The 1,105,639-nt window shown below is 41.9% G+C and overlaps 7 protein-coding genes and 4 long non-coding RNA genes across 22 annotated transcripts; 5 read left to right on the plus strand and 6 right to left on the minus strand.

Moving 5' to 3' along the window:
• Positions 1 to 3,854: 3,854 nt before the first annotated feature.
• LOC122455688 lies at positions 3,855 to 12,430 on the minus strand. Its single transcript, XR_006274086.1, has 2 exons — positions 11,706 to 12,430; positions 3,855 to 4,059 (listed from the first exon to the last, which is right to left on the minus strand). It is a non-coding gene; the product is annotated as an uncharacterized LOC122455688 (long non-coding RNA).
• Positions 12,431 to 31,798: 19,368 nt separating this feature from the next.
• Positions 31,799 to 58,355, minus strand: LONRF3 (LON peptidase N-terminal domain and ring finger 3). 3 transcript variants are annotated; one of them, XM_038416239.2, is made up of 12 exons: positions 57,532 to 58,355; positions 55,407 to 55,525; positions 54,622 to 54,744; positions 51,382 to 51,537; positions 49,564 to 49,801; positions 48,652 to 48,742; positions 44,937 to 45,051; positions 42,377 to 42,498; positions 41,529 to 41,687; positions 38,747 to 38,909; positions 38,006 to 38,155; positions 31,799 to 36,734 (listed from the first exon to the last, which is right to left on the minus strand). In XM_038416239.2, exons 1-12 carry the CDS (start codon positions 58,319 to 58,321, stop codon positions 36,576 to 36,578), a joined length of 2,385 nt encoding a protein of 794 aa, XP_038272167.1. In that variant the 5' UTR covers positions 58,322 to 58,355; the 3' UTR covers positions 31,799 to 36,575. The 3 variants fall into 3 exon arrangements, 2 of the variants coding, with proteins under 2 accessions (XP_038272167.1, XP_043348083.1); XM_043492148.1 differs by lacking the exon at positions 38,006 to 38,155; XR_005294864.2 differs by lacking the exons at positions 31,799 to 36,734; positions 38,006 to 38,155 and adding an exon at positions 40,912 to 41,031 and having other exon boundaries at positions 38,773 to 38,909.
• Positions 58,356 to 73,381: 15,026 nt separating this feature from the next.
• COMMD5 (COMM domain containing 5) lies at positions 73,382 to 100,724 on the minus strand. The gene is made up of 7 exons (XM_038416808.2): positions 100,501 to 100,724; positions 94,916 to 95,076; positions 93,287 to 93,315; positions 88,381 to 88,431; positions 80,977 to 81,072; positions 77,534 to 77,609; positions 73,382 to 73,641 (listed from the first exon to the last, which is right to left on the minus strand). The coding sequence occupies exons 1-7, from the start codon at positions 100,667 to 100,669 to the stop codon at positions 73,540 to 73,542; spliced, it is 684 nt and encodes a 227-aa protein (XP_038272736.1). The 5' UTR covers positions 100,670 to 100,724; the 3' UTR covers positions 73,382 to 73,539.
• Positions 100,725 to 103,639: 2,915 nt separating this feature from the next.
• On the plus strand, positions 103,640 to 124,512 carry FAM199X (family with sequence similarity 199, X-linked). The gene is made up of 6 exons (XM_038416695.2): positions 103,640 to 104,067; positions 107,632 to 107,851; positions 116,461 to 116,610; positions 116,999 to 117,160; positions 118,466 to 118,726; positions 119,783 to 124,512. The coding sequence occupies exons 1-6, from the start codon at positions 103,886 to 103,888 to the stop codon at positions 119,951 to 119,953; spliced, it is 1,146 nt and encodes a 381-aa protein (XP_038272623.1). The 5' UTR covers positions 103,640 to 103,885; the 3' UTR covers positions 119,954 to 124,512.
• A 38,553-nt stretch (positions 124,513 to 163,065) lies between these two features.
• Positions 163,066 to 179,057, minus strand: ESX1 (ESX homeobox 1). Its single transcript, XM_038415125.2, has 5 exons — positions 178,836 to 179,057; positions 178,053 to 178,344; positions 176,923 to 176,968; positions 168,957 to 169,243; positions 163,066 to 165,212 (listed from the first exon to the last, which is right to left on the minus strand). Exons 1-5 carry the CDS (start codon positions 178,936 to 178,938, stop codon positions 164,987 to 164,989), a joined length of 954 nt encoding a protein of 317 aa, XP_038271053.1. The 5' UTR covers positions 178,939 to 179,057; the 3' UTR covers positions 163,066 to 164,986.
• A 129,663-nt stretch (positions 179,058 to 308,720) lies between these two features.
• IL1RAPL2 (interleukin 1 receptor accessory protein like 2) lies at positions 308,721 to 877,775 on the plus strand. 6 transcript variants are annotated; one of them, XM_038417782.2, is made up of 12 exons: positions 308,721 to 308,887; positions 309,153 to 309,545; positions 335,268 to 335,368; positions 614,566 to 614,839; positions 625,443 to 625,629; positions 631,900 to 632,053; positions 730,246 to 730,320; positions 846,581 to 846,710; positions 853,712 to 853,857; positions 860,018 to 860,161; positions 864,353 to 864,523; positions 874,664 to 877,775. In XM_038417782.2, the coding sequence occupies exons 3-12, from the start codon at positions 335,287 to 335,289 to the stop codon at positions 875,359 to 875,361; spliced, it is 2,061 nt and encodes a 686-aa protein (XP_038273710.1). In that variant the 5' UTR covers positions 308,721 to 308,887; positions 309,153 to 309,545; positions 335,268 to 335,286; the 3' UTR covers positions 875,362 to 877,775. The 6 variants fall into 6 exon arrangements, with proteins under 6 accessions (XP_038273710.1, XP_038273714.1, XP_043348373.1 ...); XM_038417786.2 differs by having other exon boundaries at positions 309,153 to 309,541; XM_043492438.1 differs by lacking the exon at positions 309,153 to 309,545 and having other exon boundaries at positions 308,721 to 308,893.
• On the plus strand, positions 359,657 to 363,123 carry LOC122455805. The gene is made up of 3 exons (XR_006274282.1): positions 359,657 to 360,146; positions 360,178 to 360,419; positions 363,003 to 363,123. It is a non-coding gene; the product is annotated as an uncharacterized LOC122455805 (long non-coding RNA).
• LOC119861952 lies at positions 631,934 to 641,217 on the minus strand. Its single transcript, XR_006274283.1, has 2 exons — positions 641,014 to 641,217; positions 631,934 to 632,507 (listed from the first exon to the last, which is right to left on the minus strand). It is a non-coding gene; the product is annotated as an uncharacterized LOC119861952 (long non-coding RNA).
• A 33,218-nt stretch (positions 877,776 to 910,993) lies between the features above and the next one.
• Positions 910,994 to 1,039,878, plus strand: NRK (Nik related kinase). Of its 3 annotated transcripts, XM_043492931.1 has the most exons (32): positions 911,643 to 911,709; positions 917,440 to 917,505; positions 936,245 to 936,279; positions 961,328 to 961,384; positions 969,737 to 969,862; positions 970,711 to 970,821; positions 972,481 to 972,571; positions 974,988 to 975,118; positions 977,842 to 977,896; positions 980,964 to 981,042; positions 982,213 to 982,388; positions 984,550 to 984,622; positions 985,060 to 985,267; positions 986,179 to 986,343; positions 987,899 to 988,063; positions 992,920 to 993,072; positions 999,226 to 999,357; positions 1,000,447 to 1,000,514; positions 1,001,547 to 1,001,662; positions 1,005,150 to 1,005,238; positions 1,006,722 to 1,006,840; positions 1,011,720 to 1,011,813; positions 1,014,374 to 1,014,550; positions 1,015,438 to 1,015,567; positions 1,015,972 to 1,016,130; positions 1,019,049 to 1,019,192; positions 1,021,034 to 1,021,168; positions 1,024,583 to 1,024,683; positions 1,026,174 to 1,026,323; positions 1,028,639 to 1,028,798; positions 1,038,045 to 1,038,184; positions 1,038,998 to 1,039,878. In XM_043492931.1, exons 3-32 carry the CDS (start codon positions 936,253 to 936,255, stop codon positions 1,039,079 to 1,039,081), a joined length of 3,615 nt encoding a protein of 1,204 aa, XP_043348866.1. In that variant the 5' UTR covers positions 911,643 to 911,709; positions 917,440 to 917,505; positions 936,245 to 936,252; the 3' UTR covers positions 1,039,082 to 1,039,878. The 3 variants fall into 3 exon arrangements, 2 of the variants coding, with proteins under 2 accessions (XP_038272695.1, XP_043348866.1); XM_038416767.2 differs by lacking the exon at positions 936,245 to 936,279 and having other exon boundaries at positions 910,994 to 911,709; XR_006274465.1 differs by lacking the exons at positions 936,245 to 936,279; positions 1,024,583 to 1,024,683; positions 1,026,174 to 1,026,323; ... (1 more) ...; positions 1,038,045 to 1,038,184; positions 1,038,998 to 1,039,878 and adding an exon at positions 1,022,436 to 1,024,475 and having other exon boundaries at positions 910,994 to 911,709; positions 1,021,034 to 1,022,288.
• Positions 1,039,879 to 1,051,778: 11,900 nt separating this feature from the next.
• On the plus strand, positions 1,051,779 to 1,091,156 carry RADX (RPA1 related single stranded DNA binding protein, X-linked). Of its 3 annotated transcripts, none has more exons than XM_043492932.1 (14): positions 1,051,779 to 1,052,562; positions 1,056,233 to 1,056,375; positions 1,060,480 to 1,060,672; positions 1,064,179 to 1,064,287; positions 1,064,500 to 1,064,591; positions 1,064,680 to 1,064,802; positions 1,068,015 to 1,068,122; positions 1,069,888 to 1,070,055; positions 1,070,712 to 1,070,866; positions 1,071,497 to 1,071,714; positions 1,078,062 to 1,078,141; positions 1,081,060 to 1,081,356; positions 1,086,751 to 1,086,933; positions 1,089,448 to 1,091,156. In XM_043492932.1, exons 1-14 carry the CDS (start codon positions 1,051,977 to 1,051,979, stop codon positions 1,089,591 to 1,089,593), a joined length of 2,601 nt encoding a protein of 866 aa, XP_043348867.1. In that variant the 5' UTR covers positions 1,051,779 to 1,051,976; the 3' UTR covers positions 1,089,594 to 1,091,156. The 3 variants fall into 3 exon arrangements, with proteins under 3 accessions (XP_043348867.1, XP_043348868.1, XP_038272022.1); XM_038416094.2 differs by having other exon boundaries at positions 1,051,848 to 1,052,562; positions 1,081,057 to 1,081,356; XM_043492933.1 differs by lacking the exon at positions 1,081,060 to 1,081,356.
• LOC122455934 lies at positions 1,084,315 to 1,084,775 on the minus strand. The gene is made up of 2 exons (XR_006274466.1): positions 1,084,739 to 1,084,775; positions 1,084,315 to 1,084,443 (listed from the first exon to the last, which is right to left on the minus strand). It is a non-coding gene; the product is annotated as an uncharacterized LOC122455934 (long non-coding RNA).
• Positions 1,091,157 to 1,105,639: the final 14,483 nt, after the last annotated feature.

A 1,105,639-nucleotide genomic window follows, 5' to 3' on the forward strand; every position in this document is an offset into this window, starting at 1 on the left:
TGCTAATACAGGCCTGTTTTTCTTCTACTTAGTATCTGTTCTAAGACATGCATCTCCTCATGCAATGTACTGGAGCACTTGTATTTCTCTAAAGTTTGAAAGTATTATGTAAAAACCAATTTAAACATTATCTGCTATGGTTTTCTACAGCTGACATCACATACATGGTTTATGGACCCTCTGTTTAAAATATGCACTTTCCTATATACTGCTATTTCTCACCTGTTCTTTGCCAGTCTGGATTGCAACCACACACCTAAACTACTGCAAATAACAGCATTTATCTATTCCCATGTTGCTTTTGTTCTTGATATTGTGTCTCTCATTTTCTGTATGGTATGTATATACGTTTTTGTAATCCTCACCTTTGGAGGTTCCCCCTTTTGTATTCTATTCCCATTATTTGGTTTACTATTAAACGCTATTGTCATGATGGAATTTTTCAGGGTTTGGATGGGTTGTAATTTGTGGAGGGAAGGGACTGACATTAGGGAAACAGACCTTTAAGAGGTTTCAGAGTAGCAGCCGTGTTAGTCTGTATTCGCAAAAAGAAAAGGAGTACTTGTGGCACCTTAGAGACTAACAAATTTATTAGAGCATAAGCTTTCGTGAGCTACAGCTCACTTCATCGGATGCATCCGATGAAGTGAGCTGTAGCTCACGAACGCTTATGCTCTAATAAATTTGTTAGTCTCTAAGGTGCCACAAGTAGACCTTTAAGAGGAACTGTTTGTGCTGGGTGGGTTGATATACTGTATAGATTCCAGTTTGGGGAAAACTCTCATCTACGGGGCTTTGGACTGAGCATCATGGAGGTGAGAGACTGTATTTAGTCTTCTTTGAAGTCCTGGGACAATTGGTGCAGTCTCTCTTGGGGTATGGGGTTCTTTCAGTGATTCTGAAATAAAGCTCTGTTTTGTGCCTTGCTATGTGGACCTTGAAGTCAGCAGGACTAAGGGGCTGGCACAGTAGCATTGATGACAGGAATGGAGCTTAAGCTCTTGATGAACTGGAATATCAGTAATTATTTTTTTTTAATTCGTTTATCAGAAGAATTTGGTGACCAGAAGAGACGTTCCCTACTCCTTGCAGCAGAACTGCTGCTGTCTGGACAGGAAGCTGTTCTAGAAATCCTTATTTATATATATTTTACTGACTCTCAATGAGCAGAATTCTGTAAAGTTCTATAGTATGTTTGTTTATAGAAACTGAGCACTAGGCTGCCCTAACAAAATCAAAGGGTATGGGCCTTATGTTAGGCCTACCAGCCTCAATTAACTTCCTAATAACATCCCATTTAAATATCCAGCTGGTCATGCTGCACTTTGGGGTACAGCCATGGAGCAGGTACCTTTGGCTGTCAAGCCAGGGGATAGAAATGCTATAGAATGTTTATCTAATATATAACTTTGCAGCATCATTGGCACCTATCTTGCATGTATCACTGTGTAAAGATGAGAATACTAAACATACCCTCCTCCTTAGCTCCAACCTTCAGCGATTGTTTTGCTTCTTCTCTCACATTAAAAAGAAAATTAAGCAACTCTCCACTGTATGGCATAGTCAACTGCTGCTTTGGGAGGGGAGGTGGTTCAGTAGCAAAGTGCATGAATGTTCTTTCTCTCAGTTTAGCATGTAGCGGCCGATCAGGGCTCCAGTCCTGCAAACATATACATATGTGCATAGTCTCACTGACTCCAGTGGGCCTACGTGCATGCTTAAAGTTGAGCACAGGTGTTTGGCTATGCTGTATTCTCTGCTCCACCATTGTTTTGTGAATTTGGCCCTGCTGCCTATCTTCCCAGGGTCAAGAGTCCCCCTGGCCTTGGTTGAACTAGACCATAGTTAGCCTAAATGTGTCCTTTCACATTTACGTGAAAGTTCCTATGCACTAAGCTTTGCACACAGCTGATAATGTAGTATCAGCTGAACAAAGCAATCTGAGTGGAATAAATGTACCTTGGGCAGTCTGTGTTAACTTTAATGTCTTATCTCTAGAGTAGATTTAGTGAGACTTGATGGTCCCTTATGAACCTTCATACTCCTAGGCATGGCAAAGCAAAGCAAATGCAGTTTCCTTTCAGACCCTCTTTACAGAGGTGAGCAAACTACGGGCCACATCTGGCCCACAGGACTGTCCTGCCCGGCCCCTCCCCTGCGTTCCACACCACCGCTCAGTGCAATGCTCTGGGTGGCAGGGCTGCAGAGCCGAGCCTGACCCGGTGCTCTGTGCTGTGTGGGTGCTGCACTGCCAGCCCCTGGTGCTCCACGCAGCGCAGTAAGGGGGCAGAGAGCAGTGGGGGGTGGGTTGGATAGAGGGCAGGGGAGTTTGGAGGATGGTCTGGGGTGTGGATAGGGGTTAGGGCAGTCAGAGGGCAGGGAAGAGGGGGGGTTGAATGGGGGCAGGGGTCCCAGGGAGGCAATCAGGAAGGAGAGGAAGGGTTGGATGGGGGGGGCGGTCAGGGGACAGGGAGCAGGGGGGGTGGATGGGGATGGGGCAGGGGTCCCAGGGTGGCCGTCAGGAAGGAGAGGGGAGTTGAATGAGGTGGGAGGCAGTTAGAGGCAAGGGATGCAGGAGCAGTCAGGGAGAAGGGGTGGGTGGTTGGATGGGACAGGGGTCCCAGGGAGGCGGGCAGGCAGTCAGGAAGGGGGGGGTTGGATGGGGCAGGTGGGCAGGTAGGGGTGGAGGATCTCAGGGTGGTCAGGGGACCGAGAGCAGGGGGTTGGATGGGGCAGGGGTCCCTGGGCGGCTGTCAGGGAACAGGGTGGGTTGGATGGGGTAGAGTCCTGGGGGGACCGTCAGGGGGCAAAAAGCAGGGGCTGGCCCATGCCTGGCTGTTTGGGGAGGCACAGCCTCCCCTAACTGGCTCTCCATTCAATTTCAGAAACCCAATGCGGCCCTTAGGCCAAAAAGTTTGCCCGCCCCTGCTCTTTAGGTTCTCCTGCTGATGGACACAGTCCTTTTCTCACTCTCCAAAACGTAAACACCCTGAAATTAGAGCTTATCAAAAAGTTAGTTTTTTGAAGCATTACAAAATTTCAGAGTTTTGTTCCAAAGAGTTTGAAATGGATCTGTTTTTTCCCCAATACTTTATTGAAAAAATGATCTAAGATGTTCTAGACATGGTTACCATTTCAAGGACAATTTTGAAAAATATTTTTAACAAATGTTTTGGAAAAAATTGGGAAAAGTCACTTTTTTGAAAAATAAAATATTTGAACAGTTTGGCAAATCTGGGGGGGGGGAAATAATTTTTGAAAAAGGTTCTTTTTTCAATTGAAGAGAAGCAAGAAGTTTTAAATGTCTGGCCAGTTCTACCTAAAATATACCAAAGTGAATCTGTAGAAAGTGGCAAAGATAAATGTGAGCATGAGCAGTTATAGGAAAGAAAAATAAAAACCAAAGAAAGTTTTATTCAGTGTCAATTTTAGTCAGTTATACTGGCCCTAGATCTATGCACCATTTGTGAAAACTCTGATCCCCTAAACAATGGTAGTAGCAGAAGCAACGCCTAAAGGCATATTGATTTGTCTCCAAATTCTGACAGTGCTAGTAAGTGGAAAATATGGTTGCTAATCCATTTAAAAGATCTACCATATAGGCAGTTTCCTAGGGCAGCAAGATATCAGCAACAACAATTCAGTGACTTTTAATTTAGGTGACTGAGGAGTTCGGAGGGATAGATGTGCTTCATCACTTCTCAGGACATCAGAGAACTGTGGGCCCTGCCAATTTACATGGTATGTTTGTTCAAGGCAGTCATTCAAATGACTGGAAGGGCTCAGCGTGCTGTGTGAAGCTGAAAAGCTGCATAGTGCCATGGTTCTGGATGTACATCCTCTTGCCATAGAGCACAGAAGCATTTAATTCATATGTAACTTGAGAGAAATCATTTAACATGTTGCTATAAGTGATCTATAGGCTCACAATCTCCAGTAGGTCAAACATCCCCAAATGTCCTATTTAAAACTTCCTCACTGAGGAGCTCTCTTGAACTGGTTCAGGGACTTCCTGAGTGCAGCCTCAGATTCAGAGAACTCGAGATTTGTGCATTCCACCTGTGAATGAGAATTTGGAAATAGGGTGAAACTAGAAGTGATGAGGAAGAATTGAAATATTTCCAGAGCCAACTTTATTGGCTAGAAACAAAAAAATCAATAAATAAACTGGGTATGTTCAAGGCAGTATATTGTTACTTCTAAAAACAAAATATATGATGGACAGAAGGAATTGTACAGCTCTTCCTTTGAGGTTAGATGAACCTTTGCAAGACTCCCATGGCCCTTCATCACAGTAACTTATTCCCCATTAGGAAGTTCCCTTAAGAATCTCCTCATTCATCTCTTACCATGGAGTTATTGCTTTTCTACTGATTCTGATGATAGCCTTTAAGTATATTCCTTTAACTCTCTCTTGCCTATGATGCCTGAGATGACAGTCTCATGCTTAAAATAAAGCAGGTACAATAAATTGATTAGATTACAAATCAATCAGTATATACCTATACCGAGGCATCTAAACATGGTTCAGTAAGAAAATGCAAAAAAAGGTTCTAAATAAAAAGGTCCAGCTAAAGCCAGTTCACAGCAACAAGGATATATACAACAGCCATCAAGCAAAACCCTTCCCTGCTTCCAGAGATCAGTTCCCAATTAGTGGGAGGACTGGGAGAGACCAAAAGGTAGACAGTGGGGAAAATCAAGGTGTGGAAGCCTCCAAAAAGCAGTAAAAAACTAGAACAATAGAAATAAGACAAAGAGACCCTGTGAGGGACAGCAGTGCCCGTCCTTTGCGGGGCATGGCCAAAAAAAAAAAGAACTCTCCTCATTATACATAGGGACCAAGAGCAGACTAGCCCCACCTGACTAAGTGTTAGCTAGGAGTAGCGGCAATCACTTTCATATTTAGTACTTAGATTATGAAGGGCTTTACATAATACATCAGAGATTCCCACACTTTCCATCAGGGCTTTTATTATTATAGAGACATTACCTCGGGGACCACCTCTCCAACTGTTTATGATCAGATAGGCCACCTTCCCCTTGCACTACAGCAATCGCTTACAGGGAAAAATAGTATTCGGAGACTGACATATTTCACCTATCTTTTAATGCAAATGAGCAGGTGGAAACGAGGAGGAGCCAACATCATATGAGCAGCCCAGAGTTCATGGAGTACAGTTTGTGAGCCAACATATACTAATCCTGGGTGTGATAACTGCACACAGGAGAACTGAGCAACTACTGCAAAAACAGCATTCACCAAAGCTTCTTGGATTGAAAGCCGGAACTATGCACCAGCAGTGCACACAGTACTCTTAAGCCTTCCACCAGTATTTTTGCCAGTGGTCCTCTGGTCCCAGGAAACCTTGCAAAAACTCATGAGAGTAGATTTCAGTATTGCCAATGCCAAACATTTAAAAAAAAAACAACAACAACATGGGATTAAGAAAATACATCTGGGGTTCGTTTTATTTGTTTTCTGGATTTTGAGGTGCACATTTTCAAGCCTCTCTCTGCAACCATGAAGGCTAGAAGCTTAAGTTAAAAAAAATTGAGAGTCTCAATGTGATTACTTGACTCCAGGAGCGAGGGCTTTAAGAAAACCACCACATATCATGAGATTTGTGATAAAGCCATGAGAGCTAGCTATGTTCCTGAGAGCATTCATGCAGCCATCTTAGTATCTTTGACTTTCTATTTTCTGTGCCCAGCACAATCCTGACTGGATTTTTGGGCCCTACCTTGCTACATATAATACATAACACAATAAGCTTACCTAGGTATTTTTAAAAATTTAAGATTACTTTTCAAAGATTATAATTTTAAATAAACTGAATAGAAGTGCAGAGGGTATGTAACATTATGGGTAATTAGGGCTGGGTTTTTACTGACTGACCTGGAAACCGGTCACTGAAACTCCATGTATATGGCTCAGGCATCTGGCTTTAGGCTACCTACTATGCCACTGCATGGCAGCAGAGGGTGCTCAAACCTTCTCCAAAGAGCAAGGAAACATTCCAATGCCTGGGAGCAGTAGATTCATTTCAAAATTTGGTTGCATTTATTACAGTAAAAAGGCTTTTCTTAATGCAAAGGAAAGGTAGGTCCAAGAAAGTGGAGGGGCATTTCTGTTTATAACTCTGTGTTTATTTAGGAAGCTACATAAAAAGTGTGGTGAAAGCTACAGCTGCTAGAAAGACACTGCATCTCCTGGTGCTGCTGTAGTTAAAAGCCATTAGGACCAGAGGAGAGTTTGTGTGTGAGTAAACCATCATGCAGAATATATATAGGCAAGTTATGTAAAGAGGGATATTGTCAATTGTTAAACTGTTATATAGTTCAGTAAATCAGTCTGTCAACAAGCAGACACACAGTGAGCTGGCCAGTCTATATAGAGAACACATTACAGTCATGAAATGTGTTTTTATAAGAGCAAGGTTTCAAGTAAGTGAATGGGGAATGGCTGGCACAGCTGCCTGTCCCAATTTTACTGGATGACTCAAACATATTGCAAGACCAGCCTACAGAATGTCAAACAAAGTCTCTGTTTTAAATAGCTGAGGGGGTTGGAAGCATAGTGTCATGCTGCGAAGCTATTGCTTTATAGGACAAATCCTGAAACAAATGGGGGCCTCACTCCAAGGGAGGGAACAGAGCTGCTCCTAAGCAGTGGAGGACATTGAGTCGCCCTTGTCTACTCTAGAAAGTTGGACCGCTTTAACGATACCAGTATAGCTGAAACAGTACAACCCCCTTAGTATGGGCACAGTTATATAGATATAAAAGTGCTTTATACTGGTATCGCTTTATTCCTATGTCAGTATAAGGCATGTTTATACAAGTATAACTGCTTCTAAATGAGAGATTCCACTGGTATAACTATTAAATCACACCCCTAACTGACATAGTTAGACCAGTTCAAAGTATATGTGTAGACTAGGCCTCTCTGAAAATAATTTGTCTGTTTAGTTTATTGAAGATAAATGTTCTTTGCATCCTTACATCACACAAAAATCTTTAAACGGAAAACGGCAACTTACATTTAACAGACTATAGTAGTGCAACAGCAATTGCTTGACAAATATTCTGTGTTTAAAAAAAATGTCATTTGCAACGTGACTCTCAAATTAGATTCTCCCTTTTATCCATTTCAGAATGGATTTGTTAATGCTACTTAGCTTTTATATAGCACTTTTCATCTGAGGATCTCAAAGCACTTTACAAAAGAAACTAAATATAATCAGCCTTCTTTTACAGGGATATGAGGCACAGAAAGGTGAAGTGACTCACCTAATGTCAAACAAGGGGTCAGTGGCTGAGCCCATATCTCCTGAGTCCCAGGTCAGTGTCCTATGCACTAGATCACATTGTCTAATTAGATTATGATGTAAATTGAGCTAATGAATTCAGATCTGTTCTGCAGAGGCCTCTTTCCAGAACAGAAGAGCGAGGCTGATTGTATGCCAGAGCACTGTGGAAAGCTTCTAAATTTAAACATTTCCACTGCATTTAGGTAACTCTCCAATTTACAAAATAATGACAGCAGCAACCTGTGGGAAAGGCGCCAAGTCATGGGGAACTTGTTTGTTTTAATTGTTTGCAGCGACAGCTCTTTGCCGCTTATATCACCAAGCCCAGCTCTGATCTGATGTTTTGGAAGAGAAGTTTATTGTCTGAAGTGCAGAGAACAGAGTTATTCCTGCTGTTTTAGATACATGCTCTTCTGCTGGTGGTGTGAATACTCTGAACAGCTATGCCAAGCTGCAGCATATGTAGTCACAAGCAATGGGCATGTTAACAAATTTTCTGGACAGCTCTTCCAAGGGGGCAGCATTGTACAGGTCAAACTTGGCAGGGTAAAACCATATCAGTTGGCTTCATTAGCTGCAGAGATACCACATTTTATTGGTGGAAAGAAGTAAAAAAGTGACTTGTGTCTCAGCTGGATATAAAAGTGCAGGGGACTGGTCTAGCTGACCTCTCAAGGTTCCTTCCAGTCCTATAAAAGCCTAGGATGCTTCCACATTGCACTTCACCTATATTTAAAGACAGTAGAATCTTTTCCCCCTTGAATCGTGTCTATTCGAGATCCATAACGTACTACAGATTTTAAATTAGAATTCTCCGTTGAAATCAATTAGAAGTTCTCATTTTAAATAAAAATCTGTATCTATGTTAATGGAAGTAATTGATATCTGAGAGTAGACACTCACTCAGTGTGCTTTTTTCAGTCTGAAAAAGTATTTTAATGTGTAGACATCCCTAAGTTTATGTCCACCCTGATAATAAATGTGACTTTTGTAGCAATAGCTCCTTACTGCAGGACAGTCCTAAAACAAGAATTCTGGTTTTAAGGAATATTGTTTGCTGTGATGGAATGATACAACAGAAAGGTAAGTACAGAATACTTAAAATGACAAAGGAAAAAAGTATTTTATCTACTCATAACAGTTTTATATTTTCTTAATATACCTTCCCACTACTACCAACAAGATCCTGGTTCAGCAAAGCAATTAAGCCCAAGCCAAAGTGAGTTGTCTTATTGGCTGCAATGGGACTATGAACATGTTAAAGTTAGGCATGTGTTTAATTATTTTGCAGAATTGGGGCCTGCGGGCCCAGTCCTGCTCACACAGAAGCTAAGGCAAAACATCCAGTGACTTCAGTGGGAGCAGTGTTGGGCGCATAGAAAGGACAGTTTAACAACATTAATTTTCAGAAATAACGGTTGCATTAGTTAATCTGGTAATGCAGTTAAGAGCATTACTGAGAATGAAGCATAAAGAAAAAGTGTTAGTCTAAATAGCCAGTTATGTCTGAAGCGCAGAGGCTGACAGTCCTGGACTGGTGGGTACTGCAATGTGTTTTTTCTTTTCCACTTGATCCTATATATAGTGTCTCCTTCCAGCCGCATAGTTTACATTGATGCTTGTTGAGAAACATGCTTTCATTCCTAAACCGGTCTTCTGGAAGGGACACTTAAGTTGTATTATCTCAACATCTGACCTTCCTTAAAAATAGGTGTTATACAGATTACTTTTGTAAGCAATTAGGTTTATTCCCCACTACCATTTCCATTATGATGCACTCTCCTACTAATGTGAATCTGTTTCATATAGTTTCTAAGGACTCTCAAACATGCATGTCTTCCCGCTCCTATGAGTGCATGGTTCTGCATGGGACATGGCTCAAATAGCATGCATTCTATCAATCTAGCATGGAGGTTACAAACTCAAGAATAACTGTAACAAGGTTCATGGTTGCAGCCTTTACTCCAGCCATAAACGAAAGATGTTACGTGCAACCACTGGCTCCTGGGAATCCAGGACTGGTGATGGATCCAATATGGCTCTGAAACTTGGACAGGTCACTCATACCTCCAACAGAATGTACAGTTAAAGCCCTGGCCTACTCCCCAGATATTTCCCCCTGCACTATTTTAGAGTCATGGCTCTCACTGTGTCTTTTTCTTTGGTAGGGAAAAGGCATCCTATTTTAATGATCTGTTAACACCAACCTTGAGGTTTTGACAAGTATGACTTCAGCCCCAGATATGATGGGATAAGTATCGTTTCTTTAAGTGCAGGTGAAAAAACAGCTAGCCAGAATAGCATAGTTGCATCCATGCCAGTAGGACTCTTGAAAACTGTATCTTTTGCTTCACAGGCAGACAGATGCTCCATACTGCCACAGAAAATAGAGGAGATGTTTATGCAGCTTCACTTCTGACAGTTTCATGAGGGAGTTGCTCCTGCCAGTAACTATCCCGCTGTGCTCCCTGGTCTCTTGTAGCATGGTCAATTTATTTACCAGGTTTAATAAAAAGAAAAAGAAAAAAAGAAGACTACAGGCTACCAGCCTTGAACATGCGCTAAATGTAAGGAGCCCAATCTATCCTTGGTGTAAATCCAAGGAAGTCCATGGAAATATACCAGGTGTGAATTTGGCCCTTTATTCCCTCCACCCACTCTCTCTGTTTGTTTGAAGCTTTTCTCCACAATCTTTCATGTAGATTTCTCCTTTTGATGTATGTGTCCTGGTGACAATGTAGGTGGTGGAGGTGTATTGCCTTTGCTGGCTTCTCTTCAGACAGGATCCTCAAACATCTTTCATGTAAAGCTGAAGTGCTAGGCATCAGTGGAGTGTGTTTGCTCTGAAAACTTATAAAACAAAAAACCACCCACTCACCGTACTTGTTAGGATTTGCTGACATCTAGATGTTTCACAGTGAGAGCTTCTGTGTCTGGCCAGGTAGGTTTGAAATAGCTACACAGTTGGCGCCTTTGAAGGTCCTTGAAGTTCATTTTGTATGGTGGTGCTGCAGTTCCAGTGCTTTAGAGGCAGTGTGAACCAAGTAGAGATGCAGTGTTGCCTAGTGCATGGATCACTGGACTAGGACTTGGAAGACCAGGTAAAATTTGATTCTTGGCTTTGACCTGCTGTGAGACTTCAGACATTCATGATTCCTCCCCCCCACCCCCTCCCTTCACCTTTTGTCTTGTCTATTTAGATAATCAATTATTTGGGGTAAAGACTGTCTTACTATGTGTCTGTACAGTGCCGAGTGCAGCAGAAGTCCCTCATTTTGGTGCTACTATAATAATCCTTTTCTGAGAGAGAAACATTTTTGAGTTATGATAAGCTCCAAACAGGACATACTGTACATTCCATATAAACTTAGTAAAGCAAATGGCTACATTAACCAAGTTCCCATATAGATGTAAGATCCATAATGTAAAGATGCTGCTCTACAAGGGATAATGGGATAGATTCACAGCTGGTGTAATTCCACTGATTTATTCCAGCTGGGGATCAGGCTCCAATATGTTGAACAAAATAAAAGGAAAAAAATTCTCAAACATGAACAACTCCCCTGAAAACTGAAAGTTTGTCTTCCCTGCAATTTCTGTTGCTCCCAACTTGAGTCCCATCCACACACAAAAACCCTTCACTTAAGGGTGGGGGTGATTTAACTCGAGTGGGCTGGCCCATCTGGGGAACAGGCTAAAGCTTGTGTTAGCAGCTGATGAATGACTCTAACTCAACTACTCTTTGTAGCCTTGAGTTTTATTTTTACAGTCTGGCTGCTCTTACTTGAACTAGGCTAACTGTAGAGGAGTTAATATGTGGCTTCATGGCAGTTAACTCATTTCCCTTATTAAATAAAGTCCACATTGAACCTCTTTTGCCTCCATCACAAATCCATAAAAACGCACACATGACCAGCGAGGGAGCAGGATTCTCTGGCCACAGCCTGTTCCAGTCCCACTCTCTGAACTGCCAGCAGTCTGTTGTGAGGGGGCCCAACCACTGAATCCCACAGGCTGCTCACCAACCTGGCTCTGGGTAGTGACTGATCACTGTTCTTAGCTATGGGTCTCTCAGACACAGACCCCAGCTGCAGACACTCTGACATCTCTTTTTGGATTGTGGGTCCCACAGTCCAGTCACCTCAACCCTAGAACCAGTGCCACAACCCTCTTGACCCCACTCCATCAGTTGCTTAGACCCATTCCCTCCAGCATCCATGTGGCTGGGTGAGCTCTGGTTTCTTCATTTACGCCCTTCTGGGACCCCATGACAGTTAAAGCAAGGGGCATAGGTTTTTAAAGGAATTTCTAAACACACACACTTTATACTTGGTAAGCACAACAGAATGACAGAATTATGGGAAAAAAATGCTTGTAGAAGTGTTGACTCACCACCGGAGTGGCAGGGCATGACATAGCAGCTCTTTCCGCCTCATCATTCCCCGCTGAGGATCGCTCCAGCCTGGCAGTTGTTTGCCTCTTCCAGTGACTCTGCCCTCCAGCCAGATCACGAGTTAGTTCCAAACCCCTTCAGGGTACTCCACTCCCAAGTCCCCATTACACTATATCCAAAGTTCCAGTCCCTTCAGCCCCTCTTCATGGTGGTTCTTAAGATCCACATGTTCTACCTGGTATCTTCAAATGTAGACCACACCAGGAACTATCAGTTCTAGTGCTCCTACTCCCATTCAACTCCCAGTACTTCACCAATCCTTGTCGTGGGCTTCCCACAGTGAGAACCCCTCATCTCCTGCCAGCTTGGTACTCTTTTAGTCTCAGCTCTGTATTGAGCCCTCTTCCAGGAAGACAGGAGAGCGAATCACCATTTCTTGTAGCCTTCACCTTTTAGTGCCAATACTCAGGGTTTTCCCTGCCTCTAGCAGCCTTCCATGACATTCTCAGCTTCCTGGGCTTCCTTTCCAGGTCCCCCACCCTCCTTCATCAGGGCTTCTTGTTGGGACTCAGCTTAATAGCAGCAGAGTTCTTTCTTGCTCTTCTTTCATAGCAGAGCCTCCCAGACAGCCTCCCAACCTGTTCTGAATCCAAGCTTCCGGCCTCCCTGGCTTTTCTCAGCCTTTAGCTCAAGAGAGAAAGCTCCTAGTTACCTCTCCCATGGATCTCTTCTCTGGCCTCAGTTTCCCCTGCTCTATGCTCCTTCCTTTATGAAGGCCCCACTCCTCCCAAGTTGGGTTTAATAACCAATTATGCATAGGTGCTGACTTTTGGTTTTGCCCATGGGTGCTTCTGAAGAAGAGGTGTGTGTGTTTGGGGCAGGCACTCTGCCAGCTTTTGGGGGAGGCTATTATCAGCATATTTATACACTTCTTTCATATTCTAGTTATTGAATATGCGTCTATCATTGGTATCTTTACTATTTTAGTGATTCAGTTGTTATGAACTATATAATTACATTGTCGTGAATTACAGCATATTAAAATCATTGCAATCACCTAAAAGCTGTCTTCATTAACATCCCAGTTTAAAGATATTATGACTCACTAGCTTTCTGGATGAAACTGTCAGCAACCTTATTTACGTCTAGGTTCCCTGGTATTGTTTTGATGCACGTTAAGGACAGCTACATTATTCAGTTGCATCTGTCCCATTGATGACTGGAGATAATTTTTAAGTCTCCTGAAGCTGGAGAATGAGTTCAGGATAATATGGGCACAGTGAGAAGGATTTATAAATTTGCAGTATTCTGGAAACAGAGTGCTTCCAGAGTACTGAAAATGACTTCAGGAGCTCTTTCTTGCTAGGTAACAGCTAATTTAGGCATCATCATTTTGTATGTATAGTTAGGATTATATTTTGCCACGTGCATTACTTTGCATTTAACATTGAATTTCGTCTGCCATTTTGTTGCTAAGTCACCCCGTTTTGTGAGACCCCTTTGTAATTCTTTGCAGTCTGTTTTGGGCTAAACTATCTTGAGTAATTTTGTATCATCTGCAAACTTTGCCACCTCACTGTTTATTCCTTTTGCAGATTATTTATGAATATGTTGAACAGCACTGGTCCGTGACCAGTACAAGCCCCTAGGGGACATCACTTTACTTCTCTCCATTCTGAAAATGGACCATTTATTCCTACCCTTTGTTTCCTTTCTTTAACTGGAAAGCCTGGGAATGCTTTCAGGATCATCTAATGATTCTTAATTTACTATAATGACAGCCTATTATCTTAATCACCCTGCCTCTGTTTATAAACAAACTTCCTGCCCCAAGGGCAGAAGTTGTTAGCAGCATAGAACTCATCAGACTCCACACTCAAGATCTATCTTCTGGGTTCTGAAGGATAGCTCAGTGGTTTGAGCACTGGGAATGCAGAGTTGTGAGTTCAATCCTTGAGGGGGGCCATTTAGGGATCTGGGGCGGGAATTGGTCATTGGATTAGATGACCTCTGAGGTCCTGAATATTCTATGAATATATATTTTTTTTCCTGTGGATGCTTGAGCCCCCATGGAGTCAGCGCCTATGCAATTATGCCTTAGACCCACCAGATGCTACACAGTGGCATAATTGGGCTCAGGCTCCTATTAACCCAGGGTTAATTGGTGTGGGATTTATACACCCCATCACACATCTGCATGCAACTTGCATCCTCAGCTTCCTCACCACTCCTAAGAGTCTTTCGGTTTTAATGTGCCCTTCAGGAAGGCCAAATTGTTCCTACTTCTACTCCTCCCACTGAATCTTCTGGTTCTGGCAGTGGTCTGATCCTCCTTGCTAGGGAGCAGCTGGACTCCTCTTCCTGCTTTTCTTACTCTAGAATTTTCCATTCCCCTGTGGGTGGCTGGTCCTAGAGAGTCATTCACAGTCTTTGGTTCTGCCAGTAGCCCTCACATCCCACCAACATAGGGCAATTTAAGGTTGAGGACTCCCTGTAGGCCCTGTTTCAGTTTCCCAGACTCAGGGCTTGTCTACCTGGTGCCACAGACCAGATTATGAGGGTACAAATTATAGAATGCTCTAACATATGCGCTCTAACTGCCCAATATCAAACCCACTGGTGCAAACGAAAAAGTACCTGGGCCACACTGATGAAGTCCTCAGGAGAGAGTTTCAACAACCCATAGAAAGGGTTGTTGAAACCATGCTGAATGAACCTCCAGCAAGTCAGAAAGGCTTCCCAAAGAGTCCCATTATTTTAGGTGACAGGGCAGCCCCTGTCTCGGGCACCCCCCTGCAGCAGTCTTCAGCACAACCAGTGCACCTGCCTCAGTTTCCCCTTCACTCACCCATAAAAAGGAAGGCAGTCTCTATGTCCTTTCAGAGTCCCATCTTTGGCACACGAATTTATTTGTGTACACAAAATAATCTACAGAACCCTCATCATAAAACCATTTTTCCTGAAGCACAGCCAAATCACAGCTGCTTCTCATGCCCCCTCAGGGGATCATTTCCAGCTCACACTCCTTACAGGCCATCTCCAGCCTCCTTTTTTGGAGGCTTGTTCCTGGGCTCCACTTCCCAGGCTAGCCATCTGAGAGTGCCCAGATGAGCTGTGGGAAAGAAATCATTGTCCAGGAGGCTCAAATCAGGTATGCCACTAGAGTGTTCCACTCACTCAGGCCTCCCTCAGTGCAACTTCCACCACAGCTCCTGGGATCTGCTCTCTCCTATCTACCTGCAGGCTTGGCTTCCCTTAACCAAGCTGGTTCTTTCCCTTATTTCTAGGGGCCTCTACACAAGCATTTGTTAGATGCAGTCTTGGAGAAAAGGCTCTGTCTCTTTTTCCTCAGAGAGTGCCTCAATGGCAGTGTCTGAAGGATACTGCTTCAGTGTATAGCTCAAAATAAAGGCAGTATGTCTGGTTGTTTTGGTTAAGACGTCCCAGTTTCATTGGCACTTGTAACTTCTTTGAGGCCAGCCTGATTTATTTTTCATCTCATAGATATGTAAATGTGTTATTAATTTTAAACATGCACACTCTGGTATCATCTGGCTTAACAAGAAATCGGTGTTAGGTTTAACCATATTAATTCACTCCCTGTAGGGGAAATTGAAGCAGCTTTTCATATCTTTGCATAAGTCTTAGATCAGCACAGGAAAATTCACTTAATCAGAATGTGAAAATTAAAAAAGGAAATTCTGTTCTGACACCTAGACTGTGATTTCTTTGGGACACTGACTATCTTCTTACTTGTCCGAACAGTGCCTAGCGCAATGGGGCTCTGATCCTTGTCTGTAACAATAACAGTAATTAATGCAAAGCAGTATTTTAAAATGTTTCAAAATCTCCAGTGATATCTGCCGAGCAGCCATTCTAGCGATAACTCCAACATACCAAGTGCCCCAGTAACATGAGCATTTCAGCCAGAAACACAGGGGACAGCAAGAGATTCCCACAGTTCGTGTAGGTACATTCTGTATATTTCTGATTAGGTTTAGTGGGTGGAAATCTGGCATTCTGTGTGTCTCTGGCTCCAGCACTGATCTTCTTCTCCTGATGCAGTCTTGTCAGGCTGGCAAAATGGTTTCTTCCTGTTTCATTAGTTCATATTCAAATTGTTTATAAACAAAAAAAACTTTGAGGAGACAATTAGTAGAGAATTAACCCTGCTTACACTGCATTCAAGGACTGGACAATACTTTTTTTTAACTGCATGGCAGATTTCCTGCAATGCAATATAAAATATGGAAGAACAAGGATAAAAGGATAGCAGGTTGGAAAGAAAAGGAGGACCTGTGGCACCTTAGAGATTAACAAATTTATTTGAGCATAAGCTTTCGTGAGCTACAGCTCACTTCATCCAATAAAGTGAGCTGTAGCTCACGAAAGCTTATGCTCAAATAAATTTGTTAGTCTCTAAGGTGCCACAAGTCCTTTTTGTGGATACAGACTAACACGGCTGTTACTCTGAAACCTGTCATTATGCAAGGTTGGAAAGAGCTAGTACTCTTCCATGGCATAGCTAGGTGATAGCATAGCACAAAAGGTTTTGGTCATAGTCATCATTTCATGGGGGGAGGGGCATTTCCCCACCCAACCAACTTTCAGCTGGGGAGGATTATTAATAGATTTCTCCTCACCAACATTTAGACCCCACCTGGAGGGAGGGAGCAGGAGAGAGACAGCCCTCAGTGCTCTCTCTCGTGCGCCTTCCCCTATGATCAGCAACCTGTTGGGTGGGTTGGAGGAAGCTGCAGTGTTACTAGGGGCTGCTATGTCTCTCCTGGCTGCTCTCAGCCCTGCCAGCACCTCCACTGACCCTGAGTATAGAGGGAGGGGGCCACTCTGGGAAGGCAGGGGGCCGGGCTGGGCTGATTCCAGAGGAAAGAGTGTGGTGAGTTCTGCCCTGCCCAGTAACTTCTTTCTCCCAAAGAAGGTTCAGGTATGAGAGAGGGGAGCTGGGAGGACCAAGGATTGAGGGGGGCTTTTGGTAGGGTGACCAAACAGCAAGTGTGAAAAATCAGGAAAGGGGGTGGGGGGTAATAGGTGCTTGTATAACACAAAGCCCCAAATATTGGGACTGTCCCTGTAAAATTGGGACATCTGGTCACCCTAGCTTTTGGGGAAGGGAGCTGAAGGGAAACCTAGTCACAGAGGTGGTTTTTTTTGGAGGGGGGACACTGGCTTTTTGCGGGGGGGGGGGTTTGGAGTGGAGACATATTCTGAGAGAGGGGAAGGGTCCTGTGGAGGAGAGCTGAGGAGCCATCTCCTAGGCATGTGGTGCCAGCTCCCGTGACTTTGTCATGGGTGTCATTAAAGTTGATAAGTTTCAGAGTAGCAGCCGTGTTAGTCTGTATTTGCAAAAAGAAAAGGAGTACTTGCGGCACCTTGGAGACTAACAAATTTATTTGAGCATAAGCTTTCGTGAGCTACAGCTCACTTCACTTAGCTGATGTTCACTTAGCACCTCAGCTCCTGGAGTCATGTGCTTACATGAGTGTCTTGGCTTTGATAGGAAAAAAATGGCTTCTGGCCCTCCCAATTACTGAGAAGAGGAGAAAATGTGAGCCAAGGGCTCTTTGCAGGCCCAGAAGCCCTGATTTTTAACTAGTCTTGTGATGTTTTGTGGCCCAACTCATGGTTTTGGAACGTTAGAAGTTAGCAGGGTTGGGAACAGTGGTCTGTCATTCCCCATTCTCGCTGACAAGGTTACTCGGTGTTTTTGACTGATCCCAGGAACTCTCAGGCCTTGCTATTCAGGGCCTCTGATTTTAGCTGTGTGAGAGGTTGTGCTGTCAGAACAGACACTGGAGGGTAGAAAGGACAACCCTGTCATCTTCTGTTCTATAATGCAAAAGGAGCCCACCCTGTGCTAAAATAACCAAGTCCATTGCATAATAATCTTGTCCTCAAAATGAATTCCTCCTGGCCTATAACATGTGAAATAGATAGGGCCAGTTGACATTGCTAAGTACCTGAAAATGCACCCGAGGAATGACAGATTTCTGTGCATCAGGCAGGCAGGTTATCAGTCTTTTCGTGCTGTCTGCTGAGGAAGAGACCTTAAGAAATCCTATTTGTTCTGGATAAACCAGATAAGATCAACAATTTTCCAAGCACCTAGCTAACATTTTTGCTAGAGTTTTGCATCCATCTTAATTAGTGATATGGGTCTATAATCACGTTCCTCCAGCAAAGAGCTTCCCTTCTAGGGAATTACTGCAGTAAGAGGAGATTTCATGCAATTTTCCAAGAAAATGTAAATGTAAAATAACAGGAAGGATTTCAGTATTAAATGACACTTTGGGGGAAGTTTGGGTTTTCAATCTGATTTTTATTAGCAGTTCTGTCAATCAGGAATAAATCCACTGAAGCCAATGGAATTATGTTGCTGTAAACGAGATTAGAATCAGGCTTTTGTTTCATTGTGACACAACAATAAATCCAGAAAAAGAATTTAGGGCCAAATTCTATTTCCAGTTTCACCAGTATAAAACTGGAGTAATTCCACTGAAATTAGTTGAAGTTACTCCAGATTTACGCTAGTGTGCCTGCCAACAGAATTTGTTCCACAATGAAAAAATGACTAGATGACTGTCTGGGTCTTCTGTGTAGCGCCCCCAGAACTTGGCCCATAATTAATGTTTTTTCATGCTTAGGCAATTCTGCCTGTTTTTTTGGGTTGCTCTAAATCATTAAGTTTGTCTCTCTTATGAAGAACTTTCAAAACACAATTGTTCACGCCAATAATATGATGGACCTGAGCCACAAAGTTTGAATATGAAACTAGGTACAAACTTTTCCAAAATTCAGAAAGGCTTGTGGTTCTGCCTATTGTGAAGCAGTAGGATCAGATCTGCTGTGGGACACTGCAGTAAAGTTTGGGAATGTTTGTAGCTGCGATTCTCATTCATGCCAATCTCTGAGTTTTGCAGCTCCGTTTATTTTGATGCCGAATATATTAGTGCACAGCTTAAAAGGGAGCAGTTCACATTAGCTAAGGTACCAGCATAGCCTTACGCATATTTCTGCTAATTGCCCAAGTCTGTCATTTTAACTTTAAAGTAATGCAATATTTTTAATTTGTTGAAGCTGCTAATTAAAGCTGCATACCTGGTGTGTGTGTGTGTGTGTGTGTGTATATATAAAGAATTAGGGATTTATATTACTCAAGGGCAACTATTAATCCCATGTCCAAAAGAAGAGTGAGAAGCTGCATTTTTGTGATCTTTGTACTAATTTGACATCTTTGTCCTTTTTATGTAATGAAATGTGACAGTTATTTACAGCATGGATACTGGCTTGGACCCTTTGTGTTGTGGGAAACATGTTTGGCACATGAAAAACAGTATTAAGGTAGGACTTCCTTTATTCCCACAAAGCTTCTGTATTTTGGGGTCTGTTGCATTGGTCAGGTAACAGCTGTAGGATCAAATTGCAGATAATAGCTGAATCGCTTAATAACTCCTATGACCACTTACTCTAACACTAGTGCTATAAAGTTGCTCCTGGTCATTTCATGTGTAAGTGGAGGTATAACCCTGGTGTTCTCATTCTGGCCATGACCAGCTGGGATGGGGTGAGAGTAAGAGACCTGACTCATTCTTCTTCCCAGAGCCATGGTTTGAGCCTTGTGGTTCCACAGTAGGCATGGAGTGGACATAAAGCTCTTGCCCAGTTTGTAGGTGACACACTTGCTTCCCTCTTCCCCATTCCCTTGCTGAAAGCTGTCAAAATGACTTCCTGACATGAAGAAGGGCTGTGCTTGCTTCCCCAGCACTGGATCTCTCCATAGGTGTCCCCCAGAATCTTTTCGGCTGACTTTAGGCCTTGTGGGACCACACAGGTCATTTCAAGACTTGATCTGAGCATTCAGTTCTGCACCAGTAATGAGGGTTCAAATTCAATGGCATTCTTTAAATGTCATTGACATAAGCCTTTGACTGGGGAGCTACTGGAGGAATCTGAGGTACGTTTGTCTTTAAGGAGCGAGGGAAGAAGCTGGATTCTGGCATTGGCAATGAGACATTTTTATTTAAATGTAGTGCACTTGGATGAAGAGAGTGCTTTGATTTGATACACTGAAATAAAGTTTGAAAGAAACTAACCAAAGGGAAGATGAAAATATTGGAAAAAGGGTACCGCTTGTTTTACACTCAGAATTGGACTTGGAATTTTGTGTTAAAAGTAGGCTTGCAAGGATTAGATTTGTAGTGGTAAATGTTGGTAAACCCCAGTTTCACTATATACTCAGAAACAGTCAGAAAAATATTTTCATTGATGATAATCAAAATTTACAGATAGGCTAAGTAAGAAAAATGCTGCTTGAGAACTTAATAGAGTTTGATTTAAAGATATTTACTTGGTATATTTTGACATGTGATATTGACAATTTTGTTTTAATGGTTGCAAAGTTTTAACTTTTTGGATCTCAACATCTACTGTAATTAAATAACTATTCTCTGAACCCTCCCATAATTTCCCACAACTGCACAAATGTAAATAGATAAAAATTGAAAAAATGTTTAAAGCCCATAATTTCACACAACTGTGAAAATGTAAATGGATTCAAATGAAAAAGCTTAAATAATCAATATTATCCATCACAATTACTATAAATAAATAAATGAGTTCTGCCAAGCCTCATTACAAGCTCTAAAAACTTGCTTACATAACTCAGTTATAAAACCTCTATTTCTATTCCTAAAGGCTTATGTGGTCTATACAGTATTGAATTACGCATTTAAAATTAATCCACTGAGGCAGCCTACTGAGATGCCACTTCTTATTTAGTAACTGCGCCAAGCATTTAGGGACAGTGAGGAGCATGCTTTGTGCTATACACAGAAGCAGGACTGTCCTGACTATTGCAGGGGATTTGAAATAACCATCCCTCCGCTTTTCTCCCTCTTAGTTTCCAATAAGATTCTACTCCTGACTCTTTTGACATTCATGCAGCTTGATTTAAACTGACAACAGCCAACCAAGTCGTGTCAAATTCTTGAGGGGAAGATTAACAGATTTTCTGAAGGGATCAGGGGCATCTGTTTCTGGGGACGGCCTTGGCAGGACTGTGGGAAACATGTCTATATGAACAGAAGTATTTAGAGGAATCAAGATTTTATAAACGGAGCAGTAGAACAAGTTTTCAAAGTCTTTCTTTTGTTTCTGCAGTGATCAGCTTCTTGTTTTCTCATCCCCTTCACAGGGCTTAATAGTTGTTTACTCAAACCAAGATTTTGGGTAATCAGTTCTTTTCCTCTGAATTCTTCAAAGTGCAGTTCTGCTCTGAAAAGGGTCTGTAAAATGGCGTTGTGGGACTCCAAATTTGATCTGGATATACAATTAGCATGATCAGGTTAAAAATAAAAACAGTGCCAGCCAGTCCTGCAAATGCGTACTTGGATTTGAAATACAAACGGGGCCTCTTCCAGATACTGCATCATAACCAGGAATTAGGATTTTGCAGGGCAACATCTGCCCTGAGTGACGCATGGGCAAACCTGTGGTCTTCAAAATCTGCTCTCAGTTGTACCTATGCAATCCCTGAATATATTTTAGAACAAATTTCTATCAGTGAACACTGCTACTAAGAATATGGGAATATAATCTCATTCCTCCAGGGTGCTCTTTCACTTTCTATTTCCTTGTCTCTGTGTTTACATGCCCTGCCACCCCCAACCATAGTATCTGAGCATCTCCTGAATAATTAAAAATAGAAATAAGAATCTCTCTCTCTCTTTGCTTTCATCTATTCCAGCCTGTAGGAGAACCTGCTTGATTGGTTTTGTTCATTTACTTGTGTGTATGTGTAGAATTTCGTGGAGCAAAGCTAAATTCTGGAAGTGGTTAGTGCTCCAGTTGTTTTTATCTCTTGTGAGATTGAGTTCTGTAATCTCGATCCAGCTAGCATGAAAGTTCAGTCTCCTGTGTTTATGAACCTTGTAATTCCAATGGAATGTAGTTGTTATGGGAAGTGATGCTTATGGAGGGAGATGAAATCTCTCTTGGGTAACTGGGACCCATCCCACTTAGGGCTTTGAATAAAGGATAGAGATTCTAAACTGGGTCCTATTTTCAATGAGAAGCCAGTGCAGGTACCCCGGCACTTCTGTAGGTAACCTTAAATTGTTTTTGTGCCTGGGTATATAAATAACTTCCTTAATTTCAAATAGTCTCAACGGAACCAGATCCACTAAACATTGATGAGCTTTTCTAGAAAAAAAAATAACAATGATTAAAATCTGAGGGATTTATTAAAGAACACTGCTTTAAGGATATGAGTATAGTTTTATTTGTGCTTAGATTGATTTTGTTTGTTTATTTTGCTTTAAATGTACATTTTAATTTGTGAAAAAGCTACTGGTTGCATAACTCGTGAGTTATGAAACCTATATTTTTGTCCTCTGTATTCTGAACATCTGTGGCTATATCCAATTACAGTTTTCATCTTCAATTTGAAGAAATAATATTTGGTCTGAAGACTAGAGCGATCTGTATAGTGAAATCAGCTAAATAATGTGGTTGAGTCTCACTTGCTAACAGAATTCACACGTGCTAGGTTATGAAATTCCATTTGTTTAATTAATAGGTTTCAAAGAGTAGCAGCCGTGTTAGTCTGTATTCGCAAAAAGAAAAGGAGTACTTGTGGCACCTTGGAGACTAACAAATTTATTTGAGCATAAGCTTTCATGAGCTACAGCTCATTTCGTCGTATGCATTCAGTGGAAAATACAGTGGGGAGATTTATATACATAGACAACATGAAACAATGGGGGTTACCATACACACTGTAACAAGAGTGATCACTTAAGGTGAACTATTACCAGCAGTGCAATATAATGGCAAAAAGGAGGTGATGGTGGGAGAAATGTAAAGCTTCTTCTTAAAATGAATGAGGTGTACTATTGAGATTATACCTAAAATGCTGCACACAGTTCCAGGATCCTCAGTGCTGAGAACAGATCAACAGACTAGAGGGAATTCACAAGAAAGAGACAAAAATAATGAAGGATCTGGAGGAACTGATTTACATGGAAAGATAGAAAGAACTATATGGAGAAAATTGTCTAACTGATTACTATATTGGGGGAAAATAATAATGATTTACAATAATGCTCCATTATGGCTTCTAATACTTACATTTAGTGTTTCCAGGTAACAATAAGGAACCTGAAGGGTTTTATGGAAGGCAGGACTCAAACAGGAAAAAAGAAAGTACTGATGCTCTCCCAAGTTCCACCTACAAACAAACCACCCACTTGAGACATCAAAATGAGTTTCCACGCACAGTAAGTTCTTGCCTGATTTAATCAGTAGTTCTGTAGCTTACAATGCTGATATTGAAATTGCCATTAATACACTTGAGAGTTAACAACCCTTTAAATAATCAGAGGCAGTTCACGCTGCCCTCCTAAGTATTATTTCAGGCTATCTGCAGATGCATGCAGGCATCGCTGCATCAATTTACACTCGAGTATCATCTTTTAAGTTACCCCAGCCATAAAGGCTAGAGACCTTAAGCTTGATTTTCAAAGGTTCTCAGCACCCACAACTCCCACTGAGTTCACGTCAGGTTGCAGCTAAGCCTGGGACCAGCTGGTTCTACCTCCCAGATGAGCAACAGAGGACTAACAGCTGAATCACAATTGGCTTGCAGCAGAATCACCTGATTGGGCAGACCATCCAATTGGCTGGAGGAACCAAGAGACATGTTCTGAAGCCCAGCACTAGCATCAGACTGCTAGCAGCTCGCTACTTACACCTGCAGCATCAAGTACTCCGATTCCTGCCTTGTTCCCAGCCCTGCTCGGTTTCTGACCTTGGCTCTGTCTCCTGACCTTTGGCTGCGACCACTAGGCACAGTCACCCATGGCTCTGATCACTAACCTGGCAGCTGATGCCCAGATCCGTGACAGTTCAGGTGCTGAGCACTGTAATCTGACTCTTTAATTTTCATTTTAAATGAAAATTTAGATTATGGTACACAAGATAGCAGCCTCCAGAAACAAGTACTCAGTCACCAAAGCACTATAACTAGTCCAGTTCTACCTCTGATGGTGACATAAAGTCCTGGAGGCATTCTGATTCTGTTCAAGCTAAAGCACTCTGAATCAGTGGGAGCATGCACATCCCCACTACAGTTGATATGAAAAAGTCCTACCATGCTTCATCACACCTCCTTTCGGAGTCTAGCATCGCTGATGCTGCTGCAACCTTCTTGCCCTGAACTTTTGGAGAGGAAGAGGGTTCACAATTAGAACTGGGGTCTAAATTTTGCACTTGGCCCCTATATCTGTAATGGGCTGAACCAAAAGCACAGACACTCCTGAATGCTGAAGGCTTGAAATTCAGATCTGCATTTGGTGGCTCAGAAACATCTCATCTAGCACAGTAATCATAGAGAAGATATGGGAGGAGATTAATAGGCAAGGTGAAAAAAGTAAGATTGTGAGACTGTGGTATATTGGGCAGAGTGATTTTTCTGTTCTTAAAGTTTTAGGGGCCAAATACTATTCTGAGATGCATGCACTCAGTTCCCATCCACTTCAGTCTACACCAGGGCAGAATGGGTTTCTCTCATTGGCCATGTCTGCACTGGAAAAAAGGTGTGCGCTAACGTGTTAATCTCCTGCTGAAGACAAGGTAAATTCTGATTTTAACAATTTAGCCTAGCTATTGCCTCAACCAGTTGTATGCTAAAACTACAACTTGCTTTGTCTACACTAGGGGTATTAACACGCTAGCTAACGTATTTAAAATACACCTTTGTCCCTAGTGAAGACCAGACTTTTCTCTCATCCTCCAATTTATGCCTTCACATAACTCCAATTGAAGTGACTAGGTGGCCTTTCCTCTTCAGGTTAACATGATTAAACTGAGTAGGCTGTTCTTACTCAGGACATTAAACATCTCAGGATACCAAACGGGTGTCTGGACAGGTAGTAAGGGCTTGTCTACACTTGAAATGCTGCAGTGGCATAGCTGTGCTTCTGTAGCACTTCAGTGAAGATGATACCTATGCTGACTGGAGGGACTCTCCAATTGGCATAGGTAATCCCCTTCCCTGAGAATCAGTAGCGAGGTTGATGGGAGAATTCTCTCATCAACCCAGCACCATCTATACTGGGGGTGGGGAATGGGGAAAGGTCAGTTTAACTGCGTCGCTCCAGGGGATGGATTTTTCACACTCTGGGCAAAATAGTTATACTGACCTAATATTGTCATGTAGACCAGGCTGAAGTTTCTTCCAGGTACTTCTCAAGTATTTTATTTGCAGGTCATTTCACATTAATGGTGAATGCTTTCCTCAGTTTGGCTCTGTAGATTAACAAATGAAGAAATAGGAGGGATTTTTCAGAATGCAGATATCATCGAAATGAACAGTTTGTGGTTGCCAGTGTCCCTCCTTCCCCTCCATGCACATTTTTTTAAGAGAATGCTTAAAGACATCAGGCATATAATTTCCAAAATAGTAAGGACATTTAAAAGAGAATACATTATTTACACTGAAGAAAATAGACTGCTCCCATATATTGCAACAAATTGTTCATAAGCACTTTAGCTTAATAGCATAGATAGAAATGCAGAGGAAGCACCACAATATCGAGTGAACCTGTTTCAGAACATTGGCAGAGGCCACAAAGCAAGCAATTAACTAGCTGAATGAAGCATATAAGCCTACGCCTTATTTATGTAACTAACCTTTGAGTTTTGGACATACTGGTATGCTGCAGTGAAGCCTACGCAATGTTTCTTTTATGTCTATGTGCTGAGCAAATGGGAAATGCAGATCCTGCCATTTGCTTTTCTCATTTTCAGCACTTATCAGTGCTCTCTGCCTGAGTGATCTTGTACTGCAAAAATGTTCACCTTACAGTCCCTAGTCTGTAATGCACTGCAAAGCTAGATGAGACTTTGCCTTGCTGTGTGAGAGGTATATTCTGCCCTTAAAGGTGTTTTTGAGCCTAGTCTCATGCCCTGACCTTAACATGCCTCCGTGGAGAAGTCAGAAACAGTGAACCGGAGAGGGCTCCCACAAGCCCCTTGTTGACAAGAGACAGCCTTTGCGAATAGCCTTGAAAACATAAAACCAATGTAAACCAGTGTAATCTGATTGTAAGGGCTGAAGGGAAGTAGGCCCTGGACTTCAGTTCTGCAGGTTGTCTCCCTCGTCCGTTCCAGGAAGCATTGGGAGCACAGGAATGCTTGGATCTCTGGTGATAACATTAGGTCTATGTAATATTCAGCAGTGGAGTCACTCACATGCAGGTCTGCTCTACTGAAGTCATTTCTGTGGTTGGGGAATGAGTCATTTTGCTCATCAGTTCTTTTTTTCTTCTTCTTTCCCCCGTCATGTTATAACCAGACTAATTTGGAAGCCTTTTAAGACCAACACGATTTCTTCTCAGCAGGAGGAAATAAAATAGCATACATAACATGGTTATATAACACTCTGCTACTCATGCCTAGAATGAGGTCATTTTGATTAATGTATTTATCCAATGTGCAGTTCTAGCAGGAGATGTAATTGTGATAAAAGTGCACCATTTTAGGTTCTTTTCAGCAGAGCCCTCAGCTTTCTAACTAATTTTCCAAAACCTGTAGATTTACTTTGCATGCTCTAAGCTCTCTAAACCTTGGGAAGCCCTTTGAGCTTTCTTTCTTTCTTTTTGTAAGAGGTACACTCTGTAGCTGCCTATTTTCTAGTATTATTATATTTTCTTTGTATTACAGCAGTGACCAGTGGTCTCAATCGCAGCAGGGCCCCATTTTGCTAGGGACTGTGTAAACATATTGTAAAAGATTAAGACCTAAATTAAGCCAAGAGGCAACAATATGGTGGAACATACAACTGGAGGACTGATAACAGTGATAGGTACTAGGGCTATCAATTAATCGCAGTTAACTCATGCGATTAATTCAAAAAAATTAACTGCGATTAAAAAAAAATTAATCATGAATAATCACACCGTTAAACAATAGGATACCAATTGAAATGTATTAAATATTTTTGGATGTCTTTCTACATTTTCAAATATATTGATTTCTATTACAACACAATACAAAGTGTACAATGCTCACTTTATATTTTTTATTACAAATATTTGCACTGTAAAAATGATAAACAAAAGAAATAGTATTTTTCAATTCACCTTGTACAAGTACTGTAGTGCAATCTCTTTATCATGAAAGTGTAACTTACAAATGTAGATTTTTTTTTTGTTACATAACTGCCCACAAAAACAAAACAATGTAAAACTTTAGCGCCTACAAGTCCACTCAGTCCTACTTCTTGGTCAGACAATTGCTAAGATAAACAAGTTTGTTTACATTTATGGGAGATACTGCTGACTGCTTCTTATTTACAATGTTACCTGAAAGTGAGAACAGGCGTTCGCATGGCACTTCTGTAGCTGGCATTGCAAAGTATTTATGTGCCAGATATGCTAAACTTTCATATGCTCCTTCATGCTTTGGCCACCATTCCAGAGGACGTGCTTTCATGCTGATGATGCTGGTTAAAAAAGTGTGTTGATTAAATTTGTGACTGAACTTCTTGGGGAAGAATTGCATGTCTCCTGTTCTGTTTTACCTGCATTCTGCCATATATTTCATGTTATAACAGTCTCGGATGATGACCCAGCACATGTTCATTTTAAGAACACTTTCACAGCAGATTTGACAAAATGCAAAGAAGGTACCAATGTGAGATTTCTTAGATACAGCACTCGACCCAAGGTTTAATAATCTGAAGAGCCTTCCAAAATGTGAGAGTGATGAGATATGGAGAATGCTTTCAGATGTCTTAAGAGGAACACGCTGATGTTCCTGTTCTCTCTGGCGGTGGTGTATTTGGCAGGTTTTGGGTTTTTTTTGTTGTTTTTTTTTTTTTTTTGCTGCTTGGGGCGGGAAAAAATGTAGAGCCGACCCTGATAATACAAGTGCATAAGTAAGGGGGAGCCATGTGATGACAAGCCTAAAAATAAGGACAAGAATCTGTATTTGAGGGAATGGTGAAGGGTAAGCCAGTGTAGGGGCAAGTGACAGTCATAGCAATGGGCTAGGAAGATAGGTTTAGCAGCCATGCTTTGGGTGAAGCTATTCCTCCATCATTGTAAGATGATCTCTAGTACTTGCTTGTGGAATCAGTGGGTGGGTGGGTGTTTGTTTGTTTCAGGGTGTTGAATTCCCATTCTTCAAAGCTTTGACATGCACGCACACACACACACCCCAGTTCTTTTTCAGCTTAGTAGCTCCTAACTGGCCATATAACCTGTTGCTACTGGGCAGCAGCCGGTCTTTGGAAATACTCTGTGTGTTTATTTGCACTACTGTTTCTGGCAAAAAGCTCGTTATTCAATTGCTCTCTCTGACCTTTAGTTACCTTTTGTTTTATATAATTGGACAGCAACTTCCCATCATGCACTTCTCTGTCCATGTTTTGCCTATCTATTTAGTGATTTTATGAGTTATAAAGGGTGTGTCTGCTCAGTTGCTACAGAAATTTACGCTACTGACCCTGATTTTTTTTTCTACAGTCAAAATTCACTATAGAAGGTAAGAGAGTGAGTACAGGAATTGAGGAAAATTTCAGTGAATAGTCACTTGAATTTAAAAGGAAATTTCAATTCAACTACATTCAGAATGTTTGCAGAAAGAGAATTCAAGAGCCTGAGTTTTTTACTGGTGCAAATACTCATAGAAACCACATTGAAGCTACAATATTCTTGCAACATGAATTTCAAATTCATATTAAAATTTCAACAAATAATCAATGGTAACAGGCCCAGATAATGATACTTACTCTCTGTTGAGGGAAAGAATAGCATGTGACTTGCTTAACTAACCAACTGTGTAAATTGTGAATATTCACAATAAACTTTCTGCAGACCTGCAAAAATCCCTTCATAATTACGTCAATTTCATGAGTTTGCCACTCACAATAAATATGTCTCAGGGGAGACAAGAATTGAATTTCTAATATAGAAATCACACTGAGAAAAATTTAGTACTCTCATTGCTGTTTTGCTTTTACAAAACTTTCCAGGCCTTCTTTGTGCCTTACTAAAACCAAACCATCCTCCTGCTCACAAAAAAAAACAAAACAAAAAACAACAACAACAAAAAAGCACAAGCTCCACTTTATTTTCCTTAAAATACATACATACAATATGGCCTCAAGCTCTCCTTTTGTTTACAGTTATGTAAATCAGAAGTCGCTCCAGGGAAGTTAAGAGATATATTATTGGCACCCTATGTACCCATATTAGCATCATGTGAGAAATAATCAGTCTGTGTCTGAAAAGTCCAAATAACATATATGGTGGAGAAATGCAACATGTAGGGCAGTTGCTCCAAATTTCACATGCAAGCTGTAAATGTTGATCCCAAAATTCCTATAACTCAGCAATACAAAATACTGCAGCATTTTGAATCAGTGGCTCCAGTAGTTCCTGGCATATCACTTATGGAAATGAAAAGCATATCACAGCTGCAAACTAGGGGCTCTTAAAGCAGTGGCAGCTAACTGTAAGAAGCAGTCATATGATGTGGTCATCAGTTTGCTGAGAAGCAGGCCCTATGGTCATCATTGAAATTGCATTGAAATCACTTGGCGTTTGGGGATCAGGCACTACAGCAGAATATGCTGTAGTTTGACTAAGTAATTTCACTTATGTTGGCTTGCACACATGGTGTTAATTGAGAAACATGAAGATTAAAATATTAGACTGGATTGTGAGCTCACTTATGTTGATATAAATCAAGACAGACCACAATCATGATAATGAAGAGAGACTTGCGCAGGGGTTCTCAAACTTCATTGCACCCTGATCCCCTTCTGACAACAAAAACTACTCCATTACACCCCAGGAGGGGTGACTGAAGTCTGAGCCTGCCCAAGCCCCCCTGGGTGGGAGGAACAAAGCAGAAGCCCAAGGGCTTCAGCCTCAAGGAGGGGGCCTGTAACCTGAGCCCTGCCATCCCAGGCTGAAGCCCTCAGGCTTTGGCCCCCAGGCCCTAGCAAGTCTAAGCCAGCCCTGGTGACCCCATTAAAAAGGGGTTGCTATCCACTTTGGGGCCCCCCATGCAGAATTTGAGAACTGCTGCACTAGTGTAAAAGGAGCACTAAATCATGCCTAATGTACCTATCAGCAGTGATGTTGGAACTTTTTATGGGGTGGGGTGGGTGTGCATGCTGAAAGTCATTGAACAAAATAAAACCCTCTACATTATGGAAACCTCTTCAAGTTGGGGGTGCTGGCACACACCCTGCAGCCCTGCTTCCAGCACCCCAATCCCAGAAAGGAAAACTAGAGTTTTGAACTATCTGGCTCATCCCATGCAGTCATGCCCTTATCCAATATAATAAAAGGAGTAGAGTTAGGCTCAGACAATACTTGTTTAGACCTACAAGCAAAGCTTCAGGGCTACTGTTGGAAATGGTGTTGATGGCTCAGAAGTTGGAACTTTTGGATCAAACACAGCGCCACAACTTACCCTAGGGATGGTTGACTGGATAGAGAGCTGAAGGATCTGACTTTTCCTTCTACTTAGCAATGCTTGTATAGCTTGTCATGCCACTAAAGTCTCACTGAGTTGAAAATGGAGGCAGTGCTGCTGTCCAAGCCTAGCATTTAGAAGTGCTGTTTTTCAGCTGACATGTAAAATCAAGGTCGTCATTGCAAGCCCTTCAACAGCCCCTGGAACTCTTGATAAGAGGGGAGCAGTTAACCTCCATGTCCTGTTCTTTTATCCCATCACATTAAGCCAGGAGGCAGTGAGACATACATCAACAGCGGTAAGGAAATTGAAAGCAGTTTGATGACTTGTCCTTTTAAAATAAATATAAAAAATAATTCCTCATGAAGCAGACTGTGCAGTAGGAGAGGCACAATGATCCAGTGGAATGAGCACAATAGGAGGAGCCAGGAGTTCCAATTATTCTTGTTTTATAGATTCAAAACTGAGCCAGAGAAATGATGGGATTTGCTTAAGGTCATAGAATTTAAGGGCCACCAGATCACCTAGTCTGACCTGCTATGTATCACAGGCCACCAACCACTCTCTCCCCACAATTAGACCAAAGTCTTACAGCCCTCCTGACACTAGGCTGCCTGTGACACACATGAGAATGGTAGGGACCTAGGGGTGCTCAAGATCCCTGCAACAGACCATAGGGTTTAAGCAAGTTACTCCCCCTTTATGTCAGTTTCCCAAAGTTGCCCACATCCACAGGCTTATGTGATCTTGGACAAGGCCCTATGCTCCTTGGACTTGCTTTTCTCATGTACAAAGAATTAATAATTCTTTGAACAGAGGGTTGAGTACTAATTACTACTATTTATCAATTAATAAAACAGCAGTGTTAGTTGCTCACTGTTTAAACGTTTTGAGGATTCTTAATAAAACACTGAATGAATAGCAAGTTAAACTCCTTTGAGGCAATACAGCTTACTGAACAAATATATCCATTAAGCCAAGTTTTTAGGGGGCCTAATTTACTGGCCCTGCAAATTTTGTGACTTCTCCTTTGCAAGAGGAAAAACTATCACCTGTGTATTAAAATCTGATCCCATATATGTATTCATAAGCTGGCCTTACTCTACACTCAAATATACAGGCCCCCCTGAAATCAACAGCAGTTGCTTTCACCTATCTTACAGCAGAATTTGGTCCAGGTAGTGCACTTGTCCTTTGGGGGTGGAGGAGGGAGAAAATGTAACTAGTAGTTGTACAAATGCAGTACCTACTTTCCTCTAACAAGTAGCTGTCAGGATATTTTCTAGAGACTCTTATAAGCCTCCAAGTCAGAAAAGAATCCTTGTTCAATCCTTCTGAAATCAATGGAACTTAAGCATCTTCTTAAAGTTAAAGCACATGCTTAGTAGTGTCCTAAAATAAGTATGTGTTTGAAATCCATCCTGAAGTGCTTTTCCTGACTTGTGCCTGATTGAGGATCCATTGCAGGCAATAAGAATCTTTCCATTAACTGCAGTGGGGAGCAGGCCTTAAGTTACGAGTGCCATAGTGATTTAGGGTATTCTTTCCATCTTTGTAATTTCTTATCAGATACAGATCAGAGTGTGAACACACATTTTAATTAACAAACACGTATCCATACAAACTTATGTCCATACAACATAATTAGTACTACTGGATACACACAGGCTGACAGGACTATGAAATTAATATCTTGAACATAACATGAATTGGAAAAGAGATGTCAAACTTTAGAGGTAGTGGAATAGTACTGCTGTTCAATGACAAGAGTTGAATTTAATTTCACTTCAAGTTCATTAGTGCAAGAAGAAAATAAAAGGATGCTTTACACACAAGTAGAATACACAAGCCCCCAAAGAAATGTCACTATTTAAAATGACTTGATAGATATTTTGTTTCTTGTTCTCTAATAACCACATAGCTTAAGGGTATTAAATAGGAAAGTCTACAGCAACACATGAAGATATCTTAAAATGATTTTTCCACCAGCTTTTTTCCCTCCAGTAGATGTATGTAAAACAATTACATTGTTTCTGCCACAGTGCTGATCTGTAAACTTGTGTTCCTTCACTCTGATGTCAAGAATTAAAAAGGGGGTGGGGGGTAGGCTATGACTGAAGATTAAGAATGGCAACCAGTAACACAGAAATACAGGCACTTCTATTTGAGGGTCAATTTAGACCCTATGAAAACTCCTCATATTAATAAGCACTTCTGTACATGATACCTGCATGTATAACTCTGGGCATATCTACACTGCAGGGAAGTACTGATGACAGAGGTGTGAACAGTAGAATATGCCAATTTGTGCTCTGACCCCTGTATACCCTGCTAGTGTGAACTAAGTAGTACTTGCCCTGTTTCAAATAGGACTACAGCAGCACTAACTAGGTACTTTCTAGTTCACACCAGCAGGGTCTACATAGGACAATTAGAGCATACTCTACAGTTCATACTGCTGTAGTTACCACTGCACTGCCATGTAGACAAGACCTCAGTGTAATAGTTCAGCTTTTGTGCATCAGCCATTTAAGAATTAAATCCTGTATTAAATGATCTGGTTTCTTTTATATTGGCAATATTTATCCTGCAAATCTTGGCAGAGTATTTCATTTACAAAGGTACTTTTCTGCATTCTTCTTAAGCCTACAGTCTTTGTGGGCTTGATCCAACCCCCTCATGAAGTCAATGCGAGTCTATTGACAATTATATCAGACCCTAAATGCATACAATTCCCATTGAGTTTTGCACAAAACTGAACTCAGTTACTCAGATAGGCAAAACATCTATTTTCACAAAAGCTACATGAATCACTCTCTCCACTACCCCCCCCCAAAAAAAAACCAACAAGGCATTGAAAGTGTACCTGTGGCCCTCATTAACTAGTTTAAACACTGGTAACATTCCAGTATCAAAGAAATCATTGAGTGACCACATCCAAAATATAAAACTTCAGTTTATAAATGCTCTAACCTCTATACCTCACTATCTAACAGATTCAGACCCAGTAAATACAAATCTGTCAAACTCCATTTTTAACAAGATTAAAATTATTGGAACAAATTAGTGGTTTGTACATGCTCTAAATGCTAATAAATACTCACACAGGACAGAGGGGTAGCCCAAGCATGGACCAGCCACTTTGCAATGAGAAATCCCAGCTGTCAGCTTAACAGCTAATAAAAAACATAATAGCACTCAAGAAAAGGGAACTCCAGCACTACCACCATGAGGCTAACCAGGTCTGACTTCCAGAAGGGTCTGCTGAACCTTGCGCTTGATTCTGTTCTCACATCAGTTTTATACTGGTGTAATTCCATTGCCTTACATGTAGTTACTCCTGATTTACACATCAATGAGATCAGAATCAGGCTCTATCTACTCTGTTCAGTCACACCCATTTTTAGTTTTTTGGCCAAGTTGAGCTGGCCAAGAGAAAAAATACTGTATTTTCCCCCCCTTCATTCATGTTTTCCCATCATTTTGTTATTGTTAGATGTAGTGTACAAAGCAGGAAGGAGTCTTAGCTTGAGTCTGCCTTGTACTTCGTCATGGAAACAAATTTACTGAAGAAATTTGATGCGAGTATCTCTTCCTCCACCTACCTACCAAGGAATGTGGCATAATGTCATGACCAACATTAAGTTATTTGCATGCATTTGCACTAATCACGTCTCAAATGGTGAAGGTTGCAAATGAACAAAATCACATCAAACAAGTGTAAATGAATCTAAAACTTTCAGGAAACCCATACTAGGGCTGCTTTTTGGCTAGCTCTACAATATTGGTATGGCAGATGGCTTTCATTCAGCTATGGTTTGATATTTCTCTCATCTGATTGTCATTATTGGGGACCAAACTCCCCCCTTGAAATCAAACTTTTGCTGGTGACTTCCAGGCTGCTGAATTGAGCTCCAGTGAAAATTTAACTGGTGTGAAGGACCAGCAAAAAGCATACATGTTGTTTAAACCCCCCCAAATAGGGGTTAAATGGGATTTAAATGGGTTTGCTACACAGGGGTGAATTTTACCCTATGCTATTAAAGAACTATGAATCCAAGCCTGTATTTGGTGTGCAGCCAAAACCTGATCAATACTTTTGGGTGCACAGTTAACAGGATTGTTTTTATTCTACAGTAGGTCAGTAGACCTAGTTATGGGGACAACTTGATGGTAAGAATAATAAGTATACTATCAGATCAACATACTATATAAAATTTAAGTGACTATTGTTAAACCTATTTTCCTCACATTTCAGACAAGATGCCAAATTTACTGTATCTCAAAAACAAACACTACACAGTGGTGTATGTAGAAACTGGTAGATGTAATTCACTCCAAGAGTTGAAACTTGGTGGTCTCAACTCAGAGGGTGATGGAAAGGGCTAGCCTATTTTAAAAATAGCCATTGTCAAGTGTAATTAAAGAACTCTCCACAGTTATCTGTGAACCAGTAACATGAATACGTGTAACAGAAGTTCTGGCATGCAGAAAAGAGCAAAAAGATCAGTGAGAAAACAGCCCAAAAATACAAGATACTTAAAGACCAAATCCTGCTCCCATGGATGTGAGGACCAAACACCCACTGACTTGTATGGAAGCAGGACTGGTCTCAAGTTATACATTACTAATACAGAAATGGCTTCGGTCATTAATAAGGATGAAAAACTACATTTTACAGAATGTTAACAGGGTTCATAAATTACTCAAAACTATAAAACTGAAATAAAATAAATGATCTCAAACTAAAATGATTTTAAAAGCCTATGGAAAGATGACAATATTTGATTAAATTCTACAGGACTTTTCCAGAAGGGTATGAAATAATAAATACTATTCTGGGCAATATCATGAATTTTCATCCATCCTACTTGCACTCTGAAGAAGGAAATCCATAGTTTAGATTACAAAGACCCAAGCTTGCGCCCACTTAAGTCAATGGTAGAACTCCAACTGACTTTAATGGAAGCAAGATCAGGCCCAAAATGTTACACAGCGCAAAAGATGCAGAAAAAGTGAAACCCAGTTTTCATTTGCCTTTGGGGTTTTAACCATTAGCTATCAAGCTGCTCACAGTCTGACAGAAGACACAGAGATCAGGTAGAGACTTGTGGCTAATGGAAAAACCTGGAGGTTGAGGTGGAATAAATAGAAAGTTTATTAAAATATCTTCCTTCTTGTGAGCCCTCCTGGAGCCCTACATAGCAAAAATCAAATCATAATATTAATTACAAACATAAGATCTTAACATATAAAAAGGGTTGATGTAAAGAATCACTCTAGTAACCTGAAGTGAAATAATACCCCTCTAGTTCTCTTTTGTGAAAGGTTGCTTCTTACACCTGCTCCTGCATTGTGTTTGTAGGTAGCTGTGATACTCATAGCAATTCAAATACAACATTTCACTGCAAGCTGCTGCATAATGCTACTCTTTATATTGTGCAAAATTAATGGCTGGATCCTTCAGTCATCTCTCTGGGCAAACCCCACTGAAGTTTATTACCCAAAGCCCCAAATACACTTAAGCATATGCTGAAGTGCTTTGCTTGATTGGGGGCCAAGCTAAGATTGTAGGATCAAGCTTTACCCAGCAACGACTGAATTTCAGACAAAGCCTGCATATTCATGGCTGGCTGTGTTGGGGGCAATCCTTCTTAGATTATAGATCACTGGAGATAGAAAAACAAAGTACTCAAACACAAATGTATTGAAAATGATCGATGTAGTAGCTTGTGTATTCCTAATATCTTTTCCCGTAGTCATTCATACATGGTAAGACCCCATAAATAAATAGAGCAGCTTACTTTCTGTGTAGAGAATGTACACAAATAATTACAATATACATTTGGAAACCAAAAAAGTCATTATAGTGCAAAAATAAATCAAACAGAAGTTGTGGACATTATAATACACAATGCTATATAAACCTGAACCATTTGGAATAAAAGACTTTGCAGTTCATTGAAATAATGCTTTAACACTATCAGTATTTCTTTTTCACATTAAACCGCACAGATTTCCTTTATCTACTACTACAGAAAACCCACCTCAAACTTTCAAAAGGTTTATGGCAAACAAGATCACTTTGTTCTGTTATATAACACCGATGATAATAGCCTAGCAGTGCAGCAATTGAATACTCGTCTCAAGAAAGTTCGAGATCCAAATGGATATTACTGAATGATCTGTAAATATCCTTGGCTCTTTATATTTTATTTCCTTTGAAAGTTAGACTTCAAACTTGTCTTGTTTTGACACACCATATGACACCAATGTCATAAGACATTATTGCAGTTAGATATAGTTACAAGAGCAACTCCACAGTCAAGTATTGCAAGAGTCTTCACAGCTTGTTCTCAGCATCATCGTGACCTTGTACGGGACATAAATGTAAGGACACGTCTGATGCCATTCAAGCGGTCTTTCAGGGATTTCATGGCAAGAAACGGAAGCTGAGCTCTACTCTCAAGTGGAAGGACAGCAAGGACCCACCAGCACCATGCAGGGCCATTGGGGCTAGCCTGCAATAGAGAACACATACATTATGCTGCGGAAGCTAAGATTGTCAGTGACAAAAAAATCTTGGTATGGAGCAATACATTTTTCTATATGGTCCCTCCAAATGCCATTTTAATAACTTCTAGTTGGACATACACAGTTTATACCCAGATCCTAAACTTTTCTATAATTTAGAGTGTTTGGATTAGACCCATTTTTGCCTCTAGTAATATGTAATTTGTGTCCTCTGCATTATCTTCAGACTATGTCTTAGTGGGCCCAAAACCTATAAGTAAGGGCCCTACCAAGTTCACAGTCCATTTTGGTCAATTTAAAAAATACATTTAATGATTTCAGATATTTCAAGCTATTGTAATTGTAGGGATCCTGACCCAAAAAGGAGTTGTGGGGTGGTCACAAGGTTGTAAGGGGTTTGTGGCTCTGCTATCCTTACTTCTGTGCTGCTGTTGGCAGTGGTGTAAGGACGGCATGGTATGGTATTGCCACCTTTACTTCTGCACTGCTGCCTGCAGAGCTGGGCCCTCAGTCAGCAGCTGCCTACCTCTAAAGGTAGCCATGCAGAAGGGTGGCAAGGTATGGTATTGCCACCCTTACTTCTGCACTGCTGCTGGTGGGGTGCTGCCTTCAGAGCTGGGTGCCCAGCCACCCAGCTCTGAAGGCAGCACAGAAGTAAGGGTAGCAATCTACAACCCCCCAAAATTATCTTGTGACCCCCCTGCAATTCCCTTTTGGGTCAGGGCCTCAAATTTGCAAACACTGGTCTCCCCCTGTGAAATCTGTATGGGGGAAAGCACAAAAGACCAGATTTCATGGCTGTGAATTTGGTAGGGCCCTATCTATTAGGGATTTAGCACCCCAACATCTGTTACTCTGTTAGTACTTGGAGTTTAGGGTCTCCAGCACCTTGCAGTATTGAGTCCTGTAACACTAGCATCAAGTTTGTCCTGCAGTTCACTGTTTTGTACAATCGCTATTTTCTACCTAAACTTTGGGACAAATTCAGTTACATTACAAAATGGTGCACATTCACTGAAATCAATAGGGATTAATTTGGTCAATATTAAACGAAGTATTAATATTGACTTGCTCAGAGTTACTGCAGCAATAGCTTATGGCAACAATTCAGATATTGAACAGGTTATACAGGGTCATGAAGAGGATTAATATTTTCTTCAATGATTTAGAAAATTCTTCTTGGTTTATCAGTGTGATTGCTAAACTTCCTGTAATCAACAAAAATGACAACCTCTACTCCTGGATAAATATAAAGTACCTGTGGGTCAGGATCCTTAGCTGGCATTGGACCAAAATGACTGAGAATTCGACTCTTGAGTGCTTGTTTGAGTGAGTTAAACCACATATAAGCCTGATCATATACAGAATCATGTAGAATAAGTAACTCAGCATAGTTCTCTCCTTGCACCTGAAGAGAGCACAGAGAGGGGGTGAGGCTGGAGTTAATTCCAATTACATTTTCAAAAGGCACAACCGTCTTAATTCTTTTGAGAACTCTAGGGCAGATCCTGAAAGTTTGTTCTTTGGTTTATTTTTCTGAAAAGTATCTCAACCTTTCTTCACCCCTAGGTTCTAAAACAAAAAAAAAATCCATTTTCAGAACAAAATGTTTGTCAGGCTAAATCCAATCACTACTTACTAGAGTTATATATTTAAATGAAAATGGGTCCTCAAATGATTTGTGTTCAGGTTTTTTTTTAAATATGGAAACTTTGTGGCAGGCACTGTCTTCCTATAAATACCGTACAGGTTAGCACAGCACCTAACACATTTTGGGTGTTACATATTTTCTCAGTAATAGTGGACTTAAAAAAATTGGGGATAATGGGCCCAATCCAATTTGGAAATTGATTTCAGGGGGAGTAGGGCCAGATCCAATCAGATTACCAATATAAAGGAAACCGGAAGTACCCTATTAGGAAGCCTGGCAAGAGCCCATCCTGATACACACTACTTTTATAAAGATAAACTCTTGGAAAATAATCTTCGGTAAACTCACCTTCTGATCCTCAATGTACTCTATATCTGCTGTGTTGTATCCATCACGCTGGCTGTGCTCTACCACCTTAAACCTCCTCTTGCCAATGCTGTCTACAACAGAGCGACCGTCAGCAAAGAATTCAACATTTCTGATCTCCAGAATGCAGCCATAATCAGCAAACCTATTTAAATAAAAACAAAAGCAAATAAACTGGCTGTATTCTTTCCAGGTTCAGTTCTGTAGATTTACTGAACAGCCACTCTAATACAAAGATATTTAGCGGTGTCAATGAGTACTACATGTAATACATATTTTTTGTTGTTCTCCTTCAGGTTATACAACACTTTTCAAAACTGTACCTTTATGAATGTTCAGGCAAGCTGATCAGCTGAATGCCCAGCACCATTATAATAAGGCCAACTTTTCTAAGTTCTCTAAAATCAAGGCACTTAGCTGGATTCATTTGAAATTTGGCCTGCCTCAGGAAGGTTCACAGTTGGTTTAGTGACCAAGAATTGGGATCCTTTGGGCTAGGGGTTCTGAGATACAAGCCCTCTCCCCCCCAAGCCATTTTTCAAAGAGTTTCTAGGTGTTTTTTTTTCCCTGCGCACAGAGCTAGAGATTAAAGTTAACTATTAATGTGATGCAGATCACAATGGTCTCAAATCAGAGTTTTACTCCAGGTAGTGCATGGCACCCATTCAATCTCTGGGGGACCCAAACGGAGAATAGTATTTTTAAAAAAAAAATGTATCTTTTACAGTGCATATGCACCAATACAGAAAGGTGGTTAGAGGGTTTTCATGCCTGCCATTTTACATGCTTTAAAGCTTGACTTTTGTAAGTGCTCTAAAAGGCAAATGGTTACTTGGATTGCTATGAAATTTGATGCGCCTCATGGGGGCAAAAGGAATCATTAATGATCCAAATGTGTGGTCATCTAACCTAGGGGATCCAAGTTACAGGCCTCAAAACCAAAACGAAGCCAGTTCCCTTCTGCTGCCTTGTTCTGTTAAATTGAGATGTACTAATGGCTGGATGAATCACAGACCACACTAAGACAGATGGTGAACTCATCCTCTTCAGTTAACATAACTAAGGATAAATTAATTATAAGCCCCGCATCTTAGACAAAAGGAGTTTTGGACTGAGTGGCCAGAGGCAGCTGCACTTTGCAAGTCACAGGTGGCATTTTATTTTGTGGGAGAATGTAATCAGTCTATGGGGGAGGAAAAAAATTAAGTGTGACTGCTTCCTGGGAGGAGATAGCTATTAGGAGGCTGAGGAATTGAGTAATAAGGAGAGGGGGGTTTGGGGCTGCAGCAAGGGGAAGAAGTTTATAGGGGATTCACTGGGATGGCTGATGAACAACCAGTTCAAGACTTGCCTAGGGGAAAAAACCTGTTTTTCATTAGCTCCTGTGGGGACTGGTTGGGACAAGTAATTACTAGGGCAGATTAATGTGACGTTTTCAAAGAAACATTGCACAGAGCTTAGGAATGGACAGTGCAGGCATCATGTTTTGCCCACTCTGCATCATCTAACCAGCGATTTAAGAAGCTGTGTCCTATTGGGCATGGTGGGGATTCATTGGGTGGAAATAATCTGAGCCTTATTTCTGGTGTTCATCTCATACATTGGATCATATCAGAGATGTGTCCAGGAGCTATGATAATTTTCCTCTCATTTTTGTCCTTTAATAGTGTTAGATGGAATCCTGTGAGTGAGAATGAATGGGCTGTAAAAAGGAGGTAAAGAGCTAGCACATTTCAGCAACTATGGGGTTGGCAAAGCAAAGTGTGCCGTTACAGGGCATATTGGAACATTGCTGAAAGAGGGTAGATTTAAGGTTGCATGGGTGATCTTAATGGGGCATTTCCTGGTTTTCAGCAGTCTGAGTTTTGCAAGGGAACAATATACCACCAAACAACCTTAATTCTGCATTAATGTAGTTTGTTGCCATTGAATTTTAGAATACTGATCATTTCTTTTGCAATGGAATATCTTAGGTAATCACATACTGCACCAGTGCAATTGTTCTAGAAGGATATTTCACTTTACTATTTATCTACATTTCAGAATGTAAGAACTTCAAATGTTCAGTGAAAACTCTATGGCCCAGTAGGGTTAAGGATAGTAAGCACTATGGAAGGACTATGAAATCTACAAGAAAAAAAACTTACCAATGATTTTAGTAAGCTTTGCTTTCCAGTCCCTGGCTCATACAGACCATTATGACACTGGTGAGAAGTCAAAATGCAGATGTGGGCTTCAAGGCAGGGTGATACAAGATTGGCACTTTGCTGTAAATGGCATGATGTAAATGCTCAGCCAGTCCATGTACTAAGCTGACTATACTTCTATCCCAACCACTATATTTAATACAGTGGAGATGTCAATCTGACCTGATAACATGACTGTTTCTTTTGATAGTAAAATTAGTTAGCATTCCAACTTGGCTGGCAGTAGCAAAGAAATAAATTTAAAACTAATGAGACCATACTTTTTCTCAAGCCATACCTAATAAACTTCTGTGAGCCAGGGTAAAAGTTTACAGTAAGGGATATAAAGCTCATCTTCATGCTTCAGTACATCAGCCTACCACTAACACTGCTAGGAAGAAATGCCGCCCCCCCTCCCCCCCCCCCACGGCCCTTCTGTCTGTTATTCCAGTTGTCCATTATGGGGTTTTCAGCACCTTTCTCTGAGGCAGCTACTACAGACAGGCTACTGGACTAAACAGATCACTGGTCTGATCTAGAAATGCAACTGCCACCACTGGTGTGCACTGGTCACTCACCCCTTGATAGGATCACCGATACACATTCCAAATTGTTTGGTGCCAGTCTCCATGCATCTTCGAATCATCAGTCGATAACATGGCTCAAAGATGTGCAGAGGGCAAGGGACTGTAGGATAGGCCATTGTGCAGACAAAGATGGGAACGTTCTTATTTAAGCTACAAGAAAAAAACCCACTACATATAGGAAAACATGCACCATCTTTGAGAAAGCATTAGAAAGGTACAAACTACAGACATATTATGAAATACAATGCAATTTACAGGATGCCTTATCTTGCTAACATCTCAAAGTGCTTTACAATAAAATCAAAATTGAAAGACAAGATTTCTATATTATACAAAGACAGTTAAACGATTTTTTGCTTTCATCTTTCCAGATAATAGTAATGATATTCCATTATAATTAATGGAACTATTTTTTTTTTTTTTTAACTTTCTGGCTTTGTTGGAAGGATTTATCACCTCATCTCTTGAGGTTGCTTTAGAGCTTGGATGTTAACTGTCCCCCTTTCCCATCCAATTTCCAATCCACATGTATTGGTGTGAAATTCCACTTCAAGCCACTGTGACATGCACAAAGGTCAACAGAACACAATGTCATTGTAATGCACCTCATTATTGGTTTGGATTTCCTCCAAAAGAGTATGCTACCAGATAGCTTGAAGTTTAGTCTTGTGTGTCTGAAGCCTGCCCTTCTTGAATCATCTAATACAGAGTAAGCTCCTTTATCAGTACCTTAGGACATGTTCTACAGTGATGAGAGCCATTCAGTTGCTAGCTAAACTACTTTTAAAGATTGGTTTAAACCCCGCCCCCATGAAAGCCCATGCAAACTGATTATGTACTTGGAAAGCTCTGCAATTTCCTCTTCATAAATCTTCCTTCTCTCAGTGAGTTCCTCTGGAAGATACTTTGCTATTAACTCCTCCATCAGTACTGTTTTGCAATATTTCCTCAGAGCCAAGCACTGCAACAAGAAGGCACAACTGAGCAGATATCAAACAATGTATAGCAATGGCTGCCATGTGCTATTTCACTAAAGCTTCCTCCGACAGCCTTTCCTTAATAGTATTTGGTCACTTCCATTATAAACAATGGGTCACTAATCCATTTCCCTCCTTGCTTTCCGACCTGCTTGTGACACCCCAGGACCTGGGATTCTGGACTCCCAAGAATAAGCAGTTGAGTCAACTGATTCAATACAATATTACTATACTATAGAAGTGTCAAGTCTGGTCTTTTTACTAAAGCCAGACACACACTGATCTTGTGTGTGATGGTTTTGGAGAGATCTGAGACTGGAAGGGCTGTTGGGGTTACCCTGGCAAGCGGCAACCAGACTGGTGGACTCTAGGGTGAAGCCACTGTGCTGGGAGAGGCTGTTGGTGTCAGGGCTCTGAGCCAGAGCTGTACAGCACCGGAGTACCCTGGGTTACAGGAGAGGCGATGACAACCCCTTACTGGTTTGGGTGTACTCCTGCAGCACCACACTATTATAAAGACATGGGAAGGGCACCGCTTTTTTAGAAGACTTTTCAAAGCAATACAGAGAACAGCATTACAAGCCAATATCCTACATGAACGTCATGCACCAAATGAATGTCATGGGGAATTTCATGCCCAGAGCTTGCAGGATTGCGCTCTTTGTTTATTACTCCTGTAATTGGTATTGATAACCTACACAGACAGTAACAAAACAACCCCCAAAAGCTACTGTGTCATTTTGCTGGGGGTTGGCCATTTCCTGTGGGCTTTTGTATTTCCCCAAGACATAGCAGAAACAGCTGGATGCATGATGAGCTTCAGTTTTATTACTCCATTCAAAGAGTTAGTGTCAAAGTGCCCTACCATATATACTTGTTCATAAGTCGATTTTTTTTTTAGTAAAAAAGGAAAGCAACAGAGAGGAAGAGCTGGGACACAGCCCCTCCCCCCAGAGGGGCAAGGAGAGGCAGCACAGCCAGCAGGGAGGAGGCAGGGCCAGAGTCTCTCTGCTTCTGGCCAGGCCACTCTCCCCACAGCCTCCGAAGCAGCTGCAGCTCTGGGGCTGGCAGGTTGCGGCCGTGCTGCCCAGTCTGGCCTGCTGGAGCAGCTCTGGCCAGGCCAGAGACATTCTCCCCTGGCCTGCCCTAGGTAAGGTGGGAAGGGATGAGGAGAGTGTGGGGGTCCCAGGGATTACTCCCCTGACCCCCAGCTTCTTCCCCCTCTGCCCCAAAATTTCTGCACTAGTTGCTATCCCAGTTCATCAGGGTAAGCAGCAGGCAGGAAAACTGTTTACTTAGGCTTACCTCCATGCCTGCCAACACATAAGGTAGACAAACGTCTCAGCCCGCCAGCTGCTTATCCTGATGGCCCAGGAGCCAAAGTTTGCCAACCCCTGAATTATAGGGTCGGCTTATGAATGGGTCATAAAAATTTTCTATTTTTACTTATCCATCTTTGGTGGGGAGGGAATCAGTTTATAAATGAACTGCTTATGATAGTATATATGGTAATCATTTAGAGTTTCCTATGTCCTTTAAATGTGTTCACTCTGAAGAGATCATTTCTTTCCCTACTGGGTTTATGTGTGTCAGAATTTTTACACATTTATATCATTGCTGTGTTTCCCATGGAGCTTAAAATTAACTGTACTCATTTTGTTTACTTTTGGTTGGTGCAGCAGCAAGTCAACACTAGTGCCATTGACAATGTATCAGAGCCAGAAGAGGGAACAAAATATTGTTGTATAGACTGTACAAACCCTAGCTACTCTTCCCTTCTCCACTACAATTAAAAATCGTTAGTTCCTGGGAGTTGACCAATAAGCATATTTAAAAATCCACCCCTGAAATCTGTTAAACATGAGAAATGTCTCCAGTTTATTTGCTGCCAACCCTCACCTCCCAAATTTTTATAAAAAACTTTCAATTACAAATATGCATTCCTGCAAGAGAGCAAGAATTGAACAGTAAACCAGAGACAAAGAAAGCATACCAAATCCTACTAGTGAAGGTCACAAATAATTTAACAATTTTAGATGCTAATTTTTCCCTGCCTTAAGCTACTTGACAGTATCCTTTTAAGGCATGAATTAAGAACATGAAGAAGTTCAAGTGAACAATTAATGACAAAAAGTAACACCTTAGCCCTGGTCCAGTAGCATGCACCACATGGGCTAACCAGGAAGAGCACTGATCTCAATCTGCAACCGCACAAAGCGAGCTCTGTGCTGGATCAGGGCTTTAGGTCTTAAGTGTTTAAACACAGAAAACATGAACTCTCAGAGCTGTAGAGACATTTAAAAAAGGCTTCTTTCCCATATCATATGGGATTTCAAGTATATTTGGATATACCAGTGGATTTCTGAAATCATTAATTCCCCCTCCCCTCCAGTGTATGCGGACTAAATTCATGTATCATTACCTCAGAAAGACCTTCTTTGCACAGGGGACATTTTGGGTTGTGATCTAGGCATCTTTCAAGACATTTCAGGCAGAAGGTGTGCCCACAATGTGTGGTGACAGGTTCATAAAAAAGCCTGGAATGGAACAATCAACAAAAAAGCGACAATATCGTGTAGCAAGAAGATAAGGCTGCTTCATAACATCTTTTCATATCTATTCAGTAGTTAGAATTCTGTGTACTTTAGTCAGAAATTTGTTTCTTGCTTTTCACAACTTTTGTATTTATTCAACTTAGGCATTTTGCTATTGCCAATCAAATGTAGAAGGTACTCTGAAATCCTGGTTCCCTTGAAGTCAACAGAAATTTTGTCACTGATTTTCATTTGAAGAGGATTGCACTCATGCTATGGTGATGAATGGCAGTACAAAATAAGATAGACCTTATGTTTTTCAAATTAAGCTGATTAAAAATAAGGCCCTGATCTTGCAAACCCTAACTCTCATGGGTAAAATTAAGCACATGGATAATTGTTTTGGGACCTATAGGATTAATAAAATTGGTACACACTATTGTTACCATATCTAGTGCTGGAGAATTTAGTTTTGTTTGAATACAGTGCATAGCTTCTAACTTCCAACTGAACATTCTCCCATAAAATAAATGCACATTAGAGTCATATTTCATCAAAACATACACATTGTGATTGTTTTCAAGTTGGTGGTCTTTTCTGGCTAAATTCATTGGAAGAAGGTATATAAATTCCAAGAGATCTTTCCCTGCTGATGAGCATTTAAACAAAACCAAACCCCTGCCCACAACACCCCAGGAATGTTACCAAAGTCTCTCTAATCATTGAAACTAGAAATGAGACCATTCAAAACCAATTACTATGATCTTAAAAAACCACTCAATATTTTAAAGCCTCATAAGTAGTTATGTCAGGCTAAATAAAATTAAGTTCATTTTATTAAAGACAATTTAAAAAAAACTGGTTTATCAAGATAAATCTGGGTGCTATTGTCCATGCATAAAAACAATTCCATACTTAATTTTTTCAGCCTGCAAAGTATGTTTAAGAACATACTGATGCTTAATAAACTGGCTATTGCTTTTTTGTTAAGTGTCATTAGTTGCTATAAATACAGACACTTAGTGAGGGAGCATATGGGATTCTATAATGCCAGTTATCTTGTTGCACATCAGTTCAAACAATTGACAGGATTTTAAGAGCAGAAACTTGACTGCAGAATATTACCTGTTTTGCTTTAAAATGCTTAATACCAAGTTCTAAAATGAGTGTATATTTAATCAACTTACAATTATTTACTTGGACAAATACAACTTTAAATGTAAGCTTACAGCACAGGAAATGTCTATTATATCATAGTCCTGATCCAGCTCTTACTGCACTAATGGGAGTTTTGCTATGAGTTTAATGGGGGCTGATTTAAGCCTCACAAATTGGAGAAATCTATATTTTAGAGAAAGATTTCTTGAGACCACCTGTCAAGTGCAGTATGACAACATCAAAAATATTCACCCGTTAGGAAATACCTTCCAAACACAGAAGCATACAAATGTAGGGCTGGAAGGGATCTCGAGAGCTAAGGCAGGACTTAATATAACTCATCCTTAACAATGTGTCCATGTTTCCATTTCTGTAGGATACCTTTTTGATTTTTAGGTCACAAAAGAGCTGCCATATTGGCCTCTTACTATTTTTCCTATCAGGACAGTTTGCTGGGCCCCTCACAGCTAGAATGGGTGACTCATCACCACAAAACATGTTCTGCCAGTGCTTACTGCATGCTGCTGAAGTGGATATAGGTCAGTAACACTTTACCACTTACACGAAATAGGTCAATAGTAGCTTCTACAGTTAGTTGGTGAAAGGTCACTATTAGTCCAAGGTACACCTCAGCCTCAAAATCATGGATAAGACATTCTTGAATTACATAATATGGATAAGGACCACTCTGCATTAATATCAGCAGCAAGAGGAAGATCCTCCAACAGGATCTCCTTACACAGGCCCTTACATCCATGTGGTCTCAAGGACTTCAGTGGGACTCTATGTGGCTGCAAGGATCTGTGTTGTCCTGTGTTTCAGGATCAGGGCCAATATTCTGACAGTCAGGGAAGTCAGAGCTAAGTAATTTAAAAAAAGTCTGAAAATTGCTTTGTAAACAGTCAAACTGACACTCATTAAAACAGCCAAATTCAAATCGTGCACGCATATATGGTAGGGGTGTTGGAGAAAGTTTTGCTCTTACGAATATTGAATCTTTTGAAAGCTGTGTAAGCTTTTGGAGCACTTGGTTCAGGTTTATAGTTTAGGCTTCTGATTTTATTTTTTGTTTTGTTTTAACAATTTGTTAAAAGCTGAAACTAGCCAACCAAATACACCAATTCCTCCAAAATATTTCATTTTGTTTTAAACAATCTTAAGATGGTGCAAAAATATTTGCAGACTTGTCAAAAGAATGATAAATCCAAACTGGTGCTGCCATGTGTCCAGAAAAAACCAAACCCAAAAAACCAAACACCAATTCATTTAAAAGCTAAAAGCTAATAGGAGATTAATCCAGAACACAGCTAATTGGTTTTGGGGATTTTTTTCCTTCCTGGGGTGTGACTGTGTCCTTGTCAGAACCCTGAGAAACCAACAACTCCTTATTCTTATGGTTACATGTCAAGGTAATCATCCTAATTGAGGACTGGTTAAGTAACTCCTGAAATTACACAAACTGACAGATCTGCTTAAACTTTACATCTTCTGCACACAATTCTAATGTTAGTTCTACTTAGTTTTGCTATACATTTTAACAAACATGATTTGAAGTCACTGTTTGTATACAGCTACAAGAACTAGGTTAGCCTCTTGTATCTGAACTCTATCTGCGGTATACACTTGCTCTTTTGTTGACCTATAATAGCTACAATATACTAGTGCTTTTCCTACCATTTAACTTACTGCCACACACTGGCTTGAAGATAAACTATTCTTCCAAATAAAATCTCTAACTTGTGGATTTTTAAATGTTAGTTGGGAAGATATTTGCCTCTGTCTAAGTTTAATGGCGCATGGAAGACCAATAATAAAACTGATGCATTAGGCAACTCCTGTTTAAATTAGAAGCATCTCTGAGGAGAAATCAGTGATATTTAACTGTGAACAGAACAGTGAGCAAGTATATATTGAGCCTATGTTTGGTTATGTGTGCCAACTTATTTTGGCTAAGTACTAGAGACAAAGGACTTCTATTTGCTTATAAGGCCTTTATTATTGCAACACATGTACACCTTTACATAAAATGGTGCCGCTATAGTAAAGTGTTTTCATAGAAATCAACTCTTCAAATATTTCAAGCATTATGAAAAAGACAATACATGGTGTATGTATTAAATTAACTGCACAGGACTAAGTGTTGTCTTCCTCATAGTGGCTGGTAAGAAGAAATCTTTCAGATATGTTCATTAATCTATTTAACCCTGGCAAAAGATACATTGTGTCAGAACAGTCATTTGTCTGGGGCACATCAAAAGCTTTCAGTCAGTCCCATTCATAGTTAACTTTTCAGAACCAAACTACAAGTGAGGGGGGAAACCCATCCCCCACCAAACAGCTTCCAAATGATAGAAAAATAAGCAACCAAGCAAGCTAGGGAATGCCATAGATCATGGCAATGAAAAACAGGTACAACAAAAACGTTTGATGGAAAATAATGGATACCTCATACACAAAGAGCAATCCAGGTCAGAGGGGTCCACAAATTCAAATGGAATGCGGCAGCCAGCACTAGATCCCTTGGCATCAATTGTACCTATTTATAATTGTAAAAAAAGTCACTGGAATATATAATTGGACACAGCTGTGTGACTGGTTTAACATTTCAGAGACAGACTGTTGTGAGTTCACAAACAGCATCTGATTTTTAACATGTACTGTGATCACATACTGCATGTATTTATGAGTAGTTATTGAATCATTAGGATCATTGAATAATTTATGTGCAGACACCAAAATCAGCCTTGGCATAAGTGGGCACAACTCACAACAGGCTTGAATTTAGTCTTGAATTAACAGTGTCTCACAACCATGTTGTCACTGTTGGAAATATATAAGGGCTGGATTCTCCTGTCACACCACAGTATATCCACTGAATGGAGGACGAATCAGGCCCAAACACTTTGTGATCTCAAAGACATTATGAGCAATAAACAACATTCATGCTTTGTAAATATGAATAAGCACATCAAAACATTTTGAATTTAAATTCTACTATTACTATTTGACAGAGTGCCATGAGTGTACATGAGCCCTGAGAATGATGAGAAATGTCGGTGCCAACTGGTAAACAAGGGCTTGGCTCAATCCCTTTTGTTCTCTTTCTAGATTGATTAGTGTAATTACTTTTACAGAGGAAGCTTCACTCTCTGGAGGGTCACATCAGTTCAAGCCCTGACTACAATCTGGAGTGATTAGGAAAGACATGAAAGTCTAATTTGGAGCCCAGTCCTGCACTCTTTACTAGGCAAAACTCCTGCTGGAATTAAGGATCCAACACGGCATTCCTTACTCAGGCAAAATACCCACTGATTTCATAGCACAGGACCAGCCCCCAGTTTTATTAAACAGGTTTACCTTTCTTCATGAGTTTGCAGGGCACCTCAGCACTCTTCACTTCCTCAGAGCAGTGCTTTCTCTTCAGAAGGCTGCATTTCTCAGAAATGAGAAGTGTAGACTCTGGGGTGGAGTCATGTTTGTTCTCTTCTGCACAGCCTTTACTTTCCATCATCTGAATGGATTTTCTCAGACTGCCACAGTCAGTCATTTTTTGTTCTTCCTGAGCAGGGAAACACTTTTTCTGTTCCACATTTACCTGTGCGAAAGAGATGATTTTACATCAGGACTGCAGTTCTGTAGCATTTTCATTTGCAGATCACTTTGTAAGAGAACTCCACATACGTGCACATACTCCTGCTCAGATCTCAAAAGTTGTCATGTTGTGGACCATCAGGAAACCAATGCACCCCAGTTTGAGAACCACTGGGTCTGGACCTTATTTTCAGTCAAAATACCATCTTCCCACAATACACAACAAAACAAGCACACATACCCCAGTGTTGCTGTGTTATCAGCCTTCATTTAAAGGGATCTATAACTTAGCCATGATACTTGATTCAGGCAGTAATTTGGCAAAGTCTCACCCTGTAAGTCATTTCCTGAACTATGGAAAAACCCATTTGACTGGCTTTAAGTTAAGAGTGAAAAATATTTTGTATATCACACCGCTAGTTTAAAAGCCTAAATACCATATGATCTTTATTCCAAGAAGAAGTAAGAGTATATACAAAACTGATAAAAGGAAAAGTACATATAAGAGGCTGCTTCAGTGAAACTGATCTTTTACTCAATAGCTAAAATGGGCTGCTGGTTCTTCTTTACAGCAGTCACAATATCTCAGACAACAGGTCATAAATTGAATGACCTGCTGCATCATCCTTAATCCTACTGTTGCCGTGCAACAGCCAGGTAGTTACCATTTCATAGGACAATGCCTACCAGTTTGCCAAATCAAATGGAGGGACTGATTCCCCCTACTCCCCTGGTGAATATGAATGTAGATACTATAGGTCATTGTCAAGAGCCATCAGACAATGGTACACGGGAAGGCAGGTATAGGAGGTTGAATAGTCTCCTCTGCTCCCAAATAATCTACCTCATTCAGGAATGGTGCTCTGAGGGAGGGGGCCTCTCAGAAAGCACAAAAGGTCTTCCAGAAGACTGTGGCATTGACTTAAGGGTGCACCTGAGCAGAGCTGTGCAAAAGCCACCATTCTAGTTTGCAGGAGTTAGCGAAAAGCTTTCCTACAGCTGTGAGAGAATTTACACCCATGGAGTTTCATGTTTGGATGAAACAAAGATAGTCCTCAGCCAACCCTCTGAATCCAAACTCCCATAAACATTATGGAAGTCTGGATCTGAAACCAACCTCGTGGCTGGCTCATATTCCCATATCAGTAAAGATCCCAGAATAGCCAATCTGAATCCAGGGTGGATGGCCTATCAATTAAGGGCCAAATAAAAACCCTTGATCTGAACACCTCCAAAAATTTGGGGACACCAGGATCCAAAATTTACAACTCAGGTTCATCTCTGCTGCAAACTACATGGAAGATTAGAATTTGTTATCACAGGTAAAGGGATTAATTCTGACACAAGAAAAGAAGGATCTACTCCATAAAAGAATAAATCTTTTGAAGTCTGACAGCCTTCCTTCTTTATGGATCAATTAAGTTGAATTCAGTAAATTAGTTTGTTGCATCTTTTCAGTCCCCAAAGTAATCTTTAGCTTGTCTGTATTAAGTATTCTGATTCTCAGTAAAAACAATCTGGAAAAATTATTAATGTCCCATACAACACATCAAAATTAAGAACCACGCATCAGAGTTTCTTTACCTTGAGCAATCTTGGTAGGTTATGGCTGCTGTCTCCAGATCCCACTGAATTTAGAAGGTTCCCCTTCAATCTAGAGTGAGGTGACAACAGCAGCAGGATATCTGGTAAGTGTTCCTGAGCATTTCCCGGGATGGGTGAAAATAAACTAAGTAGAAGCTGTGATATAAAACAGAATACATACTTCACTACTTAGTTTTTCTCTTACAATCTCTTAATGGAAAGTGGAGATTGTGAGGAAGGGGATAGTTGACAGACACATCTTTGATTTGCAAAACCGCTCAAGAAGCCCTGAACAACTAATTAGATTTAGGGTGAACCCAAAAGGAAGAAAACAAAAGCTGGTGTGATGCAGGCTTAGAATAAGCAAAAGAGTCAATTTCAGAGTTAATGTGCTGATATGTCGTCAACTGGTTTTGTTTTTAGGATAACATCGCTTATACACATGAATTATGTTCTGCAGATTACAAAACTAGAATTCTACATAAACATGTCTGCAGCTACTGCTTGAGGAATTTGATACAAGTTTGTGCTCTGCACCCTAAACTCCCATTGAAGCAATTGGGAACTGAGGACACTTACCATCCCCTAGGTCGAGGCTTAATCAAATCTCTTATATTACAAATTGGTGTGTTGAGAAAGAAAAATTGAGACAGTGGCAAAGTTGCAGGCATGAAAAACAGGCAATGGCTTCTTGCCAACAGAAAACAAATGAATCTGTAAAATCCACTAGCAAATTGCTAGCCATTAGCACAGTGCAATTCACTGAATGCATTAAAAAAATAGGAATTCTATGTTTGAAAAGACTGCAGTCGTTTCACCAAAGTCCAGGCATGGTCCAGCAATGCTGCCATAAGTGTGTTGAGCACATCATGTATTATCAATCCATAGTCCTGTTCAAGCCAAAGAAGGGACTCCTCTTGTGAGCAAGACTGCAGGATTGAACCTTCAATGTCAAAATGAATTCCAATGAAGACTGCCAATTACAATGAGCAGAATGACAAATTTTCACTTAAAGGATTTAATAAAGAGGGGCTATGTCACTGTTAGGCAAACAGTCTTTGAAAAATCAATAGAATATTGTATCCTTTGATGCACTCTGTAACTGACAAAGTCTAGTTCAGGGGTCTCAAACACACGGCCCATGCAGCCCGCCAAGCTCCCTGTACCCCCCTGCCGGCATGCCCTTCTGCCCACCCCCATGCTGCTCCCTGAAGCAGCCAGAACCATGACTCTGCTGCCCTCTCCTCTTCCCCCCCAGGGCTTCATGCATTACTCTCACTTCCAGGCACTGCCCCCCACAGCTCCCATTGGCTGGGAACAGGGAACCACAGCCAATGGAGCTGCAGGGGAGGTACCTGGAGGAGCAGCAAGAGCAGCACACTGAGCCCCCGCTTCCCCAAGGGACATGGTTCCAGCTGCTTCCTGGAATGGAGCAGGGCAGTGTGGGGTCAGGGCAGATAGCAAGCCTGCCCTGGTGCATGCCACTGCCACCCCAGAGCTGCTCTAGGTTAAGTGGCACCAGGCCAGAGCTTGCACCCTAACTCACTGCCTGCCCCCTGCCACACCCCTCCTGCACCCCAGCCCCTCACCTCAACTCCCTGCCCTGAGCTCCCTGCCATACCCTCCTGCACCCCCTGGGGGTGAGGACTCTGGGGAAGGGATTGGAATGGGGGCAGGGAAGGAGTGGGAAGAGGCAGGATAGGGCCTCATAGAAGGGGTGGAGTGGGGGCAGGCCCGGAGGCAGCAAAGGTGGGGTGTCAGTGATGCAGCCCTTGGGCCAATCACTAGTCCTCATGTGGCCCTCGTGGTCATTTGAGTTTGAGACGCCTGGTCTAGTTCATCCTCAGGACCCTATTACGTAGAAATTAGTATAGCATTCTTGGACAAGGCTACTTTGAGCCTGAATTTAAAGACATATCAGTTCATTATATCTTGCTCCCACACAGGAAGATACCACTACAAAAATACTTCATGAATCAGTGACAGTGCATGAGACTGCATTTTGGGAAAGGAACATGCTGGCAATTCAGGAATGCACAGGAAAAAGCCATACAAATGTCTACAATCACTCAAAGCCTCCCAAATAAACTATATTATAATCAAACTGGTGCATGAACACTCATAACAGAGTAATCACGTACTTGTTTATTTTCACTGCAGGGACCACCACTAAATTTTATATAATATTGGAGCGTCCCAGCAAAGATTTTCAACAAAGGGTTAAACATACACATGCAAACCTTAAGGTAAGCGTTAATAACTGAAAATCATCGTATGTAAAGAAGGATTAGCAACCTTGGCAGTAGCTCTTTAAAGAGAAAGGTTACCAAACAGCTGTATACTGCAGCTTAGTTTGCTAGTGGAAGAGGCTTATTATAGATCTGTCACACTGTCCATTTATCTTTAATCATTAGCTGCCTTTTGAAACCGCTTTTAAAGTAAGACTTCCTTTGTTTACTCTATTCCCTTTCATGCCTTCCCTGCTTGCTGATGCTCACAGCAGCTTGAGTGGCTGTGAAGAGAGATGCTGCTCCCAAGTGCAATCCTGTCCCTACAGTGCCATGTTTTCACAGTCTAAGTTTTCAAACTGATACAACATTAACTAGATTCCAGAGTAGCAGCCGTGTTAGTCTGTATTCACAAAAAGAAAAGGAGTACTTGTGGCACCATAGAGGCTAACAAATTTATTTGAGCATAAGCTTTCGTGAGCTATAGCTCACTTCATTGGATGCATCAGATGAAGTGAGCTGTAGCTCACGAAAGCTTACGCTCAAATAAATTTGTTAGCCTCTATGGTGCCACAAGTACTCCTTTTCTTTTTGCGAACATTAAGTAGAAACTCCCACTTCCGTCCCAATAGATAGCATCAGTCTACCTGGTAATAAGACTAGGAAACAGACTGGAAGTGTAATTGCAGGGAGTCTAGGAGTGCAATACTAACCTCCCATTGATTTTTAACAACTCTCCTGTTATCTAAGCTACATAGGCGACTCTTACTAATATTAAGCACACAAAACAGCCTTTCCATACATCATGTGCTGTGTTTCTTGTGAATGCCAATGAAACTTTTTGAAGTATAGCAATGGACACAAAACAATTAGAACAGGAATACCCATCGCCCCAGCTATCACCATGTAATCTTTACTTTTTATATAAAATACATATAAACAAATGAGAAAAATGATTCTCTATTTCATTTTCAGTCATCTAAGTGTTGTTGCACAAGGCTAAAGAACTCACCTTTTGAGCCTCTGATTTAGCTGTCCTGTTCCCAAAATCCAGGGCAAGGCAAAACAGAAACTCTCTTAAAGAGTCTTCTATTTTCCCCACATTAGCTAATGCTTGTCCTTTCCTTAAGTGACCCTGAAAGCAAACAGATCTATAGTTCTAGTTTATTTCCTTTTACCACCTTTTGAGCCTCTATTAAAGCAAGATGATTACTATGAAAAAAATATTCCAAAAGTGAAATCAAAACAGGCACAAGGCAATTATGATAGTCCACATTACTTAAATAACGAGAGAAGAAATAAAAAGTCTTTGAGCTTTTAACCACAACACATTTCATATTTAGCTCTGAGAAGTATGGCATCTCTACCCCCACAACAAATACACATGCAAGTTTACCCTCACAGCATCTGGACACAGTTAAATGCTGGTACAGTGGAAGTCCTTGGGTTCCCTCTTATCACCTCCCCCTGCAACTTGATCTCCTAACCTTCTCCTTAATGCTTCCTTCTAGCACAATACAAGCACTGCACTCAACTTTTGACAGGGCATGTGAGCCTGACCTCCATCAAGGTCAGTGACAATTGTGCTTAGTCCATCAGCCAGGAGCCTGTGCCACCCTGCCCTTCTCCCCAGCCAGAGAACTCAGTTGTATCATCATGGAATGTGTCTGAGTTCAACTGATCTAAGATGTTGAGGCATCTCTCAAATTCAGTTCTTCTGTGCTACAGCATCTGCTAAGCAACCAGAATGGCCAAAGAGGTTTTACCCTAAATACATTTGTTAAAATTAGAACTTACCTTTGACCAATATGGTTGGAGCCTGCATGCTGTTTCTGCATCATGCAATGCATCTTCATAAGATTTCAAAGTAGAATTAATCTGGGACCGGTTGCTATACAATAAATGGTCATTTGGAGCTGCAAGTAATGGAAACATTGACTCATAATTACTACAAACATTATGGACATGGGACCTATTCTTTAGGACTCTTTCTTAAAGGAATGCCTTTTTCTAGTGGTCTCAGGAAACCAAACATCCATTATTTAAATAATCAATTACAGAATGAGATATGGTGATCTCACTGGGGATTTCCAGGTACAAAGGTGTCAGATTTATATTACACAACTGCTTTAAACACTGCATACATAAAATTTACTACAGCTCACAAATAAATCACCTGCTCAGACAGAGGATCAAGTTGTTTATAGAAGCTGATCAGAAAGATTTAAGGCATGTCATAACTGTATTATGGCCCAATTAATGCTGCTATGGTACAGATGGGATTTTAAAATGAAAAACTCCCTTTTCAAAAGGTTTGGGATCAAAATTCATAAATGGCAAATAACTATAATCAAAAAATTAAATGACAGCCCGAAGAAGAACCCTGTAGCTCAACTGCTTCTCTTTCACGAGCAGGTTAGTCCAATAAAAGACATTACCTCACTCACAATGTCTAATAACAGCAACCAACAGATAAATATTACAACAGCATAGACCAAATGGCCCCATTGTTTCATACACTGTGTGCTGTAACAGCTAGGCACAATATGGTTTAAGAAAAAATTCTTGTTTTTAAGGATATTCAAGACTAAGAACCCTTATGGTTATTTTAACTTTCTTTTACATTTAGTTTATGCAACATAACTGATCTGGCTTCAAAATAAGTAAAGTAATAAATCAGTTTTCTTCACAACCATTTGTAATGTTTATTACTGGCTTGACATTGTTAAACTGAACAGTGTTTACAGAAGTTTGTTTAGCTGTTCTGGATTACTACCATGTTCCTGTTGGGTGGGGACTGTAGAGGACACAGAACTGTCATGAGATCTAAAAGTGACCTGCATGTATTCTAAGATCTAGCACTAAATCTCCAGTAAAATCATTTGACAAGCAAATCCCTCAACAAATTAGGCCAGGGTATTTTAAATCTTTTCACTCATTGCAACATGTCCAGTAATGATTCACCACGTGCCACTGCCTAAGTTAGATTTGTCCAGAGAGGGAAAAGCCCTTTTTCGGCAAAAAGCAGCAACCATCTCCTGAAATAAAGCATATTCCAATGAGCACCATGTAAGGGGAAGCTGTGACGCTCGTAATTTTGATAAATACGATCAAACCTCTGGGATGCTTTCAGAAACATGACCCAGTTTGTTGTTACTTCACTGGTTATACAACCATTCCATAAGAAGGGGGCAGGGAATCCAGATCAGAGTAGCAGGCTAAAAGCTTATGCAACACACTGTTCTCCTGACCTAGTTTCACTTTGGACTTAAAAAAACAACAGATTCCTAAAAGTTATCCCTCCCCTCAAAAGAGATGGAGAGGAGAGGTAAATATGATGGATACTAGTTTACCCTGTCAAACTACAAAACACCAAGCAACGAGCACCGTTATGTCATGTATGCTCTGCTGCCTGTACTTACAAGCTGGAAGTCCGTAGTATGTACAGGACAAACTGTCTGGCAAACTGATTCAGATTTTAAACTGGTACCAATACGCTTAATACTCCAGCAATCAATCACGTTTGCCTCTTTATAAAGGACTCGGCTTTATGGCAGATCCTCGGCACACCATGCGGACTGCCACACCCACTCCAATGTTAGAGCTAGGAATACCACGCAACGGCTGCACCTGGGATGAAAGTCTGTCACTTGCCCTGGTCAAAATACTTGGTAAATAGGCTCAGATTTAAAAGCAAGACTATAAGTGACACATAGCAGCATTGTAAGAACAAATTCGGTTGCGAGAAACTTGGGCTTCCAACATCCCCTTTGCCTGGCTGTGATCGATCAGTCGCAAAAGTTGCACACCCACAAAAATCCAAATGCTAAGGCGTTACGTCTTGCAGCATTAACCCCCTTAACCCTGCCCCTGTGGATGGGTCGGTGGGAGATCGTTTCGGGGGTGGGGAGGGTGTCATTACCTAGGCTGACTGCTTCATTGTACTTCTGCAGGGCAGCTTGCAGCTTCTTCTCCTTATATAAGAAGTTCCCTTCGTGCCTGAGCTGCGACGCCGACACTTGGCCGGGGAACCACTTGGCCAGGAGGTTGCTGAGGATGACATTGACGCGCAGGTGCTGCCCGGCCGCCAGGCTCCCCTCTTCCTTGCACAGGGCGCAGTGGGACTCGGGGGCCCTCTCCCGCTCCAGGCACTTTTTGCAAAACGTGTGTCCGCAAGGCAGAGACACGGGCTCGAAGAGGAAGCCCTGACATTTGCGACAGCTGAAGATATCCCAGTCCCGGGGCTGCAGGAGGCTGCCCCCGCCGCTACAGCGGGCGGGCAGCTGCTCCCGGAGCCGGACACCCTGCGCCAGGCACTCCACCAGCTTCTCCAGTTGCTCCGCCCGCAGCTGCTGGTGGCGGGAGGCCAGCTGGTAGAGCTGGAAGGCTTCGTGGAGCCGGCCCCCGGAGGCCAGCTCGTCGGCCCGCTTGAGCAGCACCTGCCACTCGGGCACCAGGCTCGGGGCATCCACCTGCAGCGGGCTGCCGCAGAGCTCGGCCGCCAGCTCGAACGGCAGCGGCGGCGGCGGGTGGGAGCCCATGGCCCGGGCCCGCTCTACAGGGCCCCGCGGCCGGGCTGCCGAGGAGCCGGAGCCGCCTGGCTGCGCCCCCACCGCTCCATGCTGCTCGCGCCCGGCACCGACCGAAGTAGCCCGCCTCCGCGGCCGATTATATAAAGCGCGGGGCACGTGACCCGGCGCGGCGCCGCTCATTGGCCGGCGCCTGCAGGATGGTTACAAAACGGGCTGGTGTTAGACGCGCGTGGCGTTGGGGCTTCGCTGGCGGCGCTGGGGCTCGGGCTCACTCCCCCTCCCCCTCCGCATCCCGGGGAGCGCTGGGCACGGCCCGGGCCGGGCTGGCTCTTACGTAAAGTCCGGAGCGGCTTTGTAGCGCCCGGCAGCAGGGTGGGGTGGGGAGACGGGGCGCGGCTCCCCCCCCCCCCCCGCAAGGGGTCGGGGAGGAGCGGGGGCGACAGCGGCGGGGACGGGCGCGGGTGTGCCCGAGGCGGTGCACCCGAGCCGGCGAGCAGAGCACTCCCCCGGTGGCTGGGGACAGGCTCGCGTCCCTTAGCCAGCCCAGAGCACGCCTGGGTCGGAGAAACAGGTGCCCCCCCCCCCCCGACGGGCGCGCGCCTGACCCACTGAGAGGGCCCCTCTGCTACGCCGTGTGTGGCAAATCACCTTGCAAAGCGCCAGCTAAGCGGTCCCCCCCCCCGCCCTGGGGGTTTATGCATTGCAGAAGCTGGACAACTCCTCCTCCTCCGCGGGAATCGCCGGGTCATTGCAAACGGGGTTGTCTCAGTTACTGTGTTTATTTTACCTGGCACGGGCTCATTAGGCACACATTAGGAAGGGAAAAACAACGCCCGCCCTTCCAACACTTTTTGAAAGGGTTTTTGCAACGTGGTCGAGTGATCCTCGCATTTAAAACCACACTTGCATAACGCTTTACTCGCTCCATAGTGGTGGTGAGAAACTTAATTCCTTAATGTAGTCAAAACGCTTAGCGCTGAAACCAGAGAAGTTTTAGTCCTACAGTACTGATAAAACATCAGTTAAAGATACAATTCCAAAGACCAGTATCTTTACAAAACAAAAAGAAAAGGAGGACTTGTGGCACCTTAGAGACTACCACATTTATTAGAGCATAAGCTTTCGTGAGCTACAGCTCACTTCGTCGGAGGCATTCGGTAGAAATGCATGTTTCCGCCAAATGCATCCGATGAAGTGAGCTGTAGCTCACGAAAGCTTATGCTCTAATAAATGTGTTAGTCTCTAGGGTGCCACAAGTCCTCCTTTTCTTTTTGCGAATACAGAGTAACAGGGCTGCTACTCTGAAACCTTTACAAAACAAAAGAATCAAGTCCCCACCCCAAGACACAAATGGAGTTATACAAGATTTAATTATACAATCTATAATAATAATTCTTTATAAACAAATGCACACCACTTTTAAGGAAGGATAGAACATATTTACATTTCAGCACACTTACTCACCAGAACGTTAAATGATAAGTAGCAAAACGTCCTGTCTACTTTGTCTTGTTCAGTCATGTAATATCTTGTCTTGTGTGTGTGTGTATATATACATATACATGTACACACCAGTTTTTAGATTAACAAAATTTAGGTATAGGTAGCTATAACAAAAAGCTTATCTTATATAAGGTTAGCTATGTTGCCCTCTTTACTGCAATTTTCAGTATTGATTGGCCTAGAGGGATCTTTAGGGTAAATCCATCTCAAAGGATACTGGAAGACGTTTAAAAAAATCAATCGTACTACCACAGAATTAATGTTTACATGCATTTGCTTCAAAATGAATGTACTTGATTGCAGAGGTTTTTTGTTTGCAGTTGTTCACGGAGGTAGAGCTTTAGATTGCACATTTTTAGAAACTCATCTACATAGGTGAATTTTCAAAACCGTGGGTAAAGATACAAGCCATTGTCACAATATCTCTATTCAGTGAAAGAGACATGTTGTCTCTCTGGGGATTGCTGTAGCAAGGATACAGCCTTGTACTTCCGCAGATAACCGCTCCCACCCACTCCCCGCCTGCTCCAGATGGTCAGGAGTCGGAGTCAGAGAATCCAGTTCCGATTCAGTATTCTTACTCATATTACAGTAGCACCTATAAATCTCAACCTAGATTGGGGCCCCACTGTGCTAGGCACTATACAGACAGATAGCAAACGACAGTCTCTGCCCTGATGAGTTTACATTCTAAGGTCTACACTATGAGTTTGTCAGATTTAGCAGCGTTAAATTGGATTAACCCTGCAGCCGTCCACACAATGAAGCCATTTTTTTCGACATAAAGGGCTCTTAAAACCGATTTCTGTACTCCTCCCCAACGAGGGGATTAGCACTGAAATCGACATCACCGTTTTGAATTAGGGTTAGTGTGGACGCAATTCGAAGGTATTGGCCTCTGGGAGCTATCCCAGAGTGCACCATTGTGACCGCTCTGGAAACACTCTGAACTCGGATGCACTGGCCAGGTGTACAGAAAAAGCCCTGGGAAGTTTTGAATCTTATTTCCTGTTTGGCCAAGCAAACTCATCATCACAGGTAACCATGCAGTCCCAGAATTGAAAAAGAGCTCCAGCATGGACCGAACGAGAGGTACTGGATCTGATCGCTGTATGGGGAGAGGAATCTGTGCTTTCAGAACCATGTTCCAAAAGACGAAATGCCAAAACATTTCAAAAAATCTCCAAGGCCATGATGGACAGAGGCTACATCAGGGACGCAACACAGTGCCGCGTGAAACTTAAGGAGCTCAGACAAGCGTACCAGAAAACCAAAGAATCAAATGGACGCTCTGGGACAGAGCCCCAGGCATGCCGCTTCTATGCTGAGCTGCATGCAATTCTAAGGGGGACTGCCACCACTACCCCACCCCTGTCCATGAACTCCAATGATGGGGTACTCCGCCATGCCTGAGGATTTTGCGGACGGGGAAGATGAGGTGGAGGAGGACGAGCTTGAGGAGAGCACACAGCACACCATTCTCCCTGACAGCCAGGATCTTTTTATCACCCTGACTGAAATACCCTCCCAACTCAATGAAGCCGGAGAAGGGACCTCTGGTGAATGTACTTTTTAAAATATAATACATGTTATAAAAGCAAGCATTTTTTAATGATTAAATAGCCCTGAGGACTTGGGATGAATTCGTGGCCAGTACAGCTACTGGAAATCTGTTAATAGTGTCTGGGGATGGAGCAGAAATCCTCCAGGGACATCTCCATGAAGCTCTCCTGGAGGTACTCTAAAAGCCTTTGCAGAAGGTTTCTGGGCAGATCAGCCTTATTCCGTCCTCCATGGTAGGACACTTTACCATGCCATGCTAGTAGCAAGTAATCTGGTATCATTGCATGACAAAGCATGGCAGCGTATGGTCCTGGTGTTTGCTGGCATTCAAGCAACATCCGTTCTTTATCTCTCTGTGTTATCCTCAGGAGTGTAGTATAGTTCATGGTAACCTGGTTGAAATAGGGGAATTTAATTAAGGGGACATTCAGAGCTGGCTGTTCCTAATGGGCTGTTTGCTTGTGGCTGAAAAGAAATCCTCCCCGCAGTTAGCCACACAGGCGGAGGGGAGGCATTGGCGCTGAGCTGTTCGCGTTTGGCTAGCAGGGATCTTTCCTGATACCAGCCACACGGTGGGGGGAAGGGTAAAGTGATCATCCCAGAGAATTGGATGGGGGGAGGGGGTTAGTTTAGTTTCTGCTGCTGCCCATTAACAGGAAAAGTGCAGCACTAAATGGCCAACTCAACTTGCTTTGCTTGGTATGGGAGAGGAGGGAGCTGCTGTTATGAAGGTTGCCGAAGCTGAAAGACTATGGCTTACCATGGCCGCCTGGAAGCTGAATTCTGTTGCCCAGCACTGCATGTGTGATCTCTAATACCAAAGCCGGAGACTCAATGTAAGATGCAAAATGCGACCTTGTACCAAAATCACATGTGCTATGTAATGTGAATAGTGTTGTTCACCATGAAAGAGTATAGCCATTGTTCTGTAAAATGTATCTTTTTTAATACTTCACTCCCTTTTTTTCCTGCAGCAGCTGCAAATGCTTCAAACTCTTTCTCCCTCCTCTGTCCAAAACGCTATCTCAGATAAGGTGGCGAAAAAAACGCACATGCGATGAAATGTTCTCTGAGCTCATGCAGTCATCCGGCACTGACAGAGCTCAGCAGAATGTCTGGAGGGACACAATAGCAGAGTACAGGAAAGTGGCCAATAAACGTGAGGAGAGGTAGCGGCAGGAAGATCAGAGGAGGCATGAGACAACGCTGGGGCTATTGCGGGATCAAACGGACATGCTCCAGTGTCTGGTGGAGATTCATGAACAGCAGCAGGATCATAGACTGCTGCTGCAGCCGCTGTTTAACGGCCCTCCCTCCTCCCCAAGTTCCATAGCCTCCTCACCCAGATGCCCAAGACCACGGGGGGGAGAGGCTCCGGGCACCTAACCCCTCCACCCCAGTGGACAGCCCAAGCAACAGAAGGCTGTCATTCAAGAAGTTTTAAAGTGGCCTTTTCCTTCCCTTCTACCCTCCTCCCACACCCCACCCGGGCTACCTTGTGAGTTATCTCCCTATTTTTATAATCAATTAATAAAGAATACATGTTTTTTAAACTATAGTGACTTTATTTCCTTTGCAAGCAAATTGTGATAGAAGGGGGGAGGGCGGGTGGCTTACAGGGAATTTAGAGGCAACCAAGGAGGTGGGTTTTCATCAAGAAAAAACAAACAGAAGTGTCACACAGCACCATGGCCAGTTATGAAACTGGTTTTCAAAGCTTCTCTGATGTGCAGCTCTTCCTGCTGTGCTCTTTTAACCACCCTGGTGTCTGGCTGTGCGTATTCAGTGACCAGGCAATTTGCCTCAACCTCCCATCCTGCCATAAACATCTCCCCCTTACTCTCACAGAGATTGTGGAGCACAGAACAAGCAGCAATAACAATGGGAATATTGATTTTGCTGAGGTCTGAGCGAGTCAGTAAACTGCGCCAGCGACCCTTTAAACGTCCAAATGCACACTCTACCACCATTCTGCACTTGCTCAGCCTATAGTTGAACAGCTCGTGACTACTGTCCAGGGTGCCTATGTACGGCTTCATGAGCCAGGGCATTAAGGGGTAGGCTGGGTCCCCAAGAATAACTATAGGCATTTCAACATCCCCAACAGTTATGTTCTGCTCTGGGAAGTACATCCCTTCCTGCAGCCGTTTAAACAGACCAGAGTTCCTGAAGACGTGAGCGTCAGGAACCTTTCCCGGCCATCCCACGTTGATGTTGGTGAAACATCCCTTGTGATCCACCAGTGCTTACAGCACCATTGAAAAGTACCCCTTGCAGTTTATGTACTGGCTGCCCTGGTGTTCCGGTCCCAAGACAGGGATATGCATTCTATCTATAGCTCCACCAGTTAGGGAATCCCATTGCAGCAAAGCCACCTAGTATGACCTGCATATTTCCCAGAGTCACTACCTTTGATAGCAGCAGCTCAATGATTCTGTTGGCTACTTGCATCACAGAAACCCACACAATAGATTTGCCCACTCCAAATTGATTACCGACTGACGGGTAGCTGTCTGGCGTTGCAAGCTTCCACAGGGCTATTGCCACTTGCTTGTGAACTGTGAGGGCTGCTCTCATCTTGGTATTCTTGCACTTCAGGGCAGGGAAAGCAAGTCACAAAGTTCCATGAAAATGTCCTTATGCATGTGAAAGTTTCGGAGCCACTGGGAATCATCCCAAACCTGCAACACTAAGTGGTCCCACCACTCTGTGCTTGTTTCCCGTGCCCAGAATCGGCGTTCCACGGCATGAGCCTGCCCCAATAACACCATGATCTCCAAATTTCTGGGGACCGTGGTTTTAGAGAAATCAGTGTTTATGTCCTCATCACCATGCTGTCGTTGCCTCCTCGCCTGGTTTTTCAGGTGCTGGTTCTGCATAAACTGCACGATAATGTGCGAGATGTTTACAATGGTCATAACTGCTGTGGTGAGCTGAACGGGCTCCATGCTTGCTGTGCTATGGCGTCTGCTCGGGCAATCCAGGGAAAAGGGCGCAAAATGATTGTCTGTTGTTGCTTTCATGGAGGGAGGGAGGGTTGACTGATGACATTTACTCATAATCACCCATGACAAATTTTTGTCCCCATCAGGCATTGGGAGCTCAGCCAAGAATTCCAATGGGCAGCGGGGACTGTGGGATAGCTACCCACAGTGCACTACTCGGAATGTCAACGCTTGCCACGGTACTGTGGATGCACACCGCTGAATTAATGTGCTTAATATGGATGCATGCACTCGACTTTATACAATCTGTTCCCAAAAATCAACTTCTGTAAAATTGGATTACTTTCATAGTGTAGACATGGCCTAAACAGACAAGACACAAGATGGGAGGGGAAATAAAGGTAAAGTGATTTGTACAAGGTTGCACAGCAGGCTAGTAGTAGAAACTCTGGAGTGGATCCTCAGCTGTCTTTGACATCAACAGAGCTATGACAGTGTATGCCAACCGATGCTCTGGTCCTTGCTCTCCTGAGTCCCAATCCAGCGCCCTATCTATTAAACCATAGAGCATCTCCTTAGAAAATGTTCAGAATCCAAACATGTTGTCAGGTAAAACTATTTAATTACAATAAACTGATTAATTGAATAACTGGTTTCAGTAATTCTGTTCTTGGAAAGTCAGGTGATACCTCAAAAGTACAGCAGAGCCCTTCAGCAAATAGTTCAAAAAAGGCATGAAAACCAAAGTTTTTCAGAGGACAGAGTGATGTTCTTGAAGAGTCCCCACAAAGGGATTAGTGGGGGGCAAAAAACCTAGCTTGTTTCAAGACTGAGCTACTGAGTTTGTGGAGGAGTTGGTATGAGGTTACCTACTATGGCAAATGGCCCATCTTCATCTGCTATTAGCAAATATCTCCAGTGGCCAGAGATAGGACACTAGATGGGAAGGGCTCTGACTTATTATGGAGAATTCTTTCCCGGGGTCTGGCTGGTGGGTCTTGCCCACACGCTCAGGGTCTAACTGATTGCCATGTTTGGAGTCGGGAAGGAATTTTCCCCCAAGTCTGAGTGTTGGGAGAGACTCTGGAGGGGTTCAACCTTCCTCTGCAGCATGGGGCATGAGACACTTGCTGATTTCAACTACTGTAAATGGTGGAGTCTATATAATTTGAAATCTTTAAATCAAGATTTGAGGACTTTAGTAACTGAGCCAGAGGTTATGGGCCTATTGCATGAGTGGGTGGACGAGGTTCTGTGGCCTGCAATATGCAGGACGTCAGACTAGATGATCATGATGCCCCCTCTGGCCTTAGAGACTATGAAGGTATAAGGAAAACATCTGTTTTTTTTCTTTTAGAACTCAGGATAGCAAAATTTTTTTCACTGCAGTGATTTTTTTTATAGCTTTGTGATTTTCATAACCATTGTCCTGAAAACCACTATGAGTCAAAATCTGTTCTGTGAAGGAGAGTGACCTAACCAGTAACTAGCAGTGCTGTAATAATGATTATGGGCAGTGGGACATGCTAACAGTTAACATATAGTAAACACCAAATAGATAGAAGGTAGTGGTGGAAAGGGGGTACAAACTAGGCCTAAAGGGATGAAGCTAGGGAAGGAAAAATTTCATAACAGCGAGAGCTCTCTATAGGATGTGGGAAAGACTCCCAAGGGAAGTGTTGGAAGTCCAGCCACTTTCAAACTAGCCTGACAAAACACTGTGAAATGTACTTTGTGAACAATCCTCCTCTAGCAGGAACATGGACTGGAAGATTTGAAGAAGGGAGGGCCGCTTTGCAAAGGGGCCACTCCAATTGTGGGAGCTGTATGCTCATAAGCATTCAGAGTGTAGACCTTGACTCCAACCCAGGAAAAAGTTCCTCATCATGGAAGGCCTTTGGAGCAGAATCCATGGGAGTTCTGGGGGAAAACCCCTAACAACTAAATTCTACCCAGTAATCCTTGGGCCAGCTCTGGGTTTGCTGGGATGTGCCTGTGCATATTGGCAGCCATAATTTGGTACTTGCTAATGTGGGGCCTGGGGATGATGAAGTGAGATAGGGAGATAGCCTTACACTCTATACTTTGAAGTATTTTAATGGTGAAAATGTCCCAGAACCACAAATATTTGGTCTTGAACACCTCCCCAGACAGTCCAGCAAAGCCCATGTTAGCGAAGTGCACCTCTACAAATCAAGATGACACACTAAGCTAGATTGCAATGTTTTCTGTATAACAGACCCTGGAAGCACGATTTGGAGCTTGGCATTCATATGTAGATTCAGAGCAGCAGGAGGTCACAAGGTGCCTTCTGGTTAGGAAGCAGAAGAGAAAGGAACCACTGCCTACTTGCATTGCTCATCAGATTAAGAAACTGATTTATCCTACACTTAAACAGAAAAAGTTGAAGCTAGCAGGTGACTCACTCTGAAAAAACACAAATCTCCCTTGTATGATTTTTCTACTAAGACAAAAGAAGAGTTTTTGCTTTTTAAAGACAGGGAGTACTGGTCTTTCTCAAGCAGTTAATGACTGGTATAATAAACACAATGAAAGCTACGAACATCGTGAATGACTCGTATAATAAACACAATGAAAGCTACGAACACTGTGAATTACTGGTATAATAAACACAATGAAAGCTACGGACATTATGACTTCATTCTTGAACTTTCTCTTAGGTTTATACTCTATTATTATAACTGAGAATAGGAATGTAATATAAACACTCCTATAGTGTTTTTCCTGTATTCAAGAGGTTGAGGACGGTGAAATTCTGTCCCATTCAAGTCAATGGCAAAACTCCCACTGACTTCAAGGGGGTCAGGATTTCACCCACAGCATTAGAGAGATGGATATGAATGTCACCTAGCAATTATGTAACCACAGTGGCTTTTTTTAGTCTGTGCACTTTCTCCATAATAACCAATAGGCACAAATATTTTTTGACTGCTGACTTAGAGTTCAGTCAATGCATTGTTTTTAAAGGGAGGGGAATCAGAATCATTATTGTAGATCTGACCTTATATGATGGGAAACAGCATGGACTCCTAGTTAGATGAAGGACATAGAGTCAGTAAATGTTGGTTCTATTACTTTATCTGCCATTGTGACTCCGTGTGAGCATGGGTAATTCCCTTTAACGCTCTGTGCCTCAGTTTCCCCATCTGTAAAATACTACCGATGCTTTGAGATCTGCAGTGCTATTATATATGCTGAAGATTATTTATAGTGAAAACAATAAAGTCAGATTTCTATTTTGATATGCTCTCATTGAGAGGAAAGGCACTGGTGGAAAATTATGTAACTATTATGTGTTTCATTGTTAGAAATTTATTACAACTAAAATCAACATATAGCAGTAAAGGCAATGTGAAAAACAGTTTGAGTAGATTCTAGGGACCAGTAGACAGAAGACAATGAGAGAACATGGATTTGATTTTTCAGAGAAAACTACAAATGAAATCTGTGAAAATCCTTGTTACCTACTGATCCATGAATACAGTGTAACGAGTAAGAAGCGACACCATTTCCATGCAAGGCTCATATCTTCGTAATTGATGACTGACTAGTGATCAGCTTGACAAGGCCTAGCAAAATGAGCATTGCATTCAATTCTACTTTGAACTAGGTGATACAGAAAGAGAAGAACTGACATGGTATTGTGATAATCAAACTGAGAGCTGGATAGAAAACGGAACATCTGTTTATGGGAAATCCCAACACTTCAAAATCTGATTTCATTCCAAAACGGAATGAAGTAAAATTTTTGAAATTTCCAATGAAATGGAAATTCCAAATAATTTCAATTCAGGTACATCAGTGTTTTGCTTAGATATCAAAACATTAATATAAAATAGTAATTACATGAATACTTTCAAAGTTGAAACAAAACATTTTGAAGTTATCAAAAAGAAAAGGGAAAATTGTTTTGACTTTCTTCCATTAAAAGTAGTAAGTTCCCATGAAATGTTTTGCTTTAAATGAAATTGCATTTGCCAGCAGAAAACTGTCCTGTCAATTTTTTTTGACCAGCTTTATCAAATTCCATTTGTTGCACAGAAGATGGAAAATCTCCAGTTTTTCAACACATGTGCAAATTATATTTTTGCTTACAACAAACCCCTTCTTAAGATGACATTGTCTTACTGCAAGTTAGACTTGTGGAGTGTAGGGTTGAGTGTCTTTCAGAGCATTGGACACAGTGATTGCAGAAAGAGGCTAGTCATATCATTTCCAGCTCTGTTGAACTTGGGAGTGAAATCAGAATCAAGCTTAAAATTTATACATATCCAAAAGATTTTCATAGTTCTTGTTGGCCCATGGGTAAGACAGACCATCACATGAAACCCACAAAACATGTGAGGTACAACAGTGTAAGTTTGAAGGTAACTATCTCAGCATAGTTTATATGGGAGAGAGGAAAAGCTTCTCATCCCAAATGGTGAGTAAACTATTGGTTTACAGGTTTCAGAGTAGCAGCCGTGTTAGTCTGTATTTGCAAAAAGAAAAGGAGGACTTGTGGCACCTTAGAGACTAACAAATTTATTTGAGCATAAGCTTTCATGAGCTACAGCTCACTTCATCGGATGCATTCGGTGGAAAATACAGTGGGGAGATTTATATACACACAGAGAAAACATGAAACAATGGGTTTCATCATACACACTGTAAGGAGAGTGATCACTTAAGATGAGCTATTACCAGCAGGAAGGAGGGCAGGAAGGAGGAAAACCTTTTGTGGTGATAATCAAGGTGGGCCATTTCCAGCAGTTAACAAGAACGTCTGAGGAACAGTGGGGGATGGGGTGGGGGGGAGAAATAACATGGGGAATTAATTAATTCCAATTCAGCAGTCTCTCGTTGGAGTCTGTTTTTGAAGTTTTTTTGTTGAAGGATAGCCACTACTAACAAATTTATTTGAGCATAAGCTTTCGTGAGCTACAGCTCACTTCATCAGATGCATTCGGTGGAAAATACAACTAACAAATTTATTTGAGCATAAGTGGCTATCCTTCAACAAAAAAACTTCAAAAACAGACTCCAACGAGAGACTGCTGAATTGGAATTAATTTGCAAACTGGATACAATTAACTTAGGTTTGAATAGAGACTGGGAGTGGATGGGTCATAACATAAAGTAAAACTATTTCCCCATATTATTTCTTCCCCCCCCCTCCACTGTTCCTCAGATGTTCTTGTTAACTGCTGGAAATGGCCCACCTTGATTATCACCACAAAAGGTTTTCCCCCCCCCCCCCCCCCCCCCCGCCAGCCTTCCCGCTGGTAATAGCTCATCTTAAGTGATCACTCTCCTTACAGTTTTCAGAGTAGCAGCCATGTTAATCTGTATTTCCAAAAGAAAAGGAGTACTTGTGGCACCTTAGAGACTAACAAATTTATTTGAGCATAAGCTTTCGTGATGCATCCGATGAAGTGAGCTGTAGCTCATGAAAGCTTATGGCAGCCGTTTACAAATGAGAGATATTGAAAAAGAATTAATTAATGAAAGCTCAGTTGAGATTTAGATTTTCAATTCAGAAGACACTTACGCCTAATATTCAAAGGAAAAAATTAAAACAAGGGATTGTAGAAACCCATGTTTTGGATCAAGATGTAATAAAGTAATTCCAATAATCAGTTAGTTTGGAAAATCTTAAATCAGTGGAACCAAAAAGGAGACATTAATTTACTGTAACCTCTGGGCCACCTTGAGCCATGGGGGTCAGGGTCGTTCACTTATAGCCTTTCCATGTTTCAGTGCCTAACTCCTTTTGGAGTCAATGGAGAGATTCCCATTTACTCTAACAGGCTGTGGATCAGGCCTTTTGTGAGTCACTGATAAGAAGTGCCTGCCAGGAGTCAGAAGGGCTAGATCTTAATCGACACAGGATAGTAGGTAGGTGAAAGGCTGGATTCTTACCTGCTCCAATCATAACCCACTGATTTGTTTGGCAACTTACCGTACAAACAGGTGTTTAGATTTCATAGACACAGAGGGTATTTTTTGTGGACTCAGACAACTCACTGCCTTGGGATTCGGACTGTCTCTTCTCAAAGAAAATTCCTCCTAAAAATATATTCCCTGTACTGAGCCATTCTTCTCTAGAAGCATCAAAGACCTGCCAAGGCAGGTGAAGGAGTTTGGACTTGCCTCACTAGCTAGTTGGAAAGACAGTTGTTCTATAGGAACGGTGATGGGCTGATATGCTAGAATCTAGCACTAAAGGAAACTGCCAGCTCTACCCTTAACTTGCTGATGACTTTGTACAAGTCAATATCCTTCTATGACAATTGACCCGTTTGATAAATTGGCCACTAAACGCACCTGGCCTTAGGGACACGTTGTGTGGCTTGTTTGCAAAGCATTTTGAGATCCTCAGATGAAAGCTAAGTATTTTGAACGTTAATTATGGTAGAAATGCTTGAGTCACGCTGCTCCCTATCAGCTATCTCTGTTCATTCACTCAAAGCCTCAACCCAGTTCCTAGACCTTGCACAAGGGAAGGGAAATCTTGTTATATTGCACTTACCTGAGATTCCTAGGGGTTCAGAGGCACAAGACTTTATTTTTAAGCAGCAGCTGTACATCTTATACCACAGAAAATGCTAAAGGCTTCAAATACATTTTTCCAATTAGAGAGGATTAGATGTGGTCATTAGGTTATTGATGGTTAGGGGTAGAACTGTACAACTTATGAATTCTGATTTATATTGTGAAGTTGTATTCTGTAAAACTGTTTTATAATGTGCCTTTATGTACATGGATCACCACTGCTGACAGGCATAGTAGCAGTTACACACCAGACAGGGGAAATAGAAAATACTTCAGGATAACAACAATACTTAGACCTCACAAAGGTTATGCTAAAAATCAAAACAAAAAACAGCTGCATTCTTTGAAAAACCAATTTAGCTGATTCCTCTGAAGATAGGAGTTGTGGAAAGTTAACTGGGAGTAAAACAAGAGAGACCAGGTGCCCAGAAGGGGTAGAAATCACAGGAACAAGGGGAGTGAGACAGGAGGAGGAAGTGTGGGGCAAGAGACAACAAGGTCACAGGAACTGGGTAAGGGGCTCCTACCTGAAGGAGATACCAGCTAGCATGCAACAGCCTGCATGAGGAGGGGACATCCTCTCTGCCTGGCTTCCTGGACCCAGATAATTCTTCAAGGGCTTACAAGGGAAGGATGAGCTAGAAAGTGAGGGACGTTGTAGTTCAGATGTTTATTGTTTTGCATGATCTGTACTCTTCTGTTTTACACGATTAAGTACAGAAGAGCATAAAGGTGCTAGACTGAGTAAAATTTGTATGTTGAATGCTGCATAACTGCTGCATGGCTCCGAGAGTTAAACTGTAAACCAGAAACTTCACAACTTTTGGGGCCGATTTCTGGGAGAGGGGTGTATTTAAAGTAACTGGGGTAATTTGGAAGTCTGTACCCCGGGACCTACAGCAGGTAGACTGAGGAGCTCCATTACCTTGAATTAGTAAGATGAGAGTCAGCACCCAGGAAATGTGTCAGAGAGACCTAGGGAGGAACCAGTTCTGCAGCCTGCTGATGCTCTAGAAGCTTAACACACCCCAGAGATCCAGAGCACAGAGGTATGGATTCTGCTCACAGCTGTCCTAGTGGCTAGGATCTGGAATACTTGACAGATAAAGATATTAGTTATGTTAGAATTCTTTGGCACCGAGCAATAGGAATGCAGAATAATGGCTATTTTGTAAAGAGGGCTCACAACAATCTGGTAAATTAACGATGACAACTATAATTGTCACAAACATGATATGGAAGCACTTACACAGCCTTCTAAAACATGATCATTCTCAAAGGACTGTGCATTCCCATCCATCCATCCAATGCATGCTGCTGTTAGACCTTTAGCTCTTATTTGCATTGGACTTTCAGGAAGATAATAGAACATTTGGATACAGCACCAAGTCTGGCTTTTGGCAACAAGATGTGACCCTGCAATCTTCAGATATTTTGATTCGTTTCAGCAGGAAGTCATGCAGTCTAAAATAATGGTACAGTCTGAAGCAAGTCCAACATCATGTCAGTGTATTTTTATGTCTATTGTGGTTCTTCAAAAAAACAAGAACTGACTTGTCCTCTCCCACACAAAAACATGGGGGAGTGAAAAAGGCTTTCTTGAAACTTCAAGCGTTTAATTTCACGTCTCTCTCGCTCTCTCTGTATGTATGTGGACAAGGGAGAGTTTTGCAACCACACCAGACACAGAGGCACTAGAGGAATAGGTGGCGCTACTGAGTCAGATCAGCAGGTAGCTAATTTAAGCCCATCCTTAAAAACTACAATATATGCTACGTAAAATGCCTTTGACAGGTAAATCCCATGGTTCCAAAGCCTATGCGCTGTGTTGTCCTCATGCTATTACCCAGCCTCTGCACCTCCCTGGCAGCAAAACTCACTCAAGCCTGGGTTCATGAACACATGCATCCCTACTCCGCAAAGCACTTAAACTCATGCTTGCTGTCCCATTGAAGCCAATGGGACTTAAACACAGGCTTAAAGTTAGGAAGGTTCTTACGTGCTTTTCTCAAAAGGGATGACTTAAGCATGTGCTTAAGTGCTTTCCTGAATCAGGATCTCAAGCGCCACCGCACTACCTTTCTGCTCAAGAGGAGTAGGAAACAATGAGTGTGTGCAATGAGAAGCTTTGGATTTCTGCTTGGAAGTCCAGCAGGTAACCAGAGCAGCATGCTACGTGGAACAGTTGCCCACCCATGACAACCTGGTGAGGGGCTCTTACAGGCTCAAGTTCCACCCCCCTGCTGTTTGCACAGTTCTAGCTGGTTGCACTAGATTTCTTCTTTCCTGTTCCACTGGCTCCCAATTTTCTTTAAATTACCTTTTTCTTTTTAAACCGTCACTGCACCTCACTCACGTGTGGAGAATGAACATATTTTGAGAACACAGACAGCAATTTGACTTGTATGAAACTTGCTCAATTTCCTATATTTGTCGTGCTGTTTACAGAGAGTTTTTTTTAATTTCAAGCATTGCAAAGTTTTTTTATGTCACATAGTGAAGGGGCTTTCGGTAGCAAGCTTTCTAAAATAATTAGAGATGAATCATCATGAAGCAATGGTTCTTACATCTATTAGGACAGTTATTTTAAAAATGTTTTGATGAATCATACAGAAGCGCTCACAAACAGTGGATTATACCATGTTCATAAATATATTTCTTAGGAGAAAATAAGTTTGAGAAAACAGCAGAGGCTTTAATTGAAAAATATTTACAGCAGATGTTAGAAATGTTATGTTATAATACTGATACATGCAAAATGGTGCTGGATCTTTATTTTGCATTTCACAATTCTCTTTCAGGTTTTCCAAGTGCTTTTATTAATTTGCTGTTTCAGTCCTGGATTTTCAGAATGCTTCTTTTCTCCAGATCATTCATTTCCTTCAATATCAGGGCAACGTTGTACCTTAATTCTTGAAACTTTACAACTGGCACCTGAAACATAAGATTCGTTAGAATTGTGACTCATCTGGCTAATATATCCATGCAGACAGAAAACATTCTAGAACATCAGGCCCATATAGGTTCAGACAGGCTTTTATAGATTTTAAGCAAAAGATTACCTTTTTACCTATTACAAAATGCTAGGTAATAACATAAGAATGACCACAGAGAGTCAGACTAGTGGTCTATCTAGCTCAGTATCTGTCTTCCAAGTGGCCAGTGCCAGATGCTTCAGAGGGACTGAACAGAACAAGGCAATTTATCAAGTGATCCATCCCCAGCTTGTAGCAGTCAGAGGTTTAGGGACACCAAAGGCATGGGGTTGCATCCCTGACCATCTTGGCTAGTAACCACTGATGGACCTAACCTCCATGAACTTATCTAATACTTTTTTGAATCCAGTTACACTTTTGGCCTTCACAACATCCCTTGGCAACAGGTTTCAGTTTGTATGTTGTGTGAAGAAATACTTCCTTATGTTTGTTTTAAATCTGCTGCCTATTAATTTCATTGGGTGATGCCTGGTTCATGTGTCATGGGAAGGGGTAAATATCACTTCCCTATTCACTTTCTCCGCACCCGTCATGATTTTATAGACCTCTGTCAACCCCCCTTAGTTGTCTCTTTTCCAAGCTGAAAAGTCCTGGTCTTTTTAATCTCCTCACATGGAAGCTGTTCCATCCCCCTCATCATTTTGTTGCCCTTCTCTGCACCTTTTCCAATTCTAGTGCATCTTTTTTGAGATGGGGCAACCAGAACTGCACACAGTGTTCAACTTGTGGGCACACCATGGATTTATGTAGTGGCAATATGATATTTTCTGGTGTATTATCTATCCCTTTCCTAATGGTTCCTAACAGTCTGTTCACTTTTTTGACTGCTGCTGCACACTGAGCAGATCTTTTCAGAGAACTGCCCACAATGATTCCATGGCTTCTCTCTTGAGGGGTAACAAGCTAATTTAGACCCCATCATTTGTAGGTACAGTTGGCATTACGTTTTCCAATGTGTATTACTTTGCATTTATCAACATTGAATTTCATCTGACATTTTCTTGCCCAGTCACCTAATTTGGTGAGATCCTTTTGTAACTTCAGTCTGCTTTACACTTAAGAGCTGAACGTGTGTTGGCTAAATCAACAGCGTGACTGTTAAAAAAAAAATCATTACATTTCTTCTGTGCAGGGAATCAGCCTGGGAATACAGGGGTGAATGCAACTATTCCCAATTAGGTATTTCCACTGAAGAAGCTAAAGCATCTGATTTCCCTGAGGAGGCCACACAGCAAGAGCAAAAAAAAAAAAAAAGGGCTTAAAAAGAAAGGATACAGGAAAGGAATAAGGTAAGGCAGGAGAGGGAAGGGAAAGAAGTCTAAGAAGTCTATTTGGGGTGCATAGGTGATTGCTGTAGATTCTCACAGCTCCCCTGTTAAAAGCAGCATCAGATAATTTTAACATTGTCACAGAAGAGGAAAAATACCAAGTGAATTACTTTTTTTTCAGGCAAATAATGGGAATTTTGCTGCAGAAAGTGGAAGTTGTGTGTCCAGTTAGGATGTTTTTGGCAAAGCTGAGGAATAGATAACATCAAGGAATGCACGGTTAGCAATGACTAACAGGAGAGCAAGCTTCCAGAAAACACCGGCTGATCAAAAGGAAAAACTAAAATTATGATAAGATCCAATTGCCAAAGCACGAAGTACAACAGGTGCCGTGTAAAGCTGGCATCAGCATTTTGCACACGACAGTATAATTTGAAAGAACGTGTGAGCGGGAGGTTAGATAACACATGGGGGATCAGAGTTCACCTCTTGAGCATCCATCCAATGGCTGGCAGGTGATAGGAGAGCTCAGTCTCCAGGAACTGGGAGAGTTGTGACATTCTGACAGGAAATAGGGAGGAGTGGCTCCACAGGGAGAACTACTGCAAAGTGGGTCTTCTGAAGGACTGGGAAGAGGGCAAAGATGGGGAGGCCAAGGAGGCTACACAAGATCAACCAATCATGATTTATAGCACTTTGCACTATATCTAATACAGATGCAGGCACGGAGTTTGTTGCACTTCTGCAGATTATAAAATGCCTTTGTGACTCTTCAAGGCAAGGAAGCTTTGGTGGTTCCTAGCTGCGCTGGTTTTTAAGTGCCCACTAGACCAGGGGTGGGCAAACTTTTTGGCCTATGGGCCACATCTGTTAATAGAAATTGTATGGCGGGCCATGAATGCTCATAAAATTGGGGTTGGGGTGCAGGAGGGGGCGAGGGCTCTGGTTGGGGGTGTGGGCTCCAGGGTGGGGCCAGAAACAAGGAGTTCAGGGTGCGGGAGAGGGCTCCGGGCTGGGGAGTGGGGTGTGGGATCTGGCTGGGGGTGCAGGCTGGGAATGAGGAGTTTGGGGTGTGGGAGGGTGCTCTGGGCTGGAGTGCGGGGGTTCGGAGGGTGGGAGGGGGATCAGGGGTGTGGGAAGGGGTGCAGGCTCCGGCTGGGGGTGTGGGCCAATGGGAGTTGCAGGGGCGGTGTTCGGGGTAGGGGCAGCATGCCCCTGAGCAGCCCCCTGGCTGCCCCTATGCGTAGGAGTCAGAGTGGGGCCATGCCACTGCTTCCGGGAGCCACATGGTGCGGCCCCCAACCCTGCTCCCCGGCTGGAGCGCCGGTGCGGGGAAAGCCCCAGACCCTGCTCTGCAGCAGGAGCTCAAGGGCTGGATTAAAATGGCTGGTAGGCCAGATCCAGCCCGTGGGCCATAGTTTGCCCACCCCTGCACTAGACTCTCTTCTGTAACTATACAGCAGCACAGAAAAAGTTGGAAAAACCCACAAACTGAAACTGACACTGGTCTCCAGTCAGCTCAAATGAGGCAACGTTTTTATTTTTAGAAGCAAGATGGTGATTTAAGATCAAATATATTTAAAAACAAGTGTTTTTTTTTTTTTAAATAATTTACATTTTACAGTTCAGTCACAGCCAGAACTTTTTGAACTTTCAGACTGTTTGGATAAGTATTAGAGTTAAAAAAACCTCTGAGTCTATTCATGCTCTGTAAATTGGAAAGTAGTTATGGCAGATAATGCCTCAGGTGTAATAATGCAATTACATTACAATGGTGTACTATTAAGGCAGTTTTGAAAAAAATGTGGCCGCATGACTTTGTGCAAAATGCACATTCAGATAACATTAAAAACAGCACGCTGGCTGTACTCCTAGCCCTCCCTCCCCCTTCTTCTGGAGGTGAATAAGAAGGTTAAACAAAGTTTTATGATCCCAGTCACTTAACAGGATGTTTATGTTGATTGACAAAATACAATAAAATGTGTGAGAACCAGTTAAAAGGTTAAAAGTACAGACAAGTTCATGCCATTTTCTGGGAAGGCATGTACAATGTCAAAAAGAATGCCCTTGCTTAATTGGAAGTAAAAAAGGCACCAAAGTTTTCTGCTCTCTTTCTAGAAGTTTGTATTAAAGAGAAAATGAGTAAAGATACCTGATATCTATCTTCTGTGGCAAAAGTAACAGGCTTAATGGGGCATCTTGCATTTCATAAATTGCTTCAGTAACTTCCCAGCCATCAAAAAACATTGTCTTATCTTAAGATTAAAGTCAATAATAAAACTATAAAGTGTTAATCATCAGAAATTATGCAATACTACTTTGGAGTGATTACTATTTCTTTGGAAACTAAAGTTTCAACAAAACATGCCCAAGAAGAAGATAAGAAATCATTTTGGCTGGAGTTTTGTAATATACTGTGTATGGCTGCACAGAAATCAGAATATACTAAAGAAAAAAAATGAATTGTCCATGAAGGCTTTAACTTTTTTAATAGCAATTTAACTTTCTAAAAGGAACGTAAAGTGGATCTCTCTCTTCATCTATTCAGATAACCAGACTTACTTCAAAGCGATGAGCTGTCCCATCCGAAAGCTTCAGCAGCATTAAAATGGACGGTTGCAATGCACGGGCCAATGAACTGAAATTATTTACATGATTAGTATTAAAATAGTACACATTTGCAACTCTATAATATAGCATTATAAGTTAACCCTTTCCGGTGTCAGAGAGGTGCCATATAGCTCACATGAATCATTTCCAAACTTTTCAATCAAGCATTCACATTTGGCTGGGTATGAAATTCAGAGGAACACAAATTAACAGAACCCTATCAAATTCACTTTCATACTGAGGTAGCAGACTAAAAAAGGAGCTTTTATATTTAAAAGGAAATGTATTCAAACTTGTAATCATTACAGATAATAAGCCAAAGTCAACCCTGGTTTAATTCCACTGATTTCTACAGAGATACAATAGGGATGAAAATCGCCCAAATACTGTTAGCAAAAAAGAACACAGACCATCTTCCTATATATATCTTATGTCAAGCAGCACTAAACACTAAGTTCCCTAAACCCTTCCATTCCTCTTCTGCTCTAAACTGCAGCCCCAGCTGGGGAATCAAGCTCTCCTGGAGACTGTGTTAAGTTTGTGGCTTGCTATTTTACCCCAGAGTCTATTTGGTGACCAGAGGAGTGGGAAATGAGTCATCCCTGTGCTGCCTGCATCAGCGGATGTTGCCAAAGCCAGGTCAGGTACTGACAAGCATCAGAGCTGGAAGCCTGGGATCACTCTGCTTCCTCATCTCTTAATCAGAGGCGATGGCCAGATGACAAACAAGAATTCCTGAGGAGGCGGGGAGTGGCAGGGTGACTGGAAAGAAAAATAAAAGGGAAGAATACAGAAAGTGGAAGACATACTGTTCCTGAGTTGTTTGGAAGGAATGGTGAGGCTATTACGGGGCCCTCGAGCCACTGAGGCTAAGGTTATTTATCTGCATGCTTTGCTCTATCTTAGAGAAAGAATTTGCAGTGTAGTGGCACCTGAGTGGAACTCTTTAGGACAGGGGGTCTCAATCTTTTTCTTTCTGAAGTCCCCCCAACATGCTATAAAACTCCATGGCCCACCTGTGCCACAACTGTCTCTCTGCACATAAAAGCCAGGGCTGGTGTTAGGGGGTGGCAAGCAGGGCAACTGCTTGGTTCCCCATGCAACAGGGCCCCCCCATGAAGCTAAGTTGCTCAGGCTTTGGCTACAGCCCCACATGGCAGGGCTCAGGGCCCCAGGCTTCAGCCCCATGCGGTGGGGCTTTGGCTTTCTGCCCTAGGTCCCAGCGAGTCTAATGCTGGCCCTGCTTGGGGACCCCGAGACCTGCTTGCAGCCCCCTGGACTCCTGGTTGCGACCCACTGCTTTAGAACACACCTCAGGGCACTCTTTAGTTGTAACTACTCTATCTGCTTTGTATAATTCAGTTCAGTCAATGGTGAGTGCCCAACATCCTCCTTGCTCTGAGTTGGCTGCACAGCTAGTAGTTGAAAGTTGCTTGGCTTCCAATAGTTTGCTGCATCTGTGGGTGCAGGGTAATGTCTCAAGCAGACAAATGCTTTGTCTTCTTTGGCCGAGTTTTGGCCAATATTGCCTATTTTGGGTTGCCACAGTGCACCAGACCCATGGGCCTCTTGGTTGGTAAAGGACATCAGTGAGACACCATGGCCACTGTTGGTGTTATGCCAGCGTCTCTTTGACTGAAGGTAGGGAGACAGCTTCTCAGGGATGCACTGGTGGGGCCACTACTAAAGAAATTATCTTGAGCCCAACAATCTCCGCTACTGACACACATTGCATCTGCCTCTTTTGGGAAAGATTACCTAGAAGATTTCCTCTTTTGGGAAAGATGGCCAAGCAGCTACACCAGTGTCTGCACTCCATATTACCTTCAACCTGGTCAATATCGGTTCAGACCAGGTCTGAGGGACAAAAACTGCATGAGCAGTACTGGTCACTCTCTCTTCCTGGCTCTGCCCAAAGACAACGTATCTACATGGCTAGTGTAAGATGTGCCTTTGGCCTGGCTGATCATAAATGGCTGTTCACAAGGCTGTGAGGTCCCTAGCAGGAGTAGACAGAAATATTCTGAAATGGATTCACTCCTATTCAGAAGAGTGGTCCCAAGGGGAAATTATGGATGATTGTTTATCCACCCAAGAGCTCTCTCATGTAGGGTACTGCAAAGGTTCTGCTCTGTTGTCTCTCTTAGTCAATGTGTAAATTAGGCTGCAAGGAGGCTTAGTAAGGAGACAAGAGCTGCTGTGTCTATAGCGTGCAGATGATATTCAGCTCCACTCTTCTCAATTACAGTTGATCCCACCAATGGATCTGAAAGGATAACCAGACATCTAAAGGAAACTGGGGTTCGAAGGATGGTTGGCTGATCGAGGCTCAGTCCAGGTGAGACAGAGAATGTTAGGAAGTTGGGGGAAGCAGCCAAGTGAACTGGCTGGAGTTATCTCAGCTGTAATGTGTGTGGGGCTATGATCTGTAAGTCAGGGGTGCAGTTTAGACTATTGTTGGAAATGCAGGTAGTAGCTGTGTCCAAGAGCATTTTTTCCCATCTGCTTGGTAAGGGGAGTGTTTTCTTTGGTTTCAGATGTGGACTGACCCATGCCTTTGTCACTTTGAGATAAAGACTGTTGTAACGCTACTCAGGGCTACACCCTGACATCACTTAGAAACTGCAGCTAGTTCCAAAGGTAATGGCCTGCTTACTAATAGTATATGCTGGAGCTCATAGCACTGCTGCTCCAAGAGCTGCACAGGTTGCCTGTGGGCTTTCAGATGAAAGTCAAGGTGGCAGTCTTGGGTTTTAAGGCCCAGGTTACCCAAGGGACTGCCTATCCCCTTGGACCATACAAACATAGTTGCAGTCAGGGGAGGCACTAGAAATGGAACTCCTCTGATACAAAAGAAAAGGGAAGTTTCCTTTTATTTCCATGCTTGGCCTGCCAGAGTCCAGCTTTATCCACCTTCTCCACAGGCTACAAAGCTCATCTTCCTTTGTTTGGGTGTTTGGGAAGGGGACGGGATGTGGTTAGCTGTTATATGGTGTAATTACATAGTGGGACTGGATTGATTTACAATTATGGCCACTGGCAGGGCACTAATTAAATTTATTATTGTGCATTTTAAAATATTGGAAGGGTGTCACAGAGCTTGGGAGAGGAGCTTCTAGCATGCATGTTTTAGAAATCTAAACAAGAGAAGGCATAAAAATGCATGAACTGTCTTAACAAATGATGCAAGCATTTCCAACAGACTGATTTTATGTAACAGTAGCCCTGTATATAATCTGATTTGTGTGTTACTCAAGGTTATCTCCATACCGTACCGTTTAACGCTGCATGCAAATCTCACAGTGAGATATATTTTAGCATTGAGAAGTGGCACTGCAATTAAAGTTTAGAGTTGGAAAACCCTTTCACTGGTCCCGCAGGCTTTTATTCCTTACCTTGTGGATATAGCCACATCCACTCTCCACTTAACGTCATTAACACTTGGCAGCTTATTTCCTTGTTTCATAGTTGTGGCTTCAACAAGAGGACGCCTGGAAGATAAACCAGAGAAGGGAAATTATGAAGCACAAGTGCAAGGCAAAAATCTAAAGGGAAAAAATATCTCTCAGTACGAACACATTTCCCCTCTGTGGCTAGCATCATTCAGAGCAGTCTGAACAAATTAAGGTTTTGTAAAGGTGCTGCATCTTGTGCTCAGACTCCATACACGCTTCTCGCCTTTTGCTGCACTTTTCAACAGATAATTTATTGAACTACTGTGGATAATTTCAGTAAATGGAGGTCACAGTAATGATCTGAAAAAGGGTTATGGTAGAGACCTGAGTGTTGAAATTGGAATCAAAGTAATATATAATATATGTCAGGGATGCACTATTAATAACTAGGGTCCCTCTGACAATATATCTTTATCTCCATGCGAGGCCAGCACTAGCAAATAAGAAAGGAAAAAGAGGGTTTAAACACAGAAATTAAGATGTGCCAACACCCTCCTCCCCAACTGCCCTCCCCATAGCAAACACATAAAGCACTGCTGCAGCAGAACACACCTGATGTTAACATCAGGGAGCAGTCTGAAGCATGCAATAAAATGTCATCTCTGGGTCCTTGTTAGAGTATGTAAAGTGGATTGGATCAGAGTTCCTTATGTAATGCTCAGTCACAGCAAGTCCCGGCATGGCTTTTATGATTTTGTCTAGTCTAATAAATGAAAGTTTTGGCTTCTTACACATCATATTTTGTAGCAAGAGTCATATATGCTGGGTTTAAGTGCATTTCAATGAGAAAATGCAGATGACGGTGATTAAACTTCAGATGCCTGGCAGTCTTTAAAATTTTAATAGCATCTTAAATACAGGGTAAGTAAACAAGCCAGATCTGATACAAAGACACAACAAGCGTCCATTTTTAGATGTACTCACAAAACTGTCTTCAGAGGTCTGCTGGGGAAATAGTCTGAACTTTGTGTTATTCACCCCCTTTTTTGGGGGGGGGGCTAAGCTTCTTGTGCCAGGGTAAGTTATTTATGGTACATTTCAAAGCTACCCCAACCAAGGGCTGGATGATGCTTCACATAATCTAATTACATACTTTATTTCAGAAGAGAGTCCTCTTTTCACAAACAAGGATACATTTGCTTGATAGTCTAATGGCTATCTCTACTCAGATCCAGGCATACGGTTTGCTTGGTGTCTGCTTATAATTTGTCCAGAGAAATTAGCAGTTAGACAAAGGTGTGTAACATTGACAGCCTAAGGTAGTATGATGTTCTCATGTAGAGCAAAGGCACAAACAAACAAAAAAAAATCACAGGTTATTTTCACAACTGAGAGGCATCCCTGGTAGTGTGGACAAAAACATGAGCAGAGGAAACAGATCTGGCTCTTGCCCATAGTCAGCCCATGGATAAGAAATAGGTCAACACAGCTGGGTGCGACTACGAGGAGTCAGCCTAGAAATGGGCATTAGCAGAATCCTGACAGGATTAAACATTGTAAGCACGCCTTTTCCTCAATGGCAAACTGCTACAGGGCATTGTTTGCAGGAAGATCTCCTCAAAAATATCCACGCTGCAATTTCCTGCCTTTGTACATGCTAATGTCAGTCAGTGGAAGACACTTCAATTAGGCAGTAGGCTCTTGGGGGGAGAGGTGGAATGAAATATTTTTCCATTTTCTAGGTTGGGGTGGTTGGTGTAAAAGGTCCATAGCGCAAACAAGTGTGACGAGACTTAGCCTTAGACTCTCACTTAGAAGTCACAAAAACTCTGTGAACAAAATTTAGACCTTTAGTTTGGTGCTGGACTGATAGCTATAAACTTCTCTTTACAGGATAGTTTCATTTTCAGTCAACACCTTCTTAACCCTCTCCACCCAGTATACAAATGCAGCTGGAAATGGAAAATCAATGCATGAGAACACAGCAAAGATGGTAGAAACACAGCAGCCAAAGTGAAAAGAAATGGGACGTTGGTGATAGGAAAAGAAGAGTTTATTTACACTACAAAACATAAGACACCTTTGACTTCACAGAGTTTTCACGGCGCCTGCTGAGACTCTTGTCTTCAAAAGCATTTTAATTAAATAATATTTTTTTTGGTAAAGTGCGTCCATCAGTGACCCCATGTACTATCAGCATGCAACGCTTCACACAGAACTGTCTGGGAACAGTGTGAGTGAAGGAATACTGGGATGCACCACATTACTCTTGGGACATAATGATATTTATGGGGACCTAAATTAGTGTGTCAGAGTACCCTAAGCAAAATGCATTGCCGCAGGAGAGCATCTGGAATGAACTACCAATGTCAAAATTAATGACAAATTAATTCCAGACATAGCACCATTTGCCTAAAAGGAATGTATGAAAATACTATTGTGTAACAAGAGCACACGAATCAGTGAGACAGACAGGACCATGGGACCCACTCTGAGCAATGATCTGACAATACAGTAATCTGGATTAAAATTAAATTGTTCTAAGTTTATTGTAGGTATTAAAAGTTGGAGAATCTATAGTAATCCCTTTCAAAAAACAGCTTTAATTTCTTGCAGTTTATCTGATGGTGTCTATCAGACATGCTGCTCTTCTCCCTTTATCTACACAGCTTGACGTGTCTGAAGCTGTGGAGATATAAAGAGAAATACAATTTTTAATTTTGCAGAGTTTTGGAACTGTCTTTTAAGATGCAAAATTACGCGGACAGGCCAGAATGCCTGGGAAACCATAAAAATAGGAGGTCAAATGTTTCTCTGAAATGGATTCCTCTGGGATATGTAATTCATATGAGTTCTGAATCAAAACATCGAATACTTCTCACTCCAGTGGTCATGTACTTAGAACGACCGTACATACATTTATAATTCATTAAGAAAATATAGGATTAGGTGTTAGCTCATACAGCAGATTCACATGGAAATGATACATGGTCCTACAGGTCCCTGTGTTCTGGTTCTCAAACATGAAGCCAGATTACACTGGATAATCACAGCTGGAGTTAACTTCTGAAATTAAAAAAGTTAAATTCTCTAACACAATAGTGGTCTGGATGAAAATAGATAATTCATGCAAATTCCACCCTCCATTCAAACGTCTCTCTCCATCGCCAACATTTCACTTGGCGCCTATGAACTCTGCATTCTTACATCTATCATGGTGTAATTCAGAAAGAAGATTACAGAAAGGAAGAAAGGAGTAAAATGTATACCTGCTCCCAAGAAGTCTGTACTTTGAGCAAAGAGCCTGAACAAGGAAAATTAATAATAGCTTGAACTTCTGTAGCATCATTCATCCATTTGCTTGGGGTAAAACAAAACTACTAAGAACAAGGAGAAAATAATTATATCTATAACAACGCTGGGCTTGATTCTGACAGGGCTGAGTGCCCTCAACTCTCAGTGAGGAGCACTCAGCACATGCAAGATCAAGCCGTTTATATGCGGAGAGATTAAATAAGGGTGGAGGATCCGTCTGGGAGAAAGGACCCCCTAGAGGGGAAGAAAAACAGGCTGCTCTAATCCTCCTTGATTTGGTATAGCACACTAATCCAGTAAGCGATCAGTAAATGAATTCTGACTAGTGCAGCACCATCTATTAACCCTTCTAGAGTGTCATCAAATCACCTGGATTGAATTCTCAAGTCAATACGGCTGGATGACTGAACTTGATCTAGGAAAGTCTCTAACCATTACAGCACAGCATATGGCACACGTGGTTAGACTGTTAATGAAGCATGCTAATGAATATGCTCTGTACAATGCAAGTTATAGAAAGCTTAATGACAATGAATAATCACAGAAGTATAGGACTGGAAGGGACCTCAATAGGTCATCTAATCCAGACCCCAGCACTCAAGGCAGGACTAAGTAATAACTAGACCATTCCTGATAGATGTTTGTCTAACCCAGTGGTTGTCAACCCACGGCCCAATTAGTACACAGCCGTGTGCTAAAAAATATCCAGGTTCTGGCCATCTGTCCCTGCATGTGGGGGTCCAGGTCCCGGCTGCCTGTCCCTGCACGTGGCAGGGTCCGGGTCTGGGTCCTGGCTCCCTGCCTGCCTGGCCCCCACTGGTCTAACCTGTTCTTAAAAATCTCCAGTGAAGGGATTCCACAACCTTCCGAGACAATTTGTTCCAGTGCTTAACCACCCTAACAGGAAGCCTTTGCTAATGTCCAACCTAAACCTCCCTTGCTGCAATTTAAGCCCATTGCTTCTTGTCCTATCCTCAGAGGTTAAGGAGAACATTTTTTCACCCTCCTCCTGGTGACATCCTTTTATGTACTTGAAGAGTGTTGTCATGTCCCCATCTCAGTTTTCTCTTTTCCAAACCAAACAAACCCAATTTTTTCAATCTTTCCTCATAGGTCATGTTTTGTAGACCTTTAATTATTTTTGTTGTTCTCCTCTGGACTTTCTCCAATTTGTCCATATCTTTCCTGAAATGTGGCGCCCAGAACGGGACACAGTATTCTGGCTGAGGCCTTATTAGCACAGAGTAAAATGGAAAAATTGCTTCTTGTGTCTTGCTTACAACACTCCTGCTAATACATCCCAGTATTGTTTGCTTTTTTTGCAATAGTATTACACTGTTGATTCATATGTAGCTTGTGACTGACAATAACCCCCACGTTCCTTTCTGCAGTACTTCTTCCTGGACAGTCATTTCCCATTCTGTATGTGTGGAATTTGATTGTTCCTTCCTAAGTGAATACTTTGCATTTGTCCTTATTGAATTTCATCCCACTTACTACAGACTGTTTCGAATTTTAATCCAATCCTCCAAAGCACTTGCCACCCCTCTCAGCTTGGTATCATCTGCAAACTTTATAAGTATACTCCCTATGCCATTATTTAAATCGTTGAAGAAGATATTGAACAGAACTGGATCCAAGGACACATCCCAGAGGGATTCCACTCAATAAGCCCTTCCAGCTTGACTGTGAACTACTGATAACTACTCTCTGGGAACGGTTGCTTGATTATTTGCTCCATTATCTTACCAGGTACTGAAGTTAAACTGACTAGTCTGTAATTCCCTGGAGTTGTCCTTTCCCCCCTTTTTATAGATGGGCACTATATTTGCCCCATTCCAGTCCTCTGGAATCTCTCCCGTCTTCCATGAGTTTTCAAAGATAATGGCTAATGGCTCAGATACCTCCTCATTCAGCTCCTTGAGTATTAGAATGTATTTCATCAGGCCATGCCAACTTGGAAGACATCTAACTTGTTTAAGTAATTTTTAACTTGTTCTTTCCCTACTTTAGCCTCAGATTTTCCCTCATTTTCACGGGAATTCTCTACGTTAGATGTCCAATCGCTACTAATCTTTTGGTGGAAACAAACAACAAGGGCATTTAGAACTTGGAACTTTAGAATGTGATTTCCACATTTCCTCTTACCCCCTCATTAAGTAACAGGCCTACCCTGTCCTTGGTCTTTCTTTTGATTCTAATGTATTTGTAGAACGTTTTCTTGTTACGCTTTGTATTTCTAGCTAGTTTAATCTTATTTTGTGCCTTGGCCTTACTAATTTTGTCCCTACATGCTTGACTGAATTTTGTCCATACATACATAATATCCAACTCTTACATAGCATTTCCATCTGTTGGGGAAAGTATTCCCATCTTACACACAGGGAAACTGAAGGACAAACCCAAAATCATTCCGAGTCTCCCAAAGGAACTGCTGGTCTCCACTGCACCTGACTACTACTCCTGGAATTCTGTGACACTGCACAATGCAGAATTTGCGCAGAATTAATGTTCCCTGCAGAATTTTATATTTTTATGCAAAATTTGTTATTTCCACCGAAATGCTTCCTTTTTCCAGTTTTGCGTGTTTCAAATACACATAATGTCTGTGTGTGCACGTGAGCCTTAACACATCCCCCTCTGCTCCCATCTATCACTGAATGCCCCAGCACTCCTGCCCGCACCTGGCATGGCGGCATGCATACCACATCCGGAGACAAAGGGGTGTTAGCTGGCAAACCATGTGCATGACCCAAGCCACACAAACACCCCCTCTCCCTCCACACACTCTCCCTCACACACACACACACTTTTCGCTGGGTGTCTCTTCCCCATGCTAACCATCTATCTTAAACAAAACTCACCAACCCCCCTCCCACTACAGTGGTGTGACCCAAAAACATTATAATACACATAGAAGCTTGAAATTTGACAAGACATGACAGACAGACACAAAACAGTCCTTTAGGATGCTAGCGCCCTCTTAGGCCGGGTCATTACATGTATAACCTATTTTTGTATAATGACTTTGTTTAAATGCAATATTTAATTTAATTGAAACAGAACATAAAACTGTCACCAAAATACAAGTTCTGTATTAATATGCCTAGTAGAGAATCTATTTGCCAAAGAACATTTCCTGAATTTTTGTTGTTGTCTGTATTGTTACAGACGTACTTGCTGATGGGTATTTTGAAATAAATTACCAAAAGAACTGAAACTCGTGTGATTATATTGTATTTCGACAAAATATGCAGAATTTTTAAATACTGGGTGCAGAAATTTTAATTTTTGGGTGCAGAAATCCCCAGGAATACCTGACACAATCTGGGATTTCACCACTTGCCCTCAGTTGCAGATATACTAGTTGAGATTTTCAAGGCAGTTCAAGAGATTCAGCTACATGTCCTCTGTCCAAACAGTGCAAGAACTGTGGCTAAATTCCCTGCACTGTTTTAAAAACCTCAACCATTATTTTAATTGTCCATACACATGAATGTATTCATCATGGAGGAACAGTGCATAAAAGTAAATATGACCCCTGATTCACAGTGCTTACAATGCAAATCATATTGAGCAAAAGACAAACTACATAGACTGAATCTTCATGGGGAAGGTCAGGGATTTGGGGAAAAAACAATTTATATGTTGGGATTATTATTAGTGGTGGGTCATCAATGAAAGTCCCTGTAACAGCAGTGTGCCTTGAGAAAGGGTTTAAATTTGGCCAGAGAAGCTGCTTGCTGCTCAGAGGTATACTCTTGGACAGTCACTTTACACAGAATCAAACCTGTAGAGTGAAATCCGGGATCCTACTTCATTGGGACCAGGTTATCACCCACGATCCTTTTGACCAGTGGTTTTCAACCTGTGGTCCATGGACCCTTGTGGGTCTGCAGACTATGTCTAAGGGGCCAGCAAAAGGTTGTCGTTACCATAGAACAGTGGTTTTCAATCACATCTAAGATTTCCAAAGGAGTCAGCACCTCCACTTGAAATTTTGTAGGGGTCCACAAATGAAAAAAGGTTGAAAACCACTGCTTTAGACTTCTGATGAGAGCATATAAATTGTTTTATAAAATTACTAACCTGTTACCAAAGACCACACTGGCAAAGTCCATGATGAACTCTTCTGGTATCCTTAAAGAAAAGGTCAACAATATAAGACAAATATATAAGTGTGAAGTAACCACAGATACACACCCTTCTCTCTCTCCAAGTTATGTAAACCACTATATAACTCAAAACAAATAGTTTTATCAACATTTTACATTTTTTCCTCAGTTAGAACTGCCATCAGATTTTAAGCAATCACTGAAGTTCAGTCAAATTGAGAGGATCACAGGATTCCACTACCTTTTAGAGCAAGGGGTCTTAGGAACTCCATTTCACCTTTCCCTCCTTCCTTGGATAGCCTTTATTTGCTAAAGCAAATGGTTAGATCATCAAGTGTGAATTTCAAAGGTGCTCAGCACTGGCCTAACTGCTCTCAGTGAAGTCAACTGGAGTTTTACCAGTGACTTTAATGGGAGCAGAATTAGGCCAATGCTGGGTGCTTTGGAAAATCCCAACCAACACTTTTTGATTTTACTTCCATCTTGAAGTTCAAGGGAAAGAGAAGGAAAAGATTTGCAAAGAATGGCACCTCAGAGAGATGTGGAATTCTCTGGAATAGCTCAGAGCACTTATTAAAAAAGCCACACATTACATGGAATGTGCAATATTATTAATCATTCACATAATGCCTTAATGCACACAGCAATCAAAGACCAGAAAAGGAAAGGTCCCTGGCCTGAATGGCTTATTAGTTATAGGTGGGATAGGAACAAACAGGAACAAGGTAAGAATTTATACGGAGTGGTGTGTGGCCATTAGATCTTGAATGCTTAATGGTAAAGGTGGATTTTAAATAGCTTCTTGAAGGGGAAGTATGATTTACACTAGTGGGGAGGGTATTCCCGGCATATGGAAACACATGGAAGAAGGCACAGAGAGGGAAGTGGGCAAGAGGCACAGAGGAGTGCTTTTCCGGCAGTGTGTATCTCCTTCTCCATGAAAGGCAATGGTCCTACAATACAAACACTGTCTGGGCAAGTGTTTTACCTGAAACACCACAGCAAGGAACAAGATTCCATATCGCAAACAACTCTTCCTGGCTCCTCCTCTGTAAGGGCTGAGCGAAGGGGACCTAATGGTACATATCAGTGCACTGCGTTTATTGTCCCGGTGTGGATTACTCAAACACATAAGAAGTACTAATGCTACCTTTGCAATTGCATTATTTTTGCAATTCAACTTATGCTTTCAGGAAACCAACAATGTACAGACATTGTCCCTGGCTCAAGCAGCTTACATTTTAGTCCAGTCATGGGAGGAAGAGATCAGACAAACAGTGCTGAGCTAGAGATGGTGCAAGTATCCAGCGGTGATCATTTTGCAAAGGATTTGTTGAAAAGAATGTTTCAAGGAGGGATCTGTGGGACCAGGAGCAGGCTGTGAGGACACCCTTATCCAATGTTACTGGACCATGTGCTGGCCTGAGCTACAAAACTACTAAGCGTGCACAGAAAAATATTCCTGGCAGTGGTCACAGACTCATTCCCACTGGCTCAGCAGCTGCTGTATTGCTAAATGAAAGGTGAATTTGAGAGGTTGCTATTCTCTCTGCTGATGAAAGTACATGCCTGGAGATACCTGCGTGTTGTGATACTGGATGACAACTAGAGAGACAATCCACAGTGATGTAATCAATCCTAAGTGGGCTTGCCCTCCCTGCCTCCTTTCCACTAGATCTATTGAGGTTAAAATCAGGGGTAAGGAACTAAAGACCATAAAAACAGTTGTCAAGCTGCTGAGAGTTACAGGACCTTTGCCTGTCTGATTCCAGCCAAAACAGTTTTCAGTCTCATTGAAGGGAATGGTAAAGACTATGGGGAAGATGTAAGCAAGAATATGACTCAAGCCCATAACTTCTGGAGGAGAAATGACAGACAACTTGCTGTTGCTCTGGCCAAATTCTGGCAGCTAATCAATATAAAAATTGTTGCTCAGCCACATGTATTCTTCATGCATGTGGTCCTGGTGCTGATGAGAAATCTTGGCCCAACGACCCACGCCAGTTGATGCACATGGAGATATTTCTTTGGTTAATAAATACATCCCTGGGGCAGAGTGTGTGCGCTTTGTCTCCAGCTCAGATATGCTGTGCAACAATATCTATGTCATTTCCCATGAGAATCATTGAAGTTGTGAAAAGAGCCAACACACCTATATTTCAAAATCTCTCTGTATGCCCTTGTGACCAGAAAAACACGATTTGTTCATTTAAAAATCTAGCCTCAAGGTGAGCAGAGACAATGATTTAAAGAAAAAAAATCATTCAGAGATGAAAATGTTAGAAGACACGTCCCCTTAACTTAACTAGCTTATCAGAATCTCCCAAGGGTGCCAGAGAAGACTACCAGTGTAAACTTCTAGGTCTGAGAGCAGCATGAACGTACAGGCAAGTGAACTTTTATGGCTACGCCAACCACATTAACAGCAGCAATGAGGCATGTATATTGTCACACTCGTATACTTTCTTCTGTTAAAAGAAAAGGAGTACTTGTGTCACCTTAGAGACTAACAAATTTATTTGAGCATAAGCTTTCGTGAGCTACAGCTCACTTCATCGGATGCCTTCAGTGGAAAATACAATGGGGAGATTTATATACACAGAAAACATGAAACAATGGGTGTTACCATACACATTGAAAGCTTATGCTCAAATAAATTTGTTAGTTTCTAAGGTGCCACAAGTACTCCTTTTCTTTTTGCGAATACAGACTAACACAGCTGCTACTCTGAAACCTTTCTTCTGTTAGTAATCCAGGCCAATCCTGTAACAAGAGTCACTTAGGTTGAGTAATGAAGACCTTCCTCTGGGGAAAAGTGTTGGTAACAACATGATTAATCTATTAGTGGGAGGGAAAAAACCCCATACAAGTGTGAGGCAATGGCACTGTGGTCAAGTGGCAAGAGTGGATGTCAGGACTCCTGGATTCTATTTCCAACTCTAACACTGACTTGTGCTTTGGAAAGTTTCATTTCTCAACCTCTATTTCTGCAGTATAACAGGGATAATATTTACCTACTCACAGGTGGCATGGAGGTATTATTTCTTGAGCACATTAATGCACTTCTTAATGTATAACACAGAGAAGACAAGGCTCCTGCTTCATTCTAGGGCAGACATGCAACCAAGTTCAGACGCAGTACACCAGATGTTCAAGGACTGGAAAGTCAAATATCCAAGTTTTGCAGATTTATTTAAAAAAAAAATGGGTTAGTGTTGAAAGGGCTTCTTAGAAAAATGCAAAGGAGGCAGGACAATACATTGACCTAGATGAAGAGGGAGACTGTCCCAAGCAGTAGGGGTAGCATGGAAGGTGACAGAAAGATGAAATGGGGACAGAGTACACAGAGGGACGGGGGTTAGGCAGGAAGCTTGGATGGAATGACGCGATAACTGCAAGAGACTAGATGTGATTGCCAACAACCTTGAGGAAAGTAGTTTTGGTGGAATGAAAGACGCCGACACCAGAATGCCGAGGAGCTAGGAGAGAGAATGTTTTTAAAATAATTTGAGATCCTGGCACAAAAGACACTACACAGAAGCACAAAATATTAAAACAAATAATGCAGGGTACAGGTTGCATTCTCTCTTTTTTCTCCCCATTTCCGTGTTCAGCAACAAACCATGAATATCACTACTATACAGTGAAGACTAGCTTATAGTGCCTGAACTTCTATACCAAGATATTATCTCTGGATAGACTGAAATGGATTTTACTAAGTCTTTGTAACAAACATTGTGATTGGTTATGCTAATTAGCCAGCAAAACAGCTGAACAATGCAGTAGGATTTCTCGAGCGTTGTATCATTGTCCTTTCAAAGCAAAAAGTAGGCCAGTTCCTCAACTTCTGAAATGTTGTCATTGTCTTAGCAAACATACTAACAACAACAAAATATTGCACGGCAGGTGTGTGTGCGCATGTCACATTTGTATAACCTACATTAAGGACTAAATTGTGCCATCTCCCCAATGTGTGAAATTTACTGCATGAGTTCAATGCCAAATCCTATCTTATACAACGCCTGATTATTTGTCCTGGCTTCACATGGCCTCATTATCAAAGTAGTACATGCAAATTACATCTGAATGGGACCAGGTTATGTTACACTCACCTCACACAGCTCAGTTGATATAATGGTAATAAGCAAAGTGATAATCAAGCTCTTTTGGGAGAAGTGGCAACAGATAGAAGGGGTGAGGCAAGAATGAAGTGGCAGGCTCAGCTCTTTGTTATCTTGCATTTGAAGGATAAAGTCAATCCCTTATAGAATTCTCTCAGCAGATCCATGGGTGTGATGCTATACTGATCTATACTCTGACATTTTAAAACAAACCTAACTTTGAAGAGCTATAATTTTTTTTTAAAAAAGGTAGTGTTTGGTGAAAGCTTCGGTCTGACAGCCCTGGAGCCTCAAATCCTCTATCTACAGAGCAGGTACAACCCAGGCAGCAACAACACAAGTTCCTTTGTACCACACTGTGTGTGTGTCTCAGCCATGATCTGGAGAAACGCTAGTTAGGGTTGTGGCTGGTTTTACCTTCATGTTCAATCCTTGGAGTCTCAAGCATGACTGCCAATCATGGTGGTGCTTTTGTGATGGGGTTATTTGTTCATGGGGAACTAGACTGAGAACACCAACTCATTTCACAAAAGCTGTCACTAGACAGTGTCAACTTTTGGATTATACTGACCTAGGCTGGTTTTCAACTGGTGACCTAGAGGAGACTGGCTTGAGGAATTGGTAATGAGACAGAGCCTCTCTCTCCCATGAAGAGCAATAACATTTAAAAAGTTGATTATAGCAGCCTGTTCCCCTTCAGGGAAGCAGCTGTACAAAAACAGTTACAGTGAGCAATTTAGGTGAAATAAATGGGCATACCTAAGCTCCTGGAGATCTTCCTTAAAAACCTACAAAAACAAGGAATGTGCAATTTACATACCATAGACTTGAAAACTAGTTCTTTAAGAAAAAGATATACATTTACAAGAACTAAAATAGTGGTTACTTGCTTGTTAGCGCCCCCCCTCCCAAAATTTTATTTTGTGCTAATAGTCCTCAGACACCAAAACAGATGCTGGATAGGATTTCCAGAAGTGCCTAAGTGACTTAGGAGCAGAAGTCAACATTCAATAGGACTTGTGCTCCTAAATCGCTTAGTTTATCTATACTGCCCACCACTGGCAGCAGCATGTAGGGCATGCGTAGCGACCTGCCTCAGTGAAAGGCAAGTTGTGTCCACAGTGCGATGTATAGCTACCTGCCTCAGGGAAAGACTTTGAGAGCGGGAGGCAGTAGGGAAAGACTCTGGCAGCAGAACTCCTAAAAATAGCAATGTAGACAGCAGAGGCACTGCTTGGGCATGTAGAGACCTGTGTAGAGTACTTACCCACAGGGTTCAGGCATGTCTTTACTCTACTTGCCTAAGCACTATTTATGGAGTAGATAGGGGATGTGCAGTGTATGTACTCTACTCACTGCTGTAAGGCGTGTACTTTGTAGATGTACTCTCAGACACATTTGAAAACTCCACCCATTAGTTTTAAGAAGAACCTCCGTCATTATATCTTTATTAAATATATATGTTCTTCCTTTGGAATCATGTTGTGGTCTCCTGAAAACACTCTAGGGGTGCTTGTTTAAACTATTAGAACAAAACAGAAGCTGCAAAAGATAAATTCTGACCGCTAAAGAAATGTCATCACTATAACAGTATGATTGATGGGAGATCCCTCCCAACACCACCCTCTGATAGAGAAAAAGAACGTTTTGACACAAGATGCCAGGAAGCTAAAAGCAGACATTTAAAAGAGAAAATAAAATTAGACAAAAAGAAAAAACATAAGTTAAAATAATGCAAAAGGTAAGGGAAACAAAACAACAAAATCATAAAGAACAACAGGGGGAGGGGAAGGGATTGAGGCAGAGAGATTAAGTGACTTGTCCAAATTCACAAAGAACGTGTATAGCAGAACCAGGAACAGAACTCAGGTCTTCAGACACTCAGTGCCGTATCCTAGCCATACAATTATCCTTCCTCTAAGGTACACATATAAGGCAAGGAAAAACAGGGGTGCAGCACAATTTCACAGGGTTTTTTCGAAGCAAATATATATGGGTAGTGTGGGGAAAAAAGTTGATGTCAAAAGAAATTACAAATTATCTAAAAAAGAGAAACTGCTACAAAATGAAGACAAATAAAACAGACAAGCACAACAAGAATGCAAGCTGCTGAAGTAGAAAATAGATGCAAGTAAATCTTTTCCATAAACTACGGTTTTCCATAAACGTCTGCAAAAGTATCTTGTAAATCTGTACTTCGGGTCTTTTAAAAACAGACCAAGATAAACGATGAGTAACAACAAATGCATTCCCAGCAGAGATCCTTCTACCAGTTTCACATGACCTTTCTGAGTTGAGCTACACACCTCCGTTTGGAGAAGTTTATGCAATAATTTGCAAGTGACAAAACCTTAATTTATCAAGGCACTATGCACTCCTAGTACTTACTTCTTGTTTGAAAGTCGATATGGGAAGCCGCAGGGCCTCTCTGAGAAGAGAATACATGCCAGAGATGAGGGAAATAAGCTGCTCTTCTGACAGATCAACGCTTTCTGCAATCGCCTTCACAGATTCTTTGCAATCTTTTCCTTCCAATGCACTAACAACGACTGCAACAAAGAAACCAACAGGATGCTCCTTTAAAATGGGGAAAGTGTGATGTGTATGGGGACATCCAAGAAAAATTATGGAAATATTTGTGTGTATGAGGAGGCTGATGTTTTCCCCAGTATGAATATACCACTCCATGTCTTTGTAAACAGAATTGATTGTTCACCAGGTCTGTTGTGCAACATTTTGCGCACAAAGCTTGATTTGATGGAATAAGAGGTACAGTTTAAAGTGGAACTGTCAGCAGCAGTGGATGAGTTTGATTTGCTCAGGGAACTGGAAATGGGATACAAATGCTTTCATCATTATGTACTCCTGGGGGAAATCTGCACCACAGCGCATGCACAGAATTTATGTTCCCCGCAGAAAAATGACTTTCTGACAAGGAAGCAAAGGGAAGCCACAAGAACAGTCATGTGACCCTCCCCAGCAGTATGTTTTGGGTGCCCAGGACAGTTGGCAGAGAGGTAAATCACTGTGGGGCAGAGGGCAGGACTGGGGAAGACCCAGCTGGTGGCACCTACCCTGCGCTGGGCTCAGTTGCTAGTCCTGGGTGAGCTGAATAGGATGGGACATCCTCTTCCCCTGCATGGCATCCAGGGCCAGGTCAGACCCACCCCAAAATTTCTCCCCAGGCTGCAGGAAGCTCTGCAAACTTTCCCCCATCACTCTTCAGCAACAGGGGGAGGGATCACCATACGGGGAGCTGTTCCTCCATCTGCCCAATTCTGTGCATCCAGACTCCCTCATACCCAGACCCTCCCGCTGAGCCTCACCCCCCATATCCAGAATCCCTCTGCCAAGCCCCACTCCTCCTGCACCTGGACCACCCTGATGAGCCACCTGCACTCAGATCCCCACTCCACTGGCCCCAACCAGATGCATCTGGATCCCCACCCACTGAGCCACACTCTCCCAGCATCTGGACCCCCACTAATCCCCCCCGACTTCCCTATGGAGCTCTATCCCCCCCACATCAACCCCCTCCCTCTCACTGAGCCTCAACCACCTTCACCTGGACCCCCCCTGCAGAATCCCATTACCATTGCACCCATAACCCCCCCAACAAGCCCCTGTGCATCCAGATCCCCCCTGCACCAGGATTCCCCATTAAGTCGCCCACACACCGACTGCCCCACATAGAACTCTCTCAATCCACACCTGGATCCCCCAACGCTAAGCTCTTCCACACTTGGATCCTGCCTTGCTGAGCCTGTCTGCCCATACCCGGTGCACCTGGCAGGGAAGGACAGGGCCCTGGGCTGTTTCTGGGGCAGGCCCGGTCCTTGCGCTGTCAGGGATTGGTGCAGCCTCATTGCTGCGTCCATGTTGGGGGGGGGAGAGGAGAGAGGGGGAGGAGGGGGGGAAGAGAGAAGCTATGGAGAGCTCTCCCACCTCTGTGCAGGTAGTAGCCTGTGCTCCCCAATGCCATGCTGGAGTCTCCACATTTATTTGACAAATAACATTTGCAGAATTTTAAAATATTGTACGCAGAATTTTTTTTTGGCATAGAATGTCCTCAGGAGTAATTAGGTCACCAGTTTAAATCTGATGTGGGTGTGTAGTGACTGAAAGTCATTCACGTCACAAGTCTGGTGGTTCACCTACTTTAGGATGACCTGTAGCTCTGACACTTGTTTAATTGGAGCAGGACTGGGAGAACTCACTTGCTTCTCATCAGCTTTAGATCCCGCAGAGAGTCGCAAATGACACCCTGGTTGCAAGCTCAGCGGAGAGGTTAAATATTGAATGGTCATGGAGGTAAAGTGAAACTAACTCTTTTCAGCTGGCCTCTCTGGGTCAATACCAATGCACATTCTGGAGCAGTTTGTACTGTTGCTAATGGTGCAGTACCAGCACCAAAAGTCAGCCAACATAATAAAGAGACACCTTTAGTTGGACTCCCTAAGACCTTCAATATATACTTATTTTTCCACATTCCATATACACAAAGACTTATAAAAATGAATTTGGCTTGTATAAAAATTTTGCTTCTGCAATCAGATCTGTGTGGGCAGACCTCATAAGCACATGAAGCCCCACTGGGAAAGATAAATGTCTGCCTGCATGGATGGGTTTGCAGGATCAGGCCTTTAAAGTGGAAATTTATTATCCTCCAGATTTACCTCCTGGAATAAAACATGAAAAGTTAAAAGTGGCCAGGCTGGGACAGCAGCTTAACATTAAGGTTAACAAATAAAAAAAGTTTTAACTGAACTGCCAAACTTCCTTGTGGTATTAAATAGATTCCACTGACTACCAGCTTCTATTTTTGGACAATTTTACTTCCTTTTGTACATTTTTAAATGTCTTTAAATGCAGTGAAAGATTCTAAATAATCAGAACAGTAGACTGATATCCTCTGTATTTATCCACAGAACAGATGCAATATGGGCCGTGCCAGTACAACATTTCCCATAATGTTGGAAAATGACTCAACCCTAAAGCTGAGGAATTGTCTTTAAAGGAGAAGGAGAAGGATTCCTTCTTCACTGAAACGGCCTAAAAGAGTGTCAATTAGTACCAGGGGTGAGGATGTTTTTTCTGTTAACGCCTGTCCAGTAAGTGCACGTCCAGACTAGAAAAGCAGGTTGTGTTTTAAAACACGTTAGCTGGTTGTGAACAACTCCAGCAGAGGCAGGAGAATGGGAGGGGGCAGGTGGCGAGGTCAAGCTAATACATTTTTAAACACAATTAACCCAATCTACAGTAAATGCAACATCTTGTTTAAAATCACGTCAGTTACAAAATATTAGCTAGTATGTTTTAAAACAACCTGTTTTGCTCATTTGGACATGACCTAGAAGTTGGACTGGTACCAATAATCAAATAGGCTACCAAGCAGCCACATGCCAACAAACGATCCAAGAAGTGAAAAGCTCCTTCTCTTATTACTGAATCCTCTGAGTATTTCTCTTCAAATCCATTTGATCTATTTGTATATTACACCAGGGGTTTTCAACCTTTTTCTTTCCGAGTCCCCCTCCAACATGCTATAAAATCTCCATCGCCTACCTGCGTCACAAAAGTTTTTCTGCATATAAAAGCCGGAGACAGCATTAGCGGGTAGCAAGCAGGCCAATTGCCCAGGGCCCCACACCACTCGAGGCCTCATGAAACTAAGTTGCTCAGACTTCAGCTTCAGCCCCGGATGGCAGGGTTCGAGGCACCAGGCTTCAGCCTCATGTGGTGGGGCTTCTGCTTTCTGCCCTGTGCCCCAACAAGTCTAATGCCGGTCCTGCTTGGCAGACCCTCTGAAACCTGCTTGTGGCCCCTCAGGAGGCCCCAGACCTCTGGTTGAGAGCCACTGTATTACACTACTCTAGAATGCCTATTGTTTAATCCATCACATTGTAAAGAACTACATAGCTTTACTGGATTGATTGGAATGCTGGTAACCACATTATAGTAACATTTCCAGTTGATACTTTAAGATTGACTAGTGTCAGGCAGCATGTCCAATGGATAGAGCATAGGAGACCTAGGTTGTCATCCAGGCTCTAGAAGTGACTCAGATGACTTCTCTGCACCTTAGTTTCGCCATATGTCAAAATGGGATAACACTGAGTCTTAAAAACCCTTGTGAGTTAGGTAAACTAAATGATGATTGAGATCAATGAATGGAGTGTGATGTACAAGTGCAAACATTGTTTTCAACATGAAACATTTCATCACACATCCACTGAGTCAGAGCTAACATGCCATTAGTTTATGCTATCAGACTTGCATTCAGGGGAGCTTGTCATACCTTTGGCAGGATAACCCTGAGACTCTGGTTTGTGAGATTTCTACACCTTCAACTCAGGGGTTATATGACATTGCATATCATTTTGACATTAGCTATAATATAGAATGATATATAAACAAATTCACCATGCCTTCCAAGGCTGCCAATCCTTCAATGGAATAATAGTTTGTAGTACATGTACGCTCACCATACACCAGCATGTCAGCAAGAGGAAAAGATGGGTAGAGGGAGACCTGTGCTAGCTCGGCTCATTCTGGAAAAGTCTGTTTCCTTTGGCAGTAAGTGAAAATTAACTAACAGTTTGGGAGTCAATGGAAGATTGTTCACATGTTCTAGTTACAATAGCATTTTTGAGAGACTGTATGCTCCCCCTACAGTAGGAAGTGGGAAATGCACAATGAAATCACCATGAAATCTTCACCTCGGACATTAAACCAGTATGGGATTTAGGGAGAAGAGGGACATCTTCCTGGTGTTACTGTGGTTATCTAGTCTCCAGTCATCTCTCGGTAACAGTGGGCTGGACAAATATGGATCTACTTCCAATTTTACTCGACTATCCAGTGAATCTGCCAATTTGTAATTCCATTGCCTACAATTATTATATAGCTGCAGATCTAGCTTCAGTCAGGAGGTCTTGCTCCATTCTCACTCCAATACACGAGCACAATGAAGATTCCTAATGCCAACTAGAGCCAGCTCATTACAGCTCTGCGCAGATACAAAATTTGAACCCGCATCCGATCCACAATCCGAAAAATAATCTGCGGATTTGCAGGGCTCTCTACAGACCATCTTACTCTAATAGGTGTCTACTTATCCACTTCTTGGAGCTCTAAGCTCTATGTGATTCAGACCCAACACTCCCAGTAACCGGTTTGACCAGGAGACCAAGCATGTGGCTTCTGGTGCCCAAGAAAATTCAATGTCCAAAATGGAAGTAATGTCAGTTGATTAAAGGATATGAGCAGGACCTTCCTATCCATAAGGGGAGTGGGAGGGCGGGGCAGGAGGCCCCGGCCCTTTGCGGGGGGGGGGCGGGCGCGCGGGACCCCCGGGGAGGGGCAGGAGGCCCCGGCCCTTTGCGGGGGGGGGGCGGGCGGGCGCGCGGGACCCCCAGGGAGGGGCAGGAGGCCCCGGCCCTTTGCGGCGGGGGGCGGGCGCGCGGGACCCCCGGGGAGGGGCAGGAGGCCCCGGCCCTTTGCGGGGGGGGGGGCGGGCGGGCGCGCGGGACCCCCGGGGAGGGGCAGGAGGCCCCGGCCCTTTGCGGGGGGGCGGGCGCGCGCGCGGGACCCCCGGGGAGGGGCAGGAGGCCCCGGCCCTTTGCGGGGGGGCGGGCGCGCGCGCGGGACCCCCGGGGAGGGGCAGGAGGCCCCGGCCCTTTGCGGGGGGGGGCGGGCGCGCGCGCGGGACCCCCGGGGAGGGGCAGGAGGCCCCGGCCCTTTGCGGGGGGGGGCGGGCGGGCGCGCGGGACCCCCGGGGAGGGGCAGGAGGCCCCGGCCCTTTGCGGCGGGGCGGGCGCGCAGGACCCACTAGGGGCAGCAGGACCCCCCTGCCCGTTGGGGCGGGAGCAGGACCCCGCGGGGAGAGACGTGCTACGGGGGCGGGGGGAAAGCAGGAGCCCGGCCCAAGCGGAAGGCCGAGGGCGGGGAGGGGGGCCCGGGCCCGGCCGTACCTGTCAGCAGGCGGCGGAAGGTTGCCTGGCCCAGGCCCCGCACGCCCCTGGCCATCGCCTCCACCTCGGCGGGCAGCCGGGCCCCCAGGAAGCTGACTCTGCCCAGGCCGCTCTCGCCGTGCCCCGGGTGCGAGTAGGGCGGCGACCCCGCCTTCCCGGCTGCAGCCATGGCGGCCCGAGCGCCCGGCTCCCGTGCGCCGCCCGGCCGCTCCGCGTGCCCGGCGCGCCCCCTGCTGGGCCGAGGCCGACGCGGCAGCGCCTGGCCGGGCGCCGCTGGGGATGGTGGGAGACTGGCGGGGGGAAGGGCGGCTCGGTGGGGGGGTGGCGCGTGAGTAAAGCAACGCTAGTAACTCCCCGCAGTGCACAAGCCATTGCAGACCTTGTGCAGATGTTTGCAGCTGGCTGCAGATCCCCCTGTAAACCTCAAAAAGAAAAGGCGTACTCGTGGCACCTTAGAGACTGGCAAATTTATTAGAGCATAAGCTTTCGTGAGCTACAGCTCACTTCATCGGATGCATTCGGTGGAAAAAACAGAGGAGAGATTCACAGCCAGCATTTGTAACAAGGGAATGACAGGTTTCAGAGTAGCAGCGTGCATCCGATGCAGTGAGCTGTAGCTCACGGAAGCTTCTGCTCAAATAAATGTGTTCGTCTCTAAGGTGCCACAAGTCCTCCTTTTCTTAAGGGAATGACAGGTTTCAGAGCAGCAGCCGCGTTAGTCCGTATTCGCAAAAAAAGAACAGGAGGACTTGTGGCACCTTAGAGACGAACACATTTTTTTGAGCATAAGCTTTCGTGAGCTACCGTTCACTTGCACACCACAACACAGGGAAAAGGCACTCACTCTCCTTGGCTTTCCCGGTCAGCTTTGCTGGGATTTTAGGGAACGCAAATATAGAAGCGAGAAAGAGAAACGAGGCAAATACAAATGAGAAAAAGAAGGCGCCCTAGAGAAACATTATGCAGAAGTTTCAGAGTAGCAGCCGTGTTAGTCTGTATTATGCAGAAGAACAGAGAAAGAAGCAAAAAGAAAAGGATTACTTGTGGCACCTTACAGACTAACAAATTTGAGCTGTAGCTCACGAAAGCTTATGCTCTAATAAATTTGTTAGTAGCTAAGGTGCCACAAGTCCTCCTTTTCTTTTTGCGAATACAGACTAACACGGCGGCTACTCTGAAACCAGAGAAAGAAGCCAAATCTATCAACATGATACAGACGCCTGAACAGATCAGCGTGAGACTGAAATCAATGGCAGAAACTGGTAGACACCCTATGCACCTGAGGGTGCGGAGGAGAAAGAAAGAAATACAAAAGAATACAAAGAAGGGGGAAAGAGAAGCAGAAAAATAAATACAGGATCAAACGACACAAGTAGACATTGACACGTGGCTGTCAAATAACCATTGATTCCATTTCTCTTCTCATCTACTATGTTTGTGCCTCTGCACTTCTAGAGCAGACCCGGCTCTCCCTGTGTTATTGTGTGTGGGGGGTGTTTTTTGGGGGGTGTTGGGTGTTACGTGTGGTGAATTATGTCTATATGGCAGTTATATGCTGCTGGGTATGTTGGATGTGTATGTGACGCTGGTGGGTGCTGCATATGGGATGTATATGTCTGTGCGTTTCTGGGTATGGGTTGCGTGTAGGGGGTGTTGCTGAGTGTGGTGTACGTTAGATGTGTTGCTGGGATGGTGTGTGTGTGGCTGGTGTATTGCTGGGTATGGGCTGTGTGTATGGCTGGAGTTGCTCTTGGGTATAAGGTTTCAGAGTAGCAGCCGTGTTAGTCTGTATTCGCAAAAAGAAAAGGAGTACTGGTGGCACCTTAGAGACTAACAAATTTATTAGAGCATGAGCTTTCGTGAGCTACAGCTCACTTCCGATGAAAGTGAGCTGTAGCTCACGAAAGCTCATGCTCTAATAAATTTGTTAGTCTCTAAGGTGCTACCAGTACTCCTTTTCTTTTTGGGTATAAGGTGTGTGTGTGTGTGTGAGGGGGTGTTCCTGGGTATGGGGTGTATGTGTGTGTGTGTGTGTGGCAGGCACGGGATGTTCCTGGGTATGGTGTGTGTGTGTGTGAGGGGGTGTTCCTGGATATGGTGTGTGTGTGTGTGGCAGGCAGGGGGTGTTCCTGGGTATGGTGTGTGTGTGTGTGTGTGTGGCAGGGGGTGTTCCTGGGTATGGGGTGTGTGTGTGTGTATGTGTGAGAGAGGGGGTGTTCCTGAGTATGGGGCGTGTGTGTGTGTGGCAGGCAGGGGGTGTTCCTGGGTATGGTGTGTGTGTGTGTATGTGTGAGAGTGGGGGTGTTCCTGAGTATGGGGTGTGTGTGGCAGGCAGGAGGTGTTCCTGGGTATGGTGTGTGTGTGCATGTGTGTGTGAGAGAGGGGGTGTTCCTGTGTGTGTGTGTGTGTGTGTGTGTGTGGCAGGCAGGGGGTGTTCCTGGGTATGGTGTGTGTGTGCGTGTGTGTGTGTGAGAGAGGGGGTGTTCCTGAGTATGGGGCATGTGTGTGTGTGTGGCAGGCAGGGGGTGTTCCTGGGTATGGTGTGTGTGTGTTTGTGTGTGTGTGTGTGAGAGAGAGAGAGGGGGTGTTCCTGAGTATGGGGCGTGTGTGTGTATGTGGCAGGCAGGGGGTGTTCCTGGGTATGGTGCGTGTGGGTGTGTGTACGAGAGAGAGGGGGGGTGTTCCTGAGTATGGTGTGTGTGGGTGAGAGGGGGTGTTCTTGGGTATGGTGTGTGTGGGTGTGTGTGAGAGAGAGAGGGGGGTGTTCCTGAGTATGGTGTGTGTGGGTGTGTGTGTGAGAGAGAGGGTGGGTGTTCCTGAGTATGGGGTGTGTTTGTGTGGCAGGCAGGGGGTGTTCCTGGGTATGGGGTGTGTGTGTGTGTGTGTGTGTGAGAGGGGGTGTTCCTGGGTGTGTGTGTGTGGCAGGCAGGGGGTGTTCCTGCGTGGGGGTGTGTTGCTGGATATAGATGTGTCTAGAGGTGTTGCTTAAGGGTATTGGATATTGTCTCTCTCTCCCTGGCGGCGTTGATGGGTCTGGGCTCTGATCGCGGGCGGCGTAGGGGCCGCAGTTCCCCTCCGTCGCAGCAGGGGGCGCAGCCTCCCCGTCCCTTCCCGGAGCCGGAAGCGGCGGCGGCGGCTGGCTCCCGCTCGGAGCCGATTGCAGCCTGGCAGCGGCCGGCCTGTAATGGCGGCACCCGCAGCTCGGCGGCTGTGTCTGTGAGCCGCTCCCAGGGCCGGCCAGAGCCCGCGGCCCCCGCGCCTTCCCGGCCGGGGCCCGGTCCATGGTGGCGCCGTGGGCCCGCGGGAGCGGCAGGTGTTCGAGGCCGGGCGGGCCGGAGCCGCCGCCGCCGCCGCCGCCCGGGCCCCCCGCCCTGCCCGCGGCGCCATGAGCGAGGCGTTGTACGAGAAGTTCCTGGCCCCGGACGAGCCCTGCCCCCTGCTCTGCCACCAGCCCCCGCCGCGGGCCGCCAGCCTGAGCGAGGAGGGCTGCCTGGATGTCAGCGACTTCGGCTGCCAGCTCTCGTCCTGCCACCGCACCGACCCGCTGCGCCGCTTCCACTCCAGCAGGTGCGGGGCCAGGCGCGGGGTGCGGCGCCCCCGGGGTCCCCCCTCGAGGCGGGGCGCGGGAGGGGGGTTGTTCCCCTGCGTGGGGGGCGAGCCCCCGGCTCTTCGCGGTGCTTCTCCTGGCTCAGCTCTCGCCCCGCCTCTTCGGTGGACGGGGTTGCCACCGACCGAGCTGTTGTCCTGAATCTGCCACTTGGGCCCCCCCCGGCTGCGCTCGGAGCCAAGGTGGCTTCCCCCCGGTGGAGTTGGGCCACTCGGCTCCGCTTCATTGAAACCTCTCCATCCCCAGAGTGTAACTGACCAGTTTGGCAGGTCGAATGATCGTTTAGGCAAGAGGTGAGCTAGTTTAAATTGAGCTAGCTGGGTTGGGAAATAGCACCCGTTTCCCTCGTGCAGACGAGGCCTTTCTGTGAATTAGTTCCCTCCTCGCCCACCCCCAAGACGTTTGCAAATCCCTGTGTTACTGCCCAGCCACGGTGATATAGTAGCATTGCCTGTAAGCCTTCACTAAGCTAAAAATAAAAAACCTTACTAGGCTCATAACTATTTCCTTCTCCTCCACCCCAACCCCGGCATGCCTGTAAAACACATAATTGCTCCAGCCAGCCCACATACATGGCAAATATCGTTTGGATTAGGCTTGCTTTCTGCAGGGCTAATTAGTTGGATGACATTATGGCTGGTACTAAAATGGTTCAGACAGCTATCCTATGGTGTATTTGTAGCCTTTTTGAATCTTCTAGAAATCACTGTTTCTGGGAACTGTGGGATAGGAACTCAGAGGATGTTGTAACTGAAACAATTTAGAACAGCACTAGAGTGGGCACAAAGCAAACCTACAAAGATTCACACCATGAGTCAGAATGGCTAGAGTGGATGGATTGAAATGTTTGCTTAAACTAGTGCAGTCTTCACATTTCGGTTAAGAACTGTTTGATTTTCTGGTACAAATAGAGTCTTATGGCAGTGGTGAGGTGTAACTTCCAAAAGTGCACAATAGTTTTGCTAAAAACTACCACTTCTGTTTACCACAAAATACAAACACATCAATTCCCAAAGTGAAAAAATAATTTTGTCTGCCCAAGAAACGTATCTTGTACATGTGTACATGGAAGTGACTTTTTGTATGTCAATAATAAGTCACGCTAAAGTTGCAACAGCTTACAGATCTGGGCCTTAAATGTGAATTCAAGATAGTTTTGATGATTCTCTGTTTAGACTTCAAAATTTTTTTTTCATTACACATGTGCATCTAACTCCCCCACACTTTACATTTTTTGATTATTTTAGTATAAATATGGCAAGTACTTCACAAAGTTTGAATTTAGACTGAGAAGAAACGTATCAACTTCCAGCTCAATTTACATTCAAATAAGTTAACTTAGGCTTTGTCTACGCTGGCACTTTTGTTGCTAAAACTTTTATCGCTCGGGGGTGTGAAAAAACACCACCCTGAATGACATAAGTTTTAGTGATGAAAAGCGCCAGTGTGGACAGTGCTTTGTCTGTGGGAGCCACTCTCCTGTTGATAAAGCTACCGCACCTCGTTGGGGGTGGTTTTATATTGTTGATGGACGTGTTCGCTCCCGGTAATAAAGAACGGTCACACAGCGCACCTTACAATGGTGTGGCTGCAGCGGCAAAACTGTGCCATTGTAAGGTTGCAATGTAGACATAGCCTTAGAAACATAGTTGACAGTGGAAAAGGTGACAGGCCCTTAATCATAGCATTGCTAACCATCATTAATACAAACATGGTCCAGTAAGTGTGCTTTCATTACTCAGTATCAATTAAATTATATTTTCTTCCTCTGGGCTTTTGCACTATGCTATGATGAAGCCTGCATGTGACCTAAATAATAGGTTCATGTATTTCTGATCAATCTTTGGATCAATGTGAGTGGCAAACTTGTAAATATATGTGTAGACTATTTTTAAATGTTCCTCCTTATAACATACCTATCATTCAAGTTTCTGAGCAGGTATAACCAAGCCTCTGTCAGTTAACTAGTCAGTATTCTGCACCTTGAGCTGGTTCCTCATTTCTTCAGGAAAGTGTGTAACTTGTCTTCATTATTTTTTAATTCACTTTGTCCTCGTCACCTTTCAGAGTATGCTACTTACTTCCATGGTGTCTGCAAGTGCTCTGTATCTTTTGAAATTTCAAGTAAATATAATGCAATTCTCATTTCTCATGTACTTGCTCAGGTGTACTATGATCAGCAGCCAGACACCACTTTTTCTTTCATCGAGTTTTTGAACTGTTTTGGTGTTTGTGTCTGATCAAGTGTTGTGAAAGCCTTGCTAGTCTCCCAGACCATGAACTTCCTGTAGGAATTGGCAATTACAGTATTAATTAAGGCACCCATCTTCAATCATTAATGATTTACGGCCAATATTTGGCCTATTGGAACATGCAACATGCCATCCTAAGAAACATAAGTGTTGACAAGAAAGCATGTGTGCAAATCAAGTAAAAGTGCTGAGAGGCATGCTTCCTACCTACATCAGAAAGTTTTGCTCTTCAGTCTGTGATTAAAGGAATATTCCAATAGTAATCAATATGTCAAATGGATAAAACTTCACAGGTTAAAGATAGCTTGCATGGCTTTGTACAGTGAATTCTGGAAACCTTTGAATTTTCCAAACTCTTCTGGGATTGGGCCAGAATGCTGTGCAATTGTGAAACATAGTCAAGTCTCTGCTCATTGTATTGGTGAAAAATAATTGATGCTGAAACCAATTTCCTGACCTTGCTAAACTTCGTGTGAGTAGGTCAGCAGAGTGAAAACCTGTTCCACGGCTTTCTGTGGGACCAGACAGACTTTCCAGTTGGAAATATACTTTCCCTGATTAGCTAATTTGTAATAGTGAAACTGTGGAGAACATAATCAATCCTTTTTAAGTAGTATTGATTGAGGTATTTGATTTTTTTTATGTGGATTGTTTTCTGTATTCTGTTCTTCTGTGTGGTCTTTAGAATGAAAAGCTCTGTATCCTGTGTCTTTTTTGGCTTTGAGAACAGAGCCCAAAATATTAAGTAAATGAGTCCCAGATGTTTCCCTGGTTAGCACTAACTTCATGGGATCTACTCATGTGAGAGAGAGTTATGCTTGCTGACTCTCTGTTCTGTCTTTTAAACACAAGACCATCCTCCCTCCCTCATCTAGTGTTGGTACCTTTTAATTTTGTCATGCTTGGGAATACTATGGGAATACTTTTAATGGAGGTTTAAACAAACTGGAAATTGTTTTTAAAAAGTACATTTAATTAGAAATCTAGACTATAAATATGAGGAAATAATGGCTCTAGTGAATTTTTTTCTTACACTTAGAGTCTTTGTGTTTGAGTATTCATCCTTTGAATTTTTCTTGATTTTTGTGTGTGTAAATTAGACCCTTAATATCAATTTAAATGCAGCTTATTAGATGAATTAACTTATTTCCAGCAAAATCCACATGTAACAACTGATATAAAGGTATGGATATTTTAATGTACATCTTCAAAGAACAAAGCATTTTTTCTCTGTGCGTGTGCTGATGTTAATCTGTTCGGTATGCTTTGCAGGTGGAACTTGACTTCTTGTGGAACAAGTGTAGCCAGCTCAGAATGCAGCGAGGAGCTGTTTTCATCAGTTTCAGTTGGTGATCAGGATGACTGCTATTCTTTGCTGGATGACCAGGAGTTCACATCTTTTGATCTGTTCCCAGAGGGCAGTGTCTGCAGTGATGTCTCCTCTTCTATTAGCACATACTGGGATTGGTCAGACAGCGAGTTTGAGTGGCAGGTAAACTATTTCTATGTCAACATAGCAGATGAAGTGGGATCTATTAGCTGCTGTTGGCAGTTTTGATTCAGAAGTAAATGTTTGAAGCTCTTTGATGGTACGATAAACTCCCACTGCCTATACTGAGATTCAGCAGTAAAGGAAGTGTTTCGATAGACCATTTTATTACAAAGTTCTCATATAGAATTTTGATGACAAGACATGACAGGCTTCTGAAATAGGGCTGTTGCATAGTATGGTCACATTCATTTTTAGTTATCAGCATATCTTGCATCTATGAGGCCCTATCCTTTGGTGTGGGGCATCTCCACGTGTATTAGAATCTGGCTGTGTATACCTTGCATTGGCATTCTGGTGTGGCTGGGTTGCTGCTGTGTTCTTAATTCCCATTTGTGATTTTTGGCTCTGTGGGGCCGTTACTAATCAGGTGGACCAGCCCTGTGTTCTGTGGTCCAAGGATGGGAAGAGTGCAAAGGTGAGCTTTGTGCTACCTTGGCACTTTTCTCCCCATCTGTTATGTGCAATTTGATCTGACCTCAGATTCTAATCTGGTATCTTTACAATTTTTGTTTTGTTTTTGCATATAGCAGTCTTTCACCTGTGGAATGTGCAGACATCCTTTCTTTACAGGTTTCAATTTATTTTAATTATAGTTAAATATAGTGTTCTAGGATAAGTGTAATAATCAATTAAAAGCATAATGTTCCTTTATCTTTCATGGACTTCAGTCCATGATATGGCTAGATTCTCGCTGGAAAGTATTAAGGGAGACTATGCTAGGATGGGGAAGACGCTTAAGGAAATCGAGGCTCAGTGATCTTTAGTGGGATTCTGCCCCTTCCTAGAGAAGGGCAACAAAGATGTGACAAGATTATGACTGTCAACAGATGGCTTAGGCATGGTGCTATAAGGAGGGCTTTGGGATGTATGGCCACTGGGAGGCATTCATGAACAGAGGACAGTTCTCTCGGAATGGACTTCATCTGAGTAGGGAAGGAAATAGACTTCTAGGATGGAGGCTGGCACAACTGATAGAGAGCTTTAAACTAGGAATTTGGGAGAGATGGTTGGGAAATGTCCAGGTAATCTCCATGCCAGATTTTAGCGTTGAGAGGGAAGAAGACGAAGTAAGAAAGGATACAGTCATGGGCAGGAGAATGTATATAAGGAGCAAGGGCAGTGTGCATACCAGTCTAATAGATTATACTGGCTGTAGAATGACTGTGCCTAATAGGCTACAAAATGTGAGCGAGGCCAAACAGCAAAGATGTTTGTACACCAATGTGAGGAGTCTAGGTAACAAAATGGAGGAACTAGAGCTACTGGTGCAGGAAGTGAAACCAGATATTCCACCATGTTTCTGTTATCCCTATAATAGTAGTCATGACTGGACTACAGGTATTGAAGGGTAAGTGCTGTTTAGGAAAGACAGAAATAAAGGTAAAGGTGGTGGAGTAGCATTGTATATCAATGAGAGGTAGAATGTAAAGAAATAAGAAGCGATGCAATGGATAAGACAGAGTCTGTCTGGGCAAAAATTACATTGGGGAAGATAACTAGTTGACCCTCTCCTACGATAGTGCTTGGGGTGTGCTATAGACCGCCGGGATCTAATTTGGATATGGATAGAGCCCTTTTTAATGTTTTTAATAAAGTAAATACTAATGGAAACTGCGTGATCATGGAAAACTTTAATTTCCCAGATATAGACGGGAGGACCAGTGCTAGTAATAATAATAGGGCTCGGATTTTCCTAGATGCGATAGCTGATGGATTTCTTCATCAAGTAGTTGCTGAACCGACTAGAGGGGATGCCATTTTAGATTTGGTTTTGGTGAGTAGTGAGGACCTCATAGAAGAAATGGTTGTAGGGGACAACCTTAGTTCAAGTGATCATGAGCTAATTCAGTTCAAACTGAAGGATTAACAAAAATAAATCTGCAACTAGGCTTTTTGATTTTAAAAGGACTGACTTTCAAAAATTAAGGCAATTAGTTAGGGAAGTGGATTGGACTGAAGTACTTGTGGATCTAAAGGTAGAGGAGGCCTGGGATTACTTTAAATTAAAACTGCAGAAGCTATCAGAAGCCTGTATCCCAAGAAAGGGGAAAAAATTCATAGGCAGGAGATGTAGACCAAGCTGGATAAGCAAGCATCTTAGAGAGGTGATTAAGAAGAAGCAGAAAGCATACAGGGAGTGGAAGATGGGAGGGATCAGCAGGGAAAGCTACCTTATTGAGGTCAGAATATGTAGGGATAAAGTGAGACAGGCTAAAAGTCAAGTAGAGTTGGAGCTTGCAAAGGGAATTAAAACCAATAGTAAAAGGTTCTATAGCCATATAAATAAGAAGAAAACTAAGAAAGAAGAAGTGGGGCCGCTAAACACTGAGGATGGAGTGGAGGTTAAAGATAATCTAGGCATGGCCCAATATCTAAACAAATACTTTGCCTCAGTCTTTAATAAGGCTAAAGAGGATCTTAGGGATAATGGTAGCATGACAAATGGGAATGAGGATATGGAGGTAGATATTACCATATCTGAGGTAAAAGCGAAACTCAAACTGCTTACTGGGACTAAATTGGGGGGCCCAGATAATCTTCATCCAAGAATATTAAAGGAATTGGCCCCTGAAATTGCAAGCCCATTAGCAAGAATTTTTAACGAATCTGTAAACTCAGGAGTTGTACCGAATGATTGGAGAATTGCTAATATAGTTCTTATTTTTAAGAAAGGGAAAAAAAAAGTGATCCGGGTAACTACAGGCCAGTTAGTTTGACATCTGTAGTATGCAAGGTCCTGGAAAAAATTTTGAAGGAGAAATAAGTTAAGGACATTGAAGTCAATGGTAAATGGGACAAAACACAACATGGTTTTACAAAAGGTAGATCGTGTCAAACCAACCTTATCTCCTTCTTTTGAGAAAGTAACAGATTTTTTAGACAAAGGAAACTCAGTGGATCTAATTTACCTAGATTTCGGTAAGGCGTTTGATACCGTGCCACATGGGGAGTTATTAGTTAAATTGGAAAAGATGGGGATCAATATGAACATCAAAAGGTGGATAAGGAATTGGTTAAAGGGGAGACTACATCGGGTCCTACTGAAAGGCGAACTGTCAGGCTGGAGGGAGGTTACCAGTGGAGTTCCTCAGGGATCAGTTTTGGGACCAGTCTTATTTAATCTTTTTATTACTGACCTCGGCACAAAAAGTGGGGAATCTGCTATATAAAGTTTGCCGATGATACAAAGCTGGGAGGTATTGCCAATTCAGAGAAGGATCGGGATATTATACAGGAGGATCTGGATGACCTTGTAAACTGGAGTAATAGTAATAGGATGAAATTTAATAGTGAGAAGTGTAAGGTTATGCATTTAGGGATTAATAACAAGAATTTTAGTTATAAATTGGGGACGCATCAATTAGAAGTAACGGAAGAGGAGAAGGACCTTCGAGTATTGGTTGATCATAGGATGACTGTGAGCTGCCAATGTGATATGGCTGTGAAAAAAAGCTAATGCGGTTTTGGAATGCATCAGGAGAGATATTTCCAGTAGGGATAAGGAGGTTTTAGTACCGTTATACAAGGCACTGGTGAGACCTCACCTGGAATACTGTGTGCAGTTCTGGTCTCCCATGTTTAAAAAGGATGAATTCAAACTGGAGCAGGTACAGAGAAGGGCTACTAGGATGATCCGAGGAATGGAAAACTTGTCTTATGAAAGGAGACTTAAGGAGCTTGGCTTGTTTAGCCTAACTAAAAGAAGGTTTAGGGGAGATATGATTGCTCTCTATAAATATATCAGAGGGATAAATACAGGAGAGGGAGAGGAATTATTTAAGCTCAGCACCAATGTGGACACAAGAACAAATGGGTATAAACTGGCCACCAGGAAGTTTAGACTTGAAATTAGACGAAGGTTTCTAACCATCAGAGGAGTGAAGTTTTGGAATAGCCTTCCAAGGGAAGCAGTGGGGGCAAAAGATCTATCTGGCTTTAAGATTCTACTGCTAAGTTTATGGAGGAGATGGTAGGATGGGATAATGTGATTTTGGTAATGAATTGATCTTTAAATATTCAGGGTAAACAGGCCGAATCCCCTGAGATGGGATATTGGATGGATGGGATCTGAGTTACCCAGGAAAGAATTTTCTGTAGTATCTGGCTGGTGAATCTTGCCCATATGCTCAGGGTTTAGCTGATTGCCATATTTGGTGTCGGGAAGGAATTTTCCTCCAGGGCAAATTGGAAGAGGCCCTGGAATTTTTTCGCCTTCCTCTGTAGCATGGGGCATGGGTCACTTGAGGGAGGCTTCTCTGCTCCTTGAAGTCTTTAAACCATGATTTGAGGACTTCAATAGCTCAGACATAGGTGAGGTTTTTCGTAGGAGTGGGTGGGTGAGATTCTGTGGCCTGCGTTGTGCAGGAGGTTGGACTAGATGATCAGAATGGTCCCTTCTGACCTTAGTATCTATGAATCTAGTCATGGCATACAGTGTATGTAATACTCTGCAGCCATAGAAATATACTGTCTGTTCCAAATGTGATTTTAAACCCCAACCCCCACCCCAATTTAAACATTCCCTGATGAATTAGGAATGTTACAGATATCCCACAAAAGAAAAACTGTAAATGACATTGTGTAGGATAGCATTAGCTAAAAGTAGCTCCGTGTTTCTGACCGCAGCTTTAGAATCCCAGTTTCCAACTATATCCCTTGTACAAAAAGGGATATAGTTGGAAATTACAATTGCAGTTTTATAATGCAGCCTATAGAAATACCTCAGAAAATTACTCGGATGACTTAGTTCCTCACTGAGATGTGAAATGTTCATTACCACATGGGCACAGTGGGATTATAATTTTAAAAGAGAGTTTCCTGGTTATTTGATTAGCTGCCAGCTTTCCTTTTGAGTAGTTACTGGACATTTTTTCTATAAGCATTTGCTAGAAGAGACCTACTTGACTGGACTTGTTGAGCTTTGGAAAAGATTTTTTCATTGTTTTTTCAACCTTACACAGCAAATTCTGTAAGTGAGTAATTCAGTTGTCATATTTAAACTTGAAGTGGATCAGAAATTACATGTCAGTTGTACAAATGAAGCTAGTTAAAATTCTGCTGTTGCTTACAGGAAAAAAACGTGATGCAGGTGTCTTGTGTAGTTACTGTGTATAGTACAAATAAATAGGTTTCCAATCTTCTCAAACTGTACCTTTGGAATAGAATGTTTTTATTTTACAGTGGAAAATATTCCCAATTATATAACAGGTTAATTATGGGTTCCCTGGGTACACAAATGTGCAGGTAATTAGAACTCTGTGGTTCAGAATGTCTTTTTTTAATAAATAACCTCATAATTAGAAATGTGGCTTGATAAACAAAAGATAATAAACTGAATAATTTTACTCAAAAATTTAATAAAACCTTTATTTTAGGGCGTCCCTTTGAAATTTAAAGCTACCATTTTTTATATGTGCATACATTCATCTTTGTAGGATCTAAAACAATGAATTAAGAGCCTTAAATGACAATAATAGTATTTCTGCAACGTTAGGGCCACCTGGATTTAAGTAACAATGTACTGTCATTTGTTTTATTTCTCAACTTTTGAATAGTCTTTTTTAAATTAGTGTTATTTATGTTAATAGGAATGAACAAAAAAGCCCATCTTTTTAAAATAAGCCTCCAAAACATTTATGTATTAACATTTTTTTTAAATATGAAAAACTCAAATTCCACATGTGCCAGGAATTGGTATGTATATAATGCATGCAATTTTGAAAACCAAAATCTAATCAAAGTAAACGTAAATCCATAAAATCAATTTAAGCCAATTGCAGTAACCATTTTAAAATTAATTTATAAAATTTTTTGCTTCCCTTCTCTAAGCATCTGAGCACCTTATTTTATAAAAGCAACTAGTTGTTATAAAATACCAGCTTTTCAATGTAAAGGTCAGCAATTAAGCCATGTTCCTCCACTTCCTATTGTTAAACTAAATAAAACATTCTGAGAAATTTGACCAAACAGATTAGTATTGTAGTGCCCTGAAGCATGTTAAACTCTGGCTGTGATGGACTTCTAGAAGGAGCACTTCTACAGGCACTGTGAATGCCCTGCCATGTGAAGTTTAAGTTATGTATATTGACAGAGTTACTCATGTGATGTAGGAGAGAGGAGTTCCAGATTATAAATGTAATCTTAAATGTTACTCACTTCTGTGCCGAGTAAGTAGCCATTGCGGACAACAGGTTTGTGCTGCATCCTGCATTAATTGAAGCTTTTAGGGACTTTTCAAGCCTAGCCCCAAGTAGCATATGTTGCAGTAATGCAGTCTGGGGTAATAAACCTGTATCAGTGGTTTGGGGATGCATTAGAAAAGAATGATCACAAACTCCAGGCCAACCATACATGTAAAAAGATAGTATGTGTTACAGCTAATAGCTGAGACCTCAGGTGTAGTGATAAAATTATGACTCCAGACTGCAAACTGTTGGCAACACCCACACAAATGGAAGGTGGTCTTTTCACCTTTGCTAGTTCTGCCCAGATGCTTCTCCTTAGCCATCAGCATTGCTTCCATTGTAGTTGAGTTTGGCCTGTCCCCACCTCTGAAATCTGGCATTAGTTGAGGGCACCCTCAATCTCAATATTTGTCTCAAGTTTCTTTAGTATCACTGTGTTACTGAGCTTCCTTAAAACGTGAGTAAGAGACTGTCTAATAATTGACTAGTGGGGATTTTCTGAGCAGGCGCTTCATCATATGCTATTTAAGTATAGCTGGCACCCTGGCTTCACAATGGGAAGCATTAACAATCTTCAATGAAGAGCACTAAAACACCTTCTCATTAGAATTCATTAGACACGTGGCAAAGCTCCAGACTGATGTAGTTGGCTGCAACCCATACAAAACCTCACTGAGTGGAATTGGACAGAACTCCATCAGAGAAGGCAATGTGTTCATAGCCAGCTGCTCTAGCACTGCTCCAGTAGTGCCAGCTTAATCAGCTTGTAGTTGGCTAAATTATTTTTTTTGAAATTCCTTCTGGTGTAAAAAGTTTGACTCTAACAGAGCTTAGGCAAATCAGGTTCACTTGATTTCCCTTCACAATGACCATTCCTGTTGGATGATGCTTGGCAGAGAATGATGCTTTAATAGAGAACATTACTCATGGGGGCATTCTGTGTCAAAATATTCTGCACACAATATTTTAAAATTCTGCAAATTTTATTTGTTAAATGTGGAGGTTCCACCATGGCATTGGGGAGCATAGGCCACTGGCTGAACAGAGGTGGGAGATCACTGTGCAGCTCCTCTCCAGGACACGGACTCAGTGGTGAAGCTGCACCCAACCCTGCCACAGCACAAGGACCGGGCCTGCCCAAGAAACAGCCCAGGGCCTTGCATCTCCATGTCAGGTGGACCAGGTGTGGGCAGGCAGGCTCAGCAAGGCAGGATCTCAGTGTGGAGGTATCCAGGTGTGGGTTGAGGGGGTTCTGTGTGGGGCCATCTGGGTGCGGGTGGCTCAGTGGGAGATCTGAATGAACAGGGGCTTGTTGGAGGGTTCTGGGTGCAACAGTAATGGGACTCTGCGGGGGGGGTCCAGGTAAAGGAGTGTGTGTGGGGGCTCTGTGGGGCGTTCAGATGCTGGGGGAGTGGGGCTCAGTTGAGTGGGCATCCAGGTGCAGCTGGTTGGGGCTCAGTGGGGTGGGGATCGGCGTTCGGGTGGCTCGTTGGCATGGTCCAGGTGAAGGGGGAGTGGGGCTCAACAGGAGGGTCTGGGTATGAGGGGGTCTGGATGCACGGGGGTTGTGCAGATGTGGGAGCAGCTCCCTGTACAGGGATCCCTCTCCCTACAGCTGAAGAGCCATGGGTGTGGGAAGTGGGGCGGGGGGAGTTTGCAGACCTTCCTACATCTGGGGGAGAAATCTGAGGGTGGGTCTGATGCATCCTCGGATGCTGTGCAGGGGAATAGGAAGTCCCATCCTCCCCAATCCAGCCAGCTGACTAGCAGCTGACCACAGCGCAAAGGGTAGGAGCCGCTAGCTGGGTCTTCCCTAGTCCTGCCCCCTTCCCCACAGTGATTTACCTCTCTGCCGGCTGCTCTGGGCACCCAGTACTGATGGGGAGGGTTGCGTGACAGTTCTTGTGGCTTCCCTTTGCTTCCCCATCAGAAAGTCATTTTTCGGCAGGGAAGCAAAGAAATCTGAAAGGGGACATAAATTCTGTGCATGCGCCCTGGTGCAGAATTCCCCCAGGAATAGAACATACTAACATCATGTTAATGGATAGGGAAGAGTGAAGTGCTGCATAATTCTGACATTTCCCTGAATGCAAATTGAAAAAGGAAATCATGAAGTAGAAAGTTGCATAGTTTGTTTGCTACACTTCACTCCTGCAGATGGTTCACAAAATTAACTTTTGTGTTTTGGAGCTGTAAATCATTGTGGGCAATTGTTAGTTTGTTTGGATTAAGAACTGATACTTTGCCCAGTTGACAGCATATTTTGCGTGGTTAACAGTAGTGGTCTGACTATTTTTCTACTCCGACCTAGCATATTTTGAGATTTTTGTTCTGTTTTTTTTTTTTTCTTTGCACACCTACAAGTTGCCTGGCAGTGACATTGCAAGTGGGAGTGATGTACTTTCTGATGTCATACCTAGTATTCCAAGCTCTCCATGCTTGCTTCCAAAAAAGAAAAACAAGCATAGGAATCTTGATGAACTCCCGTGGAGCGCAATGACAAATGATGAACAGGTAAGCTTTGTTTTCATTTATATTGGAGAGAACCAGTGTAGATGTACAGAAGAATTAAGACTCAATTAAATTGTTAGTTTAATAAAAGTTCTGTTGGTTACAGCAATGTAAGTATGATTTTGAACAACAGTACATGACTATTGAAGTGAGAGATCAAATTCCTCGTCAAGTATACGTATAGAGACTGCTAACTTTTTCCTTTACTTTTCATTCTGAATTTTTATCTTCGATGATACTCAACTAGGTTGAGTCAAGAATCATAGGAAATGCAACATTTGAGAGCATTTCTTTGATCCAAAATGGTACTGGTTCCTTCCTTTTACTTCTGCTTTGACTCATATTAAGAGCTAGCAGTTTTTAATAACTTCGTGTGTTTTGTTTTTATTAGGTTGAATATATTGAATACCTGAGTCGGAAAGTCAGTACTGAGATGGGTCTTCGAGAGCAACTTGATATTATTAAAATTATTGATCCCACTGCTCAGATCTCACCTACAGATAGCGAGTTTATTATTGAATTAAACTGTCTTACAGATGAAAAATTGAAACAGGTAGGTTAAAATTTTTTATTTCTCTTGAATTGGAGTTACCATTGCTCTCTGACCTGTGGTATGTGTTGATACATGTCTTGGAAAATCATCTATTGGGTTGTAATTAATTTTTTTTTTCCATATTCACTGAGTACCAGTGGGCAGGATGGAACACAAGGTATGTTGTTGAACTTTGGCTTTCTTCTTCAACAGTTTCATATCAGTATGTGATCTTGTACCTTTATATGAAACACATTATTTACATAAATGTGACTGAAGTGGTAAGTTAGTTCTGGTATGTGAAACAGTTTCAGACAAAATACTCGCTGAGTAACTTTCAAGATTTATGTCTCAATCCTGCAAATGCTTCCTCTGGTGTGTAACTTCACTTGCATGAGTCGTCCCAAAGTGGAGGTACTGCTTGAGTGACTATATTTCTACACCTACATAAGCATTTACACGATTGGGGCCTTAATTTGCTTGCAAAAACTAAACTAAACTTAAAGAAAAATAAAAATTCTCATGAGAGATGATTGATTTGGCAGCTTTCTAAATGAATATTTTTTGGGGAAAAAAATTATTGAAGCGAGAGGATTATTGACCTTATAGAAAATAGAGCAAAAATAACTCTTCACTGCGTGTGCAGAGTAACTACTCAGGCAGCCCTTAGTGTCACATGAGGTGGAGGGTACCACAACTTCATTTTTTATCATAAGCTTTGTTTTCCCTCCACTTATACTATTTCTGAACCTATTTTGGGGCCCTGTTTTGGCATGATGCCAAGCACCCTCAGCTTTTATTGAATTCAATTGAAATTGAGAGCACTCAGGTCCATCACAGATTCATGACCATTTCATATTTCAGAACACTTAAAAAAACCCAATCCTAACCTAAAATGGATAAGAATCTACTCTTCTGAGGGTTACTACTGGCTATGTCTATGTAGTACAGTAAGTTTATAAAACATAATTTACTTAAACAAATGTTAGTCATCTTTTGCTACTATGGCTGACCTTTCTACATGGTGATATATTTTTTGTAAGACATTAAATAGAAAGGGGAAGAATGTTTGTTTATATTAAAGTAAAAATGTCAAGTAATTCCCTAGCTAATTACATCTATTTTAAGAAAGCCAAAGTGAAGATGTTCGCAGTGGTCATTACAATAAGTAGTTTTAACTGGCTAACTGAATCGTTGTTTTAGACTTTTTGGTTTTGTTTTTCCCCCCAGAACTTAGTTGTAATAAACATAAAATATACAGCTTTTCCATTAAATATGCTGTCACCAATCAAGCTTTTATCATTTTTTAATGCTTTTGTTCTAAAGGTGAGAAACTATATCAAGGAACATGGTCCTCGACAACGGTCTGCAAGGGAAAGCTGGAAGAGAAGCAGCTACAGTTGTGCAAGCACCAGTGGCGTGAGTGGTGCAAGTGCCAGCAGCAGCAGTGCCAGTATGGTCAGCTCAGCAAGCAGCAGCAGTTCCAGTGTGGGCAACTCTGCTTCAAACTCCAGTGCCAACATGAGTCGAGCACACAGTGATAGTAATTTATCCACGAGTGCTGCAGAGAGAATCCGGGACTCAAAAGTAAAACTTCTAATCGTGCGCACGTGTGTCTGTGTGTGTGAGAGAGAGTGAGTGTGCATATCAATTGTTTGTTTAAGTCACTTACATGATTGTCGTATTTTTACTGAAAGAAAAAGTATCGTTGATAGTTGCCGGACCCAAGGAAATTATTTGACTGGCTGCCTCATGACATGATGGTAAAGTGTCTAAAGGTGTTCTTATTGCTCCATATCACTTTTTTTTGCAAGTGAAGAATTGTTTTGAGATGTGTGTATGTGGTAGGGCTTAGACTAGTTTGAATTTTGTTTGAGTATTTAAAGAGCTGATAAATCAGCTTGACTCTTTTAATGATAAAAGCATGTGTTCTTCTTTTGAATTTATTAAAGATCAATTAATATTTCAGAGCACAATACATGACTATTAAAGAATACCTTGATCTTTGATAGAACTTGTCTGGCTTCCTATTTCTTTTTGTTTTTTCAACATATTTCTCATAGATTACTTGCTCATGCAAGCTTTGGGTGTACACTGAGAAGTGATTCTTTACAAGTAACATTATGGCATCTGTGTCTCAATTATTTTCATTTTGTGTGTGTGTATTTCTTCCAATTTTGCAGACTCAGTCTGGGCTTTAAGACAAGCTGATTTCTCTTGGTCTCATGACTCATCACTAATAGTTAAGGTTCTTCATCTCAAAGGCTCAGTTTTATCTATGCATTCTCTTCCAGTGAGCTTGCACAAGTACAACTGATAGATACTTAAACAGTTTGGACAATGCACAACATGGAATAGAATTTGCATCTTGCTCACTTAGTTGCATTGGCTCTGCATGGCTAAACAGTAAAAAGCAGTAAAAACTTGCTTATTTTAGTGACAAAATTAAGTAGGATTTTGAATAAACACATGGAATAGATCTGAGTAAGGATGCCTTTTTTAGTCACTTCTCAGAGCAGACCCTAACTTTACACTAATTTATGTTCACTAAAATCCATCTTTAATGTTTCTAATAAAGGACCATTTATTCCAGTAGTCTAGATATAGAAGAACTCATTTTGCCATTTGTCTTTATTTTAACAGAAACGTTCTAAGCAACGGAAGCTACAGCAAAAGGCTTTACGCAAGAGACAGCTGAAAGAGCAGAGACAGGCTCGGAAGGAAAGACTGAGTGGATTGTTTCTTAATGAAGAAGTGCTCTCTTTAAAAGTGACTGAGGAGGACCATGAAGGAGATGTGGATGTTTTAATGTGACAGGGATGAATTTATCAGTGTTCTTTCTAAGCCTTAAGTGTATTATCTTTGTTTACATACGTTTCTTGACCAAATTTTTGATTAGGACAGAGCTAACAATGCATCAAACAGAACCCTCTAAGTGTAATTTTAATATTTTGAACATTTATAACTTATTCAAGTGAGCTGACTTTTTAAGACTAACAGTTTTGACTAGGATTGAGACTTCGACAATTTCACAGTGACTTTAACAAGCTGCTGAAAAGATACTGTCTAAAAATAAGCCACTGAATTAGGTTTGTATGGTAATTGCTTTCAAGAAGCTAACTGCAATGGATTGTTCTGTTAAATGGGTTGGTACTCTTAAAGACACGCTGATGCTCATAGCAAACTTTGGGAAAAAAACAACAACAAAAAAACAACAAACCTGTTTCTAAATAGGAAATCTCACCTTTGTCTTATTCTGTGTTCCCCTTATTTCTTATTAGGAGCTTTGTTTTCATGAAAACAGGATCTCAGTTCTATAAGTTACTCTGTTCTTTCCCCTCACCCATATCAAATCCTAATACTTCATGAAATTGGATTTTTGGAAATGATGGTTATGATTTCACTGAAAGAATTATGAAGTAATTGGGGAGTAATAAGCAGAAGCAGACTTCTCACCACAAAAAGCTGTAACGCAAATGTCAGCTAGTAACAAAATGTAGACAAAAAGGTCATTTTCAAAAGTAGATTTTTTTCTAGGAGGAATTGGCTGTTCTTTAAGATGTAAACCTTAGTCTCTAAAAAGTTATCTTGCTCCTCAATATTTGGATGATTAGTTTTTGGTTCCTTTGATAGTCTTATTTATGTTGTTAATGGTTAATCAGTAAATTCTTTCTTGATGATAAGAAGAAAAAACCCTAAAAAAATGAAAATCTAATACATTACATTAATATCTATGTTTCAATCATAGAATACTATTCATAAAGCCTTAAAAAGTGTTACTGGAAACCAAAGTGCAAACAATTGATGCCCAAACTTGGTAGATATTTCTTTATGGCCAAAACTATATGTAAGAATAACTATTTGCTGTTGGCAAGAGAACCTAGTTATTGATGCAGCTGTGTGTTTTACCTATATGCTGCCAGTTTATTTACCACTTGCAGAATAGTTTAAGGTGATGGAACTTTTTTATGAGGTAGTGTATCATTGCTAATCTAACTCGGAGTACTGGTTTTGTTGTATAGCCTTTTGAATAAGTCTTGTTGAGGAGAACAAGATACACCTTTTAGTTTTTACTTCTGCACCTGAAAACTCCAATTGAGATGATTTTATTCTTGACAATTAGTAAACCAATTTCTGACTTTATTATGGAAATGTTTGTTGTTGGGTTCATCTTTTGTTTTGGATAAAATTGCTGTGTGTTCATTCCAGTGCAACTATTAGAGGTGAAAGAGGTGACTAGAATTCTGAATTCAGAAAGGTGACCTTTCTCATTTATATTGGTGCTTCATTAATATCATTTAGATTTGTTCACTCTGGAGATAATGAGTTTGTCCCTTACTGTCAATTTAATGTGGCCTCAGAAAACAGGAGTCCTGAGGCATGCATTTTCAGGATTGGGACCTAACTCTGCTCGTGAATAATTTTATACATGTGAGTAGTCCTATCAACTCAGTGTGACTATCCACCAGTGCAAGTGTTTGCAGGATTGGGCCCTAAATTAGTCCTGACAGTAGAATTTTATTGCTTTCTGGGGGGCTGCAAAAGTTAAATAAGGAGAAAAAAATCTGGGGACAAAGAAAATGTTAACAATACTACAGTTGAGATCACACTTTCAGTGGAAGATCAAAAGTAAAAACTTCTATACATGTGTGTGATGACATACGTTTAGACTGTAGCATCTTTGGAAATATTTGTTTGTTAGTAAATGACAGGCGTATTACTGTTCAGACTACAAACTCCAGAACATGGACCACCTGTGAGGAGATGCAAAATATACTGGCGATCTGAAATGTCTAGTAAGTATTTATAATGCCATGTGCCAAATGAAAGGGCTTCAATAAGAGAGGTCCACAGTCAAAATAGTAAATGTAAACTCTTCTTCTCAGTTGATTCTTCAAAAGTCACTAACAAGTTTGATTGCCCACTGTCTTCAGTGCAATGAGAAATATCAACTTAATTGTCAGTTTTAAAATTGAAATACCTGCTATGTCATTTGTCTTGTCATTTGAATATACTGGTAACTTGTCCTGGGCAATGAGCTCTTTTTTTATTACTTGTCTCTTTTATACGTGATTGCAATAGTAAAATACAAAAACAATCCCATAAACTTGAATATTAAATCTTGTTTGTAGTGATAAGTGTAACTCAAACCAAATAATCCTTATGCTTTCTGTTAACAAGTTTCTGAGATGGAGGATAGATGAAATTTGTATTGCTGTTAAAACTGCTAATTTCAGGATCCAATTATTGAACCCTTGTGGCAGAAGTTCACAAATTCATCATGAAACATTTCACATAATCCATATAGGTATCTATCGCAGTTCAGTATAGCCTTTATTTTCTACAGTGGCTTTGAAATATGCATCTTTATCTAAAGAATATTGTACATAGAGCATTGAAATGCTGAAATTAATTGTAAGAAGGGGGCAATATCTCAATTTTTGGGGGCATGGAAGTGTCACTTTATTTTTCTGTCTCAGCAAGTTTACTCTTCAAAGTGTAAAATTATTAGTTATTATTGCAAGAGGTGACCCCTCATTTTGATGAGATGCAACTCTTTTGAGTCACTTATTACCAGCTTCAGAGTAGAGTAAATGTCAGTGTTAACCCCAAAGCAGTTTGTCACCGTTACTTACCAGAATGGCAAGTTAGTTAGTTTTTTCTAAATAATAAATTCCTAAATCTAAACCTTAAGTTATAGAGCAACATTTGAGGAAGACCTTGCTATAGCAATTATGTGCAGTAGCAGAATTCCTTGAAATGGGAAGCTTCACTGAAAGGAATGGAAAGCCTGAGGCTTTCATATTTTTATCTGTTTGTCATTGGAAAATGTTATATAAAAATAAGTGAAGCATTTCATATTTGTTTTAAACTGGATATCATTCAAAACATTAGTTTGTTTAAAAATACTAGAATATTAAAACAAAACGTTGTATTAGCCTCCAAGCTTTAACTTAAGTTCTCACCTCTGTAGATAAGGATGTATATATCCCCATTCGTCATAATGAGGATATATCACTTTTAATGTGCCTTAAAGTGAGTCTGACACTTGTTTAAAATTATGTATTGGAAAAGGAAAAGAAATTAAAATTACTACGAAATGAATGGTTAGCTAAAATAGGTCCCTCCTAGACAAAATCTGACCATTTTTTTTAAAAAATGAAGAGCAGAATGAGTCATTGATTTAAATATTAGCCAATATAATTCTTCATTAATATTTTACAACACAAAATGAGAGGAAAAGAAATAGCATTTCTATCCTGGTGTTTTAGTGGTCCTATATAAAACAGTGTAAATCTAAATTTAAGCTTAGTGGTTAAATATTTCCAGTTTTCATCAACTTGGATGAATAGTTTCCAGAACTATTTTGGCCAAATGGTGGTGGTGGTTCACCATCACCTTGAGAGTTCAGCTCCTTATTGTATAATTTTGATGATGGTAGTCAAGAAGGGTGGAGGAAAAAGTGGCTTCCAAAAGGTGCCAAAATGGTGCTGCTTTAATAATTTGTAGTTTTTAGCATCCTGCAACTAAAGTAAAATCTTACATTATTGGTTATTCAGTTATAACTGTGTGGTTCTTTGGTCACCAAACTGAACATTCTTCATGTTCTTTATCTCATGCATCTGAATGTTTTGACTTTCTTATCTTGGTCTTGTAAAACCGGTCCATCAGAGGCCAAGTTCTCAATACCTCAGAAAATAAGACTCTAGGTAATTTTTGTTCTGAGGTCCTTATTTACACTTTGAGACTGTGTATCTGAGCTGGAGCGAAAATAGCTCCAAGAACAAAAGGTGTAACAGAATGCAAAAAGTTAAATACTTCTGTCCCTTCATAGATTACAATTCTCACATTTGAACAAATAACTTTTTTCAGTACCAGCGTTTTTTTGTCAATGATTTTGGTCTTCACTTTTAAAATGCAGTGTCATTTCATCACGTACTTACCCCTGGTGTCCATCTAATTTATGGATTTGTAGTTGAAAACAATATTTGTTTTGCCACATGGATGTTAGTTACTACTGCGATTTGTCATCCCATCTGGTCTTTGCAGGACTGACATCATAGCTACAGAAAGAAGCCAAACGGTTAAAATTTTAGATCTTTGAACTGCGTTTTTAAAAGTCCAATCCTGCTTTTTATCCCTTGGTTACATTGCTTCCAATATTTAAATTTCCAAGTGGAAAAGGAAGTGCTAATAGTTATTTGGTTCCTGAGTATTTGTTCTGTGGCTATCTTGAGCTTTGTAACAGCTGTGATATAAATTTAATCCATTTAGTCTCTGCAAGAACATTAACAGTTTGCCTGGGAATTATTTCTCTGTAAAGGCTTAGAAGGAGCACTGAAAATCTAACTGCAAGAGGACTGTTTATATTTTAAAAAAAACCAAAAGTAAGTCTTGAGCACGATTAAACATGAGGAAGAAAGAACTACCTGACAGACCTGTTCACTTTTTGTATATGTATAGCTAATTTCGTCTTCTGTTTTGTTTAAATGGTTTCAGTATTTTCTTCCTTTAACAGCCTGACAAACTTAATTAGATTAAAAGATGCTAAACTTATATTCAGTACAGAATGCTTACTGTGAACAGTAAGCAAAAATCAGATCTCTCTTGGTTCAATATTTAGTTTTTTAATGTGAACTTTTTTATATTGTGGTCAATAAAACGTGGAGATCTTTCTCTAGAAACTATTGCTTAAATTTATACATATGCATTTAAACTATAAAAGAGGACATATTAGATGTGGAAAAATGTGTATAAATTTGACAATATGTATTGATCTGAGTTGCTGAAAGGCCTATAAGCCTATACTTTTTTCTTCAAAAGTATGTTGACATGTTGGCCTTTAAATATTGGTGGTTTCTAAAAATTTGTTTTAGATGTCTGAAGCGTCGTGTTAGGCCACAGATTCTCATGCCCAGCATTTAAGACTAGCTGGCCTAATGGTCACTATTTTGTTGACTGACTGATTCTGCAGTTCTTTTGCATGGAAAACTCAGATGAAATGGGTTGTCTGCATAAAGACCCATTCTTGCAGTCCTTGATTTGTGAAGTGCAGATTTTAGCCCAACTTAAACCTTGTATGTTTGATGCTTTGGTCTGAATGAATAATAGTCAGAGAAGAGAAATGCAGAGAGCTTTAAAACATTTCATAATATGGTTAAAATTTTCAAATTCATTCATTCTAAAAGGTCAGTGATGATGGAACCCTGAGACTAAAAGTCATAACTAAAGCAAGAAGGAAGTTATCTCATTTGAAAAATCTGCTTCAAATAGTCTTTAGAGTTATAATGTATGAAACTGTTAAATTGGAGCTATTTTTCCAGGGTTTCTGCTACATGTATTGCAACAACGCACTTTTGTACATAAAACTGCCCTCTGTAAATTCTGTACCTACTTGCCACAGTGTTTATAGAAAGCTTTTTTCTGAAGTTGTGAAGAACTTAATAGCTGCAACACTGGTGACTGACTCTATTTTCAGCTCTTCATTGTATTTAAAATAGTCATGTGAACATCAAATTAGGGGTTGGAATTAAAAACACAGCAAAGATGTGCTGATGAAACTAAAAATGTGGTCTTGTTTTGAACAATAAAGTTTGACATGAGGTTTATGTGCCCATTGCCCAACATGTGGGCAGATGGCACAAAGAAATGAAGCATGTTTAAACTGCCTTTGGTAGAAGACAGCATGTACAGCCCTAGTTAAATATAAATAACCCAGCAAAGGTTCATAGTAAAACATGCATTTCATTAAAGCAGATGTGCTTTCAGTTGAACTCTGATGGATCAGAGGAAATGAGTTGCATAACCTGAGACCCACTAGCAAAAATGCTCTGGCTTTAATCAGTGACTTTGCACCTACAGACTAGGTCATTTGTTCTCTACGATCCTGGTGTTGTGCATATGGAGAGGAAGTCTCTAAGAGTACACCTTCACTGTTAATCTATCCCCACACACAAACCTCTGATCTGAGTTTTTAGTGGTGCTTTCAACCCAGGCTAGCTGGCCCATTCTGCGGTATTGGCTAAAGCCCAAGTGAGGCTTTCAGTCAGGCACGTAACCCATCTACTTTATAATGAAGATGCAGGTAAAACCACTTGAGGGGGCTGATAGTCCTCCACTGCATTCCCACAATTCCCATTGTATGCGCAGAAGGACAGATAAGTTCTCCCACAATTCACTGGGAAGGAATCAAGTGGCTCTGCTGCTGTAGCACAAGAATCATGGGACAAGCCTACGGAAGTACTAGTGTCACACAATGCTGGCTTCAGCATGGTGTGTGAGCTTTGCAGTGTGGTGGCTCACACCTGGGCCAGGGTAACTTGGGTGCTCAGGCCTGGCTGCTGATTACTTGAGTTAACTAGTGAAGACCTATCCTAAATAGATACATTCAGAATCGTATAGGCAAGGCCTTGTATATTCTGCTATGTTTCAGAATTTGTTGTAGAATTGACTCCTCAGTTTACCAATTAAAATGGAGCAATTTAATCTCAAAGTATTGCAATCTAGAACAGTTAAGGTTTTTAATTTTGTCTGTTTCCACTAGAGGGTGTTCTGTGATTGTATTATTTACCTCCTCTGACAGCACAGTTTAAGAGACTTGTTCTTGAAACAGTGTTGTTTATTCATTTCCCCTTCTTTATTCCTCAAAGTTATACTTATCAGGATGACTGACTCATGCTCTAGAATGTTTTAGTAGGAGAGAGAAAACCTATAAAAGAATGTGGTATCTATCTCTTACAATTAAATTTACACATTTCAGGTAGTTTTTGTAAAAGTTTAATTTAGCTTTTTTTTTTTTGATAGGTGACTACCATAATTTTTCTCTGTTGATGGTGCTCCCATTTGTGAGATGGACGTGTATCCTACCTGTCGTTCACAGGGAATAGGGAAAACTTTAAAGTCTCTTGGACTTTGGTTCAAATCCAGCACTGCTGAATATTAGCTGAAAGTTGCTAACAGCTGCATGGCTAGGTAGCTGATGTGAAATGAAATAGTCTGAATTCAGTTCCTTCTGGTGGGCAGGTATTTACATCACAAAACTCAGATCATGGCACTTGGCACCCTTAGAAAAATGGCAGTGGTGCGAACTCCTACCCTTTCACCGATTTATTCCAGGTAAAGTTTGGGGCTCATTGGTGGGTGACGTGGGGAATTTGGATTGCTGCCTCTGCTGAACCAGTTCTATAGGTAAACAAAATGCTTCACGTTCTGCTTGTGTCCTTTATCCTAGTTAAACATCTTTCCTTAATATAGACAACAACTGCTGCATAGGGTGGTGTTTTCCCCTGGAGTCTCAGACATGTTCTGGGAGCTCGTGGCCCTACTGGTCTTGTATAGTATTAATACTCTTTGTACTAGAGTGGATCTACAGTGACAGTATCATTCTCCTCCTCATGATGCTGCATAAATAGCCAGCTTAGCATGTTGAAGAAAATTCAGGCAGGAGGGAGAGAATTTCTGAGGCAGGTACTTGCCCAGAACCCTTGCTTGTGCAATGCTCAGGAGCTCTCCAGTGCATGTATTGTTTGCAACCACAGAGGCCCAAAGCAATTTAGGTGCCTAACTTCCATTGATTTCAGCATCTCTAAAGTGCAGAGATGCTCCCACCAGATCACCATCTACAGTGGAGTCAGGGCAGGCTGGTGGAGGTGATCTTGGGACTGGCTCTAGCCAGGGATGTGCCTGCCCCGGAACACTTAAGCTCCAACAAGAGCGAAGCAATGTCTTGTCGTCTTAGAGTTTAGGTGCTCCGCCCAGGGAAGACCTCACCTGCTAGAAAGCCTTGCCCTGTGGTCAGGTTTGACGTTAATTGCTACTTCGCAGTAGGCCCCTTCTTAGGCCTCCCAGTAGTTGGACTTAATTCTCAGGAGATCCCTAACTTTAAACACACAGGTGCACTTTCTCTCTTTCTCCCCCTCCCTCCTAGTTTCTACAATGAGGGAGGAGCTTAGATCCTATTAGTATCAAGCTGGCCCTTGCTGCATATTTAGAGTTGGACATGCTGCATGTAGAAAGTCTCCAACGCTACGTGTCCTTTATGTGCTCAGCTGCAGTGTTCTTTACTGCTTTGCAGACAGTGGAGTTGGTATCCTATTCATACACGTTTTCCCTCTGAGAAGGGGAAAACTGGCTGGAAAAATTGACCGTTCAGCTCCTTCAGCAGCAGTGTGTATTTTTACTCCTCCTTGCCTACTGTACTGTAAAGTATTCCCAGTGGCACTTTGTTTGTGTATACATCATCAGTAAGAAGCATGGAGAGAGTGAGGGAAAGAGCTGAAGAGTGGAGGTGCAAAGTTTCAGAACACACCTCTTGGTAATAAGTCTGGATTTGCAGTCACATGAAATCTGCTCTAGTGTTTTGTAAAGAAACAGGAGCTTCCTGTACAAACTCCCTAGATGGACAGATTTTTAGATAGCTAATTCTAGAATACTGGCCCTACCAAAAGTTTACCCAAAGAGCCCTGGAGTGAGGGAATATATTTTGAAAAGGTAATGAGATACACCATACAGCTATTAACAACTGGATACTTTGGTCATCAAAAGTCCTCTTCTCTTCCCAATCTTGTAGTATCTTCTTTACCTACTAGGAAGTTGAAATGGTGGTGCAGAGGAGAGACCAGGGCTGCATAAGGAGATGTGTGGATTACAGCTAGACACGCCATTTGTTCACATCCCTTTAGACATGTTAGTTGGGAATCTCTTTTCCTCAGTGCAATGCTGCTTGGGGATGTGTAGCTGCCCATGTTGTTTTCTCCTCACTGTAACAGCACACTACAACCACAACCTAAAAGTAGCCCTACCTTTTCCACATAACTAAATACAATTCTTAGTATTAAACCATACAAATTGGAACAAAGTATTAAAATGTGCAGCAGTTGTACATCAGAGAAATCTGCAGACATGGGGATCTTAATATTTAATAATTATGTTCCCTCTTCATTACACCGTTTTGTATTCTGGATTTTTTTCCTTAATTTCTGTTGTCCTTTTAGACTGTCATATTGAATGTCCTTGAATGTTAAGGGTTGATCCATAAATTCTCTGATGGTATGGTGGAATTATTGACCTCCTTTAGAGAGAGAGCCCATATTGTATCCCTTTAACAATTTTGTATGTGCTATAAGGAGGGTCACTTGGGTAATAAAACCAGGTTTTTACAGTGTAAAAATAATGGTAAAGGGAAAAAATCAGAAGGAAGAGCTGAAGTAATTCTAGGATGGATTTACTCATTAAAATTCCTAGTCTTGTTTTTTAATGCAACTAAGCTCTTGGCCTCTTCTGGTACTGAGTTGCACAAGTTAATTAGGAATTGTTAATTATTTCTGTTCATGAGTATTTACATATGTGGCATTTAATTTCATTGGCTGTTCTCCTTGCCTTTGCGTTATAAGAAAAGGCAAACTGAAGAGTCCAACTGAATACCTCTCTGCCATTTATTTTATTTACTTTGATCCTATCTCTTCTAACCTAATAGTCCGAAACGTTTTATTTTCTCTTATTACGATTTGTATTGCAGTAGTGCTTAAGCACATCTCCATTATGCTAGGTGCTGTACAATCACAGACCAAAAAGACAGTCCTTGCCTGGAGATCTTTCAATTTCTCTAACCATTTCTCTAGAGCCTTTCTCTACTTTTACTTTTTCATGTTGGATCTCCCTTTAGTTAGGGCAATGAGAATGGAAGACAGGATTCATGATCAAGACAAGCCATCCAATTCAGTAACATTCTATAATCTGTCCCTTTCTTAAGGCAGCCTCATATCTTGTCACCACTGAGCAAATATTCACATTGAACTGTGCACGATGGCACCTACTACTTTTTCTCTGAGTTGTTACACACTGGTGGGTTCTTAAATTACCTGTATCAGTGCATCAAATTGTTCTTTCCACTGGGTGTCACCTTGCGCTATCCGCACAGACACACCCCTGGAGCCCCGACCTCGGGTATTCTATCTGCTACCCAAGATCCATAAACCTGGAAATCCTGGACGCCCCATCATCTCAGGCATTGGCACCCTGACAGCAGGATTGTCTGGCTATGTAGACTCCCTCCTCAGGCCCTTCGTTACCAGCACTCCCAGCTATCTTCGAGACACCACCGATTTCCTGAGGAAACTACAGTCCATTGGTGATCTTCCTAAAAACACCATCCTAGCCACTATGGATGTAGAAGCCTCTACACCAACATTCCACACAAAGATGGACTACAAGCCGTCAGGAACAGTATCCCTGATACTGTCACGGCTAACCTGGTGGCAGAACTTTGTGACTTTGTCCTGACCCATAACTATTTCACATTTGGTGACAATGTATACCTTCAAATCAGCGGCACTGCGATGGGTACCCGCATGGCCCCACAATATGCCAACATTTTTATGGCTGACTTAGAACAACGCTTCCTCAGCTCTCGTTCCCTAATGCCCCTACTCTACTTGCGCTACATTGATGACATCTTCATCATCTGGACCCATGGAAAAGAAGCTCTTGAGGAATTCCACCATGATTTCAACAATTTCCATCCCACCATCAACCTCAGCCTGGACCAGTCCACACAAGAGATCCACTTCCTGGACACTACGGTGCTAATAAGCGATGGTCACATAAACACCACCCTATATCGGAAACCTACTGACCGCTATTCCTACCTACATGCCTCTAGCTTTCATCCAGATCATACCACTCGATCCATTGTCTACAGCCAAGCGCTACGATATAACCGCATTTGCTCCAACCCCTCAGACAGAGACAAACACCTACAAGATCTCTATCATGCATTCCTACAACTACAATACCCACCTGCTGAAGTGAAGAAACAGATTGACAGAGCCAGAAGAGTACCCAGAAGTCACCTACTACAGGACAGGCCCAACAAAGAAAACAACAGAACGCCACTAGCCATCACCTTCAGCCCCCAACTAAAACCTCTCCAACGCATCATCAAGGATCTACAACCTATCCTGAAGGACGAGCCATCGCTCTCTCAGATCTTGGGAGACAGACCAGTCCTTGCTTACAGACAGCCCCCCAATCTGAAGCAAATACTCACCAGCAACCACACACCACACAACAGAACCACTAACCCAGGAACCTATCCTTGCAACAAAGCCCGTTGCCAACTCTGTCCACATATCTATTCAGGGGATACCATCATAGGGCCTAATCACATCAGCCACACTATCAGAGGCTCGTTCACCTGCGCATCTACCAATGTGATATATGCCATCATGTGCCAGCAATGCCCCTCTGCCATGTACATTGGCCAAACTGGACAGTCTCTACGTAAAAGAATGAATGGACACAAATCAGACGTCAAGAATTATAACATTCAAAAACCAGTTGGAGAACACTTCAATCTCTCTGGTCACTCGATCACAGACCTAGGAGTGGCTATACTTCAACAAAAAAGCTTCAAAAACAGCCTCCAACGAGAGACTGCTGAATTGGAATTAATTTGCAAACTGGATACAATTAATTTAGGCTTGAATAGAGACTGGGAATGGATGAGTCATTACACAAAGTAAAACTATTTCCCCATGGTATTTCTCCCTCCCACCCCACCCCCCACTGTTCCTCTGATATTCTTGTTAACTGCTGGAATTAGCCTACCTGCTTGTCACCATGAAAGGTTTTCCTCCTCCCCCCCCCTGCTGTTGGTGATGGCTTATCTTAAGTGATCACTCTCCTTACAGTGTGTGTGATAAACCCATTGTTTCATGTTCTCTGTGTGTGTGTATATAAATCTCTCCTCTGTTTTTTCCACCAAATGCATCCGATGAAGTGAGCTGTAGCTCATGAAAGCTTATGCTCTAATAAATTTGTTAGTCTCTAAGGTGCCACAAGTACTCCTTTTCTTTTTGCGAATACAGACTAACACGGTTGCTACTCTGAAACTTGTCCACACTGAATTTCATCAGTTGTTTCCCAATCACTGGGCTTTGAGGTCCCTCTAAAGTTCCTTGCAATTCTCTTTAAGCTAAATAATGTCACTGGAAATGTCATCTCCATTCCCCTCTTTTCCTGGATAATCATTAGAACACCACTTCTAGTACAAAACCTTGGGACACCCCGCAATTAACCTGCGGCCATGTGTAAAATTGACCAGTTGTTCCTACTCTTATTTTCTACTTGCTAATTAGGGTTCAATCCATGACAGAACTTTACTTCTCAACCTGTGAATGCTTTGCTGTATTGGTGGTCTTTTGAGGAAGATTTTTTTAAAAAAGCTTCCTGAAAGTCCAGTTAAATATCTACTGGTTCGCCTTTATTTGCTACTATGTTGACTCCTTCAAAGAATTCTAATAGATTGGAGAGATGCAGTTTCCTTTACACAAGTCATGTTGGTTTGTCCTTTATGTTATGCTTATGCCGGTGTTTTATAACTTCATTTATTGTGTCAACTAATTTACCTGAGGCTCATGGACCTGTAATTCCCAGAAACGCTCCCTGTTTTAAAGATAAATAAAACATTGGCTACCTTCCAGTAGCTGATTTGTAATGACACCTAAATTATGTAGCCTAGTAGCTTTAGACACTTCATTCTTAAATCCCTTTGGATGAATAGGCAACTTGATAGAGCAATGTGGGGCAACTTGCATTAGCTAAGTTATATCTGGTTGGTTGACAAACAGAGAAATCTAGTCTTCAAATCTCAGTCCAGCACCTTCTGTGAACACAATAGATGCCTTACAAAACTTTGAACTGTGCAAACCCATGCCTTCAAAGTAGCCAAAACTGATTCTTGTTTTATATCATGCAATGATTTGCAATCAGATAATATCCGCAGGGTAATAAACAAGAATGTGAGTGCTTTCTAGTAGTGGACCAGGTTACTAGAGTTGGTTGAATCATGGAAAAAAAATGACAGGCCTACTAATCTATTTGAAATATTCTACTAATACACTATTTGAGTACTATTTGGCTGTCTCTGTTTTAAATAGAGTAGGAAATTGGCTGCCTATACAGTGTATCTGAGCTGCAGTATCTCCTGTTGCTCTAACAGTCACTCTTGTCGGCATGGAAACAGTATTACCAGAAACCATTTATATTGGTTTATTTGGTAGGCAGATGAAAGTAATATGTATATAAATATTTCATTAATCCAAAGAGAAAATGTATATTGACATGAAAGGGAGCATGTCCCTTATGAAGTCTGAAAAACAACATCCTCATCTCTGTTAGCATTGAAATATGTTCAATAAGGTGAGTTTATTTACCAAATAGAAGCCATTCAAAGCATAAGTACGGCTTACTAACCTATTACTCTTAACAAATCCATGCACTTCCTCCTGAAAGGATTTAGATCGTAAAACTGTTTGTTTGAAGTTACAAACGCTAGTCAACCGAAAATGAAGCACTGACTAAAATCTTAGTACAAACCCATTTGCAGGTTGATAAAATGAGTGTAATTGATAGTTCCAAATACCTTATTGGCATATGTATTAAAATTCTAGAATGTTTCTTTTTCTTAGTATTGCATTAACGGTAATTTCTATGTAATGCTTGAATTCATTTTTATATTTGCACAATACACTATTAGATAAAAAAGTGCCAAAATATGTGTAAGGAGGCCATCACTTTAGCTTAATTGCACACAAATTTCCTGCAGACTCTGATGCTTAAGACCAATAACGAGACTCCTACAGCTAGAATAAACGCATTAGCTTATAAATTTAGAGCTTCTACCTGCTTTGCAGAGGGAGAATCGTCTCTAAATGAGCCTAGTAACATTGATTTGTGATTAATCATTTTACTTAGTGACTCATCTGTGATCACAGTACAACAAAAATGCCATGTTTGCTTAGTGGCATTAACTCCATTTATCTTCTGGGCATGCAGAGAATTGCCTTGTTAATGTGGAACTGGGAATATGTCTGAACAATACAGTCGTTTAAAAATTGGTCAGTTTTTGATAACGCAGAATTGGAACTGAAGGAAAAGGCAATTGATTAAAACAAACCAACAACACCCCCTTCAAATTTAATAATTCCATTTGGTCAAACCAAAGTAGTATTTGAAGTAACGAGCTTGCATCTGCAAAACCAAAATAATTTTACTCTCATTTGCAGGGCATCTTCTACTTGCGGCTGAATTCTTCACTTCGGTTTTTCATATTGGGCCCAGTTCTGCAAGCTGATGAGTGCTCTCAACTTTTAGGATATTATTAGATTAGGATTGTAGGGTTTACTTGCTATGTTAGCACCACAATTTTAATAAGTTATCTGTGTTCCACTTGACTCTAATCCAGCTGTGTCCTTGCCTTTCAAACAAGATTTCTGAAAATGTGTTTTGGGAAGGGAGGTTTGATGAGTTTATGGAAGAGGATTCTGTCAACTTTCATAAGGGAATCTAGGGGGAGAAATGCTATGTGGTGAAGAGCATTGCCAGAGGGAATGAGAGACTAAAATGTTAACATTTGCATTACTCTGTTTTTGGCGATCAGAAATATAATACTATGTGTTTTTATAACACCTCTTATCCAGAGATGTGGTGTTAATGGTTGTCTGCATCCCATGGTCCAGTGGACAGGCCACAGGACTGAGGGTCAGGTGAGCTGGGTTCTCTTCTTGGCTGTCAATCATTTGTTGTGTGCCCTTTGGCGAGTCACTGCACCTCTCTACCTCTTCCCATCTTTTGTCTATTTTGTCTCTTCAAGGCAGGGACTATTTCTTCCTTTGTTTGTACTGTGCCTAGCAGAGCAGGGCCCTTCTTTTAGCTGGCGCCTATGAGCACTATTGTAATGCAAATAATGACGAATGATCCCACTTGTTACACATCACCCCAGACAAAATGGAAATAGCAAATATGAAGGCACTTCATAAAGCCAGCACTATGAGTTTTAAACCAGTCTTGCAAAATTCTACTCACCTTGGGTAATTTTTTTTTGAGGGCTGAGGAAGAAAGTGATAGTTTTCATCCTGGAAAAGGGCAGGCAATTTTGCTTGGCTGGTTTAAGAGCACCCCATTCCTACCTTTATAAGAGAGATAAAAATAATAGTGTGAGCCATGCACAGCACAACAGAGCTCTATTTAAAAAAAATCCCCATAACAAATGTATGTTGCACTATGTACAGAAAGTTCAACAAGCAGGATGTTGGCAAATTACACATGACCTTGTATTATTTTGATACCCATTTAAGTATTGGGGAATAATGCACAGATTTCTACCATATTCCCATACAGCTAAACTGTTTCTTGGCTAGCGTTCTGTCTCTTGCCTGTTTTGAAATTTTGCACAGTGCTTTCTCAAGTGCAAGACCCACCACACAAAGCTGAGTAGGATAGTTACCCCAAAAGTGGTCCAAGGCGATAATTAACATCAAAATTGCCACGGTAGCCACTGATTTGACAAATTATAAAGGTATTTCCTTTTTTTTGTGAATCTCAGGCATTCTTAGCAAACACAACAGCTTATGCAGAGCAAGAACTCATCGTGATTGGTGACATAGGAAAAAACGACTTACAAACATTCATGCAGCCAGACACCACTATCTCCAAAATGTATTTCTGCTGCTGTGAGTAAACGGTTAAGAAAATGAAAGGACACATTAGTGGGTCAAATCTGGAACCTTTGAAACCCATTGTGATGAATATTCTGGTTTAGGAACCAACATGGACACCAAGATCCTCAGCAAAGTTGCAAAATTCACAGCTGTCCTGTTCAGGACAGTGTTGCCAGCTGAAGTGTTCAAAAATCCTGAGCTAGCATCCAAAATCATATCAAGTTAAAATGAAAACGTGTGTGTGTGTGTGTATATATATATTGTGTGTGTGTGTGTGTGTGTGTGTATTTGGTATGTGTCTATATATAATATAATTTTGCCTTCTGGCTTTTAAGTCATTAGAGTTTATATTTAAGCTTTTCTATACAGCCATGAGGGCTAGATACTGCAGCTGGAGACCGGCTTTCAATGCGATGAATCCTGATTTTAAAAGGAACCTGGAACTAGTTGTGTACACTTTCAACACTGCTGCTCTATATTCTGTTGATAGCAGTGCTTCAAGTAGGCATGTTGGAAATCAAATGATTCTTAGTCGGCTTTTCAATTAAGACTTAACCACTTTACATGCACCTTAGTGATGATCAGTAGGAAAATGCTGACATCTAGAATTGTTTGGATAAAGTAATCTAAGTCATTGAAACTAATCTACATTTGTTTGACAAAATGGGGCCTCTTGCCATATCATGACTAACATGATATCATGACCTTAATGCTCAATCTGTATGCATAAATCATTAACTGTTTAGTTTTTATTGAGAAACCTGAGGAATTGAAATTCTCCACCAAATGCGTATGTTTTTCTCTCTCAATATTCTGAACTAGCTATCTCCAGGGTATTTAGGATGCAGTAGAAAAATGAATTCAAGAGTTGAACGAAGTCTAGATCCCATGGGCTGGAAAAACGCTTGCAAGCAAAAAGCTAAACAAAAAACCAAACCGCATTGTGATGCCCCCCAACCCCTCCAAACCATGAACTGGTGAAAAAGGATAATGAGCTGATGCTATCTTAAATGCTGTCTTTATCTATGCTAGGATATTAGATGCTACACTACAACCCGAAAACCAACAAAAGCTAAGAAGAACACCAGATTTTGATTTTTTTTTTTTTTTTGAGGGAGAGCAGAAATAAGGTCCTGATCCTACAGAAACTTTGGCGTATGGTTAACTTTACTCTCTTTAATAGTCAAGAGGATTACTTGCATGTTTAAAGCTACTCATGTGCAGAGGTGTTTGCAGGACTGGGACCGAAGGCTCCAATTCACAGCATTTAAGCATATGCCTAAAGCTAAGCACATGTTGTGTTGAATAGGGATGAGCTGCTGAGTCAGTGCTGAAGGGGGGTGGGAAACCTTGCCAGTGTGGTCATATCTCACATGATCACATTCCTTCAAGTTCTTGGGAAGAAATGTACAGGTCTTTGTTATGGCTGCTGTATTCCATGTTTCTAACAAATATCCATTGGCCAAGAATAACAGGCTAGTCTTGTGTACAGTAACATTACTTTACAATGACGCTTGTGTGACTTTCCAACTCCTGTCACTCACTCTGATTAGTCCACTGAAATAATAGGATAACTCCTACTGAGTAAGCTTTCCCCTGAGAAGAAAATCTGATAGTTGTGAAATTTGAGTTTAAATTGAAAAGCTTTAGGATTTCCTGTCTTAGTTCTGATTCATAGCAATAGACTTTTCACTTCTCTTTCTAAAATTTAAAGACAACTTTGGTTTGACTTTAAGATGGGAATGAGAAGAAATCATAAGGCAGAATGGGAAAGGCAGATTTCTTAATTATGAAAAACAATTTTGTCCCTGAAACTTGAGGCTCTTGAATTACTAAAATGAATGTTTTTTTCATTTTATATCTGTATATAGTATTTGTATAGAAGCTACATCTGAGGTGCTTTCCAAAACCCTAGTTAAGCCTCACTTCATCCCTTCAAGGTTGGGAAGCATGAATATCCTGTCTTATAGATAGGGAACTGAGGCACAGAGCAGTTGGGACCTGACCAAGGTTACAGAGTAAATCAAGCAGAACAGGGCCTAGAACCTGGGAATCCTGCCCTCATCTGACCTCTTGTTATCCTTCCTTCCTTTTGAGAGTGTTAACACATTCCCAAACAGGGTTGTCTTGTTCTTTCATGGTGCTCAATTGATAATGCTGAGAGAAAAAACAGCATCATTAGATGCATGCACAGAGGTAAAAGCTTTTATTTGACCCCTTTCACTACTCATTCAAAATCTGGAAGCTTGTTGCTAATGATCATTTTGGAGGAGCAAGTATTTAAGCCAATGAGATTCGCATCCATTCATGTATTCCGCAGCTGGACTTCAGTTTATTTGTTATGTACAGAATTAATCAGTTCAAGCCACTTTTTTTTTTTTTCTGAGCCAATGTCACGATCCGGGATTTCTATTTTATAAAGCAGATATCGTGTCTTTTAATATTTTATTGGTTTTTACACATTTAAGGGGAACTCATCCATCCTTCAAACAAAGCTTTGCTCTGAGATGTATTGGCATTGCATATTAAAGTGCTGAAGTTATGTACTGTTTAAATATATTTGCAAACTTCAGCACTAAATATGTTACATTCCAACCCTATTCATTTAAAGGGGAAACTAATTTGCTATTTTAGATTTTTATGTTGAAACAAATTTGGAAAATTGCATGCAAAATAAAATATATTAATTTCATTCCTACTTGCCTTTCTTTTTGTGGATACTGCAAAGCAATTAGGATCTATTTAAATGAGCCATATCATAATCTATCCATATTATGGATTTTGGCTCAGAAGCTAGAAAGTGATGTTTGAGGGGTAAATTCAATATTCTAAGAAGGATTTGTTTTACTTCATATAATAAAACTCCACAATTATTTTTCAGCTACGCTGGCTTTTAGGGGCTCTGTTTACAATTAACAATATATTCTTTGGAATACAGAAGTCCTTTTTAGAAAGAAAAATTTTCATTTTATTTCAAACATCTCTGAGTGGATGAGCTCTAAAGAATTCAATACAATACCCCCCTCTGCCCAATTCAAGCCAGTAATATAAGTTTTTACAGTTGCTAATAGCAACTTATGTGGCGAACATAATTACAGCAATTTAAAGGACACTGGTAATATGAATTTCTTCAAGTAGTTAAATACTAAGGTCTTTCATGACAACATCAATGTCAGCCCCACTCCAAGTCAAAAAGCAAAGGACAAATGAACTTACTATTTTTATTTGCTTTTTCTGAATGAAAGGTTTTCAGAAAAGCGACACCGTCTAGTCTGTAATTTTAACTGGATCTATTTGAATTAGTGAAATGTTTAGTAAATACATCCCAATGCACATCTTAAATATTTTCCCCTACAGATGAAACATCCATTACTTTTTAACTTCCACCAACACACACACTTTTTAATTTCTGTGCCTGACAGTCTTCTTGAAAGAAAGGAAAAGATAAGAGAAAAGGAAAAGGTCACTTAGGTACCAGAACCATTACAGCGAAGGAGAGCATTTGGCTAGCACATTTTACCTACTTATCTAAGCGATAGGCAGAAGTGTTGATCCAATGAGAGGTGTATCTGAATTGTTTACATTGGGATCAGAATGAAGGGATGGTCTTTTGCTGGGGAAGCTGTTTTCCAATGTATTATCTCTGGCTGTTGACTCTTTCATCTGTATCTGAGCAGGAGTGGGTCTACATTTATTAGGTTTCAGAGTAGCAGCGGTGTTAGTCTGTATCCATAAAAAGAAAAGGAGTACTTTTGGCACCTCAGAGACTAAAAGAAAAGGAGTACTTGTGGCACCTTAGAGACGAACAAATTTATTTGAGCATAAGCTTTCGTGAGCTACAGCTCACTCTGATGAAGTGAGCTGTAGCTCACGAAAGCTTATGCTCAAATAAATTTTAGTTTCTAAGGTGCCACAAGTACTCCTTTTCTTTCTACATTTATTAGTTATTCACAAAGAAACATTAATCTCAAGTTAAAGTACCTCGGGCAATAAGGAAGAAAAGTCAAGGCAGTACTGAAATATGCTCCTGGAAAGGATGTGAAGGGATACTGGGAGTAGAATGCAGGCCTGACAAGTGAGGAAGAAAATAAAATGACATCCAAAAGTTAAGGTGCTGTCTTGGTGTTAAATTCTGACCTTGTTGAAATCAATGGAAGTCTTGCCATTGACTTCAATGGGGCCAGGATTTCATCCTTGTTCCTTTTATCTGTGACTCTCCAGCTGGTAACCCTGTATCTATCTATGGTTCTTCTCTAAGAAACCCAGATGATGTCCTCCTGGTATTCGATGGCCCAATCCAAAGTCATGGAAGGACTCCTCTTGATCAGCAGGCTTTGGATCAAGGCTTAAGAAAAGCAAAATGCTATATTCTACAGATATTATTTCAATTTGTATGTTCCTTGTATTCAGACTTGAGTGAGGTTATTCCATGCTGTTTTGGAAACACTTGGGCTCACACAAGTCCACATGCCTTTCAACTGCTCAGATATTTTTCTAATATTTATTTCTGGTCTAAGTTCTTACTTCTTTCCATGCTGGTATTTGGTGTCCCAGAATCCCAACGGCAAGCTCTGTTTTGAAGATATGCGAACTGGTCTTCATTGTTACTTGACAGCATGAATAGTGTCACTAGTTCCAGCCAGAATAGATTGTGTCTACATATGCTTTTAAGCACAGCAGGCCAGGATGATTTTGACTGTCCTCTATAAAGTCCTGAATGGCTGAGTGATCTCAGAAGTGCCCTTGGACTTGGCTCCCTCTTGATATATGCCAGACCTGAGTTTGAACAGCATCTGAAACATCAGTTTAATCAATGTTTTTTACAGTGTCAGTGGCTGGTAAGATATTGCCTGTCACTAAATGAAGGTGGTAATTACAGTTCTTGGTCTGTACTGGGTCCCTTTGTGAACACTTGTTTAGATTTTGTGAATATCTCTGGTAACTATCTCATGATGGTGTGATGCTTCCCAGGGTTGCGAGGCATCTCGTTACCACCCGCCCTTAGCACAAGGAAAACTTGTCTGTCCTTGTCATGGGTTGGCTTCCAACTCTCCTGGCCACAGGCAGCACAAGTACTCCTCTCTAAGCCTTGTGGGTGCTGCTGTCTCTGCTGATTGGTGAAAAACACACTCCAGCCCCTGAGCCCTCCGAGCTGCTCCATGGAGTGTCCAACTCCTGGTCCACTAGACACTCAGGGTTTGTTTATACAGCAATGTAACCCCAGGGTTAGCTGGACTCAAGTCAGCTGACCTGTGTTAGGGAATCCTGGGCTTGAAGCGTCATTGTATTTAAACCCTAGGTTAAGAGTTTTCTGACCCATGATCGAACCTAGGGCTCTGGCATCCACACTACAGTGCACAGACCCGAGTCTAAGTAACTATATCCTGGAGTCCCTAGCAGCATGTGGCTCCTGTTTCCCCCCCCCCATCCCAAAATGTGGCCACTCTAGCCCTAGGAGCGTGGTGCACTGTGGGAAAACTTTACTGTGCACCCTGCACAACCAGGACACAGCTCAATTTGCAAAAGCCTTGATTGGTTCGCTCTCCATGCAAATCCAGGAGGCTCTCTGCTAGTGTGCTTGCAGACTGGTGACCAGAACAGAATGGCTTAACGCTGACCTGAGCTGCTGCCCTTTGCCAAGGGGGGTGCTTCTGTTTTCAACAGAGTGGATTGCAGATTGTTGAGATAGAGAGATCTATGGAAGTTGTCTCATGGAATTGTGGGATACTTCCAGTTGATGCTTGGGACCTGAGTCAAGCAGGGCTGCAGCTACACTGTGAAGCAGTAGGGCTTGGACCCTGGGTCCCCACTTGACTTGAGCTCGGACCCTCCAGCCCTGCAGGGTCCTTGGAGTCTGGGTCCAAGCCCTGGGTTAGCACAATTGCAGTGGAGATGCAAGTTGGGGTTAGGCTTGAGCCTGGGTTCTAGCACCAGCTTTTATTGCATTGTCAACCAGTGGTTTTCAGCGTGTACCCCTGGGGGTATGCAGAGGTCTTCCAAGGGGTACATCAACTCATCTAGTATTTGCCTAATTTTACAACAGGCTACGTAGAAAGCACTAGCAAAGTCAGTACAAACTAGAATTTCATACAGTCAATGACTTGTTTATACTGCTCTATATACTATTCATTGAAATGTAAGTACAATATTTATATTCCAGTTGATTCATTTTATAATTATATGGTAAAAATGAGAGAGGCAGCGATTTTTCAGTGGTAGTGTGCTATGGCACTTTTTTGTATTTTTATGTCTGATTTTGTAAGCAAGTAAGTTTTAAGTGAGGTGAAATTTGGGGGTACGCAAGACAAATCAGACTCCTGAAGGAGGTACAGTAGTCTGAAAAGGTTAAGAGCCACTGTAGATGAACCCCTCACACTATTCACTGACCGCTGTTTACAAAAAAGGACAAACCAGTTTGCCAGTTCCACCTCTGATCACCGTTTCACTTAACTCGGAGAACTTAGATTTGTTTGTAGTGAAATAATGTATAACGTTTATTTAACAAAGCACAGAGATTCAAGTAATAGCAAGTAGATGTATTGGAAACAAATGGCTACATATAAAACAAAATCATAACATGCATTCTTGAGCCTAGACTTGATTAACAAGACCCTCTCATGTCTAATAAAGTATTGCTCACCCAAAATCCTTGCAGAGCTTTACTGCCAGGCTGGCTGTGACCCTTCTTTCATGAGACAAGCTGTCAAGCTTGCCGAAGTGAAGGATTCAGTGTATCTTTCTGCACTCCAGGATATACCTGATCAGTTTTGTCTTTATTCATAAGCAGAACACCCCTCTGCTGTTTATCTTCCTGTAGATTTCCTCTCTTGTAGATTTTGCAATCTCTCAATTTGCATCTGCCTCAGACTGCAAATACGCCTACAGTGCAAGGCACACAATACACAGATTGGCTAGAGAGGGAGATACAGATGTCAGTTACCTCCAGCCTGAAAGGAATATCTCCAAGGTATGTCCTCTTGTGGGGATCTGCCTTAACTCCAGCACTTTCAGGACATAATTTTCAGTATAGGTACATAACTCCTTAAATATTATCCATGCATACATCTTGCAATGATTTTAATGACGAGTGGGCTACTGACTTTCAATGGAGACCTCACACGCCACCCTTTGGTGAATTATTGTGCAGATACCCACCCCAGGGGATCCTTGTAAAACCCTATGCACCTCCTGTGCTCTCTGCCAGTTGGTACCAAGGGCTCCCTGCGGGAGTCACAGATAGGTGTGATAGAAATGTCTTTAACTTCAGGCTATTTCAGATTTGTAGTTCCAAGCCTAAAACCATTGAGAAATGGTGGCAACTCCTGTAATAATTAGGAGACTGGCTTCCTTAAAAATAGAATTTGGGCTCATTTTCAATTCAATTTTAAACTAAATCACATTAATTAAACTACCCTTATCATTAGATTCCCAAGTAGGGCTCTGTTTTAGAGTAGCAGCCGTGTTAGTCTGTATTCGCAAAAAGAAAAGGAGTACTTGTGGCACCTTAGAGACTAGCAAATTTATTAGAGCATAAGCTTTCGTGAGCTACAGCTCACTTCATCGGATGCATTTGGTGGAAAAAAGAGGAGAGATTTATATACACACACACAGAGAACATGAAACAATGGGTTTATCATACACACTAAGGAGAGTGCTCACTTAAGATAAGCCATCACCAGCAGCGGGGGGGTGGGGGGGGGGAAGGAAGAAAACCTTTCATGGTGACAAGCGAGGTAGGCTAATTCCAGCAGTTAACAAGAATATCAGAGGAACAGTGGGGGGTGGGGTGGGGGGGGAGAAATTCCATGGGGAAATAGTTTTACTTTGTGTAATGACTCATCCATTCCCAGTCTCTATTCAAGCCTAAGTTAATTGTATCCAGTTTGCAAATTAATTCCAATTCAGCAGTCTCTCGTTGGAGGCTGTTTTTGAAGCTTTTTTGTTGAAGGATAGCCACTCTTAGGTCTGTAATCGAGTGACCAGAGAGATTGAAGTGTTCTCCAACTGGTTTTTGAATGTTATAATTCTTGACGTCTAATTTGTGTCCATTCATTCTTTTATGTAGAGACTGTCCAGTTTGGCCAATGTACATGGCAGAGGGGCATTGCTGGCACATGATGGCATATATCACATTGGTAGATGCGCAGGTGAACGAGCCTCTGATAGTGTGGCTGATGTGATTAGGCCCTATGATGGTATCCCCTGAATAGATATGTGGACAGAGTTGGCAACGGGTTTTGTTGCAAGGATAGGTTCCTGGGTTAGTGGTTCTGTTGTGTGGTGTGTGGTTGCTGGTGAATATTTGCTTCAGATTGGGGGGCTGTCTGTAAGCAAGGACTGGCCTGTCTCCCAAGATCTGTGAGAGTGATGGGTCGTCCTTCAGGATAGGTTGTAGATCCTTGATGATGCATTGGAGAGGTTTTAGTTGGGGGCTGAAGGTGATGGCTAGTGGCGTTCTGTTATTTGCTTTGTTGGGCCTGTCCTGTAGTAGGTGACTTCTGGGTACTCTTCTGGCTCTGTGAATATGTTTCTTCACTTCACCAGGTGGGTATTGTAGTTGTAAGAATGCATGATAGAGATCTTGTAGGTGTTTGTCTCTGTCTGAGGGGTTGGAGCAAATGCGGTTATATCGTAGAGCTTGGCTGTAGACAATGGATCGAGTGGTATGATCTGGATGAAAGCTAGAGGCATGTAGGAAGGAATAGCGGTCAGTAGGTTTCGATATAGGGTGGTGTTTGTGACCATCGCTTATTAGCACCGTAGTGTCCAGGAAGGGCTCTGTGTTTTATTATTTAGCTGGGCATTTAGCATTCACAAAGATGAACCTTGAAATTTTCAGTGCTCTCAATACTTGCAAAGTTCACAAATACGTATACATCATACTATTTTAATTCTGGTTAGAGAAGAGTTGGATGCCAAATGCAGATACCTTGCAGAATACTTTTATTTTGATGTCACTCACTGAATTTCCACCTCCTGGGAGCAGTGCTTCCGGGAACAAAGACTTAAGAGCAGCCTTTGTGCCTCCAGTGTTAATAGGTCATTTCTGGGAATAATGTTTTTGATTGACACTGTTATGAATCGTGGCCAAAGACAGTAGTTTCTATGGTTGGGTAAATGTTGCATAATAAATACTTCACTGAAGCTCTCTGGTCCACAGCCATTTTGGAATGTAGCCACACTTTTCAAAACCTGCCAGTCTCCCTCGAGTTGAGATTACTGATAAATCCTAAACTTGACTTCCAGGCATAAGAGATAAATAGGGCAGAACAAAATTTTTAATTAAAAACTTTTTTTTGATGGAAAATTGGTTTTGCAGCAAAATGAAAATTTACCTGGGAAGTGCATGCTTTCCTCAAGAACTTTTCGATATTTATCAGAAAACTGAAAACCCCAATCCCAAATATTTTTGACCAAAAGCTGAAATTTTTGCCTTCACAAAAAAAAGTTGAATATTTTTTCAGGAGAATATTTAAACAAACACCCCCGCCCCCTTTTGTTGAAATGTTCCATGGGTTGGGGGAAGCCATTTTCTAACAAGTGTCTGAGGTAAATCATAGATTGAGATTGTCCTTTTAAAAGTCTGTTCAGATGTAGACCAGACAGGAGTTTCCTTCTTAGCCACCATGGAAGGGTTCTTATGAGGTCCTCACTCCAGGTGAACGTAAGGACTCCCTTTGGTCTCTATGGTGACCCATGACCTGAGCTACTCCAGGCCTAGCTCTGTTGATATTCCCAGAGAGCATGTGTTGTGGAAGGCAGGTAACTCTCTTTTCTGGAACATCTTTGCTCCTTTTGGTTTGAAGGCTTCCCTTTCCCTGGGATAAGATAATTTCTCTGAAGAGGCAGCATCCTGGATTCCCGGGCCTTGTACAACCTTGTAGATGTGTTTTGCCTGGAGACTGATCATTGCAATGGAATAAAATCCACTCTCAGATTTTTTTTTTTTTTTTTCTTCCAAGCTAGAGAAATCAGTTTCTCAGGAAATAACTATTCCAGGCTGGAGGCTTTCATGCTAATGTAAGAAATGTCTGCAGATATTGCAGTGCTCCCTGACTTCCTCTTGAGAGGGTTATTTACAAGTTCTGATTTACAGCCATGAGGGACAGGCCTTCCCAATTCAGTGTGCTGAGGAAATCACAGCCTCAAGATGTTGCTCCTAATCTGCAGGGTCCTAAGAAACATGAATTCTCTGTGCCTTTTTGTAAGAGTTCTAAACAATCCCCATCCATGCTTAACTGACATTTCTTCCTCGTCTGTTACAGCATTCAGAACTTTCAACAGTGTGTGTCGGGGGGGGTTGGGGGGTTGCTTGCAGTATTTTTTTGGGGGGGGGAGAGGGGTATTTTCAGGTATAATTGGGGTAGAAAATGTGCATAGCATTATATGTCTAATTAAAACCATGTCAATAAAAAGTAGTTGTTTGCTACATAAAAGATACATTTATAGAAAATTGGCCTGAATTACAGCTGTTTTATACACATTAATTTCCTTTGTCCATACAAAATGGAGTTGAATGAATAGCATGATTGTTTGACGAGGGCTGAAAAGCGGCGCTTGGTGTAAGTAATTTAAATTGAGCACTATTATCATTTACGGATTTGTTCTGTTTAGAATCAATAAGATGAAAAAGCCCTGAAAGCTTTACGCTAATGCTAATCTCTCTTGGTTCAGTAACTCCTTGTGTTTAAGTTATGTATTTTTTTTTTGTCCTCTCAGTAATTGTGGCTACTTGGGAAACCAAATATTTAAAGTATCTTCAACTGGGGAGAATCACCCCTTCCCTAACTTCATGGACAATTTGGCATCTGTAAATCTCTTGTTGTGATAGAAAAGTTCCTTCAGAGGTTAGTGGTGCCAAACAGGAGGACAAAAGAGCCACTCTGGAAAGAAACTGAGCTCAGCTTACGTGGACAATGTGCTGCTTTTATTTTTGGTTTACAGGGGCACCTTCATTCCACGGTGGTTGGAGTCTCCCAGGCTGACAGCTTCTGAAGTATGATGGTGAACTCCTAGGCTTGAATGCAGCCCTGGGTAACCGCAGTAACTTTACGGATGGTTCCACCATTGCTGGATGTTGTTCCTTTCTGGGTTTACTTTTTTATCCGGTCAGATGCCACTGGTCTTCAAAAAGGAAATGCAGAGGGGAAATGGCACAAGGACAGAAGACGAAAGGTTAAAAGGAGAGTAGGAGCTAGGGGTGCTCCAACACGGAGACAGTGCCAAAACATTTGGGAGTAATAAAGCCCCCGTGCTTCTGAGTAAGGTGAACTGAAGATGAGCAGGAAAGATTAATTTACTCACCAGGTCAAGCAACAGGGCTGCAGCTGGTCTTTATGGCCCAGTGGAAAGGATCTACTAAGCTGGAAGTCTGGATTTTGCAAAGTGAAGGAGAGGCAGCATGACAAGCAAGTTCTTGTGGTGAGAGGTCTAGAGGAGAGTGGCACTAGAAGCAAGGAGCTGCTGAAGTAGTGGTGTTGGAGTTGGGCTCATCCCCCTAAGTTTCCTTTTTCCTTTCCCAATGAATTTCAGGAGTGATTCTGATAGATGCTGCCTAGAGAGGCTGGCATGAAGAGAGGTTGGAAAGAATTTGGTTCTTGCCGCAGCAAAGCTGGGGTTGTTGACTTAGGGCTGACAAATGATTCATAAGTTTCATGAGTCACTTTATCACCCCCAGACTGCAGCAAGATTTGATTCCATAAGGACAAAAGCATCATGCACAAAATGTAGGCACAGAGAAGAACGGATATCAAATGGAATGTCTGATATATTAATTCCTGATACAGTATCCTGTTATCAATGTACATGCACGGCTGGGTGGACGCTGCTTGAGTTACACTACGTACAAGTGCAGCAGATCCTGCTACCCACTGACCTAGTGCTTTTGGAGCCTCGGGTCTATTCCTGATTACTCTCACGTACGGTCAACTGAAAACTCTGGGGTCTGGAACACACCCATAGAAGAGTCTAATAAGTAGAATGGTAAAGAGCAAATAGCTAAAGAATAGATAAAAGGATATCGGTTGAGCGAGGAGTATAAGTCAAGTTAGGAAGAGAAGCATGTTAAATCAGATTGCATGAGGGAATCTGGTTTATTGATGACACTGCTAAGGTCACTAATATCTGAAATCAGAGTTTTAACTTACTGACTGGCAGAGAGAGCTGATATTTCCCCAGCAACAGCTGTCTGTGACTAGAGCTGGCTGGGAAATTTTTTCCTAATTGTTTTTTGTCAAAAATGCAAGTTCATTAATCCCAATACCATTCGCGAAATAGGGTTGGGTTTCATGAATTTCCTAACTTGAAAAAAGGTCAAGGAAAATTTCATAACTTTCCCGTCTGTTTTATTCTGAGAATTTCAAAATGAAAATTCATTTTTCAGGTTGAAATTAACTTTTGTTTACAAATTTATGCTAATTACAGCAAAAACATTTTTTGAAAAGAGAGTTTTGAACTCAAAATGACACATTTTGATTGAACCAAAACAAATGCAATAAAAACTCTTCATTTGCAAATAATTTTGAGATTTCAACTTTTCATCCTGACAGAACATTTTTTCCCAAACTTTCCAAAATATTTGTAGGTCCAGTAAACCACTTCCTACCCAGTTCTGCCTGTGAGTCTAGAAGTGGCGACGCTGCAGAGAAACGAAGATTGCATTGGTTACTTAGAATAAACAGAACTCTCCAGAGATGCGCAGGAATGTTGTTCAGGCCTGAGACTCCTTAGCAAAAGCATTAGTGGAGTCAAAAACAGGAGAAAGAGAGCATGATCGACTATCTTGGGTTTTGGTGTGAATGACTGACATTTTTTGCACTAGTCAATATCCTTGTACACTCTTTATTATCCACTGCTTTGTAGTTCACAATATGTGGGGCAGTTTGTGTTACAGTTGCTGTATAATATGTGACAGGATCAGGCCAGATAGCTACAGGAGAGTGATAGAAGGCAGATATATTAGCCCCAGGTTAAGTAGGTCCCTTTTCCCTTGGTAAGGTAACAGGGAAGGTTCCAGAACAATCAGGAACTTTCTGGACACAATTAAGACAGACAGGCTTATTAGAAAACCTGCAGCCAATCAAGAAGCTGCTAGAATCAATTAAGGCAGGCTCATCAGTTTAAAATGGTTTAAAAAGGAACTCACTTCAGTTTGTGGTGTGTGCGAGGAGCTGGGAGCAAGAGACGCTAGGAGATGAGACTGAGAACACGTACTGTTGGAGGACTGAGGAGTACAAGCATTATCAGACACCAGGAGGGAGGTCCTATGGTGAGGATAAAGGAGGTGTTGGGAGGATAGCCATGGGGAAGTAGCCCAGGGAGTTGTAGCTGTCGCACAGCTGTTCCAGGAGGCACTCTAGATAGCTGCATTCCACAGGGCCCTGGGCTGGAACCCGGAGTAGAGAGCAGGCCTGAGTTCCCCCCAAACCTCCCAATTCCTGGTCAGACACAGGAGGAGTTGACCTGGACTGTGAGCTCATGAAAATGGCCAAACTGAGGGCTGCCATGAATCTCGGAGGTGAGCAAATCTGCCAATAAGTGCAAGACCCACCAAGGTAGAGGAGGAACTTTGTCACAACATTAAAGTACAGTTTATAAGTATTTTATTTGTAGAAAAAGTCACCTGAAAGTCTTTAGATTGGTTAATTTAGTTGTAGTATTATTTATTATGTAGTTGTATTGCCAGGGATCCCAGGATCCTATTGTGCTAGGCACTGTATAATATAGGTGAGTTACTGTCAGGTTATGTAGGGCACTGTCCTGCTCCCAGAGGGGTCAATGGCAAAACGTCCAGTGACTTCAGCAGAATCAGGCCCAGAAAAGCTTTTATTTGGAGACTAATAGTTTTTATTAGAATGTGTCTAGTGAACACATCCTCTAAGGACATATGTATCTGTGGATGTTCCATAATCACACTGCTGACTGCTCCTTTCAGTGGTCTTACTGCAGTGGATTCAATGGTCTCAAAATGGCAGAGCAGACTCAAATGTAGGATTTCCATCTATTCCATGAACACGTTAATTTACAAAGTTAGACTCTGTGGGTGCATAGTCCAAGTCGCAAGAAGGAGTAAGAATCCCCACTACACAGTCTACTTGGAGGTTGGGTCCAGAGGTTTAGGAGTAAGCAGAGCGACCTACCAGTTTACTCTCCTCCCTAGAGTGAGTGGGTGGAAAGTGGGTGCAGCTGCTCAGAGTAGCTGAATCAGTGTGGGGGTGAGTGGTTATTGCAGGCCTATATGATCTTCCGGGAACAAGGAGAAAGCGGGGAAGGAACTGTTCAGAGTGGTGCCTGAGTCGCACTATCTCCTGGTGCTACCCCTGGGGTGGTGCCATTTACACCCCACCACTTTGCTCAGGGCTGTGCCTAAATTCAGAGTGGATTCCCAAGTGCACCTAATGGAAATAAGGTATGGCAGGTTTGCCTGTTAATAAGATGGCCAATGTGTAATGTCTAGTATTAATTCGTGGAAGTGACACTGATTTGCTGTATGATATTGCAAGATGCAAATTAGAGGCTGGGGATTAGAATGACATTTATAAACAGCTTCTTTTTTAAAACACTCCCAGGAAAAGGAATAATAAAAACCCTGGTAATTGGGGTTGTTAAAAGAAACAGTAAATATTCTAACCCAACCTTTTAAGTAAGATTGGAGGCCCAAGAGCACCAGCTTTCAACACACCATTTAAATCTCATCCTAGGCAAGATATGGGGAAATGCAAATATTGTCCATGGCCACGGTGGTTAGATGAGGTAATGTAGAGGTGTCTTCCTTGGCCTGACATAGCTGTGCTGGATGGGGAGCTTCATGGAGGCACAGGGCTTCTGCTTGATGGTCTTTTTGAACCTGTGGAGATCAACGAGTTTGGGGGCTAACTCCCCTAGTCAATGGGGAAGTATTAGTGCAAGCTCCACATGCAACAACTCGAAGAAACTCGGTGCATAGGTACTTGTGGAGTTTCTTGTCCCCACACAGGACTTGCTTATGTAGGGTGTGATTTTTATTATTGGTATTACAGTAGCACTCTTAAACCCTAACCATGGTAAGTGGCCCACTGCACAGACTAGTAGTGAGAAACAATGCTGCTGTGAAGAGCTTGCAATTGAAACTGACCAGGCAGAAGAAGGATGCTGAGAGACGTGAAGTGCTAAGGTCCAAGGCGGTACAACAGATCACTGGCTGCGCTGAGAATAGAATTCTGGTCTCCTGAATCCAAGGCAGTGCCCTAACCATTAGACCATGTTGCCTTTCTAATCAAGCCTTAAAGGTTATTTGTGGATGATATCCAATGATTAAATACCGAGTGCTTTTAAAATCTCAATACATCATGTACACCACTGTTACGCCTGATTGCAAGGATGCCTTCTTGCCAAATCTTCATTTTTTTCAAAAACTATCTTTCATTTCTAGCAGTTACTCTCCTACACGTCTAACGCTACTACACTTGTTAACTTTTTATGAAAAAGCATTTTTAAAAATGTGTTAAACTTAGCTGCTCTGGTCCATTTTAATAAAAGCAAATAGACTCTCTTGCTATTAAAAACATCAAAGGTTTTGATAACTGTTAGCTGTATATTTTGTAATGCAGGCCTGTTGTATTTCCATTTTGTTAGCTCTATTTAAAAAGCAGTTTTATCACGCCCCATTTGCTGTTAGATAGTTCTATTTGTCTGCTCTACAGGAGGCAAAAGATTTTAGGTCCAAAAGAAATTATCTCTCAGTAAATTACTAACTCCATTACTGAATACTAAACATCATCCCCATTTACCATACGAGCAGCTAGAAGAGATAACATTGCAATTTATTTATTTGTTTTGTCCTGTGTGCATAGGTGACACACAGACCCATTTGAGCAGAGAAGGTGATAAACTGACAGGTACATTAGATCTGCCACATATAGTAAAGTTTACTTTGATTATGTAGTAAGTGTCAAGATGTACAGTAGCTGATGTCAGTATGATCACTCTTATATAAAAAGAAAAGGAGTACCCGTGGCACCTTAGAGACTAACAAATTATGGCTCATCTTTTTCATGGTTGATTGGACACTAATTTTTGTCTAATAAGTAAGCTATCAGCGAGAGTGTTTTAGAGAGTAGCCAGAGGTTTTTTATCCTACTGAAAGGGAAACCATTTGTGAAATTATTTTAAAAATTGTTTGGATTGCTTGTTGTCTTCATTTTTCTCCTCCTAAAGTCTCCTGTTTACTCCAAGAAAGCACTAAAGGGATGCTATTTTCCAGAACCTGCTGTGAATCTGCTATATGTTGTGCAACAGACTTCCATATTAAAATAGCAGCATTGGATAGAATATTTTTTATCCTCTTTGTATAGCTACCCAACTGAAATGTCAATATGTAACACATTGCTGAGTCTCCAGGCAAAGTTGAGCAATTCCCCTGGTGTGGCCTCATGCAGGTGAGTCACTGAATTATAAGAAGTTGACGATTGGCAAATGACTAGGGAGAAGTATAAAAATATTGCTTAGGAATGTAGGAGAGAAATCAGAAAGGTCAAATCACACTTGGAGTTGCAGCTAGCAAGAGATGTGAAGAGTAGCAAGAAGGGTTTCTTCAGGTATGTTAGCAACAAGAAAGTCAAGGAAAGTGTGGGCCCCTTACTGAATGAGGGAGGCAACCTAGTGACAGAGGATGTGGAAAAAGCTAATGTACTCATTGCTTTTTTTGCCTCTGTCTTCATGAACAAGGTCAGCTGCCAGACTACTGCACTGGGCAGCACAGCATGGGAAGGAGGTGACAGCCCACTGTGGAGAAAGAAGTGGTGCAGGACTATTTAGAAAAGCTGGACAAGCACAAGTCCATGGGGCTGGATGCGCTACATCCAAGAGTGCTAAAGGAGTTGGCAGATGTGATTGCAGAGCTATTGGACATTATCTTCGAAAACTCATGGCATTCGGGGGAGGTCCAGGATGACTGGAAAAAGGCTAATGTAGTGCCCATCTTTTAAAAAAAAAAAAAAAAAAAAAGAGGAGGAGGATCTGGAGAACCACAGGCCAGTTAGCCTCACCTCAGTCCCTGGATAAATCATGGAGCAGGTCCTCAAGGAATCAATTCTAAAGCACTTAGAGGAGAGGAAAGTGTTCAGGAACAGTCAGCATGAATTCACCAAGGGCAAGTCATGCCTGACTAATCTAATTGCCTTCTATGACGAGATAACTGGCTCTGTGGATGAGGGGACAGCAGTGGACGTGTTATTCCTTCACTTTAGCAAAGCTTTTGATACGGTCTCCCAAAGTATTCTTACCAGCAAGTTAAAGTAGTATGGGCTGGATGAATGGACTATAAGGTGGATAGAAAGCTGACTAGATTGTCGGGCTCAACAGGTAGTGATCCATGGCTCCATGTCTCGCTGGCAGCCGGTATCAAGTGGAGTGCCCCAAGGGTCTGTCCTGGGGCCGGTTTTGTTCAGTATCTTCATTAATGATCTGGAGGATGGTGTGGACTGCACCCTCGGCAAGTTTGCAGATGACACTAAACTGGGAGGAGTGGTAGATACACTGGAGGGTAGGGATTGGATACAAAGGGACCTTGACAAATTAGAGGATTGGGCCAAAAGAAATCTGATGAGGTTGAACAAGGACAAGTGCACAGTCTTGCACTTAGGACGGAAGAATCCCATGCACCGTTACAGACTAGGGACCGAATGGCTAGGCAGCAGTTCTGCAGAAAAGGACCTAGGGGTTACAGTGGACGAGAAGCTGGGTATGAATCAACAGTGTGTCCTTGTTGCCAAGAAGGCTAACGGCATTTTGGGCTGTATAAATAGGGGCATTGCCAGCAGATCGAGGGATGTGATCGTTCTCCTCTATTTGACATTGGCGAGGCCTGATCTGGAGTATTGTGTCCAGTTTTGGGCCCCACACTACAAGAAGGATGTGGAAAAATTGGAAAGAATCCAGTGGAGGGCAACAAAAATTATTAGAGGACTGGAACACATGACTTATGAGGAGAGGCTGAGGGAATTGGGATTGTTTAGTCTGCAGAAGAGAAGAATGGGGGGGGATTTGATAGCTGCTTTCAACTACCTGAAAGGGGATTCCAAAGAGGATGGATCTAGACTGTTCTCAGTGGTAGCAGATGACAGAACAAGGATTAATGGTCTCAAGTTGCAGTGGGGGAAGTTTAGGTTGGATATTAGGAAAAACTTTTTCGCTAGGAGGGTGGTGAAGCACTGGAATGCGTAACCTAGGGAGGTAGTGGAATCTCCTTCCTTTGAGGATTTTAAGGTCAGGCTTGACAAAGCCCTGGCTGGGATGATTTAGTTGGGGATTGGTCCTGCTTTGAGCAGGGGGTTGGACTAGATGACCTCCTGAGGTCCCTTCCAACCCTGTTATTCTATGATTCTATGATAACCCTTTCCCTGATACCTTACAGGGCATGCTTTATATGCAAGATCAAGACTCTCTAAAAATGAGGAATATGTGAGTTCCAGGATGCTCCCCCAAGGTATAGAATGACACAAGGACACTTTTCTAAAAAAGCAACCACTACCTTTCTAACTTGGTCTTCAGAATACACAGGACTAGGTATATAGCTTTGCTATTGGAGAAGTTTGTCATTGTTTGCAAAAGAATGAGATGTCTGCTCAATTTTCCAAAACCACCATCAATATAACTAGATGCTTTCTTATTTACTTGGGTGCCATTTTTCTTGTGTGATTTAGATAAAATTGAGCATATTCATTGCAATACAGGATAATAAATCTACAATGTTTCAAGTAACTTTAATGGAGCTGAGTGAACCACTTATTAAACAAATGTATCCTCTATTTCTGCTTTGTGGTTTGATTTTTGAATGCTCTAAAGGTGAGTTGTATTGCTTCGTTGTGTCACTTAAGTCCAATGATTTTGTTTCTGTTCTCTCATTGGGTAAGTGTACAAGTTCTTCTGCCACAAATCCTGAAATGTATTCCTCACGCTAGTGATTGGGCACCTCACAATCCTAATAATATCCTCACAACTCCTCTGTGAGGTAGGAAAGTACTGTCCGAGTTTTACAGACAGGGAACTGAGGCATAATACAGGACAATAAATTACCAAAGGTTGCACAGGGGCTCTGTGGCTGTGCCGGGAACTGAACTGAACACCAGGAACTACCCATTAGACTGTCCTTCCACCCTTGTTTGTATTAGAGATTCCATTTTTAGCACCCCCCTGGCTTCAGTTAACTGGGCCCTGAACCTTTATGGTAACTTCTCTACAAAGAGGGTAAAAGCTTACAGACATCAACTAAAACATCAAATAAAGGTCTTTGTTTGCTTCAGTCAGCAACTTCCCTACTTGTTCAGTTTGAGAGAGCACTAACAAGGTAAGACTAGATGTTTCTGATCACTTGCTGATGAGCACCCTTCAGGCTTTCTTCATACATTAACATTACAGCCTGCTTCACTTTCTTTTCCTTATATTCACCTGGCATATACAGAAAACAAGGCTATAATGATGCTGCCCTTTCTTGTCTTCTTTCACAAACATTAATCCCATGATTTTTTATCAGTACAAAATAACCCTGTAGATAGGGCAGTCTGTGGATCAGCTTCTATGAAACTAGAAAACTGAAATTATTTTGTTTAATTGTGTGTGAAAGTCAACTTTTGTCAAAATCTCTAGCTGTGACTTACAAAATGCAATATATTCGTTTCTTTAACAGATCACCTAAATACATTTTACTAGCAACCCTTTTGAACTAGAATTCAAGTTCAAGTTTAAACTGTAATTCAAGCTGTCTTGTCTTCTGCTTTGGTTCACAATAAAGTCACTATGCTGTTCACACCAAAGACTGCTGAGTTTTTATCTGTATTATATCAAGTATTTTGTCCCAGTTTTTCTGCAGGTCATTACTGTTTAGGCTGCTTTTTTTTAAATCTGTTTTTTCTCTTGCATCTATTCAGTAAATTTTTAATGGAAAAGTTTTTTGTTTCTCTGGCAGTGTGACTTTGCAAGCTTGAATTGTTCCCCCTCAGCCATTATATAGTGATTACTTGCAACCTAATAGAAGAAATGCTATTTCAGCCAACACAAGAAGATAATTCAGAATGTTACGTTCCCTCCAGGAGCTGGCATCCATCTTTAGCCTACTCATAATCTGGCATGCCACTTGATGGTACATCTTGGATGCTAGAAGGTTTTACATTGCATTCATTAGTAAATTGATGGGAGCAATATGATCTTATAGTGAGAACAGAGGACTAGGGGTCAGGAGACTTAGGTTCTTGCCCAAGCACCGCCACTGGTGAAATAAAGTCTATCACTTAGTTTCTCTGTGCTGTAGTTTCCTCATCTATAAAATGATGTAACACTCAGTTCCATAACTTCCTTCAGTGTTGAAGGCTTATGTGCTTGAAACCCTTGAAGACCTTAGGCTGGTAGATGGTATCTACATGCAGTATTATTGGTATTAACAAAATAGGGACCTAAACCATAATCTGAAATCCAAACCTCCCTGAAACCATGCAGTAGTTCTGTATTCAGATGTGAAAAATGATTTGTGGTTTAGGCCCACCTCTAATTAGTGAAATGTCATACCAAATTTAAAAATGTGCATTTGTGCTCTCTACCAAAAAGTAACTTTCTATACCAGTTTGAATAATCCTTAGAAGATAAAACTGAAGGCACTAGACATATGTTGGGTCAAATTCAACCTTTTTATGCCAGGGCAACTCTCATTGACTTCAACCTGGTTTACCATATAGAGTTGCATGGAAGTAATTGAAGACATAATTTGGCTTAGTGTGTATAAAGCCAAAAAAAGTGTAGGAAGGAGAAAAGTAGCTATTGCCAAATATTGAAATATCATTTTCAGGCTGTTTTATATCCATGTTTATATCATCTGCCAAACAAAGATGAAACTGAGTTTTAGACGTGCCTTCCACAAATTCATGTCTGAGGACTTAAGTGGGAAATGTTGGGCACCATTTAGAGGGGGCTCCTACCTCCCTAGAAAATACCAAATGACTAGTATGTTGGGAACGTAGGTTTTTTTCCTTTGTCAGGGATTCAGGCTTGTTTACTCCTGGCATTTGGTGTATTTGAGAATTATCAGCCTTGGGGTATTGGCTTCCTCTTCTTGACCGAGGAGTTCATGCCCTGCCATTCTGTGATTGTATTCCAGATCCTGGTGTGTGCTTAGTTGGCTTGGTGAGTTGTAGTTTCTCCTGCAATAGAAGACTGTTTTGGACAACAGCACTCTTATTACCCACTTGTAGTCTGGGAGCAACAGGCAGCATTATATGTAAGGATTCAGATCTCCTTTATGTTAAACTTGTATCAATCTAGAATTAGGCTCAGATTTTTAGAATTGTGCCTGTGCATATGCATAATAAATAATTTAACGAAAGGTCTTGCGTTTGTTGGCCTAATTAGTTTGTTAGGTATCTAACTGGCATTTGCATAGATGTTTATCATGATAACTCGTGTGCTCGCGGTGATTCCATGTAGAATCATGTGAGCATGTAACACTTACGTTAGCTTCATTTCTTCACAAACCTTGTTTAAAGGTGTTTGGTATCATGGCGGAAACTGAGTGTAGAAGGCCCTTATTCGCAGGAAGATATTTATGTAATCCATATGGTTTATATTAGCTCAGATAAGTGAAGTGTAGATTGCATGGTATGCATTTGGAAATGGTGGAGAATTCAGATCCATTTGTACTTCATCAAAGTGGTGCAGATCTTCCACCATAGCTTTCTTAACTCCTCCTTTCTCTGCGTGGTTATGAAAGGGTAGCCAAATGGCCAGATAGCCCTTGTATTCATCTTGAAGTGTTAGCATCTGATTGTCTATGACACAATCAGTCATGCTCCTGGTACCCTTCTGTTCCAGTCTGTTTCAAATTGTAGGCTAATTACATTCTTCTCAGTTGCAATCAAGTGATATACAGGCCAAGGTATAGATTCATTGTGGGAGTCTAGGATGGCATTGTCTACTGTACATATTTGTCAGGTGGTATTGTGACAACAATGAAAAATGTTAAAATATGCTCCTTGAGCTACTATACTCATTCAATATTCAATAAAATAGGTGATGGTGATTAGGAGAGTTATTCATTGGTCTTGACTAGATTAAATAAATAGATTACTTCATGGGGTGAACTTAGAGCCAAGTTCATCAACTCCATGTTGTTTTTGGCCCAATATTCTTGTTCCAATCCTATAGTGGGTACATTGCTATTCTCTAGAGAGACAGAAGAACCTCAGACCTTTCCAAATCGTTTGAAATGTTCAAAATTTTCAGGAAATCCCACAAGGAAAAGTTATTATGAACTTCCAGTCTAAAATACACTAAGAACAATCTTTTTTGCCAATATTTTCTCACTTCTAGTTCTGATCCTGACCAAATATTGGCAGTGGGAAAAAATAAAAACTTAAATCAGAACCTTAAAAAAAAAGTTGACTTCTTACTTTGGTCAAATCATTTGGGACTTGGGAATCCAAACTCTTTCTCCTAGCCCAGATGATGTCCCATTCTTTTTCACTTCATTTCACATATTTTTCTCAAGTTACATGGTTCACAGGTGTGTGGTGGAGAAAGGTTGTTCCTTGCATATGGGAGAATAGAGGTTTAAAGAGCTGCATGAAGATCTAGATCTATAAGTGAAGAAATTCCTGTTATCTATTTTAGATGAAAAGAAATGCCTGCCCATTTCAATGTATTTTATTGTTGAGGAAAATTAATATTCTATTAAATCAAATCACACCCAGCAGTTCACAAATATGCAGTGGGGACCAAATTGCAGTTTGGTGGTTTACATTTAATGTAGTTTGAAATAAAGGAATCACTCATGCATTCACGATCAATACAATTACCACTACTTTACATGAATTAAGTAATTTGTATGGTATTGCTGTTTGGTGCATTTGTATCCCTATTCAGTGCACTTCTTCAGTATTTCAACCCCTCTGATGGTAAAGGCAGGTGCATAGCAGTAGCCCACAAAACCAAGGAAAAGCTCTATGGGGAAACTCTTTTATGTCCATCTATATTTGAATTTGTAGTCCCTTTCCAATTACTGCACTAATTGTTTAAGAGATTGCTAGAATAAAAAAGTTTTTAATCACTAATCTGTTTTTGAAAAGACTTATGGGCTCAAAACCTGAACTACATACTTTTTAAATTAATTTTCTTCATGAATACTTCTTACTCAATACAGATTTGTGAGTCAGAACACCCTACTGTGCTCGTTCCTTTGTCTTTTCTTCAAACACCTGGCTTATTATTCTCTCTCTTACTCTCTAACAATAAAATTACTCTTTCTTTGTAGACAAAGTTCTGATGATATTATGCCACTGGAAATATGGGCATTTTATCCAAACTCCTGTTATCAAATCTGAACTTGAGATAGAAATCTAAGCTAAACAGAATTGACCGTTGTACACTATTTCTGCCAAAGGAGAGAAATCCATTAGAAACATTTGCCAGTGTTTCTTAGAGGGATACCAGTGTTCAGCAGAATTTTAGGATGTAACTCCCCAAACACATCGCAGTATAGAGGACAACATGGAGATGTTTAATTATGAGGCTGAGATTTTTCAAAGTGGTCCAGGGGACTGACGCAAATGAAGGGAAGATGTGTCTAAATCTCTTATGTGGCTTTGAAAATCTCCGTTTACATATTTTCAGTGTCCATAAAAAAAAAAAAAAGATACAGAGTAAGTGCTCCAATCTTGCTTCTGTTGAAGTCAATGGCACAACTCCCATTTATATCAACCAGAGCAGAATTATGCTATAAATTTAAGACTCAAATCGTAGAGCAACGGAGAAGCACAGGGCCAAATTATGCAATCTTAATCCAGGTCAATAGGCATTTTCCCTAAGTAAGGACTGTATGATTTGGTCTACATGGCAACATCAAGTGTTGGAGAATAATTCATATATGTTCAGTGAGACAACTCTTCCATAAAAGGGATATTCTGCATATGGCACGCTTCATATTGCATTGAAATAAATTGCAAAAGTACATTTCTGCATAACTCATGATAAAAATGCTGACACATGCATGGCTATGAATCCAGACCCAGACAGAAGGTTTTTCAGCTTGGTGCTTTTTTTTTTAAATGTAATTTAAAGCAACACTTTAATTTTTCTTAAAGGGGAAATTCTTCTTTTACTGTGCATGTAGTATATGCATGGAGCCACCTGGTAATGCAAATGGGAGTTAAGCAGAGTGGGTCTGATCCATAGCCTATTGATAAAAATCAATGGAAAGTCTCCCATTGATTGATTGATTTGGCTTTGGATCAGACCCTTAAATCCACCTGAGACTGAGAGAAGGCACCAGTATGTTTTTAAAAATGAAAATTTAATAACCGTGTGTGTGTGTGTGTGTGTGTGTGTGTGTGTGTGTGTATATTTGTATTTTAGCCTCCCCTGCCTCTGAAAACTTAAAATGAGAAGGTGGCTGTAAGCAAACCCTTCTCCTTTGGTGTTAATAACAAAACATTGATCTGTAACAGCAACAAAAGAAGCTTCTGGGAGTTCAAACAAGGCACAGTTTCGGTTACAGATGTGCTTTGATTCCTAAGCCAGTTTCAAGTGTTGCGCATACATATTGACTTTCATAATGTTATTAGCTCTCACAGCTGGCTTTTCAGTTCACGCAGCGGAATAGAAACTTTTTGGAAAACTCATTAAAGCAGAGAAAATTAAATCAGTTTAAATGAAATTTCTCTATAGTTTCAAAGCAAAATGGGTAGGAAATTATTGAGGCATGCTCTGCTAGGAAACATTTAATGCACGATACACCAATTTCCATTTGAGTGCTCTGTGGACTCGTAGCCTCTGTTACATTCCCCCATAATTCCTTTCACTGGAGGCCTCTCTGATCTGTGGTATAATTAAATTAATACCAAACTAAGTAATATTTAAAATTAATCTCTGGAGTGACATAGCTCCCAGAGGCCACAAGTGCATTGTTTGGCACTGTACAAATATACATCGGAGAGATGGCGCTTGACTCAGGCTTACAATCGAAGTAGAATACTATAGACACCAGGAAGATACAAGAAGAAGAAACGGGGGCGCACAAGCAACCAGTGGGATGATGGTGGTCTGCATTGTGGGCAAACCAGCTGCCTCATTCTGATTGAGCTGTTCATAGGCCTCATGGTAGAGAAGAGTTTGAAGGAGGACACTGAGGTGGCTTTGCAGCTATTGACAGGAAGCTCCTCCCACCCATAAAGGGCAGCATGGGAGGAAGTACAAAGGAGCCTGCTGAAAACAAGTGTGACTTAAGTTTTATTCAGAGGCAACGCATGGTGGGGGGGCACGTTGGACGTCATGTCCCCTGCCCAATTTGCTTGGCTTGTACTGAGCATGATCACACGGATTGAGCATGCTCACTAACATCTGCTGAAGCCACTGCCCTCACTGTGTCTCCTCTCCCCACCCCTCCCCATTGGCAGGCACGGGTCGTCTCTGGCATTTATTTCAATAATAAAATTGCAATTTTAAGTGCTTGATAGAGCATGTTTCCTTTGCAGCCTTTGTACACCCTGCTTATTAAAAGCAAAGTTTGGGTGACTGATGGGAAATTTTAGTGATTACGGAAGTGAGGGTCTGGCGGAGTAGCACGAAGTAAAGCAACCCCAGCACTGGCAGGTAGGGGTATCAGCTTCCATATGTGCTGCCGTGAATCAATACAGCCCTGGTCAAACATTCAATATATAGGGATTCACCAGTCAGAGAGGAAGCATGGGCCAGTGGGAGACTAGACTGGGACGCAGCAAATTTGGACTCTATTCCCAGCTCTGACATGGACTGGATGTGCTGTGTGACCATGGGTAAATAGTTCTGCCTGTTTGTGGCTTGGTTTCTGTAGCTGTAAAATGGGTTAAAAGGATATTTACCTGCTTTCAGATCCATGGATGAAAAGTACAATATAGGAGCTAGGGACTATTATTGAATTTGTACCAGGGCAAGATTATCATAAAATAATTTTGGGTTCGCAGACTTTTCTGTGGTCCTGAAGCCTGATCTATCAAATGAATGCCCGTGTTTCCAGGCTTCAGCTGACCAGACAGTGATTCTGTAGACAACTGTAGGAGATCCTTGAAATTTATTGTATGGGGTAGCCAAACTTAATTGAACACAAGTATCCAGATAGCAGGGTAATCCTGCAAATCACTGAACCATCAAGCTGCCCTGAACTTTAAAACTGTTAATTTCCTCTTTTGTTTTACTATCCCCGCCCGAGAAAGCCTGTGACTTCACGTTACCATGGGCTTTCTCACAACAGTGTCCTGTCCCAGTTGACTTTCAAAGCTTCTCTTCTCATCCCACCCAGTTCCTTCCTTTGTGAAACCTTCCATGGTCCGTCTGCAGATCCTATACTTCTAAACAAGTATGCCTGAAGCAGAGTAACTCACATCCTGGCATTGCTTATTTTGCTAAACTCGTTTTTACCTAATTGTGAATACACATGGGAATTCTATATGTATGGGGAAACATAGCGACTTGCTGGGCCAAATTCATCCCTGTTGTAATTATGGAAAGTAATGGAATTATGACTTTGGTGAATTTGACCCAGTAGGTGAAATCTTGACCCTACTGATGTCAATGATAAGACTACCATTGACTACATTGGTGCTAGGATTTCACCCAATATGTTGAAATGCAGGAGTGCCTTCTTCAAAAGTATTTTTGACACTATTTATCTTATGGATACTGCTCTGCAGAATGATAATTAGCAGGAACAGCTGGGATTTTTTTAAATAGGCAAATTCTGTTTTGAATAGCTATTGGATGAGTTCATTTAAGCAATGCATGGGTGAACGTAGGAGCAATATCTAATGCACCTAGCATACTTAGACATTTCTTGTTACTTTTTTTAAAAAAGTACAGCATGTGCTTTCCTTGCAGAATTTTCTAGCCTTTTCAAGAAACTGAGTATTAATTCCAGAGGAAAAACACAAGGAACCATGTGTAGAAAGAAATACAACTTGTGTAATGACAATTTACAAACTGTCCTACTTTATAAAAAGGTAATTCAGCACAAGACCGGAGCTTACATAGGTAATGTGCTGTGTTGCCAGTTGGCAGCCTGGAGGTTGGTCGTGGATGGGTTGAAATGAGGAGCCGTTCTGGAAGAAACACACTCAGGCTTTTGTGAGGAAAGGTACAAATTGCATTACTCCTAAGGTTTCCTGCTCATTGACCCACAGAGTGAGATTGCATTAACTTTGGAAGATGTAATTTACTTTTCCTAGAGGAAACTTGCCACCCTGTTATGGGTGGGAAAACAGTTACACTGGTCTATAGCCCTAAAATATTTCTCCATTCTCACTCATATGCAAAAGTGATGTTATGTAGATGCATATGCAACGTATACTGCAGTCAAACCACAAGCTAGAATAAAAGCAGGTTTGGAGGGTAAGGGAAGTGAACAATCTAATTAACCAAGAAGCCTTCTGTGTAATGTACAAAATTTAATACAGTCAAGGTTTAGAGACATCTACAAAAGCAGAAATTAGGGTAGCTAGGGGTTCTACATTCCAAGCTCACTGCAACAGTATTGATAACATTATTAATCCCATTCAGAGTAAATGTTATCAAGAGATGTCACAGGGGCTATGGTAGGTTGATTGTAGTTTGAGTCAAGATACAGTAGTCTGATTTTACAGAGCATTAAACACCTGGGGAAAAAAATCTTACAGAGGTGTGGGGGACACTGAATGCTTTTTCTGTATTTTCTAAGTGACACATCAGAATGGTCTCGATGGAACAGGAGGACCACAGGCAGCATCTGTAAAAGACTCTCCACCCTGTCCCACCAATGTACAATGTACTCAAAGCCTCTGCGGAGGGACCTCTAGGGATGAGACGAAAGCTTGGTCTCCATGTCTGTCACTTGCTGGAGAATTCTCTGCTCCTTGAAGTCTTTAAACCACGATTTGAGGACTTCAATAGCTCAGACATAGGTGAGAGGTTTTTCGCAGGAGTGGGTGGGTGAGATTCTGTGGCCTGCGTTGTGCAGGAGGTCAGACTAGATGATCATAATGGTCCATTCTGACCTTAATATCTATGAATCTATGTTCAGTCCTTGGTGCCTCTGCTGTGACTGCCAATGAGGATGCTAATTAACATACAAAGCTTCACACTAATATGGCTCTTTTACATTTGCGTGGTGTTCGGAACATTCAGTTAGTCCTCACAACAGCCCTATGAGATAGGCAAGTGGTCTGTAAAATGGGATGATACTTACCCTCCTTTATAACACACTTTATTTCTGGATCAAGAGCTACAGAAGAGCTAGTTGTTGTTCTTCTCACCCCCATTTTACAGCTGGGGAAACTGAGGCAGATGGCTTGCCCAAGGTTTTTGTAAATTTAATGTCTATTCGCCAGAACCTCATTTTTTAACTCTTCCCAATAATCATTTCAAGGACATTTTTTTAAAGACCCATTAATAATTTTCATTGCAATCTGAATGTACTTAGGCATACAATATACTTTGAAAGAGATTTACAAATAATGAGAGTTAACTTAATGATAATGGTCTGCTACTATTTGCCAACAGTCACACTAAAAACAGCCAGAAACCTTGCGGTTAAAACTAGTAACTACTCACTGATCTATATTGAATTATACACAATTTACTGCACAGAAACAACTATTTTTTACAGGACACAACTTTCATTTACAAACTGATCTATCGTCAAAGGCTAAAGCTTAGGATATAATTATTAAAACATTGCCACATTGAACATATAAACAAACTTTTTTTGTTTATTTTAGTTTGAAACAAGATACATTTTGTACAAAGCTAGTTGTGAATCAAAGCCCTATATTCAAAATATTTCATACCTCATTCCTGATCATTGTTTACTTTGTGAAATTTCACTGGCATTTGTACTTCAACGTGAAGCATGATCTTTAAATTAAGAACATACCATATATTGATTCTTAACTAGTCTAAACAATTGTAGTTACACAGTTCCTCCTGAGACATCATTTAAGGATTGTTTATAAAACTCCAGTTATTTCTACAGAGGATTTTCAACCGTTGTGCTAATGTCCAGTACATCATGGGGTTTCACAGCAAACTCATTCTTTACATTAGTTTTATTTATGTAGAAGAGTTGATTCCTGATGTATATCTTTTGTAATGTCAAAAATTCACCATCAGTAGTCATTTATCAATTTGCTACATGACCGCACAATTTTGTGTTACAATAAAGGAAAGCTATTTTTAGCAGGATTAAAATTTCCATCAATCCATTTTGCAGATGGAAGAGCTACAGATGGGTGGTGGGTTTTTTATATGCCTCTGTATAACTGGATCCACTTATGGGAGAAGGCATTTGCTTTCTCCTATACTACTGCAGTCTGCGGGAAAGTTCCTAACAAAGTTCTTTGTTAGTGTTTGTAAGACTGGATAGGAGGTTTAATTGAGGGATTTGTGCTGAATGTTCTTTCGCTTTGAGCCTTAGTGCTGCAATGCTCGACGTTTTCCTTTCAACTGCTGCCGGATCAGTGAAGGCAGTGAGAGCAGGGTCTGATGGGGGTCCTGGTGCTTTCATTAAGACTGAAGCTGTTGTCATGAGAGGATTTAAAGCATTGAGAAATCTATATTTGGGGAAAAAAAGTCAATAGTAACAAACCTAGAAGTATTTTGTAGAAGAAATATTTATCTTATTAATAACCACAGTACTAAACTGGATTGAATTTTTTTTAAACCAAACTTCTTCTTTGTTCCAAACTTATATTTTTTTGTAAATTAACTTGTAGTTTTTTTTTAGTACGATAGACAAATCCACTTTGCACCTAATAAATATCACTTACTAAACTGTGAATGCAGCATAGAATAGAGATGTTCATACAGCTGCATGCAATGCAGCTATCTAGAAAAGTCAGTTTGTTAGATTTGCTGTCACTCTCTTAACATGTTACATCCTTTCTAAGCAAACCTTGTAATGTGGGAGATCAGCACGCTCCCTGGAAACATCAGAATACTTCATGAAGGGAAAAATTTTCAGATAGGTCTCTGTGCAACCAATTTGTTGTGACAAGTTATTTCATGTGAAAAGCAGCATAAAATGTATGGCAGAAAGGTGTGCTCATTAATCGGAGGCTATAATATAGGCTGTCATTTCAGAAGGGAGAGGAGTATACAGTGCTAACACAGCAGCAGCTTTCGGTTGTTTAATTTCAGCACTTGGAGCGAGCGAGACTGAGGAGCCGATCTTCAGCTATTATAAATCATGAGCGCTCCATAGAATTCAATGGAATGCTGACAATAGACACAGGTTCAGGATCTCCCCTGCGGTCTTGGAGGCTGGGAAAGAAGACTCTGAACTCAATCCTGTGCTTATGGTAGTTGATGGCAAAACTCCCACTGGGACTGGGCACACGTGTCTTCAGTAAAGGAAATGTTAACGGTACGAGTATGGCCCTGAAATGAAAGCCAATGATGTCAGCTCTGTCACTGGCATTCTGGGAACAGGGGCCATGTTCTGCTCCCCTATGTGGAAACATCCAGTATAATTCTCTATTTTGCAGAGCCATCTTGAGAGCTCATATCTATATCGTTGTAGTAGATTTTAACATGTGAAATATACACCTATATATACAAGAGATCAGACCAGAGTCCATAGTCCGTCTACATTAGAACAGTCTGTCATGAAGACAAGGGCCAACTGACTTCAATGGGGCCAGGATTTCACCCAACATGCACAACTGCACTTTAAACAGTAACTATGTTGAATGACAGGTTTCAGAGCAGCAGCTGTGTTAGTCTGTATTCGCAAAAAAAAGGAGGACTTGTGGCACCTTAGAGCCTAACAAATTTATTAGAGCATAAGCTTTCGTGAGCTACAGCTCACTTCATCGGATGCATTCAGTGGAAAATACAGTGGGGAGATTTATATACACACACAGAGAACATGAAACAATTGGTTTTATCATACACACTGTAAGGAGAGTGATCATTTAAGATGAGTTATTACCAGCGGGAAGGAGGGGGGGTGGGAAGGAGGAAAACCTTTTGTGGTGATAATCAAGGTGGGCCATTTCCAGCAGTTAACAAAAACGTCTGAGGAACAGTGGGGGGAAGAAATAACATGGGGAAATAGTTTTACTTTGTGTAACGACCCATCCACTCCCAGTCTCTATTCAAGCCTAAGGTAATTGTATCCAGTTTGCAAATTAATTCCAATTCAACAGTCTCTCCTTGGAGTCCGTTTTTGAAGTTTTTTTTGTTGAAGAATAGCCACTCTCAGGTCTGTAATCGAGTGACCGGAGAGATTGAAGTGTTCTCCGACTGGTTTTTGAATGTTATAATTCTTGACGTCTGATTTGTGTCCATTTATTCTTTTACGTAGAGACTGTCCAGTTTGACCAATGTACATGGCAGAGGGGCATTGCTGGCACATGATGGCATATATCACATTGGTAGATGCGCAGGTGAACAAGCCTCTGATAGTGTGGCTGATGTGATTAGGCCCTATGATGGTGTCCCCTGAATAGATATGTGGACACAGTTGGCAACGGGCTTTGTTGCAAGGATAGGTTCCTGGGTTAGTGGTTCTGTTGTGTGGAGTGTGGTTGCTGGTGAGTATTTGCTTTAGGTTGGGGGGCTGTCTGTAAGCAAGGTCTGGCCTGTCTCCCAAGATCTGTGAGAGTGATGGGTCGTCCTTCAGGATAGGTTGTAGATCCTTGATGATGTGTTGGAGAGGTTTTAGTTGGGGGCTGAAGGTGATGGCTAGTGGCGTTCTGTTATTTTCTTTGTTGGGCCGGTCCTGTAGTAGGTGACTTCTGGGTACTCTTCTGGCTCTGTCAATCTGTTTCTTCACTTCAGCAGGTGGGTATTATAGTTGTAAGAATTCATGATAGAGATTTTGTAGGTGTTTGTCTCAAAAAACTTCAAAAACAATTCCAAGGAGAGACTGCTGAATTGGAATTAATTTACAAACTGGATACAATTAACTTAGGTTTGAATAGAGACTGGGAGTGGATGGGTCATTACACAAAGTAAAACTATTTCCCCGTGTTATTTTCCACCCCACCCCACCCCACCCCCACTGTTCCTCAGACGTTTTTGTTAACTGCTGGAAATGGCCCACCTTGATTATCACCACAAAAGGTTTTCCTCCCCTCCCCTTCCTGCTGGTAATAGCTCATCTTAAGTGATCACTCTCCTTACAGTGTGTATGATAAAACCCATTGTTTCATGTTCTCTGTGTGTGTATATAAATCTCCCCACTGTATTTTCCACGGAATGCATCCGATGAAGTCAGCTATAGCTCATGAAAGCTTATGCTCTAATAAATTTGTTAGTCTATAAGGTGCCCCAAGTACTCCTTTTCTTTATGTTGAATGACTTTCACTAGGGTTTACAGCTAATTTAGGGCCAAATCCTGCTTATTTTACTCAAGTTGTCCCAGTGAGTAAGACATGTGAGAGCTGGCTTTTTAAATAACTTTTTATATTATTCCTTTAAATAGACAGAATCCATACTGTAACATTGGAACACACATTTCATTAAGGCACCTGTGAATTGCTTACTGATATTAAGCTATTGTACTGCATAAGAACATCCATACTGGCTCAGACCAAATGTCCATCTAGGCCAGTATCCTCTCTTCCGACATTGGCCAATGCCAGGAGCCTCAGAGGGAATGAACAGAACAGGTAATCATCAAGTGATCCATCCCCTGTTGCCCATTCCCAACCTCTGGCAAACAGAGGATAGGAACACCATCCCTGCCCATCCTGCCTAATAGCCATTGATGAACCTATCCTCCATGAACTTATCTAGTTCTTTTTTTGAACTCTGTTATAGTCTTGGCCTTCACAACATCCTCTGGCAGGTTGACTGTGTGTTGTGTGAAAAAATACTTCCTTTTGTTTGTTTTAAACCTGCTGCCTATTAATTTCATTTGGTGACCCCTAGTTCTTGTGCTATGAGAAGGAGTAGCGTAAATAACACTTCCTTATTTACTTTCTCCACACCAGTCATGATTTTATAGACCTCCATCATATCCCCCCTTAGTCATCTCTTTTCCAAGGTGAAAAGTTCCAGATATATTAATCTCTCCTCTTATGGCAGCCGTTCCATACCCCTAATAATTTTTGTTTCCCTTTTCTGGACCTTTTCCAATTCCAATATATCTTTTTTGAGATGGGGTGACCACATCTGCATGCAGTATTCAAGATGTGGGCATACCATAGATGTATATAGAGGCAATATGGTATTTTTTGTCTTATTATCTATTCCTTTTTTACACCTCAAAGTTTAAAAGAAAGGGATAGATAAGAAGACAAAAAACCTTGAGGTTTAAAAGAAAAACACTTAAAATACACTCTCTGTACCTTCCAAAATGGGGATTTAAAATTGGATTTCTGAAGAGAGATGTCCAGGCAAGACTGCTGAGACCAAACGGCCCTAAGCTTGCAGGGCTGAATGCTGGAGTTACAGATGGCATAGCTATTGTTGAAAGTGGCATTGATCTCCATGCATGGTCCAGAAGAGGAGACTGACTCAATGGAATGTCCAAGAACAGACCCAATGGATGTGTTAAGGAGAGTCCTGGAACGTTCCCTAACATTTCAGTTTTTTCACGTTTCCTCCATTTTGCCCTTCTGTTTTGAAACCAGACCTTCAGAGAGAGAATACAAAAGAGTTAGCTAGACTGATTTTAATGTTGCTTTTATCAGCTATGGTAGGCCATGATGCACATGGCATAGTAGTGACCTTTATTTTAAAAGTACAGTTTCTATGTAGAAAGGTTCCATTTATAAAGTGTTTCTTATTAATTAATAGATGGTTTATGACATCTTTATGGATTTTAGTAGTATCTATTGTAGGCAGATTAGTAAAAGGTGTTACTGGTTATAAACCATAGTAATATGCAATCTATAACCTGTTGGACTCCAACTATTGACTATCTAGTAAACAATGAAAACAGCTATTAATAATTTATTACTCCTTTATTAATTGAGCCTCCAAATATGACCTCTCACCCTCCCCAAATCAAAAGGTGGCTACCTTAGTCCATGCAATTTAAGAAGCAATTTAATCATAACTGAAATAATTTTTAATCAAAACCATGAGTGTGATTTAAATGCCTAGATAAGCTGGCTGACTAACTACATAGATAAGGATTTAAAATTTTTTTTAGATGCTCTTATTACTTGCCATGACTCAAACTGATGTCATATATAGTTATGTGAAACTGATTTACCCAGTTATAGTACTATAGAAATCCATGTTACTCAAGATACCAAATATATTCAGATACTTGAGAGTTCTGGTAACCAGGAGTCAATAAAACAGGGAGACATGCTGGTAGTTTCTTAGACACTAGGCTTTGGATGCTAAGGAGTCTACTGTACAATGTACTTTTGTACAATAAACTGTTTGTTATATCAACTTCTCTTTGCAAGGCTGCCCTATTAATTATTTTAGGTTATGGAGTATATTAAAAAGTAACAGAGAAGTGAGACTAGAATTTAATCTACTCTGACAACTGATACCACACCATTTGTTTTTTTGCAATTTTGACTCTGTCTTGGAGTACTCTCCCTTGGGTCCCTAGATATGTGTGCGCACTAAGGTGAGAATGCATTGTGAAGTATACAGCAGAGATGGGCTGAAACCAGAATCTCAGATAGGAACGCTCCCAAGGTTGAGGATTCAAAAATCTAAATTTTCTCAAATGTTGAGATATTCTAATTCAGGTAGCGAGATACATTCAAACTGAATTCTGAACTATATTTAGGCTTGGATCAAAGATTTTAGTTTGGGCCTATCATCTGTAACACAAACTTTATATCTAGTCACTACTAAAATTCAGTAAGCCATTAGCATAAGTTTTCATATAGTACAATGATTTTGTATTAATTGGTACATTAATAGTCCCCCAAAGAGGAGTAAATATTATGCTGGGATATAAATAGACACTTCTTCCATCTGCAGGTGCAGCATTATAAAACCAAACTGTTCAAGTAAGATGATCAAAACATTCTAGTGTGTGGAGAGAATTATTATATTTTTAAAATGACCGAGGAGTCACATTACATTTTTGTAATTATTTTTATCAGAAGTCTCTAATATTAGTGCTACTATGGTCTGGGAGTTAAAGCAGGGCTGACTGGGAATCACTGACTTGCTCTGATCTTGGGCAAGTTGTTTTCGCTCTCTATTTGACTTAGTTTACCTGTCTGTTAAGATATACTAGCATCTGCTTCACAAAGAGCTTTTCAGTGCTTATTTAAGTAATAAATGTAAAGTGCCAAGAGCTTCTGAAGAAAAGCCCTATAGAAGTGAAAAGTTGTTAATACCCAGAGTACATTGCTGTATGGTAGGCCTAGATATCATAAACCTGATCTTTTCCCTTTAAATCAATGGCAAAACTCCTACTGAATTCAAAGAAGACAGGATTGGGCCACACATCAGCCTCACTAAAATATATTACAATATATATAATAAGGAGTGAAAAGATACTGTAATAAGGTAACCACATGACATAGGACTTGTTAATTCTTATTCACAGGGACCTGAAGAAGCAGTGACTATTTGAGTACATCTTTTGTTTAGATTTTTTTTTTAAAAGCTACCAATATTCTGTGAAAACTTTAGTGACTTTGCAAAAATAATGGTGTCTTTTTCCTCTGGGCAACTGACGTATACTTCGTGTTTAGGTCTGTTGGTAAGGAGATTGGTGTTTTAAACCAAGAAGTGACCAATGGAAAATATTGCACATTTGACAAAATCTGGCACAATAGTGTTGAACAATAAATAACCTTAGGGATACAAGGTCTAACATATCTGAGATTGTAAAGAGTCAAACTTCTTATAGTGGATAGCTGAACTAGTGAAATGCTAGAAATCTATATCTATAGACGGGAGCCAGGTGCATGAAAGAAACACTTTCAGTTGTGTTCGTTCAGCTTTAGGCATCGGCTAAATTTAATTAAATTATTTTTACAAGGTTTACTGGTTGAATAGCGGCCTCCAATCACTTGCCAATAAGCATCATAAATGGAGCTAGTGCTGGTATCTCAGAAGGAAAATAAAACCACTAGCTCTAAGCCACCAGTGCTCCCCTCTAGAATGGAGTTCAAAGGACTAAAAGGGTAGTGAGAATATTACGTGACACTTGTGCCTCACGTTTGGGCAGCAGATTAAGAACATTGTACTTTGCAGTGTTGCTAGTTTCTTTATCCTGTACAAGCATTTTGACCCCTTTTCTAAACATAGCAAAAGACAAGTGCTACGTGTATGAGAGAATATATTAATACTGTTGTGAAACCTAATTAAGGATTTTTTCCTCAGTCTGCTCCAAAAGAGAAACTGAATAAGAAGTGAAATGTTTGCTACCTTAAAATGTTAAAATAATTCCTTTAATTTACTCTTGTGTAATCTATACAGCTGTCTTTTATGATTGCAATATTATTGCTTGTCTGCTGTGCAGATTGTAAATCCAGTGTAACAACTGATTTCAATTGGCCATCAATTATTGTATTTATCTAATTTCTTTTAAAATCTAAACTGAATTTGGACTATCAGCACTGAAAGCCATTATTTAGGACTAAAATCCCAATCTTGAGCTCCTTGTCGGGCAAAATTCACATTAATATGAGTGATAAATGGGGCATAAACACATATCTTACTTTACAGTGACATCATAAACAGACAGTACTTTCAAAACTTTAGCATTTATATTATTATAAATAACATTTAGATTATTTAATAAAGCATAAAATGACTAATTTGTATTTTTGCTACTGATTAATAGAAGAGTTCAACTGCCTTTAAAAATAATTTAGCTTTACATTTTTAGATCATTACATTTGTCAGGTTACCAGAGTAGTTTGCATCTATACACAGATGTGTGCAAACTTGTAGCATGGAATATGCTATATATATGGTTTAGCTAACCATAGCTTCTTGGGCTAAATATATTCAAAATAATGTTTTAGAGGTATGTAACAAAGAAGAATTAATTGTAGACTCCTGAAGTCATTACAGTTTTGATCAGTTTTTAAATTTAACAAGAATGGACTATAAACCAGTGCATATTAAATACTGCATGTTATTTTTGTAATTATTGATAGATTCTGAATGTATTCTAAAAGTTATTCTTATACCAGGAATTTCATTAGAAATTGAAATTATCATTCATAATCCAAATTTAGAAGTACTCGGTGTTTTGAAAATAATTAAGAACTTTAACTTTGCAATTTTAAGAGAAGAGCCTACTGAATGTAAAGTCAGTTTTCAATTTAGTCTTTTCTGAAACTTTAAATCCCCTCAAAATCAAGTGAATTAAAACATTTTCTGATACATAACAAACAAGTTATATTATATTTGTGACTAGCCATAGTGTATCTTTGTTGCTGAGATTGATTTTGGGATTATTAGCAAATAATATCACAAGGATGTTCAGTTTGCAGTAATCCTTATTACTTTATAAGTGTGTGCTTTACCATTGATACCCATGGTGACGAATCAACCAGTTGATGTTTCGAACTTTTTCATGTTAGAAGTTTTTAAGATGTTCCTATTTTTTTCTCCCCAGACTAATGATCTATACTAATAATGAGAAACAAGCCTGTTAACAGAAGCGAAGTATGGACTCAAACAAGAATGCTGCTGGAAGTCCATAAAGGATGGCTTCCAAGAGGGACAGGATTTACCAGACTTTCCTATCATTCCTTTCCCATGGTATAGAAAAATATATGGGTCCCCTTGGATGCATTTTCAAAGAGGTTAAAGGGGAAATCTCTCTAGGTGGGAGAAATAGCTGAAATAAGAGGTGCATTCTGGAATGGGATGGGAATAAGATCATTTTTCTTTCTTGCAGGGTCACTTCCAATTAGGACTCAATGAAATGCAACAGTTTCTGCTGACTCCAGTAAGAGAGAGAATATTGTGCCTGCTCCCCATTTTATCTGGCTGTGTGTATAAAAACCACTGCCCCAGGAGGAGGTACAGCAGGTGTCTCTCCAGAGAAGCAAATCTCAGTTTGAAAAGCAATGGGCTGTTCTGCTGTCTCAGATATGACAACTCTGCATTAAATTAGCGTCACAGAGAGTTACTTTTGAGCAGGTCAGGAAGATACTATTACAGTATATTTTAAAATGGTCCGTTAACATATCCTGCTATCTGAGCACTTCAGAATCTTTAGTGTATTTATCCTCACAACACCCGTGTAAGCTATTATCTCCATTTTACAGTTGGGGGAATGAGACCGAGAGACCAAGTGACTTGCCCAAGGTACTCGTCTATGGCAGAGCAGGGAATTGAATCTCCGTCTCATGTTAGCAACCAAACCACTCTGCCTGTGACTCATAAGAGTCTAGCTTCCTGAGGGCTGTAATACTGGGGTCTCATCTCAGTTGTTGAGTTTCGTGTATGGGCGCTGGGTGGTGGTGATGACCTGTGATATATAAGAGCTCAGGGTAGATACTCTGATGGTCTCTTCTGGCCTTGAATTCTATGATACTGGAGTATCTTTCCTCTCAATATTTGCCTAGTACTCCTACGTGGCTATGCCACTGAACGTTCTGGTTTTTTTTTATGACATTCACAGGAAGCTTGGGTTCAAATCATCGACATGATCCCTTTCGCCGTATGCCAATGTCTCAAAAAAAGACATCGAACAGTGCAACCCAACTGCATGCAATTGGCAAGCCCCATATGAGAAGGTGAGAATGGGATTGGGGAAATGATAGGTGGGTTAACAGTTTTGCATCCGTGTTCATTTTATGGGAGAAATGTGTGGCTGTCGTGTTTATGGTATTTTAGTTACTAGTAGCATTGGTGATATTTATGTTGGGGTGTATAGGAGGGGGCATTTTCTTTCCTTAAAGGTCATAAAATAACTTAGCTGTGGAGTTGAGATGAAAAAGGTGACAAAGCTTGCTCACATGTATAAAATCATTGAGCACTGGATGTAATATATAAATTGTCTAAGAGCTTTCCCTGATGGCTGGAAATTCTCTTTCCCAATCTCCAAGGCTTAGATCCTTACAGGTATTTAAGCTCCTAACTTCCACTGACATCAATGAATTGTCGGAGCCTACTTATCTTTAATTATCTGGGCCCAAGTGTTAAAATATGGAAAGATGAGGAAATTCAAGATTTCTGGGGCCAGCTCCTCAGCCAGTGTAAACTGTCATTGCTCCATTGACTTCAGCTGAACTACAATTTACACAAGTTGAGCATCGGGCCCCAGTGGTGGAGTGTGAGGAGAAACAGAGATGAGTCTGTGAATAAGCCTGCCAAATCAGGGAAGAAGCTGCAATGCATATCATAGTCATGAAAACTGAACAGTACATGCTAGGAGCCAAGTCATGACTGCAGCTTGCAGCTGGACTGACATGCAAAGTAATTCGTTCAATATCCGATGTACAGTATGTGCGGAGGTTAGTATAACTTGATTGGTTTTGTGCCATTTTGGACCCTTAATTATCTGTTTGAAACTAAATTTTTAACAAGATTTAATGTTTGCTATGTATACAAGTTTTTTTTTTTTAAAGTTAACAGAGTAAATGAGTTAATACCAGAGTTAATACTTTTTTTTAAAAGGAACTTAATTATGGGTGTTTAGAACCAAGGATAGGCTTCTTTAGAGGACTGCAGTATGGAAGATTGGTTACACAATCTTTGTACCTGTATGCTTAAGGTTTTGTCTGATGTTCCATTATAACTGCCCAATCTAGTAATACAAATTCCCTTCAAGTAAACATTCTCATCTCAGTCTCAGAATAATCTTTTAATTTATTTAAGCATTTTTTAAAAAACAGTGCAGATGTTTTCAAGTTAAATTGGGGCAGGAGATGGTAAATGAATGCTTTTGTGAACTACATAAATAATTGCTTAGATGTAGAACACAACATTCAACTAATCATTGGTTCACAACACGATCTAACCATTTTGGGTCCTTTTATTGTTTTGGTCAAGAACCAAAACATCAGATTTTGGCACTTCAAAAGAAACTGCGTAAATATTTTTGCAATGCTAATGTGGACTTTTACAAAAACTAAATACAGAGATTTCTAAAAATGCCAGTATGCATTTAATTTTGGACCATTACAGACCAGTGGTAAAAATGCATTTTTAAGTGTACATCTAGAAAATGTTACCATCTAAAATGTTATGGTTTGTGTTTTTGTCTCAGATTTAATAATGGATGACATATCCAGGATATTTCTCCTTTCTTTAAAAAACAAATATCGAGGAGGAAAAAAAACCTGCTAAAAAAGTTGCAGTTGCAACACCAGCTGACAAATGTCAGAAAATTACAAATGTATCTACATTCTGAACTTCTACACAATACTATTGTCCCCAATTCTGTTTTTAAATATTTTTCCGGTGGAGGAAATTATAGTGAAAAAGTATCAAATTTTACTATGAATCTTTAGACTTTTGTTGGTTTGTTTCAGAACTTTAAGATTTAAACATAAAATAGTATTTAAACAATATGCACACAATTCATTCAAATCCACTTCTATATCCATAAACAGATGTTTAAATAGTTTAGACCAGTGGCTCTCAACCTTTCCAAACTATTGTACCCCTTTCAGGAGTCTGATTTGTCTTGTGTACTCCTAAATTTCGCCTCACTTGAAAACCACTTGCTTACAAAATCAGACATTAAAAATAGCAAAAGTGTCACAGTACACTATTACTGAAAAGTTGCTTACTTTCTAATTTTTACCATATAATTATAAAATAAATATAAATATTGTACTTACATTTCAGTGTATAGTATATAGAGCAGTATAAACAAGTCATTGTCTCTATGAAATTTTAGTTTGTTCTGACTTCGCTAGTGCTTTTTATAAAACTAGGCAAAAATCTAGATGAGTTGATGTACCCCCTGGAAGACCTCTGTGTACCTTCAGTGATATGTGTACCCCTGGCTGAGAACCACTGGTTTAGAAAAGATGCAAAGCCTATTTTAAACGATCATCTATTGTTTGCTGAAGTGTATTGATATTATATCTGACAATTACTATATTTTATTTTGATGTTTCTGGTTTTGGGAGGGGTGAGATACTAAAAACTTCTCCTCCTTCCTTCTTTTAAATTCAAAGCTCTGATCACATTTGGTCCTCTTTTGTAGGATAATATGGAATAACAGCCGCTAGCTTTTTTACATCCTTTACAGCAATACTTCTCAACCTGAGTGAGCTGGCAAAATAAAAAAAGCCAACAGCACTTAAGAAAACATTTAACACTTAATTTTAAGCTAAGAATGTTTATACATATCAAAAGGCAGTGTATTCGTCAAAACTAGGTCCCTGTTCTTTAGTACCTGTCACTCACCTGAACTCTGGCTTCTGTTAAATCCAGACGCATTGCTAGCTCCTCTCTGCAGAAGAGCCAAACATTTAGTATTTCAATCTTTAGTCACAAAAAAGGGTTGGCTTCATCAGGCCCCATCACACACTGAGAGTTCATCCGATGAAGTAGCTCAGGAAAGCTTATGCTCAAATAAATTTGTTAGTCTCTAAGGTGCCACAAGTCCTCCTTTTCTTTTTGAGAGTTCATTAAAAGCCAAATCAGATCCCCTGCTCTTTACAGGTGATTTCTAATCTAGAAGCCGCTGCATAGTGCCTACCAGTCTGAGATTATATAAACAGTAACATTCAACTGGGAGGTTTTTACACCCCCCACCCGCGGTAACTGCATTAGGACCGCTGAGACAGCAATAAGGGGATGTAAGATCCGAGACCCCCTCGCACACCATAGGGCCCTGATTTCACCTTGATTCCCACTTCATGCGAGCGCGGAATCGCATGTGCTCCAGCTGTTACTTTAAAGCTGGCGATTACCGTCCATCCCTGAGCTATTTCCGATTGCTTCGAGTGCTTTTCCTATCCTTCCACTTTTCAGAGTAGCAGCCGCGTTAGTCTGTATTCGCAAAAAAGAAAAGGAGGACTTGTGGCACCTTAGAGACTAACGCATTTATTTGAGCCTAAGCTTTCGTGAGCGACAGCGCACTTCATCGGATGCATTCAGTGGAAAATACAGTCATGCATCCGATGCAGTGAGCTGTCGCTCACGAAAGCTTAGGCTCAAATAAATGCGTTAGTCTCTAAGGTGCCACAAGTCCTCCTTTTCTTTTATCCTTCTATGTTCGCTTTCTTGGGGGCTCCCGGTCATTACATACCCTGGGTTCATTCAGTCTGGATTATTCCCAACACCAGAGAGTGGCATTTACAGGGCAGCGACCATTTCAAGGTTCCGCCTCGGGGGCGGAATCTCTCTTTGAAGCCCCCTGGACCCAGTCGAAACTTTGGGCAGAGGGCGCAGGCAGGGCCCGATCCTCCCAAAGGAGGGCAGCGTCCCCCGGCTTCTGGCCCTAGCGGGCTGCTGGGAAGGGAGGGGCCGGGCTGGGGCTGGGTGCCCCTGGCGGAGCGGCCCGGTCCGGCCCGGCCCCGCTCCGCTCCTACCTGGTGAACACGTCGGGGTAGTGGCACTTGCGGAACGCCCGCTCCAGCTGCTCCAGCTGCAAGTTGCTGAACGTGGTGCGGTAGCGCCGCTGCTTCCGCTTCAGGGGCCCCGGCGCCTCGCCCGCCGCTGCGGGGGCAGAGCCTGAGAGACCAGCCGCCGGCTCCCCGGGGCCGCCGCTGCCCCTCGCCGCGTCCTCCGCCGCGTCCTCCTCCGCCCAGGCCCCGGGGACCGGGCGCTTCGCCGCCGCCAGCGGCGCCGGACAGGGCTCGGGCGGCTCCGTGGGGTCCCCGCCTGGGGAGAGGGAGAGAAGCGGGAGGATGAGCCGAGGGCCCGGCTGCTGCGCTGCCCCGGGGAGCTCCGCACTGGGGGAACCAGCAGGCCGCCCCCGTGCCCCCAACCATCCCCGGCGGGTGGGGCCGGCAGGGCGCCCCGATCCCCCCCATCCATCCCCGGCGGGTGGGGCCGGCAGGGCGCCCCGATCCCCCCCCATCCATCCCCGGCGGGTGGGGCCGGCAGGGCGCCCCGATCCCCCCCCATCCATCCCCGGCGGGTGGGGTCGGCAGGGCGCCCCGATCCCCCCCCATCCATCCCCGGCGGGTGCGGCCGGCAGGGCGCCCCGATCGCCCCCCAACCATCCCCGGCGGGTGGGGCCGGCAGGGCGCCCCGATCGCCCTCCGGCGGGTGGGGCCGGCAGGGCGCCCCGATCCCCCCCCATCCATCCCCGGAAGGTGGGGCTGGCAGGGCGCCCCGTCCCGGCTGCTCCCGGGCAGGGTCCCGCTCACCTTGCCGCCTGGCGGCGGGGCTCCGGCCCAGGATGCTGTCGATGAAGTAGGAGGTGAGCAGGTGCAGGGCGGGGGCGGCCGGCCCGGGGGCTGCGCTCTGCATGGCTGCGGACAGGCACCGGGCAGAGCCCCGACTCCGCGCCGGGTTTTATTGGTGCCGGCAGCGACCGGCTCGGCGCCCCGGTATTAGCATTTCATTAGCGCGCTGGCGTCAAGGCCGGGGGTGGGACCCGCACAGGGGCCGGGTTCGCAGCCTGGCCAGGCGGGGAGGGGACGGGTGCCAGCTCCTGGGAGCCTGGCGGGGGGAGGTGCCAGACAACACTCCCTTCCTCCAGTCTCTGCCCGGTGCCAGCTATCCCCTGCTGCCTTGGAAAGTGGGTGCCTCCCCCAGAGCCTTTGCCACGATGTGGTGACATGGGAGGAAGCCCCTGCTGGGGAGAACTGGGCCCTCTGGAGAGGCAATTGACTCTGAAGGTTGTAGGCAGCTGGGGGAGGTGGGTGCCTGTGTACAGGAGAAAGGGCAGATCTCTTGTCATGGGCTTCGCTCTGCACTATTGGCTACAAATGGTGGGCCAGATTCTGAGCTCCCCTCCAGTGCTGTAAGGCCAGAGACTTCCCTGGACTCACGAAGACATTGATCTGGCAGAAGGGAGACTAGAATCTGGCCCGCTATCACAAGCAAACGATTGCTGGTTGGTAATAGGGTTCCCTTAGAGGGAACTTGCATCCTGCTCCTCACTGCCATGTGGAGAGGAGGTGCAACACATGAAAACATCACTGAGCTCTAGAAACACAATGCACTTCCTTTTTTTGCACCTACCCCGCCCTTGTGTACAACGAACTTGTACCCACTTTCTTACTGAATCTGATTTTGGCTCTTGGAGCCCGACTCTGCAAAGTGCGGCATGCCTTCGGGTCCTGTAAGAGCACCCAGCATCTTGCAGGATTGGGCCCTCCCTGGCCTGTGTTCTCAAGCCACCCATCCTCCTTTAGTTTTCCTCTTTGCTGTTACAGCAACAATCCCTCAGCAGCCGGAGGGCTGCAAGCCAGCACCTGCATGCAGACACTCAGCACAGCCATGACATGACTACAGTGCACTGCGAGAGTCCTACATAAATTAGATCAAGAGGTGACTTGATCACAGTGTATAAGTTCCTTCACAGGGATTCAATTCCGGCTTCTAAAAGGCTCTCTAATCTAGTGGAGAAAGGCATGACAAGAACCAAGGGCTGGAAGCTGAAGCCAGATAATTTCAATTTAGAAAATAAAGCACCCATTTGTAACAGTGAGGGTGATACCACTGGAACAAACCACCAAGGGAAGCAATGGATTCTTTGTTTCTTTATGTCTTCAAATCCAGAGCGGATGCCTTTCTGGAAGGTATGCTTTAGTCAACCCCAAATATTGGGCTTAGTGCAGTAGTAATTGCGTGAAATTCTATAGCCTGTGCAATACAGCCGGTCAGACTAGATGATCTAATGGTCCCTTCTGGTTTTAAAATCTAGGAATAAATTACATGCTCTTTCATCTTCCTCTCCTCCTATCCACCCAGCTGTGCGTGAATGATGCAATGCTTCCATCTCTTGCCAAGCTGGGCCCAGCACCCTATCTTCTGCATGCCAGCTCATTGTCCCACCACTGCCGAGCCAGACCTAGAGTTTGTTTGTTTGTTTGTTTAGCCTGAAACAATTCCACAACAAACCCATTTCTGTAGCACCTTCCAGCCTAGACTCTCTGAAAGTCCTTACTGATTCTAATTAATTAACCTCATAATACCCCTGTAAGAGAGAGACTTATTATCATCCCTATTTTACAGAAATGGAGGCCCAGTGAGATGACCTACCCCAAAAATTCATGGCAGAGCTGGTGATACAATCCTGATCGCTTGACTACAAGACCGTCTTTCCTTCTCTTTGATCCCGTAAGTCCATACATTTATCATATTTAGAGCAACTACAGCAGATACCAACTCAAGTAAAAAGCAGGACAGTAGCCATAATAGAGGGAACCTTGGCTGTTAGTCCTCTAGGCCCCATTATTATTTACTTAGGCTAGGTCTACACTAACAGCTACAGCTAACAACTAACAACTACAGCTAACAGACGTTGCATAGGGGTGTGAAAAAGACCCCTCCCCCGAGAGCCATGCAGGTTACAGCGACCTAAGCGCTGTCCACACTGGAGCTATGTCGGTGGGAAGCTGACATAGCTTCTGCCTCTTGCAGAGGTGGAGTAATTATGCCGACGGGAGAGCTCTCTCCCGTTGGCACAGAGCATCTTCACCAGATGCACTACAGCAGCTGTGCCGATGTACTGCTTCTAGTGTAGACCTGCCTTGAGTTCTGCTCTGCAGCCCCTTCTCACAGGCTTTGTATTGAGGTTACCTGTCAGACCAGCACTGGAGTGTTTTTGTTTGATAACCATGAATTTCCTCATAACTATATTCACCAGGGCAGCTGGGTCTTTGGTTTAGAAGGGTCAGTGTAGCATGCTACGATAGAAGTCTACTACAGCCTGTGTTCTTTCTGTATAAACTGAAAAAAATATTACTGCAACCTCCATTTTCTCAATGTTCACTCTCACACAGGCTTGAATACTGGTTACCTAATAAGTGGGTGGGAATGCTGTTTCGCTGACTGTATAAGAGAATTCTATGAGGCCTATTGAACCATGTGCAGTTTTATGGTTGCGGGCCATGAAGAGGTAACCAGGATGCATGTGAAATGGGTGGTTCAACTACTGCAGTTATATATTCTACCCCAGGCTGGCTCTCCATTCCTTTGGCTCCGCTGAAAACTCTTCCTGTGACCCACCATAACCCACATGCCTCTGCTGGCCCCAAAGGCTTGTGAGATATGGCAACAAAGGCTGGTGGGTCACAGGACAATTTTTTGGTCTTTGTGTGTGTATGTAGGGGAGGCTTCTGGGTGAGTTATTGCTGTTGGGAGCAAGCTGCCCCTTCCCTGGCCTGTCTGTGCTCCTGTGGGAGAATTTGAAGCTCCTTGAACCCATTGGATGTGCCCCATTTCCTGGTTACGTTCCACTAGGTGAGCACCATACCATCCTACGCAGTCCATACAGAAGCTCCTGAATGTCTGAGAAAATAGCGTCCAGTGCACACACAAGATCTTCATGTGAATTGATGACTCTATGTGCTAAAATGAGGCCAGGTTAACTTATATCTTCCTTTTGAAAAACAAACAAAAAACCCCAAACCTCCAAAATACCCCAGCCCTGAACTACAATTGAAGAATCATTATCATCTCACTAGACATTCAGCATCTGCCATCTGATGCATACTGATTTTGCCACGTATATTGTCCAACACAACCCTCAGGGGCCAGATGATTCCCAACTATTTATGAGGAAGCTGGTGTTCATTCTGAAGATGTATTCCACTGCAGCATTGATGTTTCTGTTTTGAAACACAGCTAAAAATAAGAGCTAGTTATGAACACTTGGATGAAAAGGTCAATCTTATTTAGAGTTTTTGTTGATCACAGTCAGGCACTTCATTCCACTAATGGCGGGTGACTAGCATGCTTTCTATCAGATTGTGATTGAACAAATGAAGACATCCTCATTATGGAAAAATTTACTGGTCTGAAATCGATAATGTAAATTACTTGGCAATATAGTCCCTGAAATGTATTGAAATCACTGAAATGTATTGAAATAAATAAAAGTAAAGTTTACTGTTGCCATTTGTACCCTATTATCAGTTATCATGTGAGTAACATTTATATTGTTGGATGGACCTTGATATCTGATCTAGTTTGCTAATTTATTTATTCTGATAAAACGAAGGAGCCCCAGTTATGGACTAGAACCCCACTGTGGTAGGTGCTGTACAAACAGAGAACAAAAAGACAGTCCCTGCCCCAATGAGCTTACAATCTAAGAAATGTCATATTTGATTACCAGCCTTTTTATTTGCTTACATGGTTTCTCTTTATGGCTCCCAAATAACATAAAAAAGAACAGATGAGTTGCAAGGTCCATCTTTTCCCCCAGGTGTTTGAAAAATGCGGCAAAATGTGTGGGGTGTGGGCAGACCTATAATATTATGAGGGGAATTTGTGTTTATCTTACATTGCTGCACTTAGGATGTTTTCTTAAGCTATGTCAAGAGCACTGTAGAGCATATGTGTTGGTCTTCTTCTTAGCATTGTTATAAATCTATAATAAATAAATATACTTGTAATGTATCTAGTATTAAGGCTCAGAAAAGAAAGGGCAGCTATAATCATGGGTCTGTAAAAGTTACCGGATAATCAGCAGATCGAATTTATAACATCACACAAAGCAAATGTAAGAATTCTTGCTGGAAAGCTGGGACTTAATAAAGCAAGTCCTGGGAGATTATCTGTGAGGTAGAAATAACTTTAATTAAAAAGTGATCATTATGATTTTAAGGAAAGAGCTAATTACTTATCAAATATTTTATTACAAACTTGCATGCAATGTCCCCTCTTCCTCCACAGTCAATGGGAGGCGGGGTCTTGGATGGACTGCAGGGAATGTAACATGGTGCCTGGAAGTGGTGGGAGGGGGTGTGAGAGTGCATGCATGGCAAGATGGTGGCATGGAGGTTAAGTCCATTAATGGCTATTAGCCAGGATGGGTAAGGAATGGTGTCCCTAGCCTCTGTTTGTCAGAGGGTGGAGATGGATGGCAGGAGAGAGATCACTTGATCATTACCTGTTAGGTTCACTCCCTCTGGGGCACCTGACATTGGCGACGTCAGTAGACAGGATACTGAGCTGGATGGACCTTTGGTCTGACCCAGTATGGCCGTTCTTATGTTCTTCCCTTCTCCTAGGTCTACCGCTTTCCCATTGGCTGGGGGATCAGGTTAGCTGATTGGCTGTTATGTGCCCCCACCATTTAAATGTCCTGGGCTTTTCAAAAGCTCCTGACTCCCATGCAGCCAGATCTCTTATAGAGGTCAGAGGGAGTTCTGGTGTGCAAGGACTGCAGCAGTAGATACTCTGGGATAGTCAATATAGCTCTGCTGATTTACACTGGCTGAAGCTCTGGGTCTATCTCTTTTTTGTAATAAAATCATAATACAGTAAACTCCTGTTTATCCAAACCTCTGCATTAAGTGAACCCCTTCCTTCTCCCCCATGTAGCTCCTGCTGGGGGACAAGGAAGGAATTCTGATAATAGAGCAGAGGGCCCCAGACAGGACTGCAAAGAGAAGGAGGAGGATGAGCTGGCTGCGGGGGAGGCCACCCTGCTGACGCTGTATGGCTCCTGTGGCAATGCAGGGAGCCCTCTGCAGCCCTGCTCTCACAGGCATGAGTGAGCAGGGCCAGGACAGTGCAGCTGTAGAGGGCTCCCTATGCTGCTGCAGGGCCAGTGACACCGGATCTCTGCAGGTACAAGGTGCAGGGAAGGCTGTGGTCCTGGCAGGGCAGAGCAGGTTCCTGGCCAGAGGATATCCACTCTGCCCTGCCCCTTGTGCCTGCAGGGATTGGGTGTCACCTGCCCTGCAGCTGCAGGGAGCCTTCTGCAGCCCTCCTGCCAATGGGCAGTGCAGTGGGGCAGAGCAGTGACCCCCAGCCAGTACTGCAAAGAGGAGGGAAGGAGGAGATCCCAGCCCTGGGCGGAGGGTGTCCTGCTGCTGAATGGCTGAAAGGCTCCTCCTGTCTCGATTATCCCAGCTCCCAGTTATCCGAAGCAAATCCATGTCCCCCATGCTATTTGGATAATTGGGAGTGCACTGTATAACGTTTGCCCTCTAGGTTAAGCTAATAACCCAGAAAATATTATATGTCTTTTGCTGACAGCAACACCTGACTGCTAGAAAAAAACGGCATAGCATATAGCTAATTTCCCTCTCTTATGCTGCATACGTTGGCTATTGAAGAATGCAATAAAGTATTAATTACCAAATATCGGAGATAAAAACCAGTGCACTGATCAGTGCACAAGTGGAAATAACATGCAATACAGTCACTGTATGCCTTTCAGGGGGAGGGTGTGCAGCCGAGTTCCTCTTGTGGCCCTGGACTGTGATCCTGTTCTGTTTGCACACTGGGCTCCAGAACTGTTCAGCTGCCCTTTGTAGGTCTCATGGTGCATCACTTGAGACACACAGAAAAGCGGTGTTCCTCGTATACCCTGTTAGTCTTTGTGCACGTGGTTCTTGAAGGGATTGCTCACAAAAGGCAGCCAAATGGAAGAGGATGCTGTGTAGAATTACAAGACGAAATAGAGGGAGAAGGACCCAGAAGAACCTAATCATGCAGCACTGAATGTTCTTTGTATCAGCATTGGTAACTGGATGTTTTTTTCCGACACTCTAGGACCTGGTCTATACTACAAAGCTAGGTTGATGTAAGTCACTTGGCGTTAACCTAGTTGTGCATGTCTGTACTCAGATTTGTCTGCTGCCGACGTCAGCACCCAATGACGGCAACACACTAACGCCACCGCTCTGAACAAGCCATGGGCAGTATACTGTGGTCAGCGTTGGGCAACTGTAAATATCGTGTGACCTATGTTGACCCTCACAGTCCTCCAGCAGCTGCCCCACAATGCCTGACCCTGACCACTCTGGTCACAGTTGTGAACTCCACTGCCCAGGAGTCACGGCGACCCAAAGCCTGCCCCTACACAATTTTTGAAATGGCTTTTCATAATCGCCTAGCTTGGCAAGCACACTTAAGCAGCTCTCCCTTGTTGGGTGCAACTGCCCAACCGACCATTCAGGCTCCATGCTCTAGACTTGCTCCTGCATGGACTAGACAGGGGGTATTGGATCTCTTGGGCCTGTGGGGAGAAGAGGCTGAGGAACAGCTGGACAGCTATGAGCAGATTGCACAGGGGTTGCAGGCAAAGGCGTGTGACAAAGATCAGCCACAGTGCCACGTGAAAGCAAAGGAATTCCAGCAGGTGGACCAGAAGGTCATGGAGGCCAATTGTTGATCTGGTGCTGAGCCACAGACCTGCTGCTTTTACAACAAGCTGCATGCCACACGTGGCAGAGACCCTGCAGAACATGGTGGATACCTCTGAGGAGCTCGAGACACAGACCCCTGGCGTGAACAGTAGGGAAGAGGAGGAGGATGGGAGACGTGCAACCAGGGTGTCCAGCTATACTGCGAGCCAGGATCTGTTCAAGATTTCATCACAGTCTAGTCAGTCCCGGCTGCTGAGCAAGGGCGAGACCAGTGTATAGGAAGCAACCTCAGGTAAGTGTGTGAATGCATTTCCCATTACAACGTTTAAATGTACAAATAATGCCTGACCCCAACGTAGCAGGACACAGGTATTGACTTTTCATTAATTTACTTGTACTAGAGGAGGTAGAGTTGTTATCTGTTTTCATTCCCCTGTAGAGTTAGTGGGAGGGGGGGCATGCAGAGCTGTTTGTTTACTTACACAGGGCTGTCCATTGAATCCTTCTGAGAGATCTTAATGCAACTTTCAGAGAGGTATTCTGAAATCCTCTCCTGATGGATTCTAGGGATGGCAGCCTTATTTCTTCCTCTGTGGTAGGACACTTTCCTATGCCAGTTCACAATGCAGTAAACAGGTGAGCGGCATATGGGCTCAAGCTGTTTCGGGACACCAGCAGCAGCTGTGTTCTCTGTGCCTTTGTTACCCTGAGGAGCAAGAAGGCAGCTAAAATCATAGAATCATAGAAGATTAGGGTTGGAAGAGACCTCAGGAGGTCATCTAGTCCAACCCCCTGCTCAAAGCAGGACCAGCACCAACTAAATCATCCCAGCCAGGGCTTTGTCAATCCGGGCCTTAAAAACCTCTAAGGATGGAGATTCCACCAACTCCCTAGGTAACCCATTCCAGTGCTTCACCACCCTCCTAGTGAAACAGTGTTTCCTAATATCCAACCTAGACCTCCCCCACTGCAATTTGAGACCATTGCTCCTTATTCTGTCATCTGCCACCACTGAGAACAGCCAAGCTCCATCCTCTCTGGAACACCCCTTCAGGTAGTTGAAGGCTGCTATCAAATCCCTCCTCACTCTTCTCTTATGCAGACTAAATAAGCCCAGTTCCCGCAGCCTCTCCTCATAAATCATGTGTTCCAGCCCCCTAATAATTTTTGTTGCCCTCTGCTGGACTCTCTCCAATTTGTCCAGATCCTTTCTGTTGTCGGGGCCCCAAAACTGGATTCAATACTCCAGATGTGGCCTCACCAGTACCGAATAGAGGGGAATAATCACTTCCCTTGATCGGCTGGCAATGCTCCAACTATTGCTGCCCAATATGCTGTTAGCCTTTCTGGCAACAAGGGCACACCGCTGACTCATATCCAGCTTCTCGTCCACTGTAATCCCCAGGTCCTTTCTGCAGAACTGCTGCTTAGCCAGTCGGTCCCCAGCCTGTAGCAGTGCATGGGATTCTTCCGTCCTAAGTGCAGGACTCGGCACTTGTTCTTGTTGAACCTCATCAGATTTCTTTTAGCCCAATCCTCCAATCACCCCTGCCTGTGGAAAATACTGCCAGTGCTGCATGCCACTTGTACCCATGGAAATAGGGGCCAAAATTGTATTGTTCCCTGCAGCTCAATAATTCTTTCCTCATTCTCCCACCTCCTGCTGGACCATGCTCCCCATGGCTGGGGCTGGAGAACGGTGATGTGCACAGGCGCTCCAAGGCTGAAGTGTCAATAAGCGTGTCTAGTTTAAAACATTAGGGGACCAAGGGAAGGGAGTTCTGAAACTTAACTTTTGCTTCCCATTATGGCTGTACCACTGAGTTTGTTATCTGCAGCTGTCACCATTGTCCAGTTGGGCCCAGGAGGACCATATTAAAGGAGCAGCAGAGCTAGAGACAGTCAGTTGCTGCCTGGAGCTGGAGCAGAGAGGAAAGTGTTCCTGGCTGGCTGAAGGAGCAGCAGATCTGGGGTGGGCCCTGGAGAAATGGGTGGGCCTACCCCTCCTGCCCCCCAGACACTAGGGAAGTGATTTAAGCCCTGAGGAAAAGAGTTGAGAAGGACCAGAGAAGGGGCTGAATAATGAACTGTGAAACATTCCTGGAAGAGGATCAGATGGTTTAGTGGCCCAGCTGGAGAGTTGGGACCAGAAAGGCCCCAGAGTGGGTGAAGACAGTGCCTCCAGCGAGGAAGACTTAGGGGTAGAGTCCCATACCAGGGCTGGGATGTTTAAAGACTGAGCCTGGGAAGGGCTACAGAGTTACCAACAGAGGGGTTCTGGAGTAGGCCCCTGATGGCTTGTATACCTTCGAAGGGGTCTGTTTTGTTTCATGTATAGACTGTGTGTGTGAGACTCGGCTGGAGGGCTGAGTCACTGAAAACCCACCTGAGAAACCACCTGACAGAGGTCACCACAGGTTAAGAGAGTGCAGACACTGCCCACCCCACCCCCCGGCCAAGGATGCTTGCGAGAGGTGGGTGCTACCCCATTACAGTGATATACTAACTGTGGTGGCATTATGCCAACTTAACTTGCATTGACCATAGTTTGTAGTGTAGACGTGACCTAGGTGAAATGTGAATAGCTGTTTGTAGTATTGACAACTCTTGCAATTTTATCACAAGTCTCACAATTTTTGGTGTTTTAAAGCTCCAGCTCCTGGACTCAGGTGGTGAGGTGAGAAGCATTCATTAAATTTTTTTCTAGCTCTGATGATTGTGGAGAAAAGCTTGAAAATATGATCTGAATGCACCCCCAGGACTCAAAACAGCAAAGGGCAAATAAAAATAACCCTGCATTTATTATTTGTAAAGAAATGTCATGATTTTAAAGCCAGTCTCTTAATTTGGGTGTGTGTGTGCCTGACACATGATTTTGGAACAGTCAGCAAAGTGTTTGCATGATGCTGAAAAAAAATCATTGTGCCTAATTCTTTGCAGAAGTTGTCCAAGGACACTTTGTGTGAAAACCATCATTTCTTTAGGATGCTTCGAGACTCATGGAAATTCAGGTGATCTGCTTTGCTGTCTGCAGTTTGTGGCATGGAAGGTCTTAAAAGCCCCTCTCTAAAAACTGGCCTTTCATTCTGGATGTGTAATACATTTTTGAAGTGGGGGCTATGTCGCTGCCTACTGGCAAATCTACCTAGAGGATAACAGCTTATTTCTGCTGCCACCTAATAGAGCTACTCCTGGAAGCTAAAAGAAGATCCTCTTCTTGGCTTGCATGTCAGAGAAGGAAGTCTTTAACTTGGCCTGTAATGTCAACTTTTGCGATTATTTCACATTTTTGCTTAACTTTTGGTTTTACTACCGTCAACTTGTGCATTAGTTAATCAGCTCTTTCCTCACTAATTGTAATTTCTATTTAAGTCACCATATGTGGATATTGTGGCAGCAGTCTGTGGAGAGAGATTTACCATTTAATTCCTGTAGTCTAATGAATTCTCTGCCGTGTCTCATTTTTCACGCCTTTCAGTATTAGAAGCTCTCGCTTCATTCCTTGTTTGTACCAAAGGACCATGGTTTAAATACAGATTAAGTGCATTTCATAATAAATATATTAAAACAGAACTCTATCCGACTCATAGGAATGTAAAAAGCCTGTGTGTGATGAATATTGCATATTCCAAACTCAGTTCCTCCTGATCCTCAACTCAAGGGCATTGAGTTGCATGTTTTTACAACACTGCATCTCTTCCTGGACTTGAGTTTTTCATGATGTTGTAAATGACAATGAAAAACAAATATATAAGGGGGAGAGACATACACACATGGGCGTGGCAAACATTTTTATAGACCGTCTTCTCCAAGCAGACAGTAAATACAGTGCCAACGAGTATTACTCATGCTATATCCTTTATTTTGCTGCTTTGAGGTGTATAGGAAATATTACTTTTCCCATGCATTTTTATATTCTGAACATGCCGTAATTTTTGAGGCTTTCTCTAACCCCCTCTGGCCAATGACAAAATAATTCTTCAGAGGATAAAGGTTTAGTAGATGCTCTGCTAAATATGCCAGCTGCAGTATGGGCGACTCCAGAGAACGGTTTTCAGGAGTTTTCTTAAACTGAGATAATTCTGTCTTTACTTATTAACACAGCCAAGCCATTCTATTTAACTTATTAATATTCCAAAATAATGGGATGAGTAACTGTATGATGATTTTTGTGATGTGTGCAAGAAAGAATGAGCCTTTCAAATTCCTTCCCACTCCTGAATCTGGTTCAAGAAGTGAAAAGGATTGTTTAATTCATTTCTCCATCTAACCTGTTGCAATAAGGGTGTTTGAGATACAGGAACCATGAAATATAAAGACAGATCGATGCATGCAACTCCTATTAATGTTACTGGGAGTTACATGCACGCATCAAGGTGAGCGTATGGGCATGACTCTCTTGCCCTGCATGGAGTGTAATCATTTATTCCAGTGCAAAGTAGATACTCTAATTTTGGGCAAGGTTTTCTTGTCCAGAGAGAAGTTACCAATAGTCTGGTAGCTCCTGAAAGTGATTAATTCATCATTTTTTAAATGTATACAGTATGAATACAGTGACATAGAAAGGAGAGAATTGGACAGTTAGATCATATTTGGTTACTGTTCATTCAATACTCTTGCCTGCACAAAACCTATCACATTTGAAATTATGCTGGAATATTAATAAGTTTAATAGACTGGCTTCACTGTGTTAATGGGCAAAGATAGAATAATCTTTCAGTATAAGAAAAACCCTGGGAAACATTATGTACAGGGTGCTGTCAAGATGCTCTTCTTCTAATGTGCTTGTGCCTTCCCAAATAAAGAAATGTAATGGAGTGATATAATCATCAATTTGTTCTAAGGTCCTTTTTATAATACCTTAGTGGGTAGAGCACAGAGCTGGGACTCAGGAGATCTGGATTCTGCTCCCGGCTCTGCTATTGGCCTGCTAGGTGACCTTGGGCAAGTCACATTACTGATCCGTGCCTCAGTTTCCCCATCTGTAAGATGGGGCTAATGACACTTCCTTTGAAAAGTGCTTTGAGTTCTACTGACAAAAAGCACTATACAAGAACTGGGTTTTGTTAATATTATAATATTGCTCCTCTGATGCATACACAATAATTTGTAAAATTACTTATATTTCCTAAATATTTTTTTAACTCTTAAAAATGAGCCTTGTTTTGTTTCAGAATAAACACTGAAAATATGATTCTCTTTTAGGTGACCATTTTTGTTCTAGGAATGAATTGTCTAGTCATAGTGTCTGTGTTTAAAAAAAATCCAGCATTTATCAGCATTTACAGTGGTGTCTGAGGCTCCCCAATGTTTCTCTATGTAAGTAGAACAGGAAATAACCAGGCCATCTCATATACTGCTCTATGGTAATTATATCCTTAGGCCCTAATCCTGCATACACTTATGCACATGCTTCACTTGACTACTTCGAATAGTTCCATTGTAGACAAGAGCCAAAGACTGGAAACTCTTTTGGGAAAGGGACTGTTATTTTGTAATATGGATGTGACATGCCTAGCTCAATGGGGCCTGATCCCTCACAGGGGCCATGGCACAAATGATGATATGTCTTGGTAAACACACTGGCTTTTATTCTTCTAGGGTACAGCTACACTGCACCAACGCTCCCCACCCCCGGCAGTGAGTCTCAGAGCCCCTGGTCACCTGATTCAGGCTCATGGGGCTCATGCTACAGGGTTAGAAACAACAGTGCAGATGTTCTTGGGCTGGAGCCTGGGCTCTGAGACCCATCCCTCTTGCTGGCTTTCAGAGTCTGGGCTCCAACCCAAGGAATGTCTACACTGTTGTTTTTAGCCCCGTAGAGTGAGCCTGAGTCAATTGATGCAGGTTCTGAGACTCGATGTCGCAGGGTTTTTTTTTTTGTTTTTTTTGCAGTGTCGACCTACCCTGAGGCACTCATCTGACCCACATTACTGTAGTATCGGAGTACCTCACCATTTTAATGTATTCATCTTCTCCACACCACATGCGATTAGCCCCATTTTACAGCTGAGGGATTGAGCCATAGAGTGATTGCGACTCACCCAAAAAGTCGGCATAGGAAGAAACTGAACTGACCCCTCCCAAGTCCCTAACCATGAGACCAGCCTTCCTCTCCTTTTAAGGGCCGCTTTATAAATATTAATATTAACTAACTTTTAAATATTATTAAAAGAATGGTAAACATAGAAACGACGAGGAGTCTGGTGGCACCTTAAAGACTAACAGATTTATTTGGGCATAAGCTTTTGTGGGTAGAAAACCCACTTCTTCGGATCCAAATAAATCTGTTTGTCTGCAAGGTGCCACCAGACTCCTCGTTGTTTTTGTGGATACAGACTAACATGGCTACCACTCTGATACTTGGTAAACATCAGCCGCTTTTTTGCTATATTAACCTGATAAAGTTAAATGTAAAACAGTATGTTGAACAGCTACAAGCATCTAACTGAATTTCTTTCATAATCAATAAATATTCATATGATTACAATTACCCTTACAACACTTGTTACAAGTTGGAAAGGCTATTGCAAGAAGGATTCATTTGTAGCATTTAATTGGATTCTTGTTGTGCCATTATGCATGTTGCATTTCCGAGTGATTACTGTCCCTTTATGCCTCTTTAATTAAATGAGACTGGTGAAGCACACTCAACGCTTCCATACATATTGCATTTGTTCGCTCCCTCTGCTGGGCAAATAAAGGTATTGAGTCCGAACCTCCTCTTGCATCAGTTTTACACATAAAAAGAAAAGGAGTACTTGTGGCGCCTTAGAGACTAACAAATTTATTTGAGCATAAGCTTTCGTGAGCTACAGCCCACTTCATCGGATGCATGCAGTGGAAAATACAGTGGGGAGATTTATAAATATATATGTATATATATATATACACACAGAGAACATGAAACAATGGGTGTTACCATACACACTGTAACAAGAGTGATCAGGTAAGGTGAGCTATTACCCAGCAGGAGAGCTGGGGCGGGGGGGGAACCATTTGTAGTGATAATCAAGGTGGGCCGTTTCCAGCAGTTGACAAGAACGTCTGAGGAACAGTGCGGGAGGGGGGAAAATAAACACGGGGAAATAGTTTTACTTTGTGTAATGACACATCCACTCCCAATCTTTATTCAAGCCTAAGTTAATTGTATCCAATTTGCAAATTAATTCCAATTCAGCAGTCTCTCATTGGAGTCTGTTTTTGAAGTTTTTTTGTTGAAGAATTGCCATTTTTAGGTCTGTAATCGAGTGACCAAAGAGATTGAGGTGTTCTCCAACTGGTTTTTGAATGTTATAATTCTTGACATCTGATTTGTTTCCATTTATTCTTTTACGTAGAGACTGTCCAGTTCCTAGGTTAGTGGTTTTGTTGTGTGGTGTGTGGTTTCTGGTGAGTATTTGCTTCAGGTTGGGGGGCTGGCTGTAAGCAAGGACTGGTCTGTCTCCCAAGATCTGTGAGAGTGATGGGTCGTCCTTCAGGATAGGTTGTAGATCCTTGTTGATGCGTTGGAGAGGTTTTAGTTGGGGGCTGAAGGTGATGGCTAGTGGCGTTCTGTTATTTTCTTTGTTGGGCCTGTCCTGTAGTAGATAACTTCTGGGTACTCTTCTGGCTCTGTCAATGGACTACAAGTTGTCAGGAACAGTATCCCTGATAATGTAATGGGAAACCTGGTGGCTGAACTTTGTGACTTTGTTCTCACCCATAACTATTTCACATTTGGGGACAATGTATACCTTCAAATCAGCGGCACTGCTATGGGTACCCGCATGGCCCCACAGTATGCCAACATTTTTATGGCTAACTTAGAACAACCGCTTCCTCAGCTGTAGTCACCTAATGCCATTACTCTACTTGCGCCACATTGATGACATCTTCATCATCTGGACCCATGGAAAAGAAGCCCTTGAGGAATTCCACCATGATTTCAACAATTTCCATCCCACCATCAACCTCAGCCTGGACTAGTCCACACAAGAGTTCAATTAGAAGTAACGGAAGTGGAGAAGGATCTTGGAGTATTGGTTGATCATAGGATGACTGTAAGCTGCCAATGTGATATGGCTGTGAAAAAAGCTAATGCAGTTTTGGGATGAATCAGGAGAGGTATTTCCAGTAGGGATAAGGAGGTTTTACAAGGAGGGATAAGGAGCGTTATACAAGGCACTGGTGAGACCTCACCTGGAATACTGTGTGCAGTTCTGGTCTCCATGTTTAAAAAGGATGAATTCAAACTGGAGCAGGTACAGAGAAGGGCTACTAGGATGATCCGAGGAATGGAAAACTTGTCTTATGAAAGGAGACTTAAGGAGCTTGGCTTGTTTAGCCTAACTAAAAGAAGGTTGAGGGGAGATATGATTGCTCTCTATAAATATATCAGAGGGATAAATACAGGAGAGGGAGAGGAATTATTTAAGCTCAGCACCAATGTGGACACAAGAACAAATGGGTATAAACTGGCCACCAGGAAGTTTAGACTTGAAATTAGACGAAGGTTTCTAACCATCAGAAGAGTGAAGTTTTGGAATAGCCTTCCAAGGGAAGCAGTGGGGGCAAAAGATCTATCTGGCTTTAAGATTCTACTTGCTAAGTTTATGGAGGAGATGGTATGATGGGATAATGTGATTTTGGTAATGAATTGATCTTTAAATATTCAGGGTAAATAGGCCGAATCCCCTGAGATGGGATATTAGATGAATGGGATCTGAGTTACCCAGGAAAGAATTTTCTGTAGTATCTGGCTGGTGAATCTTGCCCATATGCTCAGGGTTTAGCTGATCACCATATTTGGGGTCGGGAAGGAATTTTCCTCCAGGGCAGATTGGAAGAGGCCCTGGAGGTTTTTCGCCTTCCTCTGTAGCATGGGGCACGGGTCACTTGCTGGAGGATTCTCTGCTCCTTGAAGTCTTTAAACCACGATTTGAGGACTTCAATAGCTCAGACATAGGTGAGGTTTTTCGTAGGAGTGGGTGGGTGAGATTCTGTGGCCTGCGTTGTGCAGGAGGTCGGACTAGATGATCAGAATGGTTCCTTCTGACCTTAGTATCTATGAATCTAAGAGATCCACTTCCTGGACACTACGGTGCTAATAAGTGCTGGTCACATAAACACCACCCTATACCGGAAACGTACTGACCACTATGCCTACCTACATGCCTCCAGCTTTCATCCAGACCACACAGCACGATCCATTGTCTGCAGCCAAGCTCTACGATACAACCGCATTTGCTCCAACCCCTCAGACAGAGACAAACACCTACAAGATTTCTATCAAGCGTTCTTATAGCTACAATACCCACCTGGTGAAGTGAAGAAACAGATTGACCGAGCCAGAAGAGTACCCAGAAGTCACCTACTACAGGACAGGCCCAACAAAGAAAATAACAGAACGCCACTAGCCATCACCTTCAGCCCCCCAACCTGAAGCAAATACTCACCAGCAACCACACACCACACAACAGAACCACTAACCCAGGAACCTATCCTTGCAACAAAGCCCGTTGCCAACTGTGTCCACATATCTATTCAGGGGACACCATCATAGGGCCTAATCACATCAGCCACACTATCAGAGGCTCGTTCACCTGCGCATCTACCAATGTGATATATGCCATCATGTGCCAGCAATGCCCCTCTGCCATGTACATTGATCAAACTGGACAGTCTCTACATAAAAGAATAAATGGACACAAATCAGACGTCAAGAATTATAACATTCAAAAACCAGTCGGAGAACATTTCAACCTCTCCGTTCACTCGATTACAGACGTGAGAGTGGCTATCCTTCATCAAAAAAACTTCAAAAACAGCCTCCAACGAGAGACTGCTGAATTGGAATTAATTTGCAAACTGGATACAATTAATTTAGGCTTGAATAGAGACTGGGAGTGGATGGGTCATTACACAAAGTAAAACTATTTCCCCATGTTATTTCTCCCCCCCACCCCACCACCCACTGTTCCTCAGACGTTCTTATTAACTGCTGGAAATGGCCCACCTTGATTATCACCATAAAAGGTTTTCCTCCTCCCACCCACCCCCGCTGGTAACAGCTCATCTTAAGTGAAGGAGTACTTGTGGCACCTTAGAGACTAACAAATTTATTTGAGCATAAGCTTTCGTGAGCTACAGCTCACTTCATCGGATGCATTCGGTGGAAAATACAGTGGGGAGATTTCCACAAGTACTCTTCTTTTTTGCGAATACAGACTAACATGGCTGCTACTCTGAAACTCATCTTAAGTGATCACTCTCCTTACAGTGTGTATGATAAAACCCATTGTTTCATGTTCTCTGTGTGTATGTGTGAATCTCCCCACTGTATTTTCCACCGAATGCATCGGATTCAGTGAGCTGTAGCTCACGAAAGCTTATGCTCAAATAAATTTGTTAGTCTCTAAGGTGCCACAAGTCCTCCTTTTCTTTTTGCGAATACAGACTAACATGGCTGCTTCTCTGAAAAGAAATGGAATTTCCTCACAGGTCTATAGCTGTTTGTTTTGTTTCATAAGTGTTTTTTTTTTAAAAGTGAATAGCCATTTATCAGATGCTAAGGTTCATTTTCATACTGTGAGAGACCCAGGCCAGTTGGGTACAGCAGAGTAGCCTTATTGGGATTCAGGAAGTGGCAGAGCTAAAGGATCCCCCCCCCCCAGCCTAAGAGGGGGATCCACAGGACCTGGACACCAAATAAATATGGGGGACAACTAATGAAATAACAGGGACAGGAGTGTGGTAGCGGAAGGCAGATATACTGGCCTCTGGATTAACGGTTTTCTGTTCCCTGACTGACCAGAGCAGGGGCTGCTCCAGGCTAAAGAGAACACCTGACTCCAATTAACCTGCAAAGAGTCAGGTGAGGCCATTAAGCTAATGTGACCACCTGACTCTAATTAAAGCCCCTCTGATAATATAGAAGGGCTCACTCCAGTCAGGCAGAGAGGAGTGGAAGTGTGGCTGAAGGGCTGGTTAATGAAGACACCCTCAAGTCATTGGTAAGGGAGCCCTAAGATAAGGGTGAAGAAGGGAGAAGCAAGAGAGCTGTGGGGAAGTGGCCCAGGGAAATGTAGCAACTCTGGCAGTGAAAGGTTGGCTGCCAACAGCTGCTACCATTAGAATCCCTGGACCCGAACCCGGAGTAGAGGGCAGGCCTGGGTTCCCCCCAACCCACCACTACAGAAACACCTCTTGGGAGGGGAAAACAGGTCCCTATCAGGACAGGAGGCTAAACTGTTTTGGCATGAGGCCATAGGAGCAACAGAGACTGTGGGAGTTCTCTCACCAACCTCCTTGCTGGCTTATGATGAAAAGGGCTCAGTAGACTGTACCCTGGCCCTAGAGAGAGAGGGGCTACATGGAGGGTTGCAGTGGGCCTCTGAGGCTAGCATAAACCTCCTGGAAGCACGGGACCCATGGGGAAAAGGTCGGAGCTCTGCTACAATACATATACCAATTATGAGTAAGGCTACGTTTATGTCATAGAAGTCATGGAATCTGTGACTTTTCTGTGACATTCTCTGCTTCAGCCCCCAGGGCTGCGGGACTCTGGAGCTGGTAGCCAGCGTGGCCCTGGCAGGATTCCAGCGACAGGTGACAGACTCCTGAGGGGGCCCTCCTCAAGGTTCCAATGACGGGCAACAGGGGGGGCAGAGGGAGGGGGAGCAGCTGGGGATGTCCCGTTTTTCCTTTGGGCAATATGGTCACCCTGCAGCTCCCAGCTGATGTGGGTGGAGGGCTTCCAGCTGCCATGGGCAGAGCGGGAACTGGCCCCACAGCTCCCAGCCACCACTGCGGTGGGGGAAACCATGGAGCTGCAGCAGCAAAAGTCACAGACAGGTCACCGCTTCTGTGAATTTTTGTTTAGTGTGTGCCCTGTCCGTGATTTTTACTAAAAATAACCATGACACAATCTTAGCCTTAATTATGAGCAAATTATCCAAAAGGAAATGAGTACATGAGTAAGCAGAACTCTTAACTTTAAGCATGTGAATATCCAGCAAAGCACTTAAGCATGTGCTTAACTTTAAGCATTTGATACTATGGGCACGAGTATGATATAAGAATCAGAATCGAGTCGAATTGATTTCAATGGGAAAACATAGATTCTATCTTCTTAAATGCTTTCCTGAATTGGGACCCTAGTCATCATTCTGCATCAGTGACATCAAATCCATGACTATAACGCTCTGTACGTGCTTAGAACAGAGAAGTTTTATCATTTTCATTTAATTGTAGCTGTTAAAAAGAAAAGCCTTAAAAGGGTATAGAAGAGAAATGATACCATGGAATTGTTCCTGACACGGAGGGCTTAATCATACATAACTATACAACAGGACATTCAGGGGACTGTCCTTCTAGGGGACTATTTATAGGGAAATGTATTTCTAAAAGATCATTGCATGCTTAGGATGTTGAAAAGAATCTCTTCTTCTTCCTCCTACCCTCTCACATATACCCCATGCATACACTAGTTATCTACACCTGTGTGCGTCTCATGTCCTATTATTGCAATGAATCGGAAAGCTCCTTAACAGAATATCAGAGGGTTTTTGGGCAGCACTGATAGTCCTGATGGACTCTGCGTTCACCCGTTAGCCAGTCCTTGTATGTGTTTGTTTTACTGTAGACACATATGCAGTGTATGCGCCTTGTGCAGTGCCCAGAGCAAAGGGAGCCCAATCCTGGGTGGGCTGTAGTAGTGCAATTAAAATATTGATTAAAAGAATCAAATATAGGCAATTGTTTCTCTTGAGTACCTTGAATGCTAGTTGAAGTGTTTAACTGGAGGTAATCTATGGAAACCAAAGAGATGAGAACCATTAAATATTACCAAGTACCATCAGCACGTGCTTCTCTACCACTTTTCAGGAACAATTTCCCAAGTCTTCTAGGCACAGAGCTCTTTTGGGAGTCACTGGCAGTTGTGCTCCAGTTCAAGCCCAGATGGCTGCACCGTAATTTTATAGCCCTGCAGCCAAAGCCCACATCTGAGTCCAAGAACACAGGTCAGCTGGGGGTGTTCTAGTGCGGTGTAGACCTCCCCTTTGGGCTTAGCTAGCCCTGTCCCACTATACCTGCAGCCAATGCTTGGCCTGGAGGGGGAAAAAAAGGAGGGAACCTGGCTCAGTTCAGGGCTGACTCGTGAAGAGGCAGGAGGTAGCTCTGCATCTCTATGAACCTGAGGGCCAGGAGAGATGCCGAGGGAAAAGCACTGAGGAGCACCAGCAGTGAGTGGGCTGTACTACAGTAAAACCTGTGGTATCTGGCACTTTATTGACCAGAAAGCTCTGTTGACCGGCATTTCTGATCTCTCCCAGTACAAATCTTCAGTCTAGTAACCGGGACTAGTATACTGCCCAGGAGGTTACGCAATTGCACATTCTGCACTCTGCTTTTATGCAAAAGAGGCAGAAGACAAGTCAGCAATTGGATATCGGCTATTTATTCAAAAAAGCAGCTTCCAAGGTGTGTCATAGGGTCAGTGCAGATTCAGCCCAATCTCCTACACCTTCTACAATGATAATTGATGTTGATAACGATGACCCTGAGGCACTGGCAAGATCCTGAAGTGCCTTCTGAATCATCAAAGAAAGATTAAATTATGTTCAGGATAGTTTTAGTGTTAAGTGAATTTTAGTGATCTGGGTGTACACCATGTGTTGCACATTGTGATATGTAGCGTCATAAGATAACCTTCTGTATAGAAAACTTTACCTGTATACACCTAAGTGCTTCAACTAGCATTCAAGAAATCAACCCCTCTGCAGTGCAATACTGCTACTGGATTGAAGTACCTGTATACTATTTTATACTTTATTCATTTTTTTGTATTCTAATTCTTTGAAAACTGGTATTTCATTGGTAAGTTAACCGGAATTTTTGATTAACCTGCACCCCCATCCTTCCAACATGCCGATAACAAAGCTTTTACTATACTTGACTATAAAGACGTTTTGGGCAAGGCCCTTCCAATTTTACATCCACCCCATCTAGAGGGACTGTGGCCACTGCAGGATGCTGCCAAAGGTCCCCACGGAGGCACCATTTGAGTCAAACCACTACAGACTGTTGGTGCTATCAGGGCCACTCCCAAAACTGAGGGGACAGTAGGAAGTTGTCCGGAACAGTGGATTTGGGCTCTTTGCTGGGAGGACCCTGCTGATGTTGCTTCACACAGGGCCCTGGGCTGGGATCTGGTGGACAGGGAGGGCCGTCGTCCCCCTACCACACCTTCTTAAGGGCTGAAGTCCAGATGCAAGCGGAGGCCAGAGAAGGTTCTCAGCATAAAGTCAGGAACCAGGCACCTCTGCCAGGGAAGCAAGGGGCCAGAAGTCAGGTGTGCTAACTGATAGGCTACCCGGCCCTCTGAGCACCCTATCACACTCCACTAGTGGGTTGCTGTGTAAATGAGGGCATTGTCAGCTCTGACTTTGGATTTCATTGTAAATAATTACAGAACGTGAGCATCTTAGCTTGCTCTGTAGAGCAGCAAGCATAAGGAAGGTGAATTCTGTGCTCCCTCTTGTGGTGAATGACAAAGAAAGAAAGTTGTTTGCAGGGTTGTTGTATCTGAGTTGGCCCAGGACATTAGAAAGACAAGGTGGGTGAGGTAATTAAGAAGTTGGTCCAATCAAAGATATTACCTCTTCCACTTTTTCTCGCTAAAAAAAGAAAGGGAAAATAATTTGAGGGTTAATCTATTCTCCCATTAAAGCTAATGGAAGTTGCACTTGTACATTTTCATTCTGAGCCTACTGCCACTGAAATCGGTGGCAGTTTTGCCCTTGACATAAATGGTAGTAAGGTCATACCCATAATGAGATCAGAACATAGCCTTTCAGTCAACATATTTTTAAAAGCTGTGCTAAATGCATCACCACGTCCTAGCCTTTGGGTTTCCAGCAAACACAAGCATATGAAGTGTGGCTACATGTATAACTCACTTACTATGCTTTATCTTTCCTGGGAAAAGAATGGCCTGAAAGAATTTAACCAATAATGTTCAGAGCTGTTCAACCTAAAATGTTTTACTATCCCTCTGGCATTTGGTTCTCACATGGGTTTGTGGATTGTATGTTACTTCTATGTCTCTTTCATGGATTTACCGATTATGTATTACATCGGTGTCTCTTACATGGATTTGTTTTAGTGATGGAAAATATAATAATTGTATTTATTAATATTTCTATAGCTCCCACAGTGCACCAGACATTGAGACAAGTATGAAGATAAGGTTGCTGCCCAAAGAAATTGCAGACTGAATTATTCCCACACAGATGGGGTATGAGATGCATTAAAGAGCAAACTGAGCCATGCAGTTCACCATGTATCTTGTAAGTGATAGGATATTGCTTAGATTTTGTAATGTCTGTTTTGTTACAGCTTATAGTGGGGAGAAGTAGGGGTTTGCCCATCTAGAAGAAAATACACTTCCTGTGTCTTATGTAATGGAGACAATAAGGGACTAAGATAGTGCTTTATCCTGCATACACATAGACATGTGAGTAACTTCAGCCATTTGAGTAGTTCTGCTGCAGGATCACATCTCTAGGGTAAAAGTTTATAATTTAGTTAAACCAAACCTACATCGTGTGAATAGTTGCCCTCTTATAAGTTATATGCTTGTGGCGAGAATAAAGTCAAGAGAATATTGAAGTCAAGACCCCCTCAGTGTTTATGTAGCTTCCCATTAGCACCAATACCTCACAACACATTATGTAGACTAAACTTAAAGCTGTGACACTTAATATCCTGTTTCTTAAGTGCATGTTATTGCTTGTTTTTTTTTCTATTCTATTTCAAGGGAGTGTGTTGTCCAGTTGTTGGGGCAGGGAGATTCAGGGTTGGACTCTTGGATTCTATTTCTGCCTTTACTACTGACTCACTTTGTGTGATTTTTTTGCTAAACACGTAGTTGCTCCATGCCTCAGTTTACTCCTCTATAAAATGGCATGATACATACCTTGTAGGCATCTCATTAACCTAAATTGATATTTTAAAGTCATTTTTGAGATTCTGGTATCGGGGGGGGGGGTAGCTGTGTTAGTCTGTATCCACCTTGTAGTCTGGTAGCACCTTAAAGACTAACAGATTTATTTGGGCATAAGCTTTCGTGGGTAAAAACACCACTTCTTCAGATGCATGGAGTGAAAATTACAGATGCAGGCATTATATACTGACACATGAAGAGAAGGGAGTTACCTCACAAGTGGAGAACAAGTGTTTGAGATTCTGGGATACAAAGAGGGTGCAAAGTATTTTTATTATTTAAAGATTATAGTCTTTATGCTACAATATACATGAATCTCAGGCTGTTTTGAATGTGGCCAACTGTAGTGGTTTTTTTTGCCTCTTTTGTAAGTTGTGTTACTTGGATATAACTTTTTTAAATAAACAGAAAAGCAGATGTAGCTTTTTGGGGAGCAGAGGCTGTGTTTGCACAGCACCTAGCATAATGGGGTCATGACCTGGTTGGCCGTTGGCGCAACCATAATATATCTAATAACAATAATAATCATTAATATCACTGCATACATTTTACATCCAATTTAAAAATCTGTAATTCTGTACTTTACAAGGAGACAAACTTTGAATTGCGTTAGTATTATATTGGCTATTTTACATGGCCCAGCAGGATTGCTAAGATTTGAAAATGTAGGTTTACTTTTACAACTACCTGTCAGGTGCTGACTAGAGCTGGTTGAACCATTTTCGTTGGAACAGTTTTCCATTGGAAAATGCTGTTTTGTTGAAATTGACAAGTTCCCCCCCCCCAAACATTTTCAACAGAAAAGTTTTGAAATGATTCAAAATTGAACTGAAATATTTGGTTTCAAATGTCTCATTTCATTTTGACTTATAATATAATAATGTTCTGATGCTATTGACATGAAAGACTCTGACAACGCTCGCATTTTTTTGCTTAGATATGTTTTTTTCCATGTTTTCAAATTGAAATATGTGGGAATTTCCATTCCATTAAAAATATCCAGATTTTTGACTTTTCACCCTGATTTGAGACAAAAAAACAAATTTAAAAATACTGAATTTCCTGAAGATTCCATTTCTGACCTGCTCTAGTCCTGACATCAGCAAAAATCCCATTGAAGTCAATGGGGGGGTTGGCCAGAATAAGGAATATGGCACTGGTCTTTCAGTGACATAATGCTAAATCATGTTAGCATAAGAAAGACGACATACCTCTGGTGGCCACCATTGTTTATGATTCAGAGAACATAAACTATCATTAACATGGAGCATCCTACATCCGAGCCTCTTACTGTAAAATGTCAGTCAAATGTTACCCAAAATACATCCAGCTGGATAGATGTAACATGCTGTACCATTTCAGGGAGGAGCTATCATGTAACTGACAGTCTGGAGAGACAATGAAATGATATTTCATCAATGCAAAGATTTGTTTAATGATGCAACATGCTGTTGCAAACCACAGTATGTTAGTTCCATGTGGAGTACAGCATGCCTGAGCAGTGTTGTTTAGTTACATCTGAGGAGGACAAACTTCTTGCAATTAAACATAGGTCTGTAATATATGATAGGCATTTAGATCCAAATCCAGGACTTGCTGTGCGGTATGAATAAGTGGGCTCCATGCTGGTAAGGTCTTGGATGTATGTGGTAGGGCACTAGTAGGACAGAATCCCTGTTCTCTCAGGTTGTACAATGGCAGTAAAGCATGGAGCACAGTACTGGAGAGATTTGCTGTTGACTTGAGGCTGCTCTAACTTACCCCAGGGGCTGTACAGGATTTTGTATGATCATAGGATATGTTGTGCATGCAGGACGGGCATTGAGGTTGGTCAGAAGATGGGAAGCATTATCTGTGGCAAATTTCAAAAGAACTGAAAAATGTTAATTTTGGAGGGAATTTATTTGTTGTTGTTGTTGAAGTGAAATATCTAAACCAGTGGTTCCCAAACTTGTTCCGCCACTTGTGCAGGGAAAACCCCTGGTGGGCCGGGCTGGTTTGTTTACCTGTCACATCCACAGGTTCGGCTGATTGCGGTTCCCACTGGCCGCGGTTCGCTGCTCCAGGCCAATGGGAGCTGCTGGAAGCAGCGCGGGCCGTACCAGCTGCTGCTTCCAGCAGCCCCCATTGGCCTGGAGCAGCGAACCGCGGTCACTGGGAGCCGCAATTGGCCGAACCTGCGGCCGCGGCAGGTAAACAAACCAGCCCACCTGCGGGGGCTTTCCCTGCACGAATGGCAGAACAAGTTTGGGAACCACTGATCTAAACTAAGTTTTGTTTTCTTCTGGGTTTTCAGTCATTTCTCTCTGCCTCCCCCTCATTTCTCTCCCTTTTGAAAAGAGTGGGAGTAGGAAAAGCCTCAAAATTAAAAATATTAGGTTTTGATGCAAAAATCAAAATATTTTAAAAAATAAAAATAAAATTTATTACAAAAATCTTTTGTCCCAACTCTCCGACCCATTATTTTTCAGTAAAAAAAGCCAGCCAGTTTTGGATGATATAAGGCCACCCAACCCAGTCCTTGCCCTAAGAGTAGGAATGGAATAACCAAGAGTCAGGCCCACTGAATGCAAAGTCAGAGCATCTAGCTCTAAGAGGGCAGTACTTTCTCTTCATTCTTAGATGATCCTCAGTATTGCCAACTTCAGGCTCTGAAACATCAAGAGGAAGGCCCCCAAAGATCATGAGCTTGGCTTGAAAATCAGGGTTGTTTTTTTTAAATAGTCCATTTTGGGTTCCTTCTCTTTACCTTCTGGTTTCTGAGCTTCTAATTTTCATATCTCAAGGTTCTCTCTGAAAGCATTAAGACTAGAAATGTCCTATTTTCTTTAAAATGAAAGCCAAGATTTTAATGTGATAACAGGAGATCAGCAGTTGGAGCTTTGAGATAAAACACCAACCTTGCAAAACTTGAGATAAACTATGAGAGGGTTGGCAACACTGGATCTTAAATATAAAGTTGCTGGACACTGACTCCTACTGGTAAATTCATCATATACTCCATCTGCACACTACGCATCTTGCTATTACAGCCTATTAGATGGCTGCTCCCCCAAAACAGCCTTTAATTGTGGGAGAGCTCTGTAACGATAATGACATTTTAAAGCAATTCAGTGAAGCACATGTATTTTATGTTGTGCTGGTATGTAAATATGGTAAATATCTTCCATCTTGTTAGCCTCTTCCACTGCTCTAATTAATGGACTAACTTGCTGGTTTGTCAGTTTATCACATTGATAGACCTGTTAAATGAAACCTGCAGAGATTAGACAATTTAGTCTGATGGTCAGTTGCAGCCGTCACGGCAGTAATTTCTAGTAATAGCATATGTGCCAAATGTCCAAGCGGTATCAACATGCATTATACTTTTTGTTGACTTGAACCATTCATAACCTATCAGATTAGGCAATTAGGCTGTCTTGACTTGCCAGGGGAAATTGCTTTCCCCTAACTGATGGTATTGGTTTTGTGGTTGAGCAGATAAGCACTTGGTCAGACTGCTCTATGCATTCCTAGCTGGCATGGGTGATGAATGCTGAACTGGTGCTCAAACTTGAGTGCTTGGTAGCAGTAAATACACCAAGAGAAATATTCGAGGCATCTTCATGCATGTTTTAAAGGTGCACGATTAATGATGCCCCCAATCCTTCAAACACTCAGTCATGTGCTTGACTTGATGTACGTAAGCTGTCCCATTGATTCCATTGCTAGTTTTTTACACTGTTTCCCTCTCCTGAATTACGGTCAGATCCAAAATCTACCGAAGCCAATGGGAGACATTCTACAAGGCTTCAATGGGCTTTGGAATAGGGCCTTAAACAAGCACGGCTGTCATAGGTGCCTCTGACACTTGGTGGTGGTCTTCTTGAAGTGGGTGCTGACATTCTCCTCTGGCAATTGTCCGTCTGGTACGTCAAGCAGTTGCTGTATCAGTTTGTAAACGCATCAGAGCTTCTGTTTATTCTATAGGAGTTGCTGCTCAGCTCTCTCAGTCAAATGACATTTAAGAGCTTTTAAGAGCCATAAATCCTTGACCTCAAAAGCCCAAGAGGTGCAGCTTCCGGATATAGTGTCACTTCAGTTGCTTTATGACTTTCAGTGGAAATAGACAAAAAAAGATGAGTTATCTTGAAAAGCCATTTAGGTCTCCATTGAGTAAGGCTTATGCCCTCTCAGTGGCTTGTTTTTTTTTAAAAAAGCTCTTTACAGGATTGGCACAAAAAATGAATGCTGGTGAAAGGCAAGACCGACAAAGGAGATGACTTCATGAGCAGATCGTCATTTTAAGGGGACATTTCCAAGCTGCTCTCTCTCTCTGAATTTTACTCCAATCCCGGAATTGGAATGACATTAGGAAGGGAGCAGATGGGTGGGCAAATAATAATAACACAGAGAATCTGATCTCAGTTCTGTGAGTGAACACCAATGAATGGCCGTGAGATGGTAAAGGAGATCAGGGAGTGGTCAGTTGAGCCTCCTCCAGCTGTATAGCCCTATGAAATATTGGTAATATTTAAAAAAGATGTCACCTTGTCTTGAGAGGGTGGTAGGTTGGTGCTAGAGGGCATAGAGCCAAGATATGCAAAAGTAGAGGTTGCAATGGTGCCAGGATGTTAAGGTGGCAGGGACTGCATAAATACCTAGATAGAGGCTCATTCTACGTGCTAGTCTGCTGGAATTTCTGTGGGGGCACTGAGGGGGGTGATACTGCTGATACGTTTCAGAATGATAATTGCGTGGTGTGTGTGTATGGTTTTTTTTTGGGGGGGGGTGCAACAGTGTTACAGTGTTGACTCATTTAGCTTGTGATCCATTATGACCCACAAACCCCTCTCCGCAGTACTCCTTTCTAGGCAGTCCATTTCCCATTTTGTATGTATGCAACTGACTGTTCCTTCCTAAATGGAGTGCTTTGCATTTGTCCTACTTGAATTTCATCCTGTTTACTTCAGGCCATTTCTCCAATTTGTTCAGATCATTTTGAATTTTAATCCTATCCTCCAAAGCACTTGAGCCCCTCCCAGCTTGGTATCATTTGCAAACTTTATAAGAGTACTCTCTGTGCCATTATCTAAATCATTGATGAAGATACTGAGTGGAACCTGCGGGACCCCACTTGATATGCCCATCCAGCTTGATTGTGAACCACTGATGATAACTCTCTGGGAATGGTTTTCCAACCAGTTATGCACCCACCTTGTAGTAGCACCATCTATGTTGTATTTCCCTAGTTTGTTTATGAGAAGGTCATGTGGGACTGTATCAAAAGCCTTATTAAAGTCTAGATACATCACATCTACTGCTTCCCCCACCCCCCAATCCACAAGGCTTGTTACCCTGTCACAGAAGGCTATTAGGTTGGTTTGACATGATTTGTTCTTGACAAATCCATGCTGACTGTCACTTATCACCTTATCTGTTTGCAAATTGATTGCTTAATTTGCTCCATTATCTTTCTGGGTGCTGAAGTTAAGTTTATTCTCCAGGTTTTCCTTATTCCCCTTTGTACAGATTGGGACTATATTTTCCCTTTTTCAGTCCTCTGGAATCTCTCCTGTCTTCCATGACTTTTTGAAGACAATTGCTTATGTCTCAGATATCTCCTCAGTCAGCTCCTTGAGTATTCTAGGACGTATTTCTTCAGGCCCTGGTGACTTGAAGACATCTAACTTGTCTAAGTAATTTTTAACTTGTCCTTTCCTTATTTTCGCCTCATTTTCTCTGGCATTCACTATGTTAGACGTCCATCTAACATTGGGCATTGGATGTCCAGTCCAATGTCTGGCTTTAGTCATCTGGATGACAAAGCAAGAAACAAAACAATCCCTTCCAAAAATATATACTGAAGGAGAAGGAAAATCTTTTGGAACGATGGACATTCCCCAGTGAGAGTTTTCCTTTGCCCCCTGATGCTTCCTTTGGAAGTTCCACAAAAGAACAAGCACACATGTGCATGCAAGACCTACTGAACCTCAAATGACTGCCAGGAGTCTGCCACTGATGATGTTGTAGGGAAGCGCACATCTGCATTTCTTGGGGCATGAGGAACAGTCTGCTTCTGCACTTGGACAGGATAATGGAGATCCTGATTCTAAATCTCAGTGAGGAAATTTGGCCAAGCCTCTATTAAAAATAGGAGCAGGCTTTAAATTTTCTCTGAGATTTACTACCCTAACTTTTTCAGGCTCACGCTCAAAAGCAGCATCAATCATTTAATTTACTGTGGGTCCAAGGCCTGGAGGCAGTTGATCTCTAGATAATGATCTATTAGAAGCCAAAGTTATCCATCACTCTGAGAGGAGTTTAGCCACTGCTTTCATTATGGAGGAAGTGGGAGCAAACCCTGGTTAGGGTTACTTTGAATTTTTCACTTAAAACAAGATTAAAATCCCTCTATTTTAGAGTTCAGCAATTGAATTTAGTCTCCTGAGTTACTAAATTTAGCAATTTAGTGTCCTTTTCTGAGAACAACTGAATTTTTTATGTCATTTTTGAATAAAATAGTTACCAATTTTGAGATGATACAGATCAAGGCTACATTTAAAAATGATTGATTTTAATTCTGTCTTCCTCTTTGTACAGAACCTTGTGCAATGAGGCCCGATCTTGACTGGGGTCTCTAAGTGCTACCACAGCATGCATTCATAGCAATAATATTCTCACTTTTTTTTGGCTAAACAATCACAATTGCTTCAGACTCAAAGCTTCCCCCAGACAGATCCATTCCCATGGTATGTTTGACATAAGCTGTGACAATAGCTGACATGCAGTTCTGTTTTCTGATGCTGGATCCCCAGCCCTTATCCTTGGGGAGCTATGGAAGCAGGGTGGGTAGCATAATATGTCTCCTTCTCTGGCTCCCCAGCCCCACTGCCTTTTCATCCCCAACTAAGCTACTCTACAACTGTTTGGCCTGCCTGGACAACTTCCAGCCAGCCTTGACTCCCCCATCATCCACTGTCCCGGCTCAGATGTCCCTAGATCTGTCAAGGTTTGCCAGTAGGTGTGCAGAGGTCTGATGAACATGATCAGGTTTGTTGGCACAGGACTTCTCACATGGGAAACAATAGAAAATTAGCTAGGAGAAGATGCTTCCACCATAGCAGAGCTACCGCTCGGTTTTTCAGGTCACTCTTCCTGCAAGTCGTCCCCTGTCTGTGTCCCTTCTCTTCTGTGTCCCATGGGACAGAGAGGAGTAGGTAGGGTAGAGACTGGCAGCTTATCTTTTGGAAGCCATAATGTCTTGGGTTTCCTGCGAGACCCTGCTCCAAAGATGTTCGCCTGGGGGTAGTGGTTTCAGTGTATGGAATGGAAGCAGCATAGAATTTAACAGATGCTTCTGGTGCTATCTTGCCTTGCACGTTTTTAGCACTATTAAAAGGGGTGAGCCAATGGTGAGAATCTACCCTTGAAGTTCTGCTCCTGTTGGATACCCGTAAAGAGGCTTTGATAGGATTGGATGACAGGGTGGGGCAACATACCATGGAGTTGCTGCTCTTCCCTTTGTGTGCTTCACCTCTGCTCTGTGCGCCTTCCCCTAACACAAATAGAGTCAGCGATCAGGCCCATCAAAATTATATTGAGCCACAGATTGTGTTAAATATCAGTAAGATGGAGAGTTAAAGTGTAAACAGTTCAACACCAGGATGGTTTTACTGTGAATACTTATGGCTCACAGCTATTGTAGACTAATACTCTCCTATAACTGTCTGCTCTTAGCTTTGTGATTATCAGAACCTACCAAGCAAGCAAGCCAACTTGGAAAATCCAGTCCTACTTGATGGAAGCATTGCATAATCACTGAATGGATGGCCCTTAGAGTACTTGATTAAATACTGATGCATGTCTGATCCAGGGATGTTTGTGTTCAGTAATAAACAGAAGGTTCATAATTACAAAGACTAGCTCCTGGCTTTGGATGAAGGGCCTCAGGTGGTGCACAGTAAATAAGCCACACCAAGATGTTTCTTTGCAAGGGTCAGTTATAGAAATTGTAAGGTCGCTCAGAGCCAAGAGACATTGTTCACCTACATGTGGTTATCAGACTTTACTGCTGTGAAATTCGTTATCGTGCTGAGTGGCAGACATGAGGTTTCACTCCTATGTGGTTAAAAAAAATAAATCTGCTGACAGAATATTGTCAGACTCAATAAATGTATTCTTGATGAATAGGGTCATTTGTGGGGCTGGCGAAGAATCAGGGGCACAATAAATCAAAGATGGTGTGTGTTTTTTTTTTTTTTTTTTTTTTAAAAAAACAGGACTCTTCAATTTGAACTCGCAATTGTTTAACTTTTGTATTGGAGCTAGTCCTGATTTTTTCCCCACCTCCCGCAACCTGAAGTAGTACTCTGGGAAACCTTGGAAGAAAAAGTGAAGGAAAGAGGAGGGGGATTGAGGTGAAAGGAAAGAGTCACAGCTGCAAGGACTGGGTTGGGCTTGGAGGCTAGGACAGGGCTAGAAGTAAGGAGGGAGGAATTTACAGAGCATCTTTTATAGCTGCAGACCAATGTTATCAAATAGCGATTTCCCCCCCCGCCCCACAGAATCATCGCTTAGGTTCCTGCAAGACTCTAGATGTTCCACAGTCTTAAGATCCAGGGATATGGTAGACAATAACAAACCTCTGGCCACCTAGGTTTTTACAGTGGACACACCATGGCCACTCCAGCCTTCAAATATAGAACTGCTCCAAAAGCACAAGCCCCTGCCTCTTGAACTAAACAGAATACTTTGTTTGCGCTGGGGAATGCTGGGTCTATGACACCAGGTTGAACAGTTCTAATTCAATCCAGCAGAGGGCAGTCTCTCATACTCACACATTTTCTCTCACCCACCGGTGTACTTTTGCTCCCTTCCCCAGTAGGTGGAAAGCAGGTGTTTACCAGAGAAGCTGCTGAAGTGCTTTGCACTTGGTGAAATCTGTGTGTCACTGCTGAGAGCGGAAGTTGAAAGTCAGAGAGTAAATTCCCCTTTCATGAAGGCTGCTCTGTGAGCTGCCCTGTTTATACCCACAGCAGAGAGTGCCTGGGTATGGAGGGAACTTATGAAGGGGTGTCGGGAGAAACGTGCAGTGAAATCCTATAAAATGAGTATGTGCTTAAGCGATGAAACCAACCTAAGAGTCCCACAAATATCCTGCAGCAAACAAGGTGCATAAATCGGGATTCTCAGATATGATGCTGTGGTTTGCCACAAGGTGTCGCTAGCTGTACAGAGATATATTTGCGTGTGACAGTACAGACATTTAAACACAGGTCTGCAACAAAACCATACTATGCTTTGCGTATGTTGTCCTGGTGATTAGCAGGCAGTCATCAGAGAGGTAGATTTACAGGGGGAAACGTGTAAACACAAGGCATCACTACAATAGCGTACGAGGACTAATGTTTTCAAATCTATATCTAGATTCCCTTTGGAAAACATAGATCACTTAGGGGAACAGATCTGCCACCCCAGTTTCTGCTGCAGGTATTTGTTGCTTCTTCCGCTATTGCCTTTTATTTTCAGTTGCATTATGGTGCAAAATGCACTCTGTCACACAGGGCAGCCGAGCCCAAGCAGTGAGAATTGTGTACCTTCGCTGTATGTTTGCAATCAGAACGTGATTGTATGCATTAAAACCTTTCTAATCTGCACTTCGCTATGCCACATACCTTCTGATCTCCACCAGGAACTGATGCGCTCTCTCTCACAAAAGATTTGACAGCAAATGTGGCGAGGGTTCCCGTTACTAATATTTCATGATATTTACAAACTACACTATGGTACATTTACAAGTGTTACAGCCAATAATTAGTAAGCATTGAGAGTACCCATGAACAAAGCACAGGTGATGATGCATTATCCCTGCTTTCTTTATTGTTTCTCCTCAGTTAGATCCAGGTGGGGGAGCCCCTAGGCCGATGTATAGCCCCATAGTAGTCAGTTTGTTCATTTATTTAAATTGAAAATAATAAAAAAGACGCCTATCCAAGGCTCTAGGTGCCCTAACACATCATTAATAATGCAGCATTGCAGTAATTTACTCAGCAGGAACTCAGCCAGCCAGACACCTACTGAAAGTCCTTTCCACCCCTTTTTGTCATTGTGGGGTGTGTACGCTCTGCCTTCTTCAAACCCCCTTGTAAACAGATGGCTTTTGCTGTGTGCCAGGGCTGAGGGCAGCAGGGTTCCACTAGGGAGGAACTCACTGCAGAATTGGGCCCCTCTACTAATTGAAATTAGATTGTAAACTCTCCAGGGCCATGCCATGGGTAAAATTTTCAGGAACCTATTTTTGAAAGTCACTAAAGTGGTGCCTCTATTGTGCTGCAGCGCAGCCTGCAGGGGTGCAAACTGAAGAGTCCACCACAATGTTGCACTCCAACTGCCCCCTGTGGAAACTGCTGGTGCTAACTAAAAGGTACCTTGTTGGCGTTAAGTCTTTCAGACAAACTTCATTAACCTGTGCTAGGTACCTTTTAGTTGGCGCCGGTCGCATCCACACGGGGTTACAGTGCAACATTTTGGTGTGCTCTGTAGGTTATCCCCTGATAGTCCTCATGCATTGCAGTGTAGACCAGCCATCAGCATGGGAGCTGGAACAATTTGTATAGTGGGGGTGCTGGGAGCCATTGAACCAAACTGTAAACCCGGGATAGGATGGAAACCACTTCAAACCAGGGGGTGCGGCAACATCCCCCTCCTCCCTAGTTCCAGCACCTATGGCTGTCAGGTACTTTAGGCACCTTGGTCCCATTGAAAGTCAATTTTACATGTGGGACTAAGGCGTTTTTGAACATTTTACCCCATCTTTTCCTTTGGTTTCATCTCTAAAGTACCTAGAACAGTTTGCAGCACTGTAAACAATAATCCATAATTAGACTAATTCACACCATTTGGTAATTCACAGTGGGTCTCCTAGGTGTATGTCTACACTGCAATAAACCCCCCCGGCTGGCCCGTACCAGCTGATGTGGACTCAGAGGGCTCAGGCTAATGGGCTGTTTAATTGCAATGTTTAATTGCACTTGGTGATTACCTCTTTTGTTCATTCCCTCTGGGGTACCTAGCGTTGGCCACTGTCAGAAAACAGGACACTGGGCTGGAGGGCCCTTGGCCTGACCCAGTGTGGCTGTTCTTATGTAGATGTTTGGTCTCAGGGCTGCAGCCTAGACTCTAGGATCCTGTGAGGAGGGTCTCAGAGCTCGGGCTGCAGCCCAAACATCTGCATGGCAGTTAAACAGCCCTTAGCCTGAGCCCAGCGAATCGGAGTCAGCTGGCAAGGGACAGCTGTGGGTGTAACTACAATGTAGCCATACCCCTAGCCACTAGTGAGAGAGTGTGAGATGCAATTTCATTCTCTGATCATTTTACTAACACAGTACACCCCACATGGAGGCACTCGGATACCATGGTAAGGAGGGTGGAACAAAAGCCTTATCTATAAAACGGTAACAGAAGGTCCATTTTTCTTCTACCAGAGCAGGGAGACCAGCTGTGTGTTTGCTGAGAACTAGATGGTGATAACACCACTTTTCCTGACACCGTTAAATGGATGTGAATTAGCAAACTGTCTCCTCTACCCTGAACACCTCAGGCTGCTGGGACTGGTGTGACCCTGCATGGGGATTATCGCCCTGCATTTCAGTTTGCAGAGTTTTGTTTTTCTTCTGTCAGGAATATGGATACTTCAGCCCAAGGAACTATATTTGGAAAACCCTTTGCTAGGGTTTAGCTGCTGCAATAAGGCACAATCCATGGCCATCATTCCATTTTAATTCCACTAATTTCCAACTAGCTGCAACTAACAATGGTTTGGCTTTGTGGCAGGCTGCTATGAAACGCAATCCAGTGGCACGTGTGTACAGTGAATGTGGCTAATAATAATACATAGCTCTCATGCAGTGCTGTTCATCTTTAAAGTGCTTTGCAAACATTAATCCTCACAGCCGCCCTAGGATGTAGGAATGTATTATGACCCCATTTGACAGATGAGGAAGTGGAGGCAGAGAGATCAACAGAATGACTTGGTCTCTGGGATTAGAAGTCAGAAATTCCTGCCGACCAGTCTGTGTCCAGACCATGCTTTCGTAACAGTGAGTCTGCTTTTCTTCTAGTGAAGTAGATATAACAGGGAAGAGGGCCTTAGAAATGCACATGGAATGCAGACAGCAAAGTGGGCTGAAATCCGGCTGTTTCAGTGTGTGACAATATATCAATTCCAGTGGCCTTTCACACTAAGGGGGAAGTTGTTCCGAGTATGAGGGGCAGGAAACAACATAGTTCCACTCTGTGCAGGTTCCACTTTGAGTGTCCTATTATTCCTGTGACCTGCTGCATGCCATGATGCAATATCTGTGTCCCTCATTCCTTTGGTGGAGCGTGGACTACCTCAGCAGGTCTCTGATGGGTGTGCTCCCCACACTTACCTGGCAAGAGCTGAATTAGGCTAGGTGGGCTCAATTAGCTAATTAGGCTGCAAACAAGAGAGCTTTAGGCTGGAAGCAGCTAATTAGAGAGGGGCTTACCTGTGAGGGACAGATGGGGCTTCTATAAAAGCTAGCAGGCTGGCAACAGAAGGGTAGTGATGTTACAGTTCCTCTCTGAGAGAAGGGAGGGATATGTGAGGGGCTGCAGCAATAAGTTGCCTAAAGTTCTTCCCTGGGAGAAGACAGTGAGGAGACTGGCAAACCCGGAGGAGTGGGGAAGGCCAGAGGTATGGAAGTGGCTTAAGGAAATATAGTAAGGTGCAGGGAACAGAGCTTGGCTGTTGTGTAGAGGGTCTTTGAGCCAGAACCCAGAGTAGAAGGTGGGCCTAGGTTCCCCTGCCAGCTACTGTGGGGGTGGCACTGTAAGGCAGTGAAGCAGAAGACTGCCTGGGAATGCTGGAGAGCAGGAACCTTTATGCACTTCTCTGCTGGAAGGCCCCCCCCCCATCCCCCATAGTGACCTGGCCAGAGTGCTGAGTCCTGAAGAGGACAGCTGTGGCTCCTGAGAGCAAGAGAGGAGCTGCAGAGAAGAAACTGATGATGTGTAACTGCTGGAAGGGGTGTGACTGAGCTAATTCCCAGACCTGCCAGGAGGCAGTGCTATCCAGCGGTGAGTATAGCGCCCTGTCATAAAGTCCTACATCTTCTTGCTCTCCCACCAGTTTGGCTGAAAAATTCCATTTTAATCACATTCTGGATAATTTTATGCCATATTAAACTTCATTCTAGTGAATTAAAGCTCAATAATGATAGCAGTGCTGTAGATTGGCATGCACATGAAACTGCCAGTCAGCTGGGATAAGTGATGGTGCCAGATATAATGAAGTCTGTTCTTAGCAGGGCCACTGACAAGGCAGTCAAAATGCATGTGGGAGGATGCACTGGGTAAGGTGATGACATTTGTGTGCTAATGGAAATTCCCCACTTACAGCTCTGGGGACCACGGAGGGCTAGGCAGCAGGAGGATGGAAATTGTTTAGTCAAAATCTGATTAATACTGACATGAATGAGGAGAGTCTGCCACAGGACTTCTGTTGATGGAAATGTCTCGGGAATGAGAGAAATTTCTTCAAGTGCAGTGATGGTCAGAACAGTGATTTATGTAAGAAAGGCACCTGCTTATTCATTGGGTCTGCTTCCCGTGGGCCTGATGCGTGGAAATCTCCTTAGCTTTCGGTGAACTTTAGAAGAGGTTCCCCAAGTGAATTTAGATCCATGTCATTATTTTACTTACTAGAATAAATATGCATGGCAGAGCTAACACAGTTGGAGGGGTGGGGGAAGAGCTCATGAATTGTCAATTAAGTCCTCCCTATGTTATCTTTTTTACATGTGGCTTATGATGATGAATAAGCCAGTAAGAACCCAGCTTGACGTTCAACTCTTGAATTTATTTGGAAGCTGGTCAGGTTTGATCAGAGACCCAGTGAAGAAGGAGCCCTGCAATGCCGTTCCTGCAGGGTTGCTTTTCAGCTCCAAACCAGATATTTAACCAATAGGAAGAGATTCAGCAGTGGAGGCCTAAGTCATGCTCCATAGAGAGGTCCAGGAAATGCGTGGACTGAGTCATCCCCTTAGGTAGTGGGATTTCCCTCTGCTTTGGAATGAAACAAAGGGCTTCATCCTCCAAATCTTCACATACCCAGCGATCTATACAAGTTCAGGGGAGCTGTTAGAAGCAAGGACCATCAATGAAAGCCATATCCCTACATCCTGGTCCTTGGCAGGGCACCCTATAGGCTGTTGCCCCCAAAACCTTTCACAGAATATTAGGAGGGGCTACCATAGCTCAGAGGGAACCCAAGTTTTTTAGACTGATTTGGGCCTTGACGATTGAGAATCCCTGTGGGTTTGGTGTGGGGATGTGGTATGGAGAAGGCCTCTTCTCTCCTGGCCCCTTTCTCTCAATGCCTAGATCCCAGTGGAGGGACTTCTGCAGAGTCTGGGGAAGGTGGCATTTCCCTACTCTGTAGGTCCCCCTCTCCTTCAGGCAGGGATTCAGTAACTTTTCATCCTTTCTGTCCAGGATATCAGAAAGGATAATTGGATAGTACAGTGATGGGTGTGGTATAAGAACCAATACAGAATCTGTCGGAATTTGGTTGGATCTCTCTGTGGATTTGGGGCATTAGGCTCCAAATGAAGGAACTCCCCTCACAATTGTTAGTGGTGCTGAAATGCTGATTGCATAGGGGGACTATAGACAGGACAAGAAACTGAAGGTGCAGGGATGGTGTTGCCTGGAGTGTGTGTCCTTGCTTGGCTTTACTATTGCAAATTGTGTATTGTTTTGGAAAACTAAGTTGGCTGAGGAAAAAAGCGACAGGCCTGCTGCTAGAGAGCATCCTGCTGCAGCTCAAGCCACAGAGTAGTAGGGTGTAATGAAGCACTGATCAGTTTTCCATTCCAGTTCAGTGGAGTATGTTGCCTACATGAAATTATTGATTAGCTTAGGGTCAGTATTGAGACCTACAGGGAGAGGTGTTTTTATGCATAGAAGTACACTCTGTGCCTTCACTTACACATTTGCCATCGTGTTCTATTGGAATAAATGTCTCCTTTGATTGGAGACCAGCTCATGCCCTTGGCAGCACCCTCCTGCTGCATATATTCCTTTTTAGTTTTGTATACTCTGGGATCTTCGCTTTTATGGCCCAATCCTGCAAGGTACTTAGTACCTGTGGAGCTGAGATGGCTCAGCACCTACCAGAACTAGGCTCTGAATCTCCTATTTCCTGAAATTCAGACATAGTTTTCATAACGTCTTTAGAATGACTAAGATTTCCGAGTCCATGTATTGTGCTGCTTGCCCTCTGCTGTGCTTGCTTCATCTCTAAGACTAGCATTTTGTAGCTGAGATTTGCAATTTATGCCTGGTGCTCTAAATGTGGCCTCATTTGTTCTTTAGAGTGTGCTAGAATAATCTCTTCCTAGTTGCATTTGATAACTTCTTTATGCCTTCTGCAATTGTATTTGCATTCCACTGGTATTGGCACCAGCATATTTTAACTTCCATCCAGGGGATTGGCACAAGTGGCTAGTGAAGATATACTGTATTCCCCATAGCTTTTGGATCCCAAGCACTTCGCATTTCTCTACCATGCACTGCAGTTTGGCCCCTCTATATTCCTGTCCAGAACTTTAGAATAATGAAGAGACTATGCCCAGAAAATGCAGCCTAGGTTTGACATGTTGCAACAGGAATTTGGAAGTTGTGTGGACACTCAGAGGCCTGACTCAAAGCCCATTCAAGTCAATAGGAGTCCTTCCCCCCCCCCCCACATTGAAGTCAATGGCTTTGTAATCAATCTAAGAGTGCAGACGTGTTCAACAAAGTTCATAATTATGGATAACCCAAGTAGGAATACTTTGATTTATGAAGCCCAATGTCAGCTGAAATATAACAATGTATGTTTCTCTTACAGGTTTTTGAGCAAGGCTTCAGAATGCATCTTTCTAGGATGTCACAGATTCAAGAAGAGGCAATAGTTGCATGAGGTGTCTGATATTGCTAATGCCCCAGAATCCTGTATTATGGAGGAAGCATGGATACTACCACATCACGTCTAATAAACCCATAAGTGCACCTTAATTGCTACAAGCCTAAAAAGAACACGTAAAAAAAAAAATTGAGTCAAAATTTGTCTGTACTGCATGCCTGGTTACTGAGGGCATTTATCATCTGATTCTAGGCTTGCTTCCCTTTTTTTATTTTAGATTTGTAGTTCATGACTAAATTCTTAGGTTCAGAGATTGCAACTATGAAGAATATATCAGTGACTCTCTCACATGCTGTTCCTCAAGTTCCATTATGAACTTTCAGGGAAAAGTCCCCAGTCTTCTTTTTTTCCTTTTTTTTTTTTTTATTTAAAGTTCAGAGATGTAAATAGACTAGGAGTATAATTCTATGAAATTGAACTGCATTATTGCTCTATTCTCTTGTACTGATTGCATCCTCCAAAGTTTCCTATCGAGCAATTTTCATTCTTTTTCCAAGTCACTGACATCTAAACAGAAAAATTCAAGCAGCCTCAGTCCATCCAAAACTGTTTGTTTCCACTTAAATGTGTCCTCAGATTTCAAGTCTTTCATTATTTCATCCACTTAAGATCCTCACTCACTAAACCTAAACATCTAGTTATCTTGTTGACAGTCTGACACTGTCATGCATTTGTTTGCAGGTGTATATCCTGTAGGCAGCAGCTATACTCCTAAAAATGACCCAGTCAGACCTATGCAGAAAGAACAGTCTTTACATGTGTAATATCACAGCTTCCAAGAAGAACAGCACCACAAGTAACAAATAGCATTTCTCCAAGATCTTGCTGCCTAGTCATTCAGCTAGACAGAGCTTGCAAGACAAACTGTAACTTCACCATCTGGTGATTCCAAAAATGTTATGCCTTATAGAGCAATTCTCTGTATACTACTATATCAAAAGCTTTTCTAATCTTTAGGGTACTATACCAAGTGAAGTTGACATCTCTGTCTTAGTTTCACTTTGCACTTTGCTTTTGTACAGTACTGCTCTACTCACAGAGGGAGCAAGAAGTGGAAGTATGTCACAGGGCTTTACATGCTCAACTAATGTTGTCATGCCTGGCAGGGGTGGCTCTCCCCCATTGGCAGTCAGATCGTAGGAAGCTTTTCTAATTTGAACTTCTGTGTGTTGATTACACAAGTAAATTTGTTAAAACTGCACTTTCTCCATTGCCATGGCTCAAAGATGCTGTTTGCAATTGCGTATGTGTTACTGCCCATTAGACAAGGTCTGCATTTTTAGCCAGAGGATTTTAAGGGAGGTCATGAACCCAAAGCCCTCTGTAGGACTTCAGAACTGTAGGCGTAGAAAGAATGGTTTGTCATTAAAACATTGGTGAGAACTCAAGACATCTAAGGTCAATTCCTGACTCTGCCACAAATGTCCAGTGTGACCTTAGGCAAGTCACTTAATCTCTGTGTGCCTCATCTCCCATTTAAAAATAAGGGACTAATAATACTCCCTCCCTGCAAAGCCTTGTATGTTTAAATTGCAAACTCTTTAGCGCAGCAACTGTCCCTTTACTATGTTTATTACAGTGCCTAGCACCTCTTGGTGCTATTGTAATGCCAATAATAAAACTAGGGCTAGATCTTTTTTTATTACCTTCTCCACATGACACAAATCTCTCTCACCTCTGGGTCTCTGATTACAGCACATAAGCACTAGATTAAGGATGGTGCTTCAGCAGGCACACAGACCATGCCAATGCTGCAGGGCTTTTCTTTCCTTCTCTCCCTGGCACTCAAGTACTTTACTCATGGTGATTTGTAAGCAAATAACTATTTATAACTATGTACAAATTATTTAACGCTACCATACATAATGTTGTCACTGACTGAGTAGGCATTTAAAGGAGAAAAAGATGCTCTAAGACTGAACAATCCTCTGGGTCTCCCAATGCAGTGTTGTTATAGCCGTGTTGGGCCCAGGTATGGGAGAGATGAGGTAATATATTTTATTGGACCAACTTCTGCTGGTGAAAGAGACAAACTTTCAAGCTAAACAGAGCTCTTCTTCAGGTCTCATGATATCTGCTTGGAAAAGACTAGTCTGGATCCTGTGAATGTGAGGGGAGTCTTTCTATGGACTTGGGTGGGGGTGAAGTTCCTAGAAACCAATGCTGAGCCTCTAGCCATTTGCCACCATACACAGAATTAATAATAATGATGTGTTGGCAGGGCCAATGCATGTTAGTGGCAATAAATAATCAGGTTTCAGAGTAGCAGCCGTGTTAGTCTGTATTCTCAAAAAGAAAAGGAGTACTTGTGGCACCTTAGAGACTAACAAATTTATTAGAGCATAAGCTTTCGTGAGCTACAGCTCACTTCATCGGATGCATCCGATGAAGTGAGCTGTAGCTCACGAAAGCTTATGCTCTAATAAATTTGTTAGTCTCTAAGGTGCCACAAGTACTCCTTTTCTTTTTAATAAATAATCAGTAACAGCTGGAGCTGCTGTCTGCAAAATATTGCAAAAAAAAAAAAGGCAGATGAATCCATGTTGATAAAAATCAGTGACCCCGTTGGTTGATTCATTTGTTTATGCAAAACTTTATGCAGCAGCATGGGCCCTCCGTTGTGGACCCGGAAGGAAGTCCTGGATCTGTTCAGCCTCATGAAAGTGTCAGGAAATGCTGGTCTTCTCACCCTGCAGAGAGGCTGTGCAGAGGGGAAGAGGTCCCAGTGTCTGGGCTTTCCTGCTTTAATGATCCGAGTTAGTTTTTTACATCAGTTTTGAAAACACGGCCCTCGCTGTCTTCCTCCGGATCAGAAAAAGAACTAAGTAGTGTAGGGCCAGTGTAGGGTTTTTTGCGCGTTGTCTAGGTGTTTACACCTGTGAACAGGGAGTGTTTAACTGCCGCCCGGAGGAGTGAGTGGGAAAGTCTGACCGGGCTGAGTTTCCTGCTCACTTTGCACAGGTCTGAATGGTGACCCAAGATACAAGGCAATGAAGAATCGAGCCCAGAGAGCATCTTGGGCTTTATCTGAACTATCAGACAAAACTCTCCCTATCCCAGTCCATTTTCTGCTGCATTTTTTTTTATGGCTATTTACAGGTTTGCTCCAGGCAGCCAAGTAGCACAGCAGACATTTAAAGGGACCACACCCAGCATCTGTGTTAGTCTCCCTTTAGCATACTGGGAAATGTACCTGGTGTCATCTTCTATCAGTTTCCTTTTCCCCTCTGGGAGCACTGAGGCAAATAATATTCATTGAGCTTGTTTTAGAAAATGTCATTTTGCTATGTGAAGAAATTAGCCTGGCTGCAGTATCTTCAAGCCAGGCAGTCGGCTTCACTTACAGCACCCCATGGGTCTTCTGGACTTGAATCTTTTATTATTAGTTGTCTGAACATCTTGCATTATCTTTTATTCATTTGCCCCCCTTTGTGTTTTCTTTTCATTTGTTGCAGTCACTAACTTCAGTCTTCAATCCTGCCAGGCTTCCTGGTGCCTGGTGTTTAGTGTCCCTGTGCCTCCATGCTGCTCTTTACATCTCTTGATGTGTCCGCATTGCCTTTTCTTTGTGCACAGACAGTACTCACTTAGCACTGAACCCACTTAAATCAAGTCAGGCCACTGTGATGGGTTCTCCTGGGAGGCCAAGCTGGTGGGTCGGGGGGCTCAGTGCCACTTGGAACTGGGGTATCACACTGAAGGAACCCGTCACAGCCACCTCATTGTAACTACCTCTTGGACCACCTGTCTGTCTCTGCTCAGGGTGGCTTGCACGATACCTGACTGTATCCAGCTGGGTTAGTGCCTATGTGCCAGGGATATGTTGTGTCATCGGTCTGAAAATGTGAAGGATTGGTGTCTCCTGGGATCCCCTCAGATCATGGGATGTTCAGAATGGACCCCCAGACTCCTAAGCGCCTTCTGTCACAACACTGCTCAGAAAAAAAGAACAGTGTTCACACAAGCTTTTCTTTTTCTGCTCTTACACAGCTTTGCTCAGGGGGCTTGGAGGGTGGCCGAAAAGCAGCATAAGTAAAAGGGCACCTTGCACTGGTAGAAGGTGACACAGCAGACAAAGCCAAGACTGAGGTTAGAGGAGTGGAATAAGCAGGTGGAAGAAAATGTGGCAATGAGGATACGCAGACTTGGACAGAGTTAGTCTATACACAACTTTGAAAACCAGTTTTGGTCTCTGCAATAAGCCAGCAAAGAGGATGGAAGATAGGGGGGATTTTGCTTCTGGGAGTGGGAGCCTCATCTGGCTACAGTTTAGATGCACTTTAAATCTAAAAGTGCAATTCTACCCTGTGAGAATCTTGTCAGCATCAGTCTAAACACATCAGCTCCCTGTGCGCTTTCAGAGCCAGATCTGATGTATCTAGTGACTCATTAAATTTGTTCTGCTTTTAACTCCTATTAGCCCTGTGGAGGCATCACAGCTGCAGGAGAGGGGGCTGGATTCAGTTCCTCCTTGTGTGCCTCAACAACAGAGTTGTTTCTTAAGTTCCAGCCAACTACCCCTGTGCAATCCCATAGAAGGCAATGGAGTTGCACAGGCATCACTGAGGGCATACTCTGACCTGTAGGATCTTGATGATGAGGCAAGAGAAGGAAAGAGTGGTTGATTCTCGGAGCCCAGGTTGAGTTTGCAGGGAGTGTAGTTTTAAAAAGATGGTGTTATTTTTCCTTTGTGAACTAGGCACACCTGGTCAGGAGTCATTTGAAGACAATAAACATGAAGTAATTTCAGGAGCAGCATTTTGGAGCAGATCTGCATCTCAGTAAGACTATAAAAGATCAAGGGATGAGGAAGGATTTCAGTAGAGAGTGAATCAGGGTAAATACGTTCAAGGAGAAGACAGCAGGCCAGGGAGTTGCATGAGTAAAAATTTAGCTAATATTTAAGGATGTCTCTGACACAGATGTAAGTTTAAAAAAAATAATTAAAATTTAGGATCTGACTTAAGAAGAGTGGTGGCAGGTATAGGAAGCATACTGCAAATAGAACATGCTACCCAAGAAGATTAAATTCCATAGCAGGCAGTTATGGTATAGCCAGGAATTGACAGCTTTGAAAGAGCCAGCTGAAAGGATCTGAGAGAGTTATACCCATAGCTGTAACTCATTAGTGTCATAAGAGTGACGGGATTATGTAGGTTTGTCTCTCAGATGAAAGAAATTCTTATCCCCCCCCAATGACCAAGTCTTGTGCTGATGGAGAATTTCTATTTGAAAAGCTCATCTTCTGACTGAAATTGCAAACCCTTCCATAACTGCTATGCAGGCTTAACAATAATGTGCTGATTTAGAGGGATCTGGTATAAGGTAGCATATATACATAGGGATAGATTCTGCTGGCTCATCCCTTGCAGCGAAGAAAGGAGTTTTCAATCACCCCTTTGCAAAGCCTGCCAAAGGGTGAGCAGCATTACAGCCTCTCTCCTTCGGGGAGGACAGGGACTGCTCCTTCCCCGCCTCTCTGGAGGTGGAGGGTGCCCTAAAGAGTGGGGAGGAGCGGGAGTTATGGCCTTGTGCTACTTCCAGACTGGCTTGTGGCGTGGGACTAGGCTGGGCCCCAGGAAAGGCAATGTGTGCTTCCCCTGCAAGCCATGGAGTCTGGCCAGTTCCTCCTAGTACTCTGCCTGCCTCTCGCTCCGGGCTGTGCCCAAATAGAATAGTCTAGGCCAGAGTTACTGCTGATCTCACTGATTTTCCTAGGTGCTGGGGGCCAGCTCCTCAGTTGGTGTAAATAGGTGCAGGTCCACAGAAGCTATGCCTGCTGCTGCCAGTGCTGGATCTAGCCCTGCACAGGAACCCCCATTAACTCATTACAGATGGAAGGATTTGTCTAATGCTTTGGTGTCTGATATCTCTTGTGATACGCATCCTGTGCCTGAAATGAGAAGACAGCCCGTCTCTTCAAACCTGCGGTACTTGCTCCATGGCAGGCCTGATACTATGCGGGCAATGCATCCCTCCATAACAAAAGGCTGGTGTGGCTTATAATGTAGTCCTGCAGTTCTCAAACTGTGGGTTGGGACCCCAAAGTGGATCACCACCCCATTTTAATGGGGTCACCAGGGCTGATGTTAGACTTGCTGGGGCCAGAGGCCGAAGACCAAGCCCCACCATCCAGGGCCAAAGCTGAAGTGTAAGTCCCACTATCCAGGTCCGAAGCCTGAGGACTTTATCCCTTAGTGGCAGGGTTCAGGTCACAGGCTCCTCTTTCCCCCCTCCCCCCGACTAGGAGTGAAGCCCTTGGGCTTTGGCTTTGGTCCCTCTGCCCGGAGCAGTGAAGCTCAGGCTTTAGCCTCCCTCCAACCCGGGGCAGCTGGGCTTGGGCAGGCTCAGGCTTCGGTCTCCCTCTTGGGGTTCTGTAGCAATTTTTATTGTCAGAAGGGGGTCACGGCGCAATGAACTGAGAGAACTCTGATGTAGTCAACAGTGAGTCCTGCCTTGCACTGTTGTTGTTGGTTGTTGTTGTAGCAAGACGTAAGCAATGAGAAAATCTGTGCTGGGGTCAGCGAGAGGAGACTGTGTTGCTCGGTCGCTGCCGTTGCTGTAATGTTCCGGTCAGACACAGCTGTCAAAGCTCAGGACCATGGTTCAGACAAAACAAAGCTTCCTCTCTGCTGTTTTCTGGGTGATGTTCCCATTCTTTTCTCTCTCTGCTTTCCTCTCCCAAAGAGCCTTTGTAACATAGGAGATGAGAGAAACATTTCCTCTGTATAGTTTAGCCTTGTCTTCACTGGGAAAAAAGGGGCATTTATTACCAAGCTTGTTAGTTAAAATCCTAGTGAAGACATGGCAGTTGTGGTTTTAACATGTTAGCAGTCGAGGTACGACTGAGGTTCCACCATAGTCTTTAACTTGAAACTGCACACCGTGTGGTTAGCTAACTTCCATTAGTTAATGTCCAAAGACTGAGGACAATCCTGAGCTCTTTCTGAAGAATGTAGTTATACAACATAGCTCATTTTCCAGTCCTTTTCTTTGCTTCTCCCCTCCCCCCCCACCTCAGGTACATTGTCTCCAATCTGGGAATCAGAAACAAAGTGATTTGGCTGCGGTGAGTGTTGGGAGATAGAACAGGTCGCAAATAGGAACAAATTTTTGTGACAATTCCCTGGATTTCCCCTACCATTGAAATATGAAATTTTGAAGGAAATATGAGGAAAATTTGTTCTGGGAAGTCCTAGAGGGTTCCATGAGCAAATCATAAAGTGGATATTCTGGCAGAAGAAAAAATTTACAGAAGACTCCTACTCCTATGAAGCTATCTGCATCTGGTAGGTCACAATATCCACTGAGACAAATTCTGCCTTCCAATTTCTAGCCCGTGGCTTACACAGATGTAAAAGGAGAGCAAATATGGGCTCCAATGTCTGTACTGGAGTGCCGGTATGTGGGGAACAAAATATCATCGCTCGCTGTCTGACCAGGCAGAAATCCCAAGTTCACGGACATATATCTAAGCTTTTCAGAACTAGTTCAGGCCATAGCTTTAAAAACCTAAATGGTTCCTTCATGCTCAGAATGTATGCAAGCATCTCTGTTCGGTGTGCCAGGAATTAGTTTGGAATCTGCTTTTTTTTCTTTGGGGTATAAGTGCTTGGCATGAATGTATGGCAGTACTCCAAGCTACTCTCAAGGGACTGGGATTTCCATAATTTTTTTTTTTTTTTTAAATGTAGACTTCAAAGGTACCATGTTTAACTACGGCAGCAACTGAGACTGGTTCCTGAAGTTAAAGGCCTGAGGCAGAGCAAATAGCTCGCACTTAACGGCTATAGTGTCACCTGGGGAAAATGTAGGGGGTAGAACAGTTACAGCACTACATCGATCAGAGGTGAGGCTGTGAGTTTGTCACAAAGGTCACAGATTCCATGACCTCTGTGACTTCTGCAGCGGCTGCTCACCCCCCGCCTCCCCCAGAAGAAGAGTTTGGGTGTGGGAGAGGGCAGAGGGTTGGGGCACAGGGTGAGATGGGCTCGAGGCAGCACTTATCTGGAGGAGCTCCCTGGAATTGGCAACATCCCCCTCGCTCAGCTGCTAGGCGGAGGCGTGACCAGGCACCAGAGTGCTGGCTTCACGGCTCCCATTGGCCAGGAACCGCAGCGAATGGGAGCTGCGGGGGTGGTGCCTATGGCCACACCTCCACCTAGAAGCTGAGTGAGGTGGATGTTGCCACTTCCAGGGAGACCCCGGGGTAAACATGGCCCAGAGCCTGCCCCATCCTGTGCCCCTGCCCCCTCCCACACCCAAACTCTGCTGCTGAGGGGGGGTGTAGAGCCAGGCAGGGAGACTGCTGGACCCACCAATGCCCCCCCCCCCAGCACCAGCGAGGGTCCTGGGCTGTATGCAGCTGCCTGCCCCTCCAGCATCAGCAGGGGTCCTGGGCCATGCACTGCCCCAGCACCTGGGCCGCCCTCCTCCAGCATCCACAGGGCTCCCAGACGGACCCCCCCCCAGTTTTATTCATGGGTATTTTTAAAAAAAAGTCATGGAGAGGTCACGGTCCATGAATTTTTGTTTACTGCCTGTGACCTGTCTGTGACTTTTATTAACACGGCCCATAACTAAAACATAGCCTTAATCATAGAACAGATGTGAGGGCTGACCCTGATCCCCTTTGACTTTAGTTTGTGGAGGAGATGAAAGGAGTAAAAGGCCTGCTCAGATGTGCAAAATCAATGGGGAAGGAATCCCCATTTCCATCTGATTCCACAGAAATCCCACTGTGAGAAGTGCATGCACTGGGCCACTATGGATGTTTAATGGGGAGGGGACATGGCTAGCCAGGGAAGATTGGCTGTATATCATATCATCTCCTCTGCCAAACCAGTAAAGTTCCTGTTTGAATTAATATCAGTGCTGTTATATTAACGTGTTACTTTCACTCTGTCACGGAGTCACCAGGGGGATGCTCTGGAACTACTCCATATGAAGCCAGTCAGGACTCTGGGGAAGCCTCCTCTCTGTGAGCAGACTGTCTCCAGGGCAAGAAGCTTACACAGCTTCAACCTTCCTGGGTCTGACCTCAAAGCATTCAGCATCCCCTTCTCACAGTGTGCGCTTCCCCCAGCGAGCCCACACAGGTGGGGCTCCTGGGGAAGCCAGAGTCCCTGAATTCCAATTCCAAAGTCAAACATGACTCTCAGCCAGCCAGTAAAACAGAAGATTTATTGGACGACAGGAACATGGTCTAAAACAGAGCTTGTAGGTACAGAGAACGGGACCCTTCAGTCCGGTCTATCTTGGGGAGCAGGGAGCCCAGAGCCCCATCTGGGCCTCCCTCTATTTCCCCAGCCAGCTCCAAACTGAAACTCTCCTGCCCCTCCTCTCACCTTTGTCTCTTTCCTGGGCCAGGAAGCCACCTGAACTCTTTGTTCCCCTACACCTTCATTGGCACCTTTGCAGAGAGGAGGGGCCCAGGCCATCAGTTGCCAGGAGACAGGGTGTCAACCATTCTCTGTGCAGACACCATCACACTGGCCCTCTAGGGCTTTGCAACAATCACACACCCTTATCCCACGACCTAGATACTTAAGAACTGCATAGGGGAAACTGAGGCACCCACACAGTATTCAGAGAAAGCATTAAGAACATTCCCACTTCATCACACACTTCTTGGGATGGATATGGGCCAGACAGTTCATGTTACCTGTTCAAACTGTCCTATGAATCCTTATCTGTGGTGGGCAAGTGATGTATGGGTTATAAAGCAACAACCTGTTAAAAGGTACCTCTGTTTTGAGAGCACCCAAACTTTCTGAATGGGTTCAACCATTCATTGTAATTGTGGGTTTTATTGACCGACAGGCAAGACTTTGCAATAAGGTGGCTTCTAACTAGACAGTTTATAAAGGCTGCTTCAGGGGAGGGGTGAATTATAATCCCTCCTCTGGGAAAGTTAATGTTTTAAAAATGATTTTATGACCTCTACCAATATTTCAGTGTGAGGCTAGGAACACAGAAGTTTCTCTGCTGATTGCTCATTCTGGAATTATATAGCCTCCTTTGCATTAATGAAAGCTTTCTAGTCTCACATAAGTAGGTTTATTTGTGGACAAGCTGAGCTCAATGGATTCCCCCTCCCCACCACCAAACATAAGTAATGAGTGGATTTGGGCCAAATGACTCACTACAGCATATCGCTCTGCCTGCTAATAGTGGTCTGTCAATCATCGCTAAATCAATCATTGCTTATGAGGTAGCTGGCTACCGTAATGTGAGTGTGAAGTTTGCCAGCTCTTTATTACCTGTATTATGTACAATGCAGCAATTTGAGCTATTCAACTGGAGAGAAGAATTTTAGGGTAAACATCAGGGATGGAAAACTGAGCCAGAAGGTGTACAGGCATGATACAATTAAGCAGAATGCTAGTGCACAAGTCATTAATTCTGTGCTGCTTTACATAAAAGCATTGAGAATAATTTATACAGATCTTGAATATTTGAAGAATTTTTGAGGTGGAGAGGTGTTGAAAAGCGAAGCTATGGCATCTGTTAAACAAATATTTCAGAGGTGGCTTGAAGAGCGACTGTCAAACACATGGGCTTTTCCTTCTAAGATTGGACTTCAGCAGGAGCAGCAGCAAGATCTCCAACTCACCTCAACTAACTTCTCTTTTTCCCCAACAGGACAGTTACTACTATCTGTGATGGGGTCTATACATCCTATACTGACAAAGCAGGGGCAGGAGAAGCCCTCAGGGCAGGACTAGTCCCAGTCCTGTCAATCACATGTGGTAGGGAGGAGGCCTTTAAAAGGGAGGAAATTGCAGGCAGCTGGGGGTGGAGTGGGATTGCCCTAAGCAGGAGATTGCTAGAGTGAGTCTGGAAGCCATAAAGGAAACTCACATCCAGCAGCCCTTCACCCCAAACCTATAGGGAGTGCAGCAAATTCCCAGGGTAAGCTGGACTCAGTAGCCCTGCTGGAGAGATTTCTCAAAACCCACTCTGCGGGTGCTGCATCTTTGCCAGTGCAGCGAACCTACCATCCCCACTTTTGAAGGGCCCCCAGAATGGAGTGCCCTCTAGTGCATTGGGGCATTTCTCTTTTTTCTTTAAGAGGGGATCAAAAGGAGACTTAAGAAGACTTGTAAAGGCTTGCAAGTAATAACAGACTGAGACCTGGGCTGCAGCCATCCAGTGTAAATAACTGGGTGTGGCCAGGTTCTCCCACCCTCCGGGAGAACAACCTGAGGAGACTCCTTTACACCAGCTAAGAGACTGTCAAACAAGGGGCGTTCCCTTTTAGCAGTCTCCAGCTACTGGGGAAGGGAACAGGGGAGCCTTACTTAATACTTTACGCTTCAAATGCTTTAACTGTTTTTACTAAAGCTTAAGGTTTTTAAATGCTGTTTCCCATGGTGCGAAGAAGGCTGAGGCCTTTGTATATCAGCTCCAGGCCTTGTTTAAACATTGTTGAATGCTGGACAGTGAGTAACACCTTTTGTCCATAGACAACAAAAATCCTGATACAAAGGATTCATTTGATTAGTGAAATCTAAGCCGGGATTTCACAGGAAGGAAATAATCCTCGTGCTATGTATTCCTTATTCAACGCTGACAGCTGAGTGTGCTAAGACACCACTACAGATCCTGGCCTGGGTCATCAATGGTGTTTAGAGGTCTAATTCCCATGGAGGATCTGGGCTGCAGTCCTTACCCCTAGGATCGTATGGTCTAAAAGACAAACCCACTGGTATGGAGCCGGAGGATGGAGATGACTGTGAACTTACATTGGAATAGGGCTACTGTAATACTGGGCTAGCCTGAGATTTGTGATCCTCACAGCAGAAGCAGAAGGACTTGAATGAAGCATGAGAAAGTCCTGGGAGTGCTGAGCTAGGGATGTAATCATAGAATTAGGGCCACAAAGAAGAAGGAACAGAGACGAAAGTGGGAGAAGGACATGAAGGGAGTTGGGAGGCCGGCATCATCAGTGAAGCAAAAGGGTTGGAGTCTTGTGGGGATGTGTTAAAGATGGGAGCGGGAATGGCTTTCTGCAGAGCCCAGAAGGCAATTACGCTTTATTGAAATGACTCATTTATTCTAATTTATTATTTTATTTATTTATTTACTTATTCACTCTCTTATTGACCAGTCAGCCCTTTTCTGGGAATGGCTGCCTAAGGGGAGGATTAAGTCTATTGTGGGCCTTGATTTAACCTCCCTGGAGAAGCAAGTAGGGTATGCCATGCATGTCAGGTGAGGAGGAGTCACATGATTTGCCATAGTCACTGGCCTCTACATTCTTCTAGCCATGTCCTGATGGGAGATCTGAGAGATGAAGGGTCACCTGGCACCCACAGTGCATTTCTTCTTCCCGAGGGCTCTTGCCAAGGACTTATGGGTAGCCAGCAGCAGTCATCTCTCTGCCATCCCATCTGCTGCTCACTGCTGTGTTGGTGCCTTCTTTGATGGAGGGCCAGAGCTCTCATTAGCCAAGAAAAAAAAAAGAAAAGAAACTTGCCTTAATTCTCCTCTTGATTCCCTGGAGTTAAATAGAGATTTATTGCCCTGCTGATGCTATAATGCAACTGGAGTTAAGTATAGGGCATTGGAAAATATTGGCATTTGTATGGGGTTGAGAAAAAATAATGGCCCAAATTTTGCATGCGTCTTCTGTTGAAATTAACAGGGCTCGTTTGTGCTCAGCTGAGGGCAGAATTTGGCCCATTGTATATGAAAATGTTGAAGTATCATACCAGGATGAATATTTCAGTTCAAATTACTGAAGGAACTTCAGAGTTTGGGTTTGGATGAGACCTTGAATGAAAACTTCAGTTGACTCTTAACTTCAGAAGTTTCCCCAGGACTACTTTAAGGATATTCATGATCTTAATTATAGATACCAAAGCCACACAAACATACATTATATATCTATATCTATCTATCTATAGGGTATTTTCACATCTGAACAGAGCTATGGGGCTTAACAGGAAACTTGGACCTTAAATCTTCTTCTGGGCTTAGGGAAAGTCCAACTCATGATCCAATCTTCACATTAGACTTAATATCAACACTAAACTGAAGCCAGTACTCCAAATTGGAACACCTCTGAACTTTGGATATGGTTGGGATCTAGGTCCAAATGTCACAGCTACAGCCTGCCTCTAAGTACTGTTTATAGCGCCTTAAAATTAAGACAAACGTAAAGTAAACCTGCATGTTTAATTTTTTTTTTTAATGCTCAATTTGAACAGCCCAAATTATGTTCTAAACTTAAATTAAAACCTCAGCATGAATTGCATAGTGTCTCTGTACGATGGCTTTTATATTAAATGGTTTACATGAATGCAGTTATTTATCTTGGAAACAGGTTGGCATGCATATTAATGAGACCCAGGTGTTAATGTCATGCTGTTTCCTTTCCAACTAAGAAAATCTTTACATTTAACTCAAAGGATTTTTTACAAGTATTTCTTTTAAGGCAATGCTTTGTGCAGCATCATGTTTGTTTATCATTGCGTCTGCATTTTCTCTTTCCTTTCCACCAAGTTTTGTCTCTCTTTTTTCCCTCCCCGCCCAGTCTTGTCTTTCAGATAAGGCAGCAATACTACAGTTCTCATGTTACTTCCAGCATTCCTGTGTCCTTTAACAATTCTGGCTACTGTTCAGCAGTATCCCATGCAAGGTCACTTTTATTTACTGCCTCTTGGCTCTTCCTTCCCCAAGAGGGAATCAACCTAAGGAGTCTCTCTGTTACAGGAAACCTAATTAAATAGCTGTTGGGATTAGGACTGGGAGCACCCAGAGAGGATTTCTCATTCCCATGAAATGATTAAAATGGGAGCATTTTGAATCTTTAGAGGCAGCATGAGCTAGTGGATAGAGCACTGAACTGGGAGTCGGGAAACCTGGGTTTTATTCTTGGCTCTGCTACTGATCTGATTGGCAAGTCATGTCACCTTTCCATATCTCTCTTTCTACCACATCCTGTGTCTACCTACATTTATATACCCTTCTGGGTAGGGACTGTCTCTTACATGTCAGTACAGTGCCTAACACAATGGGGTTTATATTTAGCTTGGAGCCATCTACACCCTACTATGGTACAAATAGGTAAGAATATGAGAAATTCTTATTTCAGAGGAAGGTCCTCAGACTGCAGAAAGCACGAGAGGTCTGCACAGCTCTCATGACAATTATTTACCTTTTTAATGCATTAATCCCACCAACCTGCTTTTACTGTAGGGATCTGACTATGGTTCAGAAATGTTTAAAGATCTTGACTCCTTAAATAAAAGTTATAGCAGAAGATGGGTGGGTGTGGCTGAGAGGGTCTGAGGAGAGCTGAATTATAGTTACCACAGTTTAGGCCTGATCCAAAGCCCGTTAGCATCCACAGAAAAACTTTGATCTATGGGCTTGGGTCTGGCCTTAGGAGCACCTGCATGATCAGACTCTAGGACTATGCCTACACTGCAATTAGACAGCCGTGGCTGGTCCATGCCAGCTGACTCTGGCTCATGGAGCTTGGGCAAAGGGCTGTTTAATTGTGGTGTAGATGTTCTGGTTTGCGCTGCAGCGCAAGCTCTGACCCTCCCCACCTTGCAGTGTCCTAGAGCCCGGGCTCATGCCAAACCCAAATGTCTACACCACAATTTAAACTGCCCCTTACCGGAGCGCTGTGAGCCCAAGTCAGCTAGCTTGGACCAGCCACAGACAATTGCAGCCTAACCTGCAATTCTCACACAGACAATCTTGTACTGATGTAACAAGATGGAGTTTTACTTGAGTAAAAAGGGCTGGATTAGACTTTGATATATATATATGGGGGTCACCATTGGAAAGTTAGCATCTGCAGGGAGTTACCACAGAATGACATCTGAAATAGCAGCTTTCCTTATACTTAGAGTAGGGGATTTCTGCTGTACAGTGGAGAAGGAGTGTTACAGCTACATCTAGCCCATGGCTTATGCTCCAGTGCAGATGGGCTGAGTTTACATCTGGTTGAAAAATAGGAGCGGGGGAAAGGAGGGGAGGACTTTTTAAAAAAGCATCTATTTTTTTCAACATTTTGAAAAATGTGACCAGCTCTCATTGACTGTCCTTTCATTTGAGATGCTGGCACATTTGAGGTGATACAGGGAGAGAATTTGCCCTGTTCTTCCCATTTAGAAAAAAAAAAAGGTCTGAGATTCTCCGTCATTATGGGCCATTGGATAGGGAAGCCAGTGGGGGCAGGGTAGTGAAATGGAAATATTTCGTACATTGTCAGTGGTTTAGTGAAATGCCAGAAAGCAAAATGCCCAACTTTGACTTCTTTTCCATAAAAAGCTTGCTATTAATTAGAATTGCAATTGTTTTCCTTGATCAAGTTAAATCCAAAGAAATGACTAGGACTTCCCATGTCTTCAGGACTGGGTCTACTGTATGTAATTGGGGGGGAACTGCAGCAAGATATCTAGTACAAAAGTCCTTGCCTGAAACCCCTACTGATCTCTCCATTTGACCAGTAAGCTAATGAAGTCTTGCAGGATGGCTCAGGCTGTGGATGGGCAAAGCAAGAATGAAGACTGAAGCGAATTAAAATCGCAGCTTTGGGGAAGGAATATGACTGGTTGAGTGAAAGTACAGTAGCATCACCATGGATGCTCAAGCTTTGAAAGATTAGTGGATCAGTGTTTCCCAGCTGTTGAGGATCAGGGAGAAAATAGGTCCTGTGAATGGGCTTCTGATCTTTGAAAGCCAACTGTATATGGTATAAATGTGAAAATCTTGGATTTCTAAAGCTCTTACCGCTCTGATCTGTAGGCTGAGTGGGGCTTATAATTTTTAGAAATACATTTTTAAAAAGTTTTTCTGTGAATTTACTACTCATGAAAGATGATAGACCCACAGATCTAGAGACGAACGTCTTCAGTTTTCTGCAGAACAGGTACAACACAGGAAACAGGAGTGCACACTTTCTCCTGCCACTGCCCCATGAAACAGCCATTCAGTCCCTGGCTGTTGGCAAAAATGCCGGTTGTGGTGATGGAGAAACCTTGCCATTGGGAACAGGATGAAGACCTTCCAATTCATTTTGCTAAGGTCTTTTGAACAGCCATCAAGCACTGACTGTTTTTAGTCACTATGGAGCTCGGCTGGAGAAAATAGGCTTTCAACCATAATTCTATAGGGCAAGACACTATAGCCATCCAGGAGGATTGTAACATTTGACTGTTTTAAATCTTCCCTCCTGTTTTACCAGAGTGAAGATATTTTTGTTGTTTTTTCAGCTTGAGGTAGGAAAGTTCATGGACTGCTGATAAGACTGAAAACTTCCAGAGTGAAAAGTAATCTTTATGGATCTGTTCTAAGATAAGTCTGCAATATTATGTGGCTGACACAGTGACAAACTGTGTCAAGTGCTGCTAATGAGTCCTCTTGTAGTCTAATCTCTGTAGACCACAATAGTCCTGCAACACTTCAGAATTCACACAGCTGCTTCTGTCATAATGATGAAGCAGCTGTCAATCCTCAAACAATGATGTTACCTGTAGCTCAGTCTGGGACTAGTTACAGCATGTACTGCTTTTTTGTTTTAATCTAGTAAGCTAAAACATTACATTTCTCCGTGCCCTGCTCTGTTGCTTCATGTTTCTCTTTTTTGGGTGTATCTTTGATGTTACTCTAACGATATTCAGTTGTCAACTGCACACTTGATTTAGAGGGATAGCAGGGACTGAGGAAGGTAGAACCAAACTGCAAAGCCATCTCAAGAGATTCCAGCGGGGACTGCAGGGATGGTTTAATGCCCTACAATCAGCAAGAGAAAATAAATAGCACAAACACAAAGTGAGGGGAACATAACCAAGCAGGTTGACTTGCTGCATTCATGTGAATTTCTTTGCAGCTGCTCTTTTCTGTTCTGTACCAATAGCCCTTTTTGGAAGTTCTCAGGCACTGTAGATTCAAAAAGGAAGGTGAAGAATCAGGAGGGAATGGTTGGGGAAGGTGGTGATCTTGGAGATGATCATTGTGTTAAGAAGAGGTCCACCATATGAAAAAGCCCAAGAAGCTTTAGCCCTGGCAAATACTTTCTGTTTGTTTCCTGAGTCATGCTCAGTGCATTCTAATCATTTTTGTAAGAGAAACAAGTGCCATGAACATCAACATGTGCAATAGAAGGGAATTGCTCTGTATAGTTTACAAAACAGGTCTGATCTGACATTCATCTAATGCCATAACTAGATATTCAAGGTGGGGCTGGTAGCGCTGCCTATTATTAAGGTTGACCAACACTTCCCATTATAAGACCCTGTTTTCAGTTGCTTATAATGTTGCCAAACTTTAACCATTTGGGCAGAAATTTTCCTTGCAAGGTGTTTGTCTGAGGTTAAAGTTTTAATGGAAATTCGCAGCCCTGATTCATATCCAGAGTAGTTCCCTCCTGTGCGCTGAATGAGGGGGACCTGGGGGGGAAAAACCAGTATGCACCGGCAACTTCAAATTTAGGAAATGCCAGAATTAGAGTGCTTGACTTAGCAACATTTATAATGTTCTTTTAGTGTTTGCATGTGTGTGAGCTAAACATAGCTTTTTTGTGACTCCATTGACATTCCCCAGCATGAAGTTGGCTCATTGATTCTTGAGATATGTGGAGATGCACTTTTTTTGTGGTGCTTCTTTGGCAATTTCTGATGCTGAACTTGAAGACTGCTGGGTGTGCCACATCCAAAACGCCAGAGGAATGGACTCCGGCTGTTCTTATAAATAGCCCTTGTCCTCACTCTGCAGACTCCCTTTCACAAAACACCAAGAAATGATATTAAAACCTGACTTAATCCACCGTTTTTAAAAGCCAACAAATGAACTAAATGCCCGTGAGTGCCCGCTTTGTGGGGTCTGGGAGGTTTCTGTGGGAGTGCTAGGGTAGGGTGAGGTGGTTGTGATAATTGCTGATTGTTCTTAAATGACAGCCTGATTGCTCTAGGGAACGCTTACATGGTTTGCCAAGTGTGGATGCCAGTTAATGCCATCCACTCTTGCTCTGTGGTTCTCCAGGGCTTTTGTGCATATTTCAAATGAGTACTTGCAGAGTGCTTTTATTTAGTTTATTTTCAGACTCTGATATACTAGTTTGGCAGATGTGAAAGGGTCTGCCTACTGTCCCACCCTGTTAGCCATAGTTGGAAACTTGCAGGGAGCTGCTAGTGAATTCCTGCTGACTCACTGGAGCAGGTGGGGCTCATTAGACTCCATGCTGAATACAGGGAAGTTGTGAGTAGCTCTTGTGGAGAGGAATTTAAGATCTGGAACAGGCAGGCCCTACAGTAGTGTTCTAGGGAGAAGGCTTAGGCTGTTTTTTCCTTGTATCCTGAGTTACTTTGTTGCGAATATCAAACTCCAGGAAAGGTGCAAGGATTGACCCTATAGGATGTGTGTGTAGTCTTTATCTGGAGCAGAGTTTATATTGAACAATGGAAATGTGGCCGTTTGGAAAGGAGATTGGGATTGATAAAATAATACAAGTATTTTGCACTGACTCATGATAACCTTTGCAAAGACTGACTTACAAGCATGCAGCAGGCACCAGACAAGGAAATTATGAATTGAGCTGGGCTGGTATCAAAACCTAAAATCCAGACATGACTCTAGTTCTGTTGCTACCTTCTATCTCTATAATAAACTGAATGAAAACCTCAGATCGGGAGCCAGATTGGCTCTTTCTGACTTCTCGAATTAGAGTTGTGTTACACTTGGATGTGAAGCTTTTCCGAGCAGGGACCATCTTGTTGTTCTGTGTCTAGCACAATGGGCTCCAAAGTGCTACCACAATACAAATAATAAATAAGAACAATGGTAGCATTTTAACTAGGCACTAGTAGGCCAATTCAATGGCACCCCAAAAGGTTCCTCAAAACATGTGAAACCAGGGTTATTTTATATGCCAGATATGCTGCAATATATGAGTTTGAGAGATGACTAAATGGGTATAGTAGACAGGGATTGCTTTGCTTAAGTGTGGGGGTTCTCCTTCATTGCACTGCAACCCCCTTCTGACAACAAAAATTACTACATGACCCCAGGAGGGGGGACTGAAGCCTGAACTGGCCCAAGCCCTGCCACCCCGGGTGGGGCAAAGCCCAAGTACCACTGCCCTGGGCAGGGAGGGGGGCAAAGCCCAAGGGCTTCAGCTCCAGGCAGGGGGCCTGTAACTTGAGCTCTGCTGCCCAGGGCTGAATCCCTCAGGCTTTGGCTTTGGCCCTGGGTGGTGGGGCTCAAGCTTTGGCTTCGGCCCTGAGCCCCAGCCCACTTTTGGGTCCTGACCCACAATTTGAGAACCACTGCTTTAGTGGGTTTGTCAGGATGTAATGGAACTGTAACCTAGCATAATGTTTTCTCGGTGTAAATTTCCCTCTAGGGCTCTTTTTCAGCTGATGCCTCAAAAACCTGACTTTTCAAATGTGAAAGTCCTTGTGTCACCAATTCTAACTTGGAGGTATAATTTAACCACATACTTGTTCAATGAAGATTTGGATTTGAGAAAATATCTGAAGGCAGCTTCTTTGCTTCCCCTTTAGGCATGTTCAGTTTCTGCTCTGACTCAAATCAAAGATTGGTGTGTGTGTGTGGGGGAAGGTGCCATTTTTCCCCCTTCTTCTTTAGTAACCTTTTCATCAGACATGAGGAACTGCGTGTCTTTATGCCTAGAATTGTGTTATCCTTAGGCAACAATAAGTAGAAAAATGTGTTTCTGCCTAGGAGATCCTATCACTTGTATAAAATCGCTTTCAGGTTCTTCACTTCTCTTTTATCTGCCTGCTTGTCTGTGTCCTTCGCGATTGTGGATGAACTGTAGCAACATGACTTATATAAAATGCAGAAGAGTGACTCTTGTGCACCAGAGGTGTTTAAACGGAGATTCTAATTCAATAGAAATCAAGCTCACTGAACGAGGTCAAGACTTTTAGCAATTTTTTTTTCATTATCTTAATTTCCTTTTCCTAATTATTTTGCAAAATGTTGATTGAAATATCCGTTTTCCCATTTTTAATGAAAATTTTCTAGTAAGAAATATTTTGGAAAAAAATGAATTTCAATTAACTTAATCACATGCTATGTCTAGGAAGAAAAAAGTCCAACTGGAATTTTTTAAACATATTTTAGGTGTTTTTTCGGGTGGGAGGAAGAAGGTCAGTACAGATTTCCCTTCCTCCCCCGACAACGACGGTTTGATTTCCTTCTGGTAATTAATTTATATGAAGATAAATATTTGAATGAAATTCTCTACAAAATAGATTGCAGCCAATAAAGCTCTAAGCCAATGGCAATTTCACTGGTGTAAGGTCAGGATCACTGGCAGTGTCGGTTGAGCAGTGATTCTGTGTGACACATTCTTGACTAGTGTAAATTGTGAGCTCGACTGACGTCAATGGCACCATGACAATTTATATCAGCGGAGAATGTGCCCCTGTATGTTCTGGAGAGTATCAGATGTTCCTTTGTGTTTTGGTCAGCTGGCAAGCAGCCACACTTTTCAAATGGGGTGTTGATTTACAGAAAGAAGGGGGTGAATTTATTCATCTCTCAGCTTTTTTGCAGACCTTTATGAGTGAATGTGAACATCATGTCACTGATCTATTCTTGCACTGGGCTGCCTCATAGTTTTGCAGCCTACCTCTTGAAATGCGGATCTAGTCATGTTTCAGAACTAAACTCCCCTAAAATATTTCACCAGTCCTTGCAGCGTGAGCCAGCTGAAAAGCCTTTGTTACTAAAAAGGGAGCTCCTTGGTGTACTAGTTTATAGGAATTGGGTAGCATTGCTGGAAATAGTTTGTGAGCCCCTCTCACAGCGTTCTACGTTTCAGAAACCAGCCAGATCAACAGTGTGTATATACAGGTAGGCCGTGCATGTTGTGTATAATTAGTAAATATGGCTATTTGGACCCCACTGTGCTTGTGGATTATTTTGTTATGTAAATGGCAAAAGACACAACCCTTGGCCTTCATATTCAGACTAGTTTTTCAGTCAAGGAAAGGAAGCTTCAGCAGGCCAGTGACACAAATGAAACCGACAATAGGGCCTAAGGTATGGACACTTTCTGATGTGCCTGTCTAATACCCTTCAAATAAACACAAGTTGTTCAAGCACATGCTCGGTAGAGTTCCTCTGGGATGGAACTTGCTACTTGAGCTGATTTTTGGCACAAATTGTATTTTTTGCCACAGTCAGAGCTATTTTTTTTTTAATACACCCTTGAAATGTACTTTTGATTTGAAAAGTAGAGCTGGCCAGGCAGTGTGTGCTGGCAGTTTCAGCAATACTGCCTTTTTATTTCCCCTCTGGCTGGTGTGACATGGGGTGATGCCACACGTTTAGGCTGCATCATTAAATCCATAGAGCAGGGGTGGCCAAACTTCTGGCCCTCCGAGCCCCATGTGACAATCTTCAGAAGTTCAAGAGCCGGGGGCCAGGACTCGGGGCTTCAGCACCGCTCCTGCAGAAGCCCCAAGCCCTGGCAGGTGCACCCTGCTGGGCAGAAGCTCCGAGCCTCACCCCCGACTAAACAGAAGCCACTACCCCGCTGCAAGGCACAGGTTCCAAGCTTCCCTCCCGCTCCAGTCTGGTAGGTGGGGGGGGGCATGAGGAGCTCCAAGAGCCACACTTTAATGGTTAAAGAACTGCATGTGCCTCACGAGCCATAGCTGGGCCACCCCTGCCCTAGAGCATTGCAAAGAGAGGCTGTTATATGACCTGTTGGTTGGAAAGTTTTTTAAAAAAATGTCTAGGATTTACCCAAGCGCCAGTAACTGTTAGAGTGCTCATAGATCTGCCACCATGGATGTTCTTACTTGACCTATTCATTAATGCTCCATTTACACTGATCCTACAAAGGGCTTTATACCTTTAGCTGCTAATGAAACAAAAGGGAATTGAAGGCACTTGCACCTCAGAGGACTGGGTTCTCTGATGCAAATCCAATGTTCAAGCCGAGTATTTCAACTAGATGCTTGGGGGAAACAAAGCAGGAATCCTCCCTATGTCTGTGATGTGGTTGCACTCCTGCTCTGTAGTCTCACGGCTTGTCTTCATTACCTGGGCACACTTCACTTAGTGCACTTCATTTATGGGCAGAGCCTTCGGATAGCAATAAATCCTCTCAGCTCTGCCTTCCCCAGTCCCACCTGCAACATCTCCATGTAATACGGGGAGCCCACACAGAGCTGGGCAAAGCACGTGCCCAAAGCCCTCCTCTTGGCAGAGCAGAACAACTGCATTTCTGGTGCCAAGGAGCATTCTGTTCCTGTGGGGGAGGGGCAAGATTGGAAAGCAGGCACTGGGAGGTAACCTAGTTTAGGTGGTGCTGTCAAGCAGATCCGGATGTTTGCAATGTCTCCTGTATTGTCTGTTACAATGCCAAAACCTTCTGAGTTACATTTAGGAAAATACAGAGGCGTGTACCTGTTGGGTACGTTTTGCAGTAAGCAGTATTGGGTGGGCATCTTCCCTCATCCCAGAAACCAAGGATTGTTGCACATGAATTATGGGCCAGTCTTGTGCTATGAAATCCATGAGCATCAGAAGCCTGCTGCTTCCATTTTTCTATCCCTTCACTAAGCGTAGAGCTGTCGTCTTGTATGATAGTGACATAAAATATTGAATTGGGGATGCAGGCCTAATGGTTCCACCAGGTACTGGAAGTAGCAAAGCAGGATGATTAATGAGAACAGGCTCCAGCTCTGACAAAAGCCACATCTACTGGGCTGAACGGTTTCTTTCTTTTTGGAATATTACACTCAGCAGCATGCTGCTGTGCAGCCTATTGAGTAAGTGCGGAGCAGATGGAGCAATGACACATTTTACTTCTCAGCAGCAGGGACAATGTATGTGTGAGGAGATTTAAAAAAAAATTAGTTGCATGCAAAAATAAAAGCTACAGGCGAGTGCTCTCTCTGCAGTGTTGCAGATGGACAAAAGGGAAAAAAAGCAAAAAGCAATTGACCTAAATAGGAATTGCAAAGATCAAATGTTCATTAAATTAATATTGAATCCATGATATAGCAAGTACACAAGTCTATCTACAATATGGATCCAGCTGTTATGGTGTATGACTGTCAGAACTTTGTTTTGCTCTTTAAGATAATACCCTGATGAATAGTGCTTTACAAATGCCATGGCTGGATAGATAGGGTGAGCTACTGGATAGCTGTCATTTAAATCCCAGATACTAACTTTCATTTGGGTGGTCTCTGAAGTCACATTCCTCTCCTTTTATAATAAGATTCCCTTTTTTCACATCTGTAGCCGATGAGATGTGTTAATTGAAAATTAGAGTTGAGTCAGAGCTGAGATAAGAATTCAGGAGTTACTGGCTCCCAGTCCTGGACTCAGACAGCTGTGCCACATCTGTGTTTCCGCTATAAATTCCATGCTTAATCATGTTTGCTAGGATGTTTGGAATTTGATATTACTAACTATGAGGCTCAAGTGCCTTGATAAAATATTGGGCTGGATCCTAAAGCCAATGGGACAGTTTGCATGAGTAAAGCCAGCTCTTACTGGCAGGGACTCACTTTGTCTGTACAGTTTCTAGCACAATAAAGCCCTTATTTTGTTCAGGGTCCTTAGGCATGACCATAATATTAATAAATAGGATTTGGCCCATGCAGTAGAATTGTATGCTTTTACTAAGGCCCACTAGTAGGGGACCTATCCATTTAATGTCTTAATTGGACAGCACTGTGTTCTCACTACCACTGTTACAGTATGCTACTATTTTTTATCATGATGGCTTTTATTAGTATTATTTGCTGAGAATTTAATGATTTATGTGCAGTGGAGGGAGTATATAGACCAATGCATGCGGTGAGAATTGCTCTACACCAGGTCTGAATATCTGTAAAAGTCAGTTTGCCGTGATGACCCTATGCAACATGGGGGAATTTTGATCAAAGGCATCAGACATTTTCCAAAGCTCACACAATCTTTATTTGTTGTGTCTTCCCACAGTAGATGAGATCTTGTTGCTGTAATGTACCATTGGAAGACGTGTAATTAGGACAAGTGAGGAGAGAGAGACTATCCTGCTACTATTCTAAGACCCAAAGGATTGAGGAACATAGCAATAGACATGTGTTGGGAGCAGTGGTGAGGCACCCTGCTTCAGTGGGAACGCAGTGAGGCAGTTAGCTTTAAGCTGTAAGAATGCCTCTGGGTAGCCCATTGGCTTCAGGGATCAAACTTGGGACCTCTCGATGTAAAACCATAATTCTCTCCTACCTGAGCTAAAAGAGTTAGCTCATTAGGTAAGTCTGTAGCAGGCTCATCAATCTCCACATGTGCCCCAGCTACCACTAAAGGGCAACAGAATACCACGCTGACTTGGTGTGGATTCCAAAGGCACGACGCTTCCCAGAGCTTCAGGGTGAGCAAGGCTGCTGCACATTTGAAGAGGTGTCCCCTTCGTCTAGCTCTGCCATGAATTCACATCTGAATCCTAACATTGCAGCTGGCCCCTCTTTCAGGCTTAAGGTCTGATATATGATGACTTATCAAAGGTAGAAATGGGAGTTTTTATGCCATAGGAAAAAGGAGATTACTTGCTTTGCAATAAGACTTGCTTGATGCATTGGCTGGGCCCAAGATACCAGACCTTAAAATGTGGACATAATTCTAAACAGCAAAGCTATTGTAGGTCACTTGCAGAAGTTTTTAAATTGTATTGGTTTCAGAGGGGTAGCCGTGTTAGTCTGTATCAGCAAAAACAATGAGGAGTCCTTGTGGCACCTTAGAGACTAACAAATTTATTTTGGGCATAAGCTTTCGTGGGCTATAAATGGGTTATAGCCCATGAAAGCTTTTGCCCATATAAATTTGTTAATCTCTAAGGTGCCACAAGGACTCCTAGTTTTTTAAATGGTATTGATTATCGGTTTCCTTTTATTGCAGCTAGACTGCAGTGGGATACAGGGTTATGAAAAATAGCTCTTTATAGGCACTTTAAAAAAAATCCTATAAAGCGTTTCTAAAGCAGCTCTGCTATAACACAAGCACACGCACAGAATATGTGATGCTGCTGTGTGGTGTGAAGCTTTCATTGGACCAGCATGCAGTGTTGATGTAGCCATGTCAGCCCAAGGCTGTCAAAGAGACAAGGTGGATGAGGGAATAACTTTTATTGGACCAACTTCTCTCTCACCAACAAAGGTTGGTTCAAATAAGATACTACCTCACCCAGCTTCTCTCTCTCCTTGGTACCAGCTCAGCTGTGCCATTCCTGAATAATGGGACCATTCTGAACTTATGATCAAAACTTTACATTGCCACATCATGTATTCTGTCAATCTTGTGCGCCTTCCCTTTCTTTATCTGTATCTAAACCTATACATAAGTGCACATATCCAAGTGATCAATATGATGTTCAGATATAGGAAAATTGAAAATGATTGGCTGTCACCTTGAAATTTGTGGAGAACATCTTGAGCAGAATCAATAAAGAGCAAGTTTTTATTTATTTTTTGTTCATTCCTGCAAAGAGCAAAATGAGCACTTTGTTCAATCCATTGCTTTTTGGTTTAAGAAAAAATTCAACTGAAGAAAAAAGGGAGCCCATCTGAATTCATTTTTTTGGAAACCTTCAACAATGAGGGTCTCATGAGAAGCTTAAGTTCAAATATTTTCAGTTCTCCTTTCTCTTTCCCACACATCAAAGAACTTCTAATGACAGCCTTAATGAGTCTCACACTGAGATCTAGATACAAATTTTAATATCTCACTAATGGAACAGACAATCATGCTTCCTACTGCAGGAGAGAGAGGATGAGGGAAGCATTCTGATCACCTGGCATTTTTGCTATACTGACTCATTTTCCTTTCTGAAAACTTGAGATATTGTGCTTTTCCCCTCAAGAAAAGGTGAGAGACCTGTTTTAACAACTGCATCTTTTACACCTAATGAACAGATGTCATTTGTCTTTGGGAGACAGTCCCACAGCTTTGAGAACTTTTGACTGCTAACCAAAAGGGTTTCCTGGATTTAAGGCCGTCATCTTGGTTTTTGTTTTTTTTTATAGATCTGTGTAGATGGGTGAGTCTGAGTTCAATATCGCTTGGTTGCATTCTCGTGTTGTTGCTGGTTCTCTTCAGCTGGATGGTGGTAAAAGATATGCAAGGATGGAGAAGCAGACTGTCAGGGTTGACTTCAGCATTCCTGTAACCATTCTCACAGCAGTGTTTGATTGCACATCAGCTAGTTTCATATGTACGCTACCTGCCCATGCTGGTGTGCAATAGTCAGCTGCTGAGAAGACAAGGGCCAAGGTGGCTGTCTGCAAGGTCTGAGCGTCTGTTCCCCAACTGGTCCTGCCTAGTTTGTGGATTATATTGTTCCTAGTCTTCCTCTTGGCAGCAGTTTTCATCACATTTTGGTGGGATGTGTGGCTACAATGCAGAACCACTCTAAGCTACTTTTGGAAATCCTCGTGCCTGAGTTTCGTGTCTCAGAAGGTGACAGTCACATGTTTCTCTCCAGAGTGATTGCTCAGATAGAATGCAGAGACAGCTGGTTTTTTGAGGGCTCAGTTAGTCGCCATAACTAATAGTATTCCTCTAGTTTTTTCAGTTCTTCTGTGAGGATGCATTCCATGTGGGTAAAGGCGTTTGACTAGTGAGCACATCTGTGTATCCAAATTTCCATGATTAGCTCAATGGTATGTTAATATAAATACCAAAGAGCTATGGTGCCAAGATGAATCCCTGTGGGAGCCAGCTGTTCAGTAGATGAGGTCTGCTGGTCTGTTCATTACATGTACATGGAACTTGCAATGATTATTCTTCAGTGCGCTATTTTAGTCACTTTCAGGCCATCCTGCCAAACCATGTCATATGCCGAGGACAGGACCACAGAGGTTGCTGCTTTTTGAGCCTGCCTTGATAGCTGGCTTTGATATGCGTTCTCATTGCGATTACCTGATTGCAAGTGCTTCATTTTGGTCTGAAACTGGATTGCTCTTTGGGGATGTAGCCCTCCTAGATGGGTATAGATCTCTGGAACAGTACTCTTTTCAAGAGCTTGTATGTTATGATAAATATACTACCATTATTTGAGAGAGAGGAGAAATGGGGTTGTTCTGTAACCTGATAAATGAAATCTTGACTTTCCTCAGCTGACCCTCTTCCCAGCCTTCATATATTGACTGATTCCTTATATATATTGCAGAAAAAGTGATTTGGAGAAGAGGGTGTTTGGACTCAGGCTCACATAATAGAGTATAGCTATTGGAGCCCCAGGATGGGATTCAGGGTTCAACAATTCCTAACTTGAGGTTCCAAATGGGTGTAGATGCTCAAGCCCTAGGTTAACAATGAAGTGTAGACATACCCATAGAGACTACTAAGGCTCCTTAAGGGAACAATGTGGGAACTACCAACTGGGCAATACCTCTGCTTGATTCCATCCAGGCTGGTAAAGGGCACTTCACCCAGACAAAACCTATGATCAAAGGGAATCCTAAAGCCTTAAAGATGCTACCTTAGGGAGGAAGGGGAGCTGCGTGGGCTGTTGGCAGCAGTGGCAGGAGATGAGTCTCTGGCAGAGAGAAAGATCGATAGAGAAGCTGCAACAGGTCAATCTGCTTCACCCAGCCAGAGGTGGAGGGATCTGGGCTGAGGGGAGCTTTCAAGGAAAGATTAAGGGATAGGTAAAGCCTTATGACTTTCTTGTTTGCATTCGGTGTACTTTTGGGTGAATAACGAATGCTTTGTTTGGAAGAAGCTGTTTTGGAGTTGCTTTAGTCAGCTCGCTGGTCACAGGTCCTTGAAGGGGAGGGCTTTACAGGTGCCACACCCAGATGAGCCTGTCCAATGGGGGGTTCATCCCAGAGATCCAGTCTGAGTGGCTGGAACGTGATGTTCGGTCCTGTGAGCGAGGCACAGGAAGCTGTGTTGTGGTGTGTACTTGAGAAGGAATGAGAAGGGTATAAAGTGCACCAGATATGGATTTACCAATCTACTGATGCTGTTGTGCAACAAATCACCAAACTTTACGTACAGAGGCATCTCTCTGTCTCATTGCTTGCCAGCCACAGCATGAAACGTATAGCACCAAGACGTACCCTCTGAGCAGTATGTCATGTCTGAAATGCCTTTTATGGGGAAAACTACCACTGAATCCGAAGAGACTTTCCTCGTTCCTCCTCTAAGGGCAGCATGTCACAGCATCACATGGGGAAGGATGCCAGCAGGGGGGTTAGTGCCTTTCATACACATTCAGACTAACATTTTTAGATGCTAGTGTCATGAATATCCCCTGCAAAATAGACAGATGCCTTAACATTGTCACTAGCATCTCCGCGCTGGTTGGGCAGAATTAAGGATAAGCTTTAGCTGAACATTAATTGCAGATTAGTCAGTTTGGAGGGGAGGAAAAACAGAAATTGCATAATTTCTGAATATTGATGGGTGAGGAAAAAATCCTATTTGGGTGTAAATCCGATGAAGTGAGCTGTAGCTCACGAAAGCTTATGCTCAAATACATTTGTTAGTCTCTAAGGTGCCACAAGTACTCCTTTTTCTTTTCACTTGAAACTGTTACTCTAGTAGCAGAAGTTTAGTTAATGTTAAATCTGTGTACTTAAAGAGGCCATGGGATAACACTGCTTTAAACACTCTGCTTTACAATCTTCTATTTAGCTGACCTAGAAATCCTGCCTTGTGGTAACACTGTCTGAAGCCGGCGGGAGGGGGCATGTTTGCCTGCTAGTGCTTGCTTTGAACTTCTGAGCTTATTAGCTCCCTCAATCAATATTCAGCACAATTTCATTACCAGTCAAGCACATTTGGACTTTTCATACAATGTGATTATCTCCCACCCTCTAGCTGTGAGGGAGGCTCCTAAACACACTTTGCTCCAGACTGATCAAAACATTAGCAGAGCCTTGTGATGTTTGGACATGCTAGTCAGCACCAGATTCATTAATCTTTTGGGGTTCTGACAGATGCTAAGTAAAAGCAGCTGTATGTTAAGATTTTCCTTAACTGATCGGTTTCAGAGTAGCAGCCGTGTTAGTCAACACATAACAGTGGTTGGAGCCTGGAGGGATAACACAGAATACATTGAGTTATGTGCAAATTTATATTCAAACAGATAAATAACTAGAAACTAAAACATAAAACTGGAGCCTGACATTATTAGTTATTATGTCTGAAGAGTATTTAACAGTTTAATTTTCTTAATGATTCTGAATGTTTGAAGGATAATTCAAATTATCCAGTATAACACCCCTCCACAGTTTAAAATACATACAGTTAACACTTCTAATACATATTCACTGAGGATATAGAATTAAGTATTTTTATATCCAAGGTTGGAATTAATTTGTAAGAAATTCCTCAAGTAAAAGATTTGTTAAATACTCCTGTTGCAGAGTGTGCCAATTCTTTAGAAATTTCCACAGTTACCAAGAAAAATTGCATCTATTATGAGACAAACCTAATAGATCACACAGTTAGTCACTTAAATCTGCAGGAAGCACTTTTATTAGGGTTTAATCTATATTATTAAGTACGCCTGGGGAATTACTATTAAGTTATAAATCACTGTCGCTGATGGTCAGTATAAAACAATGTGTCTCGACTGTGATTTTACTGTCACCTTTAAACCTTTTAGAATAGGGAGGAAAAAAGCTTAAAATAGAGCACATCAAACTCTCCGCAATAAAGGGGAAATCGCTCAAGGTTAGGTTGTGTGGCTCTTCCGCAGACTGGTGAGCACTTACGCTTGTGTGACTGTAACTAGGGAGTGCTCATCAACACCAGCAAAAGCAATACAGTTGAGCTTTTTGTACCTAAGGTTTGATCCAAAAGCCCTTTGGAGTCAATGGAGAGACACCTTTTAATTACATGGGTTTGAATGAGACCCATAGGCCTGTATTAACTTGCATATATGAGTAGTTCCATTTACTTCAATGGGATTACTCACATAAGTAAAGCTAACCATGTATGCAAGGACTGGGAATTTAGTGGTATGGGTTTTTTTTGTTTTTGTGTTTGCCATAGCTTATTGAGTATTTTTAAGGGTGCTTACCGTAAAGGCTATGACAGTGATCTGTCAACAGAACACTCCCTGCGTATTGTCAGAGTTTAACCAACAGCTAATCTGGAATCTGTGGCTATGGTGAAGAGTGTTTTGGTAGTTAACCAGTCCGTGAACAAGAACAGAATTTATTGCAGTACCATTATTACAGTGCGAGAACAGGAACAGCAGGCGAGGATTAATGTTGTTCCTCAAAGACTAGGGCCTCAACAAATGATTTGAAGATCAGATAATTTGGCCACATAGAATAGATTTTGTGTCAATTTTTTTCCTTTCACCTTTATCATTTTGACCCAGTGTTTTTAACTTTGACTATATTGCAAAAGTGGACCTATGTGTCTATTAATGGAGTGACGTAAATTACCTTTAAAATTCCCATAAAGCATATGGGCTGAGGACTATGCTCCGTGTACCATCTTTCATTTTGATGCCATCCATTTCCTCCCAGGATCATGCACCATTCCCGTGGGGTTCTCAGATGTGGCAGGGAGCTGTTTATATTAGCAAATATATTTGTAAGGCACATGCTGGTAGCGAAGGTTCTAAGTGCCGGGGGGGGGGGGGGGGGTGATTTCACTTCTGAATGTGACATGGACACCACTGTAGCAGAATATTAGGCATTAGCTGGCAGTGCGCTGGTGACCACAACACTCTCTTTGACGAATACATACGGGCATTTGGCGTGGTCCCATGAGAAGGATGCCTGCCAACAGTCGATAGCTATCAGAGGCATTTTTAATGGGGAACAGAGGCACCTTTGGAATTCCACATAGTTCCACTGGACTTGCAGAGATCTATGGAGGGACTGAGTGGAAATGGTAAATATTTTACTGTTCTATCTTAGCTAAATGCAGGAGGTTGGCTGCATGCATGTGGCAGAACAGCACTCTTGTAGAATCCCAGTTAGTGGTTTGTAAGTCCTTCACAATATATATCCCTGTAAACAGCTCACTGCCTGATGCCTCCTCATGGCAGTGCATGGCATGACCGTTCTTTTTCCCCTGGGGTCTGCAGCCATTGACTGCTCTGCCTCTTCTGACAGGCCTCTTCTTATGGCTTGGCCCTCTGGCTAGGTCATTTCCAAGTCTCCCCTTCTGGGATAGTCCATGAACAAAAAGCAATGGGAGTGAACACAAACAAGCTGTGTTAGTATGGGGGGGGGGAGATGACACCCCTTTGAGCAGGGGGTTGGACAGGATGATCTCCTGAGGTCCCTTCCAACCCTGATAGTCTATGATTATATCAGGCCCTCCCTTCCTGCAGGGATGTGTCTTCAGGCAGTGGTTGTCGGGGAAGCTCCTGCCTTACCTCCGCCCTTTCCTCAGGGGTTGAGGGTCTGTTCTCTTCCCTGGCCTGCCTTCAAGTGAGCGGTTCTGCCTCCCTTTTAACTCTTCCTTTAGCCTATGTGTGTCTTGCAGGTGTGGCAGGGCAGGGCTGGATAAGCCCAGAGTAGCTCCTTAACCTCTTGTTGTCCATTGTGAGATTTGTAGACCCCATCATAATCCTATACCAAGAGGGTGCAAACCTGGCACGTTTCACTCTCTTTTGAACCTTAAAAGTATTTTGGACTTGACACTCATTTATCCTAAGGCTTTGTTTACACTGCTTTGGCAGCATGAAGAGGCCATAAAGTATACCTGCTTTAATATTGTCTTTCTACCATCAGAGTGGTGTAAAAGGGCTTCAGTGTAGCTGAGAATCAGGTGCTTTCCTTATGACTCAAAATCTGAGTGCTGACAATGTAAACAGCAGCTGCTGGATACAGTTTGTCCATAACAGGTTTCTGTTAAAGTAAATATTTCCATGGTACAGTCATGGCCAAGCAAATATCTAGGAAGACATCTAACACAAGAACCTACGGAATCCTAGAAGGCAGAAACTGAAAAGACTATTAGGTTATCTAGGACTTTTTCATTCACTCTAAGAGGAGTAGGATCAGTGCCTTAGTCCCTGTCCATGTATGTTTCCTAGGGTCTTACTAAATCTTGTGCTTTCTTTTCTTTCTTTGATCTTGTTTGAAACGCCCATAAACTGTCTTACAAGCAGGTAGAAATGATTCTTCCAAATAAATAAAATAAAGCTGATTCAGAGTCTAAAAGTACAAAACTATGTACAATTAAAAATAGACAATTCTATATCCATTTCAATTTCAGATCCACAGCAATACTTCTTCTATTGCATCTTTCAGAAAAAAAAAACTTGGTCTAGCTCAATAAGGATGTAAATAAATTGACATCAGCGGCATAGGTATTATGGAGAGCTTTGATTCATACGCCTCACACAACTATTTTCTTGGGTCTGTATTTCACTCCAGTTATTTGATTTGGTGTCAGTGTCACAGATGGTAAAGGGTCCTGGGATTTTATGGCTCCTGCCTAGATAATATTACTAATGTTTCTGGGAGTGTTATAAAGCATACAAGCGAGGCATAAATCTATAAGGTAGCCTGGCTGCTGTAAAACTATAAAATAAATAAAGGCCTCTTGCATTTCCTACTAGGATGAGAGGAAAAGTGCTTGACCAATCAACTACTAATTATAATGATTAAAAATGAAAAACTTGCTTTAACCATCTTAAATTTATTAGGCAAACTATCCCTTTGCTCTTCAATAATGTAAATATGATTCAATAAAGGAAAGTAGACTAAAACAACTTAGGCCTATTTATTTTGAGCAGACGCACATGTATAGTATGAACCTCACTGAACACAATTTTAAGAACCCCTCTGTCCTACAAACACGTTATATTTTGGGAGACCTTGATTCTATCATCCTTTCTCACCATGGCCCAAACCTTCCGGCCTTTACTGCCATGAGTTATACTATTTGCTTGAATGGTTTCCTTCCAGAATGTATTTCATGTACTTCATGGTCTTTTAACGACACAGGGGTAGTGGCATTTTGGATCCAGTTCTGCTCCTACTTGTTTAGGTAGTAAAATAGCTTGCTATATGTCAACCTTTCTCCTCTGGACACCTGAGCCCAAATCCTGATTCACAGCGCCCAAGAGAGCATGAGTTTGGCTTCCCCAATTGTGGACATCCCTATGCCATGCTGAAATTTGGCACACTTTGCAATCTGTGCTTAAGAAAGGCCTTGGACTGAGGGTCAGACTGAAGTGTAATGACAGAGGTGAGCTATAGTGCACTTATCTGCCTCAAGCAACAATATTAATTCCACTCTTTCCTCAGCACACTCACGCATTTTATAAAAAGAACACCCTCCAATATCTTAAAGCTGTGCTCAATTACTTTTAGCTCATGCAATGTTAATGATGTTGGTTGAGTGGTTGGCATCTAAAAAACATGATCTTGTATTTTTAATAAGATTCATCCTTGTCAGTTACACAAAGCAGGGTAGGTATTCAAAGGATAATGGCAAGTTGACTTAAATTCTCATAAATTGTTGAATTCCGTTGCCATCTTAGAGCTGCTTCTTAGATCCCAGTCTTGCAAGGTACTCAGCATCCTCCATTCCCATTGGCTTGAATAGATGCTGAGGGAACTGAGCTCCTCCCAAGAAGTCATGTGGTCTAACTAGCTTCCATCTTGTCTGTTCAAGATCTATATGATGGATCACCAAAGAGAGATGGGATGCTTTTTTATTTTTATATATTCTGGGTGAGATTGGGGTATGGAGGAGAGCTGATTGGCTGGAGCTCAATGAGGATAAGATTGAGGTGAGGTTGGCAGGTTGGGGAAAGTGAATAGATGTTATGGTGAGGATTATATCCACCCCTTTCATTGAGGGGGCAGGCCTGCCCTATGTCATTAGAGTTTACATTCTGGGATTGATTATTCCTTCAGATATACAAATACAGTGGGAGTTGCACATGTGTATTTGAGGGAAGAGCTGGGCCCTTGCAGGGTAAACATATGACAGCAGGGACTTCCCCTTTGGTGCAGGGTTCCTATTGGGCAGTGCTCTGTCCACTTACAGAGTTACATCAATGCAAAGAGTAGACTAACTTGCTGCCTGCTTCTCTGGACTGACTCAGACAGGGCTTGCATTTCATTCCCTTGTGGGACATTTTCCTTCTTTGAGATGTTAGGATTGCTGTCCCTGGTTTAAGTATCTGATGGTCCATGGTGCTCTCATCACACGAGTTGGTGGGCTCAATTCATTTTCTAGTGGACAGATGTTCACTTCAAAAAACAAAACAGTTCAGCAAATGGATTGTCAGTCTTAGAGGAAGTTGAGTCTAACGGCTGGCTGGCAACAGGGACTGAAGTACCCCAAAGATGGTCTGTGCAAAGCAGAGGAGAGGCGGTGTGGAGAAGTTTGCACTGCCACTGCCCAGGGTGTACATGCTTGCTGATCAAGTAGGGAGGACTTTGCTTTCCACTATTGTCACTCTGAGACCTTTCTTGAGCACTAAATTCTCTCTTTTACAAGGATTTAAAAGAAAAAAAAGACTGAGATGGAGACAAGGAAATAAATTACCCAGAGTTAGACAGGCATAAACATTAATAAAAAAATGACACGAGTCTGCTAAGGAGAAAATAAAAAGCCCTGGTTTTTTTTTTTCAGAAGAAGGAACAAGTCCTAAGGGCCACTGATGACAAATTGAGGCTCAGCCAGCCATAGCCCCTCAGTCTCCCAGGCAGCTGATAAAAGCCAAGAAGACCTGTGCTGGGTCTCCCTCTACAGCCTCAGTCTTATCTGTTCTACTGCTGGTTTGGGGTTTTCTTTCTATTCCCACCATTCTTTTCTACTTGCCCTGCTTTGCTATAAAGAGAAGGCTTCCTCCAGGGGATGCTTGATCATAACAGCTCTCATGCACAACGGTGTGCTGCAGACTTGCTGCAACATCCTTCTCAAATTCAGTCGCAGGTAAAATGTTACCCTATCCAAAATCACAGTTCTGTATTTCCACGCTATGTGCATTTGCGTCCTACTCTTGTCCTAAAACTTGTTCCCGGGCTCTGCTGGGAGTTTAGACAAACTCCACACTTCCAATTTATTAACCTGATCACAATAATCTAAAGAAGTATTCTCAGCCTTGTGGTTGAGACCCCCACCAGGGGAGGGAGGTCATGGTCACTCTGCCCTTCCCATTACTCTAATTGGCTGGATCCATTACAGAGAAGGGGGTCTCTGTATGGAATAGGTTGAGAACAGCAGGTCTAGAGATACCTATGGTTCCATCCTTTTCTGCTGACATATTGTCCCTTTGTCAAGGATTTAGCTCAGGGGTGGCCAACCTGGGGCTTTGGAGCCACATGCAGCTCTTCAGAGGTTAATATGCGGCTCCTTGTATAGGCACCGACTCCGGGGCTGGAGCTACAGGTGACAACTTTCTAATGTGCTGGGTGGAGCTCACTGCTCAACCCCCGACTCTGCCACAGGTCTTGCCCCCACTCCACACCCCTTCCTGTCCCCTCCCCTGAGCCTGCAGTACCCTTGCTCCTCTCCCCCACCACCCAGACCCTCCTGCACGCCAGGAAACAGGTGATTGGGAAGTGTGTGGGAGGGAGGTGCTGATTGGCAGGGCTGCTGGTGGGTGGGAAGCTCTGGGAGTGGGGGGAGGCCTGATGGGGGCGCTACTGACATATTACTGTGGCTCTTTGGCAATGTACATTGGTAAATTCTGGTTCCTTCTCAGGCTCAGGTTGGCCACAGCTGATTTAGCTGATCCAACTCTTTCCTTCTTGCTGAGTACCACAGAGCGAAGGGTTCCCTAGTTTTTTAGATGCAAAGAATGTAGGCAATCTGTTTTGTTTTCTTTTGGCACCGGAGAAAGGTCTGTCTAGGCTCTGCTATTAGCTGCTAGCATCCAGCCATTTCTCCATTCCACATACTTCTCAAAGGCATGCTTTTATCCTGAGCTTTGCTGCATTGGCTCCTTTGTGATTCAGTTTTACCCCTGTTGCTACTGGCTGCTGGAGAATTGCCTTTGGGGTGTGTTCACCTGCTCTTACATAGATCCTAATTCCCTAGTGGGATTTGGTGAATTCCTTCAGATATAGTACAAATCCTCACCCCTGCCATCTGGAACTCTGTGACAAATCTGAATCTTGGCTCAGATTTGTCACAGAGGAGACTGAATACTAAGAATGAATTATGTAAGGATGTAGGGTTTACATGTTTTATGAGCAGAAGAATCTAGCTTCAGGTTGATGTTTCCAGTCAAGGCAAGCGTGGCCGCTAGGCCAGAATAAGTAGCAGAGAATCCTTGAAGGGTTTTGGGAAAACCATGCTTCTTTGGGGCGATCAGAAGTAAAGATAGATGGAGAAACAACTATTGCAGATGCACCTTCAAAGGGAATGTACTTTCTAAAAACAGGATGTGCAAAACAGCGAATGTAGTCCTAGCACACAGACAACAGCCATGGCATGACCAGCACCTGAAAGCACCATCTGGGAAGCTATGTCTGATAGGATGATAAACCAGGCAAACCAAAGAAATCTGAAAACACCTAACAGGGAATAGAGGCAGGTGAAGAAAGGAGTATGACACAAGTCTGGAAACCAACTGGAAGGATTAGGAGGAAGAAAAGAGTTCCCTGGAAGGGGAAAGTATGTTTCTTTCATTTATTGTAGCTGATACTAAGGTGCAAATATCTAGATGAGCTTTTGCAGAGTCTCAGACTAGACATGTCCTTGTACGCCATTTCTTTTGGCTTAATCTCATCTTTTCTGTCTGTTCTTAATAGATCTTATTTTTAATTAGACCACTTGGGACTGATTCTCAGTAAAACCAAGGTCCCTTTATGTCACTCTGGCAATGTAAAGAAGTATTAATCTGGGCAGAAATGGCCTACTGATAATACTTCCTTCTTTGGCTGGCCTAGCGCTAGTATAAAGACTCTAAACTAACCCTGCTCCCAGTCGTGGTTGTAGGGGCATTGTGTCGCTTAGGCCCAAGTCAGCAAGGCATTTAAGCATGTGCTTAATGTTAAGCCTGTGAGCAGTAGAGAGGCAGTTTGGGCTAGTGGATAGTTCACTAATCTGAGAGCCAGGAGACATGGGCTCCTATTCCTGACTCTGCTTTTCACCTGCTCTGTGCCCTTGGGCAAGTCACTTTACTTTCTGTGCCTCCATTTCCCCTCCCACACTTTGTCTTTCTGGTCTATTTAGGTTGTAAATTGAAGCAGGGCATTCACTGTCTGTTTACAGGGACCACCACATTGGATCCCTGATCTTGTTAGAGGCCTTTAGATGCTACCATAATACAAAGAATAAATAACACTACTACAAAGTCATGGGACTACTCACATGCTTGAAGTCAGTGGGACTGCACATGTTTAAAATTAGGTCTTTTGTATCTTGCCCAAACAAGGCCTCACATTGCAAGCTTTCCCAAATTAGCTAGCACAGCTCCTCAACAAGGAGGTGCCTTTGGGTGTCACTGTACCTTGTTACTAATAATGAAGGGCTCAAATGAAATCCTTGGAACCTGACTATGGCTAGTTCAGCTATGGACCCAAATCCAACATGTACAGCTCAGTGTCAGGTTCCTCTTTTGGATGTTGATCTGGACTGAACATCTGAGGCACTAAATGGCAGTTCAATAATGAAGGCTCCCTAAAAGAGTTCAGTAGTGGTAATATGCCATCATTGTCTAACTTCTATCACCCTTTCCAGATAGCCCTAGGAGGCTGTCTGCCTGCTTGCCCATAGCTGACATCAAGGTTGATACATATGCATATTTTTAATCAAAGGCTGAAATCGCAGTTCTGTGGAAGCTCTGAGGATAAAACCATCTGGCTGACGAATCCCAGCTGAGATGGAGTGATAGTCAATGTGTGCAGAGGCCAAAGATGTGGAGAGATCAGACTTTTGCCTGAATGGATCCTAAATATTTCTCAGAATACCTAAATCTACTTGCTCTGTGTGCAACCGATGAATCCCTAAGTTATTGTCTGAGAAAAGCAACAGTTATTCTACTTAATGCTTTGGGTGGTCACTACTGCTTAAGGGATATTCAGACTAGGTGCCACTCCGTTGGCTTCAGAAGTTATGCTGCTAACCCCAGCTCTGAATTTGGCTGTTGATCTTTAGCAGCAGGAGATGTAAACACACAGCAGTTGAGCATTTAACTTAACTTCATATGACTACATGACTTGCAGATTCTGAGGCAAATTTGGCTGCTATTAAAGAGAGACACTTATGTGTTAATATACATGCATTCCAACAAAAGACTGGAGGAAAATTTTAATATTTATGGAGCAATAATTGGTCTTTTACCACTGTCAAAAGCTGTTAAAGACTTATCAGCTTGCTATTTCAGCACCATATGCTCTGTACAAGTTGCTCACCATGTGTCTTTCTGTGCTATAAGGAAAGAACATTTGTAGAGTATTAGCCTAGGAAATCATTTGAATTGTATCTTACCCGCCCCACCAGAAATTCACGTGGGCTGAGAGCTTTTTAAACAATGGGGTCTATGTAGGCATGGATACACTTGGAACCTGATCTTGTACAGATAAAACTCCTGTGGCAATCACTGGAGTTTGGAGGAATGTACGATCAAACCCTCATATAATATCTCAGCAATGAAAACAGTAAATTATTCTGTTTGTTTGGGTTTTTTTTTTTTAAGATATATTGCTATTGTTCCCCTATAACAAGAGTGATCAGGTAAAGTGAACTATTATCAGCAGGAGAGTGGGGTGAGGGGAAAACCTTTTGTAGTGATAATCAAGATGGGCCATTTCCAGCAGTTGACAAGAACGTCTGAGGAACAGTGTGTGTGTGTGGGGGGGAAGGAATAAACATTGGGAAATAGTTTTACTTTGCGTAATGACCCATCCACTCCCAGTCTCCGGTTGTCTCTCTTACCTGGCTCTGAGAACTTGTCACCCTTTACTGGATGATAACCTGCCCTGATCCACAGCTGCCTCTCAAAGAGGCATGAAAGACTTTTGGAACCACTTGGAACTAGAGGTTATTAACAGTGAGTTTATGACAACCTTGTGGTGGTGATTTGTTCCTCCTCGCCCCCAAAAAAGGCTTTCTGTGCTTTAGGATTCTTTGAACTGAACTGTGAGCGTGAAGCAATTTGGCATGTTCCATGATTGGTAGCCTGAGGCGAGGAGAGGGATTGGAGTTAGACTACCCTTTGAGAGTATGCTGGCTTTGCTGCTGTACTTACGTGTTTAAGTATTTTTGTATTTTGTTTTAAACTTTGTCTGGGAAAAGAACCCCCCCACCCCCACAAACCAACCTCTGAGTAAAGGAATTGGCAGAAGGTTCAATATGCAAAAATAGCTTTTTTTTTTTAATCATGGAGCTGGCAGGAAAAAAAATGTCTGGAAATCAGGGCCCTCCAGGCAGTTGTTGACCTGAGTGATGGAGAAGTTGCCTCACATAACACAAAATAAAGTTGCCAAGGAAACTCCTGAAGTGAAAGCAGATGTCCTGAAAAAATCTAGCATCAGGTGAGGCAGTGTGGGCTATTACATTATTATTGTTATGGTCTAATAATTATCTTAGACATATTACTGTTGAAAAGAGGGAAAAATATTATCCTAAGAATCTAAATCTATCTATCAATTGTGACAAAGCTCTGTCCTTGCCTCCGTGGGTCCCGCGTTTCCTAGTGGATTTCGCAAGCCTTAGAGGCTCACTGTGACCCTCCACATAACCCTTCTTTCTCTAGAGACAAGGGTCACAGTCTACTGAGCCATTTTCATCATAAGCCAGCGAGGGAGGTGAGGAGAAGTTATCCTTCCTTGCACAGTCTTTGTTGTCTCCCAGTCTCAGTGATTAATCAGGGGGCAAAGGTGGGTGGGTGGGGAGCCCAGGCCCACCCTCTACTCCGGGCTCCAGCCTAGGGACCCTAATAGTATCAGCTATGGTAGCTGACCTTTTAGAAACATGACATGTACAATTCCCTGGGCTACTTCCCCCACAGCAGCCCTCACTTCCTCAAGCTCCATTTCACCCTTACCTCAGGGCCTCCTTCCTAGTGCCTGATATGGTGTGTACTACTCAGCCTCTCCAACAACACAACTTCCTCCCACAGCTCCTGACATGCACACCCACCTGACTAACTGGGAGGCTTTTAACTAGTTTCAGCCAGCCCCTGATTGGCTTCAGGTGTCCCAATCAACCTAGCCTTCTCCCTGCCTTCTGGAAAGTTTTTAATTGGACCCAGGCATCTTAATTGAGCTGGAGCAGCTGCCATTTCACTTATCCTGGTACCAGGGATTTGTTTAGCCTGGAGCTAATATATGCATCTCCCACTACTTTTCTATAGCCATCTGGCCTTGCCCCGTCACACTATGTATATGCCCACCATCATTGCAGTGCCCAAGTATCCAGTTAAAATGTGAAGAAACGAAGGAAATCTTGAGTCCCACCATTCCTGAGATCCGTGTGAGGATTGGACATTCTGTAGATCTGTTTCTATTTACATAGGAGTAGGAGATCAGCTGACTCTGTTGCCTTAGACACCCCTTCCTAAGTAGGAAAGCTCTTGCTGGGGTCTAGGATCTTCACATCCTATCAAATAACAAGATTAGTGCAATCACTGTAATAACTTTGCCCTCAGGATAAAACTCCACTGCAAACTCAGGATCTGTGTCCAAAATGTTCCAAAGACTGGCAGAAATGGTCCTGAATATCTGGTTGCTTTCAATTGTGTTGAATTCTTGGAACATGAGTTCCCCACTAGAGATGTCCTGGGTTAGCCCAACTTGGCTCTTCATTTATTTAAAAAAGTTGTCAAGTTTCTTTGGGTGGGAGCTAGAGCTGTGGGAATTTTCATAATGAATCATGAAACTGCTCGAAACTTATCAGTTTTTGGTATGACTAGGTTTACCAGCAAGTTGATTGGCAAGTTCACAACCTTTTGGGGAACTTAGTGCAAGCTGCAAGCAATCCTCTACCAATTTCTCCTCTGTGGATTTCTCTTGTTGTAGTAAAGACCTCTAGCTTAAAATGGCTCAAATTCCCTCTGGTTCAGCAAAGTGCCATGCAGGAAACAATTTTGATGCTTAAGGCTTCCCCTGGGAAAGATCAACAGCTATGTGGGGAAAGTTCACCATGCTAAAAATAATCCTGGTGTGTGTGGGGAATGGCAATTTTAACAAATGTTATACTTATTAATGAGTCCTGGAGCAGATAAATGATGATGATTGATGCTTCAGTTATTTGAACTGTATGTTGAATTAAGAGTGGAACAGCTGCTAGGGCTGGTAATGGTTCAGCTGAGCCAGATACTACTATCACAAGTGTAGCAAAACTGAGCATTTCAGAAAGTAGAACCTGAACATTCTGCCCACTTTGAAATGGCCCAGAATTGATCAGGGCCTTGGGCAATACATGGTGAAAGCACTTACTCAGCATTGTGTGATGTGTTGAATTTGTGTGCTGTGTCACAAAAGAACAAGACAGACAACAAAGAGTGATTTAGTGGTAGAGGGATACTGAAATCCGGCAGCTGAGATGGAGCATTCTAAGTGTATCTCAGAGGGGAGACTATAGGAATCCACAAAGTTTGTTTCTGACAGGATGAAATAGACAAGGAAGCCATGGAAGAATTCTCTGGCTTGGAGTGTAGTGGAAAGGAGAATGTCTAGTAACAAGACTAGTAGAAAGAAGCTGCAAAGATATGAGTGCTTAATGAAAATGATAAAAGCAGGAGAAGTTATTTAGAGTGAGGCTTTTATAAGGACCTAAGGGTCAACTGAAGTCCGAGGTAATTGGGTGACTAACTGCATTAGGAAATCTGGAAAATCCTACCCTCAATGATCTGCCCAATGGGGCCAAATCTGGCATGATGGACCATGCTGGAGTTTGGATCTGGTAACCAGACTGGTGCAAGTGCATGGATTTAAGACTGACAGTGCTTTCAGGCATCGCCGGTAATGTATGGCTTATTATGTCTACTTGTGTTTAGACCGTAGTATTACTCTCTGACCTCATCTGTCTGTCATCCACAAACCAGTGTCTCTTCTATAGGTTCTTGAAGATCAGTTATTGAGAGTATAAAGTAAATTTCACTCACCCACAGCTCACAGTGATCATTAATTTTTACCAGTCTCTTGAGAAGAGTGTTCCTTCTGTCCCTATCAAAGGCCAGAGATTGTGGGGCATGGAGAAAGAAGGGTAGAAAATTTTAGGAAAGGTGAAAAAATTATCAGTACAAATAGCTTTATTTCTGGTGGCTTCCAGTGGTACATGGTCTTATCACCCAATAAGAAAATGGACTGTCAGTGTCAGACTCAGTAGTGTGATGTGTGAATTCAGATCCCCTATGATAAAAAGGCAGAGCCCCTATCCTGCATTCCTGTGCAGCTGAAAGTCTCACTGACCTCAACAGAGCGTGACAAAAATGCAGGATTCAGCCCCGTGTCCCCTATTCTTCTCTACTAATAACTTAAAATGTCAATCAGCTGCATATTTATGGATATAATATACCAAAGTATGTCCCGGTATAATGTCTGTGTTTTGGCAGTGTGGAATTGGGAGTGATTTTAACTATGTGTTCTTTGACTAGATTTCTCTCATAGTCAGGCTAAATTATTTTAGACTTAATTCAGTTTTCTGCCCCAGAAGCAGCAAAAAGCATCGCTAAATATTTGAACAGTGCTTTTAAATTATATGCTTGCAAATTAGGCAGCTGTTAAACAACAGAGACCACAACAGTTAGATTGTTAAAGTTAACGATCTGATTCATTACAAATGAACTTGCCATTCAATATAACTTAACTGAACCCAGTGAAATACTGAAGAGTGGAGCTGGCAAAACTATTCTGATGCAGTCAGTGTCCCTTCCATTAGACAGAATGGAGAGAGGTTTCTTTCCTGAAGGCCAAGAGACTCCGGTGATTTGCTGAGTGCCCGCTGTTGCTACTGATGTCAACTAGATTGACATTCCCTGCTTTATTGGTATTTAACACTCTTAACCAAAAGCAATGACAGCTAATTAAAAGAACATGACATCACAAAGGAGGGCAGCGCAATTCGTGTCAGAGCATATCTCAAAGCCAAAGTCAGCTGTGTACCATTGAAATGGTTGGTAGGGAAAACCCAGTGCAGAGTCTTCCCAACAGAACAGTTTTGAAAGCAATATTCATATTCCAACAATATATTAAATAAGGACCTGCTCTTGTAATCATTGAGGTCAATGGCAAACCTCCCTTTTATTTCAATGATGTAGTATCAGACCCTAAATTCTTCATGCTGCTTATAATAATGACAAAGGTTTTGGAAGAGTTTCTTGGGCTTAGATTCAGCAACAGACTACAGTGGGCAAAATTTATGCCTCGATTAGGAGTTACATCATGCATGAATTTGGCCCTCTATAAAATCTCTATTTTATAATGTAGATCTATAAAGAGGTCTATAAAATCATGACTGGTGTAGAGAAAGTAGATAAGGAAGTGTTTACTACTTATAACACAAGAACTAGGGGGTCACCAAATGAAATGAATAGGCAGCAGGTTTAAAACAAATAAAAGGAAGTATTTCTTCACACAACACACAGTCAACCTGTGGAACTCCTTGGCAGAGGATGTTGTGAAGGCCAAGACCATAACAGGGTTTAAAAAATAACTAGATAAATTCATGGAGGATAGGTCCATCAATGGCTATTGGGCAGGAATAGTGTTCCTAGCCTCTGTTTGCCAGAAGCTAGGAATGAGCGACAGGGGATGGATCACTTGATGATTACCTGTTCTGTTCATTCCCTCTGGGGCACCTGGCAGTAGCCGCTGTCAGAAGACAGGATACTGGGTTAGATGAACCCTTGGTCTGACCTAGTAGGGCTGTTCTTATGTTCCTATGTTCTCTACAAAAATGCTCTATCAGTTCCCATGTATGTCTGGGCTCAAACATAAGCCATGCAAGTGATTCTTCCATGAGTTTGGGAGTCCTCTGCAGACAGGCAACTCATGGGACCAGTGGGAGATGCTACTCACTACTTGATTCTCTCTCATAGGGCCTCATCCAGGGCCTATTGAGGTCAATGGGAATCTTCCCATTGGTTTAAATCCAGACCTTAGGTAGTAGCAGAGGGGGGAGATAGTAACTTTACTCAGGTCCTCCCCGCAGAGGTAGGATCATAAAAGGAGTAAATAAATGGTCCTATCTATGCCTACCCCATGCCTGAGAGCTATGGGCCATGCGTTATTTATAGCCCAGCAAACTGTAGGGATGGGCCTGTTATTACTAAATATACAGAAAGAGTGAACCAGGGCTCCGATTGGATACTTTTGTTTTTGCGTAATTTGCATAACATTTTCTCCTTCTTTTCAGAGGTCTCCCAGCTATGGTAGACCTTCTTCCTGGAGAGTTGTGGGAGATTAAATGGTTGTCTGGCATTCTCCCCAGTACAGTAAAAGGGGAGGTGTAAGCCCCTTTTTGCTTGGGTTAAAGGCCTGATATCTCTGGAAATGAGCGTATAATAATGTGGCTTTCCAGCAGGGTTTCCTTTACTTGGCATGTAGTGATCACTGTTTCAAAGGCCTAATTGTTTTACTGTTATGTGTATTTTCTGGATGATGAAGACCGTAGCTTCATAGGTGCTAAAAGGTTCTCTCCTGTGTTTCTCAGTATCTATTGTAGATATAACACATTAGTCCAAAGTGATGCACTGTACAGCGAGAGGCTGAACTTCCACAGTGCAAAGATGGAGAGAACATGCTCCGACAATCCAGAGGCTGAAGAATATCAATGTCAAGTTGCTCTCTCACACTTTTACTGCCTTTAAGATGTCCTTTTATCTAGTGCTTCCAAGAGTGATGGAGTAGAAGTGAGAACTTCTGTACAGCTCAAAATAGGGCCCTGCCCCAGCACTTACAGAGGTCAATAGAAGGATTCCCCCTGACACAATGGGCATTGAATCAGGCCCCAAAGACTGGGTTGGCACGTTGCAATCCACCCTGACAGAGGGGCAGTATGTAGTTGTGCCTCACAGGTGCAGAGCAGTGATAAAATTGTGGCTCCTGAGAGTTACAATTTGGTCCCTTCTTCCTCTTGCTCCACTGGGGAAGCTGCTCCAGGCCTTTTCCTCTTACAACTTACTTTCCTCTCTGGCTTGAGCTCAGCTGTGTTGGCTAAGGCTCCACCCACTCCTCGTGCTTGCCTATCCACTCCTTGCCCAGCTGGGCAGGAGTGGGACTAGCAGCACAGAGAGGAGGAAAAATCAAAATCTTGAGCATTCTTGCAAATTAATAATCCAAACACATTTTTGAGATTGGGTCAATTGAAACATTTTGTTTCAATAATTTTGAAGCATTTTGACTTTTAATTTTTTTAAACTTTTTTTCCCTAGAAATTAACTACAATTTCAAAGTGAAACGTCATTTGGAACCGGAAAACGAAATGTCTCAGTTTGAAAATGCTGAAAGGGGATGTTTCAACAACTTCAAAACTTCTTACATTTTTTTTTCAAATCTGGACAGTTGTCAACACTGACCCTTTCTTCTGAAAATTGATGTTTTCCAATAAATATTTTATTGGAACATTCCTGACTGGCTCTACTCATGGTGGGGTCCAAAATAAGTAAATGTGGCTTTTTTAAAGCTTGGGATAATAAACCATGTGCAGAGGGCTTACTTGTTTTGTGAACCAGTTTCTTCATCTGAGAAGAGAGAAATTGCATTCCTGTGCTCCAATTAATATATATTGCTAATAAAATATATAAAGTATGTTTGCTACATGTAGATCTAAAATTATACTGTACAGAAAACATATACGCCCAAATCTTACAGCAGTTGCTTCCTTTTAATATGTTAAGCATGTGTTTCTAGTATGGTACTACAATGAAGTAGTGAATTCACACTAGGCAAAGCATTAGATGGAGTAAACATCATAATTTCTATCCAAACTGTTATACTATTAAAGCAAAGTGTAAAGTTTTTGTTACACACCTTTACTAATTTAGCATTCTTCTTTCATTAGAACCGACTATGAGATGCTAAGGTTGAATTGAAGCTGACAAATTAGATTCAATCGCAAAAGGAACATCGAAAGAGACTCTTAAATTGCAGTTCTGCTTTAAAAAGTAACTGTAAAAATGACATCAAGGTTTGGTTTCCATGTTTATTACCTCCATGACTCGTGTCGCATCTGGTCAGTTTACAAGTAATACAATATTTTTATCCTAGGTGTCAGTCCTACAAACTCAACCTCAGTTTTGAAAGTCAAAGTCCCATTCCCCCTACCAGGAAAAATAATTCTGTAACTGGAATTTAGTGGACAGTTTGGTTTATACAAAAGGATTGTTTGGTTTATACATCTCTTAGGCATCTTAGTTTTTCTTCACACTAATAGGTTGGACACACTCAAGGACTATTAATGCAATCCCTTTTATTTGAAAAGTAAATATTGATTTTTTTCCCATGCACCAAAATGTTAGTCCATTCCATGGCTACAAGATTGGGATTTGAAAATTGCAAAAGATGCTAATTTTCTATATTTTATATTGAAGTTGATTTCTTTTCTCATAATAAGATTTCTTTTAATATTTTATCTGTGTAGCGTTTAATGCATTCTGCAGTTTCTGTTTGTGGCTCAACTTCTGCTCCTTTTAATCCCTTAAATTTGTCCAGGACATAGTGGTTGAGAATGGGTGATCAGCTACAATTGTGGTCATGCTTTTATTGTTCCGCATGAAATGCATGTGGCCTTGTTACCTTCAAAAATCTGTTTCCTTTCCTTTTCAAGGGCAGTGGCTCAAGATGATATATAAAAGGAACATTTTTCTGTTTAGCCACATTCACATAGCAAGTAACATGAATTGCAGTAGGATTGCTCTTAGGGATTTCTTGCATAATACATTCAGGATAATATCAGTTTTGAACCAATCTCAGACTGTCTCTAAGGTAACAATAATAGATTATAGGACAGAGCCAGGGGATATCAACAGGAGACTGGAAATCTTCCTTGCCCTCAGTTTGTTTCTTTCCCTGGACAACTCTCTTCTGGCAAGATCCTGAGCAGCCTTCCATGGCTGCATAAGGTCCAAAACCAGTGGAAATGCTGGGATTGTAGCAGCAGAGGGAAGAATTGTGAAGGGTGACGCTAGACCACACCTGGCCTTGTCAACGGCTCTGCACACTGCAACACCGAGAAAGGGAAGTTGTGCCTCTGGAGGGGGTGGTGAGCAGGTTCATAGATAGTAAGAAGAGCTGTAGTTAGTACTGTGGGTTGGGTTTGTGAAACCTTTTTTTGATACCTCCTCAAAACCATGAATCTTCTCTAACATGATCACCTGCTTTCCAGAGCATCAGCAGTAGCATTCTAGGGAACTTCAATGTGATGGCACCGATTAACTGATCTGACCAAGGCAGAGAGGACATTAGAACACCAGTCCCTTGCTCTCAGCCTCATGCACATGGCCTTTCGGGCTATTGAACTGTACTTTCTTCTGTTCATAAACCACATTAGCTGCTCAGCAGAAGCTGGGTTAGCTGCAAGCAGAGCACAGCCTTTCATAATTGCATGCATAGTCATTGTTCAAGGGAGTGATCCCCAATCTATATATTTGGGTATACACATTTGGGTATGTTGGTTAGACAAACCTTGTGAGCTGTTTGTCTAAATCCAAGAATACATGCATTACTAGGTTAATAGGAATGCTGTCAAGTGATTAAAAAAATTAATCGTGATTAATCGTGCTGTTAATAATAGAATACCATTTATATAAATATTTCTGGAAATTTCCCACACTTTCAAATATATTGATTTCAATTACAACACAGAATACAAAGTGTACAGTGCAAAATAAAAGAAATAGTATTTTTCAATTCATCTAATACAAGTATTGTGGTGCAATCTCTTTATCATGAAAGTTGAATTTACAAATGTAGAGTTGTGTACAAAAAATAACTGCATTCAAAAACAAAACAATGTAAAACTTTAGAGCCTACGAGTCCACTCTGTCCTACTTCTTGTTCAGCCAATCACTAAGAGAAACAAGTTTGTTTACATTTGCAGAAGATAATGTGGCCCGCTTCTTGTTTACAATGTCACCTGAAAGTGAAAACAGGTGTTTGCATGGCACTGTTGTAGCCGGCTTTGCAAGATATTTATGTGCCAGATGTATTAAATATTCATTTGTCCCTTCATGCTTCAACCACCATTCCAGCGGACATGCATCCATGGTGATGATGGGTTCTGCTCAATAATGATCTGAAGCAGTGCGGACCAATACATGTTCATTTTCATCATCTGAGTCAGATGTCACTGGCAGAAGGTTGATTTTCTGTTTTGGTGGTTTGGGTTCTATAGTTTCAGCATTGGAGTGTTGCTTTTTTAAGACTTCTGAAAGCATGCTCCACATTCCATCCCTCTCAGATTTTGGAAGGCACTTCAGATTCTTAAATTTTGGGTCAAGTGCTGTAGCTATCTTTAGAAATCTCACATTTGTATCTTCTTTGCATTTTGTCAAATCTGCAGTGAAAGTGTTCTTAAAACAAACATGCTGGGTCATCATCCAAGACTGCTATGACATGAAATATATGGGAGAATGCGGGTAAAACACAGTGCAGGAGACATACAATTCTTCCCCAAAGAGTTCAGTCTCAAATTTAATTAACGCATTTTTTTTCCATGAGTGTCATAAGCATGTCCTCTGGAAAGGTGGCTTAAGCACAAAGGGGCATATGAATGGTTAGCTATCTGGCATGTAAATACCTTGCAACGCTGGCTACAAAAATGCCATGCGAAAGCCTATTCTCACTTTCAGATGACATTGTAAACAAGAAGCAGGTAGCATTATCTCCTGTAAATGTAAACAAACTTGTTTATCTTAGCAATTGGTTGCACAAGAAGTAGGACTCAGTGGACTTGAGGGCTCTAAAGTTTTACGTTGTTTTGTTTTTGAGTGCAGTTATGTAACAAATCTACATTTGTAAGTTGCGTTTTCATGATAAAGAGATTGCACTTTGGTATTTGTATGAGGTGAACTGAAATACTATTTGTTATTTTACTACAAATATTTTCACAGTAAAAATGAGAAAGTAAGCACTGTACACTCTGTATTCTGTGTTGTAATTGAAATCAATATATTTGAAAATGTAAAAAATCCAAAATATTTAATACATTTCAATTGCTATTCTATTGTTTAACAGTGCAATTAAAACTGCAATTAATCACAATTTATTTTTTAAATTGCGATTAATTTTTGAGTTAATTGTGTGAGTTAACTGCAATTAATCGACAGGCCTAGTTAAACTCCTCAACTATTAATACGAAATGAGGCATTGTGTTCCAGAGTCTCCTCACAATGGTTTTACACTCGTGTAACTCCATTGACTTCAGTGGTGTCACCCCTGACCTTTCCTGATGACGCTAAGAGGAGAAGCAGGACCCACTGTAGACAGATATATCTATGAATTACACTATATGTTAATATTACTTATTTAAGTCAGGATGGAAGTTAGACTTACAAGATTATAATTCAAGATCACTCTCCTTTCCATGAGACACTATTTTAATGGAACCTTGGACATGGACCAAAGCAAAAAGTCCTAGAAACCTCACAAGAAAGCTTCTTCTGAGATTTCCAGCTGGCTTTAAAGCCCAAAGAGATTCAGAATGTAAGAAAAGCCTCTGGTCCAAACTTTTTATTGTCCATCATCACTGATAGATTTGTTACGCAAACATGATAAATCTTGGGTTATCAAGGATAAATTCTGTCCTTGGAGGACAGAAAATGTTAAACATACTGTATAGATAATCCATAAATTGCTGTCCTGATGCGAGGAAAGGAGAATGCTGTTTCTTTGCCATGAAGGCTTTCAGGATAACATATGAAATGATTTAGTGTTTCCTAATGTTATGTTTCATCTAGGCACCCTAAATAGAATTAATTATGAGCTAATTATAAAGGCCTCCTGCTTCCCTTCAAAATATCCTTTTGGTATCGACTACAGTGTGTTTAGCTATCCTCAGAAAACCATAAATCATTCCGCTGCTTAAAGAAAAATTGATTGCTGTTCTAATACTTATTGAACACCTATAACAGATGTTTAAATCTCTACAAGCTTGAGATAATTAAAATAATAAATCTATACTTATTTGACAAGAACATTAGCAGGAATCAAGGGTATAAATAATCGGGTAGAGTGGGGAGACATTACTCTGCCAGATGTTATGATCATGTTTTTATGGATGGAAATATAGAACCTGATTCCATAGTCCTTACTTGGGTAAAGTGCCCACTGATAATCAAACATGATTGAGTTGAATGTGGTGCTTGTCTGAGTAATGACCAGAGGATTGGAGCGCTATAGTGTGTATTAAAAAAAAAAAAATAAAAAAAAATATTAGAATTTCTGGAAGGCTCACCACTCAACCCAATGTCATAGCTCAGCACTCAGCCACATAACTTGTGTCTTAGTAGGACTCATACACTCTTGATAAATTTAGTATAGATTTCTATGGATGTAGGATATATGTCAGATCTTTCATTTTCAGTTTACCAATTTTTACCAACATTTTCCCATGTTTTAGAAAAGTTGTTACTTTTTGGTTACTGATTTTTCCCTGAATTTTGGGCACTCAAGTACCTAAAAATATTGATTGTGTTAAGAACATCCAATATATTACATTAGGTAGATGTTTGTTAATAAATTAGTCTAAATGTAAATGTGAGGCTGTCTGTTAAAAGTAAGGTCCTATATTGGAAGACACACACGTGCATGCACATGAATGTGTATGTACTGTTAATATACCGTTCATGAAATAAACTAAAACATCGGACAGCTTGCCCTTTCAATATGCTCACTTTTCTTTATTAGTTGCTTTTTTTTTACTGTCCTCCTATTTCCCAGTATTAATCCAGAAAACTGTAGTTAGTTTTTTGCACCGATTTTTTACCTGTTTTTAAATTTTTGTAATATACACTGATAAATTCTTGTGAAATTGTAAATAAAATAAAAACTGAAAATGAAGGGCTTTGAATATCAGTCAATTGGCACCCAACAATTAGTATAGATTTCGATGGACATAAGGTATAGATCATTTGGAACAGGACAAATGAGTCTAGATTTCAGTGAAGCAAATCAAAGCTTTGCCTGAATAAGGGCTATAGAATCAGTCTTTATTGGTGGTGTGATGGGATCCATGGTTACAACCTGGAACTGTGGGACCACTATGCCTCCTTAAATCTCTAATTTGGGTTGTCTCTATCAAAGCTACACTAGTGACAAGCAGCAAATCCCTCCAGGCTCTGATCACTCATCCATATGCATGTGGAACTATGCTCCCAGCTAAATTGCTTGAATAGTCCCTGAGCCACTCATAAATTATACAGAGAAAGGCACCAGCAGATCTCCCCAGCTCTCAGCCTTGCACCCTTGAAATATACCATCTCATACTGCTCAAGGTTCCCTTGGACAGTGCAAGCTCATTAATAAGTTCACCTCTCTGACAAAAGGGTAGTGGATGTGCAACAACCCGTTTGTTAACCTGAGCTGAGATTCTCCAAGCACTTCAACCAAAACCAGACTGTTTGTAGTTAATAAATCTGTTTTATATTTTACCTAAGAAAGATTTAAGTGATTATAAATAGCAGGCATAGAGATCAAAGTTGGTTACTTAGGAAATAAAAATAAAAACACAGTCTAAATTCTAACTTTAACAGACAAAGTGAAATTTGAATCAGTCTCTCACCCTACTAGATGTTACAAGCAGTTTATAGTTCTCAATACTCAGACTAAACTCTCTTTCAGCTTGGGACCAATCTCCCTAGTTCAAAGTCTTTGTCTTCCAGACAATCTTCCAGATGTTGAGATTTGGGGAAGAGGCCAAGATTGTCCCTCTTTTAAACCTTCTTCCAGCTGCTAGAAAGATCCTTGCTGTGATGTGGGGTCAGGCAGTCCTCCTTACGTATGTGCCTTCTCTGAGAAGCCTCAGAGATAATGGCTCATCAAGAAGAATCCACTAACTCCTGTCTGGCCGCTGCTTGTTGCTCCTTTGTCCCTACGGAAAGGCCAGCTATGGGCGTCTCCCAATGTATTTCACTAGGCCATATAACAATATGTCATAACTTCACATCCAACAAAAATACATACAATTCAACAGGATATCAAGATGCAACAGATCAAGACTTTTAAAATACCTCACAAGGCATGTATTGTATAAACATATCACAATTATATGACACTGACAAATTTATTAGAGCATAAGCTTTCGTGAGCTACAGCTCACTTCATCGGATGCATCCGATGAAGTGAGCTGTAGCTCACGAAAGCTTATGCTCTAATAAATTTGTTAGTCTCTAAGGTGCCACAAGTACTCCTTTTCTTTTTGCGAATACAGACTAACACGGCTGCTACTCTGAAATATATGACACTGGTGAATATGGGGATTCCAGAGTGTCACACAGGTGGTTAAAATTTCTGTTGGCTATACTTTCCCATGGACACCACTAATCTCCGGAGCATAAATCCTCCTTCTCTCTTCCCTCACCAAAGACAACAGGAAGGGGTTTTCAAAAAGAGCTTAAGAAAGTTGGATGTCTCATTCCCATTGATTTCAGTGTGCTCCAGGCACCTAATTTCCCTTTTTTGGAAAATTCCAGCCATAATGCAGGAAAAAGCATTTAAATGACAAGAAATGTATAAAACAAAACGATGTCTGGACTAGAGCTGGTCAAAACCCTTCACAAAATTCTATGAAAAATTTCAGAATTTTGAGGCAGTTTCCATTTTTCAGAGCTTAGAATGGATTCATTTTTCTTTCCTCCCCCCCCATGCAATATATGTGAAAACACAGGCAACATCGTTACTGAATTTTTTCACTTTTTGGAAACCAGGGAACGGCACACAACATCCAAAACTCAAGCCACATCTGACCAATACCAATGTAAAACAGGTTGCCAAAATATCTTTCTTTGAAAGAGATTCTATATATTTACTTCTCTGCATCCTTTACAGAGTCTTTATGTTTTGTAAAGAAGCAATTAACATATCTGAATAACTTTAAAGATGTCATTTTTGTTGTAAGGAGGAAGGGGGTTGGTAAATAGCCGACTTTAATCATTTAATTTAAAGAATGTAAAGATGCACTGAAATGAAGCTCCTGTGGGGAATTTTTAAGTAGCTCACTGGAATGAACAACCTGAACTCCAGAGCCAGACTTTATTCCATCCTTTTATCAACTACTTCCCTGTCTGCTCAGAGCCGTAGATTTGCCTGTTTAAAAGCTATAAGGTTGGGTGTCTCCTAACTATTCTGATGAATGCCTTGGAATGAATCAACAACCACGCTGAAGCTGACGAATGAGTGAGTTATGTTCAGGGTGCGTTTCCTCCAACTGTAGCTATCAGTCCTTTCAGATTGATTTTAAGGGCCTGGAAATCTTGAGTTCATCAGTAATATTTTGTCACAATAATTGGACAGAAAATAAACCAAGTTAATTATAACACCAATGTGTTTGCTTTCATCTTATCACAATATTAATTTTATTATGGTAAACTGTGATTATTGTCCTGATTTTAGAATAATCTAATATTACAATGTTTTCTCTGTCATTTCTAACCTGGTGTGCCCCTTCTCTTTCTGCCAGCTATGTAGGGTCATTTGAAAGGTAAAGCCATTAGAAGGAGAGACAGCCTATAGCACAGCAATGAAAAATAGTTTTTAGCTTCTTTTTCTTATTTGTTTAATTTCTACTGCACTTTTTTTCCTGCTTGAGCAGTGACACTGACTTGCTAATAAGACGTTGCATTGATAAATGTTAGCCAATTATGTTCAGGCTTTTAATACATGAAGCACAGATTCTGGAGCACTAGATAGGTCAAGGTACCAGTTTATCTGTGGATTTGTGTGGGTAGTAGTTACTCAGTGATTCTGGCTCAGGTCTGATGACATGTTGTTTGCTGTCTCTGTGTTATCCTGTTGAAGTTTGCTTTATTTGTACTTTAGGTTCTTTATTTGTATTGTTTCAGAGTAGCAGCCGTGTTAGTCTGTGTTCGCAACAAGAAAAGGAGTACTTGTGGCACCTTAGAGACTAACAAATTTATTTGAGCATAAGCTTTCGTGAGCTACAGCTCACTTGCAATTTCTTTGTTAGCTAAAGAAATCTACCAGCACTTCATTTACTAGATTTTCTTCCAGGGGAACCCCTACCCCCACTTTTTTCTTGTCAAGGGAATCCAGCTAATGTGTTCCTGCATGGATAATTATAACTTACCTGTCAGAGAAATGTTATAGAAATTTTCCTTTTGGGAAAATGGAATAGATTTTTTTTTCTGACAAGCAAATATTATACAGATGGTCTTCTCTAGATAATACAGTTGAAATATTCTTTGTAAGATAACCTGATATAAATACTTCCATTAGACTGATTTCTCTGTCAGTAGAAGGCTGAGAATATGGTCCTCTGAGGAGAATGTAGAGGGAAAATATTTTTCAGGTGCCTGGTTCTGTTAGGATAATACAACTGAAAAATGCTGAAGTGTTTTGTATTTTAAATGCGTTAGAGCTCCATTTCACTTAAGCACATACTTAAATCTAGTCCTATTCAGCAAAGCATTTAAGAACATGCCTCAATTCACTACTGAACAGGAATGGAGGGCTGACCTAGAACTGTAGATCTGGATAGTATCTTGAGCTCAGCTAACCAGCCTGTCAAACATAGATGACAGGTTTCAGAGTAGCAGCCGTGTTAGTCTGTATTCGCAAAAAGAAAAGGAGTACTTGTGGCACCTTAGAGACTAACAAATTTATTAGAGCATAAGCTTTCGTGAGCTACAGCTCACTTCATCGGATGCATTTGGTGGAAAAAACAGAGGAGAGATTTATATACACACACACACAGAGAACATGAAACAATGGGTTTATCATACACACTGTAAGGAGAGTGATCACTTAAGATAAGCCATCACCCACAGCAGGGGGGGGGAAAGGAGGAAAACCTTCCATGGTGACAAGCAGGTAGGCTAATTCCAGCAGTTAACAAGAATATCAGAGGAACAGTGGGGGGTGGGGTGGGGGGGAGAAATACCATGGGGAAATAGTTTTACTTTGTATAATGACTCATCCATTCCCAGTCTCTATTCAAGCCTAAGTTAATTGTATCCAGTTTGCAAATTAATTCCAATTCAGCAGTCTCTCGTTGGAGTCTGTTTTTGAAGCTTTTTTGTTGAAGTATAGCCACTCTTAGGTCTGTGATCGAGTGACCAGAGAGATTGAAGTGTTCTCCAACTGGTTTTTGAATGTTATAATTCTTGACGTCTGATTTGTGTCCATTCATTCTTTTACGTAGAGACTGTCCAGTTTGGCCAATGTACATGGCAGAGGGGCATTGCTGGCACATGATGGCATATATCACATTGCTAGATGCGCAGGTGAACGAGCCTCTGATAGTGTTGCTGATGTGATTAGGCCCTATGATGGTATCCCCTGAATAGATATGTGGACAGAGTTGGCAACGGGCTTTGTTGCAAGGATAGGTTCCTGGGTTAGTGGTGCTGTTGTGTGGTGTGTGGTTGCTGGTGAGTATTTGCTTCAGATTGGGGGGCTGTCTGTAAGCAAGGACTGGCCTGTCTCCCAAGATCTGTGAGAGTGATGGGTCGTCCTTCAGGATAGGTTGTAGATCCTTGATGATGCGTTGGAGAGGTTTTAGTTGGGGGCTGAAGGTGATGGCTAGTGGCGTTCTGTTATTTGCTTTGTTGGGCCTGTCCTGTAGTAGGTGACTTCTGGGTACTCTTCTGGCTCTGTCAATCTGTTTCTTCACTTCAGCAGGTGGGTATAGAGATCTTGTAGGTGTTTGTCTCTGTCTGAGGGGTTGGAGCAAATAGCCTGTACCAGTCCACACAAGAGATCCACTTCCTGGACACTACGGTGCTAATAATAATACATTGTCACCAAATGTGAAATAGTTATGGGTCAGGACAAAGTCCTGAGGAAATTACAGTCCATTGGTGATCTTCCTAAAAACACCATCCTAGCCACTATGGATGTAGAAGCCGTCTACTCCAACATTCCACACAAAGATGGACTACAAGCCGTCAGGAACAGTATCCCCGATACTGTCACGGCTAACCTGGTGGCAGAACTTTGTGACTTTGTCCTGACCCATAACTATTTCACATTTGGTGACAATGTATACCTTCAAATCAGCGGCACTGCGATGGGTACCCGCATGGCCCCACAGTATGCCAACATTTTTATGGCTGACTTAGAACAACGCTTCCTCAGCTCTCGTCCCCTAATGCCCCTACTCTACTTGCGCTACATTGATGACATCTTCATCATCTGGACCCATGGAAAAGAAGCTCTTGAGGAATTCCACCATGATTTCAACAATTTCCATCCCACCATCAACCTCAGCCTGGACCAGTCCACACAAGAGATCCACTTCCTGGACACTACGGTGCTAATAAGCGATGGTCACATAAACACCACCCTATATCGGAAACCTACTGACCGCTATTCCTACCTACATGCCTCTAGCTTTCATCCAGATCATACCACTCGATCCATTGTCTACAGCCAAGCGCTACGATATAACCGCATTTGCTCCAACCCCTCAGACAGAGACAAACACCTACAAGATCTCTATCATGCATTCCTACAACTACAATACCCACCTGCTGAAGTGAAGAAACAGATTGACAGAGCCAGAAGAGTACCCAGAAGTCACCTACTACAGGACAGGCCCAACAAAGAAAACAACAGAACGCCACTAGCCATCACCTTCAGCCCCCAACTAAAACCTCTCCAACGCATCATCAAGGATCTACAACCTATCCTGAAGGACGAGCCATCGCTCTCTCAGATCTTGGGAGATAGACCAGTCCTTGCTTACAGACAGCCCCCCAATCTGAAGCAAATACTCACCAGCAACCACACACCACACAACAGAACCACTAACCCAGGAACCTATCCTTGCAACAAAGCCCGTTGCCAACTCTGTCCACATATCTATTCAGGGGATACCATCATAGGGCCTAATCACATCAGCCACACTATCAGAGGCTCGTTCACCTGCGCATCTACCAATGTGATATATGCCATCATGTGCCAGCAATGCCCCTCTGCCATGTACATTGGCCAAACTGGACAGTCTCTACGTAAAAGAATGAATGGACACAAATCAGACGTCAAGAATTATAACATTCAAAAACCAGTTGGAGAACACTTCAATCTCTCTGGTCACTCGATCACAGACCTAAGAGTGGCTGTACTTCAACAAAAAAGCTTCAAAAACAGACTCCAATGAGAGACTGCTGAATTGGAATTAATTTGCAAACTGGATACAATTAACTTAGGCTTGAATAGAGACTGGGAATGGATGAGTCATTATACAAAGTAAAACTATTTCCCCATGTTTCAGAGTAGCAGCCGTGTTAGTCTGTATTCGCAAAAAGAAAAGGAGTACATGTGGCACCTTAGAGACTAACAAATTTATTAGAGCATAAGCTTTCGTGAGCTACAGCTCACTTCATCGAATGCATCCGATGAAGTGAGCTGTAGCTCACGAAAGCTTATGCTCTAATAAATTTGTTAGTCTCTAAGGTGCCACACGTACTCCTTTTCTATTTCCCCATGGTATTTCTCCCCCCCACCCCACCCCCCACTGTTCCTCTGATATTCTTGTTAACTGCTACAATTATCCTACCTGCTTGTCACCATGGAAGGTTTTCCTCCTTTCCCCCCCCTGCTGTGGGTGATGGCTTATCTTAAGTGATCACTCTCCTTACAGTGTGTATGATAAACCCATTGTTTCATGTTCTCTGTGTGTGTGTGTATATAAATCTCTCCTCTGTTTTTTCCACCAAATGCATCCGATGAAGTGAGCTGTAGCTCACGAAAGCTTATGCTCTAATAAATTTGTTAGTCTCTAAGGTGCCACAAGTACTCCTTTTCAAACATAGATGTAACCATTCACAGGAGAACTGGAAGGTTTACTAGTCAAGTGGTAACTTGTCACATGAACCATTGTTTATCTGGCATGAGCACTGTCTTGTTTCTGAGTGTATCAAGCTTACATCAAACCACCCTATTTACAGGAGCTGGATCAGTTACTTAAGCAAAGAAGCATCTTTTCTGCTGGCCCAGCTTTGGTGTGACCAGTAGCTGATACTTGAGAAGAGCGTGACCGCTCTACCCTCCATCCTCTAAAATGCACGTGGTTCATTTGGCAACATACAGTCCTATGTCCCTGTGGTTAGGAAGAGTATTTTGAGGATAACTGCAAAGAAATGGAATATCAGTCTAGTTGTTTATTCTGTGATACTTGTACATTAATAAAATATTTTGAGGTAGGGAGCTATTATCTGTCTTTCTCTATAAACATTAACAGGTGCCCAATTAGTTGCTTAGTCTAATGCACTTACACACTTTTGCAGGAATGATCAGTACAGCAGCCAAGCAAATAGACATGTCCCAGTTCAACGTGTCTGCGTGCTGGCGGTGGAGTGCTACGACTGTGTTGAGAGTAGTTTTCAAACCTGGTTCTGATTAACCCAGCAGACATATGTTTGACACTTTTTAAAATTTTTGTACCCTTCATTATTTAATGGGCCTGGGGCTGGAGCCTGAGGTGAGGATATTTCCCTTGCTTTGGAATCCAGGATTCCCTGGTTCCTAGTTAGACAGAAACTAATCTCCTCTCTCCATCAATTAAAAAAGTTTGGTGCAATTAGGAGTTGGGCCTTAATTATTGTTTCAGAAGAACATAAGAACGGCCATACTGGGTCAGACCAAAGCTTCATCCAGCCCAGTATCCTGTCTATCAACAGTGGCCAATGTCAGGTACCCCAGAGGGAGTGAACCTAACAGGTAATGATCAAGTGATCTCTCTCCTGCCATCCATCTCCACCTTCTGACAAACAGAGGCTAGGGACACCATTCCTTACCCATCCTGGCTAGTAGTCATTAATGGACTTAATCGCCATGAATTTATCCAGTTCTCTTTTAAACTCTGTTATAGTCCTAGCCTTCACAACCTCCCCAGGCAAGGAGTTCCACAGGTTGACTGTGCGCCATGTGAAGAACTTCCTTTTATTTGTTTGAAACCTGCTGCCCATTAATTTCATTTGGTGGCCCCTAGTTCTTATATTATAGGAACAAGTAAATAACTTTTCCGTATTCACTTTCTCCACACCACTCATGAGTTTATATACCTCCATCATATCCCCCCTTAGTCTCCTCTTTTCCAAGCTGAAAATCCTAGCCTCTTTAACCTCTTCTCATATGGGACCTGTTCCAAATCCCTAATCATTTTAGTTGCCCTTCTCTGAATCTTTTCTAATGCCAGTATATCTTTTTTGAAATGAGGGGACCACATCTGTATGCAGTATTCAAGATGTGGGTGTATCATGGATTTATATAAGGGCAATAAGATATTCTCCATCTTATTCTCTATCCCTTTTTTAATGATTCCTAACATCCCGTTTGCTTTTTTGACTACCGCTGCACACTGTGTGGACATCCAGAGAACTATCCACGATGACTCCAAGATCTTTTTCCTGATTAGTTGTAGCTAAATTAGCCCCCATCCTATTGTGTATATATAATTGGGGTTATTTTTTTCAATGTGCATTATTTTACATTTATCCACATTAAATTTCATTTGCCATTGTGTTGCCCAATCACTTAGTTTTGTGAGATCTTTTTGAAGTTCTTCACAGTCTGCTTTGGTCTTAACTATCTTGAGCAGTTTAGTATCATCTGCAAACTTTGCCACCTCACTGTTTACCCCGTTCTCCAGATCATTTATGAATAAGTTGAATAGGACTGGCCCTAGGACTGACCCTTGGGGAACACCACTAGTTACTCCTCTCCATTCTGAACATTTACCATTTATTCCTACCCTCTGTTCCCTGTCTTTTAACCAGTTCTCAATCCATGAAAAGATCTTCCCTTTTATCCCATGACAACTTAATTTATGTAAGAGCCTTTGGTGAAGGACCTTATCAAAGGCTTTCTGGAAATCTAAGTCCACTATGTCTACTGGATTCCCCTTGTCCACATGTTTGTTGACCCCCTCAAAGAACTCTAATAGATTAGTAAGACACGATCTCCCTTTACAGAAGCCATGTTGACTTTTGCGCAACAATTTATGTTAGTCTATGTGTCTGACAATTTTATTCTTTACTATTGTTTCAACTAATTTGCCCGGTACTGATTTTAGACTTACCTATCTGTAATCACCATGGTCACCTCTAGAGCCCTTCTTAAATATTGACATTACATTAGCTATCTTCCAGTCCATTGAGTACAGTAGCTGATTTAAAGGATGGGTTACAAACCATAGTTAATAGTTCCGCAATTTCACATTTGAGTTCTTTCAGAACTCTTGGGTGAATGCCATCTGGTCCCGGTGACTTGTTACTGTTAACTTTCTCAATTAATTCCCAAAACCTCCTCTAGTAACATTTCAATCTGTGACAATTTCTCAGATTTGTCACCTACAAAAGACGGCTCAGGTTTGGGAATCTCCCTAACATCCTCAGCCGTGAAGACTGAAGCAAAGAATTCATTTAGTTTCTCTGCACTGACTTTATTGTCTTTAAGTGCTCCTTTTGTATCTCGATCATCCAGGAGCTCCATTGGTTGTTTAGCAGGCTTCCTGGTTCTGATGTACTTAAAAAAACATTTTGTTATTACCTTTTGAGTTTTTGGCTAGCTGTCCTTCAAACTCCTTTTTCGCTTTTCTTATTACATTTTTACATTCAATTTGGCAGTGTTCATGCTCCTGTCTATTTACCTCACTAGGATTTGACTTCCACTTTTTAAAAGATAATTTTTATCTCTCACTGCTTCTTTTACATGGTTAAGCCACGGTGGCTCTTTTTTAGTTTTTACTGTGTTTTTTAATGTAGGGTATACAGTTAAGTTTAGCCTCTGTTATGGTGTCTTTGAAGTGTCCATGCAGCTTGCAGGGATTTCACTATAGTCACTGTACCTTTTAATTTCTGTTTAACTAACCTCCTCATTTTTGAATAGTTTCTCTTTCTGAAATTAAATGCCACAGTGTTGGGCTGTTGAGGTGTTCTTCCCACCACAGGAATGTCTTAGATGAATGTACTGCTAATACAGCATGTATATGGTCCAGAAATCGAAGGGTACTCAAAATTATCACTTTCACCCTTTCTGATTACTGTTCTGCTAAGATTTGTCTCATGCCTTTGCCATATGGGAGAGAGTGAAACATCTCTCAGAGAAGAGGAGGCTGTATTTTAGGAATCTGTGACTCTACTGGATCCCCTTTCCAGTCCTAACCTCTCCACCATCAAAGAACTGATGCATGCTGTTGACTGGAAATGGACTGAAAGTGGCGGCACTCAGAAGATGTTTAGTTGAAACACTGGCATAGCCAGGAAACCAAACCCCAGCAACAAGGATTTTGGGGACTGTCATCAGTTGTACAGAGAGAGTTTTTGATGTTGTCCCTCTTGAAGGGGCAAAGATTGTTCTGCACCTCTTGGCAGCAGTTTTCCTTGGAAGCGTTGTCCTTCTTGATAAAGTTGGCCTTCTCCCATATACATGTGTAACAGTAATAACGTAGTAAGTTATCCACAGGTAACCAATGGAGCCAGCTATACAGCACCCAAACCAGAAAATGTCATAAAACTATTATTTATACTGCACAATGGTCTGCATAATGCAAATTTTTGGAATAAAGAATTTCATAGTATTTCATCTTATTGCAGCAGACTCAAGTATTTATCTCTGTTTAAGAGCTGCCAGCTCAGAGCTTTAAACTTGTTGGACTATGTGATTTTTATCAAATCATAAAAGGAGGGGTGAAATTAAATATCACAACTGGAATAATTGCAATGATCAGTTAGGTTACTTAATCCCAGTTACTATGACTTTATAAGAAATGTTTTATCTTCAAAGTGATGGGAGTAATAACTCATGGAATGTCCCAATATTTCTGAGTTATATAAGTATTGCTCACCTTATTCTGAAGATGGAGAAACTGAGATGAAGATACTGTAGGTGACTTGCCCCAGGTCACAGAAGCTTTCAGTGGCAGAATGAGGATCTCAAGAGGTCCTGGCTCCCAGACATGTGTTTAGCATACTAATTCATGCTCCTTTTTAACATTTTTATTACAGTAGCACCTAGGGGTCCCAATCAGGATAGGGATCTAATTATGTAAGGTGTTCTGCAAGCATGTGAAGATACACTCCTTGCCACAGAACTTTCCTTATAAGACTCCAGACTCCATTCTTTTCTCACTAACCCCTACCTCTGGAGCTGGTCCCTGATGCACACTCTGTGTAACATGATGACTTCAAAGATGACATACTTGGGATGGAACTGGACGTGCATTTTATCCCATCTGCCGGGTACCCCAGGGGGGTTAAAAATATCAGCTTTTTGCTGTTAATCACTGTGGGCTAGATCCACAAAGGGTTGATTATGACCATTTATATCATTGATATTGCCACTGCTATACAATTGCAACAAATCTTGTACAAAGTCATACATGTAAGGTGTCAATGGAAAAGTTATGATTTGCCTAAGTATGTTATCCTGTTTATATGCATGTATCATTTTTTGTATCTGAAGTTATGAATGTTGGCTATGTATTGGCATCATACGGATGTGTTGTATTCCTGGGTAACACCCACCAGGTAAAATTTAGATTAAACCCAGACAGCCCAAGGACACTTACTCTCACAATGGGTGATAGAACAAACTCATTCTTCCCACATTGCTCTTCCTGTGGACACCTCAGCAAGAATATGGGCAATGGCTATCCCCCAAGAGTCATCAAGCCATGTCAGAATGTGTGATATACTCATGTGACCTTGGACTCCATCTAAGGCCAGTAACTTTCCACAAACAGGGACAGTAACTTTCCAGGCATGTGGCAGAGGATATAAAAGACCTCTGAGATATCTCCATTTTGCCTCTTTCCTGTCCTGATTTTCTGGACTGTGGATTTACAACTAAAAGGAGCATTTTGAACTATAGGCTGAGAACCTTCCAATCTTTTGGAAGTTACCAGAGAGACTTTACAAGTCAGCAGTCTATTCCATCACTGCTACAAACCTTATATAAAGACTTTGCAATCATTTCTATGTATATGTTCTATTAACCATTACTAACTCGCTTCTTCTTTTCTTATTAAACCTTTAGTTTTAGTTACCAAAGGCTTGGCATCAGCGTGATTATTGGGTAAGATCTGAGTTCTATATTGATCTGGCTAGGTGTCTGATCTCTTGGGATTAGAAGAACCCTATATTTGATTAAATTGGTTTTCAGTAACCACTCATCTTAGAGTTCAGTGTCTGGGTGGTGAGACAAGGAGTGGAATGCCTAAGGAGACTTCCTGTTAACGAGTGTGGTGAGACAGAAGTTTACTTTTGTTACTGGTCTGGTATATCTAATGATAGAATAACCACCAGTTTGGGGGTAATTCTACCCTACTTCTCAGCAGTCTATCCTGAATTTGGCATTCTCAGCACCCACTGAGGCATGGTGACAGGGACTCAGGCATTGCAAGATTGGGTCTAACTTTTAGGCATCCTGCTGCCTACTGGTATCCTCTCCCCCAAGTTAGGCACCCAGACTCCCTGCACAATGCATGGAGAGAGGTGCCTAAGAATGGGATTCACAAAGGTCAGCATGCTAAGGAGCCAGTAGGAAATGCCAAGGAGTTAGGTGCCTAATGGGAAGCATCTTCCTCCCCTTGGGATTCACAGTCAAGAATCCTTTCCTGGACTTGGGTGTCTAAACCAAGTCAACCCTTTCTCACAAAAAAACTGAGGAGGTGCACCTCCCTCCACTCCTGTTCTTCTTCCTGGCAACCCAGTGGTTAGAGCCCTTTCCTAACATGTGGGAGACCCAGGTTCAAATCTCTTCTCTACCTGGTATGGAACAGGGAATTGGACCCAAGTCTCCCACCTCTCCAGATGGTGTCCGAGTCACTGGGCTATAGGCTGTTTTGGGGTTCTGCTCAATCTTTTCTATTTAAGCTTATTAATTTTTGTATAAATAGTTAAATATTAATTGGGACAGCAAGAGAGCAGTGAGAATGACTCTCTAGCCTGGCTGATTGGGCACTCATGTTGGAGGAGGGAGAGCTGGGGTTCCGTCCCAGGGCCAATGAATATTTAATTACTTTAAATGTGAAGTGCGTTTCTGATCGGTGATTGTAAAACAGACATTGCAGCCTCAATGGTTGTATCTTGGGGATTTCCATAGGATGTGCTAATGCAAGTAAGAAGATGTTCTTTCTAATTGCTTACCCTTCAGATGCAGCATCAATAAATCAGCAAAGATCCACGGAAGGTCATTGGAACTATGCTAACTTACTCCTGCGAGGGGCTGCTCCTCCATCTTGCATCTAAGAGCCAAGCTGGGTTGTTTTTGGAGTTGGCTGAAATTTCCTGATGATATAATATTTGACATTTTTTGAGTCAAAACATTAATTTTCAATGGGAAAAAACCCTAAAAAATGGTGACAACCCAAAAATTTGATGACTTAAAAAAACAAACAAACCCTTGTATATTCAAAAAAATTCCTGTGATCTTTTTTAAAACCAGGTCTAGTTATCTCTTTCTAATATATCACCTGTAATAGAAGTTCTGCAGGACATAGTAAGACCCCAGTTACCTCCATGCCAAGCACACTATATTCAAGTGAAACTCAAGTGCATCGAGATCTACTGATAAACAAGTGCTGTATAAGGGTTAAGTTTTATTTATTTATTATTATTACTTGTGCAATGTCATTGCTGCCATGAGTTTCCACATGTGTAATCCATTGGAACTCAGTAACCACTTCTGCCAATGCTGCACAAGAGAAAACAAAGTCCAGCTCGCTCTCTGAACTATATTGTTTCTGCAATGCCATCAGGAGTAAAATTATTATTATTGATCACTGAGGTCAGTAGATTGGACTCTGAGTAAGCACAAGAGCTGATTTGCTGGACAAGGCATTGATCTACAATGTGATGCATGTGGGTGGCACTCCTGTGCCCTTCTGCAGGCATAGGGATCTCTATCGCAGGATCAGGACCTAAGAAGGTGCCATTTTCATAAAGTCACTTTCCAGAACAGAACTTGCAAGTTGAATAAAAAACTTAAGAAACTCGTATTTTAGAACTACGCTCGGAACTGGTCTTCAGGATTCCCCTATTCCTTTTAATCAATAGATGGCAGCAATTTTCCTTGTATTTCTCTGATAAGATCAGCACATTAATTACTGTAAAACAATCCAATCTATCTACAGAAATCTATTTATTTTAAAAGCTAAACATTTCAATTGCTCTTTTCGATGAGCATTGTTATTGCCTGTTAACTAAAACGCAAATCCTGTACTACTCCTGTGATTGGCATAGGCAGTACACTAAGCAGGGGGTTAGTCAAATGTGCAGTGACAGCTGAGGCAGGAGTGTGACAGATCTGGCAATTTCCTGCAATATCCTTGAAAGACCTTATTTATTAAGTGTATGTATTAGTGCGGGCTGGGATAGTGTGTAACAGTGCAACCCCATGCAGTCACTTTGGGGTCCATTGTTTTTAAATGAATGGTTTATATGTGATTGTGTTCTACTCCATGGGGGAGGGCTAGCACAGGTCCTCCAGGAACTGACAACATTGGGTGGTGATTCAGACAACTTGGTGATTCAGCCAAGTTGTAAACCCTCCCAGGGATGATTACCTATACTAGTGTCTCCAGAGACCAACAGACAAAGAAAGGATTTTGGATAAATAGCCTGACTCAGGGCCTTCTTTCTGATCCAGCAAACAGCCAGGACTTTGTGTCCCAGAAGGGACCCCAATGCTCACCGAAGGGTTGGAAGGATTTGACTGGCTAGAGCTCCATGAGACTGATGGGCGACTTCTGATAAGCTTTTTAGCATGTGTGTGGGTTCTTTTGTTGTTTTTAATGTTCTCTCTCTAATACTTTTACCTTAAGAATAAATGGGCTTGCTTAGAAATAGCTGTGTGGTAACTTGTAACTCTGGGCAGCTACACAGTTTGTAGCCTTTGTAGAGAAAGCAGAGCACAGACACTGGCCTGTTTAGTCAGTCCGGTTTGCTGGGAATATCCCACTGTTAGGCAGGGAGCTATGCAGCCATGAAAACCCCTGGTTAGAAGGGAGCGACATACGGGTCTCTGCCTAAGAGAGGTGATGGGAGCCTAAAGGTGGGTGCCCTTGGTGGACAATGGATGGGGAATACAGGTACAGTTACCCTGAACTGTGACAAGGAGTATGAAACTGCTTATCTGATTCACGTCTAAACATCTCAGCTATTGTCAAATACTTTCACTAGTACAGCCTGAGGGCCCAGTCCTCCACACTGGCTCTGATTGCAGAGAGAGCTGCCTTGAAGGAGCAGCTGAGAATTGCCTACAACATAGGGGAGTCCTTGGGTGTTGCAAAGCCAATTTAGCTGGTTCTGTGCCAGCCACCCTGCCCAGCCCCTTTCAGCATAGGAGGGGTGCACACAACACCCTCACATCCCAAACCGTGCAGCAGTTTAATTCCAAGTAGCCTGGAGTCTGCTCTAAATTAGCCTGGATGCCATTGTGGCCATGTGGTTGCTGAAGATTTGTAGAGTTCAATGGGGTAGAGCTAATAGTCTAGCCTTCAGCCAGGATTGTCCCAAGAAGGAAGTGGTATGGTCCTTTGTGCTTACTCTTGTAAATGAGGCTAGAAGGATTCCCCCACCCCACCAAACACATGATGAGAATAGCTTAATGGAGGGGCCAGACAGACTGAAACTCAGTTTAGTCCAGAGATAAAAGTGCTACGTATAGAAGAGACTGGAAATGATCCAGCTCAGAAGCAATTCATTTGTACATATTATTTGAGGCTGATTTTTTTCTCATATATGCACTGGAAATGTATTTCCAGGAGACAGTCATTAAGAGACTCATTTTTAAATGAAATTTTCGTGTTCAGTACAAAGGTTTGCAAACAGGAGATTGAAAGCAAGGGAAATAAATCAGGCAAAGCTACTTAATGAATCTAAAATATAATGGCTACTGTGATTTGAGCATAGAAATAATGATGTTGAAATTAGGGAAGCTTCATGAACTTCAAATGAATAACCAATCTTCATTGAACAGAGGAAAACTGATTTTAATTACTATTTTAAACTAACATTTTGGTGTGATAAATGTTTTATGCATTTGCTATAATATGGAATTAGCTGCTTTCCCTCCCTTTAGTCTTTGGCACCGGCTTTGCCTGCTATCACACACTCCATCAGCTATCTCAGTCTTCAATCTTGTAAAATTATTTCTAAAAGCTGCAGCCAATTTTTAAAGTTTATGGTCCATTTCATAATGGCTTGTAAATTAGCCCTTGCTTCTTTTTAATGATGCGTCCCAGAGGCTTGAATGTACCACCCTGAGATGTATATGCAAGGCCAAAAATTGGACAACTTTATAAGAGGATAATTGTTTTAAAGCCTATTAAGGTCTTTCCCCCCCCTTAAACATTGCTCAGATTATGAACAGTAGCCTTCCAGTCCATTTCTGGTAGTGCACTAAGAGCCCGTACATCTATTTCAGATTTATTAATATCCTGTCAGCATAATACAGACCAAAAGGACTCTGAGCTGCACTAAATCAGAGTGAGACTCAGAAGGAGAAAAAGAGGGTCCCCAGAATGGGCTAGACAATAGTCATAGAACCATAGGGTTAGAAGGCTATCTAGTCTAAACACCTGCCAAGACGCAGGATTTGTTGTGTCTAAACCTTCAGAGTCTATCCAGCCTCTTTTTGAAAACCTCTAGTGAAATAGATCATCATTATGATCATTTTCATTGTCTGACCTGCAGCAACTCGACCCATTGGTGGGGCAGACTGGAGAATTCTTAGTAGTCATCAGAGGAAACCATTTACAAATGTACTGCCTGTTCCTGAAAACTACTTTGTCCATGGATACAAGCCCCCCCATGCTGTGTCCCACAGTAGTCAATGAAATGTGGAGTGGGGTAGCTTTACTTGAAGATATAGCAGTTTGCAGGATCAGACCCCCAAATGGCACAATCTGCAATCTACCGTGCTCTCAGTTATGTTGGTTTTGGGGGCTGCCAGATTCCTCTTGGGAGTGCACACAATCAAGCATTGTTCTTTCTACCATATGCAGATTTAGATGTTGCAGAGTTATGTGCAGTAAAGTTTGCACTGAGATTTGCCATGACAGCAGGGTCTAAATCCCTTTGTTATACATGTAAAATAAACACATGTTAGTCGGTATCAAATGTACATCACATCTTCTCAGAGTACAGGTTGAATTTTCTGGGAAGTCAGAGGTAAATTTGTCCAGTGGTTTATGAGTTATAAATGTAAATCTACAAACTAAGTCCACCCCCCCACCCCGCCCAGATTCCTCTGGTTTTGAGAATGCAGGCTCTTTGGGTAGGGACTGTCATGTACTGTGTGCACAAGGCTCTGCCTTCCTACAGGCTTCTAGATACTATTGCAATATAAATGTTTAACACCTGGGTCTTCCTATTTTCTGTTTTCCTGTTGCTGGTCCCTCTCATTGCTATTTCTTAACAGCTGGAGAAATAGACGTCATCTCAAAAAGGTTATGGCAGAAATTAAAAAAAGAGCCAGCAAAGGGCAACCAAAATAATTAGGGGCATGGGAGGGCTTTCTTATGAGATTAAAGAAGTTTAAGACTACTTAGTTTGGAGAGAAGACTAATAAAAGGAGATATGACAGGGGAATAGATAATAATGAAGGGCACAGAGAATGGCAGTCAGGCACTGCTATTTATCCTCTCCCAATATAAGAAGGGAATACTAAACAAAATTAAAAGGCAACAAGTTTGAAACTGATAAATGAGAAATTTTTTTAACCCAATGCAAAATGAACCTGTGGAATTCACTTCCATACGATTTGATATAGCAGGATACAAAAAGAGATTTGTGGTTTGCAGGAATAATAAGACTATTATCCACAACAGCGCTATATATTTATTTTAGGTTTTAATGTACCGTGTAAACCTATCAGTCTATCCCTGGCTCTAAGCATCTTTGTCATACATTAAAAATACAAATCAAAGTAAATCCAGCAACTTCCCTGAACCAGGAAGAAAAACCAAATTGAAACCTATCCCAGCCCTCAACAGTCTCTTCCCTCCCTATATGCTGGAAAACAGAGGCGCTAGCTAGGGTTAATGTTGATAAGGCATTATAAACCCTCATGCTTTAGAACATAAGACCAGTTGGCTGGGGTTCAGAAGTCTTAGGCACACTATTACATAATGGGGATTTTAAACTTTCCTTTGAAGCAACTGCTGTTAGAAAGAGGACACTGGACTAGGAGGATAATTGGTCTGATCTGATATAGCAAATCTTATGTTTTTTTCATCAGTTTGTAGATTACACCGATGCATCTATGTAACTGAATACATTTGCAATCATGATTTAGGTGACTGTATAAGTGTTAATATGACAAAATACAAGAGGATCCAAATCACATACAGCAATACAAAAGTAATGGAACTAGCAAAGCCTGGGGCCTTGCACTCTGTTTTGACTCCTAAAAATCCTGTGGCAAGCTTCTATTCTCAGTTACACCGATGGAAATCAGTAGTGACTCCAGTCAATGAAGTAACTCTGGATTTAGCATCTGATCCAAAGCCCATCGATATCAATGGGGTTTGGACTGGGCCTTTACCTCTGTTATTGGGATCAGAATCTGGCCATTAACAAGCTGCTATCCTTTCTAAATTATACATGTTTAGGAAAGGTGCACGGGCACATGCTAGGTGACTTATTTAACACTTATCCAGGTGCTAATGCAATATAAATAATATCTGTTTGCATCATCAATTTTCTGCAGAAAGCCAATTAGACACTGCCTTGCTGAGTGCTCAAGAGTGGAAGGCTCATGCACTGTAAACGAGCTTCCTGCCTCTTGGATTCTTGAGACTTCACTGAGTTTTTGGAGACTGTGGATCAGTTGCCTTTGGGGTATCTTTTTTAAAAAAGCATAGAGCCTATTATTCCTTCCCCCACCCTGTCCATTCTTGAACTTCATTTCAAGAAAGTTATTCACTCTTAACACAGATAGTTGTATGACTTCCTTATGGGTATTGCATATAGCCTTGTCCAGCTGCTTCAGGTAAATGTTATTTACAGATGGCCAAAAAAGACTGGATTATATTAATTTGCCAAAAATGACCTCCCTTTTTTTTGCTCTTGGCAGAAGGTTTTTAATTGTTGTATCTGGTATCTCCTTTATTTTAATGACTATATGTGACTCTTTCCCATGTTGACTGTCTTTGTAACTTTAAATGATAACCCATAAAGGCATCATGCACATACCTGAAGGAGATCCTCTGCTTGTTTATCCCTGTTTGCATGTACCTGATTAATGGAATCTAACCCCTCAACCTCTCTGGCAACATAAGAACTAGGAGGTGTGATTCCCGGTTTGTGTAGAAATACCTGCACTATTAAAAATAGCAGTGTGCAGTCAGCATAGCATGGGCCAGGGCTTGAGCTAACCACCCAAGTACGTACCCGGGGGCCTGGGTGAGTATGTACTCAGGTAGGTAGTGCGAGCTGCCACCTGGGCTACCCTGGCTATGATGCTCAAGCTAGCATGGGTGCATCTACATGAGCTAGGAATCACACCTCCCAGCTCGACTGTAGACATGCCTGAGGGGGCAGTCCTGTAGTCCCTCAGGAGTTTATAGCAGGAAAAGAATTCTGCTGGTGAGATGTAGTATAATAGTTTGTGGCGCAGTCTCCTAAAAGCAGTAGTGGAACCCTGTTGCTTTTAGACCTCTGAACCTCAGCTGGCCAGTGTACCAAAATGAAGCATCCTCTGCTAGCAGGAGTGGACTAGATAATCTAATAGGCCTCTTCGGTCTCTCATTTCTGTGAAAATGAAGTCCCTGGGAATGTTGCCAGCGTAAGGACTATAGGGTTTTGACAAACTGGATATGGTTGCGGTGATGGGGGAGCTTAGTGTATGTACATATGCCATTGTGGGATCCAGAGAAGACGAAGGCCCAGCTTGTGTGAACTGGCATAGTTCCATTGCCTTTACTGTAGGCTAGTTGAGGAGTGGTGCCTACCTGAATATTCAGCAGCTGGTATCTTACTACTCAACCATGGCCTCTACACTGCTGGGCATTGATTTCATAGAGGTGCTTGGTAGGGGTGGGTTTTCTTCATTTACTACAGATACAGTTGACTTGATTCTACAGTGATTCTCACTGATTTCTACAGTGGTGTAATTTCACTACTGCTGGTTTACTCCAGTGCAAGTGGGGAAGTGGGCCCCAGGGGATTAATTAGTAGTATCTGAGAGGTTTCAGAGTAGCAGCCGTGTTAGTCTGTATTCACAAAAAGAAAAGGAGGACTTGTGGCACCTTAGAGACTATGCTCAAATAAATTTGTTAGTCTCTAAGGTGCCACAAGTCCTCCTTTTCTTTTTAGTATCTGAGAGATCTCCAAGGTACTTTCACTGAATAAAGGCTGAGTCCTGCAGTTGCTTCATCCTCAGAAAGGCCTAACCTGAAAAGTTTCAAACTGTAAAGTTCATTCCCAGTCCTTAGAAATGGAAAGAACAATGAAAATTCACCTTTTAGTTAGTGGAAACCCTCTGGAAGAAAATGGAGGAGAACTTGGCTTGATCTTTCATACAGCAGAAAATGTTAACTGCTTTTAGCCTTGCACAATTCAAAAGACTGGATTCTACTCAGACATCTATATGCACTGAGACCAAGCAAGGAAAATGCAACCCACACAGGAATTTTCATTAAGGTATGAAGACGTGAAAAGAAGAAGCTGAAGACTCAGTGTAATCTTAGGGACACATTTTGTAAACAATTTTGAAGGCATTAATCCCCTGGTAGCAATTAAAGCTGGGCAAATATACTTGTAGAAGCCCTTCGGCACATATCAGGACTGAAGGACAGAAATGAAGAAAAAATTAGCTCCATAAAGAAGAAGGGAGGGGAAATCAACAAGGCTTCTACAATGGCTGTGCTATTAAATTGCTTTTCTTTAACGTGAAAAATAAAGAGGTGGCATGTGAGCAACTAGGAAATAATGAAAACTACATCAATATCTGTGTTAATGAAAAGCAGGCAAGGAGCCCTTGGAGAGAGAAAAATTAATACATACAGATCAGCTGTTCTGGATATTCTACATTCCAGGGTCTTATGGGAATTAACTAATAAACTTACTATGAACCACTGGCAATTATTATACCTGACAATGACCATCTGGGTATGCACCAAGTTGTCTTCTCAGCATTCAGCCTCACGCTTGTAGCATGACCGTGGAGAAATACAGAAGTTGGGGGTAGGGTGGAAATGTGAACCGAAATGGGGAAAAAAAAGCTTTCAAATATGCGGAACTCTTTCGGCATCTGGTTTTTCCTCTCACTCCCGTGTAACTCTCTCTTGTCTTTAGGGGAGCTACTCCTGAGAACGAGGAGTGGGAGCTTTTTAACTTTCAGAGTCTAACATGCTCTCACTCAAATTAGTGGCACATAGTATGTTCAGCAGCTGATCAGAGGCACTCCTACAATATAGGTTACTATACATCTGCTGGAACTTAAATTTATTAGCAAGCAGCTCCATAGTCAGAGGCGGGACAGGTGACTGCCAACATTGTTTCACAGAGAAGGTTTGTGTGGGTGAAAGTACTATTTGTGCTAGTAGCATTATTGGTCTATTCATTATGGCTCCGCGGTGGTATACAGAGCCAATGAGGGGAGGCAGTGTAGAGTTGCACCACTGCAGCAGAAGATCCTAGAGGCATATGATAGCAGAGGCAAGCCCAGTGGGTATGATCCTGTGAGGAGCCAAGCACTCTGGCTCAGTATCAGAAAAGTGCTTAAGCACATGCTTACAGGCAAGCATATGCTTAAGGGTTTTGCAGGATCAGGGCCCAATGGAGTTCAGACACTTTGCAGCCTCTTCAAGGGTGGCAGTGCACTCTCCCCTTGAGTGAGACTTATAACTGCAAAAAGGTTTTTTTTTTTTTTTTTTTTTTTTTTAAGTACATCAGAAGCAGGAAGCCTGCTAAAACAACCAATGGGGCCCATGGACGATTGAGATGCTAAAGGAACACTTGGGGACAATAAGGTCATTCCGGAGAAACTAAATGAATTCTTTGCATTGGTCTTCAGAGCTGAGGATGTGAGGGAGATTCCCAAACCTGAGCCCAGGGCTGTCCCTAGGGGTGTGCAGGGCCCAGGGTGGCAGTGACAAATTCGTCTCTTTCTGGAGCGACCGCACTGGCCAATCGCACTGGCCAGTGGTGCCCCACAAAGCACAGGACACAGAGTGGTTGCTCCGATTCGCCCTACCCAAGGGAAGGCTCTGCCTGAGCCCTTCTTTTTAGCAGGGCTTGCTCTACCGTTTTTGCAGCTCCAAGCAGTGAAAAAGCCTGTCACCGAATTGCTGCCATGGATGGCAGGGGAGAGAGAAGTTGCTGCTGAATTGCCGCCGCGGCCGGCGGAATGGAGAAGCTGCCGCCGAATTGCTGCCACCGCGGAAACTCTGCCGCCCCTTTCTGACCGCCGCCCCGAGCACCTGCTTGGAATGCTGGTGCCTGGAGCCGGCCCTGCTTTTTAGGAAACAAATCTGAGGAACTGTCCCAGATTGAGGTGTCATTAGAAGAGGTTTTGGAACAAATTGATAAATTAAACAGTAATAAATTATCAGGACCAGCTGGTATTCACCCAAGAGTTCTGAAGGAACTCAAATGTGAAATGGCAGAATTACTAACCATGGTATGTAACCTGTCGTTAAATCAGCTTCTCTACCAGATGACTGGAGGATAGCTAATGTGATGCCAATTTTTAAAAAAGACTCCAGAGGCGATCCTGTCAATCACAGGCTGGTAAACCTGACTTCAGTACCAGCCAGACTGGTTGAAACTCTAGTAAAGAACAGAATTATCAGACACACAGATGAATACAATTTGTTGGGGAAGAGTCAACATGGCTTGTGTAAAGGGAAATCATGCCTCGCCAGTCTACTTGAATTCTTGGAGAGGGTCAACAAGCATGTGGACAAGGGGGATCCAGTGGATATAGTGTATTTAGATTTTCAGAAAGCCTCTGAGCATAGCCCCACCTGCTCTAGGAGGTTAGCGCTGGCTGCTAGACTTGAAGTCCTTGTGCTCACTGACATGCAAGGCCTATGATTGCACCTGGCCTCTGGTTGCATGCAAGGCAGGAAAGCTCCTTGCTGCTGCTCCCTACTTATGCACCTCTGCAGGTGCTGTGCACAGTTTTGCTCAAAACATAGAGCTGTGGTTCCTGTGGGCTTTGCAGGGTTGGGACACAGATCCAGGAGAAGATGTTTTAGTGTGCAGGGAAGCAAAGCTTTGCTTCATCCTTGCGTAGAGGAGCAGCTTGTCACGGTTACAGAACTAGTTGTACTTTTGACCCCCTCTCTAGTCTCTCTGAGTGCAACCACTCAGGATTTAGCCCTCTTGTCTTCACCTGTTCTAGGGTGGAATCCTCCAATTCTCCAACTCCTAGATTGGAGCTTTGACTACAGCTCACTGAGTCCCAGCCAACATTCCCCCTAAGCTGAGCGCATGTGCAGCCATGCAGCAATTGGGTATCTACCGTGCATCTCGCTTGGCTGGAAGTGTGGCTGGCACCCAGGCCCTTAAGCAGCCAGAGGTTGCAGCATCTCTGGGTGCTGGGGACTGGCAGGAAGCCTCGAGCCAGCTGGGAGAGGTGAGGGTGCCAGCTCTGGAGGGAGTATGGCCAGCAACTGGGTCCTGCTGGGCCCTTCTGCTGGAACCTGGTGCCATGGAAAGTCTCAAGCCAGCAGGGAAGGCTAAGGAGTGAGGTTGGGGAGGCAGGGGTCAGGGACACAATTTAGGGAGGGCAGGGAGGCTGTTCAGGGGCTGGTGGTACTGAACATAAGAATGGCCATATTGGGTCAGACCAAAGGTCTATCTAGCCCAGTATCCTGTCTTCCAACAGTGGCCAGTGCCAGGAGCCTGAGAGGGAATGAACATAACAGGTAATCATCAAGTGATCCATCCCCTTTCCCTTGTTCCCAGCTTCTGGCAAACAGAGGCTAGAGACGTCTTCCCTGCCCAACCTGGCTAATAGCCATTGATAGACCTATCCTCCATGAACTTATCTAGTTCCTTTTCGAACCCTGTTATAATCTTGGCCTTCACCACATCCTCTGGCAAGGAAATGAGCCCCTGACAGAGAACCATGGCACAGGGGAGGAATGGGGGGAGGGGAGCCCATGCTATTGCTGAGGTAGGGGTGTCTCCTCTGTGTGATTCTCTCCAGGCTGCGCTGGCAACTCCCTCCGGGGGACCTGAGGTGGGGAGGGACTGGCTGTGGGACAGAGAGGAATAGACCCTAAAATCTTTTCTCCCAAGGAAGATGCAAGACTGCAGGGAGGGGTAAGGAGTGGGGTTCTTGGAAGGGGACAGTAGGGGGATCCCTCAAAGGCTGAATCTCCTGGGAGGGGATGGGTGTATGGGCTCATGGGGAGGGTGGGGGAAAGTTGGGGACTCCTGACTTTCTGGGTTTCTGACTATTGTGTGGGTTTTAAAACTCCAACTCTGGAAAGTTAACAGACATTCAACTCACTGTTGTGTGATCCATGTGTATATGTATTACTGACATGTCACTGTACTGCTTTGAAAAGTGTAAGCTTGCCCCAGGGCAAATATGTAGTGCTGGGTGGAGCTGGTAGCCAATCAGAACAAACAAATTTTAGAGGGAATGCTGGTCCCAAACGTGATGTTTCAGCAGGTCCAACTGGGCTCACCACCTGCAAGTCTTTCCTTTGGGAGCTGTGACCAGAGGTTGAGGCTGTGACCAGACAGCTTTCTTAGAACCAAGCATTGTTTAATCTTCATGCTACAAATACAGCAAAGCATAAGAGAGAAGGACTTTAAAACACTCTATATGCATGTCTCTCACCTCAACTTCCAGGGATAAGGCTCAACTGCCTATGACCCCCTCCACAAGGCCTGTCTCTGGGTCAGCGTGTTCCTTCTGAACAGCCCCTCACCACCACTTCCTCCTCCCTTGAATGTTGCTTATACACCCAAAGCTCTTTGGCTTAAGTTGTAGATGCAAAGGAACCTGTGAAGGCCTCCACCCCCTGCCAGACTGGTCTGTTGAGCTTGATAGCAGGTCACAGAGGGGACGTCAAAGAAAACAGGTCTAGTATTGTCCCTTGTGTGGGGAAATGGTGGCTAGCTGAAGCTCTTATCTTCTTTCCTGTATAAGTGCAATTAACCCCTTGTAATCCTACAGCGAACTTTTACATCAGCCAAACAGAACATATATTGACATTACATAACTTTGTGTGTGTCTCTCTTTCTCTTAGCCTTTGCCCCATCTCCCGCTCCCTGTTGCTTTGAGTAATTTTTCTTTCCCTGTGCATGTTGCTTGTCTGCAGGGACAAGAGTGCATCCGTTTGTTTGCTGGAATTCTTCAGTAAATCAAACACTTATTTTCCCCACCTCTTATTCATGTTTTGAGCTGCCACAATGTTCAGTCTAAAGCAGAATAAAAGGCCTTTTAAATGGGAAACTCCTGGAAGTAGCCACTTTATAGAGACCTAATGTCAAGGTCTGGTACTCCTAGCAATCTTGACAGGGGCTATTTAAAACAGTTATCTACTGTGTATTTTAATGGCAGGAACATAACTCAAACAGCTGAATGCATACCTTGAACACTGCTTCAGCAGTTTCTTATTCTGCAGTTCCCCCATCCCCGTCCCCAGCCAACCTTGATCTGATCTTTTGGGAACACAGACTGTTTTGTTCACAACCATTTATGGATCACTTTTCAGTTTGAGTCAAGGCTCAGCTTTGCACTGCCAGCTACAGTATATGAAATTAGAGCGAAGGCTTGTGAGAATAAGCATGTCTGAAAGGGCACAAAAACATATTCAAGGATAATAATATTCTTTCCTGGTCATTGAAGGAAAGCATTATTTCTAATACTGGTTTAACTCTCCTGCCAGGCGTTTACTCAGCAAAAAGGGCTGAGTCCAATTATCCAAGGGTTCCTTCCAGAAACTTAAGAAATAGCACTGGCTTGAGGCCCCACCCAAAAAGCTGGAAAACTAAATTACCTCCCACGGGCATTCTTGATAGGCAACATTTCCCCACTTAGCAACAAGTTTAAAACAAGGAAAACTTTATTAGGGAATAAAGAGGGCACAAAATAAACACGTGGAAGCCAGCAATAATAAAGGAACTGTGTATATGTGTGACTCCCACCCCACAGGGGGTCTTGGCAATAGTCTTGCACTGTGAGAGGAGGACTGAGTATGCATCTCCTGCAATAGCTACTTCCTTTGCTGTGCCTTCACTCGCTGTTTGTTGTCCAGGATTGGTGGAGTCCAGAGTTCAGGCAAGTCTATTTCTAGCCACTGGAGAAGTGCTGTCTGGCTTGCTCCAGAGGGCTCTATCATCTAGTCTTTTATTAAAAAGAAAAGGAGGACTTGTGGCACCTTAGAGACTAACAAATTTATTTGAGCATAAGCTTTCGTGAGCTACAGCTCATTTCGTCGGATGCATCGGATGCTGTAGCTCACAAAAGCTTATGCTCAAATAAATTTGTTAGTCTCTAAGGTGCCACAAGTACTCCTTTTCTTTTTGCGAATACAGACTAACACGGCTGCTACTCTGAAGTCTTTTATTAATAGCTGGATGGGGGGGGGCCCTTACAAGAGTTCTTCAGCTATGCCATTATACTCTGTGGCTTCAGCAAAAGCCCGTCAGCACAGCTACCTGCCTCTGCGTGGCTGCCTCCTCTGCGCCATCACCCACCTTGAAGTTACCTGTTCACCTGGAGCTCTGATGCAGCTCTGGGCTCCTCTTCTCCCTGTTCACCAACAGTTGGCAATAGCTAGCTTCCTATTCCCTAAATCACCATGCCCCTGGACAAACACTGGCCAAGCTCCTGCTTAAGACCTCATGAGATGCTTCAGTAAAGACAGGAGTAGGAGTCACTTGTTAAAGTCAACAGTGCTCTGTGGTCTAGTAAGTATGTCAGCTATCTGACTGCTCCAGTAATGTGCATTCCCCAAAACAATGGGTCAGTTAAATCAAAAGAGAAAGTGAGTGTTTCTGGTCTACTGAGACTCTCTTGAATACTGTTGACTTCTGAATGGTGGCAACTGTATTGTGGAACTGGAAGAGAAGCCTTAATCAAGCCCTGGGCATGTTTGGCAGAGTCTGCTCAGATGAGGCCTCCCAGAAATGGAATAGTGCGTGAGGACTGAAGGGTGGGTGGAGGTGGATGTGTATAAGCTTGACCAGTGTATTTATCTGCACTATGTCTGATTTGTGGCAGGGAACCACATACACCAGCTGGAGAAGTATAACAGTGTCTGTTTAAATATTAGCTTTAGCAGAGGTTTTCTCTTTCAGACACTAATGTAGCTCTAATATATTTGGCATTTCAAAGTACTGGCATTTTTTATTAGGGAAGAAATGTTCCAATTCAAAATACACTGAACACATTCTTGCAGAAATTCAAGCCACTTTTAGGATATTAAAATGTTATCATAAGGTAAAAGCTTTGGAGATCAAAAGTGTTTCTTGAAGCCATTAGCTCCAGTTCCACTGACTTATTTTAAGTTTTTCTCACTGGGAACATTAATTGTGGTACAGAACCCACTGAAAGATTGTATGACAAGGCTGGCTTAAGCATACTGAAAAAATAAAATGTCAGTAACTAAAACCTCTCCTTTTAATCTTTGAATCACAGATTAGAGCAGTAAATGAGAAGGATTTAAACATTTTTCTTCCCAGATGTCCTAGATGATGGCAATTAAATGCATAACGATGATGGTTTTAAAATGTCATACCTCGAAAAAATAATGCTATGAAATTTTGAGGCATCAAAGCAGCTAAGGATGGAATAGGGAAATGGATTTCTAACAGACAAGACTTTTGTTTACGCAACATGAAATAGTGCCAATACATTTGACATGTCTGTAAAATGCTCACAAGGAGAATGTGATCAATAGTGCTCAGACATGCCCTGAAATGTGATGTTTGAATTAAATTACTTTGTGTGTTGAAATTAGAACTACTAGAAACTGTTCCATCTGGTGTTAGTTTGTCTGGATTAACCTAGGGGTGTGTGTGTATGTGTATGTGTGAGACTCTGTTTCCTGCCAAGAATACTCCATACGTGTACAACAAAACAGAGGGCCTTCATCTGCATCAAGGACCCTCTGTGGCTGCTGGTACAGTGAAGTTTCATGGCCCCCTTGACTATATAACAGTGAAGACTGCTTTTTTCTTTCTGAAGAGGACTGCCCACATGAGTGACCACATAAAGCAGATTCAGGTATTAGGTTGCTGCTTAACACTTCTCCTTTCCCAGGCTATGATTATGCCCATTTTATCATCCTTCAGGGGTGTGTAACACCTAGAAAAAGAATTAACTGAGTAAACTGGCTTTCCAAAACTGCTAAAAATAGCATCACGCAGTTGCAGGTACGTTCAGGCAAAGCGCATCTCTTTTAATGATGCAATGATTCTTTCTTGTTTTTTTTCACAATTGTCACTTGATATCCTGCTGGAGAAGTTTAGGGGGAGAGTTTTGGTTCACCTCCACTTTTTGAGGAAGGGGGCCTAATCTCTATGCTTCAATTCCCACTCTGTGAAATAAGGATAATACTTTTTCTCTCCCAGTCTTGTTTATGCAGACTGTAAACTCTCTGGGGGATGGACTGTCCAATGCTATGTGTTTGTACAGAACCTAGCACAACTGGGATCTGATCTCAGCTGAGACCTCTTGTGGCTACTGAAATAGAAATGATAGGACTCAGAAATAAATGGCAAAAGAAGTCTCCTTACTGTATGTGTAAGAAGCTATTCCTAAGCATGGTACATGGCACAGGGGAGTGTTTTCTCTTCACCTGGAAGGCTGCTGTCTTTTGCTCTATGTTCTAATGCATCAATACATGTTTTGTATCTTCATTCACTGCTAAGCCTGTGTCATAGCAGTGTCTGTGAAATGAGCTATTTTCCATGCTGGGCTAAGATGAGACCAGAGCATATGGACTAAAGTTAGTTTAAAAACCTGAATTTGCATTAGGGATTTTATTTCCTTTTTTATAAATAATGTATATGCTGTTACCTTAATTATGCTATACTGTATCTTTGATTTATTGTAAACCGTTAAAGTATGTCTAATGATACCACTTCATCTGTTCATTTAAAATTACAATATAAATCAAAATATAAATCATATCATTAAATATAATTTCATCTTACTGTATACTTCAAAGTCCATGGGATGTTTTACTTCTATGCTTCTAATCTCTTAATTCAGCTAAAAATTGACTTTAATAAGTGACACGTTAAATAATTTAAAACATAGCTCTTTTATACCATAATCATGCCAAGGGAAATGAAAGAGTAGCTGAAGTGTCAGAGGCTATAAATTGCTGCAAAGGTATTAGTATCCCAGTAAGAAGGGATGTTGCGGGGAGAAGTAAGGTCTACGGGCCACATATTGACTCTTCCTGATGAGTCGAAAGATTTATAGTCCCTCTAAAAATTGGCTTTTTTTTGTCACATTCAAAATAAATTACAAATAATTTTGTACGAGTCCCTTCTGCGCTCATGGGCGTGTAGCAGTGCTGGGTTGCTAAAGGTTATCTTACTGCATTGTCTGCAGCCTGCCTTTTTAAATATAAAGAGCCAAGTGCCGCTGTGTTACGCCAGTGTAATCCCCTGGAGTCAAAGGAGGATTTGCAGTGTGCTTAGATTCTGAAAAGTAACTGTAAAAATGATATCATGGGGTGCTCTTTTTAATGTCTCACAATGACCTCTACAGCAGACTTCCTTAGTTCACAGGTAAAAAGACTGCTCTAAGTGCCAGTCCAGCGTACTCACCTGAGGAGCCAAGCTGGCCTGGATTTTTTCCTGCCTTTCATATCATTTAGCAGCAAAGATTCTTCAACTGCAGCATCGTTAACAATTCTGTATCTCATGTGAGAGCCCAAATAGAATCGAGCTCCCACTCCCATAACTGTGTTGGCTCTGGCGGGATAACGGGAGTTAAAAGTAGGAAAAACTTATCTTAGTAGTAAGAGGAATAGAAAGGCCTCTGACTCCATACGAAGAGAAGATCTACCTTGAATCAGGCCCAGCAATTTTTTTTCCTGACTGGAACTGCCGTTACCTAATAAAACATGTTAAGAAAATAATACCCAATCATCTGAGGCCCTGCACAGCAAGTGCGGGCTGAATGGAGCTATTCCAAGACATTTAAAAGCAACCTCGGTAACTAAAAATAACAGGGCCCAGCTGCAAAAAGGGTACATGTGTCATCTTAGAAACAGAACTAGGGCCATATATAGCACTGAGGGAGAGAATTTAGGTCTGATCTAGTTTTAATTGAAATGTGTTTTAAACGGATTTAGGTAAGGTGGTGCAAAACCCCATGATGATGCTCATATGTTGGTTTTGAGTGTCTTATATCATTGAATTTACGTCAATTCCTTCTGATATAAGCAATTCTCAGACTGAAAGAAGAGTGTCTAGAGTGCTTTGCACCAATTTACAGTAACATTGCTACAATTTCTGCATGGAGACTAGGCCTGATTGTGCTTAAGAGTTGTAAGAGGCATTATGACTGCTGGATTGGGGGATGGTAAATATGTCTAGACTCTGGTTTCAGAGTAGCAGCCGTGTTAGTCTGTATTCGCAAAAAGAAAAGGAGTACTTGTGGCACCTTAGAGACTAACAAATTTATTAGAGCATAAGCTTTCGTGAGCTACAGCTCACTTCATCGGATGCATTTGGTGGAAAAAACAGAGGAGAGATTTATATACACACACACAGAGAACATGAAACAATGGGTTTATCATACACACTGTAAGGAGAGTGATCACTTAAGATAAGCCATCACCAACAGCAGGGGGGGGAAGGAGGAAAACCTTTCATGGTGACAAGCAGGTAGGCTAATTCCAGCAGTTAACAAGAATATCAGAGGAACAGTGGGGGGTGGGGTGGGAGGGAGAAATACCATGGGGAAATAGTTTTACTTTGTGTAATGACTCATCCATTCCCAGTCTCTATTCAAGCCTAAGTTAATTGTATCCAGTTTGCAAATTAATTCCAATTCAGCAGTCTCTCGTTGGAGTCTGTTTTTGAAGCTTTTTTGTTGAAGTATAGCCACTCTTAGGTCTGTGATCGAGTGACCAGAGAGATTGAAGTGTTCTCCAACTGGTTTTTGAATGTTATAATTCTTGACGTCTGATTTGTGTCCATTCATTCTTTTACGTAGAGACTGTCCAGTTTGGCCAATGTACATGGCAGAGGGGCATTGCTGGCACATGATGGCATATATCACATTGGTAGATGCACAGGTGAACGAGCCTCTGATGGTGTGGCTGATGTGATTAGGCCCTATGATGGTATCCCCTGAATAGATATGTGGACAGAGTTGGCAACGGGCTTTGTTGCAAGGATAGGTTCCTGGGTTAGTGGTTCTGTTGTGTGGTGTGTGGTTGCTGGTGAGTATTTGCTTCAGATTGGGGGGCTGTCTGTAAGCAAGGACTGGTCTGTCTCCCAAGATCTGTGAGAGTGATGGCTCGTCCTTCAGGATAGGTTGTAGATCCTTGATGATGCGTTGGAGGGGTTTTAGTTGGGGGCTGAAGGTGATGGCTAGTGGCGTTCTGTTGTTTTCTTTGTTGGGCCTGTCCTGTAGTAGGTGACTTCTGGGTAAACACTTCAATCTCTCTGGTCACTCGATCACAGACCTAAGAGTGGCTATACTTCAACAAAAAAGCTTCAAAAACAGACTCCAACGAGAGACTGCTGAATTGGAATTAATTTGCAAACTGGATACAATTAACTTAGGCTTGAATAGAGACTGGGAATGGATGAGTCATTACACAAAGTAAAACTATTTCCCCATGGTATTTCTCCCTCCCACCCCACCCCCCACTGTTCCTCTGATATTCTTGTTAACTGCTGGAATTAGCCTACCTGCTTGTCACCATGAAAGGTTTTCCTCCTTCCCCCCCCTGCTGTTGGTGATGGCTTATTTTAAGTGATCACTCTCCTTACAGTGTGTATGATAAACCCATTGTTTCATGTTCTCTGTGTGTGTGTATATAAATCTCTCCTCTGTTTTTTCCACCAAATGCATCCGATGAAGTGAGCTGTAGCTCACGAAAGCTTATGCTCTAATAAATTTGTTAGTCTCTAAGGTGCCACAAGTACTCCTTTTCTTTTTGCGAATACAGACTCACACGGCTGCTACTCTGAAACCTGTGATTATGCAAGGCACTGAATTTAGCCGTATAGAGTGGAAATCTGTCAACTTCATGAAAAAACTCGCACAGATACAGACAGACATCATCTTCCTCTCCAAATGCAAACAGATGGACATCATACCGAAAGGACTGAAGGTAAAAAATCCATTACAATCTACATACCACACAGACTATGCTGACAGCTTGTGCCACACACTCTCAAGGAAACTGCGGAACCACCTGATCAACATCCTCTACAGCAAACAGGGAAAGATTAAGAATGAGCTCTCAAAACTGGATACTCTCATAAAGAACCAACCTTCCACACAAACTTCCTCGTGGCTGGACTTTACAAAAACTAGACAAGCCATTTACAAAACACACTTTGATTCTCTACAAAAGAAAAAGGACACTAAGCTATCTAAACTACTATATGCCACAAGGGGCCACAACAATGGTTCCCGTAACCCACCCAGCAATATTGTTAATCTATCCAACTATACTCTTAGCCCAGCGGAAGAATCTGTCCTATCTCGGGGCCTCTCCTTTTGCCCCTCCACCCCCACGAACATGATACAGTTCTGTGGTGACCTAGAATCCTATTTTCGACGTCTCAGACTCAAGGAATATTTCCAACACACCTCTGACCAACATATTAACCCACAGAGACCTTCCTGCCAACACTACAAAAAGAAGGATTCTAGGTGGACTCCTCCTGAAGGTCGAAACAGCAGCCTGGATTTCTACATAGACTGCTTCCGCCGACGTGCACGAGCTGAAATTGTGGAAAAGCAGCATCGCTTACCCCATAACCTCAGCCATGCAGAACACAGTGCCATCCACAGCCTCAGAAACAACTCTGACATCATAATCAAAAAGGCTGACAAAGGAGGTGCTGTCGTCATCATGAATAGGTCAGAGTATGAACAAGAGGCTACTAGGCAGCTCTCCAACACCACTTTCTACAAGCCATTACCCTCTGATCCCACTGAGAGTTACCAAAAGAAACTACAGCATTTGCTCAAGAAACTCCCTGAAAAAGCACAAGAACAAATCCGCACAGACACACCCCTGGAGCCAGGACCTGGGGTATTCTATCTGCTACCCAAGATCCATAAACCTGGAAATCCTGGACGCCCCATCATCTCAGGCATTGGCACCCTGACAGCAGGATTGTCTGGCTATGTAGACTCCCTCCTCAGGCCCTTCGTTACCAGCACTCCCAGCTATCTTCGAGACACCACCGATTTCCTGAGGAAACTACAGTCCATTGGTGATCTTCCTAAAAACACCATCCTAGCCACTATGGATGTAGAAGCCCTCTACACCAACATTCCACACAAAGATGGACTACAAGCCGTCAGGAACAGTATCCCCGATACTGTCACGGCTAACCTGGTGGCAGAACTTTGTGACTTTGTCCTGACCCATAACTATTTCACATTTGGTGACAATGTATACCTTCAAATCAGCGGCATTGCGATGGGTACCCGCATGGCCCCACAGTATGCCAACATTTTTATGGCTGACTTAGAACAACGCTTCCTCAGCTCTCGTTCCCTAATGCCCCTACTCTACTTGCGCTACATTGATGACATCTTCATATCTGGACCCATGGAAAAGAAGCTCTTGAGGAATTCCACCATGATTTCAACAATTTCCATCCCACCATCAACCTCAGCCTGGACCAGTCCACACAAGAGATCCACTTCCTGGACACTACGGTGCTAATAAGCGATGGTCACATAAACACCACCCTATATCGGAAACCTACTGACCGCTATTCCTACCTACATGCCTCTAGCTTTCATCCAGATCATACCACTCGATCCATTGTCTACAGCCAAGCGCTACGATATAACCGCATTTGCTCCAACCCCTCAGACAGAGACAAACACCTACAAGATCTCTATCATGCATTCCTACAACTACAGTACCCACCTGCTGAAGTGAAGAAACAGATTGACAGAGCCAGAAGAGTACCCAGAAGTCACCTACTACAGGACAGGCCCAACAAAGAAAACAACAGAACGCCACTAGCCATCACCTTCAGCCCCCAACTAAAACCCCTCCAACGCATCATCAAGGATCTACAACCTATCCTGAAGGACGAGCCATCGCTCTCTCAGATCTTGGGAGACAGACCAGTCCTTGCTTACAGACAGCCCCCCAATCTGAAGCAAATACTCACCAGCAACCACACACCACACAACAGAACCACTAACCCAGGAACCTATCCTTGCAACAAAGCCCGTTGCCAACTCTGTCCACATATCTATTCAGGGGATACCATCATAGGGCCTAATCACATCAGCCACACCATCAGAGGCTCGTTCACCTGTGCATCTACCAATGTGATATATGCCATCATGTGCCAGCAATGCCCCTCTGCCATGTACATTGGCCAAACTGGACAGTCTCTACGTAAAAGAATGAATGGACACAAATCAGACGTCAAGAATTATAACATTCAAAAACCAGTTGGAGAACACTTCAATCTCTCTGGTCACTCGATCACAGACCTAAGAGTGGCTATACTTCAACAAAAAAGCTTCAAAAACAGACTCCAACGAGAGACTGCTGAATTGGAATTAATTTGCAAACTGGATACAATTAACTTAGGCTTGAATAGAGACTGGGAATGGATGAGTCATTACACAAAGTAAAACTATTTCCCCATGGTATTTCTCCCTCCCACCCCACCCCCCACTGTTCCTCTGATATTCTTGTTAACTGCTGGAATTAGCCTACCTGCTTGTCACCATGAAAGGTTTTCCTCCTTCCCCCCCCTGCTGTTGGTGATGGCTTATCTTAAGTGATCACTCTCCTTACAGTGTGTATGATAAACCCATTGTTTCATGTTCTCTGTGTGTGTGTATATAAATCTCTCCTCTGTTTTTTCCACCAAATGCATCCGATGAAGTGAGCTGTAGCTCACGAAAGCTTATGCTCTAATAAATTTGTTAGTCTCTAAGGTGCCACAAGTACTCCTTTTCTTTTTGTCTAGACTCTGTGTTTCAATGGACACATGAAGTTTGTACTTGCTCAGGAAGGGGAACATATGTGCCGAATGCTGTACTGTGTTCGTAGCCTGGGTTTGTATTGCGGTGGAGTTGACTTTCCAGTTTGAAAAGTCAACTCCTACGATATTAAATAATTAAGAAGCCCCTGTGCTTTTCTGCAGAAATTTGCTGATGCTCCATAATTTGAGCAGGATATTTCTTGGCAATTATAAAAAATAAATACATTGACTTTCTGTCCATATGAAAGGCAGAAGGCAAAATTGGTTTTTACCTAGCATCAAAAATTGGATTGGTATGTGTGGTTTCCTAGTTCTCTGAGAAGTAAAATGGAAGTTCTTCTTGATTTAGTGTATTCAGGGCTTTGGTCCTAGTTATGGCAAATTCACACCTGGTGGAAGTGAGCACAATTCTTCTGGTAGTGTATTATACCCACTTTGCACAGATGTAAATGACTCTACAGCATTTTCACTCACCCTACACCAGATTTTTGAACTGATCTTGCACAATCTTGTTTTGTTTCCTACAAGCTTTTGTATGGTATTCAGTGCCATCCTACCAGAGCCCCAGTGAACGTTTGTGCATTCAGTTACCCAATGCCCCTGGAAGGGAGACTGGGACACAGCAAAATTAACATATCTTGTATAATGGGGCAGAGCTGGGAATAGAACTCCCCTCCCCCAATCCTCAGTTACTGCCTTAACCAGGAGCCCAGCCTTCCTCCCAACTTTGTTTCCTGTGCCATGAATGTCACAGTTTCAGGGTAATAGCTCCTGCATCCCCTCCCTCCATGGGCCACTCCAGGAGTGCTCAGGCAGGGCTCAGATCTCCAGCCATCACCTGTCTCTAATCTCCAGCAATCATCTGTCTCTGGACAGGCCCCTCGTCCCACTCCCGGCTGAGCAGGGGATGGGGGTTTATGCCCTGCCTTATACTGATGTCCCCAGTGTGCCAGTGCATTGCTCTCTCTCTCCAATGGCCTTGAACAGTGTATTGCTTGCAGTTATAAGTTACCACACAGCTCTTTGTAAGCATGCATATTTATTCTTAAAGTAAAAGCATCATATAAAAAAACAACTAACAAATTTAGAGACACTAAACATAGGAGCCACCCTAGGCCTTATGGGGCCCTAGTAGGCCAAAGTCTCTCCAACCCTTCCTCAAAGTGTGAGGGGGCCTCCTTAGACAGAAGGTCCTGTATGGTTGGCGGATCAGAAGGAAGGCATTGTGTCAGTTCAAGCTCATTTTTTTTATATGATAGTCCCTTTCTTTGTCTCTTACTCTCTGGAAAATCCAGCTTGAACCACCCCCAAGAGGGGGAATTTCTCTGGAGTTGTTTACTAGCTCAGGGGTTATCACTCCCTCTTGTTTTAGTTTGTGTAAGAGCTGTGGTAACCCTCCCCGCTGGAGTAGAACACAGTCAGACATAAACCATTCATAAATGTAATGCAGTGAGCCCTGAAGATACGGCGTGGGGTTGCAACGTCTGTCACAATGAATAAAAAGTCTTCCTGATCAAACAGGGCTGAGTTAAATGTTTAATTAAAAAATAAAATTCTACCGTGCTGGCCTCTGTTGCTCCCTAGTGGCTAGTGAAGAGCAATGTGGGACCCAAGTCCAGGTTTTAGTATAGCACAAATGTAGGCAATATTTTAGCTGAAAGAATCTCTAGCGGTGGCTCACCCTCTCTAGAACTGAGTTTACTCTGGGTTAATTGCAGGTGGATTCTCTCCAGAGCTATGAGTGTCCCTCAGTGTTTGCCAGAGTGAAGAGTCTCCTACCATTTAAGAGCCCCGCTCCCCAACCCTGCATTGCACCCTCAGGGGTTTATTCCTCTTGGTCACTGCTCCCTACCCTGCTTGCCAGTGTACAGATGATAACAAGCAAGTGCCCCTGGGGTGCAGAACTCTCCAGATTCCCTCTTTAAGGCTAATGCCAGAGCAAGCAGAGTGATCTGCAGAGAGAACACACGTGCGCCCCCTTGCCCCTGATTTATTAGTGGGTCCTTCTTGCCCCACTTTATGGCTTTCTTACCTAGCCTAAAGTCACAGGGCAGCTTGGCAGTTTAGCAGGGGGGTGGGAAGCGATGCACTGTACCAAGTACCCCAACAACTGCCTCCACCGTGGGCTTCCTGCCCCGTGCCATTGAGCCTGGCCCAATCCTGAAGTCCTGGTGTGAGTAAATCACAGGGTGCTCTGCCTGGTTAGGGGCTGCAGGATTGGTCCCTGGGAGTCACGGGGCACTCTGCCTGGTTAGGGGCTGCAGGATCGGTCCCTGGGAGTCACAGGCGCTCTGCCAGGTTAGGGGCTGCAGGATCGGTCTCTGGGAGTCACAGGGCGCTCTGCCTGGTTAGGGGCTGCAGGATCGGTCTCTGGGAGTCACAGGGCGCTCTGCCTGGTTAGGGGCTGCAGGATCGGTCTCTGGGAGTCACAGGGCGCTCTGCCTGGTTAGGGGCTGCAGGATCGGTCTCTGGGAGTCACAGGGCGCTCTGCCTGGTTAGGGGCTGCAGGATCGGTCTCTGGGAGTCACAGGGCGCTCTGCCTGGTTAGGGGCTGCAGGATCGGTCTCTGGGAGTCACAGGGCGCTCTGCCTCGTTAGGGGCTGCAGGATCGATCTCTGGGAGTCACAGGGCGCTCTGCCTGGTTAGGGGCTGCAGGATCAGTCTCTGGGAGTCACAGGGCGCTCTGCCTGATTAGGGGCTACAGGATCGGGCCCTGGGAGTCACAGGACCCTGAGACTGATTGCTCCAATGCAGAGGACCCTCTGTAGTTAGTGCCTTAAAAGCCACGGGACGGATGCTGCTCCCATTGGATGCAGTGGGATTTCAGCCATTGACTTCAATGATGTCCTGCACTGCAGGCCAGACTGGCCCAAACTGGGAGATAGCAGGCTCAGCCAGCAAAGGCTCCAGCGATATGTAGCTGCTCACAAAAGCGACACGTTTGCTCTTCAGCCGGTTGATTGATTCCCCAACAGGGTTTAATAATGGTTTCTTTCCTCGTCATCTATCCATTGAGAGGAGTTTATTATTAATCCTTCCCTATGTCTAAACTCTGTTCTTCCATCAGTTGCTTTCTGAACCAGGTCTCCAAATCCATGTTATATCTGGTCACATAGGATGACAGCTAGGGGAAAGGTACCTAGCGTGACCTGCATTCACTAAATGACACCATCATCCTCAGCTCCTGGTGTTTGTTTCAAGCACTGTTAGAACTTAAACAAACAAACAAACAAAAAACTCCTCCTTGCAAGCCCTTTATGCAGTTATAGCAATAGGAAGCCCAGGGGCTGAGGCTGGGTGGGAAAGATCAAGCTTGCTTCACAGAGAGATCAGAATATTTCCTTCCTACCTGCTGGGAAACATCTAACTTATTTTATGTCCAAGTGACTTTCTAGCTGAATGCAGCCTGAATTATTGGTGAGATTTTACACTGAAAGTTTAGCGCAGGATTGTTGTAGCTCCAGGATATTAGAGAGACAAGGTGGATGATGTAACATCTTCTATTGGACCAACATCTGTTGGTGAAAGAGACAAGCTATGAAGCTTACACAGACCTCTTCTTCAGGTTTGGGAAACATACTTTGTGCCACAGCTAAATACAAGGTGGAACACGTTGTTTAGCATAGGTAGCTAACGCATATTTCAAACCATTCAAATATCTCTCCACGTTGTATTTAGCTGTGACTCTCTAGTGCATTTCCCAAACCTGAAGAAGAGCTCTGTGTAAACTTCAAAGCTTGTCTGTCTCTTACCAGCAGAAGCTGGTCCATAAGAGATATGACCTCGCCTGCCTTGTCTCTGAAAGTTTAGCTCCATTATGGCAATTTCCCCATTCCCACTTCAGTCCTTAAATCCTGCTTAAAATCATAGGGGGGGAGAGGAAGTAAGGGCATTAATATGATAGAAAAAGTCTTCATCTGTTTATTTCATGACTCCATGCTCCATCAAAAACATGGGCCTGTAGAACCACTTGTTTTCAGTAAACACCTAATTTGCAGGTTCACATTTCCTCTAGTTAACTTAAAACAGATCCAATAATTAAAACATCATCAAAAATCACAGATGTACTAACTCAGGGTTTAGTGGCCACCCCACTTCATACACTTCAGTGAAGAAGGCTTTCGCTCCCCATTCGCATGTGTCACACGCTCACGATGGCGTGGGGGGGGGGGAGACTGATCCAGGCAGGAAAGAAACAAGTGGATATGATGAAACCGCTTCCGGATGCTAGCATTAACACAGGAGCTGACCTTGGAAAGGAGCGCTCCGGTTCAATGCATTAATCAGCTCTGCACCCATCAGCTCCTCATATGCTAGACACCCACTCTTTGCCTGGTCATCTGTGACCATCCCCTGCCTCTGATTCCTCCAAGCCCTGCTCTGCACAGACACATAGCTCCTGTCTGCCCCAGTGAGTTACCCTCAGCTGCCCCATGGGACGAGGGAGGCAAAAGTGCCTGATCGGATACCCCTGGCTACTCTCAGTGCTGGGTTGGATGCCTAAGAAGGCTCATCCTGAAATTAACAACCCAAAGCCAGTGACCCTGCCAGACCTGACTGGAAGGGAAGCCCTGGCTTTCTAACCATTGCACGCGTGAAAGAGGCTACTCCCCTCCTGCAAAAAGGGAAACACGGCAGCCACTCCGGTGTTTATTTAACACGCAAGGGCTTTAATGCTGAGTGAAGAGCAGGCTTGCAAGATTACATGGCACCCAATGGGGAGGGTGGGGAAAGCGACCTCAGCTGAGCCTGACTCCGGGTCCAGAAGCGGGCGATCTCTCCCGTGGCCGCTAGACGGCGCTGCAGCCTCGCACTTTCCTAACCCAGAAAGGTAAGTAAGCGAAATGACATTTTTGCTTGGGGAATGGGGACGAGCTGTTTAAACCCAGGATTGCTGGGCTGGACGCCTCTCGCTCCTCACCTGAACTCCCAGATCCAAGGGGGCAGCCTAGGCACCGCGGGGTGACCTGGTTTCTGCCTCTTCCCGTGGGCAGGCGGCTGGCTGGAGAGATGGCACAGCCAGGGTAGGCGTGAGTGGGGCTCTTGGAGAGGATCCAGGAATGCGATGGGCACAGAGCCACCCAGGAGAGCTCCTCTCCGGCTCAGTGGTTTCTGGCAGCAAGTCCGGGCAGGGCAGTGAAGAGGCTTCCCAGTGCAACCCCCTTCCCCAGCCCTGACTGCGGGGGTCCTGCCTCCGGGCTATTGCTGCACTAGCTTAACTAGGGAACCCGCCGCCCGAGAAGCAGCCCACCCCTTTTGAATCTCTCTCTCTCTCTGTCTCTCCAAAAGGGAAGCTGCCCTGCTGGATTTGCGGCTGTCCGGGGGACAAGGCGCCTGTTGGATCTGCTCCTAACTCGAGCCATGGCCACAGCCAGCGCCAGGACCGTGTAACGAGCAGCCCCGCTGACTGGAGTGAAATCAAGGAAGCTGCAACTCCAGGCATTTGCTCGGGCTGGGGAAGTTCTTCATCAGGTCCTGTCCTTGCCCCGGCTGGTGAAGGAAGCTGCCCTCCAGCTCCAAGCCAAGGACTTTCCTTAGGGGGGGGGGTGGTAGGCAGGGTTTCCTCCGGGGTGGGCGCCTGAAGTGATTTCGGCTTGTTAGGAAGGGAACCAAAACCTCCCGAGCATGGAATTGTACTTGTGAGCTCCCTGGCTAACTCCTTGCTGTGCTGTGCAGAAGTAGGTAAGCTGCATGCACTTACGCTGGGGTGTCCTGGCCTCTACACGATTGCATGGGGTTATTATTATTATTTATTATTATTATTTTGGGGGGTAAGAGCCTCTTTTGAATCGTGCCCCCACGCATTCGTGAAACGTTCCCTTCAAACTTTGTGAGCCGGTGGCCGGATCGTTTTGTTTCTAAGGGGATAATACATTCCCCCCCCCCCATCCCCGCCCCTGCAAAATTGCTTTAGAAGCCTTTTATTTTTAAAAAGACCTCTCCCTCCTCACAATAATGGCTTTGGTTTGCCTCTGTCACTTAAGGGAGGGACTATTCCCCCCACTGCTTTAGAGGCTGTTAATGCTGATCTAAACCTTTCCAAAAAGTCCCAAACCGTTCCAAAAAGAGAGAGGAAAAGTTCTTCTTCCCCCCCCCCCCACTCCCCCCAAATGTGGACCAGCAAGTCAAACCCAAAGCACGAAAAACAACCCCCTTGCGGATGCTTGTGATTTGCTCTCCTGTGATCCACACTAATCTTTTCTCCGCCCCCCCCCCCCCAGATAGTGAAGTTAGTAAACTGGTGACTGATGCTGCCAATAAATCTGCGGCTCTGAGGACTGAAGAACATTGATTTCTGCCTTAGATAATGCCATTGATTAGGGGCATGACTGGAGATGGGCTCTCAGCAAAGTTTGTTCTAAAGTCTGTCTGTGAGGCTGAAAGAGAGGGGGAAAGTGTCTGGAAAAAGGCACCTCTGTTATGCCGGCTTTTGCCCTTGTTCCTTATTTTCCCCCTCTGTTTTTCCTTTGTAAGAATAGCACAAAGAAAATACAATGTATGTTTCATGTGAGATGTTATAAATGTGCGTATTACATATGGGGCAAAGGATAGGTGCCTGTTTATATATTGTATATTGGAGTCATCTTTACCATCTCTTCTAATGATGTTCATCTGGCGCCTGATCCAAAGCCCACTGTTAGTCAATGAATTTTTGCATTGACTTCAATGGGCTTTGGCTCAGGGCCCTGATCCATTATTGTATCCTTAGTGACTTAGGTAGCGGCACCATAAGCCTGGAAGCTGCTGCCCAAGGTAAAGAGTGCTTGGCAATATGTTAATCAAATGCTGCTGCAAACCCCAGAAAGGAAAACGTTCACTGGCTGGGAAGTTATTGCACACTCGAGGAAACAGGCGGTTCAGGCGGGTGGGGAATCTCCTGGCATCTCCCCTATAAATAGATCCCTGCCCCACGTAGCACATGGCCATCCCTCTAGAGCGCTGTTATTTCAATTAAAAAAACAGAGTCTCTGCTCAGCGCCTGTGCTTTCTATTCTGGGTTAGTTACAGTTCTCCCACTTCCTTCTGAATCCTCCAAGAAGGGCTGCAGGACTTTAAAGGCAGCTGCTGGTGACCACACAGATCAGTTCAGTCTTTCTGAAAGTGGCTCGTGGAGTCAAGATGGATCATAGACTCATAGACATTAAGGTCAGCAGGGACCATTACGATTATCTAGTCTGAACTCCTGCACAATGCAGGCCACAGAATCTCACCCACTCACTCCTGCAATAAACCTCTCACCTATGTCTGAGCTATTGAAGTCCTCAAATCATGGTTTAAAGACCAGAGGGTGGGTGGCTTAAAATAACCCCCCTCCACCACCCGGTTAGTTATAACAGCAAAGGATCTAATCCCGGTAGGTATGGAAGCTGCAGGTACACAGTACCTTTCAGGATCAGGCCCCTTAGTGAAAGAAACACATAAGAACATTCATATCTCCAAGGGAAGACTACATCACTACTGAGAGGCTAGTTATTTAGCACAGTTATGGTGCTAAATAAACTGGCAAAGAGGACTCAGCCAGGGTTTTCAAAAGTGAGCAGTGATTTTGAGGGGAGAGGGTACCATTGGAGATGTCTTAAAGGGTCCTGGCTTTCAGAATGTTGACCCCCCAACCTTCTGGAAATCAGGCTCCTTTAAGATGTCTCCAGTGTGTATGTGGAAATTGGGCCACCCAAAATCACTAATCAGGTGGGCTAACACCTGTCAGTGCTTCTTCACTGGGGCCTAATCCAAAGCCTGTTGAAGTAATTGAAAAGACTCCCATTGAATTCAATAGGCTTTGCATTGGGCCCTACATGCATGTGGCTGATGCGGCCCGTCACTATTGATGCTTCCAATACGGGGCCCCATTTGATGATGTGAAGTAGGATACCTGGCCAATAGAAAGCCTAGAAATCAGTGTGTTTCAATGGGTAAATCCTAAAACATAAAATCTCTGTGTATTGTGTGGGCTAACCTAACAAGTGTTCAGTGGGCCAAAACTGATACCTCATGTTACAACGTCTAGGAAAACCTTGATTTCCAATGCTTTCTAAGGGGAACTCATTCTTTCAGTTCTGCTTTGCGGCATCAAATTGTTCCATTTGCTTTTAGCTTCTTAAAAAATTAAGGTGCACGGAATTCCTTTGTAGGAGCGATTGGCATGCACTGGGTGTGTTATGCTGTGGCTTTCCTTCTTGACTCTGAGCCTGCATTCCTTGGAAATCCAACCCTCGATCTGAACTCACTGGAATGCAAGACAAGGCTCTAAGAGTGAAGGAGCGAGGAAAGGACAATAAAGGCACCCTAGAAACCCATGGAAAGGCTCCCATTGAAATTCATTGGCTTTGGATCAGGCCCTGTATGTGTTCACAGGAGCACTGTCACTATAAGCACTTTGAAAGGGACTTTAATTTATACGCAATGTTAAAATGTGGGTGTAGTAGGCTAGCAGTATCATCTTGAAACATCTTAACCTTGAAAGCAGGTGGCTCGTTTCCCTACCTGGAAATAAAGGAAATAGGGAGGGGCACTCTCTTGAGAGGATCTAGTGGATGGGCTGAGCAGACCTGAGATAGGAACTATAGGAGCAGCTAAGCTTGGGAGAAGGCTTCTGCTGACTAGTGTGACTAACTTGGCTAATGCCAGACCTGAGGCAGGGCGTGAAGTTGGGAAGATGTTGGCTTGCAATGAGTCAAAGTTAGCTGTGGGGAAGCTTGGGGGTGCCGAGGTTTCCGGTATTATCTAGATGTTGGGCTATCTAATCTGACTGAGCTAAACCTGCATAAAACAAGTGTCTGGCTGGGGAGAGGTTGAGGAGTGAGAAGTTACTTGTAAGTGAACAAAAATAGTCTCTCTTCTGCATTTTTCTACCTTTTCAGAACTGGAAGGTCCCGGGTGGGATGCTAGTGGGTAGAAAATCAGTGGAGCCCTGGGTAGTAGTAACTCCTTGGGAGTTTTACTTATCTCCTATCTCCTCCCCTTCTCTGTGCACAGGAGGAGCTGTAGTCTCTAGGCTGATTTCTTGGCTTCTCTGAGTCCCTCCCTGTTGCCAGGCTGCAGCTTGCACCTAGGTCTCATTAAGGAGAAAGTGAGACTGTCATGTACAAATGAGCAAGGAGAGACCAGCCCTACCCTCCAAGTGAGATCCTTTCTAGCTGTTATTGGTGGTCTAAGCCAGCAGCTAAAGAAATCCTTTTAAATAAGGATATTGAGTGGAAGGTAGTGTGTGTGTGTGTGTGTGTGTGTATTGAAAGCCCTTTAGCTTTTCCCGTCAATTTCCAGAAAGGAAAAGCAATAAGAGCAGGTAGCATGTTGAGACCTATAACTGTTCTTGTATGATGTTCTGATGTGTCAACTACAGCACCTTGACCTCCTCAGGGCCTGGAAGCTAGTCTTGGCGACTAGATAGCCACTGAAGGGGAGAACCTCCTGCAAAGCCTCTGCTATACAACCCCCATCTTGGTATGCAGGCGGCGGAGTCCCCCTCAGTGCACCAGAGGCTGGTGCCACCAGGCTTGGAGACCTCCTGGATTACAACTGGGAGGGCTGGGGGGACCCTGTGGCACTTGGCTGGCACATGGGGCTCTCTATCCCTCATGTCCCCCATCACGGCCTCTAGGAGGTGAGGGCAGCCCTACCGCCCACCTCTTGCATTTTTCTTGAATGGATCCTGCAGAAGGGTGCTCCCCAACCCATTCCTCAGGTCAGCCCTTGGGACCTTAACATTTGGCCTCTGTCCCGTGAGCCTCCCTGGTCCCCTGCCCCATTCACCATCTGAGGGCATGTCTACTTACCTCCAGAGCAATCGATCCAGCGGGGGTCGATTTATCGTGTCTAGTGAAGATGCGATAAATTGACCGCCGAGCACTCTCCTGTCGACTCCGGTACTCAACTGGAGCGAGAAGTACAGGTGGAGTCGATGGGGGAGCATCAGCAGTCGACCTACTGCAGTGAAGACACCGGGGTAAGTAGATCTAAGTACGTCGACTTCAGCTACGTTATTCACTGAAGTTGCGTAACTTGCGTAGCTGAAATTGTGTAACTTAGACCGATTTCCCCCCCCCCCCCCGGCCTCAGGTGGCTGCGAGGCAGGGTCTGGTGGCTCCTCCCCTTAGTCTGGGGGGAGGAGCCTTTAGATGTGGGTGGGCACAGAACTTTAATAGGTGCAGTGCCTTGAAGGTGTAGGCTATAAGTGAGCACAGCTGAGAGCGAGCAGCCTCATTCTTCTTTGCCTTGAATCATTCGGAGTTATTTGCATTTGTGCAACATGCTGACCTTGTGATGGGCCCAGGGATGCGTGATGCCAAACAGTAGTGCAGCATTGGCCCAAAGGTCTCTCTTGGTACAGTAAATTAAAGGAATCTAGGATCTCGCCTGTAGTCTCTCAGCTTTGAGCATTCTTTTTCCGCTGTCATTTGAAAATGGCTGTTATATTTCTCGTTCCCAAGACTCATTGCTGCTCCCACCCAAACCCCACATTGAAAAATGGGATTGATTATGTCCCACTCCTTCTGACTCCGCCCAGATGCTGGGCAGATGGGCTGTAATCCGAGATGGGCGTTGGTAGGTGCACAAAGATTGATCTCTGGAAATTTCTATTGCACAAGTTTGTGCAGTTGTCCTTTACTGGTGACTCCTCAGTGTGAATGTTTGGTGGAACCATTTGGATTTTCACACATTATTTGATAACTTCAAAGGATCTTGACTTCACCAAACTGTTGGCAATTGGCATTTAGTGGGAGGAAAAAATCTGGCCTGTATATATAACCTTCATGAGGAACTTCTCCAACTAATAGTGCCTTCTCATTAGCTCTGGAATGAAAGTGCTCCTTCGTTTTCTTTTAAGTATTCCATCAATTCAAAACTATTGGCTCCTCTGGAGCTGGCTTTTCTGCACAACGCTTTGCTTTTGGGGGTTGGATGTGGTGCTGTGCATGCACACACTAGAAAACTCCAGGTATATTCCAATGAAAGCTTCCGGCAGCAGCGTTTATATCTTATTGTGTGCAGCGGAACAAGATGGGCTTGACTCTGTACTGCTGCACTGTAGCTAAGAACAAGGGTCTTGGCAAGCGATGAACTAGGTTCCATCTCATCTGGGCTTAGAAATTCTGGTTTGAAGGTGCCAATGCCTGAGAGGGCAGGTGGGGGAAGCAGCACAAAGAACCTCCCTCGTATATAAGGGGCAGTCGTAATCGTAATGTAGAGTGCAGGCGCTGGGCACCTGTAAAGGAGCAGGAAGGAGTGGGTGAGGGTGGGGCTGCGTTGCCACAGGAGCCAGAGAGGGTCAGGATAGTGGGGCTTCTGCAGCCTAGGTTGCCGGGGAAAGAATTTTAGCCAAGTCACGTACGCTGCTTTAGTATGGCCAGTGGTTTAATGCCAGGACGTGGCTCTTTAGGAATGTCCACGTGCAAGCAAGGGTGCGATTGAAGGTGTTCGAGGGCTTTCCCTTCACCCTCCCACTTCCCAGGTTCTTGTCACACAGACAGCAAGCAGCAAAAGACCAGAAGTCCGAAGCGCAGACAATGCAATGTTTATTGGAGTTAATTTCCAGCAAGCATGATTCCAATTTTCCGACTTCCTGTTTGACCCCAGTTTGTATAGTCATATTCTCAGCTATACCTTATCCAATCATTTTACTGAAATTTAACTAACCATTCCTAACATATTTTAACATAATTCTCTAACCAATTATTTCCCACTACTCTAATTAACGTATACCAGAAAAATTAATTATACAGCAGACAGAACAATTAAAGAACCAGACAGAGACCATACAGATTAATAATAGAGAATTGGGGACCATAAGGACAAAACAAGAAAGAAATGAGGGTTTCACAACCACAACTATTGATAAGTGAGTTCGTGCCAGACAGAAAGCTATCCAACTAAGAAAAGGAGTACTTGTGGCACTTTAGAGACTAACAAATTTATTTGAGCATAAGCTTTTGTGAGCTACAGCTCACTTCATCAGATGCATTCAGTGGAAAATACAGTGGGGAGATTTATATACACACACAGAGAACATGAAACAATGGGTTTTATAATACACACTGTAAGGAGAAAAAGAAAAGGAGTACTTGTGGCACCTTAGAGACTAACAAATTTATTTGAGCATAAGCTTTCGATGCATCCGATGAAGTGAGCTGTAGTTGTAGGAATGCATGATAGAGATCTTGTAGGTGTTTGTCTCTGTCTGAGGGGTTGGAGCAAATGCGGTTATATCGTAGAGCTTGGCTGTAGACAATGGATTGAGTGGTATGATCTGGATGAAAGCTAGAGGCATGTAGGTAGGAATAGCGGTCAGTAGGTTTCCGATATAGGGTGGTGTTTATGTGACCATCGCTTATTAGCACCGTAGTGTCCAGGAAGTGGATCTCTTGTGTGGACTGGTACAGGCTATTTGCTCCAACCCCTCAGACAGAGACAAACACCTACAAGATCTCTATACCCACCTGCTGAAGTGAAGAAACAGATTGACAGAGCCAGAAGAGTACCCAGAAGTCACCTACTACAGGACAGGCCCAACAAAGCAAATAACAGAACGCCACTAGCCATCACCTTCAGCCCCCAACTAAAACCTCTCCAACGCATCATCAAGGATCTACAACCTATCCTGAAGGACGACCCCTCACTCTCACAGATCTTGGGAGACAGGCCAGTCCTTGCTTACAGACAGCCCCCCAATCTGAAGCAAATACTCACCAGCAACCACACACCACACAACAGAACCACTAACCCAGGAACCTATCCTTGCAACAAAGCCCGTTGCCAACTCTGTCCACATATCTATTCAGGGGATACCATCATAGGGCCTAATCACATCAGCAACACTATCAGAGGCTCGTTCACCTGCGCATCTAGCAATGTGATATATGCCATCATGTGCCAGCAATGCCCCTCTGCCATGTACATTGGCCAAACTGGACAGTCTCTACGTAAAAGAATGAATGGACACAAATCAGACGTCAAGAATTATAACATTCAAAAACCAGTTGGAGAACACTTCAATCTCTCTGGTCACTCGATTACAGACCTAAGAGTGGGTATCCTTCAACAAAAAAGCTTCAAAAACAGCCTCCAACGAGAGACTGCTGAATTGGAATTAATTTGCAAACTGGATACAATTAACTTAGGCTTGAATAGAGACTGGGAATGGATGAGTCATTACACAAAGTAAAACTATTTCCCCATTTTATTTCTCCCCCCCACCCCACCCCCCACTGTTCCTCTGATATTCTTGTTAACTGCTGGAATTAGCCTACCTTGCTTGTCAGCATGAAAGGTTTTCCTCCTTTCCCCCCCCTGCTGCTGGTGATGGCTTATCTTAAGTGATCACTCTCCTTACAGTGTGTATTATAAACCCATTGTTTCATGTTCTCTGTGTGTGTATATAAATCTCTCCTCTGTTTTTTCCACAAAATGCATCCGATGAAGTGAGCTGTAGCTCACGAAAGCTTATGCTCTAATAAATTTGTTAGTCTCTAAGGTGCCATAAGTACTCCTTTTCTTTTTGCGAATACAGACTAACACGGCTGCTACTCTAAAACCTGAAACCTGACAGTGAGAGAAGGCCCACACGCAGGCAGACTGTGATTTTGACTCTTTGTTTTTATACCCCTGTAACTAGCTAAGTGATAAAAATACACCTAAATTTTTAATTATAGGCCTTTACAGACAGGCCTGACTATCTATATTCTAACAGTAGGTACACCAGCCTTTGCTTTAATCTAGCGAGAATGGGTGGTAATAGTAGTGTAGACTTGGTGGCACAGGCATCAGCATATGCTTGCAACTAGGGTAGAAGTGTGCTGGGACCCTGGGGGTATGTACTGTGGTTGCTAGCCTGGGCTGAAGCCTGAGCTGCCATGTCTATGCTGCTGCAGTTCCTTGTGTTGGCTAGATGAAAGTTAGCCATACCTGGGCTATCTGTGCTACAATCACTCCACACAGTGTAGCCACACCCTTAGACCGATTCCAGCAAGCTACTGTGTGAATCCTCTTCTTTCCTGATGCTCATACAAGTGCTTGTGGCTGCTCCAGTAAAAATTCCAGCCTAAAATGCCCGATTCCCTAAGGGAAGTGGGATCAGTCCAAGAATAGATCCGTGGGAAAGCCCTGTAGGAACATTCTTTTGCCGGTGCCATTGAGAAGAGCTTAGGTACATCTTGCCCAAATGGAGCATAATTGGTGCTAAACCCCCTCTTCTCCTCCATGTCTATTTGCCTGTGCACTTCACATGTGGACATAGAAGAGATGGTTCATGAACAATACATTCTGTTCAGGGAAGACTTAGCTAAACTCATCCTGAGTACAAAACTCCATGTGAACAGCACATAATTACTTCTGAGCTGGGCATTACTGAGTGTAGTGCTCATAAAGCATCTATAATGTATGGGATTTACTCACACTCTAGTACATTTGAGCTCTGAGTAATCTCACTTCAAACTGAGGCTGAATTTGAAAATATCAAGGGATTCTAAATCATGAACTGCTATAAAAGTCTTTCAGAGCAACCATACCCAGTATTGTTTCTAAGCCCTCTTCAGACAATGCAACTTTATATTAAGCTGTTTATCAAGAAGTCTTTTTAGAGCTGCTAGGGAAAGTAAGGATTTGAATTGTCTGAACGGTGATATAAAGAAGCAGTTTGATGGCACTTGCTTTTCAGGCTGGTCCATTTAAAAAAATAGACTGTCACTTTCTTTAAGAACTGACGGAGAAATCTTGTCTCCATTGAAATTGATGGAAATCTTTTCATTGACCCCAGCAGTGTCATGGCTTCACCTCCAAGTGTTTTCCTAAGCATTAATTGCCTCAGGTGAAATGCCCACTGAAGTCTCCGGAGACCTTGTTTGCATCAAGATCAAGGGCCAGGTTATATTTTTCTGTGCCAAAGTCAATGAGGGAGAGATAGGGGAAACTCTGTAGGGGTCTCCGGATGGTATTTCCTGCTATTCCTCCTACAAGGGAAAGGGCAGTTTGGGGGCTGTGAAGGAGACTGGAAGGGCACGTTCCTCCAAGGGACGTGTAGGGGACTCTTCATCCGGTACCTCCATGCGGAGGGCCTGGAGGATGGTCAGAACCTTTTTGACAGTTTTTTTCATTGAAATATATTGTCTCGTTAAACCTGAAACATTTCATGGAGACCTATCGATTCTGACAGAGTTTTCACTGGGAACGATTTTGGAGACACCCTGTCCCTCTCTCTGCTGGGAAGTAAGATATTGGCCTTGGATGTGGAAGATTCTGCTCCAGACCAGGGACTTGTCCCTGGATATGTCCCTTTAATGTGAAAATTCTGCTCCCTTTGGTTTCTGAAATTCTAGCAGAGAGAACTTTGGGCCACAGGTAGGATTTTCAAAAGTGCTTGGCATGGACCTACCTCTGCTCCCATTGAAGTCGATGGCTTCAACGGGTCACTGGCTGCAAGGGGACCAAGTTAGGCCAAAGCTGTGGGCTTTCAAAAATGCCAGGCCCTGATAACACTAACGTCTAAGAATTCTTATCTGGATACCTCTTCTTCCTTGTCCCTCACCCCTCACAAAGTCACTCAGCCAGTCATGTTGAGCAGAACTCCACTGCTTCTGTACAGGGCTAGTATGGGTGTAGAATATGGCCCATAGGTGGCTCTTGGGGCTTGGGAAGGCTGCTTTCCTAGGATGGTTCTCCAAGAAGTTGTCTACACTAAATACTCTTGCTGTTTCACCTATACACACTCTCTCTCTCTTCACCTGCCCCATCCCCCCGCCATGTGACTGCAATTATACTGGTATATTCTATTCTGGTTTGGGAACAGAAATAAGATATACCAGTACAAGGTGACTTTATACAGTGAAACTACCTCCGCACTAGGGCTTATACCAGGGGTTGGCAACCTATGGCATGTGTGCCAAACATGGCATGTGTGCCAATATTTAATGGCACGCTGCTGTCTGCCGGACCCGGGCAGACAGCAGCATGCACTAAAAATCCTGCCCGGCTCACTCTTTTCCGCCCCCGCTCTCTCCTTGCAAGGCAGGCAAGCTTCCCCCTCCCCGGCCTCTTCCCCCAGCGTGCTGGGTTCCTGCCCCTCCTTCTCTCCCTCCCTACGGCTGATCAGCTGACAGCCCTTGCTAGGGATGGGGAGAGGGAAAAGTGGAGCCGCAGCATGCTTTCTGCTCCGGGGACCTTGGGGAAGGGGGGTGGAATCAGGGCATATCCCCTCCAGCCCCCTGCCATGAGCCGCTCAAGGCAGGGGGCTGGGAGCACTCCCACGATGCCAGCCCACACCCCCAGCCCTCTTCCCTGACTCCTGCACCTCCCTCATACACACCCAGCCCTCTGCCCTCACCCCTGCACCCCCACACACCCCAGCCCCATGCCCTGACCCCCCCCCCCACAACCACAGCCCTGACTCTGGCACTCCCCACACATTCCCAGCACCCTGCCCTGACTCCTGCACCCCCCAAAAATACCCAGACCCCCCAATGCCCTGACTCTTGCACCCCCCACATCCCCACTACCACCCTGAAACCAAAAGGGAGCTCCTGCAAACACACCACCCCCATTCCCACCTGCACCCCTCGCACCAAATGGGAGCTGCCCAGGTAAGCACTGCACACCCAAACCTCCTGCCCCAACCCTGAGTGCCCTCCCTCATTCTAGCTCCAGGTCAGACCCTGCACCCCAACCCCCAGCCTGCTCCTTCACCCCCAGCCCTGTTCTCAGCACACTCCCACCCTCAGCTCAGTGCAGAGAGAGGAAGAGAATGGCTAGAACCAGGGAGAAGGTAGGTACCCACTCTATGTAGGCAGGGCTGAGATCCCATACTGGCAGCAGGCTGAGCGGGGCCGGCAGCCGGGACCCTGGCTGGAAGGACCCAGCGGATGGAACCCCAGACCAGCAGCGGGCTGAGTGGCAGTGGGCTGAGCCGCTCAGCCCACTGCCGGTCTGGGGTCCAGGCCCCGCTCTGCCCACTGTCGGCCTAGGTGAACGGAACCCCAGGCCGGCAATGGGCTGAGTGGGCCGGCGGTGTAAGATCAGCATTTTAATTTAATTTTAAATGCAGCTTCTTAAACATTTTGAAAACCTTGTTTACATATGACAATAGTTTAGTTATATAATATATAGACTTATAGAGAGAGACCTTCTAAAAAATGTTAAAATGTATTATTGGCACGCAAAACCTTAAATTAAAGTGAATAAATGAAGACTCGGCACACCACTTCTGCAAGGTTGCCAACCCCTGGCTTATACCATATAACTAGACTGGTAAGAAGTCACATCCCCTAACTGATATAATTAGCAGAGTTACTGGTATAATGTAGACTAGCTCTAAGTCTCACCCTCGGTATGCTGTGGCTAGTTTCTAAATAACTTTGGCCTGCCAAGCAGTTAAATCCCATCAGTGGTCTTTAAAATCTCTGTGTCTGATAATCCTCCTTTTACGTTGCCTACAGTAGTTCTCATTGCCTGAGGTACTGTATTGATTAAGCCACATTTTGCAGCAGTAAATGTATGTAGAATATTAATAGCTTCCACTCTGAACAAAAGGCTGTAAATTAATGGGTGCGTTTTGTTGATCTCGTAAACCAGGAGTGCTTGGCCTACAACCTGTAATGTTCCTCCCACAATCATATATTTCAGTTTCAATGTCTATAAAATGGTTGGGTTCAAATTTAAAAGCGGTGACAGAGGATGAGCACGTCTCTATAACTTGTGACAACTGGGGAAAAGGGGTATAGTTGGGACATGCAAAGGCCACAGATTGCTGGAAAATCAAATGAATACATGACAGAACAGTAGTTCTTTGTGGAGCTCTGTGGAGTTTAATCAATGTCACAGCCATTGGAAGTGATTAATGTGTCCCCCACTACCACCCCAATTAGCTGCTTTTCTGCAGCTTCAAGTGCTACAGGGTCTGGGAACAAGTGGAGAAGAGCACAACTGGGGAGCGAGGAGTTGAATTAGGAGACCTAAATGCCAGAATGGCAAACTTTGATCACATTTCAATTTCTTACTGAAGTGAATGTAGCCTGGTCTGTATGATGAGCTCTCAGCACTGTGTCTAGTTGCAATACAAGGTGGGTTGGTTTCTTTTACTAGTTTTGCTAACACGTTCAGAAGAACTGCTCAGGGCTATTGCTAGAATATTTTAGGAAAGTCTCAGGCAATAATCTATAATGGGCAGACACATTAACATTAGTATTTTCATGCCACGAACACTGGAGTCCTTAAGTATTTGGAATGTTAATCTTTTTATTTTTGTTCATGATTTTCAATCATTGCTGTAAATGCAGACTGTAATAGAGAGCCATCAGGTCACAACATTGTCACATCAACATCCTCAGGGCTTTCCCTGTGTAGTATAATCCAACAGTTTTGCTCATCCTGTAGGTTTTTATTGTTTATGCTTTAGTATGACCAAAACCACTCTTTTTGCAGTTCGAAGGCTGTTCTTATTACCTGGGATCTTAAAATCATCAAGGCACAATCCAGCAAGCCCTGGCTCACATGAATAGCTCTTGTTCCTGTGAGGAGTCCTCCTAAAGCCAAAGGAGTTATTTGCTTAAGTTAGGGCCTGCAGGATTGACAGTGTTCCCTCAAACCTCTCTCAACTAGGAATGCACTTGTTTCATAACAGAGACTTGGGGGCACTTGGGTAAAGGAATCTCTCTGCCTAACTACTTCCTGCTCCCTTATTTTGCTTCTTCCCTTCCCCCATTCCTCTTCTATCATAAACTATCATGCACAATATCCTTTTGGTCTGAAGATCAGCATCATTCTGCAAAGGAGTCATTAGCATGTGACCAGTGTGTCTATCCACTCTTCTCAGAACCAAGGGCATGATCCAAAGCCCATTTGAGTCAACGGAAAGACCAATGACGTGAATGGACTCTGAACCCGGCACTAGGAGGACGACCTTCAGGATGCAAGAGCTACCTGAGCCTTGATGATTTCCGAAGAGCTACTTAAGCAATTATGCTGCCTTAGCTTTTGTTCAAGTCTCTGAAAATTCACAGTCCCGGCCTCAACCCAAGTTGATAGAGTAAAATGTCTTATTGTTCCTCTTTCCTTCAGAAAGGCTTCCCCTCTCTCAATGTGAGGAAGAAACACTAAAAGGTATCAAGAGAGCACTCGGGAGGGCAGCAACAAACAGGTCAGCAATCTACAGTGCTATTCATTTGCAAGGATTCACACTAGTCACAGAGAAGTGACACGTTCCTTAGCTGATTGCTAATCCCCTGAGTCCTCCTGTGTGAAAAATTATTAATCTTGCCACTCAATTTGCATTTGAAATCTGTGATAGGGGCAGGAAGTACCTAGACACTTGCACTGCAATTTTTTCTGTATGTCATCCCTAGCTAAAGATGCACAATGCTGAAGTGCAATCACTCATGGCTTGTTGCATTCCTCAAGATAGAGAAGAGATGGGACTTAGCTGTAATGAATATAGAGGTGACTTCTCATGTTTCTATCTGCATTCAGCAGCCTCTAATTCTCATGGATGTGCTACTCCAATAGGCTTGATTCTGCCAGATGCTGAGCATGCTGATTCTGATCCACAAAGTACTTAAGCATGTGCTTAATATTAAGCACATGAACAATTCCATGCCTGGGGCTGACATGCTCAGCACGTGGCAGGATTGAGCCCATACTGACTCATAGCTTCTGCTACCATCCTAGTGTCACCTAATAGAGAGATCCCAGGAATAAATTTAGATGACCCAGTCCTACAGTCCTGTCCTGGCACACTCAAAACACCCACTGAAATCTCATCTATTCTATAGAGGTTTTTGTACTGCCCTAAGGAAACCAATTTAATATTAAAAATACCAAAAATAAATGTGAATCCTGACTTGTACATGGGATTTCATGCTTCCTGGTGCTTTCATACAAGTAAGTAGCCATGTTCTGAAAGAAGCGGGCCATTGAGAGGCATGAGCTGTTTTTCACACCGATGTCACATATGGTAGGTTAGGGGATAGGAGATCCTAAAGAGCTATCAAGGGCTGTTTTTAGTGTTCTGGAGAAATGGTTTAAATTTGACCTTTACTGTTAAATTTTATGCCTGAGGTAAATTAGAAATGTTAACAGCACTTGTTCCTTTATAGGAACACAGTCATGACTACATTGTCTCATTCAGTCCATTTTTTTAAAAGACATTTACAGTGTAACTAAGGCAAAGAACCTCTTCTAGATGTTACAAACTGCAGCTCTAGTCATGGACAAGCAACAGCCTTTTAATGGCAGCATGATTAATGCAAGACAAATATTGAGCATATGATCAGAGCCAGCATTGCTCAAGAGTTAAAAATCCAAGTGAATGTGGTGAGGCTGATTGTGTGGGGGGTGTAACTCTTCTCCTGTGGTGGAAGAACTGGGCCTGAAGCGTTGGTGAATTGTATTCGTGAATCCTGAGGGCTGGGGAATTGGAAAGAATCCATCTGGGCTGAGAGATGGAGTCTTGAGCTGAGTTTTTCTAACATGATTTTGGGTGTCCAGGGGCTCTAATATTTCAGAAAATGCTGAGCAAACAGGTCTCAAAATGGGCATTCAACCTAAACACATCCTAGCTTTGAGCTAGTGAAGGAGATTCACACAGCAGGCAGTGGAAATTGTTAGGAAGATAGGGGTGGGCATATGTGGTGAGAGTAGAAGTGGGGTAGAGGAGATGGATATTAAAAGGTCCCCCCCCGTAAGGTTGCAGTTCCTATTAATCTCTTACTAGTATGAACCTCCCCCCCGAAAGCAATGCCAGTTGACAATGAACGGCTGTTTCACTCATCCTCACTTAAAAGGAACTTTGGATCTCAGATGACCTTATGTGCTGTCTGGATCTCTGAGGCTGGAAGTTGGTGGAGAGAAATAGACTATTCTGTGAATGAGCAGACCTGCCCTGAGGAGTGGAGGAGAAGGGCGTGTCACAGAAACAGGCAAATGGATAGGGATGTTCTGGTAAGTGCTAGAAGAAGCAAGTCTAAGGATTCTGCATGAACTGTTAGGCACATGGTATTTCACAGGAGCTACTTGAGCCTCTGCTTCCAGCTGAGCTGAGCAGCCGTCAAGTATAAAAAGGGGCCTGGTGAAGGCACTGCAGAGAGAGCTTTAGAAACCAGCTTGACACTTGGGATGAACCTCTTCCTGACTGGAAGACTGAAGAGGTAGCTTATGGTGCTAATGCCCACATAGGCAGAGCTTCCAGGTAGGCAGCATTATCATTTCTGTAGTACTGTGATTTGAACATGGTATAAAAGGGTTATTATGGGCTTAAGAGATCAATTAATCTGCCTGCTTCCACCTGGAGGTGGGCCTGGACTGATTAGAAATAAAGCCCAGCTGGGGGGAGAGTAGGGGCTAGCTGCCTTTCCATAAGAGCTGGGTGAGCCAAGTCAGGGGAAGCAAGACCTGGGAGAGGGTCTGGTAAGTAGCCTGAAAGGAAGAAGAAGCAGAGCAGACAGGCTACTGCAGGGGTGAGCTGGCAACCTGACTGGAGACAGGGGCCTTGAGGAGCTGTAACCTGTCTGAGTCCCTGAGCGAGGGGAGGAGTGTGTCAGTCTCTGGACAGTGTGGCTGTTGAAGGACAGGAGCCTAAGACAAGCGTGGGGACAAACTGTAGTAAATGAGATGCGCTTGTGAGGAAGAGGCAGCCAGCTTAGCCTAGCCAGGCTGAAGGTTTGGGTTTTTGTGTGTGAGTATTTTCATTGGACTTCAATAAAGGACGTGAAGCCTCCAGAAGGGGTTAGATGCTGTAAAGTGGTGTGGCTGAAGTGTGCCCAAAGAAGGTGGGAGAAACTGAGGTAAGAGGTGCTGCAATAGGAGGGGGCATGCTGGGGTGTGTTTGCCACAGGTACTGATTGCAGTATTCTACTAGTAGAGGGTGGAGTTTTTGTTTTTGTTTTAAAATACCTTAAAGGAATCAGAGCAACTAACTAGAGTTTTCAAAGGTAGTAGTGACTGATGGGAAGGCTTAGCGGTGAGGGCCGGAGATGGCCCTGAGTGAAGTCTGACAATTTGGAATTTGTGGAAGTTTGGGTCTAGGTCTTCGTCTGAACTCTGTGGCTTGCACTCACCTCTAATGAGGACTCTTCATCAATTATCACGCCTGAGAGCTGAAATTCTAGGTGCAAAATTCTGCTCCCTGTGATGCAGGAGCAGCTGCAACCAGGTTGGTTGGGTTGCCCTATATAACTGAGAGCAGAACCAGACTCAAGTTGTTTGCTTTCAAGTAAAGGTCAATTCAAAATCCACAAGGAAGGGAAAAAATAAACTAGCACTAGAGGAACATGTTTGCTCAATACATATGCTGAAGAGTTCTCTGCCAAAAAAGGGGTGTAATCTGCTCCAGGATCCAGCCCAATACCAACATGGGAGCCCTGTTGCAATACACTTACTTTGAAATAACACTTGCATGGACCAATGACTCAGTGCTGAGATTGTTTCCTCAAACCTGCAGTGATCTCATGGAAGACATGCTCAGCCAGCACTATGCAAGCTCACAGAATTAAGGGGCTGTAAAGTTTTTGCTCCCCATCTCCAAATCCCTACTCCTGGCCTTTAAAAGAGTCCTTTCAAGATTTGCACCATGCCCTTGAAATGGATCCAGTTCTGGATGTGGAGACAGTGCAACACCCAGAGCACCAACGTGATGTGTTCTTGCTCACTTGTGTTACTGAGTAATCATTACCACTAGTTTTAGTTTGTAGTGATTCTTTATCCTGTAATTCTGCATTATCAGTGTGGTCACTGCATGCTTGCAAGTAGCACACTCCTGGAACCACAAGACACCTTGGTTCTAATTTTAGCCTTAAATGTTCATGGCCAGAAAAAGAATGTGAGTTTGTCCGATGATAACTTAGTCTAGAGACTATGCTAGCAACAGTGACATGGATCTTCAAATAGAGATGTATGAAATCTAATTCCATAGCACAGTTTGGATTCAGTCATGTGGCATTTAGATGACTTAAGAGGCTGGTTAAGATGTTGAAGATGCACACTGAATTAGGCAAAAAATGAAATCTTATTCAGTGTTCATGGAGCAACAGAACAAAGAATCCTGCATGACTCCTACCAAGGAGAGCTGAAGATCTTGGATTTGAAATTAGCACACATCCTGTGTCAGTGTGTGGTGGCTTTTTTTTGTTTTTGTTTTTTTTGTGCTCTTTTCTCTTTCTCCCCCACCCCACCCCTTCCTGGTAGGATTCAGGTGTGTATAAAGAGGCCTGTGGTCTGCAGTCCATTATAGAAGACAGTGTGATATAGGAAACCAGCAATAAGAGAGAGGCAGCTCAAAGTTTGAGGTAGCAAAAGGAGAGGAGCAGGCTGATAGAAAAATCCTCATTAAAATTAAAAGCCTTGGAAAGTAGAAAAATAACATCAAAAGAATGGAACATAAAACATTATATCTAGAGTACTGGCAAAAAGACAAAAGAATTAGTGTTGCCAGTTCATGCTTTGTGTGAAGAAATGGTAACTTATTTCCCTGAGACTTCTGAGCAACAAAACCTGACAATTGGAGACTGCCAAAGAGGTGGGGTTTTGTTTTAATGAGCACCTTCTACATCTCAGCTACTGTGGAGAAACCAGAGTCCATAGAGCCTTGTGGAGCATCGGCAAATCACGCTTTGCATCTGAAAAGCAAACTACAGAGTGGAGTCACTAATATTGTTATATAAAAATGCAATTTTTATAAGGATGAGAACAAAACCTAATTTTATGGAAAAACAAAGCCGTGGAGCCCAATATAGACAGACAACAGCGTAGGCATCTGTACAGAATATTAATTGCTTATCCCCATTTAAAATACTTCTCCCGATCATTTCTCTGGGGATCCTTTTGAATCCAGGAAGCTGTTGGAGCTCGGGAGAAGGAGCTCTTAAAGAAAAGAGGAGAATATTTCACCAGACTGTATTTTCAAGGGCAGGAGCGGAGTTAGGAAGAGAGGATTGAACATTTCACTGCAGAGAAGGGGGTGTAGGCTGACTTTGAGCAGAATATCAGATTTGAGACTTTTGTCAGGGGAATGGGTGGTATTTATGCTACATTGCAGCTTGGTTCTCCTGGTCTTGCCCGTTGCTTACAACTCTGAATTGGACAGCTGCCTGAACTCTGTGGTCTGCTCTCGTGCATAGTATTCGGGGGAGGGAGGAGAAAGATTTGTTCTATACTGAGTTGAGAAGAGGGGGCAGGTTTGCCTGTTTCCTCTAGCCACACCGAATAATGTGTTACTATCAGAAATGTTCAGTCTCCTCCCACCCTCCTTTCCAGGTGGTGGAGTCTCAACCAAAAGGGCCAGCTTCAAACTATCTAGGGGTTCCTATGGATAACTTTTGTCTCTAGTCCCCACCCAGAAACTTGGGAAAACTAAATAAATATTCTCTTGGAAATCCGGGGTAGCTGATATCTCCCCACTCATAAGCCGAGTCAGTGAATGAAACAAAGAGAATTTTCTGGGGAGGAGGGGGAAGAAGGGGACACAGAATAAACTTGGGGAAGCCAATAATCAACTATATATTCAGACTCCCAACCCCAGGGTATCTTGGCAATAGTCTTAAATTCAGTCCTCCACTCATGGGAAGAACATCTAATCAAGTAGTGTGCTTCTGAAATAGCCACTTTCCTTCTCCACTGTACCCCCACTTTCTGTTTTGTTGTCTGGACTGGCAGTGGTCAGGCAGATCCCTCTCCAACCTGTAAGCGAAGAGCTCCCTGGCCTGCTCTGGGGGATCCACCACTTAATGCTTTGGTAGTGATGGGAGGTGGGGGGGGGCCCTCAATGGAGTTCTTCAGCTATGCTGCTGTCCTCTGTGGCTTCAGCAAAAGCTGCCTCAGACTTCGCAGCTGCCCCTGCACCATCAGCCACCTCTTAACAAAAGCTTTCTTTTCATATGCCTTCAGAGAGGGACAGTCCATGTATCAGACCCTGGACAGAGTCCTTGCCACCAGGAATGTTCTCCCACCAGAGATAAGTCCCCTGCTGTCTACCTTTGTCCAGGCTCTGCTGCCTAGCCATGCTAGAGTGTAGTTTTGACCCCTCACCCCAGGTATGCTTGATGCAGTTCTCATGTACATTTGTTAAAATGCTGTTATCCCAGTCAGGTATTACCCCCCCAAAGTTAAAAATTAACTGCATTTTGACTAACGTTCCCCCAAACTGTGTCAGAACCAAATGCAAATGCAGCCTGGCCCATTCAGTCACTTCTCCTGGCTCCCCAACAGATGCTGGCAAAGAGTTCCCTCCCTTAGGGAGCCTCTACCACCTGCTCTTCCCCCTGTTCACCAACGGGTGTCATTAGTGAACTCCCTTCTCTCTAGGCCACTTGGCTTACTCCAAATATCATTCATGTTTTGTGTAATTAAAATCACATAGCTGGATCCCTTTGTCCATTCTCCTGTGTACAATACTGCACTCCTGGTGCTACAAACAGACCTTGAAATGACAAGGGACCTAATCCTGAAGTTTGTGGCAATTGCAATAACTGATCAGGCAATGTACGATGCCCAGAATATTACCCTCCCTCACAGTACAATGCCAAAACTTAATTGCAAGCATTGGCAATGTTCGCAAATACAGAGTTGCAGTATGTGTGGGATTGGGTGGGAGCAGCGCTGAGGTTTATTATGTTGCGTCATCTGTTGTGTGTTGCATTTGTGAAGGGCAGAAGCCCATTCCTTGTGGTGATGTGCCCTGTGGTGTATGCCCATTAGGTTATCACTAAGAGGTGCCCTGTAACTTGTATTTCCTTACCTTGTATTTCTGTGCTCATGGAATAAATAAGGTGAAATCCACAAAAAGTATCGAATCTCAAGGCTGAATTTCCTCTTTTCTTTCCATAAATGTCAAGGGAAATCCTGCCATATGTCGTTTCCCTTTCTTCATGGATCAGTGGCTCCCCTGGATTAAAGGGAAGTCAAACAAGATACAACTGGAATCTTGATTCTTTTTTCCAGAAGGGTTGACCTTGATAGAAATAAACTTTATCTTTTTACTATGGGGAAATTACATTGAACTTTAATTGGCTTGTCATAGCTAATATTTCTGCAAATTAACACAATCCAGTCAAGGCTTATCTCTCTTTTTTCTCCTCTGCTTCTCCTCCTCTTTACACCCCTTCCCCCCCCCCCCCATGAATCCCACAAGAAGAAATTTTGCACTAAAGGGGATCTTGGCAGCTACAATAATTTAAATCTCCCCATAAACAGTTTAGTCACACATGGAGGACTTAACACTCTAGAAACATGGTAACCCTGTCAGTGCAAATGAGATGCAAATGTAACCAGTGGGTTTTCCTTCCACATTCCAGACCTTTGAACCTGGGTCCAAGGGATTACAAGAGCAGCCAGAACTCTCCACCTGGCAGCCTGCTAACAATAGCTGACCCAGGACCAGCCCCAGTTTGAGGCTCTGCCCCGACAGCCCATTGGCAGAGTCCCAGAGCAGCTGACTGGCCCTTTGGCCCCACTTAAGCCAGCAACAGGGAGCTGTCTGAACAACTGGGATCCACTGTGCTCAGGACTATGTGCCTGCTGACACCAGCTCCACCGGCCTCGCTTGGCTCCTGATCCTTGGTTTGTCCGTCGCCTCTGACTCGTGGTTCTGATCTCCAGTTTCTCTTGCTTCTGACCTCCCAGTATCCCAACCCAGCTGACTCCTGACTGAGGACTGCAGCTCTGAGCATTAGGTCTGGCTACCCATGATCTGGCCCTGACACCCCTCTTCCATCTGGAAGGCAGAGGAGAGTGAGGCTTAGCTGTTGGTTTTAGCTCCTTAAATTGATACATCTTTGGGATCTACACAATGCGGAGCTAGACACACAAGTCAGTGTAGGGACAACAAACTCCCAGGCCTCATGCCTCCTATGGCCAAGGCTCTAGGATTTTTGCCGCCCCAAGCAAAAAATCTTTTGGCTGCCCCTGCTTTTTTTTTTTGTGCCCCCCCCAGCTCCGCCCCTTCCCAACCCCTTCCCCAAATCCCCAGCCCTGCCTCCTCCCTGGGGCTTGCCACATTTCCCCCCTCCTCATTACTTCCTGCGGCTCCCCCTGGCAATCTCCCGCCCTAGCTCATCTCTGCTCCCCTGAACACATTGCTGCTCCGCTTCTCCCCCAACCCTCTCAGGCGAGGGAGAGGCAGCGCGTTCAGGGGAGCAGGCAGACCGGAGAGGAGTGAGGGTGGGGGGGGAGCGCAGGAAGTAATGGGGTAGGTAGAGGAACTGCTCCCTGCACCAGCTCACCTCCGCTCCACCACCGCCGCCTTCCCCGAAACAGCTGTTTCACGTGCGGCAAGCCTGGGTGGGAGGGGGGAGAAGCAGAGCGGTGGCAGTGTGCTCAGGGGAGCAGGCGGAGGCAAGCTGGGGGCGGCGGGGGCACATTTCTAGGGGCGGCATGGCCGGTGCCGGAATGTCGCCCCTAGAAATGTGCCGCCCTCAGTACCTGCTTGTTTTGCTGGTGCCTAGAGCCGGTCCTGCCTATGGCATGCTGCCCCAGCTCCCCTTGTTTTGGGGAGGGGCCATTCTGCAGTATAACGCTTATTTCCAAGTTTCACTCTTATGGAAAAAGTCCCGTAGCCGCAAGAGTGGTCAGAGGAACCATCCAAGGGCTCAGGTGAGTTCTGAGTTTGTGGAAAAATACTCCTTTAAAATATTGTGAGGGCAGCTCAAACCCCCTATTCTAAAATAACAGCACAGAGAAACAGCCATTGTGTGTGTGTATGTATGTACAAGAACATATATTCATCTTGCATCATATGATACATGGAGCTGGCCAGAAAATAGAAATCCCTTTCTGTGGAAAAATCCTTTTGAAACTTTTTTTCATCCCAAACTGGGACAAAGTCAAATGCGAAAATTTTTCACATGAAGGGATTTCCTGGAAAAATCCTGTTTTTGGGAGAACCAACGTGGAATCTTTTTAGCTTGCTGGATGCTCGCTTGGAAGACTCTTGACAATTTCACTTTCTCCCTATAGGGAGAAAGCAAAATTGACGAGCTTTCCAGGTGAGCAGCCAGAGCATCGTTCAGATTTTTCTGATTGGGGGGGGGGGAGGAAGGGAAATCCATTTTATTGGAGGGTGGGAGGGGGCGTGAATTAAAATTCTCCCATGGGAAAATTTCTTTTCTTTGCGAAAAGAGCATCTTTTGCCAGACCCATTCAGAGGGGAAAATTCCTGGTCAGATCTAGTGGTATGGTCATTCCCTTGGTAGGTCTCTACCAGCATAGAAATCTTATTGCCATGGTCACATTTGATAATGGGGGGGCGGGGGTATCCAGGCACATACCTCTGTGTTATGCAATCCACATGTGCATTTTAGAGAGAGAGGACTGGGGAGTTAAATGTCCACATTTTCTCTTTAATGTTTCAAATGTCTTGATTTCTTTCTGCTCTAGATCCTCAGCTGATTGTAAATTGTCATAGCTCCATTGAAGTAAATGACAACTTACACCAACTGAGGATGTGCCCCATTCTGTGAATGGTCAGACTCCACATCCTGCATTCAATGAGGTATATGTACGGCCACTGGAATAATGTCTGATTCTTACCCCTTGCCTAGGGTTTCCCTTCCTAGTTAAATACTAAAAGGTACATCCCAACCTAAAACATTTCCTGATCTTAATATTTTCCTGTGTGTTTGGGGGGGGGGAAGGGATTGGGGGTCTCTTTCTGTCTCTGCCCTTAGTTCCTTCATTCCCCTTAGAAAGAGATTCTAAGTCTTCTGTGCCTTGGAACGTGGCTAAAAGAATCCTAGCAGAGTAACGTTGTCTCCCCCTGCCAAGTCCTAAAACATGACATCTGCTGAGATTTATTTGTGTTGTCCTCTCCATCTTCCATAGCCTTCATAGGGGACAGCCCCCAAATGTGAGAAATCAGGTTCTTTCCCTGACACTGACATGCCATCCAACTTTGCACAAGTCATTTTACCTTTTTGGTGTCCACTCTTGTCCTTTGTTTTGTCTCTTTATGGTTGGGATTTTGAAGGGGGCTAGAGAAGTTAAGTGCCAAACTCCCTCAGGTGCCTTGGAAAATACCAGCCTGGGATTGTAAACTGTTTGAAGGCAGAGACTACCTCTTGTGTAGCTGTACAATATTTAGCTGAAAGGGACCTTGATCTCAGTTGGGGCCATTAAGCATCACCATAATACAAATAAATAGTAATAAAGAAAAAATTCAAGAAGCTTATTATGTGGGATCCCCTTAAGCACAAATAATATTTTCTATAACCTCAGTTTCATTATTCAAGTTCTCAGTTGTTGTAAATTTTAAATTGTAAAAAATTAAGATTTTTTTAACTGGCATGTCTAAAGGTAACCGTACAGGGATGTTCAGTATTGCTGATTCTGTCACAACAGCCTCAAAAGTGCTACTTTCCAATGGGGGGACTTAAAGGAATGACCCAAATCTACCCCCTAGGCTTTCAGTCTCTTTGGGCAGACGGACAGATTAGGAAACCACTACAGTGGCTGAAATCCTGGTCCCACTGAAGCCAATGGCAAAATTTTGTCCCTATTGAAATCAGTTGGCAAAATTCCCATTAGCTCTAGCATGAATAATGTATTAGTAAGTAGAATTTGCTTTTTATAGTCTATTTGCTGCAGACTTTTTAGTTTAAAAAAAATCCAGTGTGAAACAATGACCTGAGTTGCCTACCTCCACTGTAATAACTGAAGAGAGCAAAGTGGAGAAAGCAATTTGCAAAGCTACACTTGACAGTCATTGTAGCATAACATCATCACTGCAATTATCTAGTAAAAGGTTTGTTCCATTACATTTTTTTAACTGCCTCGTCAAGATGGCTCTACTTGTATCAGGATTTGGTACTCCAAGGAGAGGTTAAGAAAAAATGAATACTAATTCTTTCACTAACCATTGTGAGACAGCCTTCACTTCTCATAATTCATCACGTAGCCTTTTGGTCCTCTAACATGGTAAGCCTAGGGAATCAATAGGCATAAAGTGCTCAAGGGAAGGTAGAATTTGTGAGAGAGAAGCATTGCATATTTATAGCTATAGTACTGTAGCGAGGGGTGGGGATAGAGTCTTAAAATGAAGTGGTACTTTTGAAATAATAGAATAGCAGCATAATTGCCATTATACAAGAGATTATCCATGGTCCTTTACACTTTCTTCACACGACAGTTAGGCTGGTAGTAAAATTACAAGGGGGGAAAGACATAATGTAATAAATTAAAATATGATTTCCAGAGACTCACAGGATGTGTACACTCTTTTGATATCTTATTATTTAAAAACTTTCAGATCTGTGTACAATAATTCACTGGTCCTCTAGTTGTGGATGCTTTTGAAGGGACAGCGGGCTATCCAGCTGAATATTTTATTTCTCTGTGTGAACGTAAATATTTATTTCCTTTGCCTTTTAGCTTGATGGTTTCACATATTACTGCTCTTAAAAAAATAATTGTCCCTGTGAAATGTCATTCTGCTGTAAGATTGAGTATTTATTCTTTTAATGCCTAATAAATTCCTCATACAGATGATCTAACTAGTGTATTTTTGCTGAGAATAAAGGGCCTGATCCAAAACCTATTGAAGTCAAGAGGGGTCTTTGATAAAGTTATGGCTTTCTAGGGTCCTGATTCATGTTTCTCTTTAAGCATGTGAATCAATGGAACTACATGTGCTTAAAGCTAAGTGCATGTTTAGAATTTAATATAGCTATTTTTTATATGCACATAAGGGACTGAATTCTACTGTGTTGTATATTTGCAACCACACTTTCTTGAGTGACTTTGATAAATGAAAGTGGAACTTGCTTCAATAACTATATAAATTAAAACTGCAAATTTTAAACTTGATTTCTCTCGCCTCTAAAGTAGGTAATATAAAGCTGACAGTAAAATTCTCAGGAAAGACTAATCTTATCTCTAATAAGAACCCTGAGACTTGCATTCATTGACTTCTAAATTTCATTCACCCGTCTTTAGTTCATTTTATAGGTGAAATCTCGGGAATAGTAATTCATTGCAGCAGCTCTTGTAATGTTACCAGTGGGGAAATAAGATTTCTAAGAAATTATGCAAATAACTGCTCTTAGATCTTGTCATGTAATGTGGGAGATCAAACTATTTAAAAAGATATCTTTTCTTTGTAGGAGACGACTCTGACTGTGGCCACCCGAATCTCCTGGCTAGAACAGACAAAAATCTAATTTGATATAATAGACGTACTATTTCAAATAAATAGTTTAACTGTTTCTAAAGGAGAAAGTTTCTGTGTCATTTAAAAAACTTTTTTGTCTGATATGCTGATAAATTATTTATTTTGAAACATTGTTTTCCTAGCTCGGCATAATGCCCAAGCTGCCCCCCAAAAGTCACTAGATTAAGCCATTGCCCCATAATGGCTCTTTGAGAAATGTTCAGCTCTAGCTGTTGCTTTGTTGTAGCAAAGAGCTGTGATTCAGACTTCATGCTCTGTTTGCGTTTCAGCTGTCAATGAAAGTGAAAGATGAAGTCTCCCGTTCTCTTGGTTCTTGTGATCTGTACAGTAGTCAGCACAAATTTGAAGCTGGTATCAAAGAGAAATTCTGGTAAGTCTCAGAAAAATGTGATCGTTATTTTATATTTAACAAAGTCTGGCTTTGGCGATCATGTCATAGACCCAATTTTTGTTCTGCATGCATAATCCTTGTTGATCAATTATTTAAAAAGGGTTGTATCCAACACAAACTGCCTGCTAGCTGTGCAACAGGCTAAACGTTGTTGTTTAGCATCGATGGAATTTCTGTCTGCGTGTTCATTGTATTGAAATGTTTTGATATTAAGCCTGAAGTGATTTACCATGAAAAATGCTGATCTGTCAAGCTTATGAGTATCTTAGGCCTTTTTTTTTTTTTTTTAATGGCCCAGTTCTCAATTACACTAAGGTGCTCACACTTTCTTGTGAAAGTATAAAAGGATCTTAAAAGTCAACATGAATTTACATCCACTTTCAGGCTCCTTTACATTCTGGGTGGTGTAAAGGGGCCTATCTGTAAATAAGAACTGGGCCCAAAGTCTATAAAATGTCGTGTGGGTTTGTTTTTTTTTGTTTGTTTTGGTTTTTTTTAAATCTTATGTTGGCTTTAGGCCAGCTATCATCTAGCTTGAAAGAAAAAACCATCTAACCCATAGAATTGGCACTGGCACCAAAAGTAACTTCTTGTCCAGAGGGTTATTTTTACCCAGTGTTTAAAGTCATGATCTGAACCTGCTCTCCTTTCTCAAGCAAAACTTTGACCTCAGAGGGATTCCTGTCTGAGGAGGATTAGGCGTCAAGATCTTGCATACAGTTGTGAATCTTCTGAGATCATAGTAAGTAGGTATGGGATAAAATCGAGCACGTTGTTGAATGTGCAGTATATGCCTTATTCAGTTGATTGTGTCTAAGCTACTTTTCCTCTCTCTGCACTGAGATGAGGGTGGGAGTGTGCTGAGACCAGGGCTGGGGGTGAAGGAGCAGGCTGGGGTGGGGGTGCAGGATCTGGCCAGGAGCTAAAATGAGGGAGGGGGCTCAGGATTGGGGCAGGAGGTTTGGGTGTCAAGCACTTACCTGGGCAACTCCCATTTGGTGCAAGGGGTGCAGGTGGGAATGTTGGTGTGTGTGTGTGTGTGTGTGTGTGTGCAGGAGCTCCCGTTTGGTGCTCAGGGTGGGTGTGGGAGGTGCAAGAGTCAGGGCATGAGATGTGGGGGTGCAGAAGTCAGGGCAGGGGTCTGGGGGTGTGTGAGGAGGGTGCAGGAGTCAGGGCAGGGAGCTGGGAATGTGTGGGGAGTGCCGGAGTCGGGGCTGGAGTGTGTGTGTGTGTGTGTGTGTGTGTGTGAGAGAAAGGTGCAGGGGTCAAGGCAGAGGGTTGGGGTGTGTGTGGGGGATGCACTGGTCAGGGCTGGGGGTGTGGGCTGGCATCGTGGGGTGCTTCCAGCCCCCTGCCTTGAGCGGCTCACGGCAGGGGGCTGGAGGGGATATGCCCTGATTCCACCCCCTTCCCCAAGGTCCCCGGAGCAGAGAGCATGCTGCGGCTCCGCTTTTCCCTCTCCCCCTCTGTAGCAAAGGCTGTCAGCTGATCGGCTGCAGGGAGGGAGAAAAGGAGGGGCAGGAACCCAGCACGCTGGGGGAAGAGGCGGGGGAATGGGGAAGCTTGCCTGCCCTGCAAGGAGAGAGCCGGGGATGGAAAAGAGCGGGCCAGGCCGGGCAAGATTTTTAGTGGCATGTTGCTGTCTGCCCAGGTCCAGCAGACAGCAGCGTGCCATTAAAAATTGGCTCGCGTGCTGTCTTTGGCACGCGTGCCATAGGTTGCCGACCCCTGGTCTAGGTATACTTGGTCCTGCTTCAGCGCATGAGGTGGACTGGATGACCTCTTGAGGTCCCTTCCAGCCTTACATTTCTACAGCGTCTATGAAACCTAAAATATCTGTAGGTATAGTGTCTTCCAGCTGATAGTGTACCACTAGCTATATTTTAGTACATTGATCTTGGCTGCTTTCTTTGACTTATCTTGCAAAAAACCTTGAGTTATTGGCAATTTTTGTCTATCTCAATTCAGGTTGAATATCAGTAGGGGAAAAAATCCTTTAATATATTAGACTGCCTATTGCTAAATTTAACCTACTGGAGTAAATTTCTCATCTGGGTGGGCTAATGTATGCCAAGCATAAGATGAAAGAAAAAATGGATTTAAGACCGAAATATATAGTATCCCTTTATAACTACATGAATATATGTGGCTAGCTTTCTACTTTCTATATGTTTCAGAGTAGCAGCTGTGTTAGTCTGTATTTGCAAAAAGAAAAGGAGTACTTGTGGCACCTTAGAGACTAACAAGTTTATTAGAGCATAAGCTTTCGTGTGAGCTGTAGCTCACGAAAGCTTATGCTCTAATAAATTTGTTAGTCTCTAAGGTGCCACAAGTACTCCTTTTCTTTTTACTTTCTATATGCATTCTTTCTTATACATACCCTATGATTTTTAGGAGCAGAATATTGATTGATTTTTTTTCTCTCTCAATGTATGTGAGAAATGCACTTTCTGTGATTGAAGTATTTGAAGCATAATTGATAACTTTACCCTTTCTGAAAAGGTCCTTTACATTGGAAGAACTACCTTTTGATTGCTTGACTGCATGCAAGGGGTTTCACTGAATGTCATGTGTCAGTCCGAATACATTGCATGGAGGAAAGAACATCAGAGAAGCTGCTATTCTTATTATTTATATTACAGTAGTGTCTAGGAGCGCTACTCATGGACTGGGACCCCGTTGTGCTAGGTGCTGTATAAACACAAAACAAAAAGACAGTCAAGAAGCTTACAACCACATATAAGATCAGGGATGACCGACCAATACAGACAGCAAGAGGAGTGCAGGGAAACAGATGATACGGTCAACTTGACAGGTAGTAGTTTCAGCAGAAAACAGCTTGACTGTCAAGTTAAATGGTTCAAGGCTGTAGAATCTGTTGTCTGAATAGGTTTGGCTGAATCATTACTGGAATTGTCTAGTTTTAGATTTTTGGCTCAGAACTAATCCTGAGAACTACAAAATCCTATATTTCATCACCCTTGAACTTCTAAGTGTCTTAAATCCCCATATCAGTGTTGCTGCGCGAGTCCATCTCTGGCTAGTATGGTATTGGCTCATAGAATTTGAATACATTTTTTTGTTTGTAGGAAATATTTCAATGAAATTCTTATCTTTTGAGAACCCTGAAACAATTTTACATAGTACAGAGCGCAAAGAGATTGTTATATGGGCCACCTTCCCTGCCACTCGTGACTTATACAGTGGATGGGTTTTCTGAAAGTGGCTTAAAATAATTGCAAGACCCATTTGGTATCCCTTTGACAACTTAAAACTATTGCGTACATGAAAGTGAAGGCCAACTTTCTGAAAGTTCTAGTGGATTTGCAGACCTCGTCACAGTCTTGATTTCTAGAGGGGGCAGGTGCTTAACACTTTCTGAACAACAGGCCCTCTTAAGGGGTCTCGGATAGCTTTTGAAATGTAGATCCAAGAATTTGTGTCCTCTTAGCCAAAGCTGGCCTTTGGGATCCTGCAACGCCCCTGGCTACTGGCTCCACTGAGTTTGGAGGACCAAGAAATGTCCAGGAGAACCTCAGCTTTCACTCACATATTATATAAAATGGAGCTTTTTTTAAAGAGAGTAATATAAGCAATGCCAACTGATCCCTATGGATGAAAATGTGTCACTTGCTCTTTCCGGAAAGATCAGTTATCCACAGCCCCCTCTCAACCACCCAGGATTTTGCTTTCACAGCCCTGGCACAAAATGCTTTAAGCTGTCATCAGTGCTTAAAAGCTGTGTCCTTTTCGCAGAGAGTTAATCACTTTGTCTATTTCACTTCTTGTTTCCCTGCTGCCTCCCATCTGTTCAGCTTCTATCAGCTTGAAATGAGGAGGAGGAGGAGCTAGCACCATGTGATCAGTTAATCCTCCATGTGCCACCAGCAATTAATCTGTGAAGCACCCAGTAGTCCATGCACCTTATTAAGGAAAACTCTGCCATGGTTCTGTCTCCTCTAGAGAGGAAGCGGCATTACAGATATAGCACTAGCCAGGTGACAGCTGGCAACATTGAGTTGCATATAGAAAAGACCAGAGCAAATAGCAACATTTGTTGAAGGGTTAGCTATCTTGATCTCATATGGTTGAAATACTGAACTTTGGTAAAAATTGGAGCCTGTTTAAATATTGCACTTGGTTAAAATTAACTAATTTATGATAACATTTAAAATATTGAACAGATTTAGAGCCTAGCCCCTTCCCAAAAGAAGCGCTATAGTAAAAAACAGATAAAGAAAAGTGAACACACATCATTCTAGGGTGAAGTGAAATGCCAATGCAGGATCTTGGAGGGAATCAAAATAAGAAAAAAGTGGAATAGAAATGTATATTAACTTCTGAGGAGGGAATGGGTGTCAGGAAGAAGAAAAGGAGTACTTGTGGCACCTTAGAGACTAACAAATTTATTAGAGCATAAGCTTTCGTGAGCTACAGCTCACTTCATCGGATGCTGTAGCTCACGAAAGCTTATGCTCTAATAAATTTGTTAGTCTCTAAGGTGCCACAAGTACTCCTTTTCTTTTTGCGAATACAGACTAACACGGCTGCTACTCTGAAACCGGTGTCAGGAAGGAGACTGTGGAGAGGTGCCTCGGGAAAGTTTTGGAACAAATGGGTTTTGGGGAGCTTTTTGAAGGAGTGGAAGAAGGGGGGCTTTAGACATCAATTTGAAACCTCTTTCTGGAATAAGAAGTGGAGTAAAAGGAGTGGAAATGTCCAGAGGCTCCAGTGGGCTTGTGGGAACAGTCAGGGGACTTAGGCTGGGATATACAGAAGGTAGGTGCAGACACCAGAGTGCCTGGGAAGCAACCATTTAAAAACTGAACTTAATAGGGAAGCAAAAGGGATGTCCCAAGCAAGGCAAGATTCAAGAAGGGTGTCTGCAGGGCAGCCATGAAGACGATTTAATCCATTTTCCAGGACACAGAGAATACTTATGGCTTAGTTTATGAATATTATGACAATCACTGGGCCATAGAAACGCTCTAGCAGATGGCTATAACACAATTTTTATACTTTCAAAATAAGTATATTTTGTTGCGAAGGACAATGGATGTGTGAAGGCTGATTTCTGTACTGGACACATCATATTATCTGTTCTTAGTGTCAATATAAACTCCTTCTGGACCTTCCTAACAATGCACCAACTATTAAAAAAAACAAACATTTTGCCCCTTCACTGGAGTTCATGTTGCATTGTGAATGCTATCCACTTTGTTCAAACCATCACTTCCTTCTGAGCTGCCCTTGTGTAACTAGCTTATTTAAAGAAAAGGAGTACTTGTGGCACCTTAGAGACTAACAAATTTATTTGAGCATCCGATGAAGTAAGCTGTAGCTCACGAAAGCTTATGCTCAAATAAATTTGTTAGTCTCTAAGGTGCCACAAGTGCTCCTTTTTTTTGCAAATACAGACTAACACGGCTGCTACTCTGAAACCTAGTTTATTTAATACTTTAATCGCAGCTATTGAATAATTGAGTTCCCCACACTAGCATTTTGTGTATGAGTGAATAGACAGACCCGAAGAAAGGCAAAAGTACTTATTTAACTGCGTAGGATTCTTCCTGAATTCACTTTACCTGCTTCTCTGTGGGAGTAGGCTATTGCTAGTAGGCTGAATCCTGCTTAGGAGACCACTTATCTCAGTAGGATTTGGCCTGTTCGTTCATAAGAAACTCTGGCCTAAAACTAACTTGCTAGTTGAAAACAAATTTCAACCATCAAGGCATGAACCAAGCTGAACTTAACCTGCCACATAATCTTACTGTGTAATTTTCATCCTCTTGCCTCTAAAAATCCCCTCTCCCAAACATGCACTTGTCATTGGTGCAATTCTGGCCCCACTGAAGTGAATGGGAGTTTTGCCAACTGACTTTAGTGGGGCCAGGACTTCACTCAGGGTTTGTAGCAATCATTCATAGTTGGTCTAAACTGAGGGTTGGATCCTGCCACCTTTACTCAGGTGAGTAAATCGTGTTTGGTCAAGTAGTTTTTTATTGTATGATTTTTTTTTTCTTCATAAGTAGGGACAATGTATATGACTAAGGAATTGAGTCTTTAATGTAAACTCTTCGGGGCAGGTATTGTGTACCTTTGTGTATGGAAAGTACTAAGATGCTCGTACTGCTTTACTAATAATAATGGATAAATGTTTACATTACAGCTTTCCTTCAAAAAAGGAAACTAGTCAGCATTCACAGAAGACTGTGAGTTTCTAGGAGTACTTGTGGCATCTCCTGGTCTTTTTGCGGATACAGACTAACACGGCTGCTACTCTGAAATAGGTCTGCCTCTGACTTCTTGTATGATCTGAATTATGTAAGCCCAAATTTTCAAAAGTGGCTATTAATTTTGGTTCCCCGATTTGAGATTAATAGTATCTGGCTGAGCAAATCTCTTGAGCCAGGTCTTAGGGCATTATAGTACCTGGAAAGATATTGGAACAAAGTATTATAGAATCCATTTGTAAGCACCTAGATGATAGAAAGCTTATATGGAATACCCACCATAGATTTGTCAAAAGCAAATCTTGCCAAACAAACCCAATTTCCTTTTTTTGACAAGGTTACTGGATGGTGGGTGAGGGAGAAGCAGTAGACAGGATATATCTTGATTTTTTTTTTCTCTTTTAGAAAGGCTTTGGACACAGACCTACGTAATATTCTCAAAGACAATTGGGGAAATATGGTTTTGGTGAAATTACAATGGGGTGTCCAGCATCAGAGGGGTAGTATGTTAGTCTGGATCTGTAAAAGAGGCAAGGAGTCCTGTGGCACCTTATAGACTTAGAGCATAAGCTTTTATGTCTGTTAGTCTATAAGGTGCCACAGGACTCTTTGCTGCTTTTACTATGAGGTGGGTGCACAACTATCTCAAAGACTGTGCTCAGAGTAGTTATCACTGGCTTTCTGTCAAAATGAGAGGACCTATGGTAGTGGGATCCTGTAAGGATCAGTACTGGGTTCAGTTCTAGTCAATACTTTCATTAATGACATGGATAATGGTGTGGAGAGTGCTTATAAATTTTCAGATGACCCCAAGGTTGGGGGAGAGGGGAGCCTTGGAAGCACTTTAGAAGACAGGATTAGAAGTCAAAATGACCTTGACAAATTGGGTAACTGGTCTGAAATCAACCAGATGAAATTCAACAAAGACAAGTGTGAAACTACTTCACTTAGGAAGGAAAAGTCAAATGCACAACTACCAAATGGGGAATAACTGGCTCGGGGGTAGTACTGCTGAAAAGAATACAGTGGTTATAGTAAAAAGAAAAGGAGTACTTGTGGCACCTTAGCGACTAACAAATTTATTTGAGCATAAGCTTTCGTGAGCTACAGCTCACTTCATCGGATGCATTCAGTGGCTGCATTCAGCTTATGCTCAATTTGTTAGTCTCTAAGGTGCCACAAGTACTCCTTTTCTTTTTGCGAATACGGACTAACACAGCTGCTACTCGGAAACCAGCAGTTATAGTGGATCACAGCTGAATATGGGGCAACAATTTGATGCAGTTAAAAAAAGGCTAATATCATTCTGGGGTGCATTAAGAGGAGTGTCACATGTAAGACACAGGAAGTAATTGTCCCACTCTACTTGGCACTGTGTCAGGCCTCATCTAAAGTATTGTGTTCAGTTCTGGGCCACGCATTTTAGAAGAAATGTGGACAAATTGTTGAGAGTCCAGAGGAAAGCAACAAAAATAAGTTTAGAAAACATAACACATGAGGAAAGGGTGTGGTTTTTTTTTGTTTTGTTTGTTTTTTTTTTTTTTTAAAAAAAACCTGGACATGTTTGGTCTTGAGTAAGACTGGAGGGGGAGGGCTGATAAGTCTTTGAATATGTTAAGGGATATTATAAAGAGGATAGTGTAGGTAGGACAAGAATTGTAATGGGCTTAATCTGCAGCAAGGGAGATTTAGGCTAGATATTAGGAAAAACTAAATTCAAGAATAGGCTTCCAAGGGAGGCTGTGGAATCTCCATCATTGGAGGTTTTTTAAGGACATGTTGGACAAACACCAGTCAGGGATGGTCTAGGTTTGCTTCCTCCTGTCTCAGCCAGGGGGCTTGACTTGATGACCTCCCAAGGTCTCTTCTAGCTCTACATATCAGTGATTCAGCTGGACTGGAGAACCAATAACTCTTTGAAGAGCTCTAGGTACTGCCATTATGAATTAAATACAAGACTGAGCATAAAATTTCTGTCCACGGAATTTAAAGATTTAGGTTCTGTTTGTTGCTGTGAAAAATCACACTTACCATGCAAAGTGCACTGCAGTAAGGAAATTTGATTTAAAAAGTTGTAAGCAATGAATGCCCACAATTGCTGCCTCAGATGCTCCCTTGTCTTTACATGGAGTCTGTAATGAAATCTATTATTGACTGCAGTTTAAAAACAATCAGCGCTAACATTAGGGGGGGAAGAGAGGAGGAGTGTGTGAAATGGCTACAGGAGATTGTGATAAAATAGAGAAATATGATGATTTGGTTTCTCCCCCCCGGTAGTTGAAGTAAGTTCTTTGAACTAATTATAATAAAGAAAAGCTTAAAATTTCACTCCAACTCTGATGAAGGGCTGGTTTAAATATTTTCCACTGACAAAAGGAAGTGATTCTTTTCATACGTTGTGCAAGGGCTGGTAATATAGACCTGCATGGTATTCTCCTATTATGGTACCAGCTACTACTTGCTAAAGTAGACATAATTGCCTGTCTATGAGCTGAGAGCTAAATTGATCCAAGAAGCAATGCCCTCCTTAGGGGAGTATGTTTATCATTTTATTATCTCGCCCTTTCAAAACCAATCAATCCTTCCCTATGCAGAGCACGATTAGTACTTGTAGTCAGCTGAGAGGAGATAGGCCAGAGTGGAATTTGTGGTCAAAGATTTGTGTTGATTTTCAGAGGGTGGTTGATCCACCATTCCTCCATTAGATTGTGTGTGTGTGTGGGGGGGGGGAGGGGGGGTCTGTGAGTAGTGGGTGAAAGTAGCATGCATATTTTGCTGTTACTGTGAAGTACAAGAAACAAAACTAGAGAGCCTCCCATCATGGTGATGAATGTGACACATACTAGAAAACTTAAGACCTTTGCTGTGTCCTCCTCTCTTGATGTGAGACCTGAACAAAATCCCTTCAGGATTTAGTTTGGGAACTGAATACAGCAGCTCACTACTTCAAGGTTTGGAACCGTCCCATGCCTTCCACTTAATTCAATGTCACACTCCAGCAAGTACTCCTTACTTATCCTCCAGTGATGCTCTCTGCTGAAGGGCCACTGTTGGGCATGGATGTTCCAGTTGGACTGGCCTCTTCTTACATGGTTTAAATGTTCTCTATATCTTCCCATATGACAATTTGCTGTGCTTCAAACTTCTTATGTGACCCTCAGTGAGTCATTGAGGGTACATCTGCACAGCAAGAGCTGTGCATAGCTAGTTCAAGAGGCTAAGCTTGAATCCAGCTGGCAGGGAACAATAGCAGTGAAGGCCCTGTGAACGTGCTCAGCTCGCTAGTCTGCTCTGAAGCTCGTGCTGTGCTGTCTTCGTTGCTATTGTTACCTGTCCTAGCTGTATTCAAGCTAGCTTGGGCAAGCTAACCCATGCACAGCCTTTGCTGTGTAGACTTCCCTTGAGGGCCAGATTTCTTTGAAAGTATTTAGGTGCCTAAAGATGTGGATAGGCACCTAGGTGCTTTTGAAAATGTCTTAATCTCTAGGCATCAGCTATCCCATATATAAAATGGAATAATAGAGTGAAACCTTTACTAAGTGACCTAGGCAGCTAGCCCAAAGCAGGGGACTGATGGGACAAAAATAAGGAGCAGTTTTTGCCCACATTATGCTCCATGATACAAGATCCACTAGCTCATTACTCCAGAATGATTTGCTATTCCAGGTAGATGATGCGGTTCTTCATAATAGGATCGACCCTCTTCTTTCTTAAGTATCAGCAGTGGAATAGTGAAAAATGTGGATTTTAAGTTGTTTTGGCAGAGTTCTATGACTCTTCTAATGTGGTGGTGGTGTTTTTTTTTTTTAATACTAAACCAACAGACCATAATTATACCCAGATCTTGTCTGTGTCTGGGGCAGATCAATGTTTCAGCATCAAATGATTTTATACACTTTTTTTTAAAATGAAAGTAATTGGAAAGTATATTATGGAAAGATAAATATTTTGTGTATTCAATTTTCTCCTAATAAAATGCTTGGCATCAAGAGTGTGACTTCTAGCTCATCTCTGTAAGCTTTATTGCTATTATCAGTGCTGAGTGCTTATATAGTTAAGCTTTTACAAATGAGACTTTTTTTTTTTTTTTTAAAACAAAGGCCAGCATCATTTTTCCAATTTTACAGATGGGGAAACAAAGGTAGAGGGAGGTGAAGTGACTTGCCCAAGATCATCTAGCAATCCAGCTGCAGGCTAGGGAGAAGAACCTAGATCCCTGGAGTTCCTGTCAAGTGGGCTAACCACTAGGCATACTGCTCCCCATTTAAAGAGCTCCATGTTGTAGGATATCTCACGGGGAAGTTCTGAGGCTAACTTGGTGAGTGTGTGGAAAGTGCTTTGAATCCTCAGATGAGGGTGGTAGAGAAGTAAAAGTAATAGCAATTATTTTGGCTTTATTATGAAAAATAGAACATAGCTCTGCTTGGCCCGGGGAGACTGGTCGTAATGTGTCCGCCATTGCATAGCAGTTGGCCTTCTAGATACTTTGCTGTGAATGTCTCAAGTCTTGTTGGATGCCTAATACAATAGTGTCACTTCAGCCTAGTTTTGAATTTAAAAGGTAGCTTGGGGAGGAAAGTTGTGCGTGTTTTTTTGAATGCATTGAAAAAATGCATTCGATTTACCTGAGGGACTGACTGAATTGCTCATTAAGAGCCACCCACAGTCTCTATGTGACTTACCCTAGAGATCGAGAGTGTCTTCCAGGGCTCTCTGGTAAATACTCATTTCATAGACTGCAACAACTCCACTTTCCAGGCTGCTGAATAAATGTGGATCTAGCTAGACTTAATTTTTTGCTTTTTGCAAACCCAACAACCTTTTCGTTTCCTCCTCCTCCTCCACTCAAATGTTAGTATGCAAATAGTCTTGAATGGCCCTCTCCAAGGGCACTTCAGTGTTTGTGTACGTTCGTGTTCTTTTTAACGGCATATTAATCCCTTCTTGTTGTTGTTCAAATATATGTAGTCGGAGTTCAAGAGCTCTCTGTGAAATGTGCATTGGAAATGTGCCACTGTGTTAAATGGGGTGGAATGCTACCCCATCTACTTCTAGTGTGGTACTGGGAATAGGGCACGACGCTGGGGTTGGCAGACCTGGGTTCTAGTCCTAGCTCTGCCATTGACCTTGGGCAAGTCACTTTCCCTCTTTATGCCGCTTTTCCCTTCCACTCTCTTCTATTTGGTCTGTGAGCTCTTTGGTCTGTAAGCTGAGTGTTACATACACAGTGCCTAGCAATTCTTGTTAGGGACTCGAGGCTACTGCAATGCATTAGTGCTTGTATAAATAGTTGCTCCCTTCATGGGACTTCAGCTTAGAAACTCAGTCCAAACCTCTTTAGTTACTTTCACTGTTTGCTATGTTCAGGCACTCTGCGCCTCCAGATTTTAGATAGATCTGGATGGGATAATAAGCATGATAATAACCGCTATTTTTAGTGTCTCCAGTCCAGCAGAAAACAGTAAAATCTACTCATCTTCTTGCATGACCTTCTTGACTCCTTGCATGACCTTGCGACACTTTATGCCCAATTTTACAAAGCTAAGGAGGTTCATACAACTTGGATATGATTCAGAGAAGTATCTGAAAATATAGATAGAAAACAGGATGAGTACTACAAATGACACTTGGGGATGTTATGTCCACATTCAGTGCTACATCTCTAGTTATAGGCAAACCAACGGACTAAACTGGAAACCATGTTTGGGGTGGGGTTTTTTAGTGTCATTGGAGCAGTCTGGAAGCTAAAGCTTTTTGGCTGATTTTTTTTCTAATATAGGTCAGCATAATTTTTATTAACAATGACTTTGCACACTTACAGCATTGTGGTTTTTTTTTTTGTTTTTTTTTTTTTCATCTGGGCTGGGGTGAGTCAATCTGCTCTCTACTGCTCAGGGTTATCTGCACATGTTAAGCATGTTGCTGACTTGGGGAAGCAGAGAGAAACCTGAATGTAGTCACCTGGGTTGCTAGGCTCCTGGAGATCATGGTCCTTCATAAACATGAAATAAATAAATAAAAATGCAAACTATTGAGAGAGGGTCCCTATCAAAGTCCCCATTTAAATATGCCTGTGAATGAGATGTTCCATCTATTGTTGTGCAGGAAGAGATGAATTGTTGGAGCCTTGCTTAGTCCTAGGGGGATTGGAGATCTGATATGAACTGCTGGCTCTCCAGCATGTATTTAGAGTTCGCTGTAGAACATGAAGGTTAGAATGTGACCTGAGATCAAAGCTGCTCAGATGTAGAGCTGGGCAATTTTTTTTTAAACAAATAGGAAATGTGCCAAAAATGCATTCTCCCCCCCCCCCCCCCAGGGCATTAAAGCTATTCATGAGTTTGGTTAGAATATGGCAAATGGTTTCAGCTGTGAAAAATCTGGAAAATATTTTTCAACCATTTTGAAGGTGCTTCGAAGCTCCATTTTCACAATGAAATGTCAGGTCAAAATGGTATTTGCAATGTTTCATTTGACCCAAACAAAGTTTCTAAAGCTTTTTTGTTTCAATTTTTTAGCCTAAAAATTTCTAGTTTTGGCTCAAAACAAGCACATCCTCTTTGTTTGGCTTGGCTATAGATCCAAAATATGAAGCATTTTCTCAGCACTACTCAGATGCCCATGGCAATGAGGATCAAGATAGTACTTGCGTGGCTGGATAGACATCCCATTGGTATTGACTGGAAAAATGGAAATACTACATTCCCAAGTACCATGAAGGGGCAAAGACTTTGTTGCTGGATTTTTATTTCCAGAGAATGAAGCGGTGGGGATTTGCCCAAACTTGTCTGTCCAGGGTGCAGGATGGCCACCAGAACAAAATGTTAATATAAAATCCTGTGCCAGCAAGAGTGAATTTAGGCTCATCCTCAAGGCCTCTTTAAATGGGTTTCTCTAAAGTGTCTCCTCATAGCAAAGATCTGTCCATGACTTTGTTACAGGAAGTGGGTGTTAACAACCCTACTCTTTTAATGCACATGTTGCTGAGCATGATGGTGGGTGTGCAATGGAAGAGGTCTATATAGTAGAATGTTTCATTGATCTTACCCATAAAAAAACACCCCAACCCCGATCTCTTTTAATGGTTTTGTTCACCTGAAGGTTGTGCATTCTCATCAACATAATTACTAGAATAATTTAGTACTTGTGCTGTGCTTTACTACTGAGCTTTCCAACAGGGAGCTTTAAAAGGTAATTTTGATCTTGCATTTTTTAAGATTGTTAGGAAAATATTTTTAGAGGCAGTAGAATTCTATTTTTTGCATCAACTAATAGCCCCTTAAGGATCTACTCTTAAAACAGCATTAGTCTGTCAGGGAGGAGGATGGCAGAGCAGTCAGTCACTGTGTTATCATAGTGAGAGTTCAGTGCTTCATTGGGACTCAGAGTTCCAAGGCAAAGTTCCCCAGCTAAGAAGCTTTCTAGTGCTAGTGGTGATCAGTTTCAAATTTTCCAAGTGAGGCCCCTCTCTCTGTGGGGAAGCTCTATGCAAGCAGTTTCTCACACGCTGTACTGTGTGCGCTAATGCTATAATTTACATATGGTGACCTAATTTGTGCAGGCAATTAGGAACAAGCTGGCTTTGTGTCCAGATTGATTGGAGATCATCAGAAAGGTATTGCTGGCTCTTCCAACCCATGTGGCATTTGGGGAAGGGTGCTACTGGGCCAAGTGCTCCAAATGCTCTCACTGGTACAGTCTTGATCTGGAGGAGTGTGGGACAAAATTGGGGATCTGGTTGTTCAACTGTTTCCTCCCACTACAGCCTGTTGTCCTTGCTGCTGCTATTCAGCAGCCTTTGCCTCCTAGAGAAGAAGAATCTTATATGCTGCACTAGAAACTAGTGGTGAAGCTCCTGACCCATGTGGCCTCCTACAGCCCTGATACCCCCACAGTGATTTTTTTGATTCTGATCCAATCTGTGAAATTGAATCCCAGCCTGGATCATGGCACAATCCCTTTTTTCTTAGGATGAGATTCACTAATACCAACTACAGCAAGTTTCAACACCATGTAAGAAGGGTTCATTCATTGCTTAATTTCTAAACAATCTCCACCTGACTAATCAGTGTTGGATGACTGGTTGTCTTCAGCAGACATGGCAGCTCATTAGTAGAATACACACAGATGGTAATGTGTTCAAAGGTATTTAAAATATATGGGCACAGAGCTCTATTAATAAGGCAGACTTATCCTTACTCTTCATGACTGAGTTCACTGTTCCTGCTGCTGTCTGTACTAGAATTTGGTAAATGTATGAAAATACCTTTACCGAATCATATTTACAATTTTCACATTTCTATGCTGATAAGATTATGATAAATACTTGAAATTTACTGTTACTAGAAAGGAGAGTAGAGAGAAAATGGACTCATAACTATTTTATTTATTCAGTAACTAGTTTACCCATATATAATCTCCCTGAGTGAGAGACTTATTCAAAGCTTAATACAATAGCGGTTCCTTGGAATAATGTTTTTTGGTCTTTTTTTCATCAGATGCTTTTACGTATAAAACTTTTTCGGAGCAGGACGCTTTCACTGCTGAAAGTCTGGCTTTCTTCAGCAAATGTTACTCTTACCACTTCTTGCCAGTTACTTTTTTGTACAGGCATATAGGGTAATGGAGCACAAAGCATTTTCTAATTCCCTGGTCCTGCATACTGATATTGGGAGGAGTTATCCTCTGCAGAGCTGCTGTTCCCCGCTCCTGAGCAGATGCATTTGAAGTGGGTATAGTTTTGACTCCACTCCCACCAAGCTGGCCAGCATAGCTGAGTTCCAGGAATTCCTCTGCTCCTGGCAAGGACCAATAGCACACATCTTTCTCCTATCTTCCCTCAGAGCAAGACTGAGAACCAGAGGCCATATTATGTCTGCCCTTTCTCTGAAGCAAATATTTTGTTAATCATGCTCTTAACTGTTTGTGTTGTCCCATGTGGAGCACTGAAGGGACCAGTTTGCCAATAGAATGTGTCCTCTGCCAGCAAAATTGCATTCTGCTTGGTAATTTTGAGATCATAACTACAGTATATGTGGTGGACCCAACCAAGGCCAGATAGCTAGCCACAAGGGACACTTGAATCTGCTTGGGCTCATATCAAATAACCAAACTGTTAGCATGATCCCATGCCAGCTACCGAAAGACTGGAGGGAGGGAAAGGAGGAATAGCTGATGAGTAGCAACAAGAAACTTATTTGAATGAATAAGTTGTTCAATTTAGATCATTGTAGGAATGATTTTTGAAATGTCAAACTCTTGGATAAATAACTAAATTTTATAATGATACTGAATAAGACCACATGAGAGTTCTGAGGGCCTAATTCTCAATTCTCCCTGGCGTTAATGGGAGTTGCAGCTGTATGGCACCTTTCAGGAGGTGTGGATTCAGGTTCTACGATGCTTCAGGCTGTTTGTCTTGCTGGGCTATTATCACATTTCATGTGGCTAAAACCTTCAGTGTGATGCATAACAACTATAGCTCAGCACAATGTGCCCACTGCTAAATTTATTGCTTCATGGCCTAACCCAAAGTCCACTGAGTCTTTTTATTCACTTCACTGGGCTTTGGATGAGACCATAAATGAATGCTGTCTTCTGGCCCGTTTATGAATCTATACAAGCTTTAATATAAAATGCACATCTTACTGTTCCACAGTTAAGGTTGTTTTTTGGCCCTAAAGCAGGAATTCAATACTTCGTTGTGTATGAAGAATAAAACTTATCCTCAATTACAATACCAGATCTTTGTATGCAGTATTTTTTGTGAGCACTTACAAGAAAAGTGATTAGTTTTGTGTAAATTTCACTTTTGAAAAATGGGTCCTTGAAGAAATTGAACACTTAATGTCAGATCACTTTCTCCCAACTGATTGTACATTTTCAAACTTTCAGCAATGTGTTGTACTATTCCCACAGTATCTGGAGTTTACCTGGAGCTACAGTGTTCAACAGGATTTGTGCATCTCTGGCAGGAAAGCTAATTTCTTATGAAAGAACCCTAAGGATTTCCCTGTTTAATCCTTGACTGAGAGTTAAATGTACTTATTCTTTGGTTTTAAGGAAAGTTATTGGTCTGTGGGGCATATTGTTTAAATTATGTAGTTTACACAATAGCTTCAATCCATATTTTTATTTGATTTTAATAAGAATTTAATGTTTTTTTTTAAATCAAAGTCTGAGAGTATATGGATTCAAGTGGCAATAAACAAAATAGTTTTTCATCTCCATCCTCCTTGGGCACTTTGAGCATGCACATTTAACCAGGCCAATTTGGTAAACCCCTTAACATGTGTGAACACATTATTAAAAATATTAAGATGCTCCATAATCCAAGTCAGATATTCTTGTTTGTGAAAAGTCTTTTTAATAGCAACCACAAAGATTATCCTTAAAAAGAAAAGGAGTACTTGTGGCACCTTAGAGACTAACAAATTTATTAGAGCATAAGCTTTCGTGAGCTTATCCTTGTGGCAGATATTAAAGGATCATACAGCATTACCAAAAAAAGTATCCATTTTGTGGCTAAATCAATTCTTGGATATGCGTGCATTGCTTCTATGGCCTTCATTGTGAGCCCTCAGCATACACCCTTGTTTTAACCAAGGAAGTGTCTTATTGCAGAACCCAAATAGGGTTTGGAAGAAACACTTGCTTGAGTGCATATCATGCTTTCAGAGGGGGAATGCAAATGGCTTACAAAGCCATTTTAAGGGTTTGTAGCTATGAGTAGGAACACAAACTAGACATTGCAGTATATCAAATGGAAGAGCTCATTGCTGTACAAAGAGCTGGGGTGATCACATCTAGAGAAATGGGTTAAGATTTAGATGTTGCACCTGATTCTCAGATGCTGAAGTATTGGCAAAGGAAAAGGACCATGGGCAGCTGCACCTAATGGAGAGGTTAAGAAAAGCAAAGATTTGCTAGAAGAAAAGAGATTACAGCAATATACAGCCAGTGGATGACAGATTGTTCAAAGATGGCAATTTACCACCAAAAGAGCAGATTAAAACTAATGATCTGAGTTTAAAGTAGGTTAGAAGAAATGTCAGTAACAGTGAGTTACACTGCACAATTATCATGAACACTAACTACTCATTAATTATGGGGTTACTTAATAGGGCTTACTGCTACACCCTGGGCTCAGTTAATCTTTGGTGTAATTCCATTGACCTCAATGGAACTAAGCTAGGGATCAGTTTGGCCCAGCGCAAATATTTGGTAATTGCACGTTCCTTCACACTACTGTGTACTGTAGTTCCACTTAGTCTGATTTTTGTAAAACTTCCATTGATTTCAATTAGCCTAAAGTTAATTAACTTGTAATCCACACTACCTAGCAGCAAAGCCTTGTTCTTATTATGGTACCCACATGCTGTTGCCAATGACTGCTTGGAGTTTCCCTTGACCTTAATGAGAGTTCTGCTTATGAACTGGCTACAGAATTTATGTAAAAGCCCCACCACTACATTGTGATTACTGTGAAATTAAATGGACAATAATTACCATTTAAGTAATGATTACTTAATGGGTATTTGTACTCCCTAAATTAAAGTATTGCTGAAATTCCTTTTGTGCAAAGGGTAATTCAGTGTGGCGCAGATTATTAAGGACAGAAATACAGGCTACAAGAATATATAACTGGGGAAAGGAAATTACTGGTAAGGTAGATTATTGTAGCCACCCCGCCCCCCAAAGTTACTACAAGAAAGTGAGAATTTTGAAAAGAGAGCAACAAACATCATGTATTGCATGTATTTACTGGGATTTTCTGTCTTCTGTGCATTGTATTATGATTGCAGCTGTGTAGAGTTGTAAAGGAGGCAGATCTAATTAACTGAATAATGGAGAGATAAGCCTGCAAAAATACAGTATTGTAGCATGCCAGATCAACAGCAAATAGTTCAGTACACTCTGAACTGAAGAATGCTGTGCAAAATTCTTCAATGCAGACCCTCTAATCTGAATCTGTTCAGATACCACAACCTTTCCAAACCATAATTTGAATTTTAAATGAAGCTTGTAGCCTGCAAAAGAAAAGTAACACATCATCATTGTTCCTGAGACACATCTTTGGGGAAGATCCCCTACAATTCTTCAAGCATCTTTAAATTTCCCAGTAAGACATCAATGTTCCCCCTACAATGATTATTAATGGAAAATATCCCAATTAGATATGGTAAAAAAAAGAAAAGCCTTGGAGGCTTCTGATGACTGAGCTTTTGCGACTAAAAGGCTGAATGAAATCTTGACATGGTAGCTAACTATAATCATGAGTGGTGGTCTGTTCTCAGGTCTATGCATACAACTACGACTGAAATGGCAGTACATGCACACTGAGATTGTAAATGAGTGGGGACTGGAACTATCTTTTTGTTCTGTTTTGTACAGCACCTTGCACAATGGAGTCCCGGGGCATGACTGGGGCTCCTAGGTGCTATTGCAATCAACATTACTAATATTCAAGGACAGAGTATGGCCCTCAAATCCACTAAAGCATTTATTTGGATATTTGCATCTACAATGATCACAATAAAATATTAATCCTAATTCATATTTGGAACTTCTATTTATAAATATTGCAGATTCTTTGCACTTCAGGGCAGAGATATAACCATTAGGGTGTGGTTATTTTAAACTAAATTAAGAAAAAGACTACTTGAACCCTTGGTATTAATTGGTGGCTAAAGCCTTAATAGAATTTAATGAATGAATAGAATGGCTAAGAATAAAACATCATAAATCAAGATTGCTCAGTAATTCTTCTGTAAGCGTGTGGGACTCACCCATGCGGCACCTCCTGCTGGTGTCCTGGGAATTAGTTCTTCTTGAGCCTGGGAGTGCCCTCTGCAGGCGGGTGTCCCGCTTACGCCAGGCCTCCATGTCCCTCCCAGACCCGGTGCCCCTTGTACACCGGGGTGCTGCCCCCTGGCAGTAACCCCTCACTTGCAGGGTCCCCAACCCAGGGGAACCCACACCCCCTATCCCCACCTTGCCTCAGTCTTTTTCTGCTACCCAGTCACTATCTCGCCTCTATCTACTGGGGCTGACTGCAGTATATTAGCAACTCATCACAGGCAAGCGGGGTTTGGACCTGCTGCCTCTGCCTACCCACAGGCTCCCCCTGCAACCCCAGTACCTAACTGGCCTTCGACTAGGCCACAGCCTGGGTGGTTTCCAGGCTGGAGCTCCCCAGTTCCCTTGGCTTTCCCACAGCCCTGCTCCACTCTAGGCACTTGGTTAGGCTCCCCAGCAGCCAGGCCCTTCTCTCTCTACAGGCAGAGATTCTGTTTGGACTCCTGGCTCGCAGCCTCTTATTAGAGGCTAGCTGGGCCTGACTGGGGCATGCCCCCAGCTGTTGCTGCCTTCCCCAATCAACCCAGGCTTCTTGTCCCCAGCCACAGACCCTTCCTGGGCTGTTCTAAGCCCCTCGGGGCAGGAGCGGGTGTCTACCCCGCTACATCTTCCCTTAAGATCCCATGGTGTAAGTGCTGAGGCATAGTACATAACTTGTGCTATCACATGTGTAACCTTACTTATCTCTCTAGCATCTGTTGAAAGAACTATGGAGTCAACCAGTTTCCACTGTTTTCTTCTATTCTTCATTGCCACCAAAACAGAGAGAGTGTTTGCTTGAACGTAGGATTTGTATAAACTTTTACAAGCAACAGAAGTTTGGTAAAACAACACAACCAGAGGTCTGCACCATCCACGTTAATGGAAAAATGCCAATTGAATTTAATAGGTGCAAGATCTGATGTGGAAGGATAAACACTAGAGTTGATTTCTGTTTAATTTGTTTTTTTCCATGTGATTTTTTTTTTTCCAATTTCCACCATCTCCTTCTCCTCCAGTTGTCCCCTACCGAGACCTTAAGCAATGCTAAATCAGCTGGGTAAGATTCAGGTCAAGACCATAGCAAACAGCAAGCTGAAATAAACTCACCCTCCACACATACACAAGCGCTATTCCACTCAGCTTTTAGGCCTGGCAAAAGAATATTAGTGCTCAATCCCAATCCTAGAAACACTGTGGGTATGTCTACACAGCCCACAGGAATAAGCCTCCCAGCCTGGGCCGACAGACCGGGGCTAGCAGGGTTCATGCGAACACTGTAAAAATAGCTGTGAGGACAGTTGCTTTAAAGCTGTGGCACAGGCTGGAACTCAGGCTCTGAAGCCTAGGGAGGAAGGAGACTGATGGTCTGCTTTTTGGAAGTACTTAGCTCCTGCACAGAGGTGGTCAGGAATTATCTGACCGGGGATGGTCTCTGTCTCCATCTCCTCCTGTTGGAGCTGTTTTGCCTTTTACAAATAATTCCATATTCATTGGGTCAGAGAGAGGCTGACTAACTAGAGTCCAGTGCTCAAACACAGCACACACCTGAGATGCGGGAGAACTAGTTTCCAGCCCCTGCTCCAATCAATATTTATCTGTACACAGTGGATCAGCTTCAGCAGGAGAGATTGAGAGACCCAGACCAGAACAGCCAATAGTCTAGTGATGAGGTCACTCACTTGGGATGGGGGAGAATGGCAGCACCGGAACCAGAGTTCCCCACTCCACTTCCAGCTGAGTGCCCTGACCACTTGACTGCTGGATATTCTGGGATGGCTCTCTTGTTTTTCCCTGAGAGACTTCTAAAGATCTTGGTTTCATCCTAATGCAGAACAGGAAAATTTCTGAAATCTCAAAAAGTTCCACAGGATGGGAAAAGAGTTTCCTGCCCAGCTCTCAGAATTTGGTGGAAGTCGTAGGTACTTGGCCCCTCTGAGAAGTCATGCAATGAACTTCTCTTATCCTCCCTCTCCTTTACATTTCTGTTCACAGTTCAGAAGTGAGGAGAAAGAAACTGTGCTGGAAGAAAAGTAAAAAAAATGAAAAGGGATGACAAAATGTGTCCCGAAGGAGGAGGCAGGGGTGAGGAAAATACTAGAGAACTTACAAAAATTATTTTCTTCACACCATTTTTATTCAGTTCCATCTTTCATATTGTTGAAGGGGGAATTACTTTATTTCAGAAAGTGTCAAGATACAGAGAGAGAACCTAGTCATGGTATCCCCATAATAATAAAGCCACAAGTCCTAACAAGATTATTGCTAGCGAGATCTTATTTTAAGAACATATATAACAACATCACTGCTGCCTGGGGAGATTAAGATAAAATTTAATTGCATTCCATTCTTTTGGGATTTTTTATCAGCAAAATCTTCCATAAAATACATGTGTAAGACAGCACGTCCTAGCCTTCCGATTTGCAAGTTTTATCATTAATAGGTAACTCTTTGCAAGTTAAGGGTGTTTTTTTTGTTTGTTTGTTTTTTAAAGTCGTCGTCCTGCTTTTGTACAAGTAACCTGCAATTTACACATAGCATTGGTTTTAATCACTCAAAAGCAGCATGGTGGGATTTTCAAACAATTGCATAACTTCTCTTATTGATGTAAGTAGGAGTTTTACCATGGACCTCAGTAAGTTAGCTAAATGCTGAGCGAGCTTGAAAATCCTGCCCAGCTGGCACTGACTGGATTTATTTTGACATTAGATTGTCCTTATCCTTCCATCATCACACAGGTGAGGAAGACGAGAAAAATAACTCTTGTTAGTGTTCAGCACATTACTCATTTCAACACAGTTCTGAGTTAATATTACTATGGGTGAATTTCACCCTTATATAGCAGGTCAACAGAATGCCAATACACATGTCCTCTAAATAGCTTTTAAGTACCATATAGGCTTGTGGTGGCCCTCTCCACAGGAATGAATTTCATCCAATACAATTCCATGCTATTTTTCAGTACCGTATGCTGTTAGAACATTAACTTTGGCAATACTAACTCCACTGCATTGTGCATGCATTTTTCAATCCCTGTTTTTCTGGTTAAAAGTGTAGCCTGATGCATCATTATTTATATTGTAAAAAATATATGCTGTAAGAAACATACAGAAAGAACAGCATGGCCATGTTGGAACATTAACTTTTGGCAGAGTATTTTAGAGACTAATTATGTGATCGTGTAATTAAAGAAGGTGTCAGACCACATATGCATAAGGGGGAATAGTTTAAATTGTGTGTTCATCCTAAAATTACGCATTTCCTGATTTGTGTGTTCTTAATTTATGCAATAATGCAGCCTCTTACGTTTAGTAATCTTAAAATGTAGCTTTTGCTAGCAGCTAATCAAATATTTTGAACAGTCTTTGGAAATGGTAAACAGATGCAGATCAGATGGTTACAAGAAAAATCCCATTATAATCCTGAAAAATCCCAAGTAACAGTGGGTGCAAAACTAAGTACAGATTTATTAAAAGCAATCTACTTCTACATCCCCCTGATCTCACAGTGCTTTATAGAAATTAACAAATTAAGCTGCTTTATCCCCATTTTATAGATAACACAACTAGGCCCAAGAGGGTTAAATTGTTTGCCCCTGAACACATAGCAAGTCTAGCAGTAGTTGAGATCTTCTGATTTCTAATCCTGTAGTTTAGCCGCAAAACTAAATTTCCCCTCTCCCGAGCCCTTGTCATTTGTAAAAAGTGACATTAAGTGGCAAGGAAAAGATTGGTAAGTGACCACTGGGCTTGTAATTGATCAAAAGAGTTGCATAAGGTTTATCCTGTAGCCATTCCTGCATGTAGAACTCCCACAAATGCGAAGCGCTGTGTGTGACAGGCGTGCAGACGGGACTGTATCATGCCAGGGGATTTAAAGCAGAGTAAGTTATCATTTTCATCATCAAGAATTTGTTGAAACTTCTGTCAGTGTGCACAGACACTCAAATAAAATGAGACTAAACCTTTTTATTTAATTTTCAAACTCTTTAAAAAAACAGTATATTGATTTTTCTCTATCTATTCTGCATTTAAAAAGGACTCACATGTAATAGAACTGGCAGAAGTTTCCTAAATTTCAATTCTGCTCCTAAAAATAGAAACCATTTCACATTTCATTAAAAATGAGAGAGAAAGAGAGCGTCTAAGGGGGGAGGAAGGACGTGGGAGAAGACAATCAACATTTTACAGCAAATTACGCTGAGGGGCATTAAGTTACCACACAGTTCTTGGAGCAGTTCTCCCTTCTATCCTTACAATCTGTCCCGAGTAATGGCCGGCATGTAGCTATACCACCCCAAGGAGAGATCAGAGAGAAAATTGTTAATCAGTCACAATTCCTTGCCTCCTCCCTTTTGCTTTGGAGGCGGCATTAAAGCTGCTCCCACCTGTTCACCCTCTTGCCGGCAATTGGAGGAAGATCAGCAAAGCCAGGGTCTACCTACACCCTGCCCAGGGCTGGCTCTAGGTTTTTTTGCCACCACAAGCAAAAAATTTTGCTGCCCCAGGCTCAGGTGGGGCTGGGGCTCTCAGGCGGCGCTGGAAGCGGAGGGAGTGATGTCACCTTCTCCCAGCACCTGCAGGGGCTTTCCTCCCTCCCCCGCCCGGCCGTGCAGAGAAGCCCCGATATAAGGGGTGGCACAAGGCAGTGCAGCAGCCAGGGCGCAGATGAGGTGGGTGCAGCCCCGGCTCCCTGGCAGGACTCGCCCTCGCCTCCGCAGGTAGCAGCTGGGCCCTGGCAGCTAAGCATCCCGGGGCTGGAGCTTTCCCTTCTTGCTGCGGCCGGGGGCGCGGCGCCCTCGTCCCATCTAAGTGGCGCAGCTCCGAGATAGCAACTGCCCCGAAAAGAAAAGGATGGCTGGAATGTTGCCCCTGGAAATGTGCCGCCCCAAGCACGTGCTTGCTTTGCTGGTGCCTAGAGCCAGTTCTGACCCTGCCCACTTGTAGACAGTAGGGAGTATCAGGTGATTAACCCCTGCTTCCCCCCTCCCCCCAGTCAATCACAACCTGAACAAGGCAGGTAAGAGCTGTGATAACATCGCCCAAAGAGAAAAGGCATGAGGAAGTATACTAGCACAGTAGTACAATGTAAGTGAGCTGTGCAACCTCATTCATTTGGAAGTAAGATTACATGCAGTATGGTACATCCTCAGGAGGCTCTTCAACCTTTCCTTTCTGCAATGGGATTTAATTACATTAACTGCTCATGAATGAATATGTAACTCTGCAGATGTGCATTATTATTACTCCTACTGCAGTGCCTACCCCACAGTATAAAAGAAAGGGGGGAAATAGTCGTTGAAGTAGAGGAACAGTTTTACCACTGCCTAATGTAAAAGTGCTGAAAATCCTTTCCTAATAATTTGATTCCCATCAAGATGCTCCCCACAAGCTATAGGAATTTCCATGGTAGTGTGGTTGGTTATAATCTCTGTTTTCAACCTCCTGTTAGCTATTATAGGAGTGGAGGGAGAAGTAGAATAAGAGGAAAATTTTCACCATAACAAAGATTTAAATTTGAAACAAGTTGGGTCAGTAAAGTCAACATTTTTTTGCTGGGGAAGGGGAGAGGGGAAGGATCGGTGCCTCTGACAGTTGGTAGCATTTCATCTTCATACTTCAAGAACTAGTGCACAGAATGTTTTCAGTTTTGTTTGTGTTCGGATTAAGGAAGGAACTGCAGATTAGGTGATGTGATTGGGAAGGAACTGCAGATTAGGCTGGGTCACTATCTTTACAGATTACTTGGTAAAAACGGTACTTTCTCAAGGATGTTACTTTCCAAACCCCTTCTCCCCCGCCCAACACACCATGAATTGGAGAATATACAGGGTACCAGGTTCCCTGCTGGGGAAGATCTCTTTGATTCTGAGGGGTTATCCCTGTTCCAGCCACCCCCACTATCTGTGCCGCTTTTGAGGGTAGCAGTGGGGATTACTGGTGATTACTACTCTACAATAGGTTTCAGAGTAGCAGCCGTGTTAGTCTGTATTCGCAAAAAGAAAAGGAGTACTTGTGGCACCTTAAAGACTAACAAATTTATTTGAGCATAAGCTTTTGTGAGCTACAGCTCACTTCATCAGATGCATTCAGTGGAAAATACAGTGGGGAGATTTATATACATAGAGAACATGAAACAATGGGTGTTACCATACACACTGTAACGAGAGTGATCACTTAAGGTGAGCTATTACCAGAAGGAGAGCGGGGGGGGAGGACCTTTTGTAGTGATAATCAAGGTGGGCCATTTCCAGTGGTTGACAAGAATGTCTGAGGAACAGTGGGGGGTGGGGATAAACATGGGGAAATAGTTTTACTTTGTGTAATGACCCATCCACTCCCAATCTCTATTCAAGCCTAAGTTAATTGTATCCAGTTTGCAAATTAATTCCAATTCAGCAGTCTCTCCTTGGAGTCTGTTTTTGAAGTTTTTTTGTTGAAGTATTGCCGCTTCTTTTCCATGGGTCCAGATGATGAAGATGTCATCAATGTAGCAAGTAGAGTAGGGGCATTAGGGGACGAGAGCTGAGGAAGCGTTGTTCTAAGTCAGCCATTAAAATGTTGGCATACTGTGGGGCCATGCGGGTACCCATAGCAGTACCGCTGATTTGAAGATATACATTGTCCCCAAATGTGAAATAGTTATGGGTGAGGACAAAGTCACAAACTTCAGCCACCAGGTTAGCCGTGACATTATCGGGGATACTGTTCCTGACGGCTTGTAATCCATCTTTGTGTGAAGTTTTGGTGTAGAGGGCTTCTACATCCATAGTGGCCAGGATGGTGTTTTCCGGATGATCACCGATGGATTGTAGTTTCCTCAAGAAGTCAGTGGTGTCTCAAAGATAGCTGGGAGTGTTGGTAGCGTAGGGCCTGAGGAGGGAGTCTACATAGCAGACAATCTTGCTGTCAGGGTGCCAATGCCTGAGATGATGGGGTGTCCAGGATTTCCAGGTTTATGGATCTTGGGTAGCAGATAGAATACCCCAGGTCAGGGTTCCAGGGGTGTGTCTGTGCGGATTTGTTCTTGTGCTTTTTCAGGGAGTTTCTTGAGCAAATGCTGTTGTTTCTTTTGGTAACCCTCAGTGGGATCAGAGGGTAATGGCTTGTAGAAAGTGGTGTTGGAGAGCTGCCATCATCTGGACCCATGGAAAAGAAGCCCTTGAGGAATTCCACTATGATTTCAGCAAGTTCCATTTCACCATCAACCTCAGCCTGGACCAGTCCACACAAGAGATCCACTTCCTGGACACTACGGTGCTAAAAAGCGATGGTCACATAAACTCCACCCTATACCGGAAACCTATTGACCGCTATTCCTAACTACATGCCTCCAGCTTTCATCCATACCACATCACACGATCCATTGTCTACAGCCAAGCTCTACGATACAACCGCATTTGCTCCAACCCATCAGACAGAGACAAATACCTACAAGATTTCTATCAAGCGTTCTTACAACTACAATACCCACCTGCTGAAGTGAAGAAACAGATTGACAGAGCCAGAAGAGTACCCAGAAGTCACCTACTACAAGACAGGCCCAAGAAAGAAAATAACAGAACACCAATAGCCATCACCTTCAGCCCCCAACTAAAACCTCTCCAACGCATCATCAAGGATCTACAACCTATCCTAAAGGACGACCCATCACTCTCACAGATCTTTGTTGACAGGCCAGTCCTTGCTTACAGACAGCCCCCCAACCTGAAACAAATACTCACACCACAACAGAACCACTAACCCAGGAACCTATTCTTGCAACAAAGCCTGTTGCCAACTCATTGTCCACATATCTATTCAGGGGACACCATCATAGGGGCCTAATCACATCAGCCACAATATCAGAGGCTCGTTCACCAGCACATCTACCAATGTGATATATGCCATCATGTGCCAGCAATGCCCCTCTGCCATGTACATTGGTCAAACTGGACAGTCTCTAAGTAAAAGAATAAATGGACACAAATCAGACGTCAAGAATTATAACATTCAAAAACCAGTTGGAGAACACTTCAATCTCTCTGGTCACTTGATTACAGATCTAAAAGTGGCAATACTTCAACAAAAAAACTTCAAAAACAGACTCCAACGAGAGACTGCTGAATTGGAATTAATTTGCAAACTGGATACAATTAATTTAGGCTTGAACAGAGACTGGGAGTGGATGGGTCATTACACAAAGTAAAACTATTTCCCCATGTTTAGCCCCCCCCCCCCCCCCCCCGTTCCTCAGACATTCTTGTCAACTGCTGGAAATGGCCCACCTTGATTATCACTACAAAAGAGCCCCCCCCACCCGGGCCCGCTCTCCTTCTGGTAATAGCTCACCTTAAGTGATCACTCTGGTTACAGTGTGTATGGTTACAGTGTGTATGGTAACACCCATTGTTTCATGTTCTCTATGTATATAAATCTCCCCACTGTATTTTCCACTGAATGCATCCAATGAAGTGAGCTGTAGCTCACGAAAGCTTATGCTCAAATAAATTTGTTAGTCTCTAAGGTGCCACAAGTACTCCTTTTCTTTTTACTCTACAATAGTACAGGGCATTGAAAGCCCATAGGAAAAAATACCAGGAACTAATTTAAGGGGAGGAGAGAGAAAAAGTTTAGCCATTCTACCAGCAAAGCAGCTTTCCTGTTGCCAAAAAAAAAAAAAAGAGCAATGGATTGAAGTGATTGTAATGCTATTGGAAGTTCTGGGTGGTTTCTGTGTTATTTTGCTGTTCCTGGTATATTTATTTGAATACAATGATGATCGTTCTAATCTTCTCTTTGGGAGTACAATAGCTTCTCCTCCTGTATTGCTCTTATTCTGAATTGTTTCTGCTGCTGCTCTGGGCCTTTTCTGTCTTCTTTCTCTAAGTCTGGTTTTGCATAGTGGATGTTCTTTCATCTGTTGTTCATTCATGTATTTACATAGAACCACAGCAGGGTCTTTACTGACGGTTATAAAGACAAAGATGACAATCTTGAAACACCAAGGCCTAAAAAGTTAATCTCCCATATCCAGATTTAGGCCCCTAAATAAGACTTTGGCCTGATTTTCATAGATGCTGAGCAACAGAGCTGGTCAAAACAATTCAAATTCTGATGGAATTTCAAAAATTGCAGGATGTGGGAGAAAGATTGGAAGTTAAAAATTCATGGATTTTTGTTTTTGTCTCCAACCGGCTCTGCTGAGCATCACCAGCACACATGTGAAATCATTAGGAGCTTCCAATACTCAGCATCTTTTGAAAATCAAGCCATTTCTATGTCAATACCCCTAAATCCCTGTTTAGGGCTAACTTTTATACCCCCAGGTTTCCAAATTGTCATCAGAGTCTCTGTCCTGAAGAGCTGACTGTGCCCAGCACTCAATGTTTCCAATAAAGATGGACAACTGTTTTACTTAGAATAAGCATCACCTCTCTCATCACTGAACTTGGGCCCAACCAACCATTTTTAGATGTTTAGGAAAGATTAGTTAAGAAATCCCCCAATATCTCTCATCTGAAGAGATTGGGGAAGTCTGTAGTAATGATTACATGTGTGTAATAAATGCCTGTATTGGACAAAACATGTTCCCATCCCTTTCCCCTCTCCCTATATGCAGCCTGCTCCCCAATTTGGATCCCAGTGACTTTAAAGTGCTGACTCAGATATCTGCTATCCCACAGCCTACTTCGGTACCCTCTTACTGCGTCAACCAGCCATCTTGCCGCCGTGTTCTAGAGTAGCAGGGCTCAGGAATTTCTCTCTGGTGTCCTACAACTATGTCTCTCTGAGTTTTATAAAGCACTACAAAATGTATACCCCAGAGTTCATTCCCCTTCATTTCTTCCTCCAAATCACAGGAGCAGTTTTGGTCAGCTGCATGGGGAATATTTGATTACACTAATGGGTGCTTTTTAGATATTTCACATTGACTTAACACCATGAGGAGAAAATATGCATAAGGTCACCCCATCTCATACTTCAGGGTGTAAATTGCGTCAGTGAGGATTCACTCCACCCTTCTTCCCACATCAATCATGGCATTACACAATTATAATTGAATGCTATCTAACTTAAATGTGACATTGTTAGATATCTTTGTACATTAATGGGTGTGTGTGTGTGTGGGGGGTCACCTAGCTGGGAAGCTAATAGATCTCCAGTCCACATAACAAAATACATATATATGGTCCTGGGAGGTCAACTAGGGCTGAGAGCAAGTTATGAAATGGCTGGCTACCCCAAGTGGAAGATGAAAGGGATATTAAAAACTTCAGTTCTTAGTTTTTAAAGAGATTTCTTGGTAGTGTTGAGATGATCCATATGTTTTAATCAACTTGTGTATTTTGAGTGGGAAGAAGGCACCATAATAACTACTTGTGGGGGAGAAGGTAGTCAAAATAACTGCTCTTTTTCTCAAGGATCGTTGGATTCTGGAATCTTTCAACAGTCATCGTAGGATGCACAAACAGCCTAAACACATTTTAAGGGGTGTCTTAGTGAGCAGATCTAGAGGTTATGGAACAGTAAGATGCATCGTAATGCAGTCACATGCCAAAGAGAGCACTTGCCTGATTTTACATAATTTGGGCTTAATTCAAAAAGGGGATTTAGGCTAACTTTTAGGTGTCCAGCTTCTTAGTGGAATTCCTGCTCCTGAGTTAGGCTCCCAGTCTCTATATACAACACCTGTGGAAATTATTAGGCACCTAAGAATGGGCTTTGCAAAAGCCAGCATGCAGAGCAGGGAGCTGCCTGAGCCAGGCAATAGGAAGTGCTGAAAAGAGGGGAGGGACTTAAGCCTTGCTCCTCAAAGATGCAGAAGTGCCAAAGTCCATGCTAGAGAGAAGGGCACCTGTCTCCGCTTGGGATTCATGGCTCTGAACTGTCTACTGGAGTTAAGCACCTAACATGTTTTTTTGTTGTTGTTATTTTTTTTGCAAGAACTGCAGCTGCAGGAGGAGGAGACCTTCTTTATAACTTTTAGACCAGTGTTAGGGCACTCACCTGGGATGTCAAAGACCTGAATTCAATTCCCGCCCCTCCGCCTGATGTGGAGACAGTGTTTGAACTTGAGTCTCCCGCATCCCAACTGAGTTTCCGTAATAATTTGGGCTAACTGTTCTAAAGGTGGCCACCTTCTCCATTGGCTACTTTGTGTGGGTTTGGCGCATGCTTATTGGCAAAGACAAGTTAGGCAGGGGATTACCTAGTTTGTGAATCCAGCTGGGGTTTGGGCATGAATTTTAAGGGCCAAGCTACTGGGCAGTGTCAGTACTGAAGTGGCTGTGTGGATGCGCATCTGGTGAAATGTAAAGGACTTTAAGAGCAGAAACAGGCTGGGGTTTTGTGAATGCCAGCGGCACCTGAATGTTGGGGTTAGGTGCCTAAAGTGGCACTTGGCACCCAAGTCCTTTTGTGAATCAAGCCCTTTGTGTTTTCATTCTATTCTCAGCTGTAACTCTGTGTGACCTTGGATGAATTAAGTGATTTCCCCATTCGTCTCCCTATTTTATAAATGAGGACACTAATGTTTACTGATCTGTTCCTACTTCTATCTTTTTGGCAGTGCCGTTTCATAGGAACCATGCTGCTGAGGGCTGCCCTGTTAGTGCTTCCCTTGAAACCCACCGTGAAGTGCTTTTCCACAGACCAGGAAGCATGGAAAATATACTACAGCCAGAGACTCTATTGTCTTCTTAGGTTGATTCTCCGTTGGTTCTTGGGAAGATATGTTCCATGAACATGTTCTTTTGCCCCTATTCTGCTTTGTACTAATGGCAGTAAGCCATTATCTGCCCACATGCAGATCCAGAAGCCCACAGAGGGGCCCTCCATTGGATCTGTGAGACAAGGGGATGTCACTGGTGAGTCAGCTGACTTCCCTTCTCCCCCCCAAAACTTCTCCCAGATTGGCGACGGAAGAGCTGTGTGCAGAGAGCCTCTTTATGTGGACAGTTCACAAGGGCATGAACTGGTCCATCTGCTACTCGTTGGGAAGCATGCCTGTCAGAATTTAGCATCTTCGCAAGGACTAACATGCTGGCTGAGATTTCATAATTTAACTGATTATGAAGGGCTGTTGGCAGATATTGTAGACCCCTGTCAGACTTAACTGCATGTAAATTTAATTAGTATGCAAAAAACAGCTTTGGAGATTAGACCAAACTTAATTAATCAGCACCTTGAATCTGTTAGTATACTCTACTGCATGGGTAGGCAACCTATGGCACGTGTGCCAAAGGCAGCACGCGAGCTGATTTTCAGTGGCACTCACACTGCCCGGGTCCTGGCCACCAGTCCGGGGGGGCTCTGCATTTTAATTTAATTTTAAATGAAGCTTCTTTACATTTTTAAAACCTTATTTACTTTACATACAACAATAGTTTAGTTATATATTATAGACTTATAGAAAGAGACCTTCTAAAAACGTTAAAATGTATTACTGGCACGCGAAACCTTAAATTGGGGGAATAACCTTCTGAAAGGTTTCCGACCCCTGCTCTACTGAGTAATATATCAAAAAAGGGTACGGGGAGGCTATGGTCAAGTAATTAAATGTATAGGGACCTGATGGTGTGTTTTCTTTTACATAAACCTCTACTCTGTATGAATCTACTTGGAGAGATGGAACACAGCTTAAGGAGGTTGTGGTTTTTCGGTAGAGGTAGAATCTTCTCCTCAGTTTTTAGACAACAGTGTTCATTCATAAAAATTGTGCTGCCTTGAATGTCTCCAGCTCCACTTAGAGGATTTAGTGCGGCATCGTTGTAGCATTATAAGTGTAGACATAGCCTACATCTCTGCAGTGCCTAGCACAATGAGGCTCCAGTTTCAGTGGGGTCACTATTGCAATCCTATAAGAGACTAATACTAACTAGTACATGTTAAGGGGAAAATAGGAAAAGTACACTAAGGTTTTCCTGCATCCTTCCCCTTGTGTGCTGGGCTCAGCTCTGGCAATCCATCAGCTACTAGCAAACTTGAGGATCATTAAAAACAGTGGAATTCTGTAATAAAAGAAAACTGAGCATTCGCCAGTGCAGTTGGATACATATCAAACAGCAGTCATGGTTAAGGCTCAGATTTTGTCACGGATATTTTTAGTAAAAATCACAGACAGGTCATGGGCAATAAACAAAAATGCATGGAAGTGCGTGACCTGTCTGTGATTTTTACTAAGAATATCCCTGACAAAATGAGGAGGGAGGAGGATCCAGCTGCTGTGGGGGGAGGAGGGGGTGCCTGCTGACAGCTCCAGCCCCGAGGCAGAAAACGTCACAGATGTCTCTGGAAGTCACAGATTCCATGATCTCTGTGACATAATCATATCCTTAGTAATGGTACTTTACCCTTCTCTACTTTGTTTACTTTTGAGAACCTCACAATATTTCCTTAACCCTCACGACCCCCCTGTGAAGGGTTGTGAATGTTTTACAGATAGATCCAGCTGTGGCATGGAGATCTGAGATGACTTTCTTGGCTGTCACAACAAGTCAAAAGAAGAGTCCCACCTCTTAATCCCCTGCTTTGCCAAGCAGGCCACATGTTAGTCATCCAGGATGGAAGTTCCATGAAACCTCTGTCATCTTGGTTTTCGTCCCTTTTGTGAGAAAAATGGCTTTGATATGTTTTAACTGTGCACTCTGTCTGAGCAACACGTGTATACAATATATAGTGTGTGCCCATTGGCCAGGAGAGATGCAGAGTGATGCCCTTGCTTTGGATAAAATACTGTGGTGGGGCACATGGTCATTTACCATTGCACAAGCTTTATCAGGGGAATGATTGCGAGAGAGACGGCTGAGGAATCTGCTTCTTGAGCATCCCAATCAAAGGTGTCTTGTTCCAAGTTTGTCACTATGTGAACTCAAACTAAAAGTGTCAGCATTGCTTAGAGATTATGTACATGATAGCTGTCCAAGTGAAGGGGATACCAGATGGCTACCTGCCATTTATGTTAATGCAACCAGGAAGAAGTTGCAGACGAAGTAACTGTCTAAAGGGAAGACTGTGTTGTTGTCACCCACTACTTTAAATGGGTGGTGGGGTAGGGAGATGGGGAGTGGGAGAGATATTAATAAAGTACTACTACCGAGAGGGGGTTCTGTGATAGGGGGATGATTCAGCATAGGAATATGATTCAGTGCTGACTGCTTGAAAGACAAGGAATGAGCATTAATACCTTTTTGTTTCTGCAGAATTGATGTAGTCTGTATCTGACACCTGTCGCATCCTAGAGAAGCTCATAGTCCACTCCCTATCTGTGAAGCTGCTGTTCATTTGTTTGGGGGGTGTTTTGATTTCCTGCCGCCCTCTCCCCCTTCAGTTCCACGTGGCTGAAAACTATGTATCCCAATGACCTGTGTTTTGGAAGAGTCCTCTCTGACAGTGGGAAATAACTAATCCTGGCATAACAGGGACCGTCTCTGTCTATGATGTTCAGCAATGGATTAAAAAGAAATTCAAATATGCCAATAATGATCATTATAGCCTCTCTATGTAGCAAAATACAAAGATGCTAGAGTATGATCCCATTGCTATGCTCTGGATGGCAAGACTTCATGAAACTTCTAAGGGCCCAATTTCCCCCACTCCCATTGATGATACACTCAATGGGGGAACTATCTAGAAGGTGCTCAGCACTCCCCAGTTGAATTAATTCTTTGAGGTGCTGTGTCATCCATTCCTGTGTGAGGTGAGGGGCCCAGAACCATTGAGCAAAGCCAGTGTGGACTCAGCATGAACCAAGGCTGATTTTTGGGTGTGAAATGGAACAGAGCAGTTCCAGATGAGTTCCCCTTTGAGCTTTCAGGTTCCCATGAACCCAAAATGAAACACAAAGTTCTACCATTGACTCCAATGGAGTTAAGATGCTGCCCCTGTTTCCCCTCATAAGCTTATGTGCTGATAAAGAGTAGAGCTGTGCCAGTAGCTAATGGTTCGTGGGCAGTGGTAAAAAATACTCGCCTGACTCCCAATCCCTTGGTTGGGAATTATTTTAGAGTTTTTTGGGATTACCAATGAATTGGAAAAGTCAAAGGAAAAATTGACATTGAATGAAATGCTTTGTTAAACCTGAAACGTGTTGTTTTCAGGCCCCAGTCATAGAACAATAGTGGCATCTCCCTTTTTATCTGATAGTCCACCGGTTAGAGCACTCACTCAGGATGTGGGAAACTCATGCTCAGCCACGCCTCTAGCTGATGCAGAGCAGGGACTTGAACCCTTGACTCCCATTTCCCAGCTGAGTGCCTTAACCATCAGGTTATAGAGTCATTCTCATTCTCTGACCCATTGAGTATTTATTTATTTATACAAAGTGGTACAGCTTCCACAGGAGAGACTGAGAGAATCGCCAGTAACCTGGTGATTAGGTCATCTGGAATATGGGAGAGCTGGCTTCAAGTCCTGGCTCCAGAGCACAGATTCAAACCTGGGTCTCCCACATCCCAGGGAGTGCCCTGACCAGTGGGTTATTGAGTGTAAGGCACTAACTACTCCTTTGTTTTGTGAATGGCACCTAAGTCTCCTTGTGAATCTAGCTCAAAAAACCCAACATTTTGTTTTGTTTTGTTTTGGAAATGTTGAAATGAACCATTTTGACATTTCCAACAAAAAAAAGTCTTTGACTGAAAAAATGTGCCAAAATCAACATGAATTCATGAAATGTTTTAGTTGATCTGAATCTTTGCTTTCCGACAAAAAAATTTCACCCAGCCCTAACACAGTAGAGCGACTAGACTTCTGGGAAAGAGTCTACATATGACTGTGTCAGGTTCACTTCTTTGAAAGCCAGCAGTGCTCATTCTCATTCTGTTAAGAACATAGTCTCTTTAATGCCTAGCGTTTGTGTGCATGTGTATGCTGTGATTGACCGGAGAAGCGTATGGTGCTGTGCTGTGCTGTGCTGTTTGTGGCTTTTTTTGTGTGTGGAAAGCTTATGTATAAACATATGCCCATTTACGGCCTGTGAAACATTGTAGCATATAATCCATTAATTAGTGTCAATGTGGCATGATTTTTGCATTTAATGTATCTTTTTATTTTGATTTAATGCTTTGAAATGTCAGTTTCCTCTCAATTTTGGTGCATCTTCGAAGTAGCAAATTGCTTGGAATAGGATTTGTGACTCGATCTTAAGAACACTCGTTCATTTGGTCTGTGTCTCGGTTCCCCTTCCAAAGAGCATTAAGCGTTAGTTCTGTGAACCTTCTCTGTTTATCATAAAGTTCAGCCATACCTTTAATTGATTTTGGTTCCATTCAATCTAACTGTAACCATTTAATTTTTGTCTAAAATATTCAGTCATGTTGACCATATGGTGAACATCATTGATGCACAAAAGCTACTTGCTGTTTTACATCTGGAAATAGTTACAGCTTTCTCAGTAAGAGCTTCCTAACCATCTGCTACCCTTGTGCAAAGCTTGTGTTAATGTAGACATCTGCAGTTGTGACTCCAGGGTTATTAAGCAGCAATGTCCAGCTGAGTGCCCTTTTGCGCGGCTCTCCAAAACTTAGCACCGCATATAGCGGTCACTTTAGCTGCAACAAAAGCAGTTACGTTGCGCACGTGGCAGGCAGGTGCGTGCACTAACACACTCCTCCTTATACTGCAGCAAGTAAAATGAATGCATTTTGACAGGGGAATATAGCTCTCCCGATTAGCTGCATGTTTAGGTTGATGCCCTTTAATGCTAGATTGAGTCTTTCATTAGACTCCTTTTGTAATGTTTTTTTAAAACGTGCATCATATCCAAAAAGGATTACGCTGTTTAAAGTGAACCAGTTGTTTGTAACTAAGCACAATAACCCACAAATTACAGAAAGAAAAGACCTAGGGTGACATTTTAGCCTCATTGAAGTCAATGGCAAAAGTCCCATTGACTTTGGTAGGGCATCTAGTCTATCCTAGCCAATTTGGGATTGCTCCCTAAGGTAAATTTTCTAGTACATTGTCCCATGTATTTTAGATAACTAGGCCCAGCCAGTTGTGCAATTTACATCTAGCCCTGAGTTCATGATGGAAAGGGGAGGAGAAGGCTCATGGTGCCAACAAACCCAGCAACAGCCAAAAACAATCTAGCTAATGTATTTGAATTTCTAATGTCTCCAATGTTTAATTATGTTCTCCATATGTAAGACTCTCTGAAATTCTTGTTTTGAGTGTTACACAATACCTTCTGTTGTATATGGCAATCACATTTAGAAGGACATTTATAAGTTTAAAAATCATGCATTTTAAAAGAAACAACCTTCTACGAACACTTCTAGCCATGAGTAGTCCCGTTGACCTGCCAGTCCCTAAAGGGCACAACTGAGTAATCCCATTGCTGGGGATGAGAGGAAACCATCTAAAGAACTTTTTTTTTCTCACCAGAGAGAAATGTCACTCATGGAGCTGCACACAGCTTCTCATTGCTGTCCTAATGTGACTTCAGAATATTCCTTGCTGGTGGTTATAACCTTCTGAAGTAGATTGAAGCTGAATGGTGCTTCTGCTCTGTCCTAATTATGCTACATAAAAGATAGGTTTTCTCCCTCTTCTGATTTGGGGATAGGAGCATTATACCTTAACTAGTATTTTTTGCAAGTTTTGTTCTTAGAAGTGTGGAGAAGGGATAGATACATAATAGCACTTACAAAAGTTAAAATCCTAAAATGATCTATAAATGTAACATCTGTGTGCATCAAGGATTTCTGTTGCTACGCTGCACCCCATGGCCATTTGGAACTTCACAGTGACAAAAGGGGTAGAAATTTTGATCCTCTTCCTCAGTGCAGTCTACACCTTAATTTTACAATTGGAAATAATAACACTTCCTTACCTCAGGGGAGTGTTTTGAGGATAAGTACATTAAAGTTTGAGGTGCTCAGATACAGCAGTAACAGGGGGCCATGTAAGTACTTCAGATGGGATGCATGGAATGCCTTCACCATCTAGGGCAGGGGTGGGCAAACTTTTTGGCCTGAGGGCCACATCAGGGTGAGAAACTGTATGGAGGGTCGGGTAGGGAAGGCTGTGCCCCCCAAACAGCCTGGCCTCCACCCCCTATTTACACCTTCCCACTTCCCATCCCCTGACTGTCCCCCTCAAAACCCCTGACCCATCCAACCCCCCGATCCTTGTCCCCTGACTGCCCCCTCCCTGGACCTCCCCACCCCAAACTGCCCCCCCGGGATCCCACCCCCTCTCCAACCCCCCCGTCCCCTGACTGCCCCAACCTAACCACATCCCCACCCCCTGACAGGCCCCCCCGGGACTCCCACCCTCTATCCAACCCCCCCTGTTTCCCGACCCCTGACCGCCTGAGAACCTCCACCCCATCCAACCACCCCCTGCTCCCTGTCCCCTGACTGCTCCCCAGGACCCCTCACCCCTAACCTCCCTCTGCTCCCTGTCCCCTGACTGCCCCCTGGAACCCCCTACCCAACCCCTGCACCGCTGCTGCCCCCTTACCACGCCGCTCAGAGCGGCAGGAGCTTGCAGCCCTGCTGCCCATGTGGCTGTGTGGGAATGGGCGCAGCGGGGGAGGTGCCAGGAGCTCAGGGGCCAGATAGAATGGTTCCGTGGGCCATAGTTTGCCCACCTCTGATCTAGGGTGACCAGATGTCCCGATTTTATTGGGACAGTCCCAATTTTGGGGTCTTTTTCTTATATAGGTTCCTATTACCCCCACCCCCGTCCTGATTTTTTTCACATTTGCTGTCTGATCACCCTATCACCATCCCAACTGGTCTTTGATGAAAGAGTTGCTGCACAAGAACATGCTCTATATAATTTCCTTCACCCGCTGCTGGTAGTTGGTTTTCCAGAGTGACAAAAGGTGGAGATCTGATCAAATCTTTCCTGACCAACTCTGGGGTTCCATGTCACTTCACTAAAGTTTGTAACAACTGAACTTAACTCTAGGTAACTTGCTACCAGTTTTAGAAATCACAGTGATGAACTTTTTGTTTAATTTATAAAGAAGCCACCCTTGACAGCCTGCTGCTGAGCCAGATCCTTCCATGAAGTCCTATGATTTAGGCTCTGTGTTTGTCCAGAGCAGTGCAGGAGATTTTTTTTAAATGGCTTTAAAACAATTTCAACTAATTAATATTCATGTAAACTGTAAAATAAAAGGTATTTGACTTGTCTGGTAACTTCCTATTGCAAACAGCTTCCTGTGACTCTCAGAATTGTAGTAAATTAACTGTTTTGCCGTGAGAAGATTATAACTTAACCCATTTTTTTGCCATGGCAAGCAGTATCCTTATCCTTTTGTCTGTACACCTAATATACTTATAAGCCCCCCATTCCTGCAGTATCTGAAACACCTTACAACCTTTGATCTATTTACTCTCACATCACCTCTGTGGAAGGGTGTGTCCCAAGTTAACAGAGGGTACAGCGAAGCTAAGTGACGTCTCTAAATTCACACAGAGGAGCAATTTGAACCCAGATCTCCCAAGTTTTAGTTTGATGCCTTTAATTACTGGACTATCCTGAAGTGCAATAGCACTTCCTTTTTTGGCCCAGCCCATTTCATTTGTAGTGGAGTAGTGAATAAAATCCAGTATCTCTTCTATCCGTAGGCAGACAGAAGAACTGATCTGTTGAAAGTGCTGACCCTTGCCAGCTTTTAACTATGGGTATGTCTACACTGTGTTAAAAGACCTATGGCATGGCTGTGGCTGACCTAGGTCAGCTGACTCGGGCTTGCTGGGTTCGGGCTGTGGGGCTACAAAATTGCAGTGTAGGTATTCAGGCTGGAGCTCAGGTTCTGAGACCCTGTGAATGGGGAGGGTCTCAGAGTCTGGGCTCCAGCCCAAGCCCAAACGTCTACACTGCACGTTTTAGCTCTGAAGCCTTTGTCCCAGTCAGCTGACCTGGGCTCTGAAACTTGGTACCGTGGGTTTCTTCTTGCAACCTAAACATACCCTGTGAGGTCAGAGAGACTTCTATGCAGGCTGCTGAATAGTAAATGCTTCCATTGAGATTGATCCCTGGAGTCCACCTCCGTGCACCTTTGAGTGCAGTCACTCATTTTTCATTAAGCAGTGATTTGATTAGATAAAAATAAAAGTTGCTTGAGCATTCATTTTTTGCAGTGATGCATAGCAAATTTATGCAGATTCAAGTAGGACTAATCTGCATGCAAAATATAAAAGTGTGATTCCTAACTCATGCGCACCGGTACTGAAGTTTAATCGGCTACATGTATTTATTGGGAAGAATAAAACTTGACAATGTGCACAGCTCTCTGAGATTGGATGTGAATTTAGTGCAAAGAGATCCTTACAGTGTTGGACAATGATTCAGCTGTTTCAGGACTAACTTAAAATCTTTCTGTAATTTTAAAGAAAACTCTAATTCCTTAACTTTGACTATATTAAAAAAAATCCCTCTTTCTTTAAGCTTTTCACTATTGGTCCCCTTCCCCAGCTGCTGTGCTCTAGTGACATCCTTTTCAAGAGCCTAAATCCCTCAGAAAGCACAAGTGACTGATTCCGACCTCACAGGTACCAGCATAAATCAGGACTAATGTCACTGATATAAATGGAGTTTCACCAGCATAAAATCAGCATGTTGTGGGATCAGAATTAAATCTTGAAGGGACCTTTGTGATCATCTAGTATAACTTTCTGTATTACACAGACCATAGATTTCACACACAGATTCATTCATCTCTTCTACCCCAATCACTTGTGAGCGTAAACCCACCTTGAGGGTTTTGCTGTACAAAACAAGTTGGGTAGCAATAGAATGCATTTTGCCAGATGTATCTGGCATGCTGGTTCAGAAATGATCTATGCAGTCCAATTGGGAGTAATGAGGAAAAAGGTTATGTGACAAGGTCGGGCCAGATGGCTATAGGAGAGTAACAGAACGCAAATATATTAGCCCCACGCTAAGTAGGTCCCTTTTCCCTGGGTAAGGTAACAGGGAAGGTTCCAGAACAATCAGGAACCTTCTGGAGACAATTAAGACAGGCTGATTAGAAAACCTGCAGCCAATCAAGAAGCTGCTAGAATCAATTAAGGCAGGCTAATCAGGGCACCTGCGTTTTAAAAAGGAGCTCACTTCAGTTTGTGGTGTGCGCGTAAGGAGCTGGGAGCAAGAGGCACTAGGAGCTGAGAGTGAGAACGTGTAGGACTGAGGTGTACAAGCATTATCAGACACCAGGAGGGGGTCTGATGGTGAGGATAAAGAAAGTGTTGGGAGGAGGCCATGGGGAAGTAGCCCAGGGAGTTGTTGCTGTCTGTTCCAGGAGGCACTCTAGACAGCTGCATTCCACCAGGCCCTGGGCTGGAACCTGGAGTAGAAGGTGGGCCCGGGTTCCCCCCAAATCCTCCCAACTCCTGGTCAGACACAGGAGGAGTCGACCTGGACAGTGAATTCAGAAAAACAGCCAAGCTGAGGGCTGTCGTGAAGCTTCAAGGTGAGCAAATCCGCCAATAAGTGCAAGACCCACCAAGGCAGCGCAGGAACTTTGTCACACTAAAGACAAATGCTGTCATTTTTATTCATGTTTACAGCTCATATATGAGAAGAGATAGCATGCTTCTGCAGTCATGTTGTTCGTCAAAAATAACTGAAATCAGTTACAGTGCAAAGGTGAGTGAATGTCATGTCTGAAATGCGTTCCCATCATGCCACTGGCCAACACTCTGCTGAAACACTGAACTCTTGCAGGTTGGGTGGGTTTGTTTGTTTGTTTGTTTTGGTTTTTTTTACGCATTTTTAAATTGATGTTAGTGCTGACGAACGCTGTGGGATCGACAGCACTGGCAAAGGAAGTCTATTTATTTGCAGAAGAGGGAGGTCAGTAGCAGCACAAGCCAGTGTACCTCCACCTTGTCTTGAAGGAATCCTGTAGAGAGGATAGGGTGTTTCACTCTAAATTCTCTTCCAGTGCTTGGCTTCTTTGTAGAGTCTGCCAGCATGGGTGCTAAATGCCAGCTGTAATGACATTACTGGTGATGTGAATGGGAACTATCAAATGCATATGACAGGGTCGCATGGTAACAGCCATTGGTCAATACCAATGTGGCCCTACTAATCCTTATGAGTAAGAGTTTTATTTTTATTTTTAACCAGAAAGATTGGCTATACATTTTAAAGAAAAGTAAATGCAAATACTGGAAATGCTTTAAATAAACAAAGTTGACACCAAATAATCAAAACCACTTAACACTGTGACACAAACTGACAAGAGCCAGGAATTTCAAAATTAAAGTTGACACTCTGTCCTTCGCATTAGCAGCTATGAAAACAAAGGGCACCACGACATGAGTTAAAAGCAGAATGTTGGCCTTTCCTCTAAGTTGCTGGGGTTCTGTCACCATAACCTTTATGCTGTTGAAACAGGGGAGCGGTTATGTATACGAATTACCTCGTTGTTGTTGTTTAATGCTCATTTTACTTATTTAATCCTTCTGTGAAAGATTTATTAAAAATAAACACTTGATTTTTGGAGCTGAAGGAGTTGTTGTGGGTAGTTGTTACTGGGAAATAACCACCTAGAGCCCCCTCCCCAGTAAAAAACAAAAACAAAAACAACCCTCTCACAGTAGAGCTCCCAACACTCAAAACCTGCCAAATGTTGAAAAATTTACTGCTTTAGCACAGCCTTGTATCTAGCCCAGATCTACCTAATGGGTTAATCCAGACACACCCAAATTGTTGTCAAGTTAGGATTAGGATCAAATTCCTGATGTGGCTTCAGCCCATCTGCACTTTATATATTCTCCAACAGGGAATAGTGACTCGTTATTTACATTCAAGTAACACCATGGACTCCATGCCTCTCACAAAGCATGCTGATTATTAGGTGATGGTGAATGTTTTCCACTTATTCAGTGAACATGGTGGCAAAAATTTCAATCTTGCTCTTAAAAAATACCTATAGATTTGTGTGTTGTTTCAGCAGGAAACACATCCTGTATTCTGGAGATGGTAGACTCAATGGAAGGAGACAAAACAATACAGCCTTTGTTGTATAGGACATAAACCTTTATTATGTTACGGGGAGGGGGCAGGCAAGGGGCATCTGTGGATGGAATGGAAAGCAAGGCCTGATTCAACAAAGCTTAAGTGCTTTGTTGATTTTGGGATCTTAACACAGTTCTAGAGAAAGCTTTCTGTGTTTTGAAGCTCCTTTAAGAAACGTAGACAGGAAGAGGATGAATTGCCCAAGCTGCTTATGCATCAAAATACAGTGGGGAATCAGCTTTAACAATGTCTTGATAAATGTTGGTACCAAATGCTTTAAACTGCTTTATCAACCAGACTCAATCAACTCAATAGGAAAGGGTTTCATCCAGCAAGACCACCTGTGAAGTCTCTTGGCTATTAGCTGCAGGTCTAGGGAAGGGCAAATTGTTCCCAGAGCACTCAAGGAGCCTATAATACCAGAACAAATGACTTAAGCAAAGTAGATCAGTTAGGACCTCCGCAAGTCACAGGTGACAGACTCCTATAGGGCTGATGTTCTGGGAAACTTGTTAGAGTACTAGTACAAAACTAGCCCTTTCAGAATGCAGTTCCTAGCAATGAAAGCAGATGAGGGTTTTCTAGAGAGATTAATGAGCATTTTATTTTTATTGCCACTGAATGGAAAGAAGGTGAGACAGAGCTCCGGATGACAGAAAGCAAAGTAGCAAAGAAGGCCACAAATTACCGTAGCTTTCAGCTATTTTGTGTTATGCATAAGGTACTGAGGGAAATACTGTGCACGAGCATCTGGAAATGGCTGGCAACATATTTACTGCATATGAGGACGAAGGCACCTGGTGGAGATAATACTTAGCAGACAAATAATCTTTCAGTTCATCCTCCAGGCTCAAGTCAACCCATAGGTATTTGTAATAAAGGATTGTGCTGACTATCTACCAGCTACTAGTTTGGAAGGTGTGTGATTATCCCATAGCATATTAGTGTATGGTGTGGATGCGGGGTAACAATGTAGTTATGGTCAGGGAGATGCCCAGGAGGATAGAGAGACTCCTGCTATACAGACATGTTTTATCCTACGAGTATGAGTAGATTCTTAATATAGAGGTTTTTTAAAATGGTTTTGCAGTACTGCAGTGTTGCAGAAATAGGAAAGCACAACTACTGATTTGAAATTGGCAATTTGGAATACCAGAAACTGTTAATCATGAGGTCTGGCTGAAAAACAAGAATTCTGTTAGGTGAAAAATTCTGAGGTTTTAACATTGGTTCCATCTTGATGTGGAACTAAACCAAGATCTTTTAAAAAAGATTTTGGAAAATATAGGAGTGAGACACCCCACCCCAAGTCTCTGCTATACCAAATGTAGACCGGCGCTTGAAAACACCATTGGCTATTCTGGGATGGGTATTTATCTTTGGCTTTGAGCAGAAATTCCATCCTGGACTCGAGAAATTCTCTTGATAAAAGTTTCATCCAAAGAAATAAAGGGGTGTTCTGCCTGACATGAGCAGGGAATTGAACCAGGGTGTCTCACATCCCAGGAAAATGCCTAAATGACTGGGCTACAGTGTCAGTCTCTCTTGCCTAGAGACTATTTATTTATACAAAGCGGAACAGGTGCAACAGAAGAGCAAGCCTAATTCTACAGCTGATATTTACAGTACTCAGCTGGGATGTGGGAGATCCAGGTTCAAGTCCTTGGTCTGAATCAAGAACAGGCTGTATGTACAGGTGACCTATTGATAGCTAAACTCAGTGAATAAACTGTTTCTTCCACTTGTGATTTGTCCATGATCAAATCGTGAATTATTTGATTACCATATTGTACAAACATACTTCAGCAGGAATGGAAAATACCTTAGGAGGGCGCAGCATGTCCCTCCCGGACTTCTTTGGGGTGGTTTGCAACTCCAGGTGACAACTGATGCTGTTATTTATTTGGATTGTATTAGAACCTCGAAGACCAAATCAACATTGTGCTAGGTTCTGTACAAATATATAGTAAGAGGCTGTTCCAGCCTCAGCACTAAGCCGACACGATAGCCAGAAAACAGAGAAGTGAAGTGAGTTGCCTAAGTTCATACAGCAGTTCAATGGCAGAGCCTGGAATAGAACCCAGGTCTCTTGTGTCCTATCCACTGCACTGTGCTAGAGAGAATGAGCGGAGACAGGAATTCTTCAGTAGCCTCTTTGCTGGCACTTCTTGTACAAGGGCCAGGAACAATCTATCCCTTTATTAAAATCCGCACTGTGGCTGGTGTTTGGAGTTGGGCCTGAACTAGATTCTAGAACTAGATGTTCTGAATCCCACTCTGGGCCCAAACTTTGTGCTGATGCCCATCACTTGTTGTTGTGATGGAAAACCCAAGTAAGTGCAAGATGAATATTGCTGTATTTGAATTGTTTTTCTGTTTGTTGGTCTGCTGAATACTCCTACACACCAGAATTTATTGGGTGCATTTAGGGAGGTTGCCAGAGATTTCAGAATGTCATTTGGTAGAAGAATAAAACAGATGGTTTCTTGCAAAAGGATCCCACTGCTGGGCACTGAATTAGCTTCTGCCAGGGAATGAAGACTTACCCCTTTTTGAGAATAAGCTCAAAAATCTTAAAAGGTTAGTGGCTTAGATATCACAAGCTAGTGAAGTGTACCTTTAAACAGATGTAGTTACGAATTAAATCACTTGACTGCATGTAGATTCATCCTGGCACAGCAGATGGCCTCCTGCCAACTGGCTCTTTTTAAAGCTAAAGTTTTTTGTTTTATTGTTTAGAAGGCACCATTTCATTTTGTAAGATCAGGGAAGCAACTGAAAGAAAGAACCGAGCCTTTGGATGGCATTTGCCCAATGTAAGGTCTTGTCAGTGTTCTGCTGTCACAACAGTGCATCATAGGGCATTCCTTTTTTTGGTTTGGCAAGTGTGTGGAAAGCTCCTAATGTGCTGAAAGCTTGCTGTAAACCTGTAGTCTAACAAAGCATTCGACGTTTCTGGATCTTGTTGTTTTTATAATGGCATTACAGGTAGTAATTTAGTGAAGTAGTTCAAAAATAATTATCAAGCGGCCTCATGGTTAGATAACTTAGATAACAAAAGAAACTTCTGTGTTTAGATTATTGTGGATTTTTGTATTTTAAATTTCTATATATGCAATTTGTGATGTCAAATGATAAGTCTTTAATCTTTTATGGTACTTTTTGTCCAAAGGTCTCAAGCATCTTGTAAAGATTAAATTAGTTACTCTTCTGATTTTCTGCCATTGTATTTCTCCAGGGGCAATCTAATTTTACTACTTCTTCTGTGGCTGCTTGTTATTATTCATTTGTATTTCAATAGAACCTAGAGGCCCCAATTGGGACTGGGACCTCGTAGTGCGAGATGTAAACATAGCAAGACATTCCTTGCCTCACTGAGCTTACAGTCAAAATAGGCAATATTATTGTTCCCGTTTTACAGATGGGAGTGGGACCTTGTGATGCACAGATAGAGACTTGCCTGAGGTCATACAGGAAGTCGCTGGGACTCAGAGCTGGGACTCAAACCCACGTCTCCTGAGAGAGATCCTATATAGAATCTTCATGATAAGACCATTTTCTATAGGAGTTCTTCCTTTTATGAGGAAAAATGTAGCTAAGAGGATCAACTGATGCAGTCATTGTGCATGGCTTGCTCAGGTGTTCTTTGCGGGGAGGCAATGTTTTCAAATCAGAACTTTTGGTTTTAGAGCCTTTCTTGGCCCACTCTTGTTCTGCAGTCTCCAAAGTGGGGCAATCTTCAGGATAGGCTATGTCCTGAGCAGGAATCCCCACAGAACTGATTTGTGTTTGTTACCCAAAACATTTGTCTCCCCCGGAATATAACACGCAGCAGTGTGCAATGTGAATTTTGATTCAGAATCTTCACTCCTTCACCTAAAGTACGTGTACAGGCAAATGCAGTGGTGGTTGCACCCGTGTGATTGCGGGAATTGGGAAACTCTGCAATATGCTAATTGACTGGGTGAAATAGTGGCTACAATGAAGTCAATCAGAGTTTCTCCATTAACTTCAGTGGAGACAGGGTTTCACCCTGAATGCTGTATTTTTATTGTGCTTGATTAGGGTGGGACCTGGTGAGGTACATCCTTGAGGTGTTAATGGCCCTTGAATTTGATTTCAGTGATACTAACTTTGGGGGAGTCCATCACCCTTCGGGATGTTGCTCTTTGATAAGCCACTGATACTTCATAATGAAATATAGACACACTGAGATGTGCACTAAACACCTTCTCCACTAAACAACTTGCTGCCTTGGAGGATCACTTTGAATTATCCCCCAGGCTTCCGGTATTATTTAGAATTAAAAGCCCATCCACTAGCAGACAACCAATTTTTCTTGTTTCTTGGGTAGTCACTTAAGTCCAGTTTCATTATATATTAAAATGTCATCACATACAGTCCACGTATCCAGCACTTCGATGCTTAACAGGAGTTACTAATTGCTCGGTGTCTGGCTTTCAGTTTCCAGTATTGACAATGAGTTCACAATATGTTTCTTTCCCTCCCCCCAAACTTTCATTAGTTACTTAATCCAGTATGCTTGTGTGTTCTGTACTAAAGAGAAATGACACATATGAGTATTTTTGTATTTCAATAATGCCACATGCTTTTATTGTAAGCTAACTATGGACTTCCCCCCTCAGCAATGGTAATCCAAAATATGTGTGATATGAGGTAAATAAACCCCACACTGATGGGGAAGATGCTGGTGAGCACCTGTGGGCCCAATCAACCCACACGGTTATACCTGTGCAACATGTCAAGCTTGGAGGGAAGAGATAAGAGTGAAAGCCCAGCTCAGTGGTGGCTGACTGTGGGAGGGAGGAGATTTGAGAGAGCCTGTGAAAGAAGGACCAGTTAGAGCAAGAGCTTAGCTAGAGACTCCAAGTGCCAGAGCTGACGTGGGGCAGGGGCAGACCCCTTTTGCTTAGTTTGTTCCTCAACTAATTTTGATCCTCTTCGTGTCCTGGGGAAGTGACTGTGAGAAAAGGTTTGCTCTAGGCCATGGTAGGAAGCAGCCCAAGGATACAACAGAGGGCCTGAACAAACAGCCCTCATCTGCTTCATACGTTGTCCTTGGGCTGGAACCCAGGGTGGGCCTGGAGTTTTCCTACCAGTTCACTTAGGACAGGGACCTGAAGACCCTGGAGCCAAGAGCTGTCAGGCCCAAAAGCTTGTTGGGATGAACTTTTGGTGTGATGCTGCCAGACGTCTGGTGTGTTGGACTTGGGTTTTCTGGAAGGGGCAGCACTAAAAGTGACCTGATTGGAGAGCCAAGTCACAGGAAGAGGTAGACCACTGTAGGGATAGAATGACTGTCAACAGGGGGCACCACAGAAGGAGGAGAGCTGCTACACCATGCCCACCCATGAGGGAATGTGCCTGTGGTAAGTAGACTCTTCCACAGTGCTGTTAGGGTGTAGTTTGTTTGTATTTTTTAAATACACTATTTAATTGAATCAAATCATGTGAATGGCAGTTGATTCCTGCTATACATGCCTTTATTGTTATGGATTTTGAAATAGCACACACAGTTCTAATACAAATCTCGTCTATGCTGTTATATTACAAAAATATGGCACTGGAAATAACATTTACAAAAACATTGGCAATCAGAAAACTTGATGGCATTTGTGCTCATTTTATGGGAAGTTCACAGTGCTATGAAATTAGCATTGATTAAATGATGAGCTGAATGGAGAGAGAGGCTACTTATGAAATGGGAGAACAGGACATTTTCACTGCTAGACCAGGAACACTTAACAGTATGTTAATGAATCAAGACAGCTGGAGAATTCATAAAGGGCAACATCAGAGATGATTGCTTCCATTACAAGGTGATAGGTAGGTCAGTGGGTATTATAAGATACTTTATGATGGTATGCTATTGTAATATTGAGAAAGTAAGATAGTTATGTAATGGAAATAATGTTTCACAGCTATAATGAGCACATGAATAACAATCTACTGTGTAGGTTTCAGAGTAGCAGCCGTGTTAGTCTGTATTCGCAAAAAGAAAAGGAGTACTTGTGGCACCTTAGAGACTAACAAATTTATTAGAGCATAAGCTTTCGTGAGCTACAGCTCACTTCATCGGATGCATGATGCATCCGATGAAGTGAGCTGTAGCTCACGATAGAGCATAAGCTTTCGTGAGCTACAGCTCACTTCATCGGATGCATCATGCATCCGATGAAGTGAGCTGTAGCTCACGAAAGCTTATGCTCTAATAAATTTGTTAGTCTCTAAGGTGCCACAAGTACTCCTTTTCTTTTTGCGAATCTACTGTGTAGTGGCATTTAGTAAGAGTTGCATATTTTCTTATGCAGAATAAAAACAAGATTCAAGTGTAAAAAAGGAAATATTCTGACCTGAAAATGTTGTGTACTGCTCTTTGTGTGAATCACACTGGGGGCCTGGAGGAGCCCCTTGTTAAAAACCCACCACCTAGTGGAAGAGAGGGTTCATTGTCCCTGAGAAAGCTCATTTTTATGGCTGACTTAGAACAACGCTTCCTCAGCTCTCGTCCTCTAATGCCCCTACTCTACTTGCGCTACTTTGATGACATCTTCATCATCTGGACCCATGGAAAAGAAGCTCTTGAGGAATTCCACCATGATTTCAACAATTTCCATCCCACCATCAACCTCAGCCTGGACCAGTCCACACAATAGATCCACTTCCTGGACACTACGGTGCTAATAAGCGATGGTCACATAAACACCACCCTGTATCGGAAACCTACTGACCGCTATTCCTACCTACATGCCTCTAGCTTTCATCCAGATCATACCACTCGATCTATTGTCTACAGCCAAGCGCTACGATATAACCGCATTTGCTCCAACCCCTCAGACAGAGACAAACACCTACAAGATCTCTATCATGCATTCCTACAACTACAATACCCACCTGCTGAAGTGAAGAAACAGATTGACAGAGCCAGAAGAGTACCCAGAAGTCACCTACTACAGGACAGGCCCAGCAAAGAAAACAACAGAATGCCACTAGCCATCACCTTCAGCTCCCAACTAAAACCTCTCCAACGCATCATCAAGGATCTACAACCTATCCTGAAGGACGAGCCATCACTCTCACAGATCTTGGGAGACAGACCAGTCCTTGCTTACAGACAGCCCCCCAATCTGAAGCAAATACTCACCAGCAACCACACACCACACAACAGAACCACTAACCCAGGAACCTATCCTTGCAACAAAGCCCGTTGCCAACTCTGTCCACATATCTATTCAGGGGATACCATCATAGGGCCTAATCACATCAGCCACACTATCAGAGGCTCGTTCACCTGCGCATCTACCAATGTGATATATGCCATCATGTGCCAGCAATGCCCCTCTGCCATGTACATTGGCCAAACTGGACAGTCTCTACGTAAAAGAATGAATGGACACAAATCAGACGTCAAGAATTATAACATTCAAAAACCAGTTGGAGAACACTTCAATCTCTCTGGTCACTCGATCACAGACCTAAGAGTGGCTATACTTCAACAAAAAAGCTTCAAAAACAGACTCCAACGAGAGACTGCTGAATTGGAATTAATTTGCAAACTGGATACAATTAACTTAGGCTTGAATAGAGACTGGGAATGGATGAGTCATTACACAAAGTAAAACTATTTCCCCATGGTATTTCTCCCTCCCACCCCACCCCCCACTGTTCCTCTGATATTCTTGTTAACTGCTGGAATTAGCCTACCTGCTTGTCACCATGAAAGGTTTTCCTCCTTCCCCCCCCTGCTGTTGGTGATGGCTTATCTTAAGTGATCACTCTCCTTACAGTGTGTATGATAAACCCATTGTTTCATGTTCTCTGTGTGTGTGTATATAAATCTCTCCTCTGTTTTTTCCACCAAATGCATCCGATGAAGTGAGCTGTAGCTCACGAAAGCTTATGCTCTAATAAATTTGTTAGTCTCTAAGGTGCCACAAGTACTCCTTTTCTTTTTGCGAATACAGACTAACACGGCTGCTACTCTGAAACATGCTCCTTCAGTATATACTGCTAATATCTGGCCGAGAAGATTTGCACCTGCAGCTGAGAAGAAAAATTATTACAGATTAACTATTTTTTATTTGTCACTAAAACAGATGGCATTGCACCAAATGCCAGGTATTTTAAAAAACTGTGTACGGGGAGAATCTCTTCCAGAATTTCAAATGCTCCCAGGGTTCCTTCCCATTCTACAAGAGGAACGCTATCAATATGCAACAGTCTAGTGCAGTGATGTGCAAACATTTCCAATTGTTGTGCCCTCCCTTACTATTAATGGAGGAGACCTGGCACTGCACAGCCATGGCTTTCTTGGCAGCAGAGCTTGGGCTGAAGGTGGACTTGGGGGCAGAACTGGGCTGGAAGTGTGAGGCTGTTTTCCTGCCCCTTGTGGAGGCTGGCTTGACATTGCTGCTTGATCCCCCAAATGTTCCTCCGTGCCCCCATTTGGGGGATACACCCCACAGTTTGTGCATGACTGGACTAGTGCACAGGGTCCTGGAACGGGAGTCAGGAGACCTAGCTTTTATTCCTGGCTCTGCCACTGAACTGATGTGTGACTGTGGGCAAGTCCTGGAAGAAGAGACAGAAGTCTCACAAGAGAGCCAAGTTCAAGAGTGTCATACATTTCCAGTGAGCATCTGGAGTTTTGGATACTTATCCAAATTCTGAAGCTCTTGAGGTAAGCTCATCATTAGTTATGATGACACCTAACTTTCCTCCATTCTGACAAAGAGACAAAGATGTATTAAAAACAGCCCATCACCAAGTTGCTCCATACATAACATGCATAGCACGTCAGTGTCACATTTTCAAAGGTTATAGTTTGGGTTTTGTCAGTGACTCCATTATGAACCACCATTTAAAGGGCTGTTTTTAAGTATTTATAAGTCTTAGAATAGAACATCCATACTCCCACACCCATAGGTGCTTACATCCTGAAGTTCACTTATGTCCAAGGAAACACCTGACCCTGGGGTTCATTATTACAAGATGCTGTACCTCATTTGCATGCACAGTAACTGTGCCTGAGTGCATGTGTGCAGGTGAAGTATCCATCTAAGACGCAGAGCTTTCATCCTGTGTAGGTACAGAACCTGTCACCCTTCTGGTAGTTTGATTTTTGGCAAACAAACGGAATTATAAAATAATGCCGAGTATGTCTACATGGGGCCAGAGCTCAGGCTTCAGCCTGAGACCAAATGTCTACACAGCAGTTTTTCAGCTCCGCAGCCTGAGCTCCTCAAGCCTGAGTTAGCTGATCTGGGCCGGCCACAGCCGTGCCACAGGGTTTTTATCCCCTTGTAGGTGTACCCACAGAGTCCAGAAAATGCTTCTCTTTGGGCTTGACTGCTGCTAGTTTTTCTTGAACCAGGGCTATTCAGGCCACCCTCCACTCCTCTTTCTCAGATACCAGATCCCTCTTTCTCAACCCTGAAGCCTGCTTCCTCTCTTTTTATAGCCTCCATCTCTAGTCCTGGTATTGATACCTGGTATTGTCAGGGAGGGACAGCTTTACTTTTTGTTTCCAGGAGAGATCATTAACTGCTTCTTGGCCTGGTTGAATGTGGGTCTGACCACCCCATCAGAGTAGGGTGACCAGATGTCCCGATTTTATAGGGACAGTCCCGATATTTGGGGTTTTTTCTTATATAGGTGCCTATTACTCCCCACCCCCTTCCTGATTTTTCACACTTGCTATTGGTCACCCTACATCAGAGTGCAGGTACAAGGTATACTCATGTGCTGATAGCCAGATGGAGACATAACTGCCTATATACTTGCACAAATACTGATTTGCTTGGGCAATTGCAGAAATTGCCTGTGCTTCTTTTAGTGTCTAAAGTCCAGACCTTCAAATTCAAGCATGGATGCAATAGTTTTGTGGTGGTTACAATTTTTAAAAGGCCATATTTCATAGATGTGATCAGACAGCTATGAAAAATTCTTCCCTTTTAATGACAAGAGATGAGCCTGAAGCAAGCGTGCACATCTACATTTTGAGGAGAGGGGATGAAATGTGCACTCTCCGATTCAGATCTGTATTTTTGTAGCTGATCCTCCTCTCATGATTGAACACCCACTGATTTGGGATTTGAACCCACCTCTGGACTAAAAATAGGGATTAATGTCCTTTAGTACATTTTTATGATATCGTCAATATAAAGCAGAGTAATTCTCTTCTCACTGATAGCAGGACTTCATCTTTGTTGATACAAGGTGTGTGTGTGTGTGTTTATATATATATATATATATGTGTGTGTGTGTGTGTGTGTAAACTGATGCTGAATTACTCATGTGTTAGGTGTCTGTTTTCCTCATATTCAACTAAAGGAAGAATTTTCAGTGCTGTGCAATTAGTGCATTGTTGAGCCATTGCCAATTCTGGTCTTTTTTTCCACTAGGTAAAGCCATGTTGGCATAAAAAATTGACTGTCAGCTTGATTTTTTCCCCCCTCTTTTCTAGCTATGCTTATGATCCGTGTCAGAATGTTCCAGGCTATTGCCTCAATTACAGTGGAACCCTGGAAGGAAATATACATTAACTTACAAACAAACTGGAATCTGTTGGATAAACACTTTGTCAATCCCCAAATCCCAAAGGTTACTTTCTTTATCAGACCTCATTACAATTTTATCTCTGGTTCTACGATAAAATCAAAAGGATTAAGTAACTAGAGATGTGTAATGCTAATAGTGATCAATTCAGGTAATTGTTAATTGCAATTACCTACCAAATTCTAGCTTAGTGCAAGCCTTCTGTTACTTGTGGTGGTCAAATAAATAATTTCAGAGTGGAGAAAAGTTAATAGCAACCAGTGTCATTTAATACACTTAGTCATGATACAGAGGAAGAAGTTGAAAATGAATTGGTAATGTTTGCTGCTTACTTTGTTTTGGTTAAAAATAAACTATATTGGAGAGAATGTAAAAGAAACCTCTTCCTGCACCCGTCCATATGACTACAAAAGTTAATTTAAATTTTTTCCTCTCTATGATTTTGTATTCACTTTCTATTAAACTCAGGTGAAAGTGAATTTCTGCTCAAATATGAGTCAAATGTGAATTTGAATGATATATTAAATTGTAAAATTCACAGTTCATGCTATATTGGTTAATTATATAAGTAGCATGCTATTATTTACTGATTCCTGATTGGATGACTTACATAACTAAGAATATTACAATCAAATACACAATTTGAAATTCACTTGTTTAATTTTAAATTGGTTAAATACATTACATAAATTAAATTACATATGTTACAGAACAAATTGCAAACTTTGTATTTGACTGTAATAGTCACAATTTGCAATTCAAATGACCTGCAAACCAAGAATTATTTGCTTACAAAATGTTTGAATAACTTTGAATAATGAATAAATTAGAGAATTTCATCGTCTGTTCATAGGCAATTACTGAAGAGGAGAAAAAGCAATATTCATCAAATATATTATGAACTATTCACTCAGCCCAAGTAAGAAAAACTATGTGGACTATTATGAAAGAATCCAGATGGGTTTAGAGGTGTTGCAGGACTGGGGGAGGTGAAATTCAACAAGTATAAATAAAGCATAATTTCAAAACCAGTGTAATCTAGTAAACATATACCCTGATGTTCTTTGAACTTGCAGGATCCTCCAAGGAAATAGACTTAAGAAGTCTAGTTAGTGTTCAGTAGTACTTGCATATATGCTTGGGTGTATTTTTAAAAAAAGGAAGAGAGAATTATACGTAAAATATTATGTCATATCTATGGAAGAGCAAAATGGTTGGGATTTAAGAACTGACTCAAACTTTAAACTAAAAATTGAACTTGACCCAAACAGAAACTTTATCATTCTCCCCTCCCCTGAAAAATATTCTTTTTTTCCACACCCTTCTGTACTTCCAAATCCCAGCTGGTAGCAGAAGTACCAAAATACTAGAGATAAAAGATGCTAGTATTCTGGATTTTCCTGCCTGCTAGGAATTGGGAAGTGCCAATGATCTCATGAGATTTCTGTCGGATCCTAGAGATGTTTGAAGTGTGGTTAAGGGTCTGGACAAAAATTCTGAAAAATAGCTCTTGATTTGGGGGCTTTTTTTGGGTGCCAGCCTGACACTCCTTAAAGGGTCCACTTTCTGAAAATATGGCCCCTTTTAAACTGTCTCAGGTTAGGCATCCAGAATCACTAGCTGCTTTTGAAAACTTAGGTACTGATAAGTATCTGAATGTTGAGGCACTTATTGAAACTTCAATTTTGCAAGGCTTGCCACCCACTAATTATCATAATCCTGATGAGGAATGAAATGTTATCCTAAACCCATTGTAAATTGAACCTTAAATTGATTTTGATGATAAACTCTGTAGCAGAGAGATTAAAACAAACAACCCCCCTATTTTTCAGAATCTCAAATGCAAACAAACAAAAATACCCTCTCCAAAAATAAAATTCTCATTTGTTTCTAATGGATGAAATGGTCTTATTTTATAAACCTAGTCCACAATATGTGCTTGAGAGAGAAAAAACAATGTAGAATTTCTGTTTTGACCTTAGAGAGAGTAACCCTATAGCAAACAGTTGGCTGTCTCACAACAAAACATCTACTTTAGGAGATGAAAATGCTTAGAGAAATTTACATCAGTAGGGAAAGGAAACTTTAAAGGTGATACCATTCATGACTGAGTAAGAAAAATAGGACATGTTAAATCCTGGTCAACAGTTTGTCCACTGCTTGCTAAACTTTGGATGCCAAATCATTCCGTCATCTGGGAGTAGAAGAGTAACTACCTACAGTGTTGTTGTGATATGCTGTTCTTCACTTATCACTTTTATAAATCCTCATTAATTTCCGGAGAGAAGTGAAAGACAAGAATAACTACAGTTCATCAGCATGTTCGGATATGACTGACTTCAATTTTTTTACCTTTCTTAATGCACATTCATTTTGAGATTTATATCTGCTCAGTGTGGAGAAAAACAGTCCCCGTTGCTGCTTTGCTGCCTTGGTTTATGGTTGTTTCAGAACCTGGTTTTTGTAATCTTTTAAAAATCTCTAGTTTTGTTTGAGTTAGTTACAATCTAGCATGCAAGCCAGCAGAGCTGCAAAAATTCAGAAAGGGACACATCCTGGCCTAAGCAGCTGTATCATCATCATCATCATCATCATCATCATCATATTCTCATTATGCTTCTAGCATTTAGGGTAGCGACGAAGCTCCTCCACTCCTGTCTGTTTCTGGCAAGTCTTTCAATGGTTCCCTGGCTGTGCCCCAGGTTTTTCAGCTCGGTTTCCACAGCTCTTTGCCATGTTGTTTTCGGATGGCCTTGCTTTCGCTTCCCTTCCAGCGTCCATCTTATTGCTACTCTGGTGATGGAATCAGTTTCTATCCGAAGCACATGGCCATTCCATCTTCAAGGCCTCCTGGCAATGATGGTGCTCATGTCTTCTTGGCTGCACTGCGTGAATAGATCTTGGTTTGAGATTGTTCTAGGCCAAAAGATACGGAGGATTTTTCTGAGGCAGGTTGTATGGAATGAAGATAGTTTGGACATGTCATACTTTCTCATTCCCCAGCATTCTGCACTATGAAGTCGTGTTGAAAGTACGCAGCTCTGATAAATCTTGAGTTTGGTTTTGGTTTTGCATGTTGATGTTTTCCAGACTGTATTTAAGCCCCTGAAGGTGTTTCTGGCTTTATTGATTTTGTTCCGGATGTCCTGGCTTGTTCCACTGTCCTGGCTGATGGTGCTGCCCCAGTATGTGAATGTTTCTACACTGGTGAGAACATAATCCTCTATCGTATTGGTGATGATGAGGCAACATTAAAGGTCATGGTATCTGTCTTATCGTGGTTGCTTTTCAATCCAATTTTCTGGCTGAATGCGTTGTTGAGTTTTTTCTTGTATATGGCATTGTGTATGTGATAGGAGAATGAGATCATGTGCGAAGTCCAGGTCTTCAAGGGATGAGAAGGGTATCCATTTATTGCCTCTTGGCATGTCTTCTGTTGTACGCCGCATTAGCCCGTTGATGGCAATGTTGAAGAGGACTGCAGACATGGCACACCCAGATGTACTCCTGTTTTGACTTCAAAACTGAGCTCACTGTGATCAACATTGAATGTATATTTGAAATAAAAGTTTTTGATGATGATGATTATATGGAGAGGGATTCCATATGTCCTCAAAATGCGCCATAGGCTGGTCCTCTGAATGCTATCAAAAGCCTTCTCAAAAACTATGAGATTTATGTAGGGTTGCCATTGCCATTCTAAGCACTGTTATATTATGTTTCATAGAGTGACGATTTGGTCTGTGCATCCACGCCCTTTCTGAAAACCAGCTTGCTCTTTTCTGAGAATGCTATCGACTGCCTCTGATATATGCTGGATTATAATCTTACACAATACTTTGCTTGGCATAGATAAAAGTATGATACCTCACCAGTTACTCCAATAACTGAGAGTTCCTTTCTTTGGTATCTTCACTGTAACCCCATTGGTCCACTCATCTGGCACTTTTTCCCTTTCCCAGACTGATGTAAATAGAGGGGCCAGGATAGATGCTACTAATTCAGGATTTACTTTGAGCAATTATGCATTCAAGTTATCCTTGTCAGGAGCTTTCCCATTTTTTTAAGGATTTGATGGCTTGAGTGATCTCTTCCTTAGCTGGGGTGTCTGTATTGATATCAAGATCTTCTTCTGCCTTTTGGATGTTTGCTTCCTCTTTAGGTGGCTCTCTGTTCAGCAGTTCTTTGAAATGCTCTGTCCCACACATTTCTTGTTCTTTTTCTGTTGTTAGTAGGTGGCCTTGTTTGTCCCTGATGTGTGTTTCTTGGTGTCTGCTGTTTACCACTGATAAGCCGCGTCATTTGTAGACAGGTCCTTGTTCACCACAAGCAGCTGCATCCTCTGCTTGTGTTGACATATTATCAATATAATGTTGTTATGGTGCTACACCCATGTCTTCTCATTGCTCTGTTGTTGTTTGTGTTGTCTTGCAAGGCGTTTGACCTCCTGGTGTGCCTTGCCATATTGTTTGCGGTATTTATCCTTTAGCTTCTGGGATTTTGTGTCTAAAACTTTTTTCTTCAGGGTTTGTCTGGTTTCTATGGCGTTCCACAAGCTGGGTATAATCCACTCCTTCCTTCTCTTCTGTGTATAACCGAGACAGGCTTCACTGCTCTGTTTATAAATTGCTATTACTTTGTCCCACTTCATGTTGCTCTCATCTGCATTCCCCTCCTCTTCATCAAGGTCTGCAAGTGCTTGAAACCAGTTCTTTAACTGCAGAACGAAGGCTTTCTGAATTTCAGGGGACTTTAGCTTGTCAATATCATAACGTCTATGTCCCTTGTTTGGTGGACCCACACTTCTCAGTTTTAGCTTGATGGAGGCTGTCACAAGGTGGTGATTACTGCCAACATTTGCACCCCTTCTCACTTTCACATGTGTCAGTGAGCATCGCCATTTGCCATTGATTATGATATGGTCAATCTGGTTCTTATCTCTGCCAATTGGAGAACACCGTATCAGCTTGTGAATTTCACGATGTTGAAATAGGGTCCCACCGATGACTAGGTCATTCATATTACAGAAATCAACAAGCCTCTGTCTGTTTTCATTCATGGTGCTACACCCATGTCGTCTCATTGCTCTGTTGTTGTTTGTGTTGTCCTTACTGACCCTGGCATTCAGGTCTCCTATGACAATAGGTCATGTTATGGTACTCTCTCTAACTCTGCCTGTAGTGTAAGGTAGAATTTGTCCTTTACTTCTTCATCACTGTCATTTGTCAGAGCATAGCACTGAATGAGGGTGATGATATTATGTTTTCCTTTCGGTCTGGCTCTCATAAGTCTACTGCTGATGGACTTCCATTCACACAAGGAATGCTTCACTCCCTTCTTCAAAAGGACGGCAACACCCTTATGGTGTTGTCCATCATCTCATCCAGAATACAGCAAAGTTTCTCATGAGGCGGTTGTTAATCTTCCTGACCCTGACCATCTGCTCTCGCTGACACCCAGGATGTGTAAGCTGCAGCATCTCATCTCTGCTGGGACCTGAGCTAGCTTCCCTGTTTTGTACATTGCCCAAAACCAAAGTTTGGTTTTTGTTTTAGTGTTGAGCACTTCAGTATTCATGCCAGTGGCCTCCTTTTGGCTTTCACCACTGGCAGTCATACGGGTCATTGACTCCTGAAGGCCATCACCCACAGTAATGGTCGATTTCTCCATTGCTGTTTCAGTAACATATTTACTTTTTTACGGAACAGGGTTGTTAGCCCTGTACCTAACCCCCAACCTGTAGGACCAAGGTGTCTGTTTTGTCTGGCCCTTCCCACACGGACCAATCCAGCATGGTTGAATCTACCAGGAGCAAAAAGCCCATACCGACACAGACTCTTGATATCATTAGACCACGCAAGCTGTCCCGCCATGACAAGGCATGGACACCAGAGGACAGGGGTGCAGACTCACTTTCCCCCTCCCATATCACTACACCGTCCAGCACCTCCTCTGTGCAGTCCATAGGTCTTGGGTATGGGTACATAAAGGTAAGCAGTTATCTGTCATGTGAGAACAAACCTCACTTTACTCAAATTACTGAATGCAGTAATGGAAGGCACTCAAATACTATGGTGAGAAAAATCTATATGGACTAGAATAAGCAGGCAGTGTGCTTTGTTTTAAGCCTCCAGTGTACCAGCTAACCCAGCTGAACAGGTGCGGCGGGGCAAGAGGCTGAAGATTAATCTAGTCCTCTTATTGAAATAAGAGAGGCAGGATTGTTTTAGCATTAGAGAAGTTCATAACTGAAACACACCAGAATTCCGGTCAAATCTTGATCTAAATCTGAGCTTTGCATCTCATCCATCTTGTTCTAATGGGCCAAATTAAAATCCCAGATCTGTCTTGTCCAGAAAGATGTGAGGCGGCCGCTCTGCAGATATTCTGGGATTGGTATCGTTAAGGGGCATAATTGGATGTGGCTATGGGCCAAGTGGACATGGTCTGCGTGTATATCTGCATACACATCCACTAGAGCAATGAATGATTCCTTAAATGCATAGAATTCCTATGCTTACTGCTGCAGTAAAATGTGTGTGAGGTCTGACTAGTGTCTGGTGTGTAACTGATGTAGCATATATGCAATACTGCTGTTGGGTGTGAGCTTTTTTGTTTGTTTTGTTTTTTAAAACTGTGTTTGAAACTGTGAATTTGGCTGTCTCTAAAGATGAGGTTTATAGTCAAGATGCTATACAAATCAAAATGTCACCATGATTGTCTTAACTACAGTGATGTGAACATGTCAGGATTCTGATTAGTATTTTATAGGACAGGACAATACTTATCTGCTCTATGTTGAATGGCTCTAATGCTTTCTTTTCTTTCATCTTAATAAAAATGCTTCTGAAAAATGCAGAAATGGCAAATAATATTTAGCAGATACAGAACAAAATGCGTCTTGTGAATATGAACTAACTCTCAAAAGCTTCCACGAGATAGGTCATCAAATACCGTTCTTGTATTACAGAAATTGGTATGGAAAGGCTAAAAGCCTGATCCTGCCTTCGCAGCCACAGAAGTCATCTTTGCAGCATTTCAAGCCATAGGTGACTTACCATTCGATATCTGCTCTGTGACTGGAACTCAGAAGTTCCTGGCTCCCAGTTCTGTATTCAAACTTCGCTGCTTCTCTCCACATAATGAATATTTGCAAAGATGAAGCAGACTCAATTATCTACATTTTAATTAACTATATTTACAATATTCAGAGTAGCAGCCGTGTTAGTCTGTATTCTCAAAAAGAAAAGGAGTACTTGTGGCACCTTAGAGACTAACAAATTTATTGGAGCATAAGCTTTCGTGAGCTACAGCTCACTTCATCGGATGCATCCGATGAAGTGAGCTGTAGCTCACGAAAGCTTATGCTCTAATAAATTTGTTAGTCTCTAAGGTGCCACAAGTACTCCTTTTCCTTTTATATTTACAATAGTTAGTTAAATGTAGTAATGTAAAAATGTACTGTATAAATACATGCAATGAAAACAAATGGCCGCTTGTGAGAATTAAGCATCTTTTCCCTGACAAAGCAAATTTGTGCTGAAGAACAAATCATCATGAAGATAAAATGCAGTCATATAAATTCTACTGCCTGTTAAACAAGTGTAAATCCAGAGGAACTCCAGCCTCAAGAGTGCATATTGTTTAGGTCTGTCTCTATAGCAGTGGATGGGCCTTCAGCTTTATTCACGTGAGAAATCCTGTTGACTTCAATGAGAGTACTTGCATTAAGTGAACGAAAATGCATGTATGAGGGTTGCAGAATTGGACACTAAAGCCTGATTCAAAAGCCTGTTGAAGTCTATGGGAAAAACTCCCAATGACTTTTTTTCCTTTAGATCAGACCATATGTCAAGTGTTCATAATGTGAATGCATATATGAGTTGGTGCGTGTCTCTTATCACATGCTTTGGGATGCTTTCATTCCAGCAAGTTAGAATACTGATTGGTGTACAGTAAGTACTCAATGGTAGGGCATCTATTGTAAGATGTGGCTACTAGTGTATTATCTTTGATTACAAAGGATAATGGGTCCCCTTCTGGTGAACAAAAGAATGGTGTGTTTGTTATATTACATTTTTCATTAAATGTTTAACAAAAGCAGAGCTTCTAGCATTGATACTTTGGCCCAGATTTTGAAAGGTATTTAGGTATTGCAGTGCTCAGCATTGTAATGTGTAACTGATTTAGGAGCCTTTCTCATTTTCAAAAGGGATTTAGGCAATTAGGAAACAAAATCTTATAGTTAATGGGATTTAGGCTCTTAGTTCCTAAATCCCATTTGAAAATGAGACTTAGGCTCCTAAATCAGTTACACATTGCTATGCTGTGTGCTGCAATATCTAAAAAACTGGCCATTACAGTAGATCTTGGGGCCCAGGCTCTGAGCAGTAGTAGATAACACAGTTGTCAAATGCTGTGGCCTACTTTACACCATTGGTAGTATTGGTACAATGGCACTGGTGCTGAAAAATGCTTACAAATATTCCTAGAGTAACCATGCACTAGACACATTGACTAAGAATAGCATGAAGAAGCTAATTACCTGAGTATCATCCATTCTTTCAGGACCAGAATTCCCTATCTGTAGATCTGATCCAAAGCCTACTGATATCAGTGGTGAGCCTTTCTTTCCATTGACCTAAAGAGATTTTTGGACCAGGCTTTTTCTTTGTATATTTCCCAAAGACTTTGTATTCTCTGGCAAGACCTGTCTCAAGGAGACTCAAGGACAAAGGTGAAGGAGGAACCCCCTATTTGGCTAAACAACTGCTTGTACAAGTTACAGTTCGGTTGGTTTGTACAACAAGTCAGTACATTTTAAGTGACTTGAGACTGCTATACTCCAGCTCAGTAGAAAAGAACAGGTAGATTAAATGTCTGTGAAAGAACTAAACCCAGTCTGACACACAAATTACAGATTTGATTGCACTGTTCAGGACCCATCACCATGATAGTTAAATATTGCACCACACACAGTTTTACAATCCACTTTGAAAGTGACACATGGTGATGAGAGATGCTTGAAACAATGTCTTGTTTATAAGGAGAATCCTGTAAATGGATGGAGTATCTCAAAATCTGTCACCATTTAAGCAGAGTTTATTGATGCAGACAAAATGCAGACAATAGAATACTACATCAGTATGCAGTATAGTTATTTAATACATGAGCAGGGCAAAGCAAATTCTATCTAGCAGTGCTGGTTTAAGAAAAGTGTTAGAACTTGTCCTACTGTCGTTAGTTTACTCTCCCACCTGTTCATTTCTATTACATTCAGCGGGTATATTGGATTCCACGGAGTTGCTCAGGAACTTGCGCTGAGTGCTGAATTTTACTTGAGATCTATTTGTGTTCAGTTTTTCTGATAGGAAATGATATCCTGAGCCTGGTTCTCCATTGCCTTTCACCTTGTGTAGTCACTGACACTTGTGTATAGTGGATGTGCCCTAGTGTATTTGCTTGCTGGTCTGCTACAGCTCTGCACCCACTTTTCACAGGGGTCAATGACTCAACATGATGCAAAGCTGTGGAGAATCAAGACAGGATGGGGAATGTATTTCCCCTTCTTCCCTCCCCCCGGCCCCCCCAGTGATGGAATGGTGCTTTGGTATTTCACAATTAGATTTGGTTTTGCTTATATTTATCTGTTCATATAATCTCTTTCTCTTCCCCCTCCCCCACCTTTTCTTGTCGTAGTTTTTATATCATGTTCATCACTATGGCAAGATTCTGCATTTTATTTTCATTCTGCAACAGAAATATTTACATGTAGCATTTTAAATTCATTTGACTAAATTAAGAATAATGGATTAAAACACAAGACTACTAAAGGCCTTAATTGGCCATAAGCAAGCTAGAGGCCTGATTCGGCAAACCCACACAAAGTGGTCCCATTTATTTGTGTGCATAACTGGCCTTAGCATTTTAAGATAGGCCTGTGAACCAGCTCCCACCTACAATAGAACTAACTCCTGATCACTTTGCTTACACCACTAAGTACAGTGCTAGCCTGTGCTCTTTGGGAGCAGTGAGGTAATACTTTGCGACAGCCCTCAGCTTAGCTAATTATTTGTGAAACAAAAGGTATGTGGGAATCCTTCTGTTTTCTCTGCTGCTGAAGGAGTGAAACTCAGTTGCTTTGGCTGGAGTTTTAGAGTTGCAGTTATTTTCACAAGTTTGCAAGGGATATTTGTCCCAATAAATTGGGGATCTGGGAGCCCCTAAACCCCAGCCACTTGATGGGACGTGTGCATTTCAGTTAATTATGGTACCTTACAAACATTAGATTGTTGCCACAACATCCCTGTAGAATGGGTAAGTATTACCTGTTCCATTTAAGCAACTGATGATAATCTAAGGCAGAACACTTGTGACTTCACCTAGTGTACGCGTGGAGTCTGTGTTGGAGCATGCTGTATTACACCGCCTCTCACCAAAATTAGCTGCCCTTCCTTCCTGCTCTGAAGGCTTTCAACACAGTTGCTGGAGGCAGCCAGATGGGAGTGAATGTCCCATGAGTGGCAGCAGCTTGCGGATCACCGTTCCCCACAGCAGCAAACCGATCTGTGGGCCTCCCAAAAACTGGGAATGAAAATGGTAGGGTCCTTTTTGTTATCCGTCTCCCAAAGACCAGCCAGTCATTGCTGCTTTCTCCATGTTAATGTTGTTGCTGTTGACACCTTCACTCTGGGTAAATTTGCCCTTATGCCATGACTCAGCCTCTGCTAAAGTGCTTTGCTGAGTCTGTTCTTAAGTCATGATAACACAACTTATCTTTTTCCCTCTCCACCTTTGGAAAAATGTTTCTTTCTGTCCCCAGAGACATTTGAGAACTCTGTTTAAAACCTCAGCTATATTCAGCTGTATTTTAACTCCCGCACTTCCTTTTTGGGCAAACTTGCTTCCACCCCTGACTGTGCAAAAACAACAGATGTTTCGCTGATGCGCTGCTGGAGATACCCTCTTATGCTATTGGTTATCTCAACTCGCAGCCTATAAAGCGTATGTGATAATTGGTTTTCTCTCCAGTCTTTGAGGCTAGAAAACTCAATTAGCATCTATACGTATTTTCTTTTATAAATGGTCAAAAATGCAATTGTTTTGGAGGGAGGGGGGAAGAAGACAGCTTAGCACTGAATATGATTTTTTTTTAAAGTTAGGAGTTAGTTCTTCCATCTAAAGCACTTGTACATCGTTAGCAACAGAAGAAACTGCTTGCTCCTACAAAAAGAAAAGGAGTACTTGTGGCACCTTAGAGACTAAAGAATTTATTTGAGCATAAGCTTTCGTGAGCTACATCAGATGCATCTGATGAAGTGAGCTACAGCTCACTTCAGCTTATGCTCAAATAAATTTGTTAGTCTCTAAGGTGCCACAAGTCCTCATTTTGTTTTTGTGTTCTCTCAGATACTACTCCTCTGGAAACTGTTGTCAAATGCTGACAATTAATGGTAACCGTTGTCGAGTCAGGGATCTCTTGTTTTGTAGCGGGTTCTAAAAATACACCGTCAAGGGCAGGTTCAAACCTGATATTGCTGCGAGCAGAGTGTTTTTAAAAATCTTGCCCTGTTATTGAATTTCATATTGTATAAGAAAATAAATTTCCAATAATAAAATAAATAATAAACAGAAGCCTAATCTCTCACTAGGAATAAAACATTATGTGGCATTCTTTTTTATCACTTGGCTTTTTTAAGGTGGTTATTAGCAAATGAAATTTGGAACAAACTCCTTTAGGATTTCTCCTTTTATCAATGCAGCCATATGTCTGGTATAGACCCATTAATTTACCAATTTTGAAAGGATTTTTATCTAATAAAAAGAGCAGTGAGTAGGAGCTGACACTTCATTCCAGACACACAGATATAGGTATGACAATATCATCTCAGACTCCTGTGATACAGCTTAGAAGCTCAGTCAAGAGGAACTGATATGAAGCCATGCTGCAGAGCTCTTCATTCATAGATCACCACAATGTATAGCCTTCCCTGTTTTGTCAAATATAGGAGTATCTAAAAAGGTTGGGGGTTTTGAGCCCTACCCTTTTATCAGTGTCTGCCCAAGGGACTTGCCTGCACAACTTCTAGCTGTGCTGGGAGGAGGAAGAGTACTTAGTCTATATGCTTAGAATATCAGACCTGTTACAGGATGGACTGTGATATAACGGAGGGACTGGCAATAAGATATAGAGTCTTGGACCTGTGGCTCACCAGAAGGAATGCTTGACAGGTCTATACAGACCAAAAAATCATTCTTTACTCACAGCCAGGCTCAGGTGGTTTCTAGTGTTGGTCCAACTCTAGACACCAGGGTGGCTGAAACTTCCTCAGCCCTTTGAGGCAATAGTAGCTTCAGTGCATACTCGGTTGCTGCCATCAGGAACCTTGATGAGGTGGGCGTAGCTGTAGACCCACCAGGAGTTCCTGCAGCATGTGGATCTCAGGGAGCAGGAATTTCAGGCCTTGTGGCCATATGGTTGCCAACTCCGACTGAAGCTATCCCGGGAGATTTTTTTCCCCCAACATGAAGTAATGTCATTTTCTTAAATTATCCCATTAAAATCTCCCGAATTGCTTTCAGTAGATTCTGGGAGACTCCAGGACAGTCTTGGAGGGTTGGCAACCCTAGGCCATCTACCCCTTCAGAGCTACAAGCCCATGCTGCCTGATACTTCAGGTTGAGGAAGAGGTTTCTGAGCTGGGTGAGGGAGCCTTCAACTGGGAAGTGGGAGTGTCACAGTTGAGCTACTCCGTGGTGCCCCCTGAGAGGCCAGGTATAGTACTGTAAGTGCTCCTTGTCTTCGTCCACAAGTTGTGGTCGCCTGCTTGCAGCAGGGTGGCGGGCCTGTGTCACAAGCTCCGCGTCCGTCTCTACACAGTTAAATACAGATAACAAACCCAGAATTTGGCTGGCTTTAAATAAATTAACAAATGAAATCTCAAAGGGAAGTGCTTAGCTGCAGTGCTAAAAGGCCTGCTTTGACCTGACCCAAGGGGTCTCGGCTAGCGCTGAGGAGTGCCTCCTCTGACCCGGTCTCACCCAGAGCTTCCTCCTTGGTGGGGGTAGGCGCAAGCCTACTTAACTGGCCTGCTGGCTCCCGGCTGGTCAGTGTCACTCCTGGTCTTTCCAGGCCTCTGCCAAAGTCTTGTTGGTCGCCCAATCTGAGCAAGGGGTGTCAGGGTCCTGATGTCTCCAGCAGAGGGCAGAGAAGACCTGATGGACCCTGTCTCAGGGATGCCTTCTGAGCTATGAGAAGCTATTGAACCTGGGGGAGGCCATGTGAGAGGAACTCTGAGTCTGGTGAGTGGAGGGTATATTTTAGAGTCAGAGGGTTTATGGGGTATTTGACATGCAGGTCCTGAGTCGGAGGGGGTCATGTGGGAGCAAGAGGTGTGTGTGTGGGGGGTCAAGTTGCAGGGAGGGGTTTTGGAAGTGGGGGGTAGTTGGGAGATAGGAGAGTGTAGAAGGCAGTGAAGAGAGTATCCAGCAGAGCAGTCAGACTCAAATACTGTTCTCTTCCACTCTGTCCTTTCTCAGTGTGTTCTGGTTTTCATAATGGGTGGGAGAAGAAACAGAAGGCTCCTTTTTCTTGCCACTTCTCCATCAACTTCTCTCATGCACCCCTCCTCAAACTCCTTGCTTATGATATCCTCCACCAGTGTCCCCGTTTTAACTCTGATCAGTCTGCAGGGCAGGTGGTGGGGAGGCTGTGCTAGCACCATGCTAGGTACCTGCAACCCCACTGCTTACTTCAGGCACCAGCTGCCACTGCCTTTAGCTAGCTAGTGACTTTTGTGAAATGAGCTCAGTGCAGTGATTGACAAACAGCACTCACTTGAGCCCAGTTGGCATTAACTGACCCCCTCCTTGACAGTGTCTTCACAGAGCTGAGGGACTGGGCCATTACCTGATGGTCTCTTGTGCATGAGTCATACGGCACACACTACACTGTAAGCTGACATGTTATTGCAACTTGGGGAGAGAAACCTCTGTTACTTTTACTGTGTCTACACTATCAGTGTAGACACGGCAGCACAGGCTCCAGCATACACTAGCCACACAAGTACATACCCTGGATCGCTGGGATGCTTGTAAAGCACACCCGGAAGCTCATGCTGCTTGATCTACATTGCTATTTTTAGCCACGCTAGCATGACTAATGCTAGTGTGGATATGTCTACTCGGATAGCAGAGTGGACATACACCACTTTCTTTTACTCTGAATTTGAAACATACCGGTTAGAATTTCTAACGCTTGCCCCTGTGCCCCGTACGCATGTGTGCACAAGTGTTAGCCTATGTGCTGTAACACCCATTGGCATCAATGGGTTTGGTGGGCACAAATTCTAACACTGTGAGTGCATGTGCTAGACGGTTTAAAGGCCACATTCAACTCTTAAGAGTTTTTAGCAGGCGTTTACACAGCAGAGTGCAGACACTGGCCAACTGATACAGAAAGATGGAAGTTGTTTTGTTTCTACCAAGGATTGTGTGTGCTCTTTGGGTTTTTCTAAATATTTTTTTTTCTAACTGTGTGGGCTGGAATAGCTCTGAAATGCAGCCAACAAGCAGGCAATAAACCAACTAAAGCAGTAATTGTACAAAGATAAAATAATAGAAATTCTTGGGAAAGCAGAATTCTGCATGCAAATCTTGTGATCTCTGAGGCGGGGGAGGGATGTATTTGCAAAGTCCACCTGCTTGTCTTTTAAATTAGCTAACCAATTAGCTTTTAAATTAGCTAACCATTTTCAGCTAAATCCGTCTGTCCATCCGGCAGGTCTGGCAGTTGCCAGTTACTACCTCCACTAATTTTGACACATCAACACCACTGTTGGCAGTAATGTGATGTTGCCGGAGCCTCAGCGATCATCCTTTTGTAGCTCTTGCAGTAGTTTATCACTTTGATATCTGCACGTGCCGCAGACAGTGCCCTGCATTTAGAAATGGGGCAAGCCATTTGCAAACATTACAAGAATGCAAGTCAATCGCTGTTTCTGCCATCATATTATTCAGGTCAGAAGTATGCCTTTAAGCCTGGCATGCTCCATCACTGTCTCATTGGTCATTTTCTCTTGTCAAGATAGTCAGGATTCTCTCGTACTACTTTACTTTTAACACTTGATCTTCTTTTCCCTAACCATTTCTGTTTGGGACCCATAGACTTTGGCAATGAGTTAAAATTCACGCATGCACCCTAAATCTAATCTGAATAACATTCTATCATTCACATTCTGTCCATAAATTTCATATTCTGAAAAGGGCTTGACCCTGGTATATCCCTCGCTAGGGATGCAAGAGACGTCTGTATCACTCTTATCTCTGTTCTTGAAATCCTCTGTCTATGCTAATTACATCTAAACAGGTCACTACCTCACTGATTTATACTGATCGGCATATTTAGTGCAATCTTCTTTGCTGTGAAGGGGAGGAATCATGCTCCTCCTCTTTAGCGTTGTCTCGTCAGGTAGAATAGGATTTGTGAATCGTTTGCGATACATTTGAAAAGAACTGACACCCCCAGAAAAACTCCCAGCAGTAGGAAATTAACTAAAGCCTGCTTCTACTCAGTTTGGATATTTCTTTGCAAACGTTGGAGTGAAATTGTTAATTCGGTTGATCAAGTCTGATTACACTGCAGTTGTTAGGTTAAATGTTGTATTAATTGACTTCAATCTCTATATTTCCCCCTGCAAAAAACAGTCCTATAACATTCTTCGACTTTAATGAAGCGTCAGCTAATGCTGAACAGTGCAAGGCTGCTAGAAGTGCTATACGAAATTTAAATAGTAATTGCACCTGGCCAAATCATATTTAATATTAGTGAGGAGATCTGCTCACAGATTTTTTGTGTGTGTGTGTGTGTATGTGAGGAGGAGGGGAAGATTGTCTTAGGGACTTCGTCTCATTGTGGCATATTGGTACTCGAAGCACAGTATAGATATGTCTTTACTATGTTCCCCCTGAAATTTTAGCATCCATCTCTCTCTCAATACTGGGACTTTGCATGATCAATTTAGAGACTCTTTGGTTTTGTTAATTTTCTCAGTAACATGCAATATCCACATTTTCTCAACTGCTGTCCAGAAGGTAGGGGTCTGGCATTGGGAAATTACAGTGCTGGACTTCTTCACATATTTAATCCTTTCTTCTTGTTTCTGGTTTGTGTTCTGAAATCACCAGAGTCTTGAAGGTAATGTATTCAGTGTTTCTGTGAGTGGAGAGGCGAAATCAGGGGACCCTGTTCTACTGCAGTACTAAAATTAAAATCTCTGTGGGGCCCAATCCTTAACTAGGCAAAACTCTCATAAACATCAGGCTGAGGTCCAATGTCACTTTGGTTATTAATCTGGAATGATCAGACTATGCTGTTAATGTAAACTCTTGGAAATAATGGGAGTAAGCTGTTCTATTGAACAGCTCTTAATTGGTTTTGCCAGAAGTTGGGAATGAGCAACAGGGAATGGATCACTTGATAATTACCTGTTCTGTTCATTCCCTTTGGGGCTCCTGGCATTGGCCACTGTTGGAAGACAGGATACTGGGCTAGATGGACCTTTGGTTTGACCCAGTTAGGGCCATTCTGATGTTCTTATGTTATTTTAAGCAACACACTAGAGTCTCTAGCTTAATGGTAGCATCTTATGTTACCACTTGGGGATCAAACATCAGAATAGTGGAATAGCGGAAGTTGCATGAGGCAGTTGTTAAAGGAAGAGGGAGAATCTCAGCAAGCGGCTGGTGCTTGCAGGGGTATTTGGCTCAGAAGCGAGCTGTGTTGGTTTCCAGGGAGTGTCACTACAAGGAAAGGTTTCAGAGTAGCAGCCGTGTTAGTCTGTATCTACAAAAAGAAAAGGAGGACTTGTGGCACCTTAGAGACTTAACACATTTATTTGCGCATAAACTTATGCTCAAATAAATTATGCTCAAATAAATGTGTTAGTCTCTAAGGTGCCACAAGTCCTTCTTTTCTTCTTACTACAAAGAAAGGATCTATTGATGGCATGGCCATCGATGAAGGTGGAGGAAGCTATCCTGGATGAACCTCCAGAATGAAAAGACATTAGGCCTGACATGTGCAAGGAGCCCCACTGAAATGCATGGTCTTCTCTTCATGACTCAGGGTTTGACCCACAGCCGTGTCATGTCCAGCAATAACAACAATCTGAGAGAGAGGTGCATGCAGATGCTGGAGGAGGTGTCCCTCCGCACAGTGTAACATGGCACAAAAGTCACACAGGGTCTGATCCCTTTACACTGGTTTTACACTGGCATGGAACTCCACTGAGTTCAGAAGCATTTCTCCCTGTTTACACCACTGTGACTCTTCTGAAGTCAGTGGAGTTTCACGCCTGTGGTATCAAATGGGTATGGGGTTAGGAGCAGGCTGACAGTGTTTATTAGAGAGACAGCATTTAAAAATAAATGGCCCTATTGCTCTTTTTTAAAAAAAAAATATGAGCAGCTAATAGGCATTGATTCGTATTGAATATAAACCTTGTGATGGCTCTGGATGGTATAGTCTGTTTCATTTTGGTTTAAATCTGTTTTTATTACTTTATGCTGTCAGAAGATATATTATCTGTACAAAGATGCCCACTGTTCAATGTATAGGTTATCTCCAGTATGACAGCTCTGTATCTTCAATGTCAGATATACTGCTCTCAAGTCATAGTAGATTTACAGATTCTATTATACTTCTATTGAACAGCTCTTAATCTGGTCAGAGGGAAACATGCTACAACCAGCACATTTTATCCCTTTCCTTTAGTACTACAGCCTCTTTGGCAAGGTTGGACAATTGCATTAGAAATGTTCCAAGATCAAACCAGCATCTAATACTTGAAAATGTAACTCTGTAAATGCTGGAAATTTTTCTTCATCTACCAACGTATGAATCTGAATAAAAACTAGTGATTGAATTAATTGCAGTTTTTTATATGTTTAACCTCTAAGTATGAATGCATTGGTCTTCATGCTGTGTTCTATTAACTTAGTATACATATTGTTACAACCTCCATTTAAAAATGAGTCATAAATCTAATGAAGAAGCTACAGACCTTTTTAGTTTTGGCAGCTTTGCTTCTTGACAGCCATGTTTCTTCATTTAAGTTTATATGCATGAACAAATGTCACTGTTCTGTGCATGCAAAAATGACATTTGCTTTGCTTTGCTTTTTCCCAACTAAGTAAGCAGAGTTGCTGCTTTATTCTGTCTCTGTCGAATACCTCTTTTGTGTGCAGGACAATGCACAATGAATCTCCTGTGCCTGTAAAGAATAGTAGTGCAATGGCAGTTGTCATGTATGACACCTAATTATAATGAGTGTTGTTCGTTATATAGCTTTCTTGGTTGTAAGCAGTATAACGTAAATTCTCCTAAAGGAGATAGGAGCATACCGACTACTGCAAGAATATTGTGCTATGAATGTGAATTGTTTTGTTTTTTTGCTGTTACTCAGCTTTTCTCCCACCAGCTGCTTTGACCTTGTATCTCCCTTCAGATTCACACTTCTTACTACCTCTTTTCAATTGATCCCTGCTGTTAGTGCTTTGAATGCCATTGACTTTACACTGTGGCTGTTCCTACAGCTCAGCAGTTCCACTTTGTTGCAGCTGCTGTAGTCTTCTCTCTTATCGCCTTTAAAAAAGAAAAGCACAGAAGCATGGAATCCATCATTGGGAAGTATACAAATTGATTTCATTCTATTTGAAACAGGGGAGGTAGGAAGTGGGAAATGACGTGGTGCTTCTCTATGTAGAGATGTTGGTCATGAAAATGTATAATCAGCTTACATTTGTATCCACACTTTGCCAGAAAATAATCCTGCTTAGCGTCACTTTATGGGTTTGGAGTTTTTCTGAACCTTACAATCCCTTATGATATTTAAATAAAGCATTGTGATCACTGATTTGCTTAATGCATGGAGAAAGGACATGATCTATATTTAGTAGGAATGTATTTATGTATGTGTTTGACAGGCAAAATAGTTTTCTTTTCCACACTAAGGGCTACATTCTCATTTCAAAGACCCACGGCAGTTCTCTACTGAGGTGTTCTCTCTGGGAGATCCATGTACATTGCAAGAAAAAGCTGTCGGGATAGTGATCTGCCATGCGGTACACAGATGGGGAATTTTATGCTGAAGTTTGGGAACCACCATGATTGTCCATTTCCCCCAGCTAACAAGAAGATAGCACTCGCTTTTTAGCCTGGGTGGGATGAGGCAGCTCTCTGTCCCAGCTTGTCAATTTGATGGGCCCAAACTGCAGTTTCACAGTATTGCCAACTCCAAATGTCCAAAAATCATGAGATTGGCTTTAAAATCATGAGATTATGCAAAAATAATAGATTTGGTGTTCTTTTTATTTGCCTTCTGCTTTCTGAGCCTTTATGGTGCACTGGAGTCACATTTTCAAGCTTTCTCCACAGTCATGAGGGCTAGGAACTTACTACTACTTTAAGAATGAAGGCTGAAATCATCACGTGGCCACTTGACTCCAGTAGCTGGGGCTTTCTGGAAAACAATTATCATGAGATTCATGACATAATCATGAGAGTAGGCAACACTGGTTTCAGGATTTAAAAGTACCTTTTAAGAGCTGTGCAGAGAACTCCTTGTGCACTGCAAATGGCTAGTTTCTGTCAGGCCTACAAACCAAACTATGCCATCCGCTCCTGAGCGCAATCTACAAGCACCGTACCTATTTCCATATATATGCAGACCTAGAGCACTCTCATCATGATATCCAAAGTTACTGGAAGGACTGGGGCTTAGGATTTTGGCTCAGTGCTTTGTAGAGCTAGAAGCTGACTAGTTTCAGAGTAGCAGCCGTGTCAGTCTGTATTTGCAAAAAAGAAAAGGAGTACTTGTGGCACCTTAGAGACTAACAAATTTATTTGAGCATAAGCTTTCGTGAGCTACAGCTCACTTCATCGGATGCATTTGGTGGAAAATACAGTGGGGAGATTTATATACACACACAGAGAACATGAAACAATGGGTTTTATCATACACACTGTAAGGAGAGTGATCACTTAAGATGAGCCATCACCAGCAGCAGGGGGGCAGAAAGGAGGAAAACCTTTCATGGTGACAAGCAAGGTAGGCTATTTCCAGCAGTTAACAAGAACATCTGAGGAACAGTGGGGGTTGCGGGGGGGAGAGAAATAACATGGGGAAATTCTTGACGTCTGATACCACACACCACACAACAGAACCACTAACCCAGGAACCTATCCTTGCAACAAAGCCCGTTGCCAACTCTGTCCACATATCTATTCAGGGGATACCATCATAGGGCCTAATCACGTCAGCCACACTATCAGAGGCTCGTTCACTTGCGCATCTACCAATGTGATATATGCCATCATGTGCCAGCAATGCCCCTCTGCCATGTACATTGGTCAAACTGGACAGTCTCTACGTAAAAGAATGAATGGACACAAATCAGACGTCAAGAATTATAACGTTCAAAAACCAGTCGGAGAACACTTCAATCTCTCCGGTCACTCGATTACAGACCTGCGAGTGGCTATCCTTCAACAAAAAAACTTCAAAAACAGACTCCAAGGAGAGACTGCTGAATTGGAATTAATTTGCAAACTGGATACAATTAATTTAGGCTTGAATAGAGACTGGGAATGAATGAGTCATTACACAAAGTAAAACTATTTCCTCATGTTATTTCTGCCCCCCACCTCACCCCCCACTGTTCCTCAGATGTTCTTATTAACTGCTGGAAATAGCCTACCTTGCTTGTCACCATGAAAGGTTTTCCTCCTTTCCGCCCCCCTGCTGCTGGTGATGGCTCATCTTAAGTGATCACTCTCCTTACAGTGTGTATGATAAAACCCATTGTTTCATGTTCTCTGTGTGTGTATATAAATCTCCCCACTGTATTTTCCACCAAATGCATCCGATGAAGTGAGCTGTAGCTCACGAAAGCTTATGCTCAAATAAATTTGTTAGTCTCTAAGGTGCCACAAGTACTCCTTTCCTTTTTTGGAAATACAGACTGACACGGCTGCTACTCTGAAACTAGTCAGCTTCTAGCACTACAAAGCACTGAGCCAAAATCCTAAGCCCCCGTCCTTCCAGTAACTTTGGTTATCATGATGAGAGTGCTCTAGGTCTGCATATATATGGAAAGGTTTTCCTCCTTTCCGCCCCCCCTACTGCTGGTGATGGCTCATTTTAAGTGATCACTCTCCTTACAGTGTGTATGATAAAACCCATTGTTTCATGTTCTGTGTGTGTGTATATAAATCTCCCCACTGTATTTTCCACCAAATGCATCTGATGAAGTGAGCTGTAGCTCACGAAAGCTTATGCTCAAATAAATATGTTAGTCTCTAAGGTGCCACAAGTACTCCTTTTCTTTTTGAGAAGCTGACTAGGAAGGCTGGGATTAGATCTGAACTTCATTAAAGTTAAAGGGAATGTTTGGGGTCCACTCTAGCCCTTAATGCAGTATTTCCTGCCTCTGTGATGGAACTGTGAATAAAAAATAATCCTCCTCCAAATCACTTTCCCCATATTTTTTTTAAAGCTCCTATCCCCCACATTTCTCTACCAGCACCAGTGTGAAGTATTGGACATGCCTATCAGTAACTTCAGTTTTGGCTTAATTCTTAATTCCTAGGGGATTTACCCAGTGTGTACTTGACATATTTGTTCAGGGCAAAGCAGTAACTATGCTTCCGAACGGAGCAATGATCCTACCATCCATATGCTCCTATAGTCAATACACGTCCCATTAAGTGGAGGCTGTGTGGAAAAAAGAGCTAGTACTGAGTCCATCAAGTCTTATGGCACCTTTATAAAGTGATCCCCAGGAAAATGTGGGTACTCTCTCTAGTGAAATAGGAGATGTCTACACTGTGGGGGGAAAAATAAGACTTGGAGCAGCGAGTCTGGGAGCCCGGGTCAACTGACTAAGGCTCATGCTATGGGACTAAAAATAGCAGTGTAGACGTTTGGGCTTGGACTGGAGCTTCAGGCTCTGTAAGCCAGTGAGGGCAATGGGTTTCATATCCTGTGCGCATCTCCTTCATACAAAGGTAAATATATACACTTAAGCAAGTAAATAGCCCCATTGATTAACTGAATGACTTTTGCTTAAAAGTTCGGCATGTGCTCAAATGCTCTGCTGGATTAGTCTCATCATTAGAGGTGGGCAAAATTTTTCACCCCAAACTTTTTTTGTTGAAAAATGCAGATTTAGTGTCACCAAAAGTTTCAGGAATTCATGACAGTTTGTGTTCGGGGCAGCGGGATTTCTGAAATTCAAAATGTTTTTTGTTTCGACATCTTTGAAACAAAATGGTTTTATTTTTCAATTTGAAATGACTTCATTTAGAAATTTCCTTCAATTTTATTTTATTTTTTAATGCTCAACCAAAATGAAATCTTTTTTGGGGGTGGGTAGGTCAAATAACCTATTTCTTTTGACTCAAAATCTTTTTGACTTTTCAGTTTGAAAAATTTCGCTGTTGAGGGGACCTGAAACAATTTTTTTCAGAATTGCCCATTAATTTAACAATGTTATTTACAGCTTTAGTTAGAATGTTTACTAGTGTTACCAGTGTAGTTACCATTACTAGATTCAGAATGGCATGTGTTTGCAAAAGCGTATCTCAAAAAGGGCAACGGTATTCCTACTTCCAATTCAAGAGCACTGATTTCAGATACACAACGTAGAATTTAGATTAGAATCTGATCCATAAAATGGTGGTGTTAGGAGTACATATTTAAAAGTCCTTCCCATTGCCTTGAGAAATCATTATTGCAATAACACTCATTCTATTGTTGATGATAATTGAAAATGATTGAATGAGAAAATACCAGTTGATATTTAAACTACTACTTATTATCGAATCAAAGTTTCTTAGATAAAATCACTTAATTAAGTGGCATTCTATTTGTTAAGCATCCAGATCAGTATTCAATAAAAAGAGGTAAATAATGCTCCTCTGATTTCAGCAACCAGCCTACCTATTCATTTAATGAAGTATTATTATAGTAACCAGAGTTTTGTATATTGCTGTTCTGTAACCATACATTGATCTGTAGTACAATTGAAAAAGGATTATTCATTTAAGCCATATCTACAATTACCAAAAAATATCCCCAAACCTCCAGCTGCTATGCTGTGACTCACGGGTTCTTTTGTCTCTGAAAGTTGTTATTTTGTATTGTGAAGGATATTGATATATGGAAGCTTGCATTATTTTCTTCTAACAATCATGATTAAGCAAGCTTATATTGGGAGTTATGAATGAACTAAAAATTCTCTCTTGTTGCTGTAAGATTCTTATGGTTGCCCCCTCTTTGAACTGAACTATTAGTGAGATAACTCATGTCACCAGGATAAGCGCTTTGCAAGCTAGTTCATTTTTCATGGCTGTCTGAAGGACATTCCCGGATGGCGCCATTGTTACCATGCAGAATTTTTAGCCTGCTGAATGCATGATGATTCAGTGCGCTTCCTTACTGGACTGTAATTCAGTGACTAAATACAGGGAAGCAGTGCTTAAATAACAGTAAGACTCTGACAAAAAGATAATGATGCTAATGCTTGGGACCTGATCCTGAAAATCCTTATCAAGTGAGTAATCTTGCAGATTTCAGTGGGATTACTTCCAGGAATAGGAGGTTGACATTCATATTCCTGGCCTTCAATCCTTTGTTGCAATTCATGCAATTGGATTTATGCACCCATTCAGTCAAAGACTCATTTAAGTCTATCACAATGTGTATTGGGTCTTGGCTATTAACTCTCTCCCATTTGAACGGGAGAGGGGTAAGGAGAAACAACATGGCAGAAATTCAAGATTGTATTGTTATGTGGTGTACCTTTTGGCAGTTAAAAATGTGGCCTGGGTCTCATTTTCAAGAGAATTAGGCACCTAAGTCACTTTGGCAATTATGAAATTTGTGCCCAGTCATGTTTTTAAGTAGAACTCACCAGTGGATTTGGATCGCACTTTATATTGCTGTTAGTTCTTTAAATCATAGTTTTTGAATTAAGTCTTTTATTCTAGTTTAGCTTAAAAACTCATTTTTCATTTGTCATGTTTGCCAGAAGATCTACTTACATTTGAAAGGAGAACAGATACAACCTTTTATTTAAAATATACTGTGCACCTAATAGAATGACTGTAGGGCTATTATTAGTACCCATTTATTTTCATACTACTTTATTTACTTATTCTTCGTTGTGTTCTATATGTAAGTGCTACCACTTAGGGTATGTTTAGGGAATGGCTCTAACTAATATACAGTATCATTCATTGTCACTAAAGGCATGTCTACATTTACAGTGGCATGTAAAATACATGCACTTCAGAGGGTGGGCCAGAGCAATAGCATCACTTAAACTTTGTATTAATTCATTTAATAAGCAATTAGCAATTATTTACTATTTGTAAAAAGAAAAGGAGTACCCGTGGCACCTTAGAGACTAACAAATTTATTAGAGCATAAGCTTTCGTGAGCTACAGCTCACTTCATTGGCATCCGATGAAGTGAGCTGTAGCTCACGAAAGCTTATGCTCTAATAAATTTGTTAGTCTCTAAGGTGCCACAGGTACTCCTTTTCTTTTTGCGAATACAGACTAACACGGCTGCTACTCTTTACTATTTATATTACAGTGGTGCTGAGAGGCTGCAGTCACGACTGGGGATCTACTGTGCTAGGCACTGTGTAAACACGGAGCAAGAGGACAGTCCTTGCATCAAAGAGCTTAAAGCTTAATATACATGGCAAAGGATGGAAGGGGAAGCAGAGTGAAGTGACTTGCCCAAGGTCACATAGTCAGGCAATGGCAGAGCTAGTAACAGAATTCAGTCTCCTGAGTCCTAATCTGTTACTAGTTTGTACTACCTGTGGTTCTCCAGCGTGACCAACAGGGAGGGAACATCATGGTTATGTCTAGAGTTGTGTGAATAATTGACTTTTTGGATTGCTGGCAATTTTCAAGCAAGTAAAATAAATGAACTAAATGAAATGTTTTGGTTGACCCGACAATTTTTGTTTAAACTTTCAGCTTTAAGATTTTTTTTAAATTTTTTAAAAATAAAATTTGACACAAAGTAATTTCAAATCAGAAAATTGCTACATTTTGTTTTAAAAATGTTGAAAGGAAACCTTTCAATTTTCTTCTGGTTTTTCGGACTGAACCCACGTGGCAAAATTTTCACCACAAATTTTTCAAAAATTTGTGAAATGCTTTGGTTGACCCAAAGGTGTTGTTTTTTCTTTTTCCAGCCCCTCTCCCCTCCAAAAATGTTTCACTTGGAAAATTTCACCCAACTATAATTATGTCTCTCTTTGTTTATGCTGTACAATTGTAGAACATTTCTACCTGCAGAAGGGAATGCAGAATTTGTTAGAGAAAAACTCCTTCTATCAAGTGCATGAGTTGCTTGGAGGATGTGCCACCCGCAAAGACTAGAAGTTTAAGTAGTCATTGTCCATGACATGAGCCTCTTTTATATGTAACAAAAACAACAACCCACAAGAGTAATTTTAAGAGAAATAAGATGATGACTCTGCTCACTCCATGTATCTGTATGTATGGGTAGCTGTTAAGTGTGCAGTAAAGCAAGTCTATGTGAGAAGGCAAGTTATAGATTCCCCCACAAACAAGTTTCCTTTCACTGTTTTTCCTTTTCTTCCTCTGTAAATACACTCCTGCCCCCGCCCACACCCACCCACTGAATCAACAGAGCTGAATATTAAGATGCCTGTACTAAGTGCACCATGGTGGGCTTTTTATTCTTGCCTCTCTAGTCTGTCTCTGTAATTAATGTCAAAAGTCTCCTCAAACTCTAAATGCTGAATAAGAGGTAAATCAGTCATAATATCAGGAGGACCCACTGCATTTAGTTTCAGTAGCTTCAAGGCTGCTCTTTGGCCAGTCCCTTTGCTTGTCTAGGATTTAGTCCTTGGTGCAGAGAAGAGTGAGAAAGGTAAGAACTGATGGGCACTTAAGAGATCCTAAGGAATGAGACAAGGACTTGCCTTTTTAATGGGTGTCTTCTGGCTGCATGTTTCAGAAGTGCAGACACCACTGAGCTTCTGTGCCAAGAGCTGCCGAAAGGGGCAAGGAGTTCTCCATTGCAATGCATTGGACTCCCTGTGGCAAGCCAAATCCATTGAAACTGCCCTAGTGGGCTTGGGGCAGATTTGCTTTTTCTGCTTTCCTGTTGTAATATTTTTCTTGGATTTGATACACTATCCCTGACAAGTACCAAATCACTCTACAATGTGCACACAGATTACTTGACCCATCACAGAAAGTCAGCCCCCACTACTAATGAAGAGTGCAGGTCTGGTATAAATTTGTGAATCTGGGGGCTGGTGTATGAGGCCACGTGGTAAGAAGGGGCCCAGCTGGGTCTATCTTTTCCCCAACCCAGCAACTCCTGAAGCTAGAACTGTGTTGGGAAGAGTCCTCTCTCGGGCAATAGGACCCATGAAACAGCCCCTTTTTCCCCAGTCATACGGCCGGCCCTGAGGAAAGAGACTGCAGGGAGCAGTCTGCCAGAGACTGAAATCCACTGAAACGACATCATTTCAGTCCTGATCAATAGGCTAATTTTTGTAAATCCTCTTGAAGATGAAAACATGATCCAGCTGCTAATTATTGTTGAGTAGGAGTATTCTTTTCCAGCTACATTACCATACACCTCAGGGTTCTTTTGTGAGGGTGTGTGTGGGCAACGGGGAGAATGAAGAATAGTTTGCTTAACTAAAGATAAAGGAAGAATTGTAGGTTGCCAGAATCTAGTTACCCGTGTTGTGAATTTGGCTAGGACATTGGAACTCCATACCGTACTGCTGAGAAATGCCATGGGATCTGCAGTGATCACAACTGCACATGATCACAAAGTTGGTCTTTCAGTGTCCTTTTTTTCCTAAACCAAATTGTGCTAGACAGCTCAGACATTCGTCTTTCCCGTTCTATTACTCTTGTCTCATGAGGTGACAAATTACATTTGGCTGTGTTCGTCTCGTGGTTGTGTCTGATTTCCTAGAACCTACCTTCCCTAGGAAAACAAGTTAAGGGGAAGAATTACATAAGTGCTTTGGTTTTATGTCTTACAAGTAAGTTGGTGCTTCCATCATCACAATATCCTCTAACTACCATACTAAGGCATTGGTTCAATACTGATTTGGTGGGAAAAGAGCCATTTACTGATCACCAGAACCAGTTTTTCATCCAAGTCTTGACTAAGTACCACCTTGTCCATAAAATATATAATGGCCTGAGTCCTGGTTAGCATTATGTTGCTGTGCATATTTGGATACATCACGATCTGAAATGTAGATTTATATGGAAACAAACTTTATGGAAGAAATAGACTAACACTTTCTATAGACTAACAAAGGAGTTGTGATGTGTTGATGAAAGGGAAGATACATGCAGCTCTTTCTCTAAAGCAGGGATTCTCAACCCATGGCCTGCGGGCTGTTTGTGGCCCAATCAGCACACAGCTATAGCCCATGTGACATCCTCAGGGCCATGTAGGCAATATATATATTATGTGGATGCAGCCCACATAACACACACAGAGTTGCATATGCGGACCACAATGGTTAATAGGTTGAGAACCACTGCTCTAAAGGATACCAAATTTTGTCTTCTCTTCAGTTTGTGCAAGCAATTTTCCCATTAGGGATTAGGTAAATGGAGGGGGTGATAGCACTGCAGGTTTCCCCAGCGAGAGATGATTATGCATTGTTGTGCACATAGCTTAAGACATAAAATAGGTATTGGGTATTGATTAGATTACACTTGAATTAAAGCGGTGTGCGTGTGTGTGTGTGTGAGAGAGAGAGAGAGATGAAAGTTGATGATTTAGTTGGGGGTTGGACTAGATAACCTCCTGAGGTCCCTTCCAACCCTAATATTCTATGATTCTATGAAGGTTGTTGGACTATTTGCAAAGTGATTGTTTCTGGGAGGTTAACCTCTTCATTCTGCTCCTGTGTTATGATGGAATGACAGGTGATTGGAGAGCTGAACTGAAGCTATGATTCCTGCTTTCATTTGAATACTATGTGTTGTCTTCCTTTTGTATATGTATTCATTGTTGCCAGCTCTCCTGATTTTTACTGCATGTCTGGGGACATTTGGTGACTTTTTATTTTTTTTTTAAATGTCACAGCTCCTAGAATCACGTTACTACACTGGCATCTCAGATTTTAACAAGTGTGGGTTTCTAGCTCTCGTGGCTCTGGAGAAAAAGCTTGGAAATGTGAACCTTGAAGGTTCACACATCAAAAGGGAAATAAAAAGAAACCCAAACGTATTATTTAAAAAAAAGCCCTCAGGATTTCTAAGCCAATCTCCTGATTGCAGTACTTTTGAACCCAGTACTCTAGAAGGCCTATTAAGGCCTGGGGCTGGTCCCAGCTGTGCTCCATTTTACTCTCTCAGTGCAGCAGTCAAAGATTCATAACCTTGTACAACAGTCTTATTGCATTTATTCTTCTCTAGTAATTATTTGGCTATTTTTCATTTGCTGATCCGCAAGTTGATGAATGCTAATCAATCACTCCTCCCCCCCATGCCCCATATACACACAGGGAGAGTTCTGAATAGAAATGGGGCTGTTCTTTCTGGGGGAGAGAGAGAGAGAGATACAATCTTATGATTTCTTTCATTTGCTAGTTCTGACATGACCATATTGGATAGAAGGACATTATAACAGTGAACTGGAAAAACACCATCATTCAGACAAAAAGACACTGAGGCTGAATTCACAAATTAGTTCTGCATAACATGCATTCTAATGCTATTCAATTTATTTTAAAACAAGCATTGCCTTGACCTTAGTTATAGGGTATGGGCAGGTCACATTCTTCTGCAGGGGCTGGAGACAGCCACAATGGAAGAGTTGCTAAATAGAAATGGGCAAATGTCTCATTGTCCTGGTTAAAGAAACAGGGCAAAAAAAAAAAACCTTTCACAAACCTTTTTGTGCAGTCTGATGTGGTCCCTTCTCTTCCCACATTGTTGAATTTAGCTGTCCTGCTTAGGGCTTAAGAAGGGTCAAACTCCATGAGAAAATTACACTCCTGCATTGTTCTGGTGAGGGGTGGTGTTTGACTGCTCTGCAAAATAAGCCAGAGCCCCAAGAGCCACCTCCACAGTGGCTCTTGGTCCCTGGCAATGAGCTTTCATTGGAGCCAGGCTCTGTGATGTCCTCCCATGTTCCATGGCTGATCCTGGAAAATTCTTTTAAATGAGCATGCCACATTGTGGAGTTGAGGGTCCGGGAACCATAAGGCAGCTTTAGGATGTTACTTTACTCGGTCCATGGCCCCTGTGAAATCAGAGCAGGGGTGGTGATAGGATGGGTATGTATCTCCTGATCTGCAGCCAACATGGGCCCTCCAGCTTTGTTCAGTCCTCACTCCATCCTGTGTGCAGATCCTGACTCTGCTGAGAGTCCTTTCCAAGGCTTCAGGAAGGAGATAATGGAAATGTTACAGTGGGGACAGCTGACTCCTACCCTTTATCCATGCTAGGGGATGGCATCCAGACATAGAGGTTCCCTATGCAGGTAGGCGCACACACAGATGTTAGAATTCTATTTCAAGTAAGGGTTGCCTTTTTCAATAAGGGAGAGCATATGTGTTGGTGTGAGATTCCCTTTGCTTTAGTTAGATGGTGCTACAGTACATTGCTATATGTTGCTATGCTAATATGACTGTTTTGGATTGTAATTAGTACTAGTCAAATGGTGCGTGGGGAGTACCCTCAAGAATATTTTTAAAATATTATGGGTTTGGCTATAGTTGGCCATATTCAAGCCCTTCAGTATTTTCAGATTTGTGAAACACTGAAAATAGTCTTTGAGATTGGGTTGAATAAATGTATTTAACATAGAGCACATCTATTTGATTGTGAATGTGCCTAGTCTCTGTTGAGTTGATTATATTATTTAGTTGTATTGCAGTAGTACCAAGAGACCCCAGTCAAGGATAGGACTCCACTGTACGCACACACACAAACACACAACACCCAAAAGATGGTCCCCAATCCAAAAAGCAGACAAGTAAATTTGACAAGTACTGCAGTACTCGGATCAATTCTGCTGCTTGATTATACCAACCTTGCATTCCTTGCTTGAATGCCATTTGCTGCCACTGGTTTGCTTGTGGATCATCTTCGGATATTTCTGAATGCCATACAGGTTCTCGAGTGGCGGGGCTCGTTCACAAGTACCCATCAATGCCAAAATACAGTGTTTTGTATTCAGTGAATATTCTTTGATTAGCTCTCATTTTTGACCCTCTTGTTGTTAGAGGATTCTGGAATAAAGGAAACCAGTTGAGATGTGCAGCGGATAGTGTTGCTTTGTCCTAATTAACTGTATGTAGCGTGTCTCACTCCACAAAGATTCACAAATGGACCATGAAATAGGCAGAGATTGGGAGGGAGGAGTGTGTTGCTTTGATTAAAACAGCTCTCTGCTGGGATTCCATTCAGTTCCCTTCCAACTCGGGCTATCTTAAAATGTTGCTGAACAAGGTGCTGTGCAAATTGCTGGAGCTCTCATTAAAAGCTCTAAAGTTAGCATAGTCACATCCTATTAGTTATCCAGAAAAATGCAACATGCCACATTAGGGTTCTGCTTGAGACCCTAGGAATTCTGGTCATGGAGGGATTAAAGATCAGACCTTTCCAGGTTAATTCAGAGCCACAGAGGAAGGATTTCCCAATGGCTAGGGCAGTAGCCTAAAGTTTGGGAGACCTGGGTTCAAGCCCTAACTCCGCAGCAGACTTCTTGTCTGATGTTGCGTAAGTCAGTTAGCTCTTCTGTGACTCAGTTTTCCATCTGAAAAGGGGATAATAACACTTCCCTACCTCTCAGGGGAGTTGAGGATGACGATGTTAAGGATTGTGAGGTGAGCAAATACTATGGTCATAGAGACCAGATAAGTAGATAGCTTCATAGGTGATTTCTTTACTGTTGCTTTGATGGAATCAGTATAGGGCAGGGCACATATTACAATTCATTGAATGTAGGCTATAAACATCTGCTTATGAACAAGAACAATGCATATTTTTCATACATTTTGTGTCTGCTGTTGTTTTTCTTATTTAGAAGGTAATACGAAACTGTAGTGTCTCCTCAACAAGAGACCTAAACCGTTTAAGCTGAAACATATGACTCAAAGAGGAAGGATTTTGCAAAAAACAGGTGCACGGCAAGTCAATTTCCTATTCATATTCTGTTGTGGCAATTGGTAGTTTAGAGAAATGGCAGACTTAAATTAGCTGGAAAAGTGACATCTTTAATTACGAGAGCCTCTCTGCCAGCATGCTCAACGGTTGCCAGTTTCTGAGCATTTAGGGACCATTGATTGCCAACAGTGGTAGCTAAGCTGCTTCTGTGTAGAATCTAGTTGAATTTTCTCAAGTTAAAGCTTAGGCTCTGAAGTTAAAGTTAGAGGAACCCATAGTTTATTCTGACTTGACTTACAGCTACAGTATCCTACATTCTGTGGCTCCTACAGCATGTGTCAACAACGTTCAGCAATGTGGGGGCACAACTGAGAAAATCCCTCAGGCCTATGTAGCTCATCATGTTGAGAATCTGATATGCCATTTTCGGTATACCTTACATTGAGAAGCTTGAGTCCCTGTCACTGGTGGTGGTAAGGAGCAGTATGGACTTCTCTGCACCAATGGAATAGCTGTGCCAAGGGGCACTCACTTCAGAGAGAGAGTTAATTTTACTTAAGGCTGCTGTTCCAGGAGCACAGTTGGCAGAGACTGCGTGGGAGATGTGCTTTATCAGAACATCTGTATGCCCTGGTTGCATCCCCTCCTGCACCAGTATTTCCTGCTTTTGAGGTGGGCTTGACTGGGGATTGTAGGGGCTTGCACACTGAAAACCTGCCTTCCCCATGATGAATTTACCAACCATGGTGGACTCCCTGGAGGGAATTGTGTTCCTGGTGTCTTTGGACATCAGGCTGTTCCTTTAACTCTGAATCTGGGAGCTGGAGACTGACCATAACTGCACTGGAGGATAAAACCCTTTGTTAGACCCTGGCAAAAGCTCACTATCAGAACAATGTCATCTGCTGGCAGAAGCACAACTAGGGAAGATGCTTCTGCTCCTTATTTGGCAGTGGCATGTGTTGTAGACTGCCAAGCCCCTTCTGCTGTCCCTTCTTCAGTTCCTAAGTCAGGCTCAGGTGCAATTTCTCTAGTGCAACAGACCTGGACTTCAGCATGCCCATCTCCACTGAACCCTGGTGGGGTCTAACTTTACTCTATAAGCAGGGTCTGATGCTGCTGCTCTTTCTCTTCACAGTGGCTCCAAATTTAAATGGAGCTGACTCTTCCTGCCTTTTCTCCCTCTGTTGCTATCACATACTCTGAAGACTTGGTCACCGTTCCTTCTCTTCCACTGGGCTTTGCTGCATATGTTCCAGAAATATTCCAGTCATGGTAGTTTGCTTAGACCCCTGAAGCCATAACTCTTGCTGCTGTCTTGTCCTCCGCTTTTTTTAACCACTGCTAAATCTGACCCCCTCAGGGTTAACTCTTACAGCTGTCTTCCCTAGCTCTCTGCCTAGAGCAGTAGGAAGCTGTACACATAATTCAAGGTTGCTGGGTGCTGCTTGTTTTCTTCTTTGCCTTCAGTCCCTCTTGAACTTCATCCTGATTATCTCCCTCTGCCTCCTTTGTCTTTTCTTGGGTTTTTAGAGGAGGCCTTTGCTTGCTTGCTTGCTTTGCTGTTTAAAATAAATGATTGTGGGAAGTATTGGATCAATCTCACTCGTGGTGGATTCAGTCTCTGTCTATTCAGTCCTGAGCTCCGGGCATTCAGTGTCCCTTCGATACGGCCCATTCAGTCCTGCTGGATGTGTAAGTTAGTGCTCATAATAGAGCTGGTTGGAATTTTTTTCAGTTTACAAAAAAATATGTAAAATTGTTTTTGACAAAATGAAATAGCTCTTCATTGAATCATCCAAAACTACTGAAAACCAAAAAAGAAATCATTAGGGGTGGTGATGGGGGAGAGAGAGAGAGAGAGAGAGAGAGATGATTTGCTGATGAAAAATGTTTTTTTGAGGAAACCAGACGCTTTATATGAAAACTTTTGTTGAGTCAAAAATCCTATTTTTCAGTTAAAAAGTTTCAATGGAAATATTTTGACCTGTCCTAGTCAATAGCTAGGGAGGAGTTTAATAAATATTCTCATTAAGATCGTGGAACTTTCTTCCCCTGAGACACCAAACAGTCATTGGATGGTAATAACTTTTAGCTACTTGGGCTGGATTTGAAATGCTGAGGAAGAGGTGAAAGGCTCCCCATCTAATTGCCACCCCAAAGCCAGTTTCTTTCTTATGATTACTTAACCGCCTCCCACCCTCCAATTTGCTTTAAAAAAGGAGGTGGTTCAGCATCTCTCACTTACTACAGAACTTTATTCTCCTCAGGGTTCTCCATGTAAAATAGCTATTTGTATAGAGGGAAAGAGCTGGTTGTAAAATAAATTGATTGGAAAAAAATTACATTTTTTTGCAAAATATTTTGTAACAAATTTTTTCTTGTGACCAGCACTGTGTCTGACTATAACCAAAATAAATACAATTTACCTTTCCAACGTCTGCTTTTTGTTCAGAGCAGAAATGTTTTACTGGTGAAATATCCATGCTGCTCTCAGAAATAAGAAGCAAATCAGCTATTTTTTGCAAATTTTATGTCCCTTTGCTTTTTTTAATGGATATAGTGAAAACGTATAAAAATTGCCAGATTTTATACATGAAACAGTTGGAGCACCTCAAGCAGTCAGCAAGCAATTTTTCTTGATTCCCATTGTAGTGCTAGTTATGAGAAAGATAAGGAATGCTGAGATATCTACAAAGGAGTATTATCTCAGGAAGAGATAGTAAGGGAGGTTCTCTCAGCCCAATACAAAGAGGGTGGCTAACATCTGACATCTTAAATATGCTAGAATGGTTTAAAAGAAGAGAAGTCAAAGATGCTATAGGTGAGTTGAGACATAAAGGCAAGACAAGGAGAGTTCTGGGAACAGCATGCATCAAAAGTGAAAGGGACAAAGGGCTGGGAATTGTTTGAGATTGTAAATGAACTCTGTGAAAAGACCATTGAATTGTTACCAGTGACTGACAAGAACATAAGATGTCACATGTGAGAATGAAGATATCCTACGTCTGGCAGCCTCGGCATCAGAAATTCAGACAAAAAGATAGCATCTGATGCGTCTCAGTTTGTGATTGCGTTAAATCAAGAACAGAGAAGAGGAGAGAGGAATGGAAAGCTGGTGAAATGAGAGAGGCAGACACAAGTGACATTGAAGAAAATGGAATGAAGTGGTTAGGGAGATTTCAGGGAAGAAAACCTGAGAGAGTGTGAAATAGTTGCCAAAGTACTCTCGAAGGGCCCTGAAGCAGGGGAATGGTAAGAGTTCTTTACTATGTCATTCATCTTGCTGTTCACTAGGACTGGATGGGAAATGTATCTTGGCTTATGAATTATCATTTAAAAAATCTTAAACGTGCAAAAGGAGAACAAGGGCGTTTGCATAAACTCTGGAAGCTCTAGTTTGCTAACTGCACAGGTGCCAGCTTCCTAGTGGGTGCTCAGCACTCACCAGCAGTCCCACGGATCATCTCGCCCTCCCACCTGCCAGTGGGCCCTGATGATCAGCTCCTGCCTGCTGCGATCAGCTGTTCAGCGGCATGCAGGAGGCACTGGGGTGGGGCGGGAGCAGGAAGAAGCAGGGCAGGGGGCGGAATGGGGTGGGAAGGGGGAGGGCGGGGACAGGAAAGCTGGGGTGGGAGCTTGGGGAAAGGGGTGGAGCAGCACCTTTGGGGGAGCAGGGGTCGAGCACACCCCCAGGGAACTGGGGAAGTCGGTGCCTCTGGCTAAATGGATTTAGAGAGTTTCTCAACAAGAGCCAGGGATGGAGTTGCAGAAACATTTTCATGTAAGCCACGTGGCTGAAAGTACAAGAGTTATGTGTTTGGGGGGTTTATTTTGTTTGGCTTTTAAAAACAAAGGTGGTGCAGGTTGTGTTCCCTACAGTGAAGGTGCCCAATACTTTCCATTATAAGACACTATTATGTTGCCAAACTGAAACAATTCAGGCTGAAATTTTTCATGCTGGGTGTCTGGCCTCAGGCTGGCTGAAATATTCATGGGGATGGAGGAAAGTTTCAGCTAAAAGGGTTCATCTGTTTTTAAGAGCACGATTAGGGAAAACTACATGTGTTGCCCATGTTAAAAGAAATTCTTACAATCATTTCAATAAATGGCCATAGCACCTTATGATCTGGAGCGGGGTTTGCATTTGAAGTTAGCCCAAGGAATTGCCCTGATATCAAGGATGTGCCTTTTTCCTGTCCCTGTAGAAAAACAGCCGAAATTTGGCTGAATCATGAACCTCTGAAAAATGTCAGTTTCCACATGGTTGGTAGAAACTTGTTTGAGTTTGGCAGCTAAATTCTCCAGCGATTCCATTTGCACTGAGCATGCTCCAGTCCCTCATGGCTCCAGCATGCTGACCAGAGTGTAGAGCAGCTGAGCATGATCCCGACCTGGGCTGAACAGAACCTTGGGTGCTAGGCACAGGAACTGAGAGCAGGGCAAGGGAGTGTCAGTCACTCCTGCATTCTCCATGCTCCCCTGCTGGGACTGGTGTGTGTGTGTGATATGAAGTTCCCTGGGTGTAACCTAGACTCTGGGACTGCTGAGCCCTTGCCTCTCACTCGGTGATGCTGATGTCAAGCTACGAGCCTCTGACAGGCACTGAATTTCCACAGACATTCACAGGCAGGATCACACCCATCTCCCAGTCACTCATGAATCATCAGTAAAGAAACTCCAGCCAGTAACCCCTGAGCCCTCCAGCCTTGCATGACAGAAATATACCGCCTTGCACTCCTCAAGGTTCCCTTGGACTGTACAAACTCATTAATAACTTCATCACTTCTTCACAGGAAAGTGGACCAGCCTTTGTAATCTGAGCTGAGATTCCAAGCACTTTAACCAAAACACACAGTTTTAGATAATATATCAAATAGATTTATTAACTGTTGAAAGGTAGATTTTTAAGTAATTATAAGTAGCAGGCATAGGAATCGGAGTTGGTTACCAAAGAAACAAAAATAGAAATGCAGCCTGAATTCTAAATTAGACAGACTAAGCAAGATTTGAATCAAGCAATGTCTAACCTTAACAGATGGTACAAGCAGGTTACAGTTCCTCAATACACAGACTAGATACCCTTCCAGCTCGGGACCAGATTTCCACAGTTCAAAGCCTTTGTTTTCCAGAGGTGCTTCCAGGTGTTGAGATGGAGGGATGTGGGGGGGGAAGAGAGAGACCAAGTGATGATGTCTCTTTTTATGCCTTCTTCCAGCTGTTACAAAGTTCCTTGCTGTGACTTGGGGTTCTGGCAGTCCCTATTGGTCAAGCAATTTCCATAGTGTACGTGTCTCTAAGGAGTCTCTGAGATAGTGGACTTTTTTCTTGATGGACATAAACACCGTCTGGTCCTCCTTTGTTGTAACAGAAAGGCTGGTTCGTGGGTGTTCCCAACCTCGCAACATATTTCAGTAACATATACAGTAATACTTCATAACTTCACATACAAGCATAGTGCGTACAATCCAATAGGATATAAATGTTCAACAGATCCAGATTTTTAAAACCATACCTCACAAGGCATACATTTGTATAAAATATCATTATGAGACTGGTGAATATGGGGGGTTCTAGGGTGCTATTTTGAGGTACAGAGTGTTACTGTGTGTGTGTGTGTGTGTGTGTGTGCGCGCGCACGCGCGCGCAACAGATGTAGGGCAGGGGGACATGTCCAGGAACAAAGAGGAGGAAGGTGGGTTGGGAGCAGGAGCTGGGATGGGGTGGGAGAGGGAAATACAAACATGGTAAAGAAGAGGAGCAGGAGCAAGAGTCAGGGATGAGGGCGGATAGGTGTTGTGGATAGAGGTCATGGGGAGGGTGGATCAGAACAGAAGGGGGCGTGGAGGGGCAGAAGGCTGTGTAACCACTAGAGCCCTACAGATCCTATTATTCCTGTCTGTTAAATAGCTGTGAAACCCACCTGCAAAGTAAATGTCTCCATCCACCTCTAGTAGTAGGGCCATGTAGAAGATAACAGCTTTCTACTGTTACCAGTTACTCAGTTAGCTCAGGTGGTAGAGGACTATGATGTGAAACTAAAAATCCCAATTCTGCTGATGACCTGCATGGGGGAGTAACATGACATTTGTGTGTTCTGTTTTGTCTTCCCCGCCCCCCTTGCAAATTTTTAAGCTTTTAAACACTTAGAAAATTACATCCAGAACACTTAAGTTGAAAAGTCAAGCACCACAAACATTAGTAAATTGCAGAATTTGTCCCCCATTTGAATTTGGATATGGTCTTTAATTACATGATCTCATACTGTTCATTTTTTCTACAGAAAAAAAAGTTTTGATGAAAAAGTTTTAGCCAGCTCTTGGGGTTTCCCAGGTATCACTGAAAGCACAATCAGTGGGGTTTCAGAACTGTTATTAGGGCCATAATATGGATTACACAATCTTCAATTAGTGGCTGTGGTGCATGATAAGGAAGGAAACTAGCTTGACTCAGGTTGAGTTTGCAGGGTTGACAGAAAAAAAAATCTTGTACAGGTAAGCTGAGTATGTTTGATCTGGAGTCAATGAAACATAAAAACCATAAAACCTACCATGTTCTTTTTACTTAGTCATTTTTCTGAGTAAATCTATACTGTAAAGTGGGCATAGGGAAAGATCAGACATGGAGTTTTCAGGTTGCTAGGCAGCTAAAGGACATAAAAGGAGAACAAAACTTTGCATGATGACTGAAACTGAAACTGGGATGCAACCAAATCTAATCTGGCAATATCTTCTTGTGTGATATATATTTAATATCCTGGGACCAACATGGCTAGAACAACACGGCAAGGAACTTTCAAAAAGAATAAATTTTAATAAGGTCCCTAGATCACCAATTAGATCTGTTTTTTCTCTCTCTAGATATACACACACACACCCACCCACCCACTTCTGACCATCAGTTGTATCAAGCTTCCCTTTGAAAATAATTAATGCTACAACCACTTAGTGTTCTTCAAGGTAAATAAAAGTTTACAGTTGAACCAAAATATTTACAAACACAGAGAGGATGTTGCTGTCTGCCATAGGTGAAGAGAGGCTTTGAAGAAACTCTTTTGGAACCAGATCTTGTTGAGACTGTGGTTGGGATAGTTTTGATTAGGATTGGATGGCAATGAAATTGTGTGGACTGTTTTCCTGAGATTTTTGCCTTTTCCCCAAAACTGGAAGTCTTGGAATATCAGATGAGAGGGCAAAACTCTTGCCATCTCATTTCTTTTTTTGGAATGTTCTTGTTTTCCTCCTCTATCCCTAGGTAAAGTTTCAGAAACTTTGAAAGATAGGGATATTGCCAATCCTAACTATAGTGGCATGAAAGTGAGACTAAGCCCTGGTCTACACTAGGTGTTGAGGTCGAATTTAGCAGCATTAAATCAATGTAACCCTGCACCCGTCCACATGACGAAGCCCTTTTTTTTGACTTAAAGGGCTTTTAAAATCGATTTCCTTACTCCACCCCCAACAAGGGGATTAGTGCTGAAATTGGTTTTGCTGGGTCAAATTTGGGGTACTGTGGATGCAATTAGATGGTATTGGCCTCCGGGAGCTATCCCAGAGTGCTCCATTGTGACCGCTCCTGACAGCACTCTCAACTCAGATGCACTGACCAGGTAGACAGGAAAAGGCCCGCGAACTTTTGAATTTCAATTTCCTGTTTGGCCAGTGTGGCAAGCTGCAGGTGACCATGCAGAGCTCATCAGCAGAGGTGACCATGATGGAGTCCCAGAATCGCAAAAAAGCTCCAGCATGGACCAAACGGGAGGTACGGGATCTGATCTCTGTACAGGGAGAGGAATCCGTGCTATCAGAACTACGTTCCAGTTTTCGAAATGCCAAAACATTTGTGAAAATCTCCCAGGGCATGAAGAACAGAGACCCAAAGCGGTGCCGCGTGAAACTTAAGGAGCTGAGGCAAGCCTATCAGAAAACCAGAGAGGCGAACAGCCACTCCGGGTCAGAGCCCCAAACATGCCGCTTCTATGATGAGCTGCATGCCATTTTAGGGGGTTCAGCCACCACTACCCCAGCCATGTTGTTTGACTCCTTCAATGAAGATGGAGGCAAAATGGAAGCAGGTTTTGGGGATGAGGAAGACTATGATGAGGAGGCTATAGATAGCTCACAGCAAACAAGCGGAGAAACCGGTTTTCCCGACAGCCAGGAACTGTTTCTCACCCTGGACCTGGAGCCAGTAGCCCCCGAACCCACCCAAGGCTGCCTCCCGGACCCACCAGCCGGAGAAGGGACCTCTGGTGAGTGTACCTTTTAAAATACTATAAAAGGCTTAAAAGCCAGCATGTATAATGATTAATTTGCCCTGGCATTTGTGGTTCTCCTGCATATACTTCCAAAGCCTTTGCAAAAGGTTTCTGGGGAGGGCAGCCTTATTCCATCCACCATGGTAGGACACTTTACAACTCCAGGCCAGTAGCACGTACTCGGGAATCATTGCAGAACAAAGCATTGCAGTGTATGTTTGCTGGCGTTGAAACAACATCTGTTCTTTATCTCTCTGTATTATCCTCAGGAGAGTGATATCATTCCTGGTCACCTGGTTGAAATAGGGTGCTTTTCTTAAGGGGACATTCAGAGGTGCCCGTTCCTGCTGGGCTGTTTGCCTATGGCTGAACAGAAATGTTCCCCGCTGTTAGCCATGCAGGCGGGAGGGGGAGGCAAAATGCGACCTTGTAACGAAAGCACATGTGCTATGTATGTAATGTTAAAAGCAAGGTTTACCATGAAAGAGAGTGTACCCATTGTTCTATAAAAATGTGTCTTTTTAAATACCACTGTCCCTTTTTTTTTCTCCACCAGCTGCATGTGTTTCAAGGATCACAGGATCTTCTCCTTCCCAGAGGCTAGCGAAGATTAGAAGGCGAAAAAAACCGCACTCGCGATGAAATATTCTCTGAACTCATGCTGTCCTCCCACACTGACAGAGCACAGACGAATGCATGGAGGCAGACAATGTCAGAGTGCATGAAAGCACAAAATGACCGGGAGAAGAGGTGGCAGGCTGAAAAGAGTAATTGGCGGGCTGAAGAGAGGGCTGAAGCTGAAAGGTGGCAGCAGTGTGTTGAGAGGAGGCAGGATGCAATGCTGAGGCTGCTGGAGGATCAAACAAATATGCTCCAGCGTATGGTTGAGCTGCAGGAAAGGCAGCAGGAGCACAGACCGCCGCTACAGCCCCTGTGTAACCAACCGCCCTCCTCCCCCAGTTCCATCGCCTCCTCACCCAGACACCCAAGAACACGGTGGGGGGGCCTCTGGCCACCCAGCCACTCCACCCCAGAGGATTGCCCAAGTAACAGAAGGCTGGCATTCAATAAGTTTTAAACTTTTAAAGTGCTGTGTGGCCTTGTCCTTCCCTCCTCCACCACCCCTCCTGGGCTACCTTGGTAATTATCCCCCTGTTTGTGTGATGAATTAATAAAGAATGCATGAATGTGAAGCAACAACAACTTTATTGCCTCTGCAAGCGGTGATCGAAGGGAGGTGGGGAGGGTAGTTATCTTACTGGGAAGTAAAGTGAACTAAGGGGCGGGGGATTTCATCAAGGAGAAACAAACAGAACTTTCACAGCGTAGCCTGGCCAGTCATGAAACTGCTTTTCAAAGCTTCTCTGATGCGCACCGCACCCTCCTGTGCTCTTCTAACCACCCTGGTGTCTGGCTGTGCATAACCAGTAGCCAGGCGATTTACCTCAACCTCCCACACCGCCATAAACGTCTCCCCTTTACTCTCACAGATATTGTGGAGCGCACAGCAAGCAGTAATAACAGTGGGAATATTGGTTTCGCTGAGGTCTAACCGAGTCAGTAAACTGCGCCAGTGCGCTTTTAAACGTCCAAATGCACATTCTACGACCATTCTGCACTTGCTCAGCCTGTAGTTGAACAGCTCCTGACTACTCTCCAGGCTGCCTATGTATGGCTTCATGAGCCATGGCATTAAGGGGTAGGCTGGGTCCCCAAGGATAACTATAGGCATTTCAACATCCCCAACGGTTATTTTCTGGTCTGGGAAGAAAGTCCCTTCCTGCAGTTTTTGAAACAGACCAGAGTTCCTGAAGATGCGAGCGTCATGTACCTTTCCCGGCCATCCCACATTGATGTTGGTGAAATATCCCTTGTGATCCACCAGTGCTTGCAGCACTATTGAAAAGTACCCCTTGTGGTTTATGTACTTGCTGGCTTGGTGCTCCGGTGACAAGATAGGGATATGGGTTCCGCCTGTGGCCCCACCACAGTTAGGGAATCCCAATGCAGCAAAGCCATCCACTATGACCTGCACATTTCCCAGGGTCACTACCCTTGATATCAGCAGATCTTTGATTGCGTTGGCTACTTGCATCACAGCAGCCCCCCCAGTAGATTTTCCCACTCCAAATTGATTCCCGACTGACTGGTAGCTGTCTGGCATTGCAGGCTTCCACAGGGCTATTGCCACTCGCTTCTCAGCTGTGAGGGCTGCTCTCTTCTTGGTATTCTTGCACCTCAGGGCAGGGGAAAGCAAGTCACAAAGTTCCATGAAAGTGCCCTTATGCATGCGAAAGTTTCGCAGCCACTGGGAATCGTCCCAGACCTGCAACACTATGCGGTCCCACCAGTCTGTGCTTCTTTCCTGAGCCCAGAATCAGCATTCCACTGCATGAACCTGCCCCATTAGCACCATGATGCCCACATTGGCAGGGCCCGTGCTTTGAGAGAAGTCTGTGTCCATGTACTCATCACTCTCGTCACCACGCTGATGTTGCCTACTCGCCTGGTTTCACTTTGCCAGGCTCTGGTGCTGCATATACTGCTGGATAATGCGTGTGGTGTTTAATGTGCTCCTAATTGCCAAAGTGATCTGAGCAAGCTCCATGCTTGCCGTGGTATGGCGTTTGCACAGAAAAAAGGTGCGGAATGATTGTCTGCTGTTGCCCTGATGGAGGGAGGGGTGACTGACGACATGGCTTACAGGGTTGGCTTACAGGGAATTAAAATCAACAAAGTGGTGGCTTTGCGAGAAACTGAATGGCCGCCTCAAGGATAGAACTCAAAACCTCAAGGATAGAACTCAAAACTGGGTTTAGCAGGCCGTCGATTCACAGCGGGAGAGAGGAGAAAATGAATACAAAACAAATCTGGTCTATTTCTTGTTTTGAGCCACTTCATCTATCTTTATACATCATGCTGGCAGCAGACTGTGCAGTACAACTGCTAGCCATCATCATCTCCTGGATGCTTGGCAGAAGACAGTGCAGTATGACTACTGGCCATCGTCTTCTGCTGGCAGCAAATTAAAAGACTGCCGGTAGGACTCAATCGCCATGAGACAAAACAAGGGAAATGACCTTGCTGAGTCACTCCCATGTTTGCCCAGGCGCCCGGTTAAAAGAGCACCCAGGACTACGTCAATGACGGCTACCAGTCATACTGCACTGTCTGCTGCCAAAAGGCAATAGACTGCTGCTGTGTAGAAATGCAGTACCATGTCCGCCAGCACCCAGGAGACATACGGTGACGGTTAGCTGAGTGGGTTCCATGCTTTCCGTGGTATGGCGTCTGCACAGGTAACTCAAGAAAAAAGGTGCAAAATGATTGTCTGCCCTTGCTTTTATGGAGGGAGGGAGGGAACGGGGGCCTGACGATATGTACCCAGAACCACCCGCGACAATGATTTAGCCCCATCAGGCACTGGGATTTCTACCCAGAATTCAAATGGGTGGTGGAGACTGCGGGAACTGTGGGATAGCTACCCACAGTGCAAAGCTCCGGAAGTCGACTGTTGCCTCGGTACTGTGGATACAGTTCGCCAACTACATGCACTTAGAGCATTTGTGTGAGGACACACACACTCGACTGTATAAAAATGCTTTCTACAAAACCGACTTCTATAAATTCGACCTAATTTCATAGTGTAGACATACCCACAGGGTTTGACCCAGGAAACTCATGCAGTTGGACTGCTGGGCGAAAGTATGGTCCATGCTAAAGTAATAAACCCATAATGGTATAAAGAACAGGAGTACTTGTGGCACCTTAGAGACTAACAAATTTATTTGAGCATAAGCTTTCGTGGACTACAGCTCACTTCATTGGATGCACAGAATGGAACATATAGTAGAAGATATTTATATATATACAGAGAACATGAAACAATGGGTGTTACCATACACACTACAAGGAGAGTGATCAGTTAAGGTGAGCTATTACTAGCAGTATAGGAAAAAACAAACAAACAAACAAAAAAACCCTTTGTAGTGATAATTAAGATGGGCCATTTCCAGCAGTTGACAAGAACGCGTGAGGAACAGTAGGGGGGAATATAAACATGGGGAAATAGTTTTACTTTGTGTAATGACACATCCACTCCCGGTCTTTATTCAAGCCTAATTTTATGGTTTCCAGTTTGCAAATTAATTCCAATTAAGCAGTCTCTTGTTGGAGTCTGTTTTTGAAGTTTTTTTGTTGTAATATTGCGACTTTTAGGTCTGTAATCGAGTGATCAGAGAGATTGAAGTGTTCTCTGACTGGTTTTTGAATGTTATAATTCTTGACATCTGATTTGTGTCCATTTATTCTTTTACGTAGAGACTGTCCGGTTTGGCCAATGTACATGGTAGAGGAGCATTGCTGGCACATGATGGCATATATCACATTGGTAGATGTGCAGGTGAATGAGCTGTGTCCACAGATCTATTCAGGGGACACCATCATAGGGCCTAATCACATCAGCCACACTATCAGAGGCTCGTTTGTTAGTCTCTAAGGTGCCACAAGTACTCCTGTTCTTTTTGCGGATACAGACTAACATGGCTGCTACTCTGAAACCCGCCATAATGTTATGTATCTGTAATACACAGTGCATAACACCGGCCTATGAGGGGAGTACCTGGATATGGCCAGACCTTTAAATTGAAGAAATCTGTGTAATACAACATTCAATAAGATAATAATCTCTTGTTTCATCTCCCAAAGTTATTCAAAAGCCCTCAACACTAAACTATTTCCATTAAAGTAATGGGAGCAATATTAGGCCGGTGTTGAACACAGTTGAAAATACCATCCAAGATGTCTGCAGCAGATGTGTAGAGAGGCACACTTCATTAAAAGCTTTGATTTCAAAGTTTGGCGCTAAAGCTACAATTCAGATATTGAGAAGAAAAATTCTAACCGCTTGCAATATTCTGAATATTTAAACAATTATGAAACTACTTATGCAAAGAAGTTGCATGTTTATGAAGATAGAAGAAGGTGCATTTAAAAAACAGTGTACTGTTACCTTCTGAATTATTCGAGTGGCTTGCTTTTTTATGTAAAAGCTCCTATTTTTTCCTGAAAGAATGAACCATTTTCCTCTGAAGAGAGAACTTCTTCCTGTTTGTACAACCACTGACATATAATGGTGATGGATATATTAGAGATTCAGCTGTAGATGTGAAAAAAGATTAAATTTCTGTATTCCGCAGAATTAAATCAAAACTCATTTTAGTAAGGTGATTTGTCTTAAGTTTACAACTGAATCGAAAGCGCCAGACTTCTCAGTCCACCATAGACAGATTTCTTTTACAAAGCTGTCTGAATAATAAATGGCTTTGCTGTTAAATTTCCATGTACACAAACACTTCATTTTCACCTTCTGTTGATTGCAGCCTTGGTGGCTTGTGTACCACCACAGTTGTCACAACTTCAAATGTGCTCTTATCTCTGCAAACTAGTCATCAATCAAAAAAAAGGTTAATTTGACTCCCTTGACACTTTCATCATCTGCCTTTTTGGTGTCTATGTAACTAGTAAAAACAATTTCCATTCAGAGACTTTAATTTTCGAAAGGTTAAAAATCTTGGGGAAAACTCACTTTTTTTTCTGCTGAATATATAAACGGTATGTATATTCATTTAAAGATGTGTGAATGAGTTCATAGAAAATTTGAGCCTATTCTATTCTATTATTGAGAGAATGCTTAAGCTACACTGTTTTCCCCCCAAACCAGTTCCTCCAGTTTGAACTGATTTTATTTTAGTCAGAAAGTTCAAGCAGAAGTTGCCACCTTTGGAAAGGTGAATGAAACTCTTTTGAACTCCACATTTGTACAAAAAATTAAGTTACAGAATGACTGTTCACCTCAGCGGGAACCTGGGTGTTTTTTCTCAATTTCATTTCCCCCCGTCTCCTCAAATGTCCTCAGCATTTTTATTGGCTTCATTCAGGCACTTGGTTGTCTCATCTCTTTCTTTTCAAGCTGTATGCACTTCGCGGCCTGAGCCAAAGCCCGCTGAATTGGATGGGAAGACTCCAACAGGCTTTGAGTCAGGCCCAATGCAGCAAAGCCTGGGTAGCTGTGCACCAGTGTTCACGGAAGCACGTACAGCATTCATACTGATGCATCCACTTGGGTGGTAGTGCACATGACAGAAGATTGTGGCTTCAATCTTGGTTCTTCACAAACCTACAGAGAAGATGAGATGCTTATAGAAGGGCTTTGCTGGTCAGGGCCAAGGAGATGGGCTACGGTCACATGTTACTGCTCTCAGTGAGAGCTGAGGGCAAAATTTCCCCTGTTCTCAGTGGGAGCTGCTGGGGGGCTGAAGTTGGCCTCTGCGGTGTGGGCTGAGCACTTATGAAAATCTTCCACAGAATATGTAGTGAGATGCTGAAAGGGGCTGGTCTTCTAATATCACGGACTAGGCATTAATGCTGGTTTGGCAGTGTACAAAGTAGCTGCTCCTTTTGGTGTGAAGACAGGTAAGTACCTGTGTTTCCAGATACCTTCTACGGTGTGGCCCCAAAGCTGCAGTAGACACACAGCGTTATTTTTAGTGGGACGCTAATGCTCCTTCTCTATCTAGCCAGAGTATAGTGGTTGCTATTTAAAACTCAGCATTCATCCACAGCTGAGAGAGGCACTTGAAATAACATCCTGTTTTATTTGCCTATACTTAGAATATAGATACAATAGAACTGCTGTGTTACAGGTCCTATTGTGTGTTAGAGTAAAGGTTGATATTAATCCTGACCACTGTATAATGTCTGATTCTTTTCCTTTGAATGTTGGTTCTACCAGGTACTCCATTTCATATGGTGTTTTGTGAAGGGCAAAAGGACACTAAGAACTGTGTGAATACTCATGTCCCTTTTGAATGCTCTCACACCTTTGAGGACTAAAAGTCTCAACTGGGGTTGTAAATATACAGATTTCAATTGAGAAAAAGGGCATGTTGCCCTGCCAATATATGTAGTTAGTAGTAGTTAATCACAAAGCTACGAGCCTATTCATCCCTGATGTAATTCCCCCGACTTCACTGCAGCTACATCAGTAACAGAAAGACACTGAGTAACATCAAGCAGAACTCAGGCACTATATGAGTGTAACACTGGAGTGAAGCTGTAATTGTGAGAGATGCCAAGGGTGAAGAAAGAGGGCAGCTTCTTTATTTCATCATTAGTGAATCTGGGGTTAGCCAATTACTGATTAATTATCAGTACATACGGCACTTGTATGATAAAAGACTGTGTTTCCCCTGTGCCAGAACATGTTTTCCCTGTAAAAATGCTTGTTGCCTGAATTCTGTTTATATGTCATTACATGACTAATATGTAGGCACAATAATGTGTGCTGAAGTATACATGTTATACTGGCAAACTGCCAGACCTTCCACACCCCCGTGCCCAAACAGTCAATCCACCCAGCACATAAATCCCAGCTGCTTGTTTTTTAGACTACTCTCCCAAGGAACACTGCTATTCTTAGCAATGACACCAGCATGAACTGGCACTTAAATATGTTCTGTTCAGCCCTAGGCCTTTGATCCACAAATGAACTTCAGTTACTTGACTTATTCATGGTACAGAACTGTCTCTGTCTCTCCTGTGGCTATTTCAGCATTTTCTCCATTGTTTGCTTAGCAGGTCAGCAGATTCTTTTGCAATCAATGCCGGGGCCATTCCACTGATTGGCTGTATGCTGAGCCATAGAGACAGCTTACGTTGTGTCCCCTGACATTGTCTGTTTGGAAATCCCCTCTGCCACTGCTGCCCTGGGACCTGTGGTCGCATGTCTGCTTCTAAGGGCCAGGCTATACTAGAGAGCTTACAGTGGTCAGCTGTAAGCTCTCTAATGCAGCTGCTCGAACTTGACAGGAGAGAGCTCTCCCATCAGCTTAACTACCATGGTCCCCATGAGCGGCAGTAGCTCTTTCACCGACAGCGCTGTCCACACTGGCACAAAAGTTGGTGTAACTTACATTGCTCAGGGGGGTGATTTCTTCATAAGATATGCTGATATAAGCTGTCGACATAGCCTTAATGTGGGCTGTCTGTCTGGAACACAATCGACTAGGTCATGTTTGACAGGTAGTGTTCTTCCCACACACATGTTATGTTCTTTCTGTGAAAAGGAACTGATAAAAACTTTTATTCAACGTTAGGCGGAGGTGTTTGCAATTTATTTTGACATTTACCCATTGGTATCTGTCAATAATTTCTCCAGGTTTGTTACAAAAGTTAAAACCTCCCAATTCAGAAAGATTTCCCCATGTCTGAGATCCTGATGGTCACCAAAAAAGGGAGCAAACAAAACCACTCCAAGTCCCCTTCTGAACATGTCCAGCCATTGGTCCTGTCCCACTTAAATAGAGGAGTTGTTTGGGCACCATCTCTATTATTATTATTATTTGTATTGCAGTGCACCTATGAACTGCAGTCATGGACAAGGACCCCTTTCTGCTAGGTGCTGTACCAGCACACAACAAAAACCCATCCCTGTCCCAGAGAATTTATAATCTAATAAACAGCTGCCCTCACGTTACATGGCAAGGGAGACTGTGTGTCTCACACAGACAAGACAGATATGGTTTCTGACGATCTAGACCGGGGTGGGCAAACTTTTTGGCCCAAGGGCCACATTGGGGTTGCGAAACTGTGTGGAGGGCCACATAGGGAAGGCTGTGCCTCCCCAAACAGCTTGGCCCCTGCCCCTATCTGCCCCCCTCCCACTTCCCGCCCCCTGACTGCCCCCTTGACAACCCCCAATCCATCCAACTCCTCCTCCTGCTCCTTGTTCCCTGACCGCCCCCTCCCAGGACCCCCCCACCCCTAACCACCTCCCCGAGACCCCACCCCCATTCAACCCCCCCTTCTCCCTGTCCCCTGACTGCCCCGACCCTTATCCACACCCCTGCCCCCTGACCGGCCCCCTGGGATTCCCATGTTTATCCAACAACCTCGTGTTCCTCCGTCCCCTGACCACCACCCCCCGCCCAGAACCTCCACCCCATCCAACCACTCCCTGTCCCCTGACTGCCCCTGGGACTCCCTTCCCCCTTATTCAACCCCCCCTGCTCCCTGCTCCCCCACCCTTACCATGCCGCTCAGAGCAGCAGGAGCTCGCAGCCCCCCAGCCCGGCCACAGCCAGAGTGCTGGTGGCAGGGGGAGCTGTGGCTGTTGGGGAGGGAGTGGAGACAGCAGGGGAGGGGCCGGGGGCTAGCCTCCCCAGCCGGGAGCTCAAGAGCTGGGCAGGACGGTCCCACAGGCTATAGTTTGCCCACCTCTGATCTAGACTATGATACTTCAAAGGCACTTCTCACATAGATATCCTAAGATCCTGATTAAGGAAAGCACTTATTCATGTGCTTAAGTTCATATCTATTCAGGACAGCCTCAAATAGGATGCACATGAAGATTAAGCACCTGCTTAAAGTTCAGCATATGCTTAAGTGCACTCCTGAAAAGGAATGTTTTCCTGAATTGGATCCTAAGTGCTGAATATAGTCATGGAGAGACCTCAAAAGTCACAGAGGCACCTCTGTCTCCATTAGACTCTGGGTAAGTCATTTGTTTGCACTAGGGAGGGTCAGAAGAGATGCAAAGCTAGGATCTGCCTTAACTGCCTGAAAGACTCTCATTGACTTCAATCGGTTTTGGATCATCTAATGAGAACATTATCTATACTTACTTACAGACCCTTCTAATAGTCTCCTATGTACAGTTGAACATACGTGACAGAATACAAACCTATGGACTGCTTGGAGCTGATACGAGAGAGCTTAAATTTAAAAAAATTGTTCAGTGAAGAATGATCTGCTCAGTGAAACATGAGAAATGTTATACTTCACTGTGCAAACCATCATTAACAAAACAGTCATGGAAAACAAAAATTTGGGGTCAGGGCCTCAAAACAAAATAAGAAATGACTTGTGAAATGTCACTAAAAGATACAAGCTTCTTTTTATTGCACGTCTCTAATACAAGTGTATGTATGATGATGGTGGAATGTATGATGGTTTGTGAGAGCAATCAGTAGTGTGGGAATTTCCTCTCTGAACAAATGGGAAAGTTATCATATTGTTCTGTTTATAAATAAAATGTGTTTGTACATATGTATGTTCCTATACTGTCGTCAGCACCTTACAGCAGGGCATTAAGATGCGTGATGAATATCTGTCATACCATTTTGTCGGTCATCCTCTCGTTAGAAACTTAATTGTGTTTGCAGTATATCTTTTTTTTTCTAGGTGTCTCATTCTGGGGCGCAATCCAGATCCAGATAGTAGATTACCTTTTGGATCAAGGTTGCAGGGGAAATACAACTCTTCCTTAAGAGAGAAGTTATCTGCCTCAATTGTCAAGAGTATGCCATATTTGGTATTAGAATAAGTGGTGCTCTGAAGTCAAGATATGGGTACACTGTAGAAGGTTGTGTACATTGACAAAACTTATGGACTCTGACCTGTTGTTGCAGATCCATGGTGACCTTCCAAATTCATATGCACAAACATATGTGCTTAAATTTACAAAAGAGAAATCACTATATCACGAGTTGCTTTCTGTGTGACATGAAAGGTCTTGCCTTATTAAAGCATCTCTTAGGGAGTGCAACCTAGGTGGTTTGTTTGTTTTTTTTTTAACTCTGTAATTTTAAAATGCTATAACTATTGTGGAATGTAGTCATCGAATCATTTAAGCTATTTATTCTGCATCACTTAATTGAAGAGACTGAATTTTCCCCTGCTTTAGCATATTTTATCATTATCATTCAAGTAATAATTGAATGTATAATATGATGCGGTGAAGTCAGAACCAAAAAGTTTGAATAGGCTCATACTATATTTGCAGAAGAGCCATTAAATAATTGAAATATAGTGAGTTGATTGTGATATCTACAGAGTAATATGAGTTAATAGAGTGGGTACTTTAATAAGGATCCTAAATGAAATAATACTGAAATAATATTTATGGACTCAAACAATTATGAATTTAGCAGCAAGTACGCGGTGGATGCCGATATATTGCTTATAATGCTTTTCCATATAGCACACTGTATTATGGGAATTAGTTAGATTATTTCAAATGTGATTCATTTCTATCTCAAATACTCTGAACTTGGGGTGAGGGGTATACATAAGGAGGAAATTTGAAAGCAAGGGTTTAGACCCAACTTTCCCTGCTATTTTTTTGGATTAGTGGTTGTTTTAACAGATTTGGGCAAAACCCATAGCTATCGATCTCACCCAAGCTCCAAAGTTTGAGGGTTCAGATAAAATGGGATCTGGATCAGAATGATGGTTTTATGCATTTCTATTTACGCATTAATTTGCTAATATTAAAGAAATGGCGTTTGCCTCTGGTTCAGATGTAAGCCATGTTCTGAATTCACGATCAAATCAGCACTCGAGTTTCATGATGTCAGAATCTCACCAGCTGTTTCAGGGAGACTTCCACTATTGTGATCTAAAAATCTCTCAAAAGAAGCTTTTCACATGAAAACTTGGACACATGTAAATTGGAACAGCAAACAGGCATGTTCTGGGTTTGGACCTGAATTTGAAGTAAACTGTGGGACTGCTTCAGATCTAGCGATTCAAATCTGAATTTGCCTGTAATTTCAGAGTTTGGATTCCAGTTAACCTTACAAAAATATAATTTAAAGTCCGTCCGCGACTTGCATTGTAACTTTATTGGGGCACAAAGCTGCTAAATTCCATTCTGCTAAATTTCTACTAGGAAAACATACATTTTCTTGGCTATGAGTAAGACTCCCCTGGAGAAGGAAAAGCCCACACTGATTCTAGCACCAAGATTTCACTGCTTTCTAGTGACATATAAAAAGCACGGCAGCTGACCCTGGAAGAAAGTTGAGGGGAGGTTTTTGGATTGAGGTGCAAGCTGGAAAGAGGGTTCTTGGTGCTGTGAGTATAAGAAGCTGTTCTTCGCAGTTTGAGTCCTTCTGTGTTCAGAGACACAAGACACTTCTGCATTCCTTGTAAATAAAACTGCGTCTAAGAAGTACCTAACTCTCAACAATTTTTGCTTTGAACTGGAACTCAAACTTTGACTAGGGGCTTGAGTCAAAAGGGGCAATAGTCCCTTGTTGTGATCAGACCCAATTTTTCTTTTTTGGTTTTTGTTTCTCACCATCAGGACTTGCTACATTTATCTTTATGTAGAAGTACCTTTAAAATGGGCAGTTTACAGCTCCCATGCTCTTGCACAATACTGCAAAGTAGCCCCGATGTATTCAAAAGTCCTTCAGAAACTCATCCTCCTTTTAAAAACAATTGCATAGGTGAATAAATATTGCAGATGGGTGTAGCTTGCCCTACCAGCGGCATATGTCACCTCCTTTTGCAACTACAGTGTATATTGGAGCCTAAGCTACAGCAACGTTTCTGTCTGATGGCAGTGGGCCAGTCTTTCCAAATTTTTTTCACAATGTTTTGTGGTCAGAACTGGTTCACTGGTCCTGGGATCATTATCATTTGAACAGGTAAAGGACTGGTGTGATTGGACAACTGACCTTCCCTAAATGAAATGAGTTTTATACCAAGAAGATAAACAAAACATTGAGCATAGATGAGAATCATAATTATACTCAAATAGGAAGGTAATTTTAAGAATGAGAAATACTTTTCATCTCCTCTTAAGTTCTGGTAGATGTTTAGAGAGATGTCATCTTTTTTGGCGAGCTAAAATCCAGAGCATATATCCTGTATGTTACTTTTCTGGATTGTAATTGTGGCTCTTTGGGCATACAAAGAGTTAACAATTACTTGCCTGGCTGTTGCTAGCTGTTTGTTTAAAGGAAATTTAAATAAAAGGCCTATTTTGTAGGCCTGAGCTAGATCTCTGAATCCAATCCTGTTGCCCAATTTTGACCTGAACTTCACTGCTTGGTCTACCTACAGTTTGAGAATCTATCCATTTTCTTATTTATCTGTGTATCTGCCTGTCTGACTTCTTTTAAACCACATAGTTTTATTTCTAAATCAGAGACTCATTTTGAAGACTATGGTAGAGCTAAGTACTGAGCTTTGCCATGCAAGCCAATCATGTACACATCCCAATTTACATAAATAAAACTGCCTGTTTACCATCAGTAACACAGATGTAATACCGTATAATCCAATGGTCACATTGGGCCTTGAAATAAGACTACCAGGATTGACTACTGCATTGCATTTTTAGTAAAATAGACAGCCTGGATGTACTCTAATTTTATAACCTGACTTGTAGGTCATTACTTAAAGCCACCAAGTCATTTTTAATCTTGGACTCTTCCTTTTTGCAAGTAGATTCTCGAATGGACAGCATGTCATCTGCTAAGTAAATTTCAGATTTTAAAAAGGCATTTAGTCCTATAACTCAAGATGATAAAAAGCCCTTTAATAGGAAATGCTCTTTTGCTATGGACTAGATCAATAAATTAAATAGATTAATTAAGTCAAACTGTCAGGACCAAGGACTGTCATGAAGTGAAGTCAGTGGAGTTCGTCATTTATCAGAGGCAGGAACGCAACAAGAAAAGGCAGTCTTCAATGGATAATTCTATAATGAACGTGTGTGAGTGGGTACAATAAATGTCTAGCAATGGGAAATTATGCCAGTCATCTGATCCCAAATGGTAAAAGGAGGCAGATAAGTCAGTGCAGAGAAACATTAGATTTGCTTATTGAATTCCTTCCTGTGAATTTTGAACTTCTTCAGTTTCCAAGTAAGTGAAGTTGCTTATGGAATAGTCTTAATTATTTTTGATTTTGAATCTTTACCACAAAGGACCCAGGAAAATGTACTTTTGCACCTCAGTGTCACACAGTTCAGACTTTATTCAGTCCACCTAGTATATCTGCCAAGGAGCGTCCCTGTGCCAGATCTCGTTAGCTAAGCAGAGCTTGCTTTGGTTTGGAGAGATGCAGAGGAAAAAGCTAGGTACTGCAAGTATCCTAGTAGGTGGCACTGAGGATTGGAACAATGCCCCACTATGGCATTAGGGGGAATTGTGCTGTTGGCAAGGCAATTTTACCAGTGAGATGTAAAACCAAAGCCATAATATCTAAAGATTCCTTGTCACTATTGAAAATGTGCGAGACCCCTATTGTCCTGTCCAAATTCCAGCATAGGGATATTTCATTCAATTTACCTGCAGTGAGTTCTCCCATTCCTTCATTTGACTAGTGTATTCTTTGTTCCCTGTCTCAGAATGACCCCACAGCTGGTTGCCCGTAGCCATGAGGTAGTCCATGGTAAGGCACTTATCCTTCCTCCTGGTTTTACTGACACCAGACTGGACGGTTCAGTTAGCCTTGTGCTGAGTCAGCTTTCCCCAGACAGCTCTTCTGTCCCGCTTGGGCCTGAAAGGTTGCAGGGACTTTGCCCCAGTGAGTAAAATGGAATTCCCCGGTTTGCGGGCTCCGTGCCAGTGCTCAGATGGAGGATAGAGGTGTTATGAGGCTGTAGGCTATTCCCTTCCCCACCCCCTCTAAAAATGGCACCGGAGAGTCTTCAGGACTCTGACGTTGTAGGGGGAGCCTCTTTCCTGCCAAGACCCTTGGGGCTGAGCAAGTCCAGCTCCAAGGCTGTAAAATGGTTCCTGCTGCCCAGTGAAACCATGAGGGAGACAGAGAATGCAGGAGTGCAGGTGGCTGGAGCTCTCTTCAACCAGCAGCTCTAACACACTTGGATCTTCCCTGAGGCGAGCTTATTTTGTCACATATCACATGTGCCTTAATTCACCTTTGGAATTTCACCTACATAGGAGAGTAGAGTCCCTTACAGTCCTATATTTCTATGATTCTATAGCGTGGCCATTCATCCTCATGTGATTTACATGTCTATTTGGTGGTAGGGGTTTTACAACAGGTAGCAGTAGAATGACAGGAAGGGCTAGCTGACCTGCATCCCACAGCAAAGGTTACTCCACAGCACTGTGAAAACATACATACAATTTACTTGTTTCAGAGTAGCAGCCGTGTTAGTCTGTATTCGCAAAAAGAAAAGGAGTACTTGTGGCACCTTAGAGACTAACACATTTATTAGAGCATAAGCTTTCGTGAGCTACCGATGCATCCGATGCATCCGATGAAGTGAGCTGTAGCTCATGAAAGCTTATGCTCTAATAAATTTGTTAGTCTCTAAGGTGCCACAAGTACTCCTTTTCTTTATACAATTTACTTGTCCTTTTAAGAAGTAGAAGTGGTCTTTGGTAGCAACAGAAATGTTCATGTAGCAAATATCACATGCCTGTGAAGCACTGTGCTGGTCATCTGGTCAAAAGGGTTGTTGCTTTGAAAGAGTGGGGTATTGGGTTGTTCCCACAGTCTCTAATAGTGACTGGGCATCCAGACCCTCTCACAGGACTCTCATCTTTGCTCTGAATCTTGGTACAAAGGGGCTTTCCACAAACCCCGGCAGACCAGAGGATATAAGGGCTACAACATACTCAGACCATAACTAATGCTGGCAGACCCTTTCTTTGCTCTTCAGAAATCAAGTTACTCCCAGTGGTGTGTTTAAATCTTTTTCTTGGAAGTGAGAAAAGCTTCTAACTTGGTTTCTTTCAGTCTCTGTGGTCTGGGAGATGTCACATAGTGTGATGTGCTTTTTCTTGATCTCTGCCCTGTAACTATTAGCCCTGAGAGAGCCTTCCCTGCTCCCCCCCTGGGGCAGCACCCAAGCTGAGAGGATTGCTAGATATCTACTAACAAAAAGCACTGTAAACATTCACGAGCCAAACTCAAGCCTGGTGTAAGCGGGTGCCATTTTGGTACCAAACTTTCTCCCCTTGCCTTGGTCTCTGCTCTCAGATTAATCAGCTACTCTGCACTTTGCCCACTGATATTCTAGGAATTTATCTATATAGTTCCAAGATACTATACTGAGAGAGTTTAACAAACAATTAATCACTGGCTTTCACAAAAACCCAACAGCAACAAAAACCACAACTCCATCTCTCAATAATATGTATTTGAAAATGGACAGTCAGTGCAATTTGTAAACACCAGCTGAAACAGGATCACTATTTAGTTAAACAAAGAGAATTCACTGACACTGTGATTTTATATTAGAAAAAGATAGGAGGTCTGTATCCTTGGAGGCCTCTACTTAGTTTTCACCCTGTTCTTATTTCGGCAATCTCACACTGACATCAGTGGGAGGTTGCTGGATTAAGGACTTTCTAAAAGCTAACCAGCAATCTCAGGATTTGGCGCTTTGAAAATAAGAGGGGCTTGGGCACTTAGATATGGCACACATTGCTTTTCCTCTATAATCAAGATTTCAAAGCAATCCGAACTGTCTGAATGATCATTTCATCCAAATGCCTTGTATTGTCTATGGGCCGCATCTTGAGGGAGAACTGTATAAACAATAGCATATAAGCACCATGTGAGCAGAGCTGCTGGAGTACTTCTAATGGCAAGTCCAGGAAAGGCTTCAACATGTTCTTCTGGTTGATGTGGCTGAATGCAGCTCCTGCAAGGATGGGTCAGATGAATGCCAGGTCTCGTGGGAACAGAGAGAGTAGGGAGGGGAACTGAAAACCGCCACCAGTGTTTTGCTAAATTAGAAGAACTAAAATATTGCGGTCATAGAACCTTTTAATATGTACTGGACTCTCCAGACTACATTGCCATTTGAAACACTTACAACCACCAGGCAGAGAGAATGAGATTATACACACTCCTACATCTGCCCCCAATGCAGACAGAAAGCATGTACACTGGCATGAAAATTAAATAGTACTACTTTTGTACTCCAGTTCTGCTGAAAAGCTCTGACCAGATGGCCATACTCCTACAGCCATCCTAGGGAAAGGCTAAGAATAAAAGGAGCTGTAAGCAAGTGCTAACAGCCTGTGTAAACCAAAAATTCCTGCAAACAAAACACACACACACACACTTGCCTGGAAAAACAGGGGCATGTTGAGTTTGTGTTGTTTTGGGGCTTCCTTCTGAGTTTGTCTGTGTCTAATCAAATCTCCATGGTGACCTAAAAGAGGTATTTGTGCAGAGGAGTGAGAACATCTTTCATGCACATGTTTCCATGCAAGCTACCAATGTTCTGGGTCCAGATGCTTAGGGGTAAGAGGAGCTGCATGCTTGCCTGCTTGCTTCCTTCCTGGGGCAGGTAGACAAAGAGAGGCAAGGAACAAGTGTAGCCTTGTCTTTGTGCGCCCCTCTTTCCCTGTAAGTGCTAGCCAGCAGATTTGAACCAGCATGGAGGTGAAGATTAGGAATTTGATGCCGGTATGGGCCAGGAGTAAATGACCTCCACCTTGGAGCAAGGAGGGAATTGTGGCTTCCTGAGCTACAGTTCCTTTTCTCCACTGATCCTGACATGGTGCAGCTACATACCATCCCTTGCTATGGGCTGGGTCCTAGGGACACAGGATAAAATTTTCAGAAGTAACTAAGGGAATGTCTGCGCTTTGAGCTGGGGTGTGATTCTCAGCTCATCAAGCTAGCGTATTAAAATTTAAATGTTGCCAGAGCAGCATGAGTGGTGGGAGGAGTTAGCCATCTGGGTGCATGCCCATATGAGACCATAGGCATGCACTCAGGGTGGCAAGCCCCTCCCACCACTCATGCTGCTGTGGCGAGATTCTATTTTAAGAGCACTAGCTTGCTGAGAGCAAACCTGAGTAAGTCACCTCAAGATGGAAATAGACACACCCTTATAATGACTTAGGAACCTAAGGCCTATTGACTGAGGAATGTAAGTGCCCAAATCTCTTTGGGAAATGGGACTTGGACTCCCAATTCACTTAGGCACAATTTGAAAATTTTATCCACTATCTTTGCACTAAGCAAAGATACTTTGCTTTGCAAACTCCTTTCTTTTTTATGTTATCTTAAATTGTTATTGGCAGCTATGAACGGTGATGCAATAAATATGCCATATGGAACTCCTATATATAAAAATCTGACATATGGATGTTTAGATGTTCTCAGAAGATTCCACACAGTTGGAAATCACCCACATTTTGTAAACATTCTCTTTGTGAATTATCTGCAAAGATATTATGTGAGATTTCCGTGACCCATTTCTGAAACCAAAGAAATTGTTGCGTTGGAAATATATGTTAGTCATGATTGAGGTGTCCTCTTTGCACACCATTCAAACATAGAAAATGTCTAAAAAGATGTATTTAATGAATATTATCAAGTAGTGTAAGTCTGTTTGAGAGGCTTTAAAGGTCATTGTGATCCATCAGAGCAATGGTTCTCCGCGTTTTCCATGGCAGGACTCCGACTCTCTCCTCGTGATCCACTTCTAATCTAGCCAGAATCTAACCAGGATCACCTTTCTCATGTAGCAACATGGTAAGGGTACAATGGCTGCACCCCCCAAGGTTTAAAATGAAGGTATTAGCACATGTCTTTGTGATTCTACAGCATCTCAGTTGTCCCATACAAATTGTCTGATAGACACTGTTTATATGGGACCTAAACACAAATAAGGTGTCGTATTCAAATGTTGCAGCCATTAGTAATTTACATCATTCCCAAAAATATGTTACTGTTATTGTTATACCACATCCTCAGCCTGCTGTAGGGCATAAGTTTCTTTCTCATTGGTACTGTTGCAAAAAATGTTGATTTGTCAAAACGGAAACTTTGTGCAACAGAGTATGTTTTGATGGATCTCCCAACTTGATGCATTTTTGAAGAAGGTTTCAAAATTGTCAAAACATTTCACTTTCACAAAAATTTCTGATTTTCCTGTTTGAAACATCATGTTTCCAAATTTAAGATAAGCCTTGCAAAACATTTAAAATAAATAAAGTCATAAACCAAGCAAAACGACTTGAAATTATCCAGACACAATGTTTTGATGACCCAATCTAAATTTTTTTTGGTTCATGCAAACTTCCGAGATTTTGACATTTGTCTTGGTTGGGGCTCGGAAAAGTTTTTGAAGTTGTGAAAATATTCACACGACAGGAAAACATTTGCCATGTTGCTCTAATTGCTACTGTCTATCATGTGGAAATGTTTAGATTGAACTTCTTCACACTTGGCCAGCATGGGTTAGCTAGGCTTTTAGCCAAGTTGGTCTCCTCAATTGACCTTGCACAAAGGCTGAACTTGCTAACGTAGCAATGCTATCCCTATTTGCATAATGGGGAAATTCTGTGTTATACTTATTGCCAGGGTAACAGCAACTGAGTGGTAGTGTCTTCTGTGTCAGTTACTGATGGTGATGGGGAATAAAGCCATGTTCATTTTGAACACCATTTAGAAAGAAAATCAGGGTTGACATGAGCAAAAATATGACAAGTAGGAAAATATTATATATATATATATATATATAATATATTATTATATATATATATAATATTTTCCCCTCAGCATTGCACTGAAAGGATGTTAATTTTTAAAAGCTGCTTGCTAAGTATGTGGCATTGGCCTTTAAACAGTTTGAATGTTGTGCAGTAGGCCAGTGAGTGAACACTTTTGTTTGCACTATTTACAAGGGTGTATTGAGTGCTAGAATATGCCTCGTCCTTGCATGAATATGAAGTTGTTGGGAGAGGAGCAAGGATCTTCCCCTGTGCTCCTTGTGCAGGGACAAGCGTAGTGCCTGGGGGATCACAGGGATTGCTCTAGCTGTTTGTAAGCCACCCTTTGGGAGGCAACAAGGAATGGACCACGGCCCCACCCATCCCTGGAGCTGGCCAGCATGGAGAGGGGAACATACTACATTATTCTAAGTGAGTGCAGTGTGCATACTCCCCCTGTGCATTGGGGAGCATCAGAAAAGGGTTGCTAGCTCTCAAGATCAAATTCTTCCCAGAACAGCCCTGGAAAGTGGTTGTGTAGCTCCATGCTGTGCCTTACTAAGGAACTGAGTCCAAGTGACCTGCTTTGTCTCCAGATGTTTTTATCTGTGTTTAGCTTTCCATTAAGCATCTCAGACTGTCCCTCTGCTCTCCTTGTCAGTTTTGTTCTGGAGAGATGGCAGGGGACTGACACTGATTTGAATCTCACTTCTGAAATGTCTGGATCAGGATTCCAATCATGCAGAGTGATCAATCTGTGACTCTAGTTATAGAGATGTGTAACCTGTCTCAAAAAAAGCCGTAAGAGAAAAATTAATTCTGTAGCCAATAAATATCAGTGTCCATAATCTGAGAAACTTGCTGAGAGAGCCTTTACGATGGCTTCATTATATCCCATTAATCTACAATCTACCCACCAAGAATGTTAGTTCATGGCTGCTTCTTAAAAGTTTGCATGCATTGTGCTGCAATAGTGAGGATCCTACTTCAAGGAAAGGAACATTTTTCTTGCCTTTAAAACAAAGGACTCTCACAAGGATCATGTCGATTATGGAAATTCAGGCCCCAACTCAAGTGTCTATTTCGAAGTGGGGCTCAGGCTCCATTAAAATACTGCAACTTCACATGTCATAGACAGAGGTTGGCAGAGTAGCAATGTGGTAGCTTAAAAGATTCCATCCCTACTTTGAAACTGACAAGCTTTTTAAGCTTTTGTAATGTTACACTTGAGTGTGTGTGGGAAACAATTATGCTCTTTCTTCTCTTCCAGTCCCCTCCTTCCCTCCCACTCCTGCCCCATGCTTCAAACTTTGTCCGAAAGTATATGCTTGTCTTTAGTGCTATTCAGACTGTATTCTAATTGGGCATAGCTGGTGAAGGCCTTAAGAAAAAGTAGTAAAATTATTGTGTAAAACTTGAAAACTGAGTAGAAGACAATCCTCTTTTTGGAAGAGATAATAGCTACCAAATCTTTTGACATGGATGCCCTCTGATGAAGACATTGTGCAAAAAGTGGAGAAAACTTTTAAGGTCTATGAACATGGCCCGAAGGGGAAAAATAATCATAGGGCTCTTGTAATTATAGCCAGTGACAATACACATCTTTCTACGCTATATAGGGAACAAACCTGCAGGAACAGTTGATGGATTTATAGGCCTTTCCCCCCATAATTTCTAAGCCAGGAATACACATCCTGTCATTTCCAGGGCCCTCCTGTATTTTTTAAATTTTGTTTTAGGGTCATTAGTAGGTGGTGGGCAGAAGGGTGTGTGTGTGTACAAGATATAGTATGTATGTCAGCTCATAGTCCAATTTAATACAATCAATGAATCACTTGCTGTATATCATGCATCAGTTATGTTGTGAATTATACCTGATAGGTCACGTGCAGTTTGAGTCTAGGCTGAGGCACACGAACAAAGTCCACAACTGCAGAGTCCCAAAGATATTGAGTTTATTACGCTCGAGCGTGGTGCCCCCCTGCTAGTCAGAAGGGGACCCCGAATGCAGGTTATACAAAGATTATATACCTTTTAGCAAAGCATGTTGCCCTCGTGCATCGGAAACCTTAGCCAATAGACAAACCCTTCCCTTATCTACCACCTATCCCTGCTAGGTACATTCCCCGTGCTAAACTATTACTTCAACTACACAACATGGTCCTAAAGCAATTCATCAGTAACTGCTCTTATCAGGATGGGAGGCCCACATCACAAGGCCAGGAGGCAGGGAGTTAGGAATAGACAAAGGACAAAAACCGGGAGTCGAGACAGGCTGGAAACAAGGGGGGAGGGTTTTCACAGGAATGCAGTATCTAAGGAACACTCCTCCTGGTGCATGATGTGCTTGCTATTAGACAATGGTGGGCCTCAAACCAAAATGGAGTCACATATACTAACTTTTCCTTAACAGTTATCACATGTGGATCTGATCCTGCAGAATGGAGTGTTCTGCAATGTAAAAAGAGAGACTCAGGACAGGGTTCATGGGAACCAGGTCCTGCAGGTCCAATTCATCAAGGTAGTAAAGCATGTATCAAAGTTGAAATGTGTGACTAATAGGACTAGTGTGTGTTCTGCTGAGTGAGTTAGGAGTGGAGCCATGCTGGGAACTACACTCTATGCTGCCAAAGGACTCCTGCCTAGTAGCAAGAGTAACCCCAAAGAGGGAAGTATGTAGCAAAGTGTTGGGTCTACCTGCAGGTGGGTTTTCAGGCCCAGCAGCCCACCAGTGAGCTGGCAGGGAATCCTAGCTCTTCCAGGTTCTGCCACTCTGTGGCATTTCAGGGCTTCCAGGTTTTTCCAGGCTTTCTGCTGTGGAACTGCGAGCCTGGGAGCCCTGGCTCTAAACTGGGACTTGGCTCCTCAATACACAGCCTGGAAGCCATGAGAACCTCAGCTTGCACTCTGGGTCTCAGGGCTTCAAGGCTCCTTGCTGTGGTGCCAGAAGTCGGGGGCGGGGGGGGGGAGGGAGCTGAAAAGAAGTGTCAATTTCAGTCAACAGCTGCCAAGATCCTGGAGAGCAGATTTCGTTTTGGAAACACAGATGCATGATGTTTCTGAAACAATTTTTCTGGTTCACAGGAAATGTTTTTTTTTAAAAAAAGAGTGTTTTCATTCCCAATCGGAACTAAACCACACTTCAAAATACCAAAATTTCCCATAAACTGGAAATACCAGTGTTTGGCCAGCGCTTCTTATGAATAAGAAAGCACATACTAAGGGGTCTTGAGACTTCACTGTGGAGGACTATACCTTTTGGGTAACCTTTCTTGCTCATTCTTGCACCAAAGCATAATAGTCTTAGAATTCCAGCTTTGCGCTGCACAGGGTCTTGCAAGATCGAGCCCATTATATATATTTATGACTTATAGTATGGTCGTCCCTATAGGCCTCAACCAAGATCAGGGCCCTATTGTGCTAGGCACTGTACAAACACATAGTAAGAGAGAATCCTTAACCTGGAGTGCATACAAGCTAAATAGACAAAACAGGTAAATGGTACACAGCCCTGATGAAATTCCAGGAGGATTCTGTGCATTGAACGAGGCAGGGGTCCTGTGGAAAAAATATGTCATCGTGTAATTAAAGACTGCATAATAATGCTTATGCCCAAGGGGGATGAATTAAGGTTGCACCGGTGGCAAGCTTATACATTTTCATTTCACAGTGAGGAGTTTTTTTTCCTATTTCAGAACATTTGGTTTCCAGAAACATTAGAATTTTCCATACTGTTATAGAATATATTTCAGGTTGTCTCCATCTCTAATTAATAGCAAGGATTTTCATTTTATGATTAATATTTGGATTCAGGGCAAATTGCAAAATGATTGAAAAAGTAAGATTTATCTGTATGTGCTGCCTTCCTTTCCCCTTTTTAGTTTGTAAATGAGTCTAAGGTAGTCTTAAATCATTTGTCTTCTTAGAATTCTTGCCAGTTTTAATTCAGTAAAAAGCAGTAGTCATTTCTCATATTTATCTGTAAATTGCATTGAATCTTGTTGCAGGCATATTAGGTAGTAATGATTTATATGCCTTCTAATAATTTATCTGATTATGCAAGCTATGTTCCATTTTTTAAAGATTTATCAAATTATTGCTTTCACATATGGGACAAAGAAATAATTTCCATAGATCCTGCTTTGCTTTTCCACAGTCTGACTTAGTTTTGTATGCTCTGTACATTAATATAGATGTATGTATGAATCAAGCTGACAATTTATTACACACATTTGCTATTGTCTGACATAAGCTCATAGGAGCTGCATCTTTACTGAGTGGTCTTAAATATTATACACGTGTTAGTAATTTTGTGATTATTAGATATATTTGGTATTAGGATTCACAGAATACTCCAAGTCTAGCCTTCTATTTAAGGAAATGTAGCTGTACTGCACAAATTGAATGAATTTGTAGCTATGTCCCTTGTGATGCAGAGATATGTGAATCCGAAGGAAGAAGAAGGCAATTATATTGTTTAAAAAAGTGTTAAATAGCTGAAAGTTTTGATGAATTTCCTCTCCCCCTCCCCACCCCTGGTATTCATCTTTTGCTCAGACAGGGGTTTAGGGTAATACTTAACAATAAAAGGAACATTTTAAAAACCTATGGCAGCTTTGAGAAAATCAAAATCTTGTGGAAAAACTGGCTGATCTCTAAAGGGCTGATTCAACAAGGTGAATTCACTTAAGCACAAGTGAACACTTTTGTTTGCACTATGAGTGCTGGTGCTCAAAAGTAGATATATACTTAAGCATCTTGCCTGGGGCCCATCTGATAGGGCCTGAAGAAAAAAGGAGTATGCATTTTGTCTCTTTAGTATATTCAATGAGCATTTTGAATAGACCATCTCTGATCTCCCACAGTACTTGATTCTTTCCTGTGTGGATTATATACTTGCAATCCTGTCTGATAAAACAAAAACTAGGAAGAAATCCTCACCACCAGGGGGGAAGTGGCCCTTCTCCCCTGCCCTTCAAATATTTGGATAAAAGAATAGTTGGAAAGATGTTATTTCCCACAAGCAAAACCAATTTAGCACTCTTTGCGCTGAACACTATCTCTTTGAAAACAGTGGGTTTCTATCTGGGCAAACTGTCATAAAATGTAAATTTTGGCCCAGTGATGGAATAAGGTTGTTTTTTGCAATTAAAAACTCTATTTCTCTGCAGAAGTGTTATACTTTTGCCATGGGTGAAATCTGAGAACTTGTGGAAATATATTTTGTGATTATTTCGGAGGAGAAATTGGTGCTTTCCCTACAAAGTTCATACACCCTGTGATGGCAGGTTGAGGGTTGGGAGGGAAAAACACAAACTGAAAGCAACGCAATGGAATTAGAAAGGGAACATGTGTTTTCACTCTAAATGGTAATTGTGGAACTTAATAAAAATCTAATAATAAACAAATGAGTTTTCTCCTGACAGTTTCAATCAAGGATTGTGTCTTGGAGCAATGCTTGACAGTTTGCAATTGCTATCCTTAAGCCACTAGGCTGAGAAAGCACCATTCAGTGTGTGAGAATCTCAGAAATGCTCAGAAAATGGAATAAAACACCACCATGAGAAAATTACTCGTTCTAGAGAGAGAGAGAGAGAGAGAGAGGCATTAAACAATTAAATTAATACCAGAGAAGCATCTTACGAATTCCCACTTCAAATCCTGTTTTACTTTTCTCTGAACACCTAACTTTTAGAGGAGAATTTGGGGCTTGATCCCATAAATTGCTGAGCTCCACCTTTGGAGGGCTTGGAGCCTTGCACTCCCTTTGAAGTCAACGGACCAGACCCTCAACTAGTGTAAAACAGCATAGTTCAATGTCTCTTAAAGGGTACTTAATATCTCTCAGCAGCAGGCCCTTTACTGTCTTGTGCTTCACCTTTCTTATTGTTGTGTCATTTGGTGCATGCTGCTAGGAAGTGTCACTATTTGTAGGAATACTTCTCCTTAAAATCTTATACTTTTTTCTTTTTGACATATTTACATATTAAAGGCAGATGTGGGCAGATGGAAACATCTGTGAATTTAGTGAAGTGCAAAGCCTCTCTTCATCAATATTTAATGTACACTGACATATTTTCATTTTTACACGAGACCTGTTTGCAACTTAGCATGCATTTTGGTTGTACGGTATTATGCAGATGACAAGGGAACAAAAAAACCCTTCCCCCATGAATGCCATTATATGTGAATGAGGAATAGCTGACCTTTGTATGAATACCCAAACATTTGCATGAACAAAAACCTTCTAGTATGGGTGAAGGAGTAAAAATGTGGTTGAACTGAACAGCTATTGGGACTTTACATTTTGGATTGTAAACACTTTTTCTCCCCTCAGTAATCTCCACTCCTTTATGCTCAGTCAGCCTTTTTGTTGATCTGTTGTGACAGGGTCGGGCCAGATGGCTACAGGAGAGTAATAGAAGGCAGATATATTAGCCCCAGGTTAAGTAGGTCCCTTTTCCCTGGGTAAGGTAACAGGGAAGGTTCCAGAACAATCAAGAACCTTCTGGAGACAATTAAGACAGACAGGCTGATTAGAGCACCTGCAGCCAATCAAGAAGCTGCTAGAATCAATTAAGGCAGGCTAATCAGGGCACCTGGGTTTAAAAAGGAGCTCACTTCAGTCTGTGGTGTGCGTGTGAGGAGCTGGGAGCAAGAGGCACTAGGAGCTGAGAGTGAGAATGTGTACTGTTGGAGGACTGAGGAGTACAAGCATTATCAGACACCAGGAAGAAGGTCCTATGGTGAGGATAAAGAAGGTGTTGGGAGGAGGCCATGGGGAAGTAGCCCAGGGAGTTGTAGCTGTCGCACAGCTGTTCCAGGAGATACTCTAGACAGCTGCATTCCACAGGGCCCTGGCTGGAACCCAGAGTAGAGGGCGGGCCCCGGTTCCCCCCAAACCTCCCAACTCCTGGTCAGACACAGGAGGAGTTGACCTGGACTGTTGGTTCATGAAAACGGCCAAACTGAGGGCTGCTGTGAGCAAATCCATCAATAAGCACAAGACCCACCAAGGTAGAGAAGGAACTTTGTCACACTGTATAACTAGGGACTGCTAAGAGGCTATTCTCTTAACAAACCATGCTCAGGCAGGATTCCACCCTATCCCAGGCAGTTTCTTTCAAATTGGGACCAATTATTGTGCCACATTCTCCACTGCCTTAAGCAGGCACAACTCCTCTATAGCTAGGAGTAGTGCCCACTTACCTAATAGGTGACTTTGGTCCCTTGTGGCCGTTTGCGGTTTGAAACTCAGGTGGTGAAAGATTCATATGATCCTGCATGTACAAATCTCGTGATGAGCTCTAGCTGTATGTTGGTCCTACCTTAAGAGCAGTGTATATCATCAATTCCTCGCTGGTTTCTTTGGTGCTAGTGTTAAGTCCAAGTCCACAGCTGGTGTAAGGTAGCTAGCTCCACTGTCCTCATGGGAGCTAGGCTGATTTAAACCAACTGAAGATCTGGCCTGTAGAATATTACTGTAGGTCTGAAGCATCGAAAATTCTCTTGTATGGTTAAATTGGGCATTTTCCCCAAGCCGTTCTTCAGACCAAACTGTACTTTCTCAAGGCTGCTGAGTGAATCCCTGGTGTTTGCATGAAGACGCAACTCTTTCTTTGTTTGTTGTGACCTTAGGGTTGAAAGTTTTTTATTTTTCCATAACAGAGGTGAAATATATTCATTTCCTGAACACACTTGCCATGCTTGTTCTTAAAAACCAAGTGCAGAAAGCTCTGCCGTGCTACCATTGCACCTATATCTGTTGTTGATTAATCTGTTTTTCCACTAAGACTCTTTTATGAGAGAAGATTAATATTAAGAAGAAGAAGATACTTGTTTGTTTCAAATATTTTGTTTCTTTTCTCTGTTGGGAATACTAGTATAAACACCAGGCAATCTAAATTTAAATAGCTGAAGTATTAGTCTTGCTCTTCCACTTGCTTGTCATTACACTTGAGGATATGGTTACAGTTGATTATACAAAAATACCTGAGCCATACATTTTGTATTCTCAATCAGCACATTATAGATAGCTTTTTATGATAATTGGAAGATATTTTCCTTGAAGTATGTAAAACCCTTGAGAGAACTTGAATTGCTTGTCAGTAATTTTGTTATAAGCTTTACTAGTATTTATTTAACGTGTAGTTTATTGCTTCTGAATATATTTTTCTTAGGTCTCTCTGTCAAAGGATGCATTTTTTCATAGAGCATATTCAGAGGGTCATTTTAATTTTTAATATTATCATCCATAGCTGCTTGCTTGTTCTGCCAATTTTGAAGCACCCACTAAGAGACTGATTCATACAAAAGACACTGGTGCATTTAAGTGAACAAAATGCAAATCATTATTGCTTGAGTGAGCCCCTTCAACGTTCTTTTGACATGCTGCGTATAATCAGCAGGCCACAAATGCCATCACTAAATAAGAACTGGCTCAAGCTTCCATCCATCCCTCAAACCAACCTTAGAGGGGGGTTGAGAAGCCCCATCCCAGAACCTTAAACGTGTGCCACCATTTCTTACCTTGCAGTAGCTGTTCTTCCCAGGAAGGGGCTAGATAGTAGCTAATAAGGCCTCATTAATAGGCATTCTCCAAAAGGGAGACAGACTGGTGGCTCATCCCACTTCCTTCAAGCATTGGGTTTAATTAGCTGCAGATGTGGATGGGTGGCTTGTTCCCCCATTTCTGTACTTGGTATGACATTTCCAGGAACAGCACCGGTTGCCCATGTGTACTCTGAACAACCTATTTTGGTGGAAGAGCTACTTTGACCACCCAACACTGGGCAACTCAAGAGAGTTTACACAGAAGGCCTCTCTGCCAAACCGTGTCATAAGTGGCAGTCATATACAGGAAGATGGCTCCTGTCTTTAGTTATTGTTGGAAACTGTTTTCGATAAAGATGGTCAAGGCCAAGACTTGATCACAAGTGCCATATCCTTCACTGAGCCCTGCCTGCTCAGCCTGCAAGACATAATCCAACTCTAGAGCGATTCGTTGGAGGATCAAGTGTTCGAGGATCAACCTTGAAACAAACTGTCTTCAAGAATATTTGGTGGTAACTCACCATGTTGTGGGGTCCTTGCCTGGGTTAAGAACACCAATAATCTTTACTTGACGCTAAGTGCATGGTAGCTTCTTCTCATTAACCATCCTTCTCATTAGTGACCCATTGTGATGTGTTTAGTCCAAGGTACTAAAGGAATTCCAGCAAGATGAATTAACTCCGCCAATGGGCCTGGTTTGATGGAGTTAAGGGCCTTATCTAGCTCATTGGCTGTTATCTAGCTCCGGTTGACTCCTGTCCACATTCAGATGTTGAAATTGACACCATTTGTCATATACTTTGCATTTAAATCAGTTAAGGAAGTTATGTGCATTGTTACCAAACTTTATGTGCAACTCTATTGCCATGGCTGCTAATACTTAGTAGCATAGCACCACCCCATATTCCCCATGTGGGGGCCTCCTGCATGCTTGCGGCCAAGATCCACAAGAACAGTGACTTGCCTCTGTACTCAGACCTCTTCAATCACCTGCTGGTTTGCTGGTCTTCTAGACGCCCTTTATAGTTACTCATGCCACCACAGGACATGACGGTGGAATCTGTTTGGCATAATGAGTGTACGACCACAGTCGTCACCACCCCAATCATCTGTCCACCAGGTTTTGACCTGCCAAGGCATCTGTGGTCATCCCTGAATGGATTTTGAACAGGGCAGAGCACGTGTGTGGCCAATGTCTTGAAATAGGGTTTTTTGAACGACCCACAACGTGGATGCAGTCAACTTCAGACTCTGTCAGATATCCTTGATGAGTGCTGTGACAGGGTCAGGCCAGATTGCTACAGGAGAGTGGTGAAAGGCAGGTATATTAGCCCCAGGATAAGCAGGTTCTTTCTCCCTTGGTAACTGATCAAAGGTTACTTTAGGTTAATTAGGACACCCAGGGCCAATCAAGGGCCTACTAGAACCTCTTAAAAGCCTCCCCTTCATCCAGAGAGGGGCACACGATAGTAGTTGTGGGAGGAAAGTGCACTACTGGAGAGCTGGGTGGTGCAGACGCTGACAAGCACCAGGAGGGAAACCCCACAGTTATAGAGGCGAAGGGCAAGGGAAACCCTACCCAACAGGGCGAACAGCCCTTCTGGGCCCCTGAGGTCTGAGGGAAGAGATCTTGCCGAAGGGGAGAGACTGAACTGGGTGCCTGGTTTGTTGCCACTATGCCCGGAGGAGCTACCAGAGACTAAGAGACTCCCCTGCCCCTCCCAGCTTCAGGGAGGCCAGAAGGAACCCTGCTCAGGCAAGGTATGGACAGCAAGCTCAGGGGCGTGGGGAAATTCTGAGGTAGAGAGGAATACCCCAGTCCACTGCTGAGTGGAAGCGCAGAACCCACCGAGGCAGAGAAGGGACTCTGTCACAGTGTCCACTGACTTATTTTGACAGCGGGCTACCGACTCTTCACCTGGCTGATCAGGAGGCTATCAAATGGTTGGGCACACTGCACATATGCTGATGCGTACTTTGTCTCTCAGCTGGCAGTCTACTCTGAGAAACCTACTAACTCTTTGGTCAGGCCCTGAAGATCTCTCCCCCATATTCTTGTAAAGGGTTTCCAGAGTGAACGCACAACTTGCACCCCAGAGTGCACCATGGTATTATAAAACAATGGAGTGCATGAGAGCTTGCCAAATAACTGGTGCTTATGGGATGAAGTGAGGGAGGAATTTCACACTCTGGGACTCTGTACTGTTGAGAGCAAAAGTCAGGAATTGCACTAAATTTGAAATGACGAGATCACTGAGAGGACACCCAGATTCTTCTCGAAGAGACAGGAGACTCACTGAAGGGGAGGAAGAGGACTCTGCTTGGCAGCTTTCCCAAGCAGTAGACACTGGGCAACAAAAGTGTCATAAACAGGTCTAGGTAATTGAGGTGAAATGGAAGTTGGCAGTTACAGGCATGCCAAGTCTGTTGTTTTCCCCAGTAGGCAACTGCTTTCTGGACTCTTCCAGCAAGAAACCCGACCAACCTATTGCTTTTGCTGGTTCCTGGATCCAGACTTGGTGCATGCTCTGATTACTTATGGAATCCCCTGACATGCTCTAATTATAGAGCTGATGCAAATGCACAGGCAGCTGGAGTTGCTGAGCAACACCAGAGGGTGGGTGGCTGGCCATGTAGGAGACCCCTGTTCCTAGAAGGACCTGGACTTGGCTCCCTATGGCCCTCTGAGCTGAGGAGGATGGAGCTGAAGAGGGATGCTGTAGACACTTATGACCCATTTCATATCTTCCCTTTGACTCTTTCTTGTCATTGGGTATAAAAAGAAATACCACCAGGGTTCCTCAGTCTGCCTCAGTCGGTTTTAGATTTAATTCAGTTATAATCTTCAATCCTTACTTTAAATGCGACTCCTACAGGTTTTTCAGCCTGCAGCCGGATCCAGGAGACCTTGCCACAGAATTTGGATCCAACTTGCCACAGAATTTGGATCCAGCTTGCCTCAGAGTTCATGAGGGTTGGAGTGTAACTTTAAAAGGGGAAGGAACTTGGAGTATACCTGAATTTGTGCAAATACTGAATATGAAAATGTATGCAAACTTAGCTACTGCATTTTAATTAATGTTGGACATACGAATTGTTAGCGAAGGTGCACATCACATGCTATTTTTGCTGTTAATTTTTTTTTTACCATTTTGATTCAATAAAGTTAGGTATGCCTATATGGAGAGTTAATGTGCAGCAAGCTGAAGTGTTAATCTACCAAGCTTTAGCCTGCTGCACGCTAGCAGGCCATGTAGACATTGCTGCCATGCACTAAAGGTTCTGTAGTGCTACTCTGCTTTCAAATAGCACTAGGTCAAAGTGCAGTACAGAACTTCTACTGCACAGTTGCAGGGTCCACAGGGCCAGTTAGTGCTCAGTGGGCTACACCACTGTGGATTTACACCCCAGCTTCATGTAGAGAAGCCCTTAGTTTAGCCCCAGTTTTAGGAAATGCTCTCGTTTTCCCTAGCACAGTGATGTTTGAGATGTTTAATTTTTAATCTCCATTTTCTGACACTTTTATAAACTGAGATCAACGGATTGTATAGTCGTTAGAAACTTATAGAATTAACGTTGAGTTTTGGAAAAGTAAAACACAATAGCACAATATTGGGCAGCTGGGGCAAAATGTAAAAGGAGCCAGCTGAAAGAATTCTATTTTTGAACAGTATTTAGTGAGGAAAACTTGTGACTTAAAAACAGAGAGGACATGCAAAGGGCGGCCCAGGATAGACAGGGATGGCAAAGCTTTGTTTGTCCTCTAGGCAACATTTGATGGCCCAGAAGGCTTCAGATTCAGAACATAGAGCCAAATCCTGCCAAATACAGATCTGGTATAAAGAAATGAACTGCTGTATTCACTTTCAGTGGGACTAGCTTTGGTCCCTTTGGCCAAATTCTTTTCTCAGTTACAATGGTGCCACTTCCCTGACTTGCATAATGTAAAATAAGAGGAGGTTTTGGCCCATTGACTTTAATGAGATTTATGTCGGAGTTAGGGCAAGCTCCTAATATGGAGCTCATTTATGCATATCTTCTTTGAAGAGCTACTTGTTAGAACTGGTCAAATAATGGTTAAAACAAATAAACAAGGTCTTCGGAAAATTGCATCCATTTCTTATCAAAATGTCATAGATTTTTGAAATTCTCCAACCATCTCTGTTACTTCTATATGCACTAGATACTCTGCATCTCTTTTCCATGCTACAGTGCAGATTGTGTTCTCATGCCTTCTAGAAAAGACAAGAGAGGAGTTGTATTGAAGGAGCTTTATATCACTTGGGAGAGTTGCAATATAAACTATAGGAAAAAGATACAAGCTGACCTGTCTGACACAGGGGCAGACTGTTTCCAGGTTCTGGCAGACAGTTGGCTTCTTATAGTTTAGTTGCATAAGGTTACATTGCAAAAACACAGTGCCAGCATTTCACTGTTTAAACATAACCTAACTTGATGATGATTAGAGTGGACACATGCTGATTTTGGCCTTCCAGAACGTTCACAGCATAGATTGGAAATCTTGAGGGCCAGACCCTCAGCTAGTGTAATTTGGTGGTGTTCCACGAAAGTCCATGACGCTGTGTTGATTTACGCCAGCTGAGGATGGGGCCCTGAGACTTTTAAGGAAAACTTACAATTGTGAAAACTTGGATATTTCTGAGGTGTTGACTTGCAGCAAAAGGATAATAGATATCTATATGATTTGTTGTCTTGCTTGTGGAAAAGAGATTGTGTGGGTGGCCGGGTGTGGATGTTCAGAGAGGTCATGGTGTTATTTTCTAGGCAGCACATCAGGGAAGGTATATAGGGTGAAATCTTGCTCTGTGATCCATACTTTTCAGCTCTTAACCCATTTCCCCAGGCCCCTTCTTTTACCAAGATCTTTCCAGTTTGACAGCAAACCCTGACCATCGCATGGGTACGTTGGATTTACATGGCGAGTCAGCAATCTACAGCAGCAAGCAGAAGCTGAACTTTGACTTCCCATTGATCCTTATGCTCAGGCACATGGGTTTCAATTTTTCTAAATGAAAAACAATTCTTGGCTGGTGAAGGACTTTCTCACTCGCTAGATTAAACAATAATTGAAAAGTTCTGAAATTCTGGGGCTTTTTCACATATTTCCATGGCTAACCTTCCAATTCCATTAAATGAGGATTTTTGTGTGTTTGAACTTTGACATTTGGTCAGCAGTCATGGGGCAGGGCGTCTGTATTCAGCTGGCCAGATTATCTTTCCCACTGCAGAGGAGGATTTTTGAAAGGTATCTTTCAAAAGGGAAAGGGAGCTCTGTAAAAAACAGAACACAAGCTACATTGAGTCAATGAATCCCCCAGTCTGCCTACCCTGCTCTGTCCACTTTTGGGACCATGCCAGCCTAGACCCATGCACTCTGGCAAAATGGTGACCACAAGCAGATTGTATTTCTGAGACCCCATTCCTGGTGTGAAACTGGTCCCCATATAGGACAGCATGCCAGCTTTTGAATCAGGCTCTTAAAAATGACAGGTTTCAGAGTAGCAACCGTGTTAGTCTATATTCGCAAAAAGAAAAGTAGTACTTATGGCACCTTAGAGAGTAACAAATTTATTTGAGCATAAGCTTTCGTGAGCTACAGCTCACTTCACTCAAATAAATTTGTTAGTCTCTAAGGTGCCACAAGTACTCCTTTTCTTTTTGCGAATACAGACTAACACAGCTGCTACTCTGAAACCTGTCATTATGCAAGGCACTGAATTTAGCCGTATAGAGTGGAAATCTGTAAATGCATCCGATGAAGTGAGCTGTAGCTCACGAAAGCTTATGCTCTTAAAAATGAAACACAAGTACTCCCAAAAGCCTTTCTGATCCCTTGAAGACATTACTTTGTAGTTTGTCTAGTTTAATATTTTCACAGTATTCTGTGAGAACACAGCAAATTAACCTCTTCCCCATATTAAACCTAATAGGCGCATACCTACTGTTCAACACAAAGTGACTCTCTGCAGCTGTAATTCCAAGGTAGCAGTTTTGTATCATGTTGATAAGAATAAAGAACAGGAGGACTTGTGGCACCTTAGAGACTAACACATTTATTTGAGGATAAGCTTTCATGAGCTACAGCTCACTTCATCGGATGCATGACAAGAACGTAAAGGCATGTTCTGCCTGTTAAAAATTGTAGGGATATTTTAATACAGTAAAGTTAAATAAAGCAATAAAGCTATGGGATAAAATGATGTTTAAAAATTAAACATGAAAACAGGCCTGCAGTCTGCAATACCAAAGATTTTCAAAAAGTAAAATATTACTACATTTAATGTCGATCATCCAAAGTAACATTAGAAATGTATAATGGCTTCCAATTGGATAAATCCCCGGTTCTGTAATTAAGAATATTGTAAACCCATCTCAGTCAGGCAAACTAAATAATTTTGAAATTAATTGCTTAGAACACTGTATCTGGAGTGGCCTGCAAATGGTATATTTTTATTATCTCCACTATTAACAGTCAATAGGCTAGCAAAAATTGTTGTTAAACTATGGACAGATCCTAATGTCAATGGTAAAATATCTACTGATTCTGATGGAACCAAGGTTTGGCACAAAGACCTCAGTTCAGGAAAGCAACTTTTTTTCAGGAAAGAACTTAAGCATGAGGTAAATGGGACTTAAACACATGCTTACATTTTTTCCTGTGTAGCCTGAACAATTGTTACACTTCTAAGATTATGTATTGGGGTGCAACCTGTGCTTGTCACAGAAACCAGGTTCTTTTTCTAGGCAGCTACTTAGAGTTAAACGCAAAGATGGAACTTGGTGAAACACATGGAGAAACTTTATTTAATACAGACAACTATAATTAAAGTCATAAGAAAGGCTCAATATACATAAATATAGGAATAAGATAAGGGTGGTAAAGTGGTTTCTTGTTTTGTTCATACTTACAGTATTGCATTATGCATGCTTACAATTTATGGGGACCTTTGGAAACAAAGATAGAATGGAAAGTAAGTGGAGCCCATCATAAGGGAGGTCCTGATTCAGTTTACAGTGTCTCGGGGACCTGACCAATCGAAAGAAACAGGAACTTTGTGTATTCCTTATGGTGGTAATACAGATATATGCCACATTTGATCTTTTACCCAGATTAGAATAAGGTCTATAGCTGCCCCTATCCATGTGTGGCCTTTGGGGTATCCATAATAAAGCCTCAAGCATTAATATTAATGATTTACATCACTTATTTCTTAATAATTCCTATATGTAAATGTTGTCTGTTTAGATACTGCATAGCAACCTAGTTGCTAAAGTGCTCCAAAATTCCCAATGCAGAATTTTGTGGTATACAGTACTCGTCTGTGGTTACTTGTTTGTCTTTCAGAGTGAGTGTGCAAAATATCTGATCTGGGGTTATCTCCTTAGGCCTACGCTATTCAGCGAAATCCCAGCATAACTATACCCGCAAGGTCTCATACAAATATAAATCATAGCAAGCCTAATAACCTAGTTATTTGTTGTTCTACTTGCTGTTACACCTTTCATAACTTTCATTAAAAATGCTTAGCAAAGGACTTATTTATTATCCATACCTATAATCCCTTTGAGACCAGATCAGAGTTCAATGGTCAACCCCTGAATTAGGGTCTGAATGCATTAAGGCTCCAATTCAGCAAGGTACTTAAGTGCATGTGTAGTCCCACTGACTTCAGGTAGTTCTCACTGAAGTCAATGGGGCTTCATATGTGCTTAAAGTTAGCAAGGTACTTAAGCATGTGCCTGAATCAAGGCCTAAATGTTGCCAAACATATGACTCTGCAGCAGTAGTAGATTTTTCTAATAAAAATGGTATTTGATACAATATCAAACACACTTTATTTCCATGGAGGTTTTTCTACCAAACTTCAGATTGGCTAAAAGGGAGAAAATATGTTGCTTTAAACACTGCAATCTAATGCTTAACCCAGAAACTTTGATGTCTCACTTCATTTGGAAACCAGCCTGTTTGCAAAATGTTGTTGGTGTTACCAAATGATAAGCCAACTATCATGATACGAAACCTATGTGGGCTTGTAGGATAATGTATATTTGTTGAGATCCTACTCCATGTACAAGATAAGCAGGGTGCAAAAAAATCACCTGTTAAAAAACGGCTACATTTAAAAAAAAAAAGAAATGGCTGCAAAAAGCTGAATAAGACATGCTGGATTCAGAACAGGTGTAAACGGCTGCAGTTCTGTTTACTTAATTGCAGCTGTATCTCTTCAAACCCGGTCTGAATTTGACCCAATAATTATTCTCCTTTTTAATGAAAAATATTGACTATTGTTTAATAATATCCCATATGATACCTTTGTTTGGGAATAGCTTTGGGTCCAAGGTCAAATGAATGATAGAGGTGACCAATGCTAGAGGTGACCAGTATCAGTCACTCTTTAGTTAGTACTGTGTACCCACTAACCACTTTTCTGCTGAATAGGTATAGTGTTTATAACCAAACCGAGATAAGACACAGTGTGTTACACTGGCCTTCAAACAGTGGAGCTAAAACTTAAAACCAATGCAATTCTGTACTACCCTATAGCCCATGCAAGATTTGTTAGGTTACACATCACATCCCGATAGCTGCCACTCACCACCAAAAAGGTTTTTTAAAGTTAATGATATATACAATGTAATGTCTATTCTCCATATGTCTCACAAAGAGCAGTCAACATTCCAGGTCTGTTATGTTCCTCAATAATAAGATGTCTAGCACAAGAGCCAAATGTTCCTAAGATTTTAAAAATATTCTTGGAAGGTTGAAGACTGAGCCAGAATTGGCTTTTGTACATTAAAATGTATGAGATGAGCAATGCTTGAGAAATTCGTTTGCCTGTGATGAGTAGGCAGCTTTTGCAGGTATGTTGGCGGTTAATCACTTTTTGCAGAACTTAAGCTTCCTCCCAAAATATGACGCTGGAGCTCTTATGGGAGAGAAGGGAAACCTTAATATGAAATGAATGGAAACATGCAAGGACTGTGTGTCAACAGAGCGGGTTTCTTTGGCATCTGAGGGTATGCAATCCCTGCATCCTGCCCCTATCTCTTGCACAGCAGAATTGCACTGGCTTCACTATAAGATTCTTCTAAGTTGTGGAGAAGTATGCGTGATTTGCCCCATTTCAATGAGTGTTACAATCTGAAATATGCAGAGGTTCAGACTGTTAGTTTTTTTTCCTGCAACGCTGCTGTATGTTTAGAACCTCTGAGTTGCTTCAGCCATTCCTATATCCCTCCCATGCTCACTTCAAAAACAGGCAGCAGGTAGGATATATCTCCTGGTTGGTGACCTACCGGATGAAGATTTATAGGGTATGCTCCTGATGTTATAAATGTGGAGCAGAACTGGGCCCATGTGTGTCAGTGTGGTAGATCTATCGCTATCAATAGATGATAAATCATGAGATGCAATTTACAGTTCAAGGTAGATTTGTCTCACAAGTGAACTAGTTAAGCTCAAATCCTGTGGGTGAAAGAATGAGAATGAGAATCTAGCCTCTGATTTCCAGCTGGAATAAATAGTCATAGCTGATGTTACTTGCTAGTGCTTAATATTATGCTTTAGATATCAAAAACTTTCTAATTCTGTGACACTCCAAAACCACAGATGAAATGAAAGGTGATGCAGATTTTGGGGGTGCCATTTTCTCCACAGTGTGTGTTAACTTTCTGTGGCTGAGTCTCATTTACCTTGAAATCACTTCTGAATGGCAATAGTTACATTGAATATAACACGATTAGACTTTTGGGTAGAGTTTTAAGTGATAGACAAATTTGATTTGCCCTGCAACAACAAAACAAAATCCTAAAGCATGTTGACATCTGTTATGATTCTGAGACACATTAATGGTTTATGTCTGTATGTAGTTATTTTTGTTAATAGAGATTATGCCTGTAGATAGTGGTTGCTTTAAAACTGAGAACATGAAAAATCAAACAAACAGCATTTGCCAACTGGTATTACACAGTGATATTTGAGTTAAGTTTTCCATGAACCCTATAACAGGGGAATAGTAAGAGGCAGAAAATTTAGAATAGGGTGCTTTGAGCTGTGATGCCTGTTTGAAGACTGCAAAAAGAACCGGAGTACTGTTCTTTTTGCGGATACAGACTAACACGGCTGCTATTCTGAAACCTGTTTGGAGACTGTTATCAGATGTTAGATTTCTAATGGTGGCTACTGCATCAGTGAAGAATTGAGTAAGATTGCAGTATGGGGAAAATGCTAAGTGTATAACATTGATATACTATTGAAAGATAAGTTATAAGCAGAACTACTGGAAATTTAAAAATAGTACAGTCTTTTGGGAGAAAAGATAAGGTGGCAGTATGAATTTATACATACACCAACAGCGTGCTCTTTTCCTTTAGGCAGGGCAGTCTAATTATAGTATGCTGCACACGTGGCTATATATATAACTAACCACAATATTCACAGTTATCAGAAAGGAAGAAAGAAAGAAAGAAAGAAAGAAAGAAAGAAAGAAAGAAAGAAAGAATAAAACACATAAGGCATGGGAAAATTTTGAAATACAGTGAAAGACAAGGGGAGCGTGAAGAGAATGAGCACTGGGTACTTAAAACATCATTTGTACTGTAGCACAGCCAAGCCCCATTTAGAGCACTTATGTGACCCAATATCAAGTCAAAAACATTTTATGAAACTGTGTAATCAGCTCCAAGTGGCTGCCTTACAAAACTCAAGAGCAGAAACTGACCTCAGGCTAGTGGCCATCTCTGCTGCATTTTTGCTTGAATGAACTTTAATTTAACTCTTTAGCAAGAAAACAATAACAGTGTGAGTTACAAAAAAATATATATATATAAATTCTCTTGGATAGAAGCCAAGACTGGAGTAAAGAGTTTCATGCACTCCAAATGAAAAGCAAGGGTTGTCGAGTGCATTTGTAAGAGCCTGGATGAGGGATAAGTAAAGTTCACAGGACGGTTAGTTTTCTCTGTTCTGCTTCTTATATGTAAATTAACTGGATCACTTCTTGAGATTGGTGGGTTTCTCTGTGAGTAAAGAGTCCACTCCCGGGAGACAATTGCAGAAACTGAACCCTCTCTGGAGAATTTGATTGGATGACCCAAATTAATCCTTAGCTTTTAAATTAGCTTTTTCTAATTTTGTATACGAAATATTTGTGTTTTATCAACACTTAAATTTTTTAATTTTCTCATATTGATATCGAAAATGTTTGTCCAAAGAAAAAAATAAAAAATAGATTTTACTCGTGAATATGGCCAATAGTGAGTCCAATCTACTTCCTTTAAACCAAACACCACAAAATGGGTTCCTAAAGGAATCTGGAATAAAAGAAATACTGGAAAGATGAAAGGATTACTGTTCTAATATGCAGAAAAGGATGGAATACACTTGCTTTAGTGACACTATATTTATATTCCAACTGATTTTATAAATAATTGGTAAAAAATGAGACAGTCAGCAATTTTTCAGTAATAGACTGTGACACTTTTTGGGGGGTATTTTTATGTCTGATTTTGTAAGCCAGTTATTTTTAAGTGAGGTAAAACTTGGGGGTACAGAAGACAAATCAGACTCCAGAAAGGAGTACAGTAGTCTGGAAAGGTTGAGAGCCACTAGGTTAAGGGAAGAAAAAATGTCATAGTAGGTGAACTAGTATAGATCACGTCTGAATGATTTTTGCCAAATATAATACTTTGATCTTTGAGTTTAGTGTTTATTTGGGAATGTAATGGATCTTTGAAGCTTTCTATCTCCAAGCTGTAAGACATTTTCCTTACTCAATGAGAAATCAAATGCAGTGGTTTTCCCTAGAATAGTTCATTGTAACTGCTTTAAGGAAGTTACTTTTAAAGCTGAAACCTTTGATTGCGGACCCTGTGGGATGGTCATTCAGCCAAGGAGAGCAGAGAAGAAGTTGTTTTTGCTAGTGAGGTAGAATTATTAAGGACCTTAAAGAGTTTAAAAAGCTGAACAAAACACTGAGGAAGCAAGTTCCCTAATCAAAAGAAAGTCTTTTATATAAAAATAGAACATTGCCAATCTGCCAAAAAACACTCAATCTTTATTTTTTTTTGCCAGAAATGAAAAGCAAGTATTGAATTTCCTTATTTTTGCAAAAATTAATATATAATTATTATACATTTAAATTTCCGTTGCCAAAGTAAATGAGCTTCTCATTATCTAGGACATAATAAGGTTGATTGTGATGTGTTGTTACCCTTTCTTTTTGATTGATTATTCACTCATGAGACAGAGAAAGTGGCATAATGGGAATTTGACCCTTACTGTCAGAAATCCCTGGGTGAATCACTACTATCCCACATAGCACTATAAAATGTCCCAAAAGGCATTGTACTTTGTTAGCAGCCTGAGACATAGTGAGATATCCATAGTGCATCACACTTTACATCAATGCAAGCACTCCTGGCGAGTACCTACAGTGCCAATGCAAGCAGCCAAGTGTCCGTGAACCTGGGCAACCTACAAACTTTGGCGGCTGTACGTCAATGTAATTTGTGTCAACAAAACTTGTAGTGTAGACATGGCCTACCTCAAAGAACTACAGTAATTTACAAAGGGTTTCTTGGTGTTTTGACTAGCAAGGTTCTACTGCATTAGGGCTTGGCTCGCTAGGTTTGGAACACCTAAGAACTGAACTGAACCTCAAAATGAACTCTCCACCTCTTTGTAGTAATCGGGAACTCCCTGATATCCAACAAAACTCATCAAAGGGTCAGGCATTCTCTGCTGGGATTGGCTGCTTTCTTCATTTCTCAACTGTACCAGAACTTTACTGGGGAGAAGTGTGTATGGAATCCTGGGTGATCCTGGAGGATATGACAACTAAGTAGAATAGACTGCCTCTGGATTAGCAGAGAGTGTCAGGGCAACTGAGCTTCTGTGGTAGGAATTTTAGCCAAATTAAGGAGACCTAGATTTTGGGGGCGGGGATGGTCAGAAAGACAGTGGATGTACTATGTTGACAGCTTCTTCCAGTTTGAGAGAGACTATCTAACGAGACATGGGAAAAGTCATTGAAAATAGAAGAAATTGTCAAAATGAGGTGTGATGAGGGTGAACCCTCTGAAGATCATTTGCTCTGCACGCACAAAATATAAAACACATATATGTAGGCAAAATCCAGTGACAATGTTAGTTACACCTCAGTAAATTGGTACAATTTCCAGACTGAAGACAGGGTTGTCAGAGGAAAACTATTCAACAGATAAAGCACCCATGCTTCCATCCTCTTTACAGATTGGAGACCGTTCTAGGGAGAGTTGAAAATTGATTCTGGGGCTGGAAGTGAGAAGCTTACAATTGATGACTGAACAAGCTTAATCTATTCAGTTTTTCAAAGAGAAGGATAAGAGGCAACTTGACCACTGTCTAGAAGTGCCTAGAGAAGGAGATGTCTGATACTTGAGGGCTCTTTAAAAACAGAATTCAGTGGTTGAAGCTAGAAATATTAAAACTGGAAATAAGATGTAATTTTTTTTTAATCAGAGAAGGTAGTTAACCATTAGAACAGTGCACCACATTCCTGGGTAAAATATCCAGTCAGTCTTTCAATCAAGATTGGATTCCTTTTTAAAACATACTTTTCAGCTCAACCACATGTTACTGTGCTCAGTGCAGGAATTACAGGGTGAAGTTCTATGGTTTGCCTTATGCAAGAGTTCAGACTGGATGATCCCTATGGTCTCTTCTATGAATCCAAAGAATACACGGCAGAGTGGAAACATCTGGATGGAAGTAGGCTACCTGAGTTTGGGAATGCTGCAATCGCCATGTTTGCAGGGGGATTCCCCCTCAATCCCCTTTCTTGGTTGTAGGAATGAAAATGTCTTTAGTTTAACTTGCTTTCAGTTCACTTTCCATTCATGGTTGAAAAGATTTCTTGCCTCCCACAATGTGTTTTATTTTTACTTCTAGTTTAACTTACATAAGGAAACAAACCTGTTAGGCATATGGCTTAGCACATCTGAAATGTAAAATATGATTTTCACAGCTGCTTATCCATAATTCAAAATGTTGAATCCTACAGGTCATAGCTTGACTCTCTTAATCCCACCTCCCCAATTTTATCAGCCAAACCCTTGATTTATGTGGGTGGGTTTCTCTGCAGGGGTTGGCAAACTAGATTAGAAGAGAGAAGAACTGACTTGCAACTTCCCCTCCCCCCACTCAGGCTGATGAGCCCAAAAGCCCAGGAAGCTGGTGCTCCATCCATGTGCAGGGAGCAGAAAGTTCTTAGATCCAACCTATCAGCCCTTGTCCTACCCCTTATTCTTCTGCCAGGGATCCTTACCCTCATGCCATGTTCCCTTTTTCTTTGCCAGAAGTACACTAGGTCTATGATCTTCTGACCTCCACGGAGGAGTGGATGGGGTTTGGCCCTAACGCAATATAAGGGAAGCCAGAATTATTTAATACTGATGCCACTAAGTGTGGAAAACATATTTCAGTTAACAGCAACTGTTTCACAACTTAATGTCTTCTTTATCTTGTTGGACTTACTGCCTGGAAGATGCTGTGTTGGTCTTGTAGTAGGATGACACCACAAGGTGTCCTGTAGTAGGAGGACACCACATGAGGCTGGCCCAAACCTTTCTTTCCCTTCCCTCCCCACCAGCCACTCGCCTGAGCCCCTGTCCCCACACAGGGCTGGCCTGAGCTGCTCACTCGAGCTCTGCCTGCCCCTGCATGAGGCTCTGGCTGGTTGCTCGAACCTTGCCTGCCCACTGCCTCCCCCCGCATGGGGCTAGCATCATGCCCTTCCCCTCGCTCCTCCACACCCTACTTTTTTGACAGAAGTTGTCATTTGTCCCGTTTGCTCTTGCCAACTGATCAAGTCAGCCAGAGCAAATGGGACAAATGCCCATCTTTGCCAAAAAAGTTGGAATGGCCAGGACAGGGTTTAAAAAGGGATGTCCCAGCCAAACTGGGATGTGTGGTCACCCTATCCTGAGGTTCTATTGCACTTTAAAAGCATCCTGTGATAAGCGTGTACAAACCCCACCTGGATGCTGGGAGAGAAGTGGTTAACCCTTGGCCTCTGGTCAGCAATAGAACTATGCCTGTCCTGAGTATAGGAATTCACATAATAGCAGAGCTGGGCCAGAGACAGGCAATTAATGGGCCACCTGGGAAATGTGAGGAATGGAGGGACCTTGCAGGGTGGGAGCGTGGCAACAACTGACTACAGAAGTCAGAATGAAGGCTGCCTGTGAGGGAAGACTCAAGCTATGTCTACACTGCAGCCAGGGATATAATATGAGCTCATATAGACACATGCACTCTACCTTTAATCTAATCTAACTAGTGCCTCTCAAAGTAGTAGTGAGGATGCAGTGGCACTGACTGGCAATGTGAATAAGTATCCCAGGGCTTGCACACCGCTGCATCCTCACTGAGCCATGCTAGTTAGATTAAACCTACAGTGGGTATGTTTACACGAGCTGCAAATCATACCTCCATTTACAGCATAGGTGTAGCCTCTGAAGAGTTTTCTATCCTCAATGGGGAGAGCTGCCTTCTAATTTATGGGACCTACATGAAGGAACCTCCTACTTATACTTTGATCTCTGACTGAGAAAGACAGTTTTGCATTTCTCTTTAGCCCTTAAAGCTCCATTCTTTTGTTCTTATAGATATGCAGTAAATAGCATCACGGCAGTATCTAAACCATACCTGTTTGCACAGGGTTAATTTTTATACTTGACATGACACATCATGCATTCAGTAACAGTCTTGGTGTAAGATTTAGCTTGTCATAAAAAGGGCCTGGTTCTCCTTCTTAGGAAAGCAAACCCGTAATAGTTCCCTGGTTGTCAGGGTACCTGAGCATGAAGAATGTAGTCTAAATGTGCTCTTAATAACTCACTTCTGTTCAGAATAATTCTTTAATCTGCAGTTCTTGTAGGATTAATTATTAAAGCTAACTTCACGCTACTTATCCTGGTTCACACAAACTTTTGTCTTTATACCCCATATGGGGATTCAGCAAATCTTTATACGCACTGTAGATTTTACATCCTCTAAGAACAGCCTCCCTCAGTGTATTTTGGACTGTGATAGATATGTTTCATAGCATGCTGTATTCAGTGCTGTCGGCTACTGCTTCTACTCAAATACAAATGGCTGATTTCACATAGTCTGCTCTGGGTGTCACTGCACACTCTCAAATAGCGAAGCAAGGGCAGCCCACCAGATTTTTTGTAGGCTAAGGAGAAAAAAATCAATTTTAATCCCCAGGAGCAGGGCCCATTGGTGCAGAAGGTCACTAAAGATTAGCAATTGTTCTATAGTGCTGAAGTCTGGATAAAAGGATCCAGGAGGAGAGAAAAGACATGAGTTTGGAACAAGATGTGTACTGCATCACTGCCTTGGTATATAATTAGGGGAAAGCTCAGAATCTCCAACACAGCTGGACTATGTATTAGGGGGTTTGTTGAGCGTAGGGGAGAATTTGTTTCACATAGTATATAATAAATTTGTAAAATAAGGGAAAATAAAGACCTGCATCAGCTGTTGAAAACACTGGGCTCAAAGCACAATCCTTACGCAAATGGCCCACCTTGATTATCACTACAAAAGGTGCTTCCCCCCCACCCCGCTCTCCTGCTGGTAATAGCTCACCTTACCTGATCACTCTCCTTACAGTGTGTATGGTAACACCAATGTTTCATGTTCTCTGTGTATATAAATCTCCCCACTGTATTTTCCACCAAATGCATCCAATGAAGCGAGCTGTAGCTCATGAAAGCTTATGCTCAAATAAATTTGTTAGTCTCTAAGGTGCCACAAATCCTCCTTTTCTTTTTGAAGATACAGACTAACACGGCTGCTACTCTGAAACCTGGAATATGAAGTTCTAATTCATGCAAATAGTCCCTTTGAAATGACACAAGGCAGCGTTGGGCCTGGTGTTTAGCAAATACTCTGGAGAAACTGGGAACTATCATAGACTCCAAAATACTGGCAGAGCTGCTGTCTGGGTGAACTGCAGCATGCGGTGAGATACATGCTGCAGTTGGCTCTCTAGAAAATATTTCCTTTTTGCTATTGGATCAGGATTCTGTGCCTTACAATGCTGGTTTTGCTGGCCTGTTCTCACCTCACCTTTTGCTTTCCTATTTTTTAATTCCCCTTGTGTGTGTGTGTGTGTTTGTATGTGAGATGTAATCCCAGAAGAGAAGTATTTGCCTGCAGGTCAATGGTAAGAGACTGATCTCTCTCAATGACACCTTTGTCTATAATATGGTCACACAAATATTTTAAAGGTTTTCCTGAAAAATATCCAGTTATGAGCCTTTTTTGCTGCAGGGAGGGCAGATGCATAGTGCTGATATAGCAGCAGAAAAATAGCTGGTGTGTGGTGGCACCAGAAGGCACCAAACTAATTATCCAGCTGTCTTTTGTAAACTGGCTGCTAATGGTTCATGAAGATTCAGGTTGACTCTCTGGCAGCTGAATCTAAACTCTTGAACAAAGAAAAGAAAAAAAGTCTGGTTCCAGTGTAAAGCATTTGCTGTGAAAATCAATACTCAGTAATGCAGAATCAGGTTCTTTTTCACTTGATATTCCGTATGACGAACTCCTGTTAACTTCATTGTGCGTTAAATGCATGTATCAAAGAGAGACTGGACCCCTTAGCTTGCATCTGAAACTTATTAATTTTCAGAGCAAAGCCCTTGGTGAGGAAGAGCAGCCTGACTGTAAGCTTCCCAGCTGAATGATCATCGCTGAGCTGAGATAGAAACTAAGTGGTTTCTTTCCAGCAGACTCTTTGTGCCTTCAAGGAAAACATTGATGTTTAACAAATCTTGTTGTACAGTGTCCAATTTAGGACGTTCACAGGAGTTGGGTATCTTAACGTGTGCTTTCAAAAAATCCAAAGCCCACTTCCCCATGATATTGTATGTAATATGGCTTTGCAAAATAAAGATTCATATGGGGAAATTCAAGAAATTGAGAGAGACTCTCTACTTACCTGGCTATAGAAGTGGTATACACCTTCTCCTTCCCCAGCGACAAGAGCTAAATAACTCCTCCCTTATAACAGAAATAACTGTAAAGTTAACTTTTCTTCCTCTAAAAAAATCCAAATTTTTCTATGGATCCCCCCCCCTTCCCACTCCAGACAATCTGTTCTTTTATTGTGCATAGGAATGTACTCTAGTATTTGAGCAGCAAGGGAACATTAATATGCTTGAGATAACTGTTGGAATTGAAAAAGAAAGGAATACTTCTCTCGGTTTTAAGATTATTACACACACAGCTTCACTATTTTTTTATTTTTTGGTATTTGAAAACAATGCAATTTAATTAAAACTTCATTTTTTTTTTGCCAGTGTGTTGCTTTAAAAGTGAAGCAAGAGTGAGGGAATTAGGTGGAATAAGAATATGCAATGTTTGTGTTGAGGAGACTCTTTATTTCAGGTACTATTTACATTTGGATATTTTAAAAAAATGGAAAGGTTTCTATTGCTACCATTCAAGAAAGAGATCTTGGAGTCATTGTGGATAGTTCTCTGAAAACATCCACTCAGTTTTCAGAGTAGCAGCCGTGTTAGTCTGTATTCGCAAAAAGAAAAGGAGTACTTGTGGCACCTTAGAGACTAACAAATTTATTAGAGCATAAGCTTTCGTGAGCTACAGCTCACTTCATCGGATGCATTTGGTGGAAAAAACAGAGGAGAGATTTATATACACACACACACAGAGAACATGAAACAATGGGTTTATCATACACACTGTAAGGAGAGTGATCACTTAAGATAAGCCATCACCCACAGCAGGGGGGGGAAAGGAGGAAAACCTTCCATGGTGACAAGCAGGTAGGCTAATTCCAGCAGTTAACAAGAATATCAGAGGAACAGTGGGGGGTGGGGTGGGGGGGAGAAATACCATGGGGAATAGTTTGAATGGAATTGAATAGAATGAATGGACACAAATCAGACGTCAAGAATTATAACATTCAAAAACCAGTTGGAGAACACTTCAATCTCTCTGGTCACTCGATCACAGACCTAAGAGTGGCTATACTTCAACAAAAAAGCTTCAAAACAGACTCCAACGAGAGACTGCTGAATTGGAATTAATTTGCAAACTGGATACAATTAACTTAGGCTTGAATAGAGACTGGGAATGGATGAGTCATTACACAAAGTAAAACTATTTCCCCATGGTATTTCTCCCCCCCACCCCACCCCCCACTGTTCCTCTGATATTCTTGTTAACTGCTGGAATTAGCCTACCTGCTTGTCACCATGGAAGGTTTTCCTCCTTTCCCCCCCCTGCTGTTGGTGATGGCTTATCTTAAGTGATCACTCTCCTTACAGTGTGTATGATAAACCCATTGTTTCATGTTCTCTGTGTGTGTGTATATAAATCTCTCCTCTGTTTTTTCCACCAAATGCATCCGATGAAGTGAGCTGTAGCTCACGAAAGCTTATGCTCTAATAAATTTGTTAGTCTCTAAGGTGCCACAAGTACTCCTTTTCTTCATCCACTCAGTGTGCACCACCAGTCAAAAAAGCAAACAGAATGTTAGGAGCCATTAGGAAAGGGATAGATAATAGGACAGGAAATATCATAATGCCACTAATATATATATATCCATGGTGTATCCACAGTTTGAACCTGCTTGCAAATCTTGTCACCCCATCTCAAAAAAGATATATTAGAACTGGAAAAGGTACAGAAAAGGGCAACCACATAATTAGGGGTATGGAACAGCTTCTATATGAGGAGAGATTAAAAAGACTGGGGCCATTCAGTTTAAAAAAGAGACAACTATGGGGGGATATGTTAAAGATCTATAAAATCATGAATTGTGTGGAGAAAGTGAATATAGAAATTGTATTTACCCCTTCACATAACGCACAAAGCAGAGGTCACCTAATGAAAATAATAGGCAGCAGGTTTCAAACAAACAGAAGGAAGTACTTCTTCACACAGCACATGATCAGCTTGTGGAACCCATTGCCAGGGGATGGTGTGAAGGCCAAATGTATAACTAGGTTCTAAAAAGAATTAGATAAGTTCCTGGAGGGTAGTTCCAGCAGTGGTTATTAGCCAAGATGGTCAAGGACACAGCCCTGTGCTCTGGGTGTTCCTAACTCTCTGACTGCCAGAAGCTGGAACTGGACAACTGGGGATAGATCATTCGTTAATTGCCCTGTTCTGTTCATTCCCTCTGAAGCACCTGGAACTGGCCACAGTCAGAAGACAGGGTATTGAGCTAGATAGACCATTGGTTTGAAACAATATGGTCATTCTTATATTGGTTTTTAATCTTTTTACAAAACATAGTTGGGGCCAAATTTGGTTTAACTTTCACAGCAAAGAAAGTAGTGAGACTAGGTCCTGACTTTCTTCTCACAACTGTGTTAATCAGCAGTAACTTGAGTATGAGAAAAAGAATTGGGCTAATGAGGCCTAAATCTGCCTCTGCTGAGGTCAATGGCAAAACTTGTATTGGTTTCAGTGGGAGGGGGTTAAAAAGCCCTGGTCCTTACAGCATTGTAGATGAGATGCGTTTCCTTTACTGAAGCTGCAATACAGTGTGACTAGACAGTTTAATGAAAAGCTAACCTTGGAGCAGGAAGATACATGCTCTAAGACATAACTTAGATCTTTGTACTGTTGCTAACTTAGGCAGAGCCAACTGTAAGGAATTTGTTCACTGTATTCCAAGGGAAACTAGCTTTCACATCACAAGAGAGTGACTATTCACATCTAACTGTAAAATGATGAATAACAATGTTAAAATTTAACTCTCTTCTTCAGGACTGAACCTAGAGATACCATGAATTTCTACTGTCTGAGATGCCCTGACGTTATAAACAGAAAATCATAACATCACAATATATTATTCTTTGTGGATTATAGTTCTTCCATTTCTTAATAACAGTGGAAGCAGTAAAGTCCATTTGACTCTCTGATACTATTAAATTAAGGACAAAATTCCTTCACTCTTATTCAACTTGAGTAGTATCTTACTCAGAGTACAGAGTAGCAGCCGTGTTAGTCTGTATTCGCAAAAAGAAAAGGAGTACTTGTGGCACCTTAGAGACTAACAAATTTATTAGAGCATAAGCTTTCGTGAGCTACAGCTCACTTCCACCAAATGCATCCGATGAAGTGAGCTGTAGCTCACGAAAGCTTATGCTCTAATAAATTTGTTAGTCTCTAAGGTGCCACAAGTACTCCTTTTCTTTTTACTCAGAGTAGTTTCATTCAATGTGATTGGAATTGGGTTCTTTATGGTTTTGGTTTGACTCTCATTGTTTCCTTCTGCTCTCTTGTAGGTGACCGCATCCACCTGTTGCCTCTTGGTTTACACTTTGATTATAAGCTTTTTGAGACAGGGACGTTTTCATCTGTATTTGTACAGAGCCGAGCACAATTGGATCTTGGTCCATGCTTTGGATTCCTACATGCTAGTGAAATACAGATAATAAGTAGTAGAATCTGCCCCTAAAAGAATAGTTTTAAGTGTGTCACTTTTCAGGTCATAAACTGTTGGTCAGTTTCTCCTCTAGAACAAATTCTGATTAGACAGGGATTTTGCACAAAGTCAGGCATTTTATTTTGCAAGTAGTGAGATATAATTAAATCAGCCATGCTATTGTCTGTCACTTGTGGTGGAATTCACCTGAGTGGAAAGTCAGAAAGGGATTCATCAAGATCCTAAAGAAATTTTTAAACCTTATGCATTTGTAACTTTTATTTCGTATTTAATTTGGTTTCCCATTGCAAGCAACTCACAAAGGTTCATTTGATTGCTAATGCTCTTTCAGTACCTCAAAGGGATGCTTAGGTTTTTTACGCTCATTAATTTCTGTTGATCCTGGAGTTTTTGAAATGGAAAATAGGAACATTTTATTTTATAGTTCCAAGCTACTGCTCACCAACATCAAGACTGCTCAGATTTGTATGTTCAAAATAGCTTCCTTGTTGTAGCTCAGTGGAAATTCAAACACCAATGAATTGCAGTTTGGGGCATGTACTGGAAATTTTCCAGTGTTCCAACTGATCACTTACTAGGTGACCTGATAGAAATTCTGACGCTATACAATTTGAGACAATTTTACCAGTAGATAAAAAGCAAATTTTGAGGGGAAAGAAAATGGCTTCTCCTAAATGTCAAGTGTTTCTGGTAAAAAAAAAATGTTTACTGCAAGAAGTGACTTCCCTATTGCTAATTTAGCAACCGTGCAAACTTCTTCTTAAGCTCTACACACAAAGAAATAGATTGTGTACAACTCTTACAGGCATTGTTGACCACTTACTCATGAGAGTAATTCCACTGAAGTCATTGGGACTGGTTACCTGAGCAAATGCTCACTAGAGCAGTTTGGAATTTTTTTGGACAATTATTCATCAAAAAATGGAATTTCATTTACTTCAGGGTAATAGGAGCCAATAGAGTTACTTGGCTATAAATGAAAGTAGAATTGAGCTCCATACTGATAGTAATAAAAATTGGTTATTTCCAGTGGCTCAACAAGTTGGGTGGTAGAATAGTGATCGTGAGGTTGCCACTATTGGCTTAGTCTTCCAATAGTAAAAGAGGACTACAGAGGGCAATTATTTCACATCTTACCTCTGTTGATCATATCATGGCCTGACTCGCTTGTTTGTTTTAAAAGCTGGTCCCCAAAACCTCTTAAATAAGCCTGATTTCCACCATCTTCATCACCAGTAGAGTGGTCTATGGAGTAGCCTTGTCAACTCAATCCAGCAGAGTTAATTCTTCATCATTGTTCCTCTGTGTTTCACCTCACCAGTTCCCTTACTGTGCTTGTATCCTAACTAGAGTATATCTTTTGTTTGCAGGCCTAACATTTCTTCTTACTATTTTTATTGGTGTCAGTGTTCCCTCTTTGTCTTAATCTGACTTGACTTCAAGTAGTTTTGTTCACTCTAGCAGATTAACTGGCTTGGATTTTTGTGCATCAATTCCTCATCTGTGATGACATTTTCATCAGTTCTCACTAAGGCCAGATTTACCGAATCTTTTTGGTCAGAGTATTTGTTCTGGATTTGCCTTTATTGTAAGCCTTGCACATGACTCATCTTTGGATTTTGGCTGAATAACACATCTTTCATTGCTACCTATCGGTAGCCTTTCTTAAGCAGAAGGTTTACTGTCATTCTCACCTTTTCCTCCCCACAAATTGACCAATTTATTGATTAAAATAAATTCTGGCATTGCCAGTTATTTGTATTCCAGTAAGGCCTAGAGAGGTCAACCAAGCTCAGGATTCCATTTTGGTAGATGCTGAACAAACACGTAATAAGAGAGAGGCCCCAGGGAGCCTACGACTTAAATAGATAAGAAAGACAAGGGGAAACAGAGGCACAGAAAAGGAAAAGGCCTCACTCAGAGTCAAACAGGAAGTCAGTGGCCGATCCAGGAGTACAGTCCAATGCCCTACCAACATTGATCCTGTTTTGATCTAAACCTAGCTGTGTTTTTATAGATTCAGGAATGAGGTAGATTTCAGGTAGGATCAAGTAGATTTCCATAATCACAGGACCTGCAGAATTTCTTCCATTATTGTTGTATTCTCTGGCATAAACTTCTCCATTTCAATTGAGACAAACCTTTTTCTGAACTTTCCACCCCAAATGCTGCTGTTTTGAGATAAAATAGAACCAGGAAATCCAAGCACATCTGGGAAGGGGGTGGTGGCTGGGTGAGTTGTAGTAGAGCTATTTGGCAATCAATAATTGTATTTCATGAGACCTTCTGAAATTTTTCATGAAAAACAGGAGCAAGAGACCCCAGAATAGCCAACAGCCCCATGGTTAAAGCACTGATCTGGGATGTGGAAGGCCCATTGCTCCAGATTCGACAGGGGGTTGAACCTGGGTTTCCACATTGCTGATCAGTGTCCTAACTGCTGCACTATTAGCTATTCTGTAACTGTGATCTTTCTCTCTCGCTCTGACAAGAAATTTGCTCATAGACCTGGAAAGCATCTTTGTTGAAACTGATGAAACATTAGCTGCATCGAGGAATGACCAGGTTTGGGAGTGGGAGAAATGTCTGGTTTCCAGCACAGCAGAGATTCTCTTTCAGTCAGCCCCTGGGAGAAGCCATGGTAGGAAGGATCTCTAATTTCCCTTGCTTGATGGCCTGAGGTTAAAAATACACTGCTCCCTACTCCAGCCAAGGCTCTGCCCACATGCCTTGAGGGAAGAGGAGCTAGCTGCCCAGGGTTGGCTGCTGTCCCCTTGCATGAAGTTTGGGAATGCAGGTAAGCTGCATGTGGGAGAAAAGGATCTCCCACTAGGCATGTTGCTGGGTTCATGATTGATCTCATAGAAAGAACACCATTCTCTCTCCAATTCCTGTAGCATTTTAGACTAGATGCTATATAGATTTGTTGGTTTCATCCCTCTTAGAATCTACAGCCCCTCTTGATTCATGCCTGTTAGATTCTGGGAGATGCTGGTTAGCATGTCTCTGTGAGACTGGACCTTTGCAGACTTTTTACTGTGTTTTCAAAACAGAAAGTTGTAGTAGTCAATCCCAAACATACTAAATAGCAAATTAATATTCAGTTTAAAGGTCATTCCATTGACTTGGCCAAAACAGGGGGTCTTTGTGTTGCTTTCTCCCACTTGCAACGTTACTGTCTGTGCTTCCTCTTCACCATGTGCCTTTACAGACAAAAGGAGTGTAATGACTTATCCATCCTGCTTCCTCTCTACATCTGACAGCCTCTTTCCCTCCTCACTTCTGTTCCATACTCATCCTTCACAGGAAGTGTACCTTCTGGAAATGAATCTTCTGATCTCCAGACATCCCAAGTGCTCCTCATTCACTTACCCTCAGCTGCCTGCCTTATCTCCTTGTCTGCAGCTTCTCAGGGCTCCATGCCAATTCCCTCTTCTCTGGTTGGGTTTCAGGTTCAGAGGGTAGTTTAAGACTACTAGTGATGGTAGAGAAATTAGATGCAACAGGGGCAAAGACTGGGGGCAGAAGAAAGGAGGCATGTCAGGAATTGTTCCTTCCAAGATTCCTCAAGTCCCACCTTACCTGTTATCGTCCAGAAACCACAGTGGCCACCAAAATCCCTAGAAAATTGTCAGGGGATATCCACTTTAAATGGTCCAGTTTTCTAAGTACAGAATTTAAAAGGTTTTTAGGTTTGAAAAAAGTTTAAATCCTTTAAGCCGATGATATTCACAACACCTGGTTTAGGTGAATCTGGTTTAGGTGCGTCACTGGTCTGGACAATGCAAATATATGTGTGTACGTTTTACCTCCCAAGAGCTAACAGTTGCTTTGAGAGTGCTAATGAGATCTGATTTTGCTTTAGCCTAATAGCTGTCCAAGTGTTTCGTAGCTGTGGGTAACAATTGTTTGCAAATGCATTATTGCTTTATCATCATAACTGTCAAAATCTGAAAGATGCTATTGCAGTAAATTGAGTATAATGGGCTATGTCTGATTTTCTTTGAATTAGTGAAATATTACATCCTGAAATATTTACTAATGCCAATTAAGAGCTCACTATAGAATGTATCTAGTGCTCCATTGTTGAGATTCCTCAGGCACTGAACAAAATGAGAAAATAATAACAAAGGAAAATAAATTCACCTTAATCGCAATTCAGTGTACCCTTTGCAGTTCTTAATTGAATAAGTGTGTGAACGATCCATCAGGATAGCCCTTTATTCAGCAACACACACAAGTCCCCTTGACTTCTGGGACTAAGTGCTTTGCTGGGATCATATCTGCATATTCCAGTAGGAGTCTCCAAAGCGCCAGAAACTGAAGTAAGGTTTGTTTTCTGGTGCCTCACCTAAACATTTAATATTGTTGCCACAGAACAGACCCAATATAGCTTCTTGGATCTTCTACCTGTAACAATGCAGAGTAATAAAACAGTGGAATTGTGGTGTCTGGCTGACAAAATGAGGGTTGAATCTGGGACTGCAAACTCCCCACTGGGGTGCTGTAAACACACTTATCCTTTGTGGATTGGGCACTGGGGGGACCTGTAATTGACACTGACCAGTGGGTTACACAAAAATTATGTAACGTAATCTAGGAAAAAACAAAAACGTTCAATGTACACTGCTATGATTCTCACACACAACCTTCACAGCAAATTCTATTTATGTAGTGATTTAGCCTCTCCTGCATTCTCTTCATTCTTGTTTAGCTAGCAGGTTCATTAGGAACTAATGTTAAATTTGCTGGAGTATACAAAGGAATGGCTCCTGAGCCACTGATTAAATGGGAAGGTGTAGACGGCCAAGGCATTTAACTGGAGACATGGGCATTGTTAATTCCTTTGTTTACTCTGGCCAACTCAATGTTGTTATAATGAAAGAGGAGAAAATGGGCTATTTTTGATAGAAAATGAAGTGTTTACTATGAAATTTTATAGCAAATATCCTTCCAGCCTCTATGGAAATAGGGTGCTCCATTTTCTCAGCAGGAAAGGGCATTTATGGCAAAACAAAAGTGCTTGGAATATAAAGGACTATAAATATCTGATTGCCTTGCAAGTGAGTGGATGATGGATAATACACATTTGTGCCCAACTCGGGGTTTTTGTAGTGTCGTCAGTGCACTGAGGTGCACTTAGCATTGTGTCTTGCATTTCTTTCATGGAAAGCTGGCATCCAGATGACAGCCTGATGTATTCTAGTGGCCTTGATTCAACATCTCTTAATGACGGTAACTTGTATTTCCATGTTTCAGAGTAGCAGCCGTGTTAGTCTGTATTCGCAAAAAGAAAAGGAGTACCCGTGGCACCTTAGAGACTAACAAATTTATTAGAGCATAAGCTTTCGTGAGCTACAGCTCACTTCATCGGATGCATTTGGTGGAAAAAACAGAGGAGAGATTTATATACACACACACACACACACACACACACACACACACAGAGAACATGAAACAATGGGTTTATCATACACACTGTAAGGAGAGTGATCACTTAAGATAAGCCATCACCAGCAGCAGGGGGGGGAGGGAAAGGAGGAAAACCTTTCATGGTGACAAGCAAGGTAGGCTAATTCCAGCAGTTAAGAAGAATATCAGAGGAACAGTGGGGGGTGGGGTGGGAGGGAGAAATACCATGGGGAAATAGTTTTACTTTGTGTAATGACTCATCCATTCCCAGTCTCTATTCAAGCCTAAGTTAATTGTATCCAGTTTGCAAATTAATTCCAATTCAGCAGTCTCTCGTTGGAGTCTGTTCCACACAAACTTCCTCGTGGCTGGACTTTACAAAAACTAGACAAGCCATTTACAAAACACACTTTGCTTCTCTACAAAAGAAAAAGGACACTAAGCTATCTAAACTACTATATGCCACAAGGGGCCACAACAATGATTCCCGTAACCCACCCAGCAATATTGTTAATCTATCCAACTATACTCTTAGCCCAGCAGAAGAATCTGTCCTATCTCGGGGCCTCTCCTTTTGCCCCTCCACCCCCACGAACATGATACAGTTCTGTGGTGACCTAGAATCCTATTTTCGACATCTCAGACTCAAGGAATATTTCCAACACACCTCTGACCAACATATTAACCCACAGAGACCTTCCTGCCAACACTACAAAAAGAAGGATTCTGGGTGGACTCCTCCTGAAGGTCGAAACAGCAGCCTGGATTTCTACATAGACTGCTTCCGCCGACGTGCACGAGCTGAAATTGTGGAAAAGCAGCATCGCTTACCCCATAACCTCAGCCATGCAGAACACAGTGCCATCCACAGCCTCAGAAACAACTCTGACATCATAATCAAAAAGGCTGACAAAGGAGGTGCTGTCGTCATCATGAATAGGTCGGAGTATGAACAAGAGGCTACTAGGCAGTTCTCCAACACCACTTTCTACAAGCCATTACCCTCTGATTCCACTGAGAGTTACCAAAAGAAACTACAGCATTTGCTCAAGAAACTCCCTGAAAAAGCACAAGAACAAATCCGCACAGACACACCCCTGGAGCCCCAACCTGGGGTATTCTATCTGCTACCCAAGATCCATAAACCTGGAAATCCTGGACGCCCCATCATCTCAGGCATTGGCACCCTGACAGCAGGATTGTCTGGCTATGTAGACTCCCTCCTCAGGCCCTTCGTTACCAGCACTCCCAGCTATCTTCGAGACACCACTGACTTCCTGAGGAAACTACAGTCCATTGGCGATCTTCCTAAAAACACCATCCTAGCCACTATGGATGTAGAAGCCTCTACACCAACATTCCACACAAAGATGGACTACAAGCCGTCAGGAACAGTATCCCCGATACTGTCACGGCTAACCTGGTGGCTGAACTTTGTGACTTTATCCTGACCCATAACCCAAATTTCACATTTGGTGACAATGTATACCTTCAAATCAGCGGCACTGCGATGGGTACCCGCATGGCCCACAGTATGCCAACATTTTTATGGCTGACTTAGAACAACGCTTCCTCAGCTCTCGTTCCCTAATGCCCCTACTCTACTTGCGCTACATTGATGATATCTTCATCATCTGGACCCATGGAAAAGAAGCTCTTGAGGAATTCCACCATGATTTCAACAATTTCCATCCCACCATCAACCTCAGCCTGGACCAGTCCACACAAGAGATCCACTTCCTGGACACTACGGTGCTAATAAGCGATGGTCACATAAACACCACCCTATATCGGAAACCTACTGACCGCTATTCCTACCTACATGCCTCTAGCTTTCATCCAGATCATACCACTCGATCCATTGTCTACAGCCAAGCGCTACGATATAACCGCATTTGCTCCAACCCCTCAGACAGAGACAAACACCTACAAGATCTCTATCATGCATTCCTACAACTACAATACCCACCTGCTGAAGTGAAGAAACAGATTGACAGAGCCAGAAGAGTACCCAGAAGTCACCTACTACAGGACAGACCCAACAAAGAAAACAACAGAACGCCACTAGCCATCACCTTCAGCCCCCAACTAAAACCTCTCCAACGCATCATCAAGGATCTACAACCTATCCTGAAGGACGACCCATCACTCTCACAGATCTTGGGAGACAGACCAGTCCTTGCTTACAGACAGCCCCCCAATCTGAAGCAAATACTCACCAGCAACCACACACCACACAACAGAACCACTAACCCAGGAACCTATCCTTGCAACAAAGCCCGTTGCCAACTCTGTCCACATATCTATTCAGGGGATACCATCATAGGGCCTAATCACATCAGCCACACTATCAGAGGCTCGTTCACCTGCGCATCTACCAATGTGATATATGCCATCATGTGCCAGCAATGCCCCTCTGCCATGTACATTGGCCAAACTGGACAGTCTCTACGTAAAAGAATGAATGGGCACAAATCAGACGTCAAGAATTATAACATTCAAAAACCAGTTGGAGAACACTTCAATCTCTCTGGTCACTCGATCACAGACCTAAGAGTGGCTATACTTCAACAAAAAAGCTTCAAAAACAGACTCCAACGAGAGACTGCTGAATTGGAATTAATTTGCAAACTGGATACAATTAACTTAGGCTTGAATAGAGACTGGGAATGGATGAGTCATTACACAAAGTAAAACTATTTCCCCATGGTATTTCTCCCTCCCACCCCACCCGCCACTGTTCCTCTGATATTCTTGTTAACTGCTGGAATTAGCCTACCTTGCTTGTCACCATGAAAGGTTTTCCTCCTCCCCCCCCCCCCGCTGCTGGTGATGGCTTATCTTAAGTGATCACTCTCCTTACAGTGTGTATGATAAACCCATTGTTTCATGTTCTCTGTGTGTGTGTGTGTGTATATAAATCTCTCCTCTGTTTTTTCCACTAAATGCATCCGATGAAGTGAGCTGTAGCTCACGAAAGCTTATGCTCTAATAAATTTGTTAGTCTCTAAGGTGCCACGGGTACTCCTTTTCTTTTTGTATTTCCATAGCATCTTTCATCCAGGATGAGCTGAAAGCGCTTCCAGATGTATTATTCTGTAAATATGGAGAGAGCGATCACTTTGTTTGCTATTGAAATGCAGTCATCCAGCAGATTTTTAGCAGCGCCTACCCTAGAAATGGTAGGGCTGATGGTCAGTTATGATTATGGTTCCAGCTTGGCTAGGAATTGTGTACATCCTCTTTTTTGTTACCCCATCTTCTGCAAACCCTTCCCTAGCCTGCTTGATTGTCTAATCTGCCTTTCACAGCTTCTCTTCTGGATGGCAATGCTCATTGGGGCTAATTCTCTGTTTGCGTGTGGCTTAGTACAATGGGGCCCAACCTGACTAGCCTATAGGTGCTACCACAATGTAAATATCAAATCACAATAATACTATACAGTAGTATAGAGCAGGTAACAAAGAGGAATGCACTGTGAAAGCAAGAGAACTGCTTCTTGTGTTCTTAATAGGAGACTACTATGAACCAAAGCTCTGCAAAGACACCTTCAGAAACGAATGTTTGAATGTTTAAAACTACTGTTATATTTTGTATGAGGTACTTTGGGCAAAAAATGAGCCTCGGGCGTAGCAGGGAGAGACAGTCACCAGTCCATTCCCATAGAATCTTTTAATTATAAAACACAGAGAGAATTTATAAATATGTAATACCTAGAAGTCACTGGGCTACTCAATTATTCATGTCCGTAAAAAAATGCATTTACTTGAACAAAGGGGAAGAACAGGAAGGGAAATTTCTATTGGTAATTTGTTAATATTGGAACTGGGTAAATACTGGCAATAAATACATTTTTAAAATTTGTTTTTTTCAACTAATTTGTTTATGTTCACTTTCTGTAACTATTCTAGCAAATCAGTTTCCTGGCAGTTACAGTCCGTGCAAACTGTGACTTTTGAGTGAACATTGCACAGTATTTGTTGCAAAGCAGTTCTAAATTTGCAATCATGTGTATTCTCACCAGAACGGAAACCTGCCACATGACCTTGATGTCCGATCATGTCACAAATATTGAATACTTGCAACAGTCTGGTTCAGAATGAGAGAAAGGCCAAGAATTATTCCAAAAAGAATTGCCAATAAGAATATGTTTGAATAAATTGGAATCTGTTAAGAAATCTCATGAACAGAAAAAAGGTGAAATTAATTAAAGGATTAATTTATGAATTATTTACCCAGCTTTAGAAATCAAGTCCAATTTTCTGCTGGTGTAAATTAATGCAGCTTCATTATCTTTGGTGAAGCTGAGCCAATTTATGCAAGCAGAGAATTGGGCCTGTTATCTCTTTATAACATTATTACCCCAGAGATAATATCTATTTTTTCTGTTTGCCCATGATTATCATCTGCAGTAGTACAGCAGGTAATTTGAGCCATTGTATTGTTACAAGTCTTCAGAATAAGCATTCTGTTTCTGCGGACCAGAAGCATGTTTGTAAATAAAAAGCATTAAAAGGACTGGCCCACAGGTCAGATCCTTCCCATACTATTGAGGAAAGTTCTGGTCCTGATCCGAATAGAACCGCTCAGGGCCCCCTTCGATGTATAATTCTTAATGACTACCCTCCCAGTGACTCCTCCATGTTCTTGTTGCTATGCTATCTCCTTCTGGGGTTACTGACTGAGCCTCATAACATACTTGTGGTGATGTACAGGTATAACTTGTGCTGGAAGCCCTTGGCCTAGACATCAAAGTGACCGTTAAGGATTTGGGATGTAAGTTGAGAGTTCTACCACTCGCTCTGAATTTCTTTGCTTTTGTAAGAACTGTGTAAGTAAGACCTTTAATGCTGTTTAATGTTGCTTTCCCTTTATGAATTATGTAACTATACATTTCACACACTCTAAAGTGGTTACAGCCTGTGGATTTTCATCAGCTGTTTCTATAACTGTTGTTGGTTTTGCACTGCATAAAACACCCCTTGCTCCTTCGAAACCAAAATTAATCTTCATCTGAAACTGGGACACCCATTTTGGTCCTATCCCTTTCCCTCATCAAATTATATTCATTGATCTTTACTAGGAGAATTCAGAGTTGAATTTTTTTTTGGTTTGTTTTTTTTAGAGTAGCCTCTTTTTAGCAGTCATTTTTCTGACTCTTTAGGGGAGAATACCCTCTCTCTTCAGCATATCTGTTACATATTTATCTTCTATTTTATAGCTTTACTTATTTTCTTACATGGCCTGTTTTCAACATTAGGCCCTTCTTTAAAGTGTTTTGGAGGTGTTCATGTATAGAGCCTGATTCAAAGCCCAGTGAAGTCAACTGGGAATCTTTCAATTGATTTCAGTATGCTTTGGATCAGATTTACAGAGCTGGGAGAATATTGCACAAAACTTTCCACCAATGTTCCTTTAAACTCTAAAGCTCTTTGAATGTGATCCCCTTAAGTGTTTGATTTCTTCAAACATTCATATTTAGAGATCTTCCGGAAGCAGTGTTTGCACAAAGACTATTCTTTATCAAATATTGTAGGATATTTGTGGGAAATCAATTTTGAATTTGTAATTGCAAGTATTCACATTGAAAACCGGTGTCTTCTGCGATTGTATGAAGCATATGACCTGAGTCTCCAACAAAGAAGGCTGAATTTTTAATATTCCCAGTGAACTGTATGTGAAGAATATACAAAGCAAAAATTATGCATAACAATAATGTAGTAGATATAGAATAATGAATAAACTAGAGAAAATCATAAATTGCCAGTGGACAAGCTGAAAACAGAAATTGGCGAAATGCGAGCCTATGAGAACTTAGTTCACTAACATTAGATTAGTTTTGATTTTTAAACATGGATAGTAGTGCAAATACTATGTATACATATGTGTACATCCTTGCATGCATGTTGGTAAAATAGGAAGTGACTCAAGCGTCTGTGTAAAATCCAAAAGAACTATTCATAGAATCTTAGAAATGTAGGTCTGGAAGGGACCTTGAAAGGTTGTCTAGTCCAGCCCCCTGCATTCAGGCAGGACAAAAGTATACTTAGACAATCCCTGACAGGTGTTTGTCTAACCTATTCTTAAAAACCTCCAATGACAGGGATTCCACAATCTCCCTTGGAAGCCTATTCTAGTACTTAGTTAACTATTGTTAGTTTTTCCTAATATCTAACCTAAATCTCCATTGCTGCCTATTAACCCCATTAATACTTGTCCTACGTACAGTAGCCATGGAGAACAATTGATCCTCCTCCTCTTTACAACAGCCCTTAACATCAGTCTTCTTTTCTTAAGACTAAACATGCCTTTTTTTAATCTATTCTCATGGGTTTGGTTTTTTAAACCTTTTATCATTTTTGTTGCTCTCTGGACTCTCACCAGTGTGTCCACATCTTTCTTGAAGAACTGGGCACAGTACTCCAGCTGAGGCCTCACCAGTACCAAGTAGAGCAGGACAGTTGCTTCCCACATCCTGCATATGACACTCTTGTTCATACACCTCAGAATTATTTTTTTCACAACGGCATCACATTGTGGACTCATGTTCAGTTTGTGATCCACTATAATCCCCAGAGCCTTTTAAACAGTACTACCACCGAAACAGTTATTCTCCCATTTTGTAGCTGTGTGTTCGATTTTTTTTCTTCCTAAATGTAGAACTTTGAACTTGTCTTTGCTGAATTCCACCTTGTTGATTTCTGACCAATACTCCAGTTTGTAAAGGTCATTTTGAATTCAACTCCTGTCCTCCAAGGTGGTTGTAACTCCTCCCATCTTGGTGTCATCTGCAATTTTTTAACCATACTCTCCACTCCATTATCTCAGACAATAATGAAAATATTGAATAGTACCAGACCTGGGATCGACCCCTGCAGGACCCCACTAGATACATCCCTACATTTGGATCAGACTCTTTGTAAATGAATCATTTGAAAGATTGCTGTTTGGCTTCAGTAGGCTGTGGACCATGTTGTAAGAACCACATGCCTTTGGTCACACGAGTAGTCCCATTCACTTCACCCAGGGCACTCATATTAGACTTTGCAGTGATTGGCCCCAAATTAGTCCAATACAGACAAAGGAGGAGTGCGGTAGTTTTATGCATAGGGGAAGAGAGGAAATAACAGGAAAAATCTCTTGATTTTGTTTGGTTGGCATTGCATCATATTAGTTCATAATATAAAATTTATTTCATTTTAAATAGTTTATATTTTAAAAGTATTAATCAGCTATAATTCCAGTAGTACCTGTGTGGTGGGCTGTCTGCCCCACACTGGTGGAGAAAGGGTTAAAAGCAGCCTGGGGAGGGGGCTGTGCAGCAGACAGCCAATCAGAGAGGGCCTGCAATGAGCAGCCAAGCAGGGCACAACAGGCCCATATATAAAGAGATCTGCTGGGCAAGGGGGCAGTTCTCTCTTGGGAGCTTAGGGAGAAAGGACTGGGTCTCTGAAGGGCTGAGAGAACCACCAGCACTCTGGACAGAGCAGTGCTGGTCTGAGTCAGGGGAGCGAGAGAGAGCTCCAACCTGACTGATGGAAAGACTGAAACCCTGATACAGGGGCAGAGAAGGTGCTAGGGCTACGGAGGAAGTGGCCCAGGGAAACGGACGGCGGGGGTTGAAGGAGACACAATGTGTGACTGCCGACGAGAGGGTCCCTGGGTTGGGACCCAGAGTAATGGACAAGCCCGGGTCTCTCCCTACCCTCCTCACCCCCACTTGCCATTGAGGGGAGTGGCCAGTGAAGGGCTGCAATTTGCCACTTTGGCAAGTAGCTAGAACCTTGGGCTGCAGTCGACCACGGAGGCAAGTGGCTGGACAGAGGACTGCTGTTCCCCCACGGGGTGGGGAAGGAAGAATGGAATGGGGCATGGCCAGAGCAGAAGTGATGGCAGCGAGACACCACCAGAGGAGGGCGCCCTGTGAAAAGATTAAGCTAATTCCCAGAACAACCAGCAGGAGGTGCCATGGTGTTGAGTCCTATCCCATTACAACATGTCACTGTGAATAGCCATTGTAAGTAATAAACACTGAGGCTTATAATGGAATATACAGCTTCTTGATTGAACGTGACCTCCAGCAGCACATATGGGATGCTAAATGTTATAATCCCATTCTGCTACTTATCCTTTTTTGCCAAAGATTGGGGAATAATTATATTTCTTCACTTTGTAATGAAGATCCATGTTGGGATGATTATACAAATGCAATTTACTGCCTTATATATTTTGTTCTCTTATTGTGTATCAGATGCAATTTTATAAACTGAAAGAGAGCCAGTGCTACCTTCTTTCCTTCCTGCCCCCCCAGAGTTGATTTACTCCTAAGAACCAAGGCAGTGCTTCATCATTATTTACTGATGCTAGAGAAAGCACAGAGGTGTCTTGTTGCTGTGAAAATCCTTGAGACTGTTCCTGCAAGCATCACTGAAATTTTCAGAACATAGTTTCCTTGACAATGCTTTAAGGTCTTGGTTTTTGAATATGGTGGAATTAATTTTGTAGATGGCCCCATCATAAAAATCGAGATTGCATCAGCACTATGTAGAGTATGCCAGTTAGTATGTTGATTTTAATAATATGAAAATAAATCTGCCTAACCCTGATAAAGTAAGTGTTGCCATTGCTTTAGATCTCTTGGGATGTTCTTCAGAGCAGATAGGTTAGCTAATTTTAACATGTGAACAAAGAGTAGAACATTATTAATGCCCCCAAAAGCAAAACCATTTATCATAGTTTGGAAAGGAAAATTATAGATTGCAAACAGTTGATATTGTTCACACCTAGAATTTACAAAGATCTTTTTTGAATGAAGTAGTGATAGTCACTTTTTTACATTTCCATAGCAACAACAAAATAGTAACACTGATGTAAAGTGATCAATGACACTACAACTACTCTATCTTTTGCATTGACTTTTCTCCTCCTCTTTGCTATTCTGTATTTTTTTCTGTAATGTTTCATGCATTTCAATGGGAAAAGAGTACAAGACAAACATGGTTTTGTTCTGATTGCTCCTGTGTTTAAAAGTATTACAAATCAGACCTACTACAAGAGCTTGTACATGCTTTTAGCTTCCACTCTGTTACGTGATTTCTGAGAGACTCAGCTTGGTGTAGGGTCTGGACTAGTGGGTCATGATGCAGGATGGGGGTCCCACAGTGGGTCAATAAATGCAGTGCATAAGCAGCTGTAATTGAGACACTACAGTTCTTCCTCTGCAATGGCAGAGGCATATTAAAGCTGTGATGCTTTCTCAGGGTTCCCAAGACTGAGAGTCACCTTGGCACTGTCTGCTTCTTGGAAGAGGAAGATTTGCTTATGCTTAAATGGGCCTCAGCTCTTTCACAACACTAGTCATCTGTGAGCTGCCTGAACAATCTCCTTGGGGCTCTGCCAGTCCTTACTTTGCCTTGCACGTTAACAATAGGTGCACCCCAAGCCCCATTGAAATATTCCTCTTACCTTAACCACTGGACACTCACAGAAATTACCACGTAAGATGTCCCCAAAGGAACAGTGCACATACCATGTTGTTTGAGTCAACTGAGGATCAACTCCAATATAACATCACAGCACTGAGATATATTTATAGTGAAAACAATCCTAAATTTATTATCAAAGGTTAAAATTTAAGAGATAGTGACTAAGGATAATGATGGAAACCGAAATGTATAACCAAAACAAAAGTATGACACACTTCCTAGAGACTAAACTTCACTTTAACAGGCTAAAACCTTAGTCTCAATTGATCTCACATAAGCAATCTCACAATAAGCACAGGAACAAGTCTCTCCAAGTACATGGCTTTTTCATGAATGCAAAACGCTATCCTTTTTATTTCCTCGGTGAAGGATAAAAAAGGTGTCCTCTTCCACCTTTCTGTATCCCTGAAGTTCACTGTTTTGTCCCCAGCATCAGGATGACTCCTGTGGTTTATTCCCTAGTGTGCTGGCTCCATGTTGCCCTAACATCCTCATGTTGATCTTGTATGCAAATGGGCTTCCATTGAGTTGACTTTACAATGCTTATTTTACACATGAAGCGAGGCAAATGGGTGAATGTGCATCCTTTGTCTGGTTGACAACCCTGCTTTGACTCAGACTTTAGAACATGTTTTCCAGTATATATGCACAGCTCCTAAATATTATCCGTACATACATCTCTCAATGATTCTGAAGATCAGTATGATGTAAGCTTTTATTGGATTCCTTCGGATAAATACTATGAAAGCAATGTGTTGGGTGTAGCAAGTTTGCAAGGCCTGTCAGGGTTACTGTTACAGAACAGTGAACTCTTTCCCAGTTGCACTGAGAGGGTTCTTAGGGTCACAAAAGCATTGATGGGATGCACATGGTGCAGATCTTAATATAGATTCCAATATAAGATAAGAATCTTGGCATGCTTCCAAATCTTTGATCTGGAATCAATCTGAATAAAACAAAATGAAAGTCATGGAATTGTTCTTACGTTCATTGTTTTTAATCATAAAGCAGCAAACAAAAAAGAGTTTCAACAACATGCTCTTATTTCCACCAAATACACTCCCCCCTCCTCCACAGTAAATAATTTAAGCTTAAAAGGAGTCTCAGATTCATGAGTGAGGTGGGGGAAATGGGGTCCTTCCTGTAGAAGAGAAGAAAGAGACAGGAGCCAAAGAGCTTTGGGCATGGTGGGAGCACGTGGCTAGTGGAAGAAGCACATTGAAAGGTTGACTCAGGGCATGACATGGCTCTTCATGAGGAGAACATGTTGATGTTGAAAGGGAGCAGTGACCCTCCTCTGGAAAATGGCTCTTTTACTTGGAGTGCTGGGGCGGGGGGGGGCATGTTCAGTGACTTCAACTGGAAGGGGAACTGCCATTCCATGAAGGTGGAAATACTGGAATTTTACACTGGGAGTAGCTAAAACTTTACAGATTTTACTCACAAAATTGTAACTTGTTTCCATTTCTAAACTAATTCCAGGGGGCACTGAATTACCAGTTTTAGCAAATCAGCAGACCCAGCTAGGTGATCATTTCCAAAACTAAGGCTGCAGTAATATTAACAGAAAAGAGCCCTTAGGTTATGTGAGAATACTGCTGGGAGAATACTGCTGTGATTATTCCCCTGCAGATGAACAATTATAGCATAGTGCTTAGTTAAATAATGCTCACTGTTGTCTGTCATGCATGTTGCCAGTAGATGCTGGCACATGGAAATCATCACACTAGATCATAACAATGGTCTTCCTAGTCCAGGTTCCTTTCTCCAGTGTTGGCCATATACCAGATGCTTCTGAGTAATGTGCAAGAATATCTGTAATAGACAATCATGGAACCTACTCATAGGGAAATTTTCTTCATAACCTCCATAATTTAGAAGTTGGATTGTGCCATGGAGCATGAATATACATGCTTTATTTAAAATAAATACAGATGCATGTATTATCTCATGGAAGGGCTTGTCAACATGACAAAAGAGAATCATTGCTGAAAACCAGTATCACCAGTGGGTGCAGTGGTTTTGTGTTTGTCCGCACTTGCAACTCAATTATATTCAGTACCAGTTATTTTTGTAATGCACACAAGTCCAAAGTGTGGAAGTTCTCATTAGTCATACAAATTGACCTGGATGAAACATGGAAATTCCAATATTTGTTTTCATTCTGAATCAGAACAAGCAGTCAAAATTTCAAAACTTACCACAAAATGAAAGTCCTAAATATTTCATTTCAGAAATGTCAAAATATGTGTCAGGTCAGAACATTTTGTTTTGAATTTTGTTATATAATGTTATGTAACACAAAAATCAAAATGATAGTCAATGTTTTTCAAAAATTTCTCATAAAAATATTGCTGAAGTCAATACGTTCCAATGAAACATTTTCATTTCATAGAATCTGCATTTTCTGATAGAAAACTGTTCAGTCTGAAAATTGTCAACCAGTTCTACGTATGAACAGTGTTCACCCTCTTTTGGTTCACATTAAGTGTCTGGTCTCAATCATGCTGTGTGGTGATGAGTTTCACAGGTTAAATATGTGCTGCGTCCATTTCAAATTTGCTGCCTTTCAATTTAATTGACTGTCTCCTTGTTATTAACTTATGAAAGAGAATGAATAAGAACACTGAATTTACCTTAACTGTTCCTTTCCTTTTTTTATATATATTCCTGTGTCATGCCCCCTTTGATACTCACTGAACTAAACAGTCCCAATGCCTTCACTTTCTCCTGGTGTGGAAATTTCTGCATGCCTCTAATCTTGCTTATTTCTCTGATTCTCTTATATTTCTGCAATATCCTTTTTAAGACTGCCTGACCAGAATTGAACAGGACATCTCATCCTTTTTTGCATGTACTCATCTCTTTTAAAGCACCTCTGAACTTAATGTTTCTCTTCACTTTGGTTGCAAAGGAAAGATGTGCATTCAGCTGGGCACAGACAGTATCTGTTTTGAACTAAGCAGATTTATTTTTTCCTTGCAAAGGCTTTGGTATGTCACTTGCAATCATGTGTTAGACAGTGCCAGTAGCTTGCAAGTATTGTACCAAATGTGAAAGTACAAGCTATTCTTGAATAATGTATTTATCATGCATTAAATTATTAATAGAGCTAGAAATCCACAATTGCCTAGGACAACCTTATGGGCTTCAGTTTGGGGTGGAGGGTGGGAAATATTTCTGAAAAGTGAAATACTTTTCTGAACTTATTTGGTTTTCAGGCACTTTTGCCATTTGACCAGGCTTCTTCTGGATTTACCATCATTTTGAAACAGATTTCAGTTCTTTGGGAGGAGAGTTGGAGGACTTCACAATTTTGTTTCCTTGAAAATCAAAAACCTGCCTCTGCTGGTAGAGGCTTCTCTTTGATCACTGTTTAAGAAAGATATGGTTCAAAACAAACCTTGGTTGAGAAAACTGATTACCTGTACTATCTTTCCTAGGGTTCTTTGGATTTTAGTTTCTTAACTAATGAAAAGATTCAAGAGTTGACTTTTTAATTTTATTGAGTTTTATTAAATATCCTTAACAATAACTGATATAGTATATAAGAAGGCAAATATAATATGGGACTTTGATTTTGCTAATATAAACTAGAAAACTGGTCAATACAATGACCATCCAGATTTTAAGAATCAAATACACAATCGCAATAGAAAATAACGCTTGTAATCAACCACTGTCATGGGAGGGTGACTTTGGTTAGATTTTTGACAAAACAATCCCTCAAAATAGGGCCTTGGTTGTGCCAATTGGTTATTGACTCCAGTGTTCCTTAAAACAACAGAGGAAAAATTATCTTAAGCTAAAGCATAAGACAGTTTGGTCAGTTATTTACATGCCAATTCACCAAGGTCTCCTTCCCAATGAATCTATAGTACCTAATTCCCCGTGAATTAGTTTAACACTCCTAACTATCTAACATAAACTCCTAAATTTCTGGCAAACTGTATAGATTGAACACAGTTCAAAAAACTTGGTATTGTTTTATCTCTGAGTACACCTAGGACTTGATAGTATGAAACCTTTTAACTATGGTAGACACATGTACAGTGCTTCATTATCTTGGTTAACTGTAATTTACTCCGTTTTCAAGCTACTTTACAACAAACTTGACTGGAGCTTGTTACAAAATGAGGACACACTGTAATTCTGTGAAAATCTTTAAAGTAGATATATAAGTATGTACACTTCCTTACTAATTAGGTACCCAGTGTCAGGAAGAAGTCAACTGACTGATTTGGGTCATCACCCACGAGAAGGTTCCTGTGTTACTTCTAACCAGATCTTTACTCAGTCATCATTTTCGGCTCAGTTATTCTTCATAGTAGGGGATGACACTGCAAATCCAGGAGGAGTAAAGGACAGACATGACTGTAGTCCAGTGCAATAGCAGGCAACCCACAGTCCTGGAAAAAAGAAGACAGTTAAATGTGCCTGTCTAAGATAAATACTTGCTATCACCAGGAGGACTTCTAGGTGTCTTCAACTTTTGGGGAGTGATGTACTAAAAGAGACAAGCCACTTTATCCTATTTCTGTCCAACTTGATCCCTCATCTTGTAGACACTGGTGTGGACCATACTGGTGTGGACCAGCTGGTGACTCAGATTTCTGCTGAAGATTTGAAAGGTCCAACCAATATGAAAGTTGTCCTCTCTCACCATCCAATCAGAGAATGAAGTATCATGTTTCAGTTCTTAAAACTGGGGCGAGAATTTTCCCATCTTTTTATGCAAATCATCTTGTCATACCAGCTTTTGTAAGACACGTTAGGTCATGATTGTTGGTACAACCATCTTGGGACATACAACTCACCTTCAAAAGTCATGTTCCATGGGTCCCTCTGTGCTGCATCCCTTGGCAGCTTTGCATGCTACGCTCAAAGTTGCAGTTTCTTAATTAATGCTCTGCTAGCTGCTGAAATGTCCAGTTTAAAATTCATACAGTTTATACAAAGTCTTTGCATATTCTTTGACACTCTTTAAACTTCTTTAATAGCCCATTATACAATATAAAGTTACTTCAAAAACTGTTGTTCTCTAGCAGGCTGGAACAGTTGTACCGACCTTCCATTACTGTTCTCCTTATTTTAACAACAATGATGGGACCTGGGTATGTATGGTTAAGCCCTGTCTGTGCATTATCAATCAAACAGTTATATTTCTGATAATTCACTACATTGTCAAATGTCCTTATAACACACCATTGTCTTAATTCCCTTTAATATATTGCCTCTTTCAACACAGGTGTACTTCATCAACTTGATGGCATAAGCACGCTTGTTTGCAAATATTAGCCTTACTTTTTCACTTTATCACTAACCTAAACTAAAACAACATTAATATGACCTCCCTTCTTGGATGGAAAAGGAAGTCTCTTCTGGTGCACCAACAATTTACCCTTGTGAAAGGCTGCTGAAACTCTGAGTTTCCACAGACTATTTGAAAGTCCAAGCAAACTCGGAGTTTCTACCGCCTTTCACAAACTTGTGCTGTTGGTGCAGTTGAAAAGACTTTCTTTTTTCTCTGTTTTAGAGTGAATGGATTGAAATTTAGAGAGCAAATAATAAGTCAAACTTTGCCAGACCTTTAATGCGATTTTTAAAATTTTCTCAGCCCTCTATCCTATCTTTTTCTAAAAGGCCTGGATGCCTGGACAATTCTTAAATAGTAATAGTTCATAATTTTGGGGCTTTAGTCACTATAACAGCAAAGACCATGCAAAACAGGACTGGAAAAATATATTTTTAACCTGTTCATGCACAGTCATAATCTAAAAGGCATAATTCTGGTTATTACCACCTATGTGTTTTGCGATTGTAACCAATTCCACTTGGGCCAACAGCATGGTTTGAACTCCAGACTTTCTCTATTAAAGCCATGAGCCTTTACTGCTTGAGTAGAGGACTATGTCCCTTAGCTGTGAGCCACAGCAGACTCATAAACCTTTACAGATGAGACACTAGAGGTAGACCTAGGATATTCTGAGCAGTCGGGTTACATGATGTTTTCAGGAAGCTCTCATAAATCTCAATCCTGCAAGGCATTGAAGGTCCATTTTAAGTCCTATATATGAAATGTAGGCACTCAGCACCTTGTTAAATCAGACCCAAAAGCTGAAAAATGTGTAACTTCTGCAGAATACATGGTTTTGTCTTGTTTCAGGTTGCTGCCTTATATTTCATGCCTCTACAATCTCCTATTCTGTAGCTGTGCCATATCGGCTTTCTTTGAATTCTGGGTAGCTGTGCTCTTTGTGTATGTAGCAATAAAAATTTAACCTCATAAGGTCTGATATGATGAGGCTGAATGACCATTTTAACCTCAGGTTATAGGTCTTGTGCTATTGCCAATCCTATATACAACAGACCCATACAAGTTAGACCTATTAGAGTCCATCTCACTTCCAGTGCAGGATAGTTACCCAAGTACACTGTCCTGTTATCTCCACTCTAACAGAAATAGATCTTGGTACTTTTTGTTTCTCTAAAAGAATCACTTGTTCAATTTCATAATGCTTTTCTAACCATTAAGAAAAAACCATGTCTTTGCAGTATGGTTATAGTGTGTCTTGACATCAGACCAGATCCCATTAAAGTCAATGGGAACACTCTTCTTGACTTCAGTTGGAATTTAGATCAGACATATTTTTAAATGAAAAAACTTGCACCATTTTTTTTAGGTAAGAATGATTAACATAACAAAGCCTTGTTTTGGTTTTTAACACACTCACACTAACAATACCAGAAAGATGAAAAATTACTATTCTGCACTATAAAATAGCTGAATCCTAGGAATTCTACCTGCTCTAAAAGGTGTATTTGAAATTTATGCAAACTATCTTGAGACTTAGGCATTTCCTTTTGACAGTAATGGGGTTAATGTCTTCCATAATGAATTAGAAATTGACATGGGATTTCTTTTAGCCTGTGGGGCTATTAAATGTAATCAGTGCTGCCAGCACTAAAATGAACCCTCAGCAAGGTCCTTTTACCATTCTTTTCCCTAATAAAATAACAAAATATCCAGACAACTTGAAGCTAATGGACCTATGAACAGTAAGCAGCCTGAATTTGTAAAGAGAGAATCTTGCCAAACAAACTTCATCCATTCATTTGTATATATTTGTGTGTGTATATAAAAATGTCTTGCCTAAAATTATACATTCCATCTAACAATTTATATATTTTATATATATAACCTGATCAATTGTTAGATGGAATATGTTTGAGGTCACATCTTTAGCCTGAGGAGGCCTGTCAGTAAAAGTGGGATTCTTAACTGCCATAAGGTTGTCAGAGTACATTGCTATGCCAACCTCCTCTCCAATCCACATAGGGGTCATATTAGAGGAGATGAGGGGGTCTGATAGAACAAGGAGAGGGTGATCCACTCTCTTTGGCAATTATCACTTGGTGCCTTAGGGTATGTCTACACTACGAAATTAGGTCGAATTTATAGAAGTCGGTTTTGTAGAAAGCGTTTTCATATAGTCGAGTGTGTGTCCCCACACAAATGCTCTAAGTGCATGTAGTCAGCGGACTGTGTCCACAGTACCGAGGCAACAATCGACTTCCGGAGCTTTGCACTGTGGGTAGGTATCCCACAGTTCCCGCAGTCTCCACCACCCATTTGAATTCTGGGTAGAAATCCCAGTGCCTGATGGGGCAAAAACATTGTCGCGGGTGGTTCTGGGTACATATTGTCAGGCCCCTGTTGTCAGGCTCCTCCCGGTCATTTTGTGCTTTCATTTTGTGCACTCTGACATTGTCTGCCTCCATGCACTCGTCTGTGCTCTGTCAGTGTGGGAGGACAGCATGAGTTCAGAGAACATTTCATCGCGAGTGCGTTTTTTTCGCCTTCTAATCTTCGCTAGCCTCTGGGAAGGAGAAGATCCTGTGATCCTTGAAACACATGCAGCTGGTGGAGGAAAAAAAAAGGGACAGTGGTATTTGAAAAGACACGTTTTATAGAACAATGGGTACACTCTTTCATAGTAAACCTTGCTGTTAACAGTACATACATAGCACACGTGCTTTCGTTACAAGGTCGCATTTTGCCTCCCCCTCCTCCCTGCATGGCTAACAGCGGGGAACATTTCTGCTCAGCCATAGGCAAACAGCCCAGCAGGAACGGGCACCTCTGAATGGTCCCCTTAAGAAAAGCACCCTATTTCAACCAGGTGACCAGGAGTGATATCACTCTCCTGAGGATAATACAGAGAGATAAAGAACGGATGTTGTTTCAACGCCAGCAAACATAGACTGCAATGCTTTGTTCTGCAATGATTCCCGAGTACGTGCTACTGGCCTGGAGTTGTAAAGTGTCCTATCATGGTGGATGGAATAAGGCTGCCCTCCCCAGAAACCTTTTGCAAAGGCTTTGGGAGTATATCCAGGAGAGCCACGAATGCCAGAGAAAATTAATCGTTAAACATGCTGGCTTTTAAACCTTGTATAGTATTTTAAAAGGTACACTCACCAGAGGTCCCTTCTCCACCTGGTGGGTCCAGGAGGCAGCCTTGGGTGGGTTCGGGGGGTACTGGCTCCAGGTCCAGGATGAGAAACAGTTCCTGGCTGTTGGGGAAAACCGGTTTCTCTGCTTGTTTGCTGTGAGCTATCTACAACCTCCTCATCATAGTCTTCCTCGTCCCCAAAACCTGCTTCCGTGTTGCCTCCATCTCCATTGAAGGAGTCAAACAACACAGCTGGCGTAGTGGTGGCTGAACCCCCTAAAATGGCATGCAGCTCATCATAGAAGCGGCATGTTTGGGGCTCTGACCCGGAGCGGCCGTTCGCCTCTCTGGTTTTCTGCTAGGCTTGCCTCAGCTCCTTAAGTTTCACGCGGCCCTGCTTTGGATCCCTGTTATGGCCTCTGTCCTTCATGCCCTGGGAGATTTTCACAAATATTTTGGCATTTCAAAAACTGGAACATAGTTCTGACAGCACGGATTCCTCTCCCCATACAGCGATCAGATCCCGTACCTCCTATTTGGTCCATGCTGGAGCTCTTTTGCGATTCTGGGACTCCATCATTGTCACTGCTGCTGATGAGCTCTGCATGGTCACCTCTGCTGATGAGCTCTGCATGGTCACCTGCAGCTTGCCACACTGGCCAAACAGGAAATTGAAATTCAAAAGTTCGCGGGCCTTTTCCTGTCTACCTGGTCAGTGCATCTGAGTTGAGAGTGCAGTCCAGAGCGGTCACAATGGAGCACTCTGGGATAGCTCCCGGAGGCCAATACCATCTAATTGCATCCACAGTACCCCAAATTTGACCCAGCAAAACCGATTTCAGTGCTAATCCCCTTGTTGGGGGTGGAGTAAGGAAATCAATTTTAAGAGCCCTTTAAGTTAGAAAAAAGGGCTTCGTCATGTGGATGGGTGCAGGGTTACATCGATTTAACGCTGCTAAATTCGACCTCAATGCCTAATGTAGACCAGGGCTTAGAGACCAAGGCAGCTGTTCATAAACTAAAGCAGCTCCTAGGCTGATCTAAATTACATCAGGGCTGGAGCTGTTTGAGAATTAGAAATCTGACAACTTATTTCCAATTTACATTGGTGTAAATCAGAACATAAATTGCTTGTAGAACTACAGAACATATGGGTAAACTCAAGAATTTGGTGAAATGACTTTAACAGGTGCTGATTGAAAGTGAACTTTGGTTTGCAAACAGTGGTTATCTGCTTATTCCAGTTCTCCTTTATTGCTTCCAGATAATTACTTTGAATACCATGGCAGTAAAAAAGGGCAGGAAGCCACAGAACCTGTGTATTCACGCAGTCAATAAGTTCAGATCTCACTTATTTCTGTGTGTGTTGGGTTATTTATCAGATATATGTTGCTGGAGTCTAAATTATTATCTAGGAATCCTCATTCCAATTCCCCCCACCCCACCCCAACACAGTTTGAGAGCAGAGGAATGTGATCGTGGTTTTCTCCTGGGGAAGTGTGTGATATTTGCTTAAAATGTGTTTGTTTCAGCAAATAATCCTGCAACCAAACTAACTTGTAGAAAGCAACCACATGTGATGTGAGCAACATTAAAACATATGGTTGTAAAAGAAACCTGAATGAATATTTGCTAAAAATTGCAGGATTTGCCTACCCCTTCTCCCAATACAAAAGCAACTTCCATTTTTGGTGATTTTTACATAATCTCTCCAGCATTTTTGTGTCTAGGGAATTTTTTCCAGCATTTTGACATTGCAATTTGGTAAATGCTAATTACTGTAATAAAGATTTTTTTATATGCTGATTAGGAGATTGTTTCCTCATTAACCAAGGCAGTAATACTTATCATTGTCATAATGGATAAGGCTTGTTGAACTTGACTGATCATTCCAAAGTGTCATTTCTTATTATACAACATTTTGGTACACTAAAAATAATGTAGATGACTGAAGGAACATGATGAGTAGAGAGACTTTATTCTGAAAGATTTATGCTCAGATCAGATGGAATTCTCCTGGACTCCAATCTTGATTTCAGTGGTACAACATCTTAATTTCAGTGGTATAACCACCAACAGTAAATGTGAACTAAAGTCCTATTCGTGGGGCTGCTTCAAAAAATCTGTCAAAGCTGTTTTTTTAACAAGAAATTGGATGATAAAATGAATTTTTTTTCTCAGAAAAATCTGTGTTCCATGGCAAATTCTGATACTTTGTCAAACAGGGGAAAAAAATCGATTCAAAATGGACTCCAGAGTGCTAATGGGAGTTGTAGTTCAGGTTCCTCATGCTCCCATTTCCCTTCATGGGTCAGACTTTTCATTAGAACTAAATCTCCGTAATTCACCACAGCTACAGACTCCTATGAAGCACCTTCTGCCTGCTGTCATCAAGGGGGAGAAAATGGTATATCATGGGAGATGTAGTCCAGCCCATACAAGAAAATGTGAGTAAAGCTACTTGAAATACAATTCCCATGGCGCACTGAGATGCCAGTTTAAATTGAAATATGTTGGGGTTGGGCTGGAATATTTTACTGAATGTGAACATTTCCTTTGGAAAATTTCAATGAATGTGAAAAACATATAGTTTTGTTTATATTGCCCATGGAAACCTCCCTTCCTTCCCACCAAATATTTTCTGACCAGCTTTAATAAGCACTAAACCTGGTGCTAACAAACAGGCATCTGGATTCAGGTTTGATACCAATCTAAAACTCAGCTCAGCCTCACCAGAAATGTTGCTGAAGTTTATAATTTTAACAGGAAGAAGACTTCCCAGATGGCAGTCTCATGATGAAACCATGTAAAACTTGGCATCTTTAGCGGAGGGTGGGGTAGGGTTTGGGTGCAAAATTAGTCCCAAATTCCTAACAAATTGTGAAGAGCATGAACCAAAACTGATTTAAATTGTTTCCCAAATTCCTGCAAAATGAAGCTGGTGACTTTCACCAGGCTTTGTTAAGTATTCTTTTGGTTTTCTTTTAAAGCCCTGTATTTTTTTGTGGTTAAAGGTAGCAAAGCAAATATAGTAAAATGAGTAGATGAATTAGTCATTTAACAGAAAAGGGCATCATTTCATTTGTTTGAAACATAGTTCAGGAATGTGCCAGGCACTGCTGCAGTGCCCTTACAAAGAAGGGATCCCAGTCACTTTCACATGAATTCACAAGGACGTGTCTAATGATTTAGGTGGGTTTTTCATGACATTCACCTAAAAACAAGTGCAAAATGCACTTTTTGAGAGAACATGGCCTTTGGCTGCCTAGCAATCCCATTTGCCCTGATGCATGAGGAGCTGCCATCCTTTAAAGTGTAGTGCTGTTTGTGGGGTATGTAATCCTTTAAGAGCCGTGTACAGTGTCAAAAAAGAGTCCAGTTCTAAGTATGCTGACTGCAATAGGGCCTACTCTTCTGCACCCAGGGAAGCGATCTGAGACCTTCCATGTAAAATGGTCTAAGCAAATGCTCCCCTTCTGGGAGTACAGGAGAGCAAATGCTGGCTGACTGATGCTGGTGTACACAGAAAGAAGGGGTATAACACTATGTGGGCATGAAGGGTGCTGAATTGGGGTGCAGTCCCAGGGTGTGTTCACCTTTGTTCTGCCCACTTCCAAAGTATAAAGGAGAAATGGAAGAGGCCGGGAGCAGAGCAATGAAAATGATTAGAGATACGGAAAGACTAAGGAAGTTTGAAATTTAGTGTAGAGAGGAGACAAATTAGGGGTGATGTGAGCAAGGCCTATTAAAATAAGTGGTATAGAGAAAGCAACGCTGGCACTTCTGTTTCATCTCACGTCATTCCTGGGTTTGGAAACACCCAGTAGGCTGAAAGACAGACAACACATTTAAACTGGTTAAAGGACCTTCTTTTACATATTATATAATTAATAAAGCTGGCTGTAAAACAGAATTGCCATCCGGCAGGAAATGCTGAGATTTTGAAATCTGATTTCACCCTGAATTGAGATGAGAAAATCAAAATCTCTGAATTTTTCACAAAATGAAATATTCCAAAATATTTTATTTTAGCCTTATTGAAATATTTTGTTTAACCTTGTTGTTTTGACTTTCATGCCAGATTACAAATTCTAATATAATAGAACCGAACAATCAAAATGATAAAGTCAAACAAAACAAAGTCCAAACTAAGTGTTTCAACCCTAAGTAAGGTTTCAGAGTAGCAGCCGTGTTAGTCTGTATTCACAAAAAGAAAAGGAGTACTTGTGGCACCTTAGAGACTAACAAATTTATTAGAGCATAAGCTTTCGTGAACTACAGCATCCGATGAAGTGAGCTGTAGCTCACGAAAGCTTATGCTCTAATAAATTTGTTAGTCTCTAATGTGCCACAAGTACTCCTTTTCTTTTTGCAAACCCTAAGTAAGTGTTTCAGTAATTTCCTGTTGAAAACATTGACACAATTGACAAAGTTCTGTGAAACATTCATCAAATCCGCCTTTTCCAACAGAAAACTGTTCCTTCGAAAACATTCAACTAGCTGTAACAATTAACTTGTGAAAATCACTGCCATGAGGCATTGAGAGAAAGAGCTTTATAATCACAAAAGATTAGAAATGTACATGGCTAACAATATCCACTGTTCTACTAGGTGGGATAAAAATGTAGAAGGAGGATGTGAATGAGCCAGTAACTGACTGATGTTGAGTAAAAACTTTGGTCCATGGGCAAGTTATTGACTCAGCCTCCATTTATGGGAGTCTTACACCTTTCTGTGTGAATCATGTGTTGGAGAAAGGAACTGGATTAGAGGCACCATTGCTATGGCAATTCCTGTGTATACGACTGCCTTCTCTTGAAGTTGCCGGGACATGCCGCAAGAGTTACTGCTGCTCATAGCAGCATTAACTAACATTCCCTGCTTTGTGCGCCACATTGGAGGGGCCACAAAGTAGTGGCTTGGCAGAAGAATCAATAGCAGCAAAAACCAATGCATTTTCTTTTCATCTTATATAGTATTAACTTTCTCCTCTTATCCTGGATGAAATATATAGTGTGTCTGAAATACTTATACAGCAGATGAACCAATTTAAGGCAGGAAAGCATTCTATTTATTTTTTCTCCACTTGGATATCAATCATCCTAATAAATAGTGTTGCTCTTGTCAGTGGTTTTATTAACATCTATAAACTGTTCAGTCTGTATTAAAAAATGACAAAAGTCTTATCTTGTTGGTGCTGACCTTCCTGCTAAAACTGATGTGACTGATGACATAATAGGTAAAATGGAGAGATGGGGTATAAATATTTAATAGGGATAGATAGGTTTATTACTGAAACATGTAAAATGCTCTCACAGCTGTCAGCTGTAATTACTGCCTCTGTCTGAAAGGTACGTACCCATTTGTGTATTTATGGAATTAAGTTTAGAAAGTCAAGATGATAAAAACTTAAGCAATTAAATGGAACCATTTGTCAACCCAAAAGAATATTGGGGTGTGTGTGTGTGTGTATGTATGTATATACATATATAAATATAAAACAAGAGCATCTTTAAATGCATAATGAGGTTATGTAGTTAAGTGGGTCTTCTATTTTATAACCATTTCTAAGGCTATGTCTATACTAGAGACCTCCAGCGACATCAATGCAGTTGCACTGCTGTAAGATCTCTCATGTAGCTGCTCTGTGCTGACGGGAAAGAGCTCTCCCGTTGACATAATTAAACCACCTCCAATGAGTGGCAGTAGCTATATCGGTGATTGGCTCCCACCAACATAGCACTGTGCACACTACCACTGATGCCGATGAAACTATGTCACTCACACCCCTGAGCAACATAAATGTTGACAACATTAGTGGTAGTGCAGACATGGCCTAATCCAATGTGTTTGCCTGGATGGAACAATCTTTCAGCTCTCAGACCTGGTACTGACTTCAGGCATGTCTGCTCATTTCACAGTAGACATAGTCATGCCCACCACTTAATCAGATCAACATTGTGCCATTAGGATGAGCAAATGTCTGTAGACCACTGGGTTTTCCTAAGCAGCGCTTTACGAACCTTTCTATATAAAATGTACAACTTGCCTGTTTTTCTGGTTTTATTATGAATTTGGACCTCAAATTTCACCTATACTGGTGGTTTTTGCATGTTTTTTCAGACAAACCTTGACAATGCTAGGTGTTTTACTTTGAGTTTTGGTTATTTCTATTTCAAATTCAAAACTAAACTGAACTCATGTGGCTCCTACTGAATTTGGTGGGAGATGTATGTATCCCATGGAGGGAGAACAGGGCCCAGACTATGTACTTCATTGACATTCACAATGCTTATAGTTAAAAGGGCAGATGCAGAGTTAGATTCCTTGCAATTCACAATGAATATGTATGAATATTAAAAATGGTCTTGTATAGAGTTAGCTTCATTTTTTTTCTAAGTTTGGTAAAACAAATTGTTTTGAACTCTAGTTTAAAAAAATGTTTATATTCCAAAAAGTAAATATCAGTGAGCTTACCCAATGTTCCCACTGCCCCTCTTCTCAGTGACCCAGTAAAAAGTTAGGCTTCGGATTTTAAACAATCTTTCAGCTTTTGTAACTCAACATAGCTGTGTACGCAAACCAAAATTATTTCCATTTTTAAATGAACAGAAAGTTGGCTGCTTGGCAACAATTTATTCTCAGTCACTTGACAACAGTGTCATGCAGAAATATGCAGATGGATGTGGTGATATTACTGGCTTTTTCTTGAAATCCTTAATTTTACGCTACTCTGTTTTACTTTGTTTTCCCTGGGTCTGGCAAGCTGATGCATTTTAAAGTTGCATAATATAGCACCACTTGTCAAAAACATATTTGTCTCATAATAATAAAAATAATCAATGTAGTCTTGAATTGGGTAATTTTATTCCTCAGAGAAATTTTCCCTCTTTTCAGTGACGTAGTGAGAAGCTGGGCTTGAGATTCTGAACAATCTTTCAGATAGTGTTATTCAACATAGCTCTTTTGGCTACCAACTGTTCCTACTGCCACTTTTGGCTCTTGTTCCCACTGCCATTCATTCTTTCCTCCCAGTGGAAGTTATATGTGGTTCTGAAAACAAGGCAGGGATGTTCTCATATAGTGTGACGGGGCAAGGCCAGATGGCTATAGAAAAGTAGTGGGAGATAGATAGATATATATTAGCTCCAGGCTAAACAAATCCCTGGTACCAGGATAAGTGAAATGGCAGCTGCTCCAGGTCAATTAAGACACCTGGGGCCAATTAAGAACTTTCCAGAAGGCAGGGAGAAGGCTAGGTTGATTGGGACACCTGAAGCCAATCAGGGGCTGGCTGAAACTAGCTAAAAGCCTCCCAGTCAGTCAGGTGGGTGTGCATGTCAGGAGCTGTGGGAGGAAGTTGCGCTGAGAGAGACGCTGAGTAGTACACACCATATCAGGCACAAGGAAGGAGGCCCTGAGATAAGGGTGAAGTGGAGCTTGAGGAAGTGAGGGCTGCTGTGGGAGAAGTAGCCCAGGGAATTGTACATGTCATGTTTCTAAAAGATCAGCTACCATAGCTGATACTATTAGGGTCCCTGGGCTGGAGCCCAGAGTAGAGGGTGGGCTCCCCCCACCCCTTTGCCCCCTGATTAATCTCTGAGCCTGGGAGACAGAGACTGTGCAAGGAAGGATAACTTTTCCTCACCTCCCTCACTGGCTTATGATGAAAATGGCTCAGTAGACTGTGATCCTTGTCTCTAGAGAAAGAAGGGTTATGTTCAGGGTCCCGGTGAGCCTCTGAGGCTAGCGAAATCTGCCAGGAAACGCGGGACCCACGGAGGCAAGGACAGAGCTTTGTCACAGTAGCTTTGTCATTCAATATCACACTGATATATTGAGAGCATGGAGCATTAGGGCTATATTATAACATGGATGTATTTCTTTTGGGCTGTGCTTAACTCAGCCTTTTGTTGAGACTAACCATGCAGCTAGCTGTGGCCTACATGAGTTGTTCTCACTCAAGCAAGTAGTACCCCAGAATTTCAGCAGAGTTGTTTGTAAATAAAACCTTTAGAATCAGGACACATGTTTGCTTGTTTTGGTTCCTGTAGGTTCACAGCCCATGAGCTTAACGTTCGAATGAATCTCAAAAGAAAACTCAGTCAAGTTTGGTGTGGTTTCCATCTGACACCATAACTTGGCCCATGTTCATTTTTGGTTTCATCTAGTTTTAGGTTTTGTTATGGAATGTTCACTGTCTTTTAAACAACTTTGAGGCATTGTAGAAAGATGGATGTGCCCTACAGAGTTCAGGTTCAGGACTGGATCTGAACTGATGCAAACTTTAGGGATGTTTAGCTCTCAGGACCACCTCTAATGGCATGTCTATGCTGCAGTTGGAGGTGTGATTGCAGCTTCAATCTAGCTCACGTACTTAGAAAAGGAGTGAAGACATGGTGGCACTGACCCTGGCATGGGTAAGGAACGTGAATACGTATCCAGATGTAGGCCTCTGGACTGTACCCCATGCTGTTATGACTTCACAACTTTTAGCCATGCTAGCCAGAGTAAAGCTAATGAGGGTGTGTGTACGTGAATTGCAATCACACCTCTGACTGCACTGTAGACATACTCTCAGAATATGATTCAATCTAGAAACCATCTGAATGAGATCACATCCTCAAAGAAGGGATGGGATTATATTTTACAATCTGTTTAGTGTGAATCCAGAGTAACTAACTTGTCTATAGTGCTCATTTCTGTACTGAAGAATGAAATGAAATGTACACCTTTTTATTTACGTCTGGTGAGGTGCATCTGTTTCATGCTTCTTCATTAAAGAGATTTACCTAATGCAGCCTTAGTGAGCAGAACCACCAGAAAGCCTTAATTCAGCATACAAAAATACATGTTCAGGAGGTATCCAATAACATACAGCATGCTCTGTAAGGCCCAGATCCTGCAAACATTTATACAGATGCTGAATTTTAGGCACATGGTAAGTGCCATTGAAGTAAATAAAAGTACTTGTGAGTAAAACTTGCAGCATCAGAGTCATATATGTAAATCCCATTAAATTGGAATTCCGGGATTACAGAATCTGGTTATATGTTATGTTTATAACGCACAAAGTTAGTTTTAAGACTTTGTTCATTTTAAAAACCCCAACAAAAACCTTTTATCTACCCCTAACTTCCCTCTATGCAGTGTAAAGATTTAACCTTGGTCTGTTAGTGCAGCCTCTAAATTGCTACCTAAGCATGTTTTTGACAGCTGTCAATTCAGAAACAGTTTATCAGAATAGAAAGATGACAGGAAAATGCTGAGCTGATATGACAGTGATGACAAAAACTCATTAAGGCATGCATCCCTGTAGGAAATGTTTCTGCACTACAGCAGATGGCCAGTGGACAGGGGAAACAGTTAAAGCCTGAACTGAGGAAATTGGTTAATTCTTAACAGCAAAAGATAGAAATAAAAATTAAATAAACTTGACCAAACTTCAATGGTCCTGATGCTGCAAATTTTATGCACATCATTCTCCTGGGGGGAATTCTGCACCACGGCGCATGCACAGAATTTATGTGCCCCACAGATTTGTTTGGTTTCAGAGTAGCAGCAGTGTTAGTCTGTATTCGCAAAAAGAAAAGGAGTACTTGTGGCACCTTAGAGACTAACAAATTTATTTGAGCATAAGCTTTCGTGAGCTACAGCTCACTTCATCGGATGCATTTGGTGGAAATTTGTTTCCCCGCAGAAAAATGACTTTCTGATGGGAAAGCAAAGGGAAGCCACAAAAGCGTTCATGCAACCCTCCCCAACAGTATGTTTTGGGTAGGACAGCCAGCAGAGAGGTAAATCACTGTGGGGCAGGGGTGGGACTAGGGAAGACATGGCTGGTGGCTCCTATCCTGTGCCAGGCTCAGCTGATAGTCCCAGCTGGGCGGACGGAACTTCCTCTTCCCCTGCATGGCATCTAGGCCTGGGTCAGACCCACATCCAGATTTCTCCCTCAGCTGTAGGAAGCTCTGCAAACTCCCCCTCCCCCATGCTTCCTGCACCCATCGCTCTTCAGCTTCGGGGGAGGGATCCATGTACAGGGAGCTGTTCCTCCATTCATCCAACCCCCGTGCATCCAGACCCCCTCATACCCAGACCCTCCTGCTGAGCCTCACCCCTGCTCACACCCAGAATCCCTTCAATGAGCCCCACTCCCCCTGCACCTGGATGACCCCTACGAGCTCCAACAACTGTACCTGGATCCCAAACCCACTGAGTCCCACTCCCACAGCATCTGGACCTCCCACTGAGCCCTGCACACGCAGCCCCCACCCCACTGAGCCCCAACCACCTTCATCTGGACCTCCCCTGCAAAGTCCCATTACCATTGCACCCAGAACCCCCCCAACAAGCCTCTGTGCATCCAGATTCCCCACTGAGCTGCTCACACCAAGATTGCCCCACACAGAACTGTCTCAACCCACATTTGGATTCTCCCCCCACACACACTAAGCACAGCTTCACTGGGATCCTGCCTTGCACCTGGCATGGAGGGGCAGGGCTCTGGGGTGTTTCTGGGGCAGGCCCAGTCCTTGCACTGTGTCAGGGTTGGGTGCAGCCTCACTGTTGAGTCATGTCCTGGGGCATAGTGGCCTGTGCTCTCCAAGATTATGCTGGAGCCTCCACATTTATATGACAAATAAAATTTGCAGAATTTTAAAATATTATGCGCATAATTTTTATTTTTTTGCTGCAGAATGCCCTCAGGAGTAGCATGTGTGCTATTATGTACTTAAGTGGGACTTACTGTGCATAAAATTCAGCATTTGTATAAGTGTTTGCAAGATCAGGTCCTTAGGTAGGACAGTATATGTTACTGGATACATCCTGAACATGTATACTGAATTGAGGCCTTTCCAATGGTTCTGCTCACAACTAATGGCACTTGTGATTTAAATATTAAAAATATTAAAATGACAACGAGGGAAGGCAGAGAGGAATATGCAATTTATCAACTATGCAGTCAGTGGTCAGCTAGGACATGACAAAGTCCACCCATTTGTGATACCAGAGTGATGTGCCATTCACGGCAGATTGTGTACATCATCTTTCTCTTGCACAATTTGTTCAACATTGGAAGCATTAACTCGAACTTGTTGAAAAATGAAAACCATGTTTTTGTGAAAAATTTAGCAATTTTGAGGTGACTCGTACATTTTAATTTATTAAGTTGGGAAATATTTGTATATTTTCAATTTATTTTATCAGAAATATTATAAAAGTGCTACAAAATGATTAGCAATAGTTCCCCATTACCACAAAACCAATTTTGAGCGAGCAAAAAAATGTTAACCATGTTGATGTTTTTGAGGGAAAAAATAGAAAACAAGATTAACAATTTTTCAAAAATCTTTTTAGAAAAAAGCAATCTTTGTGTAAAAAACAAAACAACAACAAAACCAACAACAAACTACCGAAAACACAAAAAAAGTGATTAGAAATATTTTGCTGGTCTGTTCTAGTGTTAACACAGCTGATAGTTAGCTTTGAATCCTAATGATGGCATGTTAGTATCAATTTTAAATGAGTATTGTGTGGTTCACAGTACATACAACTCAGTGAGTTCTTGGTTGCTTCTAATCAGGGGAAATCCTGAATGTGAGATTTGAATAGGGAAGCTGGCCAGAGCCCGGGGCATGGTGGGGAGAGAAAAAGAGAGTTCTTTACTAATGGCAAAGGGCCTATTGGAAATTGAGGACCTCTTAGGGAGGGGGGTTTTGTGGGGTAGTCCAAGGGTTAAATTAGAAGGTGAATGGAGGAAGTCATAATTCAGAGGACAGTGGTTTGGGAAGTAGAAAGATATTGTGCTAGTGTGATGGCTGCCGTCTTGCCTGACATAACAGGGACCTCCAGAGCTAAAATGATGCATCTCTACAGCTTCGGCTAAAGAGCCAGGCTCTCAATGAGGTGATAACAGGCTCATATCCTTTGTAATCACACAGAGAGGACCTGTAACACACTAACCAGGGGGTTACATACCCCCTTCAGAACAAAAAAAGTTTTGAGGCCCAAGCAGTTAGAATCCAAGATGAGGCTATAGGATTGCCTTCATCTTGGCCAACATCCATGATTAAACCTCAGTCCAGACCTAAAAGCATGAGTCTCCACAGCTTGGACGAAAAAGTCAGGCACTGTTGCTTACAGCTGTAATAGACTTGTATCCTCTGTGGATTGGGCACTCAGGAGAACATATAACCCCACTGATAATTGGGTTACACTAAGAAGAGTACTTGTGGCACCTTAGAGACTAACAAATTTATTAGAGCATAAGCTTTCGTGAGCTACAGCTCACTTCATCGGATGCATTATGCTCTAATAAATTTGTTAGTCTCTAAGGTGCCACAAGTACTCCTTTTCTTTTTGCGAATACAGACTAAGAAGAGTGGTGAGAAAGAAGGATTGGTGAGGCATGCGAAAGGAGAATAGTATCCCAGCCTATCCAAAGCTTTGGAGCATAACCATGAGGGACTTGCCCACATCAAACTTGAGGTTCATTGCTAACCCATTATAATATGGTTTAAAAAGGAGATCTGGTAAAAAGCGCCCACAGAAACTCCTCCATCGTATCATGTCTGATACAATGTGCTTACGCTCACTCACATTATTAATAGATTATGTGAGTTTGCCTCCAGTTTGCCTATGGATTTAAAAAAGCACAGCACAGAGATGAAAACTACTATATTATGCAGTCTCGGGAAACCATGAAGAAATCGTAAAATTAAATAACTTGCCATTTGAAACAAAGCCTTTTCTCCTATGTACTTGACTTTCTTGGTTACACATACAATTTCTCACAAATTTACTACGTTATCTCAGCTGTTTTCATGCTGCCATAGTTAGGGTTTGTCAACATTTCCCTTATAAACCCCCTTTGATACTCAGACGCTTCCAGAGGAACTAGATTGTACAAATTGACTTTGGCTGAAACTATGTATTCCATAAGCAATATATTCTCAGTTTTCAAAAGTATGTTTGGTCATCTCTGGAGTTAGACCAGGATAACCACATTAAAATGTAGAAGGTGACTAGTTTTAGTGGAGTGGGGGCCGCTGGTCAGTGCCACTCTAACCACTTTGTGGCATTCAGACAGTACAAAGTGGCCGAATTCTGGCTATAAGTGATCAGCAAAGAAATTCTCTGCTGGTGTTTCTGTGCATAACTTAGGAACAAGTTTGTTTTGTACTGATGTACAAATTGATGTAACTTCACGGGCAATTAGCCCATATTGATAACTAGTGGAAAGATTGCAGGGGGGTGGGAAAGAGGAAGACCTTGAAATAGTATGCAATGAAAAATGGCACAGAGGATGAGGAGGCAGTCCAGTGAGGGTTAGAGCTGAGAAGGGAAGAAGGGAGGTGGAACAGAGGGAGGGAAGGGAAGGGATGGCCCATTCCACTTACTGAGAAGAGCTGTGGACAATTAGTAGCATTCTGAATTATGGATAATGGGGGATAAGGGGAGTTTGTATTGTGGTGCTTGTTTGGGGTTTGCTTTTGCTGGGGGGGTGGTTCCCAGATTAACAGGATTTAGGTGGGAAGGCGATGATAGATACAGAGGCAGCTGTGGGAGTGACTCCTGTAGTGGAAGACACATTGAGGATGACTGGATGTGGAAGCTGTGGTATGTACATGATCCTGGAGGGGGGAACTGGTAAGAGTTTTTTCTGCATGAAATGTCGTCTGATAGAGCTGATGGAGGAAAAGATCCGAGATTTGGAGATGCAGGTGGAAAGTCTCGTTGAGTTTAGGAAGGGGTTTGAGCAGATGATGGAGCAAAGATATGAGGTATTTGAAGGGAAAAGCTCAGACTCACGGATGGAAGCAGGGCTGGGGAATTTTGAGGGGAGACTGGGTGAGGAAAGTGGTCAGTGGAAACATGTGACTAAAAGAACCAGGCAGAGGAAAAGACGGGCTAGTGAAGGAGAAATAGAGCTTAGGAAAAGGTTTGCAGAGTTGGAAAATGAAGAAGGGGCTCAGCAGGTACTTGTTGAAGGTGGAAGGGTAAGGAAGAAGAGAAGAGAGGCTAGTCCTATAGGAAAAGCGGAAGAGTCAAGGGAGACTACACCAAATATGAGCCCCAGGAGGATACAGGATGGGCTGAAGAAGATTATAAGGAAAAATAGGAATGGAAAGAACTTGCAGCCAGAGGGAACAGGGGAGAGACTGGAGAATAGCACCGTCACCAGGAAAAGGCAGGTCTATGTGATCGGAGACTCTATATTGAGAAGAATAGACAGGCCTGTAACTAGAGCTGATCCTGAGAATAGAAGGGTGTGCTGTCTTCCGGGTGCTAAGATACGGGATGTAGACCTGAGGTTGAAAAGGATCCTAAAGGGAGCGGGAAAGAATCCCCTAATTATCCTTCATGTGGGAACAAATGATAAAGCTAGATTCTCGCTGGAGAGTATTAAGGGAGACTATGCTAGGCTGGGGAAGACGCTTAAGGAAATTGAGGCTCAGGTGATCTTTAGCGGGATCCTTCCTGTTCCTAGAGAAGGGCAACAAAGGTCTGACAAGATTATGACTGTCAACAGATGGCTTAGGCAGTGGTGCTATAAGGAGGGCTTTGGGATGTATGGCCACTGAGAGGCATTCATGGACAGAGGACAGTTCTCTTGGGATGGACTTCATTTGAGTAGGGAAGGAAATAGACTTCTAGGATGGAGGCTGGCACAACTGATAAAGAAAGCTTTAAACTAGGAATTAGGGGGAGATGGATGGGAGATGTCCAGGAAATCTCCACGCCAGATTTTAGCAATGAGAGGGAAGAAGACGAAGTAAGAAAGGATACAGCCGTGGGTAGGAGAATATATATAAGGAGCAAGGACGGTGTGGATACTAGTCTAATAGGTTACATGGCTGTAGAATGACTGTGCCTAATAGGGTACAAAATGTGAGCGAGGCCAAACAGCAAAAATTAAGATGTTTGTACACCAATGCGAGGAGCCTAGGTAACAAAATGGAGGAACTAGAGCTACTGGTGCAGGAAGTGAAACCAGATATTATAGGGATAACAGAAACATGGTGGAATAGTAGTCATGACTGGACTACAGGTATTGAAGGGTATGTGCTGCTTAGGAAAGACAGAAACAAAGGTAAAGGTGGTGGAGTAGCATTGTATATCAATGATGAGGTAGAATGTAAAGAAATAAGAAGCGATGCAATGGATAAGACAGAGTCCGTGTGGGCAAAAATTACATTGGGGAAGAAAACTAGTAAAGCCTCTCCTACGATAGTGCTTGGGGTGTGCTATGGACCTCCGGGATCTAATTTGGATATGGATAGAGCCCTTTTTAATGTCTTTAATAAAGTAAATACTAATGGAAACTGCGTGATCACGAGAGACTTCAACTTCCCAGATATAGACCAGTGCTAGTAATAATAATAGGGCTTAGATTTTCCTAGATGCGATAGCTGATGGATTCCTTCATCAAGTAGTTGCTGAACCGACTAGAGGGGATGCCATTTTAAATTTAATTTTGGTGAGTAGCGAGGACCTCCTAGAAGAAATGGTTGTAGGGGACAATCTTGGCTCAAGTGATCATGAGCTAATTCAGTTCAAACTAAATGGAAGGATTAACAAAAATAAATCTGCAACGAGGGTTTTTGATTTCAAAAGGGCTGACTTTCAAAAATTAAGGAAATTAGTTAGGGAAGTGGATTGGACTGAAGAATTTATGGATCTAAAGGTAGAGGAGGCCGGGGATTACTTTAAATCAAAACTGCAGAAGCTATCGGAAGCCTGTATCCCAAGAAAGGGGAAAAAATTCATAGGAAGGAGTTGTAGACCAAGCTGGATGAGCAAGCATCTTAGAGAGGTGATTAAGAAGAAGCAGAAAGCATACAGGGAGTGGAAGATGGGAGGGATCAGCAAGGAAAGCTACCTAATTGAGGTCAGAAGATGTAGGGATAAAGTGAGACAGGCTAAAAGTCGAGTAGAGTTGGACCTTGCAAAGGGAATTAAAACCAATAGTAAAAGGTTCTATAGCCATATAAATAAGAAGAAATCTAAGAAAGAAGAAGTGGGGCCGCTTAACACTGAGGATGGAGTGTAATCTAGGCATGGCCCAATATCTAAACAAATACTTTGCCTCAGTCTTTAATAAGGCTAAAGAGGATCTTAGGGATAATGGTAGCATGACAAATGGGAAGGAGGATATGGAGGTAGATATTACCATATCTGAGGTAGAAGCAAAACGGAAACAGCTTAATGGGACTAAATCGGGGGGCCCAGATAATCTTCATCCAAGAATATTAAAGGAATTGGCATCTGAAATTGCAAGCCCATTAGCAAGAATTTTTAATGAATCTGTAAACTCAGGAGTAGTACCGAATGATTGGAGAATTGCTAATATAGTTCCTATTTTTAAGAAAGGAAAAAAAAGTGATCCAGGTAACTACAGGCCAGTTAGTTTGACATCTGTAGTATGCAAGGTCCTGGAAAAAATTTTGAAGGAGAAATTAGTTAAGGACATTGAAGTCAATGGTAAATGGGACAAAATACAACATGGTTTTACAAAAGGTAGATCGTGACAAACCAATCTAATCTCCTTTTTTGAAAAGATAACAGATTTTTTAGATAAAGGAAATGCAGTGGATCTAATTTACCTAGATTTCAGTAAGGCATTTGATACTGTTCCACATCGGGAATTATTAGTTAAATTGGAGAAGATGGGGATCAATATGAACATCAAAAGGTGGATAAGGAATTGGTTAAAGGGGAGACTGCAACGGGTCCTACTGAAAGGCGAACTGTCAGGTTGGAGGGAGGTTACCAGTGGAGTTCCTCAGGGATCGGTTTTGGGACCAATCTTATTTAATCTTTTTATTACTGACCTTGGCACAAAAAGTGGGAGTGTGCTAATAAAGTTTGCAGATGATACAAAGCTGGGAGGTATTGCCAATTCGGAGAAGGATCGGGATATTATACAGGAGGATCTGGATGACCTTGTAAACTGGAGTAATAGTAATAGGATGAAATTTAATAGTGAGAAGTGTAAGGTTATGCATTTAGGGATTAATAACAAGAATTTTAGTTATAAGTTGGGGACACATCAATTAGAAGTAATGGAAGAGGAGAAGGAGCTTGGAGTATTGGTTGATCATAGGATGACTATGAGCTGCCAATGTGATATGGCTGTGAAAAAAGCTAATGCGGTTTTGGGATGCATCAGGAGAGGCATTTCCAGTAGGGATAAGGAGGTTTTAGTACCGTTATACAAGGCACTGGTGAGACCTCACCTAGAATACTGTGTGCAGTTCTGGTCTCCCATGTTTAAAAAGGATGATTTCAAACTGGAGCAGGTACAGAGAAGGACTACTAGGGTGATCCGAGGAATGGAAAACTTGTCTTATGAAAGGAGACTCAAGGAGCTTGGCTTGTGTAGCCTAACTAAAAGAAGGTTGAGGGGAGATATGATTGCTCTCTATAAATATATCAGAGGGATAAATACAGGAGAGGGAGAGGAATTATTTAAGCTCAGCACCAATGTGGACACAAGAACAAATGGGTATAAACTGGCCACCAGGAAGTTTAGACTTGAAATCAGATGAAGGTTTTTAACCATCAGAGGAGTGAAGTTTTGGAATAACCTTCCAAGGGAAGCAGTGGGGGCAAAAGATCTATCTGGTTTTAAGATTTTACTTGATAAGTTTATGGAGGAAATGGTATGATGGGATAATGGGATTTTAGTAAGTAATTGATCTTTAAATATTCAGGGTAAATAGGCCAAATCCCCTGAGATGGGATATTAGATGGATGGGATCTGAGTTACTATAGAAAATTCTTTCCTGGGTATCTGGCTGGTGAATCTTGCCCATATGCTCAGGGTTTAGCTGATTGCCATATTTGGGGCTGGGAAGGAAATTTCCTCCAGGGCAGATTGGAGAGGCCCTGGAGGTTTTTCGCCTTCCTCTGTAGTATGGGGAATGGTTGACTTGAGGGAGGCTTCTCTGCTCCTTGAAGTCTTTGAACCATGATTTAAGGACTTCAATAGCTCAGACATGGGTGAGGTTTTTCATAGGAGTGGGTGGGTGAGATTCTGTGGCCTGCGCTGTGCAGGAGGTCGGACTAGATGATCAGAATGGTCCCTTCTGACCTTAGTATCTATGAATCTATGACAAATTAATCCCCGGTGCAAGTCCATTGAAGTCACTTTACTGAAGCATATATTCTCCTATTCCCAATGTCTTAATTAATAGTTCAAGACTTTTGGTATATGTCAATATTTAAGTAAAAAATGCATGACAGCGAGGCCTGGTTGACCATGGAGAACCTGAAGAAAATATAGGATTTGTATAATCTTCAACAAAGGCGTTCAAACTTTGTATCCATTAAACCCATTGTAATTTGAGTCAGGACCCACCATTTGTTAATCTAATCTCAGTTCTCCAAAAGGGTGATTCTAAAAGCAGATGGGTCAGTTTTCCAGATAGTACAAGCTCGAAGGGGAACTAGTGAACCTTCAGCTACATTTATTCCGTTCAGACGTTAGAATGGAAGCCAGTTTTTTCCATTTATCTCATTCATTATTTTTATTCTCCACAGCCTCTCCCACTTTAAAAAACAATAAATGGCCAGACATTCTAAATTCCTATCCAGATTATTGTCACCTATTTAATAGCTCATTGATTTTAGGAGCCATACCCATTATCTCTTTCATTTTCATTACAGTAATGGCTAGCCAGAACCGCGCCCCCCCCAAGAGATAACAATCTGCAATGTGATTTTAATATATCTGTGTATTCTATAGCTGTGCTTTTAGGAGAGAGGCAGGTTGGCAACCTTCCTGCTACCTCGCATAGGATTACCTTTGGCCTATTTGGTTCTGACTTCAAAGCAAACCATGGTAGAGTGCTCTGGATATGATAAAGCAGAATACTAATACAGTATCCTGAAGGCACCCTTATAAGGACAGGGTATGACCATTACCCAATGAGGGTGGCGGGGGAAATAACAGAAAATGTGGAAATGGCAGAGGTGCTTAATGACTTCTTAGTTTCGGTTTTCACCAAAAAGGTTGGTGGTGATTGGATGTCTAACATAGTGAATGACAGTGAAAGTGAGGTAGGATCAGAGGCTAAAATAGGAATAAAACAAGTTAAAAAAGTATTTAGACAAATTAGATGTCTTCAAGTCACCAAGGCCTGATGAAAGGCTTCCTAGAATACTCAAGGATGCTGACTGAGGAGATATCTGAGCCACTAGCAATTATCTTTGAAAAGTCATGGAAGACAGGAGAGATTCCAGAAGACTGGGAAAAGGCAAAGATAGTGCCAATCTATAAAAAGGGAAATAAGGACAAATAAGTCAGCTTATCTTCTGTACCCAGAAAGATAATGGAGCAAATAATTAAGCAGTCAATTTGCAAACATCTAGAAAATAATAAGGTGATAAGTAACAGTCAGCATGGATTTGCAAAAACAAATCATGTCAAACCAGCTTGATAACTTTCTTTGACAGGGTAACAAGCCTTGTGGATGCGGGAAGCAGTAGACATGGTATATTTTGACTTTAGAAAAGCTTTTGATACTGTCTCACATGATCTTCTCATAAACTAGGGAAATACAGCCTAGATGGAGCTACTATAAGGTGGGTGCAAAACTGGTTTGAAAACCATTCCCAGAGAGTAGTTATCAGTGGTTCACAGTCCTGCTGGAAGGGCATAACAAGTAGGGTCCCACAGGCATCAGTTCTGGGTCTGGTTCCATTCAATATCTTCATCAATGATTTAGATAATGGCATAGAGCGTACATTTATAAAGTTTGCAGACGATACCAAGCTAGGAGGGGTTATAAGTGCTTTGGAAGATAGGATTAAAATTCAAAATTATCTGGAGAAATGATCTGAAGTAAATAGGATTAAATTCAATAGGGACAAATGCAAAGTAGTCCACTTAAGAATGAACAATCAGTTGCACACATACAAAATGGGAAATGACTGCCTAGGAAGGAGTACTGTGGAAAGGTATCTGGGGATCATAGTGGACCACAAGCTAAATATGAGTCAAAAGTATAACACTGTTGTAAAAAAAGCAAACATCATTCTGGGATGTATAAATAGGAGTATTGTAAGCCAGATACGAGAAGTAATTCTTCCACTCTACTCTGCACTGATTAGGCCTCAACTGGAGTATTGTGTGCAGTTCTGGGTGCTACATTTCAGGAAAGATGTGGACAAATTGGAGAAAGTCCAGAGCAGAGCAACAAAAATGATTAAAGGTCCAGAAAACATGACCTATGAGGGAAGACTGAAAAAATTGGGTTTTTTTAGTCTGGAAAAGAGAAGACTGAGAGGGGACATAACAGTTTTCAAGTACATAAAAGATGGTTACAAGAAGGAGGGAGAAAATTGTTCTTCTTAACTTCAGACAATAGGACAAGAAGCAATGAGCTTAAATTGCAGCAAGGGGGGTTTAGGTTGGACATTAGGAAAAACTGCCTAGCTGTCAGGGTGGTTAAGCACTGAAATAAATTGCATAGGAAGGTTGTGGAATCTCCATCATTGGAGATTTTTAAGAGCAGGTTAGACAAACACCTGTCAAGAATGGTCTAGCTAATACTTAATCCTGCCATGAGTGCAGGGGACTGGACGAGATGACCTCTCGAGGTCCCTTCCAGTCCTATGATTCTAGCCATCGTTCCTCTCTCCTGTGGTGTTTCAACATACAAGCATCCTTTTGACTTTAATAAGGGACACGTATACTTAATGCTCCAATTCTCCAGGGAGGGATCTGACATACAATATATGTTAGGATGCCTTCTGCTAGGGAAGCCCCAGATTGGAGGCATGAAGAGAAAGGAAAAGGGAAGTTGGTCATGAAGGAGGAACAGATTTCAGATGGGCCAGATTGGAGCTTGTATTTAAAAATGAAATACAAGTCCCAATTAGCTCTGTGAACCCTAAATATCAAGACCAATGCACAGTCCTTGGCTAGTTATAGCAGACGTACAGCCCTTGGCTAGTTATCTTGTTTAAAAGTATTTCTCTAAAGCTTGCCAAATTCTACATTATTGGAGTAAGGGAGCATTTCAAAGCTGAGTAGGCGTCATACACACTGGCTTACCTTGTGGGTTTCATCTGGTGGTGCTCAGCCACCCAAGCCACCAGGTTTCTACCTTTCCTCAGAGCCCAATCCCTGCTGAGGGTCTCTGCAGAAACCGCATGCCCACTCCTCACTACCCAAGGATCCTCAGTGCAGAGAATGATATGGGCCTAGTTTACTGGCCACATCAGCCATTTGTGTTCAAAAACTATCCTTGCCACCCTCTATCATCCAGCTCTACTTAAGACCCACATTAAGGATGAAATGCACCTCTTTGTATAGGCCAGTGGTTCTCAAACTGTGGGTTGGGACCTCATTTTAATGGGATCACCAGGGCTGGCTTAGACTTGCTGTGGGGCCCCAAGTCAAAGCCCAAGGGATTCAGCCATGGATGTGGGGGCTTAGGTTACAGGCCCTTGGACTTCAGCTTTGACCCCTTCCCCACCCGAGGAGTGGGACTCATGCTTTGACTTTGGCCCCCCTACCCTGCGCAGTGGGACTCGGGCAGGCTCAAAGTTTGGTCTCGTCCCATCCCCTTGAGGTCATATAGTAATTTTTGTTGTCAGAAGGGTGTCACGGTGCAATCAAGTTTGAGAACCCCTGGTATAGGCATAACACAAGGCCTATGCATCATTTCAGCCCTCAGAATAGGACTGAAATGGGACTCAAGTGGTGCATGGCTCTTGTGGTAGCCCTCTGCACAGGGATGGATGTGAAATGGTTTATCTGGTGTACTGTGGGTTGCTCGACTCTTCTTTGCAGGAGTGAATGACACTCCGTTAGTCATGAATCACTGGTTCAGCCAATTCATTATGAAGTTCTGCATTTTGAAGAACAAGTCTTGCAGAATTACCAAATAAAACTGAGATGCGTGAACATCCTTTGTGAACGAGATCTGATTTTAAGATATTGAAAAACGTGAACTTTAGGGGTGAAATCCTGATCTCAGGAAATCCTGATTAATGGCAAAACTCTTGACTTCAGTGGGCCAGAATTTTATCTTCACACTTTATCGGCTGTATTTAACTTTGGCTGAAACTCTGTATTCCATAAGCAATATATTCTTATAGTTCATATGTCAAAGGAGTTCATATGTCAAAGTTCATACACAGGGTGGAATACAAAAGGGACTTGTTTTCATACACAATTATTTCTTTATACACACAGCCACTGATGCAACTGAACTGGTAGGGACAGGAATAATATTCCTAATCAATACCAAACTGAATCGGTGGAATTGATTACAATCTTAGGCAGGCTGGTACAGATCATAGGACAGAGATTAAACAGTTGTGTATAAGATTTTTATTTAGCCAAAATTTTTGTTTATATACAAGAAAAATTCAACCAATTTGTTACATTGAATTCTGTTCTATTATTGCTGGGAATTCATCACTTACACAATCAAAAGCCCAACAAAAATAAATGTGTTAGCAAATGTGAGAGTGAAACCACTGCTCAAAGGCTCAGAATTTCTATCACTGAAAGCCTTACTGTCCAGTCTTTTTACAGTTTTACTCTGTTAATGCTGGCTGGTGCATCTAGTTGCCTTCTAAATCAATGCCAGCATGTAAACCAGTGATTTTTTTTTCCAACTCACAATTGGTATTGCTACAGCAGCTATGCTTAAATGTATATCTTATACCTCAACATTAAAACTAGGATCAACATTTCAATATTGTCATTGTAACAAGCATTGTTAATCTATGCCTAAACTGAACAAATGCTGCGTGATTTTGTGTGTGTGTGTGTGTGTGTAATTTCAATTACTTTTCCAGTTCTCTGCTAACTACTACTACTACAGCTTTTTAAATGATGGTAAGAAAAGCATTCCAAATATGTAATCTTAGAGAATTTGGAAGAGGTTGGTTAGCCACAGAAGCGCCCTGCTCAGATTGCAATGTCACCGGGCGGTTTTGTGCTGACTGAATAAAAAAAAAAGAGTGTATGCTTAAAAAAGCCAGCATTAAAGTAAAAGACACAAACAAACAACACAATCCAGATTTTGAGAGCGATGCCAAACATCAGATTTGGTTCCACTTTCTCAGATTCTGCAAATATGATCTTACTATCAGATGAAAATGATATGCATTTTTTCTCCTTTGTGAAAAGCAGGTAAATATAATTAAAAATCTATTTGGAAACAGAATATTTCAAAGTATTCTCCAAGAAGTCCCAGGACTGTCATTCACAGACAATGGGATTTCATTAGCTCAAAATAAAATCGGAGGGCTCAGACAGTTTGTTCAAAGATGCTTCAACAATGATATAGCAGAAATAGAAGGGAGGGTCAGGATACATCCAACAAAATGTGGCAGAAGATTATTGGGACAGATTTTATTTTAAAAACAATTAAGCTTATTGAGGAATAAGAATAAATCTGTGTTAACATAATCATTTGGTAACGTAACACACACTGATCAACAGTGATAATAAGTTAATCACATAACTTCCGGGAGCAGCCACTACTGCTTTGGGAGGGGTTGGAGTCCCTTTCGACATGCATTTGTCTCCTCTTATCTACTGCTTTGTCTTTCTGTTCATGGTCCAAAGCAGGGTTATGTATGAGCAAATTAATGTGCATCCAAACATTAAGAGAGCAATTTCAGAAGCCAGCTGAAAACAGTCACAAGTTTTATTTTAACATCCTGTTTTTGTCTGAACTTATTTGGGGTTATAAGAAGGGGGGGTGTCACACTTTACATTATGACAGGTTTCAGAGTAGCAGCCATGTTAGTCTGTATTCGCAAAAAGAAAAAGGAGTACTTGTGGCACCTTAGAGACTAACAAATTTATTTGAGCAAAAGATTTCGTGAGCTACAGCTCACTTCATCGGATGAAGTGAGCTGTAGCTCACGAAAGCTTATGCTCACTTTACATTATGGTTCCATTGATAACTGTGTTATAAAGGATTTGTAGATGATTAGTAACTGTTTTAATCAATCATTATAAACACATCAATAGTTAATTAACTTGGCTAATAATCACCTATAACATCTTCTATTGATGTGCTCAGTAAAAGATTTAAGGGTGGCAATTTTGCAACAGAAAAGCATCAAAATCAGACACCAACAAGAAACTGCTGAGCTTGAATTAATATGCAAACTAGATACCATTAACTTGGGTTTGAATAGAGACTAGGAGTGGCTGGGTCATTACACATATTGAATCTATTTCCCTATGTTAAGTATCCTCACAACTTCTTGTCAACTGTCTAAATGGGCCATCTTGATTATCACTACAAAAGTTCTTTTCTCCTGCTGATAATAGCTCATCTTAATTAGCCTCTTACAGTTTGTATGGCCACTTCCACCTTCTCTGTATGTATAATCTTCTTACTATATGTTCCATTCTATGCATCCGATGAAGTGGGCTGTAGCCCAAAAAAGCTTATGCTCCAATAAATTTGTTAGTCTTTAAGGTGCCACAAGTACTCCGGTTCTTTTTATTGATGTTATAACCAGCGATAACATACTATTTGTGTCTGTAATATGCTTATAATATATATTAATCATTTATCAACCACTTATAAAAGTGGAGCCTTAATATAAAATGTGACCAAAAATGACTAGTAGAATTTTGCAAGTGTGGTTGTCTGATCTGCATGGAACTTTCCCATGAAACCTGAAAGGAAATATAACTCACCTAGTTCTTAACCCTAAACACTGGCCAGGTTCACCTGTTACTTCAATCCTGGGTCAAGTTCCACACAAGACCAAGTGTACCTGTTCCATTTCCACAAACCAGGCAAAGTTAGCAGTTTCGGTTGAATTTTGATTCTAGTTCACAGGAAGTCCCCTATTGTCTCCCCCCTCAAAAAAAATCAGGGTTGGGTAATCTCATCTGAAGCAAAACCAAAATAAAAGGCCTGCACCTACCACCACGTGAATCGAAATAGCAGAGTTTCTCACAACACCCAGGATAGTCTATTACTGAGTGTGGGAATATTGGCATGGCTAAGTGTCACTGTGGTCTTTATATTCCACCTGGAAGTATATCTCACCTTTAGACCAGCAGCTGGGAAAGGTGGAGATCAGAGACTTCTTAAGCTCAGAGGGGATCTAGTAACAGAGACCTGATACGAAGCTGTAGGCAGACACTGATTTGGAAATTAACATGGAGGGGAAAGGGAAAGAAGAGATACCAAGAGACAGGGCTGCACATGGAATAGGTCAAATAGGGTTTAAGATGCCATGGGGGATGGGGGGGAAAAATCTCTGAGGTCGACCCCAGGAGGGTTGGATGCTTTTAGGGGATACCATAAACTGATTTGAACAAACTATTCAAGCTTTAGAGTAGCAGCCGTGTTAGTCTGTATTCGCAAAAAGAAAAGGAGTACTTGTGGCACCTTAGAGACTAACAAATTTATTAGAGCATAAGTTTTCGTGAGTTACAGCTCACTTCATCGGATGCATTTGGTGGAAAAAACAGAGGAGAGATTTATATACACACATACAGAGAACATGAAACAATGGGTTTATCGTACACACTGTAAGGAGAGTGATCACTTAAGATAAGCCATCACCAGCAGCAGGGGGGGGAAAGGAGGAAAACCTTTCATGGTGACAAGCAAGGTAGGCTAATTCCAGCAGTTAACAAGAATATCAGAGGAACAGTGGGGGGCGGGGGGGGGGGTGGGAGGGAGAAATACCATGGGGAAATAGTTTTACTTTGTGTAATGACTCATCCATTCCCAGTCTCTATTCAAGCCTAAGTTAATTGTATCCAGTTTGCAAATTAATTCCAATTCAGCAGTCTCTCGTTGGAGTCTGTTTTTGAAGCTTTTTTGTTGAAGTATAGCCACTCTTAGGTCTGTGATCGAGTGACCAGAGAGATTGAAGTGTTCTCCAACTGGTTTTTGAATGTTATAATTCTTGACGTCTGATTTGTGTCCATTCATTCTTTTACGTAGAGACTGTCCAGTTTGGCCAATGTACATGGCAGAGGGGCATTGCTGGCACATGATGGCATATATCACATTGGTAGATGCGCAGGTGAACGAGTCTCTGATAGTGTGGCTGATGTGATTAGGCCCTATGATGGTATCCCCTGAATAGATATGTGGACAGAGTTGGCAACGGGCTTTGTTGCAAGGATAGGTTCCTGGGTTAGTGGTTCTGTTGTGTGGTGTGTGGTTGCTGGTGAGTATTTGCTTCAGATCCATAAACCTGGAAATCCTGGACACCCCATCATCTAAGGTATTGGCACCCTGACAGCAGGATTGTCTGGCTATGTAGACTCCCTCCTCAGGCCCTTCGTTACCAGCACTCCCAGCTATCTTCGAGACACCACTGACTTCCTGAGGAAACTACAGTCCATTGGCGATCTTCCTAAAAACACCATCCTAGCCACTATGGATGTAGAAGCCTCTACACCAACATTCCACACAAAGATGGACTACAAGCCGTCAGGAACAGTATCCCCGATACTGTCACGGCTAACCTGGTGGCTGAACTTTGTGACTTTGTCCTGACCCATAACTATTTCACATTTGGTGACAATGTATACCTTCAAATCAGCGGCACTGCGATGGGTACCCGCATGGCCCCACATTATGCCAACATTTTTATGGCTGACTTAGAACAACGCTTCCTCAGCTCTCGTCCCCTAATGCCCCTACTCTACTTGCGCTACATTGATGACATCTTCATCATCTGGACCCATGGAAAAGAAGCTCTTGAGGAATTCCACCATGATTTCAACAATTTCCATCCCACCATCAACCTCAGCCTGGACCAGTCCTCACAAGAGATCCACTTCCTGGACACTACAGTGCTAATAAGCGATGGTCACATAAACACGACCCAATATCGGAAACCTACTGACCGCTATTCCTACCTACATGCCTCTAGCTTTCATCCAGATCATACCACTCGATCCATTGTCTACAGCCAAGCGCTACGATATAACCACATTTGCTCCAACCCCTCAGACAGAGACAAACACCTACAAGATCTCTATCATGCATTCCTACAACTACAATACCCACCTGCTGAAGTGAAGAAACAGATTGACAGAGCCAGAAGAGTACCCAGAAGTCACCTACTACAGGACAGGCCCAACAAAGAAAACAACAGAACGCCACTAGCCATCACCTTCAGCCCCCAACTAAAACCTCTCCAACGCATCATCAAGGATCTACAACCTATCCTGAAGGACGACCCATCACTCTCACAGATCTTGGGAGACAGACCAGTCCTTGCTTACAGACAGCCCCCCAATCTGAAGCAAATACTCACCAGCAACCACACAACAGAACCACTAACCCAGGAACCTATCCTTGCAACAAAGCCCGTTGCCAACTCTGTCCACATATCTATTCAGGGGATACCATCATAGGGCCTAATCACATCAGCCACACCATCAGAGGCTCGTTCAACTGCGCATCTACCAATGTGATATATGACATCATGTGCCAGCAATGCCCCTCTGCCATGTACATTGGCCAACTGGACAGTCTCTACGTAAAAGAATGAATGGACACAAATCAGACGTCAAGAATTATAACATTCAAAAACCAGTTGGGGAACACTTCAATCTCTCTGGTCACTCGATCACAGACCTAAGATACTTCAACAAAAAAGCTTCAAAAACAGACTCCAACGAGAGACTGCTGAATTGGAATTAATTTGCAAACTGGATACAATTAACTTAGGCTTGAATAGAGACTGGGAATGGATGAGTCATTACACAAAGTAAAACTATTTCCCCATGGTATTTCTCCCTCCTACCCCCCCCCGCCCCCCACTGTTCCTCTGATATTCTTGTTAACTGCTGGAATTAGCCTACCTTGCTTGTCACCATGAAAGGTTTTCCTCCTTTCCCCCCCCCGCTGCTGGTGATGGCTTATCTTAAGTGATCACTCTCCTTACAGTGTGTATGATAAACCCATTGTTTCATGTTCTCTGTGTGTGTGTATATAAATCTCTCCTCTGTTTTTTCCACCAAATGCATCCGATGAAGTGAGCTGTAACTCACGAAAGCTTATGCTCTAATAAATTTGTTAGTCTCTAAGGTGCCACAAGTACTCCTTTTCTTTATTCAAGCTTTATATTTTGTTATGAACGAATGAAAATGCAGTGTCAGGCACGTCTCAGAGACCAATGTAAATCCTGACAAGAATGAGGGAGAGACAAATGTGCTCCAAGTTTTGAATCCCCAGCTTAGTGGGGTTTCAGCTCGTGTGTCCACTGACATTTTGTAAAAAGTGTCCATTACTACCATAACCAAATCTGTTTTCTCTCATGATTCCTATTGAAAAAATTAAGCAACGGGGTAACATTTTAATGTCAAAAAATATTATACCCTTCACCTTTTTTACTGTTCTTTTCCCCCTTTCTTGGTTCAGGTGATTCAGCCCAGCATAGCCCTAAATCAGAAATTCTTAAGGCAGGACCTCAGCCTTCAATGACTGACATGTGGCACTCATTTCTCATAGGACAGATTGTCATCAGCTCTTTAGTCTGTCCTCACCTCTGTCCTCTCACCATTGCCTCCTTCTGTTTCGCTCTCTTTTTCTCTGTTATCTGTTTCTCTGTTATGCATACAGAAAAGAAGTACTTGTGGCACCTTAGAGACTAACAAATGAGCTGTAGCTCACGAAAGCTTATGCTCTAATAAATTTGTTAGTCTCTAAGGTGCCACAAGTACTTCTTTTCTGTTTGCGAATACAGACTAACACGGCTGCTACTCTGAAATCTGTTATGCATGTCTCTCTCTCTTCCCAGGGTACCAAAGTATCCTGGTGTCGAGGTTAGTAAGCTATAAACAGAGAGTAAGCCATCAAATAGAAGAGATCTCTGCTTCTGCCTGGCTAGGGATCAGAAAGTATGCTTTCATAGATTGGTTCTTTAATTTTTCCTTTAGCGGTTAGGTTTTTCTCTTTGTCATTTTCTTTGTATGACCATCCTGGCTCCTGTTATTGTAGCTTTCACACAGAAGTGGGTTGTCATCCTGTCCCTTAATCATAGATTCATAGATACTAAGGTCAGAAGGGACCATTCTGATCATCTAGTCCGACCTCCTGCACAGCACAGGCCACAGAATCTCACCCACCCACTCCTGTGAAAAACCTCACCCATGTCTGAGCTATTGAAGTCCTTAAATCATGGTTCAAAGACTTCAAGGAGCAGAGAAGCCTCCCTCAAGTCAACCATGCCCCATGCTACAGAGGAAGGCGAAAAACCTCCAGGGCCTCTCCAATCTGCCCTGGAGGAAAATTCCTTCCCAACCCCAAATATGGCAATCAGCTAAACCCTGAGTATATGGGCAAGATTCACCAGCCACATACTACAGAAAATTCTTTCCTGGGTAACTCAGATCCCATCCATCTAATATCCCATCTCAGGGGATTTGGCCTATTTACCCTGAATATTTAAAGATCAATTACTTACTAAAATCCCATTATCCCATCATACCATTTCCTCCATAAACTTATCAAGTAAAATCTTAAAACCAGATAGATCTTTTGCCCCCACTGCTTCCCTTGGAAGGTTATTCCAAAACTTCACTCCTCTGATGGTTAAAAACCTTCATCTGATTTCAAGTCTAAACTTCCTGGTGGCCAGTTTATACCCATTTGTTCTTGTGTCCACATTGGTGCTGAGCTTAAATAATTCCTCTCCCTCTCCTGTATTTATCCCTCTGATATATTTATAGAGAGCAATCATATCTCCCCTCAACCTTCTTTTAGTTAGGCTACACAAGCCAAGCTCCTTGAGTCTCCTTTCATAAGACAAGTTTTCCATTCCTCGGATCACCCTAGTAGTCCTTCTCTGTACCTGCTCCAGTTTGAATTCATCCTTTTTAAACATGGGAGACCAGAACTGCACACAGTATTCTAGGTGAGGTCTCACCAGTGCCTTGTATAACGGTACTAAAACCTCCTTATCCCTACTGGAAATGCCTCTCCTGATGCATCCCAAAACCGCATTAGCTTTTTTCACAGCCATATCACATTGGCAGCTCATAGTCATCCTATGATCAACCAATACTCCAAGCTCCTTCTCCTCTTCCGTTACTTCTAATTGATGCGTCCCCAACTTATAACTAAAATTCTTGTTATTAATCCCTAAATGCATAACCTTACACTTCTCACTATTAAATTTCATCCTATTACTATTACTCCAGTTTACAAGGTCATCCAGATCCTCCTGTATAATATCCCGATCCTTCTCCGAATTGGCAATACCTCCCAGCTTTGTATCATCTGCAAACTTTATTAGCACACTCCCACTTTTTGTGCCAAGGTCAGTAATAAAAAGATTAAATAAGATTGGTCCCAAAACCGATCCCTGAGGAACTCCACTGGTAACCTCCCTCCAACCTGACAGTTCGCCTTTCAGTAGGACCCGTTGCAGTCTCCCCTTTAACCAATTCCTTATCCACCTTTTGATGTTCATATTGATCCCCATCTTCTCCAATTTAACTAATAATTCCCGATGTGGAACAGTATCAAATGCCTTACTGAAATCTAGGTAAATTAGATCCACTGCATTTCCTTTATCTAAAAAATCTGTTATCTTTTCAAAAAAGGAGATTAGATTGGTTTGTCACGATCTACCTTTTGTAAAACCATGTTGTATTTTGTCCCATTTACCATTGACTTCAATGTCCTTAACTAATTTCTCCTTCAAAATTTTTTCCAGGACCTTGCATACTACAGATGTCAAACTAACTGGCCTGTAGTTACCTGGATCACTTTTTTTTCCTTTCTTAAAAATAGGAACTATATTAGCAATTCTCCAATCATTCGGTACTACTCCTGAGTTTACAGATTCATTAAAAATTCTTGCTAATGGGCTTGCAATTTCAGATGCCAATTCCTTTAATATTCTTGGATGAAGATTATCTGGGCCCCCCGATTTAGTCCCATTAAGCTGTTTCAGTTTCGCTTCTACCTCTGATATGGTAATATCTACCTCTATATCCTCCTTCCCATTTGTCATGCTACCATTATCCCTAGGATCCTCTTTAGCCTTATTAAAGACTGAGGCAAAGTATTTGTTTAGATATTGGGCCATGCCTAGATTACACTCCATCCTCAGTGTTAAGCGGCCCCACTTCTTCTTTCTTAGATTTCTTCTTATTTATATGGCTATAGAACCTTTTACTATTGGTTTTAATTCCCTTTGCAAGGTCCAACTCTACTCGACTTTTAGCCTGTCTCACTTTATCCCTACATCTTCTGACCTCAATTAGGTAGCTTTCCTTGCTGATCCCTCCCATCTTCCACTCCCTGTATGCTTTCTGCTTCTTCTTAGTCACCTCTCTAAGATGCTTGCTCATCCAGCTTGGTCTACAACTCCTTCCTATGAATTTTTTCCCCTTTCTTGGGATACAGGCTTCCGATAGCTTCTGCAGTTTTGATTTAAAGTAATCCCCGGCCTCCTCTACCTTTAGATCCATAAATTCTTCAGTCCAATCCACTTCCCTAACTAATTTCCTTAATTTTTGAAAGTCAGCCCTTTTGAAATAAAAAACCCTCGTTGCAGATTTATTTTTGTTAATCCTTCCATTTAGTTTGAACTGAATTAGCTCATGATCACTTGAGCCAAGATTGTCCCCTACAACCATTTCTTCTAGGGGGTCCTCGCTACTCACCAAAATTAAATCTAAAATGGCATCCCCTCTAGTCGGTTCAGCAACTACTTGATGAAGAAATCCATCAGCTATCGCATCTAGGAAAATCTGAGCCCTATTATTATTACTAGCACTGGTCCTCCAGTCTATATCTGGGAAGGTAAAGTCTCCCATGATCACGCAGTTTCCATTAGTATTTACTTTATTAAAGACATTAAAAAGGGCTCTATCCATATCCAAATTAGATCCCGGAGGTCTATAGCACACCCCAAGCACTATCGTAGGAGAGGCTTTACTAGTTTTCTTCCCCAATGTAATTTTTGCCCACACGGACTCTGTCTTATCCATTGCATCGCTTCTTATTTCTTTATATTCTACCTCATCATTGATATACAATGCTACTCCACCACCTTTACCTTTGTTTCTGTCTTTCCTAAACGGCACATACCCTTCAATACCTGTAGTCCAGTCATGACTACTATTCCACCATGTTTCTGTTATCCCTATAATATCTGGTTTCACTTCTTGCACCAGTAGCTCTAGTTCCTCCATTTTGTTACCTAAACTCCTCGCATTGGCGTACAAACATTTTAATTTTTGCTGTTTGGCCTCGCTCACATTTTGTACCCTATTAGGCACAGTCATTCTACAGCCAGTATAACCTATTAGACTAGTATCCACACCGCCCTCACTCCTTATATACATTCTCCTACCCACGGCTGTATCCTTTCTTTCTTCATCTTCTTCCCTCTCAATGCTAAAATCTGGTGTGGAAATTTTCTGGACATCTCCCATCCATCTCCCCCCAATTCCTAGTTTAAAGCTCTCTTTATCAGTTGTGCCAGCCTCCATCCTAGAAGTCTATTTCCTTCCCTACTCAGATGAAGTCCATCCCGAGAGAACTGACCTCTGTCCGTGAATGCCTCCCAGCGGCCATACATCCCAAAGCCCTCCTTATAGCACCACTGCCTAAGCCATCTGTTGACAGTCATAATCTTGTCAGACCTTTGTTGCCCTTCTCTAGGAACAGGAAGGATCCCGCTAAAGATCACCTAAGCCTCAATTTCCTTAAGTGTCTTCCCCAGCCTAGCATAGTCTCCCTTGATACTTTCCAGCGAGAATCTGGCTGTATCATTTGTTCCCACATGAAGGATAATTAGGGGATTCTTTCCCGCTCCCTTTAGGATCCTTTTCAACCTCAGGTCTACATCCCGTATCTTAGCACCTGGAAGACAGCACACCCTTCTATTCTCAGGATCAGCTCTAGTTACAGGCCTGTCTATTCTTCTCAATATAGAGTCTCCGATCACATAGACCTGCCTTTTCCTGGTGACGGTGCTATTCTCCAGTCTCTCCCCTGTTCCCTCTGGCTGCAAGTTCTTTCCATTCCTATTTTCCCTTACAATCTTCTTCAACCCATCCTGTATCCTCCTGGGGCTCATATTTGGTGTAGTCTCCCTTGACTCTTCCCCTTTTTCTATAGGACTAGCCTCTCTTCTCTTCTTCCTTACCCTTCCACCTTCAACAAGTACCTGCTGAGCCCCTTCTTCATTTTCCAACTCTGCAAACCTGTTCCTAAGCTCTATTTCTCCTTCACTAGCCCGTCTTTTTCTCTGCCTGGTTCTTTGAGTCACATGTTTCCACTGACCACTTTCCTCATCCAGTCTCTCCTCAAAATTCCCCAGCCCTGCTTCCATCTGTGAGTCTGAGCTTTTCCCTTCAGATACCTCATATCTTTGCTCCATCATCTGCTCAAACCCCTTCCTAAACTCAACCAGACTTTCCACCTGCATCTCCAAACCTCGGATCTTTTCCTCCATCAGCTCTATCAGACGACATTTCATGCAGAAAAAACTCTTACCGGTTCCCCCCTCCAGGATCATGTACATACCACAGCTTCCACATCCAGTCATCCTCAATGTGTCTTTCACTACAGGAGTCACTCCCACAGCTGCCTCTGTATCTGTCATCTCCTTCCCACCTAAATCCTGTTAATCTGGGAAACAGAAGCCACACCAAAAAGACCACACCCCCCATTGTCCCATTCTTATATACCCTAGTTGTCAATTTGATCAATGCTATGACTCCTGTTACTCTGTAACATGTTACACATCTCATTAAACTGGAGAAGACTTATATTTTTTCTGCTTTCCTCATTAAGTGGCTCAGTATTTCACACATCTCTCTTCTCTGTGATACTTTGCGTGTTTGAGGAGAGACACGGTTCCCAAACAGTACAAGGGACTCGTTCTGAGGCCTCTGCCATGTGAGGTATTTTTATCTTGCCTCATGTGAATTTTGCATTGAACTACTTACCCAGCCCTATCTAAAAGCAACTGCTTGTGAGTTTAATGTGATAATATGGTGGCATAAGTATAATCACTTAGTATTGTAATTATTAGCTGTGATTAATCTGACTTGCTCTGAGAAACTGTGAGGTTTATTTTTTAACCTCAGGGTACATTCTTACGCATTTGTAGAGTTCTCATTTTATACACTTTGACAAGGGCTGCAGTATAATAGGAGACAAAAGCAAATGAGAAGTCTGAATTACAGTAGCTTTTCATATGATAGACTAAGGTTTGGATGAATCACAGAAGATATTGGAGATGGAGTCGATCCAGTGGATCCATTCTACCTCCCTGCTAATACAGGATTATTTCCCTCTAATTTCTGATGTCTCTTCCAGTTTAGGTATATAAATGCCTGGGGGGATGGGATTTGCATTGCTTTCCTGGGGAGATGGTTTCCTAGCTTAAGAGCTCTCACTTCAGAAAGACTTTTCCAGATATTCAGATTATATTGTTTCCCTTTTCTTAATTTCATCCCATCCATGCTAATTGTCCTGCACACTACCCTCAATAGTCCCCTTCCTAATTTACAGAGTAGCAGCCGTGTTAGTCTGTATTTGCAAAAAGAAAAGGAGTACTTGGGGCACCTTAGAGACTAACCAAGTACTCCTTTTCTTTCTTCCTAGTTTAGGGTCTTCAGTTTCATTTTTGAGCATGGGGCACCACCTAGCAGACCTCCCACCCCAAGAAGAGTCCTGGAAAGCAATTCTACCTTAAATAGGCACAATCTTTCTAGTATCCCCTCGTGCACAGAGGGAAGGGGAACAATTTACTATACCCCTTCTTGGGGGGGTGGGGAGAGGTTAGCCTACTCCCGCTCCATGTCCAGCCAGATCCACTGGCCAATTTGTGGTGGGGAGACAGAACAGAACAATGGCTCCTCCCACTTGCCACTCTTGCTAGAGTATCAGGAGCACAGCTTGTTCTGAAAGCTTTTGGGGGATATTTAAATAGTTTAATTTATAGACTGTGCTTGGAATATGTAGCATAGTTCCAAGGTTTTGTAACTTTCCTTTAACCCAGAAATGCCAGTCTGACACAGTGCCAAACAGTGGTCCTTCCAAGAGGATTTGGCATCAGCACAGTGTTGGTGAATCAGTTTGCACTGTTTTTTAGAATACTGTAACATAATGCCAAATGTGACTTCTGTGCTAAGTTTCAGTCACACTAGCACTTCTGGTAACCTACTCAACAGTTATGGTACCAGAGTTTCAACTGCTCATAGCTTTTTGCTCTTAGCACCACTTGATTTTTTCCATAGTGTCCAAATAACTTCTCCTCTTTTGACACTCACATTAATGTGATTGAATGAAACAAAAAGTAACCTTCTGGGAACTAACCATCTCCAGACTTGGGCCCTGATCTGCAATTAACTCCATTCAGAGCCCAATTGACTTCAGTGGAGGTATTGTGCTTCCAAAACAAGTCTCCTAGGTAGAAGCAGGTTCAAAAGCAAACCCTAGATCAAACATACTTGAACATGGAGGGGTTGTGAAGTCAAAACTGGATCCACACATGTACGTAGTGTTAGTTAAAATGCTTTCAAAAACACACTTTTTGAATGAGGACTAGCTTTTGACCACAAATGGAAATGTTTGTGTAACTGAGCAAGCATTGCTTTTCTCCTGCTAGTGCCTGTTTATGTTACTGTAATGCTATTTGGACGGTTGACCACTTGTGAAATCAGGTGATAGCTCTACACATGAAAGCCAGCTCAGATCCACAAAGGGTTTTGTCTGGTCCAGTTTCCTCTACTTACCCTATCTGTCCTTCGTAAGTGCCAGGTTGCCTACACCCCTATCCTCATCTCTCAGTACTTGGGTAGAGTCATCAAGCCATTGCCGCCTCATCTGGGTATTCTGAGAAAACGGGGATGGGTGTAGGGGTCAGAGTCTCTTCCGAAGAGCACAGCAAGAGTAGACATACAAATCTACTATGGTTGCAGCTGGCTAATGCACCAAGGATCCCATGGAGCAGCTAGGAAATATATTGCAATTCCCTATGGAACCCAGCATTCCAGGTGAGCCATCAGATTGCCATCTCCTACAAATGGACCCTACAGGGCCCAGCTCGTAATCTATCTAAACCCAAATTTTCTGGCTGCCTCCATCTTGAGACTGAATGCCCATACGCTCTTCTTGCTTCCTTATATGTTGGTAGAAAGAAACTGATTTACACATACTATACTGAATGTAAATCCAGCATAAATCTATGCTATGACTGGTTGCTGATTCATAAAGCAATCGCTATAAGAGTCAAAACATTGCGGTCTATGAAGCAGCCTTGACCCACTTATTAGAGTACAGAGGCTGCCACTTCTGTATAATTAGTACTAACATGTACATTAGCAATTAGAAAGTCAGGGGAACCTAGAAATCAACAATAGACCATCTGTTCTATAGAAACAACTGCTAAGATCGGTAGGAATTTGAAGATTCTCTACTTTTATAACAACTCTAATAAATAACACTCCAGTGGCAGAAATCCCTTGTTGGCTAATGAAAATTCTGTGGGAATTCTCCCAGGAAGAATACTTACAAAATAACAGTCAAATGTTGAATATATTGATTTTTAAACACATTTTCTTTAATGTGATTTTCTAGAAAGTATCTAGGTATTTCCCAGAAATAACTGGAATTCGACTGCTAATTTTTATACATGGCGATTTTGTTAAAGTAGGTTACAATACAATAGAAACAACTGCTAAGTTATAATATACAAAATTCAAAATATGTTAGCATGCCATGTAGGTGACAAAACCCTACCCCTAGACTTGTAGGTACCAATGTTAGCAAAGGAAAGGCTATTTCAGTCCTATTGGATTAAATTATATATATTTTTGCAGGATTTAGATGGCTGTGTTTAATTTACAAACATTTCTTCGTGTCCCTATGGGTGCTCCACTTTAGGTGTCTGTTTGCCCCTGCACCTCTAATCGGAGATTTTTAGTAGCAGTGTCCCATGAGCCCGTGCCTGTGCTCTCCCTCCCTTGTGGTCTGCCTAGAGGCTATTTAGCACTGCATGGGCGAACCCTCTCCCCACCCTTTTCTTGAGCATTTTATTAGCAAAACATAGCTTTAACAGCTACTGACAGCAATGCTAGTCAACCATATATTCACAAGGCTGATCAAAGGCTAAATCATTGTAATCAATAAATATAAATAATTCTCTACTCGCTTTAGTAGCTATTCTTCTGTATAATTACCCTTTCCCATTATGAACCACAATCTTTTTGTTTTTAAACAGAATAATTTTATTTTAAAAAGTGGTGGTAGAAAAATATATTTGGCATATGAGCTACAGTTATGGTTTGTGAAGCAAAGGACTATTAAAGTGAACTTTTATTTAAAGCCAGGTATTGTTTTAAATAGTGTTTTTTCATTAGTAGACATCCAAGTGCTTTGCAAAGGAGGCAAGTATCATAGCCCCATTTTACAGATGGGGAAACTGAGGCACAGAGCGGTGAAGGGATTTGCTCAACTCACCCAACAGGCCAGCAACAGAGCTGGGAATAGAACTCAGGTCTTCTGGGTCCCAGTCCAGTGCTTTAAGATTAAAGAATTTAATTGGGATATACTCCAATTAAGAGCCCAAATGTGCAAGGTGCTGATAGCCCTTAGCTTCCATTGAGTGTATTTGGTACCTCTATCCCTTATAGGGTAGGGTCTGGGGGTTGTAAGCTATTTAGAACATGTACCTTGTCTTTTGTTTTCTACACAATGTAGTATGCATTTACTGTGCTCCAATATTAATAACTGTCCTGGTAAAAAGCACTCTTCTTTGTCAATACTTTTAAAATAAATTTAATATTTCCTCTTCATTTAGATTAATAGATTTTTAAGTCCAGAAGAACTATTAGATCATCTATTCTGACCTCCTGTATACCACAGACCATAGAATTTCATTCAGCAGGATAAAACTTCAATGGGATAAAAGCATAGCTTCCATAAGGCATCCAGCCTTGATATGAAGACAGGAAGAGATGAAAAATCCATCACTTCCCTTGGTAGCCGGATCCAGTGGTTAATCATCCTGACTATTAAACATGTGTGCCTTTCTTTCTAATTTGAACTTGGCTGGATGCTAAAGCCAGACATTTGTTCTTGTAATGCCTTTCTCTGCTCGATTAAAGAGCCCTTTATTGCCAGGAATTTTCTCGCCATGGAGAAAACAATGCGATCAACAATGATCTTACACCATGTGATCAACTTGTGTCTCAATCTCCTTTTCCTTAGAAGCAGATCTGTTCATCTATGTTTAGAGCTTTTTGTTGCTAGTTTCACGGTCACAGAACTGTATCATTTTAAGGACCTAGGTGTAAGGACTGCAAGCTGGGCCTGCAAAACCTTTATTGCTGGTAATGATGTATGAGCAGGAAAGAGCCTAAATTGGGATTGCAGCACAGACCGGAGCGGGGGGAGGGAGCATCTCTTTAGTTGTCAATTAAACACATTTGGTGCAGAGACATTGACAGACAGTGAACACAATGCTCCATTAAGCCATTTGTTGTAGTTACTTTTCAGAGTACAGCTGGCAGTTTACATCAGCTGAGGATTTGGCCCATGGTTTCTACCTTCATGATCCTAGACTCTCTTCCCTCTGTCTCTCTCCCTCTCCCCTGCCTCCCGCCCCCAACCCCCCCCCCAGTCCTGAAGTGATTTTCTCTGCAGGGACACTTTGAAAAGAATTTGCAGATCTATTTGCTTCACTGTGTTTTTGTGGGGATTACTGAAGGTGTACGCTCTGGGACGCCTCCCGTAATTTCCAAAGTTTTGTATTCTGTTTTTTCCAGCAAGTTCAAGCACCTGGCTATATAGAATTGGTACATTTTAAAATATTTGTTGCTCAGATAGTTTCAAGTGCTTAGGTAGTTTGTTACCTGTGCAGAAGGTATGCAGGCTACAGACAGACACTAGGTTAAAAACAGAACTGGGAGTAAGGATATATGAGCAATGTTACGGTGAATAAGCACTCAGGAGAAGTTCACTTCTTGAGCACTCAGCTCAATGTGAGTGTGTTTTGGCTTTTGAAAAATGACTTGGGTCAGATCCTCAGCTCTTATTCCAGCCTTTCCCAGACAGGTTAAAGTGTCTGAGCAGTGTAAAGTCATCCATGTCATGGAGGATTCCCTCTGTGCAGGAAATGAGGAAGTCTGCCTTCTGGGGATGTCTTTGCAAATCCTGGCATAGGGAGCATATTGATGGTGGAAGAGGTATGTTGGGGGGGGGGGGGGTAGGGCTACAATATGCAGTGCTGCAGAGATTCCAGGTAGCGCTGTGGTCCATAGGCAGCTGGGGACTGGGGACTGTAATTTAGGCCAGGGGCCATGGAGTACCTTGGGATTGGGAGAGTTCGTACAAAAGTGTCTTAATGTCCCATATGCCCTGTTCTCCTTGGACTGCAAGTTTGGCGCTATGCCTCAGAGGTGCTGCTAGAATCTCAACCTTAAAGTGGGAATTTTTCAAAAGCACTTTACACAAGTCCCGAGTCAAGGGGACTTATGTTCACAAGTCACTTAGCTCTTTGGAAAATTCCCCCCATGCCCTTGAGTTCAGATTGGGCATTCCCAGAGACCTAATACAAGCATTAATGTAGCTGCCCCAATGTGCACATTACATCAAGCTATTTGCATAGCCACCTGCATGCTACTACCATGATGCCTTTCCTGGCTCTGCTATATCACCTTGTGCAAGTTGTTGAGCCTCTCAATGCCATAGTTTTCACATATCCTATTATGGGGATAAAATACTTTCCTAAAACAAAGGATCACTTATGGCATGCTCAGTGCTATCTTTTATTGTTGGATGCTTAGATATCATAGTGACAGATGCCTGGGGGGTGAGGGGGAAGTAAAGTTTGCAATAATTCATCAATGTTTGTAAAGCATTGGGAGATTGTTCAATGGTAGGTGTAACAGTGTAAAGCATTAAAAACAGTTTACACTGCTTTAAAACTTAATTACAGGTATGTGCTTCTATTTATACTCCAGTATTCTAGTCTGGGTTCCACATTACTTTGATGGTGACATTAGGGACTGAAAATTGAACGGAGTTATTAGGACAGTAGACAGATTTCAGAGTAGCAGCTGTGTTAGTCTGTATTCGCAAAAAGAAAAGGAGTACTTGTGGCACCTTAGAGACTAACAAATTTATTTGAGCATAAGCTTTCATGAGCTACAGCTCACTTCATCGGATGCATTCAGTGGAAAATACTCCCCACTGTATTTTCCACTGAATGCATCCGAAGAAGTGAGCTGTAGCTCATGAAAGTTTATGCTCAAATAAATTTGTTAATCTCTAAGGTGCCACAAGTACTCCTTTTCTTTTTAGGACAGTAGAATGTTTACAGCTCCTATTTCTGGCCAAGGGTGGGCTTTTCAAAGGCACTCAGTGTTGTCTCAACTCTTTTCTTCCATTGAAATCAGACCACCGACTGGTCAGTGGTCAGTACCAATGGTACGGGATTTCAGTGGAAGGACAATGCTAACCTCTCTTGAAAATCCTACTCTAGGTTGATAGTTTTACCTGTTATGAACATGATCAAATTTCATCTGTACAAGGATGTGTTCCACTGAATATCAGGACTTCCCCAAAACGTCATAAACTTTGAAAGATTAATGTAGGAAATCCTCCTCATCCTGTTTTAGTAGAATTAGTGACATTACACATTGCACATCACATTATATCCTATAGTTCTATGAATAGTCAACTGTATTTGATTTCTGGAAGCAGTAAAAGCCAGCCTATATGTATCACAGGATATGGTAAGTTGGTTGAGCAGGAAATGTACCAAAAATGAAGTGGAGGTAGAGATACTTCATTTTTCCCCAATAGTCTTAATGAATTACCAATTAGAGTGCAGCTATTTGTGTCATTTTAATTAAAGGTTTGTCAGCATTTCTAAAGCCACCCTTCCTTTTTGAGGGATTTATAAGAGCCATAATTATGCAGTCCATAATGAAACTTAGCAAAAACAGCATTAATTTGGGAGTTACTTATTTTTATATTATATTGGGAGCTGCGGAGTAGTGAAATGGTTGGGCTGTTCACATGAACAGAATCCATATATAGTTGCTGTGCGTAAGTGTGTTGTTTTTTGTTTTGTTTTACTTGAAAGTTTACATTATTATTCCATGACGTGTACCAGTCTTTAGTGTATTGCGGAGAATGGTAGAAAACAACTGAGGACATAATAAGAATTTCAAAGCACTTCACAAATGAAGCAAAGTGTAATTATTCCCATTATACAGATGAGGAAATTGAGGCATGGAAAAGTAAAATATTTTGCCAAAGATCACACAGTGAGTCTATGGGAGATCCAGAAGAAGAACCCAGGTCTCTTGATCTAGTTGAGTGATCTATCTACTAGATCATGTTGCCTCCCAGGAAAGTGTAATCCCTATATGTTTTTCATAGGTTTTTTTAGTGTCAGAGTTTACCGATCTAGCAAGCCAGTACATCTACCCTCTAGAGTTTAAGAAGTTATAAGTCTGTGTCAATAATCCACAATCTAAAGCTCCTTAAATTCTCATTAATATGATGGACTGTAACAATTCAACACAATGACTTGAAAAAGTCTCTAAAGGCATCTTTATAAAATTCACTATGACAGTTCATTTGAAACTGTTACAACTGATCTTGTTAATAACACACACTTTAGAAGCTTTTAAAAACACATTCATGTTTACAAGATGACATTTTTAGTTACTACATAAATGGTCATAACTTGTAAGGAAATATTACCATTGATGAGATCAATAATATACATCTTAAATGTGCAGTCTCAAGATACCCACGTGTGCAAAGGGACCAAACAAAGCCCTCAACACCAATTATACTCTCCATTAGCCCAGCACTTAGAAGAGGGAACATGGGCAGAGCAGCTCTTCAGTAGTATATAATGTAGATTGCTTATTGTGCTAACTCCAAGTTAGCTGTCAGAGTGGACCATAGAAGTGAGCTAGGGATGATGTCATTAGAACCATGTTTGTGTGGATCCAGTGGTTGAAAACCTCCACACATGGGGCTGGAATAGCAGCTGCAGTGGGTCTCCACTGAAGTCTGTTAGCCTGTTGGAAGGTTAAACTGGTGCTTTTCACTTACTGATTCTGTCTTGAAACCATTGTGTGTTGGGTTCCCTAAACAGTAGAAAAATGCATTTAAAGAAAAATGTTTACTATTTTACAGTTAATTAAAAACTTCATATTGGATCGAAAAACCTTTATACAATCTGAAACCTTGGGCTTCTACTATTTGATAGTGTCTCGTTAACAAATATTCTAAGTGTATATTTGCATGATTTTCTCAGCTTGATGGGCACTCAAGTAGGTTGTGAGTTTATTTTTAGATATATGCTGTTCTGGGACACCAATGATTCATGAACTCGGAAGTTTCTCAGAAGGCATTGATATGCAGTCATTAAATTATGATCTGTGATCATAATAAACCTATGTTAATATTAGGCTCAGGACATGGAGTTCCGATCTGAATCTAAAAATTTCCCTAGAGTTTGTGATGACTTGTTTGGAACCATCTCTACATGTAAACCAAATTGATTGTACTTCCAAAGAATCTTTTGGTCCGTTCACGTAGTCCTCACTCAAGGCAAAATTCCGTCTGACTTCCTAGTCATAACTTTCTACATTTGACATGTCAATAGAGTTCTTACAATACGTTTTTACATATTATTTGCTTTAAACTATTTCCCCAGCCTTAGTAACTTTTATTCTTTTTGGGGTAGAGATGGTTGAATACTGCAAAACTAGTTTTTGTGACCATTTCCATGGTTTCCAAATCACTCAGTTCCAAATCCATTCAGCTTATGTTTCTCATTATTCAGTATTCACATATATGGATTTCTGTTCACCCACGTGTTTGGGGAATGCCTGTTCTAATTAATATTCATATTCTCAAAAGAACAAGCATATTCATATGCATACAAGAGAATTAATTACTCCTTAGTTCATTTTCCCCCTCCAGTTTTAAAGTGTTTTGTCTAATTGGAAGGCAGACCCAAAACCATGCGAGTTAGGTGACTAATCACACCCCACCAATACCCAATAGGAGAGCTGGTTGAAATGTTCTGACTGAAAACAATTCGGATGAAATATGTTTCATCCAAAAAAAAATGTAGGAAAATGTTGATGTTTGACAAATTTCCAATTTTGGGGGAAAATTCAGAATGAACTAGTCTAGTTTCAAATCAACATTTTGAAACAATATTTCATTTTGAGTTACCATTTTGAAATAAGTAGTTTAGTTTCAGTTGAAACAGTAGACTGTTTTGCCCTCTCGTTTCCAAATCAAAATGTTCAGAACTTTTGTTTTAGGAAAATTTTTGATCATTTGATATTTTGTCCCATTTTGGACAAAAATTTCCGAACAATAGTGAATAGTATGAGTCAAATGAACTATTTGCAAATTATTCACCCAAAGTGATGAGTACTTTGGAATATCTAATGAATACATGTTCAGGAATCTGGCTTGTTTCACCAAAAGGGGGGGAAAAGTCAGATAATTTATATCCAAAGAATAATTCAAGACATTCAAGCCAGGGCTTTTATTTAACTATAGTCAGTACGTCCATTTTAGATGTTACCTTGCTTCAGTCAAGAAATGACTTTTTTTTCTTTAACATGAGAAAAATTCAGCTCACCAGAACAGATTTCCTTCCAGATGATGATTTTGATTGTTTAGTTCAATGTAGTGGTTTTCATGCAGGTGCTACTGTTGTCTTGTTTCTACACTCCTGAGAAAAGAAAAGGAGGACTTGTGGCACCTTAGAGACTAACAATTTTATTTATTATCTCTCCTGAGAAAAGATTTTAAGAGTAATTAAGTGTGAATGCTTCCGCATCGTCCTGTCTTTTATCCTAACAAAAGCTTTTCTTTGTTTAAATTTGGCAGCTTCTCTCTTCACACTCACTCTTCACTACAGTGTGACTTTTCAGGTCACAAATTCAACTATTATTCAATCCTTATACCTCTGATTGTGACAGAGAGGAAGGGACACTAATTGGATTTGGGCCTGGAATGTACATTGGGAATGTACATCTTCAGTGTAATGTATCAGATTGTCACATGGGTACTTGTGGACCAGTTGACCAACCTTAATACCTAACAACCTGTCTATGTTGAGCAATTTCTTTGTTGAGGATTGGATGAAAGGCAGTACAATTTCAATGAAATCAATGGGTAGCATTAGTGAAGTCAATGGAGCTGTGCTGATTGCACCAGCTGAGAGTTTGGTCCTTAGACCCTCTGCCAGGCAAGTATAACGAAGTGAAGTACTGCACCATGTCTCATCATGGAACATTCCCTTTTAGGGTTTGTTTTGTCTTCAGCCATTGGTCACAGTAGTAGTAAGGCTAAAGAAAAGAGATGCCACTGACTTATTCAGTGCCGAGAAAATTGGGAGAGAAGATTGATGCAAAATATGAATATAACATTGTAGGTTGAAGAGAATATATTTTTAAACTATCTCAAGGGCCCTTTTATTCACACTCATGGTAATCTGCCGCTGCTAGGTTTTTCTGCATTTTCTGAGGCACTCGAGCTGGGTGACATATGTTGGCCAACACTTTTTTTTCATCAAAATGTATATTTGGGTCAACCAAACAGTTCTCAAATTTGTCAGATTGTTTTGTGACCCCCTCAAAAAAAATACAAACCCAGCAATTCTGAACAAGTTGAAATATTTCATTTTGATGTTTTCAAAACACAACGTTTTGATTTTTCAATTTGACATAGTCATGTTGAATTTTATGGTTGAAGAGGTTTTAAAAAAATCCTTCAAATGAAACTAAATGTTTTTGGATCAAAAGAGAGATTTTGTTCTGCCTGAAACCAGTTTTAATCAACTTTTCACTTAGCTGAAAAATTTGCAATATCTTTGTTTTGGGTCAACATGGTTTGTTTTGTTTGTCTGAGCACTGAATCAAAAAGATTGCTTATTTGTACATCTCTAGTTAAGAGTTTCTCTATGTCATGTCTGACTGTCGGCACCCTCTAAAACAGAGCTGGTGAATTGCATTAATGATGATTCCTAAGTTTTCTGTCTCCATGCTCAGAGAGACCGATTTCCTCAGCAGTTCTTGCTGAGAACTCCTTTTTTCCTCAGGAATTTGGCAATCCTTTTCCTTCTCCCTCCTGCTTGTTGTCTGCCTGGCAAGAAGAGGGTCGTTGGGAGAGCTCTGTATGGAAAGATGAAGACATCTAACAGCAGTGAAATGCTAGTTGGAATTGCTATAATATTTGTGGAATGTGCAGCTTTGTACTAAGAGGATAAATGCTTTTTTTTCTCCCCCCTTCAACATTTTAAGAATATTTTCCAACTGATGCTTTCAGCACTATTCTAACTTGGTATTTGCAAGTCAATGGCAAAAAGTGCAGAGTTCTCTGGGAATTACATAGTCGCGGACAATTATTCTTCTAAAAGGTCTGCTGCTTGGAAATTTGCCAGTAAACTCAACATAGCCCCAGTACGTAATATACATTTTTAACTATTATGACTTTGCTAAATTCAGCCTTTAACAATTTTTGGAGTGGGGTTTTCAAACTTTTAAATCAAACATAACTCAATTAGTTTAGTATTGGATTAAACTGAACTGCCATATTAGTAAAGTATTGAAATCAATCAGGATGAATATACTTTTATACAATAAATAAAGTTATGTCTATATAGTTCAAATGTCACATGGCACTCATGGAAATTGAGTACTTAGCACTCCATAGGCTTAATGCTGTGTTAACTTCAGGAAATAGACACTTTATTAATCTTTTTAAAGGTTCTTTTTAAAGATGGCTTTTACAATCATTTCAGCCAACATATTTTAGGATGGTAAAACAAATATTTGTTCAAAGGCATGTAATATACAAACCAGTATATTTTACTGTATATCTTACTCTGCAAGGCAAAAGAGCAGATTGTCTGGTCCTGATGGAAGGTCAGGAGCCACTCAAGGACGAGGGCATGCCTGAAACTCTGGAACGGAGAAGAACTATGCCAGCCCTAGACTGCAGGATGCAGTGGGGCACAGGAGCCCAAGGACAAACATGGAGATGTTGCATTTATAGCTAAGGGTCACCTGTGAGGGAGAGCAGCAGCCAGCAGAGCCCAATGAGGTTGAAGATTTAGTTGTCTTTATATGTTTGTTGAACACATTAAAGACCTCTGTGGCCCTGGAAAGGGGCTGGGTGTGTGCTGGCCAGAGGTTCAGGCCACTCCAGTGGCTGGACTTGGCTGAAGAACACAAGAGGGAAACTGAGGCACAGCTGCAGCAATGCCACATCCAACCATAAGGGCTTCAACTCTACAGGAAGACTAGAATGCTTAATGGAGTACAATCTTAAAGCACTCTGAGGGGCTAGAGCTGCACAGGTCTCACTGCCAATGACGGGAGGCATATGACTTTCAAAGGGGTATTGCTTTGAAAATATACCCCTTTACTGTCTTTGTGCTCATTTCCCTCCTCGTCTATGAATAGGTGGATAAAACGCAGAGCTCCCATCATGCATTAATTTCCCCTTCGGTCATTTCTGCTCACATGGGGCGGGGCAATTCAATTCAATTCTAATACCTTTGGGGATAGAATGATGATCTATAGGCAGCAGGAGGTTCAGCTGGGATTTGTCTGGTTTCCTGATAGCTCTGCTTGTCTGCAGATTGTGATTGGAGCACCAATCGCTAAACGCGACAGTGGCTCTTGTGTTTCCCAGTTTTGCAATACTAAGTCCACAGTCCCTCTCCCCATCTCCATCCCTCCTCCCCCTCCCCAAATAAGGTTATTTGTCACTTTGTGCCATGTCTGTATGTTGTTGTTTGTGTTGTGCAACTTCAAAATAGGAACTTTCCCAAGAAGCCCTCTAAGGACAGTGCATCCTGGATTTTCTCCTCTAGTCTGGCTCTTTTTGTACAGCAGCCTTTAGCCAAAGCCCACTGAAATAGTTGGGGTCTTTTCATTGACTTGGTTGGGCTTTGGATCAGGCCCTGGGTGAGGCAGGGATAAATACTTGGTCCCTTGGGACAACTGAGCATGCTCTTTACCAAGAAGCAACTTTAGAGGAGGTAGAATTAGGTGTAACTGTGTCCCTGTCAGCACTCTCTGGAGTAGTTTCTTTGAAACTTATTTTGCCAGTGACCACTGCCATTGAGAAAAGACTTGAGGCTGCATTTGCCTTTTACAGCCCATAGACTTTACATTGGTAAAACTTGGTGAACTCTGTACAAAGATTTCCATACTGTCATACATTGTTTTCTCCATACTGTCCATACTGTCAGTAATTCATAGGCGGAATTTAATAGCTGAAATGACTTTCCCTACTTATTTCAATTATGTTTATTAAGGAGAACATTTTGTCAAGCAAACTAAAGATTTTACAGAAACCAGGCTGAATTTAGAATTGCCGGAAACTGAATAAATTAAATAACTAATAATTAAACATGGGCACAATAAGCTTCTCTTTCCCTAGTTTCCCTAGTTTTCCCTAGTCCCTAGTTAGCCGGTTATTAGCGGAAACTATAAACTTGGATATATTGTGAGAGCTTTGATTTATTATTCAGTAAATTGCCTTGCATTTGTGAGAGTAGGAGCTAAAATGACTAATGCAGTGTTGCCTTCAGTTAAATCAGTTTTGTAAGTTAAGAGTGAAAACTTGTTGCTTGTCAGCATGTTCCATGTTTTCTTAATGTTAATTTATGATGAAAAGCACATGTGCAGTGTCACTTGGTTCTTTCCTTGACTTGGCCTTTTTGCCAATTGCCTGGGCTTATCTTGCTTAGTCTAGCTGGCTGTTTTCCCCATACCTTGCCTCTTCCCTGTTTTGCTGTCCGCGGAAGTCTGAACATTTAGGCCTTCTTGTATTCTTAACATCTAGTCATGCAGAAGAAAGAACAATCCTCTTCCTAGCCTTTGTCCCTAAAAACTACGTGTGCCTGCAGCTACTCTGCAGTGGGAGAGAATGAAGAAAACACTTTAGTCATGGTGTGTTTGATTCTCAGGCAATTAAATGGAACGGTTTCCTTCCCAATTAGGTATTCAGATTGGCTTGTCATGGTAGACAATAGGAAACTCAGGCAGATGCACCTAGATTTCATGTACTGTAAAACTTTTTTCCAACAGAAATTGCTGAGAGAGGCACTTTTGTCTAGTAGACAGAAGCATAGTCAGGAGACACTGGTTCTACGCCCAGTTCAGCCAATGACCTGCCGTATGACCTGGGGCAAGTCACATCATCACTAAGGCTACGTTTTAGTCTTAGGTACTTTTAGTAAAAGTCATGGATAGGTCACAGGCAGTAAACAAATTCACAGCCCATGACCTGTCCATGATTTGTACTATATACACCCCTAAATCTTCGGTGCTAGGGGGGCTGAGGGGGCAGGGATACCACAGTTGCTTGAGTGGACAGTCTGGGACTCCCTCTGGTGCTGGGGTGAGGGGAGGGTTGCTGGGCTGGCAGGCTCCCTACCTGGCTCCACGTGGCTCCCCAGAAATGGCTCCTAGGTGGAGGCACGCTCAGGGGGCTCTGTGCACTGTCTCCACCCAGAGTGCTGGCTCCTCAGTTCTCATTGGCTGGGAACCATGGCCAATAGGAGCTGAGGGGGCGGTGCCTGCAGACAGAGGCAGCACACAGAGCTGCCTGGCTGCACTTCTAGGAGCTGAGGGAGGGACATGTCGCTGCTTCTGGGGACGCCCCTCAAGTAAGTGCCAGCTGGAGCCCTCACCCCCTCCCGCACCCCAGCCCTGAGTCCCCTCCCACACCCAAACTCCTGCTGCTGCTGTGGGGGTAGGGACGACGCGGTGGCCCGAGACTTCCCCAGCACTGGCCACTGCAGAAGTCCCAGAGGTCCCGGAAAGTCACAGAATCCGTGACTTCTGTGACCTCCATGACAAACTCGCAGCCTTAATCATCACACTCCACCTCTGTTTCCCTTCCCATTCCCCTCCCCCCACATGTTGCCTATTTAGATAGCAAGGTCTTTCAGGTAGAGGCTGTGTCTTACTGTGTATTTGTTCAGCATCTAGCACACTGGGGCCCTGATCTTGGTTGGGGCCTTTAGGTACTACCATATAACTAATAATTTAAGATGTCTCTATTTGTTGCTGTCATTCCTTACTTGACCAGGCTCCAATGCAGAGTTTTAGCTCGTGTTTGCTCTCTGCTCCAACTCGCAATGAAAAAATGTTTAATCACAGAAGGACTTTGGAAGGCACAGGGGACCTTACAAGGCCACAGTATAGAGAAATATTATTTCAAATCTCTGCCCTCCAGAAAAATATGTGAAAGGTAGAACGAAGTCAATTTAGATGATTACACTGATGAGATGGAAGTGTGGAAACACACTACATATGTGTTAGAAGAGCACCATCCTAAGTAAGGGCGTTTGTGTATTAGTTTTCAGAAGGGAAGTCAAATACTTAAATGAGGGTAACCACACAGGTGGTTTTCTGGCTAATTACTTCAAAGTAAAATGCAGAATACAATCATGGACACAGTATCTGCAAGCAGGATCTGACCACCAAGAGAGAATATTTTTCTCCATTGTTGGTCCATTATATGCTTTGGAGGTAAATATAAATGTATCTATGGCTTGACTCTCTGGGGAGAAATGCAAATGTGTCGGTGACTAACATGTTTCTTAATAAATTTATTATCCATTGATATTCAAAAAAAATTGTCAATTAGCCAGTCACAACTGAGATTAATAGCTCCCACTAATAATAGGCTTGGTTCTGCCAACTCGTACTCCTGGGTGTAGGCTTACTCCTTTTCATAGTCCCAATGAAGTCAATAGGTCTACACAAGATTGTTTGCAGGATTGAGCCATACAGGTAAAGCCTATGGCTTTGGATCTGAGTTTTATAGCCCAATGAATAGTACAGTGACCTTTTATCTTCCTAAATTTGATTGTGGGTTAAACCAAATCAAACTAGTGCTTCATCCAAAGCTCAGTATAGCGTATGTGAGTCTTTCCACTGGCCTTTGGATCAGGACTCAATTTGTACAGCTATGGTCCTATCAGCAAATGTTAAATGATTTTAGAAAAATTCAGGGGCGGATGGTTCTGATACTTGTATCCATTGGTAATCATAATCTGATAACTTTGCCTGGGGAAAAAATATCAGCTGCAACAGTGTTTTATATATGTGGTTATTTTTTATTCCCTTTGGTATCTAAAAAGAAATAGATGGAAAAATTATGAGACATTCAGCATGTGTGTGTGTGTGTGTGTGTGTGTGTGTGTGTGTGTGTGAAGGAATATTGCCATTGTGTTCCATTAATAAACATTTGTGTACATCGGATTTAATTCCAATTAATTATTTGTAACAAAATTAAAGTTTGAATATTATTGTACTCTGCATCTGTGTGGACAAATTAATACTGTGTTCAATATTACATTTGTCACAACTGCATCTTCATCATTGATCATCTTCTCATCAACCATACTGAAGTAATCTGGCCTTGTTCCAATGTATTCAGTGAAGCACCTTTAACTGAACCAAATGTAACGTGGTCTCTCTACATAAGAACATAAAAATGGCCATACTGGGTGAGACCAATGGTGTCTTCCAACAGTGGCTGGTGTCAGATGCTTCAGAGTGAAAGAACAGAACAGGGCAATTTATTGAATCATCCATCCCCTGTTGTACAGTCCCAGCATCTGGCAGTCAGAGGTTTAGGGACACCCAGAACATGTGGTTGCATCCAGGACCATCTTGGCTAATAGCCATTGATGGACATATTCTCCACTAATTTACCTAATTCTTTTTTGAACCATGTTATACTTTTGGCATTCACAACATCCCCTGGGAATGAATTTCCACAGGTTGACTGTGCGTTGTATGGAGAAGTACTTCCTTATGTTTGTTTTAAACCTGCAGCCTATTAATTTCATTGGGTACCCCTGGTTCTTGTGTTATGTGAAGGAGTAAATAACACTTTCTTATTTGCTTTCTCCACACCATTCAGGCGTTTATAACCCTCTATCGTATCTCCCCTTAGTTGTCTCTTTTCCAAACAGTCCCTGTCTTTTTAATGTCTCCTCATATGGAAGCTGTTCCATATCCTCCTCATTTTTGTTGCCCTTCTCTTCTTCCAATTCTAATAGATCTTTTTGGAGATGGGACAACCAGATCTGCACACAGTATTCATGGTGTGGGCATACCATGGATTTATATGGGGGCATTATATTTTCTATCTTATTATTTATCCTTTTCCTAATGATTCTTAACATTCTGTTAGCTCTCTGGTCGAGTTATATGGTGCCTGAAGGATTCTATGCCATTGCTAATTTCCAAATATCATATTTAAAGCCCTTTACAACTTAGCTTTTAGATTTATCAACTGTGGAAGTGCATATTTCTAATCAGGTACTATACCATATGATTTAGAGAGGAAATGTGTGCGAATGTTTTGCTTTAATCAAAATGCATTGAAAGGGGTGGTGATTTTGGAGATGTTATATCTGAGTTTTATACTGCAAGTCAATTGCAAACATTTCCACTATTTTATCTCTAGGTCTAGTATATTTATCTTGAATTTCTATAAGAGCATAATAACCAGATGCCTAAGTTTTCCTGTTACTTCATGAATATGCCTACCTCTTGCTAGAGAAGCCAGTTAGCGTGTTTGCCTCATATTTTTAGATATAAATTATTCAGAAATGAGGAATGCATTTTCCCCCTTGGATCATCTTTGATGATGATTTAAATAGTACAAATATCTTTGGTAGAAGTTGATTGCTATCTGGGTGCAGTGATCTTGCAACTAGTGCATTAACTCTTTCATTTAACAAATGTGACACATTTTAATGAACTAAGGATGACAAATAGCCTGAATATGTGCGATGTAGCCCATTGTTCAGTATTTTGCATTTCCCCATCTAGTGGCTGATCAGAAGAAGATTATCGATTTTGCTATAGAGTTCAGTTAGAGGATTTAGTCCTTTTAGCTGAAGTAGTAAAGGTTCATGCTTTTATAGCTGAAGGTTCCAAGTTTGAACTCTATGTTGGCCCAAGGAGGGTCAGCTACACTAGGAAAATGACTAAAGGCTCAATTGTGCCATTTAGGTATGTCTCAGAGTTGAGGGAGGTCCAGAGTTCTGTTACCTCTGGGAGAACTCCGTCATACAGGGAGAGCATCACTATGTATACTGCTACAGCTGTCTCCTGCTGCATGCTGCTCCTGCTCTACAGGCTGATGCAGAAGTGGTGTGGGAGAGCATGGCCTTCTCTGCTGTCTCTGGTGCTGTTTAGGGTATCAGGCACTCATGGCAGAATTAGGGGGGGCAGTCCTGTCAAATGCACAAAGTAAACCCAGGTGAGGCCGTGGGGGGCGGAAAGGTTTGGAATCTAGTCTCCTAAAGTTATACTAACCTTGGGAATGAGTTATAAACATTGCAGGTAAAACACTGTCCGAGAGAGATGTGTGTGTGTGTTTTTAAGATGACAGTAAAAAGAAAAGGAGTACTCGTGGCACCTTAGAGACTAACAAATTTATTAGAGCATAAGCTTTCGTGAGCTACAGCTCACTTCAAGCTTATGCTCTAATAAATTTATTAGTCTCTAAGGTGCCACAAGTACTCCTTTTCGTTTTGTGAATACAGACTAACACGGCTGCTACTCTGAAACCTAAGATGACAGTGTTGCCTTAATTCCCAGGCCAGGTCTGGTGTTGCTTTCAAAGTCATTTCGCTACATTCTTCTCTTCATATGAGGTTATTAATTTTTCCAACTCTTTTATCTTAAAACTCCTCTTTGATTGTGGGTGTAACGCTGTCCTGAGGCAAAGTCTGCCAGGAGAAGCAGCTGCAATAAACAAGTATCTTGTGAGCTCCTGCTCCTCTCGGAGTTTAAGAGGAGGAGGCCAGAGAAACGGCGCAGGGGGTCATGAAATGCCCTGAGTGTTTTGTCAGTTATGTAAATGAGTTAGATGCAAATTTAGGTGGCTGCAGAAATGTTCTAATCTGGTGGGGCTGCTCTTCCCCAATTATTTTAACTGGGTGATCTAGAGTGGATTCTGCAGTGAGATTCAGAGAGGCAGGTGTGGCTTTAAAGTAACCCAGTGGTAGTGAACAAGGAACCCAAAGCAAGTACAAACCTACATGCCCAAACCAAAAAGAACCTGGGGGAGTGTAACACTTTTATTTTAGACAATTCCTAGCACTCTATTCTAAATGGCTGTACCCAGAAAGGATGGTCTAGTGGCTAGGGTGCTAACCTGGGACATGAGAGCAGTGGATTCAGTTTGCTGCTTCACCACAGACTTCCTGTGTTACCATGGGTAAGTCAGGTGTTTTCTCTGTTCCTCATCTGTAAAATGGGAATGGCAGCCCTTCCCCAGCTCCCAGGGATGTTGCAAGGATAAATACATTCCAGTTTGGAAGGCTCACAGATACTATAGTAATTTTGAGGGGAAGCGGGGAGAGGACAGAATAGGTGTCCAAACAACCTAGTGTAGCATTCTTTCATCTCATTTAGTTGGGGCTGGGGAAGTAGTAGTTGGGAGTAGAGAGGGTACAAACACCCTTGTTCTTTATCCCATCCATTCCTTAAGCATGGGGGAAGTTTCCTGTAAACATCTTAAAAGCCACCACATTGTACTTAAAACTCCTCTGTCTACCCAGACAGAGGTTAGGCAGCTGGTGTGTTGTGGCCACTGCTTATTGTAATTGTCGTATTGTTACCTACTCCTCCCATTGATTTGTTGTATTCACCTCTTGTTTGTCATCTGATACTCAATTTGTAGGAGAAAGGATCATCTCTTTTATGCTTGTCCAGTGCTTAACACAATTGGGCAGGGGCCGTTAGCTACCACAATACAAATAAATAATATGATGGCAGAGCATTTGATTGAACTCTGAAAATTACCATACACTTTCAGTTCAAGCATTCATGCCTAAGAAATTGCTTATGTTTGTTTAAAAAAAGCTTTTTATAGCACGAGATTCTGTAATTATGAAGCAGTCAATTTTGTTAAGAACTCTTCTTGTGGAAGATCTCGATTTATCGAGCGGGAAAGATTGACAACTTAAAAAAAGCTAAGCATGTATCATACTTTTGATTGGAATAGAAGTCGCTATTTTATTTAATTACTTCATATACATAGTTAATAACCCTTTGGTACACTGCCCCAATGAAAACTTCAAGGATCTGTTTCTAGCACATTTGTATTGCTTATATTTTGTGCAAAACAGCTGCATTCTGGTTTATCAAGGAACCTCCTTTTGACTGAATAAATATATGAATGTAAAATGTAACAGGCACTCTTAAAAGTCAACATGTAACAAAGGACACCAGATTTTCTTCCTATACTTATGAATGGTGAAATGTCTCGGCTGTTGATCAATGATTTTTTTAAATAGAAACCACTAGAAAATTGTACCATGTATTAAAAGACATAACACCAGAAAAGATCATTAATATCAAAAGATACTGAAATACACAGTACAGCTTTTGACCCCTTCAGGAGTAAAAAGATCCTGGTGTCATCATAAATGCCAGTCAACATGGTTTTATGGAAGATATGTCTTGTCAAACAAATCTGATAGCACTTTATGGTGAGATTATAAATTTAGTTGATAAAGGTAAGTGTGTTGACATAAAGAAAAGGAGTACTTGTGGCACCTTAGAGACTAACAAATTAAGGTGCCACAAGTACTCCTTTTCTTTTTGCGGATACAGACTAACACGCTGCTACTCTAAAACCTGTGTTGAAATAATATACTTAGATTTTTGGCGGCAGTTTGACTCAATATTTTAACCAGAATGTGGTGTTGTACTATTACTACACAAAATATATATAGCACATATTAAATGGACTAAAAAGTAAAGGGGAATAGCCCTCTGTAGTCTTAAAAGTGAAGCACATGTTTCAGTGCAGTTTTGAAAAGGGATGTTTTTCATCAATCAGGGCCTTAATGCATAAAGTAGGACATGTTCCAGTTCAATGAATAAGAAACCTTTCTTAACCACTTCTATATGATAAGCAATAGGATATATTAGACTGCTTACAGGAATGAAATCCAGGATCTTGATTTTTTTGTAGGTTTGGCTCCATCACTGACTCTGTAGCCTTGTGTGAGTCACTTAACTTCTGTTTCCTCATATGTAATAAGAGGATTATACCAATATACCAACCTCTCTCCGATGTTATGGGGCTTAATTAGGTCATGTCTCTGCCTTGCTTTGAACTGAACAGTGGAAAAATTTCCTTTAATGATTGTTGCACACAGAAGAAATAATATCAGTAACCAAAAATAGGTGCTTGTTGACTGTAAACGCTCAAAATAGAGATTTCTCCAAAAAGTAAATAGGGGTAATAGCAGGTAGGAATCTAGCTTCTGTTTTTCTTTTAAGCAGAGCTGAATCTGATATTTGAAAAGTGCATGGAAAGATACTCAGATTTTCTGTTTTAGCACATCTACAACTTTGTTCAACCCATCCTATCGAATTTGAATCCTATTGAATTAGTGTTAGTTGTCTTCCTTAGGGTATGAAAGACCAATCATATTAGAAACTGTCACATCATATTATGCAAAATAAATACTAAAACAATAAGATCATAAATGTATCACTGGTTGAAATGTATTTTCTTAGTTCGCGAAGCCTGCTTTTGCCAAAGCCAGCTATTTTATCTCCATGCTACTTGTACACATAATGTGAAATTCCATGTTCCATTTGCACATGATGCTATTCTTATGGTAACAAAATGGATGCCTTCTTCAAGATAGCTCCGGTGATCATGTGCGCTCCTGCTTTGGTGCCCATTTGTCTTTCAGATTGTGATTATGTTTGTTTTATAAACTAAGAAACAATACAAGGCACTATTGTCCCAGAATACAAAAGATTGGGAGAAATCTTGATCCCATTGAAATTATATCTGTTTCCTAGGCTTTCTTAAAAATCCAGAATACCAGAGGCTTTAGATCAAATATTGGATGCAGATGCGTGACAATAATAGTTTTAAACACCAAGGCTCGTTCCAAGTTACAGGAGCACACAGGGAAATGTCTGCTGCTACATAGTTTATCTTGCCCTTCCACTCCTACCTTTCAAAAATAACCAACATCTATCTGTAAAACTGGTAAAATATTTTTTCATTTTTGTTTTTAACTTGGATTGCCAAGTGTCAGCTAGGCTAGAATTTTTAATTGAGTTAGACGATAACCCTAAAAACAAGATTGCAGTGGAAAACCCTGACTCCTGACTACATAGGTGGGTTCTACATTTATAAGACAACATTGCTTTATTCATGCATCTTAAGGTGCTGCCTTTCTGGATAAAGTTAAATTGATTTTCACTCTCCACTTGGCCTAAGATCTTGTGTGTGTGATATTGTGTGTTGCATTAGGCAAGTTCTTCATCGCTTATGTGTAACATACAATTGACATTTTATCACAACTCATGTCAGTGCAAAATTACCTGAAAGTCCCACTATTATGTCTAGGCCTTAATCCCCTCATATCTGTTGTACTATTAAAGGAGGACAGTGTGTGAAAGGGAGTAGGGCAAAAGGCAGGTTGTGTGTGATCAAGTATTGTATCTGTTAGTCTTTAAATGTCATCAAATACAGTTTGCATAATCTGTATAAATCATAAATGTAAATATTGTTTGGTTCCTTTTGGGGTGAGGCTGCATTTTAGAAATCTGGATGCTTTCTTGAATGCTCTACAATACAGAAATTACGAGTCTCTTACCTCTACTTTTTCAAAACAGTGCATGGAAAATTAGATGTGCAACTCACATTGCTGTTAATGGGAGCTGGGTAACCAAGCACCCCTCCTAACAGTTGGGGCTCGGGGTTCAGTTCTGAACTCTGTGTATAATGAGAAAAGGAATAACTGAAAAAAATAGGTACATTGTTTCATGCTGTAAGGGCAGGACAACTTTCTGTACAAAGGGATGATTCCGGTAGATATAGAGTCAATGCAGAAGTATATTTAATGCAAACAGTGATAAGGATTCCATTTCCTTGTATTACTTCTAATTAGAGCGGGGACTATTGTAGAGCGCTGATTATGCTTCAGTGTTAACACCTAATTAAAACTGAGTAAGGGCATTTTACACCTATTTTACCCATCTTGTGTCTATGCACCTGCAGGCTCCAGAGGATGATTGTATTTGCAATTTGTATTGTATAGTCAGCTTACTTATTGCATGAAGATTATTTCTTGCAACATAGGTAAATGAATTCAATTCATTGATTTTTATGGGCCCAAGCTCCTTCCACGCAGGCTCAGAGATCTATTTTGGGGCCCAATTCTCCTCTGACTTGTCTTCATGTACAGCATTACAGTGAGAGAGGTGGTAGCTGTGTTGATGGGTACAACTCTGCATGGGGGATTAGCTTGGTAGAACTATGTCATTCAGGGATGCGGATTTTTCACACTCCTGACAATATAGGTCTGTAGTGTAGACCTGGCCTTAAACTGCTGCAAACTGGGGACAGATCCACAGACAAGTTGGAGGAAGTAGCTTCCCTCAGCTAACCCAGAGGAGCTTCCTGTAGGTGACCAACTATTGTCCATGGTCTGGCCGAGACTTACTTACAGCCTTGTCATCAATCGGTGGATTCCACATTTACATAAGGGCACTCAGCGAGATGGCAGTCTTCACAGTAACAACTTCATAATATCAACCAGAATTGTAAGTTGTGCAGACGAATCCCCCGTTTGTCTCACTCAGTGGAGTGGGTGTAAGTCAGAAGAACAGAACCAGGCCTGGTGTCTGAGAGCAGCATGAGGTGCTCTGCAAGAAGTGTAAAATGACATAAAAGCTGACAGCTCCCTATTGACTGAAGTGGCTTGTGTGTGTGGCTTATTACAGTGAGTGTAGTGCATTCAGAAGACATATGCACGATGCATCTTTTTCTAAATAAATGGGATGACATGAGGGGGCTGCCATGGCATCTTTTTAGGGTGGCACATGCGGGATAAGAAGAGAGTCTCGAGAATTAAATGGTTAGTGCCTATTTAAAAAAAATAGCTGCAGTTCATCTTCAGCAAATGCAAAACACGTAAATAGATTATGCAAAAATGCTAATTTTTGTTATTAAATCCCACTTTAGGGAGAAAAAAGCCCTTAATACTCTGGCTAAAGAGTCTAGTCACACTAGATTAGCACTGTTGTACATTAATAATAAAAATAGCTGGCCTGATTAGTGTCACTTCAAGTTTTCTGAATGAGAGATATAGCTTTTGGAATTAAACAGCTTGAATGCCGGCTAAGGATTCCCAATGAATAATTTTGTATTAAAAAGTTAAGACCTTCACTTCTTTTCTAAAGGAAAATCTATCATTGGTTTAGGAATCACATACCATTCACTTAGTAGTATGAAAAGGAAGGAACTTCACAGACCATAAAGTGGAATAAAAGAACATCTAAAATTGATTTTCATATAAGTAGATTACTGATGTTTTCCTCCTGAACAGGAAAATGCTATCTCTAATCTCTATTACTGTTCTGAGCCACAGCTGCCATTTTGATCCAGCTATACAGGATATGATTAGACATAATGGGCCAATTTTTATCCAGACACATACTTCACTGGGAGTTGCATCCATGTATTAGTGGGCAGAATTTGACCCAGGGAGGCCTAAAATCGTTAAAGCAGGGGTCTAGGAGCCGAGACTCCTTGGCTCCATTTCTATCTGCCACTGATTTACAGTGTGACCTTGGGTAAATCACATAACCCCTCTGTGCTAGTGTATCCACCTGAAAAATAGGAACATAGTAATACCCTACTATATAGGAATTAGTTGTGAGGCTTTGTGAATTGCTCCAAGATCCTCTCCTCAACACAGCAGACCACTATAAGTAAACCATTCTTTTGCTCAAGTCTTTGTACTGTTTTGTTAGCTTCAGGTGCAATTCAATGTGTTGGTGATTTTTTTCTTTTACTTTTCTTTTTTAAACTCTTATTCATCTGTGACCCAAGTATCTGAGAGACTGCTTCTTACGTGTCCTGGCAGTTAAGATCTTGTTGTCTTCTGGTCGAATACTCCATAACTGGTTGCAAACTTTCTCAGATGAGGTCCCTTGCCTTGGACATCCATCACAGTTCAAGTCTGGCAAGCTTCAGAGTAACTTGACTTCTGTCTGATTTTTCTCTCCAATTTGATTTTATTCATGACAAAATGTACTGTAGTTTTTAATTGCACTCACTGTAAGTGGTGGTATGTCATTGTGTTAAATTCTGTACTGTAAGTAGCTGCTTCCCAGCTGCACTGTTACATGCTCTATACATCTTTAATAATAATGCCGGCACAACAAACGGATCCATCTAATTGAAAAATTCAAAGGTGTAATGGGCTAATTGTATAAGGATCAAGGCTGCAGAGTTATCACAGTAAATTCTGAGGAAAGTTAATGGCAACAATGACCAAAAATATTGAATACCTTAGTAAATATATTGTCCCTCCAGATTAATTGTAGAAAACAAAAATCCATCCATCTCTTTAAAACTTGACCTGAACCTGTGGTGGTTTTTGTTGTTGTTTTTGTTTTTGTGGGGAGGGGGAGGGTGAAAGAAAATAAGTTACCATTAGACAGTTATTCAGGGCTTTATTCAGTGAACTCTGAACTCAAATCCAGGCGTAACTGGAGATGTTATACCAGTGGGCTCTATGGTCTTGTTGATGATCTGTAGATTGTCACCCCATTCAAGATGATGCCATGTGCACTGTCTCACATCTGGTAGCAGCACAAAGAAGAAAATGAATCCATGAATGATGCCTAACTTCTGGATTCAGTAAGATCTGAAAGATGGCTCTTATGCAACAAGCTGAAATTCAGGAATGAAGTACCAGGTGGAGATGGAAGAGTAAGAAATATCTGTTTGCCATTTAATAGTCTAGATACAGAAGACTTACAAACAGTTAAGACCAAACATACTTGAAGAGTAAAATGAGATGGAAACAAAATGAGAAGAGCCAATCAGAAAACAACATTGATTAAAATATATTACTGCTTTGTTTGAATTCCACTTCAGCAGCATCCTTTGATTTTAAAGCTGTTTGGCCATATCTTATCCTGTTTTTTTCCTTACATGTTACTCCTTGCTATACACTCTCTCTCTGCTAGGTGTCCTTTGGTTCTTGTTCCCATTGCTGCAATACATTGTCTGTAATTTCATGAAACTTTCACAACAGAGTGGTTACTTTTTTCCTTTTTGCCGATCTCATGTGTCTCCTGCTTTCAGCAGAAATACTGAAATGAGTCAATTACTCACTATTGCTGAACCTGCCAAAACAATTAAGTCCTGGTAAAGGCATATGAAATCTGTTCTTTTGAGATTTACAGCCCTGTTCCTGGAGCAAAGAGGAATGGGTAGCCTGAAGCATAAACTAAAGTAGTCAGCAGCCTAAGGCCATATGTCTGAGGAGATTCCACCATGGAATTTGGATTGTTAAGGTCACTCACCAAAAAGCCGATCCCAAACCGCTCTGCTCTCACTGCAGAAATTCCACTCACTTGTCCTCACGCATTGCTGAGCACACAGCTGAGCATCATAGTGACACTTTTGGGAGGAGAAAATGATGCAGACAAGAACTGTGTAAGATGCCAAAGCCCTTTAAGGGTACAGTGCAAACAAGAGCAGACCTTTAAAATGATCTTGGATGCCTCTTGATTAAACCTCAGAACATCCAGGTGCTTATCTGAATCTAACTTTCTATGTCTTTGAGCTTTGCTCATCACCTGTGATAATCAAATTACCTTTGTAAATTCTAATTTTTGAATAATGTAAGATTTCATTTTCAAGGGCAGTGGGAAGCCCCAGGACTTAGTCTGCTCAAAACTACCAGATTCTTTCTACACTTGTTTCAGCTCACTTTTTCTGTTCATTTCTGGTTTTGTGGATTCTCCTCCTTTGAGTTTGGCATAAGATTTTTGTGTTTTGGTTTTGATTTGTTTTTGTTCAAACCAATATGATGAAGGGAAAGCTCTCTGAACAATAGGTAATGAGACTAACCATGTCAGGAATTCTCATAAAGAAGTTAGCAACGCCAAAACACTCTGTCGAGAGACACTATTACATAAAGTTAGCTGGTTCCTTGAGTTCCTCCAAAGGCTCAATCTATCCCCATTCACCTCCCCATTTAAGCTCCTTCTCTCTCCTCTACCTACTCACAATGAAAAAAATCTTTGTGTCTGATATTTTGACCTCAGACTTCTTTGATCGCTAGTGTTCATTATTTTTACCTGTCTACTTAGGGCCTGGGATTTCAGTGGAAGTTATGGGTATTTAGCACCTCTCAGAATCAGGCCCTTGTAGTGGTGCAAGCCCCTATTTGGGCTCTGCCTCCTGTGTGCATTTTGCTGTGAGACAGGTGACATATGAGGAGTGCCAGGTGCAACTGAATGTCTTTAGGGCCTACTGTGTTGTGATTACTGCATTTCCATTGCTGACTTATGCTTTGTAATCACTCAATCTTGTTCAGCTGTTACCATCACATCCTCAAAATGTCAAGTGTCATGGATAGCTATTTTAAAAAAAATACATGAAAAGCATGGAATCAGTGGCTTTCATGTCTTGACAAAAGCCTACTCTTAACTAGAGTGAGTGCTGCTGTGCTATATAAAAAACAGCACAGATTCACCACTAGTCTAACTGTATCTACTTATTTTTTTGATAACTTCTGTATAATTCAAGCTAACTGTACTGAAACTTGATAAATAAAAGGCTTCCAAGTTGTAAATGTTAATGAGCAGATGCACAGATTTAGGGATCTTCCCTCCTGCACAAATACCACAAGACTCTGCCTGGTGGGTGAAAATGACCTCTGAGGATCCCCTTGAAGAATGTTCATCAAATCATTCTGATTGGTGAGTGGAATTTGCTTCGTGCTGAAAAGATAGGGCTGCTCTCCCAAATCTTGCAGATCCTGGGGATGAGCTACAGGCCAGAGTCATGCATGAAGAAGTCCATCGCCCATTGATCTGCCACTGTGGCCATCTGTTACTCCATTGAAGCATGGATTCCTCCATCTGTGACTGCTCCTTGGATCTTTAATTGCAGGTTTCCCTATGCAGAGACAGCATTTGAATCGTCGCTGGACTTTCTGTGGTGCTTTAGAATAAACAGACGGTCATCTCAACATATCCCTGCTCCTCCCCCACTTGCGTTCATCCTCTGGCCTCTCCGCAACTGTAGATATCCAAACATGTGAATGATACTCCACAAGGCCCATTGGGTGGGGGAGGAGAAGGAAAGAGGGGGAATTGATGTTGCCACAGAGGTAGTGGAGTCCCTACCTCCATTTGGAACAGAAGGCCGGTGTTGAGAAGACCCTCTGTGACCATTACATAACCCACCTAGTCTGGCCCGAAATATGTAAGAATCCTTTTCTCTAAGCCTATATACCATACAGTATTTTGAAGAAAACTTTGATAGGCATTCACTGCCAATCTATCTATCCTAACCTCTTCTTTTCTTGAGCAGAGATGACCTCTGAGTTAAAGATTGCTTGGAGCGCGTTACAATGAAAAAAAAATCACAAATATGACTGATGAATAAGGCAGCCTTCACTGTTCAGCACCTTCAGGCCTTCTCCTGTCCAACTTAATTCCTTTGCTTTGCTGAAGATAAATCTCTGAAGCATAAACCCTTCAAAGACTAGTTTTGTGGATACTAGCTTTACAAATATTTACTGATGCAGTACTCTGCCACTTAAAATAGATCCCGTTGGGTACTTTATTTTGGTTGTCATTAGTGATGATAGATTAGATGCAACATGAAGAGCTGGCTTGAAAAGCGATCCAGACATTCATCTTTAATACACTATTAAAGTGTATATAGTGTGAAATGCACTGTGTTTGAATTCAAGCATGGAGAAATACCAATTTGTAGTGCTATTTCCAGGTCTCTGAAATAGCCACACCTCTGTATCAGGTTAGTAAACTATTCCTAAGGAATCTTGTGAGAATGGTTCAGTATTGTATGTGTATGTATTAAAATAATCCCCATTCCTTCCATCAGTTATGCTTCTGTGGGCATTTATGTGGACATTTTTATTTCACATTTAAAGACTTCCCAACCACCCCATTGTAAAGAAGGCATTATCTATAATTAAGGAGCAAGAGACTGAAAAATACATAGTGAAAATTTCTCAAGTTAGTTATTTGTACGTACTTGCATCTCATTTACTCACTTTGTTTCCAGTCCTCCACTCAGTGCCTCTGATCCAATGTTGGTCTAGTGAGTAAGAGTATATGAGTTAGCACATAAATTCTCAACAGGTCCAATGGGTTCACAGTGTGCCTCTAGAGGTAGTTTGGTGAGACGGGTTCTATTCCTGCCTCTCTCACTGACTAGTACCCTGATCCAGCAAAGCGCTTAGGCACATGCTGAAAGTTGCACCTGTATTTATGTGTTTTGCTGGACTATAGCTTTGTCATATAATACTGGATGTGTGACGTAACTTCTCGTCTGTGTCTGTTTCTAGACAGCAGAGTCAGAGGCTGGCCAAGGGGCAGTGCCTTTTTAACACAGCTTGCCCTTTGCCAGGGCTTCCTTCTGGCAGAATGAGCTAGATTACCCCCAGAGACTGCCTCTGTCTCCTTTCTCACAAGGAGTGCCCTGGCTGTATAAAAGCTGCAATAGTTACTTAAATATTTCTCTTTACTCTGGCAAACATGAGCCAACCTCTAGAATTTCTCTTGGGACATGTACTCTGAGGGCTGCTACTCCCTATTATAAAGACTGACCTATGTAACTGATCATTATGACCTTGACTTCTGCCTGAGTGAATGGGCACAGATTTTCTTGTGATCGGGCGTTGCAAGTCATTCCTGTTAAGTTACCAATTCAAGACCCAGTAAAGCAAATGGGAGATTTCTTAGCATTTGGTCCTTCCTTTGTCCTCTGAGTATGCAAGAAAAATCAACGTTGTATATGGTGTGTGTGCATGTTCCCTTAAGAGGTAAAGCCTCAATGGTTTCCATTGTGCTGTTCCAGAGGCATTGTATTTCAGATTATTTGCTTAACCTTCCGATGTTTTGGATTTCCCAGTTCAAGAGTAGATGAAAATCTATTTATTGGATACAAAAGAAAGCTAATTGTATGAATAATTGTTAGCCTGACATGCCTTTGTTTGTTCTGTAGCAGTAATTAATTATAATGAGAAAATATTCTATTAGCTGATTCTCTGCGAGCTTAGCCCAGTGCCCCATGTAGCAAGTTTGAACAAGTTTTAGTGAATGGCCCAGCACCACAGGGTACATAGCTACATAACATCCAAGACTGACCTCAGGACATCTACTCTTGTTGTCAGCTGGGGTTTGGAGTGTCTCTGAGATATTTTTGGTCTCTGGGAATCCGTAATGGACAATTTAACCCAACCTGCAAATCTTTGTGAGCTGAATGCCCTCTTGCCCAGGGTAAGTGGTATGCTTAGTGCCTGCTAGTGTACATGCGCACACACTCTCTCTCGTCTCTCCTCTGCCCCACTCCCACCTTGCAGTTCCAAGCACTTAGGTACCTTTGATCTTTCCCATTCTATCAGGGCTTTGTATGAAATGAGTGTGCTTCATAAAGCATCAGAGTGAATAGAAGAAAATCAATAAGCAATCTGTGTGATAATTAATTAGGGTGCCAGAATGAATTACTATTTCTTCCCCTCCTGGTTTGGGTCAGAGTTGCATTTGATTTGGGAAGATGTCCATTTTTCAATTATAGCTTGTTTAGTGGTTTTGTTGATATATACCAGAATGAAAGACTGGCACATAGGCAGGTTTGTATAACATGATTTCCTATCATGGGAAGTTGACAATGTCAGGCTCAGTGCCCTGAAGAAGTCTTTGCCAAGGGAGCACGTTGTATCTGGTATGGCCCAGAAGAAAGATTATCTCTACCAATGTTCATACACGGCAATAACCCAAATAACATAGCCTACAGAGCTATATCACAGCTTTGTGTGTTTTGTGATTGGTTAGTTTTTCTTTGTTTTGCGTACACTGGATTATGGGGAGGCATGTAACTTATCGCTTCGCCAAGAGCTGTGCTGGGACTGTGACTGTCAAAAACACAACCCCCTATTTGGTTCCCCTCTGTCAAGTAGCAGGTACCTTCCTCTCTTGATCTCCAAAATAAATATTGAGGAAATTACCTTGCTGAGTGACATTTTAATTTTTCTGCTATTTGAATCATTCCACCAGCTTCCTCCTATTTTCAATGCACTCAATGTAGGTGTATATTCTTTTTGGCTGTGCATTGTCTTGTATTCTTACCTATGGTACATAACCAGTCACCTAGGGTGAAAGCTTAGCTACAGTGAAGTCAATGGGAATTCCCCCCTCATTTCAGTGGGCCAGGATTTCCCCTGGAAGTTGTATCCTATTCAGCCTACCATGTGGTTTAATTAATATTCATCCACAGTGATCGCAAAATACCTTTTAAAAAAATCAGCCCATGCTTACCTCAGCTTCCACCCCATGTAACATCATAATTCTCAGAAATCAATTCCATGCTTCATTTATCCTCTCTTGGGGAGGAAGCCTGGAGGCCATATTACAACTAGCTTTCCAGAGCTTTCCTCCTTCAAATCTGCATTTCCATTGAAGGAAAAGCACCTGAGACCCTATTATTAATCTTCTTGCATAAATACTTGTCCTGCTATCCCATCTCCTTTCGTTACTCATGCAAAAGACTTATTACACGGGCTAGCCTAGTGAACTCACTTCATAAGTACTCCAGGTAAGGAGAGGATGCCTGCTTAACTTTCTCAGTGAGTTGCAAGATCTTTCTTTCCCTCCAACAAACTGTCTGTCGTATCAAAAAAACTAAATTCGCAAAACATCTCTACCAGTTCTCTAACGATAATAAATAATCACTCTTTCTATGTCATAGTAAACAAGACAGAAGTACTGTACTACTTCCCACATAAGTATTTAATGAGGAGCACCTGTTGAGATAAAAAGACAACCTCTTTAGGATGACTGGGTGACAAACAAAAACTATTTTGCTGTCCTGAAGGCTTAAAGGAATATTAGGTACATCTTTGATGCTTTCATAAAAAAGAATTTTAATTGCAAAATGCCGTTCTTTTTATTCCTTTTTTCTCCACATATTTCAAAGATTTTTCAGCTGACTTTTTTGTTGTTGTTTTTAACTTTGGGGAAGGTGGAGTGTCTTTCACTTGATGTCTCTGATAACATATTTTCTAGTACCACTTCCATGGCACATCTAAGATGTGAGGTGGAATGTGCATGAGAGAGATCGATCTTTCATTCATGGAGTCAGCAAGCAAACCAGTTGTATTGAGTAAAGATTCTGAAAGCATCCTGAATGTAATCAATGTTGTATGATAACATCCATGTCAACAACAGAACATTTTTCATTTTAAAATTTATTTTCTATGAGACTGGTTCAAATCTAACTTTCCTCAGGAGTCCTGTTGTGTTTAGTAGATTTGTCCTATTTGAAAACGTGTTGCATTGATACATTTGTTATCCTTCAGAATGATTCTAACTGGGCTACCCCCACAACCAGAAAAGGACCCAAACATTTCATAACCTCAAAAGCAGGTATGGTTCAAGTTTGATTTGATTAGGATTGATGGCAGCAACTTCCTATTTAATCTGAACTGTTCTGTCCATCCCTCATTGACACTCCACATAAACTTTTTAAAACATACAGTGTCTCTTCAAACCAAGCTAAATTGCTGGACAATTTATAACAACCTGTTCTGCATTAGGTCAAAATTTGTGGAGGCTTTTGGGTGAATACATTCAATGATGTAAATGTAAGTTCATGTTGTAAATTCATGTGTGTACAGTTTCTCTGTGAATCCCTCAAATACTTAGATTACAATATAACTACAGTGGCTGTTTATAAAGCACCTTTCATGACAAGCAACTCATCCAACACACGTTAGGTTCAGCAGGTTTTCAAGTAAATTGCAGTTGGCAGAGGTTGGCTGGAAGGCACCGGGCTCAAATGAAAGCAACTTTATTTTAGAAACAAATCAAGAAATTGCCCACTATTCTCAAATGAAGAATAGAAAGCGAAAGACCAAGGGAAGGGTATAAAATGCAATATGTGGTATAAAATACCACTGCATACAGTCTTAAGCAATTAGAAATTAAACAAATCTAGGAAACGCTGTAGCTGTTCTAAACAATGGTGGACTAATTCTGGTGACAAGGTGGGTGAGATAATATCTTTTATTGGACCAAATCTGTTGGTGAGAGAGAGACGCTTTTGAGCTACACAGCTCTTTCTCAAATCTGAAGTCAACTGCCCATAATTCTGCATTAACAAAGGGATTTGAATTCTAGAGTGTTATAAATGACCAGAATGACTTTGCACATATCAACAAGGCCTTGTAAATGAACTAGTGTCCTCAAAGTCTGATCAGTTTTAAAAGGAATAGCGTCCTCTCCAGGCATTATATTTCCAGCAATACACTAAAAATAGATATTGGGTAGTTCCTGTGGTTGAATAATAGAGATTTGGTTCTTCTACCTTCGAATTACCTGTGTTATCACAAACATTTTTGTTAATGAATTTGGAGTGACCAGAACTTGATGAATTTAGGTTGTGATCCAAAATTCTTTGGTTGAATTGGAATTCCATGAACTTGGGCCCTGACCCAAAATTAATTGAAATTAGTGGAAAGATTGATTTCAATAGGCTTTGGCTCAGAATCAAAGATGGTTAACTTCATAAAAAACCCCTAAAGAGGAGGTATTTTTTCCTCACTTGAGTAATTGACAAGTGTTGGTTGGGAATCTAGTATTTTGGCTGAGCTGATAGGCTCCAACTCACCGGAGTAGTGTAAAAACATTGTACATGGCCATCCAAATTCTCATGATAAGGACCTCAGGACTAGGGCTGTGTTCAATTTTTCAGGCAAAACATTTTTTTCATCAAAAAATACAGATTTAGTTTGACAAAAGCATTTTGTGGGACGTAAATGGCAGTAGAAGAAAATGAGGGGTTTTTTAATTGGGACTGGTGATGGTTTGGTGCTTTAGAAGCTCAGCAAGCTTTTGTCAGCAGAGACTGTAAACTGAATACAAAATAAGGGGGTTGGTGGCAGTGTATACAAACTTTAAATTAATCTCTAGAGAGAACTCAGGATGCTTGTTAGTCATATTTGACTATAAGGTCCCAGTTATGACAATTTCATAACGTTGAACCAACAGCTAAGAAATGTACAGTTTCTTTATGTAAAGAACTGTAAATTTAATTCCATATGTATATTTTAATAATCAGGCCAAGTCACTCTGATTATTGAGCTGAGACAGAAGTTTTCATAGACTAGAGTTTAGATTGTGGCTTCAATTAGCAATATTTCCACTCTACTTCTTAGATTCTTACTATTCCTAATGGAGATTGCACTAAATATCAGAGACTATTTTTATTCTAAAAACTCTTGAAAAGAAATTCAGTTTGAATGTGGAACAATAGACCATTGCCTTTAATAATTTGACGCTATCCTTTGGGAGCACACTGTTAGGATATTGAAAACTGTCTTAAGATCTCAAAGCTTCGTAACATCTCTAGTGGCTGGGGGGGGTATAAATATAAAGGGAAGGGTAACTACCTTTTTGTGTACAGTGCTATCAAGTCCCTCCTGGCCAGAGGCAAAATCCTTTCACCTGTAAAGGATTAAGAAGCTAAGGTAACCCCGCTGGCACCTGATCCAAAATGACCAATGAGGAGACAAGATACTTTCAAATCTGGAGGGGGGGAAAAGCTTTTGTCTGTCTTTGTGATACCTTTGCCGGGAACAGATGAAGGATGCAAGCCCTCCAACTCCTGTAAAGTTAGTAAGTAATCTAGCTAGAAAATGCGTTAGGTTTTCTTTGTTTTGGCTTGTAAATTCACTGTGCTGCAGGGAATGTATATTCTTGTTTTAGTGTCTTTTTGTAACTTAAGGTTTTACCTAGAGGGATTCTCTATTTTTTTGAATCTGGCTGCCTGTGAGATTATCTTTCATTCTAATCTTACAGAGTGTTTCTTTTATCTTTGTTTTGTTCTTCTAATAAAGTTCTGTTTTTTTAAAGACTCTGATTGGGTTTTTAGGGTCCTAAGAAACCCAAGCTGGTCTGTCCTCAACTTGTTTATTCTCAAGTCTCCCCAGGAAAGGGGATGTAAGGGCTTGCGGGGATAGCTGGGGGAAGAGGAACTCCAAGTGGTCCTTTCCCCTGGTTCTTTGTTAAAGCACTTGGTGGTGGCAGCATACCCTAGTCCAAGGGCAAAGATTTTGTGCCTTAGGGAAGTTTTTTTAACCTAAGCTGGTAGAAATAAGCTTAGGGGGTCTTTCATGCAGGTCCCCACATCTGTACCCCAGAGTTCAGAGTGGGGAAGGAACCTTGACAGGAGGTTATTTTAAATATTATATCTAGTTGTTGGAGAGGATTATTTTAAATATTACATCTTTACTTGCTCTTCTGTTGTCACTTTATTTTTAAAGTTAACTGAACATACTTAATAAAAGATGGAACCCGAAGCTCTGCTCTTGCGAAGGTTTATGCATGCGTTTAGCTTCATGCACTATGAGTACGTCCATTCATTTCAGTGGGACTGCTTACAGTGCATAAATTGAGCACGTGCATCAATCTCTGCAGGATCGAGGCCTAGGTCTGATCTTGCAATGTGATGTACACAGGAGGAACCCTGTTGCAGGATCAAGAATAACTGTTGTAAAATTCTGGAATTACTTGACATAAAACTCGTACACAATTAGAGACTGTCTAATGGTCTTGGGTATTGTAGCTTGCTTGGAAACAGTTCTGATAAGTGTTAAAGCTAGCACTGGAGGATATACATGCATCTGAGCTCTGAATTTATTGTATTGTTTTTTCTAGACAAATTATGGTAGCAATATTTTCTTTGCTGTAGGAGTTAGTGTAACAATATTTATTCTAATCATCGGCTGACCACTTCCTCAGATGACATAAATTGGTGGATAGCCTCCTATAGGCATGTCACATTGTACATGAAAAAGAAGCAATGTAAAAAGAAAATCTGTTTAAATTCTCCAGTGTGTGCTTGGTAGCATTGATGAATCTGAATCTTGCTTTGTGGTAGTCTAATATCCATGAGTCAAAAATGATAGGATAAGAAAGAGATGTCTGAAATAGTTATTCTGAACGCAAACATTTCTGCATGCACAGTAACACTGAATTTGTAGAACTCCTTCCATATTTTTTCGAGAATGCTATTGTGGGACAAGTTAGATTGGTCTGCAATTTGACTACAGGAATCTCTGTTTGCAGGAAAATCATTAATTTTGCTTAAACGGTCTCTATTACAAATGTCAGGAACTACCCAAATTTGCTTTGGGTTTTTTTTCTGGAAAAGATTGGTCAGGATGAGGCTATTTAAGGACTACGCACTTTTTTTCCTCATTTTAAAAAAAATGTACCTTCAAGTTTTATGGAACTATTTACGGATTGTCTAAAAATCATTTAAACGATGCATAGAAGCTATTTCGATGAACAACTATTTGAAGAAAATCTGTCATGTGTATTAGGGATATATAACTGTACGCGGGGGAATAGTCCCGCTATTGTGGGGAACTTTCCTGGCTTCTGCACTTCCCCGGTGAAGTGGGCTAGCAAAAGGATCTGAGTCCTTGCTCCCACTTCCTTTACCCAGTGGCCTCCCTGCCCTTGAAGACTCCCCTTCCACTCTCCTGCCTGGCAGAGTCCTCGTAACCCCAACAAGGCTGGGCCCAGGATTTGTGGGGGGCTCGACCCCCAACTCTGCTGTGGTCACCTAAGACAAGGGCTAGGGTGTCCCCACTCCGGGGTCCTCTCTCTGCACTGGGCACTTCTCTGACCCACTGACCATTGCATACAAGTTAAAGCAAATGCAAGTTATTTAATCAACAATTAATTTTTAAAAGAATAAGGAAAAATGGGAACGCTTAAAGGAAACACATCGAGCCGCTCTGTGGCAGGGAACATCACAAACAGTGTCTCTGGAATGTCAGGGCAGTTCACAGTCTGCTCCTTGTAAGTCCCAGGCCGCCTTCTCACGCCCTGGCTGTGCTGCAGAGATGCTGTGGGTTGAACACTTGCTCTGGTGGTGGCCACACACTCTCAGGCTCTAAGTGGTAGGACCCTTCTCCCCAGTGTTGCCCCCACCCTGTCGGGGTTATGATCCAAACCTGGCCCACAGAGTCTCTTGGCTGAGGCGTCTCCCTGTGCTGGGCCTGCTGCCCAGGGTCCCCCTCGGTCTCCCCAGCAGCTCACTGTACCCAGCTCCAGACTGCTCCAGCCCCAGCTCCACCACTCTGTCTCTGTGCTGCTGCTGCTCTGCCTCCAGCTCCCTGGGCTGTTCCTTTGGCCCCTCTGGCTCTGGTTGCTGCTGCTCTGCTCCCGGACAGGTCTGCTCTGCAGGCTGCTTCTGTGTCTCTGCTCCCAGCACTGACCTGCTTCCTGGGCTGCTTTTCTGGCCCCTCTGCCTCTGGTTGCTGCAGCTCTGCCCCCAGGGCAAGTCTGCTCTCTCTGGGCTGTGCCTCTGGTTTTGGGGCTGCAGCTCTGCTCCCAGGACAGGGTCTGCTCTCTCTGGGCTGCTTTTCTGGTCCCTCTGGATCTGGCACAGCTCTGCTCCCCGGCTCAGCTTGTGTCCCTGCTTTCTCCTTAGCTTGGCCCCAAGCTGTCTGACCCAGGTAAATCCAGCTCACACAGAGGAAGGGACCTCCCTGGCCTCCTGACTCCCTGATTAGCCTGCTCGCCCTGTCATTCAGGCTGACCTAGAGCATTGGCCTCTCCCCATTGTTCCTGGGGGCTGTCAGTCTCAGGGTCCTGGTTTCCCATAGACCCTTCCTCTTTTAGTACTGGGAGCTAGCCAACCAAAACACCCCCACTGAATGTTAGTGAGGGGGCAACAATCCCTAAATCTAAAAACTAAAAACTAAAATCTAAATGTAGACACACAGACTTGTCAAGATATCTATTTCATTTTAAAAAAATCTACATCCAGAACGGAACAGTTACAGAATGTGTGTAACAATAGGTAGAACAAGAGGAGTAACAACAGAGGATTCTACTCCCCTTGCTTCTATCTATTTTACGTGTATATACATAGCATTCATCCTTGGAGCAGCTACGCAATATAGGCACCTAAGTTTTAAAATGCTGGCCAAAGTGGGCATCTGAATCTATATTTATGTATGTAAAGAAGTGGCTGAGCCCCCACAGATCCCAATAAACTGTAACACAGCTGTACAAATAACTGATTCTTGAGCTTGCTGGAAGTTCCAAAATATAGTGTGGGTGAGAGGGTAGGAGTTTGTGGTAAACCCCAAAGCAACATTTTCCAGAATTTTTGATGAATGAAAAAAATTGTTTTGGGGGGAGGGGAAGAATTCATTTAGAGTTGATTTGGGGGGATTTTTAACCTTTTTAACAAAAATAAAAGGAAATGAGATTTGTAAACAAAGAACTAGATTCACAAAATGGAGACGGAAGAGGAGTTGGTAGTACTCCCCTTATCCTCTGTAACCCAGCGGTTCGGGCACTCACCTGGGATGTGGGAGACCCAGGCTGGAATTGAGGTCTCCCACATCCCAGATGAGTGCTCTAACAACTAGGTTACTGGCTATTCTGGGGTGGGTGTTTCTCAACCTCTCCTGTTGAAGCTGTTCCACTTTGTATAAATACTGACATAATCACTGGGCTGGAGTACAAGCGAGGGAGAATGTCTTTACAGCCCGGTGGTTAGGGCTCTTACCTTGGAGGGACACGTGGGTTCCAGTCCCTGCTCCTATGAATATTTAATTATATATGTGAAGTGGAACAGCTTCAACAGAAGAGATTGAGAGGCCCACTCCAGCCAATAAATTGGTGCTTAGGGCACTCACCTGGCATATGGGATACCTGGGTTCAAGTCTTTGCTTCATATCAGAGACTTGAACCTGGGTTGTCGTCACCGCCTCCTCTGTTTTCTAAATCTAGCCTGACATTTCTGCATTTGTTTTGCCCAAAACAATTTGCCATCCTCAATTGTTTCCAAACTGACGCAAACTCAAGAATGGTATCGGTTGAAAAAATGCAGATTCAAGTCAGCCAAAAAAAATGTTTTGGACATTTCCCCTCCTCCCCTTCCCTGCCCCCCAGCTCTAATTTATACTTACGCTGTTATTGTCATGATTCATGTTGATTGTAGTGCCCTTCCAGGACAAATTTGTTCAGGTCAAGACTTAGGGAGACCTTGTTTGACAGAGGTCTTCTCTGTGCACGGTAGTATAAATAACCTCATCTTTTATATCCTTTGCAACCAATCTCCTCCGTGCCGTGAGAGATACTGCACAAGAAAGTAAATAAATTCAAGTATTAAAGTGTCCAATTCAATAATCTAAGCAGTTATTTATAATATAGAGGGACAATTGCTTTCATATATTGCTTTCATTAATGGCCTTTATCAGGTTGAAACTTTCCAGTTTGGCTTTAAACATTCTTGAGGTGAAAACTTTGTTTAGCTCTGAGTCGGTACTAGGTAAGAAGATGAGCCCTAAATGCTTTCTACCCCCACTTTTTTCCTTTTAGATTGTGAACTTTTTAGATTGCCTATCTTCCAGTCAAAGTAAGAATTAGTTGTTGTTGACAAATGTACTTGTAGGAAAACTGTTTCATCTATGCTTTTGTGAAGTAATTGAGAAAAAATTTCAGAGAATTCTCGCTTTCAAGATTTCATTAGTCTCTGGAGAGTAATTGTGTACAGTGGTATCCTCTTGAAGCTGCATTTGCAATCATTTTAGGACTTGCAGCACAGTAAAGGTTTACTGTTATCATGTTTCATTAATGTGTGTTTGTAGTGCATCTTTCATATCAAAACATCGCTATGTAAAACCATCATGTGATAGAAACAGGTAGGTATTTTAAATAATACTTCAAGACAAATGTGAATGACAAATCCCTTTCTCTTTGGTTTATAAAACTTTGTTATATAAAATTGTTATATAAAATATATATATAAAACTGCTATTACTGTCATGTTTTGATATGCCAATTAGGGTGATATAGCAAAATGACTTTGATATTTAAATACTGATTTTCCACCAAATGCATCTGATGAAGTGAGCTGTAGCTCACGAAAGCTTATGCTCAAATAAATTTGCTAGTCTCTAAGGTGCCAAAAGTACCCCTTTCCTTTTTTGTAAATACTGAATATTAGCCATACAAATTTACAGCTTAGGGTATAGATATCATAGGTATTCATATCAATGTAACTTTGTGCCTGGGGAGAAAAGTGTTCCATTTTTTGTGATCTCATGATTTTTGCGTGGTATTGGGTTTTGCAGGTTGGGAATTTCAGTGGGACTTGGCCAGCTCCTTATGCTCTTATAAAAACAATTAGAATAGGGGAAAAAAATCTAAAAATCCCACTATCTCCCTCCTTTTGTCCCCAGCCCCCATTTAATTGCAATGTTATATGTCTGTACTGACAAAATGCTTAATAAAAAACCCAGACATGTGCCAAAGCCAAAATCTTAAATCCAAGCACCTTCAAATTTTGAGGCACATTTGGATTCAAATCCTCAAATATACAACTTCTGTGTTAGTTCCAAAATCAGTTCAGACGTGGTCAAAGTCTCAGGAAGTCTATTGTTCTCAAGTAATTTTGGCCCAAGAAGCCTATTTGGGCCAACAAACTTGAGATCTCAGCATAGTTGAACCTAAACTCTAACCCTCAAATCCAAAAGGCTAACTCTAGTCTGTTCAAGGTAGGATCATCACTCCTGTATCTACTAAAAAATTACTTTCAAAAATTAGGCACCAGATTATATAGCTGATGGGATGGAATTACTGGTGGTTCTGCTGCACATAACTAATTGTTTAGCTTTCACCATCACAGCAGAATTTTGTCTTTACATCAGAAGTTCACTCTAGTCTCATGTAAAAGTTCCACAAAAGTTCTCTGTGGAATGCAGAACAATTTATGCCTTGTCAAAAAGAATCAAGAGTGGGCATTTCTGAATTTCTTAGCTCTAACAATACCTAAAGACTTTTTGTCCAGATCTAGCTGAGATGGAGAGAATATTAAGATGCTGGCACACAGGCTTTATGAAGCTGGTGAGGCTACACTTCTAACTGGATACTATTGAGACTTAAGGAGTGATTTGTTGGGAAGCTTGTTGCACATCAGAATGTGAATGTTCATAATTCATATTCTACCTGCCCCTTGTCATATCCTTTCCTCCTTCTCCTTGTTTTTTCCCCCATGTTCAGCATTCTCATATAATACATATCTGCTTCTGGCTGCTCTCTTACTGGAACTGTGCTTGCTTTGGATTCAAATTGTATTACTTACAACATGCTATCTGGTCCATAATGGGTACTGGAGGCAAGGCATAAAGGGCTCTCATCTCTGGAGTTTGCTCCAGCCCAAGGCTGGAAAACATTTAGAGTAAGACGGAAGCTTGTCTAGCGTGATTGCAAGGACGCCTGGAGACATGTACCTCTTTGCCAGTCTGTGTAATGGACAGCATTTCCTGTACAGAAATCAAATTATGAACTATTAACCACCATGCAATTGTTAACTAGGATCGCAAATTAAGCGGTTCAACTGCACTTCACTGTTTTAGTCTAGTAGTTTGATAAACTAGCCTATTAAGTCTGACATTCTGACATTGTTAGATAAGTGAAAACTTTTTTTTACGGGAGCACATAATCAATTGTGATTTTTTTTACCCTTATCTTTTTGTTTACATTGAATTTGCCTTTATTAAAGATAAAGATTAAAGTTAAAATTTTAAAGAGAGCTAAGCGATTTAGCCACACAACTCTAATTGAAATTAGTTACAAAGTGAGCTTTGGAAACATCAGCTTAAGTTCCTTGGACAAGATGTGCGCTACGCTGTGTCCAATATTGTGGTTCTGTTATGCTCTGCCTTTTTAGGACTCGATTTTGTGCTCTCTAAAGACAGTGGCAAAATGGTCATTGATTTGACTGGTGTGGAATCAGGACCTATGGCCCCTCTGGAAGTTCATTTAAACTACAGCTAGTAGTGAGGAGCTGGTCAAAAAATTTTCAACAATTTTTTGATCAGAAAATGGGTTGTTTTCAATAACAATATTTTCAAGAGGTAAATGTTGTTTTTATTGAAATTTTTAATTTTTCAATTAAACTTATAATTGAAAAATTTCAAATTTTGTTAAAACTTTTTTGTCTAGAAATTGTGGGGGAAATCACAATTTTGCTTATTTTAAAATCTCTCCTCCCTTTCCTGTGTATGTGTATAAAAAAGTAAAAGGGGTGGACCCTCCTTCCTCCTAATCTCAAGTGTTGAAAAAATGTTAAATAAGAGTGGGATTTTTCTACCCATTAATTAAACAAATGTTGTCATGAAGACTTCTGGGGAAAAATTTAAAAAAATCTCTATTTTTTTCATTCTCTCCCTGACACCTGTGACAGTGTTTCAGTCTATTTTATCGTCTGCAGTCACTTAAATTTCACCCTCATGTTCCATGCCTCCAAGTCTTAACTTGTTCATCACTGATGAACATGATGCAGATGTGGACTCGTGTGTACTGAATTTATAGTAAAATTGTGTAATTCTGCATGTGACACTCCGTACCTCAAAGCTGCGCCCTGGAACCCCCATATTCACCGCTTTCATATAATGATGATATGTTTTGTACAAAGTATGCCTTGTGAGGTATCATTTTAAACGTCTTGATCTGTTGAACATTAATATCCTGTTGGATTGTACATGAAGTTATGAAGTATTGCAATATTTGTTACTGAAATATGTTGTGAGGCTGGGAACACCCTCAACCAGCCTTTCAGGTACAACAAAGGAGTAGCCAGACAGCAGTTAATGGGTCATCAACACCAATCAAGGCAAGTATCCATTACCCCAGGAACTACAATGGAGACTTCTCAGAGAGAACACGTAGACAATGGAGACTGCCTGATCCTCATGTCTAAAGATCTTTCCAGCAAGCTAGAAGAAACTATAAAAGAGGGAAAGTGACATTATCATGTGGTCTCACAACTCAACACCTGGAAACACATCTGGAGGACAAAGACTGGGGGAGGTTGGTCCCAGGCCGGGAAAGAGTTCCAGCCTGTGTATTGAGGATCTGTGACCTGTTTGTGCCATCTATCAGGGTGAGACATTGCTTGATTCAAATCCTGTTTAGTCTGTAGAACTCAGACTGCAAATTTATTTTTGTTTCTTAAGTAACCAACTCTGATCTCTACGTCTGCTACTTATAATCACTTAAAATCTTTCTTTCTGTAGTTAATAAATCTGTTTTGTATTTGACCTAAAACCATATGTTTTGGTTGAAGTGCTTGGGAAATCTCAACTCAGTTTACAAAGGCTAGTGTGTGTCCTCTCCACATCAATGTAAGTTCATTACCCAGTCCACCCCTCCCTTGGCCAGGATTCTGACCAGTGCAAGATGGTACAGTTCTGGGTTACAAGACTGAGGAACTGGGGGGAATTGATTGGAGCCTCTCTACTGTTGGTTCATAAGTGGCTGGGCAAAGCATTCATGCAACTCAGTTGGGTGTGTGCCTGCCTGTGGATGTCTGTGTAAGTACTGTGCCTGCCAGAGGTTTGTGGCTTAACACAGCATCACAGAATGAAAAGGACACCCCAGGTTGGTGGGTCAGAGGGCTCAGTAATCCCACAGTCAAGGCTGCACCCCACGAACCCTGTCACAATGGGTTTTTAATGAATTAGACCAAGACACTATGTTGCTCTGAGGTAAAATTTAGAAGTATGTATTTTGTATCCATACTAGTAAAACCCACACAGTGATAAATGACCTTTCTGTGATTTGCAAACCTGAAAGACCAAATGACTCCTGCAAACCAACTGACCAAATTTTTTTTTATACAATTCTACAAAACATAACATCTTGGTGTTACTAGACTAGCATGGCTTTGTTCAAGGCTGTGCAATCAGAAAGTAACTCCAGGGACCTGACACAATTACTGCTGGAAAACAATGGAACTGGATGAACAAGGGTGTTTTGAAAAGGAACTCATACAAAATATAAAATCCCAGTTCTACACTTCTTTGAACATTAACAGCAATGGATGTTGCTTGTAATTGGAAAGAAAGCGTGATCTATTAATATACAAATAAAAATTATTAAATTGCAGTGAAATGTACATATTGACAATCAGTTAAAACAAAATGAAGCATGTAGCTGAATTTATGTGTAAATAAACTAAATGAATAAAATTCTACAGTCTATACTAACTCCATGTGCTATCTTAGTAATGCTATAATTAAGCCAAAGCATCATGTCAAACTGGCCTTTTCCATCTGTTCTGTGATCTGTTCAGGGACCAACTGAAAAAAAATTATGACAGCTGACCTCAAAAGAAGATGCATTATAACAGAGCTTTGGTTAGAATATTTCACCTTCGTGCATAAATGGATATGAATAGTTTTCCATTTAATTGGGTAAATCAGACGATTGGGTTTTCCATCAATCAGGCATATTTTAAAACCAGTATTTTGTTTCTTGAAATGCTCCTCGATATTAGAGAAGCAGTAAATTTGATGGTAGAATATTTTTATGAACCATTTTATTTCCAGCTATGTAAACTACGAAGATAATGGCCACAGTTTAAAATAGCAGCAGGCTATATTTTTCTTTCTTTTGACAGATCTCACCGAAATAAGCTTGTCAGCAGTAAAGTCTCAAATGTCTGGTATAAATAATTGACATGTAAGATGGAAGAAATTCAGCCTGTATTTATGATACTAATTGATTTAATTTATTTTGCATTCCTTGTGAATTTTTCACTGTCAGTCTTGCCATTATCCTGATGTTGTTTCCAATAACACTCAGAAAAGTCATTCTAAAGGCAGGGGGTCTTTGAGCACAGATGAGCAGGTGTAAAGCTTACTTTCCTTGAGACAATCAAATTGGCTAAAGGAAACCCCATGGAATGTTACCGCTGAAAAAAACCAGGGTTTGTCCATCTGTTTGTATCCATTACCTTGCGAAAGTCTGTTTAATGCTGGGTCCCACGAGTGTATTCATACAGTACAGGCATAATTTTTTTTTGTTACAACGTGGGTAATGTGAAAAACGTTAACACTTGGAATCAGTGTAATCTTTAGAAGGTCATTATCTTTGAAACAGAAGGATAACAGGCCCCCTTTGCCAATAAGGGTGATTGCTGCTGCAGTCAGTCTTTCGTACTGAGCTATTTTTAAACATGGAATTTCTGCACTTTTAGATTAGGAGAAAAATAGGTCTGTCTAGATCCAGAAAGAAGGAAGAGGCAGCTATGAAACCTAGAAAGTAATCTTGTTTTAAAATTGGAGGCAAACACCCCTGAGCTTTGGGATCATTCAAATCCATATCTGAACTTTGCATCTGGCAGTTCTGCTGGATCTTATGCTGGTGTAAATGAGGGGAGCGCCACTGAAGCCAGTTGCCCACTACAAATTAAATGGGCTGGATCCAAATACCTCAGAAGTTTGGAGTGGAATCGGAATTTAATGGCTGGGTCCTATTTCCTCTCACATATAAGATGGGAATGCCTGAGGTTCACTAATGTCTGCTTCCTGCAGTCATTGAAAATTTGATTCTATTAGAAATGCCTGATGTGATTCCTACCACACAGTCCCTGTGGGTCTAGAATAAGACAGGAAAAAGGTCTTAGCCAATATACCCAGAATAAATTTAGTTGCTGATTCCATTTGGTGAGTAGGATAAACTTCTAAAAATATGATCGTTAACCTTAGTTAATCATGTATTGCAATTCCCAGTAGGTGAATACTGCCTCTGTGGTGGTAAGAGAATCCCAGACATTAACTACCTGCTGAGGAAAAAGCCTCTTCATGTCTTTGGGCCTGATTCAGAAAAGTATTTTCGCATGTACCTAACTTCAGAACACCTTCTTAAGTACTTTGCAGAATCAGGGACTTTACCCTGAACTTGGTGTGTGTTCCATTTTTTCTGGTGTGTCCACATCTTTCCTTGTTGCTGTTTTAGTTCCCATTTGAGTATTTCCATTTTCATTCTGTAATAGGATCCCCCGTAGCTCCCACTTCTGCAAACTTTCTGCTTGCTTTCTTCAGGTTATTATAGTGAAGAGATTCTATTGCTTTTCATCAGCTTTTCTCTGGACTTTCTCCAGAATTTGTACATCTTTGACATCAACTACATACTGAATATAGAGTGGAGGGGAGGGTCTCATCATACCCTAAAACAATAGTATAACTTTCTATGTCTTGTGTACATAATGCATTTCTGCAGCCTAGAATTCCATTAGCTGTCTTTGTACTAATGATACTGCCACTAGTAGATACTGGTAGTGTCAGCATGTTTTATTGCTCTACAAATATAGCCATGCTTTAGGTTATTTGCAAACAAATTTGAAAACCCAGCACTGATCTTAGGCACTACGCTTGTGATCTCTCTCCATTGCAACCCACAGCCATTTTTGCTGACTCATTGCTTGTGACCACTTCACTGATTTGCTGTTTCGGGTGGGACTTTCAGAAGTACTCCATGTTGACGTATCCCACTGAAACCCAACGGGAGTTCTGCTAATGACTTTAATGGCAGCAGAGTTACGGCAGTGCTGAATGCTTTCAAAACCCCAACTTTTCATAGCTGTGTTCCATTCTGTACTCAGGCTAATCGACCTAAAAAGCAAATGTCCTATGTGTGATGCTTTCTCAAAGGCCTTGCTAAAGTCCAGGTCAGACCATAACACCATATGCATTGCCTTTGTTAATTTTTGCGCATCTGTGAAAATGTTTGTTGCTAAAACAAAACTCAGATGTTTTTGAAGGGAACAAATAGGCTTAGGAATGATTTGTGTGTGTTTGGCAAATCCACCCAACCTCCAGGTACATGTGCATGAAAGCATTTGCATATAAACAAAAGTGTTCTTAAACACACTGCTGCTTGAAAATTGAGCCTTGATGTCCCAATCAGTGTTCAGGCATTGGAAGTGTCTATGACTTGTAAATGCCTCCACGTGTGTAGAATCCTCTCAATGCACTTAATGGTTCTTCAGTGAACCATAATGCACAGAGGAAATTACTATTGTCCCTGTTTTATGGGGTGGGGAACACAGAGAGACTAAGTGGCTTGTCAGCAGTCACACAGGATGTCTGTGGCAGGGTGGGTGACTGTATTCAGATCTCCTGTGCCCTAGGCTAGTACCCTAAAACCTGACTATTCTTCCTCTTGAGATGAGTCTCCTCAGTTGTAGAAATCTGTGTGCCAAACTTACTTTGATCATATTGTTTGATACTGTTTAAAATAAACCAATGAACTTATCAGAATTTCCAGAAAAACTTATATTGCAAGTGGTGAATAGGAAATGGAAAAAACCCAGCATATCAGATAGTTCCCTTCCTAGATCACCTGAGCCACCTCATAATCAAGCCACCTCTTTTGACTGTTCCCTAGGATCCTCCAATTTCTTACCCTGGCTCATTATGGGTTAGTACATATACAGCATCCTAGACAGAGACTCCTCAAATGCTTGCATTAAAAAAAGTCATTGTTGGATTTAGATACTAGAGAAAATGCCGTCCCTTTCTAGGTCCTGTGTGCTGTTTCCCTGACAGCAATACAAACTCAGCTCTAATAGTAATAAAGCTGCTACAAAATAAGAGAACAAAACAAGAAAAGCAGCCACTACCAGAGTAGAGAGAGCTGGAGCTTTTCTGTAGGTTACAGTGGCGACTTCATTTCCTGGGGGACCTACTTGATCTAGGGCCAGAAAGAGAAAAGTGGTGTAAAGATCAAGAACAGTAAGTCCCAGAGTCATGCTGTGTGAGGGCAGGTGGAAAGCAGAAGTAGTAGTAGGAGAATACATCCTTTATCTCTCTTTCTAGTTGTCGATAACTGTGTAATAAATATTAACACCTAAGACCAAATTTCCTGCATTACACCAGTCTAAACTTGGAGTAACCCACTGAAGTCAGTGGAGTTATTCCAGAGTATATCCATGTAATGAGGGGAGAATTGGGCCCTATATTGTTACTTATTTGAGGTACAGTAACACTAGAGGGTCCCCACTGAGATCAGGCCCCATTGTGCTAGTTACTGTGGAGACAGGCCCTGTCCTGAATTGCTGACAGTCTAGACAAGGCGGGACGGGGAATGACTTGCCCAAGGCTACAGAGTAGGTCAGGGACTGAACTACACGTAGAATCCAGGTCTCATTCCCAGTCCAGAGCCCTGTGCCTCTCTCAAGCTGCTTGTTGTGATAATCCTGCTCTTGCTTGTCTGAATCCTGGATTTTTCATACCACTATCTTGAGGCATCCAGTTATGAAAAACTTCAGCTATTTGTGTAGATGTTCCTGAACAACCTGCTGCTCTGACTCCCACAGGGCTCAAGCTATCTGAGGAAAAGTGAGGCCCACTTATCAGTGCAGTGTTTGGACTTCGTGTCTCTTCCCCATCCTCTGATGCATTCGTTACACATCTGTCCTCACATATGACAAAAAGTGTCACATTCCTAGAGAGTATGACACTGTTGCCGCCTTTCTAAGTGTTACGTTTCCTTTCAGCGGCTCCTGCCCTTGCCAAAATGGAATGTTCAGCCAGCTCAGTGCAGCCACTTTCTGTATTTCCCAAGGCTTGCTCTCTGCTGATCATGAACAAGTACTGTGAGGTGAACTTTGGCAAACTATCCCGCTCTAAGCATCTTTCCTCCTCTTCCCCCATTCCCGCCAATGAGAGAGGGACAGTTGGCTTTGTGCTTGATTTCCAGAATAATGACAACTGCAGCACAGTTAGCTGTTCTCTCTCTCTCTCCTCTGCTCCTGCGATATTGCAGTGCAATGGAAACTATGGCCTGTGAATCCAATGTGCCTAGATAATCAGGAGACGGGTGTAAGAGCTGGGATTTTCAAAGGGGCCAAAGAGTTGGGCCTAAGGGAATTGGGTGCCTTTCTGAAACTTCCAGCCAATGTTTCTAAAGTACTGCATGTGGGGATATCACAAGTGTTTGTACAGCTCCTAACACAATGGGGACCTGGTCCATGACTAGGGCTCTCAGTTGCTACGTTAACACAAATAATGCGTAGTAATCACTTGACTACCGTTCACTTCCATGGCACTAGTCTGGTTAAAACCCTACATGTAACTGTGGAAGTGCAGAGGAAAGGGGAGTGGTAGGAAGCTCAGATCCCCCTTTCTGGAGTACACAGAAACATCCAACCATAGAAGATCACCAGAGATTAATCTTGGGACCTTCTGCCCTAACCTGGCCTTTTCCTCACTCTCAGGGAACAAGCTTGGTCCAATGGAACGTGGCTAGGTTCATCTTGGGAAAAGTTCAGATTTCAAGCTGACGTTCTTGGGAGTGTTCAGATGTGAGGTTTTGGGATCTGGTCTTCAGTGGCATCTGAGCGGTTGGCTTTGCTGTTGTGGTAGTCTGGGCAGTCCACTTCCCCATCTGATCTCCAGAAGCCCTCTGATGGCCCCACTTCTCTGTCACTTCAAAATGGGCAAGGCCCTCTAAAGCTTTCCACCCTTATCCTAGGTGAAATCCTAAATTTGAACACTTTGCATAGCCTCAAGATTTTCAGTTCTTGCATCAGAACCTTTCAATCTAGGTCTCTTAGAGCTTTACAAAGGGTGCACTAGTAACCACACTTGACAGACAGGGAAAGTGCAGCATGAAGAGAGTCAGGGCTTAGCTGCAGTTAAACAGGTCCATGGCAGAGTCAGAAATAGAGCTGGGGTCTCTTGACTCTTAGTTCCTTACTTTTGGTACTAAAGCATGGCGCCTTCCTCCCCCTTTTCAAGAGCTAGAGTGTAGGCCTTGATTAACAAGGCCGTGTTAATGTCTGGTGCCTTGCTACCTATTAAAGAGGCTTGATGCCAAGGTGAGCAAGAAAGCTGTCAAGTTGTTCTGTGAAGATGACACCCACTGCTGGAAGGAGGAGGGAGGAAAAGGGACCAGTTTTCCAGCTATAAAAATATGCCTATTATATGCTCTGATATTTCCAATGTTCATACATTTTTAGACCCTTCTTTAAATGACGGAGAACATGAAAGGCATTTGATACTTTTCATTGTGTGTTTTTGAGGATAAAGATAATTTGCTGCTGTATGTAATTACTTTGGGAACCTCGGAGCCACAGTATCTTACAGCAGCTAGCATAATCTATTATCCTAATGCAATTTCCCATGACCACACTTGGAAGAACCATAATGCGCCTCACATGGAAACTCTACTGACACCGTTGTCAGTAATGCGCTGCATCTTTTGAGTAACTAACTTTTCATGTGATGTGGAGTCAGAGATGCATAACTAAAATGACCTTCGGAGATGTCTTCTGTGGAAAGCTGTGAGTTTTGACTGATCAGAGGCAGGTCACAAAGGGACAATATTCAGTATTTCACTGCATTGTTTCTACAAGATGTTTTACTCTACCAGTTACATAGTAAATATACTAATGTCTAGCTTCAGATGAATCTTTAGTGACCATGTAGCTTATCATTCGACGTCTGTTAATTACCAGTACTGGAGCTTGACCTTTTGGGGAGCAATGAATTTCCATTGAAAACCATAGATGAAGTATTAAGTGAGAGCAGGAAGATGACCTGCTAGAAAGCCTTAGTTAAACTTTCAAACAAGCCTGAATTGGTGGACCTTCAGGATTATAGTATCAGGCTCATCTCTTTTCTCAGATGTTTGCCTGATAGGAGGGGTTTTTAATGCTATCGTTATCTTTTAAATGTTGATCAGAGCACCTGGAGAGAGCATCATGGCGGTTGTTAGAAAGTTAGCAAATACCCCCACCTCCAAGCCATCCTCTGCTTCTCTGAGCAGAGGGGAACTTGTGTAACAGACACTAAAAGAGTATGGATTTTCCCTTTGGTATATCCATGTAAGAGTCTGTTAAAACTGACAGCTGTAGGAGAGAGACTTCTGACACAGAAGAAGCTCATACTTATAGCCCAGTAGGACCTGGGTTCAAACCCTACTGATTCTCATATGGGGTTCATTACACCTGTGCTTGTGGATCATTGCTGGAAAGTGCTGCTTATACAAAATACTCCACTGGTCCCCTGCAGTCTCTTTGTCATTTCTAGATTCCCTGGGGTGGATTTGAGGCAAGTCTCTGACAGAATATTCACTCCCTAATCTTTGCGCTCATGGGCTGGTTGTTGGTCCTGTTGTTACTTTTTAGATTATTGAGTCTTTTCTGGTGGGTGAAAGAGGGGGCTCCAGACTGCTATGTTCCAACACATGTAACGTGGTGTGTGTAGGTCCCCCCCAAATCTCACCACTGCTGGCAGAACCCTTTACAACCAACCCATGGGGGAGGAGGCAGAGAGCTTTGCCCTCTCAGAGAGCTGAGCAGACAATTTCTCAGGAATTAATCAGATAGTTGCTCTTGGTTTAGGATGTTTGCCAGGCTCCCTTAATGCTATTGCGGAAGTTAAAAGCGGAAAAGGAAAAATTTCACAGACTAGGAATAATGGTTGACCCTTTTCTTGCTATCGACATAATGCTAGTGACTCCATGGCTTTTAGGAAAGGTTCCTTCAGCTTGGCTCCCAGCAATGTTTAACATCTACCCTGTGCTTTAGCTGAGCCCAAGAAAACGAAAGTCAATTAAGTTTTAATGGGAGTTATGACCCATTTCAAGTGTTCATTTCCCACAAAATGTCACTGCAAGTATCTTGTGGTAACGTACGTGAGCAGCTCTGCAGCAACAGCTCTTTCAATCCCCACTCTGGTTCCGCCTGTTTCACTGTATCAAGTTGAAACATCATGTCCTCCCCTCCAAGGCCCTGGTCAACTCTGCCCCACCTTGCTTGCCCGCTTCCTGTAGCTTACCAGCTACACCAGCCTAGTTCACCCACTAGTCAGTTTCATTACCACCTCTGCCATGACACTGTTAAGAAATCAACCAGTTAATGATGGCTAGGCCAGCGGGCAGGTGGGAATAGTTTGCTCCTATCATGAACACTATTATAAACAGAGAAAGTATGTTTCATTATATCCCTATCTCCGTATACGTTTTGGTATAATTCATCTGCTTGGATTGTAAACTGTTCAGGGCTGAGTGCATTTTGTTATACCTTATGTGTTTGTACTCTGCACAATCGGGACCCCAATTCTCATCAAGTCTTCTGAGCATGATAGTGATATCAATATTAAATCAATAATAAAGATGACAAAACAAGTGGCTCCCAGCGCTCAATTTGCAAATGAAAAATAGACCTGATGAGAGATCAGCCATTTCTTGAGCGATAGCAAGTGATTTTTTTTCTATGCCCCCTGGCCCACCCCCCATTCCCAAAGTACAAGTACAATGCTCTGAGTGGGCCATGATAGCACAGAAATGCAGGAGCAGGTGAAGAGTGTGTAGTCAAGTAGGCAAGAAGAGTATTTAGTCCTGCATCTGTATGGCCAAGTTATAACAGCCAAGACAAATGACTACTTGTACTTCCTGAAGAGGATCGTGAGACCAGTTGTGATGCTGCTTATTAGTTCCTGCCCCAAAAATGAAATACATTTTTAAAGCAGCTATTTGTGAAAGCTAAAGATTTGGCTCCTAGACCTCAGAGCCATGATCGATGAGAAGATTTGGAAGCTCACGCGTAAATGAAATGTGGCCAGATGTGGAATTATTGATAACCCTTGCCCTGAACTATAAACTTTTGCTTCTATGGCATCCCTGAACAATTATCAGAGGTAGCAGGAAGCTTCACAGCTCTGCAAAATGCAGCTACAATAGTTGGCTGGCTGTATCTATCTGTATGAAAAAGTTAGGATAGTTATTTTCTGATTGAAAGGAAAGGGTCTGGCTAATAAAATAAGAACACATCATTGTTTGTACAATGGCTTTGGTACAAAACCTTTATGGCTACAATGCTCGTGACATGCAGAAATAATATCAATTAAACCCCACACAAATAAAATAAAGGAAATACATTGAAGTCTGAGTTTGAATGAACTTTTTATAAGCTTTGGGGGATCAAAAAGGCTAAAAATATGGTGTAAAGTCAGTGACACAATAAACCAAATGAGTCAGTGTTTCTGAAACATGCTGGGTTGGCAGTTCTGGAGGTCTTGGTGCTGTCTCTATTCAGACAATTGGTACAAGCTGCAGTGAAAGTGCCATGCCATCCTGCTAGTGAGTATCAGTCTTGATCAGGTGAATAATGAATCACGTACGGATGAGAGGATGGTTATCGACATGACTAGTTGGTTGCTGGCCTCTATGTTAAAATGGAAAGGTTAAAAAAACCAGGGTGCAATTTAGTGCCAATATTGATGGTGATGATGTGGACACCTGTCCACTAGGAAATGGATTTAAATCACCAACTCACATCGGTTCCCCATGCAGCCCTCGTGTGACTGCTGGACCTCAACAGCTTCAGCCAGACTTGACCACAGATCAGGAGGTGAAAGGCTCAGCGTTTCCATACTGGTCTTTTTGGTTACGTAGCCTCCTAAATTAGGGACTGACTGAAAAGAAAGGTAGGCTTCAAAAAAGTCAGGAGCGACAGTTTTCATAGAAAAGGTAATGCGTTCAAGTGTAATCTGAAACCGTTTCTTTATCCACTTATAGAAAGGAATAGTTGTGTCAGCTGTTCTCTCTCTATCTGATAAGCATGCAGTGAGGAGGCTCCTATCTAGAACCCGGAAGAAGCAATGTGTTAACTTTTGATAGTGGGAGGGACACGTATTTTGAACCTATTCAAAAAAGAAATAAAAATATAAACTGTGGCAGAACTCGAGAGGGGGTCGGGGGGTGGGGCGTGACCCAATGTGCCTTACCACACATCGCTTCTGGAACCAGGGATAATGAAGAGATCAGCTGTAAGTTCTTTTATATTGTCAAAGGCAGAGTCTTCTTCAAAGCAGAGGGAGGCCGAAACCAGAACTTCCAATCTGAACCCCTTCAAATCTGGTTCATGAGAGTAGGGATTTTGGATAAGCATCTAAATTCATCCCTATGCTACTTTTTCCCATTTTCGATCCAAAACAGTGAGGCCTCCTTGCATGAATTTTCAGCTCAAAATTGTGCACGTCTTGTGAACCCAGCACTCGAAATTTCAGCATCATCCTACATGAACAACAAACATAATCTAAAAATTGTGTAGGTCTTTACCTGAGCACTGTCTCTTTGGTCCATTTGTGCTTTAAACGTAGGGACTTTTGTTGCTAATTACAAACAGGATCTGCCTAGGTGGGTTTGAGAGTTTGACTTGAACATTATTAGTTCGCACTCCATTTATAGCTTGAAAACAGGAGCAAAAATGGGCAGAGAGGAAAGATGGAGAGGGAAATCCAGGGTGGAAAATGTAGCATATTATAGCAGTGTGAAAACAAATACAGAGAGAGACTGAGAGAAAAACGGTGGGGGAGTAGAGGGAAGGGAAATTCGGATGGAAAAAATACATTCAGGTTATAGACATTGAATACAGGGTTCCCAGGAGGGACAGTCAAGCTTTTCTGGAATTCTTCTGTCCCTAACACACAACACAGGCTTCCATTACGTTCAGTCAAAAGCACTTTTTTTCTGCCAGCTTTCAAAGAGCTTTGAGTTTAAACTAGAAAGGGAAATTATTTCAAATTAGGTTTTATTAACCCACAGCCTGAGAGGAAGGATGGTCTTGTGGTTGCAGCCCTGGACAGGATCTACATTCAATTCCTGGCTCTGTCACCGGGGCCGGCTTCAGGCACCAGTGTTTCCAATTTAGAAAGGGGTGGCAGTGTTTCCGCGGCGGCTGCAATTCGGCGGCAGTCCCTCTGTCCCGCTGGCTGCGGCTGCAATTCAGCGGCAGCTTCTCCCTTTTGCTGTCCGCAGCAGCAATTTTTTTTTCACGGCTTGGGGCAGCAAAAACTGTAGAGCCGGCCCCATCTGTCACAGACTTCTTGCATGACCTGGAGCAAGTGGCTTAGACCCTCTTTCAGAACAGCTGTTCAGCACATGTGGAGGATGTGCCTCAGTGCTCTTCTGGATAAGGCTGTCTTCCTGAACTGGAACCTCCAGACCTGGTTCTCTACCCATGACACGGGGCTAATAAAAATATCTTTTGCCCTTTTTCTGGGTTTTCTATTTAGATTGTAAACTCTTGGGGGGCAGAAGACTATCATGCATGTTGTGTTTGGGCAGTGCCTAGCACAATGGAGCACCGATTTTGGTTGGGACCTGTAGGCGTTATTGTAATGCCAATAAATACCAATAATAATTGTAAACTGTTAACGTAAGGTTCATGTAAAGTCCGCCTGACCTTGCTGATGGTGGAGTGTCATTTCCCTTCTTCCTCATCCCTGTAGAATATAAAGTGGTTGCACATTGGATAAGATTGATAAGAAAGTATCAGAGGGGTAGCCGTGTTAGTCTGTATTCACTGTTAGTCTTTAAAGTGCCACTGGACTTCTCGTTATTTTTATTGATAAGAAAAGAACAGTTGATTTTCTCTCATTATAACTGTGAGATTTCTTTGAATATCCTGAATTCCCCAATATTTCCTCTGTTTACCACCAGCATGTTACAGAGCACCTGTAGTGATAGCTAGCATTACGCGTAAGATGAATAATTGACACTTTAATTTTACTTTTACATGTGTTTAAAATGTATACTATAAAGAGGTATGGAAACGTGGACTATTTCCTGGGTGTGTGTAGATGTATAGTAGCCCCAAGTTTTTTTTATTCTAACTTACTAGCATTCTAGCCATTTTTAATAAACCAACATCATATCAGAACATAAGAATGGCCATACTGGGTCAGACAAAGGTCCATCTAGCCCAGTATCCTGTCTTCCAACAGTGGCCAATGCCAGGTGCCCCAGAGGGACTGACAGAACAGGCAATCATCAAGTGATCCATCCCCTGTCGCCCATTCCCAGCTTCTGGCAAACAGAGGCTAGGGACACCAGCCCTGCCCATCCTGCCCAGCCATTGATGGACCTATCCTCCAGGAACGTATCTAGTTCTATATCAAATAGATTTCTGACCAGAGAGCATATTCTGTGTCGTTTACTCAGTTCACAGCGCAGGTGTGCTCTGCTTCTGTTATAAATGACAACGAATTGGGACAGTGACAGTAATATAAAAGCAATTTCCAAAGTAGTCATAGGGCCAAATATTAAGGGTTGTGAGGGGATTGTCATGGTTCATTGTTAGGTGGCATGAAAGGGCCAAATGGGAGGATGTAGAATGTCGTAATAGCATAGTTGTTTTGCGAGTGTCGATGTTAACAAAACATAGTTGACAAAGACCAGACTAGACCATTTTTTTAACAAAAGAAAATTACAGTGCATCTGTAATGGCTGTGGAATTTCATTAGCATGTTAATTCTGGCAATGAATGGTACATGTATTTTTTTTTCCTTCCAAATGGTTCTGTTAAGATAGTCTTCACCATCTGGGCAGGTAAGCCCTGAAAAAGATTGGAATTGGCATAGTTATAAGAGATTCTCTTAGAATTAAGCACAGGAAGAGTTTCCTTTTAAAATTCCAGCATGAGTCTTTAAAAGCACAATGCCAGTTCTAGTCTGAATATGAACTTCTGTTGAAACACATAATGGACTTGGCAAACTCTGAAGCAAAAGTAATACTTGAATGAGTCAGCCCATCATTTAGGCGAGTGCCCATGCACACACACAATCTCCTCTCCCAACCCCCGGAAGAAATTACTTTTCTCTTGTAAAGCTTTCCATTAGGAAAACAAAAAATATTCTTAGTTGTAAACTTCCTAAAACAAGAACTACAATTCCTCTATAGACAGCACATTATAGGCTGCATGACTTCCCCCGTGATGATTAAAGCGGAGCAAATACACGTCCAGAAGCTCACCTGGGAAAGTCAAGCTAAGCTTAAAACTCAGTTTGCCAGTTTTACTGATTTGCAAACTAGAATGGACACAATAAAGCTCAGTGGGGAAAAACAACAGTGAAAAATATTGTTCAGGGCTCACAAATGTTGCATCCAACCACACATGAAATAATCAAGAGTTACAGAACCTGTTCTGATAACCTTTCTTCAGAAAATGGTGGGCATTTTGTATGAATAAATCTAAATGAACGCTAATGAAAGGTACCGGTAATATCAGTGACCCCTTTTGTGCTAAGACTGCCCATTGTTGTAAATTGTGTGATATAGACACCTGTTCATCAGGAAATACACTTGAGAAGACCAACTCAATTGATGTCCTCTGTGAAATGGTAACACTGGATCACTACTGATTTGAACTGGTGACATAGAGGTGAAATTCTCCATCCCCTGTTTCCATTCTCCTTAGCTATCATAGCTTCTTAATGAACATTTTGTCATTAATGTGTTACATTATACATTTGTCTCACTTGCTAAACCTTCATCTTCACAATTAAAAGTGCTATTTGGAAGCCTTGATCCTCCCCACTCCAAACACATTTTATTTGTTCTTTCACTTTCAATGTCTCAGGCACTTTTAGAACATCTATGAATGCTCTTTTAGACCTTTTCCACTTTCTCCTCATTCTTCAGCATAAATTCACATAGGCGGTGTCCCTATCTTGGGGGATAGCGCTCTGGACTCGGAAAATCTGGTTTCTAGTTCTGACTCTGCTATTGACCTGATAGGTGAGCGCCAGCAATTAACATCACTGCCTGGTGCCTCAGTTTCCCCATCTGTAAAATAGGGATAATTATACTGACCCAAAACACTTTGAGATCTATTGATGAAAAGTTCAATGCAAAAGAGAGGTGGTATTATTATTACTACTTCTTACTTACAGTGTTTCAATGGCCCCCAATGCTCTAGTATCTGAGCACCTCACAATCTTTCCTGTAACTATCCTTACAACTCCCCTGTGAAGTAGGGCAGTGCTATTATCCCCATTTTACAGATGGGGAACTGAGGCTCAAAGAGACTAAGTGACTTGCCCAAGGTTGCCCAGTAAGTCTGCAATGGATCAGGGAAATGAACTCGATCACACAGTTCCCGGGCTAGCACCTTAACCAATGGACTGTCCATCCATTCTACTACTACTTATGCTGTGAAGTGGCCCCCGCAGAGTTAACTTTCAAGATGCATCATGGAGACATTGCTAGCAACTCCACAGTTAAGTCTGAGTTACCACCATGACTCATATCTCCGTTTCACCCTTTAATGATTGAATTTACTCTTCATATTTGGCACACCAGCTCTTCAGAGGACAATTGAGTTTTTATGTGACTGTTTTTATTGAAATACTTGCTAATACTTTCCTTGCAGAGGAAAAATTGAAAATTTGAGTTGAGATTCTGGCTTGCGTGGGGGGAAAACACAATTTAATCTCATCCTTTTCCCATTCCCTAGCAGACACTTGACCATGGCAGAAGAGGCAAGTTTGGCTTGCTTGGTTTGAGAGGGACGAGACGGATGATAAAGCTGTTGTAGGTTAATGCCAAGTTCAAGAGCAGAGCTGTGTGTTCATGGGAACTTGTCCAGCATCAGTGTTAGGTTTGACTCTTGCTGTGACTGTAAGTGCTTTCATATGCGCCAAATTCACCAATTGAGAAAATGCAAATGTAATTAAATGCCTAAGGAATGTGTAGTTAAATCATCACACATATGTACATAAATTGTGCTGATCCATTACTCCATTACTGTGAGGCATATCCTTCTTTATTATTATAAATGAATCTCTAATGCAGCTCATGCCAACTCTAAATGAATGCCATTCTTTTTCATTAGGTAGCTCTTTAAAATCGATAATGTTTAAGGAAAAGCTTTGGCCGTTACTAATTTAAATCTCATTAACTTTTGACTTGATTTTCTGAGGTTCAATTTGAACAACAATTTTTCATTTAGATATGAAGCAACAGGTGACGTAATTTCACTTAAAAACCCAGGGTAGGCAGGAATAATGTTGGGCTAGTAGTCGTTTAGAGAGCATAAAGTGTGGACTGTTTGTGTGAGGTTTATGCTTGTAATCTCCCTAGCATGCAGCATCCATAAGTCAGTGGAACATCTATCCCCTAGCAGTCCAGGCTGCAAAATCTCCTTTTACTGCAAAACACTTCTGATTTGTGTTTGAGAGAGAGAGAGGACTGATGGATCCACATAGTAGATCCACCAGCCCTTCACCCCTGCCCTCCTTCCAAGCCTTGCCCCCTACAGTTTGGTCTTTCAGTTGCAGTCGGACCCTGCTGAGATATGTCCCATAGTTCATAGAGGTTGCATACTCTCTGTGCGGTACCAGGAATCTTATCCACACCTGTGCAGCAGAAGCAAAGTTGTACAGGGTATGTCTGCAGAATACGTTTTTCCTCTTTGAAGAATGCCTCGCTCAGAAGAGGCAGTACTAATAGCAACCCATGTCTTTAATAAAAAGAAAAGGAGTACTTGTGGCACCTTAGAGACTAACAAATTTATTTGAGCATAGCTTTCGTGAGCTACAGCTCACTTCATCGGATGCATTTGGTGGAAAATATATTTGGTGGGGGAGATTTATATACACACACAGAGAACATGAAACAATGAGTTTTATCATATACACTGTAAGGAGAGTGATCACTTAAGATGAGCGATCACCAGCAGCAGGGGGCGGAAAGGAGGAAAACCTTTCATGCTGACAAGCAAGGTAGGCTATTTCCAGCAGTTAACAAGAACATCTGAGGAACAGTGGGGGGTGGGGTGGGGGAAGAAATAACATTTATTTATTCTTTTACATAGAGACCGTCCAGTTTGACCAATGTACATGGCAGAGGGGCATTGCTGGCACATGATGGCATATATCACATTGGTAGATGCGCAGGTGAACGAGCCTCTGATAGTGTGGCTGATGTGATTAGGCCCTATGATGGTGTCCCCTGAATAGATATGTGGACAGAGTTGGCAATGGGCTTTGTTGCAAGGATAGATTCCTGGGTTAGTGGTACTGTTGTGTGGTGTGTGGTTGCTGGTGAGTATTTGCTTCAGGTTGGGGGGCCTGTCTGTAAGCAAGGACTGGCCTGTCTCCCAAGATCTGTGAGAGTGATGGGTCGTCCTTCAGGATAGGTTGTAGATCCTTGATGATGCGTTGGAGAGGTTTTAGTTGGGGGCTGAAGGTGATGGCTAGTGGCGTTCTGTTATTTGCTTTGTTGGGCCTGTCCTGTAGTAGGTGACTTCTGTGTACTCTTCTGGCTCTGTCAATCTGTTTCTTCACTTCAGCAGGTGGGTATTGTAGTTGTAGGAATGCATGATAGAGATCTTGTAGGAGTTTGTCTCTGTCTGAGGGGTTGGAGCAAATGCGGTTATATCGTAGAGCTTGGCTGTAGACAATGGATCGTGTGGTATGATCTGGATGAAAGCTAGAGGCATGTAGGTAGGAATAGCGGTCAGTAGGTTTCCGATATAGGGTGGTGTTTATGTGACTATCGCTTATTAGCACCGTAGTGTCCAGGAAGTGGATCTCTGGTGTGACTGGTCCAGGCTGAGGTTGATGGTGGGATGGAAATTGTTGAAATCATGGTGGAATTCCTCAAGGGCTTCTTTTCCATGGGTCCAGATGATGAAGATGTTATCAATGTAGCGCAAGTAGAGTAGGGGCATTAGGAGACGAGAGCTGAGGAAGCGTTGTTCTAAGTCAGCCATAAAAATGTTGGCATACCGTGGGGCCATGTGGGTACCCATCGCAGTGCCATTGATTTGAAGGTATACATTGTCCCCAAATGTGAAATAGTTATGGGTCAGGACAGAGTCACAAAGTTCAGCCACCAGGTTAGCCGTGACATTATTGGGGATACTATTCCTGACGGCTTGTAGTCCATCTTTGTGTGGAATGTTGGTGTAGAGGGCTTCTACATCCATAGTGGCTAGGATGGTGTTTTTAGGAAGATCACCAATGGATTGTAGTTTCCTCAGGAAGTCAGTGGTGTCTCGAAGATAGCTGGGAGTGCTGGTAACGTATGGCCTGAGGAGGGAGTCTACATAGCCAGACAATCCTGCTGTCAGGGTGCCAATGCCTAAGATGATGGGGCGTCCAGGATTTCCAGGTTTATGGATCTTGGGTAGCAGATAGAATACCCCAGGTCGGGGTTCTAGGGGTGTGTCTGTGTGGATTTGTTCTTGTGCTTTTTCAGGGAGTTTCTTGAGCAAATGCTGTAGTTTCTTTTGGTAACTCTCAGTGGGATCAGAGGGTAATGGCTTGTAGAAAGTGGTGTTGGAGAGCTGCCTAGTAGCCTCTTGTTCATACTCCGACCTATTCATGATGACGACAGCACCTCCTTTGTCAGCCTTTTTGATTATGATGTCAGAGTTGTTTCTGAGGCTGTGGATGGCATTGTGTTCTGCACGGATGACGTTATGGGGCAAGTGATGCTGCTTTTCCCCAATTTCATCCCGTGCACGTCAGCGGAAGCACTCTATGTAGAAGTCCAGTCTGCTGTTTCGACCTTCAGGACGAGTCCACCCAGAATCCTTCTTTTTATAGCGTTAGTAGGAAGGTCTCTGTGGGTTAATATGTTGGTCAAAGGTGTGTTGGAAATATTCCTTGAGTTGGAGACGTTGAAAATAGGATTCTAGGTCACCACAGAACTGTATCATGTTTGTGGGGGTGGAGGGGAAAAAGGAGAGGCCCTGAGATAGAACAGATTCTTCTGCTGGGTTAAGAGTATAGTTGGATAGATTAACAATATTGCTGGGTGGGTTACGGGAACCACTGTTGTGCCCTCTTGTGGCATGTAGTAGTTTAGATAGCTTAGTGTCCTTTTTCTTTTGTAGAGAAGCAAAGTGTGTGTTGTAAATGGGTTGTCTAGTTTTTGTAAAGTCCAGCCACAAGGAATATATGCCATCATGTGCCAGCAATGCCCCTCTGCCATGTACATTGGTCAAACTGGACAGTCTCTACGTAAAAGAATAAATGGACGCAAATCAGACGTCAAGAATTATAACATTCAAAAACCAGTCGGAGAACACTTCAATCTCTCCAGTCACTCGATTACAGACCTGAGGGTGACTATCCTTCAACAAAAAAACTTTAAAAACAGACTCCAAGGAGAGACTGCTGAATTGGAATTAATTTGCAAGCTGGATACAATTAATTTAGGCTTGAATAGAGACTGGGAATGGATGAGTCATTACACAAAGTAAAACTATTTCCCCATGTTATTTCTCCCCCCACCCCACCCCCCACTGTTCCTCAGATGTTCTTGTTAACTGCTGGAAATAGCCTACCTTGCTTGTCACCATGAAAGGTTTTCCTCCTTTCCGCCCCCCTGCTGCTGGTGATGGCTCATCTTAAGTGATCACTCTCCTTACAGTGTATATGATAAAACTCATTGTTTCATGTTCTCTGTGTGTGTACATAAATCTCCCCACTGTATTTTCCACCAAATGCATCCGATGAAGTGAGCTGTAGTTCACGAAAGCTATGCTCAAATAAATTTGTTAGTCTCTAAGGTGCCACAAGTACTCCTTTTCTTTTTGCGAATACAGACTAACACGGCTGCTACTCTGAAACCATGTCTTTAATAAAGCTTTTTGCTATCTTAAGCTTGTAGCTCATCACAAATGAGGTTATATTTTCCGACATTCATTACCTAGGGCGCACTGATTCATCCCAGAGAAAGAGAAACTTCAGCTCTCATCGCTTTTTATGACATATTTTTGAATATTTGGTTTTAAACTATGGCAAAAAAATATATTATAAAGGGTTATGCTGCCTTAGGCAGGCTGTCATGGAGACTGAAAATTTAGCACAGCTTTTCAAAATACTGGTTGGCTGGAAGAGTAGTTCTGGCACCCTATTATTTCCCTTGCATAAAAATTAACACATCACAACCACTCGTTACTTTCAATTATGTGGAATCAAATGCTTCTTAAGAGAGATTATAAAATGAGGTTTGCAGAGGCTTAGAAGAATTCTTAAAATTGACAGCTTGACACAACATGATTTCAGATTATGTGAAATCTGACATAAGTATGTGTATGCTGTTTGCAACAATTTCTTTTCAAAGTCATCATGTTGGAAATATTTACAATAAAGGAGTAATAATGTCTTTAATATGCAAATCATTTTAATTGCATTTATTACACTGTCAAACCTAAAATGAAATATCATTTCTTTCACAAGTGACATGAAAAATTAAAGAAAATGATTGCTTTCATGTCACTTGTATTTCAATAAAAAAAAATCAAGTGTTTTCTCCATCCGTGAAGAAGTTCTTCTCCATCTCAGCAATTTTCCTTCAAAAGAGTCTGGCTGACATTTATAATTTTTTAATTTTCTAATTTATATCCCTGTTTACATCTCTCTTTCTCTCCCAGTTCCCAAAGTTATACCATTGATGTGCTTCCCAATGTAGTAGGGCCTGACTCTGCAAGTTGCAGAACACGATCAACTCCTGCAGACCTCAGTGGGAGTTGAAGACTATCAACACTTCATAGGAAGCATGCAGCACCTTTTAGGACTGGACCTGTTGTCTATAGATGAGACAGCTGATCCTGCTGCCATTGAATTCACTAGGAGTTGTGCCATTAACCTTAATGGAAGCAGAATTAAGGCCTGATTTTGTAGCACAGAACCATGTGTATTTTCCAATTTGTTATATTCCTTTCTGAGACTTTTCAGTGTCCTTTCTCTTAAAGAGCCACAAGCTCGAGGCTCGGAATGACTTATCTAACCTACCCATGGTAATAGCCATCCTCCTCTTTTCCCCCAAATACATGGCCTCAATCAGTATTTTCCACTTCCTTTTATTCAGTTGAGAACCAGGAAGTGGAATTTATTAGAAACTGAGTGAGTCTCCTCTCGGTGTCCAAGTTACGTGTGGCTAGTCAGTACAAATGGTGAAAAGCAAATTAGATTATTAAAACTGACAGAATTTTTACAATCTCCTGGATTATCAGGAATACAGGTAAATAGTTTTTAAAGTTTTATTTTCAGCGTCTTTTTAATTTGAGCAATGATGCCTCAAATAGCAAGGGCAGGTCTAGACTAGGGCCGGGATCGATGATCTGAGATCGATCCACGGGCAGTTGATTTAGCGGGTCTAGTAAAGACTCACCAAATCGACTGAAGATCACTCTCCAGTCAACAGGAGATTTTCTCCTGTCAACCCCCCAGTGGTGCAGACATCAATCTAATGTATGTCGACTCCAGCTACATTATTCACGTAGCTGGAGTTGCACGGTATAGATCAATTTACTGTGGTAGTGTAGACATAGCCCAACTCGGTGACTGATGATGCGAGTGCAGAATGAAGCCCCAGATAATGGGTTGGGATGTATAATGAATGAAACCTTAAAAACCATGTACGTGTGTGGATATAAAGAGTCCCATGGTACTTTTCACAAGCACTGGGTTTGGCCTGGTGTCCTAAATTTAAATGCCCCCTCCTCTTCCCTTTCCTCTGCTGTGCAGTGTGCTGACATCCTTACCCCCCAGAAGTGGCTCTATGCTTTGTAAAGTGCTTTGGTATCCTGTGGGATGAAAGGAGCTATATAAATAAAATACAATTGCTGCTGTTTGTTTTATATTGCTGTGAGCGAGAAACAAATTGTATTATTAAGTGTAGTTAGTCACTTTTGCTTTACTAATAAATGATACACTCCAGCTGCCAGTCTTGTCATGCGGCTCATTAAGTTACACAAGCATGTGAAAGATGCCATACATATTTAATAACTACTGCCATTGTTGAAGGAGGGCAGAAGATGCCAGGAGCATGATTATGATAGTGCACATGCCTTTGGAAAGAACGAACCCTAACTAGGTAAACAATCAGATACATGTACTAAAGGATGCTACAGGAAATATACTGGGCATTGAACAGTTATACAGGCCAATATGCAAATATTTATTGCATGGTGGCTCTAATTAAAAGATAACAAAGACCAACAGTTGTTAGTCTATAGTAATTGTCCAAACGAGTACAGATAGTTTTGTTTTTTCATATACATAAAGCATCTATGTACTTAAGTTGAAAGGCTTTTAATTTAGATGAAGGAAAACAGCAAGAAGGAACATAAGTAGCCACGAGAGAGAGCACTGTGAATGTTTGGCTATGTCTGCACAGCATGCTAGAAGTGTGATTCCCTTGCTTACGTACATGTCCTCGAGCTAGCTCGTATGGGCTAGTGTGAGCATAACTAGCAGGGTAGCCGCAGGAGCATGGGTCGCGGCAGCTGAATACATACCCACCAGTTTCAGGTAGGTTTGTACTCAGCATGCTTAATCTGTGCCTCCCACTACCGCTACCCCGGCTACACTGCTAGTTACACTCACGCTCATGGAGCTAGCGCAAGTATGTGTATATGAGCAGGGGACTTTCACTCCTAGCTCACAGGGTAGACACAGCCTTAATGTGTCCTTTTGTAACAAACTGCTGCAATCTTGAGAACAAAATGGCTACCATCTGCGCACGGGTAGAATTCTTAGACATTTAAAGGTGCAGTACACAACAAAGTACATTACACCTATTGCAAGTTTGAGAGCTGATACTGTAGTATTTACTACAGACAAATCATAATGTTACAACATATATCATACTTTAAGGAAAAATATATTATATGCCGAAAACGTACTTACCATATCTTGTAAATGGAAAAGCTACATTGGATACAGAACATAAAATGACGCTGTAAGTTGGCAGATACAGCTTTAATGTAGGCCTGTATTATGAAATGTTTCATGACAATATAGAAACATCATTTTCCAGAGTTATTTTCCTTCATCTTTCCTACCATACATTTTAATAATATAATGTCTTACAATTGGAATAATTTAATGTTTGTGTAATTTGTACAGAAACTTGTATATTTGTTAAATTTGTAACTCTGTCTTATTCTGAAGCCACTTGTGTGTTTAGAACACATTATTGGCATTTACTTTTTGATCAAATAATCCTCTAACAATTCCGTTCCCTATTGTCCAATAAAGGCTAATATTGCTTTGATTTGTAAGTGTTCAGCCTCAGGAAATGAAATTGTACATGTTCTGTCGCTGTGAAAGGGAATTTCAGATTTAAATTCTACTGCATATGTAAGCTAATGGATTAAAATGAGAGAGAAAATTACAACTTAAGTTGGATCTTGGGTCATCACCTTTTCAAGCAAAGGTCTACCTGTCATGCAAGTGGAAATGCTAATTGGCTGACTGCCACTGAAATTATCTCTGCTGGATGATGGAAGGAATGGCATGAGCAACAGCAAAATTGTAAGCGTGATTAAAGTTTCAAAGTCAAATGCTTGGTGACAAAAAAAGGACTGGAGCTAGTTGAATTACTCATTGCAAATAAATTTGTTAGTCTCTAAGGTGCCACAAGTACTCCTTTTCTTCATTGCAAATAAATTCAGATGAATATAACCTCTGGGATTTTTTCCTGTTCATGAACAGATCCTAATTTCAACTCATGTATTTGTTTTCCCCAAGTATTCACCAAATAGTTTGTGAATGTACAGGATGAAAATTGTTGATCCAAAGTGTTGACTCTACCTACTGTATTCACTATTTATGATATGGGATAGTTGCCTAGGTCACATCGTATTGTTTCCACACCTTGGTTGGATGACTGAAATCTTTAAAGCAGGAGAATAAGGAATAATGGTAATAAGCAACATATATGACATAATGAATAGTGAATACCCTTGATCCCATGCAGATATGCGTTGTCATCTGAAGAATTAACCATTTCCCAAGCATTCCTCTGAACAGCAATCCATATATATGAATGTTTACAAATAACTCGTAAAGGACCTGAACGTGGTTGGACTGAACAGTAATATGGGATTAGAACAAATGCTCATGAACAGGTGTCCTACTGCATAGCTGCCTAAAATCTTCTACCCTATCCACAAACTCCATGTTGCTGGTCCACAAGGCTTAAGTGGTGCAGAATGCTCACAAGCCCTCTACAAAGGGATGGGATAAACAGCATGAGCTGTTCCGACAGTCATGGATCCCCAAGGCACAGGTTGCTCCCTCCAACTCATCCCTGTTTCCTCCCAGATCAGAACAGAAGTGGCATAAAAGCCATGATAGTGGATTTATGCCACTGAAGGTTTCCCCTAGGCAGGTAATGGAGTTACACCAAATGTGAATTTGGTCCCATATATTCAACAGGGAATATGCCTGCCTACCCTAATCCAGTTTCCAGAGGAACATGCTCTACCCCAAATGATCATTCAACTCAAACTATCCATACTCTCCAAAGACAAATGGAAAATAAACTGATTAGTTCCATAAAGACCCATCCCTCTGCCCAAGGGGACAAGAAAATTAATAGATTCATAGATTCATAGATACTAAGGTCAGAAGGGACCACTCTGATCATCTAGTCCGACCTCCTGCACAGCGCAGGCCACAGAATGTCACCCACCACTCCTAATAGTAATAGTTTCACTCTCCTCTCATTTAAAATTCTTATTATTATCCACTCCCCGGGACTGTATTGTTTCCTGCTGAGAATAGTAGGCAGTGTATCTGGAGTTCCTAATTGTGTGATTACTTGAGACTGCCGCAACCTGATCTGGGACCTAAGTTTCCATTTGCTTCAGTAATGTTATTCAAAGGGACTCTAATGGAAAGAGGCTCATCAATTATTGAAATGAATTCAGCTTTGTTTCTAAAGTTTGTATAATGCCAACAAATTGAAATGGGACAAATGAACCCCTCCTTCCTGGGTTCATGTGACTGGCTGGAGAATATCAAACTATTGCAGAGAATCTGCATGAAGAGACCTCCTACAGTCAGCAACACTTACAAAAATAACAGTCTACAACTCCAGTTATAAGAGCACATTTCCCTGGTATTGATCCTTGCCTGGAGTTTTCAGTGAACATTTCTATTCATAACTACACTTGAATATTTTCCCGCTGCTTTTTTTTATTTTCTCAGGGTTTTTTTGTTTTGTTTTTATGGTTTATCTGTTCCTTATAATTGCTCTGATCACCCTTTCTTTTACTCTGGAAGAAGTAACAAGAAATAGTCTCAACAAGAAATAGTAGCATCTCTCTTTAGTTTGGCCAGTGATATTAGTGTGCACAAAAGTGGCAAAGAGATGGTTGGGCAGACTGAGTGATAGGAGGAACACTTTGGGGTAAATTACCCAGGGTGATTCTACTGACTTCTTCAGGGCTGATCTTTGTCCTTTTAGTTTCACATAGAGCTAGTCAAAAAGGGTAAATATTAGTGAAAAAGTTTGGTATCACTTTTATTTTTGCAGGTTTAAAAAACAGGACAATTTTTCCTTTATTCATTTTTGTGACTGCTTTTTATCAAATTTTTCAGATTTGAAAATGTTTGGATTCAATTTTTTCCCATTTTTTCCTCCCCAACTCTTTATTTTCTTAATCAGTTTTGCCATTGAAAAGGTGTTTATGGGCAAGAAGGAAAGCAGGAGTGGGAAGGAAAAAATCATTTTCATGTTTTTTAAAGGAAAATTCAAAAGTGATTTTTTTCACAAAAATGTTAGTTCTCTAGCAGAAGCCTCAAGGCTGCAGTACCTGCCCTATAATTTTTCTGCCTGTGGCCTTGCTGGGGAGGAAGGAAAATCCACTGGAGAGTCTATTATTGGCCTGTGATTCAGGAAACCCAGGTTTAATTCTAGACTCAGCCATAGACTTTCTTTGCAACCTTGGGCAAGTCACTTAATCTTCCCTGTGCCTCAATTTTATAAAATGGGGTTAGTATTTCCCTGCCTCTTAGGGGTGCAGGGAGGATAAAATCCATTAATAGTTGTGAAGCACTTAGATACATTAATGATAATGTCTATGCAATTATGTAGCTTGGAGGATTTTTTTACCCCCTCACATGCCGGTAGCCCATTTTCAATAGGACTATTCATTTTTATTAGACTATTATAAAAATCTATAGAGAGATTCTTAGGACCTTGCCATGGTCTGGATTGGCTTGGCCCAATTTCAGATCGGACATGATGGTGCTCCCTCATGGATTCCTTTGCAGGACTGTGTCACTAGTGATCATTTTACATTCTGAAGGCTGTCTTTAGAATGAAGATGGCTAACCGCTTCTTCAAAGTGAAAGCTTAAATTAGGATAGGTGGCGTCTCAGGCAGGCATCTCATAAACATTCTAAGATACCTGATGACCCTCACGTAGTCCCTGGGTGTTAGAATTCAATGTCTAAAATAAAAAGTTTTGTACTCCAACTCAGTTAAAGAAACGAGTGATTGAAGATTTGGGAAATAAACCAGCTTGAAGTTTTATAGTAAGTCATTTCTGGATAAGGACTAGAGCTGGGTGAATAATGCAAATATATTTCATCAAATATTCATTCAAATTGTTATTGAAGTCCCTTCAGCCATGTTAGCCCTGCTTTGGTGTATGCTTTCCATGAACATTTGAGATCTAGTTTGTTTGTGGAAAGCAAATTCAGTATTCTCACTGGAAGTTTTTGTGGTTCATCCCGTCAAGATAGGGATGTTCCATGAGCGGAAAAAGATGCTAAATTGATAGGATCATTTTTTCATTGTGAAGAATTCACTCTATTAGTTATGTGTGAACAAAGCCTGGGCAATACATTTATTTTTTTAAAATAGTTCTAGGTCTCATAGCTCCAACAAAGCATGTCTGATTATTGTGATACCTTCCAAAATCAAATCAAATCCTTCTTTGGGTAAACAGTACAGAAAGGAAATCACCGGTGGAAAGAAGTTGTTTTAGAAAATTACAGAGGGGACTCAAAACTGGGCTTTGAATAGACTCTGTGCTCCGGAGTCATATAAAGTATTCAAAAACATAAGGAAATGAAACATAGTCCCTTATTTCTAGGTGACCTATTTGTGTAGTTTGTTTTTTCAATGTGCCTTTTACATTATCCCGTTTTGTTCAATATCTTCATAAATGATCTGGAGGATGGTGTGGATTGCACTCTCAGCAAATTTGCGGATGATACTAAACTGGGAGGAGTGGTAGATACGCTGGAGGGGAGGGATAGGATACAGAAGGACCTAGACAATTGGAGGATTGGGCCAAAAGAAATCTAATGAGGTTCAATAAGGATAAGTGCAGGGTCCTGCACTTAGGATGGAAGAATCCAATGCACCGCTACAGACTAGGGACCGAATGGCTCGGCAGCAGTTCTGCGGAAAAGGACCTAGGGGTGACAGTGGACGAGAAGCTGGATATGAGTCAGCAGTGTGCCCTTGTTGCCAAGAAGGCCAATGGCATTTTGGGATGTATAAGTAGGGGCATAGCGAGCAGATCGAGGGACGTGATCGTTCCCCTCTATTCGACACTGGTGAGGCCTCATCTGGAGTACTGTGTCCAGTTTTGGGCCCCACACTACAGGAAGGATGTGGATAAATTGGAAAGAGTACAACGAAGGGCAACGAAAATGATTAGGGGTCTAGAGCACATGACTTATGAGGAGAGGCTGAGGGAGCTGGGATTGTTTAGTCCTGCAGAAGAGAAGAATGAGGGGGGATTTGATAGCTGCTTTCAACTACCTGAAAGGGGGTTTCAAAGAGGATGGCTCTAGACTGTTCTCAATGGTAGCAGATGACAGAACGAGGAGTAATGGTCTCAAGTTGCAATGGGGGAGGTTTAGATTGGATATTAGGAAAAACTTTTTCACTAAGAGGGTGGTGAAACACTGGAATGCGTTACCTAGGGAGGTGGTAGAATCTCCTTCCTTAGAGGTTTTTAAGGTCAGGCTTGACAAAGCCCTGGCTGGGATGATTTAACTGGGACTTGGTCCTGCTTTGAGCAGGGGGTTGGACTAGATGACCTTCTGGGGTCCCTTCCAACCCTGATATTCTATGATTCTATGATTATTTGATAACGTTGTGTCAGCCATACAGAGGCAAGCCATTAAATTAAATATTTTAAAATAACCAACTATACAGTATACAAGCTCTACCCGTCTCCTGTTTGTTTTAATATGCATTCTTAAAAACTTACCCAAATTGGAAACTGATTACAAGATCTAAACCATCCCATCTGTTAATTAGGATGCAGATCTGCATTTTAAACTGCTGCTTTAGGCTCTTTTTTTTTTATTCATTGCTAAGGATACAAATCAGCTCAAAGCCAACAGCACAGCATCAGAAGGAGAGTTGAGTTCAGGTCGATCTGTCTCCAGAACATCCGAGTTAGAAGAGGAAGAAAAGATTGTTATGAGAACAGCAGAGATTCCCTTTCCACAACACAATGTATTTCTGAACTCCCTGTCTCAGGCACACTTTACCTGCCAGCTCCATTTGCTTTACTCCCCATCAGCAAGTATTCTTGAAAATCCCTGTGATAAAATGCCATGGGAAAAGCTGGCATTGGAGCCATCAGTTTGCCAAGCAGATCTGACAAGTGCTATTGTAGGAAATGTCCTTGTCCAGTAATGTCTACTGACGCTACTTCTATATTTTATTTTTCAAAAGGAATTTCCAAGTTCCGATTTCATGAATATGCCCAACTCCCAGAAGCTGAGAATTCACTGATGCTCCAAAGCTGGACTCTGATTTTCAGATTGGTCACGTGTGTCTAATATGTGCCGACTTTAGCATGTTGCATAAAAGACTAGATGGCTTCTAACCCTGCGTGATGGCATAGGTGGGGACAGAGTAGGCACAGCAAGGAGGCTGCCCCCTCTTTTGGACCCATAGCGTCGCGTCTTGGAATTTTGAGGGTTCAGCACAAGGGCGGGTTGAAAAAATTCCCTCAACTTTTTAACCAACATGGAACTTGGTTTTCAGTTATGCGAATTTTGCAGGAAGTGTTTGATTTCTCTGAAAAAATAATGGAGTTTTGTTGGAAATTACAAACACTTTCATTGAATTGGAATTTCCCTGAAAGGAAAATTTGCTGTATTTTCTTTTGTTCCCCGATGCCCTGGATTCAACACCTTTGAAAAATCAGATCCTATATATTTTTCTCCCTCAGATCTCTTTCCTTTTATGATAGATAATCCCACATCTCTAGCAACTCCTCACTCCATAAATATAAAGACCACTTCATACAGCAATTACTAGCCTTAAACAATCATATTAAGTAGCCCCCATAAAATTGTGTTTGAGCTTTAAGTAAGGATGGTCACTATTGGGCAACTTATTTTGACTGATTCCTTCTGTGGCCACTTAAAGCATTCCATGACTTTCTTCTTTTCCTTATGTGCTTAAATGCTATAATCTAAAAGACTAGCATGTTGATGTATTTAGCATCTATTTCTCTCTCCTGTTACTAGTGTAAAGGCTTCTCCAAACAATGAGCCAGCTTCTCTTTCTACTTATGCTAGTGTATGTAAAAAGAAAAGGAGTACTTGTGGCACCTTAGAGACTAACAAATTTATTAGAGCATAAGCTTTCGTGAGCTAGTGTATGTGTATCTACAAGCACAGAACAATTTTTTCAAACATATTAATTATTTCAATTTTATCTGACAAATTTAAAATATTTCTTTTTTCTAGACTGAACATTAATATTTGAAATGTGAGCAGTTTTGTACTGTTATGGTTTGTTAACTGGTCAAAAACTAGAATAAAACTTCTGCAAAATCTTTCATGTAAATTTTGGCCCTTTTTGCTGAAATTTGAAGTTTTAGATGAAAAAAATTTTCAACCCACCTCTCTGGACAGTTGTGTCCATTTCTGTGCCCTGATTGACTGACAGTGCAATCTCACTCAATGTGAACACTTGCATGAGTGAAATTAAAGTGCGGTCTTTCTGAACAGCTCAGCGTTGAATTTTGCAGTATTTGCCACCATTTGAAATTAACAAACCAGTTGTACCAGTAAACTCAGTTGCTCAGTTATGATGGACAAGCACACGCAAATGGGGGTTGAGTACGGGTGAACTCCAAGCTTTTGGGAGTAAGGACGTTCTTGGTTTTCTGTTTGTACAGCACCTAGAACAAGGGGGGGGTTCTGGTCCAGGACTCCTAGACTATCATACTACTACTAATAAATAATAACTGTTATTCAATTTTAATTCAAAGAGGTTGTTAAAGAAAAACTTTTGAGTAATTTATCCAACCTAATCCATAGCAAAGGTTTTTTTTTAATTTTTTTTCCTAAGAATGTAGAAGGTGGATCTCTAAAAATGCCTTAATCTTTTATGGATATATTTTTTCATTTATTTTATTTGTGTACCTTTCAGTTGAAATGCAATTTCAGATGAGAATATAGTCAGAATTAAAGCCAATGTTTATTTGAAATAAAAATAGCGTGAAACTGTAGCTCCTTAACTCATGTCTGACCAATGCTGCATAGAAAAAGAAACATCACCGATTTCTATCGCTCGCCTACTGTTTCCTCCTCTTTTACTCACTGCTTGAGAGGTCTGGCCTGGCACCTCTCATGCTGGTAAGGCAATACTCTTGAATGCTCTAAATGCACCTGTGAAGCCTTTTGTTATCACTCTTTCCCTTTTCCCCTTAGCTCTTGACCCAGCTACTTGTAATTTCACTGATCATAGCTGGATTGCGTTATTCAACAAGAGGCTTGAAGATGGATTGTTCTCAAGCTGCACAACCCGAAGCCCAAGTTCCTCAGGCACAAAATACTTTCTTCTTAAATAGCATCTTCTAAAATCCTGGGACTAGTCAGCTCGCTTCTCTGTTTTCCCTCCGCCTTCTGTCTATTTAGATTGTAACTCTTTGAGGCAGGGATAACATCTCTCTATGTATTGATTCAGCCCTGTAACAGAGTGGCACCCACCTCTCATGAGCGCATCCTAGTTCAGATATGTGTCTGCACCTCTTTCAGTCTGCGATGACCCCTTCTGGCAGCTTCTAGTGCAGGGAACAGCAATGTTTGGCCCGTGGCCACCAGAGAATCTGCTGTGGGCCAGGCCGGTTTCTTACCTGCAGGGTCCACAGGTTTCAGCCGATCACAGTCCTACTGGCCATGATTCACCATCCCAGGCCAATGGAGCTGTGGGAAGGGCGGCCAGCACATCCCTTGGCCCGGCCCGCTTCCCGCAGCCCCCATTGGCCTGGGACGGCGACCACGGCCAGTGGGAGCTGCGATCGGCCAACCTGCGAATGCTGCAGATAAACAAACCGGCCTGGCCCGCCAGCAGCTTTTCTTGGTGGGGTGCATGCCAAAGGTTGCCGATCCCATTCTAGTGACTCAGCTCTTCTGGCCAAGTCACATACAGTCGTATGGAACAACTCAAACAGACCCCTTCCAGGGTATTAGTCCAAAAAAGTCTTAAGTGCTCCTGGCCCTGATAGGGGGCCGTGCCCCCAGGGGTTCTCCCTGGAGATTCTTCACCCGCTTTGATCTGTTCTGGCTCAGCTCTCCAGCAGGGCCTCTTAACAGTCAGATCTCCTTCAATTGTAGGCCACTTCCCCAGTGGCTTATTGGAGGAGAGCGGCCCGGACCCACCCACTAGTCCAGGTCCCAGCCCATGGCCTAAGAAAAGCAGCCACATGCTGCCAAGTCCCTTTAACTAAACTACTTTCAGCTCCCTGGGTCACTTCCCCAAAGCCCCTCACCTTCACATAGGCTTCGCCTTTACTGTAGGCATACCGCAAGTCTCAGCAGCCAGCCGGATCTCCCCTTGCTCCCCTGATCCACTCCAGCGACTGCTCTATCCTTCGTTCTGTGGTTCCCTTCAGCCAGCCAGGAGCACCATTGCACTCCTCTGGCTCCAGCAAGGAAACTGTCTGTCTCTCTCTCTTTCCACCTCTTTGACATTGGCCTGCAACCTATAATTGGCTGATCCCTGCAGCTTTTCCCTGATTGGCTGCCTCCTGCGCAGTCTACCTAGGCCTCTTGGAGGACTTAGCTTCTTTCTGGGATGGGGTGTGGTAGGATCCTGAGGCCTCCAGCACCCCATCACAAGCCCCAAGCAAAAGGGTTCCCATTCTTGGCTGGGGGCTTCAGACACCAGTTATAATACAACTAGTAAATAAAAATATTACTTTTATTTCAGAAGAATGTTGTTCTTACCTAATAATTATAGTCAAATATGTAATGTTTTCTTCTGTACTGCATTATTGGGTGAGCAATAATAAATTTAGTAAATTAGCTAGTTCATTCTTTTTTATTTATTTTTAGTTTACTTGAATTTAAAATTAGATTTCAGATAACTAGGTAAACAAACATGTATAAGAATTCCATGGTATAAATTGTTCTGTATGACAGGACCTTACAAAAATGATTACAGGCAGATTCACAATGCAAAAATTATTTATATGACAGGAAGCAGAAATACAAATTACTCAGACTATGTACATGCTCTTCTGTAATTGCTCATAAATTATTACGGTTCATGTAAAATGCACCCAGATTCCCTAGACCACTAGGTATATTTATAATAACAATCATGTTAAATCACTAGCAAATGGAAGAAATGCAATACACCTTGTAGGATGCTAACACAGAAATACTGGAAATTGTTGGCAGCAAAGTTAATTTGTAATTCACTGTATATATTTAAAGTCTTCCCTTTCACTTCACTATTGAAGGCATTATCTAGTTCTTCATTATGGGGATAACATTAGGCTATATTGATTGCATCTCCAATCTCCAATGGTCTGTAAACAATTTCACTAGAGAAGCAACTAGAGCTGGGATCTTCAGAGGACTCTAAGCGGTTCAGGTATCAAATACCATTGAAAGCCAATGAGAATTAGATGGCAAACTCCGTTAGGACTCTCTTGAAAATCTCAGCATGCATGAATTAGGGATTACTGCCGAGTTCTGGAAGTGACAGGAAATAAAACAATAAAATTTTCTGTATTATTTAAAAGATGATAAAACAGCATCACCTACATGAGAGAGAAATTGGAATAATAGCTTATGTCTTTCATCTCTCATTGACTTCCATTCCCTGAGTTGGTGCTTGTGGAAAATTGACTTAAATCAGATCTAACATATAGCTAGCCAACGTTGACCAATGTAGTGCATTGTACAGGATATTGCAATGGGAAGTGGAAGAAATTGATTTGACTCATGGAACTGCTGGAGCTCAACTCTCTCCTACTCCCCTTCTGCTGTCCACAAGTTAAGATGTTAGTTGCATCCAATGAAGTGAGCTGTAGCTCATGAAAGCTTATGGTCATATAAATCTGTTAGGCTCTAAGGTGCCACAAGTACTCCTTTTCCTTTTTGCGAATACAGACTAACACGGCTGCTACTCTGAAACCTGTCCACAAGTGTTTCCCTTGTTTAAAGTAAACCAGAAAAACTATTAAACTGTCATTCCAAACAAGCCAAACCCTTCCCTCCTCTATTTTTCTGGCCAGAGACTGATCCACGTAGAAGTAGGAAATTCTGTACCAGACCAAGTGATCTTTAAAGGGTCCTCACCTCAGCTGGTGGGAAAGAGTCTGGTTTTGGCTGCTGATCAGTTCTGGAGCAGCAGTAGGGGAGACAGCCTTCCCAACAGGAAACCAGCCCTAATTATGGGTCTTTTGAGCCACAGAAATGCAACCATCTCTGTGGAACATGGAATCAGCACACAACAGCTCCAGCTCCTCAGAAGGGACTTGAGAATAGGGAAAGAGCTAGATGGTGATCTGCCCTACTGAGACCCTGGGTAGTTCATGTTTATTTTATGATGAATGGAAAATGGGACTGTACTGGAAGGTATAGTTTGTTGTTTCAGTGCATGTCACTGACCCTCTGTGAAAGGTAATATATAGCATTTGTTGTGCTCTCAATGTACTCCCACTGCTCTGAATGCTGAAAAAAATATTTTAACTACTTCTCTTTATTGTTGTACAGCAAATGTCTAAAATACATATAAATAGCAATTTTGCCAATGACTTGAATGGGCTTTAGATGAGGCCCTTCTTAAGAAGCAGTAGATTATCGGGTTGGAAAGAATACATGTCATATACATTTATTATATAGCACAGCACCTCTTCTGGCTTTTCTTTAATGTCATTCATTTTTTTTCTCCTTACTGCCATGGATATACCACATAGCAAGAGCAAGCCCAACACAAATGATGGCAAACTTAGTTCTTGATAATAGAGCGTCAAACTCCGCCTTAGCAGCTCCAGTCATTTCTAATGACTGCTTTGAAAATGCTCCAGATTAATCTAACAATTCATACACTTCAGTGATTGACAGCAGAGCAAGGAGAAAAATTACAGCTACACATAAGCTTAGGCAGCCTGACCTAGATTTTAGCCTCTCCAGCTACAGAGGAAGCATTCTTGATTATGCTTTTTAACAAGAGGAAAAATAGTTGGGGGGGAGAAAGTCATCTCTTTTGATTAGTCTTTCTTCGATAATTAAGATTTAGTCCATGCTCACTGCAAAATTTTTTTTCTAAATGTCATCAAATGTTAGAAGCCCTATTATAAATCATTACCTCATTTTCAGTCAGTTCTTGACATATCTCTGCTCTCCATAATTAGCATCTCACAGAATGCTCCTTTATGCGAGTTGGCTATATAGCCGAGGAAATGAACCGAAGAACCCGCAGGTGGGCAGAAACAATGGCGTGATGTGTCACCTGCACAAACATCTCCCCTTCCACTTCTGCATCTGGTGTCTGAATAGTCTGATCACTGCTGCTTCTGGTGTCTGACTAGTCTGAGCCCAGTTGCAGGTTTGCTCTTTTTTGTATTTGGATACAATTAGAGGGAAAAAAGAGTCTAGTGTCCAGTGTGTTTTGCTTTCCTTTTCCTTTTGATACACAGATCCTGAGCTGGTGTAAACTGTCGGAGCTCCATTGGCTTCGCTGGAGCTATAACAAATTTATAAATGTATGATAAATAGTGAGACAATATTGTTTTAATAATACTAATAGCTCTTATATAGCACTTTTCATCCATAGATCTCAAGGTGTTTTACAAAAGAGGTCAGTATCATTATTCCCATAACGGAACATAACCCAGGTCTCCCAAATCCCAGTCTACTGGTCTGTCCACTAGGCCACAATGCCTCCCACTAGCTTTTTGTTTCTTTGTACTTGTCTGTCTACATCCATCTGTTGTCCTTCATACTTAGATTGTAAGCTGTTTGGAACAGGGATTGTCTTTTTGTTCTCTGTATGGACAGCACCTAGCACAATGGGGTTCTGGTTTATGATTGGGCTCCGAGATGCTCCAGTAATACAAATAATAAATAATACTGACACCAGCTGAGGATCTGTCCCATAGTGTCTCCAGATTATTATACTAGTAGCTGTGGTAGGTAAGTCTCAGCCAGTCTTCTTCCTTTGTAACTTGGCTCTGAACTACCACTTGACTTCATAGTGTCTTTTATGCACACTGCATTATTCTAATGTGCTTTGCAGAGTGCTTTACACTAACCTCTACTTTCAAGTTAGAATAATAGAGGGAGAGAGAAATAATGAAAAAGGGGGGAATATGCCTCCTGAAATTGGAAAATAGATGAATTGATAAGGTGGAGTTAAAGGACACTTAATGTTTGTTTCAGTTGTTCAGTGAGGAGCTAGTGGACCTGGAAGTGCTAAGACACAGGATAAAAAATAATTGAAAATGTCTTGACAGAAATAGCAAAAAAAAATGAATGATCTTCAGAAGCAGCATTTTCCAATTTTGACTAAGTTCTAAATGCAAACTTTTTTCCTAATACCTTTAAACTGTGAGACTCCTCTGAAAAATGACTCTGTAAGAATGGGATTTTCTTACTCACCTGATATGCTTTGTGTGTATTCAGAGCCATAAGAGTCTATTCATTTTTACTGTGGTCAGCTTTGCTGAACCAACACACTGGAATCTTTTCTGGCTCATGCATCAATGATGGAATTATTAATTGATCCAAAGCTCATGGACTCGGTTTGAGATCCTGGCAAATAAACAATTTAAGAAATGGCTTTGTACATTCCTTTAGGAAGGTAATGAAAAAGTAATAGTTAATGTGTCAGAGCAATTAGAGGTATGCATGAAATAAAGAATAGCTGTCAGAATAAATGAAAGAAATTAACATATATCATATAGAGATGGGTATTGGATACACACAGAAAGAGGTCCCGTGGTTGCAAAACATAGCCAGACCTTCAGTTGATGAAAATCAGTATGGCTACATTGAACTCAATGGATCTACCCTGAAATATATCATTTATATATCATGGATATATACCAGCTGACCTGTGGATGATGTCAATCCCTCATGTAATCCCACTGAAGTCAATGGAATTACATAAAGGATAAATTTTTGATCCAATGTACCTATGTTTGGCATCAAGCAGCAAATTGTGGACTACTGAGCCCTTGCAAAGCCCTGTTGATTGCAGTCATCAAATATGTAACCAATTGCTGGATTTGGACCTTAATGTTTCCCATTATTAAAGAAGATTGTAGTGTGAGAGATTGAGAAGTGGTAGTCAATTGCATTTTAAGGTGAATTATCAAAGCTACAGAGCCTGGAAATCCAGCTAAAAGAAATTTTAACCAAAGAACATAATCTGACATCCCGGCCACATCTTCCGCGTTGCTCTATTAAGCATGATTGTGTTGCACAGCATACAGTAAAGGTATCCTACTGTATAAGACACATACATGCAACTTAATTAGTGCTTAGAAACAGCCTTGTGTAATGGACTTCAAAATAAAATTATAAAGATGTGGATTATGTCACATCTAAATATTGCAACTGTGTTGTGCTCCCAGTACCAGTCCTGATAGAGTTAACAAGAGCCTGAGAGGCCAGGGCATCACCTGAGACAAGGAGAGCCAGGGTTAATTCGGAGTGAAGCCTAGCTGGGGAAGGGCTGCAAAAACATTATACAGCCAGGAGGGTGAAAACAGAAAGGGGCTATAGAGCAAGGAGACTGCAGTCACTCTGGGTTGAGGGAGGTTGTCAGGGAAAAGGAGCAAGTCCAGGGGGAAAGTAAGCCCTTGATCCTGCCTTGGAGTAAGAGACTAGGATGGGGGTGATGTAGCTACAGGGAGTAGAATAAGATCCATTGGTAAATCTAAGAAGATAGAGAGGCTGGGTAGGATGGAACCCAGCAAAACAGCAGCAGGGATGGGGACTGAGAAGACCCGGGTTGCTGGTTATAGGGTCACTGGGCTGGAACCCGGTGTGGTGGGTTCCCCTCCCAGCCACCAGTACAGTGGCACAGAGACCAGAGCCAGATCCAAATACAGCCTGGAGACAGCATTTGGACAGTGGTCCAATTGGACTTTGTAACCCCAGAAGGGGTGGACTGAATGGTGACCTGGCATCAGGGACAAGTTCCTAGAAGAAAGATTGTGTTTGTGATTTGGAGACTATAAAAATAGGCTAGACAGCACAGCTCACAGGGTAGCTGAAGAAGCACCTTGTGACAGTGACAAAGATAATTAGAAGAGGTGAGAGAAGGAGGTTTAGGGGGTGGATTGAGATCAGATGCCAACATGCATTTTTGTTAATTACAGAACTCTAAACTGGTTTTTCAGGTCAAGTAGCTAAGGTAAAAACACTTATTTATTAAAGAGTTAGTGGAATGAAATTTTAAAGAGGAAATAGAACTGAATGGAGCTAAATGCACTCTACAAATCAAGGGTTTTTTTTTTTTTACGTCAAACTAAAATCTATTTAAAACTGTCAACTGTGGTTAACTGCGACTGATTCACAATGGCTTATAAATAAAGATCCTTTTCTTTTTGATTGATTTTGCATTTCATAGGTTGACTCTCACTATCTTGAAAAATATGTCTGTATCTAATATTTCTTTTATTGTTTTCCTTTCAGTTGATGGTTGCATTGACTGGTCAGTGGATCTCAAGACATACATGGCTTTGGCAGGTGAACCAGTCCGAGTGAAATGTGCCCTTTTCTACAGCTATATCAGGACTAATTATAGCATGGCCCAAAGCACAGGTCTTAGGCTTATGTGGTACAAAAACAAAGGAGATTTAGAAGAACCCATTATATTTTCGGAAGTTAGGATGAGCAAGGATGAAGATTCAATATGGTTTCATTCGGCTGAGTTGCAAGACAGTGGATTCTACACATGTGTTTTAAGGTGGGTATTGTGTTGAATATAACAATACATTTCTATAGTTTTTCTTATTTAAGGCAGTGCTTAAATTTAGCTATTTCAGGACTGAAAGGTACTACCAATTAATATAAGCTGAGCTGTAGCTCAGGAAAGCTTATGCTCTAATAAATTTGTTAGTCTCTAAGGTGCCACAAGTACTCCTTTTCTTTTTGCGAATACAGACTAACACGGCTGCTACTCTGATACCAATTAATATATACTCGCTATCTTTCTTTTCCTGATTGTTTTTCAGATTGTTGCATTGTCTTGGAATTACAATTTCTCAAATAATTATGATGATCTGTTCCAATAGCTGTAATTAAATATGTCATCACTTCCTTCATTGAGACCGATTTTCAAAGGTTTCTAACTTAGTCACAAAAAAGGGGAGAGAGGAGGAGGCGGCGGCTCAGTTCTGAAGGCTTAAACCAAAACAAACATTTTGATCAAATAAAGCTGTTTGACAAATCAAGAGCAAATTCCATAACTGACAGACAGTAATCACAGATTATCATTTTCTCATGGTATTTTTGTGATCTCTGTCTATCTAGAGTGAGTTAACGTTTTACAATTGCTTAACAGCTCATAATCTGGTCTGAATGGCCTTGACATTGTGGAAGTGGCAGTCAAAGTTCTGTTTGATTTGAAAATATGTCTATTCTGGTTTGCAGCAACACATGTTGCTCAAATGTTTAGTGTGCCTCCAGACGCCTCGATTCTGCGAAGCACATAAGCATAAATGTAAATCAGAATATGTAAATCAGTTGGGACAAAGAAACATGTGCTTTGAGTTGTGCATGTTTTTAAGAGCATTGCTGATAAGGGATGGCTTGCTGATTTGGGGCCTTAACTTGCATAGTAGTGCCTGTCCTAAACATATGTTTATAGGGCAAACTAGGAAGGCTCTTTGATATTTTTTAAAATGCATAAATGTTCCTTTAACTGATTCTACTTTGAAATACAAAAGACTTCACAAGTGTTGTATGTGTTTTCAATATTGCACCACAATCGCTTCAAAGGTAAACCAATAGAAATATCTCTGGTCATGCTGCAGAGGTGGTCCTGCCTGTCCTGTGTGTCTCACTGCTTCTGTGTCTCAGGCCCTCTATTGAGCACTCCCAAGGCAGCAGAATATTTTTGTCCAAACCTAACCATCCATAGCTGGTTGAAAAATGTCAGTTGAACTTCTTTTTGACAGAAGCTCGCGGTATCAACAAAATGGAAATTTTTGCAGAAAGGATCTGCTTTCCATAAAAATTTGACTTTTAAGCAGAATATTAATTAAAAAACCCAACCTATGTTTGGAATGAAAAGCACCAAGGAACAAACAAAGGGGTAGATCCTGCAAAACCCTTACTGACACGGGTAGTCCCATTGGAGTTACCCACATGAATAAGAATTATTTACATGGATCAAACTTTAAATGATTAAAGCTCAAGTGATACACTTTCCTGAAGAATTTAGTAATCAGAGCTTGATTTTGTTTAGTTAGCAGGATATGGGGCAAAGGATCATACCTGCTGTGAGGGGCAAATGGGGAAGATTTATATGTTGAAGACAGATCAACTCAGCTGATGTAAAATAGACACATTTGTAGTCAGGAGGAGCTAACATGTAGAAGTTCCCATTTACCACAGAGATGAACAAGAAACATACATTTCCCTTTTGGCCATCCTTGTGGTTGTGAAGATGTAGCCATTACTTCCAAAATGTGACATCATTCTTCCCTCAGCATGTATTCCATTCAGCCTGTTTGATCACAGAAGGATGAAGTACCATTACAAAGGACGAGTTAAGCGTGACTTCAGTACTGAAAAAAAATTCTGTGAACATGGAAGATAGTCTTTTACCTTCTCAGTCAAGCTGGCTATGAAGCTCACTGAGAGTCCATGGCTGAAACCATTGAATTCAATTCAAAAACATATTGGTACCCATTGTAGTTTACAATTGTATATACATTTGGTGAACATTAGTGCTTATGTTGGTGGCATATTAATAGAACTGGAAAGAGCCTAGAAACTTGCACAGCTCCTATCTGCATCTCCACAAGTGCCTGCTGACTTGCTTCTACCTTATTTTATCTGCTTCTGATCCTGCTGGAGGCTACCAGCAATATAAGACTGTAATGTTTTGATGGTTTTGTGCTGTGGACTAACATCTAGTTTGGACTAAAGATGAACCCACCACACTCTGTTATTATTATTAGTAGCAGTTGTAAGAGTAATAGCAAACATTTATAAGAGTTAAATGGTAACTCTCAAACTTGTGGTGACACTTTAGTGTCTGTTTTATAAATATTTTCCAGAAAGTGTTAAATCTAAAGTTAATGGTTACTATTAGAAAGTCAACATTTGCCATCAGATTTCAGAGTTATTTACTATTGGATGTGGGGAGGGGAAATGTGGTCTGATATCATTGTGTGATTAACTCTTAGCAAATCCTGAATTTATAATGCTACCTCTGTAATTAGTATAATACAAATGACAGAACCATTATTTTTATGATAGTTGCATTATGGAACAGTTATGTAAAGACACTGAATTACATATTTCAACAGACATGTATATTTTTCATGTAAGATAGTCAAGACAACTTTACACAAGCAAACATTAGCAAAGATCTTATGAGCTCAAGTTCTGGGACACACACATTTATATGGGAGATTTCAGCACACTTTGTTCATTTATGTGACAAATAGTTTTGGTAAGAAATAGGCAATTTCTTAAATAGGAATGTGTTCTCCTCACTTCCAGACATAAAGACTATGACAGGAAGCAGAAATACAAATTACTCAGACTATGTACATGCTCTTCTATAATAAATATAGATCACAAATATAAATCACAAATAGTCCATCTCAGGAATGCTCTGAAATCCCGTCTTTTCTGTTAAAAATAGAATAAAATAAAATAAATAAAGAACTGCCATTAAAACCTTTGCAACCAGCCAAAAGACAAAAGGGGGGTTATACAAATTCTTTGCGTCCAAAAAAGGTACGAGGGCTAAAACACTCCACAAATACGTGAATGGTGAGGCCACTTTCTCTGCAGCCCCCTTTTAAAACATCTATGTTGTGGGGTTAATATGGTCCTCCCAAAGCTAATGAAACTGCCTTATGAGCACCTAAATCCCATGAGCTAAGTTTTTAACATGGCCATTAATTCTGTTGGCTGCAGAGTTTTCGACTTGCAGAGAAGACTTAAACACCCTATGCTAAATTTTCCATGGATTCAGGGTGGGGAGGAGAGAGGAAAGGAGAATCTCCTAAATCCCTCTGGAAGGTTGCTAGAGTTTCAACTTAATCACTCTATATCTGCTTCTATGTACCTATCTGGCAAGTGCCTTCTCTATAATTTACTCTGAAAAGGTTTCTAAGTTACCATTTCAAATTCGCTAAACCTTTACATTTAGATTGTTCATCTCGCTCATGTTACTTATGATCAGAGGTGCTGGAACAAATTTTTATAGTGGCGGGTGCTGAGTGCCATTGAACCAAACTGTAAACCCTGAATATGATGGAAACCACTTCAGCCAGGGACTGCAGCAGCACCCTAGTTCCAGCACCTATGCTTATGATCCTGGAGCAATAAGTCAAGCACTATCCAGGAGAAGCCATCTAACCAATTGTCTGATTGCACCTCTCTGTTTGATCACACACAGACCTGAACCCCAAGTCATGTTAAGGCATGTTGTCAGCTTCCATAGCCAACCCATCCAGGACAGTTTCCTAGCAGTCACATGGATTTCGCAATCTCTTTTTACATGGAAGCAGCCTTCTAACATATTTCCAGGCTTTGTTTATCAGTGTTACCGGGATCCATTCCTGAATGAATGTCCAACTCCCTTACAATTATTTTAGGGAGTAGCCATGCTTTGTTCCCCCATACCATTTACTTTCGATAGAGGGTGAGAAATTGGGGAAGAGTGGGACACAGCCAGTACTCACTCCCTACCACCAAAAAAAGAAAAGGAGGACTTGTGGCACCTTAGAGACTAACAAATTTATTTGAGCATAAGCTTTCGCTCACTTCATCAGATGCATAAAGCTTATGCTCAAATAAATTTGTTAGTCTCAAGTGCCACAAGTACTCCTTTTCTTTTTTGCGAATACAGACTAACACGGCTGCTACTCTGAAATCTCTTTCTCCTGTTGCATACACTGTTGTCAATTGTATGCACCAGGAAAGACTGTATCCCCTAGGGGTTTTATTCCCTTAGGTAGCAGAACTGGTCAAGCTCAGCAGTACTTATGCAAAGAGCCACTTAATGGAGACCTGCTGTCCTGAACTTAGTTTGTTTATGTGTCTAATTAAGATATGAAGGGGAAACAGACACATTAATTTGCCCACAGTGTGGGGTGGACTGGAATAAAAGGAGAAGGTGCTCTAGGTTCTACAAGCAGCATATTAAAAATCACATTATTGGAGGGGGGATCTCCTGGGGCTGGTTGTTCAGGGCCTTAGATTCATGCTTTTCCTGAAATGTAGCTTTTCTAGCACAGAATGTATTTTAACAAAAATCCAGAGATCTTATGGTAAATATTAAACATAAATGAATAAAAGCTTTGGAAGGCATGTAAGCTCTCAAGCTTCGTGACATAAGTCAAGCTCTAGCTATTGGTGGCTATGAGGAAATTTCCCCTGGGAGCATATGCTGCCTATTGCAGAATTTCTTCCTCTGAAGCCGGCTACTGTGAGAAAAAATGTTGGATTCGGACCTCGTCTGATAAAGTATAGAAGTTTTGATGTTCCTAGTCAAATCCTGCAGTTTGCTGCATTCTGTTTAATCTCGCCTTGTATTTACAATTTACTTGTTTTTAGAAGTTTTAATGCTTTCAGAGATTTGTTACCTGTCTGAAAGGACAGTTGCAGTAGTAACATTACCAAAGGAGAAAAAGACTTCGTTTTTATCTCTATTTGATGCTGAGCAGTCCTTATTTATGTGATTTTTTGTGGGGGTGAGGTATCTTCTTCTGAAGAAGACAGGTAGACAGCTCCTATTGAGGTGAACAGATCAGTAGAGCCAGTCAGTTCCTCTGGAGACAATAAAGGTGAAAACTGGCTCCTTGTACTTCCCACTGTGGGGAGACTTGAAGACAGTCAGTCTGCTACTGGGGAATCCTGTCATCATGTTTTTTGGTCTTCTTGAGAGTGCCCATGTCAATGATTACATTAGATGTCATCTACCCTACAACGTGTGCCAGTGTCCTCTGAGAGAGCATTTGCTGAAATCTAGCTTGGGATCTAATCTATCTAAACACTGGACAGATGAGGATAAGTTAAAACTAATGTATAACAGATCAACCTAGACCAATATACTAGGCCTTCAGAAAATTCAGAAGCATTAGTTGTTCAATCCAAAAAATATCCATTCTGCTTAATGACATGAATGAGGCATGATGAATAGACTACTCTCTTTGATGCCATTGTTAAGAACATGTATTCTGACTGTTGGTCTATGGAGATGTCTCTGGGTATCTTGTAATCAAACCACAATTCATACTCCTCTTTTATGTTGGCCTGTAGTGACTTTGCCCAGGACAAGTTTCTTCTTGTTGGCATTTGGCCAATGGTACATCCTTTCTGCATGTTAAAACATAGGCTACTGGGACAGTGTTTGTTTTTTTTTCAAGATGAACCTGCTCTTGACTTCAGAATCCAGTGCATATGACAGCAACCATATGGTGTAATAAGAACAGCTTACCAGGGAACAGTGCAGGAGAATGGAGAAGCTACGGAATGCTGAGATAAGCATAACACAAATAGTTCTTCTGCTTGAAGGAATAGGAATTTGCATGGTGTTTCACTCTGGATTAAGGCCACAGCTCTTTATTGGAGGACTCACAGAACCGAAATATCAGAAAATGCACAAGGTATGGTAAAATGGACTTGTAACATATGCAATTGTAACATGCTGCACCTAATTTCTGTGATAATGTTCTTAAACTGTTTTGTTTTTATTAGTGAGATCCTGAGGGCCATTCAGACATTAGAGGATGAACATGATGAGCCAAATAGCATCCGGGTTTTTGATATAGTGCAAAGGAGTTGGGATTGGAATTACAACAGTAAAAGAAACAAACCTCCTCTGCAGAAATGGTGGAGTTGGCCAAGGTAACATACACTGAGGAATAGAAGGAATATACTCTTTGTTTATGGTTCAATAGACAACTACAGTGATGTCAAGTGTCTAATAATTTTTTTCTCTTGCAGGTATTGCTTTTTAACTTGAAGGGGTCAATGTGCATCACACTCTGGGAGAAGAAGGGCTTGCGCATTCCACGAACTTTGAAAATACAAATCCAAGTATGATTTGCATAGTCGGTATCTTCTGCAGTCAATGACCCAAAACATGTCACAGCAGGGTTCATGGAAGAATAAGGTAACAACCTAGTGAAGACTCCCATAGAGTTAATAATATCATACATTAAACACTTTTCCAATCAAAGAAATATACAATACCTGTGTTCAGAATTGAATGATGATAGTAAATTATATGTTTTTCTCTAAACAGATCAGAAGACTATAACCTCATGGAACTGGTGTAGAACAACTTGAGACACCACCTGCAGACACACATGAAACCACTAAGTAATGATGGACTTGTATTGCAAATATGGCAACATAAATTCAGACTCTGGAATTTATTGATTACCTGGATAGTTCTCCCAGTAATGACTAGAGTGGAAAACAGGAGACTATCAGGGTCTGGTAAAGGAAGCAATTTCCTGCAGATAGTTGTTAGCAGACCAAGTGGCTCTTGACTTCAGAGAGAGCTAGATGATGGGTTGGTATTCTTTATAAGTCAGAAGCTGCTAAATTCCCAAATTGTGGAGACTCAGTTAAAGGGAATGGACTCAGGAGGTTGAACTGCACATAGCTGCTATTAGTGTTACAATGAGCCAATGAATGTGTCATAGATTAAATAGAGTCCAGCAGTTAAATGAGTAGGCAGCATGTTGCATTCCGTTAGAAGCTTGATTCTGGTATTCTTTCTTGGGCACAGCTTTCATGAATCCCCTCATGGTATTCACAATTGCATCTGCCCTTGGATATGTGACCAACCTATAGCTCTGCAATTATAATGAAATTAAAAAAAACAGCAGCAGGAGCAGCAGGCAGGCAGAGTGGGTTGGGGAAGAGGGGTGCCCATTTTTCCAGGGGCCCCCAATTGGCCGGGGCCCCTGTACATGGGCCCCATTGGCCCTGTAGCTAATCCACCATTGCTGCTGTTTTGGCCATGTTTTTCTTTTGGAGTCTGAGTTTGTTTGAATCCATAATTCAAAGCAAAATTTGGTATGAGGATTGCAAAGACCTAGACACTGTGATAGAAGGAAGTAGTTTCACAAATTCCTGCAAAGCAAAACTGTTGAGCTGTGCACTTCTCCAGTCCAGAGAGCGAAAACATTAGTACATTAGTACAGTAGTACTTTGAGATGGGGAATCACAACCTCTGGTGCCAATATGTTAAGACTTTCAAATCCTTTCTCCTTGCAAAAAGAAGGTCTGTCTTTTCCTCCTCTTTCTTCTCCCCTTCCTTGTTACTAGTGCTTTCTCTTCTTAAAGAAACTGAAACCTGTGGAGGTCAACCCAATGGGAGAGTGAGCAGCTTGAGACCCTTTAAGAAGTGATAATGCTTTAGAAGACGCGTTTTCAAGGTCTCAAGTTTATTTTCTACAAGAAATGTTCTCTATGCTGAGCCTACCTCTTGTCTATTAAATGAGTGCTCTGAAATCCCGTTAAGGTCTAAGATCATTTGAGTTGTACTTGATCAACAACTGTTTCTACTGACTTGCAAACTCCCTGCTAAACTAATCTATTTTCAAGGTCATGTCTACAAACCTTCATCTAGCCAGCTCCCCATCCACAGTGGAAAACAAATGATTTTGTCAATTTAACTTATCTGCTATAGCAACACTAAAATAGTGATTATTTGTTACATTTCTGTGTTCTTTGCAAGTACATTCCTTCCCTATTTACTCTTTTTATGTAACCTTCCTCCCCTGTTCCCTTCATGCTGGGGCCCAGTGCAACCAGCCCACCTTCGTTTTCAGTATATTGTACTAGGAGACGTTCCTCCCTTCTATAATACAAATTAATGAGATTCGTCATTATTTTTAAAGAAAGAAAAGGGAGGTAATAAATGTAGGGATAACATTGGCCAGTCTACCAATATCCTCAAGGAAAAGAGACGAAGTCAAATGCAGTCAGTGGAAGATAGTTCATCCAGTTCTCAAGCCTGTTGTTGTTGGCTTAGTAAAGGCTTTATTTATCATGAGCTTGAATAGACTTACTCTGGCAGGTTTGGGGTTTTTTTTAAGTGATGTTGCTCACCAGTCAGTCAGTTTCCTCAACTCTGCTCAATTCTGATTGTAACTAGTGAAAGGAATGTTACATTTTTAGGGAGTAAGCATTTTAAATAGAAACTAGCCTCAGGCCCTGTTCAAAATGTAATCTAAATAATGAAAGATTGTTAGCAGAAAATATAGCACTATTAAATTATATCAAATAATGAATAACAACCCCAAAGTCATTATCTTTACGAGCTTGATATTTCTACTGGGTATGTGACCTGTCTTGTAATCAAGAATATGTGTAATCATCCAGGTAAGTTAATAATTACCAATTGCTTAATGCTGCTAATTATATACATACATCAGTGGTAAAGTACATGCACTGCTGTTGTGTGGGTTTTTAGTGCTCCATCAAAATATGCTTCAAACTTCAGCTTTAAATAATTCCCTCCCCCCATGCAAGGAACAAAGGGTGAAATTTTCAAAAACATAGACATGTTTTAGGAGAAAATTGTTTTTTATTGTTAAGTTGCACAGGGACTTTTCAAAACCCCTCCCAAAATGTTTATTTTTCAGCTCTGATCACTATACTTTAGATTAAATAAAACAACAACAAAAATTAAAAAGCCTCTGTCGGAGGGAAAACGCAGTGATACGTCTTTAGTATATTTCTAGCTGCAGGCTCCACACGTGCTATTCTATATGACATTTTATTACCATAATAATGTGCAACAAAAGATTTGCCATGAGATAAACTGGTATTTGTCTTTTTCAGTTGAAACTCCTCATAAGTCTAATTTGAGGATTTCTGAGGATTCATCATCTTGATGTCAATGTCAGAAGCTTGACCATTTGGTCATTGATCATTTTCAGGAGAATGGGGCAAATGTATTTGCAGTCCTGCCCTCTATTTTGTACCAAGTAAAACAATCTGAAACACAGTCGCCACAGAAGAATACCACAAAGTGGTAATTTCTTCAGCGGGAACTCTCCAGCACTCCCCATGATATTGTAGCCAGCCAGTGTATCAGTCTTACCCCAGACCTCTTTGATTCCAGAAAAACTTAAAGTGACAAAGTGATGCATGATGGGAAACAGAGCCCTCATTATAATGTCTGTTGTAATTTGTAGTCTGTTCTTAAAGGACTGTGTTTCCCATCCCTTCTAATGAAAACCAGAATCTGACAGTCTGAATTGCACCACTCTTGCACAAACTGTAAATGCTTGACAGTAACACCATGATAAATATCAGCGTGAGTTGTTATTGTGGTAGCTGCTAACTCTGTTAGAGTTGTGAGTCTATAAGCATTTCCATTTTAACCTCATTTTCATATTCCGGAAGCATGTAGCTTGGTCATTAACATTTATTCTGGACTGACAGCAAGAAAAACAAGAACAGTTGGATTTTACTCATGCACATTTTCCTGGACTTCACCCTCTCTGGTTTTTTGGGAAATTATAATTATAGGATCATAGATTTAATGCCAGAAGGGACCACTATCTCTGTCTAGTCTGTCCTCTTGCCATAGACTTTCACCAATCATTCCTTCAGTGAAAGGAATTATTCCTGCATTTTATGCATGATTTAGTACCACTGACTCAGAGGAGAGTAAATTGCATCCCAGTGTACTCTAGGTTGGAGTCACCCTGAGGGGAAGGGAGGTGGTGTCTCTGGGATCTATAAGAGATGTGCCAGTGAAATCTGCCTGAAAGGGGATGTGCTGATTAGCATGTCCCTCAGTTGCCTGGTTATGCCTCCTTCACCCACTTTTGAGGCTGTGCTGGCCTTCATTGGAGAGGTGCTTGCAGATAATACATATAAATTCTTTTGCTCCAAACCCTGAGGCCGTGCATCCTTATATTGAAGGAGCTCAAGTGGGATGGGACTTCTTTTCGTGGTCTTCAGTGCCTGTTCAGTATCATCTCTGAACAATGATACTACCTACATATACTCCCCTTCCTCTAGTTAATAGCACAGTAACTCCTGCTGGGGAGCTGAAACTAGTTCTGAGAGTTGAACATTCTTTTCTTATCTGGTAATGAGGATCACTACAATTATGCCACTGAGTTCGATAAAAGAAATTGCCTTGGCAAATGTAAGTTCTGTGTGATGCTTCATATTTAATTTGCATCTCTTTAATATTTTCTTAACACCTGAATTGCATAACATTACAGTGACTTATTTGAGTGTGTTCCTGAATCATGAAGTTGAGATCTAGATGACAAAGCAGATACTTGTGAAACAGACGTGGTAAAAACTAAGCTATCAGTGTAAACTCTTCTCTGTTCTTGCAGAAACTCCACCTATTGCATGAAGGTGTCAATGTCCTTGACAGTGGCTGAGAATGAATCTGGGCTTTGCTACAACAGCCAGATCCGATATTTGGAAAAATCAGAAGTCACAAAAAGAAAGATCATCTCCTGCCCTGATATTGAGGATTATAAAACATCAAATCAAGAGCCAGAAGTAGTATGGTACAAGGTAACACGGCCATCTAATTAGCATTTTGTTGAATGTATACAATTACTCTCTTTGTTTTCAGTCTTGCATCTAGTTATGAACTTTTTGTGCTTCAAGTGATGAGTGACTGCTCTGAAGGACCAACCAAAGCCTAACAGTTCTGATGCACAGGATTTATCTTTATTGGTGCAAAATTATCCAGCCTGGCCACCGACCAACAGCACCTCCATATCTGTGAAGGGTCTTCTCTACTTTAGGAACTTAAAAAAATCCTGCTCTAATAACTGGAATACCAGCTCAGATGTTCCACAGCTTCCCTCACCCACCCCCACCACAGCTTCTACACTGGAGGAACTCTGCCATTTCTGAATATTGCAATCAACCTAGCTGGAGGCAACACTGTTTTACATGCCATCAGCACCACCATGTAGTGTGTGTGTGTGTGTGTGTGTGTGTGTGTGCGCGCGCGTGCTGTGTATACATAATACATTTTGAGATTTGCTGAATTTTGATTTGCTAGATGCACAGGTGCATCAGAAAATAACAATAACAAAAAAGTTGTCACTCTATTTTCATTTTTACAACGTCTTGGATATCCCAATTCACACTGACAAAACATGTACTGTAACTCATGTAAAAGCCCTGAAAGCTTCCCCAATTATATGGGCAGATATGTTTAGAGCTGTTTACACATGAAATATGCATATTTAATAAAGTATGAAATTGTACAGAAAAGAAAGTGTATGGGCAGAAGTGTCTCATGTCCTACCCATATACCTGCTGAATACCAAAAGGCTGAAGAATGCATTATCATTGTGTAAATTCACATTGCAGAAATTATCTGACAAACATAATCCTCAGCAGTCATGAAGCACAGTTACTCTTAAAACACTCCAGGAAAATGAATACAAGAAAAGTGCAAACCAAAATCAGTGAGGAATTGTACTGGCCAGAAATGGGAACAGAACTTTCATTTTTTTCTTTTCACACATGTACATGTCTTCTGTGTCCAACACATAGATTATATAGCACCGGCTTTCGGTCTGACAGCTGACTGAGTTGTCACAATGATTAAATTGACCAGAACTGATACTGTATTTTGAAGATAACAGTGCAGCTGGAAGACAATCAAAATGGACTTTTAGTCTGCTTTGCTAAGAAAAAGAGATATTACTGGAATAACCTCCTCCGTCGTCCTTCTTATTCATACTTAATGATAAGTGTCATTTAATAAGTGTGCTAACAATTGCAGATTAGATGGCAGGATCTTCACTTCTTAGACCCCACATACATCATCTGTAACAGTCCTAAAAAAAAGTCAGAAGGGTTCAGTCACTTGGGATTTCAATGTTAATGTCGTATTATGCATGATATATGTAGGGCAGGTTATGCCTTCAAACCCATTTGTGGCAGAGGTTTTTGAAAAATACTCCAAAGAGAATTATGACACTAGCTGTCATAGACATTCTCTTTTCTCACTCTAGTCTAAAGAAAGGTGGAGGGCCAGATTCTAGAGAAGACTTGTGTCTCTTCTACATCCCTTTGATTTCAGAATATTTTTATTCCTATTTATTATTTGTACTACAGCAGCACCTAGGAGCTCCAGTCATGGACCAGGTACCCGTTGTGCTAAACGTTGTACAAGCACATAACAAAAAGATAGCCCCTGCTCCAAAGAGCTTATAGAATTTAGCCCATAATCTCTACACACTCTGCATCTCCACTGAAGTCAATAGAATTGTGGTGACTTATATCATCTGAGGGCCTGACCTGAAGTTTCTAAAGAGGGTGTTTGATTACAGACTTAGAGATAGATTGAAAGGATCAAGCCAGTTAACATCGGTGGCTGGACTCACTATGGAGATATAAGAAAAGGAGTACTTGTGGCACCTTAGAGACTAACAAAATTTGTTAGTCTCTAAGGTGCCACAAGTACTCCTTTTCTTTTTGCTAATACAGACTAACACGGCTGCTACTCTGAAACCTGTCATTATGGAGATACAGACACACACATAGTATCATTCACCTTCTCACCTGCCTTAGATCCAGGTAGAGGAAAGGCCATTGTGCTGAATACTTTGGCCATACTCATGATACACCTGACAGTGAATGTTTTCCAAAATATGAAGATGATAGTTAAAGCCAAGGTGATCCCCCAGGATTCTTCCCCTTCCCTTTGCTTAAGGAGAGCTGGACACAACTCCCACCAGAAAAACTTGTGATCTTGATAGAACCTTCCAGTGACTGTTGTCCCTTGAAGGTCAGGGAATTTGGGCTTGTGGCCATTGGTCTGCTCTGAGACAGCAGATCCAATGCTACAAGCTTGCCATGAGCAGATTTTTCATCGACTTCAGTAGGAGTTCTACATTTGGAGGGATTACAGAATTGGGTGCATTAATAGTAACAAGCTACCTAATGCAATTTGAGCAATTAAGAGAATTAAGCATGACTATATTTCTACACCCAAACTCTCTAGGAAAAATACTAACAAAATTATTATTATTAAAAGCGTAAGTTTCATTTATAGCAGAAATTATACTAATGAAATGCCTGTTTTAAAGAATTATGCTATTAATGTCAATGTGACTTTCTTTCCAAAGTACCATCAGGCCTAAATAACTGTTTTGACAACATGAATAAAGGATTTTTTAGATAAATGCAGGTGTCATGACATGATTGAATGAACAAGACTTAAGAATAGAATTATTCTCATGGAAAAATAAACTGGAGGAGAAAAAAAGATGTATCTAGACAGAAGAACCCTAACCCCTCCTTACCTCCCCACCACCTCCTTGCTATGACTGTGTTGAAGAAATAGCTATGAAAACAATTAGAATGACAGGTGAAGGACCCGTAGTAGTTATACGAGTCTGCAAAAACAGAGTAGTTGAGGTGCTACCACTTAAAAATTTCAGGGAAGGAGAGAGAAGCACAATAATGAACAGCCTAGTTATTAAAGTGACTGTGAGCGCCAAAGACTTGTGAGAGAAATGTGCAAATAAAGGGAAGAGTTAAAATTACCCATCAAGACAAACCAGAAAAAGAATGTGACCTGATTTAAATAAGAAATAATCGTACACTTGGGGACTGATTATTAAAGGGAGTTAGCATCTGTCTGACAGGGAATCTACTTTAATTTCCTCCAGAATATGAAGACTACTTTTTGTAGAGGACGGGGGTGGTTTAAAATGCATATTTTTGTGATTCCTACTTTCCGCCTTTCTGCTCTTGTGTCAGTCCCGTACAGTGAGCCAATCCATATAAAATGAATCTGGACAGACTAAAAGCCAGAACTTTCCATTCAGAGTTGGAAATGCTAGGTAGCAGATGGAAGAAGTAATGTAAATGAGCTAAAATTTGGGGGAGTTGTAAATAATTTAAAAATAGGAAATGTTTTGAAGTAAACAAGGAGATAAATAGTGTTGAATAATTAATAAGTGAGTGTTACAAACCTCTCTGCTCAATGCAATTCTGAATAGACAACCGGGATAGACACACACATTGTTTCCTTATCTCATTAATCACTACAGTAGGATGATGTGACCCTCTTTATTAGAAGTACATAATATGTGAATCAACATCCTGCCAAAGAAAAGTGATTTGTTTCGTTTGTCTTGTTCGCTCTGGTATTTTTCAAAAAAGAAAAACAAAAATCTTACCCTGGAAGCTGTTATGAGACATGGGACTTTTACTGCTACATTACAGAAAAGATGCAAAGCAGTTACCTACTGAAACACACTTACCTGTGCATTCTGGGAATTGTAGTCCTTTTTAACAGAGATGGATAGACCTGGATCATGTTCTTTGGACCAGATTCATGTTCTGTCACCCGAGGGTAGAGAGTCTGTTCAAATTTGGGGCACCTTTAAATGGGGCTAAAAAGCTAATGTAACTCAGAAAGGTATCTATGTAAAAATGGCACTTTCTTGCTCATCAGAGCCATTCTCTGCATGCAGATAGGGAGCTGGATTTAGTTCCTTTTCCTGCATGATCAACTATTAACTAAATTCCAAGAACAGGGCTGAATTTCACTGTAATTCACACCTGTGCAACCCAACTGGAGACCGCTGAGTTGCACTAGTCTCAACCAAAAATGTAATGGGATAGCCCAAGTGTCAGTAGGAGCAAAATTTGGATAAGACAATAGGACTGCACAGGATCTGTCCTGTTAAGGGTAAAATTTGATCCTCAGTCTTTGCTATTAATGATGCCTGAAAAGCAGAGGCTTTCAGAATCTAGTATGGGTTTGCAAGGCTGGAAGTTAGATAATCCACCTTTTTACTTGTATATTGATTACATTTTATTTGGAAATTGGGACACAGAAAACATGGAACTGTCATGATTTCTCAAGGGGAAAAGAAGCACCACTAATGTCACTCTGTTCTGTGTTAACTGTATTTTATTATTATCATTATTGTCAGAGCCAAACTATAAGACAACTTGATTCAAATTTTAGGTCAGATCCTGGGCTGTGCTCTCGCTGCTTTTTGCCACACCGCTGACATAAAGGGCCTAAAACTGGCATAGATGACCACCAAAGTCCAGGGAGTTTGTCCATTGTCATAGAGTTAGTATAATGGCTCCTACTGAATCCCATCTTCCTCCTGTTGGTGTAAGGCTTATGACCCAGAAGGGGCCTGGACTTTACTGTCTCCCAGCAATCCCCAGGTGGCTCCTTGAGTGTAGTAGTAGATGACACAAGTTACAGTAGCCCTCAAGCTGCTCTAACTTACTCTGGGGGACTGGTTCAGGCCCAGAATTAGAGTAGACAAAGGTGGCTTAAAGCCACTTTTTCGCACCCTCCTGAGTTGCTCTGTGTGCTCCATGGGTGTTCAGATTGAGTTGGCAACTCTGGACGTCATGGGACAAAAACAACCCATCATTTTGTTTGCAGACTGAGTGGAGTGGATATTAAAGTCCATGAGAGATGAACAAACATATCACCCTGATGCATCTCTTTATAGAGGCACTTATCAGACTATGTCTACATGTTAGCACTGATTATTCCAAGGTGTATTAAATGATCAACACCACTAAGTACTGTCAAATTTAGCTGGCTGGAATGATACAATACTTCAGCCTGGAAGTGGATCAAGCACCAGATATTGTGGTGCCTAGATTTGCTGGATCACATACAGTACTGGACCCTGATGTAAAGACTTCAGAACCACTATAAATCTTCCTACCAGGACAACAAATTAAATATATGGACATATGGCCCAGTTCGGCCAAGTGACAGCTGGGGAGGGGTGAAGTCAATGGGACCTGTAGATCATCAACACCTCAAAGGAGGTGAAGTGAGAACTGCATCATCCAATTTCAGGCCATTGATTTTTATTAAAAATAATGTTGTAAGTCAGGCACAGAATATTTAAACACTATTTTAGTCCTCATTGTATCCTTCCAAATGTTTACAAAAATGACAGGTCTGACACATTACAATGCAAACAAAGCATTTGAAGCAACCTTTCTAGGGTCTTATCAGGCCCTCATCACTGTCATATTTGAATACCCTACTAATTATTAATGGATTTTATCCTCCCAACCCTCCTGTGAGGTAGGAGGTACTATCCCCATTTATTGCTGTTGTACTGAGGCAAAGGGTAGATTAAGTGAAAGTGTCTCAGGAAATCTGGGGCTGAGCCAGGGCTTGAACCCAGGTCTCATGACTCCTACTCTGGGGTCCGCTAGACCATCCTTCTACCTAATCAGGAACTGCCATGAGTTTTTGTGCCACTGTAAATGCACCAGCCACATGGATTTTTTTTCTTCAAATTTTCTTCTTGTTTTTTAGTACATCTACACTGAGCCCTTATGTGTTAAGATTTAGCCTGGAGCCAAATTTCACAGGATATATATACACAAACAAGGATGTATATTTAGGAAAATACTGATGTATCTTTAACTAAAACAATGGTTTATGATGAAAAAGAGAGGTTTTTTTCTACTTGGCCCTGGGTAGATGATGTCTAAAACACTGCACATGTAGTTCAGTGAGCATTAATTACTGTAGCTTGTTATATACGTCTGTTAAATTTTAAACAAAAATGACATCAGATAAACCTTAGTTTTTCAAGTTCTGAATATTCAAATCTCCATGCTGTCTCGAATTCGTATCTGATCCTGTATCTGATATCCATACTTAAAACTAAATTGATTTTTTTTAAGAAACCTCAGTTTTGCTAAGGTATTTCCACTGAGATTTATGTGAGGTACGTGTTTACTTATCCAGTCAGACTGGTGCTTTACCATACCAGCTGGTTAATTTAGGCAACTGATTTTTCTGTGCAGGAATGTAAGCCAAGAATGTGGAGAAGCATCGTAATTCAGAAAGGAAATACTCTTTTAATACAAGAAGTCCAGGAAGAAGATGGAGGAAATTATACTTGTGAACTAAAGTTTGAAGGCAAGCTAATACGAAGAACAACTCAGTTAAAGGTTACAGGTAAGAAACTTCTTACATAACATGAGTTCTCAAATGAAGGGAAGATGGCTTCACACAGCAACTGAAGTATAGGTCGAACCCAAGTAACCCTAAATGGGAAATTCAGATCAGGCCCCAGTTGTTTAAAGATAAAAAGGCATAAAAAGGACCAAAACAAAAACCTAGATCCAGGCACCCCAAAACTTTGGAGGAGTTCAGGCGCAGATCTGGACTGTGTGACTTGAGCCCTTCTCTAATGGTGAATAGGAGGAATATTGGCTGCAAATGCAAATAAAATAATTAGCAGTCATTAAGATGTTGCCCCAGAGAAAAAGAGACAGTAGAAACAGTCAGCAAGAGTAACTGCTTTATGGTTTAGAGTACCCAATTGTTCCATGCCTTTTATCTTCTGATTCATTTCTGGTAATCAGATTCTCTGTTATAGGTCTGGTCTTCAGTAAGGACTTCAGGACACCTATTCCGAGAATAAAATTAAAAAGCAACATTATAATAGAAAGCTTTCACTAAGTAGTTTCCATTTATTATGCCATGAATGTGTGTTCACAGGAGAGATCGTAAGGACAGGAATGAAAGAGTAGGACTGCATTATATACCCATTCATTCCTGAATCCTTTCCATTTCCCCTTTTTAGATAATGTACCTGTCATTATTAATTTGCCATCAGCAAGCTTCTGAAATCATTGTTTTCTTCCAGTTCTTCACACAATAACTTTTGAGCAAATATTTAGAAGGATATGGAGCCAGAGCCAGTCTCTGTATAAACAATGGCAAAATCAGTAGAATTGCACCTGCTTACACAAGGCTCTGTTTAGTCCATATGCTATTTCTAACACACTTTCAAAATAACGTTATTGAAATTATTAGTTTCAGAAGCTACTATGATTTATACATATTAAATTTCCTATTAGTTATCATTGCCCCTTATTTGAAATGAATCTTTTTCACTGGATGTCAAAATCATATTGTATATGATTATTTGTAGTCTGCTTTTGCGCCTGGACAGATCTCTGTACCATCATCAGTTTGACCAACCTGAACCAAAAGCTATCAAATGAAAACACATGACCTTCCTTGGAAGCAGTTGCAATACCAGGTAGCATGCTGGTCTTCAGTCAGAATACTAACTGAATGTGACTAATAAAGGTAAATACACCTGTATCGATTCCACATGGTGGATGTTCTTTAGCTTACAGACTTGTCAGCTCTCTTTCTCCCCTCTAGTATCTGCAAGACCTTGTTAGCTGTTCATTATCTGCCCATTATGCAGTATCAGCAGTACTCTAGGTTTTAATTTATTTGCCATGCACCTATTGTAATATTTGCTCTCATTATTTGTTCAGATAAAAGGGTTTATGACCTGAAGTATTAAGAATTGTAGGTAAGGGATATGGTACCATTCCTGCTTGCAGAACGCTTGAGAAGCAAGGAATTGTTATCCTTGAAATTTGATGTGCAATTCATATATTCTCCTCAATTTACAACAAGCAACCTATTATTTCTTAATAATCTATACAATCAGCATTGTGAACATAGCAGCAAAACAAAAGTGATCTCAATGTACATGAATTTATAAATATAGGGCTTTAACTAATTTTAAGTGGGGTTGAGACCAAAATCTGAATTTTTTTGGCCTGTGTCCATCTCTATGGAATATATTTGAAATGCTCTGCCCAATTTGTATGAATGGCAACCTGTCTAGATGAATAATAGCAATGGCTTCAATTCAGTACAAAATCAGTGATGCCAGATATGTAATGGTTTGGTGCTGCACAAAAACTCATTTTTTCTTCTTTTCACTTCATGATTTTATATGCAAATAGCTTTGAGGTATCAGGATATGTACTGATTTTATGTATCAGTTCATAAGAAAAATCTTTCAACGGTATGACAGTGGTTTATTTGTCTGTGTCCATGACTGCACTGTAAAGTGCCGATTCTACAGGCAGAGCAAGCCAAAGCTTTGGAGTAGGTGCATGGGAGAAGCAATAATTGGAAGATGCTGAAGTGTGGCTATAAGTGTTGTCCCAGGAGACTGAAGTAAAATATGTGACTGCCAAACATTCTGAGAAACCCTTCTTCCTCCGTGACTAATTTAGGTATAGGTTAATTTATATTGCGCCTCCCATGAAATATATTTTGGAGTGAATACAAAGACAAAATAGAAACCTAACTAATGGTTAAGTGATGTGGCCACTAAAACTGATGAATGGAGTCCAGTTTTCCCTAATGTTTTTCACTGACCATAAAGGACAAGAGTCCATTTTGCAGGTAATTCTGTGAAGGCCATACAGTAAATCTAAAATTTTCCTTCAGCAAACCAGGTACAACTCATCCAAAAAGGACAGTGCATTTGCTGCCTGCTGGACTGACAATATATTAGTGGAACAGGACAGTCTCTCATGGATCTGGGCAATCTTATCTGCCGAGTTAATGGAAACCTCTTCATAACAGCAAATAGTCAACTCTCCCTTTGAAAGAAGGCCATCTGGCCCAGTCAGGCTGCCCCTCTGCCCCAGTGCCTCTGACAATAGGGCAGGTTCTCTGATCCTGACTACATAGATGTTGTAGTGAAGGACAAGAATAACCTCCAGTAAATCCTTGCTATACAAATGTAAGAAATTTGCCTCAATCAGACCAAGAACATGTCTTTTGCCAGCAGTTCTCTAGCCTGTTTTCCTACTACTTCACTTGTTCTGAAAGCCATCTTTAATCAACAGTGACCTTTAAGAGACAGGCATTTAGGAAACAGGTTGCTGCTGGCTGTAGTAGTCCACCCACTGGCTGACACAGTGGGCAACGTTATCCCACTTCCTGGAATTGAATTCTGGAATCCAGTTGAATTCCCATCAAAATAGATATACTATGCTATGAGGGGCAAGGACAGAACCTGAGCTCAGACTGACAGACAGACCTGCTGCTGCATGTAAATTACAGTTAGTAAATGCGGCTGAAGGCTAACTAGAAAAGCAATAGCTGTTGGAAGCAAAGCCCTAATAGAATTTTCACTGCTGCTGTATACTGCAGACATGGAGAAAGAAATCTTACCTACTGCTTTCAAATGCTTTTTCCTCCGCAGGGTGTTTCTAATGCTGATGCTACTTCTGCTGCTTCTCAACATGCCTGAACTGGCATTTTGAAATCACAGGCACACAGGCTTTTTTGACAATACAGATTCAGAATTGTAAGACTCTGGTAGCCTAACCTGGAGGACATGGTGATCTGGAATTCTTTATGAGAGTAAAGGGTTAGCCTGACATTAAAATAGGCAACATCTGGGCTCCCTTATGCAAGAGGAGCTGTAGTGCTGTTCAGAGAGAAGTGGCTTAACTTTGATTCTGTTATCCTGTACTTCTGCTCATCTGCAACTGAAAGTGTTGTCTACTTCAGTGAATGTTGTAGATATTTTAATTTACATTTTCCCTGTTTATAGCCATGGACATTTCTATGACAGGCAGGCAGTATGCAGAGCACAGACTGACCTTGGTGAGGAGTTAGTGATGAGTGCAGCAACCACAGAAGGCAGTAGGCCCTGGAGGCCATATCTGATGCAGTAATGCCCACCTTCCTCTGGTTATTCAGTCAGTACTGAGAATGAGAACAGGTAGCCCTTACTGTGTATAGGTTAAAAGCTATGTACCTAAAAGTTTAGAGGCATCCAGAAGTTCAAAGAGGCTTGCTTTATGAACATTTATTTAAACCTCTTTATTCCAAAAATTGCTCTAGTAATCTTCTGAGGATAGATATTGCTGAGAACCCCCACTTACACCCATACGTCCTGTCCCCCAACGCACTCCCTCAGCTCAAGGGAGCACAGGAACTGTTCTTTCTTACTCCTGTCCCTACCTACTCCTCTGGGCTCAGACTCAAGGTCTGGATAGCTCATCTAGGAGTAGAAGGGGTGTTTTACTCACTGCTTACTTCCTTCTGGATAGCTCTAGTCATAAACCAGTCATACAAGATCACCTACTACAAGATATTAGTAAGGAAAAGGCTCTGAAGCAATGATGGACCGAGGCTTAAAGCCATCACTGCAATGTCTGGATGCAGTTGAAAAAGCAAATGGAATCTCAGAAATATTAATAGAAAAACAGAGCACAAATCAAAATAGGTCATAATGACATTGCAGAAAGGGCTAGTGAGACCATACCTGGAGCACGGCACACAATTTATGGAAGTCATCTTATAGGAAGGGTATTGACAAATTGGCAAAGTCCTAGGAGAGGGCAATTAGGATGATAAAACATATCTGAGGTTTTTAGCTCTTTGCAGCACTATGGGGGTGGGGGGGGGGACACCTACAACCTAAATTGCATTCCAAAAAAAAATTTTTGACACTATGTACTTAGAAGGACTTAATATTGAGTTATGTTCCCTTGTTGTAAACACACAACTCCAATTAGCAGTACATAAATCTCTGCATTTCCATGTGCATTGGTTTTAATAATAGTAATTTGTCCGTAAACCTCAGCTATTTCCATCATTAGTTCTCCTTAGTTTCATTATATTCTTCAAATGGAGCAGGACCAAATATTGCTAGCCTTATTCATGGAAGAAGTTCCACTGAATTCAATTTGGCCTAGGGTCTCTCTAGCACAGAGGTGGACAAACTACCACCCAGGGGCCACATCTGGCCCTTCAGACATTTTAAGCCTGCCCTTGAGCTCCCACCAGGGAGCAGGGTCCAGGGCTTGCCCTGCTCTGGCGCTCCAACCGGGGCTTGCTCCTCTCCGCACGTGGCTCCATGAGGCTCCCGGGAGCAGCGCCATGTTCCCAATCTGGCTCTTATGCATAGGGGCAGCCAGGGGGCTCTGCATGCTGCCCCCGCCCCAAGTGCTTCCCCCGCAACGCCCATTGGTTGTGAACCTTGGCCATATAGAGTTGCAGGGGCAGCGCCTGTGGATGGGGCAGTGTGCAGAGCCACCTGGCTGCACCTCCGTGTAGGAGCTGGAGCGGGGCACATGCCACTGCTTCCAGGAGCTGCTTGAGGTAAGTGCCACCTGGAGCCTGCATCCCTAACCCCCTCCCATGCCCCAACCCCCTACCCCAGCCCTGATCCCCCTCCCATCCTCTGAACCCCTTGATCTCAGCCTGGAGCACCCTCCTGTACCCCCAACCCCTCATCTCCAGCTCCACCCCAGAGCCCATACCCCAGCCAGAGCCCTCACCCCTTCCCGCACCCTAACCCCCTTACCAGCCCGGAGCCCCTTTCCACACCCTGAACTCCTCATTTGAGAGGTTACCAATCACTTTGGTGGAACACAGAAACTCCACTTCCAAAGTTCCCCATGAAACAGATCAAGTTGTAAGCATTACATTATCCAGATAATCTGTCATTGACAGAATAGGACATAGTTACTTAGCAACCTTGATGTCTACCTTTTTCATTTGAAAGCACCTACCATATTGTGGGTGCTACCAGAAATAATATAATCATACTGAAAACTGCTGGTTTACCAAATGATACCTTTCATAGACTGTCTCTCCACTCTCTTCCTTCTCTTTCTCAAACTAAACTTATAAAAGGACGTTTCCAAATCCCATGAAACCCAATTGAAAGCTACCACGGAAAAGAGAATCAACATATAATATAATCATTAGAGCTGGCTGAAAGTTATTTGAAGAAAATTTTCCATTTAAAAATGCATTTTTGTTCAAATTAAAACATTTCATGGGAACATGTCAATTTCTATGAATTTTTTTTTGTGGGGAAAAATAAAAATTAATTGTTTTGACTTTCTCATTTCATGTTGATAATGTCAACTCATTTAATTTCAACTATTGTTTTGATTAATATCATTTTGATTTCAATATATTAAATACTAATTTTAGTATTTGTAGATGTTAAATATAAAATCATAAAAGTATAGGACTGGAAGGGACCTCAACAGGTCATCTAGTCCAGTCTCCTGCTCTCAAGGCAGGACTAAGTAATAACTAAACCATTCCTGTCAGGAGTTTGTTTAACCTATTCTTAAAACCTCCAATGACAGAGTTTCCACAACCTCCCTCAACAATTTGTTCCAGTGCTTAACTACCCTGACAGGAAGATTTTCCCTAATGTCTAACCTAAATCTCCCTTGCTGCAATGTAAGCCCATTGCTTCTTGTCCTATCCTCAGAGGTTAAGAAGAACAATTTTTCACCCTCCGCCTTGTAGCTATTTTTTATCTACTTGAACCCTCTTATCATGTCCCCCATTCCCCCCCAGCCCCATCTTCTCTTCTCCAGACTAAACAAAACCAATTTTTTCTATCTTTCCTCATAGGTCATGTGTTCTAGACCTTTAATTATTTTTGTTGCTCTCCTCTGGACTTTCTCCAATTTGTCCACATCTTTCCTGAAATGTGGCACCCAGAACTGGACACAATACTCCAACTGAGGCCTAATCAGTGTGGAGTAGGGTGGAAGAATTACTTCTCGTGTCTTGCTTACAACACTCCTGCTAATACATCCCAGAAGGATGTTTGCTTTTTTTGCAACAGCGTTACACTGTTGGCTCATATTTATCTTGTAATCCACTATAACCCCCAGATCCCTTTCTGCAATACTCCTTCCTAGGCAGTCATTTCCCATTTCGTATGTGTGCAACTGATTGTACTTTCCTAAGTGGAGTACTTTGCATTTGTCCTTATTGAATTTCATCCTATTTACTTCAGACCATTTCTCCAGATCATTTTGAATTTTAGTCCTGTCCTCCAAAGCACTTGCAAAGCCTCCCAACTTGGTTTCATTTGCAAACTTTATAAGTGTACTCTCTGTGCCAGTATATAAATCATTGATGATGATATTGAACAGAACCAGACCCAGGACAGATCGCTGCAGGACCCCACTTGATATGCCCTTCCAGCTTGATTGTGAACCACTGATAACTACTCTCTGGGAACAGTTTTCCAACCAACTATGTACCCACCTTATAGTAGCTCCATCTTGGCTATATTTCCCTAGTTTGTTTATGAGAAGGTCATGCAAGACAGTATCAAAAGCCTTACTAATGTCAAGATATACCACATCTACTGCTTCCCCCTATCCACAAGGCTTGTTATCCTGTCAATGAAAGCTATTAGGTTGGTTTGACATGATTTGTTCTTGACAAATCCATGTTGATTGTTACTTACTACCTTACTATCTTCTAGGTATTTGCAAGTTGATTGCTCCACTATCTTTCTGGATACTGAGGTTAAGCTGACTGGTGTATAATTCCCCGGGTTGTTCTTATTGCCTTTTTTATAGATGAACACTATATTTGCCTTCTTCCAATCCTCTGGAATCTCTCCCATCTTCCATGAGTTTTCAGAGATAACTGATAATGGCTCAGAGATCTCCTCAGTCAGCTCCTTGTGTATTTTAGGATGCATTGCATCAAGCCCTGGTGACTTGAAGACATCTAACTTGTTTAAGTAATTTTTATCTTGTTCTTTCCCTTTTTTAGCCTCAGATCCTACCTCATTTTCACTAGCTAGACATGTTAGACATCCAGTTGCTACTAACCTTTTTGGTGAAAACTGAAACAAAAAAGTCACTTAGCACTTCTGCCATTTCTACATTTTCTGTTATTATCTTTGCCCCCTCACTGAGTAACGGACCAACCCTGTTCTTGGTTTTCCCCTTTCTTCTAATAATATATATTATTTTAAATTTATATTATGTTTCAACATGATTAAATGTTTCAATAGTTTTTAATAGAAAAATTTCAGAATTTTCGTTTCATAGGAAACTTTGAGCTGATTCAGAACAAAAGCCTATTTTGAAATGTCAGATTTTCCGACGGGAACAAAAATTCCAGTTTTTGACCAGCTCTAATAATTTCACCTAATTCCTGGGAGCTGATAAGTGCCCTGCATTGTTTTCCTGCTGTGATCTTTGCCAGTGAGAACTGTTGGGAGCCATTAGCCTCTGCACTTTAGTTTAATCTTATTATTTCAAACATGAGTCAGGCTGTTTGTTGTCATGGTTAAGGCAGAAAATATTTCAAACAAACCTTCAAGCTACTAGTAAATTTTCTTGATAAGACAGATCGCAAATTTTAAGGTAAGAACTCTGTGAAGGGGTGAGACAGGGTTTGCATTGTCCTTCCCGATTTTGAGTGTTACATATTTGCACTGTAAGTGCTGAAGGGAATGGGAAGAATTCTCTGCATGTGGAATTTATTCCCCATCCCTGGAAACAGCTGCTAGACCATCCCTTCCAGGGATAACTTTCTATTTCTGTCTCTCCTTTTAAAGAATACTTTTCTCCTTTAGAAATGTATCTGAATATATCAAATCATACATGTATCAAAAATGCCCCTAGGCAAGGATACCCCATAACATCCTCTTCCTTTCCCTTTGAACAGCTTTCACCCTTCTCCCCTGCCTTGGAAAATTTTCAATTCATACTCAGCATATAACACTCACTCTTAACGTGCGGAATGGAATGCATGTCCTCAGTCTCATCCCATGTGAGTGCTTCATCTATTTTACTTTCTTGGCAAGGAATCTTCTACTTGCTACTCACTAACTTCACTGGGAGCTGTAGGAGTGCAATGAGAACAGATTGTCGCTTTCCCCTTTGTAACCAATTTTGTACCTAACTCCCTCTTTCATCAATAATATGGACTGCAAAGCTACCATCCAAAATGTTTTTTGCCCAAGTATATAATGGTCACGTGCACCCCATTTGCCTTGGCTACTAGCATGAGGCCAAATCCTGTGTCCTTACTCAGACAAAACTGCCAAGGATTTCAGTTGGATTTCCCGTGATTTCAATGGCAGTGTTGCTTCTGCAAGGATCCAGGAGTTGGTCGCTAATATGTCCATATCATTAATATCTTCAAAAATTCAGACGTATCTATTAAGCAAACCCTGGTGTTTATGAATCCAAGTTGGCTAGCTCCAATCAGAGTAAACATTTCAAGATCTGCATTAAATCTCACCAGGCAGATTGAATTGATATTAAGCTACTAAAAGTTCTACAATTACTTACTGTATCTCATGGCCTCTTCTTGAATGCATGGTCCGTTGCTCTCTGTTTCTTTCCTTCTCCCTCTGGCATGATTCAGTTCACCATGGTAATAGTGTAGTATTACTGCAGTGTTTCAGGCTACTCTTGCAGAATAACATGCTGGGTTTTGTTTGTGATAAGGGCTGTTTACCAATTTCCAGGCCTAGAAAACTGATCTGTTAGAACCTATGACTGTTGCAGACGGGGAGAAGAAAGAGAGAGGAGCAATGAGACCTTCTAGTGACCTCAACCGTAACAAATGTTTCAAACTGAAACTTTTTTTAAAATCAAAAGGGAATTAATGGAATCAGATGAATGAGCAAAATCTTGCAACAACTCCACACTTTCAGGAAGAATCCTACAAGCTACACTTGGGAGCAGAAAGAAAAGGAGTACTCGTGGCACCTTAGAGACTAACAAATTTATTTGAGCATAAGCTTTCATGAGCTACAGCTCACTTCATTGGATGCAGAGAAATTCTTTCTTCTCATTCCTTTTTAGTATGAACAACTGAAATATGTAACGTGCATTTTTGTATCTGGAGTCACTCTACCTTGCTACTGCCATTGTCTACTTCCATGACAAGATCATATCACTTCTCTGAGTCTAATCTCCCTAAGTGGTCATGGAAACAGCTGATCAGTAAATATGAGGGGCAGAGAAGAACCTACCCAAATTAGATTTTTGCTGAGAGCCTCAAACCTAAAAGGGCCTTTACTGAGTGCAGATATTGTTCTATGCATTTCCTCTGCTACATTTTCATGGAAATGATGCATTACATTTTACAGTAGTTTGATTTTCTAAAGGAAATCTTCCTCTTTACGACAATAAACAGTGCCAGAAGTAGGTTGAGTGCTGACACATACGGCACTAAAGGACCATGGAATGAATTCCACAGCTGTGTTCTCAAGCTATAATAGAAATGACAGCCTATTTAGAGCAACATATAGGAAGTGCCAAAAATTAGAGCTTTCCTGTGACATATTTAAGTTGATTGAATTAATACTTGTTGAGGTTTTCTTTATAAATTATCTTTTTAATATTCATTTTCCATTTCTTACAATAAGTGTTTCTGGATTTGTGCCAGAAGCCCTAGCCATGAACTTCAACTTACCTAGCTAAGTGTCAAAAGGGGACAACTGGACTCTTCCCACCCAGCCGATAAATCTCACCTTAATTATTTTAGGCATCATACCTCAACCAAGTCCAGTATAAACCCAGCATGGGGAAGGCAATTTCATAATGCTGCTGTCTTTCCCAGAGAGATTGGCAGACCCAAAGCTTTTTCGAGGGGTGCACCTGATTTTAAAAGCTCCCCTCATCTATTCTGGGCACAGAGATGGTACCATGTCTAGAGCTGGATGTAAAACCAGGACAGTTTTCCTGTCCTGTGGACATTTTCAAGAGCTCAAAAATTTTTATGATCTCGAATCAGAATGAAAAGTCAAAAACTTGAAAGGTTTCATGAACTGAAAAACTGGAGGGGGAAAAAAAAGTTTGGTTTTGATCAGTCTAAATGTTTGGTTGTAGTTTTTACCTTTTTTTCTTTAAACTTTTTCCACTTTAATCTTAAATTTCAAAACAAAAAGTTGATTTGAATTGGAAAACCAGATTTTGAAAACGTTGAAAAGAAATATTTTGATAATTTCAAAACTTTTTTCATGATCACCGTTTTGTGAAAAGTTTGTTTCAATGAATCAATATTTCTGATGAAAAATTAAGAGAAAATATTCCAGCCCATGTTTAGCCATGTGACTGTTTGTGGCCAATCACAGCTAATTAAAACCACAATCATGCATTGAAAATCATGGGGAAGGCCTGTTACTGAAATCACTATGTCTCCATGTAGTTTTCAGTGTAGGATCAGGACTCAACAAGTGTCAACTTTGAATATCATGGATCAAATACTCACAGCCCAGATTCAAAAGTTCACAATCAACCCATGGGGGGCAAAACCATTTTTTAAAAATTACAGACTCATTTTGACATATGTAAATTGGTAGAAAATTTCTATTCAGCTACACTGGGTAACCATTTTTAGCTAAAACACAGGAGTCGTGAAGGCTTTGTAATGTACCAGTTACTGCAAACAAATACAGCTATGCAGATCAATATGCAGTAGCTTTATTTAAATAGGTGTGAAGTTCTGAGACAATTGCACAGGTATAATTATCTCTGTACACACTCAAGTTCTATTTCATCAGTGTCACTACTGATTTTATATCTTTTGTGTCTATAGCACTTCATAAAGCACTCCCTACAACTGCAGTTCTTGCTATGTCTCAGGTAAAATATGTGCTCCAGAAAAATCTATTTGGATTTGGAGGAAGGAGCAACTTACAATACCCTCTTTCAGAAGTCTCAGTTTTTACATTGTGCAAGAAACAAACTAAACCTGCTGTGAATGAGTGTGACAGCTGCAAAAAGCTGGTAGGAAACTACAAACCAGATGACAATTTACTTTAAGCTACTGATGCTGCCAGTCACATTTTCTATCATTAATATCTCCTTTTTAAATTAATCCCAGCCAGGTCCTCAGCTGGTGTAAATTAGCATAGTTCTATTGACATCAATAAAGCTGCACTGATATGTACCAGCTGAGGATCTGGCCCCTATCAAGCCCATCAAGGGTTGCTCTGTAGCTTGTAGTAGCTGCTAAAGTGACACCACTACAGATGAATCTATAAGGAAAAGAGCTCTTTAATTTTCCATCCCCAAAAGTGATACAAATTAATGGCTGTACTGTTGACCAAGGAGAGCTGTTCATCTACTCAAGTGAAAAATTAGTTTGGAAGACAAACAGTAAGTGTTGTGCCATATTTCCTATAAAAGTACAGTAAAGATACAAGCTTTACAGTCTATGAGAAATGTAGCAATATGCTGCAGTCTATGAATTATATATTGTGTCAGCACTCCCGGCGCTTTTCTTTACAGCAAACTGCCTTCCTATCTTATGAACATGCAAAGTAGTTAGAATGACAAATATCTTCACTTTTTATTGACCTACAATGGCCCCTAGTTCTCTAGCATAGTCTCAAGCATCAACTAGGTTTTTTCTTTTTCATCCAGTCTTAAATCAGATGATTGCAGTTCATAGCATTGGTTATTTGCTGCTGTCGGCATCAAGTAATTAGACAGCCAGGACTTCCACACTTATTTTCAGCTCCTCATTTATCCATTGTTGCACAGCTACTGTACCCCATTTAATCACTTACTGTGTAGTGTAAATGTCAGCCATGAGCTCCTTCTTTGAAAAATGCCTTTTATTTTGGAACCTGCTCAGCTGCAACTACATTCTTTGAGTATATTGTGCTTTCAATAATGCAGGTGGGTTAGTAAATGACTGGTAGTTTAAAGGCTTTGTTGCCCATGAAGGTGAGGTAAAGGCTGACCTTTGAAATAAACCAGAACACTGTCAATGCTTATATAAGAGGCTGCCTTAATTTAAAAAAATGATAGGGTGCTGATCCTTATTAATATATATATATTCACACAGTGATACTCATCCTGAAGGATTGCAAAATACTTTGTAAATCATGAAATAGATAGGTATACCCATGTGTGGCAAGGCAGGGGTAAAACCCCCTTTAAAGCCCTGCCAAAATGTTGGCTGAAGACGATTCTCTGGTCAAAAGGCCAGGTAGAGAGACATGGGTATGCAGCAGGGAGCCCAGCTGTAAGCCCTAATGAGGACTAGCTCAGAGCAACAAGCTGGGCCGAGTGTGAACAGCTGGGCTAAAGACGGGGGGTGGGGTATAAAAGCCCTGGGAAAACCTCAATGAGGGGGCTGGCCTGGGAGGAGACAGGAGCAGTGGCATATTAACGCCCAGGCCCACAGGCTGACAAGGCCGAGGCCTAGGGCGGCAAATTTGCAGGGGCGGCAAATTTATAACAGCAGCCAGAGGCTGCTTCTCCCGGTGCCGGTTCGCGCCCTCTGCCCCCCGCCCCGCCCTCATTCCCCGCCCCCTCCCTGCCCCTCTTGGTCCCCTTCCCCAAATCCCGGCCCCACCTCTTCTCCTGAGCGCGCCGCGTTCCCTCCGCTTCCCCCCTCCTTCGCGAAGCTGTTTCGCGCACAAGCGCTGGCAGGGAGCGGGGAGAAGCAGGACCCGGCGGCGCGCTCAGGGCAGGAGGCGAAGGCAGAGTGGAGGTGAGCTGTGGCAGGAGGGCTGGGAGCTGCTGGCGGGGGGGCGGGGGGCGGCTATTATTTCAGGGCCTAGGGGCAGCAAAATCCTTAATCCGCCACTGGACAGGAGGGCTGTTTCTCTGTCTCCTTATCTACTGGGAGGAGCCTCAAGGGCCAGAAGACTCCGGGAAGGGTCTGTGGTGTGATTGTTGTTGGGGGAATTGGGACTGCACAAGAACACTGTAAATAAAGACACAAAGGTGAAACCACGGAAGAAGGTGATGGGACTCTTTATTATACCAGCCTAAACACAGGGTACAGGCACAAAAGTGGGAGTGCCAACGCAGACCCTGTGACACCATGCCTATGGATCACTTCTCCTGTCACTGAAATGCAGCCACTTCTGGGGTGAAACACAGCAACTGTTTAATAGTAATTGGCGTAGCTAAAAAAGTAGTAGTCTTCATTTCCTACTTTATCCTCCCCATTTATAATGGCAGGGAAGATTTTAATAGCTGGACTGTAATTACTTTGAGTTAGAATTTGTCTAGGGTACCAGGATGATGGTTTCATACCACGGTGCTGAAAACTAAGCTTGGTCTACATTAGCACTGGACAATGTATGAAGTATTGTAGTGTAGAGGGAAAGGCACCCCCTACTGATTTGTCAGCACATTTATCGCAGCACATAGGCGATCCTCAAGTTTCCTATCCAGTACCTTCTTGGCCTGACCCTGCTTAGCTTAAATGAGATCCGACAAGATCACAGCACATGATGGTATTACTTCAGGCAGTAATGTTATTGTTATGATGTTTACCTCATTACCAAAGCTAATAACTTACAGATGTTTGCTCTGTCCCTTGCAATTTTGAAGTTGAAAGGACATATGTAAGACATGTTTTGTGTTTTATCATCTTGAATATTGTCTTTCCCCATTAATACCGTGTAATATCACTGTAGGTATTCTTAATTTAGTTTTACAACAAATTGATCTAGTCTTTATCTTTTACAATATTGATCAACTGCTTATAAATGAGAGGAAAAAAATAACAATGATTAACTAAATTTGAGTTTAAGTACATACAACTTCTACAGAATTAAAAATATGGGTAGCTACTTGGCTTCAAGAACTGACTTGTTTATTGCATGTGCTGGCTGTTTTTTGCAATGCAAGGCTGCTTCAGTAAATAAAATCAGGTTGCAAATAATGGGAAGAGGATAGTAAGCAGTTTAACTCTTCATCTTTTGCTTTGATTGTATTTTAAAAAAACTTTAATTATATTGCTCTGAAAGATGCTTGAGTTGACAGTCCTGAAGGCCACAGTGCTCTGTCTTAGACGGTGCAGGGAGGAGGCGAACCAAAGGAGAGGATTTAAATATATTAGATGGTAAAATTAATAGATGACATGTCTCAGTCCCCAAGACTGCTTTGCAAGATAACCCGGGGGAGAGAGCTTCCTCCCTCACTACCTTGCCAGTAAGTCCAAGCTCTGACCTTGATGAGCAGTGTAGCCTTCATGAACTCTGATTCTCTGCTCTGACTGCCACTATCTGTGCCGACTGTAATAGTGGATTTTGTGGTGTGACCACACATCCACCAGGAACTGGACCAAGATCATCAGTTAATTTCACACAGGTGAGATGGTCAAGGGCCTTTGATTGCTTCTGTCTTAGGCTAAGTGCAAGCACTGGGCCACTTTAGAAGTGAAAGATTGCATAGCTCATTAGTAATCCTGTTGTGGCTTGCGGAGTTGTCTGGCCCTGATATGAGTTTAACTTGAATAAGAGCAGGTTTCAGAGTAGCAGCCGTGTTAGTCTGTATTCGCAAAAAGAAAAGGAGTACTTGTGGCACCTTAGAGACTAACAAATTTATTAGAGCATAAGCTTTCATGAGCTACAGCTCACTTCATCGGATGCATTTGGTGGAAAAAAAACTTTTTCCAAGAACAAATCCGCACAGACACACCCCTAGAACCCCGACCTGGGGTATTCTATCTGCTACCCAAGATCCATAAACCTGGAAATCCTGGACGCCCCATCATCTCAGGCATTGACACCCTGACAGCAGGATTGTCTGGCTATGTAGACTCCCTCCTCAGGCCCTTCATTACCAGCACTCCCAGCTGTCTTCGAGACTCCACTGATTTCCTGAGGAAACTACAGTCCATTGGTGATCTTCCTAAAAACACCATCCTAGCCACTATGGATGTAGAAGCCCTCTACACCAACATTCCACACAAAGATGGACTACAAGCCGTAAGGAACAGTATCCCCGATAATGTCACGGCTAACCTGGTGGCTGAACTTTGTGACTTTGTCCTGACCCATAACTATTTCACATTTGGTGACAATGTATACCTTCAAATCAGCGGCACTGCGATGGGTACCCGCATGGCCCCACAGTATGCCAACATTTTTATGGATGACTTAGAACAACGCTTCCTCAGCTCTCGTCCCCTAATGCCCCTACTCTACTTGCGCTACATTGATGACATCTTCATCATCTGGACCCATGGAAAAGAAGCTCTTGAGGAATTCCACCATGATTTCAACAATTTCCATCCCACCATCAACCTCAGCCTGGACCAGTCCACACAAGAGATCCACTTCCTGGACACTACGGTGCTAATAAGCGATGGTCACATAAACACCACCCTATATCGGAAACCTACTGACCGCTATTCCTACCTACATGCCTCTAGCTTTCATCCAGATCATACCACTCGATGCATTGTCTACAGCCAAGCTCTAAGATATAACCGCATTTGCTCCAACCCCTCAGACAGAGACAAACACCTACAAGATCTCTATCATGCATTCCTACAACTACAATACCCACCTGCTGAAGTGAAGAAACAGATTGACAGAGCCAGAAGAGTACCCAGAAGTCACCTACTACAGGACAGGCCCAACAAAGCAAATAACAGAACGCCACTAGCCATCACCTTCAGCCCCCAACTAAAACCTCTCCAACGCATCATCAAGGATCTACAACCTATCCTGAAGGACGACCCATCACTCTCACAGATCTTTGTTGACAGGCCAGTCCTTGCTTACAGACAGCCCCCCAATCTGAAGCAAATACTCACCAGCAACCACACAACAGAACCACTAACCCAGGAACCTATCCTTGCAACAAAGCCCGTTGCCAACTCTGTCCACATATCTATTCAGGGGATACCATCATAGGGCCTAATCACATCAGCCACACTATCAGAGGCTCGTTCACCTGCGCATCTACCAATGTGATATATGCCATCATGTGCCAGCAATGCCCCTCTGCCATGTACATTGGCCAAACTGGACCGTCTCTACGTAAAAGAATGAATGGGCACAAATCAGACGTCAAGAATTATAACATTCAAAAACCAGTTGGAGAACACTTCAATCTCTCTGGTCACTCGATTACAGACCTAAGAGTGGCTATACTTCAACAAAAAAGCTTCAAAAACAGCCTCCAACGAGAGACTGCTGAATTGGAATTAATTTGCAAACTGGATACAATTAACTTACGCTTGAATAGAGACTGGGAATGGATGAGTCATTACACAAAGTAAAACTATTTCCCCATGGTATTTCTCCCCCCCACCGTTCCTCTGATATTCTTGTTAACTGCTGGAATTAGCCTACCTTGCTTGTCACCATGAAAGGTTTTCCTCCCCCCCCCCCCCCCCCCCCCCCCACCCCCCCCCCCCCGCTGCTGGTGATGGCTTATCTTAAGTGATCACTCTCCTTACAGTGTGTATGATAAACCCATTGTTTCATGTTCTCTGTGTGTGTATATAAATCTATCCTCTGTTTTTTCCACCAAATGAATCCGATGAAGTGAGCTGTAGCTCACGAAAGCTTATGCTCTAATAAATTTGTTAGTCTCTAAGGTGCCACAAGTACTCCTTTTCTTTTTGCGAATACAGACTAACACGGCTGCTACTCTGAAATCTGTGCTTATGTGGCTTTAGCAGATTAGAGTATGTGGCCCATTGTTTTAAAGGGAACGCTCAAGCTTATACGATAATGTTCTGTTGTCTATATTTGGGCTTGTGTGTTTGCATGACAATCTGTGACAGAATAAACTATTTCTAAATTTCTGAACTGATTTAGACAAGTGAGCAGTCATTTGAATCACGTACTTCAGTAGGTGTGTAGGGGACCAAAGACATTTTGGATCCAAGATTTGGTTATCAATGAAAAAAGAATGAATGATATTTAATAAGTTTGCAGTGTGGTGTGAATTGTGGTAAAGGAAGAGGGGAATAGAGGAATGTAGTAGGAAAGACTGGAAAAGACAGGAGAGGATACTGGTGACTGGCTGATTTTACGGATGAAAGTATCAGCATGAATCTGTTGAAACAACCACACCAGCTGTCAGTGAGAAAATGGATCTTTGTGAGTCTTCCTAAGAATTCTTCAGTTTCATCAAGGGGTAAAAAATTGCAATTTTTTCCCTCCCACTTTTTTTTTCCCTAGCAAAATTCTGCCCCAGGGAAATCACAATTTCCCTTTTGTGGTCTCCAGAAGGAGGGAAGCAGCTGTATTTCTACCTAGAAAACCTTGTCAGTCAATTGACAGAGAAGGTGAAGGGAAGCTTTGGACAATGCTGCAGTCAGAAGGAGAATACTGTGATGGCAGCCAGAGAGTGAGAAGTAAAAAATGGGGGGGAAAGTCAGTCCTGAAAGGTCAAGAGTTTGTAGTGTGGTTCCTGAGACCTGCAGCAGTGATACAGTCTATTAGATCCTGTCTTTGACAGGTTTCATCTTGTCTATGCAAAGAAAGGTTTCATAGTTTACCCATGTACTGAACTTACTACACTTGGGATCAGTGATGAGCTGCTAAAATCTTAACAACTGGTTCCCTCTTCATCCCACGAGGGGGTCATGGCCCGCCCCCCCAGCCCCAGGACTCCTGCTCCATCCACCCCTATCCCCTGACTGCCCCCAGAACCGGGCAGGAGGGTCTCGTGGGCCACCATAGTGAGTGCCCACCGCACCCCACCCTGCCCCTAAGAGCCAGAGGGACCTGCTGGGGGGTGAGGTGTGGAGTCCCAGGGGTGCTTACCTGGGGCAGCTCCGGGGAAGCATCTGGCAGGTCCCTCTGGCTCCTAGGGGCGGGGGAGCGTAACTAGGGGAGGAGCAGGGGGAGCGGCCGCTCCCCCCACTGATCACATCAAAAGTGGCATCTTAGGCACCGACTTCGTGGGTGCTCCGGCGCTGGAGCAGCCACAGGGAAAATGTGGTGGGTGCAGAGCCCCTACCGGCAGCTCCCCGCCCCCCGCCCGGCCCCAGCTCACCTCCACTCCTCCTCTGAGCGCGCCGCCCCGCTCTGCTTTGCTGCCGCCGCTGCCCCCCCCCCCCCCCCCCCAGCTGTTTGCATGGGAAGCCGGGGAGGGCTGAGAAGCAGGCGGCAGCTTTGCACTCAGGTCCAGGGAGGCGGAGGTGAGCTGAGCACTTCCCCTGCGCACCCCCCCCCCGGGTTACCTGCTGTGGCACGGGCGGCCCCCCTTGCGCCCCCCCACCCCAGCTCACCTCCGCTCCGCCTCTGCCTCCCTGGGCCTGAGCGCGAAGCCACCGCCTGCTTCTCAGCTCCCCGGCTTCCCGGGCGAACAGCTGATTCGCGGGAAGCGGGGGGGCGGCGCGTTCAGGGGAGGAGGCGGAGCAGAGGTGAGCTGGGGCGGGGAGCTGCCGGTGGGGGCTCTGCACCCACCAAATTTTCCCCGTGGGTGCTCCAGCCCCAGAACACCCACGGAGTCGGCGCTTAAGGCCCCACTTTTGGCCAGCTGTTAAATTTAGAAGCCCTTTTAGAACCGGCTCTAAAAGGGCTTCTAAATTTAACAACCGGTTCCAGCGAACCGGCTCCAGCTCACCACTGCTTGGGATTGTTTGAGGCCAAGTTATCAAAGAGGATTTCTTCTCAAACATTAGAGGAGTTCCAGGCAAGAGGATTCAGGTTGCTACAGATTATGGTAACATGGCTGAAGCATTATAGTAAAGCCCAAAAGTGTTTCAGAGTCGTTCCCTCCAGGATGGTTATCACTACATTAGTTACATAAAAGCAGACTGGGGAAAGCTGGGCCCATCTAAACTGTGCACAGTGGACTATTATATGAGTAGGGAGAGAAATACCTTTTTGTTTTCAAATTATGCTCTCCATGCTAGGGGCTCAATAATTCATAGCTAAGATGTTTAAATTATTTATTGCATAAGCAAACATTGATGTTTTGTTTCAGCTTAAAGGAATCTCATGACTTGGGAGAGAGATTAATATGATTCATCAAACTCTGAGGACTGGCAGAGGGAATCACATGTATTAGTTTAATGTACATGATGTCTGCTGGAAAGAATGAAAAGATTGTTCCTCTTCATTAAGTCCTAGGAGGAGCATAGCTACAGCTTTCAGCATCTTAGGAATTTCTGGCTCGCTGCTGCAGATTTAAGTCCCCCATCAGCCCAGCACTGTCTTTTTAATATTTAAAATTGTACCTGGTTTTTCAGCCCTCAAAAGGGCTTTCATTGCTCTGCCAGTGTTCTAGCTGTTACAGCTGCTGCTGTCACATTTAATAAGGACTTTGCAGAGTGTAAATATTGCACTGCTGCACCAGCTTTTCTTTGGCACAGGAAAAGATCTTTGCTCATTAAGATGAGGTGTTCTTTGCTAGCTCGGCTGACATTCAGGTTTCAACTCAAGGTGACAAAGATCCATAATTCACCCACTGTTTACATCTGATGTCACTGAGAGGTGAACCTTTGCGAGCTCAGATCCCTACCTGATGCCATAATGAGGTCATTGACAAAGGCTAGTAGCTTGTCATGCCACATGATAAATACAGGCTAGGGGAAAATCTTAAATTATCAAATTGTTCTTGGACTATAATGGCTGCTGTTTGAGGTGTTACAAATTAGAATTTTGCCTATAGCTTCTGTTATTGTACCATGAATCATGACTGTGTGGTTACATATTTCTCATCTCAAGGATTCATCTATGCAATAAAACAATAACTTGCCCTTCATCACTTGTGAACTCTACAGGAAACAGAAATATGAACTGGACAAAAGCTCAAGACACTGTAAAATATCGGGGCGGGGGAGGGAAGCAAACTTGATGCCCTCTTGCCTGTCATAACATTTGTTTGTTCTAATGCTTTTCTCCCCAGCCTACCGTTCTGTATGTGTCAATCAAACTGAATATAATTAGTGTTATTTAGTTTCCGACAGTCAGGATTTAACAAAAACATATAAAGTTTTCAGCAGACAACACACAGCATCACAACTGCTATATGTATGATATATGTTTACCATACAATATGTCTGCCAGAATGATGCATGCTATGTAGTATATTCTTGTGCCAAACCTAGAAAATTCTGTGACCCTATGGGAGAAGTTTGCACATTCAGATACCAAGCTGCCCCTACCAAATTTGCATATGAACCAGCTGTGCCCAGGTAATCCTATATTTGCACACAAACAGGATTTTCTGTGTAGCAAATGGGTCAATTGTGCATGTGAAAACTGATACTTGTGTTCAATTACCCATTGAAAAGCAAATATAGAATCTGTAGCTTGAACAGGTATGTATACAATTTTTCAAGGGGCACTTTAAAAAAAACTGCTTTGGAAAATTTGACCCTGTATATTATGAGGAAACATTTGTTCCATTTGTCTTCATTTAGGTGCAACTGCGTATTACGTATGAAGTGCCCACAATGTGCTCAGCACCATACATTACATAGAGAAGGATGTGCTCCGTGCCCCAAAGAGCTTACATTGTGACAGGCAGATAATGAATCAGTTGCTCCTAATTATCCTTTCTGGTGGGAGCAAAATAATGTCACACGTTTAATGGAAATTAAAGGCAACAGCCATAAAACTGATCAAAGGAAGTCCCTTTCAGAGGAAATTCTCAACTGGGCCTCGGAAGCCCTGGGTTCTATTTCTGGCTCGGCCACTGGCCTGCTGGATGAACTTGCGCAAGTCATTACACCCTTTTGTGCCTCGGTTTCCCCATCTGTAAAAATGATATTGACTTCCTTCCTAAAGTGCTTTGAGATCTACTGCTGAAAAGCAGTATAGAAGAGCTAAGTATCTATCTATTTATTACAAAGCTCGGAAGTAACCTGTGGAACTCAGACCAAGAGTATAGCATGATTGTACACAAGGGCACCCACAGTTATGTTCGGTAGGATTTTTAAAATAGGGATATAAATCCTTATGCTTAAAGATGTCTGCCCGCCATTAACAACTTGAGAAGACACTTCCCCTTTGGGAAGGTTTCTCCATAATTGCCCAATATGGAGTTTATTGCACCTTATTCTGAAGTATCTAATACTTGGCCCCTGCCAGAGAGAGGATGCTTGAGTAGTTGGAGAACTGCTGTGATGCAGCATGGCAATTCGTATGTTAATTACTTTTAATTACTTTTTTTAAAGATAGCTCAGATTCTCCTGTATTCAGCCAATAGTTGGATCTATCACTAAGGGATTCTGCAAAAAAGAAAAGGAGTACTTGTGGCACCTTAGAGACTAACAAATTTATTTGAGCATAAGCTTTCGTGAGCTACAGCTCACTTCATCGGATGCACAAGCCCCTTTAGCACATCAGTACCTGAACCCTTCAGCAGGCAGTAGTAGCCTTAACCTTGTACGGTCCACAAAACCACACACAACCCTGCTTCTCCTGTGCATGCATTCCTTGGAACCACAAACCCATTTCCCGGAGAGGAAGGAAGAATATTATCTTGCTTCCCATAGAACTCCACGCAAGCTAAGATCTGTCCTGGAAACAGGACAAGGCTGCACATTCCCAGTCTTTGGAGAAGATAGGACTCCACCCTCTTGAGAAAACATTCTAGACATTTACTTTTGTTCTCAATGTTAAACCATACATTTTTTTTAAAAAAATTGTCTTCCCTGACCCATCCTTCCCCTTTACTGATGTCCTCTTCCTTTGACTGTGGCTCACACTGATGTTTTCAGTGTGATATATGTGTGAACCCTGCCTGTTATGATTTTATGTTAAGTATCCAGCTGTGGAAAGAGATGGGTTGTGAGGCGGAAAGGTCTTGCTAAAACATGTCATTTCTGAAAATCAATCATAAAAACTAAGCAACGACAAACAAAATACATACATAAAGGCTTTACTGTGCAGCACACATTTTTTCACCTAAATATTATAGGCTATTCCTATGTTTGAACTCCCTGAGCTACAGAGGGAAGAAAATGTACTACTGCTCATTTTGGTAAAATTACTGCATTTCCAGAATATTATCATTCTCACTTTTGGACACCTTGTGGAGTCTGATCAGCACTTAAATAGGTGTATTCTTGCTTTGTACACTCATCTTGCTCTGGTTCTGTTTGAGTTGATAGAATTGATATTTCTTTACTTTCACCCAGATAGCATGCTTGGCTAAGAACTGCTGGCTAGATTTGTATTAAAGGGAAAGAAAATGAAATAAAAATACAGTGCCTGAGTTTCAGACCAGAGCACCTAAGTGATAGCAACTAATGCTGCATTTGAAATCTAATACTAAATACTAGACAGGGTCCTAAACTCAGAATCAGAGGTTAGAAACCTCTGAGTTATGGGCAAATACAGATCCAGATCTGAGTCAGGTGACAGGTGCATGTACCAGAACCCTGAATCCAAGCAAAGTTAATTTTTTTGGGAAAGTCTGGATGCTTATTTGCCCTTTGTGACTCTGCTCCATTTCTACCACATGCTATAGTAACAAGAGCGTTAGTAAAAAGAAAAGGAGTACTTGTGGCACCTTAGAGACTAACAAATTTATTAGAGCATTAGTGGCAATCCAAGTGACCACACAATGGCTGGGCAGCCTGTTATAACTTCTGAAGTTTGAAAATTAGATACATCAGACCAGAGCCTCCGCTAGTGTAATGCAGCGGAGAACAGCTGAAGTCACTAGAACTATAATCTACACGAGCTGAGGGATTTGGCCTTTTATTGTTAACTGTTAGCTGCTTGCTGTAAAAGAAGGTTCAGTGAGTTGCTCCTGTTTTATTTAGATTTGGCACATAGCTTACTGTATATCTCAGGATTTTTTTCCATTGCACAGGGCAATACATGATAATTCCAATGCAATACAATGAATTCCTTTTCTTGTATCTTCTAGTGAACTAGCTTGCTAAGTATTCTTTAAAGTCAAAGGGTATTTATCATAAGTCCTGTAATAGCAGAGCGGTTTTGAGATATAAAGTTCCATTTCTCTTTGTTGATGAAAGGCGGAAAGCAGTGGTGAGCTGGAGCTGGTTTGCACCGGTTTGCGCGAACCGGTTGTTAAATTTAGAAGCTGGTTTAGAACCGGCTGTTAAAGGGTTGGGCAAACTCCAGCCCATGGGCCACATGTGGCCCGCAGGACTGTCCTGTCCAGCCCGCCTGAGCTCATGGCTGGGGAGGCTCCCCTTGAGAATCCCTTTTTACGCACCTGGCAGCGCTCCAGGTCTTCGGTGGCACTTTGGCGGCGAGTCCCTCAGTGCCGCCAAAGACCCGGAGCGAGTGAAGGACGTGCCGCTGAAGTGCTGCTGAAGACCTGGAGCGAGTGAAGGAACCGGTTTTTCAGATTTTGGCAGCTTATCACTGGCAGAAAGGGAATCAGCTGAATCACTTGAAAACATTTGGCTGCAATTTCTCATACAACACTCATTTGTCAACGTATCAGATGCATTGCTGCAGAGATACGGGACCCTGATGTTTTGTGGCATGTGCTGTATATCACTCCAGCTAGAATGTGAACAAAATGCAAAGCAGTAGAAATGCATAGCTATGCTACGATTGTCACTGAGAGAGTTCGTTATTCGGGTAGTCTTTAACATTAAATTATAGGCATTCGTTTGTATTCACAGGCATGAGGTAGTTGTTGCTTGTATTACAGAAGAGCCCAGAGGCCCAAACTGAGATCAGATGGGCCTGATTCTAATCCCATTTACACCAGTGTAAATCAAGAGCAATTCCACTGAAGTAAATAGAATTGCACTGGTGTAAAACCCTTGTGTGATCAGAAGGAGGCCCCAAAATATTTCAGTATATTTTGCATCTAAAATTGAGTTGACTTCTTTTTGAGTATCTGACCTTCAAAAGCAATATGAACAGATTTTTTTCCAACAATAACACGGGGCTGTGATCAAGCCTGAGAAATTTCATACCCAAAGGGAAAGTTTCATAAACCACTGACTTGGAATGAAAGTGCCATCTTGCCTATACAATGGTAACTACTCTAGCAACAGCTAATGTGTAAGTACCAAGAATAAATAAAAATGTCAAAGCCTGATGGGGACAGTGCAGAAGATAGAAAAGTAACCAAGTGAGGAAACATCAAAATGATTATCCTGATTTGCAAGAAATCCAATAGCAAATATAGATATTTACAGACTTATTGAGTTGATGGTGATTCTGCTCTTGTCATAATTGATGCCAGTAGCAAAAATCTGGGCTACAAAAACAAGCATGCAAAACAGGCTCCTTTCCTTCTTGGTGGTCTCCCCTCCAAATGGTGACTTAGCCAAGCCCTGTTGTGCTTTCATAAGCATTAAGATCAAAACTAATTAAACTAGTTCAGCCGTGGTGCTGCAAGCATCCATGCTCTCAATGGTTCCACAGCTACATTAATTCCAGGGTGCACTTATCTATATCAGCATTTTAACTGAATGGTTTTAAATCAAGAGAGCCTAATTCTTCTTGCGCTTATACTGTTATAAATCAGAATGAATTCCCCTGAAGTCAAAGGAGTTACTCTTGTGTAAAGCTGGGAATCAGGCCCCTTGCTCACAAATTGTGCAGGTGAACAGCTGCCCAGATACAGAAGTTGAAAACTTTGTTTGCAAAATGAAACAAGAGTGGTGTTCAGTACAGTTCAGCCTCAGTGAAAAGTAGTCGAATTTTAGCTGCTGGGTAAAGGTTTTGCTTTGTGGTAGAGCGAGAGCTCTCCAGGTCTGTCCCACAGTAAAAACAAATATATACGCACTCAGCTATGAAAATGATCATGCAATCAAATAATCACAAATGTCTTAACCATCACTTCATTTCACAACTGCGGTTTTTTTCCAAGCGTGCCATAGCAAAAGACCCTGATCCAGGACTACGTTCAAATGAATTAGGATGTTTTAAAATTGAAGCTGTTTTTGAGCTACCCAAGCTTTAAAAAGCCTCTAAAAAATGTAACATCTACAAAATTTTTGTTTAAGTTAAGCGCAGTTTGTTGAAAAATTTGTTTTGCTGTTGGTTTCCTTCTTTTTTAACTCAGCAACAAAACCCTTTATATTCTTTTGGTCTTCAGTGTAGAGAAGGAAGAAATCTATGCTCTCTTCTTGTGCAAAGAAAATGGAGAGCCGTATGATGGGAGGAGAGAGCATGTGCATGAGGACTAGGAATCTGTGTGTCCATTGTGGGGATTGTGTCATTGAAATGATTCTGCCTGTTTGAGTTCATTCATGGCCACTCTTTCTACATTATGCTTTATATCCATCTACATCCCGCATAGTTACCTGACTGCAGAAATACTTAGTCAGCTAGTTGAACGTTGCACTTCAGATTCTCAGTCCTATTCCTGTATTCACAGGATGTCAGTGGGACCACTCATAGATCTGAATTGACGTCCATGAGCTCCGACTTAGGCTTCATGTGACAAAGGACTACTCATGACTGCAATCCAGCAGTCCATTCCCATTCAGCAAAGCATAGAAGCTTAATTCCCTTTGCAGACCATGGGATTTAAGCAAGTGCTTAAACTTAAGCACATGTTAAATGTTTTGCTGGGAAGGAATGGAGCCAACCATGTGCCGAAATTACTTACTGATTTGGCCTCCGTGTGAGTAGGGGTTTGCAGCATACTTCTTTTTTTTCTAGCTGTCTTCACATACAGCACAGTTCTGCACGAATTTGCAGGCCTACCTAACAAGGGCAACAGGGGGTGGCACAGTACCTCTTCCTGCTGTGCTGGTTAGGGAAAGCAGCTACGCTGTTGTCATTATAAAGGATGCAGCCCTGTTACAAGTGCCATGAAGTCAACACATGGCACTTGTAACAAACAATGGTCACCTCCAACTGACATTAACTTTAAATAGTAGAAGTGTATGTGGCAGAAAAACATACTGTTTCATTAAGGAGGTTGACAATAAGACCTTTATTGGCTACATGTAGCAAAGAAAAATATAGCTCCAAAAAGTGTAATTGCTTGAAATACACACATTTGTCCCATTAAAATATACTAGCATATTAATTAAGAGCCCATCTCTCATGTAAAGAAAGGAACAGATTCACAATGAAACAGGGCCTGTTGTACCCTACCAGCGCCTGTATGAAAGTCTACAGGCAAAAAGTGATTTGTTCTGATCCTTATAATTAGTGGAATAATTAATAATAACAACATCCACTTCTACAACAGGCTTATATCTCAGTACTGTTTCACTGACATGGGAGAAAAGTAGACACAAGTCAGCACAGACATTGCAGATAATACTTATCACCTTTTAGCTGGGTATATCTAATTTAGAGACCTGACAAATATATCTCTGCAGTTCTAGAATGTGTTGCTTAATAACCTGGGCGGACTCTGGAATCATAGATCCATCAGAAATGAATTCTACAAGGGCAAGCGGGGTGAAGGATATAAATTAAAACTCAACATTGAATATGGTATTTGAAGGCTATGGAATATATTTCAGCAGCGGGTTGCTGCTTCCATTCCAAATATTTTATCCTCTAAGATAATATCGACAGTCTTTGGAAAAGCTTCCAAAATTATAGTGGGCGGTGATCTTTCTCTCGAATTGTAGGTAGAAGAGATGAAATTACTAGCAGGTTGTGAATACTAGTAAATTAGAAGCAGTGTCACTCTCTAAATGTCGTATGTGGTGGCCAATTCCTGAGCTGATATAAATTGATATAGTTCCAATGACTTCAGTGGGGCTATGACAACTAATACCAGTTAAGGAAATGGCCCTGTGAGTTAAAGTGTTTCTGTTCCAGCTCTTTTTCTTCACATTTTTTTGGCTTCGGGCTGCCATCTTTATTGGATGGGATAAACATTTCCATCATGATTTTGTGATTTTTACTTTGGACTGTTACAGTCTAATATGATAAATGACTTGGCACAATGTCATCAAATTGTATCAACATGTCATTCCATTGCAACGTGGTGTTGAAACCGGATGTCATTTTTCAGTCTCCAGAATTGGTTTGGGGTCTCAGACTCCTTAAGGCACCAAGGTTTTCCTCCTTAAACATGGAGCAATCCCCAAAATAACAAACAGCCACCCTCCCCTTCTATTTTTTTGGGGGGGCAGGTTTTCACTCTTTCCCTTTTAACATCTTTTTGCTAAAATCAAAACTTTGTAGCTGTATTGGGTTTAGGAATGAGATCAAGTTGATAAAGCAATATATTTTGGATCAAGGCATAATTTGAACACAAATTTATCAGCCCAGAATTCTGTTTTAGAATTCAAAGACATTATTTGCCTATATGTTGTTTCATTAAAATTATTTTTATTACACTAATAGATACCACATAGTAGAGAAAACGCCAGAAATGTGAAATGGGAAGTTCTGTACTGGCTGTAATGATATTTTTTAAAATAAAATAAGTATTTTGAAGCATCTCAGGAAAAGGGATATAGAATGTTAGATAATGCAGATGGTCCCAGAGTCCCGAAGTTTGGATCCAGATCTGGAATTTCCTCAGGTTCAGAGATTTTCTGATCCAGAAATCTTCTTCAAGGTATTTATCTGTCTTCAGATTTTGTACTGGTGCCCATTACCTTAGTATTTGAGTTCCTGTCACATCAAGTTGATTGGCAATTGGCAGTCCCTGGTGGACTTCACAAAGGCTCTGCCTCTTCTCCCTTTCTGAGGTATAAAAGCTCTGCAAGGGGATAGGGTTATGTTCTGCTTGGTTGGTTGATTTTAAATCCCTCCCTCCCTTCTACCTAAATGCCCCTCCAGGAAGTTGAAGGAAGGAAGATGAGTTCATTTTCAAAATAGGCTTCTTTTGTCATGTATTGGAATTATCCTGTCTGCGGCTTTCAACAGGATTTAACTCTTAGTCTGGATATTTTCGACCTGTTCTGGGGAGAGATGTTATAGGCAGGAGACAGAGTGAGTGAGAAAAACCAACAAAGTAATGGAGACAAGTCCTGTGGCTGGATTTAAATATTGTGTGGCTTACCTTTTGTTAGACTGTAGGGGCTCAGTTGTGGCTTTGGGATGAGTAAGGGGTTGTGCATTGTTGTGCTACCCCAGGAGCGACCAGAATACAGATTATGACTCTGACAGTCACAATCTATGTTCCAGGTTCTCCTTCCTTCTAGGGGGAAATACCCTGCACCAGGTCTATATCTAGTGCAATGTACTTCTCCTAGTACTTTGTTGTAGCTATGCTAACCCATGTGTGTTGTGGAGCAGGAGCAAAGGCCACTCGCCATCTTCTCCCACCAACTCCCATCTGCCTGTGCAAAGGAGAGCACAGCAGCCCCATGGAGCAGCTTCAGATAGTCAATATAAAGGACTAAAGGGTGTAGCTGTTATACGAACCACCATGCAAAATAACTTCTGAGAGGCCATGGCAAAAGACACAAAAGAAATATGTATGGAACATATGGAACAACTATAGCAGAACTCATTTTGCCAGATGTGAAACACACTGATAATCCTGGTTTCTAGTTGTAAGAACAGAATTTGAGGGTTAAGTTTTGTTTGTTCTGTGTAAAATGCAACTTCTCTAGACCGTTGCATGTTATTTCCATGCTATTCCCATTGTGCAGAGCAATATTTCATTTCAGACAAGAATCTTTATAGTTTGCATAGCACAGCCAATTATTTTGTTAAAAAAGAAAGGAAGCTTTTAATTACGTTTCTCTTGAAAACTATAGGATTAAATTAAAGGGGATGTATTGGGTTAATATGGAAAAAAGTTTAATGAAACCCAAAACTTTTATAGTAGTTATGCAAAACCCAAAGCACCAGTGGGTTCTTCTATTAATACAAATAGAAATACAATAGTATTAAATACATATGTACACACTTTATTCATTTCATTATTCTGAAAACTTCTGACTTGCCATTTTACTTTCATTCACTATAGTTTATGTATAGAATTTGACTTAAAAAAACCCTTTCTTCCCTTAAGTATATTGCACCCAAGTTTCCCCAAATTTACACAAGTTTTAACACTACATTAATTCCATTAGCTTCAGTGGGATTCCTCCTGATTTATCGCAGTATGTAAATGATAGAAGAATCAGACTAGTTTCATTTGTGCCCATAAAGAAACATGGCAAACACAATGGCTATCACTGCCCACACTCAGCAGTCAGGAAAAAATGTCTGTCCCTTTAGTTGGGGTGAATTTATTTTAAATGGTATCCATGTTGGTTCTGTTCTTGGAACACAAGGATTTTCTCTGCTAGCTGGTACATATTAATGTCATTTACTGACTTCCTTCAGTGGCAGGCACATAATCATCTCTTCAAAACAATTATACAAGATTCTGGTTGATTTTTCAGCTAATAATTAACACACATACATACTTGACTTTGTTTTTTTCACACAGGAAACAGAGCAATTGTCTGCTATAGTGTTTGCATTTTTTTGCGGATCTTTATTATAAACACTAAAAAAGTTATAGTAAGTTAATATATTCTGTGCCTTAATAAAATGCAGGAAAAATATATAGAGCTAATGCACTATAGAGCTAAGTGTCAGGTTAAACAATGGCAGACAAAACTTGCAATTCCATCCACAAACTTTATATTTTAGTGAGTTGCAGAATTCTGGAAAATTTTATTTTTAAATATCAAATATAAACTTTCCATTGGAGGAACTCATGTTCATTTCCATGAGCCTATCAACCTTGCTAGATGTTTTTTCCTGCAGCCTGTTTCTGCAAGTAAAATCCACTCTGGTAGTGTTTACTCTGTCTCCCTCTAGTGGCTGATCCATGTAAGAGGCTAGAAATATACTACAGCTGCCAGCAAATGAAAACACTCCTTTAGCTCAACTGAGAAATGCTCATAGTTTTAATGTAGAAGTGGCTTCAAGCCCCACTGATAGTCCAGGTGGGGGTTGAGCTACAAATCTGGCAGCTTTCATGCTGAAAACATTAGCTCTGTAGTAGAGGCTCGTGCTTTTAGTGCTGAAGATCCAAGGTTCAAGCCCTGCTGACAATCTAATTGTTCTATTCCTGGCTCTGCCTTGAGTAACTTATTTACCTTCTAAGCACCATTGTTTCCGCTCCTGTAAAAGAAGATAATAACTTACCTAGTTAACAAGGAGTCTGTGTTTACTGACTGACTAATGCCTGTAAAGTATTTTGAGATGGAAGGATAGATGTGTAGCAACATACCCATTATTATTTATCAGGTATTGTAGGGCCCAATGCTGCCCACATTTGACTGTTGTTTAATTGAAAACTGTCATGTGTTTGCATGAGCCATTGCCTGACAGTGCAGAGTATTTTCATCTGAGAATTTAGAGGTAATTGTAAAAGTGGTAACTAATTCTCATGTAACATGGAATGTGCCTAGGAGAGAGTTTTTGAGGTGGATTAGATTTATGCTAGGTCTAAGGGTTCAGGCTAAACTGGGTCTGCAGCTACACTCAATGGCTCTGCAATCTTGCAAAGTGTCACCATGAGATTTATACAATATTTAAACCTGAAACCCAAAACAGGCCACGTCTAGTCTCTCCTGGAATCAAGGCCCCTGGATTAGATTCAGACAAGGGGGGTGAAACTAAATCCCCTGAAGTATGAAAAGGATCAGATTAGATCAGTGGTCCCAAAACTTTTGACGCTTGCCCCCCCCCACTCCTGTCCAAGCCCTGCCCCCCCCGGGAGCCGGGACCAGAAATGGGGCCACAGCTCCAGTGGGAAGGCACAGACGGGGTAAGAAAGTCAAGGCTGAGGCCACAGCTGGGGGCGGGTCTGGAGCCAGGAGCAGGGCTGAGAACAGAAGCGGAGCCGTAGCTGGGAGCAGGGCTGAGTGGCGTTCCCTTCCTGGTGGGCTAGTCCCAGCTGCACTCCCCCTGAACATTCCTCTGTCCCTCCCTAAGGGGGCACGCCCCACAGTTTGGGAACCACTGGATTAGATGTTCCAGTTCGGATCTCTTTCCAACAGTTTAGAAGCATCGTGTGTATGTATATACACAGTTCAGCCTGCTAAGCTTGGCATATATCTGCTTTATATACAATAAGAAGCTGCCTACAATATTAACAGCTTGAAGTTTTTTCATCCTGCTGTCTTTAATATTTGCACTTTTATTAGCCAGCAGAATTGTAGATGAACTTTTATGCTGGTATTTCAGTAGTATCTCTTTCCCTATCAAAAAGGTCTGGATGACAACTTGAAGATTAAAACTGTCAGGGAAGTTATCCCTGACAACAGCAAAAACCTGCCAGAAAGTGCTGCTGGAGCTAAAGCCCTGTGTAGACACTGTCTGGCATCATTTTAACAACAGACTAGATGTGTCATTAAAAAAAAAATGTATCCATCCCAGAGGCATATGTTTGGACAGACTAATGGAGCTGAAGTGACAAAAGGGATTTGTCCACTCGGACATGCTGACGGGCCGTGAGATAAGAAGTAAGTCTCACATAAGTGGTTCTTGAGTTAAAATATTAATTTACTCTTTGGAAATACTAAAAAATAGGGGAATTTCCATGGCTCAGACGTCTAATTTTTAGAAGCTTTAGAGCTTCCCTTCCCTAGTCAGAGCTTAGAAATCCATTTGGCATGCCCATGTTTGTGTCCTGGAATGTATAATTTCCCGAGTGAGAAGTATGTTAAATACAGCAGGGCTGGAAATGGCTTTCTGCTTTCATTATGTCATTGCTCCCTTTGAGGTTTCTGGGATTCTGGGTTGTTTGCAATTACCTACATACGCCCCAATTCAGAAAAAAAGCACTTCAGCATGGCCTTGGATTTCAGTGGGACTTAAGCAAATGCTTTTTTGAATACGGATGCATTCCTGGATCACGGCCAGGTCTCTTCCCGTATTTTATGCTGGTAAATGTACAATGAAGTTTCACCCAGAATTGTGGGTGTTCGGCACCTTGCAGGATCAGACTTTGGGCTTGATTCACTGCTGTGTTTGAGCTCGATCAGGACATTACATCCTGCTCCCTGACTCACAGGGCCAGCACAGGCCTGGACGAGGGTTACAATCCGATGAAGTGAGCTGTAGCTCACGAAAGCTTATGCTCTAATAAATTTGTTAGTCTCTAAGGTGCCACCGGTACTCCTTTTCTTTTTGCGAATACAGACTAACACGGCTGCTACTCTGAATCACTTCCAGGAAACTCTAACTTGTGCCACCAATACAGGGAACTTTGTGGACCCTCCAACCATGCAGGATAGGCGTTGCATAGCTCTGTCATATCCCCTCCCACCCCAATACACCCCTGCTGACCCTGACATGCTGCCTGCACTGAAGGGAGCAGTTAGCAGCACAGGGCCTACAGCCAGGGAATTTGCACCAGCAGGGAGTTTCCCCACCAAAATGTGAATGCACTCTGCACTCCCTCTCTAACAGTGCTTACTAGAACCGCCGTATGTTGGGAGAGCTGTGGCGATGGATTGGTTAGTGTTTGTAAAATGTTTAGCAGATGTAATAAGTGCAGAAGTCTTACAGGAATGTTATCTTTTTCTGAAAGGTCATGTGTTTCTCTAAGGCTGTATGTCAGATTGCATCTGTTAGAATGCCTGCTGTACATGTCTTTGCACATGATTGTTTGTGTTAAATGATGTTCTTCTGTCTGACAAACTACAGAGGGTATCTCTCTTGCCTTTTACCATTATCTGGTCCCGCGGCTGGCTTTCAGCTCACAGCAGTGTTCATTTCCAAAGCAGTTTACATCAGTTTTTGTAATTAATTTATAAAGCACAATATAAGATACTTACTAACATCCAAATATATTGCCCGTAATGCCTCCATCCACTAAGGTTGTAAGTCTATCAAAGAGCACTCACGTTTGTCAGGCAAGATTTATTCATGATGAACCCAAGTTGCTCATGGCTTGTGTATCCATTATCCTACAGATATTTAGAGATTTTTTTCCCTCTTATAATTCGATCACTCATTTGCTAGGGATAGCAAAGTAAATATGTGACGTTAATATAGGATTTGACACTTGGTTGTACACGGTCATTCATATGTATACATTAAAGGAACCCAGGGATCTGTGTTTCTCCCTTTGAAAAGTCTTCCCCAGTGGATCCTTTCTGTTAATTTCAAGGAGAATCACTCTTGATATGACAGAAGCGAAAAGGATTCCAGGACTGTGATTACCAAGCAGACCTCTTTCCTTGCCAAAAAAACACTCTTATGTTAACAATTTTTCCTACATATGGGTTATTGCCTTTTCAGCACTGGAGACAGACTGTGCTGGAATCATATTCGTGTCTGTCGGCTTGAGACTGAAAATAAAACAGTTTTTAAAATTAGTTTGTTTATTCAGAAAACATCATTTCTAAGAAAAACGTGGCTTTTTTTCAATCAACCAGGCTACCAGGGGCCAGCTGTGGAGGACTCCATGATTTGGGCTCTACTGGGCAGGACTTCTGATTTCACTATTATGAATATCTGATGTTGACCTTGATTGCATCAAATGAAAGTCAACCACTGCCAGAGTTCCAAGGATATAGATATTTTTCTCCTAAGGTTACACTTGAATTGTTTCTATTTACAGGAACTTTGACAAATTTCACTGAAAATTATCTGGGAAGTGAAATGTTTCTCCTTAGCTCTGGCACGGTCAAGAGGCTACTGCTTATGGGAAATCAAGGCACGCAGTGAAGTACATACTTTCTTCTGCCCATTGTTTGAAAGTGCCATTGCGTTTGGTGACATGCTCCCAACTAACACCTCCTGTTTACTTTGTAATTTTGCTATTCTCTGCCTTAACTCCGCAACCTGCTAGAAATCTGAAATTTGCCTCTGGCCCTGTAGATTTTATCTTAACCTATTTTTCAATCTTTAGCAAATAAAATCCTTTTTTTCCGCTGCTTGCTCTCCAGCGTGGTATCAGTCCAGTCCTGCTGGCTCTGAGCCCACTAGTCAGCATTCCTCTGATTACTGCAAGATTTCATGATATAACTTAGGACCGACATGGAGTCTCTGACTAACAGACCATCCGTAATGTATGACAAGTTGTGAATGTCTGCAGGGCTGTATGCTGCATTCTGTGGTGTCCCGCTCTTCGGTTTGCATGAACAGATGTAATACCGTTCTGTCTGCTAACAACATATGGTATTGTGAATGAGGGAGCACGGAGGCTAATGCTGAAAGTGCCATTTGTGGATCCACAACAGCTCTGAGGTCAGGAGCCACCTACTAAAAGTTCAAGAGCTAATGAAGGGACTGGAGAGCTCATGCAAATGACTGATCCTCCATGGTACCAGCCTCTCTCTCTCTCTCTCCCCTGAGGATGTTGTACAGGGCCAGCTACACTGTCCCCTTAAAGCTGCCATGGAGGGTTGTTGGGTAAAGAGAAGGGACAGCGAGTGGGACGTGGTGGTAACTGAGGATGCTACACTATCTTGGCAGGGAGAGAAGAGTTTTGGGTGTATGGCTCCCGCCTAGCACAGTGAGATACTGTTTGCCACATTTTCAATAGCAGCCTCTAAAGCTGGTCTTGCACAATGTTATGCATCCATACTTGTCTTTCCACGTTTTGCACATTGCATTTATATGTGCAAACAGAACAGATGCATAATTACTGGTAGTACCCAGTTGGACACACACATGAAGTTTGCATGAGTTCTGTGCATGCAAAAAATTGTTTCTCAATAATTGTATACTCAGAAATATAGACCTGCAATATATTTGTCCCTGCTATTTTAGGCCCTGATCCCACTTTACTCCTTTTCTCCACCTATTGGCTTAAAGGATATGGGTCATTCAGGTAGGTAGGAACACCTTTGAAAGTTGACCCCAAGGGTCACATTAATATACTATGACCCTGCTGTCCTCCTGTACTGAAAATTTGGTTACCTAAAGGTACTTACTTTTGTCCCACATCACCTTAAAGATCTCAATGTAATTTTAATTATGTGAATTTCCATCATCTAATAAAATATTTAAAACTGTTATTAGTTGAGCATTATGTTATCACTAAAGTTATATAATTACCAAAATATCTAATTATGCATTTTAATTTGTGTAATGATATACTTACAATGTGTAACTTTGTAATTATGGAACATCCCTGTAATAAAATCCTTATCCATCTGGTCCTCTATAGAAAACATTTTCTACCAAACAAAATGGGATATGCCGTATGCTAGTTGAACTGCTAAGCAGTATGGATGAAAGTAGATGTGCCATAAGTAGTGCACATTTTTTAAATGATTCATTTGTTACTAACAATTTTGATCATGCTGATTTCACTGTGAGTTGTTTTACACAGCTCACCTGCGGGTTACATCGACCTGTACCGGACAACCTGGTGGAATGTCCAACCAGCTGTACAGACACACAGAGCCTGTGCATGCAGACACCTAGCATCCTTGTACAGGAGCCAGGCACACACCTGCTCCTTCCACCAAAAGTGCACAATGACATGGAGGAGTCTAATGTTGACAGTGGCACTAGATTCTTTATGGGAGACGGGAACAGTAGGGCCATGGTCCTGGCAGCCCTCCACACTGGCCGTCTCAGCTGTGCCCGAATTGGGTGAAGCACTCTGTGCAAGGGGGTAGTAGTGCGTACTGCTGTGTGCACTCTCCTAGCATTCCTGTGGGCATTGTGTCTGCCTCAGTTATAACGGGGCGACACCCTATACACAGCCCTTCCTCACCTTGCGCTCAGTGCAGACTGTAGTGTTTGTAGGAAGATCCCCCATCAAACTGATCTTGGAAGCCAGACTATTACTGCATTCCCTTGCCATTAGCAAAATGGGAATAGTAAATCACATTTCAGAACAGCCAATGACACTGATAAAACGCTTTGTGCAAATGAAGGGTTAATGCTATTCTAAGAGAAATAATTTCAGGACTGAGACATTTTTTGAGAACTGATTTTGTCACAGGCCTCTAGGTGAACAAAGTGCCTTCTAATTCCCATCTTATTTTCATTTTGGAAGTAATTAAATGGCTTTCATATTTTTACCTGAATTATTATTTTGTGAAACAATGAGACAACATGGGTCAGCCTTCTAGGCAGCGGTCTCAGCACATCAATGGCCTCACCATTATCAAGTTTTTTGTGGGAATCACAGCAGAGAAGAATTTGAAGGAAGAATTTGAAAGAAGACAATGCATTAGATTTGTGGGTGGTTATGGGGGAGCCTCTCTAGTGGGAGGGGCAGCATGGGGAAAGGGGTAAGGTGCTTGTTTCAGATTTACACGGAGCCTGGAAGTGAGGGCCTAAAGAGGTCAAAATCGAAGATGATGCCCAGGGTAGGGGCCTAAGTGACAGGCGGTGGTGCTAATCATCATGACTGAGAAAGGATGTCGCTGGGAGGGTTTGGGGGGAATGTCAGGGGATGTCAGAGAGATAGGCAAGATTTCAGTATGGACTGAAGTAGACAAGTCTGGCGTAGAGAGGTAAATCTGTGCATTATCAGCACAGAGATGATGGTTGAATTTGTGTTTACAGATGAGTTTACACTGAGATGAGGTGTAAGGGGAGAAAAGAAGGGGAACCAGGACAGAGCCCCATGGAACTCCCACAGAAAGTTGAAGTGTGGATGAGAAGGGTCCTCTGAAAGAATGATTAGAGAGGATGGAGTCACAGAAGCCATGGGAGGACACGTTTTCAAGAAGAGCATGATTGACTGTGTTGAAGGAGGCTGAAAGGTGAAGGAGAATGAGGATGGAGTGCTGGTTCTGGGCTTTGGCTAGGAAGAGATCATTAAAGTCTTTGGCATGAGCAGTTTTAGAAGAATGCAAGAGGTGGAAGCTGGATTAGAGAGGATCTAGAATGGAATTGAAGGAAAAGAATTTCAGATAGCAACAGTAGACAGCTCATTCATTAGATTAAAGATGAATGGGGCAGTCGTTGGAGAGGCAGGTGTGTTCAAGGGAGACATTAAAGCATGTTGGTATTATGAGGGGGGAAAGGTCAGAGGAAAGTGAGAGGTTAAGGGATGAGAGTTGGTGCGAGTGAGATCAGCAGATTAATTGGGGTGAGTGTAGGGGTTAGAGAAGGAGAATAGATGCAAGAGACTGATTGAGATTTCCAGATGGGTTTATGCTATACAAGTAAACACCATTTTTCTGATCCTTAAACAGCTACATTTCAGGTTTATCTAAAATTCAGATTAAAATTGAAATAAACTTTTACAAAGGCTTTGGATGTCTCATAAAACAGGGTTTACATGCATTAACTCTGTTCTAGGAGCTACAGCATAACCTGGCCTTCCTCAACTTCCTCAAGATGAGTAAAATATAGTGGGTTTTTTTTGACAGCCTCATCATCATTCTAAAAAGTGAACAATGGGCAAGTAATATTTGGCCCAAAATTTTAGAAGGTCTCCTGTTCATCCGGACTTGTGAGTACACATTTGGCGTATTGCACCTACATCTCAAATGAATACAAAAATAAGTGCACATTTGAAGTGCAGCCTTGTTAAAATGTGGGCTTTTCCATTTGGGATGGTACATTTCATTGACAGCTTTGTATAGCTGAGTCAAACTCATTAAGGGTCCTGATCTGCCACTTTTTATCATATTGAGCAAATACCTTATTCCCCAATTCGTTCCCTTGAAATTAATGGGACAGTTGAGAACAAAGGTACTACTCAAGGTGAACAACAGTGGCAGAATCAGGTTTATAGGAACATGACCCATTTCAGTCATGTTTTATTAAAACCATACCTGGCTTGCTGCTACAAAGTGACACAATCTGCTGCCTGATTGCTCCCTGTACCAGGGGAATAACCCTGTACCCACCCTTTTACCTGTTGCAGTAAACATCTCCCAGTGCACTGGCTGCTGCATTGAAGGGATGAAGCCATGGCTTCTTCCTTTGCCACCCACGGTTGCAGGAGGGATGTAGTGACCCCGCAGAGGCTGCTCTCCAGTTTGTACTACCGGCCACAATATGAGGAGCCAGCACAAGGTAGTGGGTAATGTGGTTCCTTATGCCCCTAACTCCCCTGCGCAGTAGTACAGGGCATGCTACAGTGTCTCTCAAAATGATATTAATTACCAGGCCTTTCAATGGGTCTTAAATAAGAAGGAAGAGTTATCGGGGCTAAAAAGCTGGATAATTTAACATACATCTCGGCTACCAGAGCAAAGCCTGACTTTTTTTTCTTTTTGCTTTGTCGCTTTCAATGACTATTTTAAAATTTGAAACAACCCCTTAATTAGGAAGAACACCGAGGGTTTTTTGTTTTGTTTTTTTGCGTACCGTCTCTCTCTTTCCCTCTCTCACTCCCCCACTCCCAAGTCTTACCCACTATTTTGCTGTCTTTAAAACCTCCTGATTGCATCTTGTTATCATCTTGTCTTGATTTGCTTTGTGTCTTGTTACACAAAAAGGGCACTAATCTTTGGTAATTAGTTCCTTATTAGAGTCAATTGGGATTTTTAGCATGAGAAGTGAGCTTGTATTTCTGATATTTAAAAATTGGATCCTGAGGAATTCTTAGCATTGTGTACTGTCAGGATAAAAGATATTTTAGTATGTTACGCATTTTTTCCATGTGTTTACTGCTAGTTTCTCTTCCTCCTTGTCAAGATTTCTCTCTTGTTCCATTGTTGTGCTACTAGTTTGAATGGAGCCTGGGCTTCTAGAATATTTCTTCTATGTGATACTATTACTTTGTTGATAGAGAGTTTATTTTGCTCAGCAAATTGCCTTCTCTAGGCAGGGGTGAAAGTAATTTAAATGATTCACCGGTATGCAGTGTGGCCGGGGTTCTGGGCAAGGTGCAGGGGCAACTCTGGGCCCCTGGAAGGGACGGGGCCATAGCAAAAATCCCCCAGCCAGCCCTTCAGCGCTGCCTGGCCTGCTCCGGCCACTGACCTGGTAGGCAGCAGCGGCCAAGAGCCCCAGGCCCTTTGAATCGGGCTGCTGGTGCAGTAGACAGCAACAGTCAGGAGCCCTGGGCCCTTTAAATCACCGCCGGAGCCCCAGGGCTCCTGGCCGCTGCTACCATGGCAGCAACCAGAGCCCCGGGGCAGCTGCCCCTTTTGCCCCCTCTCCCCCCCCACTCAGCGACCCCGCCAGTATGGTTGGCACTTTCTTACCAGTATGCCGTACCGGCTTACTTTCATCTCTGTCTCTAGGTGACGGCTAATATTTATAGTGTCTTTCAAATATGTCTTTATTTTGTAGTAGTATTTGGCTGCATTATATATCAGATGGGATTTTATATGGCCCTTGTAAAGCAATAAGAACAAAACTGGTTTTTGAGGGGACTGGTAATGGGATATGGAGAGTGAAATCCTGACTCTATTGAAATCAGTGAGAGTGTTGTTGTTGACTTCAAATTAGCCTGGATTTCACCCACAGTCTTTAACCTCCAGGTCCTTAGTTCTAGTCCATGTCCCAATCATGATGACTAAAAGTGTTAGCATGTGGTGCTGTTTAGCATCTTGTGATATGAGCTGGAGGCTTAGACCATTTTCTAGGGGATATGTGATTTTTAAAAAAGAAATTCAGGCTGGAACAAATTGGACTCTATGAGGCAGTGTAGCCTAGTGCATTTAGCTGGGCTGCAACTCAGGAGACCTGGATTCTATTCCCAGCTCTGCCATTGGCCTGTTGGGTAACCTTGGGCAAGTCACTTCACCTTCCTGTGCCTCAGTGTCCCCATCTGTAAAATAGGGATAATGATACAGCCTTTTTATGTAAAGCACTACTGATGGAAACACTATATAAGAGCTAGATATTATTATTTAAGTATGTATTTATTATTATGTATTAGAAAGCTCAGCAGGGAGGCTAAGTTTCAAAGGACAATGAAGCCCCTCTTATCCCAAAGGTGGCCCCTCTATACCTGAGTTTTGACATATTGGCAAGATTGTCTTCAGGAAGTTGCACTATCATTGCCTCCAGATGTTTACTCTGTAGACCAACCAGACTTCAGTTTAAGAGGCTCTAAATATGGCTAAAGGAGTGGGGTGGCTCCATAGCTGTGATGTCGATTGTCCTCTGTGTGTGTGTGTGTGTGTGTGTGTGTGTGTGTACACTATAAACCATTTTATTAAATTCAGTTTTCATTGTAAAGGTAAATATGTGTAGGTCTCAAAAAGGGCTCTGGCTGGGCTTAGTAAATCAAAAACAATGGAGATGAAGCGTTGGCCCTGGTGAAGTGAATGGGAGTTTTGCTTCAATGAGACCAGGATTTTCACCCTCCGGTGGAGAAACAAAAGAAACACACAACCCTGATGTAATACTGTAGTTAATAAGGCTATGATGATGATATTGTGCATCTGGAGATTGTGATCATTTGTATATGCCGTACATACATGATTGAGAAGAAAATGAGAAGGAAAAAAAGGTTGGGTTTTTTAAAAAGGGGTACCCTGCACCTCTAGGCTAAAAACTCAGTGGGAGTTAGGTACCTAACTCCCTTAAGTCCTTTTGGAATCCCAGACAAATATCTTCATTTTAAAATGGAACATTCCAACATCTCCAGAAGGCTTCATGCGTTGTGCTCAGTGACATTTTTTAGAGAAGAAATTTTTTTGCTGAAAAAATATGTTTGCCAAAAAAAAAATACAATGCAGATTTGGGTGAACTAAAACATTTCACAAATGTGTGTCTATTTCAGCAAATTGTTTTGGTCAAAATGGAAAAAAAGAATAGTTTTTTGAAATGTCAAAACAGTTCATTGAAGCAGTTCCACTTTGTATAAATACTTAATTACTCATTGGAGCGGAGAATGGATTCCAGGTGTTCCCCCTCATAGGTGAGTGCCCTAACCATCAGGCTAGAGAGTCATTCTCATTTGCTCTGGCCCAGGGATTATTCAGGTGTTTTATATAAAATGGAACAGCTTCAACAGGAGAGATTAAGGGTATCCCACCCCAGACTACACTGAAGCGTGGTGGTTGGGGCGCTCACCAAGGTGGGCAGACCTGGCATGAAGTCCTTGCTCCAGAGCAGGGATTCAAACCTACATCTCCCATATTCCTGGTGAGTGTAGTGGTCTAAATGTTATAAAAGGTGACACCATCAGCTCCTCTGGTTTTGCGAATCTAGATCTTCATTTTTTGTTGGTTTAAAATGCCCCAAAACTAAACAGATTTTTCCAACTTTTTCAATTCACCATAAAATTCTGAAAATTTTCAATTTCTGTTCAATCTGAACTGATTTTTTTTCAATATTTCAGAACTCTGTGAACTGAAAAATCAGTTATTTGCTCAGTTCTAATGATGAGATATTTACATTATAAAAAGGCTTCAAATACAGTGCATATCTGTAAAAATCAATATGATACTTCTGTCTTTTAATTTTCTGATAAACAACGTTTTCTCTTTTTCTCACACCAATGAAAGGATTTTTGAATCAGGGACATATGGGCTGGGTGGACCTGGGCTCTTAGCCAGTATGAAAAGTCCTGTGTTCCTAGAAAATCTGTCTATCAATCTAGTGCCTGGGCAGTGCAGTGAGATGTGCATGCACTTGGACCTTGTCTTCAAGCCTAGCTCCATTGCCTCCAGTATGTTTTCACACCAGCATGGGGGTTTGCATTATTGCATCTCACTGAAGGATTGAGGCATATGTTCTTATATGGCATCCAGCACCATAACACTTAGTGCCAATAAGTCCTGTGCTCCTAGAAAATCTGTCTATCAATCTAGTGCCCGGGCAGTGCAGTGAGATGTGCATGCACTTGGACCCTGTCTTCAAGCCTAGCTCCATTGCCTCCAGTATGTTTTCACACCAGCATGGGGGTTGCATTATTGCATGTCGCTGAATGATTGAGGCATATGTTCTTATATGGCATCCAGCACCATAACACTTAGTGCCAATAAGTAATAGCTAACATCTGAATCACAGAGCTGATTAGAGAAGCAGAGTTTAGCAGATTGTTTTATTCAGTCTCAACAGACCATTGCCTATCATACTGATCAATATGTTTCATTGTTCCCCCCTCTGTCTGTATCCAGCTGTTGTCTCTTGTCTTATACTTAGATTGTCAGCTCTTCAGGGCAGGGAACATCTTTTTCTTCTGTGTTTTTATAGCGCCTAGCACAATGGAGTCCTGGTTCATGAGTAGGGTTCCTAGACACCAGGGAAATGCAAATAATAATAATTAATAATAATCAATAAAAGCATGTTGATCATAGAAAAATGTTTGACTGGTTCACAGACCTTGAAATTCTAAATTATGTGAGTGGTGCCATTAATTTCAAGAAGACTACTCAGAGTTGCAAGATCATGCCCTATAAAATACCTTTTCAGTTATGTAGATTCCAGTGTTGTGGAAGGAATCGGGCGATGCTTGAAATCTTAACGGTCTAGACACATGTCTAGACACATGTCTTAAAAAAGGACAGGTTTATTTTCCCAAGGACAAAATGAGCAGAAATGAACAAAATGACAACTTCAGAGATAACCAGGAGTTCATTGTACCTTAAGGGGCTGTATGTTCACCTGTACTGCATGGTGTCAGCAGGTGGGGGAAAGGAGTGGGACTAAAAGAGCCCTAAACTGGAAGACATAGGGGATGCAGGTGCCAGGTGGAGCCATCAATTACTCAGGAATCTGTGCTAGTGGATTGGACTGCAGGATGATGGCCTGATCTGAATTACTATAATAATTTACTTATTGTGTATATTGATTGTGCAACTGGAAAAACTGAGCAATTGGTTTTTTCATTAATGACTGATTTTTAAACATTTTGGATAATTTATTGCTTGTTTTTCATGCCAGATACATTAAGGATGGAGTCTAGAGACAGCCTTAAAAGACTGCTATAATTTTGAATTTTTGATTTGTTATTGTCTTATAATATGTATAAAACCTACCACTGACCTGAATTTATTAATTCTCTCTCTCTCATATTTGTATAATCACCAAGAACAAAAAAGTTACAATTATACATAGTATTAAATTTTCTTTAAGCATCCCTTTAAAATGATTGTGTTGTCTTCAGAAAGGTTACAATTTCTGGCTCCATTCCCAATCACTTTATACATCTTAAATGTCGGCGAGCCACCACATTTCTCTAGTTTCCCATTTTGCATGATTCCAGCTCTCAAAAGCCAAGTAAGGGTAAAGATGTCCTGTAAATGAACTCTTGACCTTTTGCTTGGCTGTAATCTCTTTGAAAAATATATCTCTGCAAGTGCGGAGGATTATAGTGTTACAAATCAACCCCGTTCCTGGATGGATTTATTACCTTGGAAGTGACCGATTGTTATTCTCTAGCTGGTCACCTTTTTATTGAACTGCACGGAGAAGATGATTCCATATGGTGTAAGGGGAAGTGATAGGTCCCCCAAGAGGCTCTTTCTCCTAGTTCCATGTATGAACATTTCCCTTTTATCAAGGACAACATGCCTCAGTCACCATTTTCTAAATGCTGTGCAGGCTCTTAGGTCCCTTTGCCAACCATTGAATTTTCTCCGTAAAAAACAGTGGTAATAAAAGAAGCCCGTATTGACTTCAGGGAAGATGTGGAGAGCAATTGTGTATTTAGGCTGGTATTCAGTCTTTGATTGTGGTCTTGCCTACTGCTTGAGAAACAGAACCCATAATGCATCTGGACCTGATCCAAAGCCCACTGAAGTAAATAGAGAGTCCCCCATTAGTTTCAATGAGCTTTGGAGCAGGTCCCAGCTCTGCAGTAACTTACCATATGTGCAGAGATAGGAGCAAAGTAGAATGGACTTACAATGCGTATACATGTTGGAGGGAGTAAGGAGGTTGATCCATAGCCCAGTGAAGTCTATGGAAGTCGTTCCACTGGATGCCATGTGCTGTGGATCAGGCCCTGAGAGACCAGAGGCTAGAAGACAGGAATAAGGGTGGAGAACCTCTAATATGTCCTACAGAACTAATATGTCCCAGGCAGGCTGCCATGGAGGAGGATCTCTGCTGTGTCTCAGCTAGGCTGCCAGAAAGGGGAAACTTCCTGCTTCACTAGGGGTCTCCCCCTAGAGCTCCCAGTCAGCACAAGACATTTCATAGCCCACAACTCGCAGCACTGTAGATGTGAAGTAAATACCACCATAGATTTTCAACTGTTCCTGGTACCGTGGGGCATGTGACTGGGAGCCTTCCTGTAACTGCCAGTTGGGCATCATTTTCCAAACTAGCCTTGATACCAGGAGCTTTATTCCCTGCCAAATTCTATAACTTGATTTAAAATTTCAACAGAAAGGTCATATATCCATTCTCTGTGAAATCCTATTGGACTCTTCCTTAAAGGGGCCACAGCTACATTTTTCATCTTCTTCCCTTTGCCCTTTCCTCCATAAACAGTATTTTATAGTCATACTTTAAGTATATATTGAAGTACAAGGAAAGGGATGATTAGAACATAGGAATCAAGATGTAAGTAATGAATATCTATTGAGCTTGTTCCCTTCAGTACAAACTGTATATTTTAAATTCTCATTCTCCCCCGCTCCCATTTATCATGTGAGAACCAACAGATTCATGAAATACATGCACCAGAATATGTATCATTCAGATATCAGCATAGTAAATGAAGTAAGTGTTATGGACTCTGCATAGGAAATAACTCCAGTATTTCAATAATTACCAGTGGTAAATGTACAAATCAAAAAAACTCACTAAAGTTATGAACATATCTATAGGCTCTGATGATACAACATTTGCTCTAGCTTTATTCATGTGGATACAATTATGTTCTCAAATGCTACACTGTCCATAATATATAGGCTTATGTCCCTGTCTGTCCGTCTATCTGTTTGAACTGTGGTCTGATAATTGAGGTTGAAATCACAGTTTGTAAGATTTACAATTTTTTTTCTGGCAATATAATTTCACAACAACTGGGCTTTAAAAACCTACAAAATAAAATGCTATGGATAGACTAACCTTTGGGCATTTTGTTTTATTGCTATAGTTCGAACTCAAATGAAAAATAATGCCTTGTTATAGCTCAAGGATATGTACCGATGCCTGAAACAGTTCTGGTAGTTGAATTACCAAAGAATCACAGTATAACATATAGAAATATTGTTCACATTTAAGATCCGGTGTGTAGCATAATGCAGACTTAAATAGCATATAAGGTACTTTGACAATGAAATATTTTAAAAGACATAAATTGTGTGTTTGTGAGTATGAACCTTACTCTCAGTAGTCAGAATAAAGCATTTATTCCCATTGGTGAAAGAGAATTCATAAATCTGGAATAGCAAGATACAATACTCTCAAATTCATATATGATATATGTGCTATTCCTTTCTTCCACTGCATATTTCTGTTATTTAGTTCGGTATTTAAAAATATAGTGCCAGATACTGACCTGGAGTAAATCAGCATAGCTTCATGGTTGTCTATGGAGCTATGCTGATTTACACCAGCTGAGGATCTGGCCCATAGACATATATGTGTTCTAGAGCTGATTTTTGTAACAATCATACTGATTTGTGGCATTTCCCAAAGAATACCCTGATTCCAAAAGTTATTGAGAAGTGTCTAATTAAACAAACTAAATGAATGAATTTTTTTAAAATCAACAATTATCCCATCCAAAGTTGAAATTAAACATTCCAATTTCATGTACTTTATTAGGTTATCATACCTACTGGATTATCAGGGCACGCAAAATTTGAAATAGGAATTATGTGTGTTGCTCAAATGCATATCCAGATCTCCAGGTCTCATTGGCTGTCATTTTGATAGAGGTGGAGGATTCATGGGAACTTGTTATCAAGGGGGAATATGAATGGCAGCGTAGTTCATCCCAGAGACACATAATCTGTGAGATCGGAATCAACTGAACCAAACAGATTTTCTTCATGCTAAAAAAAAGAAAAAAATACACTTATATGCTAGGACCAGTCATGTCAAATTTTATACCAAATGGTATTTTTAAAGAAAGTATAAGCTGCTTCTAGAAGCCTTCTCATCCATAATGAATCTTAACGACTACAGCACTAAAATATTAAACATAAAATATAAATGTAATTAGTAGAGCATTGATGAATGTATCCCATGGTGAAGAACACAACATAAATTTCAACACATCCAAGTCTTTCTATTAATCAACTATGAATCACAGCATTTCACCAACAATACATCTTTCAAAAGGACCATGCCTGGACCCAAACATTTTTCTGGTAAAACACCCTGGTAGCTAGGCTAAGTGGATCCTATTTGCTGAATTAACTCCCTCTTAAGGGTATGTCTACACTGCAGTCAGGAGGTATAATTCCAGCACATGTAGTTCAAAGCTAGCTCAGTTATAGCTACAAGTGCTGTAATCACACCTCTCAATTGCAGTGTAGACATAAAGGTAAGAGAGAGAGCTAGAGGGAAAGGCAGGAAGTCCTTCAAGGAGAAATCTTAGAGTTATGTCTACACTGCAATTAAAAGCCCGCAGCTGACCTGTGCCAGCTGACTTGGGGTCACGGACCTCGGGCTTAAGAGCCTGACGAATTGCAGTGAAGACGTTTGGGCTTGGACTGGAACTCGGGCTCCGGACTCAGGAACCTCCCTCCTTACAGGATCCTAGAGTTGGGGCTGTAGCCCAAGTCCAAACATCTACACTGCAATTAAACTGAGCCCCTTAACCCTGTCAACTGGCGCAGGCCAGCCAGAGTTTTTTAATTGCAGTGTGGAACCTTAATGAGCCTGCTCACAAAAGAACTTTTGTCTGTACATGCAGTCCTGCCTTATGGTGGTGTTACTTTAATTAAGATTAAGAGTAGGGTTGTCAATCGCAGTTAACTCACGTGATGAACTATAAAAAATTAATCGCGATTAAAAAAATTAGTTGCGATTAATCACAGTTTTAATCGCACTGTTAAACAATAGAATACCAATTGAAATGTATTAAATATTTTGGATATTTTTCTACATTTTCATATATATTGTATTCTATGTTGTAATTGAAATCAAAGTGTATATTATTTTTGATTTACATATATTTGCACTGTAAAAATGTTAAACAAAAGAAATAGTATTTTTCAATTCACCTCATACAAGTACTTTAGTGCAATTTGTCTTTGTCATGAACATGCTACTTACAAATGTAGATTTTTTTTGTTACATAACTTCACTCAAAAACAAAACAATGTAAAACTTCAGAGCCTACAAGTCCACTCAGTCCTATTTCTTGTTCAGCTAATTGCTAAGTTTGTTTATATTTTAAAGGAGATAATGCTGCCCTCTTATTTACAATGTCACCAGAAAGTGAGAACAGGCATTTGTATGGCACTTTTGTAGCTGACATGGCAAGGTATTTATGTGCCAGATATGCTAAATATTTGTAAGCCCATTCATGCTTCAGCCACCATTCCAGAGGACGTGCTTCCATGCTGATGATGCTCATTTAAAAAAATGTGTTAATTCAATTTGTGACTGAACTCTTTGGGGGAAAATTGTATGTCCCCATCTCTGTTTTACCCACATTCTGCCATATATTTCATGTTATAGCAGTCTCAGATGATGACCCATGTTGTTTGTTTTAAGAACACTTTCACAGCAGATTTGACAAAACACAAAGAAGGTACCAATGTGAGATTTCTAAAGATAGTTACAGCACTTGATGCAAGGTTTAAGAATGAGGTGCCTTCCAAAATCTGAGAGGGACGAGGTGTGGAGCATACTTTCAGAAGTCTCAAAAGAGCAACACTCCGATGCGGAAACTACAGAACCTGAACCACCAAAAAAGAAAATCAACCTTCTGCTGGTGGCCTCTGACTCAGATAATGAACATGAACATGCATCAATCCACACTACTTTGGATTGTTATCGAGCAGAACCCATCATCAGCATGGACACATGTCCTCTAGAATGGTGTTTGAAGCATGAAGGGACATATGACTTTTTAGCACATCTGGAACATAAATATCTTTCAACGCCAGCTACGACACTGCCATGAGAATGCCTGTTCTCACTTTCAGGTGACACTGTGAACAAGAAGCGGGCAGCATTATTTCCTGCATATTTAAACAAACTTGTTTGTCTCAGCGATTGGCTGAACAAGAAGTAGAACCAAGTAGACTTGCAGGCTCTGAAGTTTTACATTGTTTTATTTTTGAATGCAGTTTTTTGTACATAATTCTACATTTGTAAAGTTCAACTGTCATGCACTAAAGACTTTGCACTTATATTAGGTGAATTGAAAAATACTATTTCTTTTGTTTGTTTACAATGCAAATACTTGTAATCAAAAATAAATATAAAATGGGCACTATACATTTTGTATTCTGAGTTGTAAATGAAATCAATATATTAGAAAATATAGAAAACCTCAAAAATATTTTTATAAATGATATTCTATTATTGTTTAGCATGGCGATTAATTGCATTTATTTTTTAATCGCTTGAGAGCCCTAATTAAGAGTAAACCCAAGCAACGAGTGGGATGGGGAGGGGATGATACTGAGTTTGAGTATTATCTGTGCGGTGTGTTAGCAATGAGTTAAGGCTGATGACACTCATCTGCAAAGACATTAAGGGCTCAGTGTCCATTGCTGACAATTTTGCCATACAGCTTAAATGCAAATATGAGTGCAAGGATATATGCAAAACTGAACCAAGCCCAAAAAAGATGGATTTGACGAGATAGTTATGGAGACATTTGTTGTGGCTTTTGGGGAGTCTGTGGGCATTTCCTTCCTTTTTTGTTTAAAGGAATCATGTGTTTATCACAGAACTAAGTTAGTGCCCATTCTTGCTTCAGTAGGAAAACTCCCATCAATGTAATCGGGAGCAGGATTCTTATAACTTTACATTAGTCTTTTTCCCATAAGGAAAAGAGATGAGTGATAGTTATGGAGAGAAACTGTTTTGAGAAATTCTGCATTATCTATTGTAGCATTATATAGCTTTTATACATTTCCTTTGCTGTTGTGCTTTCTTTTGAAGCTTGTTGTGAAGTACCCCCAGTGTTGAGTTGATCCATATCTTGCATTACGCAGCATCAGCCAAATTTCGGAAATGCCCTGACACCAGACTAACAAGGTGTTAGAAGAATTTTTTGATGGTTCCATCCACACTTTATGTGCACATTCTTTTGCCAGTGATTGCTGCATGAATAGAATTTGCAGCACTGTGTAGGAGAAAATATCTCTCTGCTAAGTGAAGTGTCCTCTTAATCTGAGATTGAAGGGTAACTAGGTTGACAGACCTGCAGAATGAACAAACAGCTACTGTCCTTTCTACTCCCTTAGCCTATATCCCCACTGACCCTGAAGTTAGCTCTCGATGGGGAAGCATGTGCAAGAAGTGATCATTATGGGTCACAGATCTAATAGAAGGGAAACCTGGAAGCTAAAATGTTGTTAAGGGGCATTTCCTGTCAAGAGAGATCTAATCTCAGTGATCCCATCTGGCAAGTTCCAGAACTTTTGTGCAATGAAATGAAAGAATTAATCACAATGCAAGATAAAGTTGTCACACTCTGAAAGAAATATGTACATTAGCACCCATGGTTAAAAGAACTAATGAATCCAAAATGAAGACTATCTGGACTGCTATGACTGAGATAAGGATGTAGCCCTGAAATACTTAGATTCCTTTCACTAAGACCTGGAAAATATGCTTTGGGCATAAGATGATAGAAAAGAGGGTTGAAAGCCTGTAATATGTGTGCTAGTCAGCTTTGTCTTTTGCCATCGTAATTTGATCCAGGCATTGTATTTAATCTTTATTTAGATATATCTACCCCTTCCAATCTCCCCGATAACTTTTTAAAAGTTCAATAACTAGAAAAGATGTAAGTATTTCCTATCACAGCTAATATGTTTGAAGTTGTGCAGTTAAAGTTTTTAAAGTTGCTTTTCCAGTGAAGGATAATGAAATGGTTAAATAGGAACCTAACATCCCAGATGGTCCATCAATGACATGTCAAGAACAAAGCATTTTTCTGCCCTTAAGAAATTACACTTAGATCCTTGAGGGAGTAAAAAGAATTTGTACAAGGATCTATGATACATTCGAGGCACACTGACAGCCTGACCCCCCTGCAAGATTCTGAGCACTCCTCTCCCAATCACACTCTTAGGCTTTGATATCAAAGGGAGTTGAAAAGGCTCAACATTTTCCAGGAGTGGTCCCTGAGGGTGAAATTCACCCATTTGGAGCAGGCCAGTGCAATCCTATACACCACTGAAGTCTTCCAGAAGCCATAAATTTGAAGATCCCAGTGGGATTTAGATACCTAAATACCTTTGAGGATCTGAGACTAAGTGCTTTATAAATCTTGTGTTGTCTCTCTCCACAGGATGATTTTTTTCCTAAGTGCCACAAATCTTGCATAGTGATAAAGGATGTGCTCCACTCTGAAATTCTGTCTCTTCAGCTTTAGACCCAAATTTACAAAAGTCACCATTGGTTTAGGGATCTCAGCTTGGATACCCAACCACTGGGACACCCAAAATGAGTGGCCACTTCTGAAAATTTTGTTCGGAACATATAAGGCTCTATGGAACGTTACAATGTACTGACATAGAATTACAAGAAATATTCAGTTGGCTTGAGACAGATCAGTCTAATTGACACTGCAATGGTAAACACCACACCTGACACAGTTATCTGTAATTAAAGGGTTATTATAATTATATGTAGATTTTAAGCTCTTTGGGGCAGGGACTACCTTGTTTTGTGTTTGTACAGCACCTACCACAATGGTGTCATGGTCCTTAACTAGAGCGCTTAGGCACTTTTGCAATACAGATACATTCATTATAGCGGTGTAAATTTTGCCCACCAGTTTTCATAGGGACAATTAAAATTCTGTTTTGTTCAACTTTTGTTTCCCAGAAAAAAATTGTTCATTGTGGATGTTTTTCTGAATAACTGTTAGTGCCGCTTTTATTCGGATCCTTTATATTTCCATTGCAGGAACTGACTTTTTATTTTTATGACGGTGGGGGAGACATTTAAAATACTGCCTTATTTTTGTTGTGGGAGAACAGATGGTGACCCCAGTGCAGGATTTCTTTGGCTTTGATTAAAATGTGTGTAGAATACAGTTCTGAGCATATGTTTCAACTCTGTGTGCCCCCGTTAGTGCATTTAGAACACTTTAACCTAACAGATTCAGTCATTATGTGCTTTTCTCGCTTATATAAAAGTTGATAAAGAATGTTTTTCATTAGCATACTCAAGATAACAAATGCATTTCAGCAGCCTTAATATCCCACTGTAATTCTCCATAATACGAGGCATTTGTGAGCTCTCAATGAAGAGATGAGAAGTTAATATTTCTAGCTTAGTTTTATTTATATTTCCTTTATTATTTCCAGCACTGAGACCATCTCAACTACTAAATGTCTTTCAAATGTGAGGGAAATGCCATCAGTAAAAACACATGATCTAGAAGAAAAGAAAATGCAGACTTGCTTAACTGCGTGTGTCATGTACATTTGATTTTTAGGTAAAGTAGTTGATGTATCAGAACTTAGTTGTTTGGTGTCAAGGTTACTTCCCCACTCTGAACTGTAGGGTACAGATGTGGGGACCTGCATGAAAAATCCCCTAAGCTTATTTTTACCAGCTTAGGTTAAAACATCCCCAAGGTACAAACTATTTTACCTTTTGTCCCTGGACTTTATTGCTGCCACCACCAAGCGTCTAACAAATATAACAGGGAAAGAGCCTACTTGGAAAAGTCTTTCCCCCCCAAGCCCTACACCCCCTTTCTTGGGGAAGACTTGATAAAAATCCTCACCAATTTGCATAGGTGAACACAGACCCAAACCTTTGGATTTTAAAAACAATGAAAAAGCAATCAGGTTTTTAAAAGAAGAATTTTAATTAAAGAAAAAGTAAAAGAATCACCTCTGTAAAATCAGGATGGTAAATACGTTAAAGGGTAATCAGATTCAAAACATAGAGAATCCCTCTAGGCTAAACCTTAAGTTACAAAGGATACAAAAACAGGAATATACATTCCATTCAGCACAACTTATTTTATCCACCATTTAAACAAAACAGAATCTAACTCGTATCTAACTAGATTGCTTATTAACTCTTTACAGAAGTTCTGACATGCATTCCGGCTCTGGTCCCAGCAAAAAACAACACACAGACAGAGAGAACCCTTTGTTTCCCCCCCACCTCCAGCTTTTGAAAGTATCTTGTCTCCTCATTGGGCATTTTGGTCAGGTGCCAGTGATTCATAGATTCATAGATACTAAGGTCAGAAGGGACCATTCTGATCATCTAGTCCGACCTCCTGCACAGCGCAGGCCACAGAATGTCACCCACCCACTCCTATGAAAAACCTCACCCATGTCTGAGCTATTGAAGTCCTTAAATCATGGTTCAAAACTTCAAGGAGCAGAGAAGCCTCCCTCCAGTCAACCATACCCCATGCTACGGAGGAAGGCAAAAAAACCTCCAGGGCCTCTCCAATCTGCCCTGGAGGAAAATTCCTTCCCGACCCCAAATATGGCAATCAGCTAAACCCTGAGCACATGGGCAAGATTCACCAGCCAGATACCCAGGAAAGAATTTTCTATAGTAAATCAGATCCCATCCATCTAATATCCCATCTCAGGGGATTTGGCCTATTTACCCTGAATATTTAAAGATCAATTACTTACCAAAATCCCATTATCCCATCATACCATCTCCTCCATAAACTTATCGAGTAGAATCTTAAAACCAGATAGATCTTTTGCCCCCACTGCTTCCCTTGGAAGGTTATTCCAAAACTTCACTCCTCTGATGGTTAAAAACCTTTGTCTGATTTCAAGTCTAAACTTCCTGGTGGCCAGTTTATACCCATTTGTTCTTGTGTCCACATTGGTGCTGAGCTTAAATAATTCCTCTCCCTCTCCTATATTTATCCCTCTGATATATTTATAGAGAGCAATCATATCTCCCCTCAACCTTCTTTTAGTTAGGCTAAACAAGCCCAGCTCCTTAAGTCTCCTTTCATAAGACAAGTTTTCCATTCCTCGGATCATCCTAGTAGCCCTTCTCTGTACCTGCTCCAGTTTGAATTCATCCTTTTTAAACATGGGAGACCAGAACTGCACACAGTATTCTAGGTGAGGTCTCACCAGTGTCTTGTATAACGATACTAAAACCTCCTTATCCCTACTGGAAATGCCTCTCCTGATGCATCCCAAAACCGCATTAGCTTTTTTCACAGCCATATCACATTGGCAGCTCATAGTCATCCTATGATCAACCAATACTCCAAGGTCCTTCTCCTCTTCCGTTACTTCTAATTGATGCGTCCCCAATTTATAACTAAAATTCTTGTTATTAATCCCTAAATGCATAACCTTACACTTCTCACTATTAAATTTCATCTTATTACTATTACTCCAGTTTACAAGGTCATCCAGGTCCTCCTGTGTAATGTCCCGATCCTTCTCCGAATTGGCAATACCTCCCAGCTTTGTATCATCTGCAAACTTTATTAGCACACTCCCACTTTTTGTGCCAAGGTCAGTAACAAAAAGATTAAATAAGATTGGTCCCAAAACCGATCCCTGAGGAACTCCACTGGTAACCTCCCTCCAACCTGACAGTTCGCCTTTCAGTAGGACCCGTTGCAGTCTCCCCTTTAACCAATTCCTTATCCACCTTCTGATGTTCATATTGATCCCCATCTTCTCCAATTTAACTAATAATTCCCCATGTGGCACGGTATCAAATGCCTTACTGAAATCTAGGTAAATTAGATCCACTGCATTTCCTTTATCTAAAAAATCTGTTACTTTTTCAAAAAAGGAGATTAGATTGGTTTGGCATGATCTACCTTTTGTAAAACCATGTTGTATTTTATCCCATTTACCATTGACTTCAATGTCCTTAACTAATTTCTCCTTCAAAATTTTTTCCAGGACCTTGCATACTACAGATGTCAAACTAACTGGCCTGTAGTTACCCGGATCACTTTTTTTTCCTTTCTTAAAAATAGGAACTATATTAGCAATTCTCCAATCATTCGGTACTATTCCTGAGTTTACAGATTCCTTAAAAATTCTTGCTAATGGGCTTGCAATTTCAGGTGCCAATTCCTTTAATATTCTTGGATGAAGATTATCTGGGCCCCCCGATTTAGTCCCATTAAGCTGTTTCAGTTTCGCTTCTACCTCTGATATGGTAATATCTACCTCTATATCCTCCTTCCCATTTGTCATGCTACCATTATCCCCAAGATCCTCTTGAGCCTTATTAAAGACTGAGGCAAAGTATTTGTTTAGATATTGGGCCATGCCTAGATTATCTTTAACCTCCGCTCCATCCTCAGTGTTAAGCGGCCCCACTTCTTCCTTCATAGTTTTCTTCTTATTTATATGGCTATAGAACCTTTTACTATTGGTTTTAATTCCCTTTGCAAGGTCCAACTCTACTCGACTTTTAGCCTCTCTCACTTTATCCCTACATCTTCTGACCTCAATTAGGTAGCTTTCCTTGCTGATCCCTCCCATCTTCCACTCCCTGTATGCTTTCTGCTTCTTCTTAATCACCTCTCTAAGATGCTTGCTCATCCAGCTTGCTCTACAACTCCTTCCTATGAATTTTTTCCCCTTTCTTGGGATACAGGCTTCCGATAGCTTCTGCAGTTTTGATTTAAAGTAATCCCAGGCCTCCTCTACCTTTAGATCCATAAGTTCTTCAGTCCAATCCACTTCCCTAACTAATTTCCTTAATTTTTGAAAGTCAGCCCTTATGAAATCAAAAACCCTCGTTGCAGATTTATTTTTGTTAATCCTTCCATTTAGTTTGAACTGAATTAGCTCATGATCACTTGAGCCAAGATTGTCCCCTACAACCATTTCTTCTAGGAGGTCCTCGCTACTCACCAAAATTAAATCTAAAATGGCATCCCCTCTAGTTGGTTCAGCAACTACTTGATGAAGGAATCTATCAGCTATCGCATCTAGGAAAATCTGAGCCCTATTATTATTACTAGCACTGGTCCTCCAGTCTATATCTGGGAAGTTAGTCTCCCATGATCACGCAGTTTCCATTAGTATTTACTTTATTAAAGACATTAAAAAGGGCTCTATCCATATCCAAATTAGATCCCGGAGGTCTATAGCACACCCCAAGCACTATCGTAGGAGAGGCTTTACTAGTTTTCTTCCCCAATGTAATTTTTGCCCAGATGGACTCTGTCTTATCCATTGCATCGCTTCTTATTTCTTTACATTCTAACTCATCATTGATATACAATGCTACTCCACCCCCTTTACCTTTGTTTCTGTCTTTCCTAAACAGCACATACCCTTCAATACCTGTAGTCCAGTCATGACTACTATTCCACCATGTTTCTGTTATCCCTATAATATCTGGTTTCACTTCCTGCACCAGTAGCTCTAGTTCCTCCATTTTGTTACCTAGACTCCTCGCATTGGTGTACAAACATCTTAATTTTTTCTGTTTGGACTCGCTCACATTTTGTACCCTATTAGGCACAGTCATTCTACAGCCAGTATAACCTATTAGACTAGTATCCACACCGCCCTCGCTCCTTATATACATTCTCCTACCCATGGCTGTATCCTTTCTTACTTTACTTTACTTTTCTTTCTTTACTCTTATCCTTTCTTACTTCATCTTCTTCCCTCTCAATGCTAAAATCTGGCGTGGAGATTTTCTGGACATCTCCCATCCATCTCCCCCCAATTCCTAGTTTAAAGCTCAGTGAGGTTATCCTAGCTTCTTAACCCTTTACAGGTGAAAGGGTTTTTCCTCTGGCCAGGAGGGATTTATATTTATGACACTTCCCTTTATATTTATGACACTTGGGTTATTTGGGATTAGAATTTCTGTGATCCACTACTTGTACAGTATATTTTGATATACATTGTTATGCTTTAAACATCCTGTAATTTGTTTACAGTAAGGAATTCCTGGAAGCAGTTGGACTTTAATGTAACGTTTTTATTGCAAAAAGCTGACAATAAAGAAATAATATAAAATTGCACAGTTTATTAAAGAGATTCAACAGTGCCAGACTCCATGCTGCTCTCAAGCAAGCAAATGCCATTTTAAAATATTACATTTTAAAATGTATGAAAGACATCCCCCCCCCAAACTGTTATATAAAATCAAGAATATCTTCTGCTTGTATTAACAACTTGATCCCAGATTCTGTGAAACTGCTTTATGAGGTTTACTGCTGCAATTCTCCTGCAGACAATCTTGATTTATAGGAAAGTTCATGGAAATAGACATGATCTGTATGAAGATACAAAATGAAAAACAAAAGGATTATGCAGTCACTTAAGCTGAATAACACATTAATCATCTTTTTGTTGTTGCTGTTTAATGATAATATTTAGGATCATCTCTTAGGTCTTAAGTCACAAACAGAGTTAAGGGTGGGATTTATTTATTTTCACTTTAATTGGAAAAAGTATAGAAGGCACTTTTGGAAATCCTTAAAGCTTCTTCTCTTGCCAAGTTTTGTCCATTACGAGAGAGAGAGAGAGATTTGGAGGCATGAGAATGTCAGTTGATGGAACTGGCCGTCATCTTCTGATCATATCTCGTAGCCCCTGGAAAATATGTCTTTGTAAAATGGCACAGAACATCTGCTGCAGTATGAGGGTGCTTTCATTAACATTGCTAGAGATCATGCTTCTTTATCACCTTCCACTGCTCAAGTAAGCCTAAAAGAGGCAGTCTGAAGCGAAATAGAGTGACTTTGTGTGCCTGCTAGTACAAATTCAGGTACCAAAGATTGAACAACAGGTGTTTAGTATAGGAGAATGAACAGCAAACTAGCAGCTTCAGGAGTCAATAGGCTTGCATTGGGTGTGAGCCCACTCGGAACATGCTTCAGATTGTCCCTTTTCATGGTGGAGTATTAGTTGATGCTGTTGCAAGTGAGATCTCCTACTTTGAGTCTGGGGCTCAGCCACACAAACCAGACAGAAGAAAAAGAAAGTTCTGGTTGCTTTCCTGTTGACAAAGAACTTAGAACTTGCAAGTTGTGTCCAGCCTTTGATCTAATTAAATATGCTCATGGAGACTGTGTCACTATTGAGGTTGCTGATGCAAAGATTTAATAATTGTGTCTGACGTCAGCTAGTCTAGCTTCTTTCCCATTGGATCACAGCCCAGCTCAGGAAATCTGCTTGCCATTTGCTGGAGTGCATTGCAGTAGGGGAGGAACTAAAGTTTACTCGCTGGATAATAGACCTAATGGTGTGAAGAAACTTGGCCTGATCATGTTGTTTTCAGCTCACATGCTGCATGGAGACATTCTGCTACAAAGAGAGGTGCACAAATCCCAAAAGGGAAAGGAGATGGAGAACATAAAATGGCACATCTATTTTCAGCCTTCTAAGTCTCATCCTGATGAGACCACGGTGGGATTCACAAGGGGAATTTAGGAACCTAACTGCAACATTAGGTGCCTAAATCCAAAAGGTGGATCCTCAGAAGCACACACACAGCGGCTTCCATGCTGAACAGATTGGTGCCTCACTCATGCCTAAGAGTTCGCAGGATTCATAAGGTGGGGTCTCCCCTGCCTCTCCCCCCGTGGGGCCTGAACCAGTAGATGTGCTCAGAGGCTGCCTTAGAGAACATTTCCTGGATCAGGCACTGCACAGAGCACAGGTGGTTGCCTCTCATTTGCCCCAAGGTTAGAACACTCCTTCGCAATGTGGGAGCGCCAGGTTCAAATCTCTAATCTGCCTAGTGTGGTGCAGGGCCTTGTGAATATCCCAGGTGAATGCCCCAGCCACTGGGCAATAGAGTCATTCTTGTGATCCCTGGCTCAGTGCCTATGTAAGTATTTTCTACATGGTGGAACAGCTTCAGCAGAAGTGATTCAAAGGCCCTCCCCCTTGCCGCCCCCATAGTCCTTGCTGGAGGAGGTAAGAGACCTGGGTTCAAATTCCTGCTTCATATAAGGCAAAGTGGGCATTTGAACCTGGCACTCCCACATCCTAGGTGAGTGCTGTAACCACAGGGCAATTGCATTAAAGGGGAGAAGGTGGCTCCTCCTCCATTTTTCTTGATTAAAAAACTGACCGAGCAAAGGCATCCAAATCGAGGAGAGGGTTCATAGCTGTGAATCCCAAGAGGAGGGTGGTGCCTAACTCCCTTTGAGGGCCAAGGCTTAGGCCACACCCCCTCGCCTCAGCATTTCACTGGGCACCTAACCTGGGGCTGTGAATTCCACTAGGTAGCAGGCAGCCTTCCAGTTAGGCTATGCCATGCTGACCCTAAGTCCCCCACCCCAGAGATAGCAAAAGAAAAGTCTGCACCCCTGCCCTAGGAGGAGTCCCCACCAGACCATGTTCTGGAAATGAATTGCCAGCCACAGTTCAGAGGCAACTCTGGGAGACACACCCCACAACTAATTTGTTGTGTCTGAACCTATTTAGCTCAATACATTGATAAGAATGATGGGGGTGATGGGTGAATAAGAATGAGTAAAGATAAAGACCAGAAGCCAGCAAGCAAGCACAGCTTAGGGGAAACACAGAAGGTGCTTTATGTGGCTTGTACTTTTTGCTGCCACAAGGAAGTTTTGCCAAGTTAGTGTTTGCGTTTACTATGATATTGCCAAAAAGCCAACCAAGATTGTGGCTTTATTGTGCTAGATGCTGTACAACCATAGAATAAGGTGCACTAAAGAGTTTATAATTTAAATAGAAAAGAGAGACAATGAGTGGGGAAAAGAGAGAGACTATGTGGAGGGGTAGTTTGCAAAAGTCATGTTCAGGGCACAATTTTGTGGATCTTAAACCAGACCCTAACAATAAAACCTAACCAGGAGAGAATGACGTGTTCAAATCTGAGCCTTAGGTGAGCTGTCTGCTCTGGCCTGGCTATTTGTCTGTTAACAGAATCAATGTATGGAATCCACAACCTGCCATCATGTGCATGCTCCAGTCCACTCCCCCCAGACACTGGGGGATCAAAGTGTTCACCTTGTTCCTTCATGTTGGTGGTTGGCAGGCACAGTTGCACATTTGGAAGTTTGGGTGAGCCCCTCATGTACATGTGGTTTGTGAACCATTTGCTTTTTGTCATTTGAAATCAATGAGGTGATTTTTTTAAGTGATTCATTGCAAAAAACACTGTTTCTATCTCAAAGGAAGTCTGTGCCACTCCGGTGGAAGGGTACATGGAAATGTCCTCACCCCTCAAAGCAAAGTCTGATACCTTTCTATATGGTGGGCTGCACCCTCACTGGAATTCCCCCTTTGGGTAGCACATCGGGTGTTCCCTGGGCAGTATTCCCTTCTTGGCTGTGCTGGGTGAGAAGGGAGCTTTAATTTCAACCAGGGCTCTATCGGGGTACAGAATTCTATGCAGTGAATGGGTTGACTGAGTGCGACTGGGGCCACCCTGATTGTGCTCTCTCCCCAGCCATTTTTGGGTTGCCCTGGTCACCTGCTCTGCCCTCTGGTTCATGCTAACGGAAGGCAGCACGAACCATTCATAAAGCTGGCCCAGTGAACTGCATATGCTCTTGTTTTATGTTTTCATTAGACTCCTCCTCTCCTCCCTGCTCTGTTCCTTTCCCTCAGTCTCTTCTTATTTCATGTTGCCCCTCTGGGCTCTGTTCTTCATGCTCCATTTTCCTTCAATATTTTTCTCTGTTCCTTCTCTCGGTTCCTTTTCTCCCAGTTTAAGTAGAGCATAAACCCAAGAGTGTTTTTATTTGAGTTAGATGTTTTGCCCATCATGACTCAACCGGTCTGAAATATGGAAAGCTGAGTTTTCCCGTCCATCCATGGTCTTTAGCAACCTGTATTCTGTAACTCATAGATTTTAAGTCTAGCAGGGACTCTCTTATGGTCATGTAGACTGACCTCCTACATAACACAGGCCAGAGAACTCACCAGTAATCTCTGATTACGGGACAAAAGGCATCCAAATGCCAGGCACACACAACTAGATTATGTGAGTAAACCAATGCTTGCGTTCGCTAACAGTTCAGATGAAGACGGACTATAGTATATTCATGTGCACTTGTAGTTTCTTTGCCACAGTATATGGTTTAAAAGAACACTCTCTACTTAACACTCGAGCTTAAAAAATCTCAGGAAGATAATGAGAAACTGTAAGGAAAAAAAATGTCATCAGCAGCTTCTTATGTAGCTACTGCACAAATAAGTGATGGCAGTCACCGTACCAGCTAAAAATAGGAGTCAGTTCTTCAGTTTCACATCCTTTACTTTTCATATCAATACTGTACTGATTCCTTCTCCCACAACCTCCCTATCATGGACTACATTGAACTCAGGTAGATGAATTGCATTCTTAACAAGGACCCTCCACGTGGCGCATAGAATGTTTGCTTGGCACTGGACTCAATTATTTTCTTGCTAAGATGTGAACATGTCATTGGTTATCTCACCATGTCTCTGGTGGTGCTGGCCCTTGAAATAAAGCCTCTCTTAAGCATTGGTGTGGATTGATACATATATTCTTCTGTCTTAATACTTGACAGGGTTAACAGAACAGAATCCTCAGGGAAGGGCATAGAAAACGGTGACTATGTTGAGTAAAGCTGTGGCAAGTGTTTGTAACAAACCTGTTCTCCCCTAGTTTTCTTAGTGTCAGAATAACAGGGTCTCCAAAAGGTCCTTGAGGGTAGTTGGAAGCGAGACTGGGCTACCTTTCAAGCAGCTTTGGGCTGATTTATGATTTTGTGTGAAACCAAGCAACACTGTAGGGGATCGGCTGGGCTTTGTTTAGTACTCAAATTTCCAAGCAAATTTGAAGGGTGTACAGATCCCAAATGGATTGCAAGTGAAAATCAGTTTCTGCTTCATCCACTGGATAATTTAAGTTGTATAAGGAGATAAAACTGGGTAGTGGCAATTAGTTTGAGTTAGGGATCTTTCATTTTTTTTCTTATTCTACCCTGCATGGGTGGTGTTGATGGCCTATAATATACAGGCAGTTAAAGTAGGTGATCTCATGGTCCCTTCTAGCCTTAAATTCTATGACTCATTCCATCCTGGTACCCTGTTCAGACCTAAACTTACCATATTATTCTGAATACTCCAGAAACCAGCATACATGTCAATGTGCACCAGGTAAATTAGGGATTCATAACTCCTATACAGCAAACTCTTTGTGGAAAGGGCATGATCCAGCATGCCCTTACCGTAAGCAAATCTGTCTTTTATGAAACAAGCTATATTTTTGTATCTGCAACTTATTGGCTAAAGAAGGAGACTTTCCCATAACTGAATTTCACGCCCACTAAATGTGTGCTCACCTATATGCTCCCCACATGCTGATAAATGCACATCTGCATGATCAAGCATAAAATATAGAACCCCAGCTCTCAGATAAAAGATCCAAGACTAATTTGCATTATCACCCACACAGACAGATTGTTATGGAAATTGCCCATATCTCAAAGATACTGCGTTAAACAGCTAAAGGAGTTTATAAAGTGCTTGGAGCAGGGTGAAATCATCAAACCTCAATTAATCAGGTTTTATGTGCCTTTCCTACAGCGAGAGTGATGAAAACAACCCAGCACCCACTCATAAAGGCAGTTCACAGGACCTCTGCATCTACTGTCCATCTGTACCCAGATGGGGGGTTTCCTGGTCACTGAATGAGTGCTGGTGTTTTAGCCCTTCCCCAGCCTCCTTCCAAAGTCAGAACAAACAGAACCATCTCCCTATCAAGGGGTACCAAGCCCACCTGCCCACCAGACTCCTTTCCCAGGGATTACAGGTGTGCTGCAGTATTTAGAGCTTCACCTAAAGCTGATGGGTGAATTTTTACCCATAATGTACAGCTGACTAAGGCTTTTTCATCAGGTCAGCAGGAATGCACATACTGCTCCATGTGATGTTCTGTTTCTAAATTTCACGGGTGTCTCTCTCATCAGGAGTCTCTCTCCACATCCAATAGTGCAGTATTATCTTTGTTTTCATGGTTTTCTCACTAGTCAGTGTTGCCCTGGTTTAAGTCTGCCATTGAGAATGAAATAGTAGCACCCATGACGCAAAGCTTTGGGTCCACCTTCTTTCCCAATTGCAGGGATCTGTCAGGGAATCTGGAACATTTGGGGTGGAAACAAACTGGTGCTCACTGAATACACCCAGATACTTGAGGAGCCTTTGTGAGCCAGTTCACAAAGAATCAGACTATGGCCCAACCTGTGCAGGGCACAGGGGCTAAGCAGCCACCAACTACCTCTACCAGGAGCTGCAATGTGGGGAGGACAGCAGACTCTGCAGACTCCCTCACCCTACCCCTGCTTCCACTCAGGTGGGTGGAAAAGGTGGCCAGAAGTTGGGGAATTACACTGAGCCAGGTATAGGGCTGCTTCGCTGGCAATGCAACAGGGTGTTGCCCCTTGCTCAGGGCTTGTGGCAAAGTCATGGCTGAGTCCAAAATATCAAAACCATCAGTAATGCAGATGTTTCTTCAGAAGAAAAAACTGAGCCCAATCTTTTCAATCTTGGCTGAAAATAAACCCCATCCTTTCTGAGATTCAAAGATACTATGTATGACTTTCTTCCGCCCCCCCCCCCACAAAGCTCAGTAGACAAAGCCCCCTCCCCCAGTGCCACCCTGTGGTAGAACAGGAAGGATTTGCTGCTAGTGAAGTGATTCTTCCATATTGCCTCCTAGCCAGCCTGAAGAGCTTCTGCGGCCAGCACAGAATTGGTGGTGATGGGCCAGTGATTTAGGGTATTAATCAGAAATTTTGGACATCTGCATTCAGTTCCCTGCTTTTTCATAGGCTTCCTGTGTGACCTTGGGCAAGTCACTTCATCTCTCAGTGTCTCAGTTCCCCATCTATAAAATGGGGATAATAGCACTGCATCACCTCTCAGGGGTGTTGGGGAGACAAATACATTACACAGTGGGAGGCAGTAGTGGGGGCTCATAAGCGCCTTAGAGAGTTTCTACTGAAAAGATCCCTAAACAACCTATTTAAGCAAGTGGGTATAACAGTAACAAATCTTTGCCCAAGCTAGTAAACTGATGCAAAATCCAAAGGGCAATGGGGAGGGGCTTCCCCTGGGCAGATGTTAGCTTTTATAAATAAACATTTTTTAAATGAAATAAACTATTCCATTGTTCAAATAAACAAATGCAAGGCAGGTATTATAGCTGCTCTACTGATGGGGTTTTAATTATTTTTTTGCCTACTAGGAAGCTTTCGTTTCTCACTGAAAATGTAATACGGCTTAAGCTTGGTCTTTCTTAAGTATAACCTCAAGCTAAACTCTTCTATCTATGGTGCATCACTGAGATGGTTTATAAGTTAAAGTTAACCTTCCTATTAGCATTTTAATGGGGGAAAAATGCACCACTTACTTAGCGGGACCTTACAATCTGTATTCAAGAGGCAAAATCACACAAGTATGCCATAAAGCTAGTTCCTTACTTATTTGCAAAGTTTATTTTTTACCCCGGCTTTTTCTCTTGATCAATAGAAATGAAGGGGATTTTTTGAAACTATTCTATTGCCATATAAACTTTCCACAAATATTCCATCATGCAAGCTATTCCGCGTGGAGGTGCCCTTGCATTTGCGTGAACTCCCATTGCAGGATTAAGACTTCATTTATTTGAGCAGATAATATTAAACATGTATTTTCCACTTTTTTTTGTTCTAATGAAAGAAGCAATTGTTAATAGAGGTTAATCTTTGTGGAAATGAAAAAGTAAGCTGGAGAGCTGTTACAGATGCAAGTATCAGAGTAGCAGCCGTGTTAGTCTGTATTTGCAAAAAGAAAAGGAGTACTTGTGGCACCTTAGAGACTAACAAATTTATTAGAGCATAAGCTTTCGTGAGCTACAGCTCACTTCATCGGATGCATTTGGTGGAAAAAACAGAGGAGAGATTTATATACACACACACAGAGAACATGAAACAATGGGTTTATCATACACACTGTAAGGAGAGTGATCACTTAAGATAAGTCATCACCAACAGCAGGGGGGGGAAGGAGGAAAACCTTTCATGGTGACAAGCAGGTAGGCTAATTCCAGCAGTTAACAAGAATATCAGAGGAACAGTGGGGGGTGGGGTGGGAGGGAGAAATACCATGGGGAAATAGACAAAGATGGACTACAAGCCGTCAGGAACAGTATCCCCGATACTGTCACGGCTAACCTGGTGGCAGAACTTTGTGACTTTGTCCTGACCCATAACTATTTCACATTTGGTGACAATGTATACCTTCAAATCAGCGGCACTGCGATGGGTACCCGCATGGCCCCACAGTATGCCAACATTTTTATGGCTGACTTAGAACAACGCTTCCTCAGCTCTCGTCCCCTAATGCCCCTACTCTACTTGCGCTACATTGATGACATCTTCATCATCTGGACCCATGGAAAAGAAGCTCTTGAGGAATTCCTACATGATTTCAACAATTTCCATCCCACCATCAACCTCAGCCTGGACCAGTCCACACAAGAGATCCACTTCCTGGACACTACGGTGCTAATAAGCGATGGTCACATAAACACCACCCTATATCGGAAACCTACTGACCGCTATTCCTACCTACATGCCTCTAGCTTTCATCCAGATCATACCACTCGATCCATTGTCTACAGCCAAGCGCTACGATATAACCGCATTTGCTCCAACCCCTCAGACAGAGACAAACACCTACAAGATCTCTATCATGCATTCCTACAACTACAATACCCACCTGCTGAAGTGAAGAAACAGATTGACAGAGCCAGAAGAGTACCCAGAAGTCACCTACTACAGGACAGGCCCAACAAAGAAAACAACAGAACGCCACTAGCCATCACCTTCAGCCCCCAACTAAAACCTCTCCAACGCATCATCAAGGATCTACAACCTATCCTGAAGGACGAGCCATCGCTCTCTCAGATCTTGGGAGACAGACCAGTCCTTGCTTACAGACAGCCCCCCAATCTGAAGCAAATACTCACCAGCAACCACACACCACACAACAGAACCACTAACCCAGGAACCTATCCTTGCAACAAAGCCCGTTGCCAACTCTGTCCACACATCTATTCAGGGGATACCATCATAGGGCCTAATCACATCAGCCACACTATCAGAGGCTCGTTCACCTGCGCATCTACCAATGTGATATATGCCATCATGTGCCAGCAATGCCCCTCTGCCATGTACATTGGCCAAACTGGACAGTCTCTACGTAAAAGAATGAATGGACACAAATCAGACGTCAAGAATTATAACATTCAAAAACCAGTTGGAGAACACTTCAATCTCTCTGGTCACTCGATCACAGACCTAAGAGTGGCTATACTTCAACAAAAAAGCTTCAAAAACAGACTCCAACGAGAGACTGCTGAATTGGAATTAATTTGCAAACTGGATACAATTAACTTAGGCTTGAATAGAGACTGGGAATGGATGAGTCATTACACAAAGTAAAACTATTTCCCCATGGTATTTCTCCCTCCCACCCCACCCCCCACTGTTCCTCTGATATTCTTGTTAACTGCTGGAATTAGCCTACCTGCTTGTGACCATGAAAGGTTTTCCTCCTTCCCCCCCCTGCTGTTGGTGATGGCTTATCTTAAGTGATCACTCTCCTTACAGTGTGTATGATAAACCCATTGTTTCATGTTCTCTGTGTGTGTGTATATAAATCTCTCCTCTGTTTTTTCCACCAAATGCATCCGATGAAGTGAGCTGTAGCTCACGAAAGCTTATGCTCTAATAAATTTGTTAGTCTCTAAGGTGCCACAAGTACTCCTTTTCTAGATGCAAGTATACTTGTTTATTGAATATACCAGAGTTATTAAAGATTTTAAAATAATAAATATATTTATAGCACTGCTCCAACCTCCCCTGAGCATGAAGAGCATTAGATAGTAATTTCATTATTAAAAATTAATTCACTTTATTCTATGATTTTGTCTTGTTCAAAGACAACTCTTCATCAAAATAAGCTTTGCTTTAACTGAACAATCGTATGGGTATCTTGTGGAGAAAGGCAGTGCAGCAGATGGAGAGTTTTAGCTGCATTAGCACACAAGGTATTAAATCTCTAGGCCAGGGATCAGCTCTTACTCAGAAAAGTGTTTATTGGCACAGAAGTGTAAATGTGGAGGAGTGAGTGACTCGAGCATGGTAGGGTTGGTAATGGTATACAAAGCTCTTTACTCTAGTTAACAGGTTGTGCTGTAGGTTGGCAGAGACTGAACATCGCTACTGTTTGATAGCACTTTGGCCTGTGTCCTTTTCATAGAGGAAGAGTGTCTACATGCAGAAACCAGCACTGTGCCTTGCACGGTCATTCCCACTGGAAGGAACAGATTAAGACAATCCTAAGCACACCACAATGTGGGGACCCCATAACCCAACCCAATGGAGTAGGCATGAACCTTCCTCCCGTAGAGAGGTACAGGGCTCTTCCCCCCACCCCACCCCCAGAGCAGCAGGAGCCTTCTTTTACAGCCCCAGAGTAGCAGAGATAGAAGTGAGGGGACCCCACATACTTCTTACTCCAGCAGCTTGGGGCTAGCTGCCTCAGTGGTGAGCCAGGTCCATGGCACTCTTCTCCTTCTGCACCTTGTGCGCAATCCTCTGCTGGGGTGGTATTGCTGCTCACAGCACAAACCAACAGGTCTGGAATTTAAACCCCCTGCCTCCCCATTGCAAAGAATGGGGCAGTTCTTCCTGTCTGCGCACACTCGTGCAGCATCATGGCACCAGTTACACTCAGGTCACATTTTAAACCTTTGGTTTGCAACTGTGAAAGCTAGAAACCTAGTGGCTGTGCCTTAATCTGGCCCTTCCCACTGGCAGTCAATAAAGGGCCAATGGATAGAACAGACCGTAGAGGCTGTAGTATCTTCTAACTCCTAGAGGTGGCCATAGGCCTGAGGCATACTGGCAGAGCACTTTGGGGAAATGGTACAACTACCTGGTGTGTGGTCAGCAATGAGACAGATTGTGGAGTGTGTGGCAGTGTGGAGAAGCTTGCATGGACACTAACAGAGCAATATCTGTCCTATGAAAAAAGAGGGTTTCTGCCTCTTTCTGTGTTGCTGTCAATACATCACCTTTCATGAACACTACATTCATTTGCAAAAAAAGAAGCTGTGTATTTCTTCATGTGGGTTTATATAAATTTAATACCGAGTAATAATACCAAGATTTGATAGGCAAATGCCACTAATAAGGCCATCACTCACACAAAGGAAGGCATGACAGTATTTGGAAATCTTGCTGGTCATGCTGTAACGCTACACTAAATGGAATATTCTTCTTATGCATATGAATAATGCCCCTAAATATAGGTAGTATTTGTGTATTGGCTTTTTCATATACATGCTGGAAGACCCGTGATTGAAAAGCTATATTCTCCTTGTAAATCAGCTGAACAATAATTTATTTTGCAACACCTGTTGTATCGCACATACACACACACACATCACCACTGGAGCTGTGCAAAAAGGCAGTAGATTCCATCGGTTGATATACAAAAACTATTCAGTATTAGTTTCAGAAGAGCAGTGCAAAGCAACTATCATGGCAAAACTGTGCCAAACCTTATGTACATTCCTTCATTGAGCGCAAGGTCTACAAAGATGCAGTAGTGCAGAATCAGCAGCTGTAATGAAGCAGAATCTCCAAGGACAAATGTTGGAGCAGTAAATGAGATCTAGTGAAGTGGAGGGGGAGTACATTTTCTGTCGGAACTTTCTCTACTCCTGCCGTGTGTGGGTTTTATTTGGGGGAACGGTATTTGTTTGTAGAACATTGGCTTGCATTAAAGTTAAATTCTTTTGCTATGTGGGATGCCCAGCCATGAGGGTTTCCTATGTTATAAAGAAGAAAATGGCAGTAGCTGTACGGTTAGTTCAGAAGATAAACAATTTTGTTTGAGCAGACAGTTCTGATTCTCCACATCAGCTTTTTCTGTCAAACAAAAAGAAAATTGGGTTGGATGGAAAGAATACAGAAGATATTTTTGTTCTTGGGAGCTGTTCCTGTCATCTCTCTCATCTGATTTCCAGAGGGTTATGTTAAAGAGTTTGCTATATTTCACACAGAAATACCCAGCGTTAAAGGCTTAAGACCCATAAAAGTGAAGTGCTCAGAGTTAAAGCGGATTTTGGTGGTGGTGGTTACTCTGTTGCACTGTATGCTGGTATGAGTGGTAACAACGTTTCTAAAACATGGGCCTATTGCACAAGATTCCAAGGGTATATCTATACAACACCACCCCCACCCCCAAAAAAATATCGGCACCGAGCCTCAAAGTCCAGGTCAACTGACTTGGGTTCATACTGCAAAGCTAAACATAGCAGTGTAGGTTATCAGGCTCGGGCTCTGAGACCCTCCCCCGTCACCAGGTTTCAGAGCCCAGGCTGCAGCCCAAACATGAATGTCTACACTGCTATTCTGAGTCAGTTAACCCAGGGTCTGAGACTCACTGCTGCAGGGTTGTGGTTTTGTTTTCCTGGGTAGACATACCTCGAGTGTGTTTACAGCTTTTAAAAAATATACACTCTCATAAGATTGTACGCCACTGATAGCAAGTAGCTAGCCCCCAGATATAGAGCACTGTCATTCAAAATAACTCAGACACACCACCCGAACCAGTCATTTAGACACAAGTTTTGTCCTACCCAACTTCTTAGTCTGGCAAAATCGTGGGTCTTATCATTATTTATCACTTAAACCTGATAATGGTAATACCTGACTCTGGCTGCAGCAGCTAGCTGATGATTTAGGGCAACAGTTCCTGAAGATCAACAAACAAACTCTGACAAACTGGCAGGGGCAGTGCATTCCAGAGTAAAGTACCCTGCACTGAAAATACCCTGCAACTACCCTCCATCATTTTAAAGCCTGGGACAGTTAACTGTGGGGTGTCCACTTGCGTATCCCCAGAATACCAGACATTTGATACTTCTGGGAACGGCATACCCTGGAGGATGCCATTTTGAAGAGGGCATCACCAAGGTCATGCTGCAAGAAGGAAGACATTTTGAAGAGCACACCGCCCCATGCCATCTTGCATATGCCACCCTGCCGGTGGAGGCAGAGTGGAACGCAGTTCAAAGTTGCTTCCTACATCCACGGTACTTGACAAAACCACGCCTGGTTTTGTCTCAGTACATGAACAGGGTAAAAACCATTTAAAAACAGGACTGTCTAGCTTAAAACTGGACAAAAGTTTTGTCTCAAAAGTTTCTCCTAGTTAACAGGAGAGCTTCTGCTCAACTCATTAGCTAACAGGACACAGAATGAGTGTAGCAGTCACTACGGTATACCAGACACAGCTCAGACAGGGTGTTGTAGTTTAAAATGATGTGCACTAGAAAGAAAATAGGAAGCCAGAGCAGCCTATGGGGCACTGGTGTATTTAGCCTGACATTTGTGTCATGCTCAGCAAATGGGATGCTGTCTTCTGTACTAGCTAGAGTTCCTGGTTAGCAGTTCCCAGCAAGTGCATCACAGTTGTCCAACCTGGGGATGACAAAGGCATGGAAAACGATAACAAGTTGTCCATGGGGGAGAAAATATTGCACCGTTCCAGCCAGCTCAGCATGTAAAAGTCACTTGTAGTCATTACTGCTGGCTGGGACTTCCAGAGCAGACGTGGCAAGACAAACAGAACTATTGACTGACAGGTGCATATAGCTTATTGGAAATAGCCAGAAGAAATTTAAAGAAAAGCAGATCTGGTGCTAAAACACTGACCTCTTCCTTTTCCGAGTGAAGGGGAATATGGTTTGAGCTAGTTTTGTATCCTTACAGACCCATGTGAAAGGCACACAAACATGTCAAGATATTTTCAGCTGACCCCATCTCATGGTTTTTCCCCTCTAGCCCAGATTTACAGTGGAGGCAACAGGTTAATTTCTGACCTGTCCCCATGTCTCATAATGGATTGTGGTATAGTGTTATTGGAACTAGTTTCCATCGGAAGTAATGGCCCCTGGTAGCTCACAGGAATGGGCAATATACTTTTTTGTGAGATCCCATGAGGGGAATAGAACTAATGAAGAGGTAGATGGCAACGCTATTTTGTCTTAGGTGCACCATGCTAGCGTGCAGCGTGTCAGAGTCAAATCCCTTTTCTGTATGGGTTCATTATAACTGCACCATTTTGAATTGTTCAGTCTCCACATTGGCATGCACATTCTCAGGCTGGGAGCAGTAATATTTTTCTTTCCTAATCTTTTGGACAGAGGTGATTAGGTTGTATAAATTCTAGGCATGCAAGGGGTTGGGGAGAAGGAAGGTTATGGATGCCATTGTAGGCCTCAGTTCAGCAAAGCAGTCAATTACTTGCTTAAGTCTAAGCACCTAAATAAACCCATCCCAGTGGGTGCTTTGCTGAATAGGAATGGGATTATTGCCATGACTAAAGCTAAGAATGTGCTTAAATTTTTGCTGAATAGGGCACTTTCAGAGATGGGCCTTCCATTTTGGAAGTTGCATAACGTATTTGTCCCTCAGAGTAAGAGTCTTGACCTTCAGTGTGTGGTGACGTCTCACAGAGATGGTGTTCAGTTTAATGGGACATGGCAGGCTTCCTTTGTTCACGCTGGCCAGCAAGTTATTTTTGTTCTTAGTTTCCATGCACTGAGTAATATGAAACAGTAGGTCTAGCTCTGATTTCATTTGTGCTGATATAAATTTAGAGTTAAACCTCTTTCCATTAGTGGGGTTATACTGGTCTAAATTGGTTCAGGTGTGACCACAGTTATAAAAATGCCCAGCCCATAATTTCTAAAACCAAAACAAACCAACAGTGTCTCCCTCAGTTTGTATACAGACCTCAAAATGCTGCTGCACCTGTCTTGTACATGTTATTTTATACCTCAGCTTTATAACCTGGCCTCTTTGGAGTAGACGCACCCATTTACACTAAATGTCTCTCTAAAACAGATTATATATGGGATAAACGCACAGGAACATTGAACCATTCCCTCGTCACATATTTTTCCATCTGCTGTTGTGATGCAGGCAGTACCTCATAGGCACTAAGCTGTAAGTAAAGGAAATGTTCAGATTAAAATCTAGGTTTTTATCTCTGTCTTCATATGTATTGTGCCTCTATCTCACTCTCCCCCCCCACCCCCGCCGCCAGCCTTTGAATGGTTATTGTATGCAGGATCAAAACCTGGGGGAACACACCTTTTCTCACACAAGTAGTCCCCTGGCTGCTATAGGAGAATGTGTATGAGAAAGACTGCTCATAAAGCTAGCAGAACTGGGCCCATAATTCAGTGTTTCACAAATTGTGTAGTATTCCTCTTTGGGAGGGTGTGAAGAACTAGCCTTCGTTTTCCTGAAGTGGGGCTCAGCTCTCAGGAAAAACGGTCATAATTAGTGTTCCAACATGTAAAAATATAGTTAGTTCCACTAGTTTGTTCTATTTTAATTACATTAGTGAAAAGGTGTGAAAAACACACCTTGCAAGGAAAAAAGCTGAGGTAAGATAGCCAATATTCCTAACAGAGATGGACTGTGAATAAAACGACTGACTTGCCCAGATATGAAGTACTAGCAAAAATTAAATGCCCACGGGGAATAAGGTAATTGAGCTGCCAAGCTGTTACACAAAAATGTTCAGACTGGATGTCAGCTACCCAATTTCATCTCTCCTCTACCCCCAGAAAAATGACTGCCTGAAGTTACATCAAATATTGCCACATCAGCATTCAGAATGACTCCTTATGTTTTTACGCTCTTTCTCCCACTCTGTTATTTATAGAGTATAATGGCAAAGGAGGGGGAAGAGAGCCTAAAAAATGAGAGGAGACACAACGAGGGCAACACAATGAAGAAGAAAGCAGTCACACGATTACTTTTGCTTGTACAGAATTTTCTAACTAGCCAGCCAGCAGACAGAGCTCCTTCACATTTTTCAGAGGAAAAGAAGTCTACTCACTATGAATAAATTTACTGCATTAGAGGGGCAGATGTATAATCTGGGAAGCCTTTCAGATTAATGACTTGTGGGGGGTTGTAACTGAGAACTCCATGCTATCTGCATTAAGCTGTGTCCTCCCATGCGCGACCATGCCTCCACTAGCAGGACACTGAAAAGGATGCATTCTGGATGGCAAGTAGCTCACTCAGGGATGAAGAAAGTTCTTGCCAAAGCCACAACCCGTGTCTCAATTTCCAGTACACCTTGACTCCAGGTGAGAGGCCCTTTAGACAGAAGATATTTCATATGTTGTCCTGGGTCAGTTTTGTGTCTAGGTAATGTTGCCTAATGTTATTCCCAGCCATAAGTGGATTCATTGGAACTAGCCTCTCTTTCAGTCCCTGGATTTCAAGGAAATGTTTCTGATTCATGGTCCTATACTGGCATTGTCCATGGAAAGGGAATGGAAGGAAGAGGGAGAATGACAATGATTTCCTTCTCTTAGATGAATGGAAAGATGGTCTTTACATATACATAATTCATGTGATTTTGCATTCCAAACATTCCACTATTCTGGAATCTAAGGTCGATTTATGCCTGGTCTACATCTAAAATTTAGGTCAACCTAAGTACGTCACTCAGGGCTTTGAAAAATTTAATATCCTATGTAATGTAGTTAGGTCAACCTGATCTCCAATATTGACACAAGTCAGTTGACGGAAAAATTCTTCCGCCAACCTAGCTATTGACTCTTGAGAAGGATTTACTACATTGATAGAAGAGCCTCTTCTGTTGCTGTAGTAAGTGTCTGTCTGTCTGCTGCAGAGCTACAGCTGCATAGTTGCAGCACTGAATATGTGCCACTGTGGCATTTGTAATATAGACATACCCTTAGAAATGTTATATTTGTTTTTCTATAATTTAGAAGAGGTGAGGGTTTGAGAAATGAAACCTTGGCAAACCCTTCCCTGGTAGGAACTTTTAAAATGCTCTGATATCATGGAGATGAGCACCATATGAAAACTTAGATCAGATTCAACATACATGTAGAAACTCTGGTCTGGGCCATAATTAGTAACAGCAGCCATTAGCCAAGCCAAGCCAATCAAATTCCATGCTTTCATGCTTGTGACAATCAGAGAGGAAGGCTTCTTCAGGTACAGCCATTTGTGCTCTTCCAGATAAATAACAGCCGGTTTACCTTCCGTTGTACTGTTAGGATTGACCAGTGTTGGAGAATAGATAGACCAATGGTCTGATTTGCTATGCATTACTAAGGAACACTAATACTTGGCCTTCTGCCCTACTCATGACTTACATCAGACTCTACTGAATCAGATTCTTTAATCTAAAAACTGTAGAATAATCCTTGTTCCTTCCTTTCAAGTAAACATAAGTGCCATTGCCAAGTAATTTATCACAGGGCTGTTGGGGTCTGGATCTTGGGGAGAACTGTGATTGTCTGAGATGTAGTTCAAATATTATTAAAGTAAACCTCAAACTGCCAGCAAGATATGGAGGGATGGTAGTTTGCGATAGGCAGATGGTTTTGTAAGATCTCTGTAGAAAATATGAAAATGTTCTAGGTTAGATATATAAAATATATCAATATAAAATATAAAAAATATATAAAAAATAAAAGCAGCATTTAATATAATTAGCAGAAATAAGTATAACTGAAAGTGTATTATATTATGAATTTATATAATGCAACTTTATACTGTTAGGATTTCTACTGCAGACTATTTAATAAAAACAATCTGTGTAACATGTTTTATACTGTATTCTTAAGGCAGCCGATCCTCTTTCCATAGAAGTTGATGAAGGTTCTCCCATTGACTTCCATGAGAGTAAGATCAGGCAAAAAATAGACAATTAAATAGGTTTTGAATAATAATTCCGTTTCCAAAATGTTCATCTGTAGCATCACTATGTTCCTTTTAATTTGTGTAGTCTTCCTCTTGCAGTTAAATGCACTATGTTCTAAACCAGGAGGCAATATGGTAAAGATGCATTGACTATCTGGTCAATATACTATTTTCAGTCAAATACTGAATCATAGAAACTGCTCATTGATAGGGCTGGAAAATTAATTTTTTTTTCAAAAATAAAATAGGGTTGACTGCTAATTTTTTTATTTTTATAAATGACTAACTACTAAATTGCCACATCTGTATTAATATTTTTCCTGCAGGAAAATTAATGCAAATTTGCTTTTTCTAATAAAAATAATGAAAACTAATGGAAGGTCAATCCTAGTGGGAAAAGAATTCAGTTATGAATCATCTATACCTCAGACCTTGAAAATCTTGACTAGTAGCCTCCATTGAAAAATAGAGATGTTTGATGTAGTGACAGATGATATACTGTACTATATTTTCTCCTTCTATTCCTATTTAAATTGGAGATTTAGTGAATTAATTTTGATTGATGATAGCGATTTAAGGACTCGCTAGTTCTTCCAGGGAAAGGATGGCATATTTTAACTGTATTAATGGGTTGAGACTTAAGTATAGCACCATATATTTTTGTAATCCTTCAATAGTGAAGCTAAAATTTATACAAATGGATTCACTATGTCTTTAGTCCAAGCAACTCTGACAAAAAGATGTCATTTGAAGTAATGTTGCTCATCAGTCATAGATGCAAAAGCTTAAGGCTACAGTGCTTTGATATGAAATTGCTTTAGTGCTTTCAACTCCTGGAAAAATCAGTATCTCTTGCTAATGATAATTTAACTGTTTTGTGCTGCTTGAGCTAACACTGTTCTTAATAATAAAAGTCAAAGATGCCAATTTACCAACAGTTATGCTAATTTTAGAATGACTAGTAGGGAAGAGAAAATAGTTTCATTGGCAATTGAGTTCCCTCAGTACTAGCTGTGAAATGTTTAAAGAACAGTGTTTTAGTATCTCCAGGAGAAAGTGCTTATGGCAGTTTACAGTATGGTGTATTAGTTCCCTTTATGGTACTTTGGTAATGATGTACGTCATTGTAAAGAGAAGTAGAATACTGTAAAGTGCTGAGAAAAAAGCTTTGATTTCCACTTTGTCATAGTCCCTCTTAACTAATAATAAAGCCCAATACTACAGTTTAATAAAAAAATATACTCCTATTGACTTCAGTGTGAGTAATGTAGCCTGAGGACTGCGAGATTGGACAGAGAACACTAACCAGAAGCAAGGCTTTTAAATGTGGTATTAAATGTGATCTCAGAATCCTACCTGATGCTCCGTATCATCAATATACTGAACCTCACTATCTCAGTCATTGTGTATCACTGCTGCACCATTATTTTATATCACTACGATGACTCAGTACTTCTGCCATGCTATTGTGCTTTGATTATTAAAATAGCCCCTTTCTTTCTCTTTAACCCATTGCTACTGCACGGAAACAATGATATCATATGGTTCATAGATAAGCCATCAATCCTTATTTAATGCTGACTTCAGGGATGTACTGAATACGATACAAAAGGATTTTCTTTTAATTAGTAGTTAAATCCAGGAAGAGGAGGTAGGCATATTTTCCCACCTGTAATCCTGTATTGACAAAGATTATCTCCTGATTACTGTGCTAAAGTGCTTTCAGTGTGTAATTATTAATCTGAATTCTGAGAAACTGTAATGCTTTTTAGCTATGTATCCTAACCTTTGCAGTTTCAATTGTGCCTTTTGAGTTTAGAGAGGGGTGCTTAGAATTAAACTGCAAGCCTGTCTTGATGAACAAAACATAATCTTTTCTTCTGTCATTAATAAAACATGATTGCAAAAGATCATGTGTCATTAAGACACAAGCAAGGTTTAATATATATTTAGATGCAGATTAGAGAGAAGCATGCACCACGCATGATGCATTTTAAAGAAAACAAAGCTCATGATCAGCTTTATTAAATAGACATTTGGGTGGTTTGTTAGACACTGGAATGTACCTAGGAACTGGATACTGTTAAATATCACAAGTAATGTACCCATAAGTAAGTTTTTAGTCCACAGAAAGTAATGCTTAAGCTCTTCAATATATCTGCAATCCTATCCCAGAGGGCTAACTTAACTAGAGCTTAGGACTTCATTTCACAGTAAATTTCATAATTTGCTTTCATTCCCAATTCAACTGCAATCAAATATTTTTGAAATTTCCTGGGAAATGGAGATATGGGAAAAATCCATTTTCAAAATGAAATTTTTGTCTCAAAAATTATTTTGTTTTTATTTTTACATTGTTTCATGACATGTAGTACAGTGCATATTCTGACCTCATATCATGTCAGAATATATAATGACATCATATTATGGTATAATAGTTAACATATTCTATTTTGTTTTACATTTTAAAACAACTATTAAGGGCAGCTGCTATTTAGTACAATTGAAATATCTTATCTTATTTTTTGTGTCTCCTGTTTGTGTTATAATGAAACCGTTGGATATTTTGACACTATCTTATCTTCTAGTTGAAAGGATCCTATGGTTTCATTACAACAATCAAATACTATTTTGTAAAAATGTCAATTTTCTGATGGAAAACAGTTTTGATTAAAATTCTGCAGCCAGCCTGGTAAAAACAAATAAAGCAGAGTCCCAGCTGGTCCAGTGACTGGAGCATAGGGCTGAAAGTCAAGAAAGTGGACTCTGTGCCTGGAAGCTGTGTCACAAAAATAGCCCATCAGCTATGGCAAGGAAATGTCAGAGCAAAGAGATGTGGTGGTGGCCAAACTATGTATGAGAGGCAGTGAAGAAGGAAAAGTTAAAGTGAAGTCAGAATGTAAAGATGGTGTAGAGTTACGAGGCATACAAAGCTGGTAAAGAAAAAGTGAAAAGAGAAGTTGCAAAAGCCAAGACTCAGGCACTTAAAGCCATATGCAGGATTACTTATGAAGAAAGGGGAAAAGGGAATATATAGATTAGCCGGGATCAGGCAAAGAAGCCCTGAAGCTTTGGGAGCTGTTTAGTGCATCAAAGACCAACACAGAAGAGTACTGGTGGAAGATGGTGGAGGTTTTTTTGAGAGACTGCTCATTGAAGAGAATCCAAGGAAGCCGTTGAGGGAAGTATGCACAAGCAACAACTTCATAAGACCTATCACAGAAAGCACTAATGATAGTGAAATGAGAGAAGGCAGTGGGACTGAATGGTGGACCACTCAAGACATTTAAAGCATGAGGCCATAAAGGAGTGGTGATGATGAAGACAAACTTCTTTCACTTAATCCTCTGAACTGAAAAAAATGTCTAATGAGTGGAGGAAGTGCACACTGGTCTCTATCTTCAAGCATAAAGGGAATGTGCAAAAATGTAATAATTACTGGCTCATCGAGTTAATGAGTCACACGAAGAAATGGTTGGAAAGAATTACTAAGAAAAGACTTTGTGAACAACAGGAGCGCAAAGTAAGTGACAACCAATTCAGATTTATGCCAGGAAGGTCAACATTTGATGCAGTGTTTACAGTCCAAATATTCCAGGAGAAGTACAGGGAGAGACACAAGGAATTGCATTTAGTGTTTGTGGATTTAGAGAAGGCTCATGATAGAATTCCTAGAGAATTGATATGATGGTGCTTTGTTGTGCAATCTCCCATGTTTAGACATGTTTAGATTATCATTGACGTGGGTAGCAGTGAGCCATTCATCAAGGTCTACATCAAGAATCAGTCTTAAGCCCTTTCTGTTTGTGATTGTGATCGTCATCTTGATGCAGAGGATTAGGGAGAGGGTCCATAAACTCATTGACTTTAAGGACAAAAGGGACCATTGTGGTCATCTAGTCTGATCTCCTGCACATTTCAGGCCACAGAACCTCACCCCCCACTCATGTAATAGATCCCTAATCTCTGGCTGAGTTACTGAAGTCCTCAAATCATGGTTTAGACTTCAAGTTACAGAGAATTCACCATTTACACTAATTAAAACCTGCAAATGACTCATGACCCATGCCCCATGCTGCAGAGGAAGGAAGAAAAAAAAAGCCCAGGGTCTCTGCCAATCTGCCAAGGGGGAAATTCCTTCCTGATCCCAAATATGGAGCATGATTTTGCCAATCACTTTATGTTGCTTTGCAAAGATAAATATGAACTGGAAAGAGATCTGGACAAGTGGAAGACTGCATTAGAAGAAAATAGTTATGAATCAGGCAACAAAGGACTGAATATATGTGATGTTGAGAGGAGCAATGAGAAACCAGTACAACTAGATGGAATAAAATCTGCAACAATTCAAATACTTAGCTCAACCCTGCACTGATGATAGAGAGGTGGGTGTTAGGACTTGCATGAAGAGTGCCTGGTGCAAATAGGAGTTGACAGGAATTCTGTGTGATCAGAATTAACCAAGTAAACTAAAGAGTATATAAGACTATGATTAGGTCAGCCATGACGTACGGGTCAGAATGCTGGCCAGTGAGGAAGATAAAAGAACAACTAGTGCACATTGCTGAAATGAGAATGCTCAGGTGGATGCTGGGTAAGATGAGAGCTGATAGGCTACACAATTAAATGATATGAGCCACGATACAGGTAGCCCCAATCACAGAAAAGCTGAGGGAGTATCAACTGAGATGGTTGGATCATATAAGTAAGATGCCAAGATATGGGATATGTTGGTCAGAGAATACAAGATTTAGAAGTTATGGGACAAAAACGATGAAAGAGTGACCCAGAGAAAAGGTGTCAGAGTAGCAGCCGTGTTAGTCTGTATTCGCAAAAAGAAAAGGAGTACTTGTGGCACCTTAGAGACTAACAAATTTATTAGAGCATAAGCTTTCGTGAGCTACAGCTCACTTCATCGGATGCATTTGGTGGAAAAAACAGAGGAGAGATTTATATACACACACACACAGAGAACATGAAACAATGGGTTTATCATACACACTGTAAGGAGAGTGATCACTTAAGATAAGCCATCACCAACAGCAGGGGGGGGAAAGGAGGAAAACCTTTCATGGTCACAAGCAGGTAGGCTAATTCCAGCAGTTAACAAGAATATCAGAGGAACAGTGGGGGGTGGGGTGGGAGGGAGAAATACCATGGGGAAATAGTTTTACTTTGTGTAATGACTCATCCATTCCCAGTCTCTATTCAAGCCTAAGTTAATTGTATCCAGTTTGCAAATTAATTCCAATTCAGCAGTCTCTCGTTGGAGTCTGTTTTTGAAGCTTTTTTGTTGAAGTATAGCCACTCTTAGGTCTGTGATCGAGTGACCAGAGAGATTGAAGTGCTCTCCAACTGGTTTTTGAATGTTATAATTCTTGACGTCTGATTTGTGTCCATTCATTCTTTTACGTAGAGACTGTCCAGTTTGGCCAATGTACATGGCAGAGGGGCATTGCTGGCACATGATGGCATATATCACATTGGTAGATGCGCAGGTGAACGAGCCTCTGATAGTGTGGCTGATGTGATTAGGCCCTATGATGGTATCCCCTGAATAGATGTGTGGACAGAGTTGGCAACGGGCTTTGTTGCAAGGATAGGTTCCTGGGTTAGTGGTTCTGTTGTGTGGTGTGTGGTTGCTGGTGAGTATTAGCTTCAGATTGGGGGGCTGTCTGTAAGCAAGGACTGGTCTGTCTCCCAAGATCTGAGAGAGCGATGGCTCGTCCTTCAGGATAGGTTGTAGATCCTTGATGATGCATTGGAGAGGTTTTAGTTGGGGGCTGAAGGTGATGGCTAGTGGCGTTCTGTTGTTTTCTTTGTTGGGCCTGTCCTGTAGTAGGTGACTTCTGGGTACTCTTCTGGCTCTGTCAATCTGTTTCTTCACTTCAGCAGGTGGGTATTGTAGTTGTAGGAATGCATGATAGAGATCTTGTAGGTGTTTGTCTCTGTCTGAGGGGTTGGAGCAAATGTGGTTATATCGTAGCGCTTGGCTGTAGACAATGGATCGAGTGGTATGATCTGGATGAAAGCTAGAGGCATGTAGGTAGGAATAGCGGTCAGTAGGTTTCCGATATAGGGTGGTGGTTATGTGACCATCGCTTATTAGCACCGTAGTGTCCAGGAAGTGGATCTATGGTGTGACTGGTCCAGGCTGAGGTTGATGATTTAACTGGGACTTGGTCCTGCTTTGAGCAGGGGGTTGGACTAGATGACCTTCTGGGGTCCCTTCCAACCCTGATATTCTATGATTCTATGATTCTATGATGGTGGGATGGAAATTGTTGAAATCATGGTGGAATTCCTCAAGAGCTTCTTTTCCATGGGTCCAGATTATGAAGATGTCATCAATGTAGCGCAAGTAGAGTAGGGGCATTAGGGGACGAGAGCTGAGGAAGCGTTGTTCTAAGTCAGTCATAAAAATGTTGGCATACTGTGGGGCCATGCGGGTACCCATCGCGGTGCCGCTGATTTGAAGGTATACATTGTCACCAAATGTGAAATAGTTATGGGTCAGGACAAAGTCACAAAGTTCTGCCACCAGGTTAGCCGTGACAGTATCGGGGATACTGTTCCTGACGGCTTGTAGTCCATCTTTGTGTGGAATGTTGGTGTAGAGGGCTTCTACATCCATAGTGGCTAGGATGGTGTTTTTAGGAAGATCACCAATGGACTGTAGTTTCCTCAGGAAATCGGTGGTGTCTCGAAGATAGCTGGGAGTGCTGGTAACGAAGGGCCTGAGGAGGGAGTCTACATAGCCAGACAATCCTGCTGTCAGGGTGCCAATGCCTGAGATGATGGGGCGTCCAGGATTTCCAGGTTTATGGATCTTGGGTAGCAGATAGAATACCCCAGGTCGGGGCTCCAGGGGTGTGTCTGTGCGGATTTGTTCTTGTGCTTTTTCAGGGAGTTTCTTGAGCAAATGCTGTAGTTTACCCTCTGATCCCACTGAGAGTTACCAAAAGAAACTACAGCATTTGCTCAAGAAACTCCCTTGGAGGCCCAACAGGACAGGCCCAACAAAGAAAACAACAGAACGCCACTAGCCATCACCTTTAGCCCCCAACTAAAACCTCTCCAACGCATCATCAAGGATCTACAACCTATCCTGAAGGACGAGCCATCGCTCTCTCAGATCTTGGGAGACAGACCAGTCCTTGCTTACAGACAGCCCCCCAATCTGAAGCTAATACTCACCAGCAACCACACACCACACAACAGAACCACTAACCCAGGAACCTATCCTTGCAACAAAGCCCGTTGCCAACTCTGTCCACATATCTATTCAGGGGATACCATCATAGGGCCTAATCACATCAGCCACACTATCAGAGGCTCGTTCACCTGCGCATCTACCAATGTGATATATGCCATCATGTGCCAGCAATGCCCCTCTGCCATGTACATTGGCCAAACTGGACAGTCTCTACGTAAAAGAATGAATGGACACAAATCAGACGTCAAGAATTATAACATTCAAAAACCAGTTGGAGAACACTTCAATCTCTCTGGTCACTCGATCACAGACCTAAGAGTGGCTATCCTTCAACAAAAAAGCTTCAAAAACAGCCTCCAACGAGAGACTGCTGAATTGGAATTAATTTGCAAACTGGATACAATTAACTTAGGCTTGAATAGAGACTGGGAATGGATGAGTCATTACACAAAGTAAAACTATTTCCCCATGGTATTTCTCCCTCCCACCCCACCCCCCACTGTTCCTCTGATATTCTTGTTAACTGCTGGAATTAGCCTACCTGCTTGTCACCATGAAAGGTTTTCCTCCTTTCCCCCCCCTGCTGCTGGTGATGGCTTATCTTAAGTGATCACTCTCCTTACAGTGTGTATGATAAACCCATTGTTTCATGTTCTCTGTGTGTGTGTATATAAATCTCTCCTCTGTTTTTTCCACCAAATGCATCCGATGAAGTGAGCTGTAGCTCACGAAAGCTTATGCTCTAATAAATTTGTTAGTCTCTAAGGTGCCACAAGTACTCCTTTTTCTTTTTAGAGAAAAGGTGGTTTGAGACACTGAAGGATGACATGAAGAAGGTCAGCATCAGCTTGGAAGGTGCACTCAGCAGGAATTGCTGTACGCAAAGAACGAGAGCTGCTAATCCTGCCAAACAGGACAAGGTGAAGGAAAAAAGAAGCAGCAGCTGCTATGCTACAGTGCATGGAGCAAGGCTGGGTTTTGTCCTGTCATCTAAGAGAGAAATATCTTGGAAAGAGGAGAGAGAAAAACACTTCCTATTATCCTGATAGTGAAAGGTTCAAAGGTGAGAGGTCGTCATTTAGGATCCCTGAGAATTAAAGCTGAAAGAGGAGTGTGGGCAGGAGTGCTATTTTACATTACCTGTAGTTAGGGGATCCTTAGAAGAGTGAATCTGGGTGAATGGTTTCTAAGGAATCTGGCTAACCTTCTCACACAACTATTGTTAAGAAGCCTATTGGGTTAACTACCTGACAGATAGCTATGGCCAAATGCAATTTTTTTTTTTACTGTACTAACATTTTAAATATGCTGACCAACACATTCCTCCTTTAAACTCCATATCCCTTTTTATTTCTCTTTTACACTTGACTCAGCTTGAGAATGCCGCCTAGCATTTATACAAGGGGAGTTGAGGAGGGTTGGCCTGGTGAGGAAAATTCCATGGTTAGGGTGAAGGAATGGCTGGGTTACCCATCTGTCTAGAGAACTTCTAACCTTATAACTGTCAGCTGACAGTCCCCTTACCACAGTTCACAAAGGCACTCAGATGAGGGTCTTTGAGCAGAAGGGATTGATGCAGTGTGGAGGATATTGCCTGCATCCAGAAAATGTTCTAGCTCTAAGATGGTCTGCTCATGCAGAAACTGATATAGCTCTACAGCGGAGGTGCTAATGTGCTGTGTCTGGCTTTGTAATGCACCTAGTGCATCACAGCAAGTTCTAGGCTCCGTATACAACAGTGAGAGTATGGTGTCCTTGTCTGACAGAACAGTGCTCCCTATAGCTCTTTCATTTTATACCACTTCAATAAGGAAGACCTGTTGTGTATTTCAAGGGGAAATATTGCAGGATCATCATGCAGTTACTGTAGAGGGAGGAGTCTTACACCTTGCCTCGAAGTTGGCAAAACTGTTATCACCAGCATAAGGAGGTCCAACGAGACTGCATAAGGTTCCACCTAGAATGCTCTGGGCCCAATCCTCTAGCATTTTAATCTGAGCTCCACCAGTCACAACGTCCTTGTTGATGGCAGCATGTGTGATGAGTCATGGAGCGAAAGACAGTTGAGGTAGCCAGAGCAACTATCTATCTAGGTTTTTACAAGGTCGACCCTCACTGTGGTATCTGCATGCCTAGGTTTCTTTACATATAAGGGCTGTAATGCCAGGCTTATGCTGATTTCCTAATAGAGACTGCTTGTAGTACGTTCCTTTTACGTCACATTTCCATGTTATAGCCCTAGAAGAAAGGAAAGTTGATGCTGATTTATTAACACAGGTGCTGGTAGTATTTTCATTTATTATTTATTTTAATGATGGAATCCTGTAGTGGGGGAATGTTTTGAAGGGCTTTTGGGGGGGCACGGAGTTGTGTGCTTTTCTCTTTTGTTTGCTTTGCTTGATTTAAAAATTATCTTAATCCATTTGGAACGGTAGGAAGAAATATGTTTAAGAATAAACTCCTTATCACCAGACATGTGAAGTGGCACTTTTGAAGCCTGTGGGAGTTTAAATCTTATATTTCTGGGGATTTTGAAGGTTGGCTTCCCACAGCATCTGCTTTATATAGTATAGCTCAGGTCCAAGTGCACTATGGTATAGATACAATCCATCACTAACCTGGCTGTCAAGTTTCTTTTCGACTCCTGTGATATACACCTGTGGTATGTGGACAGCACATTTAGTGATTCAACAGTCTTCACTTCTAGTATTCTTCCTTTGTTCACATCTCTAACTTTTATCTTCTGTTTTATAATCACCTTAGCTTCTTATAGCTGATTCACTGTGAAATCAATTTGTTCCTCCTTTCAAATATGCTATATAGAAATGTATCAATTCACACACTCTTATGCAGAGATGCACAAGTGTATGCTGAAGCAACACCTTGACCAAGAGTTCTTACAAGCAGCTTAACGTGCAACCTTAGGTCACTTTCCCATTCTGAGGCTTGCTGATGGTTCTTTGCATCTGTAATGCGTGTTAGACTTTTTCCATACATTGGTCTTAAAGCATTATGTATTTATTGTTGTGTAAAACCTCCTGCAGGACTTGTGCATTGGGGTGAATTTCCCACTGATAATTTAGGATCATAATAATTTATATATAACTTATTTTATCATAGCTTTTTAGTTCACCTTAGTATCTCTCTCTCAGAAAGAATGTTTCCTAGATGTTTGATTTGCTTTTCTTGTGAGATGTTATGAACACACAATTGCCACACCAGATATGACTACTGATTCATCTAGTATCCTGACTCTGACAATGGCCAATACCTGATTCTTCATAGACTGGCAAAAGAGAGAGGAGGGGAACCACACGACCATACTGAAAAATTATGGATAAATGAGGCCAGAATGGAAGTTTCTTCTCATTCCTGACCATGTTGGGTTTTGCCAGGAAGGGTGAAAGTTTACATCTCTCATCCTTTTTTAAAATCATATTTGAGAATTATCCATAGAAATATCAAATAGTTTTTTGGGATCCTACTATTCCCTTCGTCTCAAAGACACCTTGTGGCAATGAGTTCCACAATGTAAATATCTGCTCTACTTTTTTAAAAAGTATTTCCTTTTATCAGCTTCACATCTGTTGGCTTTCAATTTCCTTGAATGCCCACTTGATCTTGTAATAATACACGGTAAATAGTGCTTACTGATTTATCTTCTCTATATAATTGGATACTTTGCATGGTTCCATCCACTCTTCTCTGTCTTCTCTCTAATTCATCCTAACCCAATATTATTGTTTCTGCCCTCTTTTGTCTTGGCAATGCTATAGGTGTGCGATGAATAAGACAACTCAAGGCTTGTGCAAGGGAAAAAGAGAAGAGCCAAAATAACAGTAAAGCTATCTGAATATATTTAGCAGCTTTTCAGGGAAAACGAAAGAGAGAACCTAAATAAATATTGCATGAACTTTATGAAAGGTTCTCCTTGTCAAATACTCTAATACTTGTAATCATTTTAGTAAGCCATCTCAGGCAGGATCTTAATCCAAAAAAGCATCAAAATTAATAGGCTGTATGGAAAAAAAGTATCTGTGCATTAAACCCCCACAGAGAGAAATCAATTAGCAAGAAATGATCATAACAGAAGTGTCTGTATTTCTCTCTTGTGAATGTTGTTAATATGTAAAACTTTCAAATGAAATTCCACATAAAATTTATTTATATACAGGCTTTGAAATTCTGGCGCTCTTGCTGAACATCAAAGAAAGCTATGCTGTTAGGCTGTGCAACAACTAATTATATCCAAAATACAATTTGGAGGGTATCCACTGCCTTGGAGACTAAAAGTAAAATATATATTTTTAATGTAGATTCTCAGTAGCTATGCTACACCTTCCTTCCTGGAAAATCTTTTGTTCGAGTTGTTTTGTTGTTGTTTTGACTATTCTATGACAGTTGCAGTGACAGTTTCTAATTTTTTCAAACTCATTTCATAATGTGGCTAAATAACCTGTGGAGGAGAAAACAATTAGACCCTGCTCCCGATCGCACTGAAATCAAAGGTAAAGCTCACATTGAAGGCAGTGCTACACGATCAAGAAACATGGGTGAAATGTAGCCCTTTGCAGACCACCTGTGTACAAAGGAAGGATAGTTTTGAGATTGGGCACTGGTCTGGGACTTAGGAGGTCTAGTTGAATTCCTGACTCTGCCACCTTGGGCAAGTCACTTAATCTCTCCACTATAAAATGGGAATAATAGAACACTTCCTTTCTCCCGTCCTTCATCTGTCTGTGTATTTTAAGTTCTTTGGGGCAGGGACTGTCTCTTAGTTTGTGTATGTGGAATGGGGCCCTGATTTTAGAGACACAACTATAGCATTTATCACACCATTTTTCCCCTTATATAAATTTGAAAATGAAGCAATGGCAGCAGATTCTCTGAGGACAGTCAGTGGTCTTCCTTATCTCTGGTATAATTATTATGTTGGCTGTAGATCAGTGATTCCCAATGACAGAGAACTAACAAGTCACATGATGCTAATTCTCCTTGTTTCCAGCCAGGAGAAACAGAACAGACGTGATGGGGGGAAGATGAAATGACGAGCTAGAGTAACACAGGGTGATTGATATATATATTTTTAAAGGACCAAACTATGATTGCATTATAGACCACTAAAATACATTATTACTGTTGCTGTTATTGCCAAAGAGATGTAACACAATTGCAAATGAAAGGGGGTGATCTGCAGGGGAGATGGTTCTATTAACATATGGCCCGCTCTGTGAAATGGTTTGGGAGCTCCCACTGGTGATCCCACCTGGCCATCCATCTGCAGTGGCTGTTCCAAAGGATTTGTATGGCTGCAGGTGGCACAGTTGAAAACCATGACTGATATTTCAATTCTCTCTGTGTGCAATTCACCCCTGTGTAGAAGGCCAGCACAAGGTCTATGAACCACTTAAATTCACTTTAAATAAGGTGTAAGTGGGATTTGAGTGATGTATAGGCTTTGTGCTGATCCTCTGCACAGTGCTGAATTTCATCCTTTGGGAAGAAAAGTGGATCAGGATGATAGACTCTACAAGCCACAGTTTTTCTGAGAAGAAAAACCAGAGATATGCATAATAATGTTAATCATCTCAGATTATTTAGTATTCAACTGTCTTCCACTGGCCAAAATAACTCCATCACAATATATTATATATATTTAATATAAGATTTTTAGTTTAAATGAATAATGAATTGGCTTGAGTTCTTTCAAAAAAAATACATTAAACCCCACTCTGTAGCTAATAAGTCTTGTCACTGGGATTCCATTTCAGTGGAGGAGTGCACTATGTATGAGTAGTCTGATTGGTCATGGAATATTAATTGGCTGTGGACTGCAGACTTTGGTGCAGTGCCTTCAGGTTGACAAGAATGATAGCTTTCATTTGCATGCAAAAGCACCAGCTGTCCCTTCAAGATGGATGATGGGACCCCGCTTCATCCATCACTATTCTTTACTTTTTTATAAGATGAAAAGGCAAAAAAAAAATTAAGAAACCTGAAAGATAAAATGTGCTCTGCAGATCTCCTTGAAATGAAGGGTAACTTCAAGCATCTTCTCTCCACTCAAGTCCAAGAGAAATATTTTGAGTGCACATGAAATGGGGTGGAATGTATGTTTGGTTCATTTAAATAAAGTGTGCTCTTGATTGAGATTTTAATCAATTGTATTGGGGGGGAACCAATATCCTTTTTAATACCAATTTGTCATGCTTTTTTCTCCACTGCATAGGAACTCTTACCCTTTTTTCGTATAAGAAGGATGCACAATCCAAATTTTTATTTCACTAAGTGAATGTGCATAATGGGATCCAATATGAGAACTTTAAAAAGTTAGCAGGAAGAAAGGTGCGTCAGCAATGTAAGAGAGAGATAATTACATACCATTCTGTTAGCGTAATAAGAACCCTGTCATTACTGAACATACGTTCTTCCTGCCCCCACCCTCCAATGCACATTATGACAGCACCTCTATCAATCCTTTAGCATCAAACACATTAGTGTGTCACATCAGGAAATCCAGATTCCCTGCTGCTGCTGCTATTATTGAACATGTATAATAATTACATTATTACTTTTACTTTTCTATGGAGGAAATTGCCATTATTGCCAAAAAAATGTAACACAATTGCAAATGAAAGGGGGTGGCACTGTACCCATATATGGGAGATGGCAGTCTGTGCCCCAAACAGTTCACAATCTACAAAAGTGTTAATCTTTCCAGGTTATCTCCCCAGAGACCGCCCAAACCATATTTCATCGTGTACATTCCACAAAAATCCCACCATTTATTTTTCCAGTGCACTACAAAACTTGGTTGCCTCCTAAATGGGTAACAAAAGAGCTAGTTGAGTCATGCAGCAGAAGCTGCAACCTGGAAGATCTAACTTGGCAAGGTAGTTACTTATACACCTTTTTCTTAATTTTTTTCACAACACAAATAAAGCGTCTCTAGTATCTGAAGGGAGTTGACTGTGCTGCCGTTCTTCCCTTTTATTCAGGGCACAAAACCACCCAGATAGCTGCTCCGGTGCCATGGTGACAGTAGGTAGGAAGATTAGGAGATGAGATCCTTGTTCCGTGGTGGTTTTCACCCAAAATGCCACACTGTACAATTCAGAATTGTGCAGTAAATTAAACCCTCAGCTGCTGTTGCTGCTTTTCAAGTTAAACCACATTTTAGAGCAGGCTTTGGAACATTCTAGTTTGAAGAAGGGATGCTGCTCTGGTCCTGCCTGTGGCAGAAGCTATCGGAACATCAGGAGAAGGCAGCTGCGGCTGGCTGCCTGTTTGGACTCTGTACAGCAGAGTTCGGGAATGGACGTTTCCTGTAACTGTGAACAAAGTGCAGTTCAGGCTTCAGCTCCAGCCACTGACACTCCAGGACAGGCTCCAGCAACAGCTGGCCAGCAGCTTCCTTGCAGACAGTTTCTTCCCCTGGGTCAGACTGAGTTTGCAAGAGGGAGAGGGTGAAAACAGTGCATGCCCCTCCCAGCTGGGGTGAAGGGGTGAAATCGGTGCAGACCCCAGCGCTGCTGCTGCTCTGACCACTCTGGGAGCCTAGGGCTGGCAGCACCAGCGTCTTCACCTCCTAGCTGTAAGTGGCTGCCCTGCCTGTGGGGGCGGGGGTAGGGGTTGGGACATGCAACCCAGATGTGCCTACCTTTGAGATGCACAGTACAGTATTTGCTTTTTTTTATTATTATTTTTTGGTCTCCACTGCTTCCTGAATTGTTATTTCCAGTTTCACATGATGTCCGGTTTACCGGTGAATTCGTAACTCTAGTGTTTGTATCTTTGAGGTTCTACTGTATGTGGAGACAAAGGGCTCACTGCCAGGTGCACCCTTTTTTCCATGCCAGTGCTGCAGTCACTTCAACAGGCAAAAGTTCCAAGCCATTGAGGGTTTTATAGGTTAATACCAATACTTACCAGTCACTGACCAAAAGCACTGATATGCCACAAAAACGCCTCCCTTGATCCGCACTTCAGCGCATGTGCGGTATCTTTCTTAAAACTGATGCCACATCTCCTTCTTATTTACTAAGAGTCTGTAAGAAGATCCATTTATTTACTGTTGACATCGTCCTGTTAATGCTATCTACAATCCTCTCCTCAGAGGTGTAGCAAGGAAATAATTGTAATATAGATACTGCCCAAACTCTGAAAGCAGGTTCACGTGCCTGCTTTTAGATGAAGTTAGCAAGAGGTGATCATGTGGGTTCTGGCACATACAATGGTTGCTGTGTTCTTTAGTGCTATCATTCCAGGAGATGTATTTCCTACCTTAGTAAATAATACCAATGCTATAGAACTTTGTCACAGAACAATGATGTCTGGCTTCCAGCCAAATGCTGAGACATTTATTGAAATTAAGCGTTAGATGTTTATTTTCAAAGCTGGATACATCTATCCTTTGACAATACTGTATTACAATGACTTTATTTCTATTACAGCAGAAGACTGATGTATGTATAATCATGCTGTCAGATTGCTATGAGTGAGGTATATGGCAACAAATGTTCCAGTTCTGAGTAACTGTATTTTGACTGACTTGTAGAAGAGACTCACTATGGCTAATCAGAGAACAGTGCCTGTATCTAGACACAGCTTCACAGAGCAATGTTTGTATGAATGGGCTGTTTACTTGATTCTCCACTGCCTCTCATCTTGTGTGGTAATTCACATCGGTGCCAAGAATGTAAAACCGTTTTGATTTGGTAACGTAACCTACTGGTGGTGCATGTGTTACAAGCCCAATCTGTGGTTGGTTAGTTAGACGCCTCTGGCGTCTCGGGCAGCGACAAAACTCCTCCATTCCTGTCTGTTTCTGCCAAGTCTTCCAATGGTTCCCTGTGGAGGGTATGTCTGTTACAGCCAGAACTAGCATGCTTTGGTTCTTTAGAACAAGCTGCAGTAGTTCATGTTTTTTAGCTCTGGTGGTCCTGGTTCAAATTCCAGATATGTCAGGCAACAAGTTAGCTGTCCTGGGAGCATTGTACACCCACACTGCACTTGGCACTTATGCATAAGTGCCAAATTACAACCCGCAATACAAAGCAGTGGAGAATCAGGTCTGAAATGGATTATTGTTTCAGTCATGAAGAAATCTGCTGGCATAGGGTGGGATTTTCAACGGAGCCTAAGGGAATTAGGTGCACATTTTCCAAGTGGTATAATGCTGTGCTTCACTTAGCAACAGGTGACATCTTGTTTGCACATTGATGTATCATTTTGCACGTAATTCCATATTCATCTACAGTATGAATGTTATAACATCGCTGCCAAGACTTTAGATGCCAGAATAGATCGAAGCCATGTGTATTTGACTGAGGAGTGAACAAAAGATTGATTTGGGGTATGAGTTAGTTTCCTATCAAGGATTTGGCATGCCATTATTTTCTCCAGAGGATGCTATTCAAACAGACCAGAACTGCTGTCAGAAGGTATTCCAGATTCTTGACTGAATGGTAATGGGTGCTTTATGTTAATTAATGGTGGGAAAGTGCCAGGTCCCTTGATTTAAGGAAGCTGGCATTTAATTGTCTCCTAGAAGAAATGAAGCATTTTTCTCTTGCTTCCCCTCATTCTGCCACATATCCAGATAATTTATCCTTTCTTCATTTTCAATTACATTTACAAATACTCATCTCAGCAGAAGCCTTCATGGCAATACAATGGACTGCCAAATGTATTTATTGGTGTTCATCACATCTATCAGAAGAAATCATCAGCAGCAGCAGTAAAGGGGGTGAGAGGGGGGGCAAGATCTGAACAGTTCACACCCCAATGAAAAATTCCTTCCTTTAAATACATTTTTAGAAACCTTTGTTCTACAAAGTATTCCATTAAGTCACTTCCAGTATGGGGGCCTTCAAGTCTTAAGCAGCTAGATCTCAATGGATGAACGTCATTCCGTGTGCACACTGTTTCTACGCTGGCATACCTTCAATGACTTTCGCAGAGAGATTCCTGATTTACACAGACATAAATGAGAGCACAATCAGGCCCTACAACCTGAATTTGCTCATTTTAAACACAAAATAAAACCCAGATTGTGCCAGATAATTAATTGCTAGATAGTTGACATTTAATTGATTCTGATGCAATATGACTTTTCTTTGCAATGTTTTTCTTTGAACTACATCAGATTCAATTTGTCCGGGTTTAGAAAAGGATGGCTCTTTCTTACCAATTCAGAGAACAGTTTCATAAGGATGACTGTAACCTAAGCTCTTCCAGACAGGAGAAATGCTATTTGTTCAACAAAGTTGTCTCTTATACATGTGTGCTTATGGTTCTGTATAAATAATAGCTTAGCATTAGAAGGAATTTCAACATAATTGAATGTACTCCACACTAATTTAATAGGGAAATTAAACACTTCCAGTAAAGTCAGTGTTTGTGGAAAATGCCTCCCTTGCTGATCTAAACAATGCTTTATAATGTCCTGGAAGGTTGGCACGGGGCCTACTCTGGGGTATGTGGATTCAGTCTATTTAGCCCAGAGCCATCCTCCCTAGCAAATGGTTTTGTGTACTTGCTTCTGAAAAAAACTGTTATTGGATCATTTGTAAAGGTCCCGTCCAATTTCTGTCTGGACTGCTGTCCGATATCGCTCCTTACTAAACCAGCTGAATATTGGTATTAATATCTACGGGGGAATTTCCCCATCAGTGAGACCCATTATACACTTGGAACCTATAATATGTGTCTCAACTTCCTAGGGTCACCGTTTCCTGAAAGAACTGCTCCAATCATTGTTTTGCTTTTCTTCTCACTGTTGTACCATGTGGCTCCAGTTAATTGGCCTCTCTTGAAATTTGCCTGTCTCCTTTTCTAAAGCACAATCCCCCTCTCATGGTAGAACTGTACTTGAGAACAGGTTTGTGAGGAGGAAAGTTGTTCACTTCAGGTTGAATCATACTATTGCAGCAGTTCTGTGTTATACTGATTGACTTTGAGTAGATGTCACTTTTACATTATCTGAATAGTGTGATATTGAGAAAATAATCCCTCTCAATATGGATGAAGGAATGAGACACTAGGGATCATTGGATTTATGATCAATTATGGTAGACAAGAAATAGTATGAAGAAAAGGCTCATGACTACCTATAAATCAAATGGACTATTAGAAGGACCCCATTCTCTGTACCCTCTGTCCAGCTGTTCACTGCATCCATTGAAATACTAATCCAAAATTTCCAAATCCTCTTTATTTTAGCACTTCCCATCCCATCCCGTCTTGCTTTACAATCAGTAATGAAATTGACCTATCTCTGTGCAGTTATTACTATTTATTTGTATAATAGGAGAGACTAGAGGCCCCAGTTGAGATCAAGGCTCCATTGCTTAGGGACAGTAAATACACGTACAAAGTGGCTGCCCCAAAAGCTTACAATCTAAATAGAAAAGACAGACAGTTATTTCCTTTATACAGATGGGAGGCACAGGGAGATCAAGGGGTGAAATCCTGGACCTGTTGTAATCAGCAACAGTTTTGCCATTGACTTCAACAGGGTCAGGTCTTCACTCTAAGCTGTTTGCTTGTGGTCTACACAGAAGTCTGGGGCACAGCCGGGAATTGAACTCAGACCTCCTGTATCCCAGTCCAGTGGGACTCTCCTTTCTCCCCAAAGAGAAATTCAGCTGGCTAAATATTATCATCCCCATATGACAATCACAGAGATTGTGACTTCCAAAAGCTCATTGACTAATTAATTTGCAGAGCCAGGAACAAAGCCCATATCTCTTGCCTGTTGGTCCAGTGCTTGACTGTGCTCCATCTCTGACGACAACATGTTTTGTGGCCATAAGAAAAGAATTAAGAGTTGATTGCATAAAGTGAAGAAAACAGGAAATAAAAATAACCTGGGCTCCCAAGAAGGATTGCATCATGCAAGGTTTCTGCAAGCTATGCAAAAAGTTATACCTATAGAATCATAGGACTGGCAGGGACCTTGAGAGGTCATCTAGTCCAGTCCCCTGCACTCATGGCAGGACTAAGTATTATACCTATGTGCAGCTTTGTGCAAGAGATACTCAGTTCTCTAAAGAAGAATCCTGTGTCATGTACCATTGAAATCATACTTGAGTTTATTATTATTTAAAAGTCCAGGTGTTGCTATTAAACAGGAGTGAAAATAAATATGGGAGGAAACAGCACTTCAAACCACCTCCTAGTAAGCAAACAACTAAACAGCCTTGGGTCATGTCCACCAAACTCTGAGCGAAGACAGACACATTATCAGGTGCCTCTGGGTAAAGAAATTTGCTTCCAGAGCTTGACATCGGGCACCTGTGACTTTAAGCTAGGCCCGCTGTAGTGTCAATGGTGAGTTGACTGTGCCTCAAGAAAGGACACTCCAATCAACCCTCATCCTCATTGCTCATTATACATTGTAAAACCTATATTTGCATAAACGATTTCAGGGAAAATAATTCTGTCTTATTCTCAGGATGAAATTTCAGAATGTTAAGTAAAGGCAAATGAGCTCCTTAATTTGTGTGCTGTCTTACCAGAGAAAGCATCTCACTAAAGGAGAACCATATGGCCCTATGAATGTATGCATCTGGGAATTATACTATATTCATTGCAATGGCTTTACCATAAATGATGTTGCCCCGGGCAATCCCGGAGTCTGTGACATTCATAGGGGGTTGAGAAGGTAGAGGCAGTACTACCCAAGCTCCTCCAGTGACAATTAATGAGGGTTATCTTCATACTTTTTAACAGAGGAATAGGAGTAAGTTAAATAGCAGTATGTTTAATAAAAGGAAACGTTTGTCATGCATATAGTTGGTTTACATAAAGTGGATTGGTGGGAGTCGTAGAAAGGATTACATGAAAGCACAATATACTCTGTGGTACATTAAAGACATGTTGGTTTATTAAGTGCCCTGACTTTTTTGTTTCCCTTTTAAGAAATGATAGAAATCAAAGTAGCTTTCCTCTATAAAGCTGTTGAGGGAATTAACGAAATTGCTCATAGAATGAGGTATATCTGAAATGAGGAAGTAGTGTTTATGGACTTGTGTCAGGAGCAGAGATCATAAGCTTTAAATGAGAATTCCTTGCAGCCAAGGAAATGTTGTACTATCTTACTGGTTGAAAAAGACTAAAAACAATTTTCAAAGGTCAAATCTATAAATGGATGCTAGTCCCTTAAAATGAGACTAGATCTTCAGTTCTGTAGACATTAGTAACATGTAAGAGCCAGCATTCCTCCACATTTTATTCTGAAAATCCCTTTTGGCCACTTCAGTGCCTGCAAAAAGCTATCTGACACATTTCTGGTTCATTATAATGATTATCCTCTCAGAGCAAAATGGAAAACCACAACAGTTTAAATACGTAACCCACATGAACACATTAAACCAGGATTCAGAGATGCTGCAACTTTAACTTAGCAAGAAAAAGAGAAGCTCAACTCATTTCAATGGGGCCGGGGGGAGAAGAGAGGAGTGAGTGAACTTAAAATAAAACAAAGCCAAAACACATTGGAACAGCATGTGTGCAACTAGAACAGTGAATGTACTCAAAAGCCTATGGTGCACAGGAAGTTAAAACGCCATTTGGTACCAGAGATGAAAAGCACTAATGGAAGGGAAGCCTAAAGGTAGAAATGCAAGCTAGAAAACTCACACAGAAACTAAATAAGGATAATAGACAAAATGGAGACAACTAGTAACACTATTCTTAAAACATAAGGGGGTAAATCCAACCATGATGTAAGTCCATTGATTTCAATAGATTGATACCAGCAATGAAAATGGCCCGATGGATCACATTTTGAGGTCACGTAAATTACCCCTTGGACATAAATCAGTCAAAATATGCTAATAAATGTCAATTTAGTCTGGCTTTTTTTTTCCAGAAGGCAGAATGAAATATAGATTGAGAAATGAGTCATCGCTCAGCGCCTAGGCCTCAATTCTGCGAGTGCTCAAAAACTGGCAGGATCAAACCCTTAAGGCCTGAACCAAAGTGTCATTGAAGCCATGAGCTTTGCACTGACTTCAATGGGCTTTGGAACAAGCCCTTCTAGAGACTGCAACCAAAAACAGGTTTCAGAGTAGCAGCTGTGTTAGTCTACATTCGCAAAAAGAAAAGGAGGACTTGTGCCACCTTAGAAACCAACAAATTTATTTGAGCATAAGCTTTCGTGAGCTACAGCTCACTTCATCGGATGCATCAACCAAAACAAACAACCAAAAACAGCTTCTCTTTAATTCCTGTTACTTTGACACTGAATATACTTGGTGCTACAGACTTTCAGGCACAGGCCAACAGGTTGGTATGGAAGTGAGAGGGGAACCATTCCTCCTGGGTAACAATGTATTTGCTAGGGTTCTCTGAGAATGATCATTGTTTTCAGAGGCTGGTGACCTTCTGCACCTGAAGTGCTGTTGTATTCTTCCTATTCCTTTAACAATTGCTTCCTTCTGCCTCTTTCCAGTGCATCTACCTAGCACGAACAGGAACCAATATAGAAATTAAACCAAAAGTGCAGAAAAACAATTTTATCAGCTTGTGTCTCTAGTGATGAGGTACCCTCCCAGCAAATGCTAGGGAGCACATCTAATCTTTACAGCAAACTAAGGGACACCAGCAGAGAATTTCACAAAAGGATTTTTTTATGATTGATAGCAGATTACATTTCATTTTATGTACTTCTGGGTCAGTGGTTCTTAACTGTTTCTAACTTATTATTTATTGACAATTTCAAGAGAGGAATTGAAGTATAAGAAGAGAGGAAATCCTAACAATCACTGAATGAAAAATATAGTGCCTGCAGTGGGAAAGTATTATCTGCCACCTCTCTTATAACACAACTACCTATCATTGTCCTCTTCTCTCGCACCTCTATTTATCTGTATAGCTAAGCGATTTGGAGGCTGCTCTGCCTGAGTGTTAGGAAACCATTTAGCTCACAGCGTTGGGCCTACCCTGAGAGCTGGGTGAAACTTTATGTGCACAACCTTTTTGTGCTCCCCAAAAAATGCAGATTCAGGTCAACCAAAACAACTAGCAAATTCAGGTCAATTTCAGTGAATTCTTGTGGTAAAAACAAATTTGTTTTGGAAACATCTAAATATTTCAATTCAGTGACTCTTCAAACCAATGGGGTTGGAGGGTGCTGAGCTCCATAGTAAAGGCACTCAGGATCTGGATCACAACCATTGTCTGTAGCTGCGTTTTCCACTGAAATACTCACAAAGACAGGCTGTGTTAGGAGGAGGCTTAAAAACCCTCTAGAGGGGAAAATGCCTGTTTCTAATGACAATTGTATGGATGAACACCAGCATTGACTGTAGATGGCACCTCTGACATGCTTGCTGTGCCGTGACACCATCTGTTTGGGAAGAATAAGTCATTCAGAGGGCAGGTAAATCTGAAGTGTTAATAGTCAGGATTGGCAAGTGAAAGGGACTATGAATGATCTAACCAGTACATATTAGTCCAAAGTAGAAGGAACAGAAAGAAACAGATGATGTTAATAGGGGGAAACATTATTTATGATGTTTATCATATAATATTAATACCTAACACTAGTGTAATGCTTTTCAATGTGCATATCAGAATACTTTACATACAGGGAAAATAGCATTTGACAGATGCAGCAATTGAGGCCCAGAGACTGACTCTGCACCCCAGATGAAGTGAGGCAGCACCAGGAAAAAAACCCAAGTCTCCTGGCTCCCAGTCTTACGCCTATGACTTCTATAAGTGATCTCCATTCTATCTCTTTTCATTTTCATTCTGGAAATGGGCATTGAAATATATCTTCAGAAAGGGGGGAAATGTAAATTCCCATAAAAATGAAAAAACCTAGAACTATAAAAAGGAGGGGGGAGTCTAGGTCTCCTAACATACAGACGTTCTGTATTATTATTTGTCAAAAGTAAAATACAGGTACTGCTGCCATGTGTTCTACACTTGCTGACTTCCCTATATACCCCACAGTTGCATAAAAAAAGCCACCTAATCTGGCTTTGTAATATTACACCATTGTAATAGCAAATGTCTTTTTTTACACACACACACACAAATAAATCTGTGTTACATTAACTAAATGATGCTTAAAGGTCCAGATCCAAAGCCCATTAAAATCACTGGGAGTCTTTTAATTGATTTCAATGAACTTTGAATCAGGACCTAAGGGCTCCAATCCTGCAAAACCATAGCCATGACAGCATAACCCCCTAGGGTAGACTCCGCCTCCACCAGTGGAAGGGGTTTTCCTGTCTGTGTAGGAACACCACCTCTACAAACGACAGTCACATTCTTTTTCATTGGCATAGCTATGTCTACACACTGGGCGCTAGGTTGGCAGAGTTCCATAAGTCAGGAGTGTGGATTCTTTCCATACTGCTGACCAAGGTACAGTGCTTAATTTGTGCCAGGGCTTGCCAGGGCTAAGCCCCCCAGCACCTTTCGGTTTAGCAGTTCATAGCCCTGGCTCCTTTGGTCATGCTGTATCAGTTATGAGTGTAAAAAAATTGCTTGAGCCCAGCACCTAATTGCTTACAAATTAAGTGCTGCCAAGGTAGCTCTGTCAACCTAACTTTTAAGAATAGACCAGGCCTTAAGTGTCTACATCTGTGAGCAATCTGTGAGCAAATGATTTTTCAATGGCACACCTGCAGCAGCTCTTTTTTTTTTTTTTTTTTTTGCTTTCCCAGAGCTGGCCCTGGGGGTACGAGATTCAAAAAGTTTGGAGACCTCTGTTCTACTGTATTTGATTATGCTTGGATAAATACACACTGGGAATGGCATGTGTATTATACTTTACAAGATCAGGACCTAAAACACTTAAAGGAAATTCATTCTGTTCAGTTTATCGTTATCCAACAAAAAGAAGACAACGACACCACCAGAAAGGAGTCAATTTATTGTATCATATTTTAAAACTTAACTGCTTCCACTGAATCAATGGGCCACTAAGCCTGCTAGGAAATTGATACTGTATTGACAGCATAGCAGCCAAAGCAGCAACGTTGTGGAATAAATGTTTACACATCATCAAGTCTGCAAATACACAGTAACTTCTATGTGACAGAATCTTCCTCTAATTGTAATTTGTCTAAATTTTTCCATTACTTGTTCTCATTTTCTAGCTTTGCTCACCGACAAACCTCCAAAACCATTGTTCCCTGTGGAGAATCAGCCGAGTGTCATAGATGTCCAGCTGGGTAAGTCCCCTTCTGAGGATAATAGAGCCTAAATATCAGTTCTGTTAACAGATGGGAAAAACTGAAAGGTTTATTGCCACTGTTATTACATGCAAATCAATTTGCTGCTTCTCATTTATAATGGTAGAATTTACTGCAACAGCAGTTTAAGGAAATGAGTTTGTATAGCTTCAAGGAAAGGCAATACTAATTGGTTACCCTGGGTATTAAATATTCAGGGCTGCCACTCTTTTGAGTGTATGATTGATAAATTAATGGATGCCTTCATTGGTGCCTGCACTGGTCAGTCAATGTTCACTGTGCATAGGAGACAAATGTTTTAACAAAATACAGGATGGCGATTTTTTAAAAGATAAAGGGAAAGAATGCATTGTCTATTGAAAAGTTTCTTTGATTAAAACATTTGTATTCTTTTCTCTGTCTCTTACATTTTTCCTGCTAGCCTGAGTGTGTCTGAATCTTAATCAGCCACAGACCCCTGCGGTAATAGGAAGAAACTTTATAAGAGAGTTCTGCAAAGTGACCTTTTTGAGAGTAGTTAGCTGTGGGCCACATTGTTGCTGTGGGTAATAGTGGGATTCTGAAGTTCTGGTAGAAGTCTTGTCAGGTGGGAAACATTCCTTATATTGAGGCATGGAATTGCAAATACTGTTGAGGATTGAAGTATGTGGGTTTAAGTTATAAAAGAAGCAGATGTTGTGACAGATTGTTTGCCTCATCATGCTTGAGTTATTTTCCATCTCCTATTGCCTGACTCTGCTCTGGCTTTAGTTTACACTGAAACAAGACCACTGAATCCTGATTTACACAATTATAAAAGAAAATAGGATCGTGGTTTGAGATTGTAAGATTATGTTGCACTGATACCAGTGTGATGGGGCCATACATTTTTAATGTAAAGCTACTGTTCTACATCCCAATTCAATAAAGTTAACTTCAGGTTTGTGCTTAAATGCATCCCTCTTCCACAAAGCACTTAAGCATGTGTTTAAGTCCCATCAAATGGAACTTCAGTCCTTGAATTGGATTGTCTGTTAAGTTGTGCACAATAATGTGAATCGTGTGACCTGAATTCATCTTAAACATTAGCTTCCAACAGTTTGTAAGGATTGATAGAGAGACAGCAACAGTGAATTCTGCCTAAAGTACCCAGGGCCAAATCCTGCCCCCAGATACGGATACTCCAATTTTCTTCAGTCAGATTTGTGTGCATGTGTCTGATAGACTTTGATCCTTAGTGATGAAAACAAACACACACACACACACACACATACTCACAGACACACACAGGTTCAAAGGGCATCATCCAATGCTCATTGTAGTCACTGTGAAGACACCCACTGACATGGGTTTTGGATCATCCCAGCAAGCTGAATGCCAATTCAGTTCCATTAATTAAGCTCACAGATTTTACTTTTTTGAAAAAAAAAATCAGAATTAATGAATCCTTCGAGGTTAGTGAAATGTCCTCAAGTACATCAGTGAAACAAACTAATACAAAACACGCACATCCTTGTTTCCTATATTCTTATTGAATCTTTCTTTCTAACCTCAATTCCCCCCACCTCATCTTACATATCTAGCCCCTGCAGAATTTTTCTTTGACTGGTCCCCCATATGAAACTATTTTTTTCTACTAGTAAAAGGTGTTGCTATAAAAAAAATCTCCTATCTCTGGGAGATATGTTGCAGTAATAGGATTTCAGAATATCTCTAGAGGGAAATAAAAGCATTTTTTGTCCCCTAGTATAATCCACTAGTTGTCCCCTTGGATCTAGGAATTTACATGCAGCACTTTCTTGCTGATGCAGTGATACGTTTGGTTATTGTTCCTAAACTTTCATAATATGCTGAAAGATTAATGTTTACAAAAGAACAGTACCCTAAATATAGTTCTAAAACACTGAGTGGCATTCTTCCAGCTGTACCCACCTGGATTTAAAAGGCAAGGAGCTGGCAGTAGAGAATTCTCAGTGAGGGGTCCAGAGCTTCAGAACCTACCCCCCTCCACACACACACACACACACACACACACACACACACACACACACACACACACACACACACACACACACACACACACTTGATGTGGAAGGGTTTGTTGACCTTCAGAGCACAACACATTTTTCTCTATACCACGGAGCTTGAAAGAGGCATTGGGTGGAGAGTTCTGGTGAGAGTTGGGGACAGGGGTGGGATAGCTGCTGGTTTTAATTTGTTTATTTGCCTGTCTTAAAATGTTGCTACACGTACCAACAGTGTATGTTCCTAATATATTTTATTAGAAATCAACATAAATATTCTATTCAAAATCATCCTAATTTTACAGTGTCAATAATCCCTGGAGATTAACCTGTTCATCCAATTTGTGTATGCCCTTTAAATAGTCAAGCAAATATTAAAATGCTGCTACATGCCAAAGAAACTACATTCACTCCATTAACGTGGCCACTTTAATAGAAAGACCAATTTAGCTTTCCATTGCCAAGTGAATCTTCAGTTGTCTTCTCTCTGTAGGCACAGGAGAACAGTAGTTATTTATTTCCTATATTCTTAATAAAGCAACATTTACACAGGATTTGTTAAGAGCAGTCAGTGGCCTGACCACATACCACATCTTATGTGACCTAATTGCTAACTTCAGTACTCACGTCTTAGCTTTCTCTACTATAACAAGATTCAAATGAAAGTGGGTTTGCACAGTTCTTATTGACAATAGATAAAAGAGTTCTTCCAGGCTTCAAATAAGCCCCAAAGCACATCTTGTTTCTTCTTAAGGAGTGTGATTTTTTTCTTTTTCCGTGTTTGGAATTTGACAAAGATCAAAACAGCCCTATCGAGTTCAGATGGAAGCAGAAACGATAAATTGCTACCCACTTGTTTTCTCTGTTTGTCTCTGCTGGAGAGAGTGAGCGAGCAAGACAGAGAGATGACAAGAATACCAGAGAGCATCACAGAGGACTAGTGCAATAGTTCAAAACAATTTAATTATCCAAGACACTTTGCTAAACCAGACAATAATTTCAGCCCTTGATAAAAGTAGAAGGGAAGTACAATAGATTGATTTAATTACTTGCTTTGCTTGCTCATTTTCGTCCAAAATTTTTTATTTTAATATTCGTAGGCATTATGGATTTTGGAAGGATTTGTGAGTGACAATCTCATTATAGAATATGCAGCAGACTTAACCCTTCTATACATTGACATTATATTTTAAAGATTAGTTTTTCAAATACATGAGTTTCCTCTAATAGTCTTAACTGTTTCCTAATGAGGATCATTCAAAGCTTTCCAATAGATTAAAGCTAAATGTTAAAACTGGCAGAATATTTGTTCAAGATTTTTGAACAAATATATATTCATCCCTGTGTAAGAGGACTAGCCATGCAATCAACTGAATCTGGCCATATTGTCCTGTATTTCTCAGGAGAAGGTATGGCCTTGTGGCTTCTGCAGATGACTAGGAATCAAGGTTCTTTTCCCTGATCTACCAGTGATTTGATAGTATCATTTTGATTGATTTGGTCAAGTGACATAACTCCTGCCAGACATAGTTTTCTCACCTGGAAAATGTGGTAATACCTCTTGGAGGGTTCTGAAGATTAAGTTTGTAACATGCTTTAAGATTCTTGCTTTCCACACTCCGCATTTACTTCTGCTGCAAAATATGGCTGCTCCTTATTTAGCCTAAATTGTCCACTACTTATCACAGAGGTTGCAGAATTCCTACTGCTTTTTTTAAAAATCCAAACAGGGAGATGTGTACACCTCAAAGCTTCAGGTTTGGATTCAGTCGCTTTTAAAGATCTGAATATGACTGTTCAGACCATCGAAATAAAAGTCCAGTTCTTTTGGAAGCAGGCCGGATAGATTTGTAATTTTCTAAATGTGTGACTGTGGTGACTGTAAGTGAAGCATGCTGTGCTATCAATCTTGTGACAAGCTGTTGGTACATTACTTGGCTAATTTTATTTAAAAATTATTTCCCCTCTCCTTTCCTATGGAACTTTGTTTACTGGCTCAACATGCTGAGAATCTGAATCTGAAGATCATCCTCACTACATCAGTTCTAGGTGGCCAGATAACTTAGAGCTAGGAGCCGGATCAGGCAAGAGAACCTTTGCACCGCTCAGGCGGTACAAAGAGCCACGATCTGGCTGTAGTGAGACAGTGGAGAATTACCTCAGTATGGGCGAGAGGGATTTTAATAAGTGTAAAACTGGCCTACGGGCTGGTGCAGGCACCCTGGTGTAGGGGGCATATCAAGGGTGTGTTCAGAGAAAGGGTGAGGCACAGCTGTGCTCTAATTCTCTGCTAGACAGTGGCCCCAAAGGGGCCATACTAGCTAGGTTATAATAGAGAAGCTCCTAGACTCATCTAACTAATGCTGGGGCTGATGCCTGACAATTAGAGCTGGGTGAATAATTGATTTTTCTGTTTCAGACTGCAAACTTCAAAATCAAAAAAAAATATTCACATCAGTAAATGCTTTGGAATTCATCAGCAATGTCTGCTTTGGACTGTGTGTGTGTGTGTGTGTGTGTGTGGCCCATGCCTCAAATCTTTAGCCCAGTGGGTAAAGTCTGTGTGTGTCCAACTCCTTCTTTTTAATCTGTACCCCAGCAGTTAGGGCACTTGCCTGGGATGTGGGATGTGAATCCCCACTCTGGAGCAGGGATTGGAACTCAGATTTTCCCCCTGCCAGGTGAGCATCTTAACCTGCAGGGGATAGGCTGCTCTCAGTTTCTCCTGTTGAAGCTGTTAAATAAACCATTTGTCTGAAAAAAGTTAACCCAACTCTACTTAGAGTTACATATTCCATAGAGGAGCTAAAGATCTGAAAATTCCACATGCAAACAGAACTAGAGATTTTCTGTGCTGTTAATTCCTTGGCCTTTATTACAATTAATTTTAGGTAAAATCTCCTCTTTATGGATATTTAGTTAGAAATAGCTGAAATTGAAATGAATGTTTGCATGTCAGTGTGTATAGTAATTGAATCCATCATTTATGTATCATCTGGTTTTAAAAATATATTTGCTTTGATCTCAGAAATACAGTAAAAAGGGTGACATACGCATTACTTTAAAAAGGACACATATCTCAGTTAATTCACTTTCCAAACAAGGGAAGTGTCAAGGGATTTACCTTGCCAGAGTTCATGGTATTTTTCTTGCTTTCAGAGGTATTGAAAAAAACACCTTCTATTTGAGCATTCTCATTTTTTTACTGCCTAGAAAGATTTTTCCTCTGTGAGCTCAAGCTATGAAATATCCTGGGACTGATTGTTAAGCAGATCAATCAAGGGCACTGTAAAAGTGAAAGGGAACATGCAAAGTTATGGTAATTGCAGAGAGATATGGAAATCAGGTAGAGATGGTAAAATAATAATTAAAACTCCCTTTTACTGATTGGGAGGAAGCTCTGATTGGGAGGAGCTCCATAGGATAGCAAAATTTGTGCACATGCTGACATGTAAAATAAGATTAAGCTAAATTTACTATCCAGGGTCCTGAATTTTATTTTAGACTTTTTTTTCATTCTAAATTTCTGTGAGCTCTTCCAAGAATGTTAATTTTATGCAAACAACGTATTTTTCCCAAGACTCATCCTCTGAGATGACAGAACTGTTCTGAGAAAATTTCAGCCTGAAGTAGACACCCAACAGGGAAAATTTCAGCCCAAACACTTTTTTGGCAAAGTTAAAAGCAATTGAAAACCATGTTTTATTATGGGAATTATTATGTAATTCCAGCCCCACCTACTATATATAATATAAAAAGCATTCTGTATCTTACTACTGAAAAATATGATACCTTTAATGTTAGTTTTGTAGTTGAACCAATAACATTTTATGGGTAGCAGAATCTTTCCTGCCAGACTACCCTGTAGATACCCATCCTCCTCTAGTAATACTTGATTATACTTGAAGGTGGGCAGTGTAATTTACCCCACAGCTGTAGTCTTCATCATTAAACTGAGTGCATTATGTATTCCGCAAACATGGCTAAAAACTATTCTTCAATGTCTTACATTCCTTTTTCCTTATGCAAAGTCTGAGCAAATGCCTAGGTACATAGGGGGGGACAGAATCTTGCCCCAAACCATGTCTGAAAATCGGAACAACCATGGAGCCTACTTCCCATGGCTACATCTACCACCGTGAAAGTTTACTGTCTACCATGATTCCACATCCCCTATCCAGCCATTTAGAACAGTGGATCCATGAAGCTGCAGTACCACTAGCTCTCGTTACTCTCTAAGGTGCCACAAGTACTCTTTCTGGGGAAGAAACTATTAAGAGCAGTTAAAGCTAAGAAGGAGTCCCTGTTAAAGGGCTCTCTGCAGCATGCATCTGCTCTGCAGCAGAAATGCAGAAGTTCCACTGCTTTCCAGGCCTACACAAGGGGAGGTAGGATTTGCATCTATTACAGTAGTTTTTGTACTAATCTGTACAGAATATTAGAGACACATTGTCTGACATTTAGCTTTAGAAAAAGTTCCCTAAATACTCCATGCTTTAATGCTAATTTGGTTCATTGTTAATAGCTTTTCCCAGGGATAAAGCCAAAATGCTACATTTAGAAACTAGATGCCAGATTCTGCCATTAGGGTGGTTTAATCTGCAGTAATTATCAATTTCAGCATGATTAATCCAGATATGCACAGAAATAACAGAGAACAGAGTTTGGCTCCTGATATTTGTGACAGTTTGATTGATTTGGAGACGCAGATTTGGCCAAATTCTGCTTTCTGTCCCATGTTCTTAATGCCCATAGACATCCATGAGATTTTAACATATCAGAGAGCAGAAGTTGACCCACTCTATATTTACATATTTCATTACTGTTATGCTTCTGTTCAAGTATTTTGTAATCTTCATTGGGCTTTGCATCGGGCTTCTTAATGTACAACTCTGAGGACACAATGATTTTTATACTGTTTATTTTTATGGAGCAATATCCATCGATACCAGACAAATATTCTTTAAGACAAAATTTGCCATAGAGGTGTCTTAAAACTTTAATCAGATCTCTTTTATTTTCTTTCTTATCTGTACTACCACAATGTAAAATTCTTCAAGAAAAAGCAACTTGAAAAACGTTTATAATGGCTAACATTTTCATAGTGGCTTTCATCCATAGACACGTACAAATTGATTGTAAACATCGTGGGACTGCCCCTGCACAACGTTCTCTTTGAAGCCAATGGCAACTTTGTCCAAATGACCACCATATGTACCTACATATCCTCACTCAGACCAAACTGTCATTGACTTCAATAAACACACTACTCCACCCACCATTTCTTTGCAATATTTATTGCATTTGGATTGTTCCAAGTCGTATTTCCTCCAGAAAGAGGAAGTCTAGCCCACAGGACTAGAAGCAGAAAGGATAATCTAGTGGGAAGGATGCTGGAATGGGACTCATGGAAAACAGTTGTATTGCTCCCTCTGCCACAGACTTTCTGTGTGCCTTTGGGCAAGACACTTAATCTACCAAATTCCTCAGTTTTTCATCTGCAAAATGGGGACATTACTTCCTTATTTCAAAGGAGTCTGAGGTCTCAGATAGTACAGCAATGGAAAAGGGAAATAGTAGGTAGATAGAACATTGAGCAATAAATATTGATCCAAGTTTTTCCTTATCTTTCTTAGGCTCTGATCAGGAAACTAAACTTAAATGTTTTTGACTGATGTGTATTTGTTATACTTATATGTGTGATACTATGCAATTGAAAGTGGGGGCTATATATATGTACTAGTAGCAGGGCCCTAATATAGCTTTAGGGGTGTAATAAAAATGGGCAATTCACATCATTTTCCATACTCGTTAAAAACACTGTCACTGGAATGCATTCATGTTGTTCCATTTGCTGTTTGTTTGTCATATGACTGAGTTAGGAGAAGGTAAACGCCTCATATATGCAGTATATTACGGGACAGTAACGTCTGGCTGTACTATTCTGACCTTTTCAACATTCTGCAATGCTGAGTATGCCATTCCACACCTCCACTTATTTACAGCTTCACTAAAATAAAGAGAAGGGGCAGAACGATCAGTCAGTCAAAATATACAATAGGGAGAAAGTTCTAGACCATGCATCCTGCTGCTGGTGTTTCCACAGTGCATATTAAAGATTAAAATATGGATTAATCATTCTAATGAATCTTCCCTTTATGAAGAACCGAAAATGGGGTTCATAGTCTATTCCCAAAGGCAACAACGGTGCAGAAAATGAAGAGTGATCACATAATTCATATTTATTAAAATCAGGATATTGCAGTCTCACGATCTCGGGTGCCATAGTTATATAGATACAACTTAAGACTTGTTATCGAAAGAGAAGAACTTTAAAAAAACCCTTTTGTTTAATTGAGTCTATATTTGGATTATTTTCACACTTAACTTTGTCCTAGATACTTTTGTATTTATTTTTGTCTTACAGGAGTGAATTGCTTGTATTACAAAACTGAAATTTCACTATTACAACCAGATTGATTTACTGTTCTATTCTTAGACGCTGCCTACAAATGAGAGAGTCTCAAAGGGAGATTTGTCTCTAAAGTACTGATACCTTTACTATCTACTGAAAGCATATAGTACATGCCTTTTCAGCCCCCAAATATCAAGTAGAAATCAATAATACAGACAGTAGGAAGAAATGGAAAGAGTGGAACACACTGCACTTTCTATTGCACATTTTTAGGTTATAGGCCAACTGCATGATAAATGCAGTTGTCTAGTAGTGGGTATGTTTTTATATACTTAATTCCATATAAAAGTTTACCAGTTTTAGCATTTTCAAGCAGATGAATAAATTGACACATGTGAGTAGTCCCATGAAATCTAAATGGAACTACTCTACATGTATAGCTTTTCTAGGACAGGTAAGTATTTGTAGGAACAGGCACTTAACCCTTTAAGCAATACACTTATTGCTGAAACAGCGAACTTTGCTGATAGACTTGTACATAGCACTCACAGAATGGCATAAGTAAATAGCAATTTCAATTTAGCAGATCTAGGGTTTAAATGAATTGCGTACTTTACTAATACAGACTCAATTACATGGTTTGCAAATGGTGCTGCATGCTTTATTGGTCAAGCTTCATACAATTCTCTCCTAACTCAAAACATTTTCCATACATCACTGACCAAGCTGAATAGTTTATGGGTTCAGCATTTACAGTCTTTTTTTTTTACGATTCAGTCATCCATGCTCACTTATCCGGAGCCAATGACTAGAGGTAAGAGAATAATTAACTAACAAAATGTATTTGATGAATTCCACCTCTTTTTCTATTCACAAATTGCCATCCCATAAATGAGAGAAAACCGGGACCTATTTCAAATAATTTTGACAAATACTCAGGGTTTGTAGCTCTTTTGGAAGTAGTTTGTTGTACATCTTCAGTGTGCGGGACTGGGAATTGCTGCTGTTTTGAATAGATATGTTGGCCATGTAGAACCGTAAGTTCCTTGAGTGGACAAACATTAACTCTTTTATAATCAGGTTTCCAATTTAAATACCTGAACTGATGAATTTGAAATCTACTTTCAGTGAATAATGGTCAATATTCCCTTCAAATTCTGTTTTAGTAAACATACCTGGCAGAAAACTGTTTTGCTAGAAAATTTGTATGGGGGGGTGGGCGAAAAAGGAAAAGAACAAAAACAAACAAACAGCTGGATTGAATTTGTTTTAAAAATGCAAACAAATATTTCTGGAAAAGTTTTTGCCTCATTCAAACAGCTCTATCATGAATCCACTCTAGAGACCAGATTGTAGAGACTATACAGCTCGCATTAGGCAATCAGCTTTACCAAAGAAAATTGACTGAGAGGGTCTCTGTGGGACTGCAGTTTAGCTTTTGCAAATTTTATATGGAAAATGAATGCTACTCAGGATCAAATTGCTATTCATATTGTAAGTACTGTACGTGATAAAGGGGCATCCCTTTTTAGCATCCCATTTTAGCATTAATTCAGGTGCTGACAAATTCCAAGTTCACATATTCTGCACATTCTCTCCCAGTATAACTCCCATCTGAAATTATGGCTATTATTACAGGGGAATTTTCAAATGAATTCATGTTTATCAACAACTTAATTTTCTACAGGCATGTCAGGGTTCATGTGTAATGGGGCACGGAAACCCCCCATTGTTTCCACTGAAATAAATAGGAAATCCACAGATACATAACCTGTAATGCACAAGAATAGACATTCCATATTAAACAAATTATATTCTAGAAACTTTTTCTGATCAAAGATCAATAGGTCATCTTTGGTAATTTGCAAACCTCTTATTTTCTGAGCTAACTTTCAAATAGGCATGCACATATTTTGTTCACACATCTGCATGCATACACCTTTGTTTGTGCTGAGTGTGTAACAACACACCTAACTACTCAACATGTTTTGCAAAAATTTCTATTAACACACACAAACTGGCATTCCTACATATAAGTGACCTATGACTGTGGAAAATTGTCTCCACAAATATTGTAAAAAAGTATATACAAAGAGAGGGGTGACCTTTTCTAACAGTAATAGTGTTGTCTATATTCCTTATTTATGTATCTCGCATTTTCTGATTTCCTGTGGTGCACATACTGCATTTATTTACTGTGCTACAGACTAAAGTCCATTTTTAGACATGCCATTTATCTAATTTCTAAAAATATATTTACTAAAAGTCCCTGAAACCTAATGACTGTGAAAGTATTTGGAAGGTTTTCACCACTCTAGGTATTTTAAAACTGGATATTGTGATCCTACTTTCCCATCTCAAAGGCCCACCACATCCTAATGCTGTCAGTAGAGTACTTAGATACCATGGCAATGAGCATCTTAGAAATGTGATAGCTAATTCCCAGCGAAAACTGTCAAGCAATTTATTACACACTACCTGGTTTATTAAGTTTGACCTAGATAGGATTATAGAAGGCTCAAAGGATTGATCATGGGCTAGTGAGCTTTTTACTCCTAAGTTTCAAGAGTGGGCCAGTTTGGTAGCAAGTAGTCACTAAAGCCTATGATTTTTGGTGGCCTTTGTGAGATTACGTGGTGAACTCAAAAACGTTCCCAGTGGATAGATGTCCACTGTTGGTGTTAGATGACAGTCTCATCAGAAAGACCAAGGATTTAAATAGACATGGGAACGGAAATAATTTTTAGATGTGGTCTCTCCCGGTTATGGTTGAAGTAAAGGAACCATGTGCTGCTTCTGCTACCCATGCTGTATCTGTTTGGTAGGTAACCAGGGGACTTCAGTCTCTGGGGTTGGCACTTGGACACCTTTCATGATCGCTACATTCACTAAACAGAAAAGGGAAAATGCACTGGTTCATGTTCCAATACTCAATGATGTTTACAGCATAGGCTGGATCTGGGCCTTCTGGAATTCTGGCAGAAGTTTTAAAAAGAGTTTTTAAAAAGGCAACCCAAGGAATCTGACTTTTTAGCAGACAATAATAGATGATTATGAGATTAAATAGGAGGAAACTGAACAGCTGGCATGTGTTTAAACTTTTATTTCCTCACTACGCCCTTGATTGAAATCACCAGTTTTCAAAGCCGATGCTGACTCTATTGAACCTAATTTAGATCCTGTATCAAATCAGATGAAACACAAGTATAACTGGGAAGGAAACTGATGTTCTGTAACTTGAGCACTCAGCAGAATGCCACATCTGTGATGGGAGAAATATGATGAGTTCCCACAACCACCTGTTTTTAATGAACATCTAGTCTGCTAACAGTGGGTTATGTCTAAGAAATAGCCTGAATTGCTGGCCAGTTTTCTACCTGTATGTAGCATCTTGTTTAACCAAAGGCTCTTTTGGCTAGTGTCACTGACGCAGTTTCCATCTAAATATGAGAATTAAAAGTTCTACATTCTACCCCAGCTGTCTACCCACCTGAGTCTCTCTTGAAGATATTTGGTTTCCCATTTGCACACATGGAAAAAGCAATCAAAATGTAATAAAAATAATTTTCTAAACGAATATAGTAGTAGGAGATTTTGGTGTGAAAATAATAAAAAAGAGAGAAAGAGAAACTTGAGTGTTGATTAGCCCCCCTGCTGACGTGTCCCAACTCCATGGTAAGGCACATCACAGCAAACACCCTCCATGACACAACAAAGAAGCGGATTGGCAGAGCCCCCTCCAACCAAGACACCGCCACCTTCCTGAGCGGTTCCCTGGATGGTGAAGTTGGACGGGACGGGCGCGACATCGCTTCACTGTGGTCCCGTGCTCGCAATGCCACGCGTCGCCTGGGGAAGCGCATCGGCTGCCGCTGGGAGTGGTGTGTGGAGCTCCAGGAGCTTGGAGTCCTGGTGCCGCAGATCAGGTCCGACGACAACACCATCGTCACCCCGAGCACTAGGGGCATGCTGGAGAGGACCCTGAAGGCAGCCATCCACTCGCTGTACATGGAAACCCTGAAGTGTAAACTGGACCAGGGTAAAGCCTTTGAACTGACTAGCAAGTGGGACGCCAGCAACCACTTCCTCGCCGGGGGCGGCTTCACCCGTTTCACCGACTGGTGGTTCATCCACCATGCCCGGCTCAACTGCGTCCCGCTTAACGGAGCCGTCCGCCACGGGAACCGAGACAAGCATTGCAGAAAGTGCGGCCACTCCAACGAGACCCTGCCCCACATCCTGTGCAGCTGCAAGCCCCACTCCAGAGCCTGGCAGCTGCGCCACAACGCCATCCAGAACCGCCTGGTGAAAGCCATCGCACTGCGCCTGGGGGAGGTCGCCGTGAACTGCGCCATCCCCGGTACTGACAGCCAATTGCGACCTGATGTGGTAGTCACCGACGAGGCCCAGAAAAAGACCATCCTTGCTGACGTCACGGTCTCCTTTGAGAACAGGATCCCAGCCTTCCGCGAAGTCCAAGCTCATAAGCTGGAAAAATACACCCCCCTACCCGACACCCTGAGAGCAAAGGGCTACGAAGTGCAGATGGATGCCCTGATCGTCAGAGCCCTGGGCGCTTGGGACCCCCGCAACGAGTGTGTACTGCGGACCTGTGGGATCGGTCGACACCACGCACGGCTCATGCAGCATCTCATGATCTCGGACACCATCCGATGGTCAGGGACATCTACATTGAACACATCACCGGACACCAACAGTACCAGGAGGCGTGAGCTGGTACGACACCATGCATCAACTATGGGAAAGGGACTGAGAGACTTTTTCCATTGGACCATATGAACTGGAACCATAAACTCACTGAACATTAAATCCCACCAAATGAAGGTAAATCCATCTGCATCATCATATCCGCTCATTATACTCCACACCTGAACATAGCTATTATATGAACAACCCCTATATCTCAATGTCTGTACTTTGACCCGTTAAACTTTTACCCCCAATCAGGGAGATTGCAGATTATGTATTCCTTACGCCACCCGTTCCTAAACCGAATTTCGCACCCCTTCATAATCTGTACCTTATTCCCTGATAACCAGAAGCTTCTATGCTTAAACTCTGTACCATTTCTTTTTACTTCAACATCATCTTAATAAAATTATTAAATCTGTTCTTAAAATACCAAGCTTGCCAAGTTGCTCATGGTTATGAAATACTTGCCCTTGCCAGTAGATGGACCAGGCCATTTTTGTAATGTAACAAGTTACAACCGACAGCACTGTATCTAAGACCATTTCATAGAATCATAGAATATCAGGGTTGGAAGGGACCCCAGAAGGTCATCTAGTCCAACCCCCTGCTCAAAGCAGGACCAAGTCCCAGTTAAATCATCCCAGCCAGGGCTTTGTCAAGCCTGACCTTAAAAACCTCTAAGGAAGGAGATTCTACCACCTCCCTAGGTAACGCATTCCAGTGTTTCACCACCCTCTTAGTGAAAAAGTTTTTCCTAATATCCAATCTAAACCTCCCCCATTGCAACTTGAGACCATTACTCCTCGTTCTGTCATCTGCTACCATTGAGAACAGTCTAGAGCCATCCTCTTTGAAACCCCCTTTCAGGTAGTTGAAAGCAGCTATCAAATCCCCCCTCATTCTTCTCTTCTGCAGACTAAACAATCCCAGCTCCCTCAGCCTCTCCTCATAAGTCATGTGCTCTAGACCCCTAATCATTTTCGTTGCCCTTCGTTGTACTCTTTCCAATTTATCCACATCCTTCCTGTAGTGTGGGGCCCAAAACTGGACACAGTACTCCAGATGAGGCCTCACCAGTGTCGAATAGAGGGGAACGATCACGTCCCTCGATCTGCTCGCTATGCCCCTACTTATACATCCCAAAATGCCATTGGCCTTCTTGGCAACAAGGGCACACTGCTGACTCATATCCAGCTTCTCGTCCACTGTCACCCCTAGGTCCTTTTCCGCAGAACTGCTGCCGAGCCATTCGGTCCCTAGTCTGTAGCGGTGCATTGGATTCTTCCATCCTAAGTGCAGGACCCTGCACTTATCCTTATTGAACCTCATTAGATTTCTTTTGGCCCAATCCTCCAATTTGTCTAGGTCCTTCTGTATCCTATCCCTCCCCTCCAGCGTATCTACCACTCCTCCCAGTTTAGTATCATCCGCAAATTTGCTGAGAGTGCAATCCACACCATCCTCCAGATCATTTATGAAGATATTGAACAAAACGGGCCCCAGGACCGACCCCTGGGGCACTCCACTTGACACCGGCTGCCAACTAGACATGGAGCCATTGATCACTACCCGTTGAGCCCGACAATCTAGCCAGCTTTCTACCCACCTTATAGTGCATTCATCCAGCCCATACTTCCTTAACTTGCTGACAAGAATGCTGTGGGAGACCGTGTCAAAAGCTTTGCTAAAGTCAAGAAACAATACATCCACTGCTTTCCCTTCATCCACAGAACCAGTAATCTCATCATAAAAGGCGATTAGATTAGTCAGGCATGACCTTCCCTTGGTGAATCCATGCTGACTGTTCCTGATCACTTTCCTCTCCTCTAAGTGCTTCAGGATTGATTCTTTGAGGACCTGCTCCATGATTTTTCCAGGGACTGAGGTGAGGCTGACTGGCCTGTAGTTCCCAGGATCCTCCTTCTTCCCTTTTTTAAAGATGGGCACTACATTAGCCTTTTTCCAGTCATCCGGGTCTTCCCCCGTTCGCCACGAGTTTTCAAAGATAATGGCCAAGGGCTCTGCAATCACAGCCGCCAATTCCTTCAGCACTCTCGGATGCAACTCGTCCGGCCCCATGGACTTGTGCATGTCCAGCTTTTCTAAATAGTCCCTAACCACCTCTATCTCTACAGAGGGCTGGCCATCTCTTCCCCATTTTGTGTTGCCCAGCACAGCAGTCTGGGAGCTGACCTTGTTAGTGAAAACAGAGGCAAAAAAAGCATTGAGTACATTAGCTTTTTCCACATCCTCTGTCACTAGCTTGCCTCCCTCATTCAGTAAGGGGCCCACACTTTCCTTGGCTTTCTTCTTGTTGCCAACATACCTGAAGAAACCCTTCTTGTTACTCTTGACATCTCTTGCTAGCTGCAGCTCCAGGTGCGATTTGGCCCTCCTGATATCTTTCCTACATGCCCGAGCAATATTTTTATACTCTTCCCTGGTCATATGTCCAACCTTCCACTTCTTGTAAGCTTCTTTTTTATGTTTAAGATCCGCTAGGATTTCACCATTAAGCCAAGCTGGTCGCCTGCCATATTTACTATTCTTTCGACTCATCGGTGTTACTATGATGTTTTGTGGCAGTATTTAGTGGGATCACACTATTCAAGAATGAAATGGCCTCCAGTTTAAAAAGTAATCAGGATGAATGGTCCAAAAACCTTTCAATGGGAAGCACAATAGCCCTGTGTTTTGAGGAATCCACCATTTAGAGTAAATGTGCTCCAAGCAGGGCCATCCCTAGCTATTCTGGGCCCTATGCAGCCCCCCCACTGGGGGGGCAGCCTCTGCGGGAGGGGAAAGGGGGGGGCTGGCCCCAGGCCTGGGTGGGAGGGCAGGGCTGGCTTGGGGGGTAAGGGGGAACCACACCCCAGCACTCACCAGCATTGCCGGTGAGTGCAGGCCCGACCCTGCTGCAGAGCTCAGGGGAGCGGAGGCAGGGTTGGGGTGGAGTAGGGACGGGAAGAGGTGAGGCGGGGGTCCTGCAGAAGAGCCGGAGCAGGGGCTGGAGCAGCACGCAGCTGCGCAGGGCACCAGGAAATTTGGTGCCAAATTTCCTGGTGCCCTACGCAGCTGTGTACTTTGCATATGGGTAAGGACAGCCCTGGCTCCAAGTATTGCTGAATAAAACAAGCATGAATGAATAACACTGTTTTGAGCAAACCTTGCCTCATGTCATTGATGAGCTAAATCCTGCCTTCATTTGCTTGCCAAGGGCTCCCCTTGACTTTGATGGTAGCTGTATACACATGACCAAGTTAGAATTTGCTTCACCAAGTGTTGCACTTCAGGAAATTTCAAGTTTCTAAATAAAATCTACATCAAGTGCCAAATTATGCCTTCACTTAAACCCTTGCAGTACTAATGAAGGAGTAGCTAAAATCATATTGTATAATCTCAAATAATATCCAAGATGAAAGAAGTCTTGCTATAAGAATAATAAGGGAGATGAATCTAAACTTTTTCTCTGCACCACCTCTCCTTACTGTTGAGCTTCAGATGAAACAGAATCCAGAGATGAGCCGCTGTTTTGGTTAACATTTGTATTGGGGTTCCATGTAGAGGCCAGGATGCTAGAGGCTATAAATTAAAAACGCACAGTGACACTGCCTGCTCCAAAGAGCTTACAGTCTAAAAGAAAAGACTTAACTAGCGTATAATGCAAACCAGCAGGCAGGGTTGTGAAGTGGGGTAGATATGCAGATATTCTGCAATTCTTAGCCTGTTAGGAGCACTAACTGCAACTTGCCATTTACCAAGCTGTGGTCAGATGGCAGCTAAAACCTAAGGCCAGATCTAGGCAAAAAAAGGTTTGCCAGTATAGCTATACCAGCAAACACTCCTAACATGGAAACAGCTCACACTGACCCAAAAAAGTGCTATAGTCAGTATTGCTTAGAATGCTTTGGTGAGCAAAATAAGTTATACTAGCAAAAGCACTTTTATGTTGGTATAATTGTGCCTACACCTGTGGTGGGCAACCTGCGTCCCATCAGGGTAATCCGCTGGTGGGCCGCGAGACAGTGTTTACATTGACCATCCGCAGCCATGGCCTCCCGCAGCTCCCAGTGGCCACAGTTCGCCATTCCCAGCCAATGGGAGCTGTGGGAAGCGGCAGCCAGCACATCCCTGGAGCCTGCGCCGCTTCCCACAGTTCCCATTGGCCAGGAACGGCAAACTGCGGCTATTGGGAGCTGCAGGCGGCCATGCCTGCGGACAATCAATGTAAACACTGTCTTGCGGCTTGCCAGCGGACAATCAATGTAAACACTGTCTTGCAGCCTGCCAGCGGATTACCCAGGTGGCCCATGTGCGGCCTGCGTCCTCCAGGTTGCCCACACTAGGGCTTTTGCTAGTATGAAACCATTGCAAAAAAAATCACACCCCCAACTGATGTTGCTATAACACCAAAAGTTTCTAGACTAAAGTTTGGTTTTGATTTTGCTAAGCCAACCTTCATTGCCCATTGACAGAGATGGAGCAAAACCAGAATCTTTCATCCTCCACCCTCCCGGGATGTGATGAGGCAGGTATACAGAGCCCAATCCAAACTGCCCAGGGTTTGATTTTTGTTGCACAAAAATCTGCCCAGTGAGGTGTTAGGAAAACACAGTCCTTACCCAGTGTCTGGTTGGTTATATTATTGAGTAGTATTTGTATTACTGTAGCACGTTGGAGTCCCAGTCATGCACCAGAACCCCTTGGTGCGAGGCGTTGTACAAACACAGAAGAAAAAGACCCCAAAAGTTTACAATCCAGTATAAGACAAGTGAGAAGAGAAAGAATAGACCAATGGGGGAGTCTGAGGAAACAATGGGTTTGTCTACATTGCAGTCGGTAGGTGTGAGTTCAGCTCAATATGACACATCTGAGCTAGCTTTAAACTAGCTAGCTTGAGCACCAGAGTAGCAAACCCATGGCAGCGCATGCTTCAGTGCAGTTGTATAAACATGCCCAAAACCTGAACCTCATGAGCCAGGGGTATCACTGTTTCAGGACCTGATTAAAGCTAACTCAGGTATGTCAACACATGTTCCAATCACACCTAGTGACTGCAGCCTAGACATACTCAATGAGACAATATAGTCAGCATGCTGAGCAGTGTTTGTGACCTATGTACCCACCAATTTTTCACTTTCACTTTTAATTCCCAGATAAGAAGGTTTAGTGCTCACTCTACAGATCTTTGTTTTTTCTATTTAGCTGTCACAAGGCAAGCACACATTCAGTCACGGAAGTAACAACTGAGTCTTAAGCTATTACTCAGTGACCAACAGAGCAGATGTTTACATATCAAGTTTATAATACACGGTGACCAGGAAGGGTGGCAGATAGGAACAGAAAATAATTAAAATTAAAATTAATAAATAATACCAAAGCATTGGAAGAATATTGGAGTGTTCTATTTTATTTTTGAGGCATCTGGGCTCACTGGGTTTTTCTGAATACATCTTTCACAAAGTCACATATTGAATACCTGGATAGCAAGTAGCAACACAGAAGGGATTTGGCTGGCATCTTCTTGATTTCTCTGTGCACTGAGCAGGGATTTTTCATTTCATCCATCATTCACATCATTCATTGCAGCGCTTCCAAAAGTCACTTAAACGTATCCTGCACAGGAAACTATAGGATGGAATGAGGCCAAGAAGTCTTTTTGCCCTGTGTGCACCCTGGTATCACACTAATTCTGAATTGAGTGATACAAGCTGGCTTGTAGTTGCCTTTGTTAGTAGCATAGTTACATACCACACAATACTGTGCCACATTTACACTGACTTACGATATACAGCATCACCAACCCTGGGCATCCACAAATAATGAATCAGGTGTCAAAAAACATGAGATTTTATTTTAAAAATACATTTTGAGTTCTTATTTGCTTTTTGAGTTTTGAGGTTGTAGATCTCAACTTTTAAATTTTTCTCCATAATCATGAGGACTAGAAACTTCCTTTTAAAAGGGTTTGGGGGGCGGCGGGAAAGAAAGAGCTGAGAGTCTCAAAAGTCTTCAGAAGATGGGGTTTTAAGAAAATCACCAAATACCTAAAACTAGTAATAAAATCGAGAGATGTTAGTAATGCTGGGAATACATGCATATTTCTTCCATCTTCTGAGGTAAGTGTTTCCCTATAGATACTAGCTGGATTATTTTCTATAGACTGTTCAATTGCTCTTGCTGCTGTTTTGGATTTAAAACAAACAAAACCAAATTCTTTTAGTAAATGGCTTTTTTTCTTGGCTTACATCCATTTGTGATCTTTGCTTTTACATTTATCACCAGCTCCGCTTAACTGAGTTTATTTTAGTCTCCCTTCAGAAATGTGGTCACACTTTATATTAATAGCTGTTTAAATAGTTAATCAGTTATAGATTGTTGCCTATTACTATAGCCTTCTATCTATGGCACCTTTTTCTGATGTGCTTATATCTATGACATATACTACGCTTGTCTGTAACACCATTGAAATATCCATCAATCATTTATTAACCCCATATAAACTATAGATACAAATCTTTAATGGAGTGCAGCCAGAAACATATTTACCCCATACACAGACAACTGAAGACGTTAGAAGTCTTTCCTTTGACATAGACAGGCTTTGGATCAGGACCTTACATATTCCTTTTTTCCTAAAGAATGTTTAGAACATCGCTAGGTATGTGCTGGTGGCTGGTAGCTTTTGCATCCGGTAACCTGACTATTCAAAGGCCAAATTAGGATGATTTAGTCACTTTTTGCATTTGTTTTCCAATAATGAACTTTGTCCATTTACAGGAACTAAATTATAGCTTCTGTTATTGTAGGGTTTGGCTCACTTTGGTTTTGAATTGGTATGAAAGACTTCTGTGGAGTCTGGTGCTTCCAGTTTTAAATGTTGCAATTCCAGAATTCCTTTGGAGACAAAGTAGCAAACAATGCTGTGCCTGAAAGAATTATGCCTGCATGAGAAAAGAGCTTGTTGGTATGCATGGCTGGGTTCATCGATTTATATTTTCATAATTTTTGCTTAAGTCTGATGAATGTTATCGAAGTTGTGAAGATCTATTAGTTCTGAAGGAACCAAATGATTGGAACTGATCATCCTATTTACCTTTTCATCACTCTCCAACAGTTCAATACTACTGTGAATACTTAGGGCCTGATTTTTCACAGATGTGGAACACCTGTAGTTTCTTGAGTGATCAGTCTGATGTTAAAAAATACAGTATGGTTCAATCTTGCTCTTTTTTACTTCAGTGAGAGCAAGATGGGACATTTGTTACTCACAAAGTATATATCAATTTGATGGTGTCATCATTTACATTTCCAAATGCATGCCCAGGGACTTTGAATTATTGTCTTCTCACCTGGCTTCAATACAATTTTATGTATTTGTGAAATTAGCCCTGATCAGAGACTAATCTCCAGCTAATTTGATTTTTTAAAATGAAACCATTTTGTATGAGATCAGCGCAAATAAAGCATCTGAAATTCTCACATTCTAATTTTAAAATAGCCAAACTGATTTCATTCTTTCTTTCCAAGAAGTGTGAGCTCTGCGGAGAGAAGCTTATTCCAGAAGCAAAATTTGACCAACCAGTAGTAAATTCTTAACTATATGGGCCTTGAGTCTCTGTTCTGGCTTATGTCTGGCAATACGACCTTTGCAACCTCTGGATTCTGAACTCCTAAACTAAAGCAGTCCCCAGGGCTGCTTTAACTCACCCTCTGCCACAATGTCCCTCTATGCTGCATGAGCCCACAATAGCCAGAGGGAAGTACGCTCTTTCCCTAGCATATGCCTCAGATGGGAGTTATGTAGGGTTTTTCTACTGGCTCCACAATGCTGGGAAACACCTCCCTCCTCCCATTTGATCATAAAAATAGGTTAGAGTTGTAAAATAGTCATGACCTTATCACAGTTATGCCCCAGAGTCTGAAGTTGATTAAACCCAAGCTCTCTGGATCTTAACATTTTCAGTGGCTAAGTTTGGTAAATCATCTAGAATTTCAAGTCTTATTGGAACCTAGGAGGGTCCCCAGCTCTGCCTCTCCCCCACAACAGAGTGATGAGTAAGGCCAAGGCTGAGCACTTTTGAAAATCCTGACATTCATTTGTTAACATTTACACTTGCGAAGAATTAGATATATCTCCAAATGACCATATGAGTACACAAGTACCTGATTTCTGTACTCTGGTAATGGGCACTGCATACAAAAATTAGGCTTGCAAATGTACTCACATTTTTGTACATACACACACACACACACACACACACACACACACACACACACACACACACATTTGAAAAATAGGCCCTACATTTTTATTTAAGGACAGCTTAAATTCTGCAGGAGCTGGCTAGGTGCACATCCCGCAAGACCCAAAATAATCCCATTTCTCCTAAGAAAGTGGAGATTGTGCATGGTTGTGCAGTTAATACGAGGACATTTTCCCACCTTCCTCATTTGGTGAGGCCTTAGGAAAAATTATTTTGAACTTCTCAATAGTTTTGGGTTCAATTCTAGGGATGGATGATGGTTCAGAAAGGATGGAAGGGCCAGTTTTAACTAAATCAGATGACCCATCACTAATGCAAATCATAAAGCTCAGACAACAAAAGCAAAGTCATGAGCAAAACACAGATTAATGACAAAAATGCATAGGACACTTGGAGGGGAAAGACAATCTTGTGTTCCTAACCCAGCAGGTTGCCGTAGCAATAATAGCAATAGCTGCTGCTTTTAAGAAATCAGAATAAGGACAATGAAAGTGAGCAGACAAAGGTGAGACTGCTATGAAATGTTGTCATGAGCAAACCAGGCATTAGCCAACTGGGCAATTTAACGTGGGGAGGGACAGTGTCTTTACTGAATGGTTTCTGAACTGTTCAGCTCACATGGACCCTTGTGGTGTTACCTCAGAGTATTCAATGAGGCGAACCCCTGTGTTCTCTCTATTAAGGAACGTCTTTGCTTACAGATGCATTCATTCAAATGCTGCCCATTTACTGAGAGTCAGCTTCTAATTTCAGATGCTCTATTCCAAACTTTCATTATGAATCCAGACTCTGAAGAAGTTCAGGTCTGAAATTTGTAGCTAGTCTGTATCTCGAAAGGGCTGAACTGAAACTTCAGCTCCAATCAGACTGGATTTTGCAGATAAATTTATTTATTCACCTGTAGTGATGATGCAATTTCAAAACTGAAAGGAACAGATACAATTAATGCATATGTAGCTAAGTCAATTATCTCAGGATAATTGTGCGACTCCATTTTGCTGTTTGCAGTCCCTGTGCCTCAAGAGATTTAAAATTGATCTTAAAAGACTAATTTTCCAAAGAAGAAAGTGAACAATGATTTAATAAGTCTATACCCCATAATTCACCATTCAGACCCTGGACAACTGTGGCATTTTGTCCCTGTCTCAGCAGTGAATGCGTCTCTAAATTTGAAAGTTTTAAGTGGGAAAAGTGAAGCAGCTTGCTTCTGATTAAAGAGAAAGCTGGTTGTCTTTGATAACATGGATAAATGCTTGGATACTTACTTTTTAATTGCTTTATTGCCAGAAGTTTTCAATGAAGCCATAAAAGAGCAAAAAAAATGATCAGCCTAATTGCTTCAAGATGGATATGTAATGCATAAATCTCTTGTTTAATGGATCTAGTAATAGACCACCTGTTTCAGTTGCCTTTTCCCATTCAGAATATGAATGAATAGTTCTCTCAGATGTGCACAAAGAGAAATCACAATCTCACACTTGGAAATTCTATGACTTTTTATATTTGATCCTGGGATGTTCATCCTTAGTATGTAGATTAGCCAATCTCATTACAATTGATTTTTTGGAGTGAGGGGGAAGCAATCTGTCCAGTACATAGTACTTACTGTATTTCAATTGTCAGACTTTATTTTGGATGGTGGTCAAATGTTAATGCACTAGAAATATAATCACTGTAACAAATAAAAAGATAGACATGTTAAACAAAGCCCTACCTGCTGCTGATGGGTCAGGTAAGGGTTCTATCAATTCTTCGCTGAGGTGCCCCTGCTTAGTCCCAATTCTAGAATGTCCCGCTGCCATCTCTTTTGGCATAATTTACCTTTTGGAATGCAGTGCCCATCTGGGCCTCCAAAACATCATCACGTGGCACCAGACTTGATAGAAGAGCTTCACTTCCCAATGACCTCAGTTCCCTCCTACTGTGGATCAAGGGGCCTCCTTTCCCCATGCGGAGTTGTTTCTAGAGGAGTGAATGTTACTAAATGCAGTCCCTTGTTTTTATAATGTTGCGAGGTTTTTTAGCCTAGTTTTCAGGTAATACTCACAATTGCACCCTTTTTTTTTAAATATGGGCTTCAGTTAGCTATGACTGATGGGGATAAGAGTGGATTGAAGCAACATGGGTGAGGCTCCTCCATGTTCCCTGATGTTGACACGCAGACTCACTGTTTATTTTACCTGGGGGAAACCAAGTCCATGGATCGCTTCTCAGAATGTACGACCATCACAGCACAGGCCATACCAATAGGCAATGGAGGATCAATGCTTCTCTCAGCAAGGAGGCCTTACAAGCCCCATTCCAGGCTGGCTAGACAAGTCAGGGAGGCAGGTAACTAACAAAAGAGGAGGGTGAAAAGGGGGAGCAAACAAGCATTCATTTAGTACAAAATTGAGATGTTGAGAACAAAATTAATCAAACCACCAAGGGACGTGAAGAGAAGAAAATCTTTAATTGCCCAAACACCAATGCTAGTAAACAAGAGGAGTTGGGATTGCTCATTTATGAACATAAATTCAACCTAGGTGGTGCAACTGAAGCCTGGTGGGAAGAGTTGCATGATTGGATTGTTAAAATCAATGGTTCTAACCTATTTAGGAAGAATTGGGTGGTCAAAGGGGAGGGGGAGTGGCACTCCATCTCAGAAATGGCACTGCCTGTTTCTGAGTCACTGGCAACTCAGAAACAAATGATCATGAATGCTTATGGATCAATGTTCTAACAGAGAAAACACAATATCCATACTAGTTAGTGTCAGCCACAGACCACCAAATCACACTAGGGAATAGGATGCCTGGCTCTTGAAGTACCTATCTATAATATGGGGAGGGCGAAGCTGCATTATCACGGGAGACTTCATTCTGAGTGACATATGCTGCAGGTCTCATGTTCTAAAACTTCCACAGAATTTCTAAACATTATAGATGATCATTATCTAACTTAAAGTATTGTATCCAACCCAGGGGAATTCTCTATGAGAACTCCTATTGACAGATAAAGAGGAATTGATCACAGAACTAAACATTAGTGGTTGCTTAGGTGCAAGTGATCAAGCCTTGGTTACATTTGTAATGTGGAAACAGAATAAAGTCCAAACCAGTACTATATATCTTTGGTGCTTTAAAAGGTCCAATTTCTCAAAGCTCAAAACAATTATGAGCCAAATAATTTGGAAGAAATTATTTCAACAGAAAAATTTGAATGATAATAGCTAATTTTTTGGAACATTTTATTAGATTCCCAGAAAGTCACAATCAAGAAAGAAGGCTGCACTTTTAATAAATCAACTTGGCTTAGAGGGGAAGTGAAAGCAGCTATAAAAAAATTAAAAACCTTATATAACAAATGATTAAAAGGGAAATTTGATAGGAAATAATACAAATTAGAAATTGGGGATTGTAGGAAATTGACAAGAGACACAAAAGAACTCAAGGAGAAATCTACGGCCAACAGAATGAATAAGAATGAGTTATTAAAGGATATTAGGAACAAAAGGAATCCTGTGTATTGGTCCATTACGAGATAGACATGGGAGAACTGTCAATAATAATGCAGAAAAAGCGGAAGTGTTCAATAAATATTTCTGTTCTGTGTCTGAGCAAAGCACAGAAGATGTATGTATATCATATGACGATGAAACACTTTTCATTCCAACAGTAATTCAGGAGGATGTTTGACAGCGGCTACTAAGCCTAGACATTTCTAAATCAATAGGTGCAGATAACTGGCATCTAAGAGTTTTAAAAGGTGGCTGAGGAACTCTCTGGACTATTAATGTTGATTTTCAATAAGTCTTAGAACGCTAGGGAAATTGCAGAGGGCTAGAATAAAGCTAATCTTGTGCCAATATTTTAAAAGGGTCTACGGAAAGAGGTGGGTAATTATAGGCCTTTCTGCCTGATATCAATCCCAGACAAAATAATAGAAAGGCTGATATGGGACTTAACTACTAAAGAATTAAATGATGGTAATGTAATTAATGCCAATCAACATGGGTTTATGGGAAACTGATCTTCTCAAACTAACATGATATCATTTTTGATGAGCTTACACTTTTGGTTGATCAAGGTAATAGTGTTGATGTAATATACTTAGGCTTCGCTAAGGCATTTAATTTGATACCGCATGACATTTTGATTAAAAATCTAGAATGATACAAAATCTACCTGGCACACATTAAATGGATTGAAAACTGGCTAAAATGCAACTGTAAACAGGGAATCATCACAGAGTGTGTTTCTATTGGGTCCCCTTACGCTAGTTAGTATTTTTATCAATGACCTGGAAGAAAACATAAATGCGTTCTCACTAGACATTGAACTGCTTGTGGTACAACCTTTATGTGTAGATCAGGCCTGTGATAATACAATTAAATAAAGTTAAAAAGAAGACACTAATGACAAAACAATATAAACCATATAACAGATTAATAACAAATATTTATCCTTTGTTCTTCATTTTGCTTCCTAGTGCATGTTGTGTATGTGTCCTCATTCCTATGCATTCATATCTGAAAGCTGATAAGTAATATATTGCTTTAATAACTTCTTTTGAATTTGTGTTTGCACAGAACAGATATCAGATGGAGTATTTCATAAGTATCAGATTGTGCTGAATCAAAACCGATAAATAAAGGGTCAAACCCTAGCCATATATGTCTAAATGCCTGTGCAGAAGATTAAGAATGGGTGGATAATGCCATATTAACTATTAGTTAAACCTGAATATTATGTATGGTTTTGAATACTATGTATGGTTTGGGGTGATTTTAACATAGGAAAGAAAATACTATCTTGACAAGTGTGCAGCTCCTAGCAGGCAGGGTAATCTAAGGAATTAGTTTGCTTAGTTCTCTATTCCTGAGGAAACAGCTGGAAAAAAAATTACTTGGAGTTTACTCCCCAGGAATGAGGAAGACTGAGGCTGAACCTATATTTTGCAACCATCTTGAGGTATGCCAAGAGCATGAAAAACTTTTGCTTAGGGTTGCAAGTCTTAACCCGGCTCTTCATCACATGAAAAACAAATGCCATATATATAGCTGTAAGAGCCATTGAGTACTTAGATGATCAGTCTAATTCATATCAACTGTATTTTCCTCATTACTGCTGGTAATAGGTAACTCGTAATAGTTAAATGAACACTATAAATAAGAGCACTAATACTATTCTATAGACCAAGAACAAGATGACCCAACAACATTTCATATCCATTCAAACCTAGGCCATAAATCCCATGACTTCTTATACAATCCCCCTGCCCAATAAGGAAGATACAGCAATGTGGAATTTAAACCTTTTAAATAATTATAAATGATCGACCATTTAACAATATTAAAAGGGATTTCACTTAAACATAACACCTAACTCCTGGCATCAAAGCAATTGCCAATCTAATAGTACTTTTATGAATCAAGCTGATCTCAAATAGGAACAGTTTCATTTCTCCTCTTCCTTTGTGTGTCGGCATATTTATCTGTGTGTCTGCACATTACCCAGAAGAAGAAGCAAATGTTGATTTACGTGCAGTATTGCCAACCGCAAGCATTCAAAAATCATGAGTGAGGCCCCCAAAAGTCCTAAAATGGCTTAAAAATCATGAGATTTTTTTAAAAAATCAGTATGCTTTTTTCTGGGTTTTGAATCTTGGGGTACACTTGGGTCACGTTGGCCCCCTAGCCATGAGGGACTAGAATTTTTATTTTTTAAAAAGGATGCTGAGAGTATCACCTAATCACATTACCCCAGAAGCTGGGGCTTTCTGAAAAACATCAAGTATCATGAAACTTATGATAAAATCACTAAAGTTGGCAACACTACACAATTATCCTTTTTAAAGGTTCCTAAAAGGGTCCAAACAGCATCAGCAGACTCTCTGATGGTGTAATTTAACTTGACCAAGACAGATGCCTATAGAAAGTAGCAAAAGTGGGAGAGATGATGTAGTAGATGTATTAGAGAAGAGATACCAAGAGGTTCTGAAAGCAATAGGAAATGGAATGGAAGGAGAGAAGATATGTAGGAGAAGCAATGAGAAGAGCAGACGAGAGGCCAGGAAGAAATAGCTGGTAAAAAAATAAGCTACAGAAAGAGAATCAATGGTCTATTGATGCTATGAGAACTGAAATGTGACCCAGAAAGCAAGGAGAAGGTGTGAATGAGGTTCTGGAAGGGTATAAAGAACCTCATTAAAAGAGAGAGAGTTGTAGAGAAATGGCTGCTTGTCAAGGGCTAACCCCAGGAGATCTGTCCTACAAAGGAAATGTGTAAACAGGATTTTTCATTGCTCCTTCTTACTCAGAAAAAAATGTTTTATTAAAATCTGAATAATTTCCCTCAATTGCTTTTCTAACACTAGTGTTTGTGAGGCTTTAGCACTCGCTAAACCTGCCAAAAGTACTTTAAAACTCATAGCGGAACCTTTAAAGAACTCTCCCCACTGTCTATTATCTGCAACTGCAAGTTTCTGCAACTGTTTAAATTAATCCATATTAGGTATATGTAAAGGGAAGCTCATGTCTCAATGTACATGTATGCATGCATGCCTAAAGCTGTGCCATAGGTAGGCAATAAGACTTTGCTATGGCTTAATTTTATAACTATATTTATAATGAGTTACAGATAATCTCTCCCATTCTGTGCTTTGAAATATACAATATTATAGTTGATTATTGCCTGTGAAGTTGAGCATATGGTTCCAAAAGGGTTCTAAATGATTTTATGTTTTCTGTTTTGTTATCCATCTGATACTTAGAACCATGCAGCATAAGGCACTAAATTCTCTTCCCCTGTCCCTTGTGCACAATATTAAACCAATTCAAAGCAGTGCATATTTCAGCCATCTTTTGGAGATGAATTATCACTGATGCAGCCTCAAACAGAAGCTTTGAGGAAGCTTTGAAACAGATTTCTGCATAAATATGTTATTTTGCTTCCAACTAAGGATTTAAAAAGTATAGTCAAGCTTATGTGAGTTTTAAATGTAAATCATACTCCATTTGTTCAATTGTTAGCTGCATCTTTAATTATGGTATCAAGAGTAAATCTGAAGGGGAGGAGGGAGTTGCTATAAAGTTGAGGGACCCAGGACAGATTTATTGCTCACAGGTGCTTCTTTACCATTTCAAAATGATATCAAACATTGGAGAAAAATATGGAGATTCAGATTCAGATACGTCTTTTTTAAACTCTCCTAGTGTTTTGGGGTCTGTCTGACCATAATGCGGTACAAAAATGGAAATAAATTTTTTGGGCCAAACCTGTGCCTCTTCATACATGAAGTATTCTCAAACTAGGAGGAGCTATATCTCTCTGCATTGGCTTGATCATCATACCAGTTGTGGTTTTTGTGTGAGTTAGACCCTTCAGTGTTAGTCAATGGGGAAAATGAAAGTATTATATAATATATTCTATTTCCAAGGTCTTGGCCCCCAACCATGTACAAAAAATCAAATGAAACATTATAGGCAAACCACTACCCCTTCTTTCATTAAGTATTCTCCAACTATGATGAGGACAACCTGTTAACATCGGTTTTGTCTGCGTACCCATTGTAGTTTTAGTGTAGCGAAAAAAGTCACTCAAAAGATATTGGGGTCAGTTAGACCCCAAATTAATAATGCAGCTATTCCAGCATCGGATTGTTTTTATTTTAAGGCAGAAGTTATGATATGATTCTCCGAATCTTCTTTCACATTGTTTTTATCAGCATAGTTTCAGTAGTTTTTGTTTTTCAAAAACAATTCACCAGAAGGGTCTTGGGGTCTTTGAAAATCCAGATGACATTGATCTCATATATCATCACAATTGACCAGCAAATTGATTTTCTTTGAAAATAGCACTGTCAAATTAATTTTCTGGGAAGCCTACCCTTGCAAAGACGAGTTTCTGGGGAAGCCTCGATCGTCAGATACATTTTATGGCACGCCCACACTTGACAGATGCTGTGGCTGGGGCAAAGAATTGCTGGGGCAAAGACTCATTGTTGCATTGCAGGTACACGTTGCATGTCTGGATGCATGGATTGTTTGGATTGTTGAATTGCATCCAGCATAATAAATTTCTGAATAAGAGACGAATGTTTCTCATGGACCTGGGTACCGAAATGGTGAAATCACTGGTGCAGGGAAGGAACATTGCAGACTTGCCTCAAGCTTCTAGGGAAGCAGCGTCTAGTGTGCTATGTACTGATACAGAGCCTAGGAAAGGGGGAAGAAATTACCTCTGTTCCAGAGAACAAGACAGAAAAACACTCAGAAATGTGCAAAGTATAAAAACTTGGTGTGTTCAGAGCGTTCATCACCTATTTGCTCTATTTGTTCGAAGTAGTGGGCCATTTACTGCCACTTGGCTGTGTTTGCACCTTTTATGTTGTTGCTGTTGCTACCTATTTTCATTGTCTAAACATGGGGCCAGTTAGGCCCCGACACAGGGAGAGTGTGAAGCCTTTTATAAAATGTGTTTGATCATGTGGTTGGTTAGACCCCAACTCAAGTACTGTGTGGTGTGCTTCTGAATGTAGGAAAGTTTTGATTTGTTCATAGTTTTATAGTTTACTGGTTGCAATAAAGTCTGTTTTAAATGCATCCCATGTGTTCCACGTCTCCTCCCCCTGCCACTTTTAACTAACGAGTGGTCTCCAAGACCCCAATGTGGAAGTAGTTGGGTGACTTTGGTCCAATATGAGGGTTAAATGGAGAGTGTCTGCAAGCAGTCAAATCACATCATCTAAGAGTACCAGAGCTCTACCCATGTAGTGAACCTTCTCCCTGTAATAATTTGGGCTGAGTATTCAGAAGCGAAAGGTTAGATCTGAAATCCTGGTTCCATTGATGTCAAGGGCAAAACTACCATTGACACCAATAGGACCTAGAATTCACCATACGCCTGTGTCCAGAACAATGTGTCCAAATGGTCTCTTGAGTAACCAAAACCCTGGATGAGTGCAGGCTTTGGTTCTATGTTGGGTCAGGATATTTCTGCTTCAGGAGATCACTCTCTCTCTCTCTCTCTCTCTCTCCACGCCCTCCCTCCCCCCTCCACACACACACAGCTTGCTACTCAGGGTGAGGAGAATCCATACAGCGGAGTTTCCCAATCTCTTTAAAAAAAATGTAAGGACAGACAGAACATAGATAAGAAAAATGAGTGGGTAAATCACAAAAATTACACTTTGTCCTCCGACTTCATAAGCAAAGCAATTGCAAATCCCCTTTTGTCTTTTGGACTGTATTGTGTTTCCTGTGTCTCTCGTACATTGTAATCTATATTTCTATATCACTTACTAAAAATTCTGACTTTCAAACAGCTCCATAAATTTCTTCAAACATCTCCTGACTCGATTAAAAAAAGGGCTGACATTGAACACTAAGGCTGTATTCCACTGATGTTCAGATAAACTATGAAATAAATCTTACTGTCCCATCAGGTCATTTTGATACCTCTGATTATTTACAGTTCCAGCTCATATAATCCTTGTTCTTTTCTCAGAAGTAATCAGAAAGCTCCCCCAGTTTCCTTTCCCCAGCTTTACAGGATCCTTAGAAGTGAAAAGAGTCTCTGCATTCAACTAAACTTCAGTGCAAGTAAGAGGTAGAAATCAAATGATAGAAGAGCGTGTTAGCAGTTCTCTGACATGATGCCTAGAACGTCATTTATTTCTGACCAGTGAAATGGAGAATACTGAACACTCTTTTTTTCTAAGTTACAGAGTAGGTAATAGGCAAAACATGGCCAGTGTGCGAAGCTCACTTACCCGTGTGACTTCCGGCGAATGCTGTGTATGTTCAGTAACGGATGTTTTAAACATCTCTCACACCTGGCTGTGTTTGCCCTCTGCTGGAGGCAGCGAGGTTGCAGAATGCCCAAGGGAAGGTTTGGAGAGCGATTGTGACTCAGGAAGGCATAGTTTCTCTTGGAGCTTCCCAATGTACGGGGTAAGAACAGAGACTGTTCTGTCTCCTTCCCTCTGGTGTGGAGCAAGAGCGGGGACAGCCATGGCCCTGCTTTCTGCCCATCTCCTCTTGGGGTTATTTCTGGTGAAGAGTGCACAGAAGGATCAGTGCTGGGCTGGCTCTTTGGCAGGAGGAATGTTCCTCCTCGCCACATTCCCACGCAAAGACCAGTCGCCATCTTGCCCATAGCGTGTCCAATGAGTGGAGCAGAAATTCCTAAACGTTGCAGCCTGTTTTCTGGTGTACGTGGCTATTGCGTGGATTTTAGTACAGATAAACTGGAAATGCACTTTCAAAGTAATCATGATTCTCTGATTTATTTGCCAGTCTGCGTGCCAGCCTGCAATGCCCTACTGTGTATCCCCAGTGTTTCTGAACCTATTTATGTTCTGTCTGTGCCTGTCCAGCAGCAGCCGCCGTGTTAATGCACCCCAGAAGAGTTTGCTCCTGTCACTTTTAGTGGGAGTGGTAGTCAAAGCCTTCTGAGTTGTATCTCTGCTGCTACTGACAGCCACTGGAAAACAACTGGCACATGAACTCTAGGGATACAGGAAAGCCATCCGATGAAGTTAGAGGGAGCAGGAACTGAGAAAAACTTCCTTTGTGTCAACCAGGAATCTCTCTCCACTTTTAATGGGAGAGGAAATGCTATGTGAAGAGGGAACAGTTCACAGATTTGTAGATTCTTAGGCCAGAGGGGACCACAGTGACCCTCTAGTCTGACCTCCTGTATAACACAGTTGGGAATGGCAGAAGCAATGTAATCTATGGCAGTAGGTGGGCTAATTACTTTCTTCAGGGGCTCAGATGCCATGGTGATGGGTGTGTAACAGGAACCTACACAGATTAAACCAGAATGCATGACTGCTTTATTTTCTCAACTTTATTTTCTTTTATTCCGTTCTGGTTCTGGGATAGTGATTCTAAGTAGAGGTTTGTTCATTGGACTCTCAGAAAACAAGCTGCTGCACATTCTTATAACACAAACTTCCAAAGGGAACATCCCAGTCTTTCCTTAAGAGTCAGCATCCCTCTGATCCCCTCCTCACACGCATGGTCCCTGCTATGTTCAAGCCCCAGAATCCTCATCTCAGATTTGTCTGACTATCCATGAATGTTCTGAGGCTGCTAAGTTGCTGGTACATGCACCTGCAGCAAATCCCCTCCTGTTGCCCCGAGCTGAGCAGGCCTACAAAAAGGGTTCCAGATTTAAAAAGACAAAAGGGTGTTCCTGGCATTTTACCCAACTCCATGCATATCAATTTTCAGAAAAAAATGCTACATTAATAGTATTGGTGTGTAACATTGTTCTGAGTGCTCCATCGTCTCTGACAGCATTGTTTCCCAAAGCCTGGGATGAACCCCACTCAGAGGAATGAAGGACCAAGCTGGGGTGTGGACAGACCTCTCGATTGTTCTCCATGGTTTCAGATTTGATAATTTTTTTAAGCAAGTCTCTCTCTGTTATGGCTGTGAAGTGAACCTTGAAAATGTGAGGCATGATGCAGACTACATCATAGCAGACTACATAGAGTCTACAGAGAGCTTGAAAGAATAGCTTAGAGATATGAACTCCCTCATTCCTTTGTTGGGTGCTAATTCAGATGCCAGTGACGATTCTTTCAATGGCAACGTTGTTGACTATTTCACTGCTTATCAATGGGGAAGGAAGGAAAAGCATGATCACATTACAAAGATCTCCACAATCTACTCTGAATGACCTCATTTTGAGTAGTCCTTCTACAGCGTATGGCAGGGCTGAAGGAAGCATGATTGGCTTTATTCTCCTGAAGGAAGGCTTTGCTTTCAGACATTTGGGAAACACTGTCATATATGACTGGACCTTTAATAATGACCAGGTTATCAGCCTTTTTAAATGTAGATTTAATTAAGCAACAGCAACAACCTCGTTTACTACTGTAACTCAGCATTACAGAAGTTAATACTGTATTAGCACAAGAAAAATACAATCTTTTGCTGCAAATAATGGATGGGAAATGAATATACACTCTTGCCCTGCTGGAATAATGAATACTTATGAAAAATTTTCCCCCCTTCGTGGCTAAAAAAAATATAATGGACTCCCATGTGAAAAGACTTGTATTGTTAGTTTTTAAATTTAAAGTCTTACAAACACTTACAAAAAATCAAATCTCATCACATCTGTTCATTATGGCTTGGGAGAGCATTAGGCAGCTTTTCTGCAGATGTTTGCAGATTATGCTTTAGTTTTGATTGTCCCAGTCTGTTTTTTGTCTGAAAATTTTCCAATTTAGTGTCTTTGCATACATTGTGTGGCTGTCACTTTTCTGATTGGCTCAGATGCCGTGTCACTTAGCGCTGTTACACTACCTAAAGGGAGAAGATAGAATCACTCAGTATAATCCTAGCCACCAACTTTTTCCCCAGCTGTTTACAAACAGAAACAATATTGTTTGTCATGAATATTATGCTCTGACAGATCACAGAAGAGAGAGACCCAGTGCCCTCACAATATGGGGTAAATTACATTTACAAGTTACTTAGGATAATGGGGAGAAGAGGGCTGCTTATGTCAGGATTTCTGTGTGTGTGTGTGTCAGGGGGTTATTTTATTATGTTAAACTTAGATTTATTTGGCTAATTCTTTATCCTTTTTGGTTATTCAACAGTAACATACTCTGGATAATTGTCTTTTTTATAGGAGAGCTGTCTGCTTTGCCATATAACAGGCCAGATTCTGTCACCCTTACATTCTGGCACCCTTGCCCTTAGCACTAGATTTACAAAGGTATTTAGGTACCTAACAACAGAGGTAGGTGTCTAGTTTACAGAAATGCCTAAGTTAGGTACCTAACTACTCCCATTGATTTTTCATGGAAATTAGGCACCGCTGCTTTTGTGAATCCTACTATCTGCATACTTGTGCACCTAAATGTAAATTTAGCCCTTAATAAAAGCAGTCTTACTGAAATCAGTAAGACTGTTCACAAAGTAAGGAGTGATTCCAGATGAGTCAGGATGTGCGTCTATAAATGAAAAGCTCTTTCTTTTTCTTTCTTCCAAAAGAGTGTGGAAACTTTGAATAAAAAAACCCAAACCCTCATTTAATTATTTTTCTGTTTATTTCATAGTGACTGTTAATTATGTACAAATTCTTGCTCTTTTCTGTGGCATCTATTTTCTAGTGTTTTGCATGAAAGTGGTAAATAATATGGTATGTGTGTCTCCTTGGTGACTTGGCACTTCAGAAAGCAGAACTGTAAAGGGATTTGGTGGCAATCCATATAGTTTTGAATACTGGTTTGAATAATAGTTTGACACTGGTAAAAATAGTTATGCTTTCATAGAAAATTGCTGTGTACTTTATACAAGTCTTGAATTTCTAATAACCAGTACCAGCCATTTGCAGGATTAGAACAGATGTCTTGGGAAAGGAAATAGATCATTCAGTATTTCTAATGATTTTCTTCTCCATAAAATACATTTAAGATCATAGTGTAGCATCAAGGCTATTGGTGCAAATGAGGTGAAGCTGAATTAAATGAAATTAGAGCAGGGAATTTCTGTTCGACGGAATATTTTGAAGTTTTTTGGGGGAGAAGAAAATTGTCCCAATTTGGGATGAAAAAACAAAAACCTCAACATTTTTTTCTGAGAAAGACCTTCCAAAAAGTTCCATTCTGGGGAGAATCAAAATGGAGTTCTTTGGCAGGCTGCTGGCCTGTAAGGCTCTTGCCAATTTCACTTTTTTTCTGCAAGTGGAGAGTGAAAATGATAAGAGCCTTCCAGAAGGCAGCCAGAGGCTGAGCAGTGAGCACTCTGTTCCCTGTCTCCCACCCAGTTTCACTGCCAGGGAGCTGGGGAAGTGGAGAGCTGGGGCATTCAACCTTCCTGCTTCGCCCCAACCTAGCTGTGGAAGGGAGAAAGTGAAATTGACAAGAGCTGTCCAGACAGGCAGCCCGGGTGCTGTCATTATGATTTTCCTGACAGGGAATTAAACATTTTTGGCAAAATTGAAGTTTCCCCATTTTGATTTTTTGGCAAAAAAAGGCATTTTCTGTCAGAAAATCACGTTAACAGAAATTTTCTGACCTAGAGCTCTAGAGGAAATCGTGGCCCCACCGAAGTCAATGGTAAAACTCCTAACAATCATTCAGTGTAATCCGAGCATTGTGCTCTGTGTCCTCTAAAGTCTGCACATCACCCAAGAATACTTAAGGCTTGTCTACATTTAAAATGGTATATGACACGGCTGGGCAACTGCAGCTGTGCCGCTGTAGCACTTTAGTGTAGGCGCTACCTATGCTGACGGGAGGAATTCTCCCATCAGTGTAAGTAATCCACCTCCCAAAAAGGCGGTAGCTAGGTCAACAGAAGAATTCTTCCATCGTCTTAGAGCTTTCTATAAAGGGACTTAGGTTGGCTTAACTATGCCTCTCAGGGTTGTGGAGTTTGCACACCCCTGATCAATGTAGTTAAATCAGCCTAATTTTCTAGTGTAGACCAGGCCTTACTCTTTCAATTCCCCCAGCCTCTCTCTAACTCTGCCCACCTACAGCCTTGCTAGTGAGGCTGTAGAAATGACAGATCAGATTAGGTTCTTAATTTCTCTATCTCAACTTTCACTCAAAGATTCAAACCCAACCTTTGACAGATGATGCCCCACAGAAAGATCAAGAAATTCTCTGACTTAAAATTTACATTGTTTCCTTGGAATTATCCAGTGAGGAGGTGTGATTTTTTTGATCTTTTTCTGCTGTCTTATGGGGACAACAGTAAATCCAGTGGAGACTTCCAGGTGTATTTGGAATTGGTTGTTCTGACACAGAGCAGCTTTTCCTCACTTCTGCAGTTCTTCCAACCAGGGATAATGCTGGCATACAGTGGATCCTGATTCAGAGCTTCTTGAAGTGAATGAGCGTCTTTCCAATGACTTCTGAGATGAGTGCTCTGTGTCCATGTATACATAAATAGTTAGGTAATAGATAAACAGCCCGTTGATTTTGCCCAAGAATATGCAGCATCATTCCTGCGGTTTGTAGGATCAATAAAGCTTGTTGTTATGCACTGCAAAGGTTTTCCTTTGTGTAGCTCTTACTATCAGCTCTTAACAACTTTGATGGGCATTGGATTAGACCAGCAGTCCCCAAACTTTTGACAGTTGCACTCCTTCTTACCCCTGTCCACACACACACACCCATCCCTCCTGAATCGGGGCCAAGAAAGGGGCTACGGCTGGGGGCGGGGCAGGAGCACAGCCACAGCCGGGCTGCAGTGGGGGCTGGCAGCCGAGCTGGTGGCCAGGTGTGGCTCCACTCCCAGCCTTGTCCTCAGCCTTGGTCCCAGGCTGGAAATGGAGCCACAAATGGAGCCAGCGGCCAACGTTGGGGACAGGGACAGGCATGTGCTGGGCCAGGAGCCAGGGATACGTTGGAGACTGTACCAGAGCAGAGCTGGGGGCAGGGAAGGGCTGGGTGGAGCTCTTTCCCCACCACCATGGGGGCTGGTCCGGGCCCTGACATGCCCCCCCGGACAGTCCTCCACGCCCACCTTAGGGGGGCACAGTCCACATTTTGGGAACCTCTGGATTAGACTATAAACAGGCTCCTGGTGGTTAGAATACAATGAGAATTACATCACTTAGGCATAAACCACTGTCTCTGACAAAAAATCAGAAAGAAGATTGCCAGGAAGGCTAACTTCCTACAAAGAAAACAAGGGATTATTTGGCCCAGCTTTTTAAATATTTTTCTACAGAAAAATACCTGAGAAAATGCCCAACACAACTGAGGACCTGGGCCCAAATATCTGAGTTCCTTGAGGTTCACCCATAAATTATTTCATTGCTCAATGAAATTTTGTTTGATCACATACAAGACGATACTTTTAGTGTTTGGAAACTGAATTCAGATTGAATTGGGTTCAAAAGGGAGCTAGATAGATTCATGGAAGATAGATCCATCAATGGCTATTAGCCAGGATGGGCAGGAATGGTGTCCCTAGCCTCTGTTTGCCAGAAGCTGGGATTGTGTGACAGGGCATGGATCACTTGATGATAACCTGTTCTGTTCATTCCCTTTGGGGCACCTGCCATTGGCCACTGTCAGAGGACAGGATACTGGGCTTGATGGACTTTTGGTCTGACCCAATATCGCCATTCTTATGTTCTTGTATATGGCCATTCTTAAGTTCCACAGGGCAGGACTAAGTTCTACCCCAGGTTGCATTGGTGTGTTGGGGGAAAGTTGGCACAAGGAGCCTCTTCTTTCACATCCACTCCTGGAGGGCCACATACCCTTCCGACATCTTTGTGAGGAGGGTGTACCTATCACACAGTAGGGCTTCCACTTCCTAGAGGCATGATCTGAGAGCTTGAAGAGGCTCATACATGCTGCAATACATACTCAAGCCTTTTTTATTGTTTTTAAAGAAACTCCATTATGCACTACAGAGAACACAACCTCCCTCCACCCTTCTCCAGTCTTCTGAGCCTTCATGCTCGTGGAATGGCTCAGGGCTCCCCTACATGGCCAGCAGCACTCCTGCTTCTCCAACCCCCCACCCTATCTGGGGCCATAATAAATTTTGAAGTTTTAAAATATTACTATAGTAAATGTGTGAATCCTGCAAACACTCATACATATGAGTAATTTGATTGCACCCAACAGGACCACTCAGATGTGTAAAGTTAAGTGTGTGTAAGTGTTTGCAGGATGGTAGCCAGAGTGTAGAGAAATGGCTTATAGTCTTCTTATAGAGGCTCTTCTAGCTTCTATGGTTTCTGTACTTTGACAAATTTAATGCAAATAGATATGAATTTTAAAATGTCCTATCCAAGTCCACCACTTAAAACCGTGTGTTGAGCATAATTAGACATAATATACTGCAGATAAGTAACAGCATATTTCTGAGCATCCCTTGTACTAAAATAGATTCTCTCCAACATTAAAGTAAAAATCTCTGAGGTATTTGTTATTTCCAAAGAATTAATGATCATTTTGTTAGCTAACAGCCCAAGGCAAAGCAGAAGGATTTTAACAGTCTACCAAGTGGTTGTTTCACATAGGAATGACTGCTTTCAAAGAATTAAAGTTATGCTAAATGCTTTAATGATATGCCAAACAGCTAAGTGGTTTACAGCAGTAAAAGGCTGCTTGTTTTTCAAATAATTTACCCTAGCAATTTAGATCCTGCTTCTTTAGATTTAGAAATCGAATCATTGCTTGTAGTGAACTGATGATTATCCAGCCAGTTAGACAGTTGGACTAACTGTTAATGTAAAAAATAGAGGCACTTATGGCTAACATTTAAATGTACTTAAGGATGACAGTATTAAATGACAGAGTGACCTAGTTAAAAATGGCTCCCTGGGGGGATTTTTACAAGAGCTGGCCCAGCTCTGGTCCCGCTGGGTATGTCTGCACTGTAATTAAAAATCTGTGGCTGGCACGTGCCAGCTGAGTCAGGTTTCCAGGGCTCGGTTTACGGGGCTGATTAACTAGGGTGTAGACATTCAGGCTCCAGCTGGAGCCTGGATTCTAGGACCCGGCAAGGTAGGAGGTTCCCAGAGCTCAGCCTGCAGCCTGAGCCTGAACTTCTACACCACCATTAAACAGCCACTTAGCCTGAGCCCCATGAGGCCGAGACAGCTGGCATGGGCCAGCCATGGGTGTGTAATTGCAATGTAGGCATAGCCACTAAAGTCAATTCAGCCTCTCCTGTTCTCTGCCTACGGCACACAATAGTTTAGTCTCCTAAGGAGTGTAATTACTTTGGTTTAATTCTCATGGTTGGTCTGGCCAGTGTTTAGTGGCCTATGATATAGAGGAAGTCAGACTGGATGATGTGGGGGTCCCTTCTGGCCTTCAACTCTAAGACTCTATAATAACATTCAAACTCCTGTATTTGTCAATATATCTATGTCCGTTGTATTTGATTTCCAATTATTGTACCCTCCTATGGAATGGCAAAAGTTTGGGTCAAAATCAGAGGTGCAGAACTATTGAAAGCTGGTGGCTCTAGGCACTTTTTCTCAATTCATAAAACTTTAATTTGCCAATATATTCACATCAATACAGTAAAATATCCCTCATTATCTCAACAATCTCACAAATTGAATATGACCAGCACTGCAATTTCACTGTTGAAAATATCATTCATCCACCATAACTCTATTTCACTGTTTGTGGGAAAGCCCTATTAATATATAACTTCGAGGTACTGCTGGGTGAAATTTTTCAGACAAAACTTCTTTCACCAAAAAATGCTAATTTGGATCACTTAAAATATTTTGCAAACTTGTGTCCAATTTGCCAAATGGTTTCAGTCAGAAAGTTAAAAAAAAAACATTCTGAAAAAATCAAAATGTTTCACTTTGAAATTTTTTTAAAATGCAACATTTTGATTTTTTTATTCAAAAAGATGTTTTGTTTCAAATTTTGTTTTAAAAGGGTATAAAACTCAAACCAAATGCAACATTTAATTTTGGGTCAAATAAAAATGTTTTGTTTGCCCCCAAACCATTTTGGTTTGCTGAATAATTTGAAATATTTTGATTTGGTGCCAAACTGAAATGATTTTTTTTCAGGTGGGCCACCAAACTAAAAAGTCAATTGCTTGCACAACTCTACTGTTAGGTCCAGCCTCAAATTTATTTTATAGAAATGACAAATACCTCCATAACTTTCTCTCCTGCTCTGTGTTTTTGGTATCTGAAAATATGATAGCATCAATTTCACACCTGCTGATTTTATCAACATGTTTGCACTGAGAGCAATAAAATTTATCATATTTTTGTGGGTATGTAATGCAAAACACATGTTTGACACCTGGAAACCAGAACTAATTGATTACCTTAAGCTTTTTAAGCTTGCTTACTATCTTTGAGGACAACACAAAAATTTTATGCAGCATTCTTCATTTAATCAGACTATCCTAACCTTGAGAACTAGACTGGATCATTGTTCATTTGACAGAACAAGGACTGCCCAGCATCTACTGACAGTGTGGTGAATATAAACACATCCCCAACCTGAGATAAGTATCTAGCTCTATCATAAGCTAAATGCACAATCTTCCTCTAGATGTAAATGTATAACATGGAACCTTGTATGTAATTGATTAGCTATTTCATGGATGCTTCTAGTCCTTCCTTTCTTATTCTTAAATTGCAAATTTTCAATTACTGCTAAAAAGCAATGGTGATTATGGGGGGAGGGGGTATTGTGGGTGTGTATTATAGATGAGACTGGTAGCACCACACCACCTATTATTAAGCTTGCCCAATACATTATGAGATCCTGTTGTCAGTTGCTTATAATTTTGTCAATTATTTTGGATAAAATTTTCTATGTTGAGCGTTTGCCTCAGGATTAATTTCTTTTTGGAAAATTTTAGCCAAAATGGTTGGGGTGGGCGAAGATACATGGCTAAAATCTGATGATTTTTTTCTTTGAGAAGCTTTAGCACCCCCGTGCTTTAGAGCAGGGACTTCAAATTTGGCAGGGGGTGGCTTGTGTGTCAAGGTATGACTTTTGCCATTCCTGTGAAAACCTGCTCAAATTTGACCGAGTTATAAACCTTTGAAAAATTGCAGCTTGCACATGCTCAGTGGAGTCTTGCTAGAGTACTGCAGCTAAAAACTCCCAAGACGCCTTGTCCACTGAGCATGCTTGCAGCTGAGCAAGACTTTCCCTACAATTGCTGCTCTGAGCTGCTGCAAATCATGCTGGGGCCAAGCCCTATAAATGCAAGTGGGGAGCCTGTCTTGCCTATGCAGTCAATGTCCTCCTGCTGGAGCATAAGAGTAAGCTGCCTGATTAGAATGCAGCAAAAGCAAGAGCTGGTGGCACGTGGGGAGGACCTGTGACATGGACTGAAGGCTGGCTGGGGAGGAAGAAAACTGGGACTGGCTGGGCAAGGAGACTGGAACTGGGAATCAGTTGGACAGGAGAAGGAGATGGGATGGGGAGGAGAGATGATATGAGGAACATATTGTGAAAAATCAGGTCCTAGGTGTCTCAAATTGGACACCCAAAATTAGTGGATACCTTTCACCTTAATCTCTCTGTGCCTCAATTCTCAGTCTGTAAAATGGAGACAAAAACACCTTCTGCTCTCACACTTTTGTTTATGAAGCACTTGAATACTCTAGTGAAGAGCACCATAGAAAAGACCAGGAGGAAATGAATAATCCTGTCTTCAGAGCAGGATGTGAAGAGTGAACAATAAATAAGATCTAGGGCCTCACATTGAACAATAAGGATAAACCAAAATATTGAATAGCTGCTCATTAAATAAGCACCTCTGTCATGTGCGCTGAATGAGGCAGGGGTTCTGTGGGAAAAAATAGTACAAGATCACGTAATTAGAGATTATATCATAATGCATAGGCAACCTTAAGGCTGGCATTTCCTAATTTGTGAGTGTTTAACTTGGCAGCCTTGATAGTTATTTTAATTCTGTGTGTGTGTGTGTGTGTGTGTGTAATATATAAAAAATGAGAGAAACTGTGTATATATGTGTTTGATAGATATATATACATCATAATTTCCAGTGTTTGCTCAAAAACAAAAAACGAGTGGCTTGACCACAGTTAAAGCAAGATGATAAACTCCACATTCCTGTGTAAACGTACTGCCAACATACTGTCACTCAAATGTGTAACAATATCATACCTCTCTCACTTTGCTCACCTCCTTCGCCACTGCACCAGCACAGTACTTTGAGCCCCACTGCAAGCAGCAAATTATTCTAAGGACTGATGCACGTCAACCTCAAAAATGTGCTTAGTCCTCCTCCAGTGGGAACAGCTGGACACAGGGAGATTTCTTTTAAATCAAGTAGCAGAGCACCTTTTTGCACTCAATGGACAGGTTCTCGTCTGGAATCCCGGTGTTTCATTTATGTAATTATTATGTTCCATTGTCTGTAGCACAAGCAATCTGACCCCAGTCCAGGTTTCCCCTGAGAGGTCTGATCCTCTCAAATAATTACCAGTTGTGAAACATGCTTTCCATGTTGCCCTCCCTTGCCAGTTTGTATTTGCCTAATCCTGTTAACACGTGGCATCTGGCTATTGTGAAGTGTACTATACTCAGGGTTGGCACTAGCCATGTAATAGAAAATTATCTTGCTATGGGAGTGGGGTCTACTTACTTAAGGGATAGGAAAGTGATCTTGAAAAGAGCCTTAACGAGGAAATAGGCCAAAGGCCAAAAACTGTAGAAAAGCTGGATTGAGGGCAGGCAGCCTCATATTTATTTGAATAAATTTCTCGGCTACTCGGTGGAGTTAATCCTGAACTGGATTATCCCTCTGTTCAAAAACCCTCCTTTTATGGCTGCAGTTTACAGTTTAGAGTGTGTGATGAATCTGGTTCCCCTCCACCTTAGTTTCATTGTGGTCAGGGCCCAATTAGTTTAAAAAAGCTTCCTGAAGCAGGTAGACTGATGTCCTGGCAGCTCAGAAATCCATGATCTTCCAATCTACGAACAGCTCCCAGGGTGCTATTACACTTCACAATGACATTTGTTATATGGTTATACCTTCTCCCCTATTTTAAATACTACCCATCTTTACTTTAATCAATCGGATGAACAATTAAATGTCAGTGCTTTGGATTTAAAACCTTTCCAAGTTTTCCCCATTCCAACGTTGCTGGCATCCTCATCAACATATTATTGATTTTAGCTGTTTCTTGAAGGCAAAAAACACTGTAATTTAAATGCCTAGGACCTCATTTAAAATGTGTGAAATTTTAAATGGTATTGACCTTTCTTGCATTTTCCCTTTAAGTATCAGTTGTATCCCATGTGAGCTCTTTGTTTCTCTCCCTTTCATTGTTTTCAAAGCAGGCTGTAATAAAGCTTCAGTCGTGTGTGCTCCCAAAATGGGTGGCTTTCATCTGGTTGGTGCTGTTTTGTCTTAGGGAAAATCTTCAGTATTACAGCTCCACATATAATTGATTTGGATACGCAACCCTATGTTCAGTTTTATATAGAACAATGCAGGGATTAAAATGCAGTATGGAAAAATTCAGCAAAAGAACACATACAGGATCTGATCTGACTCCGCGGAAGTCAACAAGTCTTCCAGTTGACTTCACTGGGTGTTGGATTGGGTCCATACTACTCTGGTAGACGTTATGGTTTCAAAAGGAGTTTCAGACTGGCCACCAGCAAAGAAATACCTGTTGCACATTGGGGGTGGGATTTTTCAAAGCACAGGATCCATTGACTTTCAATGCAAATCAATGGGACTTGCGCTGCTAAATCACTTATGTGCTTTTGAAAATCCCACTGTACAATTTTTGCATTGGACACAATAGAATCTTCCTCACCAACTGCATCATATTGTTTTCTGTTATCCTGAAATGACTTCAGTGAGAGGATTTTCCTGAGTAAGGAGACTCAGTTGTCTTTCAGAACCCACAGAGCTATGCTGCCATTGAATGATTTTAAAAAGGGGCTTTAAGAATTATTCTTTAATCTCATTTAGCCACTGAGAGAGACAGCACAAATCTCATTTTGTTAGAGCTAATTGAACCCGTATTTATTAAACCAAGAGGAGATATTTTGGCTTTTCCACAAATATCTTTTTTATAGCTTGAGGATGACAACATTAATTGTTGAATACATTTGTGGATGGCTCTAATACAACTGAAATGTATATTGTAGTAAATATATGTGCCCCAAAGCACTAATGTTAAGACAATAGTTAACATGACTTGATAGCAAAGGGGCCTTTTGGGGCCTCTCTCAAAACCCAGCAAAATCAAGGGAAGTGTTTCCATTAACTTCTGTGGGTTGTGGATCAGGCCCTTTGTGAATTAATATGGATAACTACACTGGATTTATTTAGGCCTCAGTCCTGCAAAGATGTATGCACATGCTTACTTCACATGCTATGAGTAGCCCAAGTAACTTAACTTTGTGTACTGAGACTAGTGCTATTGAAGTACATACTGTGACAGACAGGGCACTGCTCTGCAGTAAGTGACAAATACTGTGGTATGTTGACCTGATTATTGGGATGTTTACTTTAATAGGGAGCTGTAAAGAAAAACCAGCAGGAAGGAGAAAGTATGGCTCATGATAGACCACCACTCAGCGAACACTTGAGGGCTGTTAACGGACAATGCCCAAACTGTTAGCTTTGAAGATTTTTACCTACCCCTCACCCTACCAATCTGCAAAACTAATTTTGTCCAGAAGAGCCAAAGTCAAAAAAAAAAAAAAAAGAACTCTGTCATTTTAATTCTGTCATTCAGGGTCATTTCTCTCAAGAGTGAGGGGGAGTTGACTGGGGAAACCAGACTCTGACACAGCAACCCACTGTGGGTGTCAAAAGCAGCTAGCCTGGCCAAGTTGCCATCAGGGGATGGTAAGCCTTTAGATAAGCTAGACATGTGTGTAGTCTTTATTCTTCTAAAATCCTTTTTGCCCTAAATGCTTTGTTTCTAATGCAAAATAAACTATGTGTAGCTTTAAGAAAGTTGTTAGTCACTGTATGCCACTGGTTATAGACTCACAAAGGAAAGGACCAGAGGTGGCCTGACTAAATTGGACCTGCTGGGTCAGCGTGATGGATATACAGGGCACTGTAGTAGGAGCATTGCAGAATTCCACCCTAGGAGAGGTAAAGGCACAAGACCTGACACTTGAGGGCATTTTCTCAGTGAGACTAGAAAGGAACAGAAGTGCAGCTAGCCCTGTAACTGTGTCACACTGGTTTGAACGATTGGCGCCTTTACAAAATCTTTCTTAATTTAATCTGTACTGCATAAAACTAAAGAAGTTTAATTCTGGATAAAGGATGATTTCAGTTCGGATTTAAGTGTTACAAAAGATCTGGAGCAATCCTCTGTATGTGAACTGTAAAGTACAGGCACCTTTTAATAGGCAGATTGCAACAGGACCTGACAAATATTTGAATTATATTTGTGCATGTGTATTAAGATTTTTATACCAGCGACATCTGCTATTGATCAATTAGCTTCCCAAGAAGAGTAAATAATCACTGAAAGTGGATTTAGGAAGTCAGTGCTTTAATTAAATCTGCTAAGCGTCAAGTTTTGTTACAGTATTTTCACTCACTGCTTGTAAGTTTTGTCCTATCTCTTAAGATAGAATTAATCGTTACCTAGAGTAGGATTATGCATTTCCTTTAGTTCACCTGGGGCTATTGACTCAATAGGCACTTTAATTTCACTCATAGTAACTCATAAAGATGAGTTTGATTAAGATCCTGAAGAATCCAGAGGGGAGTGTTTATCAGCAGCCTCATCTATATGATAGTACTAATATAAAGCTCTTCTCTAGCAGCACTTCCTCAAGTAATGCCCCTTCCTCAAGTAATGTTCCCTTCAGCACTATTGTAGAGAGAACCTTTTTTATTGAAAAATATTTTTAATATTAAAGTATTATTCTTGCTGTTTTATTGTACCACAGTGAAGGTCTGGCCTCTAGGTACTACTGTAATACATAATAATAATAATAATTTTATTATTAATAATAATAATTATTATTAATGTCATTATTTGCAACTAATTGTACCAGGAGTCTCCACTATAGATTTGGAGCCATTGTACTAGGTGCTGTACTTACCCATACTAAGAGACAGTCCCTGGCCTGAAGAATTTACCATCTAAATAGGCCAGAAAAAAGGAAGCAGTATTATCCCTATTTTACAAATCAGGTACAGAGCATTTAAGTACATTTTCCAGGCTCATAAGTCAGAGTCAGGAATTGAACCTAGGTCCTCTGAGTCCCAGTTCAGCGCCTGAACTTCAACATCACCTTCTTCTTGATCTTGGCTCTAAAATGTTGCCTGTACTTTTAGAGGAGGAATTTGTGCTTAACAAGGTTATGTCGGACACCTGTGTGTCTGCTAGCCAGCTTTGCCAGAGTGCTGGTTATGCTGAATGCAAATATTTGAATTCTTCTGGATTATAAATGTAACCAATGAATAGATAAGTCTGGCATCCCCGTCTCTCTTTTTGCTGAATAGCAGAAATGTTGGAGTGAGTCACTCCTGCTAAGCGTACAACACAGTGGACTTCTCAAATTTGGAGAGCAAAGCCTTTACATCTATTTATAACATTGGCTTTAAACCCCTTACTTGTGATTGATTTAACCCGTCATGTGACCATTTGGTTAATCATGCATTTCTCCGCTGTTAGGGACCATTTTTTCAAGCAGGTCACCCCATCAGAGTGATAAAATTAAATATGATTCAACACATCAGACATGGGTGAATAATCTAAAGTAGCTGAAACATCACATATCGGGATTTTTCTAGCCCCTTTTATAGCACTGACTCTTTTGTCTGTCTCCCCGGGGCCTGATCCGACACTCACTGAAATCAATGGAAAGACTCCCATTGACATCAAGGGAGCTGATCAAATCCCTAAGCCCTTGCTTTATGTCTTCTTCTCTTTTATGTGGCTTTTGTTCCCTCCCTCTCACTGTAGAGGTCTTTGTATCCACCTGCTATATACTGATATTCTGTGTGAGGCTTTGCATCAAATATAGTCTTTTGTAGAAATTATGGGATGCCCCCCCCATCTTAAATCTGTCCCTCTGTGGGGGGAAAAGGAGTTCGTTGCTGACCTGCAGCTGTTGTGTCTTCTGAGACTGTCCTCAGCTTGACTCTGCAGCTGCTCAAGATTGTGTCTGTGCCCTCCCCCGCAGCAGTTCAGGGCCCACCCTCTTCTCATTGCATGGAACTCCCCTCCATCGGTTGCTCAGGTCAGATCTCCCCTCCCCTTACAGCTCAAGCCCCCACACACACATCATGTTGAGAGCACCTCTTTTTGTCAGCAGGTCTGGATCTACCTGTCCTGCCCCCATCCATCTGCTCGAACTTGGATCCCCTGCTTACGCCTCACTAGAGGTGTTCAAAGTGAAATGGAATTAATCCTGTGATCAGACTGCTGGGAGGCCTTTTCATTTGTATCCTCTCTCTTCCTGTCAGGCTAGGCCATGAGCCACTGTAACCCTTCCAGCAGGGCATTGCTCACACCTCTTTGCATGTTCCAAATGCTTGATCGTAGGCAAAGAGGTAATGGTGGTTGTTAATAAGTGGTTTGCCTCACATCACTATGGGGCCGCCTCAATCATTAGGGGGAAGAACAGCTTTTCAGGTCCCCCCTCCCCCTCCCTCTCCCTGAGCCTGGAGGAGAGGATGCTACTCTAGCTTTAAGGCTGGATTAAACCATGTGGGTTTAATGGAGAGAGAAGACATGGGCAAGGAACTCATCTGTAATATCCATTTTACACATGAATAAAATGAAGTCAGGTGACTTGTCTATAGCCACCTCATTAATCAGTAGAAGAGCCAGTAGAGACTTCAGGCTCCCTAGTCCTTGCTCAAACCACCATCATATCCCTTCCACTACATCTCACTCCTGCAGCAATCCATGGAGTGGGTGCACTGTGTATATATTGTCTCACATGTGTGCCGCCTACACACTAAAATGGCAGAGCAAGCAGAGTGTAACACTTTCGGTCCACAGAAGAGGTGTGCTGCATAGGTCAGGAAGCACATGTACTCAAGGGGCTTGAATGTGTTGAAAGGCTGGAACTGGGGCAAAACAGATCCAGATTTGAATTTCAGCACGAGCAGGTGTCCATCATATGACAAATCCCAACCCTATGAAGCTTTTGGAAAGCTGTCATCTTACCGTAAATATCTATAACCTATTGAGCTTCTATACTAATGGATTTCAGATTACCTGCTGACAGAGAAGGAAGAGAGAGACATCAAAGGGGAAATGATCTTTTTAGTTTTCCAGAGTCCTACAGCTTTAATTCTGAGAGCACCCAATCTCTTTGAATCAGCTGTCCAGTGCAACACCGGAGAGGCAGGAATGTAAGAACTGCTCAGTATTAATGGAAAACGTGCAATTCATTTGATTCCTAGAATGTACCGATCTCCAAAACACCTTTCTCTCTGCAAGCTTAAGAACGCTGTTTTAGAGCTGTCAGCTTTAAAGAGTGAATTTCCTCTTTCCCAAGCCTTTTCTTTCTAATGATGGCAATAGTCTGGGGAGATAAAAAGAATGCAGACTGCTAGAATTTCTTTACTTGGGAGGCTTTGGACAGGTTTTCCCACATCTGCTGTGAGAAGCTGGCGATGGGCCGCATGCAGGATTACTTTCCATAGTTTCTTAACATGTATCCCAGCTCGGGCCAGTTCTGCAATAGAAACTTTTGCACACATTGGGTTAAAAAAATCCTTTTGCCAGTATAGATTATTTCACTCCAGAAACTGGTCTAAACCATGCCAGCAAAAGTACTCTTTTTATCAGTATAAGCTGCATCTGCTCTATGAGGTTTCACTGGTACAGCTATACCAGTAAACATTTTCTAATGTAGAACTGGTCTAACTTAAAACAGCTTTTCTTTCTGTACAACAACACACCAAGGGCTAGCCCATCAAGTGCTGCTCATAGGAGCACACCCCTGTCTGGACCCCTTCCAATGGGTAGCATGGCTGAGACTTAATTATAGTAGTCAGCTCAGTCTCCCCTTAAAGCAAATGGGGACAACTCTCTTGAAGAAACAATTGGAGAAGATTGTTCATCTGATCTTCCTCTCCAACAGTGGGACCGGAGGAGAAGGCATGATAGCTTAGCTTGCTTGTCCCTGGCCCTGAGATCTTGGGATCTTGTTCTTGGAACACTACAGATTATAAATCTGGTTTCACCCTCACCTGTTTTAATATGAACCTAAAACAAAGCCATTTTCATGTTACCCAGACGTTTTAGGACCCCGCAATGCTCTCATTGAATGGAAGTGTGGGTCCCTAACAGATACAGATGAAACATACACCCAGGGAAGTTATGGAGGCAATAAGGTATGACAGCCATCTGTAGCTCTCTCTCTAGCATGGAGGACAGCAGAAGGCTTTCTTCCCAGTTAACCTTTTGTTAATGCTTTGTTCCCATGTGGGGTTGACCTGCAGTACACTAGTCCCAGTTGCTGAAAATTGCAGATAGGATAGGATATCATGGTTGTACACTTGGGTTAGGTGAACTGATCCACTTTGGGAAGCAGGATGGCCTAGGGGAGAAAGCCCTTGACTGGGACTTGGGGTTTTATTCCCAGCTCTGTAACCTGCTGTGGCCTGCTGTGTGACCTTGGGCAAGTCATTCCACTGCATTGTGCCTCAGTTTTCCTTTTTTGTAAAATGGAGATAGTGAAAACTGACATCCTTCATATAGCGCTTTGAGATCTATGGATGAAAGGAGCTATATAATAACTAGGTGATATTATCCTGGTGAAAGCTTCTGTTACATTGTAGTGCTGGACATACGCATTCTGAAACCCAGCAGGTTGTATGATGTTTCTAGACCAGTAATATCTTATGTATACAGTGTTGTCCTGAGCTTTTTTTTACAGCCTTCTTTGTAACCAGTGGAATATATTTTTCAAGCTACCAAAGGGGCAGGGCAGAACTCTAACAGCCCCTGTCCCCTTCCCAATCCGTCCTCCCCAAAAAACCCTGGAAAAAACCCAGACATACAAAACTGAAGCAATGTGTTGAGGATAGTCTGGTCTGTAAGGAATTCCAGCCAGCTGCAGGATCTGATATCAGTAATACTGTGCCATTGTATATTTGTTAGGACAGAAAAAATATTGCAAATCCTGAATAAATTTGTAAAGCCCTCCACTACCAATTATATATATAATGTTAGTTTCCCAAAAATTCATAAGAGAAAATTAACTTAAATTCACTCCTTCAACTGTATTGAGACACTCGTATGTTCTGGCCTCAATTTCCTCTAATGTGTAAAACGTGACTTCCAGAGGCCCGGTTTCAGGAGCGTCCTTCCCTATTCAGAAAAGCAAATAAGTACGTGCTTTCTTGAATCAGTTCCATACTCAGATACTTCCGCCTGTGTGGGATGAGCTTGCTAACTGGACTATGTGGTGTCTTGCTCAGCAGCCTGTAGTGGAGGACAGCCATTCAACTTTGCAGAAACTTTCAAAGTTTTGAAATTGTTGTTTTTGTTTTCCATTGGTGCCCAGGAGCTCCAGTCATTGACAAGACCCTCTTGAGCTATGCACTGTACAAGCACAGAACAAAAGACAATGCCTATCCCAAAGAACTTACAATCTTAGCATAAGAAAAGAGACAACAGATGCAGGAGTACAAGGAAACAATGAGACAATATTGGTCACCATGGCAGGCAGTGGGCTCAGCACATCAGCCACCAACCATTGTCAAGTTGGTTGCAGCCATCATGGCAAAAGGAGAGTGTTAGGAGGGATTTGAAAAAGGCCAATAAGGCAGCTTTGCTAATGTCTATGGGGAGTTCCTGCCAAGCGTAAAGGGCAGCATGGCAGAAAGCACAAAGGTGCTTGTTAAATTTTCAAACAAGTGGATGATGGAGTCTGACATCCTGGGCCAATCAAAGACATGAGTCAATCTCTTGATAGTGAATGAGAGATTATTGGAAGAGTGGAGACAAGCCGTGAAGGGCTTTGAAATTATTTATGCATTTATGCACACATTCTGATACGTGACCCTGGGCTTGGAGGCTTTCAAAATCAGATGGAGGTGCATTATGATTAAATAAATAGCTTTCTGTATATAAAGAGAAACCAGAGCAAAGAGCAGAATGCTGGCGATCCTGTTTTTTTAATGCATTTACCATTTGTTGGCAGTAAAAGAACACCCACTGTACTGAATTAATCTCTATTCTCACTAGTAATAAAAAGGCAGTGGAGTCGGATCTGAGATGCTTGATTTACCGATAAGAACTGCTCCTATGGATCCAATATCCCTAGGGGGAAAAAGAAAATCAAATGTGAGAACCGTGGGGAATCTCAGGGGTGCTGAGAATTGTGAAACAATTGGAGGCAGCAGTCACTCTGAAGTACAATTATTTTTTTTTAAAAAATATAGAACTTTTAACCGAGCCTTTATATTCTGAGGGTGAAGGAGGGAAAGCAGCAGGATATTGCATGCCGTACAGTATTAAGCTTTGCAGAAATCATTTCCCCAGAGGTGCAGATCGAAGAATATAGCTTTCTACCAGAAATCAAGGAAGAAATGAAAATTTCATATTGGATTGAAAAATTGGTAAAGAGTTGGGAGGAAAGAGTAGTCCTGGCTGTGGCCTTTTCAAGAAATGCATTGTTAATATCCCAGGATCTGAGCGTTTGCAGTTTGTTGGGCTGAGAAGAATATGCGGAATTCTGAAGACAAAAGATTGCAAAGGGCTCAATCCTGCTCCCATCCCAGTCAATAAGAAAGCTCTCATTGACCTGAGTGGGGCCCCATCACAGGAGTTACAGCAATGCATTCAGGTTCAGAGCAGATCTGCAGTGGATCATGCTTAATTTGCTGGAGACAATGAAGGAAATGAGACTTGAAGCAAACAATAAAAATAAGAACCATCTCCTAAAGAGAGAGGCACCACAGCATAGTGCCGTGCAAGAGTTATGGATGAAATCTCCCTATGCCCATCAGCCTGATGGGCAGCTCCAGAAAAGGAGAGACAGATAATTTGAGACTATATGGGGAGAAAGTCCATATAAACCAAAGGAGATGCAATCTGTGGTTAGAGATCTGACAGACAACCAGTGGGGAAATCGGAGCACTTGCAAACTGTGATGGATGAGGGCACAGATAGCAGGGGCACCTCAAGCAATGAAGCCCTGAATATCTTAATGTTAGATTTAATTGATCATCTGCTTTCTGTCTCCTAGAAGGGAACTCAGATAGAGTGTAAACCATTATTTCCATTGTGCTGGTTACACTCTCCAGAGCGTTTTTTAATGCTCTGGATCACAGTGCTTTCAGGTGTTATGCACGCAGGGCTTCAACTGACAGGGCTGGTGAGGTACAGCAGAGATGGGGCATATAAAGAGTCTTTCCCTCACAGCGGGAGTAGACTTTGTAGAGAGTGGGAAGGGTTCATAGCATAATCAGATAGGGAAAATTAATGCTAAATGTCTCTGGATAGATAATTCAGCCCGGCTGTGATCTGGTTTGGTTATGCAGGGGTTGTATAATCTTTATTTAAGATATCATTTGGCTTGCTCTGGGAGCGGGATTTTTCCAGTCCTTATGCGTTAAGGATTTAAGGATAGAACACGGAGAACAAGGGACCAATAGAACACGTGGTGTAAGGCTGTGCATTGTAGATGCTTTCTCAGCCCCTGCATGCGGGAGTGTGGGGGTGATGGTCAAAATCTTCTGCAGTGATCGGGAGGTTGAGTGACTGCTGAAGTACACAGCCTCAGGTTTAATGCTGGCTGCAGAGTGGCTGTGTTGTTACTTTGCAGCTTGGAAGTATGTAGGGGAGGAGTCTCTCTTTCTCTTTTGGTAGACTCCCTATGGACTTCTCTGTTGACCCAGACTTTGTCTAGGGACCACGCAGGGATTTCCAGAGTAATACCAGAAAATTAATCCAGCAAGTTTAATACATTGCACAACCATCTTTTCCTATTGCACTATTGTACCCTGCAAGTGAACAAAATAGGGCTCAGTTCTGCAGCTGCTCCAAAGCAGGGGTGCCTGCCAAACTGGGTCCCTTAGGATTGACACTGAGAAACTGGAGCCACTTGCAGATCAAATAAGAAAACTCCACTTTTTGCTAATGAAAGTACAAAAATCCAAATTCAAACCGTGCTGCAAAATGAACTCATCATCCTCTGGTCAGTTCTGCTACCTGGCTGCTGAGCAGTGGACCAGGTAGTCCGGTTAGCATACTCATCCTATGCAGGTAGAAATGGTAATAGGCTGGATTCAGGAAAGCGCTTCAGCATGGGAAGATTGCAAGGGAATGCTAGGTCTAGCATCCAGGCAGGTGTGTACTAAACATGGGCATTTACCACTGTAGCTCCTTTGCATCCCCAGGCATACATGTGTCCATAGGCATGCATAAAATGAAGACACAACCAGGTTGCACTGACACACACTGTCAATCTTATTTGGGGACAACTGTACAGAGCTTTAATGTAGAAATTGAGCAGGATACTCCCAAAAGCCTTTCTGTCACCTAAAGTTTAGCCTGTTCCTTTCAGTGTTCTGTTTGCGGGAGATTTTCAAAGGCACAAATGGGACCTGGGCACCTACTTCCAAATGCAGGAAAAGAATCGTGCATTTCAATGATCCATTCCAATTAGCCAAAAGAAGACAAGTTAACCTATCTGGGCAACCAGCAATCTGGAAGGTTCATGACTCTTAAATAGACCAAACAAGTAACACTTTAGTTCGTCTGTGTAGTTGTTAAAAGAAAGACTAAGGCAATGCATATGTAGATGACATTCTCAGCTATCTATTTATATAAATTAACTTAGCCTTTGGATTCCACCTGATGGACTAAAGAACAATATGGTTGCAGGAAAAACACAATTTTCATTCAGTGCATGGTCACGTTTGCATTAATTTTTTATAAGAATTAATGACAGTGCTGTGCCAATTTACCTAGAGTGACCAGATGTCCCAATTTTATAGGGACAGTCCTGATTTTGGGGTCTTTTTCTTATATAGGCTCCTATTACCCCCCACCCCCGTATCGATTTTTCACATTTGCTGTCTGGTCACCCTAAATTTACCATGGAATGGTAGAGGAAGTCTCCATTATGCAACAGGGATGCTCCCATAGTACATCAAGAACAAAAGGCCTAGCAGACATAGAGCAATATGCCAAATAGCGAGTATAATTTGCCCATGCAACTGACTTGCACTAACAACATTGTGGATGCAAATAATTATGGATCCAAAATTGTGGCTGTTACGTATTATTAGTTAGTTTCCAAAGAGGTTTTAGTGTCCTGGATGTAATGGTGTGGTCTCTCACAAAGGGTGAAGCTCACTCCTGTACAGTGGGCTAACATTTAAATCCCACATGAACCCTCAGAATAAGGCTTGAATGGTTCAGAAGCCTTGTGCTGTCTCTGTGCACTGGAGTAGATTTCACCCAGAGCGGGAAACTGATTTCAGTGTAAGGAAAAGCAATTTAGATGATATTTCTGCTCTGTTGCATGAGGAGTTACACTGCATCTTAGGGGAACATAGATCCCTGGGTTTCAATTATACTTATTGTGGGAGTGCAAAGGTGCCTGAGGTTGCATCAGTCCTCTTATGACAAGTCCCAGAATTATTAAACTCATCTCCATGAGTGACTATTAAAGAAATTTGAAGTGGCACATTACAAGATAACATACACAGACAGGCAGTAGGAGAAAAGCAGTTTGCAAAATGCCAAAGAAGACACAACCATTATTTCGGGGGGGGGGGGGTTTGCATTGTGGGGTGTTGACTTGTTTCCTTGGGAAATAGGCCACAGAGGATTTAAGCAGTGATTTAAAAACCCCAGTACATTTCAAAGAAGCTTATTTCTACAATAATCCAAAAGGTTAAGCACCAATTTTCAAGCATAGATAAGACCTCAGGGCACAAAGAGAGAAGAGATAAAGCACCAGCAATGGTAAATGGGCAAAAAACCCAGTTACCTAATTTATACTCTCCCTTGCTCCTTCTACCCTCAAAGGAATCATGCCATCATCTGGGAGTCCATTTGAAATGAGCTTCCAAGAAATGTCTGCTTGTACCTGCAGCTCTTTCCAAATACTCCCATGGCACTGGTGACCTCAGCATGAGATTTCTTTCTGGAGGTTTTGCCTTAGAACTGCACAGTCACAGCAATAACCTGACTTCACCACCATACCTGCCACCTCACACCTCCCCAAAGCAATGTTTTTAAAGAGAGCCACATCTGAGAATGACCAAGAAAACATGGTGGGATTGACCCTTGAGTTAGGTAGTCAGGGGACCAAGCCCTGGCCCCACTGAAATCCAGGGCAGTTTGAACTATGGCTGTTAATACACCTGGCAAGTCCAGGTGCTTCTAAGCACCCTTTTCTTCAGCCCAACTCCAGTTTAACCGTTTAACTGCTGATTTTCCATATTGCTCTGAGCAGCAGTAGCATTAAGATATTCCAGAGACCCTTTGAAATGACACTTGTTATACCAATTTTATCAGGCCGATTGGGGTTGTATTTTGCCTCACATACTGGACACATGAGGCAGTAGCAGCAAAACAGTTAAATAAAATGTCATGTTAAAAAACAATGTAGGATATTATTTGGTCCACACCAACCTTTTTTCCTGTGGAGCAAAAGGTGTTAATTTCCAGTGGTCCGACAGTCACATGGTTAGGTGTGCTTACACAAGAAAGCATGAAGGGCAAAGGGAAGAACAAGGTGTGCTATCATCTATCATTCATGTGCTTCATGTACTAAAAAGTCCTTTGGCACTTATTTACAAGAGCAAACCCACCCAGCAGTAAAAGTTAAAACTTAAGACCCTAGTTCAGCAAAGCTCTTAAATATGTGCTGCAGCCCATCTCTATTCAGCCAAACACTTCAGCACGTGCTCAAATCCCATTAAAGTAATTGGGCCATATGCACCTGTCTAACGTTACACACATGCCTATGTGCTTTGCTGAATCAAGATGGAGTGTTGAACAGGGACTAAGATAGGAGACTGTCATCGGCAGTTGAAGCTTTGCAACCCCCAGAAGGAATCCCTCTATTATTTCTAATCATTCCACGGCAGCTTAGTCCTTGGGAAATCTGTATGGGATTGAGACATACATTGGCTATGGAAATGGAGATACTCGATTATCTTCCACACAGAGAGACTGGCCTTGCTGCGTCATCGTTTTAAGCAGACTTGTCTCTGCTTGATTGACTCAAATGTGCTTTATTACATGATCAGCTAACCACATGGAAGGGAGTACACAAAAACCAAAGGCCAGATTTTTCAGCCGATGTAAGTGGCATACTGCCATTGACTTCAAAGGAGAGATGTCGATTGACACCACTTGCATAAATATAGGGTGCCAAATGTGCAGCAATATCCCTTTTGCTGAAGTTTCTCTAATTATTATGCTTCCACTATTTCATAATTCTGTGGCCTCTATTATGCAGGCAGTCAGACTAGATGATCCTTGTGCTCTCTTCTGCCCTTAAAATCCATTATTTCAAAAGCTGCAAGCTATCTCTTTAGTTACAAACCCTCAGCTGTTTTCTAAGTACTTGTATACGAAGAATTTCTTTGACATGGGTGTTATCTCCAGCTTCTCACAATAAGGAAGGCTCGTCCCTTTAGTGGGCTAGATGATGTTTTCAGGAAAAGGTTTCTCATCTTGCTTTTGTAAACAAATAGCAGCTCTGGCCTACCAGCTGTCATTGCCAGGGGTGCTTCCATTGTATGAAGGTTGAAGAGGGGGAATTGTTAAGTTAACTGCGAATGAAATCTGTCGGGTAGATAAATGTCTGTTTCAGTTGCACTGTTCATAGAATCATAGAATCATAGAATATCAGGGTTGGAAGGGACCCCAGAAGGTCATCTAGTCCAACCCCCTGCTCAAAGCAGGACCAAGTCCCAGTTAAATCATCCCAGCCAGGGCTTTGTCAAGCCTGACCTTAAAAACCTCTAAGGAAGGAGATTCTACCACCTCCCTAGGTAACGCATTCCAGTGTTTCACCACCCTCTTAGTGAAAAAGTTTTTCCTAATATCCAATCTAAACCTCCCCCATTGCAACTTGAGACCATTACTCCTCGTTCTGTCATCTGCTACCATTGAGAACAGTCTAGAGCCATCCTCTTTGAAACCCCCTTTCAGGTAGTTGAAAGCAGCTATCAAATCCCCCCTCATTCTTCTCTTCTGCAGACTAAACAATCCCAGCTCCCTCAGCCTCTCCTCATAAGTCATGTGCTCTAGACCCCTAATCATTTTTGTTGCCCTTCGTTGTACTCTTTCCAATTTATCCACATCCTTCCTGTAGTGTGGGGCCCAAAACTGGACACAGTACTCCAGATGAGGCCTCACCAGTGTCGAATAGAGGGGAACGATCACGTCCCTCGATCTGCTCGCTATGCCCCTACTTATACAACCCAAAATGCCATTGGCCTTCTTGGCAACAAGGGCACACTGCTGACTCATATCCAGCTTCTCGTCCACTGTCACCCCTAGGTCCTTTTCCGCAGAACTGCTGCCGAGCCATTCGGTCCCTAGTCTGTAGCGGTGCATTGGATTCTTCCATCCTAAGTGCAGGACCCTGCATTTATCCTTATTGAACCTCATTAGATTTCTTTTGGCCCAATCCTCCAATTTGTCCAATTTGTCTAGGTTCATTGGTTTCAGCCAATTTGTCTTGTTCATAGAATCATAGAATCATAGAATATCAGGGTTGGAAGGGACCCCAGAAGGTCATCTAGTCCAACCCCCTGCTCAAAGCAGGACCAAGTCCCAGTTAAATCATCCCAGCTAGGGCTTTGTCAAGCCTGACCTTAAAAACCTCTAAGGAAGGAGATTCTACCACCTCCCTAGGTAACGCATTCCAGTGTTTCACCACCCTCTTAGTGAAAAAGTTTTTCCTAATATCCAATCTAAACCTCCCCCATTGCAACTTGAGACCATTACTCCTCGTTCTGTCATCTGCTACCATTGAGAACAGTCTAGAGCCATCCTCTTTGAAACCCCCTTTCAGGTAGTTGAAAGCAGCTATCAAATCCCCCCTCATTCTTCTCTTCTGCAGACTAAACAATCCCAGCTCCCTCAGCCTCTCCTCATAAGTCATGTGCTCTAGACCCCTAATCATTTTCGTTGCCCTTCGTTGTACTCTTTCCAATTTATCCACATCCTTCCTGTAGTGTGGGGCCCAAAACTGGACACAGTACTCCAGATGAGGCCTCACCAGTGTCGAATAGAGGGGAACGATCACGTCCCTCGATCTGCTCGCTATGCCCCTACTTATACAACCCAAAATGCCATTGGCCTTCTTGGCAACAAGGGCACACTGCTGACTCATATCCAGCTTCTCGTCCACTGTCACCCCTAGGTCCTTTTCAGCAGAACTGCTGCCGAGCCATTCGGTCCCTAGTCTGTAGCGGTGCATTGGATTCTTCCATCCTAAGTGCAGGACCCTGCATTTATCCTTATTGAACCTCATTAGATTTCTTTTGGCCCAATCCTCCAATTTGTCTAGGTCCTTCTGTATCCTATCCCTCCCCTCCAGCGTATCTACCACTCCTCCCAGTTTAGTATCATCCGCAAATTTGCTGAGAGTGCAATCCACACCATCCTCCAGATCATTTATGAAGATATTGAACAAAACGGGCCCCAGGACCGACCCCTGGGGCACTCCACTTGACACCGGCTGCCAACTAGACATGGAGCCATTGATCACTACCCGTTGAGCCCGACAATCTAGCCAGCTTTCTACCCACCTTATAGTGCATTCATCCAGCCCATACTTCCTTAACTTGCTGACAAGAATGCTGTGGGAGACCGTGTCAAAAGCTTTGCTAAAGTCAAGAAACAATACATCCACTGCTTTCCCTTCATCCACAGAACCAGTAATCTCATCATAAAAGGCGATTAGATTAGTCAGGCATGACCTTCCCTTGGTGAATCCATGCTGACTGTTCCTGATCACTTTCCTCTCCTCTAAGTGCTTCAGGATTGATTCTTTGAGGACCTGCTCCATGATTTTTCCAGGGACTGAGGTGAGGCTGACCGGCCTGTAGTTCCCAGGATCCTCCTTCTTCCCTTTTTTAAAGATGGGCACTACATTAGCCTTTTTCCAGTCATCCGGGACTTCCCCCGTTCGCCACGAGTTTTCAAAGATAATGGCCAAGGGCTCTGCAATCACAGCCGCCAATTCCTTCAGCACTCTCGGATGCAATTCGTCCGGCCCCATGGACTTGTGCACGTCCAGCTTTTCTAAATAGTCCCTAACCACCTCTATCTCTACAGAGGGCTGGCCATCTCTTCCCCATTTTGTGTTGCCCATCTTTCTTGCTTCACAATCACTGAATATGTGGGGACCATGTTAATCTTAATTATAGGCTGCTTTATTCACAATTCTGATAGGGTGGAACAATTCAATTCTCTGCTTCATGTCAGGATCCTATAGCCCAGTGTCTGAACTACTTGTGTGATACCGCTCTCAGATACCATGGAGATGGGCACATTATATATCAGAGCGACAGATACTATCAGATTCCTATAGTTCTCCTAAAGGGGCACTCCTCTTATACCCTTAGGGTGAAAATCCTGACAGGCGGCCAGCACAAGGTCCTATGTGCCATTTAAGACTCACATTAGGAGTTAGAATAGGATGTAAGTGGTACACAAAACCTTACACAATCCATCTCGGGGTAAATTTCACCCATAGAGCATAATCTCTGTACAACTCCTGATATCGAATAATCCTCCTATATTTATGGCAAGACACATCGCTCCAGTAATATTGGGATGGGAAAGCATACAACACAATAGTCAGTGCAACAATTTCCAGTCCCAACATCTAACATAGATGCAATAGACAGTGAAATGTCTACGGCACAATTGAGCATTTTCACAACTATCCATATTTAAAGGCTTTGCAGACTTAATAAAATATGAAATGGCTAAGCAAACTCACATTTTATTTTACAGTTCACTTCCATTCCAGTATGGTATGATTTTTTTTTTTGTAAATAGAGCTAATTTAGACAAAATCAGTTAACTAGCCCTTTGAGTCAAGACAAGGATTAGAAAGTTGGAGCATGTTTCATGTTGCAGAGACATTTCTGTTTCTTTTCTGCAAGGTCTAGTATAAAAACAAACAAATACTCCTTGTTTCAAATCCTGTGCCAAAATCTACCTGGATTTACAACTGTGCATACCCCATTTGAAATTTTCATTGAAGAAGACAGAGGTTAAAATTTAGGGAAGAATTTGGCCCTATAAGAAAATCAAATGAGATACGCCGCTACAGGTGTGTGTCTCTCTTACTGTTACAGTGTTCACCAAACTGCTGGATATGTCTAAATCTGAGTATGGACCATTGAAGTAAATTTTCCCCATTACCTGTTTCACAGGTCAGCCTCCTCCTCCTGCTTAGTGAGCTGCCCCCGATTCTGCCCTCTGATGTCATAACTATTACTGAATGGCAGTGGAGCCAGCATATAGAGGTATAGCAAATCTGTTGGTCTTCCAATGTTATGCAGTGCTCTAAGGTTTTTTAAGGGCTAGAAAATACAAGTACAAGGGAAACCTTAGAAAACTGAAGAGTGTTGGAAACCCAGCAGACTTACCTTACCTTTACAGGCAGAACCCAGTGCAAATGAGGGATCAGACCAGGCTATGACATAACCGACACAGAGCATTCTGGGGAGAATCACCAGGTGGGAAGCTAGTGATTTAAAGTGAGCTGTATTTCACAGTTCCTTAAAACAGTATAATGGTAAATTTTAAAGGTATAATGTGGCAAAATGCCCCTTTATCTTCTTATAATGTTTAAAAGTTAACCAAGACTTTCTAGCTTACATGACAGTAGCAAACTGTCCACATATATTTGGAGTTGAATTTATCACAGTACGACTTGTGTTATTTACATTATTAATTAGTTAAAGCGTATCAACTTAATCTAAGTGACATTTTTCCTAGATAACCCCTACTGGTATATTTTAACAAGAAATTTCATGCTGGGGTTTTCAAATGTGTCTAGTGGAGTCGGGTGCTAAATTCCCATTGACTTTCAAAGGGATTTGAGTGCCTAGCTGCCCTTTGTGATTTTGAAAATCTCTTCCTTCCTGATTAAACCTTCAGCCAGTCAGAAATCAGCAGATTATTAATACATTATATATATATATATATATATATATATATATATTTATAATATAAATATATATATATATATAACTCCTGGGGGACTTCTGTGCCACTACGCTTGTGTAGAATTTATGCCCCCCGCAGATTTCTTTGCTTTCCCGCAGAAAAATTACTTTCTGACGGGGAAGCAAAGGGAAGCCAGAAGAGCGGTCATGAGACCCTACCCAGCAGTATATTTCAGGTGCCCAGGGCAGCCAGCAGAGCGGTAAATCACTGTGAGGCAAGGGGTGTGATAGGCGTGAGACTGAGGAAGACCCAGCTGGTGAGCTGCACCAGGCTTAGCTGTTATTCCCAGCTGGGCTAGGGAGGAAAGGACTTCCTCTTCCCCGCATGGCACTGGGGCCATGTCAGAGCCACCCCCTGGCTGTAGAAAGCTCTGAAAACTCTCTTACCCCATGCTTCCTGCACCCATCGCTCCTCAGCTGCACAGGGAGGGATCACTGGAGGGATCCCTGTTCACCCAACCCCCATGCATCCAGACCTCCTCATACCCAGACCCTCCCGCTGAGCCTCACTCACACACACGTGTGCGCACACACACACACACACACGCACACACAGAACCCCCCCGACGAGTCCCACTCCCCCTGCACCTGGACCACACTGACAAGCTACCTGCACCTGGATCCCCACTCTACCAAGCCCCAACAAGCTGCACCGTGACCCCCACCCCACTGAGCCACACTCCCCCAACATCAGGACCCCCCACTGAGCCTCTCACACCAAGTCCCCCTGGCGAACTCTATCCCACCCCAAACCTATACCCCCCAACACTGAGTCCCAACCACCTTCACCTAGACCCCCCTGCAGAGTCCCATTGCTGTTGCACCCAGAACCCTCCAACAAGCCCCTGTGCATCCAGATTCCCCTGCACCCAGATCCCTCACTGAGCTGCCTGCACCCAGACTGCCCCACACAGAACCCTCTCAAACCACACCTAGATCCCGCATACTAAGTCCCTCCACACTTGGATCCTGCCTTGCTGACCCTGTCTGCCCACATCCGGTGCACCTGGCAGGGAGCGACAGGGCCCTGGGGTGTTTCTGGGGCAGGCCCGGTCCTTGCGCTGTGTCAGAGATTGGTGCAGCCTCATTGCTGAGTCCATGTTGGGGGGCGGGAAGAGAGAAGCTCTGGAGAGCTCTCCCACCTCTGTGCAGCCAGTGGCCTGTGCTCCCAAATGCCATGCTGGAGCCTCCACATTTTTTGACAAATAAAATTTGCAGAATTTTAAAATATTGTACGCAGAATTTTAAACTTTTTTTGTGCAGAATGCCCTCAGCAGTAGTGTGTATGTGTATGTATATGTATTTCTAAATCTACCAACAAAACAAAAAACTCAAATGTACAAACAAGCATTGGAGACTAATGTATAGAAATCAATGACCTTTGACCTTGAAAATGACATTCTTAACAATGGGTCAAATTCTGCTTGACTTACTGATTTCCATGGCATTACTCATGTCAGTGAGGTGAGCAGAGTTTGATGCAATACATTTGGCTGCAATGTAGGAAACTCAGGTTCTGAGACAACAAAAACATTTTTCCCCAACATAATATTTTAAAACTATACATCCCAGCTTTTCTAGCATTTTATAAGACACTCAGCAGATGGGGAAACTGAGGCTGTGAATTGGAATTAATTTGCAAACTGGACACCATTAAATTAGGCTTGAATAAAGACTGGGAGTGGATGGATCATTACGCAAAGTAAAAACTATTTCCCCATGCTAATTTGCCTCCCCCCCTCAACCCCACTGTTACTCTCACCTTCTTGTCAACTGTTGGAAATGGGCCATCCTGATTATCACTGCAAAAGGTTTTTTCTCCTGCTGATAATAGCCCACCTTAATTAATTGGTCTCGTTACAGTGAGTACAGCAACACACATTTTTTCATGTTCTCTGTGTATATATATCTTCCTACTGTATTTTCCACCGCATGCATCCGATGAAGTGGATTTTAGCCCACGAAAGCGTATGCCCAAATAAATGTGTTAGTCTCTAAGGTGCCACAAGTACTCCTCAGTTTTTTTGAGGCTGTGAAGTGATTTGTGCAAGATAGAACCAGTTGCAGAACCCAGGTTTCCTGAGTCCCAGTTCAGTGCTCTGTCCACTGTCCCACAAGATAGACTGATAATCTTTCTGTGCTTCAGTTACATTAGTCATAAAATAGGAATAATAATAATTGCCTACATCACAGGGGTATCATTAGGATAAACTATCTGTAAAGCAAGTTGAGCTCTCCAGATAAAAGGCACTATAAAATGCAATGTATTAGTGATATTTATTATAATAATGATTTTTTTTTCAAACATGGCCCTATAAAAGAGTTCTTAGCACTAATTTCCCCATAAATCTATTGATTTTATTGGTGGTCCCTTGACAGTAGTTTATAGCAATCCTAATGTAGGTTCCCCCCATTGAACCTGCTCATTAAGCATCTAACTGCATTTGTGAAACAGCACTATTTGTGCAAAGCACAGTTTATTGTTAAGGGATGTTCGTAACTTTTTAGCAGGGTTACAGTTTCATTCTCTGGGACTAATGACTGTGGTATTAAATATTTATTTGGGAATGTTCACTACAACTTCATTAACACTGATACCTCCCATTTAAGGCTTTGGGTAAGGAGAAACTTCTTTCACTGTGTTTAATATTTCCATAATAAAGAATGAAATTAAATGACAGGGCAGTTTTCTGTCGATGCAGCATTAGCCTGGTCTGCCTAAGTACAAGGTTGATCAGCCAACTTTTAGGTTCATGTCAGAAGTGGCCTTTGTTTTCTTGTCCCAGAAAGCTGCTAGTGGCATGTTCTGATGATGGACTCTTTCTATCTCTCTCTCAGACAGATGTTAAGCAGAGAACTTGCACTCGATGTCTGCCATATCTAACACTGAATGGCCAAATAGCATTTGAAGCACAGACGTGCAGAAGAAATAGAGAACTGAATTATGTTTTGCTAATGTTCATTGAAATTTTTGGTTACCATAGTCTTTCTGAGATTAAAAAACACCAATAACACCCCCCTAGGTACTCACCAAGTTTTCTACAATTGTCTCGTTTAACCCCTGATTCATGGTCTCACCCTCTTTCCCAAATACATTTAACTGTAGCTAATTTGGAGGCCTCAGACCTCTGGCCTTCCGACTGATAAGAATTAGAGACCCAGCTTCTGTGTGTAAGCAAACCCCCTACCCAGAGCCCAAATAACAGATCACAAATTACCACTACTAGCTCCATTACATAACATTGTAGTAACATGCAGCAGGTATTTGCTGGTTTGGCAGACTGTAGATGCCATAGGCCATGGAGCAGGGGGTACCGGCCTGGCCACCTTTTGGCTGGGCCAAACCCGTGCGGTGCTGCAACCCCCGCCCCCATGCTCCAGGTCGCAATGCTACTCACTCAGATTTGGAAGGGGTGGGTGTAGTGGCTTATGGGTGAGGCTGCTGGTGAGGGAAGGGGGTGCCTGAGAATGAAGAGGAGGGTCAGGCGGCGTAGGGAGCAAATCTATGGGCCCCTCACTTTAAATGGTGCTGCACAGCCCTGGTGGATGCTTAAAAACTGTAACAAATATATTATCGAATTTATTATAAAACTTACCAAATAAACAGCAAGGCCTCAATCACACACTAAGCACCATGTGAGGGAAGTCCTATGCCTCACTGAGGTTCTAGCTAGGTGTGTGACAAGTCTACTTGCGAAGGTCTGATTGAAGGATCGGAGCCCAAAATCTTCTGCCAGGAGACAATTAAGATGTGCTTGGAAGGAAGGAAGGATGGATACTTATTCAAGACATTGAGACTTTAGGGGATGGAGACAACTTGAGTCATTAGACAAAAGTTTTGAAATTGTTCACTGATTTTTGTCATCTCAGTTGTTGGCTGCTCACCTCGGAACATCTAGTGAGGTGTGAAGTGCCTATAATAACTATTCAGTTGAGTCAGGAATACAAGTGCTCAGCAGCTCTGAAAACAATGCTGTTGTGTCTGAAGTTGGGCTGCTAAAACTTGAGGACATTTAAATCAGTGGGCAGTTTTTGAAAATGTCGGCCCTAAGACATCAGCCCTGCAATCTGGTTCATGGATACAGCTTTGAAGTCAATTTACATCCAATGAGCAATTGATTTCAATGGAGCTGAGATAATTTACACCACCTGAGGATCTGCCCAATCATATTTCTGCAGAAAGGTGTCTATTTTATCATTTCATTGGCATTGCTTCAGGTGAGGTAACTTCTTTTCGAATTTGGGGATCAGAAGAGTTACCGAGTGAATAGTTCTTCAGAAAAATGAAGAGAGGAGCTTTTTAAGTAAAGCACTGAGCTCTCTAAGAAGCAAGTTGAATTCCCATAAGAAACAGTTGTTTGCTGAGTGTAATTTGTGAGTTCAGGCTCATTGGAGAGAACCATCTTTGGCAGAGGAATTTAGTGCAAATTGTTCATTGAATTAACTTTGAAAACCAGATAGACTGTTTGTTTAAAAAAAAAATCATGAACTTCAATAGGATAAACAAGGAAATAGTTTGTTACCCACAAAGCCAACTTGGAAATGTGCAATGCCAGGCCAAATTCATCCTTGGGGTCCAATTCAACCCCCTGCTTTTTATTATTTAAATGTTATATGTATTGTACCAAGACAAGTGTTGTTTGAAATTGACTCTGCCTTTCAATCTTCCAAAGTGATACAGTTTTCTCTGTAGCTTCTCATACTTTAATTGTAACTCATTACAATTTGCACTGGGCATAGCACCACAAAGCCTTTTCTAAAGTGAAAAGATTTTTTTAATTCACCCTCATTGGTCGATGTGGCTTACCTCATTAGGTTTGTTTGTGTTAACATTTACATCTAAATCCAACCACCTGATCAATGGGAGTACATCTCAGATAAGCAGCAGAAATGAAAGGTTATTTCAGCTGCTATGCAGAAACATTTTATGGATGTTTCTCTGTTCCAAACAGGGAGTTTTTCCTCTTGGAAAATAGCATTCCATAGAAATTAATTAGAAATAAAAACAATAGAATTTTAGACAGAATTAAACTTTTGTTGTTGTTGTTGTTAGCTTTGTTTTTAAGTAATTGCCCTGTGGAATTCTATACCAGGGTAAAGATTTTTTATTAAACTCTACAGGAGATTCAAAAATATAAACAAAACATTATAAAATTCTATAGGAATTTTCAGTCAGGGATTGGAACATTCGGTTAGGTTGTCATCTGCATCCTGTTTATGCTTCAGCAGAAGAAATATATAATGTTTGATCCTTGTGTGGTATCGTGAACACACTTCTAAAGAATGAGATTGCAGGAAAATTTCTCTAATAGCGAAATGATGTGAAAGTCCCAAATTTCTTCATAACATTTACAAATATGTACAACACCTACAGTGCTTTGTGCTAATTCTTTTGGAATGAAGCAATTCATTTATTGTCCTTCCAGAGAGGCAATAAATGCTGTATCCTAGAAAAACTATATCAACACCTTCTCCTCAGCTCACGTGGGCTACTATTTGCTCAAATTTCCATTATATAAGGGAAGTGGGCATTGAGGAAGAGTGAGAAGGAATATCAGACTCCTGGTCTTGCTGCAGCTGCTCCCAATGTAAAGTGAAAATGAGCCTGGCCAATCTGGTTTACATCTGCTCCTCTTTGACAGTGAGTATAGGCTTCCAGAGGTCCATTGCCATCACTCCCAGAGCGGAGTTGGTGCGGGGAGGAAGGATATCTTATGATAACTAGACCTGCCTTTGTAATAGAGAAACACAGTTGTCTATGAAATAAAAATCTCAAAATTTCACCATACAAGGCTTCCAACACATATAACACTGAGGAAAACATTGCTTGGGATTAGGGCTGGTTAAAAAATTTCCATCTTAACTATTTTTGATGGAAAATTGGTTTTTTGACTAACTGAAAAATTTCAGGTTTCAGAGTAGCAGCCATGTTAGTCTGTATTCGCAAAAAGAAAAGGAGTACTTGTGGCACCTTAAAGACTAACAAATTTATTAGAGCATAAGCTTTCGTGAGCTACAGCTCACTTCATCGGATGCATTTGGTGGAAAAAACAGAGGAGAGATTTATATACACACACACAGAGAACATGAAACAATGGGTTTATCATACACACTGTAAGGAGAGTGATCACTTAAGATAAGCCATCACCAACAGCAGGGGGGGGAAGGAGGAAAACCTTTCATGGTGACAAGCAGGTAGGCTAATTCCAAAGGCTGCCACTTTCCATGGAAAATTTCAACTTTCTCCAGAAAAAAAGAACACCAAAACTCAAAAATTTTAATTGGGAAGTGCAGCCAATGTGCCGCATGGAAGGGTCCTTTGGGTGCCTTATGCCCCCATTCTTCATTATGGGCCAGACTTCCTCGCCAGACTACATGTCCCATGTTCTACCTTGGCCACATAACTACCACAGTGCTCTGTGAAAGGGTAGACCAAGTTATATCATGGGTAAGGATTCGATTTAGTCACAGAAGTGATTGATTCCATGACTTTACTGGACCTCTGTGATTTCAGCGTCAGCTGTCGGCGGTGAGGGCAGAGCCAGCACTCTGCATCCCTGCCCCACAGCTGCAGCCAGAGCTGGGGTTGTGCCCCTTCCCACCCACACCGCGGCTGCAGCCAGGACTGGAATCTAGCCTGTGCACCTGTAGCTTCAGCCAGAACCGGGACTGTGCGCCCCCCTTCCACGCCCATGGCTTTGGCAGGGGCTTTGCCCACCCTGTGGTGGTGGTGCTGGGGCTCAGTCCCTGCCCATGAGGCTCCAGCTGCCATTCCTTCCCCACCCCCCCAACCCTTTCCGCCCCCCCATAAAATCCTGAGAACTGACAACAGTGGATAACCTAACACTGGATAAGTGATCAGGAACAGTCAGCATGGATTCACAAGGGCAAGTCATACCTGACTAACCTAATTGCCTTCTATGATGAGATAACTGACTCTGAGGATGAGGGGAAAGCGGTGGACATGTTATTCCTGGACTTTAGCAAAGCTTTTGATACAGTCTCCCACAGTATTCTTGCCAGCAAATTAAAGAAGTATGAGCTGAATGAATGGACTATAAGGTGGATAGAAAGCTGGCTAGATCATTGGGCTCAATGGGTAGTGATCAATGGCTCCATGTCTAGTTGGCAGCCAAAATCGAGTGCAGTGCCCCAAGGGTCGGTCCTGGGGCCGGTTTTGTTCAACATCTTCATTAATGATCTGGAGGATGGCGTGGATTGCACCCTCAGCAAGTTTGCAGATGACACTAAACTGGGAGGAGAGGTAGATACGCTGGAGGGTAGGGATAGAATACAGAGGGACCTAGACAAATTAGAGGATTGGGCCAAAAGAAATCTGATGAGGTTGAACAAGGACAAGTTCAGAGTCCTGCACTTAGGACGGAAGAATCCCATGCACCGCTACAGACTAGGGACCAAATGGCTAGGCAGCAGTTCTGCAGAAAAGGACCCAATGGTTACAGTGGACGAGAAGCTGGATATGATCAACAGTGTGCCCTTGTTGCCAAGAATACTAATGGCATTTTGGGCTGTATAAGTAGGAGAATTGCTAGCAGATCGAGGGACTCTATCGTTCTCCTCTATTCGGCATTGGTGAGGCCTGATCTGGAGTACTGTGTCCAGTTTTGAGCCCCACACTACAGGAAGGATGTGGAAAAATTGGAAAGAGTCCAGAGGAGGGCAACAAAAATTATTAGGGGGCTGGAGCACATGACTTATGAGAAGAGGCTGAAGGAACTGGGATTATTTAGTCTGCGGAAGAGAAGAATGAGGTGGGATTTGATAGCTGCTTTCAACTACCTGAAAGGGGGTTCCAAAGAGGATGGATCTAGACTGTTCTCAGCGGTAGCAGATGACAGAATAAGGAGTAATAGTCTCAAGTTGCAGTGGGGGAGGTTTATTGTTTTGGATATTAGGAAAAACTTTTTCACTAGGAGTGTGGTGAAGCACTGGAATGGGTTACCTAGGGAGGTGGTGGAATCTCCTACTTCAAGGTTTTTAAAGTCAGGCTTGACAAGCCCTGGCTGGGATGATTTAGTGGGGGATTGGTCCTGCTTTGAGCAGGGGTTTGGACTAGATGACCTCCTGAGGTCCCTTCCAACCCTGATATTCTATGATTCTACCATGCATCAGTCTGCCCAGTTTGTTGTTCTCCTTGTCTCCCAGCACAGATAATCATTCTCTCTCTTTAAATTCATGTTTGAGAATAGGATAGAGATAAATATATAATGTACAGCAAAGCTCCTTTTGACTTCAGTAAAGCCAGTATTTTACCCTATATACAGAGGCAGCTGTTACTTGCACACTGAAAGTGTATTTGAACACCACAGATCTAGAAAACTCTTCCATAGTGAACTCTGTATAAAGAAGCTAAGGAGGAAACATGTTGATTTCTGTTGCAAATGCACAATCTCGTAACGTTAGTATTTAGTCTTTAATTAACTTTCTCTGTGCTGCTAGTACCAGAATATCAAACAGCAACTTCCAGGAAATTTTAAATGTATAAACATTTGTTCATATGAAAACTGTAGTTTGTTCATTCCAAGGAAGTTACAGTGTCATTACCTCAGGCTAAACCAAATCTTGCATTAAAGAAATGTAATACAAACATGATATTTTGTAGCAGTTTAGACTGTTCACCAACTGAACTGAAGGCAAAATACTGTAATTGCACACATGGTTATTTAGAAAGGTCTTGGCATAAAAATAATGATGTTAAATGATTAAACTAGTAAAAAGTGAGTTGTATTTATAGATGGAATCATTATGCATCAGTGAATAACAGCTAAAGTTAGAATAGTGGGACCTGCTTTGATTTGTCTCACCTTCAATCATAAGAGATACCGTGGCTATGTCCGTAACTACCAAGGCTCAGTACTATACTGAGAAATGGCATTTTATAGTCCTTTAATCTGCATTCAGATGAAAAGATACTTGCCTTATTATTTTTAATTCCTTCACAAATTTGGAAAGATATTGCTTTCATGACCTTGGTATAATTAACAGTAGCTATTTCTTGTTAATGAGCTATTACCTGCAAATCCATATAATTCTTTGGACAGGCTGACAGCATGACTAATTAACAAGGTTTGACCAATAGCTCAAATCCACTGAAAAGGATTTTCTTCTCTGACACTAAAAAGGTTCTCTGAGACTCTGTGTATAAATATATCACAAATTGTGAATGACTTCTGCAAGAAGGGTATCACAAAATCACCATGAATAGAAGTGTGTCTTTAACATTAACCTAGTATAGGGGATATTTTACACCACATTCATACTGGGATTTAAACTGTGCTCACAACAATGATGTGTATACATCCTAGGAAGTGGAAGTGCATTATCATGCCAAGTTTTGAAAACAGTGTCTTAAAAAGACTGCAGATGTAGAGGGTTGGGCGTTTCATAATCAAGGGCCTTATGGAAAGAATCCTGTAGAGAAAGGGTTGGAGCAGATGGTCCCTGCCACAGAGAGCTTACAAGCTAAGGATAAGACAAAGAATTTGCACCCTGGTTGAAAAAGAAGAGTTCCCTTTCTCTGTTACTGAAGCCCTTTGTTGCTGTCATTATATAACTGACAGCATCAGGGCTGGCCTTACCATGAGGCGAACTGAGGTGACCGCCTCAGGTGCCAGACTGTGCGGGAGAGAGGGGGCGCACCACTAGGACCCAGCTTTTCAAAGTTTTGGCCCAAGCGAGGGGGCATGGAGGTGTCATTTGAGCTCCCCGCCTCAGGTGCCAAAATGTTGTGGGATGGCCCTGGACAGCATGCATCTAAAAGTATCATGGATGCCTACAAGTCTGAATATTACTGGAACCTAGAGGGAGAGCCATACTGTTTTCATTTCCTTTGGGTCTACTGCCATATTTTATCCCTCGTTAAATCAATGATAGGTGTTTTAGTTACTCCATCTGTTCTCTGAAGTGATGCTATGTCTTCACTGCAAAAGGTTGCCTGTTTTTACATCAGAGGTAGCTTTTACCTTAATGTAGCTAGTCAAGGTCCACCCTACGATCCAACCTTAGCATTGATCTCCCTAGCTACACTGAGATAAAAAGTATAGTGCCTTGTCTCCAGTTTGATTTTATATGGAGGCAGCTAACTCGAGATAGCTATCTCAGTGTAAAAAAACACTCCTCTCTTGCAGTGAAGGCATAGCCAAAACTCTTGATTCATTAAGGTATTTAAACATATGGTAGTCTCCTTGATGTCAGTGCTTAAATTTACATACATGCTTAAGCGCTTGGTGAATTGGGGTTAAAGGTTTTGGAGAAGAGAAACAATTTGAAGATTTTCTGAAGAATTAAATCTAAAGTTAACTGGAAGTTCATGTGCTGTAATAGCTCTACATTTTTTCTGTGTTCTGACTGTCCTTGGCATTCACATCCTCAAAAGTTCTCTCATAGGCTTTTAAAATAAATAATACTGTAACCATATTTAAATTGGGTGCAGTCTTAGCAATCTAATGTCATGAAGGTTTCATTTAAAGAAGCCACATAAATTATAAGGACTATAGACATAATAAATGGTCTCTGTTTCAGCAAAGAGACTGAGGAAGAGCACTGGGACTGCATGGATTCTCCATAGATACCACTTTAACACAGCAGTGAGTCCTATGTTGCGAATGCACAGCTAAACACATAGCAGCTGTCAGACTGCAGATATAACAGCAGGAGTGTGTTTCTCTGCTGGAACCAGTCCATCTTCAGTTATTTAAGTTCTGAATATTATAAATGACATGCAGGTTTGCTTGAATACAAGTGACGGCTGTTCATTGCTGATGGAGGTAAAGGCAACAAACCTGAATTTGCTAAAGATATCCAGTAGGTAAACTGGTTTCAGAGTAGCAGCCGTGTTAGTCTGTATTCGCAAAAAGAAAAGGAGTACTTGTGGCACCTTAGAGACTAACAAATTTATTTGAGCATAAGCTTTTGTGAGCTACAGCTCACTTCATTGGATGCATTTGGTGGAAAACTGTAAACTGTATTTTCTTATTACTGTTAGGTTATCAGAATATATTGTGAAAAAAATGAACTTCCCTTGACTACAAAAGGATAACATGATTAATGTGAGATTCACCACGGACAGTCACTAGAACTCAAAGTGCACTTCTTGGCTAAACATATCATTAATCTTATCTCAAAATACTTCTCCATTAATATCAGCAGAGAGATGCTCCCACAAATTCCAAGCAATAAAAATTCAGGGAGGCAGGCACATTCTGGCTCCAGCATGGTTTTCACCTTCAGTGTCAACAGCCTACGTGGTGAATTACTGTTATTGTATTTGTAAGTAATATTCCACAGAGAATTTACAAAGCAGCACATTTTCTAAAGTTTCTGTCAAGGCTTTAGCACCCTGAATACACGTAATCTGTTTAGACCCTAAAGAACAGCACCTTCTAGTCTCATTTCCTCCTCTCCCTCTTTCTCCCCTCACCGCCACTGCCGCCACCACCCTCTGTCTCAACAGCCACTTAAAAACAAAATGTGCCATCCTCAGCTGAGGGGGCAGGAGGCAAAGGTGGCTCTAAGTGAAGGTTTACACATCCCCTGATCCTGGGCCAGCCAGGGGAGGGGTCAAACCAGCTTCCAGCATAAACTCGGGACTGTTTCAAATCACACCGGTAGAACAGTGCCCTGAGAACTGAGCACCTCACACTCTGGCCTCAACACCTGCTCAGCCAAAGTGCTTCCTTTCCACCTTAAGTGTCCCCCATAGAGCCCCGCAGCACGGGGGCCAGTCAAGGTTTGCCTGTTGTTCCAGAGGCACAACATGCAGCTCAGGATCTGGCTATACCAACCTAATCTATTTTACAATGTTCCCAACCAGTGATGCCAGACCATTGAGCAAGAGTGACGCCATGCTCCTGCAGTGTCCTCCCACTTTTGTTCAAGCGGAGCATAGCCCAAAGTAGGCTTTAAAAACTGTACTTTCAAAAGATGAAACCTGAGCAGCTTTTAACTAATACCAAAGTCTAAGTTGGGCCAAAAAGCTAAGGCTAATCCAGTCTCTCACTTCAGCCTGACTGTAGGAACTGTGCAATGCCACCAGCTATTACCAACATCCATTCCATCCCCAGGCAATTTCTCATCTATAACAGCCAAAGCATTGCAAAGCTCCATACATTTATATACAGTATGAAAGTAATTACAGAGACTCACATTACAAAATGCAGGGAAAGATTGTGATAAATATTTACTCTCCTTCTAAGCAACTGAAAGCACATAAAAATGCTGATTTATACACCACTGAGGATCTAGCCTTGAACCTATTTCCATACAATTAAAGATCATAATAAACTTTAGAATAATAAAGATTAAAAAATGGATAAAATGTTAGATCATTTAAAACACCCAGGAAGGTATATTTTGGGGTGGAAGAATCACTGTTCAAAGTTGATCTCAGCTGTGCAATCGCATATGTTATATAACGATCAGTTCTTCAAGTACAATTTATTGGCCAAAGAAAATCATGGACAATAAAAATATTCCACTACCAGTCACTATTTAGGGCCAGATTGTCACCCAGGCTGGGATCAAAGGATAGAAGAAGTTTCCTTACTATTTGTGCAAGCTCTCCATATCATTGCTAGCAATGGAAGGAGAGAGCAGCCTATGATGGACCACTAGCCAAGTCTTCCCCACCTACTAATGCAATGGTCAATGCAGCTGAGCCAGCATTGCAGGAGAAGCAATCTGTGACAGGTATAGGGCTGGCACAGGTTGCTGTACCTCCTCCAGAACAGATGGGGGAGTAAGGAATCAGATTGTGACTCTCTGAATCGGTATGGTTTTTGGTCTGCTTCTGGGGCAATAAACTGTGTGTTGTCCCTTGCTCACGGCTATTGGCAAATCCACAACTAAGACCTTAGTGAACACATGTTGAGGTTGTTCAGAGAGATTGCCATCATTTGAAGATCAGAGAGATGTGTTCAGTACCTAAGAATTGTCCCAAACCACTTTAGCAATCTGATTTTATATTAAACCATTGTCAAGGTCTTTCGCTTAATAACAGGATTAAAATATTCAGAGGGATCTTGTTAATTAGTTGACAGCATTGACTATAGTGGTTAAACCAGTTCCACATTAATACAGAAAAGACTCATAATAGACTTGCAGAACTGCATAGCTTTCAGCAGAACTGCTGCAAATTTAAATCAGCAGTCAAGCCCTGAAGGATTTCACTGTCACTCCAGCCATGTTTGTGAAGTGATTGTGGCTTTAATTTTTGAGTCAGCTCTCTCCAGGCTGAGAGCTGTGTGCCCTATTATTTGTTAGGGAAGCTCCATGTGTGCTGGGAAGCACATCTGTGAAGAACTTGATGTGGAAGTGAAAGAAGATGAAGGCTTTAAAAAGGCGTTAATGAGTTGAATACAGGTCAGCAATGCATTCCTGGCTCATTAAAGATATCCTCTTCTTTCCAAATAATTGCCAACTCGGGCTAACATTCTCAGAACACCACATCAAACTTGGGTGAACTGGGGAACTAGAGATCAATCAAAATGCCAGCTACTCTCTCCTCCCATGGAGAGACTGGATAAATATCCATTTTTAAGTACCTACCAAAATTTAAAATGTATGAATGTTTGCACCGTTACAGGCCTTTTTGTATCCAAACCTCTTTGTAAAGAACTTTTTTCAAAAATGTATATTTTTTAAATTAGCACACAGGGGTCTAGTTACTCAGCAGATGTCAGTCCTGGAGCTTTGCTGATTTACACCAGATGAGGATCCGGATCATTGCATTTTATATCTCTACTAAAAAAGCAGCCCTTATCATTCTATCTCTCCCCCAGGCCAGAACTGCTGAGAGAAGAAGCAAAAAAGGGATGATTTATAGATGAACCTGTTTTCATTCAAGCCTGAGGATCATTTTTGTATTTGTTCTTGTTTGTTGTTGTTAAAACCAATTCAGGGATTTCCTGTTTTGTATTTCAAAAAGCTTTGCTTCTTCTGATAAAAGGCAAAAATGACCTTTTCCCAAATCATATTAATGAGCCATAAATTAGTTGTGGGATTCCGCCCTTCCTCCCTCCGATAAATAATGAAAAAGTGAACAGTGCATTCTAACTGGAAAGTGTATTTCACAAAGTGTATGACAAAGGGTTTGCTCAGTAAAGTTAGATGATGCTTGACATAATGGGTGCTTGACATAATCTTCCCTAACACAACTCAGCTCCCTAACAAACAAACAAACAAAACAACAACCAAGATCTAAGCAATTTTCCGGATTTTACCATTGCTCTTGTTTCAGAAAGACATAGGTCATCCTGCATTGTCAAGGTGTGGGGTATAGCATGGGTGACATCCACTGGAAACAATTCTTTCTAGCAACTAGCCCAGTGAGGCAAACTCTACCATGGGAATTCTCTTCTCATGGAAGTGGTCCCATCCACTTAGGCTCACAGATTCATAGAGGTTAAGGCCCAGAGGAACCAGTAAATAATCTAGTCTGACCTCCTATATATAACAGGTCCTTAAATCTCACCCAGTTACCCAATGACTTGTGTTGGGCTAAAGCACATGTTCAAGAAAGGCACCTCATCTTGATTTGAAAACATCAAGAGATGGAGAATTCACCACTTCCTTTAATATTTTATTCCAATGGCTAAGCACCCTCACTGTTAAAAATGTGTGTCTAATTTCTAATTGGAGTTTGTCTGGCTTCAGGTTCCAGCCATTTCCTTCTCCATGAGATTAAATACCTTTAATACCTGGTATTTCCTCCCTGTGAAGGTTCTTATACACTGTAATCAAGTCACCTCTCAGTCTTCTTTTTGATCAGCTGACTGTGTTGAGCTCTTTAAGGCTCTCACTTGGAGGCATCTTCTCAGGCTCAAACCATTTCTGTGGCTCTTTTCTGTCCCCTCTTCAATGGTAGTGTCCAGAGCAGCAGCTGGAGACTCTTGATTCATTGCCTTTAATGTATAGGGGCAGGATCCAGGTTGGAAACGGCTGGATTTGGTTAAGTGAGTTAAACAACATTTATAATCTGCATATTTCCTACCTGATCTTGCACCATTGAATTCCATGGGAGCGGGATCACACCCCAGATGCAGGCACAGAGCAAAAGCTGCATGGGAGGAGGTGAAGCCTTGTTCAATACTAGGTGATGCCAAGTCGCTTCATTAAATCTGCTACAGTCAGCCAGTCCACACTGGGCATTCAAAGAAACTGCACACAGATTGCTGAAATGTAATCACTGAGTCACATCATTGAGTGCTTAATCTCTAGGAAAGTTAACTTTCTCAGCACAGGCTAGATCACATCAGTGAGAATGTTTTTGCTTGTTTATTCCCAGGTGCTGATTGTGCTTTCTGCTCCTTTTGCAAAAGGGATTGTGAACTATCTGGTGGGAGCCACTTTGATGTCCTGTCATGTTGCTTGTACTTCACATTTAAAAAATGCAAAGGCACAGCTTGCTTACTGTAGCTCAACAAAGGAGCAAATAGACGTAAATCAAAGCACTTACCAATACAACACCTACATGTGTAGGCTCCATTATTAGACAGATCTTTTCAGGGCTTCAGAAGATGGTGCCAGACAACAAAATCTGCACATGCCATAAATGGGGCTGTTTCCCTTACTTTACTTGGCAGGGATCTGTGAAATTAGCTGTTCAGCCTATGGTAGCAATACCAGCAGGAATAAGATAAAAAAGCTATGCCAGTATTTACTGACCACACAGCTGCATTCCCAGGCTGAAACACAAAGTCATTTTTTTTGACATGCCTTCTGTGACATTCAGGCTGTTGCTCCGCATCTTAATTTCCTCAGTTCCCTCTTCCCAATGTGTGATGTTCCTTTGAAATAGCTCTAATTATTCATTAGTCAGTTGCAATGTCAATGACAAAGAAATAGAAGACAGAGTTGTAGCTCCACAAAAAGAAGTCAAAAGTGAGAGAGCAGAAGTCCCTCTTGGGTTTACACTCTACAAGCCCTCTCTTCTCCAACAGGACACTAGGTTCCTCCAGCCTGCAGATCACAAGAGTGATTTTGGAAAATTAGGTGTTATGCATATTATAGGTTTCAGAGTAGCAGCCGTGTTAGTCTGTATTCGCAAAAAGAAAAGAAGTACTTGTGGCACCTTAGAGACTAACAAATTTATTAGAGCATAAGCTTTCGTGAGCTACAGCTCACTTCATCGGATGCATTTGGTGGAAAAAACAGAGGAGAGATTTATATACACACACACAGAGAACATGAAACAATGGGTTTATCATACACACTGTAAGGAGAGTGATCACTTAAGATAAGCCATCACCAACAGCAGGGGGGGGAAAGGAGGAAAACCTTTCATGGTGACAAGCAAGGTAGGCTAATTCCAGCAGTTAACAAGAATATCAGAGGAACAGTGGGGGGTGGGGTGGGAGGGAGAAATACCATGGGGAAATAGTTTTACTTTGTGTAATGACTCATCCATTCCCAGTCTCTATTCAAGCCTAAGTTAATTGTATCCAGTTTGCAAATTAATTCCAATTCAGCAGTCTCTCGTTGGAGGCTGTTTTTGAAGCTTTTTTGTTGAAGTATAGCCACTCTTAGGTCTGTGATCGAGTGACCAGAGAGATTGAAGTGTTCTCCAACTGGTTTTTGAATGTTATAATTCTTGACGTCTGATTTGTGTCCATTCATTCTTTTACGTAGGGACTGTCCAGTTTGGCCAATGTACATGGCAGAGGGGCATTGCTGGCACATGATGGCATATATCACATTGGTAGATGCGCAGGTGAACGAGCCTCTGATAGTGTGGCTGATGTGATTAGGCCCTATGATGGTATCCCCTGAATAGATATGTGGACAGAGTTGGCAACGTGCTTTGTTGCAAGGATAGGTTCCTGGGTTAGTGGTTCCAACGAGAGACTGCTGAATTGGAATTAATTTGCAAACTGGATACAATTAACTTAGTTTTACTTTGTGTAATGACTCATCCATTCCCAGTCTCTATTCAAGCCTATTTCCCCATGGTATTTCTCCCTCCCACCCCACCCCCCACTGTTCCTCTGATATTCTTGTTAACTGCTGGAATTAGCCTACCTTGCTTGTCACCATGAAAAGTTTTCCTCCTTTCCCCCCCCCTGCTGTTGGTGATGGCTTATCTTAAGTGATCACTCTCCTTACAGCGTGTATGATAAACCCATTGTTTCATGTTCTCTGTGTGTGTGTATATAAATCTCTCCTCTGTTTTTTCCACCAAATGCATCCGATGAAGTGAGCTGTAGCTCACGAAAGCTTATGCTCTAATAAATTTGTTAGTCTCTAAGGTGCCACAAGTACTCCTTTTCTTTATGCATATTATAGGGTCCCATTCCATACATCAGCATTACAATTTTTCTGGCAAATGAGGAAAGTGAAACTTTCCTGGACAGAATATAGAAGATTACAGTGCCTCAAAGACTACAGTGGTAACATCTTGCAGCCATTGGTCTATCCACAGTTTCCTTTGATCACTATTAGTGCCCTATATTTTGCTTCAGTGATATTTTCACTTCAGTGATATTTCACTTCACCTGATTTGTCACCTGCCTTTGTGGAGGCTTTGTCTATAAATCACTTATTGATTTGGAGGTAAGTGGCATTTATCACCTCAATTTTTATGTTGCGTCTCTGATATCTCCAAAAAGCCACCAGGAGGCCAGAGCACTGGAGAATCTCTTTGTTTCTGATCCTGGATGTGTTGTGGAACGCGATACTCACACAAGGTTTATAGGTTTCAGGTTTACAAAACTTCTCCCAGCCTTACCCATTTCTGGTAACTCATAGCCCACCCGTCTGTAGTGACTGGGACTGATGGTCAGGAAGAAATTTCCTGGGGTTAGTTATGAGCATTCACTATTTTTGTCTCCCTTCTCCAGGTGACTTAGAATCTTGCATTTAAAATTCAGTATCTTAGCAGGATTTAAAGGTGGATTTGATATTTATATGGATAACAAGATGACACAGGGGTGTTATAGTAAATACTAGAATTATGAATGAGAGGTTTGAAAGCAACATAAACCCTCATGCTTCAGCCTGTAAACCAAGATCAATTATTGGGGGTGAGGAGGAAATGTTCCCTGAGGGCAGGTTATCCCATAGTTGCTTATTGCAGAATTCCTTGCATCTTCCTGTGAAGCATCAGGTCACTGGACTAGGTGACCACTGGTCTGATCCAGTATGTCAATTCCTTTGTTCCTAAATTGGCACTTTTAGCTCTTCAGTGATTCAGTGCTGGGGGTTAAATTAGAAAAAATCAAATAGAGAGTCAAAACTATAAAGATTCGCCTTCTAGGCGTACAGCTTGAGGTGGCAAGTGTTAAAGCATTAAAGAGAGCTTGAATAAAAGATGACATGATGCTGTAACACAAGACTTTGAAACTTGAAAATGTTTCTAAGATTTGTATTTGTGGGGAGGCTTTTTGGAGGCAGTGTGGCATGTTTTAGCCATAGTTCTCCAAGCACCATACAATGGGGTGCATTTTACAGAGGAGGAATCTGAGGTACCATGATGTGAAGTGACCTTCCCAAGGGCACAGAACATATCAAAGGCACAATTATGGTTAGAACTTTGGTTTCTTGACTCCCAGTGCTGTTGTCTTATGGAAATTCTGCTTTGTTTATTGATGACCCCTGTCTGTGTGATGCTCGCTGTGGAGGAGGCATGGGTTAAGACAGGGCATGTGTGAGGGGAAGTTGTAGAGAGGGAATGGAAAACAGGCTCCTGGAGGTATAAAGCTGGGAGTAGAGATAGACAAGACACCTCTGTCTTTATGAGATTTGTGGGTGTACTGGAGATAGAGGTTTCTGCTCTGTTGGTCTGTCTTCACTGCAGTTAGCCCAGGCTCTTTCTTGGGTATTGCTCCTAACCCACTTCCCATTCACCACCAAAGACTCTCACCCAAATTTGGTGGTGATTTTCGATCAGGCTAGCTGGCATGGCTGGAGGTAAGGGTTAGAGCATGGGATTCACTTACACTTGGGCTGGAACCTACCACTTTGCAGTAAGGACACAGGCTAAACCATTCGGGTGCTGGTAGTCCTCCAGTGCCTTCCCACAATTCCTCCTTTGTGCCCAGAAGGACGGACAAGTTCTCCCACAATTCATTGGGGAAAAAATCATGGAGCATCTCAGCTTACTGCAGCCCAATGAACCATGTGATGTGCCCCCAGAAGTCCTAGTGACGTACACAGGGGAGTGCTACACCAGTGAGGACAGAGGAACTCGAGTATGCCTTTTTATTGTGACTGCTCACACAGAGGCAAGACTAATCCAAGGTCTCCAGCCCATGTGCCAACCACCTGGGCTAACTTGGCTGCAAAGACATACTCTGTGGGGCTTATGGAAGCTGGGCTAAGGGCAAAGATCTTATCTGTGTTGCGCCTGAGGAGAGGAATAGAATGAGGGGTTTGAGGAGGCAGGGGGAAGGGGATGAGGGAACCCTGAAACAATGCAGGTTTGACTTGTGTCTACTGTCGAGCCTATGGGGAGACCTTTCATCTCATTCCTCACTCTTGCAATATCTATTTCTGTCTATATATATATATATTACACATACACTCACACATCAATCCAGATATAAGAAACCCAAATGGAAATAATAAGCACTAAATATGATTTGGAGGTTTAGTTCTGAAATTTGTGTTCACCTGCAACTAGACAGATGTTATTTGGTTTCAAAATATTAGTGATTAAACTAGCTACTGATCTTGCTTCATCCCTCGTCCCCCCTAATGCCCCTGGGGAAAAAAAGAATGTTGATATGTTTTTATCATATTCCTAAAATCATTTTGAGGAGTCTATTCCTGGAGTAAAACTCTGACTAAATAATGAATTCTCCAAGTACCAGGTGTCCAAAGATGAGAAAAGCAGGACCACCGAAGAACTAGTCAGTGGTTGGAGGAAAGAATGTTTACCTCCTGGGACAGATGTTGCATCCACTCAGATTTTTATTTCTACAGTGCCATATCAGTGCCTCCTTTAAAACTGTAGAGTAAATGTTCTAAGCAGTGTGTGGAAGTTCAACACACACATTCCATTAAGAAATAAAGAATTTGTGAAAACAGCTCTCTTGCAATGGAGATGTACATGCACTTCCATAAGTGGACTACCCGCCAAAGATTCTAAGTGAGTTTTAAGAGGAGTTATAAGAAAGTCTCAAACATTCTAGTCATGTATATCACTCCCAAGGGGACAGTAGCATAGTTTATACGTGGTGGTCTTATTATTGTAAAGGTCAAAGGTTCATTCAAATCCAAAAAGCCCCACAAATAGGTGGGTGATCAAAAAAGTCAAATCCTTAAGCCACAAAAAGATTAGATTCAAAAATGAACAGAAATCTATCAGCAACATTTAATGCTTTGGAAACAACTTAATGGCTCAGAATTAAATTTTTCTCCTAGTGATTGATTATATCCATTTTCTCAAGATCTTTGTCTGTACAGTTTTCTAAAGCATTTGTTTCCGTTAAATTAGCATACAGTAGTTGCTGAGGCTTTGAAACTGCATGTCAATGTATCTGATATAGAACAAGAATGTAGTCTAATAATATTAACAATAATAGGCCAAATCCTCAGAGGTGAGGAACTCCTGCAACTCCCATTGGAATCAATGATAGTTGCAAGGGCTCAGCCCCTCTGAAGGTTTGACCAAGTGGCTTTGCACTTCGGTAGTGCCTTTCAGCCAAGGCTCAGCACAGAAATATATGTAAGTGTCTCAGTTAATTTAGTTCCGCAACATCTCTGTGAGATAGGGTATCATTATCTCTATTGTACAATTGGGAACACTGCTGACAGAGAAATGCCTCCGTTTCAAATATTGGTACCTACATACTAATCAAGGTGTCTTGGTTTTCAGAGGCACATGTCATGCACAGCTCCAACTGAAGACATTTTGAGTTGTGGGTTCTCATTGACTTTGCAAATGAGACCCTTATTAATGTGCCTGGCTTTGGGCATCTGAGTTGGAAATGGATAGCCTATTGGTCTGCTTGTTAGAAATACTGAGCACCCTCATCTCCCATTTTGAATTCCAGGAGAAAGTCAGTTCTCAGTATCCATAAAGATCAAGCACTATGTGACTTTCCCAAGGCCACAGAGCAAATCTGTGGCAGAGCTGTAGAACCCATAACTCTTGACATTCAATCCTGAGCTTTAGCAGCAGGATCATATTTCCTCTATGAAACAAAACAAGGCCAAATCCTGACATCCAAGACAAATTTTACTTAGTCCAACCAATGGATGTTTTCCTGAGTAAGGACTGAGTAAAATGTGAGTAAGAATCTCAAGGCACGGTCTATAATTACATTTTTTTTCTTTAGATTCATTTCCCTGAGCACATAAATTCGAAGGGGATTGTCAATAGACATGTCTGTATATCCTTATTAATCGCCTACTAATTGTTTGCGTGGCTCTATTGATCTTTAAATCACACAAAGTCACAAGCAATTTCTTAGTTCACCTCTGTGCTGTTTGTAAGCAATACCAATATAATAGCTTTGATCTTAGGTCATCTTGTTTGGAACTGACAACATTGTAAATGCCTGATGATCAATCCTTGTCCAGGATCCTTGATGTCTGTTTCATAAAGGTGAGGAAGAAGAGAGCTTTCTAATCCAGGAAGGGGTTTGTTAGCCGCCTCTGAACATGCTCCCCTTTTCCCCAGCCAGTCCCACCAAAGGTGGTCTTTCCATTTGGGTTTTCCACTGACAAAATGCCTCTGATTCTCCCTTTGCCTCCATATCCCCCTCCATGGGAAAGAGCTTTTTTTAGGCTGGGATTTTCAGGAGGACTTGAGGGCATTAGGTGCCCAATCTAATGGCCTAAAAGAACCTTATGTGATTTGCCCAAGGTCACCCAGGAAATCTAAGATGGCAATAGAAACCCGATCTCCTGATTCCTCATCCTGTTCTTTAGCCACAAGGACATTTTCCTCATCATTCAAACCCTGATGATAGGGATCTATTCCCTCTTGGTTTTATAGGATGTCATCCTTTTAAAAGTAGAACATGAGAACTTTATTAATAATTAATAACTGCACAGCTTCTCACCAGTAAAAGTAATTTTAAAGCTGTTATCTCTTCCGTAAGGCAGAATCTTCCCTTCCTGGGGCCTGATTCTGGACCCATTACTTAGGCTGAGCAGTGCTAGCTCACAAAAGCAGTACTATTGGCTTAGACGAGAGCACTCGCAGGAGTTAAGTGCTATTCCTCCAAGTGCAGATTGCAGAACTGGGCCCATAAAACCACGTGAATTGTGTACCAAATTATTTAAAGCTTTCAGTAGAAAACGTTGATATGTATTTTAGTGAAGCGGCATTAAAAAAAAGTGTAGGTTACCATTATATAGACAGTTAAAGAGAAATCCCATTGAATCTGGCAGCTCTTTTTGAGAAGTTTGTTGCAGTGGTTCTCAACCTTTTCCAGACCGGGACTACACCAGGTGGGATCGAGATGGGAAACCCTGCCCCCATTTAGCCATATAGGAAGGACAAAGTGGTCATGATACCTTGCCTAACACCTGAGTCTAAATCTCTGGCTCAGAACCTACTGTTTTGTTGCATGCTAATCATACTTATTGGGAGTGGAATCACTGGATTTTTTTGTTTGTTTGTTTCCTCTTTTTCCAACTCCAACAGTTTAAAAAAAGCATGGGTCAGGCCCCAAAACTCATAAGATTTTATTTAAAAAAAATAAATGTTGGATGCTTTTTATTTGCTTTCTGTGTTTTAAGTCTTTATGGTACACTTGACTCAAGCTTTTTTCGACAACTATAAGATCTAGAAATTTACTTTAAAAAAAAAGAAGCTTAGATTATCACCTAATCACATGCCTCCAGGAGCTGGGTCTTTTGAAAAACACCAAATATTGAGATGCACACACTAAAATCACAAGGGTTGCAACACTACTTTTCCCCCTCCTGAATCTTCCTGCAGGGATTTCCTGCTTGCCAGAGTATACAATGAAGCAAAGCAGTTATTGCACTTCTGCTCCACATTTCACCCCTGGCTCCAGATTTGTGGGTAGGATGCCTCACAAAGCCAAGATAGACCAGGTGTGTGTCTACAGTACGTGTCAGTCTTAGGGTGATTCTGGACTTTGTGTTAATCCCGATCAGTGTAACTTCCTCCCTTATTTCCTGTCTGGATGCCCTGATGCTTTGTTTTGTCCTAACAGAAAAAATTCACTAAACTTTGTGAACATGAAAGTGCTTCTAGGCTACCCTGCCTGTTCTTATTGTTAATCAGAGTCTAGGTATTCACTCGGGCATCCCTTGCTCAGCTAAAAGTCTCATTGACTTCAGAGGGAATTTTGGGAATTCCAGGAGGGCAGGATCGGACTCTTCATTTTTCAGTCTGGCTGCTTTCTCCAGACTGTTCACAGTTCTTCTGGCTCATCACTTTCTTGCAGCAAATATCAAATACCAATCTGGATTTTGACTGAGCTCATTACGATAAGTGATAGGCAGTTATGCTGGATAGCCTCCTGTTCCCTCATGTCAGGCAGAAAGCTCATCGACAGCCTGCACTTCGCTGCCACCGACTGATTGACTCGCTCTGCTGCCATTTGATTTAATTTACTCTTGTAGTTTGAATAACCTTGCTACTGCCAACTGATGTAATGTTGCCTGCCTTGCCTCATCGTACCACCTGTATTTGTCTTCCTGATCTTCCCCTCCACCCAAATCCTCTCTGTGTCTTCCCTGCCTTCCTACTCCTTCCTTCTCCCTCCTGCAGTCTCTTGTGATCTCAAGCTCCCGCCCAATAAAATAGAAATAGACCCAAGTTATCACCTGGCCTGATTGTTATAACCCTTGACCTCTCTTACCCACCCTGCATGCTTTGTTGCCGTAACTTGTCTGTTAAACTTAGGGCTCAGCACACTTGCTGGGTTCCTACCAAGCAGCTACCAATAAGCCTGCTTGAGCATAAACCACCTGTAATCCCTGCAGAGTTAGGGGGGGAGGGGTTGGGGCTTGGGGATGTGGTGGATTTAGCTCCTCTCCCAGGCAGCATCCACCATTCGGGCCCTTAGGGACCAGTTCTTCAAAGTGCTGCCCTCCTCTGGCAGATTAATTGTGAAAGGCTAGTAACGTTGCTACCCATCTGGAGTAAGTGTCTCGCTGGGGTAGCTGCCCCTGATGGAATAGCATAGCATGAAAATTTTGCACCTGTTGAGATTAAACTAGTTGCAAGCTCTTCAACATGGGATCTGGGTCTGTAAAGTGCCGTGCACCTTTATGGAAGTGCATAAGTAACAATAATGTGGAGTTGATACAGATCAAAGATTAGAGCTGGCCAAAAAAAAAGTTGACAAAACTCTTTTCCACCGAAATGTTTGACGGAAAAGAGAAACTTGCGATAGCATGGTGGTTATGACACTGGGAGGCCCAGGTTCAAGTCAAGGCCCACGTTCAAGTTCCTGCTCTGGAGCGCTCCATATCACATCAAATGAGGTAGAGCCAGGCCTTGAACTTAGGGCTCTAACATCTCAGACCACTGCCCTAACTACCAAACTACATAGTGTCAGAGGCCCATGCTCTCTCTCATTGTTTTCCAGCCAGCTCTGCTCAAGATACAAATTTTATCACCCTAAGCCATAGAAGGTCTGAAACACATCAGAGAACAGAAAGGTATAATAGACTTAAAGAAATGCCAAGAATGACAAAAACTGAAAATCATCTTCCTCTTAGCCAGTCTGCTTTTAAAGAAAGAAAGCATTCTCAAAAAGAATAAGGCTCGTTATTGGTCAGTGGCCTTTAATTTAGATTAAATACCCATAACAGGTGGAATTTTTAACTAAAAGCGCTAATAAACAGGAAGAACTAAATGTGAGGAAAATTCCCCAGACAAGAAGTGAATGGATACTAATGACTGGTACCGAAAATAGTATGTCATCTGGTGACACTGTATGTGCGCATTGGTTTCTCATTACTACAAGTCAAGTCATGTAGAACTCACAGCTTGCCCTTTACCATAATTTATATTCACTAAAGCACTAATCAGATTCATGAAAAACTGCCACAAATCCATATCTATCATGTTTTATGTCTGGATGAAGAATATGGGAATTACTTTTATTAAGTTTCATGAAATATCTGCTTTTCTACTTGAAATGATATGGTCTCTGCCAATGCTTATTCAAGATGGTTTGGGGTGGGGGAACGAGACTGGTGATGCTTGTTTTATTGGTGGGGGAGAGAAACCTTTAATCTTTTCTTTTGAAGTGGAGGAAGTGATTAGTGGTAATAAGTGCATGAGGCTCTCAGGAGTGGCCAGAGCCACTCCTAATGGGAGACTATTTTCAGCTAGGCTTCTCAAACACAGCTCCACCAGAATGAATCAATCCTGATATCAACCACCCTCGGATTAGTTCAGTTCTCTCTTGAGAGGGGACTGCTAGCTATTGTGAACTTTGCCAAATTTACAAATATCCACTAGGAACTGGACAAGGTGATATCTTCACAAGACATTATCATAGCAAGTAGTTGTGCTTCTTTTCTGACATCTATTTGCCAGCAAACTTCAGGACTGCAGATGGCTGTCTAAATGCTAAATGCTATCACTTGGTTGTTGTTGTTTTAAATAGCTATACTATGAAAATAGCTACTCCATGAAAAGATAAAGGAAACTGGCAGGTTGTTATTTGATTACTGCATTAATTTGACACTGTTTCCTTCTTTTAAAAATATGCTTCACTGTAGCTAGTGCTTAGGAAAGTTCCAAATTGATAGGCCCAGAGACTGAAGTATGGTATGAAGGTACAAAGGCATTGCATGCAAGCATCTCAGAAATATCCCTTCATTCTCCAACTCCAAACTGGACATTTCTAGGGCTGCCCTTCTATCCATTAGCTCCTCTATTCCTTATCTGAAATAGCCTGCAATTATGCCAGTTTGAGTGGGAGTTTCAATTATATTACATACCTGCCCACTAGGAATTAGTGTGAAAATGCAAATTCATTGCACACAGGCTCTCAAACAGCCATAAGAGAGCTACTCCATGGAGGAGGAGCCACCTCTGAGCATGCTCTGCTTCCTCTCCACCTCCCTTTATCTCTTGTTCTCTGATGATCTGGAAATATATTTGAACGAGCAATTTAAAGATGAAAAGCTCTGCAGGCCATTAACAATTTCCTGAACCATCCAGTCACCCAGAATTGTTTTTTTATTTCCTGGCATTGGAATAGAATGATTAAAGAGAACGTTAGAAATTGGAGAGGGTCAAAAAAGAGTTACGGGAATGACTCGAGTTATGGAAAACATGACTTACCACAAGAGACTTAAGGAGCTCAATCTATTTCGTTTATTGAGGAGAAGGCTAATAGAGGATTTCATGACAGTGTACAAGCATCTGGACAGGCAGAATCTATAAGACAGTAGAGGCCTCCTTAGGCTAGCATAATGAGAGCCAACAGCTTGAAATTCAGCTAGAAAAATTCACGTTTTTAACAATGAGGGTAATAAACTATTAGAACAGCTTACCAAGAGATGTGGTGGCTTCTCCATTGGTTGAAGTCTTGAAATCAAGACTGAATCTCTTTTAAAAGATACTCTCTAGTTCAAAGGTGAGCAAACTGTGGCCCACGGGCCACATCCAGCCCATGGGACCCTCCTGCCTGGCCCCTGAGCTCCTGGCCCAGGAGGCTCGCCCCCAGCCCCTCCCTTGCTGGTCCCCATCCCCCTCAGCCTCAGATCACTGCGCCACTGGCACAACATTCTGGGCGGCCAGGCAGCGCAGTTGCTGAGCTGCGGCCTGACCCAGTGCTCTGGGCAGCGGAGCTGTAGCGCCACCAGCCACCGGTGCTCCAGGCAGCGCGGTAAGGGGGCAGGGAGCAGGGGGATTGGATAGAGGGCAGGGGAGTTGGGGGTGGCCAGGGGGCAGGGTTGCAGATAGGGGGTGGGATAGTCAGAGGGCAGAGAACAAGGGGGTTGGATGGAGCAGGGGTCTCAGGGGGCAAGTCAGGAATGAGAGAGGGGATTGGATGGGGCGGCAGGGGGCAGTCAGGGGTGGGGGTCCAGGGGTGGTCAGGGGACAGGGAGCAGGGGTGGCAGATGGGGCAGGAGTCCCAGGGAAGTTGTCGGGGCGGGTTGGATGGGGCAGGAGTCCCATGGAGCCGTCAGGGTGTGAGAAGCGAGCGGGGAGTTGGATAGGAGGTGGGGCCGGGCCACGCCTGGCTGTTTGTGGGGAGACAGCCTCCCGTACCCGGCCCTCCATACAATTTTAGAAACGCGATGTGGCCCTCAGGCCAAAAAGTTTGCCCGTCCCAGCTCTAGTTCAATCACAAGTTGATGGGCTCAATGCAAGGATTAGTGGGTAAAATATTCTGTGTTTTATGCAGGAGACTAGAATATGTGGTTATAATGGTCCCTTCTGGTCTTAAAATCTATGAATCTCAACAGATTTTTGAGAGGACTGGGTTTGATCATGCCATAAATATAACAGTAAAAAAATCACTAAAGTACTTTAATGAATTTCATATAGTTAGTAAAACAAGTAAAGATACGAAAGTTTCAAAAAAGATACAATTTTCAACTTGAATCACCTAGGCTTACAGGAGGCCACGTCTCGGGGGTAGGTGCCTACAGTTAGAGACTATACACACATTTCCCAGACCTCTTTTTGAAATTGGTGTCTATCAAAAGCAAATGTATCTGACCATCCATTGTGCTGTCAGCACTTCTGGAAACTTCATAGTACAGTGCCACAAAACACATCTTGAAACAGAGAAATGGAAAGTGTTCAAGGAGATTCAGGTTTCCAAATACCATTGGTAGAATAGAAATATAAGTGGGTGGGATGCAAGGTATGATGATGCCTATATATTTGACATCCAGGGGAATAAAGCAAACACTTCTGATTCCTGTGTGGCTGTGTTGGAAAAGTCACAATCTCACCTTTGATTAGCAGGGACATTTGCTCCAACCCCTGCTTTATGGCAAGATGATTTAATTATCCCTATACCTTTGCTGATGGATACATATCGAGTTTCGCTTTCTAGCTGTCCAAAACCGACATTTACACAAGCACCAATGGCAGCTTGTTTGATTACTTAAACATCCTACAGATGATGCCATTTTCCATAACTTTTAGTCTAAATATTTTCTGCTCCATCTTGGCACCATTACTACTTGTTTATCCCCACCCCCACCCCCCACTGTTCCTCAGACGTTCTTGTAAACTACTGGAAATGGCCCACCTTGATTATTACTACAAAATTCACCCCCCCCCCCCGCTCTCCTGCTGGTAATAGCTCACCTTAAGTAATCACTCTCGTTACAGTGTGTATGGTAATGCCCATTGTTTCATATTCTCTATGTATATAAATCTCCCCACTGTATTTTCCACTGAATGCATCCGATGAAATGAGCTGTAGCTCACGAAAGCTTATGCTCAAATAAATTTGTTAGTTGCTAAGGTGCCACAAGTACTCCTTTTCTTTTTACTTGTTTACTGTCATTGATAAATTCGAATAATTTATCCGTGGTTTCATCAGCTCCGTCTCTGTAGTTATAGACTGGTAACATATGTCCTTGGGACTTTGGAGTCATCCTTTTCAAAACTGAAAACGTCCAGTTCTCAGAACCCTGCCCCACAGAATCTATTTTTGCCATTCTTTTACAGCCTTGTTCCTTTCCTGTGAACCCATTTCCAGTCATCATCTCCCGGAATTTTTGCTTGCGTGCAAAGCTGTGTGTGCCTATTGTGACCCTGTGACAACCCCAGGACATATTTTGACAGTAATTTGAAACATGAAGGCCTCGCATGGCAGATGCACTGACTTAGGAATGCTGCGTAAAGCAGAGACAGTACTTCCAACAAGCAAAACTAATATTTATTTTCTTTAAAAGCCATTTGTAATAACAAGTCCTTTTGAAATTTTGAGAGAGGACAAGCAATTGGCACAAAATGGCAAACTCTGCTAAAGACAACAATGCCCTAATTTGGTCCTAGTGGGTCAGGGCTGTGATTCAACACCCCACCAGTAGCCACTATCCTTTTAAAATTTAAAAAGCACTCGTACTTACAAACTGCTTGTTAAGTAAAGATCTGGTGTTCGTGGCTTGCAAGAGTTATAGATAGATTCATAGATACTAAGGTCAGAAGGGACCATTATGATCATCTAGTCTGACCTCCTGCACAACGCAGGCCACAGAATCTCACCCACCCACTTCTGCGAAAAACCCCTCACCTATGTCTGAGCTATTGAAGTCCTCAAATCGTGGTTTAAAGATTTCAAGGAGCAGAGAATCCTCCAGCAAGTGACCCGTGCCCCATGCTACAGAGGAAGGGGAAAAACCTCTAGGGCCTCTTCCAATCTGTCCTGGAGGAAAATTCCAACATAATACAGAAGGAAGCACATTTTATTTGCACGTAAAATAAAAATTCTAGGTATTGATTGCTGCGAAAGTTCTCAAGTAGCTGTTCACTGTCAAAGAGGTCTCTGTCTATTAAAAAGTTCTGTGAGTGGTAGGAAGATTTTCTGAGGAAGAACAAGGCCTTTGTGCTGTTCAGCAGCATGAGTGGCATTCTCAAATTAGCACCAACACACTACGTTCCTCTTCGGAAGATGTACTTTTGTTAGGAGGAACTCCAGTGAAAATGAAGAGCAGCAGCAGGAGTATCAGTGTGCCCCTATATTTCAGGTTTGGTAGATGAATCTAAAGAATCCTGCCAATCCTGTGAGAGTAATTTTCCTTGGTTAATTTTCTCTTCTGTGTTACTAATTTTCCTTTTTCATTATGTTTGAAATTGAGAGAGCTTTGTTCAATGTTAGTAGCCTATGGCAATGAGCTGTAGAGATGAGACTACACTGAGATACAGGGCAGGAGAAAAGAAAATGCATGAAAAATTGAAATGACAAGGTTATGTTGGTGTCTTGTAATACGGAGAAAAAAAATGTATACCCAGTATGCTTTGACAGTAGTAAGAGGAAAGGACCATACTATACAGGAAGGTCTTTAGAGACTACAGAAAAGACAGAGCTTAGCAGAGCTTGAGTCCCAATGATTTAAAACAAAAAGAAACTGAAATATTTTAATTTAAAAAGAGTGTACTTTGGAGACCAGAGGATGGTTTAATAAAAAAAAAACTTTAATTTCTCTTTTCCAGGTAGTCAGCTTAGAGACTTTGGACTTTGGAGTGTATTGTCAGCTGAGATGAGACCAATTTTGGGGTGCGATTTGCTTCCAAATTTCTGCACCCATAAAGCAAATTGCCGGTGTAAATTTATAGTCGTTCCACCTCTGTTGCCTGCAGTCTCTTAGGGGCACAGCTATTCAGCTTTGCACTTGCATAAGAGCTGTGTGAAAGAGAGACCAAGCTTCTGAGAATTTACTCCTGAAGTCTTGTCTGCTCGCACAAGTTGTGCCGCTAATTGACATAGAAGTGCTTCTCCTGGCAAAGCTTATTCTTACAGGGGAAGGAAATAAGGCGCCTTTAGGTTCACACTAGGGATTGTGCAGGTGTATAACTATATTGGTAAAAAAAACCACCCGTGACTGACATACTGGTATAAAAACTATGTATAGACCAGGCAGTGGAGAGAGAACTTTCTCGCAGCTTTCCCCTCAACAAAAGCCATCAACACAGATGAGAACAGATCCTGTCAGTTTTGAGTGTCCTCCATCATTTATTCAAGTGATGCTGCATAACTGAGTTCTGAGACACCTGAATAAGGATTGTACCTCATTACTCATCAATCTCTGGAAATACTTGAATTGTCCCTGTACCTGCCCTTCCCTCAGTAACCCAGCCTATGTGCCATAGTATGGGGAAAAAGGCCAACCTCCCTCCACAATGGGGGACAAGGAGAGACTTGGAGCTCCTCTTTTGCTCACTTAATGAATTTTATATGTGCTCAAGCACAACTCTGCTGTGAACAGAATAAGACCACAGACAGAAATAGTTCGGTCCCTCTGTACAGAGACCACACATGGTCATTTGTGTTGGCACATTTGTGTGTGCTTTTCCCCTGTAAAACTTGTCCTAACTCAGTAAAAACTGAGTGAAATTCACCCCTGTCCACCATATAATCTAAGCTGAGCCCTGAAATGGTACTTAAGTGATGGCTTTCTGCACCAGGATGAATGTCACTCTCTTCTCTTTTCTTTCAAGTTAGACTACAAAGCATCCATACACAGGCTCTGATCACCCTGCCACTTATTTAATATTACAGAAGCAAAATGCAAAGCATCCAAGCAGGGGTGAGGCCAGAATCGGCTGCTAACACCCTATACCTCCCATCAGCCTGTCTGTTAATAGCGAGGTAACAGGGGGAGACAACCCCGTTACATGTGAGCATGTTATCAAAAATAGAAACCCATTTTAAAGCAAAGTCCTATTAAGTAATGACATTCATTGGTGTAATACAATACTTTTCATTGAAGACCCCGCACTGAGAGAGCAAGCACACTGATGGACTTGTGTTTGCATTCTTCCTTGTTTTGCTTTGTTTTACTCCTTTGAAACAACCCCTTGCTGCAACCTTTCTCCTCTACCCCACTCCCTCAGCTTGTTCCAAGAGCTTTGGCCTCCGTTACAACTAACATCCATGCTACTGAAACGGAAATTCGTATATTTCAGTGTGCGGTGGGCAGACAAATCAAGAAGGAAAGCCCTTCTCATCTTGTGAATTGAAATTACCCAGTTTGATCATTACCTGGGAAGGTAACGCTGCATCATGGTCATGCACACGTTGCCTTAGGAGGTGGTCAGAACCATCATTTGTATTTTCTCAATCGTTCCACAACAGGTTCTTTGCCCACCTCCCTTCAGATATGCAGGGAAAGTTTTTCCATGTTTGCAGTAAGGATAAATTTCTAGACTTCTTCAAGTTATAAAGGGCCTCAGCAGTTGCAGTGGCAGTTCTGCCTCTGAAACATTCTGTCTGGAAGCATAACCTCTATCCACACCAATCCTGTTACGCACAACTTGCAATCCCCTCAGTAGATACAGGGCCATATGTACTGGTGCTGTTGGGGTATAAAAAAGGAGTGTCCAACCGACTCGCCTTCCTGCAAGAAAGTTGACAGAAACACCTCAGGAAAACGCAAAAAATCCCAGAGATCACCACTTCCATATCTGCATAGATATGATTTTGAAAGTGGATTTGTTTGAGGGGGACAGCCATGGGCTATCAAAGAGCCAAAGGACCTAATTTGGGTTGAGTTTGGGAATAGCAGAAGGATTCATTTTATATCTATGGCTGACCCACCCCCACAGACAAAAATGCTCAATATTCAGGACATCGAGATGCACAAAGTACCAGACCCTGCTTCATGCACAGGAGGAGACTGGTGATTATTCTGTTCTCAGGTAACAGAATCTGGGCTAGCTACACCCTAGTTAGTACAGAGAACTGTAAGTTCCACCCTCTGCATCTGCATTGGGATATTGCATCTAGTGTGAGATTCACCTCCTGGAAAAACAGGTGGGGTTTCCATTGCCATCCTTCCCTGAGGAGTCAACCCTGGCAGTTTTAGCACTTCAACAGACTTTGAGTCAGCCTCTTAATCTTAGATAGGGGCCTCATTGTGTCCTAATTAGTAGAAACTGCAGGAGAGCTGCAATGAATCGGCCTGCTGCCCTAACCACCCATTCGCTAGACAGTCCTGCCTGCATTTTGAGTGCTCCACTGTGGAAAGGATTTTTCAGGTATTTTGTAATCCACAGCTCCCTCCACACAGGTTTACTATCACAGGGGGGTTGCCTGGCATGGCTGGCACAGGCTTAATATTGAATCTTGCCCATTATCTGCAAAATTCAGCAGGAGGAAATTGATTAGAGTAAATCTAGGCTGGAATGTGGCAGATGCAACATAGAAGGCAAAACATTCCCAGCCCACAGGGAAGCCTTAGAGAAAACAAACCTTACCCAAGTAAAGGACCTTCCTGTTCTTCAGGCAGTCAGCACGGATATGGCATTTGTAGATTCAGGCTTTAGAAAATCAGATTATGGAGCAGAGATTCCAGGGAAGTCAAGTTTAGTCAGGATGATGCCAGTCACACGAGAGCAGCTGCAGAAACTCATGTCTTCCTCTGGTAGATGGTCTGCAGATCATCACAGCAAAGGAGCTCACTAAAGGTTCCACACAGCTGGTCTGACACAGGTTCTGACACACATTTTAGCTCAAACCTTCCTTGCCATCCATACAAAAAGCCCTTGGAATTGTGTCTGTATGTCCTCAGAAGGGGCTTCCTGGGGGGCATGTGTCTCGCTGGGAGCCATTAATGAGCTGGGAAATGAATTATTTTTTTCTGCCAAGAAATGAAGGAAATAGACTCAAGCCAGTTGATCCCTGGCGTGATACCCTAGCAGGTGATTTGCTGTACAGCGGGAGAATTTTACCCAACCTTTTGTACATTCAGCCTTCTACTGACCAGAAACCCATAAGCCATGTAGAGATGCCTCTCAGATTCCAAGTGCAGTGGTCATCATGCCCACAATTTCTACCTAGTGGTGTCTGCTATGCTATACGTATTCCCCTGTGTATAGCCATATAGTAATGCACTCTTGTAGCTATATACAGCTGTGGGTAAATGGTGCCTATTGTACAGGGTGCTGGAGATATTTCTGAATCTGAAAACTGTACTGTAGTGTTCTCCCCAGGAACACCACACATTGTATCAGATTTAAAATCATTCAAAGAAATGTACACAGAAGACTAGGTATACACATGCCTCGTCGTATTTCAGCTGTTCCCCACAGGGGGTTATTTCACATCCATAGATCTGACAGATGCAAATCACCATAGGTCAGTACTGCAGTCATGCCACTACAACTTTGTGTGAGTAGCCCATCACACTGTAAGATTATTACAGTTACTTGGATCTTTACTGATGCCCAGATGGCGGCAGTAGCTACCCCAAGGGACAGTAGAGGAAATCTGTAACCATTTGTGGATAATGCACTAGAAGCAGATCAAATAACAGTCTTGACAGTCAAGTGCCCATGGTCTCCTATTAGATCTCGCAGAGAGTAACTTAATTCCTTTCTCAATGCTATCACAGCTAGGAAAAGAGATAAGCATAAGGAAGGGCAAAGCTTTTCTCTCAGAGGAAGGATTTTGTAAGCTTCTACTCTACCTCCTAGTAAGATACTGTCTTGTATCCAAATAACACCACGAGTAAGGTACCACATGGGACATTTCAAGGCTCCAGAATTGTAGAACATAAAAGTCAGCTTCTCTTTGGTAGCCAGCGCGGTATGCAAAGGGCTCTTGTGGTACAGTTTTAGCTGCTGCTGGCTGCCAAGAGCATACTCGAAAAAAGTATAGTCTTAAACTGATGTCAAGGTCAGTCTGTAGGTCACTCAGGCCATGCTTAATGCTATTGATAGCCATGTTCGCGCCCTTAAGTTCTTCCCATGACTTCCTAGCCCCCTTTATTTGAGGATAATAAGCTATTGTTTTTGCACGATATAACCACATTAGGTTCAGACAATGGTCTCAGAAGATTGCTCTGTATTAACTGATAAAATAGCTTTCCCCAATGGAACAGGAGTTCATGAGGAGTTCTCCACAATGGGAAAATATTACTTCCCTTCTTACTCTGTATTTCAGATTCAAATGAGCAGTTATCTTCTTTTAAGCTTTGAGAAGGATGTGAGCCCTCTCTCCACAAATGGTTATTTTTGAAGGTCTTGTCATAGCCACATTGTCTCTGTGTATGATTCATCGGGGCCCAGATTTTTTTTTCACCATTGCAGGTGGAATGCCTAAACCACATAGAATCAAGCCTCAGAGCTAAACTAACTGTAACAGAAGTGGCTGGCTGATTACTAGCCATTGCCTGTATGCTTATGATTTTACAGCTCTAGTTTAAAAAAGAAGAACCTGGTCTCCTGTCATTGGAGTGTGCTTTTCCTCAGTACCAAAGACTCAATCTGTGAGCCCAGTTCACTACCACAGTACAGCCCATTTGTGCCACTATCCTGGTCCAAAGGGAATGTAAACTCAGCTGATCCGGTCACCTGGGAATTACCCCAATGAATTACCAATGTACCATACTCCTTCCAGACCCCAGCCCTAGGGAGCATGGCCAAGGGAAAGGACTATGATCCAAGTATTATTGCATCGCATTGTGGCGATAGGCAATTGGGCATAAATTGGAACAAGCGAGAGAGTTTTTTAACTTGGGGGGGAGGTGGGCTGAAATTGCCCCTAGTCTGCCACAGAGCCAGGGTGCTACAAAAGTGGCAGAGTTGCTTTTGTCCACTCCCTCTGCTCTGGTACTGGAAGCACAAATCCAGCTCAATGTTTTTGTTGTATTTCTCTTTCTCCTAGTTAAGGATTTCCTGATATAATTTGCAGTCCTCACGGAGGCTTCCTTCATCCTGCTTCCCTATTTACACATCAGGGGATTCATTAACCTTGGGAGATTTCCCTGTTGTGTTATTAGAAATTGCCTTTTCTTTTCATGGCCATCTGGGGAGACACATGCCTTGAATCTCATCCAAAGCACTGGGGAATGGGATAGGGTTTGCCTCACCAAAGCAGAATTGTCCTTGGGGAAGCAAAATATCCACAGGGTTGGGTTTTTTTCCATTGTCATCAGTCAATAGTGATGATACTGACAAGGGTGAGTGAGTGGACTTTTTGCTTGGGCAGGTAAATTTTCCTCTCAGCTTTGCAAGGCTGGCGAAGCCATCTCTCATGGTGGTGCAGACCTCAGGAGTTGTGAGTCACAAAGCCTTTCTGATTTGGCACCCACCAAGCAAAATTTTGGATGACTAGAGCCCTACATGCCTGAAATTACATTTAATGTGTGGCTAATGTGAGTTTTATCAACTCAGTGCAAGGCAAGAGACTCCGAGTAAACTGGAGTTCTCACAACTAATAGATTTAGCGCAATTAGACTATTGCCATCAGTAAATCACATCTGTCAAAGAAAAACCAAGGTCATTTTCAACATGACACTTACCTAAACTGATAGATTATGACTCAAGTCACTGAGCACAATGGGTTGTCAGAATATTGCCTTAGGAAGGAATCGTTTTAACCCCTGAAAGTTGTTTGAGTTTTTCTAATTTATTATGACTCTTTTAGTTTCATTCAGCTTTATTTTCCCATTAAATTCTCTCATGCCTGCTTCATTTAGATCTCGTTTTTTTGATTAAATAAATGGACCATAAAGTATTTTTCCCCCAGGTTCTGAGAATAAAAACTAAAGAACCAGAGAAAATCATTCCCTTTTACCAGATTAGCGAATGTTTTCAATGTGCTTGACCTTTTTTCAAAATGTATATCCATCTTAATACTATTTAGGTTTTATGCCATTACTTGTTTTTTTATAAGGACAAATAAAAAAATGTTTTCTTTCATTTTGACAGATTAGAAGAGATTAAACTTCACTGTAAATTGTTTACTGGATGACTGAAATACAATATTGATTCACTTGTTGGGCAAAACACAGGTTGTATTTATAGAACTCTGTTTTATATTTTTACTTTCGTTAAACGTTATCCCTAAATTCAAATAAGTAAATGGAAATTCTCTACTGGAGTGAGCTTGGTGAAAAGATCATTCTGTAACATTTTTGTTTTCTTCTTAAAAATAGATACTTTATATGTTTAATATTCACTGTGGCCCTGATTCGGCACTGCACTTAACCATGTGCTTAAGCATGCGAGTAAGCTCATCTCCATTCAGCAAACATAAGAACATCATGAGAACGGCCATACTGGGTTAGACCAATGGTCCGTCTAGCCCAGTGTCCTGTCTTCCAACGGTGGATGGTGCCAGATGCTTCAGAGGGAATGAACAGACTGGACAATTTATTGAGTGTTCAATCCCCTGTCATCCATTCCCAGCTTCTGGCATTCAGAGGTTTAGGGATACCTGGAGCGGGGGATTGAGGTCCCTGACCATCTTGGCTAATAGTCATTGATGAACCTATCATCCAGGAACTTCTCCAATCCTTTTTTTGAACCCACTTATGCTTTTGGCCTTCACAATACCAGCTGGCAATGAGTTCCACACATTCCATTGGTGTAACTCCATTGACGTCCATAGTGCTACAGTGGTTTACACCAGTTGAGGACCTGGCTCAAAAAGCAATACTCCTTATTATTAACCAGGAAAACAGGCCCTTGGCACTCAGTACATCATTTTTGGTCAAAATAAATCCACTAACACAAAGAGCAGTGAGGTTTGAATCCTCAACGAAGGGCATCTTTGCTTTTCAGCGGGAAAAGGTCTTTGGCAAAGTAGACAAAGGTAATACACTTCTGCCAGTCTGACTGAAGTAGCACAGCACAAGCTGCTCTTGCTGAAGACAATACATATGCTCTCAACCAGGGGTTTTCCTGTCTTCTTTTTTAATAGTTTCATAATAACTAGAACTGTTGGCAGCTGACTTTGAAGTGGCCTCAGTGAATGCTCTCTATTTCCTCTTATATTGCTGCTCATTTGATTCTGTATTGTAGCACTACTACAGGCCATATTCTGGCATTGAGAGGATATATAACTTGAGATTCCATCTATGTGGGATGGAGCATTCTGCTGAAGGTTCCCACAAAATCTGAAAGTCCTGTCCCAAGTTACCAGACCTTTCCCAGTGAGGCACTGGGAATTTTATCTGAATAACACTTTCCTTAACAGCTGGACATGTTACCTATGCCTGGTAAATTCTCCACCATGTCATAAACAGGTAAAAGTCACACAATAATTCATCTTAAAATTAAATTTACTACATCAAAAACAGCAAGTTTCCTGCTAATGTGTCTGTAATGAACTTCAAATAGTCTGTAACTTTTTCCTGAATGGTCGGGGGTTTGGTGGAGCTACTTGGCTGAAAGAAAAACACTAAAAGATGATTTTCTGTACCTTGTTAGAGGAAGTGACAGTCACAGCCCTGCAATCCCGATCACTTGAAATCAGCATGATGGGATTTACTTCTATTCTTATTAGGGGGAATAGGGTACAAGATTTGCTATTAATTACATTATTATTATTTTATTAATTAACATTTTAAGACATTTGTGAGAAAATTATCTGTTTGGTTGCATTATAGATACATTAGTAAAAATGAGTGATCACAGTTATTAATTTTATTATTAAAAATCACACATACCATGTAGTGATGTAAAATTATGTACCTAGGGCAAGACACGTATACATACAGTAGCAGCTTGTTTTCCTATCTTGTGCTGAAATTGAAAACTCAGGACATGAATTTTAAAGGTCCCTCTATTTCTGTGCATGAAATTTTGCTTTTTCGCCAATTGCCTTATGAGGGCTGGGCAGTGAGGGGTGGGCTGGGCTGGAGATTAAATGGAACACTGGGTCTTAGTTCTGCTGCAGAGGTTGGGTTCTGGATGGCAAAGGGGCAGACCAAGCTGGCCTCAGGCTATTGCTCAGAAAGCAATGGCTCCTCATCCTGCTGCTACTACAGCTGCTATGGTTGTGGGTCATTCAACTTAGAGGAACTCACCCTCTGGATAAAGTCCCCAAAGACTGAAGCATTCAACACAAGGCCAGAAGGAAGTCTCAAGTGACGACGATGAACTTATCTGTCTATGCATTCACCAATTGTATGAGTCGATGCATGCACTTATGCCTGTAAAGAACCTATGGTCGCTCTAAGAAGTAGGGTGGTTTGTGTGTACCCAGATCTTCAATGAAACTCCATTCCTGAGGCCAGAAAGCTCTCTCAGACCTGCCCACACACATCTGACATATGAAAGTGTAGTCTGACCAGCCCAGCATATGTTAAACTCCAAAGAGACCTGCCATATTAACCTGACATCCACACTGAACCACACGTTCACATCCACCTGAAAAGCTGTATCTTTGTCATTCCAATATGAGAGAGGGATATCCTTGTTATGGTCTTTAGATTAATAGGATAACTTTATCATTGTCTGTTTCAAAGTCAATGAGCCCCAAAAGTTGAGAGAAGTTAGTGTAATTTCTTAAGAGTGTTATGTCGTGTAGCTGGTTTCCTTAGCAATCTTGCCCATGTACTCTGTCTAGTAAAGTGAAACTTGCTAAGACAGAATAGCCATCCTATACATGTGAGTAAGATACAGAATTCGGCCCTTTGTATGATAGATTATATTTTTCTGAGACCTCCCACCCCAAAAAATCCCAACACTTATTACTGTATCTTTAATTTCCTTTGTATGAAGCCTGATCACCCTGATATAAAATGATGCCAGACAGCATCTCATTCTCCCCTTGGAAGGAAAAAAAACCCCTATCCCTAATTTATTTGCTCAAATTAATTTGTGTTATGCTGAAATGTCAGAAATAATTTTCATAGAGAAATATTAATCTTTCAAGTTCAGGTCCTACTGGAAAGCCTCGCACAAGGGTGGGCTGGCAGGGGTGTATGAAGGGCCGTTTTGGCTCTGTCCTGTTTGGCTCTGTCCCGTCAATGTGCCACTCAGCAGAAATCTGCTGGTGTAGAGGTGGAGATAGTCTGCTACTGGCATATACCAAGAGTAGATGGTTTTCCCCTTTGGATCAAGAGTGGGATCCAAAGAAGCAACGGTGACTCTGAGTCACAATTCCCTCCCTGTTCTGCTCCTGGGGCAGCTCGGCTACATGCTGCCTCTTATTCAAGGCAGATTGAAAAGTGACAGTCCAACACCAAATGGCTATGAGAAATGGGCTTTCTTACTGTGTTGATGGATCAGAGTGCAGGCCTTGAGCATGCACAATGTGAAGAGTGGAGACAATTTCATGCAGGCGACTCTGCATAATGAAGCCCTGTAAACTTTCATTCTGAACCTTTGGTTGATTCAGATTGAATGGTAGTGTCACACAGACCTCTTGTCCCTGATGAAAGGCAGGCTAGCATGACAGCTTAAATGTGCAAAAGGGACCTTTTACCTGCTATTTGACAGAAGTTATTTCACAAAGCATTTTGCCAGAGGATGGAGAAATGCATGTAATTCTTTATACATTTTGCATAAGACTGAAGTTGTTGCGCTTAACTGTAGAGGGATAAAAGGACTGGCCTGTTGTGGAGTGAAACACAGGCAGGGATGATGAAGAGAAGAAGTCTGTAACAAAAGGAAGTAAAAAGAAAAGGAGTACTTGTGGCACCTTAGAGACTAACAAATTTATTAGAGCATAAGCTTTCATGAGCCACAGCTCACTTCATTGGATGCATTTGGTGGAAAAAACAGAGGGGACATTGATATACACACACAGAGAACATGAAACAATGAGTTTATCATACACACTGTAAGGAGAGTGATCACTTAAGATAAGCCATCACCAGCAGCGGGGGTGGGGGGGGAGGAGGAAAACCTTTCATGGTGACAAGCAAGGTAGGCTATTTCCAGCAGTTAACAAGAATATCTGAGGAACAGTGGGGGGTAGGGTGGGGGGGAGAAATAACATGGGGAAATAGTTTTACTTTGTGTAATGACTCATCCATTCCCAGTCTCTATTCAAGCCTAAGTTAATTGTATCCAGTTTGCAAATTAATTCCAATTCAGCAGTCTCTCGTTGGAGACTGTTTTTGAAGCTTTTTTGTTGAAGGATAGCCACTCTTAGGTCTGTAATCGAGTGACCAGAGAGATTGAAGTGTTCTCCGACTGGTTTTTGAATGTTATAATTCTTGACGTCTGATTTGTGTCAATTTATTCTTTTACGTAGAGACTGTCCAGTTTGACCAATGTACATGGCAGAGGGTCATTGCTGGTACATGATGGCATATATCACATTGGTAGATGCGCAGGTGAACGAGCCTCTGATAGTGTGGCTGATGTGATTAGGCCCTATGATGGTGCTTCCTGAAAAAGCACAAGAACAAATCCGCACAGACACACCCCTAGAACCCCGACCTGGGGTATTCTATCTGCTACCCAAGATCCATAAACCTGGAAATCCTGGATACCCCATCATCTCAGGTATTGGCACCCTGACAGCAGGATTGTCTGGCTATGTAGACTCCCTCCTCAGGCTCTACGTTACCAGCACTCCCAGCTATCTTCGAGACACCACTGACTTCCTGAGGAAACTACAGTCCATTGGTGATCTTCCTAAAAACACCATCCTAGCCACTATGGATGTAGAAGCCTCTACACCAACATTCCACACAAAGATGGACTACAAGCCGTCAGGAACAGTATCCCCGATAATGTCACGGCTAACCTGGTGGCTGAACTTTGTGACTTTGTTCTCACCCATAAGTATTTCACATTTGGGGACAATGTATACCTTCAAATCAGCGGCACTGCGATGGGTACCCGCATGGCCCCACAGTATGCCAACATTTTTATGGCTGACTTAGAACAACGCTTCCTCAGCTCTCGTCTCCTAATGCCCCTACTCTACTTGCGCTACATTGATGACATCTTTATCATCTGGACCCATGGAAAAGAAGCCCTTGAGGAATTCCACCATGATTTCAACAATTTCCATCCCACCATCAACTTCAGCCTGGACCAGTCCACACAAGAGATCCACTTCCTGGACACTACGGTGCTAAAAAGCGATGGTCACATAAACACCACCCTATATCGGAAACCTACTGACCGCTATTCCTACCTACATGCCTCTAGCTTTCATCCAGATCATACCACTCGATTCATTGTCTACAGCCAAGCTCTGCGATATAACCGCATTTGCTCCAACCCCTCAGACAGAGACAAACACCTACAAGATCTCTATCATGCATTCCTACAACTACAGTACCCACCTGCTGAAGTGAAGAAACAGATTGACAGAGCCAGAAGATTACCCAGAAGTCACCTACTACAGGACAGGCCCAACAAAGCAAATAACAGAACGCCACTAGCCATCACCTTCAGCCCCCAACTAAAACCTCTCCAACACATCATCAAGGATCTACAACCTATCCTGAAGGACGACCCATCAATCTCACAGATCTTTGGAGACAGGCCGGTCCTTGCTTACAGACAGCCCCCCAATCTGAAGCAAATACTCACCAGCAACCATACACCACACAACAGAACCACTAACCCAGGAACCTATCCTTGCAACAAAGCCCGTTGCCAACTGTATACGCATATCTATTCAGGGGACACCATCATAGGGCCTAATCACATCAGCCACACTATCAGAGGCTCGTTCACCTGCACATCTACCAATGTGATATATGCCATCATGTGCCAGCAATGCCCCTCTGCATGTACATTGGCCAAACTGGACAGTCTCTATGTAAAAGAATAAATGGACACAAATCAGACGTCAAGAATTATAACATTCAAAAACCAGTTAGCGAACACTTCAATCTCTCTGGTCACTCGATTACAGACCTAAGAGTGGCTATCCTTCAACAAAAAAGCTTCAAAAACAGCCTCCAACGAGAGACTGCTGAATTGGAATTAATTTGCAAACTGGATACAATTAATTTAGGCTTGAATAGAGACTGGGAATGGATGAGTCATTACACAAAGTAAAACTATTTCCCCATGTTATTTCTCCCCCCCCACCCCCCACTGTTCCTCAGATATTCTTGTTAACTGCTGGAAATAGCCTACCTTGCTTGTCACCATGAAAGGTTTTCCTCCTCCCCCCCCCCCCCCCCCCCGCTGCTGGTGATGGCTTATCTTAAGTGATCACTCTCCTTACAGTGTGTATGATAAACCCATTGTTTCATGTTCTCTGTGTGTGTATATCAATGTCCCCTTTGTTTTTTCCACCAAATGCATCCGATGAAGTGAGCTGTGGCTCACGAAAGCTTATGCTCTAATAAATTTGTTAGTCTTTAAGGTGCCACAAGTACTCCTTTTCTTTTTGCGAATACAGACTAACACGGCTGCTACTCTGAAAAGGAAGTAAGCAGTTGGAAAATAATTGTCATGACAAATGTCTGTCTTTCCTCCAGCTGTCAGATCAGTTTCAAAGACACAGTCTTCTGCATGGTGTGATTAATGAGAGAAACCCCAACTTTAGTTCAAATGCTGATAGTGTGAAATGAAATCCGAGATCTGCAGCCCATAACAGTGTGTCATTCCCCTGGCAGAAAACATATCTATGTACCCTATTACTATAATTATCTGATCATAGGAGGCTCACATTAGGATGTAAGAGAGCAGGGCTTCTGTTTCAAAGGTATTAGTGACAGCTTAAAGAAAAGGAGTACTTGTGGCACCTTAGAGACTAACAAATTTATTAGAGCATAAGCTTTCGTGAGCTACAGCTCACTTCATGAGCTGTAGCTCACGAAAGCTTATGCTCTAATAAATTTGTTAGTCTCTAAGGTGCCACAAGTACTCCTTTTCTTTTTGCGAATACAGACTAACACGGCTGCTACTCTGAAACCAGTGACAGCTTAGTTATAGTCTGAAATACTAACTCTTCTTTTCCAATTCATTGTTGTATACAAAAGTTTCTGCTAGACTGATAGAATAAAACATGACAACTTGTCTCCTAGCCCTAGTGTAAATTTCCACTTCATTATTATTAATCGTATTTGTTAAGCGCCAACAACGTGATCAGGACTGTTCAAGAGACAGACACCAGGACAATTCTGGCTTCCAAGACCTTATGTAAGATGCAGTTTGCTAAGTGAAAGCATCACTGAGAAAGTGCTGAAAATGTGTCACTTGGTGACTCTGTTCACATATGGGTAGCCAGAAGCCAAGTGCTCTGAGATCTTCCCGATGACCTGGATCTGACCTGTAATTCCATATATTCTGCCTCATTGGGTTGAAGTAAAAAACGCCCCTGTTGCTGTGTTGTCAAGAGGAAGAATAAAAAGAGGTTGCAAACAGGGCTGGCCTGAAAACAAGAATTTCGGTTTTGCAGGAAAATGTGAGGTTTTGGCTCACATCGGAATGGAAAGGAGACTTTTTGAGAGTGAGTGTGGTAAGTCCCTGCCCTCCCTGATTCAGAGCAGGTACTTCAACTTGGGTTCCTACTTCCCAGGTGAGTGCCCTCATCACCAGGCTATTGCCTATTCTTGGGTAGGATGTACTCTCTCTCTCCTCTCCCCAACCAAATTTCCATTCTGGGCCTGAGAAACCTTCCCAACAAAAGTTTTGTCAAAACCGATCTGTTTCCATAAAAAAATTTGGTTTCCATTAATCAACATTTTCCAACAAAAAAAATTTTTATCAAAAACTTCCCAAGCAGCTCTAGCTGCATGGCCTCCCCAGATGGTCATTGAACTGTAGTTCAGTCCCAAGACAGTTGTGGTCCCTGAAGGACCCCAGGTACTTAGAGCTTATGGCAGGGAATTTCAAAACTGCCTTGAAATGAGAGTTGGGTAACTAATTCACTCAGCCTCTTGAAATTCCTAGCTTGGGGTAACATTTTTGAAAGGATTAAGGGCCAGATTTTTAAAGGTATTTAGACAACTAAAGATGCAAATAGGTACTTAGTGTGATTTTCAAAAAAAACTAAGCAGCTAACACTCCTTGAAATCAGTGGGAGTTAGGCACATAGAAGCTTCTGAAAATTCCACTAGGTGGCTAAATATACTTAAAAATCTGGCCCAAAGTGACCTAGGAGCCTAACTCAAATTTTCAGAGGCACTTAGGCATGTAGGACCCTGTGTCCCACTGACTTTCAATGATACTTCAGGTCTTAAGTGACTGTAACTTTTGAACATGGGACTTAGGATCCTAGATCATTTAGGTGCTTTTTAGAAAAGTTTACCCTAGAAGATTTTGTTCTGATTGATCCATTTCCGAAGCAATTCGGGATATCTGATCACTTTTTGAAGTTTCAACTGCTTGTATACTCTAGCTTGGCTTTTCCCTTCTGGCAAGGGCCACTATCAACAAGAAAAGCCACAAGCAGTATTTCCTGTGGATCATCATTATTTCCTGTGAATTAAAAATGGATAAGGGTATTCAGAAATCTTACTTATAAGCTGTCTAATGTTATGCTGCTTTCCTAGTTGTGCTGTGAGTCTCATGCATAATATCTATTATGGAAGAGCACCGATATCTAGCAGCCAAATGTGTGAGGATGTGTCAAGACATTTAAAAAAAAAGAATAGAATGGAAGAAAAAAATCAGGAGCAGCTTCGTAAACTATAAAGGTCAAAGCAGGACAAGCATAAGAACTTTTACATTTTCTTCTCTGTATCCTGGCTTGCATTTTTTCTTATTACCAAAGAATTGCTTGAGCAAAATAATCCATATGTAAGTGAATATACAAGTTCACAAGCTAACTCATGTCATGTACAGCAATTTCTTTTTCATATCTATCAGCACAGATGCCAAACCACCATTTGTATTCAGTTCTTGAATCACTATCCAATTTTGGTGACCTTCTTGAGATTTATTTCCTTTGTAGAAGTTGGGGAATATAATAGACCAGCACCTGAAAAAAAAATTATTCTTAAATGCTGTTTAAATTACTTTAACAAAGCTGGGAGCTAGTTAGATAATTCTTTCACTCTAAAATGGCTTTATTAGAGCAATCAGTGTTTTTTTAGTAATACGATCTATTGGCTTCAATGGGAGGGTTGCCTGAGTAAAGGAGAGAAGGATTTAGCCCATAGCTAGGATTCCACTTTGTAAAATAATCAGTTAAGTGAAGGGGGGGGGGGAACCCACCTATAGTAATTAGCATGAACATTGTAAATCTTGTTATACCAAACAAAACATGGTTCCTTTGATCAGTTCACTCTGGGGAAAGCTTCTAAAAAAGAACGAGAACGTTGTTAACATGCCTCAGCTGCTAAAGATATTTACTGCAGCTGCCTCTTCCAGTACAGATTTCAGAGTAGCAGCCATGTTAGTCTGTATTCGCAAAAAAGAAAAGGAGGACTTGTGGCACCTTAGAGATTAACAAATTTATTTGAGCATAAGCTTTCGTGAGCTACAGCTCACTTCAGACTATGCTGACAGCTAGTGCCACACACTTTCAAAGAAACTGCGGAACCACCTGATCAACATCCTCTACAGTAACAGGGAAAGATTAAGAATGAGCTCTCAAAACTGCATCCGATGAAGTAAGTTGTAGCTCACGAAAGCTTGTGCTCAAATAAATTTGTTAGTCTCTAAGGTGCCACAAGTACTCTTTTTCTTTCTTCTAGTACAGGCAGAGTCTCTTGTGAAAACACCGGGAGTTTGAGCAGATCAGCCTAGATGCAATAGGCCAACATCCTGCAGGGGTGCTAAATTTCCCTCACTTTTGAGCGAGTGCAGCAATGGTGGAACAAGAGTCGTGGGTCACTTGCAGTCCCAGCAATAGGATCTTCGGAGAAGTGGAGGAAGTGGGGACCTGGAAGAGAAGCAACAGGGAGGGAATCTAGACTGTACCATCAATGGTAACAGCAGCAAGGGGGAGAATGAAAGGGTCTAAAAAATGGGTGGGTGGGTCTAATAAAGTTCTGAACTCCTTTATTTCCTGACCACAGCCACATAATAGTGGTCAGTATCTGCTGACCCCAGTGGCAGACGTTACAGGGGAAGCAGTGGGGAGAAAAAAGAAATATGAGACAGGGAGGGAAAGAAAGTATTTGGTGGGCGGCTTGGGGAAACGTTGCGGCAAGAGGAAGACGAAAAAGGGAAAAAAGAATGGAACTCAAAGGGTAAAAATAAGGGAGAAGAGAAACCTGATAACAAACCTTAAAGCTCATGAATCCAAAGGGAATTGCCAAGTGAATAAAAGATGGAAGGGGGAGATTTTGTGGAGGGATGGCAAGATGGTGAGAGACAGAACATGGGGGATAGACAGGAAGAAACAAGCCTTGGGAAAGAAACCCCTGGTGAGATGGGGAGAGAGAGAGAAGAGAAAGTTAGAAAATACTGAACAAGAGTAAAATGGCAAAGAGGCCAGCAGAAAATGATGGAATAAAGGTAGCAGAAAATAAAGAGGCAAACAAAAGAGTAGAAGGATTGGAATGAGGATGGAAAGAAGATACTGCAAAAAATAATAGTAATAATAATAACACCCCACGATGATCAAGTGCAGTAACTTTTATTTTCATTATAATTTATTCCTTTTCATGAGTTCTATGTCATAATGGGGCCTCTGGATGCCATATTAGGGTGCACGAACTGGTACTGATGTGTGCAAAATGGGCTTCTAGTTACCTAAGTGCCGAGCATCTGAGCATCTGAATCCAGGATTTGACTACCCCATTATGTGCTCGTGTGTGATCGATTATGCCCTCTATCTGTAGCGTCTCCAGCTTCCTCTGCCTATTACACGAACTATTCAGCATCTATATTCAGGGTTTATTAAACGAATCCAGAAGGTGTGAGACGTATCAATTTTTAAATCAAGCTGATGTTTATTCACCACATGGGACAAATCTCAAGAGGTGCTAAGTACCTGCATCCATGTTCCACTGGAATCAAGGAGAGCTGTAGGCGCTCAGCAGCTCTCGAGATCTGACCCATGAAATGTATGATATGAAATATGAGAATGAGGAGAACGTTTGCTGACAGTCGCAGAAGTACACAAGTCCTTTCTTTGCACAGAATCCCACTGTTTATTCAGTATCAATGAGTATGCACAGCTCAGCAGAGATTACCTACCTAAATCTTTGATTAACTGATACCTTTTAAATGCAACCTTGTAAACTCAAGAGCAAAGAGACAACCTACTTAACAAAACATTTGGCACCCTATGTATTTTTTTTCCCAGAATTTCAGAATAAGAGGGTTGGTCTTAGATTGCAAGACTGACCTCTAGTGTAAAACATCTGCTATAGTTTACTGTCATAAAATCTATGGATCTTATTCAGCAGATATTCAGCATCCACAGGTGCTGCTTGCATACGCCACCCGAGTTCCTAAAGCTCAGCACCTACAGAGCTAATTCTCCCAGGATCCTAAAAGCTCCAGTGTATTAGTATGTTCCCGGATTCTGCCTGTGACAGCCGATTGCAGGAGAATGGCTAAAAGCACGACCTTGGAAGGAACTTGGAGAAAATTGACGCTCTCTGCAAACTAGATATCAGCTTCTGCACAAAGATTGTTTTTCATGAATCAAGGTTTATGTTGCCCCTGGCATTTGTGGTATGGAGAAATTGCAAGTAGAAGCTCTGTCTCCCTTATCTCCTTGTCCAGGATTTCCTTTTGAAGTAAAGGAAGTAGGTTCTTTACTTCACTGTTCTATTCAGTTCAGCCCACTTCGGCAGATGAATATAAGAGTCTGCTCTTTGGTTAATTCCAGACATTTTTAAAGTTCATTATAGCAGCCCAGAGTTCTGGTCAGTGACAAACCAGTGACACAATGATTTGCCTTGCAAACATCACAACTGGAGATTCAGATTCAGTCCTGTAGGCAGTCTCTAGAAGACTATTAGTGAGATGGGCTAAAAAATGTCTTTCATCTCTTACCTCTAGTTATCTGTTACAGTAATGGACGTATAGTACTCAGTGGAATATCTATGTAATGTCTGCACATGAAAGTCACATGTATATTGTGTTTGATGACCTTGTAATAAAAGCATAAAGCATGCAGCTACATTCTCACAGTTTAGAGAGGAACATAAAAAACCAGAAGAGAGGTCATAAGAATGGCCGTACTGAGTCAGACCAAAGGTCTGACAGTATTCTGTCTTCTGACAGTGGCCAATGCCAGGTGCCCCAGAGGGAATGATCAGAACAGGTAATCACCAAGTGATCCATCCATTGTCTCCCATTCCCAGCTTCTGGAAAACAGAGGCTAGGGACACCATCCCTGCCTATCCTGGCTAATAGCCATTGATGGACTATCCTCCATGAATTTATCTTTTTTTAACCCTGTTATAGTCTTGGCCTTCACAACATCCTCTGGCAAGGAGTTGACTGTGCATTGTGTGGAAAAAAATACTTCCTTTTGTTTGTTTTAAGCCTGCTGCCTATTAATTTCATTTGGTGGCCCCTAGTTCTTGTGTTATGAGGAGTAAATAACTCTTCCTTATTTCCTTTCTCCACACCTGTCATGATTTCATAGACCTCCATCATATTCCCCCTTAGTCGTCTCTTTTCCAAAAAGTCCCAGTCTTATTAATCTCTCTTCATATGGCAGCCGTTCCATAGCCCTCATCATTTTTGTTGCCCTTTTCTGAACCTTTTCCAAGTCCAATATATATATATTTTTATAATCAAAAATGATACATGGATAAGATAGGAAGAGAGAACTGGGATACTCAACACAAATACACAAAAGAGAAGAGCTAGGGAATATAATGACAGCTGATTAATAATTTTGAAATGAATGAAGAGAAGGCATTATTCCCAGAACTAGGTAGGCCAAGGAGCATTGGCCTGAATCTAAATGTTAAAATAGATATGAGGGGAAAATTAAGACCAGCTGGATTGTGCAATAAATTCTGCCCTCACTGCAAGTATGGTTGAAAGTGAGATAGTAAGTGGTCCTGCAAACAGTAAGGGTCCAACTGGGTGACTACAATGTTCCTGGTTGGCCATACAGCCTGTGGTTCCTTAATAATCACAAGCACTGTGTTCTGTAATTGTACTGGGTGATATGATGTACATTCTTAGCTGATGCCTCTGGTATGTCCCATGAAACTCTAGCAAGATAAATCTGAAAGCCACTTGAATAACGTATGCCCTCTCTCTCTCTCTCCCCTGGCTTGCTGAGAGCTCTAGAGGTCACAAAATGCTGATATCTAGCCAACGTCTGAGAAGACGGATGTAGAGCTCTTTGTCAGCTGTTAGCCCAACTGCATCTTTCCCAAGAAATATAGTGCCTTTCTAGGGAGTAAGACACCTGCGCTATTGTCAATGTGAACCAGTTAAAACTTAAGCATTGATGAGGAAGGCCTGGAATGAGAGAGTGATTCTGCAGAGATGCACACATCTTCCCTTCTGCATGTGCTCAATAGCCATTATTGAGGCAATTGAGATAAAAATACCATATAAAGGCGCTAGTCAGTAGTATTAATGCCCATGAGGCCCATATATATATATATTATAAAAGCTTCAGATGCAAATCCAGATGCAGATGCAAATCCAGAAAATGAACCATGCAGAATTAACTTGACACCGCTTGTCACAAGAAGGATTTCCTTGTGAAGGAGGTATCCTGAACTGTATTCTGCAGGCCACCCTCTTCAGTCTTTTGTTTGGTAGCCAGTTTTGGCACCTGAACCCAGTTGAAACTGTTTTCCACCTTCTGAGAGGGCAGAATGCCACTAAAGCAGATGAGCAGACATGCCAGAGAGCCAGTATGTGCATCAAATTGGTATACGAGTGGTCAGATTCTTGTCCTAGAATGCAGCTAGAGCAGTCATGAATCTCTGCCCAGATTAAAGAGTTATACTATCATCAGTCCAGCCAAGTACTGACCTGACTTTGGAAGGCTTTATCTCTTTTCTTATGGCTTGGGTGGAGTGTTTTGTGCTTTAGTGTATAAGGAGAAGTGTTTCATGAGGAAGGGAGATTGAAGAATGATAGTAAGGTCTGTGCAGTCTAAGCAATTCTAGAAAGGAAGCACCTGTGGATCTTATCAGAAGTGATTTCCCCACCAAATCGAGTTTCCTGAAAAAGAGGTGCAGGTACAGAGACCAGATTATGACCTTCTACAAATATTGGGCTGATTCAGGCTCAAGAGTACCATTTTAGCTGTCTCGGGTTATTGTTTAATTGTGTACTATGCAAATATCAAAATCAGATTATTGCCAAAGGGAAAACATCCCCTGCCCAAGTATCATCATTTTTTAAAACTTATTTATTTAGAAAACAATTCTCCAGGGATAGTACATGTGCCAGGCTACATCAGAAATCCTTACCTTTCTGAAAGGTATTCTACACAAACAACAAGAGTGTCATCAACCTACATTTTCAAACTTGAGTGCCAATATTTAGATACCTAAATCCATCCATTGGCACCAACGAAATATAGCTTGCTTTCCAGCAGTTCTGAGCATCCATACATGGCCTCTATGGGGTCTAGTCTCTTTTCTCCACAGCCTCTCTACTCTCATCTTCCTAGTTATATTGGACTGAGGTAGGATTACATAGCTAGCAGGGGAAGACAGAACTCTATCACTTTAAATAAATGTCATAAGGAGTGACACAGATGGAGCACCTTTCATCCAAGGATCTCAAAGGACTTTATTAACAATATTAAGCCTCTTGACACCCTTATGAAGTAGGTATTATCTCTATTTTAGAGATGGATAAATTGAAGCACAGCAGGGGTGTGGGCTTGCCTGAGCTCATCCTGAAAATTCAGGGCAAGAACCAGAGATAGAACCCAGCTGACTACACTGATAGAACTACCCGATGTTGTAACTATTTGGGGTGGGAAATCAGAATGGGTTTGTGAGATTTGAGGGGGGAAGTTGTCATCGTTACCTTTCATTCCTTTGACCTGTCACTGTGCAGCAGAGGTGAAGTCACAGAACAAGTAAAATCTTGCGTGTACCTAAGAAGTCTGTTCAGATCCGATGGGTCCATCAAGGACGAGGTTTAAGGAGATGTGCTTTAGTGACATATGCTGCACTTAATCTGATTAAATGATGGACTGATAAAAATGTTATGTCTGATCCCAACGTGAAAATACTGACAGTATTACTCTATGGTCTGGAAACAGCTGCATTAAATTCAAGAGACATCAGAAGGCTGAAAGCAGTAGGGATGAGAGTCCTTCCGAAGATGGCATGTGTATAGTGGAATGCAAGTACAAGAATTGGGAAATCCCAGCGTTTCACACTTTTGAGTTTTTGACCAAAGGAAAATGATGACAAGGAGCCTTATTAACATTAGTGGGCTTTGGATCAGGCAATTTGGAGAGAGAAATTTAAGCCCTATCCACTGGAGGAAAAGATCACTGTAACAGGAGGCCTCACCCTTAAGGACTGGAGGCTGGGGCTAGCCAATCCTGGTTACAGCCTGAGCCACACAAGAGAGCAGGGTGATTGCCCTGTAAAGAGCAGCAGGAGGCTGCAATGAAGGAGGGGATGCTCAGGGATTAGAGACTGCTAGGAATGAGCAGGCTGTAGGGGAGAGTAGTGGGAGTTAGGACTAAGACTTCAACCAGGTAGGGCACGCCAAAACAGGGAAGGTCCCAGGCAGGAAGAAGAGACGCCTTTGTTTTGTGTAGACATTTGGATGCACTGGAAAACTTTATTTTGAATGTTTGTTGATTTAATAAAACGGGACCCAAAGAAGGATGGGAGTGGACAAAAGTGGTTGAGGTTTTTTTAGTTTATTGAACAGTCCAAGAGCGGAAACTAAGGAAGGCTGCCTGTAGCATGATGGTAGGCCACAAGGGGGGCACATGAGAGCTATCTGGCCTGGTTACAATCACTAACAGAAATTAGTCAGGAAAGACTAAATGAGTGCTCTTATGAGTGCAAATAGCAACCAGTATAAAGAGGTAGAAAATAAGCTACCTGCCAACAGATAAATCGATATGTATCAGTTGGATCCTGTGACCTACATACAGCTTTTGTTTTTGTGCACCAGTCTCCGAGCCATTCATTTAGCCATGATATTTCAGTTTTTAAAGGATCAAACTCTTTTTGCAGAGTTATTTTAAGCATCATTTGTTTGAGGCTGGGAGGGTGTAATATTCAAGACGAGATGCGATACAGAATATGCCATTTACCTTCACAATATGTCGGGCCCCCAGTAAACATGTTCAAAATCACACAGAGCAATATTCTACAGCAAACCCTTTGTCAGTCCTTAGCCAAGACATCCCATGGAATCACTTCAGTAAGGGCCGGCAGGATTTGGCTAGCTGTTTTTAGCTGGAATTCTCTTTTGAAAAATGAAATGCAAGGGGAAATGGTAAAATGTACTGAAGAATTCATATTCATTTATTGTGAAAATATGAAAATTTACAATAAGATTTGGCTATCAAAAGTTCCAGTTGCCAGCAGTTGTGCCTTATCAGCTGGGAGTTTACAACAAGCATGTCTGATTGACAGAGATGGGGAAGAAAGCAAAAGCAGAGGCTTTAATGTAACAAGGTGACCCCCGGTAAAAAAAAAGGAGAATTAATAATATCTAACAGTCTTTTCTACTCTTTCCGCACTGTGACTTAAAAGGCTCCATTAAATGTTGACTTCATTAGTAATCCCTCTAATCACTCCCCGAGTTTTAACCAAAATGTTTAATTTAAAAAAAATGTCTATCGGATTTAAATTGAACTCATTGACAATTGAGGAAATTGTAGAATCCCACAAACTCTTTGGAACTTTGATTTTTAATTAAATGATGTAAGAGAATTTTAAATGTAGTTAAAATGTTAATTCTTTTGTGTGATACCTAATGTGAATAACTACATTCAATTCTCTGGGCATTTACTTTGCAGTTATAGAAATCAGACATCTCTTCAGAATGTTTTTGTTTCTTTCATTTGATTCTGCGAGAATCTGCTGGATTAGTGAACAGAAAACATCCTGTAAGAAACTGTTCTAGCAATACTTAATGGCCAGCACAGTGTGCCAAGTAAGGGGCAAATACTGTCATTTTTGATAGACCACATCTAGCCTTTTCCTTTTTTCACATTGCTCTAATTGTCGTTTTCTATTAAAGTCAAACGTGGATTGAACACCCACATGCCAGGAATCACTTAAATTGATGTGCTTCATGACTGCTGGGCAAACAGCACAATAAGAATTTACACCTGGCATTGGCCATCTATAGATATTGCAAAATGTATATAGCTGGAGAACTAATTCTCAGTCACAACAGTTAAGGACACTTGTCAGCACCTCACAGAATTGGTTCCTATGTGAGAATGCAGATTGGCCCAGAATATTTCATAGAATCATTTCCCATGATACTGTCTTGTAGTGAGTGAGGCTGAGCAGTTCTACATTTGGATACATATTATTTGACTGCTGATTCATTGATCCTTTATGTCTCTTTGTTATGACATTAATCAGTATTGTAGGAGTGTGTGAATTAATGTAGATATATAATCTATACATCAAGCTATCAGTATATCATCGATATTTATAGATATCAATATGTTCTGTAGGTAACTACAAATAATAAACACACTAACAGTAAAGAGTGACAATTTTCATGAAACCTTGTTTAGCACACTTTCATGATACACATTCCGTTTTCCTTTCCATTTTTTCCTCTCAATGTTTTCTGGAGAAACAGTCTTTTTGTCAGACAAGATCTGCAGATTTTCTTTCCCTCACTGTACCGTAAAGTGACTCATGCTTTTGTGAGCCCAACTTGAAACAACTTAGATGGTCCTAATTTTCAGACACTGAGTATTTAGCATTTTATGGAACTCCGGCTCCTTTAAAGTTTCTCAAGTTGGGCTCTAAAAGAGTGAGGTGCCCATTATGTTTCAATGTAAAAATCCTCAACTACTAGCATGGCTGGCACAATAAGACAGTTCTTCTAAATATAATTTAGTCCATTTTCCACCTCCTGGTCTTGATCCAATTCCAGTTGAAAGTCTTTTTCATTGACATCAGCTCAAGCTCCAATTGCCCTTCTTCTTTCTTTAGAGCTCGGGACACCAGAACCTATTCAGCAACATCCGTGACATATGCACACAGAAAGAGATTCAACAGCTATATTTGCATACTCGGGGAATGGGCAAGATTCCCCAAAATTCACTGATGGTGGCTGCTATTGCTGTATCATCTACAACTACAACTGGCAGGCAAGCAACCATCTGGCCTGGCAAATCAAACACTGAATGATCCTTTTGGCTATCTAGTATAGCTAAAAGTCATGTCTCAATGAAAGCTTATCTAGAACCTGATTCGTTGGAGAGAAAAGAGAGGCAGCAGAACATCTGTGTTTTGTTTTATTTCTTTTAAAAAAAAATTTTGAGAGAATGGGAAAAGAGGCTTCTTTATTTTATTACCTGATCAGTCATTTAAGTTTTAATCATTTTTCACAAATCTGATTGATATGACCATTGCTCCTCTTGTTGCACCCTTGCCGTTACACACAACCTTTACTTCAGAGGCTTTAAATGCTTTATGAACAGTACACATGTGAAGTAGGAATTATTACACCCATTTTACAGAAGAGTAGACAGAAGCACATAGATTTAGTGACTTTCCTACTGGCTCATGATAGTGGCCAATTTTGGAATGGAACTGAGAACCTTTAGCAACTAACCCAACATGACTTCCACTATGACCATTTCTAGTAGCTGCTATCTCACTGTCCATGTGATACCATTCTGAAAAAATTTAAATGATGGATAACGTAAGAGTTTTATATCACTACTATCCACTGCACATTTTAGTTCACACGGTAATTTCCCTTCATGCCTCATGGCTATTTTTCCTTATAGTCTTTTACAAAGAACTTTATTGAAAGCTTTTAGCAATAGAATTTTCACAGTTATTTTCCTTCACTGACATCCATGCTTATTTGTCTAACCTCCTCTCTGTATGTTATCCTCAGGTAACCCACTAAGCATTGCCTGCAAAGCATTCTTTGGATTCAGTGGCGAATCAGGCCCCATGATCTACTGGATGAGAGGGGAAAAATTCATTGAAGAACTAGAAGGTCACATTAGAGAAGGGGAAATCAGGTACTGTTTGGAGTGTTTATTTTACTGTTAAGAAAATGGTATGGCCCAACAGAGAATGTTTTTAACGCCTTTTTAATTTGAACTGAAAATGATTTTCTTGTCTAAAAAGTGATGGATGGCTGTGAACCAGTGCAACATTAGCTCATTGCTTCTGATTATACTCTAAAGACAGTGTGTCTATCCATGTGTTCTGAGGATATGTCACCAAATTCCCTAGGCTACCGCTGACATGCTTCTGAATGTCCTGAGGGTTGTTTTTGGCCTTTAACTATAATGATATTGTCCACTACATTTGCCCCAAGTGGCTGCTCTTGGGAAATTAATGTTATTTTCAGTATCGATGTTAATCCTAAAGATGGATAGCCATCTGCCAGAGATTTCCACACTGTTTCTCTTCTACTTGCCCAGCCAGCATAGAGCTATGTACAGTGCACATAACTTAACCAGTGCCTTCTCTACGTGTGTATGTGTTCCTTTCTGCAGAGAAACAAATAATCGTGAGGTGTTTGTTACCCATCTTGTGCCTTTTTTGTGTCATCAGACATTCAGATTGCTGACCATTGCTTGTTGTAAAAGTTTTAATGAAAAGAATCCTTCATAATATGTGTCTCCGTTAATTTTTATGAGTCCAAATGAACCTCGTAGTTCATGGAATTTGTACTTCACTGTATTCCCTTGTCATCCCTCATTAATAATTCCCTGACTAAAAGCTTCTTGAGTAGGACCCACATCTTCCTCTATGTTTGCCCAGCTCACTGGTGCTCCCAATTCTCCTTGACAAATGATGAATAAAAGTACTAAAACAACCCAGGTTCTTTTCACATCTTCCACCTCTTACCTGTTTAAGACCCATCTTTAACTGCAAATTATCAAAGAAATCCAAAATAACTGACTCAAAATTGCCCCTTAGTCACATGTAAGATTCCTCACAAAAAGTAAGAAGGGTTTTTGTTGCACAGTTGCTGTGCTGTCTAATGACCGCCAATATAAAATTCTAGCAAACTGCCGCCTGTATTAATGATCATTTTAAAAACTCTTCATATGGAAATTCCATTATAGCAACAGAATGATTTTTATCACTCCCCTGGAACATCTCTTGATTCCAAACTCAGTCCCTAGTTCTGCCCCAAATTACATGCATGCCTCTTCCACTGACTTCTTTGAGAACTGCATAGACTGCATGGGCGTAGACTTTACCCCAGGAGTAGCAATATCTTTCAGTAGAAGTACATCGGGCTAGGTTCCCAGCCACAGTGAATCTCTGCCCAGTGCCGCAAGGGAACGTGGGAGTCAAAGTTGGCTGCCACACATCCGTTCACACTTGCCAGAGATTCCTGGAGACAAGCATGATCTGACCATGCTCCCTCCTGCTGCCCAGCATGCACTCCACTCCGGAGGGCAGGTTGGGGATGGCATTAAACTAACAGTGAGCCCTTAGCACAGATTACAATTGGTGTCTTTATCTGGTGCCTTCTCAACTTCTTTGATTGAATTGGAGGTTAAGTTGCAATTGTGTTCCGTTTCCCCATCTAATTGTTCCTCTTAACTAATTGCACATTTTCCCCCAGTTAAAATCCTTTAACTCAGTGTATAAACTGATAGCAATTCAAGTGTGTCTTCTCTTCAGTACATCTAACAGCACCATATATCCCCTCTTGCTTTTATAGACCATGGTCAGCATTAAAATCTCAGCACTTGCCAACAGCTCGAATGCTGTTATTTTAGGTGCCAGAGTTCACGCCTTTTCTTTGATTTGGAAATAACCACAGCAACCACATGATAACTGTTTGCAAAGTTGACTTTCTCATGGTGACCACTGTTGTCTACATCTCAGATTGACCATGCCCTCTTAATTCAACACTAAACACTGCTGTCATGTTAGCGCACTGCAAGCCTGCCCATATCTTCCATCCAGTCATTGTTATTGATCTTTTCCAAGATAAAAGATATGCAACTGATGCTTAGAAATTGATTAGCAATGGTAGACCCTGTCTATTTGACACTTTTCCTACCATTCTGCTGTAGATGCAGCAGCCATAGGTGTGTCCCTTTAAATGCTGAGATAAACTTGCAGTAACTGGGCATTGATACAATCGGACCAATGAGTCTCCAGGCATTTTTCTGTTGCTAAGAGTCTAAAGCTGTATCTCTACTTTATATCTCAGAGAAGGTTAGAAGTTCATCCCTTCGCTTTTCAAACTTAATCTGAGTCTTCCCTTGCTACTTCAGATATTTTCCTTTACACAAGATTTAAGCTACTCTTTTCTGTTCTGAAGAGAATTTAATATAACTGGTGAGGTCTTTTGTACACAGTCATGTGACACTCCAGAGAATCTATGATACATTTCCACCTCTAATATTAATAATTGACAGTGAAGGAAACTGTGCTTTCTTAGGAGATCACTACAATGTGTACTCAGACATATTCCTTTTGAAGTCGTATCCATGGGACTATGTGCATGTGTGATAGGTATTCAGCTTGGGTAAGGGCTGTAGAACTGGGTCTGGAGTGCTTTATCAAGGGGTTGTGAGATGGCATGACAAAGAGAGTGAGGTCTGATCACCGTGAGGTAGTGATTAGCATTGTTGGGGCAAATCAAAGGCAAGGTCTTCTTTTTCTAAGTGAGAAGGGCCCTCTCCTACCTCCCTCACTTGCCTTCCCCTTGAATTAAATTCACCAAAGGATAGAAAACTGTAGGGAAGTGGGGGGTTCAGACCTTGCCCATGTTCTTCTTGCCCAGGGGTGGGATTTCCACACAGTAATAAAAATGTCATGGAAATTGAACCAGTGCTATTAAACAAGGAATAACAGTCTTTAAGCCTGCCTGCAGAGTTGTGAATTGCATCTGATTATCAAAGGAGTTCTCAGTGAATTTCAATTCTATTCCTTTGCCACATAAGAGATATATTGTCCACTATAAATCTTACTTTACAAATCACCCTATAAATTGCTAATATTTTTGTCCTCATGCAACACCATAAAACAGTTTACAAATCCCTTATAATGCTTGTCTTGGAAAATATATTTGTCTTTTATTTTCTCCCCACAAAAAGCTTCTCAGTTTTTAAAATGGAAATAATTTAATTCCTATTCAATGCATGAAAAGATGTGAATGGGGACATTTTAAATTGAAAGCCTCATTTTCCCTCACTGATTTATCTCGCTCTCTGCTCTCTCACCCACACAAGTCAATTAACAGGTGCAAAATGCTTCAAGAATACGTGAAGCTTCTATTCCACTACGAGATGTAAGAAAGCAAAATTACTATAGCTATTTATCTAGCGGGTTAGGGTGTGGCCACACTGCAGTCACAGGATGTGTATGCAGCTCGCGTAGACATGCCTGAGCTAGCATTAATCTAGCTAGCTCAGGTACTGGAGCAGTGAACCACAGCAGCATAGGCTAGCCACTCAGGTCACTGGTTCCAGCCCAGGCAGGTTTGTACAACTTACACTGAAGTCCATGCTGTCTCAGCTTCACTGCTCCAGGACCCATTACAGTACAGACATACCCTTGAGTGCTTTATAGACAAGTAGGAAGATGATGACCCTCCCCTATATTGTATATATATGTATATAAGAGCTTCCAATCTTAAAAGACAATATACAGGCAAAGAACAGGGAATGAGGTGGGGAGTGATTCAGTGATGAAGCCCACCACAGCTTGTTAGTTCAGTTTGGAAGTGTCTACATATGTGTCCTTTCATCTACAATCTATCTTTCTTGAGGGAACAAGCAGGGTTTTTGTGCCTGTTAGAAGTAGTGGCCCAGATCCTTGGCTATTTATGAGAAGTATACATCACAGGGCGGGAGTTCGCCTACAGATGTGGCTGTAGATCACATGTTGATTAATGAAGCCCTAATCCTGCAAAGAGAGCCACCTGTATGTACACTTATGTGTCTAACATCAATGAGAGTGACTGTAGTGATCTGCATCTAAGACATTATATCTCAAGTTGCTGCATGGGAATTTGGATCCCTGGGTGATCCAATGGCAAAAATCCCACTGACTTCAATGGGACCAGGGTTTCTCCCTGTGTATGTGGATCCCTTTGCAGGTTCAGGGCCTGAGTTTGTTAAAATTCTTCTGTACTTCCCAGAAAACATGGCTTGTCCATTCACAGGATCAGTTACAAAATGCAGCCACTTAGAGATTGCACATCTTGTAATATTCTGTGTTCGTATGTAACACATTTACAGGAATTTGTCATGAGCTCTGTTCTGCGGGTAAAAAGCAAATGAAAGATCTAACCCCATTCGGAGCTTCCTGCAGTTTGCTGCCTTTAACCCAGCTCACCACAATATTTAAGTGTCTCTTCTCATTTCCATGATTAGGTCCCCTTCTACTGAGTTTATTTCTCTGCCATTTTAATTAGCAACAGGATAAGTGACAATGATTCTCAGTCCAAGTGTAAATCCTTTTTTTTAAGAGAGCTCTTTTTAGATGATTCTGCATTATTTAAGTGTAGGGGGAATGACTGGTACTTTAATTTTAAATGGCTTTGGAATAATAGTTTATTTTATCATAATTTTGAACTATCTTTATAATTGTCACTGTGTGTAAGATTTGCTCATTATAATAAATCTAAGCCTGAGAACCCCTGAAAATTCATGAAGTGCTTCTGATTAATGCCCCCAGATATCTTCTCTATTAGCTATTTTCTTCCTTCCCTGCAGCGTGATTTGTGGACCAAAATGGGGAGCATATTGTTTACCAACAGAGAAGAAAGACAGGCCAGGGGTAACTATCTCAACAGATACAAAGAATATATATAAAGAAAATGGACTTGATTAATTGGACGTGTAATGATTCAGACAGATGGAATGCAAGCAAAAATCTGAGTCTGCAGTCTGAGTGGCTTCTTTCTGTCCAGAAATTATGCAAATTCAGCTTTTCATGCAGTATTTCAGCCTTTGCAGTCTGTGCCAAAACCAGGAACTGCAGAAGTACACAAGAATTGAAGATAGTTTTGCAAAAAGAAGCAATTCAAACTTTTCCAAAATTCAAAGATATGCTAGGAGTGGGGCAGTTCTAATTCTCAACACACTTGTGCAGATACAGTGTAACTAGAGAGAATGTGTCTCCCTCCAGTATGGTTTCTGAGAGTGTGTCTCAGATTGCATAAGGTTTCTTGGTTTTAGAGGCAGAATTGAATGTGATTAACATACTGTAGACATGTGGTTAAGAGTGGCATTTGAGTCACAAGCACGATGCACACCCAGACTGTAGGGGTGGTCAGAAACAGGATGCAAATCCAAATTCTGGACTTGACCCTTGTAATAGTCAGGATCTGGATCCTGGATCTAACCACCCACAGATTTTGGGAGTGTTCAAACTCCAGATCCCGAGGTTACAGCTGAAACCATCTCTTACTTTCGATCAGATTTTCAAAAGTTGTCCACTCTCATTTAGACATCAAAATGTGTTGCCAGATTTCCCAAAGTGCTCTGCATGCTGACTGCATGTTTGGTGCTGAGCTCTTTTGAAGATCTGGCCATGTCACAATGGTAGCTGCCAGATACCTTTACCTTGAGAAAATTTGAACCCAGGATAGGTGCCAAGCACATGAAAATCTGGTCCTGAGCTCTTCTGAAAATCTAGCACTGAGAACAATAGGGCCCCTATCCCGACCTGTACCTGGTTGAAAATTGTCTATCTAAATTGTTTTTCAGTGGGGAGAAACAATTGGGTTTTTTAATGAAGTGAGATACTTTCCATGGAAAATTTTGTCTTTTCATTGAAAACCCCGAAATCAAAACATTTTTGTTTCAGCCAAAAGTTTTCAGATCTTGGGTTTTTTTTATGAAAAGTCAATGTTTTCCTTGGCAGGGGTGGGGAGCTTTTCCATCTGGCTCTGCAATACAAATGATAAACAAGTCAGTTGCTGTTCTTTTGGGCTTTAGTGTGTAACTTCCTTGGGGAAGGGATTCTGTTCTTTGGGGAACTTTAATTTATTTTAAGAGTGTCTATACCATTGTGATTGCAGCATATGTAGACATACCTGATCTAGCATTGATCTAGCTAGCTCAGGTAGCAAAGCAGTGAAGCCACTGCAGCATGGGCAAGCCATCCACGTTACCAGGATCCCAGGCAGGTTTGTACAGCCCATGCTTCCTTGGCTTCGCGGCTCCAGTACACCCGATCTAATTAGATTAAAGATGTGCCCTTAAGCACGCTTAGTGCACTGCATTATACACTGTGCTATAGGAAAACTGTGCTATAGTCATTATAATATTACATTATTTGTGAGTGCTGCGCAGAGTTCCTGATGCATTTTTCTCACGTATTATGCAATAATACACTAAGAGGGCTGAAGTGATTCCGTTGGCTACAGAGCTGATTATGTCGACACTGCATTTCCTGTTGTGACCTCGTTAGATGTCTTTTACAGTGCCATCATCAAAACCCATCTGGGTTTGTTTGTATTGGTTGGGTTTGATTTTTACACGTTAGCACTAGTGCAATTCCGTGAAAGGAAAGGACTCGTTATACCTCTGGCCTAAAACTCTCTTCGGCCAGTCCTGCCATCCAGTTGCCGCATAGAACTGCCCGTTCACTTCACCAAAAATTCTGCTGCTACAGGATTGCAGCAACCCAAACCCTTCCCCTTTGTGCCTTAGAAGGTGTGAAAGTCTGAGCCGTAAATCCTTGATCCTCCACATGGCGTGCCCATAAAAGGGGCAGAGCAGAATCCCACAGATCCCTGGCTTTCCACAGAGCTGCATACCTGCTTTCGTAGGTTTTCCACCAGAACACAGTACGCAATCCTGCTTCTGCAGCACATCCTCATCTTACTCTTAACTGTGGCCTCATAGCTGTCTTTCCCTCTGCATGATCCTCCCATTTCTCCTGCACCTGTTGGGGGCCCCTTCAGGTCTCTTCCATGCTGGGTAAGTGGAAGGCAACCTGTGGCTTTTTGTACACTGTGTGGCATATGTTGATCTTTTCATGGGGACCCTGTCCCCATCAGACTAAGAGGAGACATCACTCTTCCTTTCAGACTCCTCAAAGAACATCTTGGAGAGAAAGAAGTGGAATTAACATTAACCTTTGATGTTGTTGGGGAGGCAGACCTGGCTAACTACACCTGCCACGTGGAAAACCGAAATGGACGTAAGCATGCCAGTGTCCTTCTGCGTAAAAAAGGTATTTAACTCTCCCGTGACTTAGAGACTGGGGTGAGATCCTGGCTCCATTGCCATCAGTGGCAAAACTCTCCTTGACTTCAAAGGGCCAGGATTACTTCCTGTGGGCTTATTGCAGCTAAAATACGTGTGCCTTGTGACATACGTGTACCATAAAGTGTAACATTGTTTTAGAGAACTAGTGAGCTGTTCTTTAGACTAGTAATTGAGTAATATGGCCTGAGCTCCTATGAAGTCAATGAAAGGAATTCAATTTAAACCAGCTGCAAATTTGAAAACAAACACTAATATTGAAGTGCATTGTTTTCGTATCTCTCCTTTATCATATTTTCATGGATTAAACTGAGTGTTTTAAACAATACAGGTGCGTGTTGATTTATTACAGTAACGAGAAGGAAAACATTGCTACAGAGGAGGCTGTTAATCCATTACCATTGTGTTTACCTTTACCATGATATTTGCAGGATTCCCTGTGCTGAGAATGGCAAATATTGCAAGTGCCATGATATTTTTAATACCATTGGTTGTAGATGAAACATCCAAATTAGTATTATCTGTTAAGAAACTCTGTGGTTTAGAACAAGCCGTTATCTTATACGATGAAGTGAATTGTAGCTCACGAAAGCTTATGCTCAAATAAATTTGTTAGTCTCTAAGGTGCCACAAGTACTCCTTTTCTTTTTGTGAATACAGATTAACACGGCTGCTACTCTGAAACCTGTCAGAATGTAAACAGTATCTCATTAGAATCCTTCCCATGTTGTTAATTTCAACATCCTCTCTCATTTGTAATTAGGGTGACATTTAGAAGGAAAGACTCCATCAACCTTTTCCCGCTGTCTCCCCTCTGCCAGAGCCTTTCACTGACACGTAGAGCTTGCTTTTTCACTGCCGTGTATAGCTACACATACCCAACAGGTGTGGTGTAGACGTAGCCTTATGGAGATCCCCATTCAGTCTAAAGTGAAGCATTCCAACAGGTACAAAAGCTATGAAATTGTATCTATTGGAAAAGCAAAACTGAGAAGCTACAGGGAGCTCAGGAAGCAAAACTAGGAAGCCACAGGAAGCTCACAAAAGGATTAACAAATTGGGTGCATTGCTACTATTACTTTTGGTTGTAAATGCACTTACCAGAAAAGTAAAGTTATTTTTATATGTGCACCTGGAAGTTTCCATATAAAGGTTGCTAAAGCAGTGTTTTGTTTCCTTTATTGATCATTTAGGATGCACAAGAAATAGTAAGAAAATGCTAAGCATTTCAGAATGCTAGTGACGCTACATACAAAATATTGCTGAGTACAGAATTTGGAGTTGGAAAGAACCTCTTTTCAGTTATTCTATCATCTTCCCTTGCATTGTGACTGGATACATTTCATATTCTCCATAGAGTACCACCAATAGTTGAATTTCAAGTCTTGCCTTGTATATCCCAATTGGTGGTAATTCCAGAGTGACTCTTGGCAGCTTGTTCCATTGTCTAATTGTTTGCATATTTATAAAGTTCTAATATTTAACCTAAATTTCCTTGTTGTGCCCTAAACTAATCACTTTTTATCCTGTCCTAATAGCCCTTTGTCTCCATGTATGGACTTGTAAAGTACCCACAGAGCTGTGAATATTAATCCTGATGCTCCAACTATAATATTAAGGATCAAAAAGAAAGTCAAACTATAAATGCTGAATGGAGTTTCTGGATTTAGGCACTGATTCCTTAAAGGGCATGCTTAACAAGAAACTAAAGCCAAGGATCCTGTTCACGTGCTTAGATTAAACATGTGCTTAAGTCCTTTGCTGGATCGGTGTTTTAATTATCTTGCAAACAGGAAGGTTTGTTTCAAAGTATAAAACACAGCTGTCCCTAGGCATCAAGAAATATTGGTATTAATTCCACACAGTACTGTGTTTTATCTAGTTATTTAGGATTCGGTATCATCCAGAGTGGGGCAATTTTCCCTACAAACTAAACAACTACAGTTTTACATGGACAACTTTACATGGAAACCAGTCTGATTGTCCCACTTATGAAAACAAAGACATGGGTGTGTTCCTGAGCCATGAATACCAGAGGCTATTCTCTGTCACAAATTTCTTAACTGGTGTCTTTCAAAGACACTTTATTATTTGCTCTGATATATTTTAAAATGTATTTTCCACATAATCTTTGCCCTCATGCTGCCTGAGTATGCCTGTTACTTGGGAGTCCATAGGTTATGCAGTCCTCATTCATCTACCAGCAGCTTCCCTCAGTAAATAACAAGGAAATAGCTTAGAATTCCCTTTACATGAATTTAAAAACAGTTCATGGCTTTTCTGACAAAAAAAAAATCTAAGTGCACTATAAAATGTACTTCTTGGAACAGAAATAACTTGTCAGGAGCTGCTGAGTCGAATAAATCAGTGGCCCGCGTTGAAAGATGCAGTAGGCTTTTCAATGAAAGGATATACTGCAACAATATCAGCTCAACACTTAGTTTCAAGAACGTCTACTTCACATCAGACATAAAGAAAACAAATTTTGTGTTTGATTTCATCATTAGCAATGAAGGAACCTTCTGAGCTACACTGAGCTATTGGGTTTTGGGTATTTCTAATTCTCTTAGCATTTAAACCAGCTCAGTACTCCAAATAATGTACAATGGGTTAATCCTTTTTTATTATTTTAAATAAGAAATATTCTTTGCACCTTTTCCCTTTACTTTGCACCTTTTCCCTCGTATAATAGCATAAGGGCCAGATTCTGAGACTCTTCATGCTCTGTAACACCTTGCTCCACAAGTTATCCTATTGACTTTAATGGGGCTACTCAAGGAGAAAGGAACTACTCATTGTGACTTGGGCCCCAAATGAAATATATCTGAATGTATTTTTTGGGTTTTGATAGAAGTAATGGGCTAGACTGTGAACTACACCAAGACTGGAGCTCAGGGGAAAAGGTCTCTGAGTCTGGGCCAGTCAAGTACTGAAACAGCCAGCCAAAGGGACTGCTGGGCCACCCCCCATCCTACCTCTGACACACCAGTTAAGCAGAGAGGGAGAGTGGGCAGCATAGAACCAGATATTCAGGCAGGACTGAGAATGTTTACATTTAGCCTATTCTCAACGCCATATTAGCAGAAGATAGTGACAAACTGGGGCAAGTTCAGAGGAGAGGAAGAAAAATGATTAGGGAATGAGATGGGCTAATTTATGAGGAAAGATTAAAACATGTATAGCTTGGATATTTAGTAAAAAGAAAAGGAGTACTTGTGGCATCTTAGAGACTAACAAATTTGTTAGTCTCTAAGGTGCCACAAGTACTCCTTTTCTTTTTGCAAAAACAGACTAACACAGCTGCTACTCTGAAACCACTGGATATTTAGTGTAGTCTATGGGAGGTACAAGTCGGGGTAATGGAATGTAATTTAGAAAGACAAAATTTTGGATGAGTGTAGAGCTATCAGACTGTGGAGTAGTCTCCCAAGAGTACTATCTCCATTTGCAGGACTTTTAAAACGAGCACTGAGAAATGCAGAGTGACTTTTCCCATCTCGTACTTCTGTGGGACTATGGTTTCTTGCTGGAGAGATCTTGCAAATTGGAAATTGAAATTGAAAATAAGTTGAGGATATCTCTGATGGTTAATTACTGAAACATGAAGCATTGCGAAATGAAACTAAGCCCAAAATGTGCCTGCCTGGTGTTCTTTTTTCAACCTGAAGATGACATCGGTGGCATAATGGTACATTTTCTTATCATCTAAGTTTTTGTAAACTTTATGCTTCTAAACTTTATGTCTTGTATCATCCTAGTTCTTTGCTTATGTCTCTTTGAACTATATTTGTCAAAGTGGTAAATATCTGCACTGACATCTTGTGTAAAGTAATCTGGGCTGCTGATGATAGCTGTGTCAGATTGTCTTCTTGTAAGTTTTATGGGTGGATGAACTGCAAAACAAGGCTGAGTAGTTCTAGTGTCTGTTCTGTTTGAGAGGAGTCACAAAATGGGCACCTCCAGTACTACAGATTTAGTTATTGTAAGTCATCCCAACTTTTGTCATTGGTTTGTCAGTGACAGGCAGCATATCCTCGAGCACAGAGCTCCTGGGACCTGGGTTCTATTACCAGCTCGGCCACTGGCCTGGGGTTGCTTCACCTGTCTGTGCCTCAGTTTCCCCATCTGTAAATGGGGACAAAGACTCTTACCTTCCTTGTAAAGTGCTTTGAGATCCATTTATGAAATGTGCCCTTACAATTATCATCAGATTAGCATTGTCCTGGTTCAACATCAACTGTAATCTATAAATGTATACGCCATGCTCCACTTGTATGGCTCCATACCCTGGCAGTTTCACTTATACCATTTCCTGAAGATCAGCATATTTGGACTTTGTTGGACCAGAGTACTGAGATGATTAAAGAGACATGGACTCTCCACAGAAAACAATGCTGCCCATGGCCTACAGACACACACAGAAATTGTTAGGATTGGCTGTAGAGAAGAAACAAACGGTTGTTATGGCTTACAGAAAGGACTCAAATCTTGTAGGTCTCTATAGATCCATCTTAGTTATCATCAAACAATGGGGCCTTATTGTCCACAGGATTAAACTTCTGTTGGGGGGCAAGAGGGAGGGAATTATGTTTGACACTGCATATACAATAGAACATAATGGATCTTCCAGCTTTGCCCATTGAACAGCACAGAGGAAGATAAAATTAAGCACAAAAGTGAAGAGAATTATTAATCTATTTTCCAAAAAGGGAAAATCTTTATCTCAATCACTTCTCCAGTACTTTCCTGATGTCACTCTTTCATGTAAACAATCACTGTCGTTGTCACAAGGATGTTCTGTGGTTGTAAATGGCAGAAGAGATTGTTCCTGTACCTCCACAATGGGAGATGCCCAGGTGATATTGACCGATCAGACCTGTTGAAAACTTGGAATTTCTACTCCATGGGAAATTCTGATATTTCAAAATATTCTTTCATCCTGATTTGGAATAAAAAGTTAAAATTTCAAAATTTTCTGTGAAATGAAAAAAAAATTGTTTGGCAAACCTCAAAAAGACCTTATTGAAAAGCTGTATTTCAATAGGGTTACACTGCTTTGTTTTGACTTTGACTTTGTCTTATCTAATAGTATAGTATATTTATTATAGTATATCGATGAAGAAACAATAAAGTCAAAACAAAGCATTTTGTCCAAATTTTTGTCAAAAAATTATCAATGACAATATGTTCCTGTGAAACTTTTTGATTCATCAAATCAGCATTTTCCAATGGAAAGCGGTTTCATCGGAAAGTTTTCAGCCATCTCTAGTCCCTTTTAAGATAAGGCATGCACTAAGCAAAAGTTTGAGAACTCCCATCTTATGCACATTGGTGTCTTTAGTATCCATCACCTCTAAAACAAAGTGGCACTTAGCTGTGTTGTGTACATCCCTGGCTTCCCATTGGCCACTAACACTTGACATGAACATTATGTTGTGCACTCTAGGGGCTAGAACAGTTCTCAAATGAGTTAGCCAAAGTCCTGGCCTACCAGATCAAATCAAGTCACCTGTTGACTTTATAAATGTAAAAGTTTGGTTTAGTTTTCTCTGGGTAACTAGAGTCTCCGTTTTCAGAGTTGCAGCCATGTTAGTCTTTATTCGCAAAAAGAAAAGGAGTATTTGTGGCACCTTAGAGACTAACAAATTTATTTGACCGATGAAGTGAGCTGTTGCTCACGAAAGCTTATGCTCAAATAAATTTGTTAATCTCTAAGGTGCCACAAGTACTCCTTTTCTTTTTGCTAAATAACAGTGAAGTACATCTAGTAAATTACTTTTACAGACCGTGTACAGTATTTGGTGCATTGTGCCAAAACAGAAGATACAATTATCCTCTGCAAGCTATTTAGAAACTGATTAATACTCTGTGTAAATTCACTGCATAATTCCCTTGTCAAAGAGTTATGACTATAGCCTCAAATGAATTTTAGATGGCAATTGTAGACTGGCAGTAGAAGGAGTGAATAGGTAAAGTATAATAATAGCTAATGAACTGAAAATTAGGTAGACAATTTTATAATGGCAATAAAGAGAAGCTGCTCAATTGTACATGGAATTGCACACTGAATTAGTGCAATTAAAGCTTGGAAGGATCATAACCAGTCTTTCTTTTTCTGTTTATTCTAGATTTGATCTACAAAATAGAGCTTGCCGGAGGATTAGGAGCTATCCTTCTCCTGCTTATTTTGCTTGTGACTATCTATAAATGCTACAACATAGAATTAATGCTATTCTATAGACAGAATTTTGGAGGTGATGAATCTATGGATGGTAAGTAGTCTCTCAGGGAAACTGACTGTAACCCCCAAAAAGATATCGTGGGCCCAGTGCTGAGGGACCTTAATTTTAATTGAAGCCAAAAGGTGCCTAAAGTCAATTGAAATTGAAGGTATTTAGCACCTTGAAGGATAAGGCCCAAAAATCCTATTCCAAAATCCACTGAAATTAATTGGATTTCTATTGACTTCAATGAGCAGGCAATAAAGGAATTGTTCTGAAGCCTCTTCTATAAGTTTTTTTATTGAGGACAAAGTGTGAATGGATTCCTCAAAAGAATTGAGTTAGGTGAAAATCAGTTCTGACCCTTCCTCAGATTTTTAAATTCCATTCATGTTTCCCAGCACCACACCCACTAAAAACAGTCAGTAAGGCGCATATTGCGGACTGAACTATTTCTTGCTGGACCATTTCACTTTATTTGCCAATTTAAAAGAATCAGCAAAAAGCCACAGTAATTATTTCTGTTAACTAATAGGTCAATGTTATTTTCCCCCATCAAACACTAGTTGGGAGCAGGGAAATAATTTAATGCAGATATGTGGACTATTTCAGAGGACTGACTGGAATGGAAGTTTGGTGTAAAGCAGATAATTTTTAAATGCTTTCCCCCTTAGTATCTATGATAGGTGCTTAACTTGTCTGCAATGAGACTACTCATGCTCAATAAGCATGTGCTTAAGTGGTTTGCTAGAGCAGGACTTTAATTGCTAGACCCATGAGATATGATCCACCACTGCATTTTTAGCTTCAAAATCAAAGTTTTGAGATGCTGTAAAATGGGAGCAACCCAGATGTGAATCAGGTCCATATAATTTAGTACGTTAGTGTACTCTGTGTCTGCTAAAGAGCTAGAGTGGCATTTTCAAATGCTCCTAAGCCACTTGGGAGCATAAGTCCCGTGAAAGTCAATGCGCCTGAATCACAGATGCACTTTTGAAAATCCCACACCTAAAAAAATCCCTACATTCTGGAAAAGAAGAGGGGAAGGTTTTTTCCTCTTATGCAAAAATAACCAGTTTCCCTGAACTATTGCTTAGGCGCTAAACTGTGTCAGTGTCAAAATAATAATCCTTTCTATTAAACGCTCGGTGGATATGTTAAGTGAAATCCTGGCTTTTCTCAATTTTGCCATTGATTTCAATGGGGCCAGAATTTCATCTGCTGGCTTCAAGAATGTGGATGCTACTTGAGAGGCAGAGGAAAATAATTTCCCTCTTACTCTGTCTGCATTAGCAGAACTTAGAAACTATGTTTAAATATCATGACCCAAAACAAATCTCTTCCACATAGGTAGTATTCACACTGATAATCCATCAGCTAAAGAAGAAGGGCCAGGTTCTTAGGTGGTGTAAACTGGTGTAGCTCTACTGACTTTATTTCACATGAGCTATTACTTTGATTCTTCACCCCAGCTGGGGATCTAGCTCAATGTGCCAGCCTCAACTCTGAATTGCCTGGGTTCTGTTGATTTGTGTTGTCAGCATCAAGTTATTGCTATTTTTAATGTGATTTTTTGTTGCTGTTTGGCTGGTTTTCATTTAAAAAACAACCCTGTTTCCTGGAGGTTTAGAGAATGCCCCTTCTGCATACAGGTCATTGTGTGCTCCTGCTAAATTCTTAGGCACTGACTCGGGGGGGGCTCTGGGGCTGGAAAAAAAATAGTGGGTGCTCAGCTGTTTGGGGGGCCACACCGATAAGCTCCTCTCTCTCCCCACCAGCACCTCCCACCCACCGCCGATCAGCTGCTGTCAAATAACAGTGAAGTACATCTAGTAGAATTACTTTTACAGACCGTGTACCGTATTTGGTGCATTGTGCCAAAACAGAAGATACAATTAGACAACACTGAAGTGCACAGTTGGGTGCATAAGTGGGCACTGGTGCACAATCATTTAATTTGTGTGTGCAAAACCACGTGCCTAGCTTTTTAGGAAATCAGACCCCGGAAGTCCACGTGTGTTAAATACACACAGACACATGCACCTGTGTTTTCCAGGCAAAATATTTTTTCTCAATAGCAAGTTAGACTTAAAACAATGTTCAGACATTTGTTAACCTTGAGTATTAACCTGATCTACATCTTGGCTTGATTGTTTTGATTTCACTCTACTTTAGAGCCAATGACAGTGGCCATCCCCAGGGTTCGCTTTTCTACCTTGGCAAGGGCCTGAACTGTTAGCGGTGACATCTGCCTCCCCGATCACCCATTGGCTGTCCTCTGAACACCTTCTGGCAGGTTCCATTGTTGCCGGTTGTGGCAGATTTTGGAACAGTCTCCAGACCTGTCTGGTTTTAACCCTTCTGCTGCTGGTCTTCCTGACTCAGCAGTGCTGCCATCCTTGCCGTTCTAGTCATTTGCTGATATTGAGGAAATGTTAGGATATCAGTTAAACTAGATCCCATGCTGCTGGTGATTAGAGGCAGATTTGTTTCTGTTAAATGAGCCATTGAAGGTAATCACGCAAGACCTAGCTCATCATATCAAAATTTACCAGACTGTCTTAGAACCAGTAGTTCACTTGAGCACCCTGTTTTCAGCCTGAAATCAATTCCACAGCTAAGCAAATAAATGTCCACATCTTGTCTGCTTTTGCTCATGAACCATAGTAGACTAGATTTATCTAAGGAATATTAGGAAAATAGCCATCATTTACAGAGCAGCACTTAATAAATCACATTCTCATCAACTATTTATCTTCCTTTAATACAAAATATTGATGAACATTGACTCTGCTGTAAATATTTTTTCCAGTTCTTTACAGAAAATTGGTGCTTAATAATCCCACTTTCATGTACTTCGCTTTTCACTACATTAACAATTTGATTTTTCATTTTCTGTAGGAAATGACAGCTGGTAGCCATCACTAGAGACCTTTCTGTTAAAACTTGATTCTTTCACATACGTATTTTTTCACTATTTCTGAAATACTGTAGGGTTATAATAAAGGTAATGGCTATTAACTAAGACAGCATTACAAACTCCAAACATTAAAATTGATGAATTAGGCCCAAGAAACCTCTGAAATTAGCTTAAAAATCATTAGATTTTTTCTAATTAATTGGGGGGTTCTTTATATTTGCCTTTTGGTTTTTGTACTTACTCAAGTCATGTTTTCAGGCTTCTTTCCACAAACACAAAGGCTAGGAACCTTTTTCTTTTAAGTGAAAGCTCAGATTTTCCCCTAATCACATGAATCCAGGAACTCGGGGCTTTAAGAAAAATTCCAGCTATCATGAGACTCGCAATAACATTGCAAGATTTGGCTGCACTGCTAAGATCCTGTAGTGCGGTGTGGGTGAGTTGTCCCTACCTTGTTCTTGTGTGGGCGAGTAGGCCAGGCGGGGGCAAGTGGCACAATCAACCTTACCCTCTGTTTTACCCATTTTGCCAACTTAAGGGCCAGGCCAATTACACTGCTTCTTTAAAGTGCCACTTGGGGTGCAAGCCATCCCTCCACATTGATCAGCAGAGCAGGCCAGCAGCTAAGGGAGGAGCTTAAGTGAGTCAGGCAGGAAACTCTGGGAAAGTCTGGGTTTGATTAAGGCACAATAACTACTGCAGTGGTGGTGCAGCTCTGCACTTCCTCCCCACCCCACCCAACATACACCTGTACAAATCAGGCACAGTCTGGTCCTTCATTATGTATAAAGAACAAAGAAACCCAAACTGCAACATTTGGACTTTCCCAAAGTCTGCTTGGCTTTGGGACAGTCTCCAATGTACCTGTTTATCTTTTGCTGAACCATACAAAGCCATAACTTACCAGCTCAGCATGTGAAGGGAAAAGAGGAAGTCACAGATGAGTGCTATTGTCTTAAAACTTCTATAAAAAGAGTTGAATAAGATGTGGCTTATGAATACCCACCGATAAAGCCGTGTGGAGTTGAAAGATGCGTATGAAACCAGGAATAATTTACAATCTCTATTCTGCGATATGGAGTGCTTGTGTTTCACCATTAAAAGTTTTTGGCATAATGCAGTGGTTTTTAAGCTTGATACTGAACAACCAGCAAGAACATATTTTCACCAGTACTGCATTCCTTACACGTGCAAAATCCCCACTGACTTCATGATAGGAGTTATGACACACAAGGGTTTCAGAACTAGGCCACAAGACAGTTTACCTCTGCCTAGTACATTTACAAACAGATGACTGCGAATAGGCTTTTGTATTTCTACAGACAACAAGGAATACGATGCCTATCTCTCTTACACCAAATTGGATCCAGATGCATCAGACTATGATAATAACGAAGAGGAGCAGTTTGCACTTGAAATACTGCCAGATGTTCTCGAAAAACATTACGGATACAAACTCTTCATTCCAGATAGGGACCTGATCCCTAACGGGAGTAAGTACTTCTGAACTTTGGGTTTAATTCTGTCTGATGCTATCGGGAAGGCATGCTGTATGTTAAGTACTGTACAGAGATAGTTACCGTTCATTCTCTTTGCAAGATTGCTTTCAGAACCTCAAGAGTTTCCTAAAATACAGCAAGGTGTGACCTCTGGCTTAGGGTCTGATCCTGCACCAGTGAAGTCAATGGGAATTTTGCCATTTACTTCAATGGGAGCAGGATCAGAGCCTTACGAAGGGGAATTCTGCAGAACTGTAAGCCATAGTGAAAAGGCTCAATGTCAGACAAAAGTAATTGTCAGAGGCTGCTAGGAAGTGAGATCTGTACACAGCGAATTGTTATTGTATCATTTAAAATGGGATTCGCTCAATAATTATCATTCAGGCAATTACTTATTTGTCCACAGCAACCTTACAAATAAAGCATTTCCTATTGTCTACTATTTTTTTCTGATTTTACAGTGAGCAGATATTATACTTTTGTTTCCAAGTTAACAACATCCGTTGAGTCATTTTTAAGCTAGCATTTTCTCCAAGTGCTGCATTGAAAATGTGGACTGTGTGAATAATCCCACTTTTTCAAAGGGACGTGCACTGGTCAGTTATCTGATTCTGTTGCCCATTTCAGATCACTTGGTGAAGTGCAGTTATTCATTTCAGATCAATTCCACTGCAATGTCTGAATATTCCGCTGCATCTGGTGACATCTGTAACCACAGGGACACATCTGTGGCTGTGTTTTTCCTGATTGTTGTGGGACAAGTAAAAAATGACATTCTAATGTGCATAATATTCATGGATTCTGCATGCATGGTTTGTTTGCATTTATACCATGTGTTTTTGCCAAATAGTGGAGATGCTCCTGCGAGAAATCTGCTTTTGAATTTAATTTAGTTTGCAATGTCTGTATTCAGTTAGCTTCTACTAAGACATGTTAGAAAAGGGAAATCTGTACCTCTATGTATGTGTTAATGTAAAAGAAACATAAACATAAAACCCGACTATGTCTGCTCCTAAGTAGATGTACAGAAAGCCCTGCCCTACACTGAGGCAGTTATAATCAGCTGCTTTAGCAACTTGCCTGAAAAGGAATCTGATAATGTTTTCCCAGTACCACCAACTTCCACCACACACCCCAAAAATTTAGGCACCTTATTCTTCAAGTATGTGGATGAGTTGGAGGCAGGGCCACAGCTTTGCCACCTGCCCCCCTGCCTCACTCCCTCCATCCCCGTCACTAGCTAGTCAGAATGCACATTGCCTCTTTGTTACACATGGAATAAATGCTTCCCTGGCATTTCTGAAGGCATTATAGCAGTCCCTGCATTTGCAGTCTGTAAGCTATGGCTACTTACCCTGTCCCCACTGCAGTGCTCCTTTACCTCTACAAGCCATCAGATAATGTGATAGCCATCTGACCTTACACCACTGAAGAGCATTGCAGAATTGGGGGCTCAGCCCTTAGACTTTTGGTCCCTATCAGCATCAGCATATCACACTGCTTCTTAGCAGGAGTTAGAAAGGTCAAAACATTCCCTTCTCTCCCCAAAAGAAACTGTTAAATGGAATTGAAAGGGTTAAATTCCTAGGAAAGACTCTCTTCTTTCCTGGCTCAAAGTGTAAACCGGGAAGTGTACTCCTTCCTATCTGAGAAATAGTTACATTAATAGGTGAGATACTGTAGAGAGAAAACACTGAACTGTGGTTCAGATACAGTCCATGCAGCAGGGTTTGTTTGTTTTTTAATGTAGTAATAGTACAAAGTGAATTAAAGAGAGAGTTTAAATGTATCCTTTTAACGATAAACATATTGAAGGCGAAGATTTATCTGAAATGAGTCTGTTTCTCCCAGCTGCTGCAATAACCAGCATACAATTTTATTTTTGACTACCTGTCATTCAGACACTCAAAAAATACTTGTCATCATTTTGGCTTTTATTCATTTAACATCTCCTGGAATGCTCATTTTATGAACATTCACAGATGTAATATCTCTTTTCTCCTCTCCATCCTCTCTGCTTCAGCATTATGAAAGGGCTTGATTCTTTCATATAGAACCTCGAGAATGCTTAATCAAACTTAATGACGACAATGTAGAATAAAATATGTACTTGAAATTAGCATGATTTGTGTGCCTGGGATTTGTGAAAAAAAGGAACTGTATTTCTAGAGGAAAACTTGGACTTTTGTTAAAAAATATTCAGACGCACAAACATATGTCTTCCTGCATATATGTGTGGAAGATACCTACTTGGATGTTCTATTTAATATTGATCTTACATTACAAAGGGTTATCTATGGTAGATTAAAAACAGAACAGGCAGAATAGACTGCACAATTTGTTTTTTAACTAATCTCTCAGTCCAACAGACTGTTGCTTTTATCTAGTTCTTAGGTGCAGATTTCTTCAGGGAAAAAAAGGGATTTATTTTTCTAGAGAAATGCTTTCATGTACTCTATTTTGTCAGCTGATAGTGCAAATGACACTCAGTATAATGCGGCACTTTCCCACCAGATGATCTGGGGTGTTTCTTCGTATAACTTTGCGCATTTAAGATTATAAGATTCCAGTGCTATAGTCAATCGTGTATCCTTTGGAAGGCTGGTTGTTTCAGATAATCTCTGCAATTGTGAACTGCTGCCACAGGAGGGTGTCCATTATTGCTCTGACTTCCCGGCATGAATGCATACAGTTGCTCTCTGGACTGGGAAGTATCCAAGTATAGATTTGTTAAATAGTGTTCGATGGTTTATTTTGTCTCAGGGCATTTTTGAACAAACTGAAAAGCTTACCTCAGTAAAATCAAAGGGCAAGTTTGATTGTGATTAATCAAGTTGATTCTTAGCTTAGCCGCTGGGGGAAAAATAATAATAGTCTCTCTACATGGAGGTCTTTAAGAAAAGAATGGACAAACACCTGTCAGGGATGGTCTAGGTATACTTGGTCCTGCCGCAGCGCAGGGCGGTGGACTAAGGTGACCTCTCAAGGTCCCTTCCAGCTCTACATTTCTATGGTACTGTCTTTATATGCAGGATATAGAGCCAGATGGGCAAGCTACTCGGGGGGAGTGAATGGGCCATAACCTAGCCTCAGGTGCCCAGCAGAGAATTCCCCATTGGAGAGGGAACTTCCTGTTGGTACGTCTGTGCCGTATTCAAACCCTGCACTTGTGCTCCCCGCTCTTGACTCGGGGGAGGGCTGGGGACAGGAAGGGCCATACGCAGGAAGCATGAGCAGCAGCTGTTGTTGTCAAGTGGGTTCTGGCAGCACAAATCAAAAGGCATCTTCCATTTTGGAAAGTGGGAATCTGTCTTGCAGAGGCCAGATCAGACAAAGGCAGATTGCTGCTTACAGCAGGCTCTGCTTTCTGTGTTATTGACGCTTGAATAACAATAATATCATAGCAAAATACGAGTGATCTCTGCCTTACTGAGAGAAACACGGGGAGGGAGGAGGCGTAATGGAGTCTGCCTGTGTTGGGATCCCAAGAATCAAGAAGACCTATTTGTAAGTCTATTCCAATAAACTAACTGGGTGTCCCCAAACCTCTGACTTCCAGAAGCTGGAACTGGACAACAGGGGATGGATCACTCAATAATTGTCCTGTTCTGTTCATAGATTCATAGATACTAAGGTCAGAAGGGACCATTCTGATCATCTAGTCCGACCTCCTGCACAGCGCAGGCCACAGAATCTCACCCACCCATTCCTTAGAAAAACCTCATCTATGTCTGAGCTATTGAAGTCCTCAAATCATGGTTTAAAGACTTCAAGGAGCAGAGAAGCCTCCCTCATATCACCCATGCCCCATGCTACAGAGGAAGGCGAAAAACCTCCAGGGCCTCTCCAATCTGCCCTGGAGGAAAATTCCTTCCCGACCCCAAATATGGCAATCAGCTAAACCCTGAGCATATGGGCAAGATTCATCAGCCAGATACTACAGAAAATTCTTTCCTGGGTAACTCAGATTCTGTTCATTCCCTCTGAAGCACCTGGCATTGCGTGTGGTCAGAACTCCTGGCACGCTGGGATGCTAGGCCACAGCAGAGCCCCAGTCCTGGGGCCGGCAGCCCGAAGGGACCCCACATGCAGGGCAGCAGCCAGGACCCTGGGCGGAGTTTAACCATTAACAGAAACCGATAACCATCAAGCTTTTCAGTTAACCAGTTAAACTCTTACATCCCTATTCTGTGGACAGTTATGATTTTTATTAAATGCCATTTTCTAATGGAAAAATGTTCCACCAGCTCTAGCTGTCATATGGATGCAATAAAAGCAGAAATCCCAAAGTTCCTGCTCAGTGTTTTACTCAGTCCTTACTCAGAACATAGTCATTGCCTGACTAAAGGCTTAGTAACTGAACAAGGATCACAGGGTTTGGACCTGAGTGTTTAGTGGGGTAAGTTCTATGACCTAGAAAACTTCCTGTAAATCTTGTTGTTGGGTAATCAGCTTGCCCAGAGGGACTCCAAGTTCATCATAATTTGATGAAGCTGAAGAATAGTGGAGATAATACAGAAGAACCCTTCAGCCATTGCATTATACAGAAGTAGGGGATATTAAACATTGGTCACTATATATTGCAAAGAGGAGACTGATGCTGATGGAATTATAATTGTCACAGAGGAAGAAGAAAATCAGCTTTCACTTCTGGGGTCCCAGATTGGTTACAATTTGAGATGGGCCTGGACCAGAACATAGGAACATACTTCAATCCCTTTCTCTCCCCATCCCCTACCGAAACCATGGAAAAGTCTTGATCTGTATCTGAACTTCATAACCCTGGTCTTACCTCTGTGACAGGCTGGATTGGAACCCTGAATACTGACACCCTCAAATGCTGGGGTAGTATCCAAATCCAGATTGTGGATCCAAACTTCACAGCTCAGGCCCTGCTCTATGTGCAGTGCAAATTAATTTGTTGGTCCCATTCGTAGTAGATATGTGTCCACATCAGTCTGTGTAATTATGCTATAGTGTATAGTTACCACACAGTTTGACACAATATGACATGAATTGAACAAGAGATCAAGGGCTATAGTAAAAGGGCAACCTTTTGTCCTTGTCCTCCTAACAGTTGTCACACTTGTCCTCCTAACAGTTTAATAAAATCCCTTGAGATCCCAAAACCAGGATGAGCTGGTGCCATTTCATCCAGAATAATGCAATAAAGCACAATGGTAGCTAGTGGGCCCAGACTGTAGAGAGAGGATAGTTTTGGGGCTTAGACACTGAACTTGGACACTGAACTATAGCTGGCTCTGCCAACCTTCCTTTGTGACCTTGCGTAAATGATTTAATCTGACTGCCCCATCTCTATTATTAAGCCCAAGTGAAGGGAGAGAATATGTCTCTGCTCTCATCCTACTCTTCCACCAGTAGATGTTATTGCCCTGTTAATTCCCATGTCCTTTTTCCAGGGGCTTGTGCTTGACCACTGCAAATGAGGGGAGGGAGTTGGCAGGCCCCATGCTATCCCCATTTCCCATATTCTTGTCCAGGCCTAACATACAGGCTAGCCATACAAGTTTTCTCAAAATAACTATTAGGAATAGGGCTTCCAAAAACCAAATGATCTGGGAGCATATTCCTCCCTGATATAACTCTGGCCATGTACCAGGGATGATGTTTGCTTTTTATTCACTTTATTTACAGGTAGGGTGACAAAAGAGACTCCGTTCATTGAAACCAACTCAGCTGAACAATAACAAACTGAGAGCTACAGGTTAAGAAGGCAGGTCTAACATAATGGGGGATTTCCCCTCCGGCTTGTATTGTTTTATTTCATTTTTGTTCTACCACCTATTAGCAAAGGCGATTTTATAAAATGAAACTAATAAATACATTCGTAGAGATGTGTGCTGTATAAGGCAATAGATGGCTTTGGTATTTGAACTTTACGATTTCCTTTAGTGTCTGATGTGAGATCCTAAAAAAATCCTTATGTAATAATGCTACATTCAGAATACATAATACATACATTATAGTGCTACTGTATTTACTTTCCATTGTGTTTACTCTTTGCTTCTTTGCTTCTCTGTGTCAGCTCCCAGTCTAGTCTGACTCACAAATGCTAGATGGGAAATTACACAGCTTGCACGGTGAAGCTTGGTGCTCCCACTACCCTGTTTTGTGTTACCGCTTGCTCTTTTCTTTTGCTATAAAGGGGAGTCCCGATTCTGCACACCAGAGGCTAATGTGTTTTCTTTTCACCTTCTTTAACTAGCTTATCCTGCCACTAAAAGAAAAATTCCTGTGCCACTTGAATTTTGTAGGGTTTGGGTTCTTTGTTTACTTTCTCATCCTCTTCTACAGTATGGTACCCACCAGCCAAAACAGCTGACAAAATGGACCATGTGTTGCCTGAATCAGACTCATAATTAAAATGTAAAAGTTGCCTTTTGCCTATTTTGATCAATGTTAAACATTTCTCCTTCTGTTTTATTTTGTTTGATTGGCTTGGTTTGGTTGTGGGGGGGTTTGTTTTTTTTTTCATTTTTTTGTCAGTGCCCATGTTACTTTACTGCCCTTTGAGAATCTTTATGGTCACAAAATGCTGCTGATCAAAAGCAGGTTCTCTTGATCAAGACAGGAAATAGACTTTCCCCTTTGAACCTCACAACTTCTACACCCAGTCCCTCTCATTTCTAGCCAGATCCTCAACTGGTGTAAAACAGCATTGTGCTGTTGAAGTCAATGCAGCTACACTCATTTCTACCATCTGAAGATTAGTTATGCCACTCCAAGAAATTACAATTGCACTGAAGTAGTTCTACATGGTTTTGAAATTTGCAAAATGTTGTGATTATTTTTTTCTTTCCAACTGGTGGTAGAATTGGCAGAGGAGAATTCCCTACTTAAGTTTCACATCTGAAATGTTTTCTCAGAGCTCTGTTTCACAGATGGCATAAGAGCGACAGCAGAATATTCTGTGCCTGTTGCAAGAGAATCCTAGCCTGCATGTTTCACCACAAGTGGGGGCATTACAGAGAGGGTAACAATGTTGGCTTTGTTTTAGTACACATTTTCCAAATCACAAGGCAAAGTCCCCCTGTAAACATAAATGTGGTGGCCAGATCCAGTGTTAGGCTACAGCCTCTGTTCACTACCACCACAAGGGAACTGGATTCCAGCCATAACTTGACAGCAGAAAATTCTCCTGGAAGAAGAGATCTTCCTGGTGGTGTGACGTCGGTACATCCAGCTCCTGTACCAGCCACCAAACCTAGCCCCACATGGTGTGGTCAAGGGTGGGGCTGTGCTGATCCTCCACTGGTATAAAGCCCCTTAGGACCATAGCCAAGTGACATAAGTTAATGCAGCTCCAAGACTCCTTGAACTCACACAGGAATCTGGCTGGCACAGACTCAGGGAGTCACAGGCTGGAACTTGGCGTACTGCTGTGAAGATATTGGAATGATCATATATTTATGGGCCGAGCAGTTTCAAAACCTGCTTGCCTTTCTTTTGGGATGCATAGAAGGGTGCGTCTAGTTGTGTGCAAGCCATTATTCTCAACTCCATCCTCACTGCCCCAAAGCACCCCTTGTTCACTGGTCAGGTCTATCTGTGACCCAACTGCACACTTGAGGTTTGAGAAAGGACTCTGAAGGTAACCTTGTAAGGGCTAATTCTAGTCACCTGTAGAAAGAGCTCTAAATGTTGCAATGTCCACCAATTAAACTGCACACAGCAATAAAGGAGAAACACAGAGGGGTGAAGAGCTCACATGGGGAAGCCAGGGTGTCTTTTTCTCCCCAGAACACCTCTTCAGCTATAGAGGATATAAGAGCTAAGTCTGGTGAGTTTTCAACTGAATTGATATAATATTGGATTTATTGTTGCAATTAAAAATATCACTACAATTTCTTTAAGAAGATAAGTGCAATGGATTGATTTTTTTATGTGTTTTGTAACAGACATGCATAGTACCTGCATAGCCATGCATAAGTATTAAACTGGATATGTGGGACTTTCTGGTAGTGACTGAACGATATTGTATCCTATATAATAAAAATGGTCTTGTACACACCCGTAGTCTGAATTTCTTGAAGGAGGAATGAAAATGTATCAGGAAAGATGCATGATGGCTTGTTGTTTTACTGTATCTTGCAGATCCAACCTCTAATGATGAAGCTTCCCACCTAACTTCTTTCTTTTTGGGAGCAGAAAGAAAAGAAGAAAATGAAGAGTCTGAGCTGTTGATACATTGGGATAATCTCTTTCCATTGTATTGAACATTTCTACCTTTTCTTAAGTTTTGTTTCACCAGTTCTGCTGATATCTTTCCTATTGCTGCTGATTTTTTTCTCCATTTAATGCTGAATTTTCCCTTCAATAAGTAAACATTTTAGAGAGAGCAATGTTTTTTCCTTAGAAAATATCAATTTAAGAAAAAAATTCAAAGAACTGTATATGCTGCATGAGTAAACTATCATAAAACTTTAACAAAAGATTGTTGCATAAACATTTGTACTGTATGTGTATGTCTTGAAATTTTTGTTTCTCTGTAGGGTGTATAAAAATTTGCTTTTTTCATATGTGAAATAATTTTTTCTTGTTGCTAAGTGGTGAAATAAAACACTGGTAAAGGCAGATTTTATGCTAAATATACCCTGAGTCTCCTGACATGAAGATATTTTTGAATGTTTGTTGGCCTATTTTGTAGCTATCTATCTGGTGGGAAGTGGTGTCAATAAGCATGCTGTGATATTTTGCCTGGAACTAGAAAAATAAGTATTGCAGTAAAAGCTGTTGATCAATGAAGTGTACTGTAACCATTCATCCTGCTAGAGGTCAGTATGTGTAAGACAGATCCTGCCCTGTGCTGAGTAAAGGCCTGTTGTGTGCAGCTCCTGTGTCTAAGTCTTCATTTGTAACACATGCTTTCCCTCCTTTCTCAGACTGCATGCTTTTGAGTAGCATAGCTGCAAAGGACAGTTTGTGTAATAAAAAGTAAAAGTAAAGTGTTACCAGCAAAATGATATGCAACCAAAGCATTTTTTTTTCTGTTCTCACTATCTTTATCACTGTTTATTTATTTCTGGGCCTGATCTAACACCCACTGAAAGTCTTTTCATAGCTTTGAATGGGTTTTGGATCAGGACCTCTGTAAATAGATGTAAAGAGGTCCATGTCAGATTACTTTCATTGACCTCTCTCCCCCATTCTCCTTTGTTGGGCATATCAAACACACAAACTAAGATTTAACCCCCAGAGTATATTCTGGTGTGATAAATTGATCTTCTGAAACAGGAAGATGGTGAACAGCATCTCTGCTTACACCAACACCTTGCAAATGTTAGCATGCATAAATACTGTAGAATATGCATTTTCCTTGTCAATGGTAGCTCAGAAAATAAACACCTCTGAGTAATTCTACATTTGCTTATGTTTTCCATTTGTTTGGGTTTTTTTCCCCCTATCATCTAATGAAGATTCTGTTAATTATCTTGTGTACATAGAAGCATAGATTTGCAATATTAAAACACATCATTGGACCTCCAAGATTGGTATCATTGGACCACCAAGATTGTGGTCAATATGTGTAGAAGAAGGTAAGAGGTGCTATTGTTGCACCTTTCCAATAACATAATTTGTACATGTGGTGATGGAGAATTCTTTCCCAAGCACCAGTTAGCTACAATCCATACACCCTAAAGCATCCTTGCATCCTTCCATTCTTTCCACCTTGAAGCATAAGAACTGATTACCTTAGCTTGCATCCCAAGAAATTTTAGTAATGACCATAGCACGTGTTGTGAATTTTATACTTTACACAAAAGTTAAATTGATCTAGAGCTAAAACCTTTCTGTAAACGAAAAACAAATATTGTAATTTGTATGTCACTGAAATGCAGCTGAACAGTGAGGAAGTTAAATCAGTCTTAGCTATGCTATGATTAATATGTGGAAACATTAGGAGCTAGACTTTTTTCCTTTTCTAAATTTTACGTAAATAGAGAGATGTTGTATATTAATGTCCAATCATATTTTTATTGTAAAGCTCGATTAAATGGTGTGGGATCAGACCCTTAGTGAACCTTGGTATTGTAGTATACTTAATTGCAAGGCTAATGTTTTAACACAATAGACTTCTTTATTTTATTCTCTCTCTCTTTCTATAATTTGTAGCATACATTGAAGATCTCACAAGATGTGTTGAGCAAAGCAGAAGACTCATTATCGTGTTAACTCCAGACTATGTTCTCAGGAGAGGATGGAGTATTTTTGAAATGGAAAACAGACTCCATAATATGCTAGTCAGTGGAGAAATCAAAGTTATTTTGATTGAGTGTACTGACTTAAAAGGGAAAGTGAATTACCACGAAGTGGAATCTTTAAAGCACACCATTAAACTTCTCTCAGTGGTCAAGTGGAAAGGACCAAAAAGCAGCAAACTGAATTCTAAGTTTTGGAAGCGCTTAGTCTATGAAATGCCAGCAAAGAAAAAAGAGGTTTTATCTCGGCGCCAAGTCCTGGACTCTGCAGAACAGGGACTTTTTGGAGACCTCCAAACTGTTCCGTCTCTAGCTATGACAGGCACCTCTACCACTTTCATAGCATCTCAAGCAGATCTAACTGACTACCATCAAACCGATTCCATGCAAATGAGACATTATTGCAGAGGATACGAGTATGACATGTCAGCTGCAACCATGCCAATAGCTTCCATAAGTAATCACCACACCTACTGTAACATACCCTTGACACTACTAAATGGACAGCTACCTCTTAATAATACCATGAAGGATACCCAAGAATTTCACAGGAACAACCCATTGCTACCTTTATCATCCCAGGAGCTTAGCTTCACAAGTGATATTTGGTAATGAAGATGAGAACTCTTTTGAGATGCTTTCTGAGCACCATGAAGACAGATTTTTAAAGAACATTAAATTGATGCCACGGGGTGCCGAATCATATTTGAGGCAGAGGCACATTTACTCACTTTTATACCTGAACTTTTTTGTTTACATTTCCAAATTACTGACAAAGGGACCTTCTTTTGTAGTTCAATATGTAGTTCAGATAACTTAATGTACAGTTTTCTTGATTCTTTGAAAGGGGAAATATATCCTTTGATTTTAACATATATGTTTTACAGCCTGGTATGGATGGAAGTTCAATACCGTATATGATCTCTGACAACCATCTTTATGTAATGGCATTTCAACTATTTACACAGAATTTTTTAAAAAAGAAACTATAAGCTTTAGTACAGATTGCAAATTCTAAACTTAACATGCTATAAAAGAAAATATGTCTTTGTAGAGCACACTGGATGAGCCATTCTCCAAAGAAAACCTTAGGAAGCACTTCCCATAAGGTTGTCACAAGTACATTTTAGAAGATGCCCAGCTGATACAACAGTGTGGATGAAGAGCTACTAGCTTTATCAATAAAGTGCACAGTAACTGCAGAATAAATCACATCAGCATCCATTCATTTTGTTATTGAGGCATATCTTATTCCTAGCAGATGGTTAGCGGTGTGTTTTTATTAACAAATTGTTAGAATATTGTCAGCTGTTTAGGATGATTTCAAACAACTTTTCTGAGGTTTATTAGATTTCACAAATGTTACAGTTTTAAATGGAATTTTTTAAATACCTTAAGTACAAACTTCATTGTCTGTTAACAAAATCATGATTTCTTAAAATCTCCTCACGTGTTGTAAGATTTGTACTAATGGCCATGTACTTTTACATATTTTTTTCCAAAATTGAAACAGTTGCAATTTAAAATGTACACGTTACTGAGCATATTAGCAGTAGAAAATTAATACAGCAATATTCAGAGATCAAGAGCTAAATTATTCAGGTTTACTACTAGTATGACTTCAGTTGCAGTGATAATCATCTGAAATGTAGTTATGAAAGAGAATATGCTGTCTCTATATCTACCTGTCAATTTATATATCTTTTACTATGGCTCAAGCATAAGTATTTCTTTTAGCAATGCTTCTAGCGATACATTATGTAGATTGGGTTGCTTAAGCAGCTCTTAAGGTCAGTTCATGCATCTCTTTCTCATGTGAGTAGTTTATGTGTCAAATGAGAATAATGCTACTTATCCTTCTTGGTAAGCATTCTGAGCTCCAAGGATGACAATCATTCTCCAAGTCCTAAGTATCATTAATTAATTAGTTCTTAATTAGGATTTGTAAGGACTAATCGCGTGATTAAGGGTTATAGAATTGGGCCAATGGAGACAACAGCGTTTGAAGAAAAAGTTCAAGGAACCAATTCTGCAGTTCTTAGCGAGGCAGAATTCCCATTGACTTTAGTGAGAGCATGCCCAACATGAGAGTTTTGCCTCCATAAGGGCTGCAGGATCAAATCCAGAAATATGTGTATAGAAGGCAATGTTGCCCCAATTTTAATAGCTTTTTCAGTCTTGCTGCTTTTTGATTGCATAAGTTAAAGTTTGCACTCTGCACCTAGCTTCCCATGGTTCAATCCGTAAGCAAGGTATAGTAAATTCTCACATTTTGCAAATGTTTCTTAAATCATAAGTACAGTAAAATTAAAATGAATACCAACTTAAGATCTAAAGAATTAAGTATTTGCCCAAAAGGTCATAAGAATGAACTCAAATGTGCAATAATCCGTAAAGTTCTGTATTTTTCCATTGCTTCTCTCACACTATTTATCAACTTTCTCTTGCACCCCTTCACACCCGTTATGAACTGGAATATTTTCATTCTGTTCTCAATAATACAGGTTTATTTTGTTTTTCTAAACATACATGCATTTGACACTAACATTAAACGTGGAAACCTAGAAATGATAGTCATTTATTACAAATGTGAAACTATAACTTACTCTTTTGTAAAGTTAAGTTCAACATATGTAGGTATTTAATATAAATATTTTTCTATTGAGAAAGAAGGTGATTTTGCCTCCATTATAAATACATGTATTTAAAAAAAATGAAATTTACAACCTTTGCACTGTTTTATAAGTGTTACAGATTGTATTTACACTGGTTATGTTCTTTAATGCAAAGTGTAACTTAAAAAAAACTAAAACAAAATTCTGCATGAAGAGAGTTGCATATGTTTAAGTGAAAAGCTGTACTTTATTTTCATTTTCACATTATTCTAAAATCTTCTTAATTCACATAGAATGTTCAGTGAGATTTTTAAACCTACTAATTCTGTATTGAGCATGCAAACTCTGAAAACATATGCAGGTCTATCTGCCTCTTTTATTTACAATGATTAAACATGGGTATCAATTTCAGTTGCTTGGCCACAATATGTATCTCAGAGCAGTAGATACTCAACAACAAAATGCAGTCACATTTGCATTGGGGTAACATGAAAAGAACAGTTTTTCTGTCATTTTTCAGAACACATTGTGTATTTATGTATCTATATATTTTAATCCTAGATGACAAATCACACTCTGCTTTTTAATCTGAGATTTACAATTGTGTATCACATACTGCTGCAACATATACATAACTTGGAACCTACCATATCCCTCTGCTTTGAATATGGGAAAGGGGAATAGATCTTGCAAGGGATACCACTCATTTCAATTCACAATACAAAGAAATTACATGGTGGAATTCTAGTTTTTCCTTAAGTAGCAATTAAGCATCTGGATAAATTTTGTCAAAGGGTAGAATTTAGAGTTAAGTGGGACGTGAGTGGTGTGTGGACAATGTGCTGGTCCACTGTACCTGGGGTGAATTTAACCTAACGGCCCCTCTAAAACTCCCATTAACATCAGTGAGAGTCTCTCTATTGACTTCAGTGAGAAATGGATTGGGGCCAAAGTGGCTTTTGTCCTACTATGTTCCAACATAACCATGAGAACGTCATTACCTGAAATAAGGAATTGCATACAACATGTTTAGCTTTTCTTTCTTTAGAAAAAGAATATATTTGTTCTACTTGCTTAAAGAAAGAGATTTTGGCTGACAGAAAATAATTAGCAATGCAAAATGGCCATGAAGAAATGGGAATTTCAAAAGGAGGGAGGGGAATAGCAACAAACTGAGAAACGTGCAGGTTGCAGACTGCAACTGACTCTAACGATAATCAAATGTCTAAATGGTAACCACAAGGTTATTCTGGTTTGGGGTGACAGTCATCTTTTTAAAATGGCATATATAGCGTAGTAGTGTTTGAAAACTATTTTACATACATTTGTCCTATTGTGTGAAACACCTTCCAGAAAATCAAGTAGGAACAAAAAGACAATTTATAAAAATGAGATTCATAAAGCTGGAAATATAAATCTGTTCAGTCTTCTGACTAATTCTATTATAGTAAGGGAAATTCAGACAGAAGACCATTTAACTTGGACTGATGTGCCAATTCAGAGTGAGTATTCATAGATTCATAGATACTAAGGTCAGAAGGGACCACTCTGATCATCTAGTCCGACCTCCTGCACAGCGCAGGCCACAGAATGTCACCCACCACTCCTATGAAAAACCTCACCCATGTCTGAGCTATTGCAGTCCTCAAATCATGGTTCAAAACTTGTATTGACTGTTCTTGAAATTATTTGTGTAATTCCAATGAATCATACTATGTGGGGGGGGAGGGGATTATAGACCAGTGTTTCATAGAATAGAATATCAGGGTTGGAAGGGACCTCAGGAGGTCATCTAGTCCAACCCCCTTGCTCAAAGCAGGACCAATCCCCAATTTTTGCCCCAGATTCCTAAATGGCCCCCTTAAGGATTGAACTCACAACCCTGGGTTTAGCAGGCCAATGCTCAAACCACTGAGATTTCCCTCCCCCCATTAAAAGTGGGCTTGTCCTGGATTTGAACCTGGTTTGAATCTCGCACCCTAAGCAAGAATCAGACCCCTAGACCAACAAGCCAACTTCAATAGTTAATTTCCATTTCGCTGAATGAAAAGGCTGTATAATTAAATGCTGTCATCCTCTGTCTATATAAGGCTTATTTAAAGTCCATTGAAAACATTAGAAGGATTCCCATCAGCTTCACTGTGCTTTGGATCAGACTCTAAAGATCCAGGTTTACTGGAATAATACTGAAAAGAAACAAAGAGACGAATAACTATTTACTTATTAAAGTTGTCTACAATCAAACTTGGTTTTGTGTTTTGCTTTGTTTCAATTCAATGCTAACACAAACTGTGATACTTCAGGGCTCTTTAGCCTTGGGAAAGGAATTTAGTGTACCTCTTGATTATAAACAAGATAAGGACCTAGGAAAAAATAACAAATGCCTTTAAAAAATCACTACCGTATGGTTTTAAAAATGCTCCTACTCTGTTCTCACCAGAGTTTCTCCTGGTTCAGCAGTCCATCCCTATTCAGCAAAATGCTTAAACATATGCTTAAATTCCATTTACTTCAATGGAACTTAAGCATGTGCTTAAAATTAAGCACATACGTAAATGCTTTACTGAATTCACACTGGTCACTTTTTAAAAATGCCCTTTACCTGGCAATAGACCTTCTGAATAAACCCCAGTAACTAGCTTTATTGTACCATAAGGCTGAACAACCCAGAGAGAGTTTTATTGTAGGCTTTTTCATATTCTGGGATTCCTCTTCCTAATAGATGGTCTCTCTGGGCCCAATCCTCAGAAGTATTGGCGCTAAGGACACGCAGCAGCTCACAGGATTAAGTCTTCAGGAGCAGTATCCTAGCTGGGCTTTTAATTTTCCATCTTCTGAACTGATCTGAATATCTTGACAGACTCACCATTAACAGGTTCCATACTCCGGGCTGCAGAGATGAGACAGTCTTCAATGCATGCTAACCTGGGACTGAACTCTTTCCAGGAAGTCAGTAGCTGATTTGAGATTAGAGGTTTCTTCTTTGTTTACAAGGTCAGTTTGGTAAATTTTCCCAGCCACACCATGTGATGCTATGTGCAACTCCTCTGAAACTGTGCCATAGCTCACAGATGAACTCAGTACATGACAAGGATCAAACCATTGGCCATGAGGTATGCCAGTAAGGGGTGAGATAGCCCCTTACTGTTGCATAACCCAACCTTGCATCAGACCAATCTATCCCAAGGCCATTTAAGTCTGCTGTGGAGGCAATCTGCACCTAATCCATAGGCACCTGGCATGGAGCTGCTTGGTGTGGTGGACCAAAAATGTGATCTGTGTGAGCTCTCTCCCCCCCCCAGTGGCCTTTTATGCATCTTCACCAGCTTTCAAACACCTACGGGGACCATAAAGGTTACTGGAACCCTCAGGAGTAAGCACCATGCTATTCAACCCAGGCACAAGGGGGAGACGAGACTATATCAGGGTCCTTGTATTTTTGTAGTTCACATATGACATTTGACTGTTCCTAGGAGGATTACGGGGGGGGATCTGACTATAGTAGGGTGAGGCCAGGTCCTCCTACAGTCCAGGTGGCCTCATCTTCAGTTAGTATCTGGCAGACAGAAACATCTTGAAACAGGCAGATGGAAGCTCACTGTGTAGCCCATTTAGTTTCCTCAGTTATTCAGCTTAGCAGTAACCTTCCCACCTCTCTTTCCCTGATCTGCCCCAGGGTTCCAGATGCCATATACAGCAGCTAGGGCAGCAGTCTTACAAACGCTACCTGTGGGGAGGCAGCCACGCCTGCTCTCCAACCCTCAGATTAAGTGATGAGGGAGCACAGGATTCTTTAAACCCGTTAAGACTGCCAGCAGTATGGCCCTATTGCCAGCACCATGTGATGGATGCAGATGGGATCAGGATTGGGCCTATCAATCTATCTAGGATATTTATTCTGCACCTATTACCATGATGTCTTGATGATCTTACAGGCCAATGAATACCAACCTCCTGTTAGGAGCATAAGGTTAGAAGAGACCTCCTGTATCATCCCGTCCAGTCACCTGCTACCACAGATGATGCCATCATATATCCCATTCACAAACTTATCAAGCTCTATTTTAAAAGTAGGTAGATTGTTTGCCCTCATTACTCCCATTGGAAGGCTTTTTTGCCAGTATAAGCTACATCTCCACTGGGAGGGCTGGCAGGCCTAGTTCTACCAGCAAATCCTTTTCTAGTGTAGACTCCTAAGCAGCTAAGTCATTTAAGTAAATAGGAACTTAGGCTCAAAAGTCAGTTAGATGCTTTTGAAAATTTTACCCTTGGTCCAGTACTCTGACAGTCCTATCTGGGAAAGGCTGGTACGTGCTTTATGCCATCAGCCGGAAAAATAGGTACTGAACATTATAAAATAATAATGCACACGTTGGTTTAATTGTGTAAATATTTGTGTTTAGAAGTTTATGAAAAAAATGCATGAACTGTCCCCCCAAATAAATTTTGGAAGCGTTTAACATTCAAATACTTACCTACTTTTCTGCCCTGATTAGCATAGTTAATATGAAAAACCACAAGATTTTTTAATACTTTATAGGTTATAGAAAAAAAATAAATTAGAAAACGGGAAAGTAACAGCCCACTTGTGTTCCATAAAGACAGTGTTGGTTTAATTTTCCATGTCATTGAGATGTATTTAACCTTACTTCCCTGAAGAACTGAGCTGACCTGCCTGTGATGCTAAAATAAGGATGTCTTTTTTCAATAATTAGAATAAGAAGACATTTGATCATCTTAATGGTTAACACACTAATTACCCTACATGGAGAAAATCAAAATAGGTGTTTAACAAGCACACTCTAAAGAGAAATATAGAAAATCTGTAGAAAGTGGAAAGCAAAAGCTATTGAACCTTGCCAAAACATTTGTCATTTAAATGATAAAACAGTAACCCTGCCAATAGAAGCAGAACACAAGCTGTCAGCATTTTCATTTCATTGCAATATAGCCATACAGCTATAGACCAAGCAGGGAAACAAATACATAAAAAATTCAGTTTTTCAAGATGAGCCAGATTGTTATGGCAGTTATACTGTAAACTACTCCCCTAATTCATTTTTCACCAACGCAAGATACCATGTAATTGGCTGTATTAGGTTGTAAGAGCTTTATTTTCTTCAGTACAAGCAAGAGCAAACTCCAGATAAACTCTTCTATTGGATGAGTGTTATAAGCTTCCTTAAGGCTTTAAAATGGTTTCTACTGATGGAATATTGGGTGGTGTACATGGCTGTCTGGTATTAGCATTGGCCAAAATTTTCAAATATAGGTCCCTAAAGTTAGACCCCCAAACAGGAGTAGATTGATGTGCAGAAATGCTCAATACCCATATCTGTTACTAAATCCAATGGCACTAATATTATTCAAAACCGGTGAGACTGGGTTGAGGTCAATGGGATAACTAACGTGCTTAAAGTTAAGTGTGTGCTCTAGTGCGTTGCTGGATAGGGGCCCAGAATGCTTAGCACCTTATTGGATTGTGCTCCATGTGTATTGAGTGATTTGTACAACACTCTGTGCCCTGCTCTGAAGGAAGAGTATAGCAGAGCCAAGGTGAAGATGAAAATTCTCATAGAGAGGAGCCATGGTATAGTTGATATCTGAATGCAAATGATATGGAATTCAGAACTTGACACTGCGCTTCGTGACGTGGAGGGGTGACTCTCATGCAGAAAACTCAAGGGGAGGTTGCTTTTGCTACTAAACACATTTCCATGAGAAATTCAGACTCTGATCCTGCATAGACTTGATGTAAATTAGCCTTCTCAGAGGATACTCAATAAGAATCACATCTAATGAGATGTGAAAAAGTTAACATACAATATACTATGACCAGTGTCTATGCGAATCAAATGTAACATCTGCCAAAAGCTACAAGGGAGCATAGAAAAATTAATCCCCCAACAGAAGGGATTAAAGAGAGAGACCCCAGTTTTCAAAAGTCACTTCTTACATTGTGCATAGAGAATGCAGAGCTGTCCCACAAATACTACCACCATTTAAAATCTCCAAAGCCCTTTGAGAAGAGGACCTCAAAGCTCCTTGCAACTATAAAATAAACTTGAGACCACATCACTAGGGCAAGAAAATGTTGCCATCCTCAGTTTTCATAAATGGGCAGGAACAGAAGCTAGAACTCCCAACTCCCAGGTCTGGCCTACGCTAACGCTGTAAATTGAGCTAAGTTACACTAGTTAAGTTACGTAAGTAACATAACTTAAGTTGACATACCTCAGATGGACATACAGTGGTGTCCACACTACACTATGCCAACAGGAGACGCACTCCCATCAATTTAGTGTGTCTTCATCAGACCTGCTAAATTGATGCTGCTGCATCAATCTCAGCAACGCTGATTTAGCCATGTAGTACAGACAAGGCCCCAGACTTGTTCATTAATCTCCAGCTAATCCTTCCTCGGTTACAATACCAACAAGCCCAAGTGACGTCTGAGAGCGCAAAAATGTAGGATGCGGGCTTGGAATAGAGGTGGCCACTTTCAAAGAGTGGGTCAGGATTCATTAGAAATCAATGAGATTTGGTATTTGGCTGTTAACCTACAGTACTATTAAGAAAGAAATAACCAAAGATCAGTAGATGATTATTTCCATTTATTCAGCCATTTAGACGGAGTGCAGATCCTGGAATACACTAAGGGAGAAATTTTCCCCTGTGCAGATGGAGTGGTGCACATGAGTCAACAGTGTGCCCTTGTTGCCAAGAAGGCTAACAGCATTTTGGGCTTTATAAGTAGGAGCATTGCCAGGAGATCAAGGGACATGATCATTCCCCTCTATTTGGCATTGGTGAGGTCTCATCTGGAGTACTGTGTCCAGTTCTGTACCCCACACTACAAGAAGGATGTGGAAAAACTGGAAAGAGTCCAGCGGAGGGCAACAAAAATTATTAGGGGGCTTGAGCACATGATTTATGAGGAGAGGCTGAGGGAACTGGGATTATTTAGTCTGCAGAAGAGAAGAATGGGGGGGGGGGATTTGATAGCTGCTTTCAACTACCTGAAAGGGGGTTCCAAAGAGGATAGATCTAGACTGTTCTCAGTGGTATCAGATGACAGAATAAGGAGTAATGGTCTCAAGTTGTAGTGGGGGAGATTAGGAAAAATGTTTTCACTAGGAGGGTGGTGAAGCACTGGAATGGGTTACCTAGGGAGGTGGTGGAATCTCCTTCCTGAGAGGTTTTTAAGGTTAGGCTTGACAAAGCCCTGGCTGGGATGATTTAGTCGGGGATTGGTCCTGCTTTGAGCAGGGGGTTGGACTAGATGACCTCTTGAGGTCTCTTCCAACCCTGATATTTTATGATTCTACAGGCCTTGGGCTGGGGTGAATTTCACACTGTAACAAACAAAGGTGAAAATGAGGAAGAACTCATAGGAACTCAGTCCAGCACTCACTGTCTTACTGTCTAACACTGGAGCTGAGTGTTAGAAAAGACGTTTCTTACTATTTCACTGGAAGAAGGGGGAAACCAGTGAATATTGAAGGAATTAAATGGAATAAAATTTGGCCAAGATCAAAAAAGCTCTTGCGGGGGGCGGGGCGAAACAGATAATTGGACCCGCTTGCCAATGCTCAGTCCTGTGTTCTGATCCCTACTTACTACCTTCATTGCACATTACACCACTTCCCCCACTTTGAGCACAGATACCACACAAAATAATCTGTTGTTTTACACTTAATCCAAAGTAATAGAAAATAACCTGCTGCTTTCAGGCAGCCGGTCAATTTTATTCAATAGCCCGGGCCTGGATTTGTGGCTGAGTTGTCTCTTGATCAAGAGGAAAGCTTGTGCAAGTCTGCGAGAACCACAGCAGAATTTGTGTCCTTTGCCCTGTTTTTACTACAACCATCCCATGGGACATCAGGCATATCTCTGAAAGCTAATCTTGGCACTTTCTTTTGGGATCAGGAACCGCTGCTGAGAGAGGAAAACACAGAGGTTTACTATCAGCTATGGGACATACAGTGATTTGGTTTGTACTTTGGAGGGACATAACTTGATAAGAAGATGAGAGGCTAGACTGCTTGATTGTGGTAACAGATTACTGGGGAAAGGAGAAGGCAGAACCCTGTATTGAAGGATGATTGAATCCTAGCAAATAGAAATGAGTCCAAACTGAAACAAACCTCTTGAAGCCCCTGGATTCTAGAAAAATCTGAATCTGGGCCTGAATTTCATTACTGGACCCCATCTTCATATTAAGTAGACCCAACACCTTGGCTACGAGCATGCTTAGCCTATCAAAAAATTCCAATCCAGATCAAAACTTTGGCCGGCTAAAGCCTATCTTTATTAACAGTTTTAACTTGGAAAGTGCCTGATGGCAGAGCAAAGTAAGTTCATCTTATTGCACTTTAACTTCAAAATGGACAGCTTATGACAGAGCCAGAGAGAGAGAATCTGAGCAGGAAAAGGAAAAGGCATGAATTGTAACGAATCGTCTTTACTCTCGAGACTCAGCCAGCCCAGGCACCATATACAAATAATGGGAAACAGGATGAAGAGTTAGGCATATGAGTGATTGGGTTAGGGTCAAACAAAAACAGGCAACAAAACCTACAGTCAAAATGAGCAGATGCAGACCCGATCCTGCAGTCAGATCCGCCCAGATAACACTTGCACTTTTCAATGGCTCGAGTCCCTCCACTGGGGTCTGTAGTGTAGACGAACTGGTTGGTACCCCTTTTAAATAGTTGGCAAGCCCTGCGGGCCTCCCTGTTTTTCTGGGGAAACTGTTAAAAGGGATACTATCCAATTCTTATATACTACGGTACAAACTCCATAGAGGTGTAAGTTCCACTCAGGCAGCTTCAATTGCTGTTTTAGGCCTTGATGCTGCAAATAGGCCTCGGTGATAAACATAAACAAGAGTGAACAATAATGAAAACACTCCCTTCAAAAAAATTGGGTATTGACTCCCTTCCCCTTTATCCGCATGTCATAAGCTCGTCAGGACCAGGAGTGGTTGTTTTACATGTCTCTAAAATAATTAATACACATCTATATAAATAATATAAATACTGCATCTGGCAGAAGAGGCTCAGTTACTCTATTAATAATGTATTATGCTAATGATCAGTCTAAAGTGGAGAGGAGCCAAGCGGAAGATGTGGGCTGAGGTTTTCAAAGCTGCCTAAGAGATCTGGATGGCCGATTCCAAGTAAAGGTAAAAGGAACTGTGTTTCTAATGGCTTTGAAAAGCTCGGCCATAAACATTTTAAATGGCAGGAAATAAAGATGGAGGACTACAGAATTACTGTATAGCAACTACATGCTAAAAAGTAAGGTGATGTTGTACATAGCTGAAAGCTCCAGGAGTCAACGAAATAGTGGCAAAATGTAACGAAGGCCGTGATTGCAAAATGCTGCAAATCTAACCTTTGGGTTGCAAAGCATTTTTCCTTTTTGGCAGCCAAACAAATGTTACGAAAGAATAACTTTCGGCATGCATTGTATCCGGAGGGTTAACAAACATGTATAATAACAGATGCAGAGATAGGGCTGAAACTGGCAGACTGTGCTTCCTCTATTGAATGAGTGGAGAGCTATGGAGACTCAAGGGATGATGGGAGTTGTCTGTGTTGGAGAAATAAGGTCACAGGAATTATCAGAGGGGCCTTAGGAGTGATCATAGCAACAGCACAGAAGACAGCCAGAAAAACTTCTTGACTTTAAAAAAACAGATTCTCATTATTTTACACTGACCACATTGCACTATCTTTTAATAATGAGGGGAAATAAAAGCCTAATGAAATAAGAGTGACTTGTAAGGGATTTAAAAGAACATTAAGCAGGTACTGCAGGAAAAGAAGCTATGGAGGAATAAAGCAGTGGGTCTCCCATGTGATTGTTAACAATGGGCAAATCTCAACAGGTTCACTGCAGATACATCAATCCAACAGGGGCTTGGCTCAAGGTATTGCTAACAGGATAATACAGAGCCTTTCACTCCTAAGACAGAGGTTTAAATACAGCCAAGTTCAGTAGTGGGCTGATAGCCAAAACCCGCTGCCATCTGATGGCCATTAGTGGCCTGTGTGCAGTGAGTTGTTGATCTCTGTCCAGTTCCTGGTTGTCAGGTGTGTACATTACATTTGACACCCATTTTGGTTATCTCAGCAAAAAAGATCAAGGACAGAACAGGCACAAAGACTGAACAACTGTCTCAACCTCTCATGGTGATTCCTTCCCAGACAGGGTGTGCATTTATTAGCAGGGCGGTGTCGGAGAGCTTATGCAGTCAGTACCTGTGTTGGGTCTGCAATCTGGAGAGCAGATTTCAGTTTATCCTAGCCTCCTTGATCCAGAAATTTCATTAATGTATGAGATTTCCAGTACTTGCTGATTTTAGGCAAGGTGGAGAATACTTTTCTTGTGGCATTACGGCAAAAAAATAGCTCCCATTTGGGCCATAATTAAAACAGAACTGATGTTCTGCCGCCTTAGCATGAATGAATAGGAAATTGAGCTAGGATTAATTGTGGCCTTGATAGCACTACCATTATGGCTGCGATAAATGCTGCTGTCCTTAATACAGTGCCTTTGGACTTCTTACTGTCCTGTATATTTATTGCAGACCCCACATCCCTGAATTCCTCAGTCTGTCTGCGTGCCCACGACCCTGTGCCTTAAAAAGCAGCTTTGGGTCCGTGCTGTCACCAGGATGCTTGTTCTTCCCCTCAGGCCCTGAATCTTCCCACCCCCTTCAAGAGCAGATGCGGTGAGTCTGTGACATGGTACATCAGTCAGCGGCCACTCAGTTAGCAACAAAGCAGAAGACAGAGCATGGGCGAGACTACCTCACTTTGGAAACTAATATTGTCCAGCAGCATTTGCCGCTGTCTCATCTGGGAGAACTCATTGCTGTGCTAACACGGTGCAGAGTGATGACCACACAAACTTGTGTGCACAGGGCACTGAGGCAGCTAAAGCAGCTGCGTGTCTGACATACTGAACTAAGCACCAGTTTGTCGGAGGGAAATTCATTACTATAATACCAAAATGCATCAAGCTAATATTTATCTTAATGTAATGGAGGCTACCAGGAGATGGCCCTGTGTTTTCTTTAACAAATGAAGTTGGGGAGGGGGGAAATTCTCACTATGTAATTGAGAAATAGAGAGAGAGCCTAGATGACTGGTAACTGCAGCCTGTGTAATGCTGCCTCTTCACCTACCAAAGTCAGGAAATAGAATTCTCCCTCTCAGATATTCTCTGTTCCAAACAGCCCATCGCTACAGCAGATTGACCCTGAGCTCTGTCTGCGATCACGGTGTTTTAAACTGCCATTCACGGAGGCTACCTTATTTTTCCATTGATTTCATGAGTCAAATCACATCTTTCAAAGGTTGGGTTGATCTTTCAACGGGCCTTTATGGACACCCCAGTTGATGTCAAAGAGGAGAGACTGCTTACAAGTGAGCTGTAGCTCACGAAAGCTTATGCTCTAATAAATTTGTTAGTCTCTAAGGTGCCACAAGTACTCCTTTTCTGCTTACAGAAAGCGAGCTTGAAGTGCAGAGTTTGAAAGGCTAGAAATTATTAAAAGGCCAGCTCAGCCAATGACATATACTGTAACAATTGGAATTAATGTACCATTGCACTACAATAACTTAGGAGACACTCCCAGCTATAAAGCAGCCAGTAATGGGCTCAGATGACCCCAATGATCTGAATTTGGCAGGAAGCAAATGCCAAATAGTTTTTCATATGCAAAGTAGGTAATTAAGCTTAAATGTGATCAGTGAACCAATGGCCTAAACCTTTATTAGAACTGAGCATATTTCGTTGATGTCGCTACCTCCCATACATCATAACAAGGGATCATAACTAACTCCTCAGAGGGCAGTCAGTGGATGGAGAAGAACAGGTGATAAATTTCAAGTACCTATTGAAAATCACAAATGTTCTGGTCCTTCTCCCTTCATGATACAACCACCCTATTCTGACACAATGCAACAACAACACTGCCTCTAAGGTATAATTCCTAAGAGGAATCAAAGTTGGCCAATTTGAGCTTAGTGTTCTCTTGCATACGAACAATAAAAAAAGGGCTCCTTCTGGGTTACCAGTTTTGCAGATGACAAGAGATTAATGATAACGTGAAAGAGCACGGTACACCTGAAATGATATCAACATTCTCCTCTACTTTACATCTGTATAAATCTGAAATAATGCCATTGAAATCAATGCAGTTCTTATGGATTCCACCATCTTCACTTAGAAGATTTGTCCTTGAATGTTGAAAGGAAATATAAAATAACAATCAGCTGTATCCGACTCCTCTTAGCCCAAAACTCTTTTAAAGCCTCTGTCAAGGTCAAAAACATGTCACTGAAGTTTTTCTTTTCAAAGGACTAATTCATATGACATTGAATGACAGAAACTACATTTCTTCTGTGCACTGATAGGACTTAAAGAACGTATTTCCAGACTGCTACACAGGGCTGAAATTAACAATGACAAAACTTAGTTTTACAAGGATTGATCATCAAAATACTTTACCAGGATTTTAGGGAGAAACGTGATGAAAAAGATTGAACTGTTCTTTTAAAAAAATGAAACAAAGCAAAACATGCTATTGTGCAATGCTGTACATGGGGGGGGGAAGAGATGCCTTCCTGACCCTGTCAGCAATCAGTTTACAACCCAAGGAATGAAATGTGATTACCTTTATCATAGTGTGCATCACTGGAAGAGCCCTAAGCAAATCTCCAGTGCAAAGCTACCAAAGAGTTTCCACATACCCAACATACACACACACACACACCCCTGGGTTAATATTTTATAAACACAAAAAGGAGCCAAATGGAGAAAATCAATTCACGAGTTTTAAAAAATTATATCCAGGACAAGTACTGGCCAAGTATGATCTAGTCCAGAAATCTGTCTCATTTCGATTGTAAGTGGGATATGTGGGGGGAAAATAATGGTAATACAAGGAAAAGCAGGTTCTCCAAACTCCATTAAGAATAAACAATGCTAAGGGGCATACTCAAAAAAGATAAGTGATTAATATCCTAACAGCACAGAAACAAGGACATAACAATGAACTGTTTAATACCATCACGTGCACTGGAAAAGTGGAGGTGGCCACTGGAGGGGATTAAATATGACTAAAAAAAGCACAACTATCCTAAGTACAAGAGACTCATCAAAAGAAGCCCCAAAAGAGGGGGAAGGGAGAAACACTGAATGCAGACCATTGCTACATTGTTCATGCAAATGTCAAGAGAAAACGCAAATCCATTCGCCCATACTTAAGTAAACAGTTATCTGACTGAACAGATGGACATGCCTGGACGAAAAAACAATCAATCACTGGGGGGCTAACCTAACACCAAAAAATATAATCCAGTAGAAAACAGGCAGAACTGAAAACAATCGTGCATGTGCAGTCCTCAGATGGAACATTTGCAGCCTTTGAGAGTGGATTAACGAGAGCGAGGCCCAGGCCTGGAATTGAATGGGAAAAGTCTTCTGAACAGCCAACATAGCAAAAGCTTCATGATGTAACTAAAGATTTATGGCGTAACTAAAGACGCTGTTCAACTGCATGGGCACAGGGCAAAATAAAATTAAATTTAGGATAACCAAACATATGAGTAAAGTCATCAGTATCGTGAACCAAATCACAATCATCTATTTGGTAATATAACCCTGCTGAACCCAGTTTGTCTGTCCCGGTAGACCCAAGGGAGAATAGAGGGGACCATCTTCTCACTTGCAACAAAGACTCCAGAACAAAAGTGCCTGGCTGGAGCACTGGGGTTGACCCAAGCAGCAACAGCTCACCGCTTCAGAAAATAGGCGCTAGAGATTGGGAAAAGTCACTCCAGATTGCTTGCACAGATGAGAAGCCTGAGGAGAAAGGGAGTAAAAGGCTGAAGAGAGGCAGCAGTGGAGTTTGTGGGATTTGGATGAGGAGCTGTAAGGGGAAGGAACAGAGAGCTCATCCAGAGCTCTTGTGATTTCAGGCACTGGACCAAGACTCAGGAGATCAGAGTTCATTTCCTGGTTTTCTGTCTCAGGCTGTGCCTTTAAAGGCAGGCTTTGACCGGCACAGTTCTACTCCTCTGAAGACAGGTATTCTGGGAATTGTAGTCCACCGAGGTCACGACTGCAGGCTGGAAGCAGGGCCTGCTGGGGGAAGAGAGCCAACTTATAAAAGAGCTGCCTGCTGCCTAGAAACAGGGAGGATTTAGGCAGGGTAGGGAGTTTTCCCATAGTGGCTTAGGGAACAGGCCTGGGAAAGGAGTGTAATTGACCCCACTGCAGGGTGCTGCTCTGTAGTCTGTCTTAGGTATACTGTGAGCTTGGAGGTGATAGTTGCAATTGTGCCAAACACGAGGCCCTTCCCATAAATGCTCACAGCTTTTGAGTACAATGGAGGTTTCCTTTACTAGTACGGCAAGAAAATAAAAAGTGCAAATTACCCCAGGCATGGTGCTTTAACAGTTATCCATAAATCAAACCAGCAATGCCTCACCCTCCCTTAATGGCAGGTCACACAGGATATGTTGGATAACCACACCTGTGGGGCTCTTCCGAACACTGCCTTGTAGCTGCCTGCTGCTGATACTAACTTCCTGCCAGTGACAGGCAACCGGCTGCTTCTCTGTCCAACCCTTAGTCCCACCTCTTGGGCGGCCTAGAACTATGGATCCTCTCCACAGCCAGCTTTCAGGCTAGTGCCAATGGCTTGCTGCTTCCCCCCACCTGTAGTCTCTGACTTCGGGATCTTTCCATTTCCTGTGCTGGGGAAATTATAGAGCTGTCCACTGGCTCAGGGATGGGACGGAGGGAGAGTAACAGTGCTCGGTAATGAGCCAGCAGGTTCATTATAGGAGCCTGTGGCTAGGAGCCAGGACAGGGCCAGGGAGATAAAGGATGAGGCACAAGCCAGTGAAGGAACCTGGGAGGGGATTTGTGGCGGACTGCGGGGAAGAGGTGGGAGAAGGCCTGGACAAAGATGAGCACAGCAGGCAAATGGCCCTGGGAAGCAGTGAGACAGACTGTTTGGTGTTTAAAGGTGGGCAACCTCCCATTGTATAGGACCCTATGATGGGAGCCTATAGTAGAAGGAAGGCCTGGGCTCCTCTATGGCACAGCTTTGCGGTGGTGGTAGTGGGGAAAGAACCTGCCACCAAGAGGGAGAACTTGGAAAGGAAGCTATTGCAGCCTAGGGTGGGCCAAATGTTGTTATGCCCTGAAGAAGGAAGACAGATGGACAGGCCCTGAAGGGAGGGGTGTGGCCCAGTAACCAGGCTGTGGGGAAAGCTATGGTTTTTATAAAGTAAATCCTTTGGAATTTATGTGGGACTTTTTGCTTGCCCCAGAAGGGGAGACCTTTTGCCAGATTACCCGACCCAGCTGGGAAAGAGCATTTTTGAGGGGCTGCTGAGCCAGCGGATGCATCGGAGGTAAGATACCTGTTACCTGTGCGACACTGGGCAAGTCACTTAGCTTCCCTCTGCCTCAGTTCCCCACCAGTAAAATGAGCTAGTGACACTTGCTTTCTCCCACCCTGCATCTGCCTTCCCTTTTCAGGACAGGTGCCTTGATTATACTTGGGGGCCTCTAGGCACTTTTGTAATACAGTAATAATTTCTGTAAGATCCAATCCCTGCTTCTGATGCAAGAGCCCTAAGATGTTGTTTATTGCCTGTGAGGACTATGGGAAAAATGCCAGACTGGAGTCAAAGGCAGGGGAGACTAAGAGAGAATTCCTTATGGGGAACCAGGTGATAACCTGATCCTGCTTCCACAGTAGGATGGAAATCTTGAGTGGATCCAGTTAACCTCCTGCCACAGTGTAAAATAGGTGCCACCACCTCACCTTTACAGCCTCGGTGGTTTCTGAGAGATCCGCATCCTATGCTTTGTGTGCCCTCTCCTACCCCACCACTTCAGACCCTTACCCATGTCAACAGGTCCCACCATTCACATCTGCGTGCTTAACCATGAGGTTTTTTTGTAACTGAGTTATTCTAGCCAACACATAATGTATATTGAGCATCCATATTTGAGTAAGGAGGGTCTGTTCAGTGGGGGGAGTTTGGATGGTAGGGTTTTGTTAAGTGCTAGCGTTGTTTACCCAGCCTTCTGACAGTCTTCTCCTTTCAGTTCCTTATCTCAAAGTTAGTTTAAACAAAGCCATTCAGAAGGGACTGCCCACCATATGTATTTTTACTTTCTGCTTGTGTTTGTAGTATTGGCTACTTAGATTGTAAGCATTGCTCACATTGGTCTATTTGGGTTACCCTGGGCTTTCCAAGGGGGGAAGCCTGTGCTAAGGTTATGCAGATGGTATCCCCATGTGGAAGAGTAACCCACTGGTGGCGGGGTGTTACAAGTCAGCCTTCTATGACAATTCATTTGCAAATATAACACCATTAATTTGGGCTTGAATAGGGACTGGGAGTCGCTGGCTCATTACAAAAGCAGTTTTGCCTCTCCTGGAATTGACACCTCCTTATCTATTATTGGGAGTGGACTACATCCACCCTGATTAAATTGGCCCTGTCAGCACTGGTTCTCCACTTGTGAGGTAACTCCCTTCTCTTCATGTGTCTGTATATTTATGTCTGCATCTGTAATTTTCACTCCATGCATCTGAAGAAGTGCGGTTTTTACCCATAAAATCTTATGCTCAAATAAATGTGTTAGTCTTTAAGGTGCCACTGGACTCCTTGTTGTTTTTTTAGAGGATAGATGAGTTGTACAGCCTCCAGCCACTGGGCCATGGTTCTTCAGCTCAAGGTGTAGCAGCTTATGCTTGTAGCTATGGATGCCCCTGACGAGTCAGCCAAGATAGTGGTCACCATGGAAGCACCACACATTCCTGAGAACTGGGTATCTTTTTTGATGAGATTTCCAGTTTGGTTGATAAAGGTATTAGTGTGAATGTAATGTACTTAGATTTCAGTAAAGCATTTTACTTGGTACTGCATGGCGTTTTGATTAAACAATTAGAAATATATAAAATTAGCCTAGCACACATTAAATGGATTAAAAAGCTGGCTAACTGATAGAGCTCAAAATGTAATTGTGAATGGGGAATCATCTTTGAACGGATATGTTTCTAGTGGGATTCCTCCGGGATCAGTTCTTGGTTTTATGCTGTTTAACATTTTTATTTATAACTTGGAAGACAACAAAGTCGTCACTGATAAAGTTTACAGATGACAAAATTTGGAAAAGTGGTAAATAATAAAGAGGACAGACCACTGATACTAAGCAATCGGGAGCACGCGGTAAGCTGGGTGCAAGCAAACAACATGCATTTTAATATGGCTAAATTTAAATGTATACCTCTAGGAATAAAGAATGCAGGACATACTTACATGATGGGGGAATCTATTCTAGGAAGTGGTAAGTCTGAAAAACATTTGGTGTCTTGGTGGATAAACAGCTGAACATGAGCTCCCATTGTAATGCTGTGGCCAAAAGGGCTAATGCGATCCTGGGACGTATAAACAGGGGACTCTCGAGTAGGAATAGAGAAGTTATTTTACCTCTGTATTTGGCACTGGTGTGACCACTGCTGGAATGCTGTGTCCAGTTCTGGTGTCCACAGTTCAAGAAGGATGCTGATAAATTGGAGAGAGCTCAGAGAAGAGCCATGACAATGATTAAAGGATTATAAAATCTGCTTAATAATGATTGATATCCTTGAGTCTATTTACCTTAACAAAGAGAACATTAAGAGGTGACTTGATTACGGTCTGTTAGTATCAACATGGGGAATCAAATATTTAATAGTGGGCTTTTCAATCTAGTCAAGAAAGATATAACATGATCCAATGGCTGGAAGTTGAAGCTAAACCAAATTCAGAATGGAAGTACGGTGTACACTTTTAGCAGTGAGCATAATTAACCATTGGAACAATTTACGAAGGGTCATGGTGGCAATTTTATATCAAGACTGGATGTTTTTCTAGAAGATCTGCTGTAGGAATTATTTGGGGAAAGTTCTATGGCCTATGTTGTACAGGAATTCAGACCAGATGATCACAATGGTCTCTCCTGGCCTTGGAATCTATTAACTTAAACTGGAACAGGACTAATCCTCTTGGAAAATCCACAGAAGGTTCTGGTAGACCCTTGTCACCTCCTCTATCACCCAAAGACTTCTGCCTAGATCATAGCGCCATTAAGTGTTACCAACTTTTGCACTATTTGGTCTTTTTCCTAAAGCCTTGGATCTTGAGGTCATGCTATTTCATGAGAATCTCAGCTTTCATTAAAAAGGTACTATGAAGTTTCTAGCCCTTGTGGTTGCAGAAAAAACATGAAACCTAAAGGCTCAAACATCAGGAGCCAAAAAGTAAGAACCCAAGATTTATTATCTTTAAAATATCATGATTTTAATCCAAACTCATGATTTTGGGATTACAATTTGTGATATCTTGGGCTGGCAATACTGCAAACATACAATCCGAATCAAAAGGAAAAGCTTAACCTATTCAAAACCTATTTTCTAAACAGTTCCCTGCTGCCCCCGGCCGAGATCACTTCCAATTGCAGTTCCCAGCACTCTTCACTTCACTTTAGCTACAAAAACCTATGGAGTCAATTGGACTTGTCTGATCTCTTGACCTTAAAGTATCTTTTCACAGTACAGGACCAGCTCCTAGCTTGTTTGGCAGAAATCTATAAGATCCACCATATTATTTCTAGATGTTTTCTTGTTCTTTCTTTTCACATAGAAAGAGAGCCCTGTGGGCTTTCAACTGATCATGTGAACATTTTAATTAAATATGGATAGTGATGTTTTTAAAATATAGTCCCCACAGACCCCAATATCTTTAATCAGTTGGCACTTTAATTCATATTTCAACGCATGCCACCTGCATCCAGGCTGTCCGGCAACACCATTCTCATTTTCCTATATATTACTCTAACTGGCATTCTACCTACTTGTCGCCAAATAATGAGGATAAACCCTAACAAGGCAACATCTGGATACTATGATCAGAGAGCAGATAGATGGCTACATTTTTCTGAGTTAGGTAGATGGAGTAGTGACATCTACGCATGTGACAGCTAGGATGGATGGCACTGAAATAAAGGCCTACCGATATTGCATAAGAAACAGTGATTTTTGTTATAGTAACCCAGCAACTGCATTAGTGTTTCCAAGTACTACACCCCATGCAAAATTGTCGTGAACATTTTCCAACCCAGGCACAAAATCTAAGTCCCTCCTTCCCCTAACAAAATGATAATGTAAATACTAATAATATTTTACTCACTCATGAGAAAATTCTGCTCCAGATGACTGGGTGAATACCAGTCTTCAAGGATGAGTTAAGGAGACCATGGAAACTTTAACATTATTTTTATAATTAGAAAGTTACATTAACGGCTAAAAGACCTAATTCAGATTAGGGCGAGGCATGATACAAACACATAGTAAAAAAGGGTAAAAGTTACTACCTCATAAAATGCACAAGATCTCAGATAGTTTAAATCAGCATTTGCTCCTTAAAGCAATGTAAGCCTGTTAGCTGCTTTAAGGAGGTGTCCAGGAGCTTAAGGAGTTAAAGATATTTGAGCAGTTAATGAAGCTTAAAGCAGTTAAAAATTTAAGCTGCTAGAACGAGTGGAGTTGGTTTAAATCTCCCACCCTTAGAGTTCTAAGTACAAGGACGCTGCAGGATGCCAATTCTGGGCTCTGTGGTGGCTCAGCCTTTGGACAGAGGCCACAAAGCTGGCTTGCCTGCTGCCCCAGATAGAGAGATTACCAAGGGACTGTAGACCTGGCATCATATGTGCCCAGGGCACTTTCTACTCCAATTATTCTAGGGTCATTCAAAGCACCTGTAGGTTGGACTAACCTGAGGCACCAATTTAACTTACCTGGGGAGCCAGTCTCATGAGAGGCACCTCTCAGAACTTGGGGGAGGGGGAGATTCTAAATGCAGAGATGGGAGCCATATTCCCTATGCTGCCACTTTTCTTCTCTTCTCCCTGCCTCCCGACATTGTCCTCTCCCTCTCCTAACTACAGAAGGAGCCTTCCCCCACTTCACTGGTCTTTTCAAAGCCCCCTCTAATAATAACAGGACCCCACTGACCATCTTCCCAGTACAGAGTTATTTCCTGGCTAGTTCTCTCAACCCCATAAAGCTACCTGGCCCCCTGCTGCTTCCCAGGCTGAACCAGAAGGTGGGACCAATATCATGGAAAGAAGCAGCAAAGCTGGCTGGGGAAGGTAGGGTATGACTGGTTCCATTCAGGAATCCCTGTGTCATTTCTCAGACCCCTGCCTCCTATCCCCCTTCAGATCAGACCCATCCTGGAAGCTGATGGTATTTATAATAGCAGGATTCACTGTCCATCGGCTTAAATCATCTGCAGAGTTTTCTCCACTAGAAGGAGCCGAACCTGTTTAACAATTTGATATCTTAATTCCTTTAACTCCTAGAGTGGCTTATTTGTATTTAATATCTAGCCAAATTGCTTCCTTATTACTGGTGTTTTAGCACTCATCGGTTACAAAAATAGTAGACTCATCCCATATCTACTGAAGAGCAATGGAGCTTTTTTTCTTCAAAGCACTGTAAAACCATTAAGGAATGAGTCCTCCCAACACATCTATAAGACACTGAGAATACGATCTCCATTTTACATAAGGGGAAGCTAAAGCAGAGAGATTAAGTGGCAAGGCTAAATTATTCTCTGTCTCAAAATGTGGAAGAACCTACAGGAGCCAAGAGTAGCCAGGGTGTAGCAATACCTCCTCTAGCATGCCTCCTGCATTGATGCTATCGGTCAAGGATTCCTCCTACACCAGGGTTAATTCCCTGGGGTGCACCTAGATCTGCCTCACGCTGGCATAGCCAGGGTAACGGAGCCTTGTAGCAACAATGAATCAGGTTTGGAGAGATGAAATGACTTGTCCAAGGTGATACATACTATGGCAGAGAACCCCAGTCTCTTGCATTGCAGTCCAGGGCCTTAACCCCAAAATCATCCTGTTCCCAAACGTCTGAACTCCTTTGACTAATTTAATTTTAAAATGTTTCCAATCAGAGCTGACAGCTACACTGCACAGTTTGTCAGACTGTAACCCCACCCAAGCCCTCTGCTAGCTCCATATTCACTGCAAAACCAGGTCTTTTATGAAAATGCTGGCAGGCCCTTAATTAGAGCAATGTTAATGACGATCATAGAGAGCACAATATTATGGACATAACTTCCAGCCAACCTTCAGTTATGTGCTGGTTATTCATATACAAAGATAAAGATTGTTCAGATGAGACAGGCAGGAATATAAAGGAAAAGACCATAGACTTATTCACAAGTTAGTGTCGGATGAGGCCGGTATGACTGAGGGTTTAAATGAGTTTCCCTGTGTTCTTCCCATCTAGCAATCACAAAAGAAGCAGTAGGCAACATCCCAAAGACAGGACTGCATTTCCCTTGAGGAAAAGAAAACGGTTTAAAAGGCTCAGGCTCTGCGCTGGGGCAGCTGAGTTCATTTGAAACGTTCAAAGTTGACTAAGTACTGAGATGAAAAACAACACAGGACTTTAAGGAAGTGGGATTGAGAGCAGGAAAGACTTTTCTGGGGATGTTTAATAGCTCACTTTGGCCAGCTTTTGTGCCAAAGGTCTGGATGGGAGCTAATGTACTGTAGTTCCTCTTTTTTTTTCTTTTTTTTTCTTTTTTTTTCTTTTTTTTTCTTTTTTAAGAAAAGGAGCAGCAAGGGGCCAAGGAACTATAGATATGCAATTGGGACTAGCATGAAGGCATTAAAAAAGCTTAGAAACGTTTAATTTTGTGAGGCACAGAACTGATTTATAAGGAGAGGCTCATGCCTGAGAAAATAGTTTAACTTATTGAGTACATTGCAGAATTTGTAGATGGCATTAAAAAGCAGAGATGGAACAAAACTAGGACATTTTATTTAAGTTCTCCTCATACCTTGGAAGTCATCCCTGCTTTGAAAGTTGGTTTTGCAAAATTAAAACCATCTTGGTTGGGTTTTTTTTAGAACAAAATGACATTTGTCTGACAATTCCCCTGCCTGCAATCCTTGGGTGATTCAGATATGATTTCCTTATTATCCAACCCATCACACTTCAGTGGCTGGGATAAAAGGGAACTCTGATCTGAGTCATCTGTGGTTTAGCATTTGGCTTTTTGCCAAACCAAAACCATACTTACAAGATTTTAAAAGTCCAAAACCTCAACCAGTCTGTCAAAAGTTAACATAATTTGTCTGAATTTCAGAAAAGCAATTGATGCTGTGCCGTGCAACAGATTAATTTATAATATCAGTGTGGAAGCTATGAAACTGTGATGCCTTTTGGTTTCTTTGTACTGCATTTTTAAATGTCGTCTTGTGTGCAGACACAGCAGCTGTTTCCCCCCCACCCCACCCCCACAAAGTTGCTAAGAGAGGACAAAGACACATACTGTGCTGAAATTCACCAGAATGCACATACAAACCACCAGGATCTGAGGAACGAGTGTCCCACACCATATCTGGAAAATTATCCCTTGCAAAACATATGCAACTTTGAATGGACCCCAGTAGAAGCAACTGGAGTCCACTACTTCTGCAACAGGAGACTGGGGAAGAACTGAAAAGAGAGAGAGATGTGAGCGCACACAAACTTTTTACATAACATAAGTGAGTTAAGCTTTGGTGTACCCCATCAAATCATCTTGTTATCCCTCCTGCAAATTCTTAAACCAGCACAACGACAGTGCCAGCCAGCTATGCTTGAGGCAAGAGGTTTAAAAAAAAATTTGTAAGGCCAATGAAAAATACTAAGATTGCCTCTATTAGAGTATAATTTTATAACATCCTCAATTACAGAGTGACTCAGAATGGATGGGTGAAAGGAATTAAACTAAGCAAACAAATTTAAAAAGATTAGGTAATTGAAGCTCATTGTAGAGAAGTAAAAAAGTACCATCACCAAGCTGAGAGTGCATCATTCAGTAAGCCAGAGTCCCTTAACATGGGCAATCTGTTTCATTCTTCTACTTTTAGTGTTCGCAAGGAATTTGTTCTTACTCTGTCTGTTATAAGTTGCCAAACTAAATCCGCTTTGACCCTGATGTACGGGGGAGTCAGGCAGATATATTGGTCAGTCAATAGCATTTAAACCGAACACATGTCAAGGTGCCCAATAGATAGCAGCAAGCAGCAGTAAAAAGTGATGTTGGCAATGTTGCAGGGAACCCAAAGGAAAAGGAAGAATAAAAAGGCTGTCAAATTCAAGCTAAACTAAAATATAAAGAATGAAATTCTGACCCTACTGAAGTCAATGGGAGTTTTGCCTTTGACTTCACTGGAGGCAAGATTTCACCCCAAGTTAGCAATCTCAGTTCAACTATTGCATGAAACTATCTTTGTGAATAATCCATAGAGCAAAAGGATATGGGTTAAAACACTGACTATTGAAGTCAATGGAAGTTTTAGCACTGACTTCAAGAAGACCAGGATTTCACCCATGGTTTAATTTGCTTTTGGGGCTGAACTCCAATATTATTTCCATTAATGAATCAGTGTATAGAGGGTGAATTGTATAAAGGCAGAGAATGGCTACATAGATATGAATGCCTGTATAAATCTATAGGTGCTCAGATATCAAGGTGACGGGCAAGGTATAACAACCTGAGTGAAATAGAATAGAGAGGAAAAAGAGAGGGGAAGTTTATGAAGTGGGGGAAAATGAATATGGAATACATTTTGTAGCTGTATGGGCACAGCTTTCATACCATCAGCCACATATGTGCGTAATTAATCATGTAACACATTTAATTACAAGCAAATGACTACAGCTGAGAACCCAGAAAAAGAGAGAGAAAATACCAGGGATTCCAGATGGAGAAAAATGTGACTGTTCTAGTAAAAGTATTTGCAGGGATGTTGTCTGGTATAGCAGAGAAATGTACTGGATTTAAAGGAAACAGGAAACCTCCAGTAACTAGCATTACTTGAGAAACTCAGATCTGCCGTGCTGAAACAATACTATGAAGTCATGGGTCATGCTGTAAATGGGAGGGTTATCAGCTAGTAAGGAAGGGTTTTCTCTGGCTCTTTATGTACAAATAGATCAAGACACACAAAAGCCTTGCGTAAGGCCAAAAAGAACATTCATTTCTCCTAAGAGCACCAGTGTGTAGCATTCTGACTAATTTGTGTTTTGACTGAGACCTGTATGATTAGCTTTACCATGGGAGATAAGAGGACATTGTGGCTGTGATTAAATTAAGAGGCACTTTTTCCAACTGGGCCTATCCATTCAGGAATCGTTTGGGAAGGAAGTTATTTGGTCATTTAATGTCTCATTTTGGATATCCTGCAAAACTAAACTATCATCACCGCCAGGAACTGAAAAATGAACTTTTTAAAAAGAGATTAAAACTTCCGGGTGTATTATTGAATCCTGTAGGAGACATGGTTTGGGGTTTTTTTTACTCCTTGGATGCTAAAAGTAGAGGTAGATCCAAACTCAATCCCTGGATCCAAACATCAGGGTTTTTTAGGTCCAAATATTACCTCCTGACCTAATCTTTACATTTATAAACCAAGGTTTAATAGTAGAATTCTCTGTAGTTCAGATGCTGGAAGGGATGAAAAATATTTAGCACTTAGGACCTGATCCTAAGTTCACTGAAGTTAATTGAAAGATTCCCACTGATGTCAGTGAGCTTTGGATCAGCCCTTAGATCAGGGATGGGCAAACTTTTTGGCCTGAGGGCCACATCGGGGTTGCAAAACTGTATGGAGGGCCATGTAGGGAAGGCTATGCCTCCCCAAACAGCCTGGCCCAGCCCCCCCTTGCACTTCCCGCCCCTGACTACCCCCCTCAGAACCCTCAACCCATCCAACCCCCCCCGCTCCTTGTCCCCTGACTGCCCCAACCTCTATCCACACCCTGGCCCCCTGAAAGGCTGCGCGGGACTCCCACGCTTATCCAATCCCCCCTGCTCCCTGTCGTCCCACCCCCCAGAACCTCCACCCCATCCAACCACCCCCTGCTCCCTGTCCCCTGACTGCTCCCCAGAATCCCCTGTCCCTTATCCAACCCCGTGGCCCCGGCCCCTTACCATGCCGCTCAGAGCAGCATGTCTGGCAGCCGCGCCTCCCGGCCGGAGCCGGACACGCTGGCACGCTGCCCGGCAGGAGCTTGCAGCCCCGCCGCCCAGAGCGCTGGTGGCACAGCGGCGTGGCTGCGGGGGAGGGGGAACAGCGTGGGAGGGGCCAGGGGTTAGCCTCCCCAGCTGGGAGCTCAGGGGCCAGGCAGGACGGTCCTGCGGGCCGTAATTTTCTCACCTGTGCCTTAGATGCTATGGTAATGGGTAGTGTAGAAATACCTTACTTAGACAGTAAGATAGATTCTGTGATCTCTTAGTTAAATGCTAGGTCTCAGTATCTAGGTGCACCTTGCATGAAACAAAAGAGTCTCTTTCCCCTACAGGCTACAGGACTGCCACACCATGCAAGAGAGGAGATATATTGACTGGTACAATAGTTCCCCATTCACTGCATATCCTCAAATCTAGGGATGGCTGAAGCTCTATTTCACTTTGCTCTGATCAACAAATGGTGCATGTTCAACACATTGTGTGAAGCAGTGGCTCTCAAGCTTTCCAGACTACTGTACCCCTTTCAGGAATCTGATTTGTCTTACGTACTCCCAAGTTTCACCTCACTTAAAAACTACCTGCTTACAAATCAGATATAAAAATACAAATGTCACAGCACACTATTATTGAAAAATTGTTCACTTTCTCATTTTTACGATACTATTATAAAATAAATCAATTGGAATATAAAAATTGTACTTACATTTTAGTGCAGAGGTGCCTTGAGCTCTCCTTAGCCCCTGTTAGCCCCTAGCTCCTCCCCTCCTGTCCCCACTCACCCGCAGCCATGCCGCCGGTTGGCTCCAGCTGGGCTTTGCAGCTTCCAGTCCTGCCACTCTGAGTGGCATGGTAAGGGGCCGGGGCCAGGAGGGTTGGATAAGGGGCAAGGGGTTCTGGGTAGCAGTCAGGGGACAGGGAACAGTCAGAGAGCAGGGGGCGGTTGTAGGGGGTAGGGTCCCGGGGGGCGGTTAGGGGCGGGGCGTCCCAAGAGAGGGCAATCAGGGGACAAGGAGCAGGGGGTGTTGGATAGGTTGGGAGTTCTGAGGGGGGCAGTCAGGGGACGGGAAGTAGGAGGGGGCAGATAGGGGGTGGGGGCCAGGCTGTTTGGGGAGGCACAGCCTTCCTACCCAGCTCTCCATACAGTTTTGCAACCCCAATGTCGTCCTTGGGCCAAAAAGTTTGCCCACCCCTGTTTTAGTGTATAGTGCATAGACAGTATAACCAAGTCATTGTATGAAATTTTAGTTTGTACTGACTTGCTAGTGTTTTTTATGTAGCCTGTTGTAAACTAGGCAAATAGCTAGATGAGTTGATGTACCCCTTGGAAGACCTCTGCGTACCCCCAGGGGTATGCAAACCCCTGGCTGAGAACCTCTGGGTGTGGATGACTTCAGATTGCAAGTAGCTGGAATGAAGACATTCACAGGGCACTCAGACCACACAGTTGGGCATAGACAGTGTCTGCAAATTGGCAGAGAATAGACAAAAGCTACCCATGAGAAGAAAACCATGTTATAAGTGCAAACTTAAGGGGACAACTTTATAGTTAGAGGATGATAAAAAGAAGCCTAGTAAATCAAGATCTTAGTAGCAGTGACTTTGCTCTATAGGACTTCAGAAAACCCATTAGCAGCAATAGATCATTTTTAGGACGACGTTCTAAGAGGCAACGAATCCAAGCATTGGCCCAGGAGCTCTATTGATTGATGTCAGTTGTGTTTTTTTTAATACTGTATTAGTTATTGCCATTCATTTATTCCACCGTAATTTTTTTAATAAACTTGTCCTCTTCCCCCATGTGTCTCCACCCAGGGACCTCTGCGGAGCACTGGGAGAGCTACTAAGTTCGCCGCCCTAAGTGGGCAGGCAGGATGGCCCTTACTCCCTTCACGCAAGCCAGTAAAGCTAGCCAGGCTCAGAGAAGAGCACCCACATCCCCCACTAGAAGTGTTCTGCAGGATGCAGTCACCAGAACCTCAAGGAGCCCCATTCATGTCAATGGGAATTGGGCACATAAATTTCTTTGGGTTTCTGGGCCAAGGAGCTTCTCTCCAATGCCAGGCTGTGCCTTAAAGACACACTAAAGGGTTATTTAAAATCTCTAGTTAATATTCAAAAATCATTTCCGAGTCAATTCAATAAAAGACTGTTACTTTAGAAGGAAGCTGCACTAGTCCTAATATAGACATGATGTACACTGGCAGAGTGCAGTGGGCACTAGTGTAAGCCATGTCTGCACTAGGATTTGCTCCTTTGTAGCTACACAACAGTGACTGAAATCCCAGTGTAAACAAGGCCTAAAAGAAACAAGCCAGGCAGCAGTTTTAAACACACTCTTCCTTTAGCAAGTGTCACATCTGGCAGCGATCATTATTACAATGGGCCCAAATCTGAAGTCAATGGGAGCTGTAGTAGACAATGGAGTTTGGGATTAAGCCCCTGACTTCTTGGGTACAATGGCATTTCCTTTGTTGAAACAAAAGAAGTTCCTCTTCCCCCTTTACACTTGCATTTCCCTTTTAATACAAAACATCCTTTGCATGAATATAGCTCTTTAACAGCCCTTCGTGCTCAGACCTGCAGTGGCTGCGGGAGGATTTGGTTGCAGTGGCTTGTATCTTGCTGCAGGAGAACAGAAGGCTATCCTAATATACTCCAGCCACGCAGCCAACTGTCCACAGTGGCTTTTGGGGTTTTTTCAACTGACATAATTCTAAAGGAAGTCTGTAAACTTTTTTTATTGTTAATAAGGTGAATGTATTTTCTTGATGTCTGTACTGGCAGTCTGAGGTATAACACTGAATTCACTGATCACTTGGGGGTTATTCTGACATGCCGCCTCAGGCAGAAGCAGAGCGCAAGATACAATAGCAATAACACAAGATAGCAGAGACCCTCTCTTCGGATGCTTGGTCAGGGACTGGAGCAGAAACAGCCTACAGAGTCAGCAGTGGGGACTGAGAGCACTCCTGCCAGTTCCTGTTTCTGCAGTAAAACAGACCTCAGATTGGCAATTGGAAAAAAAAAGGATTTAGAGCTTGTAAGTCTGGTTGCATACTGAAAAGTGATTATGTACAAATGGCACTTTCTTACTCAACAGATCTGCCCCCTCTATATATTCAGAGTAAGATCTGCTAGCATTCAAGATAAAAACAAGCTACCCTGTACTTCTGTGAGCCCTGCAAAGCCAACACAGCTCCGAGACAAACTATGAGCTGAGTCTGTCCTTTCTTTGGCATTATCAAGAAAATTGTTTCCTAAATTCCAAGAAGTTTTACCTGTGTAAGTATAAGGAAGGCAGTGGGCATCACTGAAAACCCAGTTCTTCTTGCAGGAACTTTACAATTGGCAAGGGATTGAAGGAAGGGGAACATGGTGAAGGCCCAATGGTAGTAGCACTGAGGGAAGACAATTCTGCCACACCCAGGAGTTCTCACAAAAATATTGCAAATAATATGAACCAGATTTTTAAACAAGTTAGGAGTACAATTACATATGCAAAATGTACATGTAGTAACATGCACACACAGTAGCTGCGGTTGTGCATGCGAATGGCATATGTGCACAGGCAATGGCCAAACACAGCTACTTGTGCGGGCAGTGACCCCATGTATATGTGCAATTGTAACAGCACATATGAATCAGATGCACTGTTATGATCCCAACTTTATTTTAACTCAAGCATTTATCTTTTTAATTTTCAACAACTAGTTCCCCTCTTGTTGTTACTTTTGTATTGTTGGTCTTTCCAACATCCTGCTGTTACAGTAACTTCACTGTGGGCTGATGAGTACCATGATGGATGGGAACCAGAGGGGGCCATGACTTTAGAGCGAACCCACTATGTCAGTGTAGTCCAGCTGATAGTTGTCTCATCTGTCAACCAGATGGTTCTGGGTTTGAGATCCAAGGTAAAACCACATAAAAGAGCCAAGCAGACAGAATAGATGCCTGACATCCTTCCATCTATAGTTTTTAAATGCAAAAACTGCCTTAAAATATACCCTCAGTCGGTAACTCAAGCCAAAAAGTCAAAGCCATTGCATAATTAAAATTTTCCTTCTGGCAAGGGTACTTAACATATTCCATGTGGGGAGCTGTGAATACGTTTACCTGTTTCATTTTACTTTCAATAGGATCAGTACAACCAAAGGTCTGTACTTAATCCTTGGCATCAATGCCAAATCTGTATGGGAACTAAGGGCGGTCTATAGGCCCTGAAAGCACACACTATATAGAAACACTCTAGATTTTAAGGACATCCACCTGCAAATCCTTACGTGGGATCCTTTGCTTTGGGATGGTAGCTTGAGAGGGTTGGTTTTTTACTTGTACATTGCAAACAAGGCTTTTTTCTGGGGTTTATGCTGTTTTTTTGTTACTTGACATTTTATACTGAATTAATTTTCAATTCCACTGTACTCAAAAATGTTGGATTTGACCATTTTATACGGAAAGCAAAACATTGATGGAATTACAGGTATTTTATATAATTCACCGGCAAAATTAGTCCAGGTTAACTGAAATTACAAGTTTGAGTGGCATTTTTATAGGGCCTAATCCTGAACCTGTGAAGTCTATTTGAGTAGGACTGAAGCCATAAAAGGTCTTGTATATTCCAAGGATTCCCAAACTTTTTCATAGTGTGGCCCACATCTTAATAGAGACCACCTCAACGCCCACTGGTGATCACATGACATACCAGGAGCAACGACAGCAATTGATCACTTGGTGAAGTGTGAGAAAGTAACTACTTTAATTTATTTTACTGCAGTTTAGCAGCTAAACACCAGGAAGGACAGCCAGCACCATGTGACCAGCCTGCTCTCCATATACTACCAGCAAATGTTGATGGACCACATTTTAAGAACCAATAGATCCCAATGGTTCCAAATTAATTAGAAGTAAGCAAGATAAAAATCATGTTTATTTGTATTGTGGTCATGCCTACGAGAGGAGAAAGATATAGTAATCAAGGTGTGAGAGGAGCAAGGGCTGGAGGCTTTTGTGTCATCAGCAGATGCTTGTCCTCACATACATAGATCAGCTCCTTGAACAAGCTTACGCACACCAAAGATCCGATTACAGCAACCAACCCTAAGTCCATAACTGCCCTCCGACAGCTGGCATACAGAGGAACTGGGTGTGCAAGCTGGGGACAGCTTTGCTGTTAACATACACTGCAGTGAACTATTTTAAACAAACATTTTCAAGTCAAATGAGGCGTCAGCATTTCTTCTCAAGGAAATTGCTAAAGGACTTTATTTCAACATTCTGTCCCTCAGTGACTGGCCTTGCATCCGCAGTCATGTGCTAACAGATATTTGAAACACTGTGACTTGATTTCACATGTAAGATTATAAAATGACTATTTCAAAACTGATATGGGTATCTCAATCCAGCTAACCCCCTTTCCAGTGGACCTCTGCTCACTCCTAAGTAAAAGAGTGTGAAATTCTGGTCAAGATGTTCTGAGGATGATTTTTAAAGTTCAAGGAGTTTATCGGGCGATAAAATATATTTCCCTTGATTTGTGCCTTTAAGTATGAACCAGAAAGCCCCATGGCATGTAGATCCCTTCCATCCCACAACAATGCAGTCGTACATTATGTTCTTTCTGCATTTGTAATTACAGGGCAAAACAGATTTGTAACGGGCAGCATAGTTTGTAAGCACATGCCATCCTGAGAGCTAGCCATAACACTTTACTGCAAGCTTGCCAAATACATTTTTGCTATCCTGCCCTAAAGTGTAACTGATTCCTCTCCACTGTTATCTCACTGTTGTGCACCAGGCTGGCTTAAAGATGGGTTGGAATTCCCTTCCTTCCAGGATAAAGCATTCATTTTTGTGAAAGGAATCTTTAGGTTTATCTCAGGTTCCTGCTGCAGAATGGGAGCTCAGAAAATTGTTCCTTTCAGCATTAACTACTGGCCTGTATTGATTCATGCCTTCAAGGCTGTCTCCACAAGGAAAGAGTTTAGAAACATCTCTAACAAAAAACGAAAGCTGAAATCCTCCTTTGCATTGCTAGTTACCCCAAATCAGGGAGGTCCAGGGTTGTGGGCTTTTCAGGGCCAAAGGGCAGCTCTGTCTAATATACCCTCCTCTGCCTAGAGTGATTTCTGCTCTCCCCTCTTCCTCCACTATAACATAGAATGTATTCTCTATAACCAGGAGTGAAACCCACTGGAAGGAATTTGGGCTCTAAAATTATATGCCAACGTACTGATGTGTTTTTCTTTAAATCTCTTCCAAGTTTACTTTTCACTGAGGTTTGCTAGGTAGGCAGCTTGGGATTTCTTCTGGGGTATAACCAGTCCAGTGACCTCACTGCCTCTAGAGCAACTAACGCCGACAGCTCATAGCTGAGGCCAGACTTCTATTTCAAAAAGAGACCAAGAATTGACTGATGCCCTGGAGGATAGACTATGCTCAGCCCTAGCAGGAGTGGAGTCGCTTGTGGAGTCCCTGAACTTGCTATATCTAAGAGTGCCACTCTGTGGGGGCAAATGCCGGCATTGTGGTGTTGTGATGCCGTCGGCTGTTTCAGGACACGTGACGCTACCTTGCAGAAGGTAGAACCACCCTGCTGAAATCAGTCTGGGTGGTTTATTGATTCATAGATTTATAGTTTTTAAGGTCAGAAGGGACTATTATGATCATCTAGTCTGACCTCCGACACAGAATCTGACCCACCCACTTCTGCGAAAAACCTCTCACCTATGTCTGAGCCATTGAAGTCCTCAAATCATGGTTTAAAGACTTCAAGGAGCAGAGAATCCTCCAGCAAGTGACCCATGCCCCATGCTACAGAGGAAGGCGAAAAACCTCCAGGGCCTCTTCCAATCTGCCCTGGAGGAAAATTCCTTCCCGACCCCAAATATGGCGATCAGCTAAACCCTGAGCATATGGACAAGATTCACCAGCCAGATACTTCAGAAAATTCTTTCCTGGGTAACTCAGATCCCATCCCATCATAGGCCATTGGGCCTATTTACCATGAATATTTAAAGATCAAGCTGTTTCTTCCTGTGAACATTAGCAGGGCTAGCTCCAAATTCTCAGGGTGTCCCACAACTTCCATAGCTGCATCTGCATTCCGTACTAAGGGAACTTTCAAAAGTGTCTGCCCGTCTTTTGCTGTGGTTGCTGAGCTCTCTCTCTCTCTCTGTAAGTAAAATAAAAGCTCCCTCTCTCCCTCTCTCATTCTCTGCCATGTTGGCCTTAATATGTATTCACAGTTGGCAGGCGTTCTACCGCAATATCATCTCTTCAGGCTTGCCCGGGGAGATTGCAGCAGAAAGCAAAGCCCACGGATGGATGCCCCTTCCTCAAAGCCCACAGATGGGTGCCCCTGCCTACAAACAGATGGCCTACCCCTGCCCAGTTTGCCAGAGGGGCTTCCATGGAATCCAGGAAAGGGAGAGATGACATCACTTGCAAGCCCTATCTCCCAACCCACCTTTATTAGGTGCTGGTCATTCCCTCCAAAGGTGAATCCCTGTGCTTGTCTTCACTGCTGAGTTAAGTTTACTTATAACCTGAGGGTTGCACATCTCGAGTCCTGTCCACACACAACCCCTCCACTGGAGGGCTGTGGTGCTTCTAGCCTGGCAGGGGTACCTGCTACTGCTCCGGTGAGAGTGACTCAGCAGCTGCTTTCACCATGGCTTCTGTGCAGTTCCAGAGTTACTTCGCAATGTGGCCGCTCTCACTGGAGTGAGGCGTTAACTGGTGTTCGGTAACCCCACTGGACTCTGCAGCGAAGACACGGCCTGCTTGTGAGGAAGAGGTGTGACTCAGACTTAAGTCTCGGGAGGTACATTTACACCCCGGCAGCAGGCTAAAAATAGCAGTGTAGATGTCCTGGCTTGGGCTCCGAGACCCAACCCCACCTTGTGAGCTCCAGCCCAAAGGGGAAGGGACTGGTGTTTGTAACGCAAGCCCTGCAAGTCTGTACACCTGGGCTCTGAGATGCGCTGCCACGGGCGGGGGGGGGGGGGGGGGTTGTTTCAGTTTGTTTTGCAGTGTAGACATACCTTAGCTTTGTCAAGCTGGCGTCAATGCTAGCTCAGAAAAAGAAAGAGAGAAGATCCTACACACCCCTCCAAAGTAGCAGAAGCTGTCCAAAGAGCAGGAAGAAAGCGCTGAGGGGCGGGTATCCCTCAAACCCCAGGGGTGCTGGAACAATTTGTATTGTAGGGGGTGCTGAGAGCCAGGGAACCCAACTTTAAACCCTGAATATAATGGAAACCACTTGAAGGCAGGGGGTGCCGCAGGCCCTGTAGTTCCAGCACCTATGCCCAATACCTACCCCAGGAGACTGAATCTCTGCCAGCATGGCAAGAGGGAAAGCTCCCACCTGGAAGCTGGCGGGCTCTGGCTCGGAGCTGGAGAGCTTCTCCAGCAAACAGACACTGGCTGACTCCGGAGAACCTCAGAAGGGAAAGAAACTAAAGCAGGGCGAACAGGTGACCCGGGATCTGCTGGGTCCGGCACCTGCGGGGCCCAGCCCAACGGGCCCCCTCGTCTAATGCCTAAGTGGAGACGCTGCGGGCTCGATCCAGCTGCCGGGCTTTGCCCTGGGACGCGCTGGGCTCCGGGGTGGTTTGATGCACCGGGACCCTGCTTCTCGCTCGCTGATGGGAGCTCGGGGCCAAAGCGTGGCCGGCTCCAGCTCGTTACCTCTCCCCCCAATCAATTCCCGGCCCCTCCCGCCCCAGCCCCGCTCCGCTCCGCTCTGGCCGCAGCAGCGGCTGCATCCAAACCCCCTCGGGCACGTCACTTCCTTGCAAACTTTCCCGAGGAAATGTCTCTGCCAAAGTTGTTTTTCTTCAAAGAAGCTCGGCTCCGGGGCTGTGTCCTCGCCCTCTGACTGGGGAGGATTTCCCGGCGGTGCAGGCTGCGTGCATGTCAAGCTTCCTGTGTTTGTCACACAGACCGACAGCCAGCCCCGCAGCCATGGACGGACCGGCTGACAAGGGCTGAGCGGGGTCGGGACCGTTAGCTCTGCAAAAGTCAATCAAGAGCATCCACTCAACTCGTGCAGCGCCCCCCCACCCCCCCGCGAGAAACGCCCTGCACCCGCCGCGGCTTCTCCTGCACCGCCTCGGACTGCAGCCCGGGGAAGTTTCCCGGGACCCCGGGTCATGGCTAGGGACTACGCAGCTAAGAGCCTGGACAACATCGACCTGGCTGCGCTCCGGGTAAGCGGCACCTCTGGCTTTAGCCAGGGCTGGGACTTGCGGGGAGCGGAGCATCTGGCCGGGCTGCACCCCTCTGAGCCTGGCTGGGTTCATCTGCCCTGCCTAACCTGGCTTGATCCAACGCACGTCTGCTTTGGCTGACCCGGTCCACGCCGAGCCAGTCCTGACCCGACCTGAGCCCTGCCGGGCTGGGCTTTTCCTCCCCCCCAGCCAGCTCCATGCCCCTGCATTCATTCCTCTGTGGGCACTCGCAGAGCCAGGAGCAGACCCACGGCTTGATCGTGCCCAGTCGCCTGTTGCTTCTGGTTTCAGCTGGCTGCCTCCGGTGGGAATGTTTCCTCCTTCCCCTCTCTGGATGAGAAGCTCAAGGCTGCTTCAGTCATTCCTGGTGCTGTTGTTTTTCTGGGCAGGGTAATGGTGTGCTTCAGTGTCAGATCGGAGGTGTTCAGAAGGCGATTTTCAGCCTCTCTCTGCTGCTGCCCTTCACCCACCCAATGTGCTGTCTTCCTCTGTGTTACTCTGGCAGATCCTTGATTTCACAGCATCTGGTTTTAAGCTGTGATTGGCAAAGGATTCCCAGCCTTACAGAGTTTTAGTTTTAATTGGGAGATATTTTTTTCCCCTGATGAGTACAAGTCACTGCTGACAATTGCAAAAGAAGCAGCTAGGTGGAGTCTGTGTGGTGCATCTTTAAGGACAAAATAGCTGATACCTGACCTTTTAAAGGCTGGTCTCACTATTTAGGTTGCCTGCAAGCTGCTTAAACCTATGTAAAGATGTCCTGGGCTGTGCAAACTGTGGGCCCAGTCTTCCTTGCATGACTGACTTTTAGGGGGACTGGACTTCTTGCATGAGTAAGACAAACAGGATTTCACCCAGTCTGTGTAAATATCTCTAAAGTGCACACAAAGGGGCCCATGTTCTGATGGTGCAAATGGGTGAAACTCTATTGAAGTCAATGAAGCTATGCCCATTTCCACCAGCAAAGAATTTAGCCCCAAGTACTCACATACACACCATGTAGGACTGAATGCTCCTCAACTTACTCCTTCAATAACTGTAGTCAAGTCAACTCACAGGCATAAAATAAGTAGGATTTTAGAGTCCAGAGATGGTATTTTATTTTATTCCAATCTCATCACTTTCCCGTTCTCCTTCCCCAGTAACTAACTCCCATTGACTTCAATAAACATTACTTTAATCCCGCAAAGGTGTGGGGAGAGAGTGAGTGTGGTAAATGGGCCGCTGTGATGAAGCGAGTGTGTGTGTGTCATATTTTTGCAAGGCCAACAAAGCCGATATGAATATGGCTGATCATAAATACTAGCATTGTGCCTGCTCTTGCAACTTCCAGGGTTTTAATGTAAACCAGCTCTGTCTCCAGAAAACACAACCCTGGTCATATTTCATGCCCACAAACAGTTAATACGGTTGCAACTTAGGTGGCTAGCTTAGATTTTTAAAAAGATGAGTGGAAATATCATGCCAGTCTAGCCACAGCTATTCTTCTAATGCACTCTTCTGATCCAGGGAGGGAAAAAAACTAGTAAAACTGTGGCAAAATGCTTTCAGCCTCAAACAGGGAAACCAAAGCAAGATATTTTCTAAAAATGACTTAAAAAGAGGGTTTGGAAAACCCTGCACAGAAATCCTATGGCGGGGGTTCCAAACACAAGATGCAGGAAAAATAAAAGGCCTGCACTATCATAGGGATTGCAAGTGATGGCACAGGACCCACTGACCAGGAAAAGCCAGGAAAGCCAGAATTTAACCTGAAACATAGTGACGCTTGGACTAGAAAGACAAAGTGATGAAGTTCCGTGGATGTGTCTTATCTTGTTAAAGAAATAAGAATCCTGTGTGAGCAGGGAGGAGGATAGCTTTGTAAAGCAGCTTGCTGGCTTTCAGTGTCAAAGCCAGCAAATCTCCCACAGGGTTTTACCCCAGAGATCCTGAATACTGCAGGTCCAGACCTTAATAGGGAAACACTAAAGAGTCCCAAAGTGCGCCTTTGATCCACATATGGGACAGTATTCAGCTACCTCCACAGCATGGACCCCGCTCCCCAGATCCCAGCAGAGACTGCAATCTTGGGTCCATGCTGGAGGCAAGAGTGGAGGCAGGTGGAGGCCAGCAAATTTCCAGCCCCATGGAAATTATGAGTGGAGGGGAAAACAAATTTGATGTGGGGTCACAGGACCTATTTTGCAAAGCCCTCTCCCTGGGCCAGCCATGGCCAAAGTTATACCAGGTAGTGTGGAACTATGCTATCACATTGTTTTGAGGGAGTCAGCCAATTGAGGGCAGAACCAATGCAGAGGCACATGGCCTCCAGGCAGATGGCATTAGTTCCCTGGTTGTTAGCCCCACCCCCTCCAGTGGGATGGTATGTGGGGATCCTCACAGAGATGTCCTCCCGGGCGTCCTCCTCCCATGGGAGGGGGTGGTCTGGCCAATACATTCCAAAAGTTCAGGGATCATCTGGGTGGAGTTCTGGTGCTATTTGGCTTCCAAACCAGGTTGCCCTGGTGATCTAACAGTGTATATTTATGTTACCGACCTGCCAGGGTTGCTCGTTTCATAAGGACAACCAGAGGGCTAAAATGACTTTTGATTTTTTTGTTCTGTAAAGAGGGACAAAAAAAATCAGAGCTGCAAACTCTTTTCTCTTGCCTGGCTGCAGAATCCATGAAAAGTGTATTTCATTTGGTATCCTGTTGCATGCAGCATTTGGCATGCTATTCTATAGAGGGGTAATATGTTGCCCAGGTGGCATCCAGGTCAGCAGTCTTGCTGTTGCCTTTTGAACACTCTGAAGATGATAAAGGAAAGCAAGAAGACCGGCATATGGTACAGGGCATTGCAGTAATTAACCTCAAAGTGATGAATGTTTGGGTCAGTATTTTGGCATTGGTCAAAGGAAATGTAGCAACTTGGCAACGGGTAGGTGGTGAAGGGTTATATGGGCCACGGAGTTTTAAAATGTTTGCTGAGAGGAAGCACTACATCAAAGATGATTCCTACCTCTGAGATAATTAAGAGATTTGCCCAGTGTGAGGATTTAACCATAATGTGTCAGCTGAGGATGCAGTGCTCATGTCCAACCAGACAAGAACAGTACACGTTTGAGAAACGCTGCTATAGTGCACATTCCACAAAGGAGCTCTAATGCGGAAGAATTCCAGGGAGAGTCTCTGAACATTTGATTGGCCTACCTAGCAACCACAGCTCAGTGCTGGGGTGGTGCTTATGCAGCCCAGCTATAAGGCCCCACAAGTCTAGAACCCAGGCCTGCAGAGCTGCCAGGCATTTGGCATCTCCATGCTGCCCGTCAGCTGCTGCTGTAACCAGCTTGCTGCTCAGCTGCCCACGATCCATTGTGGGCATGGACCATGGGAAGTCCTGCCTCAAGGGGTCTGCCAGGCACCAACTTCGTGGCTCCTGATTGGCTCCCTGTTCTATATAAACCCAAAGGGTGTTCCAGGAAGTGTCCAGGCAACAGTGTGGACCTCCTATAGCTGTCAGTCCCATTTCTTGCTCCTGACTTTGACCTTGGCTTAATTTGATTTTCACCTTCTGACTAGACAATGAAACCTGACTCGGACCCTGACCCTAGGTATTGACCCTGGCCTGGAACCTGGCTGTGAACTCCTTCACTGTTCCGAGCCTCAGGTTAGCCCCTGCTTTGGACCCTTAGTCCTGACTCTGCTTTTTGGATCCTGACGCCAGCCAATGAGGGTTTTATAGTGTCCACCTAAAATTATGTTTTAGATCTATCAGCAGCAATAGGCTTATTACTGGCTCTAACATAATTGAAAGAAAGAGCACAGACCATATGTGAAATGAAGCACCATACAAGTACTCTTCTCCTGCAAAGCCTTTTATATGCTTTCCTAACTTTTTGCATATGAATAGTTCCATTTATTTTGGTATGCGTAAGAATTTGCAGAATCGATACCGAAATCAAGAAAGGATAAACTCAAACTAGCTTCTTATGTTTAATTTCTCTTCTGTTTTCAATATATTTCCTTGTGGCTTTCACCTGAGTATGTGGATAAGTGAAAAATCAGTCTGAGCTGGTTCCATCTTGTTAGTTAAATAAAACAAATCTACAGACAGTTGGAGATCTGGGAAGGACATGATTAAAAACCATCTAACCACAAAGGACTGAAGATGAGTGCGTTCAGATTTACTGGCAGGGAACACAGAGAATCTAAGCAAGATAAAAATAGATTTTCATGGCTGTAAGGGGCACTTGTGCTTTGCCACTGCCGGAGCTATTTGGCTTTGGAATAACTGCGCAGTAACGCAATTGTAGAAGTCTATGTTACATTGTTCTCATGATGAAATCTATTGTATGTCAATCAGGACACTCTGCTGACAAAAAGCCTAGTCCTGTTTCATTTATGTAGAAAACTATTGTTTATTTCAGAGGGGATTTTCCCAAGCAAAGTGTGCTGGATCAATCCCTAGGTGGACAGTTTCTGTGCAAAAAAAAAACCAACATGTTTTTTCCTCAACAAATAATCTTCAACCAGAAAAACATTTTTTCTGTGATAAATAACAGGCTTTTCCAGTCAGAGTCATAGAAACTGGACTTCTGAGTGAATGATGTGATTCTATAGCACATCCCTCAGTGGTACCCAAAGATATCAACCGACAGGATAGATAGCTAAAACAGATGGTGAGAAACGGATTCATGGAATTAATAATATTTCATATAAACTTCTCAATGATATCTTCCAAAGAAATGAGCTAGAGTGATAAATTGCTCCGCCAGCTACCAAGAAACTGGTCTCTTGAGTTCTTAATGGTTTTATATAAATCTTTCAAGTGAGTTTTAACTGAAATAATAGAGTTCTTAACATGCTGTGTTGCAGGAGTAGATGTTTACATGTCCATACTCTTCTGCAGAGTACTCTTGCTACTTGAGAAATGATACAAGATAGATCTCAATTTCATCCTTGTGGACAAGGCTGGGTTTTAATGGAGTGGATGCTAAATGAGTAGGAATTGTACTACTTTATTTCACATAGGCCCTTGATCATCTGTTACATGGAAATTGGTCATGCAATTAACAGCAATCAAGTCTGGATTCAAACCCATGATGCCGAGACTAAAAGTTCTTTATTCTCTGTGTCTTCCAGTCCACCTTTGAGAAATGAGGCAGTGTGCATTTTAGATGTAGACTTGATATTATGATTGTTTTGATAAGGATAGATCTAAATCAAACACAAATTAGTTATAGGACACGGTTAATATTTTGTAACTTTGGTGACTACTAACCTAAATATTTCATAACAGAAGAGAGATGTCCAAATTCATCCTCTAGATAGGCTCAGTGATTAGAAGTGAGACTTGGGATTTCTGGGTTCTGTTCCTGCCTCTGTTACTAAATTGTCATGTGACCATGGGCAAGTAATGTAACTTCTATGTACTTCAGTTTACCCCTCTGCATTTATCTATGATATTGGTGTATTTGAGCTTTCATTGGCTAATATTTATATAGTGTTTTTAGAGGCAAGGTTGAAAATTGTAATAGAAGTTCATCATATTTTATTAATAATGATGATTGTATTACTATTTAGTTGTTTTATTATTCTCTCTATTTGTAATATAAATTGTTACGAGACTTTTTTGCATTCTGTTCATGAACAATAGTGCTCCCTTTGAAAAGTGAGTGTGTAACTGCTTTGCCATGAATAACAGTATTTACTGTACTTTTTACAGGACCCAGCAGGGATATTTGAACTGGTGCAAGTAGTTGGAAACGGGACATATGGACAAGTCTATAAGGTTTGATGCCTTTTTAATTTACTATGTCTTTCCTGCTATAACTGTTGTCCTATAGCAAAGAGCAGGAAACGTATAAGATGTGGGACTGATTGTTACAATAATAGCTTGCTTTGTCTCTCTGCATAACGGTTTGTGCCCGTTCCTGAATAGTGGCAGCTGTGAAATTGTGTGCTTTTTCTTCCGGTGACACTTTCACGTTTTCGTGGGCAGCTTACTATGGTGGCCCTCACACTGATTTCCACTACCCTGGTCTCTCTATCTTGTCATTTTCACTCTAAAAATATTGTTCATAGACTGCTGGTACAGTGCAAATATAGTGAGAATATTTTAACATGAGAAATAACTAGTATACTGCTGGATCAGGTAGAGTGCCTTATTTGGGGGAGAGGACACAGAAAAATATTCATAAAAACACCCGTGCCCTGTAGGGCGCTGGGGCATGAGTGAATTACTTAGCCATGCTCTTCAGGAGGGCTGACAAGTATCTGACTCTTCCCGTTGCTACAGTTCATTGCTGGGGCACTAGGGCAGAACTACCAATCAGTTAGTTATGTCAACGGATAATTCACCAAGCACCACATGAACGTGCTATACAATGTTAGACAAACTATGCAATATGCAGTTTGACTTAAGATGGGAATTGGTGTCAGCTGGTCTAAAGAAGCGGATTTGGGGAAGGACTATAGAAAACAAACAGTCTTTCAGTCACAATGCCTTCTTTTGGAATGATCGGAAAAGGAGAAATAGAGCAACTATATAGAGAATTTAGATCCGTGTTTCCCACCTGGAGAAGGGAAATGGAGGAGGATGCAGGACACAAGATCAGTCCAAGGAGAGCACAGGGCAGGTGAGAGAGGCCACAGCAATGGAGAAAGCTCCTTAACCTTGGATCTCCCACAACTCCCACCAGGAACAAGCTCCTGCCGCAGTGGGTAATGTGATGGGCTACTCTTTGGAAGCCACTTCATCTATCCCTGCTCTTTGTGTGGTAATGCAGTTGGCCACCAGCCAAGGTCACGTATAGAGGACTCGGGCTCAGGCTGTATCCCACTAGTGTAGGCTTCTCGTCTTTTGCAGCACTCACTCAACTTTGAGGGCATATGTAACCCTGCTCTGTCCATCCACCAGCAGACTCTCTCACTCCAAGCAGTGTGCAGTCTTCTGGTTAGCGAGGAACAGTGAAGGGAAGCCGCAACAGAATAACAAGCTAGAAAAGGAATAAATGTGTCTATGAATACGCATGCAACGAGAAATAGAAAAAACAAGAGGAAAAGGAAGAAGGATCAAAGGCAGGAAAAGAAGGGGAAAATGGACATGGGGGGGAAGGCATCTATTATATCAGGATCTGGTAATGGAGACTTGGGTTCTGATTCAGATGATTCATCCGAATGAGGGGATCAGGTGTGGGGTTGTCCACTAGGAAGAGGCTGTGGATAGCACTTATTATTCCTCAAGATGCCCAAGATACATAATTCTCAAATGTATGTTAGTGTTGGATAAGAAACAACTGGTTCCACATTTTGGTCCCCCTTTGAGGTTTTAAAGATCCGTGGATACCTCATGGAAAAGCCTGGGACACCTTGTCTATAGAGACAGTTCTGCTGGAATACTAGTGTTTAATAGTATTGTATTATAATATTATAATAGTATAATATAATAGTATTTTTTGCCTTTCCATCCTGCATTTTTATTTGACATTTTTATCATAACTTTCCATTTGCTGCAGTGATTAAATCTCACTTGTTTGTTACAATGCAGCTCAGTGGCTGCGGCAAGGATTATGAAGTCAAAAGTAGAGAATTCAGAGTTCCAATAGGCAAATCAGAAGCCAATAAACTTTTAGGGCCTGTGAAATCAGTGGGGTTGCATGGGTTTTACGGAGGACAAATCTCCACCTGCAAAAATGAAGATTGCTGCTGCCTACTACATAATTTCCCTTCATAATATAAAATAAACCCATGTATGACAGAGAGAGAATTATTTCTATCTAGATACTCTTTCATGGATTTTTTTGTGTTGGAGTTAATCAGTTGCTCTTTAATCGCCCTAAAAACAGGAAGGAAAAACATAGTTCAGTTTATTTACTGAAAAAGAAAATGTTTTGAGAGATCATACGGTTCAGTTGAAAGTTAAAATCTAAGCGCAAAAACATGTAAAAAATGTTGATAATACTAATTAAGGGTAGTGCCTTAGGCATTTGTTCATGGGAATGAAGGAGAGCCTTGTATTTGGTGGAATGTATGGTACAAGGATGAATATGATTGGGTAACACTTCCGAGAACCAGTGACCAAAGAGTAAATGGGTCCGTTTAGATATCTGGGAATGGAAAATAATCACAGCAGCATAAGGATTTAAATAAGACCAATGTTAATAGGACAATAAAACCAACTTTGTTGTAATAATTTGTTAGGGCTTTTCAAATCTGCAGGCTAGGGTCAGATTCTGATGTAACTGAGATCAGAATCTGGCCCTTAAAGTGCTAAGATAGCAAAGCAATACCAGTTTTTTTTTAAAAGGCATGTTTGCGAGTAAACTGAACTAGAATGCTGCTTTCAATTCAGCCTATTTTGCATTGCTTAATTTTTGGCTGTCTGTGAACATTCTTACCTCTATGTTGCCTTCATATAAATATCTCTGACCACTGAATTTGGGGCCCATTGACAAAGATCTGTTTAATCAAGAAATACAAGTGGCTCTTGGCAGAAGTGTAAAGTTAAGTCATCCAGTCAAGGAACGTAAACAATATGATTTGATTTAGGTGACCAGACACAAAGCTTCCAGCGAATTCCAAATATTAAGTAATCAGTTGAATACTCAGTTTGAGCTGTCTTCACATAATCTAGTGCTCAGATGTGTTTGTAAAAGCCATTTACTGAAATATTTTGAATATTAAACAAATTTGTTAAAATACAATCTGTTTGCAGACAACATGCAAACCCAAGGGTTAAATGCATAGAATAAACAGTTTGGCCACCTGTAATGGAAATATGATTATGGTCAGAGTTATGGTATTTACATATTTTATTCTGGTGTATAATTTGTTTTTGGTCTGTAATTAGTTGGGACTGATAGAGACGGGTTAGTGGATGCTGGCATCATTTTTTAGTTTGTGATCATAAATATTTGAGTCAGAAAGTATTCCCAGCTATCCCAATACTTAATTATGTCATAGGAGCATGTATTCATTCTTCAAAGGCAGCAATATCTTCCATACATACAAAAATAGCTAAATATACACATAAACAACCTAAACCACTACTCAGGCTCAACAAACTGTATCCAAAGTAGCTAAGCAGACCAGTTGGATCTAGAAAATCAGAACTGTTATACTGTATTTTTTAAAAGCATGCAACTCTGTAAAAACAAAATTAGAGGTTCATCATTACATAGAAAAAGCTGCTTAACAGACTTTCTGAGAGGAAAAAATGATATCTATACTGGAATGTTGTAGACCCAGTTGCAGTTCTTTGCCAGTTAAAACGGAAGTTATAAAGCTGCTATAAAGCAAAGATTGTAACAGAATCACCAGTCTACATATGTAGTTGGCCCACAATAACATTAGAGCTGCACAGAACAGCTCTAATGGTAGGATCTGTATACTTTAAGAGAATAAAAGCTAGAGGAGTATGTATTCAAAGACCATATGGGGGGAATCAGGTTTGAAGATCCCAATATTGGCAACCTCAAACATTCAAAAATCATGAGTCAGACACACAAAATCATGAGTTTGGCATAGAAATAATCAGAGTTTTATAAAATGATATATTTGAGGTTCTTTTTATTTTCCTTTTTAATTTTTTTAGGCTTTGGGTTTCACATTTTCATGCTTTTATCTGCAGCCATAATGGCTAGAAACATAGATTTGGGTTTGGGTTTTTTGAATGACAGCTGAGATTCTTATGAAATCACATGACTCCATGAGCAGAGGCATTAAGAAAAAACAGATATCATGTGGCTCATGATAAAATGGTGAGAGTTGGCAAGACTGATGACGGTTAGCGAGCGGAGCAAATTTAACATCACGTAAAAAAGGTTCACCTTTAGCCTTTCATTCAACTGTGCCTCTTCGGGTTTTAAACACAAAGGGACAGATGGCATCCAGTCCCTGCACACAGGTTTGCATGGGATAGAGAAGATGTAAGGAGCTTTCCTTGTGCACGGGCTGACAGGCACAATGGAAAGCCCTGTGCTTAGAGAGTGCAGGGGGAGTGGTGCCAGTGAAGCATGCAAAGAGGAGGTGAGGTTAATGACACCTTTCCTGGTCCCATTCTGCACGAACCAACAGAGCTGGCTCCCTGTGGAGGGAATTCCATCCTGCACCCCCTTAAAGTGTGGCCGCGATTCCCTGGAGCTTTGGAAGTCATTGTCCCAGCCTGCAACGCAAAACTGCTCAGAGCTCCTCCTGGGGTTGGGTACTTTGACCACCTTCAAGTAGGGCTATGTCGGTGTGAGTCACAGATTAGCCTATAGCAGTGGTTCTCAAACTTTTGATTGAGCCCCTCTTCTTTGTGTCTGTAGTCCTTTACCCTCCCCCCCAAGCAAATATACTGCCTCTCAGCTCTGAAGGCAGCGTGGCACCAGCAGCAGCACAAAAGTAAGGGTGGCAATGTGAAAAATGATATTTGTCAATATTACTTGAAACAGCAGACTTAGCACCCCACTGCCACCCTTACTTCTGCACTGCTGCTGTCACTCGGGGCTGACAGCCAGAGCCCCGCCACCTCTAGGTGAGGGCTTGGTTGAGGGGGAAGGAGAGCCCAGGTGCCAGGACTCTGGCTGTCCTCATGGGCGGTGGGTATCATAGGCCAAGGGAGGCTATGCCTCCCCTAACCCAAGCCATGGCCTCGCCCAGGCTCCGCCCCGAGGCCCTGCCCTCACTTCCCATCTCCCCCAAAGGTGGTGGGGGTTCAGCTCAGGCCAGAGGCTGGACCTTGGATTTCGGGGCAGCCTGGGGCAGCTTGGGCCAGTGGGCGGCTCAGGCCAGCCGGTGCCCAGGGGCAGCTAAGGCTGACCCAGGGTCAGACCGGTGCTCGGGGTCAGACCAGTGCCCAAGGCAGGCCGGCTGGTGCTTGGGCCGGCCAGCGCAGCTAGGGCAGGTGGTTTGGCTGGTACTCCTTCAGCCGCAGTGGGGGGCTCTCGGGGTTCTGGCAGGCAAGGGGGGTGGGAAGGGTAGGGGTGGGGCCTCGGGTAGAAGGGGTGGGACCAGGAGCTCGCCTCCCCAAAAGGCGGGGGTTCACATGCCTTCCGGGTATGCATGAGCCCGGCCAACTGGGGCTGACAACCAGAGCTCTTTTGAAAAAAGCACACAGCTTGCACCTCCCTTGACATATTCCCGGGCCTCCTTTGGGAGGCCTGTCCCATAGTTTGAGAATTTCTGGCCTATAGTATCATAGAATTGGATTGGAAGGGACCTCAGGAGGGTCATCTAGTACAATCCCCTGCTCAAAGCATGACCAATCCCCATTTTTTCCCCAGATCCTTAAATGGCCCCCTCAAGGATTGAGCTCACAACCCTGGGTTTAGCGGCCAATGCTCAAACCACTGAGTTATCCCTCCCCCCGAAAGGTTTGGGTGGAGGATGCATGACGCAGTCCATTGGTGATATAGTCATGCCTGATATACTGACTCTTTAATTAACAAGCAAAACCACTATTTGGGTGCACTTGGCTTGATCTCCAGGGGAAATGCTGTATAGCTCCAGTGAGGGTTTGTAAAAGCTCCTGATCAATAAAGCCACCCAGATGGAGCAGAGAATGCAGCCATTTGGATGAATATGACTGCACTGCACAAGCATAAGTCTAGCCAGGGAGGAAGTGAGAGTGTTGTAGGCTGTCCGTGTGACACTCTGATTTCAGTTCCTTTTAAATCTGCAACCACATGACCTCAGGCTTTCATCTTGCAAATTTGAGCCTGGTACAGCTTGGCTGGGAGTTGACAAAGGTTTACGTAGCTGCTTCAGGACATGGTGTAGGAGAGGCAGTATGTGGCACTCTTTCCTGTGAATCAGTGCTGAGCAATATCCAGGGCATTGTATTGTTGGGGATTGTATCATGCAGAAGAGTGGTAAAGCCCAGGGTCTGGCCTCTTGTGGGTATAGAATCCCAGGTCACTCTTTGCAAGGGACTCTTAGTGTTCTGGCCCAGATTTTTAAAGCTATTTAGTTGCCACTCTGTTCAGCGTTGCACTGCCTAACTGATTTAGGAGCCAAATTCTCATTTTCAGAAGGGATTTAGGTACTTAGGAGTACTAAATCCCTCCTGAAAATGAGAATTTGGCTCCTAAATCAGTTAGGCAGTGCAATGCTGAGTGCAGCAATGCTTATATAGCTTTAAAAATCTGGGCCTTAGTATCTATCTACCTTGATTACCCTGCATGGTATCACCTGTTCTTTGCTTTCTCCCCTAAACTGTTGTATTGCTGTGAGCTGCTAAACCCTAGCCATGTTATGCCCCAGATGTGGGTCCATTTCAGTAGGGGTTTATATGTGTATCAGTTGAATTGTTTGGGATGAAACATACTGTTTATTTTATTTACTATGCCTTTAAGTCTTAGTGTCAGGCTCGTTGGTGGCTAAGTGTGCAACAGAGATCTGTGAATAGAATCTAGGTCTTCTGACTTCCCATCTGGTGCTATAAGCCACAGTGGCACTCTTCCAGCAGGTGTGACCGTGAAAAAACTGGGTAGCAGATAGGTGGGGCTCATAGAGTCGGCGTCATTTTTAAAGAGTCACTCATCTGCCCAAAACCACACTTTAATGTGTGCTCTGAAAAGTGACTGTCAATCCTACAAGCTCAACGTAGGCTCTGAGACTCAATCTGGGTTTTTTCTGTCTCACACGTCATCACCAGTATAGATGATGTAGGCCAGATTAGGCCACATCCATGCAGCCTTATTGTCTTCTGTGTGATCCCTTTGATGGGGCCTTTTGACTTTGATATTCACTTTCCTATCTTGGTCCGAAATGTTGGCTTTCTTTGTGAGAAGGCATTTGTGGAGGGCTGAGGCCAGGGGCTGGGGAGTGAATCTCTTGAGGTAGGATGATCTTGTTTTGGAATATCTGCTTGCAGGCTGGTGGTAAATTGTGGAGGGGTTGCACAGGAGCTGACTTTTATATTTCCCCATGGCTGCTCTGCCCTGAGGCCCTGCCCTCACTCCACCTCGTCCCACCACTGATCTCCCCTCACCCCCAAGGGTCCCGCCTGCCCACTGCCTGACGCTCTCTGCCCTTCCCTGGGCACCTCCAACCAGCTGCCAAACAGCTGATTGGCAGCCCTGCCGAACAGCTGATTGGCGGCCCCGCCGAACAGCTGTGGCCAGTGGGTGCTTGAGCCCCAGAGCACCCACGGATTTGGCACCTATGAAGGGTTGTCACTGTTTTGTGTTGCATTGGTGGAAAAGGATTGCGTGGTTAATAGACTACAAGGACTCCTAGACCTTAGGATGGGTGTTCTTTTTTGGCTGCTTAAATCTAAATGAGTAAATGGGTTTGTACTCTGGGCATGGTTTACGCTGCTATCACAGGCGTGACTGCAGGTCATGTAGACATTCCAAGCTAGTTTTAATTTAGCTAGCATGAGTAACAATAGTAGTGGTGCTGTGGCAACATGGGCTGCAGCACAAGCTGTACAAGCCTGCCTGGGACACTGGACTATTACCTGGCCAGCTATTACCTGGCAATGCTCCTGCTTCACTGCTATTGAAACCCGAGATGGCTATGTTAAAGCTCGCGTGGGTAACTCTACAAGTGGTGCCATCACTCTTCCCACTGCAGTGTGGACATACCCATAGTCAACAATTCCGTGGATGATGGACCTCAGCTCGCTCTCCTGTAGCTTCATTGGTTCTGCAGGACGAACGGGAGTGAAACACCAATAAAAACTTGCTACTCTGATCACGGGTGACTCTGAATACATACAAGGAGCAGGTCGTCTGAGCAAGAAAGTATTATTTTTACACTGATGCTTTTTGGAGTTGAACCATGCTTCAACATCGGCATAAGTTATGAGCTACTGTAAAAATAATGTACAGTAGCGGGCAGTGTCGTGAAACATATATGTGACTTTTTGGTTTCTCTTAAACAATTTGCAAATCTGTTAAATTTGGCATAATTAATTGTATTAGATAGCTGAATAAAATAATTCAGGCCCTTTATCTAGAAAAAATCACAAAGATACTGTACATAGTTTATTTGTCAGGGAAGAATTGGAACTGTCTGCTAAGCATCACATAGCCTTGCTAAATTATGAAGTGTGAACGCTTGTGGACTATGCTGAAAGCCTCAATTGATGGTAGTGCCTTAGGCATGTATTTGAAGGCTAAATTTAAGAAATGTTACTACTATGTTCACTGTAAGATAAAAATTGAACATGCTCAGGCACAAGGACCGGGCTAAAATCTTTCAACCGCCTGCCTCTGAGGGCTGGGTGGACGAGGCTGCCTTCCTTGGAAGAATGTTAATCCCTTATCGCTAATGAATTGCAATACTGGAGTCCCCAGAACTTGTCATAATCACAGTTCTTTTTAAAATATCAGATAGGCACAGTGTATTTTAATACCATAGTTCCTTATTTTTGGCCAATTAAGTTTTCCAGGCCAATTATAGTCATCAGGGCTCTGGGGTTTTGGCAAGGCAAATAGGGACTTCTTTTAATTTTTAGATAATGGTAAAATATAACTTCAGATCCCAGCGGCGGTTGGTCATAATATTGTTCTCTGTGTTGCCTTTCTTTGTAAAGTCTTGAGTTTTTTAAGAGTTCCATTGGCCTTGTTTGTTATCTTGTCACTTACTAGCTTTTTATATTGTAGTCCTTTGGCTAGGGTGTACAGTATGGGTACTACTGTCCTCTGTTGGATGCAGTCAGAAGTGAACAATTGTGTGTCATCAGCCCTATAGTGCTAGCAGTTAATGGAGATTATCCTTTAGTTCCAGTGGTAGGGGTGTGTGCTTTGGGAACCAGAGGATCTGAGTTCCATCTGTGCTATTGCCATGAAGTTTGAAACGCCATGATGAGCAGCTGAAGGACAACCATGAAGTCCTAATGTAGGTGGCCACAGGTTTGTTGCAGTGTCATTGTATACATAGTAGAGAATCGCAATTCTGTGTGAGAAGGAGTGTAGTATAGCACTCCAGATTTAAAACCACAGACACATGATTTTAATAAAATATGTACACTACACATACTGCTAGGCATTTCACCATCTCTGCTGTTTACCCTGTAGGCAGGTTCACATACACTCACCCTCCGCACACACAATCTTCATGAGGCATCTGCCACGTTCAGGCCTTTCATTTTCTTCCTATTTAGAAAAGAAAAAAAATATTATATAGCGGCTTCTTCATTGTACTTTGTCCAGTGAGAGAGTGTCATGGACAACGGGGGGGCTATGTGCTACTGTGTGGTTCACATGTTCCTGGGGTGGTGAGGATCCAGGGAGACTTGTAACTCTTACTTTTGTCTGCAGATCATGCCACAGTGGAAAGTGTCTTGATTAGTAATGTCCAGGTTCTACTGTATCTTTCTCATTTAGGGCAAGATTTCCCAAAGGCCCACCCTCCCTTTGGTCAGAGCAGTTTGCTCCTGCAAATCTATTGCAAACACACACCAGAGCACTTGCCAGGAGAAGTTATTAAGAGGCACAAGTAGTCTGATTTGTACTCTGAAGCTGCCCTTAGTGATTGAACCCCCAGTATTACCAACTCTCATGATTTTATTACAAGTATTGTTATATTCACTGTTTTTTCTTAAAGCTCCTGGAGTCTTGTAAGTAAGAATTTCAGCTTTCAAATAGGCAAATAGAAATAACCTAGCATTTATTATTTTTAGGCCAATTTCATGATTTTGGAGAGCCTGACTCATGGTCTTTGAAGGCTTGGGCTTGGCAATACTGGAGCCCCCATGTTGACCATCCTGCTGGGTTCCCACATCTATGAGGATGTGCAGTAAAGGCACAAGCTAAATGGGAAGGGTTTGGGGAATGCAGCAGATGTGTATCCTACAGCAGTGGATATACCATGCCCTTGATCACACCCACCTGGAAACCAAGTCCAACAGAGCCTTGTTCACTGTATTTGATGAGCTGATAGACAGCAGAAAGTGGGTAGCTTTTAGTGTGAATATGGGGGAAAGCAGAAACACCCTGCATGTACCAGTGTCTGAGTCTGAAGCCAGCAGCAGTGTTTTCCTCATATTTACTTGTTACCTATGGGGGCGGATTTTTTTTCCTCTTGGCTTTATCTCCTTAGTGACATGACAAAGCCAAATTCTATTCCGCACTTTAACTAAAAATAGTGGAGCATGCATGTGTAATTAATTAGCTAGTCATAAAGTACTGGGTATAGTCAGTAAATATTTAAGAGGGATTCTATTAAGATTCTGAAGTATACATCTAGTGTATCAAAAATAGAACAGTCCGTACATAAAAACACTCAGCGGTGGAGGTGCTTCTAATATAGTAAAGATCCTTTGACTGAACAGAGCCATACACTAAATTAAAGATGCCATTTCAACCATTAGCAGATAGTAAATCCTATCAAATAATTAGGTTTGCCATTTCCAACTTGTGTATATACTGGATCTGATTCTTCATTGCTTTTCAACTGGTGTTTGCCATTTACATCTGTAAGAGAGGGTGTAGTATGCTGCCATTCAAATCTGGTAACATTTTGCACTTGGGGAATCAGGTCTATTATTTACAATGGGCAAATGGGCAAAAAATGTATTGGTTGATTCATTGGCTACCTTTTGGACATTAGGAGAAGAGGCTGGGTAATTATCTTGGGCAAGGTTTGATCACGCAAAGTGCCGAGCACTCATCTACTGAAATCAGTGAGGCTACTCATGTGCTTACAGTTAGCATATGCTTATGTTTAAGTGCTTTGCTCTATCGGGGTCAGAGTGATCAGCACCTTGCAGGACTGGGAGGTGTGTGCTCAAACCCTTACCCGCTTATTTATATAGCGGTACTCTTGGACCAGGACCCCCATGTGTTAGGCTCTGTACACATACAGAACTGAAAGATGGTCCCTACCCCAAAGACTTCACAATCTGATCTGAGATTATACCCTTAAGAATACAGCCATAGGTTTTCCACCAGAATTGCTGCATGTTTTATTATAATGGTTATTTAGTATTTATATGGTGCTGTAGGAAGAAGCACATCATGCTATACAAGTCAGGAACTGGAAAAGAAAACTCCTGTTCCAAAGAGCTTAAAATCGAATGAAATGAGTTTGGTATGAGTAACTAACAGGGACATGGCAACTTGAAAGTAGCTAAGCCTCATGGGAATATGACAAGTGAGTTTGGTGGTCTCAACTTTGGGCCTGATTTACTACAGTATTACTCCCATTATTTAGTCAGATAACTATGGCTGCTGAGTGATATTTACTCCTCTGTCTGATGCCACTGCATGAGAACTGGTAGTAAATGCAGACAGAATTTTCAATAACAGACACTGTCTCCCTCCCGTTTTCTTGTAGTACTTTAATATTCCATTTCTTTCCTTAATCTTTTTATACAAGGCCATATAAGTGTTTAAATAACACATTCAGCTGCATCGCTGATCCTCTGTCAAACGTCTTATCCTTCCTAGAGGGTAGACAACGAAAGAGCTCGTCACCCCTTTAGTCCTGCTACCAGATTTTAGAGCAAGGATAATATCCAAGTACAGGCTGAGATAAAGAGCATTTCATTTGACAATAATAGCTGCTGTCCAAAAGTACATGTAAATTTGCAATTGACTACAGTTGAGCTACACCAAGATAAGCTGAGGAACTGGCTTGTACACTTTAAAAGTGTGGTTTTAAAAAAGCTGAGTACCACATCGTCTAGTGCTCGGCACTTCAGCTGGGCAAAATTTTTCGACCAAACTTATTTTTTGGTGAAAAATGCAGATTAGTGTCAAAGAAAATCTGTGTCACGTTTGCCCGTATTGTTTTGGTCAAGAAAACCCTCTTAAACTTAAAGGAAATTCTGAAACAAAGAATTGTTTTGAATTCAGAAATCAAAACATTTCATTTAGAAAATGCCTAAGTGAAACATTTCAATTTTTCCCTGAATATTTTTACTTTTTAAATGTTTAACAAAAAAAGCTCAAAATCAAAACAATGTTTCATACAACCTGAAATCATTTTCTAATTATTATTTTTCGGACTTGTCACTGAATCAAAAAACTCAGTTACTCACAAAGCTGTACTCACCACCTGTGCAAATTAGTCTGTCTTAGAGTCATGCTAGGTTCTTTCTGTCTCCCTCATTATCCCCATCATAAAGGTTCTGCAGGCCAAATTAGATTATTTGTCACACCTGGGATCTCCACTATCTCCTAGGTATACAATCATTGACACCTGAGCAGTCTTATACTCTTCTGTGGCTTTTCCCAATTGGAAATAATTTGAATGTCGAGAATAATTCTGTTGATGCAGGAGGTGAAAAATCAATCTGCAGCTCAGTCAGTCTTAGACTGTGTCTTCACTGGGGAGTTAACTTGAGTTATCTTCACTTGAATTACACTGGCTCTCTGATGCCTTATGCCCTGTGTTGTCATTTACCCCAGTACAAAGGGAGTGCAAAATTTTTCCAAATCAGCATTTTGCACCCATTTTGTGCAGGTGTCAATAACTGCACAAGATGCGAGGCAGTAGAGAATCAGTCCTTCCTCCCACCTTTCAAATGCATCTGTGTATTAGGGTATGTGCTGTTTAGGAAAGACAGAAACAAAGGTAAAGGTGGTGGAGTAGCATTGTATATCAATGATGAGGTAGAATGTAAAGAAATAAGATGTGATGCAATGGATAAGACAGAGTCCGTCTGGGCAAAAATTACATTGGGGAAGAAAACTAGTAGAGCCTCTCCTACGATAGTGCTTGAGGTGTGCTATAGACCTCCGGGATCTAATTTGGATATGGATAGAGCCCTTTTTAATGTCTTTAATCAAGTAAATACTAATGGAAACTGCGTGATCATGGGAGACTTTAACTTCCCAGATATAGACTGGAGGACCAGTGCTAGTAATAATAATAGGGCTCAGATTTTCCTAGATGCGATAGCTGATGGATTCCTTCATCAAGTAGTTGCTGAACTGACTAGAGGGGATGCCATTTTAGATTTAATTTTGGTGAGTAGCGAGGACCTCCTAGAAGAAATGGTTGTAGGGGACAATCTTGGCTCAAGTGATCATGAGCTAATTCAGTTCAAACTAAATGGAAGGATTAACAAAAATAAATCTGCAACTAAGGTTTTTGATTTCAAAAGGGCTGACTTTCAAAAATTAAGGAAATTAGTTAGGGAAGTGGATTGGACTGAAGAATTTATGGATCTAAAGGTAGAGGAGGCCTGGGATTACTTTAAATCAAAGCTGCAGAAGCTATCGGAAGCCTGTATCCCAAGAAAGGGGAAAAAATTCATAGGAAGGAGTTGTAGACCAAGCTGGATAAGCAAGCATCTTAGAGAGGTGATTAAGAAGAAGCAGAAAGCATACAGGGAGTGGAAGATGGGAGGGATCAGCAAGGAAAGCTACCTAATTGAGGTCAGAACATGTAGGGATAAAGTGAGACAGGCTAAAAGTCGAGTAGAGTTGGACCTTGCAAAGGGAATTAAAACCAATAGTAAAAGGTTCTATAGCCATATAAATAAGAAGAAAACTAAGAAAGAAGAAGTGGGGCCGCTTAACACTGAGGATGGAGTGGAGGTTAAAGATAAACTAGGCATGGCCCAATATCTAAACAAATACTTTGCCTCAGTCTTTAGTAAGGCTAAAGAGGATCTTAGGGTTAATGGTAGCATGACAAATGGGAATGAGGATATAGAGGTAGATATTACCATATCTGAGGTAGAAGTGAAACTGAAACAACTTAATGGGACTAAATTGGGAGGCCCAGATAATCTTCATCCAAGAATATTAAAGGAATTGGCACCTGAAATTGCAAGCCCATTAGCAAGAATTTTTAATGAATCTGTAAACTCAGGAATAGTACCGAATGATTGGAGAATTGCTAATATAGTTCCTATTTTTAAGAAAGGAAAAAAAAGTGATCCGGGTAACTACAGGCCAGTTAGTTTGACATCTGTAGTATGCAAGGTCCTGGAAAAAATTTTGAAGGAGAAATTAGTTAAGGACATTGAAGTCAATGGTAAATGGGACAAAATACAACATGGTTTTACAAAAGGTAGATCGTGCCAAACCAACCTAATCTCCTTTTTTGAAAAGGTAACAGATTTTTTAGATAAAGGAAATGCAGTGGATCTAATTTACCTAGATTTCAGTAAGGCATTTGATACCGTGCCACATGGGGAATTATTAGTTAAATTGGAGAAGATGGGGATCAATATGAACATCAAAAGGTGGATAAGGAATTGGTTAAAGGGGAGACTGCAATGGGTCCTATTGAAAGGCGAACTGTCAGGTTGGAGGGAGGTTACCAGTGGAGTTCCTCAGGGATCGGCTTTGGGACCAATCTTATTTAATCTTTTTATTACTGACCTTGGCACAAAAAGTGGGAGTGTGCTAATCAAGTTTGCAGATGATACAAAGCTGGGAGGTATTGCCAATTCGGAGAAGGATCGGGATATTATACAGGAAGATCTGGATGACCTTATAAACTGGAGTAATAGTAATAGGATGAAATTTAATAGTGAGAAGTGTAAGGTTATGCATTTAGGGATTAATAACAAGAATTTTAGTTATAAATTGGGGACGCATCAATTAGAAGTAACGGAAGAGGAGAAGGACCTTGGAGTATTGGTTGATCATAGGATGGCTATGAGCTGCCAATGTGAAATGGCTGTGAAAAAAACTAATGCGGTTTTGGGATGCATCAGGAGAGGCATTTCCAGTAGGGATAAGGAGGTTTTAGTACCGTTATACAAGGCACTGGTGAGACCTCACCTAGAATACTGTGTGCAGTTCTGGTCTCCCATGTTTAAAAAGGATGAATTCAAACTGGAGCAGGTACAGAGAAGGGCTACTAGGATGATCCGAGGAATGGAAAACTTGTCTTATGAAAGGAGACTTAAGGAGCTGGGCTTGTTTAGCCTAACTAAAAGAAGGTTGAGGGGAGATATGATTGTTCTCTATAAATATATCAGAGGGATAAATACAGGAGAGGGAGAGGAATAATTTCAGCTCAGCACCAATGTGGACACAAGAACAAATGGGTATAAACTGGCCACCAGGAAGTTTAGACTTGAAATCAGACGAAGGTTTTTAACCATCAGAGGAGTGAAGTTTTGGAATAGCCTTCCAAGGGAAGCAGTGGGGGCAAAAGATCTATCTGGTTTTAAGATTCTACTTGATAAGTTTATGGAGGAGATGGTATGATGGGATAATGGGATTTTGGTAAGTAATTGATCTTTAAATATTCAGGGTAAATAGGCCAAATCCCCTGAGATGGGATATTAGATGGATGGGATCTGAGTTACCCAGGAAAGAATTTTCTGTAGTATGTGGCTGGTGAATCTTGCCCATATGCTCAGGGTTTAGCTGATTGCCATATTTGGGGTCGGGAAGGAATTTTCCTCCAGGGCAAATTGGAGAGGCCCTGGAGGTTTTTCGCCTTCCTCTGTAGCATGGGGCATGGTTGACTTGAGGGAGGCTTCTCTGCTCCTTGAAGTCTTTAAACCATGATTTGGGGACTTCAATAGCTCAGACATGGGTGAGGTTTTTCATAGGAGTGGGTGGGTGAGATTCTGTGGCCTGCGCTGTGCAGGAGGTCAGACTAGATGATCAGAATGGTCCCTTCTGACCTTAGTATCTATGAATCTATGAATCTAGTACAGTTGCCTGCCACAGCAGGTGTTCATTGATCAGCCCTTAAGTTTTCCTAAGGTAAGAGTGACCAGCAGCATACCTGACCACACACTATGTGGCGGGGGGGCAGGTAGAGGGGCTTGACAAAGAGGCAACAATTGGCCATTTATTTGGCCACAACAATACAACGTATGTCACTAAAAATAATGTTATGAAATTGAGTATAACCACTGCACTGGGGGGAGCTTCTTCCCCAATGCCCTCCTTCGTCCCCCTGCACGGTGCCTAGATATAATGGTGTCATTTGCACAACCTAAAAAGAGGCTGAGGGAAGACGGGCTAGTGCACCCGCCAACATTCCATGACCCCATGGAGGTGTGGCTAAGCAGGCTGGGGGAGGAGCCAAGGCCCTGCCTCCTGGGGGTCTTGTAGCGCCCTAGTTCAGCTTTGGGGGCCTTGTGGCACTGTTGCTCGGGCAGTAGAGTTCTATGACCCAGCCCAGCCAGGAGAAGGAGCACAATTTGCCCCAGACTTGTGCCTCATGTTAGTTTCTAAGCAGGCAGGTGGCAGTACTCTCCCTCTCTCAGACCAGCACAGGACTCTGTTCACCTCTTCAGGCTCTACCTGGCCGGCTGGGCTGGCAAAGCAATCATTAACACTGCCCTTTGGTGGGATTTACAAAGGAATTGAGTTTGCAAGCCATTTTTAGTTGCCAGCCCTGGTTGGACACCTCAGTCAGTCAATAAAAGCAGGAGCAGGTCAGCCGCTTCTCCAGCTGTTATGAAATGTCCAGTAAGTCACTTTAAATTTGAATGTCTAGTAAATGATAACATTGAATTGGCATGTCTGGGTTTTTGGCTGTTCCCAAGCTGCTGGCCAATAATCATCTTCTTGGACTGCACAGAACTCTGAATGTGGATCTTGGGAAGAAAGCAAAAGAATAACTGATTTTCAGCTAATTTTGTTTTTAAAATGCATTTATAATCTCAAGCGTACACTGTTAACCTATCCACACATTTTATACCCTGCTTAGAATCCCACACTATTTTAAAAACCACAGTTTTTAAGGTCACTTTTCCTAATTCGCCTGTAGTTTCTTGGGTCTGATGAATGGAGTGATCCAGAGAAAACTCTAGACAGGAGATCTTATGATCTTTCTGGTCCCCTATATGGATTTTTCCCACATAGATGACAATCTGGGCTATATTGTACAGTGAAAGCAAAATGGGGTCCTGGTCCGTGATTGGGGTTCTTAGGTGTTACTGCACTATAAATAATATATTTTTGTGATTAAAATGAGGAAGTATTGTCTAATGGTTAGAACAGGGAATTGGGGCAGAGGCAATCTGAGTAATGTTCCTAGCTCTGCTGCTGAATTCCTGTCACTAAACCTATAAATTCCAGGTTTTTAGAAGAGTTCTGTTCCCCTGTAGGCCCCTAAATAAGGTTCAGATTTTCAAAAGTAACAAGCAGCCCAACAGCTCCCATCATGTTGTTTCTGGCCAGATTTTCGCATCATTCAATGTGCTGATTATTTTGAAAATCTAGTCACTTATTTTGGTACCTAAGTGGGAGTGAAGCTCTTCTAAAAATCTGGCCCTTTGTGATCCCATGTATTAAGATGGAGATAATAAATCTTTCCCATCTTCGTAAAATTCTTTGACATCCTTGCATAAAAGGAACTGGGATAAGCACAAAACATTATTATTACAGCTAGTTCAAAAAAATTTGACATAACAGTTTTCTGTAGAAAATGCAGTTTCATCAAAATCTAAATATTTTATGAAAACAGGTTGATTTTTTGATGAAATTTTTGACAGCAGAAGTCGTCAAAACAAATCATTTTGGTTTTCGCTTTTGGTTTCGTTTCAATAATGCCGAAAAGTTTCATTTTGACTTTATCATCTTGCTGCTTCAATTTGTATAGTATGATCATTTTAATTATATGCAATGTTTAAGATGATGATGTTTTGCAATAAATGTTTGTGAATCAATTTTTTTTGGAATTTCTATTCTGTGAGAGAATTCGATATTTCAGCTTTATTCCAATTCAGAACAAAAGCCCATTTCCAAATAGCAGAATTTCCCACAGAACAGAAATTCCGTTTCCTGACAATCTCTAATTATTATTATTATTCAGTTTGCTTTCCATATTTTTCCTATGATATTTCCAGTGAGTATTTCTTGTATATTTGTATGTCCCTTTTTGATAATTAAAACAAACTTTTTGGGATTAGGAAAAAGGATGAGAAGAACTTTGTCTGGTGTTCTTTTCAGAAATTAATTCCATTGAAGTTAAGGAACCTTCTGGTCTATTGAATTAAATTTTATGATGGATTCTTCCTAGCATTAAAAAAAAGTAGGGAATAAACAATTTACAAATTATTTCTGCTACGGTACGTTTGTCTACTTAAATCTCTTGTTTTAACTTTTTGCTTTAAACCTGTGAATAATTTTACTAAAATATATTATGAAAACATTATAAAATAAATATGCATTTGATTCAGATAATGGACTCTGAGATATATTATTTAAGCAGATTGTCCATGATTGTAACTTGTAACAAACCTGGAAGATAAATGAAGAAGCCTGGGAGAAAATTACATGTCTTTAGTATTGCCCCTCCCAATTTTACATGAAAGATTCATTAGAAAAGACATCCTTTCAAACATTCCACATCCACTGGCCAAATTATATCATCAGATATGGGATTACCACATATTTGTGTCTCAGGGCACCGGGGACCAAATTCTACTCTGAGGCTATAAATTCATTATTTCAGTGGAGTTGCTCCAGATTTAGACTATTGTAGCAGCCTCCAGAATTTGCCCCAATACGTGCAGTTTATACTTGCTTTACTTGACCTGCAGAACCATGCAGACAATTTTGATCCATACGTTAGATATCGGACATTGTCCATCTTCCTTTTTGACATAGTGTGATAGTTCCTGAATCACTAGACAATATTTCACCATCTGTCTCCAGAAACAGGATTGGACATGGAGAAGGAACGATGGAAAGGAGTGGTGGGTCAAGTTCCAACCTCTTGATTGTGCCTTCCTTTCTTGAGAACATCAAGAAGACTTAGCCAAACTTCTTTCAATGGGGCAGTAGCAAAACAAAGATTGGAAACTTTGGCCTCCCATCCCACAAGCTGGAGAATATAGCTGAGAATATGATTGCTTTCATCTCTTTTCATCTTCCTTCCTAACCTGTATTCTGTACCCACCCTGCAAATGACTCCGCATGAACAGAGCTTTGTGGCCCACATGGAGCCAACTGAAATCAGTGGAGCTCCGTGAGAGCATAGAGGATTTGCCCACACAGATCCACATGTGTGATCAGGTCCTTAGATTTGAACATCCTCTTGGCGTGGCCCTCTCTTTTTATGTTTGTAAAGCACTTAGTCTATTTTTGAGGCTGTTTAAATAGTAATGACAAATGTATGGACAAAGTCCTGGTTGATTTCTGTCTAAGGGCACATCTACACGGCAAAAAAATACCCGTGGCAGGCAGTCTCAGAGCCCGAGTCAGTTTACCCAGGCTCGTGTTGTGGGGCTAAAAAGAGCAGCATAGATTTTGGGGCTTCAGCTGGAGCCTGGGCTCTCGGACCCTCTCTCCTGCTAGTTTTCAGAGCCCGGTTCAGTCCAAGCCCAAGCAGCTACCCTGCTATTTTGAGCCCCACAGCACAAATTAGTTGATCTGTGCTCCGAGAGTAAATGCAGCAGGTCTTTTTTTGCTGTGTAGACATTCCCTAAGACTGTTGGTTTGTTTGTTTGAATTTCCAGATTGAAATTCTACATTATTCAAAGGCATTTTTGTACTGTACATTTGTTCAGTGCACAGGTGTGAGTGCCAGCAACCCCTTTAAAAAAATAGCTTCTGCAAAAGAGCTCGTGTCATATTTGTGGCTTTTTTGGTCAGCAGGAAATAAAAATATGAGCCATGTGAGACAGAAGTGACACACAGAGTTTGCAGAGACACCCATCACCCAAGTAGATGCACTGTGCAAAGCCTGAGCTTTGTGTGGGATACGAGCCTTTGGCCCAGTCGATGTAGATGAAAGGCTGTTTTGCTTTCTGAGCTTCTGGATTTGCTTGGTACAGCAATGTTTACATTACAGCCATGACACTCTCTAATCTTGATTTTTATTAATGGGCAACACAAGACGAGTTTTTCATTTTAGGAATATGGGCATCTTGTACAATGTTCACAGGTTTTGCTGTGAGTCAGTGTGGGCTGTCTGACACCACAAAGGGCCTTATCCCACTCTCACTAAAATCAGTAAGAAGACTTTCTTTGACTTCAGTGGGAGCAGCATTGGGCCCTAAAAAATGGGATTGTCTGTGTGACACCCAAGGTAGCCTAGACTTTGTGGAGTATAAAAGTTGGTTTTTAATGGGGAGTCTGAAAAATCAAACACTATTTTGTGTTAATTCTACCCGTACTTGCAATATAGTTTATTCTCTGTGAGATTACAAGCGCATATGCCAATAGTGGGTTTTCTTTTCTTTTTGGCTGTTTTCAGTGCCAGGCATGTAATATGACTCTTATAAGCTAGTGTTTTGTTATATAAGCCATTAATTTTTTTCGGCTAATCCTTGTGCACTGTATAAAAACCAGTAACAGTATGATTTATTAGGAGTCAGAACACACAACTGGATGTGTGGTCAACCTGCTTATTCAGATTTTATAGAAGCAAAGAGCTGATTACACTTGTTCTCCAAAGTCTACACCGGCTTGCCAGTGTCTTCCAGGTGCTGATTTTGATCTATTGAGCCACCTGTGGCTTGGGTCATGATTACCTTAGAGACTTCTGTGTGCCAATCAAGATCACCAGGGGTGTTTTTGGTAACAGTCCCTGGGGCTGAATTTTGTGGGGCTAGAGGTAGGGCCTTGCCTCTGGAATTTGATCCCTACATTGGCCTGTCAAGACGTATGCATGTTGGCCGTCAGTGTAAATTTCCTCTATTGGGATTTCCCTTCAGAAGGAAGATAGTGGGATTTACTGATCTTGTGGAGTTTCTTTTAGGTGACATGGGTCAATCAGTTGTTGCCTATGCTGTATTGTTACATTCCTCCAGAGCCTTGGCAATGGGAATCCATTTTAGAAAGGATCAAATATCTAAGATACATGATTTGATCTTTGGTGTCTTCAGCTAGCTCAGAAGCATGTGTGTGCACATCGGGCTGTTGAGTCTTCATGAAATTCTCATCCCAAATGGCCCTTTAAAACTACAGTGGAGGCGAGGTTCCGGGTTTGGCTCATCTGCATTTGTGGCTGAAAGTGAGTGAGTCAGTGATGGTCAGACGTAGTTCCTTCCCCAAAGAGCTTGCCTTTTTTGGATCTGTTTGGACTGTGCCTGGCACAGTGGGGCTCTTGGTTTGATAGCAATGCAAATAATAAACTGTGGCCAGGTTTCTCTGCCTCACTATTGTCTCCCACCCTTTGTCAGTTAGATTATAAACCCTTCAGGGAGGGGATTATCTCTTAACATGTGTCTATACGGTGCCTATCACAATGTCACCAATCTTGGTTGAGGCCTCTAGATGCTAGATTACAAACAAGAACAATAATTCATAACGGTCAGGGTAAAGAAAGCTTTAACTGCCACTATGTACACAGAGCCTGTTGTCTAGGGAAACCTCCGCTTATTGGTGCCTATTATGAGCACTAAAAAAAATAATTAAAAGGAGAAAACAAGTTTAAAAAAGTTAAAATATGTAAGGATAATTGAGAGTTCCAAAGAGCTTAGGCCAGAACCTGAGCTGGTGTAAATGGACACAGTTTCATTGACTTCAGTGGGGCTGCACCATTTATATCAGCTGAGATCCTGGCCACTCACTCTAGAATGGTTTACTTGGCTTAATGGTGCCAGTGCACAAGTAGAGCGTGTGTGTGTGTCTTTTGAAGGTTTGGCAGAAAAGAAAATGATTCTTACCTTGCTGCTTGGCAAAAACAAAAGGAAGTTTTAGCAGGTGGAAAAGCTGTTGCTTTGACACAGTACCACGTTCTCACATCTGGCTGCTGTGAAGGCCAAACCACCGGCTGCACCCAGCCCTAATTGTGGCCAGGGTTTACTGACATGATTATTGATAAGGCTCCCTTCTAATTGGAGCAGAAGATAGATGAATCTGGGGCTTCCACCCATCAGAAGCCCTGTTATTCAGTGGTAAAGCAAGTAACTGCCAGCCTGCTATACCAGTTTATTTAATGATTTGGTAGCATAGAAATAAAGGGTTGATTTTTCAAAAGTTCTTGGCATTAGCCTAACTCTGCTCTTATTGAAGTTGCTGGTACAACTCCAGGAGCGGAATCAGGCCAAAGAAGAGCACTTTTGAAAATCCCACCCAGAGTAGTTGGGCAAGCTAGTATTGACACAAGCAGAATTGACACAACCCAGGTTTGAATCCCATTCAGCATGTGCACTCCTAATGAAATTGGGTTAAAAACAGACTTCTGCTTAAACTGGGGCGATTCTGGGTGTAGACCAGACCTTTGAAAATAAACATTTGGACCCTGATTCTTCAGTGTCCAGCAACTGGTGTTGTTGCTTACACCTGGTGTAAAATGCTACCAGGTCTAAATGATAGTGCTTTACACCCACCTTGCACACTCTTTGGCTACAATAGTAAATGGCTACCAAAGGGGCAAGGCACTGGAGAATCAGGCCCTAGGGCTCAGCTTCAATGTTTCGTTTAGTAGCCATCATAATTTCCTTCTAGCCTGTATCTAGCAGCAGGCTCCTGTTAGCCATTTGGTTTCCATAACACTTTAATATATACCTATTTTTGTATAGATGCAAAGCTATACATGCTGGGCCTGAATCTCATTTATCCTGAGACTGCTTTGCGCTACACCACTCTAGGAGTATTACAGCTGCTCGCTAGAACAGAGTGGCCTCAGTGTAAATAAGATTCAGACTGTATAGGAAACAATGATTTAATTTAAACTCCCATTTATCCAAAAGTACTTTGTCTCCCCCAGCCTAACGGGGGACAATGGTATTCTTCCCCTGTGTTGCAAAAATCTATTTGTATTAAAGCAGAGTTCCCAATTCCCGTGGTTTTATCATGAGTCTCAATATATTTGATGTCTTTCTTAAAGCCTCAGCTGCTGGAGTCATGGGAATCTCGGCTTTCATGTGGAAAAACAAAGTACACATCTAGTCCTGATGGTGGTAGAGAAAAGCTTGAAAACCTGACCTAAGTGAACCCTAAACCATAAGGGAAATAAAAAGCACTCAAAATATTATCTTTAAAATCAATCTTATTGTTTCTTAGCCAGTCTCATGATTTTGAGGGGTGTGACTCAGGATTTTTGAATGTTTGTGGTTGGCAATATTTGTAAAATTTGGGCTGTCCCAACATACTTTTTTTTAACAATGGAGATTTACTTGCATGGGAAATAGTACAACAGAGACCTGAAGAAGAGCTGTGTAAGATTGAAAGCTAGTCTTTCTCTGCAACAAAAATTGGTCCAATAAAAGATATTACCTGGCCTATTTAAGCTTTGAAACGCCTAGTTAATATTAATACAATTAAGAGAAGATGTTAAAACAATGATGCCAGTTTTTAAACTTATTTTATACCCTAAGCCATCGCCCAAATCTTTGCTACACTGAATTTGTTTCCACTAAGCCTCTAATACGGCTAGGGATCTATTGGAATGTTCAAGCTGATTATTTCTTCTCTCCTTTCCCAGAAACCCCCCATCTGTTTTGCTATGGGATGCAGCTGGTTGGCTTGCCTATTGTTATTAAAACTAAAATTGGGTCAAGTTGAATCACAGGTAGAGTTTTGGTTCAGATTCAATAGAGCTGTGGTCTTATGATCTGGTCTGGTGAGATTTAAATCTCCTTCTTATTTATTATTATATATTTATGTTCCATACTACACAGGGGCCCTAGTGAGGATCAATGCCCCATTGTAATAGATGCTGTATAAATGTATAGAGAGGGTATTACTACAACTGCAGCTGGGATTTGTAATTCCTAGCTCAGGGAGATGTACACATGCTAGCTCTGAAGGAGCTGTGTTTGTGGTGGCTGGGGCTAGTTGTCCAAATACAAGCTGGTCCGAGGTCCTAGGTGCATAATTGGTCTGGCACGAGCTGCCATGCATGCCCTTGCAGCCACATTTCTGTTTTTAGCACACTAGCTTGATTGGAGCTAGCGCATGTATGTCTACCTGAACAGGGAATTACGTTTGTAGCTCCCAGTGTACCATACCCAGAGATGCAGCCCCTGCTCTGAAAAGCTTACTATGACATATCAAGGACAGCGGGGAGAGGGATACAATCAAATACATACACAGGTAGCCAATGTACTTTTGTAATTTTAAAAAATGGTTGTAAATAGGTAAAATAAGTGCCACTTAGTCGCTTCTGCTCCTCACCTCCAGCCATATTGACAGACTGATTTCTTCTAGGCATTTCGCCAGAGGTGGGACATAATGGATCTTAAAAGTACTGTAAAATCTTCTACTTAGACAGTGGTGTGGTCCATTATCTGTTAGTGGATCCCATGGCCGCAGAAATTTAACATAAAAGGTTGACAGAGAACAATGGTGACAGGATTTTGTGACAGAAGAAGTTCACTTCTATGAGCTCTTACTCCAAACCATGGCTGAAGTCTTTCAAAGAGATCCATTTGCATGGACCTTTACTCCCAGGGTACTTCAAATGGGTATAAGAGTCCACAGAGGGGGATCCCTTTGCAGGAATGCACCCATGATTTCACAATTCCAGGACCACTGAACATAGCTAGGAGAGCAAGAACAGTCTAGCAACTCGGAAGAAAGGTAAGTGTCAATAGACAGGATGTACTGAAGAGGAGTGACAGAAAATGGATTGGATACGAGCCTTGTAGGGCAAATTACACAATATTGATGAAGCCTTTGTAGGAGCTAAGTGTTCATTCTTGTCACAGGTAGGAATGCATGCAATTCATAAGCAACTCCTTCGACATTGAACAAAATTAGTCTGGGAGGATAAGAATGTTGAAAGACGACAATAGTTCAGAGCTTTAAAATCTGGTAAAGCAATTCACTGTTTAATCGTAGAAACTGATAGCCCCTTCTTTGATTAATTCATCAAGTAAAGTTAAATCTTGCTGTTTTAAAGTTGCCAGTAACTGCGGCTCCAGTCTAGCTGTAGGTCTGCAGTTCTCCAACTGTACTGTATTTAGCAATTGTTTGCAATTGTTATACAATATTTTTTCCCAAGAGTTCTCTGTTCATCTCATTAATTACTCTCTGGATGCTGATTGACTTCAGACTCTAAAATAAATGCAAAAAATTGGCATGCAGGGATTTATTAGAATAAGTCCGACCTGTAGGTTACTTGAAGAGAGAAATTTTGCCAAATAGACATCTGTCATATGAAACATTAGATTAGTTTGGACAAAATAACAGACTCTACTCAATTTAGAATTTTATTTATGAAAAATAAACTTTGAGGCACTCAAGTTTCAAAGCATAATAGAAAAAAAGTAAATTAAATAAACTGATTTGTCTTTTCCGGAAAAAAGTGATAATCCAAATAAATGTGTCGGGTGTCACGTAAGAAATCAGTTGATTAATTTTGGAAAACCCAATTCTTCAAAACATGTAATGCTGTAGACAGTGGGTGTGGGGACCCTTTGGTCAACAGATGTGTGGGCACAGGGGTCTGCTTGTGCAATGTTCATTGCAGGAACACTGCCTTACAGATTATCTCCTGCAGAGCCCAATCAGAAGACCAACATTTTGCAGTACTCATCTCACAAACTCGAATTGTGGCCATCAGATCCTTCTTCTTTGTATAGATGATAGTCAGCTAGAGCTGGCTGAGAAAATGTTGAGTTTTTTAAATTTTCAATGGAAAAATGGGACAAATTTTGTGCAAGAAGTTTGTCCCTTTTCTGAACCAGCTTCATGGCCAACTCTGATGACTTAGGGTGGAGCCACTGAGTTTGTGGGGTGACATCCTGGAAAAAACTCCCACTGACTTCATTGGGGCCAGGATTTCATCCACAGTATCCACATCAAAAGGAAAGATTTGCATGAGGCTATCTGTCAGCAAGTTAGCCACTGGAAGGAGACGTACAGGACCATGAACCAGATCCATCAAATGGTTGTCAGGAAGATTTTTGTTGTTTGTCCCACTCTGTATACCACAATTCCATGGTCTGACTTTCTGCCTCCTCTGGACAGTCAAGTTTGGTAGATAGTTGAGTTTTCCCACATTGCACCACAAACAAAAGGGTAGAGCAGCCATATTTTGGGATATGAGTGGTTGGACTTGGGCCTGCATAATGCAGCATAGAGGCTGGAGCCCTAGATTGGAACAACAATTCCTAATTTGGGGTTACAAACGTTAGTAGTTAGTAGCTAACTCAAGTTCTACTAACCCTGGGCTTACATTGCAGTGTATGAATACCATTAGGTTCTTTTGAAATTCCAATCCTATTAGTTATATAGATAAGGATATTTCTAAAAAAACATGATGTGGTTTTAACCTGAGATTGTCCCTTGTGCATTCTGAATTGTATACAACAGAAAATTCAAATAAACAACAAAATTTACAATACACACAAGAACCAGGGACCTGATCACGCTCTTAGAAAAGTCAGTGGCAAAATTACTTGAGAGGGAGCATGCGCGAGTGCACACACACAAACAGAGCACATTTATGTGTCTGATTGTATAAAAGGTTTTATTAGTATGAGGGAAGGCAACATTATTCACAGATATATTTTTTAACTTCATGGTTGTCACTGATCTGCTCAACTCAGCTTTGTGGTGAAGGTGGGCATAAAACTCAGATTCTTCTGCTCCAAAACTGCAGGCCCCTTCCCCTGAGCTAAAGGAAAATCTTCACTTCCTGTCAGTACTACAGGGCCTTTGACACACAGTTAAACAGTTCTGATTTAATCTAGAAGAGCATTGTGATGCGTGTACGCATTAGTTAGTCCATCATGTTTCTGAAGCTGGATAAAGACTGCTAAGGTCAGAGAAGAGAATTCATTGGCATGGAGACATACTTTTCTACCTCACCCCACTTTAAGTCTCTCTGTACTGGTCTCATCCTGTAAAATGAGAAGAGAAACTTCCAAAGCCTGAGTTTTTCCTAAACTGTTTATTTTTTTGTATGAATATTTTCTCTGTGCCACACAACTTTGGTTTCATAAATCACCATCGGATTCCACAGGTGCTGAGGAGCTTTGGCCTTATGCCAGGGCCTTTGAGGTCTGAGCCCTTGTAGTTTGAGAGCGAGCCCTGGTCAGAAAGTGGCCCCCTATTTCTTCCCACCCGGTTCTTTCTGGCAGTTAAATTCCAGCACTGCTGCTGACTCATGGAAGCCTGCAGACCTTCTGCCAGCAGGCACCCACAGAGGCAGAAAATCTTGGAGGCAAATAAAGCCTCCTGTGTTTGTGAAATCAGCGTTTTTTGGCATGAAAAGATAGCAGTATCCTTATATAATGGCGTTTCTGAGGTTGGAAACCCTACAATGTGTTTCAACAGATGTTAAGAGGTGTGACAAATGTTTAAACCCAAGATGAATGGTAAGACTGTTTAAACCGTTATTTATGTAAATACTGAAATTTAAGCCTAAAGAAATCAGGTTTTATGTCCCAATAAATAAAATGTGAGGAAAGGGAATAACTGAACAGCCTCCCTTTTCACACGTCTCCTTCTGCTCACTTGGGCTCTTCTCTGTGTCTGTCTATACCTAGGCCTGGAACCTCTCTTTTCTCTCGATCCTAATAATGGCTCCCATTCAGGAAGAGTGCCTAAGTACTTGCTCTGTTTTAAGCACATGCTTATATCCCCTTGAAGTAATGGCACTTAAGCACATGTTAAACACCTGTGTGTTTTTCTGAATTGGGGACAGCCAGTGCTTCAAAGAAGCCTTAGTCTTCCTGGTTAAACAATTAGGATGACTTCCTTTGGATTTCCTTCAGGACACTTGGATGTAAAGCACTCAAAGCCTGAGCCACTTCTTTAAAGTCAGCAGGAGCCTTTCCACTGACCTCAGTGGACTTGGGTCTGGCCTTAACTGAGCATAGCTGGCCTTGTGCTGCCCCAAACGTGTGCCCCGAGGTCTCTGTGGTCCACATAGACCACAAGTGCACCCAGCAGAGTGGCATTCACTGAGTTAAGCCTTATTAACTGTAGGTAGTTGAATGTGCTGCTGCTTTCTATTTCCCTCCATTTTCCACAAAGGGCTACTGCTTGTTCAAATGAGCCTTGAGAAGAGCATCCCAATTTTTTTTTCATTGATCATTACACACATTGGCTGATGGCCTCTATAGGAGTTCTGCCAGTGGAAAGTTACCCCAGTCCAAAATGTGAGAACCTGAAATGGAAGTCAAAATAAAATGACCTTTGTCCTCATTCTACATGCCTTTCACAGTGTGCTAGCACAGCTCCCATGTAGCTGACATTCCAGTAGAGGGCTCCAACGAGCATTAGGATCTCCGGGCATTTCACGGCATAGCTAATTAGCCACGGGGAGGGCAAAAGGACATTTTCTAAGGGCCCTATAACAACCACTTCGGCAGTAGCGGGTTGAACTAAAATTTTTATCGGTAGCCATCATTGCTAGCTACCTCATTTCGCATTGACTTCTCAAGCATAATCAATGAGTACATTTTTTTAAAATGTTAGCAATAATGACTGCTTGGGCCCAATTTTCAAAGTAAAAGACCTTCCTTCATTGTATGTCTAGGGTGGGATTTTCAAAAGTGTGCAGTGTTTGGCCTAATTCTACTTCCATTGAAGTTAATGGTACAAATCCCATTGACGTCGATGGGAGCAAAGAGAAGCCAACACTCCTTAAGCCTAGAAAGAAGTATTTTCTTTGTCATGAATCCTAGCTGTTTCATAGAATCATAGAAATGTAGGGCAGGAAGGGACCTCAAAGTCAAATTCATATTTTGCATTCACATTTTGCATGGGGACAGTAATCTGGTGTTCATACTAATATTGCAAAAATTTGGATATTCAAATCTGTGTTTGCGAAAAGGCTTCAGTTCGTTCTTTTTGTCGGTTTTCTCTTCCCACTGGCCTGCAGTCAAACACAGATGAACATTAAGGAAAGCATACACTTTGCATTTCCACTGGACAATGGGAGGAAATAGAAACTGTAAAAGTAAAAAAAGCTGGACACAAAAGTTTCTTCTGGTGGCTGAATGTCTCTTGGTTTTTACAGTTTATGTGGATCATGGTATAATCAATTGCAATATGGGTATAAAATTGTCTATTTCCTCCCACATCTGTTCATTCTAGTCATTTGCTCTGAAAAGGTGACATGCACACCCCAGGATTTTTATTGCATTCTAACTAATGGAAAAAGAGACATACTCTAACCTCTCCTCATGACTAACGTGCGGCTACTGTGGCCCCTTTTTGACCCAAGCAGCTAGTCAAATTTTGAACCCTGGGAATGTTCCAGTTGGAAGTAGAAATTGATGGATTCTGATATTCTTGATGCAATCTTGTTTGTTTACATGGATGTCCTGTGTCTCTGGATGCAGAAGGAACCAAGAACAAAAGAAGCAGTTTCTTAGCTTGCAGCCACAAGCCCCTTTAGGCAGCAGACCCCAAAGCTTTCTCTCTAGCTTTTCCTGGGTCACACTGTGCTCACAGGGTACTTGCATGGCTTCTTTGCTTTTTGCCTCTGCCTCTGGTTCTCTGTTTTGTCTGTTCTTCTCCATTTCTGTGTGTTCTCTCTCACACTCCTGTGCATGCACACATACCTGGTCACAATACCCAATGGAAGCCCCTGCCCACATGTTACTCGTTTCTGGGCAGGGTCTAACACTGCAATTAAACACCCACAGATAGCCCATGTCAGCTGATTTGGGCTCATGGGGCTTGAGCTGTGGGGCTGTAAAACCGCGGTGTAGACGTTTGGGCTTGGGCTGGAACCTGAGCTATGGGACCCTGCATGTATCAGCAAAAATAATAATGAGTCTTTGTGGCACCTTAGAGACTAACTTGTTTTAAGTGTGGCCCTTAACCACAACTTACAACTTGTTACAACCACAACTTAAAACTATGTTAAGTGAAGGATGTGTTCATCCATCAGTTTGAACAAGGTTTTAACACAGCCCATAACAAGGTTTTACCCAGTTCATAACACTACTTTATTATAGGGATGGGAAAGTCTCATAACTTTCGTGAGCTACAGCTCACTTCATCGGATGCATTTTCCACCAAATGCATCCGATGAAGTGAGCTGTAGCTCACGAAAGCTTATGCTGTAATAAATTTGTTAGTCTCTAAGGTGCCACAAGTACTCCTTTTCTTTTTGCGAATACAGACTAACACGGCTGCTACTCTGAAACATATAAAAATAACGTTAGGAGCCATAAAGAACATTTTTGATTATTTGCAATGCATTAATAAGCATGTTGTTCACTGGAGTTGATGGGCAGGGATAATCTTACTCTGTAGAGTCATATGTATATGGTTTTCCTGATGTGGTAGCAGCTAACACCCCTATCGGGGGAAAGATTCCTGCAGCCAGATCCATAGCTGGTATAAATGGTATACTCCATTTAAGTCAGTGGAGCAATGCCAGTTCACCCCAGCTAAGCCTGCTAGCCCTGAGTTTCTAAGGTTAGGCCAGTTGAGAGCTAGGAAGATTGTTTAGTTTGCTGAGGTGTAATAAGTTAAAGAAATTTTCTCACATTATCATCATTGCTTTCTGCTCTCATTGTTGGATATAGCCATGGTAAATGGCAGAGGCAACTCTCTAGTTATCATTGAAGGGGGATGTTTATGGAGAGCAGGGAAGGAGAAAGATTTTATGCCGAGCACTAGCACTGTGCTTGCTGTGGATTTTCGGGTGAGAGTTAGAACTCTTTGGAGTATAATAGGGATTAGGTGCCTGAGGAAATGTGATGTCTATAGGTTGAGGCGTCTAACTGGGCTACTACACCGCTTCTCAGCACTGCCTGCCACTGGGTAGCATCCATGCAGAATGGTGGCTTTGCAGATGGCAGCGTATCTTGCCCTCTTGGCATGAAAGCAGTCTAGACCAGTCTACACAAGTGGTCCATTTCCTGGACACTACTGTGCTAATAAGTGATGGTCACATAAATACCACCCTATACCGTAAACTACTGACTGCTATATTTACCTACATGCCTCCAGCTTCCATCCAGGACACACCACTCGATTCATTGTCTACAGCCAAGCTCTAAGATACAATCGCATTTGCTCCAATCCCTCAGACAGAGACAAATACCTACAAGATCTCTATCAAGCATTCTTAAAACTACAATACCCACTTGCTGAAGTGAAGAAACAGATTGACAGAGCCAGAACAGTACCCAGAAGTCACCTACTACAGGACAGGCCCAACAAAGAAAATAACAGGACACCACTAGCTGTCACCTTCAGCCCCCAACTGAAACTTCTCCAGCGCATCATCAAAGATTTACAACCTAGCCTGAAAAATGATCCCTCAATCTCACAGATCTTGGGAGAGAGACCAGTCCTTGCTTACAGACAGCCCCCAAACCTGAAGCAAATACTCACCAGCAACCTACACACCACACAACAGAAACACTAACCCAGGAACCTATCCTTACAAAAAAGCCCGATGCTAACTCTGTCCACATATTTATTCAAGTGACACCATCATAGGACCTAATCACATTAGCCACGCCATCAGGGGCTCATTCACCTTCACATCTACCAATGTTATATATGCCATCATGTGCCAGCAATGCCCCTCTGTCACGTACATTGGCCAAACCGGACAGTCTCTATGCAAAAGAATAAATGGACACAAATCTGACATCAGGAATCATAACTTCAAAAACCAGTAGGAGAACACTTCAACCTCTCTGGCCACTCAGTAAAAGACTTAAGGGTGGCAATTTTGCAACAGAAAAGCTTCAAAAACAGACTCCAAGAAGAAACTGCTGAACTTGAATTAATATGCAAACTAGATACCATTAACTTGGGTTTGAATAGAGCCTGGAAGTGTCTGGGTCATTACATATATTGAATCTATTTCCTTAAGTTAAGTATCCTCACACCTTCTTGTCAACTGTCTAAATGGGCCATCTTGATTATCACTACAAAAGTTTTTTTTCTCCTGCTGATAATAGCTCATCTTAATTAATTAGCCTCTCACAGTTTGTATGGCAACTTCCACCTTCTCTGTATGTGTGTGTGTGTGTGTGTGTGTATATATATATATATACATGAAAGCTTATGCCCTAATAAATTTGTTAGTCTCTAAGGTGCCACAAGTACTCCTATTCTTTTTTAGAAGGAAGAAGCTTTGCAGATGACAAATGGAACTGAGGGACATCCCAGAACTGAAGTGGAATAAAGCCTGTGCTGACAAGCCTGAGGAACTCTTGCCACCTCAAAGGATGGAAAAATTCCTCAGGGAACACGCAGTTTGATTTACATAATCAACATATGAGAAACAGGCAAGGCTGTGAGAGAGCTGCCACAGAGAGTTTATAGCGTCAGCCAAAGTGGGCTTTCCACAGGAATATCTCTGATTGCATGATTAAAAGAAAAGGACTGGGGCATAATCAGAATTACAAATCCATCAAGGAGTGTCCTGAATTCCTTACGGGGGGGAGGGAAGTCTTGTAATTAACTGCCAAAGAGGGATGGATTTTTCCAACCCGGCTGTCATAACTGCTGTTATAAATCATTTGCTATGGTTTATAATGGTGTAATCCTTGAGAAATTGTTCAAAACTGCAACTTGATGCTTGTTTTTAGTGCATTAACCACCCTGAGCTCTGCCTCAGACCATTAACTAACAAAAGCTAGCTATAAACTCCTAACAGCTTGTTTCTCGGCAATTATTTCTGTCCCATTTAAACAGTTTCCCTCCACCACTCTCCCCCTGCCTCCCACATCAGTGAGGCTTACGGCGCGCTGCAGTGGGCTGTCCCTCAGCCTCCCCTTCTCTGGTACCAGGCAAAAGCAGGGAGGCCTGAACTGCCTGCTTGGAAAAGCAAGGCTGGTCAGTGGGATGCAGCTCATCACCTGGATCCAAGCAGCCCCCAAATACACACACTGTGCCCTATTGCTGTTCACTTGTAGTGCCTAGAGACCCCATCAGAGATCAGGGCACCCAAACAGTCAGTCCCGAAGAACTTAGCATCACAATACCGAATATACACAGAGGAAACAGAGGAGTGAAGTGACTTGCCCAAGGTCACTCGCAGAGCCTGGACTAACCCATGGGTCTCCTGACTCCGGGCCTATTCCCTATCCCGTAGAGCGCACACTCTCTCACATGCTTTCCTGCAGCTACCAGACTAGAGGGAGAGGGGTGAGTCCCATTCTGTAGGACACACAAGGCTGTGTTGGCCATTTGCCGGGAGCCACGGGGCCACACACACAGATAAGGGCGCAAGCTTCAAAGTCCAGATGTGGGCTTTGAAGAGGGAATCTACTTGTTTAAGTTCATCAGCAATAACAGCCTGCAGTTGAGCAGGTTTACCTTCACCTTGCACTTATGAGTGGGTGGCTGCCTGTTTCCTTTTCCATGCTCTGGGGTCCCTTATACTTGGACCAGTCATTGTCCTTGAAAATGCCATGTCAGGTCAAAGTTGGCGTATGGCCCCAAGGGTATGGTGAAAGGTCAACAGTGTAACAGAAAGGCAGATTTCAGAGTAGCAGCTGTGTTAGTCTGTATTCGCAAAAAGAAAAGGAGTACTTGTGGCACCTTAGAGACTAACAAATTTATTTGAGCATAAGCTTTCATGAGCTACAGCTCACTTGAGCTGTAGCTCACGAAAGCTTATGCTCAAATAAATTTGTTAGTCTCTAAGGTGCCACAAGTACTCCAGTAAGGCAGATGTTGCTCTGCCTTTCACAGGCTCCTCTTCTTGCCTCAGTTTAGCTGGGGCAGATGGAGCGGATGGACCCAGAAACAAGGGGAAGCAAATGAGCACTTGGTCCCAAGAAGGACATGTGGGACAGGAGCTACAAGGGGCTGACTTGAGCCAAAATAAATCATCAATGAGAAAGAGAAGGTGGAAGCCAGAATCCTCATGAGCCCTTGGCTCAGATTCTCTGTTCCAAACCAGGTGGAGTTGCCCATGTGCGGAGGGACTCTCCATTTGTTTAGAGCTGGAGGAAGCAGAATAGCCACCTTCTGCACTAGCTGCCCCCCCCCAACCCTGGCACAGGATGTGTAAAGGGGCATGTTGGGATTCTGTGTGGCAAAACTGAGCTCCACTATCCCTGAGGGTTTGTGTACACTACGAAATTAGGTCGAATTTATGGAAGTCGGTTTTGTAGAAAGCGTTTTCATACAGTCGATTGTGTGTTTCCCCACACAGATGTTCTAAGTGAATGTAGTCGGCGGAGTGTGTCCACAGTACCGAGGCAACCGTCGACTTCCGGAGCGTTGCACTGTGGGTGGCTATCCCACAGTTCCCGCAGTCTCTGCCGCCCATTTGAATTCTGGGTAGGAATCCCAGTGCCTGATGGAGCTAAAACATTGTCGCTGGTGGTTCTAGGTACATATCGTCAGGCCCCCGTTCCCTCCCTCCATGAAAGCAAGGGCAGACAATCATTTTGCGCCTTTTTTCTTGAGTTACCTGAGCAGACGCCATACCAATGCAAGCATGGAGCCCACTCAGCTAACCGTCACCGTATGTCTCCTGGGTGCTGGCAGACGTGGTACTGCATTGCTACACAGCAGCAGTCTATTGCCTTTTGGCAGCAGACAGTGCAGTATGACTCGTATCTGTCGTCGACATAGTTCTGGGTGCTCTTTTAACTGGCCGCCTGGGCAAACATGGGAGTGACTCAGCCAGGTCATTTCCCTTGTTTCATCTCATGGCGATTGAGTCCTGCCGGCAGTGCACTGTCTTTTAATTTGCAGCCAGCAGAAGACGATGGCCAGTAGTCATACTGCACCGTCTTCTGCTGAGCACCCAGGAGATGACAATGGCTAGCGGTCGTACTGCACAGTCTTCTGCCAGCAAGATGTATAAAGATAGATGAAGTGGCTCAAAACAAGAAATAGACCAGATTTGTTTTGTATTCATTTTCTCCTCCCTCCCTCTGTGAAATCAACAGCCTGCTAAACCCAGTTTTGAGTTCTATTCTTAAGGTTTTGAGTTCTAACCTTGAGGGTGCCATTCAGTTTCTCGCAAAGCCACCCCCTTTGTTGATTTTAATTTCCTGTAAGCCAACTCTGTAAGCCATGTCATCAGTCACCCCTCTCTCCATCAGGGCAATGGCAGACAATCGTTCCGCGCCTTTTTTCTGTGCGGACACCATACCACGGCAAGCGTGGAGACCGCTCAGATCACTTTGGCAATTAGGAGCACATTAAACACCACACGCATTATCCAGCAGTATATGCAGTATGCAAAGCGATACCGGGCGAGTAGGCAACATCAGCGCGGTGACGAGAGTGATGAGGACATGGACACATACTTCTCTCAAAGCACGGGCCCTGGCAATGTGAGCATCATGGTGCTAATGGGGCAGGTTCATGTGGTGGAATGCTGATTCTGGGCCCGGGAAACAAGCACAGACTGGTGGGACCACATAGTGCTGCAGGTCTGGGACAATTCCCAGTGGCTGTGAAACTTTCGCATGCTTAAGGGCACTTTCATGGAACTTTGTGACTTGCTTTCCCCTGCCCTGAGGTGCAAGAATACCAAGATGAGAGCAGCCCTCACAGTTGAGAAACGAGTGGCAATAGCCCTGTGGAAGCTTGCAACGCCAGACAGCTACCGGTCAGTCAGGAATCAATCAAATCTACTGTGAGGGCTGCTGTGATGCAAGTAGCCAATGCAATCAAAGATCTGCTGATATCAAGGGTAGTGACTCTGGGAAATGTGCAGGTCATAGTGGATGGCTTTGCTGCAATGGGATTCCCTAACAGTGGTGGGGCCATAGACGGAACCCATATCCCTATCTTGGCACTGGAGCATCAAGCCGGCGAGTACATAAATCGCAAGGGGTACTTTTCAATAGTGCTGCAAGCACTGGTGGATCACAAGGGACCAACATCAACATCAACATGGGATGGCCAGGAAAGGTACATGACGCTCGCATCTTCAGGAACTCTGGTCTGTTTCAAAAGCTGCAGGAACGGACTTTCTTCCCAGACCAGAAAATAACCATTGGGGATGTTGAAATGCCTAGTTACCTTGGGGACCCAGCCTACCCCTTAATGCCATGGCTCATGAAGCCATACACAGGCAGCCTGGACAGTAATCAGGAGCTGTTCAACTACAGGCTGAGCAAATGCAGAATGGTGGTAGAATGTGCATTTGGATGTTTAAAAGCGTGCTGGCGCAGTTTACTGACTCGGTTAGACCTCAGCGAAAGCAATATTCCCACTGTTATTACTGCTTGCTGTGCGCTCCACAATATCTGTGAGAGTAAGGGGGAGACGTTTATGGTAGGGTGGGAGGTTGAGGCAAATCGCCTGGCTGCTGGTTATGCACAGCCAGACACCAGGGCGGTTAGAAGAGCACAGGAGGGTGCGGTGCACATCAGAGAAGCTTTGAAAACCAGTTTCATCACTGGCTACGGTGTGAAAGTTCTGTTTGTTTCTCCTTGATGAAACCCCCCACCACTTGGTTCACTCTACGTCCCTGTAAGCTAACCACCCTCCTCTCCTCCCTTTCGATCACCGCTTGCAGAGACAATAAAGTCATTGTTGTTTCACATTCATGCATTCTTTATTAATTCATCACACAAATAGGGGCATAATGACCAAGGTAGCCCAGGAGTGGTGGTGGAGGAGAGAAGCACCAGGAGGTGGTGGTGGAGGAGGGAAGGACAAGGCCACACAGCACTTTAAAAGTTTAAATGCTCTAAGTGCATGTAAAACTTATTGAATGCCAGCCTTCTGTTGCTTGCGCAATCCTCTGGGGTGGACTGGCTGGGTGGCCGGAGGCCCCCCCAGCGCGTTCTTGGGCGTCTGGCTGAGGAGGCTATGGAACTTGGGGAGGAGGGTGGTTGGTTACACAGGGGCTGTAGCAGCGGTCTGTGCTCCTGCTGCCTTTCCTGCAGCTCAACCATATGCTGGAGCATACTAGTTTGATCCTCCAGCAGCCTCAGCATTGAATCCTGCCTCCTCTCATCACACTGCCGCCACCTTTCAGCTACAGCCCTCTCTTCAGCCCGCCACTTACTCTTTTCAGCCCGCCACCTCTCCTCCTGGTCATTTTGTGCTTTCCTGCACTCTGACATTGTCTGCCTCCATGCATTCGTCTGTGCTCTGTCAGTGTGGGAGGACAGTATGAGCTCAGAGAACATTTCATCGCAAGTGCATTTTTTTCGCCTTCTAATCTTTGCTAGCCTCTGGGAAGGAGAAGATCCTGTGATCCTTGAAACACATGCAGCTGGTGGAAAAAAAAAGGGACAGTAGTATTTAAAAAGACACATTTTATAGAACAATGGGTACACTCTTTCACGGTAAACCTTGCTGTTAACATTACATACACAGCACATGTGCTTTCGTTCCAAGGTCACATTTTGCCTCCCCCAGCACATGGCTAGCCCCTCCCCCTCCCCGTGGCTAACAGCAGCCCAGCAGGAATGGGCATTTTCTGTTCAGCCACAGGCAAACAGCCCAGCAGGAACAGGCACTTCTGAACGTCCCCTTAAGAAAAGCACCCTATTTCAACCAGGTGACCATGAATGATATCACTCTCCTGAGGATAACAGAGAGAGATAAAGAACGGATGTTGTTTCAACGCCAGCAAACATACACAGCAATGTTTTGTTCTGCAATGATTCCCAAGTACGTGCTACTGGCCTGGAGTGGTAAAGTGTCCTACCATGGTGGATGGAATAAGGCTGCCCTCCCCACAAACCTTTTGCAAAGGCTTTGGGAATATATCCAGGAGAGCCACGAATGCCAGGGAAAATTAATCATTAAACATGCTGGCTTTTAAACCTTTTATAATATTTTAAAAGGTACACTCACCAGAGGTCTCTTCTCCACCTGGCGGGTCTGGGAGGCAGCCTTGGGTGGGTTCAGGGGGTATTGGCTCCAGGTCCAGGGTAAGAAACAGTTCCTGGCTGTCGGGAAAACCGGTTTCTCCGCTTGTTTGCTGTGAGCTATCTACAACCTCATCATCATCATCTTCCTCGTCCCCAAAACCTGCTTCCATGTTGCCTCCATCTCCATTGAAGGAGTCAAACAACATGGCTGGGGTAGTGGTGGCTGAACCCCCTAAAATGGCATGCAGCTCATCATAGAAGCAGCATGTTTTGGGCTCTGACCCGGAGCGGCAGTTCACCTCTCTGGTTTTCTGGTAGGCTTGCCTCAGCTCCTTAAGTTTCACGCAGCACTGCTTCGGGATCCTGTTATGGCCTCTGTCCTTCATGCCCTGGGAGATTTTCACAAATGTTTTGGCATTTTGAAAACTGGAACGTAGTTCTGATAGCACGGATTCCTCTCCCCCTACAGCGACCAGATCCCGTACCTCCTGTTCCGTCCATGCTGGAGCTCTTTTGCGATTCTGGGACTCCATCATGGTCACCTCTGCTGATGAGCTCTGCATGGTCACCTCTGCTGATGAGCTCTGCATGGTCATCTGCAGCTTGCCATGCTGGCCAAACAGGAAATTGAAATTCAAAAGTTCGCGGACCTTTTCCTGTCTACCTGGCCAGTGCATCTGAGTTGAGAGTGCTGTCCAGAGCGGTCACAATGGAGCACTCTGGGATAGCTCCCAGAGGCCAATACTGTCTAATTGCGTCCACAGTACCCCAAATTCGACCCAGCAAACTGATTTCAGCGCTAATCCCCTTGTCGGGGGTGGAGTAAGGAAATCAATTTTAAGAGCCCTTTAAGTCGAAAAAAAGGGCTTCGTCGTGTGGACGGGTACAGGGTTAAATTGATTTAACACTGCTAAATTCGACCTCAACACCTAGTGTAGACCAGGACTGATACACTGGCATAAGGGACCATACACTACCAACATAAGTTAGATCAGGACTTCTTCTGGGACCAGATGGCTGTGAGCATCCATCCCTGCCCTGCAAGCACAGCTCGAATAGAATTGAGAATCAGGGCCTCCACCTATAATTGCTGCATGGTCCACATAGCAAAACCATTGCTTGCTTTTAGCATCTGCTGTTTGTGGGGTGGGATGAGGACGCCCTTTAACCCTTTTCTGCTGTTGGAAGGTGTTTTCAATTTCCTTTTTTAGCTGCCCACTTCTGCTTCTCTTACTCACCATGGGACTACTCACATAAGTGAAGTGCACAGGATTTGACTCTAAATGACTGGCTTGTTAAGAGAGTGGCTGATCTTACTCAGCAATGAAACAGTCAAAACAACCGTGGGTGGCTTTAAGTAAAAAAACAAAACCAACACCTCTTAGAAAATAGATACCAGTTTTGCCAGGCTTACCAAAACACACCCTTGGGGCTGCTAGAGAAGTAGCCGTGCACAAGAGTTCCCATGCACTCTGCATAACCCCTGAAAGTTATTGATAAACAAAACACACACACACACAAAAAGGCCAAACCCCAACGTCTTTATTTGGTCTTTACTCAGGAAGGTTGCTTGAATGAGAACTTCAGAGTGGGGCTGAAGATGTTTAAAACCACTTGTTAAGCTTGCGAAGAAAAGAAATTTGCCGCAGCTGAAAAGCCAAGGGAGCAGTGATTTTACTTGTATTATCACTGCCATTCTGGCAGAAAGGCCAGTAGCCTTTTCTATACATCAAAACAACTTTAGCATGCAACCTCTGGTAAGCCTCACTGCTAACCTGCACGAGCTAACGAACAGTCTGTGAAATCCTACATGAAGGAATTTAACCGGGGTTAGACTTGCCTAAAACTTTTTTAAAGAAACATCCTTGTGGTAGCATCCTTTTAGTTGGGAGGTTCTGAGTTCAAGACTCATGCAGGGATTCTGGCTTGCAGCCAATGCTGACAGCCTGGGGACTGTTATTCATAGGATAAGGCATTGAAGAGAGCTCCCTTGGGCCCCTCTCTGGTAAGTGTCCAAATGGATGTTGATGTTCTTGTTGGATGTTTAGAATAAAATCTGGGAGAACTCTGGTGTCCTCTGTGCTGTTCCCTTTGTGTCCCATGACTGAGGCTGTGTGTGTAAGCTATTGTTGAGTGCGTCATGACTGTCATGTTGTCTCTTTAGTTGTAGAATCATAGAACTGGAAGGGACCTCCCAGTCCCCTGCACTCAAGGCAGGACTAAGTGTTATCTAGGCCATCCCTGACAGGTGTTTCTCCAAGCTGCTCTTAAAAATCCCCAATAATGGAGATTCCACCACTTCCCAAGGCAATTTATTCCACTGCTTAACCACTCTGACAGTTAGGAAGGTTTTTCTAATGTCCAACCTAAACCGCCCTTGCCACAATTTAAGCCCATTGCTTCTTGTCCTAGCCTCAGAGGTTAAGAACAATAATTTTTCTCCCTCCTCCTTGTAATAACCTTTTATGTACTTGAAAACTCTTATCATGTCCCCTCTCAGTCCTCTCTTCTCAAGACTAAACAAACCCAATTTTTTTCAGTCTTCCCTCCTAGGTCATGTTTTCTAGACCTTTAATCATTTTTGTTGCTCTTCTCTGAACTTTCTCCAGTATGTCCACATCTTTCCTGAAATGTGGCGCCCAGAACTGGACACAATACTCCAGTTGAGTCCTAATCAGTGTGGAGTAGAGTGGAAGAATTACTTCTCATGTCTTGCTTACAATACTCCTGCTAATACATCCCAGAATGTTTGCTTTTTTTTGCAACAGCATTACACTGTTGATTCTCATTTAGCTAGTGATCCACTATGACCCCCAGCTCCCTTTCCACAGTACTCCTTCCTAGGCAGTCATTTCCCATTTCGTATGTGTGCAACTGATTGTACTTTCCTAAGTGGAGTACTTTGCATTTGTCCTTATTGAATTTCATCCTGCTTACTTCAGACTTCATTTCTCCAGTTTATCCAGATCATTTTGAATTTTAATCCTATCTTCCAAAGCACTTGCAAACCCTCCCAGCTTTGTATCGTCCGCAGACTTTATAACTGTACTCTCTATGCCATTATCTAAATGATTGATGAAGATATTGAACAGAACCGAGACCCAGAACTGATCCCTGCTGGACCCCACTTGTTATGCCCTTCCAGGATGACTGTGAATCACTGATAACTACTCTCTGGGAACGATTTTCTAACCAGTTTTGCACCCACCTTATAGTAGCTCCATCATATTTGGTGGGAAAGGCCTGTTTGTGCACATACCTAGATACGGGTGGCATAGGCTTATGTGGAAAGTGTGTCACATTGTCACATGTGTAATGCCGTCCTATGTCAGGTTTATTACAGAGATTAGCATGCGCATAGGCTATGCTATGAAAGGAGCCACTTGCCTGCCACATTAAGGAACTTGGGGTGTAGACCCATTACTTATTTATTTTTGGAAAGCATGCCACATGTCACACCCACAAATCCCCATTTCACCACAAATAGCATTACAATTAGTGTCTCATAAGATGTTTCCAACCTCGTTAAAGCATTCTCTCTATGCTGCCCCTCCAGCCTTTTACATGATTGCATTCCACACAACTAATTGATACATGAGGTGTATGTTTACCTTTTCTTAAGAATTTTGTGAGGGCTGAGATTATCCCCCCCAAATCCAAACAAAAAAATCATGATAAAGCTCACAGAGAGGATAGGAACAAGAGTGAATCTGCAGGGATGGCTTAAAATTCTTCATTTATTCTCAGCTTTTCTCCTCTCTTCTTGACGTGGAGACAGATTTGACACTTCTGATTCACAATGATAAAAGTAATCTAGTACAGTCGGTTTGCATGGAGTGGAGATAATGCTGGCTGTAAAGTAACAGCTATCTTTTATACAAAGGGACAAGTTATTTGGGCTGATGTTCTGAAATTAAAGTAAAACACCAAGTCCTCCCTTTTTGTCTAGTCTGTTGAATTGTCTTTACCCCATGCAACACTATCTTGGTACTAAAAGGTTTGTGTTTATAACAAAAGGAAACCCTTTTCTTTCCCCCATCTCGATCCTCGATCTATCTGAGAGACTGCAACGATGAGACTCCTTATAAATTCTCAAAGGCAAACTAAGTGTTTCATCCTTTTGCAGTGCACACAGCTGCCCTAAAAGCTGTTATCACCTAGAGAGGTCAGCTGCCTGCTAGGTACAGTGGCTAAAGACCTGAATTTATCAGCATGTTTGATTCCAGACAGGCTTTGGGGTTAAATCGGGGTGCCAGCATGTCTAGCATTACTGTACTTTGTGGTAGGTCGTCTCACTGTATTGCCAAGACATTCAATGCCTGGAAACATTTGCAAACAATGGCCTCCAACAAAGGAACTGTGGCTGCTAAAAGGAAGCTTACTGACTGTGATTGACGTCAGCTGAAATGGACAGTAACCAAAGGCAGGCATCTGTCTGGAGTAGCACTCATCACTAGAGGACCTGTAGTCAGATACACTGATGTATGTGTCATGCATGTGTTTTGGGTGTGTCTCATTTATCTTGCTCCTAAATTCTGTGATTAAACTAGAATTATTGGATTTCTTTATTATGAGAAAAAGCTTTGCAGGCCCACAAGTGCGCCCACAAAAAGAGAGCACTCATAAATATACAAAAATTCAGCATGGTTTATCTTTTACAAAGGAGAACAGGACTGTGACATACTGCCTGATATTAAAGAATCATTTTTCTTGATGCAAAATTGCTTAGTCCCCAAAATAATTCTCATATGGAATTTTGAACATATCGGGCCTGATTTTTTTAAAAGGATCAACTCAGCTTCTAATTTTACAAGTGTAAAATTGCAGCTGCAAATCATTGTGTCCACAAATCATACCATTTCATGTTGGAATACCTGATTTCCTATGGTTTACCCTCTGCAGTTAATTGTGGGTACAAAATTGTAGACAATTATTTGCAGGAAAGAAATTGCGCTCAAAAGCTGAAGGCTATTTCTGAAAATCTGGCGCAAGGGAAACATAATTGGAATGTTTAATCTATATGATGTCGACCCATGTAATTTGATGCAATCTTCAACTACAAGATTAGTGCTGGTTAGCATGGTAATATACTGTACTTTCTGTTGCATACCTCTTCCAAGCAATGTGGCCTAGACATCTTGATGAACAGAGAAATGTAAAAGGTGCATTTTAAAGTAAGGCTATTGCTTGTCTCAATTTCTAGGTCTCAGGGTTGCACAGTTAGACATTCTCAGTATGCATTACAAAACTCAGACGGATTCTTCCATATTGACAGAGAGCATTATTCTATAAGAGCAAAACCTCCACGTGCTTTTCAAGTTGATACCTGACCCTTGTTTGCACTAAGAGTTCTAGAGGCTTATTTCACAATATAGAACCTTCGGGGGGGTCAGGAGCGGGATATATGAAGATAGTCTTTGATGACTGTGGAGAAGTTGCCAGACTGACAGCTCTGGAAACTGGAGTCCTCTGTTTATCCATGCATAGGATACAACACAGGAAGAAGCAGTGCCAGCATCCCCATTCGTTTCACCAACATGTCTCCACCCTGACATGGAGGGATGAAAAGGTCGTTTGGGCTCTATGCTCACTGAATCCTTGACATCTCCGCTGAGATTACCAAGAAATGTTGGTTTGCGGGTTGGAGACACCTGTTTCCTGGGAGCTGTACTGAGACCTACAAACTAATTCCACATTGGACACTGAAAACAGGAGTTTCATATTCTTTACCTTGTCTGCATTCAGCGTGAAATTCTCTCCTGGAGAGGGCCAGCACAAAAGACTATGTACCTATTAAACTCAGAACTTAAGCTGGGCACAGGTGATGCTAGCCCCCTGTACAGTGCTGAATTTCACCCTAATGGTTTTGCATCATGCATGTTATTTTCATTGACTTAATGCAACTGAACAAGAAAATCTTGCTATGCAAAATCACTGTATCAATGATTAATTGAATTATTTTGCTTGCAAAAATACTTTAATCCTGGCTCAATGGGAGGGGATGGACAACCTGACCTCTTGAGATCTCTTCCTGCCCTACTTTTCTATGAGTCAGTGAATACTGTACATATAGTTTACATACATGCATGTTTTACCAACAGCATGTCATTTATTTTCACAGGGCCGCCACGTTAAGACGGGACAACTAGCTGCAATCAAGGTTATGAATGTTACTGAGGTGAGTGAGCATCTGTAGAAAAAACAGTTGTCTGGATATAAGCAAAAAGGACATATAAAACAACCAGCCAGATCACTACAGAATTAGATAACTTATTGGAGAAGATGATCTGCTTGCATAAGTACTGCTTGCTGGGAACTGATTTTTTTTTTCCTAATGTGCTAAGGATGGTTGTATGCGCAAGTTTCTTTGTTTTCAATCATATTTGTACATTGATGGGCATTGCAATCAGGGCCAGTAGTTCTGTATATTTTTGCTAGTCTATAATGATGAAGAAAAGAATTTTCTTCCTGCTTATTGCTAGTTGATTATCTGTTTCCAGAGATAGCAAATAGAAGATTTCCTGTAGCTCTGTGCTGCCCCTGCTGTGTTTCATCACATCCTTTCCCCACACACACCAGCTATTCCTCTGTGCAGTACAAAAATCTAGCGCATTGTAGTCACTCTGACAGCAAGCAGGAAAGAACATGTTAGAGTTGCAAATGTTGCTTCTTCTTTTTTTTATCAGCTAGATGAGAGAAGGAGACAGTTTAATTGGCACAGTCCTTGCTCACATTTATAAAGTAGTGTCAGAGTTAAAACACAGTGTCACAGAATTTGCTAAGCATTGATTTTTTTGTTCCTCTTCTGATCAATGCAGTTGGTTTTATAGAACTGCAACTTGCCATCTCAAGACAATGTTAGCATGAAAGGCCAAAAAACTTTCCCCCCTAGAGTTTCCTGTAATTCAGTTCTTGTGTATTGGGCCTGATTCTCATTTACACTAAAAGACTTTCTACACATGAAAATTAATCCAGAGTAAGGTAGGATGTGCATTTAAAGCAGAATAGCTATATAATAATGCTTATAAATAGTGTGGACACTCTTGTTTTTGCGTATAAATGCCTTTTTCTGGTTTAGTATAATCTACTTCCAAAGTGGATTAAGATACTAAAGAAAAAGGCATTCTTATTCCGAAATAGTAGGCCTGGTCTATAGTTAAAACTTATACTGGCATAGCTATGTCAGTTATGGGTGTAGATTTTTACCAACCTAACAGAGCCTAGGGTAGACACATTTATATAGGCATCAAAGTGTTTTTGCCAATATAGTTTGTGTCTCTTGGGAAACTGATGTAAACTATGGCGACAGAAGCACTTTTTTGCTGATATAAACTGAGTCTACACTGGGGAGAAAGGAGGGTTGCTATTATTGCTAAACTGGTATCATGATGCTAGCAAAACTTTTCTAGTGTAGACAAGGCCTAAGAGTATCCTCACATGGAGTTATTGCAGTATAGCTATTTCTGGAGAGTTATTCCAGAATAACTCCATATGCAGACAAGGCCTAAATGCATTGTATGCTTTGCTGGCAGCGTACAGATACTATGGCAGTGGGTGGCAGCGTAAAACTCTAAGGCATGATCTACGCCTAAAACGTAGGTCAACCTAGCTACATCACTCAGGGCTGTGAAAAATGTCACGCCCTGAGCAATGTCATTAGGTTGACCCACCCCCCACTGCCACCCCTGAGAGAGGTGGATTTAAAACAGTGACAGAAAAAACCCTTCCGTCTCTGTAATCAGTGTCTACATTACTGTGCTACAGATGTGTAGCTTCAGCGCAGCACCTGTGCCGCTGTATAATGTAGACATATCCTAAGAAAAGGAAGACTTAAAGCAGGATTAAGTATAGTGTAACTCACACCCAATTTAAGGCCCTTTTACACTGCCAGGGTAGTACTAATGGGTCTTAGTATGAATAAAAACAGGCTTTTTATACCTTTATAAAATATACTTGTGTACATATGGAAGGTCAAACTACTAAGGTTTTGCTTTTCTGTTTGCGGAGAGGGTACATTTTTGAAATGATTGGACCAGTAAAGTGCTGGGACTTTGCTTCTGGCTCTGTGGGTACAGGCCTCGCCATCTGCCTTATGTTGTAGAAATGAGAGTCACCGAAGAGGAAAGGTTTTTGGGGAGTGGCAGAGGTTGAATTTGTGGTGGAGTGTGAACCCAAATCAGACTCCCAGATCTGAGCACCTCCAGACTTTAAGATTATCTGGGAAGGGGCTGCCAGAGACCCAGAGCTGTTCTATGGATAGCTTTTTCCTCCCACTGAACCCCAGGGATCCACAGGGGACAGGGATTGTCCCGGTGGCCTGATCCATGGGCAGGGGATAAAGACCACCACAGGGAATATCAATGAGAAAACTCAAGGCAGGGAACTTTACAAAGATCTCCTGCCTTGTGCACACAATTTGATATTCTCCATGTTTAAATAACAGAATATAGTGAGCGCTAGTACACTGTTGGAAACCAAACTTAAACGAAAGATAAGATAACGCAGAGGCCCAGATTCACATCAGTATCTGTGTGCGGTTCTGCGAGCACAAAGCAGCCATAAACTTGCTTCATTGACTCATTAATCCTGGTTTACAGCTGCTTTGCATCACCGTAGCAGCACAGAGCAGCTGCGGTGTATTGATGGTATCTGACCCACTATTTGGGGAGCTGAGCAGCGTCTTTATACGCCGAGGATTTACCAGTAACAAATCTGGTTGGTTTTGGTTTCAATCATTCCACACAAAATTGATTGTGTCTTTTTAAGAATTCTGCAGTGCTTCAAGGCAAATTCTTTAGAGCTGGTGTAACCCCTTCTGGGGTTTTCCGTGGTGCTTTCCCCTCTAAGCCTTGCTTAGTATAAGAGCTTTTATGAGTTCATAGCTTGTTGCAGTAGGACTGCAGGCAGAAGTTTTATTGATTTCAGCTGTGAAATGGTAGACCAACAAGTTTCCAGGGGTTTGGGTGACAGCCTGGTTCTCTGCCTCATGCTTCCTGCGTGACCTTGGACATGTCACTTATGTCCAGCTCCTCAAAGGTATTGAAGTGTCTAACTCCCTTTGATATCAATAGGAGTTAAATACCCTTAAGTATCTAGGCCAGGGGTTTTCAAATTGGGGGTCAGGACCCCTCAGGGGGTCATGAGGTTATTACATGGGGGGTCGTGAGCTGTCAGCCTCCACCCAAACCCCTCTTTGCCTCCAGCATTTATAATGGTGTTATATATAAAAATGTGTTTTTAATTTGTAAGGGGCTCCGCACTCAGAGGCTTGCTATGTAAAAGGGGTCACCAGTACAGAAGTTTGAGAACCACTGACTTAGGCCTTAGTCTCTCTGGGTCTTGATTTACCATCTTTAAAAAGGGGATAATAGTTCTTCCCTACCTCACAAGGATGTTGTGAGATTAAGTGAGCTGCTCATATACTACACTATTAGGGGGCCACAGAAGTATTTTAAATTGAACTACTTTCATTCTCCTAGAATTCAGTGTAATAAAAGTGGTTGCCCACTAAAGGTTCAGTGTTTCTCGCACAACATTATGGTCTAGCTGGGATTAAGTTATTTTCTGTTCCTTTGGGCTTGAAAAACTGGTTTGAAACATATTAAGTAAAGTCTAAAAAAATATCAAAGTGCATCCCCTCTAATGTGCTGAATATGCAACACATCTGAGGGCACATCTCATGGGGAGGTCGACTTGCAGTAGACAATGGGGCACATTCATAATAAAGTGATGTGAAACTTCCTAGCCCTCTGGGACAAGCCTCCATCATTCTTGTCTTTATCTTACAGCCTTTGCTTGTTCAAATAAATTTGTTAGTCTCTAAGGTGCCACAAGTCCTCCTTTTCTTTCTGAGGACTGGGCCAGCTTTAGAGCGGAGAAAATCTGTTCTCTCTCTAGCATGCGCTGCAAGATTCGGAGCTGCTTTCTTATGATAGCAGCAGGATGCTGTGGTCAGGGTGGGATCATCTGGACATCTGTCAGGAAGTGCTGCAGTGTCATGTTTCAGGGAGGGGTGTGGGAACTTTAAATGAGAACTGAGGGTAATGTGTGCTTCTGTGCCTCTTTACACAGGCTCTGCTTCCTGTTATCTGATCACGCCTAGCAAACAAAGTGTTTGCAAAGAGATCCAATTCTTGCTGAATTACTCTCCCTGTGGATCTGTGTCTACGGAGGGAGCAGGAGGCTGTCCCTGTGAATCTCTTGCTTTCAGTCTTTCCAGTTATCCAAGTGCTATTTGTTTAAATGAATAACTAATATCAGGGCCTAACAGTCATAAAGGGGTCTCCTGGCAGCGTGTGTATCAGCCTCATCTTGTTCCTCTTGAGGTTGGAGGTGTGTGCTGCTGCTACCTACCAGATAGGGCCACATTTTCAAAAATAGCCTTTGAACATGAGCCTGTAATTTTGTGCATGCAGTCAGCTGTGCCCAGAAATAACTCGGTTTGTGTGGGGAAACAGCAGTGGCGCCTGTACACTCGAGAGCGACTTTTATTTCTTTGCCAGCAACATTGACAAGCAGATTTCAACGCCCTTTGGAAATGTGGCCCATAGTAGTATTAACAAGGAGAAGATCAGGACTGGAATCATGAGCATCTGGATGGATCCAACCACTGAGGCTATTCCCCCTCCTTTTCCTTGACCCGCATCTACTGAAGGGCCTTATTGCAGCAGAGCAACGAACTGAACTAGGTCTCCCAGCTCCCAGACCAGCACCCTATGCCCAGAACCATCTACCCTCTGATCTTCCATTGACACCTCCTACCACTTTCCAGTAACCAGCTTCACACAGTATCTCAGCTCCCAAACTGAGGCAGCCCCCATTTCTGTCTTTTTACCTTTTTAAGACCTGCCCTTTGCGCAATTCATGCCTCTGTCTCTGTAGGGGCAGAATAGTTTAGATTGCAAGGCTTGTTCAGCAGTGGCTGGGTCTCAACAGAGAAGCCTGTTGTCTCATCACTAGAACATCTGAGCAGCATAACACAATATCTGAGCTTCATCAGAGACATTGGAGTCTGGCGTAAGGACATCTGAAGGCAGTGTGAGGGTGAAGGAAAATCAGGAACGGCAAGGAGGGTGATGGCAAGGATTCTGAGAAGCTAGTAAGGGCAAGAGTTGGATCTAGGGGTCGTACTAGCTGGTTATAGGAAAAACATGTACCTACTTACATACATACATACATACATATATGGCCTCCATTACACTAGTGCACTTCACAAACATACATTTATGTACATTCTCAATGCCCCAGTTAGGTAGGGAAGGATTATTATGTCCATTTTACAGATGGCAGAGAACAGCAGGGGCTGAGGTGCACCAATGCTCAACACTCCTGCAAGGGCAGGGAGTTATGTGAGATATATGCCCGGATGATCCTGGCAAGTGACTTGCACCCCATGCTGCAGAGGAAGGTGATAAAAGCCCCAAAGTCCCTGCCAATCTGACTGGGAGGAATTCCTTCCTGGCCCCGTCTTTGCCCAGGATTATTAATTCAGGCTTTGAAAATGCTTTTTGTTATATGTATGTATCTGAACAGATCATTTGAAAGGCCAGGCCGGCTTTATCCTCTGACTTCCCTCCCCACCCACCCATTTCCATCCCTACGTCAATGCTTACTAGAATCCCACAGGGAAGCAAAGCTCCTGCTCCCTGGTAGAATCCTTATGAATGCTAGGAAGGAACTTGTAATGGGAAGAAGGGCAGGACCTGCTCCCATTAAGCAACAGAGCTGGCCAATTGCTCACTCCCAGTTGATTGCGGAAGCCTTCTTCCTCTAATGCCACATGGCTCAAGATGGTGGCCAGGCATGGAGAGCGAAATATGACCTTCCAGGGTTGTGCAACACATGCTCTAGTATGTGCTGGCTGAGAGCCGCTGTGTGGAATTCTGCTTGAGTCAAATAGAATTTCTCCTGGTGACTGTCCCAGCTATGCCCAGCTCCTCTTCACTTTCTTTAATTATGCTGGATAGCACCTAAGGCACAATCAAGCCCAGTGTTCAGAGTTCTCCCTTTCCTCTTCATTGCAAATATAAGACAGATAAAGTAGTTGGGATATTGTATGCAACTTGAGAGCTATGTGTTCAGCAGAGCGGCTGTTTTAATACTTCAGAGTTGATTTTGCTTTGAGTGGAGCCATTTTACACTTCTCGTTTCCTCAAGCTTAAGACAATTATTTTTTCTGTATTTATGGTCTGGCAAAATGTCTCTTCTGGATTAATGTCATTGGGTAACCACATGGCCACCGCGTGTCTGTTGGGAACGCTTTTTGGTGTTTTATACTAGGAGATGACCCACTTCTAGGACTTCTTGAGGGGTTTTGGCTCTAGCCTATCACTCCTCCATGTGTCTCACCCCTCCCCACCCTATAGCCGGTATAGGACAATGTCACTGTTTTTGTGAAACATTCGTGCTGACAGTTAATGGAATGCTTTAATGGCAAGGCTACTGGAAAATTGTGGGAAAGGGCAGAAAAATTTCCTGTAAGTGCCAGCCATTTTTCTCTTCCATTTTTTTCATCAGCTACTAAGTGCCAGGATATTTTGCAACAAAAGGTAAACTAATTATCAGCCTTGTTTGGTTCCTTTTAGCCAATCCAGACAGACAGCTCCTCAGCACAGTGAACATGTAGCTGTGGTGTTCCAATAATGGCAAAGCGGGCAGCTAAATCCACATGCACCTAACTTGGAACCATGTACCATCTCTTGAAGATGCTAATACAGACAGCTGAGTCCATAAAGAAGTCTGCCAATCAGAGACAGAAACATTCCAGCTAGCTAGTTATAAAGGAGCCTGGATTCTTCATTGGATCAGAGATTTCTGTTCTCAAAGAAGGATAATCTCATGGAGGATGCCACTAGATGCTACCAATGACATTATTTCTAATTCATTATAGTGTTTTTATTTATTTGTGTTGCGGTAGCAACCCTGAAGTCCCATCCAGAGATCAGAACCCCATTGTGCTAGGTATTGTACAAACACAGAACAAAAGATGGCCTTTGCCCCAAAGAGTTTACAAACTAAGTATAAGACAAGAGACAACAGGTAGATACGACAGGCAAACGGGAGCACATGGGTACAATACTCCTCAGCATGATAGGCAGTGGTTTTTGCACTCCAGATGCCTGTCTGTTGTCCAGTTTTCTGTAGGCAACTCTACACTCTACTGGACTAACCCCAAGATGAGGAGAAAAGAACAGAGTTCTAATCCTGGCTTGAGAGTAGCAGCCGTGTTAGTCTGTATTCGCAAAAAGAAAAGGAGTACTTGTGGCACCTTAGAGACTAACAAATTTATTAGAGCATAAGCTTTCGTGAGCTACAGCTCACTTCATCGGATGCATTTGGTGGAAAAAACAGAGGAGAGATTTATATACACACACACAGAGAACATGAAACAATGGGTTTATCATACACACTGTAAGGAGAGTGATCACTTAAGATAAGCCATCACCAACAGCAGGGGGGGGAAAAGGAGGAAAACCTTTCATGGTGACAAGCAGGTAGGCTAATTCCAGCAGTTAACAAGCTTCAAAAACAGACTCCAACGAGAGACTGCTGAATTGGAATTAATTTGCAAACTGGATACAATTAACTTAGGCTTGAATAGAGACTGGGAATGGATGAGTCATTACACAAAGTAAAACTATTTCCCCATGGTATTTCTCCCTCCCACCCCACCCCCCACTGTTCCTCTGATATTCTTGTTAACTGCTGGAATTAGCCTACCTGCTTGTCACCATGAAAGGTTTTCCTCCTTTCCCCCCCCTGCTGTTGGTGATGGCTTATCTTAAGTGATCACTCTCCTTACAGTGTGTATGATAAACCCATTGTTTCATGTTCTCTGTGTGTGTGTATATAAATCTCTCCTCTGTTTTTTCCACCAAATGCATCCGATGAAGTGAGCTGTAGCTCACGAAAGCTTATGCTCTAATAAATTTGTTAGTCTCTAAGGTGCCACAAGTACTCCTTTTCTTTTTGCGAATCCTGGCTTGGTCTCTGAATTGCTTTGTGGCCTTGGGCAAGTCACTTCCCCTGTCTTGGTTTAAATTTCCCCAGCAGCAGTACGAGGAGGATAATCAATTCCTTGGGGGTATCAGGAGGATGAATTAGTTGATGTATGTACTATGCTTTAAAATGTGTAAAGCCCTATTTAAATATGAAATGTTAGTAGTAATATTTAGTAATATTTTATTTTGCTTAAATCTGGTTAATTTCTCCATGACTGAATGACTATATATTTAACCCACTGATGAGTGAGTTACAGTTCCCCATCTGTTCCCAGTCCACACAGGATATGGGTCTATTACAGCCGCAATTAGACAGGTGTGTCTGTTTAGCTCAAGCTGTAACAGCTCTAAACAGATTTAGGTGCCAGGTTCAATCCCTGGTGTGTCAGTCTTCATTCTTCTGTTTAAGAGCTTGCTCCTGTGATTGTAGGAGGGCCTAGCCCTCGATTTCAAAGAACAGAGAGTTATGAGAACAATACAATGATCAATACGTTATCATCTTTACTGTGTTCTGCTCTCTCTTGCCACAGAACGAGGAGGAAGAAATCAAACTGGAAATAAATATGTTAAAGAAATATTCTCATCACCGGAATATTGCGACGTATTATGGAGCATTTGTAAAGCAGAGCCCTGCAGGCCAGGATGATCAGCTCTGGGTAAGTGTTGAATCCCATCTGTGTTCATCACATTTCCCTGGGAGAGCAAATCTTCATTGGGAGCTCCAGTGTGCTTAGCCCTGAGTCTAACTCAGTGATCCAGATTTTTGCTTTGAGGACCACTTTGTAAGAGAGAGATTTTCTGCCTACCTATCTGCCCCACTTATGATTGAGAAGTGAATTGGAGAAGTCGCACAAGTGGGACATGGTACATTTTATGGTGACATGGTTCCTGTAAGACTCCTAGGTAGTCAAAACACAAAATAGTTTTGTAGATAAATCGCCTTTCTCCAAAACACAGAATTCCTTTTTTTCCCTATGAAAATATAAATTGAAAAGCCAGGTTTTCAGTTTTCCTGGTTTTGATTTCATTTGTTCCTTTTAGGTTTTCCCCCCTTTGTGCCTCCTTTTCTTGTTTTTTTTTCTCCCCCTTTTTCCAGTGGAAAAATGGAAAAAGCAAAAAGGGGAGTTAAAAATGGGGAGAAGAAGGAAAAATAAATACCAAAAACATTCGGTAAAAATATTTGTGATCATTGTTTCAAAATCAGTTCTTCTGAAAAATGTGAAATGAAAACATTTTCTGCATGTTCTTAAAATTCTCCCCGGCCCTGCAATTTTATAGCCAGCTCTAGTAAGGAAAGAGGTGCCCACAGAACTGTAATAAGTGAGGGGCATTGCTGGATTGTTTTACTCCAGCAGCAAAATGAAATGAAAATTTACTCCACTTGCAGTCCTTGGAGGTTGCGCACATTTATAGTCAAACCTAACTGTGTCAGACCAGAACTTGCACAGTGTGTTTCAAGGGGGGCTGTGATAAGGTGGTATATACTGTGTTTGCCTCTCTACAGTTGGTGATGGAATATTGTGGAGCTGGCTCTGTAACAGATTTGGTAAAGAAGACAAAAGGTAACTGTTTCAAGGAGGACTGGATTGCGTATATCTGCAGAGAGGTTCTCAGGGTGAGTCTTGCTAACAAAGTTTGCGCGTTGTCACTTGACAATGTGAAGAGTTTCCTGTAATAACTATAAGATGTGGCACCAGGGATGCTTTAGTGTCAATAAAAGAGGATGTCCCAAGTTACTTCCTGGGCCCAGTCTTCATTCTTTGCTACTTATTTCTCTGGGATAGTACAGAAACCAAACCAATTTCTAATTGTTTTTTGTGAAAGCCTACACATAGAAGCCTGGTAAAAAGGGTTACATAGCAAGCCAGGCTGAAAAGATCCAAGCCCATTAGCGAGATATTGATCTATCATCATCACCGTGGAGTTTTACCCATTTTTAAATAACAGTAAGATAAACTGCCATTCAAATGACATATGTTAAAATAATGCATTAAGGCTTCAAAGGTCTAAAGTCTTTTATTTGTAGGGAAAGAGATGGGTGGTCTATTTGATAGAACATCAGATGGCCCACTTGTATTTGGGACTGGACTGCAGATTTGAATAGATATCAAACCCATGAGTCACTGGGGGCATCTGTTCTCTTGTTGGGAATTACTCGAATGGGGTAGCTACCCTGATCACTTGGAAATTTTGTTGTCAGGGACCTCAGCTTGCTGTCATTACCATGGTCCACCACAGTCTGCATTCTGCCTCCATGTGGGGACATGAAAGGCCACATTTTCCATGGAGGCGTAAAAACCTCCCATCTGTCCATGGTAAATGGGTAACTGATGGTGAGACAGGCACGTATGCAGTTTCTCACTGTTCAAGTGCAAAGGCAGATTAATTTTTGTGGACACGTATGCTGTTTTACTTGCACAGCCATTGTATCCCCTTTAGAAAATTTGGCTTTACAAGCCCCCTTTTAATTTAAGTACTGCAACTTAAGATAATAAATACACATTAGTCTAGGACAAAAGGGAATGACTATACCCATCTCCCTATGAAAACTGACGAAGAGCATGTGTGGCGAGTGACCTGTCGATATGTGGGGCGAGGAAATTGTGGTAGAACTTTGGATTTTGTCAGACGCTGTTTGTGTTTCTAGTCACTCATATTAGAGAGGGCAAACATTTTTGGTGGACTTTTTGCTTCTCGTCTGCATCAGTTCAATATATTCCATTATTTCTAGCCTACTTTAACGAATGTTTTGAAACTAAAATAGTCTCGAATGGAGATGTGATCACCAGTCACTGAAGTCTGCGGGAATCTGGCTCAGTACAGGATTTAATCCATTGTGACCAGTCTTTTGTTCTCTGCGACCAGTCTTTTGTTCTCTGCGTGCTATGCAAACACTTTGCTGTTCACACCCCAGTTTCCTCTTTAGTGTGCCTTTAACAAATACTGTAAATGGGCATCCCTCTGATTCTGAAATTGCAGTATGCAATTTTGGGGCCTCTTTCTCCTCTTACTTGTCATCAGAGATGGTCTCCTGCTGTCAGACTTGTGGGGGTGAGAAGAAAATCAAACCCATTGTTACTTTCTTCTCTTATTGCTAAAATGGTGTCAATGAATGTGTTGCTGCCAATCACAGTTAAAGAATTTTAGATTGGTAAATTTTAGTCCCTTTTCTCCATTAATATAGCCAGAAGAAAGCAAAAGAACTTCATGGGACAAAAATTCCAAAGTGATGAAACTGATAGAAAAAAGCTAGAACCATGTGGTTTTCTTGCAGGGTTTGGCACATCTTCATATTAATCACGTTATCCACCGAGATATTAAAGGACAGAACGTTCTCTTAACAGAAAATGCAGAAGTAAAACTAGGTAAGTTTCTCTCAATTTTTCTAGAAACCTGTGAGTGAAAGATATGCTGAGGTTTCCATGTTAACATGAAAAGGATATCTAATAACTCAAGAGTGAAAAATATATTAAATATAGTTGTAAAGACTTACATTTATATGGTGCCTTTCATACAGAAGGATCCCAAAGGTCTTTATAGGTTTTGTGCATGGGAATTGCTCTCCTCATCTGAAATCAACCATCCCAATAGAGTCACACTTAGAACCTGTTTAATAGCCCACAGCAACACTACATTACGCATAAGTACTAAATTCAGAATGTAGAAAAGTATCCTAGTCCTGTCCTTTCTGCCTATCTGCTACTGGACCAGCTTCTCTTGGTGAGAGAGACAAGCTTTTGAGCTTACACAGAGCTCTTCTTTGGCCAAAACAGTTTAGAAAAATCAGTTTTGAGCAATAAATTCCACTATGCCGTTTTTCTTCTAGAAGTGGGTTATTAGATTTTAATGAAACTCATAGTCAGTGCTGAGGCTCTGACATACACTTCGCCCTGTGTAAAAGTCACCATGAAAAGGTAGTTATGTACCAAGAGTTTCCACCCAAGAGTATTTGAGAGCCCTCTCATTTCCTCTTCCAAGTGGTATGTCGCGGTGTGCAGACTATTGACAATTTTTAGCTCTGTGAAAGCCAACAATGTCAATAGCTCAAAAGCAAATGTGGACAGTTAGGAGTTTGTTTTTTTGAAAGGCCATCACAGGGAATATCAGGCAATTTTTAAAGAGAGTGTATCAAGAACGGTGCTTTTCTCATGTAGGATTTTTCTTTTGTTCTGTCTGTTTCATTGTTTCAGAAGTTCAAAAATAAAATAAAAATTATTCTGTGTAGATACTGGGTGAGATCCTCAGTAAATGTAAATCAGCATAGCTCTGACTCCTGGTGGAGATCTGATCTATGTGGTGAAATCCTAGCTCCACTGAAGTTAGCGGGAGTTTTGCCACTGACTTCAGTGGAGGCAGGATTTCACCCAGAGTCTTTTTTTTTTCCATTTTGCAAATGCTCCTGCTGTACTTCTTGAAATTAGCAAGGCCTTTTTTTGTTTTGTTTTTGTTTTGTTTGCTGCCTTGTTTTGCTGCTAACAGCATAAGGGATGTCTTTCGCCTATTAAAAAAATAAAGCGAGTGCTCCATATTTTATTTGAGCAGACAGTAATGAAACATTTCTATAAAGTACCAAAGTAAAACTAAAATATTTCCAGAGAAATTTAGCTAGGGCATGTCTAAAAACCAAGAAGCTGGAAAACTCAGACTTCAGAGATCCAATATCATTCAACCTTGTTAATGGGCTTTATATAAAAGACTAACATTTCACATTCAAAATACAGAACTCTTTGATGAATAGACACCCACCCATTATTAGATAAGCTTACACAATTTAGTGCTACAATAATTTCATGTTGCTGTATGGTTTTATGAGGTCTGTTTATCAATAGATATACCAGAAGTGGCATGCAAATAATTTGCCTCGTTGGAGTCAAGCATGAAAATCTGCTCATTGGTGCCATGGGTGTAATAGGGTTGTACCCTGCCTAATCTCTTTTTTCTCTGCCGCTTACACTAATTGGATACTACTGTAGCTACTTTCTGAGTAACACTCAACTTTATTTATATCCTTTTCCCAGTTGATCAGATATTGTGCAGAGGTGTTTTTTTTTAATGAGTACAAACACATAGTTACTGAATGTTGGTCCTATTTATCATCTGAGCAATGATGTTTGACAATACAGCTAAAAAATCAGGTTGTGATGCCACTGCCCATCTGCACAGCACAATTTATTCCTCTTAATGCACGTCACAGATGGATAAAATAGTGCACTTCTCCAACATATTCTGAGATAGGAGTGCAACAAAAAAAAGGTCTGAGAAACCATTCAGAACAAAGCAATCCATTTCCTCGCTAATGTGTTGACCCTATCCAACGTTAACCACCAGCCGTAATACTAGAAATCTCCCAGTCACACCCGAACACTTATTTGTAGGTTTTCGTTTTAGATTAAAATATCATTTGAAAATCTTTACCCATACCCCAAAGTAGTGCTTAATCCAAGTATATATTATATATTCCATAGTATCCTATTATAAAGCACTTTGAGACCAATGAAAAGCACTTTGTAAGTTAGGTATTTTTATTTATCATAGGAGTACATCCCTACAGTAGCCATTCTGCCAAGCTTAGCATGGATCATGTTAATTTTAAATTTTCCTTTTGGACTGTCTGGTATAAATAGCTAGGCTCCACTGGAAACTCTGTATTATAAGAGCTCAAACCTGCTGTGCATTGCAACCTTAGAGTTTGCTTTCCAAGCAGAGGTAATAACGTATCAAACATTTTGTCCTATGACTTCAGCACTTGGCTCATTACTTTACGCTTGCTTAACTCTGCAGTGGATTTTGGGGTAAGCGCTCAACTGGATAGGACGATTGGGAGAAGAAATACATTCATCGGAACTCCCTATTGGATGGCGCCCGAGGTCATAGCTTGCGAGGAGAACCAAGACTCAACATACGATTACAGAGTGAGTGTTGTTAGGAATTTAGAATCAATAGTAAAGTAAACAAGTTTTTGCTATTGACATCTTTTCAAGTAGTTAACCGAAAGAATTGAAAAAAGGCGTCGCCCTCCCTTAAAACCACAGTAATGCAAAGAGCTGTATTTTTAATATGTGGTTTGTGACCAAAAAAAAAAGAGAAAATAAATTCATATTGAAACTTTGTGAACCGTTAACATACAAAATGAAATACAAATATGTTTAGAATGAAACGTACGAAAGTATCGCTTATTCTCTGAAAACAAGACCCAATATCTGGAGATAGCTAGGGTGAAAAGGCCTGAAAAGGGTGGTTTAGGAGCAGTGTGTCGTTAACACAGCTTCTTTCCTCTGTGATAGACAATTATTTTCCCTTATGCTTATTGCACAGTCCTCGGGGTAATTTTACAATAATATCACATGTATAATTATTAGCTTAGAACAACAAAAAAGATCCAGAAAAGATCACTAACCATTCACCACAGTCATGCTCTCAGGAGGAAAAAGTCTATACGACTATATGTGTCTTGTCCTTATGACTATATCCGGACTGTTTTCTTGGTGAGACACTCTCTCAACTCATTCATGGCACTGTACAACCATGAACCAAATATCCTCCTCACTGACCCCAAAGAGAGAGAGTATGTGTTACTCTTCCGAGGCCGTCTGGACACACTGCAATTTGGATACCATATAATGGCTATCAAAAAATTCTCTGGCTGTCCCCCTTACTATTATAATATGCTGATTTGGCTCTAAAGAGGCACATGATACTGTTTGTCAGCCTCTGGTTGAATTGCTTGCACCACTGTCATCATTTACATATCTGCACATACCACATAGGACAATTTCCAAAGAATGCTTTCTGAATGACTGCTCTCTCCAAGTCCTTGTGTTGGGTTGGTTGCCTTCTTTTGTGTATCTTGTCCTTATAACAACTTTGTAACACAAGGATCATCAAAATTACATCTGTTATTCCAGCTGTGGCATATTCAGAGCTCATATTATTACCTCTATTTTCTACTGAGTCAAAGGGCATGATTCTGATTTATACTGCTTTGCCACTGTTGAAAAATGGTCTTTCACCCATTTAAAGGCATCTTAACATAAGAGAAAATCAGGTACAAAGACTATTCTTTGCCTTTTGTTCATACTTTATAAACCTTATGCCAAAGACTCAAGAAGTTTATCCGTTAGCTCCCATCTGTACCCCCAGTTTTATTCCTATTTAGCGCATTTTCTAGTGATGACTGAAGGGTATCCCCAGTTTGTGTGGTTTCCCTGTGTTGAATAACTTATGCCCACATTGCTGTAGCTCCAGTCAGATTCCACAGACTATAGTCCAAAGCTGATCAGCCGGGGGTTTCCAAAGTGCTGATTCAGAGACAGTGTTGTTATTCAGAAGCCTGGACTGGGGCAAGTATTTATAAACATTGCTGATATGCTGAGTGAAAAGCAGGAAGCTGTTCTGCTGTGCCCATGACTTCTCATGGGTCCTGCTTTTAAAAAATAAAAAAAATCCCTCCAAAAAATGCAGTTCTTCTTATCTCACTAGCCTGGTTTCTCCGTACACCCCTAAGCATCAGTCCAAGGTTATCTGAAGCTTGCGTGCATGTCCCATCATCATCAGAGTCTAACTGTAGTACAGTGGGTGGCCCATTTGTTTATCACTTTTTCTGAAAGACCTCCCTTTTCTTGCTTTCAGTCATTAGTTAAATGACACAACCTGATCCTAAACCCTCTCCAGCTCCCACTGAAATCCAGGGTCCTCCTCAGGATCAGGACCACAGACTGCAATGCAAGCTGTTTCCAGCCTTGTAAAGCGCTGTGGGTTGGCTTGGCACTGTATACATTGTGAAGGTGTCATCTTAGGGCCAGGTCAGACATAAGTAGCTGTTTATTAAGGACTTTTGTGTCAAGTCTCCAAGGATTTGCCATCTGCCAGTATTTTGTCTGATTTTCTGAGTAACAAAAAGTGCTATGAGATTTCAGGGTATCCCTTTTCTTTTACATAATAATCATAGAGATCTCCCATAAGTTTATTTGGATAAATATATCTGCCTAGGTGCATATGTCCACAAAAAGAGAGAAGTGTTGCACACCACTAAGCAAGTGGAAGCCTGGTTACATTCTTAAAGTCAATAGTATTACTCCTGATTTACACCTTTGTGATCAGAATCTGGCCATTTGGGTTTCTGATGCCATATAATATTCATAGAGGAGACTCCAGTCTGACCTAACTGAACTAAGTTAATATATCTATATAAATCTGAATACATAGTTCTGCTTTTTTCCCACTGGCTAGTAACTTGTCCATGGATTGAAATACTTTCCATGGGCCTGACTGCCATCTCCCTTCAACCAGTGTAGGAAAGCAGTGGGGTCTCATCTGTACACCTCCTCTGTAACAGAGGAGAGAATCTGGGCCATGGCTTCAAATGGGCCTTTCTATATTCTGGAACTTTTGTTTTAAAGATGAAAGGTCTATTTCAGGGCTGGCTATTTCAATGATGAATCAGCTGTTCCAAGTTGCTTGGGAAATGGAAAGCTGGCCATTAGCACATTTCCAACAGGCTCAGCTGGGAACGGGCGGGAGCAGAATGGATGTCGCTCACAAGAAAAGACCCTTCCATGGAACTCTAGGCAAGCGTTATGGTTTTTTTAACCCTACATACTACAAGTTATATTATTCACGGTTTCTTTTCCTACAGAGTGACTTGTGGTCTCTGGGAATCACAGCTATAGAAATGGCAGAAGGAGCTCCTCGTAAGTGATTGGATATAGTTCTTTGTTAAATAGTTAGCCTAAATTTCATGGACACGTTCTGTCCTGCTAGGTTAGTTTATCTCATGCTTGTCTAGGGCGTGTTCAGCTCTGACTGCCTCTTTTCAAATAATTCGTTATTTGACTCTTTTCCTATCTGTGCTCCTTTGCTCACTCTTTTTTCTTTTGATTCTCTCCTTCTGTTTCTTCACTCCTTGCCTGCCTTTGAGAAGATAGGGAAGCCATGTGTTGTCTTCTAGAGCTGAGGTTAGTAGTGTCACTTCATTGATCATTATATGTGGATATAGATGAGCAAGAGCGATTAAAGCTTCAGTGTAAATGTGGGACAGTTTCAGTTCTGGGGCTTCTCCAGAGAAAAGCATCCCTTGAAAATGATCCCCCTTCCTGTTGTGGCACGAATCTTCACCCTGTAATTCCAGATGGATTATTCCTCCAGGAGATTGGAACAGTGTCAAGAAAGAGCTATTCACCTTCACAATATGTCAGTGGGCTAATCTACCTCTTTGGCCTTCCCATCAAGGAAACCAGTTCTCCACTGCGCTGCACCCCATGCAGTCATGCAGAGTGAAAATGCTACTGAGGCGAAACACGATCAAATCTGAATGGGAGCGTTTCACTCCCGCTTTGCACTGTTGTAAGTGGCTGTACGAGGTGCAGCGTAATGGAGAATGGGGCCCCCTAGAGAAAGAAAATTGGTCTGAATTAATGCATTGCTCACTCCTGAGTTTCACAATGATTACATCAATTCCCCCCTCAAAGCAATTTTGGAGATCTGTGGAGTGAGACCCCTCCCCACACAGAACAGCAAAAATACTTCAGCCACACTTCAGTCACAGTCCTGATTTGCTTCTGTCATCTCCCCTCTCCTGCAATTTTCTTGCTCCTCCAGACACTCTCCTACAGCCACATGGCACCACAATTCTGTCAACATGCTTCTGGCCTTAAATTTTCTTTTTCTTTTTCTTTTCAGTATTATCTATCAAAGTCAGATACTCCTGATATAAGATACAAGTGCAGAATGTAATTTAGATACAGGGTCCTGGTTATCTAGCATTGCGGCAGCCTATTATCCTTGTGCAATAGGGTAGGTTTGTGCCTAAGAGCACAAGGCATGTGGGATGTTCCGCAGCATAATGGTGTGAAGACACAATAGGGGTGTTTGGTAATCCTGAACCTGCTGGAGGGGATCCTATTTATAGCCTAGGACCTGGCCCATGCTAGAGGGCATCTGGGATGTGTTTATCAACCAGTCAAGATACAAGTCAGGACAAATTGAGTTCTAAAGCATTTTCACCAATCATGCTCCAGGCTAGCTAGAGCTTAGTTTTGAGGCACAAGTCTTAGAGGATATTTTTTTATGTAACAAACATTCTTGCTTCACACCATATTTCAGTTGTATTTATTTATTGTATTTTCACACTGGCTAATGCTAGTAGGCAAATTTTAGGGATGATGCAATAGTGTATTTATTATTTCTATTGAGATAGCACCTAGAAGGTACACCGAGGTAGCACCCAGGTGTAGACCAGACTCCGTTGTGTTAGGTGCTGTACAAACACACAACAGTCCCTGCCCCAAAGATCTTCCGATCCAAGTATGAGACAAGAGACAATAGGTGGATACAGACAAACAGATGTCAGAACACCAGGAAACAATGAGACAATGGAGCCTGATTCTTCTCGCTCACCTGTTCCGCACTAGTGTGGTTCCATTGCCTTTAATAGGCTACATCTACATTACGAGCTAGGGTTGTCTTTCCCCCACTCATGTATCCATACACACATTAGCTCTCCTCAAGCTAGCGGGAGTGTCAATAGCAGTGCAGCTGCAGTAGCATGGTTAGCGGCAGCTGAGGTATGGCTTAGTCATGCCAGCTATGTACCCACCCGCTACTGGCTGGTTTGTACTTGGCATGGCTAAGCCATGCTGCTGCTGCTGCCCATCCCCTGCTATTTATGTTCTCCCTGGCTCTGCAAGAGCGAGCGTGAGTAAGTGTCCACGAGCAGGGGAATCGCACCTCCAACTTGTAGAGCAGATGTAGCCATAGAGTTACTTCTGATTTACACCCAGGTCACTGAGATTATCAGGCCTGATAGTCCCCATCCATGTCATTCAGCCTGCAGTAGCATTTTGGAGGGGCAACCGTCCATCAACATTTCTACTCCACACCCAGCAAACGTGACACGTTGGGAATGGTCAGTGAAATGTAGGGGGTGGACTTTCTGGGTCAGGACAGTATTTACTTTTTAGTGTTGTTTTCAGCGTTGACTTTCTACAACAAAACCAGGAGTGGGTGTAGATAGAAAAAAAACAGTGTATCAAACACAGTGATGGAATCTGTTTAGAAAACACTGATTGGTCTAATAAGTGGGCACAGAGTCCTTAAATACAGTGTAGCCAAAACATGTTCTTCGCCATATGTCCAGCTCCAGTGGAGCAACGTACCAGTTCCCATTCCAGGTTTTTCTATTCCTTCTTTTTCCCTTATGCCACGTGCTTTAGAACGAGGAGTTTTGTTAACATCGAGCTTATTGTTTATCTCAGCTGTAAACCAGGCATATTAAAATAGATCAACATTTTGATCCAGAGTTTGACTTTCACATGTAGGTGTAAATGTCCTTTCATTGCTATGAAAATGTTCTTGTTTTATAATCCAGTCAAGCATTCTTTAGCCTTTATTTTGAACAGAGATATAGAGCCTTAAAAGTCTGAAGGGCTGCATTGATCATTTCAATGGAGTCCTTCCTTTTACTGAATCCTTGCATCTCAGCTATAGCAATGTGCAATCCGGCCCACTCAGAGCTCTTCTGTGCTGCAAAGCTTTTCCTCCTCGGGGCAGTGAATTCCACTGAATAGCATTGAACTCCTATGAAGGACCCGTCGTCCATTCTTTAGAACAGGAGGAATTTTAAAGGGCTGCTACTTCTCATATCAGAAAGAGCTATTCCATGCCCCCACATCACCCTCGGTATGTCAAAGAGATCAAAGGACAGGGGAAACCCGGCACTGCTTTAGTGTACTTTTTAATAGCTTGTGTTTTCCTTTGCAGCCCTGTGTGATATGCATCCCATGAGAGCTCTCTTTCTCATTCCACGAAACCCTCCCCCAAAACTGAAATCCAGAAAATGGTAAAGATATTTTTAAAATATATTTTAGCAGCCTCAGGCTTCTGTGGGTTTTTGATGCCTGAAGCTCAGATACTGTGATCTTATCAACTCTTACAAATGAGATCTTGTCTATGCTGGTATTTCTGCTACTGTTATAATCCCCTCTGCTGCTGATAGGTTTCAGAGTAGCAGCCGTGTTAGTCTGTATCCGCAAAAAGAAAAGGAGGACTTGTGGCACCTTAGAGACTAACAAATTTATTTGAGCATAAGCTTTTGTGAGCTACAGCTCACTTCATCGGATACTGAATGCATCCGATGAAGTGAGCTGTAGCTCACGAAAGCTTACGCTCAAATAAATTTGTTAGTCTCTAAGGTGTCACAAGTCCTCCTTTTCTTTCTGCTACTGATGTGAGTTCCAAGTATAAACACAATTCCTGTTTGTGAAGCATGATCTGCACTGGGGCAGATTACCCCAATTTGAAACCCTGCTACGCTGCCCCAGTACAAATTGCACTGCCTTGGTGTAAACTGTGCCTACACTAGGAACTTGCACTGGTGGATGAAATTCCAATGTAGACATGGCTTACGTGAGGTTGCTTTGTTCAGTATTTATCAGGAGACCTCCAAGGAAAACCCAATGTGCTGCAGGCAGTAGTGTTGGTAGGCCAGAAGGTGGCACTGTATCCAGATACATCAGGAATGAACACATTCCCTAGCATGAATTTAGGGAGAATTGTGTTTGTCTTTCAGATGAGACATAAAATTGTGGTCTTTGCCATGTATGGTCATTATGGACTTTTTGTAAGTGTAGTGGTGATAGTCTTATTATTATAGTAAAAAATCCAATTTAGGTAATTACTACCAATTAAATTTCCCCTACTATTTCAACTGGGCACAGGAGGTGAAATTCTGCCCTTGGTTACATTGGTTTAAATTCAACGTAATGTCACAGTGAGCAGAATTTGTCCTAGAATTCTTCCTTGCTCTGTGTCCTAAACTTTCATGTAGTGATGTGATATACTGATAAAACTCCTGCTGTATTTCACCCCAGAGGAGGCTGTGCTTTAGTGCTGGCCAAAGCAAATTTTGCAAATACAGTGTCTTGGGATCCTGCAGGGTAAAATGTGCTATGTAAATTTAAGCGGAATTTTATTTTCCTCTGATTTTGGTTGTTGTTTTTTTTCCCGGCAGGTCCAAGAAATTTCTTAATTTTGTTGAAAGTTGCCTAGTTAAAAATTACTTGCATCGTCCATCCACTGAAACTTTGCTTAAACATTCCTTTATCCGAGACATGCAGAATGAACGGCAAGTGCGCATCATGCTGAAAGACCACCTGGACAGGACTAGGAAGAAAAAGGGAGAGAAAGGTAAGGTTAAAAATAATGCAAACATAGGCCCTCATCCTGCACAGAGCCTTACAAAAGGCAGTGGAGCTTTGTACAGACACAGTGAAATTCTGGCCCCACTGAAGACAATGAGAGTCTTGCAAGTTGCAAGTGACTACAGTGATGGCAGGATTTCACCCACAGTGTGTGTCTGCATGGAGCTGATTGCAGGGGACCTGAGGATGGAATCTTAAGAAGGGTTCAGCACTTGTAGCTGGGCCCAGATTTTCAAGAGAAATCAGCTCCCAAGAAACCACCTGGATAAATGTCCAGATTTTCAAAGGAGTTCAATGCATTAAGCACTGAGTTCTTTTGAAAATCAGGATGTAAATGTCTCTATAAGAGCTGCCAGGAGCTGAGCTCTTTTGAAAATCTGGGCCCCAAGTGACTAAATCACACAGAAGAGATCAATAAATCCATTTCCTTGTTTTACTCCTACCTAGGCTTTCAACCTACTGATTTGTTCAAAAACAAGAATCTGAGTTTGTAACAACTAAAACAAACTCTAACTTTGTTCTCCAAAGCAAAATTTAGAAAAGAATCTGTTTTGGACTAAATGATTGATTTTTGAATAAATGACCATATATTACATGATATCAGCCATGCAGCATAGAAAGTGAGAGCCACGGAGCCACTCAACATCTCCACCTCTCTTTCTTCATCTGTATATTTTATACCTCACAAGGGCTTTGTGAAGATTAGTTGAATATTAGAGCCTGATTGTAAAGTGTAATGAAGATTTAAAGTACTGTATAAAGTCTAAGTATTGGTTTGACACAATGAGATTTTTTTCAGAGTAGCAGCCGTGTTAGTCTGTATTCGCAAAAAGAAAAGGAGTACTTGTGGCACCTTAGAGACTAACAAATTTATTAGAGCATAAGCTTTCGTGAGCTACAGCTCACTTCATCGGATGCATTCCGATGAAGTGAGCTGTAGCTCACGAAAGCTTATGCTCTAATAAATTTGTTAATCTCTAATGAGATTTTTGTATCTGAAATGAAACTACTGCTGCAAGGTGTAATTTACGTACTGAAATAATAATAATACTACATTCTATAGCAACTGTCATCTGCGGATCTCAAAGCATTTTGAACAGTAGCAAACATGAGTAGGAAAACAACTTATTAAAAGGTTACACATTTGACACTTGTGCAAAAGCTAATGGTAATAATTAAATAAATGATAGAAAATTACATGGGGGCGGAATTCCTACTGTTAGTCAAAGCTCACCTGAAGGTGAGCAATGTTGTAGAATTACTATTCATTATACACTTCAGTGACTTTAAAAAAAAGTTTCAGACACCCACTTTCACATTGTGCCCAGCTGGAAATAAAGATGCTAATCATGTTTGGATGAAATTAAAACTTCAAAGATCTGCCTTCATGATAAAAGTTGGAAAGAACTTCAGAGTTACAACTTTGCTTCTTTATGAGCTGTTTATACTAACGCTCAAATTAACCAGTTAACAAGGTGTTTCTCTTTTGTACTTAATTAGTTTTATTAATTTTCATATGAATTTAGGTCTGGATTGACTGAAGGCCTCTGTTCATCCACAAAACAGGCATAGCATGGCAGGCAATGGCAGGGCAAGCTCCCTAACACCCTCCCACCAATGTACCTCAAATCCCACCCTTCTGCAGATATTGCCACCGTTTTTTGGCTTCTTCTGATTGGTTACAATGTGGACGCCTGCTTACTGAAAAGTAGACTAGATCCATGAAACCCATTTCATGTAGACCACTCAATGGGAACAACCTTTTAGACTGCGATTTTCAAAGGGCTCTAAAGGAGTTAGTTTCCCAACTCTGATTGATTTTCCCAGATCACCTGAGCTGGGTTTGAATGAGTGACCTAACGTTGAAAACCATCCATAATCTCCTGAACCATCTACTCCTTCCATAAGGGTTCCATTAATGACTAGCTGAAGATGTCTCTTTCTTTTCCTTCTTCTATTACACTTTTAAGACTCTTCAAATCTGATACATAAAGGGCCCTGATCCAAAGTCCATTGAAGTCAAAACAAGCCTCTCATTGGTTTCAGTGGGTTCTGAATCGGACCCTATAGTCATTTGCTGTGATTTTGTAGAACCATTACTTAGGTTAGATACTCCTTATCTGGGTTTGTATTGTTTTCTTTTTTAGACGAAACGGAGTATGAGTATACTGGAAGTGAGGAAGAAGATGATGAACTGGATGAAGATGAAGGAGAACCAAGGTTAATTTTATTAGCTGTGTGTAATATTGGACTAACCAAAGCATTTTCATCAAAGGCACCTCTCCTCAGCTAAATGGGTTTTCTTACCATATTCTAACCCCCTAATGCTCTGTGGTACCTGGTTAGCCATAACTGATTTGTAGCTGTTGCATCTAAATGTTGAGTGTAAGGTATCTGCAATATGTTGTTTTCATAATTCCCCAGCAATGGGGAGGGAATGTCACAAACAAAGAAGCAGATAATCAGCTTCAGCCTGGATTTTTTAGTGTAGTAAATACTGAAGCATGACCAGCCTACAGAGAATGATTCAGTGGAGATTTATTCAAACATTTACATTTGTTAGCACAGGCAGCATGCCATTTCCCAGCAACATTTTGTACTTGCTCTGCAGCTTTAACGTTATGGTGAGTCTTATAGAAACTTCTCTTTTGTTTCAGTTCCATAGTTAATATCCCTGGTGAATCAACGCTCCGTCGTGAATTTCTGAGGCTGCAGCAGGAGAATAAAAATCGGTCTGACCCTCATCGACAGCAGCAGTTCCAGCAGCAGCAGCTAAAGGACCAGGAGAAATACAAAAAGCAGCTGCAGGCAGAGCGGCAGAAACGAATCGAGCAAGAAAAAGAGCGGAGGAAGAGGCTGGAGGATGTAGGAAATGGCTTGTATTTGTAATCCACGTATATCAATCAGTGACCAACAAAATTATGCCAATTTCAAGAATAGGTTTTAAAAGAAAAAGAGGCCTTGTTAAATTCTTGTCACCAGCTGGTTTGGAATCTTTAACCCTGGTAGAATTTTGTGGCTTCTGACCACTGAGATTAATTAGTTTTTTGAAAAGGTTCTACCCACTTCCTGCTAACTCCCTGCCCATGTGGTCTGGGAAGTCGATGTGTAACCACACTTACCTCAGTGTGGTTGGACCCCAGGAATGGGTAGGCAAAACAGAGGTGGAATTCTTATTCCCTTGCCCTTGTGCATAGTCCAAGTTCAAGTCTACACTTGTGAGTCCAAACTACACTGGTACCTGTGATAGGATTGCACTCTGCTTTTGTGGTGCTACATTGCAGTGGCTAAATCAGAGTCATGTCTTTTCATGGCCTCTGAAGCCATTATAGGACAGTTAAGATGATGCTTTTGAAACACCAATCTGCTCCAACAAAATCTAGGCACTCCAGATAACTCTTCCCTATCAAAATGCCATGTACTGAAATAAGGAATTCTACGATTGAGGCTTGTTTGACCCATCAGCAATGGTTAAATCCTGGTCCCATTACTATCAATGGCAAAACTGCCATTGACTTCAGTGTGGCCAGGATATAATCCCAGAAGCTTTATAGTTATTTTAATAGCAAACACAACCATCCACTTCTGTTGGGTCATACTAGAATACATAACACCACTGATTATACTCCAGGAATAGGGTTTTTTGACCTTCTGTGTTGAGAATGTCTCATAATTATGAATAAAAAGTGTATAGCTAATTGCATCTTTTACTAATAATCTTTAAGCAAAGAAGTAAAATTTAAAATGAACAATGCTATTCCCTGGCACTTATTCAGCATCAGAAGAGAGAAGAAGAGCTCCGGAAGCAGCAAGAATGTGAGCAGAGATGGCCAGAAATTAAGGCAGTTCAGCGCAGAAATGAAAAGTGTGAAGATGACAAGAGATTTGTTGACGAGGAAATGTGCAAAGTGGACGGACAGAGGAAATCAGAAAGGAAGCAGGTATAACTCTAGGACTTACCGATGCAATTCACAGCTCCTTGTTTCTGTGGCTGAAGTCTAAGTTAATTAATGGAGTCTCGTTCTTATAAGTCGGGGACCATATAGAGGGGCTTTTTTCATTTATTTACTGGTTCTTTTCCTCACCTTAACAGCCCATGGCAACTCTGCCCCACTCTGCTTGTGTTGTATTGAGTCATCTCCATTCCTCCAGCAATGCTAGATTTCTTCTCCCCTAAGTTTTGCACTTATTTCCATGCTGCTCCTTAACATATAGAACTTCCTTACACAACTGGTCTGTAAAACCACAACCCTCTTCTCCTTCAGCTCACGCCTTCAGGCCTACTTTGCCACGGTGCATGTTGAAAATTACTAAGAATGGCCCCATAGAGACTGTGCACTGGCCTGGAATGACTCGAGCACAGCACCCTCCTACCCCCAGCTCCCACGTACCTTTCATGCTGGGGAAGGTCAAGAGAGGGTGGTATACATCTGAGGACCGCTCTACATAAAAGGATGTACCTGCCCCCACTGTGAAAGCTTTCCAGCTTCTGTGTGAGCAGTGCCAATCTGGCCATTTCTTTATCTGCATTTCCTGTTGATTTAGACTGGATTATATTTCACAGTAAAGTCAGAACATTTGAAAATCTTAACGCGTATAGTAGGGTACTGTCAGAAAGCATCAGATCTGGGATATTTCTTCTGTTCCTTGAAAGTAAAGTAGAAAGTGATGATTACGTAAAACAGTCAAAGGGTGGAAATGGAATACAATGCAGATCCATCTGATCCCTCTGAGCACAACGTACATGAGATGGACTTGGGGCATCTGTCTTCTGTTTCCTATTTCATCTTGTCCTCCTGGAAAAGGTCCAGGAAACACCTCCCCACACACTTTCTGAATAAGTTAGTGAACTTGTATACCCAAGAAACCATATGATGTATGGTACACAATTAAAATTAAAATAATCCAAGTCAATTACTTTTGACTTGATTGAAAAATATAGTAATCCTGTATGCTTCCCACAAACATCAGCCCATCTTTAAAGTAAATCCCCAGCTCCTTTATTTTCCTTTTGAATATAACCAACCCCACTTTCTCCCTCACAAAATGAAGTTGAAATGGAAATATTTTCACCACCTAGATCTTGTAACAGATGCAAAGTCTAGCATTTTGGCCACAGTGTTTTCACTGTGTTTTACCAGGTGAATTGCTTATATGGAATTGGAAACATGGAACCCTTCCAAACTATAATGTTCAATAAAGCCACTGGCTTTTGGAAAAGTCATAAGAGTATTAGAAAGGCACCAATGAAAAATATTAAGAGAACACTTCGGAGCTGGCAAAGGGGCTTTTTTGTTATTATTTTAGGCTATACTTCTTTTAAATGCAAATTCAGGAAGTTTTGGTTCACAAGAGCCAAGATTCTAGCCATTTTCAAAGGGGACATAAGAGAGTTGGGTACCCGACTCCTACTGAAATACAGCTCATATGAGCCCCTTTAAGAATTCCAATAGGAATGTTTAAAAAGTGAAAATGTTAATATCGACTTGTTTTTAGAAAAAGATGGAAGAAGTGCAACACAATAAGAAGTTACATCGGACTCTTCCCAAAGATCAGACCCAACTGCTGTCTCTTCAGCACGACCACAAGCAAAAGAAGAAAGAGCTTCCAAAGAGCTCGAGTTCAGCATCACAGCCTCCGCCAAGCAGTACAAGCAAAGAGGTACCCACATAACAGATTGTTACAGTTACATTTTGTGATGTGCAGGTAACTCAGATGAGGAGAATTGACTGGTCTTTTGGATAAACCTTAACCCAAATCTGGGCAAAGGTGTGTATCTTCCCAGGCACTATGTATCGCAGTGAAGCCTAATTGGCTACCACCTCTCCATAGAGTACAGGTTTTGTCTCCATTACTTCAACTCCAAATCAAAGTGGATTTGATGAAGGAGAGAAAAAAAGTGAGATCCTTCCACACAGTCAGTTTGGCCACATTCTGCAACGGCATGTAACCAATCTACTTTCTCTCTCTGTCATGTCCTTGCCTTCCAACTAGGGATGAACGAAACTTGTGGCGTATGAGATTTGGTGAACCTCTGAGACTGATTTTAGGTTTGCAAAACTAGTTCGTGTTTCAGAGTAGCAGCCGTGTTAGTCTGTATCCACAAAAAGAAAAGGGGTACTTGTAGCAAGTACATGAAGAAGATGTTCATGCATCCGATGAAGTGAGCTGTAGCTCATGAAAGCTTATGCTCAAATCAATTTGTTAGTCTCTAAGGTGCCACAAGTCCTCCTTTTCTTTTTGCGAAAACTAGTTCAGATTCACAAACTTTTTTTCCTCTGTAATTTAAACCCAAGCACAGGTCTCTAGATTCCTGTTGCCCATGAACAAGCAATGTGACATCCTTTGCCACTCACTGTACTTAAAGATCTTTAGTTAGTTATTTGCAGTGTTGTAGACATGTTGATCCCAGAATATTAGAGACACAACGTGGGTGAGGTAATGTCTTTTATTGGGCCTACTTCTGTTAGAGAGACAAGCTTTCGAGCTACACAGAGCTCTTCCAGACCTGAAAAAGAGGTGTGTAGCTCAAAATCTTGTCTATTTCACCAACAGAAGTGGACCCAAAAAAGATAGTACCCTCTACCACTTTGTCTCTTTACCTAATAAGTTAAGATTTGATGGATAACGCATGACCATGTAGTCAGTGACTTACTTTAGACAGTGCTTCAGTTCTTTTTGCTGATTCAATCATTTTGCCCACAAAATGGATTCGTTATATGTGTATCCTACTGACTCTTTGTATCATGTCATCTTGTCATGGAGCCAAAGCTCCTTTGCTTCCCTTATTATATATATAATATCCCATAATTTTTAGCCCCTTTTCTCTTTTTTAAACTTCCCAGCTAGGAGCTCAATCTGACAGCCAGTGGAACTACCACGTGATTAAAGTTAAGCATGTACTGAAGTGCTTTGCTGGATTGGGAGCAGTTTGCTAGCATCTTGCAGAATCATGCCCCACACGTTTACTGTGTATGTGTAAAGTATGGAGCATGAACAGTCTGGGTTATATTTCTAGTAAAGCACCTTCCAAAATACCTGAGTAAAGGCTTTGTGAAAAAACTGTGTGTGTGTGTGTGTGTGTGAGAGAGAGAGAGAGAGAGAGAGAGAGAGAGAGAGTGTGTGCAAGGAAAGCAGAATGCTGATAAGCATACTTTGCTTCAGTATCTAAACGAGTGAATTCTGACGTTATCAGTGTATGAGCTTTAGATTGAGATCTGCAGATGTTCACTAGATGGAATTTCCTCTGTTGATAATAAATTAAATGAACTATTTTGCTAGACTTTTGAAATGATACATTTTAATACTGCAACAAAACCAAGCAATGATATGAAATCAGTTTAGGGAAACAAAATGCCTAAGCGTGTAATTACAGTAGCTGTTTGTGAAAACAGAAGAATGCATAATTCTGTTTGAAGTGCAACTTAGCTATCAAAAACAAATGTCTCCTCTCCAAGAGGTTTATTGCATTAAGTAAGTAAATAAATAATTTAGTGACATCTGAATTAGCTTTTTTGGAAGTCAATGTTTGTTTTGGAAACCTAGCCAAGGCTGTGTCAGCAGGTTGGGCCCACAGAGAGAGAAGCAAGCTATTTACTAAATATGTACGTACAAGAGTCAATGAAAATGTTGTGTTTCTGCTAAACTTTCTTGGGGGTGGGGAAAGAAATGCATCTCTGTTGAGCCTATTTCACTTTCTTTTTGCGACAGCCAAGGGGAAAATCTACAGCAAAATGTCAACTCAAATATTCATCTGGTTTTGGCATATATTCCATAAATGACCTCTTTGTACTTGAATAAAATGTATTGTAGAATTTAGTTCATATGGTTCCTGTTAAATTTTAAGCTAAATATTGAATCCTGACATTATCAGTTGTGCGTAGCTGGATTCATCTGGAAATATGCGGCACTGAAGAAAAAAGATAAGGGAAATCAGATAAATATGCAATTTCTTCACCAGTACTAATTTTCTCTTGTGTTCACTGTACCATACTGCAGCCATTTATTTATCTATTTTTGACAATAGATTATATTTAATCACATGTTTACATCACTATTTTTCTGAAAACGTGTTGGAAAAGAATTACAGGATCTCCTAGCTAAATAAAAATCAGTGCCACTGATCAGTGGCAAAATATTTTTTTTTGTCAAATTTTGGAAAAAAGCCAGTTGCTTTTCAGTTCAACTTTTGTATGTCATCTTTTAAAAAAATTCAAAATGTTTTGACCCTCTCTAAAAATTAGGTCTCATCGAACTTATCAATTGTATCGATCTTTCTCCTGCTTTCTTATCCAAAGAGCTGCTAACTTCTGCACTACAAAAAACATGAATTTACTCCCTCTTCCAGAGCTTGTTCTGCAGAAATCGAATTTACATTCATTAGTACTTTTATGAGACTTGGTTAAATGACTGTTGACAGACATTCATGCCCAAGCCTCAGTGGCTCTACAGCTGAGTTGAGAGAATTAAAAAATTGTTCTTCATGACCACGGAAGCTACTCTTGAGAATTCATTCGCTTAGCTATAAAAAGGGGTGATTGTCTTAGAATCAGTTAATGGTCACGACTAAATTACAGCGCAAGACAATATACTTTGGGTCTGTCTGCAGCTGGGTGTAATCCTGCCTGTATGTGTGCTAGAGGAGGCTTAAGAGCCTGGCTCACTAGACAGGGTAAAGAGGGCCCAGGCTGGTGGAACAGATGGGCTCAGTGGTATCCCAGTACATCAGGTGGCACCTTAAAGGGGGGCAACCCGTCACAGTCCAAAGTACTTTAATATTTTCATTTTTCCTTGCTAGTGACTGGGGCGGGGGGCACTTGTCTTTTATTGAGAGAAGATACAAAGGGTGAAAACCTAGCCCCACTGCAGTCAATGGGAGTGATGCCATTGGCATCAGTGGAGCCAGAATTTCACCCAAAGTTCTTGGTATACTTTGGGAGTTTTTTTAATGAAGTGCCTTTTCCAGGACAGATCTGTGAAACTAGTGGAATCATTCTCCATCACAAGTCATCAGCAGGTTCCTAGAATATGTTCCCAACAGTGTTAATGCCCTTCCTAACATAGGCATAAGCACCCACATACAGTGATAGGTGCATTAAAAAAACTGTCTACATAAAATAAAATATTTAGATACTGATAGCTAGGAATGAGTTAGCATTAATCTCTGGGTAGCTCTGTAAAACTGTTCCTATCCTTCTAAATCAGACAAAAAGCGAAAGGTTTACACTAAAGAATTAGTAAACAGGAATTAGTCCTGTTGAGTAAAACCAGAAAGAGCTGTAGGGTCAAAACTGTGGGAAAGCAATTTTGTAGTGAGCAGGGCCTTTGGAAATGAAAGGATCTTTGTACAGTTTAGGGCATTTTCAGATGCCAAATTTACGTGGTGTGGTTAATAGTCCAAACAATATAAAATGCTATAACATATTTTAATGCAGAAAACCACCTAGATTCATAGATTCATAGATACTAAGGTCAGAAGGGACCATTCTGATCATCTAGTCCGACCTCCTGCACAACGCAGGCCACAGAATCTCACCCACCCACTCCTACGAAAAACCTCACCTATGTCTGAGCTATTGAAGTCCTCAAATCATGGTTTAAAGACTTCAAGAAGCAGAGAAGCCTCCCTCATATCACCCATGCCCCATGCTGCAGAGGAAGGCGAAAAACCTCCAGGGCCTCTCCAATCTGCCCTGGAGGAAAATTCCTTCCCGACCCCAAATATGGCGATCAGCTAAACCCTGAGCATATGGGCAAGATGCACCAGCCAGATACTACAGAAAATTCTTTCCTGGGTAACTCAGATCCCATCCATCTAATATCCCATCTCAGGGGATTAGTCCTATTTACCCTGAATATTTAAAGATTACCTGTAAGTAATAAGAAAAGCAGTACTTGTGGCACCTTGCATCTGATGAAGTGAGCTGTAGCTCATGAAAGCTTATGCTCAAATAAATTTGTTAGTCTCTAAGGTGCCACAAGTCCTCCTTTTCTTTTTGCGAATACAGACTAACACGGCTGCTACTCTGAAACCTGTAAGTAATGTCTGCTTTATCGGGTCAGGTGACTATACACCAGGAGCAGAAGGAACGGGTGCAGCAGACCACACATTGCGGGGGAAGAGGGAGGAGGAAATTCAATGTAGATTTTAAAATTCTGTTGAAGACATAAGGAAAGGTCCCTCTCCTCCTATGAGATCTTAACTAATAATACATTGGGTGGCATGAAAGAAAACAAAATTGCAATCCAAGCACCTCACAGATGTGGCTTTTACTTGGCAATATCATGCTGCAGTGAGTTTTATTGCGGATTGGAAGCTTCTTGCCAAAGGTGAGGTTCAAATTAGGGAGAATGTATAGGTATTGATCCTTCACTTGGATCCACATGGGCCGATCTTACACCCACATGGAGTCCTATCAAAGTGGGTGTGCACGGACTTCAGAGTGCACCTACAGGGACCTGATGGCAGGATTGAGGCTGTCGTCTGCAATGGGTCTGATTTTATTTCTTGTTTTCAGGCCGAGGACAGAAAGAAGAAAAATGATGGGATACAGACTCATCTCAACTGGGCAGCAGTTCTTGGACATGAAGCCACGCCACATACTAGACTAGGTTCTGGCAGTAGTTCTAGTCCTTGCACCCCAGCTTTGCAAAGAGCAGTGCTAGCACAGGTAAAGTATCATTATTCCATATGCAGTATGTAAAATATGGGGTGAAATCATGGCCTCACTTAAGTTAATTGCAGTCTCGGCAGAGGAGGTAAAAGAGGCCTTCCTCCCTCTGACCCCTTGGCACAGCTGACTAAGGGCTGTGACAATCTAGCCCTAAGAATTTGTTGATACCATCCTTTCCTGTTGAATTATAAATGGGATTATATGCAGGCATTGCAGATTAGGGCTAGATAACAGTTAATTTCAGATATGTTGATGCCTGACAGCACAGAGTCTCTGATGTCACACTTAGGCTATGTCTACACTAGAAACTTCAAAGCGCTGCCACGGGAGTAATTCCACAGCAGCGCTTTGAAGTGTGAGTGTGGTCACGCTCCTGGTAATCCACCTCCACGAGGGGATAGCTCTGAGCATTGGGAGCCTGTCTACACTAGTGCATTAAAGCGCTCAGACTTGCTGTGCTCAGGGGGGTGATTTTTGACCCCCCTGAGCCAGCAAGTTAGAGTGCTATAAAATGTAAGTGTAGCCAAGCCCTTACATGTGTCACAAAAAGCCTGAACCAACTATGCTGCTTTAATTCCTATGGAAGGATTTTATTCTGTATTATTTACATAGTACCAGAAAGGTACACGACACTTTACAGGATAAGTGAAAAAGGCGGGGAATATCTGAAGGCTTTGACACTGGCAAAATTGGTGCCAACCTTGTTAAAAATTCTGAAAGCACACGGAGGTGGAATGAGGAATAGTTATCAAAGTAGGGTCAGATTTTGCTCCCATGCGGCACCTGGAAGATCTGTGGAGGTCCTTTTGCTGAGTTTCCTCTGTGTTCTTCCATCATTGGCCGAAGATTTGCCTCACCCTGGAAGAAGTAGGGGATTTGACCTACAAGCCCTTATAAATCCCCTCAAATCTCCAGGGAGCCACCTGGGACACCAGCTATCTCCACTGAAGCCTTACCCCTCACACCTCGGGGATAGTTAGTCTAGTTCCATTCACTGGGACACCACACATGCATACAGGTTCTTCCCAGGCCCAGAACCCTGGTTCTACAGGGCACCAAGAAGCTGCCACTTTCCTCTACTGCAGAGGGTTTTCACAATTTCCAGAATCATTTTTTGACCCTCAGAACCGTGAAAGTCTTCTCAAATTAAGATGTGGACCACACACCTCTTGTTTTCTATTGCTGTTGCTGTCATCTGCTGTTTCTGCTTCAGGCCCCAGCTTTCCTGAACTAATACTGCTGTTTTTGGAGAGGCATCTCTTTTGTGTTTGTGTGTGTGCGGTTATGGGTTTTTCTTAAAGTGTGAGACCAACTTAGGCACAATTCATTCTCTTTTCCCTCCCCTCTCAGGTTGTATTCCACGCTCTACTTCATTTTGCTTGGCCAGGAACCATTGCTGTAACTTTTTCATGATGTTTTTGATTTTTCCTTCCTTGTTCACTTGACACTCATCCATATACCTATTTTTTATTCCTATCCTTACAGCTTCTGCCCCATGTGAGTTGCCCAAATCTCTGCTATTAGACTCTGGTTACTAATGTAACTGTCCTAAAACTGGAAGTTGGCTTAAAGATTCCTGTATCAAAGGCAGAAATTATATCTAGACATAGTTTCCAAAAAGCATGTTTGGAAACATACTGTGTAAGAATCCTTCTCTTGAAATAGCCACATGAGAAACGTTTAGTTTTGCAGTTAGTCTCAAGAAGAAAATGAGTTTTGTGTTTTCATTCCTTTTGTGAATCATATGAATGTACATACTGTAACTTAGCATTTTTGGGCAAGGTGGAATGAACCAATGCATTCTTGCCATGTGTGCTTATGGTGCAAGATGGCTCAGAGACCAGTCAGTCATCTGCAGCTTACAAGACTCAGAGACAAAGATTGGTAAAACTAAGTATAGAGGGGTAGAGTTCATTTGTTTCTCAAAATATAATACCATTGACTTAAAAGTAAACTGTAAAACTAATACGAAAACTAAATGAATCCCAGATGTGTGTGTTGAAGTACCACTATCCAGGCTTTGAAAGGTCAGAATAGGGGCTGTATGTTGTCATAGTTCATACTCCGTAAGATCAAGTGACACTTAATGGTTTGCTGAACCTAAATCTGAATGATTAAAAAAGAAATCTCATCACAGCCACTAAGATGCAGAGAGCCTGATTTGGAAGTGCCTTGCACCTTGTGTAGTCCTCTTCACCCAGGCAATGGGGGTGCAAAACATTGCCAGATCCTAATGGTTACATTTTCCACCCACTCTTCACTCACTTTGCATATGATAAGGTGCAAAGCTGTGGTGAATCAAGCCCCATGGTTATCTGTGATGCATTCTGGGTTATCTTCAGAATTACATGGTTCCTGAGACTTATTTTTACAAAATCACATATTTCCCCTCTCACTGTTTCCCACAGCCAGGTTAATGGAAAATGTAGCGCACAAATCTGTGATGAACTCAATTTTCATTGGCTTTGTGGTTCACCTGTAAGGATTTGTTGGATATATTTTCTCAGTTGTATACATTAAAATTTATAGAACATTATTAATGTCCTACTTTTTTGCTAAATTAGAACCAGAAAGCTGGCTATATTAAAATAATCAGCTGTGCATTAAATTATGAATTGATCCAAGCTCTGCAACAAATTAATTTAAAAAAAAATCCCCTTCTTTATGCCATCCTATGACAACATGTGAACAGCATCCAGGAATGCCTGTGGATGCATGCCAAAATGATATTTGGGGTGTCCTCACAAAGCAATCCAGTGTGTCTTGTACTCCCCCTCTGGAATCTTTTTCAAACAAGCATGGCCTTACTGCTGTGTGTTGTGTCCTCTTCTGTCATAATTCCCAGGCAGAAAAGAGCCCATTACCTCAACTCAGGTTTCAGAGTAGCAGCCGTGTTAGTCTGTATTCGCAAAAAGAAAAGGAGTACTTGTGGCACCTTAGAGACTAACAAATTTATTTGAGCATAAGCTTTCGTGAGCTGCATCCGATGAAGTGAGCTGTTGCTCATGAAAGCTTATGCTCAAATAAATTTGTTAGTCTCTAAGGTGCCACAAGTACTCCTTTTCTTTTTACCTCAACTCAGTTAGATTCCATTCTTTGGTCCCAGGGCATCTTTATGAAACCCTCGTGGATTAGGAGTGGGTGGGATGCCCTCACTTGTGCTTATAATAAAAACACTATGAGATTGAGCTCTATTTAATTCAAAATCATCAACAGAGCTTTCCCTGTAAAAATGATTCGTTTAGACAAACACAAGGAGATGCAGTTATCTCCAATACCCCGGGGTTCCACTGCTTTTGATTTACAGGGTGTAATTCTGGCTCCAGAGAAGTCAATGGCAAAACTCCCTTAGACTTCAGTGGGGCCAGAGTTTCACTCATAAGTGGGACCTGAATGCTATGTTAGCCTTGGGCTGGCTATCTGCACAGGAATAGACTTCACCCGTAGAGCACCTGGTTGGATTTGTCCAGTCACTGGGGCCCTGATTCAGCAAAGCAGTTAGGCATGTGCCTAATTTTAAGCATAGGAGTAGTCCCCTTGACATCAACAGAACTGCTCGCATGCTTAAATTTATGCACACACTTAAGTGCTTTGTTGCATCAGGGCCTAGAAGAAGATGGAGAAACATATTCCTGTGTATTGATAACATACTTCCTATAAAACCCATACCTATCCCCAGGTTAAGCCACTTGAGGGAACACCTTGCAGCCACAAATAGTTTTGGTTAAATAAAAACTATTATTAGTGACAATCATGTTGGGCAAAAATGTTATTTTTTTTAGAACACAAACTGGAAAAATAGACCATTAAATGTTCTAAATGCTGATAAAGCTGTTTGCTCTAAAGAGTGTCAACCTAACATATCTTCCCAAAACTGAGCTAAAGCACCTTGAATCTCTAAGCAGATGAAATAGATAAAACTGTGTCCTGCATCTGGTTTTCCCATCCCAGCCTGGAAAGTATAAACTGGGATTTGCTTATTTTTCTTTTCTTTTATACTTTGTTCCTTTCAATACTTATTAAGAAATCTTAATGAGGACCTATTGTTCCCATAAAGTAATTAGTCCAGGATGGGTTGTAAAGACTTAAGAATCATAATACGTTATGTTTCTGAAATTCGGTGCCTTGTTCTTAGTTATTTGTTTTACTTGTATTTTATATAAATTACAGTATTGAAAATTAATGAAATATTAAGTAAACAATGATCACCTGATTATAGTATCTTTCTACTGAGCATTTTAAACATTTTTACTGATTTCAGTTAATGAATCAGTAAAATACCACTCTGAGGTATTGTATAGGGATCTGAGTTACTATAGAAAATTCTTTCCTGGGTATCTGGCTGGTGAATCTTGCCCATATGCTCAGGGTTTAGCTGATTGCCATATTTGGGGTCGGGAAGGAATTTTCCTCCAGGGCAGATTGGAGAGGCCCTGGAGGTTTTTCGCCTTCCTCTGTAGCATGGGGCATGGTTGACTTGAGGGAGGTTTCTCTGCTCCTTGAAGTCTTTGAACCATGATTTAAGGACTTCAATAGCTCAGACATGGGTGAGGTTTTTCATAGGAGTGGGTGGGTGAGATTCTGTGGCCTGCGCTGTGCAGGAGGTCGGACTAGATGATCAGAATGGTCCCTTCTGACCTTAGTATCTATGAATCTATAGAAAAAATGTGTAAAGAAACTTCAGTCATCATTGAACTGCAGCTACCTCTGGAATGAACCACAGCAGCTGTTTAACTGAGCATAGCGACACAAGGTAGCAATTTGGGACAGGAAGTTCCCACTGAATGCACAGAGGGATTTTAAGCAGGCAACATGTAATTTGGTTTGGACACAGGTTTAGTACCTTTATTCTTATTAAACATTGCAATGGTATCTTTAAGGACTGGAAGTGATCCTGGTTTTATGGTGCTTTTGAAAGGAGGTACCTTGAAAGCAGGCAGCAAGATGTTAGCATGCTTGGGCATTGCTTCAGTCCTGATTCAGAGGGAAGAATGTCAACTAATGAATAACTAATACCACTTCCTGCAGTACCTAGATGTTCTCTGGAGTGCTCCTGCCATGTTAGCATGTGAGATCTGACAGGATAACAACATGAGAGATTATAGCTGCAGACATCTCTCTGATATTACTAGCAACGCCAACTGGATTGCCACATAGAAATTCCTCTGGATGGACCCAGCTCACACAACATCATTGCCATATAGTCTCCCTTATTCTTTTCTTGAATCCAAGAAGCTTGCTCGTTTCAGAGACGATCATCACAGTTGACTTTTTTGGCTTCTTTCACCCCATTGGATGTTACACTGCGGAGCTAGATTAATAGTTTTTATAGAACTCAAAAGGATTTTATTTCTTAGCCAGAAACCCTAAGTAGCAAATGCTGGGTATTTGGTTCTTTTGAAAGTTTGAGTTTTTAAGTTTTTAAACATTCTTTCATTTGGAATGAAGAGCACATGTGAGAATATTTTCCTGCCAGTTCAGGCCAGCTGATGGTTAAATACAACAACCTGCTTTTATCAGGGTGCTTTTTTAAACAGACATGGGCCCAAATTGACACCCCTTGATTTGATTATCCCTGAGCTTCGGTGAAATTTTTGTTTCAAATGTGATTCAGGGCTTGGTCTTGTCTTTAATTTATACAGCTCTTGGGAAAAACTGTTAGTTACATTTTGGGAAACCCATTTGCAATACTTAACTCTGAAAATAGGAGTATTTGACTGCTTTGTATGCAACATGCATACTTGAAATTAATTCTTGCATGAAATGTTCATTTTGAAATCTGTTTGATTTGCAGCATATGGTTTATACGATCCAGTTAAGCAGTTGGCCATGTACTACTAATGAAATATTAGCTTTTATGGGTTGGGGGTTTTTTTAGGACGAATGTGAAGTATAAGAAATTTTTACTGGCAATATATTTTATGGTACCGATTATCCCCCCCACACACACACACACATCCTGAAAATAAATAAATTCCTTTAAGGTGAAGATAAATGAGACTGTATTCATGTGCCAGTGGTCCTTATTTAATGCAATATTTCTGCTTTGCCAAATACCTGGCTATACCAATAGTGTGGTGGTGGTGGTAGTGTTTGTAGAGCGATTCTGGCTGGGGGGTAAAGTTTGACATAAACTTCATTTGTTTGAAGAGTGAAAACCTCCGGACCAGTAGAGACGTATACCACAGCAGTTCACTGTCAGACATGGTGATAACACCAGTGAGCCCAGGACAGGATGATGTATTCTGGAGTGTTTGTCAAAATGAAGAGCAGCCTCCAAAGGTACTGGAAACTGAACGGGTATATGTTCCAGCTGGCCATTATTAATAGTGCCTAATTCAGCTTCACTGAAGTCAGTGGGATTCATTCCATTGACTTGCTTCATTAAGCATTGAATAAGGTCCTTTACCACCATACATACTACCAGAACTTACACATATGCCTTGATACTGATGGGCACATGACAGATAGATCTGCATCAAGGGGAGAATTAGACTCCTGCTGGGGGTCCCCCCCCATCTCACTATCCATTTCTTAATCTACAATTAATTTATAGTTGATAGGAATGGCTATTGCAGATTAAACCCAACACATTGATGAAGGGGTTATGTGTGAAATCTTGGCAAAACTCCATTGACTTCAATGAAGCCAGGATTTCACCCTGTAATTCTGTCAGTCCCTGTGTTAGAATAGGCTGATAGGATATTAGTAAAATCGCCCAGGAGTTCAAAATTTGTTATGTGGCCGAAGAGATTTTGTTAATCTGGAAAGGATAATGTAAAAACATGGATTTGGGTAAATATAATAATATCTGGCCTAAGTGAGTGAGTGCTATGTATGTCAGTACATGTAATATATGTGTGTGGTCTGTGTATGTATAGACACTTATTTAGCTAGACCAACTATTTGGTTTCTTTCCTCCCTGACCGCTTCCCTCTGCCCCGGGTTTTGAAGAATCTAGTTACACTGCAGAGCTAGATTATCAGTTCACATAATTCAAAGGATTTTTTGTTTCTTTTTTAGCCAAAACTCCTATGTACAAGTGCTGGGTATTTGCGTATATATGTTCTACTGCCTCCTGGGTGGGTGTGTTTTTTGTAGCAATTTAAGGTAATTCTCCCTGTAGGCTGGTAGTCCCTGGACAGGAACAACATTTATGTGACCAGAACTGTATTTCCCCCATTCACTACAAAAACTGACCCAACAATAATGTAGTTTCCAATAAAAAGACATTCCCAGAATGTCCCACTGGAGCATTTTTCTTCTGTGTGTTTTAGTCTGTCTTGTATTTATGCAGGGCATACATTGGGATTATTAACTGAGTATATGATATCAGAGTAGCAAACTGAAACATGTGGTTAAATCTTTAAGGTTCCAGAAAGAACAACCTCTAAATTTTACAGCAGGGATCATCTTGGCCGTCAAAGATGTCCTTCAAGGTAAGCTTCTCAGTGTTTTGTGCTTAAACTAATGTTGATTTATTACCAACAGGAAAACTGAAGCCAGCTCATTAAAATCAAAGCCATAACTTCAGGAACTCCACTGTCAATGTCGGTTCATACTTCATTTAATGGCAGTTACAGTTATTCCCTCTTTTGAGCCAACTTACCCACAAAGTACCCAGCCAAATGTTCTGACCTTGAACCTTAAAGAAGCTTCTAAACCCACTCACATTTCTCCTCTTAACAGTTTACATGTGTGATTTTGAACCCAGATAAAATCTGCTTGTGTCTCCGCTTCTCTTTTTGTGTCAGCATAATTTTAATCTCATCATATTATCAGTCCCTAATTACACTGATAATATGCAAGGGCCTGATCCTGCAAATTCGTATGCAGGGCATAGTGCTGACTGCTCTGAGTTCTCTCATTTGGTCCAATAGTTTGAGCACAATGAATACAACTCAGTGGGCCTGACTCTCCATTGCCCTGGATATGGTGCCATCATTCACACCAGCGCAAAAGTGGGTGTAAAACCCTTCCGTGCAGCTTTACTAGCACCCACTTGGCACTGGTGTAAATTACTGCTTGAGGAACCGGCTAATGGAGAATCAGACTCGTGTGTCACACTGTAGGCAGGGGATAGAGGTCGGTGGGTTTTGGCACTGATGCTCCCAGTTTCTGTCTCTGCCTCTGCATATATGCAACTTAGCCGTGACTTGTGGTGTTTCTGCCAATAGCCTCATTACTAAGTATGCTCTCTTTAAGAATTATAGGATGCAATGCAAAAAGGAGATAGGGACTAGTAGTTAAATCACAGTGTTTGGAGTCAGGAATTCCACAGTCTTCATTTTGACCTTAGGCAAGTCCCTTTATCTTCCTGTGTATTCAGTTCTCTGTTTGTAAATGGAGGTAATAATACCTACCTCCCGGGGGGGTGTTCTGAGGCTGGATTCAGTAACATCTGTAAGTGCTCTGAGGCCCAGGAACAGAAATGCAAAATATTTGGATATGATTTTTGTCTTTGTGTTTAGTAACATGCAGCAGTCATCCCCGGGGGGACATGCTCTGAAACTAAACAGCAGCAGCAGCTCTCCTGGCAGCAAGCAATGGGAGATGGGATCTCATCTCAGCAAAAGATCAACCTCAGGTGATTCTTAGGTCAATGATTTATCAATCAAAATGTGTAATGTTCCTATGCCTTGAAATCTGGTACATGCTGAGTCCAAGATGTCAAAATCTTGCATACAAATTTATATTTGTATTCACTGCATGTCTTTTAGTGACATGATTTTGACTTCTTTCTGGATTGTATGGTCTGTGTTCCAAGCACCGAGTTAAAATAAAAGGAGTACTTGTGGCACCTTAGAGACTAACAAATTTATTTGAGCATAAGCTTTCGTGAGCTACAGCTCACTTTATCGGATGAGCTTATGCTCAAATAAATTTGTTAGTCTCTAAGGTGCCACAAGTACTCCTTTTCTTTTTGCTAATACAGACTAACACGGCTGCTACTCTGAAACCTGTCATTATGCAAGGAGTTAAAATAGAAACTGTTCCTTTTTTGAGTGCAAAACTGACTGTGAGCATGTTCCCAGATGGAAAATGTAATAAACTGTCTCAATTAGGATGTGGAAAACAAAATCAGTGTCTTTTTATTCACTAGCACTGTTGAAAGTCAATAGATCTGGTGTTATGGGTACATTGGCCTAACGCTATAATAATGGTAACTCACCGGAGCTTTTCTTCATGACCTTTACTACTTTATTGGATTGCTAGCTAATGAGATGATACAGTTTAGCAGCTGTTATGCATTAACATTTCTGCACTTTATTATTGTTTTGGCTGGGGAAGACATGAGATTCCCCATTCAGCCTCTTATGAAACATTCCTTTGGTATATTATAATTTATTGAAAAATATAGTGAAACTTTTAAAAGGGGCCAAAAGCAAATTATTAGATGGAGACAACCACATGTAGAGTAACCAAAACATGCGGTGGGTTCTAAGCTTTGCATCGTACTTGTGGATGAAGACCTGCATAGCTCGCTTGGGTTATGCTAGTCCGTGCAAATGTGTGGCGATACAAACTCAGATTCCTCTTAAATATGTGGCTTGAAGCACCAGCAGGCAGGGACACTGAAGAAGAAGTAGGCAGCCTTATTCCTCTCTAGTTACTCCTAAATATATTATGTCATTTGTTGTAGCCATATTGGTCCAAGGATATTATAATTCTTAGAATTAAATGTATTTTTAAATAAGAGCAGGTGGGTGAAGTAATACCTTTTATTAAACCAACTTCTGTTGGTGAAAAAGACATGCTTTTGAGCTATAGAGAGCTCTTCTTCAGGTAGCTTGAAAGCGTGTCTCTCTCTCACCAACAGAAGTTGGGCCAATAAAAGATATTACCTCACCCACCTTGTCTTGTTTAAAAATACATTTAATTATAAGAATCTCATCGCCTTGAAGTCAGAGTACCAGTTACATATATTAAGCCTGGTTGGCCATTGCTTGTGCAGCTCTCTGCAAAATGGTAGCATTTGACTCCCACTTTGCACTATGTAAATGACTACTAAGGCAGGGGGAAATCGTTGGTGTTTCCATTGGTGTTAAGGCTGATATCATGGCAATGAGCGTCTTAGAAATTCATTTCATAATAATATGGAATTTAAAGAAAAAATTATTTTTAAAGTGATGTTCATGTTAATTTACAAACACTTGACAAATGAAGGCCAAATTGCATATTTATTGCAGTCACACATTCAAGCAAACTTTGCTTTAAATAGCCATAGGATGTAGGAAACTTTGCTTCAAGAAAAATCCAAACCACGCTTTCAAATTATTCGACCTTGTTTTTCTTTTGCTTTTATGTCATTTTACATTTAAATAATAGTTTAGCAATAGTTTAGTAATAACCATGCAGCAACCCAGCGCCACTTTACAGTCACTGTCTGATAGGTAACACCTGTGCTATTCTGGTAAGGGGAAATGAAAACCTCACTGGCCATGGAAAGAATTGAAAAGCTCCCCAGTGGTTTAAACTGTCTCCTTGGGTTCTTAAGTGTAATTGAATGACAGCTAGTTCTGATATGTGGTAGTCAGGAAAAAGTTTTATTTTCTCAAAGCCAAAGGAACAGTGAATTAGATGTTTAAATACATTTAAACTAATATAGCAGCCTAGTTGCTTTAAACACTCAGTGATTAGTAATGAGTTCTGAATCAAAACAGCTTTAGAAAATGCTTAAATCCATATAGTGATTGTAATAAAATTATGTAAATACACAAATAATTGCCTGTATTATTGAGTCCTAATCTGGCCAGATTCAGCCATCTTTACTCTCACTGAGCAATATCTTGCTCTGCAAGTAGTCCCGCTGATAGCAATTGGACAAGTTATGTAGTAAATTACTAAGCAACAAACTGAGTTGTGAGCTGCCTTGCATGCCGGTGCGGAGTAAGCAGCAATAAGGTGCCCACATACTTCCTTTCATGGGCCAATTGCATCATTAGACCATATGTGGAGGAGGACAGCAGCGATCCTGGACAATTCTGCCCTTCCTGTGTAACTGCTTGGGAAGTATCCAGTCATGGATGGGGAAAGGCCAGAGCCTTGGCTACTTCCTCCCCTTCTCCCCCCCTCCCCCCACACACATACACCATGTGTCAGACAGCACAGCTAAGCCAGCAATCTGTGCCAGGAGAAGTGCTGACATGGCTTATTACTGCCAAAGAATAAAGAGAAGCAAGACCTGAACAGTGACTTTCCAAGGGGAACTCTTCCAGCACTAGCCAAGGAGGAGGGGGGATTCCCCTCTGCTTTTCGCAGAGGGAGCAGTGCAGTTTTACACACCCTAACTCTGACTGCTATGGCACCTTCGCTTTCAGTGTAAACTTACCCTGGCTTCCACAGGGCACTGAATGCAGAGAGAGATGAGCGCTCTGAATTTTGGACCGTGGCAAAATGTCATAAGATATTCTAAAAATGCGGGGCTCGACTCCCTCTTACACATGGGAGCAGAGCCATTGATGTTAGCGGGACTGTTGACGGGCGTAGGGAATATTTACCCAAAGGCTGGGTTACAGGATTGGCCCCTCTATGCTGTTTCGGCTCAACAATCATATGAAGTGCTCAGAAAAACATGCATGTGTGGTTTGGGGCCTCAGGGTTTCCATCCTCTGCTTTGGCCTGCAATGAGTGGCATGCGGCTAGGTGGCACCCACTGCTGTGGAATGTGCCGAGCAATCACTGATGTGATGAGCTGTTTAAGAGGGGTTAGGCTGACCCGTCGGTCCCAACCCTGGCACATCCACTTTCCCCACTCTTCTCGTTCAGAGAGCTGCTGCTTTTCCACGGTACGCAGCGCTTGTGCGAGCCAATTGGCTTCCACTCTGCCAGCCTCACCCTAGGCAGCAGAAATGCATCGGGACTTCCACAGCCATGCAGGGCTGCTGGCGGCGGTGGGGGAGGGAGGGGGCGGCTCACCCTAAACAATCAAAGGAAGGCTTCCATTTCCATAAAAGAGAAAACGATACAATGCAAGCATAGGAGGCCTGTGTGTGTGTTGAGGGATTGTCCTGTTGTTGTATGTGCCATGTGTTTAATGCTTCTCTCTACAACTCTCCTTTTGGGGAATCAAGGCTCGTCTAAGGCAGAGAGCCCAGTGTCCCAGAACAACCCGCAACAGTGCAAGAAGTCTGAAAATGCTCCTCACCCGGCCCAGTTTTCAGTAGGTTCTTTTACTGCCAGCACTGTTTTGGTTTCGGTCACACTTTCTAGTAAGGCTACATTTATAAACAGTATAAATGTTTTAACTGACGTTTTAATTAATGGTTAACCAGTTGTTATAGAGTCCAAGTCAACAGGCTGCTCATAGGCAGAGCATATAACCCCCACTGTAGCACAATCTAGTGCTGTCCTTATAACCCTCTGATCACCTACCACTTATGACTGTAACATGCTTAATAATGTATTAACCCTTCAGGAGCTGTGTATAAATGTGCCTTTAATATAAAGTGTGACCTCTGTTTCTTGGGGTTTTTTTTTAATTAGTTCAGCCTTGTAAAGTTGGGTGTTTGCCCATCGGTTCAGTTAACTGGAGCTAACATGCCCTGAGCAAGAGATCATACATGGAATGTTTGGTATTTTAAAAGTTGCAGGGAAGGGCCTAGATGGCTTGGAGGAATGCATAGCCAGAGATTGGGTCAAATCTAGAGCAAACCTGTGTCAGCTAGCTGTTTGGCGGTCTGCATAAGACAGGTTTGGAGGAGAGGAAGAATGGTCCAGGGCTTAGGGAAAAAGCCTGGGACATCAGAGAACCAGGTTTGCATCCTTTTGTGGCCTTGAGTAAGTCACATATTCATTCTGTCTCAGCTTCCCATCCTTAAGAAGGGAGATAGTAGCACTTCCCTATCTCACAGGGATGTATTAAGACAAATACATTAAAGATTGAGTGGTGCTCAGGTACTGCGGTAATGGGCGCTATAGAAGTATCATTGGTAGATAAATGATGGTTTCACTTTATTTCCCAGTAGACTTGTATCCACATTATCAAAACCACCATCACAATTAGTACCGGGTCCACTTTAGCAGACTCAGTAGAGGCCAAGTCCAATTTATTTCCAGTTTAGGGCTAAATTATGGCATTTACCCACTGGCCCAAGTAGGCAGCTGGGCTGAGGCTCCTTGAAGCACAATCCCTCCCCAAACAGCCTGGGGAAATGTGTATATAACATGAAAGTGAGAGGTTTGTTTTTTCTGTGTATAATACCTCTCCACACAAGCATTTTCTACACAGATATTAAAGCCCATCCCTTAAATATCATTGAGATTTAACCTAACCTTGGCCCCAAAATTCAAAAGTAACATTTTTAAAGAGCCAAGATTGGATGAAAGGTGCTTATATTACTAGTGAACATTCACCCTGCTAAATTGTGGTTAGATGTTTGAGCCTAAAATTAACAGCTTGGTTAAAATTAACCAGACGCCATTGCTAGAGTAATTCAGTCATTTTAGTTTAGCTCATTATTCTTTGTGTACTACCTGGCTCCAGTGTTGGGCGTTGCAGAAGTGTTATCTGCCTAATAAAGAGTTTTAGTTAAAAGTTGCAGTAACCATTTACCAACTAGAAATGGAATAAGATGGCTGCTTGCTCATGTCGTTTTGCAGTGGATTCTTAAATGGGAAAATGCAATCGAGTTTTCTTTATTCAGAGTCCAGCCTTCTTCGCCAAAGGGAAAGACGGTGCCAACATATTCTCCACAGTAGCAGAATATTCATCATCCAGTGATGAACTGCTCAGCAGCGATGATGATGATATGATTCACACAAGGTTAGCTTTTTTCTTTTGTTACTAATTTGTTAACTCTCAAAGGACAAGTTGGTGTAAATGAGCCCAGCTGTATTGACATAAGAGCCACCCCTTTACACCAACCGACAATGTGGCCAGTATTATTTTGATTTTGCAACATTACAGTGATCAGATGGTGTATCTCCAATTTGCATGCTTTTTATCAAGCTGATCTCAAAGTTTTTTATTCTCCTTTAGCTTTCCCGTTCTCTATTGCAGTTTTTGTGAGTGAGATCTGAAATGCCTACCAGGCATTTAAAAGGCATATTTTCCTGAGAAATAATTGCTTGTGCATTGCTATTACCATTTGTTACCAGTTGTTTTCAGAATGCACATCTATTCTTTCCTCCATATACTCCTGATTTGTGTTTTACCGTTTTCAAAGCACAGGGGGGGAAATGTTGAAAACTCTCGAGCTTGTTAGTTTTTGTTTTATATAAGGCCTTATTTTTCTTGAGTGCCTCTCTTCCAGACTTCCCTTTGTGATCTGAAAAAGGACGTTTTTATCAATTGTAGGTGAGAGTTCATTGTAAACTTCAGATAATCCAAAAAAAGTATTGCTTCACTGTATAACATTAAACCTATTACTTGATTTTCAGAGTTTTGTGGCCCTCTCATGCAAAATTAATTCTGAAGTTTCTCATCACTGTCCTTTTAACTCCACATAATTCTCTTCTAAATCTGAGAATTGCAGGGCCTTTTGTAAAAGGGAATTCACATTATGACCCCCATGAGGTTTGCCTTTAGATACATGGAGTCATGTCTAGAAGTTTTGTGCCATCAAAAGTATCATCTCACCTCTCAGTTAATAACCCAATCTCAGTTGAGCACCATTTCAATTAAATGATAGCTCTGCAGGGAAATATATCCTGCTTAATGCTAATTGGATACAGGAGACCCTAGTGGTCAAAGTGAAATCTGCAGCGAGTAATGACTCTTTTCAGGACCTGGATAAAAGTTCCATTTTAACTTCCACAGGAGTTAAGAATTTAAAAACTTTTTTTTTCCCACTAAGTACGTGGTCCAAAGCCCAATTAAGTTAATTGGCTTGCATGGGCTTTAGATGAGACACCTATGGCCAGGTTCTAACTGGCCATTGAAAATAAGCATATTTCCTTATTCCCAGTCAGGGGTGAAAGTAAATTAGAGGACTTACTGGTATGCCGGAGTCCTGAGCAGGGGGCGTGGCCTCAACCGGAAGAGGCAGGCCTTAAATCCCCAGGCCCTTTAAATCTTGATTTAAAGGGCCAGGGCTCCAGCTGCGGTAGTGGAGGCTGGGAGCCTGGGGCCCTTTAAATCACCCCCGAGCTACCAACTGCAGAGGCGGCTGGGAGCCCCGGGGTTTGGGGGCGATTTAAAGGGCCCAGGGCTCCAGCTGCCGCTACTGCAGTGGAGCCCCAGGCCCTTTAAATCACTGAGGAGCCCTGGGGGCTCCCGGCTGCCACCACTGGAGCTCCGGGGCCCTTTAAATCCCCACCAGAGCCCTGCCGCCACTACCCCAGGGCTCAGGCAGCAGGGCTCAGGCAGGGATTTAAAGGGCCCCGGGGCAGTAGCAGCTGCTGGAGCTCCGGGGCCCTTTAAATTCCTGCCAGAGCCCCGCCACCACTACACCAGGGCTTTAAATTGCCCTCTGGGAAAGCCAGTCCGGCTTACCGGTACACCGTACGGGGCGTACCAGTTTACTTTCACCTCTGTTCCCAGTAGAACTACAAAGCAGCTTTGGTATCTGCTCGTATTCGGGCTGAGAACAGATGAAAGAGAGAGAAAGCCACATCTTGCATAATCTGTCCTCTCTTGGAGTGCATAAATTGCCAGGGAGCTGAAGGCTATGTCCACATTGCAGTTGCAGTATAGCCACATATGAAGAAAGTGTCTTGTCCCCTTGGCCAAACCCCATTCATTGCTGCTGATGTGGAGGATCTGAGGAGCAATCTCTGGGCGTGTTTTCAGGGGAACCAGGACAGGGGCTGTCTTTTGCCATGGGCTGTTCAGCAGAAATGGTTTGAGTGCTATTTGCTGCTCTGCTTATGTACCAGATAAGTCAGAATTTTCTTTTAATAAAAGACTTTCATGCATGTGGGCTGCATGTGTTAAACTATCCATATGCCTGTAAATTGTATGTGCCAGTGTACTGCATTTATGCATATTAATACCACTCCAGTGAGAATACATCTCCTGGGAGACTTCACAATGTTCAAATAACTCCATTTCCCCCTAAATCAGAGGATTTCTTATGGCTCATTTTTATAGATCAGTTTCACATCTCAGCTCTGAACTTACACACAAAATTCATACTCGCCCCACCCCTGGATTTGTATGGCTCTCTTTGGTCACAGTTAATAAAAGTGGATTTCAGTTTTCCTTCAGGGCAAGTCCTACTCACCTTCCTCATAAAAGCAGTCCCTCCTCTGTCATGTCATGCTTCCTTCCAATTTTATTACGTTTGCAATTGTTTAATTTAATCCCTTCTTCAGAAGCAAATCATTGCTCTTCTTCATGCTCTGTTCCTCTGAAAACAATAGCCCCTTGCACTGCACTGGCTCCATTGTTATTGCCTTTGCTTACAGAAGACAACTGGGACCGATTGTGATACAGCCCCAGTAGTACAATAGAGGTTTTCACACCAGGCTCCAGAATCAATTAATAGAAAATGTGGGGGGGGGCAGAAAATAAAAATAAACCTCAATGAAAAGGCACTTGCGTATATCACACACAAAATATACAAATACTAGTTCAGTCCTCCAATGGTGTTAATTCAATACTGATCCTCAACTATCCTGCTGAGGATCTGCCCCTCAGAACGTACCTTTGTTTGTCATGGAGTGAGCGGAAGCCCGGAAGTCAGGAGATTTGGGATCTGTTGCCATGTCTGCCACTAACTCACAATGTGACCTTGGGCATGTCACTCACACCTTTCTGTGCTTCAGTTTTCTCATGTATAAAGTGTTGATGACAATAGTTTATGTACTTTTGTACAATGCTTTGAAACTCCACTGTGCTGTGCCAGCACTAAAGAGAATGAAAGCTCCCATGTGTTTCAAGCAGAGCCGGATCAGGCTCATGGATTCTGTCTCCACTTGATAGGAGGAACCCTATGCACTTGTACTCTTCCATGCCCATCATATTAAGAAAAACTGCACAGTTTGACTTGTATTAGAGCAGAGTGTCATCATTGTTGTCATCATCTCCACCCCAGTCCACGCTCCGCCCTTTCCTTACAGCACAATGATGGCTGGGAAATTCTTGTTGAGGGTCACCTGAAGGAGATGCCAAGGGCACCTTTCCCTTCTCATCCAATCCCAGGCTAACTTTGAGTCTGGCCATGTGATTGGCTGCCCTGGAGGCCCTAATGGGACATCTGATTGGCATGGAGGGTGGAACTAACCTTTCCTTCTGTAGGCTGCTGCTGGGGAAGGTGTGGAGCCAGTTCCTGCAGCTGTAACAATTATTTCCCACCCTACTAATGTGCTGAGGGAGGAGTTGAGTGTGTTATAGGGTTTAATACATGGACATGTTACGCATATTTTGTCTAATATATTTCCATTTTCTTTTCCGTTGGGGCAAACTCAGATAGCATTTGCATACCTTTTTGTGATTAGCATTGTTGCTACTCTTGGTATAGAGAAAGTAAATAAGGAAGTGCTATTTATTCCTTCTCATAGTACAAGAATAAGGGGCCACCTAATGAAATTAATAGGTATCAGGTTTAAAACAAATACAAGAAAGTATTTTTTCACGCAACACACTGTCAATCTCTGGAACTCCTTGCCAGAGGGTGTTGTGAAGGCCAGTACTATAACAGGGTCCAAAAGGGAGCTAGATAGATTCATGAAAGATAGGTCCATCAATTTCTATTAGCAAGGATGGTCAGGGATGGTGTCCCTAGTCTCTGTTTGCCCGAAGCTGGGAATGGGTGACAGGGCATAGATCACTTGATGATAACCTGTCTGTTCATTCCCTTTTGGTCACCTGCCATTGGCCACTGTCAGAGGACAGGATACTGGTCTTGATGGACCTTTGATTTGACCCAGTATGGCCGTTCTTATGTTATTATGTTCTTTGGGGCCTCATGAGGTTCTTCCTGGCCATTTGGGCCAAAATTGAGGGGAGGGAGGTAGTTTTAAACTCCCAGATTATCATTTGGAATTCAAGGTTAATTGTTGCCAGGGGACATTAACATCCACTAGTAGAGGCTCGCAGGGATAGGCTAAGTGACTGCTGTGTATGGAGGCACAGGTTTAAGGCTTGTACTCCAGGCCTTGTGTCTAGGCCTAGACGGGATGGAAGTTTTCATAATTGCTAGGGGCCTTCTCTGTGGCTTTTAGGTCAGTAAACTGAAGTTGAATGAAAGGGTAGCATATGGGGGGATGGTTGGCCATGGCCAACTTTGCTGTACAAATACACATTTTCCCCATTTGTTTCTTTATTGTTGTTTTTTATTTATTTAATAATAATAATTACAGCTTTTGGACAAAAATTCACTAATGTGGGACATACTTTCTTTGGGGGGCAGGGGCGTGGGCAAAGTACATAGTCACGCCTGTCTGATGTGACTACTCCATGCAGCAAATATATATTGCCTAATTGAAGTGGTGTCTGAAAAAATTATATTGGAGTCACTGGGGAAAGTATAAAGTAATCACTTGGTATTTGGGTGGTAGAGGGGTTTCTAGTGCAAGTCGTCCGTAGTGCCAGTTTCAGCATAAAGTCTATGTAGATTTGTGTGCAAGCTAATCAACTTGCTCCCGTACAAAAATAACCAAGTGTACTAGCTACTTCAGTGGCGTTAGTTGGTTTTAGAATGTGTGTGTTTTGTTTTCACCTGGATTTGGTCTGCTCATTAATTGGAGTTTGTTACCAGGCAACTGCTAAATAATGGAATGGCAGATTTCTCAAGGACAGGAGTTCCAGATGGAATTGAACTGAAACCCCAAAGCATCGTAATAGAACAGAAGGTAATTTGGCCATTTGAAGGTGGGGGCGGAGGGAAGGTGTGCGAAGTCAAATTGCCTATCATTGCTAATGTACATGATAAACATCATTTCTATTTCTTCTGAACAGCACTGAGGTCATTTTACTGTGAAGTTTTGATCTGCAATTTCAAATTACAGCTACAAACCCTTAAGCGATTTTTAAGCCATTTCAGGTTTTGTGCCTCCTATAATTCCGCTTATTATTACAAAATTGTGCCTCCTTATTTGTCTTTCTCTCTTACTGAGTAGAAGAGTTTCTTGAATCAACAGATTTGTTAAAGGACCTACATAACACAATACTATCAATCATCATAATACAGAATTAGGGTCCAGATTTTTGACCCTCTTTATAATGTTTATAACTTAGGGAGAAATATCCTCTCACTTTTTAAATCATTACCCAGTGAAAAATATCTTCATTCCTAGGAATTTAAGAAATCATAAAGGACTCCCACAAAACCAGTATATTGTGCTCTCTTACTCCATCTGCTGGCTCAGCTCCACCTGCATAATCTAGCAAACTGTGTTCCCAGAGCAGATGATATTGCTGGTACACGAAAAAAGAAAGCAAACAAAATAGAACCATTCACTCCATTACTGCCTTGAAAACACCAAGCTGGAGTAATAATAAAAATACTTTGCTCTTGTAGAGCACCTATTATTCACAGGCCTTGAAGCACTGACAAACATTAATGAATTTATTCTCATTTCAAGGATGGAGAAGCTGAGTCACAAAGAGATTGAGTGACTGCCCTCAGTCATACAGGCAAAGTGTGGCAGAGCCAGCAATAGTGCTCAGGTTCCCAGGCCCCAACCCTGGCTTCTGAGCCTCAGTCACGATAGCATCCTTCCTCTCTTGGGAAGGAATCAAATGTTGGTTCCCCAACTGAAAAAGCAGCAAAGAGCTTAATCATCTTTATAGTTAGAAAGTTTTTCCTAGTATCTAACCTAAATCTCCCTTGCTGCAGATTAAGCCCATTACTTCTTGTGCTACCTTCAGTGGCCACGGAGAACAGTTGATCACCATCCTTTTTATAACAGCCCTTAACATATTGGAAGACTATCAGGTGCCCCCATCAGTCATCTTTTTTCAAGGTTAAACATGCTCAGGTTTTTTAAAAAAATTTTCCTTAGGTCAGGTTTTCCAAACCTTTTGTCATTTTTGTTGCTCTCCTCTAGACTCTCTCCAATTTGTCCACATCTTTCCTAAAGTGTGGTGCCCAGAAATGGACACAGTCCTCCCGCTGAGGCCTCCCCAGTGCCCTGTAGAGTGAGACAATTACCTCGCATGTCTTACATACAACATTCCTGTTAATACACCCCGGGATATTAGCCTAATGGCAAGTTTAAAAAAAAGTAGAATAAAAAATGCTTCCCTTTAATTTCCAATTCATTATTTGTCTTTTAAAAGACAAACAGCTTAGATTTAGAATTCACTGCTTGTCTTCAAATACATTGGCCAGCATTCACAAAGGCTTAGTTTACTTCACTAGGTTGTTTATCAGCCAGCAAACCATATAGACTACTGCTTCTGATTCAGCCAATGTTACTTTTTTTCCTTTAGTATAATTCAATAGGAAATTTCTAATGTAAAACTTAGCATCCCATTGCTTTCCTACATCCCAGCACTGGGGGTCCTCAAATACTATCCTTCCCCTTCATCCTCCAGATCCTTCTGCAGTCCACTCACCTTCTAGAACATATATCAGTGCCTCAATGACCCTTTACAAATCCCATCTCAAGGTCCATCTCTTTCTCCCTTGCCAATGGCTCCTAACCCTGCTTTCCCTATGTTCAGTCATTTTCCCTGAAACTTGGGCCATTGTACCCAGAGCCCTCTGCCCTACCACATCTATAGATGCTACTTGTGTGATGTCTTATAAACCCACTGAACTGACCGGTATTTATCTATCCAGATGTCTGTGACCCTACTAAGGAAGGCTGCAGTATAAAAATGCACGGCATTGATAAGAGTGAGATTCTTAGTCTTCCCAGTCTTTTCACTGTCCCTTTACAGAATGCGATTATTCTGTAATAAAAGCTTACGGCTACAGTAAGTGAAAGTTTTAATGACAAGGACAATAATGAGGGTATGGTCTGAGAACAGGGCTGGGATCAAGGAACTCATGAGTTCTGACCCAGCTCAGACGCTGACTCTACCTGTGGTCGAGGGGCAAATCATTTTGTTTCTGTGCCTCATTTTTTCTACCCGGATGACAGTACATCCTTACCTACCACTTGGGGATGTGAAGATTTACTAATTAACTAATGAAGGCTATTTTGTAAATCAGGCGCATTACTGATATTGTATAAATGCTTGCCATAGATCAGCATGTCAGTGCACTGTCATTTGAATTTAATATTTTTGTCGCTTGACATTTATGCCATAAGCTGATTTTCTTTACCTGATGTACCACATAGAGTACTGTGCGTCCCCTCACCGTGCCCCACCAGTACTTTCTGTCCTACCTCGCTAGGGTTACGCGATGAAACAAAAGTATGTTGTGGTGAATTTAACTTCCCAATCTGTTTTCATGTGCAGAATCATATTACAGAGAAACAAAGTTGTAGCACCCAGGAAGGACTCTGGAGCATACACAACCAGAACTATCTCCTGCCAGATCTCCTACAGCAAAGCCAAATTTCAGACTCCTCGGCGAACCAGCAAAAAGTTACCCAGAATAGTCAAGGACCTCAGAACAAATCTGTAAATAATAAGGTATAGCTTCAAACTGTGTTCATTAGATTCACTGCAATAGCACTTCCCTCCATTCCTTCCTTTTCCCCAGCATAGGGGCCAAAGGGTGAAGGGCTTTTAATCCCATGGATCAAATCTCGTCAAGAGAAGAGATCTTTGATCCCCTTGCTTCTCAAAGAGGCTTGAACCAGGGGCCAGTAGAAAGTCTTGGGTGCCCTAACCCAATTCCTACTTCCTCTCTTGTTTCTCCATCCGTACTCCTCTATGTCCCCCTTACTCTTTACTCCCTCCTTTTCCCCCTACCCAAACATTAGTATACTTCCCCTGAACTCCATTAGTATACGTCTTCTCTTTTCCCATGGTGCTAATGCTCTTAGATTGCTGCCTTCAGCCCTGTTCTAGGGTGCTACCTTAGCTACACATCCTCTTTCTGCTTTGCTGATGGTGCAAATCAGCAACATCAAAGGAACATCTCCAGCACTGCCAGGTGAGGGATAACATTAAAGGTGAAAATAAGTCATAACTCTCTCAAGAGACAGGTCTTTAAAACAGCCCTGGGTTGCTGCAACAGCATCCTCCTGGCTGCAGAGAGGTTTGAATAATGTCCTACTTCAAATCAGACAGCAGGGAGTGATCTAAACGCAAAGTGTCTGTTATTCTCTCTCTTCCTCTAGGGACCAATTAGTTCACTGCTATGCTGTCTTGTCATGACTCTTTGCTCAGGCTTCCTTCATTGTAGTTCAATTTGTACCACAAACTTGCGCTTCAGAATTGTTGTTCATATCTAATTATGTCATGTACAGTTTCATATAAACCTCAGAGAGCTTTCCAGATACCAACAGTGCTACGCAATATCTGTTCCCTGCCATCAATTTCTGAAGTGAAAACCGACCTTATTTTCATTGTAGACATCAAGTGCTGAAAGTACACCCTCAAAGGGAAGTTCATCATCTACAACATCCTTTACTTCGTTCATAGATCCTAGACTACTACAAATCTCACCTCCCAGCAGTCCAGCAGGGCCTACTTGTAGCTCTCGTGAGTATACTTGCTCTTATCATAAAATGCATCATGCCTGGCTCTTTTGCAAAAAGCACCTGGCTTAATTCTTGGAAATTAAGATTGGAATTTTCTGGTGACTTTTTGAAACTCTAAATCCATGTTAATAGTGTTGGATTTCATTGCACTGCTTCTGCCCAGGCTCCTGATGAAGTGTGCATTATTCTGTTCTTATGTGAGCCCAATGCATATTCATGAATACATCAGAAACTGTGCAGACATATGGTTCTACCTCATGCTACGTTAAGTTTTTCAGAAACTATTCCCTGGGTGTTGAAACATGCAGCTCTCTGGGCTTGCTTTCAAATTGCAATAAACAAGTCATGTGTGGGGTGTGACCAAACACTTACATCTTTGATGACTCCTTGTGTCTTTTCTTCCAGCGTCTAGCCCCAAACCAGAGCCTATTAGGAGAGGGAATGCAAGGAAAGGCTCTGTTGTCAATGTCAACCCCACAAATATCCGGCCACAGAGTGACAGTCCAGAAATTCGCAAATACAAGAAGAAATTTAATTCAGAGATCCTGTGTGCTGCTCTGTGGGGTAAGCTTAGAAATAAAGAGGCATCTGTCTAGTTAGAAAACATGGACAGCATGTTTCTAACAGCATAGGCTATGCTGAGATTTTGCATTTGTATTGCACGTCATCGCAAAGTGATTCATTAACTATTTACCTACAGCGGTACTTAAATGAAGCCACCTTAGAGGTGGAAGGTGACAGCCAGATGCATCTCCGTTGCAGAACATTCTGTGCAACAGAGTAGGAAGACATTTTGGTGAAGGCACTAAATTAAAATCTTTCTCACTGAAAGAGCCAAGAGATCATCATGCCCTTCCAGAGCATCAGGACCTGGGTTTTGAAGGCCTTGCCAGAACATTTCCCACACAGTAAACCGCACAATATTTTATGAATCTTCCTTAGCTGAATGAAGTGCTGAATTGACTGTGCCAAGCTTTACCAAATTATCCTTCAGGTTCTGGGAAGTGGAAATAATGCCACACCTGAAGCTGAATGGGTTAAGCCAGTGGCTCTCAAGCTTTCCAGACTACTGTACCCCTTTCAGGAGTCTGATTTGTCTTGCGTACCCCCAAGTTTTCCTCCTTAAAAACTACCTACTTTCAAAATCAGACATAAAAATACAAAAGTGTCACAGCACACTATTACTGAAAAATTGCTGACTTTCTCTTTCTTTCCATATAATTATAAAATAAATCAATTGGAATATAAATATTGTACTTACATTTCAGTGCAGAGTACATAGAACAGTTTAAACAAGTCATTGTCTGAAATATTAGTTTGTACTGACTTTGCAAATGCTTTTTATGTAGCCTGTTGTAAAACTAGGCAAATATCTAAATCAGTTGATGTACTTCCTGGAAGACCCCAGGGACATGTGTACCTCTGGTTGAGAACCACTGGGTTAAGCCATCCCCTCACATACGCTATATATTCCATAGAGCAGTGGTTCTCAAACTTTTTTTTTTGTGGATCACTTGAAAATTGCCAACTTAATGCTCTTTCTAAATGTTGTTTTTACCGCTAGGTAACTATTGTAAGGCGCTTTGGATAAAAGTGCTACATAAAAAAACGTAATAATAATTAACTTTTTTGGTTCTATAAATAAAAGCACACAACTAATTTTTTAATACCAGTAGTCTTACCTTTCTAATGCAATGGATGTGCCCTCACTCCCCTGCCACGGCAAGCTGGGGCTGGGAAGGAGGGGGTCTCTCCCTCTCTCCCCCATTGCAGCAGCCCCCAAGATGGAGCTGGGAAGAGGGGAGGTCTCTCCCTCTCTCCCCCGCCATGGCAGCCCCTGAGCTGGAGCTGGGCAGGAGGGGGTCTCTCCCCCACCACAGCAGCCACAGGCCTCTTTCTCTGGCCGCTGCAGCCCTGAACGTCCTAAATTCCCCCCACACTCTCCTCTCACCCCACTGCCTCCTCCCACCTACCCCCTATTCCCTCCCCAAGGGCACCACCTCACCTTACATGTGCGTCTTCTCCAGGGTCCAGGCATCTAATTAGTGGAGCCACGCCTGCGTGACTCCACTAATTAGGTGGGTGGCCCGTCATTCTCTTGTGTGTGGCCGCCCAGGTGCGCACCTTAGAGGGAACTGTCTGTGGACCACCTGAATGGAGCTTGGTCCACGGACCACAGTTTGAGAACCTCTGCCATAGAGTCTTTCTATGGAAATCTTCTCTAGAAGCTAAAACAGATCAAGACATCAATTCTATCAGAGGCTGAACTCCCTCGACACCTACAGATTTCTCAAGAGGTACTCAGCACCTTGCAGGATCAGCCACTACAGAGAGAACCCAGTGGGTATAAATCAGCACAGATTTATTGACTCCAGGGGAGCTACTCCACTTTAGCTCAGTTGTGGACAGGGCCCGCATTTCCTAGTGCCTTCGCTCTGAAATGGTTTTAATCATCCATCTGTTTTAGGACAAGAAAGAAGATGAGCTCTGTGGAGCTGACACAATATTTATCTCCAGTCAGCTTGAGTCTCGCATGAAAAACAAAATAAATGAATGAAATAGGGGAAATGTTATCCAAAGGAAATGCGGATTTCCCATTTACAGCTTCAGTTTTGTTTAAGGCATGTTTAAAGGAGGCCAAGATTTTAAATTAAGAACAGAACATCGTAGCAAAGTCTGTAATTACATGTACACTGAGGTTGAACAATGCCAGGTCCTCATCGGAGCATTGCCAGTAAAAACGATGGTTTTGTGCAGTGTGATACCTTATGCTGTTTTATTTCCACTACAACATACTAATTAGGAACCTTTCCAATCGCTCCAGCCAAACTGAATCCCCATCCAATGGGTGTCAGTTCATGTCAGCAGCCCATTGGAGCCTTCACTTCGCTGGGAATAATTAGATTTCAGATGGATTCACTCCATTAATTTGGCATTCAAAAGCGCCTTTATGAAACACGGAAAATTTCACTCCTGAACAGTCCACTTCCTAGCATCATTTGTTCCTTTTCTAGTGTGCCCTGTGCTTGAGACTGTTACTCCTCATTGAATTTGGGGTTGGAGTTGGTTCATAGATTTTTAAGGTCAGAAGGCACCATTATATTGTCTAGTCTGACCTCCTGCATAATGCAGGAGCATTAGTGGAGTTGGAGGTTTTGCAATATTGATAGTCTGCTTTTGGGATCACAAACCAGTTTGAGTTCACAAAGCAGTTTAAATCCACATTGACTTCAGGGGGACTATTCATGCTTAAAATTACATGTGCACTTAAGTACTTAGCTGGATTGGGATTTTATTGCATTGTGAAGTGGTGAGAATTTTGTAATTCACTTTTCACGAGGTCATCTGGATAGCGCCAGAGAAGATATCAGAGATAGTTAAGAGAAGGAAGGCCAAAGCAGAGTCAGTTATAGATAAGCAATTAATGCTGAAATATGCTATGCCTCAGTAGACAATTGACAGTGGTTTTTATGTACTAACAGGGGTAAATTTACTGGTGGGGACGGAGAATGGGTTATGGCTGCTGGACCGAAGTGGACAAGGAAGGGTTTACTCACTGATCACAAGGAGAAGATTCCAGCAAATGGATGTTCTGGAAGGACTCAATGTGCTAATCACCATATCAGGTTTGTTCAGTGTCTAAAAGTATCTGACCCACTTTATAAATTATAAAGAAGAATTAGGTTATGAATTAGGTTATAGACTTTCCTCTTGTAGGACAAAGCAGGACAATTATTTTTGCTAATAGGAAAGCACTCTTTGGATCTCCAATATTTGCATCCTCCTTCCAGATTCATCTGTGACTTGGGATATGCCATTACATGCTTAATGTGTAAAATGGTTTGTGGGATATAAAAATGTGTTGAATGCTTAAAACATCATTCCATTGCTGCTAAGGAAGTCTGTGTTTGGTTAATTGTTCATATAACATGTGAGCATCGCTCTAAGCACATTTCCATCCAAAACATTGTTAAATCACATCAATGTATGGCTGGCAAGAGGGCAAATAAATCATGTGGGGTCCTACCCTGCAGGTGCTGAGGGCCTCAGCTCCCATTGGCTGCCATGGCAGCTGAGGATGCTCAGCACCTCACAGGATCAAGCCCTTGATGGGAAGATTGGAATGGCTTCTATTTATACACAGGTTGGACACGGTGCATTTGGCATAACTGAAGCCTGTGCTTCCCAGATACACTCGTTCCGACTTTCCACGTGACGCAGCATCCCTTTTGAGACTCTCTCTTGAATCTAGATTGCTATTTGCCTTATATAAGTCTAAAAACAAAATTAAAAAGACTTCTTGAGATAAGGAATTACAAAATAATGCCCCTCCCTCTGGTCATAGGGTTCACTCACTGCTGGAGTGAGGTGGAGGTGGCGCCTCCTCCTGGTGGCTCTGGGGATTAGCTCTTGCCAGGCGCTGCCCTCCTCTGGCCGTGTCGCTACCCATCATCTCTTTTACTCTGAGGCACCTCTTATTCCCAGAGCTGCAGCTTCCTGTTTGTGGCTTGGCCCTCCAGCCAGGTCACTAAGTTCTCCCCTTCCAGGGAAATGAAAGTCCTTCCAGACCAGCTGGCTGGCTCGTGTCGCCAACGTACTGCGCCACTTCCCAGTGGCTAGCAGGGAACCCAGACCCACCCACCCCACTGGGTTCCAGGCCAGGGATCCTATGATAAGCAGCCAAGGTCTGTACTGTCCTACCCTTTGCTGCCGTTTCCCTGGGCTTCGTCCTCCTTATCTGGCTTCCCCTTCTTTCTGGGTTTTCCAGTCCAGCCTCCCTCCTCCCAGGTAGTGATTGTAGACTACTTCCTTCCAGCCCCTTGCTGCTGTCAGCTTCTGGGCTTTATACAGCCCCCTCCTGATCCTGCCCAGCTGAGACCATTTCCAATTAGTGGCCTGCTGCCTATCTTCTTCTTCAGGTGCAGCCTGGGCAGTTAATTGGCCTGCCTAGCCCTTTAACCTCTCCAGGGCTTGTGTAGGGTGGGCACCGCATCACACCCTCCAACAGGAATCAAAAGAAAATAGGTGCCTACAATGAAGGCTGACAATTAATTGGAACTGATGAAACTCCCCCATCCAGAATGGCTTTTCCAGATAATATCTGTAATCCTCTCTTCAGACTGATGTCAGATGTTCTAATCTCCCATCAGGCTTGGGTCTAGGGGCAGCCATTCTGTGGGTGTAGGAAAAACCTTTGTGTGAAGTCTGAAGACTGGGAAAAGAGAAAAAAATAAATACAGGTGTTCAAGAGCCACAATACAATCGGTGTATCAGTGCCATGGCAGACATCGGCACTACATGGTGTCTCCTCTTCTGCACTGCTGGCCTCATGTCTCACGTGACTTCGCTGAAATGACACAAGTCTCTTCGCACTCTGAGTCATAACAATCACCAAGGCTGAATTCAAGAGATTTGTACTGCTCGGAAGTAAAATGTGATACCTCTTTTTCTGATCCGTGCGTGTCAGGCAAAAAGAATAAGCTGAGGGTGTATTATTTATCCTGGCTGAGAAACAAGATTCTGCGCAATGATCCAGAGGTGGAGAAGCGGCAAGGCTGGGTGTCCGTGGGAGACCTGGAAGGCTGCGTGCACTACAAAGTCGGTGAGTCTTGTTCATAGGCAGCCCTACGCAGTCCTCCTTTCCTATCTGATCACACGTATTGGCCACATTTTCCTTCACCCTTATTGAAAAATTATACCGGGGCTTGGTCATTTCTTCAAACCTGCGTGCAGTACATCACGGATGCCCCCCTCCCTTTAATTCCACATTGCTCCTCCCTTTGCAGCCGTTGCCAAGAGGGTATACTACTCTTTGCTACAAGGGCTGGCTGAACTGAAAGGCAGGATGCTTCTGTCGCTCAGCCAGTGCTTTCAGCATTCCGGGGTTGGCTGGCATCCTCATTGTTAGTGACATTTTTCACCTGCGTCATACCAGTCTCCTCTTCTGGCCCTGAGTACCTGCACAGTATCGGTATCAATGGGATGCCTGCAGGTAATTGATCAGGATGGGTGTACCACAATTCGTCCCTGTCTCTATATTGTATAAGCCCTAAATATACATATCAAAGTTATACTTAAGTATGCAGTAAAATGCATTTGTGACCAGAGCTGAAATATCATCTGGCTCTTATTCGGCTTCTGCATTGAGCACTTTTGAAGATGAACACCAGTATATGTGACAGTCATTATTACTTTAGCACTTAAGATATTTCAGTGATGCATGCTGTAGCAGAACATAAAATAGATTTGACTGTATTAAAAGATGCTATATTACAGTTGTGTTTTCCCAAACAATATAGCAAACTAATGTGTGGGTGGATGGGTGGTTGGGATGGGGAGGTCTTTGCCTTATATTCGGTTTTATTGCTTTGCTTGAACAACACAGTGCTTTAAAAATTGGCATAGTTTGGAATGAAATCAGAGACAGAAAGCTAAATAGATCTGCGTGAACCTATAGTTATTTTCTTTGTAATTATAGTGCAACTGCATTTATTTTCAACTCTAATGGCTCATTTTTAGGTTTTATAAAGAAAAGTATACATAAATGTAAATGTACACTTGTTTGCAGCTTCTGGGAGGATGGGCATGAGATAGAAAATAACTTAAGTAGTTTGACAAAATGGTCATAGAAAAGACTCTCAGGGAGCCAGAAAAACTCTAACTTCTAGAGAACCCCCTGCAAACCTCAGACAAAAAGCCTCCCTGAACCTTGACATTTCCAGGTTTCAGAGTAGCAGCCGTGTTAGTCTGTATTCACATCGTATTCTTCATCGGATGCAGTGAGCTGTAGCTCACGAAAGCTTATGCTCTAATAAATTTGTTAGTCTCTAAGGTGCCACAAGTACTCCTTTTCTTTTTGACATTTCCAGTTTACCAAAATGTGGTCATGTCTACAGGAGTTGTGCGGATGCCCTTGGACTTTGCAGACAGCATCCACTTTAAACTGACTTCTCAACTTTGACCTTCAGCAAAATGCAATATATTCCTCTCTCTCCACAGTCAGCTAAACAGGGATTGTCTCTGATGCTTTGCTGCTTTGGGCAAGCAGCAGCTGCTATTTCACTGTTTGCAAATCCTTGTGTATTTTAACCTTTGTCCTTACGGGCACTTTTCCCGTAATCAAGAAAAGGCTGTTTTTTATTTTCTCTGCCTAGGTTGGCCTTTCTCATCAGTTTTCCATCCTCGTCCAGCCTCGCCCCTTCACCGAGCTGCCGTTATGTGTTGTGCCAGTGTGAAATGGTCCCGTTTGAGTGGCGTGTGCTGAGCATACCCTTACTCCCCCAGAAATGATTCTTACCTAACTTGTGTAACACCTGCATCTCTTTTAGAGAACCTGACTGTACTTTGCCACACAGACACTGAATGTAAAACAAGGCAGAAAGAAATGTGTAGGAAAGCAATACCCTTGTGGCCTGTTCTATTTCTGAGGGAAATGCTCATGTCTGGCAGAATTAAAATAAAACAGACCAAAAAAACCTTAATTTTCAGTGCCCGGCTCTGCGTTTACTGTTCATAAACCCAACGTGAGTTTAACCAGCTCAAAGAAACTGCTCCTCTCTGAAATGCTTATTCAGCTTGACACATGGGGAGGCCACTGTGCCCATATGCTTGGGGATTTAATTGCCACCATGCACGCTGAGAAGAGAATAAAGCCTTTAGAGCACCACGAAGGAGCTCAGCAAACCGCTGGCCCTCCTTTTGTAGCCTAGAAGATATCACAACGTGCACTTGATAGCATCGCTAAGTAATGCTGACGGGGGTCTGTTGTTTGACAGCAAATCCTTTCAAAAAGCAATTGTCTATGGAAAAGTTTGCACAGCTGTTTGTCTGATGATTTCCCCAGCCTCTAGCAGCGATTTGAGGCCATCTCGCTGGATAGAAGCAATAGTAGATGATCGAGACCATTATGCAGGCTTTTTGTTATTCGTTTGTACAGCGCCTCGCATGATGGGCCTGGGACCTCCATGCACGCCTGCAGTACCCACACAAAACCAGATAAATAAGAAACAGAACCAAAAGAGTATGGAAGTCGGGATGGTGTCTTATGGCCATTGCCATAAAGCCATGATAGAGCCCTTAGCCTCTCTGAGACTGGGAATAATAGACTTGCTTAGTTGATAGGGGTGGTGTGCAGACTAATTCATTAATTTTTTTTATACTGCTTTGAGAGCTGTACAACAAAGGTGCTCTTTAACAGCCCAGCTCAGTGCCTATTGAAGGTAATGGAATGACTCCAATAATGGGCATTGGATCAGGCACTCAGTACAAGGTATCAGTATTGTAATTGTCAAGCATTCATGCCAGAAATCTGACTGTAGAATTTCTTGTCCAACCCAGGAACAGAAAATTATCCTCTGACCTATATACGTTCAGACTAAAAGCTTTGACATCCCATCACCGAATACTATTAATGAACTGCTTGCAAACACTGTACAGATCTTTCTGTGCCTCAGTTTAAAATCTTTAAAATACCACCTTTGTAAAGAATTTTGAGCAGTAGATAATGGTATAGGCCCAAGTTTAGACTTCAATAAAATAATAATTTTGCATTGCTTGCTTCCTTCCTCTCTCGGGTCTATATAGTGACCAGACAAGCCCCAATCTTGTATAAATTTATGCATGTGAGTAACTTAATCACACACAAAAGTGCTTTCAGAAACAGGGCCTTAGATCAAGTGTTTTTAGGGCACTGACCTGTCTTGATTGTATGTAAGGTAGCTAGCATACATTTGGGTGATAAATAAATAATAAATATTAATAATAACTATAAGCATTGGCTGTGTTACTGAAAGTCATTGAACTGAAGGTTTAAAGGAAAGGAGAGATTATTTACAAGTTGTTGTTAAATATCAAGGACCAACTTCTAATACCATTACTCAGTGAACAACACCTTACTCCAAAAATAGTCCCATTGAAATTATTGGGTGCAATTAAGGGCATCAGAATCTGAACTTGAAGTATTCTTGATTTGTATGGGCCATCTGAAACTGAAATAATTGTTCCTTTTGTATTGTAGTGAAATATGAGAGAATCAAATTTCTTGTTATTGCTTTGAAAAGCTCCGTGGAGGTGTATGCTTGGGCTCCAAAGCCCTATCACAAATTTATGGCTTTTAAGGTAAGATAGGCCTCATCTCACTTTAAAGGTATCATTAGCACCCTCACTGTTTTATCCCCCACCGACTGCTCCAGATTTTGTTGTTTTGTGTAACATTTATTTTTAATTTAGGAGTAAATGAGTAAACTTTTTTTTTAATTTAGATCATTTTGCTCACCATGCAAATGCCACATGTCAAATTGTCTCTTAAACATTGCTGATGTGCTTTTACTAATTGTTTGCAACATCTTGTCTAAAATATGTGTTTGGACACATGAGCAAATGAACTGCCCCAAAAGTAAGGGGGGAAAATTCAAAAGAGTTGGCTTTTCAAAAATGCTCAGCGTTGGTCTAATACCCTATAAAAATCTATGGGGGTTTGGGCACCTAAAGGAGTTAGGAACCTTATGCAAGTCATTAGGAATTGGATAACTCACTCCCTTAGGATTCTTTAATCCTTAAATCCCAGCCCTTGAGGTCAATAAGAAAGCCCCCATTGACTTTAGTGGGAGCAGAATATAGCCAGCACTGAGCACTTCTGGAGATGTCAGTCAAAATTAATCAAATTTAGCACAGAAATGTGATTGATGGCCATCGTGCTCAGCTGTATAATTCAGCTTCTAAGTTACAAAATCAGTAAGGTACTGTCAACAAAATTTAATTTCAAGTATGAGGAAAGAAACACCTAAACCTTTCCTTGAAATCAAGATAATTGTGACAGAGACTGAACAAACTTTTGGGTTTCATCCAAAATAAACAGTAGAAAGTTGACTGGAGCAGAAGTTTACTCTGAGAAAGGAAATCACAAACTCAGATCTTTGATAAACAGAGAAATGAAATAAGAATGCTGAAGTACTAGAAAAGAGCCTGGCTCAGATAAGGGACCAAATTTTGTTTGATTTATTCAGCAGTTCATAGACTTAAGTGGTCCTAATCACCTGAGTTAGGTAAACAGATACTAGCTGTAAGGCCAAATTCTGCCCTCAGATATAGAATCATTGGGATTACAGTTGTAATTGAGAAGAGAATTTGACCCTGTTTCTGATGTAGGGATGTATTTTTAGGAAACTGCCTCTTTACAAGATACGTTAGAAGCAGTAATTCCTTTGTCTTCAATATCTAACTCATATATCATTGAATGTACTAATTTACAATAAACTAGAGTCAAGATATAAAGTGCTGCCTGTGAATATATTTACAGCTCCAATATCTTTTGAGGGTTTGGTATGTTTATCCTCACACCTTCCTTTGCTATTCTTTTACACTTCTCAGTAACTTGCACCTTTGAGTTGAAAAAGGAAGATAATAAGATTCCGTTGTAACACAGGAACAGGGACGCTGATGTAAATGTGACATATAATAGCCATCCAGTTTTTGAGTTCTAGTAAATATTGAAAAAGGTTCATATTTGTAAATGTGAAAAAAACAAACCCAGAAACCGGCGGCTCAGGTAGCAGTTCCAATATTCATAATGTGTTTATAATTTTATCTGACTTTTCTCTTCTTTCCAGTCATTCACTTCACTTCATCACAAACCACTGTCAGTTGACCTGACAGTTGAAAATGGACAAAGATTAAAAGTGATCTATGGCTCACAAGTGGGATTTCACGCTATCGATGTGGACTCTGGGTCTGTTTATGACCTGTACTTGCCAACTCATGTAAGATATTACTTCCTAAAGCTGAAATAATAATTGAGTTGTTTCCTTATTTATTCCTCATGGCTATAGGTTAATAGTGACTAGATCAGTGGTTTGGATCTAGGTTATCTTCTAAGAACTTGTATAATTTAGGCTAGCCAACAAAATGTTCATGTTCAAACACTTTAGAGACACCCCGTGCTCACAGTAGGTCTCTATGCAGTGACAGTGCTGTGCAGGATTGGGGTCTAACTACAAAATGAGCCTAAGCAAATCCCCTGAACTTTAGGGAGATCTGATTCCAGATCTAAACTTTATCGTCTGTGCTCCGAACTTTTTACATGTAATCCACCCCCCACCCTGCATCTTCCAACACAGAGAAACCCACTCCTATGGCGTCTTACCTCTGGAAACCCAGCTGAAGACCAGCCCAACTCCTAGGCACCCAAACAAGCAGTGCCCACCAAACTATATGCCTGTGCAGTCATTCTAGTAGTTACAGTGATGTTAATTTTGTAAACACATTTGCATTAAAATGTAACTTATGTAGATATCTAGTTGTTGAAAACAATTATTTCTATTGATCCAGTTGCTAAAGACCCATGTTATTTTTATACGTAGCATAAAGTGGTTTCTTTCATCTAAAAGCTAATCGCTTCTTTGATTATGGCACCATTCAAAGTTCACACTAGTTTATAAGTCTAACCAGGATTGCCTGCCCACTCCATGTGTAATTTGGTTGCTAAGCATGGCAAATGATTTCTTGTCAAAGAGATAATTAGCACAATAGATAAAAGGCAAGGGACAAGGTGAACCCTTTTAAATGATTTAGTTTTGCCACACACTCCAGATATAATGATGTACATCAGGAAAGATATTTCCCAGGTGAACGCCCTGAATATGGGGCACCTGTAGAAGAGCTGTGACTCCCTTTGTGTGCACTCTTCCACCGTAAGTCAGCATGTGCTAAAAATACTTTTTCTCTTAGGAGTCTTGGATCAGAAATAAATGTGCTGCTACAGTGGGCTGTATCGTTATTTTAGGGACTGTCTCATAGATGATGATTATCACAAGCTGGTTTTCAGTGTTGGCAGCCCAGACTTACTTTAATCTAACAGACTGAGTTGAGACACGCTTGCTTTCTGTACCCTCTTTTCCCTGTTCCCTCTCTCTCTCGTCTGCTTCAGTTGCTCATGAGAATATCAAGGCAACGCATTAAAATTGCTCTCCGACTCTGGATACCTGTTTTAGTGTTACGGATAGTAGTTGCGGAGGCACGGACTCAAGTGGTTGGCCTGAGTGTATTCAGTTCGGCAAGTACAGTTTCTGTGCTTCTTTTCTGTTTATTGTGCCATTACCATGTGCATACATGTATTGGGCTGAAAAAGAAAAGATATGTGGGTTTGCTTGTGAAAAATGACCCTCCACTTGTCTGTCTCTTCCTGTGGAAATGCTGATTGGAAGGATATTTCATTGTTTATGTAAAGTGAAAAGATTCTGTTAGTGTTTTAGAAATGCTTAGTTATTGTTTTGTTTTTTGTCTGAAAGTACTTTCCATAAAAACCCACCTCCATAGCTATATGCTTCTTATAAATCGTTTCTCACTTGGGAAGTGTGTTGGCTGGTGTGAGAGAGATTCTGGGTCCTGTTCTGCTGTTGGACTATTTTATTGCATGCAATGCATTGTTCCTGTGGCATGGGTGTAAAATGTAAACCCAATAGTATTTAAAGCAGCACTTTCTTTGTTTAAGGACACTGTATGTGAAGCAGGGAAAGACCTTGCAGAGATGTTCACATTTAGAAAGCTCAGGTGATTCTTTCAAACTACCGTAAATATTGTCATCAAAAGTGCTAATGAATCATTGTTATAGCTCATGAGTTATGCTTGGTCTGTATCACAGAAAATGGAAGCGTTGGGTTCCTAGAATAGGGAAGTTGAGTAAGTTGTCTTCCATCCTCTTCTAAAATCATCTTTGAATTAAAGTATGGCTCACGCTCCTTCTGTCACTTTATATACCAGCATTTCATGAACAAGCCAATAAATCTCATTGTATATCAGATGCTCCTTGGCTTCTTTATACCAAGTAATACTTGTAAATATAAAGTGAAAAATTGAACAGTGACTTCTATACAAACCTAGTATAATAATATCTAAAGGGGGAAATATAATAGCCCTTTTCAGCTAGCAAAATATATAGCCCATCATAAACCAGGTATTTACTTTCTGTGAGTGGTGAGTAGGTGGTTTTTTTGCTCTGCCAAGCTATTCAGATTGATATAGTCACTAAAATTGCAGTCCATTTTCTGATATAAATCTTAATAAAATACAATTTCAGATCCAGGGGACTATTCACCCACATGCCATTATTATCCTCCCTAATACCAATGGAACAGAACTTCTACTCACCTATGAAGATGAAGGAGTCTACCTTGATATATATGGGCACTTCACAAAGGAAACTGTTTTACAGTGGGGAGAAATGCCAGCATCTGTAGGTAAGTATGATAAAACAGCACTGTGTTGAATGTAAGATTCTGTTGTATGAAGTCTGAGTTCGTTATTAGGTTTGTGTCTACCTGAAAGGGGTTGTGTGGCACATTAAGCCATTTCTGGTTAAAACAGATTTCTAATGAGCAGATAAATGTATGTGCATTTCTGTACATTCTTGAGCCAATCAATGATTATAAAAGGGTCTCTGCATTTGTTTGTATTCATTTCATGGTATTTATGCCACAAAGGGTTTACTGCACAGTCAGAATTTGTATAATAGGATGCAGGTCTTCCAATAGGTATTTCTTGTGTCTGGTAATCATTTTAGTGGGTTACAAAGGAATGAAAAAGTGCAGCTGTTTTCGACTTTGAATCTTTCATATCCACGGTATTTTGTATAGAAATTCATAATATGTAGAAAGTACAGTAATTTAATGGGTCTATAAACATAACATCCTATCAGATTGTCCTTTATTTTTATCATCATCTATTCAGAGTACAACAGATTAGATATAGCCTTAGATGGGTTGTCAGGCTATCCATGTTTTTCATCCAGCCTCACAAATGCTAAAAAGGGGGGTCTGATTATTTTTCATCAGGATGGTTTTTTTCTCTTAGGTTTCCAATTGTTAACATTGTAACTAAGAACAAAGAAAACCCACCTCTAGCAGGTTTTTGCATTTGTAAATTTCACCTGATTGGCTTTTTATTTCTGTGAATTCTTATTTTTCTTCGTCTTTTTTTTTTAAGTCACAAGCAAATCATAGCAAAAATTGACTTAATTTGTTTCTCAATACTGGTGTAAATCTGGAGTCACTCCATTAAATTGGTAGAATTACATCGGAGGCCCATCTTTTCTAGAGGGCTTCCAGCCACCCTTGAGAGTGTGAGACCCACCTCTGCCTTGAACTCAGATGCCTACATGGTACCATATTCATTTTGCTGCCACCATAACTCTGAGCAGCAAAGCCACTTTAGGAATCATTTTAGGAATAAGTTCACTTTTGTACATATTAAAGGCAGGTCTACACTAAAAAGTTGGGTCAACCCAGCTACATTGCTCCAGGGGTGTGAAAAATCCACCTAGTTAAGCCAATCTGACCCTGGTGTAGACAGTGCTAGAGGGATGGAAGAATTCTTCTGTCGATTTGGCTACCACCTCTCGGCGAGAAGAATTAACTACAGTGACCAGAGAACCCCTCGCTCTGCTGTAGTAAGTGTCTACACTGCAGCTGCAGCATTTCTAGTGAAGGCATAGCTTCAGGCTTGGTCTACATTTATATCTGCATAGCCATGTCGGTCAGGGGTATGAAAAAACCACATGCCTGAACAACATAACTAGTCCAACAACCCCCATAACCACTACCACCCCCAGCATAGACACCGCTATAGCAACAGAGTAGATACTGTACGTTCCTTCTCCTCTGACAAATAGTGTCCTCTTCACTTTCCAACCCAAATATTAAGCTGTAGGGTAAAATTAAAACACGTCCAGTACATCCGCCTCAATGCTGTATTAATGTTTAACGCCGTAGGATACACTGAGCCTCTACATCCCACATTCCAACGTTAGTATGAAACAATCACTGGTAAGAGAACCATTACCCAGTATGGTTAGGAAAATAAAAGTTCTATCTGTGAGTATTGAATCTAATTGGAAGCTGGATTGCAAAATGAAGACAGCAGCATGCAGGAGATGTGATACTATGGAAAGTACATTCCTTTAGCCTAAATAGGAACTGCATGCTCTCAAGAAGGGCGTAACATTACAGTTTAAAAAGCAATCTTAATGTTTCCTCCAAAGTAACATTGGTGCATATAAGATCAGCTTAAATATTTAAGCTCTCTTCTCTTCTTCCTATAAATGCACTCCATTGGTTTGCACTCATTTTTCCCCCTTTGGGAAGCAACAAAATTTTAAAACTGGCTTCATTTACCATCCTGTGGTGTCAAACATTTCCCTGGATCTTGTCTCTAATGATTTTTAAAGCATGGATGAACTTGTAGCTATTATGAGATTGTCTGGTTGTATTATTTGAATGTGCGCTAAGTGCCAACAGTGTTTGGCTCTCTATAGTCCTTGTCCCAATGTGCTTCCTTTTAGAAGATGAACAAAGATCAGACAAAATTACAGAGGGAGCCCCAGAGGTAGATATACAAGGTGATATATAAGGAACTAAGTGTTTTGTTACCTTTAGCTTCAGAAAAGTAGTTGCTGTAAGGTTTTCATATATGCCAACTCTTACGATATGCTCTGAAATGTGGAGTTTGTGATTTTGGGCATCAATAGTCGTCTACAAGCATATTCCCGTTTAATACAGAGTCAGCTGGAGATTTTCAAAGGCACAAAGAACAGTCAATGGCAGTTGTGTGCCTAAATACCCATTGTGCCTTTGCAAATCCCCCTCCCTCATTGCCTAAAGCGCTGAGACAGCGAACCCACAGAAACGTGTTGGTGGCTTGTAAAGATCTACTGTGTACTGGGCATACATGGGGACTATGCTGCTTTGTCACAGGTTGGGATTTCAAGGCAGATCCCCCAAGAGTGTGAACTGAAGTCAGCGAAGCTAAACAGATTTACACCAGCTTCATGCTAGTGAAATGGCCCGTGGCAGCTGACATTTCTTCAGGATGCTCTGCTGTGCACTAGAGCAGGGGCGCGCTGTCTTTTTCTTCATGTGGATAGCATTGTAAGAGAAAGATTGCCCGGTGGCTATTCCCCTTCCCATTCAGGATCGCACAACCACCTCCCCTCCCTTTCACAATCACACAGCATCCTTTGAGTGTCCACAGGAACCACTTACATGCAAAAAGTGACAGCAGGAAAGTATCTGAATGGATTTTTAACTTCTTTTAATGGAGTTTAACAGCCAGGAACAGCAAGGAAAACACAGCTCTGAGGGACTAACCAGCTTTCCACAGACCACCACCAAGGGCTATGCAGACAAACAGGGCAGTTTATCCTTGGAAGGAAGGCACTCTTTCTCTCTTCCCCTCCCGCTAGCCAGGGCTCAGCCATTGGCCTCCAAACAGACCTTCCAGTCAACCTTAGGCCACCACATTTCCAATATTACTATTACTTCACTGTCTGCAGTGCTCTTGACTATCCCAGCCCAGGGCTTCTTGGAGAAGATATTGTCAATCATAACAAGTTTGACAGGGGTCTTGTCACGTGGCACCAGATGTTCCACTTGTGATTGGAGTCAGAGTTCATTTAGAGGCAAACTGACCCAAGCCCTTGACTTTCAGCTCAAACCAAATCCTAAACTTTGGGGGCTTCGAAGAGCCCCATTTTATTTTAAGCATGCATTTCGCACCAATGTTCACTCATACTCTTGCTCCTCTGAATTTCTTGGCTCAGGCCAAAAGCGTTGAAATATTACGAGCGAAGCTCTGGTCACCACATTTCTTGCTTGGCCAAACCTAAGAAGAACTTGCAAGTTTCACTAGAGATCCTGTTCCCTTGAAATTTCCACACTTAACCAAGTTTTGACAACTATCTGTATGAACTGTACTGACAATTTTCCTATTATGAATTTTGATCTTGTTTTTTCAGAGGTGAAAGGCTTGTGTGTTAACTCAGGGTTCTAGCTAGCTGCCACTAGCTTGATTCTTAATATATGGTCTATTCTTTAACAAAATTATTTTGGATAGTAAACTTCCCTGGTCTATTAGAATATCTTAAGTGATTGAGAGAGGTGGCAAATGCTTGCAATATAATTGATGGCTCTAGGGCAGGAAAACTAAAAATAGCAGCCTCTTGTAGTCTTTAGGGTGGGACCTGTGTGGCCAGTCCATTAATCAGAAATTGGAATGAGGACACTGAAATCCAGTGGGAAATTAAAATTGTAGAGCTACTCTATCTATATTTAATTGGTGAGATATTTCAGATATGTAGGGCTACATACAAATAGAGAGAGCATGTTTTCTTTATATAACACAAGATTTTTAAAAAGGTATAGGAAACATCCAGTTAATAAGATGGGGGGTACTTTTGTCCTTTCATATTCGTAAAAATTATTAAAAGCATGATTTTGGGAGTGGTTTGGATGTCTTTTACTAGGAAGCAGAAAGGATGTTGATGCAGAGAAATGGAGCACTCTAGCCAAAGCATCTTATAATGACATTGCTATGTCAACACACTTTATTGGTTCATGAAATAATTGCAGCCCAGTTCAAGCAAAGAAGTAGTCTGCTCATATCAGAATGATTCTTATTGTCCTTAAAAAAACTACAGCTTGGACCTTATTTACAGCTGTTCCTGTACCCTTGGTGCAGCCACAAAATTCCCTGGGTTTTATTTATATACACTCAACTATTGATTGAGGAATGAGCAGGTACTATAAGCCTAGAAGCTTGGAACATAGACACATAGATATTTACGCGTTTTTAAAAGTCTTATTTAAAACACACTAAGTTGGGTGTAACTTTGTTTTGGTAGGGACATGCTGCATGTCAGAGCATGCGCACCATAACCTGTGTAGTGCAACCTAACCAGGACAAGAGCATGCTCACATGAACAATGTGGGACAGATGGGAGTTTGTGATGAAGCTACAAAAGCTTTTTCTCTAGATAATTTCACAGCACCAGCATTCTAGTCTAATGAAAGAACATTTCATCGTTAGGATGAAGAGCCTGTTCTGCATGTTGGATATCTAGAGCATAAATAATGTGTTTTCACCTTGGAAATGCCAATGTACACTAACTTCATGGCTTTCCTTGAATCGGCCGAATTTGAACTCCCATTGGAGTGAACTCCTTGAGCACTGTGCTAACTTCTATGCTATTTGCCAGGTGTTAAGGGAATATTATGGCAGGCTTCCACTGTGCTGTACAAATGACCCTTCTTTGAGTATATGCTGCATTTCCAAAAGGAAATAATGAGTTCACAGGGAAACAGCCAGTAACCAGAAAATTGCTCAGTTGTGATTTAATAACAGTATTATACTGTCTTTCCTCTGGCACCAGAGGCAGAACTTGTCACCCTTGCTTGCAGTGGGTTTAGCTTTTTAATTTATGTATTTCTAAATTTTGTCGTCAGATACATGCATGCCATTATCCTTGTATCTGAAGACAGAATTTGGGACACAGTAATAAATTGAAAAGGAGTACTTGTGGCACCTTAGAGACTAACAAATTTATTAGAGCATAAGCTTTCGTGAGCTACAGCTCACTTCATCGGATGCATTTGGTGGAAAAAACAGAGGAGAGATTTATATAAATCTCTCCTCTGTTTTTTCCACCAAATGCATCCGATGAAGTGAGCTGTAGCTCACGAAAGCTTATGCTCTAATAAATTTGTTAGTCTCTAAGGTGCCACAAGTACTCCTTTTCTTTTTGCGAATACAGACTAACACGGCTGCTACTCTGAAACCAGTAATAAATTGGTGGCTGATAAATGGATGGCATGTGAGTCTAAAACATATCCAGCTGTATCATTTGTAGCCTTTTAAATGTGAAAGGCAGTGTCCTATGCCCCAGTAGGGCAAATTCTTTCCCATCCGAAATGCAGAGTCCTAGAAATATGTCTGCTTAAGGAAACCTTGGCGGTCCAGCGATTAACTTAGAAGACACAAACAAAATGTAAACTCAGTTCTCTTCAAGGTTAACTCTGTTTATGCATGTTTGTATGTATGTAAATAGACATGGAAGAATTAGATTTTTATCTATAAATGTTGGTGAACATCGATTTCACCTTCACAAACTGACCAAAAAAAATATTCCCATTGATGATCATTGAAATGTCTAGATATGCAAAGTAAGAAAAATGCTGCCTGACAACTTATTTGAGTTTGATTTAAGGATATTTATTTTGACATGTGATGGTGACAATTTATGTTTTAACTACTGTAAAGCTTTAACTTTTGAATCTCAATGTTTACTGTCAGTAAATAATTCTTGTCTAACCCTCCCATAATTTCCACAGCTGTGAACATTTAAATCGACAAAAACTGAAAAAATGGCTTAAAATAAGCATCAATATTATCCATCAAAAATGTATTTAAGAAAAGTCAAATTCTACCAAGCTTCTATATAAAAAACACCAGATCCAGTGTCCCCAGTGGGGCTACTTGAGCAAGTAAAGGTTTTGCAGAATCGAGTCAGGAGGCAACATATTTAGTTAGTGTTTTTCTTAAACAATGTGAGCAAAGCCCCAAGGGAAGGATTGGACATGTCACCAAAATCCCAAGAGAACCACACAGCCATTCTTGAAGGAGTTAGCTATATTGTGCACAGTCTTTTTGTATGTTATTGTGCTGAGCATGATAAATTAGGCCAGCAAAACACAAATTAGAGACCTTTCTAAAGTGTGATTGTACCTCCAGCCTTTAATCAATGACGTATAGTAGCAAACCAGGGTACCCTGATGTAGCTGCAGTTTTAAAGAAATTCCTTTAAAAATGTAACATTTATGTTGCGACTGTCCTATAATCACGTACAGTAACACCACATGATAGCATCTCACACAGTGAGAGAAGACCATGTAAGATACCTCCGTATTTTAAATTGATTTAGAAAAAGACATTCTGGATAACTAAAACCACAGAGCTGGATTGTCCTCCCTGCCACATGTGTGGAGGGAACCCTTGGTGAATTGAGCACCCCGCTTCCAAATGGAATGAGGATGCCCCTTCCATTCCACTCCCCGACTGGGCAATGTCCCTGTCCACGTAGCCCAGAATTCACAGAGAGAGGGACCCTGTTCGGAGTAGCAAAGCCAGGGGCATGCAAATCATCCCCTGCTAGCTCCAGGGAAATTAATCTCTAAAGGAAATACATGCTGAGGCTATATTATGTTTCCACAAACTCCAGCTAGGGTCTTGGGGGTAACCATTGTCAGAAGTAGGCACTGTTACTTGGGAGGTGGGACCAGAGCCTATGCAGAGGCACTGGTATCCTATGAATCTCTTGGAATTTGCCACATTTGGGGTGAAACCTGTGGCATTTTCCATGGGGGGCAAACCTCGCACCCTTGACAGGTGATGAGATCTGGCAAGGGGTTCCCCGCAGAGATTTCCTCCCAGCTAGCCTGTTCCCAGGGCTTTCCCACTGTAGGGGTTGAGCTGAGCCAATATGCAGCGGGCCTTATAACAGTTCAGTATCTTTCCAGTTTATTTCTGGTCCTGCCCTCCATAATTCATTTAAGCATACGTGGAAGGGAAGTCCCATAGTGCATGAAAGTTTGAGCATCCTGTGGGTTGTGAAGGTCATTCTATCAAGAGTAGAATTTAATTCTAATATACTACAGTATGCCCTTAATTATTGATTTGTATCTCACCATCAAGTTAATTACCTGGTGCTTTTCATTCATGATAAAATATTAGAGTCCTGTTATTTAAAAAGTCCAGGACCTGTTGTTGAATGCATAAGGGAGCCAACTTCCAATCTACCTTACTCCACTCCCAGCCCCTTTCTGATGGTACTTTAAAATGAACCAGTGAAATCCATGGAACATCGGACCTATTTGGTGCTTCAGTCAGTGAAACGGATGAATGCTTGCCAGACAGAGGTTGAGTGCAGGGCAGCATTCACCTTCTTGGCCCCCAATGCAGTGACCTGGTCAGGTAAAAGAGGGTGTGACAGAGTATCACGAGCCCCCAGTCAGTTATCGATGACTGTTGGAAATGTACAGCTGGTGTCAACTGTCCCCTCTGGTTTGGTGCTACACAGATCATTTCCAGTTGCAAGCTGAGTTAAAGTTTTTCCTTTGTGCTGTTTTTAACTTTTCCACCAAATCTCCGTTGAAACATGAAGGGCCTGGTGAAATGCTTGATACTGAAATATGCTACTTGGCTTCACACCTACCTTTTATCCCCAATGTCAATAGATACAACAAAGATTTAGGGTGAAACCCAGGTCATATTGAAGTCAGTAGGGGTTAGATCCTCAAATGGAAATTAGGTCTTTCAGGATGTGGACCTAGGAGGTTTGCCATTTACTTCACTGGGGCCAAATTCAACAAAATCCTCCGTAGCAACACTTATTTATTTTACATATATTGCCTAATTATAGGGTGACCAGATGTCCCGATTTTGTAGGGACAGTCCCGATGTTTGGGTTTTTTTCTTATATAGGCTCCTATTACCCTCCCACGCTCTGTCCAGATTTTTCACATTTGCTGTCTGGTCACCCTACCTAATTACCATGGCACAAGTGATTATAGTAATCTAAGTGCCATGTAATTTGGGTATATAACAGTATTTTTAAAATCACACAGTACAAGTATTACTGCCCCATCCTTCCAAAAAAATACCCTGTTCACTTGTTTAACATACTTGTAGAAGTCCAAAACTGCTCTGACTTTTTTTTAATGAAGTTTAGTTACAGCTAAGATCTTTTGTAATTAGAGTGAATGACCAATATATTCAGAGGCAGATTCTGATCTCATTCACAGCAGTGTATATTCAGAGAAACTACAGTAGTGGTGGGGGGTCAGTGGAGTTACTTCAGATGTATGTCGATGTAACTGAAGTCAGAATCTGGTGCTCAACTATAAAGTGGCTATTACATACATAGTTACTTTCCATAGCTTTCTAGCATGTATTTTGAATATCCCTAATACACATTAGGCTGAAGTGCTGTTTAACCAGAGGAGAGGCTCTAATCTTTTGGGTGAACTCAAGTGGTTGGGGGAGGGGGATAACTATTAAAAACCTATAGGTATTATTGATTGCAGAGTGAATTTCTTGCCTTGTTATTCCACAACACTCTGCTCTTTTTTTCAAAGTGTAGCAGCAATAAAGGGCAGTGGAATGGCAGGAGTGGGGCTAGAACTGTGTAAAGACACTGACCAACTAAAGACAGAGGGTAAAGCAGATGCAAATTCTGCTGAAGCTCAAAGGTTGTAGAGCAGCCACAGAGCAGCTGTATAGGCTGCTGTTTCTTGCCCTGCTGTTGTGTTCAGTGGAAGACTCTATATGGCCAACAAATGCCCTGCACGGGTCACCGTTGCAAAGCCTGATTATTCAGGCTTTGCACTTGAGACCAGGATTTAACGCTTTGAATGGTATTTGTTGTACAGTATTTCAGTGTACGGTTTGTTTGGGTGTATGGGATTTCCTTCTCTGAACAGATACAATCTAAATGGATTCCACTGGATATTTAAATATTGCGTGTCTGGATTTGGTTCAGTTACACAATCTTTATGTTATTGGGGTGGGGACATGGAGCTGTCAACTTACTACTAGTAGATGAACATTTCAGGCTCCCTTGTGTTTTTCTAATTATCAAATCTGACTTTTTTGTTTAGCTTATCTGCAGTCTAACCAGGTCATGGGTTGGGGAGAGAAGGCTATCGAACTGCGTTCTGTGGAAACAGGAAATTTGGAAGGTGTATTTATGCATAAGAAAGCACAGAAGCTAAAATTTCTGTGTGAAAGAAATGACAAGGTACACACGTGACTCAACTATTGTGATTTAACAAATATGGTTTAACAGTTGAATACAAAAAAAGTTGAGGCCATTTAATTTTTATTTAGCATTTTATTATAATGCATAGTACTTACCGCTCAATTAAAAGCAGACTTTGGCACTGATCCCACAAACTACGCTCTGTGGGAGGAATCCTGCACCTTTGCAGAGCCCCACTGAAGACAGCCAGATCCCAGCCACCTCTTCCACCTGCTTTGTGCTGCAGATGGAAAATCAGTTTAACCAACCTGTTGGCGAATCCCCAAGTGGTCTAACTTCAGCATAGAGAATATGTTGGGGGTGTGGCTAGCATGCAGCTGCACTCCCGTAATCTCTGGCTACAAAAGTCTCTTAAGAACTGTTGCAACCAGGTATGATTTAGAGTAGCCTTGAGTGAAGTATCACATAGCAATATTTGAGATGCCACCAGTATGAGTGCATTTTGTCACATATGTATTGTAATGATTTGTAAATATTCACTGTGGCTTGTTCTAGTGCACTGGTGTATTTAGAATACTGAAACCAGAAACTGTTTAGTTTACCTAATTATTTGAAAATAGGCTCTGATTTCTTTTCTGGTAGAAAATGTATACACTATAACTTATTGCCAGAATGTATACTTGAGAGCATTAACACTTCATTTTTCTAAGAAAGTGTTACCAAGGGGATTAAAATTGAATTGTGATTTATATGTCATAGTGTTCTGGATTGTATTTATCTCTGCTTTCAAATATGTTTAAAATATTCTCATACATGTAAACTGACAGCGGTCTATTCTTTTTCCTTTTCAAGGTATTCTTTGCATCTGTACAATCTGGAGGCAGCAGTCAAATTTACTTTATGACACTTGGACAAAACATCCTATTCAACTGGTAAATCCCATCAGACTGAAGGATGTTTTGAAGGTTCCCAGTAGATACAGGCAGTGTAAAATGCTGGAAGGTTATACACTTAAATTTGCACTTTTTACGTACAATAATCTGGTCATTATTAACTTATCAAAATTCATATTCCTAAAGTTGTGGAAGAATTCCATTCTCTTGTCAAACTATTGCAAATATGTTTAGTTCTATCTTTTAAAAATATGGTGCAAACCAAGACTGAATGCACAATGTAGCAAAGAGCAACTGTCATGGAAAATGTAGCCAATATAACAGGTTGCTTGTACTCTGAAAAGCGTACAATTTCTTTTGCACAAATATTGTAATTGTATTATTTTGAACTTGAGTCTTTCTCTATGGACAGCAATATCTATATGTAGATTTATAGTATAAAGTACATACATATGTTATGAGCTGGAATTCCTCTGATTTTGAATTATTTTTGCTTGTTTCACTTTTTTCTTTTAACGGCTTCACCCAAAGGCAATTGTCCAAGTCTGAAAACCAGTGAAACAGAACTATTCACAAGGGGTTAATGCAGACGTGGACAGTTAGGGATTGATTTGCCTTGAGAAGCATGGGTGAGCTTGTAGAGTCAGCTACTGTATACATAGGCACCTGTGAAGTAACAGAGTTTACAAAACGCATAAGTCTGACTCCTTGAATGCCTCTGGACAAGATTGAGCCCTTAGACACAGTTACTGTAGAATGTATTTGTAAACATATTTTAAATAGCAATTTGTTTGAACATATATACACGAAGCATTATGGGCCTGATCATGTAGGTTTTACTCATACAAGTAGCCCTGACTCATGTAAGTTAATTTCAATGAGACAATCCATGTATAAAAGGGTGTAAGATCAGGGACTCTGTCTCTGCAAAAAGAAAAGGAGTACTTGTGGCACCTTAGAGACTAACAAATTTATTAGAGCATAAGCTTTCGTGAGCTACAGCTCACTTCATCGGATGCATTTGATGAAGTGAGCTGTAGCTCACGAAAGCTTATGCTCTAATAAATTTGTTAGTCTCTAAGGTGCCACAAGTACTCCTTTTCTTTTTGCGAATACAGACTAACACGGCTGCTACTCTGAAATCTGTCTCTGCATGATTCCTCATTCCTACTGATTCAACAACAGGCTTATATTTGTTGGCTTGTAAATACGCTCTTTCCAAAATGGATGGCATGGTTAACAAAAGTATTCTTACTACAGCTATAAAAATATCCAGAGAACTAATTAATTATAAATAGAAATAAAAAAGACTTTATTTCAGGCGCTCTTTCTATTCTAGTTACTTCAAAATAAATCTACGGCCCCTAGTGGCATTCATTTCTATCATAAAACACTGTTCTCAGGGGCTTAATATTAGAGACATGCTAGGGTTAAACATTAAGGTTTAAATGTACAGTCATTACTTAGCTAATGTTTGTGCAGTGCTTTGAAAATGTCAAGCGCTATATAAATGTAAAGTGCTAAGTATGGCTATATATAATAATAAACTCAATACACAAGATCTCAGTCTAGACCAAACTGTATGTAAAAAGAAAAAGAAAATCATTAGCTACAGTATTTAAAAACTATTACCATTTTTAACTTGAAATGTGTGAGACTGGAAGGGGAAGTGGCATTGCAATATCTGATCTTCTACCTCTATGATGATTGAAAATTGACCAAATGAAAGTTGTTAGCAACCGATGGCTCTTCCGCACCCTATGTGCAATGAAGTTAGTGGTCCCGGTGACAGGTATTCACGTAGCAAAACCACCACCATAATATGCACCTTGTTATGTACTCTCAGCAGAGAGGTCTAGAACTAGATTGGCCTGGATGCTGATCAGCACTTTCACCCACTGCTGGTGATCCCTCGAAGGCTGAGGCATGCAGGCAGGATAGTGCTGGTGGTGTGTGCACTTCTGCTGTCCATGTTCTTTGGCTGACTGGAGGACGGCAATTTCCATGGCTGTCAATCCAGCTCATTTCGTAAGGATTCGTAAGGATCTGCTCAGACTGTATAGTGGAGTTTTAAACATTAAATATTCACATCTCAAATAGGTAGGTATTGATTTACAAGAGTTCAAAATCAAGGCCATGTCAAAGTTGGGAGGGCATCTGCACACCAAATGGCCAATTGTGCACCCAAATTTAGGCTCTGATCCACAGTGAGTTGGGACTGCTGTGCCCAGGTACAGCTGCATTTAAATCAACGGGTCTCTGTGTGGGCACAGCACTCCACCTGTCTGCTGTCAATTGCAGGATTGAGGCCATAATAATTGCATGAGCAAAATAGCAACAACAACAACAACGTCATGTGGTCCTGGGCTTCTATGCCACTGAACATTGAACTCTTTTTGCTCAGCTTTCAAAAAAAGAAAAGAAACAAAAAAAGAAAAAGCTGCAAGTTAAAATAAATATATATATATACATGCTAATAGATCAGGAATAAGTCAAAAATGTAATTTACTTTTTATTTCTTTTAAAAAGCTGAAATACCGTGAAAAGAGGACATCTTTCATCATGTATCCCATGGGTGTGCAAAACCTGTTATTAAAATGCTCTTTCTCTAGCACAAATCAGTGATCCTGGCTGCCCTGTATACTTCAAAATGTGTGCTTATCATATCGGCCTCTGCATTACATGAGGCGTGTGATTTCAGAACATCTTGGTGCCAAGAGTTAGGAGGCAGGTTTTCCTGACACCAGGCACTAATTCAAAAGAGTTTAGCACATAACACTGGGATGTTGGAACAGCCCATACTATGAGATTAAAGAAGCAAATGTGATTAAACTTTTTTCGCATGTATTGTAACAGAAAAATGTGATAGTGAGTTGACCTACTGTAAAACTGTTTAGAGCCATACCAAAAAAAAAGCTGATCTTTTGAGAGAGAGAGAGAGAGAGAGAGAGAGCCCATAGCTGTACTGAGTGTTTAATCTCACATTTTGTCTCTACTCCATTAGTTCAAATTCTTCTATATGTGGTGGAAGACATTAACAGCCAGGTTCTCCTCTCTGAGTTGCACCCATGTCAATATGGAGAAAATCTTGCCCTAGGAGAGAAACATTTTTAAGGCATTTAGAAGTGGTATTCCAATTAATAATGAGAGCTGGGCGTAGCATGAAGAAAATGTAGGTGTAAGAGGTCAATCAAGACTAAAGAAAAGATTAGAGTGGCTGAAGAGGACAGAGAGTGAAGATGTCCAGAGCCTTAATTGAAGAATGAAGAAGGGAAAGTATCTGAAGAAAGTGAATAGAAGTAGCTGAAGAGAGGAAATAGAAGATGTCCAGAAAAGTGGCTAAAATATGAAGGTTTGGAGAGGTTTGAGTTAGTTAAGGATAGGAGAGTAGAGTGTCTAATGATCAAGAGATATCCACAGTGGTTGGAAGGGTTTATTTAGAGGGATATGCTGAAAAACTGCTGAAGCTCAAAGCAAATAAGGTTTAGGAGATTGGAGAGAAAAGTTTGAGACTCAAAGTAATTTTTAATGCCATGAATGTAACTATGCAGAATAAATCTAATTGTCAGACTCACTTTGTTCGGAGTTCTGTTTTTTCTCCAACTTCATTTAGTCATTTGCTTTATTTTATTAATTGTATTCTTAAAAGCAAGGAAGTGAGCTGTTAGATTGTTTCTTTTGTGTAATCATTTTGTTATGAATAAAATACTGTACGGGGAGATAGCCAACACATTAAGCTGTGCAATTTAGTTGTGCCATCCATTTTCTTATGACACGTAGGATTGCCAATATTCATATTTGCATACAGAAGTCTGAGCTAATATGCCATCAAGGCACTATTTTATGTGACTATAGTGTATACATTTTAGAAATTTTAAGCCATATTCTTCAATTTACATCCTGACTCATGACTTTAAAAACTGGGAACAACCAGCTGACTATGTACTGTACATTGTGTATGTGGGTTTTTTTCTTTTCATTGTTATCTTATGTTCAAATTGTACATTTGAAAAAGCAATAATAAAACAGTACACAGAAAAACAAAACAAATGTGACTGTGAAGTTGTTATATTGATGTAGACTGATATTAAAACATACTGAAGTATTTCCTTCAATCTCTTTATATATATAAACCTCTACAAAGATCCAGATCTATGTGTCTATATCTGCCTACAGAGATAAAGTGAAATCTGTATTTTACATTTTGCTTACAATGGAAAAAGGTGTTTGGGCAATGAAGTGCGAGCCTAGACTACACAGAATTTTGGTAACAGTGACACTTTGCACATTGCTATGTGCCACTAATCAGCTATACAAACTCGCTCTCAAACCTCAGAAAAGATGGAACTAGAGTTTCCCTCCAGACAATGGTTCAGCATGGAAACATTAATACTGTACAAAAATTGGTTTCTGCTTTTATGGGTGGCTAGAATTATTAATGCCAATGTATCCGTCTTCACCACATTTCTTTGAGATACTTTCTTTCTGCCTTCTCTGTTACATCCTGTAAAATTCATTGTCACACATTACAGTACAGTTCATGATAACCTGCTATGACAATACCACTTAAATGCTGAAGGGCATAAAGGTGAAATCCTGATCCCCCTCCCCTTGAAGTCAATGGAGTCATGATTTTACCTTAAGTGTAAAAACAAAGGCAATTGGCCTTTCATCGAGCTTTGTCCTCCTATTTTGACTGTGCTTCTCCGACTAGCACAGCACGTGCCTTCTTGTGTTTTTTGAGTAGGGACTGCACCATAAACATCTGTCAACCCATCTGTTTGCAGATAGCCATAAGAAATCAAAAACTACCCTTGCCACTCACCCTCTATTTACTGCACAGAACACTGTTTCCAGGCAGTGTCTCATGCAGCTTATAAACACAGTGGGGCTGAGTCTCCAACCCAATTGATTTAAATGGAGTTACACTTGAATTACCGCAGCATAAGTGAAAGTAGAATCAGGCTGAGTGTCCATACAATTCTACTTGTGGGCTGACTGAATTCAGAGACAATAATTTATTCTCTGTGCTTTTTGTTTGTTTGCTCCACAAAATTAGAAATGGTTTTAGCATGAATTGGGAGGTAAGAAATCTGTTTTCTAGTCCTAGCTTTGCCACTGACTGGTTGTCACCTTGGTCAACTCATTTCACCCAATTATAAAATGGGTGCAGTGATATACACCTACCTCACTGATGGGTTATGAGATGTAATTAACTCTGGGAAAGTACTCTGAGGGCTTGTATACACAGTAGGATAATGAGGGGGATAATTTCTAAACCGCGCTAAGGGCACATTCATTGGTCTATGTGGCCCCTGCTGGTGTGCTCTAACATAGTGCTGTTTGAAACAGTACTATGTAAAATGCACTTGGGAACGTTTAGTGTGCACCAGTAGGTCTACATGGTCCAATTAACATTCAAAATGCTAGTGCACTTTAGAAATCACATTCCTATGGAAAGAAGTGGAAAGAGATAGGAGTGGGAGAAGGACAGGGTGGAGGGGATGGGATAGAAAGGGTTATGCTTGAAGGGGTATGAGCAGAAGAATCTATGCCCACTAAAGTACTATCCCTCCAAAGCCTAGTATGGAACCCAAGATTCCTGAGTCTCCCCATTGCTTTGCTGTCATCAAGCATCTGTGAAACCCACGCTAATGCTGGTACATGACAACCTGCTACTGCTATCAGTTACTTCATTAATTCAAGTCAAGTGGCAGAAGTCCATGTGGTAGATCTAATGATTCCAATCCTGCTGGCAACCTATGAGGATGTAAATATGATGCCTTATGAAAGAATTAGATTTTTCAGTTTGCTTTTTAAAAAACCTAGCAATTTACGTATACAAAATCTATGTTACAAAAACTTCATTAGGGTTGAAAAATCAAGCACTCAGGTTAGGAAATTTCAGTATCACAGTTTAAAGGTAACTATACCTGTATTGCCCCCCATGATCCCCTCCAGGAGTGCCAGACAGGGCTCAGGTCTCCAGCCATCACCTGAATCTTGGCAGAGATCCTTGTCCCTTTCCCTTCTGAGTGGGGGGGGTTAAGGCTGAACAGGTCCCTGCCAGGTCCTGTACTAAACATGCCAGGAGTCAGCCATCAGTCTTATGGGCGCCTAATAGGCCAAAGTCCTTCAGCAGGATTGGGGCCCCCTTGGACAAAGTTCGTGTCCATTTGATGAGAATGACCCTATGTCAGTTTTAAATCAGCCTCTTTATACCAAAAGCCCTTTCTTTGTTTGTCACTGTAAAACCCAGTTTGAACTAGAAAGTGCAAATCTCTCCAGGGTGTTGTACCTGTCTAGAGCTGTTCAGTCTCACTGACTCGCTTAATCACCCCTGCTGTTTTTATTTCCTAGAGGAGCTGTGCTAAGCCTCCCACATGGAATAAACAAGTCAGAAATTTAATACAATGGTCCCAAAAGATATTGCACAGGGTTGTAATATATCTGCCCAAGCCAGAATTAATGTGGTCTGTGCAGCCATCTCTACAGCAGCCACCAAGCCAGAAGACGCAAAAGTTAGCGTTCGGGCATCTCCCCCTCCTCCTGCTGCCATCTCCTTCCAGGGATATGTTTTCTGTGCTGTGCCTCTTGAATCTGGCCTCAATCTCTAACAGCAGCAGCAAAATGTAATCACGTCACTCCCGATCTCCTTTAACATGGGAAAGTATATGATGTCTGCAGTACTCCATCAATAACTTCTGCCAGTTGCTCAGCCAACCCTGCTAGCTTTATCCATTAACCTGCTTGCACTGTGCAACACCTTCATCTATGATGCCTACTTCAAAGAAGCTAGGTCTCTTGGATCAGCTCTTCTCTCTCATATAGAGAAACCCTTGGAAAGAGGTGAAGCAGGGGAAGGAAAAACCACATGATATTTTCTCTTGCAGTGTTTTCCACAGATCATTCTGCTGAGAGTGAAGGGGTGATGCCCATGTCCAGAACAAAGAGGGGATTCTGTCCCCAGAACCTGCAAATCCCATCATACACACAGAGTGTCCTCTGTGCCTCCACTGATTCTAAAGCCCTCCAACCCCGCTCCCTCCATTGTCAATGGAACTTCCCTGCTAGGGTTTTTGTCCATCTGCCGCTGCCCTGGGTAGTTCCCCATGGCACGGACTAAGTGATTTACATATATTTACAAAAAATATGCCTTTGCAAACCAACCAGTGCAAATTCAAAGTGAAAACATTTGTTTTTCATCTCAAAACTGGAGCATGCAAAGTACAAAAACCACAGGGAATGATTTATCATTCCTCTTTAATGCATAACAATTTGCTAAACAATATAGGTACAGATAAATACATATATTTTGTAAATTGCACAGTATATAGAACACACTGAGTATAGCTTACAACTAGTTGTAGCATCTATGTTCAGTGGAACCTAAATGGAACTTGGCATTTTAATTTTAATCTGTTTTATAATGGGCGGGGGAGTAGTTCTATGGTGCTAAATTGTTCTGCAATGAGATTTTCTATAAGAAGCATCATACAATCCAGTTTACAAGTTCAGGTTCTGTGCTTTTACAACTGTATTTAAGTTAAGTTTGCAAACAAACTCCACAAAGAAACTGGAGATATACAGGTATCGTCTTTAATTTATGCTATAGAGAAGCAGGAACAATATATCTTTAAATCCTTAGACCTCTCTGAAGACAGTCACCAAAATGACTATGAAAGGGTTCTGGCTGTCTGATGCATATTTTAAACCTCAGAGAGGTGTGATTTATGAAAAAGCATGTTTTCACCAGAAAATTCAAGAATGAGGGGAAAACGTTGAATGTTTTCTAAAAGCTCAGCATACGTTAGTTGAAAACTGTGTTTTTAGGAATGCAAAATACAGAAATATTAGGCACGGCCTCATTGTTGGGTTAACAGAGGAAAAACCTTTCACAGCACCTGCAACTGAAGGGAGATTTAACTCTATAGCCACAGCAGCAAAACAGCCTGAACTGGTGAAACAGCAAAACCAAGAGAAACTTGACAAACCTGAAACTAGCTTAGAAACTAGTAAACAGACACTTTAATGCTAAAAGTCATTATCATAAAATCACTGAGGCAAGGAGAGGGACAAATTCCAGCCTATGTGCACAAAATGTGGAAAAAGTCATAGCCCAAGAAATGATGCATGTCTGGCCAAAGGTGCACAGTATTATACATGCATGAAATATGGGCATTTTGCAGCTGTTTGCTGCACTAAAGCAGTCAGGGAGTTGACTCATATTATAAGCAATCAAGAGCCATTGTTTCTGGGATCTATTGCTTCTGATGACACAGAATCTCCCTAGAGAATAAAACTGAATATTCATGGAAAGACTATACACTTTAAAACGGATTCAGACACTGATATCACAGGCACCTCAGAAGGGACTTACAATCACCTCCAATTCCTCCCAGAGCTGAGGTCACCTGACAGCTCTATCCCTAGAGATATTCTGAATTGCATAGGCCAGTTCACCACAGAAACAACTTACAAAGACAAAAGCTATGCATTCAGAGTGCATGTGATCAAAGATTCAAAGACCAACAAACTCCTCAGCCACAGTGTGGCAGCCATGACGGGCCTAGTGAGAAAGGTGGAAGAACTCGATGGAGGAGTTGATGATAGTGAGCATTTGAAAGGAGATCAAGTACAAATCAACTTAAGAGACAATGCTGAACCATACAGTGTTCAAACACTCCTACTAGAGAGATCTTGAAGAGATTAGCTGCAGATTTATGCAAATTCAGAGGACATGATTACCCTGTCATCATGGACTATTTTCCAGGTAGAAGTAATGTACTTGAAAGACATAACATGTCACAGTGTTATCAACAAACTTAAATGCACTTTTGCTCACTTCAGTATACCAGAACTTCTAGTGATGGACAACAGACCACAACTCACTGCAGCAGAATTTAAGTCATTCCAAACAATATATATATTTGATTTTGTTCACATTATTAACATCCCACATTACCCACAAGCAAAAGAAGAGACTGAGAGAGCTATACAGATGTCTCAGAAAATCCTACAAGACCCATTCCTTGTTCTTCTGACTTACAAATCAACACCAGTAGGAACTATTGGATATAGTCCAGCACAGCTCCTGATGGGAAGACAACTAAGAACTATTGTTTGAACTTGGGAAAAGAATCTATCTCCAAAGTGGCTAGACACGAAGAGAGTAGCCAATCGGATAAAAGGGTTAAAAAAGCTTATGAACACTTTTTTTACAAAAGATGTCACGCAGTTAGAGAACTGACAGGTCTAGAACCTGATGACTGTGTTCATGTCAAATTAGATGGAGAAAAAGGATGGATAACTGCAGCTGTTGTAAAGAAAAAGAATTCAGATCACCTGTGACAGAAACCAACAGTGGACAGTTCAACAGAAACTACAGTTTGTTCCTCAGAAAGAACAATCAACAGAGTAAATTCTAGAAATGGCAGATACAGAACAGGAAAAAGAAGACTCAAGGGTTCCAAACCAGCCACAGTCAGACGTTGCAACAAATGGACAGACTGATGACCAAGTTGTTACAAGTTTGGGTAGAGTAATTAGAAAACCAGTATGATTCACAGACACTTAACAGAATGAGATATATTGAACTTCAAAGACAGCATGATAGTGTACATTTTGTAAATGGTAAGGATGTATAACTTAAAGTGAAAAGGAGTACTTGTGGCACCTTAGAGTCTAACAAAAGGTGCTACAAGTACTCCTTTTCTTTTTGCGAATACAGACTAACAGGGCTGCTACTCTGAAACCGGTCATAACTTAAAGTGGTAGATGTAATGGAATGCTAAACTGTATTATATTATTCAGCCACTGGGTGGCACTGTATGCAAAATACAGAGTTACAAACACGTCGGGAATGGAGGTTGTCATAACTCTAAACAAAACGTTATGGTGGTTCTTTCAAAAGTTTACAGCTGAACACTGATAATACAGTTTTGAAACTTTACTATGCAAAAGAAAAATGATGCTTTATTTTTTAGTAGTTTAAGTTTAACACAGTACTGTAGTTTATTTGCCTTTTTTTTTCCCCCCAGTCTCTGCTGCTGCCTGATTGTGTATTTCTGGTTCAAAATGCGGTGTGTGGTTGACTGGTCAGTTCATAGCTCTGATGTTTGTAACTTTGAGATTCTACTGTACCTTATTTAAACTAACCTCAACTGTACCTGGTGTGTAGGAGCAAGCTCTGTGACCAGTCCATATCTAGTACAGAAGTATGTGACAAAGGGGACTTGAAGCCGAAAGTAGCTTCCCCCGGTTCAGTTCTGAAACTGGCATGTCAGTCAGACCTCTGTGCCCAGAAACAGCAGCTGGTGAGAAAGGAGCCCTTCAGGAGCCAGCCAATGGGAGAAGTGCCCCTCCTGCGAAAACATACAACATGTAGATTCTTCCAGAATTAGAAATTGTGAATTCTGCCTTCATGGCTAGTTTTCTTTAGGTACTTTCATTGTGTGGAGGCTACATTCTCGTAGTGGACTGTATTTTTGTGCCATATCCTGATACATAGAGTGATGTAAATGCTAAGGAAAGATGTGCACATAACACTTGGCATTGCCATAAACAAGACACCCTGCAGGACAACTGCTTATCTCCATAAGCACAGAAAGTATGTAATTGCAGGCAATCTGGGAATGACCTGGAGATGTTCTTGTTATAACTGGTGAGCCATTTTCTAGTTGAAAATTAAAGAAGCAAACTTCTGGGAAAGATTTGGCTTTATTGCTTGTGAGGTGAAATCCTTATCTACAAATGTAATGAAAAGGCTCTTTAGAACAGATACTGTTTCATCAGTCACATCAGTATAAAGATGTGCTTAATAAATGCTTTTGCAATCTAGTTTAAGTGTAAATACACAGAACGTCTGATCTTGTTTTTAAACTCTCTAAGGAACGTATTAGACATAATCACAGAAATCATTGATAGAAAAGACTTATTAGGACTAGTCCAAGGGAAATGCAGTTTTGATCTCTTTCACATGGCCCCAACCAAAAGGCTTCCACTATTTCCCCAAGATGAATACTCTACTATCGCACAGGCAACAGGCAGATATATTTAACCATTCTCAAATCGTGGTTCACTGTCCCGATGTTGAAGCATGTTAATCTTCAAGCAGTCATGCCTTGAGCAGCAGTTACAGCCAGAGGAGCTAGTTGTTATCCAGGGCTCAGTTGTAATTTGCCACTTTTAGCCACTTTGTGCTGCAGCTTTATGTGATATGTGTTAGGTTTCTTTGGTGCAAATTCATCTGTGATCAGAACTGCAGATGGCACCAAAACAGAAGGAATAGCAAATACGCAGAGACTGCATAGTGACCATGTGAGATTAGAACAGTAAAAGTTGCAAGCAATATGGGGAAATTTTATACTAAAAATTCACTACAACCAGTAACGTCCTTTGCCCCAGGAAAGGAAATAAACAGCACAGATACAAAATGGGGAGACCTAATGAAGCTATTGTAAGTGCAAGTTTGAGAAGCATATTTTCCTCAATTACTGAATCATGCTGACTAGTATTGTCTAAGTTCTCTGTTTGTCATATCCACCTATTGCCTCTTGTCTTATACTTTGCGTGTAAGGTCTTTGGGAAAGGAACTATCTTTCTGATGTAATTTGTACAGTATCGAGTAAAGTGAACCATGACTGGGCCACCCAAGTGCAACCGCTATACAAACCAATAGTAATAATAATAGTAGAAGTTCTATACAACATAGGTTCCCTTACTTCTCTCATCACTGTAGTCTCTGAGCACCTTCCAGTAGTGCATTAAATGGTGCGATAAAAATTGTCATATGTGGTTCATTCAGTCATCCTCAGCAGGAGACCCATGTGTGCAGTGAAATATACCCTTAGTTTTTGTTGATGGTGTGTGTTTTTTTAAATGTACACACCGCTTCGTGGTTATGACCTTGCAGGCAAGGTCAAAGAAATGCACCTTGCACTTGGGACAGAAGATGATGAGGTTTGTGATGCTCCTGATTTCCTGGGGAAATTCATTCCCCAATCTCAGACAGCTCGCACTCCCCAGAAAGTTCTGTCTCTCTCACTGATGAGTTTCAGAGTAGCAGCCGTGTTAGTCTGTATTCGCAAAAAGAAAAGGAGTACTTGTGGCACCTTAGAGACTAACAAATTTATTAGAGCATAAGCTTTCGTGAGCTACAGCTCACTTCATCGGATGCATTTGGTGTCTCTCCTCTGTTTTTTCCACCAAATGCATCCGATGAAGTGAGCTGTAGCTCACGAAAGCTTATGCTCTAATAAATTTGTTAGTCTCCAAGGTGCCACAAGTCCTCCTTTTCTTTTCACAGATGAGTGTTATCCGTATTGTAGAGAGTCCTATTGTGCCAGAGGAGCAGTTGTCAATCGTGGTCTTCATCCCCGAGTTTTAGGCTCTTTTACATATCCTGGGCCCATGCCAGGGAGTGCCTGGAAAATAAGGACCCAACCCTTGAACGTGACTTAATGCGCTATGGAAAGCCAGGTTTCATGTGCCCCACTAGCCCATGTCACAAAGGAGACACGCTAAATGACTTCCCTTTGCCATACCCTGTCACCCCGTTTCTCCTACTTGCCCCTGCTTCCCTTTCCAAACCTGCCAGATCCTCAGCCTCTTCCCCAGTACCAAGATCCTCTCTCCACCCCTACTCCCACACCAGATCCTCCCACTCCTCCACTTCCCAGAACCTCCCCCTGCCCCACCATCCTTCCTTCCCCCGACCAGAACTGCCCCGCCCCCTCCCGAGCCGCCTGCAGCGCGCTCTCCCCTCCGTATCTCCCGGCGCAGCCGTTGGACTCTTCGAATGGAGCGCGCGGGCCCTGCGGCCGCCTCCGGGAACCGCCCCCTCGCGCGGGCAACATGGCGGCCCCCGGGCGCGCCCAGTGACAGGCGGAGGGAGCCCAAGCGGGCCGCTGCCCGGGGGCTCCGAGGTGCCCAGCGCCATGGAGGACGCGGCCGTGGGGCCCCGCGCTGAGGAGGGGGCTGGCCCAAGCCCCGCCTCCTGGCTCCAGCGGCTCTGCCACGAGGTGCTCCGCTCCTCCCAGCTGAGCGTGTCCCTGGCCGAGGCCCCGCCGGTGGCCGTGGTGGCGGTGGAGCGCTACATGGCGGAGAGCCCGCCGCCGCCGCCGCCGCCGCCCAGCAGCAGCGCCTTGCCCAAGCCGCCCGCCCCGGCCTATTGCTACGACGTGACCCTGGCGGACGGCAGCCGGCGGGAGAAGTGCTACCTGGCGCCGCCGCTGAACGCCCTGGTGCAGAGGAGCGCGCTGCGCGCCGGCGGCCGGCTGCGCCTCAGCCGCTGCTCCTACCTGTACGACGAGAAGAAGCTGAGCTCGGGCTTCCTGTGCCTCGAGCGGCTGGACGTGCTGCGGGACCCGTCGGACCTGGCCCCCGGGGGCCGCGAGCCCGGCGCGCAGCGGCGCCTGCCCCTCAAGGGCGGGAGGAGCCATTACCTGCCCCTGTGGAACAACGAAGACCCCTACGGGGACATCTGGCTGGCGAGCCGGCCGCCGGAGCGCGTCGATATCGATGGTGAGGGGGCGGGGGAGGGGGAGGGGGGGGGTCGATGCAGGGAAACGCGGGGGGGGGAGGGGCGTCGATGCAGGGAAACGCGGGGGGCGGGGGGGGGGGGGCTTGTTGGCCGTGTCAGGCCTGCAGGCGCCTGGGAACTCAGCGGCCCCTTGGCCCAAGCCCTGCTGTGGTGGGGATGGTGCGGGTCGCGCCGTCAGCGTGGGGCCCCAGGGCTTCTCGCGGCACAATGGTGGGTGGCCTCAGCGGGGTGGCCGCACGGCCACTTCCCCCCCGCCCCAAAATACTTTTTTCGCTGTAGGAAAAACAAATATATCTGCGCGCACAGATCTCCAAATCGTTGCAATGTACTTGTATGGGGGGTTGGGGGGGTTTGACCGCCTCAAGGATGAGGAAAAAAATACATAATGCGGTGAAAAGTGACGTTTGCATGTTTGTTAATATCACCTTTCACAGCAAGCTCCAGGATAAATTAAGCCCTGGTGGGAGGGGGAATCAGCTGCGGCGGGGGGGGGGGGGGATGGATGCAGGACCAGGAAGGTAGCGGGATCCAGGGGCAATGCGGTGAGGGGGTTGGATGCGGGGCCAGGTGAGGCAGCAGGGGTGAGGGAGTGGGTGGTGAGTCCCACGACCCGCCCCAGGGATCGGTGGCCATGCAGCTGGGGGTCAGTGCTCGCAGCCAGAGCCCAGGGGTAGGAGCTGCACAGCCAGGAGAGTGGGAGTCGGAACCTGCTGTTGTGTGCCCGGAGCTGGGGCTCGGCACCCAGGGCCAGCACCTGCCGGAGCCCAGGTCAGCACCTGCTGCTGCATGGCCAGGGCTGGGGATCGGCATCCAGGGCCAGCTCCCACCAGAGCCCATTCATGGCACTCACAGAAGGGGCTGGGGGACTGGGACCAGTGGACCAAGGCCGGAGCTATCGGTGGGCATCCAGGGCTTGGAGTCAAAGCCTGCCAACACGCAGCCAGCAGTCGGTGCCCACCACCAGGGATCTGTACCCAGGGCCTGCGTCCACTAAAGCCCAGGATTGGCATCCACTGCTGCACAGCCAGGGCCAGGGGTCAGTGACCAGGGCCAGCTCCTGTGATCAGCAGCCAGGGGCTACTGGGACTGGCACCAGGAGTTGGCGATCGCTGACGGGGATTGACACACAGGACCAGCACCCGCCAGAGCCCAAGGTCAGTGCCCACTGTTGCATACCTGGGGCTAGGGGTTGGCGTCGAGGGCTGGAGCTAGAGGTCAGCAGCCAGGGCTGGGGATCAGAACATGCAGCCAGGGGTTGGTGCCACACGGCCAGAGCCAGGGATCAGCGCCTGCTGCCACATAGCCAGGGATTGGAGCCTAAAGCCCTGTGGGCCTGGCCACAGGCCGGGGCCAGGTGACTAAAGCTAGGGGTCAGCGCCCAAAACGTCACTGCTGGAGCCGGGTGTTGGCTCTCAAAGCCCCGTGGTTGAAGCCCTGGTCCACACAGCCAGGCTTCCTAAGTTCCACTACCTGAGCCTGCCGCCCAACCACCAGGATTGAAGCCTGACCCCCAATTGTGCCCCCATGCCTTAGGTCGAGAACTCATCTTGCTTCTTCAGCATTGTGCCCCACCTGTCTCCAGAGGTGGTGCAGCGTGGCGCATCCAGGAGCAACAGGAAGGGCGGGGGAGGGGATAATGCTTCACTCCCCCTCCTCCATCACATCCTGGTGGTCTGTGGCTGCACAAAAAGCCCCTGGTGGCCGCATTTGTGAAACATTGCTAGAGTTATCAGAGTTCAGGTTCCCAAAAAGAGGACACTGGGGGCAAGGGAGGAGCTAGAGGGATGGTAAAGTTGGGTACCGCAGCAGGGATACTTGCTGGAAGTGGAGTGTGGCATCGCTCCCTGGCAGGGTGGCTGATACGCCGCAGCAACAGCTGTGGTCTCCCCCAGGGCTGAGATCCACAGCTGGGGCTTGCAGGCGAATGGACTAATCAGCCAGATTCAGGGGTGGGACCAATCAGGGCTCTTTCTGAGCTACAGCTTGTCTGCTCTGTAAAAAACCTAGGGGGAAGCCTGTTAATCCTCTCTATCCCTTTATAGAGAAAGGAGGCTCAAAAAAGAGGCTTTGTCCGGGAAAACCCAGACAAGTGGTAACCCTAAGCATGGCTATGCTGAGCCAAACCAACCATCTGTCTAGCCCCGTAGCTCATCTCTGACAGTGAGCAGTCCCAGCTTCTGGCAGAGGTTTAGGGACACCCAGAGTGTGGGGCTGAATCCCTGACCATCTTGGTTAATAGCCACTGATGGAGCTAGTCTCTATGAACTTATCTAATTTTTTTTGGAATCCAGCTATACTTTTGTCCCTCACAACATCCCCTGGCAATGATTCCACATGTTGTCTTGTGTGAAGAAGTACTTTTTAGTTTATTTTAAACATTCTGATATGGTCAAAGCCCTTCATTTCACGGTTATCATTTGAATTATATTATAAGTGATGAGTCATGTTCCCTTTCATGATCACTAAGGCCAGGTCTATGCAACAGATTTTTGCTGGCTGTGTCCACTCTGCGTAAAGAGATGTGATCACTGACCAAGGTAGGTGTACCACCAGAAGTCCTTGGTGTAGATGCATCTCTACTGGCAAAGCTGTGCTTTTACCACTGTAGCTTGTTTTGCCTCTGGGCTGGTTACTATACTGGAATAAAATCCAGTTATGCCGGTAGAGGTGCATCCACAGTAGGAGTGCTCTGCCACTGTAGTCTACCAATATTCCTATAGCGGCAAAACAAGCCTACCGTAGACATTGTTTAAATTGTGAGGTAATTAGCCAATAAACATTAGTAAACATTAAACAATTAGTAAACAGTAAACATTCTAAATATTTTAAAAACATGTTAAATTAAAAAACAGCTGTGTTAGAAGTATTTTCTCAAAATACAGGTCTTAAGTAGGGGCCTAATTTCAGATTTGAAGTGAAATCTGAGTAGAAACGTAGTTCCATTCCTGCACTAACAGGCCCCTGCAAACACACACGAGCCCGACAAAAGTGAACAATGCTCTGTTTAGGTGCAGGAGTCTGCCCATGCACAACTCGCTGCAAGATTGAGGGCCCTAGTTCACTGAAATCTGTATTTCATAAAAGCTTCCCACTGTTTTTTTGTTTTTTTTTACTTGCATGATAAAAATGTAGTAGTCGTACTTTCAACATATATGCCGCTGCTGTTTTTGGAAGAAGAAGAAAAAGTTCAGTACTTTGTACAGATGACTAAGAACTGAGTTTGTTTATATAGCATTATCAAACACTTTTAATTTTTATGAGAAATATTATAAAATACATAAGAAATCCTCAAAAAGAAAAGGAGTACTTGTGGCACCTTAGAGACTAACATTTATGCGAACATAAGCTTTCGTGAGCTACAGCTCACTTCATCAGATGCAAGCTCACGAAAGCTTATGCTCAAATAAATTTGTTAGTCTCTAAGATGCCACAAGTGCTCCTGTTCTTTTTGCAGATACAGACTAACACGGCTGCTACTCTGAAACCTGTCATATGAAATCCTGTCTGCCTTAATACATTTCTATAATCTGCTGATACAAATCAGGCAGCAGCACATATACCACCAAAGAGGTTTATTCAAATTCAAGCATGTGGACTCTTTTATCACTTGATTTTTATTTTTTTTTTTCCTGCTTTCTGCTTTTTCACTAGTATCCAAATTAACTTCTCTTGGTCATCTGGAAATGAACTGGAGGAGCAGAATACACTTCAGTCCATTGCTTGTGAGAATCTTGCATAAGGCTAGACTAAGGTACTATGGGAAACCTGACAAAAAACTGGATATACCGTATCAGGTAGGGGGAAAAAATCCAACTTGTCTGAGTAGTTCTGAGGTGTGCAGATACTTCTTATTTCCATACAGTAAGGGTACAGCCAAGGGTCCTACAGTAAGCAACAAATAAACCCTTAATAAATTGTTACAATTGTAAAAGCTTATCCATTTAAAAGTATGAAAATGATAAATCCCATGTGTGTATATGTGACTGAGCCCTGTTACTATAGAGCTTCATGGTGTTAGAATAGTGTCGGTGTTGTTTTTTTATTTGTTTGTCTTTATCTCAAACTGAATTTTTCTTGATAACTATATCATAAAGAATCAGAGTTAATGGTTGTAGTTAGGGCTGTTGATTAATGGCAGTTAACTCACACGATTAACTCAAATATTAATCACAATTTAAAAAATTCATCGCGAGTAATCACACTTATAACCGTAGAGTAGCAATTGAAATTTATTAAATATTTTGGATGTTTTTCTACATTTTCAAATATATTGATTTCTTTTATAACACGGACTACAAAGTATATAGTGCTCACTTTATATTATTTTTATTACAAATATTTGCACTGTAAAAATAAAAAGTAGTATTTTTCAATTCACATTATCCAAGAACGATCTCTTTATCGTGAAAGTGTAACTTACAGATGTAGATTTGTTTGTTTTTTGAGTGCAGTTATGGAACAATGTAAAACTTTAGAGCCTACAAGTCCACTCAGTCCCTCTTCTTGTTCAGCCAATCGCTAAGACAAACAAGTTTGTTTACATTTATGGGAGATACTGCTGCCTGCTTCTTATTTACAGTGTCACCTGAAAGTGAGAACAGGCATTCGCATGGCACTTCTGTAGCCGGCCTTGCCAGGTATTTACGTGCCAGATATGCTAAACATTTGTATGCCCCTTCATGCTTCGGCCACCGTTCCAGAGGACGTGCTTCCATGCTGCTGATGCTCAGATTTAAAAAAAAAAAAGTGTTAATTAAATTTGTGACTGAACTCCTTGAGGGAGAATTGTATGTCTCCTGTTCTGTTTTACCCACAATCTGCCATATATTTCATGTTATAGCAGTCTCGGATGATGACCCAGCACATGTTTGTTTTAAGAACACTTCAGCTGCAGATTTGACAAAACACAAAGAAGGTACCAATGTGAAATTTCTAAAAATAGCTACAGCACTCGATCCAAGGTTTAAGACTCTGAAGTGCTGTCCAAAATTTGAGAGGATCGAGGTGTGGAGCATGCTTTCAGAAGTATTAAAAGAGCAACGCTCTGATGCGAAAACTACAGAACCCGAACCACCAAAAAAAGAAAATCAACCTTCTGCTGGTGGCATCTGACTCAGATGATGAGAATGAACGTGCATTGGTCCACTCTGCTTTGGATTGTTATCGAGCAGAACCCATCATCAGCATGGACGCATGTCCCCTGGAATGGTGGTTGAAGCATGAAGGGACATATGAATCTTTAGCATGCAAATATCTTGTGACGCCAGCTACAACAATGCATGCGAACGCCGGTTCTCACTTTCAGGTGACATTGTAAACAAGAAGCAGGCAGCTTTATCTCCTGCAAAATGGAAACAAACTTGTTTGTCTGAGTGATTGGCTGAAGTAGGACTGAGTGGACGTGTAGGCTCTAAAGTTTTACATTGTTTTATTTTTGAATGCAGTTATTTTTTTTGTACATAATTCTACATTTGTAAGTTCAACTTTCATGATAAAGAGATTGCACTACTTGTATTAGGTGAATTGAAAAATACAAATTCTTTTTTTACAGTACAAATATTTGTAATAAAAAAGTCAGCACTGTACACTTTGTATTCTGTATTGTAATTGAAATCAATATATTTGAAAATGTAGAAAAACATCTAAAATATTTAAATAAATGGTATTCTATTGTTGTTAGTGCGATTAATTTTTTTAATCTCTGGCCAGCCTTAGTTGTAATGTTTGCAAATTTTTACATGTGTACATTTTTCTTAGAATGTACATGTATTTAAACATCATGTACATTACTTTATTTGGTTATTGCTTCCAAACGGTTAGGTGCTTTTATATTGTAATATTAGTTTTTCAGGTGTTTGTTTTTATCATAGAAATCTTGACTTTAAGTTTTAAGGATTGTTTTGGAAGAGCATGAATTAGGCCTGCATGGATACTTTCAAATGAGCATCAGTACATAACATTTTGTCTGATGACGGGTCTCTACACTCCTATTGTTCTAAGCTGTTGTTCCCCCACGCAGATGAAAAATAAGTCTGGATCTCTTGTTGGTGCTGTATTTCAGCAGACCCCGGACAGGTGGTGCTCTTAAACTGCTCAGGAACAAGGGTGGAACATCAGTCACAGTCCATGGTATGAACTATGGGATCAGTACCTAGAGTTGATTCAAGTGGAGGAGTCAATGGAAGATGAGGAAGAGGAAAGATCCAGCACCACTGGCTCATTACATCTTTTTTTTATTAATGTTCTGCATTTAGGCCATAATGCACTGAAGTCCCCACATAGTATGAAATGTTGTGTGCCTAAAGCTACATGTATTGAATTATTTTTAACACACAAAGATTTGTGCATTATTCTGCATGGAACAAAAATATTCTGGAACATCATAACTTGCCCCAAAGAACTTGCAATCTGAGGACAGACAGACAAGTAATACACAGGTCAGGGAAAGGAAGCCAGAAAAGGAATATTCTGTGCTTATCAACACGATTCACTATAGGCAGAATGGCAGAAATAGATTTTTAAGAGGGACTTAAAGGTAGAATGTAGGGGCCTTGCAGGTGAGTTCATGGACAGCCATGCGTAGTGGATTGTGTAGAAGAAAGCATAATGGTGATTGTTGGTGGCTAACAAGTGGATACAGGTGGAAAAGAGGTTTGTTCCACTGAGTTGCTGCATTCTGCAAGTATCCTGGAAGATCTGAGAGGCATTATGTGGATTGGGTCACCTGCACAAACATGGTCCTTGGACAGGGTTTTATCTGGGTAGAGGAGTGGCAGTGAGGAATCATTCAACGTATGCATTTTTTTGTATGTGTTGAAGTGCATTTGTAGACTTTGCCTAGAAAGGTTTTCCAGCTCTAACCTGCTGGCATGCAAAGTTTTCCCAGTTTGGCATATGAAGATTTCCCTGTGAAAAGGGTTCACGTAAAGTTTTCTGTCAGAATATTTTGTTCACAAAATTTCCACATAAGGGGACTCTTACACAATTTTATATATTAGCTTTGATGACAAAATACCCCTCTGCTAGTAATATATTTTTTTCTTGAAAACTAGCCCACACACAGTATTATGACCCATGCTGTTTAGCAAATGATTCCTGAGTTATAACTTGACAGTTTTTAATAGAGGTTCTTCATACAGGCATTTTGAAGTGTTATCTTCTTTAAAAAACCTATTTTAAAAAAAACTTCTGGGTTTCTCCCCCTCCCCCCCCCCATTTGAGGGGTTACCTTAACATTGTGAGAAATGTGAACATTTTCATTATAGGAGGTGGGGAAGGAGAGTGAGGGAGGCTCAAAATTACCCTTCTAATAGAGCTCTGGAGGGAGAACCATTCTGCTAATTATGATGTATTATTATGTATTTATTTGAAAAAACTGGTGAAGATCCCACATTAGTAGCATACTGTGAGTTTGACCCTGCAAAGACTAAACATGCAACTATCTTTATGAATGTGAGTACTCCCACTGATGTCAATAGGGACTACTCATGTGCAGGATCTTTGCAGGATTGAGATCAACAGAGAAGTGAGATTCCCTGATGAGCTACTAATACAGTTCTCGCTTGGTTGCTTCATCTCTTTTCCTATAGTCCTACATCTCTGGCCTATAATATTTCCTCAAGGTTTATATTGTGAAACTGATTCATGGCATTTAGAAATGCTGAACAGGAGCAGCTACATAATTGAGAGTGCAAGAATCCTATATTTTCCTGCATCACAGTCCCATGTTTGAATTTAAGCTTATGGAGCATACCATGGCTTCAAGTTTATAATGAGTATCAAAACTAGTAGGGACATTACTGTTAATTGGGCAGGCATTTTAATAGTTATCCAAAAAGAAAAAAATTTGTTATCTGTGTAGGTAAAGGTCAAACACATGTTTGCTTTTTCTTTTCTAGGCTTATTTTGAAGTTGCTGATAGTTCAGGGATGATGTCGATGGTTTTGTGGAATTCTTTATGTCCTGAGTGGTATAACAGTATGAAGATTGGTACAGTACTTCTGCTTGAACAGTATGGTATCAAAACCAGTTATCCATTTAAAACACAGCCAACACCAGGGGATTCGCAGATGAAGAGATTTACTACAATTGGTTAAGTATTCCAGAAATCTGATTCCAAGTATTGCTGTTAAAAAGTTAGAAAATACCATTTCAGCTGACCAGTTACAAGAGCTACAGTGAAATTACGTGGTCTTTCAATAGATTTACCTTCAGTTCCCATTCAAAGGCAGGTGAAATACACAATCCATTTTTGGGATGGTGTTAGTGTGGTCAGTGAGAGCAGTGGGTCTTGGAGCTTCACCCACTTGAGATGAATGAGGTAATGCATACCTCTCACAGCTGTTATTTCAGGTTGTCTGCACCCTGGGGTAGATATTCCTGCTTTGGTTACAGCTGGGTCATGTTGACAAGCTTTTTTCCCTCCACAACCATTAGATGAAAAACTATCATTTTTTTGTAAATGAAAGCTGAGTCTGATATGATCACATAATTCCAAGTGTTGGGGCCCCGGGTACAGGGCTCTAGTGCCTGTCTTAATTTGGCCTTGCTTTCACATTAGTGTTGCAAACAAATATAATTAATGTACTATTTACATCCTCATCCGGATCATTCAAGGTAGGATCTAAGAGCCACATCCTGTAACAATCCATACCGGTGCCCATGTGGCACCCCACTGAAGTAAAAGTTTGGTGCTTTATGATCTCATTTTGCATTAATGATCGCTACCAGGTGCACTAAACAATAGTATCATGGTCCTTGATGTACTGATTCCTCAACACAGAGGAAAGAGGCTTCCTTTCTGCTGTTGGAGGGTGTGACAGAGCCAAGGCAGCCCTAATACAGAAACGCTAATGCCTTATTGCAAGACAATGGCCTCCCCATAACAGGCCTTGTCACCAACACTTCTTTCTCCCTGAATATGGACTCCCCTTCCTTACGTACTCATATTCTGAATTAAACAGCAATCAGAAAAGCCATTTCTTTGACACACACAAAAATACATATCTTTGGGGGTTGGTGTATACATCTCATTTTCTTCTTAGTGATGACAGTTTTGCTAATGTAGTCACTACAGTGCATGAAAATAAACAATGTGTTGCACTGCTCAGTCATGTGTTCTGTCTTATGCATTTTTCTTTAAACCCTGTACTTAGCATCTGAAGTGTTTATGATGAGTTGGCAGGAGAGAGAAATGTTTTGCCAGGCAGGGAGACTTGGGGGGGAAGACAGAAATGAAAACTGTTAATGCTTACAAGCCAGCGTAACAGTAATTTATAATTGCCACAGGCCTGCCTGCAGTAAAGAGGCACTGTCAGATATGCTAGACTGAGACTCCTTTTTGTATAAACAAAAATCACTCAAATTTTTAACACTTATGGAAATCTTCAGTTTGGTGTCACCATGCCATTTATTGGGGTATCAGTGGTGATGAGATTAAAAACAATTTGGGAAGTAAGGCTACATATAATAAAGGCTAATAATTGCACAATGCAAGAATAAGAATCGTAACTCAATAATGAAGTGTCATGGGGCATCTGCAGACTATAGATGTAGTTTGTTTTTTAAAAAAAAAAAAAATTTCTCTTATCCAAAATGTGTACGTTATTCTGTGTTTTTCAATTTTTGGCAAAAAGCTCAAATATTTTTCCCTGGCATGTATTTAACAAAAAAAAAAATTACAGATCGATGGATGAGCTATATTCATGGATCTTGTAAAAAGACAGAGTAGTGTTGTAGACTGCAAGAATATAGAAAAATTCTGTAGGACAACAGATACCCATTTTATATAACTATTTCAGCATGCACTTGCTCTGTATTTTCAGAATGACATTAAAAGTGAGATGTTGGTTCAGTAAATTGTCTCAGAAGGTATAAAAAAAATAAAATGTATAAACAAAGGCTTGATTTAAATACTTTGTCAGCCACAAATTCTGCTATAGGATATTTATTTTAGAACATGCACATACTGTGAGTGCCCTTCCGATAGTTAATTGAAACGCAATAATAGACAGTTACATTGAACTGCTAAAATCACTGACCATTGAAATAATGCACTTTTAGTCCATTATATCCCATCTTATAAATAACCAAATATTCTCTCCTATCCTCATTCTCAGATTCCCAAAAATGAGTCTATGTGTCTGAAAGATTAAAAAAGCCAGCTTTTGTCCGACCATGGGGAAAAATGCATCCCATAGTTGAGGGACCTTCTCAGAGAATATCTCAATAACAACTTTCTATATTCTATCAAGTGAGCGCTAGCTTGTGTTCCTCTGCTGGTTGCAATTGTGGTAGTATAGAAGGAGGACTGTGGTGATTTCTCAGGACCCAAACCATTTAGGGCTTTAAATGTTAAAACCAGCACCTTGAATTCCACCCAGTAGCCCAGAGGCAGTGTGTGTATCTTAGTTCACTGAATTTATGTGGTCCTAATGAACATAGCTCAGTGTGCTTAGCAACAATCTTCAGCGTCTGAATGGTCATAAGGTATAGAGTATATTACAGTAATCTCAAAGTGACAAAGACAGGGATGATGCAGCAAGGGCCACTGAAACAGATGATCATACCACACCAGATGCGTTCTCCAAAACTACTGCCTTTTCAGCTCAGGATATAACAATACTTCTAAATTGCAGACCTGAATTGTTGTTAATAACCTCCTGCCATAAATTTATGGAGCTCACATAAATATATAATAGTTTGGGTTGCTTCCAAGAATCTAGTAATTCTCTATCTTATCTGGATTAAGCTTCAGCCAAGGAGTCCTCACCCAAGCCCAAATCTCTGGCATACGCTATCAGTCACTGTACTGCACCTGCCGAATTGCTTGTAATGGAAATATACAACAGAATTTCTTGATCATAATCGCTTGGAGTCAAATCAGAACTTCCACCACTGGCACTTCAGCTGTCTTCCCCCCCTATTTCATCCTTTACAAGTGTTCTGTGAATTCTGGTGATCTTTGACAGTGTTTAAAAACCTGTCGATAGTGGTTGACAAAAGGTTTTTAAAATATCCAACTGGATCATCAACAGACTACCCCAGGAACTGGACAATCCAGCAAGGTTCTTCGTATAATTTGTTACAACCTTTTATGACATCCTTACATTCCTCACTTTATCCATGTAAAAGTGGCAAAGAGTCCTGTGGCACCTTAGACTAACAGACATATGGGAGCATAAGCTTTCATGGGTGAATTTCGTGGTATTCACCCACAAAAGCTTATGCTCCAATACATCTGTTAGTCTAGAAGGTGCCACAGGACTCTTTGCCGCTTTTACAGATCCAGACTAACACGGCTACCTTTCTGATCCTTTTATCCATGTAGTGACCTAAAATCAGAGAGACAAATTTTATTCGTACTTGCAAAAGCAGTGGGCCAAAGTAAGAGTGTTTCATTTATTCAACAAAAATATCACTTATTCAGACCTAAAGAAGGCCTCCTTGTGGCTTGAAAGCTTGTCTCTCACCAGCAAAAGTTGGTCCAATAAAAGATATTACCTCACCCACCTTGTCTCTCCACTTATTCAGAAACTTAAAGTAAAGGTTTCCTTTGAATACATTTTTATGCTTAAAATGCTATTGTTTTTCCCCAGAAATTAGCCTGAATGTTCGAGATCCTCCAACTAAAATTAACATTATTCCAGAAAAAATGGTTAAACCGGAGTGGAGATTACCTGAAGTTAGATATCGGTTTGTCACAAGGTAAAATAAAGGTTTGTGTTCTGTTATGTGTGGGCTAATGTTTTGCTAATTTTTATTGAATTTTAAATGGGAATATTACAGGAAAACATCCATTATACCTTGTTATGTCTTCCCTACTTTTCTGCTCTAGGCACTATTTAGGAATTTTCAGAGTGATTTAAATTTCAGGTCTTTAAGAATTATCAACCATTTCTCTTTAATTTTGTTTTTAGGTCAGAACTGGAGAACTTACCGAACAATCATTCCTGTGATATTATTGGTCTTGTAATATTTGTAGGAAGGGCTGAAAGAACAAGAAAGAGAGGTTTTTATAAAAATTCTTTTCAACATTTATCAAATTATTACAATTTGATGGAATATTATTTAATTTAAAAAAAATTTTGTCTGTGCAGAATATAGTGAAGATTTTTGGATACATCGCTGGGTACATGTTGTTGATGGGACGTCAGACCAACCATTCATACTGGAATTGTTTGCCACTTCTCAGCCGGATGTATTTGAACACATTCACCCAAGTATTTATCGTACAATAGTCTGACTATTTTATTATTTACTTGTTTATTTCCGTTTATAATATTTTTCTCTCTAGGCATCTTTGCCATGAATTCAAATTATCACTAAAACTTCTCATCCCAACTCAGAAAATAAATGAGCAGTAATAAAAACAGACCCAAACAATGCCTACCTCAGCAAAAGATGGTAGCCCTCATCATAGCAGACCTTCCCCAATAACCCAGGTAAATAGATGGGCCTTACTGCATGCCCTAAAATTGAGCTGATCTGGCCTATTTTGAACCAAGTTTGAGTGAATTCCAATTTTGAAGCCCCTTGCAGAGAACACCCAGTTGGTAACCTCCTTTCTCAGCTCTCATGACTCCCCAACTGTAACTGCGACAGTATAGTACAGGGAAGGGGCAGCCTCTCAGGTAGGCAAGTACTAAGCTGTGTAGATCTTTACAGGTAAAAACTAACTCAAACTCCACCCAGAAACCAACAGGGATCCCGTGTAGATCACAGAGCACTCATGAGGTGTTCTCGGCATGCCGCACAGGTTAATAAAATTGCTGGATTGTGCATAATCTTCAGTTTCTGGATGAAGCCCAATGTACAAGACATTACGATCTTGAGGTGACTGAGGCACGTATGATGGTATCAGCATCTGCATCCAAAGGAATTGGTCGCAACCTCCTGGCCAGATGGAGGTGGAAAAAGACCTTCCTAGAAACTGCTGCTTTATGAGTTGCTAACAAATGCTGTACATCAGATTGTACTCTCCATATTGTAACTTTTAATATCAAATATGCAGGTGTGCACCCTCAGTTCAACGGGCCATATATTCTAGTTGCTATCAGCATCTCCATCACCTCAGTTTTATCTGCATTTCTCTTCTCATCCATGACCCAATTTCACTTAAATTCTGGCATTTGTCAGAATAGGCTGGGTTCATTTAGAGAGAGAGAGAGTGCTGAGTATCGGGTTGCGTGCATTTCGTGCCGCTTTGCTAACCCTCCCCCAAGGGACTTATGTACAGATTGAATGGGAGGGGAGTCATGTTGAAACTCTGTGGAAATGGACGTTTGAGCATACTTAGGGATGATGAGCAATTTCCTAAAACCACCATCTGGGATCTCTCAGCAAGGAAGGAACAGCCCTGTTCACTCAGGGTACTTGGGCCTGATCCAATGCCCAATTACATCATTGGGAGACTTCCTTGACTTAATTGGGCTTTGGAACAGACCCCTAATCACTAGGAAATAGTGCCTTAGTATTTAAGGATAATGCTCTGCTCTTTCTCTCTCTCTCTTTAATTCTAAATGTTTTTAAACCAATACACATTAAGGCCTGACTTTTCAGTGATGTTGAACACCTATAAATCCCATTGAAGTGAACAGGTGGTGCAGATGCTCAGCACCTCTGAAAATCAGCTATCTAGATGCATAAATATGGATTTGTGTGCCAAACTTTAGTTTGAAAACTTTGATGTACTTTTACTGAAGTATTAGACTGGTAATAGATACAGAGCATTTTCATCTTTGAGTCACTAGTTCGTGTATAGAGGTGGCTGGGAAGGACTGTTAATTGGTTTGTGTGAAATGAGTTGGTGGCTTTAATTCAGTTGCTGGCAGATAAGTGTCCACACCAAACACAAAAAAACCACAATCACAGTTGGTATCCAGATTAGCTGCATCAACAAAGTCCAAGGATTGAATGAACATTAGGTGATAACTATGCATTCACCCCAACACATTTTTTTCCATGCCAAGGAAGAAACACATTTGTAGGGCAGCATGGGAAAGCTTGCTCATATTGGTTCTGTGGATACAGGGCTTTTATTTATTTAAGATTGTATTGGCTTACCTGATATCTTTCTTTTTCCAGTTGCTTAGTCAAGATTTTTCAGACACAATCCTCGTCTCTCATTTCTTCATTAAAGACTGCAAACTGTATATTTTTTCAGGGAGTGATGCTATTTCTATTTAGACCATTGATTTTCAGAAGAAATTTTTTTCTCTAGTGTTTGGTACTTGATTTGTTTCTTCCGCTTTGAATGCAGCTGAAATTGACATAACTTTTTGTTAGACTATATCATCTTAACTAGCACTTTCTTTCCTATGGCAAAAGTGATTAGTATGTATCACAGAAACATCTGTGATGAGATCACACTTCCAGCCACAATACCACAAAATCTTAAGAATATATGGCGGTTACAGGTGGGGGGGAGAGGGAGAAATTAACTACTATTTCTTGTACTCTGTGTTTTTTGGTTAAGGGGAAATGAGTTTGGAGGGGGAGGACATTCTGTGATGAAGTTTAGGGGAAAAAAAGCTGGAATGGTACCACAATTAAGCCCCTTTTAACTATCATAGTTGTATGGCCTCTTTTGCAGAATACTTGAAATATCAAAGTTGAGGAAATCAAATGTAGAATTGTATACCACCATAGTTGCTGTTTTTAATTATTAACACTGACAGATTCCGTTGTGTCACATAATGAAGAATTAGGTGGTAGGGCAGGCTGGAAGACAAGAAATTCTGTTCTAATGTGGATCAAAAACGAGACCTTTCAAAAAAAAAAAATATGAAAAAACATGAGCAAGTCTGATCCAAGAATAGCCAGTAGCCTGGTGCTTAAAGCACTCCATCTGGGATGTGGGCGACCCAGGTTCAAGGTTTGAACCTGGGTCGCCCACATCCCAGGGAAGTGCCTGAACCCCTGGTCAATAATCAGAGTCTCTCTCTCTCTCTCTCTCTCTCTCTGGCCTTATTAGGATTTAATTACTTATACAAAGTGGAACAGTAGCTCCAACATATATGAGAGAGAGAGAGAAACTACTCTGGCACATAGGAAAGCTTTTTTATGCATAGTTTTAATCTGAATGCAAATCTTCATGAGACAAAACATCTGTGATGTTCAAATTGTGAAATATTAACTTAATTGTAGCATGGTTTGCCAAGGCCTGAATCCTGCCAATACTTGCACAAATGTTTAACTTCCATTGAAATGTATTGCTTTGTTTAACAGCTATGAATCCAGTTCCATCCCCAAATTGTGAGCTCTGACAACAAAAAAGAGTGAAGGGTTGACCACATGGTTAAGTTTTTGCAGGATCAAGAGTTAAGATACCTTTTTTTTTTTTTTTTAAGTGCACATTTAAAACTATTTTTGTATGGGACAGCTTTGGAATCTTGATATACCAGAAAAAACTGAAATGATTTTTTCTCTCTAGTGACCTATTTGGTGTGCACACAGATGAGAGTGGTGCGGGATATCACTGAGAATACTCCCAGAACACTTTATCTTACAACTTCAAATGAGAGTCAGATGTTTATTACAGGTAAATAAAATATTATTTTTAAATTAATTTTACATGACAAGTACTGCAGGTTGTATATTCCTTGGTAAATGAGGTATTTCAGCTTGAAGATGTCCGTAGTATTTTTAGATACAGAGCAAAAACAATTAGCTTTTAAAGCAGATTTCAGCATCACACTGTAGCATACCTTGCATTGCTTCCTTCATTCAGAGATGTTATTTTACCAAAGCGCCACTTCTTAAATCCTCTGGAGATTCAATAAATTGTATTTTTCCATTTAATAACTTCAGGTTCCTTTTTTCCTCTCTCTCTTCCCCCCCCCCCCCACTCCCACTCCCACTCCCAAACAAAATACCCTCATATTTAATTCCTATTGGCCTGATTTATAAACTTGAGACCAGTCCAGTTTCAGCATTCATAAATTGGCCTGTCCAGAAAGTGGTTAGGTTTCCTTCCTGTCTACAAGAGATGTGCACAAGAAGACAAAAGAAGGAAGAAGGAAAGTGAAATTATTGAGTAAAACTTTTAAAACTTCATTGAGCTGATGTCAGATGGATTCTAAACAAGCCAAAATGAGAATATATGAGCTAACTGATATTGAAAGGCAGATCAGGACAGTTATGAGCTGAAAATATTGAGATTGTTACAAAAGTTACAACACTTCAGTATGGTAACCGAAAGATGTAAGGTGTCTTCCCCTGCTAAATCAGTATATTTTAAGAAATTATAATAATATATCCAGCGTTTGTGCTATTGTTGGGTTGGTCCATATGAAGACTCGTTAATTGCTTCATTATAGACTATTTTAAGAACTTGATACTCCTACATCATATGCAACAAGGAACCTTTATAAAAACTCTAATTCCATCAATTGCTTTTTTCGTAGATTCCAGTGTTCCATTCTATTGCAAAAAGGTCCTGTATAACTTTTAATCTTAAATTCAGCCCCAGTAAACATTCTTCCCCAGACATATCCTTGTTTTACTATCCAGTTTGTTTTCTACAGTATGCCTGATATGTCAGCCCAGACAATGAGTACTGAGTCCCTTTATAGACAGATGGAAACAAGAAAATGCACTTTTATGTCATTATTTATAAAAATATCTGGATGCCTCAACACACTCAGTTGGGTCTGCAGAGGAGCTTCTGATTGGCTGAATCAGGATTAGCCACAAATCTTCCTCTTGGCAGAGGTATCTAGTTCTAGATTTTAGTGCTCCCAAATGAAGGACTTCTGATTTTTAGTGTCCTCCTCACTTGCTTCCAGTATGTTAGCTATTCCGCTTTATATCCACCTGGCTCCTAAATCAGAGCCTCAGCTAACATCTCAAAATTATCAGCTGAGACTGTTTTCAGCTCAGCAGCCTCTAAATTGGTCTATCTTGCTGCAGACACAATGGTAACAGGAGAATAGGGTCTTCTCTGTTGAGGAAAAGGTAACTTCTTGGTGTGAAATGCTGCTTCTTGCTCATCTTTTTTACACTGTTGTGTGGGACAGAATATAACTAGCTAGTTCTAAAAAGAGTGTTTAACTGTTTTACTACCCAAATGTTAGCATTTAGGAGTTTGGGTGTTTAAATCCAAGTGCCATATAAGGGTCCCATTACACTTTGTTCATAAAGCCACTATGGACTGCTAGAAGGGACATTGTTTTAGCATCTCTGACTTGGCTTTTTGTGTATATTGCTGTATAGTGTTCAAATGTAGTAATTTATAAAAACAAAAAAACAATGATTTAATCTATTTGATCCTTTTATTTCAATACCCGAACCTTTTGTTTTAACAGGGTGGCACAAAGGCCAACCATATACCAGAGATGCCAAAGTGAAAAACTTTATCCAGTGGATTAAAACTCAAAGTGAAGCTGATCAAATGAAGAAAACTGTAATTGGTGGATACTGTCCTTTCCCACCAGCAGCAAATACTTTTTTGAAGTATTGTAAAAATAATAAAGGTATCCTGCACCATATCTAATATCCCCATTACGTGTGCCTCATTCTATCTGAGATGTCATCACAAGTGTTCAAAATTAGCAACTCTGATTGCTTTACACCTGGATTATATCAATGGTTAAATACCGGAATGTCCTTCAAGGAAAAATCATTATGTAGCTGCTGAAGATAGACTCTGAACCAAGGCCTCAGCTGGTATAAATTGTCATAGCTCTATTGATGGCAGTGAAGTTTTGACAGTTTACATCAGCAGAGAATCTGCCACTCTGAATTTATACTCAACAGATGTTCTGTTCTGTACCAACATCTGCTTCGGCTACATCTTCAAACAGCTTGAAAGTCAGTGTCATATTGAAGTACATAAGATTTGATAATGATAAAGAACTTCAGCAGTAGTATATTGAGCAGAGTCTTGAATAAATATGATAATTCAGTATTAACGCTGAGCTTGCTGAAAAGCTTTGCTCCCCAAATATTTTGAAAATGAGAGATGAGAAAACAGGAGGATTTAATTACTGAGAAGTTCAATTTTAAGACAATAATCTAAATTTAGCAATAAGGTCTTTCCAATTATTTTTTATGAATCCAACATTGATACTTTTTAGTAGTTTTCTATTTGTTTAAAACTGTTAAGTTTGTGGGAATTGCTCTTTTGCAGTTGAATCAGTTTTGAAAGCCATAAGCGAAATGGAGAGGGAGATTGAAGACCTGCACTACAGGGAGCACAAGCGCTTTGCTGTTCAGGGGATTATTAGTGCTATAAGATATGTCAGCTATGCAGCTGAAGATGCCTCAGGAGTGGAACAAATTCAGGTACAGTGCTTGAGGATTAATAGTATAGCACTTAAGATTCTGTGATCATAATTACAATTGAGATCTCTTGCATTTGAATTCATAACCCACATATATTGTCTCTTGATTGACTGAATTTACCATTCTGAGCGCAAGAGAAGCTTGAAAGTCATAGTTTAACTTTTTAAAACTTAATGATTTACTTATTTTCTGAGTGTTACAGTCCTCAATAAAAGTACCTGCTGCATAAAAGTTACTGATTTAAAAACTAATTAAATAGCATAGTTAAAGTAAATTAGGGACTGGGAGTACTGGCTGTCAATATAACCTGTCACTTATGCTCAGATAAATTTGTTAGTCTCTAAGGTGCCACAAGTACTCCCTTTTTTTTTTTTTTTTGCGAATACAGGCTAACACGGCTGCTACTCTGAAACCTTTCTAGACAGAGGTGTTTTCTTTATTTCTTTAAACTTGATTAGAGAGGATTTTCTATAAAGCAAATCTGCTAGACACTATGATGGCGATACAAGATTTGAGTCTAGGGTATCCAATTCCTCATAAAGTTATTGGAGGAAAACCAACTAGAGATCAATCTGATACCTTTTTGCAATTGAAGTTGAAATAGCTTTAATTGTTTAACTGTTGTTACAGGAAGATAGAGTCCAGTCAGTATCTCAAACAACTATAAAAAACACTGGTATGTCTAAAGATTGTGTTACGAAAGGGAAAAAGCGAAGCCATCGAAATAAAGAAGCTAACTCCCTACTTGATTCCCAATGCACTTCCCTGGAACAACAGCAGCATCCACGTATGTTAACCAGAAAGAGTCGAATCAAGAGAAAGATCGAACACTGTACAGAGGTTGAAAAGTAAGCCTTTTGAATAAAGTGTGGTTATATTAATTGTTCCATTTCACTGATCTACTATAGATATATAGAGTAAGATTTTTAAAAGCTATCTAAGTGAGTTAGGAGTACAAGTCCCATTGAAAGGCAACTGACTGAAACTATAAGCAGCCCAATTAAAAATGGTAATCCTTGTTCCTTATAGACCCAGTTTTGCTCCCATTAGTCAATGAAAGCAGGATTGAGGAAAACACCTTACTGACTAGAATTTTGTAAGCCAGGGAAATGATTCTGCAGAAAATCATCCTCATTACCTCTTACTATATTCTTGCAGCTATTATATTAATTCTCAGTCATCTGAACCACTGGTTCTGAGTTTATTTTCTCCAAAAACATAAATTTCATTGGATTGCCATTCTTGATTAAATACTTGTGACATTATCCAGGGTACAATCTGTAGAGCCCTCCACGGATACAAGTTGATATCCGTGGATGCGGACAGAAATCGGTATCTGCTGAACCACAGGGTTCTCCTGGGAACCGCAGCGACGAAAGGAGCAGAACGTGGGGCCACCACTTCCAGGAGCCAGCGCCCCGCTCCCGCACAGCTGTACAGACCTCAGACAGGAGACGCAGTCATGCAAACAGCTGGGTGGAAGGGACGGGGGCGGGGTTGAGGGAGATACAGCTGTACAGGAGGAGCAGTCAGTGTGGGGCACTGGCTCCTGGGAGTGGTGGCCCCATGTTCTGCTCCTTTTGCCGCTCTGGTTCCCAGGAGACCTCTGCGGTTCAGCAGATACCGATTTCTATCCGCAGATATCCGCATCCATAGATATCAATTTGTATCCGTGCAAGACTCTAACAATCTGGACTGTTGAACAGCTGTGTCCCCTCAATTCTCCAACCTGGGGTGCCTTTCACACTGTTAAAGTTCACCACTCAAAGAGCAACCACTCCTAGTCTGCTCTCACAAAGCCTCCAGAATGTAAATTACTCCCAGCTATACTGAATGAGTGCTATGGCCAGCCACTCTTGAATAACACTGCAGAGTAACACCAGCAAATTCCCAGTCCCAGACCTTCCCCCAGAAACGTGAATATTGTACTGCCCAGCCCAAATCCTGTGCACAAATCCTGTTATCTCAAATGGTGTTCCCAAATACTTCAGTCCAAGCACAGAGGTTTAGATAAAACAAGTTTATTAACTACAGAAAGATAGATTTTAAGTGATTACAAGTAGTGAGGCATAAAAGTCAGAATTGGTTACAAAGAAATAAAAGGAAAAACACACCTAATACCTAATTTAACAAGCTAAGTGAATTCAAAGCAAAAGTCTTTTTCTCACCACATGCTTCAGCAGGATCCCTCCTTCAGTCCTAAGCTGTTTCTTTGTTCTTCAGATGACATGGCTGCCATGGATTGAGAGAGAGGGAGGAATAAGTTGGGGCATCTGTCCCCCATTTTTATACTACTTTGAGTATTATCTCCAACTGGGGTTCAGAAAATGTGTTGGGATGGGAACCTTCAGCTGTTTCTTTGCCAAGATGTAAATTTCTCCCTCACACCCTTTTCCCTGCCAAAGAATGGTCACTTAACCAGATGATGGGTCATTTGATTTTTGTTGATTTTTCTGGCTCAGGCATCAGTTTGCCTTTTGTCCCTAAGGAACTGGTTTGTGGCTGCTTTTCTAAACTTGGAACATGTCTCAGTATGTCATACAGTAGAATTTTATAACTTTACATACAATGTTGCCACACTCGTTTTACCAGGACAAAAATGATCAGCAAATTTTGAATTTTAAAAGATGCCTCATAAGGCATACTTTGTACAGAATTTATCATAGTCTTCTAAAAGGGGTGAGCATACGGGTACAGACTGTCACAATACTCGAGCATGCAGACTTGGAAGAAACTCTCACAGCTCTAAATTTCTGCACCATTGGACCTAGCAAGTGGCATCATGAATGCTTTAAGAATTTTCAGACATGTGGCATTCCACTTGCCCTGATCAAAACAATCAAATGGACCACAGTGCTTTTTATATCCAGGGAGAAGCAGGATCATACATATTGTGTTCAGAAACAAACTCTGGTGTGAGAAGAGTCCCCACAGGAGACATTCCTGGGGATTACCAACCTGTCAGGAAAAGCAAATGCCAAATCATAAAAAGATTAAGCCCGTGCATTAAAGGGCAAACGCGGGTTGTGTTGATCAACTAGTAGTGATCAAATCTTTCTGGAGTTGAGTGACAGTCAAGCTAGATCTCTTTAGAGCAGGGGTCGCCAAACTTTTTGAATCGCGCACCCCAGGGCCAGCTCTGGGGAAGCAAAAAAAAAAAAAAAAGCTGCCGCTGAAGACGGAGTGGGGAGAGCCGAGCTGCCACCAGCATGCCAGCGGCGCTCCTCCTGCTGCACACCCCCATGGATGGTCTTGCGCACCCCACTTTGGAGCCCACTGCTTTAGAGCATAATACTGATGTTCTGAACAAACATTTCTGTGTTTGTGATGAGAGGATTATGTGGCCTTCCAACCAGTACCTATGATATCAGGGGTCCTGGCTAGGCTTAGCAGAAATGAATGTCTGCAGTAGCTACTGCTATGAGCTGGCAAACATGCCTCCGCGGGTAGTTGTGATGGCACACTCAACCAGGGCACAAGCGTCATCAGCGGCCTTCCTGGCACAAGAGACCTGTAAGACCACCACCTGGTCGTCTGTCCGCACGTTCGTGTCTCATTATGCACTTACCCAGCAAGCTCCAGATGACGCTGGCTTGGCACAGCAGTGCTGCAAGCTGCACAACAGTGAACTCCAAGCTCACTGCCATGGACACTGCTTGTGAGTCACCATGAATGGAATCAACATGAGCTAGGGCTCGAAGAAGAAGAAAAAACTATTACCTACCTTTTCGTAACTGTTGTTCTTCGAGCTGTGTTGCTCATGTTCATTCCATTACCCGCCTTCCTGCCCCTCTGTCGGAGTTGCCAGCAAGAAGGAACTGAGAGGGCTTAGGGCCACCAGCACCTGATATACCAACGCATGAGTGCGGCATTCAAGAGGGTGCCACAGCCAACCCTACGAATACCACAAAGGCAAAAATCTCCAATGACCGTGGAGGTGTGCACACCTAGAATGGAGTGAACATGAGCAACACATCTTGAAGAACAACAGTTATGAAAAGGCAGGGAACCATTTTTTCCATGGCTGCATTCCAATTTATCTTTGTAATTGAAAATGAAACTGTCAGAGTTACTTTCTTCCCAAAAATATGCTAAAGAAAGAAGGCAACCAGGATACAGCAGCTGTAGCTTTTTGCCTGCACAATTAACTAGCTATTGTTATAACTGCTCAATTTGCACCTTTGAGACTGAGTTCTTGTGCGTCCAGAGTTAGAAACCAGGATGAGATCTCTCTAATACTTGGCCCACAGAGTGAAGATGTTGTGTTTTATTAAACACCTTTTTTCCTTTTTCTAAACTCCTTAATGAAAGTAAAGCTGAGAAGATTAATGTATACTCTCTTCCACTCTTAAATAGCATTAAAGAGTATTCAAAATATTAGTTGTACAAAATTTTGAGTGTTTAAGCCTCAGTCTAAAATGTTTAAAGCCTCAAAAGGTAAGGAAATATTAATGACTGAAATGGATCATACAGTAGGTCCCCAATAAATAAGAACAAAGGAGTGTATCCATATGTTCTCTTTAATAGCTGTTCCTATTGATTTATAGATATTTGTAACTTCGAAATTCTTTGCCTTCTTGGGATCATTTAATTTTGGGATTCTTTATGTTAAAACCACTGTATAGCCTCATAGGTAGGTATGGTCTTTACATAGCAAATAGAGTCTTTTTTTGTAAGTTATCTACATTCATTATGATAGGTTTCAGAGTAGCAGTCGTGTTAGTTTGTATTTGCAAAAAGAACAGGAGGACTTGTGGCACCTTAGAGACTAACAAATTTATTTGAGCATAAGCTTTTGTGAGCTACAGCTCACTTCATCGGATGCATTCAGTGGGGAGAGTTATATACACAGAGAACATGAAACAATGAGTGTTACCATGCACAGTGTAAGGAGAGTGATCACTTAAGATGAGCTATTACCAGCAGGAGAGTTGGTGGGGGGGGGGAGAAAACCTTCTGTAGTGATGATCAAGGTGGGCCATTTCCAGCAGTTGACAAGATCCTCTGATTTGAGAGTAGCAGCCGTGTTAGTCTGTATTTGCAAAAAGAAAAGGAGTACGGGTGGCACCTTAGAGACTAACAAATTTATTAGAGCATAAGCTTTCGTGAGCTACAGCTCACTTCATCGGATGCAAGATCTTCTGAGGAATGGTGGGGGGGAAATAGTTTTACTTGTGTAATGACCCATCTGCTCCCAGTCTTTATTCAAGCTTAAGTTAGTTGTATCCAGTTTGCAAATTAATTCCAATTCAACAGTCTCTCATTGGAGTCTGTTTTTGAAGTTTTTTTGTTGAAGAATTGCCACTTTTAGGTCTGTAATCGGGTGACCAGAGAGATTTGAAGTGTTCTCCGACTGGTTTTTGAATGTTATAATTCTTGACGTCTGATTTGTGTCCATTTATTCTTTTACGTAGAGACTGTCCAGTTTGACCAATGTACATGGCAGAGGGGCATTGCTGGCACATGATGGCATATATCACATTGGTAGATGTGCAGGTGAACAAGCCTCTGATAGTGTGGCTGATGTGATTAGGCCCTATGATGGTGTCCCCTGAATAGATATGTAGACACGGTTGGCAACGGGCTTTGTTGCAAGGATAGGTTCCTGGGTTAGTGATTCTGTTGTGTGGTGTGTGGTTGCTGGTGAGTATTTGCTTCAGGTTGAGGGGCTGTCTGTAAGCAAGGACTGGCCTGTCTCCCAAGATCTGTGAGAGTGATGGGTCGTCCTTCAGGATAGGTTGTAGATCCTTGATGATGTGTTGGAGAGGTTTTAGTTGGGGGCTGAAGGTGATGGCTAGTGGCGTTCTGTTATTTTCTTTGTTGGGCTTGTCCTGTAGTAGGTGTACTCTTCTGGCTCTGTCAATCTGTTTCTTCACTTCAGCAGGTGGGTATTGTAGTATTAAGAACGCTTGATAGAAATCTTGTAGGTGTTTGTCTCTGTCTGAGGGGTTGGAGCAAATGCGGTTGTATCGTAGAGCTTGGCTGTAGACAATGGATCGTGTGGTGTGATCTGGGTGAAAGCTGGAGGCATGTAGGTAGGAATAGCGGTCAGTAGGTTTCCGGTGTAGGGTGGTGGTTATGTGACCATCACTTATTAGCACCGTAGTGTCCAGGAAGTGGATCTCTTGTGTGGACTGGTCTAGGCTGAGGTTGATGGTGGGATGAAAATTGTTTAAATCATGGTGGAATTCCTCAAGGGCTTCTTTTCCATGGGTCCAGATGATGATGATGATGATGATTATGATTATGTTTGGCTAGATAACAAGTATAGAGGGAGAAAGCAAGGGAGAAAGGAAAACACAGAACTAAGAGCTACGATTAGTATGGTGGTACAATATGTATCCTTGAGTTCTAGGATTTTTTTTTTTCCAGGGGAGGAGAAGTGTTTAAGGGAAATTAGAGGATGGTTGTTGGAGAATTAGTTTAGTTTTCACAACTAAGTGAAATTATAATTTAAAAAAATCCAGATCACTTTATTGGACTGATTGTCAGGCAGGATAACGTGTAAAATTTTACACAGTGTTTATTTGGAGCCTTGTGATTTGCCGTTTTAGATTCTAAAGTGATGTTCCGGCTCCACGTTTTCATTGCTGCTTTGTGCCTTCAACCACTGATGTGTGCTTTGGAGCCTTTCTAGAATTAGTATAGAAACCTGTTTATGGGCTGTACATGGTTCTCAACCCATTTACTGTTGTGGGCTGCATATGCAGCTCTTTGTGTTATGTGGGCTGCATCCACACAATATACATACTACCTGTATGGCCCTGAGAATGTTACGTGGGCCACAGCTATGTGCTGTGATCTGAACTGCTGTGAGAACTGCTGATCTATGACATTGAGCTCTGTTTCTGCCAGGTCTACACGTCGTTTTCAGCAAGTTTCCACTAGAGGGCGAGAGTGCTGTTTTTAACGTAAAACATTTTTCTGTAGATTTCACTGATTCACATGGCAAGAAATGCATTTAGCCTTGAACTTTGAGAAGGTTTATGCTGAGCAAAATGATTCTAGTTATCTCAAATGTTAATTTCTGTAGTTCAGTGTCAGAGTGATCCTTATCAATAAAAAGAACTCTTATCACGGTCTGGAGTTTGTGCTTTAGAAGTTACAGGTTTTTTATAACATAGTCACCAAACACACATTTAATTTTATCTTAAGCTTGAAAACCTCAGAATTAATTATAATTTTTCCTTTATAGCTTGCATGAATTTCAGCAAGAAGATTCTGTTCTGAAACAAAATATCTTGACTGAGCCTGACACTTCACAACCCGATAGAGGTATGTGGCTAAATATTTTGTTCAGCTATGATCATTCCAGTATTTTACAAAAGGTGTAGATCTAGACTCTCTCCACTCAGGCCCAAAGTAGGGGGACAAAGGTGGTAGTATACCACCTTTACATCCCCTGTCCCAACCATCCTTGAGCTGGTTCAGCCCTCAATACAATGTAGAGAAGCTCCAGGGCTGTTCTTATTTGCATCAAGCTGCAACAGCCTCTAAGGAACTATTCTGGCAACTAGGTATCAGCACTTTTTCCCCCGACACATGCTGGGGTGGCTGTATGGGTGGTAGAACGCAACTGTATTGCTCTATGCCACTGTGTAAGAGGAATCCTTAATGTCTCTGTAGCTGGCTTTGAGTCCGTGTTGCATCTCTGGAGCAGGGCAGAGGACCTCGTCTCTATTTTCGTTGTTGGTGTTGCAGTAGTGGTCCAAATGTGGTAGTGTTTCCAAAGGAAAATTTTCCCAGATGATGAGTACATTCTAAAAAAAGTCACATTGTGTGGAAAGGTAGTAACATACAAGCAAGTAATCATGGTGATGAGTTACACATCTTATTAGCTACATCTTTGGACTTTTTTTTTTTTTTTAAGTTAAACACATTAGAATTTCCCTGTCTTGTTCTTCCTCTATATTTGAAAGTTAAATCCAGATGTTTTAAACAGATATTATCTCAAATTCTATCTGTTCCCAGTGTGGGCTTCATTTGTAAGTTTACTATCAATACATGTAAACTCTATCTTATTCCATGCGGAATCTGCGTTATTTTAATTGTTTAAGTGGGAGCTCACACAATCATATGTTCATGATGGCGTTTATATATATTAGACTGGCAAAGAAAGTGTGGTGTCTGCTTCAGAGAGCTCTCTTCAGCCAGCTGGGCTTCAAATACTTACTTTGTTTTCTTTTAAATACCATAATTCTCTTAAACATGGATTTCAGCATCTCACTTTTCAGTAGCAAAAGGCTGTAACTTCTGCTGTCCTGTCCGAATTTCACATCTGTTTGTGTTGATTCAAATATAAGTGTACAAATAGGACATGCAAATTACAGCCCCAAGATATAAAGAGAGGAAAGTAAGAGAAAGCATGATTGAAGTTTGAGAAGGAGAGAGATATTTAATCCTGGCATTTATATCCTAGCAATTTTTAACCTTAATACCAAAAATCCTTCAAATAAGTTCTTCACACTTATTCTAGAGGATGGTAGTTACAGTATTTTTCTTTCTTCTCTTAATGTAATTATACAGAATATCCCAGTAAAATTTCTTTTCAGCCAGCTATCTTTCTAACCAGATGTGGATGTTTAGTTGCTCAAAATTAAAAATGGCAATAGCATGAAATTTAACACTTGGTCAACTGTACCACTGATGTAAGGCAGCGCTACCAAAGAGTTGGAGTTCTAACAGCCAGCATTGTTATGGAATGCCTAATAATGTACACTTTTCCAATATTAATATAACATGCTGCTTATAAATTTAAAAGATTAAAAGCAACTGTTACATAATCAAGCAGCTAAATTTTTTCTGTTAGTTTTTTGAGATGTCATTGTTTTCCATTTCATTTGACTCATCTATATTGAATAGAAATCTCCCCCTGTCTAATGCATGACAACTTTAATCATCCATATAGTAAACTGAGAGAGTGTTTATGAATGGGGGAGGATGGTGGTTGTAAACTTACTATACACACCAGTTTTGTAAGATAAATCCTGCTCCATGCTCTGCACAAGGATTCTCCAGATAGCACTCAAATGCTATTGCAGCTTCTTAGGCCCACCAGTTTTCCTTACTTTTCACTATAATTCCTTGTGTCTCATCCAATGCAGTAATGCTCATGTACTCTGCTTGTTTAATGTTCTTCCACTTGGGTGTTGCCATTTCTAGTTTAGCCATATACACCCTAGTGTTTTCAGTTCTTTGGGACAGCTAAATCTCCGTTGTAATAACTACTGTAGTGCTTTCTGCGAAGCAGTGAAGAAATATGCACACACATTTCATGAGACTAAATTGGAAATAGCAATAAAAGTTTTCATAGTATAGTATCAGGATGGGGACACTGTTTGTGGGAGGGCAAGACAAAATGGGGATAACTGGGGGAAAAAAATAGGTTGGGTACATTTCAGAATGGGCCTTGTGGTAAGCTCACAGAATGGGGATTTGCCTACAAAATTGGAAAAAATGGTTTATTTGAAGTTTTTTCAGTTCTTACTTCACAGGTTACATATAATGGTAGACATAGGAACTTACAGTTAGCTATATAACTGGGACTCTGCACAATATACATTATAAGGCAGGGGTTCTCAAACTGGGGGTTGAGACCCATCATGGAGTCGTAAGGTTATTACCTGGGGTGTTGCAAGCTGTTAGCCTCTACCCCTATTCCTGCTTTGCCTCCAGCATTTTTAATGATTTTAAAAATGTTAGGGGGTCGCACTCAAAGGCTTGCTTGTGATGGGGTCACCCCTGAACAAAAGTTTGAGAACCACTGTTACAAGGTACAGCCAGTAGTCTTCATTGCATGAATATACATTGTACAGAAGATGGTAAAGTATATCATCATAAAGTACCTGTTTCCTTTTTATACTTCCCAAGTGTTGGTAAAACAAAGTGACTGGGGAGGTGACTGATCCTTACTCACCCAAAAGCAAGCAATGAATGGCACCTTCCAACCAATAATTATTTTGATGAATCCGGTCTTCAAACTGTAGCTGGAAACAACATACAGTATTTACTAACAGTCCAGCCTTAGCTTAATTCTTTATTCATTCTTCATTTTGATTTATCCACCTATATTTTCACGTTTGACTTAAGTATTAATCTATGAAATTTTTGCTTTTCCTAATACATTAGGGAGGTGGTATGGTTCTGTCTATGCATATTGATCAACTAAATGTTTAATGTATTTATAATAGCAGACAAAGAGGGAGTGAGTGATGCACCTGAAATAGAAGAGATGGGAAGAACTTCTCATGATTCATGGCAAAGTGATCTCTGGGTAATGGTGAAAGACAACTTAATAGATCACTTGCATTACAGCACTGTTTTCCCAGAAAGCATCCCACGTAAATTTGATTATATGCACAAAGAATTCCTTATACAGCAATACAATCTACATCCAGCTGTGCACAAGCCAAAAGAATACATAACAAATAAAGAAATTCATGAATTTAAAAGTGCCAGTGGCCCTGGGCACTATGAAGTGACTATACTGGGTAAGTGACAATTAATACTTTAATTTTTTTTTAGAAAGAAATCCTAGCAATGTAAGGTTTGTTAGAATTCTCAGTGTTTAACAAAGAACTGTTTAACTTTCTATGAAGCTGAATGGATACTTTAGTATAATTTGGGCATTATGCTAAGTTGCTAAGTAAAAAAAACTCATTCATTTTTTAAATATACGATCTTGTTAAATGTACAAACTGATTTTTTTTAAAGGATAATATTAAGGAGGCACCACTCCAAATTCCATAGTTAAGTCTGAGTTGAGTTTTACACTAAAAGCAGGTAGTCTCCAGACTTACATTTTGAGTACAGCATTAATTTTCTGATGATTTTCAAATTTCCATGTAATTTGAGTTAAGACCTATTTTAAAGAAAGTTAAAATTTGGTTTTGAATGTTTCTTTACTTATAACAAAAACAAACTGTTCAATATATCAGTTTGAAAAACAGCATTAAATTTTTGTGGAAAATATCCTTCCTGGCCCCATTCCCACCTCCCCTTCCACCCCCCCCTTTTTTTTAGCTTAAATTGAGAATTTGAAAGTTGCTTTCTAGCTGTACTTTCTAGCAGTTAAAATTCACTTTAATCTAGTTTCTCGGCTACATTTGAAGAGACTGGGTTGTAATTAAGCTATTAAAATTTTATTTATATGTAACTGTTAGGATTGTAGACAAGCATTGTTCAGTAGGTCAGATCATTCTTAAGTGGAGCTATTTTGACAACAGCAATAACCAATCTCCATCCTTTTTCTCCAGCTATTTTATATGCTGGAGATCTGTTTGTTGAAATGAGTCAGTGGTATAAAGGGAACTGTATGTATGTTTCAAGAGTACTACTTCAGCTTGATCTATAACTGGATTGGTTCCAACTGCAGAGTGGATTTGATTTGAAATCCATGATTTAAATCACTAGTCAGGAAGACACAATTTAATCATGGATTTCTACATAAAAGTGCATTTTTTGTTGGTTGTTATAACCTTAATACATATTCTTCACAACTTGGAGATAGATGTAGGTTTCATTTTTAGAAGGTACACACTATACATTTTTAAGTGATTTATTTTGAAAACTTTTCAGATTAGTTTTACAGCTATATCAGAAAATAAATGATTGGTTATTTCATTTACCAAAGGTAATTGAGGTAGATAGTTCACCTCCTAGTGACTTCATAAATATCTCAAATTCAGCAAGTTAATATTTGGAGGATTTTCTTGCCATGCTGTATTAGGAGGAGAACATCACCAGACAGACGTTTAAATTGTTTTATTTAACTAAAACAGCAACATTATGTATTCTGGATTTTTTTTTTCTTCAACAGCAAACATATAATATTGTAACAAAACAAGCATATGAATTTTTGAATCAGGTTTGTTTTTGTTAAAATTGTTTAACTAAAATAGTTAAATGAAATGTTAAAAAAAAAAATTAAATAGACTATGTCAGCCAGGTCAACATGAGAAACTTAAAATATTGGCTTCTGCAGCTAACTCAGTCATCTTCACTTTCATTTTCCTGTTTATTCATAATCTGGAAAAGAAAAACAAGCTTTCCTGCTTTTTCAGGTCCCAAACGATTTCTCAATTTGGAATGAATTAGTCCAAAGGAAGAAAATATTTTTTCTACACCGGCAAAAGAAGCTACTGCTGTTAAAAGTGAGATTATCACTTCAACAGTCTCTGAATTCAAGTGCTTAAGTGACTTCCACCAGTTCACTGGTGTAACTTTCTTTAAAACATCATCAGCAAACATATACTTCTTGAATGATTCACCCTTAGCTCTGAAGTTTATTATGGTTGGCATTATGGACGGATGATTGCTGGATGTCCATGTCATAGCCAACTCCTCTCCTTCAGCACCTAAGATTTGATCCTGGTACCGAATATTGAGAATATTTGCAAGAAAATGAGCTGGAGATAGTGCTTGTCCCATTCATTTTTTAATGCTTGGAATTTAACTCTGTCATTGCATATTTCTCTCTTTAAGATCTCACTCCGTTCCTTCCAAATTTCAACAGCATCAGCACTAAAACAGCTATTTCCCTGCATTTTGTTCAAGGCTACAGAAATAGGCTTCAGGGTACTCAGCATGTGTTCAATATTTCTCTTAAGCCCAGTGTTGAGAACTCTGACATCTATTTTTTCACGATTTTGTTCACAACCTGTCATCAGATTAGGCCAGGTCTTGATATAATGCTCAAAACAGTTCACTACTGAGTTGCATCGTACATCTTGTGGGAAAGTTAACTTGGTTCCTCCCACTTCTTTCAAAGCAGCTGCTGCAAAGTGGTTGTTATGGAAGTATTTTGCAATTTCAACATTAGCCTTTTATTTCTGGAACACTGACGTCTTTTGCTAGGAGATGCATCAAATGAGCACTGCAACTGTATATTATTAGCTTGGGACTCTCTCTTCTAAATAATTGCTTCTCATCTTGGATACATTTGCAGCATTGTCTGTGACCAAGCTGCGTACTAGACATTTGAATTTTTTTCAGTTTGTTATAGCTTTTTGTAAATATTCTGCTGTGTGCGCATTTCCTGATGTATCAATTTGTTCTGTAAAGAAGACCTTCCCTTCTTCTGTTGTCACACAAGCACATGCAACAGGATCATTGTGGACATTGCTCTACCCATCAAGACTCAAGTTAACAATTTTACGCTCTAGATCGTTTGTTCACTGCTCAATTTCTCTTTCATATCCTTTATCCAGCAATTTGCCTGCAACATCTGCTCTGTTGGATGGACTGTATTCTGGTCTTAATGACTGAACCATGTTAATGAAGTGTGGGTTCTCAATCGTACAGAAAGGAGAGTTTGTTACATAAACAAACTGGGCAATTTTTTCATCAATGACCTCTTTTTGTAATCTGCTAGTTCTTATCACAAACTTTTCTATGGTTGTTTCTGGATGATGGAGATTTTTTTTTTCTTTTTGCTTCGAATGATATACTGAGGCTGTGTGACATACATGATATGACTGAAACAGTATCATTGGCAGATAACTCTGAAACTATAGAAAATGATGATGGTCTTGAAGGTGGATAGTCTTCAGAATCCTGTATGTTGAGGATGGATTCTCCTAAACAAAATAAGTCAAGGCAGTTGTTTAATTATTATTACCATACCGCTCATTTAGTATTACTTATTGCATTCACTGACAGTACTACTTTAAAGGTGAAATTTTAAAAGGAAGATCTGCCAATTTCAGCTGTTTATTTTTTTATCACAGCTGCATCTAAAATGATAGTACCATAGAGTAACAACTATAGATTATATACAACTATATTTTTTGCTCAAACATGAGAATTCGAGAACAGTCTAGAAGGAAGACAGGCAGTCCTTAAGAAAGAAGTATGAAATAAAAGTTTACCAACCTGAAGATCCTGCATGTTCAGACATGTTCCTTTCATCATCTTCAATGCACCTTCCTCCTGAGAAGGAACACTTCTCATGATGTTGTTTCATTTGGGCAACCAGGCCTTGCATTTCTTTGTTGCACTGTTTGCATTTTGCACGCATGCCTATCTTACTTAAGTTAGAGGAACTTCATTAAAATATTCCCAAACTAGGTCTCTCTTATGGCCTGCTGCCATTGTAGGTTTTCCCTTCTAGAGAGAATGGTATGGTAGATCTCAAATCAATGAAGGCTACACTCAGAAAGACCTCAAGACTTCTGGAATATGCTGCTCAAACAGTTTAACTTTTGTTTCTACTGCCTGTCCCTCCCTTCTCACATTTATCTCCAGACTTCTTCTCCTTGTCCAGAACTATTCCGCCCCTAGCAATCTTATATTCATTGAACTTTTTGAAACTTTGCACTTTTAGAAAGAGGTAAGGGATTGACTCTGTGTACACAAATTTGCAGGACAGTAGAGTTGAGGTCTGTTATTTCTCACCTCTGTATATTTATTTATTTAAAACATTTTTGCTGTTAACAAGCATGTTATCTCTGGAGATACAAATCCTCAGTTAGAGAACTGCAAAACTAAGCATCTCTAATGGTATCTTCTAAACTGAGCACTGAGTCCCATTGTGTAGATAGAAAGAGTAACCTAAATAATCTATACAGACCCCATAAGATTGGGTCCCTAATCCATGAACTATTGGAACTCATTTACAAAACTTTTGCTTAAATATTACGTAAATATATTGTCTCATACTCTAGAATTAGTATTCATAATCCCTATTTCATGATGAGCTATCTATGAGCTATAATGACAGGTTTCAGAGTAGCAGCCGTGTTAGTCTGTATTCGCAAAAAGAAAAGGAGTACTTGCGGCACCTTAGAGACTAACAAATATATTAGAGCATAAGCTTTCGTGAGCTACAGCTCACTTCATCGGATGCATTTGGTGGAAAAACGCATTTTTTTCCACCAAATGCATCCGATGAAGTGAGCTGTAGCTCACGAAAGCTTATGCTCTAATAAATTTGTTAGTTTCTAAGGTGCCACAAGTACTCCTTTTCTTTTTATGAGCTATAATATATCTTTAGATAGATTTTTCCTTCAAAAAGCATTTTATCAAAAAAAATCCAACTTTTGTGATTTTTTTTTTTAAATCATTGATTTTTATCCACCCTGTCCAACTGTCATTGCTCTTAATCATGGCTGCATGCTAGTAAATTAAGCTACTTTGTGCTGCTTCAGAGTAGCACAAAGCAGCCAAAGTATACTAGTGAATTGGTCTTGAATCTTTTAAAATTAAATATTTAAATCCATATCTTCAGTTCATTAATAGTATCATGATGTTACTGTTGTCTTTGCATTTATTCCATGTTCATGTATTACAATTATAATAATTGAACAAGGAAATTTCCAGGTGAAATCTGTTAAGATGGATTTTAGGCTGAGTATGTATCAGTAACTTAATAGTGCAAAACATAATAGGTTTTGGGGTTACTACAAGCATTACAAACCTAGGAAATTCAGGTAAGGTTACATTTTAAAAGAAATCCAAACACGTTATGGGCAAGATATGTACAATTAAGGCACCTAAACAACTTAACTCTCTGTCCTGTAGAGACACCATGGGAACAGAGAGGAAAACCTTTTTAAAAATTGGTTTCATGTACTGAAACTACAAATACTATAAAATCCCTTTATCATAAAAATATGGTTATTGCATGATGTCAGTTCAAATATATATAATATTAGTATGCATGTGTAAGTGTACATATTTTCTGTTGAAACTTAGTTTATCTGAGATTGTTTAGCACATAATGGGAACAGAGGGGTATGGGTGAATATCTTATGACAACTTGCATATGTTCAGATTGGAATAGCTGGGTTTAAATGCGGTAATTAGTAAAAGAATTATTGAAGAGAAATAAACAGTGTGCATTAAACTGTTACAAACCGAAGGTGAAATACTTTCTCTCTTAACAGGGATAAACCATGATGTGGCTATAGATGTTGCATTCCCACCTATATTTTGTCCTGAAGATCCTCATTTATTTCAAATAGAGGATATTCAGAATGATATGTTGTTATCCTGTATGAGCTGCATCTCTGTGTGTCAGCAGGACACCACTAGCAGTGAAAAGCTTTATGACACGTTTCCACTTTCAAGTAAGAATTGCTGCTATTGGTATTACTCATGTATCATTTTCTTCTTTTATCTCTGAATATAAGCATTAATATTGTATACAGGTCCCTATTTGTAAGTCAGGCATTAGGCACCCTTTCTCATAGGATACATGTGTGCTTTCATTAACACCTTTACTAGATACTGTAGACATGAGTTCTGTCTTTCAGGCCAGTCTTCATTAGGCCTACCTTTCTGCACCCATAAATTAGCAGGTGTAAATAAGAATGCTGCAAAGTTGGATATGTAAGTACCTGCTACGCACACATTGAGTCACTTCTGGATTACCTGTATTGTGCCCGTAGTTATTTGCTTGCACAAAATTGTACTAGCAGAAAGACCAGGTTTTTTTAATATTTGGCCCAGAATCTGGTCCATAAATGAAACACTACAGCTTTCAATCATTCATTCCTATTTCACTGATGGCATTTCAAGGAGCCAGCACTCAGCTAGTGCAACTTGCAACAAGTAAAAGCTGAAGTTTTTGTGTACTGTTAATTGTCTTTTAAATTATAGTTCCATGTAATGGCTGCCCACAAAAAATGTTAGAGGGAGTTAATGTTTGTACCATACTTCAAATGTGTAAAGTGCTATGTAAATGCTGGAAATTATCTATCAGAAATAGAAATACTTGACTTTAATTAAGTCCATCTTTTTGCTTGCCCCATACCAAACTGCTTGAATAGTAAATTTTTCTTTACATGGACTAGCATGTAAATTGTCCTAGTTCTTCTTCGAAAGCTTGCTCATATCCATTCCATATTAGGTGTGTGTGCTCGCCACATGCACCGGTGCCGGAAGCTTTTCCCTCAGCAGTATCCGTAGGGGACCGGCTCTGGCATCCTCTGGAGTGGCACCAGCATGGCGTGGTATAAGGGGTGCTGCCGGCTCCTCCCACCCTCAGTTCCTTCTTGCCGCCAGTGATGGTGCTGGAACCTCTGCTACTTCGGCTTGAGCAGCACCTCCCAAAGTACCCCAGTTGCGCTCTCGGCTCTTGAGAACTAGCATTCTCTAGAGTTGTTGCGTTCTCGGTCCTAGCGAACTTTGAAAACCTGTAATATAGTTGTACATAGTTAGTAGCTCTTAGTTACCCTTAGTAGTAGTTCTCAACTCTTCGTTAGTCCCAAATGGGACTCAGCCGGGGGACGGGGCATGCCCCAGGTTTTAAGCCCTGCATTTGCTGCAAATGGCCTATGCCAGTCAGTAATCCACATACCAGCTGCCAAAGGCCTGGTCTACACTGTGGGGGGGGGGGGTCGATCTAAGTTACACAACTTCAGCTACATGAATAACATAACTGAAGTCAACGTGCTTAGATCGACTTAAAATAGTGTCTTCACAGTGGTGAGTCGACTGCTGCCGCTTCGTGCGCAGTGCTCCACAGGCCGGCATCGGTCCCCCTCCACGGCTCCAGTGAAGAAGCCGAAAAAGACTGAGGGTAAGATCTCCTACCTCCCGAAAGGGAAAGGAGAGGGCTGGGGGCAAGCCACGACCTGTGCCAGTCAGCTCCGTGCCCCATTGGGAACTTGGGCCCCAGCTCAGGTCAAGCTGTGCAGCCCATCCCATACTTCACCTGTAACCCCGGATAGCGGTGTGGACCCAGGCCAACTTCAGGCGCTGTCGATGCCTGCGGCTTAGGAGATCCTGACCCCCCAATGGTACCCCAGTCTCGGGGAAAATCCGTGTTGGGACCTATACGTGTGTCTCCACCTCGGCAGCACTATTCCCCAACAAGAAGGACGTCCTGCCATCACTCACCTGCCCGAAGCCGTCACACCTCAGGTCTAGAGAGGCAGGCTCAGCTGAGCCCTCTTCAATCCCAGCACCGGGGACACCGATCAAGGGATATCTTTGGCAGCCTTCCTGGCACACATCCCTATCCAGAACATCTGTAGAGCCGCAAAGTGGTCCTCTGTCCACACATTTACTGCTCATTATGCCATCACTCAGCAGGCCAGACACGACGCTGGGTTTGGCAGAGCTGTGTTGCAATCTACACATCCATGAACTCCTACCCACCTCCAGGGGTTACTTCTTTGGAGTCGCACATAACATGGAATGGACGTGAGCAAGCACGCGAAGAAGAAAAGACAGTTACTTTTCTGTAACTGGTGTTCTCCAAGAGGTGTTGCTCATGTCCATTCCACAGCCTGGCCTCCTTCCCCACTGTCGGTGTTTCTGGCAAGAAGGAACTGAGGGTGTGGGGAGCCGGCAGCACCCCTTATACCACACCATGTGGGTGCCACTCCAGAGGGCATCAGAGCCAGTCCCCTACGGATACTGTAGAGGGAAGAACTGCCGGCACCGGCGCATGTGGCAAGCACACACACCTATATGGAATGGGCATGAGCAACACCTCTTGAAGAACACCAGTTACAGAAAAGATAACTGTCTTTTATCCTAGTGAACATGTACAGCACACTGCATGTAAAACAAAATGCTAGTTAAATATTTGTTTTGCTACACCCACACATGAACTATCTGTGTTTGGCTTCTAGATGAAACTGTAAAAGCAGCTGTTGACCTAGACAGACAACATGTCATCTGTATCCTGGACATCTGTCGTTTAGGTGAAGATAAAGTGGAAGTTTTTCTGAACAAAATTTATAAGATAATGGAGACTGATGTGGTGAACCTTGTGTAATTTAATAGCTTGTTTTATTGATGTTATCCATGTATATTTGGAGGGGAGGGGAAAAAAACTTTTGTAACTTATACCCTCTGCATATTGCCACTTTCTAGAGCGTATAGAGCCAAGCATATCCAGTGTTATGAAGTGTTTTGACAGAGCAATTGTAATGGTAGTCAATACAATTGAGAAGGAAGGTTCATTACCTTTATATCTGAAGGCTTTGGAACAGAGTATTATAAATATGGCCGAGTGCTCATTATTTTTATACCTCTATTGCTTTAGTGTAATGCATTGAGTGCTGCAGGCAGCTCCCAAGTGTTAGGTGTTTTGTACGTGTTCCATCATTAAGCAAAGAGACTGTATGGGGAGTGGAATGTACAGCCAAATTCTGTCCCGTCAGTGAGAGTTGCCTGCATATATGCATGGGAAGAATTTGGCTGTAAGTCACTTGTGTGACTGTCTCTCTAGATGCTAGTAACCTAAAATTATTGCCATCTGACAGCTCGTCAGGATGTTCATGTGAAATAAAATGGTGGTCTCAATCCAGTTTCTAGAGAAAATATGGCTGCATCACAGAAACTTGCCACCTCATTAGTTCCCTTGTTTGTAGTTTCAGTAGAGCCAAAAGACTTAATTTCAATAGATTGAGAACTATCCTCTGCTTTATAGAAGGGTCCCTCTGAGCAGTTTGAGAGATGCATTGGCTGTTGGTGAGGAAAAGTTTGCCCAGCCAGTGGCATACTGTGAATGGAAGCCACATAAGGTTCTCTGAATGGAACCCTTCAGTTTTAAGTGCTTTCAGTTCTGCTCCATAACATTAAATTAATTAAAAAACCAAGGCACTTCTCTGCATTATTTGTGTTAGATTTTCTAGAAGCATTATTGGATACAGGGCCAAAGTTTGTGTGTTGTCTGGTCACTTAGAATGTCATTCTGTGCTTCTGCATAGATATCCAGTAAAGTTTTGGTGTGTCTCACAATTTTTAACATTTTACTAGTAGAAGAATATTAATGTAAATGTCCTGATAAGTGAAAGTTAATACCGTAAAACATTTGTCCTTTATATCTTTCTGTACTGTATTTTGTATTTAAATGTATGATATGGTATAGGCTCCAGAGTCTAATAAGAGAGTCTGGCACCCGTACTTGCTATTCCAAATTGAGCCATGCTGACTATGCCAGCAGATATTTTAAAGTAGATATACCTCAGGTAGAAGCTTAATTTTAAGGAAACCAGCATTTCAAGATAAAATGTGTAAGGTAATTATGTTTTTATAATAGAAATGACACAGACACTTGTACAGAGTTACCATATATTATTATTTGTCCTAGTCGCTCAGCCCTCTTCCTTTCGTTTTGTTTTTCATTGCTCCCATTTCATGTAGTAAAACCCAGCAATGGCTCTGCCTGCTTTACCTCCCTGCATAGCAGTGTATACTTAACATTGTTGTTATCCCTTGATGCTTGCTGTCTTAAATCTTAACAGCAAATTCAGAATTATGTAGACTCGGGTCTTTAAAGTATATCCCATTTTATTTTATATCTGTGCTATTTGAAATGTATCAAAAGACAACTCAAAAAAGTATATAATGTGTATATACTGGCAAAAATGGGTAAATTCCATTCTTTGCAAAGAATCCATTCACTCTTTTGTTTCATGAAGTATAGCTAACTGTAAGATTAAAAATGCTAAGAAACTATGTTGATAAACATCATAACATTTTGTTATGCCTCTCATTCTCAAGAACAGGGCTTTATAAAATCTTTTCATACTAAAGGGCTCACTCATCCACCACTGGAATACAGCCATTGCAGAGGTGTATTGTTACCAGAGCCTTGTGTATTCCCTAATCCTGGAATTCACACCCTGTCAAAGTATTGTACTCCAGAATCTTAGCTCTTATTTTCTTTTTATAAATGTTTCTACCCATCGTAGTTTCAAAGAAAACCATAGAAAGGACAGTTGAGTGTAAACCAGTGCAGTGATGTTTGCCTGAATATACAGAGAGCCTGAAACAATAACTCTACGGGTGTAAACTGCTCAGATTTGTCTGTGTGTGGTTAACTCTGAAACTTAGGTACAGTCTGTGGGATATTGAAAATGAGGACAGCTTAAATAAAAGAAATAACAAATAATACAAAGACTTCTGTTCTTATTTCATTTTTATGTATAATTGAATGAAACAATCTGTTTTTTAAATGTATCTGAAGCTGTTGCAGAACTTCAAGAATTTCCACCAGAGTGCTGCATAATCCAATGATCTTGCAGCAGAATTTTAAGTCTAGCTTGACTCAAAGTATGCAAGGCATCCTGTATTGCAGCCATTCTGGGCCTGCAACACTAAACTTTTTTTTTTTTTTTTTTTTTGCAATGAGTTCCAGTGGCTTCATCTGTTTTCCTCTGGTTTCATTGCCTTCATTTTCCAATAGACCACCCTTCGAAGAAAGCACTTTTAAAATCGTTTATACATGCATTTTCCCATGATGGAGGCAGTCCCCATTGGAGAGCAGAGGGTGGGATATATACATAACTGCTTGTTGTAATTCATATGATTTGGGTGGGTGGGTGGCATTGATTCTGCCCACACCCCCATTATACATGCAGTACTTCTCCATCCCCTGTTGGCTTCAAAGGGAGTTAGGTAGATTTATCTGAGGTCAGAATTGGCAGGTGAATACTCCCTGAGATTGGAACTGGAAAATGGGAACTTTGACTAGCCATAGTACTTAGGGACAAACCCAGGAGCACACCACATAGGAAAGTGGAGTCTGATATGATAAAAAAGCAAGACACACAAAAAATTATAAGGTATGACAAGAATGTGAGAGAGAAATTGTGGTTTAAAGGAGGAATAAGTGATTTTTAAAAATTGGTTCCAGTACATCTACATTAGTTATCTGCACTGCTACAACTAAATGGACTCCCCCCCCCCATTTTTTTTTAAATCAATCCAGTTTTACTAGTGTCAGCTTTTTAATATAGACAAGCCCTGTATCTTGGACAGGCTAAGGAGAAAGGGAGAAATGCAAGACTAAGGCTACGTCTACCCTTGCACTTTTGTCAGTATAATTAATGTCACTCGGGTGTGAAAAAACCACCCCTCTTAGCGACATAATTTTCACTGACAGAAGTACTGGTGTGGACAGCACTACATTGGCAGGAGAGCTCTCTCCTGTCCTCATAGAACAGCTACATGAGCTCACTAGTGTAGACCTGGCCTTAGAATTAATCCAAGATTAACCTATCTCACTTAATTCTTCCACTATATAGGATTAGAAAAGTTATGCAGACCCTTTCTTTGTTAACTCTTATTTTTAATGAGAGTCTGATTGTTTTGAAACGAGGTCACTCAGTTATATCCTTGAAAGGAAAAACATTTTCTGACCCCGGCAAGAAGCATTTCAGACTAAATAGGAGCCAATCCTGGATGTGAATGTGGCCTGTATGAATTAAACTCTCCTCTAGCTACTGCTCAGGGGATGATGCAGCCACCTACAAAGTGCCACCAAGATACAGTTGGAAGCTGTAGAGAAACGAAAAAAGCTGATGGACCATAAGGAGTGGCAGGAATATGGGGCCAAAGTTTACATTTCCAGGCACTCATAGTAACAGTAACCAGGTGTGGGGATTTTTTCCCTGGATAAGCCAGTTGTAATAGAGCTGACTCACTGAGGACTTATATTTCTGTGGGTGGTATCAGTTACCTACTTTTATCTGAAATTTCAAACTCCTTAGGGAAGCGATGGACTAACAGTGGTCATTGTTAGTTGAAAATATCTATAGACCTCTTAAATTGTATGTTTCAATTAATAAGCAATGAAGGAGAAGAATAAATCCAGCTATTCCTGCCTCCTGGTTGTTGCTATTTTATTCAGAGCTGCAGAGACTGTTCCAGCCTATGTGAAACTATTCTATTTCAACACTACTAGCAACAGCACTGTGATCAAGCAATGTGAATGTGGCGAGTTTGGAGTAAACTCTCCTCTGGGTATGGCTTCAGGGCTGGTGGGCATTCCTAAGTCTGCTAACCTTCAAGCCTGTGATTCTAACACGGAGTTCACTGTCACAGAAGCGCCATGGATTGCACTGATTGAAAGAGGCAATTGCAGTTTTTCAGAAAAGATTAAACTGGCAGCCAAAAAGGGTGCTGAAGCTGTTGTGATCTACAATACCCCAGAGGGTGGCACTTATCCCATCCGTATGGCACACTCTGGTGAGTACTACAATCAACTCTGGGAGCCTGCTAATTTCTGTCCAGTTCAATATACCATTTCCACTGAAGGCACCCTGACATGTTGAAAGTATTTCATGTGTTTATCTTCTGTTCTTGTGTTGGTTGCTGTTTTTATGGAGAAGTTTTTGGGACGCAATCCCTGCAAGTCCTTACTTGCAAAACTTAGCCTTTCTTATTTACCAAACGAGTCCCATTAAGTAGTAAGGGTTTGTGGCACCAGGACTTTTGCATTTTGATAGATTTCACTCAATTTGTATGGATTAACAGTATGATCCAAAGCCACCCTACTCTTGGGGGAATTCTGCACCATTGCACATGCACAGAATTTGTCCCCTGCAGATTTCTTCGCTTCCTGACAGAAAAATGACTTTCTGACAGGGAAGCAAAGGGAAGCCACAAGAACAGTCATGCAACCCTCCCCAGCAGTATGTTTTGGGTGCCCAGGGCAGCCAGCAGAGAAGTAAATCACTGTGGGGTAGGAGGCGGGACTGGGAAAGACCTGGCTGGTGGCTTCTACCCTGCGCCAAGCTCAGCTGCTAGTACCAGCTGGGCTGGAGAGGAGAGGGCTACTTCTTCATTTGCATGGCATCTACGGCCAGGTCAGACCCATCCCCCAGATTTCTCCTCTGGCTGTAGGAAGCTCTGCAAACTCCCCCCCCCCCGCCCTTGCTTCCTGCACCCATTGCTCCTCAGCTGCAGAGGGAGGGATCTCTGTATAGGGAGCTGCTCTCCCATCCATCCAACCCCCATGCATCCAGACCTCCTCATACTCGCACCGAGCCTCACTGCCCCTGCAATGAGAACCCCACACGATGAACCCCACTCCCCCTGCATCTGGACCACTCTGATGAGCCACTTCACCCAGATTCCCCACTGAGTCTCCTGCACCCAGATTGCCCCACACAGAACCCTCTCAGCCCATACCTGGATCCCCCCCATTAAGCCTCTCCACACTTGGATCCTGCCTTGCTGAGCCTGCCTCCTCACACAGAGGGGCAGGGCCCTGGGGTATTTCTGGGGCAGGCTGGGTCCTTGTACTGTGTCAGGGTTGGGTGCAGCCTCACCACTGAGTCTATGTCCCCTGGGAGAGGGGGAGAGCTACACAGTGATCTCTCACCTCTGTGCAGCCAGTGGTCTGTGCTCCCCATGCCATGCTGGAGCCTCCACATTTATTTGGCAAATAAAAGTTGCAGAATTTTTAAATTGTGTACAGAATTTTTATTTTTTGCGTGCAGAATGCCCTCAGGAGTACCACCTGGATCAAATGGGAGCCTTTCCATTGATTTCAGAAAGATTTGCATCAGGTCCTGTTTGTGTCTAGATTTTGTTGTCAGACACTTTTATAGATGGGATGTTTTGATTATTCACATTAATTAGATTATGTACTACTTCAGTTAAATTGTTTCTAAGGTGTCGCTTACACTACAAACTTATGTCAGTATTATTATGTCTCTCAGAGGTATGGAAAATCCACACTCCTGAGCGACATAGTTATGCTGACCTAACCCCCAGGGTAGACATCACTATGTCAATGGGAGGGCTTCTCCTGTTGACATAGCTAACACCTGTTGGGGAGGTGGAATACTTACACCTATGAGAGAAGTGCTCTCTTTGGCATAAGTATTGTATTGTCATACAATAGAAGATTAATTGTATATGATGAAAGCAAATTACATAATATATATTTATAATACAGTATATAATTCCCTTACATGCTGCTAATATGATGGATAGTGTTTACAGTTAGAATTTAAAATATTTAACCTAACGTGAAAATATGGTCAATTAACTGAAGACTTTCTTTTGTATTGTTAGGGGAAAGTGATTTATCTAAACAATCTAGAAAAACCGGCTGGTATTGATATAAAGCATCTCGTATAGCTTTTTGTGTTTGTTTGGAGATAGACAAGTCAACAATCTGTAAGAAAAATATATTGTGTTTAGTGGTAGATAAAGGTCTTCCGCTCAATTTCTAATGGAACAATAGAGACCCCAAGAGGCCAAATGATCTAATTCATCTGAAGTGAAATCAAGAGCTAGATTTGCCAGCCAGAATCTCTGAAGCACTCTCTGGCCTGGTCTACACTAGGGTGGGGGGTGGCTAGCTAAACCCGTCTAAGTTACGCAACTTCAGCTACGAAAATAGCGTAGCTGAAGTCTATGTACTTTGAGCTAAGACACTGCGGTAGGTCAACTGCCAACGTTCCCCTGTCAACTCCGTATATGCTTCTCGTGCCGGTGTACCAGAATCGATGGGAGAGCGCTCGGCGGTCGATTTATCGTGTCTTCACTAGATGCGATAAATTGACCCCCGCTGGATCGATCGCTCCAGAGGTAAGAATAGATGTGCCCTTTGAGTGGCGTTTCCATTTAAGTCTATGGAGAGGTCTGAGCATGGAGCATTTCCTGGAGACAGTCCTCATTCGTATACAGTACTAGTGCGGAGGTCACAAACAGCACTCTGAGCAAGAAAAAAGGAGCTGAAGTAAGATGAAGCAGAAAGCAGATCCTATTTTCATTCAAATATTTCTGGTAGTTTAAAAAAAGATAAAAATACATTATAAAAAACAAAACAGGAGCAGAACTCTGAATAATAATCTCTCTGAGATCCACACAGCCCTTGGACTTCATTGCAGTTACTTTTCCAGAAGACAAGTTCTGATTTTTTTTTTTTAGCATTTCTTTTCAATGAAACATAAAAAGAATGTACTTGGTGGTGATAATGAAGGTTTATAAATCAATGTGATTTTCAAATTTAACATTAAATACAGCAAGGGCTAAGTACAATAACATCAGCTTAGGATTCAGAGTAGCAGCCATGTTAGTCTGTATCTGCAAAAAGAAAAGGAGTACTTGTGGCACCTTAGAGACTAACAAATTTATTAGAGCATAAGCTTTCGGGAGCTACAGCTCACTTCATCGGATGCATAGAATGGAACATATAGTTAGATAGATAGATACACATACAGATAAGTTGCAAGTTACCATACAAACTGTGAAAGGCTAGTTAAGATGAGCTATTTTCAGCAGGAGAAAAAAAGCTTTTGTAGTGATAACCAAGTTGGCCCATTTAGACAGTTGATAAGAAGGTGTGAGGATACTTAGCTTAAGGAAATAGATTCAATATGTGTAATGACCCAGCCACTCCCAGTCTTTATTCAAATCCAAGTTAATGGTATCTAGTTTGCTTATTAATTCAAGCTCAGCAGTTTCTTCTTGGAGTCTGTTTTTGAAGCTTTTCTGTTGCAAAATTTCCACCCTTAAATCTTTTACTGAGTGGCCACAGAGCTCACGAAAGCTTATGCTCAAATAAATTTGTTAGTCTCTAAGGTGCCACAAGTACTCCTTTTCTTTTTGCAGATACAGACTAATACAGCTGCTACTCTGAAACCTGAGAATAATTGTTTATTAGAATTACTAAGCTCATTTATTTATTAGGCCTCTGTTGCTGGTTTAGAGTTCCTCCTCCTCTTACATCCTACTGACTTTTCCATTAAGTTAATGGAATTTATGGTAGAATACATCTCCTGTGCTAGAGAAAGTGCCACAGTGTTTGTATGGTCTGCTGAGTGACCCACTAACTGAAACGGGTATCAGTAAAATTCTGCCCCTTGTAAAGCACTTTGAATATTTTAAATATAATATTTAAATTGGTGGGGAGGGGAAGGGGTTCCCCTCTCTGATCCATTGCCAGCTCCTTGTCAATTTCATTTGTCAGTGGGCATTAACACCAGGGTGACAGGGTAGAGCACATAGATGTAAAGTGAAGCCAGTACAGTCGCTGCTGTTAAGAAGGAAAAGCTTAGTAACACAGACAATGAGAGCGCATTTTTGCTGTCCCCAGTCTGATTACCAGACTCACTAATTGTAAAGCAGGAAGTGTTAATAATAGTATAGTCTTGAAATCCTGCACGCAAATTTTGTATGTGATTTGTGTAAAATTATACTAACATTCAGTTACACAGGGACTGAGCCCTTGCTTAGAAAGGTATGTGTAGGATCTCTCTCTTCAGCACAATCCATTGAATATATTATCTTCTGTAATAATTTTCAAAAATGGCTCCCTTTAGGTTCTTAAATCCATACTCGGGCACCTAGAGCTCAAAGCTCAAAATCAATTAGGTGCCAAAGCCATCACCAGCAGGAGGAGGGGGAAAGAGGAAAACCTTTCATGGTGACAAGCAAGGTGGGCCATTTCCAGCAGTTAACAAGAACGTCTGAGGAACAGTGGGGGGTGGGGTGGGGGGGAGAAATAACAAGGGGAAATATTTTACTTTGTGTAATGACTCATCCACTCCCAGTCTCTATTCAAGCCTAAGTTAATTGTATCCAGTTTGCAAATTAATTCCAATTCAGCAATCTCTCGCTGGAGTCTGTTTACATTCTTGTTAACTGCTGGAAATGTCCCCCCCACCTCTGCTGCTGATGGCTCATCTTAGGTGATCACTCTCCTTACAGTGTGTATGATAAAACCCATTGTTACATGTTCTCTGTGTGTGTGTAAATCTCCCCACTGTATTTTCCACCGAATGCATCCGATGAAGTGAGCTGTAGCTCACGAAAGCTTATGCTCAGATAAATTTGTTAGTCTCTAAGGTGCCACAAGTCCTCCTTTTCTTTTTGCGAATACAGACTAACACGGCTGCTGCTCTGAAACCTGTATATGTTGCAACATGCATTGATTATTTGAGCTTTCATCAGAGTAACAGCCAATTGCTGTATTATTGTTTTGAACAGCTGCAGTTTGAACAGCTCGCCCTCTAAGGGTATACAACATTCAGCCGATGGATTTACATTTTCATTAAATCCTGTTTCAATGCAACCACCCATTTTACAAACAAGGGGCTAAATTCATCCCTGAGGTCAACAAAGTCATAACATGGATGAAATTTGTCCCCCTTGTCAGTGAAAATGGCATAAGTGGCCTCGTTTACAATGAAACAGCTGCTTTTTTCCATGTGGACAGCATCTCAAAGGACACAACTCATTTTCATAATCAGAGTCAAGAACTGGTACGGCCACATGGCAAAGCACCAAGCTAACAAGAGACCTGTGTGTTGAGAGTTTATCCCCAGATGGTCCAGAAGAGGGGCTAGCACCTGTTTCCCATGCTGTAGCATGTAGTGTTGAAGCTGTGTTGGACCCAGGATATTAGAGAGACAAAGTGGGTGAGGTAATATCTTTTATTGGACCAGCTGTACAGAACTCTTCTTTAGGTCTGGAAAACTAAGGCTATCGCTACACTAGACAGCTTACACTAGTGCAGCTGCACCAGGGGCTGTAAGCTCTCCGTGTAATCACTCTAAGCCGATAGGAGAGCTCTCTCCTGTCAACTTAATTACTCCAGCCCTCCCCTTCCTCCACCATGAGAGGCAGTAGGTGTGAATTAACCAACCTCCTGAGCTTCTCCTGCAAACATAGCACTGTCCTCTTCCAATAGCGGCCAGTGCCAGGTGCCCCAGAGGGAATAAACAGAACAGGTAATCACCATATGATCAATCCCCTGTTGCTCAATCCCAGCTTTTGGCAAATGGAGGCTAGGGACAGCATCCCTGCCCATCCTGGCTAATAGCCATTAATGGACCTATCCTCCATTAACTTATCTAGTCTTTTCATTGACTTCGCTAGGCTTTATAGCAGACCGTTACTGCACAGCTCCATTAATTCCAGGACTGGAGCAGACCGACTTGCAAAAATGAACTCTAAGTAGTGTAGTATTTATTAGGGTTGTCGATTAATCGTAGTTAACTCAAAAAAAACAATCATGATAAATCTCCGTTTTAATCACACAGTTAAACAATAGAATACCAATTGAAATTTATTAAATATTTTTGGATGTTTTTCTACATTTTCAAAAATATATTGATTTCTATTACAACACACAATACAAAGTGTACAATGCTCACTCTATATTTATTTGATTACAAATATTTGCACTGTTAAAAACAAAAATCGTATTTTTCAATTCACCTCATACAAGTACTGTAGTGCAATCTCTATCGTGAAAGTGTAACTTATTTTTTGTTACATAACCGCACTCAAAAACAAAACAATGTAAAACTTTAGGGTGTACAAGTCCACTCAGTTCTACTACTTGTTCAGCAAATCAACCTTCTGCTGGTGGCATCTAACTCAAATGATGAAAATGAACATGCGTCGGTCCGCTCTGCTTTGGATCATTATCTAGCAGAACCCGTCATCCCCAATGGACGCATGTTCCCTGGAATGGTGGTTGAAGCATGAAGGGACATATGAATCTTTAGCGCATTTGGCATGTAAATATCTTGTGATGCTACAGTAGCGCATGCGAACGCCTGTTCTCACTTTCAGGTGACATTGTAAACAAGAAGCAGGCAGCATTATCTCCTGCAAATTATAACCAAACTTGTTTGTCTGAGTGATTGGTTGAAGTAGGACTGAGTGGATGTGTAGGCTCTAAAGTTTTACATTGTTTTATTTTTAATGTAGTTTTTTTTTTTTTTACATAATCCTACATTTTTTAAGTTCAATTTTCATGATAAAGAGATTGCACTACAGTACTTGTATTAGGTGAATTGAAAAATACAATTCTTTTGGTTTTTTACAGTACAAATATTTGTAATCAGAAATAAATAGAGTGAGCACTGTGCACTTTGTATTCTGTGTTGTAATTGAAATCAGTATATTTGAAAATGTAAAAAAAAAATCCAAAATTTAAATAAATGGTATTCTGTTATTGATTAACATAGCAGATAATTGTGATTAATTTTTTTTAATTATCCTTTTATGTGTTGTGACAAAGCTCTGTCCTTGCCTCCGTGGGTCCCGCATTTCCTGGCGGATTTCGTTAGCCTCAGAGGCTCACTGTGACCCTCCACGTAACCCTTCTTTCTCTAGAGACAAAGGTCATAGTCTACTGAGCTATTTGCATGACAAGCCAGCAAGGGCGGTGAGGAGAAGTTATTCTTCCTTGCACGGTCTCTGTCTCCCAGTCTCAGTAATTAATCAGGGGGCAAAGGGCGCGGGGGGGGGGAGCCCAGGCCCACCCTCTACTCCAGGCTCCAATCCAGGGACCCTAATAGTATCAGCTATGGTAGCTGACCTTTTAGAAGCATGACATGTACAATTCCCTGGGCTACTTCCCCCATAGTAGCCCTTCCTAGTGCCTGATATGGTGTGTACTACTCAGCCTCTCCAACAGCGCAACTTCCTCCCACAGCTCCTGACATGCACCCCCACCTGACTGACTGGGAGGCTTTTAACTAGTTTCAGCCAGCCCCTGATTGACTTCAGGTGTCCCAATCAACCTAGCCTTCTCCCTGCCTTCTGGAAAGTTCTTAATTGGCCCCAGGTGTCTTAATTGACCTGGAGCAGCTGCCATTTCATTTATCCTGGTACCAGGGATTTGTTTAGCCTGGAACGAATCTCTCTCTCTCCCTCTCCCTCCCACGGCTCTCCCATAGCCTTCTAGCTTGGAGGGAGGTGGGAAGCTGCTACTAGGCCCTATGCTCTCCCTGCTGCTCCAGCTGCTCCCCTGGCTGGGCCAGACACCCCCCATTCTCTGCTACTTGGCTGCTGGAACCCCCACTCTTGGGTGCTGCTACTGCTCCAACTGCAGCCCTGGGGTGGGGAGGGGGCTGCTAGCCCACTCCCCAGAGAGGGGGAGTGAGGGACCCCAGCCACTGTTGTTGTGGATACCACCACCAGCACCACCACCTGAGAGGGGTCCATTCTGCCTGCCTGGACAACCAACTGGAGTTCCTGGAGCTGCTGCTGCTGCAGAGGCCGCGGCCTGGAGCTGCTGAAGCCCGAGGAGGAGAAGAAGAGGATCATCTGCCAGTGGGGCAGCACCTAGAGACTTTGCAGACCACCGTGGAGGGGGCCCTAAGACTGAGTAATTTTCAAACTGTGCTCTTGTGGTGGGGGTTTTGACTGTGTTTGTAGGGACACCGGGGGTGTGGTGTGGAGCTGCCCCCCGATCCATCTGTGTGTCCCCCCCAACCGCCACCACTATTACTACCACCGCTGCCCCCTCCACCACCCCCACTGGCTGTATACCATCTGCCTCAGCTCCTGCCTCTGGACTCAGCTGCTTGCTTGGCTTGCCACGCCCTATTTCCACCCTTTGGGCCAGAAGCAGCAGCCAGCTAAAAAAGACTTGTGCAAGTGCACATGGGCACATGTGCCCCCCCCAGACTGCCTACCCCCCAGCTTTGCCCTTTACTACCTGCCCCATTTGCCACTTACTTTGCCTCCTCTTTTGCTCCAGCCCCCCTTACTAGCTTCAGTTTGTTTGCCTGCCCCGCCCATTTCCTTCTGCAGCCTTTGTTTGTTTGCCCCGCCCCAGCCTCTGAAGCTAGCCCCTTGGTTTCCCTGTTCTACCCCCAGACCGCTTAGCCCCTTGCTCCGTGTGCCCATGCCCCTCCCATGCGCTTGTGCAACTCCCCATTTCAGTTGCAACCCTCTTCACTGCACCTTCAATGTTGTTGAATCCCCCCCCATAGTGCACCAAGAGGAGCCGGAATTCCACCTTGTGTCGGTGACTGACCCCTAACCACTGATTGCCCCCCGTCCAGCCCACTCCTTTTGGCGCCCTCCTCCCCTGCCTGCAGCCTAGCGGGGAGGAGTGGTCGACCTGTTTCCCCTCTCCCCTCCTCCTTTTGGTGTCCCCCCTTTCCTCCTTGCTCATGATGGCGGGGGATGAGACGGGTGAGACCCCTCCAGCAGCCCAAGCTCCCCCTCCCCCGCCTACCCCTCCGTCACCCCCTCAAGCTTCTACCTCCGCTGCCAAACCATCTGCCATCGCCCCCGCTGGGGCACCAGCAGCGACGGGCACCGGGGTGACCTCCACTGCTACCACATCTCTCCCCCCCTCAGATTTGGGGGGAGTCCCCCCAGCCGGCGGGAAGGGCCAGGGGAAGAAGAAGGGGAAGGGCCCCGCTAAAAAGACCAGGCCCTCCATGGCAGGGGCTGTCCCCGATGCCCCGGCCCCATCTCCAGCTGAGGCGCCCCTCCCTGCTGTTCCCTCCACCAGCTCTGCAGGTGTCCCTCCCCCAGCCCCGAGAGCATACGCCCAGGTGGTGGCAGCCCCCCCGCCTGCCGCTACATCACTTCTCCAGCCCCCCGCCTCCGCTACCATCTATAGCGGCCGGGGCCCCTTTCCCACCATGACCAGGAAGCACGGTGTCCGTTGCCTCCTGGTGCCCGCCTCACCCCACGTGGAGACCTATGTGCGGGCGTTGGCGAGGGTGGTGGGGCCCACGGCCATTGTGGCGGCCTCCAAAATGTATGGCAAGGTCGTCTTCTTCCTAGCATCGGAGGCCGCTGCCCAGGAGGCGGTGGAGAAGGGCCTGGCGGTGGGGGGCGTGTTCGTCCCTTTAGAGCCGCTAGAGGACCTGGGCGTCCGCCTGGTCCTGACCTCCGTCCCTCCCTTTCTCCCCAATGCCGCCCTGTTACCCGCCCTTTCTACCCTGGGGAAGCCCATCTCTGTCATCAGCCCTCTCCCGTTGGGCTGCAAAGACCCCGCCCTCCGTCACGTCCTCTCCTTCCGCCGGCAAGTGCAGCTTCAACTGCTGCCGGCGGCGCGCGACGGAGAGGCACTGGAGGGGTCCTTCCTAGTCCCCTACCAGGGGACCCCTTACAGGGTTCATTATTCCACGGGGGAGGCCCGGTGCTACCTCTGCCGGGCGACGGGGCACGTCCGGAGGGACTGCCCCCTGGCCCGGGAAGGAGGGGCATCCAGGACACCCGAGCCCCGGCAGGACACCGGCCCCGTCATCGCCGACGCCCCTGGCTGCCCGGCACCCGAAACGGCCCCTCCTCCTTCCCAGTCCACCATTGCTCCCGCTCGGGCCCAAGGGGTACCTCCCCCACTATGCCCAAACGAGCGGGAGAACCCCGCCCCCGCTGTTTGCAATCTGGCGGAGTCTGTGGAGGAGGGTGCGGCAAGGACACCGCCAAGCATGGGAGAGGGCCCGCCCCAAGGGGAATCTTCCCTCCCTTGTGCTGCCCCACCGTTACCCCCTCGAGTCCCTGAGCCATCGCCTCTGCCCCCTGCCACAACCCCTGCTAGCCAGCCCCCGGATGATGCCATGGAGGGCTGGGCCCTAGTCCAGGGGAAGCGGGGCAAGCGGAAGGCTCGAGCTCCGCTCCTCCCATCTGACGCGGAGGCCCCTCGGAAGACCAGGAAGGGGGGCACCGATGCCGAGCCTTCCGCTCTACCCACGGGTGTGTTCCACCCACTAGAACCGGCTGGGGAAGACGTGGCAGCACTGGAAGACGGTATCTCCCCTCCACGGGAGTCCCTCCCCTCCAAGACCCCCGAGGCACCATTTGAAACCCCAGTGTGCCCCGAAGTAACCGTCGCGTCAGGTACCGGCGGGGAGAATCCTGGGGTAGCGGAAAACAATTTCCGCTCTATATATGAGGAGATCGAGGCCCTGGGTCTGACCCCGGTCACCCAAGGGGAGGACGATCCTATGCCAGCGGGCCTCGATCTGGGCGACTTCTTTCCAGCCCCCTTTTCCCCATACTCCCTCCCCGTAACCGTTGCTTCTGCTCCCACCTCCGAGGAGCCCCTGGACTCCTCCATCAACCCGGCTGCAGAGGGCACCCTGCTGAGAGCCACCGAGCCAGTTGAGGTGACGGCCAGTGCCACGCGGCTGGAACCAGAGCCACCAGGGGCATCCCTCGCTGGTGAGGAGCATTCGACCTCCTTTCCGGGAGAGGACCCTACAGAAGAAAGTCCACCTCCTGATGCCGTGGCTGCCAAATCCACCAGACAGCTTGCGCCCGGCATCGGTGAGAGCCCTCTCCCGACCCAGAATCTCATCTCTACCCCTGCCCCTGCCCTTCTCCCGAGATATTATTGCCACCCCTGGGACAGTCTCCTTCCCCTTTCCAACAGATGACTCCCAGGGAATGGCCTTTGTGTTTGCCCGTCCCGACCCACCAGGGGCTGCTATCCTCCCTCCGCCGCCCCCTATCGCCCCAGCATTCAGGTCAACCCATCAAGAGCCCCGTCGGGGGTCCGCACCCTGTCTGCCCGTCCCGCTGGGCCAGGGGGCTGTACCAAGGGCCCCATCGGGAAGCAACCAGACCGTAACCCCAGCCCCCCATGCGCTGCGAGAGGAGTTGCGGGAGTTCCTAGAAGACGTCCGTGGCTCCCGCAACAAAGTCCAGCTTGCCCTCCAGCGATGGGGGGACTTTAATCAAATCCTCCGGGCCGCAAGGGCCCTCATGGGGGAGGGGAAAAGGACCGGGAGACAGGGCGCCGCGGCCTACCAGCGGGTCCGCCACTTCCGTGACTCCTTACTCACCTACGGGGTGGGTCACGGACTGCTACGCGGCCCGCCGGGAGCCACGAGCATCCCTGCCGGCGAGGATCCCCCCCAGCCCTCCTCATGGCACCCTTTACCATCGCAACATTGAACACCCGTGGCTGTAAGATGGGTCTCCGCAGGTCCCAGGTGCTCTCCTTCCTTCGAGAGGGGAGGTACTCTTTGGTTTTCCTGCAGGAGACCCATACGGATCCGACCGCCGAAGACAACTGGCGGCTGGATTGGGGAGACAGGGTCTACTTTAGCCACCTCACAGTTCATACGGGTGGAGTGGCGACCCTGTTCTCCCCCGACCTACGACCCGAGGTGCTGGGGGTCGCCGAGGCTGTGCCGGGTCGCCTGCTGCACCTCCGGGTCCAAATGGAGGGGCTCGTAGTCAACTTCGTAAACATCTATGCCCCAGCAGCGAGCCCAGAGCGGCTGCAATTCTATCAGCAGGCATCCGCCTTCCTCGGCACCTTGGATCCTCAGGAGTGCCTGGTCCTGGGAGGGGACTTTAACATCA

The sequence above is a fragment of the Dermochelys coriacea genome, chromosome 9 (assembly GCF_009764565.3).
Source record: "Dermochelys coriacea isolate rDerCor1 chromosome 9, rDerCor1.pri.v4, whole genome shotgun sequence".
Lineage (NCBI taxonomy): Eukaryota > Metazoa > Chordata > Testudines > Dermochelyidae > Dermochelys > Dermochelys coriacea.

Coding starts and splice junctions, on each gene's coding strand:
- LONRF3 (XM_038416239.2), bottom strand. CDS start 58,321: ATGAGCGGCGCCGCGCCGGGTCACGTGCCCCGCGCTTTATATAATCGG. Junction 55,526..57,531: donor CAATGAAGCAGTCAGCCTAG/GTAATGACACCC, acceptor CATTACTTGCAG/CTCCAAATGACCATTTATTG. Junction 49,802..51,381: donor ACCTACCAAGATTGCTCAAG/GTAAAGAAACTC, acceptor TCTTTCGCACAG/GTAAATGTGGAACAGAAAAA.
- NRK (XM_038416767.2), top strand. CDS start 911,653: ATGGCTAGGGACTACGCAGCTAAGAGCCTGGACAACATCGACCTGGCT. Junction 1,011,814..1,014,373: donor GCATCGTAATAGAACAGAAG/GTAATTTGGCCA, acceptor TTTCATGTGCAG/AATCATATTACAGAGAAACA. Junction 1,024,684..1,026,173: donor ACAAATTTATGGCTTTTAAG/GTAAGATAGGCC, acceptor TCTTCTTTCCAG/TCATTCACTTCACTTCATCA.
- ESX1 (XM_038415125.2), bottom strand. CDS start 178,938: ATGCAGAGCGCAGCCCCCGGGCCGGCCGCCCCCGCCCTGCACCTGCTC. Junction 176,969..178,052: donor TACCCCGACGTGTTCACCAG/GTAGGAGCGGAG, acceptor GCTCTTCTGCAG/AGAGGAGCTAGCAATGCGTC. Junction 165,213..168,956: donor TTAAATCCCCATTTTGGAAG/GTACAGAGAGTG, acceptor CCCCAAATATAG/ATTTCTCAATGCTTTAAATC.
- IL1RAPL2 (XM_043492438.1), top strand. CDS start 335,287: ATGAAGTCTCCCGTTCTCTTGGTTCTTGTGATCTGTACAGTAGTCAGC. Junction 846,711..853,711: donor ATTAGAGAAGGGGAAATCAG/GTACTGTTTGGA, acceptor TCTTCCTTTCAG/ACTCCTCAAAGAACATCTTG. Junction 860,162..864,352: donor AGGTGATGAATCTATGGATG/GTAAGTAGTCTC, acceptor GTATTTCTACAG/ACAACAAGGAATACGATGCC.
- FAM199X (XM_038416695.2), top strand. CDS start 103,886: ATGAGCGAGGCGTTGTACGAGAAGTTCCTGGCCCCGGACGAGCCCTGC. Junction 104,068..107,631: donor CGCCGCTTCCACTCCAGCAG/GTGCGGGGCCAG, acceptor TATGCTTTGCAG/GTGGAACTTGACTTCTTGTG. Junction 118,727..119,782: donor AGAGAATCCGGGACTCAAAA/GTAAAACTTCTA, acceptor TTATTTTAACAG/AAACGTTCTAAGCAACGGAA.
- COMMD5 (XM_038416808.2), bottom strand. CDS start 100,669: ATGGCTGCAGCCGGGAAGGCGGGGTCGCCGCCCTACTCGCACCCGGGG. Junction 93,316..94,915: donor TATCGACTTTCAAACAAGAA/GTAAGTACTAGG, acceptor TTGTTTTTGTAG/GTTTTTAAGGAAGATCTCCA. Junction 77,610..80,976: donor GATGTGGCTATATCCACAAG/GTAAGGAATAAA, acceptor AAATAATTTCAG/TTCATTGGCCCGTGCATTGC.
- RADX (XM_038416094.2), top strand. CDS start 1,051,977: ATGGAGGACGCGGCCGTGGGGCCCCGCGCTGAGGAGGGGGCTGGCCCA. Junction 1,052,563..1,056,232: donor GGAGCGCGTCGATATCGATG/GTGAGGGGGCGG, acceptor CTTTTTCACTAG/TATCCAAATTAACTTCTCTT. Junction 1,064,288..1,064,499: donor AGATATCGGTTTGTCACAAG/GTAAAATAAAGG, acceptor TTTTGTTTTTAG/GTCAGAACTGGAGAACTTAC.